General features: G+C 42.2%; 27 protein-coding genes across 54 annotated transcripts; 15 read left to right on the forward strand and 12 right to left on the reverse strand.

Annotated features, from left to right (window-relative positions):
- Positions 1 to 32946: 32946 nt before the first annotated feature.
- On the reverse strand, positions 32947 to 36210 carry LOC139364724 (phospholipase A2 group X). Its single transcript, XM_071101729.1, has 4 exons — positions 36077 to 36210; positions 34545 to 34713; positions 33694 to 33800; positions 32947 to 33182 (listed from the first exon to the last, which is right to left on the reverse strand). The coding sequence occupies exons 1-4, from the start codon at positions 36111 to 36113 to the stop codon at positions 33034 to 33036; spliced, it is 462 nt and encodes a 153-aa protein (XP_070957830.1). The 5' UTR covers positions 36114 to 36210; the 3' UTR covers positions 32947 to 33033.
- A 483-nt stretch (positions 36211 to 36693) lies between these two features.
- LOC139364723 (zinc finger CCCH-type containing 7A) lies at positions 36694 to 46795 on the forward strand. 6 transcript variants are annotated; one of them, XM_071101724.1, is made up of 23 exons: positions 36694 to 36857; positions 37826 to 37921; positions 38226 to 38265; positions 38358 to 38561; positions 38666 to 38824; positions 38931 to 39011; positions 39104 to 39157; positions 39275 to 39311; positions 40508 to 40878; positions 41049 to 41295; positions 41705 to 41730; positions 41839 to 41983; positions 42309 to 42467; positions 42604 to 42809; positions 43563 to 43663; positions 44047 to 44228; positions 44586 to 44659; positions 44788 to 44924; positions 45016 to 45121; positions 45267 to 45375; positions 45502 to 45635; positions 45750 to 45913; positions 46026 to 46795. In XM_071101724.1, the coding sequence occupies exons 1-23, from the start codon at positions 36811 to 36813 to the stop codon at positions 46213 to 46215; spliced, it is 3069 nt and encodes a 1022-aa protein (XP_070957825.1). In that variant the 5' UTR covers positions 36694 to 36810; the 3' UTR covers positions 46216 to 46795. The 6 variants fall into 6 exon arrangements, with proteins under 6 accessions (XP_070957825.1, XP_070957827.1, XP_070957829.1 ...); XM_071101726.1 differs by having other exon boundaries at positions 36712 to 36892; positions 41049 to 41328; XM_071101728.1 differs by having other exon boundaries at positions 36723 to 36892.
- Positions 46796 to 60762: 13967 nt separating this feature from the next.
- Positions 60763 to 62970, reverse strand: LOC139364726 (stannin). 2 transcript variants are annotated; one of them, XR_011626495.1, is made up of 2 exons: positions 62927 to 62970; positions 60763 to 62048 (listed from the first exon to the last, which is right to left on the reverse strand). XR_011626495.1 is itself a non-coding variant. In XM_071101733.1 (2 exons), the coding sequence occupies exon 2, from the start codon at positions 61935 to 61937 to the stop codon at positions 61674 to 61676; it is 264 nt and encodes an 87-aa protein (XP_070957834.1). In that variant the 5' UTR covers positions 61938 to 62048; positions 62515 to 62583; the 3' UTR covers positions 61504 to 61673. The 2 variants fall into 2 exon arrangements, 1 of the variants encoding a protein (XP_070957834.1); XM_071101733.1 differs by lacking the exon at positions 62927 to 62970 and adding an exon at positions 62515 to 62583 and having other exon boundaries at positions 61504 to 62048.
- A 56-nt stretch (positions 62971 to 63026) lies between these two features.
- On the forward strand, positions 63027 to 66225 carry LOC139364725 (lipopolysaccharide-induced TNF factor). Of its 2 annotated transcripts, none has more exons than XM_071101731.1 (4): positions 63027 to 63122; positions 64453 to 64657; positions 64985 to 65141; positions 65263 to 66225. In XM_071101731.1, the coding sequence occupies exons 2-4, from the start codon at positions 64459 to 64461 to the stop codon at positions 65369 to 65371; spliced, it is 465 nt and encodes a 154-aa protein (XP_070957832.1). In that variant the 5' UTR covers positions 63027 to 63122; positions 64453 to 64458; the 3' UTR covers positions 65372 to 66225. The 2 variants fall into 2 exon arrangements, with proteins under 2 accessions (XP_070957832.1, XP_070957833.1); XM_071101732.1 differs by having other exon boundaries at positions 63036 to 63122; positions 64457 to 64657.
- Positions 66226 to 66683: 458 nt separating this feature from the next.
- LOC139423947 (RecQ mediated genome instability 2) lies at positions 66684 to 67380 on the reverse strand. Its single transcript, XM_071175604.1, is given in 1 exon segment — positions 66684 to 67380. A coding segment is annotated over 1 exon segment (513 nt). The 5' UTR covers positions 67198 to 67380; the 3' UTR covers position 66684.
- Positions 67381 to 68209: 829 nt separating this feature from the next.
- On the reverse strand, positions 68210 to 89133 carry LOC139364727 (mesothelin a). Its single transcript, XM_071101734.1, has 54 exons — positions 88799 to 89133; positions 88591 to 88616; positions 88294 to 88322; positions 88122 to 88179; positions 87882 to 88013; positions 87551 to 87750; positions 87349 to 87452; positions 87115 to 87227; positions 86763 to 86978; positions 86235 to 86309; positions 85876 to 86138; positions 82314 to 82410; positions 81380 to 81514; positions 81076 to 81278; positions 80824 to 80927; positions 80588 to 80703; positions 80269 to 80436; positions 80142 to 80173; positions 79943 to 80040; positions 79813 to 79841; positions 79642 to 79666; positions 79521 to 79548; positions 79346 to 79433; positions 79049 to 79195; positions 78620 to 78831; positions 78405 to 78529; positions 78142 to 78260; positions 77888 to 78043; positions 77587 to 77795; positions 77356 to 77441; positions 76681 to 76808; positions 76458 to 76583; positions 76129 to 76319; positions 75914 to 76008; positions 75411 to 75544; positions 75192 to 75316; positions 74866 to 74983; positions 74479 to 74691; positions 74164 to 74334; positions 73848 to 74003; positions 73666 to 73715; positions 73354 to 73486; positions 72992 to 73074; positions 72700 to 72829; positions 72423 to 72613; positions 72199 to 72289; positions 71182 to 71305; positions 70881 to 71074; positions 70613 to 70768; positions 70354 to 70487; positions 69978 to 70129; positions 69722 to 69816; positions 69400 to 69613; positions 68210 to 69147 (listed from the first exon to the last, which is right to left on the reverse strand). The coding sequence occupies exons 1-54, from the start codon at positions 88866 to 88868 to the stop codon at positions 69074 to 69076; spliced, it is 6741 nt and encodes a 2246-aa protein (XP_070957835.1). The 5' UTR covers positions 88869 to 89133; the 3' UTR covers positions 68210 to 69073.
- A 3735-nt stretch (positions 89134 to 92868) lies between these two features.
- Positions 92869 to 101859, reverse strand: LOC139364729 (ubiquitin domain-containing protein UBFD1-like). 3 transcript variants are annotated; one of them, XM_071101737.1, is made up of 7 exons: positions 101667 to 101859; positions 100579 to 100866; positions 97978 to 98186; positions 97782 to 97847; positions 96947 to 97052; positions 96776 to 96858; positions 92869 to 96622 (listed from the first exon to the last, which is right to left on the reverse strand). In XM_071101737.1, exons 1-7 carry the CDS (start codon positions 101680 to 101682, stop codon positions 96512 to 96514), a joined length of 879 nt encoding a protein of 292 aa, XP_070957838.1. In that variant the 5' UTR covers positions 101683 to 101859; the 3' UTR covers positions 92869 to 96511. The 3 variants fall into 3 exon arrangements, with proteins under 3 accessions (XP_070957838.1, XP_070957839.1, XP_070957840.1); XM_071101738.1 differs by having other exon boundaries at positions 96191 to 96622; positions 96722 to 96858; XM_071101739.1 differs by having other exon boundaries at positions 96257 to 96622; positions 96727 to 96858.
- Positions 101761 to 110659, forward strand: LOC139364728 (UNC93-like protein MFSD11). 2 transcript variants are annotated; one of them, XM_071101735.1, is made up of 13 exons: positions 101761 to 102319; positions 103286 to 103341; positions 103503 to 103610; positions 103753 to 103832; positions 105791 to 105887; positions 105999 to 106057; positions 106251 to 106395; positions 106590 to 106639; positions 106803 to 106868; positions 106952 to 107077; positions 107180 to 107354; positions 107492 to 107627; positions 109633 to 110659. In XM_071101735.1, the coding sequence occupies exons 1-13, from the start codon at positions 102230 to 102232 to the stop codon at positions 109786 to 109788; spliced, it is 1344 nt and encodes a 447-aa protein (XP_070957836.1). In that variant the 5' UTR covers positions 101761 to 102229; the 3' UTR covers positions 109789 to 110659. The 2 variants fall into 2 exon arrangements, with proteins under 2 accessions (XP_070957836.1, XP_070957837.1); XM_071101736.1 differs by lacking the exons at positions 105791 to 105887; positions 105999 to 106057 and having other exon boundaries at positions 101786 to 102319.
- A 3101-nt stretch (positions 110660 to 113760) lies between these two features.
- LOC139364732 (uncharacterized) lies at positions 113761 to 121711 on the reverse strand. Of its 3 annotated transcripts, XM_071101743.1 has the most exons (11): positions 121442 to 121711; positions 121275 to 121315; positions 120926 to 121023; positions 120687 to 120813; positions 120419 to 120585; positions 120142 to 120290; positions 119892 to 120036; positions 119703 to 119796; positions 116926 to 117004; positions 116626 to 116702; positions 113761 to 116484 (listed from the first exon to the last, which is right to left on the reverse strand). In XM_071101743.1, exons 3-11 carry the CDS (start codon positions 120978 to 120980, stop codon positions 115428 to 115430), a joined length of 1950 nt encoding a protein of 649 aa, XP_070957844.1. In that variant the 5' UTR covers positions 120981 to 121023; positions 121275 to 121315; positions 121442 to 121711; the 3' UTR covers positions 113761 to 115427. The 3 variants fall into 3 exon arrangements, with proteins under 3 accessions (XP_070957844.1, XP_070957842.1, XP_070957845.1); XM_071101741.1 differs by having other exon boundaries at positions 121275 to 121451; XM_071101744.1 differs by lacking the exons at positions 120687 to 120813; positions 120926 to 121023; positions 121442 to 121711 and having other exon boundaries at positions 121275 to 121393.
- An 84-nt stretch (positions 121712 to 121795) lies between these two features.
- LOC139364736 (non-structural maintenance of chromosomes element 1 homolog) lies at positions 121796 to 127189 on the forward strand. The gene is made up of 8 exons (XM_071101754.1): positions 121796 to 121896; positions 124968 to 125100; positions 125309 to 125430; positions 125524 to 125601; positions 125701 to 125847; positions 125956 to 126072; positions 126398 to 126524; positions 126708 to 127189. Exons 2-8 carry the CDS (start codon positions 124983 to 124985, stop codon positions 126815 to 126817), a joined length of 819 nt encoding a protein of 272 aa, XP_070957855.1. The 5' UTR covers positions 121796 to 121896; positions 124968 to 124982; the 3' UTR covers positions 126818 to 127189.
- On the reverse strand, positions 126900 to 617981 carry LOC139364734 (lysine (K)-specific demethylase 8). Of its 3 annotated transcripts, none has more exons than XM_071101751.1 (8): positions 130881 to 130908; positions 129947 to 130408; positions 129575 to 129747; positions 129341 to 129473; positions 129196 to 129243; positions 128357 to 128506; positions 128143 to 128235; positions 126900 to 127982 (listed from the first exon to the last, which is right to left on the reverse strand). In XM_071101751.1, exons 1-8 carry the CDS (start codon positions 130890 to 130892, stop codon positions 127818 to 127820), a joined length of 1236 nt encoding a protein of 411 aa, XP_070957852.1. In that variant the 5' UTR covers positions 130893 to 130908; the 3' UTR covers positions 126900 to 127817. The 3 variants fall into 3 exon arrangements, with proteins under 3 accessions (XP_070957852.1, XP_070957853.1, XP_070957854.1); XM_071101752.1 differs by lacking the exon at positions 130881 to 130908 and adding an exon at positions 617977 to 617981 and having other exon boundaries at positions 127286 to 127982; XM_071101753.1 differs by lacking the exon at positions 130881 to 130908 and adding an exon at positions 130515 to 130751 and having other exon boundaries at positions 127286 to 127982.
- On the reverse strand, positions 308094 to 396430 carry LOC139423948 (heparan sulfate glucosamine 3-O-sulfotransferase 4-like). Its single transcript, XM_071175605.1, has 2 exons — positions 395811 to 396430; positions 308094 to 308958 (listed from the first exon to the last, which is right to left on the reverse strand). Exons 1-2 carry the CDS (start codon positions 396428 to 396430, stop codon positions 308304 to 308306), a joined length of 1275 nt encoding a protein of 424 aa, XP_071031706.1. The 3' UTR covers positions 308094 to 308303.
- On the forward strand, positions 463987 to 479441 carry LOC139423949 (heparan sulfate glucosamine 3-O-sulfotransferase 2-like). The gene is made up of 2 exons (XM_071175608.1): positions 463987 to 464522; positions 478539 to 479441. The coding sequence occupies exons 1-2, from the start codon at positions 463987 to 463989 to the stop codon at positions 479155 to 479157; spliced, it is 1155 nt and encodes a 384-aa protein (XP_071031709.1). The 3' UTR covers positions 479158 to 479441.
- On the reverse strand, positions 545410 to 562272 carry LOC139364731 (ubiquitin carboxyl-terminal hydrolase 31-like). Its single transcript, XM_071101740.1, has 16 exons — positions 560945 to 562272; positions 560651 to 560782; positions 559372 to 559466; positions 559175 to 559267; positions 557681 to 557816; positions 556789 to 556936; positions 556446 to 556626; positions 554804 to 554915; positions 552275 to 552369; positions 551290 to 551367; positions 549046 to 549175; positions 548262 to 548381; positions 547750 to 547975; positions 547463 to 547621; positions 547117 to 547272; positions 545410 to 546926 (listed from the first exon to the last, which is right to left on the reverse strand). Exons 1-16 carry the CDS (start codon positions 561512 to 561514, stop codon positions 545458 to 545460), a joined length of 3900 nt encoding a protein of 1299 aa, XP_070957841.1. The 5' UTR covers positions 561515 to 562272; the 3' UTR covers positions 545410 to 545457.
- LOC139423950 (interleukin-21 receptor-like) lies at positions 580805 to 596779 on the forward strand. The gene is given in 9 exon segments (XM_071175609.1): positions 580805 to 580826; positions 580829 to 580903; positions 581137 to 581245; positions 581461 to 581648; positions 582051 to 582193; positions 582301 to 582472; positions 582626 to 582716; positions 583341 to 583434; positions 595956 to 596779. Coding segments are annotated over 9 exon segments (1590 nt in total). The 3' UTR covers positions 596652 to 596779.
- LOC139423558 (interleukin-21 receptor-like) lies at positions 602437 to 604896 on the forward strand. The gene is made up of 9 exons (XM_071175150.1): positions 602437 to 602494; positions 602604 to 602693; positions 602790 to 602922; positions 603102 to 603295; positions 603423 to 603571; positions 603662 to 603833; positions 603973 to 604069; positions 604180 to 604264; positions 604366 to 604896. Exons 2-9 carry the CDS (start codon positions 602624 to 602626, stop codon positions 604894 to 604896), a joined length of 1431 nt encoding a protein of 476 aa, XP_071031251.1. The 5' UTR covers positions 602437 to 602494; positions 602604 to 602623.
- Positions 605463 to 620210, forward strand: LOC139364733 (3-phosphoinositide-dependent protein kinase 1-like). Of its 5 annotated transcripts, none has more exons than XM_071101748.1 (14): positions 605463 to 605697; positions 614079 to 614270; positions 614427 to 614469; positions 614667 to 614804; positions 614914 to 615058; positions 616271 to 616368; positions 616736 to 616811; positions 617029 to 617097; positions 617555 to 617651; positions 617764 to 617937; positions 618077 to 618312; positions 618610 to 618667; positions 618907 to 619059; positions 619158 to 620210. In XM_071101748.1, the coding sequence occupies exons 2-14, from the start codon at positions 614181 to 614183 to the stop codon at positions 619269 to 619271; spliced, it is 1491 nt and encodes a 496-aa protein (XP_070957849.1). In that variant the 5' UTR covers positions 605463 to 605697; positions 614079 to 614180; the 3' UTR covers positions 619272 to 620210. The 5 variants fall into 5 exon arrangements, with proteins under 5 accessions (XP_070957849.1, XP_070957850.1, XP_070957847.1 ...); XM_071101749.1 differs by lacking the exon at positions 605463 to 605697 and adding an exon at positions 609220 to 609375; XM_071101746.1 differs by lacking the exon at positions 605463 to 605697 and adding an exon at positions 609563 to 609802.
- A 414-nt stretch (positions 620211 to 620624) lies between these two features.
- LOC139364737 (BTB/POZ domain-containing protein KCTD5-like) lies at positions 620625 to 627200 on the forward strand. Its single transcript, XM_071101755.1, has 6 exons — positions 620625 to 620901; positions 622287 to 622395; positions 622620 to 622711; positions 623159 to 623254; positions 624162 to 624287; positions 624915 to 627200. Exons 1-6 carry the CDS (start codon positions 620683 to 620685, stop codon positions 624942 to 624944), a joined length of 672 nt encoding a protein of 223 aa, XP_070957856.1. The 5' UTR covers positions 620625 to 620682; the 3' UTR covers positions 624945 to 627200.
- Positions 627201 to 632760: 5560 nt separating this feature from the next.
- Positions 632761 to 647713, forward strand: LOC139364738 (SUMO-conjugating enzyme UBC9-B). Of its 3 annotated transcripts, XM_071101759.1 has the most exons (8): positions 632938 to 633035; positions 634849 to 634928; positions 635162 to 635216; positions 635430 to 635513; positions 637408 to 637480; positions 638865 to 638974; positions 643989 to 644068; positions 644291 to 647713. In XM_071101759.1, exons 4-8 carry the CDS (start codon positions 635469 to 635471, stop codon positions 644349 to 644351), a joined length of 369 nt encoding a protein of 122 aa, XP_070957860.1. In that variant the 5' UTR covers positions 632938 to 633035; positions 634849 to 634928; positions 635162 to 635216; positions 635430 to 635468; the 3' UTR covers positions 644352 to 647713. The 3 variants fall into 3 exon arrangements, with proteins under 3 accessions (XP_070957858.1, XP_070957859.1, XP_070957860.1); XM_071101757.1 differs by lacking the exon at positions 635162 to 635216 and having other exon boundaries at positions 632761 to 633035; XM_071101758.1 differs by lacking the exon at positions 635162 to 635216 and having other exon boundaries at positions 632761 to 633035; positions 638916 to 638974.
- A 10967-nt stretch (positions 647714 to 658680) lies between these two features.
- On the forward strand, positions 658681 to 694698 carry LOC139423951 (BAI1-associated protein 3-like). The gene is made up of 34 exons (XM_071175610.1): positions 658681 to 658723; positions 666617 to 666769; positions 673849 to 673936; positions 675145 to 675228; positions 675916 to 676023; positions 676864 to 676923; positions 678267 to 678333; positions 678771 to 678984; positions 679121 to 679165; positions 679273 to 679350; positions 679478 to 679586; positions 680516 to 680623; positions 680703 to 680795; positions 680901 to 681004; positions 681255 to 681372; positions 681630 to 681754; positions 682581 to 682671; positions 682757 to 682813; positions 682965 to 683062; positions 683192 to 683243; positions 683433 to 683584; positions 683789 to 683912; positions 684279 to 684419; positions 684630 to 684725; positions 685193 to 685408; positions 690887 to 690955; positions 691106 to 691185; positions 691357 to 691465; positions 692071 to 692145; positions 692244 to 692327; positions 692693 to 692813; positions 692935 to 693058; positions 693220 to 693425; positions 693795 to 694698. Exons 2-34 carry the CDS (start codon positions 666624 to 666626, stop codon positions 693896 to 693898), a joined length of 3546 nt encoding a protein of 1181 aa, XP_071031711.1. The 5' UTR covers positions 658681 to 658723; positions 666617 to 666623; the 3' UTR covers positions 693899 to 694698.
- Positions 694699 to 750471: 55773 nt separating this feature from the next.
- On the forward strand, positions 750472 to 768794 carry LOC139364739 (probable G-protein coupled receptor 146). The gene is made up of 2 exons (XM_071101760.1): positions 750472 to 750764; positions 765422 to 768794. Exon 2 carries the CDS (start codon positions 765465 to 765467, stop codon positions 766470 to 766472), a length of 1008 nt encoding a protein of 335 aa, XP_070957861.1. The 5' UTR covers positions 750472 to 750764; positions 765422 to 765464; the 3' UTR covers positions 766473 to 768794.
- Positions 768795 to 789506: 20712 nt separating this feature from the next.
- On the forward strand, positions 789507 to 790669 carry LOC139423952 (G protein-coupled estrogen receptor 1). Its single transcript, XM_071175611.1, has one exon. It carries the CDS (start codon positions 789563 to 789565, stop codon positions 790667 to 790669), a length of 1107 nt encoding a protein of 368 aa, XP_071031712.1. The 5' UTR covers positions 789507 to 789562.
- Positions 790670 to 807722: 17053 nt separating this feature from the next.
- Positions 807723 to 868232, forward strand: LOC139364740 (myoferlin-like). Of its 3 annotated transcripts, XM_071101761.1 has the most exons (54): positions 807740 to 807924; positions 809447 to 809502; positions 809844 to 809935; positions 820740 to 820848; positions 821476 to 821572; positions 823048 to 823214; positions 823745 to 823873; positions 824400 to 824462; positions 826012 to 826062; positions 826414 to 826444; positions 826573 to 826688; positions 828258 to 828384; positions 828793 to 828896; positions 829003 to 829071; positions 829175 to 829218; positions 829409 to 829491; positions 829588 to 829626; positions 830624 to 830748; positions 831514 to 831627; positions 832089 to 832266; positions 833212 to 833336; positions 833442 to 833551; positions 833939 to 834131; positions 834393 to 834548; positions 835718 to 835849; positions 835980 to 836143; positions 837817 to 837931; positions 838772 to 838874; positions 839172 to 839311; positions 839620 to 839784; positions 841000 to 841087; positions 841510 to 841587; positions 841907 to 842088; positions 844042 to 844200; positions 845556 to 845657; positions 845832 to 845993; positions 848313 to 848475; positions 848654 to 848724; positions 848963 to 848977; positions 849079 to 849177; positions 850703 to 850831; positions 851135 to 851290; positions 851542 to 851633; positions 851922 to 852092; positions 853205 to 853353; positions 853657 to 853796; positions 854295 to 854383; positions 862625 to 862720; positions 863392 to 863533; positions 863872 to 863971; positions 864260 to 864453; positions 865646 to 865755; positions 865970 to 866117; positions 866476 to 868232. In XM_071101761.1, exons 1-54 carry the CDS (start codon positions 807837 to 807839, stop codon positions 866512 to 866514), a joined length of 6159 nt encoding a protein of 2052 aa, XP_070957862.1. In that variant the 5' UTR covers positions 807740 to 807836; the 3' UTR covers positions 866515 to 868232. The 3 variants fall into 3 exon arrangements, with proteins under 3 accessions (XP_070957864.1, XP_070957863.1, XP_070957862.1); XM_071101762.1 differs by lacking the exon at positions 848963 to 848977 and having other exon boundaries at positions 807732 to 807924; positions 848654 to 848733; XM_071101763.1 differs by lacking the exons at positions 829588 to 829626; positions 848963 to 848977 and having other exon boundaries at positions 807723 to 807924; positions 848654 to 848733.
- Positions 868233 to 880468: 12236 nt separating this feature from the next.
- Positions 880469 to 895338, forward strand: LOC139364741 (putative E3 ubiquitin-protein ligase UNKL). 6 transcript variants are annotated; one of them, XM_071101766.1, is made up of 16 exons: positions 880505 to 880594; positions 881419 to 881628; positions 884375 to 884551; positions 885480 to 885613; positions 886292 to 886427; positions 886525 to 886642; positions 886770 to 886854; positions 886950 to 887110; positions 887541 to 887729; positions 888293 to 888346; positions 889018 to 889195; positions 889304 to 889393; positions 889494 to 889715; positions 889825 to 890018; positions 890136 to 890393; positions 890549 to 895338. In XM_071101766.1, the coding sequence occupies exons 1-16, from the start codon at positions 880530 to 880532 to the stop codon at positions 890702 to 890704; spliced, it is 2427 nt and encodes an 808-aa protein (XP_070957867.1). In that variant the 5' UTR covers positions 880505 to 880529; the 3' UTR covers positions 890705 to 895338. The 6 variants fall into 6 exon arrangements, with proteins under 6 accessions (XP_070957870.1, XP_070957867.1, XP_070957865.1 ...); XM_071101764.1 differs by having other exon boundaries at positions 880507 to 880594; positions 885447 to 885613; XM_071101765.1 differs by having other exon boundaries at positions 880517 to 880594; positions 885450 to 885613.
- Positions 895332 to 908219, reverse strand: LOC139364742 (dynein axonemal assembly factor 8). The gene is made up of 30 exons (XM_071101770.1): positions 908015 to 908219; positions 907732 to 907836; positions 907199 to 907645; positions 906970 to 907072; positions 905119 to 905278; positions 904793 to 905035; positions 904358 to 904639; positions 903951 to 904092; positions 903610 to 903804; positions 903339 to 903491; positions 902986 to 903180; positions 902773 to 902886; positions 902506 to 902650; positions 902095 to 902389; positions 901656 to 901735; positions 901356 to 901510; positions 901096 to 901222; positions 898862 to 898993; positions 898608 to 898772; positions 898127 to 898429; positions 897971 to 898027; positions 897852 to 897890; positions 897499 to 897668; positions 897197 to 897392; positions 896932 to 897026; positions 896695 to 896809; positions 896267 to 896478; positions 896082 to 896167; positions 895897 to 895966; positions 895332 to 895713 (listed from the first exon to the last, which is right to left on the reverse strand). The coding sequence occupies exons 1-30, from the start codon at positions 908129 to 908131 to the stop codon at positions 895633 to 895635; spliced, it is 4779 nt and encodes a 1592-aa protein (XP_070957871.1). The 5' UTR covers positions 908132 to 908219; the 3' UTR covers positions 895332 to 895632.
- A 515-nt stretch (positions 908220 to 908734) lies between these two features.
- On the reverse strand, positions 908735 to 911331 carry LOC139364743 (insulin-like growth factor binding protein, acid labile subunit). Its single transcript, XM_071101771.1, has 2 exons — positions 911238 to 911331; positions 908735 to 910889 (listed from the first exon to the last, which is right to left on the reverse strand). The coding sequence occupies exon 2, from the start codon at positions 910882 to 910884 to the stop codon at positions 909085 to 909087; it is 1800 nt and encodes a 599-aa protein (XP_070957872.1). The 5' UTR covers positions 910885 to 910889; positions 911238 to 911331; the 3' UTR covers positions 908735 to 909084.
- A 93375-nt stretch (positions 911332 to 1004706) lies between these two features.
- On the reverse strand, positions 1004707 to 1029039 carry LOC139423953 (shisa family member 9b). Its single transcript, XM_071175612.1, has 4 exons — positions 1028390 to 1029039; positions 1026879 to 1026994; positions 1011143 to 1011301; positions 1004707 to 1005125 (listed from the first exon to the last, which is right to left on the reverse strand). The coding sequence occupies exons 1-4, from the start codon at positions 1028908 to 1028910 to the stop codon at positions 1004707 to 1004709; spliced, it is 1215 nt and encodes a 404-aa protein (XP_071031713.1). The 5' UTR covers positions 1028911 to 1029039.
- Between the last annotated feature and the right edge of the window lie 61392 nt (positions 1029040 to 1090431).

Here is a 1090431-nt window from a genome sequence, read left to right on the forward strand (position 1 = left end):
GGTAGAACTGTGGCCATTGTAAGATGCTGCATGTGCCTCTAGCATTAAGGGTTGTGTAACCTTGTAGATGGTGGGAATCTCACCGTTGAACGTCAATTTGCCCGATGCTTTTCATATCAGTTCATCATTATCCATTATAACTCATAGCACAACAAGCTGCTTAATACTGATACAGAAACATGCATATAAAGTTGTGTAAAAGTATCATAAAGTCAAACTGTTACGGTGAGTGAATGAGGACCCAAAAGCGAACTAACTTAAACAGAGCTTCTTTAATAACCAAACATAGGTAGGCTCAGATAGACCGGCAGATTCCGACAGGACAGGACAAGGTTACAGCAAACATGACGATAGTCTGGTTCAGGCATGAAACACAACAAACAAGAATCCGACAAGGACAGGAACAAAAACAGAGAGAGATATAGGGGACTAATCAGAGGGAAAAAGGGAACAGGTGGGAAAAGGGGTGACGAGGTAGTCAGGAGGAGACAAGGAACAGCTGGGGGAAAGCGGGGGAGAAAAGGTAACCTAATACGACCAGCAGAGGGAGACAGGGTGAAAGGAAAGGACAGAAAGACACAACATGACAATACATGACAGTACCCCCCCACTCACCGAGCGCCTCCTGGCGCACTCGAGGAGGAAACCTGGCGGCAACGGAGGAAATCCTCGATCAGCGCACGGTCCAGCACGTCCCGAGAGGGAACCCAACTCCTCTCCTCAGGACCGTACCCCTCCCAATCTACGAGGTACTGGTGACCACGGCCCCGAGGACGCATGTCCAAAATCCTGCGGACCCTGTAGATGGGTGCGCCCTCGACAAGGATGGGGGGGGGGGGGGGGGGAAGACGAGCGGGGGCGCGAAGAACGGGCTTGATACAGGAGACATGGAAGACCGGGGGGACGCGACGAAGGTATCGCGGAAGAAGAAGTCGAACTGCGACAGGATTAATGACCCGAGAAATACGGAACGGACCAATGAACCGCGGGGTCAACTTGCGAGAAGCCGTCTTAAGGGGAAGGTTCTGAGTGGAGAGCCAAACTCTCTGACCGCGACAATATCTAGGACTCTTAGTTCTACGCTTATTAGCAGCCCTCACAGTCTGCGTCCTATAACGGCAAAGTGCAGACCTGACCCTCTTCCAGGTGCGCTCGCAACGTTGGACAAAAGCCTGAGCGGAGGGGACGCTGGACTCGGCGAACTGAGATGAGAACAGCGGAGGCTGGTACCCGAGGCTACTCTGAAAAGGAGATAGCCCGGTCGCAGACGAAGGAAGCGAGTTGTGGGCGTATTCTGCCCAGGGGAGCTGTTCTGACCAAGACGCAGGGTTGCGAAAAGAAAGACTGCGTAAGATGCGACCAATAGTCTGATTGGCCCGTTCTGCTTGACCGTTAGACTGGGGGTGAAAGCCGGAAGAGAGACTGACGGAAGCCCCAATCAAACGGCAAAACTCCCTCCAAAATTGAGACGTGAATTGCGGACCTCTGTCCGAAACGACGTCTGACGGAAGGCCATGAATTCTGAAAACATTCTCGATGATGATTTGTGCCGTCTCTTTAGCAGAAGGAAGCTTAGCAAGGGGAATGAAATGAGCCGCCTTAGAGAACCTATCGACAACCGTAAGAATAACAGTCTTCCCCGCTGACGAAGGCAGTCCGGTGACAAAATCTAAGGCGATGTGAGACCACGGTCGAGAGGGAATGGGAAGCGGCCTGAGACGGCCGGCAGGAGGGGAGTTACCGGACTTAGTCTGCGCGCAGACCGAACAAGCAGCCACGAAACGACGCGTGTCATGCTCCCGGGTGGGCCACCAAAAACGCTGGCGAATGGAAGCAAGCGTACCCCGAACGCCAGGGTGGCCGGCTAACTTGGCAGAGTGAGCCCACTGAAGAACGGCCAGACGAGTAGGAACGGGAACGAAAAGAAGGTCCCTAGGACAAGCGCGCGGCGACGGAGTGTGAGTGAGCGCTTGCTTTACCTGCCTCTCAATTCCCCAGACAGTCAACCCGACAACACGCCCCTCAGGGAGAATCCCCTCGGGGTCAGTGGAGGCTACTGAAGAACTGAAGAGACGAGATAAAGCATCAGGCTTGGTGTTCTTAGAGCCCGGACGATAAGAAATCACGAACTCGAAACGAGCGAAAAACAGCGCCCAACGCGCCTGACGCGCATTAAGTCGTTTGGCAGAACGGATGTACTCAAGGTTCCTATGGTCAGTCCAAACGACAAAAGGAACGGTCGCCCCCTCCAACCACTGTCGCCATTCGCCTAGGGCTAACCGGATGGCGAGCAGTTCGCGGTTTCCCACATCATAGTTACGTTCCGACGGCGACAGGCGATGAGAAAAATACGCGCATGGGTGGACCTTGTCGTCAGAGAGGGAGCGCTGAGAAAGAATGGCTCCCACGCCCACCTCTGACGCGTCAACCTCGACAACGAACTGTCTAGAGACGTCAGGTGTAACAAGGATAGGAGCGGATGTAAAACGATTCTTGAGGAGATCAAAAGCTCCCTGGGCGGAAACGGACCACTTAAAGCACGTCTTGACAGAAGTAAGGGCTGTGAGAGGAGCTGCCACCTGACCGAAATTACGGATGAAACGACGATAGAAGTTCGCGAAGCCGAGAAAGCGCTGCAGCTCGACGCGTGACTTAGGGGCGGGCCAATCAATGACAGCTTGGACCTTAGCGGGATCCATCTTAATGCCTTCAGCGGAAATAACAGAACCGAGAAATGTGACGGAGGAGGCATGAAAAGTGCACTTCTCAGCCTTCACAAAAAGACAATTCTCTAAAAGGCGCTGGAGGACACGTCGAACGTGCTGAACATGAATCTGGAGTGACGGTGAAAAAATCAGGATATCGTCAAGGTAAACGAAAACAAAGATGTTCAGCATGTCTCTCAGGACATCATTGACTAATGCCTGAAAGACAGCTGGAGCGTTAGCGAGGCCGAAAGGAAGAACCCGGTATTCAAAGTGCCCTAACGGAGTGTTAAACGCCGTCTTCCACTCGTCCCCCTCCCTGATGCGCACGAGATGGTAAGCGTTACGAAGGTCCAACTTAGTGAAAAACCTGGCTCCCTGCAGGATCTCGAAGGCTGAAGACATAAGAGGAAGCGGATAACGATTCTTAACTGTTATGTCATTCAGCCCTCGATAATCTATGCAGGGGCGCAGAGACCCGTCCTTCTTCTTGACAAAAAAAAACCCCGCTCCGGCGGGAGAGGAGGAGGGGACTATGGTACCGGCGTCAAGAGCTACAGACAAATAATCCTCGAGAGCCTTACGTTCGGGAGCCGACAGAGAGTATAGTCTACCCCGGGGGGGAGTGGTTCCCGGAAGGAGATCAATACTACAATCATACGACCGGTGTGGAGGAAGAGAGGTGGCCCTGGACCGACTGAACACCGTGCGCAGATCGTGATATTCCTCCGGCACCCCTGTCAAATCACCAGGCTCCTCCTGTGAAGAAGAGACAGAGGAAACAGGAGGGATAGCAGACATTAAACATTTCACATGACAAGAGACGTTCCAGGAGAGGATAGAATTACTAGACCAATTAATGGAAGGATTATGACAAACTAGCCAGGGATGGCCCAAAACAACAGGTGTAAAAGGTGAACGAAAAATCAAAAAAGAAATGGTTTCGCTATGATTACCAGAAACAGTGAGGGTTAAAGGTAGCGTCTCACGCTGAATCCTGGGGAGAGGACTACCATCCAGGGCGAACAAGGCCGTGGACTCCCTTAACTGTCTGAGAGGAATGTCATGTTCCCGAGCCCAGGTCTCGTCCATAAAACAGCCCTCCGCCCCAGAGTCTATTAAGGCACTGCAGGAAGCTGACGAACCGGTCCAGCGTAGATGGACCGACAAGGTAGTGCAGGATCTTGAAGGAGAGACAGGAGTAGTAGCGCTCACCAGTAGCCCTCCGCTTACTGATGAGCTCTGGCTTTTACTGGACATGAAGTGACAAAATGACCAGCAGAACCGCAATAGAGACAGAGGCGGTTGGTGATTCTCCGTTCCCTTTCCTTAGTCGAGATGCGGATACCTCCCAGCTGCATAGGCTCAGCACCCGAGCCGGCAGAGGAAGATGGTAGTAATGCGGAGAGGGGGGCAACGGAGAACGCGAGCTCCTTTCCACGAGCTCGGTGACGAAGATCAACCCGTCGCTCAATGCGAATAGCGAGTTCAATCAGGGAATCCACGCTGGAAGGGACCTCCCGGGAGAGAATCTCATCCTTTACCTCTGCGCGGAGACCCTCCAGAAAACGAGCGAGCAAAGCCAGCTCGTTCCAGCCACTGGAGGCAGCAAGAGTGCGAAACTCAATAGAGTAGTCTGTTATGGATCGATTACCTTGACATAGGGAAGACAGGACCCTGGAAGCCTCCTCCCCAAAAACAGATCGATCAAAAACCCGTATCATCTCCTCCTTAAAGTCCTGATACTGGTTAGTACACTCAGCCCTTGCCTCCCAGATTGCCGTGCCCCACTCACGAGCCCGTCCAGTAAGGAGAGATATGACGTAGGCGACACGAGCAGTGCTCCTGGCGTAAGTGTTGGGCTGGAGAGAAAACACAATATCACACTGGGTGAGGAACGAGCGGCATTCAGTGGGCTCCCCAGAGTAACACGGCGGGTTATTGATTCTGGGCTCCGGAGATTCGAAAGCCCTGGAAGTGGCCGGTGGATCGAGGCGGAGATGGTGAACCTGTTCTGTGAGGTTGGAGACTTGGGTGGCCAGGGTCTCAACGGCATGTCGAGCAGCAGACAATTCCTGCTCGTGTCTGCCTAGCATCGCTCCCTGGATCTCGACGGCTGAGTGGAGAGGATCCGAAGTCGCTGGGTCCATTCTTGGTCGGATTCTTCTGTTACGGTGAGTGAATGAGGACCCAAAAGCGAACTAACTTAAACAGAGCTTCTTTAATAACCAAACATAGGTAGGCTCAGATAGACCGGCAGATTCCGACAGGACAGGACAAGGTTACAGCAAACATGACGATAGTCTGGTTCAGGCATGAAACACAACAAACAAGAATCCGACAAGGACAGGAACAAAAACAGAGAGAGATATAGGGGACTAATCAGAGGGAAAAAGGGAACAGGTGGGAAAAGGGGTGACGAGGTAGTCAGGAGGAGACAAGGAACAGCTGGGGGAAAGCGGGGGAGAAAAGGTAACCTAATACGACCAGCAGAGGGAGACAGGGTGAAAGGAAAGGACAGAAAGACACAACATGACAATACATGACACAAACAATTTTGAATTACCCACAATCCTCTAAAAACGAGGCCACATGGCAAGTTGTTGAAAAAAATACATTATTAAGCTGAGAGTAAATATTATGAAAATATAGTAAATGATACACTGTATATTAAATTGAATTGACATTTTCAAATGTAATGCTTTTTGAAAACATACAAACGAAGTAAGGTATTACAAATATTGAAGTAAAACCCGAAACCTGAATTTGTATGTGAAAATCATATATTTTTGGGGATAGTATTTACTAAGCCCCTGAATATTTTTTTTACAGTGTTAGTGCAGCCACAGCAGCTGTGGATTCATGATCAACTAATTGATTACCAAAATGTTTTGCAAATTAGATGAGGGTGAACAGATGAAGACCAAAGGAATTTTGATTAAAAGAACACTTTCAGTAGGCCATTTGCAATTCTGCTCATCTTCATGAAATATGCTGCACAGCAAGCGGGCTAAGGCATAAAACAGGTGATTAGTGGTCATTCACACACATCAAGCTCTCTGTATGTCCACAAGCCTGTAGCTACTGCTATCAGGAGAGCACTTCCTTCTATGTGGGATATACTGTGAGTGAGCAGAATAGATATTTAGCTCTCTTCACCTTTACCTTGAAATTGATGACGGAATCAGAATGATCTTGACAGAATGGTTCATGAAACAAAAGTATTTTGGATTTCATTGTTGTATTTGCATTCATAGAAGAATATCAGTGGAGATGAACCCTCTTCAACTAAGCCCATCTAAATAATCTCTCAAAATATCAGCGCATAAACACATCTATATCATTGTAAACATATCTTAGCCATGGACATATTGAATCAAAACTGTAATAATCTGCATCGTGAGATGTGATGGTGGAGTCGTAAACACCTTCCCTTGCTGTGAAGGCGCTGTGTGTGAAGAATATGGTCAAGCTGTGTTGAATCACAGAGCATTTGCTGGCTTTCCAGACAGGTTTGTCTTTGCTTATCGTGAGGGAGGCAGTTACAGCTGGGGAAGTCATTATTGACACCCTATACCTTCAACGGAACGTTCCAGTCTAAATGACATGGCAGAAAGGATCTGTGCCTTTATTGATTTTAAATAAAACATCACAGCGAATGCCTATGGTAATAATATTGAAATATGAATATTGCAATATGAGTATTTAAAATATTAAACTGTGAATGACAAGACGAGAAAACAACAGATAAACTATTAATAGACTATTAATAGATTGATTAATAATGATAGTAGAAACTCTAATTGTTGGTATCATTTCTGCATCATGTGGTGCCTGGTGCCTCAGGAAGTAGATTATAAAGTAAATGACTGTCCTAGTTGAGATTAGAGGTCGGCCGATTATGATTTTTCAACACCGATACCGATTATTGGATGACCAAAAAAAGCAGATACCGATTAATCGGACGATTTTTAAAAATTGATTTGTAATAATAACAATTACAACAATACTGAATGAACACTTATTTTAACTTAATATAATACATCAATAAAAATCAATTTAGCCTCAAATAAATAATTAAACATGTTCAATTTGGTTTAAATAATGCAAAAACAAAGTGTTGGAGAGGTAAAAGTGCAATATGTGCCATGTAAAAAAGCAAAATTTGAGTTCCTTGCTCAGAACATGAGAACATATGAAAGTTGGTGGTTCCTTTTAACATGAGACTTCAATATTCCAAGGTAAGAGGTTTTAGGTTGTAGTTAATATAGCATTTATATGACTATTTCTCTCTATACCATTTGTATTTCATTTACCTTTGACTATTGGATGTTCTTATAGGCACTATAGTATTGCCAGTGTAACAGTATAGCTTCCGTCCCTCTCCTCGCCCCTACCTGGGCTCGAACCAGGAACACATCGACAACAGCCACACTCGAAGCAGCGTTACCCATGCAGAGCAAGGGGAACAACTACTCCAAGTCTCAGAGCGAGTGACGTTTGAAACGCTATAACTAGCTAGCCATTTCACATCGGTTACACCAGCCATTAGGCTGGTAGGCTTGAAGTCATAAACAGCGCTGTGCTTGCGAAGAGCTGCTGGCAAAACGCACGAAAGTGCTGTTTGAATGAATGCTTACGAGCCTGCTGCTACCTACCATCGCTCAGTCAGACTGCTCTATCAAATCATAGACTTAATTATAACATAATAACACACAGAAATACGAGCCTTTGGTCATTAATATGGTCGAATCCAGAAACTATAATTTCGAAAACAAAACGTTTATTATTTCAGTGAAATACGGAATCGTTCGGTATTTTATTTAACGGATGGCATCCCTAAGTCTAAATATTCTTGTTACATTGCACAACTTTCAATGTTGTATCATAATTACGTAAAATTCTGGCAAATTAGTTCGCAATGAGCCAGGTTGGCCAAACTGTTGCATATACCCTGACTCTGCGTGCAATGAACGCAAGAGAAGTGACACAATTTCACCTGGTTAATATTGCCTGCTAACCTGGATTTCTTTTAGATAAATATGCAGGTTAAAAAATATATACTTCTGTGTATTGATTTTAAGAAAGGCATGGATGTTTATGGTTAGGTACAGTCGTCCAACGATTGTGCTTTTTTCACAAATGTGCTTTTGTTAAATCATCCCCCAGCGTTGCATCGATTATATGCAACGCAGGGCTCGCTAGATAAACTAGTAATATCATCAACCATGTGTTGTTATAACTAGTGATTATGATTGATTGATTGTTTTTTATAAGATAAGTTTAATAATGCTAGCTAGCAATTTACCTTGGCTTCTACTGCATTCGCGTAACAGGCAGTCTCCTTGTGGAGTGCAACGAGAGGCAGGTGGTTATAGCGTTGGACTTATTAAGTGTAATGTTGCAAGATTGGATCCCCCGAGCTGACAATGTGAAAATCTGTCGTTCTGCCCCTGAACAAGGCAGTTAACCCACCGTTCCTAGGCCGTCATTGAAAATAAGTGTGTGTTCTTAACTGACTTGCCTAGTTAAAAGGTATAATTTTTTATTTTTACATCTGCAAAATTGGCGCCCAAAAATACAGATTTCCGATTGTTATGAAAACTTGAAATCGGCCCTAATTAATCGGCCATTCCAATTAATCGGTAGACCTCTAATAGAGATATCTTTAAAAGGGCCTGCAAGATATTCATCTGAGACATTTGATGTTCAATATTATGAGATAATAGCATAAGCGTGTTTGACTTTTTCCAATGGATGTAATCCTTTGAGTAATCTCTATTAAATGATCCCTCAAATCCGAACGACGTAGAATGTTTTCTGACGCATTGCTGTGCATAAACCAAAACTATGTTGATTAGATTCTGTGATAAACTAGTAAACTTTGCAAAAATGAATCCCCAAAAGCCTCTTGCTATGACAAGCTGACGTCAGAGGAGAGGAATGCACTGGAGAACATCATTTTTTGTTGAATTAGCAAAGTACATTCACAATGACCTACAAAATGGTTTGGATTGTCACAACCACCTTTAAGATTCCAGATGTGACCAATATTTCCTGGTCCTTGCAGTCCTTAGACTGTTGTGTTTCTAATTGTATAACCTTCCTCTATAGAGGCTTCATCTACATCAACGTATAGTACTCTACTACACTGAGTATACAAAACATTAAGAATGCCAGCTCTTTCCATGACATAGACTGACCAGGTGAATCTAAGTGAAAGCTATGATACCTTATTGATGCCACGTCAATCAGTGTAGATGAAGGGGAGGAGACAGGTTAAAGACAGATTTTTAAGCCTTGAGACAATTGAGACATGGTTGTGTATGTGTGCCATTCAGAGGGTGTTCTTAATGTTTTGTACACTCAGTGTATGTGTCTGTCGTCAAGAACCTTCCCTCTACTCATCATGGGGTGAATGGATCTGTATGTATGAGTGAATAGAAGATGGTGGCATGTATTCTTTCACTACACTGATGCACATGAGTCTTCCTAGTGTTATTTAGTGGTCTTCAGACAAGGCAGAGCAGAGTGAGAAGGACACACAACCCCAGTTTACTGTTTAATCATCTCTGCTCGCAGGTCTCCACACTGACAGCCTGCCAGATACAACAAAGCTGAGGGTGTGAGAGTCAGCAGGCCAAGAGCACACACACACACACACACACACACACACACACACACACACACACACACACACACACACACACACACACACACACACACACACACACACACACACACACACACACACACACACACAAACACACACACACACACACACAGCTTTTAAACAAAATACCAGGTGGCATAGCAAGATGAAATGTGCCTTTTCTTGTCAATGCACATAATACATTGGACAGGACCACTTTCAGCATACATCAGCTGCTGATCTTACATGTAAGTAATACAACAAGTATTGTAATTACAGTAATTACAGTAATCCTGACCCTAAATACAGCGTAAGAAGAATGTCATACCAACACTTGTTACCATGTTAAGTGTCTGATGATAAAAAGTTTGGAATTGTTCCATTTGGAAATGCTTTATAACAATGTTAGTGAGGAAAAATATATATTTCCTTGTCCCAAAAAATCAAGACATGTGTGAAGCAATAAGGCACGGTATGAAACCCTTACAGCCAAGACTCCCACCCACATCTAATCCTATTGTGGATATGGCCATATTGAGTGCTCTACAGTTGCTGATGTCAGATTCCTTTGACATTCACACTGAGCTGCACGCACTGTTGAAGTCCCATTTTGAAGCAGGACTACTTAGACAGAGAGGGACACACAGAGACCTTGCATGGGAACTCTGCAGGGTAAAGTATATTGAAAAATCTCACATGACAAGCCACCCTCACACAGCGAGGGGGATACATTTACCCTTTCTGCCTCAGCAGTTATATTTAGAGCTTCAGTAGAACCGGTGAACAGAGGACATCATGATGCATTTGAAGCTAAATGGGAAGGAATTGAGATGATTCTCTTGATTCTTATGCTCGAATCAGACACCAAACATGATTAACACAGTAAGATGAATGAATGTAGGCTGTGCTCTCTTGGTATGACAATGTAATAATGACAATAGAAATTTGTCCAGCCAAATATGACCAAGTTGTCGCTCTCACTTAAACAAAATTCATATATGGCCGTCCAATATGTCAAGATGGAGTTGGCTCTGAACTCGGTAAGTAGCTGTCTCCTGGGCACATGTGCATCCAACACTGTCATCAAACGCTGATTTCTCACATAAATGCACACATTGATTCAGGTTACAGACCATGTAACTACGCCTAGAACCCATAGATAAAGCAAGTGAATCAATATTAGTCAAATCAAATGTAATTGGTCACATACACATGGTTAGCAGATGTTAATGCGAGTGTAGTGAAATGCTTGTGCTTCTAGTTCCAACCATGCAGTAATATCTAACAAGTAGCTTCAGTAGGCTAGTTATTGGGTTTGTAACAATATACATTTGTGTAACTACTGTGCCGAGGTCCCATTTGAATCACGAGAAATTATAATATGTCCAGTGTTGGAAAAAGTACTCAATTCTCATACTTGAGTAAAAGTAAAGATACCTTAATATAAAATGACTCAAGTAAAAGTGAAAGTCACCCAGTAAAATTATACTTGAGTAAAAGTCTACAAGTATTTGGTTTTCAAATACACTTAAGAATCAAAAGTAAAAGTACGAATAATAGAAAATTACTTATATTAAGCAAACCAGACAGCACAATTTCTTTTTTTTAAATTTACGGATAGCCAGGGTCACACTCCAATACTTAGACATCATTTACAAACAAAACATTTGTGTTTAGTGAGTCCGCCAGATCAGAGTCAGTAGGGATGACCTGGGATGTTCTCTTGATAAGTCTGCGAATTGGACCATTTTCTGTCCTGCTAAACATTCAAAATGTAACGAGTACTTCTGGGTGTCAGGGAAACTGTATGGAGTAAGAAGTACATCATTTTCTTCAGGAATGTAGTGAAGGCTGTGTAAAAGTTGTCAAAAATATAAATAGTAAAGTGAAGTACAGATACCCCAAAAAACGACTTTACTTTAAGTACTTTCCACCACTGAATATGCCTTTGGGGAGTGCGGATCAAATGACTCATCTCACATGTCTCGTTTTCTAAGACTGCTTTGTGAAGGCAAAATGTGTTTAGCATTGAGCATATTTGGACAACATTCATTGTAGTAATCACATCTATAAACCATACTTGAACGTTGTCCTGTGACTGATGTGAACACATCAAAAGTGGACCAATTACTAGACATATGGGGATGTGGACTGCTTTATTTCACTGTCATGCTTTATTTCACTGCCACACAAGTGCATATGGACAAACCACACAATTGGACAAGGTTATTAAAAATCTACGTGCATGTACAATTCCCAAACAAAACTGGGGGCGGTTTAAAAGTTCCAATTCACAGCATAGCACATTTTCCTCACTGAGCAATAAGTAGGATTTACATGAACCAAATCTATGATTCTTGTTAAATCCAGAATCCTTGACAGGCACCCCTGGAGACCAGCTCTGTGCAGTAGAGCTCAGCTTCCTCATATGACTGCCAGGCCTTGGAGAGAAGCCCCCAAATTAATCAGTATCAGGCCCTGCTGACTGCATTCTGGCCCAGTGCTCTCTAGCATGCAGACCCAGGAGTACCAGCTTAATTAACAACCACAATGGAAATGTAATGTACCTAAAGATAAAACTACATTAGGCAAAGCTGCCAGAAAATAAATGCAGGTAGTGTTGTTATTGTCTTTAAATAGGCAGGTAAAAACACAGGAAAAATAAGATCCTCCTGTTGATTCAGTGGTTAAGAAATCACTCAGAGATATTTTGGCTGGTTGGGTTATGACTTTGGGTTGTGGCCATGTGGTTGTGGGTCAATGACAAGCTGCACTGCCAGCTATTATGAGTCCACCGTAGTCTGAACATTGTGGAAAAGAGGCAGGTAATAGGTCTCTATGCTTCGGGCCTCTGGCAGAATGTCAACAAACCCCTTAATAGTGTTTCAAGGATGATGTATTGACAGCGTTCTGAAAAATGACGACTATTCACATGACAGACATGCTCCATTTTCACCAGGATCTATGCTTTGTCGTCTAGCCCTAACTCGGCACAATGGTGCTTCTTTGACTTTTTTCTTACACCAAATGGTGACAAACAAACTCCCTTTGTTCAATCCATCCTTGCAAATTATCATGTTTCTTACCTTTGAGAGGCCATTTGTCTAAGGGAAATGTTACTGTAAGTTGAATATAAAACCATATGGAGTGCGTTCTCTCCTCCCAGTTGAAAAGATCAAATAGGATTTAAAGTGCTGACTGGCACAACTTACACAGAATATCGTGCAAGACCTACTCCACTGGGCGGGCACACACTGGTTGAATCAACGTTGTTTCCACATCATTTCAATGAAATTACTTTGAATCAACGTGGCACAGACGTTCAATTGAAAGCTTCAAATTCAAATCAAATCAAATGTATTTATATAGCCCTTCGTACATCAGCTGATATCTCAAAGTGCTGTACAGAAACCCAGCCTAAAACCCCAAACTGCAAGCAATGCAGGTGTAGAAGCACGGTGGCTAGGAAAAACTCCCTAGAAAGGCCAAAACCTAGGAAGAAACTTAGAGAGGAACCTGGCTATGAGGGGTGGCCAGTCCTCTTCTGGCTGTGCCGGGTGGAGATTATAACAGAACATGGCCAAGATGTTCAAATGTTCATAAATAACCAGCATGGTCAAATAATAATAATCACAGTAGTTGTCGAGGGTGCAGCAAGTCAGCACCTCGGGTGCTGAATAGTTGAAACTGGAGCAGTAGCATGGCCAGGTGGACTGGGGACAGCAAGGAGTCCTCATGCCAGGTAGTCCTGAAGCATGGTCCTAGGGCTCAGGTCCTCCGAGAGAGAGAAAGAAAGAGAGAAAGAGAGAGCATACTTAAATTCACCAAGGACACCGGATAAGACAGGAGAAGTACTCCAGATATAACAAACTGACCCTAGCCCCCCGACACAAACTACTGCAGCATAAATACTGGAGGCTGAGACAGGAGGGGTCAGGAGACACTGTGGCCCCATCCGATGATACCCCCGGGCAGGGCCAAACAGGAAGGATATAACCCCACCCACTTTGCCAAAGCACAGCCCCCACACCACTAGAGGGATATCTTCAACCACCAACTTACCATCCTGAGACAAGGCCGAGTATAGCCCACAAAGATCTCTGCCACGGCACAACCCAAGAGGAGGCGCCAACCCAGACAGGAAGATCACATCAGTGACTCAACCCACTCAAGTGACGCACCCCTCCCAGTGACGGCATGAAAGAGCACCAGTAAGCCAGTGACTCAGCCCCTGTAATAGGGTTAGAGGCAGAGAATCCCAGTGGAAAGAGGGGAACCGGCCAGGCAGAGACAGCAAGGGCGGTTCGTTGCTCCAGAACCTTTCCATTCACCTTCACACTCCTGGGCCAGACTACACTCAATCATATGATCCACTGAAGAGATGAGTCTTCAGTAAAGACTTAAAGGTTGAGACCGAGTCTGCGTCTCTCACATGAGTAGGCAGACCATTCCATAAAAATTGAGCTCTATAGGAGAAATCCCTGCCTCCAGCTGTTTGCTTAGAAATTCTAGGGACTATTAGGAGGCCTGCGTCTTGTGACCGTAGCGTACGTGTAGGTATGTACGGCAGGACCAAATCTGAGAGATAGGTAGAAGCAAGCCCATGTAATGCTTTGTAGGTTAGCAGTAAAACCTTGAAGTCAGCCCTTGCCTTAACAGGAAGCCAGTGTAGGGATGCTAGCACTGGAGTAATATGATCAAATTTTTGGGTTCTAGTCAGGATTCTAGCAGCCGTATTTAGCACTAACTGAAGTTTATTTAGTGTTTTATCCAGGTAGCCGGAAAATAGAGCATTGCAATGTTACGTAGATGGAAAAAAGCTGTCCTTGAAACAGTCTTATTATGTTCGTCAAAAAAGAGATCAGGGTCCAGAGTAAAGCCGAGGTCCTTCAAAGTTTTATTTGAGACGACTGTACAACCATTAAGATTAATTGTCAGATTCAACAGAATATCTTTGTTTCCTGGGACCTAGAACAAGCATCTCTGTTTTGTACGAGTTTAAAAGTAGAAAGTTTGCAGCCATCCACTTCCTTATGTCTGAAACACAGACTTCTAGCGAGGGCAATTTTGGGGCTTCACCATGTTTCATTGAAATGTACAGCTGTGTGTTATCCGCATAGCAGTGAAAGTTAACATTATGTCTTCGAATGACATCTCCAAGAGGTAAAATATATAGTGAAAACAATAGTGGTCCTAAAACGGAACCTTGAGGAACACCGGAATACAGTGCCTTGCGAAAGTATTCGGCCCCCTTGAACTTTGCGACCTTTTGCCACATTTCAGGCTTCAAACATAAAGATATAAAACTGTATTTTTTTGTGAAGAATCAACAACAAGTGGGACACAATCATGAAGTGGAACGACATTTATTGGATATTTCAAACTTTTTTAACAAATCAAAAACTGAAAAATTGGGCGTGCAAAATTATTCAGCCCCTTTACTTTCAGTGCAGCAAACTCTCTCCAGAAGTTCAGTGAGGATCTCTGAATGATCCAATGTTGACCTAAATGACTAATGATGATAAATACAATCCACCTGTGTGTAATCAAGTCTCCGTATAAATGCACCTGCACTGTGATAGTCTCAGAGGTCCGTTAAAAGCGCAGAGAGCATCATGAAGTGAGGTTGGAGCTCAGTGAGGTTGGATGGAGAGCATTTGTGAACAGCAGTTTTCAGTTCTTTCCACAGATTCTCGATTAGATTCAGGTCTGGACTTTGACTTGGCCATTCTAACACCTGGATATGTTTATTTTTGAACCATTCCATTGTAGATTTTGCTTTATGTTTTGGATCATTGTCTTGTTGGAAGACAAATCTTCGTCCCAGTCTCAGGTCTTTTGCAGACTCCATCAGGTTTTCTTCCAGAATGGTCCTGTATTTGGCTCCATCCATCTTCCCATCAATTTTAACCATATTCCCTGTCCCTGCTGAAGAAAAGCAGGCCCAAACCATGATGCTGCCACCACCATGTTTGACAGTGGGGATGGTGTGTTCAGCAGTGTTGCTTTTACGCCAAACATAACGTTTTGCATTGTTGCCAAAAGTTCAATTTTGGTTTCATCTGACCAGAGCACCTTCTTCCACATGTTTGGTGTGTCTCCCAGGTGGCTTGTGGCAAACTTTAAACACTTTTTATGGATATCTTTAAGAAATGGCTTTCTTCTTGCCACTCTTCCATAAAGGCCAGATTTGTGCAATATACGACTGATTGTTGTCCTATGGACAGAGTCTCCCACCTCAGCTGTAGATCTCTGCAGTTCATCCAGAGTGATCATGGGCCTCGGATGCATCTCTGATCAGTCTTCTCCTTGTATGAGCTGAAAGTTTAGAGGGACGGCCAGGTCTTGGTAGATTTGCAGTGGTCTGATACTCCTTCCATTTCAATATTATCGCTTGCACAGTGCTGCTTGGGATGTTTAAAGCTTGGGAAATCTTTTTGTATCCAAATCCGGCTTTAAACTTCTTCACAACAGTATCTCGGACCTGCCTGGTGTGTTCCTTGTTCTTCATGATGCTCTCTGCGCTTTTAACGGACCTCTGAGACTATCACAGTGCAGGTGCATTTATACGGAGACTTGATTACACACAGGTGGATTGTATTTATCATCATTAGTCATTTAGGTCAACATTGGATCATTCAGAGATCCTCACTGAACTTCTGGAGAGAGTTTGCTGCACTGAAAGTAAAGGGGCTGAATAATTTTGCACGCCCAATTTTTCAGTTTTTGATTTGTTAAAAAAGTTTGAAATATCCAATAAATGTCGTTCCACTTCATGATTGTGTCCCACTTGTTGTTGATTCTTCACAAAAAAATACAGTTTTATATCTTTATGTTTGAAGCCTGAAATGTGGCAAAAGGTCGCAAAGTTCAAGGGGGCCGAATACTTTCGCAAGGCACTGTATACAGTTGATTTGTCAGAGGACAAACCATTCACAGAGACAAACTGATATCTTTCCGACAGATAAGATCTAAACCAGGCCAGAACTTGTCCGTATAGACCAATTTGGGTTTCCAATCTCTCCAAAAGAATGTGGTGATCGATGGTATCAAAAGCAGCACTAAGGTCTAGGAGCACGAGGACAGATGCAGAGCCTCGGTCTGATGCCATTAAAAGGTAATTTACCACCTTCACAAGTGCAGTCTCAGTGCTATGATGGGGTCTAAAACCAGACTGAAGCATTTTGTATACATTGTTGGTCTTCAGGAAGGCAGTGAGTTGCTGCGCAACAGCCTTTTCTAAAATTTTTGAGAGGAATGGAAGATTCAATATAGGCCGATAGTTTGTTATATTTTCTGAGTCAAGGTTTGGCTTTTTCAAGAGAGGCTTTATTACTGCCACTTTTAGTGAGTTTGGTACACATCCGGTGGATAGAGAGACGTTTATTATGTTCAACATAGGAGGGCCAAGCACAGGAAGCAGCTCTTTCAGTAGTTTAGTTGGAATAGGGTCCAGTATGCAGCTTGAAGGTTTAGAGGCCATGATTATTTTCATCATTGTGTCAAGAGATATAGTACTAAAACACTTGAGTGTCTCTCTTGATCCTAGGTCCTGGCAGAGTTGTGCAGACTCAGGACAACTGAGCTTTGAAGGAATACGCAGATTTAAAGAGGAGTCCGTAATTTGCTTTCTAATAATCATGATATTTTCCTCAAGAAGTTCATTAATTTATTACTGCTGAAGTGAAAGCCATCCTCACTTGGGGAATGCTGCTTGTTAGTTAGCTTTGCGACAGTATCGAAAATACATTTCGGATTGTTCTTATTTTCCTCAATTAAGTTGGAAAAATAGGATGATCGAGCAGCAGTGAGGGCTCTTCGATACTGCACTTTACTGTCTTTCCAAGCTAGTCGGAAGACTTCCAGTTTGGTGTGGCGCCATTTCCGTTCCAATTTTCTGGAAGCTTGCTTCAGAGCTCAGGTATTTTCTGTATACCAGGGAGCTAGTTTCTTATGAGAAATGTTTTTAGTTTTTAGGGGTGCAACTGCATCTAGGGTATTGCGCAAGGTTAAATTGAGTTCCTCAGTTAGGTGGTTAACTGATTTTTGTCCTCTGACGTCCTTGGGTAGGCAGAGTGAGTCTGGAAGGGCATCAAGGAATCTTTGTGTTGTCTGTGAATTTATAGCACGGCTTTTGATGCTCCATGGTTGGGCTCTGAGCAGATTATTTGTTGCAATTGCAAACCTAATAAAATGGTGGTCCGATAGTCCAGGATTATGAGGAAAAACATTAAGATCCACAACATTTATTCCATGGGATAAAACTAGGTCCAGAGTATGACTGTGACAGTGAGTAGGTCCAGAGACATATTGGACAAAACCCACTGAGTCGATGATGGCTCCGAAAGCCTTTTGGAGTGAGTCTGTGGACTTTTCCATGTGAATGTTAAAGTCACCAAAAATGTGAATATTATCTGCTATGACTACAAGGTCCGATAGGAATTCAGGGAACTCAATGAGGAACGCTGTATATGGCCCAAGAGGCCTGTAAACAGTAGCTATAAAAAGTGATTGAGCAGGCTGCATAGATTTCATGACTAGAAGCTCAAAAGACGAAAACGTCATTTTTGTTTTTGTAAATTGAAATTTGCTATCGTAAATGTTAGCAACACCTCTGCCTTTGCTGGATGCATGGGGGATATGGTCACTAGTGTAACCAGGAGGTGAGGCCTCATTTAACACAGTAAATTCACCAGGCTTAAGCCATGTTTCAGTCAGGCCAATCACATCAAGATTATGATCATTCGTTCATTGACTAACTGCCTTTGAAGTAAGGGATCCAACATTAAGTAGCCCTATTTTGAGATGTGAGGTATCACAATCTCGTTCAATAATGGCAGGAATGGAGGAGGTCTTTATCCAAGTGAGATTGCTAAGGCGAACACCGCCATGTTTAGTTTTGCCCAACCTAGGTCGAGGCACAGACACGGTCTCAATGGGGATAGCTGAGCTGACTACACTGACTGTGCTAGTGGCAGACTCCACTAAGCTGGCAGGCTGGCTAACAGCCTGCTGCCTGGCCTGCACCCTATTTCATTGTGGAGCTAGAGGAGTTAGAGCCCTGTCTATGTTGGTAGATAAGATGAGAGCACCCCTCCAGCTAGGATGGAGTCCGTCACTCCTCAGCAGGCCAATTCCTCTGTGTACACATCAGCCACACAGACAGTGTGGTGAAGAAGGCGCAACAGCGTCTCTTCAACCTCAGGAGGCTGAAGAAATCCATTTTGGCTCCCAAGACCCTCACAAACTTTTACAGATGCACAATTGAGAGCATCCTGTTGGGCTGTATCACCGCTGCACTGCCCGCAACTGCAGGGCTCTCCAGAGGGGGTGTGGTCTGCCCAACGCATTACAGGGGGTACACTGCCTGCCCTCCAGGACACCTTCAGCACCCAATGTCACAGGAAGGCCAAACATATCAAATCAAATCATCAAATCAAATGTTATTTGTCACATACCCACGGTTAGCAGATGTTAATGCGAGTGTAGCGAAATGCTTGTGCTTCTAGTTCTGACAATGCAGTAATATCTAACAAGTAATCTCACAATTCCCCAACAACTACCTTACACATCTAAAGGGGAGAATGAGAATATGTACATACAAATATATGGATGAGCGGCACAGGCAAAGTGCAATAGATGTTATAAAATACAGTATATACATATATGAGTAATGTAAGATATGTAAACATTTTTAAAGAGGCATTATTTAAAGGTGCATTGTTTAAAATGACTGGCGAGCCATTTATTAAAGTGGCCAGTGATTGGTCTCAATGTAGGCAGCAGCCTCTCTGAGTTAGTGATGGCTGTTTAGTAGTCTGATGGCCTTGAGATAGAAGCTGTTTTTCAGTCTCTCGGTCCCAGTTTTGACGCACCTCTACTGACCTCTCCATCTGGATGGTAGAAGCATGAACGGGCAGTGGCTCGGGTGGTTGTTGTCCTTTTGGCCTTCCTGTGACATCGGGGGCTGTAGGTGTCATGGAGGGCAGGTAGTTTGCCCCAGGTGATGCGTTGTGCAAACCGCACCACCCTCTGGAGAGCCTTGCGGTTAAAGGCGGTGCAGTTGCCATACCAGGCGGTGATACAGCCCGACAGGATACTCTCGATTGTGCGTCTGTAAAAGTTTGTCAGGGTTATAGGTGACAAGCCAAGTTTCTTCAGCCTCCTGAGGTTGAAGAGGTGCTGTTGCGCCTTCTTCACGACACTGTCTGTGTGGGTGGACCATTTCAGTTTGTCATTGATGTGTACGCCGAGAAACTTAACTTTCCACCTTCTCCACTGCTGTCCCTTCGTTGTGGATAGGGGGGTGCTCCCTCTGCTGTTTCCTGAAGTCCACGATCATCTCCTTTGTTTTGTTGATGTTGAGTGAGAGCTTGTTTTCCTGACACCACACTCCGAGTGCCCTCACCTCCTCCCTGTAGGCTGTCTCGTCGTTGTTGGTAATCAAGCCCACTACTGTTGTGTCGTCTGCAAACTTGATGATTGAGTTGGAGGTGTGCATGGCCACGCAGTCATGGGTGAACAGGGAGTACAGGAGGAGGCTGAGCATGGACACCCGAGCCACGGCCTGTCCACCCCGCTAACATCCAGAAGGCAAGGTCAGTACAGGTGCATCAAAGCTGGGACTGAGAGACTGAAAAACAACTTCTATCTCAAGGCCATCAGACTGTTAAATATCTATCACTAGCCGGATACCACCCAATTATGCATCTTAGAGGCTGCTGCCCTAAATACATAGACATGGTCACTTTAATAATGGAATACTAGTCACTTTAATAATGTTTACATGCTGCTTTACTCATTTCATATGTATATACAGTATTCTATTCTACTGTATTTTAGTCAATGCCACTCAGACATTGCTCATCCTAATATTTATACATTTCTTAACTCCATTCTTTTACTTTAGATTTGTGTGTATTGTTGTGAATTGTTAGATATTACTGCACTGTTGGTTCTAGAAACACATGCATTTCATTACACCCGCAATAACATCTGCTAAATATGTGTGTGACAAATACAATTTGATTTGATTTGAATTGATATCTGTGCCCAGTGGGACATTTCATGAACCATAGCCAAGTGGTTTTTTCTCTCGCTCCCTCTTTTTCTGTTATGGGATAATTGCGTGGCGACCTAGTCGTCTGCATTCTTTGTTTTAGTATTGCCTGACTGAGAGAAGATCATTGCTAGTCCACACAGAACCATGCTCCTAATTTTCATGAGTCATGGGGTCAAGGAAGAGGGATGGGGAGATAGGTCGGGCTGAGCTGAACCACGCCTCCTCTGCTGATTAATGCAGTGCAGCACAGCCTCTAACCAGAGGCACAGCCTCTAACCAGAGGCACATGCAGGCCTTTTGCAGCCAAAACAAATGAATGAATGTCTATTATGAGACAAGTAGAGGACGGGGACAGAACAGAGAAAATGTTTAGACAAACAACTTTGTTGCATGGCCTCTCGTTTGGCAGAATCTGTTTGGGCCGTCTATGTTTGCATCTATTGTGTCTCTAATTAAAAGTGCAATAAAATAGAGCCAAAATACATTCTCATGGTGAACACATGATAAAAAAGGATGCTATATCCACTTAGAGGTGTCATGGCCATAGGTGCCACAAGGGGACCTCATATTTTTCCTGTTTTTGTTCAAATAATTACTAAACATTTTATTATTATGCATGAATTATTTCTAAAAAGACCTGTCAGCTGTATTTTGCAGAGCGGGCACACTGATTGGACCAGGCAAAGAGTACTCCTACATCCTCCCAAGTAAGTGATTCCTTCCAAGGTGCATCATGAGCAAAGAAATGCTAGGCAGGACGTTAGATACTCTAGTGTGTGCAGACAGTATCGCCAGTGAAGGAGGAGAGAGAGTGTTGATTGACACACAGCATTTGATTCGATTTTAGCTGCTGGTGATGAGCAGAACTTGCAGGAGGTATGTTTGTAAATTAATTTGAACAAGCTTTGTAGCCTATTGATTCCTTCTTGATGAATACATAAGACAAAAATGTTTTGTTGTTTCTCTGTAATACTAAACTCAGCAAAAAAAGAAATGTCCTCTCACTGTCCTCTCACTGTCAACTGCATTTATTTACAGCAAACGTAATATGTAAATATTTCTATGAACATAAGATTCAACAACTGAGACATAAACTGAACAAGTTCCACAGACATGTGACTAACAGAAATGGAATACTGTGTCCCTGTCAAAATCAAAAGTAACAGTCAGCATCTGGTGTGGCCACCAGCTGCATTAAGTACTGCAGTGCATCTCCTCCTCATGGACTGCACCAGATTAGCCAGTTCTTGCTGTGAGATGCTACCCCACTCTTCCACCAAGGCACCTGTAAGTTCCCGAACATTTCTGGGGGAATGGCCCTAGCCCTCACCCTCCGATCCAACAGGTCCAAGACGTGCTCAATGGGATTGAGATCTGGGCTGATGACAACAAGCCAAGTCCGATGATGCTGTGACACACCACCCCAGACCATGACGGACCCTCCACCTCCAAATCGATCCCGCTACAGAGTACAGGCCTCGGTGTAACGCTCATTCCTTCGACGATAAATGTGAATCTGACCATCACCCCTGGTGAGAGGAAACCGCGACTCGTCAGTGAAGAGCACTTTTTGCCAGCCCTGTCTGGTCCGGCGACGGTGGGTTTGTGCCAATAGGCGACGTTGTTGCCGGTGATGTCTGGTGAGGACCTGCCTTACAACAGGCCTACATACAAGCCCTCAGTCCAGCCTCTCTCAGCCTATTGCGGACAGTCTGAGCACTGATGGAGTGATTGTGCATTCCTGGTGTAACTCGGGCAGTTGTTGTTGCCATCCTGTACCTGTCCCGCAGGTGTGATGTTCGAATGTACCGATCCTGTGCAGGTGTTGTTACGCGTGGTCTGCCACTGCCAGAATGATCAGCTGTCCGTCCTGTCTCCCTGTAGCGCTGTCTTAGGCGCCCTGGCCACTTCTGCAGTCCTCATGTCTCCTTGCAGAATGCCTAAGGCACGTTTACGCAGGTGACAAGCATGCGAAACAGTGTTTAAACCCTTTACAATGAAGATCTGTGAAGTTATTTGGATTTTTACGAATTATCTTTGAAGGACAGGGTCCTGAAAAAGCGATGTTTCTGTTTTTGCTGAGTTTAGCTATAGCTCTGCTTTAGCTAGCCAGCTAGATAGGGTCCCAATGCCCTCCCCCTCCATCATCACGTACTTTGTGAACCCTCTAAAATAATGGGTGCACGACGCCCCTGTATCCACATACAGGTTATACTGAGCTGAATTGCATGGCTCCATCCCTCTGTATTTTAATGAGAAATACTCTTCTAACCCAACCTCAATTAATCAAAAGAACTTACATTTCGCTCCTATTTAGCTAAAGTCATATCCCACAAGACAGGTTAATACATGTTTCACTGCACATAGCAAAACCCTCAGTTGCTATAAGGCGTTTTCACCTTCTTCTGCTGCAAGTCAGGACATTTCCTTGTGAATCATCACACATTCCCCTTTGCCTTTTCTCAGAAAAGAAGTGAAGATAAAAGTCCTTCATATCCCTCATTCGGTTTGACACGTTGGTGATTAGGAATACAGTTTACTGACTGATTTTCATAATCATTGTATAGGTATCTACAAGAGAGCTTCTTCCTCTCCAAGTCATGACAGAGAGGAGACCCCTCTAATTTCATAATCATTGTATAGGTATCTACAAGAGAGCTTCTTCCTCTCCAAGTCATGACAGAGAGGAGACCCCTCTAATTTCATAATCATTGTATAGGTATCTACAAGAGAGCTTCTTCCTCTCCAAGTCATGACAGAGAGGAGACCCCTCTAATTTCAGAATCATTGTATAGGTATCTACAAGAGAGCTTCTTCCTCTCCAAGTCATGACAGAGAGGAGACCCCTCTAATTTCATAATCATTGTATAGGTATCTACAAGAGAGCTTCTTCCTCTCCAAGTCATGACAGAGAGGAGGCAGATGCCTCTAATTTCGCAATCAGATTACACACACTCCAGTCATCGGTTGATTACAGGTGTAAGTTGCCATGTGGAATGATGGTCAACATGGTGACTCAGCAGGCTGAGTGGACCTGAGTGGTAGGTTTGTTGGGTGATGGTAGCATTAATGATCACAGCTGCTCCTCATCATGTCTACATCAGTGGAGTCTCCTCAAAGGAGGAAGGGGAGGACCATCCTTAAAAATAAAAATAGTTAAACATTTAAAAAAGTTATTGTTTTTAGATAAACCTATAGTAAATATATTCATGCCACCAAACAATTGATTAAAACACACTGTTTTGCAATGAAGGTCTACAGTAGCCGCAACAGCACTCTGTAGGGCAGCACCATGGTGTAGCCTGAGGATATCGAGTTTCCGTCTTCCTCTGGGTACATTGACAGAGAGGGATGCTATGTTAGCTAGCTGGCTATCCAACACTGGAACTCTTCCAAGTCAAGGTAAGCTTTCGTTTGAAAAAAGATGTAAACAGCTTTTCAAGACAGTGAAACATTGTTGTGTTCACTTTTATGAGAAATAGCAGAGCCTGCCAAACAGCTACAGTAATATTCAAAACATTGAAGCACATGAGAAATGTTTTCCAGTTCAGCCTGTCTTTGGTCATGTGACAATAGGTGTTGTGATGCAACACCACATTTCCCACAAAGGGCTGCTCCGCTCCAAGAAATGAACTTCTTGGCAGTCAGAGGCTATTTTCTTGGCTTGGCCTGTGAGGTGGGAAATGGTAGAACAGGAGGCCCACAAGGCAGCAGCCCACTCTTAGAAAATCTAGTAGATTTTAACTACGGTGGTTCCTCATACTTGCTCTTGTCTTGTTAAAATGTCTTACGAACCAGTGCCACCTTGAATTACAGGTAAGATAGATTTTATAGCTAATAATGTTATTTGACGTATTGTATGTAATTGTCACGCCCTGACCTTAGAGATCCTTTTTATGTCTCTATTTGGTTTAGTCAGGGTGTGATTTGGGGTGGGTATTCTGTTCTATAATTTGTATTTCTATGTTTTGGCAGGGTTCTCAATCAGGTACAGCTGTCTATCGTTGTCTCTGATTGAGAACCATACTTAGCCCTTTTTCCCCACCTGTCTTTGTGGGAAGGTGACTTTGTTTATGGCACATAGCCTTTAGCTTCACGGTTTGTTTGGTAGTGTTTATTGTTTTGTTCGGTGTCTTTTTCCTAATAAAAATAATGTACACTAACCACGCTGCGCCTTGGTCCTCTTTCAACGGCCATGACAGTAATATGAATATACATATTGTATAATGGAATGGGGAAATTGTAGCAGTAAACTCAACATTTGGGTTGCAAAGCAAAAGGATAGAGTTAAATGATGCACCAGATTATGTCCTCTTAGTCAAATTAAAGTGAGAACTTCCTGTTAGAAGCTCAACAGGCCCCTGTACCTGGACTTTGAATTACTCCCCTCTGGGCACAGGTATAGGGCACCCCTCAGCAGGGAAAAACAGAATGAGACAATAATTTGTGCCAGGTGTGATATCCCTCCTAAATAGCTTGTGCGACTGTTCCCATTGACTCCGTAAGGCCAGCAGGCTAGTCTTTTCCTCTTTTTTATTTAATGTTTTATTTCTTATTTCTTTACTATTATTATTTTTATTGGTGCGTAACTGTAATGAAAGTTGTATTGTCAATTTTGTTTTGTATTTAAATGTCACTTTAAATGTGTACATGACACTGCAACAAATTGTCCCCATGGGGACAATAAAGTAAGTAAGTAAGTAAGGCCAACATGAAAATTAGGAATTAAAAGCACCCTCTCTCCTCCTGCCTTGCCATGTGACGACCACAGCATATGACTTCCATATCTTCATCGCTCATTACCCAGTGAAGGGCTGGACACAATTGAGTGAGTGTTGTTTGGGTCATGCCCTAGATACTTGTTTCTCCCAGTCCTCAGCTCTATCTGGCCACTGTGCAGAAGCATCCACTCCCATTTCAGGCCAATTCGCCACACTGTCTGCAGGCTGCAAGGGGCATTACATGATGACCCATACCCAGGAAACGAATACATTTTAATATATTTAATGTCATGCAAAATGTACGTATTTCAAATACATATAGATACATTTGCATCTTTGCTAAAATGCATGTAATGCCTGACAATATTCCAGAAATACATGGCTATGACATCTAGTCTTAAGGATGGCCAAAGTGGTTCCTAATTTTTTGGGCCACCAAGCCAAAACTTTGGCAGTGATATCATTTAAATTGTGATGGTGAGTAAAAAATTTGGGGATTTCACTGAATTAAAATGATTTAATACAAAGCACATGTTCAACTTCATAAAAAACATATTTGAATATCTCTCCCCAAAAAATATATAGTAAGTTCCTCTCTTCAGCGTAATTAAATAATTTAAAAAATTGAGTTGTTTAAATCATTAACTAAAACAAAACAAAAATACATTGTACAACGCGCCACAATATGTCAAAATGTGTTGTGTATGTGTTGTGCCGCCAATGAGTTATATTATACAGCTCTACAGTGGATGGTTAGCGGTGTTTTGGTGCGTTCGTAGCCAAGTGGGAATTTAACACATCTGGGAAAAATCCACTTGTACAGCCCTTCAACTGGTAATTACCAATGATGTACACAAACTCTGGATTGTTGATGCCATGTATTGGCCATTGAGAGGCTTTGAAGCCACCAGTCGTACATATTGGCTCGTCGGAGCACTCCTCCATATTAATTAATGTAATTCTACAGTATTTCGATTAAATGTTTTAAGGACAATAACATGTATTTTTGTTGTCGTGGGGACAGTAACATCTATAATTTATACTTAGGGAAAATGTTATGTATTTTTTATTTTTATGTTTAGCTCACATAGTACACTGTAAAACTATGCATCAAGTTGTCTATAATATAATACAGTCGGCAAACCCGAATGTAGACATTGATAAATGCATTTCTATAGTTTCTAAAATATTTTCTACAGTGGGGAAGTTGCAAGATTGAGACACAGCGGCTTCAACACAGCTCCCCCTATCAGTCACCTAGTGTATACAGTGCCTTCAGAAAGTATTCACACCCCTCGACTTTCTCCACATTTTGTTGTGTAACAAAGTAGGATAAATATGTTTTTAATTGGCATTTTGTGTCACTGATCTACACAAAATACTCTAACGTTACATTTTTTTAATGAAAAATAAAATACTAATATCTTGATTAGATAAGTATTCAACCCCCTAACACATGTTAGAATCACCTTTGGCAGTGAATGCAGCTGTGAGTCTTTCTGGGTAAGTCTCTAAGAGCTTTCCACACCAGAATTGTGCAACATTTGCCCGTTATTGTGAAATATTTTGACAACAATCTGTCAAATTGGTTGTTGAGCATTGCTAAACAACCATTTGCAGGTCTTGCCATAGATTTTTAAGCAGATTTAAGTCAATCCTGTAACTCAGAACATTCACTGTCTTGGTAAGCAACTCCAGTGTATATTTGGCCTTGTGTTTTAGTTTATTGTCCTGCTGGAAGGTGAAGCAGGTTTTCCTGTTTTGCCAGTGCTTAGCTCCATTCAGCTAATTTTTGTTATCCTGAAAAACTCCTCAGTCCTTAACAATTACAAGCATACCCATAACATGGGTATGGTCAGCCTACCCATGTGAGAGACACAGACTCGGTCTCAACCCATAAAATGGAATGGTCTGCCTACCTATGTGAGAGACGCAGACTCTGTCTCGACCTTAAGTCTTTACTGAAGAGTCATCTCTTCAGTGGGACATGTGATTGAGTGTAGTCTGACCCAGGAATGTGAAGGTGAACGGAAAGGCTCTGGAGCAACGAACCGCCCTTGCTGTCTCTGCCTGGCCGGTTCCCCTCTCTCCACTGGGATTCTCTGCCTCTGACCCTATTACAGTGGCTGAGTCATTGGCTTACTTGTGCTATTCCATGCTGTCCCTAGGAGGGGTGCGTCATTTGAGTGGGTTGAGTCACTGACGTGATTTTCCTGTCTGGGTTGACGCCCCCCCTTGGGTTGTGCCGTGGCGGAGATCTTTGTGGGCTATACTCTGCCTTGTCTCAGGATGGTAAGTTGGTGGTTGAAGATATACATCTAGTGGTGTGGGGGCTGTGCTTTGGCAAAGTGGGTGGGGTTATATCCTTTCTGTTTGGCCCTGTCCGGGGGTATCATCGGATGGTGCCAAAGTGTCTCCTGACCCCTCCTGTCTCAGCCTCCAGTATTTATGCTGCAGTAGTTTATGTATCGGGGGGCTAGGGTCAGTTTGTTATATCATCTGGAGTACTTCTTCTGTCTTCTCCGGTGTCCTGTGTGAATTTAAGTATGCTCTCTCTAATTCTCTCTCGGAGGACCTGAACCCTAGGACCATGCCTCAGGACTACCTGGCATGATGACTCCTTGTTGTCACCAGTGATGATTATTATTATTATTTGACCATGCTGGTCATTTAAGAACATTTGAACATCTTGGTCATGTTCTGTTATAATTTCCACCCGGCACAGTCAGAAGAGGACTGGCCACCCAGTCACCGTGCTTCTACACCTGCATTGCTTGCTGTTTGGGGTTTTAGGCTGGGTTTATGTACAGCACTTTGAGATATCAGCTGATGTAGGAAGGGCTATATAAATAAATTTGATTTGAACATGATGCAGTCTCCACTATGCTTGAGAATATGGAGAGTGGTCCTCAGTAATGTGTTGTATTGGATTTGACCAAACCATAACACCGTATTTGGGACACAAAGTTAGTTTTGCAGTATTACTTTAGTTCCTTGTTGCAAACAGGATGCATGTTTTGGGGTATTTTTTTGTTTGTTGTACAGGCTTCCTTCTTTTCACTCTATCAATTAGCTTAGTATTGTGGAGTAACTGCAATGCTGTTGATCCATCCTCAGTTTTCTCCTATCACAGCCATTAAATGTTAACTATTTTAAAGTCACCATTGGCCTCATGGTGAAATCCCTGAGTGGTTTAGTTAGGAAGGACGCCTGCACCTTTGTATAGTGATGCCTGTACCTTTGTATAGTGACTGGGTGTACTGATACACCCACCAAAGTGTAATTAATAACTTCACCATGCTCAAAGGGATATTCAATGTATTTTTGTTTTTTGTACCCATCTACCAATAGGTTCCCTTCTTTGCGAGGCATTTGAAAATGTCACTGGTCTTTGTGGTTGAATCTGTGCTGTAAATTCACTGCTCGACTGAGGGATCTTACAGATTATTGTATGTGTGGGGTACAGGGATGAGGTAGTCATTAAAAAATTCATATTAAAGACTCTTATTGTACACAGAGTGAGTCCATGCAACTTAGTACATGACTTGTTGAGCACATTTTCACTCCTGAACTTATTTAGGCTTGCCATAACAAAGGCATTTGTAAACATTTCGAAAACATAATTCCACATTATGGAGTACTATGTGTTGGCCAATGACAAAAAAAAATCTACATTTAATCGATTTTAAATTAAGGCTGTAACACAACAAAATGTGGAAAAAGTAAAGGGGTGTGAATACTTTCTGAAGGCACTGAATATAAATGATTGGTAATTACTAGTTAAATCAGCCACGAATCCCCGTCGTAACAGGGGAATGGAAGCTTGTTTTGTGCAACAGGGAGGTCCAATTAAATGCAAAAATGTGTGAAAAATATTTTTAAAAATAACTAGTTTCACCATACATAATGTAGTTCTGTCCTTGAGCTGTTCTTGTCTATTAATGTTCCGTATTATGTCATTTTGATGTATTTTCTGGGGTTAGTGGGTTAAAATGTTACTTGAAGTCACAGTATTTGCACTTTAGCAAGTCTTCATGTTGAAAATCTGATTTGAATGTGACCTATATTAAAGGGCAATTAATTTCATATAACAGCCTTTTAAAATGCAATATTGCTGCATCATTTCAACTTAACATTTCAAATGTATTAAAAAAGGCACTAATTTCGTGGAGCGACCCAGTACATGTTAAATTCTGCCAGTTGGAAGTTTGTTGCAATGCACTCGTCAATATTTGTTACAACATTGGGGGATTGCCAAGATGGAGACACTGTGGCTTCAACACAGCGCCCCCTACTAGTCATCTAGTGTATCTATAAATTATTGGTAATTACTAGTTAAATCTGCCATGACAGGGGGAATGGAAGCTTGTTTTGTGCAACAGGGAGGGCCAATTGAACACGTTAAGTTGGACGTTGGTTGCAATGCTCTCGTTAAGTTTTTGTCACACACTGTCACTACATGACCGATAATGTATCGTGTGTAGTCATTTATGTAGTCATTTAAATGCTCCTTAGTGCTTTTGGTATGTGTCAAGTAAAATAATTGGCGACAGCCTATTAGAAGACTTGGAGGCGTGGCTTGTTGGGAGTGTAGTCTCCCATGAGACGGGTTGTCATGCCAGTCAATGTGTTAAATTGTGTTCTGTGCAGGTTAAACTGCCTGGGACTCGCAAGATGAAGGGGTACACCTGAATGGTTTTCGGATTTGGGAACCCATTGAAGTGGGTAGGAAAAAAAAGGAATAAAGTGGAACATATTAAGAGTAAATAGAGTGCTGGACAATGAAATTGAACATGACGAGACTGAGGATTAATTGACTGCGGTGGCAGGTGTCGGGAAGACCGCCGAGTTTGAGCCTCGTCCGATGAGGATAATTTGTTTTTTTTCGGGTTGAGTGGAGAAGAGGTTGGAGAATGTTGGGTCGGTGAAAGTGACTCGAAGTGGAATCATGTGGATTTGTTTTTGCGTTTCTGCCATCCAGAAGGACAAGAACTGAGACTTGCTTTCCTCTCCATTGCAGGGCGCCGTTGAAAGGCGTGATAACTGGAGTTGAAGATTCCTGGTGTCTGTGACACCTGCCGTTTCGTGCGTTGCAGACCCGGTGGAGAGCGGGGTGAAACAGAGAAGACACTCTCTGTAATACTGAGTTTTGATGCAGAGTTTTTACCAGATAAAGTCAAGTTATGGTCATGTGACAGCTGTGAGTATGAGGGAGATTCCTAGACGTGAGAAGTGTGCAGGAGGAATGCTTAGTGTCGTCGGGAAAAGTTGTGTGTGTAAACTGTAGGGGTACACATTGCTTTGTCTCAGATGTGTCAGGTGAGAGAAAGGCAGGTTTAGGTTGCCAGGATCCGAGTAGAGCAGAAGGTGTCATATGCTGAAGCAGTGAAGAGAGTAGTAGATGAAGATGGGTCCAGGGTGAGGGATCCTAAGAAGATCCCTGTGAATATGGCAGAGATCAATAACGAGTGATAGGAATAACATGCTTCAGTAAGGTTGTTTTCTTGGCGTTCATGGCCATGGTTGTCACCTGTACCTTAGGAATGAAACGGAAATCACAGAAGATAGATGTTGTGGTTGCAGCTGTAGAGATACTTGGGGGTACAAGATTTTACATCAGAAAGCTGAATGATGGTGTCATGTCCTCATAGGCTGTTGGCCTGGTGTAGGATCAGATGGGGCCAAAGTAGTGGAATATATACATACATTAATGGTTGTAGGGTTAGTTGGTAGGGCAATTTCTTCACCATGTGTAATGAATTTGTACTACAGAATATTAGGCTTATTTAGAGCCAATACAGTTGGTGGTGGCATGCACCTGTAACATTTGTTTGCTGACCGCCATAATACCAAAGAAGAAGAATGACTAAGCTTGTACAGTGCTAGTTCTACAGTCTTAATGACACTGACAAAAGTGCATGTGATACTAAAGAGCCTACTAAATTTTAATTGTTAAGACACTCACCATTTCATTACTATATGATATGGCCATTTAAAAAAAATATTTGCCATACATTTTAATTTAATGTATACAAATACATTTAAATACATGTTGGAATATATTTTACAAAACATTCCCCCCCCCAAAAAAAATATATACTTACCAAGTACATCAATAAATACTCTTTAATGTGTTTCAGAATGTATTTTGAAATACATTAAACATTGATGCAGATGTTTACATACATTACAACATATATTACGGAATATATTTAAAAGTTATAAAATATTTGGGGGCCAATTTCAAATATTTCACATATACCCCAAAATGTAGCTAAAAAAATATATTTAACATTTTCCTTTTTTTTCTCCCGCGTGAGCTCGAAAATGGGACACAGGCTTAGCTACTTCACTGTGCTCTGTGAAAAGTGGATGCACTTACTGAAGTAATCAGATTACACTAATATGGTTGTTTACATTAGTTCTCATGATGAAGACCGTTGTACTTCTGAGTTTACTGGTCAGTAGTGTAATACAGTATATAGCAACAGAGATCATCGGGTCATATAAGTGGGTATGAATTTATGTGCAATATAGTTGGGGTTCAAAATAGGAGTCAGACATAATTATCTCTTGACCCTACTGCTCACACTTATTGGAAAACTATTTTAATTCATTTTGGGTCCTTGTGCATTACATGAGGTACAACAGTAGACACAATGTTCAGCCAAACTAAAGTACAACTTTATTTCTTATCAATTGAATTGAAATATGATTCAGATACAATAAACATCTGTGTTGTCTTGTTCCTTCTCCCTTCAGGTCTAGTTAACTATGTGTATGACACCACCTACTGGTGCTGAGTACTCGCTGACACTACCTACAGCAGATTATGAAACAAGGAAACCATTCAGCTGGGGGAAGATCTTCCACCACCACACCACTAACACACAAACAGATTTACTTCCTAACCTTATATGTCCTCAAACTCAGGTCTGGAAACTGAGGCCATCTCTGTAAGGAACTCACTGTTGGTCCATGTGAGAGTGAGGTGGGAAAAAGCATCATACCAATGACTGTATTGAAGGAGGAGGGCCTTCTTCTAGCAGCCTGTGTTTCCTGTGCCCATAGGGGGAGCCAGATTCCTTTCATGAGCATCTGTAGAGCTGCATCTGCACTGCCGAAGGAGAATGCCCAACATTCCCAGAATACGAACACATACCGCTGTAGATTAGACTAAAGCAGGACTTCTATACAGACTACTTACAGTCATAGCATCTGTATGATATATCCAGCTTATTACAGGAGTTTGGGTTTCTAATGAAATGTCTCTCTTTAAGGCTATTGTTGTCATTAATCATTTCAAACTGAGCTGGCTACTGAGCTCCAGCAAAGTAAACATTAAGTTGAAAACGTAAATCCGGTGAAAACTTCAGGATGCTTTTAGAATCCTTTTAAGAGGTGATATATCATGCTGGGTTAGTTAGAGAGGATTAGAGCAGTGGAAAAGAGACCTCGGCAGAGCCTCAGGGAGTATAAGGTAAGGCACAACACACCCAGGTATAAGTACACTATTGTAAGTACTTAGGCTACCTGATCTCACCTTGGCTGCAACATTTCACCCCCTAAGAATAAACCCTGGGATGTTATGTAACCACTACTGAGCTCTCTCTGTTTTGTACACTAGTTTGTTACCTGTGCATGTAATTTCTGGTCATTATGCTCAATTTGGAGAGCCTCATCACACAGTTTGTTTATCTAATGACATAGTCACACTGTAATAGTGTTTCTCCTTTTCATATAAATGGAAAAAAGGAGATATCCATACAAAATGCCCTGAAGTATTACTGCAGTTACATGTCATTATAATGTTGTGAAGGAGATACATATGATATTCTATTAACATAAATAGACACAGCAGATGTAAAAATCAACAAGTGTACATTTATTGAATCAGTAGATATTACATGTTGGCAGTGTACACCCACAGAGAAAGTCTGGCCACATAGCATATTTCCGTATGAAAGGTGCCTTTCTCAAGCATTTGGCTGCCTCCCTGTCACATTTGCAGAGAATCTTCTCACATTTGTCCTTGAGATCATCTGGAATGAAAAGAGGGTTAAGTGGGTGAGTAGTTTCCTTAAATGACAGCTGATGTGAAAGTAGTGGTCTGTGGAGGATGTGAAGGAAACACTGAGGTTTAGAAATGTTAGAAAATGTCTGATGCTAAAATAAACACCGTAAACATCCTGAACTGTGTTGCTTGTCCTATGTGCTTTTGCGATTAGCAATTATGGTGAGAGCTTAAAATACCTGAAAATGTGGGTGAGAAATGATTCCTTTCGTGCCCATTCCCTCCTAGCCCTCCTGTCCCCTATAACGTCTGCAGTGTTTGTAAACTACTCAGATGTTTGTTGATGACACATCTGTTATTTTCCATGCACTGAAAAGACCCATTCATTTTCAACAGCAAAACTATACAAAAACGACAGTCATAGCATGCAGTATTTTCTTTCTCTAAACGACCACACCTCTGCAAGGGGAGGGATAGACTTACTCAGCTTGATTTAATCATTATGTCTCATTCATGTGCATAAAACTGAGATGGCATACCACATTCTGCAGTCCTGTCTTCACATGTCCATTGATACTTTCTTGTCTTGGTGTGGCAACCAGCAATTTCTGCATCTCCGTAGCAGCAGTCATGTTTGTGACAGCACCTTAATGAAGGACAAAATACACTACTGTAACACTTAAAACAGAGCATTATAAGAACTATTTGCTGTCTCGGTGATGCACTACATAAGTAAAACAGTCCCTTTTTCTAGTTAAAAAAATACCCAATTAAAACTATTATTGTATAAATAATGTTTGAGAAACTATTAACTGAAAAGGCAGAGACTGGGTGTTTTTCCATATTATTGTAGCTTGGACCAACATCAGCTCTATTTAACACAAAAGGAAATGAAAGAGGATGGGCTCAACTAATGTTAGTAGGCAGGCATATGAGAGATCTGGAGGCTGGAGGTTCTGTAGTTTAACGGTGTTGTGGGCATTCATGTCTGTGATTAGTGGACAGAAGGAAGTTATGGTTAGGATTTTGAGTGTGGGAGTGCTGGTTGTGCATGTCTATTTCCAAATATCCAATTGACAAGAGGGCAAAACCTCAAAAGAAAACCCCAAATGATACACTTTGCAGTTTGAACTGCATCGCATAATGCAGGTTGTTATTGTGGCCTACCAGACTGAACAGTTGATTGAGGGGTTTTTCATTCAGTGGTACTCTAAATGATCTGAGTTTGTTATGAAATGGCACTCCCCCCCCCAAAAAAATATATGTTTATAACATGTTTATAACACATCATTACAACTATATAGCTCAGTAATACATCATCAGCTTCACAGAACATGCCAGACTTTTACATGCTAGAACATCTCATCGCGCCTCTGTCCTACTGCCTCACCAGTCTGCTTTATCCCTGGGCCAGCCCTGACCCCCCAGTCCACAGTAGCAGCCATACATCATATAAGCCAGGGCTGATCTGCCTGTGCTGCACTTGATGACTCCTGCCAGCTCCAGTAGCCCTCTCTTAGTTCGTGGAGGCCTCTGCAGTGCCATAGAGGCTATTACCACTGCAACAACAACAACAACAACAGAAGAAGAACATGAATCTCAGCGCAACACAGGTACACCAATCACGTGTGCACACATCTTGTTCAAAATGTGCACTTGCTTATACTTGTATGGATGTAGCAGCCTTGCTTAGTATGTGCCATTTGCTTCATACTATCTCTTTAGACATATGTCCTGTCATCAAGTGAATATTGAGAAGTGTAGCTCTGTGATTAGTCTCTCATATGAAAATGATTCTGAATGTCTAAGTGTTCAAAGTGTATGGATGGACATGCTGTATTATTGCAAGTCTATTTATGAAGTGACAACCTAATATTGCAATTGCAAGTCCCTCACATTTTCCAAGAAAGATGCTCTTTGTAATGGGGAATATTTAAGACGAATGAAGTTCATATTCAGTTAAGAGTAATTAACACAATGCTTAGCAAATGTTTATGTTTTCCCTTTCTGTCAGACACATGATTTCTAGTGTTCTATTTGTGACACTCATTTGTGTACGGGTTGATGGTCACTAGACTTGTCACTGAATGTTATGGATTGTTCTCATATCGTTTGATAGTGATTGACGCCAGAGCTACTGAAGGTACAAGGACTGAGGTCACAATGACATTTGGAGCACCGTGATTCTGTAGCAGCTGGCAAAGTCACTGTCTTTTGTTTGACTTTGTACAAGCCTCAGGCTGATGTTTAGAGAACATTTGATACTGTCTGATTATTATATAAGTATCTTCGCAGAGAAGGCCCGTTCAAAGTTTTCTATTCTTCTATGCTGGGGTGTCTCCTTTTTGCAACTTGTATTAAGCCAAATGTGTTTATGATTGACTATAATTTCTCTGACACTGATATTTTTAGACAACCATAGCTTATGAAATTAATACAATACAAAACAACTTCACACGTTTTATGGCACTGCTCTCCTTTTTGTCCAGCTGGAAATTCCCTTTACACTCTTATACTCTGGTCTAGTTCTTTAACATCTTTTCCCAGATCAAATTAACATTAATTTGTAATGTGCATATTGGTTGTCAACATACAAGACATGGCAATTGACATTGGTACTGATTTGTTAAATCGTTAAACATGTATTAAAGTACAAATTTAACCATAAAATGTGCTCTATATAAAGATCACAAGATTGTTGAAATAAAAGATTCAACCATTTCAAGATGATACAGTTGTATTGTTGTGTGAAATTAAGGAGTTGAATCATCAGACTATAACAGATCTAAGTTCCTTTCATGTTAGATCTCTGAAGGCACTCATAACATTGTCCTTTAACATGACTTCACTCCCTCTCAATCCCTCTTAATCATTCCCTGCAAAATGTGTTAAAAAGGTAAAGAAATTCAAGCAGCAATTTACCAGAGAACAGTAGAAGTATCCGATAAAGCGCAGGCATGGTGTGCAAGAGGGAGTCTGCATGCACTGCTGCTTATTTACACTGGTGGACATAGGCTTTCAGTGCAGTGGAGAGTTTTTTTTAGAGTCTGGTTTGAATAATCTCCTGAGCATCTTTCCCTCCTCCTCTCGGAATAATCTGCTGTAAACTAATCCTTGAACACTTATCTGAACGTGGTTAGAGTTCCCTCTCTGTTAGAATCACCCCAGAGTCCATAATTTAGTATTACTTCAAGCCAATTGTTAAATGACTTTTGTTCAGATTCTGGAAGACCAAGGACTTCAGTTCAGGACTAATGCCATGTAGAATACTAGAAGTAGGTCTAATTGATCAATAAATTAATGTCTGTGGTCATTGTTTTATCATGTCAACAGCCTTATTGCATGCAATTCCTCACAGAAAACATGATCATAAAGACCCAGCAAGTCAACTGTGTCAAAAGGTTGTATATAATGCTATATTTCCGTTAATAATGAATATGAATTATATTTATTTGTTGACATTTCAAGATCTCATCATGTACATAGATAGCACTGTAATTTCATAGTTTACTAAAGTAAAAAGTCAGAACACAGTTTGTGGTCAACAGGGGGCCCTGTTTCCTCGAATAAGTATGGAATCTAGCAAACATGAAAAACGTCAGGCCAGAGATCAGGCCACATCATGATTCGTGTCCCCAACACTAAAGAAATCACTGATGCTGGCCAGGGAACAAGTCATACATCTTAAGCTGTACTCATTTAGGTGTGGACTTTTTTACATTTACACATTTCTTAAGGGTGAGCATATTTTAAATGTCATTATTTGTAAGATGGCTAACTAGCTAGTTTGCTATCTAGCTGCTAGCTACACCGCTAACAGTCGTGTACTGTAGCTAGCTCTCTTGCATCTCCCGCCCGACATATTGATAACTAGCTTGCTAGGAAGCTAGCTAACGTTACTGTAGAAAAATGTACAGGTACTCTACTAGTGAACGTTATCTTTGACAAGCATGTAACTGTAAACTCTATAGCCATGGCTATCTAGCAATCACATTACATACTGTTTGTGTTTAGAATATCAATATCTTTCTCGTGCCAGATCGGTTAGTCTAATTTAGTTAAGATAGCCTACCTAGGTTGAGGTATTTGTTCGACCTAGACGCTAACTAGCTAGCTACATATGTCAGTGGGTATCGAACATTTCCTCTGACGTTATGGGGCTAACTTGTGATAATGTACACTTTATAACGTTCGTCCAGGATCAACTCTCCCAACTACTGTACTGTAGATTTGTATAGCCAGACTCGTTGTCAGTCGTAAGCAGACTCACTTTAGCTAGTTAGGTTTTTATCTTCTCGAAATATTGACCGATTACTTTGAACTAACTAGCTCGTGAAGACGACATACAGGAAGTTCAAGGCATGACGAATTTTAAAGCTATGGGGTTTTTGAGGCTTTCGCATGCTTTGTTGAGTCAGGAGCACATGAAGCCTGAAAAGTAATTTTCACCTGTTTAACGTTATACAAATTCACGATGTGAATTGTCTCGTCTTTATTTGAGTAGTTAATGAGTGAGTAACTTAATGAACGTATGTTTGGACGTATTCTTACTGTATGCAAGGCCTACGACAAAAAACGGTTTTGACAATGATACAATTATACCCTCGAGTAGGCCTATACATGTTAAGTAGCAAGCTAACTAACTTTTAAAATGACATATTGTGTTGACAGAGACCAGGACCTAAAGAAACAGGTGAACATGTCAACCCTGTGTCAGGACCGAAGCAGTCGCTGGCAGGATATTGAGAATGGGCTGCAGTTCATCCAGTGAGTATGATCAGGACTACCCAGTCCAAGTCAGTGTACCTAGGGAATGCTGATTGGTTGAGCGCATAGGGAAATCAGGCTACAGAGCTGTTGTCAGCCACCAAGGGCTGGTCTTGGGGGAAGAGAATAACAATACGTTTTTGCAGGAGACAGACTAAGTGTTTGCATAGTGGTAACTGCCTGGAACTGTACAACAAGTCAGATGTTGTTGAGCTATTTCTGGATCTTGTGCCTCAATGTGAGTAATATTGAAATTGTATTATTTTGGAAAAGGAGCTCTAAGTTTGAACTTGTTTGTTTCTAGGTCAACTCTGCCCTATCCTGGGACTCAGGAACGATATGAGGTGATTATGCAATCAACCCAAATGGCAGCACCTACATTAATGGCATATGAACCTCTTATTTTGGTATTTAGAAGTTGAATTTGTTTTTTCAGGTGTTCATTCAGGACCTTGTGAGGAATCTGTTTGGTGAAGGAAATGACGTGTTCAATGAAGGGGAATGGATGCGGTCTATAGAAATGTACACTGAGGCCTTGAGCATAGCAGAATATGCAGATTCGGAAGATATCAGTGTACCTACTGGAACGTTGGAAAAGCTGTATGCCAATCGAGCTGCTGCTTACTTGAACATAGTACCGGTAAGTCAGGTTTAAGAAAGTGGTGTGTTTTGTCTTACATTTATGAATGAAGTATTATTTATTCTCTGTTCAAAAAGTGGTATAATTTGGGAATTTTATTTTAGGGTCTGCATGATGAAGCTCTAGTAGACTGTGAGAAAGCTCTTCAATTGAATGAGGGAAACCATAGAGCTCTTTATAGGAAAGCCAGAGCCTTGAAAGAGCTGGGCAGGCATAAAGAGGCCTATGAGGCTGTAGCGAAGTGCTCCCTTGCAGTGCCTCAGGTGAGACCGCAGAGAAAATACAAAAGTACATTTTTTGTTGTAGATTGTTCCTTTTATTGTCCTAAGTTCATAATCCTTATTGTCAATATGTGATCGTTTTTTTCAGGATCCCAATGTCATACGATTGACTCAGGACCTGGCCAAAATGTTGGGATTGAAAATCCGTAAAGCCTATGTCAGGAGTAAGGTGAGGGTGTACTGTGTGGAGTATGAATAATGGCACATGGGCTACTTCAGTATGTGGCTTAGTATCTAACCTTGAGACATTTCTTTCAACAGCCTGCCTTAAATGTTTTACCTGGATCAAGCTATTCAGGTGCATCCAATGACAAGGTAAAGGGAGTTCCATGTCTTTGTGGGAATTCCCACACAAGACAGATTACTTGCACCAAGTGAACGTGGTGTACCAGCAAGTAAAGGTGTTAAGATAATTATTTTTATTTGTTTCAGTCTCATGGATCTACATCTGTGGAAGATATAGAAATTGGTAAGACATTCTGTGATTTAGTTTGAGTAATTTACTTGTGTTTTGTATACACTGAGTAGAATGGTAGAAACCATGTTTGATATGTGTTTGATCCCATTCCATTAGCGCCTTTCCAGCCGTTATGAGCCGTCCTCCCCTCAGCAGCCGCCACTGTTTTTAAGCCTTGAGATGATTGAGACATGGATTGTGAATGTGTGCATTCAGAGGGTGAATGGAAAAGACAAAATATTTAAGTCCCTTTGAACAGGGTATGGTAGTAGGTGCCAGGCTCACCGGTTTGTGTGAAGAACTGCAACGCTGCTGGATCTTTCACGCTCAATAGTTTCCCGTGTGTATCAAGAATGGTCCACCACCCAAAGGACATTCGGCCAACTTGACACAACTGTGGGACGCCTTGGAGTCAACATGGGCCAGCATCCCTGTGGAATGCTTTCGACACCTTTTAGAGTCCATGCCCTGACGATTTGAGGCTGTTCTAAAGACAAAAGGGGAGGTGCGCAACTCCATATTAGGACGGTTTTCCAAATGTTTGGTTTACTCGGTGTATATTTCTACCATGAGGTTGGAATAATACTGTAAAATTATTTGTGAAAATTATAATGCCCTTTTAGTGTAAGAGCTGTTTGAAAAGGCTGCCTGAAATTTCAGCCTGTTTTGGTGGGATGGAATTTTGGACTGCCTTGCTAAATTAGTTAATAGACCAATAGATGGGTTGGCTGACATCACGTAAATGATGCACGTGCATTGTCGTGGCTGGAAGGGGTGCGTTGTTATGATTCTGAACGGTCAGATGGCTAGTAACAATGACAAGAAGCTGCCATGTGTGGAATTGTAGTAAGCTCGCTTCAACTCGCTGTATATTGTTATTGATACCATGTCTTGTTTTGACTGTCATGTCTATGCTGATATGGTGAAAATTTCCTAGCTAGCTAACCAACAACTGTAACAATGTATACTGAACAAAAATATAAACGCATCGTACAACAATTTCAATCTATGGCCCTAATCTATGGATTTCACATGACTGGCCAGGGGTGCGGCCATGGATGGGTCTGGGAGGGCATATGCCCACTAGGCCCACCCACTGGGGAGCCAGACCCAGCCAATGAGTGAATATTTTACCCACAAAAGGGCTTTATCACAGACAGAAATACTCTAATATGTTTGCACTTTCCAAATTCCCATCTGTGTTGTAGAAGTGAATCAGCCCACTCAGGAAACTGATGGTCCAGACCCAGCCCCCCCGAACCTAGACCCATTGGCCGCCATGAAGGTGCACCCCCCTCGGAATGAGAGAATAGAAGCTGAGTCCCCCCCTGTCAGCATCATCCCTTCGGTCTCACCTGTTGAGGTTCACACCCCAGAACCCATTCATGTTCTGGTGCCCCTGCCTATTCCCATTTCCATGCCTATGCCTACGTTGGTCAATGGTGCCAGAGCCAGCCCTACCCAGTCTTACCATTTGCCAATGCAAAAGTCTCGCCCGGACTTCGATGCGGAAATTATTGGAGATGACCTGGATGATCTGCTGGACCAAGCTGGCCCCGGGCCCACAGAATCTCCCATGGTAGGTTCATGGGAGATTGCTGCTAATGTAGGAAAAATGTTGTTTTTTGGGTTGTTGTTTTTTTGCACATTCAATTATAGTTCTTTATCTGTTTTTGTTTTAAATTTGGCCTTTTCACTATCATGTTAAAGCAATATCTAATGTAGAGTGTATTGTTCTCTCTCCTCTAGATCATCCCCACCATGAAGGGCCCTATCCCTTTTCCAACCAGTGCCCCTTCAAATTCCATGCCTAGTCCTTTCCTTATGCCATCTCACATGAACCCCTTTATGCATGTGGCATCACAGTGCACAGTGACTCTGCCTCCTCCCTACCACAAGTCACAAGCCAGCGGGTACTCTTTAGGTCTGGACACCTTCGGGGTCTCCTCTCCATTGGACTCACTGGACAGTCTCTCCATGTCAGAACCTCAGACAGGTATGCAAGGAGTTGCATACAGCCAGTTTAACGGTAATACCTCTCGAATGTGTTGAACATTTGTTACTATCCTTATATCTTATATTTGGGGCGGCACGTAGCCTAGCTCTTGAGAGCCAGTAACCAGTAAGCTGGTTCGAATCCCGAGATGACTAGGTGAAAAATCTGTCCATATGCCCTTGAGCAAGGCACTTAACCATAATTGCTCCTGTAAGTCGCTCTGGATAAGAGTGTGCTAAAAGACTAAAATGTAAATAACTTCTTATTGGATAGTGGAATCTCAATGGCTAACAAATTTGGATTTTGACAAACCAATCAACTGAAATTAGATTTTTTCGTTATTTACTTTTCATAAACTTTTTGTCAATGTTGTCTCTGATTTTTATTTTTCTCTCCCCCTGAAATCTAGGATATAGTCAGCATCCATTCATGCAGGTGAGTCTAGCTTGTCTAGTCTTCATGTCCCACTGATATTTTCACAACAGTACCTTGCGTTCATATATCGTTTGTTGATATTGATATTGACATTTGTTTCCCCTCCAGTTGACTGACCATGATAAGCCAATGGGAATGGCCCTGGGGATGCCAGATGTAACCCCCCTCCCTGCAATTGTGGATCTGGCCAAAAATCCCCTGGCTGATACTCATGAATTCAAACAGGCATGCTCAAACTGCTATGTCAAAACTGGTAAGAACATGCTTTATGTAATATAAACGTAACATGCAACAATTTCAAAGATTTTACTGAGTTACAGTTCATTCAAGGAAATCAGTCAATGGAAATAAATGATTTAGGCCCTAATCTATGGATTTCACATGACTGGGCAGGGGTTTATTTCAGCTCATGAAACATGGGACCAACACTTTACATGTTGCGTTTTATATTTTTGTTCACTGTATATGAATCAATCTATTTTGCTTATTGTGCGACATCTAAGAGTATGAAACTGGGTTGATGTATGGGACATGATCATTATTGTATGTGAAAGCTCATGTTGATATCCTATCACTAGGACTTGGAGTGTTGGATTTCACACTCTATACCGAAGAGCACAAATGCAAGAAGGACATATTACTTGGAAGGATAAAAAATCAACAAGACAAGTCATGGAAGCTGATCAGACCCAGACCGACAAAATCCCAGTATGTTGGACCATACTACATCTGCAAAGGTAAGCCTTGAAAATACTACTACTATAATAATACTACTACTACTCCAATACTACTACTCCAATGTGCTTCATGGTCCGTCTGTGCCAGTGTTCAGCTGCCTATGGAGATGTATTAACTAAAACGATGACCTTGTAGATGTTGCCATTGGAGAGGGGTGCAGGTACCCTGGTCACTGCACATTTGCCTACTGCCAAGAGGAGATTGATGTTTGGTCCCTGGAGCGCAAAGGCTTCATCTGCAGAGACTTTCTCTTTGATCCATTTGGACCCACCAGTAAGATCAATCTGACTGTCCCGAAGATCCTACAGGAGCATCACGGGATATTCATGTTCCTCTGCGGGGTAAGTTGGGCGTTTTAATGGGAGGGGGGAAAAAAGTGATATGTTCCTTCTGTAATGGGGTGTCTTCATTGATACGTCTGTCTTATTGCATTGCCATTGTTGTGCTAGAGCAGCAAGGGTGCACAACTCTGGTTCTTGAGTGCTGCAGTGGATGCTTGGTTTTGCCTTTTAATCAGCCCAGAATAATAGTGTGTGGACTCTATACAATCAAAATGATATTAAGTGTCAGGGAGAAATGAAAACCAGCAGGACTGAGGACATCTGACTGGAGTGGAGCACCACTGTGTTATAGAGAGAATGCTTGACTTGATGTTCCGCTGATATAACCTGACTTTAACCACATCTTGTGTCCTCATTCTTCTCACAAGCAATAGAATTCCACGGTAACAATGATGCTGAGACTACGATTTTTTTTCTGTTTTAAAAGTATGCCAAACAAAAAAACAATTGTTGCCAAGTTAAACCATACAAATCTATGCACTAGAACAACTTTTTACCAATTTCCACTTACTTGAAGACCAGTGCAGTTACAAAGTTTGGTAACAGAATTCCGGTTTGTTGTTTTTGCGGTCATTCTGTTACTGTGGAATAACCCTAATACAACACTAACGTTGACTGTCACATTACTGCCTCTGGTATAACCTTCAGCGTCAGTTTTATGAGTGGGAGCTGTGCCCTTTATTAAAACCTGTACTGTGTGTAGTGTCCTGTAAGAGTTCTTCATCCCTCTAATGTATCTGGTCTGATCTCCAGGTGTGTTTTGATCACAAACCCAGAATAATCAGCAAAACCAATAAGGACAACCCATCTCTTTGCTCTCACCCTGTGACAAAACATGCCTTTGAAGATCAGAAGTAAGCCATTTCACTTGTTTACACATGCTGAGAGATGCAGAGGTTTTTAAGTGAATTAAGCAGCGCTCTACTTTGTAAGTGATGGTTTGTGGCTGACCGCTCTGGTTCCTTTTGTAATTAAAAACTTTTTTATACTGTAAGAATGTTCATTTTGGAAACACACATTCGACTAAACATTGTGTATAGTTTTGTGGCATAACTGCATGTGAATTCAAACAGACTTTTTCTCTGAATCTTAATTTTGTGAAGAATGTAGGTGTGTTTTTTGAGTTTTGGCAACTACAGTTTTTTTGTTGCGTTAAGCCCACTAGTGTATATTGTAACATGATTCTATGCTCTGCACAGTGGGTTGTGAACATGATATGAATTGTTGTGCTTTTCAGGTGCCTGGTCCACATTCTGAGGGAGAACACTGTGCGCTACTCCAAAATCCGTCCGTACAGTCCGCAGAACCAAATGGACATCTGTCGGCATGAGGTGCGCTACGGCTGCGTGCGGGAAGACGAGTGCTTCTATGCCCACAGCCTGATCGAGCTGAAGGTGTGGATGATGCAGCACCAGCTAGGTAAGCCCTTACCACCTATTAAAGGTGCCTTCAAATAGCATCTAATCAAAGAATGTTATTGGTAATTCATCAAGATGACTTTTCCCAGTTGTAAGATGGTGCCGTAGCTCACAGCAGTATCTCACAGCCGTAGCTCATGGACACGGCAGCTCTGCTTCTAGCTCCTAAGCAACTTTTCAGTATTTTGTTCTTGTGTGTGTTATTTCTTACATTATTAGCCCAGAACATTGTTTTTGTGTTATTACATACAGCCAGAAATAGTTTCTTCTTTTTTTAAGGACCTTCTTGTAAATGTTGTGGGTTTTCTAAGTGAACATCCCTCTTAAAACTCTTTGCAATCTGTTTATGATCATATAGGCATCACTCCTGAAAATATAGTCCACGAGGCCAGTAAGTTTTGGAACATGGAGGCAGGCTCCCAAGGATCCCTGGTAAACAGTCATTGTACACAACACTATATTCAGAACATGCTTTATTTCCTAAATGTATTTCTAATGTTCATTTGACTGCAGATTTTCCACATGACCTGACACAAACCATTTATTTTGTGTCCTTCCAGCAATTCACCACACCACTGAAGAGGTTTGGACCCCCAAATCTGAAGATGCAGTTTGTGTGTGGGCAGTGTTGGCGAAACGGCCAAGTTAGTGAGGCAGACAAGAACAAGAAGTACTGCACTGCCAAAGCCAGGCATTCGTGAGTAGTTCTCTCCCCTGAAACCATTTCAGGACAATTTGAATAATATAGCCTGGTCAGCATAGTGAATTTCATCTGACCTGTGTTGCAGGTGGTCAAAAGACAAACGAGTGGTGCTGGTGAGTTCCATCGAACGCAAGAAGTGGACAACGATCCGCCCTCTCCCAACAAAGAAGCCCATCCCGTCTCAGTTTGAGGTAGGACTAGGAGGGTTGCAAATGCTCCCAGAGCAACTGGTCTGACCACATACTCAGCTGACTCGTATGGGAGTCTCCCAGAGAGGATCATGTTTTGTCCTCGTGTAAAGTGCTTATGATTTGTGTGTGTGTGTTTCCCTTACAGATTTGTATGCACGTGTCTACTGGCAAAAAGTGCCAGTACATCGGAAACTGCACATTTGCACACAGCACAGAGGAAAGGGACCTGTGGACATACATGAAAGAGAACAACAGTGAGTTCATGTTACAGATGGACTGTAGTATTTGTACAGCAGTTCATGCCTGTGTGATGTACAATAAATGTATTATGATGAGTAATACAAACTTAATCAGATACTAAACTGTGTGTGTCCATTTAGTTCCTGACATGGAGCAGCTGTATGAGCACTGGCTGCAGTCTCAGAAGCCTGGCTGGAGCGAGGAGGCCTCCAACAGCGCCATCAAGGAGAACGGGAAGCAGATCCACATGCCCACAGACTATGCTGAGGAGGTGGTAAGCAATCTCTGTTTTAACCACGGCCAGATGGTTATATGACCGTCAACATGCTGTAAGTGACCACAAACCATCAACATGCTAATATCATCTTGATGATATCTGTTATGCTAGGCTGGCAACCACTGTTGGCTTTGTGGTAAGAACTGCAACAGTGACCGGCAGTGGCAGCAGCACATCACCTCAGAAAAACACAGAGAGAAAGTGTTTAACTCTGAGGACGATCAGAACTGCTGGCAGTATCGCTTCCCGACTGGCACCTTTAGAGTTTGCGAGAGGTAAGGTTTCTATGCTTGTTCAACGTTTATTTAGGTCACTGGTGCCTAATTTGGTTACTGGAAATGGTGTTATTGGTGACTGACATTTCTGGTACTGCACCCATTTCCACAGATACCTTAAAGGCACTTGCACAGAGGAGGAGTTGTGTAAACTGGCTCATGGAAACGAGGAACTAAAGGAATGGACGGAGCGCAGGGAGTTCCTTTTGATGAAACTGGCCAAAGCAAGAAAAGACCATCTTATAGCCCCAAATGACAATGACTTTGGCAAATATAGTTTTCTGCTTAAAGACATAAAGTAATGATTTGATGACCATGATTATGTTGGGATGCAATATATTTTGCAGTGTTAAGTAAAAGAGGTACAGGTTCAGGTTAGCCTTTGGGAGGCTCTAGTCTACCATTAAGAGGAGAGATGCAGATCACAGCTTGATTTTAATGGAAAGTACAAAGTTGGCCATGTGTTCCAAATGATCAGAGCTGTGTTCCTTTTATCACAGATAAAGAGATGCACCATTGCCTTTTACGTAAACGTAGCAATCATTGACGCGTCACAAAGATTGCTTGTCATGAAATGGATTGATGACCTGTTCAGAGAAGCCAAAGCATGGGTAGACACTATCAGACTAGCTCTTAGGTCAAAAGGTGACTTAAAAGGCTTGTTTTGTAGGAGTTTTTAAGAAAGGTTCTTATGACGTCTCCTTTTTGTTTTATACGATTCATACGTCTGAAGATTGGAATGTTTGAAATGGAATTCTGCGTCCATTCACAAATTATGTTCATGTAGGTCTTTTTCATTATTTCCATAATTTGTTGCATTTATGCCTGTTGGTTTTGGAAGATGCTGACCAACCAAAATAAAATCTTGATTTCTTGTTGCAAGAATTGATTTTGTACTTGTTCATTAATGTAGCAGCCTAAAAAATGTAGGTTGACATTCTATGCAATGTGCTTAGTTGTCATGAAGTCTAAAATGGAAGAACTTTCACAAAGTTTCATGTGGTTGCATGTGGTATGAAGAATAGCATGGTTTGTGGGATGACGAATAGTCGAGTTCCTGCCTGACTACATTGCAGATGCATGCCAGATCTTACAATTCCTGGATAGGTATTTTATGTGTCAGCTAACCACACACTATATATACACAAAAGTTTGGACACGCCTTCAAATGAGTGTATTTGACTATTTCAGCCACACCCGTTGCTGACAGGTGTGTAAAATCGAGCACACAGCCATGTAATCTACATAGGTAAACATTGGCAGTAGAATGGCCTTACTAAAGAGCTCTGTGACTGTCAACGTGGCACTGTTATAGGCTGCCACGTTTCCAGCAAGTCAGTTAGTAAAATTTCTGCCCTGCTAGAGCTGCCCCGGTCAACTGTAAGTGCTGTTATTGTGAAGTGGAAACATCTAGGAGCAACAACAGCTCAGCCCCAAAGTGGTAGGCCACACAAGCTCACAGAATGGGATCAACGAGTGCTGAAGCACATAGCGTGTAAAAAATAATCTATCCTGGCCTGCAACGCTCACTACCAAGTTCCAAAAAGCAACGTCAGCACCGGAACTGTTCGCCGGGAGCTTCATGAAATGGGTTTCCATGGCCGAGCAGCCGCACACAAGCCTAAGATCACTATGCACGATGCCAAGCGTCGGTTGGAGTGGTGTAAAGCTCGCCGCCATTGGACTCTGGAGCAGTGGAAACGCGTTCTCTGGAGTGATGAATTACTCTTCACCACCTAAGAGTCCGACTGACAAATCTGGGCTTGGTGGATCCCAGGAGAACACTAACTGCCCGACTACATAGTGCCAACTAAATCTTGGTGAAGGAGGAATAATTGTCTGTGGCTGTTTTCATGGTTAAGGTTGGGCCCCTTAGTTCTAGTGAAGGAAAATCTTAACGCTAAAGCATACAATGACATTCTAGGCGATTTTTTGCTTCTGATTTTGTGGCAACAGTTTGGGGAAGGCCCTTCCCTGTTTCAGCATGACATTGCCCCGTGCACAAAGCGAGGTCCATGGTTTGTCGAGATAGGTGTGAAAGAACTTGACTGACCTGAACAGAGCCCTGACCTCAACCCCATCAAACACCTTTGGAATGAATTGTGAACGCCGACTGCGAGCCAGGCCTAACCTGAATGGAAGCAAGTCCCCGCAGCAATGTTCCAACATCTAGTGGAAAGCCTCCACAGAAGAGAAGAGGCTGTTATAGCAGCTAATGGGGGGACCAACTCCATATTAATGCCCATGATTTTGGAATGAGATGTTTGACGAGCAGGTGTGCACATACTTTTGGTCATGTAGTGTATGTTGCAGCAATCTGTCAGACAACACCATTGGTTGATGCATGCCATATCTGAGCAGGGGAATGCGACTCTTGTGATATACAGTGCCTATAGAAAGTCTCTACACCCTCCTTGGATTTCTTCACATTAATTGTATTAAAAAGTGGGATTAAAATGGATTTGTTTTTTTGCCTATTCTCTACATAAAATAATGTGGAAGACAAATTATAACATTTACAGATGAATGAAAAACAAATATACACTACCGTTCAAAAGTTTAGGGTCACTTAGAAATGTCCTTGTTTTTGAAAGAAAAGCAAAAAAAAATGTGTCCATTTAAAATAACATTAAATTGATCAGAAATACAGCGTAGACATTGTTAATGTTGTAAGTGACTATTGTAGCTGATTTTTAATGGAATATCTACATAGATGTAGCGGCCCATTATCAGCAACCATCACTCCTGTGTTCCAATGGCACGTTGTGTTAGCTAATCCAAGTTTATCAGTTTAAAAGGCTAATTGATAATTAAATCAAATTGTATTTGTCACATCCGCCGAATACGACAGGTGAAATGCTTACTTACAAGCCCTTAACCAACAATGCAGTTTTAAGAAGATACCTAAAAAAAAGTAAGAGATAAGAAAAGAAAAACAAATTATTAAAGAGCAGCAGTAAATAACAATAGCGGGGCTGTACCGGTTCAGCGTCAATGTGCGGGGGTAACGGTGTCAAGGTAATTGAGGTAATTATGTACATGCAGGTAGGGTTATTAAAGTGGCTATGTATAGATAATAATTGATGGTAGCAGCAGTGCAGCTGTTCAGAAGTCTTATGGCTTGGAGGTATACATTTTTAGAAGCCTCTTGGACCTAGACTTGGCGCTCCGGTACCGCTTGCCATGCGGAAGCAGAGAGAACAGTCTATGACTAGGGTGGCTGGAGTCTTTGACCTTCCTCTGACACCGCCTGGTATAGAGGTCCTGGATGGCAGGAAGCTTGGCCTTGGTAATGTACTGGGCCATACGCACTACCCTTTGTAGTGCCTTGCGGTCGGAGGCTGAGCAGTTGCCATACCAGGCAGTGATGCAACCCGTCAGGATGCTCTCGATGGTGCAGCTCTACAACCTTTTGAGGTTCTGAGGACCCATGCCAAATCTTTTCAGTCTCCTGAGGGGGAATAGGTTTTGTTGTGCCCTCTTCACGACTGTCTTGATGGGCTCCACTACAGCCCTGTCGATGAGAATGGGGACGTGCTCGGTCCTCCTTTTCCTGTACTCCACAATCATCTCCTTTGTCTTGATTACATTGAGGGAGAGGTTGATGTCCTTGCACCACACAGTCAGGTCTCTGACCTCCCTAAAGACTGTCTCATCGTTTTCGGTGATCAGGCCTACCACTGTTGTGTCATCAACAAACTTAATGATGGTGTTGGAGTCGGGCCTTGCCATGCAGTCATGAGTAAACAGGGAGTATAGGAGGGGACTGAGCACGCACTCCTGATGGGCCCCTGTGTTGAGGATCAGCGTGGTGGATGTGTTGTTACCTACCCTTACCACCTGAGGGAAGCCCGTCAGGAAGTCTAGGATCCTGTTGCAGAGAGAGGTGTTTTGTCCCAGAGTCCTTAGCTTAGTGATGAGCTTTGAGGTCACTATGGTGTTGAACGCTGAGCTGTAGTCAATGAATGAATATGAATAGCATTCTCCCATTCAGTTGAAGTCGGAAGTTTACATACATTTTAGCCAAATACATTTAAACTCAGTTTTAATCCTAGTAAAAAATTTCCTGTCTAGGTCAGTTAGAATCACCACTTTATTTGAAGAATGTGAAATGTCAGAATAATAGTAGAGAGAATGATTTATTTCAGCTTTTATTTCTTTCATCACATTCCCAGTTTGTCAGAAGTTTACATACACTCAATTACTATTTGGTAGCATTACCTTTAAATTGTTTAACTTGGGTTGTTAAACATTTCAGGTAGCCTTCCACAAGCTTCCCACAATAAGTTGGGTGAATTTTGTCCCATTCCTCCTGACAGAGCTGGTGTAACTGTGTCAGGTTTGTAGGCCTCCTTGCTCACACGCTTTTTCAATAATGCCCACAAATTTTCAATAGGATTGAGGTCAGGGCCTTGTGATGGCCACTCCAATACCTTGACTTTGTTGTCCTTAAGCCATTTTGCCAGAACTTTGGAAGTATGCTTGGGGTCATTGTCCATTTGGAAGCCCCATTTGCGACCAAGCTTTAACTTCCTGACTGATGTCTTGATATGTTGCTTCAATATTTCCACGTAATTTTCCTACCTCATGATGCCATCTATTTTGTGAAGTGCACCATTCCCTCTTGCAGCAAAGCACCCCCACAACAAGATGCTCTCACCCTCGTGCTTCATGGTTGGGATGGTGTTCTTCAGCTTGCAGGCCTCCCCCTTTTTCCTCCAAACATAACGATGGTCATTATGGCCAAACAGATCTATTTTTGTTTCATCAGACCAGAGGACATTTCTCCAAAAAGTACTATCTTTGTCCCCATGTGCAGTTGCAAACCGTAGTCTGGATTTTTTTTATGGCGGCTTTGGAGCAGTGGCTACTTCCTTGCTGAGCCGCCTTTTAAGTTATGTCGATATAGGACTCGTTTTACTGTGGATATAGATACTTTTGTACCTGTTTCCTCCAGCATCTTCACAAGGTCCTTTGCTGTTGTTCTGGAATAGATTTGCAATTTTTGCAAGTACGTTAATCTCTAGGAGACATAATGTGTCTCCTTCCTGAGCGGTATGATGGCTGTGTGGTCCCATGGTGTTTATACTTGCGTACTATTGTTTGTACAGATGAACGTAGTACCTTCAGGCGTTTGAAAATTGCTCCCAAAGATGAACCAGACTTGTGGAGGTCTACAATTTTTTTTCTGAGGTCTTGGCTGATTTCTTTTGATTTTCCCATGATGTCAAGCAAAGAGGCACTGAGTTTGAAGGTAGGCTTTGAAATACATCCACAGGTACACCTCCAATTGACTCAAATGATGTGAATTAGCCTATCAGAAGCTTCTAAAGCCATGACATTTTCTGGAATTTTCCAAGCTCTTTAAAGGCACAGTCAACTTAGTGTTTGATAACTTCTGACCCACTGGAATTGTGATACAGTGAATTGTGAGTGAAATAATCTGTCTGTAAACAATTGTTACTTGTGTCATGCACAAAGTAGATGTCCTAACCGACTTGCCAAAACTATAGTTTGTTAACAAGAAATTTGTGGAGTGGTTGAAAAACAAGGTTTAATGACTCCAAACTAAGTGCATGTAAACTTCTGACTTCAGCTGTAGGTGTTCCTTTTGTCCAGGTGGGAAAGGGCAGTGCAGTGTGGAGTGTAATAGAGATTGCATCACCTGTGGATCTGTTGGTGCGGTATGCAAATTGAAGTGAGTCTAGGGTTTCTGGGATAGTGGTGTTGATGTGAGCCATGACCAGCCTTTCAAAGCATTTCATGGCTACAGAGTGCTACGGGTCGGTAGACATTTAGGCAGGTAACCTTAGTGTTCTTGGGCACAGGGACGATGGTGGTCTGCTTGAAATATGTTGGTATTACAGACTCAGAGGTTGAAAATGTCAGTGAAGACACTTGCCAGTTGGTCAGCGCATGCTCGGAGTACACATCCTGGTAATCCATCAGGCCCCTGTGAATGTTGACCTGTTTAAAGGTCTTACTCACATCAAATCAAATCAAATTTTATTTGTCACATACACATGGTTAGCAGATGTTAATGCGAGTGTAGCGAAATGCTTGTGCTTCTAGTTCCGACAATGCAGTAATAACAAGTAATCTAACTAACAATTCCAAAACTACTGTCTTGTACACAGTGTAAGGGGATAAAGAATATGTACATAAGGATATATGAATGAGTGATGGTACAGAGCAGCACAGGCAAGATACAGTAGATGGTATCGAGTACAGTATGTACAAATGAGATGAGTATGTAAACAAAGTGGCATAGTTTAAAGTGGCTAGTGATACATGTATTACATAAGGATACAGTCAATGATATAGAGTACAGTATATACGTATGCATATGAGATGAATAATGTAGGGTAAGTAACATTATATAAGGTAGCATTGTTTAAAGTGGCTAGTGATATATTTACATCATTTCCCATCAATTCCCATTATTAAAGTGGCTGGAGTTGAGTCAGTGTCAGTGTGTTGGCAGCAGCCACTCAGTGTTAGTGGTGGCTGTTTAACAGTCTGATGGCCTTGAGATAGAAGCTGTTTTTCAGTCTCTCGGTCCCAGCTTTGATGCACCTGTACTGACCTCGCCTTCTGGATGATAGCGGGGTGAACAGGCAGTGGCTCGGGTGGTTGATGTCCTTGATGATCTTTATGGCCTTCCTGTGACATCGGGTGGTGTAGGTGTCCTGGAGGGCAGGTAGTTTGCCCCCGGTGATGCGTTGTGCAGACCTCACTACCCTCTGGAGATCATCGGCTGCGGAGAGCGTGATCAAACAGTCATCCGGACCAGATGATGCTCTCATGCATGTTTCAGTGTTACTTGCCTCGAAGTGAGCATAGAAGTTATTTAGCTCATCTGGTAGGATATACACTCAGCAAAAAAAGAAACATCCTCTCACTGTCAACTGTGCTTATTTTCAGCAACTTATCATGTGAAAATATTTGTTTGAACATAACAAGATTCAACAACTGAGACATAAACTGAACAAGTTTCACAGACGTGATTAAGAGAAATGAACAGTCAGTATCTGGTGTGGCCACCAGCTGCATGAAGTACTGCAGTGTATCTCCTCCTCATGGACTGCACCAGATTCGCCAGTTCTTGCTGTGAGATGTTACTCTCCACTCTTCCACCAAGGCACCTGCAAGTTCCCGGACATTTCTGGGGGGAATGGCCCCAGCCCTCACCCTCCGATCCAACAGGTCCCAGACGTGCTCAATGGGATTGAGATCCGGGCTCTTCGCTGGCCATGGCAGGACACTGACATTCCTGTCTTGCAGGAAATCACGCACAGAACGAGCAGTATGGCTGGTGGCATTATCATGCTGGAGGGTCACGTCAGGATGAGCTTTCAGGAAGGGTACCACATGAGGGAGGAGGATGTCATCCCTGTAATGCACAGCGTTGAGATTGCCTGCAATGACAACAAGCTGCAAGTTCCCGATGACCGCCAAAGACCATGACGGACCCTCCACCTCCAAATCGATCCCGCTCCAGAGTACAGGCCTCGGTGTAGCGCTTATTCCTTTGATGATAAATGCGAATCCGACCATCACCCCTGGTGAGACAAAACCGCGACTCCTCAGTGAAGAGCACTTTTTGCCAGTCCTGTCTGGTCCAGCGACAGTGGGTTTGTGCCCATAGGCGATGTTGTTTCCGGTGATGTCTGGTGAGGACCTGCCTTACAACAGGCCTACAAGCCCTCAGTCCAGCCTCTCTCAGTCTATTGCGGACAGTCTGAGCACTGATGGAGAGATTGTGCGTTCCTGGTGTAACTCGGGCAGTTGTTGTTGCATCCTGTACCTGTCCCGCTGGTGTGATGTTAGGATGTACCGATCCTGTGCAGGTGTTGTTACACGTGGTCTGCCACTACGAGGACGATCAGCTGTCCATCCTGTCTCTTTGTAGCGCTGTCTTAGACGTATCACAGTACGGACATTGCAATTTATTGCCCTGTTCACATCTGCAGTCCTCATGCCTCCTTGCAGAATGCCTAAGGCACATTCACGCAGATGAGCTGGGCATCTTTCTTTTTGCGTTTTTCAGAGTCAGTAGAAAGGCCTCTTTAATTTCCTAAGTTTTCATAACCGTGACTTAAGAGAGCGCTTACTCAGAGAGACTAATCTAAGTTTAGAGAAATGCATACATATTGGAAGAGCTGCAGAACTGTCCAGAGAGAGAGCTAAAGTCATAAATGTGCAGGGCCCTGTAGCAGTGCATGCAGTAACACAAAAAGAAAGACCGAGAGGGAGAGGAGACCCTACAGAGGGACAGAGCATTATACAATGCAGATACTGTGGACGGACACATAAGAGAAAAAAGGAAATATGCCCTGAATATGGACAAAAATGTCAATCCTGTGGAAAAACAATCACTTCTCTACAGTTTGCAAAGGGGCAGGGACCAGCAAGAGAAACAGAGACCTGGCAATGGAAAATGTGTCAGCTGACTCAGAGAGCGGTGAAGATGTTCTCTGCATCACACTAGGGCCAAAGTCAGAGAGCATCAATGTGGTGCAAGAGAAAAAACCACAGACCCCAATGCAGCTCTCTTTGCAACCATGCTGGTCAAGAAAAAGTCAGTTAGATTTCAACTAGATTGTGGTGCTAGTTGTAATGTTATCCCTGCAAACCTCACAAAAGCCAGTCACCTAGAGTCCTGCAGTCAGGTATTGGTGATGTATAACAAGAGTACTCTGACGCCACACAATAAGAAAACCTACCGAGTTGAGTTCATCGTAGTCAACAAGAATGTGCACAGGCCCATTCTAGGCAGTAAGGCTATCCAGGCAATGGAGTTGATTACTGTGCAGCATCACAACATCCTGGCCATTGAGAAAACAGGATCCTGGACTCAATAGCAAATTAAACAGGAGTTCTCTGATGTATTCCAGGGAGATGGATGCTTACCCGGCAAAATGAAGCTGGAAGTGGATGAGCGAGTGGAGCCCGTCCAGCTGCCAAAGAGAAGAGTGCCAGTAGCACTATATAAACCAATCAAAGAGGAGCTCAGTGGTCTGGAGAAAAGAAGGATGATAAAAGCAGTTGAAAAAAAGCACAGATTGGATTAGCAGCCTGATCGTAGTGAAGAAACCGTCTGGAAAACTAAGAGTGTGTATTGATCCGAAACCTCTCAACAAGGCGCTAATGAGAAGCCATTACCCACTTCCCAGTAATTGAAGACGTGCTGCCAGATCCGAACAGAGCACGCGTGTTCTCTGTTTGCGATGTAAAAAAAATATTTTTGCATGTGGAACTGGAGGAGGAATCCAGCTATCTCACCGCGTTCTCTACTCCCATGTGACGCTACAGATGGCTGCGCCTGCCAATGGGAATCAGTCCAGCCCCAGAGATCTTTCAGAGGAAGTTGAACCAGGCAATGGAAGGTCTTCCTTGAGTCAAAATCATTGCAGATGACATCCTGATTGTGGGAGAAGGAGACAACGATGAAGCGGAGACTCTGGACCATGACAAAAACCTGAGAATGCTCCTGGACAGATGCAGGAAGCTCAATATCAAGCTGAATCCGGAGAAGCTGCAGCTCAGGCTGAAGGAAGTACCCTACATTGGCCACCTGCTAACATCAGAGGAGTTGAAAGTGGACCCAGGAAAAGTGACAGCCATCAATCAGATGCCTAGGCCTACAGATGTGCAGGGGGTGCAGTGCTTCCTAGGCATGGTAAATTACCTAGCCAAGTTCTGCAGCCACGCCACGGAGCTCTGCGAGCCACTGCGTCAGCTAGCACACAAGGACTCACTGTGGGAGTGGTCAGAGAGACATGAACAGGCTTTCAATAAAATCAGGGATACCATTGCACAGACCCCTGTGCTGAAATACTACAACCCCACAGAGCAGCTCGTACTACAGTGTGATGCTTCAAAAAGTGGATTAGGAGCAGCCCTGATGCAGGGAGGACAACCAATAGCATATGCCAGCAGAGCCCCGACAGAGACTGGAAAAGGGTATGCACAGATAGAGAAGGAGCTGCTTGCAGTGGTGTTTGGCACGGAGAGGTTCCACCAATTCACATATGGACAAACTGTGGAAGTGCAGTCAGATTACAAGCCTCTAGAGAGCATCATGACAAAGCCTCTCCTCAGCGCACCAAAAAGACTACAGCGCATGCTCATGAGACTCCAAAACTACGAGGTCACTCTTCTTGGAAAACGTGTGGTGCTGGCCGACACCCTGAGCAAGGCATACCTCACAGAACAAGACAACAGAGGCCCTGTGGATATCGAAGTGGAATCAATCAATATGAAACACTACGTCCCTGTGTCAAGCGAGAGACTAAATTACATCCAGAGAGCCACTGAGCTGGAACGGGAGCTCCAGACACTGAAAAATGTGATCCTGCAGGAGTGGCCTGAAGAGAAAGGACATGCACCCTTGGAAGTAGCCATGTATTTTCACAACAGAAATGAGCTGAGTGTGCAAAATTGAGTTATCTTCAGAGGTGAGCGAGTCGTTGTGCCTACTGCCCTCAGGTCTGAGATAATGCAGAGAATCCATTCCTCACGCATAGGAACAGAGGGATGTCTGAGAAGAGCTTGCGAGTGTGTCTACTGGCCAGGCATGAATGCACAGCTGAGAGCATACATGGCACAGTGTGGCACCTGAACTGCATGGGGTACGAAGCAGCAGAAAGAAAAGTTGCGGCCACACGAAGCACCAAAGCATCCCTGGGGAAAAAATAGGTACTGACCTGTTCCAGTTCAACGACAGAGACTACAATGTCAGAGTTGATTATCTCTCCAACTTCTGGGAAGTGGACCATTTGGAGAACACAGTCGAAAACGGTCATTCGAAAACTGAAGACACACTTTGCACACTATGGGATACCTGACATCCTTTACACATACAATAGTCCCCAGTACTCTTCAGACGAGTTCTGAAGTTTCAGCAAGGCTTGGGACTTTACACACAAAACATTGTCTCCAGGATACCCGCAAAGTAATGGGAAGGTGGAATCGGCAGTGAAAACAGCCAGAAGACGTACAAAGACACTACTTATAATGAGTGAAAATCTTCTGAGACCGGGGATGGAAAACTGTCAGCTGGAGAAGTTCAAAGAAAGACAGCAGAAACAGGCAAAGTAGTACGACACCTCTGCTAAGGATCTCACAGAGCTGCAACGAGATGACAGCGTGAGAGCTCAGCCACTCACAGGACAGAAACAGTGGTGGCAGAGGGCCACAGTAGTCAGACCTGTGGAGCAAAGGTCCTACGAGGTGAAGACAGAACAGGGACAAGTCTTCAGGAGGAACAGGCGACACCTGAGGAAGAGCAGAGAAATAGAGGAGGATGTCCCCACTGTTGAGGAGCCTGGCACAGAGCCAGTAAACAGAGCACCAGCTGACTCCCAGCAGGGTGCTGAACACAACATAGAGGTGGATGTTGGACCTCAACAAGAAGATCCAAAACATCTCAGGTCATGCACCTCCTGATGTAATCAACACTCCCCACACAAGGTCTGGTAGGGCCATCCGAAGACCTATACACCTGAAAGACTTTGTGTGAAGGTAAAAAATCATAAGAATTAATGGACAGTCAGAGACAGTAAACAAACATTCAGTTCACCTTCCAGTTTATTTCAGACATGGACTACAAGCCAAAGTTAGGTGGAGTCTGCCTTTTGTAAAAAAAAATAAAAAATCATGATAAAAAAAAGAGAACATGTAGCAATTTTGATGTTACTCATATTGATGTTACACAGGAAACGGAAATCAGTTGTTACTTACTTTATTCATGTGCGGGTTGACAATATGCCTAGTAAAGTTTGCTTAACTATATATCTTTGTCTGTCGTGACTACAACACAAAGCATATTGAAACAAGGACAATTACATTAAAGTGTCTAGTTTGAGAAACAGACGCCTCACAAGTCCTCAACTGGCAGCTTCATTAAATAGTACCTGCAAAACACCAGTCTCAACGTCAACAGTGAAGAGGCAACTCCGGGATGCTGGCCTTCTAGGCAGAGTTCCTCTGTCCAGTGTCTGTGTTCTTTTGCCCATCTAAATATTTTATTTTTATTGGCCAGTCTGAGATATGGCTTTTTCTTTGCACACTCTGCCTAGAAGGCCAGCATCCCAGAGTCGCCTCTTCACTGTCACTTTAATAGCTCTACCTATATGTACATATTACCTCAATTACCTCAACTAACCGGTGCCCCCGCACATTGACTCTGTACCGGTACCACCTATATATAGCACTGCTATTGTTATTTACTGCTGCTCTATAATCATTTGTTATTCTTATCTCTTACTTTTTGGGGGTATTTTATAAAAACTGTATTGTTGGTTAAGGGCTTGTAAGTAAGCATTTCACTGTAAGTTGTATTCGGCGCATGTGACAAATAACATTCGATTTGATTTAACTCACTACTTTGAGAAAATAAAAAAGAGCCCTACTAACTTCTAATAGACCCTCCCCTATCCCCAAAATTCCTTCCAACCCCGTTCAACCTCAATGACCCTACACTTCAATCTTTCCCTCTCTTCAACATACTTACGACAATATAACAACACATGCGCCACTGTTTCATCGACCATACACTCCAGACACAAACCATTCATATGCTTGCCAACCAGATGTAATGACGAGTTCAATGTCCTAAGTGCAATCGAGCAAACACCACCTTCCGTCCTAATCTGACCTTTGAACCTTGGTCCACCGACCTTTTTTTGGAGGGCATATAAATGCTGGCCCTTGTGCTCAGAGTCCCATCTCTTCTGACACACATCTATCAAAATGGCTCTGATCTTACATTTTACCTCACCTCTACCCAGTGGCACATTAATATCAATTATATCTAATTTCTAAGCTCTTTTAGCTAACTGGTCTACAATTCCATCCCCTTCCACACTTGAATGGGAATGTGCCGGGACCCAGCAGAATCTTACTAATACACCCATTCTCTCAATTCTCCATAATAACATTAATACCTCCAATAGTAGGTCACTCCTGTTAGATTTACCAGATGATAAACTATTCAATACAGACAGAAAATCTCTGACATGCACTTTCAACTGTGGGACCTTATATAGACAGGTGTGTGCCTTTCCAAATAATGTCCAACCAATTGAATTTAGCACAGGTAGACTCCAATAGAAACATCTCAAGGATGATCAATAGAAACAGGATGCACCTGAGCTCAATTTCAAGTTTCATAGCAAAGTATCTGAATACTTAAGTAAATAAGGTTTTATTCAATTTTAGAATAAGGGGTCTGAATACTTTTCAAATGCACTGTAAATATTCACCACCCTTAGTCAATACATTTTATAAACTCCTCTTAGCTAGATGGCTAACATTAGCTAGGATTTAGGGTTAAGGTTAGGTTAAAGGGTTAAGGTTAGATAAAATAGTTAAGGTTAGGGGAAGGGTTAGATATCATGCTAAGTAATTGCAAAGTAGCTCAAAAGTAGTAAGTAGTTGCAAATATTCTAATTAGTTAAAATTGTCCGTGACGAGATTCGGACACGCAACCTTTTCGTTGCTAGACATTTGTGGTACACAACCACACTCCTTTCGTGTTCGCCTTAAAGTAACCTATATTATGTAACTATGCCAAACATAACATATTATACTAATTGGTGTGTCCCAGATTTACATTTACTATGTTACGTCTAGTCTGAGACCAGTTTGCTGTAGTTGTTTTAAAATCACTAATGGCCTCATGGTGACATCCTTCCTGTCCTGCAGCTCAGTTCAGAAGGACAACTGCATCTTTGATGTGTCTGGGTGGTTTAGTACATCATCCACAGTATAATTATTAACTTGACCGTGCTTAAATATATATATTCAATGTATGATTTGTTATTGTTATCCATCTACCAATCACTGGCCTTCTTTATGTGTCTTTTGAAAGGCTCCCTGGTCTTTGTCGTTGAATCTGTGCTTGAAATTCAATACTTGCCTGAGGGACATTACAGATGTCTGTATCGGGGACAGAGGAAGGGTTAGTCATTCAAAAATCATGTCATGTCAAACCCTGTAATGTGGGTCAATATAAGTTATGTGATTTGTTAAGCCACATTTTACTTTGAACTCATTTAGGCTTGCCTAAACAAAGGGGGTGAATACTTATGCAATTACTATATTTCAGTTATTTAACTTTGTAAAAATGTGTAGAATTGTATTTTCACTGACATTAGTTAGGGATTATTTTATGTAGGTTAATGACCAATTACAATTAAATCAACCTTTGAAAAAAGTTCAATGGGGTGTAAACTTTTTATAGGCACTGTAGCAGGTTGCGTTCTCCTGCTCAGACGTTGCATGCATCAACCAATGGTTTCGTGCCACTTCATCGACTGTGTCATCGACTGGCAGATTGCTATAACATATGATATCGTTAGCTGAAATGTAAAATACCTATTCTGGAGTTGTAAGATCTGGCATGTCAGCAATGCCTGGCCTGAGGAATGCACCCTATGTTTTGGGTAGGTCCTAACTCTAACTGCCTTCAGGCTATGTGGGAGATGGTGAATCATCTCTCTGCACCGGTATGACACTGTAGGCATTGAGCCTTCCAATTAAGTCTATGCATAATGCATATTACTTATACAGGTGGTCATACTTTTAGTAGTACTTTTAAATGTATACTGTATTTCACAACCTGCTGAACTCACAAGACAGAAGTACAGTATGGTAACAGTCATCTCAAGTTTGAAAGCAAACTTATTGGAACCAATACTACTACCATTTGTGTAATCATATAAAAATCTCCAAATTGTCACATTAGTTTGATATTTTGCCATCTTATAAAAAGCCATAAGAATAACTATCAACTATACATACACCTGTTAGGATTTAATCTAAAAGTAATCATAAGGCCTATGGACCGATATAACATTTAAAGTTTATTTGGAAATGATACAATGGTACATCAAATGACAAAGAGAACAATAGTCTTCAAAATGTTATTTACATTTCATAATACTTTATAACATTGTTTCATCAAATATCAACCTGCTCAGGTACCATAGAATCTTTCCATCAGGATTTCCTATGTTGCAACTGAATATAGAAAATATGTAATTGGCTCTTGGCAGCTTCTTGGTAGGACTTCTCAACCCATGTCAGTTGTAGCAGCTACTGTATTGTAGCTACATATGAGGACACCGAGGTACGGACCTTGCCAACATTATAAAAATATATAATAATCTATCATTTTTTTTAGGAACAGTTGGGGTCTCAATTTACTGTTGAGAGTTGGAATAGTAGAATACACAAGGTGCAATTTCGAACTTGGTTGTGCATCAGCAGTTTCCCTCTTCTTATATGTCACTCACTGACTGTCACTCAAGTAGCCCATGTCAATTAATTTCAAATAATTTGAGCAACTTGATATTAAGTAAATTGTTTTGTCATCAATTTACCATACATTCTTCCAACAAGCTCTGAAGGTTTGGCCCACTCATTTCGTCAGAGCGCTGTCTCATGTCTATCGTCAAAATTCAGTAGTGGATTGCTGAGTTAACAAAAACTATCAATATCAATTAGATGTACATTTTTGTGTTCAAAATATGTACACTTAAGAAACATAACAATGAACTATTCACAACCTCACATCCTGACTGAGATCCACACAATGGAATGAGAAACAAAAATATCACATTTCCTAAGACATTGACATTGAGCTGCAGTCCGTTTATCATCCTTCAATGGCGTGATGAAAGATGATGAAATGTGAATGAGGAGATCCTCTTGGTTAATATTAGGTGATGACCACGGTTTCTTAATGACTCAGTTAAGTGTGATTCTCAGTGCCGTTGTGGGTGAGCTTGGTTTTGTGCTCGACGTGGGGGCCCCTGGTGGAGTACGGTACCATCAGGAAGGGCTCCTTGGTCTCGCCCTCTCCTACAATACTCTCCTCATCTTCAGACTGGCCAATCCGCTGCAGGAGCAGGTAGCACCAACATCCGCAGATGAGAACACCGAGGGCAGCAACAGCAATGAGGATCACTATGATTGTCACCACCCCAGTAGTGGGGCTGTGGTCTGTGATGTACATGTTGCAACAGGAAGGTGACTCAGAGCATTGTCATAGAACAGGGGACTTGACAAGGACTGCGTGGTATGATCCCTTGCTGATTTTGGTGTCTTACGGTTCTGCTTGGGAGACCTGGGGGTCACAAAAAGCAAATAATGTTGAATATTTAACTAACAAAAAATAACTAAATAAACCCTGTTGTCAGTGCTTGTATCTGCACATCTGAATCTGTTTACAATAAATTTTCGGCAGACATCTGCTGACTCAACCATAGGCCTATGTAATAGGACTCAACACAGAATCTAACATCCAAATCCCCCAAATAAGCAAAAGGCTTGAAATAATGTATTGATTAAAAATTAAGTTGATAGCCTACCACCCTGTGGTAGGTAATCATATATTATCTATACACTATATTCTGCATAATAGCGTATGCAATAATGAACTATGAACGGAACGCCTTTATGCCATCAATGCTAACGCATATGTTTTAACTGTGCACGCCGAATCATTGCACATTAATACGCATTTATGTATGTACATGCATGATACATCGGGTCCTAACGAGAATCAAGACGCACTAGATGAGACACCTTACCATTCCATTGAAACAGACGACGCGATCGCGTATCTTCATCAATGTGCTATGCAGCAACAGCCCTGCCTGTATCAATACATAAGATCCATGGCTCTTCCTAATTGAACCGATTTCATTCGTAAAATTTGCTCATGCAGTGCATTAAATACACTAGTAGCCACCCACGCAAAAACCGAACTTCAAGGCCCCTGTATCAGTGCAGGAAATGAGACCATGTGATGCACAATATATCGAAACAAATGTTATTTGTGCTGTCAATCTCTATTTTAAAGCAACAGTAGTAGCTAGATTATCTTCACTGACAACATGTACATTTAAAATATATATATATATATCACTTCATGTTTGTCTATGGACATAATTTTGAACGGTTAAATAGTTATAGGAGCTCATAGATTTGCTAATGTGTTACCTTCTCGGTCTCATTTCAGTCAGTTCAATGTTATGTGGTGGTGTCATGCAAATACTGGTAGACCCCTCCAGACTCCAAAATATCACGTGATACATACAGGCTGCTTGTTCCTGGAAATTGGCTCGAGCTACTGTAAAGTAGCATTTTGTTTGGACGTCAAAGAAGCAGGTTAATCAGCCAACTTTACTGTCGCTAGGTAAGGAAAAGCTAGTTAGTTGAAGTGTTTGTCTTCTAAAAAGTATGTAACTACAGTACACTGAAGCCTTGAGCTCCCGTAAATATGAGGATTAACGTTAGCTAGCAAGCCGTTAGGTTTTTAGACAGCCATCGACGACGCCTCTGTCTCCGTCTTGACTAATGGTCATTTAGTTAGATAACCGAGTTGTAGCTACTGTTATTTGCCTAGCTAGCAAGCTAGTTGATTATTTGCAGTAACATGGGCCCGTGGGCCTAACGTAATAGTGTTTCACAGGTGCCACTGACTAGCTTTCGAAGTTCGGTCTTGTCCTGACAAGTTTGTTTAGTATTGTAGCTAAATTAGCTAGCTAAATGAGTTTCCTACCGTACTAGCTAGATTAGCTAGCTATAATCTAGACTAGCCTGACTGGAGTCTTGAGTTAACGTTACATGACTAACTAACATGACATTAACCCTCCTATTATGTTGCGGTTCAATTTGACCCATTTCCACTTTTGAGTTCTCTAAAATACTAGTTAACCTCTTTTTCTCTATTAAATTACGTTTCCTCATTTAGGGTCATGAACCTAACTTCAAAATGTGGACACTGGTGTGTTGTGGAATGTCTTGAGTAGATTTTGTATACAAACATGATGTTGTGGGTCATTTTGACCCGGAGGCTTCCATGTGTATAGATATTTGCACAGGTCCAAAATAAACAAGTGTCTTCTGTGTATTTTGTTTTGACTGGTTCTGGTGGCACTTCTATAATTATTTTGGGGTGAAAATGAGCTTTCCCAAGCTTATTCTCAGCGCGAGTGCAGCAGATCTCTGACACAGACACTCAAAAATGAGCTCCAAACAGAAAATGCTTGTTTTAGAGAAAGGAAATATGTTTAACAAAATAGCTCTAAATATAGAAGTTTTGAAATCAAATGTTATTGTTTTTCTTCTTTCTGAAAGGTCTGACAAGACAAAATAGAGTTTGAGCTGTTTTTACTTGATTCTTTGACCGTCTAGAGTGTGTTTAAACTGTGCGGGTCAATCTGACCCATACCACAATGGATGCACTTTTTTTTTCAGCAGAGCACAAGGGTTAGAGATGTTATCATGTTCCATGACTCTTGTATATCTGTTGTATAACGTTGGTTTTAAAAGAGCCATGTAATACGATTAAGGTATTATTAGCTAACCTTACAGCCTGTTACAGCTGTGACTGAAGCCATGTAGACCTAGCTATCTGATTTTATTTACAAAATATGCTAAGAAATGATTAATCTATAGACCTCCAGTCATTGCAATATAAATGTAAATTATGATTTTTTTTGTTGTTGATGATGATTAATAAGAAAGACATGGCAAGTGCACCACCAATGGAGACAGGTGGATTTGTGGGGCTCCCTCAGCCACCTTCCTATGAAGAATCAGTGGGTCCTCAGTACCAGGGGACGGCGCTTCCTCCTGCCTACACCAAATCTGCACAGTATCCATACCCAACACAGCCGTATAATCAAATATATCAACCAACGGCTCACAGTACTACCAGTCCAATAGGTAATTAAAATCTTCATCACATTGTTTTCACTTTTCACTATGCTGTTCCCTCATAGGTCGAACTCTCTTGACACACTTGGCTTGAGACAGCTCAAACTGGTCCATCCAGAATGCATTATTTTGGTTTCAAACCATCTCAAGTAGCCTATTCCCTATTTTAGACTATTGGTTTGCTTTGCACTCTTAACATAATAGTTTGGGAATCTGATAGGTCTTGATGGATTAACAGTGTCCTGTGCAAGGGACCTAGCTAATCCCTAAAAGGCTACGTAATGAACGTTAGCTTTTAATTTCCTGTTTGGTGTTTTAACATTCTTTGTTCTTCAGTGTCAGTTCAGACCATTTACGTCCAGCCAGGTGTGGTGTTTGGGGATCTTCCAGTGCAGACTCATTGCCCTGCATGTGCCCAGATGGTGATCACTCGGCTGGAGCACACCTCTGGAACAATGGCCTGGTTAACATGTGCTGGCCTGTTCATTTTCGGGTAAGATTAATTTATCAAGAGTCCACCTGCAGTGCTTGCAGTGTATTGTTGTTCATAGTCCTGAAAAGTCCCATTTTGTATGGGCTGCATAATGCATTATCTGATCTTTTGTTTTTTGTAGTTGCATCTATGGCTGTTGCCTGCTCCCTTTTTGTGTGGATGGTTTGAAGGATGTGACACATCGATGTCCGAACTGCAACAACGTCCTTGGAGAACACAAACGGCTTTGATTATGTCTTTTGAAAAGAGTAGTCTCTATTGAGCATGCAACCTTGCAGCCTGTCTCTATCTTGAATTGTCTAATTCCAAATACTGTCAGAGGCTAAACAATCATGTTAAACATGCATATTTTGATGATGGTCATCATGTAGTCTATATCAGGGGTACTCAACTCTTTACTCTATGAGGTCCGAGCCTGCTGGTTCTGTTCTACCTGATAATGAATTGCAAAATCAGTCCCTGATTAGAGGGGAACCATTTCAAGAAAATGCAATGGAACTGTCTTTGAAGAGAAGAGTTGAGTGATCTATATAAATGTATTACCTTTATTAAGAGCTTTGTCCACTAGATAACTTGTCAATATTGCACTTTCAAATGGATTTTATTATATAATTGTATATATGTCAGTTTGAATAGTAATGTGCACACAATGTTGGTGAGGTTAGAGGTAAGACTGGTCGATATTGTGATTGTACATTTTCATAGGATCTATATGTAATCAAACTGCAATATGACTACCTGTTAAGACTACCTTTTAATACAGTCTTATTGTGATGATTACTGGTAAGTAAGCAAGCTCATCGTACAAACTGCCCTAAGTAGATCCACTTGTTGTCTTAGGCCTAAATGCCTTTAGTTTGAATGAAGGAGTGGTTTTGCTGTAAATTATGCTGTGGAATTCAGGCACCTTTGAGCATTCCCAAGTCCATGGATTCACAAGGTTGTCATTGATTGTATAGGCCCTATTTGTTTATTTTCATTCATCACGTACAATTGTGTGCGTCTGTAGAATTCACTTAATGGCACTTTTTCAATGTGTATGCATGACATAAGCACAAATAAATTAGATCATTTTACCACCAAATGTGATCATTGTTCATTCTTTAAAGTAAATGATTTGTATTTTGTTTGAGTTTGTGCTTTCTTGCCCGGACTAGCTTCCCCCCCCCCCCCCCATCATACTGCTTCCAGCACTTCTGACATGTTTAGTGTATTATATGCATATATTATAAACTGGGTTGTTCGAGCCCTGAATGCTGATTGGCTGACAGTATACCACCGGAATGACAGAACAGCCCTTAGCCATGGTATATTGGCCATATACCACACCCCCTTATGCCGTATTGCTTAATTATAGCCTATCATAAACCTTAGGCTATAATATATGCATATAATGCACTTTCTATCATAAACTGTGTTGGGCACGTACTTCTATGCTATGATCCATTACCTTTGGCAATGAAATATCAGGCAGGCCAGAAACTGCTCAAAACCAGTAGCTGTATTTACATTTTACATAGCAACATACTAATTATGCTTCTTTCTACGTGAGCGTTTGCTGAAGGCCTTCCACCTCGAACTTCCACATTCTTCTGTGAACCGCAGCGCGTTCAGAGAGGTCTGCCATCTTTACCGCGCGCAGGACAGGTTCTGGAGAGAGGGCCTGGATCATCACCATTACATGTGTAAAATCGGGGTAACAAATCAAGGGTTTTGTTAAATGTTGTACATATTTTAGCTGCAGCTAGAAGGAAAATTAAAGTGAATCACCCTGAAGTAGGCATAGGTTGCCCTTAGGAATGTTGTTGACGCCATTGACAACGAATGTCCCTGTCTCGTCCAAAAGAAGCACCGTGTGATCCAACCGAACTTCCATTATTGTCCCTTGCATCCAAACCACAGAGACTACAAGTGCAGTGTTTTTCCATTGTCCCAGTCTTTTTATATTAAATTCGAGCTTGCCATTCAATTGTTTATCTTTTCCCTCTCGGAGTTGGCTGGAAGGAACTTTGATAGGACTTTTTTTACTTTCAACTGAAATGTGTCCGGGGTCCATGCCATCTGCGAGTGAACACTTTCAAACGAATTCGTTATAATTTTTTTTTATTTCGTATGACCTTTGACGTAATTGTGACCAATATCCGGGATGTTGATTTCAACGTTTGTCTTTTGTTTATTGTTTATATATAGACTTGTGTTCCGACATGTACTTTTTATATCGATTTGTCGTTAGTAATAAAAATACAATAAAATATTTTATACTTATCTTATACTTTTATATATTTAACATTTCAAAATAAAAGCACACGTCGTGCTAACAGTGGGTATTATCAAAGATTATAAACTGGGTGGTTTGAGCCCTGAATTATGATTGACTGAAAGCCATGGTATATCAGACTGTATACCACTGGTATGACAAAACATGTAGTTGTACTGCTCTAATTACGTTGGTAACCAGTTTATAATAACAATAAGGCTCCTCAGGGGTTTGTGATATATGGCCAATATACCACGGCTAAGGGCTGTGTCCAGGCACTCCGCGTTGCATCGTACGAGAACAGCCCTTAGCCTTGGTATATTGGCCATATGCCACACCTCCTCGTGCATTATTGCTTAATTATACATGACAATGGGAGTCGTTTTTCACAAAGCGGCACCGAGGGCTGTCTAGCTCCCGCCTATCCTTTCTTTGGATTGGTGGATACATTTCCATGAGGATTGTTGATGTAAACCGCCTGTATTCATTGGAGAGACTGCTACTAGCCTAATACAATGAATATGCATAGCCATCTCAAGATAACTCCTATATAAAGTGTATTTTCTCAAAGTTGCCGGGATGTCACGTGTCCTACTTATATCAGTACACTTGTAACAATTTTAGAAAGTTATATTCGACCAAATAAACCTCACGTAGAAAATAAGCCATTATTTTTTGTTGATGAACCAATTCGATCATCTCATCATTTATTTATTTGTATTTATTTATTTTCTACCAAAACTCCTTGCATGGTGGGCGAAACAACGAAAAAACGCCACCAGCTGCAGGGAGAAAGATTTTCCGCCGAGTTGGGTCTCTTTTTCTCTGGTATTTTCCCTTGCTGATGATGGGCATAGGGCACACGTTTTGTCAAATGCATTTTAATTCTTTGATCCTGATTGACCCATTCAGTTTCTTAGGCCTATCACTATTGTGAACTATTGTAAAACCATGGTCCATAAATAATAATGACATTGACGAGCAAATATAAAACTAGAAAATCTAATTGGACACCTTTTCATTTTAATTGAAAAGTCACATTCTTTAAGAACATTTCTGGCAGGTTAAAGTGGCCCTTAGTAAACACACTTCGCTACTGTGGCCTATTTATTGCCTTACCTCCTTACGCCATTTGCACACACTGTATATATACTTTTTCTACTGTGTTATTGACTGTATGTTTGTTTATTCCATGTGTAACACTGTGTTGTTGTTTGTGTTGCACTGCTATGCTTTATCTTGGCCAGGTCGCAGTTGTAAATGAGAACTTGTTTTCAACTGGCCTACCTGGTTAAATAAAGGTGAAATAAAAAATAAAAAACAGAACACCCTCATATTAATGTGTATTTCTTTCCCATTCCCAACATACAAAATGAAATAAACAAAAATCATATATATATAAAAATAAAACAATTAAGGAGTTGATAAAAAAGCCTACAGTAGATATATTAATATTAATGATTAACCAATACAAAATACAATTGGAGCAATGTAGTTGATAAAACACTATATTATATGGCATATTTATTGCATACTGCACTCATTTGGCTGTCAAATATAATGTCAGCTTTAATGTCTTCTTTAAAAATAGATGACAAAAATAGATGTAATATTATAACATGATATGATTTGTAACCTGGCCTAAATTATAATGCTTCTATTGCAATGTTAGAATCTACATTTGCACTACAACGAACAAGAGACCAAACAGGAAAAGCAGAGGAGCTGGATATGTGCCTCTGCTCTGGCCTAAAAGATAAGGAGAGAGAGAACAGAAAAACAAGGTGAAGATCTGCATGTCTCCTGTCATTACTGTTACTGTCTGTTCCCAAACACATTCTTATACATTATAAATATAATTATGTTTACGGTACATTACAGATAACTAATTTCCCTCCTTGCAACCAAATTATTTGTACACATTCTAATGGAATCACATTTTTAAATGGATTTAGCACTGGCGAAGCTTGCTAACCATTAATGCAACATTTGACACCTTACCGGAAGTTGTATTGGGGATGGTGGTGGCAGTATTTGTTGTCATGGGGGTGGTGTTTGAATCCACCCTTCCTCCGGTCAGACTGATACCCAGCTTGTCAAGCTCAGACTGTAACTGCTTTGAGACCCAGTTCTGCACTACAGTGTTATTCTCAAAGGTTTTCAGGTCATTTAGGTTGGAGCCGAGGAGTCCAGACACTTCACTCACACTAAGAGCCTATTTAGAGGCAGAGAATTACAGAAAAAATAATAGATGACAATGAATATGAGTCACTGCCATCACAGGTCATTGATGAATGGTATGGTTACGGGAATGAGCACATACCTGGACGACAGCTGAATCCAAACCAATAAAAGTGTTGATGTCCATGCTAATATTCACCCTAGACAGACTCCGTATGTAGGTGATATTGGCACCTCCTAAAAAAGAACAACAAACATGGTGAAAATTAGGACTGGGGTGGCACAAGTGTTCTCTAATGTCACAGCCCGAGTGAACTAAATCTTTTAAATCACATTTATTACAGGATATCCAAGAAACCATTGTTTTTCTGTATGTATGCAGAAAATGGAACCCTTACCCAGGTATGTCTGAATGAGCTGGTAGGCTGTTAGCTGATCTGCAGTGGCAGGGGTTTGGGCGAAGTTGATAGGAAAGGCTGTCTCAGCTACTGCAAAGAAGGCCTTCTTATGCGCTGAGGAACAGCTAGTGATTTCCAGAGCATCTGCATCTCTGTTGTGTTCAGAAGGCACAAGAAAAACACTAACTATGAACACGCGAACAAAAAAAAGCATATGAAAATGTTCAAACATCAATTACGGAGCGTTTAGGCCTGGATACTCTGTTGAAGTCAACCACTGCAAGAGCACAACAAAGATGCATGTGAAGTGGAGTGACTTGCATGACTCGACCACAAGGTCACTCTCTCACACAGCAAGATCTGTAGATGATCTTACCGGAGACTGTCATTTCTGATGCCTTGCAACACACTGAGGTCCAGTGCGCACAGGTTAGGCCCTCCAATTGAATTCAGTGCAGAGGCACCAAGCGAATTGCCAGCACTTAAGAACTTGGTGAAAATAACTTTGGCCTGAAATGGAAAAAGGAAGATGAAAGATACATTTAAATGCATACCTTTTAGAAGCAAAATGTTTATCATGTTTAAAAAAAAACACAATTTAAAGACATTGTTGATTTAAAGTTAAACATCCCTACTTTGGCGGAGTCCCATTCTCCATTGCCATTGTCCATCAGTGCTGCTAGCGTGTCCACTGTAGTGATGTTCCACTTGTTAATCTGCTCCATGGAAGCCACGCGAGACACCGACCCAAGCACCTGAACCTGCTGGTCTGAGAGACCTTTGGGGTACGCCTAGTGGACAAGACCACACCATAAAGAGCTGTTACGGAATGACCACCTCTTGGCAACCTGTGAGTTTGAAATCTGTTGTGATTTCCTGTTTTGTGTCAGTAAAGTTTTATACCTGGTGTAGCTTCTCCAAAATGACCTTTTGCATGTCATCATCATCTACCTTCTCAGTCAGGCTGGCCAGATTGTCCATTACTACTTGGGCACTCAGACAGTGGTTGAACGTGGTGGTGTCATACCCAAAGGGGAATGCGTCATTACTTATGGTCACTTGAGTAATGTTGCCAAGGGAGTCTGGACATGCATTTACTAAATAGACAAGTATTGAAAAGAAATGTGATCATTCATGTCATAAAGGAGCCTCCACTATTAAAAGCATAGAACAGCTATATTAACCTGGTATTATTTAAACCTACCAGTGCTTCGTTTGGATCTCGAAGACATGGTGCATTCTTTGAACAGCTTCTTCAGTTTCCTCTTCATTGTCTTGTTTGCACGCAGTCTTTTCATGAATTTCTTCAGGAACGTGCTTTTATTCCGCTGTTTCAGTCAAAAGAGAACACATTAAGAAATAAGAGACGCATATAAGGTAAATGAGAGCTTTTCAAATTTTGATGGGTAACAATCTCAAATGATGTCACTCAAATGATGTAATTTAAAAGATAGGGGAGCTTCCTGCCATCCAGGGCCTATATACTAGGTGGTGTCAGACGAAGGCCCAAAAAAGTGTCAAAGACTCCAGTCACCCAAGTTATAGACTGTTCTCTCTGCTACTGCACGGCAAGCGGTAACGGAGAGCCAAGTCTAGGTCCAAAAGGCTCCTTACCAGCTTCTACCCCCAAGCCATAAGAAAGCTGAACAATTAATCAAATGGCCACCCTGACTACACTGCTGCTACTCACTGTTTATTATCTATTTATAGTCACTTTACCCTACATCTACATATATCTGTACATGTACAAATTACCTCGACTTATCTGTCGGTACTGACTCGGTACTGGTACCCCATGTATATTCATTATTGTTCTTTTGTGTTACTTTTCTTTTCTTTTTTTCTTTAGTTATTTAATAAAAAAATTCTTAACTCTATTTTCTTAAAACTGCATTATTGGTTAAGGGCTTGTAAGTAAGCATTTCACGGTAAGGTCTACACCTATTGTATTCTAGGGAGTTTTTCCTAGCCACCATGCTTCTACACCTATTGTATTCTAAGGAGTTTTTCCTAGCCACCGTGCTTCTACACCTGCATTGCTTGCTGTTTGGGGTTTTACGCTGGGTTTCTGTACAGCACTTTGTGACATCAACTGATGTAAGAAGGGCTTTATAAATAAATGTGATTGATTTGATTTTTTATTTGGCGCTTGTGACAAATACAATTTGATTTGAATACAACATATAGTCAAAGTGCTACGCAATTGTCATGTATAGTATACCATGCTGATGTGTTTCCAGAAGTTCTCTGTTAAGTACAGTGGAAGAATGTCAAGCTGCTCTAGAGTTTTTTCAGTCCATGTGCTTGGGTTTCTGAACAGATAAGAATACATACAGACTGATTAAGAAAAAATCAATAGACAAAAATGCATTGACTTTTCATTTTTTTTGTGTATTCTACACGAATACAAATCAGCACAGCTCCGATGTCAGCAATGTGACATACCCATAGGTGGTGTTGCCACTGCAGATAACCGTCTCCATAGCTTTAATCTGCTGATCGGAGAAGTCATTGCAGTTCTTCAGTTTCTCCAGGATGTAAGAGTCAGAGCTCTGAATGTAGTTCTCATCCAGAGTACATGCCATGTTGCCCAGGACCTCGAGATTATCTCGACTGAGCTGTGTCCCGTTGATGTTCTGGAATAAATCAAAACTCGTCATAATCACTGCTTTTAAACACTCAGACGGAAACGTGTGTCTTTCGTCTTGAATACATAACTCACCAGGCACTTTTTGGCATTGTTCAGTAGATCAACCTTTCTTCCATCCAACGTGCTGGACAGGACGGAGAAGTCTGCTCGTCCTGTTTCCATGAAGTAGGATCTGCAGTTGGTCTGTTGTATGTTGGTGTAGCTGGAGAAAGATACACACAGTTTACATTGTATTTATGGTTCATTTATATGGCATTTTCATTTGGTTATGTCAGCGTAAAAAAATAACAGTAAATAGTTCATCTAACATTAGTTACCGTCATTTACAATGTATGTTACAATGTCAGTGACATGACCAACTTACCTGTAATACAGCAACATATCTGATGGATAGTTGACAAAATCTTGAGGACTTTCACCTTTGATGTTGTTCCACATGCAAGTTAGCTGTAAAACAAAATGTTACTTCCTCATATGTCTGTAAAATAAGCTCCTTGAAAACAGAGAAACATATTCAATCAAAACATGTTACTAGGTTTCCAGTAACTATTGTCATTCTTGTGCTGAGAGAATACATGCTTGGATTCATGTAGCCATGAAAAAGAAATAAAAACAGTCATAATTCATACAGGCACATTAACAATGTAATCTGGAGGCCTGGCTACCGGTTTTGATTGAGTAGGGCCCTTAAGTTTATGTAGAAAAAGTTGTATTTTTAATATTCACCTGTGTCTCCTTGAGAACCACCTTTCTTCGACCGGCCCTACGTCTGCAAGCTCTGATGAGACGTTGAGTTTTTATTTTGTTGAAAGTCTGGACACGAGAGCAAGTGAATCCTTGAAGCACATACTCAGAAAGGCTACAAAGAAATCAATGCAGTACATTCATTAGAGTTAGTACATGAACTATAAATGTCATAATAACCCATTTTTGTTCAAGTACATAATAAAAATGTATCCCCATGTGAAAATGATACATGTATGATTTCTGCTCAGCTATTGGCCAGGACCAACATTCTCTAAACACTGTTACACTTACTCATCAGGCTCATCCAATCCATTTGCTACTGTATCAAAGAACAGCACAGCCTATAAATGAAACAGAGAGACACAGAGGTGCAGAAACATGTATAGACGTATAATACACATGTTCACCACTGTATAATTGTGTAAATATTGAAGGTCTACACAGCTTTTTAATATTACAAACCCCTCAGTTACCTGCTGAGGTTTCCATTTTTTCTTGTTGATGTTCAGAGCAGTGAGTGTTTGATTTCCAGTTGTTGGGAAATTCAGTAGATTCCTGGGAATTTCGGTTGCCATTTCATCTGGGACATTGACTATCAGCTCCGTTGGTTTCATGTCGACTGTGATGATCTGAATAAGTAATGCAAAAACATGTCAACATTTCAAAATGAATACTGTTATTATGATTGATTACCCTTGATTTTTTCACAACACATTTAAATGAGGCATGCAGAAATATAACGCCTACTTCACATCAGTTAGTCTAGCTGCTGTTAGCTGCTGTACAAACCTTATTAACATAGATCTGTTGCACAATTGTTGGAGCAGTCAGCATGTTGGTAACAAATTTGGGGTTGGCGGATGTTGTTAGAACCTGCTGCGCAGGTATTGCGATGAGTGTTTGGGTAGGAAGACCTCCCACTAAAGAGCCCAGGTTTATTAAACTGTCGCTGTTGCTTATCTGAAGAAAGAGAACATTAAATGATGAAATATCCTCTACATTGGAAGTAGAGAGGATGGAATGGTTTAAAGCATGAATCATGGTTGTGAATGATGCTCACAACCAATAGGCCACCAGCAATAAACCTATTAAGAAGTAAATCACCTGGAAGTTTTGGGTGATGAGAATCTGTATGATGAACAAGGACTGTCCCAAGTTCCATCCAGAAACACTGCTCAGAGTACTCAGCGATTGTAAAATCACACTGGGCGGGGCTTTAGTGATCTGTCCAGTGGTCAGACTTGTGACCTGCGGGCCCAAGGCCGTGATTGATCCCGGATTGACAATTTGGATATTCGATGCCAGTGCGGAAGAAATCTGGAAGGAAATGACATCAGTGAAGATTAGGTAACAGTATCATTTAACCAATCAATGGATTGTGATCACATGGAAATAATGGCTCATTTTGTAACATTTAATTTCCATGTGTTCAAAACACAGGTCTAAGGTTAAGGTGTAACAAAAATGGAGATAGATCCTGATGGCGCTCACCTCTGAGTCCACGTTAGTACAGGATTGGTTCAGGTTGCCCAGGACAACCACACTCTCTGACTCATTGAGTTTAGAGTAAGCTGAGGCTGGGACAAAACATTGTAAGTGTGGTGGAAGCCTAAAGATGTGGGAATAAAACAAAAATATGAAATAAAACACTGAGTAACACTATCTTGGATTAGAATGTCATGCCCAATTTCCCCATAGCGTCATTCAGATTCAATGTAGACTGTTGTCTGTTAACATACCCTTGACATAAATGCAAGAAATAAAGTAAGTTAGTAACACAAAACCAATGATTTTAGTGGCTACTGTTCAAAACTCACTGCAGTGGGAGGAAGTTGGAGTTCTGCAGGAAGATAAGCTCAGTAAAGCGTTTCGTCAGATTTTGAGGAGCTCCAGCGAAATTGAACAACTTAATGTTGACAGGGTTCACGGCAAATAGTTGTAGCTGTAAAAAACAAACAATAAGATAAACCATTGGTTATATATTTTGGGTAATATATGATGCCCCTTCATCAAAACAGACAGGTGCATGGGCTTACCGTCGAGTCTGAGCCAAACGTGTCGAAGTCTTCAACGGTCACAAAAGTGATGAACACACCAATGTAGTTAAGGAACCAGGCGGTGGAGTTGAGATTTGGGTCAGTGGGACTATAACACTTGGGTGCTGCTGAACCTACAAGTCAGAAATCAATAAATATGTGTTTAATGTACTTGATGTGAGAAATCATTTATGCTGCTTTAAGAAAAGTCATACATCCTTGAGGAATATCTGCCATGAAGCAGAATTTATGCATATTCTTTGGTAACAGACCTTATGTTGAAAATGTCCATTCATGCAAAGTGTTGAAAATGTCCATTCATGCAAAGTGTTGAAAATGTCCATTCATGCAAAGTGTTGAAAATGTCCATTCATGCAAAGTGTTGAAAATGTCCATTCATGCAAAGTGTTGAAAATGTCCATTCATGCAAAGTGTAAAGTACAATAATAAATATATGCACAATGTAAACTGGAGTAATCAGTAGTAAGTACTAAAACACTCACTTCCCGTGTTGAGGTAGGTCTTTATGGTGCTGTACGCATCATCATGAGTTATGGCAGAGCCATTGAAAGTGAGATTGGATCCCAGTAGAGACACACTGTGAAAACCACAGCAGACAGTCATCACACTTTTCTTCCTTTTATTCACGTTCAATGATGTCGATATTTCCGTGTAATAGCATCAGCAAATGTAAGGTATTTCCAGTGTGGTAGCTTACAGTCTCCTGAAGGGTAAGCAGGAGGCGTTGAGTGTGTCAGAGGACTGGAGCAGGGCTCTGTTGAGGAACTTCAGGTAGTTCCTCAGTCTGTTGTCAAACCAGCGGTCAACCTCAGCCTTGTCATCAGTGGCCAGAGCTAAAGGCCAGACGCAGGGCAGGACTGGACGCTTCACATCATCCGGAAGATTCTCCTACAGACAGATAATGATCAAAGTCAAAGGACTGAGAGAACGCACCATTTAAGAGTTTTTTTCTTTCAGTAAATCCTAAGAAAGGGATACTCAGTGAGTGCTTGAAAATGGTGACCACAATCAGCAGTGTGTCCTTACGGTTTCCAAGAACTCAGGAGTTTTTTTGTAGTTTCGGAAGATTGTGCAGAGCTTAGTCTTGTTGTCCACCACCTCTGGCTTCCTGAGGAAGGTGCCGAGCTCTGAGGGACGTATGGTGTTGAGCAGCTGGAAACACAGATAGCTTAGGATACACAGTGGCTCTAGGCCAGTACACACTTTCCAAAAGTTGAAGTGCAGCTGAAACAAGTTCAATGTACTGTACCTCAGATTCCCGCTGTGGTGGAATAAGGGAGAGGAAGTTGGTCAACTTTGGGAATGTAAAGTTGAGGAAGGATTGTCTCAGGAACATGAAGAAGCTGTTGTTCCTATAGCAACGTAGTGGAGTTGATTCTGCAAACAATGAGATACTGTAAATTAACTCGTTCCTCATTTGGTCCAGCACTAAGCCCCAAACTGCAGCCCTCAGACCATAGTACATAAAACCCATTATTCTATATGATCATATATTTAGAATTCTAGAGAAGGATCATGAGAAGTAAAGTGAGATACTAGTACTGTTACTGGTAACTCGCACTTTGTTGAGGAAAGATGTACTTGCTACGATTGTAATATGTTGTTGTATCACCCAGCTGTCTGGAAAGATTCACCCATTTGAAATGTTATATACATTTTTGTGCATCTCTTGAACTTTGTTTATTGATTCCTGGGGTCATTTCATGTTTCCGTGTGCATCTGAGCTATTGCCGTTCAAGCAGGCAAACATGATGAGTTTTGCATGATATGATGACATAAAAAAAGTTAAAAAAAAAAAAGTTGTTTAGAAATATAATGAAGTAAAAGTAAAGTACAGTTACCCCCAAAAACGACCTAAGTAGTACTTTCAAGTATTTTTACTTAATGTACTTTACACCACTGGAGATGATGACTAGGTGAATACCTCTGAGAGACATGATTATTTGATGCTGGACAGCAGCCTGTGTGCCGTTGGACAGCGATGGTAGGATAGAGTTCAGCAACGCCACTCTGTAGGTGACAGAAACCACCCATTGATATGCATTGTCAAGCACAACTAAGAGCAGTAATGTACTGTACACAAAGGTCAGTTGCAAACATGCATCACATTATTGGAAATTATTTGTGTTTCTATAATACACTGTGCTGATCTTACGTTTCTTGGCTGATGTTGCAGCTTCTGTGTCTGACGATGTTGAAGAGGGGGGCCACATGCTCCTCTGTCAGGTTGGGTAAAAGTGGGCGGAGTCTCTGGCCCAACCACACCAGCACCTCAGGGTCTTTGATGGAGGGATCTGAAAGGTTGGCATTGTCAAACACCTGCTGGAGGAGCACCTGACGCACATCCACCGGAAGGTGAAGACCCTGAAGACAGAAGCAAATGAGGGGATTGTACTAAGCAAAGGTAGATAGGGAATAAGACAGTGGTATAAGAATTGACCAACACTCATCCATACCTCAACAGCTGGAGAAACAATGTCAAAGAACGCGCCCAGATCTCTGGGAAGCACATGAATCAGTATCATGTGGACATCTCCAGGGTTTCTGAGCTGACCAGGGGTGGAGGCCACCTCCCCCAGCTGCCTGGGGCTCAGCATAGGCAGGACATCCATCTACACAGTGGAATAAAAACATGGATTCAAACTGGTTACAAATGACTCTTGGATGAATCCGTAAGTTCAAAAGGTCAAGATCATGAACTAGTACCAACCACTGAGAAGTTTCCATGCAGTCGTTTGAGTTCTTCTAGGGGCGCAAAACCAACAAACGGCCCAAAGTACTTTTTAAGCCAGTCAGTGCTGTTCTTTGAGTTGTTGACACAGTTGGGGTCTGAAACAATAACAAATATTTTCAAAGGTTGGAGAAAAATATCAGTCTTTCTATCCTAACTGATTACAATTCCTTTGTCTTCACCGTGCTTAGTAAAATTACATTTTCAGGGATCATTGACGTTACAGAATTATTTAAATGTACCTTCAGTGTCATTGTGCCTCAAGAAGGGCTCAATGAAATCAGTGTAGATCAAAAGCTGTCTTTGTCTGTCCATAGCTGAGTTAGCTGGGTTAGGGTTAGCTGGTTGACGACCTAGAGCTTCCACTCTGCGAAGGCAAAGACACCACATGGAAGTACTAGATCAAGAGAGGGCAAATAGTCAACCACACTGAAATAAAATGTATGTTTTCACATACAAAATCTGGTAGGTCCCACAAGTGAAGTTCTTGGTGCTAAGACAGGACAGGAACTCTCTGGAGGCTTGCGGGAGGAAGGGTCGAAGATTCGTCAGAAACCACTTGCGGGTGTGGTTTGGGCTTCTCAGGTCATCTTGACTAAACTGGTCAATAACTACCTCCCCAAATACATCTAGCACCAGAGAGATGGATGGGCCGCTGGGCTGGTAAGACTGAACATAAAGACAATCAGAAGATGTTTTCTTGGTTAAAGACATTTACCTACAATCTTCTGACATTATCTATTTTTTAAAGAGTACACATTCAAGAAACTCTTAAAAAATATGTTTCAAAAGGAGCTGTTCAAAAGTATTATCATATCTTTGAACTCCCTGACAAAGGCCATGCAGCCGAAACACATCAGAGTTTTTAAACTTTGTTTTTTTTTACCATGTTTGAAAACCTGTGAAGAGCCTCATCAAGAATTGCAGAATATTTGGTGAAGAACAATTTCCACATTTTTTGGGGATAGGTCAGGTTGCCTGACAGTTTGCATTGCAGGATCTCAGAGAGTTGCTCTGGTTTTAGCTGGGTACGCTGAGAGGGCACAAAGAAACACATACAATAGGACATTCATTTTTGGAAATCAATTCAATCACCACCTCAAAAATGTAATCAATCAAATCAAGCATGTTGCATGTAGAATGTGGGTTTCATAAATACACACAACGTAGACGAGTGTCAAACCTGAGGTAGGCAAGCATAATGTTGGATGGTAAAGTTGCAGAGCATAAGGGTCATATTCGTGCCAGCAATGCTGTTTTCCAGATTAGTTCTGTGAGAAGGGAAACAAGACTTGCATGAATAAACTGTGTCTTTAAATTTGTTATGGCTATTCTACAGGGTAAGTGGGAGCACTCACGTATTCACTCCAGCACAGATGTGGCTCTCTGCAATAGGAGATTAATATGAATTACTATCAACGTTCTGAGTTACAAGTTAATCAAACAAAATCTGATATGGTGTTCAAAACAGTGCCTCACCGTTGACTGGGGGGGTCATAGAGCACTGGTGGAAAGAACAGGAATAATGTCAATCTCATACAATTCAATTACGTATATTTCATTTGGACCATAGTACATTTATTGTTGAAGAATACAAATTATTTCATTGAAACATAATGATAATATAATGACATTGTTGACATTTCTCACCCCAAACTTAAAGGGAACGACGTTGCAACCTGATGTAAAGACAACACCAACAATAGATGTCAGGACATGGAAAAATACTCCATTGAGTCACAGCTCATAGTCACATGATCATATCTAAATTCTGACTCACCCGGAGGAGCAGCATCCATTACGGAGTCCTGTGTGTCTCTGATGACTGGTCCCAAATCAGATGGGGCCGATGTAGCAGCCCTGTCCAGCCTGTTGAATCTTTGGATGAGCAATAAAAACAGATGTAATTAACTCTGCTAACATACAAACTTGGACATTGTGGGTGTTATTTTTCCCCCACAAACATTCCTGATACTTACATGCTTGTGAAAGACTCACACTCAAGGCTAGCCTGTGAGAAGAAAACAAATCAGAAGGAGTTTAGTAAAACGTAAATATGCCCTAACAAATATATCATATAAAGTGTGCTTAAAGTAGCGACAGTACCCCTCTTATTAGCATCTGCAGCTCATGGAGGAAGTCTCGGAGTCTGGTGTCATTGTGGAGGTGGTCAAAGACTCTGTTGATGATGTCATCTCTCTGTGGAGTTGGAGTGTGGGGCATCAGCACCAGTTCTGCTAACTGCTTTGGAGAGAGAGCTGGCAGGGCCTCCAGCTGATAGAGAGAGGAGACACACACACACGTCATTGTAATACTGATGAATATTGTGCTACAAAGACCTGATCACGTAGCATGCTCCTGATCCCTTAAAGACGTCCAGTTCTAGAAATGTTCTGATTTGGCAGGATGTCATGTAAATGCTTACTGCAGAAAAGTTTCTTTGCACATCAAAGAAGTGCTGTAGCGGTGCGAAAATGGAAAATCTCCCAAAATGTCTCTTAATTGAATCCAAACTCCCATTTGAAGGGCATCCCATCATATCTGAAAGAAAAGTATGCAATGTGTCGTATTAGCTTGTTCACTCAGTTCAATGCACTATTTGAAAAAAAGACATACAAAATCAGTCCTACATTAAACAAATCGCCATATCAAAATAAATACCTGAATATCGGTGTTGTGAGAGGAATGGGTGAATGAAGCGTGTGTAGACCAGTTTCTGTCTCATCTCATCCATTGATGAGATGTGATCACTCAGCCCCATGACACTGTAAGTAATGAGAAAATCAGGATCTCAGAATTCACACTTTTGGTATTATCAATAGGATATGTAACATTGATATTGAAGAAAATTATGAAACAAATATGTCTATGAACTGAAAAATGTATTTGTGGTTGTCTTTGTGTTGTTCGTACAGGGCTTGGTAGGCTTGACAGCTGAAGTCTCTAGTGCTGAGGCAGGATAGGTACTCCTCTGACACTGAAGGTAGGAGGGGCCGCAGTCTGATCAGGAACCAGAAGCGGATGAAGTTCTCATCACCAAGGTTCTCAGCACTGAAGCCATCTGTCGGAAGCTGGCCAAACAAGTCTGTGAGGTAGGGCCTACCCGAACTGTCATTCTAAAAGGGAAGGATTTCACAATGTGTCAAATGTCACAGTAACATGACATTTGTCTTGACTTTAATTGAATCTCTGATAATTGAAAATAAAGTATTCTTACCATCATTGTGTGTGGTCCTGTCAGTATCTTGGATAGCTCTGTGACCAATAGTTTCAGATTTTCTCCAGTGAGGCTCAGGTTAGAATGGGGCACACATCTCAGGACCACAGCCAGGTTTTCTGCTGCATGGGACACCTGTGACAGAAGAAGACATGTCATCATAAAGTCAATACAATTTAAAAGTATTTTGGAATTGGAAGTCCCCAGTGCAATATTTTTTTTTAAGTTAAAGGTAGACTCAGCAAAATGATGTTGCCACGAGCAGCTCTGCAAATGATGAGAGAGATGCAAGACTTCGCTCCCACACAGTCACACACAGTGTCACGCTGTTAGAGCCCCATAGGTACGGGACCAAAACATGTGGAGAGTTTAGCTTTGCTCTTCAAATGGACCTATTACACTCTTAGAAAAAAGGGTTCCAAAATGGGTTCTTTGGCTCTCCCCAAAGGATAGATATTTTTGGTTCCAGGTAGAAGTATTTTGGGTTCTGTAGAAAGGGTTCTACATTGAACCCAAAAGGGTTCTACATTGAACTAAAAGCTTTCTACCTGGAACCAAAAATGGTTCTTCAAAGGGTTCTCCTATGGGGACCACAGCAGAACCCTATTAGGTTCTAGATAGCACCTTTTTTTGAAGAGTCTATGCTGTTTAATTTGTTCACCTACGTCATATCGCTGAGTCTACCTTTAAGATAACAAGCAACAATGAAAGAACAAACACCCATAATCGTAGCATTAGGAAAAATGATGCTTATCAACTAGGAGTGGCCTACTTGACGTCAGTGTATTTGGTTGAAATGATTTTGTCGGAACAATCTAGATTTTTGAAATACTTTGGCTATGAACCACAAAGCCTTCTCTAGATAGTGATCCCATACTGAATAAGAGATCATGAGGACTTAACCAAGGTGAACATAGTGGCAAATAAAACTCACCGAGCACATGTCATCATTGTTGCCAATGTGACAGACATCCATGGGACCAACCATTGAATACATGGAAGAGTTAGAACCCGTTGGAGGATTTAATGAGCTGAAAAATAATATAGAGGCATAACATTTAGTTCAAAATATTACAAATTATCACATTCAAATGATCGGAATCAACTAGACCAGTGGTTCCCAAACATTTCATAGTCCCGTACCCCTTCAAACATTCAACCTCTAGCTGCGTACCCCCTCTAGCACCAGGGTCAGTGCACTCTCAAATGTTGTTTTTTGCCATCATTGTAAGCCTGCCACACACAAACTATACAATACATTTATTAAACATAAGAATGAGTTTGAGTTTTGTCACAACCCGGCTCATGGGAAGTGACAAAGAGCTCTTATAGGACCAGGGCACAAATAATAATATAATTATAATCAATCATTTTGCTCTTTATTTAACCATCTTACATATAAAACCTTATTAGTTTATCGACAATTGTGAATAACTCACCACAGGTTAATGAGAAGGGTGTGCTTGAAAAGATGCACATAACTCTGAAATGTTGGGTTGTATTGGAGAGAGTCTCAGTATTAAATAATTTTCCACACACAGTCTGTGCCTGTATTTAGTTTTCATGCTAGTGAGGGCCGAGAATCCACTCTCACGTAGGTACATGGTTGCAAAGGGCATCAGTGTATTAACAGCGCGATTTGCCAAGGCAGGATACTCCAGAAATCTGGTATTGCCTTCTGATTAAAATACATTTTCACAGAACCACTTGTTGAAATTTCGATGAGGCTCTCTTGTTCAGATGTCGGTAAGTGGACTTAAGGCAGGGCATGAAAGGGATAACGAATATAGTTGTTTGTGTCATCTGTTTTGGGAAAGTGCCTGCGTAATTGCGCACCCAACTCACTCGGGTGCTTCACTATATCACATTTGACATTGTCCGTAAGCTTGAGTTCATTTGCACAATAAAAATCATACAATGATGGAAAGACCTGTGTGTTGTCCTTGTTAATGCAGACAACTTCTTAATCATAGCTTCAATTCTGTCCCACACATTCCCTGTAATCCTAGATTCAGATCATTCAGAGGAGAAAAAACATCACCCAGATAGGCCAGTCGCGTGAGAAACTCGTCATCATGCAAGCGGTCAGACAAATGAAAATGGTGGTCAGTAAAGAAAACTTTAAGCTTGTCTCTCAATTTAAAAAAAAGTGTCAAAACTTTGCCCCTTGATAACCAGCGCACTTCTGTATGTTGTAAAAGTGTTACATGGTCGCTGCCCATATCATTGCATAGTGCAGAAAATACACGAGAGTTCAGGGTCCTTGCTTTAACAAAGTTAACCATTTTCACTGTAGTGTCCAAAACGTATTTCAAGCTGCCAGGCATTCCCTTGGCAGCAAGATCCTCTCGGTGGATGCTGCAGTGTACCCAAGTAATGTAGGGAGCAACTGCTTGCACGCGCGTTACCACTCCTCTATGTCTCCCTGTCATGGCTTTTGCGCCATCAGTACAGATACCAACATGAACATCAGCTACGTTTGGCTACATATGGACCGTTAATGGAATTCCCGCAAGAGAGTAACGGTTAATGTGACTGGATGTTAATTATTTGACTAGGCTACCTGTATTAATCATTGTGTTGCTATTTTGCTGAACACTAATTTAATTAAAAAAAATATTTTATTTTCGGCAGTGAAACGAGGCTACTCAGGCGAGAGAAAAAAACTCACCCAAATGTGTAGCCCCGTTGGAAAATATATACAGTGCCTTGCGAAAGTATTCGGCCCCCTTGAACTTTGCGACCTTTTGCCACATTTCAGGCTTCAAACATAAAGATATAAAACTGTATTTTTTTGTGAAGAATCAACAACAAGTGGGACACAATCATGAAGTGGAACGACATTTATTGGATATTTAAAACTTTTTTAACAAATCAAAAACTGAAAAATTGAGCGTGCAAAATTATTCAGCCCCCTTAAGTTAATACTTTGTAGCGCCACCTTTTGCTGCAATTACAGCTGTAAGTCGCTTGGGGTATGTCTCTATCAGTTTTGCACATCGAGAGACTGAAATTTTTTCCCATTCCTCCTTGCAAAACAGCTCGAGCTCAGTGAGGTTGGATGGAGAGCATTTGTGAACAGCAGTTTTCAGTTCTTTCCACAGATTCTCGATTGGATTCAAGTCTGGACTTTGACTTGGCCATTCTAACACCTGGATATGTTTATTTTTGAACCATTCCATTGCAGATTTTGCTTTATGTTTTGGATCATTGTCTTGTTGGAAGACAAAACTCCGTCCCAGTCTCAGGTCTTTTGCAGACTCCATCAGGTTTTCTTCCAGAATGGTCCTGTATTTGGCTCCATCCATCTTCCCATCAATTTTAACCATCTTCCCTGTCCCTGCTGAAGAAAAGCAGTTCCAAACCATGATGCTGCCACCACCATGTTTGACAGTGGGGATAGTGTGTTCAGGGTGATGAGCTGTGTTGCTTTTACGCCAAACATAACATTTTGCATTGTTGCCAAAAAGTTCAATTTTGGTTTCATCTGACCAGAGCACCTTCTTCCACATGTTTGGTGTGTCTCCCAGGTGGCTTGTGGCAAACTTTAAACAACACTTTTTATGGATATCTTTAAGAAATGGCTTTCTTCTTGCCACTCTTCCATAAAGGCCAGATTTGTGCAATATACGACTGACTGATTGTTGTCCTATGGACAGAGTCTCCCACCTCAGCTGTAGATCTCTGCAGTTCATCCAGAGTGATCATGGGCCTCTTGGCTGCATCTCTGATCAGTCTTCTCCTTGTATGAGCTGAAAGTTTAGAGGGACGGCCAGGTCTTGGTAGATTTGCAGTGGTCTGATACTCCTTCCATTTCAATATTATCGCTTGCACAGTGCTCCTTGGGATGTTTAAAGCTTGGGAAATCTTTTTGTATCCAAATCCGGCTTTAAACTTCTTCACAACAGTATCTCGGACCTGCCTGGTGTGTTCCTTGTTCTTCATGATGCTCTCTGCGCTTTTGACGGACCTCTGAGACTATCACAGTGCAGGTGCATTTATACGGAGACTTGATTACACATAGGTGGATTGTATTTATCATCATTGGTCATTTAGGTCAACATTGGATCATTCAGAGATCCTCACTGAACTTCTGGAGAGAGTTTGCTGCACTGAAAGTAAAGGGGCTGAATAATTTTGCACGCCCAATTTTTCAGTTTTTGATTTGTTAAAAAAGTTAGAAATATCCAATAAATGTCGTTGCACTTCATGATTGTGTCCCACTTGTTGTTGATTCTTCACAAAAAAATACAGTTTTATATCTTTATGTTTGAAGCCTGAAATGTGGCAAAAGGTCGCAAAGTTCAAGGGGGCCGAATACTTTCGCAAGGCACTGTATATATTTTTTAAAGGTGAATCACATTTTTATTTGGCGTACCCCCGACGGCATTGTGAGTACCCCTGGGGGTATGTGTACCCCAGGTTGGGAATATGTGAACTAGACAAAGTCTACGAAGTCCACAAGGCTAATAACGTAAAATATTTATTAAACTCACAAGACTTGGTTGAAGACAGCAGTAAGGTTGTGTGGGATCTGAGTCTGGTTGTTGAGCTGGAAGCGGTTCAGGGCAGGGAGGACCACATGCTGGAACCAGTCCTTAAGGCTGGTGATGTTGAAGTTGCTGAGAGAGGGAGTCTGGCTGGGGATGGTCTCATTTGTCAGTGTGAAGTTGGGGGAGATGTGTCCAGCCAGCTCTGCCAGGATCCAGTTCACTACTGCCTGGGCCAGAACATGCTGTCTCTCAGAGCTCACATTCCTCTGTGGGGAGACAGTACATAGTACATAGTTTCAGATTGGAAAAGGAAAAGGAAATAATTTGTTCATACTTGTGAGATTGTAAAAGACAACACATACCACTTGAATGCTGCCCACCAAAGTCTTGATGAAACTACCCAAGGGCCTCAGGAATGACAGGAAGTCATTTAGAGTCTGCAACCACAGATTTGTAATCATTAGTTGGCTCATACTGTACATGGAGTTGATGACAGCAAAAGAAATAGCCTTGTTTGACATGAAGATTTAGCAGACGCTCTTATCCAGAGCAATTAGGGTTAAGTGCCTTGCTCAAAGGCGCATCGACAGATTGTTTAATTAGTCCCACTTAACCGCTAGGCTACCTGCCACCCCAGAAAAGAGACCGATAAACACACGCACGCACACAGACTCACTAACACACACATTAAATATATACATATTTTTAGTAGTATTGCTTCTATATCCTTGTATTTGAAATTTGTGTGACTGTCCTTGTCTATCAGTGTTTTGTTACTTGTCATGTTTTGTGTTTTTTTTGTGGACCCCAGGGAGGGTAGCTGATGCTTCTGCTAAAGCTAATGGGGATCCAAGTAAAAAAAATAAACAAATAAAAAACACATAACGCACTCTGTCAAGTTCATGTGGTCCTGTGGCATTGCCAGCAGTCATGTTGGACATCAGTGTTGCATTGTACATCGACTGATTCAGGTGAGCATTGTTTATTAGAGGCCCAAGCAGACTCTGGAAGACCAGGCTGATAGTGCCATTGTCCAGGTCTCCATTTCCGGGGTGAAGAATCAACTGTGCCTTCTGTTCCGGGCTCAGCAGTGACAGGACTGATAGCTGTGGGAGAGAGAACATTGGTCTTGATTGGTCATGAACTTCCCGTGGCATCCTATAACATTTTAATGGCATCTTGTATCCTCCCGACATTAGAGTCCCTGCTTTATTAAGAGCCCGCATAGAGTTAAACACTTACACCACTGAAATGAATGTTCAGTGCAAGGAAGTCTTCATAGTCAACCAAGGTAGAGAAGGATCCAAAGTTCCGCATCAGCCACTGCTCACTGCTGTTCCCATGGACGAGGCATCCTTTTTCAGAACACAAACAGAACTCTCAATCACATCCTACAGATTACCACATTCATCAAAATGTCAACAATTCCAATATATTGAGTGACAATATCCATTCATAATGAAATAAATAGCCTACCTGCTGTATCATTTCTCTCTAGAAACCTGCGCATGAAGGACGTGTAGACTATCCTTTGGCGTTGAGGGTCCATACTCAGGATATTCATATCCAATTCATTCACACTAAAAATTATCAAAACAACAACAAATCACTATCCTCCATAATGGTGGTTAGTATCGGAAACACAACAGAAAAATCACTGGGAAAATGGGAAACTCACAGAGCCTGGTAGGTCTGGCAGGTGAGGTCGCTGGTGCTGAGACAGGCGAGGAGGCTTTCGGTGACAGAGGCCAGGCGTGGCCTGAGCTTGAGCTGGAACCACACTCTGGTGAAGTTGACGTCGTGGAACCTGGGCTTTGAGGCATTGAAGCTGAGCCCCTTGATCAGCTCCAGGATGGGCTGCAGATCCCTGCTCAAACTCTGTATGGAAAATAACAGTGATGTCAGCATAAAGCACAAAGTTCACTTCATGCTTTCATAACACATTCAAGGTATTTTGTCAATTCCCCCTGAAACTGTTGATCAAATGTCTCTCTCTTGTTGTACTGTACCATGAAGGAGTCTGAGTAGAATTGAAAGGCCACGTCCATAACTTCTTTGAGCCTGTTAATGTGCTCCTGGGTGTCGATAATCCTCCTCAGCCCAGCACAGCTTAGGAAGCTGTCAAATGTAGCATTTGAAAACTACAAAATATATAGATACAGAGATGCAAATATGAATCTCTTGTTTAGCAATTTTCATTGAAATTTTGGGATTTATATTGAAGTGTAACATTTAGGGGGGAAACTCACGGGAGCACACGAACCCTCAGTCCTGTTACACATTCCACCGGTGGAGTTTCCATGGGTGCTAGGGATTACATAGATAGCAAGTTAAATCAATCTCTTAGCCCCCTGTCTAATCAGTGTTACATGACCACAGTGGCAATGAAACAAGAAACACACCCAATTTGATTTAACTTACCTATTTCCCCCATCGCACAATGTAATACACTTGAGTAAAAAAAAGGAAAGGCATTGTGATATTAGCATGGCTTGAAACACATTGACATTATCACATGGATTTAATCAAAATGTCACAATCAAACTGGTTTTCGATGACTAAGTACACCACAATAAGCATATTCTCGACAGCTGATCCCACCATTCATCAATTGAGAGGCTCTTAGCAAAACCGGTTCTATTTTTTAGGAACAAGAGCTAGTGTATTTTTAAGATCTTGAAGATCCTGTTACTGTGTCTCGAAAATAATGTATGTTACCTGGGCTGACCCAACGGCGAAGAAACCTGAAATAAACAGAGCATTCAAGTGAAAGCATGAAACAGTAGGCAACATGGCTCTGTTTTAAGTGTAATATTGAGTGCCAGCCATTTATTTGGATGTTAAGGGTGTCAGAAAAGGTCTCCTATGCATGTTTTAGATCAATTAAGAACAACGTTAACAATGGAGGAAAAGGACGTTTACCCACCTGATCCCAGGACAGCTAAGGTGAGGGCAAGACAATACCCATGATGTCTCATTTTGCCACCACAAGTCATTGGTTCATCCAAGAACTACCTTTATGTCAAACAACAGTCACAATGAAATCACAACAGATTCACACCTAATCCACCGTGTTTCTTCCCATACTATACCACAACCAATGACAGAGGGGCAGAGAGAATCAAAAAGCCGTAACAAAACGGACACCTGACAGAGATCCTATTCGTGTTAAATGGTTGTACCGATGCTGAATATTGACATAGATTTTACATGAGAATCTCTTGATTTGTGCAAGTCACTGAAAAGATGGCTTGTTAGCTATTTCTATTCTCATTGTCTTTTTGTCCTTTTCCACCCACTTTAGCGATAGTTTGGTCACCTGTTGTGATAACGGTACAATGCCACCCATGCAGCCTCTAAAACAGTCATCTGTTTTCAAGGGCATCTAGTGTGTATAGTGTGTATATATTTGTGTATATATATATATTTATATATTTGTGTTACAAATAAGTAACCAAAACTTTGTCTAAAAGTTATTTAATAATTCAAAGACAATTTCCTGAGACCAAAAATTATTGTAAGTATTCCTATATAAAGATGACAGTAATAAGAGTTCACTGTAAAGACAGGGTAACTCCATCTATCCCCAGGCATGTATTCTAATTAATCATATCGAGGGGAAAAGCCTTTGACTATCAGTTACAGCTAATATGAAACACTATCATAGGTATGTAAAATTTGTCAAAATAAATTACATACAATAATTTGGCAAAACTAATCTCTTTCAAGAATAAATCCCTATGTTCATCCATCTATTCATCATTTGCAAAGTGAAAACTGAATCCTTTAAGTTTTTAATAAACATTTGATCATATTCACAATAGTAAAAGGACAATGAAGGGCTCACCTGACCTAACTGGCTGACGATGTGAGGTACCACTGAGCGAGAATGGACAAGTGGTGACATATGAGACACCCACAGGGAACATTTCTCAAAAAGGGTGGGGAAGGGTGTGAACAAGAAGCAACCCAACATAAAATACAGATTAAGATGAGATTTCACTTGGATTTAAGGACAACCAAAGTTGACAAACAAGCTATACCAACATAAAGTTATAAAAATCTGAATAAATAAACTGACAAAAGGATTCAAAAAGTAATTCTTCCAGTACATGTTTTTGCATACATGTACACTGAGTGTACAAAACATTAGGAACACCTGCTTTTTCCATGACATAGACTGACCAGGTGAATCCAGGTGAAACCTATGATCCCTTATTGATGTCACTTGTTAAATACATTTCAATCAGTGTAGATGAAGGGGAAGAGACATGTTAAGGAAGTATTTTTAAGCCTTGAGACAATTGAGATTGTGTATGTGTGCCATTCAGAAGGCGAATGGGCAAGACACAATATTTAAGTGTCTTTGAATGGGGTATGGTAGTAGATGCCAGGCACCGGTTTGAGTGTGTCAAGAACTGCAACACTGCTGGGTTTTTCATGCTCAACAGTTTCTGGTGTGTTTCAAGAATGGTCCACCACCAAAAGGACATCCAGCAAACTTGACACAACTGTGGGAAGCATTGGAGTCAAAATGGGCCAGCATCCCTGTGGAATACTTTCAACACCTTGTAGAGTCCATGCCCCGACAAATTGAGGCTATTCTGAGGGCAAACGGGGGTGCAACTTAATATTAGGAAGGTGTTCCTAATGTTTTGTACACTCTGTGAATACAGTATACTACAATAAAATGATAATGAATTTGTAATATGTAAATACAATTATGTAAATATTGATCCAACAACACAGCATCTCTTTTCTCTCTAGGCTAGGGTATATTTATATGAAACAAACACAAGGGCAAAAATAAAGAAATGTGCACTCTATGAAGCCTAGTTTTTATTTAATTGTATGACTGAACCTTTATGACACTGCCGAAGCCACTCTGTGCCAAAACAGTGGCTCAGTTATGTAAAAGACAGAACATCTAGGAATATGTGTTACTTTTTTAACATTTTTCTAAGTTGATGATCTGTTAATATGTACCTCATTAACATTTGTTGAGTGTTCGTCTTCAGCTTCTACTCTACATAATAAATACAGAGCCAACATCACTTTGAATTGACCCTGCTTTACTGCTCATTATTGACATGTCATTTTCCCGCTAATCTTCTTTGCCTTCTTTTGCCAAAGGTGGTTTAGTAGGTTAACTTGGGCGGTTTCAAGGGGCATTCTGTGACAAATATACTGGGAACTTATAAGTAAATAGAAAACTATGTCAATCCAAAGTAATGTGTAGGTAATGTGTACAGTACACTAAGTTCCAGTAGGTACTTGAAATGAAAACAATGTGATTGTGAATTACAATTCTAGGTATAAACTTGAACAAACTGGATCAGGAAACACAATCAAACAATGCATTATCCTTGGTGAGAGAAAACAATGCATTGCAAGACGCTATTTGTATGAGGGTTGTTAAGTAAGCGATTACAGATTACCAAGTTCTTGTACTTTATAAAACTATGAACAACACCATGCAGGTTGTGAACGTCACACAAGAATGTGACACTAAAACTCAAGTTCAGTACCAGAGAACATGATTTAGGACCCATGGAGCATGAATAGGACATATGCACTAAGACCCTTATTGGGATGAAAGATTACACTATTTTACAGTAATATGTTTATCGCAAAACAATTTAGGCTAGATAGTCATTAATGTCACCACTTTGGTTACACAATGTCGTGCTTCAAACATCTTCCAATGTTTTTAACTGTTGGAATTTCAAGTTATGCGCAACACATCAGTTTAGGGACCTAGACATTAGTAAAAGTGTATTCTGTCAAGGTGGCAGTTCCAAAACAACATTCACAAACATTCACAAAATACAATAGGCTACTGTTGTATGTTTGTGGGTTCAGAAGGATTACGTCCTTAGACAAAAAGTCGGTTAGGTTAGGTATCTGATGAAGCTATCAGAAAATGTGCATCTAGGAGAGGTCATGCTACTTGGTGTAGGTCTAGGACATTGTGATAATCTCATAACAATCTTCATGAGAAATGCAAGACTGTCTTACTGATAGTTAAGGTTATGCAAAAAAAAAATTGTTGTTATGCATTACTGCCTCCTTAGAAACGATAATTAAACACACAAAAAAAACATTTACTAATTGTAATGAGACTAGTGAATGTGATGATTAAGTACAAATCTGAATGAACCACAACCATGCAAGCGTGTTTAAAAAAACAAACACATTTTCAATCATTTCTAGGTTGAGTGGTTCAGTGGGAAATGTACATCATTGAAATGCATTGAAAGCCCAGGCTGTAAGCCACTGAACATGTGACAACAGTGCAAGAAGGGTGGATACTTTCTATGATACTGTAACTATCATTGAGTATGTGCAGTCTCCATAACAACATGTGCCATGGTAAAAAAAACACCTCATGCAGAAACATAGTTATATACAAAACAGACATTGGGCTGGCTGGTTTCCATTTATCATGTGAGAAGTATGTGGTCTGATAAGAGTGATGTAGAATAAACACTTGAGCATTCCATTTGGGATACAGTAGTGCCTTTCAAACTGGTCAAGCCAGATGTAGAGCTACAGTAGTCGATCATATCATCAAACCAAATCTTCATGATTTTTGGTTAAGAAAATTAAACAAGGGTGTGTCCTGTCAGGTAACGAGATTGAAAGGTTTCATGAGGTCACTTCCTGACCCGACCTCATCCTGTTACAACATTCTTCTTTAGGGTGGAAACCAGTGACAAACAAAAACACCTGTTATAAAAGACGTTGCATCTAATGTTAAACTTTTTAATATTTTATGTCTGGACGTTACCTGTTAAAAGTCCACTGCTCTACTGTCTCAAATGAACCTGAACAAGCGTATCTTTGTGGTGAACGTCTTACAATAAACTTTTTGAACTACTGATTAGATCACCTTTCAGTGTGCACGATCTCTAGAGGACATGGCATAAGAAATGTCCCTAGCCTATGGCATCCCACTTAGACCATTTTTATACTAAGAATTACAAAACATCATCATAAATGTAAACAATTATCGTTTTTATTCCTTTACATTTCAATCAGCTCAATCAACATACTTAAGTAGTAACCATAAATGAATCACATGAACAGAAGTACATTTCCAAAATAAATATTGGTTTACCTGAGGAAAATCAACATGCTCAAAATTGTTTTAGCTTTTTCCTCATAACACATTTACAAAAACCTGGTACAGTCTCTCACTTAGGCAACATATGAGGTTTGTACGTGGCATATTGGATGGTACTCTTTGGCCTGTAAAAAGAACGATGTCCAACACTCATCTAACACAATATCTACCTTTTGTTTCAGCTCTGGAACTTTATATGAGGGAGACTGTTGATAATGGATTATGGTACACACTAGTTAGGCGACCATTGACTGTCGTATAAGTGCTGCTAACACTGCTGCCTGTAGTGGTTTGGGGCCATTTTCTTTAACTACACTGAACAAAAATATAAGCGCAACATGTAAAGTGTTGGTCCCATGTTTCATGGGCGAAATAAAAGATCTCAGAAATGTTCCATAAACACAAAAAGCTTATTTCTCACAAATTGTGTGCACTTATTTGTTTACATCCCTGTTAGTAAGCATTTCTCTGTTGACAAGATAATCAATCCACCTGACAGGTGTGGCATATCAAGAAGCAGTTTAAACAGCAGGATCATTACATAAGTGCACCTTGTGCTGGGGCCATTAAAAACCCACTGTAAAATGTGCAGTTTTGTCACACAGCACAATGCCACACGTCTTGAGGGAGGGTGCAATTGGCATGCTGACTGCAGAAATGTCCACCAGAGCTGTTGCCAGATAATTGTATGTTCATTTCTCTACCATAAGACATTGTTTTAGAGAATTTAGCAATACATCCAACCGGCCTCAGAACCGCAGAAAACGTGTATGGTGTCATGTTGGCGAGCGGTTTGCGGATGTCAACGTTGGGAACAGAGTGCCCCATGGTGATTGTGGGGTTATGGTATGGGCAGGCATAAGCTACAGACAACAAACAAAATTGCATTCTATTGATGGCAATTTGAATGCACAGAGATACTGTGACGAGATCCTGAGGCCCATAGTCATGTCTTTAAGGTATCCAACAGATGCATATCTGTATTCTCCAGTCATGTGAAATCTATGAATTTATTTCAATATATGACCTGTAACTCAGTAAAATCTTTGAAATTGTTGCATGTTGCGTTTATATATTTTTTCAGTATAATTTATTCACTACTGTATAGCTAATATAACAAAACATCATTGACCATGTTTCAGAGATTCTACATTACAATGTTTGGTAGTTTGAAAGAGCCATTAAACCTGGGCATACGATGTCACAAATATACTGACAAGAGAGGGCTGTTTGCGTAATCAGATTTAACCATTATTATGAAAATGTGTAAGACTACTGGACTGCATTTGTTGACCACTTAGGTGCATTTTTACATTAATAAGGTCTGAGGAGATACAACCAAGGATGAATAATAACCAATTGAGAGGCCAGCAAAATGTCACCTGGTTAAAGGGTCAGGTCTTTCTCTAGCCATGTCGATAAAAATTACTTTATATTCATAGACTGGAAATTGAAGTATTATTATAACAACTGTAACCATTATAATATTATCATTATAAGCATCATAATTGTAAGCATGTCAAGGTCAATGTTTAAATTGACGGTTCTCTGACAACTCCAAGAGATGGTTGCAATATATATATTTTTTAATGCCAGACAACACTGATATGTTTTTATAAGCTGGATGTTTAATTGACATTTAGTTCAATATCTGCTCAGTTGATAACCTTATTACTGGCAAACGTATAACCAGTTAATATCACTACAATGCCAGTCCCAAACAACTTATTTCAGTTATTTGCTTTTAAAGTGTTTGAAAATTTTTTGCAGATAAAAAAAACAAAACATTTTTAGGCTTTGGAAATTTGTATGGACATTGGCAAATGCAAAGCAAACTTGGACTTTGTATGCCTTTCAGTGTTTGAATACTTATTACATACTTTAAATTAAATAAAGCAATGTATATGAACGTTGCAGTTACTAGTTCATATCTGTATATAAATACATTAAGGCCTTTGCATTTCTGAGAAATTATACCCACGGCAGATGATATTGCTATGAACAAGAAATGTAAAAGTGTGACATTGTGGCCCTCTCTTGTAGGAACAGCATAGTGCATCTAAACCAGGGATGGGCCCTCAGATCAAATGTATTTTTTATTCAGTGGGTGTCTCAGTTATTGTTGCAAGCTAGAATAGTAGAATACACAAAGTGCAATTTAAAAATTTGGTTGAGCATTAGCAGTTTTTCGCTTGTTATGTCAGTCACTGATAGTCACTCCCATAGCCCATTTCAGTTAAACATTTTTAGATTGTTAAATTAGTCTAGTGGCCAGCTACAGTATCTAAACTTGGTAATCATGGTCGATTTACCGTCCGGAAGTCCCCCATTGATTTTGTTAGTCAGTCTTACTCAGATATAATTTTAAAAACATTTACCTCTGTCCACCCTATGGCAAAATATGTCGAATTACAGGAAATTAGCTGTAAAACAGCAAGTTTTCCTCTTTACCCCAGGGCAAAATGTGTAGAATTATATACAAATGTGTTATATAATTGCAAGATCTTCTCTCTGAAACATGACAAAATGTGTAGAATTGCAGCAAACTTGCTTTAAAACAGCAAAACTTTCTCTATACCCCGTTGTAAAATGTGTAGATTTGTACTAAATAAACTCTAAAGCAAAATCACATATCCGCTGTCAAGAGGGAGGCTGCTAATGTGGTGATGGGGGGGACTCACGAGCAACTGCGGCCCCTCATGAGTTCAGATTTTTTTGTGGCCCCCATCAGTTGCCCATCCCTGATCTAAACCATGTGATTACACTTGTTCCCTTTGCATGTGACAGAGGTCTCATGATAGCATGACACTGGATTGCAGTAATGCTCAATGTCTGGTCTGATGCTGAATAGAAACATGTTCTAAATCATCTGTGAGACTATTCCACACCACAGCACCCACCCTTCTTAAATAATAAACAGAAATCCCCCCTCAGCTATAAATGATGATTGTAAATAGCAAAACTTACATGAGTAAGTTGCTTACTACTTTAAGTTTTATAGTGATATATTTCTTCTGGGAGAATCTTCATAAATTCCATTAGATGTTTCAATAATTTATATTAATATGAACATTTATCATGACTACAGGTAAACCAATATATTGAGACCATTAGAAACCGTATTCAACTTTGGTAAGTTTGCTTGTGTTGATCCATAGAATAAATAAACATAGGCTACCATACTAGTGCAGCTTTTTTGTTTTTTTCTTAAATATATTTTATTACTTTAAGAATAACTGAGAAATGCATCAGCAATCTCTGTACATTTTGTTTTATTGTTTTCCCTTGGGTTTGCGCAAAAAATGAATGGTGAACTGGGCTGAGGAATATGATGCTGCCTCATAGTGCACTTGAAACCCCAAATAATATGGTTAGTCCTTAGGCATCCTTCAGTTTGCTTCTCTAATATGCTTCAATGTTAAGTTCCTTAGGACTCCTTGTTGTCTCCAGATCCCCATTTTCATATGTTCCTGTTCTAGATCACAGTTCTTCAATGTCAATAATAGAGGCACATTAGAAATACTGCCACTTTCCAAGGACTGTGTCTTTGATTGCATCAACAAACTGAATTGGCACCCAGTAGACCCAATACTGAGAGGCTTCTGTTGGACCCAACTGAAACGCCTAGGAAAGTGAATGACAGAAAATGAATTGCACAATAAATTACAGTAAGATATCTACTTTTGACAAAATAATGTATGTGTTTATGGAAAAAAAACATACATTACATCAACTGTCATTCTGGCTTGTGCAGTTTGTAGTAAGGAAACGTGTTACCATCATGTGATAATCCTCATGGCCTTCAATGGGTTCAGTCACCACATGTTTGATGGAGCCCATTGGGATTTTCTCTGTTCTCTCTGTAGGAGAGAATATACACAGATAAGGGTGAGTGCCATAACACTTTTTCCTTATACACAATCCAACCAAACCAGGGGGTCATCTCACCTTTAGTTCCAATCCACAGTTGATCTTGTTCCAGTTTGAAGGTGAGACGAACTTTTCCACCAGATTTGTTGTACATTCCGGCTAAAGGCACTGTTGGTAAGCGTTCCTGTGTAACAAATGAGAGATCACTTGCTGGTCATTAGTGGAAGAACAAGGAAGTAATTCACAACCATCTCCAAGCTCCTGAACGTGATAGTGTTCCAGTGGAAATATCTGTGAGAAAAATACATACACAGGGCAATATACACGGAGTATACAAAACATTAGGAACACCTGCTTTTTCCATGACAGAATGACCTGGTGAATCCAGGTGAAAGCTAAGATCCCTTAATGATGTCACTTGTTAAATCCACTTAAATTCGGTGTAGATGAAAGCGAGGACAGGTTAAAGAAGGATTTTTATGCCTTGAGACAATTGAGAAATGGATTGTGTATGTGTGCCATTCAGGGGGTGAACAGGCAAGACAAAAGATTGAAGTGCCTTTGAATGGGGTATGGTGGTAGGTGCCAGGAGCACCGGTTTGTGTAAAGAACTGCTACGCTGCTGGCTTTTTCACACTCAGTTTCCCGTGTGTATCAAGAATATTCCACTACCCAAAGGACATCCAGCCAACTTGACACAACTGTGGGAATCATTGGAGTCAGCATGGGCCAGCATCCCTGTGGACACCTTGAGAGTCCATTCCCCAAGGAATTGAGGCTGTTCTGGGGGCAAAGGGACAGGGGCTGCAACAATATTAGGAAGGTGTTCCTAATGCTTGGTATACTCAGTGTAAAACAACCATTAAAAGCATACTTTCCCAACCAACATTTGGGTTTTGTTGAAAATACTCACCTTTGTTCCTTTAACAGATGGCATTATGTCCTCTGGTTTGCCTTTGTCCAACACCTTTCTGTGTTGCTGAAATTCAATACATTATTATTTTAGGTTCACAGTTGAATACAAAATATCATAACCTGTGACTATACCTTGGGCAAAAAAAGTTGTTAATTTACAAATATGGAACTCAAAAGACGTTGAAAAGTCCTACTTTTTGCCGACACAAAGGTTCCTTTTTGTTTTCTTCAGCTTTAACTTCCTGCTGAATAACCTCTTTTGGAGTATTTACAGCTAGTACATCGTTTATTGTAGATCCAACCACCATTATTTTTGCACCATTTGTAACTTTAATTTCACGTAGCGTCTTATCTTCTGGTAGCAGGCCTTTGTACATCACTTTCTGCATAGCAGGTGGAAGACCTATTAAACATAGAGAGAGAGAAAAAGAAAGGGTGGTTGAGAGACATTAATCAACACTGACTGTCTAGAGGAGTAAAACAAGGTTGTCCACTATCGGCATATCTATTTATTATTGCCATCGAAATGTTAGCTGTTAAGATTAGACCAAACAATAATATTAAGGGATTAGAAATCTGTGGCTTAAAAACTAAGGTGTCATTGTACGCTGATGATTCATGTTTTCTTTTAAAACCACAATTAGAGTCTCTCCACGGCCTCTTAGAGGATCTAGATACTTTTGCTATTCTCTCTGGATTAAAACCAAATTATGATAATTCTAGTATTACGTATTGGATCACTAAAAAAATGCAAATTTTACATTACCATGTAGTTTACCAATAAAATGGTCTGATGGAGATGTGGACATACTCGGTATACAAATCCCAAAAGAAAGAACTGATCTCACTCCAATAAATCTTTATAGAAAGTTAGCAAAAATAGATGAGATCTTGCTACCATGGAGAGGAAAATACCTGTCTATTTGTGGAAAAATCCCCGATTAACTCTTTAGTCATATCACAGTTTACCTATTTGCTTATGGTTTTGCCTACACCTAGTGACCTGCTTTTTAAATTATATGAACATAAAATATTCCATTTTATTTGGAACGACAAGCCAGATAAAATTAAAAGGGCCTATTTATATAACGAATATGAATTCGGAGGGCAGAAATTATTAAATATTAAAGCATTAAGACCTCTCACAAAAGGCATCTGTCATACAAAAGTTATACTTAAATCCAAACTGGTTCTCTAGTAAATTGGTACGAATGTCTCATCCTGTGTTCAAGAAGGGCCTTTTTCCCTTTATTCAGATTACACCAAGGAAATCATCTCCAAAATATCTTTATTTTTTAAACAAGCCTTAGAAAGTTGGTTGCAATTTCAGTTTAATCCACCTGAAAAGACAGAACAAATAATACAACAAATATTGTGGTTAAATTCAAATATACTTATTGATTAAAAAAAAAAAAAAATCGAAAAAATGTTTTTTTAAAAATGTATGATTTTTGTGGATGATATCATAAATAGGACTGGTGGAGTTATTTCACACATGCAGCTAACACAGACATATGGAAATGTCTGCTCTACCCAAAATTACAACCAATTAATTGCAGCATTACCACAAAAATGGAAGAAGCAAGTAGAAGGGGAAAAAAGTAAGGAACTTGTATGTCGGCCCTGTATTAAAGAACATAAATTGTTAAAGAAAAGTGTGATAAATAAAAACAAACACCAATTTAATTTAAGGACCAAAAAACTGACAGCTGTGCCATATAAATTGCAAAATAGTTGGGAAGAGATTTTCGATGTACCCATTCCATGGCACATGGTTTATGAATTGATATGCAAAACAACGCCGGATGCAAAACTTCAAATTTTTCATATTTAAATTACTATACAAAATTCTTGCAACTAATAGAATGTTATATATATATATGGGGGGATACAATCTTCCCAGCTCTGCAGATTCTGCTGAGGAGGCAGAGTCAGTCATTAGATCATTTATTTTGGTATTGTCCATATGTAGCTCGTTTTTGGTCACAGGTCCAGGAATGGCTGAAGAATTGCAACATTTGCCTAGAACTAACGCTGCAGACAGCAATACTGAGTGATTTGAAAAGCCATAGTCAATCAATCAATAATATAATAATTATTTTAGCAAAAAATTTTATTTTTAATTTACAATCTGTAGAAGCTATGAGAATAGAAAGGTTCAAGTCGTTTGTGAAGCATCACAGCACAGTTGAAAAATATATGGCAAATAGAAATCCAAAATGGATGATGTTGAGAGATAGATGGGAGAGGTTGAATTGAGCTGAAGGGTGGGACTAATAGCAAGATAATACATGAAGAACATACAGGGTCTGTAAAATGTATATATGCTCAGAACGTTTGTGAAATAGCACAGTTACAAATAGAAATCAAACTGGATGGACATCAGAAATAGAGGAAGGAATAAAAACAAACAAAAAATAACTATTGTAAAATAGACTGTGAATGTAAAATGTGTATTAAGATGTATAAATTGAAGGTAAAAGCCGAAGTGTTTATTAGTTTACTCCAATTGGGGGATCGGCGGTAGGGTTTGCGGGGAATAATAATAAAGGTATATTCTTTAAAAAAGTATGCATGTAAGGTATGTATATATGTATGCATGTGTGTATGGATATATATAGATTTACCCCAAAAATATATGGGGGATTGGAAATTATGCAGACAATTACATTGATGGAACCAATATTCTTTCCGCAATATTTAACTGATCCACCCCTTTAAAAAAAACACAAAAAAACTCTGTGACTGCTATACACATCCAAGTAGTTAGTACGCAAGCCTAAACAACTACTTACCAGTGAGTGAATGGATTCGCTCTTTCAGTTTGGCTCCGGTGCCATCTAAAGGAATTTTGAGATCATACTTATTCTTGTTCCAAATAATCTTTAGATCCACCATCTCCTTTCCTTCATCACTGTCATCTCCATTGCTGACAGTAGGGTCCTGAGTTGAAGAGCTTTCCCCGGCATTATCTGTCCGAGACACAGTTTCCAATACTTCAGCATTCCCTTTGCCAACAATTTCACACAGTGGTTGTGGCTCTTTCAACGTGGCTTCAGTTTCCATTACGACTTCTTCACTTCCTATGAAAGGATTATGAAAGGCATAGCTTAGCTGAGAATTCTCAGCTCCACAAGAATTCTCAGCCAGACACAGCTTTGTCAAAGCCATAGAGTATGTCAAAACTCAATGTCTGGGAATAGTTTGTCACATTAAGTATCCTCAGCCAAATAATAACTACCAAGTATGGCTTCATGCAGTTCGTTTGTTATGACAAAGCAGCTGCAAGCAACTGGCTGGTTGACCTATTTGGTATTCTGTGGGTCGTTTAGCCACGTTAGCTAAGTCTGACATCTCACGTGGCTGTTAGCGAGCTACTGTAGCTTATTTGCAAATAGCGCTAACTTGCTAGCTACCTAGTCATGCTAGCTAAGTTAGCTCACACATCCAAGCTACATTTGCAGTCAGATAAGAGTTTGCTAGCTATTTAATATAACTTGCTAGCTTATAAATGCCTAATATAGCTAATGTTGATAGCTACAAAATAACATAGTGTTGGCTACAATTATTACATTTGCCCTAGGTTTCTAGAATCAAATTACAACTTCTGTAACAGTAGCTCTAGTTATTTGGCTATGTAACAAAATCGAAAGAGCTAACGTTAGCTAGCTAAATATGGTTGGCTAGCAGCTAGCCAGTGACCAGGATAACAGGGCGAACATTGGATTATGAAGAAAATATGCTTTAAAATCCTATTGACATGTTGAATTTGCACCAACGCCAGAAATACAATTAAATGCCTAAATTAATGAATTGAAAATTGCTCAATTGCACCGCATAGATATGTGGGAAAGCATAACATTATATTTTTTTCAATACCTACCATCCTGGGTCGCCATGATGATTGTGTACAATATGAAGTGAGACTGCTGGGAAACGGACGCGCTGACGTGTATTGGTCCTACGGGGCTTCCATTGACTGTAAAGCGTTTGATAAATCTCAACTGTATGCTTGGTTTCTAATGAAAGTCATTTGTCCCCCCCCTCACAACAACGACATGAAGCTTGGTCGTATTGTATGCGATCACGAGAAACTTCGCTAGCTAGCTATTAGATACATAGCCTACTAACTACAACAACCTACCAAATGTGCTAATGGTAGGGTTATGCTGAATTGGCTCGTGCTGATAACTTATTGACAGAGAGAGCGTGCGGAAGAAAAGTTACCGTATGGACTTTTGAAGAAGAGTAGCCGAAAAGTGCTTGTCCATCAAAGGCGTGGGGGTCTCTAGCTATATCCTATGCTTTTTGTATTTGCTTAGCTATCTTAGAAATGTCTGGTCGACGCAAGAAGTGTAACTGTTGGAATAATCTTATCTCATTGCACTGAGTGCTGTGTAGCGACCTGGGACATCTACCAAGAGGTGGTGCAAGAATAATATAATCATGGCAGACCTCAGGATTTACAATGTTGTCATTCTGGGACTAGGATTTCTGTTAATTTTCACTGCGTTCACCACCTGTGGAAACATTGAAGTAAGTCAAATAACACACTTTCACTTGTGTGACCTTAGCTGAAGTCGTTACCCAGGCAAACTATTTTGACTGGTAATTTGTTTTGTTTGCTAGAGTCAATATCACTGGAGAAAATTCACGCCTACTTAATATTTCAGATACTAGCAACTTCCGAGCTAGCTAATGTATCTGAAATTGGCAGCTGTTTGACCTCTCCCCTTCAAATTACATGTCATGTGGGCCACATACTTTTAATTTATCAGAAATATAATACCTGTTGTCATTTGACATGTTTGTAATGTATTGACTGATCAGTTGTTTTGTTTGCTAAATAGTCCATTTAACGTGAGACAATGTGTATTAAGATGTATAATTGATAACTGCTATCTAAAGTTGGTAGCTGTTTGATATCTTAAAACAGGTTACATTAGACATGTCATAATTGTTTATCATTCATGGTACATCAATATTGATATATTTCTTAATTCCATTCTTTTACTTTTAGATCTGTGTACATTGTTGTGAATTGTTAAATATTACTGCACTGCTGGAGCTAGGAACGCAAGCATTTCGCTACACCCGCAATAACATCTGCTAAATATGGGAATGCGACCAATAAAATTTGATTGGAATTGTTGTCATTTTGCAGTTATGCTTTGCTTTTTTCAAGTCCATTGCCTTTGACTCTCAAGTTTAAGGACTTTTACCCCATGATAAATTGCATCAGTTTATTTTCCTGTGCATCTTCCAGCTCACATGATGTCCTTAGCAGCCTTGTCAGTGGTGCATTGTTGGAGGAGTCCTGGGTCAGGAGCATCTTGTGTTTCCAATTTCTTTATCAGTCAATTGATTGTCATGCCAAAGGAATTACTCAAATGAATACATGTAAAGGTCAATGTCCACAGGGCACATTGGTAGTAGTGGCAGCAATATTTGAGAACATATTTTCTATGTTCATATGCTCACATTAATATTTCTCTTTTATAGCAAACCATAGTTAAAAGCCTGGACAATGATACCTTCACTGGAAGTGGTTATCACAGGTGAGTTGGATGGTGTTACCATAGGCTAAATATTTGAAAACCACATTATCCCAGCGAAAAGAGTGGGGGAGATAAGGTGCGTCTTTCAGAATCATTGACCCTTATACCAGACACTAAACTTTTTCCTACTGCACTGTTTTCTTTCTGTCCTTGTTCAACAGCCTTGGAATCATCTATGGAATTTTTTCGTTTTCAAATTTGTTAGCTCCAACTGTTGTTGCAATAATTGGACCACAGTTTACAATGTTTTTCAGTGGAATTCTTTACAGGTGAGTATCAAGAATTCTAAAGGAATTACCCCCCCCCATTCATTTTCTATTTGCAGATCAGTAGTTGATTGATATTTCTGTCTGAAGTAGTTATAACAAGGTCATGTGCTGTTGTTTGTTATGGTTCCATTCTTTTCCATAGTGGTTACGTAGCTGTATTCATCACCCCATCAACATGGTCCTTTTACTTCACCTCAGTACTAATCGGCATAGGAGCAGCCAGTAAGTCCGGTTTCATGGGATCTCTCCTTTGTTCCCTCTGGTATCTGGTTAACATTCCCCGACTCCAGAATCATTCACATTATTACATATTGGTACAAATATGTTTTTACATTGAACTCTCATGATTTACATGACAGTTTGGTATACAGTCATAGACACTATATATACAAAGGACTTGTATGTGGAAACCCCTTCAAATGAGTAGATCTGTCTATTTCAGCCACAACCGTTGCTGAAAAGTGTATAAAATCGAGCACACAGCCATGCAGTCTCCATAGACAAACATTGTCAATAGAATAACATTACTAAAGAGCTCAGTGACTTTCAACGTGGCACCGTCAAAGGATGCCACCTTTCCAACAAGTTAGTTCTTCAAATTTCTGCCCTGTATTTGCTGTTATTGTGAAGTGAAAACGTCTAGGAGAAACAATGGCTCAGGCGCGAAGTGGGAGGGCACACAAGTTCACAGAATGGGACTGCCAAGTGCTGAAGCATGTAGTGCGTAAAAATCATCCTTGCTTGCAACACTCACTACAGAGTTCCAAACTCTGGTAGCAACATCAGCACAATAACTGTTCTTTCAGGAGCTTCATGAAATGGGTTTCCATGGCCAAGCAGCTGCACACAAGCCTAAGATCACCATGTGCAATGCCAAGTGTCGACTGGAGTGTTGTAAAGCTCGCTGCCATTGGACTCTGGAGCAGTGGAAAATAGTTCTCTGGAGTGATTAATCACGCATCACCATATAACAGTCTTTCGGACGAATCTGGGTTTGGCGGATGCCGGGAGAACTACCTGCCCGAATGCATAGTGCAAAGTTTGGTGGAGGAGTAATAATGGTCTGGGGCTGTTTTTCATGGTTCTGGCTAGACCATTTACTTGAAGAGAAATTGTAACGCTACATCATACAATGACATTCTAGACAATTTTGTGCTTCCAACTTTGTGGCAACAGTTTGGGGAAGGTACTTTCCTAATTCAGCATGACAATGCCCCTGTGCACAAAGCGAGGTCCATACAGAAATGGTTTGTTGAGATCGGTGTGGAAGAACTTGACTGGCCTGCACAGAGCCCTGACCTCAACCGCAACAAACACCTTTGGAAGGAATTGGAATGCTGACTGTTAGCCAGGCCTAATCGTGCCCAACCTCACTAATGCTCTTGTGGCTGAATGGAAGTAAGTCCCCGCAGCAATGTCTCAACATCTAGTGGAAAGCCTTCCCAGATGAGTGGAGGCTGTTATAGTAGCAAAGGAAGGACCAACTTTGTATTAATGCCCATGATTTTGGAATGAAATGTTCAACGAGAAGGTGTCCACATACTTTTGGTCACGTAGTGTATGTTTCACCTCTGTGCATATGCCTAATCCAATCCAAAATTCTCTACATGCCTCTGGAGTCTGCTATTCTCTTACGCATGCTATTCATTCCTAACAAATTTGTAAACTGAGTTAACCCATTTTTTGCTGTTGGAATAATGATTTGTAAGTAGATCAAATGCCATAGTAATTACACAGTATTATAAACAGTTATCAATATGGGTACGGAAGATCAAATCAAGAAGGAGCATATGTCCTGTATGCATGGTAAAGAGTATCGAGTCTGTCTTGTCAGTTGTTGAGCATTGGACAAAGGTTACCATGGTTATGAAGTCTGAAATGGAGCTTGTTAATGATTTACATAAAAGGGAAATGCTTGGGTTATGTTCATTATCTCTGATTGCAAGCAAAGCAAATATTTTACAAATGGGAGAGCTAAATGAGAATTCTTAGGGCAGATGAAACAAATTGTTTGATAATGTTAGTTTGTTCTAAATAAAATGGACACATTTTCCCTGAATTGTTCCCCGATAATGCATTTTGATCTATTCAAATGTCATTAAATAGCAACCATCTCTATTCATTACATCTGCAGTTCCTAATCAGCCTCTCTCACTCACTCTTTGTATCCCTTTCATCAGTGCTTTGGACAGCCCAAGGACACTTCCTTGTGGAGAACTCTGATGCTTCCACCATCAATAGGAACACAGGGATGTTTTGGGCCCTTTTACAGTGCAGGTATATTAATGGCATATATTAATGGTAGGCTATATACTAATGGCAGTTATTTCCATTATTTGGTGGCCTAGAGCCGAATGTGTAATTGTAACACATTGTTTTCTTTTTCAGCATGTTATTTGGCAATCTTTACATTTATTTTGATTGGAATGGAAAGATAGAAATATCAGGTATGTGCATGTGAAGCTCATCCAATGGGAAAATATAGAGAAAATAGAGCTAACATTAAAGAAAACTTGCAATTGCATTTTTGTTTTCATTTAGGATATGACTCATATGTCCTTCCAATATTGTTGCCCTACTTAGTAATGGTGTGTGTTCTCTGTTTGACACTGTTTCCTTTGTTCTTGATGTCCCTCTCAGATAGGCGCAGAAAGACTATCTTTATAGGTCTTCTGGTTACCTCAGTGCTGGGAACACTCAGCTTCCTGGCTCTGAGAAAGACTCTTCCAACTGAGGAGATGCTCAATGAGGAGGAAGGCCAGCCTTTGCTCTCATCTCGCACGATGTTAGTTTCCTAATTAATTGACAGTACTCTCTCACTGTACCCTTATTCAAATGGGAATCCGTGGCACTGCGTTGGTGTCTCTGTTTTAAATGGTGGTTATTCATTCTGCTATGAATTTGAATATCACAGTATTGAAAATAAATAATGTATTTGTCTTGCTAATTTGATCATTTTCCATTTTCCATGTTTGGCAGGTATAAGCAAAGAGCCAACTCTGCAGTACAAGATGCAAAGTCAGAATTCAGTAAGTTAATGTAGCATCACAGGCACATTTGTTATTATACAATCAATCACTAAACAATTTATTTGGGTTAAAGGACACCTCTGTTACCTGGTTTATGTTGTTTCACCGTTTACTATGCTGTTAGTCATCCAACGTAATTCCTTGTGTGTCTCCTTCTCTTCAGAGACAATCCTGCAACTGCTCAAAACCAAAACCATATTGCTCCTGAGCTGTTGCATGGCATACAGTGGTAAGTAGATTGTACTGCACAACCAAAAGTCCAGACATTTCCCTCATAAGAATAGTGTTTTTACCAGTGTGTTGTCATCGTAGGTCTGGAGCTATCTTTCTACAGTGGTGTGTATGGGACATGTATCGGGGCAACAACAGAGTTTGGAGTGGCAGCTAAAGGCTTGATTGGGATCTCTGGAATCGTGGTGGGGATTGGAGAGATAGTTGGTAGGTTTGTGTTGCCCAGTGTAACGTTTACCCATCACTCTTATGTTGGTGTTACAATCTAACAAGGAACTAGTTTGACAGTAATCTGATGTGATTTGTCAGGTGGAGGCGTCTTTGGACTAGTATGTAAGAATAACCGCTTCAGACGGACATCTGTGGTCTTCCTGGGGATGGTCGTCCATTTTGTCGCTTTCTACTTGATCTACCTCAACATCCCAGATGATGCCCCTGTGGTTTTAAAAACTAGCACACTGAACAAGCCATATCTGACACCAAGGTATTGTTTTAATATTTAAAAAAAACAACAATAAAAGCAGGGCTGTATATTGTTTTAATATTAATCAGAAATCATGTCAGTTGAAAACGACCTGTTGTCACCCCCTCACAGTTGAGCGTCTCCTATCTGTTTCCTAGTATCTCCATCGCATTGCTGTGTAGTTTCCTGCTTGGACTCGGTGACAGCTGTTTCAATACTCAACTGTACAGCATCTTGGGGCGTGTTTATGCTGAGCAAAGCGCGCCTGCTTTTGCCATCTTCAAATTCATCCAGGTAACCCCCGAGAGAGTTTGATACAGCTGATCGTTTACTAAAACATATGTACCAGCAACTGATTCTGTGATGAGCTGGGTGTAGTTTGTTGCAGTATAGTTAATTAATAACTTATGGATGTTTAGGTATACGTAGGCTGATGTACACTACCGGTCAAAAGTTTTAGAACAACTACTCATTCAAGGGTTTTTCTTTATTTTTACTATTTTCCACATTGTAGAATAATAGTGAAGACATCAAAACTATGAAATAACACAAATGGAATCATGTAGTTACCAAAAAAGTGTGAAACAAATCAAAATATATATTTCATATTTGAGATTCTTCAAATAGCCACCCTTTGCAATGACAGTTTTGCACACACTTGGCATTCTCTCAACCAGCTTCACCTGGAATGCATTTCAATTAACAGGTTTGCCTTCTTAAGTTATTTGTGGAATTTCTTTCCTTAATGTGTTTGAGCCAATCAATTGTGTTGTGACAAGGTAAGGGGGTATACAGAAGATAGCCCTATTTGGTAAAAGAGAACTTGTTCTGAGAACTTGTTCTCAACCTGGTGAAATAAAAATTAAATAAATAAAATGTAAAAAAGACCAAGTCCATATTATGGCAAGAACAGCTCAAAAGAGAAATGACTGTCCATCATTATTTTAAGACATGAAGTTCAGTCAATATGGAACATTTCAAGTACTTTGAAAGTTGCTTAAACTGCAGTTGCAAAAACCATCAAGTGCTATGATGAAACTGTCTCTCATCAGGACCGCCACAGGAAAGGAAGACCCAGAGTTACCTCTTTTGCAGAGGATAATTTCATTAGAGTTACCAGCCTCAGAAATGGCAGCCCAAATAAATTCTTCACAGAGTTCAAGTAACAGACACCTCAACATCAACAGTTCAGAGGAGACTGTGTGAATCAGGCCTTCATGGTCGAATTGCTGCAAAGAAACCACTACTAATGGACACCAATAAGAAGAAGATACTTGATTGGGCCAAGAAACATGAGCAATGGACATTAGACCAGTGGGAATGTGTCCTTTGGTCTGGAGTCCAAATTGGAGATCTTTGGCTCCAACAGGCGTATTTTTGTGAGACGCGGAGTGGGTGAACGGATGATCTCCGCATGTGTATTTCCCATCGTAAAGTATGGATGAGGAAGTGTTATGGTGTGGGCGCTGCTTTGCTGGTGACACTGTCTGTGATTTATTTAGAGTTCAAGGTACACTTAACCAGCATGTCTACCACAGCATTCTGCAGCGGTACGCCATCCCATCTGGTTTGGGCTTAGTGGGACTGTCATTGGTTTTTCAACAGGACAATGACCCAACACATCTCCAGGCTGTGTAAGTGCTAGTCTACCAAAAAGGAGAGTGATGGAGTGCTACATCAGATGACCTGACCTCCACAGTCCCCTGACCTCAATCCAATTGAGATGGTTTGGGATGAGTCAACCCGCAGAGTGAAGGAAAAGCAGCCAACAAGCTCTCAGCATATGTGGGAACTCCTTCAAGACTGTTGGAAAACTATTCCATGTGAGCTGGTTGAGAGACTGCCAAGAATGTGCAAAGCTGTCATCAAGGAAAAGGGTGGCTATTTGAACAATCTCATATATAAAATATATTTAGATTTGTTTAAAAAAATGTTGGTAACTACAAGATTCCATATGTGTTCTTTCATAGTTTTGATGTCTTCACTATTATTCTACAATATATAAAACAGTAAAAATAAAGATAAACCCTTGAATGAGTAGGGTTTCTAAAACGTTTGACCCGTAGTGTATCCCTTGTGTGGTTATACTGTAAGAATAACTAGAGGGAAGGACGATTGAAGGCCTTCTTGTGTCGGTCTATTTAGCCACACAAACATGCATTCGTTTATTACATTAGAATTCTGTAAGAACTCACAATCTAAGACACAATGCATACATTACTGTGACAGAGTAGTAACACAAAGTCAAACTCTTTGTATTACTTTCAACAAGTTTTTGTTTTCTTCTTTCCTTTGCCAGTCCATTTTTGCAGCAGTTGCCTTCTTCTACAGTGGCTACTTGCTGTTGACATGGCAACTGCTCATTATGGTCACCCTGGGTTTCACTGGAACGCTCTGCTTCTTCATGGTGGAAAGAATACAGAACTTCTCTGTAGACCTACAACAAGAGTATTAGGATCTGTCATTTCAATACTGACACAGTCATGTATGTCAGACTTACATTTCTAGGTTTTTTAACAGGAAAGATACTTTACACCTTCAATGTCTTAGCTATAACTTATCTTGCACAACACACTAATTATATCATGATTAAATGTCATTTTTTTACTTTTCCAATCGGATTGTGTATGTGTAATATAAGACGTAACCACTCACCTTATGTATTGGCTGTCTTTATGCATTGCTCTCAGGGTTGTTATTTAAGATAGTGTCATTGTTTAAAATTCAATTCTGTGGTAGTGTTATAATACGTCATACATTTTGTAACTTGATGGAATTGTTTTTAGATGTTTGTTAGAATTTAAGATGCATACGAAACAGAAGAAATGTTCATATTGAGAATTATTAAATGATCTTACAGTTTGAGAAGATATGTTATTAGTGACAATGCTAGCTATGTATGGGAAAAGATATTGATGTATACCTGCAAATGTAATGCTGTGTGGAAATGTGTCTAGACAGACACAATTGTTCAAACCTAATCTATGACAATTCTCCACATCCACCATGCCAAAGCTTACAAGAGCTATCCAGTGATTTAAAAATCCCAATATTGCCTTATAATAATACAATTACTGTACAACTTATTTTCAGTGCCCATAGCATGTAGTAGAGTAGTTAAAAAATACACCCATATGCATTAACATTTATGGTATCCTTTTACTTCCATTTTATTATATTTTACATATCAATATGTTGTCAGTCATGCATACTAAGTGCCTGTTAATGTTTTGGTGATTTGTATTTGTTATAAATAAAGCAAATGTCTATTGTAAACTTTTTTTTTTAAATATACACTGCTCAAAAAAATAAAGGGAACACTAAAATAACCCATCCTAGATCTGAATGAATGAAATATTCTTATTAAATACTTTATTCTTTACATAGTTGAATGTGCTGACAACAAAATCACACAAAAATGATCAATGGAAATCAAATTTATCAACCCATGGAGGTCTGGATTTGGATTCACACTCAAAATTAAAGTGGAAAACCACACTACAGGCTGATCCAACTTTGATGTAATGTCCTTAAAACAAGTCAAAATGAGGCTCAGTAGTGTGTGTGGCCTCCACGTGCCTGTATGACCTCCCTACAACGCCTGGGCATGCTCCTGATGAGGTGGCGGATGGTCTCCTCCCAAAATCCGCCAACTCCTGGATAGTCTGTGGTGCAATGGAGCGAGACATGATGTCCCAGATGTGCTCAATTGGATTCAGGTCTGGGGAACGGGCGGGCCAGGCATCAATGCCTTCCAATGCCTTCCAATGCGCATCCAACCCGGAAGCCAGCCGCACCAATGTGTCAGAGGCAACCTTGGTTAGCGCGCACTGCGCCCGGCCCGCCACAGGAGTCGCTGGTGCGCGATGAGACAAGGACATCCCTACCGACCAAGCCCTCCCTAACCCGGACGACGCTAGGCCAATTGTGCGTCGCCCCACGGACCTCCCGGTCGCAGCTGGTTACGACAGAGCCTGGGCGCGAACCCAGGGACTCTGATGGCACAGCTGGCGCTGCAGTACAGCGCCCTTAACCACTGCGCCACCCGGGAGGCAATGCCTTCCTCTTGCAGGAACTGCTGACACACTCCAGCCACATGAGGTCTAGCATTGTCTTGCATTAGGAGGAACCCAGGGCCAACTGCACCAGCATATGGTCTCACAAGGGGTCTGAGGATCTCATCTCGGTACCTAATGGCAGTCAGGCTACCTCTGGCGAGCACATGGAGGGCTGTACGGCCCCCCAAAGAAATGCCACCCCACACCATGACTGACCCACCGCCAAACCGGTCATGCTGGAGGATGTTGCAGGCAGCAGAACGTTCTCCACGGCGTCTCCAGACTGTCACGTCTGTCACATGTGCTCAGTGTGAACCTGCTTTCATCTGTGAAGAGCACAGGGCGCCAGTGGCGAATTTGCCAATCTTGGTGTTCTCTGGCAAATGCCAAACGTCCTGCACGGTGTTGGGCTGTAAGCACAACCCCCACCTGTGGACGTCGGGCCCTCATACCACCCTCATGGAGTCTGTTTCTGACCGTTTGAGCAGACACATGCACATTTGTGGCCTGCTAGAGGTCATTTTGCTAGAGGCCTCCTGCTCCTCCTTGCACAAAGGCGGAGGTAGCGGTCCTGCTGCTGGGTTGTTGCCCTCATACGGCCTCCTCCACGTCTCCTGATGTACTGGCCTGTCTCCTGGTAGCGCCTCCATGCTCTGGACACTACGCTGACAGACACAGCAAACCTTCTTGCCACAGCTCGTATTGATGTGCCATCCTGGATGAGCTGCACTACCTGAGCCACTTGTGTGGGTGGTTAGACTCCGTCTCATGCTACCACTAGAGTGAAAGCACCACCAGCATTCAAAAGTGACCAAAACATCTGCCAGGAAGCGTAGGAACTGAGAAGTGGTCTGTGGTCCCCACCTGCAGAACCACTCCTTTATTGGGGGTGTCTTGCTAATTGCCTATAATTTCCACCTGTTGTCTATTCCATTTGCACAACAGCATGTGAAATGTATTGTCAATCAGTGTTGCTTCCTAAGTGGACAGTTTGATTTCACAGAAGTGTGATTGACTTGGAGTTACATTGTGTTGTTTAAGTGTTCCCTTTATTTTTTTGAGCAGTGTATATTAGGTATAAGTAACCTATTTGCAATGAGTTCCTGTCCTCTGTGGTAACGAGAAGGTACAAACACAATTCGATTTTTTCAATTTAAGCCAACTAGTGCGCTTACTTGTACCTCTTCTTCAGTTTGTGTCTTCCAAAGTGTTGGTAGACGTCACTGGGCAAGTGCAACACTAGATGTTTTACTGGGAATTTAAGTTCTAGATTGCACATTCAATATCAGAGGTTATTGTGTGAGACAACGACATGCAATACACATTATGCTCAGGAGATGATGCTAAAATACCACTGTAGGCCCCTATTTAGATTAGAATGAAGGAAACCGTAATGTTGATCATACAATAAAAAGTACTCTAATTCAACTCCTATTTCAACTATTCCTTTCTAAAGACTGTCAGGTAGCACCTATACTGTTGCGGTTCTCCTTTTCTTAGATGCAGGAAACGGATATGGTAACTCAGTCCAAGCAGAGACATTTGCATCCTCATGATAATGCACTTCTCGTTTTTTTCCTACCATGGCAATAGGTTGCGTGTGCTGTTTTCTATTGCAAGTCCTTTCTGGTCCTGTACGTCATAGTAAAGGTGTGGTACATACAGTGGTGGAAAAAGTACCTAATTGTTATACTTGAGTAAAAGTAAAGATTCCTTCATATAAAAAAACTCAAGTGAAAGTCACCAGAAGAAGTAAATGTATCAAAGTAAATGTAATTGCTAAAATATATTTAGGTATCAAAAGTAAAAGTATAAACCATTTCAAATTCCTTATATGAAGCAAACCAGACGGCACGATTTTCTTGCTTTTTAAATTTACAGTTAACCAGGGGCACACTCCAACACTCAGACATAATTTACAAACAAAGCATTTGTGTTTAGTGAGTCTGCCAGATCAGATGCAGCAGGGATGACCAGGGATTTTCTCTTTACGTGTGTGAATTAGACCATTTTCCTGTCCTGCTAAGCATTCAAAATGTATTGAGTACTTTTGGGTGTCAGGGAAAATGTATGGAGTAGAAAGTACATGATTTTCTTTAGGATTGTAGTGGAGTAAAAGTAAAAGTTGACAAAAATATAAATAGTAAATTAATCTACAGATACCTCAAAAAACTACTTAAGTAGTACTTTAAAGTATTTTTACTTAAGTACTTTACACCACTGGGTACATATTGCTAAAGGTGATGCAGACTTTCAGCCTAAAATATTTTCATTACAAATGCTCACCTTAAAATGCTTCTTTGTCAAACTTTTTATTACACTTGCAACAATTTAGCTAGAAAGCTAAAAAGAACCAGATAAAAGTGATTTAATTGTTAGTACTCCATAAAAGTGATGTATATTTTCTCCCTCTAAAAAGGACATTTTAATGTTGATCACTGGCAGGAAGATGTGACATCACTACAGTTAATTTGTTTTCCAAGCAAGGTTCAAGAGCAGGGCCCATAAATCAAAGAGGTGGATGAGGAGCCTTAGAGAAGCGCGGGACCAGTGAGGGCACCAGAGGTCCCACAGTACTTCACAGGTAATTGAGTATTGATTGCATTATAATCAGAATCCTAAAGTGTTCTTCCTTTGTGCTATTTTCTAGTCAATTGTGCAACTTGATCCTTTGCATACAAACATAAAGAAGAATGTGTGGTATAAGTCCTGAAATGTACATTATCTATTGGAATCTACAAGTGTTCACCTGGTATTTCTAAAACTAACTGGACCGAAGCTTAACGTACCTGCAACACAGAGAAGTACATAGGTATTTGAGCTATTGACAGAAAGTGGTGCACATGACACATTTTCAAGAAAACCTTTGAGCTGCCTTTTTATCCTCAACAAAATTCAATTTTGCAATGAAGCCTGTGAAAAGTAATTTCCATCACTTGCATTGCCTGTCCAAAGCATTTGAAGTATGACATAGCTGTGAATGCCACCATGCATTCCTGTATGCTTGCTCAATATATGGCAAGTTGGCATAGCAGCCCTGTGGCTCTGTGAAAATGGCCTTACACAATCCTCTCCGATGTCTCCACACTTCTATCTTGGCCTTTGTTCAAAAACATCCTGTCACAAAACCGCCACAATACTGTGAAATAAATTATGCTGAATGCCTCAGTCATTCCAACCGTATAATATTATTGATGGTTAAACTGGCAAACGCCTCACAATTTTCTGCATGATAAACCATCGCTATGTGTGTCACTAGTCAGGTAGTTTTTATTCAAGCTTCGCCAGTTAAGCAAAGAGCTTTGAAGGGAAAAAAGTGTTTATGTTTTCTACAATAAACACTACAAAACATGAACTTCATCCTCAGAATTTTTTTGTTTTGTTTAACCTGATTCGCAACACATCTATGACATCAGAGGCTGGCTCTACTTTGTGGGTGTGTATTTCCATGGAAGCTGCAATGTACTTGTTTCAAGAAACAACGCAATAAGGAACTAGGCCTACCACTTTTTTCTTCAGAAATTCAACCTCATGCTTGAGGGTTGTACTGTTAACACTATTTTGTCTATCAAGCATCAGATGCAATGAAACTGTCTGACTATTTGACTATTTTTGGAAGCCATTAGAAGAGAAGTAACTTTTAGAGGCTGGAGACTAGTTTGACAACCTTGATGTGTAATCTAGATGTTATTGCTCAGTATTTCAACTGAAGTACACATCCTTATTTTTTTCCATCCCAGATGATGAACAACATGTTTCAGACAGATGAGGCAAAGACAAGACATGTTGTATCGCTTCAACAATTAACTGTTGCAGTTTCCCACACACAAATGTTTATTTACAGAAGCAGTACATCCAAAAAGTGGAACATTTCTGGACTTGAGACTACAGCATTTTCATGGCAGAATGGTATTCAAACTGTTTGTATAATATAGAAAAAACATATATATATATGAGCTCAAGTCCCCAAAATAAAATAAATTGTGAAGTGCAAAAGTGTCTACCGTCTACACACCATGATAAGAGCTGTCATTGTCTATTTGCATTGCTTGGTCTGAACAGAAACAGTAAGAAAGGGACTTCCAGGTATCCGACATTGTCCTCCCTGTGAGTTGGGTATGACATTTAGAGGCATGTTCCCCATGGAGCTTTGAGGGATCTCAGTCTCCAGACACTTGTTCAGCAGTTTGTCTGAAACCCACTGATCTGGGCAATTTTGTCCCAGGCTCTGTAAAGCCTGATAATTGCCATCACTCGGGGGGAGGCTGCATCCAGCGTCAGGCAGGCTGTGGTAACATGGATCCACATCGTAAATCAGAGGCTCTCTGTCCACATCCTGGAAACCCTTAAGTGGCAGTGTCACATCTATGAAGGCATCAGTTCCTCTCTCACTGTCCTTACCAACCGCCTCACTGAAGCTCTGATATCCAGCAACGACACTGATAACATCGGACACGTTAGAACCGTAGATCAGACTGGTGTCCTCTGATGACGTGGTAGTCTCTGAATCATCACTGGCGCCATCACACGGGTGAAATGAATTGTCGGTTTGCAAGAGGGGTTCACAGTTAGTGGACAAGTTAAGGTCTTGTTGACCAGTACCAAGAAACAGCTGTGGATGGCCATTTCTCAACACTTCAGCCTCACCAGAATAGTAAGAGGAGTTACAAAAGAGCAGAGGCCGCGTAGGAAATGAGGACGTCTTGCTTGGTGTTAACTCTTGAAGGGAGTTGAGGGGCACTGAGGGGGAGTAGGTAATATTGTTGTAACAAGAGCCTCCAGACTCACTCATGAAATTAAGAGGATTGTAGTCAGATGAACACACACCAATGTCTCGATTTGACTCAGGGCAGTTCATTTCTGTACCATCATCTGTCATAGGAGGGGCTAAGAGCAATGACTGAGGATTCCCATCCAAAGGAACAAGGCTGGGAAAGACTTTGCTCAGGGCCTCTTGAAGATGGCTAATGATCTGCACATTACTAGGCTCTGGGCTCATGGAACATGTGTGGGCATGACCCAGGGAAGACGATGAGTCAAGCTCTGAGCCACGGCCTCTTCCACTGCTCCCATCTACTGTCGCAGGGTTTGTCCTGTAGGGAAAAGACCAGCGGGAAAGTTACAGTGAATTAAAGAGTATTTTCATTGCAAGGACTTGACTGTCCATGCGAATAAGACTGAAACCGAAGACACCTTTTAATTTTTCTATGTTTATATTGCATCAATATGCTCACCATGTTTTTTCTTCGGTGTCCATTTTTGAAGAATCAACATAGATGGAGGATAAAATTATTTTGGGAGGAGACAATACCTGTGGTGGAGAACAAAGATCACTCAATGCAAATACACAAATGGAAGCAATTACAGTAGGAAAGTAATGAAGGTTTACAGTTTATTTAAACATGGAATATTGCAGCAATAAGGCCTGAGGATGTGTGGTAAATGGCCAATATACCATGGCAAAGGGCTGTTCTTATGCACGATGCAATGCGGAGCTCAAACCACCCAGTTTATAATTAGAGATAGAGCCTCACCTTAGGTACTGCTGGAACCATATACAAAAGGTCTGGGTTTGAACATTGAGGAATATTATCCCACAACTTGGTTTTGAGTCTGCAGAGGGGGAAAATAGGAGGATTTGAAAGCCTATAGGGCCAATATGAAGCTGTATGATAACATATCATAATAATAATGGGTCAGCGGTCAAACGACCTCCACGCATCACTGTCAAACGCTCCCTGAAACACTTCAGTGAGCAGGCCTTTCTAATCGACCTGGCCCGGGTATCCTGGAAGGATATTGACCTCATCCCGTCAGTAGAGGATGCCTGGTTATTTTTTTTAAATGCCTTCCCACCATCTTAAATAAGCATGCCCCATTCAAGAAATTTAGAACCAGGAACAGATATAGCCCTTGGTTCTCTCCAGACCTGACTGCCCTTAACCAACACAAAAACATCCTATGGCGTTCTGCATTTGCATCGAAAAGCCCCAGTGATATGTTAGAAACCAATATACACAGGCAGTTAGAAAAGCCAAGGCTAGCTTTTTCAAGCAGAAATTTGCTTCCTGCAACACAAACTCAAAAAAGTTCTGGGACACTGTAAAGTCCATGGAGAATAAGAACACCTCCTCCCAGCTGCCCACTGCACTGAGGATAGGAAACTCTGTCACCACCGATAAATTCACTATAATTGAGAATTTCAATAAGCATTTTTCTACGGCTGGCCATGCTTTCCACCTGGCTACCCCTACCCCGGTCAACAGCACTGCACCCCCCACAGCAACTCGCCCAAGCCTTCCCCATTTCTCCTTCTCCCAAATCCAGTCAGCTGTTGTTCTGAAAGAGCTGCAAAATCTGGACCCCTACAAATTAGCCGGGCTAGACAATCTGGACCCTTTCTTACTAAAACTATCTGCCGAAATTGTTGCAACCCCTATTACTAGCCTGTTCAACCTCTCTTTCGTGTCGTCTGAGATTCCCAAAGATTGGAAAGCAGCTGCGATCATCCCCTTCTTCAAAGGGGGGGGACACTCTTGACCCAAACTGCTACAGACCTATATTTATCCTACCCTGCCTTTCTAAGGTCTTCGAAAGCCACGCCAACAAACAGATTACCGACCATTTCGAATCCCACCGCACCTTCTCCGCTATGCAATCTGGTTTCAGAGCTGGTCATGGGTGCACCTCAGCCACGCTCAAGGTCCTAAACAATATCTTAACCACCAATACTGTGCAGCCGTATTCATTGACCTGGCCAAGGCTTTCGACTCTGTCAATCACCACATCCTCATCGGCAGACTCGATAGCCTTGGTTTCTCAAATGATTGCCTCGCCTGGTTCACCAACTACTTCTCTGATAGAGTTCGGTGTGTCAAATCGGAGGGCCTGTTGTCCGGGCCTCTGGTAGTCTCTATGGGGGTGCCACAGGGTTCAATTCTTGGGCCGACTCTCTTCTCTGTATACATCAATGATGTCGCTCTTGCTGCTGGTGAGTCTCTGATCCACCTCTACGCAGACGACACCATTCTGTATACTTCTGGCCCTTCTTTGGACACTGTGTTAACAACCCTCCAGACGAGCTTCAATGCCATACAACTCTCCTTCCGTGGCTTCCAACTGCTCTTAAATACAAGTAAAACTAAATGCATGCTTTTCAACCGATCCCTGCCTGCACCTGCCCGCCAGTCCAGCATCACTACTCTGGACGGTTCTGACTTAGAATATGTGGACAACTACAAATACCTAGGTGTCTGGTTAGACTGTAAACTCTCCTTCCAGACTCACATCAAACATCTCCAATCCAAAGTTAAATCTAGAATTGGCTTCCTATTTCGCAACAAAGCATCCTTCACTCATGCTGCCAAACATACCCTCGTAAATCTGACCATCCTACCGATCCTCGACTTTAGGCAATGTCATTTACAAAATAGCCTCCAATACCCTACTCAATAAGTTGGATGCAGTCTATCACAGTGCCATCCATTTTGTCACCAAAGCCCCATATACTACCCACCACTGCGACCTGTACGCTCTCGTTGGCTGGCCCTCGCTTCATACTCGTCGCCAAACCCACTGGCTCCAGGTCATCTACAAGACCCTGCTAGGTAAAGTCCCCCCTTATCTCAGCTCGCTGGTCACCATAGCAGCACCCACCTGTAGCACACGCTCCAGGAGGTATATCTCTCTGGTCACCCCCAAAACCAATTCCTCCTTTGGCCGCCTCTCCTTCCAGTTCTCTGCTGCCAATGACTGGAACGAACTACAGAAATCTCTGAAACTGGAAACACTTATCTCCCTCACTAGCTTTAAGCACTAGCTGTCAGAGCAGCTCACAGATTTCTGCACCTGTACATAGCCCATCTATAATTTAGCCCAAACAACTACCTCTTCCCCTACTGTATTCATTTATTTTGCTCCTTTGCACCCCATTATTTATATTTCTACTTTGTACATTCTTCCACCGCAAATCTAACATTCCAGTGTTTTACTTGCTATATTGTATTTACTTTGCCACCATGGCCTTTTTTTTGTCTTTACCTCCCTTATCTCACCTCATTTGCTCACATTGTATATAGACTTATTTTTCTACTGTATTATTGACTGTATGTTTGTTTTACTTAATGTGTAACTCTGTGTTGTTGTATGTGTCGAACTGCTTTGCTTTGTCTTGGCCAGGTCGCAATTGTAAATGAGAACTTGTTCTCAACTTTCCTACCTGGTTAAATAAAGGTGAGATAAAAATAAATAAATAAAATATGTTTGTGGAAACAGACATACTGTCACCTACAGACATGTCAGGACAACTTACCTAACACTGCACCAAAACAAAGCACTTGTGATGATGATAACAGCAATGCAGCTGAAAACAATGACAATCTGGAGCACTTTCCGAGATGATGCAGCTGTGGAGCAGAGAAGAATATACAATGAGCTACAAGGTGAAAGTGGAATTAAGGTTTGAAAACCCATGGATGATAAATCTAATTTAATCACTTACGGTTAGTGAATTCCAACTCTTCACTCCAGTCACTGAAACGGCCGCTCCGGTCAGTATAGGTTCTGACCTTCAGAGCATAAATGGTGTTTGGCTCCAAGTCTCTGCCAAGTAATTCATAGGAAGTTGTTGATTCATTTTTGGACACCTGTAGGAACAAAGGAAAGGGCCAGAGGGAAAGTTGTCTTGGTGATGTGATAGCAAACAGGGGAATGATGTAATATGAGGGATTTATTATATCCCCCTCCTTTACCTCATCTGTTTCTCCTTTCTTTCTGTAGCTCAATTCGGCAATCAAGTTCTTAAACTCTTCCTTATCAGTGTAGTTTGTCTTCCATTTGACCAGGAAATTCCCATTTTCTGTTGGTTTCACATATTGGATGGTGGGGGTTTTGGGTTTTACTGTACAGGGCAACGATAGGGATGGTTTGACATATCAATCAATTAAAGCATTGTTTAATTTCATGCAATATTCATTATAACAGTAATTCATTTTCAAATAGCAATCTGCATATGTAGATGCAACTCACTGGTGTAATTGATACTGAAGACTTTGGAATTTAGGCGCTTCCCAGAATTCCAAAGTGTTGCATTAAACTCCTCCCCAGAAACAAGGGGCATTGGAACAATAGAGCATCCACATTTGGAAACATCATTGGACCTCTCCTTTTCCTTGAAAGTACAATCATTCTTGCCTCTGGGAAATAAGTTGAATAATTATGCAGTTTTGAAATGAAATGTGACTTCTTGGTGAGATTAACATCGACAATAGAAAAACTTAAACAATAATAAACTTACCTATTTTGTGCGTTCAATTGTTTCAACGTCATGCTGTATTCAGCACACTTAGACTTGTCAGTTATAAAATGACAAACCATAGTTTCGTCATAGTCGTTGAAGCATTGAAGATTTCCGTCACTCATTGCTACAAGTAATCAACAAACAAAAAGCTTGTCAAATATTAATCATGATCAGGCAAAAATACCGTGGTTAAATCTACTTACATGTTTATAGGCTATGTTAAAAAGACTGCTTACCATCATCAGCTATCAAAGTCCCAAGGGTTGTGACTATAATAAGCAATAGAAACATTGTTGCTGAATACTTGAGAGTAAACCACACAGTATAATTCAATCTGAAATCAGAAAGATTGTTTTTTTCCTGTTAGTGTTTAAATTCCTGCACATTAAAATAGGCTACATGATAGCCTAAATGTGAAGAAGTGATTATTAATACAGTAATACGTTGTTTAAAAAAAATCGTTATACGTTATTTTTTATAGTAATACGGTTTTTGTGGGTCAAAAGTTGCTTTTGTTAATAGACCTAACTTTCCCACTGGATTCCCTTGATTACACAGAGATATAGCAAATAGAAAGTCACTCACCCACACAATGATATATTATAGTTTTGAGGACGTACTCATTCCTTTAAAAGAACAAACAAAAAACAATGAATCTATAAATCAGTATATAGTCTTCATACGATATATAGTGATAACAACCATTTGTCACTTTACACAAATAGAAATAGCTGCGGTTGCGAATTGCTTACTGGAAATTACAGTTCCAACAGGACACACCTTTCATGGGAAGATCTTTTGGTCGTCCCCCCTCCTCCTATGACCATAACGCACGCACCCACGCTTTGTTTTTGTTTTATGATTGATTACAACTTTCGAATTCCAACAATGACATTTTAATAATATTGCAATATTTTTGCAACTTGATCTATTGCCGGGAAGTTCGGTTGCAGATAAAGACATGGAACACTGAGCCACTGAGTTTCCAATCTAAACCAGAGCTAATGTGCTAAGTTTGGTCTACCAGTCCGCTTGGGGGCGGTAGCACCTTGGCTTCAAGGTGGTTTTCCAGAAACACCGTTAACGTAACTGCAAGGGAAGAGGTAGGCCCTTTCAAGTCTCATGGTCAACCCGCGTAAACAAAGCTAGCTAGCTAACTTTTGACAGAAGTAGAAGAAACAAAATAGAGCAAGGACTGACTTGCCTGGTGAGTGGAGGTGCTGTTGTTTTAAAGTTTTTATCTATTTGTTTTTTGATATATGCTGGTGCTGGTCTATTTTGTCCGGAACATTTGCTGACCTGTTGTTACTGCTGGTTAGCTTTCGTTGGTTAATAATGTTAACTGACTAGCCAAATCAAAGTTTATTGGTCGCGTTGCCGTACACAGTAGCAGTTATGGTGGATGCAGCGATATGCTTGTGTTACTAACAGTGAAGCAAAAATGTCAAACAACTACACATAATAAAAAACAAGAAATACTGTCAGAACATCTCCAGACAGTTTGCTAACAACCCCTATATAACCACGTTTATCATTATTCCGGATAGTAGCTCATATCCTAGTATTATTCAGGATAAGTTGTTTACATAACGTTACACCTGATATCCCGCTCAATATATTGCTCCTTTAAATTCTTAAGGATGAAATGGAATAGTAACTGATATGGACACTGACTGTATGCCTTTAACCTCTAACATGTACTATATATTAATATATTATAACTCAGGCAGAAGTATGCACTTCTTAATGGTACAACAAATGTTCATTTAGTCTCGAACAGGAGTGGACAAATTATTTATTTAATCTCTTGAGAAAATAGCAATGCATGTGTAATGTGGTATCTTCGACACTTATGCAGGTAGACAGTATTTCAATGTATCAGCTTAAAATGAATTATTATGGCGGATCGAACTGCACAGGTAGCGTACTTTTTTAGGTGATTTATTTAACAATCAGATAAAAACACAACACATAACAGCACCCATTATATGTAAAACTGAGCCTGCTCAAAAATCTACAGTAAACGGGATAAGATGTTTACATGCCACAGTGTCCCGTCTAACATAAGCATATCACAGGCATGATATCGGTTTGCCATAACTGCAATATACGTTTTTTGGGTTTATTGTAAACAGGATATGATGTTTATATGCGTCAACTCAAAAACAGAGTACTTGAGTATCCTGTGTAATAATGGGAGATTAGGTGTGCATGTAACATGGTCATTGTAATCAATATGCAATCTGCATACAGTGCCAAGGGAAAGTATTCACACCCCTTGACTTTTTCCACATTTTGTTACGTTGCAGGCTTATTATACAATGGGTTAAATAAATACAAATCCTCAGTAATCTACACACAATACTTCACAATGACAAAGTAAAAACAGTTTTTTAGAAAGTTTTGCAAATGTATTACAATTAAACAGATACCTTATTTACACAAGTATTTAGACCCTTTGCTGTGAGACTCGAAATTAGAGTTTGTGCATCCTGTTTCCATTGATCATCAAATCAACGTTAATTTGTCAAGTGCGCCGAATACAACCAATAGTGCAAAAAAGGTGTTAGGTGAACAATAGGTAAGTAAATAAATAAAACAGTAAAAAGACAGACTATATACAGTAGCGAAGCTACATACAGACACTGGTTAGTCAGGCTGATTGAGGTAGTATGTACATGTAGATATGGTTAATATGACTATGCATATATGATGAACAGAGTAGCAGTAGCGTAAAAAAGGGGTTGGCAGGTGGTGGGTGAAGCACCCTTGACATGTTTCCACAACTTCAGGGGGGTGACCAAGAACCCGAGCTCTAGAGTTTCTCTGTGGAGATGGGAGAACCTTCCAGAAGGACAACCATCTCTGCAGCACTCCACCGATCCGGCCGTTATGGTAGATTGGCCAGACAGAAGCCACTCCTCAGTAAAAGGCACATGACAGCCTGCTTGGAGTTTGCAAAAAGGCACCAAAAGACACTCAGACCATGAGAAACAAGATTCTCTGGGCTGATTAAACCAAGAGAACTCTTTGGCCTGAATTCCAGGCTTCAAGTCTGGAGGAAACCTGGAGGAAGCGTGGTGGCAGCATCATGCTGTTGGGATGTTTTTCAGCGGCAGGGACTGGGAGACTAGTCAGGATCGAGGCAAAGATGAACGGAGCAAAGTACAGAGAGATCCTTAATGAAAACCTGCTCCAGAGCGCTCAGGACCTCAGCCTGGGGCAAAGGTTCACCTTCCAACAGGACAACAACCCTAAGCACACAGCCAAGACAATGCAGAAGTGGCTTCGGGACAAGTTTCTGAATGTCCTTAAGTGGCCCAGCCAGAGCCCGGACTTGAACCCGATCAAACATCTCTGGAGAGACCTAAAAATAGCTGTGCAGCAACACTCCCCATCCAACCTGACGGAGCTTGAAAGGATCTGCAGAGAAGAATGGGAATAACTCCAGAAATACAGGTGTGCCAAGCTTGTAGCGTCATACCCAAGAAGACTCTTAACACTTATTTTCTTAAAACTGCATTGTTGGTTAATGGCTTGTAAGTAAGCATTTAACTGTAAGGTCTACACCTGTTGTATTCGGCACATGTGACAAATAACATTTGAAAGTCAAGGGGTCTGAATACTTTGAGGGCACACCAAAAATATATTTCCAAATAATGTGTAATATACAGCATTAGACATATTACAGTGACCTATGTCGAGAATCCAGTGTCTAAATAAAGTGTTGCTAACAAAATGCAATGTACAGTGGTAGATACAGTATATTATGGGGCTCCCGAGTGGCACAGCAGTCTAAGGCACTGCATCTCAGTGCTAGTGGCGTCACTACAGACCCTGGTTCGATTTCAGGCTGTATCACAACCGGCCGTGATTGGGAGTCCTATAGGGTGGCACGCAATTGGCCAAGCGTCGTTAGGGTTTTGGAATTTAGGAATTTGTTCTTAACCGACTTGCCTAGTTAAATAAAAATAGTAGATTGAGCAATGTGAAGAATACAGTATATGAATACACAGTGTGAAAAACGGTAAAGAAACGGACCAGTATTTTGTCTTTATATACATATCTTTTCAGCCCACGTTGATACAGTGATTTTCATAGCAGATCTTTTCCTAACATCAACCTCCGTCTCCTAACCTGCTACGCTAATTCTCCTAACCTTGTCAATGTGTGTGCCCAGGCACTAGCAATTCTTGGTCAACCACATCGTGTGAGGTCCAATGGAATCTCACACACTCAAATGCTGCTTATTCAAAATAGTTGTTGAATGTTTTCTAGGGCTTTCCTTGCACCATGGCTCGACCACTGGGAGAAAGCCATAAAAGGTTCCTGCAAACCATGATGGTCAATGGGATCATTGATGGTGCCAAGGCAAGGGCTCTCCACCGACATTGCTGTGAGACATACGGTGGTAAGAACAGCATAGCTGCATACTATTTTGCCCCGAGTCCTCTACTGTTTATTTTGTGTCAGCATGGTAAACCCTTAAACTCAAAGGTCCAGTTTTCTAGACACAATAGAGATTCTCTATTGAAAGTGCCTTTAAGTCCAGGAATAGGCTTAATCTAGGTCTGTTTTTGTTGAGGGCCACTCACTCACATGTACCCCTTTTTATACAGCACACTATGCTCATGATAAACTTGATGAATTCATTGACGTTATCAATGCCCAGCTACAGCCCATGTTCATGCAGATCAGAAAAGGGATGTCTGAGGAGGATGGTCTTCAGTACCATGCTTTGGTCAGTGACACTAATACAATTAATTCAAAGTTTTACTACTACAACCATCATGAACTGCTCTTATTTTTCCTGTTGACATCTTCTCCCGTCCAGGTGAACATGGCTGAAACTGATGTGACCAGGATGTCAACTGATTATGCAGACAACGAGTTGGAATTATTCCGAAAAACAGTGAGTAGGCTGTTTTTAGTAAATGCTAATGACTGACAAGACTTAAATAACATTTGAATATCTCTGTAATAACTGGCATGTTCTTATAATTTTTTTTAGATGGACCTGATTGTGGACTCTGACAATGGAACCGCCTCTTCCACAGACATTCTTAACTGTGCCGACAGCCTCCAGACAAAGAAGCTAAAGAAAAGAGAAACGGAACATGTACTGAACAGGCTTGTTCAGGATAAGTGGCTGAATGAGGTGCCGTCTCTGAAGACCCATTCTATGCATGCAGTTATTGCTTCTTGTGGGCACTCACGTTCTTGTGCCACTGATTGACTTGCAATCTGTGTTTTATCTTTTCTTCAGAAAAATGGTGACTACTCTCTCTCCACTCGATGTATAATGGAGATGGAGCAATATATTCGGATGTTGTATCAAGACCAGGTCAAGGTCTGCCACATCTGTCACAATGTGGCCTTGCAGGTAAAGTGATACAACTTAAATTTAAATTACAGTAAATAAGTTGCATCTAATGTATTCCTCCTGCTAGCTAAATTGGACCCCGTGTCAAATCCAAATTGGTGGAACATCTGATTTTTGTCAAAGATTCCCAAACTCACTTTTCTCAATCCTCTGCTCTCTGTTCAAAGGTAGATATGAATGTTTAATGTTGCGTTGGATATGCTTCTCATGAATGGTGTAGTTGCTACTCAAAATATGTTGACACCACTGATATAGCCTGGCTTTCTAGGCAAAGCATTTGGTTTCATGCATCATTTTTGTAATAATCTGGTCTTTTTTACCTCAGTGCCAGATGTGTGAAAATCCTACATGTGGCATCAAAATCCACACCCCTTGTGTCGCCAGATACTTCAAAGGAAGGACTGATCCACGATGCCCTGCCTGTGAGGACTTCTGGCCACATGAGATCCCAGGTAATAATGTTACACTGATCAAAGAATTGCAACAAGTTGTACCACGATAGTCTATAATAGTTTGTATAAAGGTCTGTGTATACATATCACTTTCATCTGTTTCGACTCAGACAAAGAATAAACATATTTACCTACCTTATCTAGTCATTCATATGATTTAATTTCCCCTTCTCTTCCCTATAGATGTGTATAGATCTCCGTCCTCTCAGAGCGAGACACAGTCAGCAGCCAAAGAGAATACGGCCCCCACTCCTCGGTCTACAGCTCAGACCCGGAGGACCAGGAGGTTATAACCTCACGGATGCATGTATAGCTGTCAGAACTTTCAGTACAATGTTTTGCCTTCATTCAAATGTACAAATCAATTTAGTTAAGTTTGAAAGTTGAAAACGTTTTTATAATTGTATATCAAATGTTAGATACTTTCAGGAGAACATCTTTCATTGAATTGTCAATGGTCTCCCGTGAACTCCTCTTAACTTGATTATCTTAATTTTATTAAGTTACTTTCTAGGGGAGCAATTCTGGGAAGTGTGGCAACAACAATCATTCTTTCAGGCAGTTTAAATGGAAATCTGTGTTTACATCATTTGTGCCTGTGGTTCATTAGGTTGTTAAATTAGAATAGTACTGCCTTATTTGAATAAATTATGGAAATTACCTAATCTGAGTATCTGCGGGAACAATTAAATATGCTAATTTCAAAACGCATACCCTATCAAATTAAATGGGTAACAACTCCATATTTTATATGCAGTAGGAAATGAGCATACATCAACTGCTCCTTCATGTAATGTAGTAATGAGTGGAAGCAAGAGCCGATCATGCAGGTAGCTTGGCATTCAATATGTGCCATAATCACATTCAAGTGTTGACAGATTGAATACAACTGGCTTTCCTTTGTCATGGATATGAGGTGGGATACTTTTAATTATGTGATAGGCTAGTTTCCTCTACTTAAGTTAATTGAGTTGAGCAGATTTCCCATAATTCTTCAATTTGAATTGCCTTTAAGTTGCGAACTATGTAAATTGAGACTTGTTTCAAACCTTATTCCTTTTTGAATTACCATTAACCATGAATTTGTTTATAGAATCAGGTGTTTTTAAAGCCATTTGGTGGGCGAGGCTCAGTGCTGAAGCAATGAAAGGACAGACATGTTAATGATTGTTTACGAAAATAACATTCAGACTTAAGTCACAACATGCGTGAGCACAGGACTTGCATTTTACAAGACCACTGCAATAACTAAGATTCGGACTAAAAACAACCTGAATCTGGATCCCTCATGGGTCATGACCACCAGAAGCTCACAGAAAAGCTGAGCTCCAAAGAACGCACGTAATGCCAGTGCTTGACTGGGATGAACAAGACCTCCCCAGGTTGCAACACACACTCTAGGTAGGGAGCCTTCACAAACTCTGGGAATCGCACCACGTCTGGGCTCTCCACTTCCACCTGCATTAAAGAAAGCTTTGTGTTTAAATGGCAAACATGGCTTTACTAATTTCTCCCATTCAAAGTATGCAGCACTAACAGTTTAGAAAGAACACTTATATGCTAGATTGTTTTTAAGATCATAGATCTGGTGCATGAAGAGATTAAATGTAATTTTAACCTGACTAGTGTTGTGTAGGAGCTGCAATTGGTGAGGGTAGAGTTTCTCAGTGTCCTCAGGGGAATACAGACGAATGTACTTTCTCCCAACCACCTGTTACACAATAGGGAAACCATGTCACCAAATTATGATTGGCAAAAATACAGGATCACATCCCTGGCAGGGTCCAAATTGCTGTGAGTCTGATCCTACTCGCTGGATGTGTTGGACTCACCTGAGCCAGGAAGTTCTGTTGAGGATCCTGATGAAGGGGGGACACTGTACCTCCTGGCCCAAACCAAGCATTGATTGTGATGTCATCTTCATCACCCTCACCAAGACAACAGTAGTCAGGGATACGGATGTCGTCTTTCAGCTCGGGGACCTTGGAGAAGAGTACATTGAACAAAACTGTTTTTGTAACTGAAACTTGTATGCTTTAAATGTATTTTGTACAATACAAACATGGAGGCAAGGATTACAGAAGCCTGTATCCTACATTTCCAGTAAAATGTACATTTGTTGTATTTTAGTTTTATAGTGAACAAAAATATAACTGCAACATGCAACAATTTCACTAAGTTACAGATCATATAGGAAATAAGTAAATTGAAATAAATTCATTAGGCCCTAATCTATGGATTTCACATGACTGGGCAGGGGTGCAGCCATGGGTGGGCATAGGCCCACCCACCGGAGAGCAATGCCAATTGCACGTTCCCCCAGAACTTGAGACACCTGTGGCATTGTGTTGTGTGACAAAACGGCACATTTTACAGTGATCCTTTGTCCCCAGCACAAGGTACACCTGTATTGATCATGCTGTTTAATCAGTTTCTTGATTATGCCACACCTGTCAGGTCGATGGATTATCTTGGCAAAGGAGGAATGCTCACTAAGAGGGATGTAAACCAATTGCTGCACAACATTTGAGAGAAACATTTCTGGGATATTTTATTTCAGGTCATGAAACCATCCATTTACATGTGTTTATATTTTAGTTAAGTATATAATCAACACTGACATCCTCACCCAAATGTGTTATGTAAAAAACAGGACAGGGCAATAACCAACCTGATCAAATAGCTGGTGCTGAGCAAGATATCCCAAACTTGATGCGTCCTAATGTGAGTGAGAGAGAGCAGGATTAGGCATTGAGTGAAAAGAGTCTATCCTTGGCTTATTCTTGGGGCAATATTTTTCACGAGGAAGTACTTACTTTCACAACAATATAGCGATCGATGAATTCATTGACCGTAAGGAGTGTCTGTGACCATTCCTCATCGGTATATCTTGAGCCTACTTCAACAGGTACAGTCCGACAACCAGCAACAGTTTGCAGGTATTTTATGCTTTGCAAAGGGAGAAAACAAAATCAACAGAGGTGTCTAGGGGACTATGAGAAGGTAAGGGAAAGGGACTAGAGAAGGACACAAAATATAGAAAAAGGTACCTCCAAGGGTGGTTTTTGAAGGCTGGCCAGTGATCTATGATACCCTCTAATATGACTGACTTTTGGGGATCCAAGTAGTCTTTCTTGAAGCTCTCCAATGATGGACAGTGTATCCTTGGTACTGCCAGAGCCTGCTTGACCACAGGCACTGACACACAGTCAACCTTCATTTTCTGTTGAGAAGAATTTAAACATAGCATAAACTAACACACAGTTTGACTTGGCGAATAAGCAATATGCAAAGCAAACTAAAATAGCCTACTAGCCTTTAAGAAAATTATGAGAAAAAACAAAAAGGGATATGACACAGGCTCACAGACTGGTTAGAAAGCAAGAGGCCACAACATACACAGTATAAGATATGAAATCAACCTTAGCACTAACTCCTTCACTAGGATCCTCCTCATTGGAGTGCCTCTTCCCGATTTCATTTTGCAGGATCCTTACAATGGTTTGTAAAATATTGTCCATGATGGCTGCCCCCATGAGCAGGCCCAAGTCACATGTCCGTATGGCCTCCTGCACTGTAGCTGGTGAGGCATCATCACGGCATAGGGCAGCTACTTTGAACAGGCAGCCATATGAATACAAACACCTCCACTCCTTGTCCACATCACGCCATGTTCCTGTGTTGAGCTTCTCCCAGGAAAAGTCCAAGATGATCTGAGCGTTTTGCCTCCATCGACCGCTCCTGGTGTACAGCTGCTGCCTGCAACGTTTCAGCACATCCACCACAGAAGGCTCAACTTTTTCACTGAAGTCAAGTGGAAATTCTGCTTCCGTCACAGGCAAAGCAGCAGAGATAGCTGACCACAGTTCTGCCATAGACTCGTGCTGTGGAATAGAGAGAACTGTTAGACCCAATCAAAAGGTACAGTGCACAATCAATCTGGCCTGAAAACCACTAATGTTATAACTTAGCTAGCTGGGGGCTGCCTACCTGCAAAACCTTTGCTACCTGTTAACTATAATCAAGAATACACAAGACTTCTATTAAAACCACAATTTTCCATATCCTTCCTCAAGTATGACATGATGTCACTGAATTAAATTTGAAGAGACAGAGATTTTCACGGAGCGAGACCCCTGCACCGGTCCGGTAAGAGCAAGAAAAAAAGCCCTATCCCCAAATATTGTTACAATGGATCAGATATCTAATGAAATACTGTTTGGCTCTTCCCTAAGCAAACGTATCATCACTGGGCACATGTCCTCTTTAATACCCCGAGAATGAGATTGTAAAATGTGGACAAAGAAATGTAAACGGTCTAGTAATTTGGATATTGCACAAAACACTTTTAGTTACCGTTGTTGACATGTGTAGACGTTGGTGTTGCAATAAAAGAGCTCCGTGTAGAAAACGAATACATTATTTATGTTCCTTGTCGACGTGATGATAGGGTTCGATCCTGCAAACAGTAATATCACATTATTTTGCACATGTAGCACATTTTTCGTAAAAAACAACAACGTTATTAAGCAAAATCCTGCCAGCTCCGGTCTGAAGAGTGGACAATTTGTATTCTCCAGCTGTGCTGACTAGTGACATATTAGCTCTGCACCCGGCAAATGGCGCTATTAGTCTTTATGTATTTGTAATTTGCCATTTGCCAACCTAATTTAGCAGGTTTAAAAAATACCTAAAAGACGCCTGTCCCCACATTCGTTTTTACGGAGAAACGAAATTTAGGTTGAAAATACTGTACTGTAACTTACCCCAGATTCTCCCATCACGATAAAACAATGGTTAGTTATAATTATAAACTGAGTGGTTCGAGCCCTGAATGCTGATTGGCTGACAACTGTGGTATATCAGACAGTATACCATGGGTATGACAGAACATTTATTTTTACTGCTCTAATTACGTTGGAAACCAGTATATATAATAAGGCACCTCTGGGTTTTGTGGTATACGGCCAATATACCACGGCTAAGAACGTGCCTAAAAACAGCCCTTAGTCGTGGTATATTTGCCATATACAACCTTATTGCTTAAATATATTTGACTGTATCCCTGGTGGTGATGCACGTGCGGGTTGAATAAAGAGAAAACAATGCATAAAAAAAATCCATAACTGTACTGTTCTTGTGCAATTCATATCTAGGGCTTTAATTTTTTCTCTCCTTTACGGAGTTTAATTCAATAAGAGGAAAACTACAAAATGGAGAATTTAAAATAAAGAGACGGGCGTGCCAGAACAATGATATGTGTGATGATTGTGAGGCACTATACAAATTCAACAGTCAGATGCAACCTTGTCTCAGATTATTTTGTGCCATTCTGTACGTAAATCTGACACACTCCAATTAGTATGACATGTTATGTTTCGAATTGTATGTATTATTTGTGGATGTCCATCATCCATTTCGTATGATATGTTATCCTCTTAAGAATTACAAATCGTATTATATGTTACACATTTGCAAAGTAGCTAAAAAGTAGTAAGTACTTGCAAAGTTGCTAATTAGCTAACGTTCTCTGTGATGAGATTGGAATTTGAAACCATTGGGTTGCTAGACGTTTGCGTTGATGAGATTTGAACTCGAAACCTTTGGGTTGCTAGATGTTCGTGTTATATGCCCACCGATTCATTCTATCGATGTGGATTAGGCATGGTATCTAACGTAGTACCTGATGAGCAAGGGTTTATTTAGTCTTCTAGGGCGGGCAACAAGTAATGACAGAAGAGAAGCTGCATCTAATTATAGACAAGTTCATTAACAAATAGCCTACCAAAATGTTGTGGTCTGCGGTTGAGAGGACAATTGGACGTACTGCCAAATTTTCTAAAACAACGTATCTAATATGACATTGGAAGTGTTTTATGGTAGAGAAATTAACATTACATTCTCTGGCAACAGCTCTGGTGGACATTCCTGTGGTCAGCATGCCAATTGCATGCTCCCTCAAAACTTGAGACATCTGTGGCATTGTGTTGTGTGACAAAACTACACATTTTAGAGTAGCATTTTACTGTCCCCAGCACAAAGTGCACCTGTGTAATGTTTCATCAGCTTCTTGATATGTCACAGCTGTCAGGTGGATGGATTATATTGGCAAAGGAGAATTGCTCACTACAGGGAAGTAAACACATTTGTGCACAAAAGCTTTTTGTACATATGGACAATTTCTAGGATATTTTATTTCAGCTCATGAAACATGTCACCAACACAAATGAATAAATATAAGCCATTGCAAATAGTGCCTTTGGATAGAACTTTCTTTTAAAAAAACCATACTCCTATGTATACATATATGTTTGTTCAGTGTAAATTAGTTAATAAAAATACAGTAGCAGTCAAAAGTTTGGACACATTCAAGGGATTCTCCTTCAAGGGTTTTTCTTAATTTTGTACTAATTTCTACATTGAAGAATAATAGTGAAGCCATCAAAACTATGAAATAACACATATGTAGTAACCAAAAAAGTGTTAAATCAAAATATATATTTTATTTGAGATTCTTCAAAGTAGCCACCCTTTGCCTTAATGACTGCTTTGCACACTCTTGGCATTCTCTCAACCAGCCTCATGAGGTAGTCAACTGGAATGCATTTCAATTAACAGGTTAAACATTAATTAAACATTAATTTGTGGAATTTCTTTCCTTTTTAATGCATTTGAGCCAATCAGTTGTGTTGTGTTTTTTGGTTACTACATGATTCCATATGTGTTATTTCATAAGTTTGATGTCTTCACTATTATTCTACAATGTAGAAAATAGTAAAAATAAAGAAAAATCCTTGAATGTCCAACATTTTGTGGAAAAAATAGTCAAATGTCATACTTGAGTAAAAGTAAAGATACCTTAACAGAAAATTACTCAAGTAAAAGTTAAAGTCACCCAGTAAAATACTAGAGTAAAAGTCTAAAAGTGTTTGGTTTTAAATATACTTACGTATCAAAAGTAAATGGAATTGCAATAATATATTTAAGTATCAAAAGTAAAAGTAAAAGTATTAATAATTTAAAATTCCTTATATCAAATCAAATCAAATCAAATCAAATTTTATTTGTCACATACACATGGTTAGCAGATGTTAATGCGAGTGTAGCGAAATGCTTGTGCTTCTAGTTCCGACAATGCAGTAATAACCAACAAGTAATCTAACTAACAATTCCAAAACTACTGTCTTGTACACAGTGTAAGGGGATAAAGAATATGTACATAAGGATATATGAATGAGTGATGGTACAGAGCAGCATAGGCAAGATACAGTAGATGGTATCGAGTACAGTATATACAAACCAGATGGCACAATTTGTATATGTATATATATATTTTTTTTTACGAATAGCCAGGGGCACACTCCAACACTCATACATTAATTTACAAATGGAGCATTTGTGTTTCGGTTGTCCGTCAGATCAGAGGCAGTAGGGATGACCAGGGATGTTCTCTTGATAAGTGTGTGAATTGGACCATTTTCCTTTCAAAATGTAACAAGAACTTTTGGGTGTCAGGAAAAATGTATGGAGTAAAAAGTACATTATTTTCTTTAGGAATAGGGTAAAGTAAAAGTAAAGTAAAATAGTAAATAGCGAAGTAAAGTACAGATACTGCAAAAAATGAAGTAAGTAGTACTTTAAAGTACTTTACACCCCTGTTTACCCCACACACCCTCTTGTCAAAAAATCTTTCTAAAATCTCTGGCTGTAAGCTACAGAGCATTTTTTATATTTGCGGGTTTGGGTCTGGTGCGGGCTTCAGATTTGAACTTTATCACACATAGTCAGGCAGTTGCAGGGGGGTTATTAGCAATTGTGGGTGAACAAACAGCTGACCTGTACATGACTAATCGCTTAAACCCAGAAACATTATTTTTACGCCCAGTGGAGAGTGGCCATAGGCAAATGCCAAAAGACATAAGGAATAATAGCACTGTCTGGCAGCAGCAGGACTAGTGACAGGTCAGAAGGCATCTTGATTTTTATCTTGTCACCCCATCCAACAACATCAGCATCTCTGAGTATTTAATGAGTATTAAAACTCTGAATATTTAGGCAATTTCATTGATGACTATATGCAATATATGACACATGTCTCCTGACCCCTCCTGTCTCAGCCTCCAGTATTTATGCTGCAGTAGTTTATGTGTCAGGGGCTAGGGTCAGTCTGTTATATCTGGAGTATTTATCCTGTCTTATCCGGTGTCCTGTGTGAATTTAAGTATGCTCTCTCTAATTCTTTCTTTCTCTCTTTCTTTCTTTCTTTCTTTCTTTCTCTCTCTCAGAGGACCTGAGCCCTAGGACCATGCCTCAGGACTACCTGGCATGATGACTCCTTGTTGTCCCCAGTCCAACTGGCCGTGCTGCTGCTCCAGTTTCAACTGTTCTGCCTGCGGCTATGGAACCCTGACCTGTTCACTGTGATTACTATTATTTGACCATGCTGGTCATTTATGAACATTTGAACATCTTGGCCATGTTCTGTCATAATCTCCACCCGGCACAGCCAGAAAAGGACTGCCCACCCCTCATAGCCTGGTTCCTCTCTAGGTTTCTTCCTAGGTTTTGGCCTTTCTAGGGAGTTTTTCCTTGCCACCGTGCTTCTACACCTGCATTGCTTGCTGTTTGGGGTTTTAGGCTGAGTTTCTGTACAGCACTTTGATGTATCAGCTGATCTAAGAAGGGCTTTATAAATACATTTGATTTTATTTGACACAGGTTGAAATCATATTTTTATTCTGAAGCAAAGGATACCTGACAATGAACTGTGGAGAAGGAGATGAAGGACTGTGGCATGTCATGGAAAACCATCCCCAAAAAAAGGCAGACAAGGCTCTTGTGGGAAGCCTTATATTCGATATAGGAACGAAAATGATGACGTTTTTAAAAAGTAAGCAGGGTCATTTCACAGAAAGAGTGCCTTTTGTGTCCCTTTGATATTTTAGGTAGACATTGTGCACCAATATATAATTTTCAATGCATGTGTTATATTAAATTTTTTTCTATAAATAAAGGCTTGCTAAAGTGCCGAAATGAAGCATTCTGACACGTCCCTCCTTCAACCCATTACTTCTAGGAAGATTTTAACACACTTAATCCCAAACTCTCTCTCAATTTTGCCATCATTGTAAAGCCCTAGTTATTTGGTTGCTTTTTTGACCAAGTCATTCCTAAAGACGAGGAGCATCCGCGAATGGGATTTCATTTGGGATTTTAAATTGAATCCGTTTTGCATTATTTTACATGCCATTTAATTCCATGCAATAGTAATATAATTGTATATTAATAATCCTTAATTTCAAGTGTCATAGTTTGCAAATAAAAGTGAGGATGACAGTGACAAATTGAAGGTTTGCCCTTTACAAAAACTGAACTTCATGAAAGAAATGTCCTGTTGGTGACATCTTGTCACTGTACACCCACACTGTGTAAACCCAGCCAACCCATGGCTCTCTTATCCAGTCACATCTGCTCACGACCTCCCAGAGCTCTAGCCTCACAAGATCAATCTATCAATGTCGCATCGATTTTATTTGGACTGTTGCAGCCAGGTTTGATTTGGCTGGATAGCCTGCACAAACTGTAGCATGCTTAGTGGACTGAAGCAAATTGAAAATAGTTTAACACCGTAAACACTTCTGTTAGATAATTGATTATACATTGTCTGGTTTTACCAGACTGTTTAGGAAATGAAGAGCCCAAGATTGCATGGGTGATTGGTTTAGGGGAAACGCCAGTCATGGCATTGCCCAAGTCCACAGGAGGCTGCTGAAGGGAGGACGGCTTATAATAATGGCTGGAATGGAGCGAATGAAATGGCATCAAACACATGGAAACCATGTATTTGATACCATTCCATCTCTTCCGCTCCAGCCATTACCACGACCCTGTCCTCTCCAATTAAGGTGCCACCAACCTCCTGTGCCCAGGTTATATGACCTGCTACCAAAATAGAACCATTGTCAGTGTTTATTTAATACATGCTTTACTTTACTGCACCTGGAAATTGCTATACAATTTCCAAAAGTAAAATGAATATAACTTTGTGTGGTTCATGTCTTCATTGTTTGTGATGGCTAATGATCTGCAGATTAGATAAATGTTGATGTCATACTCTATTCACAAGGGAAGTGTGAGACAAATACACAATATTGTTTTGATCTAATGATGTGCATAAATGCTTCAAGTACAAAGTACATGATAAGACAACACAGAAAAATATGATGCAGATTAGATCAATTCCCCTCTAACCCACTGCTATTATTTTCCAATTAACATCAGAGACTGAGTCAACAGACCCATGCTTAAAGATGTTCGCCAGCGATTTTCTGTTGAAAAGCGATATCCCAAGTATACAGTAAAGTACACACATAGAGGGTAAAAACAATGAGAAAAACAATGCTTTTTAGACAGAACTGCAAACGCCTGGGAGTAGGGCATTCAAAGAATTGGTTTAAAAGTCTGATGTGATGTCATCGGCCTTACCCCTTCCTTAAGGAACAATAAAGGAGCAATAGAGAAAAAAAAGTGACCCCCCCCCAGCTGTGTTATGTCATACTTGGACAACCTTTTGTTAAGTAAATCAGGTATTAAATGAGGTGAAAATTAAAACGGAGGATGACTTTAATCACAGTGTATTTCCTCAGAATATGCTATTTCATCAGACTCCCTCGATCAATGCCCATAAAGTCTCATTTAAGTGGTATGGAGCAGCGCAAAATTCAACAAATATTGACAACACGATAGGGAGGATAGCCTCAGCTTGGCTCATCCATTTACAGCCTTCTATAAATTAGAACATTTGTTTAGTCCTTAATTTAGTGGTAATTCCTCCCTTGGCGATTAGTCTGACTATTAGATGGAAATGGGCCAGCTGCCTGAGACTGGCGATGGGAATGCAGTTAGATGATCTGTGAAGGATTGTGTGTGTGTGTGTGAGGAGGCCAGGAGGATAGTTTCGTAGCTCTATTGAATAAACATGCCAAATGAGAGGGGGGTCTCATTATGGTGGAAAGGGCACCAGATGACAATAAAATAAAACAATCAAATATTAATAGATAATAGATCATTAATAGAGTAAAAGCTCTAATGTTGTGACGCACAGTGCTGAAAAGATGTGTGTCAGAGAGACCCACCCCCCACCCCCCCTGTATCCTCAAGCTGAACTTCAACACACCTGCTGAGATGACCTTGATCTATATATGTGCCAAAGTCCTGTCGTTTCAAAAGCACAGCGATTGAGTCAATCATAATGATAAACATGTTAACAATATTGAAAGGACAAGACACTCCATCAAGGATTTTGGACACACTGACAAACAGAACATACAGCTCTATCCTGGCAACTCTATGGGGCCTGTAGCTGTAAGCTCTATCCTGGCAACTCTATGGGGCCTGTAGCTGTAGGCAGAATTGTAGAGATACAGAACACCTTCAACCTGTGTGTTAAAAGTCCTTCTCCATGCCGCTGTGTGTCTTTGAAAGGGAAAGCTTGTGCTTCAGGGTGTGTGTTGCACAGCGTTATTTCATCCACAGAATCGTCTCGTTGGTTTGACATGCTGGATGAAAGTCTCACCCATGGGAATTGACGGTGAAGTCATTAGTACGTGAAACGCTGAACAATTTGTTTTCGCTTCCCTCTGTCACTCTTTCATTACAATTGCTTGCTAAACATAGGCTGAAGATAAATACAACAATACCTATTTGGATGCAATGGCAATGCATATTTTTGCATCAATTTTCTTCAGACATGATTTCTTTCATGCTCTGGTTATTATAATATGTATAAAATAATTCATGGTAGAGAACAACACAAGGTATTATACCAAATGGGGGGAATCATCCCAGCAGGTGCTCCAACATAAACGTAAATATACACTATATATATAAAAGTATGTGGACACCCCTTCAAATGAGTGAATTTGGCTATTTCAGCCACACCCGTTGCTGACAGGTTTATAAAATCGAGCACACAGCCATGCAATCTCCATAGACAAACATTGGCAGTAGAATGGCCTCACTGAAGAGCTCAGTGACCTTCAATGTGGTTCCGTCATAGGATGCCACCTTTCCAACAAGTCAGTCCGTCAAATTTCTGCTCTGCTAGAGCTACCCCTGGTCAACTGTAAGTGCTGTTATTGTGAAGTGGAAACGTCTAAGAGCGACAATGGCTCGAGCGCGAGGTGGTAGACCACACAAGTTCACAGAACAGGACCACCGAGTGCTGAGGCGCGTAGCGAGTAGAAATCGTCTGTCCTCGGTTGCAACACTCACTACCGAGTTCCAAACTGCCTCTGGAAGCAACATCAACACAATAACTGTTCGTCAGGACCTTCATGAAATGGGTTTCCATGGCCGAGCAGCCGCACACAAGCCTAAGATCACCATGCGCAATGCCAAGCGTCGGCTGCAGTGGTGTAAAGCTCGACTCTGGAGCAGTGGAAATGCATTCTCTGGAGTGATGAATCAAGCCTCACCATCTGGCAGTCTGATGGACGAATCTGGGTTTGGCGGAGATGCCAGGAGAACACTACCTGCCCGAATGCATAGTGCCAACTATAAAGTTTGGTGGAGGAGGAATAATGGTCTGGGGCTGTTTTTCATGGTTCGGGCTAGGCCCCTTAGTTCCAGTGAAGATAAATCTTAACGCTATAGCATACAATGACATTCTAGGCAATTCTGTGCAGTTTGGGGAAGGAGCTTTCCTGTTTCAGCATGACAATGACCCCGTGCACAAAGTCAGATCCATACAGAGATTGGTGTGGAAGAACTTGACTGGCCTGCACAGCGCCCTGAACTCAACCCCATCAAACACCTTTGGGATGAATTGGAATGCCAAATGCGAGCCAGGCCTAATCGCCCAACATCAGTGTCCGACCTCACTAATTCTAGTGGAAATCCTTCCTTCCATGAAGAGTGGAGGCTGTTATAGCAGCAAAGGGGTAACCAACTCCCTATTAATGTCTGATTTTGGAATGAGATGTTCGACAAGCAGAGGTCCTCATACATTTGGTCATGTAGTGTACAGTAGATGAGTCAGATTGATATTTGATTGGTATCTTTGTTTGTGTTCGTTTGGCTAATGAAAAAAAGCTACAAAATAATTATAGGCATGTCTCTTTGATCTGATCCGAGGATATTTGAGTTCTCAGATCCCATTATAATATGGTTTTGGGGAAACCTGAACAAACACAAGAGGAAATCTCCTGTCACAGACCTCAAAATAATCTATAGACACAGCGCTATTGTTACCTGTCAGACACCCCATGAAATTCAAATAATCTCAGAGCAAACCGTGGAGCTGTTCCCGTATGTAAAGCAGATGGAAAACAAGGCAGCCAGTTCTTCTAAGAATCACAAGGGACTGTAAAATGTGTCACGCATTCCTATTCACTAGCTCGCTATGTAAACAGCCTGAATTCTGGGAGCTCACTCCATTGTTCACCTAATGGAGTGAAAGCAAGATTTTAGTACCCCAGAAATGCTTTTTGCTCTCTGCGTTTCCCCACTCTCCAGGATTTTGTGGGGGCATTCCAATGCACCACAGGTTTGTTTGAAAATGATTCCATAAAATAATGACTTCTTCTGAGTTATAGACTACATTCTATTCTCAACAAGTCAAGGATAGCATATTTCCCATACCCTTCCACATTTCCCACCTTTTATTTCCGAAGATGTGAAAGTCTGTTCTCAGATATCAGCTGCTATCAGCTGCTGCGTAGCCAACATGATATCATAGGAAAATGTCCTACTGGCAAGTTTTTTTTCAAAAGGTAATTTGTCACAGTAGGGGACATTTTTCTCAGTACATTGCAGTCAATGGAAAAGATGAGTGCCACAGGGTAGACGTTTTTCTCAGTACATTGCAGTCAATGGGAAAAGATGAGTGTCACAGGATTGACGCTTTTCTTGTTTATCTCATCTGTCTCTCTCTCTCTACCGCCTCTTTATCCCCATCCACCCTCTCTCACCCTCTCTGTCTCTCTGTCTCTCCCTCCCTCATTCTCCCCCTTTTCTCTCATCCTCTCCCCCTTCATTCTCTCTCCCTCCTTATTTCCCTCCCTACCGCTCTTCTCTTCTTCCTCCCCTCTCCCACCTCTGTCTGTCTGTTGACTCTCTTCCCTCCCTCCTCTCTCTCTCTCCCCTTCACTCTCTCCCTCTGTCTGTCTGTTGACTCTCTTCCCTCCCTCCTCTCTCTCTCCCCCCCTTCACCCTCCCCCTCTGTCTGTCCCCTCTCTCTCCTTACAATCCCATTTCTCTCGCATTCTCTCTCCCTCTTTCTTTCCCTCCCTCCCCTACAACCTCTCTCTCTCCTTCCCCTCCCTTCTCACTCTCCCCCTTTTATTTCTCTCCTCCCCCTCCATTTTCTGTCCCTCCTTCTTTCCCTGCCCCTCCCCCCTTCTCTTCTCTTCTCTTCTCATCTCTCTCTCTCCCTCCCTCTCCCTCCTCTCTCCCACAGACAAGGCGACAGATGGACAGGCAGACACTGACAGACAAACAGACACAGACAGACAGGCTCTTAGTTTCTATCTGCTTTTTTTTTAATGCTTTGGGGTCGATTGACTTAAAATGTTATATGCCGGAGGATGACAGTCCCCCGGTCACAAATATGTCAAATGTTGGAAGATTAAACCTTTTTTACTCTCCGAAACCACCCTTATGACCCCCAATTAAGTCACGTCCTGTAAACAGACAGACATACAGGCAGACACAGACAGGCAGACAGTTAGGCAGGCATACAGGCAGACAGACAGTTTCAAGTCATTACATTTTTGGGGGACCAATATCCTCTTCAGAATTCATTGAAGAATTCATAACAAGGCTCTTAGTTTCTGTGAAGAAGGGATGGAGGGGAGGGAGGGAGGGAGGGAGGGAGGGAGGGAGGGAGGGAGGGAGGGAGGGAGGGAGGGAGAAAAGAGAGAGGAGGGTGTCATCTCTGTGATACATTTCTCCATATTGTGATACTAATCTTGCCCCATTGAATGCAATGTATTAAATTAGTCATCAACACTGTGACAATCATCTTTTCCCATTGACTGCAATGTATTGACATAAGCATCAACCTTGTGACACTCATCTTTTCTTATTGACATAAGCGTCAACACTGTCACACTCATCTTTTCCCATTGACTGCAATTTATTGACATACGATTAAATTGGTGACACTCATCTTTTCCCATTGAACCCAATGTATTGAGATAAACGCCAACCCTCTGACTCATTTTTTTCCAATTGACTGCAATTTATTGAGAAAAACATCAGCTACGGTGACATTTGACTTTTTTGCAAAAATGTGCCATGATGTTTTCAGGCTGATAATGTGCTGGGGTAGCACTACATCATTAGAACATGATGAGGAAACATACACTTGGCCTCAGCTGGGCATGCAGTGAGAGTGTGTGTGTGTATTCTTGCATGAGGTGCTGTGGGAGAGACATGGCTCACACTGTGATGTAGATGCCATGTTTGTTTATCTCTGGGTCTGTCCGAGGTGTGGGTGTCGCTGCAGGAGAGAACAATGTATTATTCAGATGTGTATCACTCTGTGGGGGTGAGGGGTGTGTACTGTATGTGTGTGTGTGTGTGTGTGGGGGGGGGGGGGGGGGGGGGTGCAGTGAATGCCAGAGGCCCAGCAATGCTATATCTCCCTGGGCTGTCAACTCTGACATCACCCGCTGGCCGTTTTGCCAGGCCCTAATCGGCAGGGGTCTCTGACCTTCTCCTGGTTCATGCAGTAGAGAGAGGGCTGAGAGATCTCAACATGTCTGTTATGCCCAGGGACTCACTAGCTGGTGTCACACAACAACATACACTGCTTATCTATTCTGGATCAACACATTTTGATAAACAACCTCCGATCTCTAATGCAATATTAGTTTGAACCCTGACCAATAGCACTAACTCTGATGGTAAATGAAAGTGGCAATGTGTTTCAGGGTGTCCTTTTGTTGTGATGATTTTCCTTTGAATCTATTGGTGGGATTGACAATTGGCTCTCTTGGACTAACTTGGGTTGGTACAGAATATTGCTCCAACTTTTAGTGGCAGTTAGGACACTCCGTAGTAGAGTAAAACCATAATTTATAGTTAGTTACCTCTAGTGTCTCTCTACCAGCTGTGGAAAACAACTTGGGGTAGAAAAAGACCCCCCAGAAAAGCTAAACTGTAATTACATTTACATAATCTTGTCATAGATTATTATCATCATAATCCTCAAGATTACAGTCAACCAAGTGATCTTGCTACTAGCACTATAGCACTCCATTTCAAATCCCATACATTGACTTTGTAATCAACAGTCCCTTTAGCGTGTTAGCTGCCACCATAGAGCCGGAAAGTATTACGGACAATTGCTGGACTCACTGTGGGTTAATCCCTGCAACACTAGGCTTGTCTCTCTATTGCAGCAGCAGCATTAGCAGAATAAGCGCTGCTGGTGACATTATGAGGGATGCCAGGACCCCAGCCAGCCAGGGCATCAGGGCAGCGTGGAGCGTGACTGTCAACAGAACATTCCCAGGGGCCTGCAACACTAAACCACCAAGGCCCCATCGCAGGGATGAAATCACCCCCCCATTATACTCCTGGTTCTCTGAAAAAAATTAATGGAATGAAATAACCCTGCGGTGGTGTTGCCGTGGATCAGAATCCAATTAAACACTGTTTAGCTCTAAACAAGCTGCCAGTCTTAGCCTGTTGACTCATGAAATTAATGTATTGTTTTGCTAAAAATAAACGGGTACAACAGAAAGCACAGTGTTACCTCAGGCAGCAGCCAATCAAACTGACATGGGAGCATACCTGGATGATGTAAATGTCAAATTGTACGTCGCAGATTGGGTTGTCAAAGAGACAATACAATATAGCATTGATAAGTCTGATCCTGGCAAAATTGAAAACTGTGGGCTAGTTTGTAGTTTATATTTCTTTAAGGCTTGTGTAATGCACATGCAGTACAAACATGAATTGGCTCAGTGAAGCAACTCCCCAGGGGGCTGTGTTCTACTCCCTAGCTGCCATGTCAATATAACTACTGACCACTGCAGTATCTCTGAGCATCACAAAGACAATTTATGCATGCATCCAGCCGTTTGAGGTTAAGGGTTCCTCCTACGCTTCATGGATACTCTTAATGGACATTTGTAAATGCCTTGAAGATGTAACAAATGAGAGGTATAAAGTTAAATGTCCTGTGAAATCATAAGAAGGCCTACAACAAGCAGGTATTTCAGCCTCAGGCGCTTTCCGAACACAAGGCAATTATCTTGGGTACAGCCAGCCCTTATCTCAAAGTGACCACAGGTCCGCATCAAAAGCTTGTTAATTTACAGATGCTGCCACTTCTCAGCTGCGGTGGCAGAAATGACTGAACTGTCCCTGGGGTCATTGAAAAGACACACTTCCGCCAGTTTGGCATGCCTCTACACTGTAGAGCAGAGCTGTAGTGCTGTTGCTCAGCTCAATCCAGGCAGGTGCTCAGTTCCCGTGGCCTAATGTGAGACGCCACAGTGCAGGCAGTCCGTCTAAACCACTTTGGATCAAATTAATGCAACCAGGTGTGGCCCCACAGTAGGGGCTCAGGTGACACCTGCTACTTCCCTTTAATTAGAGCTAAAACAGCTGTTTCAGGGTAGACAGAGGGGGCAATAGTCCCATGTCTCTCTACAGCCTGAATCAGTGGTTTGAATTATCAAGTATAGGTGGCATCTGTATGTCGCTGATGGTGTTAGAGATGCAAAAAGCCAATGAGCCAATGACACGAAAGCCAATGGGGCGGTATTGCAGGTTAGTCCTTGTCAATAGGATTATTTAGTGTATTCAATATTTCTGCCAAAGAGAAATGTATTTCTCTTTCTAACAAGGTCGTACAGAGAGATAGAACATGATGTTTTGTGGCTACTTGTCTTACTGGATATGATGAATGTTTTTAGACAGCTGTCTGTGTGGGGGAAAAGTGGGCATGTCCCTCCTGGCAATTGGCAAGCGAGGCCTGAAGGGACGGAAATGGAAGTAGTGGCAGGATTCACCTACTCATTCTAACAGCAGGACATATCCACAAGGGACAGTTAGTGTTGAGTGGTAGGGAAAGTTTAAGCTGGCTTTGATGTTACTCATATAATAGGCATAGTATATATGAAGAGTGGGCTCCATCTAGCATTCTGATTTTCTTTGGTTTTTAGACAGAGAGAAAAAAAGAGAATGTGACATAAGTGTGCAAACGAAAACATTTTGTAATGTGGAATCCACAGATGTATTTAGTTCTGTTTTTGTAAATGCAAAGTGGGTCACCAGTGCACTCTTAAGCCATCGTTCCTCTGGAAAGAGACAACCAAAACCCTAAAACCGAAACCAAAGGACAATGAAATCGAGACCTAGATCCAGCCGACAGTAAAAATTTGAATAAAGTTGATGACATTGATGAGATGGTCTCTCTCTCATCATATATCAGAATAATGGACTGTGGGTAGCAGTTACAATTAGATATCCTTTATTACATCTTAATTAATGAGGTAATGATTCGATTATGGAATGTGCACTCAACCAGGGATACAAATTGACTCCCGTTCGTGGAGACGCTTTCATTCAAATGAGGAGCCTCTTGTTTTATAGACCTCAGAATGGTAGAGACCTCCTGTGTGATGGATTATGTTGACACGTGTTCAGATTCCCTCCCTGGTGTGTTGGGATGATAAAGCATTTATATGGTTGATCATGTGGATGTAGAATACCCCATACACGAGATGGAATAAGGCACACTGTGCATTAAATCTGGAGTGTTATTCTGTCAGTTTGTTTCAAAGGAACCTCAAGGTTTTATCTCAAAATTCTCAGTACCAGCATTTTTTAAAAACAAATACTTTCAAGTATTTTCCCACCATTTCCAAATGGTATTTCACACTGTAAAACGCTTATTTTCCAGTAGAGGGCAGTAGTGTGGCAGCAAACTGCTTGTCAACCCATGTGTTTCTACTGTATTATTACTGCTAAGCGCACTAGTAAGCAAAAACCAAAGAAAGTTTTTAAAATCATGTTTAGATCGCTCTTTGTGTTGATTAACTATGTCACATGCTATATGGAGAAAACATGCTCTTTATATAAGTTCCCAGCGCATTGTTGTGACCGTATTTGGCATCAAAAGGATACTGATGTTGGTTCCCTTAAGGACTCTGAGCGGCTGGAAACAGCTATTTTGAAAGCAACACAAAGTGAATGTTCACATTGATAAGCGGATTTATTCAATGTTGAATACGAGGTCGGGAAGATAATTGTCCTGGGGTCCATTCAGAATTTAACTGATTATTTGAGGTGATAAGATAAGATCCGCACAGACAAATAGAAGCTCCCTTTTCAATTCTGAGAGTTTCTTTTGACTGCAGTACATTCTACTCAAGATGACTACCACAACAGAAACCGAAAGTAGTCTGTAGGTGTTGCTGTTATCTATATAGAATGATCCTAGAGTGTATAGAAAAACACACTTCCTTGTGTTCACCTGAGAATAAGAATGGCTTTGGGCAGCTTGTGAACAAACAAAACCTTCAGGAAGTGTGGGAGGAAGTGTGACCTTGAGACTTAGTCTCAAACTAGGTCAGCAGTCACCTTTGCTTGTGTAGAGGAGTCTATTCTTCGCTCCAGTACCAGTACAATCTAATGCCCTGGGTGGATGCATACGCACAGTCCTCTCTGCACTCGTGGGAGGGTAAACGTTCACACTTGTTTTCTATGGGAGTAGGAGATTGATAATTTCTCTGGCACCTGTGACCTGCCTCTGTTTCTGCCACCACCAACTGCCAGGCCATTTCAGAGGGGAAAGAGGAGGATACATAGTGGCAGAAGAGAGTCTAGCTTTCAGTTGGAACCGTGTGCGATACTGTAGGTGCTGCACTTTCATCGTTCAAGGCTGTGCAGAACCCTGACAAGTGTATGCCATCGCTTGCTATTGATTTAGGAGATCTAAGGAGTAGCTTGATGATTTCTACTCTATCCTCGCTTAGCAATGAGCCTCCCCCTCATTGCCACTCTGCTCACTTAAGCCTGTTGGACAGTGACGCTTCCTGACTTTAAGAACATAATTTGCATCCATTTTATTTCCATTACAATAAATAATTTCCATACACCTGTCATGCCACTAGATCATTATTTAACTAATTTTCATAAAAAGCCCCTTTCGTTATTTTTCTTTGGCAGAGAGAGGTGCTTTAACGTGCATTGGACAAAACAGAGTAGTCATTTATTTCAAATTTCTTTAATCTCTCTCCCCCATACTTCCTTGATCGGTGAGTGCCCATGAGATGGCATTGAACATAAAATATTTTGCTCAGGCCCTCTGACTTCATGAGACCTTTGATCTTCACATTACAGTCAGATGTTTGCATAAGGATCCTTTGATTATCCCCTGTTTTCACTTGTTCTCTGAATATTGCGTTCTGGACGACTCCATCTTAACACGATACAAACAAATGACAAAGCAAATTATGTTTTTAAAGTAAAGACCAAAATGTAAAAATGCACAAATTCTCTTACATCATGTGTGGATTTTCCTCTGTAACACAAATGGTGTCCCCACAGGACTCTAAATAATAGAGCTGCCTCTGTGGTATCCTTGGAAACTGAAGGTGTTATGAAAATGGTTTTAAATCGAGTCTTCCATATTGTAGATTATGATCATTTCCTGTTATGAAAAAATGGCATTTGGACAGTAATAATGAATCAGTCAGACTAAGAACTTCCTGCTTTTGCTTTCCTTCCCCCTACCTTTTACCAAAAACGACAAAACATTGGATGTTCCCTCCTAGATCTATCTGCAAGACCATATGTTTCACCAGTCCATATAAACAACCAGTCCATTATTTAAAAAAGTGGAGACGAAAGAACATGCTTTGTCATATTAGCCTACATGGCTAATTATGCAACAAATATTGTGCACATTTTAGACCGTCTCTGGAAAAAGAGGCAGAGTCATAAATGATGGTGAAGACACATAATTGAACTGGCTGAAGAACTGCAGTTGCCCAAAAGCTTCTTACACTTCCTCTGAAATCAAAGCCCAAACCATTTAATTATTTTCTTCTGTCTACTTTAGTGGAGAGTAGCCTCGGGCAGTCACACGGCAAGGCTGTCTGTCCATTGAAACATTTAGTTGAGATTGTATTTTGACATTGGTGATGTAACTGGTTCACCAATGGAAACAGCTTCATTCTCACACAAATGGTTCTATAAAGCATTAGGAGTTATTATGTAACACTGTACTGATTACAGAACAGTATTAATGTCATTCATTAAACCTTACTTGTATCCTAAGTGTATCTATTTTTTTTTTATACCTTTGTTCGTATCCCCCAGGGCAAGTGAAGTGATTCCAGAGCCTGACCCAAAACACAACTGGAGGAGGAGAGGTACTCGGAATGGACTTCTAGTCCGACTCAGGAGGCGCCCACACCACCCACCGCTTCCGAGTACATTACTCGCCAATGTTCAGTCTCTGGATAATAAAGTTGATGAGCTCAGTGCGAGGATTTCCTTCCAGAGAGACATCATGGATTGTAACATACTCTGTTTCACGGAAACATGGCTCTCTCAGGATATACGTACATAGGATATATATATATATGAGTCATACATATATGAGTCCGTTCAGTCAGTTGGGTTCTCAGTTCATCGCTCAGACAGGAATAAATATCTCTCCGGGAAGAAGAAGGGTGGGGGTATATGTTTTATGATTAACTACTCATGGTGGGATTGTGATAACATACAGGTCCTCAAGTTATTTTGTTCACATGAACTAGAATACCTCACAATCAAATACTAGTCAAGGATCATATCACCTCTACCTACCTTACCTGACACCCTAGACCCACTTCAATTTGCTTACCACCCAAATAGATCCACAGACGATGCAATCGCCATCACACTGCACACTGCCCTATCCCATCTGGACAAGAGGAACACCTATGTAAGAATGTTGTTCATTGACTATAGCTCAGCATTCAACACCATAGTACCCTCCAATCTCATCATTAAGCAGACAATACAACAGTAGTAGGCCTGATTACCAACAATGACGAGACAACCTACAGGGAGGAGGTGAGGGCCCTGGGATTGTGGTGCCAGTAAAATAGCTCTCACCCAACAAAACAAATGAGCTGATCATGGACTTTAGGAAACAGCAAAGGAAACACCCCTATCCACATAGAAGGGACAGCAGTGGAGAAGGTGGAAAGCTTCAAGTTCCTCGGTGTACACATCACTGTCAAACTGAAATGGTCCACTCACACAGACAGTGTGGTGAAGAATGAGCTACAACGCCTCTTCAACCTCAGGAGGCTGAATAAATTTGTCTTGCCACCTAAAACCCTCACAAACTTTTACAGATGCACAATTCACCGCCTGGTACTGCAACTTCACCAGCACAGACAAATAGAAGCATCTGGAGAGCCCGCAACTGCAGGGCACTCCAGAGGGTGGTGCGGTCTGCCCAACGCATCACTGGGGCAAACAACCTGCCCTCCAGGACATCTACAGCATCCGATGTCACAGGAAGGCAAAAAAGATAATCAAGGACAACAACCACCCGAGCCACTGCCTGTTCACCCCGCTATCATCCAGAAGGAGAGGTCAGTACAGGTGCATCAAAGCTGGGACCGAGAGACTGAAAAACAGCTTCTATCTCAAGGCCATCAGACTGTTAAACAGCCATCACTAGCACATTAGAGGCTACTGCCCTATATACATAGACATTAAATCACTGGCCACTTTAGTAATGGAACGCGTGTCACTTTAATAATGTTTACATATTTTGCATTACTCATCTCATATGTATATACTGTATTCTATCATATTCTGCTGTATCAGTCTATGCTGCTCTGACACTGCTCACCCAAATATTTCTATATTATTAATTCCATTACTTTACTTGAACTTTACTTTACTAGATTTGTGTGTATTGTGTGTATTGTTGATAAATTGTTCGACATTACGTGTTAGATAATACTGCACTGTTGTAGCTAGAAACACATGCATTTAGGTACACCAGCAATTATACCTGCTAAACACGTGTATGTGACAAATAACATTTGATTTGATTTGATGTCACCCTGTCACCAGTAGAACCTGATGAACAACATGGGTGTGAAGAATATGGCCATGCTTTTTGTCCTACCAGATCCGTGACGAGAATGTTCTAGCTACTGTATCCCTCTGTCCTTAGACTCTTGTTGGAGATAGCCGTCCAGTTTATCAGGTGCCAGGCTTCCATGACTGTTATGATTGTGTATTTACAAGTTCATTACAATTAGCTATTTTCTTTAGCGCCATTTGTACCTGATAGAGCAGATCTAGTCTCACGTGGAAGTTAGCCGTCTGATGTGACCGAGAGACTCATTGGGGGAGGGAAACTAAAACAGACCCAGAAATTTGGACCAGACGCACATTTGAGTGCCCCAGGACTGTCCATTTACTTTGTGCTGTTACATTTTATGCTGCATTTACCACTCATAGAAAATAGCTGGTTAAACAATCCAAGCATTGTTCACATGGCCTATGCTTCCATGGCAGTCACTGATCAGCATGTTTGGAACAATATATTTTTGAAACAGGAAAATGTACACATGTCCTGCACTTTTATGAGCATTTAAAACATAATCCATGAATTATATAATATTTAGATTTAGATTTTTTTAAACAATCACAAGTCAGGCGCCTCCCCCAATGCCCGAATGGGCGGGTCGCCGCTGGCAGAAAGGAGCCTGTGTGAAATTACACAAATAATTCAAGTCGTACCCGTCAAGCTATTTTTCAATGCAGTCAATGTATTTTCTTCCGGACACAGGCAAGAGGGGGGAAAAAACACTTTGATTTACAGTGCATGTCTTGAACAGTTCCCTATCTGAATAATCTGCAGGGCCCATCTCAGTATGTGCCACAGACCACTGTCTTTAAACCACTGTGACAGCACACCTCAACAAGAAAGAAGTTTCCATTCTGTCTCCAACATGTCAGATCATCTTATCAAAGGCAAAGTCACTCTTCGAATGGCTGTGAAAAGGACGGAGCAGGCACTGAGACTACTAGGATTAAAATAATTAATGTTGGACAAAATTGAAAGATAAAAGACTCCATCTCCAAGCCTACCAGTAAAAACTACTACTAATCATTACCATTACTGCTGTTACTTACACAGTTTATGACACGTAATAGGACTGTTCAACTGCTCAACCTTTACGTAACACAGTCTTAACCATAACTCACAGTCTTCCTCACCTTATTCTAATACGACTAATAAAGAGATCCCTGGAGCCAAATGTTCCCGTTCAGTAGTCCCATTGCGACAGTGCTACCGGTGGAGTTGGTTGCTGTAGCTCACAGCACCAGGCAGCAGCAATAGCAGTCTCCCTCAGCCTCTCCTCCCTATCCTCCACAACCTCCTCAGGCCTCACAATGTTGTCAAACTTTTCATTCGCTACCACGTACACGAGGGCATGATTACTGCACTACCTGTGCGATAGAGACATTTCCTCTGTGGTGTAGGTTCCTTTCATTAAAGCACAGCCATACATCTTCCCTGTGTCGTGGTGGTGTACAGGGAGTGCAGCCAACCTCCATCCAGGGGAGCATACAGACATACACACTGTATCATTTGTGGCAACCTGTTAACACTGGGCTCACCTTTTTAATTCTGATTTAGAGGGAGAAGTGAGGAGTTGTGTGGAGGTGCTGATGATACAACCCTTCACACCAGGCCCGCTGAACAAAAGAGCCGACGGAGACCGGCTCTCCTCCAAGAGACACATGAATCATCGATGACAAGGCTCCTCCCTCCTGGTGTTGCCGCCATGAATTATCTACCTTTGTAAAGGCCTTGATCAATTAGTCAATTGTTCAACTGCGGCCCACAATTAATGCATGCGATTCCCAATGCTGCTAGTTCCTAACATGTTGTGCATTACTTGATGCTGCCAATTTAAGGATCAGGCAGACACTAGGACTCGGATCCGATATGGGGTTGCTTTGTCATGGGATTCATCTGAAACCTGCATCGCCTGTGAAGGTGGTGGTTGGGAAAGCATCTCTCTCAGATTGATGTGCTCAGGAATGCTGTTGGAGAATACATTGTTTTTTATAAATTCAGAGAGTGGGTGCCATTCACCTGAATTGGCGACTATAGATACCAGGTTTCTGAACAGAATTTGAAACGGAAGCGGAGGGGGCGAAATGGAGATGTCTCTCCTTCGTTCAAGCTGAATACTGATCGGTATAAGGATGCGTGTTTGGCCCCAGTGCTCCGCAGCAGCGTGCAGCTTCCCGGAGCCCACTCCAAGCACATCGATGCATGCGTCAGGGGGGACTGTAGTGAGTGAGGCTTACTGTAATTGGAGCAATCTGTTCCCTCAACCTGGAACTGCTGGGGCTTCCAGGGCTGTTTATGTGTTTGGAGTCATAACCCCATGCAAGATGTCCTCCTTTTCCCCCAGATCCATTAGCGAACAGTGTGGCGTCAGACCTGTTGTCTGAGGAGGCTCCAACCTCTGCTCCGGCACCACATGCTCCCTGCTGTACCTGGTTGGTCGCACGTTGACATCTTCACTTGCCAACACTTCCAGAAGATTGTCTGCTTCTCTTATTCAGAGATATTTGCGCTGACACCATCTCTGTGCTCTCTCACCTCCTAGTTTTACTGTGATTTACAGTGAGCACCTAGCATTTAAATGTACCTGTGTATTAGTGGTACTGATTGCCTCACATGACTTTCAGATATGCTTTTGTAATGTGGACTTATTGGTCAATGGTTTGTGATGGTGTTGATAGCCTTTTCTCGTAGACAACAAATGCAGGGGAGAAGGTGTTAATCATTCCGCAAATAGGATTTACAGTATATGGCAATACCATCTATCATCTAGACTCAGGAGGACAGTGTGTGTGAAACATCTAACTTGACACGATTTCAAGTAAACTGTAGAATTGCATTTTTGCTTTGCTACAATTACATCAGTCTTTTTATGAAAAGCCCAGTAAGGTTAAATTACGACCATATTGTGCTGACATGTTATAATATTTAATATCCTGGTTTTACTGACCATAGAACTCACTGAACTCACTTTTGAATAGCTGTCACATTATTACGCTATGTTGAAAGATTTCCCCCGAAATTCTATTGCACATTTAATCTAATAGCTAAGAGAAATGTAGTCCAAACTGTTGGTCTGGTCTTTATAATCTAGAGTAAAGTCTTAAAGCAGGAGATGTCCTAAGAGCATAATGAGTCATAACCTACATCAGCCATTTCTAAGCCTGTGTGATTTGCATTAGTCTTATATATTTGATTTTACTGTCACATGCTTGACAGGCACTCAGGCCATCAGTAGAGCGGCGACGTGTGAGAGAGAAAGAGGAGAGGGGGGGAGTCTGAAACAGGTTTCAGGTGATCTCTACAGGAGTCTTAACCCATGTAATAGAGCAGGGCCATGCTCTCAACTGGAAAGCAGCATACATAAACAGCCACATACATCCTCACATTAAAATCAAAGTGGATGGAGGCTAGGGCAGATGCATGACATTTTCTGGCTCATTTAAACCCCTTTACTTCCTTTTTCTTCTCCAAATTAGACATGCTTTGTTGGAGGAGTCACGTCCTCAGAGGGAGGGATTAGTGTCGTGGGTCTCGTTTGAAGTGCACAGCTGAAAAGAGGTGTGCTCATGTTGTGAAAAGAATCCATCTGTATTTAAGGTCTTTGATTGTTATTTGTCTCTCTGAAGGGACTTCACTGCAATTTGGGGTAAGTGCTATTCACCCAGACTTTACTACCTCAAAGACAAGGCCATCATAATATTCACCCAGAATTACCATGAGCAATGAATGAACAGAAATCTATGCCCTATATCCCGCCATCAATGACAGCGGGAGGACAGCGCCTCATCAAATCCATTTAATTGGATCAGATGACATAGCCAGTAATTATTTAGATATTTCCCATATCTCGTAATAGGACCTCCAGAGCTACTGAGGAGCTGTGATGCAATGGTACAGCGCGACAATATTGATTACAGACATGCAACTACTGAGCAAATGTAGAGACTGCTATGAATGGCTAAGTGCCACCAAGACAATGTGGCACTGTGTGCAAAAAAAACCAAGTAGGGCACCAGCTCTCTGTGCCAGGCAGCACTAAGCAGCATTACGGACAGTGGCAGGGGTGAAGGAGATGTACCAAAGAGGTGTGCTTCACTGGTCATCACTCACACTTACCCCCATGACAAGAACCTATGGCAAGGCTACTTATCTAGTGCACTCCGTAGAGAAAAACCCTCCCCCAATGTCCTGGAGAATTACCAAGCCTGAGACTAGGATAAACACCTTAGTCTCCTTAGAGGGCTGTGAGAGTTTGGGTTTTATGCCAAGCTATTGGCTAGATTGTTATGAGTGATATATTGTTGTATTCTTGTTGAAATTCATTATGCAGTAATGCCTGTTTCTTAAACCAATTCGGGAGAGTAATAGAGGAAATATAACATTTTTATTAGAGCAGTACATAGTAAGGATGTGAGATGGCCTCTAATTCTTTGTCTACTTTTTGCAAAACTATTCAAAGTAATGTGGGAATTGGAAGTTACAGTCTTCCTTGACAGGAGTCGACGATTCCTTATTTTGTGTGGTTCCATATTATAATTTATCCTCAGATCAGTCAAAGAGCAATCACATTAATGTAATGTGCTGAAATATTCATCCCTCACATGTATCATGAATGATAATGGCTGTAAAAAGAAAGGACACATAGACAGATTTGAATCTTAGCTGTAGAGGGGGAGGAGAGTGGGAGCAGACCATTGTAGTCTTAAGCCATGACTATTGGCAGAGATATCTGGAGACAACAGTGGAGAAGTGGAGTCGGCAGATTGACTCCTTTGTGATATTAATGAAATTCCCTGATCCATAGTGGGCTGAGCTGTCATCAATTATGATACACAAAGGAAGTGGCAGTCGTGAAGAGATGAGGATGAAGAGACGAGTGTTTGTGTTTTATAATCTAGCTCATCTGAGAACAGTTTTATTTTGCCCAAGTCAGTTAAGAGCAAATTCTTATTTTCAATGACGGCCTAGGAACAGTGGGTTAACGGCCTTTTTCAGGGGCAGAATGACAAATTTGAACCTTGTCAGCTCGGGGATTCAAACTTGCAACCTTTCGGTTACTAGCCCAACGCCCAACCACCAGGCCACCCTGCCAGTGCCCAGATTTATCAGTATGTATGTAGTGTACATTCACTGATATCAATCACTTTTCAAATCATAGAGCCTGTTTCACCCAGCTGTGCAAACATAATCTTGTCTCTAAAATACAACAATACCCCCATTCAACAAAAGGGTCATGAATACTGTGTCATGATGTAAATGTTTCAAAACAATTTACTAGTGCATCAGCATCATTCTTTATCTGATAGCAGTGAAAGGCTAACAGTAGCTAGCCCATCATCAAAAATGTCCCGGAGTTCATTCCGTGTTTTAGAGAACATGAATATCGCTGCCCTAAATTCTTTGTTCAACTGAAACAACCATATTTTCTGCAGCACACACAGTTTTATGTCCAGATGAATTTCACTCAGCAAAATCACCTTCTGCCAGAATAACCAACTAAATGAAATTGGATATTTAACCTTTCCCCCAGATAACTTCTGAAAAGGGAAAAGGTACTACTCATCGGCTTTGGCCAAGATATAACCATTTCCAGTTATCATAAGACAATGGCTGACGCAGCACAATAAGTTATGACATTCCCTTATAAAAGGTGACACATTGCAGCGGAGTGGAGGTGATTGGTTCACCCAACGTGACCCTCCAGATCACCGTTTCATTAGTGTTAACAAAATGTTCCCCACCGTCAAGGGTAAGCACCCAGCGAGCACATTTGGTTCCTTGGAAGTTGTGGGAACGCATGTTTTTGGTTTCACGTTGCTTGTGGGAACGACGCCATACGTTTCCTGCCCGGTAAAAACAGATGCACAAATTTAGCCAGTTCTGGAAACGTTTATTTTTAGGTTCTAAGGGAGGTCTGAGAACATTTTACTCGGGAGGTTTTATTAATGCTTTGAGAGCAAAAATGAAAGCTTATTTGGAGGTTTTTGAATAACTTCCATAACACTTTCACTGAATGTTTCATAAAGGCCTTTAATAACACTGCTAGACTATTTTTTATTTTTTATTTTTTTTAAACTCCAAACACAGATACTGTAGACCACATACACTACTGTTCAAAAGTTTGGGGTCACTTAGAAATGTCCTTGTTTTTGAAAGAAAAGCACATTTTTTGCCCATTAAAATAACATCAAATTGATCAGAAATACAGTATATACATTGTTATTGTTGTAAATGACTATTGTACCTGGAAACTGCAGATTTTAATGCAATATCTACATAGGAGTACAGAGGCCCGTTATCAGCAACCATCACTTCTGTGTTCCAATGGCACGTTGTGTTTGCTAGTCCAGGTTTATAATTTTAAAAGGCTAATTGATCATTAGAAAACCCTTTTGCAATTATGTTAGCACAGCTGAAAACTGTTGTTCTGATTAAATAAGCAATAAAACTGGCATTGTTTAGACCAGTTGAGGCTCAAAATGGCCAGAAAGAAATAACTTTGTTCTGGAACTCGTCAGTCTATTCTTGTTCTGAGAAATGAAGGCTATTCCATACGAGAAATTGCCAAGAAACTGAAGATCTTGTACGACGCTGTGTATTACTCCCTTCACAGAACAGAGCAAACTGGCCCTAACCAGAATAGAAATAGCATTGGGAGGCCCCGGAGCATAACTGAGCAAGAGGAACATTATAGTGTCTAGTTTGAGAAACAGATATCTCATAAGTCCTCAACTGGTAGCTTCGCAAAACACCAGTCTCAAAGTCAACAGTAAAGAGGCGACTCCAGGATGCTCTCCTATCAAATCAAAGCAAATCAAAATGTTTTTGTCACATGCGCCGAATACAACAAGTGTAGACTTTACTGTGAAATGCTTACTTACAAGCCCTTAACCAACAGTGCAGTTCAAGAAGAAGAAAATATTTACCAAGTAGACTAAAATAAAAAGTAATAATAAAAGTAACACAATAAGAATAAGAATAACGAGGCTATATTCAGGGGGCACCAGTACCGAGTCAGTGTGCAGGGGTACAGGCTAGTTGAGGTAATCTGTACATGAAGGTGGGGGCAAAGTGACAATGCATAGGTAACAAACAAACTGCGAGTGTATAAAAGGGATGGGGGGGTTCAATGTAAATTGTCCGGTGGGGATTTTATGAATTGCTCAGCAGTCTTATGGTTTGGGGGTAGAAGCTGTTGAGGAGCCTTTTGGTCCTAGACTTGGTGCTCCGGTACCGCTTGCTGTGCGGTAGCAGAGAAAACAGTCTATAACTTGGGTGACTGGAGTCTCTGACAATTTTATGGGCTTTTCTCTGACACCACCTATTATATACAGTTAAAGTCGGAAGTTTACATACACTTAGGTTGGAGTCATTAAAACTTGTTTTTCAACCACCTCACAAATTTCTTGTTAACAACTATAGTTTTGGCAAGTCGGTTAGGGCATCTACTTTGTGCATGACACAAGTAATTTTTCCAACAATTGTTTACAGTGTCACGTTCTGACCTCTATTTCCTTTGTTTTGTATGTAGTTAGTATGGTCAGGGCGTGAGTTGGGTGGGCAGTCTATGTTTGTTTTTCTATGATTTGGGTATTTCTATGTTTTGGCCTAGTATGGTTCTCAATCAGAGGCAGGTGTCATTAGTTGTCTCTGATTGAGAATCATACTTAGGTAGCCTGGGTTTCACTGTGTGTTTGTGGGTGATTGTTCCTGTCACTGTGTTTGTTGTCACAGGATAGGACTGTTTTGCATTTTCACATTTCTTGTTTTTGTTAGTTTGTTCATGTGAAGTTATTTATTAAAACATGAATCAAAACAACCACGCTGCGCTTTGGTCCGCCTCTCGTACAGACGAACGTCATTACAGAATCACCCACCCCAACAGGACCAAGCGGCGTGGTAACGGGCAACGGCAAGAGGAGCAGCAGGAGAAGCAACAGAGGCAGCAGCAACAGGAGCAGCAGCAGCAGCAGCAGTGGGAGAGGCGGCACTATTTGGAGAAATGGACATGGGAGGAAGATTTGGATGGTAAAGGACCTTGGGCTCAGCCAGGAGAATATCGCCGCCCCAAGGAAGAACGGGAGGCGGCGAAAGCGGAGAGGCGCTGGTATGAGGAGGCAGCGCGGCGTCGTGGATGGAAGCCTGAGAGTCAGCCCCAAAAATTTCTTGGGGGGGGGCTAACAGGGAGTATGGCTACGCCAGGTAGGAGACCTGAGCCAACTTCCTGTGGTTACCGGGGGGCTAGAGAGACCGGGCAGGCACCGTGTTATGCTGTGGAGCGCACGGTGTCTCCAGTGCGGGTGCACAGCCCGGTGCGGTACATTCCAGCTCCGCGTATCGGCCGGGCTAGAGTGGGCATCGAGCCAAGTGCCATGAAGCCGGCTCTACGCATCTGGTCTCCAGTGCGTCTCCTTGGGCCGGCTTACATGGCACCAGCCTTGCGCACGGTGTCCCCGGTTCGCCTGCATAGCCCAGTGCGGGCTATTCCACCTCGCCGCACTGGCAGGGCGACCGGGACCATTCAACCGGGAAGGTTGGGCAGGCTCGGTGCTCAAGAGCTCCAGTGCGCCTGCACGGCCCGGTCTATCCGTCACCACCTCCACGCACCAGCCCTCCGGTGGCAGCCCCCCGTACCAGGCTGTCTCTCCGGCCCATCCTTACAGGGGCTCCCTCCTCTCCAGCGCTGCCGGAGTCTCCCGCCTCTCCGGCGCTACCAGAGCCTTCCTCCTGTCCAGCGCTGCCGGAGCCTCCCGCCTGTCCGGCGCCTCTGCCGGAGCCTCCCGCCTGTCCGGCGCCTCTGCCGGAGCCTCCCGCCTGTCCGGCGCCTCTGCCGGAGCCTCCCGCCTGTCCGGCGCCTCTGCCGGAGCCTCCCGCCTGTCCGGCGCCGCTGCCGGAGCCTCCCGCCTGTCCGGCGCCGCTGCCGGAGCCTCCCGCCTGTCCGGCGCCGCTGCCGGAGCCCCTCTGCCCCGAGCAGCTGCCCCTCTGCCCCGAGCAGCTGCCCCTCTGCCCCGAGCAGCTGCCCCTCTGTCCCGAGCAGCTGCCCCTCTGTCCCGAGCAGCTGCCCCTCTGTCCCGAGCAGCTGCCCCTCTGTCCCGAGAAGCTGTCCCTCTGTCCCGAGCAGCTGCCCCACCTCTGTCCCGAGCTGCCCCTCTGTCCCAGACAGCCCCTCTGTCCAGTGGGGTCATTGAGAAGGGTGGCCATGGTGAGAAAGCCACGGAGGCGGACAATAAGGCGGACTAAGACAATGGTGAAGTGGGGTCCGCGTCCCGCGCCAGAGCCGCCACCGCGGACAGACGCCCACCCAGACCCTCCCCTATAGGTCAAGGTTTTGCGGCCGGAGTCCGCACCTTTGGGGGGGGGGTACTGTCACGTTCTGACCTCTATTTCCTTTGTTTTGTATGTAGTTAGTATGGTCAGGGCGTGAGTTGGGTGGGCAGTCTATGTTTGTTTTTCTATGATTTGGGTATTTCTATGTTTCGGCCTAGTATGGTTCTCAATCAGAGGCAGGTGTCATTAGTTGTCTCTGATTGAGAATCATACTTAGGTAGCCTGGGTTTCACTGTGTGTTTGTGGGTGATTGTTCCTGTCACTGTGTTTGTTGTCACAGGATAGGACTGTTTTGCGTTTTCACATTTCTTGTTTTTGTTAGTTTGTTCATGTGAAGTTATTTATTAAAACATGAATCAAAACAACCACGCTGCGCTTTGGTCCGCCTCTCGTACAGACGAACGTCATTACATACAGACAGATTATTTCACTTATAATTCACTGCATCACAAATCCAGTGGATCAGAAGTTTACATACACTAAGTTGACTGTGCCTTTAAGCAGCTTGGAACATTCCTGAAAATGATGTCATGGCTTTAGAAGCTTCTGATAGGCTAATTGACATAATTTGAGTCAATTGGAGGTGTACCTGTGGATGTATTTCAAGGCCTACCTTCAAACTCAGTGCCTCTTTGCTTGACATCATGGGAAAATCAAAAGAAATCAGCCAAGACCTCAAAAAAAGGAATGTAGACCTCCACAAGTCTGGTTCATCCTTGGGAACAATTTCCAAATGCCTGAAGGTACCACGTTCATCTGTACAAACAATAGTACGCAAGTATAAACACCATAAACACCGTCTCCTAGAGATGAACGTACTTTGGTCCGAAAAGTGCAAATCAATCCCAGAACAACAGCAAAGGAACTTGTGAAGATGCTGGAGGAAACTGGTACAAAAGTATCTATATCCACAGTAAAATTAGTCCTATATCGACATAACGTAAAAGGCCGCTCAGCAAGGAAGAAGCCACTGCTCCAAACCTGCTATAAAAAAAGCCAGACTACGGTTTGCAACTGCACATGGGGACAAATATCGTACTATTTGGAGAAATGTCCTCTGGTCTGATGAAACAAAAATAGAACTGTTTGGCCATAATGTCCATCGTTATGTTCGGAGGAAAAGGGGGGAGGGTTGCAAGCCGAAGAACACCATTCCAACTGTGAAGCACAGGGGTTGCAGCATCATGTTGCGGGGGTGCTTTGCTGCAGGAGGGTCTGGTGCTCTTCACAAAATAGATGGCATCACGAGAAGGAAAATTCTAAATGGACATTGACCCCAAGCATACTTCCAAAATTGTGGAAAAATGACTTAAGGACAACAAAGTCAAAGAATTGGATTTGCCATCACAAAGCCCCGACCTCAATCCCATAGAACATTTGTGGGCAGAACTGAAAAAGCGTGTGCGAGCAAGGAGGCCCACAAACCTAACTCAGTTACACCAGCTCTGTCAGGAGGAATGGGACAAAATTCACCCAACTTATTGTGGGAAGCTTGTGGAAGGCTAGAATTGTGAAAAATGAAGTTACATTTTATTTGCCTAAGGTGTATGTAAACTTCCGACTTCAACTGTACGTACAGTCACTGTGGGGATGACGTCATCAATGCACTTATTGATGAAGTCGATGACTGAGGTGGTGTATTCCTCAATGCCATTGGATGAATTTCGGAACATATTCCAGTCTGTGCTAGCAAAACAGTACTGTAGTGTAGCATCCACGTCATCTGACCACTTCCGTATTGAGCGAGTCACTGGTACTTCCTGCTTTAGTTTTTGCTTGTAAACAGGAATTAGGAGAATGGAATAATGGTCAGATTTGCCAAATGGAGGTCAGGGGAGAGCTTTGTATGCATCTCTGTGTGTGGAGTAAAGGTGGTCTTGTATTTCTTTTCCCCTGGTTGCACATGTGACATGCTGGTAAAGATTTAGTAAAACTGATTTAAATCTCGGCCAGGGGAAAATAAATACAAGACCACCTTTACTCCACACACAGAGATGCATACATCACACAGAGATGCATACATTGAAGTCCCCGGCCACTAGGAGCGCCACTTCTGGCTGAGCATTTTCTTCTTTGCTTATGGCCTTATAGAGTTGGTTGATAGTGGCCTTAGTGCCAGCTTCGTTTTGTGGTGCTAAATAGACTGCAATGAATAATACAGATGAGAACTCTCTTGGTAGATGCGGTCTAAAGCTTATTATAAGGTACTCTACCTCAGGTGAGCAATACCTTGAGACTTCTTTAATATTAGACATCGCGCACCAGCTATAATTGACAAAAAAGACACATACCCCCACCCCTCGTCTTACCTGAGGCAGCGCCTCTGTTCTGCCAGTGCATGGAAAATCCCGCTAGCTCTATATTGTCCTAATCTTCGTTCAGCCACGCCTCGGTAAAACATAAGATGTTACAGTTTTTAATGTTGGTAGGATAATCTTAATCATAGGTCCTCCATTTTATTGTCCAATGATTGCACGTTAGCAAGAAGAATGAAAGGCAGAGGGAGTTTACTTGCAAAAGGCGAAGCGTGGATCTGGGCCTGTTCCAGTGAAAGCAGGACATCCTTCTCGTTGGACTCGTTAAAGGGAAAAGTTTCTTCCAGTCCGCGGTGAGTCATCGCTGTTCTGATGTCCAGAAGTTATTTTCGGTCATATGAGGTAGCAGCAACATTGCATACACAACAAGTAAAAAAACAAGTTACACTAAATGCCCCAAAAATAACTACATTTGTATTATTTTATTTGTCTTTGCAACTCTGCCTAAAAGGCCAATATCAAGGAGTCGCCTCTTCACTGTTGAACATGACTTTAAATAGAACCGTGAGGGAACCTTTTGGAAATGTTACGCTAAAGTCCTGAAATTCCCACAGAATATTTTTTACATTTTTTTATCCTCTATTAACTATTTGAGAACATTCCCAATGTCAAACCAGTTATAAAACCTTCCTAGAACATCATCAAAATGCAAATGAAATTTAACCATGTTTGAACTTTTAGGAAATGTTTTATTAAAGTAATGAAATATGAAGAAAAAACATTTCCTTAAATGTGCTGAGAATGTTCCAAAGCCAAGCAACTATCCTGTACCATTCCCAGAAAGTTGTGGGATGGTTATATGCAAATAACCATGGGACAACCAGACTCTCAGAAAGCTCTAAGAAACATATGGTTCTCAGAACGTTATGCGCTAGCTGGGCAGAGATTAAGGGACTGGGGTTCACTGTCACCTTCACTTTACTGTGTGTGTGTGGCTATGTGTGCGTGGTTGAGTGTGTATTTGTGTGCTGTTTAGAGTTTCCACCAATGAGGGGTTGATTTTCCCTAGTCAATGTGTGTCAGTGAAAGTGGAATTTATTATGTGTCAGACCTCTATAAGCAGGGCTTGCCAGTGTCACAATTGCTAGGGGAAAGCTATTATGCCTCGGACTGGAGCTGAGAAACTATTCAAAACAATAGCAACTGCATGTGAACGGCAGATAAACCACAGTCAGAAGCAATGAAAAATGTCCCTTTTAAATTGGAAGAATTTTCCTAGGGAGGCTGCAGCTGGATTTATGTCTTCAAGTATGGTCCTTGACCCAATGGTGTCTTCTCTTTACAGCTGCAGGGCCTACCCAGAGTGCATTAGGAGGGTTGGACTCAGGAGAGTCCCCAAAGTGCATCAGAGCACTTTCTAATTACTGCAGTATAAAACCCGTAACAGAACCACCGTGACTTAAACCTCCCCGGAACAGTCTGTTGTTTATGCTGCCCTCGTTTCAGGGACAAGGACAAAGGAACAATAACATTGATGCTTCACGTTTTAATATGAATTTATTCCAGGCAGATATTATCGATGTTGTTGTAAAGCAAAACATATACCATGCTTGTACCTTTGGTGTCATGATTATATTAAAGTGAGAGGCAGATAAATGAAAGTTCATTATTTTGGGTTGGGGTTGTCAGTCAGCTTTGTGTTCTGAAACCGTGACACCCTTTGAAGTTTCAAAAGCAATGATGCCCACATGTTTATTATTATTGACATTCAGGCCAGCCCAGGTTGGCGCATTAGCTACAGGTCACGGAGCCCTAACAGTCAACATGAATAATGACACAGAACACCATCTGGGGGACTTCAAAGCTTCACATTAGTCTGTGATTAACACCGGAGTTATGACGAGGGTCACTAAGCAAATCCAAATGACAGTACACAACTGTACGTGCATTCATTAGATACACATGTATTCAAAATGTGCAATATAAAAAGCTGTCACTCACTCAGCAGTATGTAAATCATTTTAACACAACGGCATATACTCCCTGACTACACCTAGAATGTACATAAATTACCAGAAAGATATACCGTATATGAATGTTACAGGTATTACCAATAATCCCATCGCATTAATGTTCATGAGTGGAAAAGGTCATTTTTACAAACATAATGAATGCATCATAAATCTCACATACTGCTGTCAAATGATATTGGCATTCTACCTTTGTGTCTAATGGAGAGGCAGACATAGCAGAGCATTGCATTAGTATGTTCTGGGCACTGCGTCTCACTGCTCTTCAGCTGCACAGCTCTGCTCTACTCTACCTGAGGCTGTCATCTCCCAGTGATTGGTAAGCCTCTCCAGCCTGAGTCCCTGTGTGTCTTCAGAATGTAAGAGCACGAAGTACTCTTTCCAACCTCTGTAAGCAGCTGCTTGGGGGGGGAGGAGAGACCTTGGAGATGCCTGATGTAATGAAGCCCGCAGACAAGTGCTGCTTCTCAGAAACCCATTGTCCTTGAGAACATGATGCACTGCTTTTGTTTTAAGTGATTCGGGATGGGAGAGAACAGTCATAGCAACATTACCAGGAAAAGCAAAGAGAGTGGAACATGATGAAAATAGCAAATTACATTTGATAATGCCATGTGAGTTTGTGATTGCCATGTTCTGCCATGTCCTCGCCAAGTTTTCGTTGCAATTTTATATACTTATTTGGAAAACATATGAAGCAGAATACCAAACTGCTGTAGTTTCACATATTCCAATATGTTCTATGTTATTTGTAGGTTGGAACATTAACAGTGCTGTCACGGCAGATTTCCTCCTCTTCCTCTGAAGAGGTGAAACAAGGATCGGACCAATACGCAGCGTGGTAGGTGTCCATGGTTTTAATACCAAAAACTCAACATGAACACAAATACAAAAAAACTATAAACGTGAACTAACCGAAACAGTCCCGTGTGGCACAAACACTGACACAGGAAACAATCACCCACAAAATACCCAAAGAATATGGCTGCCTAAATATGGTTCCCAATCAGAGACAACGATAGACAGCTGCCTCTAATTGAGAACCAATCTAGGCAACCATAAACATACAATTTACCTAGACAGGGTACCGCCCCATAAACATACAAACCCCTAGACAAGACAAAACACATAAATCCCCCATGTCACACCCTGACCTAACCAAAATAATAAAGAAAACAAAGATAACTAAGGCCAGGGCGTGACAGGTGCACATCAAAGCTTTTATTTCCCCTATTGTACCATACTGCCAGTCACATTCTGTTAAAGGTCCACAAAGCACACGCGTCTCTGGGTCGCTTGTCTTTTCAGTTCACTGCAAGAAACACTCAAACTGGACAGTTTTATCTCAATCTCTTCATTCAAAGACTCAATCATGGACACTCTTACTGACAGTTGTGGCTGCTTTGCGTGATGTATTGTTGTCTCTACATTCTTGCCCTTTGTGCTGTTGTCTGTGCCCAATAATGTCATATGACAAAACACACACCACAAGGAATTTTGGTAGGCCGTCAATATAAATGAAAATGTGTGAATTACGTACACAACGGTTTAAACAAAACACACACACACATGCACAAAATTATATACACACATCATACGTCATTTGATTGAAGGTACGTGACAATAGGAAACTAATTTGTTCACCACACATCACTCTAACCTGCCCTGCGTTGCAACATAGTTTGGCATGTCACAAGTGGAGGATGTGAACATATTCTTCACCACTTTAAACTTGGACATTTCTTAGAATTTGAAGTAGACGTTTTTTCCTCATCATCGTCCTTCATTGCCTGCTTCTAAATCATAATTTCATTCAGACCCTCCTCTCTGACACATTGTTCCTCAACATATCCCAGGAAGAAAAGGGTCAGCTCCCGTGCATCTCTGGCAGCCAGAGTACTATACACCCTATCTGCAATGACAGAGGACAGAGGAAGCCATATTGGTGTCGGGAGAGAATAATGCAAACGTAATTACCGTTAGCTATTAACTAAAGCCCAACTCAGCTCAGTCTCCTTCTAATTGTCATGACAGCTAAAACTTTTTTGTCTTCCGTTCGTGTGGAGCTTAGAAGGACCCCCAGCTCTGTAGCTGTAACTGGCGTGAATGGGGTGATATGGGCGTCTTCGATGACTGTGGCATGGTGGCTTAAGTTTCCCCCCTGTCTGTTCAACATGAATAATTGTGGTGGAATTTGAGCATGCTGATCATGAAATGTGCAAGGCTAATCCAATCATTTCCAGTAAAGGGTGTAGAAATTGGGGATCTGAGAAATACACTAAACCCGAGAAGGAGGACTTCACATGTTGTGGAAAAATAACTAAAGGAAAGTGTTTGATGTCTTTAATTTAATAATGTGTCACCCTTGTATGAAAGAGTTAAAAGTGTGTCATAATTTGCTCAAAAACATTTGCATACATTTCTAACTTCTTCCGTTGGAAATGCATATCAAATTTGCCCTCTCAGTCGATGTGACAACGTTAATTTGATAAACGAGGATGAAATATGCTCATGTCTCATGTACAGCATAGTCTCTAAAGTCTTCTCACGAGGTTGACTAGGCAATCCAAGGGTGTTGTATGCGTTGTGTTACTCAGATAGTATGATCCCACCAGTCTAAGGACTAGTGCGGCATAGGAGTGACACCACCTGTCACAAGACAAAGAGACCATTTTCTTACTTCTAAGAAGTTATTTGAGTCAGTGTGACAATTCTTTGTCTTTATTGTGATTCAACAACAGGAAGTAGTCTATTTACCGCTGTCTAGTGAGTAGAGGTGTATCTAGTTGTCATAAAAAGGTCACCATATTCACTGGACTCTGGGGTCTCTGCCGATTAAGAAGATCACATCTTTGTTTAGTTTCTCAAAGGAAGTGAAGAAAGATGATTAAAGAGTTGTTTTTCAACCTTGGAGTCTGATCTCTTCACAACAAGGTATTTTACAGAATGAATCAGCATTCTGCCAAAATACACAGAAGATTCTTCGTAAAGGGAGAGACCATTTTCCCCTTAATAATACCAACTCTTATCACCTTGTCTTTTTCATTAAAATCTGAAATGTTTTCCATTGCCTTTGTTAAGTCTTCATTACCTTTTAACCACATGGATATGAACTCGGCATGGGTTATTATGTATTTTCATTGAGTTGAATTACAATAGAATAGCCATATAAAGTTAGATTTTCTTATTCGGTAAACCCAAAATGACATCATTGTGACGTTTCAACTTTTCATCCATCATTACGGCAACAGATGAAGCTGAAGTCCACTTGATCCAGCGAAGAGTTCAACGTATCTGACAGTTTGACAGAAAGGCAGTGAGACGCATTCAAGATCTAAGACAAATTAGGCTCTAAATATCGGTTCAGATCTTAGAATAAACAGAGCAACTGCAAATATATATTTTTTTTTTTACAAAGTATAAACATTTATCAATTGAATGAAGCTATGGTAACTGACTGTCAAACATCAGTTGCCATAGCAAACATCCTTTGAAGTATGCATATTAAAAGATGCAAGGTCAAGATGCCATCCACTGACCCTGTTTAGTGATGATCAGGAAAACTTTTTGTTACTTCAAAAATAAGTTGACACATCAGTACTTTTACCAAATTCAGTTACGATTTAATTTCCCTGGGGTGCCGCTCTCTGCTAATTTCATATTCTAATCTCGTTAATCAGATTCGATGTGATATAGAGGTAAATTAGATTTGTAGTTATTGGCATGCATATATGTAATTACATAATCATATGGATAAGAACTTGCCATTGTATTGGGAAGTGTGAGAGAGGAGATTGAGAAACTATGTCCCATATATATCATGTATCAATATAATGCAGACTGGTGTTGATTCTCATTTAGTTGGCTGAATAAACCAGGCCTGAATTAGACAAGCAGGTCAGCGACCAGGCGATGATGGGTCTGGCATTTTGTTGTGCAAGATTTCTCTCTTCATTGGAATACACAGATAGTATGAACATTCATCCAATTCAAGACCAATGACCATATTTGCATTGACTAGTTTAATTAATGACACATTACTATTGATTTAATTCATTTCCTGACCAATATCCCTCAACGTCAGCTGACGCAAATTAATTTCTCCATCCAGCTTACTATCACTCTTTTTTCAGGGCACACAACGATTCCAACACCATGATTGGAGGTAATTGCACTCCTCTACAACTGCACTCAGGAGAACTTACACAGCCGAGGAGGAAAACATATATAGTGTAGCCATTCATTTGCCATCTTCAAAAAATGGCATCAGCGATCTGTGAAATCACTTTGTTCGTTTGAGATGGTTGCACATTCTGTCCATTTATGTCTGATAATGACTTAGATTATGTGCCTCTCCCTCTCTGCCTGCCTACTTTTGGCAATTGCAGTAAGTCAGACTGGAGCATTCCCATACCCCCACTTCCTGACGAAAACCTTGGACAGCCTCAGCCTCATACTAATCAAAAGAACATATTCAAGAATGGGAAGTTCCAGTAATTCCAGGCTCTGGGTAAGCGAGCCACAGTTTGTATGCTGCGATCCATGAAATAATATGTCAATAGGATAGCAGAAAACATGTGAAGTCCCTCCCACCGATTCATTTTTTATCGTCAGTCTTCAGTTCTGCCCATGTGGTTTTATTGCTCCATGGGAAGTCTCTGGCACTGTCGCTCCATTCTCTATTTTGCCACTGATGTTTCATGAGGAATGCTGTAAATTCCTGTAATTAGCAAGCCTTTGAATGGAATCCATCATTTCTGCTGTGTAGATGCGCCTATAACAGTTCCAGTTCCATTATATGTATTACTCCACATATATTGATTGAAGGCAGATGCTGAGAGGGGGATGGAGGTTGAATAGACTTCCATGGGGGGATTTCTGATTGAACGTTAGTGTGAGCCCTATTTACCAGTCTAATAGCTTCTATCATGTGCTGCATATAGCAATTTCAAACCAATGCTGTCCCCATCAACTGAAGTCCACAGCAAGCTGATCCCCCTATTTAACAGAAGATCTCTTGTGAGAGGTTTACTGATTTCCCCTTTGTGAAGTACTTCTTTTAAATAAACATATTCCTATTCCACCATATTGGGTATTAATACCTTACATCATGCAGCTGTGGATGCTCCTCAACATGACCCTATCCTTTATGGTTGAACCAGACTCACAAAACATCCTGCTCATTTTGGTGGGTAACTTCAAGTTCAATAGTGTAGTCAGTTCAATATTTACATTTACATTTTGGCCATGGAAGTCATTACATTGCAACGCGTGAAATGATTAAAGCAACTGTATAACTAAAATAATTTCAGTACGATCCACTTAAATGATCATCCGTTTAATTACTAAGATAAATTAATACTGTCAGCACAAGAAAAGCAATTATTTGTCTTTCGGTAACATTTGTGCCTTCAGAAAGTATTCACACCCCTTAACTTTTTCAACATTTTGTTGTTTTACAGCATGAATTTAAAATGTAATCAACGTTTAGATTTTTTTTTTCTCACTGGCCTACACCCTATACCCCATAATGTCAAAGCGGAATTATGTTTTTCAATTTTTTTTACAAATGAATTAAAAATGAAAAACTGAAATGTCTTGAGTCAATAAGTATTCAACCCCTTTGTTATGGTAAGCCTAAATAAGTTCAGGAGTAAATATTTTGCTTAACAAGTCACACAATAAGTTACATGGACTCTGTGTTCAATAATAGTGTTTAACATGATTTTTTAATGACTACCTCATCCCTGTATCCCACACATACAATTATCTGTAAGGTCCCTCAGTCAAGCAGTGAATTTCAAAAACAGATTCAGCCACAAAGACCAGGGATAATAAAGCAGACATTGACTTTCCCTTTGAGCATGGTGAAGTTATTAATGACACTTTGGATGGTGTATCAATACACCGTATCACTACAAAGATACAGGCGTCCTTCCTAACTCAGTTGCTGGAGAGGAAGGAAACCTCTCAGGGATTTCACCATGAGGCCAATTGTGACATTTACAGAGTTTAATGGCTGTGATAGGAGAAAACTGAGGATGGATTAACAACATTGTAGTTACTCAACAATACTAACCTAATCAAAGCAGGGACAGAGAGACTGAAAAACAGTTTCTATCTCGAGGCCATCAGACTGTTAAACAGCAATCACTAACATTGAATGGCTGCTGCCAACATACTGACTCAACTCCAGTCACTGGAAAAATGTAATAAATGTAGCACTAGCCACTTTAAACAATGCCACTTCATATAATGCTTACATACCCTACATTACTCATCTCATATGTTTATTCTGTACTCTATACCATCTACTGCATCTTGCCATCTTGATGTAATGTATCACTAGCCACTTTAAACAATGCCACTTCATATAATGTTTACATACCCTACATTACTCATCTCATATGTACATTTGCAAATAAATTCATAAAAAATCCTACAATGTGATTTTCTGGATTTTGTTTCTCATTTTGTCTGTCATAGTTGAAGTGTACCTATGATGAAAATTACAGGCCTCTCTCATCTTTTTAAGTGGGAGAACTTGCACAATTGGTGGCTGACTAAATACTTTTTTGCCCCACTGTATATACTGTACTCTATACCATCCACTGCATCTTGCCTATGCCGTTCTATGCCATCATTAATTCATATATTTTTTTATGTACATATTCTTATTCATTCCTTTACACTCGTGTATAAGGTAACTGTTGTGAAATTGTTAGGTTAGATTACTCGTTGGATAGTACTGCATTGTTGTAACTAGAAGCACAAGCATTTCGCTACACTCGCATTAACATCTGCTAACCATGTGTATGTGACAAATAACATTTGATTTGATTTAATTGACAGAGTGAAAAGAAGGAAGCCTGTACAGAATAAAAATATTCCAAAACATGCATCCTGTTTGCAACAATGCACTAAAGTAATTCTGCAAAAAATGAGGCAAAGCAATTAACAGTTTGTCCTGAATTCAAAGTGTTATTTTTGGAGCAAATCAAGTACAACACATTGCTGAGTACCACTCTCCATATTGTCAAGCATAGTGGTAGAAGCATCATGTTATGGGTATGCTTGTAATCGTTAAGGACTGGGGAGTTTTCAAGGACAAAAAAGAGCTAAGCAAAGGCAAAATCCTAGAGGAAAACCTGGTTCAGCCTGCTTTCCACCAGACACTGGGAGATGAATTCACCTTTCAGCAGGACAATAACCTAACACACAAGGCCAAATCTACATTGGAGTTGCATACCAAGACAGTGAATGTTCTTGAGTGGCCGAGTTACAGTTTTGGCTTAAATCTGCTTGAAAATCTATGGCAATACCTGCAAATGGTTGTCTAACAATGATCAACAACCAATTTGACAGAACTTGAAGAATTTAGAAAATAATAATGGGCAAATATTGCACAATCCAGGTGTTCAAAGTTCTTGGAGTCTCACCCGGAAAGGCTCACAGCTGTAATCGCTGCCAAAGGGGATTCTAATACTGTATGTGTTGACTCAGGGGGTTGAATAGTTACCTAATCAAGATATATTAGTGTTTTATTATTCATGAATTTATTTGACAAATGTTATAATTTTTCTTCCACTTTGACATTAGAGTATTTTGTGTAGATCGTTGACAAACAATGTCAGTTAAATCCAATTTAATCTCACTTTGTAACACAACAAAATGTGGAAAAAGTCAAGGGGTGTGAATACTTTCTGAAGGCACTCTTTAAACAAAATTGAACATGAAGACATACTGTTATATAATATTGTATTAATCTGTATGAAATAGTCTGTCATTTTATATTTTTGCCAAACATTTCCTGATTGTGGGGCCCATTGTTAAAGCATTCCATCTTTTGGCACTGGAGCTATGATGATGATAAATTAAAATTGTCATATGCTTGACTGAACTTGAATGTGAGAGGTGAAATGGGAAAAGTTTTCCCCACTTTGATATTCACCTGGACTGCCTGTGCTGTGCAGTCTGAGAAACGTCACTGTAGTTGTAGATCAGTTGGGGATACACTTACAGCACACCTCTGTAGTATTGTCTTGTTGACAGTAGAGGTTCTCTGGAGTGGTATAGATGATTGGGCGGCAGGTAGCCTAGTGGTTAGAGCGTTGGACTAGTAACGGAATTGTTGCAAGATTGAATCCCTGAGCTGACAAGGTAAAAATATATCGCTCTGCCCCTGAACAAGTCATTGAAAATAAGAATGTGTTCTTAACTGACTTGCCTGGTTAAATAAAGGTAAAATAAATATTGATGTGTCCAGGCCCTCTGAGGTTATGTTATACACCAATAGTTTCCTTGAAACATAGGAAAACGGCCCTTTTCATCTCATTGTGGCAACTTTTAGAAATGCTTTCCTTTCCTTGGTTACAAAACTTCAACAAACTCCCAAGGGATCTATGCATGGCTTAGCAGTCTCTCCTGTCTACATACACAGAGAAATAATGAAGTCAGAAGAGGTCAGAGAGCTCTTCAAAAGCCCTGCTCCCTTCCCAGAGTTAAGTATGTGACACTATTTCCATCGTTTGTGGAATATTAGAGGCTTGTATCCTGAACTGACAAAATATAAATTTAAATTCCACACTTGGCTAACAATTCCAACCCACAATGAGAGGATTCTTCCTTTTCCTCTGTGCTCTTTTTGGCTAAAGCTGAAAGGACACCAATTAGTTAGAGGCAGAACAACACTTCTAGCAATACCCTTCCACAACACTCAGGAGATCAGTCTCTACTATTAAAGTGAATACACTACAATGCTTCAGATGTTTCTAATTGAAACCTTTGGGACTGACTTTTTGAGCTTTGAGAAAAAGCATGTAAATGTTAGGAAAGAGCTCAAAAGATCAGAGTCCATCTTCCTGGTTGAAAACAATGTATTAGAGGAGGCCAAGAGACAACCTCTCCCCTTCCCCTGTCAGGAATATACCAACTATCATAAATGATACTTTACAACCTCTCCCCTTCCCCTGTCAGGAATATACCAACAATCAGAAACAATACTTTACAACCTCTCCCCTTCCCCTGTCAGGAATATACCAACTACCAGAAACAATACTTTTCACTTCTTATAGGATATGGCTGGATTCTGTCTTTAATTCACCAATGAGCGGTATACGTAAGAGTATCTTTAGTGCTGTTTAATTCTTTATTATGTGTTATGTATGTTTAACATGGCATAATACAGCATGACTAATTATGCAAGGGTTCATGTGTTAAATATTCTCTTCCATGAATGTCATAATTTGGAAAACATGATATGGATGACCAATTAGCTTTAGGAAGACTGCCTCCACTTCAGTTACTCTCACGGTGACAGTTCTCTCAAAGTTCTGAAGGTAAAATGTGTTCATCCAATGCAATAAGGAACTTTGAGGCAGCAGCCAGGACTTGGCAAACGGCAGGCGTTAGCAAATGGCAGAGTGCCTCACACAGTGGCATAGTGCAGTATGCTGATGCTACCCATACTGCCCTCTCTTTTGAGGGAGTACACAATAGGAGGGATCAGCAGTTTAGGTCTTGCGCAAAAAATGATCCACGGCAACAAAAAAAGGTAGATTTAGGGAATTTGTGGCCTGTTACATTGATGGCCTAAGTCATTAAGCATGGAACACTTTTTTAAAAAAGCACACACTCAAACTCTCACAAATCCTATAAGTCACCAAGGGGTTAAGAGAAAGAACATTTGTCAAATTAAGTGAAACCTGTGGTATTGATTTCTTCTAACCAAGGTAAATGAAAGATCATTAATTACAGGGGATTAATGGATAAATGAGGGCACGGCAGAGGCATTTCCTAGGGCGCTTTTAATGGCCCACAGGGTAGATGAAAGGGTGCTTCTGCTCTCCACTTTATTTTGTTACCACTGGATAACAGCCAACATAGCACTGTCTCACTGTGTGGCCCTCTAATGTGCATTGTGTGGCTTGGCTCATGAGAGCAGTCATAGGGAAGCATAGGGATTCACAGAAGCACTGCAGAAACATTCAATTACGATCAACGATGTAAAAATTACGTGACATCATGTGTAATTGCACCTCTCCACGGTCATGGCCATTTGTCCCGGACTAGTTGATTGCTGGGCCCTGTGGCAACGTGATTAGAGACTTAGAGTCTACAGAAAACCTTTGTGTCTCTTTTCTACCCAACACACTGAGGTCTGTGGCTTGTTACTCAGGCTTCCTGAGAGGAAACAGCTGTTCGCGTCTTCTGTCTTCATGAGGAAGATGGATGAGCACCTCAACATGTTTATTCTGTCACTTTGGGTTCCAGAAATAATTTTCCCAGCCCAGATGTTTTGAGAATTTATTCTTAATGATACTTAGAGTAACATCCCACTGGGCACACAATGGTTGAATCAATGTTGTTTCAACGTCGTTTGTCAACCTATTGTGACATGGAATCGATGTTGAAAACCCATTTTGATATTCAAAAAGTAATCGACCAATACTGTTTTCATCTAATATCAACCAGCATTGTTCACATTGAAATTAGGGTAAAACTTAACTGAAATACATTGACTTAACCTGACTAAAAGATTGTTACATCAGTTTAATTTCAACATAATCACCAGAACTATGTATACATTGAAATTGTATAAAGAAATTATACTAACAAACGTTAAAAGCTTTTCATCCTAAATTCAATAGACAGTATATTGGTGGTTGAATAATGACGAATTTCGTATGTTTGAATAGACATATTTTATTTGACCTTGTTTCAATGCTGACAGTAAAATGGAATGTTTGAATCAATGTCATAGTTTCAACGTCATGTCCACAACCTAAATAAAGAGGTATATTGAAATAAAATGTGAAGCCACAGTCCAACGATTCCTGGCTGAACAGTGACTCCTACTGGTATGAGGGGTAATGCACTGTTGTTTAGGTAGTCTACGCAAATTTTCTTAATTTTAATTTATTTCACCTTTATTTAACCCGGTAGGCTAGTTGAGAACAAGTTCTCATTTGCCACTGCGACCTGTCCAAGTTAAAGCATAGCAATTCAACACATACAACAACACAGAGTTACACATGGAATAAACAAAACATAGTCAATAATACAGTAGAACAAAAGAAAACAAAAAGTCTATATACAGTGAGTGCAAATGAGGTAAGATAAGGGAGTTAAGGCAATAAATAGGCCATGGTGGTGAAGTAATTACAATATAGCAATTAAACACTGGAATGGTAGGATGTGCAGAAGATGAATGTGCAAATAGAGATACTGGGGTGCAAAGGAGCAAGATAAATAAATAAATACTGTATGGGGATGAGGTAGGTAGATAGATGGACTGTTTACAGATGGGCTATGTACAGGTGCAGTGATCTGTGAGCTGCTCTGACAGGGAGATATGAGTCTCCAGCTTCAGAGATTTTTGCAGTTTGTTCCAGTCATGGGCAGCAGAGAACTGGAAGGAAAGACGACCAAAGGAGGAATTGGCTTTGGGGGTGACCAGTGAGATATACCTGCTGGAGCGTGTGCTACGAGTGGGTGCTGCTATGGTGACCAGTGAGTTTTGATAAGGTGGGGATTTACCTAGCAGAGACTTGTAGATAACCTGTAGCCAGTGGGTTTGGCGATGTGTATGAAGCGAGGGCCAACCAACGAGAGTGTACAGGTCGCAATGGTGGGTAGTGTATGGGGCTTTGGTGACAAAATGGATGGCACTGTGATAAACTGCATCCAGTTTGTTGAGTAGAGTGTTGGAGGCTATTTTATAGATGACATCACCAAAGTAGAGTATCGGAAGGATAGTCAGTTTTACGAGGGTATGTTTGGCAGCATGAGTGATATAGGAAGCCAATTCTAGATTTAATTTTGGATTGGAGATGCTTAATGTGAGTCTGGAAGGAAAGTTTACAGTCTAACCAGACACCTAGGTATTTGTAGTTGTCCACGTATTCTAAGTCAGAACCGTCCAGAGTAGTGATGCTGGATGGGCGAGCAGGTGCGGGCAGTGATCGGTTGAATAGCATGCATTTTTTAAAACTTGCATTTAAGAGCAGTTGGAGGCCAGGGAAGGAGAGTTGTATGGCATTGAAGCTCGTCTGGAGGTAAGTTAACACAGTGTCCAAAGAGGGGCCAGAACTATACAAAGAATGGTGTCGTTTGCGTAGAGGTGTACCAGAGAATCACCAGCAGCAAAAGCAACATCCTTGATGTATACAGAGGAGAGAGTTGGCCCGAGGATTGAACCCCCATAGAGACTGCCAGAGGTCCGGACAACAGGCCCTCCGATTTGACACACTGAACTCTATCAGAGAAGTAGTTGGTAAACTAGGTGAGGCAATCATTTGAGAAACCAAGGCTGTCGAGTCTGCCAATAAGAATGTGGTGATTGACAGAGTCGAAAGCCTTAGCCAGGTCGATGAATATGGCTGCACAGTAATGTCTCTCATCGATGGCGGTTATGATGTCGTTTAGGACCTTGAGCGTGGCTGAGGTGCACCCATGACCAGCTCTGAAACCAGATTGCATAGCGGAGAAGGTACGGTGGGATTCGAAATGGTCGGTAATCTGTTTGTTAACTTGGCTTTCGAAGACCTTAGAAAGACAGAGTAAGATAGATATAGGTCTGTAGCAGTTTGGGTAGACTGTCACCACTTTTGAAGAGGGGGATGACCGCGGCAGCTTTCCAATCAAATCAAAATCAAATCAAATGTATTTATATAGCCCTTCGTACATCAGCTGATATCTCAAAGTGCTGTACAGAAACCCAGCCTAAAACCCCAAACAGCAAGCAATGCAGGTGTAGAAGCACCGTGGCTAGGAAAAACTAGGAAGGCCAAAACCTAGGAAGAAACCTAGAGAGGAACCAGGCTATGTGGGGTGGCCAGTCCTCTTCTGGCTGTGCCGGGTGGAGATTATAACAGAACATGGCCAATATGTTAAAATGTTCATAAATGACCAGCATGGTCAAATAATAATAATCACAGGCAGAACAGTTGAAACTGGAGCAGCAGCACGGCCAGGTGGACTGAGGACAGCAAGGAGTCATCATGTCAGGTAGTCCTGAGGCATGGTCCTAGGGCTCAGGTCCTCCGAGAGAGAGAAAGAAAAAGAGAAAGAGAGAATTAGAGAGGGCATACATAAATTCACACAGGACACCGGATAGGACAGGAGAAGTACTCCAGATATAACAAACTGACCCTAGCCCCCCGACACATAAACTACTGCAGCATAAATATTGGAGGCTGAGACAGGAGGCGTCAGGAGATCTTTGGGAATCTCGGACGATACGAAAGAGAGGTAAAACAGGCTAGTAATAGGGGTTGCAACAATTTCGACAGGTACATTTTAGAAAGAGAGGGTCCGGATTGTCTAGCCAGGCTGATTTGTAGGGGTCCAGATTTTGCAGCTCTTTCAGAACATCAGCTATCTGGATTTGGATAAAGGAGAAATGGTGGTGGCTTTGGCGAGTTGCTGTGGAGGGTGCCGGGCAGTTGACCGGGGTAGGGGTGGCCAGGTGGTAAGCATGGCCAGCCTTAGAGAAATGCTTATTGAAATTCTCAATTAGAGTGGATTTATCAGTGGTGACAGTGTTTCCTAGCCTCAGAGCAGTGGGCAGCTGGGAGGAGGTGCTCTTATTCTCCATGGACTTTAAAGTGTCCCAGAACTTTTTTGAGTTAGTACTACAGGATGCAAATTTATGTTTGAAAAAGCTAGCCTTAGCTTTCCTAACTGCCTGTGTATATTTGTTCCTAACTTCCCTGAAAAGTTGCATATAAAGGGGGCTATTCGATGCTAATGCAGAACGCCACAGGATGTTTTTGTGCTGGTCAAGGGCAGACAGGTTTGGAGTGAACCAAGGACTATATCTATTCCTAGTTCTAAAATGTTTGAATGGGGCATGCTTATTTAAGATGGTGAGGAAGGCACTTTTAAATAATAGCCAGGCATCATCTACTGACGGGATGAGGTCAATGTCATTCCAGGATACCCCAGCCAGGTCAATTAGAAAAGCCTGCTCCCAGAAGTGTTTTAGGGAGCGTTTGACAGTGATGAGTGGAGGTCATTTGGTCGCAGACCCATTATGGATGCAGGCAATGAGGCAGTGATCGCTGAGATCTTGATTGAAAACAGCAGAGGTGTATTTGGAGGGCGAGTTAGTTAGGATGACATCTATGAGGGTGCCCGTGTTTACGGATTTGGAGTTGTACCTGGTAGGTTCATTGATAATTTGTGTGAGATTGAGGGCATCAAGCTTGGATTGTAGGATGGCCGGGGTGTTAAGCATGTTCCCGTTTAGGTCGCCTAGTAGCACGAGCTCAGAAGATAGATGGGGGACAATCAATTCACATATGGTATCGAGAGCACAGCTGGGGGCAGAAGGAGGTCTATAGCAAGCAGCAAGAGTGAGAGACTTGTTTCTGGAAAGGTGCATTTTTAGAAGTAGAAGCTCGAATTGTTTGGGTACAGACTGATAGTACATACAACACTTGGAAGCCAGTGTTGGGGAAGCTACTCTAAAAATATAGTTTACCAAGTTAATTTAACTGAAGTTACTTTGAGAAAGTAATTCACTACATCCAAACTACTTCGTGAAAAATTATCACATGTAAAATCTACAAATGGCAAAAACGTTGGGGTCATATGTTAACAGAATTTAATAGGCAAAATTGTACAAACAAAAACAATGTTTCATGTAAGAAATAGACAGGTCTTATGACAAAAAAAGATTGCCTACTTCACCCATATTCTTTTCAATTTGCAAAGAAGTAGTGTGCAGTTCCAGTAGTTAGCTGCTACATGGCATAAACGTCATTAACTACTGAAAACACAACCTAGATTTGAATTGAGTTCAACTCCCACCAAGCTATTGCAAAATATAGTTAAATACAAGTTGGCCTACATGTAGTTCACTAATCCCCAACACTGATGGAAGCTGATCAATGACTAAATGTGTTGACATGATAGCTCACATACACACACAACCATCCACCCACCATACGCTGCTATGAGACCCCTCTTTCAATGTCCCTGCAATCTCTTCCTTAGGCCATGGTAACCAAATCAATGGGCAACTGGGCATTTTGATGCATGGCCCTAAGCATCATGGGATGTTAATTGTTTATTTAACTCAAAAACCACACCTGTGTGGAAGCATCTGCTTTCAATATACTTCGTATCCCTCATCTACTCAAGTGTTTCCTTTATTTTGGCAGTTACCTGTATATTTAAATTAGGGTGAAAAATATGAATATTTCTACGTGGAATTTTGAATGCAGTTAGTTTTCAATGCAATAGTTTTGAAGGGTATGTTGAAATGAAATGCATGTAAGAACCTGTTAGTCAGGTTGTCATTTAATTTAAGTTTTACCCTAATTTCAATGTTTACAACATTGGTTGAAATGAGATGAAAACAGTACTGGTAAATGACTATGGGTTTTCCATGTAGATTTCACTTCACAATAGGTTGATAAATGACGTTGAAGATATTAATAGAAAATGACTAATGTAAAAGCAGAGGTCCCCCAATAAAATACTACTTGAGTAGAAGTCTAAAAGTATTTCGTTTTAAATGTACTTAAGTACAGTAGTGCAAACAGTATTACATTGTCATACTTGAGTAAAAGCGAAGATACCTTAACAGAAAACTACTCAAGTAAAAGTCACAGAATAAAATACTACTTGAGTAAAAGTCTAAAAGTCTCTAGTTTTAAATGTACTTAAGTACAGTGCTGGTAAAAGTACTTGATTGTCATACTTGAGTAAAAGTAAAAAGTAAATGTTATACATCAAATTCCTTACATTAAGCAAACCAGAGGGCACTCCTTTCTTTTTCTTTTTCCTTCTTTTTTTTGGACTGACGGGCACACTCCAACACTCAGACATCATTTACAAATGCAGTATTTGTGTTTGTGAGTCTGCCAGATCAGAGGCAGTAGGGATGACAACGCGTTATATCAATAGGTGCGTGAATTGGACAATAATTCTGTCATGCCTAAGCATTTGAAATGTAAATGTGTGCTTTTTGGTGTCAGGGAAAATGTAGTGGAGTAAAAGTAAACATTGTCAAAAATATAAATTGTAAAGTCAAGTACAGATACCCACCAAAGTTAAGTAGAACTTTAAAGCATTTTACTTTACACCATTGTATGTATTTCTTGACCCTACTGGTTTAGTAGTGTTTATTAAACCATGTGGATTGCTGAGGCCAATTCAGAGCCAGCTGCAGTGTGTCATGTTTGCAACTGGCAGTCTGAAAGAAAGGCGAAACAATGTTTTATTACAGGAGCAGTACCTACCTCGGCAGAACATGTATTGCACAAACCAGCACAGGAGAGTTTAGCGTAAAATACCACAATGACACAATAAACCTGTCAGCTGCAGAAACCTGCTGCAGCAACTTGAAGAACAATATCTGACCCACTTTTAAAAGGGATGGAAGTCCTCACAAATCATTTTGCAATGTGTGAAAGGAGGGGGGGGGGGGTGGGGAATCAATGTAGTTCTGCAAATTGAGTTTGCAGCCCAGTTGACAAACTTCAAGCTCAGGATCCATTGCACCAACTAAGCTAAATCATGTTGTCAACTGGTTCTCAAGAGCAGCAAATGTGATCTTGGAGTTTTGCAGTAAATGCAGTCTAATCACCACAAATACACACCAGACTATGTAGGAGGAGGAGGAGGAAGAAGAAGAAGCGGAAATCTACTCATCAGGTTGTTATCTCTCTATTTAGACTTGTTCACAGCCAGGACTATGATATTCAGGCATCTATGTAACAGAGCATATATCCCCCCCTTTCATACCGATTCCTTTCCTTGCCTGAGGACTGTAAGCTACCAGCCTGCAAAGGAATAGCAAATAAAGTTCTGTCATAATTGCTACCATCAATGTACTCCAAATGAAACTAAAAAACAGAGGTAGGTGGGAAAAGAAAAGTGGCCGGCATTTCAGTTAGAGTTAAGCGACCCAGGACTCTGTAGATATTAACTGTCTCACTTAGCAGTGAGGCAGAAGGTTCCTGGGTATTCCCCCTTTTTCAATTTGTCACCCAAAATGCAGGACGTTCCTCCTGAGACTGTTGCATTTCCATAAATGTGCAGTTTATTTGCGCTTGCCGATTTTGATGGAAGCACTTGGATAGCGGCACTTCAACTGGTCGTTATTTATTTGATCTCCTTGGTGTGATTTAAGGCACAGACTGGCTGGTAATTAAGCCGTGTCAGCGGGCAGGCATGCAGATGGTATGGGGCCTATTGATTTACAGTAGATTACCATCTTTAGGGGAGAAACAAGAGTCAGTGCGTGATAATTTACTCTAATTCTCCCTTCCATCAAGGCCTCCTGCTACTGAATGTCAGCCGAGCACAACAAGCCGGTAGAAATTGATCCATCTATTTGTCACTGAGGCTTTATTGCTACAACTGTAGTGCCCCTGTATCAATGTGTGGTCTTCTCTCATTTGCATAACTTATTTTCAGACAAGCGGTCTTCTCTGACATCAATTGACAAAACACCAATATGAAAGTAAGGCAACCACAGTTTCAAAATGACAAAACTAAACACATATAGCAGATGATGGCTTTGATAGAGCAGCAGAAGTCAAGTGTCATGCATGAACAATTACAATTTCTCTCTTGCTCTGTTCGTCTTGGTTTGTGTTTGTGCATTAGAAATGTTTTCTTTCTGAATGCATTCCTCCACCAGGTTAGGAAGGTGACTCATTAAAAACTACTTCAGTCAGGCATATTCATTAATATACATAATATCTGGTACATTCTAATTAATATTTCCCTGTGTTTTCTGTTTTGGCAATTAAATCCACTTCCCCAGAGGCAGATGGACTTGTGCATGCATACCTTTCTTCATATTAGACACAGAGACATACAAATGGTATCTACAAGTTTATCTGACTTCTGGGGAAGTAGATACTGTAAAGGACTTCATTGACAAAATCCCAAACTATCCATTTATGGTGAAATTCAAGTGCAAAGTGGATACCTAGTCAGTTACACAACTGAATGCATTCAACCGAAATGTGTCTTTCCACATTTGCGGGGGGCTGCCTTAATCAACATCATCGGAGCCCTTGATCAAGGGCAGATCAGAAGATTTTTTTCGATTACTGGCCCATTGCTCTTAACCGCTAGGCTACCTGCCGTCCCGGCCACAGTGCCATCCCAAAACTGTTTTGAGGACTGAGGGCAGGCATGGCACCAGAAGAAAATCTATGGGAGGCATATTGTTCTAAAAACAGTGGTGTAAAGTACTTATTAAGTAAAAATACTTGAAGGTACTACTTTTTGGAGTATCTGTACTTTGCTTTACTATTTTTGACAACTTTTACTTCACTAGATTCCTAAAGAAAATTATGTACATTTTACTCCATACATTTTCCTGACACCCAAAATTACTTGTTACATTTTGAATGCCTAGCACGAGAAAATGGTCTAACTTATCAAGAGAACATCCCTGGTCATCCCTACTGCCTCTAATCTGGCGTACTCACTAAACACATGCTTCATTTATAAATTATTTCTGAGTGTTTGAGCATGCCTCTGGCTATCCGTAAATAAAAAACAAGAAAATGGTGCCGTCTGGTTTGCTTAGGATGAGGAATTTTAAATGATATCTATCAAAAGTAAAAGTATATTTGAGCAGTAACATGTACTTTTTTTTTGTTGAATTATACCCCTTTTTCTCCCCAATTTCGAGGTATCCAATTGTTTTTTTAGTAGCTACTATCTTGTCTCATCGCTACAACTCCCGTACAGGCTCGGGAGAGATGATGGTTGACAGTCATGCGTCCTCCGATACACAACCCAACCAAGCCACACTGCTTCTTAACACAGCACGCATCCAACCCGGAAGCCAGCCACACCAATGTGTCAGAGGAAACACAGTGCACCTGGCAACCTTGGCGCACTGTGCCCAGCCCGCCACAGGAGTCGCTGGTGCGCGATGAGACAAGTATATCCCTACCGGCCAAACCCTCCCTAACCCGGACGACGCTAGGCCAATTGTGCGTCGCCCCGCGGACCTCCCGGTCGCGGCCGGTTACGACAGAGCCTGGGCACGAACCCAGAATCTCTGGTGGCACAGCTGGCGCTGCAGTACAGCGCCCTTAACCACTGCGCCACCCGGGAGGCAATTACATTTACTTTTGATACTTAAGTATATGTAAAACCAAATACTTTTAGACTTTTACTCAAGTAGTATTTTACTGGGTGACTTTCACTTTTATATGTGTCATTTGCTATTAAGGTACTTCAGTACGATAATTGGATACTTTTTCCACCACTAGTTCTAAAGGGACAGTTATATGGCAAGCTAGCTGGCTTCATTCCTAATAAATAACAATTCTAATACAGCAATATAATAATTCATACATGACATAAGTGATATACCGTAATTTGCTTGTCCCACTCGGCCACTGATACCCACTGTTGGGGGAGGAGACGCTCTCATTTCGAGAGCTGTGAACAGATTGTGAATAGATGTTGTGTTCAACCTGTTGGTCTAAAAGGTGCACAGCCTGGATGGTGAAACCGATGTCATTACATTGGTATGTGGTAGATGCACCAGTAATGATGCTGATTTCAGATTCTCTTACGTCAGCATGCCTGAAAATTCCCCACCGTTTCCTTTCCACCAGATTTTCCTCCAAGGTATTTTGAGTCCAGCAATGCTCCCAGGGTAACGTTTCCTGCCAAATGCTCTGTTTTCTCCAAGTTTCATGCACATGGTCTGTTGCTCTCCGTGCAGTGCTGAAAGCTCCAGGGTGGCTCAACCTCTTTTTGTGCCCAGTATCTACCCCCTCCGTCCCCTTATTGTAGTCGCCATCCAAGATATTTTTGTTCCCTCTCACTGAGTCTTGGAGACGTGGAGGCTGTCATTGGCATATCTGGAGGGAGGGGCAGCCCATGGCCTCACTTCTCTGCGGTCTGTTCTCAATGCTGCTGTCTTGTCTCTGTTAATTTTGGTTTGTGCCTATTCTTTCCTTGTCATTTTTTTGCTAAATTTGAGTGGTTGGATTTGTCATGTTGGGGCCTAATAAATGTCTTTATTAAAACATTTTCTGCTTTGCACAAAGAACTGTTTAGATTTGTTTAATGCAACACAAAATCCTCCTTTCCTCCGCTGAAACACAATCATGACTGCATTTCTACGGCACCTTTTGAAGGCTAAAGCAGTGTCTCCTAGTTCTGTACAGTGATATTGGGATATACAGTATTTGCACCAGAGGCTCCCCCATTGGCACACAAGCAACTTGAATTTCCCTGGCTAAATTGCTCCATCCATGTGGCCAAGCATAAACACTGCGTCTCTCAACCGTGAAGTAAAATATTTGACAGAAACGCGGAAGTTTGACAGCCGTTGTTTTGGTGTTCAGATGGATTATTTCATATTACAATCTTTTTATTCTAACTCTCAACCCATTTTAGCATAGTATCCTAGAGCCTGGATAGTACGCATAGTAAATTCAGAAACAGGTCCACTACTTTTGCATTAGAAAACTCTTACACGGCTGGTTGCTTTGCACGCTTGGCAGCAGAAATGATTTATACAGCTAATAATACAAAGAGTGGACTTTCTTCATGGGCTCAGATACCTCCTATGTGGAATGGGATTATTAATGATCACAATGCACCAGGACATTTTCTTTAACATCTCATTTGATAGGGATCCTTTCTTATAAGACACCTGTCCTGTAACTACAATATTATGGTTTATTTGACCTAAGAGAGAGACTGAGACTGAATCTTTGTAGGTGCCCTGCCCCTGCACTAACTACACCCAGAGCTGCTAGACAAAGACCATAAGATTGTGTGACTGTATGCTACTTGCCAAAACAGGTTTCTTATTTGGCCGTATGACTCAGCAGTCAATCTTAGGCCTTTAACTGCAATGACTACTGCCCCCTTTTCCGAATGTAACATACAGTATTTCAGCAGGTTGCTCCTAGGGAAACCTCTCGAGATACATAGTACTGTCTGAGTGAGTTTGCCATTTACGCCTGAAGCATCATGACTTTGAGACCATCGTTTGAGTCCCTCGTTTCACCAACTTGTCATTGCTATTCTTTAGTTAAAAAAATATATATATTGGTATTTGAGTAGCCCAAAAGAATTAGACAGAGAACTCACTGACATTCAGTGGGATCTGTCATACTGTATTTTCTCATCCCTGAAATGCCTGACAAGTGTGTACTAATTACGTTTTGCAACAAATCAATAGCTAATCCCCACGATATTGTCTTGTTAGGCCTCTTAATTGTAAGTCATTTAGATACATTTTCCCTACACGTATTATGTCAAAGACCTGCTATGAGATATATATATATATATATATATACACACACATTTATATATATATGTTGAACAAAATACAATTATAGTGTAACGATCGTCTGTGGTGGAAGAAGGTGAGGACCAAAGCGCAGCGTAGTAAGTGTTCATATTTTTTATAAAATAACTGAACACTGAACAAAACAATAAACGACAAAACGAACAGTCCCGTAAGGTGAATGGAAAAAACACTAAACAAGAAATAATCACCCACAAAACACAGGTGGGAAAAGGCTACCTAAGTATGATTCTCAATCAGAGACAACGAACGACACCTGCCTCTGGTTGAGAACCATACCAGGCCAAACACAAAACCACAACATAGAAAAAAGAACATAGACTACCCACCCCAACTCACACCCTGACCAAACTAAAACAAAGACATAACAAAGGAACTAATGTCAGAACGTGACATATAGTATCAGTTACAGTATATCTGGTCTCCTGTTGGAAAGGTTAATATAGAGGTATCAACTGAAACTTGATATTGTAACCAGTATAAATATTTACATTTCTTAATTTGTGAATAATTTCGGCCTCTGAGTACAGCCACTCTTAACCATCCTGTTGTGCTCGTTTCATGGTAATTAATTCTGTGCTCCCGGTCCAAAATGACCGCCCCATTATAGCTGATTATAAATCCATAATAATACATATTTTTATCTCCTAATGTTGTGTCAGATCTTTTTATCAATCTCAAGTTCTTGTGAACATTACAAGTTTTGAACTTCTATTTGCTATTTATGGCCTGTAGGCATCATTGACGTAGGCATCATTGACCTGAGCTCATACAACTCATTTTTGAGTAAAACAAGCATAATGTATGGATTATTTTGACAATAACAAATACTCAGATGAAACACATTGTACTATTTATCACAGACTACTTTGTGTCAAAGTTTAAGAAGGACTCTCCTCCTCACCAGTGTCATGATCAAATATATGATCAAGAGCCTCACATACAGTATATAGTTTGGTCATTGTGCTGCCACAGAATGAATTGTGAGCAAGGCCTTAATATATATACCAGAGCTACGAGAAAAAGTTCTAGATATTATTGAAACAATGTTGCGATTGTTTGTGAGAATGCCAACAGGTGTGGTTCTTGTGGGGTAAAAATTCTATTGGGGAAAGGTTCCCATGGGGGTTACCATGGAAGCCAAGAAGGGAAGTGAGGTGCGTGTGTAGGTGTGTGTGTGTGTGTGTATGTATGTATGTATGTATGTATCTATGTAAGCGTGTGTGCTCAAACACACATGCATGTGGGGGTCTGGGAGAGGAAGTGTGTCCAATGGGTATGTGCCTGAACTCAATTTATTACAATAATATTATTGTAATAATAATAATAATATTACAATTACAATACAATTACTTAATTGTAGTCTCACCCATTCATTTCTAATTTTTGCCCGGGAACACCACAGCTGCACAAAAGTTAAATAAAACACCCAAAATTTCATGAAAATCATCTAAATGTATTTTGTGTGTTCAGAAGCCCTGTGTGGACAAAGTCATGGAACCTTATAACAATCAGATTAAATGAACTACATTTTAGAGAGAAAACTTGTAAATCGGTCCAATTCAACCAAAACACAGCAGGAGGGTTAATAGCCTTTTTCATAACCTGGACAATCACTGTCTGTCGTTGCTGAAGTTATAGTTTTCTATACAGTATTTAAGTTTTTTCAAAAGTTGTTCCACCTGGTAACTACTGCTACCTCTTCTGGAGGTAGCACTCTTTATCTGACCAATTGTACTATTCATATCCTTGTCACGCCCTGACCTTAGAGAGCCGTTTTATTTCTCTATTTGGTTAGGTCAGGGTGTGAGGTAGGGTGGGCATTCTATGTTTTGCTTTCTATGTTTCTTTATTTCTATGTTTTGGCCAGGTATGGTTCTCAATCAGGGACAGCTGTCTATCGTTGTCTCTGATTGGGAATCATTCTTAGGTAGCCCTTTTTCCCTCCTTTCAGTGTGGGTAGTTAACTTTGTTTGTGGCACTTAGCCCTGTAAGCTTCAAGGTTGTTTTTTTGTTTCATGTTTTGTTGGCGACATTTGAAATAAAAAGAGAAATGTACGCTTACCACGCTGCACTTTGGTCCACTTATTCCTTCCAGGAAGACGGCCGTGACAATCTTACCATTCATTCACAATCCTGTGCCCCCACCTCCTCTTGTACTGCAACGCTAATATTTCCCACATTATTTACTATACTTACAATTACAATACTTACAAAACAAGGTAAAGATTTTATTTATCAGTTGTTGAAAAAGTTTATACAAATGTGACATTCATGATACCCTTATGCAGAATGTATATTTAAGACATGTTCATGATCAGCTGTTACCAATTTTAGATTTCTCATTAAATGTGAAACTATGCCAGAGTGTGATTCATTATGCCAGAAAGCAAGACTTCTGTTTGGTGTCAAGTTGATGTATATTCTGTTTTTCTTTCCTAATGAACAGAGGAATCACAAGCTTTGCACTCCCACCAAGAACAGCTATTACCTACTCCAGTATGTTTCCTAGGTACTGATCATACTAACATGTTGAGCCAATAATACTAGTGTACTGTAACTCACACCCCTGATTAGCATATCTGCATTGAAAACCACTGCATATGATATATTTTTAAAATATGTACAATTTGTATTTTGCCGCTTTAATAAAGAGCATTTTTTAATGCTTTTTATTTTTTAAATATTAATTTTATTTATTTTAAGGGGTGGATCAGCTTAATATTGTGGAAAGATTGTTGCTTCCATCAATGTAATTGTCTGCCCTGACCTTAGAGACCCCTGTTTATTCTTATTTTGGTTAGGTCAGGGTGCGCCTTGGTCTACCCTGTTTCAGTATGATATGTTGGATAAAGGAATAAAGCCAGACACCAATGTCAAGTTCAATAGCCTTGTTATGCATAGTACAAATCCCTACACGTGGAGTCTGGGGAACAGTCCGGGTAGGCGAATACCTATCAACTAGACTCCGTAACATCATCCTTTTCAGTAGAAAGTGCAAACATAACATTAAATTCTTAACAGTCAAGTCATAACAATTGAAAAAGCATGACATTTTCTTTTTTACTTCAGTTGTCATCTTCCCTTTTTTATTTTTTATTAACAGACGACAAGTTAACAGTCTCTTGCTTATAGAGTAAGCCTGTCCGGTGGCTTGCACAGCCGACCCACCCATGAGTAATTATTGGCTCTGAAAGGGGTAGGATTAGGGCCAAGGGCTGGAGAGCTTGGTGGGGTAGAAGCCTCACCTTCAGTTGGCTCATGTCTCAATTCTGTGTCTCTTATCCTTAGGTCTGGACTGTGATCCAGCTCATCTAGGTGAGTGTATGGCATGTTCTGGTTTGTCTGCTCTGCTACGCGCTGATCTACGCGATTGCGACGATAGAGGGAGCCACCAACATCCACCAGGTAAGAACATGGTGCAACTCTCTGTAGGCATGTGCCCAGCCTCAAGTCCTGTGCGGTCTCCCGGCAGCGGTTTCATCCTTATCGTTTCACCCACCTCCAGCTCTGGTAGGTCTCGAGCAGTCTGGTTGTAGAAGCACTTAGCGAGCTGCTTTCTGTGACGCAGTTTGTCTGTGACGCCAACCATGACGCAGGGCTCAAGTAGCTTGTTAGCTACGGGGATGGTAGTTTTCAGATGTCTGGACAGAAGGTGTTGTGCTGGGCTGCTGTCCATGTTTTCGGTGGGTGTGTTCCTCCACTGTAAGATTGCTTTCCATGGGTCGTTGCTGTCGTGCAAGGCCCGGCTTAACAGGTTTTTTGCAATCTTGACAGCTGATTCTACCTTGCCATTTGCTTTTGGATGTCTTGGAGAGGAGGTCACGTGGTCAAACTCCCATTCTGATGCGAAACGCTTGAACTGTGCAGTGAATTGTGGGCCATTGTCTGTGATTACCTTGTCAGGCTGACCTTGCCTTGCAAACTGCGCCTTGCAGCGCTTTATGACTGACTCTGCAGACAAGTCAGGGAGCAGTTCAATTTCCCAAAAATCAGAGTAGTGATCAACGATGAGAAGATAGTCCTTTTGTCTGTGGCTGAATAAGTCCATGCTGACGATTTGCCAGGCCCTTGTGGGTAGTTCGTGACATCATGGTTTCCTTTTGCTGTTCATGAGCGTACTCGTTGCATGTGGTACAGATGCTGACAAAGTCTTTAATTTCTGCTTGCATGTTTGGCCAGTATAATGTTTCACGAGCCTGGCAGTAGCATGCGTCACCTCCAACGTGACTGGAGTGTATGCGGGTAAGCATCTCTGGACGTAGTGATTTGGGAATAATGACCTTCTGACCTCTGAACAAGACATAATTTTGCACGCCAATTTCATCTCGAAAGGTCCAGTATTCTCTCACTGTGAAAGATGTCTCCTCTTTCAGGTATGGCCAACCTGCGAGAGCCATGGACTTCAGTGACTGTAGGTGTTCGTCCTTGTCAGTGTGATGCCTGATCTGGGCTAGGCGGTGATCTGTGACGTTTAAGGAGTCTGCCTGATTGATTTGTTGAACATCTGGTTGTTCCTGTTGTAGTGAACAGATGGCCTGCCGCTGATAGACAGTGCCCCTGCCTGTACATTGTGCTGTTGCCCTGCTCAGTGTGTCGCTGATGTACATTTCTGGTCCTGGCTTGTAAATGACCTTCGGGCTGTAGTTTTGCAGAGTCAGGAGCATGCTTTGAAGCCTCTTGGGCACATTGAGGAGAGGTTTACTGAATATGGCAATGAGTGGTTTGTGGTCCTAGCCAACGCCCTAACAATGACCTTTCAAGGGAGTTTTTCCAATGTGTTTCAACACCTGCATTGCTTGCTGTTTGGGGTTTCAGGCTGGGTTTCTGTACAGCACTTTGAGATATCAGCTGATGTACGAAGGGCTATATAAATACATTTGATTTGGTCAGTTTCAGCGGTGACCAGCTCTCGACCATAAGTAGTGATGGAATCGCTGGCAAGAGAAGACGATGCTGAGGCACTCTTTCTCAATTTGTGCATAGTTTTGTTCGGTGGGGGTGAGCGCTCTCAAGGCAAATGCAACGGGCTGGCCTTCCTGCATAAGGCAGCATCCAAGTCTACTTTGGCTAGAGTCGCTCTGGATTGTGACAGGCTTCGTGACCACGTATGGCATGGATGAAGCCAGAGATTTCATCTCCTGCACTGCGGAAGTGGCTCCGTATGAAGCATCTCAAGGTCCTGGAGTGGCCTAGCCAGTCTCCAGACCTGAACCCAATAGAAAATCTTTGGAGGGAGCTGAATGTCCGTATTTCCCAGCGACAGCTCCGAAACCTGAAGGATCTGGAGAAGGTCTGTATGGAGGAGTGAGCCAAACTCCCTGCTGCAGTGTGTGCAAGAACTACAGGAAACGTATGATCTCTGTAATTACAAACAAAGGTTTCTGTACCAAATATTAAGTTCTGCTTTTCTGATGTATCAAATACTTATGTCATGCAATAAAATGCAAATTAATTACTTAAAAATCATACACTATGATTTTCTGGATTTTTGTTTTAGATTCCGTCTCTCACAGTTGAAGTGTACCTATGATACAAATTACAGACCTCTACATGCTTTGTAAGTATGAAAACCTGCAAAATCGGCAGTGTATCCAATACTTGTTCTCCCCACTGTATATCTCACTAGGTCAGGGTATCTAAGTCTCCATATATCCACTAATTCCAATATATGCATGACATTCATGATTTCCTTAAGTGCCCGAGGGTGATAGTTTGTAGTGTGATTTCCTTTCCGGTCCATAGAGGTATTTAAGACCATATTAAAATCTCCCACCATAATAAGAGTCTAGTGTTGCTTGTAGAGTAGATAAATTATTATATATATTTTCAAAGAAGCTTGGATCATCATTATTTGGACCATATAGGTTAATAAGCCATATCTGTTTATTGTACAATAACATATTTCAAATAGTCCATCTACCTTGATGATCTGTTTGGACAATTTGCACATTTGGATCAAAATGACTGTTAATTAAAACCATCACCCCTTTTGAATTTCTTTCCCCATGGGAGAAATAGATTTCGTCCCCCCAGTCCTTTTTCCACAAAACTTAATCTAAAATTGTTGAATGAGTTTCCTGTAAACAATAGATATTATATTCATTCTCTTTTAGCCAGGTAAATACTGATCGTCTTTTCTTATTATCTGCTAAGCCATTACAATTGTAACTGGCTATACTTATTTCACCACTTACTATAATGAGACACAACATTCAATTATATTTATCAAAATATATGTTTGTAAACGTACCATTAAAAAGTAACATGATGATCGAGTGTCTATATAGCTGTACCATGATATTTGCACTGCTATTGCTTCCACCCGCTAAAAGCCCTCCTCATCCCGAGTTGGGCTGTCATCCCAATGCCCGGCAGACCACCCCCGACCCCCTGTATCCCATAGCACTGAAAAGACTGGGATCCATCCTTCGAAAAGAGCACACAGTGCCATTTACAGAACAGAAATAGATCAACTGCCAAATGCATTTCCATTGCCCTCGCCTCGATTTGTGTTATATATAGCCATCAAAAAAAAAATATATATTTTAAAAATCCTGTTTCTTATTTTCTATAATTAGCTATTAGTAGTAATGTAGGCAATTTATGCATAGGATTTTACCTCTCACCAGTCACGCCATTACCAAAATTACATTATAACAAGCAATTATTATATTAGCAAACAGTTGTTGTGAATCATCCTCTATTGTCCCTAACATCTTTTACTCCTTCGCAACAGTTGTGGGATATGCACATACACCCACACACTCATACACACTCAACCCTTTCCCTCCACACAACCATAGGCTCACATTCTCAACAGTAGCACCATCCCAGAGTCCAACTCAAGAAAGGTCTTGATTTACGAAGGCATACATGTATACGGCAGGTAGCCTAGTGGTTAGAGCATTTTACTAGTATTCGGAAGGTTGCAAGATCGCAATCCCCGGGCTGACAAGGTAAAAATCTGTCGTTCTGCCCCTGAACAAGGCAGTTAACCCACTGTTCCTAGGCCGTCATTGAAAATAAGAATTTGTTCTTAACTGACTAAATAATATACAGGGCAACTGACCTACTGACCACCTTTGCAACCACTGTATGGAGTAAATAAAAGCAACGACTTTGAAAATGTATTCTGTGAACCCTGTGAAATGGAAGTGGCAGTCTGTGAGGTACACACAGCTCTATTATGTCCCACTACCCAGCTACCAAGCTGTCACTGGTGAAAATCTGATATTGACGAATTAACAGTGGCTGTTCGTAAGTCCATTCACTCAAGTGGGCCTACTGTTTACAGCAGGTGGTACTCAAATACAATTTGAGAATGTCCAGTCACACAAATGTCCTAGGAGGCAAAGGTCCGGATGGATATTCTCATTTATTGGCGTAGTAACAAACCCCCACCTCGTGAACCATGTGACCCCCCCCCCCCCTCACACACACACACACACACACACACACACTTCAGACTCCTCTTGTTGTCTGAGAGAACATTTGGCAGGTTTAAAGCTTATTTCCTGAAATGCTATATTTTGCCATGGGTTGGAGAGAAAATGTTGCCGTTTTAAAGCTAAAAAATCTAAACTAAAGTACAGTATGTATCAACCTAATCACTGCAGCTACCCACTGGGCACACACACTGGTTGAATCAATGTTGTTTCCAGGTAATTTCAATGAAATTAGGTTGTACCGAATAGACGTTGAATTGACGTCTGTGCCCAGTGGGTAATGTGCAAAGAGAACACAGCATTAAAATTAAAGAGAATACAACATATTATTGCAAAAATCTCAGGGCAGAAAACAAATATTTGATCAAAGCATGTATTATTGCTTAGTTTGCTCTCAGATACAGATATTTTTCTTCATGTATAATATATAACCGAAACCAGGGGAAAGCACATTTCATCTTCACTACAACTTTTTATAGTGGCAGAGAAATATTTAACTAAACTTGAAAGATTAAAATGGCACAAAAATGGTTATTTGTTCCTACATTACCGTGGAAAAAACACAACTAACAGAGAGCCACTTCAAATATGGCCCCTCCCACTGTCTTGAGATCAAGGCCGATAAAGGAAAGCTTGATAATGGTAGAAACGTTGCAATTGATGTGTTCCTACTAGACGTTACAAAACCCCCTCATCACATGCATTTGGGGACTCTTGTTAGAAAGAAACAGTATGAACCCAGAGAAAGTTCACTATTGCTCAAGGGGAATGTGTCCTTATTTTCATCCTTAATTGTTTAGATGAGCATTTCCTTCCTTAATTGAACAGCGACCTTGTCCAGTTCTGTTAGTACTAGGAGAAATAACTAGACACAGTGCTAGTAATTACAGTTAGTTAAAACATTGCCATAATTACGCCTTATAGATTAGTTTCAGCTAACAGACCCCATTTCTTCATGTTTTACAAGGGAAGAATAAGCCTGGAGAATTGCCAAGGCATATCTGAAAAACAGCCCTAGACCTTCTTTTATCCTGTTGCAGCATCTACACATCTCAACAATAATCTGCACTGCATCAGTGAATACAAAAAATGTTAGGAGACAGAAGGTCAAGCGTTTGACAATTCCATTCTATGGTTTACAGGTGTATCTACAACAAGTCACCGGGGCAACAATAACAATACAATATATTCTTATGACAGTCAGATGCTGCGCATTTCCCAAAACTATGAATACCGTTGTGGAGGGGAGACACACAAATGCATTTATACCCAAATATCCAATATATACCTAAATCTAATTTATCATTGCCATTGCCTTGTCTGTACAGAGGAACGAGAACAGACAAAGATCCGACCAAGCGTTCAGAAGGGTATTGACAAGAAGAGAAATGAGGGAGTGACTGTGGACGAGGAGCATCATTTAACAGAGCCTGGGGCGCAGAGTTTCTCTCCTCTTCCAGTGAAATGCCTCTGCTGCAAGTCTGACTGCTTGCTGTTTCATTATGATGAGGCTATGGGCTAAACGTAGCCAAGCATATCAAATATCCTGGAAGCATGTACTAAATAAATCATTTTATTCATTCCATTACTGGTGGGATGTGCTTCCCTGTAAACCATCTTGAGACCATACTAACAAATAGAAAGCTTTTGTGCCTCCCCCTGCCGTCTCGGCTATGGCAGGGACACAAACACTTAGCATGGCTCCTCAACCCAACTGTGGTCTCTCCATCAGCTAGAGGTTTCATGTCCTTCCCCTCCATGTGATACAGAGGCTCAGAAGTGGACGGAGGCATGTCTCCTGTGTGTCTTATTACTTTATGTGGCACTATTTTGGTCTGTATGGTGTCACGCACTGTTCAAGGAGTCCAAAACAGAACACTTGGTGGAAATGAATGATGGTGGAAATGAATGAACTCTGCAATGAATAGATGACAATCTCAAATATATCTTTACTGATGGGTTACTCATCTTATTGCAAATGCAGGGTTGGTATGACATTGATAAACGCATCAACAAAATAAAAGTGCATTAATTCTGGGAATGTTGCCAGAAGATTGTTAGATATGGAGAAAATCTTTGGGAGGAATTTGCACAATCCTTGTCTAATCTCAAGTCAGAAGTGAGTCATGGGAAAACCAAGTGTCTTCATATCTGAGATATGACAAGACAAATCAGCCAATGTTAAGGAAAAATATAAAAGCGATATACTTTCTTTTTAAAGATGGTTTGCTTTTGTTTAGGAGCAAAATCTGGCCCGTCTTTGTGTACTCAACAGTGAACATTTTACACGTTCTTTTTCTCCTGCGAGTGGAGAACAGAAAGAACTCCACAAGGGCTACTGAGGACACGGGAAAGCAATTCTACTCACAGTTTAAGACATGTTTCCTGTAGCTCCTCTGGAGACTATCAACAGAGCTCCTCTTAAGTCAAGATCCTCTTTATTTAGGTCTGGGTGGGGTTGGGGAAAGGGAAGTGAGGGTGGGAGTGGGGTGGAGGCCCACTTCTTTTTTGTTTTCTTTTCCTGTTAAATTGTATTTATTATTACTTAAACTCTGCATGTATCCCCCCCCCCCCGCCAACAAAAATAACAAAACCAATAAACATTTGGTCAAAAAATGTTAAATGCTATATTTTCTCACAGGAAATCATAGTAGAATGGTAAGTCATTTTTTCTGAATCAATTTACATTCAGCAAATTAGAAATCAACTGTGAGAGGAAATGAGAGGAACATTGTTAGGTCAATGCTGCCTCTATTAGAGTTCTGATAATGTTAGCCAAACACTTGGCCGTTTTTTTGTAAAACCACAGCAATTTTGAATATGATAATCTGTTTCTTGCTCAAAGCTGAAGAGTTGATGCATTGTTACGACTTCCGCCGAAGTCGGTGCCTCCTTGTTCGGGCGGCACTCGGCGGTCGGCGTCGCCGGTCTACTAGCCATCGCCGATCCACTTCTCCTTTTCCTTTGCTTTTGTCTTTGTTTCCACACACCTGTTTTCCATTTCACAATTATTTGTTCCTGTATTTAAACCCTCTGTTTCCTCCATGGTGTTGTGCGGGATTATTTCATGTTCAGTTAGGTTTATTTTGATGGCTGGTTTTTTGACGGGTGCTGTGTTCACCCGTGCGTTATCTTTACCGTTTTGGTCAAGTGTAATTGTTACCTTGTGCCTTGTTGAGGAAAGTACGTTGCTCACTCATTCTGCTTTCCTGCGTCTGACTTCATGCACTAGCTACACTCACCTTCTGACATGCATGCTGTTCATGTGTGTATGATCAAACTTAATGATCTTGCTTTTCAAAAGGATGACAAGATAAAGCATATTAATGTTATGCATTTATGTTCCTCCCTTCATTGAGTTGATAGACGGTAAGGCTCATCTGGTGTGTATTTGCGAAAAACCACAAGGGAAATGACAGGCAAATTGTGAGACTTAGCAAAGCTTGGAGTTATTGCATTGTTAAAACGGTCCCTAAATCCATCATTTTTTTTGTGGTACCATCCTCTCATTATGGACAAACTGCCCATCTATCAGTATTCTGACCTCCTACATTCTGACCTCCTTTCAGACAACATTCTGGAGATAACTGCAATAATGTAAGCCTAGCCAGGGTTCTCTCTAGTGTTGAATGTCTTGATGACTTCATACTGCACAGAATCGTTTTATGACCCAGAGGGTTCAAATGTTAATGTTCACATTAAGATGCTCTTGTGAATCCAAGAACTGGCACAGGGATAAAACTATGCATCATGAGAGTAGTAATTTCCCAGAGCTTCTCATTTGATTTGATGCTATTATTATGCACAAATCTTTGCTGACTTACAGCCAAAATATTGCATTTGAAATATATTGACTCTCTCTCTCTCTCTCTAGAGAGGAGAGAATGTTGTTATTTTTACCTCCTCACCCTGTCTTCTTAACACATCAGATAACAGGTGATGTCTTGATGGGTGTCTGTTTGCTAATTCAGAGTTCAAAAGAAAGGCCATACGAAGGAATGATCAGTGTTATGTTGTCATTGAAGACCGCATCTGTCATGATCGATGCTTAAAAATATGTTTTGCGACAGCATTTCACCTCATGATATCAACAAATATTTTCTGATATCCTCAGGTCTCTTGCTCAGGATGTGCTGATGCACAAGTCCCATAGAGCAGTGCTGGTTAGAGAGGCAGAGATGAGCTGGAAACCATGGCAACTCAGTGCTTCACTTCTCCATTCCCCAAGCCCTGCTGGAGAGGAGACGAATACCTGCGCAGGCCTAATCCCATTCAACACCTGCATACAAAGAAGGCCTCCGTTTCGGCATGATATGAAAATACACAGGGGATTGACAAGATACATTTTTGATGGACTGCTGTTTTCCTGTAATGTCTCCATATCACACGGAGTACACACCAACGCTGACAAACAGCTCTGGCTATTGGTTTGGCACCCTCCACCTAATTCCATTGGTGAAACATTTACTGTGGGGAAACAAATTAATTGCCTCCTTCTTCTACCTCTAATGACTTGAAGCTAAACCGTATTTGTATCCCAAGCCATTGATTAAAGCTACCAGCACTTGTCATTTTATTTTATTCTCTTCTATAGAGGCCATGATGCACATTGACATAAAGGAATATGGGCTCCCCAGCTAGCACATTGTGTTCTGAGAACCATATGCTTCTTAGAGCTTGGCGAGAGCATGGTTGTCCTATGGTTATTTTGCATACAACTTTCCCACAGCGTTCTGGGAACATTCACAGCACAATTAAGGAACTTGACCCCCCAATTTCTTTTTTATATTTTAGTACTTTAGCATGAAGTTTCCTACATGTCTCCTCATGGTTCTTTTTAAAGCCATGTTCTCAAATTGTTCCAAGAACGTTAAGAAACAATGTTCTTCTGTGAGAATTTCAGTACTTCAGCATAACTTTCACACAGGCTTCCTCATGGTTCTACTTAAAGTCAGGTTCTCAAATTTTTCCGATAACGTTAAGAAAACTTCAGTAGCGTTCATAGAACGTTTTAAGAATGTTATTTAAAAACATTCTTAAAATATACAGTTGAAGTCAGAAGTTTACATACACTTAGGTTGGAGTCATTAAAACTCGTTTTTCAACCACTCCACAAATGTATTGTTAACAAACGAAAGTTTTGGCAAGTTGGCACATCTACTTTGTGCATGACACAAATAATTTTTCCAACAGTTGTTTACAGACAGATTATTTCACTTATAATTCACCGTATCACAATTCCAGTGGGTCAGAAGTTTGCATACACTAAGATGACTGTGCCTTTAACAGCTTGGAAAATTCCAGAAAATTATGTCATGGCTTTAGAAGCTTCTGATAGGCTAATTGACATAATTTGAGTCAATTGGAGGTGTACCTGTGGATGTATTTCAAGGCCTACCTTCAAACTCAGTGCCTCTTTGCTTGACATCATGAGAAAATCAAAATAAATCAGCCAAGACCTCAGACAAAAATTGGAGACCTCCACAAGTCTGGTTCATCCTCGGGAGCAATTCCCAAACGCATGAAGGTACCACGTTCATCTTTACAAACAATAGTACGCAAGTATAAACACCATGGGACAACGCAGCCGTCATACCGCTCAGGAAGGAGACGCGTTCTGTCTCCTAGAGATGAACGTACTTTGGTGTGAAAGGTGCAAATCAATCCCAGAACAACAGCAAATGACCTTGTGAAGATGCTGGAGGAAACGGGTACAAAAGTATCTCAATTCACAGTAAAACGAGTCCTATATCGACATAACCTGAAAGGCCGCTCAGGAAGGAATAAGCCACTGCTCCAAACCCGCCATGAAAAAGCCAGACTACGGTTTGGGGATACTACACATGGGGACAAAGATCGTACCTTTTGGAGAAATGTCCTCTGGTCTGATGAAACAAAAATAGAACTGTTTGGCCATAATGTCCAACGTTATGTTTGGAGGAGAAAGGGGAATGCTTGCAAGCCGAAGAACACCATCCCAACCTTGAAGCACGGGGTGGCAGCATCATGTTGCGGGGGTGCTTTGCTGCAGGAGGGACTGGTGCACTTCACAAAATAGATGGCATCATGAGGTAGGAACATTTTGTGGATATATTGAAGCAACATCTCAAGAAATCATTCCGGAAGTTAAAGCTTGGTCACAGGGTCTTCCAAATGAACAATGACCCCAAGCATACTTCCAAAGTTGTGGCAAAAGGACTTAAGGACAAAAAAGTCAAGGTATTGGAGTGGCCATCACAAAGCCCTGACCTCAATCCTATAGAACATTTGTGGGCAGAACTGAAAAAGCATGTGCGAGCAAGGAGGCCTACAAACCTGACTCAGTTACACCAGCTCTGTCAGGAGGAATGGGCCAAAATTCACCCAACTTATTGTGGGAAACTTGTGGAAGGCTTCCCAAAACATTTGAGCCAAGTTAAACATTTAAAAGGCAATGCTACCAAATACTAATTGAGTGTATGTAAACTTCTGACCCATTGGTCATGTGATGAGAGAAATAAAAGCTGAAATAAATCATTATCTCTACTATTATTCTGACATTTCACATTCTTCAAATAAAGTGGTGATCCTAATTGACCTAAGACAGGGAATTTTTACTAGGATTAAATGTCAGGAATTGTGAAGAACTGAGTTTAAATGTATTTGGCTAAGGTGTATGTAAACGTCTGACATCAACTGTACATTTACAACATATACAAACTCTATCTTTGTAAGTGTGTTCAGGTGTGTTGGCCGTGCCCACTAATTGGCATCAGCTGATGTTAATGAGTGCGTATTTCCTTTGAAATTGGGTCTGTTTGAATAGACTACAATCATCTGCATTGTATGAGTAAAAAAACATGACATGTTTCTGTAGCTCCATCCAGGTGATGCAGTGGACTAATTCCATGGATAGAGAACTGAAGATTACAGGTTCAAATCTCTGTGTTACAATAAAAAAATAAATGTGTTTGCATGATTAATGCCTAAGGAAACCAATTTCCTTGTGTCCTATATGTGCTTGGAGTTCACAAAAGTATAATATACGTAAAATACGCAAGTAGTGTTAAAACTCTTATTGAGGAAGTCATTCAAAAACCTCCAAATAGCCTACTGCATAAATGAATAAATGTTCTCAGAACATCAATAAAAATATACTTTCCCAGAGCAGGCTACATTTTCACGTCCGTTTCTCAGAAAGTACAATTAAAAAAAAAAAGTTTTACCAGTCAGGCAAGGTATGGCTTCATTCCCAGAACCAAAGGGAAACCTTACGTTCCCACAACTTCCAAGGAACCAAATGTGCTGGCTGGCTGGTAATGTAAATGTATCCTTCCACAACGTACAATACAATGTTTCTTTGTTTATTTATTGTACAATACTCCCACAGTCATGTATTGCAACAATGTACATGAAATTAGATTCTAAACTCGCCAATACAGTAACACGCTTCCACTGCTGTTTTGTGTTGAGTTTGACAGGTGTGGTTTGTCGAAATAGAGGCACTCAAGATTAATACATGTCCTGTAATCTAGTGTATGTTGAAAATTGTGCACTCATTGCTTGGATGGCATTCACTTTGCTCCAAGCACTGAATTCCTGTGCTGTTTGTAAAGAATTCAGTGTTCAGATTCCACCAGTGGCAACCAAAAACAGCATCCGCTTCCAAATGGTCTCATACCTCCGTTACCCCCAGCGGTAAAGTGTCTGAGAATGACATTTGAAAATACGGTTTTAATACCGTGGGTGTGGGAAGCATAATACTTTTTTGTTCTATGATTAAACAGTGCCATTCTAAAACAGTTTCCTGTCGTTAATGTCGTATGATTGACATGGTATGTACTGAAAACAAAGGTTTCACAATGACAAACACCTACTTGACTCAGGGTTTAACATTGTCTCCACTGGTATTGTATCTACTGAAATGTCATTGTAGGCCTTTATCATACTGTCTGAAGCCTCTCTCCACCACATTGTTCCATATGTACAGTATGTATACAAGTGTGACTGTTACGGATACAGGTATTCTGTGTGTGTTTCTTTTATCTCCTTCTCCCCTCCTCACAGGTGGCAATCATCCTTCCCCAATCAGTCAACATGCAGTCATCAATCAGAAGACACACCTCCTCATTTCCCTTACCCTATCACATTTCCTTTCTTTTGGAAACCAACCTGGCAATCTTTTTATCACCTACTGTCAAGGTAACATGTATGTGTGGGAACCTCTTTATTGAATTCCATTGTACAACAGTGTAGAGAAAACAATGGGTGCTATTTGTCAAATGATTACCCAAATGTGGTATTATGGATGTGTAGTGTAAAACGAGGTCCACTGCACGTTAGGTATGATATGTCTAAAAAAAAATGTTTTTGATAACAGCACCATCAGGGGCTTTAGTTTGGCATATTGCATTAGTTATACATGTGCTTGTTTGAACTTCAGAGTTGTGGCTGAAACAGTGGCCCTCAATCTTGTAAAGAAATGACCAAGGAGCCAGTAAGAAAGAACATCAGTATGTAACCATAAACACATTAGCGATGCTAAGTGTGACATTTGTTGCTGGGCCACAAATGCAAATCATCAAGATTGTGGTATGGTGAGCACTGCTTAGTCTAGTCCGGGTGCAGATCGCTTTTAATCGTCCCTTTCCAAAGACGTCTGCTAAGGCTACGGCACATACAACCTAGGGGCAGCAGAGGGGTTGTAAGTACTCAGCTTGTTTCAGCTTTTCTCTTATGCTTATTCCACAACCCCTCATTCTTGTGCATTTCATAACATTCCCGGTATCATAATTTGATTAGAAAATGTGCATTGTAGCCTACAGTCTCTTTGTCCCCCTCTTGGTTCTGGCACGTATCAAATCAATACTGTTTATTATTTATGGATGTCTACGGAATAATGCTGAAGATTATTTCATATGAAGTTGTTTCCTGAAATATGTGGTCAATAATTCAATGCCACGTTATCCCAAGCGGTCCGCTCCACCATCAATGAGAGTAGAGAAACAAGAGGTTATGCATTGGATCTCTGTTGTGTTCGTTAGGGCTTTTCTACTTGTTTGAAACCCAAACAGATGTACCTGTAAAGAATATAGCTTAGCTGAGAAATGGAATCCTGGGCCCGGTTTCCCAAAAACATCTTAAGGCTAAGTTCATCGTTCACAATAGTATCCTATGAACTTAGCCTTAAGATGCTTTTGGGAAACTGGGTCCTGCTATCTTATATTCTCCTTGGGTTAAAATGCACTCATGGATGCATACAAAATAGTGTATGTTGGTTTGATATATATACTGGAATGTGCTATTGTACCTGTATTTCTGCTAAATTCTTCAGTTTGGCTTTTTCAAGTGACTAGTCATACTGAACAGGTTTGACTGAATGGTTTGACAAATGATAGCAGTAAAAGCATACTGATCTTATTTTCAAGTAATTAGAAATAGAAATTGAACAAGATTGTGTAAATGTAAAGTTATATTATCTATGGGGAAATTAGCACAGCTAGTTTTAATTATCTTATCTTTCTAATTGGTTCTTTTAACTAACCAATTAATACATGTAATGATTCCTGTAAAGTATCCTATTAAAAAGCTTTCACAGTATACTCCTGAAGAGTACACGGGAGAGCACTTGGCATCAGCTACAATTATAGCCTCCTCATTTCCTCACGTATGGCACCCCTCCTCAGTGATCCCATGGAAAATTGCTATGAATCCTAATTCCCTCCTAGTGAAATTCACAGGAAAAACAAGACAGACTTAAACATGCAGTAGATGACATCTGAAATCTGGCATACGTACATCTTTAACAGTATATTGTTCTACAACATTGCGGCAGGGTAGCCTAGTGGTTAGAACATTGGACTAATACCCTGGAAGGTTGCAAGTTCAAACCCCAGAGCTGACAAGGTACAAATCTGTCATTCTGCCCCTGAACAGGCAGTTAACTCCTAGGCCGTCATTGAAAATAAGAATTTATTCTTAACTGACTTGCCTAGTTAAATAAATAAAATATCTATGACTAATCAAAATATTTTCAATAACCTTGAAGAGAAAGGGCTTGACAAACTGTATGGATTTAATAGCCATTATTAGAACAGTACTAGAGCAATGTTCCCAATAACCTGTTCCTCCCTCCTCTCTTGTCTCTCTCTCCTCCAGGGCCCATCAATCAAAAGCCTGATAGATATGGGTGTGACTCAAACACAAATCAACCAGGCTCCTTATCGCTCTTGCTAAGCTAGCTATATGTAAATTAAACAGTATGCACACACAATATCCCCCCATGAGACATTTGCTGCGCTTCGTGTTTGAGTCCATAGTTTGGCCAAATCTTGGCAGCAGTAGTGGGAAAATAGCAGAGTAGATAGGCTAGAAAGAAGATGAGTTCTGACAGGTATACATTAACTCATTAACTCTGGGATAATGGCCTTCTAGGCAGAGTTGCAAACAAAAAGCCATATCTCAGACTGGCCAATAAAAGATTCAGATGGGCAAAAGAACACAGATATTCGACAGAGGAACTCTGGCCTAGAAGGCCAGCATCCCGGAGTCGCCTCTTCACTGTTGATGTTGAGACTGGTGTTTTGTGGGTACTATTTAATGAAGCTGCCAGTTGAGGACTTGTTTAAGGGTCTGTTTCTCAAACTAGACACTCTAATGTACTTGTCTTCTTGCTCAGTTGTGCCTTCATTTCTCTGAACAAGAATAGACGGACGAGTTTCAGAACAAAGTTCTTTGTTTCTGGCCATTTTGAGCCTGTAATCGAACCCACAAATGCTGATGCTCCAGATACTCAACTAATCTAAAGAAGGCCAATTTTATTGCTTCTTTAATCAGATCAACAGTTTTCAGCTGTGCTAACATAATTACAAAATTGTTTTCTAATAATCAATTACCCTTTTAAAATGATAAACTTGAATTAGCTAACACAACGTGCCATTGGAACACAGGAGTGATGGTTGCTGATAATGGGCCCCTGTTTGCCTATGTAGATATTCCATAAAAAATAAGCAGTTTGCAGGTACAATAGTCATTTACAACAATAACAATGTTTACACTGTATTTCTGATCAATTTGATGTTATTTTAATGGACAAAAAATGTGCTTTTCTTAAAACAATGACATTTCTAAGTGACCCCAAACTTTTGAATGGTAGTGTATATATATATACATATATATATATATATATACAGTATCAGTCAAAAGGTTGGACACACCTACTCATTCAAGGGTTTGGAATCATGTAGCAACCAAAAAAGTGTTAAACAAATCAAAAAACAGTAGCAGTCAAAAGTTTGGACACACTCATTCCTACTCATTCCAGGTTTTTATTTTTTTATTTATTATTTTATACTTAGTGAAGACATCAAAACTATGAAATAACACATGGAATTATGTAGTAACCAAAAAAGTGTTAAACAATCAAAATATATTTGACATTTTTGATTAGTCAAATTAGCCACCCTTTGCCTTGATGACAACTTTGCACACTCTTGGCATTCTCTCAACCAGCTTCACCTGGAATGCTTTTCCAACAGTGAAGGAGATCCCACATATGCTGAACACTTGTTGGCTGCTTTTCCTTGATTCTGCGGTCCAACTAATCCCAAACCATTTCAATTTGGTTGAGGTCGGGTGATCGTGGAGGCCAGGTCATCTGATGCAGCACTCCATTACTCTCCTTCTTGGTCAAATAGCCCTTACACAGCCTGGAGTTGTGTTGGGTCATTGTCTTGTTTAAAAACCAAATATAGTCCCACTAAGCGCAAACCAGATGGGATGGTGTATCGCTGCAGAATGTGGTAGCTGTGGTAGCCTTGCTGGTTAAGTGTGCCTTGAATTTGAAGTAAATCACTGACAGTGTCACCAGCAAAGCACCATCACACCTCCTCTTCCATGTTTCACAGTGGGAACCACTCACGCAGAGATCATATGTTCACTCACAAAGACACAGTGGTTGGAACCAAAAATCTCTAATTTGGACAGGTTTCTACCGGTCTAATGTCCATTGGTCGTGTTGCTTGGCCCAAGCAAGTCTCTTATTATTATTGGTGTCCTTTAGTAGTGGTTTCTTTGCAGCAATTCAACCGTGAAGGCCTGATTCACGCAGTCTCCTCTGAACAGTTAATGTTGAGATGTATCTGTTACTTGAACTCTGATAAGCATTTATTTGGGCTGCAATTTATTTGGGCTGCAATTTCTGAGGCTGGTAACTCTAATGAACTTATCCTCTGCAGCAGATGTAACTCTAGATCTTCCTTTCCTGTGGCGGTCAAATCAAATCAAACTTTAATAGTCACACGCGCCGAATAGAACAAATGTAGACCTTACATTGAAATGCTTACTTACAAGCCCTTAACCAACAGTGCAGTTCAAGAAGAGTTAAGGAAATATTTACCAAATAAAATAAAGTATAAAAAGTAACACAATAAAATTACAGTAACAAGGCTACATACAGGGGGTACTAGTGTTAGCGGTCATTTGAACATGTAGGTAGGGGTGAATTGACAATGCATAGATAATAAACAGCCAGTAGCAGCACTGTACGTAACAAATGGGGGGGGGGGGGTCGTCAATGTAATAGTCCGGTGGATGTTTGATTAATTGTTCAACAGTCTTATGGTTTGGGGGTAGAAGCTGTTAAGGAGCCTTTTGGTCCTAGACTTGGCACTCCGGTACCACTTGCCATGCGGTAGCAGAGAAAACATGACTTGGGTGACTGGAGTCTCTGACAATTTTATGGGCTTTCCTCTGACACCACTTATTATGTACAGTGGGGCAAACAAGTATTTAGTCAGCCACCAATTGTGCAAGTTCTCCCACTTAAAAAGATGAGAGGCCTGTAATTTTCATCATTGGTACACTTCAATTATGACAGACAAAATGAGATTTTTTTTCCCTCCAGATAATCACATTGTAGGATTTTTTATGAATTTATTTGCAAATTATGGTGGAAAATAAGCCCCTGAGGGGCCCCAGTGTTGAGGATCAGCGTGGCAGAAGTGTTGTTAGCTACCCTTACCACCTGGGGGCGGCCCGTCAGGAAGTCCAGGATCCAGTTACAGAGGGAGACGTTTAGTCCCAGGGTCCTTAGCTTATCGATGAGCTTCATGGGCACTATGGTGTTGAATGCTGAGCTGTAGTCAATGAACAGCATTCTCACATAGGTGTTCCTTTTATCCAGGTGTGTAAAGGCAGTGTGGAGTGTGATTGAGATTGCGTCATCTATGGATCTGTTGGGGCGGTATGCGAATTGGAGTGAGTCTAGGGTATCCGGGAGGATGCTGTTGATGTGAGCCATGACCAGCCTTTCAAAGCACTTCATGGCTACCAATGTGAGTGCTATGGGGCGGTAATCATTTAGGCAGGTTACCGTCGCTTCCTTGGGCACAGGGAATATGGTGTTCTGCTTGAAACATGTAGGTATTACAGACTCAGTCAGGGAGAAAATGTCAGTGAAGACACTTGCCAGTTGGTCTGTGCATGCTTTGAGTACATATCCTGGTAATTCATCAGACCCTGCGGCTTTGTGAATGTTGACCTGTTTAAAGGTATTGATCACATTGGCTACCGAGAGCATTATCACACAGTCATCCAGAACAGCTGGTGCATGCTTCAGTGTTGCTTACCTCGAAGCGAGCATAAATGGCATTTAGCTCGTCTGGTAGGCTCGCATCACTGGGCAGCTCGCGTCTGGGTTTCCCTTCGTGGTCCGTAATGGTTTTCAAGCCCTGCCACATCCGACGAGCATCAGAGCCGGTGTAGTAGGATTCAATCTTAGTCCTTAATTTATGCTTTGGTTGTTTGATGGTTCGTCTGAGGGCATAGCAGGATTTCTTGTAGGCGTCCTGATTAGTGTCCCTCTCCTTGAAAGCGGCAGCTCTTGCCTTTAGCTCGATGCGGATGTTGACTGGCTTCATGGCTTCTGGTTAGGATATGTATGTACGGTCACTGTGGGGACAACATTGTCGATGCACTTATTGATGAAGCCGATGACTGAGGTGATATACTCCTCAAGGCCATTGTATGAATCCCGGAACATATTCTAGGCTGTGCTTGCAAAACAGTTCTGTAGCGGTCCTCATGAGAGCCAGTTCCATCATAGCGCTTGGTGGTTTTTGCGACTGCACTTTAAGAAACGTTCAGGTTCTTGAAATGTTCCCGATTGACTGACCTTCATGTTTTAAGTAATGATGAACTGTCATTTCTCTTTGCTTATTATAGCTGTTCTTGCCATAATATGGACTTTTATCAAATAGAGATATCTTCTGTATACCACCCATGCCTTGTCACAACACAACTGATTGGCTCAAACGCATTAAGAAGGAAAACAATTCCACAATTAACTTTTAACAAGGCACACCTGTTAATTGAAATGCATTCCAGATGACTATCTCATGAAGCTGGTTGAGAGAATGCCTAGAGTGTGCAAAGCAGTCATCAAGGCAAAGGGTGGCTATACGGAAGAATCTCAATTATAAAATATATTTTGATTATTTTAACACTTTGATTACTACATGATTCATGTGTTATTTCAGCTTTCTTATATCTCCTAGATATAGGACAGACACTACAAAATTATTTTCTATGGGCAATAGCAGTAATGACCAAAGGTAATATTTCAAAATTCTAAATCAAATAGCTAAAGGATCCATGGCATGACCATCTTAAAACAATTCCATATGTTTGTAAGGACCGACGCTGGAGAAGAGAAGCTTGTACTGGGAGTAGAACATTCAACATGGAACAGACATCAAACAGGACAGAGACAGCGTCAGAACCGGGTATGCAAAGACAAACAAACATTAATCCTGAAGCAGGGAACACAGCTTGAAAACAAACAGATATAGGGGAGGTAATGACACAGGTGATTGAGTCCAGGTGAGTCCAATAATCACTGATGCACGTGACGGGGGAAGGCAGGTGTGCGTACTGATGGTGGCAGGATGGTGGCACCTTTGAGCGCCAGGGAGGGGGAGCGGGAGCAGGCGTGAGTGACAATGTTAACTTGTATTTTGGCTGGTATGACCATTCTGCAAAGTCCAGATCCTTTGGCTGCCGTTATAAAGTGTGTGTCATTGCCATGAGCAAAATAATCTTAATCTCTCTCCAAAATCTTCTTAACTCTAGCTCCCCAGAGTTGCTTGTTTTGAATATTTCCCTAAATAAACACTTGATTGTGTAGTTAACTCAAATTAGCCTAAAAACATTAGCCTACAAGTTCTGTCTGCTTCAAGTCCAGAAAATCTAAGCAATATCAGCTTTTGAATGTCGTCAAGATGGTTGCCTGTACACTGAATAGAATCGCCAGATGGATAATCACTTGATAGTCAAAATTCATACATAGTTATACCTACAGTATAATAAATATATGAATTTAAACGTTGTTTGCACTACCTACGATTTGAATATTGGAACTAGAAGTCTTCCTCTGGGAAAACAAATAGTGTCCGTTACAGTAGAAAGCAGCACACAATGACAAACATATTAAACTGTCAAACAGCTGTCAACATGATGCTTCCTCCACAGATACAAAATATGCAAATCTACTAAAGTTGTAGCTGTATAGTGGTACTAGTAAAAAGTATATTTCTCAGTACTTGATACAACAAAGACTGTGTATAGAATGTGTTAAGCCAATTAAACATTCCGTGCAGATAACCTGGAATCAATAGAAGAGCTGAACATGAGCTATTTTAAGGTCACTGCCTACTGCTATTCTTTAAACTGTCAGATTTCTAATTAATTTGTTTTGCCCACTTCATGAAAATACACATATCGGACCTTATTTATAAAACCTTTATAGCAATGAAAGACAAGACTAAGACTGGCCATACATACTGTACATCCATTCATTTTTTAAAACCGGTACACCTTCAGACGAGTTCCGTGACAAGGAGAACACCACCATGTTCATGAGTCTCATCTTTCCATAGAGGGGTCATATTAGTTTCCTGGTCTGACAAACAGTGCTGTAGCTCTGCCACTTTCCACCGCAGTTTGCAGATGTGGAAAGCCGACAGGCGGATGTGGTGGATTGAGTGAAGCCCATACAAAAAAAAACATATCTTCAGCTTAAAAAGACTGATTTCTGTCACTATCGTCGATAGGGAACGGACCAAGGCGCAGCGTGGGTTGAGTTCCACGTACTTTATTACAACGTGAAACTACAAAAACAATAAACATAACACGACCGAGAAAACCATAGTGCACAAATAAGTAACACAAACAATATCCCACAACGCAGGTGGGAACAAAGGACAATTTAAGTATGATCCCCAATTAGAGAAAACAATAATCAGCTGCCTCTAATTGGGAACCATACCAAATACACCAACATAGAAATAACAATACTAGAGCACCCCCTAGTCACACCCTGACCTAAAACACCATAGAGAAACCCGAGGGCTCTCTATGGTCAGGGCGTGACAGATTTCCAAGGGGATTTGTTTGTTTTTTTACTCACAAGTGCATCAATCAACTCTAGGGGGTTCAATAACCTATTTCAATATATAACAATATGTTGCAATTGTTCACATGAACTTTCTGTGTACTCATGGAATTGGCATACCATTACGAATTGTATGGCCTCAGCCATCAGCCACTCAATTGCAATTCTTACCTTTTCTACGTTAAGATAGAAAGAAACACCGATATTAGCCCCTGCTTTAATTAACAAGTCTTTTCAGTCCACTAGAATGGGAAAAGTAGTAGGAATGTATAAGTAGCAGGACTATGTCATGAACTCAACATTGGTTGCAAGATTGTTGATGATGAATAATAAGAGCAGTAAAATACTGTATGTACAATTACTGGTAAGTGGGTTTAAATTGACTAAATATGCTATATACATCGTGATTATGTTACAATTAGAATCTATAGTAATACTATTGTAATTGGAACTGTAAATGTATGTTTTCATTTTCTTTTTTCTTTTTTTTTTCTTTTTTTTACCCCTTTTTCTCCCAAATTTCGTGGTATCCAATTGTTGTAGTAGCTACTATCTTGTCTCATCGCTATAACTCCCGTACGGGCTCGGGAGAGACGAAGGTTGAAAGTCATGCGTCCTCCGATACACAACTACTGCTTCTTAACACAGCGCGCATCCAACCCGGAAGCCAGCCGCACCAATGTGTCTGAGGCTACACCGTGCACCTGGCAACCTTGGTTAGCGCGCACTGCGCCCGGCCCGCCACAGGAGTCGCTGGTGCGTGATGAGACAAGGACATCCCTACCGACCAAGCCCTCCCTAACCCGGACGACTAGGCCAAATTGTGCGTCGCCCCACGGACCTCCCGGTCGCGGCCGGTTACGACAGAGCCTGGGCGCAAACACAGGGACTCTGATGGCACAGCTGGCGCTGCAGTACAGCAACCCTTAACCACTGCGCCACCCGGGAGGCCCTATGTTTTCATTTTCATCAAAGACATTCAAAAAGTATTTTTCCCTCAGGCGTATTAAACTGAAACTGTTCACATGCTTAAGCACTGTTTAACTACATTTCCATAGGAAATGCTTTTGTTTACGTACTTTCTGCTGAAACGTGACTACATTTCTCAGAACCTGGACAAAAACTTTAGTACAGCTGTTAATCTAACTGCACTGTCCAATTTACAGCAGCAATTACAGTTCAAAAATACCATGCCATTATTTGAGGAGAGTGCACAACAACAAAACACTTTTATCACAGCAGCTGGTTTCATACATTCACCTCTGAAGGTAAATAATGTACTTACATTCAGTAATCTTGCTCTGATTTGTCATCCTGAGTGTCCCAGAGATAAAAGGCAGCACAGTTTTATTTGATCAAATCAATTTTTATATTCAAATGTAGGAACTGGGTTTTACAATTTGAACCCCTGCTGTCTCTGGCCCCACACCGACCCTGCCTGGCCATCTAGATGTGTGAAAGTTAGTGTCTTTTCTGTAGGGAAGCTAATTATCCATCATGTATGACTATCTTGGGAGTGTGTAAACATATTTTTTTTTATTTGAAATGTTCTCTATAGTTATGTACTTGAAAATGTATCAATTGACCAATTCGGCTCATTTGGAAAAACTCCTGGCAGACTAGATACAAAATATAGTGCAGTAATAGAATGCTATACTGAATAAGCCTGAAACCTTGCACACACACTGCTGCCATTTGGTGGTCAAGATCTAAATTGCGCCCAAACTCATATCTGATTATATGACCTTACTCTTACATTTCGAAGATGATAACATTTTTTTTAAACACATCTTTTACCAGATCTAACCTGTAATATTCTCCTACATTCATTTCACATTTCCACAAAGTTCAAAGTGTTTCCTTTAAAATGCAAATCCTTGCTTCAGCTCCTGAGCTACAGGCAGTTAGATGAGGGTGTCATTTTAGGCAAAAACATTGAAAAAAATTGTATTATCCTTAAGAGGTTTTAAGTACAGTACTGCCTACATATGAAAAGCATTCGTTAAACAGCGAAAGCCAGTGTAACGGCATTCTGAGGTGGAAGAAGGTGAGGACCAAGGTGCAGCGTCGTAAGTGTTCATGATTTTTAATAATAATCAAAACCGACCACTGAATAACAAAGAAACAACTGAAACAGTTCTGCCTGGTGCAGACACACAAAGACTGAAAATAACCACCCACAAAACACAAAGGAAAATAGGCTACCTAAATATGGTTCTCAATCAGGGACAACGATAGACAGCTGCCTCTGATTGAGAACCATAGCAGGCCAAACACAGAAATAGAAAATATAGAAAACTAACATAGACTGCCCAACCCAACTCACACCCTGACCATACTAAATAAAGACAAAACAAAGGAACAAAGGTCAGAATGTGACAGCCAGAGCCATAAAATACAGGGAAAAATAACAAATAAAAAAGTACTTGTGCCTCTCTCTCTGAGGATACTGGAGCCATCAGCTGTAAAGACATGGCCTGCGCTGAGGCGGACTCTGGGAATATTCAATTTGAAGGCCATAAAATAATATTGTCAACCCTGTTAACAGCCGGCCCCTAAAAGCAATGTCTGGTTACATGTTAGGAGTTAGCGGGTGGAAGTGCTTGCCCTACACACTCCATCTACCCCAAGGAGATTTAGTGTGAAGATAATGCGCCAAGAAAGATGTCATAAATAGTCACAACTTCAGCCTCTCCTCCCTGTATACCCAATGCAGTCTTCTTCTTGAGGTATCTACAAGGTGTGGAGACAAGCCAGTGTTAAGTGTAATACATAGAGACTCAGAGCTCACCAAGTCTGACATGGTCTTTGGACAAAAGGTTTTTCTAAAACATTTATCAGGCTGATGATTAAATGTAGTTGGACTCATACAACAGTTGGTTTAAACAAACAATCTTTGACAACACAAACAATCTGTTATCTCGAATACAAATGTATAGTTAGATTTATAAAATGTTTCACAATTGTACAGTTGTCATTTCATAGCACTCTAATGCCATAGCAGTTTAGACTTATAAAGTTCTCGCCAACGATCCATGTTCTTTATACGTTCATTTTCTGAGGTGTGTTTAACAAAGGAAATTATTGGCGAACGTTAGCTAGCAATTTTTTCCATTTGTTTTGTGTTAGCCACAAACATTTGCTAACGTTAGCTAACAGTCGGAGAAGGTAGTGTGTGGTAAACGTAAGTGTCTGTTTCTATCAAACGGGTCAGTAATCATTTGACGCGTCAAATAAGACTGATTGACAAGTCAAACAAGCTTATTGACCAATTAAGACTTGAATGTGACTGCACTTCACTTAAAGGGCAACTCTGCCACGTTTCAACCTCATATTCATTATCTACCGTACCAAACCAGTAGGATGGGGAGTTACTAGAGGTTAAAGGGCAACTCTGCCACGTTTCAACCTCATATCCATTATCTACCGTACCAAACCAGTAGGATGGGGAGTTACTAGAGGTTAAAGGGCAACTCTGCCACGTTTCAACCTCATATCCATTATCTACCGTACCAAACCAGTAGGATGGGGAGTTACTAGAGGTTAAAGGGCAACTCTGCCACGTTTCAACCTCATATTCATTATCTACCGTACCAAACCAGTAGGATGGATAGTTACTAGAGGTTAAAGGGCAACTCTGCCACGTTTTAACCTCATATTCATTATCTACCGTACCAAACCAGTAGGATGGGGAGTTACTAGAGGTAAAAGGGCAACTCTGCCACATTTCAACCTCATATTCATTATCTACCGTACCAAACCAGTAGGATGGAGAGTTACTAGAGGTTAAAGGGCAACTCTGCCACGTTTCAACCTCATGTTCATTATCTACCCTACCAAACCAGTAGGATGGGGAGTTACTAGAGGTTAAAGGGCAACTCTGCCACGTTTCAACCTCATATTCATTATCTACCGTACCAAACCAGTAGGATGGGGAGTTATTAGAGGTTAAAGGGCAACTCTGCCATGTTTCAACCTCATATTCATTATCTACCGTACCAAACCAGTAGGATGGGGAGTTACTAGAGGTTAAAGGGCAACTCTGCCACGTTTCAACCTCATATTCATTATCTACCGTACCAAACCAGTAGGATGGAGAGTTACTAGAGGTTAAAGGGCAACTCTGCCACGTTTCAACCTCATATTCATTATCTACCGTACCAAACCAGTGTCTACATACTGTACATGAAAACGGCGCATTTCTACATTTTGTAGAACAAATATAACATTCAAAAGTTCTACCAGATGACATCATCAAAAGTTTAAAGATTTTAGCGAGAAAATACCCTTTCTCTGGCTAGAAACTTGTTGCAGGTTTTGAAAATCACAGTTTTGAATCCTACTGTGTGGTGTCACCGCTACATTTTTTGGGGGACTTTTCTTACCTATTTAACCACAGACGATAGAAATGTGCTGTTTTCAAATAATGTAGACACTAGTTTGGGGATGGAGATGTTTCATTTTATTTAACCTTTATTTAACTAGGCAAGTCAGTTGAGAACAGATACTTATTTACAATGACTGCCTACCCCGGCCAAACCCTAACGACGCTGGGCCAATTGTGCGCTGCCCTATTGGACTCCCAATCATGGCCGGTTCTGATACAGCCTAGAACCAAACCAAGGTCTGTAGTGATGCCTCTAGTACTGAGATACAGTGCCTTAGACTACTGGGCCACTCGGGAGCCCCAGATAATGAATATGAGGTTAAAAAGTGGCGAAATTGCTCTTTAATAATTTAACACGTACAGTACCAGTTGAATGTTTGGACACACTCATTACAGGTTTTTTCTTCATTTTTACTATTTGCGACAAAATTGTCACTGGTACTGTACTGTACAAATGTGTTTTATGAATTACACTCGTAATTCATGTGTCACAGTAATTCAATGGTACGCATGCTATGATGCTGGTAAAGTTGTCTCGTGCACCTGCCACATGAAGCAGGCACACTTCCCCAAGCTCTCAGACTCTTAGTCAGAAACAAAGAAAAGCAATCTATTGATGGATGCAAACAATGGTCTCCCGCAACAACAGAAAAGGTCAAAAACATAGCAAAACTACATTATCTATTTCAGTATAGCCTAGCTATTTAGTTTCTAACTATGTAGGTGTCATCGTCTGAATACCCCGATTTTACTGGAACTGGTACTCAGGGTACCCTGGTCTCAATTCTGCTACCCTGAATAAATGAAAGTTCATAAAAACTTTTTCAAAAATAGTATGTGGTCAGAGTATGAAGCTAGCTAGCTGCTAGCTTTCTAAGCGAAGTTAACAAACAGATTACCGACCATTTCAAATCCCCCCGTACCTTCTCCGCTATGCAATCTGGTTTCAGAGCTGGTCATGGGTGCACCTCAGCCACGCTCAAGCTCTTAAACGATATCATAACCGCCATTGATGAGAGACATTACTGTGTAGCCGTATTCATCAACGTGGCTAAGGCTTTCGGCTTTCGACTTTCGTCAATCACAACATTCTTATTGGCAGACTCGACAGCCTTGGTTTCTCAAATTATTGCCTCGCCTGGTTCACCAACTACTTCTCTGATACAGTATGTATGTCAAATTGGAGGGCCTCTTGTCCGGACCTCTGGCAGTCTCTATGGGGGTGCCTCTGGCAGTCTCTATGTCGCTCTTGCTGCGGGTGATTCTTTGATCCATCTCTACGCAGAGGACACCATTCTGTATACCTCTGGCCCTTCTTTGGACACTGTGTTAACTAACCTCCAGATGAGCTTCAATGCCATGCAACTCTCCTTCCGTGGCCTCCAACTGCTCTTAAATGCAAGTAAAACTAAATGCCTGCTCTTCAACCGATTGCTGCCCGCACCTGCCCACCCGTCCAACATCACTACTCTGGACGGTTCTGACTTAGAATATGTGGACAACTACAAATACCTAGGTGTCTGGTTAGACTGTAAACTCTCCATCCAGACTCACATTAAACATCTCCAATCCAAAATTAAATCCAGAATCGGCTTCCTATTTCGCAACAAAGCATCCTTCACTAATGCTGCCAAACATACCCTTGTAAAACTGACCATCCTACCGATCCTCGACTTTGGCGATGTCATTTACAAAATAGCCTCCAACACTCCACTCAACAAATTGGATGCAGTCTGTCACAGTGCTATTCGTTTTGTCACCAACGCCCCATATACTACCCACCACTGCGACCTGTATGCTGCCGTTGGCTAGCCCTTGCTTCATACTCGTCGCGAAACCCACTGGCTCCAGGTCATCTACACGTCTCTATTAGGTAAAGCCACGCCTTATCTCAGCTCACTGGTCACCATAGCAACACCCACCCGTAGCACACCCTTTGGTCGCCTCTTCTTCCAGCTCTCTGCTGCCAATGACTGGAACGAACTGCAAACATCTCTGAAGCTGGAGACTCTTACCTCCCTCACTAGCTTTAAGCACCAGCTGTCAGAGCAGCTCACAGATCACTGCACCTGTACATAGCTCATCTGTAAATAGCCCATCCAATCTTCCTCATCCCAATACTGTATTTATTTTATTTATCTTGCTCTTTTTCACCCCAGTATCTCAACTTGCACACTCATCTTCTGCACATCCTACCATTCCAGTGTTTAATTGCTATATTGTAATTACTTTGCCACCATGGCCTATTTATTGCCTTACCTCATTTGCACATGCTGTATATAGATGTTTCCACTGTATTATTGATTGTAGGTTTGTTTATTCCTTGTGTAACTGTGTTGTTGTATGTGTCGAACTGCTTTGCTTTATCTTGGCCAGGTCGCAGTACCTGGTTAAATAAAGGTGAAATAAAATAGTACAAGGGGCAGGCAAACGGTCGGTCAAGGCAGGCAAAGAGTCATAATCCAAATCAGAGTCAGGCAGACAGGTCAGCACTGGGAAGACTAGGGAAAAACTAGAGCACAGGAAACACGGCAACACACTGCTAGGACTTGACATGACAAATTGGCAACAGACAAACAGAAAACGCAGGTATAAATACACAGGGGATAATGAGGGGAGATGGGAAACACCTGGTGGGGAGTGGAGACAAGCGCAAAGACAGGTGAAACAGATGAGGGTGTGACACTTGTAGTGTGCAAACCGTTTTGTCAACATGAGAGGATGGCATTGGTTGTTTCTCTACAAGTAGGGTGAGTCAACGTGCTTTTTCTACTTTTGTGCACACACACACACACACCACACGTCAGTAACATTGACATTTAGTTTTTGTTGATTGGACTAAATCATTTTGGGTAGCTTTACATTTTTATCGCTTTGGTACTAGTTTCACAAGTATGTGGTACATTTTCACAACTCCAAACTAGTCACACGTGTAGCGCAGTCAGTCTTTCATTCAAAACCTGTCAATGTGCATTAATTTGGATTGTAAACATCTCTCAACGCACAACCATTGATTCAAAATAAAAGTTTGTGAAATGTAATGAGAACATTGGTTTAATCACAAACACAACAATATTATATATTTTTTATTTAGTCATTTTAACTACTGTACCAGTTAATCCAATAACAATTAATTAAAGACATGTGTTTCAAATCATTAGAAGTGCTGAAAATATACAGTGCCTTGCGAAAGTATTCGGCCCCCTTGAACTTTGCGACCTTTTGCCACATTTCAGGCTTCAAACATAAAGATATTAAACTGTATTTTTTTATGAAGAATCAACAACAAGTGGGACACAATCATGAAGTAGAACGACATTTATTGGATATTTCAAACTTTTTTTAACAAATCAAAAACTGAAAAATTGGGCTTGCAAAATTATTCAGCCCCCTTAAGTTAATACTTTGTAGCGCCACCTTTTGCTGCGATTACAGCTGTAAGTCGCTTGGGGTATGTCTCTATCAGTTTTGCACATCAAGAGACTGAAATTTTTTCCCATTCCTCCTTGCAAAACAGCTCGAGCTCAGTGAGGTTGGATGGAGAGCATTTGTGAACAGCAGTTTTCAGTTCTTTCCACAGATTCTCGATTGGATTCAGGTCTGGACTTTGACTTGGCCATTCTAACATCTGGATATGTTTATTTTTGAACCATTCCATTGTAGATTTTGCTTTATGTTTTGGATCATTGTCTTGTTGGAAGACAAATCTCCGTCCCAGTCTCAGGTCTTTTGCAGACTCCATCAGGTTTTCTTCCAGAATGGTCCTGTATTTGGCTCCATCCATCTTCCCATCAATTTTAACCATCTTCCCTGTCCCTGCTGAAGAAAAGCAGGCCCAAACCATGATGCTGCCACCACCATGTTTGACAGTGGGGATGGTGTGTTCAGCTGTGTTGCTTTTACGCCAAACATAACGTTTTGCATTGTTGCCAAAAAGCCAATTTTGGTTTCATCTGACCAGAGCACCTTCTTCCACATGTTTGGTGTGTCTCCCAGGTGGCTTGTGGCAAACTTTAAACAACACTTTTTATGGATATCTTTAAGAAATGGCTTTCTTCTTGCCACTCTTCCATAAAGGCCAGATTTGTGCAATATACGACTGATTGTTGTCCTATGGACAGAGTCTCCCACCTCAGCTGTAGATCTCTGCAGTTCATCCAGAGTGATAATGGGCCTCTTGGCTGCATCTCTGATCAGTCTTCTCCTTGTATGAGCTGAACATTTAGAGGGACGGCCAGGTCTTGGTAGATTTGCAGTGGTCTGATACTCCTTCCATTTCAATATTATCGCTTGCACAGTGCTCCTTGGGATGTTTAAAGCTTGGGAAATCTGTTTGTATCCAAATCCGGCTTTAAACTTCTTCACAACAGTATCTCGGACCTGCCTGGTGTGTCCCTTGTTCTTCATGATGCTCTCTGCGCTTTTAACGGACCTCTGAGACTATCACAGTCCAGGTGCATTTATACGGAGACTTGATTACACACAGGTGGATTGTATTCATCATCATTAGTCATTTAGGTCAACATTGGATCATTCAGAGATCCTCACTGAACTTCTGGAGAGAGTTTGCTGCACTGAAAGTAAAGGGGCTGAATAATGTGTCCCACTTGTTGTTGATTCTTCACAAAAAATACAGTTTTATATCTTTATGTTTGAAGCCTGACATGTGGCAAAAGGTCGCAAAGTTCAAGGGGGCCGAATACTTTCGCAAGGCACTGTAATGCTACAGTACTGTAAATTACAGTTTTCACATTAGGCAATACACTTACATTACCCAACAACATTGACAGAAAATCTATCACTTCCATAATATCTATCCAATGTTTAATCAAAGGTGTGATCAATGAAGAAATCCTTTAGTCATTAATGCAAAAAATATTTTTTATTTTTCAGATATAATTGCAACATAGGTGTCCTGTCTGTAATCAAATTAAATGAAACAAATGAAAGTAATGAAAATAAAACATAACGTTCAGCACACATTCATTTGCTTCAAAACTGTCTTGAGCAGTTGGCAATAAATTCTCATCCACATCACAATGAATGTCTTTACTGTTCATGCACCACGGGAAAAACCTTTTGACATGGCGATTCCAAGCTTGACAGCGGTCTGCATTGATGTTGTTACGTGCCTCATCCCATGGCCAGAAGGAGGATGGCATGCTCATGGGGATGGCGATCATACACTTTCCACCTCCATGCTGAAAAAATGTGTCAATAGGGTTGAGAAAAGGAGAGTATGGGGACAGGTATAGGGTCACGAATCGGGGATGGGCCCGAAACCATGCCTGAACCACTTCTGCATGGTGGAACCTGACATTGTCTCAGACAGTGACATAGGTGACCCCTTCACCTTGACAGGCCTGGTCAATTGAATTGAGAAACAAAATGAGGTGTGCAGAGTTGTAGGATTCAAGTAACAGCCTACATCCTACCACACCATCTTCAGAGATAGCTGCGGGTAATTGTAGGTATGCCCATGAATGCCTCAATGGCGAAGGTGTCATCGTTCTCCTCAATGGCCTGCTTTATTTCAGACAGCTGTATGTCATTCCTGGCCCTCGCCATTTCCACCAAGGCCAACTCCGACTGGTCGGTCACCACACAGCCATGGCCACCACCATGGGGTCTTCTGTCAATTCTGAGGGTAGGACAGAGTATACTGTCAACAGATCATACTAAGATGTTTTGTGAATTTACATGCATTACAATATGTAATTTACTGTAAATGTAACGGTAAAGCATAGTGCATATTCTGCAGGCTCACCGGTTTTCTTGGCAACATATTTTCATGATCTAATGGACAGTTGATCTTTTCAGATTGGGATGAACTAATCTGTCAGCCTCTGCCATGATAAGGCCTTTGTGTACCACATGGTCAACGACGATGGCCTGGACTTTACGAGACACAACAGTTCTCTGCAGTCTGCCTCCCTCTCGCTGATGTCCACCTCTTTGACGGGGCCCATGCCCACATCTTTGACCTCTTTAATGAGGCCCTTGCCCACCTCTGTGATGGGCCCCTTGTCCATGAGCTCTTTGATTTCTTCTTCTCCCTTGCTGTCTATCCTGCTCCAAGTGGAAGAAATTGCAAGTGTTCACACATACCCTTTTAAATGGTGACCAATTTTGGTTACCACTATGCGAAATCAATTAGCAGTAACGAGTAACGAGTACAGGTCATTTAGATGTTTATACTTTACAAACATACTTTTTTTGCTGTAGTTCTCAAAATCCATAGATAGTAGACAAACCAGTTCAAAATCTATAGGTTTACCAAACTGTTAAGTGATTAACCATTACGCGCAGTTGCATTAAGTGATGGTCAAATGTATTTAAACAAATGAGAAGAGAATCATATGAAAAGTATTGTGAGCATTGCATTGTGAAAGCCAATTACTTTATATGAAAGGTATTTCTGGATGAAACACGGATTAGGTTTGGTAAAAAAGGGCTGTGTGATTTTATGTGTCGTACTTAGTCAATTGAAAATGTACTTAAAGTTTAGAAAAACAGCCTTTTTGATGATCTATTTTTAGAGTTGTGAGGTTTTACCACATAGTGCTGTGGAAAGGTATTTGCCACCTTTCTGATTTTCTATATTTTTGCTTATTTTTGTTCCTGAATGTTATCAGATCTTCAACCAAAACTTAACATTAGATAAAGGGAACCTGAGTTTACAAATAACAAATTATATGTATTTAATTAACAAAGTTAGGCAACACCCAAATCCCCTGCGTGAAAAAGTAATTCACCCTTACACTCAATAACTGGTTGTGCCACCTTTAGCCGCAATGACTGCAACCAAATGCTTCCTGTAGTTGTTGAGCAGTCTCTCACATCGCTGTGGAGGAATTTTGGCCCACTCTTGCATGCAGAACTGCTTTAACTCTGCAACATTTGTGGGGTTTCAAGCATGAACTGCTTGTTTCAAATCCTGCCACAACATCTCTTGGGATTAGGTCTGGACTTTGACTACACCATTCCAAAACTTCAAATTTGTTTATTTTTAGCCATTTTCATGAAGACTTGATTTGGTGTTTTGGATCATTGTCTTGCTGCGCTTCAGCTTCAGCTCACAGGCGGATGGCCTCACATTCTGCTGTATAATTCTCTGATACAGAGCAGAATTCATGGTTCCTTCCATTAAGACACCCCCAAACCATCACACTACCACCACCATGCTTGACAGTTGGTATTATGTTCTTACTGTGAAATGCATTGTTTGATTTTTGCCAGGTATAATGGGACCCATGTCTAAAAATATTTTTAAAATCTTCTTCTCATGGACCAAATGACACCTTCTTCTGACTTAAGTTGTGAACTCATATAATTAACATAGCATTATGAATTATATAACCTCAGCCATCAACCACTCAATGGCCTTTGGGTAAATTGAGCTATATAATAACACCCAGGCCTCTACTTCAACAAGTCCTTTCAGAGTACTTGAATGAGAAAATACTCAAGGTGCTATGTATATTTTAACTCTGTAATGAACTAAAAAACATGAATAGAAGCATATCACAGAACAGTAAAACAACCTGCAATATAATTCAGTCAACCACAGATTAAACTGCAAGATTGATGATCATCAAAAATAAGTGCAGTAAAATACTGTATGGTAGAATTACTGATATACTAAATATTCTGATGACGTTACACTAAGAATCTACCCTGAGTGTACAAAACATTAGGAACACCTTACTAATATTGAGTTGCACCCCCCCTTTACCCTCAGAACAGTCTCAATTGATCGTGGGATGGTCTCTACAAGGTGTTGAATGGGTTCCATGGGGATGCTGGCCCATGTTGACTACAATGCTTCCCACAGTTGTCAAGTTGGCTGGATGTCCTTTGGGTGGTGGACCATTCTTGATACACACGGGAAACTGTTGTGTGTGTGAAAAACCCAGCAGCGTTGCAGTTCTTGTCACACTCAAAACGGTGTGCACCTATTACCATGTCTTGTTCAAGGAACTTAAATGTTTTGTCTTGTCCATTCACCCTATGAATGGCACACATACACAATCCATTTCTCAATTATCTCAAGGCTTAAAGACTGTTTTTTTAACCTGTTCCCTCACCTTAATCTACACTGATTGAATTGGATTTAAAAGGTCACATCAATAAGGAATCATAACGTTCAGTTGGATTCACCTGGTCAGTCTGTCATGGAAAGAAAACATTAGTTACATAGCAAAAACATTCACAAAGCTACAAACGACAGGGAAAAAATGAACACAAAATTATAATTTTGTCTCTCTCTCCCAGAGGATACTGGAGCCATCAGCTGTAAAGACATGGCCTGCGCTGAGGCGGACTCAGGGATTATTTAATCTGAAGCCTTAAGAGTATTGTCAACCCTGTTAACAGCCGGCCCCTAAAAGCAATGTCTGTTTACATGTTAGGAGTTAGCGGGTGGAAGTGCTTGCCCTACACACTCCATCTACCCCAAGGAGATTTAGTGTGAAGATAATGCGCCAAGAAAGATTTCATAAATAATCACAACTTCAGCCTCCTCCCTGTATACCCAATGCAGTCTTCTTCTTGAGGTATCTACAAGGTGTGGAGACAAGCCCGTGTTAAATGTAATACATAGAGACTCAGAGCTGACATTGTATTAGGACAAAATGGCTGATGATTAAATAAGATAGTTAGATGCATAAAACAGTTGGTTTAAACTAACAATCTTTGATAACACAAACAATCTGTGATCTAGAATACAAAGGTATAGTTATATTTATAAAATGTATCACAATTGTACAATTGTTATTTCCTAGCATAGCAGTTTAGACTTATTTGTTCTTGCCAACGTTCCATGTTCCGTATACGTTCATGTTCAGGTCTTGATCACAAAACACACGAAAGTCTCACTTAAATAGCAAATAATGAATGGTACCTAAACTCTGTTTTGAAGTATGTGACTGGGAATGTAGACGAATGAGACGTCGCATGTAGAAGTTGACTTTGTCGTTGTGTAAGTCACCTCAATGACTTCGTTAGACTGAGGACAGTAAAACGCCATAAGTATGGATTGAAATGCATTTTTCTTGAAAGGGTTTTATGTGGTCTCTGGGGAAAGGGTGATGTCAGCACACTGTTGTCAACCCAACATGAAAACAGATATTTTACATGCTGTCAGACTGGGGCTAACGCCAGGAGACCGCACCAGACCAGTGGCAGCTGCCTCAGGATCACACAACAGCACTTCTAATATTAGCTTTAGAACAATAACAGATTTATTCACTGTTGCACCTTCACAAAAGCACTGCTACAGAAATGGTGCCTTGCTCTTCACAGAAATGGGATTGCAAATTGACAACAGGTCATTTAGATCTGGAACCTGGAGATAACTGATAATCATTATGCAATAAAACAAGATCATAGAGTGACAAGGAGTTGAAAGGGCACTGGAGTTTTAGATACACCGACTCATATACATCAACCATGACTTTCCTTTCAGACTGAAAATGCTCTGGCCTGAGTGCTTTCTCAGTCTGGAAGCTGTCGTAGAAACAGTTTGTCATCGTACTATTCATTTTGGGCTTTTATGTGAAATATCGGACGGGGGTTGTAAATGACCTTCTCCTGAGGAGGGCAAGAAAATATGATCTACTAAAGAAGGCTTTCAGTGCTAGAAACTACGACATGCAGTACAATTCAGTGAAACATATGTCCTTGCAGCCTCAACTGCACTGCGTGCTGGATACTGATCAACGGTAGTAGGCATGCCAATCTGGTCAGACTTAAAATTCAGAAGACATTACATGACAGCCTTCAGCTACATAAACCAAAATGGCGCCGGAAGAAATGGCTGCAGTTTTACGGGCGCCCAACCAATTGTGCTATTTTTTCTTGCGTTATTTGTAACTTATTTTGTACATAATGTTTCTGCAACCGTATCTTACGGCAGAAAAGAGCTGCTGGATATCAGGATAGCGATCACTCACCTCGGATAAGACAAAGATTTGTTCAACAACAAGCAAGACTCACATGATATTCTCCAAACACCCGGCAGGGACGACATCCCAGTTATTCGCAAGCGGAAGCGACGCAGGTACAGAGGACGAAGAGCCGGATGCCATCGTCAGGACCCACAGAAGGCGAGTAGGAAAGCTGCCGTTACCGTCAATATTACTCGCCAACGTACAATCATTGGACAATAAATTAGGTACGATCACGAATATCCTACCAACGGGACATCAAAACTGTAATATCCTATGTTTCACGGAATCGTGGCTGAATGAAGACATGGATATTCAGCCACGGCGGTCTGTGCATATTTGTAAACAACAGCTGAAGCACGAAATCTAAGGAAGTCTCTAGAGTATATTGTGATAAATTGCAGGCCACACTACTTGCCTAGAGAGTACTCAGCTATACAATTTGGGGCTGTTTATTTACCACCACAAACAGATGCTGGCACTAAGACTGCACTCAGTCAGCTGTATAGGGAAATAAGCAAACAGAAAACCACTCACCCAGAGTCGGCGCTCCTAGTGGCCGGAGACTTTAATGCAGGGAAACTTAAATCAGTTCTACCAAATCTCTATCAACATGTTAAATGTGCAACCAGAGGGAAAACAATTCTAGATCACCTGTACTCCACACACAGAGACGTGTACAAAGCTCTCCCTCGCCCTCCATTTGGTAAATCCGACCACAACTCTATCCTCTTGATTCCTGCTCACAAGCGAAAATTAAAGCAGGAAGCACCAGTGACTCGGTCTATAAAAAAGTGGTCAGATGAAGCAAGTGATAAACTACAGGACTGTTTTGCTATCACAGATTGGAACATGTTCTGGGATTCTTCCGATGACATTGAGGAATACACCACATCAGTCACTGGCTTTATCAATAGGTGCATCGAGGACGTCGTCCCCACAGTGACTGTACATACATACCCCAACCAGAAGCCATGGATTACAGGCAAAATTCACACTGAGCTAAAGGGTAGAGCTGCCGCTTTCAAGGTGCGGGACTCTAACCCAGAAGCTTACAAGAAATCCCGCTATGCCCTGCAACGAACCATCAAACAGGCAAACCGTCTATACAGGGCTAAGATTGAATCATACATACACCGGTTCCGACGCTCGTCAGATGTGGCAGGGCTTGCAAACTATTACAGACTACAAAGGGAAGCACAGCCGCGAGCTGCCCAGTGACACGAGCCTACCCGACGAGCTAAATCACTTCTATGCTCGCTTCGAGGCAAGCAATACTGAGGCATGCATGAGAGCATCAGCTGTTCCGGACAACTGTGTGATCACGCTCTCCGTAGCCGACGAGATTAAGACCTTTAAACAGGTCAACATGCATAAGGCTGCGGGGCCAGATAGATTACCAGGACGTATGCTCCGGGCATGTGCTGACCAACTGGCGGGTGTCTTCCCTGTAATACCAACATGTTTGTAATACCAACATGTTTCAAGCAGACCACCATAGTCCCTGTGCCCAAGAACACAAAGGCAACCTGTCTAAATGAATACAGACCCATAGCACTCACGTTCATATCCATGAAGTGCCTTGAAAGGCTGGTAATGGCTCACATCAACACCATTGTCCCAGAAACCCTAGACCCACTCCAATTTGTATACCGCCCAAACAGATCCACAGATGATGCAATCTCTATTGCACTCCACACTGCCCTTTCCCACCTGGACAAAAGGAAAACCTATGTGAGAATGCTATTCATTGACTACAGCTCAGCATTCAACACCATAGTACCCTCAAAGCTCATCACTAAGCTAAGGACCCTGGGACTAAGCACCTCCCTCTGCAACTGGATCCTGGACTTCCTGATGGGCCGCCCCCAGGTGGTGAGGGTAGGTAGCAACACATCTGCCATGCTGATCCTCAACACTGGAGCTCCCCAGGGGTGCGTGCTCAGTCCCCTCCTGTACTCCCTGTTCACCCACGACTGCATGGCCAGGCACGACTCCAACACCATCATTAAGTTAGCATACGACACAATAGTGGTAGGTCTGATCACCAGCAACGATGAGACAGCCTATAGGGAGGAGGTCAGAGACCTGGCCGGGTGGTGCCAGAATAACAACCTATCCCTCAACGTAACCAAGACTAAGGAGATGATTTTGGACTACAGGAAAAGGATCACCGAGCACGCCCCCATTCTCATCGATGGAGCTGTAGTGGAGCAGGTTGAGAGCTTCAAAGTTTCTTGGTGTCCACATCAACAACAAACTAGAATGTTCCAAACACACCAAGACAGCATCCTGACCGGTTGCATCACTGCCTGGTACGATAATTGTTCTGCCTCTGACCCCAAGGCACTTCAGAGGGTAGTGCGTACGGCCCAGTACATCACTGGGGCAAAGCTGCCTGCCATCCAGGACCTCTACACCAGGCGGTGTCAGAAGAAGGCCCTAAAAATGGTCAAAGACCCCTGCCACCCCAGTCATAGACTGTTCTCTCCCCCCCAACCCCTCTTTTTACACTGCTGCTACTCTCTGTTTATCATATATGCATAGTCACTTTAACTATACATTCATGTACATACTAACTCAATTGGCACGACCATCCAGTACTCCCGCACATTGGCTAACCGGGCTATTTGCATTGTGTCTTGCCACCCGTCAAACCCTATTTTACGCTGCTGCTACTCTCTGTTCATCATATGCATAGTGCATAGTCACTTTAACCATACCTACATGTACATACTACCTCAATAAGCCTGACTAACTGGTGTGTGTGTATATAGCCTTGCTACTGTTATTTTCAAATGTCTTTTTACTGTTGTTTTATTTCTTTACTTACCTACACACACACACACACACACACATATATATATATATAAACTTTTTTTCACACTATTGGTTAGAGCCTGTAGTTAAGCATTTCACTGTAAGGTTGTATTCTGTTGTATTCCGCTCACGTGACAAATATACTTTGATTTGATTTAAACCTCATATTTGGGTGGTTTTCTGATGTTTTATTTCCCATAACTAGGAGAACAGGACACATACAGTATATGTTGTCCTTGGTCACAGTAAGTCAACTGCTGTATGTCCCCACAAATACACTAGGCAACTGGCACGGGAAGACACTGATTATGAGAAAGAACATGCAGACAGCTCTGTCCATATCCTTGGCGTTTTGATTTCAATTCCCATGCACAACTCGGATTTTCAAGGTTTGGAGTCGTTTTTGAATGTAAGCTCGGATTCTGGCTCCGGGGGTTAACAGGGGAGTTCCACACTCTGTTCAACAATTCAGACCATGCTTTCCCCACGTGAGTGTGCATGCAATAGTGCCTGCACTTGTTTATATCTGTGGACGAAGCATCCCACTGGCCACAAATTAAGCATTCATGCTCGGCTGCACTTTTGTGCTCCAGGATGACGTGTCGAGAGTACTAAAACTGACTCTCCACCCTAGGTGCACCACAAGCTTGTTGCTGAGCGCAATACGTTTTGAAGCTGTCAGACCCTTTAAAATGACTTAAATTCATGGTTTTCTTATTTCATCAACAAATGCATTTGGTGTCCTTTTTAAAATGTTTTGATGGAGAGATATATTGGTTTGAATTGTTTACAAATGAGGGGTGCAGGCCTGTGACATGTCTGTACATTTTACATTGCTCAAAGTGGCACAATATCACATTTTATCTGTATCATACGAGCATATAGGGAGAGCAAACACACTGTAAAAAAAACAAACATGGTTACAAAATAATTGACCTGTGTAATGTCATTATTATAAAAAGCATTGCCCCATACAGTGCATTTGGAAAGTATTGAGACACCTTGACTTTTTCCACATTTTGTTACATTACAGACTTACTCTAAATTTGATTAAATAGTTCCCCCCTCATTAATCGACACACAATAACCTGTAATTAAAACAGGTTTTAATAAAATGTTGCTAATGTATTAAATATGAAACAATTAAATATCACATTTACATAAGTATTCAGACCCTTTACTCAGTACTTTGTTGAAGTACCTTTGGCAGTGATTTCAGCCTTGAGTGTTCTTCAGTATGAGGCTACAAGCTTGGCACACCTGTTTTTTGGGAGTTTCTCTCATTTTTCTCTGCAGATCCTCTCAAGCTCTGTCTGGTTCGATGGGGAGCATCGCTGCACAGCTATTTTCAGGTCTCTCCAGAGATGTTCGATCGGGTTCAAGTCTCGGTTTCAAGGACATTCAGAGACTTGTCCCAAAGCCACTCCTGCGTTGTCTTGGCTGTGTGCTTAGGGTAGTCGCCCTGTTGGAAGGTGAACCTTCACCCCAGTCTGAGGTCATGAGCGCTCTGGAGCAGGTTTTCATCAAGGATCCATCTGTTCTTTGTTCCGTTCACCTTACCCTCGATCCGGACTAGTCTCCCAGGCCCTGCAGCTGAAAAACATCCCCACAGCATGATGCTGCAACCACCATGCTTCACAGTAGGGATGGTGGCAGGTTTCCTCCAGACGTGACGCTTGGCATTCAGGCCAAAGAGTTCAATCTTGGTTTCATCAGATCAGAGAATCTTGTTTTCATGGTCTGAGAGTCTTTAGGTGACTTTTGGCAAACTCCAAGCTGGTTGTCATGTGCCTTTTACTGAGAAGTGGCTTCCACCTGGCCACTCTACCATAAAGGCCTGATTGGTGGAGAGCTACAGAGATGGTTGTCCTTTTGAAAGGTTTTCCCATCTCCACAGAGGAACTCAGAGCTCTGTCAGAGTGACCATCGGGTTTTTGGTCACCTCCCTGACCAAGGTCCTTCTCCCCCGGTTGCTCAGTTCTTGGTGGTTCCAAACTTCTTCCATTTAAGAATGATGGAGGCCACTGTGTTCTTGGGGACCTTCAATGCTGCAGAAATGTTTTGGTACCCTTCCCCAGATCTGTGCCTTGACACAATCTTGTCTCAGAGCTCTACGGACAATTCCATGGCTTGGTTTTTTTCTCTGACATGCACTGTCAACTGTGGGACCTTATATAGACTGGTCTGTGCCTTTCCAAATAATGTCCAATCAATTGCATTTACCACATGTGGACTCCTATCAAGTTGTAGAAACATCTCAAGGATGATCAATGGAAACGGGATGCACTTGAGCTCTGAATGGTATTTCAATAAAATGTGGGAAAAGTCAAGGGGTCTGAATACTTAACACTAAATTAATATTAAACCTTTTCACATTAAATTGTTATTTTGAAAGAAACATCTGCAGTTTGTACACTGACGTTTTTTTCTGTTTGCTTTCAACTTCTTTACCGAAAATGTATTGGATAAAAATATTAACGATGAGCATGTATTTCTCTTAAACTCTGAGCCACTTAAGGTTAATGGACTCTATTATAATGTTTCCAAGGTAATGCAAAAAGCATAGTGACTTTGATGAATGAAAAAGTAAGCACCATAAAATCAATCAATCTGAAATGTGCATTAGAATAAGGATCTGAAACCTTTCATTTAGAGATTGTGAGGTCGAGAAATTCACCTACTGAAACAGAAATGTCAGTTGAGAAATGAAGATCAATGCAGTGGGAAGCTCCTCTCAAATCCATGTTAACTCTAATTCTCCACACATACCCTCAAATCACCCTCTATGGGCTAATTCACCATCCATCACCTCCATCTTAAAGTATGACAACAAGACATCTCTTTCTCAAGCTTTTTAGCCTCCTCCAAGCAACTGTCTTCTAATATCAGTTTGCATTGGTATTTAGTTATACTCTCTGCCAACGAGAAACATTTTCTTGCTATTGTCAGATGAATCTAGTCTGAATGTATCTGTCGTGGAGTTTTCAAACTGGTAATGCCAGGAAGGTTTTCATAAAGTGAAAGTCATTATTTTACACTAATCGGAGAATGCACCATTAAACTATAATTTAGAAATGCAGGCATGGGGAGCAAGAGAAAATCCTCATCATCAAGTTCCAGAGAAAATCCTTATGACAACCTATTATATGTATAATTAAGCCCAAGTCCATAGTGGAGGCGGCAGGTTAATCCCAAGGGATACTATGATACTCAAAATGACACGCATTAAACTTCTTATTGAAGCTGGTCACAGTGGTTTAATAGGCCTTTGTGTTCTTTACGCTTTGACACAGCAGGCCTATGTGGGTGAGGACAGTGGCTATACCATTGTGTAACTTGATTCCCCCTCTTGTTATGACAATTCTCTGCAATTAGGGCTCTAGCATTGTACACCAATCAATGCAGAGGACTCTCCATAAAAATGTCAATACCTGAAGCACAGACTCCTCCAAACAGATACAGAGAACCTAAAGATGATACTGCATCTCCAACGTGTGGCCGGCTAACAAGTTTCTCCTTTGAACTTATCAACGCTGGTCTTCCTTTGTGAAATAACCAAAGCATTGATTAAAGCATTGATTCATTTTCTTGAAGTTGTGCCGCACCCGGTCCTTGAAGAGGAAAACAATATTCAAAGCATAGCTTTGGTATTACCCAGTATGTAGACCTCTGCTCTGTAAGAGGCAAGCCAAGTAAGAGGCTGCATACAAATGAAGTCTTAGGCAAAGCATGAGTAAAAAAACTGATGAAACCACTCTTGCATAATCATGCTTTATATAAAAAAAAAACAAGTCACTCATTACTCAGTGCATCTAGACTGCTTTGAGAGCTTAATTAACGAGGACACTGCAGCAGTAAATTAATTAAAACACATACAATGTTTCTGAAATCAAATAAGACCAGAACCTAACATCAATAAATAGATTCCCGGTTTTGTATGTATGGTGTTTGAAGGAAGGGTCACCCGGGGTTAGTTATTAGGAGCTTCGTTATAATAAGTTAAATGGAACTGAATTTCATGTCATCGAACAACTCATTACATGCACTCTGAGTCACCTACACATGTTGTACTGGTTTAAAACAATATACAATCGGATGGTCCTGATTGCACAGAAAAATGGCACATAGATGTGGTTTCTTTTAGAAAAAAAAGTGCTACCTAGAACCCATAAAAGGGTTATTCGGCTGTTTCCATACGTGAACCTATTGAAGAACTACATTTTATTTTGTATTTATTTAACCTTTATTTTATCAGGGAGTCATACTAAGACCAAGGTCTCTTTTACTCTCTTACAGATGAGCCCTGAATTACATGCATTACAGAAAATACACACATAAATATAAATACAAAATGCAAGATGAAAGACAAGCATGGTCATAAAAAACACACATTCCTCAATAATACATGTACTTGTACATCTGAATGTGTTAATGTAAAAATACATTTTATTTCAAGAAATATGCTTTTCTGCATCTCTGCTATAATCTGGGTAAAAGATTGAAAGGAATGTGAGTCTTATTCAGTACATTTACATGTAGTCACTACTTGCTTTTCTAAAGTCTACCAACCTTGCCAGCAGGCATGTGTCGTGACTTTACTTTCATTCATCTGATGACTGTTATTTATTTACTCCTCAAGATACAGTGGGGCAAAAAAGTATTCAGTCAGCCACCAATTGTGCAAGTTCTCCCACCTAAAAAATTATAGAGGCCTGTAATTTTCATCATAGGTACACTTCAACTATGACAGACAAAATGAGAAAAAAAATCCTGAAAATCACATTTGTAGGATTTTTAATGAATTTATTTGCATATTATGGTGGAAAATAAGTATTTGGTCAATATCAAAAGTTTATCTCAATACTTTGTTATATACCCTTTGTTGGCAATGACAGAGGTCAAACGTTTTCTGTAAGTCTTCACAAGGTTTTCACACACTGTTGCTGGTATTTTGGCCCATTCCTCCATGCAGATCTCATCTAGAGCACTGATGTTTTGGGGCTGTGGCTGGGCAACACGGACTTTCAACTCCCTCCAAAGAATTTCTATGGGGTTGAGATCTGGAGACTGGCTAGGCCACTCCAGGACCTTGAAATGCTTCTAACGAAGCCACTCCTTCGATGCCCGGGCGGTGTGTTTGGGATCATTGTCATGCTGAAAGACCCAGCCACATTTCATCTTCAATGCCCTTGCTGATGGAAGGAGGTTTTCATTCAAAATCTCACGATACATAACCCCATTCATTCTTTCCTTTACACGGATCATTCGTCCTGGTCCCTTTGCAGAAAAACAGCCCCAAAGCATGATGTTTCCACCCCCATGCTTCACAGTAGGTATGGTGTTCTTTGTCCTCCAAACACGACGAGTTGAGTTTTTACCAAAAAGTTATATTTTGGTTTCATCTGACCATATGACATTCTCCCAATCTTCTTCTGGATCATACAAATGCTCTATAGCAAACTTCAGACGGGTCTGGACATGTACTGGATTAAGCAGGGGGACATGTCTGGCACTGCAGGATTTGAGTCCCTGGCGGCATAGTGTGTTACTGATGGTAGGCTTTGTTACTTTGGTCCCAGCTCTCTGCAGGTCATTCACTAGGTCCCCCCGTGTGGTTCTGGGATTTTTGCTCACCGTTCTTGTGATCATTTTGACCCCACGGGGTGAGATCTTGCGTGGAGCCCCAGATCGAGGGAGATTATCAGTGGTCTTGTATGTCTTCCATTTCCTAATAATTGCTCCCACAGTTGATTTCTTCAAACCAAGCTGCTTACCTATTGCAGATTCAGTCTTCCCAGCCTGGTGCAGGTCTACAATTTTGTTTCTGGTGTCCTTTGACAGCTCTTTGGTCTTGGCCATAGTGGAGTTTGAAGTGTGACTGTTTGAGGTTGTGGATAGGTGTCTTTTATACTGATAACAAGTTCAAACAGTTGCCATTAATACAGGTGACAGTGACAGGTCTGTGAGAGCAAGAAATCTTGTTTGTTTGTAGGTGACCAAATACTTATTTTCCACCATAATTTGCAAATAAACTCATTAAAAATCCTACAATGTGATTTTCAGGATTTTTTTTCTCATTTGTCTATCATAGTTGAAGTGTACCTATGATGAAAATTACTCTCATCTTTTTAAGAGGGAGAACTTATACAATTGGTGGCTGACTAAATACTTTTTTGCCCCACTGTATATATCTCTTTAATCGATAAACGGTTATCTTACATGATGGCGCTGACAGAGATGGTCGCCTCGCTTCAGGTCCTCACGCTTCGAACAGACCGACAGTGTCATTGCATTTTGATACACCAGAAGTCCATTAATTTCCAATGGAACGCTGCATTTTCCTTGCAGCATTGCGTTGCAGAGGCAGTTGCAGTGCGTTCTGTGTGGTGCATACGTTCGATTTATCGAACGTATGCATCAAATTGAATGCGTAAACTTCACAGAAAGTAGCGAAATGTGAATGTTGAATTTCTATTGCACACATATCCAGTAAAGAAAATGTGGGATTACATAATAAAAACTGTTTAGTTGCATAATTTCTTTACATTTTTATTAATTTATTTGCCAAGTATTATATTTTTTGGTGACATCCACAAATTAATTGTGAGAGCCTATAATATAATTCCCTCCAATGCAATTTTGGAGCGAAATGCAATAATTAATAGTCAAGATAGCAGAGAGTAGACTCTTTCAACAATGAGATCAACATTGAGGAAGGTGGTCTTGGTCGCGCTGTTGGGCCGGGACCAGTCCCGCCGATAGCGCAGGTCTGTGTGTCCAGAGATGGTTAAAGTCCCGAAAGCAGGCAAGGGAGTTCTACCATCTCATTCAAGAGCTTCGACTGTTTGGAGAGGAATTCCGAAATTACTTAGTCTGGACCGAAGCCAGTTCGATCACCTCTTCCAGATGGTTGGAGCCAGGATCGTCCGGATGGATATCAACTACCGGGAGTCCATCAGCCCAGTTGAGCGCCTTGCGATTTGTCTCCGGTAAGCTACATTCTAGTATATTTTTAAAGCCTTTGATACCATAATTTATTGATATTTGATACATTGTTTTTATGCTCTACCTAGCTAGCTAAAGGGCACTCTAGTTAATATTCCAACCTTGACATCAGATGTACTTTTACAGAATGTTCATTAGGACTAAAACTTTTCCCAAAGTTGGTTTATAATCCTTTTTTAATTATGCAATGTTACCAAATGAAAAGAAAGTTGAGGTGCCTTCTGCCCTGATGAAGGTAGGCAAGTCTTCTCCAGGACCCATTGTTGTTCAAGACAGTTACAGTCATTCATTACATTCTTATTGGACTCACATACACTCTTAGAGAAAAAGGTTCCAAAAGTGTCCTTCTGCTTTCCCCATAGGATAACCATTTTTGGTTCCAGGTATAACCCTTTGGGGAAAATGTTATACATGGAACCCAATAGGCTTCTACCTGGAACCAAAATGGGTACTACCTGGAACCAAAAAGGGATCTCCTATGGGGACAGCAGGAGAACCCTTTTAAGTAGATAGTACCATTCTTTCTAAGAGTAGAGTTGGCCTGGGCTACAGTTTATTGATATAGTCATAGACTGAATTGTACTGTTAATTATGCATTGTTAGGCATTGTTAATGATGGTTGATGAGTAGATGAGAGGTAGAATATGTGGGTGGAATTCCAGTTACACACAATATTGATCATTATTTTGAATTATATTTCAGATTCTTGGTTACAGGGGACTCCTACAGGATCATAGGCACTGTTCCTACTGTGGCCCAAGCCATTTGGGACTGTCTGGTTGGTGAATACATGCCTGTCCCCAAGGAGGAAGACTGGATGTCCATCGCTGCCGAGTTCCTGGAGAGGTGGAATTTCCCCAACTGTCTTGGCTCCATTGACGGAAAACATGTAGAAATCCAGGCTCCACCGTGCTCAGGTTCGTAATTCTACAACTACAAGTGTACATATTCAGTTGTACTCTTGGCTGTAGTAGATGCCATCTACTGTTTCCGTGTTGTCGATGTTGGTGCTTACGGCAAGGGAAGTGATGGCGGGACCCTCCGGGACTCAGCCTTCGGCCAGGCACTTCAGGATGGCACCCTGGAGATTCCACCACCTGCATCACTCCCTGGGGCTGAAGATCTGGGACCTGTTCCCCACGTCTTTGTCGGCGACGAGGCCTTCCCTTTGAGACCCAACCTCATGAGGCCCTACGCTGGACGCCGGCTGCCATTGCCAAAGCCTGTAAGGATCTTTAACAAACGACTGTCCAGGGCAAGGTTAGTTGTTGAATGCGCCTTTGGGATTCTGGCAGCCCGGTGGAGAATGTATCGGAGAGTGCTTGGTCTCAGCCCCTCAAATGTCGATGCCTGCGTGAAGGCCACGTGTTCTCCACAACAATTCTCCAACCACAATGTTGTAGAGGGTCTCGCTACACCGGTGGAGGCGATGGTCGCACTTGTAGATGACGTTGAGGGTCTTGATGCACCGGTGTGGACAACACTTGTGGATGACGAAGTAGAGGGTCTGGCTGTAAAATTGACACTCGTTGCCATAGGCACAATAAATTGATATTCTGGATGTAGCAGAAGCGCCAAGGTTGCTGGCCTGAAGCTGCTGACCCAGACCTCTTCTTCTCTTTCTCTGCCCTTCTTTCTCTCTGATACCTGTTCCAGAGTCCTCTCCACTTCCTCCTAAAATCTTCTTCTACATAGACATGAACATGATAAGCCAAACCATTACCTAGCATAACTATAGTTATTAGATAGCTATCATGAACATATCACCTACTGTACACACAGACACAGACACACACGGTTATCTGACCAAATTATCAGGGATACAGTAATATCACAATTTATATGACTATTCTTTCACACACACACACCTCATTGTCTAGGTTAGCAAGCTAGGTTAGCTAGCTAGCTAACGTTAACTAGCCACATCTAGCACAAGCTCACTACTAAACTGACCTGGCAATCCTACTATCGTGGACACTTGTCTCCAAGCAGCATTTTTTGTGTTTATGTCCCTGTTGCTGTCAGCAGTTGTGTCAAAAAGACATGGTTTTGAGGATACTGCGAAAATTATTCTCTCCTCAATGTGTCCAACCACATGCAACCATCTGCAAAAGATACCTGTATCCGTATAGTTGCCTAGCTGCGCAAAATGTTATGCAGCAGTGATGCAGTGACGCAGTCGTTCGAAGCGTTAGAAAACTATGCAGATATTTGTTTTTTTTATGTATTATTTCTTACGTTGTTAGCCCAGAAAATCGGAGTGGCCTACTGGTCAGACTCAGAAGGCATGCACACCATCCACCGCTTCCGAGCATATTACTCGCCAATGTCCAATCTCTAATTAAGAAGATGGATGAGATTAGGGCACATGCATTGCACAGACAGAAACAAACCTCTCTGGTAAGAAGAAGGGCGGGGGTGTATGCCTTATGATTAACGACTCATGGTGTAATCACAACAACATACAGGAACTCAAGTCCTTTTGTTCACCTGACCTAGAATTCCTTACAATCAAATGTCAACCACATTATCTATCAAGATAATTATCTTAGATTAAAGTCACAGCCGTGTATATCCCCCAAGCAGATACCTCGTCGGCCCTGAAAGAACTTCACTGGACTCTATGTTAACTGGAAACCATACATCCTGAGGCTGCATTTATTGTGGCTGGGGTTTTTAACAAAGCTAACCTGAGAACAGGACTTCTTCTTCTTAAATTCTATCAGCATATCGAATTTGTGACACGAGCTGGTAGCATTCTGGATCATTGCTACTCTAACTTGCACGATGCATACAAAGCCCTCCCCCTCTCTGCCATCAGCAAATCTGACCACGACTCCATTTTGTTGCTCCCAGCTTATAGACAGAAACTAAAACAGGAAATGCCCGTGCTCAGGTCTATAGAATGCTGGTCTGACCAATCGGAATCAACGCTTCAAGATTGCTTCGATCACGTGGACTGGGATATGATCCGGATAGCCTCAGACAATAACATTGATGTATATGCTGACTCGGTGAGCGAGTTTATTAGGCAGTGTATCAGAGATGTCGTTCCCACTGTGAATATTAACATATTAATATTAATACTAACCAGAAACCGTGGATTGATGGCAGCATTTCTGCAAAACTGAATGTGCGAACCATCGCTTTTAATCATGGCAAGGCGACTGGAAACATGACCGAATACAAACAGTGCAGCTATTCCCTCCACAAGGCAATCAAACAAGCAAAGCGTCAGTATAGAGACAAAGTAGAGTCGCAATTCAACGGCTCAAACATGAGACGTATGTGGCCGGGTCTACAGTCAGTCACGGATTACAAAAAGAAAACCAGCACCGTCGCAGACGACAACGTTTTGCTCCCAGACAAATGAACAATTTCTTTGCTCGCTTTGATGACAATACAGTGCCACTGATACTGCCCGCTACCAAAGCCTGTGGGCTCTCCTTCTACGTGGCCAATGTGAGTAAAACATATAAACGTGTTAACCCTCGCAAGGCCCCGAAGGCATCCCTAGTCCTCAGAGCATGCGCAGACCAGCTGGCTGGTGTGTTTACAGACATATTCAATCAATCCCTATCCCAGTCTGTTGTCCCCACATGCTTCAAGATGGCCACCATTGTTCCTGTTCCCAAGAAAGCTAAGGTAACTGAACTAAATGACAAATTTCTGTCATCATGAAGTGCTTTGAGAGACTAGTCAAGGATCATATCCCCTCCACCCTACCTGATACCCTAGACCCACTCATATTTGCTCACCGCCCCAATAGGTCCACTGACGATGCGATCGCCATCACACTGCACACTGCCCTATCCAATCTGGACAAGAGGAATACCTATGTAAGAATGCTGAGGGAGCAGCCCATCCACATTGACGGGACAGTAGTGGAGAAGGTGGAAAGTTTCAAGTTCCTAGGCGTACATATCATGGACAAACTGAAATGGTCCACCCACACAGACAGCATGGTGAAGAATGCACAACAGCGCCTCTTCAACCTCAGGAGGCAGACGAAATCGGGCTTGTCACCTAAAACACTCACAAACTTTTACAGATGCACAATCGAGATCATCCTGTTGGGCTGATCACAGCCTGGTACGGCAACTGCATCGTCCTAAACCGCAAGGATCTCCAGAGGGTAGTGCTGTCTGCGCAACACATCACCGGGGGCAAACTACCTGCCCTCCAGGACACCTACTGCATCCGATGTCTTAAGAAGGCCAAAAAGATAATCAAGGACAACAACCACCTGAGCCACTGCCTGTTCACCCCGTTATCATCCAGAAGGCGAGGTCAATACAAGGTCAGTACATCCTGTGCCAGCTCCTCGCACTTGCCGTGGGAAGTGTGTTAAAGTTCCGGTACCATCGATGCCGGCTATACACACCAGGTCTCCAGTACGTCTCCACAGCCCGGTACATCCTGTGCCTGCTCCTCGCACTCTCCCTCAAATGCGCTTTCCCAGTCTGGTGCGTCCTGTTCCTGCTCCTTGCACTCTCCCTCAAGTGTGTGTCCTCAGTCAGGTCCGTCCTGTTCCTGCTCTTCGCACTCGCCCTGAGGTGCGTGTCACCAGCCCGGTGCCACCTGTACCGGCACCACGCATCAGGCCTCCAGTGCGCCTCCACAGTCCAGTACGTCCTGTGCCTCCTCCCCGCACTTTCCCTGTGTCATCAGCCCAGTACCACCAGTGCCAGCCCCACGTACCAAGCTTCCACGACAGTGGGGGGGGGGGTCCACAGTCCACAGTCCACAGTCCGGAGCAGCCAACGATGGTCTACAGTCCTGAACCTCCAGAGACAGTCTACAGTCCCAATGGTAGATGCCCACCCTGAACCTCCCCTATTGAGTCAGGTTTTGCGGTCGGGGTCCGCACCTTTGGGGGGGGGGGGGGGGTACTGTCACGCCCTGACCATAGAGGCCTCCAGTGCGCCTCCACAGTCCACAGTCCGGAGCAGCCAACGATGGTCTACAGTCCTGAACCTCCAGAGACAGTCTACAGTCCCAATGGTAGATGCCCACCCTGAACCTCCCCTATTGAGTCAGGTTTTGCGGTCGGGGTCCGCACCTTTGGGGGGGGGGGGTATTGTCACGCCCTGACCATAGAGGCCTCCAGTGCGCCTCCACAGTCCACAGCCGCCAACGATGGTCTACGTTGGCCCGCTGTGATTCCCAATCACAGGTAGGTGTTTATCGTTGTCTCTGATCCCAATCAGATCATATTTAGGTAGCCATTTCCCCATTGTGATTTGTGGGATCTTGCCTATGTCTATGCATAGTTGCCTGTGAGCATTATTATTAGCTTCACGTTTCATTTGTTCGCTTTGTTGTTGTTGTTTTTTAAAAGTTTTCTATTCCAAAATAAAGGATGGAAACATACCACGGCTGCATCTTGGTCCAGTCATTATGACGATTGTGACATTAATACATGAGAAGAAAGTCCCTAGCGGACTGACCATATGACAGCTTATTACACAGATGGAGAGGTGGGAAAAGAGAGAGATTGAGAAAATGGGACACTTATCGTGGATACATTTTAGGACTATTCTCACATTAATCAAATGCCTTGCACACAAACTGCTGTCCGTTTGGAGTAAGAAATCATGAATGTATTTACGTGTGTCGATTCTCTGTAGGAACTAGCCCTCCTTTGGAAGAATGTTGGTTTGGCCTTTCAGCGGCACGCTTGTAAGGCTCTGATTGTCCAAAAGGAGGGGGGGGGTCCCTTCTTTTCCATCTTCTTACGTCTGTTCACTCTGGACAATGCTCCTAGGGTGATGGTTAACCAGCCGGGTCGACGGTTCCCCTCGGTGATGAGATTATGAACATACAGTACGGTGATCTGAGACTCATATGGGATGGTGGGATGGTTTGAAGCATAGTATGATGGTTCCTCTTAGATTCACTTTCCTCAATATCTGAATTAAGAACGCTAATCAGCCGTACCAGTGATTGTCTGGGAGGTGAGTTTCTATCGTACACCTCATGTTGATTATTCAGGGTTCAACATTCAGAGCACATTACACGCAGCAACCTGGCAATGTTCTGGTCTGATATGTTAATTCTTAGCCAGTCCTTTTAAGCACTCTGTTTGAAAAGGACGGTTCCATCACACTGACACGCTTTTCAAATCAAATCAAATCAAATGTATTTGTCACATACACATGGTTAGCAGATGTTAATGCTGGGGCATGGCTACTTAATGTGCAAAGGATATGGATATGATTAGAAGTTCTCATATGACTCCTAAAATCACGTTCATATCTTAATAACAATACTTTCATCATTTTTTCATACCATATTCACATCGTATTGGATGGAAACTTGACAGATAAAGGGGTATCATTTCCTAGTTACAGTATTCCATCCATACAGCTTTTAATGACATCACAAAATGAAAAACCATATGACATTAGTTTTCTACATATCCCCATTGACCATTCCCTACATTCTTTATGTTAGAATTATTATTTCATAATCCACTTTTTGGACATTAGAGTTTTGGGCGGACAAAATTCCCAGGAGAGAAAGGACATTGCTTTAGCCAATACTGGAGGGTAAAGAGAGAAACTATCCCTCTCTTCTAATTTACAACAGGGTGTGAACGGTGGACCATCCAGAAGCTCCCCCTCTCCCCTCTGTGGGAGAGAGAGAGGGGCTGGTTACTGTCACCCCCCCAACCAGTCTGATCTGACCCATTGTGATCCTCAAAGGACAGTCATGACACATGCCAGCTAAGATAGTTAGACAAGCTAGCTATTCTAACTTGATTAATAGCCTAATTTTTCCGTTTTTGATTTGTTAAAAAAGTTTGAAATATCCAATAAATGTCGTTCCACTTCATGATTGTGTCCCACTTGTTGTTGATTCTTCACAAAAAAATACAGTTTTATATCTTTATGTTTGAAGCCTGAAATGTGGCAAAAGGTCGCAAAGTTCAAGGGGGCTGAATACTTTCGCAAGGCACTGTATATATATATATATATATTTACTCAGAAAAAAAATAAATGTCCCTTTTTCAGGACCCTGTCTTTCAAAGATAATTAGTACAAATCCAAATAACTTCACAGATCTTCATTGTGAAAGGTTTATACACTGTTTCCCATGCTTCTTCAATGAACCATAAACAATTAATGAACATGCGCATGTGGAACATTTGTTAAGACACCAACAGCTTACAGACGGTAGGCAAGTGAGGTCACAGTTATGAAAACTTAGGACACTAAAGAGGCCTTTCTACTGACCCTGAAACACACCAAAAGAAAGATGCCCAGGGTCCCTGCTCATCTGCGCGAACGTGCCTTAGGCATGCTGCAAGGAGGCATGAGGACTGCAGATGTGGCCAGGGCAATAAATTGCAATGTCCGTACTGTGAGACGCCTAAGACAGCGCTACAGAGAGACAGGACGGACAGCTGATAATCCTCGCAGTGACAGACCATGTGTAACAACACTTGCACAGGATCAGTACATCCGAACATCACGCCTGCGGGACAGGTACAGGATGTCAATAACAACTGCCTGAGTTACACCAGGAATGCACAATCCCTCCATCAATGCTCAAACTGTCCGCAATAGGCTGAGGGAGGCTGGACTGAGGGCCTGTAAGGCAGGTCCTCACCAGACATCACCGGCAACAACGTTGTCTATGGGTACAAACCCACCATCGCTGGACCAGACAGGACTGGCAAAAAGTTATCTTCACTGACGAGTCGTGGTTTTGTCTCACAAGGTGTGATGGTCGGATTTGCGTATATCTTCGAAGGACTGAGCGTTACACCGAGGCCTGTACTCAATTTGGAGGATGAGGGTCCGTCATAGTCTGTGGGGGTGTGTCACAGCATCATTGGACTGAGCTTGTTGTCATTGCAGGCAAGCTCAATGCTGTGTGTTACAGGGAAGACATCCTCCTCCCTCATGTGGTACCCTTCCTGCAGGCTCATCCTGACATGACCCTCCAGCATGACAATGCCACCAGGCATACTACTCGTTCTGTGCGTGATTTCCTGCAAGACTGGAATGTCAGTGTTCTGCCATGACCAGCGAAGAGCCAGGATCTCAATCCCATTGAGCACGTCTGGGACATGTTGGATCGGAGGGTGAGGGCTAAGGCCATTCCCCCCAGAAATGTCCGGGAACTTGCAGGTCCCTTGGTGGAAGAGTGGGGTAACATCCCACAGCGAGAACTGGCAAATCTTGTGCAGTCCATGAGGAGGAGATGCATTGCAGTACTACTTTAGATTTTTACCCTTTGTTCAGGGACACATTATTCAATTTCTGTTAGTCAAATGTTTGTGGAACTTGTTCAGTTTATGTCTCAGTTGTTGAACCTTGTTATGTTCATACAAATATTTACATATGTTAAGTTTGCTGAAAATAAATGCAGTTGACAGTGAGAGGACGTTTAATTTTTTGCTGAGTTTATATACATAGAACCAGTCAACGTTTGGACACAAATCAAAACATATTTTTGATTCTTCAAGTAGCCACCTTTCGCCTTGATGACAGCTTAGCACACTCTTGGCATTCTGTCAACCAGCTTCATCTGAAATGATTTTCCAACCGTCTTGAAGGAGTTCCCACATATGCTAAGCACCTGTTGGCTGCTTTTCCTTCACTCTGCGGTCCAACTCATCCCAAACCATCGCAATTGGGTTGAGGTTGGGTGATTGTGGAGGCCAGGTCATCTGATGCAGCACTCCATCACTCTTCTTGGTCAAATAGCCCTACACATCCTGAAGGTGTGTTTTGGGTCAAACAAATTACAGTCTTACTAAGTGCAAACCAGATGGGATGCTGTGTTGCAGCAGAATACTGTTGTAGCCATACTGGTTAAATGTGCCTTGAATTCAAAATAAATTACAGACAGTGTCAACAGCAAAGCACCCCCACATCATCACACTTCCTCCTCCATGCTTCACGGTGGGAACCACACATGTGGAAATCATCTTTCCCCCACTCTGCATCTCACAAAGACACGGTGGTTGGAACCAAAAATAAAAAAAATGGACTCACCAGACCAAAGGACAGATTTCCACCGGTCTAATGTCCATTGCTCGTGTTTCTTTGCCAAAGCAAATCTCTTCTTATTATTGGTGTCCTTCAGTAGTGGTTTCTTTGCAGCAATTTGACCATGAAGGCCTGATTCATGCAGTCTCCTCTGAACAGTTGAGATGTGTCTGTTTTCTTGAACTCTGTGAAGCATTTATTTGGGCTGCAATTTCTGAAGCTGGTAACTCTAATGAACTTATCCTCTGCAGCAAAGGTATCTCTGGGTCTTCCTTTCCTGTGGCGGTCCTCATGAGAGCCAGTTTCATCATGTTTTTTGCGACTGAACTTGAAGAAACTTTTAAAGTTCTAGAAATTTTCCAGATTGATAAACTGACCTTTATGTCTTAAAGTAATGATGGACTGTAGTTTCTCTTTGCATATTTGAGCTATTCTTGCCATAATATGGACTTAATATGGACATAATATGGTATTTTACCAAATAGGGCTGTCTTCTGTTTACCAACCCTACCTTGTTCACAACTGATTTCCTCAAACGCATTAAGAAGAAAAGAAATTCCACAAATGAACCTTTAACAAGGCGAACTGTTAATTTAAATGAATTCAGGTGACTACCTCATGAAGCTGGTTGAGAGAATTCCAAGAGTGTGCAAAGCTGTCATCAAGGCAAAGGGTGGCTACTTTGTTTGACATTTTTTTGGTTACTACATGATTCCATATGTGGTATTAAATAGTTGTGATGTCTTCACTATTATTCTACAATGTAGAAAATAGTACAAATAAAGAGAAACTCTTGAATGAGTAGGTGTGTCCAAACTTTTGACTGGTGCTGTATGTATGTTATATTCGGAAAGTATTCAGCCACAATGACCTTTTTTCACATTCTGTTACGTTACAGCCTTATTCTAAAATGGATTAAATCGTTTTTTTTCACTCATCAAGATTCCCAAAGTAAAAACAGGTTTTAGACATTTATATATATTTTTTAATTTATAAAACACGCTGAAATATGACATTTTCATAAGTATTCAGACCTTTTACTCAGTACTTTGTTGAAGCACCTTTGGCAGTTATTACAGCCTTGAGTCTTCTTGATATCAAATCAAATCAAATTGTATTTGTCACATACACATTGTTAGCAGATGTTAATGCGAGTGTAGCGAAATGCTTGTGCTTCTAGTTCCGACAATGCAGTAATATACAACGAGTAATCTAACCTAACAATTTCACAACAATTACCTTATACACACAAGTGTAAAGGAATTTATAAGAATATGTACATAAAAAAATATATGAATGAGTGATGGCATAGAACGGCATAGGCAAGATGCAGTGGATGGTATATGTATATGAGATGAGTAATGTAAGGGCATGTAAACATTATATGAAGTGGCATTGTTTAAAGTGGCTAGTGATACATTACATCAGGATGGCAAGATGCAGGAGATGGTATAGAGTACAGTATATACATATGAGATGAGTAATGTAGGGTGTGTAAACATTATCTGAAGTGGCATTGGTATGATGCTACAAGCTTGGTAGACTTGTATTTTGGGAGTTTCTCCCATTCTTCTCTGGGAGAAAGTCAAGCTCTGTCAATTTGGATGGGGAGCATTGCTGCACAACTATTGTCAGGTCTCTCCAGAGAAGTTTGATTGGGTTCAAGTCTGGGCTCTGGCTGGGCCTCTAAAGGATGTTCAGAGACTTGTCCCGAAGTCACTCCTGTGTTGTATTTGCTGTGTTCTTAGGATTGTTGTCCTGTTGGAAGGTAAAACTTTGCCCCAGTCTGAGGTCCTGAGTGCTCTGGAGCAGGTTTTCATCAACAATCTCTCTGTACTTTGCTCGTTCATCTTTCCCTCGATCCTGACTAGTCTCCCAGTCCCTGCCGGTGAAAAACATCCCCACAACATGATGTTGCCACCACCATGCTTCACCGTAGTGTTGGTGTCAGGTTTCGTCCTGACGTGATGCTTGGCATTCAGGCCAAAGAGTTTAATCTTAGTTTCATCAGTCGAGAGAATCTTGTTTCTCAGGTCTGAGAGTCTTTAGGTGCCTTTTGGTAAACTCCACGCTGGCTGTCATGTGCCTTTTACAGAGGAGTTGCTTCCATCTGGCCACTAACATAAAAGCCTGATTGGTGGAATGCTGCAGAGATGGTTGTCCTTCTGGAAAGTTCTCCCATCTCCACAGAGGAAGTCTGGAGCTCTGTCAGAGTGACCATCCGGTCTTGATCACCTCCCAGACCAAGGCCCTTCTCCCCTGATTGCTCAGTTTGGCCAGGCGGCCAGCTCTAGGAAGAGTCTTGGTAGTTCCTAACTTCTTCCATTGAAGAATGATGAAGTCCACTGTGTTCTTGGGGACCTTCAATGCTGCAGATATGTTTTGGTACCCTTCCCCAGATCTGTGCCTTGACACAACCCTGTCTCGGAGCTCTACGGACAATTCCTTTAACCTCATGGCTTGGTGTTTGCCCTGACATGCACTGTCAACTGTGATACCTTATATAGATGGGTGTGTTTCTTTCCAAATCATGTCCAATTAATAGAATTTACCACAAGTGCATCGCAATCAAGTTGGAGAAACATCTCAAGGATGATTCATGGAAACAGGATGCACCTGAGCTCAATATCGAGTCTCATATCAAAGGGTTTGAATAGTTTTAAAATTTTTAATAAATTAGCACCAAAATATGTACCTGTTTTCGCTTCGTCATTATTGGGTATTGTGTGTGGCTTTCCAACCATTGTTTACAGACAGATTATTTCACTTATAATTCACTGCATCACAATTCCAGTGGGTCAGAAGTTTATATACACTAAATTGACATTGCCTTTAAACAGCTTGGAAAATTCCAGAAAATGATGTCATGGCTTTAGAAGCTTTTGATGGATGCATTTCAAGGCCTACCTTCCAACTCAGTTCCTCTTTGCTTGACATCATGGGAACATCTAAAGAAATCAGCCAAGACCTCAGAAAAAAATTGTAGACCTCCACAAGTCTGGTTCATTTTTGGGAGCAATTTCCAAATTCCTGAAGGTAACACGTTCATCTGTACAAATAATAGTATGCAAGTATAAACACCATGGGACCATGCAGCCGTCATACCGCTCAGGAAGGAGATGCGTGTGCTAGAGATGAACGTACTTTGGTGCGAAAAATGCAAATCAATCCCAGAACAACAACAAAGGGCCTTGTGAATATGCTACAGGAAACAGGTACAAAATTATCCACAGTAAAATGAGTCCTACATCGACATAACATGAATGGCCGCTCAGCAAGGAAGAAGCCACTGCTCCAAAACTGCCATAAAAAAGACAGACTACAGTTTGCAACTGCACATGGGGACAAAGATCATACTTTTTGGAGAAATGTCCTCTGGTCTGATGAAACAATAATAGAACTGTTTGGCCATAATGATCATAATTATGTTTGAAGGAAAAAGGGGGAGGCTTGCAAGCTGAAGAACAACATCCCAACCGTGAAGCATGGGGGTGGCAGCATCGTGTTGTGGGGGTGCTTTACTGCAGGAGGGACTGGTGCACTTATCATGAGGAGGAAAATTACGTGGATATATTGAAGCAACATGTCAAGACATCAGTCAGGAAGTTAAAGCTTGGTTTCAAACGGGTCTTCCAAATGGACAATGACCCCAAGCATACTTCCAAAGTTGTGGCAAAATGGCTTAAAGACAACAAAGTCAAGGTATTGGAGTGGCCATCACAAACCCATACTTCAATCCTATAGAACATTTGTGGGCAGACCTAAAAAAGCATGTGCGAGCAAGGAGTTCTACAAACCTGACTCAGTTACACCAGCTCTGTCGGAAGGAATGGGCCAAAATTCACCCAGCTTATTGTGGGAAGCTTGTGGAAGGCTACCAGAAACGTTTGACCCAAGATAAACAATTTAAAGGTAATGCTACCATATACTAATTGAGTGTATGCAAACTTTTGACCCACTGGGAATGTGATGAAAGAAATAAAAGCTGAAATAAATCATTTTCTCTACTATTATTCTGACATTTCACATTCTTAAAATAAAGTGGTGATCCTATCTGACCTAAGACAGGGAATTTTTACTAGGATTAAATGTCAGGAATTGTATTTGGCTACGGTGTATGTAATCTTCCGACTTCAACTGTGTATATATATATATATATATATATATATATATATATATATATATATATATATATGTGTGTGTGTAAATGTACATGACAAATCTGAGGGGTTACGTGCCCCTGTGCCCCCATGGGCATGACGACTGTGAGCTTCCATGAGTTCAGTGATCTGAAACCATTGTTGTTTGAACTTCCTGAATAACGGTTGGAAATGTGCAAGTTAATTAATGTGTCATTATGTAACTTTGTTAATTTTATGGAGCTGCAGAAACCTGCCACAATAAAGTCCATTCATCTTGTGTAACCTATAAACATAAGTGCATTGGAGAGCGTATGCAAGTTCTCTGAAAACATTTACCCATAATGAAATATATTCAAGGAATGTCATATTTCAAACCAAACCAAAAAAATGATTTAGCCCACTCATGAGCCCAGCCTTGAGGTTTGAAGATAGTCCTTGTCGGAAAATCATGTGAGCACAAATTAAGTGGGCTTTGTTGTAGCGAAACATTAGTGGTATTTAGTATGCTTGCTTTGAGGCACAACAAGGACGAGCTGAAGAGAGAAACATAATAAGCATATAAATTAAAGCTCTGTCTCAGAAACAGTGATAGAGTGTGATGGTAAAATGTGCCTAGTCACTTCCCAACAGACAGCAGCTCTGGGTGAGCTCTATGACAACAGCCATGCATCTAATTGATATAATCAGACGCTCTCCTGTAGAGAATTTTACAAAAGCGTCAAATGTATCAATCATAATAATTTCGGTGTCTGCATACATACAACAATCAAATAACCCCATATCAGGTGACACACATCGAAGGAATTTAATAAATATGCTAATAAGCGCTGAGCTTGTCTTTCATTAATAATATTTAAGATTACAGTACATCATTCATTTTGGGGAAAAAATATGGGTCAATATTTAATGAACAAATAAATCATTCCCCAAAGTGGTCCAGTCCAGTCTTCAATGGAGTATAAGATCATATTTAAAGAAGACTATGAATGGAATCAAACAGTAACCCTCATTACCAAGATATTATGGTGGAATTATGATGAAACACTACTTACAAGACATAAAAAAATATTTTTTTTAAAGTAAAACATGTCAAATAAAGCAAAACATAACATGAAGAATTGAAGCAGTTGAAAAATAATACTGTAGGTATCTAGATGCAAAGTGTAGACAGTCTTGATATTACATGGTGGAATTGAGGTGTATAGAGGAGGCCATGACTGCTGAGCCTGATGGCCAACCCAGTGCAGAGGTGAGCACGCCAACAGCTTGTGGATAGAGCTGAGATGGGCGGGAACACATCAGTACACAACAATTCCCTGGATCTCCCAGGGTAATCAGCAACACCTGATGCAAAGCAATCAAAAACAAAATGGAACACTGTCTGTGTGTATTTTCATCCATTTGAATCAGCAGGTTCATTTCCCCCTTCCATTTGTTGAACATGTGTGATTGAAAAGCAGGGCAGCTCTCCCTCTTCAACCGTAAGACGGTAAATAGATTCCGAGTCAGAGGTGGGTATGGCACCCTTTTTGCTTTCTATTTGATTAGCAGCCAAATGCTCTGTCTTCAGTCAGACCTGCCAGTGTGGCTACTCTCATAGCTGAAGTGGTCTCGCTGTGGCCCAAGGTGGCCTCAACCTTACTCTCCAAACTTTCTCAGGAGCGCAAATGGACCCAGACCTCCCATGGAAATAGAGAGTATGATCATGCAATCATTTCCAATTTGACCTTTTTGTCTGCTGTTTTGATTGAATAATATACACAACACGGCTCACCTGAGGTAATGGAAAAGCTGTCAGTTATGTTATGTCATCATAACCACTCACCCTATGTCTACATTCCCCCTCCACCATTTCTTGACATGGAACTAATGTATCAAATAGCAGTCTAGAAAATGGAATGTTTTCAAAATGACTTCCCTCCATAGGAATTGGCCTTGTAATATCAGAAACCAATATACACTACATGACCAAAAGTATGTGGACACTTGCTTGTCAAACATCTCATTTCAAAATCATGGACATTAATATGGAGTTAGTCCCCCTTTGCTGCTATAACAGCCTCCACTCTTCTAGGAAGACTTTCCATTGTATGTTGGAACATTGGAAGCAAGTCCCTGCAACATTCAGCCACGAGAATTAGTGAGGTCAGGCACTGATGTTGGCGATTAGGCCTGGCTCGCAGTTAGCATTCTAATTTCTCCCAAAGGTGTTCAATGGGGTTGAGGTCAGGGCACTGTGCAGGCCAGTCAAGTTCTTCCACACACTTCGCAACAAACCATTTCTCTATGGACTCCATTTTGTGCACGGGAGCATTGTTATGCTGAACCAGGAAAGGGCCTTCCCTGTTGCCACAAAGCTGGAAGCACAGAATCATCTTGTATGCTGTAACGTTAAGATTTTCCTTCACTGGAACGAAAGGGCCAAGCTCGAACCATGAAAAACAGCCCCAGATCATTATTTCTCCTTCAAAAATGTTACAGTTGGCACTATGCATTGGGGCAGGTAGCATTCTATTGGCATCCACAAAACCCAGATTCGTCTGTCGGACTACCAGATGGTGAGGCGTGATTCATGACTCCAGAGAACGTGTTTCCACTGCTTCAGAGTCCAATTGTGCGAGCTTTACACCACTACAGCTGACGCTTGGCATTGCTCATGGTGATCTTAAGCTACTTGGCCATTGAAACCCATTTCATGAAGCTCCCAACTAATAGTTATTGTGCTGATGTTGCTTCCAAAGACAGTTTGGAACTCAGTAGTGAGTGTTAAAAACGAGGACAGACGATTTTTACGCGTTACATGCTTCAGCACAGGTGTTCCGTTCTATGAGCTTGTGTGGCCTACCACTTCGCAGATGAGCCGTTGTTACTCCTAGACATTTACAGTTCACAATAACAGCACTTACAGTTGACCAGGGCAGCTCTAACAGGGCAGAAATTAGACAAACTGACTTGCTGGAACGGTGGCCTCCTATGACGGTGCCACGTTGAAAGTCCCTGAGCCCTTCAGTAAGGCCATTCTACTGCCAATGTTTGTCTATGGAGATTGCATGGCTCTGTGCTCAATTTTATACACCTGTCAGCGTTTTGTTATGTTACAGGCTTATTATAAAATGGATTCATCAAATGTTTTCCCTCATCAATCTACACACAATACCCGATAATGACAATGTGAAAACAGGTTTATTGAACTTTTTGCAAAAACAGATTTACATAAGTAGTCAGACCTTTTGCTATGAGACTCGAAATTGAGCTCAAGTGCATCCTGTCTCCATTGATCGTCCTTGAGATGTTTCTACAACTTGACTGGACTCCACCTGTGGTAAATTCAATTGATTGGACATGATTTGGAAAGGCACAAACCAGTCTATACTGGGTCCCACAGTTGACAGTGCATGTCAGAAAAAAAAACAAGCCATGCGGTCGAAGGAATTGTCCGTAGAGCTCAGAGACAGGATTGTGTCGAGGCACAATCAATCAAAACCAAAACATTTCAGCAGCATTGAAGGTCCCCAAGAGCATAGTGGCCTCCATCATTCTTAAATGGAAGAAGTTTGGAACCACCAACACTCTTCATAGACCTGGCCGTCCGGCCAAACTGAGCAATCAGGAGAGAAGGGCCTTGGTCCTTGAGGTGACCAAGAACCTGATGGTCACTCTGACAGAGTTCTAGAGTTCCTCTGTGGAGATGGGAGAACCTTCCAGAAGGACAACCATCTCTACAGCCCTCCACCAGTCAGGCCTTTATGGTAGAGTGGCCAGATGGAAGGCACTCCTCAGTAAAAGGCACATGACAGCCTGCTGCACATGACAGCCCGCAGCACCTAAAGGACTCTCAGACCATGAGAAACAAGATTCTCTCGTCTGATGAAACCAAGATTGAACTCTTTGGCCTGAATGCCAAGCGTCAAGTTTGGAGGAAACCTGCCACCATCACTACGGTGAAGCATGGTGGTGGCAGCATCATGCTATGGGAATGTTTTTCAGCGGCAGGAACTGAGAGACTAGTCAGGATCGAGGGAAAGAAGAACGGAGCAAAGTACTTAGAGATCGTTGATGGAAACCTGCTCCAGAGTGCTCAGGACCTCAGACTGGGGCGAAGATTCACATTCCAGCAGGACATCAACCGTAAGCACACAACACAGGAGTGGCTTCCGGACAAGTCTATGAATGACTTGAGTGGCCCAGCCAGAGCCCAGATTTGAACCAGATTGAACATTTCTGGAGAGACCTGAAAATAGCTGTGCAGCAATGCTCCCCATCCAACCTGACAGAGATCTGCAGAGAAGAATGGGAGAACCCCCCCTAAATACATTTGTGCTAAGCTTGTAGCATCATACCCAAGAAGACGTAAGGATGTAATCACTGCCAAAGGTGCTTCAACTTTACTGTGTAAATTGTCTGAATACGAGTTTTTTTTAATACATTTGCAAAAGAATAATTTAAAACTGGTTTTGCCTTGTAATTATGGGTTATTGTGTGTAGATTGATGAAGGGAAAAACAATTTAATACATTTCAGAATAAGGCTGTAACATAACAAAATGTGGAAAATGTCAAGGGGTCTGAATACTTTCCCAAAAGCAATGTATAAATACTGTATATAATCCACATTTTGTTATGTTACAACCTTATTCTAAAATTGATTACATTTTTTTTTTCGCTCCAAATTATGTCCAATCAATTGAATTTACCACAGGTGGACTCCAATCAAGTTGTAGAAACATCTCAAGGGCAGCCCATCATTATTTTAAGACATGAAGGTCAGTCAATCCGGAACATTTCAAGAACTTTGAAAGTTTCTTCAAGCGAAGTCGTAAAAACCAATACGTGCTATGATGAAACTGGCTCTCAGGAGGACCGCCACAGGAAAGGAAGACCCAGAGTTACGTCTGCTGCAGAGGATAAGTTCATTAGAGTTACCATCCTCAGAAATTGCAGCCCCAATGAAATGCTTCAGAGTTCAAGTAACAGACACATCTCAACATCAACTGTTCAGAGGACACTGAATGAAACAGGCCTTCGTGGTCGAATTGCTGCAAAGAAACCACTACTACAGGACACCAATAATAAGAAGAGGCTTGCTTGGGCCAAGAAACCCAAGCAATGGACATTGGTTCCAACTGCCGTGTCTTTGTGAGATTCAGAGCAGGTGAACTGATGATCTCCGCATGTGTGGTTCCCACCGTGAAGCATGGAGGTGTGATTGTGTGGGCGTGCTTTGCTGGTGACACTGTCAGTGATTTATTTTGAATTGAAGGCACACTTAACCAGCATGGCAACCAAAGCATTCTGCAGCAATAAGCCATCCCATCTGGTTTGCGCTTAGTGAGACTAACATTTGTTTTTCAACAGGACAATGACCCAACACACCTCCAGGCTGTGCAAGGGCTATTTGACCAAGAAGGAGAGTGATGGAGTGCTGCATCAGATGACCTGGCCTCCACAATCACCCAACCTCAACCCATTTGAGATGGTTTGGTATGAGTTGGACCGCAGAGTGACGGAAAAGCAGCCAACAAGTGCTCAACATATGTGGGAACTCCTTCAAGACTGACAGCATTCCAGGTGAAGCTGGTTGAGAGAATGCCAAGAATGTGCAAAGCTGTCATCAAGGCAAAGGGTGGCTACTTTGAAGACTCTAAAATATGTTTTGATTTGTTTAACTGTTTTTTGGTTACAACATGATTCCATATGTGTTATTTTATAGTGTTGATGTCTTCACTATTATTCTATAATGTAGAAAAATAGTAAAAATAAAGAAATTTAAAAAAATAAAGTTTGTCCAAACTTTTGACTGCTACCATCTGTAATTAAGGTATTTCTGTTTTTTTTTATGCATTTGCGGTCCTTCCGCAATAATTTTTAAAAAAATGACTTCGCTTTGTCATTTTGGGGTAGTAGATTGCTGAGGATTAAAAAAATATATATAATCCATTTTAGAATTAGACTGTAATGTAACAAAATGTGGAAAAAGTAAAGGGGTCTGAATACTTTCCGAAGGCACAGTATACTCTTGGAAGGACCATTTACCATATTTTTTAAATTCATATGTCTTTATCAAGAAACAGCTTCACACATACAAACATGTTAACTTATTCAATGAAAAGATCACACTATATGCACTTTGACAAGAGGAATGCACGAGGAGTTGTGGTGTTGAACAATGTGTGAATGCAACAAAGACAAGGTCCCAGTTGTATGTCACTAATCTCTTTCCACTGGACTGAAATTGCAAAACACCTACTAAGCACTTTGCAAGGATCCGGAAAACAACTGTGTCTTGAACTCAGGGTTATGCACCAGTCCCCTTGAGGACAAGCAGTGAGCAGATATGTATTTGAATGGCAATAACAGAGCAGCTCATTTTATTCTGGTTAAGATCTTTCAACCACAATCAATTTGGCATGTCACCATAAATAATAGGGTTTACTGAGTCCTGTAAGGACTACTATGTACACTGTTGACAATACCAGATTGGCTCTGTTGAGGGTGTAGTCACTATGCATTATGTGAGGGTGTGCTGTGCATTCAATATTGCCTGAAAACATCTCTGTCTCAGCTTTAGATTGAAGATTTGAGTCACAGTATTAGAGAATGGTCTGCTTATTTAGAATCCTGTACTTGAAGGTCTGTTGAAACAGACTGGCTCCATCGGATCTGTGGCTAGCGTCGGATTTGTTATGCTGTAGGATGATTTCACCTCTGGTAAGAGGCCATGTAACAGAGCCTTTGCTATTTCATGGAAATATTCAGGGCTCAAGCTGGCCGGGGCTCAGGTCTCAAGCCTGCCAACGAATCTTGAAAACATTCAATATAGCCTTCTTGATGCAGCATACAACTTGACAAACATTGTTGACCCTTGCTATAAACTGCAGAATATGTACTACTGACTGAGTTAGGCATAACAGTCGGACAGAACTTCAATCACAATGGCCAGTAAATTGAGCTTGACCTTTAGTGATGAAACTTTGTGGAGCTACAATCTGCAGACAAGCTAGCTAGACCACGAAGTGGCCAGGAAAAGGTTGGCTATTCAAGCTACATCGACAAGCCAATGCATTTGGTAGCAGTCCATGTGGCTAGCTATCTTTGCAACAAGCAAAGCATGTGTTCCTGCTAGCTAACCCATCAGTTATGGATACAACTCATCCTAGGACATTACGCCTGAAGCTTTTCAATATTAGGCATTTGATTTGATCAGCATAACCAATAGCTAAAACCCCAAAATGAACTAGTTAGGTATTCTTTGGGGGTTGGTGTTCTGTTATACAGCTTTCATTCTGAAACATGACATTAGTCCAACTAAACTACCAGCTTTACAGTAAGAAAAGGCTGGCTTCATCAAGCCCCCACAAAGAGACTAAGAGAGATGATCAGGCCAGCTGATTACTGTATAGGCTAGCCTCAGGGAAACGAGTCACATTAACACTTTGACATAACCATTTGTACAAAACCTAAATTACTGGAAAGTGTTGACTTTTCAAACGAACCTAAAGCCTTCAAACCTGTAACAACAGACTGCATAACATAAGGGGGGGGGGGGGGGGGGGGACTAAAACATTTAGAAATATGAGCATTCAAGATGTTTGATTTTAGCAGTACATCTTGCTGCTGTTCAGTTATAAATGCAGTGGTATCTTGGAATTAAATGACGCGAGGAAAACAGTATTACTTTCTATGTTACGTGATATTTCGTTTGACTTTATTCTGTTAAGTGAAGGAAACTCACAGCTCATGAGGCATCTCTCTCTCTGGTGAAATGCCTTTGTTGGAATGCTTATTACTCTCATCCTTTTCCTGCAATTCTTAGGCAGGTTGTAGCAGCTATGTTATGCATGGCAACTTATTTATGTGGCAATTCTGGCGAGGCTGCAATGTAGACAAGCAATGGCCAGACAAATCTTTCAACACAGGGCGGTTAATGGCTTCTTGTCAGCCAGCATAATTATAAGGCAAGGTTAAGGTATTGCATTGGGGGCTGTAACACTGAATAACCAAATAGGGCTGTGTTTCTCTCTAAGGCACTAACTCAATTACAGACAGAGGTTAATTACAACTGGTGTTATGAATGCCACTCATAACACCAACTGTAATCCAACTCCTCTGTCTGGGGTGTGGGGTAAACCTATATACCCCTCAAACTCAACTCTGGACCTTGAAGCCAGTTCCACTGCATTTTTTAAATTGTTCCCCTCTAATCAAATCATTATTTAATTATCAGGTAGCACAGAACACCAGCGCTCTACGGACCTCGTAGGGTAAGATTTGAGTGCCCCTGCTAATTATCAAAAAACAAAAGTTGATTCACCAATTGTAATGTTGCTTACATAGCTTACAAACAACTTTATTCATAAAATAATTTCCTACTACAGTATCCATACTGTACACGATTAAACATTGTTAAGATTGAATTGCCATTTCTGTGGAACTTCATTATAATCTGTGCAACAAGCTAACAAACGGACGGCAAGCAGAATTTCAAGATTTAATCCAGATAATTTTTTTCCCCATTTCATGACTGAAATCTCAAGATGTCTGCAACAGAAGATTGCCTCTAGATTATGGTCTGTGTCTCAGATTGAAGAAGGAGTAGTATAGGAGTGCTCAGTTTGACCAAAAATTGGATGTCGCAGAGGACAAGAGGGAAGAGGAAATACTCCAAATTGAAATCATAACAGCCCATGAAACATCCGGCGTTGTCTGAAGCACGTCAACCCAAAACTGGGTTTCTGACATTGTGGAATTAATGACAGATTAAGAGACTATATGCAATCCCCATTAAATTGTGAAGCTGAAATACCACCTGAAGATTTAGGGATATGCTAAATTAACATATTGCATATATTTATGTAAAAACATAGCATCACTCTTACAATAATCAACATGACCCTGATTTTAGTAATTTGCCATCCTGATCTTGAAGACTTTTCATCTCCTCATGAAGCTCCTCCTCATATTTTCTGGCATGAGAGGGCTGTGTGGCCAACAGTGTCCAGATATCCGTAGTCATCCTTGAAGGCCAGTCACACATATAGAATGATTGTGGATAGCGCTATCGTCTCCATCCATCTAGAACTCGGGGGAAATCACAGTGTGTTCTATCAATCAGAGTGAGGAACCGTTTCAACCTGTTCTGAGCCTCAGTGGTATCTGAGGTCAGCTTTTTCACCAACTTGCCGTAAAAAAAACTGTGAGGCTTGTAGGAGGGAAAGTTCGACGAGGTTTGAACTGTATTCAACTCAGGGCTGGCCGTTCTCTGACTCTTTATTCATCAACATCATTACTCAGACATATTACCACTTAATGTTGAGCACAATAATCATAAATTATTGGTCCCCTGTGGCTCAGTTGGTAGAGCATGGCACTGTGGGTTCAATTCCTATGGGGGACCGGTAAAAACCAATTTGAAAGTATATCCACTCACTGCTGTAAGTTGCTCTTGATAAGAGCATCTGCAAAATACCTCAAATGTAAATGATTCATATTCTTGTTCAACCCTACAGTATATGTAATAGTATATCACTGATGGTTCAAGATTATAATTCAATTATGTTGTTTAGTGTACTTTAGGTGGGACAACGTTTCTAAAAAAAATATAAATTAGTTCAGCACTTTGGTAAAACACAGTAGATCCAAGAAAATGGATCATATATAATCTAACGATGACTTCTCACTTGCTGCATGCATTAAGGGGTAATTACAATCCAAGGTTCTCGGTGTTCAAATCACTCGGCTGACATTTTTTTCTTGCCATGGCTAAAATCCAGTTCAATGACAGGAACTAACTCGCTAGGCTTTTATGAACCACCTCCATGCTCTTTGATGCACAAACACAGTGTAACAATGGCAGGGTGATTACAGAGAAATGCATCACAATGGGCTCTGGGAATAGAAAGAAAAAACTGCAGGGCATGGATGACTAATGCTGTGAAACACATTCCTGGCTCCTACTGTAATATAGATGACTATCATTTCAATGTTTCAGTATTGTGCTCAGTTGTATTTTACAGCGCTCTATGGTAGGTTCATGGTTCAATTCCAGTAGGTGCAGACAGAGATAACAGTGATGAACTGTCTAGAAAACCTGTTGAGAGATTGTGCCTCTTTAAGATGGTTACATGGAGTGAAAAGTGATGCTCACAATTTCGCTTGTAGTTGGTAATTTCATGAACATTGATGTAAGGGATGATTATTTTAAAACGTATTCATTAAATATTACCATGACTGACAAACTTGAAGGCTGGGAGATTAAATATTCCTGTCACTAGTTTTTTTAGAGTGGTCTTTTGAGTCATGTTGTGCAAGAAAATGTTTGGAGTCTGCATGACTCATATCACTAAACAATAGACAACAGTGTACAGTTGTAGTCTCTTTGGTGTCTGGAAATTACTCATGTTCATTTATGTGTATCCACTCTTTTAAATGGAAAGAAACTGAGATGAGTCATTGCACTACAAAAAAAAGTCTATTGGGGTGAGTCTTCAATTATGCCACAAGCATACCTCCCCTCTCTTAGAAAACCATATTTTTTAGTTATTCCTTCCTGATGTCAGGGCACTCCTAACGGCAGGTCCCCAGACGTAGGGTTCAGGCTAAGGTGAAAGATCTGTCAAAGTATGTTCTCTCTCCTATACTAAATCCATTAGATAAATGTTATTACTCTGGGTTTTGTACTTTGTCAATTTTGCTCTCCAGAGTCTCATTTTAAATGTTCTACAAAAAGGATTCAAGTTGATTAGAGAACTTTGAGCTGTATGTTGCTTATTGTTGATACAGTTATTCCACAGTTCACAGTAGGTCCCCCGAGTGGCATAAGGCATCTCTATTTTGCTGTACTTCTTGACTATCTCACTATTTGCAACTTCACATGCTACAGTACATAGATCCTTTCATTATCACTTCTATAAATCAGGTTACAAAAAAATAGATTATGGTTTGTTGAAGGGTGTAATGCATTAATTTCCTATCACATCACTTAATAACTCGGAGCAGGCTATCTGACTGTACGCTATTGGCAGTGCAACTTGGACACAGCTGATTGGTTCCTTTGTGGACTGAATTAATCATAATGAAAAAGGATCGATGCAAATGAAAGTGCAAGCTCTAAACATGTTATTGAATAGTATTATCCCCGCAAAATTGCTTTCAAGACATTGAGTAGTGAGCTTTCCCAGATTGCACCATGGCAGCGTCTCTCCAGCCATAAGTGGGAGTTATAGTGTACTTTGCTCGTCCTGACCATACAGAGAGAGGTCGTCCTTACCTGACATGTATGGCTCACATAGAGCTCTGTGGATTTCCTGTGGTTACCGCATCACGTAATCCAATGCTCTTGCACACCACTGTGCAAAGTCAGGTCATTTGGTTACAATTTCCTCTGTAATTTGACTTTGCTTGATTTGCTAGCATGCAACATTAGTGGTCGTAGCTGACTTCTTCAACAGGTTGAAATTCAGACCACCTCAGACTTCCCATTTAAGATGATTCCTTTACCTCTCACTGAAGATTTCCTTTTATGTGCTTCCACAATCCTTTTATAGTCCATTCCTCCTTGTCTTTCTCTCTAGATGGCTTTGAATTAAATAGTTCATTAGCATTTCATACATTAACACGGCTTCCCCTTGAGAATCTTAAGGTAGCGAAGGATAATTATTAGTACATGGGCCTTTATATTATTTGTTATTTAACTGAGAGTTCATTATAGAACCTAATTACATATTTTAATTAGAGTCCTTGGATTCTGAATTCCTCTTTGTTATCAGTATAACCATCCTGTTCTCTAGTAGCCCTGACACTTTGCTTTTCACAACTTTGGTAACATGTAGATATTAGTGGCCACAGGGACTATAATGATCATCGCTTTGTGTATTAGCCAGTAGCCCTCAACATAGCTTCTAATTTGATGGTGTTTTTAAAGACACAAATATGCCACAGTGCAGGTTTATGTGATGTGCACTTAAATAGGCAAGCTTAACAATAGCTAATACACCTTTTTGTGTGTTGGCTTTATGTTTGTTGACAGACGTTTATTTTATATGCCATGCACTGTATCATACACAGTGCATTATTACATTGTCTCTTCTATTTTGTTAAAATTTTATGTGGAAATGTTTTTGTGTAGGTAGGGAACCCTATGTACCTGGATTAATATATTCTGAGTGTGAGCAGCTGAAGGTGGAACAAGAACAACATTTCTTATCCGATTATTATTTACATTGGGATCACCGCAGAGTGCCAACAACACGTCATTAGTCCTTGTGTTTAATTAACAGGTTCTGGTGAAGAACTTTAGCCTCCCAGGTTTTAATGTGATTTGTATTTTCACAGTGCTAATATGCAACGTTTTTAATTCCCTTATGATTCAGTTGTTGAGCAGCAGGTTTGTCTCTAGAATTATTATTATTTGATCAACTGAGCCACAATAAGAGGCAAGCAATTACATGTCAACCTATAGATGCTTATAGTTTCCATAGGCAGGGGTGCCAACTGTTTTCCATTGAGAATCACTAGTAGCTGAATTTGCCGCTAGCCTCTTTAACCAATACAAATCGATGGATGGGTCTGAAAACTCACTAAATATAGCGACAAAGTCACTAAATTGGCAACACTGTCCATAGGTGTTGTGAATTCTAAATTGATCTTATTTGTTTGCAGAAAATACTCAAATGACAGTTACACAAAATCAGAATGACATGATATCAGATTAGGCTAGAATCCTGACTAGAACCCCAAAATTTGATCATATTACTCCAGTGCAAGCCTCCCAACACTGGCTTCCTGTCAAGGCAAGGGCTGATTTCAAGGTCCTACAAAGCATTACATGGGCTTGCTCCTACCTATCTCTCTGATTTGGTCCTGCCGTACATACCTACACGTACGCTACGGTCACAAGACGCAGGCCTCCTAATTGTCCCTAAAATTTCTAAGCAAACAGCAGGAGGCAGGGCTTTCTCCTATAGAGCTCCATTTTTGTGGAATGGTCTGCATACGCATGTGAGAGACGCAAACTCGGTCTCAACCTATAAGTCTTTACTGAAGACTCATCTCTTCAGTGGGTCATATGATTGAGTGTAGTCTGGCCCAGGAGTGTGAAGGTGAACGAAAGGCTCTGGAGCAACTAACCGCCCTTGCTGTCTCTGCCTGGCCGGTTCCCCTCTTTCCACTGGGATTCTCTGCCTCTAACCTTATTACAGGGGCTGAGTCACTGGCTTACTGGTGCTCTTTCATGCCGTCCCTAGGACGGGTGCGTCACTTGAGTGGGTTGAGTCACTGATGTGATCTTCCTGTCTGGGTTGGCGCCCCCCGTTGGGTTATGCTGTGGTGGAGATCTTTGTGGGCTATACTCGGCCTTGTCTCAGCATGGTAAGTTGGTGGTTGAAGATATCCCTCTAGTGGTGTGGGGGCTGTGCTTTGGCAAAGTGGGTGGGGTCATATCCTTCCTGTTTGGCCCTGTCTGGGGGTATCATCTGATGGGGCCACAGTGTCTCCTGACCCCTCCTGTTTCAGCCTCCAGTATTTATGCTGCAGTAGTTTATGTGTCGGGGGGCTAGGGTCAGTTTGTTATATCTGGAGTACTTCTCCTGTCCTTTCCGGTGTCCTGTGTGAATTTAAGTATGCTCTCTCTAATTCTCTATTTCTCTCTTTCTTTCTCCCTCTCGGAGGACCTGAGCCCTAGGACCATGTCTCAGGACTACCTGGCATGATGACTCCTTGCTCTCCCCAGTCCACCTGGCCATGCTGCTGCTCCAGTTTCAACTGTTCTGCCTGTGATTATTATTATTTGACCATGCTGGTCATTTATGAACATTTGAACATCTTGGCCATGTTCTGTTATAATCTCCACCCGGCACAGCCAGAAGAGGACTGGCCACCCCACATAGCCGGGTTCCTCTCTAGGTTTCTAGGAGAGAGGAGAGGGGGAACTCGAATCTCATGAGGGGTTCATCACTCTGTTTAAATTTATTTTCAATCATTCTGCGGAGGGAAGAGAGGTGAGTGTCTGCTTCAGCAGGGGAATCAGACGGCTGCTGAATATGCGCTTACCTTCCGGACAGTAGCAGCCTCCAGTGGATGGAATGAGCCGGTCTGTGCGAGGATGTCCAGATGGAACTGGCCTGCTGAGATGACAACCTCACCGTGGACACACTCATTGCGATGGCCAGCTGTCTGGATAACCTCCTCCAGGAGCATCGGCATCTCAATCGCTTCTCTCACTCTTTCGGTGAGTGTTCGGGATCAGAGCCTGAACCCATCGAGGTAGGGGTCACACACCTTCCTGCGGCGGAACGATGCAGATGGATACAGCTGGGGCTCTGTCTGTACTGTGGCCAGAGGGCACAAGTGCCAGCGGTGTCTGTTACTTCAGAATTCAGGATCCACTAGAGCAGAGGGACGGTCACATGAGGTTATATCCCCTCGACCAGGTGTGAGTATTCCATGTACTGCTCTTCTTAGTACCATCACTCTGGCTGACTGTTCCACATGCCCTGTGTCTAAAGCTTTAGTGGATTCCGGCGCTGTGGAAAACTTTATGGATCAGACCCTTGCCTCCTCTCTCAATATTATTACCTACCCCCTCTCCTTTTCCTGTTCAAGGTCTCGACTGTCGGCCTCGGCCTCGACTATCGGAACAATCACGCACATCACCCAACCACTCACCCTCACCATGGAGCCCAATCACCAGGAAAACATCCCCTTCATCACCAGTGCACCAGTTCACAAGATCATCCTCGGCCTCCCTTGCCTTCAGCACCATAATCCTACCATCTCATGGTCGAGGATGAGAATCACCGACTGGTCACCGGAATGCCGGAAGACCTGCTTTCCTGTCCCCTGTGGTTCCATGTTAGTTGAGAGTCCTGGTTACCCTCCAGCCCAACATCCCGGAGGAATATCAGGATCTAAGGGAGGTATTCTCCAAGACCTGTGCGACCTGTCTCCCTCTTCATTGTCCCTGGGATTTTGCCATTAACCTGTTTTCCAGTGCTACACCTCCGCGCAGACTCATCTACGCTCTGTTGGTGGCTTAGACCCAAGCCATGGAGGACTACATTCAAGAGGCGCTCCAACAGGGTTTCATCCCCAAGGTCCACGTCCCCTGTGTTGGTTGGTTTCTTCTTCGTGGCCAAGGAGGGAGTATTACACCCTTGTATCGATTGCCGTAGACTCAATTACGTCACCACAAAGTATTGGTACCCTCTCCCGCTGGTGCTGTCAGCCATTGAACAGCTCTGTGGGCCCGGTTCTTCACCAAACAGCAGCCTACAATCTCATTCACATCTGGGAGGGGGATGAGCGGAAGATGATGTTCTGCACGATGTCCGGACACTATGAGTACATGGTTATTCCCTTTGGCTTAGCCAATGCTCCGTCAGTGTTCCAGGCATTCGTCAACGAGGTGTTCAGGGACATGCTTGGATGTCAGGTGATTGTGTACATCAATGATATCCTGATCTTCTCGACCAACCTGGAAGATCACATCACTCACGTTCGAGCAGTCCTGGAATGCCTCTTGGCTAACCACCTGTTTGTCGAGGTGCAGAAGTGCAAATTCCACCAGAGGGCTGTCTCTTCTTGGGCTACCAAATCAGCCCACAGGGAGTGCGGATGGAGAACAAGAAGGTAGATGCGGTAAGGTCATGTCCATTCCCAACCACCATCAAGGGGTTACAACAGTTTTTGGGGTTTGTCAACTTTTACGACCGCTTCATCAGGAACTCTAAGCGACGTCACTGCCCCTCTCACCTCCCTCCTGAAGGGTGGGCCTCGTAGGTTGGTTTGGTCTCGAGCAGCCGACGAGGCCTTTTGTCTCAAGGGGTGTTTCACCTCCGCCCCCTTGCTAAAACATCCAGATCCCACACTACCTTTTGTGGTTGAGGTAGATGCATTGGAGGTGGGTGTGGGGGCAGTTTTGTCACAAAGACAGGGGGACCCACTAGAATTGTATCCTTGTGCTTTCTTCTACAAGAAACTGTCCCCTGCAGAGAGAAATTACGACGTTGGCAATTGGGATCTCTTGGTGGTGAAGTTGGCATTAGAGGAGTGGAGACCCTGGCTGGGGGGTACCAAGGAACCATTCGTCATCCTCACCGACCATCGGAACCTTGAGTACATACGGACAGTGAGGAGACAGAATCCTGGCCAAGCCAGGTGGGCCCTCTTCACAAGGTTCAAATTCACGCTGACCTATCACCCAGGTTCTAAGAACAACAAGGCCAATGCCCTGTCCCGTATATACGATTCGGGAGAGGCTCCTGTCCAGAGGGTACCCATAATCCCATCCTCCTGAGTTGTGGGTCCAGTGGTTTGGGACGTAGATGTGGAGATCCACCAGGCTCTAGAGAGGGAGCCCGCACCCCGGAATAGTGCTCCCATGCGTATCTACGTTCCCACAGGGATAAGGGATCGGCTGCTGACCTGGGCACACAGCTGTCGTCTCTGGACATCCAGGTATTTCTCGCATCATCCATTCCATCACTGAGAAATACTGGTGGCCCACCTTGGTGCAGGATGTTACGCGGTATGCCAACTCCTGTTCCGTGTGTGCTCAAACCAAGTCTTCCCTGGAATGCTCCAGCAGGGAAGTTCCTGCTGCTTCCCATGCCTCAGCGATCTTGGTCCCATCTATCCATTGTCTTTGTTACTGATATTCCCCCTTCTGATTGTTTCACCATCATTCTGGTGGTAGTCGATAGATTCTCCAAGTCATGTCGCTTAATCCAGCTTCCCACTCCTCTCCAGGTCGCTGAGGCACTCTTCCTGCACGTCTTCCGGCATTAACTTTGGCTATCTACCTGGGAGTCTCGTGAGTGAAAGCATCCGAAGCTCATCAAAGGTAAACTATTTAATTTGATTGCTTTTCTGATTTACGTGACCAAGTTACCTGCTGCTAGCTAGACAAAATGCTATGCTAGGCTATCGATAAACTTACACAAATACTTGTCTAGCTTTGGCTGGAAAGCATATTTTGAAATCTGAGATTACAGGGTGATTAACAAAAGGCTAAGCTGTGTCTCAATATATTTAATTTGTGATTTTCAAGAATTTGAATATTTTCTAGGGATATTATGTTGTTGCGTTATGCTAATTAGTTTCAGGCGATGATTACGCTCAGGCGATGATTATGCGGGATGGGGAGTCAGTAGAGGTTAAAACGTTGCACCTGCTTCCGACTCATCGCCCCATCATTACAATTTTAAATATGTCCAGTCTCAGCCCCTCAGGTTCTATGGCAGGCTACTCCAGAGTCTGGGGACATAATAACTAAAAGCTGCCTCTCCATACCTCTTGATCCAATGCTTTGGGATAGTTAAAAGGCCAGTGACAGAGGACCTGAGGGACCTACTGGGTACATTCTGTAACTTAAAAGCATGTCTGACATGTATTGGGGTGCACACTCGTGGATTGATAAAAAACTGGAAGAACATTAAAATTAATTCTAAATCTAAGGCAGCCAATACAGAGACCTTAAAACCGGTGTAATGTGTGCTCTCTGTCTCATCTTGGTCAGTACCCATGCTGCAGCATTCTGTATGTCTTGAAGTTGACCAATGACTTTCTTGGGTAGACCAGACAGAGAATTACAGTAGTCAAACGTCCGCACCTTGGCAATGTTCCTCAGGTGGTAAAAAGCTATTTCGATCACATTCCTAATGTGTGATTCGAAATAGAGTTCAGAATCAAATAACACCTTGATTTTTTTTAACTGTTATTGACCGTGAATTAAAATGTGCAGCCAGATTCTCTCTCTGTGCTTTGGCTCCAAGTATCTTGGTTTTGATTTAGCTGGAAGAAGTTGTGAGCCATTCAAGTAATTTACATCACTAATAGTTTTATCTGTGGAACTAAAATCCTGACAGACATATAAAGTTGTGTATCGTCTGCGCAGCAGTGAAAGTTAATGTTGTGCTTTCTGATAATGCTGCCAAGGGGTAACAAACTGAACAATACCAAAATTAACCCTTGAACACCACATTTTCTCTGAATTATGTTCACCAAGGGTGACAAACTCTTGACCTGTTAAATAGGTCATAATCACACCTCTCCAGTGTCCAGAAGGACCTCATGGTTTTTATCAATCCAGACCTCATGGTTAAACATTCCAATTCAGGTTTTAGAATCTGCGTTGTTGAAAAGCTACAGGAGTATGTTGCAAAGAAATGTAACATCAACAGTTACTGTTACTTCAAATCAAACTTTGTGATGAGCCGAATACAACAGGTGAAACCTCAAGGTGAAACGCATACTTACAAGCCCTTAACCAACAGTGCAGTTCAAGAAAGAGTTAAAATATTTACCAAATAAACAAAAGTAAATAAAGTAACACAAAATTACAGTAACGAGGCTATATACAGGGGGTACCGGTACCGAGTCAATGTGCGGGGGTACAGGTTAGTCGAAGTAATTTGTACATGTAGGTAGGGGTGAAGTGGCAATGAATAGATAATAAACAGCGAGTAGCAGCAATGTAAAAACAAATGGGGGGGGGTGTCAATGTAAATAGTCCAGGTGGCCATTTGATTAATTGTTCAGCAGTCTTATGGCTTGGGGGTAGAAGCTGTTAAGGAGCCTTTTGGTCCTAGACTTGGCGCCCCCCGGTATCGCTTGCTGTGCGGTAGAAGAGAGAACAGTCTATGACTTGGGGGTCTGGAGTCTTTGACAATTTTTGGGGCTTTTTTCAGACACTGCCTAGTATATAAGTCCTAAATGGTAGGAAGCTTGGCCCAGTGATGTACTGGGCCGTACGCACTACCCTCTGTAGCACCTTACGGTCAGATGCTAAGCACTTGCCATACCAGGTGGTAATGCAAGATGCTCTCGATGGTGCAGCTATAGAACTTTTTGAGGATCTGGGGACCCATGCCAAATCATTTCAGTCTCCTGAGGGGAAAAAGGTGTTGTCTTGCCCTCTTCACGACTGTCTTGATGTGTTTGGACCATGACAGTTCGTTGGTGATGTTGACTCTCGACCCGCTCCACTACAGTCCCATTGATGTTAATGGGAGCCTGATCGGCCCACATTTTCCTGTAGTCCACGATCAGCTCCTTTGTCTTGCTCACATTGAGGGAGAGGTTGTTGTCCTGGCACCACACTGCCAGGTCTATGACCTCCTCCCTATAGGCTGTCTCATCGTTGTCGGTGATCAGACCTACCACAGTTGTGTCGTCAGCACACTTAATGATGGTGTTGGAGTTGTGTTTGGCCACGCAGTCGTGGGTGAGCAGGGAGTACTGGAGGGGACTAAGCCCGCACCCCTGGTGGGCCCCCGTATTGAGGATCAGCGTGGCCTACCCTTACCATCTTGGGGAGGCCCGTCAGGAAGTCCAGGATCCAGTTGCAGAGGGAGGTATTTAGTCCCAGGGTCCTTAGCTTAGTGAGTAGCTTTGTGGGCACTATGGTGTTGAATGCTGAGCTGTAGTCAATGAACAGCATTCTCACATGCTTAGCTCCTTTTTAGCTCCTTGTTGAGCCCAGCAAGACCCTAGTCTAATATTTTACTCAATGTGTGTGACATACTGTGAAAGCATAGCTTTATGACACTGAATATTTACAGCCATATACATATTTTCATTGACGTTGTACTTTCATTTGGTTGGGGTGTCTTTCCAATTTGTTTCTTGGTTATAATTTTTTCTCCAGAATAACCGCCTTGTTGATGTAAATTAAAATTGCAATTGGAGACTATCTATTTGTGAAATCACCAGTGCTCGTAATAACAGTGTTTGTTCCGTATAGTTCACAATGTTCGTCTCCAATGAGAAAACACTATTGTCACTCCGGAAATGTACCCTGAAAGGAATAAAAGATAAAAGGTGGAATGAATGGTTTCTTTCACAGGAGAAAAACGGAGACAGTAATATAATGCCACCATGATAAAAAGGCACCCAAAACCTTCAGACCTTCAAAACATCACATCCTCTAAGGCCATTGTGTGAATAAGTCAGACTGACATGACAATGCATGGCATGTTTATGTATTTACATGGACCTTATTTGCATGATACAAATGCTCAACCAAGAGCTGAATGCCAATGTCCTGTCCTATGTATAGTTGAGAGAGTAGGTGATACGATATCTTGTCCAATAAACTACGGGATTGCGTGGATTTGTCTTTTATCTCTTTAATTGGATGGAACTTAGTTGGAGACTTATTATCATTCCAGTCTGGTTAGGACTCATATGCCTCATGTTTTGGTACTCATATGCTCAGCTTTCTTTCACTCTATTACAGTATATAGACTTGTTTGTATATAAGGCAAAACAGCGAAATATTTATTTGATAAGAGCAAATTCGGCATGTTCTGATGAAATCAATTTAAGTGTGCCACAGGCAGACTGAATAATTAGTCCTTGTGAGTGCCTTTGTTTGCAACTGAAGAAGAAACAAATGTTTGTTATTAATGGCATAGTATCAAATTAGTAACATTGTCCATCTTCTCAGAAAAAGAGCCACCATGTTTTATTAAGATACGGATAAAGATGAAATGTACAGTTGTCATATCAAGGGTAATGGCAATGATAAGCAAAAACCATATAATTTTCCTTCTCATTAAAAATATCTCGTTTTGCAGAGGAATGTTGCTGCGAGATGGCTGACAGCCCTGGGACTACATTTCTACAGCACAAGCTGATGTGAAATATTTAATTGAACACCCCTTCCTGCTTCACTGATCACAGCTACAGCTCAAATTTAAGTTGTCCTTATCAGGCCGCTCCCACCACCCACCCCACTCTGACACTTTGCGAAGGCTTCTATTTGAAAGCTGTCCGAATCTCCTCTTTATTCTCTCATTTGTGTGTGTGGCTGGCAAGATGGAAATAAATATAGTTTCTCTCTGAATGCTGGGCATTCAAATTGGAAGTCCTGTCCTGGCACAGGCCAAACAGATTCATGTTGGAAAGTGTGCTTACATGGTTTGGTTGTGCCATCGTGTTACTTTTCTATGCTAATGGTAAATGGGAGGCCAAACAATTATTGGAGAATATTGGGCTCGTTAGAAAAATCAGACCACTATCAGGGTTAGGGAAAACTTAGTTAAGTGTGAACAATTAATTGTGGTTCCCTGTACAGTAATCAAGGGTTAATAATCAAAGCCATTTCAGTTTTATCACCATGTAGACAATACTAGAGAGGCAGCAGGTAGCCTAGTGGTTAAAAAGTGTTGGAATGGCAAATGGGCTGGTAAACGAAAGGTCGCTGATTTGAGTCCCCGAGGCAGCTAGGTGAGTAATCTGTTGATGTGTCCTTGAGCAAGGCACTTAACCCTAATTGCTCTGGATAAGAGTGTCCGCTAAACCACTAAAATGTAAAAAGGTACATTTTCATATAAAGAGTAGTATGGGTGAGTTTGCATCGAGTGCCCTATCTACAGAAGCTAGGCAGACATGGGAAGCATGACACAAACTGAGAGTGAGAAAGAGACAGAGAGATTGTTTGAAATTTGGACTGGTTATGCTTTCAAAGTAATAGATGGAGGGTACGTGTCTCCTCACAGAGATTTGTTCTATTTCAGCAACATAATGCTTTCAGACAGATTCAGCCCCATACATCTGGTGTACAGCTCCTGTACAACCATACTATAAACCTTGCCAATCTTGGGGGCTTGGGTGGCTTCTGAACACAAAACAATGTTGATTGCATTTGAGTGTGTGATGTTATATCATCTCAAATCTTCATATGCAAAACCAGATATCCAAATAAAGTGGTATGGCAAAGAGTTGTGATCTGATGAATTTTACATACTGTATTTTCTCGATTGTAAAGGTTCTCAAGTCATACCCAATTACATTGATTTGAAATGACCGGATCCAAGTTAAAGAGTTTACAGCCATGCATTATGTTATCCCTGAGAAGATTCATAGCGTCCAAGTGTGAAGTCATCCTGTAATTCTTGCTGGTGCATGTAGTTAAAGATAATAAATTTGCTATAAATGGGTGTCACTTAGCCAAATGATGCTATAAATATGTCATAGCTGTTGAAATCCTGAGCAGAGCGGCAAGAGATATTCAAATTATATTTCATCTACTCAACTTTCAGAATAAAAAAGACAAGACATCTTATAGACACTCAGTTAAAGATTGGGTAATTCACACCTCATAGCGTGTCTGCTGTATACATACAGGAAATCTTCATCCAGTCATTTCCATTCCCCTTTATTATGTTCCTTTCAAATCGTACCATGAATTTCTGATGTTGTATTGGACTATATTCCCTCTTCACTGTACGGTATGGTTAGGCGTGTTCCACTGGGGATGAACCCAACCCAAGGCAGGTGTCTCCTCAATGTGGGAGGCATACAGTGGAAAAACCATGCATGCAATCTAATAGAGTCACAATCCTTTACATGTCTCAACGCATACTATAAAAGAGGAAGTTTCTTGACAAAAGGCCTTGTAAATCTGACATTGCCTTGCATTGGAGTAGACAGCAGTCATTTGACATGTCACTGACTGTCAACCAACGACCCGGAGGAGGGAAAAAAGAGCGAGGAGAGTGACGCAAATAAGGCATCATTACCATGTGGGCAAAAGGAAGTGTGTCACTGAGTAACACAATGTTAGAGTTTCATTTAAATGTAAGTCTCTAGTAAGGACTTCTGACAGTTTTGACAGGATTATTACAACGATGGCATGCATTGGTTCCTCAAAAATTATCGCAAATTCATTTAAATTGCAGTTATTACAAACAGTCTGAATCAGTCACCATTTGTGCTTCAAAGAGCTGTCATTCTACAAAAATATGATATCCATAACATGTGCAAGGTACCTGAAGTATGCATACATGGATACACAGTCTTACTGCAGATGTACATTATTCAAGGCATATCTTTATTTTACAGTACACCTTCTTTATACAATGGAAAGTAATTAATGAATTCAAAAACCTCAGTACCTTGGCAAGACCTAACACAATGAAGGGATATTGAAAAAAAATGGAGTACCAACACTTCTATTGCCACTCAACATTTTGTAGACCAAAGCCTCAGGAATTTCAAGATTTACCCCGGACCATGACCTTGCATCTGAAAAGGCTTTTGACAGTGCAAAAGGCAGGACCTATCAAGGCTATAATGCTCACATATGGTTTCATTTTTCCCCTTCCTTCAAATCCCCAAGGCCTCTGCCAGGGAATCTGCTGCCCTGAGGCAATTAGAGTAGCTGTCAATGCAACAAACCAAGAGGCTGATGCCATTCATTGGGAAAGGGGGTAGCAGGAGAGTGGGAAGGAGCTGTAGCAGGGAGGAATACAGAACCTCCTCTACACCAACACTTTTAAAGCATCAGCAGCAGGACCTTGCTTGCAATATACAGTTTTCTTGTGTGCAGTGGGTCCACAAATTAAGCACATAAGTGAGAAGTCCCGTTCTTCATTTGTATAGATAAGGTTGAAAGAAAACATACTCTCCCTAAAGACAGCAACATTTTTGCTACTCATTACCTCCGCGTTGAATATTAACAAGCTGTTTGGATGTGATTATACTGTACGATGTGGAGATTAGAAAATCCAGAGCAATTTTATTCTCTCTCTTTCCTCCTTTTTGAGTTGCCACTGAGCTTTTAACATTTTCAGGAAATAATTTGCAGATGTCCCACGAAGAGGGTTCTGCATTGTGTTGATAGATACGGTATATAAATATATATTTTATCATTGCTAACTCAGAACCCCCAAAAACAATTATTGCCTATGCACAGGTTCAAACAGAGAACCAGGAATGTAAAACAGACAATCAGTAAACATCAAAAGGTTACCCGGTGAGTGTTTACTCTGCCAGGCTAATTATCCTCTTCTTGAGTCTTAATCAACAAACATGTTATTTGAAGCTGTTAGAGTAACACTCTAGTGACTCGGGGAGGGCATATTTGTCTGACTCCTGCTCGCAATATCAGGTTGGCTCGTACGAGGCTAGCTCAGACACAGCTTTCTTGAGCAATTCCCATTATCAGCTTCAATTATGCTATTGTGGATTAACATGAAATACGAGTTAAAATTGTCTAAAATTAGGCTTGATTCCAGATTAGTGTCAGAAACTGCATTCCAGCACGGTAGCATAGCGACACCATGGACGCTAACATGTTTTCTCTATCTGTTCAATGACACTCTTGGCTCTCTGACTTCACCTCTGCTCAGTAATTTCCAAGAACAGTGTTAGTACACTGTATGCTGTTGATTACAAATGTCAACCAACACTTCAAATCCTGGCATGCGCAACTATACATATTCACACCAGTAATCTCCACTGTATCTCACTGTTCATAGTTTCTTTCTTGCTCCTTGCTTAGTTTCCAACTTCAATGAGTTGTAAAACATGTGTGATCAAGATATATTTAATTACTGTTAAATGGGTAATAGCCTCCATCCCAACTGACTGTTCCTCAGTTCAACATTCATTCATTTTTCAGCCTCAGTAATTGCCTCCTGATTCTGAATACAGCTATGGAGTCCCACAACCATCTACTGTAACCATAACCCGCTATAATATTATGCTCTCTGATCTTTTATTTAGCACTGAACTTTTCCCCTAGGAATAGGAAAAGTAACAATGACAGCAGATAGCACCTTGCACCAAAGGGTGGAGGTGAACAGATAGAAGGAAAACAAAGGTTGTGTCGCTGAGAACCTCCTCCTCTCCTCCCATGTGAGGTGTCATAGTTAGGATGAGGCTCATTTGGTTCGACCACATATTAATAGCCACATCTGGATGTAAACCGGGTGTAAACGTGGTTGTTGCAACGTTTATTATTGTTCTTCATTTGGTAGATCAGTCTTTAGGGCTGCTTTAAATATCCCAACAGTTTGAGAAGCCCTGAAATGTACAGGAAGGGTTTTCTAAAGGCCTGGAGGGAGAAAGGAAAAGGCCTTGTCCACATTCACGGTCAGAATACAACCTTGTCCACCTTGGGAGATGGTTTCATCAGATTACAATTTGTCCCAAAGTGTTCACACCTGGCCATGGTGATTGGATCTTACTAGACGTGAACACAGATCATATCATTGGATGCGTTTTAATAACAGACAAACAGGGTCCAACAGAGCAAAGGGCCCTGATTACATACAGTATATGTTTACAGCAATTTGAAAAAGTCCCAGCATTAATCCCATAACAATGCAAACTTAGATTGTGGGTAATGATAGGTTAGGACAATTGTACAGTACTAGTAAATTGTGAGTGTAGGTACAATGAGTATAAGGAAAAATGACCTTTGAACAACAGGATATATAGATTCTGCCTGTAAAATACAGATTGTGCCTCTAATCCAATGTATTCACAGTGTTGATGGAAGAGAATACCTTGTGATAAATTCAGGAAAATATGCTGTATCAGCATTTCTTTATGTGTTCATAAAGTATTGCATGTCTCATTGCTGTTGAAGAAATTATCTTTGGCTAGTCTTATTTCTAGTCTAAAGATACATAGACCAATTTATTTTTGAACTAGGTAACAAATAAACAAGTCTAACAACCATAATCAAACTACATGCTGCACCCCCCCTGTGTGCGCGCGCACACACACACACACACACACACACACACACACACACACACACACACACACACACACACACACACACACACACACACACACACACACACACACACACACACACACACACACACACACACACACACACACACACACACACACACACACACACACACACCACTGTCCCAAAGTACCTAAAGTACCTAAAGTCCCAGGAACCTACCTGAACTCAAACCACAGTGAGAGTGAGTCCATCCTTTTCAAGGAGGTCAATATGAAGAGAATTTAGCCAATGATATATCCTCTCTCATCCACCTGAACATTTCTCAGCTGTCATCACCATCCAGACTCAATAACGTTGAGGGATTGTCCTGACCAAGGTCAGACCTCTCAGTCACTGTGTCCCAGTCCCTTCCAGCTTATCTCACGGCCATCACATGAAGCGTAAATGATTCAACACCTGGTCCAGCCTCTTTCCATATACCAACCCAACATTATCTTACTGTAACAAACAAACCAGTTCTCTGTGCGGAGCTCGCCAATAATCCTTTATACCTGTGGAAAGGGGGAACAAATAGCCCAATCGCTTGAGCATTTGTCTAGACTAATTGAAACCTTAATGTTTTAATTAACTCAACATTGAGAAATAGCTGTAATATCTAATCACTAAAAGGCTGAGGGGAAAGTGAAGTCACATTTAATAGGCTACATCATTATAAGTTATTAGGCCTGGCTCCATTATTGTCTTATGATGATAGTGGCCGCCACTTTCTATCCTTTAATAACGCTGAACAAATTGGCATGGTGTGTTATGCTTTAATTATAATGACCTCTGTATGACAGCTCTTCATTTTCACAGGTAAAGCATAGGTGACCTTTGTTAGACTTTAGTTGGCAAATTATATTGTCGAGGATTTACTGCATGTAATGTTCACAGTAGATGAGCTTTATACAAGACAAACTCATGAAGGACAAGCCCACTCCTTTATAAAGGACAGAATTTTGTTTTAAGTAGCATGAAAAGTTGCCTCTCGTATGTTCGGCAGCAGAATACGAAGAAAATGATTGCGGAGTTTAGCCTAATAGTGTCTTGGTAACCTGGAAAGTGTTACCAATATATTGACTCAATTTAAGTTGATTACTGATAACAATTATTGTTTTCTGTAATCAAAATGATAAAATGACATTAAGGTTCTGGGCAAAATAATTATATTTAAATATTTATTAGCTATCAGTCAAACAATTAAGGAATGGTATGCATGGGCCCGAAGCTAGTTTTCATGCCTTCCTCCCTTCCTGACAGCAAACATATCAGCATAGAAATGGTGCTGATGTGGCCCAAGTTTAGAACGGGTTTAACCGTTTATAACTAAAATCCCCTTTCTCAAGATATTTTAATGGTGAAGGATGGTAGAAACGTTTAGTCTTGTTATGGTATTCTTGTTTCACATATTTGTGTATCAGTTGCTAGGAAACTAAAAGGATAGGGAATGAAAGAAACGGTAAGCAAGATACATAGAGTATTTGATCCTAGAAATAATTTCTGTGGTATTATATGGTATTTTCTGTTCATATGGTAACAATGTTATTTTGAAAATGAACAGTATGCTTGGGAAAGGAAGGGAATGCAAGGGTTAAAAAGTCATGCAAATAAAGGTTCTATTGTGCTACTTTCTACATAGTTTTTCTCTTCGCTCCTTGCCTGAAGCCTCCCTCTCTGGATGACGCTGCCCATGGTGCTGAACCTACAGTTTGACTTGCAAACCATGCCTAAAGTGTTGTAGCCAGTAATGGTATCCTTTTTCCTTCTTAAAAAATGGTGTCTAAGTGACAAAAAATATGTTTTTGCCAGTGAAAGTATATCCAGTATTTGCTGTATTTTGTCACACCTGTGGAAATCCAGAAAAGACATTGGAGGTGATGGGGGATGGATGATCGTCGTTGATGGCATCATTCATCCTGCCTCAATCAATGTGTGTCTTCTCCTATCTCTCTGGTTTACATTCCTCAATGCCACATTAACTCTTCTTGTGTTAAACCCATTGGCACCAAGGCCAGTGATACATGTATTGTCAAAAATCATTAACAGGCAACATTTGCAGTCATCTGAACTAATGCGAGTATTACTAGTGCATGGAAAAGAGCATCTAAACAATATTTCAATATTCCAAAAATGTTGATTCTCTACCAATATTTGTATTAATATTGACTACCAATAAGCATGTGAAGACAATGATCAGTCCAGTACTTTACACCAAAATTCGCCAGGTTTACTATAAACATAATCATCTAACATAATGTTTCACAATTATGCCAGTGGTACTGTAACACATTGAAGTGGTGTGTTTTGACAGCTAACACTCCAGATGAATCTATAAAGACACTCCAGGCCTCTCTCTCTCCATTGCTGCTCTATACCGTACTGGCTTCTGTCAATGTTTTTTTTGCCAGAGAGTGAGTGCACTCTTGGGATAAGCAGCAGTGATTTTCAACATACTGCCAGTTTTTTTTTGCTGACATTGTGGGCAAAACGCAGGTGCATTCATTATCCTGTAATTACCCTGCTGTTAGTCCTCTGGTCTATTATTCATTACATGCATTCTCCACACAGCCCAGTGACAGGAAGTGGAGAATGGATGAGCACCACAGATAGAGCTAACTATATCAGCCCCTGTACCACCATCATTAATACTGCACAAAAGGTGAGAGCTACATCATCACAGTTCAAGACCACTCCGAAATTACCCTTGCGTACCTAAATTGACAGAAAAGAAGAATGTCTGGCTGTGCTATCATTGTTTTTTGTTGAGTTAAAATGGAGCGAAGCAAAGTTTAAACTACGGTCAGGAACCTTTTCTCTGTGACGCAAATTCTTTGCAAAACTCGTATTGGTACCAGGAGCCAAAATAAAATGGAATTCACAAATAAATAAAAAATGTTTCAAATTATTTACAGACAAATGATACATAAGACTTGCAACTTTTTCATGATCATTTAGGAAATGGAGAATTGTTGGGAAATATAATGTGCCACCATAAATGATGCTTTAATAAACCCTTTTACAGTGAACATAGCGCTCAGAGGCTGGTCATGTTTCAGGGGTTGAAAGCAGGCCAGCTCAGCAGGCCTGGGAGGATGTAAGAAAGAGTGCACTGAATCACTCCAAGGGGATCACGGCACCAGAGGAGCGCTTACTCTCATAGCAGAAACGAAAACAAGGGAAGCTAGATCTGTGCGACTAAGGGGAGAATAAATTGAGCCTGTATCGATCCTGTAGCAAGCCCGGCAGAGAACAGAGCTGGCACAGGGAAGGGGCTCATCAGCCCTGGAGATGCGACACACATGTAAGAATAAGGGCTTGCTTGAAGGTAAGGATCAAATGCTGTCCTAAACAGAGCAAGATGCAAGCGGCTCAACAGGGACACAATTGACCTTTATAACATTAAAGTGGATCAAGGTGACCTTTGGTATCAAAAATCCTTAAAAGTGGTTTTAGCTTCTGTGTTAAAGGCCAATAAGTATTTCATGATAAATTGAAGGGTATCTGTTCACTTTAGATAGAGAGTTCCAAAGTGGGCATACATGCTGCAATGTTGTTTGATATATGCTTGGCGTGCCAGACTACTGTCATTAAAAAGAAAGCTGGCCGTCCAATCTAGGGCTGCAGTCACTTTGTACAGATCCAGTAACCACTTCAAAACATGTTGATATGCAATCCATCCACGCATACTGGTGCAGCAGCTGTGTCCTATACATTAGTTACACAACCATTTGCATGATGTAGTCAGCGAGCGTTCCACTGTATTCACAGACTTTGGATTTCAGGTTTCACAGAATAGATTTCTGGGAAAGCCCTGGAGCCATTTTTACTGATGCAGAGAATAAGCTACTTATTGGGATTCAGGAATCTTACTTGTCATGTGCATCAGAGTTGAGTTAAACTGCATTTACCAGTTGATTCAAAAGGTGTAACTTGAGCCACCCTTGTTTCTAGGAAATAATACACAAAATGAATCATTTGACCAAATCTTTAGGAAGAAGTCATCATTTCATGGAGTCTGTGAAAGGAGGAAACACTGGTGGAAAAGTGGTAAGCAAGCTAAGTCCAAAGAAATGATTTTCATCAAGTCAAATGATTGTATTGTGTTAGAGGTTTCATAATGCTTGTATCTAAACCAAAGTAGATACTTTTAAGTTTTTCTATACATCAGTTGGGGTCTCTATAAGCTTCAATATGAGGTCCTAAACATAGCATGAAAGTGCATCCTTGTAGCTGTGTGAGCTAATATAGTTAAAATGTTTGCCTTGGGGTTAGTTGAACCATGGCCATGGGCTAAGTTGAGCCAACAGGTGAACCCAATTGCAAGGTCCTAAAATATATATTGTATTTGTCACATGCGCCGCATAAAACAGGTGTAGACTTTATCATGAAACGCTTGCTTACGAGCCCTTCCCAACGATGCAGAGTTAAAAAATAATAATACAAATAAAACATAACACAAGGAATAAAATTAATTACACAAGAATGGAGCTATATACAGGGAGTACCAGTACCAGATCAATGTGTAGAGGTATGAGATATTTGAGGTAGATATGCACATGACGGCAGGGTAATAGTGACTAGGCATCAGGATAGATACGAGTAAAAGAAAGTGTGTGTGTGTGTGTGTGTGCGCGTGCGTGCTTGTGTGTATGTAGTCTATGTGAATGTATAAGAGGGTGCAGTTCAGTGTTGTGAGTGTGTGTAGAGTCCGTGCAAGATAGGGTTAGTGCAGATAGTCCAGGTAACCATTTAATTAGCTATTTAGCAATCTTATGGTTATTTAGCAGTCTTATGGCTTGGCTTTGGTACCGTTTGCCAGATGGCAGTAGAGTGAACAGTCTATGTCGGGCCTTCCTCTGACACCACTTGATATAGAGGTCCAGTCAAGATGCTCTTGAGGGTGCAGCTGTATAACTTTTTGAGGATCCGAGGGCTCATGACAAATCTTTTCAGCCTCCTGTGGGGGAAGAGGCGCTGTCGAACCCTCTTCACAACTGTGCAGGTGTGTGTGGACCATGTTAAGTCCTTAGTGATGTGGACGCCAAGGAACTTGAAGCTGTCGACTCGCTCATCTACAGACCTGTGGATGGGGGCACGCTTTCCCCTTTTTCTCCTGTAGTCCACAATCAGCTCCTTGGTTCTTACTGGCGTTTAGGGAGAGGTTGTTGTCCTGTTACCATACTGCCAAGTCTCTGATCTCCTCTCTGTAGGCTGTCTCATCGCCATTAGAGATCAAGACTACAATTGGCGTCAGCAAACTTGATGATGGCGTTGGAGTCGTGCATGGCCACGCAGTTGTGGGTGAACAGGGAGTACAGAAGGGGACTAAGCACACAACCCTGAGAGGCCCCTATGTTGAGGGTCAGTTTGGCAGAAGTGTTGTGACCTACCCTCACCACCTGGAAACGGCCCATCAGGAAGTCCAGGATTCAGTTTCAGAGGGAGGTGTTCAGTCCCAGGGTCCCCAGGTTGGTGATGAGCTTGGAGGGGACTATAGTGTTCAACAATGAGCTGTAGTCTATGAACACCATTCTCAGATAGTTATTTCCCCTCTTGTCCAGGTTGGAGAGGGCAGTGTGAAGTACAATTGAGATTGTGTCATCTGTTGAGGCAGTATGCAAATTGGAGTGGGTCTAGGGTGTCTGGGATGATAGTGCTGATGTGTGTCATGATCAGCCTTAAAGAACTTCCTAATTACAGATGTTAGTGCTACATGGTGATAGTCACTTAGACAGGTTACTGTGGAGTTATTGGGAACAGGGACAATGGTGGTCAGATTGAAACATGTTGGGATTACAGACTAGGACAAGGAGAGATTGAAAATGTTTGTGAAGACACTTGCCAGCTGGTCTGCGCAAGCTTAGAGAAAACTCCCTCGTATTCCACCCGGCAGCCTTGTGAGTGTTAACCTGTTTAAATGTTTTACTCACATCATCCACAGAAAGCGAAACCACACAGTTATCCAGAACAACAGGGGCTTTCACTCAAGACTCAGTGTTGTATTCCTCAAAGCGAGCATAAAAGGCATTTAGCTCATTTGGGAGTTCTGCATCACTGAGCATCTCATGGCTGGGTTTCCCTTTGTAATCTGTTATCTGCAAGCACTGCCACATGCGGCAAGTGCCTGAGCTGGTGTAATAGGATTCCACCTTCCTCCTATATTGTCCTTTTGCATGTTTGAGGTTGGAGTTGAGCAAATTGAAGTGTTTTCTTCCCAGGCAAAACATTATCACTGGGATATGAGATAACAACAGGGACTGGTTTGTGTTAAAAGTGTACAAAGAAATTACAAAGTATTTGTTAGGTGTTAAGCATGTGCTCAAGATGATTAAAAAGACAAAAGTGATTGTGATTGTGTTGAATTGTGTTTGGGAAATAAAGATATACATGGCTTTAAAAAGGTAGCGGTAATATTTCATTCAGTACAGACGTGTAGGCGGCTCAACCTACTCTGTCTCGCGGCTCAATTAACCCCCATACCCAGGGTAAGTTTTGCCGAGGCCACTTTTTTTGTTTTAAAAACTGTAATGTTTACATGAATTCTGATTATTTCCAGGGATGCACTACGTCCTGAAACACATGTAGATATAATTGGTAGAAAGAATGCTATATTTCCATTGGTGGAGTGATGCTGAATGTAAAAAAACTGATTGCTCAACTTACCCCACTCTCCCCTTTAGTAATTACAGAGGTGCACTAAAGACTGGATGGAAATGATGAAAGATTCTACCATTTCCTCTGTCTCTAAGAAGGATAGAACCCACAGCCACTAGAATACACTTTTCCATCGATGAAGAGATGTCGAGTGATTGAAATAAATTAACATTTGTTGCAACTGCCCTCAGGAAATAGATCCGTGTGAAGAAGCCGCCCTCTAGTTAAGCCACAGCAACATTAAGCCCGTCAAAGATTAATATTACATCTGTATTTGTTCGGTCTAAGCTGTGTTATCCATATTTACCAACCCTAGGCCGCGATTCAATTTGAGTCCAGGTTCAGGTTGGTGCGGTCACCAGAGTAATTGTCATATGTGGTCAAGTAAGCAGAGAGCCCTGAATATTGCCATCTACCGTGTTTGGGATTCAAGCGAAGTCTCCAGAGGGCTGGTTATAATGTGAAGTAGGGCTACTTACTGGCTTGTCCAGTCACACCATCATTACATTATTCAGTTCTCTGCCTCCTTTACTCAAGACTTCGCTTATGTTACTTCCTGAAAAATTGCCAAGAGAAAATACAAACACAGCTTATGTGGGCTGTTTCGATTTCCTTCAAATTGTGGACAGAAAACACAAACAGTGCACTGATGTGAGATATGGTTTGTCGTGTTCTGCATGCTTTGCGTGCAGCAATTGGAAGAGGAAAATGTTGGCCATAACGAGCAATTGGATTGACCATCGAGCTACTCCAAGTTCAGTTGGTATGTCAGGATAACATTCAAAATGGATTCACCTCGAGGCGCTCTAGACCTGTCCAAAGGGCTCCTCACGCCTGCCTTTTTCCTTGAACCTCAACTCCCACTTGAGGTTCGGTTCTGCCCCTCATCTTGTGCCTCGGTCTTTCTCCACCACAGCAACATTTATATTTCAACGGGTTGAAACTGAATTATGCACAATAACCAGTGAAAATACATTTAATGATGCCTCCTTGGTACAGTCTGGCAGGGCGAATGAACGAAGACTGATCCCCTCCCATCTTAGCCTGAGGGAGGGAGGTGCTGATTTGAACAAATCTTGAGCTCATCCCTCTTGTTACTCGGTTTGAATGAAGTTTGATGCACAGGTTTGGAGCAGAAGATAGGGATGGGGGTGGTACTTCACCCTGTCAGCATATTGACTTGCTCTGACACCTCATGTAATGATTCTTATTCAGTAACGAAAGGACGGGGGTGGCTGAGCTGAATCTGGGGTGCGTCATGACTGACTTTTAATTAAGAGCCCAGAAGAGAACCATATCCCTTTGACCTCATCATCCACACATCAGCCACAACCCATGAGTAGCCCATTATATCCACACAATTTGGAGGTTATTCTTGTCTCTTTCTGGCTATGCAACCTGTTAAATATATGATAAATGTGAATTCGTAGATATTCAGACCCCAGGTTGAGAACCTCTGCCAACCAATAGCAGTGTGAGAAAACATTGTAACTTTTTGCGAAACATAACTTACTAGCAACTGCTGTCACATTCAGCAAAGTTTTTACTGAAACTCCATTTTTTATTGCGGAAAAACAGTGCAGCGGCTCATATTTCAATTGTTTTTTACCTCAAATTCCTTTCTGTTGTATGGGGTGTTTGCATATCATTTAACATCAAAGACTGTTTGTGCTCAAAACAGGAGCATTTTTTTCCTGCATAGTGGTTCTCCTCATCCTGATCAATGACTTCACTTGAAGCTATGCATCTAAATTATAATTGGGAGTAGCACACACACAGTGTCTTCCTGAAAACAATCTGCCTATCCTTTGGTCAGCCTAGTGATTAATGGAGCTCCAGTAGAACACAGTGGAAGCTCCACACTCCCCTTCACGCTCTTCCATCCTACCACCCATCACCAAACTTTCCCTCATCCCCATGAAGTATAGCAGAGTGCACTGTCTTATAGTTTTGAATGATACTTTTGCCTTCTTTCGAATGCAGTTTTTAAATGGTTTATTTGGGGTCTTTGTCTCTGCATGCCTGGTCCAGACTGTCTCTTGTGATTTTGAGTGCTGTCTGTTTTCTGTGCAATTAAATGATAAGCATTTTCTTTCCACCATTCAAATGATTGTATGAATCAATCGGAATTCATGAACAGAACATGGTTGTCTCCCACTGGCATTGCTGCCATAATTGACCTGGACTCACTTGACTCAAGAGCCACCTCTTATTCTCAGAACGCTTTGCCCAAAAGACAATCAAAGTCACTGACTTCACGTTTAGTCCAGTGTTCACATTCACTAATCAGTTAAATGGTTGTAATTTGTGACCACTTTCAGTAACACATGTTTTTGTATTCATGTAGTGTGAGGATAATTATTTCATCCATGTGAACACATTTCATCTTAGCAATCTTAGTGCCATTGCGAAATGTCTAAATGAAAAATAAGACATGCAGACATGTATGGCATATAACTTTAAGGCCACCCAGCCACACACATTGAACCTGCTTTCAGACATTACCAAAACGTTTAATTGAAAAGCACAATTCATTCAAAATATGACATTCCTGAAGATAATTGGTATTACTACAGGTAGGGAGTAATGATAGGGATTAGTGTACTGTAAAAGTAACAATATGTTGGTAGTGTCGACAGTGTTTGAAATAACTATTCAAGGACATCCAGTCATTCATGTCAAAATGTGTTAAGATTATCGAGAAACCGTCAAATATTTTACTGTAGGTTTTCTGGAAAAACAGAGATATTGTAACTGAATTTACAAGGTTATGATGTTGCCATCAAAGAGAAAAATAGTGCATCTACTTTAGAATTACTGGCAGGAATGGCTTTTCAGCTGTTATGAGTTTAAGGCTCTTACAATAAGACATAAGTTGGTTGAATGGTTTGATATTTCTTGGGGGATATATTTCACGTGTATGACATGTACACAATGGCCATTTTTAATGGAAAGGGTCAATAACACATTTGATTTCCATAATATAAATATTTGTTAAAGGTCCAATGAAGCAGTGTTCATCTGAATATCAAATAACATCAATTTACGGGTGACAATTAAGTATCTTACTGTGATTGTTTTCAATTAAAATTGTCAAAAGAGACAAAAATATCCTTATTAAAAATACATTTCACAAGCAAAATATTTACTAGGACTGTCTTGGAGGGGTCTGGCTGAGGGGCATAATTGGAGTTCAGAAAGTATTTACACCCTTTGACTTTTTCCAAATGTTGTCTTACAGCCGGAATTTAAAATGGAGTCTAATACCCCATAATGTCAGTGTTGTGTGCAAATTAATAAAAAGCTGAAATGACTTGCGTCAGTAAGTATTCTACCACTTTGTTATGGCAAGCCTAAATAAGTTCAGGGGTAAACATGTGCTTAACAAGTCACATAACAAGTCCATAAGTTGCATGGACTGACTGTGTGCAATAAAAGGTGTTTAATATGATTTTTGAATTATTATTTCAAAACATTAAAATAATATTGCAAAAAATGTGGCAAAGCAATTAATTTATGTCTGGTGCAAATCCAACATAAAACATGACTGATTACACCTCTCTGTAATTTCAAGTATAGTGGTGGCTGCATCATGTTAAGGGTATGCTTGTAATCGTTGAGGACTTGGATTTTTTCCAGGATAAAAAAATTAACTGAATGGAGCTAAGCACAGGCAAAATCTGGTTGTGTCTACTTTCCACGAGACACTGGGAGATTAATTCACCTTTCAGCGGGACAATAACGTAAAACGCAAGGCCAAATCTACACTGGAGTTGCTTACCAAGAAGACAGTGAATGTTACTGTCCGAGTTACCGTTTTTTACTTAAATCCGCTTTAAAAATCTATGACAAGGCCTGAAAGGGGTTGGCTAGCAATGATCAATTTGACAAAGCTTGAAGAATTTTTAAAATATTAAATGGGCAAATGTTGCACAATCTAGGTGTGGAAAGACTTACCTAGAAAGACTCACAGCTGTAATCGCTGCCTAAGGTGATTCTAACATGTATTGACTCAGTGGGTTGAATACATATCTAATCAAGATGCATGCGTTTTATTTTTCACAATTGTTTTACTGATGTTAGCACTGTTCTTCCACTTTGACGTAACAGACATTCTGTGGATATCGTTGACAAAAAAAATGGACAATTAAATACATTTTAATCCCACTTTGTAACACAACAAAATCTGGAAAAGGTCAAGGGGTGTGAATACTTTCTGAAGGCTGGGTATGTAACCTCAAAACTAGTTTAGAAGCAGTAGATCTGTTCTATGTGCAGTCTTAAGTTGTTTTTGCATCTTTTAGTTTTGGTTTTGTACATCAGTTTCAAACCGTTAAATACAATAGTTTAGTGAAAATATATTTCACAGCGAATTAGATGGTACAATGATTCTCTACACTATACTTGTTTTGTCACAAACTGAAATTAGGCAAACTATTCGAATTTTATCAACCACAAAATGGCGGGAACATACTGGACCTTTAACTTATACCGCCTGTCGATGTCAACAAGCAGTGCAAAACTCTCATCAATGCAAAACAAGCTGACATTTCAGGCAGTCTTTCCAACAGCTCTTACACAAAAAGAGCATTATCATGATGTTCACAATTTCACAGTATTATTCCAACCTCAATAGTGTGGAAATATATATTTTTTTAAACTGGGAAATCACGTTTTGATTGCGCTGCCGCTTTAAATTAATAAACCATTCATAGTATTCCCTATGGAGGGAGTCTCTTGAAGTATGAAACCAATGTTTCTCTCTGTTCTGACCTTTGCTTGATGAGAAAGTCAATCTTTGTGTTCAGGCTTCTGTTGCATATGCACAAATTGCGCTGTGGTAGAGCGTGGTAAGTCTTGTTTGTTGAAGGCATTAACATATTGGGGCTGTTTGACAGCATGGACGGAAGTCTGTGAATACCTGCAAACAGCACTATAATCACCGGAAAGTTCATTACCCACAATCTACACAAGCCTTATTCCCCAGGGGAAGCACCAACACTGCCTGCTTATTTCAATAATGGTGTCTCCAGATTTTATGGGTTTGTCGGGAAGAGTGGTGTGTGCCAGACTACACAAGCGGCAATGAGTAAACACTCAACAAAAGAGTTCATGTTTCAAATGCTTTTAAATGTAGCTTTTAGTTTTACAGCTTTGAATTGCTAACCTTTTCAGTGTCTCTGGAGTTTCAGTCCACAAAGTTGTTCAGGGAAGAGGGTGGTTAAAGATGGCAGCCACCTGTAGTCCCTTGTGTCATGGCTTCACTGGCAGAGTCTAACTCTCCTTTGGAGGAGTCTGTAGACGGTAAGTCTTAACTGCTCCAGTTGAGTGAGGTCCAGCCTGCACTCTTGTGCTGGTGAGCTGATTAGGGAATGCCTTGCAGGTGTGCTGATTAGTAATCCAACTGAACTAGGCATACATGTCTTTGAACAGAGGGAGGTTTGAAGGTCCTTGAACGCTTTCTCAGCTTCTGAACTCCATTTAACCTTTTCACGCGTGAGCTCCAAATATCTCTAATTGTCACCCCATCGTGAGTTTTTTTCATGCTTGTGATGTCAGTATTCATACACTGTTCCAGAATTTGACTGTTACGCAACAGGACAGTTAACCTGCGCTGCCCTCAAGCCATTGGCACGCTGCCTGCTAATTATCTCTTGGCTATGTTTCAACTTGTCAATACATGATTTTCTAACAACAGTTTGAAATTAGGTATGTTACACCTCCTCATTAATTCACATAGAATTATCCCATTTCACTGTTGCGGACAATTTACGTTTGTATCGAGGCAGATGAGCTGAACAAACTTCTCTCTTTGATGAGAGCCCATGTACTTCCGGCGCCGACAGAGATGGCCGCCTCGCTTCGCGTTCCTAGGAAACTATGCAGTTTTTGTTTTTTTTACGTGTTATTTCTTACATTGGTACCCCTGGTCATCTTAGGTGTTATTACATACAGTCGAGAAGAACTACTGAATATAAGAGCAGCGTCAACTCACCATCAGTACGACCAAGAATATGACTTTCCCGAAGCGGATCCTGTGTTCTGCCTTTCACCCAGGACAACGGAATGGATCCCAGCCGGCGACCCAAAACAACGACTTCGTAAAAGAGGGAAACGAAGCGGTCTTCTGGTCAGACTCCGGAGACGGGCACATCGCGCACCACTCCCTAGCATACTTCTCGCCAATGTCCAGTCTCTTGACAACAAGGTTGATGAAATCCGAGCAAGGGTAGCATTCCAGAGGGACATCAGTGACTGTAACGTTCTTTGCTTCACGGAAACATGGCTCACTCGAGAGACGCTATCGGAGTGGGTGCAGCCAGCTGGTTTCTCCACGCATCGCGACGACAGAAACAAACATCTTTCTGGTAAGAAGAGGGGCGGGGGCGTATGCTTTATGGTTAACGAGACGTGGTGTGGTCACAACAACATACAGGAACTCAAGTCCTTCTGTTCACCTGATTTAGAATTCCTCACAATCAAATGTCGACCGCATTATCTACCAAGGGAATTCACTTTGATTATAATCACAGCCGTATATATTCCCCCCCAAGCAGACACATCGATGGCTCTGAACAAACTTTATTTGACTCTTTGCAAACTGGAAACCACATATCCTGAGGCTGCATTCATTGTAGCTGGGGATTTTAACAAGGCTAATCTGAAAACAAGACTCCCTAAATTGTATCAGCATATCCATTGCGCAACCAGGGCTGGTAAAACCTTGGATCATTGCTATTCTAACTTCCGCGTCGCATATAAGGCCCTCACCGCCCTCCTTTCGGAAAAGCTGACCACGACTCCATTCTGTTCCCTGCCTACAGACAGAAGGTAAAACAAGAAGCTCCTGCGCTGAGGTCTGTTCAACGCTGGTCGGACCAATCTGATTCCACGCTCCAAGACTGCTTCCATCACGTGGACTGGGATATGTTTCGTATTGCGTCAAACAACAACATTGACGAATACGCTGATTCGGTGAGCGAGTTCATTAGAACGTGCGTTGAAGATGTCGTTCCCATAGCAACAATTAAAACATTCCCAAACCAGAAACTGTGGATTGATGGTAGCATTCGCGTGAAACTGAAAGCGCGAACCACTGCTTTTAATCAGGGCAAGGTGACCGGAAACATGACCGAATACAAACAGTGTAGCTATTCCCTCCGCAAGGCAATCAAACAAGCTAAGCGTCAATATAGAGACAAAGTAGAATCGCAATTCAACGGCTCAGACACAAGAGGTATGTGGCAGGGTCTACAGTCAATCACGGATTACAAAAATAAATCCAGCCCCTTCACGGACCAGGATGTCTTGCTCCCAGGCAGACTAAATAACTTTTTTGCCCGCTTTGAGGACAATACAGTGCCACTGACACGGCCCACAACCAAAACATGCGGACTCTCCTTCACTGTAGCCGAGGTGAGTAAAACATTTAAACGTGTTAACCCTCGCAAGGCTGCAGGCCCAGACGGCATCCCCAGCCACGCCCTCAGAGCATGCGCAGACCAGCTGGCTGGTGTGTTTACGGACATATTCAATCAATCCTTATTCCAGTCTGCTGTTCCCACATGCTTCAAGAGGGCCACCATTGTTCCTGTTCCCAAGAAAGCTAAGGTAACTGAGCTAAACGACTACCGCCCCGTAGCACTCACTTCCGTCATCATGAAGTGCTTTGAGAGACTAGTCAAGGACCATATCACCTCCACCCTACCTGACACCCTAGACCCACTCCAATTTGCTTACCGCCCAAATAGGTCCACAGACGATGCAATCTCAACCACACTGCACACTGCCCTAACCCATCTGGACTAGAGGAATACCTATGTGAAAATGCTGTTCATCGACTACAGCTCAGCATTTAAGACCTTGGGTCTCGACCCCGCCCTGTGCAACTGGGTACTGGACTTCCTGACGGGCTGCCCCCCAGGTGGTGAGGGTAGGTAACAACATCTCCACCCCGCTGATCCTCAACACTGGGGCCCCACAAGGGTGCGTTCTGAGCCCTCTCCTGTACTCCCTGTTCACCCACGACTGCGTGGCCACGCACGCCTCCAACTCAATCATCAAGTTTGCGGATGACACTACAGTGGTAGGCTTGATTACCAACAATGACGAGACGGCCTACAGGGAGGAGGTAAGGGCCCTCGGAGTGTGGTGTCAGGAAAATAACCTCACACTCAACGTCAACAAAACTAAGGAGATGATTGTGGACTTTAGGAAACAGCAGAGGGAACACCCCCCTATCCACATCGATGGGACAGTAGTGGAGAGGGTAGTAAGTTTTAAGTTCCTCCTTGGTCCACCCACACAGACAGCATCGTGAAGAAGACGCAGCAGCGCCTCTTCAACCTCAGGAGGCTGAAGAAATTCGGCTTGTCACCAAAAGCACTCACAAACTTCTACAGATGCACAATCGAGAGCATCCTATCGGGCTGTATCACCGCATAGTATGGCAACTGCTCCGCCCACAATCGTAAGGCTCTCCAGAGGGTAGTGAGGTCTGCACAACGCATCACCGGGGGCAAACTACCTGCCCTCCAGGACACCTACACCACCCGATGTCACAGGAAGGCCATAAAGATCATCAAGGACAACAACCACCCGAGCCACTGCCTGTTCACCCCGCTATCATCCAGAAGGCGAGGTCAGTACAGGTGCATCAAAGCTGGGACCGAGAGACAGCTTCTATCTCAAGGCCATCAGACTGTTAAACAGCCACCACTAACATTGAGTGGCTGCTGCCAACACACTGACTCAACTCCAGCCACTTTAATAATGGGAATTGATGGGAATTGATGTAAAATATATCACTAGCCACTTTAAACAATGCTACTTAATATAATGTTTACATACCCTGCATTATTCATCTCATATGTATACATATATACTGTACTCTATATCATCTACTGCATCTTTATGTAATACATGTATCACTAGCCACTTTAAACTATGCCACTTTGTTTACATACCCTACATTACTCATCTCATATGTATATACTGTACTCGATACCATCTACTGCATCTTGCCTATGCCGCTCTGTACCATCACTCATTCATATATCTTTATGTACATATTCTTTATCCCTTTACACTTGTGTGTATAAGGTAGTAGTTTTGGAATTGTTAGCTAGATTACTCGTTGGTTATTACTGCATTGTCGGAACTAGAAGCACAAGCATTTCGCTACACTCGCATTAACATCTGCTAACCATGTGTATGTGACAAATACATTTGATTTGATTTGATGTACTCCACCCATTGGCGGTTCTAGCTTGTATGGCTCCCTGAGCGAACCCCCACTAACATTCATTTTTATTCAGACATTTGGAACAACACAAATAAAATCCTAACATTTAAAACGGTATAAATATTACAAATATATACAAAAATAAGACTCATCAATATCAAAAAGAAGTCAACAAAGCCAAATAGAAACAAATTGTAGTATATAAATACAAATAAAAAAGAGAATTGAATTATTACACTATTGCAAAATTGCTAACAACAAACACACAAATAAAACTAAATTGCACAAATCCTACATTACACAAATAGAATAACACACCTGATTATTAAACTATTGCATTTCAAAAAAGAAATGCAAAACTAATTGCAATACTAATTTCATTAGTAGTGTACAAAGTTAGAGGTGTGCTATTTGATAGATTCCCCTATAGACCTTCCCAGGCAGTAGCCTGCCTAGCTCACAAACTAGAATCAGGGCGCACACACCGACAAGGTTAATTGACCCACAGTCCCACACGGTGACAGGATATCAGTGACGTGATGTGTAAATGAGCGAAAGAAACACAATTGTGCATATGTCACCATTCGTAATATACTGTATATATACAGTTGAAGTCTGAAGTTTACATACACCTTAGCCAAATACATTTAAACTCAGTATTTCACAATTCCTGACATTTAATCATTGTAAAAAAAATCCCTGTCTTAGGTCAGTTAGGATCACCACTTTATTTTAAGAATGTGGAATGTCAGAATAATAGCAGAGATAATTATTTATTTCAGCTCTTATTTCTTTCATCACATTCCCAGTGGGTCAGAATTTTACATACACTCAATTAGTATTTGGTAGCATTGCCTTTAAATTGTTTAACTTGGGTCAAATGTTTTGGGAAGCCTTCCACAAGCTTCCCATAATAAGTTGAGTGAATTTTGGCCCATTCCTCCTGATAGAGCTGGTGTAACTAAGTCAGGTTTGTAGGCCTCCATGCTCGCACACGCTTTTTCAGTTCTGCCCACAGATTTTCTATAGGATTGAGGTCAGGGCTTTGTGATGACCACTCCAATACCTTGACTTTGTTGTCCTTAAGCCATTTTGCCACAACTTTGGAAGTATGCTTGGGGTCATTGTCTATTTGGAAGACCCATTTGTGACCAAGCTTTAACTTCCTGACTGATGTCTTGAGATGTTGCTTCAATATATCGACATAATTTTCCTCCTCGTGATGCTGTCTATTTTCCCTCCTGCAGCAAAGCACCACCACAACATGATGCTGCCACCCCGTGCTTCATGGTTGGGATGGTGTTCTTCAGCTTGCAAGCCTCACCCTTTTTCCTCCAAACATAGTGATGGTCATTATGGCGAAACAGTTCTATTTCTGTTTCATCAGACCAGAGGACATTTCTCCAAAAAGTACGATATTTTTCCCCTTGGGCAGTTCCAAACCATAGTCTGGCTTTTTTTATGACGTTTTGGAGCAGTGACTTCTTCCTTGCTGACCGGCATTTCAGGTTATGTCGATATAGGATTTGTTTTACTGTGGATATAGATACATTTGTACATGTTTCCTCCAGCATCTTCACAAGGTCCATTGCTGTTGTTCTGGGATTGATTTGCACTTTTCGCACCAAAGTACGTTCATCTCTAGGAGACAGAATGCGTCTCCTTCCTGAGTGGAATGACGGCTGAGCAGTCCCATGGTGTTTATACCTGCGTACTATTGTTTGTACAGATGAACGTGGTACCTTCAGGCGTTTGGAAATTGCTCCCAAGGATGAACCAGACTTGTGGAGGTCTCCAATTTTTTTCTGAGGTCTTGGCTGATTTCTTTTGATTTCCCCATGATGTCAAGCAAAGAGGCACTGAGTTTGAAGGTATACCTTGAAATACATCCACATGTACACCTCCAGTGGACTCAAATTATGTCAATAAGCCGATCTGATGCTTCTAAAGCCATGACATCATTTTCTGGAATTTTCCAAGCTGTTTAAAGGCACAGTCAACTTAGTGTATGTAAACTTCTGACCCACTGGAATTGTGATACAGTGGAATAATCTGTCTGTAAACAAATGACTTGCCAAAACTTCAGTTTGTTAACAAGAAATTTGTGGAGTGGTTGAAAAACAAGTTTTAATGACTCCAACCTAAGTGTATGTAAACTTCTGACTTGGCAAGATGCCGCCCTGGGAGGCTGCCCATGTTGCCTATACCTAAATCCGCCACCGCATGCTGACTGCAGGAATGTCCACCTGAGCTGTTGCCAGAGAATTTAATGTTAATTTCCATAAACCAACATTGTTTTAGAGAATTTATCAGTAAGTCCAGCCGACCTCACAACTGCAGAACATGTGTAACCACGCCCGCCCAGGACCTCCACATCTGGCTTCTTCACCTGCAGGATTGTCTGACACCAGCCACCCGGATTGCTGATGAAACTGTGGGTTTGCACGTTTCCACTGGCATGCTGGAGAAGTGTGCCCATCATGGATGAATCACGGTTTCAACTGTACTGGGAAGATGGCAGACAGCGTGTATTTCGTCATGTGGACGAGCGGTTTGCTGATGTAAACGTTGTAAACAGTGCCCCATGGTGGCGGTGGGGTTATGATATGGGCAGGCAACGAACCCAATTGCATTTTATTGATAGCAATTTAAATGCACAGAGATAACGTGACGATATCCTGAGGCCCACTGTTGAGCCATTCATCCACCACCATCACCTCGTGTTTCAGCTTGACAATTCACGGCCCCATGTCGCAAGGATCTTTACACAATTCCTGGAAGCTGAAAATGTCCCAGTTTTTCCATGACTTGCATACTCACCAGACATGTCAAACATTGAGCATGTTTGTGATGCTCTGGATCAAAGTGTATGACAGTGTGTTCCAGTTCCCGCCAATTATCCAGCAACTTCGCACAGCCATTGAAGAGGAGTAGGACAACATTCCACAGCCTGATCAACTCTATGCGAAGGAGATGTGTCACACTGCAGAGGCAAATTGTGGTCACAACAAATACTGACTGGTTTTCTGATCTATACCCTCACCTTTTTTTATGGCATCTACGACCAATAGATGCAAATCTGTATTCCCAGTCATGTGAAATCCATAGATTAGTGCCTAATGAATTTATTTCAATTGACTGATTACTTAACTGTAACTTAGAAAACCAAAAATGTTGCAAGTTGCGTTTTTATTTTGTTCAGTGTATGAAGCATAATGTAGAATGTTATATTCCTTTATAACTGCGGACACGTTTATTTCACAAACTTTATGGTGTTATACTCAATTGTGCTTATGTAGTTACATTTGTGATAGTTCTGTGATTCAAAATTCAAAAGGCACTTGCACATCAGAGCTATCTTTGTTGCAGGTGCGTGGTAACAGTTGAATAACATGAGAAAAAACAACGCTAATTCTAATGGCGTCAAAGAAGTATTATCTTGTGTTGTATCCTTTGAAGCTGCTCTGGTCATGGTTAGAAGGGATGCTGCTTTAGTCAAATGAACGTCGAAAGTAGATTTATTTTTGCATTTAAGCTAACCCTAACCCTTTTCCTAACCTTAACCTAATTCTCCTAACCTGCTACATGAATTCTCCTAACCTTCTGCATAAGTTCTCCTAACCTGCTACGAAATGTCAAATCTGACATTAATTTGACAACAGCTGGATCCCTTCTAGCCAAGGGCTTATCATGGCCATTGCATTGGCCTGTGTATTCATTTGGCCTGCATAGCTCTGCCCTGACCTGCCCTGTTGTCAAGCCCTTGTGGAGCACTTCAGTTATTATGTTACTTGTAATATTGTTTTATTGCTATCCTGACGTTTTATTCTAATTACTAATAATTCCTATTTATTCTTTACTTTCAGAAATGACACATGCACAGTATTTGACATAACTTGCAAACATCAGAACTGGAAGTGGACATCTTTTGTGCCGAATATTGAGGACCGCTTTTGTATTCTAGCAACATACTATTTGGAGAGGGAGTTGGGAGGATGAGGGAGTGGGGAAGTGGGTGAGATATTGTCAATGTAATTGCATAATGGAACTGTATTTAATTTGCATGTGCACTGTATGTCCAATTACCCCAAAAAACTTTTCAGTAATCATCTCACTTGTTAGCTGGAGGTCAACTATGTGGCTTAGAGGACAGCAGTGTCGATCAGATGTAAAAATATATTCTTAAACCACTTGGTGGCTTTCCCAGCACATGCCACAAAACTGTTTATCATGTCGGACTTATCCACTGCCACCATTTTGCGATTATAGTCAAGCACACAGTCTTGTTTGATCTTTCTCTCCCGTCAGGTGGTCCACCTTCCCTGTGCCTCTCTCTTCTCCTGTAGCTCCCAGGTCGTGTCCACTATGTCTTCCAACAGCTCTTCTGTCAGAAACAGTTTGAAGCCCTCTGCCTCAGAGGGAGATGGCAAGGGGCTTTGCACTCCAGACTGGGACTCATCAAAGCCAACTGCAGGGCCAGGAGGGGTGAAATGGCTGGAGGCCTTCCAGCTACCGCAGACCTCCCACACTTCATCCACTGTCGGTCTGCCTCCATCACCACCAGCATCTTCAGAGGGACCTGGGACTTCTTCTGTGGGCAAGGAGCAGCTCCTCACTGTCAGAATCTGATTCTTTACTGTCATACTCAGAATCATTGTCAGAATTTTACAAATATCTCCAGAATTTCCACATTTGTGAGTCATCTCCTTTTGAAAGGCATTGCTAATGCTACAGCTTAGCCCACTAGCTACATACAGTACATAAACAACAACACTGAATGGCTTCAAGTGAGTGTCAGGGATGACGTGATTGCTGCAGGTGTGGTGATACTGATGATTTGTCTCCACAGATGGTTTTTTTACATAGCAGGTTAGGATAATTCATGTGGCTTGTTAGGAGAACTAATGCAGCAGGTTAAGTGAATTAACATAGGAGGTTAAGAGAATGAGGTTAAGGTTGGTAAAAGGTAAAAGGTTAGCTACAATGCTACAGTTGTCAACAACTGTTGTCCCCAACACAACCACTAGATAGGTATGTTGTATGCTATCTACTCCATCTAGCACAACGGTAGAAACGTAAACAAACCATCTGTGGCGACAAATGATATGTATCATAACACAGGCACAGGCCACATGTATCAATAAATATCAGAAAATGGTTTATGTGGTACTTATTTATTCACGTTTTCAAGTACTAGTGATAAAATCATGCATTCTGATTCTGGCATATATTGTAATGGACACATATGATGTGTGTAAAATACTTTTTTGAAGGTTGTACTGATTATAATGAGCTAATGCTAACTTATTTTCCAGCTATGTGTGGAGCCATGTTTGTTGACATCATTCAATGCATTCTGGGTGTCACGTAAACGTTTATCAGACCAAAGATGTTATAGCAAAACAAGGTTAAGGGATGATTCACTCGTCTTTCGAGTAAACTTTCGGATGTGAAAGATGGTGGATGACACACTCCCTTCACCTTCAACATGCACAGTGTAAAGAGACCCAACTCATCTTGTCACCTCTTCCTATCTTTGGTTGACACAGAAAAACAAACATGGCAGCGCATACAAACTCTACCCATCGTGGGATTTCTTTTGACTTTTAGAAAGTGTTTTACTTAATTATCTCGTTCACTGGTGAGCTCACCCGTGATGTGATGAATTGTAAGTAGTAATTACTATTAGCTCATTCATATGATGGTTTCTATCAGCTGAGAGTTGGATAAATATGACTAGCGCTAGGACTAATGTAGCCAACATTTTCCGATTTGGATGAGAATCTGCGAATTTCTGAACATTGCTTCCAAAAATAAACTGCTCACATTGAGGACAAAGTTGTAAAGACAGACTGTGGCTGTGCAAAAATGTTTCTGTGAAATAACAGTGTTGCAAACTCAAACGCTGACTGTTGCGTCAATTGTAACTAGACGTTCTAATGAAGTCTTCTAATCATACCGGTTTGAGCGTACACTGCAGGGACCACTGTAAAATGATCACACGTGTGTTCATACGCGTCAAAGGGTTAACCTTCTCTGGCTTGGCCTTTCGTGTCATGTCTTTCAGGGTAGACACCCGAGCAGAAAACTACAGAATAAACCGCTGGTAGTAACTGGCCAGCCTCATGAAGGCTCTCACCTGAGTCTTGGGGGTTGGATAAGTTGTGGATTGTCTCAACATTCTTCTCCTGTGGTTTGATGAGTCCTCGACCAATGGTGTATCCAAAATATTGCACCTCACTCTGTGAAATGTAGCACTTCTTTGGGTTGCCGGTCAGGCCTGCCTGTCTGTCAGAGAGAACCCAAGACACAGCCTAACTTCTCCAAGTAATCTTCCAAGGTCTCCAAACAGATCAAAGTCCCGATGTGGCCGTAGGACAATGTCCATCAGCGGATGGAAGTTGGCCGGGGCCACGTGAAGGCCAAAAGTAGCCCATCAGTTTTGGAGAAGGCAGTTTGGTAAGGTCTAGTGTGGTGATGTAGTAAGCTCATCCAGGCCATTCTATGAGCTCATCAGACCTTGACATGGGCTAGGAGTCGAACTCTGACACCTCATTTAGTCATCGGTAGTCATTGCAGAAGCGCAGTGTACCATCTGGCTTTGATACCAGGATGATGGGGTTGGCCCATGGACATTTTGATTCCTATATGGCATCCAACTCCCACATCCTTTTGACCTCAGCACGGATGGCTTTGTGATGAGCTTCAGGGACCCTGTACGGCTTCATGTGTACAGTCTTCCCAGGTGGAGTACGCCCATCATGCTCTACCACATCTGTCCTCTAGGGAAAGAGGAAAATACACCCGTGTACTGATCAACAAAGTGTCACCTCTTATTGGGGAGTAAAGTCTTGCGCCATGTTTACAATATATAAGGGTATTTCTTGGGAAGCTCTGTGGGGTCAAAGGACACAGTAACATCATCCTCCTCCCACTTCTTCAAAAGGTTGATGTCATACACTTTCTCCTGTTTACGGCAATCTGGTTGGTTTTACTAGTATATTGCTGGTCCATAACTTCGTAGGGACACTGCCACCGGGTGAGGAACTTACTTTCTGTGGTGGGGAGAAGGATGATCACACAGTCACCAGGATTGAACTCATGTGCTTCTGCAGGGCAGCTGTAAGTCCTCTGCTCTTTGTGACTCTTGCTCATGCTAGTGCACAATGGGCATCACCCAGGTGATCCTGGTCTACATCCCAACCACATGTTCTACCAGGGCAGACGCTGGGTCTTCCCAGGCTTCCATGGCAACATTGAGGAGTACTCTTGGGCGGTGAGCGTAGAATAGCTTGAATGGGGGAAATGTACCAACTCCTAAGCTATGGCCTTGGTGGTAATGATTCACAGGGGAATCATCTCAGGTTACCTGGTGGCATAGTCTACCACCACCAGGATATCTCAGTATCTTCACACAGAATTTGGGAGGGGTCCAACAAATGGGGTCTCAATGAATGAGAGGAGCTTGGGTACACCCTACTGGTGCAGTCCACTGACGGGTGGGACACCTCTGACAGTAGTGTGTGACAGCCGTGTAGATTCCGGGACAGTAAAACCTCTGTACAATTTGTTGCCTTGTCTTTTCCTTGCCCAGATGAGCACCCAAGACATGACAGTGGGCCAGCTGGAGAAGAACTGCAACATACACTTTGAGCACTAGGAGCTGTGATGTAAGACTTTCACCTACTTCTGTAACCCGATAGAGTAGCCCTTGACAAAGGGCAAAGTAAGGAGTCACCAAAGGCCGGTCTCCCAGGGCTTTACCATCCACCTCCTGGACCATTCTAGGGCACTTGGTGAGGTTTTGGTCTCTCAGTTGGGCAGTGCCGAAATGGCCCTGCAACCAAATGGAGAAGTCATTGATAGGTAGGGGGGCTCACCTTCAACATCGACAATATCTTTGTTGTGGTCAGGCTGGTCTGGTTGTGGGGCATCACCCTGCAGCACCTCCATAGACCTCTACTGGCAAGAATGGGTGTATGTTTCCCCTTCTCAACAGGCAGCAAAGGCTTGTGTTTATGTGAACACCAGCAATAGTGCAAGAGGGATTTTTGCTTATCGCAGCAGCCTTAAAAACGGTAAAATCCGGGGCAGTTTCGACCCAGGAGTAGAGGGGCCATCAATTCTGGCATCACCCCTGCAATGACAGTCCATGCCCCACAATCAGTGTTGAGCCGGATGCAGGCTGTCGGGTCGTGCCTGATGTCCCTATGGATGCAGGAATCTATTCTGTCCGTATTCGAATCATGGCACTACCAGAGTCCAGAGTAGATTATGGGAGCCCACCTGCACTGGATACTTGCAAGCGGGTACCTCACTTCCGTCATCGCTCAGGTCTGACAGGTGGCAATGAAGGGTTGACCAACCACCCCTGAGTCTGTAGGCATTGGCTCGTCTGTTAATCGACACTTGTGAGTAGGGTGTCCCTTGGCCCCACATTTTCCGCACCAAAATACATTACGTCATTCCTCTCTGGCTTGGAAATACGCGGCTGTTTTGGCAGGCTCATATTTTCTTGAGGAAAAAGCTTGTGCGTCGGCTTGTTTCTTCAGAAGTGGAGGTCGTTCCTGTTTGTTTGACTTAAGTGCATCTTTTGTGGCCTCCAACTTTTCCACCAGCTGAATTATGTCCTGGTGAGTCTGAGGGAATTGTTGGGTGGCTGCTTTGTGCAGATTGTAGGAAAGGGGTCTCATGAACCGGTCCAGGACAACTTTGTCAATCACCTCATCCACAGAGTTGCCTTGTGGCTTCAGCCAATTTTTCCCAAGCCACCTTAGGTGGTATGATTGCACCAGGGGTGCCTGGCCAGCTTGGTATTTCCAGGTACTGAACCATTGTGCGCTAGCCCTAGCCCTGCTGGCTAGGTGCATAGCTAGCAAGCTACTTAGCTAAACAATGGAAGGTGCACAAGCCATGGCTACAAAGATAGCTGGCTAGCTAGCTACCTACTCTGTAAGTTATCTTGACATGCTAGAAAGTAAGAAAGTAATAGAAACAAGTTGAGAAAAAGGTAACTAAAAGAAATGTGTTTAATTATCTTTGAAATCAATTTGTTTCTCTTGTCTTAAATGTAGAAGTTTTCTTTTGCATCATACTGGATGTATTTCTGTATTTTAAACGTTTTATATTGAAAACAAATGTTGTCTCTATACTCCAAAAGGATTTGGATTTGAAATCAAACATATTTTCAACCATATCGGGTGAATGTTTAGAAATTACAGCACTTTTTGTACATAACCCCCCCCCATTTTAGGGGGACAAAAGTACTGGGACAAATTCACTTATATGTGTATTAAAGTTGTCAAATGTATACTGTAGTATTTTGTCCCGTATTCTTAGCTTGCAATGACTACATCAATCTTGTGACTCTACACACTTGTTGAATGTTTGTTTTACTTGTGTTTCAGATAATTTTGTGCCCAAGAGAAATGAATGGTAAATAATGTATTGTGTCATTTTGGAGTCACTTTTATTGTAAATAAGAATAGAATAATGAATAAGAATAGAATAGAATAATGAATCATGAATAATGATGAGTGAGAAAGTTACAGATGCACAAATATCGTACCCCCAAGAGATGGTTATCATTATAATAACAGGGGCGCTTAGCATTTGTTGGGCTGGTATGATATGTATACCAGTGTAACTTTCTCACCTCCTTCCACCGTGGTGTTGGAGGTCCGCTGGATGACAACATGAAGGATTATGAGTTGTCCCAGCCTCTCCCAAGTTTCCTCCTCCAGGGTTAGACATTGTTTCACCATTGCACAAAAAGAAAGAGGGACAAAAAGTTATTGTTTACTCAATTGCCCAGCATTAACTGCCCCCATTAAATGTCGAGAAGAGTGGTGCGTGTGGCACTATACGCAAGCGACAATGAGTAAACACACAAGAAAAGAGTTCAAGTTCCAGATGCTTTAACTTGAGCTTTTACTCTTACAGCTTTCAATTGCTAAGCTCTTCAGTGTCTCTGGAGACTTAGTGCACAAAGTAAGAGTGTGGTTAAAGATGGCAGCCATCTGTAGTCTCTTGCATCGGCCATCTGTAGTCTCTTGCAACTCTACTTTTGAGAAATCTATAGAAGGAGAGACAGTGTAAGTGTAAAGGCGCCCGCATACTAGTAGGTTCGGTTTGCTCCTAGCAGAATTCGGCTAGGCGAAGCAAACACCTGTGCCTCGCATACTCCTTTAAAACACCTTATAGTTTTTGATGTGAAAAAAGCAATATTACTGTTTGTCCCTCTTGAGACGCCATAGCAACAACATGTAGCCAGTGTACACTTCCTCAAAATAGCGTAAATGAATTAAAGATAAATCAAGAAGAGCTCCTCGTTTACGCAGAGGAGGTTTGGTACAGTATTTCTGAGCTTAAAAAATTTGCATTAAAACTTAGCCATCTCTTGTTGAATGACAAACACTTAATTAATGAATACCATCCATACAGTAGTTCCCCATCCTACTAGGAGTAGTTTTGTTGTCCGGAAAAACCCTGCCGAACACAAAAAATGTCACAACATTTCCTCATAATATGCACAAACTGTTTCAACTGGGAAGCATGCAACAGGCTTTAGCGCCCACACCAGTAGAAATCCACTTTTTCGAGCTGAAAGATAATGGCCAGAGCTTACCCATGATCATTGCACAACGAATTTTAGTCAATAAGTAATTATTTTTGCCAAAGTATGATACATTTGTGTATCAAGTGAGAAACCCAAACTGCCCACTTCATGCAAATCCATGTGAATGCAGTCTTTTCCTGACATACAATTTATTTTCAGCCTACGTTTCGTTTCAGGGCTGGGTTTTAAATTAATGTTACCATCCAACAGCATGGAATAGTTTATCAATCAGAAACAGCTGCAAAGTTCTTCCTCTTCGCAATTGAGATAAGAAAAACAGCCTGGGCCATGGAGCAAATTAAAATAGAGGGTTCAAACTTATGTTTTTGCACCTCCACTTTTTACCAGAAAAATGTCATAATCCATTGAATAATTTGTCAATTTTCACTTATTGTTTTAGCTGGTAAAAATAATAAAAAGATACACTTTATTAATATATAATTGAGTGATATGATAGCATTTTGCAAACCTGCTTCCCCCGTCACCCCCAGATGAATGGTTTTGACCACTAAACTTTTGCTTCACTACATGCTCCAATACTTTGATAGTTGTAACGTTAACTAGATTTTGCAGCATGCTCTATCATGAGCAATGTCATTGTAGCCTATCATTTCACTTCCCCTGTGAGAACCATGAGCAAGGTTTTACTGGCTTAACTGATCTGCAGCCGAATCCTGCCAGCAGCCTACATACAAAAGGTTGCACCGTGTCCATTACAATGTAGAAAAATGTATATCAGTTATCTTTCAAGCAATCTTACCCGAGCTTCATCTTATTCTTTCAAACTGTTTCTATGGCTGATTTGCAACTGAAATTTATGGAAGGTGCCCCAAAAAAATTGGCAATAACAATAGATGGCAAAGTCAAAGATAGGCCAGTGACTTCCATCTGAGGCAAAGTTTACCCTAAATCAATGCTTATGACAAATCCAGTTCCAAAACCGGCCAATATTTTTAATACGGTGTAGTAAAGAAAAAAGAAGAAAAGAGCAACATCAGATAGCATTAGATTACAAGCTAGCTAGCTAAGCTACACTGACAGCTGTCAGTGCCCTATTTGTTGATGTTTATCAACTCCAAGTGGAAATTGCCACACCTAATTCGTGAATATGTATACGTAGCCTTTGTCATTCTTCTGAGGTGAAACCTAAACATACATTTCCTCCCTAGGACGGGAAATTGCATCAAAACAGTGGCAGCAATTTCCTCTGAGAGGCCCTTCAAGTGGGAGCATAGGCATGCTGTGGCTGTCTTCCTAACTGCTCCAATTGAGTGAGATCCAGCCTGCACTCTTGTGCCAGTCAGTTGATTAGGGAATTCCTTTGCAGGTGTGCTGATTAGTAATCCTGTGTTGGGTGAGCAGAGCTGTGGTGCTGTCTTCGGTTGGCCTGGTGCTGAAGGGAGTGCAGCTTTCCACAGTGCTAAACTGAATGCTGCAGTGCTGAAGTGAGCGCATCTGTCTCCTGTGCTGAGGTTGGTGGCTTTGTCCATGGTGCTGAAATAGGTATATCTCTTGGCCCATACTGTTCTATATACTGTTCTATATTGTTCTATATGTTTACTAATGATTGACCGCTAGCATTAAACAAAGCCTGTGTGTCTATGTACGTTGATGATTCAACATTATACACGTCAGCAACCACAGCTAGGAAAATCAAATGCTGTTATTTTGAAGTGAAAAATGTTGAGGAGCAACAACGGACCAACTGCAAAGTGGTAGGCCACACAAGCTCTCAGAATGGAACCGCCGAGTGCTGAAGTGCGTGGTGTGTAAAATCGTCTTTCCTGGGTTGCAACACTCACTACCGAGTTCCAAACTGCCTCTGTAAGCAACGTCAGTGCAAAAACTGTTCATCGGGAGCTTCATGAAATGGGTTTCCATGGCCGAGCAGTCGCACACAAGCCCAAGATCACCATGCACAATGCCAAGCGTCAGCTTGAGCTTTTAAAGTTCGCCGCCATTGGACTCTGGAACAGTGGAAATGCGTTCTCTGGAGTGATGAATTGCGCTTCACCTTCTGACAGTCCGACGGACAGATCTGGGTTTGGCAGATGCCAGGAGAATGCAACCTGCCCGAATGCATAGTGCCCACTGTAAAGTTTGGTGGAGGAGGAATAATGGTCTGTGGCTGTCTTACATGGTTCGTGCTAGGCCCCTTAGTTCCAGTGAAGGTAAATCTTAACGCTACAGCATACAACGGCATTCTAGATGATTATGTGCTTCCAACTTTGTGACAATGACAATGCCCCCATGAACAAAGCAAGGTCCATACAGAAATGGTTTGTCGAGATTGGTGTGGAAGAACTTGAATGGCCTGCACAGAGCCCTGACCTCAACCCCATCAAACACCTTTGGGATGATTTGGAATGCCGACTGCGAGCCAGGCCGAATCGCACAACATCAGTCCCCGACCTCACTAATGTTCTTGTGGCTGAATAGAAGCAAGTCCATGCAGCAATGTTACAACCTTTATTGGAAAGCCTTCCTAGAATAGCAGCCAATAGCAGCCAATAGCAGACCAACGCCATATTAATGCCAATGATTTTGGAATGAGATGTTTGATGAGATGTTTGATGAGCATGACCTTTGGTCATGTAGTGTATGTGTAACTGATGGATGCACACACACACACCCACACACACACCCACACATTATTATTGTTTATTTTGTGTGTGTGTTTGTGTCTTTAGTTTTTTATATATATAAGTCTGTAATGTCTTTCCTAATGTAATACATGTATGTAAATTGTAAAGTATTTTTGTCTGTAATGTATTGTTCGTTATGTGTCGGACCCCAGGAAGAAAAGCTTGTGGCCCTGTCCATGGTGAAGGGTCCTTCAGCCACACATTTGCCCATGCCACTCACGGTCTCAAGGTTTTCCTGTTATGCCATTCATACAAATGTATGACAGTTTGCATGTAAATCTTCAAAGCTGTTGAGCTAACAAGGAAAATATAATAATGACTGGTAAAATGTGGATCAACAAACATAGATGACAGCCACCAATGTTGAGATGGTAAGACGCGGTCACCGATTCTGTTGTTCACTGACAACACGTCTTACCTTGTTTGTTTGTGCCAGGTGTGTGGGGTTTGTCAAGTATGCATGCATTATGCACTCTTCCCTCAGAGAACTGACATTACTTTATTTTTGCATCATTTATGTAGTGTCAGAGTTAAGATGGAACAGAACAACAGTCCAATGTCCAAACATGAGAAAACCTGGTGCACCTTTTGGCATCCTGCCTTCTGTCAGGTTATCTCTCCATTCAATCCGCATCGTGGAAGTTCAGCTCTACAGCGTGATTGAAATTTAAAGTCAATGTTCCCGCTTTAGTGGAGACTGCATTCACAGTAAACTCTGCATATGTTGGCTCAATCTGAAATTACTTTTGAAATTTCTATCGCGGAATCTGTAATGCTTCAGCTTTACAGATTGACTAGAGCCTTAATACGTTTAAACTTTGCCTGTGTACCTCAGTTTTTGTGTCAGCTTAACAGATTGTATAGAGCCCTAATACGTTTGAACTTTGCCTGTGTACCTCAGCTTTTGTGTCAGTTTAACAGATTGACTAGAGCTCTAATACGTTTAAACTTTGCCTGTGCACCTCAGCTCGTGTCAGCTCTTGTATTGCCTGTAGGCTTTCGAAATGAGGTTCTGGAAGACTTCTCACTCTGTCACTTGCAAAACACGTGGAATACATATGCATTGGAAACGTCCAGAGTGACATGCCTTTCTGCAAATGCGCTGAAATACCAACCAGAGATTTCTAACCCTATGATCGTGGTAAATCCTGTGCATTGAATTGTCTTACAATGTAAGTAACTAGCTAAATCAACACATGTTGTATCACTGGTAATGGAGAACCATAACAATGTTGAGCAAATATGTACGTGTTATGATTAACAACTGCATAAAACCTCCCAGAAAAGTTTGATCAATTATTCAAATAATACCTGGGGCAATTCTAAATAAATGTTAACCATGAGGGTAAGCGTTTCCATTACCATTGTTCATTTCAAGTAACACTTTCAGAAATAGGACAGGAGGCTGTTTAATAATGGAGGCTTTCCAAATAATTTAATGCATGATCTGCACTAAGAGGGGGAGCTTGGATGACTAACTACATAAAGCAGACCATAGTTACATTCTGGCAGATAACTCCTCCCAATACACAAAATCCATTCTACTGTGCATACTTGACTGTGGGCTATACGTTTACATTACAAACCACAGACCAGCAATCCCGAACCCAATAAGCATTCAAATTAAAAACAGAAACATTTATTGACTACAAAGTGTAAAGGATAATATCGTTCATAAAGTTAGTCTCATCCAAAACAGTTTTGTAAGTGAGTTCTTCATGACTTACTTGAGGGTTGGGTTTTGATTCCGACAATGCTCACTTGCCCTTAAAGGCACGGCATACTAGATTCGGTTTGCTCCCAGCAGAATTAAGCTAGGCGAAGCGAACATCTGTGCCTTGCATACTCCTTTAAAAAACATTCGCTTGAAAAACGAGAAAAAAGCAACAAAATGACCGTTGAGATGGCGTAGCAACAACATAGACAAACAACTTCCTCAAAATAGTCATAATTAATAAATCAAGAAATCTGTAATTCATTTGGACTTTTTTTGCAGAGGTCTTAGACGCGCAATTTTACATCGAACTAAAATGTTTGGTGCAGTATTTCTCAGGTGAATTTTTTTGCATGAAAACTAGTCATCTCTCACTGAATGACAACAAACACATCATTGAAGAATCCCATCCATAGTTCCCACTCCTACTAGGAGTAGTACTGCTGACCAATCATCGATGAAGGGGCGTAGACTTCGGCTACCGAACTTCGAGTTGCCTTAAGAAAAAAAAAAATGTGCTCGAACAGACAGAAAAAAACCTGCCACACACCAAAACCAACAAAAATGTCACAAAATGTTGGCATAATATATGTGCGAACTGTTTTGACTGGGAAGCATGCGACAGGCTTAGCACTATACACAGCGGAAATGATTGCACTCTCTCCATTCCTTCCTCAGAACACACAGACAGTGAGACAGACCTGCCCATCAGAATATTGGATCTGACTTTGTTTACATAAAACGATTAATTGCAAAAAAAAATACATAACAAATATTGCGATAAACATCTTAGCTAGACATAAAATTGTACGACTAAACCCTTGGCAAAACACATCAAAATTCATTACAGATTTCTTGAGTTATATTAGATTTATGCTGACTATTTTGAGGAAGTAATACTGTCTCATTGGGGACAAAAATCAGTAACAGCCACATCGAACCACATCCCCAAAAATGAAATCCCTTTTTTTCTTAATGAGCAACAGAGAAACACATGCAGAATCAATGTGTTCAGTCGCTCTTTAAGAGGTTTGTTTATGTGGCCTCCAAGAATCTAATTCACAATACATACTGACCACACCTCTGACAAACATAATTAATGATTGCTGGCAAAAGGTTAATATCCACTCAGAATCAACAGTGTATTAATGAGCCCATTACCAATGATGGATCAAGAAATTAGTCTCCTTTAGGACGAGGAGCATATTGGATGCAGAGAGATATTGATTGGAAAAAATAATGCTTTTTATATAGACAACACTTTGTCCTGCTGTCCTGCTGGCATCAGAAGGGTGATCCCAGACAATACAGGCCTTCATGCACTATAAATGGTGTTGTAATTGATACTCGGAAACGAGGATGAAAAACAAGCTCACCCCTTCCCCTCCTCTACAACAACAGTTTACCTATTTAGAACCCCCCCCCCCCCCCCCCCCCCACACACACACACACACTCCTACAGGGATAGATGGATCATACACGTTCAATGGCTCTCGACAAGATCAGTTTAGGTCATGTAAATGATATGCTGGATATTGTTGAGATGCTTTCTAATGTACTTTACAGGAATTGTTTGTTTCCATTTGAGATTACATTTCGCTTTTAGCCAGTCAGAGTAAGATTGGACTGCAACGTAGCTAACAACTATGATTCTTTCTAGACATGATAAACTACTGTACTGTGTTAAAAAGGACCCTTCTCCTAACATATTTGATGACAAATTCATATTTTTAAAAGGCCCAATCTTAAATAACAAAACAAAATGATGTAACAATTTCACTAGAGAGAGAGAGAGAGAGAGAGAGAGAGAGAGAGAGAGAGAGAGTGTAAGGGCTAGATTCAATCCGGAGTGTGGGAGATGCGCGCTATAGCACGATTGAAATTTAAAGGCACTGTTCCCACGCTGCCAGAGGGTGTTTCTCAATATGCATAATACCACGCTCCACACTCTCATGCTCCGAGTGCATGCTCTGGCGACATTCTCTTGAATACGTTCTTGTGAGGACGAGAGTGTGGAGAACGCATAAAACATTACATTTGAGAAGCACTCATACTCCCCCTACTGTATTACCTCAGGCTACACCTCCCCATTCACTGAACCTTCTTCCAGCCAGGACAATGGATAACAGTAGACTAAACAACATATACACAAAGCAACCGTTTTACTTCATAACTGTCAGTTAGCTATATGTGAATCGTAATAATGTAGCTAACCAGATAGTTTAAAAGGCTAAATGGCCTAAAACTAATATTATGCAAGATAGATGTAAATTCTTTGTGGGTAGCTAGCTAACAATTATTCGTGGCTAGCTATTGTAACAGTAGTAGCTCGCCAGTTAGCCCTATTGACTTATTATGGGCTTGCGATCTACGTTACGAAGGCAGGTAAACATGCTAAACTGAACACAGCATGTATTCATTAACGTATCAAGATAAAATATTGTAGTCAGGCAACATATGAGATGTGAATAGGCAACATTTCAAAGTTAGAGTGTATTTTCTCTCTTCAACTCAAATAATGGCCGCCATTGATTTCAATAACATTTTGGTAATTTTTTTAAGTGGTTGTGGCATATGTCTTCGCATACTTTCCGTTAAAGCTTGCATCGATGCATGATTCAAAATATATACAAACAGAGTACGTCTTCGAAAAAACTGCATACAGAATGTTGTCAGAAATTACCTTTACATTTCAATTTCACTATAACTCGGATCTTCCACTCTCCGGATTGTATCTACGTGCTTCTACAACTGCATTGCTTGCTGTTTGGGGTTTTAGGCTGGGTTTCTGTACAGCACTTTGAGATATCAGCTGATGTAAGAAGGGCTATATAAATACATTTGATTTGATATCCAGCCCTTAGTTTATTTTTTTTCCAAGGGTAGATTTGCATCATTGTTGTTTACGTTCATGCCTTAATGTTCTTCTCCGTCATTCTGCGAGCTAGGCTATATATATAAAGAGCTTTTTTGATTGGACAGTAGGCTACTGTGAAGTACTGCGGATGCCACTTGCGAGGAAATTATACATGGTCTCTTTTATCTCCTTACAGGTATTGAGTGACAGACATTCATTTTCATTTGTACATTCGGGGAGCATGATGACAGCGTAACAATAGTGGTTGTGATGAGTGGGCGAGGCTCCTCCCGTTGTCTAAGTAGAGCTCCTCTCTCCTCTATCTCCTCACACCACCGCCGTGCCGAGCCAAAAACACCCCACGACCCCCATAGGGAGAATCATGTGGAGGACAGCTTTGCATGCCTTTCATACAATGGAACTCTCGCAAGGCGTCTCAAAGCACTACACTACTCCACCAACTGTGGACTGTACTTTGGTGCACAAAGAGAAGATACTTACATGCTTTGTTAACATTTGTATCTGTTTTCATGACACTTTAGGTATCTTTGTCCTTCCATGTGGCATCTCTGAACAATGTTTGAGGGGAATTTGAGGCACACAAATGTTGGATCGATCTTTGATCACCCTGTTGCATGCATAACTTCCTTGAAAATCAGGACATTTAAAACTTCCCTACAAAAAATGTCACTGTTGCGGCAGGATTGTTATCCTTCTGTAGAAACTGGCTCAAATTAGGATCCTACATCTGTATGTACTTCTACATATACCAAAGTTGTTGTTGCCACTTTGTCAAATCCAGTGTTTACATCTTTTTATTAGATTTGGTTTTACTGAGAAACCAAGTAGCTGTTCCCTAAAAGTAGGATTGATATTATGTTTTTCCTCTCAAACCTCTTGTTTAATCTCTTAGTTGTGCAGCCCTAGTTTCTCAAGCACACTGACTCAGCAGAATTTAAAAAAAAACTTAATAGCATGGACCCTAATTAAAAGGGAAGAACTCCTGCAAGCAATATCTGAAGGTTTGCTACATATTTAGAATGGAAAATGTTTAAATGAGTTGCCAGAAAAATAATTTGCTTTTGTGTGCAATATAGTGATTCGCTAGCTAGAATATTTTGTTTGTGTTTATTTGGCAAATGGAAAGTATTCTTTTTGCAAGAAATCCCATTTCTCCACCTCTAAGCATATGCATTCAATGCAGTTTCTTCATCGGAGTAAAACAAACACACTATTAAAACAGGCAGCAGAATCCCATTCAAATTTGATGATTTGATGCGACCTACCATTTTCCCCAAAGTAGTCAAACTATAAACAATCTTATTTATGACCCCGCATCTCTGTTCTAAACTGAACAAAGAGAGTAGTGCTAGACAGAGAGAATCATGTGAGGAATGAGAGTGTGCTCCGGGGACGGAGAGAGAGACAGAGGTTCAGAGGAAGACACCAGGGGATATCGGCACAGGGAAGCCTCAGTGGAAGGTGTGACTGGGAAACTGAGGCTCTGAGGTAAGTGTTCATGCTCAGTGCTCGAACGGGTAGTAGAGTTCTTACCTTGATTGAATCAATTGCTCTGTGTAACGAGCTGCTGCACCCAGCCTCCCCTGGGTGACAGGGGGGCCGGCAGAGATTGAACCAATCCAGCCTGTCATGGCCGACCAGGAAACAGGGAAGATGAACAGTGTAATGCATCATAGCTGTGGGCGACCATTGATGTGTAGAAGACTGCATTTATTGACTCATTGACTGTATTGATTGTCTCAATTGATGAAAAGTCCAGAGACAGTAGTAAGACAGCAGACAGAAGCACAGCAAGCTATGCAAAAAGGATGACGGTTCTTATTTCATGGAGTGAAACATAAAGTAACATTTATAGAAAAGCAGAAAAGGACTGTAAAACTCTTGTTATTATAATCCGTGCCATGTATACAAACCTGGATGAAGATGAGCACAAGTGGGTTGCAATGCAATGATGTACATTATGTTTCCTCAACAAGTAGACATATTCCAGTCAGATACATGATACTCTCAAAATAATGTGGGAGATTTACTGGGTAAACCTGTGCATATTAACATTTTGTCTGAAGCAAATCCTCAATTTGACATTGACAATGATGTTCCAGGCTTACTTAATTAACCCATTTGTCTCTTAATGACAGAAGACTGCGTGGCACCAGATGTTTGTTAACTCCCTTCTGTTGGGTTCTCCTCTGTTGTTCTTCACCTCATCGACTTAACAATAACAGGAGAACCTCATTGGCTCACAAATCTTACTGCAAATTTTGTTTTTGCAGTAGTTCTGTCACATTTATCATATAATATCTCTATATAAAATAGTTTTTAGAACAGTTTTCCTCCATTTATAATATACTTTGTGCACACCTCAAAATACTGTTACTTCAGATTAGTGGGCATAGGATACTTTGCATGGGTGTGACATTTACAGTAATCCCCTTGATGTGTGTGAGAAATACATTCTAGTTGATACACCATATGCCAATTCCAGCCTCACAAAGGATGATATACAAAAACAATTTGAAATATATGTACTGTACATTTGTTTAAAACATGTTACCTACGAGTGCAGGTCAACAAAAATATTGACTCTGACAAAATGAAAGCTCTGCTTTGGTAAACTTGGATTGACAAAGAAGGGATTGTCTCCATTTATAATACATATACGGACAACCTCAAATACGACATGAGGGTCACGTCAAGGGATAATTGTACTGTAAGATTCTTTTTTTTTTCTCTCTCTCTCTACAGAGTGTTGAAATAAATCATCCAGAATACTTCATGGCCTCAGTCATCTGAGTAGTATGACTGTTTTGTACTGTACGCTGGTGGGTGTGGGTGAAAGGGCAACAAACTGCACGGAAAGTAAAAGGAGAAGAAGCAGGCAGAATACACCCTTAGGGCTCAGGAGGTAAGGACACTTAACTTATCGCATGCATCGTCATAGTCGACATGATTCATGTATCAGCTCTATGTTTTTAAAACAAAAGGAATAAAATCATCTCCTCTTCACAAATATAAATATAATTGTATGTGTAGTATGTACAATAATGTTTTGCCACCATCAATGACATTAGTTTTGAGGGTGAGAATAGAAGCATATCGGTAAACTCTTTTTTCCTTATGGATACAGACACCTTCTCAAAGACAGCCATGATTGATTGACGTACTCAAGCGCTCTCTCAGAGGATGAAGCGGTAGGGACAGACAGTGGATGTGTTATTGAGAAAGGCTGGTGGTGTAGCTGTGGCTGTGACGTGGGGCAACAGTCTGTTAGTTCTGAGAGCCCCGAGAGTCACTGCCCTCCTCCAGCTCCCACTCAAAGTTCTGGCCAGTCATTTGGTAGAACATCATGTTAAAGGGTTTGAAGAACTTGTGCAGTCGGCGGATAACGTCCGGGTCAATTTTAGGGTGAGTTCTCCCCTTAGATTTGCCGAGACATCTCGGGGTGCTGCTGTCCTCTGGCTTCTTGAGACAAGGAAATCCCTTCGTTTTGTTGAAGTAAAAGTGTTTATCCGTGACGATCCGCTTGAGCCCAAGAAAGTCCTGTACCTTGCCCATCTCGCCAGCGGGATCAACAATAAGCCTCTCTCCACTGACAAAGTGCATCTGGGCGAGAGGGAAGTACTGCATCCACGTCTCCAAGTGGAGCGCGTAGATCCCTATACGTAGAGCACTCCACGACGCATCTATTAGGCCCAGCGTCCGGTTCTTAAAAGCCAAAACCTCAAAGGTTGGGATCTCAGGTTTCTTGGACAGAGTCTGTGTGTAGTCTGAAATAGCCCTGGTGACAGGGTTGCGAACCACAATGATTAACTTGATGTCCCTGGCCATCGTGTGGATGCGTTTGGGGGCGTGGCTAGTCACAAAGTAGCTGGGTGTCTTCTCCATGGTGATTTGTCCCTCCAGCGTCGAAGGCATCAGGTCTCTGTGAACACAAAGCAGCAGTTAGCTCAGCTCTGTTAATACTGAACTCTCTGCACCTACTGCAACACAAATGAGGTACTCAAGGAAAGGGTAAAATAACATTTGGTATTTATGGAGCAATAAATTATTTGAAATTACAAGTGAAAATAACTGTTATTATCACTGGATATTAGGTAGCGAGGAGAAACATACAGCTTATTTCATCCGTGGAGTAATATGGGCAAGATAAAAGAAGCGGAAGATGTAACGGCAAGTGAGCAAGCATGCTCATTGCCTAATTGGCTCCATCTGTGTTACTCCAGGAGCTGTTTTGGAACTTTAATAATGAGTTCACTGCATATCATTAATACTGCTGGTGCCTGGGGTATTGTTTTGTCATACATTTATTCTGTGTGCTCCACACTGTGTGCCTGCCTTGAGTTCCATTCCTTAGCATTCACTCCCACTTCTGCGTTGTGTGCAACACACTCATTCCTTTTCTTTCTTAAGGTTAGAGGCTGTTCATTGAAGGGAATAGTGATTAATTATACGATTCCCTGTGATCATTTGTAGTAGACCAGAAATGCCCCTGCCTTGAGAGATTTATCTCAGGGATAACAGGAAACCATTTGCCAGTGCCGCAAATATTATGTTCAACTTTGTCTCTGGGACTAAGTTGGGGGATAAATCAATGTGGAAGCAAATGTAATTCATACATACGAAAGAGAGTTTAGTTCCTACAGTTTCTCTGTTTTCCTCTATGGATAATGAAGCATTATGTTTACCTCCAGCAAATCGATATTAAATGCTTACATTGTTTTTCATTGCAATCCATGTTCTATTTGTTTAGACATGATTACAGTCTAAATTGGCCACATTAAAAGCTGTGAATGGTGTAGCCTTTATGTACTTACACCAAATAGAAACATGAAATACAATACAAATGTATGAACACTGTAATACATAAATAAATGCTACTGCTTTGATCATGTTTTACAATCTCCTTGATGTATAAAAGTCATTCTATTTTTAGTCATGCTATATTTTCTTTGAATATTTGTGAAATCCACATCTCGTAACTATTCCATTCCTTCAAAACAAATGATTCCACTTTCACAGATACAGAGAGTACAATGTTTTCTCAATTTAGATTGTCATCAGCATAGACTTAAAGATGGTACAATGTAGCCACATCAATCGTTTGCATCCTGGACACATTCTATAGGGACTGTTCTCTTTGCAAAGAATCCAATTTACTGGGAGAAACAAATCAAGTGTTATGTGCATACATATTGACCCCCCCCCCCCCCCCCCCCCCCCCTCACACCACATAAACACACACATGGACACTGGCCCTCAAGACACACAAGTGGCCTGGTGATGTCATTTCTGTAACAATATTGCACTCCTGATGGGTAATTTCCCCCTGGATTCTGTTTGGCTCAAGTTACTATAGAGGCTGTGGCTATTTCTTAGGCTGTAATTGGATTTAAAACATACCTACAGATTGCATAGTGACTGGAAGGAGTATTAGTTTTCATTACATTCCATCAATGTTCCACACTTCCTCAGTGGGGTAATGAATGGCTAAAGATTTTTTTCTCCCTTCAAGGTCTTCAGCTGATGGCTATTTAAAGTCAAGTCTAAAGCATGTTAGATGGTAGCGAGGGTGTGCCATCACTGTGTATGAGAACTAAAGCACAGAGAGAGGAAACTCAATAAAACACACCACAATGAATCGCTTTGAAACAACCTATGTACTGCACATCCTATATAGAACCATAAGCACAAAATAGCATGTCTCAACAGTAATGAGTCATGCCTCTTTGACACAAACATCCCATTGACAGGACAGATAAATGATTCTCAAGGTGACCTCTTCTATATACGTCAGCCACATCATAAGCCATTGTCCTCATCAGGCTTCATTAAAAAAAATATAGAGGTTGAACAAGCGCGCGATACCTTCATCTCTGATAGAGGTCGAACTCATTTTGATTGAGAAGGAATCCGTCATGGATCGTGTACATCGAAAATGTCAGTGGAACAGGGAGGCGGAACAGAAATCACAATGCTGATAAACAAGCTAATTGTCCTGCATGCGCCAGGCAGATTGCTCCTCTGGCCTTGCACTCTGGCGAAACTGAAGTAAACAACAGCAAAGAGTTAACTCTCATATCTCTACCCATCAGCTGTTGAGCTCAATGTGGGTCATTCAGGTGGGTAAGTAAATAAAACACAGAACGCTAAAGAGGCCCGGCGAACCATCTGCTGTTTACTCAGTCAGACCACATAACACATCTCTTAACATTTAGCTCTTGTACCATAACAGCAGACCCTCTAATGTATACACTAAGGGCTGGATTCAATCCTAATCGCTGTCGTTCAGCGATAAGCTCGCTTGAAATGTAAATGTAACATCTGATTGAGCCAACATATGCAGCGTTTACCGTTTAATGCAGTCTCCGCTCCATGACAATAGGGCTACAACGCGGAACTTCGGCAATTCGGATTGAATCCAGTCCTATCTAACATAAGTTTAAGGACTTCCCGTTTCCTGGAAGACAAGTGAGTCACTCACGTCCTGCTCCTGAAGCATATGGGGATGCAGTGGTTGTACGACAGAGTACATGGTGGTCGTGCTTGTACCAACTTAGAGACAGGAGAAAAAACTGCGTGACTACTACATATTATGACGACAAAGCTGCAGTTCTCAACATGAGAGGGTAGAAAAGGTCATTTCAATAAGTACATGCTTTTCTGCAAGCATGCTTTTCTGAAGTAGTACAATGTAAACAGGAAAAAGTGATCTTTAAAATGCATTTTCATTTGCTGCTTTGAAGTTAAAAGCAATTGCAATTCCTTCTCTTCATGATTTCTAATATACAGAGGAAAAAAGAGGAGGATGACAGCACTGATCATTTCTGCCAGGTGTTTCAAACTCATGCAAATGGAATGTCCTTTGAATCCTCCAACCAATGGATAGCTACAGATGTTGGCCCAGACTCAGACAAACACCTATTATAATATAGTTGCTCCGCCAGATTGGGTGCCACTATCTGTGCACTGTGAACTGGGTATAGGTTCACTCCACCGACCATCACAGCTTTGAACCATTTCACATAGAGACAAAAATGAATGCTAAATTCACACGTCTGGAGTGGTTACAAAAGATTCAGGAAATGCATATTTTCTTTCAACACGCAGACTACCAACAGTGCCATTTCATGACCATCTCTTAAACGCCTACTGAGGAAGTCTTCTGCTACACTCACTATGAGTGGGCTCTGGAACATGCCCATGCATTTCCCTCAATGAATATGTTTCATTACGCCCTGTCAAAACCATTAAAGAAGAAAATGTTGAGGCATGACGAGTTGGGGATAATATTCATTTGCATCCCAGACACTAATAAGGCCAAGCTGTTTCTTGGAGCATAGAAAACATTGCTGCTGAGAGACTTGGTCATTTCTAATAAAACACTGGCACAGTAATAAAAGCTGCTCCAATCTCTCATTTGGCTTCATCGTGGCACTGGTACTGAATCGAACTCACAAAGCCATATCATGTCAATGGCATTTGTACAATCCTTGAGCAGTCCACACACAGTGGGTCCTATCCAGCGAGAAAACAACATTTGTTTTTTTGTCATGAGGAATACTGTAAATGGACTTATTCGGTCTTTGTTAGTGGATGAAGGCATTATTTTGAGAAGAAAAGCGGGTTATGTTGCAAAACACTTGTAGCAGCTGTGTGCTGGCACACTTCCATCTCCCAGCTTTGCCATGTTACTTGGTATGTGTAATGAGCACAACATTGGTGTACAATTTGCTAGTGCGAAAAGAGGTTGTTGAATTAAAACATGACACAGCCTCCCCGCTGTAAATAAGCCCATTATACTGCAGATGAACTGTGTGCTTCAATGGAACAGTTAAGGAGAGAACTGACAGCTGGTCCTGATCAAAACCTTTTTCCCGCTCTCTTCTTGAGATCCCCTGAAGACCATTCCACTTCCAACAGTGGGGGAGCCAGGCACTTTCTCTACCCACAACAGCAGACTGGCGCGCTGAGATCTGAAGCAATGTTCACATTCTCTTTGGACATAGAACATCGTGAAATAAAACAAAGGCAAGGGAAAAAAAACTTTATGGACCCTTGGAATATCATAAACTGCATGATTAGGTCATTGTTATTATACATTGGCCAGTAAATTAGCCTATTTTTCACATTAAAGCCAGAGGAGGAGAATAGGAGCAATCGCATTTCAAGGATTCTAAAGATATTATCGGCAGCTTTCAAGTTCATTTTCTGTGTCACTCTTTTAAGTTCAGTGGCTTAGATCAGAACCGAAACTGTACTCTGCAGATCCATCCCTAAGAAAAAAATATTTTCAAACATTACTGTTTTTATCAGCACTCAAATGCACAGGTCTACAATACTAGGAACATGCCACTCATTTGAATATATATGCTGTTACTTCTAAATGTTCCTCGCTTGTGTTTGTTTATGTGCATTTGGATGAACTGATGAGAGTGCTTCAGGCTACACATATACAATTTGCTCACAATAGCCCTCTATATTATACGATTGGTGTTGCAATTACAACAACAAGCAGATGTGATGGCCTGTAATTCTGCTTCAGAGCACCGCAGTGAATAGACAAGTACAAATTATCAGTCACCCTCATTGTCTCTCAATGTCATTTATTTACCTTACCCAAACACAGTCAAGAATATATTGGAATAAAATAAAAGCCCAGACAGTAATTGCTGGTCACACCTGAGTATACCAGAAGCAAAGAGTAAAATGTGTATTCAGGGCATTTTTGCAGATCTGGTTCAGTTATGCAGAACCAATTAACAATATGACAGATTGAACTTGATAGATTTCCTATCCTGCATTGGAATAACAGCTAGGAACACTCATCTGGCCACTTAGGAGATTCGGCTGCAGCTGATCATGGATGTAAGAAACTCCACACATCTCTCTCATACTAAGACCTTTGCATGAGTGATGAGTGAAGGACATCTATTAGTGCGTGGATAAGCATGTGAGCGTAAAATATAGAAAACCACTTCACATCAGAGAAAGCCCCATACGGCTCACACCACCGTCCGAATAAAGTGACATAAAACCATCCATGGATGACGTTCAATATGGTTTACCATATTGCTGTTAGACAGTACAGTGCATACGGTCATTGTACTATACATGTTTAACTACAGGAAGTTTTAAGTTGAATTCTTGATCCAGGAATCATGGAATCCAAAAAGCAAAAGAACTAAAATATATGTTTGACTTAATAACTCAAATGGCTTTAGATTCTGAATTTGACATTTTTGTGATTTTACAGTTTGTGCATTAATCTTAAAATAGTGTAGCCAGGTGGGACTAGGGCTGTAGCGGTCATGAAATTTTGTCAGCCGGGTGATCGTCAAGGTAATAACTGCCAGTCTCACGGTAATTAACTGTAATTAACATAAACACATTTAGCATCTCCTGGCTTCCACGCATAGCCTACACGACACTGATGCAGACGTTTGGAACATCTACATTTGAACAAGTCTAATAAATCCATGTAATATAGCCTACACCATCTTAATACATCCATTATTTATTTTAGACAGGTCTAAAGAATCATGATATGAAGAGAATGTAGTATATTTCAGAAGAACAGAATAGCATACTCTGAGCTGTCCTTATGTTAGGCCCTGATCTGGCTGTGCCATATGGCTGTGGGCTACACTAGTTCATTTAGCAGACAAGATTTGCTTAGAATTCCGTGGCATCATTTTCTGTTATTTTATAGTATGAAGAATACAATTGAACATAGCTGAATAAAATAGAAAGGACATTTTCTCCAAACGATTTGAGGGAGTGCGCACATGTGGCTATTCTGTGTTGAGCAGTTAACAAAGAAACAGGTACTCCTATATGCTTCATTTAGAGATATTTAGTTGTGATACAAATGTTGGGCTATATGTTTTGTTTTTTAATACATTCTAAGGCTGCATGATGCGACTCTAATGATGATTATTTTTAAAGTTGCATGAAAGGCATGAGCTTCGCTTTGTTTTTTTGAACAGGCTGTACACACTTCATCAGTCACTTGTTCACAATTTAACAAGCACTTGATGCCTCAAATTTCCCGGCTGAATCCCCTTTGTGTGGCCATACTCCCCCAAAAACCATGCCTTATGCGGCCAGTGGCCGTTGTGCCCTTGGGCTGGATATAATCATTAAAATTCCCTTCTCCCCTCTGTGTTCTGAACCACCTCTCACTCACATGGCACTCAGTCACGTGATCAGGTCTTTCTCACAGGCAACCAGTGAAGACAGACACATTCGGGGACGCAACTGCGCGCGTCCTTATCTAATTCCGAGACACATATTGAAAGAATGTTCACATTTACTTTTCGTCAGCCAACAAGATAAGTAGGCCTAACGAGCAGCAAAAGCACTAGCCTATGTCAATCTACTATCCCCTTTAGCACAAAAGTTGACCTATTCTATTCTGTGCGAGAAATAAATATTCCAAACATAGTCCGGAACAGTTAATACAACCACTAGCATCAAAAAACCTGTTTTAAGCAATGAACCTGACACAACAGATGAGAACGTTTAGCTTAAAATGTTGATAAACTATTAGGCTATTGCGCACATGGTAGTAGTCTATAAGCGCAAATGTTCCATTAGCAGGAAGTCACGATTCTTAAAAGTGACCACAAATGCGATTATTCATGTCATGCTTTTATTATAAATGTGCATTTTTATGGTGAAAATTGTCTTCCCCAAATTTGAAACTCACGCCAGATAGGCTCTAAATGTGTTTCCTTTTAAGAAGTTATTTGGCCAATTTAGTTGTGATTACAAACCTTATCAAAACATATAGGCCTATGGGCTAGGCTACATGAGGTGTGCGACTATGATTTGAAAATGTCAAAAAAAAAGAATGCATTGTTTGCCTTTAGCTGGGCATCATTCACAAGTGGCAATACATAATTTACAAGTGATAGGCTAATATTGTCACCCATCACACTATTCTTGATTTCATCTTGTCTTTACATATACTAAATAATATGTGTGAGAAATTTGTTTTGATTTCGAATGGAACATTATCATGCAGCTTTCTCGAAACAGGGATAGTGGGAAAAAAATACATGTAATCTATGCACTTAAATAGCGAATGAGGACGCTTTTCCCTTGGTTAATTTTCATGCCAGCCAGGTAGGTTATACTCCTGTTTTAAAGAGAAGTGATGTGCTTAATATTAGGACAGTTGAGAAATAAATATAGTAGGCAACATGAGCTCTTGTGCTCTCATGAAGTGTTTGATTAAATTTTCGACTACATTTGCATTGATCTCAGAGTGATTACAGGGACAATAGAGTGCGGAGTACCAGGCAGTTAGCACGTTTGGTAGGCTACTAATGACCATCAGCTGCACCAGAGCTTGGAGAAGCCTAATTACCTTGACTAAATGGTCACATGGAATTTGACTGCCATCATGACTCGTGACCGCCGGTGTGGCGGTACTGAGGTCACCGTAACAGCCCTAGGTGGGACAACCACATCTCAGTCATAGTAAATATTTTTTTTCATCAATAAAGTATCCATCAGCAAAGTCAGTGCCAGTAGCAAAAAGTCAGCCTAGAATTGAACCAGGGTCTGTAGTGGCTCCCGAAAAGCAAAGGCTGAATGTCTTTTAGATTGTAGAATATAAGAATATTTTATGTATAGATTTTTATTTAACTAGGCAAGGTTAAGAACAAATTCTTACACTGAGCCAATTGTGCACTGCCCTGTGGGACTTCCAATTACAGCTGGTTGTGATACAGCCTAGAATTGAACCAGGGTCTGTAGTGGTGCCTCTAGCACTTAAATACAATGCCTTAAACCACTGCGCCACTCGGGAGCCCCTAATAGCTTGTGCAATTCTCTCAGGAAGGTTGAGATGCCAAACCCACGATATCCCCCACTACTCCATGGAAACCGCTATTGGTTTGAGTCAGCAATCCTCGCCAGAACTATAATTGTCCACAGCACTGCTTTGTCCAAACTAGAATTTGGAGTTGGCCAAGATTCAACTCACGTTCTGTGACTGTCAATTTGTTGGTGTAATATGACTGATGTGATATATCCTCTCGCCCACAAACTTAATATTAAACACTTGTTTACTGTTCATAGTGTATGGATTTAATACAAATAATGCTGATGATATCCCTGACAGCATCTGCTCCAAGTTGCAGATAATTCTATAGTTCTACGTTTTGGAATTGCCTTAATCTTCGGCCTTAATCATCGGCCTCCAATATACTGTACTGTTTTTCTTCCCTCCTTTTGTATTGTGTTGTAGTGGGTGTTGATGAGTGCTTACAATATAGAGGTTGCATTGCTTTGAATAAACCCACCAAGGAATCTCCATTAAATGTATTTCTGACTTGTCAATTGTTCCCCCAGTCTTCAAATGAGCTCATGATTCAATGTACTTTCTTCATCTGTGAGAAAAGAACTGGCCTGCAGGAACCCTCAGACATTTACCGTGTTGCTGAGGCATGATTTTGACGTTGAAGTTGTGAAATCAGGACACGTCAAGTTAGAGAAGCTACTGTAGATTCCTTTCATTCGTGATCAATTTAATTGGGGGTCAGAATTTCACCTAATTTTTGTCAGTTTAACCTGGTTTACCCCTAATCTGACTCAAATTGTACAATCACACTCCAATCATGATATTGAACCTCCAGTTCGCCTCTGGTCTCTTTCTGTTGTCGGTTTATTAATTACCCCCAGGATATGGAGTCATTAATGGAATCACGCACATGGGATAGTTCACAATACTCTTCCCTTTTTGGTGTCTGGGTGAAATCACACGGAGGTTTGTAGACACAAAAAGATCACGTAGAGTAAATAACTGTGCAAAGAATGTGGAGATAATTCACTCACCTATCAATCTGCTCCATTAAACCAGCATGATCAGTTCAATAGAGCTCAGAATGACACTAGCTGTCTCTTTACTCTATTATAGCATGTCATAAAAAAAATTGAAATCCCTGAGTTTTGTATACATCATTTCTAAGTGTGGTAGGCTATAGCCTTCCCTTCAAAATCTTGAGCTCTTTTCTGCAACTATTTATAAAGTTACTCAGCAAAGGGCTGCCAGAAAGCCTTTAAACATGCAGTAGTAGGTGGTCACTTAGAATGAAAGCTATTTGCTGCAATCTGAAGATGTCAGCTGTGTGTCCACATTCATTAAGGAATCTGAATAATATTTCAAAATTCTATGCCACTCACAGAAGCTCTTCATATGCAGGAGGCACTTCAAAAATATACGTTTGATTAAATGAAATATATGAATGGAAGGTATTTGTTTCTTAAGCAGTCCTGAGAGGAAGAGGGGTGAACCTTGGTCAGAAGATAATGAGTTTTTATAATGCACTTCTGTTGCAGTGTCAAAACATGTCAGCACTGTTCAGTAGCTAAATCGCAATGTCTGCGCTTAACCTGCCCACCTATTTCAGTAGATTCTTCCTATATTATTTGTATTAAGAAAGTTACTTAGACATCTGTATGCACGGCTTAGTTTCCCTGTCACAAAAAAAGAGCACACCAGGTCTGGGTTTAAGGGGAAAAGCAACATGATTACACCCTGGTGTTTATTCCGGAACATCTGGCTACAAGAAAATAGGCTCTAAGAACGTTATAATCATGTACAGAAGGCCTAAGCCGCTCCATTAAGGACTAAGCTGACCTATCAGTGGAACCTTTGCTAATCCAAATTGTGCTCTAGCTGGCACAGATTGCTCAATTCAACCAGTGAGCTGAAAATACTCTGAAATGGTGGACCAGGTTCGTGAACGGCTATAGCCATTTATGCAAATACTTATCCTTTCGATTATCTCTGTACACAAAGGGCAGTCTTTTTTCTTTTGATATACAAATGTTCATTTGATGACATATACAGTCATTTTCAGAATTATTGGCACCCTTTTAAAGATGAGCAAAAAGAGCAATAAACAATACAAATACTGAGCTATGTTGTATGCTAAACAAATTGAAAATGATTTTATACTAATACTAATTATACTAATTAGAAGCAATATTTTTTTCTATATAAATTATTGCCACCCCTGTTTTCAATACCTAACCTTGCGAGGATAACGGCACTGAGCCTTTTCCTAAAATGTTTTATGAGGCCTCCCGGGTGGCGCAGTGGTTAAGGGCGCTGTACTGCAGTGCCAGCTGTGCCACCAGAGACTCTGGGTTTGCGCTCAGGCTCTGTCGTAACCGGCTGTGACAGGGAGGTCTGTGGGGCAATGCACAATTGGCCTAGTGTCGTCCGGGTTAGGGAGGGCTTGGCCGGTAGGGATATCCTTGTCTGATTGCGCACCAGCGATTACTGTGGCGGGCTGGGTGCAGTGCACGCTAACCAAGGTTGCCAGGTGCACGGTGTTTCCTCTGACACATTGGTGTGGCTGGGTTCCGGGTTGGATGCGTGCTGTGTTAAGAAGCAGTGTGGCTTGGTTGGGTTGTGTATCGGAGGACGCATGACTTTCAACCTTCGTCTCTCCCGAGCCCATACGGGAGTTGTAGCGATGAGACAAGATAGTAGCTACTAACAATTGGATACCATGAAATTGGGGAGAAAAAGGGGGTAAAATAAAAAATAAAATAAAAAAGTTTTATGAGATTGAAGAACACATTGGGAGGGATCATTCCTCCGTGATATACTTTGTATGCGCTTATGGACTGCTCTCTTCAATTCAAATTACAGGTTTTCAAATCGGTTTCAAGTCCGAAGTCTGAGATGGCCATTGCAAAATAGGCTTGGACGGTATACTGTACCATATACCGGGGTACTTGTCAAAAGTATTTGACATTTGAATATTTGTAGCTCCTTTTTAAGTTAACACCTGCAGTCAACTTGTGCAATACATTACGAGATAAAACAGATTGCGTTCTTCATTTTACATTATGAAGCTTACAGTACCTTAGTTCCCCAGAACAGTTGAGCTAGTCGCGTGTTTGTTTGTTAATAGAACAGCTGGAGAAAGCAGGAGCTAGTGAGTCCATAGCGTTCTATACAGTATCTATCGGCGAGTCTCTGTTGTGCTGCACATATGAGTTCATGAAGCTACACTTGTATGCAATTCACTGCTACATGTTTGCCATAAGCTATCTAATAACGGCTTTCTGCCGTGAGAAGTTTAGGTGCATTATCTGTACAGCTGCCATTTTTCCCCCTGTGCTTTTTTTCTCCTCTGTTCTTCCCCCCTCTGCTCCGTGTACACATGAGGCTCTTCCTTCAGAAACAGCATGTTTTGTTCATTTGCACAATTTCTCTCGTACACCTTCGCTTGTAAATGTCGACACTCATCGAACATGACATCCGGTAGCGCCTAGCTATGCTTGTATAACCTTATGAACTGGATTCACCTGTCTTTGCAATTAGTTTATGTTCACTTTCGCACGTTAGCATTTAGCTAACAGCGTCTATGTGATTTCGCTATTACTTGTGCTGATTTTGTTAGCATTGTGGTTAATAGTAGACCCTCAATGGGCTTTTTTTTGTGTTTTCTTTGCGCCACCTTGTGTGGTGTCCAGCGGTAATACCGTAAATCCTGGGATGGCAGAAGAACGGTGTGATGTTATGAAAATCTGAATACTGGCCAAGCCTATTGCAAAATGTTGATTTTGTGGTCAATTAACCATTTCTTAGTGGATTTTGATGTGTGTTTGGGGTCATTGTCTTGCTGGAAGATCCACTTGTGCACAAGTGTCAACCTCCTGGTAGAGGCAACCAGATTTTTGGCTAAAATGTTCTTGTACTGGATAAAGTTAATGAAGCCGGTGACAAGGGCCCCAGGACCAGTGGAAGCAAAATAGCCCCACAACATCAAAGATACACCACCTTATTTTACAGTAAGTATGGGGTTCCTTTCTGCTTAAGCATCCTTATTTTGATGCCAAACCCAACACTGGTGTGCGTGTTGAGAGCTCTATTTTCATGTCATCTGAACATAACACCGGTTCCAATCCAAGTACCAATGGCATTTAGCAAACTCCAGGTGTTTACATTTGTTGGATGACATGAAAATAAAGCTCTGAGGCTCACTGCACATCAGTGGTGAGGATTGGCGTCAAAATAAGGATGCAATGCTGCGTTCAAATGTTTTCAATACAGTGGCAGCTGCATTCATATAGACAATATTGCCATAGTCAATAATGGGAATGAATGTCGACTGAATGATTTGTTTTCAGCTATTTCACGAAAGACATAACCTGTTCCTATAGAATAATTCTATAGGAATTCCTATATTTTAATTCTTAATTTCTTAACTAAGTCATCAATCTGCTTCATTGAAAGATAGTGTCATGTCTACTCCCACTCCCCCTCTTTGGCACTCATTGTCGCTAGTTTACTAATTACTACCCGCACCTGCGACCCATGAGACTCACCTGGACTCCATCGCTTCTGTGATTACCTCTCCTATAACTGTCACACCCCTTGGTTCTTTCCCCAGGCAGTATTAGTTATGTTTCTCATGTCCAGACACTACTCTTGGTTTGCGCCATGTTTTTTGTATTATTAAATTCACCCCCTGTACTTGCTTCCTGACTCCCAGCACCTGCATTACAGATAGCTTTTCTTGAATCCAGATTCCCAGGTATTTACAGTATATGCGGGGACACAATCAATGAGGGCACCATACTTCTTTTCCAAATCACTTTGTATCAACTATTGAAATGAAAACAAAGATTCACTAGAAGTTAACAAAACTTACATCGAGCCAGCTAGAGGCTGAGAGAAGGGCAGTCAGTCGATTGTCTGACCAGGGTAAATTAAACCACCATTTCTTTCAAATAAAAAGCCTGCCGATTTCAAATGTTGATTACAAGCATCACTTATCAAGTTTTTCTCTGTAATGATGCCCAAGTCTGACACAACTCGCTTAGGCAGGGAAAGAGAGGAATGTCCATGCTTTAGTGCCTTAACTGTTTTACAAAATGTTGACGGATCACCAGGAGAGTCTGAGATAGAACTTAGAAAGTAGCCTGATTTAGCTTTCTTGATTGAGGAAGTGCATCTATTTCTCAATTGCCCATAAATCGGCCAATCAGCTACAGAGTTCATTTTTCTACCGTGCGCACAGACCTGATTTCTCATCATAACAAGATCTGAAAGTTCTATAGAGAAACAAGGAGACAAAAACAGCGAGAAAAAAGTATTACTTGTTAAACAAAATGTGTGTTTCTGAACTGTATTAGTATAAAATAATAGAATTTAGTATTTGTATTATTTATTGCTCATCTTTATCAAGGGTGTCAATAATTTGGGATTTGACTGTATCTATGAAATTTAGCATGCTATCATTTGGACATTTCATAGTTCTTCCACAGCTGTGGTATAGTTACATCACACATGGATGTATTGAGCGACAGACCTTTTCACAGGCACGATAGTAGAGTAGGTGAAGGACATGCTTGCATGCTTATATAAGAATGACAACTATGTTTACTTACATCTGGTTAGTGCAGGGATTGTTTTCCCTGGTAATGTCTGACAAAATGGTTTGAAATGGGTTCAATATGTATGGGCAGATGTGTTGTTGTACTGAGTTCTGGCCTGTCTTTAGGGAATAGTCTTATTACCATTACTCTATGTGGGTTGGTTTATGCAAGCCTGGCTCTTTATGGATGGGTTGATGCAGTGTTCAGTTTGAGTACATTTGAGTGAACATGCCACTGGCTACTTGAATTTTCTGTTGATATAATATAATTAATTGCAATCTGATCTCACAAAAACACCAGAGAACAACTTAATCTAAAAAGATTGCTTCTAAAGGAATCCCCATAGTGTGCCCTGTTTCTGATCCAGAATCTCTAAGGGAGGGACCCTTGTTCGACAACATAAGGGCAAGAGGGTTAACAACACTGTCAAAATAAACAACTCAAGAGAAAAAAATGCTATGGCCAGACCACTCGATTTAATGTCGCTCTCTGCGCTGGACAGGGTTCACGTAACACAGAGCCTTTTTTTCATTCTAGGTTATATTTTCATGTACAGTGCCTAGTGAAGGTCTTCACATTTTGACATAATGTTATGGCTATGCTTGTCACTGGCAGAGACTGGGGAGTTGATCAGGATCAAAATAAATATGAAAGGAGCAAAGCCTAGGTAAAAAGAGAGGAAAATCCATACCAGTCTTCGGAAAACATTACCCTGGGATAGAGTTTTATTTTTCAGCGGGACAAATACACACATTTTAATGCCAAAGACACCAGAATAGCTTTCCAAGAGGTGTTGAGGGTTCCTGAGTGGTCTTGTCTCAGTCCTGACTTAAATTTTCTTGAAAATCAGAGACGATATTGCTGTCTATCAATGACTCCAAACAGAATTTACTGAGCTTGAGCAATTTTGACAAAAACGATTGATATATGTTTCCCTAACAGCTGTGCAAAGTTGGTAGAACCTTATTCAAAATGATTCATAGCTGTAATGGCATCCAAAGGTGCTTCGACCAAGTAAGTATAGTGCATTCGGGAAGTATTCAGACCCCTTGACGTTTTCAACATTTTGCTACGTTACAGCCTTATTCTAAAATTGATTAAATAATGTTTTTCCTCATCAATCTACACACAATACCCCATAATGACAAAGCAAAAACAGGTTTTTAGAAATTGTTGGATTTAAAAAAAAAAAAAAAATTTAAACTAATACCTTACTTACATAAGTATTCAGACCCTTTGCTATGAGACTCGATATTTAGCTCAAGTGCATCCTGTTTCCATTGATCATCCTTGAGATGTTTCTCCAACTTGATTGGAGAAAATCTGTGCTAAATTCAACTGATTAGATATGATTTAGAAAGGCACACACCTGTCTATATAAGGTCCCACAGTTGACAGTGCATGTCAAAACAAAAACCAAGCCATGAGTTTGAAGGAATTGTCCATAGAGCTCTGAGACAGGATTGTGTCGAGGCACAGATCTGGGGAAGGGTACCAAGAAATGTCTGCAGCATTGAAGGTCCCCAAGAACACAGTGACCTCCATCATTCTTAAATGGAAGAAGTTTGGAACCACCAAGACCCTTCCTAGAGCTGGCCGCCTGGCCAAACTGAGCAATCGGGGAGAAGGGCCTTGGTCTGCGCGGTTACCAAGAACCCAATGGTTACTCTGACAGAGCTCCAGAGTTCCCCTGTGGAGATGGGAGAACCTTCCAGAAGGACAACCATCTCTGCAGCACTCCACCAATTAGTAATTTATGGTACAGTGGCCAGGCGGTAGCAACTCCTCAGTAAAATACACATGACAGCCCGCTTGGAGTTTGCCAAAAGGCGCCTAAAGGACTCTCAGACCATGAGAAACAATATTCTCTGGTCTGATGAAACCAAGAATGAACTCTTTGGCCTGAATCCCAAGCGTCACGTCTGGAGGAAACCTGGCACAATCCCTATAGTGAAGAATGGTAGTGGCAGCATCATGTTGTGGAGATGTTTTTCAGCGGCAGGGACTGGGATACTAGTCAGGATCGAGTGAAAGATGAACAGAGCAAAGTACAGCAAGATCCTTGATGGAAACCTGCTCCAGAGCGCTCAGGAACTCAGACTGGGGTGAAGGTTCACCTTCCAACAGAACAACGACCCTAAGCACACAGCCAAGACAACGTAGGAGTGGCTTTGGGACAAGTCTATGAATGTCCTTGAGTGGCCCAGCCAGAGCACGGACTTGAAGCCGATCAAACATCTCTGGAGAGAACTGAAATAGCTGTGCAGCCCCATCCAACCTGACAGAGCTTGAGAGGATATGCAGAGAAGAATTTGAGAAACTCCCCAAATACAGGTGTGCTAAGCTTGCAGCGTCATACCCAAGAAGACTCGAGGCTGTAATCGCTGCCATGGCTTCAACAAAGTAGTGAGTAAACGGTCTGTTTTCAGTTGTTATTTATTTATACATTTGCAGAAATTTCTAAAAACCTTTTCATTATGGGGTATTGTGTGTAGATTGATGAGGGGGAAAAAAATGCTATAATCCATTTTAGAATAAGGCTGTAACGTAACAAAATGTGGAAAAAGTCAAGGGGTCTGAATACTTTCCCAATGCACTGTATTATTAGGTGTGAAGACATACACAATCAAGACATCATAATTGAAATACATAATCATAATTTATACTTTGAAAATGTGGAGTAGGTTTTGTAGCTCTATATTAAAACCCTCAATGTAATCCTTTTTTAGATTTCATTTTAAGTCAGTAAAATGTGACGAATCTACAAGGGGTGTGTAGACTTTCACTAGGCACTGTACATTTTATGATTCTCAGGATCAAAGCCTAGCACCTGCAGTCCAATTGAACTGTGCCCAAGTACCCCACTTGCAACCATGTTATAAAGAGAATCTTAGACAATATTCCACATTGGTAGACCACTCAGTACAGATTGATTGTTGAAGTTTAGCATTATGTCTCCTCAACAGTATGCTGAGCCAACTCAATATAAAGTCCTTCTTTATCTTTGGGAAAAGGGACAGGGAACATGTCAGTTGTGAAATGGCCATCCCAAGTCATTGAGCAGACTCACTGGCTTGCAATGCTAAAGATGGGGGGCGATAGGTTTGTTATCCTGGAATAGATCTCAGTGCATCCCTCTGAGGCCAGCTTTGAGCCAATGAGCAGCACTTCCAATAAACCACTGTACACATCCTTAATCTCCTCAGCAGAGGTAGTCTGACACTGTGAGTGAATCTGCCATAAACACACATCGCAAATGCAGGATAGTGTTTTACAGATATACAGATTAACTCGCGTAATCCTCGCTGCCAAAGGGGGAGCTTAAAAAGGAACGTATCAAACGTTTATGGACAAAATAAAACCCAAATATTAAACCCTCATCTCAGCTCCGGGGGCTTTTTTTTCTCTTGTTGCTTTAATCTGAAATGTTTTTCTCTTCTAGGAGTATCTGCAAGATCACTGACAAATCTTCTCCCTCTCAAGAGAACTGAGAATCTCCCTTTGCTGAACAGGAGGGTTAAAAATGAATAGTTGAAGAACTTTACCGACTTTACCAACAGTGTCCATGGTGACAAATGACTGTGATCCCGGGGTTATAACAGCGCTAAGTATAAGCGGTGTTTCTCTGACCACAGCTGAAATAAACTATTTAACAGAACTATTCACCAAGGTTATATGGAGAAAAATGAGTGCTAGGGTAAATCTTTTCCAGAATGTCAGTGGGCTGGCTCACACTGCCGAGGTTAAACTGACTTATTCACCATCATCAGCAGCAGTTTTACAGTCTTAGATGTCGGACTATTATTCTAAAGGCCTTTTTATGGATTTGAGTTGTGCCTAAATGTGCCTTTTTGACCAAATATTGACGTTTCAAGCAAGTGAAGTGAGTGAAGATAACCCAGCCAAGAGGATTTTGCAGGATGAAAGAGTGTTCCAGTATCAGTGAGCATTTCCTAACTGGAAATAAGATACATCTTCAGACACTGATGGAGGATCCTGTCCTTCGATCCCCAGCTGCACAGCCAACCTTGAAAAAAATGTAATTTAGCAGGCAGGGCGATATAAAACATTTTACTGCTAAACAACAGCTTACATCCCCTCAAAAATGTCAACAAAATGCATTTTACTGGGTGGAGCACTGCAGTGAAACAGAAACTTCAGGTGGCCTTCTGTACTTACTCAGTTTGTTATCTTTCATCCCAAAGTAGTTGCAGAAATACACATAAATACAAAAATACAAATGTCCAATACTAAATGCGAACTGTTATGATTGCATGACTTTGTGGGCGGTGATGGTCCTGATCAGTTAAAGCAGGGGCATATCTCTGGCTCTGTGCCTGTGTGATGGAGTGATTGACCTGGGACGGTATGCAGCACAGTCAGAGCCTTTGAAGCTTGCCACAAAGAAGGCCTGCTCCACTTCCGAAATGGCAAGGATGTGGACTAAAAGGTGTCTGTAAAACCTCTTGGAGAGTTTACTGGCTTCAGTTAGACTATATTTTCTACAGTAGCTCAGGAGAATACAAAAATAAAAATACTTTGAAGAGAAGTGAAATGGTACAATTTACAATTTTCCATGACAGTTAGCTCCTTGAAAGGCTGGATTCATCTAGGGATGGTATAAAAGAGAGGCACCAGTTTTTTTCTACAAACGAGTATGAATTTGGTGTTTTGTTTATTTTCCTCAGCTAGCTACAGTACATTACACAATTTCTATTTTATTGGCCTATATTCCGCTTCTGCAGATTTTATTTTTTTTACCTTATAAACTGTTCGAGTAAATGTGTTTCACCGATTTCATGATGCAACTGAATGTCTGTATCATCTGTAGAGTGTCAGTCCATGTCTTCTCCTGATATATACGGAACAAGATGACAGTTTAGCAACCAAACCCTGCCAATATTTGAGAAAATAAGACATCCTTTTAAATGAATGAAGACATATTAGGAGGGGAAAGTCATCTTACTTGTGTGGTAATGAAAAGATGGCCTTTGGCATCATTTCCACTGAGGCTGATTTCCCTTCCTATAATACATGCAGATATATTCCATGTAATAGTACAGCCTCCCTCTTATGCACCATTGTAGTTCCATCAGCCTCATTTTAACACTCGACCCTCAAACAACTCCCTCATGACCCACTTTAGTTTTCCTCAACTGCTGTGAGAGTCTCTTTTGTTTAAGGACGATCCACTGCCTGTCAATTAACCCGAGTGTCAGAATCACTGAATATAATAACAGATCTCATATCTGACCAAAGATTGTTTAATGTGATCAAACATTACAGAGAATTTCACGACTTTACAAGTTTTTAAAAAACCTATCCAGGAATTGCGGACTTTTTTTCTTGTTCATTACATTGTCTACTTGTGGTACTGAATATGTATAATCACATAATACCGCCTTGGCAGGAATCATTCTGCTGATCAGATAAACCCCTTCCAAAGCACTTCTGAATCATGGGGAGCAAGGAAGGTTCACTAGCAGCTTTATACCTTACACTTGATACCTGAGAACTTCCTATAACCTCAGTCACCCCAGTGCCAGAGACTGTCCCTGGGCCCCATTAAGTTGAGTGAGACAGGGTACAAAAGGATAAAACATCCCAGTAAAGCCCTGGAAAGCTCATGGGGACTGCTACCGGTGCTCCAGCTTGGTTACCGGAGAGCACTTAAGTGGAGGGTACTCCACTCATCAGGAACATGTTCCCCATCTACACTATTGTTATAATAAGCCCCTGTTTCTGAGACCACAGCACATTGTCAAGACCTGTCATGCCGCGGAACTGTAGGTTATAACAATAGATTTGCATTCCATGAAAGTTCAATGACAGTTCATCACCATACAGCTCTGACCGTGGAAGGGCTGTATCCCTACACAATAACGATATCAGGCCTATTCCTCTGCAACCAAAGTATATCTATCTATCTATCTATCTATCTATCTATCTATCTATCTATCTATCTATCTATCTATCTATCTATCTATCTATCTATATATCTATCTATCTATCTATCTATCTATCTATCTATCTATCTATCTATCTATCTATCAATCGCATTTATTTCATAAAGCCCTGTTTTACATCAGCAGCTGTCACAAAGTGCTTATACGGAGCGGTACAGAGGTTTAAAGGGTAAATTGATCAAAATAATTTGCTATGAACTGAACTGTATATTTGAATTACTTTGAATTTAGCCGGCTGGCTATTCCTTGCTGCCTGGTTCTTGAACAACATTCAATTAAGTACTGTGATCTGATGATTTGACACAGCAAACTGCATTGCGGCTTTCTGGCGTCTCCCCTGCTGCGGGGAATCCGAAACAGATGTTATTTCAAAGAGAAGACTCTTTATAATGAGGGAGGAAGGAGGGAGTGGAGTCAACCTATATTGAGGACACATGTTTTTTTATTTTCACCTGTCTGAGAACTTGCAGACTTTAGTTCAGAATACATTTGGATTCTGGTCTAGACTGTCAGCATGACTGGGTATACATTTGTCTGGTTGCTTTTAAATCTATAAGACACATGGATAGAGCTACTCTACCTGAAACAGAGCTACTAATCCCGAAACTCCCCGTGAAAATGGCTTCAATGTCTATGTGGCTGAAAATGAAACACTCACTACAACAATGCCCCATGTCTTCATCAACACTACAGTAAGTGGTCCATCTGTATACGTCATTAACTGCTGGGCTTTTTACTGATTTATCATCTAGTAGAAACTATCATCTAAAAGCAACAGCCATCAGCGGTAAGATGACCGGCCCTTGAACTCCTACTGAAGGCTGCATCTGACACAGGTGGTGTGTTGGATGAATTCCTGCTAGGAGAGGAATGAATAGTTGCTTTGAATAATTTGGTTAGGGCCATCGATCCATAATGCCTCACAGAAGCAACTGAAAAGGTGGACCAACAAGAAAGTTAAAGGACATCTGCATAGCACACAACTTTGTATATTGATTGACTAGACTGCTTTTGTTTGCTAGCAAAGAGTGGTGTGCAGCTAACAGCAAAGAAGTGCACACACACACACACAAGTGAATTATTTAACCCCACAGTTAGCTAAGATGGTTAGCTAGCTAGCTATGGTTGTGTACAGTTAGTTTCACAACCATTTAGCAATTGTGACACACCTGCATGCATATTCACTTTCCATGTAATCAAAGTGAAAGTGTGTACATTTTTCTTCAACGTTGGCTTCATTAATTCTGTCTTGACTCATCTTGCATTGAAAACATATCTCTAGCATTCACATCTACTGATGAATAACATTGTAGTTACTATTGTTTTTAATAGTGAGCATGTGAGCACAGCAGTTAAAAGCTTGTCGAAGGAATTTTCCAGGCAATTAATTCCCTGCTTGCTTATTTCACATGATCACGTCTCAAATGAGCAGATTCAAAACTACAGGCAGAAATATCATGTGCTGTATACGAGTGGTAGTTGTTTGCACCGTTCAAGATGGAATCAACATACACAGAGCACTATAAGCTTGAATAATGTGTATATTGACTATCCAAGACTATGGTGAACAATTCAGTTCAGAGGGTAGGGGCATGACACGTCCATGCAAGGTTTGTGAGTAAATGGCTTTGCTGTCCACCAAATGAGCAGAAGGGTATTATGATGAGGTCCAAGCTCCTGATGGACTCATTATAAATGGTTTCTACATTAATTCTTGCCTCACACAGGCAGTGAGTTATTACGAGCTTATTTTATCCCTTTAACTGTTCATTATTTCCTTGAGCAAAGGACGCCGGCATCTCACAGTCCTCCCAAGTGTCCTGCCTCCTCACATGTCCACAGCATGGTTAGGGTTGAAATTAGCATCACGCAGCTTGGAATTCTTTCACAGCATTATACCCAATGACCATGTGTAACAGAGTTAAGCTCACTCCACGGATAGCTTGAAATGTCACCGAAGGAGCTATCGAATTAGATATTTGATATGATTCGATAGCTCAAAAAGTTGGTACGTTGTCGAGGAGGGCAGGCACGTGTGTCTGCGAGCACAGCAACACTGGTTTGAGTGCAGTATGTGGACAGGGACAGTGGAGGAAGCTAAACTGTTATCAGCACACTGACGTCAGTTTCACACTCAGCAATACATTGCTTTCCTTGGAAGGATTATCTCTCAGTGCATCAGTGCTGCAATCTACACCAATATAGTGTCTGAATCTGTGGTTGTATTGAGGAGGAGTTCGGATTCACAGCAATGTTTATTCAGGTGTCTTATTCAGGGCCGGCTCTAGCCTTTTGGGGGCCCTAACCGAGATTTGGTTGGTCCCCCCTATAATTCTACCTATTCTACACAGGCCAGAGAAACTTTTATTAGAATTCTATAAAAAATGTAGCCATGATTTATGCCATGCTAATGATATGAGTGCGAATGACTAACCAAAAAATTTAAAAAAATTGCTGATGCACAGCCAAATATCGAACTTGCACCTTGGTCCCCCCTGTAATTCGATTATTCTCTCTCAACGGTAGGTTTTTGGCTTATGCCTGGAGCCGGCCCTGGTCTTCTTAGTACGTTTGTACCAGAGGAGGTCTAGTGAGAGGAGCTATATCAGGACAGGCTCATTGTAATGAATGGAAAGGTATTAATGGTACATTATCAAACACATCAAACATATGGAAACCATGTTTAACTCAGTTCTATTTATTCCATTCCAGCCATTACAATGAGCCTGTCCTCCTATAGCGCCTCCCACTAGCCTCCTCTTGTTTGTACGATACCCAAAGCCATTCTGTGATTCTCTTTGACCATTACAACAAGAATACTGCAATGCGGGTTCGATGGCCTTAAAGACATTACTAGAGCAGCACGGTACAAGCTCAATGGGAGGTCTGAATCTGCCTTTCATTATTGATGTAACAACATCCCCAGTTGGACAGTGCTGAAATCACATTGCCCTAATGTGCAGCTGGTGACAGTCACACACAGTCAGACCTCACACACTCACTAGTGATGCTGTTTTCACACACACTGTGGTTTAATGTACTTAAGTTAAAAATACTTTAAAGTACTACTTAAGTAGTTTTTGTGGGTATCAGGGCCCCGTTGCATAAAACACTTTAAGGTGAATTCCCCCCTTAAATGAAGGGAAAAGTTAAGGTTGCCTATAGGTTAGCTATACTGTAGCTACTCTGTAAGCTAGCTTGACGTACTAGAAAATAATATAAACAAGTTGGTTTAAAAAAAAAGTGGCATGAAACATGGTTTACTATCTTCTGAAGCAATTTGGTTGTCCTGTCTTGATTGTAGACGTTATTTTTTTTCCAATCTCACAAAACGAAAGGGATCTCTTTGAGGAGACGTTTAGTCAGTGAATCAGTCCATCTTCATGGTAGCCAGATACTCTTTCTGCCATACATGCCTTCAAACTACCGTAAAACCCCTTAAGTATGCCCTTACCTAAGGAAATATTTGAGGGGCTCTATGCAACGCCCTTAAACAATTCCCTTAGGTAAGGGAACATTATTTATTAAGGTAAACCCTTAAGGGAAACACTTTAGATGTTTTATGCAACCGGGCACTGTACTTTACTTTACTATTTATATTTTTGACAACTTTTACTTTTACTTCACTACATTCCTAAAGAAAATGTTGTACTTTTTACTCCATACATTTTCTCTGACAACCAAAAGTACTCCTTATTGTGAATGCCTAGCAGGACAAGAAAATGGTCCAATACAGACTTACCAAGAAAACATCCCTGGTCATCCCTACTGGTCATCCCTACTCATCCCTACTGGTCATCCCTGGTCATCCCTACAGCATGCACACATACAAGCTGTTGTCGCCCCATCCTACCACAGAGTGTAATTATTCATGCTGCTTAAGTGCTCTGAACCAGACATTGGAATCATTTGTTAGGTGGAACTTGCTTCAGAGAGAAAGTCAGTGACTTGGGTATTTCGTTTCTCCTTTATAGTGAATACAATGGACTTGAAATTGCTGCTTGAGATGAGATCCAAAAAGAGAGAAACTGATTGAAAGAAACAATTTTGGGACACCTTCTATTTTCTTCAAGCACCTGTTTAGCCTAAACATTCCATTTACCAGTCAGTCCAGACTCAAGAGCAGGACTGACAAAAATATCCTGTACAGATGTTGGATCTTCATTGTATCACCCTGTTGCAGAATAATTTTAAACTTGTAGTGTATTCTACATTGCCGTGGGAAACAGGGGTGCTGAGGGTGATGCAGCACCCACTGAAAATCTGAACAATACAACAATATGTTACAAAAAATTACATATATATATACATATATCTACATCACAAAAGTATTGCCCTGGGCCTTTACTAGTATTAGTGGACCGATATAGCCATCTGTAGCGCGGACAAACCTATTTTTGCAGCACCCCCACCCCCAAATGTATCTACCCCTACAAAAATATCAATTAATTATAATCCACATAATAATTCACATTTCCTGTTGCTACAGGATTATCTTCCTGCTGTAGCAAACTGGCTAAAATTAAGATCTGTAGCCTACATAGAACTGATTTCGTACTCATTCTAAATTACAAAACACATGTTCTGATAAAAAAATATATAATAAAAAGGGAAAAAAACAGCCCCACTTTCAATTTCCCCAACATTTTATCACTTAAATAATATTCTCATTCAACAGCTTCACTCACAGTGACATTTCTGATCTGACAGCTTGCATGCATATTGCATAAACTAGCCATGGGCAGTTTGCTCATCATTGACCAAAGCTCCCCATCTCACCCTCCCTCTCCTCCCTCCTTCCTGTCTTCCCACTCCCATATGAGATAACACAGCACAGGGCCCTTTGTGTTCCTGATCCTGACACTGAAAGCTGAGTCTCAGAAACCCCCAGCTCCTGTCTGCCTGCCTGGCTGTCACTGGCCCTGACGATGACAGAGAGGCATAAGGCTGCAGGCAGCTCACACATTTCCCCTGCACTGATTCTGCTGCCTCAGACTGTGACAGTCCATCTCATGTGGGATGAGCTATGTTGGAAGGCCCTGGAAGCAACTCCTGGCTGTCTAAAAAAGAGGTATGGGGAGTTTCTGAATACCTGTCAAGCTATGCCAAGCTGTGTGTTGTACACTCTAGCAATTTTAACGACCCTAGACTTAACTAGCTGTATGTAAAGCAGGGATCATCAACTAGATTCAGCAGCGGGCCGATTTTTTGTTGCATTGCCTTTAAATCCTCAGTTTTCACCTATCAAAGCCATTAAATCTCTGTATGTCACGTTCTGACCTTTATTTTCCTTTGTTTTGTCTTTATTTAGTATGGTCAGGGCGTGAGTTGGGGTGGGCAGTCTAGGTTCTGTGTTTCTATGTTTAGGTTTCTGTTTCGGCCTAGTATGGTTCTCAATCAGAGGCAGGTGTCGTTAGTTGTCTCTGATTGAGAATCATACTTAGGTAGCCTGGGTTTCACTGTTGGTTTGGGGTGTTTGTTTCCGTATCTGTCACCACACGGGACTGTTTCGGTTTGGTTTTCGTTCATGTTCACATTTATTGTTTTGTAGTTCTTAGTGTTCAGTTTATGTTTTATAATAAATTATATGGACACTTACCATGCTGCGTTTTGGTCCGATCCCTGCTACACCTCCTCTTCAGACGAAGAGGAGGAAATCTGCCGTTACAGAAACACCCACCAACAGAGGACCAAGCGGCGTGGTAACGGGCAGCAGAAGCAGCGGCAGCGATGTCAGGATTTCTGGACATGGGAGCATGATCTGGACTGTGTCACTACTTGGGAGGAGATAGACAGGTGGGCAGTCGACCCAGGGAGAGTGCCGGAGCCCGATTGGGATTCTCTGGGGCAGTGTGAGGAGGGATCCCGGCGAATGGAGGCAGCGCGGTAGGAAGCCCGAGAGGCAGCCCCAAAAAATTATTGGGGGGGGTACACAGGGAGTGTGGCGAAGCCAGGTAGCAGACCTGCGCCAACTTCCTGTGCTTACCGGACCGTGTTATGCTGTGGAGCGCACGGTGTCCCCGGTGCGGGTGCATAGCCCAGTGCGGTACATTCCAGCTCCTCGTATCGGCCGGGCTAGAGTGGGCATTGAGCCAGGTGCCATGAAGCCGGCACTACGCATCTGGTCTCCAGTGCGTCTCCTTGGGCCGGCGTACATGGCACCAGCCTTACGCATGGTGTCCCCGGTTCACCAGCACAGCCCAGTGCGGGCTATTCCACCTCGCCACACTGGCCTGGCTACCGGGAGCATTGGCCTGGCTACCGGGAGCATTCTCCCGTCTGGTTGTGCTCAAGAGCTCCAGTGCGCCTGCACGGTCCGGTCTATCCAGTGCCACCTCCACGCACCAGCCCTCTGGTGGCAGCCCCCCGCACCAGGCTGTCTCTCCGTCTTCTGCCTACAGGGTCTCCCGCCTGTCCAGCGCTGCCAGAGCCTTCCTCCTCACCAGCGCTGCCAGAGCTTTCCTCCTCACCAGCGCTGCCAGAGCTTTCCTCCTCACCAGCGCTGCCAGAGCCTTCCTCCTCACCAGCGCTGCCAGAGCCTTCCTCCTCACCAGCGCTGCCAGAGCCTTCCTCCTCACCAGCGCTGCCAGAGCCTCCCGTCTGTCCAGAGCTGCCAGAGCCTCCCGTCTGTCCAGAGCTGCCAGAGCCTCCCGTCTGTCCAGAGCTGCCAGCCTGCCAGGAGCTGCCAGAGCCGTCAGCCAGTCCGGAGCTGCCCCTCAGTCCAGTGGGGCCCTTTAGTAGGGTGGCCAGTCCTAGGTTGGCGGCGAGGGTCGCCGTTCCAAAGAGGTCACGGAGGCGGGCGAAGAGGCGCATTAGAACTATGGTGAAGTGGGGTCCACGTCCCGCGCCAGAACCGCCACCGCGGACAGACGCCCACCCAGACCCTCCCCTATAGGTTCAGGTTTTGCAGCCGGAGTCCGCACCTTTGGGGGCGGTACTACTGTCACGTTCTGACCTTTATTTTCCTTTGTTTTGTCTTTATTTAGTATGGTCAGGGCGTGAGTTGGGGTGGGCAGTCTAGGTTTTGTGTTTCTATATTTAGGTTTCTGTGTCGGCCTAGTATGGTTCTCAGAGGCAGGTGTCGTTAGTTGTCTCTGCTTGAGAATCATATTTAGGTAGCCTGGGTTTCACTGTTGGTTTGTGGGTGTTTGTTTCTGTGTTTGTCACCACACGGGACTGTTTCGGTTTGGTTTTCGTTCATGTTCACATTTATTGTTTTGTTCTTAGTGTTCAGTTTATGTTTTATAATAAACTATATGGACACTTACTACGCTGCATTTTTGTCCAATCCCTGCTACACCTCTTCAGACGAATAGGAGGAACTGTAACTGATTTAAAGTCATAAATGGCATCATGTTGAAATCCCTGAGCTGTTTCCTTCCTCTCCGGCAACTGAGTTAGGAAGGACGCCTCTCTTTGTTGTGACTGCATGTATTAATACTCCATCCAAAGTGTAATTAATAACTTCACCAAGCCCAAATGGATATTCAATGTCTGCTTTTTAAAAAAAAAATCTATCAATAGGTGCACTTTTTTGCTAGCCATTGGAAAACCTCCCTGATCTTTGAATTTGTGTTTGACCTTACAGATAATTGTATGTGTGGGGTACAGAGAAAAATCATGTTAAACACTATTATTGCACACAGAGCCCATGCAACTTATTACGTGACTTGTTAAGCAAAATATTGTAACTTAAGTCACGTAATAAGTTGCATGGGCTCTGTGTGCAATAATAGTGTTTAACATGATTTTTCTCTGTACCCCACACATACAATTATCTGTAAGGTCAAACACAAATTCAAAGATCAGGGAGGTTTTCCAATGGCTAGCAAAAAAGTGCACCTATTGATAGATTTTTTTTTTAAAAAGCAGACATTGAATATCCATTTGGGCTTGGTGAAGTTATTAATTACACTTTGGATGGAGTATTAATACATGCAGTCACAACAAAGAGAGGCGTCCTTCCTAACTCAGTTGCCGGAGAGGAAGGAAACAGCTCAGGGATTTCAACATGATGCCATTTGTGACTAAAACAGTTAAGAGTTTAATGGCTTTGATAGGTGACAACTGAGGATTTAAATGCAATACTAATTGAGTGTATGTACATATCTGACCCACTGGGAATGTAATGAAAGAAATAAAAGCTGAAATAAGTCTCTCTACTATTAAAGCTCATTTTGCGATGTTCATGAAGAAAGGATGAGAAAAGGTGCAGATCTTCCAACAAATGATACTTTGGTGTAGCACATTAAAATCGATGAATACAAAAGTTATTTGTATAGTCCTTTTCACAACGACTGTCACAGTGTTTTACAACAACCTGGTCTAGACGAACAAAGAGCACGCAGCAGCAAAGGTTGGAGTGCATATGACCATCTAGGCCAGACAAATTGTCAATTTAGACAGAGTACATGTAAAGTATGTGACCATTAATGAACCAGTTGTTCATTTACGCAATATTCACGCCATGAAGGACCATAGTAGATCAGAGTGTACAAGACACTTTAGCCAGAGTGTTGTCCACATAGGCCGACAAACATCTCATATCCCAAATAGGCCTCAATCCGGTCAATCCACTTCATCCCCATTGGGACATAAGTCCATAATGAGTATATCTGGGCATTCTGAGAATGTGGTCAAGCCATCAGAGTCATGCTGTGACATTTTGGCAACTGGTCTTGTATAGCTTACTGTAGTGCATTTTATTCGTCCAGAAGACGCAGCAGATTCTCGAGACAACCACTGCTAAAAGACTCCACCCTTCTCATGTTCTTGACAACACGGCAACACTCCAAACCATACAACAGAACAGATTTGACAGAGCTGTTCTATTCTAGATGGATATTTGTTTTGAGGCTGTTCTGCTAAGAAATTCAAATGGGACGAGTTTGGCAAATGCACAATGAGAGATTGTTGTCTAGAGATCTTCCAGCTGGGAGAACACTCAATACCACTGGGTTTATAAGATTGGTTTTGGTCATGATCGAGTCAATGTTAATAAGAAAGAGGATAGGAGAGATGAGTGACCCCGGGCCTGTCTTACTCCAGACTGTACAGGGAATCACTTAGAGGATACTGCCAAAGAGAATATACATAAAGAGGTCCAGAAACTGCTTCTCTAATAGAAATCCTTCATCACATTTGTGGGCAATGTCATTGTGACGTTGGCTAACTAAGCTCATGCACAGAAACACATAATCAGGTCAGTGTCCCGCCGGTCTACGCATGTGCAGGCCATCAAATCAAAGGCACTCCTTTGAAAAAAAGTTGTTTTTGACTCAAATTCAAACGTGTCAGTTTGTCACATTTATGAGGTTGTAGTAATTACATGTTCAGCTATTTGAGACATTGGCTTGAATCTAGGTTGTGCCTTCAGAGAAAAGTAACTAGTATGGAAGACATTTCCACTTCTCCCATAGACTCCCCAAACCCATCTGGTCTGTTGAGTCTGCTTCTTGAGATGTTCCCAGTAGTATTGGCCACTTGTAACTCTGGGTTTGAAGCCTCTGTTGTATTACCCTTGAGCTTCACTTTCAAGCATTATGTAAAAAAAAATAATGTAATACAACTTTCTAATCAACATCAGAAATAATATTATATTTGGTAGGTTGTCAGAAACGCCGATTTCATTGGATTTCTTGCCATATAATAATCAGAACTGTTTATGGTGTTGTACATGGTACCATTTTAATATCTTACCATCAAAACATGGGGGTAGACATCATATTTTTGTTATCATGATTAGTTCAGCAGATATGATGGAAAATACATTGTCTGGTTATGGCGTGTGCGTAAAAGGACAATTGTGAAGTGCTCAAAAATGGAAATGTTCTCTTCAGAAATATTACCTGAGGAGTGGTGGGCCGCACTTGGGACCGACAAGCACTTGAGGTACATATGTGCCCATGAAATCACCAAATACCTGGGTCCAGACCATTTCTAAAACCTCCCTTGTGTTCCATGAATTTACACAGTGTCACACAGTATCCACATTCACAACCAGGGACAAGACGACAGCAGTAGACAACTGTGTGGCTCTGTGTGCCACATAAATAATATTCAATAGGGCACGCTGTCAGAAATAACTATTTTATTGAATTTCATCCCATGGCTTAACTTGGCAGGCCACCATTATATAATCATCTAACCTGCTTGTGATGTTGCACATGTCACTGTTGTAATCATTGACCATCAAAGCAGAGGTGTAAACATCAGCTTTTCTGTGTTATCATGGTTGGTTCTACAGATATGACGAAAAATAGATTGTACGTTTATGGCTGAATAGCAAAATGTCCGCCACGGCTGTCTGTTTGATGTTGTGCATGGCATCATTGTAATCCTTGACCATCGAAACATATAGACAAATCAAATCAAATTTTATTTGTCACATACACATGGTTAGCAGATGTTAGTGCGAGTGTAGCTAAATGCTTGTGCTTCTAGTTCCGACCATGCAGTAATATCTAACAAGTAATCTAACCTAACAATTTCACAACAACTGCCTTATACACACAAGTGTAAAGGAATGAATAAGAATATGTACATAAAAATATATGAATGAGCGATGGCCGAACGGCATGGTCAAGATGCAGTAGATGGTATAGAGTATAGTATATACATATGAGATGAGTAATGTAGGGTATGTAAACATTTTATAAAGTGGCATTGTTTAAAGTAGCTAGTGATTCATTTATTACATACATTTTTCATTATTAAAGTAGGTAGAGATGAGTCAGTGTGTTGGCAGCAGCCACTCAATGTTAGTGATGGCTGTTTAACAGTCTGATGGCCTTGAGATAGAAGCTGTTTTTCAGTCTCTCGATCCCTGCTTTGGTGCACCTGTACTGACCTCGCCTTCTGGATGATAGTGGGGTGAACAGGCAGTGGCTCGGGTGGTTGTTGTCCTTGATGATCTTTATGGCCTTCCTGTGACATCGGGTGGTGTAGGTGTCCTGGAGGGCAGGTAGTTTGCCCCCGGTGATGCGTTGTGCAAACCTCAATACCCTCTGGAGAGCCTTACGGTAGTGGGCGGAGCAGCAGTGATACAGCCCGACAGGGTGCTCTCAATTGTGCATCAGTAAAATTTTGTGAGTGCTTTTGGTGACAAGCCAAATTTCTTCAGCCTCCTGAGGTTGAAGAGAAGCTGCTACGCTTTTTTCACCACACTGTCTGTGTGAGTGGACCATTTCAGTTTGTCCGTGAAGTGTACACCTTCTCCACTGCTGTCCCGTCGATGTGGATAGGGGGCTGCTCCCTCTGCTGTTTCCTGAAGTCCACGATCATCTCCTTTGTTTCATTGACATTGAGTGTGAGGTTATTTTCCTGACACCACACTCCGAGGTCCCTCACCTCCTCCCTGTAGGCCGTCTCGTCGTTGTTGGTAATCAAGCCTACCACTGTAGTGTCGTCTGCAAACTTGATGATTGAGTTGGAGGCGTGCATGGCCATGCAGTCATAGGTGAACAGGGAGTACAGGAGAGGGCTGAGAACGCACCCTTGTGGGGCCGCAGTGTTGAGGATCAGCGGGATGGAGAAGTTGTTACCTACCCTCACCAGCTGGGGGCGGCCCGTCAGGAAGTCCAGGACCCAGTTGCACAGGGTGGGGTCGAGACCCAGGGTCTCGAAGGAGAGCCCGCAGGTTTTGGTAGCGGGCCGTGTCAGTGGCACTGTGTCGTCCTCAAAGTGAGCAAAGAAGTTGTTTAGTTTGTCTGGGAACAAGACATCGTAGTCCGCGACGGTGCTGGTTTTTCTTTTGTAGTCCGTGACTGACTGTAGACCCTGCCACATACCTCTCGTGTCTGAGCCATTGAATTACGACTCTACTTTGTCTCTATACTGACGCTTAACTTGTTTGATATCCTTGCGGAGGGAATAGCTACACTGTTTGTATTTGGTCATGTTTTTGGTCACCTTGCCCTGACTAAAAGTAGTGGTTCGCGCTTTTAGTTTTGCGCGAATGCTGCCATCAATCCACAGTTTCTGGTTGGGGAATGTTTTAATAGACGCTGTGGGTACAACATCACCGATGCACTTGCTAATAAACTCGCTCACCGAATCAGCGTATTCATCAATGTTATTGTCCGACTCTATGCGGAACATATCCCAGTCCACGTGATCGAAGCAATCTTGAAGCGTGGAATCTGAATGGTCGGACCAGCGTTGAACAGACCTGAGCACGGGCGCTTCCTGTTTTAGTTTCTGTTTATAGGCTGGGAGCAACAAAATGGAGTCGTGGTCAGATTTTCCAAAAGGAGGGCGGGGGAGGTCTTTATATGTGTTGCGGAAGTTAGAATAACGATGATCCAGAGTTTTGCAAGCCCGGGTCGCACATTCGATATGCTGATAGAATTTAGGGAGCCTTGTTTTCAGATTAGCCTTGTTAAAATCCCCAACTACAATCAATGCAGCCTCAGGATACATTTGATTGTAAGGAATTCTAGGTCAGGTGAACAAAAGGACTTGAGTTCCTGGATGTTGTTATGATCACACCACGTCTCGTTATTCATAAGGCATACACACCCCTGCCCTTCTTCTTACCAGAGAGATGTTTGTTTCTGTCGGCGTGATGCGTGAAGAAGCCAGGTGGCTGTACCGACAATGACGACGTAACCCGAGTGAGCCATGTTTCCGTGAAACAAAGAACGTTACAATCTCTGATGTCTTTCTGGAATGCTACCCTTGCTCGGATTTCGTCTACCTTGTTGTCAAGAGACTGGACATTGGCGAGTAGTATGCTCGGGATCGGTGCGCGATGTGCCCGTCTACGGACCCTGACCAGAAGACCGCTCCGTCTGCCCCTTCTGCGGCGCCGTTGTTTTGGGTTGCCGGCTGGAATCCGATCCATTGTCCTGGGTGGTGGACCAAACAGAGGATCCGCTTCGGGAAAGTCGTATTCCTGGTCGTAATGTTGGTGAGTTGATGTTGCTCTTATATCCAATAGTTCCTCCCGACTGTATGTAATAAAACCTAATATTTCCTGGGCTAATAATGTAAGAAATAACACATAAAAAAACAAAATACTGCATAGTTTCCTAGAAATGCTAAGCGAGGCGGCCATCTCTGTCGGCGCCGGAAGTAACACCTCTAGACATCACCTTTTCAGGGTTATTATGTTTGGTTCAGTAGCTACGGTATAACACAAAATACATAATTTGGTTATGGTGGAATGGAAAATGGCCACCTGGAGGCATTTTTGAGATGGCTCCATATGTGAAAATATTCAGGGCCCCAAACTGTGCAAGTTTCATGCTTTTATGAAAAAGTTCAATTTGGCACATATCGCCTGGACTATTTGGACTACTGTTCACCCACGACTGCATGGCCCGGCACGACTCCAACACCATCATCAGAGACCTGGCCGGGTAGTGCCAGAATAACAACCTATCCCTCAACGTAACCAAGACTAAGGAGATGGTTGTGGTCTACAGGAAAAGGAGGACCGAGCATGCCCCCATTCTCATCGATGGGGCTGTAGTGGAGCAGATTGAGAGCTTCAAGTTCCTTGGTGTCCACATCAACAACAAACTAAAATGGTCCAAACACACCAAGACAATTGTGAAGAAGGCACGACAAAACCTATTCCCCCTCAGGAAACTAAAATGATTTGGCATGGGTCCTCAGATCCTCAAAAGGTTCTACAGCTGCAACATTGAGAGCATTCTGACTGGTTGCATCACTTCCTGGTAGAGCAATTGCTCGGCCTCTGACTGCAAGGCACTACAGAGGATAACGTGTACGGCCCAGTACATCACTGGGCTTAAGCTGCCTGCCATCCAGGACCTCTACACCAGGCAGTGTCAGAGGAAGGCTCTAAAAATTGTCAAAGACCCCAGCCACCCCAGTCATAGACTGTTCTCTCTACTACCGCATGGCAAGCGGTACCGGAGTGCCAAGTCTAGGACAAAAAGGCTTCTCAACAGTTTTTACCCCCAAGCCATAAGACTCCTGAAGAGGTAATCAAATGGCTACCCGGACTATTTGCATTGTGTGCCTCCCCATCAACCCCTCTTTTTACGTTGCTGCTACTCTCTGTTTATCATATATGCATAGTCACTTTAACTATACATTCATGTACATACTACCTCAATTGGGCCGACCAACCAGTGCTCCAGCACATTGGCTAACCGGGCTATCTGCATTGTGTCCCACCCACCACCCGCCAATCCCTCTTTTACGCTACTGCTACTCTCTGTTCATAATATATGCATAGTCACTTTAACCATATCTACATGCGCATACTACCTCAATCAGCCTGACTAACCGGTGTCTGTATGGAGCCTCGCTACTTTTATAGCCTTGCTACTGTATATAGCCTGTCTTTTTACTGTTGTTTTATTTCTTTACCTACCTATTGTTCACCTAATACCTTTTTTGCCCTATTGGTTAGAGCCTGTAAGTAAGCATTTCACTGTAAGGTCTACACTTGTTCGGCGCACGTGACAAATAAACTTTGATTTGATCATTCTACTCTCAATACCATGTTATCTTTGCCTACTGTCTGTTGCAAATGATTGTACAGCCATTTCTAAAGCTTGCACAAAGAAGACTACTGCCAGGGGAAAAAAGCTATTACCCACATACTGTAGGCAGAAGTGTTTTGATGGGTGTCTTGGTGAAATTGTGAACAAAAATTGTGAATAAAATGGCAGTCAAAAGCAGTTAAATGTCATCTGAAAAAATGGCACAGATCAGGGCCCTAAAACTTTCTTGCGCCCAATTAAAGATAAATATGCCATGGATTGATATGAGAGCCATCCGGTTCAGGGCACTTCCATTTTACAGCAATTAGTTTGCAGAAGACTGGGAGCTTCTCCGACTGCTGAGCAGTTCAGCTTCATGTGAAAAGTTCCACAGACCTGTAACATGAAATCAGTTAGTTGGAATCAATGTCCATGACCTTTGCTACCTCCAATATTGCTGGGTTGTTCTGACAGAGTCCTTTATATAATTGTAGCGAGCACATGTCATGGGTAGGGGTTGAACCAATGTGCCAATCTGCCAGTCACGATCCCCCTTGCTCATTGCTTCCCTTCATGCCCTACAACACATGCCCTTTATAAACTGGCAAAATAAAGAAATGCCACAGATGACCTTTCTGAGGCCTTGTCATGGACATCTAAATTGACCTGCAGACACTGTTATTCCTCTCACCTCTTTTCTCCTGCACACAAAACAATTCCTTTCTGATGAGTCCCTTTCATATGCCACATTGCTTAGGCACAGAGAAGTAGGCTGGTGGGGAGAGGGGGGGGGGGGCAGGAATTGCTCACATGAAAAGAATCACACAGATTGCCCCATGAAAAATGCACTTGATGTTGGATGAACTGACGCCAGAACTACCCTGGCTCAGGGTGGATGGCACTCGGGAGAAAAAGGAGAGACAGAAACAAACAATATCATTAAAAATGCATGATTGTCTTTTCTTCTAACATACAGTATTTGACCAAGTAAATGGTTCCTTTACATGGTAATCCAGAGAGACATGGAGACAGGGCTATTAAAGAGAAACAATGCACAGGGAAGGAATACACAAGCCCTGGGAGAGTTGCGACTGAAGGAGAGCTACAAATGCATTTTAAGCCTTTACTACAACACAGGCATACTTTTACAGTGTATCAGAAAGTAAAAAACAAAAAAAATGGAAACGGTTGATGAAAACATGAAATGAGAAGACCTTTTAGTCAGTGGGCTTCATTTCGTCTGGGGAAATGTAATGTCAAAAGAATTCACCTGGAATATTAGCTATGCAGTTTGATCAAGTCTACATTTCTGAGAACTAATCTGAGATTCTGTGCACAAACCACAGGCACAAAACTGGGCCTCTCCGACGCAATTCGCACAGCACACATTCAAAGTCACTTCTATAAGCCAGGTCATTTGAAATGCTACATCATTGAGGTCAGAATTCAATTTTCCTGCTTTGAAGGCAGTCAACTCTTGAATGGTTAATCAATTACAGTTGCTTTGCAATTTAATCCTCTCTACATAATGCCGTAGCTAACTGTCATGGCCTTCCTCCTCACTGGCACAAGAGTTGCTGAGCACTAGGCACATCCTTTAATGTCAGCGGGCAGCACAGGCTTTTGTTTGAAGAGGTTTGTTTATGTATTGCCACTTTATAGCCAACAATATCTCATATCCATTAATGCTAGATTTGTCAGTCGTTACGAATCATAATTGTCATCATCATCATCATCATCATCATCATCATCACCTTCATCATTATTAATGATAGTACATAGAACTAAACCTCACTATCATCCCATAGGAGTTAGTAGCTACCATCCAGTAGTAGCTACTTCGGCCGTCTTCTGTGTTCTCCAATTTGATGTATAATAATGAGACATGCTTGTTGTATTTTCCCATCAACTGCAGTTAAAAATACTCTTCCTCTTCATGTCATCTTTAACAAGCTTGACAGAAAACAACCTTGTCTCAATTAGTTTTGTCTCCTTATTTCTTGATCAACATTTTGCAGTTGCACGCTATATGGCTTTTATATAACGTGTTTCCCAGACAAAATCAAGCCTGCTTTCTTTCATCTCCGGAGGAGACATAACCCTTGTGCAATCCTGCTTCCAGACACTGTCTGAAGTGTACAGAGCAGAGCTCCACAGAGCTGTGGGACTTATTTACTTCTCTCCTCCATCATCTACATGTCAAAACCACTTTTCAACTCTTATCACTTCATCTGGGGGAAGAGAAATGAAATGGCGCTTCATTATGACAGCAGCGGCGAGCATGATAAAAGGCTGAGGAGCACACTGACATTTCCCTTGACAAGTGTGGCCTTGGAGTCAGCTAATGTTTAAAAATGAACAATATACAGTATACTCGTTTTTTTCCCCGTATTTAAAGCCTCATCTCTAATGGGAGACACAGAGCTATTGTGGGGGGCATGTTTACGGCAAACTTTCATCTGCTCAGAGTGGTTACCATGGTAACGACAAGGAGAGGCTCACGTCACACAAAAAAAATTGACCGGGATATTGGAAGAACTTAATAAAGTGGACTCAAAAGTAATCACCAAACCATGGGGAAAGCAAATGTGAAATGTGAGGAATCAATTAAATACGAAATGGTAGGACAATGACCATGCAATAATCGTGGTTTTGAATGTGTTTTTCTGAATACTGTGGATAAAGTCGGGTGGTGTGTGGGTGAATTAGATTCAATAGAAGTATCAAATCTGTATTGAAAAGGGAAGCATAGGCCAGTTGTGCAAACATGCTGTCAGTATGTACATACTGTCCCATGTATGAACTGTAGAATGTACATACTGTACCATGTATGAACTGTAGAATGTACATACTGTACCATGTATGAACTGTAGAATGTACATACTGTACCATGTATGAACTGTAGAATGTACATACTGTACCATATATGAACTGTAGCATGTACATACTGTACCATGTATGAACTGTAGCATGTACATACTGTACCATGTATGAACTGTAGAATGTACATACTGTACCATGTATGAACTGTAGCATGTACATACTGTACCATGTATGAACTGTAGAATGTACATACTGTACCATGTATGAACTGTAGAATGTACATACTGTACCATGTATGAACTGTAGAATGTACATACTGTACCATGTATGAACTGTAGAATGTACATACTGTACCATGTATGAACTGTAGAATGTATGAACTGTAGAAGGTTTCTAACTATTGTAATCTGTAGAAAATGAAATGTATTGGAAAAAGGTGGGCGACTACAATGTCATCCTATGAATATTACCAACTAACAGACATATCTGCAATGACGCATAGTCCTGAACATTCTAAATGGAGGGATCTGAGAGCTGTGCAAATTATATACCATTTCTGGCATTGCACCAACGCTACTCAAGCTCATAATAATTAGAATAACATTTTTTTTAGCAGTGTTTGAAGTACAGTATTTCAATCAATTTCACTAACATATAATCAGACTGTACTGGTCACATCTTGAGCTTTTATCAACAGGTCACATGGACTGGCTCTTAAATTCTAGTACTCTATCTGTAATCAATAGGGTTGATGGCAAAGAAAGCACACTTACATAACCCACAAACCCGTCTATGGTCATTGTAAGCCACGTTGCTTCAAACTGAAACTAAAATAAGTTTACGTCATCCAGAAACAATGCTTCCTATAAGCATTGTTTCTGGATGACGTAAAATTATTTTGTGCTTTCTTTGCCATCAACCCTATTGATTACTAGAATGAACAGGTTATTCCTAAAATTCCTAAAATTTGAATAGAATCACCTTACCTTACTTTTTTTTCTCCCCAATTTCATGGTATCCAATTGTTAGTAGCTACTATCTTGTCTCATCGCTACAACTCCCGTCCGCTCGGGAGAGACGAAGGTTGAAAGTCATGCGTCCTCCGATACACAACCCAACCAAGCCGCACTGCTTCTTAACACAGCGCGCATCCAACCCGGAAGCCAGCCGCACCAATGTGTCAGAGGAAACACCGTGCACCTGGCAACCTTGGTTAGCGTGTACTGCACCCGGCACGACACAGGAGTCACTGGTGCACAAGGATATCCCTACCGGCCAAACTCTTCCTAACCCGGACAACGCTAGGCCAATTGTGCATCGCCCCACGGACCTCCCGGTCACGGCCGGTTACGACAGAGCCTGGGCGCGAACCCAGAGTCTCTGGTGGCACAGCTGGCGTTGCAGTACAGCGCCCTTAACCACTGCTTCACCCGGGAGGCTCCTCACCTTACATTTGATTGAATATCCAATGTCCTACTATGAATTTGAATCAGGTTTAATGTGAAAATGTTTATTTGCTAATTGTGACAGTCTCATAAATAGAGCATCTGGCTGTTTATGCTTAAAGCAGAACAACAAATGTAAATTAGATTACTTATCTCTCCTGCCTCATTTGGATGATAGTGTGCTGACTTAATCTGGACCCCACAAACCAAATGACTAATGTGTCAAAAGGCAAAACGCTTAGAGGAATGGAAAAAGCTCTTTCAGGCATGAGTTCTGCTGTTTCCACGCATGGCTGATATGAGGATGAGAATGCCGACCCCCAGGCCCCCCCAGCAGGCAAAGCACTGAGTGAGTGAGTTCCCGTTGGTCACAATGAGTCGTCAGCAGGGGAGTTGAGTGTCTATGCGAGGCTTTGTAAATAAATAAAAACAAGTCAGCGTCTAATTAAGCTCAGTATAGCAGGGGTTTGTTCGGCTCAACTTGTACAGCTGACGCTAATTAAAAGTTAGCTCGCTGAACACATCAGATCCCTTTTAATTCATGCACTCGAGTTATTTAAATAAAACTGTCTCCACAGCAGACATGTCATATGCTTTGAGTTACCGAGGACCACAACTCAAAATGAAGGGACTCTTAACTCTCAAGAAGATTTCAACTGGTCAAAACAAGTGATTCATATCTCCTGGAATACAGTAGCTATTCTTCAGCATGCATTCTGAGTATGTACAAAGAAAACTGTTTCAGCCGTTAATAAAAAAAAACATATACAGTCTGATTTGATTTGAAACATTCCAAGTGTATTTGTCATGTGCGCCGAATACAAAATGTGTAGACCTTACAGTGAAATGCTTACTTACAACCCATAACCACCAGTGCAATTTTTAAGTAAAAAAAATAGGTATTAGGTGAACAATAGATAAGAAATAAAAACAACAGTAAAAAGACAGTGAAAAATAAACAGTAGCAAGGCTATATACAGTAGCGAGGCTATAACAGTTCATGGCTATAACAGTAGCAAGGTTATATACAGTAGCGAAGATATAACAGTAATGAGGCTATAATCGTAGAAAGGCTATAACAGTGACGAGGCTATATGCTATGTACAGGCACCAGTTAGTCGGGCCAATTGAGGTAGTATGTACATGTAGGTATGGTTAACGTGACTATGCATATTTGATAAACAGAGAGTAGCAGCAGCGTAAAAGAGGGCTTGTGGGGGGGTACACAATGCGAATAGTCCGGGTAGCCATTTGATTACCTGTTCAGGAATCTTATGGCTTGGGGGTAAAAGCTGTTGAGAAGCCTTTTTGTCCTAGACTTGGCACTACAACGTATCCCGTTCACCACCAGATACACTCTTCAAAGGACTAAGTTCCATCTACCACCAACCTATTGAAGCACAGCTCAGAGTAAATAGTTATTGCATTTTCCTTTTCCAAATGGGCGGTAATTTAGAATGCATAGGATATTGTATTTACGATAGCACAGCTTCTCCCTTTATTCCTCAGTCTTCCCGCTCTTTCACTCAAACCCAACCCACTTTCTTTGTGTAACCAGTTGTCATAGCTGTTCCGTCCACTAGGGACGTTTTCCTTTATGACATCATTTGTAATCAAGGTATGATTAATTCTGTGTACATGTCATTCTGTGTGACTAGTTAAGTATTTAGTAAATAAATGATTCAACCCAATTTTGTATTGCTGATTCAACTCGTTAGCCAGGGTTCGTGAAGAATTTACAACTTTCAGATGAGACTGAAATAAGGTGATGATTAATATTAAATGCTATTGATGTAAAATATTACCCGGTCTTTAAGAGTTTACACGGAAGATAACAGCTCTATAAATATTATTTTGTGGTGCCCCGACTTTCTAGTTAATTACATTTACATCATTAGCTCAATCAGGTAATTTTAATTACAGAGCAAGGATTATATAGAATAGCATGTCATATCACTTATGACATGGCATAGAAATAAAGTCCACCTGTGTGCAATCTAAATGTCACATGATCTGTCACATGATCTCAGTATATATACACCTGTTCTGAAAGGCCCCAGAGTATGAAACACCACTAAGCAAGGGGCACCACCAAGCAAGCGGCACCATGAAGACCAAGGAGCTCTCCAAACTGCTCAAGGACAAAGTAGTGGAGAAGTACAGATCAGGGTTGGGTTAGGTTATAAAATATCAGAAACTTTGAACATCCCATGAAGCACAACTAAATCAATTGTTAATTTTTTTTTTAAAGAATATGACACCACAACAAACCTGCCAAGAGGGGGCCGCCCACCAAAACTCACGGACCAGGCAAGGAGGGTATTAATCAGAGAGGCAACAAAGAGACCAAAGATAACCCTGAAGGAGCTGCAAAGCTCCACAGCAGAGATTGGAGTATCTGTCCATAGGCCCAGTTTAAGCCATACACTCCACAGAGCTGGGCTTTACGGAAGAGTGGCTAGAAAAAAATAAGCAAACATGTTTGGTGTCGCCAAAAGGCATGTGGAAGACTCCCCAAAAATATGGAAGAAGGTACTCTGGTCAGATGAGACTAAAAAAAACGCTATGTCTGGCGCAAACCCAACATCTCTCATCACTCCGAGAACACCGTACCCACAGTGAAGCATGGTGGTGGCAGCATCATGCTGTGGAGATGTTTTCCATCAGCAGGGACTGGGAAACTGGTCAGAATTGAAGGAATGACGGATGGCGCTAAATACAGGGACATTCTTGAGGGAAACCTGTTTCAGTCTTCCAGAGACTTGAGACTGGGGCGGAGGTTCACTTTCCAGCAGGACAATGGCCCTAAGCATACTGCTAAAGCAACACTCGAGTGGTTTAAGGGGAAACATTTAAATGTCTTGGAATGGCCTAGTCAAAGCCCAAACTTCAATCCAATTGAGAATCTGTGGTATGACTTAAAGATTGCTGAACACCAGCGAAACCCATCCAACTTGAAGGAGCTGGAGCAGTTTTGTCTTGAAGAATGGGCAAAAATCCCAGTGGCTAGCTTATAGAGACATACCCCAAAGTATTGACTTTGGAGGGGGGTGAAAAGTTATGCACGTTCAAGTTTTTTGTTGTTGTCTTATTTCTTGTGTGTTTCACACTAAAAATATTCTGCATCTTCAAAGTGGTAGGCATGTTATGTAAATCAAATGATACATACCCCCCCAAAATCCATTTTAATTCCAGGTTGTAAGGCAACAAAATAGGAAAAATGTCAAGAGGGGTGAAAACCTTTGCAACCTTTGTACGTACAGTCACTGTGGGGACGACATCCTCAATGCACTTATTGATAAAGCCAGCGACTGATGTGTACTCCTCAATTCCATCAGAAGAATCCCACAACGTGTTCCAGTCTGTGGTAGCAAAACAGTCCTGTAGTTTAGCATCTGCTTCATCTGACCACTTTTTTTTATAGACCGAGTCACTGGTGCTTCCTGCTTTAATTTTTGCTTGTAAGCAGGAATCAGGAGGATAGCGTTGTGGTCAGATTTACCCAAATGGAGGGAGAGGGAGAGCTTGTATGCGTCTCTGTGTGTGGAGTACAGGTGATCTAGAATTTTTTTCCCTCTGGTTGCACATTTAACATGCTGATAGAAATGAGGTAAAACTGATTTAAGTTTCCCTGCATTAAAGTCCCCGGCCACTAGGAGCGTCGCCTCTGGGTGAGTGGTTTTCTGTTTGCTTATTTCCTTATACAGCTGACTGAAAGCGGTCTTAGTGCCAGCATCTCTCTGTGGTGGTAAATAAACAGCCACGAAAAGTATAGATGCTAATAATAAGACACTCTACTTCAGGCGAGCAAAATCTAGAGACTTCCTTAGCTTTCGTGCACCAGTTGTTGTTTACAAATATGCACAGACCGCCCCCCCCCTCGTCTTACCAGTGTGCTGTTCTATCTAGCTGGTGCAGCGTATATCCCACTAGCTGAATATCCAGTTTCTGATGTCCGGTTGGTAGGATATTCGTGATAGTACCTCGTCTAATTTATTGCCCAATGATTGTCAGTTGGCAAGTAATACTGACGGTAACGGCAGCTTTCCCATTCGCCGTCTGCAGACCCTTACGAGGCACACCGCTGTGTGTCGTCTGTCCCTGCATCTCTTTCTCTTGCCAATGACGAAGATGTTGGCTTTGTCGGGTGTTCGAAGTACATCCTGTCTAATACAAGGTGAGTGATCGCTGTCCTGATATCCAGAAGCTCTTTTTTTGCCATAAGATACAGTGACAGAAACATTATGTACAAAATAAGTTACAAATAACGTGAGAAAAAACACATAATAGCACAATTGGTTAGGCGCCCGTAAAACTGCTGCCATTTCTTCCGGCACCAATGGGGATTAGATTAGTGTTAATCAATTTCACCTCCAGTAGTTAATGATTTTACTGTACAGCCAATAGAATATAAAGGATTGCATGTGGTACATCTTATCAGATTCTATGTCAAGGACTAGGCAGGGCATAGAGCAAGATTTGTTATAGCTCATATTTTCTCCTAAATCCAACTGAAATGGCTGTAATCCTTTTCCACTTGCATGTTTGGGAGGTTTAAAGCAACGAACACATGTCATTCAGCTGGCATTCAGCTGACGAGTTACCCTCATACCGTACACATCATAAGTATACATAATAAACTAGTATGTTTACATGCACACTAATCATTCACTATTAAACTGATTAGGGCAGTAGGCCCAACACAGCATTAGTCATGTAAACACCTTGCTCTGCTTAGCTTAACAGCATAAGGTCATCATCGAAACACAGATTAAAACGCCTGGTTTTCTGAGCAATCTTTCATATTATTAAGACATGTAAAACAGTTCAGAGTTCCAGCAGTGTGTTTGTCCTGCGCATGTGCCACCAGCAACCTCCCTCTTAAGTTTGGAAAAAAAAGTATGCATCTTAGAAATAGTTTTCACATACAAACGTTATATGTCCGAACTAGATAACATAGTCGCTGTGATAGAATGTTTATTTCGATTGTTTTTCTGCATTTCTCAAAGCCCATTAGGGAAGCCTGATTTCAGATGTGCCCATGTCAACAGGATTATTAGGGAAATTGTCCTTCTTGCAAAGCATGTAAACATTTAAATCAAACTATAAAATGTATCTGACTATTCACAATAATCGTGTTATTGTGTGCATGTAACCATACTCACTGACTGTCTAAGATATGAGTACTGATGTTCATACTAAACTCAGCAAAAAAAGAAACGTCCTCTCACTGTCAACTGCGTCTATGTTCAACAAACTTAAAGTGTAATATTTGTATGAATATAACAAGATTCAACAACTGAGACATAAACTGAACAAGTATCACAGACGTGTGACTAACAGAAATTAAATAATGTGTCCCTGAACAAAGGGGGGGGGATCAAAATGAAAAGTAACAGTCAGTATCTGGTGTGGCCACCAGCTGCATTAAGTACTGCAGTGCACCTCCTCCTCATGGACTGCACCAGGTTTGCCAGTTCTTGCTGTGAGATGTTACCCCACTCTTCCACCAAGACCATGGCCAAGTTCTCTGACATTTCTGGTGGGAATGGCCCTAGCCCTCACCCTCCGATCCAACAGGTCCCAGATGTGCTCAATGGGATTGAGATTCGGGATTCCTGTCTTGCAAGAAATCACGCACAGAACGAGCAGTATGGCTGGTGGCATTATCATGCTGGAGGGTCATGTCAGGATGAGCCTGCAGGAAGGGTACCACGTGAAGGAGGAGGATGTCTTCCCTGTAACGCACAGCATTGAGATTGCCTGCAATGACAAGCTCAGTCCGATGATGCTGTGACACACCGCCCCAGACCATGACGGACCCTGAACCTCCAAATCGATCCTGCTCCAGAATACAGGCCTCGATGTAACGCTCATTCCTTCGACGATAAACGCGAATCTGACCATCACCCCTTGTAAGGCAAAACCGCGACTCGTCAGTGAAGAGCACATTTTTCCAGTCCTGTCTGGTCCAGCGACAGTGGGGTTGTGACCATAGGCGACGTTGTTGCCGGTGATGTCTGGTGAGGACCTGCCTTACAACAGGCCTACAAGCCCTCAGTCCAGCCTCTCTCAGCTTATTGTGGACAGTCTGAGCACCGATGGAAGGATTGTGCATTCCTGGTGTAACTCGGGCAGTTGTTGTTGCCATCCTTTACCTGTCCCGCAGGTGTGATTTTCGGATGTACCGATCCTGTGCAGGTGTTGTTACAAGTGGTCTGCCACTGCGAGGACGATCAGCTGTCTGTCCCGTCTCCATGTAGAGCTGTCTTAGGCATCTCACAGTACGGACATTGCAATTTATTGCCCTGGCCACATTTGCAGTCCTCATGCTTCCTTGCAGCATGCCTAAGGCACATTCACGAAGATGAGCAGGGACGCTGGGCATCTTTCTTTTTGTGTTTTTCAGAGTCAGTAAAAAGGCCTCTTTAGTGTCCTAAGTTTTCATAACTGTGACCTTAATTGCCTTCCGTCTGTAAGCTGTTAGTGTCTTAACGACCGTTCCACAGGTGCATGTTCATTAATTGTTTATGGTTCATTGAACAAGCATGGGAAACAGTGTTTAAACCCTTTACAATGAAGATCTGTGAAGTAATTTGGATTTTTAAGAATTTTCTTTGAAAGAATGGGTCCTGAAAAAGGGGCATTTATTTTATTTATATATGTTTATATATGTTTATATATGTGTGTATATCGTGTATTTGAAGCATCTCAGTATGTGTATATATTTATATGTTTTGTGTATGTACAGGATATGCAATTTTTATATTCAATGTGATTTTCATGTGGACATTATTTTATTTGACTCTTAAAGTCACTGTAGGTTCTTCCATTAAGCGGGGTGTAAAGATAAAAGGATAAAGACAAAAACATTTACATGGCACTAACAATTAGAATAGGACGTTTCTCAGTCATTGCCAGATTGTCAGCTTGGGAAATTGTTTTATCTCAAGACATGTCGTCAGAAGTCCCAGGTAAGACAGACATCCCTTTTTAGTGCATTATCAAAGCAGTTTGGCGGTGATATACCGTCATGGACATTGACGAGCTTCCAAGTCAACTCCCTAGGAAAGAACATTTCCATAGATAAAGTGAAATAAAAAGTTAAAACCACCTACTGACTAGGAGGCAGTAAGCATCAATCATTACAGCTGCAACATCTGGAAATGGCTGCGCACAACAGCTCTATTCTATTAATCCTCTAAAATCCACACATTTCAGGGAATTTAGGACAATAATCGCCAAGCACGACCACTTTCATCCACTATTTGTCTGTATATTTCTGCTTTTACAAAGCATTATGGTCCAACAGTGCTCTTAGCATCTACAGTAAATCCCAGTTCCATAGATCAATGCAGACCAGCAGGTGATGTGTGGTTAAATCTGTACTCGTTGACATTGTGCAACTACACCAGTTAATTCACTAGAGACCTCTCTCTATACAGGCGTAATATTTTGTCTAAACATTAGTGTAGAGGCTAGCTCCACAGAGGGGCTAGCTCCACAGAGGGGCTAGCTCCACAGAGGGGCTAGCTCCACAGAGAGGCTAGCTCCACAGAGGGGCTAGTTCCACAGAGGGGCTAGCTCCACAGAGGGGCTAGCTCCACAGAGAGGCTAGCTCCACAGAGGGGCTAGCTCCACAGAGAGGCTAGCTCCACAGAGGGGCTAGCTCCACAGAGGGGCTAGCTCCAAAGAGAGGCTAGCTCCACAGAGAGGCTAGCTCCACAGAGAGGCTAGCTCCACAGAGGGGCTAGCTCCACAGAGAGGCTAGCTCCACAGAGAGGCTAGTTCTACAGCGAGGCTAGCTCTCTACAGCGAGCAGTCATGATTTGATTTGACCATAAAAACAGACAATAATTATTATTAAAAGGGGTGACAGCAAAAGCATACACTTAACTAATTGAGCGTGATGAGTATCCTCAAACCAAATGAGCTATGACTAAACGTCTCCTTGGAAATAGAAAGCTCCATTTACTAGGGCAAGCAAAGAGAGGCATGACATTGTACACCACATCCGATAATATACAGGGACATGCTGCTCCGTGTCAGTTCCATAAACACAGAAATCAGTGCAAAACTGGGTGCCAGGGGAAAAAAATCTATGATGCTTAAACATGTGGTGCTAAAATAGGAATTGTAAATTAGGTGCGAGTTGTGTATGCCCATCCTCTTCATCACTATGGATGCTGTGCCTGGTGTTCAACTTCAAACAGCTAGAGCCACAACCAATCACAAGGAAGATCCAGTAATGAAAACACATGTGTCGCTAATTTAGCGCCTGCTGTCAAACATCTGAGATGTGTCTTCGGGTACGAAAAATGAGACATACATATTTTGAATGCTGCACAATGCTGTATTTGTTCTAACGATGTATTTGTTCTATAAATTTCACTCCTTGGCGACAATGAAAGGCTCTAAAAATAGACACAGCGATCAAAGGCACATCTGGGACTGGCAACCAGGAAAAAGAACTCTATCATCAGTCAGAAAAAGAGGGTCTGTACGAGTCCTTTCGGAGTGCAAAGGAGAGAAGCATAGCTGTTCCTCACACATCTCCTCAGAGGCAGGTGTTCCGCAACACCTGAGGTCACCAACACTCTCCCTACATGGGCCTCCATGTTCTCTGCAGGTATTATCAATGTTTAAAAGCTGAACAAGAGGGGGAGTGAAAAAGCAAGGTGTACATACAAAGCTAGAAGAAGAAAAAGAGAGAACGCAAGAAGGTAATATAGTGGGAGAGAGAGAGGAAGAGGGAAAAATTAAGCACTCGAAAAGGAAGAGATGAGGGTGGTCAAATTGTTTCAATTAATTTTCCCCACCCATCTTATTCCAGAAATATAAAGTAGGTCATACATTTTACACATTTTGCGTTGTATAAATCTAGCAAATCGGTAGGCAACTTCCTCTCTCTCCAGTTAAAAGCTAAAAGTATGAAAGTATGAAAAATGGATGAAAAATGGATGGCTAAAAGAACATAGACATTCCCAGAATGCTTGCCCTTAGTGCCCCGAACAAAAAGCACCATACAAAGTGTCTCTTCATAGCCTGGACATTGCGCTAAAACTGACAAGCAGCACTGCGAATAACTAACTGCCTTGCAGTGTACAACTGCTGTAATTAAATACTCGGTCACTAAATACGCTGCCCAAAGCTGTGGATGAAGAATGTATTGCTAGCGTTCTAGTGAGTTAGAATTAGCAACATTTTGGAGACTACCCTGTTATTTGATGTGCAGTCAGACACAGTGTATGACAGAAGGCTGTGGATATGTGTGCTTCACGGGGGAGAGACACTGTGGATGCGTTTTCTTCACATAGGGTGTGAGTGTGTGTGTGTCGGGGGTTTGTGTGTGTGCTTCAGAGAGGAGAGTCTGTGGGTGTGTGTGCTTCACAGAGGGATGGGGCGTGAGTCATAATTGAGATCCAGAGCCCTGTGGCAGCTGTCATGTCAATCACAGCCATCAGTTAAGAGCTGCCTGTGAGGCACACACATTACTGTACACACATATAGTGATCACAATAGGCTCTGTATTAATGTCCAGCAGCCAACAACACACCAATGGTACTATAGAGCTTGGAAAACCAATTTAAGACAATTGGAAAAATCGTTTAAGCTTAGATTTACAATGAGCAAAAGCTTATTAAAAAGGTCAACTATATTAGTTTACCGATAATGTAAAGGAATTACATGTATGATCCTGTTATAACTTGTGCAAGACAGTAAGTCGAGGTGTTAGCGTTAGTGTGAAACATAATAACCTTGAATCATTGGAATCAGTTGGGGGTCAGTGACATGACATAGCCAACATAGCATGCAGCACAAAGCTCAACCCCATTTTAATGAAACGTTCCATTGCAGCACAACAGCACAGGTAGCGACATAGCATATCTCTATCATGACAACTTTCCGAGCCCTCAAAGCAAGCTAAGTGGTATAGAAGCACAGCATTGATTACATTACTCAAGGTAGATGTAACCCCGTTTACATCCAGTGGACATCAACATCGGCGCAATAGCTTCTCATCAAAAGCTGCCTCATTACCGGTGGTATCATTAAACTGAATGTTCAGACAGCAGCAGTCGGCCATGTGACAACGGTACAAGGAGCGCAAGGTGACAAGCTCACCCTTAATGACACATTTGCATCTCAAAACATAGGCAGGCCACTCTGTCGTTCGTCTGGAGGTGTTTTATTTATTTATTTATGTATTTAGTTTCCAGTAGTTTGTCAGTATTAGCCACGTCACATTCCTTAGCTAGCATAGCGCCCTGTGAGTGGAGCGGAGAACCCACTGTGCTGTAAACGAGATTAGATGAGTCCTGTTGAGAGGTGGCTGTGCAAGCTGTCCTCTTTTGTGTGCCGCTGACCTTCTAATGATCGCGTCCCCGACACAGGATAGCACCCCCTGTCTAAAAATGCAATGCAGGACAGTGTCTGAAGAAGGAGATAGACTAGACTTAACCGCCGGTAGCCTACTAATTTCATTTTAGCTCTTTGCAAAGCTGATAGTGAAATCCGTTAGACATTGAGGAGGCGGTTGGCTTCCCCTCTTAATTACCTGAAAGAACTGCAAGCCAAACAGTACGGATATACCCTCCAGATTCATTGATGGCAATTGCCGTCAAGTAGGCTAACCCCTCTAAACTGGCGCATGGATCTCTAACTAATCCGAGTGGGAGGGAAAAGCCTGATGGATAAACAGTGGATGGAATTGAGAAAAACATTTTAGCTGGGGCTTCAGTATGTCCTAAAGCAAACACCCCCACCCCAGAAGCAAGAGGGATGTTCATACACTTGTCTTTTCCTTAGAAGTGAAACTACCAGTGATTTCACTGCAGGCCGGGGATATACCAGACATTCAGTTTTGACTTATTCCTTGTGCTGTTTTAGTTGTTAGAGGACAGGAAACATCTTCACACAGGGCACTTCTCATAATGGCCTGAAACACTCCGATGAATAAGCCTGGGTATTTCTTATGGAAATACTGTGTTCCGCCATGTAAGCAAAATGCCCTGGGTGAAAAGGCAATAAGCTAAGGTTTGCTCAAAGCTAATGCCTGCACCAGTATATACCTAATGGCATGGAAACAAGTAAGGCTATGGCAGTTGTTTCTTTAGGGTGTTTGTGTTGGTAATGGTGGAGGGTCTCCAGTGGTTTGGGAAGGAATTATTAACAAGGTCACAAACTCTCTTTATCCCTTTCCAGACGACCAGTATTCCATCCATCCTGACCTGATCGATGCAGCTTTAAAGTCCACAGTTTCATCGCTAGCTTCTTATCTCATGAAAGAGGGTTGTTGTATTCCACTATTTTGAGCTGCAATCTGTAGTGTGCACTTCTTAGTTCATGCGTTCTATTTCTATCTGACTAGCATGTTTTTGAAACGTACAGGGGGGGTTCTAGTATTAGCGAAAGCTAATGATGAATGGCTCTGTGGAGGCATCCTATTTGTCTCCTTGATCAATGTCATCTTTAGTTTTTTCTGAGACGTTCCCTGCACTCCAGTCCACTCGCTCCCCAGTAGTGTCGCACTTGAGATAATGTCACTGGAAGGGCATAGGCAGCACTTTCACCTCCCCTCTGTTTGAGACACTCTTCTCTTTTCATCAAGCACCCAACCAGACATGGACAAGCATGTTAAAAGGTTATCAGTGGTCTTCACAGATCTCTATCAAAGATAACTCCCCTAGCAAACACTTTGTACACAGAGAGGCACAGCAGGGTGACATGGCAGTAAATGTACAAGAGACAAGAGGCAACAAAACAAACCACCTTCTGTTTCAAATCATAAGATGTCAGAATTCTTTCCAAGGAGTGTTGCTAATGCAGTAAACAATGCCCTCAAACCCTGACTAAACTGTTTTATTTTCTGAACCCTGAAACAAAATATCTCTCAGGAGATGGGGGAGGAGAAAAGAGGTCTGTGCTCATTTGATTTAGAGCACCGACTGCAGAGAATAAACTTGAAAGATGTACATTTACAAGAGTGAAGTAAGGTTTCCCCCGGCACACAGTAAATAATCCTTCTTACTGAAAAAGATACGTAGAACTAGAACCACCAAAATCCCCTTTGGGGGGCAAGTTGGACATCTGTGACACATAGCACAGTTAAAAGAAACCTGTGGTGAGAGAAGCTGAGAAGGGATACAAACATTGAGTGTTTATATGTCAATAACAGCCCATATGATGGCCTTCAAACCTGCACTTCAGACATATTTCCATTAACATACATACATTTTAGTACTACGAATGTAAAAAAATATATAAAAGAGATTCTCAATTTGTAAATACAGAATGTGAAATATCAGAATAATAGTAGAGAATCATTTATTTCATCTTTTATTTCTTTCATCACATTCCCAGTGGATCAGAAGTTTACATACACTCAATTAGTATTTGGTAGCATTGCCTTTAAATTGTTTAATTTGGGTCAAACGTGTCGGTTAACCTTCCACAAGCTTATAAGTTGGGTGAATTTTGGCCCATTCCTCCAGACAGAGCTGGTGTAACGGAGACAGGTTTGTAGGCCTCCTTGCTCACACACGCTTTTTCAGTTCTGCTCACAAATTGTCTATAGGCTTGAGGTATGGTTTTGTGATGGCCACTCCAATACCTTGACTTTGTTGTCCTTAAGCCATTTTGCCATAGTATGCTTGGGGTCATTGTCCATTTGGAAGACCGATTTGTGACCAAGCTTTAACTTCCTGACTTATGTCTTGAGATGTTGCTTCAATTTATCCACATAATTTTCCTACTTCATGATGACATCTATTTTGTGAAGTGCACCAGTCCCTCCTGCAGCAAAGCACCCCCACAACATGATCCTGCCATCCCTGTGCTTCATGGTTGGGATGGTGTTCTTCGGCTTGCAAGCCTCCCCCTTTCTCCTCCTAACATAACAATGGTCATTATGGCCGAACAGTTCTATTTTTGTTTCATCAGACCAGAGGATATTTCTCCAAAAAGTACAATCTGTCTCCATGTGCAGTTGCAAACTGTATTCTGGATTTTTTATGACGTTTTTTGAGCAGTGGCTTCTTCCTTGCTGAGCAGCCTTTCAGGTTATGTCGATATAGGACTCGTTTTACTGTGGATATAGATACTTTTGTACCTGTTTCCTCCAGCTTCTTCACAAGGTCCTTTGCTGTTGTTCTGGGATTGATTTGCACTTTTCGCACCAAAGTACGTTCATCTCTAGGAGACCTTCCTGAGCGGTATGACGGCTGCGTGGTCACATGGTGTTTATACTTGCATACTACTGTTTGTACAGATGAACGTGGTACCTTCAGGCATTTGAAATTGCTCCCAAGGATGAACCAGACTTGTGGAGGTCTACAATTTTTTCTCTGAGGTCTTGGCAGGTTTCTTTTGATTTTCCCATGATGTCAAGCAAAGAGGCACTGCGTTTGAAGGTAGGCCTTGAAATACATTCACAGGTGCACCTCCAATTGACTCAAATGATGTCAATTAGCCCATCAGAAGCTTCTAAAGCCATGACATAATTTTCTGGAATTTTCCAAGCTATTTAAAGGCACAGTCAACTTAGTGTAAGTAAACTTCTGACCCACTGGAATTGTGATACAGTGAATTATAAATGAAATAATCTGTCTGTAAACAATTTTTGGGAAAATTACTTGTGTCATGCACAAAGTAGATGTCCTAATCGACTATAGTTTGCTAACAAGAAATGTATGGAGTGGTTGAAAAATTAGTTTTAATGACTCCAACCTAAGTGTATGTCAACTTCTGACTCCAACTGTTACCATTATTAGGTGAGTTGCTTACATTTCTCCACAATCTTCATGTGTGAATTGGAAATGTGTTTTTTTTTCTCCACATATCCCACTCCCACGAAGAGTGCGGTCACAGCCAGGGTCAGCCATTATCAACGGCAACCCTAGAGCAATTAGGGTTAAGTGCCTTGCTTAAGGGCACGTTGACAGATTTTTCTTGTCGGCTCAGGGATTCAAACCAGTGACCTTTCAGTTACTGGCCCAACACGCTCTAACCACTACCTGCAATATTGATGATGAATTGAGTATTGGTTTTAAAAAGTTGTATATAAAAAAGGAGATACTGCACGAGACCTTCGATGACTGCTAAAATCAATACACACAATGGTTTCAACGTGAGTATTCAGAGGGGAGAAGGCCTTTCCTGTGATAAATAAAGTTTGCCCTATCTTCTCCCTGACATGCTCCACACTCCTTGCATTTAACAGTTTATACGGACTGTGGTTTCCAATACGTTCACCAAAGTAAAAGGGGAGAGAAAGAGAAAACCAGCCAAGCATTTTATAGGCAGAGCAAATGGCTTGGCCACATCGCGTAATGCTCCCTTTCTGGAGTAGTGAGCACGTGTACGTGGAAAGTAGCAGTGCTTAGGTACACATGCGTCTCTGTTTTTATTTCAGCTGAGTCAGAGGCTGAATCGATGCCGTTTGACAGGTGATGCACTTGGACTAAACCTGCTAAGAATGGCCTCCGGACACCTCTTGAATATTTGAGGTGTAGGGAGCCTGGGTTAGAGCATACAGATACCCACAATGCTCCTTTCCATCTTGGTAAAGGTGGACTTCAGTACAATAGGCCTTCCATGTGAAAATACAAATGAGTCAACATCTAACCAAATTAATGTTCCAGGACAATCGTTCCTATCTGGCTCGAAAGACCAGTGAGAGCTGTAGAGGGCTTTTATACAATAAACATCCACAGCGTATCCCTAGCTGATATTGCCCAATCTATTGTTCCCGCTTCACTCTTGTTGGCTCGATGCTCATGGTCTGTAGCATGCTTAATTAGATAGGCCACGTGAGTTAATACATTTTGTGATGAAGGCAAAAGCCATAGGTTAGGGGCCACTCTATCCAATACAACTCATCTAATCTGAGGGTCCAATGGAGAAATTAATTGTCTTAAAATCATGGAAGCCAGAGTATTGTGTGGATTACACTAATCTACCTCGTACAGCTACTTGTTTCAAATGCAATAGTGAGATGAAGGAGAGGCAGAATGAAGTAGTGTATAATGCTAAAAAAAAAAATAAAAAAAAAATAAAATCACAGGATTTTAATACATTACCATTCATTATAAATATTCAGCACATGCAAATAGCCCTCCACACTAAATATAAGGTAATTATTTGGATATGCCAGGGATGTACAGTATTATACAGTGCAGTGTACTATACAGCAGAACTGTGAACTATAAGCAGCACATACATCTGATGATAAAAAGCATCAGTGCAACCAACCAACCGCACAATCTCTGCTTTGGTAAAGGTTGGAAAAGATTATCTGTAAACCTTGCAGTGACCTCACTGTGTGCAGGTTGCAGAAGTACTTTTAGAGGAATTCAAGACTTCACAGTAGAGCAAACTTTGTTTCTCCCAGCTTAAACGTACTAAAACACTTTTACACTTGCTAGACACTATCTGAGTGCAAACTCTACTGATGCTTAATTGATGATACAAGTCTGACATTTTGGCCAGATGGCATCTTTCATAATCCCAAAGCTATTGTGATCGTCTGAGAGTAACACATCATGTTATTTTTCCTCTGATAACAGAGTCGCCAAAGAATGGATCGAACCTAGCAATTACCAGATTACGCAACACACTTCACAAAAAAATGTATAAATAATAATTAGACCAAAACACATCATGGTGCCACATTGTTGAAAAAAAAAATCTGCTCTCTTTAAACATCTCTGGCAGCGATTTCAACCCAACGTGCTGCTTGTGCCATGGTGGGCGAGGGACTTAAGACTGCGCCTTGGCAACAGAGAGGAGGCTGTTCTAGACCAACCCATGAAGACGCTGCTGAACAACACACACAGCGATGGGACGGCAACATCAGTGCAGTCATGCCAGATGACAAACACTGGAGACAGCGTGTGCAAATAACCAAACAGCAGGAAAAACATTGAGAATCAAATTCAGCTAATCTTCCTGCAGATTGCTGTGAGGCAAGCAGTGCATGAGGTTGCCTATCGTCTGCGAGTTTAATTAATTGTCTTAGAAGTCCCGACTTGTATGCTTTCCACACAGGGCGAGAACAAAAGACCAAAGGATAGGAGGGGAGGGTTGTCTCTCCAATATTGCAGACCAGAGTATGCCCTAAGAATCACTAATGAACTTCCAACATCCAATTTCATTCTAATGGTTATCAGCGATGATTTGATTCCTCCGGCCTTTGTGTGTAGTCATCGATTGTCCCGAGAAAGGTGGACTGTATAGAGCCCAATAAACAGCAGGTAATTAGTATTGCTGGACCTTTTGGCAGGATTATACTCAACACAGCTTTTATTAGCCTGCATGAATGGAGGGAGGGCGGTATTTATTTACACACGTAGAGAGATAACGCTTGCTTCCGTCATAAGTTCTATCATGACTTTCTTTCCAGGATGTATTGCATGACATAATTGAAATGACTGATCTAAATAAAGCATATCAGAAGTGACGCTGACACATTTGGCCACGGGGAAAGAACATGAAAGCACTTGCAGTTGCATCCCTATTATGCAGCAGAGGGAGAAAAAAAATACACATTATTTTAAGGGCATTAAACATGTTTCTTGCTATGACTCGAGAAAATCATACTTCATAGATGCTAATAGCATCAGTTCCATGCTTTGAAGAACAGTGGGGGAGACAGTGGTACAGGTATTTCTCTTTTGTTGTTGTTCAAAGAATGTACTGCATCCATTCAAATGACTTTATCCAGTCTAATTTTAACCAGTAATTACATGTCCCTGTATTAATAAACCTCATCAGCTGTCAGGGATGAGCACAGTGGGTCCTGAGTAAATATTGCATCAATGTTTAAGCCTCGCACACAAAAATGCAAACACTGATTACTGAACTCACAGCGGCTGGCGTTCACAATGTACAGTTTGTGCAACCAGAGCCTTAATTCACCATTATGGCTCTCACACAGTAGGAGCGCATTAGTCACAGGGTTAGAGTGTCACTGAAAGCTCTGTTCTTAATGAGTGTTGTTTGGTGGGGGCGATGATGATAATGGTTATTTGGCAGGGTCTGTTGTTGTTTAATGTTTATGGCGGATGGAATCGTTGCTTCGATCTTCATCATGAAAATGTGTCCTTTTTTAATGATAAACAATTTTCCACATGACTTCCCACGCAGTACAAAAGGGTGGGTTGATCTGACCTATGCACTTGGGAGCACTGGGGTCATGTCCTATGATTCACTGATGTCAGTGTACCTGCCTGTATCATGGCCATAGCAGGGGGCAGGATGCAAGGGTTAGAGGGAAGGCTGACGCTGACTGATACTCTGCTAATGTCCCTCTACTGTGGTGCCGGATCACTTACTACAAATGTCACCTCAGTAAGCTGCCTGAGCCTGGCACTCTGCCCCCTCCGGCCATACAACAGTCAGAGTCAGGCCAGGCAGGGGCACACTCTGTGGGGCAGCAGACACTGTGCCCGAGCCCCTATGGCTCTACTAGTGGAGAGTGACTCACACCGTGGGAAGGTGGACAAACAAATACCATGCCTACTGCAGGCAAGTACTTAACAAATAGATAGAATACAAAAGTGGAAGCAGAAGTCAATCTCACCAAACTTTGCCCGCTATATATCGGTGTCTTACTCAGACCAAGTAAGACATAGAGAGAACCTCCAACTGAACTCTTTCACCCTCACACTGTAAAGTTCAGTTTGAATATCCACAGATTTGTGTAGAACTGAAGGTCAGTGGTCAGTTCTACACCATTCTTGAGTCCTTCGTCTCCAGCAGCTAAGAGAACTGCTGTACCTGTCCTCGGAGCATCAACTCCCACGCGCACAACTCAAGCCTCTAGTGGGGGCGGCTAAGAGGCCAAATCACTCCCCTGACGTCTCAGAGAGTAACAATGTTTTTCAAGTCCACGGAGAGGAGAAGGTGAAAAATCTACCTTTCACGGTTCTACCTGATGCATTATTTAACCACATCTTAATGGCACTTAGGAGGCACAGAGGATTGAATAAACTTCAACAGTGCACTACCTAATTAAAACAACCTTTTTATTTATGCACACGGCTGTTGAACTTTTACAAGTCCGGTGGAGATACAGGTACTCGTGGAGACCGGCTCTGCCTGCTCTCCCTGATGGATAGCCAGCCTCTAGGCTCAGCTGTCTCCCCCTGACACAGGATGGCCCGATTGATTACACCTGCTGCCAGTCTTCCTCAGAACTGCCAATACTCCCTATCAAGAGTCAGACGTGGAAGGCCATGCCAAAATAAAGGCATCAAGTGTGTATCTAGAATTACCAAGCCTACCTCCCCCAGACAGAGAGGCATGGCCAGCAGATGGATCCAACCGCTGACTGACAGAGGATAAGCCCTGGTAGCCTGAAATGTCATATGCTCTGAGCTCCACTGTTAAATATAGGCCTCATTTCCAATAGATTCAAGTAATCAGCAGCTCAATGGCGCTTTCAGTGAAGTTAAAAGGGAGATAAACTGGCAAAGTGACCGGCTGATAAGGAGCTATCCATGCAACACAAGGAGGAGAAGGTATGGGGATAATTGTTCATCACTTTTTGTCCTCTGCTATGTTAGATGTGGGTTTAGACACAGTGTAGGAGCCTGATACTTGCGTATACTTCAAGAAATGAAACAGAGTTCATACAGCCTGTGTCTCTACCACACAAAGGAACTTTTCCACAGAGAAAATAGGGCCAGGTGATCGTTATTAAAAACTGAATATGAGGGACAATGAAAAGTGAACAAAAAGGAAAGTGTAAATTGAGACAACATGCACCTATTTTCTGCAATTAATTCTGCCACACGGCATTTACCATAGCATCTAAGACTACAGTGGGCAAATTGCTGTATAATTACATGCTAAAAGTTAGACAATTACAGCCATCCGGTCTTTTTTTTCTTCCACAGAAACAGCTGCATAATCACATGTAAATTAGCTCGGAGGATATAATCGCGGACATATTTGAATGGCATTCTTAAAATCACAGAGGAGAAGTTTCAGTCTCACATCACTTATTGCAGCATTAAGAATAACAACAGATCAGGTAGAAATAAAAGTGTTAAGTCATTAATGTATCATGCAGCCTGGAAGACAAAATGTGGCTCTTTTGAGGTTGAGAAGGAAATATCTGACATTTATTACAAACTCTGCAATGGATGTTATAGGGGGTATTCTTTGAGTTAATCCCCCTTTGTGCTCATCCTCGTTTATATATATTGTGTTCTTAGCACTAGCATTGGATTCTCACAGTCTGTTCCAGGTGTCCCTGAGATTTTCTGCAGTAGGTCATGCGTATATTGTGAGGGGGAGTTGGATGATCAGTGTAGACATCCACCGCCAGCCCAGGTAATGGGAAACCACATGACCCATTGTAACGCAAGAAACCAAGCCTAGACACAGCAGAGAAGTCTCCTTTTCCTGCTCCTTACTGCTGTGTCTCCTGGTGACGGCGTATCAGTAGGCAAATCAGCTTAGTCATTGACCCTGTGCCCCCTGGCACTCATTAGGCCTGGCTCTGACAGTGATGGAGGGGTGGGCTTATCCTGAAGTCTGCTACTGACACTGGAAACACGGGTCAGAGCTGGTGGGTGGCTGGTGAGATTAGCGTGCAGCCAGACAGCTCTCTGGTGTATCATGCCCCGGGCGAGCTTTTTGCCTTCTGCATGAGAGGCTGCTCTGGGACTCTGTCAGGAACCCAACCCCCCCCCCCCACCCCCCACCCTATCTCTGCTCTTGTTACCCTGGATAATGGAGGACAAACTAGAATCGGAGAGAGTGGCTACACAGAGTGATGTCATGTGGCTCAGGCAAGCACTCAAGGCATTATGGGCCCAACGTGCTGAGTGCACTGAAATGAAAGAGAATCAACCGGAGCTTTCTGGCAGTTTCCACAGCACGGGCACACGTTGGAATGGTACATCAGTACCAGAGTACTGGGACACACATCAAACAGTGATCTCTGAAATGCTATTTTTTTTACTGACTAGTCCAAGGCTAATCCCTGTTTTTATACAGTGCATATGACACAATATTCACCAGGATTGCATTCCATAAAATGAAGCTCAACTGACTGTAGGGTAGATGTATGCGGTTGTATATGAAAGTGAGGGAACGTTTGACATTGTGTGTTTGAACTCCTCTCACTTTGAGGCTGCCATTTTATGCTCCGCAGTGCTACAGATTATGGCCCACTTTGATCTTATCATTTGAATATCATCCATTGGCAATAATTGGAAGTTGGCTAAACAGCTCTCCCAGTGTGAAATCTAGCTGAGATCTTACCAAAAGTAATTGCATCATCTGCTACATGTGTGTGCTGTAAGCATTGTTCTCTTTAAATCATCCTGAATTACTGCTGCCTTCTCATTGACAGTGTAAAAAGGGAGGTTGCCCAATAGATCCAATGGCAAGTAGTGGCCAATGAATCAATCAATCATGGTAACCATGCCATTATAACATCAGTTTACTTTGCCTTTCTTCATGGCTAAATGGATATATGCTTAATCGTTAGTCACTGAGATGTCTTAGGTTGGCACACATCAAATGAATAAAGACACATTACTGTCATCACGATTCCTGCAACTTGAGTGAGACCTCAGTCGGGACTAGTGGGAGTTGAAAATCTGTTTAGTTTCACAGCAAGCAAAATTATTTTCAGATGCGCAAATTTCCCCCGTCTTTCCATGGATCCCACAAGGGGACTGGATTCACAGAGCTGATACGAGCTGCAGAAGCTGACGCATTCAGAGGTTTTTTTTTCACCCCCCAACTCTGTGCTACTGTTAACTGCACTTCTATAAATACTCCAACATGCAGCGTTAAGACAAAAGACAAAATACATTCGATGACTTGATTGCTTGCGATAGAAAAAAAGGAAGAAAAAAACAGAAGGATAGAAAGAAAAGAGACTGCGGGATCTAAAGATAAAGCGTGCAGGAGGAGTTTTTCCTGGAATATGTGGGATGTGTGGCTAATTTCATTCTTTTCTAGGGGCGGGTGTGAACACTACGGAATGGTGATGCTTCACCCACATATAGCAGTTCATGGGATGGAGCGGAGCGAGCTGGTTGGCTAGAGGTTCTTGTGGTATTTAATCAGGCTCCCCAGGCCATTACCTCGGGGGGGAAGGGGGGGGGGGTGCAAACACGGGGTATTGTCTTCATCTAATTCCAGGCTAACTTTTATTAAACCAGCGTGACAGACCAAGAAAAGGAATCGTTCTATTGCGACATAGAAAGGAATGGAAAGGGAAAAGGAGAGGCATATTCAGAGCAGGTGCATAAAGGAAGGCTAATTTCCTTTATCTCACCCTACAACAGGGATTTTAATTGGCCATTCAACTATTCAATTACAGAGGATTTGAATAACACTAATTTCTAATAGTTGACCTTCTGTTTTAATGACAGGTGTGAAACGCATTAACAGAAAACAATCGTGTTATATCAAACTACAGTTGAAGACTGAAGTATACATACACCTTAGCCAAATATATTTAAACTCAGTATTTCACAATTCCTGGCATTTAATCCTGGTAAAAATTCCCTTTCTTAGGTCAGTTAGGATCACCACTTTATTTGAAGAATGAAATATCAGAATAATAGTAGAGAATTATTTATTCCAGCTTTTATTTCTTTCATCACATTCCCAGTGGGTCAGACGTTTACATACACTGAATTAGTATTTGGTAGCATTGCCTTTAAATTGTTTAACTTGGGTCAAACATTTCTGGTAACCTTCAACAAGCTTCCCACATAAGCTGGGTGAATTTTGGCCCATTCCTCCTGACACAGCTGGTGTAACTGAGTCAGGTTTGTAGGCCTCCTTGCTCGCACACGCTTTTTCAGTTCTGCCCACAAATTGTCTATAGGATTGAGGTTTTGTGATGGCCACTCCAATATCTTGACTTTGTTGTCCTTAAGCCATTTTGCCACAACTTTGGAAGTATGCTTGGGGTCATTGTCCATTTGGAAGACCCATTTGCGACCAAGCTTTAACTTCCTGACTGATGTCTTGAGATGTTGCTTCAATTTATCCACATCATTTTCCTACCTCATGATGCCATCTATTTTGTGAAGTGCACCAGTCCCTCCTGCAGTAAAGCACCCCCACAACATGATCCTGCCACCCCTGTGCTTCACGGTTGGGATGGTGTTCTTCGGCTTGCAAGCCTCCCCCTTTCTCCTCCAAACATAACAATGGTCATTATGGCCGAACAGTTCTATTTTTGTTTCATCAGACCAGAGGATATTTCTCCAAAAAGTACAATCTTTGTCCCTATGTGCAGTTGCAAACCATTGTCTGGCTTTTTTTATGGCGGTTTTGGAGCAGTGGCTTCTTCCTTGCTGAGCGGCATTTCAGGTTATATAGATATTAGGCTCGTTTTATAGATATAGATACTTTTGTACCTGTTTCCTCCAGCTTCTTCACAAGGTCCTTTGCTGTTGTTCTGGGATTGATTTGCACTTTTCGCACCAAAGTATGTTCATCTCTAGGAGACCTTCCTGAGCGGTATGATGGCTGCGTGGTCACATGGTGTTTATACTTGCGTACTATTGTTTTGACTTCAACTGTATATAGAGCATAGTAAGATACGGCTACAGCTGAGATCAACAATGAAGAATAAGGACTTTTTCAATTTAGAAAAGTTCAGTTCGGAATTGCCAGCAAACCTGTTCATTTGGAGCTAAAAATCATGTCTTGGCAAGGCGTCTAAGGTTAAATAGAACAGGCTATGAGTGCTTGACCGGGTGTCACTGACTGCATCGGCATGTCTCTGTGGGAATGCGCTCTTACAGTGTACTTTAATCACCATGTGTATTTAGTGTACTCTAGTCTAAAGCAAACAATCAGTACATTGCCAATTGTAGTAATATTGGTATGGTGCATTAAAGGGCAGAGAATTTGCATATTTTAAATCACTAGTAACATTCTAGACCCACCATTACTTTCGGTGCATAGATGTCTAAATTGATTCTGATTTGACTCCCGAATAACAGTCTTTGGCCAGAACCAAGGCTGCCGTGCCAATTAATATTGAAAACATGGGCCAACATCCAAGACAAACACGAAATATTTGTCTTTAACCTTGACTAATGATTCTAAAGGAACAATTTGGTTTTCATCCAAACATTAATGACTCCAATGAAACCATTCAGGGAGGAAAAATCATAGCTCCCATGCAATGAACAAATTCAACAACCTAGAAACATGCCAACCAGAAAACATTTCCTTAGTCAGTTGGACCAGTTGAAAACAACATGTACGTTCCTAACTTAACCTACCGTGTGGCGGAAAAAAACTATTCCATTGTCACGCATTTGCAGACAAGACTTATGATGGAACTCACTTCTGACAGATTAATGTGTGGCGTTTCGGCAGGTGTGAGCTCAACTCGGATAAATGGCATCGGGTGAGATCAGGAGGGACTGGCATGGTAGACTCTCAGTTCTTTCCCTTAGTGTTGGGTTAATGCAGCTGTGCCACTAAAGCTGTCAGGACGTGTAATAGCACTGCAGATGTACAGCTGCCAGCACTAAAAGGCTATTACTGGTGCTACTGTGAAACTCAAATATGTACAGCAACAAATATGATGGAGTGAGAGGCAGGGATACACCCAGAGTGACAGCCAAGATGTGATGGGAAAATATACAGCGACTGAAACGATGCATAATAATATACTGCAATCCATGTCAAACAAAACTAGAATTAGATTCAATAATTTACTGTACTTACGCTCATCTTGTCTGGAAGTAGAAAACAAAAACACCCCCTTACTTATCAAGCCAAACAATAGGTTGAATCTATATCTATTGTTTATCAATTAGTCTAAAGACTAAAGACTCTTGTCACAACAAATGCTTTGATACGTATTAAACTTGACTTTCCTTAGAATTATTTCATGTTTTAAATCCTGCAATCTTCACCCTCCATCCAAATAATTTTCACATACAGCACAATGCCACCAGCACCAATTATACAAACAGAGTTGCTTGTTAGCGTATATTAGCATTTAATTATCTTGTTAAGCACAACATGATGGAATATTAATTTGCAGGCTTAGCATTCTGAACCAGCGCACCACACTCCATGACATCTAATTAGTCAAAGTCATTGTGCAGGTTAGTCAGGTCACACAAGTTTTAGAAAGGCTTTCATCATCGTTCTGTTGCTGATGCTAACCATGATCTGCTCTCCAGTCCAGACCTTCATAGTGGATAGAGGATACAGGAAGAATGTAATGACTTCAGGTCTGTTGTCATTTGAAGGGCGAAATGACTTCTGAAAGCTAAGTATCGTACTTTCACGCTATCTCCAATATCTTATCTGAAAGTGGAACACTGCTTTTCCCAAGATATGCACAGAGCTGAATGTTAATAGCATAAAGCGTAATACTTTGTAGCTAGCTATTTACATTTCCACAGCATAAAGACATGGTCAAATTGAATCATAATGGACAGGCAAAACCAGCCCAAGAATAGCAAAATACCCTAGAGTGTATTTTCTTTCTCTAAACCATGTGTTTCTTTATTCCTTTATGTTCTTGAATCAGAGGCCCTCTGAGGAGAAGACAAAGAGGACTTACTATATTCAGTACAATGTAGGCCATGCGCCTTCAAGCAAGGGTCAGGCCCCACAGTGGATAGATACTATGGTCATGCTCTGGAAGAGAATCAGAGAGTACCCACCAAACCCACAGAGAACAGCTTGGCCTTGTTATATATTGTTAAAGACACGCAGTAATAAAACAAACAAAACCATTTAAAAAGTCACAATTACATTAGGCTGTTATGTAACAACTATTTTTCAGAGTATTTCTATTTTTTGACGCTATGCGTCTGTGCAGAGATGGAAAATGACGCTTCAGTTATTGTTTAATTTTTATTTACTGTGTAGTAGAAGTGTTTTGAACAATTCCAAGAGAAATGCAATTTATTGTTAAACAATAAGGCACAGCAATCTTTTTATTGTTTCAAGTTGAATTATATCACCAATACAGCAGTGAACCATAAAATCAAAAGAGCTTGATTAATTTAAACGTAACATTGTCCTGTAAAGTCCACAGTAATACATTTAAGTATAATCATCTATTTCTAGCCAGCCCGGTTTTAAAGAGCAACGCAACTATCTCCTAGTTGACAGGGAACGGTCAGAGCAGACTGACTGGGTGCTATCAGAAATGATGCAGCCGACTGACAGATTTCAACATACCAATGGTGAACCAGGAAGTCAGGCAGGGAATATTAACATCGCTCATTACCATACTAAGAGTGTGTGTTAAGACCTAGACTAAGCAACTGCCACAGACCAGAGCAAGGTGGGTGCCCAAGGTCAGAGTCAAAGCCTGATCTTCCACACTGAATCTAAATCAATCTAATGAGATAATATTAGACAATGACATTTTTTAATGAGCAGAGTCATGATCACCATTAAAACGGTAGCAATCAAACAAGGATGACATGCTACTTGGCCTGTGCTCTGCAGATCCATCCCTGAGCGGAGAAGTTTCCAGTAGAGTAGGCTTTACAACTGGGACTGATAAATTAATAAGTCACACTCATATAAAGTTTATATCCATGTTTTCCACCGGTAGTCAGAGATTTTAGTGCTGGTGAGTTGTGTGTGACGCGGCATCAGCTTCTCCGTCCAATAGGAGTGTGAGTGAGCATTCACAGTATAGAACTAAACTACAGTAAAGGACCTAGTAAACCATAAATCTGTATACATGTTGTGCAGTTATCATGACTCCCCAATCCGTTGGCAGTGTTCTACACACAGATACCAACACAGTCTTATACTGTGACACTTGAGATGTGTAACGTCTCTAAGAAAAACATTTTTTTTTGCAGGTGTGTTTTGGACGTTCAGTGCAATTCCCCTTTAGTGGACATGTTGTCATGACGGCCTGTCACTTTGAGGAATGGCTCGCCATTGTCATGCCGATGGGCAGTGGGAATTGGTTGCACAGCTGGAGTTATGTTAAGCATAAAGCGAAGTGACAGAAATGCTAATCAAGTATCAAAACTGACACTGCATCCCCATCGGTGCACATCAGACCTTCAATGATTTATTAGCAAAAGTGAAAGCATGTGTCAGTGTTGTGAGTGTCTCACGGGTACACCCAGCCCTCGCCAAGGTGCACCACTTAGCCACTCCCCCAATTCCCCCTCAAGCGTGGTCAGCACTCTTCTTCGGGGCCGCTGATAGCACCGCTGAGGAGTAACTCTCAATATAGATGAGATGCACGCAATCTATCTACCTAACTCACTCCCTGTGTACTAAAGGGGCCACTATGAGAGTACAAGGAAGTAGAGGGTGTGTGCATGCCCACCTCAAATGTGTTCCACTGCTGAGTAAGTCTTTTTGACCTCTTCTCCCCCCTGTCTCCCCTTCCATTGGCTGTCCCTGGATCTGAGAGGGGGATAGAGAGCTGCAACAGACCCCAATTATCTCAGCGTCATTCACAATCCCTCATTCACCTCTCCAATCGCCGTCTACCCCTGAATTCATTTTGGTCAGGATATTCCTTTCGGAGACTTGGGGATCCGGAGGTGGAGAGGTTAAACACTGCACAACTCAACTGAATTTGGCATTAGAACTGAGGGGATGAAACTTAAAAGACAGCTGGCTCTGCTTTTCCCATACTGAATATGATTTGCATCGTGGACCGAGTGAGAAAGGTGTCTGTTTGCTGTGTCTCCATTCTGTTGTTGCCAATTAATACTGAGCTTCTTTGTGAGGATTCTGGAACGAGGCCTGGTTTGACGCATAAACAATGCTATGGTGCATAATTTAGATAGGGTGTTAAAAAAAAAGAAAGGAAACATGAGATCCTTTCACTCTCCTGGTTGCCTCAAAATTCCTTGCTGTTGACTATAAAGCCCAATTCTAAATAATGAGATCACTTACCATTGAGCAGCTGAGGACATTTTATTTGGGATATTGTTATGCTAGCACAATACCGAACACTGCAAACCGTATTTAAGGATTTGCATGAAGTGCAATTCTTAATACCCTCATATTTCATCCTTTAGCATCCATCAACCAAATGTATGCCTAAATATGTAACAGATATAATGACTTTGGCTTCCCCCATATGCATTAAAGAATATTCACACATAGTGATAAATATTGGAACAGCTGGTTTCTGCATAATTCATATGTCTTAACATCTGAGAATGGCCGCCCCCGCCAAGCCGTTTTATTGGTTCCCCCGCAAATCAAGACCAAGTCCCTGCTGCCAAGTTTTGCAGCCATAGCGGGCCTGTTCATTTTTAATAGCGAGGGGAGAGAAATAGAATTCATAATGATGTTGGTTATTTAGTGGGGCAGACCAACATGTTGCCTTTTTCCTTTTTCCTTGAGTAAAGTATGAATCATCATAGACTTTCCAAATTGAAAATATTCTCATTCAGCACAAACAAAAACACACAGACAGACTGACAGGCTGACACAAAACATAATGCATGCACACACACACACACACGCACGCGCGCATGCACACGCACGTGCGCGCGTGCACACACACGCACACACACACACACGCGCGCGCGCGCACACACACACGCACACACACACACACACACAATTCTCCAAGGACTATTTTTTGTTGAGTCCGCCACTACCTTTGATGTTGATCACCATTAAAAAGGCTGCTTTGTTTATGTGTGTAATTAATACCAAGTCTTTGATTACTGCCATTTTTAGAACAGGAGAGAAAATTGATATTCCACTCCTTGTGAAGTTTTATTTCTCCACAACATAATCAAGTGATACAGGGACGGGCAAAATCTCTACTTTTCAATCGCATACAATACCGTCCTCCCTCGCTCCTGCTCTTCTGCGACAAGAGGTCCACACTGTTGAAATAGTCATGGTCTCCTGTGAGTAAGGTGAATGCTTTTCTGTGTTATGGACAGTGTGAACCATTGTTGCATGAGAGTAGCCCCAAGGCAGTTTATGCTTCATAAGGAAAGCGAAGGTGAGAATGCAGTGGGAGATTGGTGTAGGAACAATATGGAGAAGAGTATAAGAAGAGGACTGTGCGTTTCCAAGGCAAGTTTTGTAATTGTCAGAAACACTGTAAATCACAAGCTCAAACAGAGAGCTTGCTGAAAGGTTTTTTACTCCCTAGAGTATCTGTTGCTTAAATATGCTACCTGTCCTGTCTAAATACAGACATCTGCCTCAGTGATTCAGCATTACTGGAGCTCTTTCTGCCTAAAAATCACTACCGTCCCAGGTTTATACACCACAACATGATTCATTTACGATCACCGGCCAGTTGGTTTCATACATTTTATAAAACCCTAAGTATATGGCTCTAACCCATAATGAAGGCCTTTAAAGATAAGCTACAGAAGGGTTGACAGTTATGTAGCTTTTCCATGTCTCTCTAAGCGATTGTTGACAAGTGTAGTGGCCAATTCCCAATAATTTTATAAAAAAAAGGGTTTCTGGGTAATTTTTTCAAAGCAGCTGTGCTCGTGTCACATCTACAGGGAAGGTTGGTTATGAAAGGCTTCTGAGAAACGCTTCAAATACAGTCATGCCTTTACAGTAAATGCACCCTGGGATCAGAGCAAGCTGGATGGAGGAGCTATAGGGGGACGGGCTCATTGTATGCCAGCAGCATACCACCCTGCATACCACTGCTGGCTTGCTTCTGAAGCTAAACAGGGTTGGTACTGGTCAGTTCCTGGATGGGAGACCAGATGGTGTTTGTAGGGCCAGTAGGAGGCACTCTTTCCTCTGGTCTAAAAAAATATCCCAATACCCAAGGGCAGTGATTGGGGACACTGCCCTGTGTAGGGTGCCGTCTTTCGGATGGGACGTTAAACGGGTGTCCTGACTCTCTGAGGTCATTAGAGATCCCATGGCACTTATCGTAGGGGTGTTAACCCTGGTGTCCTGGCTAAATTTGCAATCTGGCCCTCAAACCATCACGGTCACCTAATAATCCCCAGTTTACAATTGGCTCATTCATCCCCCTCCTCTCCCCTGTAACTATTCCCCAGGTTGTTGCTGCAAATGAGAACGTGTTCTCAGTCAACTTACCTGGTAAAATAATGAATAAATAAAAAAAATGACTGAAATGGAATAAATGGAACGGTATTAAATACATCAAATATATGGAAACCACATGTTTGACTTTGTTCCATTTATCCTAGGAAACATAGTTGATGATTCTCAAATGTAGTCATGACAATAAAAATATTGAACAATGAAAGCTCTGATATACAGTGGGGCAAAAAAGTATTTAGTCAGCCACCAATTGTGCAAGTTCTCCCACTTAAAAAGATGAGAGAGGCCTGTAATTTTCAAGCAAGATTTCTGGCTCTCACAGACCTGTAACTTCTTCTTTAAGAGGCTCCTCTGTCCTCCACTCGTTACCTGTATTAATGGCACCTGTTTGAACTTGTTATCAGTATAAAAGACAACTGTCCACAACCTCAAACAGTCACACTCCAAACTCCACTATGGCCAAGACCAAAGGACACCAGAAACAAAATTGTAGACCTGCACCAGGCTGGGAAGACTGAATCTGCAATAGGTAAGCAGCTTGGTTTGAAGAAATCAACTGTGGGAGCAATTATTAGGCAATGGAAGACATACAAGACCACTGATAATCTCCCTCGATCTGGGGCCCCACGCAAGATCTCACCCCGTGGGGTCAATATGATCACAAGAACGGTGAGCAAAAATCCCAGAACCACACGGGGGGAACTAGTGAATAACCTGCAGAGAGCTGGGACCAAAGTAACAAAGCCTACCATCAGTAACACACTACGCCGCCAGGGACTCAAATCCCGCAGTGCCAGGCGTGTCCCCATGCTTAAGCCAGTACATGTCCAGGCCCATCTGAAGTTTGCTAGACAGCATTTGGATGATCCAGAAGAAGATTGGGAGAATGTCATATGGTCAGATGAAACCAAAATATAACTTTTTGGTAAAAACTCAACTCGTCGTGTTTGGAGGACAAAGAATGCTGAGTTGCATCTAAAGAACACCATACCTACTGTGAAGCATGGGGGTAGAAACATCATGCTTTGGGGCTGTTTTTCTGCAAAGGGACCAGGACGACTGCTCCGTGTAAAGGAAAGAATGAATTGGGCCATGTATCGTGAGATTTTGGATGAAAACCTTCTTCCATCAGCAAGGGCATTGAAGATGAAACGTGGCTGGGTCTTTCAGCATGACAATGATCCCAAACACACCGCCCGGGCAACGAAGGAGTGGCTTCGTAAGAAGCATTTCAAGGTCCTGGAGTGGCCTAGCCAGTCTCCAGATCTCAACCCCATAGAAAATCTTTGGAGGGAGTTGAAAGTCCGTGTTGCCCAGCAACAGCCCCAAAACATCACTGCCCTAGAGGAGATCTGCATGGAGGAATGGGCCAAAATACCAGCAACAGTGTGTGAAAACCTTGTGAAGACTTACAGAAAACGTTTGACTTCTGTCATTGCCAACAAAGGGTATATAACAAAGTATTGAGATAAACTTTTGTTATTGACCAAATACTTATTTTCCACCATAATTTGCAAATACATTCATTAAAAATCCTACAATGTGATTTTCTGGAGAATTTTTTTATCCTTTTGTCTGTCATAGTTGAAGTGTACCTATGATGAAAATTACAGGCCTCTGTCATCTTTTTAAGTGGGAGAACTTGCACAATTGGTGGCTGACTAAATACTTTTTTGCCCCACTGTATACACCTGTGTGCTATATTTCCGCTTGAAATATAAGTAAAATGTTTAACATTGTGTAAGGAACTCATTTTACCACTATTGTTGAAAATTATGTTGTGCAGTGCTCCTTAGAAGTGCAAGGGCTTTGACTCCAGTGGCACCTGAATGAAATGTGCTTGTTGGATCTAGTTGATTATTGAGGGCTACATCAAGATAAACACATGCTGACAAGAATAATAATTATCCTGTCTGACCAAATATGCATCATTTGATGAAAGGAAATATTTCATCATACCGCTACAAAGCCGAGATTTGATTGGAAGGAAAGGGCTGTCTGAGAATAGGTTATTTCCAATTTATGTCTTCATATCGGGTATACACTACCGGTATAAAGTTTCAGAACACCTACGCATTCGAGGGTTTTTCTTTATTTTTACTATTTTATACATTGTAGATTAATAGCGATGACATCAAAACAATGAAATAACACATATGGAATCATGTAGTAACAAAAAAAGTGTTAAACAAATCAAAATATATTTTAGATTCTTCAAAGTAGCCACCCTTTGCCTTGATGACAGCTTTGCACACTCATTCTCTCAACCAGCTTCACCTGGAATGCTTTTACAACAGTTTTGAAGGAGTTCCCACATATGCTGAGCACTTGTCGGCTGCTTTTCATTCCCTCTGCGGTCCGACTCATTCCAAACCATCTCAATTTGGTTGAGGTCGGAGTATTGTGGAGGCCAGGTCATCTGATGCAGCACTCCATCACTCTCCTTCTACGGAAAATAGCTTTTACACAGCCTGGAGGTGTGTTGGGTCCTGTTGAAAAACAAATGATAGTCCCACTAAGGGCAAACCAGATGGGATAGCGTATTGCTGCAGAATGTTGTGGTAGCCATGCTGGTTAAGTGTGCCTTAAATTCTAAATAAATCACTGAATGTCACTAGCAAAACACCCCCACACCATTACACCTCCTCCTCCATGCTTTACGGTGCGAAATACACATGCGGAGATCATCCATTCATCCACACCACATCTCACAAAGACACAGCGGTTGGAACCAAAAATGTCTAATTTGGGCTTTCCACTGGTATATTGTCCATTGCTCATGTTTAATGGCCCAAGCAAGTCTCTTCTTCTTATTGGTGTCCTTTAGTAGTGGTGTCTTTGCAGCAATTTGACCATGAAGGCCTGATTCACACAGACTCCTCTGAACAGTTGATGTTGAGATGTGTCTGATAATTGAACTCTGTGAAGCATTTATTTGGGCTGGCAACTCTAATGAACTTATCCTCTGCTACAGAGGTAACTGTTGGTCTTCCATTCCTGTGGCGGTTCTCATGAGAGCCAGTTTCACCATAGCGGTTGATGGTTTTTGTGACTGCACTTAAAGAAACTTTCAAAGTTCTTGACTGACCTTCATGTCTTAAAGTAAAGATGGACTGTCGTTTCTCTTTGCTTATTTGAGCTAATCTTGCCTAATATGGACTTGGTCTTTTACCAAATAGGGCTATCGTCTGTATACCACCCCTACCTTGTCACAACAACTGACTGGTTCAAACGCACAACTTAACTTAAGAAGGCACACCTGTTAATTTAAATGCATTCCAGGTGACTACCTCATAATGCTGGTTAAGAGAATGCCAATAGTGTGCAAAGGTGTCATCAAGGCAAAGGGGGGTTATTTGAATTATCTCAAATCTCAAATATATTTTGATTTGTTTAATAATTTTTTGGCTACTAAACTCAGCAAAAAAAGAAACGTTCTCACACTGTCAACTGCGTTTATTTTCAGCAAACTTGACGTGTAAATATTTGTATGAACATAACCAGATTCAACAACAACTGAGACATAAACTGAACGATTTCCACAGACACGTGACTAGTAGAAATGGAATAATGTGTCCCTGAACAAAGGGTGGATCAAAATAAAAAACAACAGTCAGTATCTGGTGTGGCCACCAGCTGCATTAAGTACTGCAGTGCATCTCCTCCTCATGGACTGCACCAGATTTGTCAGTTCAGGCTGTTAGATGTTACCCCACTCTTCCACCAAGGCACCTGCAAGTTCCCAGCCATTTCTGGGGAGAATGGCCCTAGCCCTCACCCTCCAATCCAACAGGTCCCAGACGTGCTCAATGGGATTGAGATCCGGGCTCTTCGCTGGCCATGGCAGAACATTGACATTCCTGTCCTGCAGGAAATCCCGCCCAGAACAAGCAGTATGGCTGGTGGCATTGTCATGCTGGAGAGTCATGTCAGGATGAGCCTGCAGGAAGGGTACCACATGAGGGAGGAGGGTGTCTCCCCAGTAATGCACAGCATTGAGATTGCCTGCAATGACAACAAGCTCAGTCCAATGATGCTGTGACACACCGCCCCAGACCATGACGGACCCTCCACCTCCAAATCGATCCCGCTCCAGAATACAGGCCTCGGTGTAATACTCATTCCTTCGACGATAAACGCAAATCCGACAATCACCCCCGGTGAGACAAAACTGCGACTCGTCAGTGAGGAGCACTTTTTTCCAGTCCTGTCTGGTCCAGCGACGGTGGGTTTGTGCCCATAGGCGACGTTGTACCGGTGATGTCTGGTGAGGACCTGCCTTACAACAGGCCTATAAGCCCTCAGTCCAGCCTCTCTCAGCCTATTGCGGACAGTCTGAGCACTTATGGAGGGATTGTGCGTTCCTGGTGTAACTCAGGCAGTTGTTGTTGCCATCCTGTACCTATCCCACAGGTGTGATGTTCGGATGTACCGATCCTGTGCAGGTGTTGTTATACATGGTCTGTCACTGTGAGGACGATCAGCTGTCTGTCCTGTCTCCCTGTAGCGCTGTCTTAGGCGTCTCACAGTACGGACATTGCAATTTATTGTCCTGGCCACATCTGCTTCCTTGCAGCATGCCTGAGGCAGGTTCACGCAGATGGGCAGGGACCCCGGGCATCTTTCTTTTTGTGTTTTTCAGAGTCAGTAGAAAGGCCTCTTTAGTGTCCTAAGTTTTCATAACTGTGACAATTGCCTACTTAAAGACCGTTCCACAGGTGCATGTTCATTCATTTTTTATGGTTAATTGAACAAGCATGGGAAAAAGGGTTTAAACCCTTTACAATGAAGATCTGTGAAGTTATTTGGATTTTTACGAATTACTTTTGAAAGACATGGTCCTGAAAAAGGGGCAGTTTACATGATTCCATATGTGTTAATTCATAGTGTTGATGTCTTCACTGTTATTCCACAATTTAGAAAATAGTATAAATAAAGAAAAACCCTTGAATGAGTAGGTGTTCTAAATATTATAAATATATATAAATATTTAGGTGATAGTCCATGAAAACACAACACATGACTTTACAAAGCCAAGATGCACAATGTCAAAGATTCTGGACTGATATGCTTCTGACTGTCACATCTGGTCTTTTTACAAGGCACAATTATCGAACCTCCCTGACGAACGAAACCACTTGAGAGCGAGCTTCTTCTTTGGGGGAAGTAGTCCTGTGAAAAGCAGGTCAGGTTAAACAGGCTTTACTACAAGTCTTTATGAGGTCACTGAAGAAGTTGATGTGTGACCCTGCACATGACTCTACATACAGTACGCATCTTGCACAGGCATACCATAAGGATCAGAGGATATGTGACAGAACACTAGCTAAGCTATCCTACTGGGAATAATACATTTAATTAGTGTTCACACAGCCCATGTTTTGGAGAGAGGGGAAAAAAAACCTGGATAGTCTTTTCTAGAGATATCCTTCTTCCCCATAATAAATCTGTCCACGTCTCCCATCCAAACAGCTCCAATATGCCAGGGAGAGAATTTACAGTGCATCTCTGATTTGTTTGCTGCTATTAATGGGGCAGTGAGGAAGGAAGTGGTCTGTGGCTGCCAGCGCAATATCTGACCTCTGAGAGTGCATTAAATCAAGCTATTAGGGGCCGCTGCAATAAAGAGGACAGCCAAGGAAGGCAGAGTGCTCTCTCCAAAACAAACATGCCCTAGCCAGACACAACACGAGGCTGGGATCACAACCTCAGGTTGGGCTGATGCGGTTTTATAGGGGGTGCCTTGGTGACAGTCAGTCAATCCAGTGGGTTGTCAGTTCTGTTCGGGTGCAAGCCAAATAGATGAACCAGCACAGCGGGCAGCATTGTAGAATGTTAAGAAATGCATGGTTGATGCTGGGGCCAGGAGTTTTCCTAGCCACGTGACATTATTAGTAAATATTCCTGTCCCTATTGAAGCCCTATTGGAACGTGTTTCTGTATTAAAACATTAACTTTCCTTATAATAAAGAAATACATTATCATTGACAATTATTTTCATCTAGGAGTGGGTGAAGACGACTATTTGGTGTATCTTACACTTCCCCACATGCACAGGTCCACAGGCCTGACTGCATTTTAAATAATTGGGTCTGTGCCATAGGAGAAAATAAATTACATTCATTATCACACCAGGACTGCTCTGGTGAGGTTCACAAATTGACAGACCATGTGGTGGACTTTGCTGTGTCTTTCAGACTCAGATAATGGACAAGTCTGATAGAAAAAGGCCCTTGACTCGTGAAACAAAAGGAACTAAAATCGGGGAATGCCAGGGCCATGTCTGGCTCTGTGGGGCACCATTTATTTGAGTTGGGGGGGGGGCATGCCCTTTCAATGTCAAGGTTTGTCTAAACACTATACTGTTTTTCACTGATATTCATTACCATACTCCTGTATTACTAGGGCTAGTCTTTGAATTTTGCCTTTCTAAAGACGTTGTCGCAATATGAAAACGTTACATTACCTACCTTCTCTTTTCCTGTTCAAACTCGTGAGGATACGGCGGACAGATAATTTTGACTTACACTACAATAACCTAAACTCAACCTACACTTCAGCTGCAGTCCGACGGTGGCCTGAGTGAACTGGTTTGGGAGCAAGAAGCAGCATCCAGTATTTCAACCATACCTAAGGCGATTATACCAAAAAGTTGAGACATTTACAAATAAACTGGTGCACTCAGTCAAGGAGAGACATCTATGATTCAATTGTGAATCGCATTTACGGTGGAATTTTTATGCACAGAAACTTTGCTATATCAGAATGTGAACAACTCATCAAAAGACTATGGGCAAATCACCTGTCAGAACAATTTAGAAACACGTTAAAACTACAAACAAAAAAAATCCCATCATGCACTGACGATGAAACACTTGAATACGGATAACTAGAACGTAGTAGAATGAAGACAATTGGGGAACAAATGCAGTTATCATTCAAGTTTAACCAAATGCCATACTGTATGGAAAAATTCATGGAACATTTAATGAGATCTACAAAGACATTTTCCGCTTCACAATATTTATAGGAAAGCGCACAAAAAAAGCTACAAAACAAGAGATGATGCAAACCACTGTCTATATCGCATGAAAGGGAAAATAATTAGTTATAATTTTAAGACAATTTTTTTTTTTAATATACACTGCTCAAAAAAATAAAGGGAACACTAAAATAACACATCCTAGATCTGAATAAAATATTCTTATTAAATACTTTTTTCTTTACATAGTTGAATGTGCTGACAACAAAATCACACACAAATTATCAATGGAAATCAAATTTATCAACCCATGGAGGTTTGGATTTGGAGTGACACTCAAAATTAAAGTGGAAAACCAAACTACAGGCTGATCCAACTTTGATGTATTGTCCTTAAAACAAGTCAAAATGAGGCTCAGTAGTGTGTGTGGCCTCCACGTGCCTGTATGACCTCCCTACAACGCCTGGGCATGCTCCTGATGAGGTGGCGGATGGTCTCCTGGGGGATCTCCTCCCAGACCTGGACTAAAGCATCCGCCAACTCCTGGATAGTCTGTGGTGGATGGAGCGAGACATGATGTCCCAGATGTGCTCAATTGGATTCAGGTCTGGGGAACGGGCGGGCCAGTCCATAGCATCAATGCCTTCCTCGTGCAGGAACTGCTGAGACACTCCAGCCACATGAGGTCTAGCATTGTCTTGCATTAGGAGGAACCCAGGGCCAACCGCACCAGCATATGGTCTCACAAGGGGTCTGAGGATCTCATCTCGGCACCTAATGGCAGTCAAGCTACCTCTGGCGAGCACATGGAGGGCTGTGCGGCCCCCCAAAGAAATGCCACCCCACACCATGACTGACCCACCGCCAAACCAGTCATGCTGGAGGATGTTGCAGGCAGCAGAACGTTCTCCACGGCGTCTCCAGACTCTGTCACGTCTGTCACATGTGCTCAGTGTGAACTTGCTTTCATCTGTGAAGAGCACAGGGCGCCAGTGGCAAATTTGCCAATCTTGGTGTTCTCTGGCAAATGCCAAACGTCCTGCACGGTGTTGGGCTGTAAGCACAACCCCCACCTGTGGATGTCGGGCCCTCGTACCACCCTCGGAGTCTGTTTCTGACCGTTTGAGCAGACACATGCACATTTGTGGCCTGCTGGAGGTCATTTTGCAGGGCTCTGGCAGTGCTCCTCCTGCTCCTCCTTGCACAAAGGCGGCGGTAGCGGTCCTGCCGCTGGGTTGTTGCCCTCCTACGGCCTCCTCCACGTCTCCTGATGTACTGGCCTGTCTCCTGGTAGCGCCTCCATGCTCTGGACACTATGCTGACAGACACAGCAAACCTTCTTGCCACAGCTCGCACTCCGTCTCATGCTACCACTAGAGTGAAAGCACCGCCAGCATTCAAAAGTGACCAAAACATCAGCCAGGAAGCATAGGAACTGAGAAGTGGCCTGTGGTTACCACCTGCAGAACCACTCCTTTATTGGGGGTGTCTTGCTAATTTCCACCTGTTGTCTATTCCATTTGCATGTGAAATGTATTGTCAATCAGTGTTGCTTCCTAAGTGGACAGTTTGATTTCACAGAAGTATGATTGACTTGGAGTTACATTGTGTTGTTTAAGTGTTCCCTTTATTTTTTTGAGCAGTGTATAAAAAACACTGTAAAATCACACTTTTGACTGCACTAGGCTTTTAAGAGTGTTAGTCTCTTCATCTATGGGTGGTACCGTGGGATGTCTATCGCCTTTTTGGTTTGACTTTGGACATTCACTCGTCTCGAACGCACAACAACACACACCCCTCTCGCAGCTTTAGAATTGGGTTAGCCCAACAGACAGGCGAGAAGGAGAGTGATCATATTACACCTGGAGTAGCCTATAAGAGAAAATGCCTCAGTTCTAAAAAATGTACTTCAATAACATCCGCTAGAATGCAGATCGACCCATCAAGCAGCCAATGGCTGGCTGAGTGAACTAACCAAACACAGCGTCTTTGTTTTGATCGGATTCTGCCATGAGCAACCATCAGTGGTTTGTAGGCAGTTTTCAGTGTTTTACACTGTCTTGCCACCACAAACCAAAAATCTACTGAGAGGAAAAACATCAAATGGGTGTGTTTGTGCAGATCCATCTGTGTGGAGGGAAGGAGCCAGCTAAGTGAGTCCCAACTATTAAATAGCATGAAGAAACACATGCAACATTAGTAGCAAGACAAATTTAACTATCTGTTATTAAACACAAGGTGTAAATTCCTTCCTCTTGCATCGCACTGTTGGTTAACTAATTATTATGCAACATTAATTTTGAAACCCTGAAGCGTTTGTTGAGTTTACCCAAGGTGCAGTGAGTACGTGTTTAGCCCTGTAAAAAGTGGGTTTATTACAGCACAGATCTAACAGTGAGTGATTCAGCGTGAGGCTGAGACGACGCAGAGCCAGAGGCTGCTGGGATTGCTTCATTTATATTCCACTGATTGCATCAGAAAATTGTGAGACTGTTAATTGGAGACAATGTGGCCAGAAATAGATACGGAGAGACATGTGACTACAACAATGGCTTCAAAGATAATATTTAGCTAAAAGCCGGTGTTAGTGATGACAGCAACAACCCTACCATGCTGTTCTACAGAATTATATACCTTTAATCATTAGGAAAATACTAGCCCTCACAACTATCCCCCCAAATAAACTTCAGTCGGGTTAGATATGCCCAATTAACCTTCCGTTGGTACGTCAACGTTTCGAATCCAGAAGCAATTGTTATTGCAAATGCACCCTTGCATCCATCTGAGGACATGTTGACAAAGCTTTCATTTATGACCGATTCCCCAGCCCAGCGAGCATGGCCCCAGCGTGACGTTGATTAGGTGGCTTGTACAAAATAAGCTTGAGAGGCCCATTTCACCGCAAACCTGTATTCATTTAGTTCTGCAGATTTATACTGGCCTGCTATCTCGGCAAGAAAATCCAGCATGACATGAGTGAAATTTGCCCTTTTGAAAAGAGGGTTAATCTTTCTTTCTTTCCCACTGGAACCTCAAATCTCACTGTGGCCAGCATGCCTCCAATGACCTGGGGGCCACAGCCAGTAAATTAAATTAAATAAACCCATTAGTTACAGCACTGTTACCTTCTCACCTCTGCCCAGATGCGCTTTCATGGTAAGTTGTCCCATCATGAAAAAAAACAAGGGACTCGGTATAGGATTGTGATGCCAAAGTCACCTTGACTGCAAAGACAGGGTGGTCTGTCCTCAATGTTCATCACAAAGATCAATTAAAATAGCCTGTTTTGCAATACAGGACGAGCCCAATATGTTCGCAGGTGTCTGAAGGTAAATGTATGCTTATTTAAAAATCAATTCATACTTAACATTCTCCCTCCTCGAGTCATGCAGATGTGAAACAAACTGGAGGTCGATGGGAGTGGAAGGAGACCGTGAGTAGAGTCATCCCAGGCATACTGAAAATGATCGGGATGAATAACCAAGTGTAGCTCACATATCCAAAGATAAACCTCAGACAAAAAGAGAGTCTAATCCTGCTATAGCCCTGGGTATGGGTTGGCATGTTTTCACTCCTATCTTTTCTTCCTGCTCTGAAACATATCTTGTGAATAGCTAACCGATCGCTGCAGCTGTGCATAGTCTATCGGTAAATAGCCCACCCAATTTTACCTACCTCATCCCCATACTGTTTTTATTTATTTACTTTTCTGCTCTTTTGCACACCAATATCTCTACCTGTACATGACCATCTGATCATTTATCACTCCAGTGTTAATCTGCAAAATTGTAATTATTTGCCTACCTCCTCATGCCTTTTGCACACAATGTATATATACTCTCTTTTTTTTCTACTGTGTTATTGACTTGTTAATTGTTTACTCTGTGTGTAACTCTGTGTTGTCTGTTCACACTGCTATGCTTTATCTTGGCCAGGTCGCAGTTGTAAATGAGAACTTGTTCTCAACGAGCCTACCTGGTTAAATAAAAGTGAAATAAAAATGTTTAAAAAAATATATACTGTAACTACAGTTTGGCATCTATCTTTTTTTGGAACGATACAAAGCTAAATACAAAGCTAAATCCTGACATTCAACAGACAAACAAGGCCATGGGGAAACGTGATTGTACCTGTGATATCTGACTGTGTACCCCTTTGTACCCCCCATACATAAAGGATTGTGGGATACGTTTTCTTTTAAACACACAAGCATCTTCAAACGTGATTTCACTGAAACACATTTCCTCGTGTGTTGCCCTGCACACGTGTGTGGCTGTGCATGTTACAGGCATAAAGAAAAACTCTCAGCCACATTAGCTAAGAGTTGGCTTCACATGGTTGGGAGGAGCTAATTGCCCCATTAAAACAGGAAGAGCACGTTAACTTGCAACTAAATCTCTAATCCCAATAATCCAAATTATCCAGGAAAAACAATCACCTTCTGATACACCAATTAGTAATTAGCATAATCCCTAAAAGCAGCCTTTTGCATTTCATCGGCTTAGACCAAGTCTCAAAGGAGCTTGGCACAATGCCTATGTCTATATTAAAATCACTTCCACCAGCCTATACAGAGAATAGAGGACAGTATTCTCATGGTGGAGGTCTGATTGATAAAGTGTTCTTGATGCAGATGGTTGAAACTCGAAAACCTAAATACTTATAAAAAGGTTTCTATAAACACAACTCCCAATGAAGATGTCCTACTTGAAAGTCCCAATCAACATGGAAAGGGAAAGGGGGATATCTAATCAGTTGTACAACTGAATGCATTCAACTGAAATGTGTCTTCCCCATTTAACCCAACCCCTCTGAATCAGAATACCATCTCAATGTAAGGACTGTGTTGTGCGTAGTTTACACGTCTAATACTCAGCTCCTTCATTGTTTCACACTGTGCTAAAATATTCTAGCGGAATACCCCATGGTGATTTCAGGCAAAGAAAGAGCATGAATAAATAAACAACATAAAGCGATGAGAAACTTCAAAGGCAATGGGGCAATCGCAGCAAACAAGCTCCTGGAAGCCAATGAATGTGTTTGTCTTTGTTTGTGACAGTGACTCAGGGGTGTAAACAGAGGAATTAGCTCACACCTCCGGAGTCTCAGCACATCGCACTGCCATAATTGAATTAAGCCTGTCAAGATTGTTGTGAGCTGTGGATGGCGTCAGTGGCGCGAGGTGCACGTGGGCTCACAGGACACCTGTATATTTCTATAGCTAGAACTGCCTTTTCATTCTGCTCTGTTCTTTGGCAAGTCCTTGAAAAAAAATGACAATTGCTTTCCATGTCATCCCAGACTATATCGCAAAGGTAATTCCTACATCTTGATACGGCCAAGCTGCTGTATTTCCGATGAATAAGCTCTGTGTGTAACATGTCATGGGCATGCAGGCGGAATAATGCTACTGGTGGAGCGTGGAGGGAGAAGTTATGATTTCCACTCTCGCCACATCCCTCAGCTTAACACACTCCTGGAGTACATGTCAGGTCACGGCCACATATTTGAAACATGCTCCCAACAGCCCTTGCGTGACGTCTTGGCTCCATGGCCAGCCCTGTCAGAGAGAACCCTGCTCTGACTGAACCAATGCATCAGCTTGCTTTTGGGTTTGTGTCATGAGACTGCATCACTCACAAACGATAAGGGGCATGTATGCACAGCACCAAGTGCTCCAGGAGAGGCGAAAGGAAAATTGGAATCTTGACCAGTATGATTGACATGCTTATTTGTCCCAAAAGGAAGTCTTATTCAGAGAGATTTAAAGACGGCTGTAAAGCAGCATTCTTGCCGAATGGAATCATTGTTCCTTCTGACTAGAAGCACATCACTGCAATTCTGCGGCAAGTAAATAATCCCTGGGAGATAGGAATCCTTTCAAGCTTAAAATGACTTGTGCTTATACTTTATTTTTGGTCCAAAATAAATCATTTAACAGGCGAGACTGGGGCTGTCATTTTCAGGCAATCCATCTATGACATGGAACTGAAATAGGCGTCTAAGAATTCCCTGTTTTCCCATTGGCGATGGAATGGAAAAGAACGCAAGGAAGAATTCCATCCAGTTCTGTTTTGACAGACACAAACCTAAAGGGAGGCTGAGCCTTGATGGCAACCATGCCCCAATGCCAATTCATTGTGTTGGCAAATTGAATCAGCAAATTAAATTCTAAGCTCAAGTAAAGTCAACTTTACTGGAATTGGAGAATGATCACTTTAGGTGTTTGGTTGTAGCTTTGTCCATGACACGGAATAGGAAATGAATGTCAAAGAGAGAGGGTAAGGTATTGCATGTGAATAGCAAGAAGAAGCTGGGGTAGAATGAAAATGTCTGCACTAACCCACTGCCAGAGTGATTTGTCCTCTCTCTAAGCCACAAAGGATGCAGCAGTATTACTTCTTTCATAATTCTAGTGTCACAATAGAAATAGACCCAGATAACCCCCCAAGGCTGACCCTAAACAAATTGAATCCACATTCTCCCAACAGAAAACACTGATTCCATTGCAGAAAAAAAAATCCCAGGCAGTGCAATACTGTGTGGATGGTGTTCATGACTAAACTTATTTTGATAATACCTGCTGATATTGTTTAACTGGAAAGATAAAGTGTTGTGAATTGTTCCCACAGTTCCGCTGTAAAGACATACACATAAGATACACACCTAAATATCTAGCTAGTAGACATTTAGCTAGCTAGCTACCTAGCTCACACCTCAGGTACAGTTGAAGTCGGAAGTTTACATACACCTTAGCCAAATACATTTAAACTCAGTTTTTCACAATTCCTGACATTTAATCCTAGTAAAAATGCCCTGTCTTAGGTCAGTTAGGATCACCATTTTATTTTAAGAATGTGAAATGTCAGAATAATAGTTGAGAGAATTATTTATTTCAGCTTTTATTTCTTTCATCACATTCCCAGTGGGTCAGAAGTTTGCATACATTCAAATAGTACTTGGTAGCATTGCCTTTAAATTGTTTAAATTTGGTCAAACGTTTTGTGTAGCCTTCCACAAGCTTCCCACAATAAGTTGGGTGAATTTTGTCCCATTCCTCCTGACAGAGCTGGTGTAACTGAGTCAGGTTTGTAGGCCTCCTTGCTCACACAGGCTTTTTCAGTTCTGCCCACACATTTTCAATAGGATTGAGGTCTTTGCTGTCCTTAAGCCATTTTGCCACAACTTTGGAAGTATGCTTTGGGTCATTGTCTATTTGGAAGACCCCTTTGTGACCAGGCTTTAACTTCCTGACTGATGTCTTGAGATGTTGCTTCAATTTATCCACATAATTTTCCTACCTCATGATGCCATCTATTTTGTGAAGTGCACCAGTCCCTCCTGCGGCAAAGCACCCCCACAACATGATGCTGCCACCCCCGTGCTTCACGGTTGGGATGGTGTTCTTCGGCTTGCAAGCATCCCCCATTCTCCTCCAAACATAACGATGGTCATTATGGCCGAACAGTTCTATTTTTGTTTCATCAGACCAGAGGATATTTCTACAAAAAGTACAATCTTTGTCCCCATGTGCAGTTACTAACCCTAGTCTGGCTTTTTCATGGTGGTTTTGGAGCAGTGGCTTCTTCCTTGCTGAGCAGCCTTTCAGGTTATGTCGATATGGGACTCATTTTACTGTGGATATAGATACTTTTGTACTTGTTTCCTCCAGCATCTTCACAAGGTCCTTTGCTATTGTTCTGAGATTGATTTGGCACTTTTCTCACCAAAGTACGTTCATCTCTAGGAGACAGAATGCGTCTCCTTCCTGAGCGGTATGACGGCTGCGTGGTCCCATGGTGTTTATACTTGCGTACTACAGATGTGGTACCTTCAGTCGTTTGGAAATTGTTCCCAAGGATGAACCAGACTTGTGGAAGTCTACAATTTTTTTCTGAGATCTTGGCTGATTTCTTTTGATTTTCCCATGATGTCAAGCAAAGATCACTGAGTTTGAAGGTAGGCCTTGAAATACATCCACAGGTACACCTCCAATTGACTCAAATGATGTCAATGAGCCTATTAGAAGCTTCTAAAGCCATGACATCATTTTCTGGAATTTTCCAAACTGTTTAAAGGCACAATGAAAATAGTGTATGTAAACTTCTGGCCCATTGGAATTGTGATACAGTGAATTAATTATAAGTGAAATAATCTGTCTGTAAATTTTTTTTGAAAAATGATGTAGATGTCCTAACCGACTTTCCACAAATTTCTTGTTAACAAACTATAGTTTTGGCGTGGTTGAAAAATGACTTTTAATGAGTGTGTAAACTTCCGACTTCAACTGTATCGTGCATGTGATTATACACGAGTAAATGGCTACACAAACCTGCCATTCACAGTTGTAGGAACTTGCTACAGAGTGAGTTACATTTGGCTTTTTAAGTGTCATCCAGTATCCATATTTATACAGACTGACAGTAATTGGTGGTGCAGCAATCTGAAGGTTCTGATTATTCTCCTTCATAAACTCATGTTTAACAGCCAGACAGAGATGACACAAAGGCTTTCTGGCGGGAAGGTACCGTCTGTGTCATAGCGCTGTGCCATGTCTGCATCCAGTCAAAGTTATTGGAATGGGAAATAAATATGTTTCTGTTGAGGACACTGGTGGAATCTCTGCGCTCTGTGGTGCTTGGGAGTTTAATCAAGTGAAAAAGGGGAGGGGGGATGTTGAGACCAACCTGACTGCAGCGGTCCACTCTCTTGACAGGCACTGGGGCATGCTACTAATTAAAAAGTTTAATTCCATGACTGCCGCGTTGGCATCCATGTACCCAGAGGTGCGTCCTTGCGAGCCTTGGCGCCATCTTATCAGGCATAGACAGATTCCGGCTTGCCGGGGAGGAGCGGAGGACGTGGAGGCGCTGCAGGAGCAGCAACACAGGCTCAGCTGGAAGATGGAGGGATGGCATCCAGCCTGCTGCTCAGGGATCAGGCCCACCTCCCTCCATCCCATCTCCCCGCTGACTGGAGTCACGGGCCCCTAGTCTGGTGGCAAGACTCAGGGAGCTGAGCCGTGGAGCGGCATGCTGAGGTGGGAGCGGAGGGGTAAACAAGGGATAAACACAGGATTTAGACTCTCTGATGCTACTCTTAGCAGTAGATCGCTGTCTCCGACACACACTTCCTGTCAGAGGGTCCTGTCTTACTACACTGAAGGGTGCGGATAAAGCTGGGGCTGGAATTCATGCTATTCTCCTCAGAGTCCCCCCGGGCCTGCAGCAGTGCAAAGACATGGTGCTCTGACATGGTCTCTACACTACTAGCATTTCGTATTTACTGAAAAAGAAGAAGCAGCAAACTGGAAATTCTTTCGTTAAGCTTTGTCCACCATTCAGTGGGAAACAGAGCCTCGATGAAAAAGTAGATAAAAGAATGAGAGCACTTCATTGCAAGGCCTTGGCAGAGCGTAGAGCCTGCACTGTGTGGGCTTCTGAGCTGTGTAGGTCCCTATTGATCAGAATGCATTACAACTCACACAAAGAGAGAAAGTCCTTGGTGATGGCAAGGCTGATTCTTTGGCATCTTTTTTAAAGGCCACCTCATATAAAAGCCAGCAGGCAGCAACCAAGACCTCCGCCTGAGGTGAAATAGCTTGGGGAAGGAGAGCACATTCAAAACACCATTCTGCACGTTATAAGCACCCCTGTAATTTCACATTATTGTTTGTCATCTTGTGCAACACAGGGCCACATCCTTGCAAAGGTACAAAACAGCTGAAAAGATTTACAGTCCCATTGCCTCAGCTTTTATCGCTTACAAGGTCCAAGTATCATTCTCCCGACACAATGATAAAGTGCTCGGAGACCTCAGAGCCGCTTCAGAGCTATGCATCTCATTGACAACTCACACAATATGATCAGCATAGTAGTACAACCCAGATAATCTTCCTGGGGAAATCAATTGCATCACAAGCAATAGAGTTGTTCCTAAATACCAGCTCAATGAATCGTCTGCTGTTTTGCAGCACCCATTTAAACCCGAGATAGGCTTCCAGGCAACGGCGTGATTCTTCTAATGATGGTATAGCTATTATGACCCGACACACAGAAAGAATGACCTGCTGGTTAAAGACTATAGCTTCCCTTCACAAGCGGTAAGGAGTTTAACAAGGCATAAGGTCCTCCCCGGCAAGCCTTTTAAACATTGTGTAACCAGATGTGTAACCCAGGTAAAAACAGATGTCACCGAGGTGCTGCATCATATTTCATGAACAAGAAGATGAACTTACTCCCTGTGAAATATATGCCCAGCGGATGGGGTATAAAAATGTGTTTTCACTTGATATTTTCTACCAGATGAATTCTGTATGCGTACCGGGATTCTGGAGCACCGTATAACTGTGGGCAGCACAGAATAGCTCTCTCAGTGCACACCTCTTCAGGCTGTGCATTTGTACTGGATTCTTTTAAGTCTTTTACAACGGTACCACATTCATCCTCTGCCAGTGTCTAACTCTCCAAGCCATCACAAAGTATGAAACTGGCCACCGCTGCACAACCAAATTGATTCAGCGCATGTGATGACATTATCAGACTCAACCTCGGAAGCCAACGTTAAATGGTTGTGATCATGATTTCAGTCATAGGATTAGGCACACAGCCTACACAGTAGGCCTGCACACAGACGTAATGTAGTGTATATTTTTTAAACAGAAAAAAATCCACAAAAATGACATGCTTTGTCTGTAGCATCAGGACGTGGGCAGATCACATAGCTCTGAGTGTAACTTTTTTTCTCCCTTGTCACACTACAACACTGTTCAAATTTGGCAGACAGAATAGACACATTTCTATATCGTCCCCATGGGTGTAAAAAACACCGCTACCCGATACTTACATTTCTGCATACGTCATCCTGAGGTTAACATTACTCAGAGGATGAAACGCGGAAATAAATGTTAAGAGCGCTTAAGGGATTTGGTTGGCTCAGGGGCACTAAAACACACAAGCACACTTTGGTGTTATTTATGTAAGCCTGTCATCTTGTCGTCTAATGAGCCTGACACCAAAAGCGTAATGAAACGTCTCACATTAACACGGGCTAAATGAACAGCCAACAGCCGAGGACAGAGGAGAGCATAGCTCCCATCCACACTGCAATGAGTTGAGGCAGATGGTTCCCTGTATACCCAAAGCCCCAAGCCACTGTACTAGACGGGGTAACAGGCACAGCACCTCATCCTTCTGGGCACAAGCATGGAGTCAGGGACTCTGTGTACTATTGGCTGGCTTCATTTTCATTATCTGCTCACCAAGTCCATTTGAAATCCAGCATTCCCCTGGTTGGTCAGACCATCATCTTGCTAGATGCTGGAACTTTATTGAGCGAGTGCCACTGTCAAACGGAGGGACGGACGAACCCTCAAACAGACTGTGGTTTAATGCCATGATTGTTTATCTTTTAATAAACAGGAAGAAAAAAATCACAAAGGAGGCCGTGAGATGTGCAGTGTTGGAAAACAAATAGAAAAAAACCTGACTGGGTGATGAACCTGACTGGGTGATGAACCTGACTGGGTGATGAACCTGACTGGGTGATGAACCTGACTGGGTGATGAACCTGACTGGGGGAATCTTTACCTTGAATGTATTGCATGTGAGAAGACATGGATGGCACAACACTCAGGATCAGTAGAAAAACATCTGGATTAGTTGATCAAAATGATGATCTCTCTACCCCCATGCAGTCATACAGCAAAAGCCTGGCAATATGGCTTTTAGATAGATGGACTTAAATAGGCCTTTAGCTACATGCATTTGGTTTCAGCTCTGTGTCAGATTAAATAGCTTTAAAATGACTACTTTTTCACAATTCCTCCAATATATTCTGAATCAGATATGGATCTTGGTGAGCGCAGAATGTTTTCATTTTGTTATCAAGCTATGGGACTTTTTTTCTGCAATGGTGGGGGAAAAAATGGTGGATATTACAAAGCATTTGCTAAATAAACTCAATATTACATAGTTGGGAACTAGCGATTATCAGATGGAACTACACTTGGAAATACATTTAGTCTAAATGAGACAAGATTGTCTATATTTGTGACACTATCAGAACATGTGGTACAGTATGAATACTAACTCGACATCACATCCCAAACCCAGAGTACACTGCTAAAGTACCAGGCCTGTTGCACAGGGGCAGTTCTGAACACTATAGAAAGGTAATACCACAACTGTAGGTGGGATCTGAGTATTGTTCCAATGAATGCACTCGCATGAACACCTGGTCGACTGAATAGTTTGCCTATTGCTGCATGCTATGTTCATATACATGCATATTGTGATAAAACATTGTATATTATTGTAGAACTAGGTTCACCGTACTTCAGAAGCACTGATAAACTGTTTTGTATTGTTGGATGTAAAACAAGTGGGGGATATTTTACTAGACCAGAAACATTTTTAAACCGAATTACTTGGCAGATATCCAATCTAATAGGTAGGCAATTTTTTAAGCAGTTGTTATTTTTATTATGATTAGGATTATTAGGATTATAATGAATAATGACACTGATAGTGGTATAGGCCGACGTATTATTAGTGGTAATCTAATGGATTTGAAATATGAACAAATCTAGACTATCTACCAACACATGGTTTATGTTATGTGGGGTAATGAGACATCTGAACCAGATAGGGTTATTAAGTGAGAGTGGATGCGCGCACCTGTACCAATCCAGCCCTTTCTCGTAGTTCCTGTCGAAGAAATGCGGCTCATTCCCAACGGCTCTGATATCGGGATGGACCCTCAAAGCTTCGAGCAGAGCCCTGGTGCCTCCTTTCTTCACCCCAATTATAATGGCTTGGGGTAATTTTTTCACCCCATAATCCGAGGTGCAGTTCACCCTGAGTTCGTTGTCCGTGGTGCTGAATTCCTGGTGCTCCCTCTCCAGAGCCGGAGATTGATACACCGCGGCAGTTTTAGTCGGAGCCGCCTGATTCCTAACCCAATCCAATGTTCTTTGCTCGGTCTCCACATTATCTTTGACAGTGGAAATTGCAACCGTTTGCTCGGCGGCGGCGGCAGTAACCTCTATCAGCTCCTCGCCCAAATAGCCCTGGGGTGAGGTGGAATAAAGTTTCTCCCTTAATGTTACAAAAGTTGTCTCCTCCGTGACCAGCCTCCCTTGATACACGTAGTTCTCTTGCAAGGGGAACTGTAACGAGTTGTAACAGCTCATCAAGCTATAGAACAAATAGGTGACAGAAAGGGAGAGGGTGAACATGAATAAAATTTTCCTGGGCACTTTAGAGGTAAAAACCGAAGTGCTGGACCAAAATGCCATCTCTGATAGCAGTGATCCTCTCAAAGAAGTGGCCAGACATGTTTCCACCCCAATACTTGCATGGACACTCAACAACAATAATCTGTCACTATCAGCATTGCTCCATTTGAAAATGTGAGTAGTTGAACCACTCCAGCATACCCCCAATTCGCATGGTTATAAGGATACAGGAAATAGATCGTTAAAATTCCGAAAGAATATCGCGTCCCTTTTTTGAGTAGCCTATCGATTTCTTATTCCAACGCTGACAGCCAATGTCACCGTTTATTGGACTGAATTTGCAGATTAGAAAGCCTGCGGTCTGGCGTCCTTCCAAATGAGCAGCCTGGTTTGAAACCAGCAGCCTGGTTTGAAATGGGCAGAGTGTGATGGACGAAGTCTTGGTAAGAAAAAAGGGAACGCCAAAGTGTTTGAAGTAGTGTGCAAAGCACGTCTTCATCCCGACACACTGACGGCCAATTACAAATCCGGTGGATCTTCCCAACAAGGGTGAAAAAACTGCCACACATTGGACCTTTCACTGCTAACTTTGTGAAGTAGAAAGTGAACAACCTTTGCATAAATATTAATTGACTCCGCTCTCTCAGTGGCCAGGAATGTTGCTTGCTGTCCTAATGCCTTCTGTTGATTGGTAGATACGATGTGCGCATCAACTGTGTGAGCTCTCCCGCACCGAAGCACTATTATATTAGTAGGAGCACCACCATCTCAGTAAATGAACACCCACTTTTCGCAATCGGTGCCAGAGTGTAGGAAACCCAATGAGACGTCAGATACGACAGCCAGATAGCACTGAGATGGCATTGGGAAGGCGGGATGACTATTCCTCCTCCTCCTTTTTCTATGCTTTATGATTAGCAAAGATATTGCTGGATGAATGTAAGGGTGAGTAGGGAAAAGAAGTGCCCTGTATGCACTTAAGAAGAAATCTTAAAGATAATTTGCCCAACTAATGTAGGCTACATCTGACTTGCCTCAAATTATTTACTGAATAAAATGCGTCATAATAATAATAATAATTATTATTCTACGACTACTACTACTACTACAACTACTACTAAATAATTATTCTTCAAGCAGCTCGTGGCTGCTCCCTACTGGTGTTCTCTGGAACATTGCAATAATTGTAACCGTGATCTTGGGAGATTTTACACAAGAAGGTAGGAGGGGTGGTTGAAGAATAGATCGATATTTTTTTCGATGGAAATTATGTGTGATAAAAATCGTCCTTTCACTCCACCAATTCACATCAAAGAGGTTGTTGCTTCTCATGCATGCTGGCCTGATACAAAGGAGGGTTAGGTGACAGTGCTAGAGAGTGCAATGTAAGTGAGCTGGAATGGACACTAGGCTGTGTAGCCTTACTGAGGTATTTTGCATTGAAGATACTTATGTAGGGAGAACATATCTGTACCACATTTATTACACAAGGTGACAGTCAGTATTGTTCTCTGAATTGAAAAATGTTGACAAATTTGACTTATGCCCTTTTGGGAGGTAAAGTAAGAGATTCTAGATTGTGAGCCACTGAGATATGTCTCCTTTTATTAGAGAGTCTCATTCATCATACTCCTCAAACACACCAGAAATATCTGCACCACAGCAATGCCTGGACAACAATAAATGGAGGGCTCATCGCTCTCAAAGCAGAATGGCAGGGGTCATTTTACAGCATCTGGAAGTATGAGAGAATATGCTTATTTGGCCAAATTTCTCTTCCCATCACATCTCTAAGATCGTGTAACCAGCAGTTTGGCAAATCAAACAGTGGCTGAAATGACTGAGTAAGGAGGAAAAAAGATTAGACTAAAGATATTTTATTGCCAAAACGCAATAATCCTGGAGTAGTGAACAAAAAAAATCAAAGTATGGCTCTTTTGTGTTAGACCCATGGCCTCCCACAGGACAGGAAATGCTGAACAATCCAATAGGACATCTCTTACACAGAGAAAGGCAGATAAATCACACCCTTCCTTTTTTTTCTTAGCAGCTGTGGTACATACTGTACAGCCACTTCAGCATACAAGTATGTTTTGTTATAGTATCGTTATGTAAAGGTAACTGCCAAAAAGAATGGAAACACTTGAGTAAACGAGGGATACAAAGTCTATTGAAAGCAGGTGCTTCCACACAGGTGTGGTTCCTGAGTTAATTAAGCAATTAACATCCCATCATGCTTAGGGTCATGTATAAAAACGCTGGACTGGCCATTATTTTGGCTACCATTGCTATGCCCCCATAGGATGACAATGCCCCCATCCACAGGGTACGAGTGGCCACTGAATGGTTTGATGAGTATGAGCAGCACCTTGGACAGCGTTTTCGAACTGTTTTCAACAAAACACCAAATTATGGAGTTTATTGTGAGAGAATGGTGTCCCTCCAATAAAGTTCCAGAAACGTGTCAAATCTATGCCAAGGTGCAGCATTAAAACTGTTCTCATTCTATCAATCAAATTAATTTATAAAGCCCTTCTTACATCAGCTGATGCCACAAAGTGCTGTACAGAAACCCAGCATAAACCCCAAACAGCAAGCAATGCAGGTGTAGAAGCACGGTGGCTGGGGGAAAACTCCCTAGAAAGGTCCAAACCTAGGAGGAAACCTAGAGAGGAACCAGGCTATGAGGGGTGGCCAGTCCTCTTCTGGCTGTGCCGGGTGGAGATTATAACAGAACATGGCCAAGATGTTCAAATGTTCATAGATGACCAGCAGGGTCAGATAATACAGTTTTTCTCAATTGCTAAAACACCATTTCTGAAAATTGCTCCATTTCCTGAAAACATTCAACACAAAACCTCATCTTCAAGCACTATTTACATAACCTCTGACTCCTCTCGCAAAATGAAACATTCGCCTCAAAACAGTTTTACCTGTGTTGAAAGTCAAACACTGCTCTCAAATCATAAACAAAGTGATATAAATGATATACACTCTCAAGCAGTCAGTAAATAATACACCCGAAAAATAGAAAAGACATTGTTCAAAACATACAATTCTCAGGGACAAGTACATCTTTTATCTAAAAAAATATTCATAATTTTCCGTAATTGTCTTTGATGAATGAAAACATGTTCTATCATAGTAGCTCAAAATTTATCAGAAATTACTACTCTGTTTTGCTCTTTGCAATTTTGTGTTTTGTTTTTCCTCCTCCTTGTACCCCTATTTTTACAGTACTGTACCCTGCATCTCACAAACTTGTCCTTGTCTCTGTGATACTGTAATTCTTGTTCTTTGTTGATATGAACCTGCAACCAGTCAAAATCTATTGATCAGTCAGTACTGTTACAGTTTTTCTCAGTCGCTTTGGTGCATTTTTCACATCATCCCTAACATGTGCAAAATAATAAGTGCATTTCTCAGAACAATTTGTACAAACTGCAATATACAATAGATATGTTTCTAAAGCTAGTCAGTCACTAAAAATCCTTAGTACATCTCTCAAAAGTGAATATTCATGCCAATGATCATGTCAGTGTCATCAGAATGATAAGTCATTGAGTCATTGTTCACAAACAAGGTCTTCAAAATGTTTAGGCATGTTGTCAATGTAACTGTGTACTTTGACAGTATTACCTGATGTAAACTTAGGCTGCAGTTTGGATGACAGTTACTGTATTGAAAATGCACAAGGCTGCACTTCTATGGCATATATCAATTTCAACAGTACTATTTACATATTACTGTATGTGGGTTATTGATTGAAAGAGACTGGACAACCCAAGGGGCACAAAGGAACAAAAAACAAAATTAGAAAGAAACACAGGAAACCACCCCTAAGGCACAACTTTGCCCGCAGCACTGTTGTGCTGTCTCTACACATTCAGACGTTCCTGTCTGTCGGCCCACATATTCTCATCCACATCACACCAGATATTTTCCCTTCTAATGCAACGTGGAAAGAATCTTTTGGAATACCTTATCCATCCTCTGCAGGCGTCTACTGTGATGTCCTCACATGCTGCATCCATTGCAGCCAGCAGGGTCATCTGTGTGTGTGGCTGATGATTGCACACCTTCCACCTCCATGCTGAAAAGAACTCCTCAATTGGGTTAAGGAATGGTGAATAAGGTGGGAGGAATTCTATGAGCATCCTCGGGTGGGTCACAAACCATTGCCTTATGATGTTTGATCGATGGAAACTCACATTATCACAAATGACCACATACTTTGGCAAATGATCTCTAAACAGACCCCTCTCATCATCAGGGATGAGAGCCCTGTAGAGAGTCTCTAAAAGGTTGAGTAGATGCTGGGTGTTGTATGGCCCTATAAGGGGGATATGGGTTAGGACACCATGCTCCGAAATAGCAGCACACATGGTGATATTTCCTCCCAGTTGGCCTGGCAAATCCACAGTAGCTCTGTGACCGATGATATTCCAACCCCACCTTCTGCATTTGGTCAGGTTGAAGCCAGCCTCATCCACGTATACAAAGTTGTGAGAGGGTTCACTTGATTCCAACTCCATTATACGCTATATCTCAGAACACACAGTTGAATTTGTTTTGGTAAGGAAGAGTGACATAGAATGTACATATATTGCATGTTCCTTCCACAGCAATGGAAATGTATGCAGTTTATGCTTACTGTACTATGTATCACTATAAAATGTTGCTGTAAAGTAGTTACATAGATATATGTTTTACCTGTACATACGGGTACCGTAGCACCTTAACTCTGTCCTCATTCCTTTGGAATGGTACACGGTACAGCGGTTTCATACTCATCTGGTTTCTATGCAGCGTCCTGTCGATGGTTGAGATGCTAACCGTATGGATGTTTTCAAAGACATCGTTGTCTTCTATAATGGTCCTTTGTATTTCCCTGAGTCTCATGGCATTGTTTGCTCGGACCATGGTGCAAATAGCCTCCTCCTGTTGAGGTGTGAAAAGGCGTCCTCTGCCACCGGTTTGAGGTAATCTTGCAGTCCTATGTGGGGAAAAATGCAGTGATGCATCGCACACTTTCACATAGACAAAAACTATGCGAACACACATTTTACTGTAAAACATACAGGTGGGTGCATGTAAGGTGCAGTATGTATGTGTATAGAGTATATTTCTGTATGCTGTGAAATACAAGTGGACTACTGTAATATGAAGCATTGTAGGAAGTATACAGTATACTGCTTATATACAGTAACAGTGCACTGTACATTGGTGGACATACCTGTTCTCTCTTCGAAACGTTTGAACTATTGAGGACACAGTTGATCTCCCAATATTCAGCTGCACCCTTCGACCCGCCTCAGCCATTGTAAGGCCATGATTGACAACATGGTCTACAATAGTGGCCCTTATGTCATCAGATATGCGCCTATGTCCTCTTCTGCCTCTGTTTTGCCTTCCACCACGCATCCTTGCTCCTCTTCTTCCTCCTCTTGGCTGTTGACCCTGTTCGTTTCCTGGTCCATCCATTATTGGAAAATTGCAACTCTGTGTTGTGGTCTGTCTATATATGCTTGCCAATTGATTCTTCATGAGATGCACCTTTGAGCAATTTAGACAACTGGTTGATTAACACTTTACATTCCTTCATGAGTGAGGGTCAATTTCACCTGCACGATTCATCAATTCACGTTTTTGTACAAAAGGTCTAATAGAAATGTGTAAAACTATGCTTGACAGTTTATGACAAATAGTTCAACATTTTTGCATGTAATGGCTTATGCAAGGAACTAATGCCTAGATGTTTTGAGGGGTAAGACTATTCAACAAAGAACCATCTACTATATTTTGATCAACATGACATGAGCAATGGATAATGTGGAAAAAAGCTGACACTTGTACATTATCAATTGCAATTTGGTCAAAGGAATAAGAAATTGCTTTATTGATGTGCACAAGTGACTAGATGATTTGGAATTTGTACAAGTAGTATCAAGAATTGCACTTTTGATCTAAGAAATGCACCAAAGCGAATGAGAAAAACTGTAATAAATGGAAAGCACAATGTTCAGGGCCATACAATTTGTCCATTGTACAGTATACAGCCTACAATGCACTGTACTACAGTATCCATTCTCAGACTTTCTCCTTCCCACCTTCAACACCCTGTTTGCTCTCTGAACTTATATTGGTTGTGTCGCATCATTTGAAACAGGTTAAATCAATTTTGAGTAGTTGTGTTCAATCAATGACATATGTTCTCTATTTGTATTTGATTGTTGCCACTTGTGTTTACCAGTATGGATGACATGTGCATTAGAGTGCAGAATGTGTTTTGAGAATGAGAATGTGTTTAGAGTTTTGCTGAAAAGTCTAAGTGAGATCTGCAAATTGTGTTTTACCATGTGAAATGGTTTAAGGTATTGACAACAGACTGCATAATTAGCTAAATGAGTCCAGGCAACTGAGAAATTTGGGTTTTAGTGTTTTAGCAATAGAGAAAAACTGTAATAATCACAGTGGTTGTAGAGGGTACAACAGGTCAGCACCTCAGGAGTAAATGTTAGTTGGCTTTTCATAGCCGATCATTCAGAGTATCTCTACCGCACCTACTGTCTCTAGAGAGTTGAAAACCGCAGGTCTGCGACTAGGTAGCACGTCCGGTGAACAGGTCAGGGTTCCATAGCCACAAGCAGAACAGTTGAAACTGGTGCAGCAGCACAAACAGGTGGACTGGGAGACAGCAGGGAGTCATCAGGCCAGGTAGTTCTGAAGCATGGTCCTATGGCTCAGGTCCTGAGAGAGAGAGAGAGAGAGAGAGAGAGAGAGAGAGAGAGAGAGAGAGAGAGAGAGAGAGAGAGAGAGAGAGAGAGAGAGAGAGAGAGAGAGAGAGAGAGAGAGAGAGAGAGAGAGAGAGAGAGAGAGAGAGAGAGAGAGAGAGAGAGAGAGAGAGAGAGAGAGAGAGAGAGAGAGAGAGAGAGAGAGAGAGAGAGAGAGAGAGAGAGAGAGATGACTTAAATTCACACAGGACACCGGATAAGACAGGAGGAATACTCCAGATATAACAGACTGACCCTAGTCCCCTGACACAAACTATTGCAGCATAAATACTGGAGGCTGAGATAGGAGGGGTGCTGGCTTGTGGTGTCCCAACACCCTATTGAGACACTATTGATGGTGTTTCTTTTATTTTGTCAGTCATCTGTATATCCACTGCCATTAAAGTACTGTATCAGGGATCCTGCAGTCCACACATACGAGACATTTGGTTGTCTAGAAGTTCTAATAACTGTTGACATAATAATTATTGATTGGTAATGTAAGTCAACATTATATATAACAACTGGTTGATAACACCTAACTTGAAAGAATCCATTTTGCATAATGCATGTATTGGCATCAACAGGAGATGTGTATGAAACGTTCCAAAGTTCTTTGGTTACAGTGTGGGTTGTGGAATGTGGAGGTAGTTGGAGCCGGCCTAAGGGGATCACTATATCCAGGACTCATTGTCTCTTGGGTGCTTTTTATTTTTCTGGAGGAGTACAGTCTGTCTCAGAATGTCTGTGTTTTAAGATTAGGGAGAGATTTTTTACAGTAAATCCATTTGGATTGCATTCTTCAAAATTGGCATAAAATGGAATCCATATTTCAAAATGAACAGTTCATTTTTAGTTCCTGTCTTATCAAATTGTATCTATGCATTCATTAGAGAAAAATACTTGCTGTACAGGGCCGTAACCTCAACTCATCGATGTGGCAAATCCTTATTTGAAGTCATTATGAGCTTACTGGAAATGATATAATTTCCCATCGATACAGGTGGTTTACATTAATTAACTCCCTGCATGTTTTAGCCTCACACTGACATAATGAGCTGATGTGTTGCACCACAAAAGCACCACATAGTCACACAGTCACAGATGCAGTATGCAAAAGAAATGCAATGACAGCAGCCATGTCCAAGACCAAAGGTCATTCTTTGATTGAAATCAATCGATGATATAAATAATTAGCTAATGTCAGTAAACACAGTATTTATTGTAAACTATCACAAGAGGATGTCCGCACCGGGCTGTAGAGACATGCTGTCTGGCTAAGCGTCACTTCAGTGAGATGCTCAGAACACTTTGCTGAAGCCACACAAGACTCCCATGGTTAGGAAATGGCTGGAGTCTGTCAATGCGAAGGTGAAGTGATAGATATCAGGCCTTTATGTGATCGATAATGTTGACCAGCCTGCCATTCTGTGAACTAATTAGATGATAAAAAGTGATGGATGTGAATTAAATTCAGCTGGCCCATTAAAACAACCTCCTTTGGGCTTTGGATCATCATTTCTTGCTGACCTTTTAAATCCCCACTTTATTGTATGTGAATGCAATTAAATCAATTTGTTGGATGTTTGCAATGCAGCAGTTGGCTCCAAGGTTGTGGCCGGATAAGAGTGGCCTCTCTGTGCTTGAAAAGCCCACGGAAGACGGCAGAACAATTAAAGGTGTAAATATAAGGCAACGTCCTACATGGAAAGCAGTTGGAAAATGGACACTGGGTATTTTCCTCTATTCCACTGTAATAAATAAAACAAAGGATAAATCTCTATTGATCCTCATTCCAAACGCACAAGATAATGAGGTTTCACAAATTTGCCCTGATAAAAAAGTCACCGTCTAGGACCGCAAGAAAAGGGACAAATTATCCACAGTGGGGTTTGTTGGGCAAAATAATCCAATAACCTCAGAATGGGTCATACTGTATGTTCGATATAGCAACCAGTGAAGACCAAGAGACCAAACCTAGAGGGAGGACGGAGGCGGTCTGATACTCACGAAGCACCAGAGTTGAGATGTACATGTAACTGCCAAAATAAAGGAAACACCAACATAAAGTGTCTTAATAGAGCCAGAACTAGCTTCAATGCACCTTGGTATAGATTCTACAAGTGTCCAGAATCTCTCATAAGTGTTAAATTGAGTTGAGATCTGGTGACTGAGACACACGCACGCACACACACACACACACACACACACACACACACACACACACACACACACACACACACACACACACACTTTGAGAACCCTCTTTCAAAGTCATTGAGATCTCTTCTTGTCACATCTGCTCCTGCTACGCCCTCTGGTGTTCATCCTGTGTCTTCCTGACCTGCTGTTACTCCCTCTGTACACTCTCTCTCTCTCCCTCTCTGTGTGATTGTGTGGTTGGAGACAGGTGTGCTGGAGTCAGAGCAGATCCCTACCAGCTGCAACTCGTTCCATAATCAAGACCTCTACAAATACTCAGTCCTGCCACTTCCACTATGCCAGATCGTAATCTCTGCTCAGTCAGTTCATGATTCTAGGCATTTATTATTATTCAAGATCCTGTTATTCTGCCTGACACCGTTTATCCTCTCATTGCATACCACTCTGTCTCTGGCTCCTGTTCCACATCTCACCACCCAACTACCTTGCTCTAGATTTTACCACCACTACCTTGGATTCCCCTCAGGACCTGTTTACCCTGTTCTACTCAGCTAACTCCAACCTCAGTCTCCACATTTGTTTTTTCTGCAACTCATCCGAGTTTCCCCAGATCTGCTCTCCATATCTCCCTGTGTAACAATAAATATTTTGGTTAATTCATTCCTGTTTCATCCAAGTCTGCTCTTGGGTTCCCCTGTTTCATTCCGCCTAATACTTCTTCTAGCCGTGGTAGCCAAACTAATGGGCAACTGGGTCATTTTATACATGTCATCCTATGGGGGCATAGCAATGGTAGCCAAAATAATGTCCAGCCTTTTTATACATGACCCTAAGCATGATGGGATTTTAATTGCTTAATTAACTCAGGAACCACGCCTGTGTGAAGCATTTGCTTTCAATATACTTTGTATCCCTCAAGTGTTTCCTTTATTTTGTCAGTTACCTGTATTAGGCCTCTCCCACTGGATCACCATAGGGCCAACATCAGCAGGTCCTTGGGGGTCAGAACTTTTATCCCAGCTCTTGCTTCATTAAGGACTATGCTATGGGTTGTACTTTATCATATTGTTTCTGCCTGACAGACTTCATGGCAATTTGCAATACATTGTGTATGGTCAATCTGTCTTTGAGAGACAGAAGCATAATACCATCCCTAAACACAAGCATACCTTTACAGTATTAAGGGTCTGGCACATTGGTAAAACAGCAGGAGAGGATCAAGAAGAATGTTGAAAGAGACAATGGTCCAGAGATCTTTAGACTCATTTGGTCTGTTGATCCACTTCATGTGTCACTTAACATGGACTTTTTTTGGAATGGTTATAGTTATTTTCAGAGAAATAAGGTTCGTCTGGAAATGTTCAGATGGAAAAAAAAAGCTCCTTCAAAGAGTCTCACATTCAGAGAGAAGACCCCGTGAAATCACTTTGCTCCTAATGACCTATCATTGTGACGTCTGGGATTGATGACTTTCTATTTTCCCTTTCCGCTAAGTTCCACCTGGGGATCATGTCCCACACATCATCTCCTCCCTGGAGTGGTGGCATCAGGAAACACTCATCTCTTCCAGGGCGCTTTGGAGCTTCTACTTCCTCGTCCAGCATTATGCTGTGATGAGACGAGAACAACCTGTAAGGTGCTGCGATGGCTCCACTCCTCCTGAGTCCCAGCCAGTCAGCCATCCCTGAATCTGCATGACGTCCCCACGGTGCTGTGCGACCCGGTGCCTCCCAGATGTGGCTCCCTCAGCATAATTAAGGTGGGATCTGCCAGGGCTTCTGGGCCGGGGTCATTCATCAACCAGATCACCTGCAAGATTAATGTGTCCTCGCTGCAGCGCTGCAATGGATTGCTGCCACTTGCTGAGGTCATTAGCGCTGGCCTGCCGTACCACTGCAGAGGCACTCCCCGATCAGTGGAGAGGCAGATCTTCAGCTTTGCATACTAAATGAACAGTCCATCATCGCCTAATTAAGGGATTATTGGAGACATTTGTGTCCAGTCCCCCGGACAGTAAACCATAACTGAAGGGCAAACGAGATAGATGAACTCCACCTGCTTAGTAGCGCATTGCAAAGTAATAAAACTGCTGACAAAGATAAGTTACAAAGGAGAACTGGGAGGAGGGAGGGTGTCAACAACACACGACATTTAAAACCCGAAAGGATTCAGAGACACTATTTAATAATCCACCGACTCTCCGTTCAGCAGTAGGAATCTGGACTGCAACATTTTCCCAGGAATATCACATAAACAGGCTTAACATTATTCTTGCAGGCGCAGAAGGTGATCATAGCGCCCTGTCTATTCTTAATGAACATGCTTGGTTTGGGAGCACCGGAGGTAAGACAGGCTAATTATTATTCTCAGACATTAAGTGAACAGTGTATCTCACATACAGATCTCCAAGGTGCTCTGCAGCCTGTATGGGTACCCCTCATTAAAGAAGAATGGAGCATGGCAGTGCTCAAAAGACCAATTGCACAGTGTTGCTCAGAGCTACATGCGAATTGAATACTAATCACGAGGGATAAGTAAGGGTCGATTCCGACAACTCACATTCAAATCCCCCAGATAATTGCTTGCATTCAATTCTCACTCAAGATCAATTCAATCGGCTAAATTAATTAATTTAGTCACATTTTTGTGTGAGTGCCACCAAATCTATTTCTTCAACGTCATCAATTCCATCCTTTCAAACACCCCTCATTATTTTCATATTGAGAGTTGATTCATATACCAACAACATAGGGTGAGGGTTGGACCTGCTATTGCAACAAATCCTGATTTGTACAAATGATTCTTATTTCATATGAAATGGAAAATGGCTCATATTTTCCACTGAATTGACCTCTTGCTCTGAAGCTTTGACGAATTTCAGTGAAATCTGAAGATGACCCCAGTTTTGACGTGAAACAAAACAGCAGAGAAAAAGAGCATCCACTCGTTGTGTGAATCATCCCAGCTCCAACACACACAGCACAGAGAAGGCAAGGAGGGAGGGTTGGGCACGGCTTTGCCGGCTGTAAGCCTCCCAGTGAACGAGGCTTGTTTTTCATTGACTGTGTCAGGAATCAAGAGGGCTAATCCCTCTGAGAATTCAGATGAAAGTTTCAAAAGAAATAATGAAAGGCACACTGCCTGAGGGTGCATATCAGGGTGAACATACAGCAAGCTGGAGTGAAAAGCAGCAGCCACACACAACAAGCATACAGCAGAAAAACTGAATAAAACCAGCTTCCCCTGCCTGCCTGCCTGCCTCCCACCACCCCCACTACCAATTAAAAATATACATACTCACAATATTTCCCCAAGACATAAACAAATACGCACATCAAAAACTTGGCATGCTACTGCACAACAACAAAAAATCACAGCTTGTTTGCTCTCTCCATACGCAGCAGGAAAATCGGAATATGACCCTCAAATTGTCAAGCCAGTATAATGACAACATGGGATAATTGGCTGTTACAATTAGCTATACACCAAAAAGATGATCTTCCATCACATGCGTGTAGTATACATCTCATGCATGTGATGTTATTACAAAGACTCTTTGTAGCAGGAGGAAAATAGTAACTGAGCAGCATGTGTCTAGAATTTCATATTTACATATGGTACAGAACTTGTACTGCTTGTATGTGTGAAGTTGAAAGATTCACCAGTGTCTGGAGGCTATGCTTTATATCTATGCATCACTGTATGTGTGGTATAAGGGCACTGAGATATATCTTTTTTTGCGGGCGATATTCCCAACAGACCCTTTGCAGAACTCCATGAAGCGCTTCACTTTGAACTTCCAGAGCATGGCCTCTGACAACTACCATCCTCTCTGAATGTGTCTTATTTATCAGAAACACGATGCCAGTCTCGTTTCTCCCCTCAGATAGGGAGCACTGAGCCATGTCCAATGTGGTTCTCCAGTCTATGTCATTTACACAGCCTCAGTAGGCCACAGCATTCTTTTAGAGGGGGAGTAGTGGGCTGCAGAATGTATGGAGGTGTATGATTCATTGGGCATCTGTGGCCCTTTCAGGACCCCAGGCTAGGAGTCCTATAAAATGGTGAGTTCCACCTGGCCTTTTTATCATTTCTCATGTTATCTTAGAACTACAAGGTGAAAAAGTTGTTCTTGGTGAGGAAGATTTATCATCCTGAACCACCCTCAGAATCGACACCAGAGATCATCAGCTTTATCATTCTCTAGCAGTGATCATTTGCAGTCGGTGTTAAGCCATTTTTTTTTACAGGCGAATGATCTCTGAGACCTTAAAGGGATCAGCAGGGTCCCGATGACAACGAGACATGGAGCGCTTGATTTCTTCAGTAGAGCAGATGCGTTCAGGCGCAGATTTAGTGCATTACGTATCATATGCTACAGAATTCCATGAGCATAATTCTCTTTGACTTCCAGGGAAACAGAACATTGTGGTCCCTGTTTAAGTATTTAGTATGGATAAGACATGTGATGTACAGGGGGCTTTTCATCAAACACTAAGCATACAGAGATAGAGTACTGTTGTGTCTTTGGTTGCCCGGATTAAGTGATATGACATGCTATTCTATAAAATCCTTTCTCTGTAATTAATATTACCTGATTGAGCTAATCATGCAAATGTAATTAACTAGAAAGTCGGGGCACCACGAAAGAGTGTTTATAGAGCTGTTATCTTCCGAATAAACTCTGAGAGACCTAGTAGTATTTTACATCAATAGCAGTCAATATTAATCGTCACCTTATTTCAGTCTCATCTGAACATCGTAGAATTCTTGGTTATCTTCACGAACCCTGGCTAACAAGTTGAATCAGCAATACAAAATTGGGTTTAATTATTTATTTACTAAATACCTAACTAATCACACATAATTACATATACACAGAATGAATCATACCTTGATTACAAATTATGTCATAAAGGAAAACGGCGCTAGGGGACAGGACAGATATGACAGCTGGTTACACAAAGAAAAGGGGGTTGGGTTTGAGTGAAAGAGCGGGAAGACTGAGGAACAAAGGGAGAAGCTCTGCTATCGTAAATACAGTATCTTATGCATTCTAAATTACCGCCCATTTGAAAATGGAAAATTCAATAAATATTTACTCTGAGCGTCGCTTTGGTAGGTTGGTCGTAGATGCTGGCCATGTTGGCCAACAGAGATCTTCCTATCCTCGGATGAATGTCACTGGTGGTAAATTGGATACGTTGTAGTATTGTCGTTGTGTGTTAGACTGAATACGTTGTCCGTCCTTTCCTAGCCCACGTTTACAGCTGCTGTTGCTAACTCAACGGCTAGGATGTCTCACTTATTTAGTGAATAAGAGGTCAAAGTTTATACCATTCACAACAAAAGCTCACGCTGAGGTTGGCTTAGTTCTGTAGTTGACATGTTAGTCCTTTTCAATGTATGGACCGTCGTCCTATCGTCCTCGGAACAGAAGGTTACATTTTCGTCAAGGGCTTATATACAGTGCCTTGCGAAAGTATTCGGCCCCCTTGAACTTTGCGACCTTTTGCCACATTTCAGGCTTCAAACATAAAGATATAAAACTGTATTTTTTTGTGACGAATCAACAACAAGTGGGACACAATCATGAAGTGGAACGACATTTATTGGATATTTCTAACTTTTTTAACAAATCAAAAACTGAAAAATTGGGCGTGCAAAATTATTCAGCCCCCTTAAGTTAATACTTTGTAGCGCCACCTTTTGCTGTGATTACATCTGTAAGTCGCTTGGGGTATGTCTCTATCAGTTTTGCACATCGAGAGACTGAATTTTTTTCCCATTCCTCCTTGCAAAACAGCTCGAGCTCAGTGAGGTTGGATGGAGAGCATTTGTGAACAGCAGTTTTCAGTTCTTTCCACAGATTCTCGATTGGATTCAGGTCTGGAATTTGACTTGGCCATTCTAACACCTGGATATGTTTATTTTTGAACCCTTCCATTGTAGATTTTGCTTTATGTTTTGGATCATTGTCTTGTTGGAAGACAAATCTCCGTCCCAGTCTCAGGTCTTTTGCAGACTCCATCAGGTTTTCTTCCAGAATGGTCCTGTATTTGGCTCCATCCATCTTCCCATCAATTTTAACCATCTTCCCTGTCCCTGCTGAAGAAAAGCAGGCCCAAACCATGATGCTGCCACCACCATGTTTGACAGTGGGGATGGTGTGTTCAGGGTGATGAGCTGTGTTGCTTTTACGCCGAACATAACGTTTTGCATTGTTGCCAAAGAGTTCAATTTTAGTTTCATCTGATCAGAGCACCTTCTTCCACATGTTTGGTGTGTCTCCCAGGTGGCTTGTGGCAAACTTTAAACGACACTTTTTATGGATATCTTTAAGAAATGGCTTTCTTCTTGCCACTCTTCCATAAAGGCCAGATTTGTGCAATATACGACTGATTGTTGTCCTATGGACAGAGTCTCCCACCTCAGCTGTAGATCTCTGCAGTTCATCCAGAGTGATCATGGGCCTCTTGGCTGCATCTCTGATCAGTCTTCTCCTTGTATGAGCTGAAAGTTTAGAGGGACGGCCAGGTCTTGGTAGATTTGCAGTGGTCTGATACTCCTTCCATTTCAATATTATCGCTTGCACAGTGCTCCTTGGGATGTTTAAAGCTTGGGAAATCTTTTTGTATCCAAATCCGGCTTTAAACTTCTTCACAACAGTATCTCGGACCTGCCTGGTGTGTTCCTTGTTCTTCATGATGCTCTCTGCGCTTTTAACGGACCTCTGAGACTATCACAGTGCAAGTGCATTTATACGGAGACTTGATTACACACAGGTGGATTGTATTTATCATCATTAGTCATTTAGGTCAACATTGGATCATTCAGAGATCCTCACTGAACTTCTGGAGAGAGTTTGCTGCACTGAAAGTAAAGGGGTTGAATAATTTTGCACGCCCAATTTTTCAGTTTTTGATTTGTTAAAAAAGTTTGAAATATCCAATAAATGTCGTTCCACTTCATGATTGTGAAAAAAATACAGTTTTATATCTTTATGTTTGAAGCCTGAAATGTGGCAAAGGTCGCAAAGTTCAAGGGGGCCGAATACTTTCGCAAGGCACTGTAGTGGAGGGATATAACCCATGTCTCTTCCACAGGGGCGCACCACTGATTGAGCAGAGCTCTAACTTTATGAAAACTCAAATGTCTCATTTGGAAGCTAAAATTACATTTAATCTTTTCACAAATAGTGTCATATTTAAACATTTAAATTGCACAACAATTCCATGTGAATCTGTTAACTAGAATGTGTAGACTTTCCCAGATGCAGTTTATGTCGTCCTGCCATTAGTCATAATGTCTCAAATGACAACCGAACTGACATCATATTCATTAAGTACCAACGCATATTTTCAACTGGTTCTATTACCGAAATATGGTTCCTTGCCCCCACTTGTTTGATGTTCCCAGACTTTCTATGTTCAAGAGTCCTTCAGTAGAGTCAGAGAGAGAGAGGGAAGGGAGAAAGGTATTTATGGGGGGGTCATAAACCTTACCCACGGCCAACGTCATGACAGTACCTTTTCATATAGAGCCGTTGTATACCAGGCGAGTGGGAAGATACACATTTTCAGATGGCGAACTAAGAAATAGGATCTTGCCCACAGGAGTTGGATAACATATGGACGGAGGTGGTGAGTTTATCCACTGTGTTGCGAGAAAATATATAAAGATTAAGCTTTAGTTTTTCCAGTTCTACCCAGAATACTTTGCATTCTTATCGTTGAAGTGTGACATTTTGTGATGAAGAAAAAACGGTTTTAGCAACCAATTTACCAAAGACCAGACAGTTATTTCTAAACACAAAGATAAAAGACTATTTAAGCAATAATGCCTGAGGGCTTTTATAAAACGGTTGCCAACATATTTATACAAATATTAATGACAAATATGATTTTAATGAGTAAATGTGTTTTTGCCTTCTGATGTTGCTACCCAGACAGGCTGGTCGTTAGCTACTTTCTCATTTTTTGTCCTAGTCGTTAATTCTTATAATTCTTAATTCTATTCATTCGACATTGCTAAACAAATCATTATGTCGCTGGCTAGCAGAGATTCAATGACGACGAGAGACAAGAACCTCAATAAATAATCATTTTATAAATATCTAAATCGGCCTAAATAGGCAACAACTATAATGGTTGGCGAGTCAGAGCTAACCAAGCTAGTTAGTGATGTTAAAAGTGACGTTTCCGTTGATGGCACATGAGGGTAAGAACTGTCCATGGTCCTGGAGCTGGTTGGTGACAGCCAGTGCTTGCCTCTTCTTTGCTGGTATGGGAGAGATCGCATTAGTCAATTTATACATTATTGCACAGGTTGTAGAGGCAGACAGATAGGTTTATACAACCCCCAACTGTTGCAAACCAAATACTAACATTGAAAAATCATGTGTAGATGTTTTTTTCCAGAGGGAGATGAATTTCCTGCCTGGGCTGCGGGACATGATGATATTGTGTGGGAGTTGTTGTCAACCAATCAGCATCCAGGAACCAAACAACCCTTTTATATTTATGATTATTCAAATAATGTTTTTTGGTGATCCTATTGTGAGTACTCAAAAAGCTACATCTCTGTTTTGAAAAATAAGCAATTATTAGAGTTTCCTATTGAGCAGTTCAGGTAACACCCACTCCTCCCTCTAGCCAACAACATCAGGCATAATCCCTTTACTGAGAAGAAACACAATAACAAGTGGCATAATGCTTCCACTGCCTGTCGATTCCCTTTGATTGCTCTGCTTTAGGAGTTACAGCCTATTGCTGATGGTCATTGGATATGGCATGGAAGAATGGAGACTGTGTTGGGGCTGTGATACTATACTGGACCATGGCGTTTTGGGCCAGGTCACCCATGATACAAGTCAGTATTCGACGTCCATCCATGTCTGAGGACGTTGGGAGATGACCATCCATGTCTAAGGACGTTGGGAGATGACCATCCATGTCTGAAGACGTTGGGAGATGACCATCCATGTCTGAGGACGTTGGGAGATGACCATCCATGTCTGAGGACGTTGGGAGATGACCATCCATGTCTGAGGACGTTGGGAGATGACCATCCATGTCTGAGGACGTTGGGAGATGACCATCCATGTCTGAGGACGTTGGGAGATGACCATCCATGTCTGAAGACGTTGGGAGATGACCATCCATGTCTGAGGACGTTGGGAGATGACCATCCATGTCTGAGGACGTTGGGAGATGACCATCCATGTCTGAGGACGTTGGGAGATGACCATCCATGTCTGAGGACGTTGGGAGATGACCATCCATGTCTGAGGACGTTGGGAGATGACCATCCATGTCTGAAGACGTTGGGAGATGACCATCCATGTCTGAGGACGTTGGGAGATGACCATCCATGTCTGAGGACGTTGGGAGATGACCATCCATGTCTGAGGACGTTGGGAGATGACCATCCATGTCTGAGGACGTTGGGAGATGACCATCCATGTCTGAGGACGTTGGGAGATGACCATCCATGTCTGAGGACGTTGGGAGATGACCATCCATGTCTGAGGACGTTGGGAGATGACCATCCGTGTCTGAAGACGTTGGGAGATGACCATCCATGTCTGAGGACGTTGGGAGATGACCATCCATGTCTGAGGACGTTGGGAGATGACCATCCATGTCTGAGGACGTTGGGAGATGACCATCCATGTCTGAGGACGTTGGGAGATGACCATCCATGTCTGAAGACGTTGGGAGATGACCATCCATGTCTGAAGACGTTGGGAGATGACCATCCATGTCTGAGGACGTTGGGAGATGACCATCCATGTCTGAAGACGTTGGGAGATGACCATCCATGTCTGAGGACGTTGGGAGATGACCATCCATGTCTGAGGACGTTGGGAGATGACCATCCATGTCTGAAGACATTGGGAGATGACCATCCATGTCTGAGGACGTTGGGAGATGACCATCCATGTCTGAGGATGTTGGGAGATGACCATCCATGTCTGAGGACGTTGGGAGATGACCATCCATGTCTGAGGACGTTGGGAGATGACCATCCATGTCTGAGGACGTTGGGAGATGACCATCCATGTCTGAAGACGTTGGGAGATGACCATCCATGTCTGAGGACGTTGGGAGATGACCATCCATGTCTGAGGACGTTGGGAGATGACCATCCATGTCTGAGGACGTTGGGAGATGACCATCCATGTCTGAGGACGTTGGGAGATGACCATCCATGTCTGAAGACGTTGGGAGATGACCATCCATGTCTGAAGACGTTGGGAGATGACCATCCATGTCTGAGGACGTTGGGAGATGACCATCCATGTCTGAAGACGTTGGGAGATGACCATCCATGTCTGAGGACGTTGGGAGATGACCATCCATGTCTGAAGACGTTGGGAGATGACCATCCATGTCTGAAGACGTTGGGAGATGACCATCCATGTCTGAAGACGTTGGGAGATGACCATCCATGTCTGAGGACGTTGGGAGATGACCATCCATGACTGAAGACGTTGGGAGATGACCATCCATGTCTGAGGACGTTGGGAGATGACCATCCATGTCTGAAGATGTTGGGAAATGACCATCCATGTCTGAGGACGTTGGGAGATGACCATCCATGTCTGAGGACGTTGGGAGATGACTATCCATGTCTGAGAACGTTGGGAGATGACGTGGAAACTGGCACGAGGGGCAACAGTGAGCGCTTTCACCTTCAAGTAGGTTTCGGTTTTGCAATGGCATTGTGTACTGGGATAGTGGATGGGCATAAGCATATGCCTCTAATTCCAAAGGTTGCAAGTTTGAATCTAGTTATATAAAAGTTGTTTTTGAGATTTTTGTTTTAAGCCTAAACTTAACCTTAACCAACAACTTAGAAATGTGACATTTGATAAACATGGATAACCATCTCATTCAGACGTGAGACTGTGAGAGCAAGTTGGGCGTTTTGGCAATGTGAGCCGCTGATTGATTCATGGAAACATTGGTTCACAACAACATAAATAGAACCAGCATTGCCAAGCTGTTCTACACACAGTTTATTAACAGCCAACTTTAATGACAGAATAAACCCTCCATAATGCTTATCCGCTATGTATTAAAACTTGCATTCCATGTCTGGACAAGGCTTTCAAGGATGACAAAAGATTGATACTTTTAGAAAGCATCATTATGGCAGAGACAGGATGGGACTTATTAAAGACCAATGTACTGCTTCCTCTTACTGCAGTCTTTATATTGGCATTGATTTGACCACTAATGACTACTTTAGCGATGACTCAAATCGTTCAGAGAATTCACATTCAGAGAGTCACCATATTCCATCCACGCGTCAGATTGGTATGCATATAAAGCCCCTTTTGTCATTGTCAAAAGGAGAAAAGGAAAAGAGAAGAAAAAAACTAAGAAATATTCCACAAACATCCCCAAGGTCACACAGAACTCAAGGAACCTGAGAAAGACCTTTCATTCATTCATTCCATCCACGTCCTGGATGGAAAGCAACACAAGCCATATCATCAATTCATGAGCCTCTCAACTGTCCAATTAGCCTTATCTGTGCTTTGCAAGAACAAAAATGTGTCATTCAAAAGAGAAATGTGATAGAAATGTGAGAATGTAACTGTCCCCAGAGTCAAGATCAGAGTGTATTACCTATTTAATTACTAATGATATAATAATTCCAATGCACTGCTTATGTCAGAGACTGTTTTATACTATGGAAGATACTCCAAATGACAAACGAAGATTTCAATTAAAGATGGCTTTCATGAATGAAAATGATCCTGCTCTGTTCCTCCATCCTTTTATGATTAACAGCAATATCGGGAAAGAAAAGTGGTGTACATTCTAAAGTAACATACATTAGAAAGCAGCATACATCGGAGGCCATAGTGGCCAATGGCACTGATTGGAACACTGCCCTGCAAAAGGGTGCTGTCCTTCAAACTTTCAAACAAAGATCTACCCCAATACGCTTGGTAATACGTGCGTTTGCAAAGTTAATGAATAGACGAAGAGACCCATCTCAGAGCACGGTGTTAATTTTTGGACATCATCATGGTAAGTAAGTAGGTAGGTACTGTGCATTCGGAAAGTATTCAGACCCCTTCACTTTTTCCACATTTTGTTACGTTACAGTCTTATTCTAACATCGATTCAATCAAATAAATCCTCATCAATCTACGCACAATACCTCATAAAACTTTCCGAATGCATTGTAAGTAAGTAAGCCTTATCTAAGCCAGAGTGGTCTGTATCCTCATACGTCCATGGAATTCCCACTGTCAATGTTTAGTTGGCAAACCATTAAATTCCATGTGAGTTACGATCTAGGGGATTGCATGAGATTGGACATTTGATCCACAGTTCTGGCTCTGTGGTGACAAAATACCATGGCACTTATTGTAAAAATAAAGGTGTTGACTCTGGTGTGCTGGCTAAATGCCCAACCTGGCTCCTCCAATTTTCATGGTCATCTAATCATCTCCAGATTCAATTGGTGCAATCATTCCTCACCTCTCCACTGTGATATGTGGTAAGCCACATTTTGGTGGGAGATTTACCTTGGTGGTGGATGGAAAGTTAACTCAATGGAGATTTAGTGAAAAGCACAGTAAATACAATCCAGCAACAGTAGATACTGGTAACATGGTCCAAAATATATGTACAAAGTTGTTTCATGTGTTTCACATTCAGAAAGAAACATACTTCTCTACACATTCATAATACATGCCAAGCTTCCTTAGGCATGAAGGAAACATGGGAAACAATTCGCCATTCCTCCACAGGCGATCCGCATCCCCCTGGGCAGGTGCCGCTTGCTGTGAGAGTGTATAAATGATCCACCGGGAAGTTTGTTGGGCGTGTTGACACTAGTCATAAACCCTGCTGACAGGTGGCCATGGCTCTCTACTTCTTCATCAGCTAGCTTCCCCTGGACAACCACAGAGGAAGGCTGAGAGCTGAAGTCATCCACATCACATCCGTACTGCAGATGAGCACACCCTGGTCAACACAGACACAACCCAAAGTACTATACGTGATTGATTGGATTCCACTGACCCAAATAAACATTGATTTGTTTCAGCGATCTTTGCCTCAAGAAATACTGTGTTCTCGTGCAGTATGATGAATATACACTGAGTGTACAAAACATTAGGAACACCTTCCTAATATTGAGTTGCACCCCCTTTTCCCCTCAGAACAGCCTCAATTCGTTGGGGCATGGACTCTACAAGGTGTTGAAAGTGTTCCGCAGGGATGCTGGCCCATGTTGACTCCAATGCTTCTCACAGTTGTCAAGTTGGCTGGTAGTGAATCTCTACTTCAAATAGCTCATTCCATCTCATCCCACAGATGCTCAATTGGATTGAGATCTGGTGACTAGGCAGGCCACTGCAGTAAGCTGAATTCACAGTCATGTTTGTGGAACCATTCCTGGACAATCCTAGCCTTGTGGCATGGGGCTTTATCCTGCTGAAAAAATCTATTCACAGATAGATACACTGCTGCCATGAAGGGATGCACCTGATTGGCAATGATGTTCAGATATCCTGTGGCATTCAAACGTTGCTCCACTTTTATCAAGGGGCCCAATGTGAGTCGTGACAACAAACCCCACACCATCACACCATCACCACCAGCCTGCAATGTTGACACGTGACATGATGGATGCATGTACTCATGTGGTTTTCTCCATACCCTAGTCCTCCTGTCAGCTTGAAACAGCAGGAACCAGGATTCACCAGACCAGGCAATGTTTTTCCAATTCTTCAGTGTCCAGTGTTCTTCGTTCCTTAGCCCACTGCAACTGCAGTTTCTTCCTGAAAGAAGTGGAACTCTGTAAGGTCGTCGGCTGCCATACCCCATTCGTGTCAAGGTACGACGAGTTCATTATTTTATAGGTCTTTGGGCACTAATGCTGTACTGGACCTGTCAGTTGACTAACTGTAGCCCGTCTGTTGCTCTGCACAATTTGTGTCAGACTCCTTCGTCCTTTGGGTGGTGGACCATTCTTGATACACACGGGAATCAGGTGCAGTTCTTGACACACTTCATACAATAGACTGTGATGCCCTTTGGCATGTGTTAGGCAGATGTGCCAAATTGTACTGCTTACCTTGACGATGTGGTTATACATTCGTCTACTTGGTCTGATCATCTCTCCACTTTGAGAAGTGTGTTTCAGCGGTTGGAGAATGCTTCTTTAACCCTCAATTTGGCCAAATGTGAGTTTGGGAAGGCTACTGTGACTTACTTAGGGAAACCAGTGGGACAAGGTCAAGTGCGCCCAGTATCTGGCAAAGTGGAAGCAATTGTTGCTTTTCCTGCTCCCACGACTCGCCGCCAGTTGCGCAGAGTCCTAGGGATGGTCGGGTACTATCGTACATTCTGTAAGAATTTCTTGACGGTAGTAGCTCCCCTTTCATCTCTGTTTAGTCCCAAGGTACCATTTAAGTGGTCCAAGGACTGTAACTATGCTTTTGAGTCCGCTAAAGCGCTACTTTGTTGGAGGTAGATGCTAGTATAGTGGGGGTGAGTGCGGTTCTCTTACAGGAAGATGAAGACAGAGTGGATCGGCCTGTCAGTTTCTTCTCCCGTAAGTTCAACTCGTGTCAGTCAAGGTACTCTACAATTGAACAAGAGACGCTGGCTTTATTGCTAGCCTTACAGTTCTTTGAGGTATATGTGGGCTCCAGTGCCTTGCCTGTAATGGTCTACACGGACCATAATCCATTGATGTTCTTGAAGCAAATGTACAATCAGAACCGCCGCCTTATGCGGTGGGCTCTGATTGTACAAGGATATAATGTAAAGATAGCCTATGTGAAGGGCTCTGCAAATGTGGTTGCCGACGCTCTATCACGAGTTTAGTAACTGGGGATGCGATATGGTTTTTGTTATTACAAACTGTATGTTTGCAATTTTGTGGTGGGCGTGTTACGTTCCCCAGTTTCTGTGTTGTAGTTTGTGTATTTGAGTGTGTTTCAGGAGATGGCTTCTTGAAATCCCCCAGCTGCTGATTGGTCGACTCCACGATTAATTGGAGAGCTGAACCCGCCCCCTTGTCAGGGCACAGCTGTCTCCAATTTCCAATGCCTTCTGAAGCTATAAAAGCCAGTGTTCTGTTGTTCAGGGGAGAGATTGATTGTGATATAGATCATTGCTGAGAGAGGAGGTTGATGGCTGAGGGTTATAGCATGTTGGTCGTTGGTATGTATTGTGTTAGTTGTTGCTGGGAGCAGTTGGTATGTTCTGTGTGAGTTTGTTGCTCAGTTAGCTTATTTGATGTCCTTTGTTTCTTAGTTTGTTTGAGAAATTGTTTGTTCTCCTGTACTATTTGTTCACAGGGGGGAAGGGGAAGGCACCTAGGGAGTGCTTAGGCAAGAGGCCCGCGGGCATACATATAACCGTAGTATATTCACTGTCTAGGCCCACTAGGTAAGACCTGGGTGGACAACCCCCTGTATTTTGGTTAGGGCACCAGGTGGTGCTAAATTAGGTAAGTAGTGGTTAGGCAGGTAAGATAGGAGAGGGGGCTTTGATATTTACTTTCTTTGCTTTGGCTCCGTCCAGCCCCTTTTCCATATTACCGTGTAAAGGAATGAAGTCCTTGTAAACGGTACCACATTCTGCCTTTTGTCATCCTTACTCACACCTACAGTCCATACCTCTTTCCCTTCACGGAGAGTTGAGTTGCAGCAGGGTGTTGCGTTCCCTCTTCACAGAGGCGTGCGTAACAGTGGGCCTTGCACCTACTGCCATACCTCGTTCAAAGGCACTTAAATATTTTGCCCATTCACCCTCTGGATGACAGATATACTCAATCCATGTCTCAATTGCCTCAAGGCTTAAAAATGATTATTTAACCTTTCTCCTCTCCTTCAACCTACACTGATTGAAGTGGGTTTAACAGGGGTGGCAGCGTAGCCTAGTGGTTAGAGCGTTGGACTGGTAACTGAAAGGTTGCAAGATCGAATCCCCGAGCTGACAAGGTAAACATCTGTTATTCTGCCCCTGAACAAGGCACTGTTCCTAGGCCGTCATTGAAAATAAGAATATGTTCTTAACTGACTTGCGTAGTTAAACAAAGTTTTTAAAAAAAACATAAAACTGGTGACATCAATAAGGGATCAAAGCTTTCACCTGGTCAGTCTATGTTGTGGAAAGAGCAGGTGTTCCTAATGTTTCATACACTCAGTGTATGCTATGAAATTAGGGGGAAAAATTACAAGAGACACATTAACTAAAAGTTACTTACTTTGTCTGGTAGCTTGACGGAGCTGTTCTGGAGGGGGCCAGAACTTCAAGTTCCTTGGTGCCCACTAAGGACTTAACATGGTCCACACACAACCGTGCAGTCTTGAAGAGGGCACGGCAGCGCCTCTTCCCCCTCAGGAGGCTGAAAAGATTTGACATGGGCCCTAAGATCCTCAAAAAGTTATACAGCTGCACCATCGAGAGCAACTTGACTGGCTGCATCATATGGCAATTGCACCGCCCTTGACCGCAAAGTGTTACAAAGAGTGGTGTGGACAGCCCAGTATATCACTGGGGCCGAGCTCCCTTCCATTCAGGACCTCTATATCAGGCGGTGTCAGAGGAAGGCCCGAAAAATGTCCCCCCTCAAATATGCTCACTCTGCTACCGTCCGGCAAATGGTACCAGAGCATCAGCTCTTGGACCAACAGGCTCCGAGACAGCTTTGTCCCCAAAGCCATAAGACTGCTAAATAGCCAGACTGCTAAATAGTCAATTAATGGTACACAAACTATTTGCACTGACCCTACGCACACTAGAATTTATATACACACCATATACACACGCACTAGACTTTATATACACACCATATACACACTCACTCACTCACACACACTACACTGTTACACTGACACAAAACCCTCGTAAATTCACAAGCCCTATATACGCACATACATATATCGACACAAGACAAACACACATACATACACACATGCACACTCACACACTTTTACAATCATCATTTGCTGGTGCTACTGTATTCTTTATTTGACTCTTATTATCTACCTGAATGCCTAGTCACTTTGCCCTGCATTCATGTACAAATCTACTTCAAATACCTCATACCTCCTCCGCACATTGATCTGGTACTGGTACTCCCTATATGGAGTATAGCTCCATTCTCGTGTATTTTGTCTTAGTTCCTATTTTATTTGTATTATTATGTTTAAACTCTGCATCGTTGGGAAAGGTTCATAAGCAATTTCACTGTAAAGTCTACACCAGTTGTAATTGGCGCATGTGATTAAGGAAATTGTATTTGATTTGAGATGTATTCTGAACCATGCAATGTGACACATGCTTTTTTTGTTGCTATATAGGCAACACTGATTGAATTTCTCTACTGCTGCTTAATATTTCACATAAGATTACTGTGATTACCATTGTAAGCACAACCCTGAGTCGACAAAGTTGCACTCAAGCAGGTTAATTATCATTTGGCACTGCAGAGCGATCATTTTTCTGTAATGGAATTCTATGCTAGGGAGTTTTAAATAATGCATTATGGTGTGTATGCTTTGCAGCAGAATATTGTAATACTGTACATTTGGTTACATTGAGACGAATGGGGTGTGGCCAGGTTTATCTGGAAAATATGGCTGAGCTGAGGCAGGTTGGTTTAATGAGGGCCAAATAGACTGGATCATTTTGTATGTACTCTCCTAATCCCTCAGAGAGGTCCCGGTCACTTGGCAGCCAACCGTTGTCTTCTGAAAAGGAACTCTTAGCTAAATACTTAGGTAGGTTTTAAGTTTTCTCTAGGTCATAATTTATTGCTGGACGGCAGCAAATGTCTGATCGCTTGTTAAAAAGCCTCCAAATGTTCGGACCCGGGCGATGACATTCATTATTTTCATCGTTTCCTCTTGTGCTAACCATTTGATCTCAAGTACATACTTTAATAACTTTTCCATAAAAATAAATGGCATGGGGGATTGTGTTAGCAGCAGTCTCTTTCCTCGGGGGCATTAGGGACAAAACGCTTGTGATTAATAATTCATATTTCCTATTTGATCCCCATCATCATAGAAATTGTTTCCTCCAGCTTTATCCCCTTCGGTCCCAAAAACTGCAGTCTCCTGAGCCCTGCACACCTCGCCTGTCCTGTAAATGAACACATTAATAATGTTTCTATTGCCCTTGCTATTGATATGTACTGCAGTTCGTAGACCCGTGTGTTGTTGGGAGATGGGAAATAGGAGAAAAAAACACACCAATTGCGAGTGCAGATAGACTTCAAGTACCTGGATTAGATATCATCTAGCAGTGTTATTACCGAGAGCACCCTCCTTGTGTGAAGTCATTGAGCTCAGGAGGGATCTGCCTTAGCAGAATGAGCCCAGGCCCTGACCATGGTTCACATCATAACACCTAGGTGCTCTGAGGGAACATTTCCCTTAACACACCCTCAAGGTCAGATGATCCAGGACAAAGAATTGAAGCGAAATGGATTGTAGAACGAAAATCAAAGGTTGTGAGTTCAAATCTCATCATGGACATCTTGAGCATGTTAGCTATTTAGAAACTTTTCAACTACTTACTACTTTTCAGCTACTTTTCAGCTACTTAGCATGTTAGCTAACCCTTCCTCTAACCCTAACCTTAACCCATTTAACTAACCCTTCCCCTAACACTAACCTTAACCCTTTAACCCAACTCCTGAATTTAAACTTAACCCTAACCTTAACCCTAACCCCTGGCCTAGCTAACGTTAGCCACTTAGCTAGAATTCGTACACGTCATAAGTTTATCAAATTCGTAACATATTGTGCATTTGTAAATTTGTAACACATACGCATTGTAATTTTTCACATATCATACAAAACGGGTGATGGACATCCACAAATGAATACATATCATACGAACATTAGATATCATACTAAATGGAGTATCTCAAATTTACCTATAGAATAATAAGAAATGCTCTGAGACCAGGTTGCATTATGAGACAAAGCCAATCCATATCCCAGCCTTCCACTTATCCTCAGCTAAAATCCATGGAAACAATCAGTGATGTTCTTATACATCTGTCCCTATGCTAGTGGGGCATCCATCACTTAATCCAATTCAAGGGAAAGTTTCATTCTTTATGTTACCTAATTCAATTCCATGTATTTACGGCCTTGCTGTATTTAAGGCATGGCTGAGTGGCACACAGATGTCTGTTTAGGACTCTTGCTCCTGTGATGTGCCAGGTTCCTGCCTGTCTTTCAGGGCTTAATGGGAAACCCTAATGGTAGGGCAGAGATTGGAGATTAAAACAAATAGGTGCATTTAAAAAGCTATCTGAAAAAGGTTTGCAGCACATTGGTCATCTCGTATTAAATTGAGGCCCGGGTTGTTATAAACCTCGGAGGAAATGATGCTTCAGAATTGAGAGTAGTACATTTTTAGACAGAAAATCATGACTGTATTGGTTAGTGTTCTAAGTATTTAATCAAAACAGAATAGAATTCAAATTGTCAGGGGAAATGGATAATTGCAGTATATCTCATATTCTTGAATTATTGTGGCTTTTAAGTCAGTCAGGAAGGTAAATATACATGGGAAGGTACATGATCGTGGATGGATGGATGTTAATATCCTCGTGGCAATGCTGTAGTCTTCAGATGTATCATTTGGGGATTATTGAGAGAGACAAAACCATAACGTTGAGGCCACATAAAATCCATATTCACCAAAAAGTATACAGATGTATGGTCATAAACAACATGGCATCTGTTGCCTATAACCACACATTTCCTAACGCAATAAAGCTGTAAAACACATATAAATTCAGACCGACTGATACTGAGATGTATACACGTCCAGGACGACATTCCCTCTGAAAATAAATAACTCCGCTGGACACACGTCCACAGTAATGTCAATCAAAACAACCTCTTCTATTTCACCATCATAAAAAATATATAATTCCATCATAAAACATGGATCGATATCAATAATATAACCTCCTGTACAAATACCACCATTTTGAATGTGCAACACAGTTTATTCCGATTTATGAGATTTCCATCAGCCTTCCCAGTAAAGTCGGTGCAGTTCATTCAACAAAAGCTCAAATCTATGACTGCTCTTATGTTTGTAGCTGACATTCAGCCCTGGCAGTTGTCATCTTTGTTCTGTCCACATTGAACATCTGAGTAGTTGGCTTACTGAATACTAAAGGCTTCTCTCTGACCCAGTTGGAACTTTATTCTTTAAAGATACGCCGTGCTTGATGGTAACTGGCAGATGTGCTATCTCCTTCATTTCTGATGATCAAAGGTATGCCTTGTGATACATGTTCACATCACATTATCAATAGATATTGGCGGCGACAAGGTCTAATTGAACTGGTGAAGTTTGCTGTCCGTTCCCAGCACACAGCTTTGGTAGAGCTCCAGCTGTCCCTCCCATTTCATGTAAAAAGGAAATATATATTTTTTTGTTAATTGTGGAAGGAACACAAACTTTTGAAGGCCAGATTTTTTATATGATTGATCTTAACTCGTGCGTGCAATCTACGCCCCTACACACTGAACTAAACAATTTGCTTTGAGAATTCCAGAAAATAACATGTGCTCCTCTCTCAGAAAAACCCATGCCAGGCAAGCGAAAATAAATGTAGTATTCCCGGAGGTTAAGGAAGACTAGTGATACCTGACAAGCAGAGTTTGAGAGAAATAAGTCATCTGTTTTTGAGTGCTTTCAATGCATCGGTAAGTAACGGCATAGAGAAACCACCTGTAATGCACTGTGAATGTATTTGTAATCATGTATTCAACTGTAAAAGCTGCTACAATATTAGGAGTTGTGAGCTGTACAAAATGCTTATTGCATTGGTGCATTTACAATGAATATGCCACATCAGTGTGTTACAGAGGCATCTGAGTTCAGTGCAGATGAGTCTATAAGCCTGCCCACTGTACCAATCTACATAACACAGAGTATCATCATTAGCCTCTACAGTAGGTATGAAATATTACCAGTGGAATTCCCGAGCATTATTGATATTTGTGCTATAAACATACATCTGAGCTGGTAATGACTGTCATTAGGGTCCAGACAGTGTAGTGTCATAAGGAATATTAGCAAAAATGTATTGTTGGTGTTTTTCAACTCCATACTATCCTCCTCAATAAAAATGAAACGATATGATTGAGAAATGAATCAACTTCTCAGCGGCCTACACAAGCATGTCTAAAAGAAACATAAGCTTGTGCCGCTAATGGACTAAAGAATGTCTGATGTTGTAATCTTGAGCAGAGAGAGACAACCTGAACAAAGTATTCTTAACACATTGCTAGCATGACACTAATGACATGAAAACACGGTGTGCCTTCTCTCTCTCTCACTCTCTCTCTCTCTCTCTTTACTCTCTCTACTATTGCTATTCTCTCTCTTCTCTCTCTACTCTCCCTCTCTCCCTCAGACAGGATTAATTCTAGAGTCCCCTGTGCAGACAAGCCGAATGGGGATTTGCCACACAATAAGCTCAACCCTTTATAATTGCCTTTGGTAACAGTGAGAACCGTGTAATATGCAGGAATGAATCTGGACAGAGGGTCTGAGTCTGAGGTATCCTAAGGATCAAAGAAAGAAGAAGGAAATAGCACTGGTGAGAGCTCAAGCCTATATGTTTCTGTCCTGTTGTGCACATAGCAGGCTGCAGGTACAGTACAGTACCAGCCTATCCAGTGTTGAGCCTCTGTGTGGATTCTGCAGGGATTGGATGCAGTTGAGCAGCAGAGGGGAGCTGACATGCACCTTTATCACACGGCTTAGGGAGACTGAGGATGCACATAGACAGGGACCAGTGATGGATGTGCCGCAGGCCTTGCCTCCCCTCTTCCTCTGACAGAGCTGCTGTAATCTGTTACAGTGGCGCCTCCATTAACTTCATGACACATGTGCAGCTGCACTTGCTGTCACTGACCCCGCACTGGCTCCTCTGCATTCTATAACTCAATTCAGGCTCTGATGGAGAGGAGATAAAGACATCTGGATATCTGCATGCAACATGCAGGCTTTGTGTAATTAGTGCAGAGATCCTGCATCCATGTCTATCCTCCCTGCTGGTTAAGATGGTATACAAGTGCACTTCTAGTGGAGATACCTGAGATCCAACCAATGGTGACTTCGAACATGAGGTACCAGTGAGAACGTCCAAATAATTCCAAATTACTCATGAAGGGCAGATAACATATCTTTGTGTTGAATCTGCAAATCGTAGATTACGTTCACGTCTATGTCTTGGATCAAAGCTTTACACAGAGATCTATATCCGATGAAGCCTGCTAATCCTTTCCTCTTTCAGGTATACATCAAAAGTGAAATATCAAATGAACGGAGACCTGTTTCAGAAGTCCATAATAGCAGCAGTGCAAGAGGTTTCCTGCAGTCAGAGGTTGCACATGTCCTGGGTAAAACCCAATCCTTGGTCACTGCAAACATCCATGACTTCTCAGTAGGCAGCAAGTGAGTCTTGGAATCTGTCCAAGCTGTGTGATCACTGAGGCAATGTGGTTCATACCTATACTTAGCGCTATGCACAGGCAATCCTAATGACTTCTGAACACGATTCTAATAATATAACATCGGATGTCTTGCTATGAAAGGGCATTAAAGGAGGACACTTGTAGGGGTGACGGATGGAAAACGATGACGGCATAGTAACGGTGGCGTATGAAACCCAGTCTGACGGTTCGGCTCTAAGGCAGGAAAATACGTCCTAACATTTAATAGCTCTATAAAAGGGACAGCATTTCTATTGACGCACTCAGCGAATTGCGTTGGGATGCTACCCACAGATCAAGAATTGATAATCACTCATTTATATATGCAGAGCCAGACGATTTACTTCCACCCTGGGTCAACCTAATCCCCAAAGCCTATAATTGAAGTCAATCATGGGCAGTAGTGGCAATAGGCTTGGGCTACAAAGACCACTACCTGCATTTATTTGAATACACAAACTCAATTAGCCCGAATCTGAGCTTGAATTCTTGATCTCATTCTGTCTTACTAAACAATGAGGCATGCATGGTTGGAGGGATGCGCCACAGAAGCCAGTCAATCGCTGAAAAAAATCCACTAATTTTGATTATGGGATGAAAGACAAAGCTCATTTCCATTGAAATCCCATAAAATCAGGGATTACCGTGTTTTACCCTCAATCCCACGCTGACCTTTCTGTACCTTCATGTGAAGCACAACCCAATGAACGTCTCAGCATATGTGAAAAGGTCATTTGGGGTACGGCTATGGCATTGGATTTCACTGTGATTAAACTAAGCCAACATGATGACAATGTCACAACGATCCATAATCTACTTGATCATTCTTCTGTTATGACGGTAAAACACAAGATTAATTTGAGATATTCATTAATTTCATAAATCTATTTCATGATTACAGTGCATTACAATCGCTGTCTTTATTTTTCTCATCGCAGTATGGCAAAGAGAAAATGTTGTTATTAGGCTCAGTCTACTGAAAGTCAACTACTGTACTATTTTTACTTGGTCTAAAATATATTGATATACGAGGTTTAGATGGTCACACTTTCTCATAGGCACTATAAAGGTAAACATAAAGATGACGGACATTTCTATCCCCCACTGTTCCAGCCACGGGCCACACAGGAACTCTGAAAATCGATTTAACACCCCATGGTTTATGATCTTCCCTCACCAGGAGTGCTTATACAGCACATGACCTCTGACCCTGGACTGAATTTTCTACACTTGCTCTCTGCTCTTGTCTTTGATGTAGTCCTGGCAACCCTTTTGGACAAAACATCACCGGACAACTGAGGTCACTAAATATCCTTCACTTTTATTTCTCCCCCATCCAATTTCCACCACAGTCATATCTCAGTTGCAGCCGAACAGTAGGGCATCTGGACCCGGAGGGGGTGGCGTTCAACAATCCCATAATAACCCCGAGCATCAGGTAATGAATTGTTGTCACTAACAACGTTGTGTACTTCCTTGCCGTAGCAACACAGGTGAGAGTTCATCTGTTTTCATGAGGTGTATCCAGGGGAGCTGCAAGACAAATTGTAGACCTGTGTGGGAGCAGCAGTGCTATTTGGCTGAATGCCTTGTCCTGCTGAAACCTTCCCCAGAGTGCCCTGTGCTGGCATCAGGTTCCATACAGGGGAAAGGAGAGGGGCTATCGGCTCCTGCCCACACAATCACAATATAACATGCAGCATACTTTACTGAAGCAGGCTGCTCAAGTAACTCAGTAACCTAAAACCCAGCATTGCTGGCACATGATAATTAAGGTCAGCCAACAAAACAATTATTTTAGGGAGATAATGATATGGCCCTGTGTCTATGGTGAGGAGGCGTTTGACAGAAATGGAGACCTTTGGCTGGGAAGAAATACATTTTTAGATTGATCTATCACATTAATCTCTCGCACTCTGGCTTGTCAATTTTTTTTCACAATCTGTCTATTTGTTGGTTGACTCCTCATTTGTCGCTGGAGTTGGAGTATCGGGTCTTCAGTTCATACATCCTTTGCAATACAATGAATCCGTTCTTTGTTGTTAATTGTTGACAATTGCAGAGTTACTCTGTATCTCAAAATTATACTCCCAATTGCAACATTGCATTGTATTTCCACATATTCCCGTGTTGGATTTCATATTGAACTGCTACCATGGGTATCGTTCGGAAATGAATGAGTGAATTAATAAATTCATGAATAAATCAATGAAGTACAAGCGTACCTAGACGCACAGTACATTTACCGCCATGTAATGGAGAATTCTTAATGGTACGCCCAGTGTTCTTGTAAAGCAGCAGCTAGTGTTTTCTCTCTTGTCAGACGGAGGAAGTAGACTTTTATGGAAATGAGGAACTCTGCCACAGGGATGCACATGGTGAATGAGGCACTAGATACAGTCAATCTATATTTGTTATTCATCATCTTTTTTTTCTGGCCCTGTTTTGAGTTCCAATTTCAACATTCTTCGCTTCTGCCTTTCATCTCTCTTGGAGTTGCTGCAATTTACACTTCGTCTTTCAATTCATTCCTGTCTGATGTAGTCCTTGGTTATCAGTTCACCTCATGCTTTTCCTCCTCACTCGCACATCTAAAAGGTTGAGAGATGACTCACAACTCCACTCACTTCAGTGAGAGCCAAGGCAAAGGCCTTTTTCTATCACCTTTCAAAACACCCTAATCTTATTAAAAGCCCACACATACATTCTATTTCATCCCGAACAAGAAGCAGGGGGCATTTTCACGCTGTTGACATCATAAATCTGAACTAGATTAAAAAGTGCTACTCTAGTGTTCGGGTGGGTTTTACACTGTCATTATTCACCTTGGGTGGAGTGGATGGACCAGCCAGCCTCAAAGAGAGGAAAGCATAGATAGACCAAGCTCAGATCTCACACTCATTCCTGCTCCGCCAGTGCCATCTGCTGTTCACAGCAGGCTTCGCCACATCTTTCCCTCCCTCACTGCACTCCTTGCTATTCAATTCCTGGCTTTGTGAATCTGCTCTAGCTCAGTGATCAACACCTATTTTCTGCAAATGTCAACAAGCATTGTGTTTACCGCTCAACAATTACAGAATAAAATAACCACCATTATGTTGATGAGACTGGAAAAGGAGAGTAAAAACAACAAATAACCCCGGTTTTTCTCATTTACTGTGTCAGGCCCTGTGTAAATTATCAGTGTACACTGAAATGAAAAGAGACATGCTCTCTAATGGTGTGGTGAAAGAGGACTTATTATAGGCCTTTCCTTGTGCAGAGCAACACGGTGATGCATTATAGATACGGCCTGCACACTTGATCACATCCCACATTAAATGGTCGGAGATTTGGTGCGGACAAATCACATTTCATCTGGGGAAAACTAACAGGCTCAGATAGCAGATGACAGTGGCGCATCCTCTCTTCTTCAAGAGTCATGAGAAATGTAAGACAATATAAATGTTCAATTTATATTCTGTCTATCAGAAAAATTGAAATGGAGAGGTGCAGCACCACTAAAGGGAGACATGAGTCGGAATAACTGAACTTTACAAAAAATTATAACAAAAATGTTTTTGAAAATAAAAGACAATGCTGTGTAAAAATAACATAAAATGTGCTTTGTTAAAAAGTGTGTGTCTGTGTGTGTGTGTGTGGGGGGGGGGGGGGGGGGGGGGTGGAATGTTATGGGGGAGGTTAACGAAACAATGATACTATGAAGGCCTTGTCAAACGAAATAAAACAAAACATGTCAACCATTGTTAGCAGATTGTCCCATGGTAATGTTTCCATTGAGGTGCAACAAAAGGTCTGTTTCTGATGTCTGTGATGTTGATGCTTTTATCCAAAATGATTGTGGGCACACAACCACTTGTATGAGCTACATGAATATATGAGTCATATTCATTTGGAAGTGTGTACAAAGTCCATTTATGCACAATTAACTTCACAATGAAATATGACTCAAATGCTCGGCCCGAATTTCCACCATGACCACAGCTCCCCTTTGCTTTAAGTACAGTGCCTTGCGAAAGTATTCGGCCCCCTTGAACTTTGCGACCTTTTGCCACATTTCAGGCTTCAAACATAAAGATATAAAACTGTATTTTTTTGTGAAGAATCAACAACAAGTGGGACACAATCATGAAGTGGAACGACATTTATTGGATATTTCAAACGTTTTTAACAAATCAAAAACTGAAAAATTGGGCGTGCAAAATTATTCAGCCCCTTTACTTTCAGTGCAGCAAACTCTCTCCAGAAGTTCAGTGAGGATCTCTGAATGATCCAATGTTGACCTAAATGACTAATGATGATAAATACAATCCACCTGTCTGTAATCAAGTCTCCGTATAAATGCACTTGCACTGTGATAGTCTCAGAGGTCCGTTAAAAGGGCAGAGAGCATCATGAAGAACAAGGAACACACCAGGCAGGTCCGAGATACTGTTGTGAAGAAGTTTAAAGCCAGATTCGGATACAAAAAGATTTCCCAAGCTTTAAACATCCCAAGGAGCACTGTGCAAGCGATAATATTGAAATGGAAGGAGTATCAGACCACTGCAAATCTACCAAGACCTGGCCGTCCCTCTAAACTTTCAGCTCATACAAGGAGAAGACTGATCAGAGATGCAGCCAAGAGGCCCATGATCACTCTGGATGAACTGCAGAGATCTACAGCTGAGGTGGGAGACTCTGTCCATAGGACAACAATCAGTCGTATATTGCACAAATCTGGCCTTTATGGAAGAGTGGCAAGACGAAAGCCATTTCTTAAAGATATCCATAAAAAGTGTCGTTTAAAGTTTGCCACAAGCCACCTGGGATCAGATCAGATGAAACCAAAATTGAACTTTTTGGCAACAATGCAAAATGTTATGTTTGGCGTAAAAGCAACACAGCACATCACCCTGAACACACCATCCCCACTGTCAAACATGGTGGTGGCAGCATCATGGTTTGGGCCTGCTTTTCTTCAGCAGGGACAGGGAAGATGGTTAAAATTGATGGGAAGATGGATGGAGCCAAATACAGGACCATTCTGGAAGAAAACCTGATGGAGTCTGCAAAAGACCTGAGACTGGGACGGAGATTTGTCTTCCAACAAGACAATGATCCAAAACATAAAGCAAAATCTACAATGGAATGGTTCAAAAATAAACATATCCAGGTGTTAGAATGGCCAAGTCAAATTCCAGACCTGAATCCAATCGAGAATCTGTGGAAAGAACTGAAAACTGCTGTTCACAAATGCTCTCCATCCAACCTCACTGAGCTCGAGCTGTTTTGCAAGGAGGAATGGGAAAAAAATTCAGTCTCTCGATGTGCAAAACTGATAGAGACATACCCCAAGCGACTTACAGCTGTAATCGCAGCAAAAGGTGGCGCTACAAAGTATTAACTTAAGGGGGCTGAATAATTTTGCACGCCCAATTTTTCAGTTTTTGATTTGTTAAAAAAGTTTGAAATATCCAATAAATGTCGTTCCACTTCATGATTGTGTCCCACTTGTTGTTGATTCTTCACAAAAAAATACAGTTTTATATCTTTATGTTTGAAGCCTGAAATGTGGCAAAAGGTCGCAAAGTTCAAGGGGGCCGAATACTTTCGCAAGGCACTGTATCTAATGTCGTAGTTCCCTGAGTGTACATAGCTACCATACATGTATGTCATGGTCATGGTCTAAACCTGACATCGGGACACCAACATGGCATCTCTGACAAGTCCTGTAGCTGTGCCTTTAACCCCTCTGGCCTGGTAGATCCTGGGGAGAAGCTATTTTTCCACATGTAGTCCCAAACTCCAGACTGAAGACAGAGGATCCCACCGACCTTTGCTCCCAGACATACTGTGGCTCTGACAGCTTAACATTACATTCAGCACCTGGCCCTACTCTCCCTAATTTAAAAAATGATCCCTGTATGAGATGAGGTAGTTGTCCACTCTGAATGACAGTCTTCTTGGGCAATGCTTCCCTGATCCTGAATCTAGATGATATGAAAAAGAGATGGGGAATACCAATTCAATATGGCAGGTATTTTACCATCTCAATATCTACACATATCTATTATAACTTGGTCAATCCTTCTTTGCTTAGATGTGGAAAAAAATACATTAAAAAGGTTTAAATACGTAATCAGGTATATCAAATGCTGCATTTGGCCAAAATTCCACCAGAGCAATGCATTCATTTTGATCTCTTAATTGACTCCATTGCAGTCCTCTGTCTGGTGTATACTGGAAGATTGAAAGTGTATGGTCGGTACCAATAATTATACATTTACCTGGAGGTCAGCTTTGAACTTTGTTCCTTGCCTGATTTTCCAGCCCGCCCCCAGATTGAATAAAATGACCTGGCTCGTGCCAACCCCTGCAGATTGGAGGAACAAGCACCTGCTGTGCCAGTCTGCGAAGGTGACAGACCTGGCAGCTTGTAGATTAAATAAAGCTGTCTACTATGTGCCACGGTAATGGCTTCTCAAACATCAGTTACATGTAACACTGATGCCATGTCAGAGTTGCTTTGTTGGGTAGCTCTCTACAGGGTATTGGGGGAGGCAAAGACTGTTCCTGCTGGACAGGCCAAGGCTCACGACTACACTGTTAAATGCATGAAAATGCAAATGTTATGTCTAAAAAAATACAGCCACATTCTTTTGATGTTTACGGTCACAACTGGGTGGCATCTTGATAAGGATTTTCAATCTGTCAGAGAGAGATGACATTTTTGTGGGAATCCATTTTGTTGAGATAACATAATTTCGTATTTCACATCCACATACTGGTATTGATGGTTCCCATGACAAAGAATCAATCCTAAAATATAACAAATGGGCTCAATTCATAGAAGGAAATTGTTCCCATTTGCCCCCAGCTGTTCAATACACATTTGAGGCCCAGTCAAGAGCTGTGTAATGAATGTGTGCTGGCTTGTTTACCCAGAGAGACAGAGACATAATTTCAGACTCCATGTTTCTGGCTTGTACTTTGCCAAGGCCTCATGCCATGATGCAACAAAGCCTGTTTCCCGGGAAATATTCTGGGCTGATTTTCACAGCTGTCAGGCCTTTCTCTCTGGCACTCTCCACGTTACATCCCTTACCAGGTTATCAGATGCAGATAACCACTGCAGTCATGATTCATCAGCAATACTGGCTCGCTCTGTTCTGAAGGGCAATGTTAAGGAATCTCACGCCACACATACAGTAATGTTAACAACCTGCATCTCAGTATACATGATGGGCAAGGGATAGATACTGTTTGTTAAAAAAAGTTGGCAAATAAAGAGATTGAAGCACTCCCTTCACATAAAAGCATTTAGGCCCAGTGAATGAGTTCAAGGACAGGGACAAATTCATAATCGATAACAGTTAGGAATCCAAATTTAGAGCATTGTTCATCTTGACTACTTTGGCCCACAGTTATTGATTGATAGACAATGTTGTCGAAAGGACAAAGATGAATGGGAGTCAAGTAATATGACAAAGAACTTACAATAAATCTATTTTTTTGCACAGATATTAGTTTGGGTTATATTATTAATTCACCTAGACTGGTTGCATAGGCATGCTAATAGACATTATTGATTTGACTTGAGGTTTGGACGTTTGGGGCTCTCCGGTACAGATGTCAATAAGCATCCATTTCCAAGGGCATTCAGCAAATTGAGAAGAAATTCAATTTGCCATCCTTCATCCAAAAGTGTGCTGTTGTGTGGGATTTCATGACATCTTCCATCAAGAGAAACCAATGCCGTGGAACTCAGAGGGAGACTAAGGGACTTGCAGTGCATGCTAGATATGTTGATGGCTATAACCATTCATCCAAAGGGGTTTCTCCTCTAGCAGTGTTTAGGGCTCTAAACATACCTTCAGCAGAATAGCATCATTTTAAACTCAAATAATGTACATTTACATATAAAACTACAATTTTACTTTCCTAAAGTAATCCTGTCGACTATACCAACATGTGAAGTGTTTGATACCTTTAGTCAGCATTTCACTGATTCAAGATGTGATATCTCTGCTGGTCTGTAGGGGGAACTCTATCAACATGAGCCCATATATTTAAATGTGCAAGCTGAGACAGGTAGCTGGTTAATTAACATGAAATGTCATCCTGCAGCTAGTCCGGTTGCAGCCCCAACTAGACCTTGTTTCAAATGTATTAAAAAAATGATCATATTTGTATGCCTAGCAATCAACAAATGTCCATTGTTTAAATCACACTTTTACAAGTCTCTGTCACAAATTCCAGCTTCAATAAACCCCCTATGGTGAACAACATGTGAGCTAGAGGCTTGTAGAATGGCTATTTAGATGTTTAAGTTCATCGTTCACCGTTAGGGGGTCTTGCCTGCCGCCTATGGTGAATGAGATGTGAACGAGAGGCTTGTAGAATCATGACACTTTTGAGTTTTCAGTTCATTGTTCGCCGGCAGGGCATGCTGTGGGCATTACTGATCAATTCCAATCAATTCTGCCATAAACAAGAGTGAGAGAAGCTGTCTGTGCAACAGAAGTCAAAGCAAAAGTGCACAACTTCATCTAGCCACTTCTAGCGATAAATCAAGGAGCCAATAGTGATTTTCACTGAACATTTGTTGGCAACACTGGTAAAGGTTGAGTAAGTTATTTTAGAAGATTTCAGGATGCATTACTTACCAACAACAGCTGCAAATCCCAATAAAACTGCATAATGTGTTGAAGTTTACTTTCCTTGCTTTGTCTAACAACACTACAATGAAACTAGCAAACGCGTATTGTGGTTCAGAGTGCAGTATTTATTTAGTTTCATAGGCCAAACGTTTGCTAGCAAGTTTCTGGTTTTAGCCAGGGGAGGCGCAGGCCTGTCTGGGCATGTACAGGGGGATGCCTAGCAACACATGCCTCAGAAAGCAGAAAGGAGGCAACCTCTGCATAGCACGACACATTTCCATGATTGTATGCAAGATTCAGACCTAACAATTGACCCTTTGCTAAGCCCCGCCCCAGAGTTTTGAGCAACTAATTGTAGCACTTCGGTGGAAAGCAACTGTCGACGAGTCTGACACCTCAAACCAATGGAACCCAATGAGGCAATGGCAAAAACAATGTTTTTATCAAAAAAATGTATTGTTTAAATGGCTAAATAATTTCAATAGTGCACCAGGGGTACGATACCTGACATACAGAGACTGTTGGAGAGTGTTTTGAATCAAAATTACACTGTTGCATTGTTTGCTAGCTAGCTGGTTTGCTAGCATTCATTGAAAACGTTGCTAACGCTAGATAGCTAGCTTACCAGTTAGTTAATATAACTTGTTTTCTCCAAATGTATCTACGTTGGCTATATTAGGAATATAACTCTCATCTGCTGTCGACATCAGCAAACTATTTGAGAGCAGTTGTTAGCTTCAAAAGTGTTTTGTAGCTTTGACTGCATGCACAGTGCATTCAGATCCATCCAGTGGTTAGCCACACTACAAACTTAATTTGACCAGTTCCCACAAAGCAATTGTAATGACAGTTCACCATAGTCTACATAGGGCCTTCTAATCAGCAGGTTTAGCATGGGTGGAGTTTCATCTTACCTGGTGACATCACCAGGCGGTACATTTGCTAATAGACCAATCAGAAAGAGAGTTCATTAACTTCTCTACCAATAACAGATAGTTTTCAGTTTTCCTCGCCACTCAGACCACTCCCAGAAAGTCCTAGCGAAAATCTGTATTGAGAAATAGTTTTGCTAAAATGGAAAACTGTTACAGTTAATGGGAAACTGTTACAGCAAGGGACTTAATTGTTACCCATAAATGATTTGATAATGATATAAAATTGTCTGCTTAGGGCCTTTAATGGTTGTTTTCTCTTCTTCTTCCTCTGATCCAGCAAGATTATGTTCAGTCTTTATCCACTGAGTGTCTCCCTTCTCAACCTTTCTGAGTGCTGTCTGAAAAAGAGCTGTGATATCCAAGAAACACTAGACCTGAATGCTACTACCTGCCATACTGTAATGACAGTGACAGGACACTGATTTGAGAAACAAAGTTGTCTTAAGTGCTTTTTAATAGGCTAATCGAATACCCTGACGGTCTTCTAACCAAAATGTTGGTTAAAAGAGGCTTACAGTGGAGCATCAGCAGAGAAAACATTACTACTAATAAATGAGTGGTGAACTAAAACTTGCACTTTACTTTTTCCCCCTCTTGCTAGATCTGACTTTGCTGATGGCTACTTTATTGAGGAAAAATTTACTTAGTATGACTGTGATATGTGGATGTCCCACCTATCTACGGTACATTCGGAAAGTATTCAGACCCCTTGACCTTTTCCACATTTTGTTACCTTACAGCCTTATTCTAAAATGGATTAAATTATATTTTTCCTTCATAAATCTACTTACAATACCTCATAATGACAAAGCAAAAACAGTGTTTTTGATTTTTTTGCAAATGTATAAAAAAAACATTTACATAATTATTCAGGCCCTTTGCTTTGAGACTCGAAATTGAGCTCAGGTGCATCCTGTTTCTAAATCAAATCAAATCAAATTGTATTGGTCACATACACGTGATTAGCAGATGTTATTGCAGGTGTAGCTTGTGCTTATAGCTCCGACAGTAATATCTAACAAGTAATATCTAACAAATTACACAACATATACCCAATAAACACAAATCTAAGTAGGAATGAATTAAGACTACATACACATATGGATGAGCAATGTCAGAGCGGAACAGACTAAGATACCGTAGAGTAGTATAGAATACAGTATATACAGATGAGATGAGTAATGCCAGATATGTAAACATTATTAAAGTGACTAGTGTACCATTCCTTAAAGTGGCCTGTGATTCCTAGTCTATGCATATAGGCAGCAGCCTCTAATCTGCCAGTGATGGCTATGTAACAGTCTGATGGCCTTGAGATAGAAGCTGTTTTTCAGTCTCTCGGTTCCAGCTTTGATGCACCTGTACTGACCTCCCCTTCTGGATGATAGCGGGGTGAACAGGCAGCGGCTCGGGTGTTTGATGTCCTTGATGATATTTTTGGCCTTCCTGTGACAACAGGAAGGTGTCCTGGAGGGCGGGCAGTTTGCCCCCGGAAATACGTTGGGCAGACCACACCACCCTCTGGAGAGCTTTGCGTTTGCGGGGGGTGCAGTTGCCGTACCAGGCAGTGGTACAGCCCGACAGGATGCTTTCAATTGTGGATCTGTAAAACATTTGTGAGGGTTTTAGGTGACAAGCCAAATTTCATTAGCCTCCTGAGGTTGAAGAGGCTCTGTTTCACCTTCTTCACCACACTGTCTGTGTGGGTGGTCCATTTCAGTTTGTCAGTGTCACGCCCTGATCTGTTTCACCTGTTCCTGTGATTGTCTCCACCCCCTCCAGTGGTCGCTTATTTTCCCCAGTGTATGTTATCCCCAGTTATCCCTGTGTTTCCTGTCTCTCTGTGCCAGTTCGTTTTGTATGTTTAGTCAAGTCAACCAGCATGTTTTTCCCGTACTCCTTTTCTAGTCTCTTTTTCTAGTCCTCCCGGTTCTGACCCCTGCCTGACTCTGGACTACTTTCCTGTCTGCCTGATCATCCTGCCTGCTCTGACCTTGATTCTGCTTGATTCTGCTTGCCCTTCGGTACCTATTGGACTCTGATCTGGTTTTGAACTTTTTCCCTGTCCACAACCATTCTCTTGCCTACCCCGTTGGATTAATAAACATTGTAAGACTCCAACCATCTGCCTCCTGTGTCTGCATCTGGATCTTGCCTTGTGCCTTGATAGTCAGAGATATGTAGGCCGAGGAACTTGAAGCTTTCCACCTTCTCCACTGCGGTCCTGTCGATGTAGATGGGGGGTGCACGCTCTGCTGTTTCCTGAGGTCCACGATCATCTCCGTTGTTTTGTTTTGTCATCCTTGAGATGTTTCTCCAACTTGATTGGATTACACCTGTGGTAAATTCATTTGATTGGACATGATTTAGAAAGGCACACATCTGTCTATATAAGGTCCCACAATTGACCGTGTATGTCAGAGCAAAAACCAAGCCATGAGGTCGATGGAATTGTCCATAGAGCTCCGAGACAGAATTGTGTCGAACCACAGATCTGTGGAAGGGTACCAAAACATTTCTGCAGCATTGAAGGTCCCCAAGAACACAGTGGCCTCCATCATTCTTAAATGGAAAAAGTTTGGAACCACCAAGACTCTTCCTAGAGCTGGCCGGCCAGCCAAACTGAGCAATCAGGGGAGAAGGGCCTTGGTCAGGGAGGTGAACAAGAACCTGATGGTCACTCTGACAGAGCTCTAGAGTTCAACGCAGGAGTGGCATTGGGACAAGTCTCTGAACGTCCTTGAGTGGCCCAGTCAGAGCCCGGACTTGAACCTGATCGAACATCTCTGGAGAGACCTGAAAATAGCTGTGGAGCAACGCTCCCCATCCAACCTGACAGAGATTGCGAGGATGTGCAGAGAAGAAAGGGAGAAACTCCCCAAATACAGGTGTGCCAAGCTTGTACCCAAGAAGACCCGAGGCTGTAATCACTGCCAAAGGTGCTTCGACAAAGTACTGAGTGAAGGGTCTGAATACTTACAGTATGTAAATGGAATATTTAAGTTTATATTTGTAATAAATTTGCTAAATTTCTAGAAACCAGTTTTTGCTTTGTCATTAGGGGGTATTGTGTGTAGATTGATGAGGGGAGAAAAAAACAATTTAATCAATTTTTGAATAAGGCTTTAATGCAACAAAATGTGTAAAAAGTCAAGGGGTCTGAATGCTTTCCGAATGCACTGTAGACAGGTGTGTGCCTTTCCAAATCATATCCAATCAATTCAATGTACCACAGCTGGACTCCAAGTTTTGGAGAAACATCTCAAGGAGGATCAATGAAAACAGGATGCACCTGAGCTCAATTTTCAAGTCTCGTAACAAAGGGTTGTGGTCGCGAAACTCATGCAAACCTCATGACTCCAATATTAGCAGGCAGTGTTTAGACTGTCCACTTTGAAGTGCTAAGACAGAGTGGCTGTATAAGGAATGGAACATATATGAACAGGGCCGCTACCAGTACAATCTATACATCTGTCAGATGTGGGCGTTAACAAGCAATAACTGATATGGAAAGATAATAGTGGAGAAAGGTCAAGAGGAGTTTTTTTGTATAGAGGGAGGGGATTCTATATGTAATGAAAAGATGGGAGAACTATAAGGCCAATAGGAGTTGTTCATGTACGTACAAGGAGTGACTGACTATATGTGCAATGTAAAGACAGGAAAAACTATAAAGTCAGAACTGTGTGATTAGAGAATTTAGTATTTTCAATGGAAGGGCTCAGCTCTGTTACATTTGTAATAAAGTCTAAATGGAATTCACAAGTTCTGGTATCTGTGCAAATATTTGACACAAGATATTCCACAACAGGGTCTGAATACTTATGTGAATAAGCTATTTTAGAATGTTATTTTTAATATATTTGCAAACATTTCTAAAAACCTACTTTTTTTCCTTTGTCATTAGGGGGTATTGTGTGTAGATTGATGAGGGAAACAATGTACTTAATACATTTTAAAGTAAGGCTGTAAAGTATCAAAATGTGTAACAAGTCAAGGGGTCTGAATACTTTCCGAATGCACTGTAGACAGGTGTGTGCCTTTCCAAATCATATCCAATCAATTCAATGTACCACAGCTGGACTCCAAGTTTTGGAGAAACATCTCAAGGAGGATCAATGGAAACAGGATGCACCTGAGCTCAATTTTCAAGTCTCGTAACAAAGGGTCTGAATACTTATGTAAATAAGTTTTTTTTTTTTTTTTTAATACATTTGCAAACATTTCTAAAAACCTGTTTTTTTTCGCATTGTCATTATGGGGTATTATGTGTAGATTGATGCGGAAAACAATTTACTTAATACTTTTAGAATAAGGCTGTAAAGTAACAAAATGTGGAAAAAGTCAAGGCGTCTGAATACGTTCCAATTGCACTGTATCTTAAGATGAATCCACTAACTGTAACTTGCTCTGGATAAGATTGTCTGCTAAATAACTCAAATGAAAAAATGGAATGAAACAAGAATACCAGTGTGTTCAAGTTCTGTTTCATAATTATTCTGTATATTTCTCCTAGAACCTGGAACTGCAAATGGCATGCAACTGTATCCTTTCTGAACTAAAGGTATACAGTTCAGGAATTAACTGACCAATACATCCTCTCACAGCTGCCCTCGTCAGTAATTGCTCCAACTAATAAACCTGCTATCGAAAAACCAACAGCATAGGATTTATATCAGACAAAACAAATATAAAATCAAATGTAAGTTCACTTTGGTCATGAGCAAATATCCAAGTGCATAATTCAGTGTGCTCAGGTCAGAATGAACAAACAGCAGACACAATAGAGAAAACAGATGGTTTGCATGGGACCCACGTCCGCTGCTGACCTTTCTTGATTGAGTTTAATAGCATACAGAGCAAATGCAAAAAGGTCACTGGTACAGACAGCTTTAATAGTATAATTGGCACTTTTTTTCGTGGAGATGGTTCTGTTGCAGGGAGCTAACCACTTGCTTTCCATAACTTATTCAGAGCATAATCACAGCGGGCCTTTGTCATATCCACGCGAGCTGTGCTACCTGGTAAATCATGGGGAGTCATTGTTCCAAAAAGGCATAGGATGTGGAGGAGAACGTGGAGGAGCTGCAACCTGGACTCATAGCATAGTAAATGTAAATCTGTCTTCCTCCATTTACCAATTGCAATTAGTACAATATGTTACAAATTTGCCATACGTATGATAATTACGAATTCCAATTTGTTGTGTCTAACGTCAACTTGGTGGCTAGGTTTAAGGTTAAGGTTAGGGTTAGGAGTTAGGTTAAATGGTTACGATTATGGTTAGGGGGGAAGTGTTCTACTTGCAAAGTAACTAGAAAGTAGCAAGTAGCGGCAGGTAGCCTAGTTGTTAGAGCGTTGGGCCAGTAACCGAAAGGTTGCTGGATTGAATCCCCAAGCTGACAAGGTAAAAATATGTCATTCTGCTCCTGAGCAAGGCAGTTAACCCACTGTTCCCCGGGCGCTCTGATTCAGACGGGTTGGGTTAAATGCAGAAGACACATTTCAGTTGAAGGCATTCAGTTGTACAACTGACTAGGTGTCCCCTTTTCCCTAGTTGCAAAGTTGCTAATTATTTAAAGTTGTCCTTGATGAGATTCGAAACATGCAACCTTTGGGTTGCTAGACATTTGCATGATACAACTACCTATCCACCCCCTTTCAATTTTGCCTTAAATAACCTTCTGTCTTATGTAACCATACCAAACGTAAAATATACAAATTTCAGTGTCTCGGATTTACATTTACTATGTTACGTCTAATCTATGAGACTAGGCTACATAACTACCTCACAGCTGTAGAGCTTTCTCTCACCTCCTACATCTGTGTGAACATCTCAGTACCATCTCCCAATTCTCAATGGATTAAAGAAAGATGTGAATTTTAAAAGTCAGACAACTAACCCAATAGTACACTGTATACTGGAAACTATAGAATCGCATTAGGACCAGGTAAAAAAAGGACTCTAGCAGGGGGGCCATGCAGATTTTTGTTTGCATTAAAGTAACATAATATTTTTAGAGTTAAGTATAACTGCAAAAATGTACTCAAAATTCCATTATAAGCATTTAAGCGTACTCTGGTCAATGGGCATCCCTACACTATTGGACAAGACTTAACAGGGAAGTGGTAAATATCACAGCAGAGACTCTGGAGATTACACTACAATAACAGCAATGGCTGCTGTTTACTGATGCATACTCCCAGAATGTTTGTACAGCCCTCAGGCCACGTTGATCGTTCACAGCTAGGTCACAGTCCGCATTACAAGTGGTCAACATCTGTGAGATTTACCTCCTTCATCTCATATTAAAATGAAGAAAATGTGGCCTTCATTTGTTTATATTTTTGTCAAATCTAATAATTAGATATTTACATTGTCACCCAAACAAAGACAGACAATGAAGCAAATCTCTCATATTTCAAGGTGGCTTGCTTTTCACACCAGCCAGCACAGCTTCACAGCAACACTTCCCCAACATAAATAATATTATATCATATTAATGGAAACAGTAGGTGGTAATTACCTTCACAGAATATGAATGATTGGTTTAGTTCATTGGATTATTTATTGTGGGGTATGAATATACATTCTAATTGATGTAAATGGGTGAATGGGAAGACATGATTGAAAACATCATCATATGATGTGGCAGGGTGTGCTGTGACTGTTAAAAAAGGTTAAGCTAATGTAATCTTGGCATGGTTATGTGCTTGTGTTAAACTGTGCGTCTTAGTATGCTAAGTATACTTTTCAGAACACACTGTATGGACATTGTATGGAGGGTTGTACTGTATGGACACACATGGAGGGCTGTACTGTTTAGACAACAAATGGAGGGTTGTACTGTATGGACACACATGGAGGGTTGTACTGTATAGACAACACATGGAGGGTTGTATTGTTTAGACAACACATGGAGGGTTGTACTGTATGGACACACATGGAGGGTTGTACTGTTTAGACAACAAATGGAGGGTTGTACTGTATGGACACACATGGAGGGTCGTACTGTTTAGACCACACATGTAGGGTTGTACTGTATAGACTACACATGGAGGGTTGTACTGTTTAGACAACACATGGAGGGTTGTACTGTATGGACAACACATGGAGGGTTGTACTGTATAGACTACACATGGAGGGTTGTACTGTTTAGACAACACATGGAGGGTTGTACTGTATGGACACACATGGAGGGTTGTACTGTTTAGACCACACATGGAGGGTTGTACTGTATAGACTACACATGGAGGGTTGTACTGTATAGACTACACATGGAGGGTTGTACTGTATAGACAACACATGGCGGGTTGTACTTAAGGACAACACAGGGATAAATACATGTAAATCACTGGTTACAGGAACTGTTTAAACAATAATAATAAATAGAAATGTGAGTTTTTCCTAGGCACTCTACTCCTGCATCTGCATTGCTTTTTCTGTGGGGTTTTAGGCTGTGTATCTGTGAAGCACTTTGTGCCAACTGCTGATGTAAAAATAGCTTTATAAAATAACTGTGACTGACAAAAATATTTAAAGCTCAATAATGTCCCTCATGTCAATCATGGTTTAGGAATTATTGTTGGCAATTACAAAATAATACAACAGGTTGTCAAGGTGGCCCAAGGAGAACTATTTGAACAGAACACAGAGACACAGTGCTCAAAGTAACATGAAAATAACTAATAACCGAGGGATTTACTGTGAACACGAGGTACACTTACTAATTACTGGCTTCGTAATAAAGTATGTCATTATTTTTCTTCAAATAAACCAGCTATTGCAAATGCAGCTTTTGAGAAGAGGTCAGTTACAATGATACGCAATGTAAGCAATTAAAGTCTTTATGAGATTAGTTTCGCAAATAGAAACTTTATCAGGACAGTTATAGTCACCGATGTCATAACAAGTCCTTCTAGGGTAGAAAGTCCTTCATTTAGCTTTAGTCACTATGATCCAGAGACGTCCTAGTATTTTCAATCATCCGTGGTCAAAGGGTTTCCTTACTCTCTTCCTGAGGCAATCTTCACAGTTGACCAACAAATCAACCCTCTGCCTAATCTGACTCGAACACAGTAGCACTCCCATCCAATATAAATGCCCATTTGTCATTGATTATAGATGGCTGTGGATGCTGCAAGCAATGTTTGTGCCTAGCTTTTCCTGTCCACACTTTCTCATGCGAGGGCTCGTTTTATATCCGTTGCTGTCACAAAGCACTGTTCTGATGTTGCCTGTGATCCTTCAGGTCTTCAGACAGCTCTAACACCCCCCCCCCCCCCCTGCATTATTTCGGTACTTTGGGTAGCCGACAGAAATGTGTTGTCTCTCATGTGCAGGCTTCTGTGCTCTAGGTCTAGACTTTAACGACAATGAGTGAATGTAAAAGGTATATCGTTTATCAATGCAGTTAATCGCTCTTAATAGAGGTACAGAACATGCTGACATCTAACAGTTATGGAATGGACTAATGGCATCATAATAGTGTCTGATACACCCCAGCCCCAAGGCGATTCGCTAATGATTGATGAGTGCATCAAAACCCTTACTATAGCAATGTGCTGCCGTGTCTATGGAAGCTACCAGTTCTCACAATATGTACCCTGAATCTCTTTTGTACCTGTATTATCTACCGCTTTACAGTCAGATAAATCAATCACATCTACAGTGTACCTGCATACAAATTGCTTTGTGGCACTGTACGTCACACATTGTGGCGGGCATCTTTGTTATATTTACTGAATATTGTACGATTACAGAGGAATAGAATATGTAGAATTCCATTCACGCCCATAGAGCGCGATTACACGTCCACCATCAAACAGCACCAGCATGCTCACTCACATTCTGCAGATAAGCACTGCAGAGGGAGGGTTGGGAGGTGGGAAGCTACTCTGGTCAGTCTTGGGAGTGATTACCTAACTGTCTCCAAATGGTGATGTTATTCCACTGACAGTGGCAAGATGAATATGTGTCTGTCTGTGGCGATCAGACCCCTGTGCTTCCGTGATTATAGTGTTTAATAACTCATCCTCAGCAATACATAGACATTGTCCAGCCAGGATCCTTGCCAGGAATGCTTGATTTACCAAACCCCTTGAAAGGGGAAAAAATCTCATTGAGGAGACGGATTGCTGAAAAGGCTCTCCAGCAGACCCATGAATCATAGTTTAATCAGAGCACACAGAGAGCCAGGGTAGACAGAGACCACACAGTAGGACCACTGTCTGTGGTACTGCTCCTCCTGCACTCATCTCTCTCTATATATATATGTGTGTCTCTTAACACTCTCTCTATTCTCCTCTATCTATTCTCCATCTCTCGGCACAATCAGCATTTACCTTTTGAGTTCTAATGAAATAGTTTTTTACACAGTGGAGAAAGCTCGATAGTCTGGAGACAGGCCATCTCCAGGACATCAGACTGTTGAACAGCCATCACTAGCCAGCTACCTGCCCGGTACTCTGCCCTGCACCTAGAGACTAATGCCCCATGTACAGTACTCTTAGAAAAAAAGGTGCTATCTAGAACCTAATAGGTTTCTTCGACTGTTCCCATTGGAGAACCCTTTGTTTCCAGGTAGAACCATTTTGGGTTCCATATAGAACCGTTTCCACAGAGGGTTTTATGTGCAACCCACAAGGGTTCTACCTGGAACCAAAAAGGGTTCTCCATGGAACCAAAAAGTATTTTCCTATGGAGACAACCAAAGAACCCTTTTGGAACCCTTTTGTCTATGTTTTTTTTTTTGCTTAACAAGTCACATAATAAGTTGCATGGACTCACTCCGTGTGCAATAATAGTGTTTAACATTATTTTTTCATGATTGAGCTACCTGGGGCGGGAGATAGCCTAGGTTAAGTGCGTTGGGCCAGTAACTGAAAGGTTACTGCTTCGAGTCCCTGAGCTGACTAGGTGAAAAATCTGTTGATGTACCCTTGAGCAAGGCACTTCAACCTAATTGCTCCTGTAAGCCATTCTGGATAAGAACGTCTGCTATAATTACATAAAATAAATGAGGATGGATCAACAACATTGTAGTTACTCCACTAAACTAAAGTGGAAAGTAGGAAGCTTTTACAGAATAAACATATTCCGAAACATGCATCCTGTTTGCAATAAGGCACTACAGTAAATGTAAATAAATGTGGCAAAAAAATTAACTTTATGTCCTGAATGCAAAGGGTTATGTTTGGGGCAAATCCAACACATCACTGAGTACCACTCAGTACTCATATTTTCAAGCATGGTGGTGACTGCATCATGTTATGGGTATGCTGGTCTTTGGCAAAGACTAAGGAGATTTTTAGGATAAAAATAAATGGAATAGAGCTAAGCACAGGCAAAGTTCTTGAGGAAAACATGGTTAAATCTGCTTTCCAACAGACGTTGGGAAACAAATTCACCTTTCAGCAGGACAATAACCTAAAACAAAAGGCCAAATATACTCTGGAGTTTACCAAGACAACATTGAACTGTGTGGCAAGTTACAGTTTTGTTTTTAGTCAAAATTATGGACACACCTACTCATTCAAGGGTTTTTCTTTATTTTTTTACTATTTTCTACATTATAGAATAATTTTAAAAACTATGAAATAACACATATTGAATCATGTAGGAAGCAGAAAAGTGTTAAACAAATCAAAATTCATTTTACATTTTAGATTCCTCAAAGTAGCCATCCTTTGCCTTGATGACAGTTTTCCACACTCTTGGCATTCTCTCAACCAGCTTCACCTGGAATGCTGTTCCAACATCCCACACCATCTCAATTGGGTTGAGATTGGGTGATTGTGGAGGTCAGTTCAACTGATGCAGCACTTCATCACTCTCTCTTGGTCAAATAGCCCTTACACAGCCTGGAGGTGTGTTGAGTCATTGAAAAACAAATGATAGTCCCATTAAGCGCAAACAAGATGGGATGGCGTATCGCTGCAGAATGATGTGGTAGCCATGCTGGTTAAGTGTGCCTTGAATTCTAAATAAATCACTGACAGTGTCACCAGCAAAGCATCCCCACACCATCACACACCCTCTTCCATGCTTCACGGTGGGAACCACATATGCAGAGATCTCTGTGATGCAATCTGAGGTGCAGTTAACTCTAATGAATGTATCCTTTGCAGCAGAGGTAACTCTGAGTCTTCCTTTCCTGTGGCGGTCCTCATGAGAGCTAGTTTAATCTTAACGGATGATGGTTTTTGCGACTGCACTTCAAGAAACTTTCAAAGTTCTTTACATTTTCCGAATTGACTGACCTTCATGTCTTAAACTAATGCTGGACTGTCGTTTCTCTTTGCTTATTTGAGCTGTTCTTGCCATAATATGGACTTGGTCTTTTACCAAATAGGGCTATCTTCTATATACCTCCCCTTCCTTGTCACAACACAACTGATTGGCTCAAACGCATTAAGAAGGAAAGAAATTCCACAAATTAACCTTTAACAAGGCACACCTGTTCATTGAAACGCATTCCAGGAGACTACCTAATGAAGCTGGTTGAGAGAATGCCAAGAGTTTGTAAAGCTGTCAAGGCAAAGGGTGGCTACTTTGAAGAATCTCAAATGTAAAATATATATTTTGATTTGTTTAACACTTTTTTGGTTACTACATTATTCAGTTTGTCTTATTTCATAGTGTTGATGTCTTCACTATTATTCTACAATGTAGAAAATAGTAGACATAAAGAAAAACCCTGGAATGAGTAGGTGTGTCCAAACTTTTGAAATATACTGTATGTAAATTAGATATTTCTGTATTTTATTTTCAATACATTTCAATACAAACAATTCTAAAAACATGTTTTTAATTTGTCATTATGGGGTATTTTGTGTAGATGGGTGAGGAAAAAGGTACATTTAATCCATTGTTAATTCAGGCTGTAACACAACCAAATGTGGAATAAATCAAGGGGTATGAGTACTTTCTGAAGGCACTGTATATACTGTATTCTCCTAATAAACCTACAGCACTACTGTACATACCATTTTCCTTCCAAATGTAATTCTCTATTGTCTATAGACACCACATATTAATATACTGTATTCTGACACATGGTCACTGTAATATATCTAATCTGGATTCAGACACATGCTCACTGTAATATATCTAATCTGGATTCTGACACATGGTCACTGTAATATATCTAATCTGGATTCAGACACATGCTCACTGTAATATATCTAATCTGGATTCTGACACATGCTCACTTTAATATATCTAATCTGGATTCCGACACATGCTCACTGTAATATATCTAATCTGAATTCTGACACATGGTCACTGTAATATATCTAATCTGCATTCCGACACATGCTCACTGTAATATATCTAATCTGGATTCCGACACATGCTCACTGTAATATATCTAATCTGGATTCTGACACATGGTCACTGTAATATATCTAATCTGGGTTCTGACACATGCTCACTGTAATATATCTAATCTGGATTCCGACACATGCTCACTGTAATATATCTAATCTGGATTCTGACACATGCTCACTGTAATATATCTCATCTGGATTCTGACACATGCTCACTGTAATATAATCTAATCTGGATTCTGACACATGCTCACTGTAATATATCTAATCTGGGTTCTGACACATGCTCACTGTAATATATCTAATCTGGATTCTGACACATGCTCACTGTAATATATCTAATCTGGATTCCGACACATGCTCACTGTAATATATCTAATCTGGATTCTGACACATGCTCACTGTAATATATCTAATCTGGATTCTGACACATGCTCACTATAATATAATCTAATCTGGATTCTGACACATGCTCACTGTAATATATCTAATCTGGATTCTGACACATGCTCACTGTAATATATCTAATCTGGATTCTGACACTTGCTCACTGTAATATATCTAATCTGGATTCTTAATTGTACTCGTTCGGTCATTTCTTGATTTCTTGATTACTTGTTTATATTTTTTGTATTTGTATTGTATCTGTATTGTATTTGTATTGTATTTGTATTGTATTTGTATTGTATCTGTATTGTATTTGTATTGTATCTGTATTGTATTTGTATTGTATCTGTATTGTATTTGTATTGTATTTGTATTGTATTTGTATTGTATTTGTATTGTATTTGTATTGTATCTGTATTGTATTTGTATTGTATCTGTATTGTATTTGTATTGTATTTGCTAGACATTCTACTGCACTGTTGGAGCTAGTAACATAAGCATTTTGCTGCACCTGCTATAACACCTGCAAATCTGTGTACGCAACCAATAAACGTTCAATTGATTATGATTTGAGAGCAGCTCCGATAGAGTATTTCCATATTTAGTTGTAAGAGTTGTATCTGTACTGTACTGATATTTAATACAGTATTGTCCTTCGAAACACTGGATAATGCATCTAAAATAGTCCAACTGGACTCTGGACTGTAACAGTATAGCTTTTGTGGTGTCTATACCTGCGCTGGGATATACTGTAAAATCCTTCCTATCATCCCAAACTAAAGGGTTCATCTTTCAGAGTGAGACAGTATTCAGCCTTCATTTATTGGGGGATATCAACATATTCTTCAGGTTGGTCTGTATACATGCTCTCAGCCTGGTGGCCACAGCTGAGCAACGTTTTGCACCAAATCTTCATTGGGTGGTCTGTGTTCCTCCAGCCTCCCTTAATAGCAGAGTGGTACAATTGATAGCGTGGCAGCTTGTCAAGCCTCAGTGGTAGGACATTATAACACGCTTTCAACGGACGTATCAAGTCAAGCAAAGCTTTCAAGGCTGTAATTTTCTTAAAATGGGAGTGCTCTCAGCTTCACTTGGCCAGGAGTGTTATTCTGTCTTTCCATTTTAAACCATTGACGCTGCATTGAGTTGCTACACTCCCTTCTGGAGTATTTTAGGAGATTGTTTCATCTGAAGCTGTATTTGTAGCCCTTGATGAAGATTCGTTGAAAGTAATTGCTGCTGGCAGATACTTTTCCTGGAATAAGAACCTCGACTTTCATCTTTGTTTTCCTGAATAGTTCTTATCTGTAATATTCTCTTATCTCTGGGTAGTTAAGGCGAGATCTGTAGGGTATAATGCAACTCCGCAAGCAATCAATAAGAATCAATAGTTTTCATTACATGTTAGACGTTTAGACCATTACAGAGAAATTACAGAGAAAAGTTGTTTATGTTGAATCAAAATACATAACCTTTCACCTTTAGGAGAAGGACTAAAAGTAAATAGAAATAGTCAGCTTCTCACTCAGATCTGCACTGAGTGTACAAAACATGAAGACGTTTTGTACCCCCTTTTGCCCTTAGAACAGCCTCAGTTCGTCGGGCCATGGACTCTACAAGATGTTGAAAGTGCTCAACAGGGATGCTGGTCCATGTTAACTCCAATGCACAGGGATGCTGGCCCATGTTAACTCCAGTTGTATCAAGTTGGCTGGCAGTGGATCTCTACTACGAATAGCTCGTTCCATCTCGTTCCATCTCATCCCACAGATGCTCAATTGGATTGAGATCTGGTGACTGGGCAGGCCACTGCAGTAAGCTGAATTCACAGTCATGTTCGTGGAACCATTCCTGGACAATCCTAACCTTGTGGCATGGGGCTTTATCCTGCTGAAAAAATCTATTCACAGATAGATACGCTGCTGCCATGAAGAGATGCACCTGATTGGCAATGATGTTCAGATATCCTGTGGGATTTAAATGTTGCTTCACTTTTATCAAGGGGCCCAATGGGAGTCATGACAACAAACCCCACACAATCACACCATCACCACCAGCCTGCAATGTTGACACATGTGACATGATGGATGCATGTACTCATGTGGTTTTCTCCATACCCTAGTCCTCCTGTCAGCTTGAAACAGCAGGAACCTGGATTCACCAGGCCAGGCAATGTTTTTCTAATTCTCCAGTGTCCAGTGTTTTCGTTCCTTAGCCCACTGCAACTGCAGTTTCTTGTTTCTTCCTGAAAGAAGTGGAACTCTGTAAGGTCGTCGGCTGCCACACCCCATTCGTGTCAAGGTACAATGAGTTGTTCATTATTTTATAGGTTTTTGGGCACCAATGTTGTACTGGACTCTCAGTCGACTAACTGTAGCTCGTCTGTTGCTCTGCACAATTCGTGTCAGACTCCTTTGTCCTCTTTCATCAATGACCCGTTTTCGACAACTGTCCTGCCGGTGGCTGGATGTCCTTTGGGTGGTGAACCATTCTTGATACACCCGGGAAACTCTTGAGTGGGAAAAACCCAGCAGATTTGCAGTTCTTGACATACTCAAACCGGTGCTCCTGGCAGCTACTACCATACCCCATTCAAAGGCACTTAAATATTTTGTCTTGCTCCTTCACCCTCTGATTGGCACACACACAATCCATGTCTCAAGGCTTAAACATCTGTTTCCTCCCCTTCATCTACACTGACTGGAAAGAGTCGTGTATATCTACAATGCTGTATACTAAATTGGAAATTGTTCCTTATGCAGGTGTCATGGACAGCAAACAAAAACACATAAATATGCGGCTGTTGCTCAGAGAAGAGAGGAACAGAGACAGACAGACAGACAGACAGACAGACAGACAGACAGACAGAATGTATCTTAGTTATTATATGATTCCCATTCAGACATAGATTCCTAGTGCTTTGAGTGCTGATACCTGCATCTGATCAAATATATTGTGCTATGTGTTGCAATATGGCAATATGTGTGTCTTCAGTATATTTCTGTATTTGTGTCATGCACTAGCAATGGATGAGACTTCATCCACAACAAAAAAGTCTCTCGAGATGACTGGATAAGTATTAGTATGGGAGGTAATCCAATGCACTGATACACAGAAGGACACTACGCCCTTCAAAACATCTGTAACAGGACCCAGTGGACCAGTTTAGACAAATACAAAAGAGCAGTATACCTGACTGGGGATCAGGTCAGAGTTTTACTGTTTAGACTCTTGCGTTTAGTATGGCTGGACTGTATAGGGGGAGACTCGTAGGAGAATGTGGTCTGAATGAGGATGGAATTCCTGGCTGGCTACCGTCCCTATTATCTACAGAAAAGTTATTTTTGTCATCTTAATTAAATCAAGTATGATCAGGCTACATTTGATGTTAAACATATTATCCAAACGGTAACACTTCACTTGACACCCAGTGTCATAACATGTTATGCGGCTAGATGTCCTTTAATTGGTGGTGGACCATTCTTGATACACCCGGGAAACTCTTGAGTGTGAAAAACCCAGCAGCTTTGCAGTTCTTGACATACACAAACAGGTGCTCATGGCACCTACTACCAGACCCCGTTCAAAGGCACTTAAATGTTTTGTCTTGCTCATTCACCCTCTGAAAGGCACACATACACAATCCATGTCTCAAGGCTTAAACACCGTCATAACCATGTCTTAATATGGGTCATAACACTGTTATGACCCATATGTCTACACCTGCTGTGACATATTGCGTTATTTAATGGCTGGTTATGACACCTACATTTATTCAAATTAGTTTTTTTGCCTGCCAAGAAGTTTCCTTTCCTTTGAAAGTTTGTTTCTTTAATCCTTTGTTGTTGTTGTTGCTGTTGTTGTAATGAATTCTTTACAGTCGTGTTTTTTACATCATATTTTAAATAACTTTTAGGAAATGCACTTTGACACTGTCATGAAGCATTATGACCACCATAATCATACGCCATATAACATAAACATACTGTTGACACGTAGGTTATGGCACAATGGGATGTTTTGCCTTGTGTGGTAGGTTTTTGTACTCTATATATGTCAAAACAGGTAACAATTATGTGTGTCATGACAGTGTTATGACCATATTGTAACAGGTTATGACACGTTAGGTCAGCTGTTATAGCGTATTATGACACGGTCAAGTGTTACCAAACACACAAACAAAACACACAACAGCATTCTCCAGATGACACTTTGGACATTGTGTTCCAGGAAATCCTGCCAACGACCAAATGGTAATGTGATACAGTCTCTGACGCTACAGTCAGCATATGACAAATGACCAAAAAAAGATTCTCTCCTGTTTTTTTGGACCTTGTTCTGTTCATGCTTATTCTCCTCCTCAACTTGACATTGGCACAGGGAGAGATGATCAATGATTGCATTTTCTTTTTTACTCCTCCTGTCCTCCTGTTTTTTTTTCTACTACAAGGTACCTAGCTACAGCCCCCCCCTACATTACCTCTCCTCCAGCAGATACTGACTGCCTATCTGACTGGGTTCCATCCAGACAGGACCAAATGGGCAGAAAATGTAACAGCAGCATCAGTATTTGCCACAATCAACTTGTTATTATTAAATATGTATGTATCCGTCCTACAGCTGCCTCGTGATAAAGACCTCGCTAGATGGTCTCGGCGGTGCCTGATCTCCTCAGATTGAAATTAACATACTGTAGTGTGCAGCACGTCTTCTCTCTGGCTGTTTCAGAACTTTGTGACACAAAACGTGATGCGAACATAGCAACAAAGAATCTGGCAGCATTGTCGCCACAAGTTATTCTAAAGAAGAACAAGCGGATGTGCAAGAACCCCCAGACAGTTTCAGCTCAGTGTTTCTCCACAGTCGGCGCCCCGTGCCTTTCCATTTTAAATCCCTTCCCAAATCCCAGTAAGAACATTAATTGAGACTAGATTTCAGGAGGATAAAGGTGCCACGTCTGCATGGATGAGACTAAATGAGTTCTGAATATGAAGAGGGGACTGAGTAATATTCACACATAAATAATGAACACAGTTGAATCTCAGAGTGCTCTAAAATGTAGCCCTCACACATGAATTATGCATATGGTTTGGTGCTTGGCTGATCCATTTGAGATTTTATGTACTGGTGTTTGTGACAGCGAAAATCTAAACATCTGTATTCTGTTTGTCTAATAAGAATTCAATATTACATTACCCTATTGATGGTGAAGAATGAAATTTGCTCTGCTCCATCTAAGCAACTTAACATCAAAGTATAGTCATGAGTTGCTTGTATGTACTTGGTTAAAAATGGTTTAACTTGCTTTTCACGTTGTTTGAACGTTGCATTGGTGACATTCTAAGAAAAAAAAGGTGCTACCTGGAACCAAAAAGGTTTTGGGTTCCATGTAGAACCCTTTCCACACAGGGTTCTACATAGAACCTAAAAGAGTTCTACCTGAAACCAAAAAGGGTTCTCCTATGGGACAGCCTCAGAATCATTTGGGAACCCTTTTTTCTATGAGTGTAGCTCTGCAAACATTTCCCTGAAATAAGCACCATATGAAGACCATGAGGCCCTCCTCGCCTCCTCGTTGCAGACGTGTTTTGATCTTTGCCTCTAGCAAATCACCTGTTAGTACTGGAATCAATGGTCTGTGTCAACCCATTTCACAGACAAGTGCCTCTGTCAGTGACACAAACAGCTGTGATTTACATAGACAATAGGGTGAGATTTAAGAAGCACTATGGGTCACTCACCTAGTATCCTATCCATTTAAAAGCTTTTACCAGAGACAAGTCTGCCATAGGCTAGGCACTTGTTGGATTTTGTTCAATAATGCTTCCTTCATCTCCTATTGATAAATGATCAATACAAGACTTAATCAGTGTGTACCGAACAGTGTGTTACACGTATGTGTCACACCTTTCTATGGTTGAGCTGAAACTCCTATTAGACTAATCTAAAGCCACTGTCTGAGTCAACTGAAAAGAACCAGATACTGTCATCACTAAAGGATGCAGAAAAGAAACAGAGACTGCCCTTTAAATTGCGTTCAGCTAATTACTAAGGAATCCGTTGACAGTAACTAATAGTCGTCACTGGCCTTACTAATGAGAAGGCAAAGTTTGGTTTATTGGGACAGGGAGAGATTCAGCACATTCAGTGTCATTATCAGAATCATTTCCGGTCTGGAAGCCTGAGGAGAACCTGTGATAGATGGCCTCATTGAGGGCCAGCTCTCATTCCTCAGCCATTTTGTTTGGATTCAATTTGGTTGGGGGCTCAAAATAGATAACGCTCTGGTTAGGTGCTCGCTGTTTGTATGCATTTCATAGGGTGTCAGCAAACCAGATGCTGTAAAGAACATGTGGAAATGCAATCTAAAAGAGATGGGGCAGGAAATGAAAAGGCGTTGAAAACCTCATCACACCCATCCATCTACTCTCATTGCATTTGAGGTTTGCAGAAAAATGGCTGGATTATGTTCGACAGTATAGTTTTCAAAGACAAAGGTCTGGTTCCTGCTGTTGAAATCCTGAGCTATACAGTCAACTTCCAAAATGTTGTCTGGCAAGAAATACCAAAATATATATATACTTGCCACCTGTTCTATGCTGATACTTAAACAAAATGTGATATGTTGCATTCAGTAACTGGGGGAACTAAACTCTGTTATTGTGAAAGGGTTTGTTAGCATCTTTGTTTTTCATTTAATTACATCAAAATTAAATATGCAATATCTCTCACCCTGAAATGCCCCCATTTTTAGCTATGCTGTTTCCCATGCCCTGTACCATTTGACAGACAGTCACCTATGTCTCAAAATTATGTTTTCCCCCACTAATGAACAGCTCTGTCCCTAAAATGCTGGTGCATCTAAAACTGTAACCATGACACGGGGTGTGAATGGAATGTAAATTAGCAAAACAGTCGACTCAGAGAAGATGGTTCAGTATTTATGCAGCGTCTACAGTATGTTATTGGTTCTGTGTCTTCCACTGTAAAACACAGTCCATCCACCAGGGCAAGGCCTGTGCTGATAGTTAAACATACCTGATCGCTATTGAAAAAATGAATGCAAATGTGTTACCTATAAGTATCATAAACTTCCAAAAGTCCATGATAGTCTCCTACCTTTTAAGAACTCAATGATGCTGGCGCCTCAGCAGAAAACCACTTATGATAGGTGTTCCAATTAAAACTAGAGTTTAATATCAAATGTGTGGGTGGGACAGAGAAGATGTATGGAGGGGCTCTTTATGACATCTAATAACATTTTTATAGTCAAATCCTCCTAAGCTGTCTGGCAGAGACACAATCAGCACTAGAAAAACGACCCACAATTTGAAAGATGACACTTTCCGATGAATTATGCCATGTGCCGTTCTTAGTATCATTCTGCATTCTTCAAAGATAGTGTTTGACAATACCTCCGTCATTGTCCACAAACCATCAAGAACTGAGCAAGAAATGCCACTAGGAAAGCTTATTAATTACCATTACTAATAATACAGGTAAGAATATTGAAAATGTACATTATACACTGTCAGACCACATAACAGTCAGAGTCATAACATTTTTATTTCCTCATAAAGTTACAGCCTTTGGACTTCCAACACTGATAAATAATTCAACATATTCAAATCAACTAAATACCTAATATCAGACCGACAAACCCCTTCAGAGTAAAATCCATGTTAGGAAGTCTTTTTGAGGAGTTCAAAACAGACCAGCTTGAGATTGCATTAATGAACACATACTACATCTTGCCACAGTAGCATGTCTAGCCTTCTGTAGAAGGCTGTTATATAGTCTCTGCTACCTCTCAGAGAGTTCACTGCTCCTTTCTAAGCTCCGAGTCTTGGCTGGTTGGCATCTTTTTCCCCTGTGCTTGCAAAAACGCTGGACTTTGGACCCTGATCCTCAGTGTGAACAAATTGGAGAGGATCAGACCTGGTCCCTGTACTGAGGATCCTGCTGAACACTTCCAGCATAAACTGTCTATGAGACAATTACTCATTTCCAGGAAGCACTCCCACTGAGACGCTCGGCGGATCACCAAAAGGGTGACATTTCTAAGCCCATGTTCCTCCTTTTGTGAGAGACTTAGGAAATCGATAGATGAAAATGGTTTTGATTTGAACAACACGGGCAAAATGTCAGCAACAATTAGCTGAGTCAGTGGCTGGCAGGCAGGGAAATGGCCTGCTGTTCAATGGCCTTTAGCTGGGTTCTGGCTTGTCTATTATTCTGTTTCTATAGATAAGAAAGCAGAAACCAAGATATTTATAAAAAACAAATAAATAAAACCCCCATACAGGTGCAGTGAAATGTGATTTTTATATATATTGTCAGCCCCAGTAGTACAGCACCCCTGGAGTAAATTAGGGTTAAGTGCCTTGCTCAAGTGCACAGACCGATTTTTCACCTTGTCGGCTCTGGAATCAAACCAGCAACTTTTCGGTTACTGGCCCAATGCTCTAACCGCTAGGCTACCTGCCACCAAATGATGTGTATACAGTACACGGAGGTCTGCACAAAGTCATAGTTTAATGTTTTACTGTTGTTGGCTGAATTTGACAAGTGGATTGTTCATAATTCCATGAAAGAAGTCCATATAAATGTATACGTAGCACTGCCTAGCGGTGAAGAAATCAAATTCAGGTTCATATGAAAACACATTCTTCAGCGTCAGCTTCACATAGGGCTCTTACTCAAATGTATCTACAATTGTGCGGCATATGTCATACATTCTCCAGTACATAATGTCACGTTTTACACTCTAGGTAGCACCCTTAGTGTGGGTGGAGTCATTTTCTCTTTCAGACTCCAAGTGATGCATGTAGTCAAGTCTGTGACCTCATTATGGCTAAATGATAGCATGAAACCACATTAAAAGAAATGAACAGATGTGCTATGGACAGTAAAGTAAAGAGTGAGGACAGCTCAGCTCGATGCAAAAGGTAGCAGAAAGGGCAGCCAGCAGTTTGGTGGAGTGGTTTGCTTAAATATGTAAAATCCTCCTGCTGTGCTGCATACTGTACAATATCATGGCGGTGGAATGCAGTAGTTTATCCCTGTTCAACAACAACAAACTACATCAGACTTCAATAAAGCACAAGCTGGCTAATCATTCTTTCTTCAACTTGGGAAGCACATTTATTTATTTACTATACAGTGCCTTGTGAAAGTATTCGGCCCCCTTGAACTTTGCGACCTTTCGCCACATTTCAGGCTTCAAACATAAAGATATAAAACTGTATTTTTTTGTGAAGAATCAACAACAAGTGGGACACAATCATGAAGTGGAACGACATTTATTGGATATTTCAAACTTCTTTAACAAATCAAAAACTGAAAAATTGGGCGTGCAAAATTATTCAGCCCCCTTAAGTTAATACTTTGTAGCGCCACCTTTTGCTGCGATTACAGCTGTAAGTCGCTTGGGGTATGTCTCTATCAGTTTTGCACATCGAGAGACTGAAATTTTTTCCCATTCCTCCTTGCAAAACAGCTCGAGCTCAGTGAGGTTGGATGGAGAGCATTTGTGAACAGCAGTTTTCAGTTCTTTCCACAGATTCTCGATTGGATTCAGGTCTGGACTTTGACTTGGCCATTCTAACACCTGGATATGTTTATTTTTGAACCATTCCATTGTAGATTTTGCTTTATGTTTTGGATCATTGTCTTGTTGGAAGACAAATCTCCGTCCCAGTCTCAGGTCTTTTGCAGACTCCATCAGGTTTTCTTCCAGAATGGTCCTGTATTTGGCTCCATCCATCTTCCCATCAATTTTAACCATCTTCCCTGTCCCTGCTGAAGAAAAGCAGGCCCAAACCATGATGCTGCCACCACCATGTTTGACAGTGGGGATGGTGTGTTCAGCTGTGTTGCTTTTACGCCAAACATAACGTTTTGCATTGTTGCCAAAAAGTTCAATTTTGGTTTCATCTGACCAGAACACCTTCTTCCACATGTTTGGTGTGTCTCCCAGGTGGCTTGTGGCAAACTTTAAACAACACTTTTTATGGATATCTTTAAAAAATGGCTTTCTTCTTGCCACTCTTCCATAAAGGCCAGATTTGTGCAATATACGACTGATTGTTGTCCTATGGACAGAGTCTCCCACCTCAGCTGTAGATCTCTGCAGTTCATCCAGAGTGATCATGGGCCTCTTGGCTGCATCTCTGATCAGTCTTCTCCTTGTATGAGCTGAAAGTTTAGAGGGACGGCCAGGTCTTGGTAGATTTGCAGTGGTCTGATACTCCTTCCATTTCAATATTATCGCTTGCACAGTGCTCCTTGGGATGTTTAAAGCTTGGGAAATCTTTTTGTATCCAAATCCGGCTTTAAACTTCTTCACAACAGTATCTCGGACCTGCCTCGTGTGTTCCTTGTTCTTCATGATGCTCTCTGCGCTTTTAACGGACCTCTGAGACTATCACAGTGCAGGTGCATTTATACGGAGACTTGATTACACACAGGTGGATTGTATTTATCATCATTAGTCATTTAGGTCAACATTGGATCATTCAGAGATCCTCACTGAACTTCTGGAGAGAGTTTGCTGCACTGAAAGTAAAGGGGCTGAATAATTTTGCACGCCCAATTTTTCAGTTTTTGATTTGTTAAAAAAGTTTGAAATATCCAATAAATGTCGTTCCACTTCATGATTGTGTCCCACTTGTTGTTGATTCTTCACAAAAAAATACAGTTTTATATCTTTATGTTTGAAGCCTGAAATGTGGCAAAAGGTCGCAAAGTTCAAGGGGGCCGAATACTTTCGCAAGGCACTGTATATACGGGTGAGGGATATTGTGTCATTGCATTACAGTTGTCAGTGCAACTGCAGTTTCTCCCATAAGGGATAAACAAACACATTCAAAGTTATCTCCCAATGTGGAAAAGCACCAGAACATGTGTGTATCTCAATGTTCATTGTAACTGTGTGACAATCTCTCATTAACCGTATTCAACAAGTAAAAAATTACTACAATAACGTGTAAAATGTCATACATAATCTGTACTGGATAACAGTCTTAAGTTCCCTACATGCACTGCATTGAGACATCCGTCCTTTTTACAGCATTGGGGTACAGGAGTTAGAGCTCAGAGCAGCATACAGTAGAGAACAGTTGCCACTTTCAGCACCATGGACAGCACAATGCACATTATTAGAACTGTGAACCATTTTCAGCCCCATGGACAGCACAATGGGAAGTATTAAAACTGTGAACCATTTTCAGCACCATGGACAGCATCATGCACATTATTATAACTGTGAACCATTTTTAGCACCATGGACAGCACCATGTACATTTGTATAACTGTGAACCATTTTCAACACCATAGACAGCACCATGTACATTATTGTAACTGTGAACCATATTCAGCACCATGGACAGCACCATGTACATTATTGTAACTGTGAACCGTATTCAGCACCATGGACAGCACAACGGGCAGTATTAGAACTGTGAACCATTTTCAGCACCAAGGACAGTACAATGGGCAGTATTAGAACTGTGAACCATTTTCAGCACCATGGACAACACTATGCAGATTATTATAACCGTGAACCATTTTCAGCGCCATGGACAGCATCCAAAGTAATACTGTGGGGAAAATGTCTTCCTTCAAATGATTGATTATCAAAGACTGATAGGACATTAACCATCAGCCACCAAGCCTTACTACTCCCTCAGAATCTGATGATTAGACCTAATTTTCCAATGCAAGGACAGGAGTTTGAGCGTTTTATCCGTGTGTATACAGAGACCTACAGTGCCTACTTTTCCAAATTAGACATTGAGACTCATTATGAAATATTAAAGCTAACTGTGAGGCAAGGAATACAGCCAGAGAGGCGATGCTTTTAAAATTCCCTTTGCACTGTCCCGTGGATTCTTTCAATATGAACAATTCTGCTAGATGGAGGTTGCGCTATGAGGACATGAGTCCAGAACATAGCCTCAATACAACAGCCCTCCACCATTCTAAGAGTGATGAATCTACATTACCGGTACAAACTGAGCAGAACACAGTTGGGTAATACTGCAGAGCTCCCTTAGACATGACTGTAAAGCATTTGCACTTTGAAGCCCCAGGGTTCTCTCTAGCTGGACTGGAAAGGTTAATGAACCCCCCTACGCCTCGCTGTATCAATGTCATATTACTGGGGACTGTGGCCCCAATTGATCGGTGGTCCCAAATCACATTTCACTAATAGCAGGTTCAGCCCCATGGCAGAGCCACAGAGTGAAACAGAGAAACAGACTCCCTGGTGCCTCGCTAATTTGGAAAATCTAGTGTTTCACTACTCCAACGTTTCCTCTCTGCTCTGTGAGACTGGGAGAGCATCCACATTAGCTGAGTAAACTGATTCAAATATGCTCAAATCATGTAATGATGCATTGTGAGCCCTTACGTTTGCTGTTTGCTTCTCAAGAAATTATGCTAAAATGACTGAAATAAAATTGTGGAATAACAAAATTGTGTGTGTGGATATTTTTTTAAATTCTATTACTTACTTACAAGCCCTTAACCAACCATGCAGTTCTAAGAACACTTCTTTTTCGTAAAACTGCGTTGTTGGTTAAGGGCTTGTAAGTAAGCATTTGACTGTAAGGTCTACCTACACCTGTTGTATTCGGCGCGTGTGACAAATAAAATGTGATTTGATTTGATGTTGTCTGGTGGGTAGACTATATGGCTTTACTGGATAACATCTGCTCAATGGTTGTGCTTAGGTATGACACAAAACAACATGTTTATCTCCTTGGCTACAGTGCAGGGCCCCAGAACACCCATCTGTGAGAGAGAGTACAGAATCATGGAGATTTCACCTGTTCAAATCTAAGCCTTTTATGACTCAGACTAGCAATATTCAGTCACGTCTCTCAGTTTAGAATGTCCGTGAAGCAGAGATCTGTGCAACAGCTTGGAGATTCAAGATTAGAGATCATCTTTGTTGTGTACTTTCATGATTTAACGGGAGCAATTAATGGCTTGCATTTGTGCAATTCAAAGTTAATTTCTAAATAAAAATGCTTGTTGTCCTATGAATTCCAATTGGCTAGAGAACACACATTCATGTGAGTTATGTGGAAATGTTCACACACGGGTATCCACATTGACTATGCTTCTCACCTGCCAACTATATATGCTGTATGTCTCTATAAAATAGGCTACCAGGAGTATTCCTTTAAAAAGTTACATGCATGGAAAATATGATCATATGAAGAGTGACGTCAGACGGCATCTTTATATATTCATCATCTGTCCCTGACTGCCGCAACGGCATTCTTGAGAACTTTGAGAAAGCAGCCAAACATGAGCTGAACATCGCACATCCCGTGAAGGCGAGGCTGAGGCTTCGCACGGATTAGAGTCAATGGCAGATTACACCGTACCTTTTGGAAGAGATGCAGATTTTTGGATTTCGGCAGGTTTCCAAAGTCACTCCTCATTATCCAACAAACGGCATATTTTACCCAGAACAACGGATTGAGGAAAACGAAGAATGGGATTGAGGATAACGACTCCGTGGGGGTTTAAGTGTTTCGACAAAATATTATGCAATTAGTTAATATTCCTGATGCAATCATCCTACCACTCAAACTATATGAACACATTTAGGCGGAATCATTCTACTTTTTCCAAGAAAATGGCTGATATCAATTTACTCCAAAGTTATCCAACAATTGTTTAATTGGAAACGATGCAAATTGTGCACATGTAATTTCTTGGAGGAACATTTACCTGGTATTCTGTCGTATTGTGATGTTGGCAGAGGCAGAGTCCGGTACCACAAGGAGACACCGCAGTCCAGGCGCAGCACAGAAGATAAACATGCAGTCCCTTGGCCCATGGAGATATGGCATATAGGTTCATGTCAAACCGAATCGTGCCATCTTCAAATAGGTTGAGCAAACGATTTATTTTTATATTCACAATTTCATTGTCCTTCACATATTTATGCTACAGCATACTGTTTTGTTGTGGTACAATCATGCCAACCCAGAGTTATGAGGAAAAAGGGTGCCTCAATCACAAGAACGTAGGAAGCGAAAAACTTCTGCAAAAAGATTGCATCGCGGACAGGAGGACTGCTCTGGATGAGACTTTAAACGTGGCACTCACTCACCAAGGATCAAGTAATGCTCGCAACCAAAGTAGAAATTCTGCCTTGCCCATCACTCACAAACGGAGTATTGCCCCATCCGAATATAATATTACTGTTGCACAGAAATATGGAAACAAAAAGTTACCTAACGCACTAATCATCGGGGTGAAGAAGGGCGGCACCAGAGCGGTGCTGGAGTTCATTCGAATTCATCCAGATGTGCGCGCGCTTGGAACAGAGCCCCACTTTTTCGATAGAAACTATGACAGAGGATTGGACTGGTACAGGTACGAAATGTCACGTTGATTTACATATATATTAAACTAATTTGTCTGTTTATGATATATTTTCATTTTCAATGTTTTATTTGTTGAACAAGTGCACTTTACCCTACAAAGGAATTTGTCACAACAGTAGGCACAACAGTAGGCTTAGGCTAAGTAGGTTTATAACTTCTTACAACCTAATGTGTGTAGGCCTGCCTTTGAGATAATATAGATATGCTTGGGTGTATTGCATCTATATCCATTCTATTCTAATGTGTATCTCTGACATTATTAGTCAACTTAAAAAGTGTGTACCAGGGTGTGTACTTGACAGTCCCAGGATTGTGTTCATGAAAGTCTAGAACGTTTTTCATGTTGTTCTTGACATAAACCAGTGTGCCTGGCACCTACTATCATACCTCACTCAAAGGCGCTTCAATATTTTGTCTTGCCCATTCACCCTCTGAATGATATACAGTACACACAATCCATGTCTCAATTGTCGCAAGGCTTAAATGTCCTTCTTTAACTGTTTCCTCCCCTTCGTCTACAGTAATTGAAGTGGATTTAACAAGTGACGTCAATAAGGGATTATTGCTTTCACCTGGATTCACCTGGTCAGTCTATTTCATGGAAAGTGCAGGTGTTATTCATGTTTTGTATTCTCAGTGTAGATACACTACATGACCAAAAATGATGTGGACACCTGCTCGTCGAACATCTCATTCCAAAATTATGGGTATTGATATGGATGTTGGTTCCCCCATTGCTGCTATAACAACCTCCACTCTTCTGGTAAGACTTGCTTCCATTCAGCCACAAGAGCATTAGTGAGGTTGGGTCGCAGTCGTCGTTCCAATTCATTCCTAAAGTGTTCAATGGGGTTGAGGTCAGGGCTCTGTGCAGGCCAGTCAAGTTCTTTCAACACTGATCTCGACAAACCTTTTCTGTATGGACCTCGCTTTGTGCATGGGGGCATTGTCATGCTGAAACAGGAAAAGTTGGAAGCACAGAATCATCTAGAATGTCATTATATGCTGTAGCGTTACGTTTTCCCTTCACTGGAACTAAGCGGCCTACCCCGAACCATGAAAAACAGCCCCAGACTATTATTCCTCATCCTCCAAACTTTACAGTTGGCACTATGCATTGGGGCAGGTAGAGTTCTCCTGCCATCCGCCAAACCCAGATTCGTCCGTCGGACTGCCAGTTGGTGAAGCGTGATTCATCACTCCAGAGAACCCGTTTCCACTGCTCCACGGTGGCGAGCTTTACACCACTCCAGCCGAAGCTTGGCATTGCACATGGTGATCTTAGGCTTGTGTGCGGCTGCTCGTCCATAGAAACCCATTTCATGAAGCTCCTGACAAACAGTTATTGTGCTGACATTGCTTCCAGAGGCAGTTTGGAACACAGTAGTGAGTGCTGCAACCGAACACAGATGATTTCTACTCGCTATGCGCTTCAGCACTCGGTGGTCCCGTTCTGTGAGCTTGTGTGGCCTACCACTTTGCGGCTGAGCCGTTGTTGCTCCTAGACGTTGCCACTTCACAATAACAACAGTTGACCGGGGCAGCTGTAGCAGGGCAGAAATTTGACAAACGGACTTGTTGAAAGTCAGTGAGCGCTTCAGTAAGGCCATTCTGCTGCCAATGTTTGTCTATGGAGATTTCACAGCTGTGTGCTCAATTTTATACACCTGTCAGCAATGGTGTGACTGAAATAGTCAAATCTGCTAATTTGAAGGGGGAGCCACATACCATATAGTGTAGTTTGTGAGATAATTGATCTAAAGATTTGATTTCCCAAGGCATACAAATATTTTGGAATACCAGAGTAAAAGAAACACTCAGACCGAAAGCAATTGGAATCGTAAGCATTACAAGTAAATCATGCCCCAAATCCAGGATGAAGTTACTTTGGCTTGATACCCAGGTTGAAATGCCACAGTATAGCTGCAGTGTCGAATTTCAGTAAGTAAACATGCAGATCAACGGTAATAGATATTTTCAGGGGCAGACTTTTAAGAAACGCTCTCCAGCAGAAACATGGCTAATATTGATTAGTGACCTCGGACAAGGTAGGACTCCTCCTGCCTTCCATCTAACGGGATGCCCCTCCAGTGTACTGTACATCGATGAGACGGGACACTGGCGCTGTCTCGTACCCACGAGTCAGACCTTGGAAAACGAAGTCCATAGAAGAGTAATAGCCTTTTCTCATTATTGTGCCTACCCAACAGTACCGCGCTGGCTTTTATATTTTCCTTTCACATGATCCTTTCCAGCATGGCCAGATCCAGTAAATCTCAGCTCAGCTTGGCTCAGTTGTGTGACTCTACCTGCTCTCATCCCTTGGCAGCCGTAAGACCTTTGCTGAAGATGGTACCTGCATGCCTAAAAGCAGGCATTACACAGGTGTCACATTCTCCTCTCTGACAGAACATGGTGCCTGTTGAGTGAACCCGAGCAGGGAACTCTCATGGGTCGCATCTACACTTAGCAGAGAGAGAAAACCCAATGAAACAAAGAATGTGCCATTAGAAAGTGTTCTGTTCTGTAGGAGGTTCTGTCAGACAGGCCACTCTAGTGAAATCACCCAGCAGCTCTCCCTAAGCCCAGTAAGTTGTGGTGTGTGCTCACTGTCCCATCGCAGTGTGATGCCATTTATACCTGCTGTGTTTAAGTCAGTTGAGTCAGACTCACCCATGGGGAACTGCTTAAATCAATAAAAGGGACCTGGAGGCATTCAGTTCAGGGCTGAGGACTTGACGTAGCAGTGCTTTTTCACACACTTAGCTCTGGAGGTTAAGAATAGGCCTATAATATAACTTCAATAATGCTAATATTAGACTAATAGAACAGCGGGAAGTTAGTGTGCAGTAGGCTTGTGCCAATATAGTGCCAACATAGTAGATACTGTATTCATATAATTAGTTTCACGTTAATTATTAATTACACTCACACTTACATACCCTCCCCCATGCATGCACACACACACACACACACACACACACACACACACACACACACACACACACACACACACACACACACACACACACACACACACACACACACACACACACAAACAGGCTCTAAATTCATCAGTACTATTTGGGGACTGATTAATTAAAATGCCACAGAGGCCAGGACCTAGCAACAGTGTCTCTAATCCCCTCTGAAAGCAATTTTAGTTTAGCCACTGACATCTTGCAATAAGAGCCACATAAATGCCGCCAGTAATGAGAAAGATAAATTGGCTGATTAACGTCAGAAGTTCCATACAAATCACCTTTAATAATGTGCTTTAGAGAGTCTTATTTTTCATTTTATTTCAGTCCAAGACATGAGACACCATCCATTTAAATGTAATGAGTGTTTGCTGTATTAGTTCACCTCAGTCATGGTGGCTGAAACTTTATGCAGACTAGAACTAATACGACCTGGTCTCAGCATTAAATAATACGATTGTCACCATCGTCTAATGAGGCACCGTGATAGACTGTCCTCTATTTTTAATCTTTTTAATTGTGCATTACTTGCATAATCCAACTATTTTCACCCCATTGTAAGTGACAGACCTGTGCGACGACAGTGAAATAGTGCAGTGTTCATTACTTGATCTCCAGAATAGAATAAGACCCATTTGGCCTCATTTAGATTGGATGTGAGTGTCTCTCCATCCCTGTGACTATATAAGGGGCAGCTGAATCATACATTATACTGCAACCAATTCCGCAACTCTTCGTGGACGCGTTTTTCAATTTTCGCACACGATCAAAAACATCTAACAAATCCGCATCACTACACACCATCAGCATCAGAACTTAAAAGGGCATCTCAGCTCTACTGATTTTACAGGAGTCAGACGCACATCAAATAGATTCCCTGATTCCCTGTTCAAATTGTGCAAGAGGCCTCGTAGAATCTGCTTCAGCCATGAGTATTCTCTAGGTCCACCATTAATTGGCTCAGGGAGGATACTGAGCCCCGGAACTCTAGCGTCAGAAAGGTTGACGAGGACAGAAAGTTGTCTGCTGCTCATTTAACGGAGGGAACTGCACATTCCACTGACCCAGGCATCTCTCTCCACTAGTAATGAGGAGTCTTAATCCCGATATAGCTCAGAAACATGTAGCAGTTAACATTAATTACAAAAACAACTCCTCTCGGGAATATCCCCCAAAGACACCATGGCACAGTGAGGTTTTTGTATTAGGATTTTGTATTGAATAAGTCATTAACTGGAGTTGCCAGCAGCAAGAGACAGAGGTAGTGGTGTTGTGAGCTTCCTACTCAGGATCAGGGATAGAGCCTTTACCAACTGTAGGTAACCCAGCTGTACAGAACATTAAGGGCTGTTGAGAGTGGTAGGCCACCCTGGAGGCAAGGCCACACAATGACACTATTCTGAGAGACAGAATCTAACATGGCTGACACCAAACCTATAAATGTATAATGTGATTAAATAAATGTGTAGTTTTGACTGTAGTAAATTGAGTTGAATTAAATGGGGATATGCACAACTCTGTTCAAACTGTTTTTCATGGAGTCTAGACTAGTTACTACAATTACATAGTATACACACCTCAAACATTTTCCGGAATGATAATGGCACCCAAGGAGATGGCCGCCGTTTTACGATCCCATAACCAATTGTGCTATTGTGTATGTTTTTTTGCGCTATTTGTAACTCGTTTTCTACATAATGTTTCTGCCACCGTGTCTATTGACCGAAAATAACTTATTGATATCAGGGCATCGATTACTCAACCCGTACTGGAGGAATTCATCTTCTTCAACGAGTTGGACGGGAAGAATTTGCTCCAGACACCCGACAAGGCCCTCATCCCTGTCATTCGCAGGAGGAAAAGACAAAGATATCGTGGACGACTGTCCGGGTGCCTTGTAAGGATCCGTCATGGAGAGGATAATCTACCTACCTTTACCATCGGTCCTATTAGCCAACGTACAATCAATCTATAATAAAATAGACGAACTACGAGCACGTATATCCTACCAGGGACATTAAAAAAGTAATATCTCATGTTTCACTGAGTCGTGGCTGAACGACGACATGATTAACATACAGCTGGCGGGTTTCAATCTTTTTCGGCAGGATAGAACAGTGGCCTCTGGTAAGACAAGGGGCGGCGGCCTATGTATATTTGTAAACAGCAGCTGGTGCACGAATTCCAAGGAAGTCTTGATGTTTTGCTCGCCTGAGATAGAGTATTTCATGATAAGCTGTAGACCACATTATTTACATCTATATTTTTAGTAGCTGTCTATATACCGCCGCAGACTGATGCTGGCACTGATGCTGGCACTCAATGAGCTGTATACGGACATAAGCAAACAGGAAAACGCTCATCCAGAGGTGGCGCTTCTATCAGCATGTTAAATGTGCAGCAGAAGGAAAACAACTCTAGACCACCTTTATTCCATGCACAGAGACACGTACAAAGCTCTCCCCCACGTTCTATTTGGCAAATCTGACCATAATTCTATCCTCCTGATTCCTGCTTACAAGCAAAAACTAAAGCAGGAAGCACTAGTGACTCGGTCAATAAGAAAGTGGTCAGATGAAGCAGATGCTAAGCTACAGGACTGTTTTTGCAAGCACAGACTGGAATATGTTCCGGGATTCTTCCGATGGCATTGAGGAGTACACCACATCAGTCACTGGCTTCATCAATAAGTGCGTTGATGCCGTCTTCCCCACAGTGACCGTACGTACATACCGCAAACAGAAGCCACGGATTATAGGCAACATTCGCACTGAGCTAAAGGGTAGAGCTGCCGCTTTCAAAGAGTGGGACTATAACCCGGAAGCTTATAAGAAAATCCGCTATGCCCTCCAACAAACCATCAAACAGGCAAAGCGTCAATACAAAGATGGAATCATACTACACCGGCTCCAACGCTCCTCTGATGTGGAAGGGCTTGCAAACTATTACAGACTACAAAGGGAAGCACAGCCACGAGCTGCCCAGTGACACAGACCTACCAGACGAGCTAAATTACTTCTATGCTTGCTTCGAGGCAAGTAACACTGAAACATGCATGAGAGCACCAACTGTTCCGGAAGACTGTGTGATAACACTCTCAGTAGCCGATGTGATTAAGACCTTTAAAAAGGTCAGCATTCACAAGACTGCAGGGCCAGACGGATTACCAGGACGTGTACTCCAAGCATGCGCTGACCAACTGGCAAGTGCAGACCACCATAGTTCCTGTGCCCAAGAACACTAAATCACTACTACCTAAATGACTACTGACCCGTAGCACTCACATCTGTAGCCATGAAGTGCTTTGAAAGGCTGGTCATGGCTCACATCAACAACATTATCCCACAAACCCTAGACCCACTCCAATTTGCATACTGCCCCAAAAAATCCACAGATGATGCAATCTCTATTGCACTCAACACTGCCCTTTCTCACCTGGACAAAAGGAACTCCTGTGAGAGAATGCTATTTATTGACTACAGCTCAGCGTTCAACACCATAGTGCCCTCAAAGCTAATCACTAAGCTAAGGACCCTGGGACTAAACACCTCCCTCTGCAACTGGATCCTGGACTTCCTGACGGGCCGCCTCCAGGTGGTAAGAGTAGGTAACAACACATCTGCCACTCTGATCCTCAACACGGGGACCCCTCAGGGGTTTGTGCTTAGTCTCCTTCTGTTCTCCCTGTTCACTCATGACTGCATGGCCAGGCACGACTCCAACACCATCATCAATTGTCCCGATGACACAACAGTGGTAGGCCTGATCACCTACAATGATGAGTCAGCCTATAGAGAGGAGGTCAGAGACCTGGTCGTGTGGTGCCAGGACAACAACCTCTCCCTCAACGTGTTCAAGACAAAGGAGATAACTGTGGCCTACAGGAAAAGGAGGACCGAGCACGCCCCCATTCTCATCGATGGGGCTGTAGTGGAACAGGTTGAGAGCTTCAAGTTCCTTGGTGTCCACATCACCAACAAACTATCATGGTCCAAACACACCAAGACAGTCGCGAAGAGGGCACGACAAAGTCTATTCCCCCTCAGGAGACTGAAAAGATTTAGCATGAGTCCTCAGATCCTCAAAAGGTTCTGCAGCTGCACCATCGAGAGCATCCTGACAGGTTGCATCATTGCCTGGTATGGCAACTGCTCAGCCTCCGACCGCAAGGCACTTACAGAGGGTAGTGTGTATGGTCCAGTACATCACTGGAGCCAATCCTCCTGCCACCCAGAACCTCTGTGTCAGAGGAAAGCCCTAAAAATTGTCAGACTCCAGCCACACTGCTCTCTCTGCTACCTCACAACAAGCGGTATCGGAGCGTCAAGTCTAGGTCCAAAAAGCTTCTTAATTGCTTCTTCCCTCAAACCATAAGAATCCCGAACAGCTAATCAAAGGGCTACCCAGACCCCTCTTTTACGCTGCTGCTACTCTCTGTTTATAATCTATGCAAAGTCACTTTAACTCTGCCTACGTGTACATACTACCTCAATTACCTCCACTAACCAGTGCCCCCGCACATTGACTCTGTACCGGTACCCCCTGTATATAGTCTCTCTTGTTATTTCACTGCTGCTGTTTAATTATTTGTTACTTTAAAAATGTATATTTTTTACTTATCTATTTTTTCACACTTATTTTTTTTATTTTTATTAACTTCTTAAAGCATTGTTGGTTAAGGGCTTGTAAGTAAGCATTTCACTATAAGGTCTACACACCTGTTGTGTTTGGCGCATGTGGCAAATACAATTTGATTTGGATTTGAATTGATTCCTTGCCAGGAATATTCCAATATTTCCTATCTCTACTATATTCCAGGTGTCTTTGGAACCATTTGTATTTCAACTGCAGACTGAATGAATATTTGCTGTGTCTCATTATGCGTTGGTAATGTTTTCCATTACTCCCTGCAGTTCAGCAGAAAGCCTTTTGCAAAGACAGGCAGGGGGAAATGTGACAGGAGGAAACAAGTTTAAACTGAACAGGATGTGAGGACAGGCTGACATGCACTGAAATAGTTTTGTTTACACTGTGTTTCATTGAAATTGGCAGCTGAGCCGCAGTTAATTCATCTGAAACATTTACACAATTAACTGAAATGCTCATCTGAGGATGTGCAGCTTGCCAGCCATGGATTTCGGGGTCTTCCGATGAGTGTCTTCATTTTTGGATAGTTGGACACTTTCCCACATCAAAGTCAGACACAGTAACAGCATTTGGTTCGCCTTAATTCAATGCTTTATCGCTTCAGGAGAGCAATTGTCTCAAAACATCCTCAGTGGTTTAGAATATTCCAATGTATTGTCATTTCTGTGAAACGTAGCGCAGAGCCAACATGACTAAATCAGACATCATTGAGGTCAGACTGATTCGGATTCTGAATTATTTGTTTCCCATACAGACAAACAGGAGAGTCCTGATGTAAAAACATAGTTTACTCTGGAAAAGATTGACAAGGTGTGTACAGAACAGATCAGAGCTTTGTTTTAAATTGAATAAAACCTGCTGCTGGTTGTCTTGGCAGTTGACTATAACTGATTTCTTTGTCTAGTTAACCAACCAGCTGACCTGGCTTCAGTATTGCTGCCTGGGACGTTGCTCGGTAACCCTTAATTGACTTCCATTGAGACCAGCTTCTGTCACTGCTGACTGGTGATTAATGCTTGGACGTCATTCCAGCAGAAATGGGAGTGAGTGAAATATTAATAAGATAATCTTTTCCAGTGGAGACAGAATGAAGCTATTTCCTTCGTACCAGGCGAGGGGAGTAGACTGCAGTTGGTAATGCGGTTGTATAGCGACTCTGGTTTTATAACAGCTTTGTGCATTAGAACACATGAAGCTGTGTAATTGCAATCTGGGTTGTTTGCAACCGTAACATAAAATGGTCTGTACAAATTAACCCTCTGTGTGTCATTGAAGATATGACGGAGCCAAACCTTAAACATAGACACATACCGTGGTTTGTAGCAATACACTATAATGATTTAAAAGCTTTCTCACATACTGGTATTACCTTTCCCTGGATCCTATAACCTTAGATAGTATTCACTGTATTGTTGTGAGATGTCATACAAATTGGAAGATGAAAGGCTTCAGAATGAAACCAATGGATAAGAGTATGACTGTCTATGTGAATGTGAATATAATTCAGGGCCCGGTAATAGAGGTATGTGAGAAAGCTTTGAAATCCACATGCAATACTGTATAACATGACACTTCAACAACATGCTCTTAGCATCCACCAAGAAAGCAGTATAGACATGCTCTAAATCCCAGGCTTTTCCCTGCACTGATCTCACTTCGTCTTACGTTCTACAGATCGTTTGGAAGTGACCATGATGAGCCATGAGACCTTTGTAATAATTTAATCAGGGGCTTTTCCAAATAACCCCCGCTTGAGCCGAGGCCATCCCAACACCACAGATAATGGATACGTTGAAGTCACCATGTTCCCTGTCCCTGGTTAGTAGACAGTAACTCACAAGATGTGTGTTGTATAATAGGCAGGGTTCATTATTAGTCTGTGTGATGACAGACCCGTTCTGCTCTGCCAGAGATAGGGGCCACTCTCTAAATCTCTCCGTCTGTCTGTCTGTTGCAGGGACGCTGCCTGCTTGTCATGATTGATGGTTTCCAATTTAAATCCCAATCAGATCAGGCCTGGCCCTCGCATTACTGTCCAATCCTCCGACTCATCATAAAGCTGGGTAATTAGTACCATGAGGCCTGGATTAATTCTGTTGAAAACAGTGTGTCACCTCCACAGCCTTTCTACTGACAGTGGATGATAGCTTGAACGTGGAGGACGTGAATACAACACTGAAGAAGGCAAACAAAATCATCAATGCAGTGGAGGCTGCTGAGGGGAGGACGGCTCATAATAATGTCTGGAACAGAGCAAATGGAACAGCATCAAACAATATTTGATGTGTTTGATACCATTCCACTGATACCGCTCCAGCCATTACCACGAGCCCGTCCTCCCCAATTAAGGTGCCACCAACCTCCTGTGCCACATAGGTTTAAGATTAAGCAGAATACTTCATGATTGAGTTATTGACTTAGCCACATCAATACCTGACTCTGTACATCTATTGAAACATGCTATGCTATGTTTTAACTCAACCTTAGAGAGGCTGCACATGTTCTCTACATCTACTGAAAGATGCTGTGCTACATTTTAGCTCAACCTTAGAGATGCTACAGGTGTTCCATGTGCATCTGCCGTCACACACATTCCATTTCGTCCACATCAAAAGATCTGCAAATGACCATACCAAAGTAATGTATACGCTCTACTGTGGTTCACGAGCAAATATTTACTGAGGACTCTTACAATGCACTCAATTCCCTCTTGATTTGAAACATCAATGAAGTTACACTGGCGAGGTCTGGGTTAATTGATTGTGCTGAAGGAGATGATCCAAAGCCGACCTTTACCTGCTGCTACGGTCTTACATGCCTGATATAGCTGGTGCCTGTGTGTCTGTACAATGTTGACTTGTTCAGTGGAGCCACGTTAGCAGCCAAGGGAACTCAGCACATCCTTTGGCACTTTTAATGTAACAGTATGCCAGACATGATTTTTAGGTGTTGGTCTCAACACATCTGTCAGGGGAGGATATTAAATACACACGTGTGTTTTTACCGGTGAGGGGGGAATTGCTATCTCTTTGCAATCTTGTGAGCACTGGGCACATTTACAATGTTGGGATAGATCCTCCACACCTCGATTCATTAGAGGGATTAAAATGTCACAGCCAAGCCTGTAACGCATCCTGACTCCTCTCAGAGTTTCACCAATAACCTGAACAGGAGACGGCTGTAAATTATTCCAGTCAATTTAGTTCCAGCTCACAGGATCCGGATGATGATCAGAGCGGGGAGCCCATCCATCTCTCTACAACTTTGATTCATGACACAAAATGCCAGTTACTGCCAGCTTTATAGATATATGTGTGTGTGTGTGGGTGTACTCAATGTGTCAAAATGTGTGCAATGGCAGTACAGTTCCACATTGTGGATATACCTTCCAACTATATTCTACATCATTATTAATATTTCACTAATGGTTAATTCTACGGAGTTATCTGATATGATTTACAATATATCATCTGTAACCTTGTCCCAGAGCTCCAAAAAGCTTGTCAGTAATTGAGAGCTGGAGTGATCATGGTGACCCTATCCTTTTGAGAGTAGGCCTATCGAGCGACAATGAAGGCTTTTAGAAGGCTACACTACTGAAGGTGCTCGCTGTTCTCTTCAAGCACCATAGGGTGTCAGCACAGAATACACTGCTGCTGAATGGCTTACAACATGTCACAGTAACCTTGGCGTATTACAATTACAGCCTGCTCCCGTCCTCTCTTATGCTACAAGCACCTCCATTGAAAAAGGCATCTAAATACAGGGAGACCAACGCAAATAGCAACTGGCAATTCATGTTAGTGGAAGTTTCTGGTGTGATATCAGACCGTTGCATGGAGCCATTCCTAACGTCCCACTGTGGTTGTGCTTGTTCTCAGTAACGCAGTCAGTATGCTCACATGAATAACTGTTCTTCTCCTCGGTTTGGGTATTAGTTAAATGTTAATGAAATGTTTCTTGATGAGAAGCGGGTTTATATTCTGGTCAATTGAATGTTTTGTAATCATGTGGATGGGCTTTCATTTATAAGAATCAATATCTGTAAAACAAATGTTAGTTCAATAAAAATAAAAACTACAGAGAACAGCAGGTGGACCATTTATTTTAACAATGTAATTTGTTCGATCCGAGAGGGTAAATTCATTTCTCAAATACATGACATGGATTAAACCCCTGCTGAAATGAGAATGTATGCACAACGTGTAGCCCAACACTATGGAAGTGCAGATTATGCTAATGAAAATTCCACCAATGTAATTCAAATCAGGTTAATGAAACAGTGGTAGAGCTGTCCATGACAAGTTGCTGATAAAAAGAACGGGGGAATAATCTAAAGAGCAAATGTACATGCGCATCTCATCACTCCAATCATTAACAAATAAAGTTCAATTCAAGCTAGGTTTCTGTTCAACCAATCCCGGCACTCAGCAAACCCAGGAGATAATGTGAACATGTCATGTTGTTTCTTGTGCTCCCCAACATTCACATGTTCATCTTTAGGCAGTGGATCATTGTTGTCTTGTACTTGGAAAATGGAAAATGTGATTGGTTGTGTGAAGTAAGAGAATCCCACTGAATTATATGTTCCATTATGGCTTTCTCTATGGAAAGCTGCACATAACCTTTTTGTGTCCTGGTCTCGTCTGAAACCTTGGTGGATTAAATAAAATTAAAGGAGGTGATGGATTTTCTTTCATTCCTAATCGACAAGAAATGCACCTCTTTGTGGCAGTCGAGAAATGTTACGAAGCACGGCTGCAAAAGCTAGTACAGCACCAACACTCCTTCTCATCAGCAAAAGAGTGAGGATTTCAGATCTTGTTCACGCTGCGTTCAGCTCCTGCACCAGGCACCAGGGGAAGTGTTAGACTGTCAGTAACACCATCCTGGGTGTTGGTTGTGTGGATTTAAAAAAAAAGGTTTATGTAATATGCTTAATTGCAGCTATTTCTTTTAACAGTGTTGGTGAGAACTGTGAAACCGAAAAGGGCAGCGTTTGAAATGATATAACCCAACAGTGTTGGAATGTCTGTAGCTTTCTCCATGAGATTATATAGGTCCCTAAAATCCCATCAACGCAATAATACATGTATGGAAGTGTGAAGAAAGAGGAAGAATATGCTATACTATAGGTTAAGGTTGATGATATAACTAAGTTGGGATTCTATCACATAGCACCTGAGATATACAGTAGTAGCATGTATTTAGCGTACTGTAAAGCTGTTTTCTGGGGATGGTGCTACTGCTGTTCTGTTCCTTCCATCCCATGGAAGATTAATGATTGCCTGTGGCCCTAAACTGGTAAGGCTAACTGAGACACCCAGCAGAACAGCACATGATTCATAAATCAAGCTAAACGGATCAATATTTATCAGACTGTTAAGGTACACTACATGACCAAATGTATGTGGACACCTTCAAGTCAAACATTTCATTCTAAAATCATAGGCATTAATATGGAGTTGGTCGCCCCCTTTGCTGCTATAACAGCCTCCACTCTTTTGGGGAGGCTTTCCAATAGATGTTGGGAAAGTCAGAAGACACATTTCTGTTCTAACCAATGGACAATGATGTTGTGTTCAAATGTAGGTTGTAGTTGTATCTTAGAACTATTCAGGCCTCCCGAGTGGTACAGCGGCCTAAGGCACTGAATTGCAGTGCTAGAGGTGCTACTACAGACCCGGGTTCATTCCCGGGCTGTGCCACAACCGACCGTGGCCGGGAGTCCCATAGGACGGTGCACAATTGGCCCAGCGTTGTTCGGGTTAGGGGAGGGTTTGGCCGGTGGGACTTTACTCGGCTCATCGCGCTCTAGTGGCTCCATGTTTAAATACAACTTTTGCATAACCCAGGTTTTAAACAGGAATGATGCATTTCTTAACTCCCATTGCTCGAATCATGAAAGGACATTTCCAGAGCAATGCCAGTCTCTACATTTTCTTGGAAAATATCAGAACACTAGTCCTTACTTTGCTATGCATATAGTTTCCGTAGATATGAGAAAAACTTTACAAACATTTTAAGATGCATTTCCCCAGAAACTTTATGAAGATGATGACCTATTTAGTGTGACCCAGATTCTCCCAAGTATCTTTTTCTGTTGGATGTCCTTAATGCAGGTGATGGTGATTTATGAACACCAGTCTAAAATGTGATTGGATGATTTCCCTCCAGCCCTCAGCATCACTGTCACCCTGGAGATAGGGAACAGGAGTTGTTTTCATGAAACCTTTTCAGCTGTCGAAGTGGATAACAATTTCTGCAAGACAATTAAATTGCTTTACTATTCTATCCCCTTCTAGATTACTAATGCAATGGATTCCAGGCATAAAAGTTAAATCAGCGTTTTTCTCTTTCTGTCTTTCCCTATTTAGAGGACTAATGCCACGGACTCTAGACAGCCAAATCACCTTGGAGAAAACCCCCAGCTACTTTGTGACAAGAGAGGCTCCCAGACGCATCGCCAGTATGTCCCCCAACACCAAGCTGATTGTGGTGGTGCGTAACCCAGTCACCAGGGCCATCTCAGACTACACACAGACTCTGTCCAAGAAGCCGGACATCCCAACCTTCGAGGAGCTGGCCTTCCAGAACCGTAGCCAGGGTCTGGTAGACACCTCATGGAACGCTATCCGCATAGGGATGTACATCCTCCACCTAGAGAACTGGCTACAGTACTTTCGCCTCTCCCAGATCCACTTTGTGAGCGGCGAGCGGCTGATCACGGACCCGGCGGGGGAGCTGGGTCGCGTCCAGGACTTCTTGGGTCTCAAACGCATCATCACAGACAAGCACTTCTACTTTAACCGAACCAAAGGCTTCCCTTGCCTGAAGAAGCCAGAGAGCAGCAGCCAGCCCCGCTGCCTGGGCAAGTCAAAGGGTAGAACTCACGTGCAGATCGACCGGGAGGTCATTGAGCAGCTCCGGGACTTTTATAGGCCTTATAATATCAAATTCTATGAGATGGTGGGGCAAGACTTTAGGTGGGATTGAGAATCTGATAAAAAAAATACCAGGTGATATGTGCTTATTGAAATGGATACCTCAGTGGAGTCATTCGAATGAGGACACCTTAAAGTAAATCCAATTTCTCTTCATGTTTGAAAATTCAGTGCGAGTTTAACAAGGTGTGTGTAATCTGCCACTAACTTTAAGACCTTTGATATCATTTCCTAGTTCCTACTTTCACGTCATGCCGGTTTTGTTAACCAAATAAAAGAGAAAGATATGCTGCCATGCCATTTAATCTCACAATTAGTATTCGTCATCAACTAAATTGTGCTTCTTCACAAAGGCCTGTTACTTTTACAACACTGTACCATGTCAATCGTTCCAACTCAATGGACAACAATAAAGAGTATAGAGACAGCTGGGATTTGTTGTAACATGTCTGTCCTATGCTACAGTATGATCACAGACATGACAAAGCTATAGTATGTGAACTTGGCATAACATGTGTATCATAATGGCATTCTGTCAAATTAAGACAATAATGAATGTAAAAAACAGTTCATGGATGCCCTCATGCATATTATCGTATCAAATCATGGGCATTATGATGATAATTGGAAGCATTTGTCTTTTCAGCTTCGCACAAGAGAAGAGGTAGAGTGTAATGGAAAGGCATAGAGGAAGACGTGGAGAACTACAGAGCAAAGTGAGCTCTTCATCCAAGGCAGCATGTAGAAAAACAGCGGATGTTTTCACTCTGCCTTTTGAGAAATTAGGAATGGCTTGATTAAAGAAGCTCAACTAAGAAGCTCCCAAACAAGCAGATTCAGATTGAATAATGTAAGTTGAGTACTGCAGTGTTGGTTAAATGTTTTAAGGCAGAACTTGTGTATTAATCATGGCCCAAACAGTCCATAGAAGTACACAAATTACAGAGCGTTACATCTAATTTAACCCCTACAAAGCATTTGCAAATTTGGGGATGTAATAAATGCCCAGTATTCCTAGTTTAATTGCAATCATTAGGGTTGTAAAATAACCACCTCCATGTAACATAGACGCATAGAACTAATGCATATTTTACATATTTATTACATATTCATAGCAGCAGCATAAAAACGGTGTTGTTCCTTCCACGGCATGTCCTTGGTGTAATGAACACGAGGGGAGACAGAGAGCTGGTTTCAAGTGCAGGGCGCAGCAGGTGATGATTGAAAAGGACCACAGGAGGAGGCAGGTAGCTGGGTCCAGGGGCAGGCAGAAGGTCATACACAGGGGGTCCAACAAGGCAACAGTACAGGCAGGGAATAGGCAAATGGTGTCGTTAATGAGGCAGGCAAAAATGATCATACACGGGAGGTGTAAATCACGGGAAAAACAGAGTTCCGAAGACACGTGTCACAAAACAAACAATACCTCACAGTGACGGGGTGCAAATAACTTAACTAAATAGTGTGTAATAATGACCTACAGGTGTGTGAACAGGTGATTAGAATTCAGGTGACTGGGATCTGGAGAGTGAGCTGCGTTCAGGGGATCTAGGTGTTTGAGAGTGTGAGCTGGAAAGTGAGCTGCGTTCAGGGGACCTACTATTTAAAATGTCGCTTAGGGCCCCCCAAACGGCTAGGGCCAGTTCTGACTGTATGTGTGGGTATGGATGTGGGTATGCAGACCTGCGAGCCACTGCAGCCCCCACCCCCATCAAAGTTTCCCATCCCTAATTTAAATTGTCATTTGTGATACTCTCCATTAATTCTTGATTAACCTGCCAATGCTTGTCTACCCCTGCCTGCTACTTTGTGAGCCACCACCATACACACTGATACGCTGAGCAGTTTAGCAATGAGCTCAACTTTATCTATCCACAGTTGATTACAACTTTTTTTCCTCCCAGAATGCATTTGGCTTGACTACAGAACATCTGAGAGAAAGTTATTTCCCGGTTTGGTGCGATTGCACTGCAGACAGAAATAATGATCCATCCTGTACAAAGAAAACAGACTTATGGGATTTCTAGCTGACTTGTAGCAGCCATGCAAGAAACACACCTCACGTGAAATGTTTATGGGTAACTATTCCCAGATGGTTGTCAATAAAGAGGAGTGTGTGAGAATGCATCACCATGGTAATGTATAGAAATCTGTCTACAGCCTGAAATCTGAGGCTCATATATTATCCCTTGTGTGTGTGTGTGTGTGTGTGTACTATTTATTCCCTGCCATTCAAATAGACTGTATTGACAGTGAACCTCAGAACTGTCCTTTAGCCACTACAGTCAGCACAGTGAACTGGTATGGTCATAGGCAAAATGTCATCTTTCCCAGGCCTACTCTACTGTGCTCTCCACATCAGGTATTGATTGGACATGATCATGGGAGAAGTAACAGTCCAATTACCTCCAATGGCCAGCCTAACCTTCAAAAGAAATACCAAGCAGCAAACAGGCTGCTGTTGTAAATGTCATGAACTTTGAAAAGACTGAGGCAAGTTTTGCCACAGCATTTACCAGGCAATGTCAAGCAGTACATGATGCGATCAATTCCAATGGATTCATTGTTTCATTTCGTCAAAACCATCACTGTCAGGACAGCTTTTGAATAAAAAAACCAATATACATGCAGGACAGCATTTAAGGAGTCATTATTTTCAGAGTTGATACCGGTTTACGGAAACTTCTTTTACCTTACCAGACAGGAAATCCCATTGTGATTTCAAGGGGGACCCGAAACTTCATGAACTTTACAGAATTGGTGTCTGCTCTCGGGCAGTGTTAAATAAACTACTGTTAAAAGAGAGAAGTGAAGAGGGTTGTACAGTCCCAGGGTCTGATGTATGCTCATCTCTGAAAATTATATTGGTCATGAGACATCAATAATGGAAAAATGGTTGCGGGCACTAAAACTTCTAAGAGGAGAAAAAGCCTGTTCAAATAATCTTAAAAGCCAGGCTTATACATAAAACTTTTACATATGTATTTGTCCATTAGCTGACGTCTGGGAGGAAATGTATGGGGAAATTTACAAGGGCACAAAGCGAGACCGAGATGCAGACACGGGAGGCAGATGGTTTGAGTCTTTGATATTTATTACATCCAAAAGGGGTAGGCAAGAGAATAGTCGTGAACAGGCAAAGGTCAAAACCAGTTCAGAGTCCAGGAGGTACAGTGTGGCAGACAGGCTCGAGGTCAGGGCAGGCAGAATGGTCAGGCAGGAGGATACAGAGTCCATAAAACAGGCACGGGTAAAAACCGGGAGGACTAGTAAAAGAGAATAGAAAAGGCAGGAGCATGGGGAAAAACACGCTGATTGACTTGGAACATACAAGACGAACTGGCACAGAGAGACAGGAAACACAGGGATATATACACCAGGGATAACAAGCGACACCTGGGCGGGTGGAGACAATAACAAGGACAGGTGATACTGATCAGGGTGTGACAAAATGACCTGCACTCTTACCTATTCTCTATCCGAAGTTCAAGCTTCAACTGAGCTTGGAATTCTTTTTTAGACAGACTTGCAGTTTATTTTGCTGATTGTCTGCTGTTCTATAGGCAACTTTATCATGCCCTGTAATATTTGACTTATGTGGTGTTGGCCTTTCATACAACCTACTGTACAGTAGATTATGTCATGTCAGAATTCACCACACAGCAGGTCACTCCAGAGGCGTACCATCCCTAATGATTTTAGCATTTGGGAGGTTCCCACTTATAAACCAGATGTTTCAGCTTGAAAAGGTGAGTGTTACTCAGTTCCAATTTACATCTACTGTAGCTGATCAGAGGAGCATCTGTTGAGGACTGAATTAACCATTTCTGCAGTCCTTACACCAAATTAGTTGCAACTCATCTTTCTCTCTGCACATTCACAAGAACTTAGTTTAGATGATAGGCCAGGTATATTTAGATATTAGCCAGCTTGATCAGTGTTGGTTTGGTTCTAACAGCAATTATACAGAAACTGGAGACAGAACTTTTTCTCAAAACAGGAAATTCAAAGTATGTGGATTGATATTCAATGTTCACTGTCTTTTACTTTAGAAGAAAACAGATCCATCTCAACCCCTTTAACCTGGGTTGTATCCAGATGGAGTGATTCAGCATATACATGGTCGCATAATTGTATGTAGTTCTCTAAATGAATCACCGTAACACTGTCAGGTGCACAATAAAACCGGTGACCAATGCACTACAGGGAAATTTAACCATTTTACCCCCCCCCCACTTTTCTCAGCAACTTGGATTCTTCCGTATAAAAGTTAATAGTCTTGTGGTATTTATAGATTATTTTATCGGAGACATCACCTTCTCTCTCCTCCTAAGGCAAAGCTATAGAGGATAATGAGGATGTTTCTTTTCTCCGTAGTACAATAAGGAAGCAATATGGATGATTTATATGGTGGCAGCAATAACCCCCTCTCTAAGGAACTCTCATTAAATGCAGGGGATGGCATGTGGGCAAACCTCTACGTGCATCAATAGTGCATGAATCCCTATAATTCCCCAAGGCCTTCCCTGAGTACACATATTTGCTATTCTTTACCTCAAGGGGATATTTGAAATCAAAAGGTGTACAAAATGAATGCAGATATTTCCCAGACGGGAGTGATAGTGGATAACACATTTGTTATTGAGAGGTCTGGAAGGGAAGCTGTGTGGATGTTGCAGCTTCATAGTTGATGTGCTCTCCACCTGACAGGCTGAACGCCACACTAACGAAGACCAATGCCATTAAAACTGCTGCAGAAAATCTCATCGCCTTTGATCCTGTCAAGCCCTGTACGTGCAGAGAGAAGAAAATACAAAAACGTATATGGATACACACACACCATGGTACAGTGAAACCTATTTTGATCCTCTGCATTCTTTAGAGACCCCCACACCTAACAGTGTAAATAAGAATCTATTTTCAGGTTGATTCCAGAGTTAAAATGTTTGTTGGTGAATGTTTCTGCGATATGTCTCTCAATAGACTTTCCCTGGACTGTGGCCCCTCTTAAACGAACAGGAAACGCTCTACCTTGACTCGTCTCATTTCTAAGTAAGCTGCCTCACCTTGGAGAAAGGTCAGTCTCAGGACAGGATTTCAGTAGCCCAGTGTGGCTAATTAGCAACAAGCTGCAACATTGGAGGATACCAGCTCCCTGGATAGCTACTGTACCACCAGCCATGGGTAGACCGCTGGAGGTCACGGCCAGCTTGTCCCAGATTCATGCATGTGTAGCCATTTGCATTCTCTTGTACTCAAACCCCTCTGCATCCCCTCAGGATCTTATACAACTCAACTGACAGTGTGCTGTATAGTATGTACTGGCTATTAGGATGTGCTCAGAGCCAGATACATTTAATGATTGGGTAGATATTGATCCCATTCACATATCTTGTTTGCATGCGGACAGATCCTTCCATCATTACTGATAGTCAAAGCAGTTTTAATTGCAGTATATTTGAATGCTCTGACGGTATTCCAGCTTTTTGTATTAGTCTTTCTCGAACGCGCTTCACAGATATTGGTTACAATTGATTTGATGCATGTTTTATCTACTCCGATTTCCTCTTGCGGAGACCTATAAATAACTACTTTTCATTTATGCAAATCATTATAATTCCAATCACGTATTGCTTTCCAAGCACACGTATAATCCTGAAATTCTCAGTTGTATTTAAAAATGACTACCTAGGGCCTATTTGTTTGATGCTGGGATTCCCTGGGATTTACTGTAGTAACAATGCCAAGGACATGTGCTCATTTGAATGTCCATTTATCTGATCGATGCTCTCACCCCCCAAAAAATGATTCTCACTTTTAAATACCAGCTTGCAAACCAGTCTTCAATGTCTTGTACAGAAAGATTTTCTCACATTTCATAGCTTCACACCACCTGTGTTCTGCCTCCTGCCCACCCTATCTGTCTCTCTCACACCCCAGACGATAAGGAGACGACTGCCAAATGATGATGTAAATGTCTCTGACAACTGTGAAACCGTTCATTGGCAAAGTGAAAGCTCCGTCTACTTTTAGGTTTCAGATTTAGATTCCGAATCTAAGGTGTGGGCTCTGCACCACAGCCTGAAGAAAAGAACATCATGAGCGAAGTGTAAATACCCTGTTATTTAAGGTGCTATGCACTGGGTTGCAGTGGTAATTTGGGGGGTCTGTCTATGCCTTGGCAAGGCCTAAGTATCTAATTGCTTTGGTCCAACAAAGCCAGTTGTAACGTTCTTAAATAACATTGTTGAAAGCGGAAAGAATAAAGGCTAATGCTATTGACAACTGTTTGGTTATTCGCAATAGATAAATACTGTACTGCTGTTTTGCTGCTAGCACAGTTGCAATTAGTAGTGTGAAGCTCAGATTTATAAAGGCATTTCTCATAATAGTGAGTCATAAACCTGTCATGGCTGTTTGGAGGGTGTGAATAAAGCCTAATCTATGCCATAAACAGGGTGGGGAGACGTGGTCTGCTGATGTAATGTCTCATTGACCCGTAATGTGGATGCAGTTAGGGAAAATGCATGGATCATTCTGGGGCATAACTGTCAGTAATTGTGGGTCTAATGGTTTTACTCCAGAAAGCAGGAGACCATTTGTTGCAATCAGACCAAATACAAAGGCATTCTGATAGATTATACTTGGCAGGAAGTGGAATTATTGTAGACTTTAGCAAACTATTTTGTTCTCACACTGCCGGTGGTTTAGTATTCCGTATCCAAGCACTTCCCATTGTGACATTTAATTCCCTGCATGGCATCAAAAAATATATTATTCTCATTCTGTTGAGAAGCTCAGTTAATAGCGTCAGTCATACATTCATAAAAGCCTATGGATTAGCATGGGTGGGAAACAGATGTATTCCTATCAACTAGGGATTAATAGACCTCCCAGGATATATTATTAACAATCTCTCGGTGGTTCTGTCTGCTATTAATATCCATTAAGGCAAAGAGGCCATTTCACTTTGTTGACAGGACTCAAAGTTGAATAACTTTTCTGTTAGTTTTTCCCCACTGATATTGACAACCATTTAATTATGAAGTAATTATCAACTTCAGTAAAAAGACAGAAGGAAACTGCTCACCTCGTGATGAATACTAGTCCATTCCACTCTGATTGAGCTCTGAGAGAATCCGTTTGTTTCCTCATGCTCTGAAAGGAAAGCAACACAACCAGAGAACTGGTCCATTTAATTACCAGTGATTGCGTTGTATTCTAAAATCCATTATAATACAGGTTTTTCAAAATTGGTGATGGAATGAATTAGAAAAAAAATGCATTTTATAACAGAAAAAGTAGTATAGTAAAGTAATCACTATTCAGATGTTACCATTGGAAGTAATTTATTGAATAACAGGTCCATAGTTTTTGAAAACAAACCTCCTGTAGAGAGAAGGCGGCCTGCCTGTGTTGTTTTTCAGGCGCTGAAGAGCCTAGCATCCGGTCGATAACTGGAGAGACATGGCGACCGGCCTTAAAAATGGCCTGAGTAGCACAGGCAGCACCGCTGAGCACAACAGAAGGTCAGGACCACTCCTTTATTTATAGACCCACATCACAAGTTCCTGTAAGTAATACCTCATCAGTCACAGGTCTGGAACACATATACAGTGGAGGACAATGCTGTATCATTTCCTCGTCAAGGGGGCTTTAGCTCAGCTGTGAGCAAAGCACTATAGTTTGTAATTACAAAGAGGCTCAATCCAGAATATGTGACAGGTAGTAGCAAACAAGTTCCAAAGAGAAGCAGATATTGCCAAGAAATTAAACATGAATCTTAGTTGACATAATTGGGACTTCGGGCTCCAGTGGAACAGCCGGCGTTTTGTGTTTGTCCTTTCAACATCACGCTGTGTGCAGTGAGTAATTAAAAAGGGCTGTCAACAATTTGAATACAACACAAGTTGAATAGAGATCAGAATGTGTCACAGCATGATTACTATAGAGTACACCCGTTCATTTGTTGCATTTTATGTCAAGGGAAACCCAGACTCCGTTGTTAATGTCGTCAGCTTTACCGTATCGGGTCTCAAAGTAGAGTCAGCAGCGGCAGAGTCTGTCCCATACCAGACACTTACTGAGATATGTAAAACATGCCGTGCGTTTCTTAAAAAAGGAAAGGGTGATGAGGAAGATACAAGAACTTGCACTCCACTAAATATTATAGGATGTTAATGATTGATATTCTCACGGCCTGTCTCAATGTCTCCTCTGATCTCTGTGACAGTTCTAGGATCTTCACAAAGTTTGGAGAGGGACTTTAAAAGTGAATTCTAGCGTTCGAACCGTGGCAATCTGAGTCCTATCACTTTCACTACGACATTCAGAGTGTCAAGGGCAGTTGTGAGTTTGTTCTATTCCCTGTAGGTATTTTTATTCTCAGAAAGTGTGTGTTGTTTAGCAGAGCTTTGACATAGTCGAAGCTCTCCTGTAGGGCTTTGAAGTGAAAGTCTTACTTTGTTTTTCCGAGTCAGCATGAGTCTCCCTTACTGCTCGGTAGATCTGAAGTGGTTTCAGGCTGTGTTTCTCTCTCTCTCTCACCAACAGTACGTCCAGTATGTTGTGTATAACAAAGTGCACCATCAGACACTGTGACTATATGAGACCAGGAGTGAACACCACTGATCCTGATGCCAGAGGCTGTGGGTTAGACGGTACAAAACAGTTCTGAAGAAAGTTCTTCCCTTTGTTCTCTATTTGAGATGTACCTTTAACACTATAAAAGTCTGGCCTTGAAGGACCCCCCTTCAGGCCAAAATGAGTCATTTTGACTCCAACAGTCTAACAATCGAATAAATACATTTCATATACCAAACACTATCGGAAAAATTATATTTTAGTTGTGTTTATGAAGGTCTTGAGTAGCAGTCCATTAGTACACAATAGCATTTTCGTTCGTTTATGTTACTGTCGGCTATCTGTTGCCATGTGCTGAAATGTGTAGTCACGGAACAGTGGTTATTCTTGGGGAAAGTTCTATTTTGACAGTCATTTGCCAATGGAAAGTGTTTTGGAAACCTCAGAATCTGCTCTTTCTGATACTAAATATGAATAAAAATGTCTTACCTGCATGTGACTCTATAGTAGGATTTGAAATAGTCACTTTTTGGTGTCCTCTTAATAAAACTGCTTATAACCCAAATTATGTTTGTGTTATTGAAATTCTAACATATGTGTGTGAATTACATTTATTTAGGAAATATCAAAGACTGAGGGGGACATGACTTAAAAATATATTTCACATTTAAATTCATATTGGGTCAAAATCACTCACTTGGCGCTTTAGTGTTGAAGACATTATTATGTTTTAAATCAACTGCATCATCTGGTGTGCATCATATGATTTGTGATTTCATGTGGATTTAAATCACGATGCCAGATGATGCCATTGGAAAAACGTTTCTTCCTCAATCTTATTTACTACAAAACATAGAAACATGCCATTTTCGCTACACTGATGCTCGGGTAGTGCTTGAGATTATGAATACATTTAATTTTAAATGCTATGCCTGGCAAATTTACTAAAGACAGATAGTGGCCTTTGGGATACCCCAGGTTTCTGTTATGCATCCTTGCACCAAGGAGGGCTGAACCTTCTCTGCTGCCAGAGATTCCCAAGACAAAGCGACATGTCAGAACTCGTGTCCCCAACATTTCATCACAGAAAGGTCACACATACTGTAAGGAAGCATTGACAAGAATCTGTAGACAGTGGTGAGGAGAGAGAAGCTATATCTTAATACAGGTTCGAAATTGGGTTAGAATTTGAATTACAACAACTTTATTGTCCACGCAATGTGGAAATGGAAATTTGTCTTTGGCTTCGCAACATAGAAACAGACATTAAACACCATCAGACAGATATCATCCTTGAGATCATGAAATACGCCATACAAAGTACAAAAGTGCTACAGTGCAGATTCACGTTAGTATGTATCACATCATCATTGGTCTAAAAGCCATAATCAATATCAAGATTTCCTAATTAAAATACATCATCCTCTTCATCCCATCATTAAGACTGAAGGGCACCTGGTCATCTAGATGATCGTTCCTAGAATACTGTTGAGAAATATATCTTCCTTTTCCAGCTATGCAGAGGTCTGATTTATTCAGTGAAGCGTCTTGCCTTTTTCCTATAAGATGTTGTATTAGTAATTTATCTCTGTTTGGTAAGCTTAATCCGGCCTACCAACACGGCCTCAAATAAGACCTGAAAGCAAAGCGCTGTTATTTAGCATGGTGTCACATACTGGAATGCTGACATTGTCCTTCCTCAGTTTGCAAGCAGACAGAATATAAAAAAGGTTATCCTCAAACAGCATCAGTTGGGACGAACAGTGTAATTTAAAACCCTCCAGCTCCAAGTATTTCATATCTACACAGAGACAGACATAATGTCTCAAGGGGTTATGGAGATTCTCTCTCTGGTATGTACATTTGTCTACTCGCATTTGTGAGAATTTGAGAAGAATACCAAACAGTATTTTCCATGGGCAGTTTAGCCACTCAATATCAACTGAAGTCCCGATGTACTTGAAGTTCTGCAGTAGAAGAAAAGAGGGTCTCAAGCCACACCACAAAAAGTTTTCTACGTGTCATCTACTAAGTATAAAATGGATTGGACACTCCAATGCAGTTTAAAGGGTCAAACGTGTCACTGAATCAGCAATGCTCGAATTCAGGAGACTTCTGCAGAAGGGCCTTCGGCTTCAAAGTGAATCAGCAATGCTCGAATTCAGGAGACTTCAGCAGAAGGGCCTTCGGCTTCAACGTGAATCAGTCCAGCGGTGTCATTTTTGATCACTGGAGAAAATTGATCGTTGGTCTTCAAATAATATTTATGCTTAACCAGTCTTTTTTTCTCCATCCCTTGCTCCAGGCTTTCCTGTGGAACATTCCACGCAGTGTGCCTGCCATGGAGTGTGTGATTGTGTTATCAATGTCATGGTGGATAGGAACGATTAACTTTACAATCTCTAATGAGATTTATGTTAGGGTTTATCACCAGCTACAAAATCCTCCTAGGATATTTGCTGAGCAATGCAGCTCAGGCTACAGCTCTACTGATAACAAATAAAGTTTACTACAGACCAGAGTAGCAGAGGATAATGGACTCTAATGTTATTACTAAAGGCACTGCAAGCCAGTAGCTAAATTAATTATTGAAAGTCTATGCAACAACAACTGATTTTGTATTTAAAACATCAGAGCTCCGTGACACTAAAATATGTGTTAAGCTTCTATGGCATCCTTATCGAATACACAGATTATCCAAAGGCAGATCTATTTGTAGTTCTCTTTTTGTATTCAAGCATTGGACTGCCTCCAGCAATGTCCCCATGAAAGTGATAAGCGGTTCTGAGAATCTGAAATATACACTGCTCAAAAAAATAAAGGGAACACTTAAACAACACAATGTAACTCCAAGTCAATCACACTTCTGTGAAATCAAACTGTCCACTTAGGAAGCAACACTGATTGACAATACATTTCACATGCTGTTGTGCTAAATGGAATGGACAACAGGTGGAAATTATAGAAAATTAGCAATAAAGGAGTGGTTCTGCAGGTGGTGACCACAGGCCACTTCTCAGTTCCTATGCTTCCTGGCTGATGTTTTGGTCACTTTGAATGCTGGCGGTGCTTTCACTCTAGTGGTAGCATGAGACGGAGTCTACAACCCACACAAGTGGCTCAGGTAGGGCAGCTCATCCAGGATGGCACATCAATGCGAGCTGTGGCAAGAAGGTTTGCTGTGTCTGTCAGCGTAGTGTCCAGAGCATGGAGGTGCTACCAAGAGACAGACCAGTACATCAGGAGACGTGGAGGAGGCCGTAGGAGGGCAACAACCCAGCAGCAGGACCGCTACCTCCGCCTTTGTGCAAGGAGGAGCAGGAGGAGCACTGCCAGAGCCCTGCAAAATGACCTCCAGCAGGCCACAAATGTGCATGTGTCTGCTCAAACGGTCAGAAACAGACTCCATGAGGGTGGTATGAGGGCCCGACGTCCACAGGTGGGTGTTGTGCTTATAGCCCAACACCGTTCGCCACTGGCGCCCTGTGCTCTTCACAGATGTAAGCAGGTTCACACTGAGCACATGTGACAGACGTGACAGTCTGGAGACGCCGTGGAGAACGTTCTGCTGCCTGCAACATCCTCAAACATGACCGGTTTGGCGGTGGGTCAGTCATGGTGTGGGGTGGCATTTCATTGGGGGGCCGCACAGTCCTTCATGTGCTCGCCAGCGGTAGCCTGACTGCCATTAGGTACCGAGATGAGATCCTCAGACCCCTTGTGAGACCATATGCTGGTGCGGTTGGCCCTGGGTTCCTCCTAATGCAAGAGACCTGAATCCAATTGAGCACATCTGGGACATCATGTCTCGCTCCATCCACCAACGCCACGTTGCACCACAGACTGTCCAGGAGTTGGCGGATGCTTTAGTCCAGGTCTGGGAGGACATCCCTCAGGAGACCTTCCGCCACCTCATCAGGAGCATGCCCAGGCGTTGTAGGGAGGTCATACAGGCACGTGGAGTCCACACACACTACTGAGCCTCATTTTGACTTGTTTTAAGGACATTACATCAAAGTTGGATCAGCCTGTAGTGTGGTTTTCCACTTTAATTTTGAGTGTGACTCCAAATCCAGACCTCCATGGGTTGATAAATTTGATTTCCATTGATAATTTTCGTGTGATTTTGTTGTCAGCACATTCAACTATGTAAAGAAAAAAGTATTTAATAAGAATATTTAATTCATTCAGATCTAGGATGTGTTATTTTAGTGTTCCCTTTATTTTTTTGAGCAGTGTATATTGTTAATTTAATTATGTAGAGGAAAGATGTGTTAACTTTTTGTATTGAAGTGATTATTATGGTGCTCACTGCTGTCAAAGACCGAGTCATTTGTAATTCATTTTGTCCGCATGATCTGATAAACAACACCCTCATGCAATCTTTATTATGTTTCGACTGAACTTGACTTCAAATCCAATGAACAGGATAAATAGAATTGTTGAAATGCGTTTGGGAATTCATATGAATCAAATTTGAACGCTTGACCTAATTTGCCCTTGGGCCTCAGTGCATTCAAATATAAATTTGCCATAAACTGTGGTATACACCACCAATACATTTAATACTATTACCTCTTTAATAATAGCACCTTTAAATCAATAATATCCTAATTAAACACTGTGAATGGAGGCAAAGCATGAGTTCAACTCATCCTTGGAAAGCAGAATACTTTTAAGAAGCCTTAGGCCTTTCAACTTCATTTTCTGCCACTTGTTTGACATGATCTTTTATCTCCCCTTGTGTTATCCCCAGTCCTTACCTATCCCTCTGACTGATAAACTGTACCACAGGCAACTTTCAAAAGCTTTGATTGAAAAAGTGTCCACATGTCGGAGTGAAATCCAATTCTGTAATAACCTTCCCAGCTTACAATACCTGCATCCTCACAAGAAATGACTGCTGCTTATGATCAGAGGAATTAGTACTTTACCATCTCCCACCACATACACAAACACACACACTTGCAGGCGCTCACAAACACACACACACAGTTGAACACGCAGGCGCACCCAAACACTCGCACACACAAACAAATACGTACTTACACCTGAGAAAAGATTGATACTTGAAACCCGGTCTGTTTCTAAATTCCAGACTGAATCAAGTAATCAAGAATACTGCTAATCTGGGGTAATTGAATATGCATGTCTGACACAGAACAATAGAAAGACCTCTAAAAACAATCAGAGGGAATTGCATTTGGGATTAGAAATTAGCATTGTTACCCTCTGAAAGCAGAACCCGGCTGTACACCATTCCTTCCATTAAGCACTCACTTCACTCATCTGAGTGGACAAGTGATGTGAATTGCAACAGGTCTGATAGATATTCACATTTGATTTGTACCAGGGTTTGCTCCGTTTTATCCCTGTTTGGTAACACTTTCCCCTTGTACAAGTAACTGTAACACTAATTACTGTAGAGACAAGATCATCCTTACATGCTGTTATATAATAGTGTAGTAATTACTTTGTAACTTCACACAATTGAGTTCAGTGTTGTGAATACGGCTCCTTATCTTTCCAACTGTTTCGTATTCCACTTTCCCTTTCAGTGAGTGTGGGTTGTGAGTAACCACCTACATACAGTAGGTGTGCAGTCTGGGAAGATGGAGATTCCAAAGATGAGGTGTCTTCGGTGGACCATCCCAAGGATGAGGTGTCTTCGGTGGACCATCCCAAGGATGAGGTGTCTTCGGTGGACCATCCCAAGGATGCTTTGAAGACACCTCAGTGACCTTTCCTCATGCAGCAGTGTCCCTTTTGGTCACAGTACCCACAGACCACCAGTGACAATGACCTACAACCCCTGGCACCAGCCCCTCCCAGAACCCTACATGGGCATACATTTTAAGCCCTACCCATGACTGTGACATTCAGGCCCTACCCTACCCAGGCCCGATTGCTTCTGCCAAATTTAAAGCCCGGCCCTTCTGGAAATCAGAAAAAACTTCCTCCGTTAGTAAAGTCATTAGCAGCTCGTCTGTCTGTCCCTGGCTCCCTGCGCTGCTCACTCTGCATGCACTCTGTGCATGGTTCTGCTTGTGTGAGTATAGATAGAAATGCCTCTGCTCTGCTGTTCTGCTCCATGATGAGACAGAGAACAGCTAGCTTTTAAACTACTTTTCATCACTCTAAACTTCACCACGGCAAAACTCCATTTAGTGATACCTAATCCCTACCCGTACCCTAGTTATTGATCAAAAACAGGCCCTACCCAGCCCTAACCCAATGTATAATGTTAGGGCCCATCGGGCTCGGGTCGAGTAACAGAGCTCTTGCCTCTCCACCCTCAGCCCTCCATCCTATTTTGCATAGCATCTCCAGCGGGGAGACACCTACAAAGCATGTGAGCCCTGGGGCCCGCAGAGTCAGGACTGGGTGGAATTATTTTCACGCTTGGGTTCAACATCTGGTCTGTTGTGTGACAGATAATGAAAGCAGCCAGCCAGCGCTCGCATCACAATGTAGATTCTCCCTATCTGTCTGCCACCACACTTCACTGATAGACCAGTGCATCATGTACTTTGTGGTTTTATGGATGTATTGCATGATTATAATGCCATGTAGTCAGGCATTTAAAGGAAAATTCATTGTTGCTTTTTTAGGGAATAGAGAGGGGTCAATTGTGCTGTCTTAAAGTTAGCATCCAGAATGTCATATTGGTAATTGGGTTACCGTATGCTATTTTCTATTAAGAGAGAAAATATGGTTAAATACTATTATATTAAGAGAACATTCAGCATCACTGAGTGAATTTGATAGGATATTAAATACTGTTTACTAATCAATAGGGGCTATTCAAAAGATCTCAAACATACTGTCCACCGCCAATGCCTCTGAAGCTCTCCATCGCCCTCCTGTGGTAAGCATTCACTGCCACAATCAACAGATAAGGATCCAATGTTCGTAATGAAGTCTGTATCTATAAGACATCTAATGAGGGTTGATCATTCCAGAGATAGATAACTGTTCCAGAGATAGAATGTTAGATAACTGGCTAAGGTAATTGTCTGGGGGGCAAAATACCTGTCTTAACAGCTTATTCTAAACCTCGAGAGACGAGTGGAGGATAGAAATATAATGCACTCACTACATTTCTCATTATCTACCTTTCAAACCTGAATCATCTGTCCTTGGCCCTTCATAGGATGTGATGTGAGTGAGAGACTATGCAGTTGAAGGCTACAGCAAGGCTTTCATGGTGGAGATTCAGCACCATGGAGAGCTCCCGGGCTGCCGCACCATGCACAGCACAGACAGAGGAGAATAGGCACCATACAGAGGTTAGGTACAGAGGTGTCAAACCACTATTGTATGCAGTAGACTGTACATGCCCTCCAGTATCATGGATCTCAGGCAGGTTATTGATCAATCGTGCCTTTTGTTAAGATGTGGGATGTGCTGATGCTTAATACTGTAAGCATCTGTTTCTTGCAATGGTTGCTGTAGATTGTGAGGATGATGATGAAAATTGAGTTCAATCCTCATCATCGACATTAGAGTGGAAGTACTGGGCAAAGAAATGTTGCAACAATTTACAGACTTTTTCATTGTACAAGGATCATCGGTTACATTCAGGGTCCCTTTTTCATATTATCAAAAGAAAGTGCTTTGGGGGAAATATTACCTAACTTAGATTTAACCTACTTAAAATGTATTGGAACAATTCCATACCACTAAACGTTTGGAGCTGGAAGGGAGTGCTTTACTTCCCTGTGAAATCTATGTCACGAGTGACTGACTGAGCTCAATCAAGCAGGCACATGACTCCCAGTGACGCATTTATAACCTTTACCAACTGTATTCCAAGCACAACGGGACTAATAAATATCATGTTAACTTTCCCCTTATTCACTCCTATTGAGACATCCATCAAACAGCCTTTTACACACCACTGTACCATGACCAGCAAACGCACTCTACACTCAACATGTCAAGAGAAATATGATAACCTTCAAGAATAGATTGCAGGACGGATTTATGTTAGGATGGATGTAAAATACATGTTAGTAGAACACTTTTCAATCAAGACTAAAAACACTTATTCATGCTTTTGTACAAACTATTTGATTCTCTGTGAGAATCTAAACTATTTCACACAGAAATGCAAGTGCATCGATTGTTTTTCTATTAGATTCATTTGAGAATATGCACAACACAGCAATCTGTAAATACTGCAGATCTAAATCATATTGACTGATACAAATGTCTTCTAAAACGACTATGAATAATGCAGTACAGCTAACCACAACATATTGCTCATTCTGTCTTCATCTGAATCTTTTAGCCCAAAGCATCCACTGTCACTCATACGCATGGATGTGACATTCTTATTCATATGTTAATGTTCACAGTTACTCTTAGATATCATAGTGCTTCCTGTCTCAAAGCATAAGCACTCTGTATGTGCACATTACATGTTCTTATCGAAAATATGATTTAGACAAATTTGTTCATGCTCTTGTAAGAGCATGATATTCTTAGGCCGAAGTGTGATGACATTGTGATAGTTGATCATAGAAAAGAGGGAGCACGTGGAAGTGAACCCAGATGGAGCAGTCCCATTTATCCCTGTTGTATTTGTGATACAGGCACCTAAATGAATGTTTATTATTCTCCCACCCAGGGCACTGAGACACTGTTACAGCTGTGGCATTGTAAATCTCCCAGCCCCCACCTACAAAACGTCATTATTGAAACTCCGTTTGAATTTCATTTGTAGTTTTGGTATTCCAGAGAAAAGGTCGAACCCAATTACTGATATTGTGCTGCAGGCAGTGTGTGACTCGTTGAACAATGATGCTTCAGCGCCCCAAATTAAAGGTTGAGACAGAAACAAGGCCAGGGAATGAAACCTTGACACATGGGCCAATTTCAGTAATGCAAAAAAATCTCAGCTGTTCCTGTGCATGTCACAGAGCCCTTATTTAGATGGGATCGTTAGGCCATGAGATGTGTCATTCTGAGCAAAGAATTATTACCACCTTCCCTCCCACTAAGTCTCATGGCAGAGGGGACATACACCACAGTTGGGCCAGTCACTTCTACACTGCCTATACCTGCAGCTTAAGAATGGACAAAATACTGTATGGCTGAATGTGTTTTGAACTGGGTGAAGATAACAGCCTGTGAGAAGTACAGGACTTGTAGAAGCAGTTCTGGTGGGAGAACTGTAGTGTTCCTGCCACGTCACTGACCCAATGGGAGTCCTGCACTACATGGTGCGTTTAAGAGACCAGTAATAGTCCAGTACATAACGTGTTTCTCATGGCACTGCCTCGGGTGAAAGGGCACAGCCAGTGACGTCTTACTAACTCAAACATGTACCATACTCCTCCCCCCGCTCCGCTCTGTCACATAGGGTACAGTGAGGAACCAGGTGGGGCTTTGAATAGGTGCTCCATGCAAAAAGCAGAGGTAAAAAGACGTGAAATAAGACTACTCCATGTTGGTGATTTCACAAACACTGAAAAACAGTAAGGTTTCCCACTTGAAAATCCAGGATTTCACATTCTCTGGGGAAGGGCGCCGCTGCCCCCCTTCCTGTCCATATATTTTTCTGTGTGATCCAGCAGTACATTTGTTTATCTAGTCATGGTGTGGGGTGAATAGGAAATGAAGTGAAGATGTAGTATATGCCGCAATTTTGTTGTTGAAGACTGGATGAAAGAAATAACTCAAAAAGGAAACCGTCATGTAACTTGTCGCCAGTTTTTACACTGAATAGACATGCTAGTTTGATGCTCAGAAGGTCATATACTGTGTATTAAGAGATGTAAACATGTCTGCACGTCTCTATGAGACATGTTCAATTACTGGATGTAAGTGGCAAGGTTTTAGAAGGACTTGATACAAACCATTGATTTACAACGTGTCTTAGTGACTGTAAATTGGTAGATTGACGATGCTGGTAATGGTCGTGTTCTATAACTTTTACGAGGCCAGAGATAGGAGTTGCTCTCAGCACGACAAATGGAACGGATACATTGTTTGCGCTAGACTAGCTAGAGGCTGCCAAAAACAGTGTCTCACACACACACACACACAGAGACGCACACGTGAAAAAAAACACACACTAGCTCTGTCCAGTGAGCCAAGAGCCCTTTTGGCTGGGATCATGTCATGCAAAGTGTGCAGGCTGTTTAGGTGTCAGCATAAATCCAGAGAGAAGAGCTAAAGTAAATGTCTTAAAGAGGATTACCTCAATAATTACAGCACGGCTCATGTGGACTGCACACACACACAGTATATATATATATTCCATTTCCCTGCTGAAAAACTGAATTTGTGCTTGTTTCCACCCCCTTCCAGGTGTCGCCCATCTTCCTCATTATCCCCATTGTATTTATACCTGTGTTCTCTGTTTGTCTGTTGCCAGTTCGTTTTGTTTGTTTTTCCCCTTGCTCCTGTCTGTTTCTAGTTCATGTTTTATAGTTTTCCCGGGTTTTGACCATTCTGCCTGCCCTGACCCTGAACCTACCTGCCTGCCATTCTGTGCATTTTGGACTCCAATCTGGACTACTGACCTCTGCCTGCCTTGACCTGTCGTTTTGCCTGCCCCCTGTTCTAGTAATAAACTTTTGTTACTTCGACACTGTCTGCATCTGGGTCTTCCCTGAAATGTGATACATATGCTGGTCCAGCATAGGTGTTGTTTTTTCTGGTGACCATCATTTGCTGTGTTTTTGTTGGTGCCTTCGCTACGTTTTGGACACTGGTGACCAGCATCAAGTCACATAATGCTGGCTTGCAAAGCGACATTTCATTCCTATTGGAATCCAGCCAAAGTGGGGATATCCAACAATTACAACTTTTCTTTTTCCACAATATGAATTCAGAATGACTGCCAAGGTTAGAAAAATGAATAAAGCAACGGGTGCAATAAGTCCAACTGACAAATTGGATTAGTTTAGAGAAATACATGTTATTTATCATAATATTAATTAATCAATCAATGTACATGCAACAACACAGCAAACAAGAAAGATATTGAAACAAACATTATTCTTTTAAAATCAACTGCAGTAGAGCATGCGAAGAAAAATGATAATGATGGGTGTGGTCAGACCAGCTTGACAAGCTAGACTACATTGGACCAGCATAGACCAGCATGGCCCTGCTTGATCACCAGAATACCAGCATAAGCTCCAGTGTCCAAAACTCAGATCCATGCTGGTCAGACCAGGAATGGGCAACTTGTAGCCCGCCCTTTTGTAGGGCCGTCGAGACCCCACTCACTTACTGTTGAGAGTTAGAATAGTAGACTAAACAAGGTGCAATTTCAAAATGTGGTTGTGCATCTGCAGTTTTTCTCTTGTTATCTCAGTCACTGACAGTCACTCAATTAGCCCATGCTAGCTAAAATGTTTTAGATTGGTAAGTCTAGCGTCCAGCTATCTAAACTTGTAGTAATAATGGTCAAATTACCAACCGGGGAGCCCCCATTGATTTTATTAGTCACTCTCACTCAGATATATTAAAAACTGCAAACATTTCTCTCTGCCCCATGGCAAAATGAGTAGAATTGCATGAAATGAGTTACACAATTGCAAAATGTGTAGGATTGCAGCAAACTTGCTTTAAAACTGCTACATTTTCTGTACAACCCATGGCAAGAGCCAATGCGGCCTGTCATGGTGAGTTCATATTTTTTGTGGCCCCCACCCCCATCAAAGTTGCCCATCCCTAAGCTAGACCATGCTTGTCAGACCAGCTTGACCAGCATCAGACCTGCACTGACCAACATAGACCAGTATAAACCAGCATAAACCAGCTTGAAATGTATGCTGGTCTATGCTGTTCTTTTCACCAGGGTTAGTTTCAGTAAGGGTAGCTTTTATTAAATCAGGCAGATGAGATCAATGAATATGATATTATTAATCATGACATCAAACACAAGTCAAAGAGTATTTCGCTTGAAACTAACTTGTACATCACAATGCATGGTGTCCATCTAAATAACCCTTTAGGCTCCTTGCCCTAAATGGCCTCATGAAAATTAGAGCTCTTTTCCATTATTTTAGACAATAGGCCAGTGTATAAAACAGAGTTATAAAACTTTGATGATACTGCAGAGCGAGGCTCATTCACCAGGGCAGATGAAAAGACTAGAGGCACCTTCTAATTCATCTCACAGCCTCATGGGTCCGAGCCCCACTCCTTATTCATTATTGAGCGTGATGATCTTCATCATTTCAATAAATAACAAAGGCAACCCATGTTTAATGTCTCATCTGGCTCTCATAAAACACATCAAAGCTAATATGATTCTCTCTCCAGCAACACAAACCAGTGAGGAGGCCAATTACACTTTATAAGCCACTTTATAGCTACAGACTGTTGCTACTTTGAACAGAGTGTAATCGAAAATACTTAGAGTTGAAAGCGGAAGTTTACATACACTTAGGTTGGAGTCATTAAAACTTGTTTTTCAACCACTCCACACATTTTTTGTTAACAAACTATAGTTTTGGCATGTCGGTTAGGACATCTACTTTTTGCATGACACAAGTCATTTTTCCAACAATTGTTTACAGACAGATTATTTCACTTATAATTTACTGTATCACAATTCCAGTGGGTCAGAAGTTTACATACACTAAGTTGACTGTGCCTTTAAACAGCTTGGAAAATTCCAGAAAACGATGCCATGGCTTTAGAAGCTTTTGATAGGCTAATAATTTGAGTCAATTGGAGGTGTACCTGTGAATCTATTTCAAGGCCTACCTCCAAACTCAGTGCCTCTTTGTTTGACATCATGGGAAAATCTAAAGAAATCAGCCAAGACCTCAGAAAAATAATTGGACATAACCTCGACAAGTCTGGTTCATCCTTGGGAGCAATTCCCAAACACCTGAAGGTACCACGTTCATCTGTACAAACAATAGTACGCAAGTATAAACACCATGGGACCACGCAGCCATCATACCGGTCAGGAAGGAGACGCGTTCTGTCTCCTAGAGATGAACGTACTTTGGTGCGAAGTGCAAATCAACCTCAGAACAACAGCAAAGGACCTTGTGAAGATGCAGGAGGAAACAGGTACACATGTATTAAGCACAGTAAAACAAGTCCTATATCGACATAACAAGGAAGTCATGTTTTCTCGTCATCTATATGATGGCCTTGTGGTATGTCCGTGACAAGTTAAATATCCCTCCTCCCTTCCAACCTTCCCTCATTAATTAACAGTGAGAGGAAGCCCTATCACTACCCCAGACTCTGTTCTGCTCCTTTAGCTAACACGAATGAGAATAATATTCAGGCCAGCCAGCAGAATGAATAACAGATCATCTCATATATATACTCAGAGGAATAATGTGAGAGCTTTATTACGAGGTCCGTTTCTATGGGCATTTACCTCTGATCTAATAGGGTGTAATGAAGGGACACACTACTGTAAGACAAGGAGTTACCCAACAATTCCTCCCTAATTATTCCCGCCCCAATGCCCTAATCATGGTGCGGTAGTGTAGTATGTCCTGTATGTATCAAGTTTTCTCCTTCATTCTCCTCACAATTCCCCAGCTGGCCTACCCAGCTGGCTTTTCTCGGTTGACATGCACCGCCCTTTGCTTTTTAATGTTACCAATTAAAGAGCAAATATAGCGCCAACTTCCTCTATGCGATAATTAGAAATGCTTGAGACATTCCAGAAGATGCCATGGATACATGGCTCATAAAGGCTCTCAGCAATCAAATGGCGTGTGATATTATGGGTTGTTAGGCCAGGGATGGGAAACTCCAGTCCTTGGGGGCCGGAGTAGTGTCACACTAGCTGGTTAAACTACACTGAACAAAAATATAAATGCAACATGTAAAGTGTTGGTCCCATGTTTCATGAGCTGAAATAAAAGATCCCAGAGATTTTCCATATGCACAAAAAGCTTATTTCTCTCAAATGTTGTTAATATCCTTGTTAGTGAGCATTTCTCCTTTGCCAAGGAAATCCATCCACCTGACTGGTGTGGTATATCAAGAAGCTGATTAAACAGCTTTACACAGGTGCACCTTGTTCTGGGGACAATAAATGGCCTCTCTAAATGTGCAGTATTGTTACAGAACACAATGCCACAGATGACTGCAGGAATATCCACCAGAGCTGTTGGCAGAGAATTAATTGTTAATTTCTCTACCATAAGCCGCCTCCAATGTCATTTTAGAGAATTTGGCAGACCAGCCTCACAACCGCAGATCACGTGTATGGTGTCATGTGGACAAGCGGTTTGCTGATGTCAATGTTGTGAACAGAGTGCCCCATGGTGGCAGTGGGGTTATGGTATGGGCAGGCATAAGCTACGCACAACGAACATAATTGAATTTTATCGATTGTCAATTTGAATGCACACAAATATCGCAACGAGATCCTGAGGCCTATTGTGAGGCCCATTTTTAAAGGTATCTGTGACCAACAGATGCATATCTGTATTCCCAGTCTCATGAAATCGATAGATTAGGGCCTAATGAATTTATTTCAATTGACTGATTTCCACATGAACTGTAACAATCAGCTCTTTGAAACTGTTACATGCTGAGTTTATATTTTTGTTCAGTATAGTTGCATTCTAAACTGAAGATCATGATTAGTTGATAATTGGAGTCTGGTTTGTTAGCTCAGCTTGGATCAAAAGTGTGACACCAATCAGCTCCCTGGAAACTGGAGTTGCTCATCCCTGATTTAGGGTATGGTTTATGCGTGTATTTCACACTATGTAGAGGTATAAAATGGAGTATAATGATTGTATGGATGTCAACCCCAACACATCTTCATGTCATCGTTACCAATCAACTGCGTTACAGTTAAAAACTAATTTGACTACTACCACCGATTTCTGGACGCTAGCTGTGCTACCCAGCTAATACGAATGGTTGTGAGCATTTAGCATTCACTTCTTCTGAACTTCTACATGTTATGCAGTGAAAAAAGAGACAATACATAAATCATTAAGGATATGACGAATATCCACTTTGTTAGATCAGATTTGTTGAATGTGCCCAATCTGGACGTTCCATTGACTCCTTTATCAAATCTTTGCACGTGTAGTCTTCCAGACGAAGAGAACATAAAATTAGATTTACCTACCGTGACTTTGAGATAAGCCATTGATATCTACCTTCCTAATTATGTTTGTGAAGAAAATAAACTAACTAATTAATCAAATCAGCCTATATCGCCGATATGTTACCTTGGAAACCGTATAGTTACCCAGGACGATTTTAAAGTTCTTCATTTTATATCTTTTTAATTGGTAGTATAAAAAAAAGACAGACAGAAAGTGAACTCCACACAAAGTCTTGATGTGTAATGCAGGGGCAATTTACAGCAATTCAGCAGGGCTGGAATCCAGCAGACTCCTCCTCAGGCTCCTCTTTTATTTTCCTAGAGGATCCCAGAGACAGTAATGAATCATAGTTTAGACCATACTGCAGTGTAAGCTCTCAGTTTATTAAGCAGTCAGCAGCTCATTGCTTTTCATCCTACCGAGTGTCATTGAAATAGATTACGGGCTGACATGCTGATGTTCTCCAACCTATCCTTCCTTCTCCTTTCTTTTCCCACCACCACCTGTCAAACTTCATATTGCGGTTACAGAAGACCATGAGCTAAAAACACACACACACACACACGCACACACATGCACACACACACGCACAAACGTACCCTAGAGCAGAGCAGAGCTGGCTTTGGAGTGTGTGTGTGGTGACCTTGACTTGTGATCTCCCCTGTGTGTTGAGGCTGTTTGGCTGAAGGGAGGAATTTAATCACCTCATACTCTTGTCTCTTGGACAGGTTCACTCTGACATTCAGGGAAAGGACAAGGGATATGCTATAGGAGGGTGTTTTTCTAAGTAATAAGCAGGGGTTGGTACCAAAATTATTTTCCAATTTCGTTCTGAACAGAACCACATTCTTTTTTTCATTCCATTACACTGTTTCCAACCAGCAACATCAAGTTCTGAACCAGTTATATCATTCCTTTCTGTTAATTTTTTAACCTGTGAAATCAACAGTTTTTTACATATAGCTTATCATTAAATTATGATGGACAGACAAGTGTAGCCTATGGCGCAAGATGTGACTGACATATAGTAGGCCTATAGTATCCTTAACTAGAATTGAACAAGCTAATCCATTCTTCTCTAGCTAATTAAAAATCTCTCTCCCTATCTCCTGAATCACGTTTGTAAAGCCAGTACAGTAGCATGTGGTAACGTCAGTACAGTAGCATGTGGTAACGTCAGTACAGTAGCATGTGGTAAAGCCAGTACAGTAGCATGTGGTAACGTCAGTACAGTAGCATGTGGTAACGTCAGTACAGTAGCATGTGGTAACGTCAGTACAGTAGCCCGTGATAACGTCAGTACAGTAGCATGTGGTAACGTCAGTACAGTAGCATGTGGTAACGTCAGTACAGTAGCATGTGGTAACGTCAGTACAGTAGCCCGTGGTAACGTCAGTACAGTAGCATGTGATAACGTCAGTACAGTAGCATGTGGTAACGTCAGTACAGTAGCATGTAGTAACGTCAGTACAGTAGCCCGTGATAACGTCAGTACAGTAGCATGTGCTAACGTCAGTACAGTAGCATGTGGTAACGTCAGTACAGTAGTATGTGGTAACGTCAGTACAGTAGCATGTGGTAACTTCAGTACAGTAGCCCGTGATAACGTCAGTGCAGTAGCATGTGGTAACATCAGTACAGTAGCATGTGGTAACGTCAGTACAGTAGCATGTGGTAACGTCAGTACAGTAGCCCGTGGTAACGTCAGTACAGTAGCATGTGGTAACGTCAGTACAGTAGCCCGTGATAACGTCAGTACAGTAGCATGTGGTAACGTCAGTACAGTAGCATGTGGTAACGTCAGTACAGTAGGACGTGGTAACGTCAGTACAGTAGCATGTGGTAACATCAGTACAGTAGCCCGTGGTAACGTCAGTACAGTAGCATGTGGTAACGTCAGTACAGTAGCCCGTGATAACGTCAGTACAGTAGCATGTGGTAACGTCAGTACAGTAGCATGTGGTAACGTCAGTACAGTAGCCCGTGATAACGCCAGTACAGTAGCATGTGGTAACGTCAGTACAGTAGCCCGTGATAACGTCAGTACAGTAGCATGTGGTAACGTCAGTACAGTAGCATGTGGTAACGTCAGTACAGTAGCCCGTGATAACGTCAGTACAGTAGCATGTGGTAACGTCAGTACAGTAGCCTGTGATAACGTCAGTACAGTAGCATGTGGTAACATCAGTACAGTAGCATGTGGTAACATCAGTACAGTAGCCCGTGATAACGTCAGTACAGTAGCATGTGGTAACGTCAGTACAGTAGCATGTGGTAACGTCAGTACAGTAGCATGTGGTAACGTCAGTACAGTAGCCCGTGATAACGTCAGTACAGTAGCATGTGGTAACGTCAGTACAGTAGCATGTGGTAACGTCAGTACAGTAGCATGTGGTAACGTCAGTACAGTAGCCCGTGGTAACGTCAGTACAGTAGCATGTGGTAACGTCAGTACAGTAGCATGTGGTAACGTCAGTACAGTAGCATGTAGTAACGTCAGTACAGTAGCCTGTGATAACGTCAGTACAGTAGCATGTGGTAACGTCAGTACAGTAGCCCGTGATAACGTCAGTACAGTAGCATGTGGTAACGTCAGTACAGTAGCATGTGGTAACGTCAGTACAGTAGCCCGTGGTAACGTCAGTACAGTAGCATGTGGTAACGTCAGTACAGTAGGACGTGGTAACGTCAGTACAGTAGCATGTGGTAACATCAGTACAGTAGCCCGTGGTAACGTCAGTACAGTAGCATGTGGTAACGTCAGTACAGTAGCCCGTGGTAACGTCAGTACAGTAGCATGTGGTAACGTCAGTACAGTAGCATGTGGTAACGTCAGTACAGTAGCCCGTGATAACGCCAGTACAGTAGCATGTGGTAACGTCAGTACAGTAGCCCGTGATAACGTCAGTACAGTAGCATGTGGTAACGTCAGTACAGTAGCATGTGGTAACGTCAGTACAGTAGCCCGTGATAACGTCAGTACAGTAGCATGTGGTAACGTCAGTACAGTAGCCTGTGATAACGTCAGTACAGTAGCATGTGGTAACATCAGTACAGTAGCATGTGGTAACGTCAGTACAGTAGCCCGTGATAACGTCAGTACAGTAGCATGTGGTAACGTCAGTACAGTAGCATGTGGTAACGTCAGTACAGTAGCATGTGGTAACGTCAGTACAGTAGCCCGTGATAACGTCAGTACAGTAGCATGTGGTAACGTCAGTACAGTAGCATGTGGTAACGTCAGTACAGTAGCCCGTGGTAACGTCAGTACAGTAGCCCGTGGTAACGTCAGTACAGTAGCATGTGGTAACGTCAGTACAGTAGCATGTGGTAACGTCAGTACAGTAGCATGTAGTAACGTCAGTACAGTAGCCTGTGATAACGTCAGTACAGTAGCATGTGGTAACGTCAGTACAGTAGCCCGTGATAACGTCAGTACAGTAGCATGTGGTAACGTCAGTACAGTAGCATGTGGTAACGTCAGTACAGTAGCCCGTGGTAACGTCAGTACAGTAGCATGTGGTAACGTCAGTACAGTAGCATGTGGTAACGTCAGTACAGTAGCATGTAGTAACGTCAGTACAGTAGCCCGTGATAACGTCAGTACAGTAGCATGTGGTAACGTCAGTACAGTAGCATGTGGTAACGTCAGTACAGTAGTATGTGGTAACGTCAGTACAGTAGCATGTGGTAACGTCAGTACAGTAGCCCGTGATAACGTCAGTGCAGTAGCATGTGGTAACATCAGTACAGTAGCATGTGGTAACGTCAGTACAGTAGCATGTGGTAACGTCAGTACAGTAGCCCGTGGTAACGTCAGTACAGTAGCATGTGGTAACGTCAGTACAGTAGCCCGTGATAACGTCAGTACAGTAGCATGTGGTAACGTCAGTACAGTAGCATGTGGTAACGTCAGTACAGTAGGACGTGGTAACGTCAGTACAGTAGCATGTGGTAACATCAGTACAGTAGCCCGTGGTAACGTCAGTACAGTAGCATGTGGTAACGTCAGTACAGTAGCCCGTGATAACGTCAGTACAGTAGCATGTGGTAACGTCAGTACAGTAGCATGTGGTAACGTCAGTACAGTAGGACGTGGTAACGTCAGTACAGTAGCATGTGGTAACGTCAGTACAGTAGCCCGTGGTAACGTCAGTACAGTAGCATGTGGTAACGTCAGTACAGTAGCCCGTGATAACGTCAGTACAGTAGCATGTGGTAACGTCAGTACAGTAGCATGTGGTAACGTCAGTACAGTAGCCCGTGATAACGCCAGTACAGTAGCATGTGGTAACGTCAGTACAGTAGCCCGTGATAACGTCAGTACAGTAGCATGTGGTAACGTCAGTACAGTAGCATGTGGTAACGTCAGTACAGTAGCATGTGATAACGCCAGTACAGTAGCATGTGGTAACGTCAGTACAGTAGCCCGTGATAACGTCAGTACAGTAGCATGTGGTAACGTCAGTACAGTAGCATGTGGTAACGTCAGTACAGTAGCCCGTGATAACGTCAGTACAGTAGCATGTGGTAACGTCAGTACAGTAGCCCGTGATAACGTCAGTACAGTAGCATGTGGTAACGTCAGTACAGTAGCATGTGGTAACGTGAGTACAGTAGCCCGTGATAACGTCAGTACAGTAGCATGTGGTAACGTCAGTACAGTAGCATGTGGTAACGTCAGTACAGTAGCATGTGGTAACGTCAGTACAGTAGCCCGTGATAACGTCAGTACAGTAGCATGTGGTAACGTCAGTACAGGAGCATGTGGTAACGTCAGTACAGTAGCATGTGGTAACGTCAGTACAGTAGCCCGTGGTAACGTCAGTACAGTAGCATGTGGTAACGTCAGTACAGTAGCATGTGGTAACGTCAGTACAGTAGCATGTGGTAACGTCAATACAGTAGCCCGTGGTAACGTCAGTACAGTAGCATGTGGTAACGTCAGTACAGTAGCATGTGGTAACGTCAGTACAGTAGCATGTAGTAACGTCAGTACAGTAGCCCGTGATAACGTCAGTACAGTAGCATGTGGTAACGTCGGTACAGTAGCATGTGGTAACGTCAGTACAGTAGTATGTGGTAACGTCAGTACAGTAGCATGTGGTAACGTCAGTACAGTAGCCCGTGATAACGTCAGTGCAGTAGCATGTGGTAACATCAGTACAGTAGCATGTGGTAACGTCAGTACAGTAGCATGTGGTAACGTCAGTACAGTAGCCCGTGGTAACGTCAGTACAGTAGCATGTGGTAACGTCAGTACAGTAGCCCGTGATAACGTCAGTACAGTAGCATGTGGTAACGTCAGTACAGTAGCATGTGGTAACGTCAGTACTGTAGGACGTGGTAACGTCAGTACAGTAGCATGTGGTAACATCAGTACAGTAGCCCGTGGTAACGTCAGTACAGTAGCATGTGGTAACGTCAGTACAGTAGCCCGTGATAACGTCAGTACAGTAGCATGTGGTAACGTCAGTACAGTAGCATGTGGTAACGTCAGTACAGTAGCCCGTGATAACGCCAGTACAGTAGCATGTGGTAACGTCAGTACAGTAGCCCGTGATAACGTCAGTACAGTAGCATGTGGTAACGTCAGTACAGTAGCATGTGGTAACGTCAGTACAGTAGCCTGTGATAACGTCAGTACATTAGCATGTGGTAACGTCAGTACAGTAGCCCGTGATAACGTCAGTACAGTAGCATGTGGTAACGTCAGTACAGTAGCATGTGGTAACATCAGTACAGTAGCCCGTGATAACGTCAGTACAGTAGCATGTGGTAACGTCAGTACAGTAGCATGTGGTAACGTCAGTACAGTAGCATGTGGTAACGTCAGTACAGTAGCCCGTGATAACGTCAGTACAGTAGCATGTGGTAACGTCAGTACAGTAGCATGTGGTAACGTCAGTACAGTAGCATGTGGTAACGTCAGTACAGTAGCCCGTGGTAACGTCAGTACAGTAGCATGTGGTAACGTCAGTACAGTAGCATGTGGTAACGTCAGTACAGTAGCATGTAGTAACGTCAGTACAGTAGCCCGTGATAACGTCAGTACAGTAGCATGTGGTAACGTCAGTACAGTAGCCCGTGATAACGTCAGTACAGTAGCATGTGGTAACGTCAGTACAGTAGCATGTGGTAACGTCAGTACAGTAGCACGTGGTAACGTCAGTACAGTAGCATGTGGTAACGTCAGTACAGTAGCATGTGGTAACGTCAGTACAGTAGCATGTAGTAACGTCAGTACAGTAGCCCGTGATAACGTCAGTACAGTAGCATGTGGTAACGTCAGTACAGTAGCATGTGGTAACGTCAGTACAGTAGTATGTAGTAGTACAGTAGTATGTGGTAAGCATGTGATAAGCATGCTCCGTTCAAAAAATGCAGAACTAAGAACAGATATAGCCCCTGGTTCACTCCAGACCTGACTGCCCTCGACCAGCACAAAAACATCCTGTGGCGGACTGCACTAACATCGAACAGTCCCCGCGATATGCAACTGTTCAGGGAAGTCAGGAACCAATACACACAGTCAGTCAGGAAAGCTAAAGCCAACTTCTTCAGGCAGAAGTTTGCATCCTGTAGCTCCAACTCCAAAAAGTTCTGGGACACTGTGAAGTCCATGGAGAACAAGAGCACCTCCTCCCAGCTGCCCACTGCACTGAGGCTAGGTAACACGGTCACCACCGATAAATCCATGATTATCGAAAACTTCAACAAGCATTTCTCAACGGCTGGCCATGCCTTCCGCCTGGCTACTCCAACCTCGTCCAACAGCCCCCCCCCCCCCCCCCCCCCGCAGCTACTCGCCCAAGCCTCTCCAGGTTCTCCTTTACCCAAATCCAGATAGCAGATGTTCTGAAAGAGCTGCAAAACCTGGACCCGTACAAATCAGCTGGGCTTGACAATCTGGACCCTCTATTCCTGACACTATCCGCCGCCATTGTCGCAACCCCTATTACCAGCCTGTTCAACCTCTCTTTCATATCGTCTGAGATCCCCAAGGATTGGAAAGCTGCCGCAGTCATCCCCCTCTTCAAAGGGGGCGACACCCTGGACCCAAACTGTTACAGACCAATATCCATCCTGCCCTGCCTATCTAAGGTCTTCGAAAGCCAAGTCAACAAACAGATCACTGACCATCTTGAATCCCACCGTACCTTCTCCGCTGTGCAATCTGGTTTCCGAGCCGGTCACGGGTGTACCTCAGCCACGCTCAAGGTACTAAACGATATCATAACCGCCATCGATAAAAGACAGTACTGTGCAGCCGTCTTCATAGACCTTGCCAAGGCTTTCGACTCTGTCAATCACCGTATTCTTATTGGCAGACTCAGTAGCCTCGGTTTTTCGGATGACTGCCTTGCCTGGTTCACCAATTACTTTGCAGACAGAGTTCAGTGTGTCAAATCGGAGGGCATGCTGTCCGGTCCTCTGGCAGTCTCTATGGGGGTGCCACAGGGTTCAATTCTCGGGCCGACTCTTTTCTCTGTATATATCAATGATGTTTCTCATGCTGCGGGCGATTCCCTGATCCACCTCTACGCAGACGACACCATTCTATATACTTCCGGCCCGTCCTTGGACACTGTGCTATCTAACCTCCAAACGAGCTTCAATGCCATACAGCACTCCTTCCGTGGCCTCCAACTGCTCTTAAACGCTAGTAAAACCAAATGCATGCTTTTCAACCGTTCGCTGCCTGCACCCGCACGCCTGACCAGCATCACCACCCTGGATGGTTCCGACCTTGAATATGTGGACATCTATAAGTACCTAAGTGTTTGGCTAGACTCTAAACTCTCCTTCCAGACCCATATCAAACATCTCCAATCGAAAATCAAATCAAGAGTCGGCTTTCTATTCCGCAACAAAGCCTCCTTCACTCACGCCGCCAAACTTACCCTAGTAAAACTGACTATCCTACCGATCCTCGACTTCGGCGATGTCATCTACAAAATTGCTTCCAACACTCTACTCAACAAACTGGATGCAGTTTATCACAGTGCCATCCGTTTTGTCACTAAAGCACCTTATACCACCCACCACTGCGACTTGTATGCTCTAGTCGGCTGGCCCTCGTTACATATTCGTCGCCAGACCCACTGGCTCCAGGTCATCTACAAGTCCATGCTAGGTAAAGCTCCGCCTTATCTCAGTTCACTGGTTACGATGGCAACACCTATCCGTAGCACGCGCTCCAGCAGGTGTATCTCACTGATCATCCCTAAAGCCAACACCTCATTTGGCCGCCTTTCGTTCCAGTTCTCTGCTGCCTGGGATTGGAACGAATTGCAAAAATCGCTGAAGTTGGAGACTTTTATCTCCCTCACCAACTTCAAACATCTGCTATCTGAGCAGCTAACCGATCGCTGCAGCTGTACATAGTCTATTGGTAATTAGCCCACCCATTTTTCACCTACCTCATCCCCATACTGTTTTTATTTATTTATTTTTCTGCTCTTTTGCACACCAATATCTCTACCTTTACATAACCATCTGATCATTTATCACTCCAGTGTTAATCTGCATAATTGTAATTATTTGCCTACCTTCTCATGCCTTTTGCAAACAATGTATATATAGACTCCCCTTTTTTCTACTGTGTTATTGACTTGTTAATTGTTTACTCCATGTGTAACTCTGTGTTGTCTGTTCACACTGCTATGCCTTATCTTGGCCAGGTCGCAGTTGCAAATGAGAACTTGTTCTCAACTAGCCTACCTGGTTAAATAAAGGTGAAATAAAAAAATAAATAAAAAACGTAAGTACAGTAGCATGTGGTAACGTCAGTACAGTAGCCAGTGATAACGTCAGTGCAGTAGCATGTGGTAACATCAGTACAGTAGCATGTGGTAACGTCAGTACAGTAGCATGTGGTAACGTCAGTACAGTAGCCCGTGGTAACGTCAGTACAGTAGCATGTGGTAACGTCAGTACAGTAGCCCGTGATAACGTCAGTACAGTAGCATGTGGTAACGTCAGTACAGTAGCATGTGGTAACGTCAGTACAGTAGGACGTGGTAACGTCAGTACAGTAGCATGTGGTAACATCAGTACAGTAGCCCGTGGTAACGTCAGTACAGTAGCATGTGGTAACGTCAGTACAGTAGCCCGTGATAACGTCAGTACAGTAGCATGTGGTAACGTCAGTACAGTAGCATGTGGTAACGTCAGTACAGTAGCCCGTGATAACGCCAGTACAGTAGCATGTGGTAACGTCAGTACAGTAGCCCGTGGTAACGTCAGTACAGTAGCATGTGGTAACGTCAGTACAGTAGCATGTGGTAACGTCAGTACAGTAGCATGTGGTAACGTCAGTACAGTAGCCCGTGGTAACGTCAGTACAGTAGCATGTGGTAACGTCAGTACAGTAGCATGTGGTAACGTCAGTACAGTAGCATGTAGTAACGTCAGTACAGTAGCCCGTGATAACGTCAGTACAGTAGCATGTGGTAACGTCAGTACAGTAGCATGTGGTAACGTCAGTACAGTAGTATGTGGTAACGTCAGTACAGTAGCATGTGGTAGCGTCAGTACAGTAGCCCGTGATAACGTCAGTGCAGTAGCATGTGGTAACATCAGTACAGTAGCATGTGGTAACGTCAGTACAGTAGCATGTGGTAACGTCAGTACAGTTGCCCGTGGTAACGTCAGTACAGTAGCATGTGGTAACGTCAGTACAGTAGCCCGTGATAACGTCAGTACAGTAGCATGTGGTAACGTCAGTACAGTAGCATGTGGTAACGTCAGTACAGTAGGACGTGGTAACGTCAGTACAGTAGCATGTGGTAACATCAGTACAGTAGCCCGTGGTAACGTCAGTACAGTAGCATGTGGTAACGTCAGTACAGTAGCCCGTGATAACGTCAGTACAGTAGCATGTGGTAACGTCAGTACAGTAGCATGTGGTAACGTCAGTACAGTAGCCCGTGATAACGCCAGTACAGTAGCATGTGGTAACGTCAGTACAGTAGCCCGTGATAACGTCAGTACAGTAGCATGTGGTAACGTCAGTACAGTAGCATGTGGTAACGTCAGTACAGTAGCCCGTGATAACGTCAGTACAGTAGCATGTGGTAACGTCAGTACAGTAGCATGTGGTAACGTCAGTACAGTAGCATGTGGTAACGTCAGTACAGTAGCCCGTGGTAACGTCAGTACAGTAGCATGTGGTAACGTCAGTACAGTAGCATGTGGTAACGTCAGTACAGTAGCATGTGGTAACGTCAGTACAGTAGCATGTGGTAACGTCAGTACTGTAGCATGTGGTAACGTCAGTACAGTAGCCCGTGGTAACTTCAGTACAGTAGCATGTGGTAACGTCAGTACAGTAGCATGTGGTAACGTCAGTACAGTAGCATGTGGTAACGTCAGTACAGTAGCATGTGGTAACGTCAGTACAGTAGCATGTGGTAACGTCAGTACAGTAGCCCGTGGTAACGTCAGTACAGTAGCATGTGGTAACGTCAGTACAGTAGCATGTGGTAACGTCAGTACAGTAGCATGTAGTAACGTCAGTACAGTAGCCCGTGATAACGTCAGTACAGTAGCATGTGGTAACGTCAGTACAGTAGCCCGTGATAACGTCAGTACAGTAGCATGTGGTAACGTCAGTACAGTAGCATGTGGTAACGTCAGTACAGTAGCCCGTGGTAACGTCAGTACAGTAGCATGTGGTAACGTCAGTACAGTAGCATGTGGTAACGTCAGTACAGTAGCATGTAGTAACGTCAGTACAGTAGCCAGTGATAACGTCAGTGCAGTAGCATGTGGTAACATCAGTACAGTAGCATGTGGTAACGTCAGTACAGTAGCATGTGGTAACGTCAGTACAGTAGCCCGTGGTAACGTCAGTACAGTAGCATGTGGTAACGTCAGTACAGTAGCCCGTGATAACGTCAGTACAGTAGCATGTGGTAACGTCAGTACAGTAGCATGTGGTAACGTCAGTACAGTAGGACGTGGTAACGTCAGTACAGTAGCATGTGGTAACATCAGTACAGTAGCCCGTGGTAACGTCAGTACAGTAGCATGTGGTAACGTCAGTACAGTAGCCCGTGATAACGTCAGTACAGTAGCATGTGGTAACGTCAGTACAGTAGCATGTGGTAACGTCAGTACAGTAGCCCGTGATAACGCCAGTACAGTAGCATGTGGTAACGTCAGTACAGTAGCCCGTGATAACGTCAGTACAGTAGCATGTGGTAACGTCAGTACAGTAGCCCGTGATAACGTCAGTACAGTAGCATGTGGTAACGTCAGTACAGTAGCATGTGGTAACGTCAGTACAGTAGCCCGTGATAACGTCAGTACAGTAGCATGTGGTAACGTCAGTACAGTAGCATGTGGTAACGTCAGTACAGTAGCATGTGGTAACGTCAGTACAGTAGCCCGTGATAACGTCAGTACAGTAGCATGTGGTAACGTCAGTACAGTAGCATGTGATAACGTCAGTACAGTAGCATGTGGTAACGTCAGTACAGTAGCATGTGGTAACGTCAGTACAGTAGCCCGTGGTAACGTCAGTACAGTAGCATGTGGTAACGTCAGTACAGTAGCATGTGGTAACGTCAGTACAGTAGCATGTAGTAACGTCAGTTCAGTAGCCCGTGAAAACGTCAGTACAGTAGCATGTGGTAACGTCAGTACAGTAACATGTGGTAACGTCAGTACAGTAGCATGTGGTAACGTCAGTACAGTAGCATGTGGTAACGTCAGTACAGTAGCCCGTGATAACGTCAGTACATTAGCATGTGTTAACGTCAGTACAGTAGCATGTGGTAACGTCAGTACAGTAGCATGTGGTAATGTCAGTACAGTAGCATGTGGTAACGTCAGTACAGTAGCCCGTGGTAACGTCAGTACAGTAGCATGTGGTAACGTCAGTACAGTAGTATGTGGTAACGTCAGTAGAGTAGCATGTGGTAACGTCAGTACAGTAGCATGTGGTAACATCAGTACAGTAGCCCGTGATAACGTCAGTACAGTAGCATGTGATAACGTCAGTACAGTAGTCCGTGATAACGTCAGTACAGTAGTCCGTGATAACGTCAGTACAGTAGCATGTGGTAACGTCAGTACAGTAGCCCGTGATAACGTCAGTACAGTAGCATGTGGTAACGTCAGTACAGTAGCCCGTGATAACGTCAGTACAGTAGCATGTGGTAACGTCAGTACAGTAGCATGTGGTAACGTCAGTACAGTAGCATGTGGTAACGTCAGTACAGTAGCCCGTGGTAACGTCAGTACAGTAGCATGTGGTAACGTCAGTACAGTAGCATGTGGTAACGTCAGTACAGTAGCATGTAGTAACGTCAGTACAGTAGCCCGTGATAACGTCAGTACAGTAGCATGTGGTAACGTCAGTACAGTAGCATGTGGTAACGTCAGTACAGTAGCATGTGGTAACGTCAGTACAGTAGCCCGTGATAACGTCAGTACAGTAGCATGTGTTAACGTCAGTACAGTAGCATGTGGTAACGTCAGTACAGTAGAATGTGGTAATGTCAGTACAGTAGCATGTGGTAACGTCAGTACAGTAGCCCGTGGTAACGTCAGTACAGTAGCATGTGGTAACGTCAGTACAGTAGTATGTGGTAACGTCAGTAGAGTAGCATGTGGTAACGTCAGTACAGTAGCATGTGGTAACGTCAGTACAGTAGCCCGTGATAACGTCAGTACAGTAGCATGTGATAACGTCAGTACAGTAGCCCGTGATAACGTCAGTACAGTAGCATGTGGTAACGTCAGCACAGTAGCATGTGGTAACGTCAGTACAGTAGCCCGTGATAACGTCAGTACAGTAGCATGTGGTAACGTCAGTACAGTAGCCCGTGATAACGTCAGTACAGTAGCATGTGGTAACATCAGTACAGTAGCATGTGGTAATGTCAGTACAGTAGCATGTGGTAACGTCAGTACTGTAGCATGTGGTAACGTCAGTACAGTAGCCCGTGGTAACGTCAGTACAGTAGCATGTGGTAACGTCAGTACAGTAGCCCGTGATAACGTCAGTACAGTAGCATGTGGTAACGTCAGTACAGTAGCATGTGGTAACGTCAGTACAGTAGCATGTGGTAACGTCAGTACAGTAGCCCGTGGTAACGTCAGTACAGTAGCATGTGGTAACGTCAGTACAGTAGCATGTGGTAACGTCAGTACAGTAGCATGTGGTAACGTCAGTACTGTAGCATGTGGTAACGTCAGTACAGTAGCCCGTGGTAACGTCAGTACAGTGGCATGTGGTAACGTCAGTACAGTAGCATGTGGTAACGTCAGTACAGTTGCCCGTGGTAACGTCAGTACAGTAGCATGTGGTAACGTCAGTACAGTAGCATGTGGTAACGTCAGTACAGTAGCCCGTGGTAACGTCAGAACAGTAGCATGTGGTAACGTCAGTACAGTAGCATGCGGTAACGTCAGTACAGTAGCCCGTGGTAACATCAGTACGGAGGCCCGTGGTAACGTCAGTACTGTAGCCAGTGGTAGCTAGTGGTAACGTCAGCACAGTAGCCTGTGCTTCTGAGAGGAGAGGGGCAAATAGCCTAAACACACACTGGCAAAGATTCTCAGCTGGCAGGCAGACACTGGATATAGGTTTTCTGAGTGACCGAGTTAGGGCTTTGCATAGGCACGTTGTTGAGTTTTTTTGTGGGACAGAAAGAAATGCCCAAAACATTATTAACCGGTTCCCATTCTTTTAAAATAACGGTTCTGTTCCGGAACAGTATGGATTACTTTCGTTCCATGTTCTGTTTCTGTTCCTTGGCAGGTAGCCTAGCAATTAAGAGTGTTGGGCCAGTAACCAAAAGGTTGTTCGTTCAAATCTGCTGTTTTGCCCTTGAGTAAGGCAGTTAACCCCCAACAACAACTGCTCCCCGGGCACTGATGACATGGACATCTATTAAGGCAGCTCCCCGCACCTCTCTGATTCTGATGATTTGGTTTAAATGCGGAAGACACATTTTGGTTGAATGCGTTCAGTTGTGCAACTGTCTAGGTATCTCATTTCCTCTAATACATCACATATGCAACGTACAAGTAATACGTCACATAAGTGACTAACTATGTATTGTTTTGTTGGAACTTATTACAGCTTTTTTTACCATCACTTTAGCACTAATTTCGGAACCTTTCGGAACCTTGATGTCATTATTCATGATAAAAATGCAAATGATTCAAAACTAACACTTTTTCCAATTTCTTGGATACAATACACATAAAGCTAAGATAATTTGTTCACTGAACTAAAATCACCTGTTCAAAATGACACAACTTAACATCAAAGTATTACCATTTCAAAATGCAATTCACACATTACATCTGAGATGACTGTCTGTCTACATCTGAGATGACTGTCTATTCATTTCATTACAATGATCTAACTATCAATTGATACGACTGCTCAAAGTGATAAGTAACTGTTGCATTACTCTTACTCCATAGTTTTATGGAAACTGACAAACAATGTTCCATGTTTAGATCATGAAAGTTTCAGGATAACGAGATCCATTGACACCAATTACCGTGGAACATGAACCAATTGGACCACATTATCTATGGATGTAATGTTTCATCATCATTCTTTATCAGACTATGGTCCCATGTACCACTTTTTCAGACCATGTTTTCAGATTTGACATTACTGTACACTCACCGACCACTTCATTAGGTACACCTACAGTGCCTTGCGAAAGTATTCGGCCCCCTTAAACTTTGCGACCTTTTGCCACATTTCAGGCTTCAAACATAAAGATATAAAACTGTATTTTTTTGTGAAGAATCAACAACAAGTGGGACACAATCATGAAGTGGAACGACATTTATTGGATATTTCAAACTTTTTTAACAAATCAAAAACTGAAAAATTGGGCGTGCAAAATTATTCAGCCCCCTTAAGTTAATACTTTGTAGCGCCACCTTTTGCTGCGATTACAGCTGTAAGTCGCTTGGGGTATGTCTCTATCAGTTTTGCACATCGAGAGACTGACATTTTTTCCCATTCCTCCTTGCAAAACAGCTCGAGCTCAGTGAGGTTGGATGGAGAGCATTTGTGAACAGCAGTTTTCAGTTCTTTCCACAGATTCTCGATTGGATTCAGGTCTGGACTTTGACTTGGCCATTCTAACACCTGGATATGTTTATTTTTGAACCATTCCATTGTAGATTTTGCTTTATGTTTTGGATCATTGTCTTGTTGGAAGACAAATCTCCGTCCCAGTCTCAGGTCTTTTGCAGACTCCATCAGGTTTTCTTCCAGAATGGTCCTGTATTTGGCTCCATCCATCTTCCCATCAATTTTAACCATCTTCCCTGTCCCTGCTGAAGAAAAGCAGGCCCAAACCATGATGCTGCCACCACCATGTTTGACAGTGGGGATGGTGTGTTCAGCTGTGTTGCTTTTACGCCAAACATAACGTTTTGCATTGTTGCCAAAAAGTTCAATTTTGGTTTCATCTGACCAGAACACCTTCTTCCACATGTTTGGTGTGTCTCCCAGGTGGCTTGTGGCAAACTTTAAACAACACTTTTTATGGATATCTTTAAGAAATGGCTTTCTTCTTGCCACTCTTCCATAAAGGCCAGATTTGTGCAATATACGACTGATTGTTGTCCTATGGACAGAGTCTCCCACCTCAGCTGTAGATCTCTGCAGTTCATCCAGAGTGATCATGGGCCTCTTGGCTGCATCTCTGATCAGTCTTCTCCTTGTATGAGCTGAAAGTTTAGAGGGACGGCCAGGTCTTGGTAGATTTGCAGTGGTCTGATACTCCTTCCATTTCAATATTATCGCTTGCACAGTGCTCCTTGGGATGTTTAAAGCTTGGGAAATATTTTTGCATCCAAATCCGGCTTTAAAATTCTTCACAACAGTATATCGGACCTGCCTGGTGTGTTCCTTGTTCTTCATGATGCTCTCTGCGCTTTTAACGGACCTCTGAGACTATCACAGTGCAGGTGCATTTATACGGAGACTTGATTACACACAGGTGGATTGTATTTATCATCATTAGTCATTTAGGTCAACATTGGATCATTCAGAGATCCTCACTGAACTTCTGGAGAGAGTTTGCTGCACTGAAAGTAAAGGGGCTGAATAATTTTGCACGTCCAATTTTTCAGTTTTTGATTTGTTAAAAAAGTTTGAAATATCCAATAAATGTCGTTCCACTTCATGATTGTGTCCCACTTGTTGTTGATTCTTCACAAAAAAATACAGTTTTATATCTTTATGTTTGAAGCCTGAAATGTGGCAAAAGGTCGCAAAGTTCAAGGGGGCTGAATACTTTCGCAAGGCACTGTATCTAGTACTGGGTAGGACCCCCTTTTGCCTCCACAACAGCCTGAATTATTCATGGTGTTTTACGTTAAGAGATGCCATTCTGCACACCACTGTTTAAACAGCTGTTATTTGTGTAACGTCTGTTGTCGGGAGAAGGAGAAGACCAAGGTGCAGCGTGGAAAGTATTCATACCTTTTAATCAATATGAATACTTGAACAACAACAACAACAACAAAAACGACAAACGAACAGTTCTGCAAGGTGCAATACACAAAACAGAAAACAATTACCCAACTACCCATAGTGGGAAAACAGGCTGCCTAAGTGTTGTCTCTGATTGAGAACCATGACAGACAGCTGTCCCTGATTGAGAACCATACCCGGCCAAAAACAAAGAAATACAAAAACATAGAAAAAAATAACATAGAACGCCCACCCTAGTCACACCCTGGCCTAACCAAAATAGAGAATAAGAAGCCTCTCTATGGCCATGGTGTGACTATTTGAGCATTTGTGACCTTTCTGTTAGCTTGAATGAGTCTGGACATTCTCTTCTGACCTCTCTAATTGACAAGGTGCTTTTACCCACAGAAATGCCGCTCACTGAATGTGTTTTGTTTATCGCACCATTCTCTGTAAACTCTAGAGACTGTAGTGCGTAAAAATCCCAGGAAGGAAGCTGTTTCTGAGATGCTGGAATCACCATGTGTGGCATCAATAAAGTTCCTTAGATTACGCATCTTGCCCGTTCTAATGTTTGGTCGATCAACATCTAAAGCTCTTGACTCTATGTACTCTATATATTGAGTTGCAGGCAGCCACATGATTCGCTGTTCGAATGTAACCTTCCTTGATGACCTAAATCAGGTCTGTAGAGCTGATGACATGACCTATGTCATTGTGTGGGATAATGTCAGGTTCCACCATGCTCAAATGGTGCAAGCATGGTTTCAGGCCCAACCACAATTTACCACCCTTTACTTACCCCCCTAATCTCCTTTCCTTAACCCACATATGTCAGAGTCAAGGCCCGCGGGCCACATCCGGCCCGCAAGAAGGTTTTTTACGGCCCCTGGGATGATCTTGATTTATTATTAGAACCGGCCCGCAGCAAGCCGGCAGCCCGCAGATCTTTTACACGCACCAATACTACATTTCCCACAATGCAAAGGTGACGCACCGAGCAGTAGGCTGCTTCATTTCAATATTTATTGGCACAGCAGTCGTCAGCATCACAGTAAAATTAACTTTCAGATACCCATCAAAAATGGCAAAACGGAAGGTGGATACTGAGAACCGGGGGTTTCAAACAAGGTGGGAGTCGGAGTATATGTTCACGAAGGTAGCTGGAAAACCTGTGTGTCTTCTGTGTGGAGAAAGTGTGGCGGTACTGAAAGAGTATAATCTGAGACGACATTATGAAACGAAACACGCGGACAAAAACAAGAATATGGACATGGAACAAAGGCTACAAAAGGCAGAGGAATTAAAACGAGGCCTCAAATCTCGACAGGCTCTGTTCAAAAAAGCCAAATCACAAGGCCAGGCTGCTGTCAAGGCCAGTTTTATTTTGGCAGAAGAGATCGCTAAATCAGCCCGGCCATTTACGGAGGGGGATTTCATCAAAAACTGCATGATTAAAGTTTGTGACGAAGTTTGCCCAGAAAAAAGGCAACTCTTTTTAAATGTGAGTCTGAGCAGAAACACCATTGCCGAGAGAGTAGACCAGTTGTCCATCAATCTAAAAGAGCAGCTTGTGAAAAAGGGAAAATATTTTATTGCATATTCCTTGGCTGTGGATGAGAGCACCGACATTTCTGACATTGCCCAGTTGTCAATTTTCATCCGCGGAGTGGACTCCAACCTAAGCGTGACAGAGGAGTTTTTGGCTTTACGTCCTATGCATGGCACAACTACGGGGCATGATTTGTATGAAGAGGTGTCAAGATGTGTAAATGAGATGGAGCTGCCTTGGGAAAAACTCGTGGGTTTGACAACCGACGGAGCACCTGCGATGTGTGGACACAGGAGCGGACTGGTGGCGAAGATACGGGAAAAGATGCAAGAGGAAAACGCGACAGGTGAGCTGACAGCTTATCATTGTATCATACACCAGGAAGCGTTGTGCGGTAAAGCCTTGAAAATGGAGCATGTAATGAGCATCATCACGCGCACAGTTAACTTTATCAGAGCCAAAGGTTTGAATCACCGCCAGTTCAAGGCATTTCTGACGGAGTTAGAAACGGAGCATGGTGATTTGCCTTATCACACAGAGGTGCGATGGCTAAGCCAGGGAAAGGTGCTTCAAAGATGTTTCGAGCTTCGTGAGGAGATTTGTCTGTTCTTGGACAGCAAAGGGAAAGACACAACACAACTCCGAGACGAAATGTTTCTGTGTGAAATGGCTTTTCTGTGTGACATTACGAGTCATCTGAATGCAATAAACTTGCAGCTGCAGGGTCGGGATCGTGTCATCTCTGATATGTACAGTACAGTGAAGGCATTTAAAACCAAACTGACTCTGTGGGAGACGCAGATGCGGAAAGAAAATTTGAGCCACTTTCCCAGCTGCCAGACCATGAAAGAGAAGCTCTCTACCAGTGCGTTCCCGAGCACACAGTTGGCTGATAAAATAGGTATGCTTGCCGCTGACTTTCGACGCCGATTTGCTGACTTTGAAGCACAAAAAAGCAGGTTGGAACTGCTCGGTAACCCATTTGCTGTTGACGTGGAAAGCTCACCACCAAACCTCCAAATGGAGTTGATTGACCTCCAATGCAATGATGCACTGAGGGCAAAATATGCGGCAGTGGGTGCTGCGGAGTTCGCCCGTTTCCTCCCCGGCACAATGCCCCAGCTGCGCATCCAGGCTGCTCAAACGTTGTCTATGTTTGGCAGCACATACCTGTGTGAACAACTGTTTTCTTTGATGAACCTGAACAAAACATCACACAGAAGTCGACTTACTGCTGAACACCTCCACTCAATTCTGAGGATTTCTTCAGCTCAGAGCCTTACCCCGAACATTGATGAACTTGTGGAAAAGATGGGACACCACCAAGTATCACCCTCAACCTCAAACAAGTGAACATTACTGTGCAATCACATATTTAGAGTTTTTACTCAGTTCAAGTTTAAAAGTTAAAATTTAATATTTGTTTTCACTGCATGTTACTTCTCCTTAAACAAAGTGTTGTTTTTGATTAATAGATTTTTGCACTTTATTTTTTTGTATTTCAATCCAATTATATTTTAAAAATATTTCAGTTGAGTGGATGATAGAAAATTGCTATTATTGTTTTTTCTTTGAAGTAAATTTAGCCCACTTTTGCTAAAATAGAAAATATAGTCTACTGATGGTGCCTTGAATACCGGTTTCTTTCATTTAATGTTCATGTTATGGGGATATTTATATAAAGGAAATTTGTCTTTTGTGTCTGTTGAAAATTAAAGATTACTGACAGAGCCATAAGAAAATATTGCTTTATTTATCTGATCATATTGTAATATATTTGTTAGGTTTTCAGTAGGTTCAATTAGGTTCACTAGACTATATGCGTCATTTAAAAAATTTTCAATGAACATTCGAACAGTCCGGCCCTCGTCTTGTAGCTGATTTTTTTATTTGGCCCTCCGTCCATTTGACTTTGACACCCCTGCCTTAACCCGATTGAGGATTTTTTCTCCACATGGAGGTGAAAGGTATATGATAGGCGCCCTCACGAACAAGCCGCCCTTCTCCATGCCATGGATGACACATGCAATGACATCACGGCAGACCAGTGTCAGGCCTGGATTCACCCGAAGATTCTTCCCAAGATGTTTGACTAATGAAAACATCAATTGTGATGTGGATGAGAACCTGTGGCCAAATCCACAAGACAGGGTTGAGTACAGTAATCAAGCCTTTGTTTTGCTTTTTACAGTAAGCCAGGTGAGGAACACTGCAGTTGACGTTTTACTGTAGTTTTTTGTTTTGTTTTTTTGTAGCTATTTTTTTATTTTTTGTAGCTATTTAGCTTTGATTCAAAGAAACCTATGTTGTGATTTTATTGTATTTCATCAATAAATTTCATATTTTGTTCAATGATTCCACTGTGTCTGTAGTATTCTCTCTACTAGTCCTTTTACAGTGATGATTTACATGTAGTAGGATAATGAAACGTGTCACATATTTTGTACTACAATATTTAATGATTGTACGAACAACTACACAGTGAAACTATCGGTATCTTGTGTGTGGGTGATCTAAGTGCATGTTCCTATGGTATTTTGTGATAAATTAGTTATTTGAAACAATGATTCTGCAAGTGCAAAGTTTCTTTAAAGATATGAATGCACAATGTAATCTTTTGAACATTGGACAGCCTGTGTTACAAGTGATGACCGTTTTGAGTTTAGAGTTTTGAAAAATGACCACACGGTTCTGAAATTAGTGCCAAAGTGATTGTAAAAAACTGTAATTATGCTGCAACTCAACCTCCAGATAGTACACTGGCAAAACAAGTTGGCTCATGCAGGAATGTAATTTGCCACCCATATTTTGCCCAGCCACTTGTTGATGTGGATCTATTGAGATAAGCGTAGAAAAGGTCCACTACGCCCCTGGCTAGCCTGGCAACCCATGAGTACTCTCTCTCTCAGTGGGAGAGAAGGGAGCTGTAGTGGCTGAGAGGAGACGCACAGCAACAGGAATCAAAGGGCCCATCTGCTGCCTTTTCACCATTAACTACAGTGCACTACAGTCAGATTTTTACTTGATCACACTATTGCCAGAAAACATTCCTGCAATGCAGGAAATGTAAAACTTGTATTTGAATTTTAAAATGATTTTGAAGTGTGTAATTTCCATTTTAAAATGTAAGACTTGATTTTCCCTTACAACATTTTTTATCAACCCGTAAGAAAATGTCCATTAATTATAATCCACAAAATAATTCACATTTCTTATTGCTGTAGGATTATTTTCCTGCTGTAGAAAACCAGCTCAAATTAAGATCCTACATCTGTATGCCTGGAATCAGCTTTCATTATGTCAAGTTATCCCTCTCTCTAATGTGTTGTGAAGTGGCTTGGTTTTTTCCACCTTCCAAGTTGAATATGCTTATTTGTTGGCTGAGTAAAGTCAGCATTGATATTGCAAATTGGTATATCGGTACTTAGTATGAAGCATGAAATATGGCTGGTGGACTGTCAATCCGGTGGCTGCTGGCAATCTAAAAAGCTGCTGGGCTAACTGTGACAGAGTACCTCCGGGCTCCAGTTTCTGTAATTAATGGCAAGGGGACAGCGGATAGAGATGAAATGTTGTTGTATTGTTGAAATGGAGTCTATATGGGTCTATCAGGGTCAGCCTGAGATGTGTTGGGACTAGCAGGGCTTCAGACACACGTTGGACCTGTGCTGTATAGTCTCTCTCCTCTCTGAGGAAAAAGGGACTGAGGAAGGACAGCAGTGCTCCCGGGCAGGCAAGCTGGGAATTTGTGTCATCAACCTGATATTTTTGCACACAGGACGAGGAATGAGGGCAGGGGAAATGACATATCACAAAGCCGCAATTGCGTGATATTTGTGATTTTAAGGTGTACGGTGACAATGCATTGCTTAAATACTCATGACACCTGAGGACTGTCATGGTTATTCACGAGACTTATGTTATGTTTGCTATTGTCAAAGGCTGTGTCTTCCCATTGTGGCAGATCTGTTGAAGAGACGAGTTAGTCACTGTGATAAGTTTAGCCTCATGAAACATACCAACCACCTTGTTAGAGAAGGACTATCACTCTATTGCGTATGATGTGTGACACATCTCCGTCATGAGATGATGCTGGTTATTGGTAATAAATGCATGGTTCAGCATCTTTATTGCCAATAAAAAGACCACAACCACAATATGGTCATGATGTATTCCCCATGAAGGATGTTGTCGTGTTGAAATAAATATGAGTTTCAGAACCCACAGAGAATCTTATCTGCCAGGCTTTCATAGTCCTGACTGAAGGGGTTCCAAGTTGGATTTCCATAAGATAACAGATGCTTGTGTCACTTAGTATGTGTAAGCTTTTCAGTTTTTATGGCATATCATAGCTCATGCAAATTGTAATCAGATTTTTGTGAATACCCATAAATATTGGAAAATGAATTACAAGCTCACAATGTTTCAGACATGAAATATGTATTGATGTAAAGTGGTAAGGCCTGCTGTTAGTCAATGTGTTGCAGACAGCATTACAACCAAGACTGGAAGCGGAAGGTATTTTCTGTTGTTGCCAACATTAAACCCAAATGGGATGAATGTGGCATGAAATATGGCCCTAAGCGGGAAGAGCAAAATCGACTGGAGCTAGTGCTTAAGTTTAATTGCAGACATTTATTGATTTAAATCCGCTCTACAGAATCCATACACAAAAGATTAAAAGTCAAGCATTTAAATGTCCCACAGCATGAGCAGGAGAAAGGAATGCTAAAACATGCAGTGTGGTAAACACAGTGAAATCCCACTGTTTCATAAAGCTTTACGTTCACTGTGTTCAGTAAGAGAGAAGCGAGCCCCACTTTATCAGAGTCTATAAGCCAATCAACATGTATGCCCATCTCACATCATGCCACCAATCAATAGGGATTTGCAATGAAATATTCCAGAAGTGCTGATTGAGAATGATGTGCTGATTGAGGAAAGGTGCTATCTAGAACCTTTAAGGGTTCTTCGACTGTCCCCATGTCATTAGCCTTTGAATATCCCTTTTTGTCTCCAGGTAGAACCCTTTCCACAGAGGGTTCTACATGGAACACAAAATGGTTCTCCCTGGAACCAAAAAGGGTTCTCCTATGGGAAGAGGCGAATATACCGTTTTAGAACCCTTTTTTTCTAAGAGTGTAGCTAGGTAACAAACAATTGTCATCTCTTCTCCTTTTCTACCAATGAATAGCCAGGTGCCTCAGGTTGAAATGTAACTGTAACTCAGCCGTTAAGAGAGAGAGTGTGATATATAAAGGAACAAAAAGGATAAAATGTTAAAAAGGATAAAAGTCCAATATTTTACAGGTAATGTCCCTGATGTATATTAATGTAGTACATAGGATTAAGATGCAAGAGACATGGCAAATGAATATTTATTTGACCCTCGTCTCTCCCAGCGAGGTTCTATGCATTCTTACTCACCCTCAATCTCATTTTCCCTGTTCTTGGCTGACTATCTATCTCACCTTTTAAGTGGCTGTACATTTGAGAGTATCCCACCAACACGAGAAGCTAAGTTCCCCTCGCTGTGTCTGCTGTGTAGAGACTAGAGTGGGCTAGGCCCGGGCTGAGCATCAGTATGAATGATACATGAAAAGTTGTACAGCTGCACCATTGAGAGCATCCTGCCTGACTGGTTGCATCACTGCCTGGTATGGCAACTGCTCGGCCTTCAACCGCAAGGCACTACAGAGGGTAGTGCGTACGGCCCAGTACATCACTGGGGTCAAGCTTCCTGCCATCCAGGACCTCTATACCAGGCGGTATCAGAGGAAGGCCCTAAAAATTGCCAAAGACTCTAGCCATCCTATTCATATGCTGATCTCTCTGCTACTGCACTGCAAGTGGTACCGGAGTGCAAAGTCTAGGTCCAAAAGGCTTCTAAACATGTGACCAATAAAATGTGATTTGATTTGATGTTGTCTGGTGGGTAGACTGTATGGCTTTACTGGATAACATCTGCTCAATGGTTGTGCTTAGGTATGACACAAAGCAACGTGTTTATCTCCTTGGCTACAGTGCAGGGCCCCAGAACACCCATCTGTGAGAGAGAGCACAGAATTGTCATCAAATAATGAACACAGCATATTTTACACTTACCAGACATTGTTATCCAGACCGACCGAAAGGAGCAATTAGGGTTAAGTGTCTTGCTCAATGGTACATCGACAGATGTGGCTCAGGGAATCGAACAGGCAACCTTTCAGTTACTTGTCCAAAGCTCTTAACCGCTAGGCTACCTGCTTACCCCTCTGTCCCACTGTTAACCCAAGGAAAGGCAATGGAGGTTGGTTTATCCTCTGGGTTCTTATATTGGGGCTAACTGACAAGTTTTAAGGTTCTGCTATAATTGGGTGAGAGCTAACACGTCTCTCCGATTTACTCAAACTGTGGCAATGTAAAGGCCAATATGCCTACATTATGTGTAGGTGTTTGAAGTGGATACACCGAAGCCGAAGCACCATAGTGCCCTCAAAGCTCATCACTAAGCTAAGGACCCTGGGACTAAACACCTCTCTGCAACTGGATCCTGAACTTCCTGACGGGCCGCCCCCAGGTGGTACGGGTAGGTAACACCATCCTGAACACGGGTGCCCATCATGGGTGCATGCTCAGTCTCATCTTGTACTCCTTGTTCACTCCAGCCTGCACAGCCAGGCATGACTCCAATACCATCATTAAGTTTGCCAATGACAAAACAGTTGTAGGCCTGATAGCCGACAACGACGAGACAGCCTATAGGGAGGAGGTCAGAGACCTGACCGTGTGGTGCAAGGACAACAATCTCTCTCAACGTAATCAAGACAAAGGAGATGATTGTGGACTACAGGAAAAGGAGGACCGAGCATGCCCTCATTCTCATTGACGGGGCTGTAGTGGAACAGGTTGAGAGCTTCAAGTTCCTTGGCGTCCACATCAACAACAAACAAACATGGTCCAAGCCCACCAAGACCGTTGTGAAGAGGGCATGACAAAACCTATTCCCCCTGGCATGGGTCCTCAGATCCTCAAAAAGTTCTACAGCTGCACCATCAAGAGCATCCTGACGGGTTGCATCACTGCCTGGTATGGCAACTGCTCGGCTTCTGACCGCGAGACACTACAGAGGGTAGTGTAGTGCGTACGGCCCAGTACATCCTGCCATCCAGGACCTTCATACCAGGCGGTGTCAGAGGAAGGCCCTAAAAACGGTTGGCTGAATTGACTCCAGCCACCCTAGTCATAGACTGTTCTCTCTGCTACTGCACAGCAAGTGGTACTGGAGTGCCAAGTCTAGGTCCAAGAGGCTTCTAAACATCTTCTACCCCCAAGCCATAAGACTCCTGACCATCTAATCAAATGGCTACCCATTTTTCTTAACTGCATTGTTGGTTAAGGGCTTGTAAGTAAGCATTTCACTGTAAGGTCTACAGCTGCGTATTTGGCGCATGTGACAAACAAAATTTGATTTGATATTCTCTCCAAAAAGACTTGAGAGGTTCATGAGGCGAAACCGTATATTTCATTAATAATGTCAACTACCAGAGACAGAGGTAGTTATGGTTGATGACAGTCTTTTATACCAAGATAAACACATACTTACATGATGTGAATCATGTATGAAGGATAATATATTCTACACGGATGACCTCTCAGTAACAAGTTACTGTTAATATGTCGTTGTTTACTTCTTACTTGGTAGGCTACTTGTGTAGAACTTGGGGCAACTTACATTTACATGCTGGTAGTTGTTTTTGTATTCAAAAGCATTTAGAGCATAAATACATAAACTACAGCAGAACAAAAACATTCCCATGAAGATTTCCTTGTATTCTTTATGGTTTCCTTTTTGGCTTGAGTGACAACACAGTGCTTTCTATAACAGTTTGTATGAAGTGACATACATACAGTTGAAGTCGGAAATTTACATACACCTTAGCCAAATACATTTAAACTCAGTTTTTCACAATTCATGACATTTAACCCTAGTGAAAAATCCCTGTTTTAGGTCAGTTAGGATCACCACTTTATTTTAAGAATGTGAAATGTCAGAATAATAGTAGAGAGAACGATTTATTTCAGCTTTTATTTCTTTCATCACATTCCCAGTGGGTCAGACATTTACATCCACTCAATTAGTATTTGCTACCATTGCCTTAAAATTGTTTAACTTGGGTCAAACGTTTCAGGTAGCCTTCCACAAGCTTCCCACAATAAGTTGGGTGAATTTTGGCCCATTCCTCCTGACAGAGCTGGTGTAACTGAGTCAGGTCTGCAGGCCTCCTTGCTCACACAAGCTTTTTCAGGTCTGCCCACAAATGTTCTATAGGATTGTGGTCAGGGCTTTGTGATGGCCACTCCAATACCTTGACTTTGTTGTCCTTATACCATTTTGCCACAACCTTGGAAGTATGCTTGGGGTCATTGTCCAATTGGAAGATCCATTTGTGACCAAGCTTTAACTTTCTGACTTATGTCTTGAGATGTTGCTTCAATATACAGTGCCTTGCGAAAGTATTCGGCCCCCTTGAACTTTGCGACCTTTTGCCACATTTCAGGCTTCAAACATAAAGATATAAAACTGTCTTTTTTTGTGAAGAATCAACAACAAGTGGGACACAATCATGAAGTGGAACGACATTTATTGGACATTTCAAACTTTTTTAACAAATCAAAAACTGAAAAATTGGGCGTGCAAAATTATTCAGCCCCTTTACTTTCAGTGCAGCAAACTCTCTCCAGAAGTTCAGTGATGATCTCTGAATGATCCAATGTTGACCTAAATGACTAATGATGATAAATACAATCCACCTGTGTGTAATCAAGTCTCCGTATAAATGCACTTGCACTGTGATAGTCTCAGAGGTCCGTTAAAAGCACAGAGAGCATCATGAAGAACAAGGAACACACCAGGCATGTCCGAGATACTGTTGTGAAGAAGTTTAAAGCCGGATTTGGATACAAAAAGATTTCCCAAGCTTTAAACATCCCAAGGAGCACTGTGCAAGCGATAATATTGAAATGGAAGGAGTATCAGACCACTGCAAATCTACCAAGACCTGGCCGTCCCTCTAAACTTTCAGCTCATACAAGGAGAAGACTGATCAGAGATGCAGCCAAGAGGCCCATGATCACTCTGGATGAACTGCAGAGATCTACAGCTGAGGTGGGAGACTCTGTCCATAGGACAACAATCAGTCGTATATTGCACAAATCTGGCCTTTATGGAAGAGTGGCAAGAAGAAAGCCATTTCTTAAAGATATCCATAAAAAGTGTCGTTTAAAGTTTGCCACAAGCCACCTGGGAGACACACCAAACATGTGGAAGAAGGTGCTCTGGTCAGATGAAACCAAAATTGAACTTTTTGGCAACAATGCAAAACGTTATGTTTGGCGTAAAAGCAACACAGCTGAACACACCATCCCCACTGTCAAACATGGTGGTGGCAGCATCATGGTTTGGGCCTGCTTTTCTTCAGCAGGGACAGGGAAGATGGTTAAAATTGATGGGAAGATGGATGGAGCCAAATACAGGACCATTCTGGAAGAAAACCTGATGGAGTCTGCAAAAGACCTGAGACTGGGACGGAGATTTGTCTTCCAACAAGACAATGATCCAAAACATAAAGCAAAATCTACAATGGAATGGTTCAAAAATAAACATATCCAGGTGTTAGAATGGCCAAGTCAAAGTCCAGACCTGAATCCAATCGAGAATCTGTGGAAAGAACTGAAAACTGCTGTTCACAGATGCTCTCCATCCAACCTCACTGAGCTCGAGCTGTTTTGCAAGGAGGAATGGGAAAAAATGTCAGTCTCTCGATGTGCAAAACTGATAGAGACATACCCCAAGCGACTTACAGCTGTAATCACAGCAAAAGGTGGCGCTACAAAGTATTAACTTAAGGGGGCTGAATAATTTTGCACGCCCAATTTTTCAGTTTTTGATTTGTTAAAAAAGTTTGAAATATCCAATAAATGTCGTTCCACTTCATGATTGTGTCCCACTTGTTCTTGATTCTTCACAAAAAAATACAGTTTTATATCTTTATGTTTGAAGCAAGGGGGCCGAATACTTTCGCAAGGCACTGTATCCACATAAATTGCCTACCTCATGATGCCGTCTATTTTGTGAAGTGCACCAGTCCCTCCTACAGCAAAGCACCCCCACAACATGATGCTGCCACCCCTGTGCTTAACAGTTGGGATGGTGTTCTTTGGCTTGCAAGCCCCCTCCTTTTTCCTCCAAACATAACGATGGTCATTATGGCCAAACAGTTCTATTTTTGTTTCATCAGACCAGAGGACATTTCTCCAAAAAGTACAATCTTTGTCCCCATGTGCAGTTGCAAACCGGTCTGGCTTTTTTTATGGCAGTTTTGGAGCAGTGGCTTCTTCCTTGCTGAGCAGCCTTTCAGATTATGTCGATATAGGACTCATTTTACTGTGCATATAGATACATTTGTACCTGTTTCCTCCAGTATCTTCACAATGTCCTTTGCTGTTGTTCTGAGGTTGATTTGCACTTTTCACCAAAGTACGTTTATCTCTAGGAGAGAGAACGCGTTTCCTTCCTGAACGGTATGATGGCTGTGTGGTCCCATGGTGTTTCTACTTGCGTACTATTGTTTGTACAGATGAACGTGGTACCTTCAGGCGTTTGTAAATTGCTCCCAAGGATGAACCAGAATGGTGGAGGTCCACACATTTTTTTCTGGGGTCTTGGCTGATTTCTTTAGATTTTAAAGGTAGGCCTTGAAATACATCCACAGGTACACCTCCAATTGACTCAAATTATGTCCATTAGCCTATCAGAAGTTTCTAAAGACATGACATCATTTTGGGGAATTTTCCAAGCTGTTTAGAGGCACAGTCAACTTAGTGTATGTAAACATCTGACCCACTGGAATTGTGATACAGTGAAATATAAGTGAAATAATCTGAAATTTGTGGAGTGGTTGAAAAACGAGTTATAATGACTCCAATCTAAGTGTATGTAAACTTTCAACAACAATTGTATTTATAATCTGGATGCCGACGTTGCTTTTTCTGATATTGCTCGTTCTGATATTTCTGATATGTTTAAACCTTTTGGATCATGCATGTATTGTTATTGTATTGTTAGGTATCACTGCACTGTTGGAGCTAGAAACATAAGCATTTCACTGCATCTATGAAAACATCTGCAAATCTATGTATGCAACCAATAAACGTTGATTTGTTTTCAGTGAGAGGTTACTTTGACAGTATTAATATGTTCTGATTTATCCCAACTTCCTGCGGGTCACTTCCTATTGTTCCTCCTTGTTGTGCTGCAGCGAGCCAGCAGCTGCATCTTCATAAAAGTAATGAGAAAATGTCTCTTACTGACAAATGTATTGAAGTACCAATTTACTGGCCAAGCCTGCTGTAGGTTATGTTTAAGATGCAAATGTGCGAGGGGGAGTTAGTGTTTACGACTAGGTCATTAACAAGGAGCACATTGAGCATTTGAATTTTGAGTGTCTCTGTTTATGGAGGCTGGATGACAAACTGAACATCTTCTTACAGTCAACGTCCTCGATCTTCCCATGACAACATCAACATAATCTGGCTCAGACTGGTTTCAGGTGAAAGCATTTAGTGACCTAGTATAGTCCTGTGGGCAGATAGAAACAGGTGGCAGTTACACTATATATACACAAGCCTAAAATCAATGCCAAGCGTCAGCTGGAGTGGTGTTAAGATTGCCGCCATTGAAACCTGGAGCAGTGGAAACTCGTTCTCTGGAGTGATGAATCACACTTCACCATCTGGGTTTGGCGGATGCCAAAAGAACGCTACCTGCCCAAATGCATAGTACCAACTGTCAAGTTTGGTGGAGGAGGAAATATGGTCTGGGGCTGTTTTCATGGTTCGGCCTAGGCCCCTTAGTTCCAGTGAAGGGGAATCCACATAATTTTGATCATGAAGTGTATATAATCCACATAATCAAAAAACATAAAAGCAGTTGGTTTCAGTTGCCCTGTGACCTAACATAGGTTAACAACAAAACAGTTTGGTAGCAGATAGAATATACTAAATGCTAACAGCATAGACTAACAATAGAGCAGTAAAACATCAAAAGTAAGGTTCTAACAGATCATCTGATAAATGTGTTGACTATGAAATAAATAAAATATACAGTGAACAAAATGTGTATATATATATATATATGTGTGTGTGTGTGTGTGTGTGTGTGTGTATAAAATAAGCAAATAAAAGACCAAGAAATGTCTTCAGGCAAATTGTTTGGTGTGCGCATGGTGTGTGTTGTCCATCTCGGTTACCTTATGCCCGCCGCCTGACCTGCCAGCTGATTTGGCGGCCATCTTGCATAGGCCCCTGGCCACTTGGATAGTTGAATTGATTTTATATTGGATAATTAACAACATTGAGTCCCAGATCTGTTTCTGCTGCCTTACCAGTTCCTATTCTCGTTGTCACGATTTTAGCAAACGGTGATCTTATGATGGTGTGTTCTCTATCTCCTTTGGTGTATTCATAGTACTGAATCTTAACAAGGACACTTTGAGAATCCAACTTTGAACCACATTTAGAAACGCACAAGGTGTGCAGAATTCAATGACTGAACAGCTCCAGGTACTGGGAAATGGAATCACTTTATTTGGGGTTCCTGTGCCTCTAAAGATTTAACAATCTAGCCCAGGGGTTTCAAACATCCGGGGTCCAATCCGGCCCGTGGGTGGTTTGAGTAAAAATATAAATATTTTGGGATTTTTTGTTGTTGTTGAGTGGTGAGACAAACCACTAATATACCAAATGGAAACAGTGTAGTAATGATAATGGACCTACATTCATACAGTTTCTTGACTGTTTCCAGCTCGCTAATAATAACCAAAATGAAAGCTAGACAGTCAGGGAGCATCAACAATTCCCAAACAATGGATAGAGGAATTTTTGGGCAGATTTTGACGGCGAGGAAATATAACAATTTTTCAGTGCAGACATTCAAACCTCGTTGAAGACTGAATAAGGCCCCTGGGGCATGAGTTTGACACCTGTACTCTAACCAGTGTGGAATTCTGCTGATCATATTTAGGGGGAATTCTCCAATTACAGTAGTCATGGGGGAATGGGAAAGACAGAAATAAAAATATGATTTAGTAACACCTTTATTCGTTTGACACGTAAAGCCCTGAGAAATATTAGCACAGTCGGAGAATATTAATTTCTAAATAAATAATGGTGGAACAGTTTATGAGGAGGGCATCTGGCTTCATATTTGTATTAGCTGCTGCACTCCTACAGCAATGTATCATGATAAAAAGGATTCATGGATGCAATACGGCACAGCAGTTATTCTAAAATATGGTTTCCCATTCCTCTGGAACAACACTGGAGAAGGAGGGTAGAGGTATGAGCCTTGAGACCACGACCAGAGAACTTAAAAACGACATCATTCATTAGGCAATGGTTGATCAAATCAATGGCTGCTTTGTTCTATTAATTTTTCATTAGCCTCAATCTATATTTGCAGTGCAGTGACAGTGGTTGTCAGATTACATACTGTACAGTGCTATCCTTTCATACTGTAGATAAGGATTGTTCGCTTGCTCTACCCTTGTCTTGCATACTAACCTTTCAGTGAAACACTACTATTTTTGTATGTGCTAAATGTTGATTTGTTTACACTGCAATATTAATGCATCAAGACAGTGCATTTGTTATGAATCTCAAAGACAGACTTGTCTGCAAATTCACAAAGAAAAAACATCCTCATACAGGTAATATAATGGGGGGGGGGGGGGCTCAAACGATGTGACAGAGTGGGAAAGTTGCCAAGCCAACAGCCACATTGGGTGTGCTGTCACTTTATTGTCAGAACATAAACTATGTTGTCATAAACAAATCTCACACGGAGGAGCTGACCTCGCCTCGTCTGATTGGCAGGTCCAGGTAATTCTTATCGCCGTGAGTGAGAGCATCTCACACGGCTGTCAAAGCCGTTGAAACCTGATGTTTGAGCAATTGAAAACCTACTGAGCATCCCATCTGTGGAGATCTGCATCCGCTGAGCTGTGTTATTGAGGGTTATCATACCTGGTTGATCGCTCAGCAGCACAGACAGCATGCTCACTACCAACACAGCAGGAAGAGAAACATGGAACATTAATCCCACGTTGTGTGTACCCAGCAGCAGAATCAATACAATATACTCACTGTGTATGACTGTCTAAGTTGGTGGTGGTCATGAACACCAGAAAGAACCTCTGAAGCGCTATCTACCGCACCACTTGGTTGCTCCACTAGACTGGGGAGGCCTGGTAGGTATCCGGACAGATCTCCCTGATTGATCACCATACAGCAGACCTGTGTACAGGAGAGTAGGTGAGGTGAGCCTTAGTAATACACTGACAAAATACAAACCTGGTCTCAGAACATTTTGTGTTATTCTGTACGGAAATCCAAGACCCTCCATTTCGTATGATATGTTATATTTCCTGTAGTATCTATTCATTTGTGGATGTCCATCATCCATTTCGTATGATATAATACAAATTTGCTAAATGTACAATATGTTATGAATTTGCAAAACGTATGATATGTTACGAATTCCAATTTGTTGTGGCTAACATTAGCTAGATGGCTAGGTTGCTAATGTTAACATTAGCTAGGCTAGGGGTTAGAGTTAAGGTTAGGTGTTAGGTTAAAGGGTAAACTTTAATACAGGAATATCTATCCTGATTGTCTAGTCACTTAGTCCCCGAACCAAATGTACATATTACCGAAACTATCTCGTACCCCTGCACATTGACTCGGTACCGGTATTCCTTATTATTTATTGAGTTACTATTTTTTTTATTTGTTAATTTTCATACTTTTTAACTTGGCATTCTTGGGAAAGGGCTCATAAGTAAGCATTTCCGGTAGACTATTCAGGGGCATGTGACAAATAACATTTGATTAGATTTTTTACACATACTTAATGCATACACACGGTTCATTACATTTAAATATATAAGATATGTACTGGCTGAAATGTAACCGTACTCTTTGAGAAATGTCAATTGAAGTGACATTTGGGATTATTGCAAATTACTCAAAAGATCATTCTATAATTATGGGGAACCGATTGTGTGTGAACAGATTATTTTCTTTGGCGAGCGTGTTATCTCAAAGAAAACAAACCTCTTGAAAGTAGAACATCATGGCGTTGCTATTTGGCCTGTTCATGTGCCAGCAAATCTATATTAAAATCAGTCCATGGTTTGGATGGTAAAGATAGCAATCAGCAACAAACAGTCTGTCTATGTCTCTACGCTGGGTTAATCTTTGTGTATTTGTTTCTTCAGATAACACCAGAAAGACTTGTGAAGGAAATTGTACCAAGGCATTATCAAAATGATAATGTTACATGTTGTTTTTGCTAGTGTGGTAGCTCTTTTTCAGGTGGTATACAGCTTCTGAGACTAGACGTAGACGTAACATGGTAAACGAGAATCACACTAGACACTCAAATTAGTATGATATGTTACGTTTGTTATGGTTACATGAGACAGAAGGTTACTTATGGCAAAAACAAAAGGAGGGTGGTTAGGTGGGCGTATAACGCGAAGGTCTAGCAACCCAAAGGTTGCATGTTCAAATTGCAACATGGACAACTTTAGCTAATTTGAAACTTTGCAATTAGTTACTACTTTTGTAGATACTTTGCAAGTACTTAGCATGTTAGCTAACCCTTCTCCTAACCAAAACCGCAACACTTTAACCTAACCATAACCATAACCTTAACCATTTAACCTAACTCCTAACCTTAACCCTAAATGTAATCTCTAGCCTAGCTAATGTTAGCCACCTAGCTAAAGTTGGCATTAGCCACCTACCTAATGTTAGCCACAACAAATTGGAAATCGTAACGTATAAGAATTGCATTTCGTAACATATAGTAATTGTAATTCGCAACATATCATATTAATTGTAATTTGTGACATATCATATCATACGAAATAGATGATGGACATCTACAAATGAATTCATACCATAAATAACATATCATCCTAATTTGAGAATCCCCTGAGTCCAGGTTGGAGGTTTAGATGAGGGCCTCACCATGCTTCAGTGGTCATGATTAGGGATATCATATGGCCTTCAGCCAGGGGTTCCACACCACCACTGGGAATAGTTTTTCACCACACACACACACACACAAGGAGTATGTCAGCCATCAATCTGGGAGCTGTCAGCTGTAACCCGCTGGACCTGTCACAGAGAAACAGTCCCTCTCTCCATGGTAACATTTTTCAATGGCCAGTGTCTGTAGCTATCTTGCTCTGAAAGTCAGCCTGTGAAGGGCTGATTGACTAGTGTTGGGGAAGAGAGGCTAACAAACAAGTAGTGTGAGAAAGTACGAGAAGAGACAGAGAGAATATCCTGACATTGATGTGACAGTTTGATGTGGACTAACTAGCAATGACAAACACTGTTGTGGATAGTGGAGATGAGGGAGGAAACAAAAAAAACTCCTTAGAGAGAAATGACCCGTGTTCAAGACCGAAGAAAGAATTGATTGTACCCAGGGTGGCACATGCTTCCTAAAATCATACATTTTTATTCAAAACTACATTCCCTACAGTAGATCATCTCTATAGATAATCGGCTTTACAATGTTTTACTGTACTTCAGACCAGCTATGAGCAAGACACTTGGAAATCCAATAAAATTGTGACATGATTGCTACTATTTCTCAGAGTTGTGTGCTACCCCCCACCTCGACCACCCTACATCACAGAAGATGAGACAGTAGTGTTTTTATTTCTAACTTGGCTTACCTCTGGGTCCTTAGTAACTGTGCGCCCGGTGCGGTGACCGTCTTTAATAATCTGTAGCTACAGACAGGTTCATGTTGCTGACCTTTAGCTGAGCTGCCACATGCATATTAAGCCCAGGTTCCTGCACTCCTTCACTACTGCCTCTCTGTCTACGTCTTCCCAGAGCTCTTACCGTGAATTCCAACCTGCTACTCCAGCCCTCAAGAATCAATTACCATCGATTTTCTTACAAAGTTCCCCACACTCTCTAGGGCAGAGTCAAAATACGGGACAAAGGAGATAAAACCGCATGTGAATTACTAAAGTAACTCGCCCTTTACTGTGGGAGACTGATATTATTGAGTGCGAAGAGGAGGACGTCGGTTCCACTCTGCTTCAAAGCACGGAGAATGTGAGTAAATGGCATCCTCTGTTAAGTGTGGGGACATTTTAAAATGGCTTGCCTTCTGGAGCTCTGCCAAGCCACAAATCCCTTTTTATGGCATGGTATGACATGGCGTACAGAAATTCAGGGAGATATGCCTGTGCAAAGACAACCAGGAAGAGTTCTTCTTATACTCATCTGGCTTCACTCTGGCATGGTTTTGGCAACCCACATGTTGTTTATTGCAAAATGCTAATGAAACTAGCGTGCCATTTCTCTTCCAGCAATATCAGCTAGAGGGCAACAAGCACCCTGGGGAGGGCCTCCATTGATCAATATTCAACTCATTTTTCGGAGTTTCAACGTTCGTCCGCCCTTGGAGAAAAAAACCAGCACGACAGATTTATTTTTTGTCAACACAGTGATTAGATTAGATTTACTGGGCGTTTATTTCGATGGAGTCTGGCACTGGTGGGAGTGGGACTCATTCACAGCACATATTGTTCAAACAACATTTCCATTCACACTTCTATTTTTCTCCCCTGGCGTCACCGTTAAAGAACATCCATCCTGATTCTCTCTCATGCCTACAGCTGGAATCTCAGACACTGAAATCAGTTTAAATGCATCCTCACAACTTGGACTGGCTGACAATGGAAGTGGTGGTGGATGTGTTGTGGGGGTAAATTGTGTAATATCTCTACAGGTACTCCCAGTACATGAAAGGGATGTGGTTTTGTGTTCCAGGGGCATGTAGAGCTGCCAGACAGAGGAGAGGAACACAGCAGGGTGGTGGGAGGAGGTTGACAGATCATCTGGCCTGCTAGGCTCAGCCCTAATGGTCTGCAGATTACTTCAACAGAAGCTCTGGCTATGGACTGACATCATTACCTACAGGTTTATACTGGCTGAAAGGCAGAGATGGCTGGCATCTGACTGCCCTGTTAAGAGAAGTCTCAGTGAGCAGAGCTGGTGAGAAAAGAAGAAGGGGGCCAGCCTACATAACACCAAAGTTTGAGTTAGCGAGGTAACTTTGGTCAACTCTGATAACGTGTCATACGAAAGTGGCTAGCCATTTCTATGGCAACGCATGCTTCAGAACTAACCTTCTCCAGGGCAGGCTAACTCACCCTGAATGAGATGACTCAGCTGCATGTTGTGCACCAATGAAACCAGATTCCCTCATTCACCATCTCCTTCATTTGAGAAAGATGACGGTTAAATATATGAATCAAAAGTGTTTCGTAAAAAAAATAAAAAATGTCATTCAAATACCTATCACATTACACACTGAGTAATGACAGGATACATTTTAAAGATCATGCACAGTAAAACTGTTCTATGACAAAAATGATTGGTCACACTTTATTGGGATAGTTCAGATTTTCCATCTGTACGTGCTCTCTACATACGTGCTCTCTACATAATATCAACAAACTATCTGTTGATAAGCAACTGCTTGCTAAGGTCACAGTTAGGGTTATTATGAGGATTTTTGTAAGGGTTAAGGTTAGGGTAATAGTTAAGATTAGGGTTAGTAGATACTTCGTTGAAATGTTACTGTACTATCCTAATAGGAGCGGGGGAAAAGGTTATCGTGCGCATTGATTAGCACGCCAAAGCACATCAAAAACAGCATTAACAATACGTAAATAAAATAAACTTCTAGCCTATTTCACATCATAGCCTGCTGCATTTGCAAGATACTGTAACTTATCTTTCATTATGATTTCGACAAAAATGGTTTGATGGTTTCAGCATTGTCTCAATCAAGTTTGGTCTTTGCGCGTGCATGTCGCGCAGTTACAAGCCCGCTAGAGTTAGCGGCAGGCAGACGAGCAATATCCACCGTCATAGTACGAATGAAGCCTGAGCTGGAATGTGAAGCTAACTGAAGCTGGCTAGCTTTATAAAAGCCTGAGTAGCTCTAGTTTCATTCGTAGTATACCCCTAGGGCGTTTACATTTGTTGGATGACGTGAAAATAGGTCTTTAGCCACGCCAACGATATGGGTTTTGCATCTAAAGAAATATGCATATGCAGAAAAGAACCCAATAACTACTGTAAAATATGGTGGTAGATCTTTGATGTTATGAGGCTATTTTGCTTCCACTGGTCCTGGGGGTCTTGGTTAAGGTCAACCGCATCATGAACTTCACCCAGTACCAAGACATGTTAGCCAAAAACCTGGTTGCCTCTGCCAGGAGGCTGAAACTTGGCCAAAAGTGGATCTTCCAGCAAGACATTAACCCCAAGCACATATCAAAATCCACAAATTAATGGTTAATTATTAACCACAAAATAAACATTTTTCAATGGCCATCTCTCCGGACTTGAACCCCATTGAAAACCTGTGGTTTGAATTGAAGAGCGCAGATGAAGGATATGGAAAGATTCTGTATGGAGGAACGGTCTACGATCACTCCCAATGTGTTTCCAATCTCAAAACATTTTTCAAAAAGGCTCAGTGCCATTATCCTTGGAAGGTGAGGCATTAGAAGGTATGGAAAACAGGGGTGCTAATCATTTTGACCACCACCTTTTTGAGAAAAGAAAATATATAACTTGTTAATCATCCCTTTCTCTGAGCAATTGTATTAATATAAAAGTAATTTTCAAAACATTGAGCATACAATATAGCTCAGTATGTATTATTTATTTTATAGTATTCTTTGCGCATCTTAATCAAGGGTGCCAATATTTTAGGACCTGACTGGAGATTAACACACACACACACACACACACACACACACACACACACACACATACTGTGTAACAATGAACAGAAGAGATGAGGTCATCAAATGATGAACATTGAAATCTATTCAGTAAAAAAGTGTTTAACTAAGATGCCAAACATGAGTAGAGAATATCTGTGAGAAAACATCCTACCAAGACTCAATAAAACATGTAATCGTTCTGTTAAAACACGTGTTAATGTGTGATGAGATGAAAGCGGTACCATTTTCTGCAATGTGCAAATCGAGAAGACATGCAAAACACTGACAAAAACACATTTATAAGCCCCGACACTTCCCTATTCGCTGCTTGCGATAATAAGCTTCAGAAATAGCTGCTCCAGACTTGGAACATAGCACCATCTTGTATCTGTAAGAGCATGAGGCATTGACTTGTGATCTCTCACACTCACCACATCCATACACCACCCAACACCAACATAATCTTTAATGGAAGGGGGGAGGATGGGAGAGATGTATAAAAAAATAAAAATAAATTAAATGCTGTTGACTGTTGGGTTCCATGTAACAAAATGCATAGGCTCTGGATTGCTGCAGGAGTACTCCTTGCAAACATCAGGCAGTACTGTAAATAGCAGTCAGCACCCTGCTAAAGGCTCAGGGTTTTCTAACTTCATGGAATCACACTTTCAAATTAATTGCAGTACATGCATTTGATTCGTCCTCATGCAATGTAAGGTGGGGTCAGGGGTGGAGGAATGAACCAGTTATACCCTCACAATGAGGAAAAAAAACAATTTTGTTAATAATCCCACAATAAGTAGTAGGCTAATTGCATGAAGAATTATACCAAATCAATTCTACTTGTTTTAGGATATTCAGTTGGACAACTGATGTCAAATCAACTGGCTTTACTGTGCAAAGCAAAAAACTTAACAGGAGACAAGCTCCCTCTAGTGGGTCACAGTGGACAACATTATTTCATAATACTGGAGATATGTCAAAGATTTGTATTACAAAAGGGACCATGTACAATACAACATATTGCTTTACATATGTTTTTTATTACATTTTACATGTTGTTCTTGCATTGGTAAAGCAACATAATGTCTCTTTCAAAGAAATGCGTTCTTTATAAAATAACAAATGCATCATAAACAAAACATACAAATAAATTAACATAAAAAAGGTTTGACGCAGTCTCATGCACTTCCAAAACTGATTTCATCATCAAATATTTCCCTGGACTCGTTTTGAACTACTTCCAGAAGACTACTATACAGACAACCACTAAGATAGTGTTATTGTAGCATTGTAGAAACGTGGGCTGCTGCCTGGTACTATTCGCTAATCACTATCTAAAGTCCAGTGTGTCATTCAAGGAGAGAAGAATGAATCAAATTCCATATGACTGATTAATGACATAGTGGTAGCTAATTAGATGGTATTTATACTATGTCAGATGTCCTAGACCAGGGTTCTCCAACCCTGTTCCGGAAGAGCTACCATCCTGTAGGTTTTCCCTCCAACCCTCATCTAGCACACCTGATTCTAATAATTAGCTGATTGATAAGCAGAATCGGGTTACAACTGGGGTTGAAGCAGAAACCTACACGGAGGTTAGCTCTCCAGGAACAGGGTTTGAGAGCCCTGCCCTAGACACATATATACTCTAGTAGTCTATGCCACAACAGGTGTCTTTATGGCAACTACGAGACCAAAAGTATTCTTAATTTTTTTTTTTAAACACTCCCGTTGTTTAATAATGACATTCATCCATTAACTGGCATGCCTTTCATACCTAAATCTAACAGCTCATAGAACAGTGAAATGAGAGCAGAGTGCACAGGCAACACATGAGATGACTGAGCTACAGATAGAGTCAGTCTGTAGTGTTAATAATGAAATCCTTGCTGGTGAACAAGAGGGCAAGGAGAAGACTGATAACCTGCTCTTTAAAAAGAGAGCACCCTTTGAACACATACTCCAGCATAGTGGAAAACAACATAGACACAATGAAAATGAATGTAAAGGTAGAGACAATCCCTTAAAACAATCACAAGACTAAATCAATTTTAGTGTAAACTTAAGTTAGAAAACAAGACAAATACAAAATGTTCAGCATCTTAAAGATTTTGGGTTACATCCGTTTCACAATGTGGTAACATTCTCGCATGTAAAAATGAAGTGTAATGAAAACCCTAAAACATAAGTGTGCAATTAAAGCAATGGAAGTCACTAACCATGCTCTCCATTGCTGGCATTTGGAAGATAGGATATATTGTACATTTACTCTCTGGTTCACATAGCAACAATCTATTGCATAGTTAAGGACATGCATGCGTTAGAGTTATCATGCAATACTGCTTTCCACAGTGTTGAAATGGTTGTTTCCATCGATTGACAACACAGTGGCACAACCATATACTTAAAAGCCAAAAATAATAATAGTGTTGCAGGCAGCTGATTTCACTAAGAAAATATATATTCAAAGATGGGCCATAAAATAACAAAGCTTTTCATCACCTAAACATTGAGAATATTTTTAATGGACATTTTGTGAAAGATGTGAGAGGTGTGGTTCTATGTATTCGTAACATGGCAACAGGGTAACCGAACTGGTTTGGAACCCGGGTCATCAGTGAGACTCAAGCTCATGATAAACTAGAGCTTAGGCCAAGACATTAAATCTGGAAGTCAACACAAGCCTTCAGAAGGGTAAACTATAAAGCAGGATCATGGAGTTAGCCAGCTAACTTGCATAAATATTCTGATATCTTACTACAAAATAAAAAGTTACGTTTGAAATGGGTATGATCTAATTGATTTCATTAACCATAATATCAATAGTTATTTCTGGTTGCTTATCAAAGTTAGCTGGCTAACTCATTGATTCTGCTTTGTGGTATACCCCCTCAGGTCAAGGCAAAGTAATTCAGTGAACTAGAGCTGCTATTCTTTCAAAAGCCCACCATTTCAACAGTGTTTGTAGCAGCAGCTCACTTAATGACAGCGTAGCCATGGGCAACAATAACAAGTGACAGGTTGTCAGACTGTTGCTGATTCCCTACACAATCATTAATGTTAATAGTTCATATGTAACAGTGGGGGTTTTCACTTTGAGGCAAACTGTCGCTATAGGCAGCAAAATGTCTGCAATGGGGTTTAATATTAAACTTGGTGGAGTAGGTTAGAGATAGCAAATCTCAAGACCCTGGAGAAACTGGGTCTCTTACATTGTCAGCAAGCGAAATATGAAATATGACAAAATATGCCATTTCAGTAGAAGGGTATCTGAAGATTTCAATATGTTACAACCAGACCAGCAAAAAGGTTTACCCTGGTATTTTGAATCATAATTAAAGTTATCACATAAAGGTAAGACTGATGAACAGTCTTGAGAGCGATTGCATGAACAGTTGAGAACTATTGCACCGAAAGGCTTGGGCTTGATAGATTACCAAATGGGTTACAGCAAGACACAGGGAGAGTTCAGTAACAGGTCAAAGCTACAGCTAGAAAAGCTTTGCAGATATGGGGGTGGCATCAAACTATCATTCAACTAAGGAGAACATCCCATGCAGGGCCTGACAGGGGTACAGTTACGTAGGTATGCTTCAAGTAAACAGCAAAGAATAGCAAAACGTTCAGTGCAGTGTGCATTATTTAGATTGAATTGACTTAAATCTGAAGACAGGACAAAGGCAAATAAGCACAAATGTTCAACTTAAATGAGCGGTTATGGATTTTATCAGTACAATACAGCAGCCTCTGTTTGCTATTCCATACATGGCAGAAACGTTAATCTCTCATGAGGTACCACAGGTTGAGGTGCTACTGGGACTGGTAACACCTAGATCAGGGGTAGGCAACTAGATTTAGCCGCGGATGGTTGGGGGGGGGGGGGGGGGGGGGGAGGGACATAATTAGAATAATTTGTACACTGCAAATTGACCACAACTAAGGCCAACAAAAAAAAAGATTGTTCTCAAATACAATCATTTCATATCCTGATTACATTGAGACACGATCACGTCTCTTTTTTTTTTATTCAAGAAAATACTTGGGAACAGAGTTCCTAAACTAAACACCTTTTTTTTTTTTTTTTTACCAAAAACTTAATTCCCAAAATACATACATATATTTGTTTATACTAAAAACTTTGGGTAGTCCCACAACACCCCCCAAAAAAATCACTTCCTGGGCGGTTTCGCACCACAGGACGCCTGTTGCCGACCCCTGACATAGATTGTTTTTTTTATATTTCAGAACCTCAGCATTTTAAATATTTCAAACAGTGCCAGTATTGCCCTTTGAACAGCACCAGGTGTAGAAAAGGAGTAACATTTTAGACTACTCCACAAACTATCTTAAGACTAGTGTACCCTTAACAGCCTTAAATGTCAAGTCCCTGACCCGTTACTCTAGTTTCACGTGACCTTTTTAAACCATGTAAAAGTATTACATAAAAATTGACAGTAATAGATTTTTTGTTTACTAAGTTACTGTATAGCATTGTTCTGGAGAAAAATATTCCATACTGTATTTACAAAGTGCTATCTTAAAACATTCCTATTCAGTTTTGTGTACAGTAGTATACTAATACCATACTTTGCCAAAGGCAATGATTTGGTTCCATGACAGGATAGAAAGGCGCTTTTGATAATTTACATCTTGCTTATGAAAAGAAAAATACAAGTACACATATATATATATATATTATATACTCTCTCAATCTATATATATTTATATCTTAGGCACATGGAAGAAAAAAAAAATTGCTGCGTACATAAAACAATGAGACTGCTATCGATATATGATGTCATTGAGGCTTCTGTGTTGGGCGTGCAGAAGATTGCATGGCAGAAAGCTTTCTGGAGGACGCCTGCTTCTCAAGAGGCTTTTTCCCATTGGGGGGAGAATTAAGACTGGATTCAGAAGTGGAAGACTTAGATTTGCCTATAATAGGTAACAAAGAGCGTCTGACTGGGGTGGAGGGCTTGGAGGACTCCTTTACCTCAGTGACAATCTCGTTCACATGATGCTCTGAGGCATTGGCCGACCCATCCTCCTCCTGAACGCTCAGCCTGGCTGTCCTCTCAGAGGCCTTCTTGGCCAGGATGCTGGTCTTACCCAGATCGGCCGACCGGCGGGACTCTCTCTGGCGCAGGGCGTTCTTGAAGAACGACAAGCCCTTGTCCTCTGACTTGCTGCTGTGCCTAGGGTCCCTGCAGGAGACGCTGGGGGAGCGCAGGCTGGTGACAGAAGAGCTGCTGATGGAACTCCGCAAAAACCTCTCTGGACGGACCCCCTCTGCAGCGGTCTTGGTGGGGGTCCTGGCTGCAGCGTTGCTGCCCCAACGTGGTCTATCAACCAGAGGGCTTACCAACCCTGAGTCCCGACTGCAGCTCCTCTCCAGCAGCTTCTTCCGACCAGAGGTGGACTTCTCAAGGCCAGAGGCACTCTTCTTTATGGTGGGGGAGGGTGAAGCAGAGGACAGAGGTGTGGAGATGCGCTGCTTGCGCTGGGGGGTTCCAGCTGCCGAGTCAGAACCCTTGGAAGACAAAGACGCTTTCTTTTTGGACGGGGTCCTGGTGGGCGTAGCGGTGCTGCTGCTGGTGGTCTTGTCTTTAGAGTTGGTCACCTTGGGGCCCTTCACCACAGGGCTGGAAGACATTTGGGATGTAGAGGATTTGGGGGTGGAGAACGAACACTGGCGCTTCTTGGAGTTTTTCTCTGGCTCAGACTTGGTGGAACTCTTTTTGGACCCGGCGCTCTCTAACTTCGGGGCAGATCCGGCGGTGCTGCTCTTGCGTTTCTGCTCTTTCGACAGGGAGGCTTGTGCGTTTTGGTCCAGGGCTGTTATTTGGTTGTTGTTGTCCGTCGGGTCACTCTTGGAGCTCTTCTTATCGGCCGGCGTGGGGGCCCTGCAGTAGACTTCGTCTAGGATCCTCCTGCCATGGTCCTGGTCGGTGCTGTTCCCCTCCATCATGGCCAAGGGGGCCCTGCCACCAGGGTAGCGCTCGTGCCGGCTGTAGCTACCGAAGCAAGATGTGGATACCTTGTCATCACAGGCCTCTCCCCTCTCTCCTATCCTCTCCAAGGGGGGAGAGGAGCGTGAGTCCAGGGAGAAGCGTGAGGGGGAGTTAGACCTCATATGGAGCTTGGCAGAGAGGGACCAGGAGGGCTTCATGCTGTTCTCACTGAAGGCCAGAGGACTGGCAATGGATGATCTGGAAGATAAGCTCTGACGCTGGATGCTCCGAACAAAGGGACGGGTCGAAAATCCACCTAAATAGATACAAATAAATGAGTTTACACTAATGCACTAGACTCAATGAAAGGATAATTGAATGCCCTTTTTTCTCAACTGGGCATAGCAACAGCTCCTGTAAGGTTAGAAATAATTAGCTAAAGGAGGGGGAGAGGAGGGCAAAAGAGCTGAAGATTTAGAAAGACAGAGAAACCTAGTGTATCTCACCGTCATCTTCGCTGCGGTCCCCTGTGGTGAACTCCACCGACTCGCCCAGGGAGACCAGAGAGGTGCGTCTGGAGGAGGCCCCGGAAGCCAGGCTGGCCGGCCTGCTGCCTTGGAGACGGTTCACCCAGTGGTCACACAGAGATGAGCTGGTGGAGCCTGGCACAGATAGACACAACAATCAACCCCTCAGGTCTCTCAAAGATAACCAAGATGTTGATGCTACTGTCCAACTAAGAGTGTTAAGTGACAGTTTTAATGTCACTTAATGGCATTTCTCCTGTAGCACCACGTAATACACCATCATTAGTGTCAGGAAAATCCCACACTCCAAGAAGTCACCACTGACCTGCTACGGAGCTGTTGGCGGACCAGGAGGGGATCGTGTTCCTCCTCTGGTAGAACAAGATGTAGGCCGTCTGCTGACACACATCATCATCAGCGACGGGCTGGACCTCACTGTCGTCAAAGCAGTACCACTGGCCGTCAACAGAGTTCTTACAGTAAGCTGGGGGTTAGAAGAACAAGAGATTTAGGGTGATGGTGAAGAAACTGTCAGAATGTAGTGTTATTTTCCTATCCATCTACCTCCAGTTAGTGACTACTACCACCTTACTGCTAAACCACCGGTCTTACCTGTGTAGTGTCCTCCGTGCATGTTTCCGTGGTGATTGCAGACGGCGTACAGGTCGTACAGGTAGTCGTCAGGGTTACGCCCAAGGCCGTAGGGTCGTCTCCATGGTGACCAGTGAGAGGGCAGGCTCCAGCTGCTCTGGGACCTCTTCACCATGTGAGGAGCCATGTCCATGCCAAGCAGAGGGAACCGCACCATGTTCTGCATCTTCACCCTCCTGTCAGCCTCCTACAGGACACAGCAGTAAACACAGTACCCAGTCAACTGAACTGGCGCTACAACTGCCTTTGCGACAGGCAGGAGATTGGTCACCGGGTAAGACTGAGTGGCAGTGACTGAACATGGACAAGACAGAACAAGCAACACTGACTGAAGGCAAACCAAGAATAGGAACCAGTCGGGCCGCCCAAAGCATGAGAAACTAACGTTACTTAAACAAAACAGGAATTATTGGACACAATTTTCAGTGGGGGAATTGGAGGGGGTGCTGAATGCTGTGTTGCTGCTGCAGTACCTGTCTGAACCTCTTGAGGTGCAGTATGAGCACATCAGGCAGGGTCCACAGGCTGAGCTTGATGTGGCCTTGCTGCAGCTGCTTGCAGTGGGGGCAGCGCCAGGCATCATCCGGGGCCAGCTGGAACAAAGACAGCCCACCCATGCGCACACGCGCACACACACACACACACACACACACACACACGCAGCCATCAAGGAAAAGCTCCCCACCGCAGTGCTTTTAAATCAGTCTCACTCACAGAGGGAGTTCCAGACTACTCTACTCCATGTTTTCACAGCACCCTCATTTCTGTGACCAGTGCCAGTTCTTAAACTGACCACCTCCAGCCTCTGCTAACCACAGTGTATATTCAGTCTATCTGGTGTCCTTCCAGACAGAGAGAAGCCATTATAAAAATGCTGTATTTCAAACCTAGAATTAGGGGCAGAATATCCAGCACCCTCAGCATTTCAACCAACTAAAAGGCTATGGGATGTTCAGCTGTGGAATAATAAACAAACCCTCTGGTAAGAAGAGAATGTTCCTTTTTCCTGGTCTCTTTTCTTGTTTAAATACATACAACAGCATCGACAGATATTGTGTATGTGTGGCCTTGTAATACCAACACAATGTGTGTGCATGTGGCCTTGTGGTTTCAGCACAATGTGTGTGTGTGTGTGTGTGTGTGTGGCCTTGTGGTACCAACACAATGTGTGTATGTGTGTGGCCTTGTGGTACCAACACAATGCATGTGTGTGTGTGGCCTTGTGGTGCCAACACAATGTGTGCACTCCAGTGTTACCTGCTCCTCTTTGGTGTAGAGCTGGAGGCACTGAGCGAGGGTGCAGGCCTGGGGCTGATGGTGTTGCTCTCTGTGCAGATACACACTCTCAGCATCAGGGATGTACTCTTCCTCATTGAGCCCAAACAGACTTCATGGAAGGGGAGGGGAATCACAGTCAGCCAATCAATCACTCAACACACTGCCTCCTATCCTAACAAACAATACTAAATCTGACACTTCCCAATAAGTGGGTATTGCTTAGGTAGTCTAATACTTAAGGATTTCATTCCTTTATGTTATAATGTCTAAAGGCACCAGCATGCTTCCCAGCCGAAACAGTTCCTATGAGTCTGTGCATACATTATGAAGGCATTATGTTTCTGTTCATTTTGGAGTTCGGTAAGGGTTTTTTCGGCTGTTCGGGCACATTAGCCGAACTGAGCCGAAGTCGGTAGGCAAACTGAGCCAAAGTCGGTAGGCGAATTCTACACCCCTTCGTCGGTGATTGGTCAACAGTAGGGATTCTTCAATAAAGCCTTTGTCATTCAACGAGAGACGGCTTGCTTTCGTGCACATTTTTTTATCATCTTAGTTAAATGTAAAATTGCACGACTATGAACTCCTCTGCAAAAACGTGAAAATTAATGACAGATTTCTTGAGTTATCTTCGATTCATTCTGACTATTTTGTGTAAGTTTATACTAGCTACGGCATCTCAAAATGGACAAACAGTACTATTGCCGTTTTTTTTCATATTTATCAAGAGAAGGTATTTTAAGAAAGTATGCAAGCACACTCGTTCGGTTTGCCAAGCCGGTTTCGGCAAGGCGCCCGCCGAACTGAGCATGCAGACTTTTGCCTTAAAGCAAAAACAAACATCGTCAAACAATCTATTTTATTGAATGTTTGGTGGCTTTAAGGGATGTGCATTTGAAATTATTCCCCTATTCGAATATCCAGATAGTCAAAATACATACGTTTTAAAGAAAAATGTGGACCTTCGAGGGCATAGACCCACCCACTTCGAAGCCAGGCCAAGTTTCCAATCAGAATGAGTTTGTCCCTGACAAAAGGGCTTTATTAGAGACAAATACTCCTTAGTTTCATCAGCTGTCTAGGTGGCTGGTCTCAGACGATCCAGCAGATCCGTATGTGGAGGTCCCGGGCTGGCATGGTTACACGTGGTCTGTGGTTGTGAGGCCAGTTGGACGTACTGCCAAATTCTCTAAAACAACGATGGATGCGGCTTATAGCGGAGAAATTAACATTCAACTCTCTGGCAACAGCTCTGGGGGACATTCTTGCAGTCAGTTTGCCAGTTGCACGCTACCTCAAAACTTGAGATATCTGTGGCGTTGTCTTGTGACAAAACTGCAAAGTTTAGAGTGGTCTTTTATTTTCCCCAGCACAAGGTGCACCTGTGTAATGATCACACTGTGCACAACATTTGAGAGAAATAAGCTTTTTGTTTATATAAAACATTTCTGGGATCTTTCATTTGAGCTCATTAAACATGGGACCAACAATTTACATGTTGCGTTTATATTTTTGTCCAGTATAGATTTTTTCCAAAAGTTATGAGGTCCAAAATGTACCGCTTAGTAGGAATGACCCAGCTAATTTAGTTAGCCAGCTAGCGAGGCTAATTAAGGCAGCAGTGCCCCCCAAGTCATTGTCTACAACAACTCCATTCAAATTAAACAACAGCCTACCTTTTGGTTGATCATTGTAGCCTACTTATTTACTTACATTTAGCCAACTTCATTTCCTTAAATTGTAATTCCATTTTGCATTGATTAGAAATCTTCAACTTCACTTGGTACACATGGAGCCTTTCATGGTAGTGCGGCTTTGATTGACCGACAATAACAAGCTATACTCGTGAAAAGTGTGTAGGCTACCGGTACGCCTTTTTTTTTTTTTAAAAAGGAGCGCACTCATAAAAACTGTTGTTTTATTAAAATGTCTAATGTCATGGTCTGTCCTTGTATGTCGCAATGCCACAAAGCCTTTTCATTAAAATAGGCCTAGCCTATCTATGTCTAAAATGTTATTATTTTAAATGAATACCCTCGCAAGTAATCGAATACTAACGTCCATTTGGATATTCTAATAATCGTCCCCATCCCTAGTGGCTTTATAGGGATCATTTATGGTCCTGTATTTCCCTGCAGGATAAATCTCACCACAAACACCCAGAAACATGGCGTTTATCAAAGAGATGCAGAGCACCAGCAATATTGTTGTGCAGCGTTCACTCACTAATCCTTGGTCTCTTTGTCCCACTCCACCACTATCTTGACGTGCGGCGGTCCCCCCTGGCCACAGGACTTGTATGCTCTGCCAAGGAAAGATTATGTTGAGGAAAAACGAGAATAAGCCAGCTTCACAACTTAAACACATATCAACCAACAAGCTGTATTCCTCTTATCTTCAAAACACTACAAATCTAAGTGAATTGGATTTACATTACCCGTGGCTGTCTTTTTGCCTGCTGTACACACATCTATCCAGCTTTTTAGTGTGTGTACTGTGTGACAAACTCCCATTCTATTCAATTGAATGAGCAACTGGGATAAACTATAAACCAAACCTGCTGAGCAAGCAATGTATGAAGAAACAGATACCAAAACATGTAAAGGCACGCCATTTAACTGTTCTGGTGACATCAGAGCATCTGATCTGGCATTCAAGTGTGGTTTGAGGATTACAAGGAGGCAGTAAACTATAAACAAAATTGTGAATTGGTGAGAGGAGGTTGTGTTCAGTAGGAAGAAAACATTTTGAAAAAGGGGAGATACTACCTGAACACAAATTATATTTTTCTGGTGAGAAACATTTTGCTATGTGCCCTACTGAACATGACCCTGGTTGAGAGCTACAGTTGAATGATAATAAAATATGCCATTTAGCAGACACTTTTATCGAAATCGACTTACCGTCATGCGTGCATACATTTTTTTTTTTACATACAGATGTGCTTTCTCAATTTGATCACTCTGTTGTCGCAGAGAATTTTCATGCACAATGCAAAATGCAAACTTATTGCATTCGAGGTTTAATGAAAAATGTATCAACCCCTACAAAAATGTCCATTAATTAAGATCCACATAATATAGAAACTGGTCAAATGAAGATATCACATCTGTATTGCTGGTCCTGGGAATCGAACACACTATCCTGGAGTTGCAAGTGTCATGATCTACCAACTGAGCTAGAGAGGACCAGGAATAACAAGGAGACTGACCTTTCCACTGTTGGGTGACAGAGAGGCTGCTCCTCTTGGGGCAGGAGGTACGTGATTCCAACCACACCAACCACTCGTAGGCTGAAGGGCCCCACCTGCAGATAATACCAGGACTTTAGTTACTCACAATCCCTATTCCCACCACCTGACTGGTACGTATAGACATGTTGCCATGGCCGTGCTTTTCAAACCAGACCAACAGCATTCTATCCAATGAGGCAACTTAAACGTCTAACAAGCCCTTACATGAGAATCAACTGTTTATTTCTTTAGAGTCTAAGACATTGGAGGATAGGGGATGCTAAACTGATATGGAATTGTTTTAAGATGGTCATACTTGATTTTGAATTTTAGGACACTTTTTAGGTACAAAAAAATATAAAAAATGTATTTACTACTAAAGCCCATAGAAATGCATTGAATAACACATTCAAGAATGGCAAAAAGGACAATCAAAAAATAAATCAGAAGAAACAAGGTTTTGAAGTGTCTGTTCTAAATCTAGAACATAAAAAAAACAAGGAAATGTCCTTATTTTGGAAAGAAAAGCTCATTATTGGTCCATTAAAATAACATAAAATTGATCAGAAATACAGTGTAGACATTGTTAATGTTGTAAATGACTATTGTAGCTGGGAAAGGCAGATTTTTAATGGAATATTTACATAGGCGTAGAGGCCCATTATCAGCAAAAATCACTCCTGTGATCCAATTGTGTTAGCTAATCAAAGTTTATCATTTTAAAAGGCTAATTAATCATAAGAAAACCCTTTTGCTATGTTAGCACAGCTGAAAACTGTTGTTCTGATTATAGAAGCAATAAAACTGGCCTTCTTTAGATTAGTTGAGTATCTGGAGCATCAGCATTTGTGGCCAGAAACAAATAACTTTCTTCTGAAACTCATCAGTCTATTCTTGTTCTGACAAATGAAGACTCTTCCATGCGAGAAATTGCCAAGAAACTGAAGATCTCATTCAACGCTGTGTACTACTCCCTTCACAGAACAGCGCAAACTGGCTCTAACCAGAATAGAAAGAGGAGTGGGAGGCCCCGGTGCACAACTGACAAAGAGGACAAGTACATTAGAGTGTCTAGTTTGAGAAAAAGACGCCTCACAAGCCCTCAACTGGGAGCTTCATTAAATAGTATCCGCAAAACACCAGTCTCAACGTCAACAGTGAAGAGGCGACTCCGGGATGCTAGCCTTCTAGGCAGAGTTGCAAAGAAAAAGCCATATTTCAGACTGGCCAATTAAAAGAAAAGATTAAGATGGGCAAAACACAGACACTGGGCAGAGGAAGATTGGAAAAAAGTGTTACGGAAAGACAAATCTAAGTTTGAGGTGTTCGGGTCACAAAGAACATTAGTGAGACACAGAAAAAAATGAAAAGATGCTGGAAGAGTGCTTGATGTCATCTGTCAAGCATGGTGGAGGCAATGTGATGGTCTGGGTGTGATTTGGTGGTGGTAAAGTGGTATATTTGTACAGGGTAAAAGGGATCTTGACGAAGGCTATCACTCCATTTTGCAACGCCATGCTGTACCCTGAGGACGGCGCTTAATTGGAGCCAATTTCCTCCTACAACAGGACAATGACCCAAAGCCCAGCTCCAAACTATGCAAGAACTATTTAGGGAAGAAGCAGTCAGCTGGTATTCGGTCTATAATTGAGTGCCCAGCACAGTCACCGGATCTCAACCCTATTGAGCTGTTGTGGGAGCAGCTTGACCGTATGGTACGTAAGAAGTGCCCATCAAGCCAATCCAACTTGTGGGAGGTGCTTAAGGAAGCATGGGGTGAAATCTCTTCAGATTACCTCAACAAATTGACAACTTGAATGCCAAAGGTCTGCAAGGCTGTAATTGCTGCAAATTGAGGACTATGACGAAAACAAAGGACAGAATTATTATTTCAAATAAAAATCAATATTTATAACCTTGTCAACGTCTTGACTATATTTCCTATTCATTTTGCAACTCATTTAATGTATGCTTTCATGGAAAACAAGGAAAAGTGACCCAAACTTTTGAACTGTTAGTGTATATATTTTTTTACACATATTTAACCCCTTTTTTGGGTAGCACAAAACGACCTTCATACTTCCATTAGTTTTTTAAAACCGGTACCGGTTATCTTCAGATGAGTCCTGAGACACTTGTGGGGGTCATAGAGCTAAATTGAGTTTGTGGGAGTCTTACCTTTGCATAGATTGGTCATAATAGTTTCTAGGACAAACTGTTCAGATGCTACAGACATTTTCGTGAGAAGAACGATTTTTGCGACGTCTCATGGTCTGAGAGGCATCCAATGCAAAAAAAAAACATCTCTAGCTTATACTGAGATTTTGATTGGGATTTTTTGTTATGTAATTTATCGAATCTAGCGGGTTAAATGCAGTAAACCAGAGTGCCTACTAGTGAAAGTCTGCACAGTTTTTAATTCAGACTTTAGCCATTTCATTTAAAAAACATTTTTTTTACCTGCATTCTGTGGGGTTGTTTCCATTCCATTCACTATCCTCCACCCACCTGAATGTAAACTCCTGGCCTGAGCAGGTGATGCATCTTCTCCAGGATCTCCTTCTGCAGGATATCCCAGGTCACAGTGCGATCCATGTACAGTACAAATGGAAGACCAAACCTGGAACAGAGGGCATGATATTCTCCTGTTAAGGTATACTTGGAGTCTGTTAACTTCTTATGGCTGGGGGCAGTATTGAGTAGCTTGGATGAGTAAGAAGCCCAGAGTAAACTGCCTGCAACTCAGTCCCAGAAGCTAAGATATGCATATTATGTTTGAATGATGTTTGTGAGTATAACAGAGCTCATATAGCAGGCAAAAACCTGAGAAAAAAATCTAACCAGGAAGTGGGAATTCTGAGGTTTGTAGTTTTTCAACTCATTGCCTATCGAATATACAGTGTCTATGGGGTCATATTGCACTTCCTAAGGCTTCCACTAGATGTCAACAGTCTTTAGAACCTTGTTTGATGTTTCTACTGTGGAGGAGGGAGGAATGGGAGCTGAATGAGTCAGAGGTCTGCCAGAGTGGCATGAGCTGGTCACGCGTGTTCACGTGAGAGTTAGCTTGCGTTCCAATACATTTCTGAAGACAAAGGAATTCTCCGGTTGGAACATTATTGAAGATTTATGTTAAAAACATCCTAAAGATTGATTCTATACATCGTTTGACATGTTTCTACGGACTGTAACGGAACTTTTGGACTTTATCTGCTCTCACCTCATGAATTTGGATTACTGGGCTAAACGCGCGAACAAAAAGAAGGTATTTGGACATAAATGGACTTTATCGAACAAATCAAACATTTATTGTGGAACTGGGATTCCTGGGAGTGCATTCTGATGAAGATAATTATAATGCTATTTCTGACTTATGTTGACTTCACAACATGGCGGATATCTGTATTGCTTGTTTTGTTGTCTGAGCGCTGTACTCATCTTATTGCATGGTGTGCTTTTTCGGTAAAGCTTTTTTGAAATCTGACACAGCGGTTGCATTAAGGAGAAGTTTATCTAAAGTTCATTGCATAACACTTGTATTTTCATCAACATTTATGATGAGGATTTCTGTAAATTGATGTGGCTCTCTGCAAAATCACAGGATGTTTTGGAACTACTGAACATAACGCACCAATGTAAACTAAGATTTTTTGATAGAAATATGAACTTTATCGAACAAAACATACATGTATTGTGTTACATGTATTGTGATTAATTTTATCTCCATTTCTGCTTTTTGTGACTCCTCTCTTTGGCTGGAAAAATGGCTATGCTTTTCTGTGACTAGGTGCAGACCTAACATAATAGTTTGGTGTGCTTTCATCGTAAAGCCTTTTTAAAATCGGACACTGTGGTGGGATTAACAAGTTTATCTTTAAAATGGTGTAAAATACTTCTATGTTTGAGGAATTTTAATTCTGAGATTTCTGTTGTTTTGAATTTGGCGCCCTTTCACTGGCTGTTGGGCTAAGATCCCGCTAACGGGATCAATATGATGTCTCATGCATAAGAGGTTTAATATAACAAATATCATTTGATCTGCATGGTGTAACGGTTTCAGAGGACAGTGGAAAACACTGGGCTGTAGTACCCATAGAAATACAATTCCAACATTGCAGTCAATATTATTAATATTACATCTCTATAGTACCTCCTCCCTTGGTGACCGGTGCAGGCTCGGTTACAGATAAGCAGGATCATCTTGTCGACCCCCGTGTTCTTATTGGCCGACGCAGTGGCAGGATTCACAGCTCCTTGCATGAAAGATGGAGTCCTGCTCATCTCACTCCCAAACTTTAAGTTGTTCTGGTTCAGGTTGGCAAGGAGACTCCCTGAATTTCAAATCCCAATCGGTCAGTGATACTCAGTCAATAGTTCAATATACATTATACAAAATGCATGACAAGTACACTACCAAAAAAAACTTTAATTGAGAAATGCCCAAATGTATTAAATCATTTGATATCAACAGTAGATGAATAGTGAAGAGGTACCTCTCTTGGTTCTAATGTTCTCTAGTCTGAAGGTCTCAGGCGTCTCAAAGGCAAAGATGGAGTCGCTTTCCTGAATGATATCGAGATCGTCGTCGTCATCACAGAAAGAGCGGTGGAAACCGTCATAGTACATCTCCGTCAAAACAAACTGAATCAGAGGGATGCGGAGATGGCCAAAACAAGTCAATACGCTGCTGCCATTTAGTCAACACGGAAACCTTTTATTCAGATAAGATGGTGAAACAGATTAGAGTTAGGCCATGCTCATTTCAGTGAATGAATTACAGAATATAAATAAACATCAATATTCTCTTCAGTGTATAGGCCTACTACCTCTTCTGCAAATACAGAACAATGGTAAATATGGAAGGCTACACACTATGACTGAAAACCCCCTCCCTTTCTCCTGGAGTCCTTGCCCTATCCCTCAAATCATGACAACTTTTCTTATTCTGACCAAGATGTCACACACACTAGTGTTCTGCTTAATGTAATCCAATGAGAGCACTGTATGAACGTTTCAACCACATCAAACCCAAGGCATCAGTTCTGTTGTTCTGGGATACAATGGGCTCTGTTCGAGTGATCCCTTCACCCTGATTAGAGGCTATGATGCACTAGCCTAATAGTACTTACAACAACACTGTAATGCAGCTATTAGTACTGAAATGAGCACACCTGCTGGTACAATCAGTCTAGTACCCAGGGATGAATCATTAAAGGAAAAAGTAAGCCTAAGTAGGGTACTCCTTTACTGTTCTTTTCAGATAACAATCCTTAGAAGCTAGGTACCACCAGAAAATAAAGCATTCAAGTTCACTTCTGTATGTATGTAACCTAGTAAGACAGAGCTGAGGCTGCTAGGGATAAGAGAGCAGGAAGGAAGCAGCACCTGGTCTTGGGGGATCTTGGTCTCACGTGACACAGCATCTCGGAGTCTGGACACGGTGCTGTTCAGGGGCACGGCCACGCCGATCCTCATACAGTGAGAGTACTTCCCCTGGTAGACCACTGTCACATACAGAGGCCTGGGAAGAGAGAGGAAACATGGGAATGACAGGGATCAAATATTGGCACCATATAAGGAATTACAAAACACCAGATAAAAACCACTGACAAAGGCCAGGAAATAACAGAATGGACAAACTCAACTTTTGCCAAATTAAACACAATTAAGTCCAATAATCAACCTCCTAGGAGAGGACACGTTTCCACCTCCTCTAGTAATGCTGCTACAACACTGTCTGGAGACTGCTAATTTATAATTACTCTGTGAGAGCACTGAGCAGGATTTTTCTGGTGACTGTGTGGATCAGTGCTACTCTAAGCTGACACTAAGAACTCAACCAACAGGCACAGCAACGCAGCTCTTTCGGGAGTTCAGTTTGAGATACCCCACAGTCTGAAGAACCCTCATTTTTAAGATGGTTGCCATTTCCGAGTTTCTCTGTCATTTGAACTTCAGTTATGTGGGATCGGTCTTAACATCAGCTATGGCCAGAAACAGTGGCATAACAGGCTTAGCAGAACATTTTTATTCAGATAAATAAACTAGATGCTTCAGACTAGTGATAACTGATAACCCAAAGTTGAGTAACAGAATTGTGTTTCTGGGAGAAGGACGAAGTAGTAGTGAAGCCAGAGCGGTGAGCCACTGAGCCTTGGTCTGGAGGACCATTATTCTGTCATCAATCAGATGACAGCCAGAGGACTAATGGGACATCATTTGCCACTGCATATCTCCTAATTTCACCTCATTCTTCCCATCTTTAATAATGCATGGACAGCAATGAATTTAGTGGCTTAAAAAAAGAATCTGCATCAAACAGGCGCTCTCTCCTTGATGTGACAGTATAACACCATTGTAAAAATAGCATCACTGTATCATGAGGACAAAAAAAGGCCATGCATGTCCCAGGTACCTCCGTTTAGGAGCATTATGAATCGTCAGCTGAGTGAGCATAAAGGTGGTTTTGACTGCTAGGCACAAATAATGAAACTCAAAATACTTAAACTATGACAGAGAAGAACTCAACATATTTCTAAAAAGTCATAGGCCTACATCTTTATTTTTAGATTTAAAGTAAGTCCATTTCCCTTTTTTACTTTAGCCATTTAGTGTTTTCTGGGCATGTAGCCCTTAAATTGACTTTAGAAATAGAATAGTCACGTAATTACTGGCTTGGTTTGGTCTGCAGATATATGCCATTTCGGAGACTTTGGCCCCAAACGACATTCCTTCTTATTTACTTTGCTTCCGCATCCCTGGGAAATTGAAATGAACCGCAGTCTCAAATAGTCTCAAGATGTACATTTCAACACTTGTCAACAGTCTTGTTCCTCCCATCAGACCCAATGATGGAACACAGCAGAGGTGTGTACTCACCTTGTGTGAGGTAAGAGGATGGGCAGGGAGATGCAAAGGAAAGGATCAAAGGTGTTGCTCTGTTTTTGGCAATGCGGGCAGGTGAGCGACGACCTGTTGGTAAGAAAGGGAACTAATTTGTCTCAGAAGAAGTCATGAGGAATAAACAGAATGGAGAATATAAAACTCCTCAGGGGTAAGCATCAAATAAGACCTACCTGTACTGGGCCTGAAATAGCTCTTGCACAAATGAACCGGTTGAGAGCGGAAGAGAAGGCCCCTCTAGGCCCCCATCATCCTCTTCCACTGGTGGCTAATAGGACAAAACAGAGTGGATGAGCTCCTACTGCATATTAGACCATTTAGGATATTGAGGCTGTATTCTATTCACTGGGTCAATGAGCATCCAAAGCCGTCTGAAAGACATCGAAAGGATAAGAGACCAAAATACAAACAAAACTACCTGTGACGCTGCGGCTCCTCTGACTTATCCTCAAGGAATTATGAGCATTTAACAAGGCAGGCTAATCAACAAAGTTCTGTGGGGTCTATTCAGGTCACGTCTCTCACTGCATGTCTAAAGTCTTCTTCATGCTTCGGTTCAGGCTGGCGCCTAAGGTGATCCAAACGAATGTGCTCGCATACTCCCTTAAAAGACCTTTGCTTGAAAAATGAGAAAGTGACAATAGTACCGTTTGTCCATTTAAGACACCGTAGCCAGTATAAACTTCCTCAACATTGTCAGAATTCATCTAAGATAACTCAAGAAATCTGTCATAAATGTTTAAGTTTTTGCCGAGGAGATCTAAGTCGCACAATTTTACTTTTCAAGTGAACAAAATTTGAATGAAGACGATTTGTGATGACAAACTGTACATTGAATAATCCCTACTGTTGACCAATCACCAACAAAGGAGCGTAGACTTCGACTACACATTTTGGCTTGCCTTTAGATCGCACGAACAGCTGAAAAATCCTTGCCTAAGACCAAAACAAACAAAATGTCACCATAATATATGCACAGACTGTTCCAAACGGTTTCAGATTGGAAGCAATCCAGGAAGGGGATACAGAACACCATCACTTCCTGTTCATTCTCCCACAGGAGATGAATCCGTCAGCACACCGTAAAGTAGGGAAGTGAGCTCTCTCTCCTAATTTGTTTGTCCCAGTGCTCTGGAAGATTGATGCCTGATAAGGGGCTCTGTGTTCAGAAATGGGTTAGGTCGGTAAATCTGCCCTGCAGGATGCCAGGCCCTTACCGCTCAAATGTTATTCCGTTTGGAATGTCTGAATGAGTCTTCAAAGGACATCAGAATTAGCCAGCCACCTCCTGTCACCTCATCCACTCAGACTGCTGACTCACCTCAGGTACAGCTCCATTCACTGCTAGCTCGAGGTCACATCACTGTCTCGTTGTGCTAACCTGGCCACTACCACCGTTCCTGAAGTTGCATTAGTAGGCCCTAACTCTATGATGCGCAAACAAAAGTTTACCTTAATGGAAGGCCTGTTGTTGGGATGGTTGTTGAGGTCTTCGTGTACCCTGTCCAGAAGCCAGAGCAGAAACTCCTGAGCGTCATGCTGAGCATTGCCTTTATACTGCAAAGCGCTCTTTGAGACGGCATTCTGCAACAAACAGCAACACTGCTTAAATTCTGGTGATAGCCTAGTCTCAGAAGTATGATGTAGCCTAAATGTATTTGACCATTTCAAAGACGTGTAGTATAGGGCCAAATGCAGTTCTGTGAGAGAAGTAGTCTTGCTTTATGATACATTGTACCAACTTACTTTGAACTCCCTGCTGTGCTGTGGGGTGTATTCAAATGTCCACAGGGCCCGGACCAATCCAGACAGCTGCTCTGTCACCTCGCCTCTGTCATGAGGGCCCTTGAGGGCCCTCCCCAAATGCACACCGTTTGTCTTCGGTTTCTCCTTCTCCTCATCCGTTTCCTCAACTCCCCTGTATTGTTCCAGTGCCAAATACTCAGCAAAGAGTTCAGTGTTACTCAGGCACTGGAGGATGGCATTCATGAAACAAGTGTTACCATGGTTTTTGAGACCAGACACTCCAGGGACCTTCTCTCCGAGGAAACGGTCACTATCATCCAAAACTGGTGAATCTTTGCCTCCCGTTTTGAATAATGTGAAACCCCCATCGTCTTTGTCACCTTCAATAGCATGCCCGTCTGATCCAAAATGGGACAAGGTTGACAGGGTCCTGAGGACTCTGCCCATAAAACTACCCACGGAGCGCACAGAGCTTCGTCTGAAGAGTTTCTTGCTGAAGCTACCAGATTTCTTCTCTTTAGTCATGGCTTTACTAGACATGATTGCCTGACTTGTTGGGCACCCCCTCATGCAATAAGTTTCAAAATACAATATTTCCTGTGAGGAATGAGCTGAGCAAACTAACTTTCAGCTGTCTCGTGCTACATCTTAATTGGGAAGTCAAGTTACATCTTAACCCATCAACTAGCTAGATAGCTAACAGTAGCTTGCTGGGATATATTTCCCATGCTAGGGGTAACGTTATAGTAATGACTACCATTAAATACGAGTTAACACATTTTCAAAGACAAGCGTTATGTTGACCTAATTGGATAGCTAACCTTAGCGTGTCAGCTAACACAAGAACAGCAACTATCCATAGCTAGCTAGTTAGCTAGCTAAATTGGCTAGCTAGCTTGCAAACTATCCATTAATCCATCTTAAGTGATTCGATTTAGTAAAATACACAAATTACAATAAACTGTCGGAATGCATTTGTATATGCTAAACAAGTCAGTTTATTCGCTGACGTTCATGCAAATCGTTTCTTGTAGCTAGCTGATTGTTTTTATAGTTAGCATTTGAACATTAGCTGCTAGCCACTGCATAAGAGTCCCTTGCGCAGAAGTGTCCTTCCATCCCATCCGAAAATAAAAATGTAGTTACCAAGCAGAGACGTTTAATTCCGTGTCCTTGGTTAATTTGAGTGGGATTGTACAATTTCCTATGCTTTCCAAGCTGAAATGTTCTCCGAAATCCGATTTTCCATTGCAACAGAGTCAGTTCTTCACACTTTCAACTACAAAAATATGGACACTGCAGGACAGCAGAGAAACAGCTGACGTAACAGAGTCAACGCCAAAATACATATGGGGGAGAGAGGGGTTCCACTGTGCCTTTTTCTTCTTACATAAATCAAACGTTTTGTATCTCAAAACGTGTACTATTGAATAATAAAGTAAGTGTTTTTTTTATTCAAATGTAGGCCTATCCATAATCATGCAGTTGACAATAATGAAATACTTCCTGATCTATGGACAGTTCAAAAAATATTGGTTGTAAGACTGACATAAATAATTGCTTTTGGGGGGGTTGTAAGTATGAGGGAGTTGGGTCTCCTATAGTACAGGGTGGGGCCCTATGATAATGGGGTTAATGAAATCTGAGAGGTGGTATTTTTCAGTTCCCACTGAGATCCAGTCTGACATCAAGTTGGTCTACTGGTATTTTAATGCACCACAACATACAAAATGTACAACAAATAGGATGGTGGAATCAATCTGTGACTGCCACGTCTTGGCTAAATGGCCTCACCATATAGCCTACATCATACAGTGATGGATTTAGCTTTATTAAATTTTATGTAACCTATCGCATACACATATTAGCCTATCAAAATACAACATTTAGCTCCATGATCTACTAAAATGCAAAACACAGAGACATAGGAAAACAATATATATTTTAGATTGATGTTAGAGGAAAGAGAATCAGTCTGATGAGGGAATCAGCAGTCAAGGTCACCAGCATAAAAACCAATTTTAATTTGAGTCTTCATTGTGCCCGCCTCCTACTCCTTACCCACCAATCAGCATGTCTTCTGTCATATAGCACAGAACGAAATTATCCTAATGCAATTTGTATATAACCTACTTTCAGACATCCGACACAATGTAAAATATTCAATTATGTAGGCTTAATGGTTCATGCATTTTCCTTATTGTTTTACACTGAACGTAGTACGGGTTTGACACCTACAAATGATGCCGACCTAAAGACGCAAGGATGTGGTGAGTAAATGTGTGTTTTTAATTATAGTCCCATGAGTCACTTTCCTCATCAATATCTTTCTTGGACCTTTAGTTATTATTTTACTGTAGCTATAGCTATTGGGTTGGTGGAACTTAGAAGTGAGGTAAAAGTAGGTAACCTAGATAAAGATCCTAGAGGTACAGATTAATCCATATGCTGCCTCCACATGCCCAGATCATTTAGTTCCCATATGCTCGGGTATGGCTTAATTTCCTGTTATTTTAAGCTGACCTCAGCACACACAGTGACTAGATACTGTGCATCCCAGCAACACCTCTCATCATTAGGATATCTATCCAATTACATCTCTCCCAAGTAGCTCAGACTAGAGTGCAAACCATAGACCCTACATAAAAGAAGGGTGTGTAGACCATGCATTTTACTGGGAAACATTGCATGATGATATCATTACATTGAGTTCCTTCATTCTATCTTATCCTGGTGTTCAGTGCCTCTATGGTGTAGTACACAGTACATGTTAGAGCAAACTATTTAATGCAACATTTAATGCCAAGAAATAATATGCTATTTTCTACAAAAATTATATAAGATTCAGCCACGTGACTATTGCCCTCTGCTGTTTGGAGAAAGGAAGTCAGTCACCAAGTAAGATTTTGAAAATAAAGAATTATTTCCATTGCAGTGTAGACTACATTTCTTGGAAATTAGCACCCCCACAGCACATAATGAGAAAAATGTCCATAGATTTGAGCTGGCAAAGATTATTTTAGCTACAGACAGATGATTATTTAAAAATCCCCACGTTGGCCTAATATGACCTGCAGTGTGGTTTTATAGAATGGTTTGATTAATTTGATCATTTTGTGATGGCAAAATGCATGCCTGTGCACACACTCACGCCAATAGGCTTACTTTTAGGCCTAGATCCATTTTTAAACATGTAGGCCCACACTGCTAAATACTCACATTATTGCTAGCAAGTGCCCCAGTTATCTGTGATTGACATTAAGTAAAATGCTCAAAATGTAAGACAAAACATTCACAGGAAAATAATCCACTGGGCAAGGATGTCAATTCAAAGTCTATTCCACGTTGGTTCCATGTATTTCATTGAAATGATGTGGAAACAATATTGATTCAGTCAGTGTGTGCCCAGTGGGTATTGTTTACCAAACTTTTTAGAGCGCCAGTACTGAAGTTGACATTTATATCACCTGGCACATGCGCAAAACCATGTCAAATTTGAGTATAAATGCATCACATGCATGTAATTCTGTGTTGTGCAAGTGCCTTAGGTCATGAGCAAACACATCTTGATTTGGAAGATTGATTTCCATTTTATTTGGGATGGCAAGCCAGACAAAATTAAAAGGGCCTATTTATATAACGAATATGAATTCGGAGGGCGGAAATGATTAAATATTAAAGCATTAGACCTATCACTAAAGGAGTCAGTCATACAAATGGTATACTTAAATCCAAACTGGTTCACTAGTAAATTAGTAAGAATGTCTCACCCCATGTTCAAGAATGGCCTTTTTCCCTTTATTCAGACTACAACCTCTCACTTTTGTTTTTTTATTTTTATGAAATAATTTCCAAAATATCGCTATTTTTAAAACAAGCCATAGAAAGTTAGTTGCAATTTCAGTTTAATCCACCAGAAAAGACAGAACAAATAATACAACAAATTCAACTCAACTATACTAATTGATTTTTTTTTAAAACACGATTTTAAAAAAAGGGTAAAATCTTTGTAAATTATATCATAAATAGGACTGGTGGAGTTAAAGTATGTTAAACATGCAGCTAGCAAAAATATATGGACATTTTGAGCTCCGTTAGTAAAAATAAAGAAAAAACCGGTAGTGCAGATTGCAAAATAGTTGGGAAGAGATTTTCTATGTACCGATTCCATGGTACATGGTTTATAAACTGATAAGCGAAACAACGCCAGATTCAAAACTTTGAATTTTAAATTTAAATAATTATACAAAATTATTGGAACCAATAGAATGTTATACATATATAAGGGGGATACAACCTTCCCAGCTCTGCAGATTTTGCTGTGAAGAGACAGAGTCATTCGATCATATATTTTGGTACTGTAGCTTGTTTTTTGTCACAGTTCCAGGAATGGCTGAAGAACTGCAATATTTACCTGGAGCTAACTCTGCAGATAGCACTACTGGGTGATTTGAAAAGTCACAGTCAATCAATCAATAATATCATAATACTTTTAGCAAAAATGTTTCTTTAATTTACAATCTGTAGAAACTATGAGAATAGAAATGTTCAGAACTTTTGTGAAACATCACAGCACAGTTGAAAAATATATGGCAAATAGAAATCCAATATGGATGGTGTTAAGAGACAGATGGGAGGTGTTGAACGGAGCTGAACGGTGGGACTAATAACAAGATAACTAATATATACTGTGTACGTAAAGTGTATATAGGTTCAGAACTTTTGTGAAACAGCACAGTTAAAAATATATGGCAAATAGAAACTCAAACTGGAAGGACATCTGAAATAGATGGGATATTTTGAGGGTAGAGGAAGGATAGGACATAAAACAAACAGTACCCGCAAAACACCAGTCTCAACGTCAACAGTGAAGAGGCCACTCCAGGATGCTGAGTTCCTCTGTCCAGTGTCTGTGTTCTTTTGCCCATCTTAATCTTTTATTTTAATTGGCCAGTCTGAGATATGGCTTTTTCTTTGCAACTCTGCCTAGAAGACCAGCATCCCAGAGTCGCCCCTTCACTAGTGACGTTGAGACTGGTGTTTTGCGGATACTATTTAATGAAGCTGCCAGTTGAGGACTTGTGAGGTGTCTGTTTCTCAAACTAGACAGTCTAATGTACTCTAATGGACACCTCTTGCGCAGTTGTGCACCAGGGCCTCACCTCCCACTCCTCTTTCTATTCTGGTTCTAGCCAAATTGTTCTGTGAAGGGAGTAATACACAGTGTTGTATGAGATCTTCAGTTTCTTGGCAATTTCTCGCATGGAAGAGCCTTCATTTCTCAGAACAAGAATAGACTGACGAGTTTCAAAATAAAGTTATTTGTTTCTTGCCATTTTGAGCCTGTAATTGAACCCACAAATGCTGATGCTCCAGATACTCAACTAATCTAAAGATGGACAGTTTTATTGCTTCTTTAATCAGAACAACAGTTTTCAGCTGTGCTAACATAATTGCAAAAGGGTTTCCTAATGATCAATTAGCCTTTTTAAAATGATAAACTTGGATTAGCTAACACAACGTGCCATTGGATCACAGGAGTGATGGTTGCTGATAATGGACCTCTGTATGCCTATGTAGATATTCCAGGAAAAGCAGCCGTTTCCAGCTACAATAGTCATTTACAATATTAATAATGTCTACACTGTATTTCTGATCAATTTGATGTTATTTTAATGGACCAAAAATGTGCTGTTCTTTCCAAAACAAGGACATTTCTAAGTGACCCCAAACTTTTGAACGGTAGTGTGTGTATATATATATATATATATATATATATATATATATATATATTTAGTACCAGTCAGAAATGTGGACACACCTTCTCATTCAAGGGTTTTTCTTTATTTTGACTATTTTCTACATTGCAGAATAATAGTGAAAACTATGAAATAAAAACTATGAAATAACTATGAAATAACACATATGGAATCATGTAGTAAACAACAAATCAAAATATATTTTAGATTCCTCAAAGTAGCCACCTTTTGCCTTGATGACTGCTTTGCACAAGCTTGGCATTCTCTCAACCAGCTTCACCTGGAATGCTTTTCCAACACTCTTGAAGGAGTTCCCACATATGCTGAGCACTTGTTGGCTGCTTTTCCTTCACTCTGCGGTACAACTCATCCCAAACCATCTCAATTGGGTTGAGGTTGGGTGATTGTGGTAGCCAAATCATCTGATGCGGCACTCCATCACTATCCTGCTTAGCCAAATAACCCTTACACAGCCTGGAGGTGTGTTGTGTAATTGTCTTCTTGAAAAACAAATTATAGTCCCACTAAGCGCAAACCAGATGGGATGGTGTATCACTGCACAATGCTGTCTGAAGAGTCCAACATTTGTTACAGACAAGAGATGTTTAGGGTTTTATCTATGTAAATGTGCATGGCGTTGCCTACACAATTGAAAGCATCGCCACGTTTTGTGACTAGTCTTGTTCCTGTTGCAGCTTCTTGGATCTCTGCTCGAGCACATCTGCACTACGAAGCGTGCCCACAGACTTGTCTGATAGTGGTGTGCAGGTCAGCTGTTTGTTTACCCGCCCCCGCCCACAATTGCTAATAACCCAACCCCAACCACCCGACTATATGTGATAAAGGGAAAATCTGAAGCATGCACCTGACCCTAACCCGCAAATATAGAAAATGCGCTGTAGACTACACTTGGTCTCTTTCAAGCAATTTTTGTGAACTAAGTGCAGTTCTCTTAATTTATTGTGCAGTGTGAACACTCCAATGGAACTCAGACAACTCAAAAGATCCCCAGAAGTGAACCGAACTGAGACCATCTCGGGAGGTGGTCTGTTCGGTTCGCTTATATTCCACAGTCTGGTTCCCTTTTTAAGGGCAATGTGAACACAAAGCTCCCAGGTTCACTTGTCATTATTCCCGCACCACACAATCCCCTCAAACTCAACTCGGGACTTCAAAGCCAATTCCACTGCATTTTTTAAATTGCTCCCCTATAATCAGGGACTGATTTAGACACCAGATGCACCAGATGGGTGCAATTAATTATCATGTAGAACAGAAAACCAGCAGGCTCTGGACCTCGTAGGGTAAGAGTTACCCCTGCACTAGACTACTGCAGCACTGTTTCCCCTGCCATAACCCCTCACGTTGGTGCCATAAAAGAAAGAAGATGATGATGTGCTGTTTTTGAATATTGATTAGCGACTGTGAAGGATACACAGACATGACAAAATATATGTGTAGTTTTGTACTGATGCAATGTTTAGATTGATTGTTTACAATGTGTGATCTTTTGGCTAAGTGAGCTTCAAAAACGTTTTATTCCATTGTGGGTTTGAATAGTGTGAAAAGACAACAACATATTTGGTCACAACATAGGGTACAAATTCAACGCTAGCTCTATATAGCGCAGTAGCCTATATTGGGTGTGCAATTTTCAATTACAGCATTATTTACAGCATAATCTGAAGTTATTATACTAATTATTCTGTTGTCAATAAATGCACATGTTAATATTATCTTCTGATTATAATTATTATGGTTCATCTTTTAAATAAATGCAATCTATTAGCTTCCTAAATGTGAGTAGGTATATCTAGCTGTCCGATAACAGCTTCTGGCGGAGAAGGAGGTAGCTGCATCCCAATATGGAGACCGGAGTATAGGCGAGTGGGTGTGTCAAAAGGAAAGTAGTGGGCGTGTGAAAAGGAGTGGGTGTGTCAAAAGCGCTCTGTTTTAATTGAGCTGTGTTTTTTTTTCTTCCGTTTCTTACCACGCAACTACCATACATTGAGATACAGTACCGCGAGAGTTTGGACTTCTGTTTTGAAGCCAGAGGATGAGTCTGAGTTGTATTTCACTGATTTCTACAACAAATAATAGTTTTACAACAAATAATGGCACATTGTCAGTATTGATGATGGGTGTACAGTTGCTTCTTGTGTTGTATGTGTGTGCTTACTGTGACTGTGACCATGATATTGGCTATTTCCCATGTATCAAGATGACATCTACATGGTTATCAATATTAGTTATTTATTGTGTAGGCTGCTATCCTACTTGAAATTAAATCATGTGTGAGAAGAAAAAAAATCCACGTTGCTCCCGCCAGGGACACGACCATGATAACCAGTAGGAAGCTCTTCAAGTCAGCAGGTAACAAAAGCCAGAGCACTGGTCGCCGGCTTACTATCAATTCGTAGTGCAGCCCAATCAGCCATGCAAAACAGTCTTAAGTGGCAAAAAATCTGTCCAATTAACTGATCGGACCATATCGAGCTGCAGATTGAGCTGATAATTGTTCTGATGGAATGGCTGGTCCTGCACTTTGCAAAAACCCAGAGTGCATTGAGTGAAGGTTGTAAAAAGATCTTGGTTCTTTTCTAAACATAGCAATGAATACAAAGAGGACTCATTCCTCTTTCAAAGGCAAGGGTAGTGTGAATACAAAGAGAACTGAGTTATTTTGCTTTAAAGAGGACTGAGATTGGTTATTTTAAAGCGGATCATATGTGAAAACACCCTCACAGATGGCGGAACGATTTTTGGGTCGTGTGCTCACAGGCGACTTCTGCTATCAGAATACAAAGATCGCATTGAAAAGACGGGTCTAGACGCACAAACGTCACTTTGGTCTGATTGTGTTCAGATCTGGCTGACCACTTCTGGAGGTGGTCAGGGATGCATTGTGTGTTGATTCCTCCTCAGTATGGACACAATCAGACTACCGAAAGCGCATACAGTGGACGGTGTCCGAACTCTATGATGAACCAAACTCTATGATCAGAATACTAAAGCTGCATGAATTGTAAGTCCAGACACCACATTTGTCAGGGGGTGATTATTTTTGTGGCCTAATTTAGATATGTTCTGCTTATAATTTCTGACATTTTGGTATGCTATTTGTTAGCCACATTGTCTATAATGAGATTATATATTGCCCTAGAAGGCTAAATAAACCCTTGCTTCACCAGAAATGTAATAAATTATAGAATACATTTTTATTTTAACCTTTTAACTATGCAAGTCAGTTAACACAATCTTATTTCCAATGACGGTCTAGGAACAGTGGGTTAACGGCCTTGTTCAGGGGCAGAATGACAGTTTTACCTTGTCAGCTCGGGGATTCCATCTAGCAACCTTTCGGTTACTGGCCCAAAGCTCTAACCACTAGGCGACCTGCTGATGAACGCTTCGATCTCACTGACATCGGTAAAGTTCTGTCATCTCTGATTATTTTGCGGAGCAAAGACATTTGAGGTCAGGGGAGAAAATGCAATAATTTAAAGATTTTCTGTGCAAAATGTCCAAATGACATAATTTGGACCAGTTGTATGGAAACCGAAAACTGTGAAAAGGAACCAACATGTTTCGATAAATATTTCAGTTCGGCTTGGATGCATATTTTCTGTAGCCTCGTTGAAATACTATAAGCTTTTATAATGCTGATAAAGATACCACCTCTACAGATGGTCCCTAATTGTGCATTGCATTCTCTAAAGATGCTTAAAGAAATATCTAATATTCTCAACTCCTGTTCCAAAGTCAATGTACATTTGGTGTATAATGTACTGTGGGAAATGCTTAACTCTGCAGGAGTTAATACTATGTGAGAGGTTACAGACCTACAGTCAGTGTCCAGATTCCAGTTCCCATTTAACCCATCTGAACAGTAGGCTACAGTTCCCTTGGGGTGCCATAGGCCTATTTGAAACATTTTCTGTCCCTCTATTCTATTTATTGTAAACTCTCCATTTTCATCCACACAATATTTCATGACTCTAAATCTGCCCGCCCTACGGGTTATGAGTCAACCACGCATCACTCGTGTACAAGAACACTAGCCGATGCTCGAGAACTGTGCACCCCTTTTCACTGCAGGCTCTGTCATTTTATTATTTTGTTTTATGAGATTGAAAATGTATACCGGTTTGATTGAGAAAGGCCTGTGCATATTATGTGATGGTATGATAGTCTGCTTCAATGTTTATTTGAGCTTTCAGCTATTAAAATGATTTGTTTTAACCAGTTAATTGTTCATGTTCAGCCCTGCTTGTTGAATTTAGGGTGTTGCCTGGTACAGAGTACCAGCAAAATAAATAGCAGTACGCCATACCGGTAAAGCTTGAGCGCATCACAATCATTTAATCAAAGATGGCATGAAAACTGTAGGCTATTGCACCACAATGTATCATTACCGCCTGTCAGTCGCAATAGAAATGAGCGAATGGATTTAAACGTGTGCTATAGGTATTATGCGGTGTGGTTCGAAGTTAACACTGACATTTTGCCAAGGCAGAGATGACTGTCCCAAGGCACGCGTGGGCAACAAGACTCATCAATCAATTTGGGCCACAAAAGTAGACCTATTATGACAATCACTGAGTTGTCATACACTTTTTGCTGTTTGTAACATACGTTTCTTTCCATTCTTCAAATGACGGGTGCACAATGAACTGTTTGGTTGCTGGGATTATTTTAGTGGACGAATGTGCGCAGGTTGCCTACTTCTTTAAGTCATTTGTTTGACAAATCAGATAACATCATGACTGGTTGTGTTCATGCCACATTAAACGTCAGTACATGTTTGCTAAGCATAGTGGATATGACCCCATCATAAATTTCAATTTTGTAAATAATCAATGAAAAAGACAAATCTAAAAAGATAAGTGGTTACCCAAACCTTTCTGACTTTCTGGAATAGTTCCAAAACACTCCTCTAAACGGAACATATTTAAATATAACCCTAGCAAACATCTGAATTGAGATGTTAACCCGTGGTATTTTCCATTAGGGGGAGAACTGCTCTGATGTAGTAGGCCTACATAATCTCAATTTCTATTGAGCATCTGCCCCAGCCTGGTCTCATAGACTAGACGTAACATAGTACATTTAAATCTGCAATACCCAAATTAGTATGTTATTTTACATTTGGTATGGTTACATAAGACATATGGTTACTTAACAAAAAAACGAATGAGCATGGATGGATGGGCATGTAGCGCGAGTTCAAATGTCATCATGGACAGCTTTAGCATTTTAGCTAATGGACAACTTTTCAACTACTTAGCATGTTAGCTAACCCTAAGCTTAACCCTTTTAGCTAACCCTTCCCCTAACTTCCCCTTAAGTTTTCCATGTGCACAAAAAGTTTATTTCTTAAAAATGTTGTGAACAAATTAGTTTACATCCCTGTTAGTGAGCATTTCTCCTTTGCCAAGATAATCCATCCACCTGACAGGTGTGGCATATCAAGAAGCTGATTAAACAGTATGATCAATACACAGGTGCACCTGTGACAATAAAAGGCCACTCTAAAATGTGCAGTTTTGTCACACAGCACAAACCGGCTCCAATGTTGTTTTAGAGAATTTGGCAGTAGGTCCAACCACCCTCACAACCGCAGACCACATATAACTACACCAGCCCAGGACCTCCACATGCAGCTTCATCTGAGACCAGCCACCCGGACAGCTGGTGAAACTGAGGAGTATTTCTGTTTGCAATAAAGCCCATGGTGGTTCCCCTGCCAAATCATGTGAAATCCATAGGTTAGGGCCTAATGAATTCGTTTCAATTGACGGCTTTCCTTATATGAATTGTAATGCAGGAAAATAGTTGAAATTGTTGCATTTATATATTTTGTTCAGTATAAATGGAGAGTGCAGAATATAATTAATTGCTCTGAGACAAGGTTGGTTGCCCAGGGGGTGCCACAAGGTACATCAGTGGTGGTTGGTGCTGTTTAAGATTAGGGAGGACGATTTATTTATTAGTATGGCTTTACTTCTATTACAGCATATTGGATGACTGTCATTCATATTAGCATGGCCTTACTTCTATTACAGCATATTGTAAAGCTAAAACTCATAACATATCATACGTTTTGCAAATTTGAGACATATAGTTCATTGAGCAAATTCGTAACATATTGTATGTTTATCAAATTCGTAACATATAATACCAATTGTCATTCGTAACATATATGAAATTGGTGATGGACATTCACAAATGAATACATACCATACAGTAACATATCATACTAAATGGAGTGTGTCACCAGGTTGGTTGCCTCAAGGTACATCAGTGGCGGTCGGTGCCGTTTACGATAATGAAGGACAATTTATGTATTTATGAGCATGGCCTTATTTCTATTACAGCTTTTTGGATGACTGTCATTCATATCAGACGGGCTCATACATAAAACATTCTCCAGCCTATAGTCTACATCTTTTTTTTAAAGTAGTGGGACTGCCACTCATTTTGCATTTATTGAGCTTTATTAAAGGGATACAGTAGTAGCCTACTGTTTTGAAAAGACGGGAAAGATGGGAGGAGGTAAATGTTCTGAAATTACATTTTAGCTTGTGATAGCCATATCTCGCATTTCCGAGCATCTTTGCAGGAACACGTCATTTCTCAGTACTGCAGCCACAGTGCGAGCCAAACACAACGATTTACACACACACAGACACACACACACACACACACGATGCCATTTCTAACTCGGTACAAAAAGTGGATTTAATGTCTTTCTGAATATGTCCTTGTTATCTGAGTTCCACCTGCAACTGGACAAGTACGTTTATAAGATATACTTATCCCTTCCGAAATGAGAATGAAGAAAGTATCGCCAAGCAAAAGGTCAAGTAAAGTTTCACCATCATTGTAAAGCTGTAATTATTTTGTTGCTTTGACAAAGTAATTTCTGAAGATTATTTATTTAGTGATTCATTTACGTGTGTCCCTCATTTTAAGGTCAACCCTATTATGTGAACTGAACTCTCGTTTTAATATTGTGAAACTATTCCTTTTAAAATATTTTTTTTTTTCAAAAGAAACATTGAACATCTAATAGTCAAATCATACAGTTAAACCAGGTGAGCTGGCAATTTTCTGGTGTTTTGTGGTGTAAAAGTGAGTGGGTGGGGCATAACACGTCAACGCTGTAACCCGTACTTTGTTTGACCAAGTTACACTTCTCAAAAGGCACCGAATTAGTGGAATGACCCCTTAATTCATAATCTGACTTTCCAAACGTTGGTCTGCAGACTTTCTTCCTCTGTCAAAATAAAAGTCGCCCACAAGTTAGCGCTTGCTTGCGCACATATGGCACGTGTGCAGGACTTTTTGACATAAGGTGAAGCAGAGAGGAAGTGATATGTCAGGCACCTGCAGCAGACCCATGGTTGGAAAGGCCCAGTGCAGTCAAAAGGTTTTATAAATATTTCCACACTATGAGGTTGGAATTATACCACATAAAATTATTTCACAAATAATTGTGCAGGATCCCAATGGTCACATAATCATGGCTTGGACAGGAAAAGGAGAGGAGTGTGGGTATGAAGTTAAGTTCAGGGAGCCTGGTCGATAAGGTTCCCCGCAGTTCAGGGAGCCTGGTCGATAAAGTTCCCCGCGGCATCGTAATCTACTAGAGCTGTAGAGTCGACACTCGAGGGACAGCCACCCAGTGAAGTGGAAATCAAAGGGTTTGGCGGGAAAATATGATAATGGAATAGTTACGCTTACTCTAGGAGACAGGTCACGGGGCTGCCCCTCTTCTCTTGTGGACCCCGGGTTGTGACGTACCGGACACCACTGAAGCTGGTGCCCCTCCTGGCCGCAATAGGGACAGAGCTCCAGCTGTCTCCGGCAACGCCACTCTGCCACAGAGAGGTGTGTGGCCCCTACCTCCATGGGTTCAGGCTCTGCCTCAAGACAGCCAAAGGAGGGAGGTGAGTGGCGAGGTTGACACCGGCGCTCCCGAAGAAGATTATCCAGACCGATGGCCATCCCGATGAGAGCGTCCAAGGGTATGTTGTCATCCTGACATACCAACTCCATCTGGACCTCTTGTGGAATAGAGTGTGGAGCCCTAGCTCATTCCATCCGCTGGAAGCTGCCACAGTCTGTAAGGTGATGGTGTACTACGAAGTGGTCTGAACACCCTGCTGGAGTTGTAAAAGTCACTCACCTCCCCTTCTGCCCTCTGGAGAATGACCGCCCTGAAGAGAGCCATGAACCTCTCATAGGAAACCAGCTCCTCCTCTCCTCTCTCCCAGACGGCCGTAGCCCACTCCAACGCCCATCCGGTCAGCAGGGAAATGACCGTGGCAACCATATGTATTCTTTTATTGCAGTTTATTGCAACGTACCCACCGCCTATTCGTCTTCTTTCTTTGGATTACCTGCCATTTTGGGGCCTACCTATCCACTGCCTTCTTCTCACCTGGAATAACACTGTGAAATTACAAAATTACAAACTTTGTTATACAAACGCGCTGTATACGCCTTCCACTATCTGTTTCTCTCGTGTAAGAAGAAGCCATTATTTTTCCTCTCTTGTTTCTGAGTAACTTGGTCACGCGGCCATAGACAAAGAGCCTCAGAGTGACCACAGTTTCCAGTCCATGCTCTTTTCGTATCTTTATCAGGCACAACTGTGTGAAGATATGAAGAGAACAGAGGCTAGCTTGAGCAGCAGCGACAAGTCTATCAGCAGAAAGGTGTAACAAAACTGACGTTATCACTTGTTTGTTCACTATGTTCCCATCATGATCTCACACACACTGTCAAACGCTCCCTAAAACACTTCTGCGAGCAGGCCTTTCTAATCGACCTGGCCCGGGTATCCTGGAAGGATATTGACCTCATCCCGTCAGTTGAGGTTGCCTGGTCATTCTTTAAAAGTAACTTCCTCACCATTTTAGATAAGCATGCTCCGTTCAAAAAATGCAGAACTAAGAACAGATATAGCCCTTGGTTCACTCCAGACCTGACTGCCCTCGACCTGCACAAAAACATCCTGTGGCGGACTGCAATAGCATCGAATAGTCCCCGCGATATGCAACTGTTCAGGGAAGTCAGGAACCAATACACGCAGTCAGTCAGGAAAGCCAAGGCCAGCATCTTCAGGCAGAAATTTGCATCCTGTAGCTCTAACTCCAAAAAGTTCTGGGACACTGTAAAGTCCATGGAAAATAAGAGCACCTCCTCCCAGCTGCCCACTGCACTGAGGCTAGGTAACACGGTCACCACCGATAAATCCATGATTATCGAAAACTTCAACAAGCATTTCTCAACGGCTGGCCATGCCTTCCTCCTGGCTACTCCAATCTCGGCCAACAGCTCCCCCCCCCCCCCCCCCCGGCAGCTACTCGCCCAAGCCTCTCCAGGTTCTCCTTTACCCAAATCCAGATAGCAGATGTTCTGAAAGAGCTGCAAAACATGGACCCGTACAAATCAGCTGGGCTTGACAATCTGGACCCTCTATTTCTGAAACTATCCACCGCCATTGTCGCAACCCCTATTACCAGGCTGTTCAACCTCTCTTTCATTTCGTCTGAGATCCCCAAGGACTGGAAAGCTGCCGCAGTCATCCCCCTCTTCAAAGGGGGAGACACCCTGGAACCAAACTGTTACAGACCTATATCCATCCTGCCCTGCCTATCTAAGGTCTTCGAAAGTCAAGTCAACAAACAGGTCACTGACCATCTCGAATCCCACCGTACCTTCTCCGCTGTGCAATCTGGTTTCCGAGCCGGTCACGGGTGCACCTCAGCCACGCTCAAGGTACTAAACGATATCATAACTGCCATCGATAAAAGACAGTAATGTGCAGCCGTCTTCATCGACCTGGCCAAGGCTTTCAACTCTGTCAATCACCATATTCTTATCGGCAGACTCAGTAGCCTCGGTTTTTCTAATGACTGCCTTGCCTGGTTCACCAACTACTTTGCAGACAGAGTTCAGTGTGTCTTATCGGAGGGCATGTTGTCCGGTCCTCTGGCAGTCTCTATGGGGGTGACACAGGGTTCAATTCTCGGGACGACTCTTTTCTCTGTATATATCAATGATGTTGCTCTTGCTGCGGGCAATTCCCTGATCCACCTCTACGCAGACGACACCATTCTGTATACTTCCGGCCCTTCCTTGGACACTGTGCTATCTAACCTCCAAACGAGCTTCAACGCCATACAACACTCCTTCCGTGGCCTCCAACTGCTCTTAAACGCTAGTAAAACCAAATGCATGCTTTTCAACTGTTCGCTGCCTGCACCCGCACGCCCGCCTAGCATCACCACCCTGGATGGTTCCGACCTAGAATATGTGGACATCTATAAGTACCTAGGGGTCTGGCTAGACTGTAAACTCTCCTTCCAGACTCATATCAAACATCTCCAATCTAAAATCAAATCTAGAGTTGGCTTTCTATTCCGCAACAAAGCCTCCTTCACTCACGCCGTCAAACTTACCCTAGTAAAACTGACTATCCTACCGATCCTTGACTTTGGCGACGTCATCTATAAAATAGCTTCCAATACTCTACTCGGTAAACTGGATGCAGTTTATCACAGTGCCATCCGTTTTGTTACTAAAGCACCTTATACCACCCACCCCTGCGACCTGTATGCTCTAGTCGGCTGGCCCTCGCTACATATTCGTCGCCAGTCCCACTGGCTCCAGGTCATCTACAAGTCCATGCTAGGTAAAGCTCCGCCTTATCTCAGTTCACTGGTCACGATGGCAACACCCACCCGTAGCACGCGCTCCAGCAGGTGTATCTCACTGATCATCCCTAAAGCCACCTAACACCTCATTTGGCCGCCTTTCGTTCCAGTTCTCTGCTGCCTGTGACTGAAACAAATTGCAAAAATCTGGAGTTGGAGACTTTTATCTCCCTCACCAACTTCAAACATCTGCTATCTGAGCATCTAACCGATCGCTGCAGTTGTACATAGTCTATCGGTAAATAGCCCACCCAATTTACCTACCTCATCCCCATACTGTTTATTTACTTTTCTGCTCTTTTGCACACCAATATCTCTACCTGTACATGACCATCTGATCATTTATCACTCCAGTGTTAATCTACAAAATTGTAATTATTCGCCTACCTCCTCATGCCTTTTGCACACAATGTATATAGACTCTCTTTTTTTTCTACTGTGTTATTGACTTGTTAATTGTTTACTCCATGTGTAACTCTGTGTTGTCTGTTCACACTGCTATGCTTTATCTTGGCCAGGTAGCAGTTGTAAATGAGAACTTCTCAAGTAGCCTACCTGGTTAAATAAAGGTGAAATAAAAAATAAAATAAAAAATAAACCTGCTAAACTGCCACGTACACAGAGGTTGTATTTTCCTATAAAGGCTGAGATCCAACTCTTGTTTGTTGGGCTCTTAACGCTGCACTGTTGAGTGGATTGTTAACCAGCTCCAGATTTACAAATCTTATAAAAAAAGTTGTTGTTTTGAAGAATCTGCAGTCTCTCTTCCTTTTGATTAAAATGTCCATGACACCTTCCATGGTGACATCACCATGTGGTAAATGATATACCAATACAAAAGAGAGCTTCAAACCTACTACTACTTTCTCAGACCACCCCCAGACAGTCCTAGCAAAATTCTTGCTTGAGAAATTGCCCTTTGCTAAGAAGCTATTTTTGTTACTATTTGACCATTTTAATAGAAAACAATCACTGTTAGGTACTTAATTGTTACCCAGAAAGGATTTGATATTGAGATAAAAACAGCATTGGACCTATAATATGTTCCTTTGGATATTCGGTCTCAAATTCTGCCCAATATAATAACCAAAAATCTCACATTTGGACTCATCAGACCAAAGGATAGATTTCCACCGGTCTAATGTTCATTGTTTGTGTTTCTTGGCCCAAGCAAGTCTCTTCTTCTAATTGGTGTCCTTTAGTAGTGGCTTCTTTGCAACAATTTGACCATGAAGACCTGATTCACGCAGTCTCCTCTGAACAGTTGCTGTTGAGATGTGTCTGTTACTTGAACTCTGTGACGCATTTTTTGGGGGTTGCAATTTCTGAGGCTGGTAACTCTAATGAACTTATCCTCTGCAGCAGAGGTAACTCTGGGTCTTCCTTTCCTGTGGCGGTCCTCACGAGAGCCAGTTTCATCATAGAGCTTGATGGTTTTTACAGCGGCACTTAAAGACACTTTAAAAGTTCTTGAAATGTTCCATATTGAATGACCTCCATGTCTTTGAAGTAATGATGGACTGTTGTTTCTTTTTGCTTATTTGAACTGTTCTTCCCATAATATGGACTTGGTCATTTACCAAATAGGGCTATCTTCCGTATACCACCCCTACCTTGTCACAACACAACTGATTGGCTCAAAAGCATTAAGAAGGAAAGAAATTCTACACACAAATGAACTTTTAACAAGGCACACCTGTTAATTGAAATGCATTCTAGTTGGTTGAGAGAATGCCAAGAGTGTGCAAATCTGTCATCAAGTCAAAGGGTGGCAACTTTGAAGAATCTCAAATATATTTGGATTTGTTTAACACTTTTATTGGTTACTACATGATTCCATATGTGTTATTTCATAGTTTTGATGTCTTCACTATTATTCTACAATTTAGAAAATATACAAAATAAAGAAAAACCCTTGAATGAGTAGGTCTGTCCAAACCTTTGACTGGTACTGTAAATATGGACTGTTTAGTGCCAAAAAATAAGCAGTTAAATACATGTACAATTTAATTACAAATGTTTCTTGATCCGTCTTATATCAGATATACTGTTGGACAGACACTTCAGAACAAACATCCTTTAGATTTTTTTGGGGGGGGGGCAGTATCTGTCGTTCCATGTAGTGAATCTGTTATGGGGCGGGGTAGCCTAGTGGTTAGAGCGTTGGACTAGTAACCGGAAGGTTGCAAGTTCAAACCCCCGAGCTGACAAGGTACAAATCTGTTGTTCTGCCCCTCACTACAGGCAGTTAACCCACTGTTCCTAGGCTGTCTTTGTAAATAAGAATTTGTTCTTAACTGACTTGCCTAGTTAAATAAAGGTATAATAATAATTTTTTGTTTTTATTGAATCTTTATTGAATCTTGAATCTGTTTTTCCATGTATCGGACTTACAATAGTAGTAAGGCCAAAAATAACGTTTCATCACATATTTTTGTTATATTTTATTTTATACTTCATGGGTTGTTAAAATTCTAAATCACATAGCAAAAGTATCCTTGTTATGTCCTTCTTTAAACAATTCCATATAGCTTAGTAGACATTTGACGAACTGACTTGTTGGAAAGGTGGCATCCTATGACTGTGCCACGTTCAAAGTCACTGAGCTCTTCAGTACGGGCCATTCTACTGCCAATATTTGTACATGGAGATTGCATGGCTGTGTGCTCGATTTTATACACCTGTCAGCAATGGGTGTGGCTGAAACAACCAAATCCACTCATTTGAAGGGGTGTCCACATACTTTTGCATATATAGTGTATGTCTCAAACGTTGTTCTCACAGATGGATTATGTTGCGAAACAGAAGCAGGGTTTGGAAGGGACCTCCTGCAATGCTCACAGGGTAGCCACAAAACAACCACATCCTCAGTGACACTGCAGCAGATGACGACTTCCAATATGTCAGATATGTCATTGTGCACTGAACTTGATCACACAGTCTGTGACACAAATTAATGAATTCATTTGGCTTTAGAACTACTCGAACAATGATGCCATGTGGCATGGTTAGCCGAATCTATCAGAACCAATAAGGTAAGAATACTATCTGAATAGTATTTTTCTGAATAACATGAATAACATTGAAGTACAATATCTTTATTCTATTGTTAGCGTTGTCTACCATTGTTAAGATTTCTTTGTGTGAGGTTTGGTGTTATTGTAAACAGATTTGTAGCTTACATTTCCAGACTTAACCTTTGCTTGACATGAAAGTGATAGTTTAATTCAAGACTTTCTCCTTCTTCTCGACTTCAATACAATACTATATATTTGTTTCCTACACTTCCAGTAATGGTTATTTCACTTCAAATAATGAACTCCAACACAAGGACATATGTGATTTATTGTTTTTCAGGCTTTCAGGTGCCATTGATGATCTCAGTTATTGAGCAGAACAGTCCATTGTTGCCCTCATGGCTGTGAAACAACCGCTAATCAGCTCACTGGTGTTGTGTTACCTGATTCAATATGGTAAGTTGAACTTTTTCTCATCTATTATTTGTGCTATATATTGTATTGATTTTCAAGTGATGTGTTTTCTCAAACACATATCTAGATAGTTATCTCCTATGAGTAGTAATTGGTTGGATTAGCAGGAAATGTTTTTATCACAGGGTACCAGCTGAGCCTTATATAGACTATGAGTCTGGGTACCATGGCACTGGCATCACACTGACCACATCATCCTTTTTTCCTGCATTCAGTTGCATGTTTCTGCAATGTCACCTGCACCACAGACTACAATACATCCCTGAACTGTTCCTGCTCAGGCACAGTGCCCTCGTCTCCCATTCTCGTTGAGGCAGAGTGCAGGTACACACTGTTCTCTTTCACTGCTGTGTGTCTGGCCTTGCACCGATAGATTTAAGAGATCACATTTATACATATTTATGTACTGTAACATTTAAACATATCATTTTAAGAAAAACATCTGAATGTTACATAAACCTTTTCATATTTGGTTTTAGTTTTAGTTTTCTTCACAAAAGCTGTATTTGAATAGTATAATCACTCTTCTCTCTTTTCAGAGATTATGTAGACCAAGTGAATGATAGCTGTGAAATAACACCCTCACAAAGCTGGTGTATAATACAACCAGAAGATTTTTTCATGTTAACATTCGCTGACACTAATTGCACTGCAAGAGTAAAGCATACAGGAAAAGAAGACAAAAGGAAAACAGATGACTCAACTGACTGGAAATTGCATAAATTAGGTAAGTGGAGTAGACCTATGTCATAGGATGGTTTGTACTTTCCCCTGAACATTGTCTCTGATTCAGTGACAAGATATGGCATGAATAAGAAGTGTTTATTATTAGCAGTAAGGTCATCTTATTAGCCACTTATCAGCCAATTACTGGATTGAGTATGGTGTCCTATTCTGCTGTGACACATTTTTATCAGCAGTTTTGAACTTTGCACAGCTTTGAAATGACAGTGTTGAACAGTCTTTACAATGAGGATTATTATGTGATGTGGACTGTGCGTCCTGGGTTCTTATGTATCACCCGCTTTGAAAGCTAATATGGTACAAATGATTGAGCTTTGTGCACTTGAATCCATACCTTTTTCATATAATGGTTCCAACCCAAGCTTCTCGGCCTTTTCTTCCATAGTGAAGCCGCAGCATCCAGTCAATGTACAAGTGACAGAGAACATTGACAGCTACAACGTCACTTGGCAGATGGATCAAAACATTTACCTTGATGAATCCCTCATGTACAGGGTGCGGATTACAACAAATAATAACTATATAAAGGTAAAAACATATATTTGCTATGTTACATGTTTCCAATAAAATATTACAGTATGTGAAAGACCAGGTCCCCCAAACTGTTAAATATACGTTTTTCTTTTGACCTACAGGATCCAGTCTATTACCCTGTAAGAGAGGACCAGAGGTACCTAGTGCTAAACAGCCTTCAACTGCAACCAGGAACTGAGTATGTGGCGAATGTCCAGGCCTCAGTGAACCCTGCGAGTTACTACCAAGGTCCCTGGAGTGAATGGAGCTCCACCGTAGAATGGAGGACTACAGGTACATGAATGCAGCAAGTTTAGTTTTGACTGATCTGCGTTGCATGCTTTTCCTGAATATATTTGATTGGGACTTCATTTTTCAGGTTATAGTAATGTATGAAGTGGAGTAAAATGCCTCTCTCTCTCTCTACACTATGTGTATTTTTTACAGAAGGGGATGATAAGTTATGGTGGCAGTGGCCCGTTTTACTGACCATTCTCCCCTGTTTGATCCTGTGCTGCCTGTGCTACCTCTTTAAAATGTGAGTATGCCTTATTTTTGATCCTTCAGGTAACAGTAAGTGTTTGTGTTTGCTAAACATTTTTTATCAGACACCAACTTGTATCCTCAATTTCTTCAGGTCTGCCAATAAATGAAATGTTTTAGCCTGGTCACTATCATATGTGCTACATCCAACTTCTCTGACTTTCGTCAGATGCCTTGAACAAACAACAGTTGGCTAAAGCACAAATTGATCTGCGACCAGGCTAGAAATGTTCAGCCTCTTGGTGTTTTTACAGAAAGCGTGAATACACTATACACTTTCCTGGCATAACCTCCCACATACACAGAAACCACAGCTGATGCTCTTTACTTGCAGATACAGGAAGTCAGAGCTGCTTCTACATTATCATTATACCAAACCTAACCCATGATAGCACGGTGGTTAGGTTTGCTTCTACATTATTATTAGTAATCCACTTACCCTATAAAACATATTATAACATCTGCATAGAGAGAAATTCCATCTTCCCAGAAATGAAAAGTGAAAGAGTATTTGTGAAAAGCAGAACTATTCAGGTCATGTCACTTTCACATATTCACATATAATTTCCTTTGTGAAAACAACCTGTTTGTCACTTGCCTCTACATCTCTTCCCTGTAGATTGTGGCCGAAGAGGCTACACTTGATGAACTATTCCCCAAGCCCAGAGGACTTTTTCAAGCCTCTCTACCACACATATGGAGGGGATTTTAAGGTAAAAATACAGGCAAAACAAAAATAACTCATTGCGTCTGTGGGACTTGTTCTAAACCCCTTCAGCAGGTGTTGCCGATAGGGGGAACTTCAGCATGGCCAAAAATGGGACTTTCCCATAATCAAATCCCACAATGACTACACATATGAGGGGGGCATTATAATGACTCAGTCTGCAGGGGCTTCAAGGGCTTGTTTTTCAACTTACATGTGGGTAGATGCTCAGTAGACATTGAGCTTACGTTCTACATCAGAGCAGTTCACCCCCCAATGGAAAATACCACAGGTAGAAATCTAAACTCAGATGTTTGCTAGGGTTATATTTAAATATTTTCCACTTAGAGTATTTTATAAATATTCCAGAAAGGTAACCACTTGTCTTTTTTAGATTTGCCTTTTTTATATTATTTACAAAACAATTGACACTCTTATGAAGGGGTAATATCCACTATGCTTAGTGAATACTAAAAACATGTCATTTTTAAATGTAAAATGTATTGCCTTTTAATTTGGCATGAATACAACCAGTCATGATGTTTTCATCTGATTAACCAGGTTTGTATCCAACGTTTTGACGCGGGTAAAGTACGTCAGATACAAAAGTAATGACAGGCCTGATGGAAACGGTAAACTTTCCACATGTCGACCAAACAAAATATGTGTCGGTAAATTGAATTATGCGAGAAATTTCGGTGGAAACGCTTTTATGCGCAAATATTGATATAATAACCATAATTTCGAAGTAAACTTGGAGTCACGCGATGACACGTTGTGCGTTCCTCAAACTATGACTTTTCGGGAAAACCTGCACTTTTAGTTGATTAAACTACAGATTAAATACATTATGATTAACTTCACATGGTGGTGAAAGTGCTTTTTTTTAAAATAATCTCGCTCTTTTGTCCATATAATCTCATCATGTAGGCTATACGTGCGCTCTAGCCAACAGCGCGCAGATAGCGCGGTGAGTTGTTCCCAAACTGTGGGGGAACTCAGTCCAGCTTTCAATTTACTCTTGAAAGCTGTAATAGTAGAATGCACAAGGAATAATTTCGAAAATGGGTAGTGCATCATCAGTTTTCCTCTTGTCATGTCAGTCATTGCATACCTTAGAGAGCTATTTATAACGTGTTATAAATGTCCATATAACTAGCCCATGTCAGCTGTTTTTTTAGCCCATATATTTTGTAGCAATGTTCGAGTCACTCAAATATCACGTGCATACATATTAGACATGGCAAAATGTATAGAATTGCAAGAAAATTTGCTTTAAAACTGCTAAATGCTCTCTGCAACCCATGACAAAATGTGTAGAATTTCAGGAAATAAAGACGGGTATGAACAGTTTGTGTCATGAACAGTGCTTGTGCCCAAAGAAATAGACGTGGGGTGCGCGGGATGTTCCCCAGTGCGGGATGGGGTGGGGTACTGAGTGAAAACGTTTGGGATCCCCTGGGCTAGAGCGCACGTGTCAATACCAGAGAGGGCACACAATATTTACATTTTTTGTCATTTAGCAGACACTCTTATCCAGAGTTATTTACAGGAGCAATTATGGTTAAGTGCGTTACTCAAGGGTACATCGACCGATTTTTCAAGTAGAAGATTTGGGGATTCGAACCGGTAACTTTTCGGTTACTGGCCCAACGCTCTTAGCCGCTAGGCTACCTGACACAAATTATCACACAAATTATTTTGTGAGAAAACCATGAGTTGAAAATACGATGGAAACCCATTTTAACTTATTTGTATGTGCACTACACCATCACGCACATCCTTTTATAGGTAACAAGTAATTTTGATGGAAACACATCTCTAGCGGGAAAATGCGCATATTTGTTTTATGTGGATTCTTTGATATTCGCATGAAGATCTGTTGCCAATTCCTTCAAAAAGTAGGCTACTTGTGCACGTTTGTCCACAAAAATAATAACAGCATCCAAGCAATGCACTGTGCACCCGCCATTTGAAAATGGAAAGAGACATCTGTTAGGCTACAAAACACCAAAAAGTGCAATGACATTCAGGGGTTGTCATATTAGGTATACTCTTGTAGCCTGATGCGTCTTGCTGCCCACGCGCGTTTCAGTCTCAGCCTCGGCCAGTCATCTCTGCCTTGGCAAAATGTCATTGTTCACGTCGAACCACACAGCATTTTGGAGCGTATACCACACGTTTTTAATTAAATTCGCTCAGACAAGCGGCAACGATAAATTCTGGTGTAATAGCCTACAGTTTTCTTGCCATCTTCATTTCAATTATTGTGATGGGCTCATGTTTTACCGGTATGGCGTAATGCCACTATTTATTTTGCTGGTACTCTACCCGACCATGGCGGCTTACTTTCACCCATGACTATAATTATATCCTGATGAAGGAAACAAATGTGTTGGTAAAAAATATTAAAATATCAACAGCCTCTGTCACCTAGCTCTAAAGTGTACACCCAGTACCGTTTATCATCAGGGGCCTCATTTATCAACTGTGTACATTTCTTATTAAATTATTGCAGAGGTGGAGGTTCTAGGATTTGTGCATGCAACAAAATATATGCATGTTTTCATTGATAAATCAGAGCCATATTATATTTGTGAACTCGGGAACGAGCGCTACAATCCCACCTGGAAAAAGCCCTTCATTAACTTTTTATGGTGACAGAAATACGAAAATGTGCTGTATGATTTGGAAATGTTGTAACTGGGCCATGTCCGTTTCTACAAGAAAGCACAATAGCACATGTGATAACATTTCTGTGGAGGTGTAGGCAGAATGTTTTAACTTCCCAGACATGCCACTATGCAAATCTTATGCCATTAGTAACCCTTAGTGCAATCCATATAGCTTTTTAAAATTATTATTGTATTGTGAAAAGTAGTACAGTGCCTTCAGAAAATATTCACAGGCCTTGACTTTTTCCACATTTTGTTGTGTTATAGTCGGAATTTAAAATTGATTTTATTGAGAGATTTTTCTTCACTGGCCTACACACAATAACCCATAATATCTAAGTGGAATTATGTTTTTCGATTTTCTTTTTACAAATTAATTCAAAATGAAAATCTGAAATGTCTTGAGTCAAAAAGTATTCAACCTACTTGTTGTGACAATAATAAATAAGTTCAGGAGTAAGGATGCGCTGAACAAGTCACATAATAAGTTGCATGGATTCAGTAGTGTTTAACATGATTTTCGATTGTCTCTGTACCCCAAACATATAATGAATTATCTGTAAGGTCCCTCAGTGAGAAGTGAATTTCAAACGCAGATATAATCACAAAGACCAGGGAGGTTTTCCAATGCCTCGCAAAAGGCACCTATTGTTAGATGTGTAAAACAAAAGGCAGACATTAAATATCCTCTGAGCATGGTGAAGTTATTAATTACACTTTGGATGGTGTATCAATACACCCAGTCATTACAAAGACACAGGCATCCTTTCTAACTCAGTTGCAGGAGAGGTACAGCTCAGGGATTTCACCATGAGGCCAATGGCGACTTTAAAACAATTACAGAGTTTAATGGCTGTGATGGGACAAAACTGAGGATGGATCAACAACATTGTATACTCCACAATACTAGCCTAATTGACAGAGTGAAACGAAGGAAGCCTGTACAAAATAAAAATATTCCAAAACATGCATCCTGTTTGCAACAAGGCACTAAAGTAATACTGCAAAGAAATTGGCAAAGCAATTCACTTTTTGTCCTTATTACAAAAGTGTTATGTTTGGGGCAAATCCAATACAACACATTACTGAGAACCACTCTCCATATTTTCAAGCATAGTGGTGGCTGCATCATGTTATGGGTATGCTTGTAATCAAAGGGCGGGGGAGTTTTTCAGGATAAAAAAAGAAACGGAATGGAGCTGAGCACAGGCAAAATCTTAGAGGAAAACCTGGTTCAGTCTGCTTTCCACCAGACAATGGGAGAGGAATTCACTGTTCAGCAGGACAATAACCTAAAACACAAGGCTAAATCAACACTGGAGTTGTTTACCAAGAAGGCAGTGAATGTTCCTGAGTGGCCAAGTTAAAATTGAGACTTAAATCTCCTTGAAAATATATGGCAAGACCTGAAAATGGTTGCCTAGCAATGACCAATAAACAATTTGACAGAGCTTAAAGAATTTTGAAAATAATCATGGGGAAATGTTGCACAATCAAGGTGTGGAAAGACTCACAGCTGTAATCACACAGTTGATAAATGAGTCCCCTGATGATAGAAGCACCTTTGGCGGCGATTACAGTATTTACTCAGGAGTGTAAATGATATATTTATGTGTTTAATTTATACATTTGTTTAATTTTTTTAATTCTGAAAACGTGTTTTACCTTTTTCATTATGAGGCATTATGTGTAGATGGTTGAGTAAAACATATTTGATCAATTTAGAATTCAGGCTGTAACAACAAAATGTGGAATAAATCAAGGGATATGAATACTTTCTATTTGTGAAAAAGTATGTTTTATTGTTAACATACAGTGCTGTGCCTATAATAAAATGAAGACTTTAACCCCTATTTCTCAGCCCCGATATCTATGTACCTCAACCCACTAACCCCACACACACCTACACCCAGTTACCCACACACCTCGGCCCTGTTACCCCAATGCCTTTACCCTAAGACCCACATGCCAATACCCTAATATTGATACAATTAAGCCCCGATGCACATGTATCCTTGCCCTATAAGCCCTATTTCTTACCCCTAGACCGCAGTTCTTTTGCCAAAATACCTCATCCCAGTTACCTGCTTATCACAGCCCTGTTCCCCACTTTGACTAGGCCTGTATTCCCCAAGTATTCCGCTAATGATTTCATAGATAAACTCATAATACAGTGGTATAACACGTGCCAAAACCCAACTGACTTTTATTCCTACCACAAACTTGCTGCCAGAAAATATTTGAATAGGCAAATAGACATCCATCCAGACCCATTGCCTGTATGAGCCTTGTGTATCCCTACACCCCATTACTCATAAAAACTAAGTAAATCCATGGGCACACTCAAATAAAACAGGTCTACCCCAGTGCCCAAGCCTCAACGTTCATACAAACCAGGTCTACTCTTTTGTTGTTGTCTTTTTTTAAATAGTTGGGGTGGCGCTACAGGTACAATATTCAAATTCATATAATTTTATATTCTGTTCATATCATGTTTCCCATTCATTATTTCACACATATATTTTCGTGTTGTACCTGTGGGCTGCCACTCCGGAAAAAAAAAAACATAATTTGTATCATATTACAGTTTAAGTATAATAAATTAATAATAATAATAATAATAGTAATAATAAATTCAGAATGTGCATGGAAAAGAAAACAAAAAAAGAAGTGGGTCTCCAAAAACTACCCCCACCCTCCCATTCCCCTGACCCCACCCAGATAACATGTCTCCATCCCACCTCCAAATACGATTATGATTCAAGCCCATATAATAAAGGTCAAAGAAACATAGTCGACATGTTGCTATTCTATCTCCTTGCTGACGGCAAATGTATCTGTTTTATCATTAGGCTATGCTTTTATGGTTTTATTAGCCAACCATTATTTTTTGGTGCATATGTACCTTTGATAAATGAGGCCCCTGCTTGTTTCTCAACTCCAGTTACATCAACATCCAGTAGGGGGAAGTGATGTCCATGGGAAAATTAAAGCCATGCATAAAAAAAAAATACCTTTGAGATAGGCCAACATTGAAGGAATATGTGTAGAGAGAGACATAGATTCTATGTCTGAAGTCAGTAAACAACCAATGGTGTCAAAACAAGTGCCTATTCAGAATGCCATTATCAATTTGTACTGGGCAGGGCTTTGGTGGGGCACAATGTGGACTTGTTCTGACATCAGTCCAAAAGATCCCTTTTCATATCATCCAGAGTATAACAATTACACACACACACACACACACACACACACACACACACACACACACACACACACACACACACACACACACACACACACACACACACACACACACACACACACACACACACACAACAAATAGATGATGATAAATGGGTAGATGTAAATCATCTTTTCACATAAATTCACATAAAATTGTGAAAATGCAAGTATTTGAAAAGAGCGCTGAAATCTTTTACTTCCTCTGTGGCTGCAGAGAGTCTGGAAGAACACCAGTAGCATTCTTGATACACACGGGAAACTGTTGTCCGTGAAAAAGCAGCAGCGTTGCAGTCCTTGACATACTCAAACCAGTGCGCCTGGCACCTACTACCATACCCCGTTCAAAGGCACTTAAATCTTTTGTCTTTCCCATTCACCCTCTGAATGGCACACATACACAATCCAAGTCTCAATTGTCACGAAGGCTTAAAAATCTTTCTTTAACTTGTCTCCTCTCTTTCATCTACACTGATTTGAAGTGGATTTAACAGGTGACATTAATAAGGGATCATAGCTTTCACCTGGTCAGTCTGTCATGGAAAGAGCAGGTGTTCCAAATGTTTTGGACGCTCAGTGGATAGTGTTCACGTTTGTATTCCTAGGCATTACGAATCAAGCTCCGCAGAAACAGACATCTAACTGGAGCACACAGACAGTGGTGTAAAGTACTGGATTACAAATACTTTAAAGTACTAAAGTTGTTTTTGGGGGTATCTTTACTTTACTATTTATATTTTTGACAACTTTTATTTTTACTCCACTACATTCCGAAAGAAAATAATGTACTTTTTACTCCAGATATTTTCCCTGACACCCCAAAGTACTCGTTACATTTTGTAAGTTTAGCAGGACAGGAAAATGGTCCAATTCACGCACTTATCAAGAGAATATCCCTGATCATCCCTACTGCCTCTGATCTGGTGGACTCACTAAATACACATGCTTCGTTTGTAAATTAAGTTTGGAGTGTGCCCCTGGTTATCCAAAAATAAATTAAAACAACTAGAAAATTGTGCCGTCTGGTTTGTGTAAAATAAGGAATTTTAAATTATTTATACTTTTACTTTTGATACTTATTTGAGAAATGACATGTATTTTTGATACTTAAGTATATTTAAAACCAAATACTTTTAGACTTTTATTCAAGTAGTATTTTACTGGGTGACTTTCACTTTTACTTGAGTCATTTGCTATTAAGGTATCTTTACTTTTACAAAAAAGTATTACATTTGGGTAGTTTTTCCACCACTGCACACAGATAATCATATTATCACATTCACATGAATTATTAGAATATTACTTATGATTCTGTATTAATATCAGTGATGTAGTGGTAAAAAAAAGTAGAAAATGGATAAGATGAACATTCACCAATAAACGAAAAAGTATGACATTTGTATAACTGTATTGTTTGCATTTTAATGTAGGCCATGTCGAGATGTTCAAATTGAAACATATCTTATTTTGAAGTTCCTACCTTGTGTGATAAGACTAGTACAAATATGGGGCCGAGACCCCAACTTTGGGAACCACTGTACTAACCTCTCTCTCTGCTAGCTTCCCTTCTCTTCTCTGCATTCAGCCTCGATCACCACACCAATGTCTCAGTAGCATACTCTCTGTAAAGCAAAGTTATTATGATAATTTAGTAGCCTATATGTTGCTCCTGCTGAGGTAGGCTCCGTTTGACGTTAGCTTCTTACTTCATTCTTCAATCTGGCTAAATAATACTAGCCAGAGCACTTCAACGTTGGTTAGTGTTATCCTACCCTAACCTTAATCCTTACCGTAACTATTTTACATTTAAACTATAATGCGTTAGGGACGTCACAAAGATTCCGAATAGCATGGACTCTTCAAAGTTACTGCAATAGAAGTCTCTACCGGCACTTAGCCACCTGACTGACTATTTACCAGTTGTGCCCTCATTCTCCGAAAGTCGGTTTTGGTTTGTTTGGGGGATGTCTGTAGACACTATTTACCAGTTGTGCCCTCATTCTCCGAAAATCGCCTTTTGTACGGCATCTCGCAAACACTGTCAGAAGCCGAGCAGCATCTCTAGTTTTGCCTACCTACTCAACTGAGCCGACTCCGAGTTTAGGTAGCTCGTTTCACGTCTCAGGCCATGGCTTGTTCCGCGAGAGGGTGGAGTTAACCGTTTGAGAGAGTGGTGAATGTGCTACTAAAAAGGCTAATCCGGGGGACGAAGGTGAACATAACGAACAATTCTATGGCAAAGAGGCGGGCGCGATTAGAACTCGGTTAGATCAAGAATATAACGTAAACTCGTACATCGCCTTGGTCCGTACAATTGCCCTTATTTTAGCGCCCCCAAAACGTAATACTTCCAGATCAACTGTAATGTCAATACCATTGTAAAGCACAATGTCTCCCCTTTCCAACAGAATCAATTACATGACCTAAACACTGCCCTTTCGGCATAATTCAAGCAGGCAATGAGCCTGTGGGGCCTTCTAAAAATGGCAGGTGGGGAAGCGAAACTAATGCGTGATAGTGAGAAGGAGAGATGTCATGTGGGAAAATAGTTTTTTTTCACTCGATCTGTCCAACTTATCACCTTATCGCCTCTAAAATGTAAATACAACACTATAAAGAGTTTATATAATGTGTCATTACATACCTATTTGAAGGTTTGTGTCGAATTTGAATCAGGTTTTTATGGCGGTGCTAAAGTGATCTTAGAAGTAAACAGTGGCTTTGAAAATGTTATCGCATGCAATGATGAAGCAAAAAATGACTAGGTATCCCCCCCTTACCCTCCCCCTTACCCCGTCACTGTCCATTTCTTGTTTTTAAAGGATGAGAGAAGTGCTACACTTGGTGGAGAGAGATTGTAAGGCAGAAATAGTTGCTTTATGCGTGCTGTACGTTACAACATGACACATCTAAATGTTAGGAAGGGTCCGTTTTTTCAACTTTTCTCCAATACTATAGAGCCGTTACCATGTCGATCAATGCTTGAATAGAAACCTAGTTCACACCCCCGATTTTGAAGTCAACACAGTCACTACAGTCCCATTAGTTTTCTTTGTAGCCTCGTTTGAATGTTGCGGTTGCGCACATTTGTACGGAATGGGGTGAGTTTACATTAATCATCTTAATTTTTGTCATTTAGCAGACAATTCCAGAGCGACTTACATTTCAGAGTGCATACATTTCAAACTTTTTTTCTTCTCCTGCGTACTGGTCCCCTGTGGGAATCGAACCCATAGCCCTGATGTTGCAATCGCCATGCTCTATCAACTGAGCTTTGATCAATGCTGGGAGCAATATTTACAGTGGGGAGAACAAGTAGTATTTGATACACTGCTGATTTTGCAGGTTTTCCTACTTACAAAGCATGTTGAGGTCTGTAATTTTTATCATAGGTACACTTCAACTGTGAGAGACGGAATCTAAAACAAAAATCCAGACAATCACATTGTATGATTTTTAAGTAATTAATTAGCATTTTATTGCATGACATAAGTATTTGATCACCTACCAACCAGTAAGAATTCCGGCTCTCAAAGACCTGTTCGTTTTTCTTTAAGAAGCCCTCCGGTTCTCCACTCATTACCTGTATTAACTGCACCTGATTGAACTCGTTACCTGTATAAAAGACACCTGTCCACACACTCAATCAAACAGACTCCAACCTCTCCACAATGGCAAAGACCAGGGAGCTGTGTAAGGACATCAAAGATAAAATTGTAGACCTGCACAAGGCTGGGATGGGCTACAGGACAATAGGCAAGCAGCTTGGTGAGAAGGCAACAACTGTTGGCGCAATTATTAGAAAATGGAAGAAGTTCAAGATGACGGTCAATCACCCTCGGTCTGGGGCTCCATGCAAGATCTCACCTCGTGGGGCATCAATGATCATGAGGAAGGTGAGGGATCAGCCCAGAACTACACGGCTGGACCTAGTCAACAACCTGAAGAGAGCTGGGACCACAGTCTCAAAGAAAACCATTAGTGACACACTACGCCGTCATGGACTAAAATCCTGCAGTGCACGCAAGGTCCCCCTGCTCAAGCCAGCGCATGTCCAGGCCCGTCTGAAGTTTGCCAATGACCATCTGGATGATCCAGAGGAGGAATTGAGAAGGTCATGTGGTCTGATGAGACAAAAATAGAGCTTTTTGGTCCAAACTCCACTCGCCGTGTTTGAAGGAAGAAGAAGGATGAGGTCAACCCCAAGAACACCATCCCAACCGTGAATCATGGTGGTTGAAACATCATTCTTTCGGGATGCTTTTCTGCAAAGGGGACAGGACGACTGCACCGTATTGAGGGGAGGATGGATGGGGCCATGTATCGCGGGATCTTGGCCAACAACCTCCTTCCCTCAGTAAGAGCATTGAAGATGGGTCGTGGCTGGGTCTTCCAGCATGACAACGACCCGAAACACACAGCCAGTGCAACTAAGGAGTGGCTCCGTAAGAAGCATCTCAAGGTCCTGGAGTGGCCTAGCCAGTCTCCAGACCTGAACCCAATAGAAAATCTTTGGAGGGAGCTGAAAGTACGTATTGCCCAGCGACAGCCCCGAAACCTGAAGGATCTGGAGAAGGTCTGTATGGAGGAGTGGGCCAAAATCCCTGCTGCAGTGTGTGCAAACCTGGTCAAGAACTACAGGAAACGTATGATCTCTGTAATTGCAAACAAAGGTTTCTGTCCCAAATATTAAGTTCCGCTTTTCTGATGTATCAAATACCTATGTCATGCAATAAAATGCTAATTAATTACTTAAAAATCACACCATGTGATTTTCTGGATTTTTGTTTTAGATTCCGTCTCTCACAGTTGAAGTGTACCTATGATAGAAATTACAGACCTCTACATGCTTTGTAAGTAGGAAAACCTGCAAAATCGACAGTGTATCAAATACTTGTTCTCCCCACTGTAGATGTTGACTCATAATTGAGTTTCTTTATTGTGTACAAACTATATTGTAGCGACCTTAACCCAAAACCTAGCCAAAAGGTTTGGACCTATTGGCATATTTTTATTTTTATTTGACTTGGCAAGTCAGTTAAAAACAAATTCTTATTTACAATGACAGCCTACCCCAGGCAAACCCTAACAACACTGGGCCAATTGTGCACTGCCCTATGGGACTCCCAATCACAGACAGTTGTGATACAGCCTGAATCAAACCGGAGTCTGTAGTGACACCTCTAACACTGAGCTACAGTGCCTTAAACCACTGAGCCACTCGGGAGCCCAAATGGTAATGGTTAAGGTGTTGGCTTGCAGTCGCGGGACCTATGTTCGAGTCCCCGTTGGGGCTACCCCCCAAATTTGCTACACTGGTGTCAGAAGTGGGATGGAGCAAGGGTGGCCATCAGAAAGCAGTGTAAACGTGAGGAATTTTGTATTGAGATTCGTGGAGACACACTCTCCTGAAGCTAATTGATAATATAGTGATCTTAACCCAACACCTAGCGACCTCATCAAGAGGTTTGGACCTCTTGTTGTATTAGTTAAGGTGTTGGCTTGACAGTCACTGGACCTGGGTTTGAGTCCCAGTTGGGGCTACACCCTGAATTCGCTTCAGTGTACTCATATGTAATTATGGCCGTGTCCATGACAGTCACATCATTTCAAAAGATTTAGCAGGCAGGAAAAAGCTAATGAAAGATAAACCAGAGTTACTGGAACCTGTGAAAACATCCTCTTTGCAGCAGCCCACAGATATAAGACACTGATCTTGCCCGCACTACAAGAACTGTAGATTGGTATCTTCACTTCTCTGCCACACACGAGACACATTAGATCGTATTCCTGCTCAACCTAATGTAAACCTAAACTAATCTGTGTTTCTATGGTGCCCTTTCACTAAGCAGTATACACTTCTCTGAACTGCACAGATGTTCTGTGAGAAGTTCAAAGTCATGAGGATGTCCACAGGGGTTTGGTTATAGTTGAGGAGCATGACAGAGCTGTATTAACTATGCTAACTACAGTCAGGTAGTCAGGTATACTAACTACAGTCAGGTAGATGTCTTAAAGCATAAGCTCAATGTCAGTGATGAACGCACATAAAGCAAGTCCCTGATTTATATAGTATAAAAATTACTTCACAGCAAATTACATTATATAAAGAACGCATTTGGTCAATATATGACAAGCACAGTCAGGTAGATGTTTTTTAAATGCCCTCTCTCTTTAGCTGTCTGACAGCTGTTAGTGGTGCAGTATGGCCACTTACTGCTGTCTTTTCAGATGAAAAACAGTGATTAGATTCTGCTGAATTGCTCTTCACCCAGATAAGGTATTTTTCGTGAAAAAACTTGTCCATTCATATCTGTGGGCAACATCTTGCTCTAGGATTCAGAGTTGTATAAAATAACTGCCATCAGTTTCATAAACATTTCTAAATGTTAAAAAATAAAAAAGGTAATTCTTTCTGTGATTGATCTTCATATTGACGACGGAGGTGATAAGCTCTCATTCAACCTTTTGCAACCAAGTGTAGCTCAGTTGGTGGAGCATGGCGCTTGCAAATCCAGATGACCAATACGTGAAAAATGTAAGCATGCATGACTAAGTCGCCTTGTACCTATTGCTCCTTAATCATCCATTTTATCATTATTTTTTGCAGAAATGGGTTGGACCTGTCTTCGTCTTCAGTGAGCTGGATCCCTTGGAGAAAAACCCATCTACACAGATGATGACTGAGAAGCAGCTAGACATCCCCGGGCTGTCCAGGCTGACTGTGGTGGAAGACGGCAGCGGTGGGGACCAGGGCACCTGTCACTCTGCTGGACACATCTCCATTGATACTGTGATGGTGTCTGGGGAGGAAGGAGCTTTGTCAGGGAGTTCTTGGGTGACATACAAGTGCAGCCAAGGTGGGGAAAGCTTCTCCCAATATACTGGAGGCAGCAGAGGAGGTATGGACAGTGAGACGGAGGGCCCTCTTGGTGCTGGGGCAGAAGAGGAAGGAGGGTTAACTGGGCAGAGTGGAAGATGGGCATCAACGGGCCTGCCTGCTATGAAGTGGCAGCTCCAGCTACAGGCCCACAACTATCAACCAGAGCAGATTTCATTGGACTCAGAGGACGGCTACCCTCCCTTGGTGCTGGATCTGGACAGTGTGGACACCATTGACAGTGGAGTCTTTGTTGAGTCTGACTGTAGCAGCCCTGTGAACTCTAACTTTGAGTCTGAGGAGCAGATAGACTCTGGTTTACTGAGTGGGGTAGGCAGTTCCCCTTCTGAATATGTCAAACAGTGGGTGAGGGGTAACACTATGCAAGAGGACTTAACCAATTCAGGACAGAACAGGACGATGTGAGTTCTCCGTCACCACCTCTGTCACTGACAGTGCTCCAGCATATTTGTAAAATTCCGTACTTTCCCTGGCATAGGTATATTGTTCATATTGTCATCATGTTTTTTTTTTTTAAAGTGGAGTACGAATGATTTCTTCCCAACATAAAAATGGTTTATCGTCGTAATACAATAACATTGTTTGACAGTAGTTGTCATGTTGCGTTATGTAAATAGATGTAGATTACTCATTTTGGCCTTCCCAGGCCTAGATTTTGGCCTTCATGTAATTAATCACTTTTTACGGCTTAATTTCTCATGCAAATTCCCTGTAGAAAGGGTATTGTTTTTATATAATGTTTGTCATCTAATGTTTCTTATGTTTGTGACAATGGATCCAATTGAGGAGTTTGCATTCATGTTCAATCGCTTGTTAATTCTTTAAAGGGACAATCTGCAGTTGCTAACAAGTTACTTAACTACCGTGCCTTGCGAAAGTATTCGGCCCCCTTGAACTTTGCGACCGTTTGCCACATTTCAGGCTTCAAACATAAAGATATAAAACTGTATTTTTTTGTGAAGAATCAACAACAAGTGGGACACAATCATGAAGTGGAACGACATTTATTGGACATTTCAAACTTTTTTAACAAATCAAAAACTGAAAAATTGGCCGTGCAAAATTATTCAGCCCCTTTACTTTCAGTGCAGCAAACTCTCTCCAGAAGTTCAGTGAGGATCTCTGAATGATCCAATGTTGACCTAAATGACTAATGATGATAAATACAATCCACCTGTGTGTAATCAAGTCTCCGTATAAATGCACCTGCACTGTGATAGTCTCAGAGGTCCGTTAAAAGCGCAGAGAGCATCATGAAGAACAAGGAACACACCAGGCAGGTCCGAGATACTGTTGTGAAGAAGTTTAAAGCCGGATTTGGATACAAAAATATTTCCCAAGCTTTAAACATCCCAAGGAGCACTGTGCAAGCGATAATATTGAAATGGAAGGAGTATCAGACCACTGCAAATCTACCAAGACCTGGTCGTCCCGCTAAACTTTCAGCTCATACAAGGAGAAGACTGATCAGAGATGCAGCCAAGAGGCCCATGATCACTCTGGATGAACTGCAGAGATCTACAGCTGAGGTGGGAGACTCTGTCCATAGGACAACAATCAGTCGTATATTGCACAAATCTGGCCTTTATGGAAGAGTGGCAAGAAGAAAGCCATTTCTTAAAGATATCCATAAAAAGTGTCGTTTAAAGTTTGCCACAAGCCACCTGGGAGACACACCAAACATGTGGAAGAAGGTGCTCTGGTCAGATGAAACCAAAATTGAACTTTTGGCAACAATGCAAAACGTTATGTTTGGCGTAAAAGCAACACAGCTCATCACCCTGAACACACCATCCCCACTGTCAAACATGGTGGTGGCAGCATCATGGTTTGGGCCTGCTTTTCTTCAGCAGGGACAGGGAAGATGGTTAAAATTGATGGGAAGATGGATGGAGCCAAATACAGGACCATTCTGGAAGAAAACCTGATGGAGTCTGCAAAAGACCTGAGACTGGGACGGAGATTTGTCTTCCAACAAGACAATGATCCAAAACATAAAGCAAAATCTACAATGAAATGGTTCAAAAATAAACATATCCAGGTGTTAGAATGGCCAAGTCAAAGTCCAGTCCTGAATCCAATCGAGAATCTGTGGAAAGAACTGAAAACTGCTGTTCACAAATGCTCTCCATCCAACCTCACTGAGCTCGAGCTGTTTTGCAAGGAGGAATGGGAAAAAATGTCAGTCTCTCGATGTGCAAAACTGATAGAGACATACCCCAAGCGACTTACAGCTGTAATCGCAGCAAAAGGTGGCGCTACAAAGTATTAACTTAAGGGGGCTGAATAATTTTGCACGCCCAATTTTTCAGTTTTTGATTTGTTAAAAAAGTTTGAAATATCCAATAAATGTCGTTCCACTTCATGATTGTGTCCCACTTGTTGTTGATTCTTCACAAAAAAATACAGTTTTATATCTTTATGTTTGAAGCCTGAAATGTGGCAAAAGGTCGCAAAGTTCAAGGGGGCCGAATACTTTCGCAAGGCACTGTATATAAACTAATTTATTCTTGAAGAATATAACTTTTAAATGCCCCATGAGCTTAGTTCAACTGTCGTACCCAATCAGAAACCAAAATATAAGCTTGTTTTACTGGAAACAAAAGCTGCATTGCCTCAAAATATGCTTAAAGTTTTGATATATTGGTAATTCCTTGCATCAATAGTGCCGCCTATGAATTTATGAGTGGTTACATTTCTCCAGGCCCATCCCTCAGCTATTACCAAAACAGAGACGGGTGGCTTTGTTATTGTTTCAACTAACGATTGCCCATTTAAAGTTTAAAAGAAATCCTCATATGCATGATGAAGTCCCACAGTGGTCAAAACAATCTTAATAAGTAATGGGAGCTTTCCAACATATTATATTAGTCTCCTTTTTCTGTACGATACAAAAGTGCATCAGAACACAGATTTAGGTCTGCTTTAAATGCAGTTCTGTCATTGTATGAAAATTAAATAGACCATTTCTCTTTACAATTTTCATTTGCTGATAAGAAATTATAGCTATGTGGGGTAGTAAACGAAAGCTTGGCAGCGGTAGGCTACATCTGATAAATTGACTCGCCACTAGGTATCGAATTCTATAATCTAGATATTGCCATTGCACTGTTATCACAATGAGTTAAACCACTGTCTAGTTTCCATAAACAATCTTTGAGAAGGGTGAAACAGATTGATTTGACTGCACTAAAGAGTATGATAAAATATATTTTTATATGAATTTCAGGAATAATATAATAAACTATAACTTAGTTCATCCTATTCATGATGCTTGAGTATGTGTCACACCTTGACCTTAGTATTCTTTGTTTTCTTTATTATTTTGGTTAGGTCAGGGTGTGACATGGGTGATGTATGTGTTTTTTTTCATATATAGCGTCACGTTCGTTTGTTTAAGTGTTCTTCGTCTTATTAAAGAAGATGTATTCATCTCACGCTGCGCCTTGGTCTCATCCATTCAACGAACGTGACAGAATAACCCACCATAAAAGGACCAAGCAGCGTGAATGGGAGGAACAGCGCTTAATGGAGAAATGGACCCGGGAGAAGGACAAGTGGGTAACAACCTGGGAGGAGATAGAGAGGTGGTTGATCGATCCAGGGAGAGTGCAAGAGCCTGCATGGGATTCTTTGGAACAGTGCCAGGAGGGATACAGGAGAATGGAGGAACGGCGAAGATATAAAGGTACACGGCTTGCACGGAAGCCCGAGAGGCGGCCCCAATAAAAAAACAATTTGGGGGGGGGGGCACGAGGAGATTGGTTGAGTCAGGAGGGAGACCCAAGCCAACTCCCTGTGCTTACAGTGGGGAGCGTGTAACTGGTCAGGCATCGTGTTATGCACTGATGTGCTATTCTAGCCCGGTGCGCTCTATTCCAGCTCCTCGCATTGGCCGGGCTAGAATGAGCATCCAGCCAGGAAGGACGGTGCCGGCTCAGCCCTCCTGGTCACCAGTATACCTCCTTGGACCAGGATATCCTGCGCCGGCTTTGCGTACTGTGAGTCTGCACAGCCCAGTGCGTCCTGTGCCAGCTCCCTGCATTTGCAGGGCGAGTATAAACATCCAGCCAGGACGGGTTGTGTCAGCTCTACACTCCATACCTCCAGTACGCCTCCATAGCCCAGTACGTCCTGTGCCTGCTCCCCGCACTCGCCCTGAGGTGCGTGTCCTCAGCCCAGTACCACCAGTGCCCCCCCCCCCCCCCCCCCCGTAACGCCCTGACCTTAGTATTCTCTGTTTTCTTTATTATTTTGGTTAGGTCAGGGTGTGACATGGGTGATGTATGTGTTTTGTCCCTGTCTAGGGGTTTTGTTTGTCTGTTTATCGTTGTCTCTGGGAACCATATTTAGGCAGACAATTTCCTTGGGTATTTCGTGGGTTATTGTCTGTGTTAGTTGCCTGTGTCTGGACTTATCATATGAATCCTACAGACGAAGAACCATATATGTGACATTTACAAAAAAAAAGAGATTTACATGAACAATCATTATTGGACACCCTTTTTCTATAGTGAACCGGTTTCACAAGCTTTCCACGCGCTAATTAACAATAATTTTAAATTTAAAGATAGGCTCTCGTGGAATAACCGTTTATGTGCACCACTCAGAATGGACGGACAAGCGCACAACCTTTCTGTTGCTGATGAAAATCGCAGAAATGTGGGAAAGAAACGTAAAACAAAACTAAAAGAATGGAAAGACAGGCAAAGGAAGATCTTACGGGATGCGGGAAAACCCTATACAAATCGTAAGGGTCAAGAAAAAACTGGGAAAAGCTGTCCAAAAGAGGTATGTGGAAGAACCGTATATCAAACAATCAAGATAGCTAGCTATAGAGCACAGTAACTAACATGTATGTTGTGGGTTGTCTAATTTGTAACTATAGAGAAAACATATTAGTTAAAGTTCGTTGGCTAATAACTCATACATTATCGTTACAAATGTTATTGCTAGATTATAGAAGAAACATAGGTAGCTACTTTTTCTCGATCCACCGGATGATTCGACATGGCTACAGTAGCTAGCTAGTTATACTGTATCCTGCAGGGAAGAGCGTGTTCCACGACGTGCAGAAAGGAGTGTGGAAAGTGACTGATGAGCGCAAGCTGCATCTGTTCAACAGTTTCTACACTGTCCCATACGAGAAACAACAAGCGTTGATTCTCTCCGGCTTAGAACAGGTTAGAAATAAGACAAAACGCCTATTATTATAATAGCTATATTGAACACTTGCATAGTTTAACTTTGACAGTAATGATACGTACATTGACGTTAACTCTAAAAGTGCTGTGTTACACAATGGTGCAATACAAACTCATTCTGTGTATAGATTGGGAGTGTTTTGTAGTTCTATGGTATGTTCACATTGAGGGCTTCATTTTAAATGAGACTAAGATTTCATGACTCAACTTTTAAGAAAAGTAATCAGTGCTGAAGTTGATAGACCACCTTTAAATGAACCTCCATACAAATGAATTAACTACATATTGCATTTAAGTTATTTACATGAAGGGCATCTGTACTTGAAAGTACTTAAAACATCATATCAGGTGTTAAAAAAGGACATCTTACAAGAGTCATGCAAAATGTCACATATACTGTTCTTCCACAAACTGAAATCATCACTGGAGATATACTGTTCTTCCACATTCTTAAAATGAAAACGGCAATAAAAAAAGTATTTTTTGAAATAACAAAAAAATATAAATTGTTGTTGGAAGATATGGGTATGGTGAATTATTTGTCAACCATAAAACACCTAATGTGGTACACACAATTAATAATATAAAAATAACTGATTATCTTAAAATGGAAAAATTGTCACATATATGGTTCTTCGTCTGTAGGATTCATATATAGCGTCATGTTTGTTTAAGTGTTCTTCATCTTATTAAAGAAGATGTATTCATCTCACGCTGCGCCTTGGTCTCATCCATTCAACGAACGTGACAGTATGACTTATACACCAACACAAAACACTTTTTTTTGTTTTTTGCAAGAGTGCAATGTGAAATAGAAAATATTAGACATATGTTCATAAATGTTATGATGGGTTAATTTGAGCAATTAGATAGTAATCAACTTCGTCACAGAGGCACGAAGAAGGCGTGGAGACGCGAACAGCTTTCATATGATAACAGGATGTGACTTCCTCTCATCACGTTATTGTAGTGTTATGATGCTTGACTTCACTCACTCATTCATTCTCTCTGAGAGATGCCCTATCCACAAGACCCACGTACAAGGTAGTATGGACCTTTCTCAGAACTGTTTTCCATTGTGTACTTTCCACATTACGGTAAAATACATAATTTGCACGTTATACATGACTTATGCATGTTTTTCCTGGTTTAGCCCTACAGACTCATGCTAAGATGAAGCTTCTACTGGCACTTTGTGCAGTTTGGAACATCATCCAACTATCAGAGGGCTGTTCTTCTGGAAGTACTGTACAAGATTCCATTGTACTGTCCATTTTGTTCATGTTCAGATTTATGTCCAGGAGTAAAAGATCATAACATAGGGTGTGTTTCTTCCCAGAAATGACAGATCGACTCGCCTGTGTATCTGATTATTGGTTTACAATTACCTGTACTTTGAACATCACTGACGAGCCTGCAGATATCAACAACACCCACTACTGGTTGAATTTCATCTGGCCTGATGAAGCTGGGTGAGCCTTATTGTGTGATGATGACGGATTCTTATGTTATGAATCTCTTGGTTCTGTCCATTGCATGAAGTGGAGAGACAAATACGCAACAATTAAATGAGAAAAAAATGATTATGCTGAGGATAAATAATTACTAATATCATTTGAATCACAAAAATCATGAAAATGTTTTTCCACAGGAACACATTCAAATGTCCACTGGTGGAGATGGGGGACAGTTATGGTTGCACATTTGTGGCTGATTTTGATGAGAATGTAAGGTATAACAACGCTTCATTTAATAGCGTGGACTGTTTCAATGTACGTCTTTGTTATAACATTGACTGCCAATCAAACTATGATAACTTGACAGACTTCGAACCATCCAAAAATAGTAAGTTCCCTGTGAAGATTATATTGATTTGCAATTCATGGAAAATTGCATGAAATAATTATGATTGTGCAAAATATATTTTTCTATAGCTGACAAATAAGTGTAATGACTAACTCTTTGTCATCAGTTCAACCAACAGCTCCAAGTCATCTCGCTGTCCAGCGGACTTCAGAGGGTTACAAATGCACTTGGCAAAGTGGATATGAACACCATCCTTATTTAACAGAGTTCCATTACCAACTCTGCTTCTACAAATACCATGGCGATAAGGGCGAGGTAAAGTGCATTGTAATAGAAGTCATGCTTCAAGGTCTTGTTAAAGTCAATGGTTGTTTGATTAATTGTTTCCTGGATTTTTTTCCTCAGGGGTTTTGTGTGTCCCCTCAAAACAAATCTATTTTAATTGATAGATCTGGACTTAAGCCAGATACCACATATGTTCTGAAAGTCAGATCTGAGCTATATAAGTCCTCTGGATATAAAGGACAGTGGAGTCCATGGAGTGCATTGGTGCAATTGAGGACTGATGCAAAGGAAGGTGGGAGAGATCTGCTTTGGAGACAAACTAGTTCAAGCATATCACTCTTACCTATCAGACCAATTAGTGGGAAAAATATTTTAATTTGGCTGCTTCTCTAAACACAGCCATTGATGCATATACTATGTTTCTCCTTCAGCAGAACCAACTATAGTCCTTGTCCTCAGCAAGTTTGTATTTCCAGGTTGTGTGATTGCTGGAGTTCTGTTGTTTGGATTTTACAACCCCACTCTAAGGTAACGGTCTTCTTCAGAAACCCATACAAATACTTAAAAATTGTGTCATGAGAAAGCGAGGCTGATTTGGAAGCACACACACAAATAATTTATAATCATTTTTGCCATAGAATGAAGATAAAATCTTTCTATGATGTGCCAAGCCCAGCCCCTTTATTCCAACCTCTCTACAAAGATTATAACAAACATTTCCAGGTAAAGTCGACTAATTAATTATTTCCCCAAAGTGGTCCTCATAACATCTTCAAAATGGTCCCTGGGATAGAGTTCACACTTTAATAGTTTTTTCTCTATAGGACTGGCTTGAGTCAGAGTGCAATCTGATACCAACATACAAACCAGAAGAGTTCCTGACCATCGATACTTTGATTATTGAGGCCAAACCTATAGCAGAGGACCAGGACTGCTCAGCTTCAACACCATATCCCCTAGCACAAGTTCACACTCCCTATGTTGGTCCCTCAGTGATGGACTGGGTCTGCAGTCACAGTCCAAATGGAAATGGTCCAGGGGACATCCCTTACACCCAGCTGCCCTGCTCTCCCCTAGAACTCCAGTTTGGAGCGATGGTCACCTCTTTCTCTCAGGACCCTTCGGTCACCTGCGAGGGGGACTCTGGATGCGAGGACTTAACACTCAGCCCAGACAGCAGCTTGCCTAATAGTCCTGTATCTAGTGAGCCAGAATGCACCTGTACTGATTACTGTGTCCTACACGAAACCTCTAAAGGTTTTATCCCCACTGTTGTGCCCAAAGAGGTCTCTCATCCCTTGAAGAGTTATTGCATAGAGGGACCAGGTAAGGAGGAAACCTGTGCCACTGAGTGAAGTTACCAAATGTTACATCATATGCCAATAGGACAGACAGCCTACCTCTTGGGTTGTGAAAATGTACTGAGCAAGGGGTGTTATAGTCTTTATAATTGCCTAAATGACATAATGTTGTCTTACGATCATTTGCAGTTTCTTATTTGTAATTCTGATGTAGAATTGTGTATACTATACTGTAATGAAGTGTGTTTTGTCTGTTTGAAATAAAGTACATTTTTGAATTACTATATCAATTGTGTGATAGCTTAAATAGCTATTTTGGACCAGTTCATTTCATAATTTGTATGCACTGATGGCACTAGAGCCATTGATCCTTCAGTATGTGAGAACCACCAGAGGACGCTGCGACTCAACACTTGCTACTATCTATAAGAGAAATTGGCGAGGTGCAGTTTCTTGGATGAACACTTTCAGCTATATGTAATATTTCGAAAGTAGTTTAATAATCCTGTAATTACTATGTCCTTTAATTTGTCTTGTATTACATACTTGTTCGCGATTGTAAATAAATTAATACATTGACGTATGGTTTGTGTCGTTTTCTATTTCGCAAAACAGTGGATGAGTAGCTATAGTTATCAGAGGCAATTGCAACAATATATATGTATAGCCCACCAATGGTCTTCAACTTGCTTCATCTTTCATTCTTAGTGCAATTTCAAAACATATGCGCGTGCTACAAATGAACGAGAGTAAAATGTTTTGTTGTGATATGACGTCACGTTTCGGGACATGAACCCAGTATGTAGCTAGCTTGCTTTAGGACTTCCATGTCAGCAAGTAATCACTGGCCAGATAGTGAGTATCTGCCTGTGTTGCATTAACTGTCAGTTGGTTGTGGTAATGGTGAAAGTCAGGCAATGGTGACCTTATACTACTAACGTTAGCTAGGCAGTTTAGCGTGTGCGGGTAAGATTCACTTTCATGTTCGGTGTTAGGTCTAACAGTCAGCAGCTAGCACTGGTACTAGCTAACGTTAGCTACATTTCTACCTTAGCACATCCGTGTGTGCAGATGTCTTCTCAAATTTGTCTTGCAAAGATGTCTAATTGACAAACCAACACTTTTCAAACTGTGGCAGCCCTAGCCGACTAAACTCAACGATGATGGAGTTGAGCAGCGTCTAGTTGTGGGCGGACTGGAGTTCCGAGTTCAGTTTTTTTTTTTTAAATACTACGGATTTCCGCACCCAAAGAATAGTCAGCATTTACAAATGACATTGTCCTGTGTAAATGCGGGCTATTCTTTGGGTGCTGAAATCCGTCGTTTTTGTATAAAAACGTTATTTTATGTGACGTCGGCTCTGCAGTCTGCCCACGCTAACGTTATTTGGGGCTCAAATAGATCATACATCGTTGAGTTTATTCGGCTAAATCTGTATAGGCCTATGCTTCTGCAGCCATCTCTTTACATTACTGTAATGTTACATCTAGAAGGATTGTTAATTTAACATAGCAATGTTGTTGGTTTTGGTTATCTGCTAGGGTATTACCACCGACCTGTGCCATAAAGGTCAGACCTCTTGGCAGAGGATGTAGGCCAGGGTGCCCCACCTGGCCGAATTTGACTCACATTTGATTTTATTTGCCCCACCCTCCCAGTGTTCTGAGCAAGATGATTATTATTATTTTTTTAATTGTTGGACATAAAAGACTGTTAACAAAAGCAAATTAGCTCCAAGTTATTTTAATTTAAGAAATCTGTTCCAAAGTATTCCCACACACAATAGCAAGATACACTGTATTTGATCGTATACAAATGTCAGCAAGGTTTGAAATGATTATGTTTTAGTCAAATATATCTGTTTGGGCTTCTTGCGGTCAATTTTTAGTCTACAAATTGTTTGTAATTATGTCTCGGCCCCCTGACCACCCGCACAAGAAAGGAAACTGAATCTAGTTCCCTGATGGAGACTAATTACCCACACACATACAGAAGGCTACAGTCCTCCTGAGAGCTGTAATATTATAGGGTCATATAGTACCACAGTCATTATACCCATAAAACCTAGCGGTCAAACAGAGAAACGGTTCCAATTGTTCTTCCATCATTCATCATTCTTCCCATAGAGGATTTTAGAGACACAGGCTTACCCTGGCGTGACGTTTTGATAACCGTGTCGATCTCTCTAGGTCTAGGACAAGGTGACTTTTATCAATATATTCGCCTGGATTAACCCCCCAAAATTGAAATGCTAATTAGCTGCTAATGTGGCTATCTTAAATAACTACAAATGCCATGATGATCTGGGCGAGACTGCCGAATCGAGGCAAAGGTAAGAATCTCTGGATTACCTATCTAATGTTAGTTAAATGTAGTAATTAATAATTCGGCTACGTTTCTTTAAATTGACAATTCTGTGAACTGTCTTGTGCAAGTTTTAAATTGACCTGTTAGCAAAGGTGTCAGCTAGAGATGACGTGTAGGACCTTTCGGGGATTTGTAGTTTTGCATGTCTACTTTGCTGCTAATTAGCATTTTTTAATATGAGAGTAAATAGAGCTAGAAATACACTACCGTTCAATAGTTTGGGGTCACTTAGAAATGTCCTTGTTTTCCATGAAAACATGCATGAAATGAGTTGCACAATGAATAGGAAATATAGTCAAGACATTGACCATGGTTATAAATAATTATTTTTAATTGAAATAATAATTGCATCCTTCAAACTTTGCTTTCATCAAAGAATCCTACATTTGCATCAATTACAGCCTTGCAAAATTTGCCATTCTAGTTGTCAAGTTGTTGAGGTAATCTGAAGAGATTTCACCCCATGCTTCCTGAAGCACCTCCCACAAATTGGATTGGCTTGATGGGCACTTCTTACATATCACACGGTCAAGCTGCTCCCACAACAGCTCAATAGGGTTGGGATCTGGTGACTGTGCTGGCCGCTCCATTATAGACAGAATACCAGCTGACTGCTTCCTCCCTAAATAGTTCTAGCATAGTTTGGAGCTGTGCTTTGGGTCATTGTCCTGTTGTAGGAGGAAATTGACTACAATTAAGCGCCGTCCACAGGGTATGGCATGGCGTTGCTAAATGGAGTGATAACCCTCCTTCAAGATCCCTTTTACCTTGTACAAATCTCCCACTTTACCATCACCAAAGCACCCCCAGACCATCACATTGCCTCAACCATGCTTGACAGATGGCGTCAAGCATTCCTCCAGCATCTTTTCATTTTTTCTGCATCTCACGAATGTTCTTTGATCCGAACACCTCAAACTTAGATTTGTCTGTCCATAACACTTTTTTCCAATCTTCCTCTGCCCAGTGTCTGTGTTCTTTTGCCCATCTTAATCTTTTCTTTTTATTGGCCAGTCTGAGATATGGCTTTTCCTTTGCAACTCTGCCTAGAAGACCAGCATCCCTGAGTCGCCTCTTCACTGTTGACGTTGAGACTGGTGTTTTGCGGATACTATTTAATGAAGCTGCCAGTTGAGGACTTGTGAGGTGTCTGTTATTTTAAACTAGACAGTCTAATGTACTCTAATGGACACCTCTTGCGCAGTTGTGCACCAGGGCCTCGCCTCCCACTCCTCTTTCTATTCTGGTTCTAGCCAAATTGTTCTGTGAAGGGAGTAATACACAGCGTTGTATGAGATCTTCAGTTTCTTGGCAATTTCTTGCATGGAATAGCCTTCATTTCTCAGAACAAGAATAGACTGACGAGTTTCAGAAGAAAGTTCTTTGTTTCTGGCCATTTTGAGCCTGTAATCGAACCCACAAATGCTGATGCTCCAGATACTCAACTAGTCTAAAGAAGGCCAGTTTTATTGCTTCTTTAATCAGAACAACAGTTTTCAGCTGTGCTAACATAATTGCAAAAGGGTTTTCTAATGATCAATTAGCCTTTTTAAAATAACTAACTTGGATTAGCTAACACAACGTGCCATTGGAACACAGGAGTGATGGTTGCTGATAATGGGCCTCTGTACGCCTATGTAGATATTCCATAAAAAAATCTGCCGTTTCAAGCTACAATAGTCATTTACAACATTAACAATGTCTACATTGTATTTCTGATCAATTTGATGTTATTTTAATGGACAATTTTCAAAAACAAGGACATTTCTAAGTGACCCCAAACTTTTGAACGATAGTGTATATATTGATAAAAGTCACCTTGTCCAAGAGAGATTTACATGGTTATCAAAACATCACGCCGGGGTAAGCCTCCACGAAACACAGCCCTTATTTTAAGTGTTTCTAAAATCCCTTATGGGAAAAATGAATGGTAGAAAACGATTCGAACCATTTCCATGCTTGACCGCTAGGTTTTATGGGTATTATTACACCTCCACTGTGGGGCTCTATGGATAAGCTTGAACACAAACATTTAAAGAAGCTCTCTTTCTCACCTAGGCAAGACGTGTCACAACAGGAAACTACAATGATCTTAATCTGTTCATAAAATAATGTTGTTTAAAAATACAGATTCATGACCTTGTGTTTAAGTTTCCTAGAACACAGGTAATTTACGTTTATTGGCTTGTTTACTGCTTTGGAGGTTAGACTAGGCTATGATTTCCTGTCTCTAGGACAGATGGCTTTGATTGTCCCAGTTAATTATTAACTTTTTTGTTTTTACAGTAAGAGCTGTTTTCTTCTAAATTGTACATTTCTATGTGCAAAGGGACATACCCTTCTGGTTTCTGTGGTTTATAGTTTTGTCATGGTGTTGTTGGAGCACTGTCTTCTGTGGCAGGTGTCTGGAGTGGAAAGTACCCTACACCAGGGATTATCAACTAGATTCAGTCACAGGCTGTTTTTTTTCTTTTTTCTTGAGTGGATGGTCAGGGGGGCAGAAAATAATAACAAATTATTTGTGCACCAGATTCTACTCTGCTGAAATAGTATGTGCATTACACTATTTGCATTCTAAAGGTATAATTCACAGGTAAGACCAATTTCACTATGTATTATTAAGTTTGACATAAACATGATTTTTTAAAATATTTTTGCATCTTTGAATAACTTTTAATGGAAGTTTTATGTTTCTTGTTTAGAAATTGTGGGCTCTATTTTCGGCTTGCGCTAAGGAGTTGCAAGTGTCGAAAGCATGTTAGACAGTGTTCGTTTGCAATTTCGTCATGTAAAAACTGGCGCACAATTGATTTATTTATCCAGTCAGTCAATAAGTAATATAATAATACTCGTAGGAAAGGTTTTTATCTTTGGCTCACAATCTGTAGATACTATACGATTAGAAAGGTTCAAAATGTATGTAAAACATCACAGCACAATTGAAAAATATATAGCACTTGGAAACCAAACGAGAGTGGTTTATGGTGATAGGTGGGATGGGCAGAGCGTGGCAGGGGGGTGGGATTAAAGAGTTTATTTTTAGTCATTATTATTATGTGATCATTTGTAGACTAAAAATGTACCGCAAGAAGCCCAAACATTGAAATTATTATGTTTTATTCAAATATACAGTACCAGTCAAAAGTTTGGTCACACCTACTCATTCAAGGTTTTGTCTTTATTTGTACTATTTTCTACATTGTAGAATAATAGTGAAGACATCAAAACTATGAAATAACACATAAGGGATCATGTAGTAACAAAAAAGTGTTAAACAAATATAATATTTGAGATTCTTCAAAGTAGCCAGCCTTTGCCTTGATGACAGCTTTGGACACGCTTTACGTTCTCTCAACCAGCTTCACCTGGAATACTTTTCCAACAATCTTGAAGGAGTCCCCACATATCCTGAGCACTTGTTGGCTGCTTTTCATTCACTCTGTGGTCGAACTTGTCCCAAACCATCTCATTTTGGTTGAGGTCGGGTGATTGTGGAGGCCAAGTCATCTGATGCAACACTCCATCACTCTCCTTCTTGGTCAAATAGCCCTTACAAATCCTGGAGGTGTGTTGGGTCATTTTCCTGTTTAAAAACAAATGATAGTCCCACTAAGCGCAAACCAGATGGGATGGAATATCGCTGCAGAATGCTGTAGTAGCCATGCTGGTTAAGTGTGCCTTGAATTCTAGATAAATCAGTGACAGTGTCACCAGCAAAGCACCATCACACCACCTCCTCCATGCTCCACAGTGGAAACCACACATGCGAAGAACCTCCATTAACCTACTCTGCGTCTCACAAAGACACGGCAGTTGGAACCAAAAATCTCAAATTTGGACTCTTCTACCGGTCTAAATTCTACCGGTCTAATGTTCATTGCTTGTGTTTCTTGGCCCAAGAAAGTCTTCTTCTTATTGGTGTCCTCCAGTAGGGGTTTCTTTGCAGCAATTCGACCATGAAGGCCTAATTCACGCAGTCTCCTCTGAACAGTCGATGTTGAGATGTGTCTGTTACTTAAACTCTGAGAAGCATTTATTTGGCCTGCAATCTGAGGTGCAGTTAACTAATGAACTTAATGAACGTATCCTCTGCATCAGAGGTAACTCTGGGTCTTTCTTTCCTGTGGCGGTCCTCATGAGAGCCATTTTCATCATAGAGCTTGATGGTTTTTACACTTGAAAAAACTTTCAAAGTTCTTGAAATGTTCCGCATTGACTGACCTTCATGTCTTAAAGTAATGATGGACTGTAATTTCTCTTTGCTTATTTGAGCTGTTCTTGGTCTTTTACCAAATAGGGCTATCTTCTGTATACCACCCCTACCTTGTCACAACACAACGGATTGGCTCAAATGCATTAAGAAGGAAATAAATTCCAGCAATTAACTTTAAAAAAGTTAATTGAAATGCATTCCAGGTGACTACCTTGTGAAGCTGGTTGAAAGAATGTCAAGAGTGTGCAAAGCTGTCATCAAGGTGGCTACTTTGAAAAATATAAATTATATGTATATTTTTTGTTGTTGAATTTTCCCCCTTTTTCTCCCAAATTTTGTGGTATCCAATTGTTAGTAGTTATTATCTTGTCTCATCGCTACAACTTCAGTACGGGCTCGGGAGAGACGAAGGTCGAGAGCCATGCGTCCTCCGAAACACAACACAACCCAACCAAGCCGCACTGCTTCTTAACACAGCACGCATCCAACCCGGATGCCAACCACAGGGGTCGCTAGTGCGCGATGAGACAAGGATATCCCTACCGGCCAAACCCTCCCTAACCCGGACGACGGTAGGCCAATTGTGCGTCGCCCCATGGACTTCCCGGTCGTGACAGAGCCTGGGCTCGAACCCAGAGTCTTATGGTGGCACAGTTAGCACTGCGATGCAGTGCCTTTAGACCACTGTGCCACCCGAGAGGCCTTATAAATTATATTTTGATTTGTTTAACACTTTTTTGGTTACTACATGATTCCATATGTGTTATTTCCACAAATAACACAAATAACCGGGCTCCCGAGTGGCACAGCGGTCTAAGGTACTGCATCTCAGTGCTTGAGGCGTCACTACAGACACCCTGGTTCTATTCCAGGCTGTATCACGGTGTAGGCCGTCATTGTAAACAAACATTTGTTCTTAACTGACTTGACTAGTTAAATAAAGATTACATTGTAAAACATTTAAATAAACATTTCATACTTGATGTCTTGACTATTCTACAATGTAGAAAATAGTATAAATAAAGAAACTCTTGAATTAGTAGGTGTGTCCAAACTTTTGGCTGGTAATGTATATTTCAATAAAACGTTATAATTTAAAACATTGCTTACATTTTGTATACGATCAAATATACAGTATCTCTATTATGGGTGGTAATACTTTGGAACAGATTTCCAAAATTAAAAATCACTTGGAGCTGATTTGCTGTAGTTATTAGTCTTTATGTCCAACAATTAAATACTTTTTTTTGGGGGGGGGGGGGGGGGGGGGGGGTGTTGCTCAGAACTTGGGGGGCAAATAAAATTAAATGCAGGCCAAATTTGGCCCGTGGGCCGCCAGTTGGGGAACCCTGCCCTACACAAAAAAACTGGATAGGTGCTGCTAGGGCTGGGCGCCATACTGCTTGTGTTTCTGTTGTTTTGATGGTTGCTTCTCTCAATGAACTCATTCACCAGTGTCTCTAAACCTTGTGTTTTCTGTTTCTGTAGCTTAAGTCAACGATCACTTAGCCTAATAAAAGTAATTAATGAAAGTAACTTGCTACCATATTTTCATGATTGTCCCAGGACAATATTCTATAAGATAAACAACAGCTATTAATGTTTTTAAAAATATATATATTTAACCTTTATTTAACTAGGCAAGACAGTTAAGAACAAATTCTTATTTAAAATGACGGCCTAGGAACAGATTTAAGCCTTGTTAAGGGGCAGAACGACAGATTTTTACCTTGTCAACTCGGGGATTCAATCTAGTAACCTTTCGGTTATTGGCCCAATGCTCTAACCACTAGGCTGTCTGCTGCCCCATGCTATGTTGTTGTCTTAGGTCTTTCTTTATGTAGTGTTGTGTTGTCTCTTGTCGTGATGTGTATTTTGTCCTATATTTTTATTTAATATATTTTTAATCCCAGCCCCCGTCCCCGCAGGAGGCCTTTTGGTAGGCCGTCATTGTGAATAAGAATTTGTTCTTAACTGATTTGCCTAGTTAAATAAAAAAGCATGGCAGCAACACATGACAACACAGCATGGTAGTAACACAACATGACAACAATGTGGTAGCAAAACAACATGGCAGCAGCACAAAACCGGGTACAAACATTCTTGGGCACAGACAACAGCACAAAGGGGAAGACGGTAGAGACAACAATAGATCACGCAAAGCAGCCACAACTGTCAGTAAGAGTGTCCATATTGAGTCTTTGAATTAAGAGATTGAGATAAATCTGTCCAGTTTGAGTGTTTGTTGCAGCTCGTTCCAGTTGCTAGCTGCAGCGAACTGAAAAGAGGAGCGACCCAGGGATGTGTGTGCTTTGGGGATCTTTGACAGAATGTGTTGTATGTGGAGGATGAGGGCTGCAGTAGATATCTCAGATATTAAAGACCCTTTCTCTCTTGGAGTCTTACTTGAATAATGAAATGGTAATTATAAGGCATTGGAACAGCACCTGTAGTCATGCGTGAAAAAAACCCATAAACAAGAACTCTCCCTGTGCGGAAGCAGCACGCTAGTTTATCAGCTGTGGGTTACTCGCTGTATGGTGGTTTTCTTTGTGTGTGTGTGTGTCTGTGTGTGAGAGAGGGGAGGGCAAGTGTGGTGTAGCTTTGTTGTTTTGTTATGTGACTGTTGTTTTTCTGTCTCTGTACATCCTTTAAGGTATGATGCCGTTCCTATTCTGTCCAGCATCATCCTGTATTCCTCCCCTCCACCTTCTATGGTAAGAATCACCTGGACTCCAGTTTGTTCCTCCACCTAGGAATGGAGGGCCCTCAAGCCTCCCCAACGCTTGGAAAGCAGCCAGAGGACTTCAAATTTGGTCGAATTCTAGGAGAAGGCTCCTATTCAACAGTAAGTCCTCATACATTTTCTATGGTGTTGTATTTTGTGTGTGGGGCTTACAGATAACAGTTGCAGTCATATATTAATTACTTTTATTTTCTATTGTTGGTAAAGGGTTGATGGATTGTTAGAAAAATATATTTGTTGATTGCAAACTTGTTTCAGGTTGTGCTGGCAAGAGAACAGGCCACAGGGAAGGAATATGCTAGTAAGACCCTACAAATTTGTTTTCTCTTGTTGCATGATGCTGATGATCATCAAGTGGCATTCAAATGACTGTCCTGGGTTCTGCTTATAACTTAAATGCATTTTTGCTGAACAATAATGCTCTTTGAAGTGAGGAAACTGGAATTTGATTCAGTCATAAACACAGAGTGAAGCATATCGGTTTGAATTGTGTTTCAGTGAAGATTCTGGAGAAGGTGCACATCCGGAAGGAGAACAAGGCACATTGCGTGACGCGAGAGAGGGATATCATGTCAAGCTTAGACCATCCATTTATCGTCAAGCTCTACTTCACATTTCAAGATGCGAAAAGGTTGTGTATCCTTTGAAATGATCAGAACATGGGCTACTTCAAGACTTTGACATAATATCTGGCCTCATCTATTTTGTGATCTTAGTACCATTATCCTTAACGGCCTCCTGTTAGATTTTGGCATAAGCTATGCAAGAAATGGGGAATTACTGAAATACATTCGCAAAATAGGCTCCTTCGATGAGACGTGCACTAGATTCTACTCTGCTGAAATAGTATGTGCATTACAGTATTTGCATTCTAAAGGCATAATTCACAGGTAAGACCAATTTCACTATGTATTATTAAGTTTGACAAACGTTCATTTATTTGATATTGTTGTATAATTTTTTTTAATGGAAGTTTTATAATGTTCCTTGATTAGAAATTGTGGGTTCTATTTTCGGCTGCCGCTAAGGAGGCGCAAGTGTCAAACGCCCGTTAGTTTGCAATGTCGTCATGTAAAAACTGGCACACTGGCATTTTCTAGACCTAATGCCAGGTTCGGCAATTTACCTGACTAACATCAGCTCGCTTGCGCTGAGTAAACATTCAAGTGTTTTGCCCTCTGCTTTTTCATTATTCACAATACACATACTTGCATACTATATAAGCATTTACGAGAATCTGCCGAGCACATAGGTAACGATACAATCGACAGGAGCCTAGTATTTTGTATAGACGTGCAAATGCTATGGTAAAGACACTTGAGTTGAAAATATACTGCGCATCCTAAAACACACACACATATGCCTACCGGCGTACTTAATTTCACTTGTTCCAAGTATTGATCCCCAGCTCCAAAGAGTGCCTCTCATCTGGTTAACAAAGACGCACTCCTCCAAACATATTGAAATGATTCAGTCCTATAATGCAGTATCAATGGTAGGCCTAAGCTATATTTCGCTTATTGAGGACGTGCCTCACACATACAATACAATTTACAGGAGCCTAGTCATTTTTTTTTATTCAGGAAAAGTTTGACGCATAAAGACATAAGCTAGGCTCATTGAAACCAATTAAAACAATGTTGACTTCCAACACTCCAAACATAGGCTATTGAGCAGACTCGTTACTGTAGCCTATGCTATTTAATAAACTTTAGTATCAATCCAAAATGGACCAGGACGAAATAATATTCTGTGCCTCCAGCCGAATTGGAAGTGATGACAACACAGACTGTCAATAACCAACAGAACTTGAGACAAACGCATGCCGTATTAAGCCATGGAACGCATTGATTGGCCAGTGAGTGGCCAAGCCCTCGTCACACCTACAACTTGTTCATTCTTCAAAACCCAGCCCTTTTACGCCACTGCCAGCTATTGTAGTTATAATTCCGGCTGTGAAAATGGCAAAAATATTTCTAACACACCCCTGAACCTATTGCGCTATCGCCAGCGCTTGGATTTACCACTGCATTAGGTTTGTTAAAATGTCATGATATGAATTCTATTTGAAGGTTTTAAGTGCTGTGGCTTTTTCTTTACAGGGACCTCAAACCAGAGAATATTTTACTGAATGAGGACATGCACATTCAAATAACAGACTTTGGAACTGCAAAACAACTCTCATCAGATAGTACACAAAGTAATTTAACACATATTGCTTTGTCTTTGTGTAATTTTCCTCCAGTTTGTTGATAGACTAAGTACAGTACATGTTTGTTTACCCCTTATCGTATTGCGGTTAACTTATCTATCTATACCTCTCTAAAGGCTAACAAAATAGTTTTTGTTATTTATAGGAACATGCACAATGGTCTCTATGGGCTTCATAGATATGGAGGCAAATTATAGCAAATTGCTAGTTATACAGTGCTCAGAATATAATTTTAATAGGTCAATAGTGCCATTTTAAGCACAATTGAGTAAAGACATCTTCAGTGAAGGTACCAAATGTGTCATGTGAATAATTTGTCCATACTTATAGTTCATATGATTGTTTTCTTTTGCAGACAGAGCAAACTCCTTTGTTGGAACAGCTGAGTATGTTTCTCCAGAACTACTGACTCAGAAATCTGCCTGCAAAAGGTAGTTTCACTCGAATTCATTCAGTACCCTGATTTGAATCCAATATTCAAGTGATCTGTGTAGTTCTCTGTTACTGTATCACTTCTAGCCTCGCTTGCCATGCTTTATGCAGCCGGGAACAAGACTGGTGTATTTCTGGCCATGTTCACATCACTATTATAAAACCCAACACTGAAAGAAGTTACCCGAATCTGTCATGTTTTCTGGTGTCTTTTAGCTCTGACCTTTGGGGTTTAGGCTGTATCATCTACCAGTTGGTAGCAGGATTGCCGCCATTTAGAGCTGGGTAAGTTGCGTATCATACATTATTGTTTTCCTTTTATTCAGGTAAAATATTTGAGAAGTGTCATTGTCAGGGGCTTTGCAGAAGCGCACTTTGTGATTTGGTAAACAATGTAGTCTATTTGTTATCGCTGTCTAAAAACAGTGTGTGAAATAACAGGAAGTTATGGCTGTGGTGTTTATGACTTGTTTGTGTATTGAGTGCCTGGAGGCTTGAAGAAACCCCAGTCACTCTGTCACATGGCATCAGCTTCATGGTTCAACTACAAACCAACACATTTACCTCAAAGCCCTTTCAAAGGCAAGTACAGTGACAGTTGTGTATACTGTATGCGTCTTCCACTTCCAGGCAATCAAGCCCCAAAGAAGACATCAATATGACACAAGTTCTAACATGTGCCTTGCACTCTCATATGATCTTCTGTCTGTCCATGTGGTTGATGGTGTTATTTGCTCACCAGGAATGACTACCTGAAATTCCAGAAGATTATTAAACTGGAGTATGAATTTCCTGATAAATTCTTTCCTAATGCGAAGGATCTAGTGGAACAGCTGCTGGTGAGTCTAATCATATGAATTATTAAAATACATTCGAATGTTGTTCCTCAGTTCCATACTATGACCCAATGAGTGTCATTATTAACTAAGCATTGCTTTATTTTTGTGGTAGTGCTTGGATCCCTCCAACCGATTAGGTTGTGAGGAGATGGGTGGGTACAACCCTCTCAGAGCCCATTTTTTCTTTGAGTCCATCACATGGGAGAACCTTCACCTGCAGACACCCCCCAAACTCACCCCCTACCTGCCAGCCATGGCTGAGGATGATGAGGACTATTATGGAAATGTAGGTTTTCCCCTCTTCTGATTAATGGTTGACACAAACCCTTGTTGACATATTGTTTCCCCAATATGTCAAATTGGCGTGTCCTTGTTTTGTAATCTGTACTGAAAACACCCTGATCATGATGTGGTTCCATCTACAGTATGATGACCTCCTCAGCCAGTTCAGCAACATGCAGGTTGTCCAGTCCAGCACCTTTCAACCACTGTTTGTGGCCAACCCCAGTCCCATCCCCAACTCCAACCCCGCACAAAGGCCCAACAGCAACATCGAGCAGTACATTCATGACCTGGACAACAACTCCTTTGAGCTGGACCTGCAGTTTTCCACTGAGGTGAAGCAGCTACTGCTTGAGAAGCAGACAAGCAGAAACCCCTGGTAGGCCTGCAGCGATGTACTCGTGAGCAAAACATGTTTTTGTGGACAGAGTGTCAGAAGACTGATTAACTGTCAATATTATCTCACCATAATATTGACACATATTGTAGTTGATGATCTCATGCTCATCTGTTGGGATTCCTATGTTTACTTACAATATTTACACAATTCTATGTTTGATATCTTGTAAACATTAAGCACTTTACCTAAAGACAATACAACGCCAACAATAATATGATATACTGTGAACTGTATCAAGAAAGATTTGGGGAATTAACTTTTTTTTATGTATTTAAGGAATCAGTTTGTTGAGAATAATTTGATCCTCAAGATGGGACCAGTGGACAAAAGGAAGGTAAGGATTTATGTAATCCTAAATTACTGTGCAGTAATGTTCTATTTTTCAGTTTAAAGGGGAGGAGTGAATGTCTTGATACTGTACTCTTCCAACACCAAAGCAACATACTGCCCTCCTCTGGCAGTTGTTTGCAATTTCTGCCAGGAATCAATTTGGGACATCTTGAACCATTATTTCTTTACCTACAGGCAATGGATTTATTTTGTATATCTGAGAATCGCTCTCTGCTTTTACAGGGGCTGTTTGCACGTCGGCGCCAGCTATTGTTGACCGAGGGACCACACCTTTACTATGTGGACCCAGTTAACAAGGTTTTGAAAGGAGAGATCCCCTGGTCCCCCGCACTGCGCCCAGAGGCCAAGAACTTCAAGACCTTCTTTGTCCATACAGTAATGAATTAGTCTATTGCAATTAATAGCTCAACTTTAGCTGACAAAACTCACTTTATAAAACTATCAGTAACAGTGACCTATCCTCCTCTTTGCAGCCTAACAGAACATACTATCTGATGGACCCGTGCGGGAATGCTGACAAATGGTGCAACAAAATTCAAGAAGTGTGGCAAAAGATCTATAACACGCATTTTAACTCATGCATGTAGGTTGGGTACACTATCTTTTGAAGACAGGTCTTACCCTGTAATGACAGGAGACAGAGAACGAAGGTGTTAATTCATAAATGACGGAAAACACCTAGCTGTAATGTAGCTTACAAGTCGGTTTCCCTATTACTCCACACATTTGATTTGTTGTAGGGCAGCAGGTTCAGGGCATGTTCCATTGTAATGCAGAATTTGATACATTCAGCTGGATCTAAAGCCATTCTGGTATAGAAAGGACCTATTATTCAAGGAAGTAGAATGGCTATTGCAACTATTCTAACTGATGATTTGTTAGGCTTGGATGGCCTCATGTCTGACATGGTGGCCTTGGTACTCTTAAACTATTTGTCTTCTATAGCAGAGAATAAACTTTGGTCAAACCACATGGGCTGGTGTTGCTTTAAAAAATAGGAGTTGACTTGGATGTTGGTTGAACAGTTCATCAAAATTGCAAAGGAGAATGTTGTAGCCTGTTTTTGACTGTTCTCATTTCTGGGAGAAGTTGATTGTAAATGTTAGACAGATATTTTGTTTGTTTTTTTCTACTGACCATTGCTGTGATTTACAAAATGGGATGCAAGTAAAGTGTAAGATGTATATTTTGTATTTGTTTTAGGCTTCTATCCTTTGCTGATTAATCCTCGTGTTATCCAAACAGTTCAAATGTGGTAATCATTTGGATAATGTCCCGGGTCCATGTTTACATCATTTAAATGTAAATCAATTGAATGTAAATAGTTGATAATGGTAAATTATGATATTTTGCTACTTTTCGTTGTAATCTATATTTTATTTATGGATGGTGACATGGTTATGTTTTACATAAATATATGTGGGCCTGGCCTATTTTGTTGTGTGCAAGTTTCAAATGGTTAATTGGAAGAATGCAGCATATATATAAGGTGGCTTGGTAATAAAAGCATGTGGGATTTTGGCAAACGTCCTGTATTTATTTATACTTAGTTTGGGTGAAGGCTCAGTATGATTATTTGGGGACCAAACCTTTTTTGAAGTCTTGAAGCTCCAACTGCAAAAATGATTCTTATGAGAAGGATGCAGGGAGTGGGGGGAGGGGTCATCACTAGCTTCAGTAGCTACAAAGTTATAAACCCCGCCCATTTCTACAATTTATTATCTTAAAATTTTATTTTAAAGTTAAGCTTAGCTTTAAAAACACTGCTATACTTATGTCTGACCCTAACCTTAAATTAAGACCAAAAAATAAAATATTTGTAGCCAATTTTGACTGTGGAATTTGACGGATGTATAATACAAACTGGAAACCGGTGGGTGGGGGTTGTCAAACTTGGGTTACCGTACTTCATGACTATGCCTTGCCCAGTTTCCCGGCCCGCTTCAACTCAGTTCCTGTAACTTTAGCTAGCGACGCATCCAGGTTCAAGGAGCTGGGATGGCGGAGAAGAGCCCCGACTCCAGCGGCTCAGTTGACCAGTGTCCCGCCCTGTCTCCGGAACAGAGAATGCAGTCACCTGGGATCGGGGCATCCAAATGGGTCCGTCTGAATGTCGGTGGGACATACTTTCTCACAACGAGACAAACGTTATGCCGAGACTCAAAATCCTTCCTGTACCGTCTGTGCCAGGCCGACCCCGACCTCGACTCTGACAAGGTACGGATATCTGTCTAGCTAGCTAACGTTACTAGCTAGTTGGCTAATGTTAACTAGCTAACCGTTGTCTGTTTTACACATCATGTGAATGTTCTAACGTTAACTTACGTTACCTAGCGAGCATATCCAGACCGATTTACTAACTAGTTAGCTAAATATTTTCGTTGTTTAGCCAGGAAGTAAGCCAAGCGGATAGCTAACTTAGATGGTCAACGTTAGCTACTAATGTCGTTAGTACAGGCTAGCTAGTTCAGCTGGCCAACGTTAACTCCCAAAGAACTTGACTAACTAGCTAAAATACGTTAGTTTATTTTCCTGTTTTTAATCTGGATAACCCTCCTGACTACAGATCTACAGTAGCTAACTAACAAATAGTAATTTGGAATACAGCACGTTTCTACTTGTACTAAGATAACATTCGTGTATATAGTACATATACACGAATGTTATCTTAGTACGAGTAGAAACGTGCTGTATTCCAAATTACTATTTGTTAGTTAGCTACTGTAGATCTGTAGTCAGGAGGGTTATCCAGCTCGCTAACAGGCAAGTTAGTTATCCAGCCAACCACAAACTGTTACTGTAGCCATCTAGCTGGTGAATATCAGAATAACGCCTACACGCAAATGGACCATAGAATACATTGTTGACAAAACCAATGAATTGTGTGTATAAATGTTTTGTGTGTCAATAATTGGGCTTATAATTTACAATTGTGCAAATGAGCCCCCCCCTGGAAAAGGAGCGTTGTCCCTGTAAAAGAAAGTATGATAATCCACATGTTGAAAGTGTTTACCATCCTGATTTCCAACCCTCAAAGGTCACCATGCATCATTTAACAGGAGGATGACATTTAAAAGCTGGCAAAAGACCTTACAAGACAAGTTGGCTCGGTCATACAGGTGCATTTGCAATGAGTCTTGGGCTCTGAAAGATTCACAGTATCCCAGCAGAATAGTTTCATCCCATAGTTATCTAGGATATTTACGAAACTATGCTGATTAGCATTCCTCATTTGAATTTGAGGTGAAAGTCTCCAATGTCTGTAATCTTCATGTGTCCAGTGTAATGTGGTAAGGAGATGTATCTCTGCCCTCTGTATTGATTCTTGCTAATGATGGCGTGTGTGTGAAGGCTGGAGCAAGGCCGCTGTGGTGATTCTTCAGGGATAATGAGACCTGCTAAATGTCAGTTACCCCATGTTGGCGCTGCTCCAAGCTCTGAACACAGAGCTGTTGTATCCATGGATTGGCTATGGGCTTATTATGCGATTGCACAGTTCTGTTTCGATGTTTGTCACTGTACAAAAATCGTCAATGGTATCTCCCCTGATTTTGTTATTGATAATCTGCTTTTCTCATTGTTATCGACTTCTCTTTCTTCAGGATGAAACGGGTGCCTATTTGATAGACCGGGACCCAACGTACTTTGGTCCAGTGCTCAACTACCTGAGGCATGGAAAACTGGTGCTCAATAGAGGCCTTGCCGAGGAAGGTATGATGATAATGTCTTGGGGATATTCTAGGATGTGCTGAGACATGTCTGAAGAGTTGTGCCATTCTGTCATCTTTGTTGCCGTTTCTTTTTCGCTCCAACACGTCACACGCTAACAATCACACATGTTACATTTAAAACCACAGCAGTTTCATTAGCATACACAGTTGTTTACAATGATTGGGGTTTTAATAACTGGTTAAATACATTCTGTTCCCCTCAAGGTGTTCTGGAAGAGGCTGAATTCTACAATATCCCTTCTTTGATCAGGCTAATTAAAGACAAAATCAGGGAGAGGGACTGCAAAACAGTTCAGGTGTGTGGGCTTGACTAAAATTGCCATTGCTATCTGGGTGATTTCTTTCTTCCCTGAGACTGTCCTGTTGTAATCGCTAATACAGAGCTCTGGATATTAAAGGGGGCAGTGGGGTGGCCTTGGGGCCTCTAAGGCCCTTTAACTACTGGCCAGAGGCACATCCTTGGCAAGCTCCCTCCCTCCCAAGGATCACCTCTGTTTACATGGTCTATCACTGCAATGACTCTGGGCACAAGCTCCACTTAAGCTACTGGTATTTCCAGGTCTTGTTGATGTATTGGCATTAGTCCATAGTCTCCTGACCCTTGTCAGGTAGATGAGGTCAGGAATTGGCACATACTGGCTATGCTTTGCTCTGGGGGGGATGGGAGATTCATATGTAGCCTATTGAGAGCACTTGCTGCTCTGTTGCATGCAAATTAACATTGCCTCGTTTTCTCTCTACAGCTCCCTATAAAACATGTCTACAGAGTCTTGCAGTGCCAAGAAGAGGAGCTAACACAAATGGTTTCCACCATGTCAGATGGTTGGAAGTTTGAGCAGGTAATTATCTTGAAAGGAAGAGCTTGGGGAGTGTTCTGCTTCCTATTTTCAGAAATGTTCCTCTCAACTGCACTTTGACTTGTGTTGGTTGATTTACTGTCCACGGATGATGCTGAGTTCAGTGTTTAACATAAATACTATAATCGTCTTCATTTGTAGTCCCTGTGAAATACAACCTTGCAGCATAATTTGGTTACATAGCTGTTATTGTGGTACTGTATTTATTTTTGTGAAGGTCTGAATCGTCTGACCATCCGCGAAAGGCGCTGTGGTTGTCTGGTTCAAATAGGCACTGGTTTCTGTCAGAGGCCAGGTTGCAAGAGTTACATTTTGTCTGATGTTTATGGAACAGCAGATAAAGGGGTTGTTGCTGTTTCTGCTCATTCAAGAGGACACCCTGTACTAGGTGCATTTCTCTAGACTTGCAGGGTGTTATGAGTTCTCTCTGAGGGGAAGACCCTGAGTGGGCTCAGGCTGCTACTCACGTTTCCTTTTTTGGGAGCCAGCAATGTGACAGAATGTTAGGCATTCTGCTCGTGGCAGCTTTGTGAAAATGGGAACCTACTGTATAGTGTAGTCTGTTTATTTGAATTAGCTACCACTTTAATGACAGATTTCACCCTGTGGTCTAATCCAAGGGATACTAAACATTATTGAGCAATGTAACAGCTCAAAGTGCTCAGGTGTACGAGATAAGTCAGTGTTTGTTACTTTTGCATAAAAAAATTAAAAAAATAAGATCCTTAAGTAGAATAGAAATTGTCTACTGTAATCTGTTACATTGTTTTGACTGTGCCTGGCAAGCTGTTGGACATATTAGATTTCCCATGTGAGCATGCTTTCTGTAGTCCCCTAGAAACATTTCCCTTCTCATTGGTCCCCCCCCCCCCCTTTTTTTCTCCCTCAGTTGGTCAGTATTGGCTCCTCATATAACTATGGAAACGAAGACCAGGCAGAGTTCCTGTGTGTTGTCTCTAAGGAGCTACATAACCAATCATACGGCACAAGCAGTGAACCAAGTGAAAAGGCCAAGGTGAGTATCCCAGCACTGCAACAAAAATGTATTTCATCATCGTCCTGACCATTGTTACAACCATGTATTGTGAGTTACACCAAGTTTGGTATACATGTTGTCTCACATGGCTTTGTCTAATATAAATGCACGCATAATTTTTTTATTGGTCATGGATGCTGCAATTCCTTTCTCTGCATGCTGCATTTTCTGCAGAGGACAAGTACAAGGATTGTTAGAAACATTTAGCCAATGAATGTATCTACTTTTGAATGTAAGGGGACAATGGGTGAGATTTTGCTTAGACCCCTGCCATTGTGGCCTTAAACCTTTCTCCAAGAGCCCCTTCATCCCTATGAGCCCATTACCTAGAGAGCATCCCGCTGATCATTATCTAGACGAGAGTAATGCCTCGATAATGATTTAAACTACGTTAATATTTAATGACCTCCTGTCACTAGCTTCTGCAGTTCATGGAATTCTCCATAGCCTTAGTCTCCCCACTTTCCAGGCTCCTGGTAAAAAAAAAACGAACATTTTAGGCTTCTTCCTGCCTGTTAAATGCTAACTCATAGTACTTTTTGTCAAAGGTTTTCTGGAACATCTGTTGAAATAGGCCTTAACGTCTTATTTTGACTTCTTTTGCAGATTCTTCAAGAACAAGGCTCTCGAATGTGAAGAGACTGTTCAGTCCTTAGGATTGCGTCCTACTATGATGTCCAGATATAAAGACACAAACTACATCACATTCTGAGGAGCGTTATGGCACGCTGAAGAAGCTGGCTAACTGCAGTCTACACATTTTTCTTTTCAGACATCAAATCAAAATGTGCAAAACGATAGCATTACTCAGTTTTTGGGCATACATAGTAAAACAGGACTGTAGATTTTCACACAGAGAGAAGGGCCTTATCACTTATCATATTGTCCACAGCATTTATACTTGGTCCATCATTTACTCAGGGTCTCTAATAGTGTTTTGGAAGATGCATTAGGTGTGCACTGTCTGGTGGGACATTATTTCAAACATCTGTGCGTACTACATTATGCCAGTCCTTCATATACAAAAATCAAACCTCTGAGAAATTAATTGGAAAGCATGTTTTCAAAGTTAAATATTTAAAACTATTTATATGGAGTTGTATAGATTCATACTGTCTTGTTAGAGGCGAAGGCTGTATTGAAAGTTTATTTATTTTTTTACATATCTTTAAACCGATTATTTATGTCCCTTTCCAAATATCCCTTCAACCTGCACATTATCAGTTTTTTTGGAAGGAGGACATTCTTAGAACTATTTCTACCAGGGTTCTTGTATGATAATGAGGTTGAAGTGATGTTAGATGTTAAAGGACTAAAACTTGTCTTCCATCCCCAGACTCTGGTGTGTTTTAGTTGGGTTACCTGTTAGGCAGCCACTGTGGAACTGGAACACATTGTTATATTTTAGAGGACATTATACCTAGAGCCACTTGATAGGCACATTTTTTCACATTGACATGTGACTTATCGGCTGGTGTTGCGAAGGGCCTGTTTTCCATTTTACGTGAGAAAGAAAAGCATTTTTGTCTCTTGCATGAATTAGTGCATATCTGCTTGTTTGTGTGTGTGTGTGTGTGTATACACAATCCTTACGCTTCTGCGGTTTGACTATATTGAGCTTTCACAGGGCTGTATACCAAGCAAAATTACACCAAACTGGCAGTTTTCAATCATACAAATCTTAAGCTAAGATGCTTTGGTCATGTGTTGATGAAAAGATTGGATAATATAATCTGTAGTCATTACCATGGTTCAATTTGTAGATGGTTGAGCTACTTATTGAATACATTAACATTGTCAGTATATGAAAACCATTTATTTTGGGAAAATGTTGCCTTTGTTCAATGACCAAATCAACGTCTGAATTTCAACTTTAATCTGAATTTCTTTTGTCAGGGATAAAAAATGTCGGTAGTCTACATGCATATCTATGAGGAGTTGTACGTAGAGAAAGTATAATAATATTCAGATGTGTTATCAGTGTATGCTTTTTCTTCCTAACACACACACACACAGGGCTTTAACTAGTGGAATATAAGCTATAATCTCTGTAAAGGTTAATTGGACCCCTCCTGTTGCCTGATCAAGGTAAAGTTTACATGTCTAGTGTTTTATAATCCGGATCTTACTTACCTTGCCATTTTGACACAATGCTCTAATTTGGCTGGTTTAAACATCTGTATATTACTGTGTTTACATATCCCAGATACCCAGGTAGTTGCTGTCAGCCATTTATCTAGTACGCAGACGGACATTTTTTCTTGGTCACTGAGTTGTCTTGTGGTGATAAGTGCCTCTGATGCTTCACAGTGCATGTGAAATCTTGCAGTGATGCCCATAACCACAAGGGCTCACTGTTTGTGTCCACCCTGCAGTGACCGTGAAGACATTCTGAACAGTGTGGGCCATGTGTGTCTAGTGTGGTGTCCTTTGACTGCAGATTCTTAAACACAGAAGGGGGTGTCAGCCATTGCATGCATGGCCTGATGCACCTTCCACCATGCCCTCAGCTCTGTAGGACACCACTTCACTCCACTGTGACACTTCAGCTCCTGTTTGACTGTTATTTTCTAGAATGCTTATCAAGACACACATGTGATCCCTCTGAGGCCGCTATGTGTTTCTAAAGGGACATTGTTCCAGTTTCCCGTTAAATGTATTTTAAAAATGAACAGAGGCAGACAATTGTTATTTACTCCATTTGATCACTGTTGTTCAAATATATTAGTATCAAATGTTTTATATTTTTTATTCTTACTGTGTGTGTGTATATATATATATATATATATATATATATATATATATATATATAGCATGTTTTGACTGGGGATAATGGAAATGATGGTGATGCTAGATCTGGTGGATTTAATCAATAAATGGTAATGAAGTCAACTCTTGTATTGTATTTGAACAAACTTGCAGAGCCATAGAGAAATAACCACATGGCTCTGTCATCAATATGTTAGATGTACTGTATAGAGCAAGGGTGCACTTGAAAGGAAATATGGTAATAACTAAACATCTTTAGACACTGGTAGGCCATCATTGTAAATAAGAATGTGTTCTTAACTGACTTACCTAGTTAGATAAATATCAAATGACAGACTCAAGTTTGGTCCATCACAGAGTTAAAATCATATTGAGCTACTGTACAGTATGAAGATGGGCAGAAACAGCTACTCAGAGCCCCAAAGTGGAGGTGTCATAATACCTATAAAACCTAGCGGTTAAACCGATAAAAGGTTCCAATCGTTTTTTCCAGTATTCATTTTCCTATAGGAAAATTTAGAATCAAATCAAATGTTATTTGTCACATACACATGGTTAGCAGATGTTAATGCGAGTGTAGCGAAATGCTTGTGCTTCTAGTTCCGACAATGCAGTAATAACCAACAAGTAATCTAACTAACAATTCCAAAACTACTGTCTTATACACAGTGTAAGGGGATAAATAATATGTACATAAGGATATATGAATGAGTGATGGTACAGAGCAGCATAGGCAGGATACAGTAGATGGTATCGAGTACAGTATATACATGAGGTGAGTATGTAAACAAAGTGGCATCGTTAAAGTGGCTAGTGATACATGTATTACATAAGGATGCAGTCGATGATATAGAGTACAGTATATACGTATGCATATGAGATGAATAATGTAGGGTAAGTAACATTATATAAGGTAGCATTAAAGTGTTAGTTTAAAGTGGCTAGTGATATATTTACATCATTTCCCATCAATTCCCATTATTAAAGTGGCTGGAGTTGAGTCAGTGTCAGTGTCAGTGTGTTGGCAGCAGCCACTCAATGTTAGTGGTGGCTGTTTAACAGTCTGATGGCCTTGAGATAGAAGCTGTTTTTCAGTCTCTCGGTCCCAGCTTTGATGCACCTGTACTGACCTCGCCTTCTGGATGATAGCGGGGTGAACAGGCAGTGGCTCGGGTGGTTGTTGTCCTTGATGATCTTTATGGCCTTCCTGTAACATCGGTTGGTGTAGGTGTCCTGGAGGGCAGGTAGTTTGCCCCCGGTGATGCGTTGTGCAGACCTCACTACCCTCTGGAGAGCCTTACGGTTGTGGGCGGAGCAGTTGCCGTACCAGGCGGTGATACAGCCCGCCAGGATGCTCTCGATTGTGCATCTGTAGAAGTTTGTGAGTGCTTTTGGCGACAAACCAAATTTCTTCAGCCTCCTGAGGTTGAAGAGGCGCTGCTGCGCCTTCTTCACGATGCTGTCTGTGTGAGTGGACCAATTCAGTTTGTCTGTGATGTGTATGCCGAGGAACTTAACTTGCTACCCTCTCCACTACTGTTCCATCGATGTGGATAGGGGGGTGTTCCCTCTGCTGTTTCCTGAAGTCCACAATCATCTCCTTAGTTTTGTTGACGTTGAGTGTGAGGTTATTTTCCTGACACCACACTCCGAGGGCCCTCACCTCCTCCCTGTAGGCCGTCTCGTCGTTGTTGGTAATCAAGCCTACCACTGTTGTGTCGTCCGCAAACTTGATGATTGAGTTGGAGGCGTGCGTGGCCACGCAGTCGTGGGTGAACAGGGAGTACAGGAGAGGGCTCAGAACGCACCCTTGTGGGGCCCCAGTGTTGAGGATCAGCGGGGTGGAGATGTTGTTGCCTACCCTCACCACCTGGGAGCGGCCCGTCAGGAAGTCCAGTACCCAGTTGCACAGGGCGGGGTCGAGACCCAGGGTCTCGAGCTTGATGACGAGCTTGGAGGGTACTATGGTGTTGAATGCCGAGCTGTAGTCGATGAACAGCATTCTCACATAGGTATTCCTCTTGTCCAGATGGGTTAGGGCAGTGTGCAGTGTGGTTGAGATTGCATCATCTGTGGACCTATTTGGGCGGTAAGCAAATTGGAGTGGGTCTAGGGTGTCAGGTAGGGTGGAGGTGATATGGTCCTTGACTAGTCTCTCAAAGCACTTCATGATGACGGAAGTGAGTGCTACGGGGCGGTAGTCGTTTAGCTCAGTTACCTTAGCTTTCTTGGGAACAGGAACAATGGTGGCCCTCTTGAAGCATGTGGGAACAGCAGACTGGTATAGGGATTGATTGAATATGTCCGTAAACACACCGGCCAGCTGGTCTGCGCATGCTCTGAGTGCGCGGCTGGGAATGCCGTCTGGGCCTGCAGCCTTGCGAGGGTTAACACGTTTAAATGTCTTACTCACCTCGGCTGCAGTGAAGGAGAATCTGCATGTTTTCGTTGCAGGCCGTGTCAGTGGCACTGTATTGTCCTCAAAGCGGGCAAAAAAGTTATTTAGTCTGCCTGAGAGCAGGACATCCTGGTCCGTGACTGGGCTGGATTTCTTCTTGTAGTCCGTGATTGACTGTAGACCCTGCCACATGCCTCTTGTGTCTGAGCCGTTGAATTGAGATTCTACTTTGTCTCTGTACTGACGCTTAGCTTGTTTGATAGCCTTGCGGAGGGAATAGCTGCACTGTTTGTATTCGGTCATGTTACCAGTCACCTTGCCCTGATTAAAAGCAGTGGTTCGCACTTTCAGTTTCACGCGAATGCTGCCATCAATCCACGGTTTCTGGTTAGGGAATGTTTCCCCAAAACAAGGGCTGTGTTTTGAAAAGGCTTACCCTGGTGTGACGTTCTGATAACAATGTAAATCTCTCAGATAAGGTGACTTTCATCAATATATTCAGCATTATTTTCTCTCAGATCTGGAAGAAAAATGCTAATTAGCATTAAAGTAGACATCATGCAAGACTACAAATCCCAGCAAGCTCCTGCACGTCATCACTGGCTAACAGGTATTGTGTCTATTTGCACAAGACCGTTCACATAATTGTCCATTTAAAGAAATGTTGCCAATTTAATCATTACTAGATTTAGCTAACATTAGATAGTTAATCCAGAGATTCTTAACTTTGCTTCGATTCGGCAGTCTCGTCATGGCATTTGCAGTTCTTTATGACAGCCACATTAGTTACCGTTTCATTTTGGGGGGGTTGATAAAAGTAACCTTGTCCTAGAGAGATTTACACTGTTATCAAAATGGCATGCCAGGGTAAGCCTACATGAAACACAGCCCTTAGTTTAAGTGAGGTTGGAGTAAAAACATGTTCCACTACTTAAGTCATTGGCTCGAATTTAGGTTGTACATTTTCTCGAAATCTGAAGGCACACCTAAGGAAGAATGTTTCATTTTTCTCATTGACTTCTCAAACCCCAAACTCCGGCCTGGTCTGCTTGGTCAGTTTTGTAATCCTTCCCGGAAGTCTCGCGACGTTGCGCCTCTGGGTTTAGAAACTTTATGGCACAACATTGTTGAACGTTCAGATAGAAACACATCGAGGAACTTTGGTCAATCAATCTAACACTAAAGTTTCAGTAGCCTACGATGCACCAAAGATGTTCTAGTTCCGTTCTGGTTTCACCATCCTAAACACGACCCAGGTTTTGTGAACAAACCTCGTTTGTGAAGGGATCATCTGTATGTGTTAGAAACGAAGTAGTGTGATTATTGTCATTATAATGTTTAGCAGCTACTACAACGCGTATTAATGCATCACTATCTATTTCCACACAGAATGCTATATTTAAGTAGGAAAATACTCTCGAGTGATTCCCCAAAAAATTGTCATAAACTAAGATTTTGCACAGTCCTAGCCAGAAGATTCCAACCCTACTATTACACTTTTTGTTTTACAGTGAGCTGCACTGGGGATAGAAAGCTATCATGGTTAAAATAAGACAACTGAGCCAGAGTAAGATATGGGTCAGAAAACGTACTTCAATGCAGGCATGGGGTATAGAGAGAAATAGTAATGGTGTCTTTTTGTAGGCATGAACTCCGCCGTGGTCCGTTGGACAAAGCCAATAAGGAATATAAATGGCGTTTTTTGTGGGGGTTTTGGATGAACGGCAAAAATAAGGTCTGTGGTAAACACAGGCTTAGGAGAACTTATATATTTTGTTCTATGAGATAATCTTCATAAGCTAATGTCACATTTTGTAAATGTTTAAGAATTTATGTTTTAAGAAAGCACAAAGGCTTCATAATTCATAAAAGTCATGTTAACGGACTGCTATTATCGTATAGAACCAAATGTATCAGATCTCCTAAGCCAGTGTTCACCTCAGACCTTCTTTTCTGCATTTATTCAAAGACCCTAAACTTTCTCTACTCATTTTTGAGTGGCGTAGTTGCATCTCAGTGCAAGAGGCGTACCTGGTTCAAATCCAGGCTGCATCACATCCGGCCGTGATTGGGAGTCCAATAAGGCAGTGCACAATTGGCCCAGCGTCATCCGGGTTTGGTCAGGGTAGACCGTCATTGTATCTAATTTCTGGGTTTTAGGACTACAAGCTGGTGAGCTCTACTAGCACAAAACTCCAAATGTTACTTTTATCCAAACTGATACATCGAGAAGATGGAAATACTGTTTTTTTTGCTGTTGAAAAACTGCCTTTTTTTTGTCCCCCATTTTGGGATGACTGTGTAATCAATTATTTTGTTGTTCAACACGACGTGCCATTCCATAATGGCTGCTGTAACTACTTCTAGTTATGAGGTCGAAAAAGGGCAGTTTTTTTAAAAAAAGTATATATTTTTTGAATTTAACCCAGTTTCGTGGTATCCAATTGTTTCGTAGCTACTATCTTGTCTCATAGCTATAACTCCCGGGAGAGACAAAGGTTGAAAGTCATGCGTCCTCCGATACACAACCCAACCAAGCCGCACTGCTTCTTAACACAGCACGCATCCAACCCGAATGTGTCAGAGGAAACACCATGCACCTGGCAACCTTGGTTGGCGCGCACTGCGCCTGGCCCGCCACAGGAGTCGCTGGTGCGCGATGAGAGGATATCCCTACCAGCCAACCCCACCCTAACCCAGACGACGCTAGGCCAATTGTGCTTCGACCCATGGACCTCCCGGTCGTGGCCGGTTACGACAGAGCCTGGGCGCGAACCCAGAGTCTCTGGTGGCACAGCTGGCGCTGCAGTACAGCGCCCTTAACCACCCGGGAGGCCAAAAACCAACAGTATTTTAATCTTCTGGTTGAATCAGTTTGGATGAAGGTCAGATCTTGGAATACAGTAACATATCCCATCCCTGTATTAAGGTATGTTTTCTGACCCATATCTTGAGCCAACTCTGCACTGTCTTAAATTAACTATGACGGCGTTCCGACCCCAGTGCAGCTCAGTGTAACAAGCATAATGGTAGGGTCGAAATCTTTTGGATACACTCAGTCCCTAACTTTGGGTGTACTGTCTCTTTAAATGCATAGCTGTCCAATGCTTTGCCTAAAAGTCATGATTAAAATCTCTAAATTATCATATAATTTGTACCAACATACACCGTACCTTAATTTTCTGCTAAATATAATATATCCATCGTATTAGTTGTGTCACCACATAGTTCACTCAATATTCAATGTTTCATGTTTTTGTCTTGTTTGTTCTTGTTAAATAGCTGACTCGAAATAATTTGGGATGGTAGCAAATTTGATTACAACCACTCTTAATAAGCAACACCTTGTAGAGAACTAATTGTCATATTAAGTAATTGGCGCTAATTGTTTTCAGGCACTAGCAAGTAATCAGGTCCTATTTAGCCTAGGCTAAATTTCACTTTTTTTTTTTCAGGAGGGAAACTTCACTAGCCTAGCTAGATTTGTCTCGAGTTAGATTTTAAAAATTGGGCTACCCGAGTGTTCTTTTAAAAATATAGTGATTTTTATCACACTGAAGGTAAGTCTTTGTCGCCTACTGAGAATGTTTTGTTTTTTATCCGTAGTCGGTGTAAGTTAGTTTTTTTTGGTTTGGGGTTTATGAAGCTAACGCCAGAAGGCTTGCTACCATTAGCTAGGCTAAAGTAGTTGGCTAGCTAACTACGCTATTCAGACGGAAGACTGAAACACCTGTATTTACGTCAATCTTAAACGTCCCATGTTTTATCTCGGCTGGATATGTGTATTTAAATTGGTAAGGCATCCTAAACTGGACTTCCATGTAGCTAACCTAGCCTCGAAATGTGACTACTGCGCACTCTGTTGCACACTTGTTTAGCGGCTTTTTGTGCCAGCATTGCGCAGAGTTGCATATTCGCGTTGGACAACAGAAAGACTGCAATTGTAACTACTGCTGTACAAGTTATCCAATCAATACATACTTTATGGGGCATGTGTGTGTCAACAAAAGCTGCTGTAGCGAACATGCTAGTTTGCTACAGTTGCAACCAGCGTTACCTGTTCCTTTGTACCATTCCGCTGAGTGATAACCTAAACATCCAACAGATATCTCGTTTGTGGGAATTGAATTCCTAAACCTCAAGGCCAACGTTTCTCCTGTCATTATATTTTAGGTCTCGCAATCTTGTAAGCATATTGATAGTGGCACATTTAAAAAATGTGTCGCGTTAGTCTGGTATGAAGCTTCAATACTATAGCCACAGATGGAACAACGAGACAGATATTACACTGAATTTGTAAATATGAAGCGTCGCTTGGCGTTTAACCTCTCTACCAAATATGGTAGTGAGAGGAAGCCCACTGGCGCGTAGTGGGAGAAGATGGAACGAAATCGATTGGACTATATTCTGCACATTTTCTCATCGATGAAACATTTGTTCTAAAGTCTTTCCCCAAAACTAGTCTGGTTTGAACAGTGGACTAAGATCAGTAGACTTTAGCCTTTGCCAAAGTTTATAAAATCGCAGTGTTTAGGAGTGCAATGTCGAATTGAGTTAGTGCGCACACGCATTTGAGTAGGCGTTCCCTAACGGAAGTATTCAGATGTATGCTAGAACTGGCCAATAGGATCTCGCTAGCTTGGCTCTGCCCACCTTGCTTGTTCTGCCCACTATGACTCATCTGTTCCCATTGGAATTGACAGTGTGGTCCATCTTGGTTTAGTTAAAATATTTGCAATAGCTTTTCTACACCAGGGCCCCCAGCTACCTACAATAACTAGGCTCCCCAGATAATGTAAAGTAAAATATTTTCACCAGATTATTCAGTTTATTTTGGTCTTTAATTTGTTTTATGCAGTCAATGCTTACATTACACTAAGAGAAAAAAGGGCTACAAGGTTTCTTCGGCTCTCCCCATAGGGGAACCCTTTGGGGTTCCAGGCTATTCCTGGATCCAAAATGGTTTCTGCATACGGTTTTCCTATGGGGACGTTTGAAGAACCTTGAGCCTACCTGAATGGAAGTTAGTTGTACCTTTTACTACACACACAAAAAAAGCAAACAAGCTGCATTACAATAATGTTGAAAACAATATGAAAGACTGAGTTCATATTGAACACATTTGGGCTAGGTGTTTGGTTGTGCCCCTTGGAACCTGTGGATGTGACCTAGTTGAAGTGGTTGCAGCATTGTGAACTTTCTGAGCACCACATTTGGCTGTGCTGTTATCCAGAGACTAGTAACATGAATTGATCAAATGCCAGAGAAATGAAAACCACCTGAACTGATCTGATGCCGAACTTGTGCATCACATATGCATTGTTTATTTCAATAGAGCTGTACACCACTGTTGATCTCTTGATTTTGATTTAGGGAGTCCTCACGTCATGTCTGGTATAGCCTTAAGTCGTCTTGCACAAGAAAGGAAGGCCTGGAGGAAAGACCATCCTTTTGTGAGTATCAAGGGACTTGGGTGGAAGCCATTTTCATGTCAACAGTGCCTTTTTCGTATAAGCCTAGCTGGTTCTTTAAGGGCATGTCATTTTGGAAGACCTGCTTGTGGAAATATGTTTCTGGATAGTCTATTCCACATAACATTTTACACTATGCCAAGCACAGCTGTACTGCCCTGGCCTGGTTGAATAAACTTTATTGATCCCAAGTGGGAAATTGGATTTGTCACCAGCATTACTCTTACAGGGGGACAATATAAACACAGGCATAGGCCTACATCTGAACAGGTACTGCATAACTGATGGCTGTTGGAACTAATAAAATAGCCTACATTACAGGTGACTGAGCCGTTAACAGGGCAGCGCTGCCAACTAAACACATTGAGTTATGCAGCCATAGAGGGTCGGGGGCTCAGGATTGATTCTGGGCAGGGCTGTAGTTGGCAATTTCATGGAGTTAGACATTTAACATGTTGAACAATATCTCTTCCCTCTCCCTAGGGGTTTGTTGCTGTGCCAACAAAAAACCCAGATGGAACAATGAACTTGATGAATTGGGAGTGTGCCATCCCTGGAAAGAAGGGGGTAAGAGTCTCATGAGTGAGAGCAGAACATTCTCTGTATATGTTTTGTAGGTACTAGAGGTCGACCAATTATGATTTTTCAACGCCGATACCGATTATTGGAGGACCAAAAAAAGCCGATGCCGAATTGTTTTTATTTGTAATGACAATTACAACAATACTGAATGAACACTTATTTTAACTTAATATAATACATCAATAAAATCAATTTAGCCTCAAATAATGGTTTAAATAATGCAAAAACAAAGTGTTGGAGAAAAAAGTAAAAGTGCAATGTGCCATGTAAACCTAACGTTTAAGTTCCTTGCTCAGAACATGAGAACATATGAAAGCTGGTGGTTCCTTTTAACATGAGTCTTCAATACTTCCAGGTAAGAAGTTTTAGGTTGTAGTTATTATAGGAATTCTAGTACTATTTCTCTCAATACCATTTGTATTTCATTAACCTTTGACTATTTGATGTTCTTATATGCACTTTAGTATTGCCAGTGTAACAGTATAGCTTCCGTCCCTCTCCTCGCTCCTACCTGGGCTCGAACCAGGAACACATTAACAGCCACCCTCGACGCAGCGTTACCCATGCAGAGCAAGGGGAACAACCACTCCAAGTCTCAGAGCGAGTGACGTTTGAAAAGCTATTAGCGCGCACCCCGCTAACTAGCTAGCATTTCACATCGGCTACACCAGCCTAATCTCAGGAGTTGATAGGCTTGAAGTCATAAACAGCGCAATGCTTGAAGCTAATGCTAAGAGCTGCTGGCAAAACGCACAAGTGCTGTTTGAATGAATGCTTACAAGCCTGCTGCTGCCTACCATCGCTCAGTCAGACTGCTCTATCAAATCATAGACCTAGTTACATCATAATAACACACAGAAATACAAGCCTTAGGTCATTAATTTGGTCGAATCCGGAAACTGTCTCGAAAGCAAATTAGGCGGCCCAAACTGTTGCATATACACTGACTCTGCGTGCAATGAACGCAAGAGAAGTGACACAATTTCACCTGGTTAATACTGCCTGCTAACCTGGATTTCTTTAAGCTAAATATGCAGGTTTCAAAATATATACTTCTGTGTATTGATTTTTAGAAAGGCATTGATGTTTATGGTTAGGTACACATTGGAGCAACGACAGTCTTTCTCACGAATACACACCGCATCGATTATATGCAACGCAGGACACTCTAGATAAACTAGTAATATCATCAACCATGTGTAGTTAACTAGTGATTATGATTGTTTTTATAGAAGTTTAATGCTAGCTAGCAACTTACCTTGGCTTACTGCATTCGCGTAACATGCAGGCTCCTTGTGGAGTGCAATGTAATCAGGTGGTTAGAGCGTTGGACTGGTTAACTGAGGTTGCAAGATTGAATCCCCGAGCTGACAAGGTAAAAATCTGTCGTTCTGCCAATGAACAAGGCAGTTAACCCACCGTTCCTAGGCTGTCACTGAAAATAAGAATGTGTTCTTCACTGACTTGCCTAGTTAAATTAAGGTGTAAAAGGGGAAAAACGGCCAAATCGGTGTCCAAAAATACCGTTTTCCGATTGTTATGAAAACTTAATCGGCCCTAATTTATCAGCCATTCCGATTAATCGGTCGACCTCTAGTAGGTATCACTATGTTCAGACTGGAGGAAGCAATCACTCCTTTGCAGCCTAATAAGTTGGCACTGTATGGACAGCAGATTTTGTTTTAATAGAACTAAGCAGGGTATTAATTGGTTGTAGGAAATATTAAATACACTGAGGTGCTGGTACTAACATCTGTATAGCTGCTGGATGACCAATGTTAATTGATTACCACAGTTGTGCGACATTCTCATTGCTTCACTATGAATAACTCCAGTTACTGAAGGAGTGTTGACCAAATTGCTATATTTCTCTCCACAGACCCCATGGGAGGGGGGCTTGTTTAAACTCCGAATGCTCTTCAAGGATGACTATCCTTCTTCACCTCCCAAGTGTATGTTTTCTCTTTTTAAAAGTCCAATGAAGCTGTTATCTGTATAATTTCTGGGTAACAGTTAAGTACCTTACTGTGGGTGAATGATGCGTCTTGCTGTAGAGATCCAGCATTTACAATATTACACTGATTAGCCAGATGGTGGCCCTGTAACAAGAAAATGCTAATTTTCAAAGGTCATGCTCCTCACCCCGTTTGACAAAGTCATGAAATTCGCCACATGGGTCCCTCATAAGGAACTAATTTGCCTCTGGGACCCATAAGTTCTGCCATTGAGAAATTTGTGATACACCTAAGGTGCTACTCTTATGGCACCGAATGACTGATCTACATGAAACTTGATATGGCATCTATGGCCAAAGGTCTCAACGCAATATTTTTCATACTAGTACCTAAAACATGGCCACTATTGATGGCTCCTGAGTGGTGCATCTAAGGCACTGCATCTCAGTGCAAGAGTCGTCACAAACAGTCCCTGGTTTGAATCCAGGCTGTATCACATCTGGCCGGGATTGGAGTCCCATAGGGCGCCGCACAATTGGCACAGCGTTGGCTGGGGTAGGCGGTCATCGTAAATAAATTCTCTTAACCTACTTGACTAGTTAAATAAAACAAAAATGACCAATGTTTACATGGATGTGGTCTGGCACATATGTCGGTCAAGTCAAGCATGTTCATAGTGTAACAAAATTTGGTAAGCACGTTGCAAACACTCAATACTTAACATATGCAAGCGCATTCATATTGACCACACGGTGGCTATATAACGCGCACATGTTTTTATTGCTGTCTGACTCAGTGATGAAATTTGGCACACATGCTCAGGGAAATGAGTCTAGCTAACCCACGCAATATCTGACACCACGGGCCCACGCCATATCTGACACCACGGGACCCATTTGACACAACTTGGAGTGATGCGTCTTAATAAATGGACCTGTCATTTACAAAATTAGTGATTGCCCCAAGGGGGTGCTGCATTAGTGGGTGATGACATGTTTACTCTTGCCTTGTTGGCCATTTTTAATTGAAAACAAACAAAAATAACTTCTATGAAGAGCAATTTCTCAAGAGAATTTTGCTAGGACTGGTGGTGTGAGTGGGTAGGGGGAAAACAGAACCAGCTGTTTGAACTCCTTATTGGTCTATTAACACATTTTACCAGGCAGGCTGAAACTACATCCCACTAAAACAGGCTGAAATTTCAGTCTCTTTTCAAACCGCTCTTATACTAAAAGGGCATTATCATAATGTTCAGTATTATTCCAACCTCTGTGTGGATAGAGGGAGATATCTATTGATGATCACAGTGTTTAATGAACTGCAAATAAGTGCCATCTGGAATTTTCTCCATATTGTGCGAATAATTATATTTTCTCCGCAGGCAAATTTGAGCCCCCTTTGTTCCATCCAAATGTATATCCCTCTGGTACAGTCTGTCTATCGATTTTAGAGGAGGACAAAGACTGGAGGCCAGCCATCACTATCAAACAAGTAAGAGCTTTCATCCAAGACCCCTTCTCTGGTTTTAGCTTTTTCTTTGCCTATAACCCTAGAATGGTAATATACACTCCCCTCTGTATGTATTTGGACAGTGAAGCTAATATTAAAAATGTGCCTGTATACTCCAGTATTTTGGATTTGGATCAAATGTTTCATATGATGCGACAGTACAGAATGTCACATTTTATTTGAGTATTTTCATACAGATCTGTTTTAAACGTTTAGAAATGAAAGCACTCTATCTAGTCCCCCCCCCTTTTCCAAAAATAGAGACAGAAATTTTAGAAGTATTAATAAATGCACAGTGAGTAACGTTAACTTGGCTATATACATTGGGTACCAGTAGAGCCGATGTGCAAGGGTACGAGGTAATTGCCGTAGATAGTGCATTCACCTGGACTTTGTCAATTTTGTTACGTTACAGCCTTATTCTAAAATGGATTTTTTAAAATCAGTAATTTAAACACAATACCAGGTTTTTAGAAATGTTTGCAAATTTGTACAAAAACGACCTTATTTACTTAAATATTCAGACCCTTTGCTATGAGACTTGAAGTTGGTCTCCGATGCATCCTGTTTCCTTGAGCTGTTTCCACAACATGGAGTCCACCTGTAATAAATGCAATTGATTGAACATGATTTGGAAATGCACAACTGTTTAAGGTCCCATGCTTGACAGTGCATGTCAGAGCAAAAACCAATCCATGAGGTCGTAGGAATTTACCTTAGCGCCGAGACAAGATTCTGGCACAGTTCTAGGGAAGGGTACCCAAAAATGTGTCGCATTGAAGGTTCCCAAGAACAGTGGCCTCCATCATTCTTAAATGGAAGAGGTGTTTGGAACCACGAAGACTTTTCTTAGACTTGGCCAAACTGCGCAATCGGGGGAGAAGGGTCTTTGTCAGGGTAGTGCCCAAAAACCTGATGGCCACTCTGACAGAGTTCCTCTGTGGAGATTGCTGTCCTTCTGGAAGGTTCTCCCATCTCTGCAGCACTCTACCAATCAGGCCTTTATGGTATAGTGGCCAGACGGAAGCCACTCGGTAAAAGGCACATGGCAGCCCGCTTGGAGTTTGCCAAAAGGCATCTAAAAAGACTCAGACCATGAGAAATAAGATTATCTGATGAAACCTGCCACCATCCCTACAGTGAAGCATTGTGGTGGTGGCAGCATCATGCTGTGGGGATGTTTTTCAGCGACAGGGTCTGGGAGACTAGTTAGGATCGAGGCAAAGATGAACAGCAAAAGTACAGAGCTCCTTGATGAAAACCTGCGCCAGAGTGCTCAGGACTTCAGACTGGAGCGAAGGTTCATTTTCCAACAGGACAATGATCCTAAGCACACAGCCAAGACGAGGCATGGGACAAGTCTCTGTCTTTGGGTGGCCCAGCCAGAGCCTGGACTTGAACCCGATCGAACATCTCTGGAGAGATGTGAAAATGGCTGTGCAGCGACACTCCCCATCCATCCTGACAGAGCATGAGGATCTGCAGAGAAGACTGAGAGAAACTCCCCAAATACAGGTGTGCCAAGCGTCATACCCAAGACTCGAGGCTGTAATCACTGCCAAAGGTGCTTCAACAGTTTCATAGCTTAAAATACATTTGCAAAATTTCTAAACCTGTTTTTGCTTTGTCATTAAACGGTATTGTGGGGGGGACTATTTGATGCATTTTAGATTTAAGGCTGTAAGATGTCCAGGAACTTGACGCTCTCAACCCGCTCCACTACAGACCCGTCGACGTGAATGGGGGAGTGCTAGGCCCTCATTTTCTGTAGTCCACGATAAGCTCCTTTGTCTTGTTAAGGGGGAGGTTGTTGTCCTGGCACCACACTGCCAGGTCTCTGAACTCCTTTTGGCCTGATCACAGACAACAATTTGCCATTTGTCAGCAAACCTAATGATGGATTAGAGTTGTGCGCTGAGGGGCCACTGTTTTGAAGGTCAGCGTGACTGTTTCCTACCCTCACCACTTAGGGGCGGCCTGTAAGGGAGTCCAGGATCCAGTTGCAGAGGGAGGTATTCAGTCCCAGGGAGATCGGTTAAGTGATGAGCTTGGAGGGCACTGGTGTTGTGACACCGCCCCAGACCATGACGGACCCTCCACCTCCAAGTCGATCTCGCGCCAGAGTACAGGCCTCAGTCCTTTGACGATAAACGCGAATCCGACCATCACCCCTGGTGAGACAAAACCGTGACTCGTCAGTGAAGAGCAATTTTTGCCAGTCCTCTCTGCTCCAGCGACGGTGGGTATGTGCCCATAGGTGACGTTGTTGCAGGTGATGTCTGGTGAGGACCTGCCTTACAACAGGCCTACAAGCCCTTAATCCATCCTCTCCCAGCCTATTGCAGACAGTCTGAACACTGATGGAAGGATTGTGCATTCCTGGTGTAACTCTGGCAGTTGTTGTTGCCATCCTGTAAATGTCCCGCAGGTGTGATGTACCAAGTGGTCTGCCACTGCGAGGACAATCAGCTGGCCGTCCTGACTTGCGTAGTGCTAATGTGTTAGCAGGCTGTTAGTGATAACAATAGCGGGCTAGTTGGCTTGCAAACTTGCAAGCTAATTTGTAGCAATACAGTCAGTGTTTGCTTGTTAGTTGGCAGAAAATGTAATTGAAACCAGTAGTCATGAGTGTAATCAATTGTGGCTTTGTAATGCATTTAGAATTCCGATCAGTTTTATGTAGTAACAATACAGAAGTGAGGGAATTTTGATGCATATTCTAATACAAATCCATAGGTTACATGTGGTTACGTTTATGCTACCTACCCATTTTAACCTGGTCTGGGTTTCAACTCTATGAAAATGCCCTTTGTTACAAATTTAACTAGAACAATGCACATCCACTGATGACAAACTTCTGGTAGCAGGCAGTTAGAAAATGAACACTGGTCTCAAGCTGACGTGCTAGTGAGTAGCCAGCTGATCTTTATTTCAAGTCTAGCCAACTTGTAACTATTTGGTTGCTAACAAGGCAGAACAGTTACATTTTTATGTATACACCTGTCTCCAACTGTTTGAACAGCCTGTTTAGATGTTGAAATCAAGTGGCCTACCTGGATAAGATGCTTATTTCTCATATAGATGTATTTTTAATGTTCATTGCACATTTATAAAAGACAAGACATCTAGCACAAGTCTGGCTAAAGTGCTGCTAGCGGGATGTGATGCTGCATGTGACAAACTGATTATTTAATTTTCCACAATCCTATTTGTTGATACTCCTGCTCTGTTCTACATTTTGGGAGTTGAGATACAAGGGTATGGTTACAAAGGATAAGTTCTCTATTACAGTAAAATGGTTTCGATGTATTTCGGGTTTCGATGTATTTCGGGGACCACATTATTTTATTGTGTTTTTTGGGACAAAATGCAAATAGGGAGTTCAAACTGCTTTTCAGAGATGAGGACCTTTTCTGTCTTGTGATTGGCGGGGGAGTGGTTTGTTGTCTGCAAGTGGGAAGGGGCACAGAAGGAGCGAATGAGACTAGATAGACCCTAAAGACAAACGCTCATAATGTATTCTTGAGATACATTTGGAACATTGTGCTGAAACATACATTTTATGTTGCCCAGCCCTAATGTACATCCCGGTCACTGTGGGGACGATGTCATTGCTGTACTTATTAATGAAGCCGGTGACCGATGTGGTAAACTACTCGATGCCATCGGATGAATCCCAGCACTTTATCAGTCTGAGCTGCAAAACAGCCTGGTAGCCTAGCATCTGCTTTATTGAACCACTTCTATATTGGGCATGTAACTGGTACTTCCTGAATATTTGCTTGTAAGCAGGAATCAGGAGGATAAAGTTATGGTCAGATTTGCCAAATGGAGGCCGAGGGAGAGCTTTGTATATGCTTATCCATGTAGAGAGTAAAGTTGAGTTTTTGCCTCAAGTTGCTCAGGTGACATGCTGGTAGAAATTGTCATGGATTTCAGTTTCCCTGCATTAAAATCCCATGCCACTAGGAGCAATACTTCTGGATGAGCATTTTCTTGATTGCTTATGACCCTATACAGCTCGTTGTGCATCGGTTTGTGCAGGTAAATAGACAGGGAATAAAAATATGGATGACCACCCTCTTGGTAAATAGTATATGTAATGTATCAAAGTAGTCAGGTTTAGTATTTGGGCCTATATTCCTTGCACACACTGACTACATCAAGCTTGTGACTAACTCGTTGAATGCATTTGCAGTTTGTTTTGGGGTTTTGTTTTGACAAATAGGAACTGAATGGTGATTTGATGACTGGAGTAATTTTATCTAGGTTTTTGAACATTTGTAAATTAATCTCGAGAATGCCATGATTTAAGTCATGAATGATTCTAGTCAGAGGCTTCAACAAAACATGCTACCTTCTCACCATTCCCAATAACAGGAGATTAGCATTTTTCAGAGGTATGATCTTTGTGCCTCTAACCTCACTTACCATAATTCACCAATACATTTTGAAACAGTAAAACGGGTGTAGGAAAATATCCTTGAATGAAAGTTGACATTCTGTACTGTCACCTCATTGGGCTCCTGAGTGGTGCAGCGGTCTAAGGCACTGCATCTCAGTGCTAGAGATGTCACTACAGACACCCACAACCGGCTGTGATTGGGAGTCCCATAGGGTGGTGCACAATTGTCCCAGCATCGTCTGGGTTTCGCCAGTGTGGGCAGTCATTCTAAATAAGAATTGTTCTTAACGGTCTTGCCTACTTAAATAAATGTCTCTAAGTGATCTCAAATCCAAAATGCTGGGCTATAGAGACTAACATTTTAGCTTTACTGTCCAAATGCGTATGGAGTGGCTACATTTAGATGAGATCTTTGCGTCAGTGTGGATGAGAAATGTACCCGTGTACACGGGTGACTTCTGACTGCACTGTAAACTGCTTTGCTGCAGAGGGCAGCATGGCTTCATGGTGGTAACCTAATTAGGTGAAATTGATTTGAAGCCATGGAAGGTTGCGAAACAAATTGCCTTTATACTTTGTTTTCATCCACAGATATTGTTAGGAATCCAAGAGCTCCTAAATGAACCAAATATCCAGGATCCTGCACAAGCTGAGGCGTATACAATTTACTGGTGGGTCTGAGCCAGTAGATATTTTATTAAGTGAAAGGTTTGTCAAATGTCAGTCGGAATAGGATATACACAGCTGCTGGCAATCTTCTCATTAGCTTGTGCCCATCCTGGCCAATAGTTTGTCTAGCTGTTTGCCAACATTGTTGAAAGGCTGTTAGTTGGTACTTGATATTTTCAGGAAATATCCCATTCCTCATAACATGCCTCCATCTTTCATTTCAGCCAAAACAGAGTGGAATATGAAAAAAGGGTTCGAGCACAAGCCAAAAAGTTTTCTCCATAAAGCTTCAAGACTACGCAAGATTGAAATTGGTTTGCTGAGGATTTTGTCTCTGCCCCCTTTTTGTCTGCCTCCAACTATGTCCATTGTTCACCTATTTCCTGCTGGACTGTTTTAAAACTGAATGTGTGCCATTTCTCTCCATCACCCACATACTGATGCACCCCTTTGCTTTTTTTTGACTCGGAAGTCCTGGATTTGAAGGTGGACTATGCCTCCACCACGAAGGATTTTCTGTATTCCAACTGTGGTATTTCTTTTTCAAGAGCTCACGCTTGTCAGAAAAGACTATGAAGTGGGAGTCACTTCTGTTGATTTTTTTTTTATTAATGTATTCAATGTTAGAATTATTTTGCCTACGTTCTGATAAAGATATAGAAAAACAGGCCTCAATGAACCCATTCAAAGGTAGTTTAGTGTATCTGCATCAGACTCTTAAGTTGTTTTGGTCCAAATATTTAGGTTTAAATAAAATGTTTGTACCAAGTAAGTGTTAATACATGTAGATGGACTCAGTTCCATCTTTCCCAATGCATTGTGTTGCCAGTTGAATGCTTGTTACTCTTGAAGGCTGACTTTGGGTAAAAATAACCGTTTTAGAAGGTGTACCTGATCAAATCACAATCTTTCACGGTCATTTAATGCTTAAACAAATGGTTGAATAAGAGCTATGGCTACAGAAGTGCCATTTATCAATTGCTTCTGTCCAAAAAACAAATTCTGTCAAATGACAATACATACTCGAGTTATTGGCTCGTTGAAGTCGGCAGTTTACATAAACATAACACGGAGCCCAAACCGGCTGCGCGTGCACCATCGTGCATTCATTTATTTTGTCCCCCTACATCAAACACGATCACGACACGCAGGTTAAAATATCAAAACGACCTTTGAACCAATTACATTAATTTGGGAACAGGTCAAAAAGCATAAAAAAATTATAGAAATTCAGCTAGTAAGCCTGCACTTGCTAGCTAATTTGTCCTATTTAGCTAGCTTGCTGTTGCTAGCTAATTTGTCCTTGGATGTAAACATTTTACCAGAAATGCACAAGGTCCTCTACTGTGACAATTAATCCACACACAAAATGGTCAACTGACTTGTTTTTAGTCATCTCTCCTACTTCCTGGCTTTTTCATCTTTGAACTTATATGGTGATTGGCATCTAAACTTTCATAGTATTACTACACTGACCGACAACACAGTTTGTCTTTCAATCACCCATGTGGGTATAACCAATGAGGAGATGGCATGTGGGTACCTGCTTCATTAAACCAATGAGATGGGACAGGCAGGACTTGCAGCGTGATATGCGTCGGAAATAGAAAGGAGTTCTATTTAAGCCCTTGGCAACGCAGACGCTCGTTGATGCGTGCGAGCAGTGTGGGTGCAATAATTGAATAACAGATTTCTACATTTATTTTGCGAGCGGTGTGGTCAACCTATTAGGTAGGACATTTAAACTAGTTTTTCAACCACTCCACAAATTTCTTAACTATAGTTTTGGCAAGTTGGTTAGGACATCTACTTTGTTTATGACACAAGTCATTTTTCCAACAATTGTTTACAGAGACTATTTCACTTATAATTCACTATCACAATTCCAGAGGGTCAGAAGTTTACATGCACTAAGTTGACTGCCTTTAAACAGCTTGGAAAATTCCTGAAAATGATGTCATGGCTTTAGAAGCTTCTGATAGGCAAATTGACATCATTTGAGTCAATTGGAGGTGTACCTGTGGATGTATTTCAAGGCCTACCTTTGAACTCAGTGCCTCTTTGCTTGACATCATGGGGAAATCAGCGAAGACCGCAGGAAAAAATATTGTAGACCTCCACAAGTCTGATTCAATCTTGGGAGCAATTTCCAAACGCCTGAAGGTACCACGTTCATCTGTACAAACAATAATATGCAAGTATAAACACCATGGGACCATGCAGCCATCATACCGCTCAGGAAGAAGATGCGTTCTGTCTCCTAGAGATGAATGTACTTTGGTGTGAAAAGTGCAAATCAATCCCAGAACAACAGCAAAGGACCCTGTGAAGATGCTGGAGGAAACGGTACAAAAGTATCTATATCCACAGTAAAACAAGTCCTATATTGACATAACCTGAAAACCCGCTCAGCAAGGAAGAAGTCACTGCTCCAAAACCGCCATAAAAATGCCAGACTACGGTTTGCAACTCCACGTGGGGACAAAGATCATATTCTTTTGGAGAGATGTCCTCTGGTCCGATGAAACAAAAATAGAACTGTTTGGCCATAATGACTATCATTATGTTTGGAGGAAAAAGGGGGAGGCTTGCAAGCCGAAGAACACCATCCCACCGTGAAGCACGGGGGTACAGCATCATGTTGTGGGGGTGCTTTGCTGCAGGAGGGACTGGTGCACTTCACAAAATAGATGGCATCATGAGGTAGGAAAATTATGTGGATATATTGGAGCAACATCTCAAGACATCAGTCAGGAAGTTAATGCTTGGTCACAAATGGGTCTTCCAAATGGACATGACCCCAAGCATACTTCCAAAGTTGTGGCAAAATGGCTTAAGGACAACAAAGTCCAGGTATTGGAGTGGCCATCACAAAGCCCTCAATCCTATAGAAATGTTGTGGACAGAACTGAAAAAGCCTGTGCGAGCAAGGAGGCCTACAGACCTGACTCTGTTATACCAGCTCTGTCAGGAGGTATGGGACAAAATTCACCCTACTTATTGTGGGAAACTTGTAGAAGGCTACCAGAAACGTTTGACCCAAGTTAAACAATTTAAATGCAATGCTACCAAATACTAATAGAGTGTATGTAAACTTCTGACCCACTGGAATGTGATGAAAGAAATAAAAGCTGAACTAAATCATTCTCTACTGTTATTCTGACATTTCACCTTCTTAAAATAAACTGACCTAAAATGGAATTATTACTAGGATCAAATGTCAGGAATTGTGAAAAACTGAGTTTAAATGTATTTGGCTAAGGTGTATGTAAACTTCCGACTTCAACTGTACATCGGTCTCTGCATGCATGAACAGAATGAACCACTAAAAGCACACCCCATTTCTGTTTGAAAATGGAGAATGCGGAGGAGTTGGACAGTTTGTCGTGCCCAAAGTCTACCTTTAATGCTGATTGTGCACAGTAAGGATACTGGATTATATTAGTAATAGGTTTTGGGTGACTGTCAGGACCGTTCAAACGAGACTGTACCTATGAGACAATCTAGTAACCCTACATAAGGGACCCTTTTAAGGGAGGATGTAATGGGTTTATAGATCCTGGCGGCCCGTGATTTGTTGTTTTTGTTTTAGATCCTTCTTCTTTTTTTTTGCACATAAGAATTAAACACCAACAAATCAGTTCCAAGTGATTTTATTTTGAGATCTGTTCCAAAGTATTCCCACTCATAATAGAGATGTGATCATTAGCAAGTTTTGAAATGGTTTGTCTAATATCTTTTGGGGATTCTTGCGGTCTGCAAATATTTGTTATGTTCCGGCCCCCTGACCATCTGCTCAAGGAAAACTCGTCCCGTGTTGAATCTAGTTGCACTATCCCTTTAGCACAGGGATCGAGATTTTGGTAGCTAAGACATGTTATCCATGAGTTCATCTGACTGGGCAGGTAGAAAAAGGCAAAATAGCCAAAATCTCGTTCTTATTCCTTTAATCAATATAACTAGGGAATAGTAATTGACTTCTGTGTGTGTGCATGTCACACCTTTTCAAAGAGGGAATCCTCTTCATTCTACGCTAACCCCATGGGCCCTTATGATTGCGTTTCACATTCTGGTTACAGCTAGCAATTAACACATCATGCAAATTTCAGGTTTTGTGATGCAAATTATATCATTAGTGCAGTCACTGTCATGCACACCAGCTATACATCCTGTTTTGTGCCAGATTTGCTCAGGAACACAAATCAGTGTTGATATTACATGACCAGCGTGTTTATCAGGCTGTGTGTTTGGAAGTGACTCATTTCTGTCTGATTGTCATTGACAGACTGCCAAGTTTTTTGTTGTTCATTATTCCTTAGTTTCCTCTGATCCGCCTCAAATTGCTACTCTTACTGTGTACATGAATAATAACCAAAATGAGTGTCGCTGTGTTGATGAACCAATCCGATGCCATAAGGTGTTCCTTGGGTTGAAGTGGCATAATTCATAAGTCAGATTTCTAATCAGCTCAGTTCATCCACTAAGGCAATCAATTTCAGAAAATCTCCTTGGTGTCATACTCGTTAAAAAGCATGATACAAACCGTGGTTGCACCTCAGTGACAAGGTGGTGTGTTGTGGATGGCTATTGATTTAGTCAGAGTTAAGTCAATGTTCGCTGCTTGTGCTGTTTTGACAACCCCACATTAATGGATCAGCTCAAATAGCACTACTGAAAATCATTTCAGGGTGCGAACAAAAAACTGGGTGAAATGGAAGAGCGTTAATGACTATCTGCAGGGTGGCTTTATGGGACGTCATTAAACATGGATTTAAGCTAATCATTTTTTCCCCAACGTTATTTTCCCCTCCTTATTCCCTAAACTAAGAGGCTTGTTATTTTAAAGATACTGTGCCACTGCCACTTCAAACAGTTCCAGCCAGCTGGGGCGGTGCACTAATGATGTGGCCATGGAAACGGAGCGGCCAGAGGGTCACCCTGTGTCTTATCACTAAGCACAAAACAAGGACAATCCTTTGTTCCCTTCTGCAGTTTTAGAGTTAGGATAGCTGACATGATGGAAGACAAACCAGATAAAACATGGAATAAATGAATTGCATATTCATTCAAACATGCTTATTCGCTGTGGAACAATCGTACTTTTCGAAACCTGGTAACTGGGACGTGGGACTAGGCAGGAGAGGGAATCCTATACTAGGTTCATCAGCAAATGGAAGAGAGTCACAACCTGTCCTTGACGAGTAGGTGGAGGAGGGAGTACTGGTGCTCCCTAGCTGCAACTTCAAAGGCCTAAGAGGACCCGTTGACTGGACTTGTTGCATCCTCTTTCAATGCTGTGCTTTCATTTCTAATTTCTGACTCTGGGAACCCTGGAGGCCAAGTGCTGCGACACGCCATTAAAATGTATTCCGATACAGGCACACTGAGAAAAACAGTGTTCTTAAAGAGTTATTCTGCTGTCCCCATTGGAGAACCCTTTTTGGTTCCAGGTAGAACCCTTTTTGGGTTCCATGTAGAACCCTCTGGAAAGGGTTTTATATGGAACCCAAAAAGGTTCTTCAAAGAGTTATGCTATGGGGAGAGCTGAAGAACCCGTTTAGGTTGTAGATAGTACACTCTTAGAAAAAAAGGTGCTATTGAGAGGTCCTTAGGAAGAAAGGCACCTAGCAGCAGACAAACAATTACGTTTAGAGGGGCTCTTTACATGGGCAACAGTCCAATCACAGTCTAACCCTTGCTGAGCCATTCATTTTCATTATTAAAGAGGAAATATTAAAATAACCAACTCATCTGTTAATGCCATTGTCTGCCCACAGTCTTCTTAACTCCTTTTTTTTCTCTCCTTTCACTATAGGCATGGAAAACTCTTTACATGGCTCCTGAGCAATAACAACTATACTGAGCAATATATAATCGCAACATGCAACAATTTTAATGATTTTACTGGGTTACAGTTCATATAAGGAAATCAGTCAATTGAAATAATTGAAATGACTGGGCAGGAGTACAGCCATGGGTGGGCCTGGGAGGGCATAGGCCCACCCACTTGGGAGCCAGCCCACCCACTGGGGAGCCAGGCCCAGCCAATCAGAATGTGTTTTTCACCACGAAAGGCCTTTATTACAGACAGAAATATCCCTCAGTTTCATCAGCTGAGTGGCTGGTCTCAGACAATCCCACAGGTGAAGAAGCCAGATGTGGAGATTCTGGGCTAGCGTGGTTACACGGGGTCTGCGGTTGTGAGGCCGGGTTGGACGCACTGCCAAATTCTCTAAAACAATGTTGGAGGCAGCTTATGGTAGAGAAATGAACATTTAATTATCTGGCGACAGCTCTGGTGGACATTCCTGCAGTTAGCATGCAAGTTGCACGCTCCCTCAAAACTTGAGATATCTGTGGCATTGTGTTGTGTGGCAAAACTGCACATTTTAGAGTGGCCTTTTATTGTCCCCAGCACAAGTTGCACCTGTGTAATGATCATGCTGTTTAATCAGCTTCTTGAAATGCTACACCGGTCAGGTGGATGGATTATCTTGGCAAGGGAGAAATGCTCACTAACAGGGATGTAAACAAAATTGTGAAAAAGATTTGAGAGAGATAAGGTTTTTGTGGGTATGGAACATTTCTGGAATGTTTTATTTCAGCTCATGAAACAAGGGACCAACACTTTGCATGCTGCGTTTATATTGTCGTTCAGTATAATTCCGTCCACATAACTGAAGTCAATTAAAAGTGCCCTTGAATCGCCTTTCCTTCAGCAGATCAATGGATGTGAACAGCCTAATCACAAGATCCTGTTGCGCCTTGGCTTTTCCGCTGGCGCTAAGTGGTTCGATTTGGGAAGTGTCCTTCCCTGTGCCATGAAATGGTGCCTGACTGGAGCTTTTTCTTCACTGGCTGTGTGTAGAATAATTGCTGCATGTGGAGAGGCACCTAACCCCAGCAGCCGCTTAATTAATATGTGTGCCCGAAAGAGAGGGAGAGAGCGATGTGTAGGATCTGACAGGGAAGCTAAGGGTTGTTGGTGATGGTGCCTTTCACTTCCTCCATGCTGGTTCATGGGAATTGGGAAGTTGCCATCGTGTTGTTGTGTGTGAAAGAAAAACAAATTTTCCTTGCTGACAATATTCTCATGTAGTTTATCACTTCTCTAAAAGAGTCATTGTGGGCCTATTGTAAAAAGTCTTATTACAATATGAAATCTTGGTTTCCTGGCTGAGAGGAGTAACATGTAATACATTTAACTCAGGCTGAAGGCGATCTACAATCACACTGAGTAATGCGGCATCTCAAGGCACAGGAGAGACCTTACAGAGGCTTGGGGCCCCGTACGTACACTAGTTAAAAGTCTGTAATAATCCAATTACAAAACCCCACAATGTGTGCATGGATGCCCAGACGGTTGCAGCACAGATGTCCTCAACAGATCACCTCTGAGCAGTGCCCAGGAGGTGGTAACAGCCATGCTGTGACTCAGAACCCCTGCGGGGACTCTTGGACAGCATTTGAATAAGCAGGCAAAATAGCCTCCACAATCCAGAGGGAAAAAGCTTCTGATCTGAAAACCTGTCAAAAGTTAGGATAGAGATAGCCTGTTCTTAAATGGGTGTAGCATGTATCACCCTATTATGGGATTTTATATCCTGCAACCTATTCACAACAGTACACCATACGGCCCACCATCAAATAACATGGAACCCTAAAATTCATGCTGTCAGTATTGGTGGCCAACCTTCAAGTGCATTATAGGTTCACAAGGAGGAAGCCAGCTATGGTCTTTTCTGAGACAAAGTCTGGTTTAGTAGCAGCCCTTCCCATATTAGGCTAGAGCCAAAATACCACTCAAAAAATATATTTTGGTATTTGTTTCATTTATTGTAAGTTTTCTTCCATATTAAGAGATAAAACAGAAATATAAAATTTGAATAAAAAACTAACAAAAAACAGAAATTGAACACTAAAGCTTGGTTTAAATAAAGGATATAGCCCCAATACATGGAATGCACATTATCATGTGACAAGTAAACAACCATTCTAAGATAATCCTTGCAGCATTATAGCTGATAAATCAGGTTATTAGTCATTCTTGTAAGGTTCCCACACTTTGTACAACTGATCTGTTTTAGAATGTAATGTACATGTCAAATATTCCAATGGAACCCATTGAAATAGTATCTTATGCCAACCTTTAAAAGATGGGACCTTGTCAGCAATCCACTGTAAGAGGATGTTTTTCCTCTGCGAAGGTAAGGATGTTTTACAACGTTCTCTTACCCACAGAAGTAACATGCCTACTAGGGAGACCTAACAGCAAAGAAACCAGGACCAATTCTAGGTCGACCCCTAGAATTTGTTCAATTTCTTGAAAGACATTAGAACAGTACCTTTTGTAATTTGGAAAAAAAACATGCATATCTCCAAATGTACTCCCACATCTCCTCGTCGAATAGTAACAGACAGTTCATTCTCCCACACTGGCTTGACACCTTGTGTGTCTACAGTAGAAAAGGGCCTTAAAGCATCATAAAATGAACATAAAACAGACTTTTCCTGCTTTTCCTGCTTCTACACCTGCATTGCTTGCTGTTTGGGGTTTTAGGCTGGGTTTCTGTACAGCACTTTGAGATATTAGCTGATGTACGAAGGGCTATATAAATACATTTGATTTGATTTTGATTTGATTTAGGAGCTGATATTTCTCAACCATCTGCTCCAATGACATTAGAATCTTGTCAGCTAATAAATCATTTAGTCTGCCTATGCCCTTATTAAGCCAAAGGTTAAAGCCAACATCCAGCAATCCTGTTACAAAATCAGGGTTGTTAAGAGTCACTGTAAGAGGAGAGGTTAGTTTGGACCTTCCCTCAAAATGTTGAACTGATCACCATGCTTTGAGTGTATTATGTGTAATGGGATTATTGCAGCTATCTTTTATAGATTTGAAGCTTCTGAAAAATAAAAGATCCTGCAAGGGGTGTTTTTAAAAAGAAGTCTCAATATCTAACCAAATAGAGGAGTCATCACTTGTTATCCAGTCAGTAACATGCCTTAATTGGGCACACCACTTATAAAACCTCATATTGGGCAGATATAAGAGCCCTATAGAACCTGGCAGCTGCAATATTGCCATCTTAACTCTTGGCTTGCGTTTACTACATATAAAGGAACTTAACCAGCCATTTAAACATTTTCTTACTTTATTGGAAAATAAGACCGGGATGATTTGGATTGGGTTAAGTAGTCTAGGTAAAACATTAATTTTCAAGAGGGATATTCTACCTAACCATGAAATCGGAAGAGAATTCCAGCGCTCCAGGTTAGTCCACTATTGATACAGTCCCAAAATGTTTTGCTTGTCAGCAATCGAGTTTTCAAGATATAGAACTTTCATCAGTGGTGTAAAGTACATAAGTAAAAATACTTTAATGTACTTCTTAAGTATTTTTTGAGGGTATCTACTTTACTATTTATATTTTTGACAACATTCCTAAACAAAATTTGTACTTACATTGTCCCTTGTGTACTTGTCACATTTCAAATGCTTAGGCAGGACAGCATTATGGTCCAATTCATGCACCTATCAATATAACGCGTCGTCATCCGTACTGCCTCTGATCTGGCGGATTCACTAAACACAAATACTGCGTTTGTAAATGATCTATGACTGTTGGAGTGTGCCCCTGTCTATCTGTAAAAAATAATCATGTGTGCAGTCTGGTTTGCTTAATATAAGGAATTTGATGTATAGCATTTACTTTTACTCAAGTATGACAATTGTGTACTTTTCCCATCACTGTACTTAAGTACATTTAAAACCAGATACTTTTAGTATTTTATTCAAGTACTATTTTACTGGGTGACTTTCACTTTTATGTGAGTAATTTTCTATTAAGGTATCTTTACTTTTACTCAAGTATGACAATTGAATACTTCTTCCACCACTGACTTTCAAAATACAGAAAGTGTCATCCTATGATGTGTTTTACATGGAATTTTCCTTTTATTAATTAGCCAAGTAGCTAACAGCGTGTGGCTATCGACTATACTAAACTGAATTGGGGGGAAAAGACATCACCCAAGCAGGAAGCCTTTTCTACTGTGTGGGTCAATTAAGCTTTAAGCATTGGGTATAGGAGATTCAAAGTTCACGCCAATTCAGAGTTCACACATTCTGAGTTAACAGCTCATACAGATCAATGCCTGGCATTGGGTCCCGTTGGCTCAGTCGTCTTCCTGCGGCGATGGTTGTGGGTTCGATTCCCACGGTATGAAAAATGAAAATGTATGCTCTGGATAAATGTAAAATGTAATTGTGTGAGGAAGGATTGAAGTTTGCATCCTGTAGCACTAATTCCAAAAAGTTTTGGGACACTGTAAAGTCCATGGAGAATAAGGCACCTCCTCCCAGCTGCCCACTGCTCTGAGGCTAGGAAACATTGTCATCTACGATAATCGATAATTTCAATAAGCATTTTTCTACGGCTGGCCATGCCCCGGCCAACATCTCAGCACCCACTGCAGCAACTTGCCCAAGCCCCCCGCCCCCCCCCCCCCCCTTCCCCCCGCTTCTCCTTCACCCAAATCCAGACAGCTGATGTTCTGAAAGAGAAAAAATCTGGATCCCTACAAATCAGCTGGGATTGATAATCTGGACCCTCTCTTTCAAAAATTATCAGTGGAAATTGTTGCAACTATTACTAGCCTAGTCAACCTATCTTTCGTATCATCTGAGATCCTCAAAGATTGGAAAGCTGCCGCGGCCATCCCCCTATTCAAAGGGGGAGACACTCTAGACCCAAACTGTTATAGACCTATATCCATCCTGCCCTGCCTTTCTAAAATCTTCGAAAGCCAAATGAACAAACAGATCACCGACCATTTTGAATCCCACCGTACCTTCTCCACTATGCAATCTGGTTTCCGAGCTAGTCATGGGTGCCCCTCAGCCACGCTCAAGGTCCTAAACGATATCATAACTGCCATCGATAAGTACTGTGCAGCCGTCTTCATCGACCTGGCTTTCAACTCTGTCAATCACCACATTCTTATCGCCAGACTCATTAGCCTTGGCTTCTCAAATGACTGCCTCGCCTGGTTCACCAACTACTTCTCAGATAGAGTTCAGTGTGTCAAATTGGAGAGCCTGTTGTCCGGACCTCTGGCAGTCTCTATGGGGATGCCACAGGGTTCAATTCTCGGGCCGACTCTTTTCTCTGTATTTATCAATGATGTCGCTCTTGCTGCTGGTGATTCTCTGATACACCTCTACTCAGACAACACCATTCTGTATACATCTGGCCCTTCTTTGGACACTGTGCTAACCAACCTCCAAAACAAGCTTCAATGCCATACAACACTACTTCCGAGGCCTCCAAATGCTTTTAAATGCAAATAAAACTATGTGCATGCTCTTCAACCGATTGCTGCTTGCACCCTCCCGCCCGTCTAGCTTCACTACTCTGGACGGTTCTGACTTAGAATATGTGGACAACTACAAATAGCTAGGTGTCTGGTTAGACTGTAAACTCTCCTTCCAGACTCACATTAAGCATCTCCAATCCAAAATTAAATCTAGAATCGGCTTCCTATTTCGTAAACAAAGCCTCCTTCACTCATGCTGCCAAACATACCCTCATAAAACTGACTACTGATCCTTGACTTCGGAGATGTCATTTACAAAATAGCCTCAAACACTCTACTCAGCAAACTGGATGTAGTCTATCACAGTGCCATCTGTATTGTCACCAAAGCCCCATATACTACCCACCACTGCGACCTGTATGCTCTCTTTGGCTGGCCCTCACTACATATTTGTCGCCAAACCCACTGGCTCCAGGTCATCTATAAGTCTATGCTATGTAAAGCCCTGCCTTTATCTCAGCTCACTGGTCACCATAGCAACACCCACCCGTAACCCGTAGCACGTGCTCCAGCAAGTATATTTCACTGGTCACCCCCAAAGCCAACACTCCCTTTGGCTGCCTTTCCTTCCAGTTCTCTGCTGCCAATGACTGGAACGAATTACAAAAATCACTGAAGCTGGAGTCTTATATCTCCCTCTCTAACTTTAAGCATCAGCTGTCAGAGCAGCTTACCAATCACTGTACCTGTACACAGCCCATCTGTAAATAGCACACCCAACTACCACATCCCCATATTGTTACTTATCCTCTTGCTCTTTTGCACCCCAGTGTCTTTACGTGCACATCATCATCTGCACATCTGTCACTCCAGTGTTAATGCTAAATTGTAATTATTTAGCCTCCATGGCCTGTTTATTGCCTTACCTCCCTGCTCATCTACATTTGCACACCATGTACATAGATTTTTCTATTGTGTTATTGAATGTACGTTTGTTTGTGTAACTGTGTTGTTGTTTTTGTCGCACTGCTTTGCTTTATCTTGGCTGTAAATTAGATATATACAGTGGGGCAAAAAAGTATTTAGTCAGCCACCAATTGTGCAATGTGATTTTCTGGATTTTTTTTGTCATTTTGTCTGTCATAGTTGAAGTGTAGCTATGATGAAAATTACAGGCCTCTGTCATCTTTTTAAGTGGAAGAACTTGCACATTGTTGGCTGACTAAATACTTTTTTGCCCCACTGTATATATATATATATATATATATATATATATATATATATTATATCTATATATTATATCTATATATACTGTATATATATATAATATATATTTGTAAGCAAGTACATTTCCATGTCACTCAACATTACATCCCATTGGGGGTTGGAACCTCTGATCCCCTGAGTGACAGCCATTCAGAGTGATTGTAGGTCGTCTTCAGTCTGACCCTCATGACCAGCTTCATTCCCAGGGGTCTATGCCAGGATGTGTAAAATGAACTATTGAACCAATCGATAGACAATTTGAAACATGTTTTTTGCGAGACCTAGGAGTTATTTCAAACATGCTTCTGATTCTTGTCTCTCTTTCGCACCACACAATTGTTGTCAATCAATCACATGTATTGAAGCTATAGCAGATGGGGCTAGCCTAGTGGTTCGATCGTTGGGCTGGTAACTGGAAGGTTGCAAGTTCAAATCCCTGAGCTGACAAGGTACAAGTCTGTCATTCTGCCCCTGAACAGGCAGTTAGTTAACCCACTGTTCCTAGGCCGTCAATGAAAATAAGAATTTGTTCTGAACTGACTTGCCTAGTTAAATAAAAAAGCCCTTTACATTAGCAGATGTCACAAAGTGCTTATACAGAAACCCAGCCTAAAACAGCAAGCAATGCAGATATAGAAGCACGGTGGCTAGGAAAATTTCCCTAGAAAGGCAGGAATCTAGGAAGAAACCTAGAGAGGAACCAGGCTCTGAGGGGTGGCCGGTTGGAGATTATAACAGTACATTGCCATTAAGGTCAGATTGTCTGGTGTACCTGAAAGATAGATTTTTATTCCATAGATAGTGTGGACATCGCTGAGCCTACCTTGTGTCATGCTATTTCCGTGATACATTTCAAAACCCTTTTTTTTCTGCCTGACTCATTGTTCGGTTATGAGGGAACAAACTCACCGTCAATTATATTTCTCCCAATGCTTTTAATGAATGTCTTCGGTATAACTCTGTAGGATCTCACCTCTTCTCAGTAGTCTCAGTACAAGGAGCAAGCTTGAGAAATGTCAAGCCTGTAAGTTAATCACTGTGTTAGACCTTAATACAAATACCATAAATGTCTATTTGGCATCTTCACTCAGTCGAGGTACACATTTATTTCAATATCATGAGTCTTGTAAGCCTTTACTACAATTTGTATATTTTGGATCTGGTTGGGAGGCAGACAGCTCCACCTAAATACCTGTTGTCATGTTATAGCCTATTATTTATAATTTCCATCATTCACAGAAAGGATCATCCACTATATTAAGTCGGGGGTCAGTTATTTTTCATGAGCTGATGGTCGGGGGGCAGGAAGATAATTATAAATCATTTTTAGACCGCAAATTGACACCAAGAAGCCCAACAGATACAATATTTGACTTAAACAATCATTTCAAACCTTGCTTACATCTGTGTATAGTTACATGTTTCTCTGTATTACGCGTGGGAATACTTGGGAACAGATTTCCAACATTTAAATCACTTGCCGTTGGTTTCATGGTGTTTTACAGTCTTTTATGTCTAATAATAAAACTTGCAGGCCAAATCTGGCCCGTTTACAGGTTGACTTGATAATGTTTGACTTCAGGTACATATTCCATCAACTGTTCCCTGTACCAAATCAACAATAACCCTTTGTGTTAATGCTGGTGTAGTTGGCTGAACACAAGTATCCTTTATTACTGTATAATTTTGAAGCTATAGCAGATGATTATGACAGAAGACACAGGTATAGCTAGCTAAATGTGACAGGTAGATCTACCCTCTTCTTCACAGTGTATTTCTTACATCCCTCCGCAACAGCCCGAGGCGGGGAAAGTGTGCCTTCACTTCCTGTGACTATATATGGAGACCACCGGTATAGCATGAGTGAAGAAGAAAACATCTCCGGGAAAAATGAGAGCGTTTGTCTGTGATCAAATAAAATAAATTAACGTTTATTGCGGCCGATGATTATCTACTATCTTAAAGAGACAAACACCTATTTTCCGTCGATTTTGTTGTGCCAAAACAGAAACTCAAGAGACGCAAGCAAAAACATACGCACATCGCAACTGTGAATGAGAAAGCTACAGGTGAGCATTCTTTTTCTTTATCTACAGCATTTCAACTTTATTTAGATGCGCCTATACCATCTCTATTCCATGTCTGTTTTAAAGATGAAAAGAGCACTTTGCATTATTGATTGTATTCTGTTTCAATATGTGAACATTTTGGAGGGGACATTTCATTGCTTCCATACCTGTTGAATTTAATTGTAACCAATTTGCGTGCATAATCAACGAATATTTTAAAAGGTTGACAGATACATATTTTATGCCATGGTAAATCTTATGTGTATGAATGTCGTTTTGTTGTCACTTAGCTGCTAGTCCCCCTTTTAAGTTTATTATTCTAAGAAAAAGTTGTTTATCCATCCCCTCAGAATCCAGTAATATTAATTTCGGTTTTAAAATTAAATCCTAGTTATTCATGATGCTTTTGGTTGATCTGTTGGTTGATTATTGACCAGAGAAAAAGTACGAACAGGTGATTTCATTTCCTCAACAAGATGTTGGGTAATGGTACGCACTATCTTTCAGAGGATCTTGTGTTCTCTAACATGCACTCTGCATGTGATCTTTCAAAGGATTTCATCCTATTGTTCCATCTTAGTTGTTCATGTCAAAGATACGTTTAGAAAAGCTGCAACCTGTTCCCTACATTGGTCAAGGCAACCCAACCTTGCTGAACTGAAACTCTTATTTGGTATGTAGAAATAATTTAAGAAACAGACAGGCAGAGAAGCACACACAATTTTTTTTAAATACAGAAGTATGTATGTCAATTATTATTTTCACTTAAAGGCTAGATGTGTGAATTGATAATAACTGCATAGTTACACTTATAGTGCTTTCAACAAATCTCCATTACTGTACAATCAGAATCCTTTGTAGAGCATACTTTCCCCCAATCATCTAGTCCTGCAAAATTGTCATGAAGCATAGTTTTCTGCATTAGGGATGTATTCGCCAAGAGAACCTGTCTTATGTATATATCATGCAGTTGTCTTGGAAACTGACTAACCTGACGTAGGGATGGTTGGTGTGTTCGTTATAGCAATCACTCCTGGTAACCTCCCTTTTAACTTTTAACAATACTTCTGAAAGTACCGATGGTCTCTCTCCAATAATTGTGCGATATTGGCCCTCATTTGTGCATTTCAATGATGAGGTTTGATGCATAATCAGTCTGGTCTTTGTGGCAATACACTCTGCACTCAGACGATTTGCATGTACCAGAGAGGTGAATGACTGTTATGCAGATTGCAGGAATATGATTTCCTTTTTTAATGAAGCTCTTTAGAGGTAAACAAAAACAAGCGGGGTCCTAAGTGTTCACTTAGAAGGAGCTCGTTAAGTATCTTAAGAAGACAAATAACTCAGACAGGTGTTCCACTGCACCTAGAAAGTAATCACTTAGAGTTTTAATAAGGAATTACATTTCATCATCATGTACCAAGTGGATGCATTCAGTGAAGAAAATATTATTTCCTCCACTGAATTTTGCCTCTCCTACATGAGTAGCCTCATAGCCTGTAATTAATCCTGCATCATATTACGCTAATCAAAATAATTTAACAAAATGTGCCTCTGGACACACATCGTAATGTCCCAGAAGACAGAAAACTCTGAATCCGATTTTCTTTTACCATTTTGTTTCACATAATTCTTAGAAGTCCCCCTTGAGTTCTCTTGAGAAAATAGGTCTCTCAATCTTATACAAAGAGAACAATTACAGAATAGTCATGTTATGTCTGCACAGTGCATTTACAGTGCTGTATTGAGAGTAACATTAGCACACAGTTTGATAGTGCTGTTATTTTTGGGATATGCCTAATGTATTGTGACATGTGATTGTCTGATTGCTTGGTTCTGTAACGGTCACTTCAGTTTGAGATATGAAAAAACACGGTTGATTAGAAATCGCTGTCGCAGAGATATCATTCTAAACACAATCAGTCACTTGAATGGTTGTTCCCACATCTATGGTTACATCTATGGCTATAAAAAAAATCCATTCTCTTATTGATTGACGGTTTAAATCTGTCTGTGTGGTACAGTTTCTTCCCTCAGAGCTTTAGAGACTACTTTAGAGCCTCTAAAGGCTCTACTTTAGAGGCTGCAGATTAGAGGCTATTTTAGATCCTCTAAAACCTCTACTTTAGATCCTCTAAAACCTCTACTTTAGAGGCTGCAGGTTAGTGGCTACTTTAGAGCCTCTAAAACATCTACTTTAGATGCTGCAGGTTAGAGGCTACTTGATTCTAGAGCTTAGCCCTATGAGTCACACTCTCAGCACTACTGGTGCTATAAAACACACTGGCTAACACTGTCTATTCCCCGCACCCCTCTCTCTCTCTCCTTAAATACCCAAAAGAGCAACTTATGAAAAGGTGGAGTGAGAGGGTAACTTCATTTCGATGTGTCCGTATGTCAATTTGGCCCTTATAGTAGGACTACGTATGACTATGAGTCTACGGATCCAGGTCGTATTATGTTGGTTGAAGGGTTCCCCGGTCCTTTTTTCTAAAGAGAGACGAACACGCTGTGAATCATTCATTTGTCCCTTCACACAGGATCATGGTTTTGTAAAGGATCGAGCTCATAAGCATTTACCCTAACCATCATGCAACCTTTCATATAATATAATATATCCTGTCATAGTCACCATGGTTGATATTGTGTTGTGTTTGAGGTTGTGTTTGTATTGAGAGTTGAGTAGAATAGAGAGGAGACCTTGCTTATCTACATAATATAACCAGTCTGTATTGTTTTACATATCATGTAATGCATTGCATGTACCCAGTGTATTCAGAGAATAGTCATAAAAGTGAATTCTCATTGAATAGAGAATTGTTGCTCCCTGCAGTATGCCCTTGTTCATGTGGATCTCTAAGTAGTTTCTGCTGTGTTGCCAGATTGTGGCTTTGTTTAGCCTACCTAGCACAGAAAGACTTTACCCATGCTGTTAAACAGCTCCCAGACTCAATCCCACCAACACTGACAAATATTCACTGCCTATCGATCTCAGATGCAAAGTGTCAGTCTTATGTCAATCCTGAATTGAGTGCCCGCTGATCAACCTATCAGATTGGCTCATTGGCTGTGCAGGGGCTGCTGAGAATAAGCTGCTACCGTGGAACCTCTGATTGTCATCGGGTGGTTCTGCCAAAGCCTAGAGGGGATCAGAGCCCTTATCTATCTAGACATGCACACAGATCCCAATGATACTGTAGCTATGTCTCCCCATTCCATGTGAGGAATTTTCTCTCCATGTTCAACAAGAGCCTTAAAGGTTTGATGTGGAGCTCCCAGCCCAACATGTTCTGTCTGCCATGTCACAATGCCCAGGACTCTAGTATGGCTGTTATGTTTGTGTTGGACATACAGTGGGGCAAAAAAGTTTTTAGTCAGCCACCAATTGTGCAAGTCCTCCCTCTTAAAAAGATGAGAGAGGCCTGTAATTTTCAACATAGGTAGAATTCAACTATGACAGACAAAATTAGGGAAAAAAATCCAGAAAATCACATTGTAGGATTTTTAATGAATTTATTTGCAAATTATGGTGGAAAATAAGTATTTGGTCACCTACAAACAAGCAAGATTTCTGGCTCTCACAGACCTGTAACTTCTTCTTTAAGAGGCTCCTCTGTCCTCCACTCGTTACCTGTATTAATGGCCAAGACCAAAGAGCTGTCAAAGGACACCAGAAACAAAATTGTAGACCTGCACCAGGCTGGGATGACTGAATCTGCAATAGGTAAGCAGCTTGGTTTGAAGAAATCAACTGTGGGAGCAATTAACTCCCACAATGGAAGATATACAAGACCACTGATAATCTTGCTCGATCTGGGGCCCCACGCAAGATCTCACCCCGTGGGGTCAAAATGATCACAAGAACGGTGAGCAAAAATCCCAGAACCACACGGGGGGACCTAGTGAATGACCTGCAGAGAGCTGGGACCAAAGTAACAAAGCCTACCATCAGTAACACACTATGCCGCCAGGGACTCAAATCCTGCAGTGCCAGACGTGTCCCCCTGCTTAAGCCAGTACATGTCCAGGCCCGTCTGAAGTTTGCTAGAGAGCATTTGGATGATCCAGAAGAAGATTGGGAGAATGTCATATGGTCAGATGAAACCAAAATATAACTTTTTGGTAAAAACTCAACTCGTCATGTTTGAGGACAAAGAATGCTGAGTTGCATCCAAAGAACACCATACCTACTGTGAAGCATGGGGGTGGAAACATCATGCTTTGGGGCTGTTTTTCTGCAAAGGGACCAGGACGACTGATCCGTGTAAAGGAAAGAATGAATGGGGCCATGTATCGTGAGATTTTGAGTGAATACCTCCTTCCATCAGCAAGGGCATTGAAGATGAAACGCGGCTGGGTCTTTCAGCATGACAATGATCCCAAAAACACCGCCCGGGCAATGAAGGAGGGGCTTCGTAAGAAGCATTTCAAGGTCCTGGAGTGGCCTAGCCAGTCTCCAGATCTCAACCCCATAGAAAATCTTTGGTGGGAGTTGAAAGTCCGTGTTGCTCAGCAACAGCCCCAAAACATCACTGCTCTAGAGGGAATCTGCATGGAGGAATGGGCCAAAATACCAGCAACGGTGTGTAAAAACCTTGTGAAGACTTACAGAAAACGTTTGACCTCTGTCATTGCCAACAAAGGATATATAACAAAGTATTGAGATAAACTTTTGTTATTGACCAAATACTTATTTTCCACCATAATTTGCAAATAAATTCATTAAAAATCCTACAATGTGATTTTCTGGATTTTTTTTTCTCATTTTGTCTGTCATAGTTGAAGTGTACCTATGATGAAAATTACAGACCTCTCTCATCTTTTTAAGTGGGAGAACTTGCACAATTGGTGGCTGACTAAATACTTTTTTGCCCCACTGTAAGTGAGCCCTTGTCAAATCAATAAGGTCCTTTCCCACTGATTATCTGTAGATGAGCCATTCACACAGGTTTCAGTCTGTGGGCCTGAGTGACCACTTGTTTGGCCCACACACAAAGGATTCATCAATCAAAAAGATAGCGGTTAATTGGGTTGGTTCCATAATGATGTTGTTTTTGTGTGCCTTTGAATGTAATTACATTTTGACAAAGCGGAAGGTCAACATGTGGATATCTTTATTATGTGGATATCTTATTATTTAATTATAATTTTGCAGAATGTCCATTTGATTGCCAGTCGTTAATGAAAAGCATTCTTGGCATTTCAGTGGTTTGTAGAGCATCCTGAACATACATAACGTAATAAATAATAGAATGAATTACTTCCAGTGTATGTCCCAAAACCACAATAATATTGAGAAATGACAACTGTGGAAAATACAATTGGATTTGAGAAAAACACACACACACACACACACACACACACACACACACACACACACACACACACACACACACACACACACACACACACACACACACACACACACACACACACACACACACACACACACACACAGTAGGCCATATACACTACAGTCCATGCATATAATCAAGTCGATCTCCCATAGGACCAACGAGATCATTTAAACAATCTGTATTCTGATGGACTGGCAGGATCGTCACCAAACATGGCTAAATAGATAACACTTGTGGACTAATTGATAACAACGGCATTCAAATTACATTTAATAAAAATGCCTGCCCTCTATTTTGAAAAAGATATCATGGCAGAATCTGTTCACTCAATCCTGAAGAAATGAGATCAAGAAAGCTTGCTGTGAGACTCCAGGGTCCCACGGATGGATACACTTTACAGCAGCAGTCTAGGCTGGCTGATGTCATTTGATAGATACCAGTAGGTTAACCAATCTATAAGGATGATAATGACATCAGCGGCAGGATGAGTCCCCAGCGACGGAATGGGATATATTTTTTTTATAGATATGAGTCATAAATCCATTTTTTATCTCCATCACAATTGGCTTTGGAAAGAACTGTGTCATTCTGGCTCCCTGGGAGTCTGATGATGGGGTATTTGCAGTCCTTTAGCCTCCCTGAATATGGAGATGAGGAGATGAGAATCTAGGTGGGATCGGGATCATTGGTGCTGTGGTGTGTTAAGCTAGCCTGGCCAGGGGAAGACTGATATAATAACATTAAGTGATTATTTATGCAGCCTGCCTCGGTAGAATTCTGTCTACCTGGATTTACCAACCCCTTTCTCTCCCTCCACCGTTACCATAGAGACCCCTCCATCCCCTAACAGCAAGGAGCCTTTCGCTGCTGGGGCTCGCTGGCTTCTCAAAGGAGAAACACAGTGTTGAGCAACGCCGTCAGTCCCTGTTAAGGTTCGGGCACCTGTGATGTGTGTGTGTGTGTGTGTTTGTGTGAGAGTGAAAGTGAGAGTGAGAGTAAGAGAGACAGATATTCACTTGGCTGTGAGTGTTTCCTTGGCACGTTGACTCGTTTTTTTGTCATTGGGACTTGATGACTGAGACAGAGGGACATCCAGTTGGGAGGCCAGCCACGTCTAATTGAAACGAGCTGCTCACCTGGGAGAAGGCTTCTCCCTGACTGTGATGCTTTGCTAACTATCACCAGTCAGAGCTGCAAGTGTATACCTAACAGACAAGTATTGCATCTGAGACACAAGCAGGTATCTGGTGTTAGTAGTTTGCTCTGTTAAAACAGCATCAGGTGTCTATGACCTTGGGGAAACATGAAACGGTGCACACAGTTGACCAATATATAACAAATCTCTCTCACAAAAGCCTCCCCTGAGAAATGAAAATGTGAAATGAAAACAGTACTTCTTATCATGTGGGTTTAACTATGGTGTCACTGTATAGGAAATAGTGGCATGAGATTCAAACCCACTTCATTCATAGGCAGTAACTCTTTTGACCCATTTCCAAGGGGCACTGCAATCCAGAACCTTCCTCAATGGAGGCGTTATAGACATATGAATACCTACAACGATGATACTATTGACATTCTAACTAAAAGTGCGAGGCAAGCGCACTATCTGTCTCGACCAGTTACATTGAGTTAATTCCTATTACAAATATATTGTCTAGCTAGCTGTTATTTAATGTGTCACTTTCACTGTTTTAAGAGAAGGCAGAACACAGAGCTGCCAGTCTGTCTCTCTTCCTCTTCCCTCAGAGATGTGACAAAAAAAAAGACATTTGCTGTCAGCTGATGAAAATAATGTATATCTGTCCCCTGAAAAAACGTTGCCATCAATCAAACCCTCTCTCTTGTATCCATGTCATTTCTTGTCTTTTAGTGCCTTTTAGTTTTTTCTCTACCTCTACATTGTACTGTTGCTGCGTCTACTGGTGTCAGCCACCATACAAGCTGGTCAGAGGCTGGAGAGTGACTCATACTCACTGAGGTGGAACCTAACGATGGCCTTGTTCTTTAGAAATCTCACATCGTGTCACAGTTTAACTAGGACCCTTAAGAACAAAGTCAGGGATGAATTAGATGTCTGTGGTGATGATACTTCTATCTTAGCAGCACTTCTCTCTGCCACAGTAGATGGGGGTCGGCGGAGGAGGATTTGAGAGAGCATTGCTTTAATGAGAGTTATTGCAGGTAGGCTTGTCACAACAGTGGCCAACCAGCAAGTCTATGATGAAATCAAACAGCATACGATATCAGTCAGCCTTGGACAGAAATAGCACGTACCTTCTGCCATGGGTTGAGCATAATTGAGTTAAGAGGGTGTGATTACTGTGATTAGCCCTGTGTTTATGTAGCCAAAGGGAAGCTCCTCAAGTGGATATATCACATCTGTGGTAGATACTGTATATCCAACTATAGTTCAAATAAACACTGGGATAAACAATTACAAGGATTTTCAGACATTTACTGAACATTGTTGTACAACCTGACACATGTTTTAGGCTCATGTTCATGTGAATTATTCTCCTTGTGACCCCAGGTAGTGAATGAGCATGACGACGTTGCTGGACCTGAAGAGCAGTGTTCTGAGGCAGGTGCAGAGGAGCCAGTCTCTGAGGGGGAGGAGGGAGCCATCAGCCTCAGCAGCCAGCAGCATCCCCGTCACACACTGCCCTGACCAGTTACCTCACGGGTGAGTCTCACACACTGCCCTGACTAACTATCTCACGGGTGAGTCTCACACACTGCCCTGACTAACTACCTCACAGGTGAGTCTCACACACTGCCCTGACTAACTACCTCACAGGTGAGTCTCACACACTGCCCTGACCAGCTACCTCACAGGTGAGTCTCACACACTGCCCTGACCAGCTACCTCACGGGTGAGTCTCACACACTGCCCTGACCAGCTACCTCACGGGTGAGTCTCACACACTGCCCTGACTAACTATCTCACGGGTGAGTCTCACACACTGCCCTGACTAACTACCTCACAGCTGAGTCTCACACACTGCCCAGACCAGCTACCTCACGGGTGAGGCTCAATGGCACACAGAATCAACAGCAGTTATAATCGCTCACATGCATGTAAACACGGATATTCACTCACACACTCATTCACTCAGGTAGTAATAATAATAATATAGCACTTTTCATTACAACATAGAATCTCAAAGCGCTTGCAAAGAAACTATTTATTAAAAATGGAAAGCGAAAGCTGTCTCTAGTCAGGCAGTTTGAAAAGGCAGTCAATCTCTGGTGTGGCTTGAGTTGAGAGAGGGATATTGATGGTTAGCCAGGGAGAAATTCAGTCTGATAGATACAGCTGCACACACACAAGCATTCAGACTGGATGAAGAAAAGGTTATTCTGTCTCTGAGAAGAAGGCCTAGTCTGGTGCTGGGGACTATAAATATTCTGGACAAACCCAATATGTTTAATGTGTCCCTCTCCTCTACTCCGGAGATGGGACCTGTTTCTAAAATGCCTCGATCAGTCTGGTCTTCCCCAAGGAGACATCAAACATCCCAAAATACCAACAGCTACATGCACAGTCAGACGCTCAGTGAACGGGGAAAAATGTTTGGGGGGGGGGGGGAACAACACTTAGAAACACTTAAATGGTCTATCATGTATCTTTATTATATAACTCTAGAACTTTTCAGAACTTTTATTGAAAATTAACGAACCAAAATAATCCAATACGTGTCAACAGAATTTTCTTATGTTATTGATTAACACATTTATTTGATTGATTAACCCCAAACTGAGATGGTTGTGATGAGCTGTCATCCTAAGAATATTGGCAGATGAATTGTCCACAGCAGAATTGACAGGCGCAGGTGAATAAATCAATTGTTTTTCCATTCGTCCTTTGGAGCGAGTCTTCTGTTTTGATTCCTCTTCAGCTGAATGTCAAAGCCATAAGTAATGGGCATGTGAACCTTGAGGTTTCTATAGCAACCCAACAACGTCTGTTTGTTACAGCCTGCTCCTAAAATATGAACAGCTAGATTGTTAATGACGGCGCCTATTTTATTTGTGAGGGAGAAAAACACCTGTGATGCTCTGAGCAGAACCTTTTGTAATTATTACTTTGATCTGTTGAATTATTAAACACTGGCTCTTTAAAAGACTTGAGGAGCTACAGCGACCCAACACTATTGATACACAGGGGAGATTGGGGTGGGTTCTCTCAGGGGTGGTTTGTCTCAGGGGTGGTTTGTCTCAGGGGTGGTTTGTCTCAGGGGTGGGTTGTCTCAGGGGTGGGTTGTCTCAGGGGTGGGTTGTCTCAGGGGTGGTTTGTCTCAGGGGTGGTTTGTCTCAGGGGTGGTTTGTCTCAGGGGTGGTTTGTCTCAGGGGTGGGTTGTCTCAGGGGTGGGTTGTCTCAGGGGTGGGTTGTCTCAGGGGTGGGTTGTCTCAGGGGTGGGTTGTCTCAGGGGTGGGTTGTCTCATAGGTTGGTTGTCTCATTAGTTGATTGTATCATGAGTTGGTTGTCACAGTGCTAATTACTCCCAATTTAAATGGCTAATTACTCCCAATCTAATATTTTTAAGGGTAACGTGGGAATTTGATAAAATAACTCATCCACCCAGCTGGTCAATTTATGTCAGCATAACGAAACATTGAGGTGAGGAGAATTTGTGTATTTTTGCTAGGTAAATCTATCGACCTACAGTGCATTCGTAAAGTATTCAGACCCCTTGATTTTTTTCACATTTTGTTACGTTACAGCCTAATTCTAAAACTGATTAAACTGAGCAATCGGGGGAGAAAGGCCTTGGTCAGGGAGGTGACCAAGAACCCGATGGTCATTCTGACAGAGCTTTAGAGTTACTCTGTGGAGATGTCAGAAGGATAACCATCTCTGCAGAACTCCACCAATCAGGCCTTTATGGAAGAGTGGTCAGACTGAAGCCACTCCTCAGTAAAAGGCACATGACAGCCCGATTGGAGTTTGCCAAAAGGCACCTAAAGACTCTCAGACCATGAGAAACAATATTCTCGGATCTGATGAAACAAAGATTGAACTCTTTGACCTGAATGCCAAGCATCATGTCTGGAAGAAACCTAGCACCATCCCTACGGTGAAGCATGGTGGTGGCAGCATCATGCTGTGGGGATGTTTTTCAGCGGAAGGGTCTGGGAGGCTAGTCAGGATCGAGGGGAAAGATAAACAGAGCAAAGTACAGAGATCCTTGATGAGAACCTGCTCCAGAGCGCTCAGGACCTCAGACTGGGGCGAGGGTTCACCTTCCAACAGGACAACAACCCTGAGCACACAGCCAAGACAACGCAGGAGTGGCCCAGCCAGAGTCCATGTAAATATGATATTTCCGACGACTCGTTTTCATGCAAATTGTTTCACTTGAGAAATATTGCACCAAACATCTTAGATCTAAAATCTCAACAAAAATAAAATATGTACGACACATTTCATGAGTGAGTTTGAGGAAGAGTATACTGGCTATGGCATCTCAAGATGAACAAACAGTACTATTGCTACTTTTTTCAAGCAAATGTCTTTTAAGGGAGTATGCAAGCACACTCGTTTGGTTCGACCGAGGCATGCTGACACCTTAACAGTACCGGTGCTGTGAAACACAAGACTAAAAAAATAAGTGTGACAATCAACCCCGGTCTCCCCTTTATCAACCCAGCTATGGGAGATGAATTGGATCAGTATCACGTCAATCTGACCCATTGATTTGCACTGAAAATGGGACATTCTCCCTCCATCCATTTTGTACCTTCCTGGACTGCAACGAGAGAGATTATAATTAGACCTGGCCCCTGTGTCACCATGATGGCTCTAAACGATCACTCACTCTATCACCACTTGGAGAGAAGAAGGAGGGAGATGGAGGAAGGAGATAGAGAGAGACTTGTCTTCCTCTGCCAGGCAGGCAGCAACCATGGTCGTTGTCTCCCACTGAAGACTGCTAGAGTGAACCCTGAGTGAAGTCTGACTGAGCCGCTGGACGCTCATCATTAGGTTGCATGAAAGCCTGTTTGTGTCCATCATTAGCCATAGAGAGGGATCGAGAGAGAGCCGACACCTATGATCCACACTGGCGCTCATTCCTAAGGATGCAAATGAGGCATGGCTAAAGCACCGGTGTCCGGCCCAGTGTAGACGACCCAGGGTGTAAATTACCCAGATGGGCGTCTGACGTAACGTCAGTTCCAGGTCAGAGACAAACACACATGGGGGAAAAGATTGTTGTTGCAGATTGCAGTTGTTTCTTCAGTCAGAACTAAATAATCACAATGTAGGTTCTCATCCATGGTTGGAAGGAAGCCATTATATGTTAGTCGTGCTTAAAGAGACATCACATGTAGGAAGTACTGTAGATCCCCAGTGAGGAAATGTACCCTGAAGAGGAGATTATTAACCAATAGACAGACATTTCCTGAGGGTGATTGTATTTTCTAATGACTATGACTTGCTCTTTTCAAAGTCCTGTCCTCACCTTAAACACGCGCCATCATTATTCAGGCATTACCGGATTATTCCCAGCTCATTGATTTGTAACACCATTAGAGGGATTTGAATGTCTTAATTCATTATCATTAATATTAAAGAATGCAGGAAAGACCGGAACACTCACACCTAGCAAACATTCTCGATGTGGTGTTTTGGGAAATACTTTCTGAGGCTTTGAAGCTGCATCCTCATAACCCTCAGGATGACTATTCATATGGGGACACAGGCTATGTAAGATACATGTAAGAGAAAACATTTATTTTGTAAAATAGTTTTAATTTTTTTCTGTCATGTTTCTGCATATACCCAAACACATGAAGTATTCCTCTGTATTCATCTGTATATGTTCGTTTGAGTCTGCATGTCTAGTTGCCTGTTTCAGCTCATAATTCACCTTTTAGACAGCAAAACATGAGCAAAGATTTTAAATAAATATTCTAAATAAAATGGAATATTAATAATAAACTGTATTGGAAGAAGCTGTTTCCTAGCAACATAAAATTGCGTGTGTGTGCGTGCGTGCTTGTGTGTGTGTTTGTGTGTGTGTGTGAGAGAGATAAATACAGAGAGAGAGCTAGAGAGAGCGAGTGAGACAGAGGGAGAGGGAGAGAGAGAGGAGGGAGACAGAGAGGGAGAGAGAAAGAGATTGACTGACTCACACAGACCCCTATAATTTGTGATTGTGGGTTTTTCTTAATCACAAATCTGCAAAGAGAACCCAGATGTCAGAAAACACAATTACAAAGGTTAAAAGCGAAAGGTGCCAGTGGTACACTGAACATTGAGCCAAAGTCTTGTTTTGGATACATGGTGTTAAATGTTGATAGACTCAAATAACCTATTTAATCACCACATGACTCATGATGCAACCAACCTGGTAACAAAGCAGACAAGCTTGGCATGCCTTCACAAAAATGTCAGGTTAGCTGTCAGATATGAAAGTACCTATTTAATGGGGCTGACACGTTACAGGACTACCATTTTCCAAAATAAATAAAATATCTGTACCTTGAATTCTGTCACTGTATTGAAGGAATGTTTTTCATGCTCATTAATTAGATGTCTACAGAAATTAGGTATTTTAGCTCTTTGGGGATTCTGTCAAGCTTCCATTGTAAAGACAGACGGGCATTCTCATTCCTCTGTCATCCTCGTCCTGTACTAAACGTACCCTGGCCACAAATAATCAGGGGTGTTACCAACCACCACCTCCTGCTCCCTGGAGACAGTGTCTCAGACAGGGGCGTGGAATGCAATGCATGGGGAGATCAGTGGGCGCTGTGTCGGCTGCCAGCAGACTGCCACGCACCCGCTGTGATGTGACAGGCAGCGCTAATAAAGGTGCGTGACTGAGAGGGGGCCATGTGGACAGCTCCTCTGTCCTCTCTCTGCATAATGAGACAGGGGGTCTGGGCTAGGAGGGGGGGGGGGGGGGGTGGAGTGGAGGTGTCAGGACTGTATTGTTGCTCCTGGTGCTCTGCCATACAACTCATTCTAGAACACTCCTCTAGTCTGGGGAGGGAGGAAAAGAGGGGAGGGGGAGGGGGTATTCCCAAGGTGTTCAGTTGTGCCAGTGAATCCCTCCAACCACGAATGTGCCTCATCACCATGGCGACTGGGGATATGAAATTAGCAAGTGGCAGGAGTCCAGGAATTCACCAGCTCAGAGAGAGAAAAAAATCTAATGTATTTTGTATCTTCCCTGGATTAGAATAAGGTAACATTAGATGGCAGACATGGTAGGATGGCTTTGAATCTTTGTTGAACTTCATATTAAGTGTAGTGCAGTGAGATGATTCTTATTGAATCACCACAGATGGGCTGCTGTCTCACCTTCTATCCACTGTCCGTTTATACTGGTCTTAGGCTACCATCAATTCCCAGACACACACGTTATTTAAGTGATAATGCCAGAGAAGCCGTTATTTGGAGGATGTATTGGCACGGGTGTTGTTAGGCCCGAGACGAAGTTGGGGGCTGGCAAACTGTAGCAATATATCCTCCAACCACCGGCTTCGAGAGCAATATCACGTTTATACAACGGGTTCTCAACATATTCAAATAATGCTTAACATATTTTAATTAAAATGAATTTATTCATACTATTTCATCCTTCCACAAGATATAGTCCCGAAACAAATCTAGGGTTGCTGCCCAAGCCGGCTGGTCGTTCGTTCTATCGGTTCGGTTGCCAGAGACGCGACCCAGTCATTCAGTCTTTTTGTTCTGTATCTATGGACGTGACCCAGTCGTTCGTTCTAAATGTTCCATTGGCATACTGGCTGGCAACGTTCTTATCCCTTGCTTGCTAACTAGCCAACTATGACTAATTTACAGTCACGTCAAACAGTGCAGACAGAATAACAATAGCAATTTGTTTATACTGTTTTCTAGTGACATTTAACAATAAGCTAATGAGGCATGATTTCGCTGGCATAGAAAATGTGCTCTCTCGTTAGGACACTGTTGTTTAGAGGAGCTAGCCAACAACACAGCTAACACAATAACTTGAAACTGAAGCTGGAAAGACTGCAAACTAGCTGCACTTAATTTAGTTGGACCTTTTTTCAATTGACATTTCTTTGTAAATATCTATAAAAAACGCTGCATGCCTCTCTCTTGTCCCGACCCCTACACGTTCATTACTACGGGACAGTTGGATGAACATTGAAACAATGTTGCAAATGTTGGTTTATACATATCTCCCCGTTGAAAACTAAATGTTAGTCTAAAAGAAATGTGAGATAATGTCTAGATGCTTTTTATAGTGGATATCAAGTGTATAACTTTCCTGCTTGGGTTTATGAGACAGTGGATTGCACAGTCAGATGGAACAGAATAAATAGGAATTTTAATGTCATAGATTTAGCCGGTGGTAATTTGTGGAATAGACACGTCTGGAATGCGCTTTTTAACCAATCGGCATTCAGGATTAGACCCACCTGTTGTATAATGACAGACAATTCCCCTCAGACTTGTTGCTGCAGGAAGGAATGTCTGTTTAGTCTAGTGAAAGGACAGGGCTACTGAATCATGTATAATGTAACAGTTTGTTCATGATACTCTACTGTATGTGCTGCTGGTTGTGATTGACAGCTCAGCATTAGGTCTCTTTTAGTCTTTTGCTAAATGGAAACCAGGCATTAAGAAAGCATTTCTCCTTATAGACCCTTTAGGACAGTTTTGTTTCTATAATCTTAACAGAAAAGTCATAAATCATATTTAACAGAACGTGTCAAATGAGAATTTAATTGACAGTGTTATCTCTCTGTATGTTTTACAGGCTGTCTGAGGGGAATGGAGAGTTCTTTGTGCGTATGAATGGCATCCTCCAGAAACAAGAGAATCTGCTGCGTGCTGCCCAGGCTGAGGTAAACCCTAAACCTCCTTATGTTTATTTAAAGGGGCAGTGCAGTCAAAAATGCGATTTTCTTGTAATTTTATTATTATTTTTGAGTAGGATTATGCCCTTTTAGTTTTGGAGCTTTAAAAAACGAACAACAAAAAATGACTGGAATTTCAGCCTGTTCAGGTGGGATGGAGTTTTTGGCCCACTGCATGACATCACAATCTGATCTGATTATTCTGACCAATGACCAGTCATCTTTTATTTGCATATGTATCCTCTTACTTTGAAGGGGTAGGCTCTAGAGTCTAGACGATCCTATCTGCCAGTCAGGGCTGTGCATATAAATATATTTACATTTGTGTCAACACGCCCACAAAATCAGATTGAGCAATGATAAAAAGTATATTTTGAGTTATTTTCATGTATTAACCACACACAGGGATTTTTTTAGACAGTGATGAAAAAAAAAAGACTGCATGGGGGATTTAAGCAGGAAGTTCCTTGAAATGAAAATCCTTTTTTTTTAAGGAGACTATAGAGGAAAGGTCTTGGGTAGTATACACATACTTTGCTCTCGCCGGTCCCCTCTGCTATGCCTATGTAACGGGGGTCAATGTGCTGCCAACAGCTTAACTTCCTCCACTGTCCCACGCTGGGCTCGAACCAGCGATCCTCTGCTTCGCAACACACGTGACCGCCCTCCTTAACAACGTTCCACCCGAAACGTACTGTCTGGATCCCTCGGTCTGGTACATTTCAAGCTATTTGTGGAGCTAGCTTACGGTACGTTCGTAACTCTGTGTTACACAGTGGGCTGTGGGGACAGACGGACAAGGTTGAGAAGGACGCTCAAAAGGATGGAGGCTCAGCTGTCACAAGAAGCTGCTCTCCATGGCTCTCTACCCCCTCACTTCCCACACAAGAGGAAATAGACTGGGACAGAATGGGGCGCTATTAAGATGTTTATCCGAGACCACTTGTTTTCCACCCTCTTCAGCTATTAAAGTGGTGAAAGGGGAACAAAAAGAAAATCAATGATGCATTCATTGCCTCTGTCTGATTGTGTGCCGCGTTTGAAGGCGAAAGTGTTTGGTTGGCGATAACAGCTCATTGTGACTTAACCTCACAACCCTTTCCAAGCCTTATTGAAGCAGTCATGGTGATGGAGCCTGCTTAAGGGAGATTGTGTGGCTCTGAGGTTTAAAGTTATCTCTCTGTGTGTCTCCGCAGTGCGAAGGGGAAGGTAACACAGCCGCACCACCAGCAGAGCACGTAGACCAGGCCTTCGTTCCAGAGAGGTCCAGCAGGAGAGAGGTGAGTAGCCTGGGCTCCCTAGGGTAGAACATTAAGCTCTAGCGATGGAGGGGTATTTTACTTATTGGCCTTTTCTCATATTGTAACGCGATTCGTCTTCCTCTGACGAGGAGTATGACGGATCGGACCAATATGCAGCGTGGTACGTGTCCATGTTGATGTTTATTAACACTGAACACAAAAAAATAAAAAATAACAAGGAGAACGAACGAAAACAAAACAGTTCTGTCTGGTGATGACACAGAGACAGAAAACAATCACCCACAACTAAAATGGGGAAAACAGGCTACCTAAGTATGATTCTCAATCAGAGACAATGAACGACACCTGCTTAGAACCATACCAGGCCAAACACATAAATACTACATAGAAAAAAGAACATAGACTACCCACCCCAACTCACACCCTGACCAAACTAACACAAAGACATAATAAAGGAACTAAGGTCAGAACGTGACACATATCTAGCTCCCCAACTAGAATCTAGTGTTCTGACCCAGTTTGCCTCTATCCTCACACGGCTGTAGCTAGCTACACTGTTGCGTAAACCTCACACATGGTTAGCTACAGTAAGGTCACATCATTCTATTGACAGAGACATGTTTCCCAGCTCTTATTTAGCAGTGACCCTGCTTTAAGAAAGAAAAATGGTGGTTTAAGGCATTCACTGAGGTTGTTTTCTTCCAGCTGGACCTCCTGTATGAAGAGGCTGTTTACACGGTAGTCAACAGGGTGGGCGTGCCCTCCCCAGAGTACGTCACCAATGAAGGCGACATCTTCAGTTATCTACTGAAGGTACACACACTCCTTTGATCGGCTAAACAACCCACCTGGCCAAACTCTCTCACACACACACACACACACACACACACACACACACACACACACACACACACACACACACACACACACACACACACACACACACACACACACACACACACACACACACACACACACGGCAGAGACCAACAAACACTTACTCTCATACAGATAAACACACACACACACTTATGAATGCACCCTAGTGTGCTGTAATTTACACTTCAAATACTGACCAATAAAATAGACAAGACCAGAAAGAGCCAAGTAAGCTGAAATAATTACTGCTGGAAAACCAACAGCAGAAATCAGATTGTCTCGTCATGTGACTCCTGTTGTAAACCCCTCCTCTAATCTCTGTCCTCACCAACTGATCCTAGAGGTTCAGTCCGGCGGTAGAGAGACATGTTTGCTTTGAGACATCTGTAGGAGACTGAGCAGATGTGCTTTGGCTTAGAGCTGATTAAACATCAAAGCCCAGGCCCACTGAGTATTGATGTTCAGCTGTAATATTACATCCATTCAGACTCTGTCACTCCAAAGCTGCATCCTTGCTTCCTCTGTCGCTCTCTGCTTGAGGTGGTGGACCAGGGCACATGTCCCCATGCTTGAAGTGACCCATGGTTCTCTTTGGCCTTTTGAAGATAGTGAGATTGAACCTGTACAGCCATCTTGGGTCGTGCTTATGAGAACGCAAATCATTGGCAAGGGATGTAATGCTTATCACCATTGTATTATTGTTTCAAATATGCTCACAGACCTATGAGGCTCTCTTGCAAAGAGCACCCTTTTCCACTGTCGTCCCTCTCCTAGGTATTTGATATGGGTCAGGAGGAACATGACATCATTCTGCAGAGAGTCCAACAATCCAAGGTGAGATGCTTTGTTCCACTTCCCATCTCGTCAATTTCCATCTCCTGTCTCCTCTCCTGCCACTTCCTGTATCTCCCATCTGCAGACACACGCCATGTAAGCTGTATGAACAAGATAGCACCGCTGAGCTGTCACTGTGAGGATCTTCCTGTCTGCACCATATAATGTGCCTTTCTTTTGTGTTGAGCTATACACTGAGTTTACAAAACTGCTCTTTTCATGACATCTTTTCCACTGACCAGGTGAATCCAGGTGAAAGCTATGATCCATATTGATGTTACTTGTTCAATTCAATTCAATCAGTGTAGGTGAAGGAGAGGAGACAGGTTAAAGAAGGATTTTGAAGCCTTGAGACAATTGAGAACTGAATTGTGTGTGTGCCATTCAGAGGGTGAGTGGGCAAGACAACATATTTAAGTGCCTTTGAACGTGGCATGGTAGTCGGTGCCAGGTGCACCGGTTTGTGTCAAGAACTGAAGCGCTGCTGGGTTTTTCACACTCAACAGTTTGTCATGTGTATCAAGACATCCAGCCAACTTGACACAGTTGTGTCAAATCATTGGAGTCAACATGGGCCAGCATCCCTGTGAAACGCTTTCGACACCTTGTAGAGTCCATGCCCCGATAAATTGAGGCTGGGGGGGTGGAACTCAATATTAGGAAGTTGTTCCTAATGTTTGCTATACTCAGTGTATAGCATGTTGCATTCACAAGGTTAAAGTAAAATGCATGGAAAACACTAACTAGCACTATGTACCCGGAGAGACTGAGCTGATGGAGTGTATTGATAGCCATAGTGAGGCTCACTGTGCACCAGGAGACATAATGATCTCTGAACGCCCACTTTGTATGATGCCCTTGACTACCAGCAACCTTTCAAATGTCAGTTTGAAAGAGATGCTGGGCTCTTCTGCAAGACTCCTTGAAAGGTTGTGTGCAGAGAAGAACATATTGTGCCTTTTAACTGTTCCATCCTACAATGATCTCTGTTTCTCGCCGGCACAGCAGTGTCTTTCCACTATAGCGACACACAAAGCCCTGGCATTATACACCAGACAAAGAAAACACACATGGATTATTCTCTCTTGACAGACTCACGTCTCACACTGCAGTGATTGCTGGTATCTTGTTTACCACTGATGAAAGTGTATTTGTCGAGTTAAAGAATCAGAATCAAAATAAAGTTCACCGACTAGCTGTTGTTTTCAACGTGCACTCTATGCCATGTTCAAGGACCCGGTTTTGGAATGCAGCGTGCTTATGGATCGCTTCAGCGAGATGTCTCACTAATGCATGACTCTTAGCTTGATTACTACTGTTACTTTGTGTACTTTGTTTTGCAGAGAGCCAGTTTCACCATGAGAGTGTCTGTCATGAAAGGGAAAAATCTAATGGCGAAGGATGCAAATGGTGAGGGGTGTTTGTGTTCGTTTACTGCTGTTGATGGGAAGCAGCATTTGTTTTCTGTGCGTGGATATGAAATGTCATCGTGTCCATTTGCCAACTCCAACTCCCCATTGACAATGAATGCAATTGTTTATTATTGAAATAAGATTAGAACATTTTCAGATCAACTATATTGCGTGAGACACATTGTTCTTTCTGCCTGGAAGAAAAATAAAAACCTCTCATGATACAGTGGTTCAACCAAGACACTAGAACCATCATCACGTCACTGTCCTCTTTAGACAACACTGGACCACTTTGTCTAAAAGTACACAGGCTGCTATTACAAGCAGACCAATTGCTTTTGATTCCTGAACCTCAATAAGGTACATCGCTGTCATTCTAACGGTATAATCTCAGTGTGTCTCTGTATTAGTTTAACCCTTACTGTGCCTGGGTAGGGTACAGCGACCCCTATTGCATGCTGGGAATCCTCCTGGGCCAGAGCCCCCGGGAGACAGAGGAGAAGAAGGAGAGGAAGTTCAGCTTCAGGAAGAGGAAGGAGAAGCTGGAGAAGAGGTCCAGTACCAAGGAGGTTCTAGCAGCCACGTGCATCCAGGTGACTGAGGTCAAGCCAGAGACTCTCAACCCAGTCTGGAATGAGCACTTTGTTTTGTAAGTACAGTGCTGACGGTACGCCGATTCTGGAAGTTGTTTGCAGAATGCTTGACATTTCTATGCGTCTCAGAGCCTAACGGTAACAATGTTTGTTTACACCATGTTCAATGATTATATTTCCTTCTTCCAATAGTGACATTGATGATGTCCACAGTGATCTACTGCATATGGACATATGGTAAGATTAAACACAGTGTGGGGCCTTTCCACTTTCAGTCCAAATTCCAGGTTCCTGAAAACGTCCTACTAACCAACGGTCCTAATAACCTTTGCTCTTCTTCTCAGGGACCACGACGATGACGTCTCTGTCGCAGAGGCCTGCAAAAAACTGAATGAAGTCAGCGGACTTAGAGGAATGGGCAGGTAGAACAGGCTTCTATTTGCTAATGATAAAGTCGGTGAAATAGGCCCTTTAATATAGTGAATGGAGGTCTTGACTTGATTGCTCTGTGTTATATTTCATGTGTTCATCAGTGCCTTATCCCACCAGGTATTTTAAGCAGATTGCCAAATCGGTGCGGTCCAATGGAACGTCGTCATCAGGATCATCTGAGGACAATGCTGATGACTTCCTGGGCTGCATCAACATTCCACTGAATGTAATTCTTTAAAGTTACAGTGCTTTCACTTCCCAACTGCTGTCTACTGGTAATGTTTCTTCTCTTATACAGTAGTAATACGTCTTACTTGATGCAGTTTATTCTAATATTTGTATCTATTAGCTATTATAAGTGTTAACTAACGTTTTATTGATTATACTCCTCCAAATTTGGTTCCTGGCTCACTGTCTATCAGAGAGGCGCAAACACCCGTTATTCATTTATTGTAAATCCATCATAAAGAGTGTGAAGTTTCGGCCTTCACCTTCATCAGACCGGAACGACACTCGGTTTTAATGGATTTTGAGTAAATTATAGTTTTATAATGTATGAGAGTGTCGCGCCTCCACCTCTAAAGACATCCACTATTATTTAAGGCAGCACCTCTGTTCCAGTTGTTTGAGCACAACACCTTTTTTTCTGGCTTAGTGTCTAGCCCACGGGCAGGCCCTCGGATCAATATAAAAAATATATATATATATATATATATATATATATATATATATATATATATATATATATATATATATATATATATATATATATATATACTGTTGAGAGTTAGAATAGTAGAATAGAAAAAGTGGAATTTCAAACTTTGGCAGTTTTTCCTCTTGTTATGTCAGTCACTGATAGTCAGTCAATTATCCCATTTCAGCTAAAAAATGTAGATTGCTAAGTTAGCTTAGCGGCCAGCTATCTAAACTTTGTATCAGTCTCACTCAGATATCATATTAAAAACTGCTAACGTATCTCTCCACCCCATGGAAGAATGTGTAGAACTGCAGGAAATTAGCTGTGAAACAGGATGTGGGTTCTCAGACCAGCGAGCAACTGCGGCCCCTCATGATGAGTTCAGACTTTTTGTTGTCCCCACCCTCATCAAAGTTGCCCATCCCTGGTCTAGCCTGTTCGTTGTTCGCCTGTAGGAGGTTCCTGTGATGGGATATGACAAGTGGTTTAAGCTGGAGCCCCGATCCAGTGCCTCCAAGGTCCAGGGAGAATGTCACCTGATTCTGAGGCTCTTCACTACCCAGGTAGCTACTACACTCTCTCTGCTCCACAGTACCTGTGTAGTCTACCCAAGTCACTTGATCATTCCACTTTGTTCCCCAGAGAGACACTACACTGAGTAAGAGGGAATCGAAAGAAGCCATTCATAAGAAGATGCTGAGTCAGATTCTGGAGTATGAGCATGCTCATATTCAGGTGGAACTACTATACAGTGCATTCTATTATCAAGTGAAATGACAGCAATGGCTATGGGTGGTTTCCTTATGCTATCCATGTAAATCATCTGTTTTTTCTCTCCAGAAAGAGCCTTATAACTGGAATGGGCAGGTGAGTCCTCCAGCATGGACTGTGCTGTCCCATCATGCTGTGCAAACTGACCTCTCGCCCCTGCAACAGGCCATCATGTAAGTAGCTACAATAGTAACACTACAATGTAGATCATATGCCAAAGGTATTGCGGTGGTCCAAATGAGAAAATCTAAGTTATACCAAGCTGGTGGAGCCTGTGCCAATAAAGTACCACATTTCTAATTATGAGTTGTACCTTTTCCTTCCTAGTCATTTTAGGTCTGAAACCATTCACCTCAGGTGAGAGGTGAAAGTCATGTTATGTACAGTAGATGTATGTAGTGTATGTATTGCTCTGGTCTTCAGTCGCTGGCAGTGCTATAGCAGCCACCACCGGTCCCAGAGGATGTGCTACACTCTGCTGCTGAGGCTCCTGAGGACCATCGATGCAGAGTGGGATCCCCAAGCTGTGCAGGGAGACCTGGTAGGCCTACTGTCTCCTCACAGCTCCCCTCTGGCTCGCAATCACCTTTCGTCTGGCATTAGGACACCTCATTAACTCACCACTCAACATCCATCATCCTATGACCTAGGGGTCTGTTATTCAATAAAAACCTGGTTGTTTCGGTGCAGTACTTTTTCTGGAAGCTAGACTGAAGCCCTGTCTGAATGTGCTGTTATTGGCTAGATCGATCATTGTAAGGTTGAGTGATGTGATGATGATGTACTTCCTGTGTTCAGGAGCGGCAGCTGTCGGACAGCTTCAGGCTGTACATGGACCACTGTCTGTGTCTGATGAAGAGCATGCGCCAGGTGTTCCCCTGCACCAGTCCAGCCGCCGTCACACGCTGCGAGCTCATGCTGAGGTAAACTCATACCACAGGAGGCTGGTGAGGGGAGGAAGTCTCATAGTAATGGCTGGAATGGAATCACATTAAACCATATGGAAAACGTGTTTCATGTGTTTGATACCATTCCGTTCCAGCCATTACTATGAGCACGTGCTCCCCAATTAAGGTGCCACCAGCCACCTGTGACTCCACCACCCTTTCTCTCTTTCAACACATCACGGCATCAAACACTCGCCAGCGCTGTCATACCAGACCAAACACTCAACCAAGTCACTAGAATAAAACCACAGACAGAGTACCTAGAACAGTCAAGCCAATAGGAGGGCAGGGTGACTAAGTCATAAGCCTATTGGGAGGGTTTTCTACTTGAATGGTGATGACTGTGCCAATAAAAGCAGGCTCATGTTGAGGCTCATGTTGCTATGCTCTTTCTCTGTGAGCAGCCCAACGGGGCACTGTACTTCTGTGTCGCACAGACCAGATGAATGGAGATCCTGCAGGGCCTTTTCCAATGAGATTTCAAAGTCTGCCCAGTGATTGACACTCCTACAGAGATCTCTGTGTATTGTGGACACAGACGACACACAAAAAAAGATGTACTCAAACACATACTAATCCTTCTTGCTGTCAGTCACCTTGATGTAAGAAGGCTGACAGAAATGACAGGCTAGGCCAGTCAGGATTGTCTGTTCCAGCAATCATTTGGAACGTTTCTGTCCATCAATCGTTTTGATTACCTACAAATCACCTTGCATTGTGCCTTTTTGTATTTTACTCAGTAATGAGTTGTTGAGCTACAATAACAGGCCCATATTTCTCTCCCTTTGTGTTTGTGACTCAGGGGTGTAGGACACATGCAGACCATGCCGGCCTTCAAGACTGCATGCCCCCTTCGAAATGAACTGCATTTGGAAATTGCCACTGTTGTCAAGGTACAACATAAATATAAGGAAGACCTGTTAGTGTTACCACTGTTGCCTGACTAATTCGAATGACTGCAATCTTTGATTTCAACAGAAAGGTACAGTGGAGTGGTACGAGAGCACAATTTCACAATTCAAACCAGAGGACGGGGTAAGTTGACACCATAACAATTGATAACACACAAAGTCATACAAATAAAGAGAGTCGCACATTCCATATATAAACTCCCAGTCATTTATTGGGTAACACATGGATGGGCCTGTCGGGGTTGTGTGTGAGCTATAGTGTGTCGATTCTATAGGCTCTAGAGGAGCAGCTGGGGAGACTGGTCCAGGTGGTGGATGCAGTGTGTGCAGATGTACAGAGGGGACAGAACGTCTACAACAAGCTCTTTTACAGGTACACAAACAGTCCCTGCAGTTTATTGTGTTAATCAAGGACGGTGCCAGGGCGAACTTGACTTTTAAGTAGATTATGTCAAATAGCAAGTGAATCCTGTTCTTTGTTTTGTCTTTTTAACCCCCCCAGTGCTGTGAAAGTGGATTTCTTCAGCATCGCGTATAGACAGCTGGAGAAACTGGTGAGAATTCTTTTAACACCAAAAGGGATAGAACCTGCCAACATCTTTATCCACACATGATATTTATCCATACACGATGATATACAGTATACTGATGCATATAGTGTTCCTGTATGTTCAGCATGCATGTATCCTCACCGTTGACCGTTGACCTCTGAGATGGGGTGACTGACCCCTGTGCTCCCCCAGGTCGCGGACGACGTGAGCGTTGCCATGGAGAAGGTGTGTGGCACTCTGGAGCAGGAGAGCTCCAGGTTAACTCAGACCATGGGAGAGACTCTGTTAGAGCTCTACATGTCTCTGAAAATACTCAAACGCTTCAGAGAGTTCCTCCCTCTCAGGTGAGTTTGTGAACACCCTGCCTCCCAGTCAGACTGGTGGATGGTGGATGTTCAGCTTGGTTGCATTGAACTTTTAGAAAACAGAAAGATTGATCAGATGTTGTTATTGCTTGGTGATTTGATCTTGCATTGAACTTCTCCATGTGCTTGAACATACAGTAGATTCGCTAAATGTCAGGTGGTTAATGAGTATTTCTCTCTCAGGGACGCTAAGATGATGGCCTTGACTGGCTATCACAACTGGTTTAAGACGTCTATCCACAAGTGGCTGCAGATAGTCCATGACAAGGCTTGTGACAGGATCCGCAGAGCAGTAGACATGGACCAGGTGAGAAAGGTGTTTTATGGAAGTCTCTTTTCCACGAAAAGAGAAACCATGGAACATACGGCAATCAGGATATCCATTACACTTCTACAGCAGAACCCATTGATGATCTGTAACCCACCATGATGTTTCTATCTAATGTACTCGGAATATGAGTTAGTTTCTGTGTACTGTACCTGTGTGTCAGTGTATTTCTAGTACAGTACATGTGCACTTTCTATAAGTTGTTGTTCATAGAGTGTGTGTGTGTGTGTGTGTGTGTGTGTGTGTGTGTGTGTGTGTGTGTGTGTGTGTGTGTGTGTGTGTGTGTGTGTGTGTGTGTGTGTGTGTGTGTGTGTGTGTGTGTGTGTGTGTGTGTGTACTGAGCAGCTGGAGCCAGTACAGCAGGCCAGACACAGCTCCTCGGCGGTGGATGTGACAGCGTGTTTCAGCCAGGTGCGGGAGTTCTGGAAACAGATGTCCTGGCCAGACTCTGCAGGGGCCTTCATCTTTGTCACCCGCCTGACAGACGTGAGTGCCATCGCCACACACACACACACACACGCACACACGCACACACACACACACGCACAAGTGCATGCTTTCACACACGCTACACATTCAGAGACAGTGTAAGAAGCTCTACAATCACAAACAACCAGAGCAGAAAGAAAATAATGAAAATTGAGGGTTTCACTCTCGATGATGATGATGGTGAGTGAGATGTTGTCTGTGTTGCAGAATTTCTGCAGCGAGGCCGTGTGTTACTCAGAGATGATAAAGCGCAAGATTGAGAGGAGCCAGCAGGGTCGAGACATCAAGAGCCTGACAGTGCAGGTAACGCCTGTGGGAAGGCAGGAAGGAAGGGGGGCTTCAGGATGACGTGGGAAGTAAATGTCAGCGAGCGTTCTTTCCCTGGCAACACAAAGACCTCAGCGGGTTGTCCGCAGCGTAATATGTTTGGTCTACTTCAGTGGAAGCTGCTTAGAGGAGAACGGATCTTAATAATGGCTGGAATAGAGTAAATGGAATGGTATCATAAACATGGTTTTCGTTGGTTTGATACCATTCCATTCACTCCATTCCGTCCATTAGAATCCATTCCAGACATTATTATGAGCCCTCAGCAGCCTCCACTGGTCTACTTACCGTCCTGCCTCTTTTCATTGTCAATTATTCACTCCGTCCCCCAATCCCCTACCTGCCTTTTTCGTCCTTTGTTTCCTTCAACCATTCTCAACCTTTCCTCTGGCTTTCTCTTCTTCCCTCTACTAATGTACTTCCTGGATCTTGGTGTGGGCTAGCTGTGCATCGCCCTGAACAACACAGAGCATGTGCGTGTGTTCCTGGGCCACCTGCCTCGGGATCTGGACTGGCAGGGCGTGGAGCAGGCCATGGAGGAGTCCTGTGGGGCAGAGGGGAAGGAGCAGGTCAACAAGGCCCTGAACGGACAGCTCTACAACGTGGATGCTGACCTACAGAGGGAGGCCAAGCGCCTCATCACCCACCTCACAGACAAGGTTCCTCCATCTCACTAAACTGTCCTCTCTGTCAGTCATACTTAGTAACCAGTCATCAAATCAAATTAGTCACATGCGCCGAATACAACCTTACAGTGAAATGCTTACTTACGAGCCCCAAACCAACAATGCTGTTTAAAAAATAAATAAAAATAAACATTATTGAATAAGAATAAGAAATAAAAGGAACAAGTAATTAAAGAGCAGCAGTAAAATAACAATAGCGAGACTATATACAGGGGAGTACCGGTACAGAGTCAATGTGCAGGGGCACCGTTTAGTCGTGGTAATTGAGGTAATATGTACCTGTAGGTAAAGTTAAATAGTTAAATAGTCTGGGTAGCGACTGTCTTGGTGTGCTTGGACCATGTTAGTTTGTTGGTGATGTGGACACCAAGGAACTTGAAGCTCTCAACCTGCTCCACTACAGCCCCGTCGATGAGAATGGGGACATGCTCAGTCCTCTTTTTCCTATAGTCCACAATCATCTCCTTTGTTTTGATCACATTGAGGTAGAGTTTGTTGTCCTGGCACCACACAGTCAGGTCTCTGACCTCCTCCCTATAGGCTGTCTCGTCGTTGTCGGTGATCAGGCCTACCACTGTTGTGTGATCGGCAAACTTAATGATGGTGTTGGAGTCGTGTCTGGCCAAGCAGTCATGAGTGAACAGGCAGTACAGGAGGGGACTGAGCACGCACGCCTGAGGGGCCCCTGTGTTGAGGATCAGCGTGGTGGATGTGTTGTTACCTAATCTTACCACCCGGGGGCGGCCCGTCAGGAAGTCCAGGATCCAGTTGCAGAGGGAGGTGTTTAGTCCCAGGGTCCTGAGCTTATTGATGAGCTTTGATGGTACTATGGTGTTGAACGTGGAGCTGTAGTCAATGAATAGCATTCTCACATAGGTGTTCCTTTTTTCCAGGTGGGAAAGGGCAGTGTAGAGTGCAATAGAGATTGCATCATCTGTGGATCTGTTAGGGCAAATTGGAGTGGGTCTAGGGTTTCTGGGATAATGGTGTTGATGTGAGCCATGGCCAGCCTTTCAAAGCACTTCATGGCTACAGACGTGTCATTTAGGCAGGTTACCTTAGTGTTCTTGGGCACAGGGACTATGGTTGTCTGCTTAAAACATGTTGGTATTACGGACTCAGACAGGGAGAGGCTGAAAATGTCAGTATTTTTGTATTTGTATTTATTATGCATCCCCATTAGCTGCTGCCAAAGCAGCAGCTACTCTTCCTGGGGTGCAGCAAAATTAAGGCAGTTTATACAATTTTAAAACATTACAATACATTCAGAGATTTCACAACACACTGTGTGTCCTCAGGCCCCTACTCCACCACTACCACATATCTACATTACTAAATGTGTGTATGTGTGTGTGTGTGTGTGTGTGTGTGTGTGTGTGTGTGTGTGTGTGCATGTGTATGCATGTGTATGCATGTGTCTGTGCCAATGTTTGTGTTGCTTCACAGCCCCCGCTGTTTCATAAGGTGTTTTTTTAATCTGTTTTTTTAAATCTAATTTTACTGCTTGCGTCAGTTACTTGATGTGGAATAGAGTTCCATGTAGTCATGGTCTTTGTAGTACTTTGTGCCTCCCAAAGTCTGTTCTGGACTTGGGGACTGTGAAGAGACCTCTTGCTGCATATCTTGTGGGGTATGGATGAGTGTCCGAACTGTGTGCCAGTAGTTTCGACAGACAGCTCAGTGCATTCAACATGTCAATACCTCTCATAAATAAAAGTAGTGATGAAGTCAATCTCTCCACTTTCAGCCAGGAGAGATTGACATGCATATTATTAATATTAGCTCTCTGTGTACATCCAAGGGCCAGCCGTGCTGCCCAGTTCTGAGCTAATTGCAATTTTCCTAAGTCCTTTTTGTGGCACCTGACCACACGACTGAACAGTAGTCAAGGTGCGACAAAACTAGGGCCTGTAGGACCTGCCTTGTTGATAGTGTTGTTAAGAAGGCAGAGCATCGCTTTATTTTAGACAGACTTTTCCCCATCTTAGCTACTTCTGCATCAATATGTTTTGACCATGACAGTTTACAATTTAGTGTTACTCTAAGCAGTTTAGTCATTTTAACTTGCTTAATTTCCACATTAGTTATTACAAGATTTAGTTGAGGTTTAGGGTATTAGTGTTAATACAATTATTTTAGTTTTATAAATATTTAGGGCTAACTTTGTAATGATTTTCTTCATCTGAGGAACAGGAATAGGAAGGATCAGCCCAATATGCAGCGTGGTATGTGTCCATGTTAAATTGATTACAACTGAACACAAAATAACAATTGTGAAACAACGAAAATCGAAACAGTTCTGTATGGTGAAACACAGAAAACAACTACCCACAAATCATAGTGGGAAAACAGGCTGCCTAAGTATGGTTCTCAATCAGAGACAACGATTGACAGCTGCCTCTGATTGGGAACCATGCCAGGCCAAACACAGAAATACAAAACCTAGAATACAAAACATAGAATGCCCACCCCAAATCACGCCCTGACCAAACTAAAACAGAGACATAAAAAAGGAACTAAGGTCAGGATGTGACAAACGTATTCCTTGCCACCCACTCTGAAACTAACTGCAGCTCTTTGTTGAGTGTTGCAGTCATTTCAGTCGCTGTAGTAGCTGACATGTATAGTGTTGAGTCATCCGCAGATATAGAAACTCTGGCTTTACTCAAAGTCAGTGGCATGTCATGAATAAAAATTGAAAAAAGGTGACTAAACAGCTACCCTGGGGAATACCTGATTCTAACTGGATTATATTTGATAGACTTCCATTAAAGAACACCCTCTGTGTTCTGTTAGACAAGTAACTCTTTATCCACATTATAGCAGGGGGTGTAAAGCCATAACACATGTGTTTTTCCAGCAGTAGACTATGATCGGTCATGTAAAAAGCTGCACTGAAGTCTAACAAGACAGCCCCCACAATCATTTTATCATCGATTTCTCTCAGACAATCATCAGTCATTTGTGTAAGTGCTGTGCTTGTTGAGTGTCCTTCCCTATTAGCATTCTGAAATTCTGTTGTCAATTTGTTTACTGTAAAATAGCATTGTATCTGGTCAAACTCTATTTTTTCAGGAAGTTTACTAAGGGATGCTAACAGGCTGATTAGTTGACTATTTGAGCCAGTAAAGGGGGCTTTGCTATTCTTGGGTAGTGGAATGACTTTAGCTTCCCTCCATGCCTGAGGGCACACACTTTCTAGTAGGCTTAAATTGAAGATGTGGCAATATCGTCTGCTATTATCCTCAGTAATTTTCCATCTAGATTGTCAGACCCTGGTGGCTTGTCATTGTTGAATGACAACAATAATATTTTCACCTCTTCCACACTGACTTTACGGAATTCAAAAGTACAATTCTTGTCTTTCATAATTTGGTCTGATATATTTGAAGTACATTTGCCAGTCAGTTGGGCTACCAGACTTAATTGCCATACCTTTTGCCTCAACCCCCTCAACCATACACCTTTTCAATTCCTCATCAATCCAAGGGGATTTAACAGTTTTTACAGTCATTTTCTTAATGGGAGCATGCTTATTAGTAACTGGAATAAGTAGTTTCATAAATGTGTCAAGTGCAGCGTCTGGTTGCTCCTCATTACACACCGCAGACTAGCAAATATTCTTTACATCATCAACATATGAATGACGACAAAACTTATTGTATGACCTCTTATACTCTATTAGGCCCAACCTTTGGAACTTTGATTTTCCTAGATATGGCTACCATATTGTGATCACTATATCCTATGGATTTGGATATTGCTTTAAAGCAATACATTTTGATGATTTAATTCCTGTGCTGTTTGTAACTACCCTGGTAGGTTGACTGACAACCTGATACAGGTTGCAGGCACTGGTTACAGTTGGAAGTTTTTTCCTGAGTGAGCAGCTTGATGAAAGCCAGTCAATAAATGTAATACATTAAATTAAATAACCCAGAAAATATTATTCTCTGATGATATCACATACATTATCAAGCATTTCATACATATTATCCAGATACTGACTGTTAGCACTTGGTGGTCTATAGCAGCTTCCCACAAGAATGGGCTTTAGGTGAGGCAGATTAACCTGTAGCCATATTAGTAACATTAGATCCTCTCTAAGCTTTACAGGAATGTGGTTCTGAATATAAACAGCAACACCTCCTCCGTTGGCGTTTCTGTCTTTTCGGTAGATGTTATAACCATGTATTGCTACCACTGTATCATCAAACGTATTATCTAAGTGAGTTTCAGAGATAGTCAGAATATGAATGTCATCCGTTACAAGCAAGTTATTGACTTCATGGACCTTGTTTCTTAGGATACATATGTTAATATGGGCTATTTTTAGCACTTTTCTGGCTTACTTGATTGTTTTTAATGCTTTACTGGGAAGCTTATCAGAGATAGACTTACTCATGTTATTTACATTGGAGCTGATAGTGCAGGGTGAGCTGCATAAAGTGGTCTTGCTACTATTGCACACCGCCTCAGTGCTAACAGTGTAACTCTGGTTTATAGGCTCATGATTACTGCATACAATAGCTGTAGGTGCAATTAGGCTGTTCGGTGCAATTAGGGGTACATAAATTGAATTACTTACATTGTGTTTTCCAATGCCCCTAAGATCATGTACATTTGATGCAGCATTATGATGCAGCATTATACCTACCATGCTAGGGATTAACTGAGCTGGTCCTGGATCATTTACCAGTCATTGTTTCATCGCAGCCTTGAAATGTGTAGACAGAGTACAGGAGCCAAGATTATTTGGATGGACTCCGTCATTCCTGTAGAGTATCTTCTGTTTCCAGAAGGTGTCAAAGTTATCAATAAAAGTGACTTGAGCAGAGCTGCAGTAGTCTTTTAGCCAGATGTGTAATGCCAGCAGTCTGCTGAATCTTTCACACCCACTGACCAACGATGGTACTGGACCTGAAATTATTGGCCGTTTTTTGGAGTCTTTTAATGCTAAAATCAGTTCTTTAAAATCAATTTTCAAATGTTCCGAGTTAGCCCTCCTTATGTCGTTTGACCCCACATGGACTATGACAGTGTTAGCTGACCAACTGGAAAGGGTCAGTGAAGACACTCGCCAGTTGGTCAGCTCATGCTCGCAGTACACGTCCTGGTAATCAATCTGGCCCGGTGGCATGTCAATATCAGTTTCCATGAGAACGGGTTACATAAATGATGTTTTTTGGGGCGTTTGATGGAGCTTGTTTGGAGTGCAAGACGGTCGGGGGTTTCACATTTGGGACTATTCCATTGGTTCCATTGCGTCAGGCAACCTTAATCCAGCACAGCTAAAGTATTTCAAAGAAAACAAATACTATGTGAACCCAGGTTTGGTTACATAATACTGTATGATATGGTATACTAAAATGGGGTCTTGCCTGGTAACCGTTGTCACAATGCCTTGAACAGAGAGGTAAACCAGTGCATTGTGATATTGTGTGTTTCTAGATGCTTTCAGAGCTGAAGAGGTACCTCCAACACATCAGCCTGTCCCCTGACTCCATCAACAACGATGATGTAAGACTGAACAGTAAATTGTGCTCCGCTTCTGTCATGGAGCAGCAACCTCTCTGCTTTCTTTCTTTGTCCTTTCTGGGTTGGAAGATATTTCCTCAATAAGCTTCCCCCTAAGATGGGACACTGTTCTGTGACATTGTTCTGTTTCAGGCCGTGTCCCCCCTCATGAAGTACTTACGTGACACTTTAGTCATCCTCAGCGAGTCTCTGGTGAAGGAGAATCTGGCTAGGTAAGTACCTGCTGTGTCACGTCTTTATCTAGATGAGCATCTTAGACATGCACGCAATAATGATACCCCTCTGACACATTATGCTGTAGTACTGGTCATTATCTAGCCATTATGATCACTTGACATACAGCGGGGTTGCTGTCTAACTGTGTTCTCCTGTCTTCTGCATAGAGTTCTCCTCGGCATGTGGGAGCTGCTCCTCAGAATGATCCTAGACACGGTGGCGGAGAACATGGGAGTCCAGGTGGAGTTCTACAACCGCTTCCAGTACACTGTGGAGGTCAGTGGTCTCCTTTCTCTCTCTCTCTCTCTCTCTCTCTCTCTCTCTCTCTCTCTCTCTCTCTCTCTCTCTCTCTATCTCTCTCTCTCTCAGTTAACCACAGAGACAGGGAGAATCACAGTAGGGGCCTATTTCCCCTTCTTCCTCATCTTTCTCCTCCTTTTCACCATCATCTGCTACTGTATCCTTGCTAATTACTTGTGTGGTATAATTTCCATACCACTGATATTCATCAGGTCTCCCGGCTGCTCAGTCCCTGCTGAGGAGAGTCCCCACCAGAATGGCAATGTGACAGTTCCTGTATTCTAATGGAGCATAGAGCTGGCAAGGGACACACGACAGATTTGGATGAAAAGTCGTGAAAATGCAAAGCTGCGTGGGTAGAACATGTGGTGTGTTCCATGGTGATCTCCTTCTACTGGGGGATTCACGCTGTCAGCGAGGATACATACCGGTCTGCTAATATCCTCTGACATATGCTCCAACCAAAGGCGTTACTTATAGTTACCGCAGCAAATTAGCTAGTCATGCCAGTCGAACAGAGCGGAGTATCAGAACATGTAACCTGAAAACTGAAACCTTCCCCGCCACAATGCTCCTTTCAGGCCCTGGTGCAGTTCTTCTGTGCTGATGGAAAGGGACTTGCCATAGAAGATCTGAAGAACCATGTCGACTACAAGGTGAGAGCACCAAGGGTTTATGTACCATCTAGCCTTTTTTTAGTAGGGGTTGTTCAGCTGGTTCCTGACGAGCCCCCTCCCCACTGCTGTTCCTATAGGCTCTTGACGAGGAGCTGAGGCTGAACAAGTGTTCGTCCTTTGAGCTGATCGAGCAGTACTTCCTGGAGAAGATCTCTCAGCAGGTAGTCTGCAGCCTGCTGGGCTGCCACATGTGACTCTAACCCCCAGGCTAGTGTAGTGGGGGAGTGTTGATTAGGAGCTGAAAGATCACAACACATTTTCTTTTTCTTTATCTCTTTAATGCTAATGTGGTCGCTAGCTGTTTTCTGTAACAGCGGTTTATTTTAGAACGCCAGAACAACTTTACTGGCATGTCCACTTACTACAAGCATTTTGCTACACTCGCATTAACATCTGGTAACCATGTGTATGTGACAAATAACATTTGATTTGATGTCCAGGATTCATCATACTGAATGGATGTATAACAATCCAATCAATCAATCATCTGTTTATGTATGAGTTATAATATGGATCTGCCTTTCAGAGAACACTGAAGCACACCCGCTTTGGCCGCGTCAGTGTGAAGTGTTACTATGATGCTTCTGAGCAGAGGCTCACGGTGGAGATCCTGCATGCCGCCGATCTCATTGCCTTGGACGCCAATGGTAAATATCAGAGTTCCATTGGCATGCAGCTCCTTATGCAGAAAGAATGCCAATCCAATCTTCTGTATGAGCCCCTCATTCATTCCTGTTCCTCTCTCTCTCTCTCTCTGGTGCCACACAGGGCTGAGTGACCCCTTTATCATCATAGAGCTCTGTCCCCACCACCTCTTCCCCATGGCCAAGAGCCAGCGCACCCAAGTGAAGCTCAAGACCCTGCACCCAGTATTTGATGAGCTCTTCTATTTGTGAGTGTCTAATCTGCCTTCTGTATGCACTAACAGAGAAGGAAATGTTGGGATTGGTGGATGATATGATAATTCCCTCTTGACAGCAGCTAGATTGAAAAGCAAAACATGGAGATGTAGACTTCAGTTTGACTCATTTTCCTCTATCTGCTGTCCCACAGCCATGTCAGCCCAGAGCAGTACAGGCACAGGTTTGCCTGTCTGACTTTTACTGTGATGGACTATGATTGGCTGTCCACCAACGATTTTGCCGGGGAGGCCTTGGCCCCGCTCAGTGACTTCTGTTGGCCAGGGAGACCCAACGCCTCAGCGGCCGGAAAGACCATCCAGCCGACCATTCTGCACCTGGCCCGAAACAAACCCAGCGGTAGGGAGCAGGGTTAGGGTCAATTTGAATTTCAATTCAGTCAATTAATTAAGTAAACCCGTATTCTAATTCCACGTTTTCCTCATTGAAAATAATTTAGGAACATTTGAATTGTAATTTCAGTTTACTTCCTGAATTTACTGAATTGAAAGGAATTGACCCCAACCCTGGAAGGACAGTCCACCGGATAGACTTCAGTACATAACACCACCCCTCTACTCCTCACTGAGAGGGAACGGGTCCCCAGGGAGTCTGGGAAAGGTTTCCTATTACTTCTGTAATCCAACCTAGCGACCCGTTCAATCTAAAGGTAATTGTGGCGGGCGTTGGATGGATGCACTTATGTCTCTGTTTGATCTCTCCATCCAGAGAAGCCAATCATGAGGATTTTGGACGCACGGACGGGAGACGGAGAGGCTCAGGAGTTTGTGAGGAAGCTAAAGGAGATTGAGAAATCCATGGAAGAGGAGTGAAGCTGTCAGCACTGGTCTGGTGTATTGGTGTATTCTGACTACGTCTTTGCCACATGTGCTCTTGTACTTGTCGTACTACCCGTATGTTTACAATGTTTACAGTTTTAAAATCCTCTTGTACGTGCACTGAAAATGTCATGCCGAACAAAACACAGTGAGGCATGACTTTTTAAATTGAAATACGAATGTCCTGTCTCTCTGCTGTATTTTTATGCCTCAAATCAAATGCTATTTGTCACATGCGCCGAATACAACAGGTGTAGACTTTACCGTGAAGTGCTTACTTACGAGCCCTTTCCCAACATTGTGGAGTTAAAGAGTCAGAAATATCCAAGGGTCCTATCTGAGAAATCTGAGGAACAGCTTATCCTACAGTGAATATTTTGGTTTCTAAAGAGCTCATTGAATGTTATCTTTGTCATATTATCTCTGTTATATTATCTTTGTTGTATTACATCGCTAACGTTTAACTGAATCAAAAACTAATTTGCAACTGATATGTATTCAGTCGAATCATGTGGGTGGATCAATCGTTAAAAACAAATATACTCAACTACCGTTTCTGAGTATGTGGCGAAGTAGCACAAGGATGTAACACTGCAAGGAAAAGCCATCTGTAGCCAGGTTTTGTAAGTCATCAGAAGGAGTAGTGTCACGTATGGCTGCGTTTACACAGGCAGCCCAATTCTGAAATGTTTCAGATCTTTTCACGCCAACTCTTTTTCAGAGCTGATCTGATTAGTCGAAAGAACAATAAGTTAGGGAAAAGAGATCATAATTTGGCTGCCTGTGTAAACACAGCCTATGTGACGCCATCTGTGCTCATTGATGATTGGATGTTTATATCTCTTCAGATTATGAACCATATCCCCGAAGAAAAGAGTGTTAAGTCCTCTATTTGTTATATTGTAAATGTGAACTACTTGTCCTTGGATTGTAATGGATTGTGCTGCTGTTCATTGTACCATTCAAATGAAAATGTCTATTGATAAAGATTGTATTTGAATATGATTCACTAGCTCTTATTACATGTTGTCCTCCTTAGAAAAATACGTTTCCTTCTTTGTAGTGGACTTGCCCATATGACATCAACATGTTCCTCTTCATGTTGCATGAGTCTTTTTCTAAATGGAAACTAAATGGACTCACAAACATATAGTAGCACTAGACATCTAGAAAAAATGGTCCTTTGTGTTTAGTTCTAAATGCCAGGATTCATTTTGATTTCTTCCAGACCGAAAGATTCCGTCTCTGCCGGTCTTGTGTCTGCATGTTCTCTCCCTTCTCTGTCTCTTTGTTTTGCTTTTCTCACTCTGTCTATCTCTGCCCTCCCCCTCTCTAGCTCTCGCTCTCTCGCTCTCTCGCTTGGCTCTTGTCACTTAGTTTCAAGGCTTACAAAAGGAAACAGATGATGTCTGTTTACAGGCACTCATTCTCTCTCTCTCTCTCTCTCTCCTCTCTCTCTCTCTCTCTCTCTCTCTCTCTCTCTCTCACTTCCCTCTGAATGTCATTCTCAGATGCAGGCCTGTCTGCTCCCACCACCTCCACCTCCATTATCCTTCCACTCTCCCTCTTCCTCCACAGTGTTCCCTCTATCATAGTCCTCTTCCGGTTCCCCTCTTGACCTTTCAGACCTTCACTCACCTCAAGAGAGCCACCTTGGATGGAAAACAAGCTGCTGCACGACCACAGTGACCCTAAAGAGAAACACTCAGAGTCCAGTAATAAGGGAAGCAAGGTTATGTTGATTATGTCCAATCTATCAAATCATAGAAGTCTGAACCACAATGACCCGGTTACATCCCCATCCGCCTACACACAGACCGACGTGTTTGTGACTGATGGACTTCTCTAATAATATGGGCTAAGATAGATAGATAGATTGCTAGATATGGTCGGTAGTGTTTTGATGGATATGTTGGGATGTTTTACAGAGAGAGGGAGTGTTTATTTCAAACAATCAAACAACACCCCAATCCGCAGAAAAAAAATCACCAAGCCCAATACGGGTATTGGATTGAGTGTGGCCAGTGCTGTGGTGTCTCAGGTGTGATGGGGAGCAGACATTTCATGGTTCTGTAACCCAGACGTCATGCCCTGTGGTCAGAACCTGTTTAATGTAGCTATCATGCCATCTGACAGCTTCAGCTTCCTTACCATTCCATTCCACAGCCTCACTCTCCCACCCTCTGATTGGTTCACTGTACTGCAACAGGAATCTACACTACAGCTCAAAACCAACAGGCATGCTTGTATTTTGTTGTTTGTTGATGCAGCAACACAGAGAAGCAAAAGGAGGGAATTAGATATATAGTATGACCAAATATATTTCTGTAGATTATACACGGCAGGTAGCCTAGTGGTTAGAGCGTTGGGCCAGTAACCGAAAGGTTGCTATATGAAATCTCCGAGCTGACAAGGTAAAATCTGCCATTTTGCCCCTGAACAAGGCAGTTAACCCACTGTTCCTAGGCCGTCATTGTAAATAAGAATTTGTTCCTAACTGACTTGCCTAGTTAAATAAATAAGAACATCAATGTAACTTTCACACAATTGTTTATTTAACCAGGGAAGTCAGTTAAGAACAAATCCTTATTTTCAATGACAGCCTAGACAGCAGAACAACAGATTTGTACTTTGTCAGCTCGGGGATATGAACTTGCAACCTTTTGGTTACTAGTCCAAAGCTCTAACCACTAGGCTACCCTGCCGCCATAATGAGCTTAAGGCTATTGACATTCAAGGAATGCTGCACATGTGGTAGCCATATCGCTAAAAAGTAAATTAGTGTAATCTATTTTTCAGTGGAGATAATGATTATTGGGTTGGGTGAGAGGATGCTCAAAACAGCGTTTGCATTAATACCCAGACAGTAAGAGCTTTAACCACTAGGTGTCCCCATAGTTTCACAAACCACTTTTTAATCAGTTCAATATTTTGACGTTAGGTGGCACATGGCACCATACTTGGTGATCCACGCTGGATCTCTATTGGTTGAACTCATTACTAAGTCACAATAACAGCATGTCTCTGGTCATCCTTGTGTCACTCTACATCTGTGCTGAGCGACAGGATCGCTGAACCATCCTGCTGGGAGCTCCGAGGTCATCAGGCACCATGGTAACACAGCCTCATCGTCCCACGGCCTCTGACTCAAGGCCTTGCAGAGAGACGAACTACAGCTGGAGGTGGAACTAGAGTGGGGGAGGAACAAGTCTAAAACATTTAGCAGTCAAATGTTGATACAGTAAATCATGTTGATTTACCAAGTATGTTTTGGTGCTATCAAATCAAATTGTATTCATCACATGCTTCCTAAACAACAGGTGTGGACTAACAGTGAAATGCTTCCTAAACCACAGATGTGGACTAACAGTGAAATGCTTCCTAAACAACAGGTGTGGACTAACAGTGAAATGCTTCCTAAACAACAGGTGTGGACTAACAGTGAAATGCTTCCTAAACAACAGGTGTGGACTAACAGTGAAATGCTTCCTAAACAACAGGTGTGGACTAACAGTGAAATGCTTCCTAAACAACAGGTGTGGACTAACAGTGAAATGCTTCCTAAACAACAGGTGTGGACTAACAGTGAAATGCTTCCTAAACAACAGGTGTGGACTAACAGTGAAATGCTTCCTTATGGGCCCTTCCTAACAATGCAGAGAGAAATCAAATAAAGTAAAACACATAATAATAAATTAATAATAGATACACAATGAGTTGACTATATACAAGGGGTACCAGTGCGGAGTCGATGTGCAGGGGTATGAGGTCATTTAGGTAGATATGTACACTAGTAACAAAGTGTCAGATAGTAAACAGTAGCAGCAGTGTATGTTATGAGTCAAAAAATGTTAGTAAATGCAGATAGTCCGAGTAGCTACAGTATTTGGTTAACTATTTAACTAACTATTTGACAGTCTTATGGTTTGGGGGTAGAAGCTGTTCAGAGTCCTGTTGGTTCCAGACTTGGTGCATCGGTTCAGCTTTCCTTGCGGTAGCAGAGAGAACAGTCTATGACTTGGGTGACGGAAGTCTTTGACGATTTTCAGGGCCATCCTCTGACACCGCCTTATATAGAGGTCCTGGATGGCAGGGGGCTCGGCCCCAGTGATGTACTTGGCCATGTGCACTACCCTCTATAGCACTTTGTGGTCAGATGCCAAGCAATTGCCATGCCAAGGGGTGAAGTCAAGATGCTCTCAATGGTGCCGCTGTATAACATTTTGAGGATCTGAGGTCCCATGCCAAATATTTTCAGCCTCCTGAGGGGGATGAGCTGTCTCTCTCCTCAGGCAGTGTCTCATGCTGGTGACAAACCCACTTCCCATCTGGGTAGGGATTGTATTTACCCTACTTGTTGGATTCTATCCACTTCTATTGTGCCCTTCCTGGCATGGTCTATATGGGCCTCTTCAGGGGCTCAAACTCAGTGGAGGTTGAGGTCTTTGAGGGCAAACCAGGAGGACTGTGTCGTAACCTTGTTTCTGCTGGCCCAGCCCTTCACAGGGCTCTGACCCTCCACAGAGCACACGTATGATGGGAGAGAGAAGGACCACAGTGGGCCTGCTGTGGGTCATGGCTCCCTCTCTACGTGTGTCAGGGACAGACAGCTCCATGGAGAGGACTCCTCCTGAGGCCACAGTAATACAGAACAGATGGAACCAGAGAAGAAGGAGAGATGTGGATACAGTAGCACACATTTTACTGTACATTGTGCTATCCTATCATTGCTATCATTGTGTAACATGTCATACAAATACAGTGCCTTGGGAAAGTATTCAGACCCCTTGACTTGTTCAACATTTTGTTACGTTACAGCCGTGTTCTAAAATTGATAAAATTATTTTTTCCCATCATCAATCTACACATAATTCCCCATAATGACAAAGGGAAAACAGGTTTTTAGAAATGTCCTGTTTCCATTGATCATCCTTGAGATGTTTCCACAACTTGATTGGAGTCCACCTGTGGTGAATGCAATTGATTGGACATGATTTGGAAAGGCACACACCTCTCTATATAAGGTCCCACAGTTGACAGTGCATGTCAGAGCATAAAAATAAGACATGAAGTTGAAATAATTATCCATAGAGCTCATGACAGGATCTGGAGAAGGGTACCAAAACATTTCTGCAGCATTGAAGGTCCCCAAAGAACACAGTGGCCTCCATCATTCTTAAATGGAAGAAGTTTAGAACCACCAAACTGAGCAATGGCGGGAGAAAGGCCTTGGTCAGGGAGGTGACCAAGAACCCGATGGTCACTCTGACAGAGCTCCAGAGTTCCTATGTGGAGATGTGAGAGGCTTCTAAAAGGACAACCATCTCTGCAGTACTCCACCAATCAGGTCTTTACAGTGCCTTGCGAAAGTATTCGGCCCCCTTGAACTTTGCAACCTTTTGCCACATTTCAGGCTTCAAACATAAAGATATAAAACTGTATTTTTTTGTGAAGAATCAACAACAAGTGGGACACAATCATGAAGTGGAACGACATTGGATATTTCAAACTTTTTTAACAAATCAAAAACTGAAAAATTGGGCGTGCAAAATTATTCAGCCCCCTTAAGTTAATACTTTGTAGCGCCACCTTTTGCTGCGATTACAGCTGTAAGTCGCTTGGGGTATGTCTCCATCAGTTTTGCACATCGAGAGACTGAATTTTTTTCCCATTCCCCCTTTCAAAACAGCTCGAGCTCAGTGAGGTTGGATGGAGAGCATTTGTGAACAGCAGTTTTCAGTTCTTTCCACAGATTCTCGATTGGATTCAGGTCTGGACTTTGACTTGGCCATTCTAACACCTGAATATGTTTATTTTTGAACCATTCCATTGTAGATTTTGCTTTATGTTTTGAATCATTGTCTTGTTGGAAGACAAATCTCCGTCCCAGTCTCAGGTCTTTTGCAGACTCCATCAGGTTTTCTTCCAGAATGGTCCTGTATTTGGCTCCATCCATCTTCCCATCAATTTTAACCATCTTCCCTGTCCCTGCTGAAGAAAAGCAGGCCCAAACCATGATGCTGCCACCACCATGTTTGACAGTGGGGATGGTGTGTTCAGGGTGATGAGCTGTGTTGCTTTTACGCCAAACATAACGTTTTGCATTGTTGCCAAAAAGTTCAATTTTGGTTTCATCTGACCAGAGCACCTTCTTCCACGTGTTTGGTGTGTCTCCCAGGTGGCTTGTGGCAAACTTTAAACAACACTTTTATGGATATCTTTAAGAAATGGCTTTCTTCTTGCCACTCTTCCATAAAGGCCAGATTTGTGCAATATACGACGATTGTTGTCCTATGGACAGAGTCTCCCACCTCAGCTTTAGATCTCTGCAGTTCATCCAGAGTGATCATGGGCCTCTTGGCTGCATCTCTGATCAGTCTTCTCCTTGTATGAGCTGAAAGTTTAGAGGGACGGCCAAGTCTTGGTAGATTTGCAGTGGTCTGATACTCCTTCCATTTAAATATTATCGCTTGCACAGTGCTCCTTGGGATGTTTAAAGCTTGGGAAATCTTTTTGTATCCAAATGCGGCTTTAAACTTCTTCACAACAGTATCTCGGACCTGCCTGGTGTGTTCCTTGTTCTTCATGATGCTCTCTGCGCTTTTAACGGACCTCTGAGACTATCACAGTGCAGGTGCATTTATACGGAGACTTGATTACACATAGATGGATTGTATTTATCATCATTAGTCATTTAGGTCAACATTGGATCATTCAGAGATCCTCACTGAACTTCTGGAGAGAGTTTGCTGCACTGAAAGTAAAGGGGCTGAATAATTTTGCACGCCCAACTTTTCAGTTTTTGATTTGTTAAAAAAGTTTGAAATATCCAATAAATGTCGTTCCACTTCATGATTGTGTCCCACTTGTTGTTGATTCTTCACAAAAAAATACAGTTATGTTTGAAGCCTGAAATGTGGCAAAAGGTCGCAAAGTTCAAGGGGGCCGAATACTTTCGCAAGGCACTGTATGGCCAGACAGAAGTCACTCCTCAGTAAAAGGCACATGACAGCCTGCTTGGAGTTTGGTCTGGTCTGATGAAACCAAGATTGAACTCTTTGGCCTGAATGCCAAGCGTCATGTCTGGAGGAAACCTCGCACCATCCCTATGGTGAAGCATGGTGGTGCAGCATCATGCTGAGGGGATGTTTTTCAGTGGCAGGGACTGGGAGACTAGTCCGGATTGAGGGAAAGATGAACAGAGCAAAGTACAGACAGATCCTGCTCCAGAGCGCTCAGGACCTCAGACTATGAATGAAAGTTTACAACATAGAAACATTTAAGTAATCGAGGTGACAGACAGTGACACATTCAATACCACCTTTCACACTCTTGCCTGCATCAAACTGATCTAGGGTGTAATCATTACATGCATGATAACATTAGAAGCCTCCTCCCTAAGTTTGTTTAAGTCACTGCTTTAGCACTCTGCCAACCCGGATGTCTTAGCCGTGTCTGAATCCTGGCTTAGGAAGACCACCAATAACTCTGAAAGACAAAACGGCCAAAGGGGGCGGTGTTGCAATCTACTGAAGAGATAGCCTGTAGAGTTCTGTCCTACTATCCAAGTCTGTACCCAAACAATTTCAACCTCTTCTTTTAAAAATCCACCTCTCTAAAAACAAGTTTCTCACCGTTGCTGCCTGCTATAGACCACCCTCTGCCCCCAGCTGTGCTCTGGATACCAAATGTGAACTGATTGCCACCCATCTATCTTCAGAGCTCATGCTGCAAGGTGACCTAAACTGTGACATGCTTAACACCTCGACCATCCTACAATCTAAGCTTGATGCCCTCAATCTCACACAAATTTTCAATGAACCTACCAGGTACTACCCCAAAGCCGTAAACATGGGAACCCTCATAGATATCATCCTAACCAACTTGCCCTCTAAATACACCTCTGCTGTTTTCAACCAAGATCTCAGCGATCACTGCCTCATTGCCTGCATCCGTAATGGGTCAGTGGTCAAACGACCTTCACTCATCACTATCAAACACTCCCTGAAACACTTCAGCGAGCATGCCTTTCTAATCGACCTGGCCCGGGTATCCTGGAAGGATATCGACCTCATCCTGTCAGTAGAGGATGCCTGGATATTTTTTTTTAAATGCCTTCCTCGCCATCTTAAACAAGCATGCCCCATTCAAGAAATGTAGAACCAGGAACAGATACAGCCCTTGGTTCTCTCCAGACCTGACTGCCCTTGACCAACACAAAAACATCCTGTGGCATTCTGCATTAGCATCGAACAGCCCCTGTGAAATGCAACTTTTTAGGGAAGTTAGAAACCAATATACAGAAACAGTTAGAAAATCAAAGGCTAGCTTGTTCAAGCAGAAATTTGCTTCCTGCAACACAAACTCAAAAAAGTTCTGGGACATTGTAAAGTCCATGGAGAATAAGAACACCTCCTCCCAGCTGCCCACTGCACTAATGATAGGAAACTCTGTCACCACAGATAAATCCACTATAATTGAGAATTTCAAAAAGCATTTTTCTACGGCTGGCCATGCTTTCCACCTGGCCACCCCTACCCCAGTCAACAGCACTGCACCCCCCACAGCAACCCGCCCCAGCCTTCCCCACTTCTCCAAAATCCAGTCAGCTGATGTTCTGAAAGAGCTGCAAAATCTGGACCCCCACAAATCAGCCGGGCTAGACAATCTGGACTCTCTCTTTCTAAAATGATCTGCTGAAATTGTTGCAACTCCTATTACTAGCCTGTTCAACCTCTCTTTCGTGTCGTCTGAGATTCCCAATGATTGGAAAGCAGCTGCGGTCATCCCCCTCTTCAAAGGGGGGGACACTCTTGACTCAAACTGCTACAGACCTATATCTATCCTACCCTGCCTTTCTAAGGTCTTCGAAAGCCAAGTTAGCAAACAGATCACCGACCATTTCGAATCCCACCATACCTTCTCCGCTATGCAATCTGGTTTCAGAGCTGGTCGTGGGTGCACCTCAGCCACGCTCAAGGTTCTAAACGATATCTTAACTTCCATCGATAAGAAACAATACTGTGCAGCCGTATTCATTGACCTGGCCAAGGCTTTCAACTCTGTCAATCACCACATCCTCATCGGCAGACTCAACAGCCTTGGTTTCTCAAATGATTGCCTCGCCTGGTTCAACAACTACTTCTCCGACAGAGTTCAGGGTGTCAAATCTGAGGGTCTGTTGTCCGGGCCTCTGGCAGTCTCTATCGGGGTGCCACAGGGTTCAATTCTTGGGTCGACTCTCTTCTCTGTATATATCAATGATGTCGCTCTTGCTGCTGGTGAGTCTCTGATCCACCTCTACGCAGACGACACCATTCTGTATACTTCAGGCCCTTCTTTGGACACTGTGTTAACAAACCTCCAGGCGAGCTTCAATGCCATACAACTCTCCTTCCGTGGCCTCCAATTGCTCTTAAATACAAGTAAAACTAAATGCATGCTCTTCAACCGATCGCTGCCTGCATCTGCCCGCCCGTCCAGCATCACTACTCTGGACGGTTCTGACTTAGAATATGTGGACAACTACAAATACCTAGGTGTCTGGTTAGACTGTAAACTCTCCTCCCAAACCCACATAAAACATATCCAACATTAAATCTAGAATTGGCTTCCTATTTCGCAACAAAGCATCCTTCACTCATGCTGCCAAACATACCCTTGTAAAACTGACCATCTTACCGATCCTCGACTTTGGCGATGTCATTTACAAAAATCCAACATTAAATCTAGAATTGGCTTCCTATTTCGCAACAAAGCATCCTTCACTCATGCTGCCAAACATACCCTTGTAAAACTGACCATCTTACCGATCCTCGACTTTGGCGATGTCATTTACAAAATGGCCTCCAACACCCTACTCCACAAATTGGATGCAGTCTATCACAGTGCCATCCGTTTTGTCACCAAAACCCCATATACTACCCACCACTGCGACCTGTACGCTCTCGTTGGCTGGCCCTCGCTTCATATTCGTCGCCAAACCCACTGGCTCCAGGTCATCTACAAGACCCTGCTAGGTGAAGTCCAGCCTTATCTCTGCTCGCTGTTCAACATAGCTGCACCCTCCCATAGCACACGTTCCAGCAGGTATATCTCACTTGTCACCCCCAAAGCTAATTCCTCCTTTGGCCGCCTCTCTTTCCAGTTCTCTGCTGCCTGTGACTGGAACGAACTACAAAAATCTCTGAAACTGGAACCACTTATCTCCCTCACTATCTTTAAGCACCAGCTGTCAGAGCAGCTCACAGATCACTGCACCTGCATATAGCCCATCTATAAATAGCCCAAACAACTACCTCTTCCCCTATTGTATTTATTTATTTATTTTGCTCCTTTGCACCCCAGTATCTCTACTTTGCACACTCATCTACTGTCATATCTACCATTCCAGTGTTTAATTGCTATATTGTATTTACTTCGCACACCATGGCCTATATATTGCCTTTTCCTCCCTTATCTCACCTCATTTGCTCACATTGTATATAGACTTATTTTTCTACTGTATTATTGACTGTATGTTTGTTTTACTCCATGTGTAACTCTGTGTTGTTATATGTGTCGAACTGCTTTGCTTTATCTTGGCCAGGTCGTAGTTGTAAATTAGAACTTCTTCTCAACTTGCCTACCTGGTTAAATAAAGGTGAAATAAAAACAATAAAAAAATGAAAATGAGTCCAACAGTTACAAACGAGAGTTTCTGTTGGACAAATTCAGGTATGTTTATCCCAGTTTCGTTCCATTTGCTTCAGTTTAAGAAACAAATCCGCAGAATGAATACACCCCAGACCCAAACACAGTTCACTTTCATAGCAGCCACATCCAAACAGCATGATCGTTTTGCTCATTGTAGAATTCCTTCTTGCATCTACGCACTCTCCACCTTTCCCCTTTGCTTGTGGACTTCAGTGCACAACACATCAGCTGTCTGTGACCAGGCGGAAAAACTTTTCCTAGCAAAACCTTCCCATCATAATGACTAATCACTACACACAGCCTACCTACATCGCTCTAGCTACTAGAACTAACACATTAGTAAACCCGCTACAATCATGAAGCACAGCATACAGTCAGAAAGCAGTTTAGCAGTTACACCAGCAGGCCCCGGTGGCAATAAAATAATAAAAACAAAATATTACATAGCCAGCTAGCTAACATAGCATCCCTCTCTATTTGAGCTGGGTGTTTGAGTAGGCTAAACTAGCTAGCTGCATTCACAAGCTAAGTGAAAGTGAACAAAAAATACAAATAAATATAGTTAGCTCTCTTTCCCTCTCTCTTGCTTCTCCTTCATTTTTGAAGAAATTAATTTATTGAAAACTGTCCAACTATTGTCTTTCCCTCTCTTTTAGTCAACTACTCACCACATGTTATGCACTGCAGTGCTAGCTAGCTGTAGCTTATGCTTTCAGTACTAGATTAATTCTCTGATCCTTTGATTGGGTGAACAACATCTCAGTTCATGCTGCAGGATTTCTAATAGGTTGGAGGACGTCCTCTGGAAGTTGTCATAGTTTTTGTGTAAGTCTATTGAAGGAGGTGAGAACAGTGAGCCTCCTAGGTTTTGTATAGAAGTCAATGTACCCAGAGGAGGATGGAAACTAGCTGTCCTCCGGCTGTGGTACTGCCCTACAGAGTGCTATTGAGACTACTGTTGACCTTCATTGCAAAACATTGTGTTTTAATCAATTATTTAGTGACGTGACTATATTTTGTATAGTTTTATCTGAAAATGACAACTTTTATAATGTTTCACTATTTTTATTTTTATGAAATTCACAGAGGTTCTCCCCTTTTTCCTATGAGGAGCTTCCTCTGATAGCTGCACAAATTAAGCAGTTGAAACACAGGAAAAAACAAATCACAGTGGAGGGATTGATTTGAATGTTCTATATGTAGGCTATGATTCCCCCACTTGGAAAACTTGTTGCCAAGTTTTAAAACCAGCTTTGCCCACTGGGTAGCTAGGCTACTAGAGTACATATCGTTATGTAAATAAGGAAACATATTGGAAGCCAAGTGAGTCAAAGATCTATATACAGTAAGTTAAACATTCTCTCGTTTTTGAATATATTGAGTTGACTTCATCAGGGACTGTATCACAGGACGCTGGTGAGGGGAGGATGGCTCATAATAACTGAAGGAATGAAGTGAATGGAATTATATCAAACACACTGAAACGATTTGTTTGATGTGTTTAATAACATTCCATTTTTTCCATTCAAGCCATTTCTATGGACCCATCCTCCCAAATGAAGGTGCCGCCAACCGCCTGTGTAATGTATTGTGTAAGTTTAGGCAGTGGGGGGTGAGAGAGAGAGAGAGAGAGAGAGAGAGAGAGAGAGAGAGAGAGAGAGTGGGTTTAGAGTGAGTGGGAAGAATAGGACTGATGTTGATCCCTAAGAATGTTGGCAGAGTTGTTAGCTTCGGGATGACTGCTGCTGCTCCTCCACTGGGTCCTGGCCCTGGCTGGGTCTCTGTCTCTGGCAGGTACGTTTAACAACACTGTGATCTCAAATTCCTATCTCATATCAGACAACCCTAATTCCCCCACAGAAATGTAACACTATAGATCCCTGCTCTGGAGTCTCTCTCTCTCTCTCTCTCTCTCTCTCTCTCTCGCGCACACACACACACACACACACACACCCACACACACACACACACACACACACACACACACACACACACACACACACACACACACACACACACACACACACACACACACACAGATTAAAGCACACACACACCTGCAGCGTCCCAAGCTGTCTGGGCTTCCTGGGAAGCCTGTTCCTCTGCAGGCTTAGTCATGATATCATAGAAGATATATTTACATCTGGGATTTATAGGCAGAGGGCTGTCATTAATGCCAGGGCGCACTTTACTCTGTTCGTGTTCAGACCTGTATCGTGATAGCAAAGCCCGACTCACTGGGAACTTCCAGTCTGCTGTGTGTGTGTGTGTCTTTGATACAGTGCAGCTGTATCAAAAAACTGAAACTTACAGTAGAAAGAACCCCCTCCTCACTTAACATGTATCTTCTAAACAAGAAGTTACTGGAGCAATGAATAATGTAATGCCACTGAGGGAAAAATCCACCCAGCCAAGAAATATTCTTATTAGTGATTGAAAATGTGACCAATGTGTCAGAAACACTGTGCTTTGAACTGACAGGGCCTAATGAGTTTCCCACAAATAGCGTCCTCTTTGGCCCGTCACACACAACGTGGGCCCAGACACCTGTTGAAAGACTCTTTGGTTGTGGTCTGCAGAAGGGAGACGGTTTGGCCCGTGGCGTCGGGATAGTTACATACTTCAGAGCTCCAGCCTCTCCTCTCCAGTGGAGATGGTGGCCTGGAGGGGCCAGGGTGAGGAGAGGCAAACACAGCGGGTCCTTTGTGGTTTCAGGGGTCCCTGGCAGAGAGAGCAGATGTGATATTGGACAGCTCGCCCGGAGGAATGCAACTGGGACAGGGCTGGACAGGGGCAGAGCCCAACGCCTCGCCTCCACTGAGCCGCTTAAAATGGGCCCGTTGCTCCCAACCACTTGGCATGGGGCCACAAAACTGCAGAGTCACCCCTATGGCTCCACACAGGACGCCCGGGCACAACCACAACAGCTCAGAGAAAAAGAGGGAGGGAGGGAGGGATGGAGGGAGGGAGGGAGGGCATGAGGGAATCAAAGAGGAAGAGGGAAACTGTGGAGGGATGAGGTGTCTCATTATCTAGGTGTGTATCATAAAGATGGTGTTCATGTACAGACCTATGATTACACTAGCTATACACGTGGTAAACAATAATCAGAATACACTATTGTCCTAACAGCACACTGTAAGCAGTGAATGAGTTCTAGGTAATAAAACACAACATTTTATAGAACGTAGAAAGCACCCCAAGGTTAAAACTGACTGAAGATATATGCGCTAAGTTGTTTACAATGAGCACTTAACCATTTTTCATTGCGGCCTTTCTGAATAGAGCTCTATATGAGTGCTCCCTCCAGTTCAGCCACAGGATCTATTTCTGCATAATCCCAGCCAGAAAAATACAAGGAAGGCATCACATGAGCTGCATCTGATTCTCCCCTGGTCCTTGTGTTTCTGTGGCTGGCACTTTCTCAGAAATCGAATGGACGGAAGCCAGCAGTGGGAAACATGTTTTGCCTCACAATTCCAATTGACTCTAGGGTCTTCAGCTGGCCTGATCAATGTTGGCTCCCATCAGAAAACCAATAGGCAATCAAATCACAACATATTGACAACCTTGTTTGTTCGTTTTTTTCCCTCTGCCTGCAGCCAATTGCTGGTCCGTTCACTGTGACGAGAGTGGCAAAACTGCAAAAACAAAGTCTCCAAAATAAAGATGTGGACATTTTGAAATTGAAGCTGCTCAACTAATCCCAGAAAACCTTTTGAAGTGCTGGGAGACATTCATTTTTAGTACCGGAATGAAAGCAATCAAATGTAGACCACTTTATCTACCAAGAGAATTCTCTTCGATTATAATCACAGCCGTATATACCCCCCCCCAAGCAGACACATCGATGGCTCTGAATTAACTTTATTTGACTCTTTGCAAACTGGAAACCATTTATCCGGAGGCTGCATTCATTGTAGCTGGGGATTTTAACAAGGCTAATCTGAAAACAAGACTCCCTAAATTTTATCAGCATATCGATTGCGCAACCAGGGGTGGAAAGACCTTGGATCATTGTTACTCTAACTTCCGCGACGCATATAAGGCCCTGCCCCGCCCCCCTTTCGGAAAAGCTGACCACAACTCCATTTTGTTGATCCCTGCCTACAGACAGAAACTAAAACAAGAGGCTCCCACGCTGAGGTCTGTCCAACGCTGGTCCGACCAAGCTGACTCCACACTCCAAGACTGCTTCCACCACGTGGACTGGGACATGTTTCGTATTGCGTCAGACAACAACATTGACGAATACGCTGATTCGGTGTGCGAGTTCATTAGAACGTGCGTTGAAGATGTCGTTCCCATAGCAACGATTAAAACATTCCCTAACCAGAAACCGTGGATTGATGGCAGCATTCGCGTGAAACTGAAAGCGCGAACCACTGCTTTTAATCAGGGCAAGGTGTCTGGTAACATGACCGAATACAAACAGTGCAGCTATTCCCTCCGCAAGGCTATCAAACTGTCACGTTCTGACCATCGTTCGTGTGTGTTTTCCTTGTTTTAGTGTTGGTCAGGACGTGAACTGGGTGGGCATTCTATGTTGGATGTCTTGTTTGTCTATTTCTATGTCTGGCCTGATATGGTTCTCAATCAGAGGCAGTTGTTAGTCATTGTCTCTGATTGGGAACCATATTTAGGTAGCCTGGGTTTCACTGTGTGTTTGTGGGTGATTGTCCTTAGTGTTAGTTTGCACCAGTTTAGGCTGTTTCGGTTTTCATTACGTTTATTATTTTGCACTGTTTGTATTTAGATTCGTGTTGCTATAGTCACAATAAACATGGATGTAATCTACACGCCGCATTTTGGTCCGACTCTCCTTCTCATAAAGAAAACCGTTACAGAATCACCCACCACCAACGGACCAAGCAGCGTGTCAACAGGCAGCAACAGCAGCCCAAAGAGGAGGTATGGACATGGGAGGACGAATTAGAAGGAAGAGGACCCTGGGCTCAGCCAGGAGAATATCGCCGCCCCAAAGAAGAACTGGAGGCGGCGAAAGCTGAGAGGCGCAGATATGAGGAGGCAGCACGACGTAGCGGATGGAAGCCTGAGAGGCAGCCCCAAAAATTTATTGGGGGGGGGGCTAACAGGGAGTATGGCTACGCCAGGTAGGAGACCTGGGCAGACTCCCTGTGCTTACCGGGGGGCTAGAGAGACCGGACAGGCACCGTGTTATGCAGTGGTGCGCACGGTGTCTCCAGTGCGGGTGCATAGCCCGGTGCGGTATATTCCAGCTCCGCGTGTCGGCCGGGCTAGATTGAGCGTCGAGCCTAATGCCATGAAGCCGGCTCTACGCATCTGGTCCCCAGTGCGTCTCCTTGGGCCGGCTTACATGGCACCAGCCTTGCGCTTGGTGTCTCCGGTTCGCCTGCATAGCCCAGTGCGGGCTATTCCACCTCGCCGCACTGGCAGGGCGACCGTGAGCATTCAACCAGGTAAGGTTGGGCAGGCTCGGTGCTCAAGAGCTCCAGTACGCCTGCACGGTCCGGTCTTTCCAGTACCACCTCCACACCCCAGCCCTCCGGTAGCAGCTCCCCGCACCAGGCTTCCTGTGCGTGTCCTCGGCCCAGTACCACCAGTGCCAGCACCACGCATCAGGCCTACAGTGCGCCTCGCCTGTCCAGCGCTGTCGGAGCCCTCCTCCTCTCCAGCGCTGTCGGAGTCTCCCGCCTGTTTAGCGCTGTTAGAGCCTTCCTTCTCTACAGCGCTGCCGGAGTCTCCCGCCTGTTCAGAACTGCCAGTCTGCATAGAGCTGCCAGTTTACAAGGAGCTGCCAGTCTGCATAGAGCTGCCAGTCTGCAAGGAGCTGCCAGTCTGCAAGGAGCTGCCAGTCTGCAAGGAGCTGCCAGTCTGCATAGAGCTGCCAGTCTGCAAGGAGCTGCCAGTCTGCAAGGAGCTGCCAGTCTGCATAGAGCTGCCAGTCTGCAAGGAGCTGCCAGTCTGCAAGGAGCCACCAGAGCTGCCTTTCTGCAGGATGCCGACAAAGCTGCCAGTCTGCAAGGAGCCGCCAGAGCTGCCAGTCTGCAAGGAGCCGCCAGAGCTGCCAGTTAGCATGGAGCAGCCAGGGCCGCCAGTCAGTATGGAGCAGCCAGGGCCGCCAGTCAGCATGGAGCAGCCAGGGCCGCCAGTCAGCATGGAGCAGCCAGGGCCGCCAGTCAGCATGGAGCAGCCAGTCAGCATGGAGCAGCCAGAGCTGCCAGTCAGCATGGAGCAGCCAGTCAGCATGGAGCAGCCAGAGCTGCCAGTCATCATGGAGCAGCCAGTCAGCATGGAGCAGCCAGAGCAGCCAGTCGACCAGACTCTTCCAGATCTGCCAGTCGACCAGACTCTTCCAGATCTGCCAGTCGACCAGACTCTTCCAGATCTGCCAGTCGACCAGACTCTTCCAGATCTGCCAGTCGACCAGACTCTTCCAGATCTGCCAGTCGACCAGACTCTTCCAGATCTGCCAGTCGACCAGACTCTTCCAGATCTGCCAGTCGACCAGAATCTTCCAGATCTGCCAGTCGACCAGAATCTTCCAGATCTGCCAGTCGACCAGAATCTTCCAGATCTGCCAGTCGACCAGACTCTTCCAGATCTGCCAGTCGACCAGACTCTTCCAGATCTGCCAGTCGACCAGACTCTTCCAGATCTGCCAGTCGACCAGACTCTTCCAGATCTGCCAGTCGACCAGACTCTTCCAGATCTGCCAGTCGACCAGAATCTTCCAGATCTGCCAGTCGACCAGACTCTTCCAGATCTGCCAGTCGACCAGACTCTTCCAGATCTGCCAGTCGACCAGACTCTTCCAGATCTGCCAGTCGACCAGACTCTTCCAGATCTGCCAGTCGACCAGACTCTTCCAGATCTGCCAGTCGACCAGACTCTTCCAGATCTGCCAGTCGACCAGAATCTTCCAGATCTGCCAGTCGACCAGAATCTTCCAGATCTGCCAGTCGACCAGAATCTTCCAGATCTGCCAGTCGACCAGACTCTTCCAGATCTGCCAGTCGACCAGACTCTTCCAGATCTGCCAGTCGACCAGACTCTTCCAGATCTGCCAGTCGACCAGACTCTTCCAGATCTGCCAGTCGACCAGACTCTTCCAGATCTGCCAGTCGACCAGAATCTTCCAGATCTGCCAGTCGACCAGACTCTTCCAGATCTGCCAGTCGACCAGACTCTTCCAGATCTGCCAGTCGACCAGACTCTTCCAGATCTGCCAGTCGACCAGACTCTTCCAGATCTGCCAGTCGACCAGACTCTTCCAGATCTGCCAGTCGACCAGACTCTTCCAGATCTGCCAGTCGACCAGACTCTTCCAGATCTGCCAGTCGACCAGAATCTTCCAGATCTGCCAGTCGACCAGACTCTTCCAGATCTGCCAGTCGACCAGACTCTTCCAGATCTGCCAGTCGACCAGACTCTTCCAGATCCGCCAGTCGACCAGACTCTTCCAGATCCGCCAGTCGACCAGACTCTTCCAGATCCGCCAGTCGACCAGACTCTTCCGGATCCGCCAGTCAGCCAGGATCTTCCAGAACCGCCAGCCAGCCAGGATCTGCCGGATCCAACCACCTGCCTGAGCTTCCTCTCAGTGCTGAGCTTCCTCTCAGTGCTGAGCTTCCTCTCAGTGCTGAGCTACCCATCAGTCCCGAGCTACCTCTGTCCCGAGCTGCCCCTCTGTCCCGAGCGGTCTTTAAGGAGGGTAACCTATCTAGGGACGCTAAGGAGGTGGACTAAAACTGTTATGGAGTGGGGTCCACGTCCAGCGCCAGAGCCGCCACCGCGGACAGATGCCCACCCACACCCTCCCCCATAGGTTTAAGTTGTGCGTCCGGAGTCCGCACCTTGGAGGGGGGGTACTGTCACGTTCTGACCATCGTTCGTGTGTGTTTTCCTTGTTTTAGTGTTGGTCAGGACGTGAACTGGGTGGGCATTCTATGTTGGATGTCTTGTTTGTCTATTTCTATGTCTGGCCTGATATGGTTCTCAATCAGAGGCAGGTGTTAGTCATTGTCTCTGATTGGGAACCATATTTAGGTAGCCTGGGTTTCATTGTGTGTTTGTGGGTGATTGTCCTTAGTGTTAGTTTGCACCAGTTTAGGCTGTTTCGGTTTTCATTACGTTTATTATTTTGCACTGTTTGTATTTAGATTCGTGTTGCTATAGTCACAATAAACATGGATCGTAATCTACACGCCGCATTTTGGTCCGACTCTCCTTCTCATAAAGAAAACCGTTACACAAACAAGCTAAGCGTCAGTACAGAGACAAAGTAGAATCTCAATTCAACGGCTCAGACACAAGAGGCATGTGGCAGGGTCTACAGTCAATCACGGACTACAGGAAGAAATCCAGCCCAGTCACGGACCAGGATGTCCTGCTCCCAGGCAGACTAAATAACTTTTTTGCCCGCTTTGAGGACAATACAGTGCCACTGACTCGGCCTGCAACAAAAACATGCGGTCTCTCCTTCACTGCAGCCGAGGTGAGTAAGACATTTAAACGTGTTAACCCTCGCAAGGCTGCAGGCCCAGACGGCATCCCCAGCCGCGCCCTCAGAGCATGCGCAGACCAGCTGGCCGGTGTGTTTACGGACATATTCAATCAATCCCTATACCAGTCTACTGTTCCCACATGCTTCAAGAGGGCCACCATTGTTCCTGTTCCCAAGAAAGCTAAGGTAACTGAGCTAAACGACTACCGCCCCGTAGCACTCACTTCCGTCATCATGAAGTGCTTTGAGAGACTAGTCAAGGACCATATCACCTCCACCCTACCTGACACCCTAGACCCACTCCAATTTGCTTACCGCCCAAATAGGTCCACAGACGATGCAATCTCAACCACACTGCACACCGCCCTAACCCATCTGGACAAGAGGAATACTTATGTGAGAATGCTGTTCATTGACTACAGCTCGGCATTCAACACCATAGTACCCTCCAAGCTCGTCATCAAGCTCGAGACCCTGGGTGTCGACCCCGCCCTGTGCAACTGGGTACTGGACTTCCTGACGGGCCGCCCCCAGGTGGTGAGGGTAGGCAACAACATCTCCTCCCCGCTGATCCTCAACACTGGGGCCCCACAAGGGTGCGTTCTGAGCCCTCTCCTGTACTCCCTGTTCACCCACGACTGCATGGCCACACACGCCTCCAACTCAATCATCAAGTTTGCGGACGACACAACAGTGGTAGGCTTGATTACCAACAACGACGAGACGGCCTACAGGGAGGAGGTGAGGGCCCTCGGAGTGTGGTGTCAGGAAAATAACCTCACACTCAACGTCAACAAAACTAAGGAGATGATTGTGGACTTCAGGAAACAGCAGAGGGAACACCCCCCTATCCACATCGATGGAACAGTAATGGAGAGGGTAGCAAGTTTTAAGTTCCTCGGCATACACATCACAGACAAGCTGAATTGGTCCACTCACACAGACAGCATTGTGAAGAAGGCGCAGCAGCGCCTCTTCAACCTCAGGAGGCTGAAGAAATTTGGCTTGTCACCAAAAGCACTCACAAACTTCTACAGATGCACAATCGAGAGCATCCTGGCGGGCTGTATCACAGCCTGGTACGGCAACTGCTCCGCCCTCAACCGTAAGGCTCTCCAGAGGGTAGTGAGGTCTGCACAACGCATCACCGGGGGCAAACTACCTGCCCTCCAGGACACCTACACCACCCGATGTCACAGGAAGGCCATAAAGATCATCAAGGACATCAACCACCCGAGCCACTGCCTGTTCACCCCGCTATCATCCAGAAGGCGAGGTCAGTACAGGTGCATCAAAGCTGGGACCGAGACTGAAAAACAGCTTCTATCTCAAGGCCATCAGACTGTTAAACAGCCACCACTAACATTGATTGGCTGCTGCCAACACACTGACACTGACTCAACTCCAGCCACTTTAATAATGGGAATTGATGGGAAATGATGTAAATATATCACTAGCCACTTTAAACAATGCTACCTTATATAATGTTACTTACCCTACATTATTCATCTCATATGCATACGTATATACTGTACTCTATATCATCGACTGTATCTTTATGTAATACATGTATCACTAGCCACTTTAACTATGCCACTTTGTTTACATACTCATCTCATATGTATATACTGTACTCGATACCATCTACTGTATCTTGCCTATGCTGCTCTGTACCATCACTCATTCATATATCCTTATGTACATATTCTTTATCCCCTTACACTGTGTACAAGACAGTAGTTTTGGAATTGTTAGTTAGATTACTTGTTGGTTATTACTGCATTGTCGGAACTAGAAGCACAAGCATTTCGCTACACTCGCATTAACATCTGCTAACCATGTGTATGTGACAAATAAAATTTGATTTGATTTGATTTGAAAGCAGCCTGAGTTTTCCTCTTTTTGGACTGGTCTGGGGGCTATCTGTAGGCCTCTGTAGAGCAGTACACAATGTTGTGGCATGGCCTGTCCACATGAATCCTCTGCTTACCTATTCAGCTCTGCTTTTCACAGACACTGTGGTTCCCTCCACTGGCCCCTTGCACACACATCAGCGCCCAGGCTTTCTGCTACAGCACATACATCCCAAACAGTTAGACTCAGCCTCCGCGCTGAGCAATCTGTAACTTTACATCTAGCTCAAACCTCACAAACGTAATCAGAGGTTAGAAATCAAAGGGACTTCCAGAGTCCTTGTCTATATACTGTATTTTCCAGCTTGTTGTAACTTCAGATTTGTTTTGAGCTTTTAATGCATCCGTCTAATTTACATCGCATGAGTTTGTAATTTAATCATTTATTGGCCGGGAGCAGAATTTCACAGAGTGAGGATTCGTCTGGGGTGGTTGCATGGTGATCAACTCACATGGAACTGGACTGAATGAGTCGAAACTAACGCAAATCTAAACCACACCATCGCATCAGGGACCGAGGTGACTTCAGAGATGACACTTTGACCAGAGCACCTTATTGGTCTCCCTTCTTTCTATCTCACAGTCTGTCTCGGGTTTCCATGTCTGTCTAATGAACGAGTATAGAAAGAGCAGCATTTTTTGTATTGTAAAAAATAAATCATATATCTTACTAAAAAACTAAACAAAGAGAAGAATGAATGAGCAGTCCAGTCACCACCAAAGTCAGTATTAATTGAATTTGAAGGACCACCACCCTCGTATTTGTCTCTGGATGCCCCCCACCCTCGTATTTGTCTCTTCTCTTTTCTCCTCTCTGAATCGGCATTAGCCCTATGATGTAAAGCCCACAATCATCCGTTGACACTGTGGTGGTAGTAATCTTCAGTTCATTTCCTACTACAGTTCTCCACGAAGAGGGCATCCGAGGGTCAAGTGGTCAGTCCCCAAGCCAAAGCTTTCACAAGTCCCTCTTTGATGTCTTTGATGACCATCGAGTAACAAAGACAACCGTATCCATGACCACCAGCAGTGAATGAGAAAGAATGCAACCAGTTGCCATAGATGTAATCTCCTGGTTCATGTCAAGGTCAGCAGACTGCCTTGACTTCCCTAACATGGAAAAACAGTCTTGCTAGTTTTGCTAATATACACAAACTGGAACATAGAATTAAAACAATGAAGATGTGGAAACACTAAACAGACTGTAATAGTTTCCAAACCTTCTTGATAAAATGACACTGCATACTGTTGATCAGATTACGTCATTCCTTGTTGAACAGTGTAGCCTAATCAGTATTGGATGAATGTAAAGATTGAAGTGCAGGGGGGGAAACAAGTGGAGTACATTATGTTAGTATAAAGCCAGTCATTCAGTCCTGTTGGACAAGTACCAGTCAGTGCATGTGAAGGGCCTCACATGCCTCCATCGCACCGCTAACACTGACGCACAACACTGAGAAGGCGAGATACACATTTCAGGACAAGCGGAGACAAAAGTAATGCAAAAGCAACAGTCTCCAAATGTCTCAGAGTTTTGAGTTGAATTTTGTGATAGTTACCGGAATTGTGCGACCCTTAAGTCAGTCTGTCTGTCTGAGGCCTGACTGTCAGTCTGTCTGTCTGTCTGAGACCTGGCTGTGGGGTTCAAAAAGGTCAAGTCTGAACCTGAAGGAAATGCTCCTCCAGTTCATTAAAAGTACCATAAAATGTCCCCCAGTAAAACGTCCTGTGGCGTGAGGGAGACGTGGGCCTAGAAAGAGCCCTTTCTTCTCCTCCTGTGACCCCGCTGACTCCTGGTGGGGCCAGGACATGGAGGCTGTGGGAATGTACTCCGGGAGCCTTCCCACTAGGGACCTCAGTGTGAGTGAGAAACACAGATTCCAACACACACAGCCTCTCTCTCTAGCGCCATGGTCACGAGGAGGCTGTAGTGGGTACAGTATGTGTGTCCGAGGAACAGTTAATTATGTCAACTTCACTCTCTCTCATGCCCCGGCCCAGACCTCCATCAGACCACAGAGAAACAAGACCCCGGGACTCAAGACCCAGACCTCTCCAGGCCTGGATGACACCAATTGTAACGGCAGATTTCCTCTTCGTCTGAAGAGGAGTAAGGATCGGACCAAGATGCAGCGTGGTAAGTGTTCATGATGATTTATTAACAACGAACTGAACACTGAAATACAAAACAATAAACGATGTGATGAAAACGAAAACCGAAACAGTACCGTGTGGCGACAAACACTCACACGGAAACAAACACCCACAAACCAACAGTGAAACCCAGGCTACCTAAGTATGATTCTCAATCAGAGACAACTAACGACACCTGCCTCTGATTGAGAACCATACTAGGCTGAACACAAAAACCAACATAGAAAAACAAACATAGACTGCCCCAACTCACGCCCTGACCATACTAAATAAAGACAAAACAAAGGAAATAAAGGTCAGAACGTGACAGACTGGCGGCTCTAGCAGATCAGGACAGACGGGAGACTCTAGCAGCTCCGGACAGACAGGAGACTCTAGCAGCTCAGGACAGACGGGAGACTCTAGCAGCTCAGGACAGACGGGAGACTCTAGCAGCTCAGGACAGACGGGAGACTCTAGCAGCTCAGGACAGGAGGAAGGCTCTGGCAGCGCTGGACAGGCGGGAGCACCTGCAGGCAGAAGACGGAGAGACAGCCTGGTGCTGGGGGCTGCCACAGGAGGGCTGGTGCGTGGAGGTGGCACTGGATAGACCGGACCGTGCAGGCGCACTGGAGCTCTTGAGCACCGAGCCTGCCCAACCTTACCTGGGTGAATGCTCCCGGTAGCCAGGCCAGTGCAGCGAGGTGGAATAGCCCGCACTGGGCTGTGCTGGCGAACCGGGGACACCATGCGTAAGGCTGGTGCCATGTACGCCGGCCCGAGGAGACGCACTGGAGACCAGATGCGTAAAGCCGGCTTCATGGCACCTGGCTCGATGCCCACTCTAGCCCGGCCGATACGAGGCGGCGAGGCTCCTCATACCAGTGCCTCTCTGCCTTCGCTGCCTCCAGCTCTGCCTTGGGACGGCGATATTCCCCTGGCTGTGCCCAGGGTCCTTTACCGTCCATAATCTCCTCCCAAGTTCAGGAGTCTTGTGTTCGCTGCTGCTGCTGCCTGTTACCACGCCGCCGTGAAAAAGACCCTCCCCTTCTGATTAGGTTTTGCGGCCGGAGTCCGCACCTTTGTGGGGGGGTACTGTCACGCCCTGACTTGAGTATTCTTTGTTTTCTTTATATATTCTGGTTAGGTCAGGGTGTGACATGGGTGATGTATGTGTTTTGTACTGTCTAGGGGTTATGTAGGTTTATGGGGTTGTTTGCCATCTAGGTGTTTATGTATGTCTATGGTTGCCTAGATTGGTTCTCAATTAGAGGCAGCTGTTTATCGTTGTCTCTGATTGGGGACCATATTTAGGCAGCCATCTTCTTTGGGTATTTCGTGGGTTATTCTGTCACGATCGTCGTAGTGAGGAGACCTGGTCTATATTTAATGAAGAAAGAAGAAAGAACATTGAAACAAACTTACAAAACAACAAACGGACGCTGTCTATGTTTAGGTGCCTGTGTCTGCACATTTAGATTATATAGCGTCACGTTTGTTGTTTTGTAAGTTTGTTTCAGTGTTCTTTCTTCATTAAATGTAGACCATGTATTCATATCACGCTGCGCCTTGGTCTCCTCACTACGACGATCGTGACACCCATCCACCATCCAGCCCAACCTCCAACTCATCCAGGGTAGGGGGATTGAATGGGCGGTTCAACAGCAGAGGGATGAGGGTGTGGCAAAGGGGAGGTGGGGTGGAAGGTTTTGATTAAGGCAGGAACAGCTGTTAAAATGTTATCCTAACATTCTCTCAAAGCACATAGAGAAACCATGTGTCTCAACTCGCTCAGCTGTCCACTTTAGTTCCAAAGTCCTGTGAACCTGATGTTTTTCTTCTTCTTGGAAATGAACATCCCACATGAGCGCTACAGGTGAGAACTAACTGTAGGCCCTCAACACGTAGTTCATGACTGAATGACAGTCCATATCGACATTAGGGATGATATGTGCAGTGAGAGAAGAGCATTCTGACATGACATGCTGTATACAGAGTCTTTGGGGTTGGTTTCCTGTCAGGGGAAAGGGCCCTGGCTTCAATCCCTCCTACTGCTGCCTGCTGCAGAACGTTTGGAAGGATTTGACAGGATTCCAAATCCATGGCCGTATGTATGTGAGTTGAGCTCATTCCATCACAATGAAGTCACATGTTCTTGGGGACTCAGCTTATCACGCTCTGCACAACATGCTGTCACATTGGTACAGTATACAAACTCCACACCAAGTTATCCTCATTAGCAATAATTGAACAGAATTTCCATGTGTTCCAACTTTGTGCATTTGCAGTGTGTCAAAGGCAGACCGTAGAGACACTGGCAGAGTGGAACAACATGGCTGGGAGAGAAAACACATCTGGACCAACATTGTACTCTAAAGCACACGGCAACATGTCCCCAACATGCCAAGCGTTTGTGTGTATCTGTCCGTCCAGCCATGGATTTAGCCTAAATCCCACAACGTAGGCTCTCCTCAGCCTGATGGATGTCATCGTTGACTCATAAGGGACCACCGAGGCTGCTGCCAACACTCACGATCTGCTCTCATCAGCCCCCACAACCACAGCGGCAGGCTGTGTGGAATTGTGGCTTCGCCGTTCAGCGCTGCACTCTGTTCCTCTGTCATGTGAATGGCATGTGGCGAGCTCGGCTTTCCTGAAGGACCTGCCATCTAATGCTAAACCTCCATCGCCAGTGTGGCACGGTGCTGTACGCTTCCCTCCTCCCGCTCCCTGGCACGGGCTCCCCAATGCTAATGCTGGTCAAATCTAGCGTGCACTAAGTTGGGATGAAAAGGAGGGGGAAATGTTGTGTGTCATTGAGCCAAGGCTTTGAGACCTACATCATTTACTCTCATATGTTGCTTAATAGGGTCCTGTTATATTCCCATAATTTGTTCCTGTTGACAACAGACTTTATAGGAGAGAGAGGATCGGTTTTAATGGATCTGTTTACTACAGCCATCTGGCCTCAATCCCTGAATAACAGCTCAGAGTCCATATTGGATGGTTGATATATTTTTCCAAGTGTAAATACAACATTTTATGATAATTTCAATTAGCAGGAACTACTGTGTTATGACTTCCTTCGCAGAGTGAATCTAAAAGCCCACAGAATAATTATTCAGCCTTGAATCAGAAGGCCCAAACCCAGGCCCAAACGTGCACTTTTTTGATTCCTCATTCACAAAAATGTTCAAACCAACTCAAGGTTGGATTACCACATCCTTCTCTCTTCTACGGAGCCCTCCCTCTCTACTCTGACCACAGAGAGCTGCCTGGGCAGAAAAGGAACTCTCCCCTCTGCAGGGAGTGTTATTAAAACTGCTCCTTTGACAAGCACAGGAGTGTATCTAAGAGAGAGGGGCTGGACCTCTGGTTCTAATCGTGGCAGGTCTGGCTGTTTGTTTAGTGAGCAGAGCCCTGCCTGGCCTTGCTGGGGATCCAGCCCCGCTGGCCTGGGTGGAGCAACTACATCCAGATGCCTGTTAATTGGCAACACAAGCCAGTGCTGTCCGGTCCCATCCCATTCTCTCTGGTGCTTTTAGTAGCCGATCTGTGTCGCTCCACAGAAGTCTGAAGTACTTTCCTGTGCCCTGTTCATCTTCATGTAGGCTGTGTTCTGTGGTTGTTCAGTGAGCCCATGTGTGTGTTTTTAGGGGGAGGCGACTCCTCACGGTTCTAAATAATTAGGACGATACTTGAAATTATCTGGTCAAAAACATGGGAAAAAGTCTGCTTTAATACCATGCACTTCAGGACTTTTCATGAGACAGAACATGAACCATGGGGTGACAGGGTAGCTTAGTGGTTAGAGCATTGGACTTGAAACCGGAAGGTTGCAAGATCGAATCCCCGAGCTGACAAGGTACAAATCTGTTGTACTCCCCCTGAACAAGGCACTGTTCCTAGGCTGTCATTGAAAATAAGAATTTGTTCTTAACTGACTTGCCTAGTTAAATGAATGCAAAAATATATTTAAAATGTGGAATTTGTCATTATTACGGGGAAGGTTATTCTACTTTCTGGAATCGATCCATAAAAAGGCAGGCCTCTGGTTAGCAGTCTTAGAAAACCATGATGTATTATTGCCCAAGGTCTGCAGTGTGCCTCACTTCATGGTGTGTTTTCTCTGTTTGAAGAAGCGGGGAAGCATGGAGGGGGAAGGAGCCACCGGAAGCATGGAGGGGAAGGTGCCACGGCATTTCTCTGAGAGTCCCTGCTGTACATAATAATACACACGCACTCTCCCCCCCCCCCCCCCCCCCCCCCTCACACACACACACAAGCCCTCTCAGCATTTTATTTATCTGTGTTTTCTCGGCAGGGGAGATTCAGCTGGATGCAGCAGCCAAAACTACATAGAAATAAAAGGACTGTCAAATTGCTTTGTCTCTGATGGGACTTCACAATCTGTCGGCTCCCTGTTCATTGTGGCAGAATTACATCAAAATGAAAGGCCAAGAATGCCCATTCGTTCAAATAATAAACATGCAGTCATTATACCCTTTGGCGCTTACATTATCTGAAAGCCTGGGGAGGATACCATAAGGATTATGAGAGATGTGATATAGACAGACATGGTGACGCCATTTTTTTTATAATCATTGTCACGTTCAGAGGCATTAGGTTAAATCAATTCTAATGAAACAGTCCTCAGTCTGTCTGCCTCTATAGTACTATGGGAGGTTGGCACAAAAGGCTCATATGATATGAACCCCCACAAGACTTGGAAACCGTAACAGTAAGACAATCATTACACATAATGATGCCATATTATTTACGCTAAATCTGGAAATACAATGATGCCATGACATCTTGCATCGATGGACAAGAACTCGTTTCCACAATGATTTATTGTTTTGGCCGGACTTCAATAGTCAAACTACATAATCATGAACGTTAGGATGATGTGAACTGCAACAAAGAAGGGGGGTGGAGTGCTTATATGTTTTCTCTTGAACAATGGAGCAAGAAAAGTTCAACTGGCATTTCGTGGTTTGAATCCAACAGATGGATTTTAGGGCCTTTAGGAATCAGATGAAGAAACTAAAGGCATTTATTTTCTGTAAGTAATTACAGTAAAGCATCCCCTGACAGGAAGCAGAGCGTTATGTAAGGCTGGTTCTGTTCCAGTCACATATGCATACAGATTTGATAGTGAATTTGAGCATTGCATTCTATTCTGGAGACTGAAAGCTAATAAGAATATGTTTACTCAGAAAGGGGGTGAAAGAAGGAGGGAGAGAGAGAGAGGAGTTGGTTTGGATATTGTTTTTAATGCACACGCGCAGCAGGGAACGACATTTTATCAATGTTTAGAGTTCAATGTAACGCACTTGTCCTCAGTCAAGGGCTTAAATCCCACAGAATAAAACTTAATCTAAGCAAAATCCCGCTTTAGTCTGTACCTATAATTTAAAATTATTCCATCACACTCTCAAAAAACATCTTTAATAACGGAATCATGACAAAGAGAATTTACGGCCTGTAACAGCCCTTTCCAAACCACTCTAGTATAAATGCACTTAAATGTCATCAGAGGTTTGTGGATATGGTGAGTGGTGGTGGAACAGTGTATGCCTCCAGTCCCCACTATCTCCCTGCCAAACCTCTCTCTGCTCCTGGATGCCACAACTGGGTGGTCCCCACACACCACATACATCCTCCAACACACCACATACATCCTCCAACACACCACATACATGCTCCAGCACAACACATACAACCTCCAACACACCACATACATCCTCCAACACACCACATACATCCTCCAGCACACCACATACATCCTCCAACACACCACATACATCCTCCAACACACCACATACATCCTCCAACACACCACATACATCCTCCAGCACACCACATGCATCCTCTAGCACACCACATACATCCTCCAGCACACCACCTACATCCTCCAGCACACCACATACATCCTCCAGCACACCACAGCCCAAAGGAAGAGAACCCACCATGTGGAGATAGAGTGGGCAGACAAAGGCAGCCTTGTGTGTAGCAGGCAGCAGCGGTGGAATGCTCAGCCTCACACCAGGCCTGTTTTCTAGGTTTATCCTTATCTGATAGTGTGGAAAGGCCTAGGTCTCTAATTTGGCTCTTTAAAAGAAGCCTACACGTCTAGTAGGGTGCTTTTTGAGGTCTGTTCGGTTTCGGGTAAAAAAAAAATTAAATCACAGTTTTTTTAGACTTTAAATGCACCATGCATTATGTGGGTTGAATGCTGTAACAACATAAAATACAAATAAATAATACAAGTCCCATGATGGTAGTGACTGTCCATTACAGCTTATCACTTATTAACCATCATTTATTCACATTACTTTACTTTAATAAATATTTATTGTGAATGTTGCATTTTTTTTATTTGATGACTTTATTATTTCATTCCAAATAATAATCTAATCTCTATAGAGCTTCTGCCTATGTTGCCTGACAAAATCACTATTTTAGAAGTAAAGAAGACGTTTATGACCGTTGAATACCAACTGTCAATCACTTAGATCAGGTATTTTCAGGTAGAGATACCTCGGGAATCAACTGCTCTCTATCCCTCTCGATCGAGCATTCTTCTCTCTGTCTGCCAACACAGACCAGACAAGTACGCGTGCAATGGATTATGGGCGTTGTAGTTAATTACCGTGTTTTCTGTGCTAAACAAAAATATTGGCCTGTTGGAAACAACAACCCGCCTACATCGCACAATTCGGGCTTGATCTGATTTATCTCTCAAGAAAGAAAACACAATGGAATTCATTTTTTTTAACGGAAAATAGCAGACATTTGGGTTAATCGCTTAGCACTAGTTAGGGCCACTACAGAATCCGAGCTACTATGTCAAAGGGAATTTATAGCCGTATATGGATAGACATGGTTTGTGTACATTTCCAGTTACATTGACAGTCTGTATATTTTTCTCTAATGATTTTAACTGAAGCACGTCCAGTGTATTTAGTTTAGTCACATGTTTTGGCTGTCAAGGGAATGTTGTGGCTGATGTGTAAAAACAACCTCTCTGTCTCAGTATATGATACTTCAGGAGGCCATAGATCCAGATACCATCCAATCCCTTCCATGTGTTCACTATAAACATGTGTCTGCTGTGCCTCACCCACCTCAACATGACATCACCAGACTCACTCACACAGCTCATCCCTCTCCCATTGGAACCAGTGGAGCTGAACAGTACACACACACATGCAACACACACTGGCACATACACACACACACACACACACACACAGACACACACACACAGACACACACACACACACACACACACACACACACACACACACACACACACACACACACACACACACACACACACACACACACACACGTTTGTAGCAAAGAGGAAACCAAACAGAATCTAGAGGTGCCGGTAATACATTGGCTGACAAGCGTCTGCATCTCCCAGAAAAACCTCTGCGGTCATTCAAGAGCTCCCATAAAACATGGCTTCCAGGCGAGCGCAGCCACCTCAGCACTACCTCCACACAAACCTCCCAGAACGCACTCAAAGGTAGCCAATAAACAGACATAGCGGAGAGTAGAGTAGAGAGAGAGGGTGCCTAGGGAGGGCTGGGATCAGCGTGAGATCTGATGTAGCCAGACAGACAGAACCAGGTTGGGTTGCACTGGGAGGGCTACGGGAGGTTTGAACGGAGGCCGACCCTGTTCAGCCCTGTTTGGTGTCATAGTTGATATCTGTTTGCTTTAGGTCGGGGGATCTAGGAAAAAGCAGTGAGGAGAGAAGTAAGGGGGACTATAGGGAGGGAGCAGGCTATGCTGTTGATAGGGACTTGCCTCACAGGGAGGCAGCCACCACAAGAACAATGGAGTTTAGGATGGCTTCAGTGGGGAACGGGGGCCCATAGAGGGGCGGCAGTACGGTCCAAAACCCAGCGGGATGGGGAGAGGGAGGAGAGGGGGAGGAGGTGGTGTACTGCTAAAAGTACACCACCACTCCCACACAGACGAACCAATGGGATTTCTGACCTTTACCCACCGCATAGACAATATAGACATGCCCTGTTCTGTGTTTATTTACTGAGATGCAACAGATGACAAACAAACAGCCAACTGTCTTATAATCTGCTATGCCATAGGGAGGTAATGGGGCTAAAATCTGTCAAGTCATAAGTTGGTTTCTTAATATTATTTGGTTTTCAGCCACATGCAGCGTATAACACTTTGGTTGAACTGGAGTTGAACACCATGTGGCTGAGACAAAATGGCCATTGTTTAAGAACGTCAGCCAGTCTTTTGCTTTAATAGTGTGCCCGGTGATAAATGCATCCCCTTGAGGTTGAACAGAAACCAGTGGTGCTGTTTTTTTTTTTTTTTACTTCTCCTTCGGCCCCATCTGTTTTGCTTGGCCGTGTGAGAGAGGAGAGGCAGGAGGCCGAGAGCTCAGGGCTGTTCTGGTGCATGGTGTGTGTGTGTGTGTGGTAGTCTAATGATTAAGCTGTGCAGGAACCATTAGAGGAGAGCTGCCCACACCACCCACTGGTGACAGGATGTGTACTCAGTGGTCATCTCCCTCCTACCTCTCCCTCCTCTACTCCCTCCTACCTCTCCCTCCTCTACTCCCTCTCACATCCACTTTATCTTATCTGCAAGCCTGATTTGAAGGGGGATATGATCTTCCATGACTTAAGCACATTTGAGTGAGTCAGCAGCAGGCACGTGCTCAGATAGGGCTCTACCTGAGCAGAGCACATGCCCCTTTGCCCTTCCAGTCCCCAAAGTGGCCTTTTGGGTGGTAGTAATATTTCCCCCCAAAGTCTTCGTTGTTGGTGTTTTTGTTGTTCTGAACTCACTGCCTGCAGTTCGTGGTTAAAGTTGTTGAAAATGGCAGATTTGGTCATTGACAAGCACCATAAATCTGTTGCTGTGCCCTTGAGCAAGGCACTTAATCCTAATTGCTCCAGGGATGCGGTACAATGGTAGCCCCACTCCCTGTCGGTGTCTCAGGGGGGGTTGGCCTATGCAAAAAAATGTATTTGCATTACACACTTGTGTGAACAGGACAAATATAAGAACCCCCCCCCCCCCCAAGTTATTTGAGTTATGAAATTACTTTGAGACTAAGGGTTATTTATTTATGTCATTTAATTTTCCATTAAGATGTGACCATTTAATGTAACTAAATAATCAAAGTAGCCTAATATTTGCTCAACAAGTCTGTGACCGCAATTGGGATTTTTGTTTTTGGGGTGCTCTTTTTTTAGTTTGAGCACAATGCCCCCCAAAACGGCTGTTCACAGCCATGGTCAGTAGGCTTTAACAAACGTCTCGTCAAGCATCCTTTCTTGTTGTCTATAGCTAACTTGGAGGTCATACCTGCTCTAAAAACAAGTCACTTACAATTCAGCTTCTCTCCTCTCTTACTGCATCTGTACTTAGAGCCAGAAGAGATTCCACAGGGCTGGTGAACTGCATAATGTACTAAAGCTGAGCTGAAGCGCTTTCAACTTTTTAGAAAAATATTGGCCCAGGAATGCAGATTAGCCTCTGGTTGAAGCTGGTTATATAAAATAATAGTCCTTTGCCTGTTCAGGAAGCAGAAGCATAGCTTTGTGATGAAAAGCCTTGATGGGATGACAGGGGTCAACACACACCAGTGAATTCATAATGGCGGGGGAATAAACGCAAGGTACTTCATCTCAGGACAGGTCGTTCATGACTGCTCTGTTGTAGTATAGCATCTATGGTAAACACTGACACTGTCATGAGGCAGCAGGGATTTGTAGCAAATACTGTTTTGTCTTTTTGTCTGTCTTTTGTCCGTCCGTCCGTCTTTTATTGTGAGGGCATTATATGGCCAGGTTTTATGTTTAATGATGCTATTGAGGGGCACATAAAGAGCCAACGTCTGGCAGTATGGTGATTGGTTTACAATAGGCTGTATTTCACTTTCTTTTTTTTTAGAGCAGCTCTTTTCCTGTAATACATACTCTATTGTATATGTGACCCACTTCAGAGTCCATGAATGTGGGTACTGCTGTGTGAACATAACCAGCTCACAATGATATCTGATAGGACTATGAAACACATGATGGTTTTCTCCATTTGCAGTAATAGTTCTGCACACGAATGGTTGCTACTTGGGAGGTATTTCACTAGTTAGACCTACTATTTGGTGCACCACAATCTCTGCATGCAGAGAGTAAGTACTTGGACATACACTACCGTTCAAAAGTTTGGGGTCACTTAGAAATCACTGTGTTTTTGAAAGTAAAGCACATTTTTCGTCCATTAAAATAACATTAAATTGATCAGAAATACAGTGTAGACATTGTTAATGTTGTAAATGACTATTGTAGCTGGAAACAGCAGATTTTTTTATGGAATACCTACATAGGCGTACAGAGGCCCATTATCAGAAACCATCCCTCCTGTGTTTCAATGGCACGTTTTATTGCTTCTTTAATCAGTACAACAGTTTTCAGCTGTGCTAACATAATTGCAAAAGGGTTTTCTAATGATCAATTAGCCTTTTAAAATTATAAACTTAGATTAGCTAACACAACGTGCCATTGGAACACAGGAGTGATGGTTGCTGATAATGGGCCTCTGTAGATATTCCATAAAAAATCTGCCGTTTCCAGCTACAACAGTCCTTTACAACATTGACAATGTCTACGCTGTATTTCTGATCAATTTGATGTTATATTAATAGATAAAAAATGTGCACTTCTTTAAAATACAAGGACATTTCTAAGTGACCCCAAACTTTTGAACAGTAGTGTATATCCCTCATCAATTGTGGTCTTTTTCTTTTTGGGTCCATAGTGTGGGCAATAACGATGATTATGACCAAGACATGGAAGTATTACATACTCTGATCATAATAAAAGCTACATGCATATCAACCCCATTATTTCCGGGAAAAGGAGGACGTTACAGTCTCTTTTGCACTTCGTTTTTTTTTTGCACAGCAACAGGTGTCAGAGAGGATGGTGTCAGAACATTATATTTTTTCCAGGAAGAGATACCTTTGAATTTAAAGCCACCTACATTTTTTGGGAAACAGTCATTCTTGTACTTTGTTCTTAGTCATAAATTGAAAACATATGCTCAGGGAATAACATTTGTGCCAGAACAAGATTGTATCTGAAGGATGTAGAGGGTTTATAAAAATAAAAAAACTAAGATAATCTCCATTCAGATTTGATTAGTTGAACTTGAAGCATAAAGACTGCAATTGTTGATTTACAGATAAAAACCTTGTGCTGCAAGATTTTGAAGGTGGACGAGCTCAACTGTGTACAATACATAATTTGTTGTGTTAGTCCCTAAACCTGTCCAGTAGAATTGTGTGTGTGTGCTCATGCATGTGTGTGTGTGTGTGTGCATTCATGCATGTTTGTGTGTTTGCTGTGCAAAGCTGAGGAGGAGGAATGGCCCCCCTCAGTGTGTGACAGGCAGTAGACAGAGCAGGGCTTGTCACTGCTGGCGTTATCTGATGAAGGGGCCCCATGGCGTCTCAGGGTTGGTAGTGGCAGGGTAGGAGGTTAGGGGAGAGAGGGAGGGAAGGGGGCCTTTCTGCTCCATTAAGGTTGCTGCAGGATACCCCTCAATATTACTCCACTGTGAAGGGCGCCTTCCACCCCTCTCTAAAAGCCTTTCATCTCTGATCATGGAGTGCAACACAAACAGAAAAGAGAGATTAAAACATTGGTAGTACACACGAGCAGGCCCGGTCAGCCGCAGACTGTCACTTCAATGGCAAAGTGAAACCACAGAGATCAATAATATCATCAAAAGTCGAGCAGATCTTTTATTTAGCTACACAAGTCAGTTAAGAACAAATTCTTATTTACAATTGTCACGTTCTGACCTTAGTTCCTTTGTTTTGTCTTTTGTTTTAGTATGGTCAGGGCGTGAGTTGGGTGGGTTGTCTATGTTAGTTTGTCTATGATATTCTATTTCTGTGTTTGGCCTGGTGTTGTTCTCAATCAGAGGCAGCTGTCAATCGTTGTCCCTGATTGAGAACCATATTTAGGTAGCCTGTTTTCCATTGTGTTTTGTGGGTGGTTATTTTCAGTCTTTGTGCATCTGCACCAGACAGAAATGTGTCGGTTGTTGCGTTGTTATTCAGTTTCTACATTAAATAAGAGAAACACTTACCACGCTGTGCTTTGGTCCTCTCCTTCATCCAACATCCGTTACAACAATGACAACCACTGAACAACTGCTTTGTCCAGGAGCAGAAGGACAGATTTTTTCCTTGGGGATTTGATCTAGCAACCTTTCCATTACTAGCCCAACACTCTGACCACAAGGCTACCTGCCGCCCCCGGTTATAGGTTGGCATCACTTGTAACTTTGTGACGAAAGAATGACACAGGCATGTTCTACTCTGTAGGCAACACTGTAAAAAAAACTACTTTTTACAGTAACTTACTGTCAGCCAGTAAGTTAGGAAGGAATAGTATGTTACCGTAGTGTATTTGACAGTATCCAATAATGTTACTGTAATTGATTTACAGTACGGTGGTGAAGTTGGCCGTTACTGGGCACATAAAAACGTCAGGAACAGTTTTACTCCAAAAATGTATTGTCAATAAATATATAAATACAACGGCTTATTAAAATCAGGCTAAGAGCTAAAAGACTAAAACAAAGATGAAAAGGGAAGAGCATCAGATCTAGCACACATGGCTTCCTCTATCCTTGCTTCCAACTAACGGAAGCCTCCCTAGTGGTGTAGGTTTTATGACTAAGACACACCAATAGCGTTTACTGGCCGAGTGTACTTAGCACCTCTGAACGTAGTTTGCAAACTTACTGCGCACCGAATTTCCATGTAGAATCGGGGGAAAATTTCGGCAGTCAGGCGTCTAGTGCCATGTGTGTGAGCCTTTGGTGAGGAGGCAATAAGAAGTGGAAGTGCAAAGTCCAGGTTGGATGTTTATTTACAGCATAGGAGTAGCTAACTGGGGTGGCAGGTAGCCTAGTGGTTGGAGCACTGGGCCAGTAACTACAGTGGGGCAAAAAAGTATTTAGTCAGCCACCAATTGTGCAAGTTCACCCACTTAAAAAGATGAGAGAGGCCTGTAATTTTCATCATCGGTACACTTCAACTATGACAGACAAAATGAGGAAAAAAAAAACAGAAAATCACATTGTAGGATTTTTAAGGGATTTATTTGCTAATTATGGTGGAAAATAAGTATTTGGTCAATAACAAAAGTTTATCTCAATACTTTGTTATATGCCCTTTGTTGGCAATGACGGAGGTCAAACGAGGTTTTCACAAGGTTTTCACACACTGTTGCAGGTATTTTGGCCAATTACTCCATGCAGATCTCCTCTAGAGCAGTGATGTTTTGGGGCTTTTGCTGGGCAACACGGACTTTCAACTCCCTCCAAAGATTTTCTATGGGGTTGAGATCTGGAGACTGGCTAGGCCACTCCAGGACCTTGAAATGCTTCTTACGAAGCCACTCCTTCGTTGCCCGGGCGGTGTGTTTGGGATCATTGTCATGCTGAAAGACCCAGCCACGTTTCATTTTCAATGCCCTTGCTGATGGTAGGCTTTGTTACTTTGGTCCCAGCTCTCTGCAGGTCATTCACTAGGTCCCCCCCGTGTGGTTCTGGGATTTTTGCTCACCGTTCTTGTGATCATTTTGACCCTACGGGGTAAGATCTTGCGTGGAGCCCCAGATCGAGGGAGATTATCAGTGGTCTTGTATGTCTTCCATTTCCTAATAATTGCTCCCACAGTTGATTCATTCTTCCCAGCCTGGTGCAGGTCTACAATTTTGTTTCTGGTGTCCTTTGACAGCTCTTTGGTCTTGGCCATAGTGGAGTTTGAAGTGTGACTGTTTGAGGTTGTGGACAGGTGTATTTTACACTGATAACAAGTTCAAACAGGTGCCATTGATACAGGTAACGAGTGGAGGACAGAGGATCCTCTTAAAGAAGTTACAGGTCTGTGAGAGCCAGAAATCTTGCTTGTTTGTAGGGGACCAAATACTTATTTCCCACCATAATTTGCAAATAAATTCATAAAAAATCCTACAATGTGATTTTCAGGATTTTTTTTCCTCATTTTGTCTGTCATAGTTGAAGTGTACCTATGATGAAAATTACAGGCTTCTCTCATCTTTTTTAAGTGGAAGAACTTGTACAATTGGTGGCTGACTAAATACTTTTTTGCCCCACTGTAAATGGTTGCTGGATCAAATCCCCGAGCTGACAAGGTAAAAATCTGTCGTTCTGCCCCTGAACAAGACAGTTAACCCACTGTTCCCCGGTAGGCCGTCATTGTAAATAAGATTTTGTTCTTTACTGACACGCCTAGTTAAATAAAGGTTAAAGTAATAAAAACTGTACATTTATACAAACAAAATGACAAAAATAATGTAGACAGATACCTAAACTGGTAATAACTGAAAATAAATCAAAGGTTGAGCTCAATAAATCAAACAAACCGCCAAATAACAGCACCATGAAATGACAGGGTTTAAGTATAATCCCATCAGGCCTCACCTTGGACCCTTTTCAACCAATCACAAATCAGTGTTACAATTATATGCAATAAAGACATGAAATGCGCTTGGGGGTATCATCTTTAACCCTCTGTAACTTTCTCACTCATCATTATTCACAATTTATTCAGAATTATCCGAAATCATGGTAGCATCCACATTAATATAGAAATGTTCAAATATATTCTATTCTTATTTGCATTAAAGGTGACTCCAAAATGACACAATACATTATTTACCATTTATATCTATTGGTCACAAAAATCTTATCTGAAATACAACCAAAACGAACTGCAAATGAATCCAACAAGTTTGTATAGTCACAAGCTTGACATAGTCAATGAGTGTTAGGAATATGGGACCAAATATAAAACGTTTTACTATTTTATTTATAAGAATCTTTACAGGCGTCAATAATTTTCACCGCTACCTTTTTGAGAAAAAAAAATATTACTTCTTAAACAAAATATATTTCCCTGAGCAATTGCATTAGTATAAAATAGTATAATTTCCCATTTTTTTGGAGCGTACATATTTGTATTATTTATTTATAAAGTCATTATTTCTCATCTTTATCAAGGGTTTCAATAATTTAGGACCGCACTCTGTACATGTAAAAACACAGATATGACAAATGATAATGATTACTGTTGTTTTACAGTAACTTACAGGTAACTGGCTACCAGTAAGTTGCCGTAAACAATGTATTTACTGTAATCCATTTACGGTACCAGTTTTGGTATTGTAATCTATTGTATTGGTTGGGGGAGGGGAGAGTTGTTTGAGTTCAGGCTGCAATTCGCCTAATTTCTACAAGGGGCCTGCGTTTTACATGTAGCTGCTCTTATATTTGTGCTTGGTTTACTTTTAACAATGTAAAATGATTGAACATGTGCCTTTCTGATTGTACATTTTTACAATAATATAAAACAGCATGGCCACAAACACAGCAATGCATCTAAAATAACAAAACAGGTACCAATTGACTAAGAATAAATATGACATTGCTTCAGAGGATTTGCTTTGATTTTGTTGCCTGTGTGCTTTTCGTTTGGCATTCTATTTTGAATATTCACAAATACAGTAAGTTAACTGTGTTTTACGTAGCAATTTTTACAGTAATGTTCAAAATATTAAATATTTCCTGGCTGTTTATTTTTTCCCCCACAATGCAATGTTATTTAAGGTAATCTACGGAATTCAACTCATACAGTGCTGATTATATCGTTTTATAAACTGGGTGTTAAAACCATGAATGCTGATATATCAGACCGTATACCACGGGTATGACAAAACATTTATTTTTACTGCTCTAATGACGTTGGTAACGACTTAATAATAGCAATAAGACATCTCAGGGATTGTGGTATATGGCCAATATACGATGGTGAAGTGCTGTATCCAGGCACTCTGTGTTGCGTCGTGCATAAGAACAGCCCTTAGCCGTGGTATGTTGACCATATCCACACCTCCTTGTGCCTTATTGCTTAACTTTGCCATGACAATTACAGGATTAAAAAAAAAATTGTAGGGACCTACTCTTTATATGAGTCTCTGTGGGTCCAGAGAAATAGACAGATCTCTGGAAAAGCATTACTCTGAAATCCTACGTCCTACTCTGAGTCATCGATAGCTAAGCACATCCAGGAAGGGATAGGCAGGCATTTGAGGTAAGTGGAGCATTTAGAGAAAGAAAACAACAAAAGAGAATAGCCTCAGAATGCCTCGCTTTACAACGGCGGTATTTTTCTAACTGCTCTGCTTCTCTAGAGCTCCAAAAGCCTTCTGACGTCACTCTTCCTCCTCAGCTCAGACTGACTGCGGAGTGGAACAAAATCACTGCAGAGGTCATGTGCATCTATCAGCCTGAGGATGTATTGCCCAGTTTATTGCTGACAAACGTCATTAGCATTTCCTCCCCCTGCTGTCATTCGTTCCCTTCCACAAACATCCTGCACCAATCAAATTCCCCACACTTCAGATGCAGGGTTACAGGCACAACTCTGCTGCGCTGCTAGTTACTGAGACGGACCGTGCATAAGAACACAATTTCACGCAGAGATAAGAAAATGTTGTAAATGGTCAGATGGCGAAGAGTCACTGGCATTCACACACTTCCTGTGTTGCCTCTCTGCTCCTCTCCCTTTCTGTCCTGGTTCTGGACATACTGTATAGACACAACAGTAGAGTAGGTTACCACCTTTGAGGCCTTTGTCCATTATGTAACAGACTGATAATAATCTTCCCAAACAATACAGCTTCTATCAAAAGCACAACTATTATGTTCGGCACAACATGACAAACCAGTGCCTCTTGCATTCTCAATAAACACACCATCACTGCTGAACTAAAAGCTTTTCTGTTTGTCTACAGGGGCTTTAACATGGTTCAGCTATACATCAGCTGCCTATTGGCAAAATGTTAGTAATGTTGATGAAGTCTAAAATATTCAGAAGCCACGCTCTCTGTTGGGCTAATGAGAAGCTTGTGGGGAAGCATTGCAGAACCGAACACTACAGTAAGCGAAAAAATCTCTCTGTTCCATATGGATGAGATGAGGAGGAGAGCCAAATTATGCAATTGTCAGGTTTCAGAATGAATTTGCCGCATTATAGCGGTAGCTAGCTAATCTCCATTAACACTATAGGTTGATTTCCATTAAATAGCTTTGTTTTCTACAACAACATCAGAGGGGTGTTAAAAGCTTCGGCGGGAGACTGTTTATGACTCCTGTGTAAATTAATGCTAAAAGCTCTGGCAGGAGACTGTTTATGACTCCTGTGTAAATTAATGCTAAAAGCTCTGGCAGGAGACTGTTTATGACTCCTGTGTAAATGAATGCTAAAAGCTCTCATGGCTGAGGAGTAGAATGGGCATATTTGCTGGGATCTTACTTTTGGTTTTTCAGTACTGAACGAATTACACTTATCCCCAGAACAGCAAAAAAGGTCAAATATCTTTCTTTTTTTCAATTATCTGTATGTAACCAGGATAGTCCAATCAGCAACAATTATTAGTGTTCTGTTGTCCAGGGGTTTGACAAACATGAAAGTTTGAGTATCTTAGTGACAAAAACCAAAGGTTAGTATCTAATCACTCATGGAGAGATTTGCATAAACATAACTGGTACCGTAGAATCTGTCGGGACTGAACAGGATGTGTAGGATAACGAGCAGCAGTAGTTCTGGTGTTTAGCTTTTCATCACTGGTTATTTTGGACAAATCAAATTTCAGAAGGGGAGGGGAAATTACAGCCCGTAACTTGCAAAGAGAGTAGGTGGAGCTCCTCATTCTACCATTTCTCGGTCCCTTCCCATAACATGTATGGATAATCGAGCAGCTAGCCTATTATGCAATACTTAGGTTCTGGGCTAACCAAGATGACTCAGTATCAAACATTCACTTTCCATTTCTCAAAGTTGATCTATTACTAATGAGGGGTTGTTGAGCTGCAGAGCTGCAGTACAGAAGAGAAGAGAGGTGCTGCACTTCTCCAAGTGCCCCAGGTGAATGAAGGACAGGTCATGTCTCAGAAGACAAGCTCAGCGGTTCCCTTCCCAGACCACTCACTCTCCTCTGTCTAGGCTGCATTGCCACTGCCTCTCTTCTCTCCTGGCCTGGCTACCATCACTGACTGGATAACTGTGATTAAAGACGAAGGCCACAAGGTTTCATTAAAGTCTAATGAAAATGTTCTATAACTGGGCTTCTTGAGGTAATCCTACCTCCTCTCCTCCATCACAGGACAGGTTTTCAAATCTCCTGAGCTAGCAGCTACAGTACTTTACTATGCTGAACAAAAATATAAACACAACATGTAAAGTGTTGATCCCATGTTTTATGAGCTGAAATAAAAGATCCCAGAAATGTTGTCTCAAATTTTGTGTACAAATTTGTTTACATCTCTGTTAGTGAGCATTTCTACTTTTCCAAGATAATCCATCCACCTGACAGGTGTGGCATATCAAGAAGCTAATTAAACCACATGATCATTACACAGGTGCACTTTGTACTGGAGACAATAAAAGGCCACTCAAAAATGTGCAGTTTTGTCACACAGCACAATGCCACATCCAGCTTCTTCAATCTGGAACCAGCCGCCTGGACAACTGATTAAACTGTGGGTTTGCACAACTGAAGAATTTCTGCACAAACTGTCAGAAAAGCTCATCTGTCTCAGGGAAGCTCATCTGCGTGCTCATCATCCTCACCAGGGTCTTGACCTGACTACAGTTCGGCATCGTAACCGACTTCAGTGGACAAATGCTCACCTTCAATGGCCACTGGCACGCTGGAGAAGTGTGCTCTTCAGAATGAATGCCAGTTTCAACTGTCTAGGGAGATGGCAGACAGCGTGTATAGTGTCGTGTGGGCGAGCGGTTTGCTGATGCCAACGTTGTAAACAGAGTGACCCATGGTGGGGTTATGGTATGGACAGGCAGAAACTACAGACAATGAACACAACTATAAAATGTATTGATGGAAATTTGAATGCACAGAGATACCGTGATGATATGCTGAGGCCCATTGTCGTGTCATTCATCCGCCGCCATCACCTCACATTTCAGCATGATCATGCACAGCCCCATGTCGCAAGTATCTTTACTCAATTCCTGGAAACTGAAAATGTCCCAATTCTTCCATGGCCTGCATATTCACCAGGCATGTCACCCATTGAGCATGTTCGGGATGCTCTGGATCGACATGTACAACAGCGTGTTCCAGTTCCCACCAATATCCAGAGGAGTGGGAGAACATTCCGCAGGCCACAATCAACAGCTTTATCAACACTATGTGAAGGAGATGTGTCGCACGGCATGAGGCAAATGATGGTCATACTAGACACTGACTGTTTTTTAAATCCACGCCCCTACCTTTTTAAAAATATATTTGTGACCAACAGATGCATATCTGTATTCCCAGTCATGTGAAATTCATAGACGAGGGCCTAAGGAATTTATTTCAATTTACTGATTTCCTTATATGAACTGTAACTTAGTAAAATCGTTGAAATTGTTGCATGCTGTGTTTATATTTTTGTTCAGTATATATGATCATGATCCTGGGAAACATCAGCTGATTCGAAGGAGGTTATACACTGAGTGTACAAAACATTAAGAACACCTTCTGAGTTGCACCCCCCACCCTCCCCTCTGGGTGTTTGACCTGTTTTGATTCACACGGGAAACTGTTGAGCATGAAAAACCCAGCAGCATTGCTGTTCTTGACACAAACTGGTGCCCCTAGCACCTACTACCATTACCCCGTTCAAAAGCACTTAAGTATTTTGTCTTGCCCACTCACCCTCTGAATGGCACACATACACAATCCATGTCTCAATTGTCTCAAGGCTTCAAAATCCTTCTTTAACCTGTCTCCTCCCCTTCATCTACACTGATTGAAGTGGATTTAACAGGTGACATCAATAAGGGATCATAACCTTCACCTGGATTCCCCTGGTCAGTCAATGTCATGGAAAGAGCAGGTGTTCCTAATGTTTTGTACACTCAGCGTATAAAGAACATGTATCCCATTTGATGCTGATAGGTACTGTAGAGGCATTTGAGCTTGTGACATTAATGTTCAGTCTATTGACACTGTCATGGAAAGAGCAGTTTTGTTTTCTACACTTAGTGTATTTGTACTGTGACCCGGAGAACATTCTCTTCTAGTTTTCAGACAAAAACAAAGCCATTTTCAAAGATAGAACAACATTCAAAACAGAATAATGTTCATTGTGGAAAACACACGCACACACGCACGCACGGACACACACACACACACACACACACACACACACACACACACACACACACACACACACACATGCACACATACACACTAGCAGCTCTTACAGTGGATGGTAGACCGCAGGGAGTAGGCAGTAAGCCAGTGAGTCAGAATGAAGCCCAAAGTAACCACTCTGTACTGAACACTTTATAGGAGAGCCAGGCCACAATACAATACACACACACATTAACACACACACACACACACACACACACACACACACACACACACACACACACACTAGACTGCGAGCCAGGGCTCAAAACAAATAGAGTCCTACTCGACAGACAGACGGACGGACGGACGGACGGACAGACAGACAGAAAGACAGACAGACAGACAGACAGACAGACAGACAGACAGAGACAGAGACAGAGACAGAGACAGAGACAGATCCATTGAAGAAAAAGTGCAGGAGAGTAGTAATTTTTCTTAACCTCTTCACTTTCCCTTTTCTTGGAAAAAGTATTTGATAGTGAACGTGTGTAAAGGGAAAGAAAAAACCCAGCCGAGCCAGAGCCAGGGAGAAGGGAGTAAAACACCATATGCCAGAGAACTGGGGAGCTCTCTGAGATGTGCTTGACTCCCCAGCCGTTACACACACCCTGCGCATATACATAATCAAGCACTTACAGACTTGATTTCCTTGACTTCCAGTTCGATTATTTAAGGTAGCTCCTCTACTAATTTCCTGTTTAAAATGGTTTGCTATTGCATAACGAGAATGTCCTGTATGTTGCAACTGTTTCCACCTATAATGGTGTTCATCAGAACCCCCGATTCTCACCATGAGAGATTTACCATCTGATATTTTCCATCAGGGAAAGGCTTTGTTCGCCAGATTGGATTACAGTAAATAGGAGCTGTCACCAGCCACCAGTGGCAGGCATGGGGACATGAAATATGAGCGCACGTGCTGACAGTATCTAAACAGGACTTGGCAACCTAACCTGCCCTGTGATGGCAACAGTTCCCTCTGTCACATACAGGTTGCCAATATTTAGTAAACCTTCATAGACATGGCATCTGATTGGTACCTTGTTGGTTATTGCGAAGTTTTTACGATGACTTTTTGTCCTTGAAAGGAAATGGATATGTTTGGGTTTGGATCAAGAACTCTCACGAGAAGCAATAATACTGTTGAAAATACTGTAGATGCAAAACCCAATATAGATCAATAGATAAAAAGTGAATAACGTTAAAAATACTCTCTTATGGTTAATATGATACAGTGCATTCGGAAAGTATTCAGACTCCTTGACTTTTTCCACACTTTGTTACGTTACAGCCTTATTCTAAAATGGATTAAATTATTTTTTCCCCCTCATCAATCAACACATAATAGCCCATAACGACAAAGAAAAACAGGTTTTTAGATGTTTTTTCAAATGTATTAAAAATAAAAAACAGAAATACATTATTTACATAAGTATTCTGACCCTTCGCTATGAGACTCGACATTGAGCTCAGGTGCATCTTATTAACATTGATCATCCTTGAGATTAATTGGAGTCCACCTGTGGTAAATTAAATTGATTGGACATGATTTGGAAAGGCACACACCTGTCTATGTAAGGTCCCACAGTTGACAGTGCATGTCACAGCAAAAACCAAGCCATGAGGTCGAAGGAATTGTCCGTAGAGCTCCAAGACAGGATTGTGTCGAGGCACAGATCTGGGGAAGGGTATCAAAAAAATCCATCATTCTTAAATGGAAGAAGTTCGGAACCTCCAAGACTCTTCCTAGAACTGGCCGCCTGACCAAACTGAGCAAAGAAGGACAAAGAAGGGCTCTCCAGTAGGTACCAAAACATTCAAAGGCCATTTTCTCAAAAGTGAGGTTACAAGTTTATCAACTTTCAAAGCAGAATCACTTTCCCATTGTTCCTCAAATGCTGTGTTTGATATACAATTTTGTAGCTCTGTGTCTCTGCTTTTATCCACTGTAAAAAACACCACTTCAAATGTTGATACATAAGACGGAATCAAGGCGGTCAGTCACAAAAGTAATATTTCAGAGGGGGCGGTGGGGGTGAGGCTGGGGCATTATGAAACACAGAGACACACAGCTGTGTGTGGACGGCCTCCTGCCGGCACCCGCTGCTCGGCCCCAGCAACCCTCTAATCCCCCTTATATATGTGCCCATCCAGGCCAGACGGAACTCGTCCAGTGGCGCTGCAACATCTGGTGAACTAAACAGCGCAATAATCTTGGCTTATGCCCAGAGAAGAATGGGTCAGGGGGCCCAGGCCCAGAGACGTGGGCTGGAGGCCTGGCTGGCGGCCCCGGGTCTCAGCTCTGTTCTACTCTATGTCTCTTTACACCCAGAGGGAGTCTGATCCTGTACACACGGGGGAGGAAATCAAACAACATCCTGGGGTAGCATCCGCTTCACACACCCCGATGCACGCACGCACACACACATACACATCTCATCTGTAACATCCCAGACACCTGTAGTGAGTGTAAAGAGTTTGCAGCAGGTAGTCTAGCGGTTAGAGCGTTGGGACAGTAACCGAAAGGTTGCTGGTTTGAATCCCCGCGCTGACAAGGTGAATAAAATTTGTCGATGTGCCCTTGAGCAAGGTACTTACACTAATTGGTCCTGTAAGATGCTTTGGATAACAGTTGTTGCAGTGACATTCTATTAAAATGTACACGTACATAGTGGAGTATTTTGTTAAGACATGTAGCTAGTTAGCTAGCTAAACAATGAACCGTTATCCCAACTCATGACGTTGCTATCCTGCATGAATCTTTCAAGTAAAAGTCGTTTTCATTTCAAGTTTCAACATTAGCTGGCTGGCTCGCTAGCTAAAGTGACGTGTATGATCTCATTATTCGTATCTCAGAGCCATTTTCTTGGTTAGTTATAGCTAATGTTAGCTAGCTAACATTGAACATGGTTGGTTAGCTATGGAAAGCCACAGAGTTAGTGGCTATCACAGACAGGACGTTCTAAGGAGATCTCCTATATAAGAGGTAACAACTGTACTGTAACTTACTACTACAGGGGCTAAAAATCGCATTTCCTGATTATACTTCACTTTGCTGATGTTCCAATAGACTGAAACTGTGGAAATACTTTATTACATCTTTTGAACCCCAGGGTCAAGAGCTCATACAGTATACAGTAACAAGGCTTTGTCACGTTCCATCTGTTCTCCATCACAGAGCATTTCTGGGAAATAACAATAATGTTCCAATATATTTCTATAGCAGACCCCAGATTACCATTACCAGGAAAATGCATTGTGTGTCATTCAAATATCACACAAACACAAGCAGGCAGACAACACACACACTACACACACACACACACACTCACAAATCTCTTGATATGATTAATTAGTTAATTTGTACTATTTGTTCTTCTAGTTCTTGTCCTCTCTATTTACCCTGGATAATCTCCACAGACTTTAGTGCTAATGTTTCAGTCCATGTAGTAATTATACAATTACACAGTCATTCTATGTGCATGTGCAACTGCAAGTGAATGCAATGACTGACTCCTCAGTATGTGCCTATTGTAGCATGGACATCAACGATCAGCATTAAAACCAACAAGGCTCTCTCTGACAATAAAAAGGTCTAAAACCCTATAAATTCTTAACTGGATTAGGTGCAAGAGGATTAGCATGGACTTTCCTGACCAGGCGGCATTAATAAAAGCTGTGGATGCTGACGTGCTGTCAGGTCCTGGGGTGTTTTTATATGACTTAGATGTGACCACCGCCAGGCTGAAGGTGTGGTGTCTGTCTGGCCTGGCTGACCACATAGGCTGGTGTGGTTGGCAAGGGTTAGGATTGGAATTAGGATTAGGGGTTAATCTCAGTTTAAGGTCAATATGTTCTGATAACAGGAGCCGCCTGGAGTGTCTCAGGAGCCGCTCTCTTGTCTTACACTCAGGATATGAGTCTTATCCCAAGGTGGACTCCTATTATGTGACAGAAGAGAACATGTGTAAATCTCCCCTCCAGGGGATGAAAAGGGGAAATGGGGGAAGGTGCCATAGAAAACACTGTTTAAGAGCATGGCGAAGGTGGATGGTGAAGGTGGCAACAATACAGGGTTTACTTCAGGTCAGTCATCTATGCCTCACTCACTAACGCCTCGATCACACCGACAACGTCATTGCATTTTGGTACAACAGAAGTACAGTAATTTCCAATAGGCCGCTGCGTTTGCCTTTGCAGCATTGCGTTGTAGAGGCAGTTAAGGTGTGTTCTGTGTGGCGCATACGTTGGATTTATTGAACCTATGTGTCAAACTGTATGTGTAGACGGCTTGACAGAAATGGTAGCAGAAGGTGAATGTTTAACTTTTGTTGCACACATATCCAGATAACGCTGCGTGCCATTTTGCTCAATGACGCTGTAGGTATGATTGAGGCGTAAGACACCATGGGTCTGCTTGGAGGTTTTATGTGATGCTGCTGCCTGACTAACTGACTACTCTGAGCCAAAGACACTTCAACCTCGTGCCATCGCTGTGGACAGGCGTGCCAAAACACTATCTGCCCAGTTCACTTACTCCAGGAATGTCTCTCCGCAATGCAGGCCTCTCTCCAGCCAAGATGTATGACGTGTGTACGGAAACCTCCCATCTGTGTGTGAGTGGGTGTTTTCTTGACCGTGTGTATTTGTACGCACATCTGCGTGCAGTCCTGCACATTTGGGATAGGTTCTCTGGGAATTACAGCCTCAGTGTTTTGGCTGGGTTGCTAGTGTTTTTCCGCCAGAGTAACTCTGCAATTACTCTTTAAACCTCCTTGCTTGATTTTCATCTGACTCTAAAGTAACTCTGCCCTACAGCAGCCCCCTTGAAGCTTGTTGTCTGCGGGTAGGAAACAAAGTGGAGCCCAATATTGGAGCAGGCTCCCCTTGGCTTCATCCAGGGAGATTAACCCCTAAGTAGAGGGAGGCTCTAGCTAGATGCTGCCTCTCAGCAGAGATGTTATCAGCCCCCTGCCGCTAAGGTCCACCACTCATTTGAGTATAAACAAAGGAGAGAGTCCTGCCTGCATGGCAGGGCCAGGTAAAACCACTGCCCATGATATCATTTGCCTTGCAAAGCACAAAAGGTTAATGAGATATGGGGAAAATAATATGAGTACTATAGCAGATGGGGAGGGGATATCAAAATGAAATTGTATTATCAAAAAATCTTTCCAAAGCATAATTTGTTCCGGCAGACAAACACACAAACACAGGCACCACACACACACGGCTTATGAAACTGGCTTACACAGCCTTATCTTAATCCAGGACCAATGCCATTCTATTCCCTCTCTGCAGCGCCTGGAAATGCATACATACATCTGCCCCTATACACACAGATGCACATCCATGCACATATGCAAAAACACACAGAATCAAGTGTCAACACATGCACACATGCACACACACAAAACACACACAGCCTGTGCTTCTGGTCCTAGTCCTACAAACATCAGCAGCTCCATGGGGTCCCGGTCCCAGAGGCCTTTTTCCATGAACCTATCTGCCAGGATGACAACCTCAGCGTGGTGCAGTCACAGTCGTCACATCTCTATCACCAGGATAAAACACAAGCAAGAGGACGGGTCACAGTGATGTTTGTATCATAAAACCAATGTCCTCCCTGCAGGAGGCCGGATCTGATAAACAACTTGATTGTTCTGTCTCCATCTGCGATTCCTCCCAGGAAAAATAACATTAGGTAACCTTACAGGTTACCAGGCATCAGGCCTGTTGCCATGCAACCTGTTGACGTGCCTTGTTTTACAGTAATAAAACATTATAAAAAAGACAGTTGACAAATGGAAGTCTTAACCTTTTACTAAACAGACAGTAAATGTGTACAGTGTATTTTTTTGTATGTGTATTTCCAATGAATCACTATCTCTGAGCTTTACATAGCACTTACACAAGATCCACAGAACAAGATGAGAAAATATCCAAGCTATTGTAAATGGCTGTGCTCAGTGTTGTGTTATATGGCATTAATAAGACATGACTGTCTGCCAGTTGTCTGAATAGGATCTGTGGTCACATCTTGAAGTGATACTAAAGGGGGGGGGGGGGGGGTGTACTCTCTCTCTCTCTGCCTCTTCCCTGGGGGTCACAGACGCTGTCCATCCGCCTGCCCATTCCTGGGCTGGGCTGGCTGCTATAGGACATAATCTCCACCAGACTTAATGGGTTTAATGTGCACTACCATCAGGCCTCTATCTGGGTTTACAGGCCTCTGTGCATGTGCATGTGTGTGCGTGTGTGTGTGTGTGTGTGTGTGTGTGTATGTGTGTGTGTGTGGGTGTGTGTGTGTGTGTGTGTGTGTGCGCATGCGTGTGTGTGTGTGTGTGTGTGCGCATGCGTGTGTGTGTTTGTTCTACAATCTTTGAAAATGACTTTATTTATGTCCTCCAGTAAAAAGAAGTGCAACTTTCTAAACATCAGATGTTCCTATAGCTAGCTCAGGACATGCCTGACAACACAGTTAGAGTTAGATGTGATGAGTCCTCAACATACAAGTCCACATAGAAGGGAAGGTTCTTGCTGGGAAGGCCTTTGCCCCAACGACAGGAAAGCAGCAGAGAGCATCAAAGGGAAAAGCTAGGCTTCCTGTTCAGGAAATACATGGCTTTTCAACAACCCTCCCATTTACCAGGAAGGACTTTACTCAATTTCTTTAGAATCCAAGCAATGAGCATTTCAATATTTCCAGCATCACCTTGCTTCTATTCATTGTCACCCACACATTCAGTATTACGTGTCTCTGGCCATCTGGCGTGAGAGTGACTGAGCAAACAGTTGACACAGAGCCGTGATCTGTGAGTGGGGCTGATGCTGAGAGTACTGGCGGACTTTCATTTGTAAACAGTCATCTGGACTGCTCATGAATTTAAAACAATTATTACTCTGCCATTTTTAAAGTCGTGCCACCCTCTGTCCTTGACTTATCCTAAATAAGTCTATATAACACATTGCCGATGTTAGAATCTTAATATCACAGACAGAACTGGAGTTACAACCAGTTTTATGAGGGCATGTCATTGCCTTTATGGATTTACCCGGTGCCCCGGCTTCTCCCTACAGTAGGGCCAGAAAATGCTATTGTGTTATTTGAAATGAAATATAAATCAAAATTCTAATGTTACCTTAGCACTTTGTAAACACAACCAAATTATTATTTTTTTGCGATAACATATATAACATGTATTAATTAGTTAGAATGTTGCAGTCAATATGACTGCTCATTAACTTGAAAGGGGGTCCCTCGAGGCCCAGCAGTTTTAATGTTAAAAGGAAGGTGAATGCAGGCCATGGCCTTACAGTGCTGTAGGAGCTTCCAGGAATAGGACAGATTTTAGAGCTTGATTGGGGATAAACAGTGATTCACTCTTCAGGCGGTTCAATCCTTTTCCCTCTCTCTCCCCCACTCACTCACTCTCCCTCCTCAATGCAAAGGACATGCATAGCTATGCTACAAATCCTTCGAACAGACACAGACAGAAACGTACAACACGGAACAAGTCTGCGCCCACTTAAGTTGGATTTCTCCTTCTTATCATAACTGTATTATACGAACACTACAAAAAGGCTTTCAGCCTCTATAAAAAAAAAGAAGGTTAGTCCTCCAATTCATCACAGCAACTCCTCCAGAGGTCATGCTGCACCAGTGTAGTACACCGTGTGAAGTTAAGGAGAGCTAGACCGTCTTTGCTTCATCCCTGTCGGTGTTTGGTCATGGTCGATATCAGGACGGCTTTCAGAGCAGAACGTTCAGCGCTGAATGCATCCTCATTCACAGCAGCCTGCATGCTCACTGTACAGCCCTCATTCCGCCAGTGATGATAAGATGTCCCATTAATTCTCAATATGACTCACATCTTGGATAAAATCATAATGGCCATATAAGGGGGCAGAATAACGCTGCTTATCTGAAATACATTCTGTTTCCTGTCAATGGAATACCTCTGACATGGCCAAGTTTGTCTCATGGAACAGGTTCTTTGGGAGGGAACTGAACTGACAGAAAGGAGATTTAACAGGCAGATTGTTGAGTGAACGTTCAAGACTAAAGCATCTGAAGTATCAAACACTGTAACTCAATAACAGTTTAAAAAATGCCCTAAACAACCAAATTGACAGTATGTTTGTAAAACCAGACCAGTACAACTTCCCAAAATGCATGTTTGGGCAGATCCCTATATACAGTATCACCATATCATACAGCATGCAGAGTTCTTGATTAGACTTGACAGTTGAGTATTGTACAGATGTAGGATCTTGAGCCAGTTTACTACAGCAGGAAAATAATCCTGCAGCAAGAGGAACATGTAATTAGTATATAGATTATAATTAATGGACATCTGTGTAGGGGTTGATGCATTTTTCCTAAGATAAAATCAAGTCTGAAATGTCAAAGTGGAAATGACAAACTTCAGAAGCCTTTCTAAACCTCAAATACACTACAAGTTTTAAATGTCCTGTATTGCTGGAGTTCTCCTGCCACAGGATGATCAAATTAGGATCTTACATCTGTCCAATGAATAATGCTAAGTACCTAAGGGATATGGGATCTATCAAATCTCTAACTTCTATTCTGAGACTTTGAAGATCATATGGGGCTGTTAATTTCCAGCCCGTCTCTGCCCTTTTACAGGGTCTGCCTGTCATGTAGTGTTTGTTCCCCCTGCCTTTAATTCACGGATACACCCATGAATTATTTCTCACCTCTGAGTCACAGCTGCTCCTGCTGGAGCTGCCAGCGAAACATGTATTTATGTCAGATTAAACAAACAATAGTACCTCTTTAATCCCCATCTCAATGATAGGTTGTGATAAGACTCTTGTAATGCCATTATCATGGTGTTAATGATACTGTAAAATATCTGCATGAGATTGGGAGAGGAAAGTCTATGCTTGTGCAAGGTCAAGATCAGAAGGTGTTTGGGGGGGAAATGCAACATGGGCTCTATAATCTTGTCAGATGGCACCCTTTTGACTTCCTTCTTCGTTTACCTGGGAGATAATAAACATGTAAAGAACTAAAATGGGACAGCACTCCGGTGAATCAACTTAAATGTACATATTTGTATTGCCGCATGAACGCTTCGTGTGTGATCCCTTCTTCAGCGTACAAAGGCATTTGCAATCAATGTCACAACAACAAGATCACAGTTTCAGTTAGTATTGGCCCAGTCAAGAGATCCCGGTGAATTCAAATGTGCACCCGTGCTGTGATCCTAACCCTGACAGCAGTGGTGCAAAGTACTTAAGTAAAAAATACTTTAAAGTACCACTTAAGTAGTTTTTGGGGGGGTATCTGTACTTTACTTTACTATTTATATTTTTGCCAACTTTCACTTTTACTTCACTACAATCCTAAAGAAAATAACGTACTTTCTACTCCATACATTTTCACTGACACCCAAAAGTACTTGTTACATTTTGACACGAAAATGATCCCATTCACACTCTTATCAAGAGAACATCTCTGGTCATCCCTACTGCCTCTGATCTGGCGGACTCACTAAACACAAATGCTTCGTTTGTAAATGATGTGTGTTGGAGTGTGCCCCTGGTTATCCGTCAATCAAAATGATGCCGTCTAGTTTGCTTAATATAAGGAATTTTAGCAAATCCATGTACTTTTGATACTTTTAGACTTTTACTCAAGTAGTATTTTACTCTGTGACTTTCACTTTTACTCGAGTCCTTTTCTATCACGGTATCTTTACTTAACAATGACAATTGAGTACTTTTCCCACCACTGCCTGACAGTGAAAGCTAACAGACACACGTGAGGTTTAAATTCCAGCATTACCTATCCAGCACCTCACTCCCCTAGATAAACTGGACAGCTTACAAATCCACTCTAAATTGGAGACAAAAGCCAATCGTCTCAAGCTCTGGATACAGACGTCCTCCCTTTCCTTACTCCTTCCCCGACTTACGGTTATTACTACAAATGCATAAACAAATCAGCAGAAGAAATAGTAATACCAAAACACCGTAATCCTTAGGAGTTGTGAACTTCTCAGAAGACACCTGGGAGAGACTGTGTTCCAGAGTCAGGGACTGGGTCTGACAGCACGAGACATGAGTCTCTGGCAAGGAGCACGCTAGGCCTGGCTGTCCCAGGGACTTTAAGCACAAGTCAACTCAAAACGAGAGGCCATTTAAGCAGCTTTATGATGGACCTGGAGAACTGGAGGAACTGAAAATAACCTATTTTTGGTTCGAGTCTTGAACCTGTCCAGCCACAACCATACATTGTACCCTGTAATTAATTACCTGTTAGAACATCCTGGATATCAGGAAGCTCGACTTTAAAATGTGTTCATGTGTTTTTGTTACATAAATCCCACAGTGCCAAACACAAAGGTACACTTGAATCTCTATGAATGGCAAACACAGACGAATCCCAATCATTTCCCCCACAGCACAAGCAAGAAGAGACCATTATTTGTTTTCTTCCTGGAAAGCACACTGTGTTGCATTCCATGTCTGAAATGTGCTTTATTAATAAAGATTGAATTGATTTGATTTAAAACGTTTATATGTTCATCCATATTCATTGGGGATATGTATTGTAAATGTGAGCCCATGTGACCGAGGCCACATCCCTCAAGCACATCAATCAATAGGATGACGTAAACTCTGCTCTATTTCCCTTTTTAAAAGGTGGAGATCAATACCATAACCTTTCCCTGAGGAGAACATTGTGGTCTGGCACACATATCCTTACTACTATGGTATTCATAAACTCCCCTAGTGCCTCTGTATGGTTTTACAGTATCACATTGAATGGTTCAAGCAAAACACTTACACCAGGGAATCGGCTGCATGGATCCTCTTGGGGCGAACCATTTTGCTATTTACAAAAGCTGCAATAGACCTGCTCGAGTGTTGTTCACTGGTTTGAGTAGAGGGAGTGAGTGATAGATAGGGCGTATACCAGGAAGTATCAAATGAAACAACAGCAGCAGCAAGGCCATCACATGCCTCACACCACTGATGACCCAGAGGGTTTTATTTGCCATATCTCTTCTGCCCCTCAGGTGCAGAGCAGGAAATGAAAGTATGGCTCTGTGTTCATAGGAGCCCAGCACTAATAAAGACCTTATGTCATCATGTCATCAGAAGCCGCTGGTGAAATCTCTTCAGAGAAATCTCAAGGAGCCGTTGGAGAAAGGGGAGTTTTAGCAGGACACACAGACTAATGAAATGTAACATGATGGTGATAATGGATGTCTTCTCAGTGTGATATGTTCTAACAAAGACCAACCAAAAAACAACATCGATTTCACTATCAAACTGCCTATCCAAAATACCAAAATAAAACTGATGTATTATCCACTTAAAAACTACTCCACAATGGTGAGAAGGGAAATCAGTGATTTCTCTCTTAACAAGATGAACTATGCCCATCTAAAACACAAGCTTGTAGTATATAATAAGTAGGTTTCCAAACAAATGATCATGCTGGCATATCTGGGTCAGAAATCCATCTCTAGACAATACAACACTGTTATAATCATGATTATAAACTGGGTGGTTCGAGCCCTGAATGCTGATTGGCTGAAAGCCTTACCACGGGTATGACAAAACATTTCTTTGTACTGCTCTAATTACATTGGTAACCAGTTCATAATAGCAATAAGGCACCTCAGGGTTTGTGGTATATTGCCGCGTTGCATCGCGCATAAGAACAGCCCTTAGCCGTGGTATATTGGCCATATACCACACCTCTCGGATCTTATTGCTTAATTAATGAACAGATGAGTGTTTATAGACAATCTGATTTAAGATGGAACAGCATGATCAATGGTATGTTTCACCCTGTCATTTGTATATGAGCTTCAACCTTGCTGTTGTCCAATTAGAACACACACAGAGTTCATTACAAACCCTCTCGCTGTGTGGGTAGGCTCATAGATAGAGTATGTGGGTCGTAAACAGTGGTGAAGTATTTACAGTTGGCCACTACTTCTGTAATCCTTAATCTTCTGAGCAAACTCCAGTAGTCTCATTCCAACCACAAACAGTGTGCCTCATCGTGTAATACATGTTGCTATAACTAACAGAACATCCTTCTTGTTCATTTGAGTGTATGCTTATTAAGAAAATGCTGTTCATCAGTACCTGTTTGTATTGTGTACGATTTCCCCCTCTCAGTTAAAGTAAGCAGAGACGGCTGTTAGACCTCTGCCTGCCCAGTCCACCAGTCCAGACCAGTGGTAGATCAGGATAGATTTGTCTGATTCCGGGATTTCTCCAGTCAGGGTTAAGTTAGACCTGCCTCTCTGGGACATGACAGGGACAATGCACAAACTTACCCCAAACCCACAATCCTCTCCTGTCAAACACCAATCACTTCATACCAGACAGTTGACAAACAGACCACAGGGCAGTTCATCCCACCAATATTATTAGCATTTCATGCAGATTTGGTAAATCTATTTATGTAAACACTGCCAAATGAAAACACAGAGATGAGGTGTGAAAGATTAGAGGATAAAAATAGCCTTCGCTCCAGTTATCTGATACAGGCATTCCATGTCCAGATATAATCCTGTTACATCATGCATAATCACAATTTCTGCTTATTACTAGCTACATTTCTACTTCCAGAATTAGAGCTGTATCCGTTTGGAGTTGTCAGATTTAAATTAGAAGCAGGTGATTGTGATATACATTGCATACATGCACTTTGAAGACAGCCAATTTTCACAAGTACAGTGAATAGTGGGCTATTATTGACTGAGAAAAACAAAAAAACAGAACATTGATAACCGCAAACTCAAAGGAAAACTGATTTTCCAACCAACTCTTTCTGCATTTAACGGCATACATTACTGGCCTAAAACTGCTGTCAGGCTCCCTCGCTATGACCGGGTGCTTTGCGCACGTAAAAGCGGGGTATGTTGTTGAGAGTCCCTCCAACTCCTGCTCTGATCTGCTTCGTCCAATGAGTGCGTCGAGGGCGAGTCGGGCCTCATCGACGAAACGAAGGAGACTGTGGGGGAGGGTCACGTGTGTATACACACTGTAGGGTTCAGTACCACTCAATTCGTAGTAAGTTGTCAACGTCCTCCCCTTTCGAGAACAAACCTCGTCAGACTAGAAACGGTGGCAGTAGCCTAAGTAACTACGCAAAAAGTAATAGATCTAACTATACCGTTTTTGTATTTTTTTCTTCTTCCGAATAGAAGAGGATACGACGTTTGTTTTCAAGTCAACACCAAATGTAATTACAGAGAAATGTCAGTGGAAGTACAGCAAAACCCGATGCCTCCGTAGACTTGTCGCCGTGCCAAATCTGTACTTTTCTGGTGAGTTTTCCTAAAATGTTTGTATCATTTTTTTCAGCAGACTGCATATTGACTTCCACGCAAACACATTTCCTATCTATGTTCGGACGAAAGCATTGACTTTACTGTTTAATTTGGCTGTAGAATAAATAGGTAGGCTATGATAAAATATAGCGTGTGTTTGAATGTAGTGGTCAACAATAGCCTCGCAGGTGTTATGTCATCTATAGTTTTATCAACTATAGATGACAGTTCTCCTCGCTTAGCTCCCAATGGTCGGTAGCACCCATAGCAAACCGGCGCCGAATAGGTTACAAGCAAATGGATGCAATTTATCCGCGAGTCTAGATTCTGTAACCGATATAATGATACATTGCTTTTAGTTTAGCAGGATGTATGGCATTAGACAGTCAACAAGTTACGAAAAAGTAATCGTTTAACAGCTTTAAGAAACAGAAACACACAGCTGACTTTAATACTTTGTCTAAATTAACACTAACCCATACATGTGTTCATATACCATTTGATAGCCAACATTTAATTGACTGATTTGCAGTGATCACAGAACTCAGAAGCATTTGTGCTTTAATGTTTCTGGAAACACTTGCACAAATAGGTTTCGTAATCACTAAATACCCTATTACCAGCAATCTAATTCATACATAGGTAGATCATACTGTGTCTATCATCAACAACATTGATTTGAAGGACGATGTAACTTACAAACATATGAACATTTTACATGAACCTACCGTTAAAGTCAGTCTGGTCTCATAGACTAGACATAGTAAATGTAAATCCGGGACACTCAAATTAGTACGATAAGCTGCATGACCAAAAGTATGTGTCACCTGCTCGTTAAACATCTCATTCCAAAATCATGGACATTAGTAGGGAGTTGCTCCCCCCCTTTGCTGCTAAAACAGTCTCCACTCTTCTGGGAAGACTTTCCACTAGATGTTGGAACATTGCTACAGGGACTTGCTTCTTCTATTCAGCCACAAGAGCATTAGTGAGGTCGGGCACTGATGTTGGGTGATTAGGCCTGGCTCGCAGTTGGTGTTCCAATTCATCCCAAAGGTGTTCGATGGGGTTGAGGTCAGGGCTCTGTGCAGACCAGTCAAGTTCTTTCACACCGATCTTGACAAACCTTTTCTGTATGGACCTCACTTTGTGCATGCGGGCATTATCATGTTGACACAGGAAAGGGCCTTCCCCAATCTGTTGCCACAAAGTGGGAAGTACAGAATTTGCTTAGAATGTCATTGTATGCTGTAGCGTTAAGATTTCCCTTTACTGGAACGAAGGGGCCTAGCCCGAACCATGAAAAACAGCCCCAGACTATTATTCCTCCACCATCAAACTTTACAGGTGGCGCTATACTTTGGGGTAGGTAGCGTTCTCCTTCGCCAAACCCATATTCGTCTGTCGGACTGCCAGATGGTGAAGCATGATTCATCACTCCAGAGAACACGTTCACACTGCTTGAGAGTCCAATGCCCGCCCGTGCTTTGCACCACTCCAGCTGACGCTTGGCATTGGTCATGGTGATATTAGGCTTGTGTGTGGCTGCTCGGCCATGGAAACCCATTTCATGAAGCTCGAACAGTTATTGTGCTGATGTTGCTTTCAGAGGCAGTTTGGAACTCGGTAGTGAGTATTGCAACCGAGGACAGATTAATTTTGCGTGCTGCACTCTACAGCACTCCACGATCCCGTTCTGTGAGCTTGTGTGGTTTACCACTTCGTGGCTGAGCCATTGTTGCTCCTAGATGTTTCCACTTCTCAATAACATCACTTACAGTTGACTGGGGCAGCTCTAGCAGGGCAGAAATGTAACTTCTTGGAAAGGTGACACCCTATGACTGTGCCACGTTAAAAGTCACTAAGCTCTTCAGTAAGGCCGTTCCTCTGTCAATGGAGACTGCATGGCTGTGTGCTCAATTTTATACACCTATCGGTAATGGGTGTGGCTGAAATAGCCGAATCCAGTCATTTGAAGGGGTGTCCACATAATTTTGTATATATGGTTAGAGTATGGTTACATAGAAGATTACTTAAGGCAAAAAATGAAGAGGGTGGTTGGTCGGGGTGGATGGGTAGGTGTATAACGTGAATGTCTAGCAACCCAAAGGTTCCGTGTCCGAATCTCATGACGGAATACTTTAGCATTTGAGCCAACTTTGTAACTACTTACTACTTTTTAGCTATTTTGCAACTACTTAGCATGTTAGCTAACCCTTCCCCTAACCCTTTAACCTAACTCCTAACCCCTAGTGCTAGCTAATGTTAGCATTAGCCACCTAGCCATCGTTAGCCACAACAAATTGGAATTCGTCACATATCATACGTTTTGTTAGTTTGTAACATGTTGTACATTTTGCAAAATTCCTTACATATTGTATGAATTGCAATTCGTAACATATCATACGAATTGTGATTTGTAATATAGCATACGAAATGGATGATGACATCCACAAATTTATACATACCATATGAAACGTAACGTATCATACCAAATGGAGTGTCTTAGATTTCTGTACAGAATAATACGAGATGCACTGAGACCATGTTGTTAAAGTCCACCTGTGACTTAGCATGGTAATAAAGTGTAATTGTGGATCTATTGCTTCAAGGGAAATTCCACGTAACAGAATGATGTTCAGACTCAGATTTTTTCACTTTAAAATGTATGCCAAACAAAAGCCACTGATTTCAAAGTTTAACCATACAACTACAGTGGGGAAAAAAAGTATTTAGTCAGCCACCAATTGTGCAAGTTCTCCCACTTAAAAAGATGAGAGGCCTGTAATTTTCATCATAGGTACACTTCAACTATGACAGACAAAATGAGAGAAAAAAAATCCAGAAAATCACATTGTAGGATTTTTAATGAATTTATTTGCAAATTATGGTGGAAAATTAGTATTTGGTCAATAACAAAAGTTTATCTCAATACTTTGTTATATACCCTTTGTTGGCAATGACGGAGGTCAAACGTTTTCTGTAAGTCTTTACAAGGTTTTCACACAACTGTTGCTGGTATTTTGGCCCATTCTTCCATGCAGATCTCCTCTAGAGCATTGATGTTTTGGGGCTGTTGCTGGGCAACACGGACTTTCAACTCCCTCCAAAGAGTTTCTATGGGGTTGAGATCTGGAGACTGGCTAGGCCACTCCAGGACCTTGAAATGCTTCTTACGAAGCCACTCCTTCGTTGCCCGGGCAGTGTGTTTGGGATCATTGTCATGCTGAAAGACCCAGCCGCGTTTCATCTTCAATGACCTTGCTGATGGAAGGAGGTTTTCACTCAAAATCTCACGATACATGGCCCCATTCATTCTTTCCTTTACACGGATCAGTCGTCCTGGTCCCTTTGCAGAAAAACAGCCCCAAAGCATGATGTTTCCACCCCCATGCTTCACAGTAGGTATGGTGTTCTTTGGATGCAACTCAGCATTCTTTGTCCTCCAAACACGACGAGTTGAGTTTTTACCAAAAAGTTCTAATTTGGTTTCATCTGACCATATGACATTCTCCCAATCTTCTTCTGGATCATCCAAATGCTCTCTAGCAAACTTCAGACGGGCCTGGACATGTACTGGCTTAAGCAGGGGGACACATCAGGATTTGCAGGATTTGAGTCCCTGGCGGCGTAGTGTGTTACTGATGGTAGGCTTTGTTACTTTGGTCCCAGCTCTCTGCTGGTCATTCACTAGGTCTCCCCGTGTGGTTCTGGGATTTTTGCTCACCGTTCTTGTGATCATTTTGACCCCACGGGGTGAGATCTTGCGTGGAGCCCCAGATCGAGGGAGATTATTAGTGGTCTTGTATGTCTTCCATTTCCTAATAATTGCTCCCACAGTTGATTTCTTCAAACCAAGCTGCTTACCTATTGCAGATTCAGTCTTCCCAGCCTGGTGCAGGTCTACAATTTTGTTTCTGGTGTCCTTTGACAGCTCTTTGGTCTTGGCCATAGTGGAGTTTGGAGTGTGACTGTTTGAGGTTGTGGACAGGTGTCTTTTATACTGATAACAAGTTCAAACAGGTGCCATTAATATAGGTAACTAGTGGAGGACAGAGGAGCCTCTTAAAGAAGAAGTTACAGGTCTGTGAGAGCCAGAAATCTTGCTTGTTTGTAGGTGACCAAATACTTATTTTCCACCATAATTTGCAAATAAATTCATTAAAAATCCTACAATGTGATTTTCTGGATTTTTGTTCTTCTAATTTTGTCTGTCATAGTTAAAGTGTACCTATGATGAAAATTACAGGCCTCTCTCATCTTTTTAAGTGGGAGAACTTGCACAATTGGTGGCTGACTAAATACTTTTTTGCCCCACTGTATATGAGTTTTTGGTAAAAGTGAAAAGACACAAGGCAATGTTTCTTAAACTTACAGAAGTCAAATAATTTCTACAAAATGAAATATTGATATTATTTACTTAAACATTATCGTGTTTTGATGGTGTTCCTTTTAAGACTTTTTCTGGTAGATGTTTTCTGACCTATTTTCATTCTGTTTGACCAGAAATCAAAGTAATTTCTTATGCCTATTTTTTAAGATGGAAAATGGTTGAAAAATGTATCCATAGACTGTTAGCTTTTGTTTGTCACCTAATTTGATATGCTCCTATGAACTTCACATGAGCCATTTTACAAGTACAGTGCCTTGCGAAAGTATTCGGCCCCCTTGAACTTTGCGACCTTTTGCCACATTTCAGGCTTCAAACATAAAGATAGAAAACTGTATTTTTGTGTGAAGAATCAACAACAAGTGGGACACAATCATGAAGTGGAACGACATTTATTGGATATTTCAAACTTTTTTAACTGGGCGTGCAAAATTATTCAGCCCCCTTAAGTTAATACTTTGTAGCGCCACCTTTTGCTGCGATTACAGCTGTAAGTCGCTTGGGGTATGTCTCTATCAGTTTTGCACATCGAGAGACTGACATTTTTTCCCATTCCTCCTTGCAAAACAGCTCGAGCTCAGTGAGGTTGGATGGAGAGCATTTGTGAACAGCAGTTTTCAGTTCTTTCCACAGATTCTCGATTGGATTCAGGTCTGGACTTTGACTTGGCCATTCTAACACCTGGATATGTTTATTTTTGAACCATTCCATTGTAGATTTTGCTTTATGTTTTGGATCATTGTCTTGTTGGAAGACAAATCTCCGTCCCAGTCTCAGGTCTGTTGCAGACTCCATCAGGTTTTCTTCCAGAATGGTCCTGTATTTGGCTCCATCCATCTTCCCATCAATTTTAACCATCTTCCCTGTCCCTGCTGAAGAAAAGCAGGCCCAAACCATGATGCTGCCACCACCATGTTTGACAGTGGGGATGGTGTGTTCAGGGTGATGAGCTGTGTTGCTTTTACACCAAACATAACGTTTTGCATTGTTGCCAAAAAGTTCAATTTTGGTTTCATCTGACCAGAGCACCTTCTTCCACATGTTTGGTGTGTCTCCCAGGTGGCTTGTGGCAAACTTTAAACGACACTTTTTATGGATATCTTTAAGAAATGGCTTTCTTCTTGCCACTCTTCCATAAAGGCCAGATTTGTGCAATATACGACTGATTGTTGTCCTATGGACAGAGTCTCCCACCTCAGCTGTAGATCTCTGCAGTTCATCCAGAGTGATCATGGGCCTCTTGGCTGCATCTCTGATCAGTCTTCTCCTTGTATGAGCTGAAAGTTTAGAGGGACGGCCAGGTCTTGGTAGATTTGCAGTGGTCTGATACTCCTTCCATTTCAATATTATCGCTTGCACAGTGCTCCTTGGGATGTTTAAAGCTTGGGAAATCTTTTTGTATCCAAATCCGTCTTTAAACTTCTTCACAACAGTATCTCGGACCTGCCTGGTGTGTTCCTTGTTCTTCATGATGCTCTCTGCGCTTTTGACGGACCTCTGAGACTATCACAGTGCAGTTGCATTTATACAGAGACTTGATTACACACAGGTGGATTGTATTTATCATCATTAGTCATTTAGGTCAACATTGGATCATTCATAGATCCTCACTGAACTTCTGGAGAGAGTTTGCTGCACTGAAAATATACAGGCTGAATAATTTTGCACGCCCAATTTTTAAGTTTTTGATTTGTTAAAAAAGTTTGAAATATCCAATAAATGTCGTTCCACTTCTTGATTGTGTCCCACTTGTTGTTGATTCTTCACAAAAAAATACAGTTTTACATCTTTATGTTTGAAGCCTGAAATGTGGCAAAAGGTCGCAAAGTTCAAGGGGGCGGAATACTTTCGCAAGGCACTGTAAGTCGTGGGAAACTATAGGCAATGTTCCAGAAGACTGACAGGCCATGCTCTCACAGATGACTTTGGTTTTAGAAAAGTACTTGCACTGCAACCAACTACACACTTTCCATGTTTTTTCAGGGTGTATTTACAAGTCATTTGGGAAGGGAATTTTGGCTGTGCTTTGGCATCCCTTGATATAGTAGCCATCTGATATGTAACTTCCATATTACTCAATATACTGATACCATCATCTTGTTGTTACTTAATTGCTAACTAATGCATTCAATTGTGTTTATGATATAGATACACATGCTACCCGTTAAAAGTCTCAGTGGTTATTAATTACAGTGCTAAAACATATATTTTGGAAAATATTCACAGATTTCTATGATTATTTTCTCCCTATTCTGCATTAAAACTGCCCCCATGCAGTCTTTTTAATTGTATTCTTAAATCATTACTGTATGTCTAATAGATCACTGTGCGTGTTTTTTTTGTTTTTCTTTAAAAATGTATTTCCCTAAGCCTCCTTTTTCCATTGAAATGCTCTGTCTGCTCGTGTGGTCGTGTTGATACAAATGTAAATATATTTACATACACAGCTCTGATTGGCGGATAGGATCATCTAGACCAGGGGTGTCAAACTCATTCCACCGAGAGTCGAGTGTCTGCGGGTAAAAAAAAATGTATCCTTTCAATCAAGCCCTAGACAACCAGCTGAGAGGAGTTCCTGACTAATCAGCAACCTTAATTCATCAATCAAGTACAAGGGAGGAGCGGAAACACCGATACACTCGGCCCTCCGTGGAATGAGCTTGGCACGTGTGATCTTGACTCTAGAGCCCTCGAACTCAACTCTGGACCTCGAAGCCAGTTCCACTGCTTTTTTTCTTAATTGTTCCCCTTTAATCAGGCACCGATTTAGATCTGGGACACCAGGTGGGTGTAATTCATTTTCAGGTAGAACAGAAAATCATCAGGCTCTGGACCTCGTAGGGTAAGAGTTAAATACCCCTGCACTAGAGCCTTCCCGCTTACCCCTTCAAAGTAGGAGGATACATATGCAAATAAAATATTAGTCAGAATAATCAGATCCAATTGTGATGTCATATGCAGTGGGCCAAAAACTCCATCCCACCTGAATAGGCTGACATTCTAATAATACTGTATTATTTTGTCAAGCCATTTATGAAGAAGAAGAATTCTGGAATGCCAATATAGAACAGAAGTTCATTAGTTTACATGAATTCATGCTTTTTTAGTAGCGGCATTCCCCTATATGAGAGCAAGGGGAAAAACTCTGGTGGGTTTTTCCAAGTGTGTAGCTGACAACATGTTTCTACTGGATTACATAAGAGACATATCACATTTTCCCATATCGTCATCAACGTTGTCTTCCTTCAATCGCATCACCGAGTGCCGTCCAAACAACTGAAATAGTGTTTACAGGAATTCAAGACGTCAGAGGTCACCCTTTTAGACTGAGGTTGATCACTGTTCTTTATCTCCTCTAGTCTCTTGTCTAGCATGTATAGTACACAGTCCAGCCGGTCCTTAATCTCAGCCAGCCTATCAATAGAAAGCACAGAGGTGATGATGTGGAAGAATAAATAAAGATAAATAAAAATAAAGTCAGTAGAATAGAGTGCGTCAGACAAAATGAACAGAAATATTTACCCCAATATTGTAAATCAGTCTTTTTTTTTTTTTTTTGCACTGAAGTAGTAAGAGAAGCCACATGACATACAGCATCAGAATGCATAGTCTTACTCATCATTTTGCTGTGATTGTGTAACAAAGTCGCTCTAGGCCATTAATTATAATGAGTGAAAATGCAACAGGTTTTACACTGGAGCGTTATGGTATATAACAAACCCTATGCCTGCGGCTCACCAGAGCGGGCACCCTTAACACATCACACGCCTCTCCCCTGGCTTTTTATGCTACTCTGAGGGAAGCGAAAGCAGGTGAGAATATCAAAGGGAGCTATTCATGAGAGCTGAAGGACTTTCACAGGTGGAATTATTCATGAAACAGTAACGTGTTCTCTCATCGTTCTGAAATGTTAATGTGTGTTCCCTCCTAGCCTCTCCTCAAACGAAGTGCAACGAGGACAATTGGTGTGAAACCAGACGCGATGCCAGTGTTATCCTGTTTGGGAGAATAGCTCGATTTTTGAGCAGAGGAAATTGCTTGTATGGTATGGTATGATCTTGTATGAAATGTTGGCCTAATCTAATTGTGGTTAGATTCAGAGTTGATTGAATGCTCTGTTGTTAGTTTGAACAACATCTGAAAGTAAGTCTCCAAATGTGCAGTATGATCCTTCCAGAAGGCTGCTCTTGCTCCAGCTATCAAACACGATTACAGACATACATGTGCTCTCATGTGACGTCATTCAGGCGATTCTGAGAAATAGCTGTACGTTCCAGAGGGGAAGTGAGGGGTGTGAGCCTATCACAGCGTGTCACGCTATTCACATCAAAAAACCCTGAGATATCAAACCCATCTGTATCCCTCAACACCCGGTCTGGAGGGAGGGGACTTGCCAAAGCAGAGTTTCTCCTTTTCTACTTCTGGTCATATTAAACTAACCACGTTGAACCTTGAAGATGAGTGAAATGAGCAGATTGTCTTGGAGCAGGTCGGGTGTAATATCTTGGCGTTCCCATACGAAATGTGTTGTGGTTAACTTCTATGGTTACAGCATACAATATTGGACCAGGCTAGTGTAATACCACAGTCATGGTAGGGTTTCGTGACATACTGTTGACCGAAGGCTTCTTACAATTCAACCAGGTGTCCTGTAAATGACATTTTCCCATCTCAACCAGGTGTCCTATGAATTACATTTTCCCATCTCAACCAGGTGCCCTTTATAGTGGAGAAAGCGCCTATGGGATGCCCTGTTGTGTTGATGTGCCTGTTACTGTCAGTGAAGCGTCAGTGGCGTAGCTCACTTTTTTCACACCCTTAGGAATGTGTCTACCATCCCAGTCCAAGTTTTGTCATGGTCTCTTGAGCGAGAAAAGGTTCTGGAAAACCGGTGAATGAAAAGAGCTTTACAGAGAAGCACTGCAGTCTATTGCAACACGACGAGTGTACTGGAATACAAAAGAAATGAGTTGTGTTTTGATACTATCCACCACTGCGACCTGTATGCTCTCGTTGGCTGGCCCTCGCTTCATATTCGTCGCCAAACCCACTGGCTCCAGGTCATCTATAAGTCTTTGCTAGGTAAAGCCCCGCCTTATCTCAGCTAACTGGTCACCATAGCTGCACCCACCCGTAGCACGTGCTCCAGCAGGTATATTTCACTGGTCACCCCCAAAGCCAATTTCTCCTTCGGCCGCCTTTCCTTCCAGTTCTCTGCTGCCAATGACTGGAAATAAGTGCAAAAATCACTGAAGCTGGAGACTCATATTTACCTCACTGGCTTTAAGCACCAGCTGTCAGAGCAGCTCACGGTTCACTGCACCTGTACATAGCTCATCTGTAAATAGCCCATCCAACTACCTCATCACCATATTGTTATATATTTTATTTATTTTGCTCCTTTGCACCCCAGTATCTCTACTTGCACACATCTTCTGCACATCTATCACTCCATCTATCACTTAATTGCTATATTGTAATTATTTGCCATTATTGCCTTACCTCCCTTGTCCTTCCTCATTTGCACATGTTGTATATAGACTTTTTCTACTGTATTATTGACTGTATGTTTGTTTATTCCATGTGTAACTCTGTGTTGTTGTTTGTGTCGCACTGCTTTGCTTTATCTTGGCCAGGTCGCAGTTGTAAATGAGAACTTGTTCTCAACTAGCCTACCTGTTTAAATAAAGGTGAAATAAATCAAATGAAAGGGGTGTCAGGTAGCCTAGTGGTTAGAGCGTTGGGCCAGTAACCGGAAGGTTGCTAGATCAAATCCCCGAGCTGACAAAGTTACAATCTGTCGTTCTGCCCCTGAACAAGGCAGTTAACCCACTGTTCCTAGGCCGTCATTGAAAATAAGAATTTGTTCTTAACTGACTTGCCAAGTGAAAAAGGTGAAAAAAAATCATATTTATATGCTGGATTATAAACTGGGTGGTTCGAGCCCTGAATGCTGAATGCTGATTATCAGACCGTATACCACAGGTTTGACTAAACGTTGGTAACCAGTTTATAATAGCAATAAGGCACCTTGGGTTTGTTGTATATGGCCAATAAACCACGGCTAAGGGCTGTATCTATAAAGGCACAGGATGGTTGAGATCCGATATATATTGTAGCAAAAGGGCAGGTCGGGTACAGGCGAGAGTTCATAAACCAGGTCAGAGTCCAAACGGTACAAGACGATAGGCAGGCTCGAGGTCAGGGGCAGGCAGAGTGGTCAGGCAGGCGGGCTCAGAGTCAGGACAGGCAAGGCAAGGGTCAAAACCAGGAGGGCGAGAAAAGAGAGACTGGAAAAAGCAGGAGCTGAGACACAAAAACGCTGGTTGACTTGACAAACAAGACGAACTGGCACAGAGAGACAGGAAACACAGGGATAAATACACCAGGAATAATAAGCTACACCTGGAGGGGGTGGAGACAAGCACAAGGACAGGTGGAACAGATCAGGGCATGGCAGTATCCAGGCACTCTGCGTTGCGTCGTGCGAAAGAACAGCCCTTGTATATTGGCCTACTCCCTTAGGCCTTATTGCTTGATTATACACAGAGTGTACAAAACATTAGGACGTGATCTTTCCTTAACATAGACTGACCAGGTGAATCCAGGTGAAAGCTATAATTCCTTATTGATGTCACTTGTTAAATCCACTTCAATCAGAGTAGAAGGAGGAGACAGGTTAAAAGAAGGATGTTTAATCCTGGAGACAATTGAGACATGGATTGTGTGTGTGTGTCATTCAGAGGGTGAATGTGCAAGACAAAATATTTAAGTGCCTTTGAACAGAGTATAGTAGCAGGTGCCAGGCACCTGTTTGAGTGTGTCTAGAACGGCAACGCTGCTGGGTTTTTCATGATCAACAGTTTCCTGTGTGTATTAAGAATGGTCCATTACCCAAAGGACATCCAGCCAACAAGAAACAGCTGTGGGAATCATTGGAGTGCAACTCAGTATTAGGAAGGTGTGCTTAATGTTTTGTACACTCAGTGTATACTGGATTCTTATTCATATACTGTATGTTATGTTAGGAGCTAGTAACACAAGCATTTTCCTGCACCCACTATAGGGACCCACTATAACATCTGCTAAGCTGTGTACACGTCCAATAAACTTTGATTTGAGGAGAGACCGACTCTAACTAGGGGTTTAAGAGCTCAAGATACACACCTGTTCTTCCTGTTCAGTACGGCAGGGTGTTATTCCCAAAGACGGGTTACTCACATGCCTTTGTCTTTAGTCTTGGTGAGCCCTCCCCAACCCCTTTAAACTGGAGCAGAAAACGAGTCACCTGGTGGTTTTAGAGTGGTTTTTACAAGGGGCAGTGTCAGCCCCATTTCACCTGTCTCTGGGAAAGGAAAGCATCTGGGAGCTTTTGAAAGGGTAACCGTACACCGCCCCCCCCCCCCCCCCCTGCTGCATGCCCCTCAATGCAGTGTACTCTCCTTACAGCCAGCTGGAAAGGTGTGGAGGAGCACACAGGAACACTGTGTGTGTGTGTGTGTGTGTGTGTGTGTGTGTCAAATCTAATTGTATTTTTATGTATGCGCCGACTACAACAGGTGTAGATTTTACAATGACATTCTTATTTACAAGCCCTTTCCCAACAACACAGTTAAAAAGTTAGAAAAGATTAGCAAAAAAAATATGAATCATGGAAATACACTGCTCACAAAAATAAAGGGAACACTAAAATAACACATCCTAGATCTGAATGAATAAAATATTCTTATTAAAAATCAGTGGCGAATTTGCCAATCTTGGTTTTCTCTGGCAAATGAAAAACGTCCTGCACAGTGTTGGGCTGTAAGCACAACCCCCACCTGTGGACGTCGGGCCCTCATACCAACCTCATGGAGTCTGTGTCTGACCGTTTGAGCAGACACATGCACATTTGTGGCCTGCTGGAGGTCATTTTGCAGGGCTCTGGCAGTGCTCCTCCTGCTCCTCCTTGCACAAAGGCGGAGGTAGCGGTCCTGCTGCTGGGTTGTTGCCCTCCTACGGCCGCCTCCACGTCTCCTGATGTACTGGCCTGTCTCATGCTCTGGACACTACGCTGACAGACACAGCAAACCTTCTTGCCACAGCTCGCATTGATGTGCCATCCTGGATGAGCTGCACTACCTGAGCCACTTGTGTGGGTTGTAGACTCCGTCTCATGCTACCACTAGGGTGAATGCACCGCCAGCATTCAAAAGTGACCAAAACATCAGCCAGGAAGCATAGGAACTGAGAAGTGGTCTGTGGTCCCCACCTGCAGAACCACTCCTTTATTGGGGGTGTCTTGCTAAATGCCTATAATTTCCACCTGTTGTCTATTCCATTTGCACAACAGCATGTGAAATTTATTGTCAATCAGTGTTGCTTCCTAAGTGGACAGTTTGATTTCACAGAAGTGTGATTGACTTGGAGTTACACTGTTTTGTTTAAGTGTTCCCTTTATTTTTTTGAGCAGTGTAGTAACACAATAAAATGACAGTAACGAGGCTTTATACAAGGAGTACCGGTACCCAGTCAATGTCTGGGGATACGAGGTAATTGAGGTAATATATGTACATGTAGGTAGGGGTAAAAGTGTCTAGGTAATCAGGATAGATAATAAACAGAGTAGCAGCCGTATATGTGAAAGTGTTTCTGTGTGAGTGTGGGGCGTCAATAACCGTGTGTGTGTGTGTCCTCAGGCCAAAACTGAGGTTATGTAATTGAAAGAAGGAATGTTCTCTTTACTGGCTGTGGTATCTTCTCAGCCTCTTGCAAACAAAATCATCCGTCTGCTCTGTTTCCAAAACATTGTCTGGAAATGTTATTTTGTAGAAGTCTGGCCGGTCACCAGGTAAACACTCCGTAATGTGAGCTTGTAAATATGCTTCCTTACTTTGCACGAGAGCTGCTTGTGCACCAGTTGATTCATCCAACCTTTTTAAAATCAAACGTCTTTTGTCTCAAACTTTTACGAAGCATCAAACCCCACGTCTCTCTGAGGGGAATCTGGTCATTGATTCTATGTTTTTCATTATGAACTGTCCAAGCAAGCTTGAATACAATGTTGAGAATTCTCCCCGTGTCCCATTCCCTCCTGACATAAGCTCTTTTGTTAGCGTATGCTTTCACTTCTTCCTGAGCAGAACTAATATGATCAGAGTTGGCATGTTCCAGTTCAGACTCCGGCAGGCAGAGTTCTGTAACTGCTGTTTTAATGAGCAGCCTCTCACTGCGCCGAGCAGCAGGATGATCCCCAGTCAGGCCGTTCCCCCCCTCCATGTGCCCAGGCGTTCTCTCTGACCTTACCCTGAACTCCAACATCACGCCCAGTCCATTCCACACTGACCCCTCCCTGGGACCGCCCGGCCAGGCGCAGGGGGGCTGCATCACATTTCACAGTCTATAAATCTACCCATCACCCCGCAACATCACGCAAACTCCTTCGCTCTCTCTCTCTCGTCTCTGTTCCTCTCTTTCGCTCACACACACACACACACACACAAGCCAGTGTAGTAACCTGAACAGAAGGCGATCATGCTTTGGAAGAGACATGGATGGGAAGAAGTAGAAGCCAAGCGGCCTGCAGAGTCAGGCGATGGTAAAGAGGGAGGTCTTCATCTGGAGGGCAACAAGGGCAACTCTCCGAAGGCAGCCTGGCCCCTGCATGTTATTCTTCCATTAGAACAAGGGATTCACTTGCTCTGGCTGGAGAGGCCCTGAACACTGCAGAAAGAAATAATGCTTTTTTAAGGCTGGAGCTGACCAGTGAAACATAATGTGAGGAGTTTTTATTCAGCCAGTGAAATGCAATGAAGTGGAATTAATGGTGTTACCCCAGGCATAATAGCATGCCGTGTGTGTGTGTGTGTGTGTATGGTCTTGCTTGCTTCTCTCCACAGCGTAGCACTTTTAAAGAACCACAAGACTGACTCCAATAACATAGATATAGTCCTAGAACATCTCAAGGAAACCCTTGACATGAGATGCCCATTGTTTAGTTTAGTTTGTGATTTCCCACATAGGAAAATATATTTAAAACAATCTACTGATCTTCATCATGATGGATTATGAGATTGTTTAAAAGAGAATGGAATCGCATTATCTCTTCATATTTTAGTTATTTTAATTTAAACAGTAGGAAGGAGAGGGGGAGACAAATGAGGGTGGAGGACGTTTTCTCTTCAGTCAATAGTGTTAATACTTGACCACACATCAGCACTTGTTTATGTAATGAAAAACAAGATATCTTAACTAATGTTGTTCTCCTCTCTCTGTCTGTCTCCAGCCAAGCCAGTGCACCAGTCCAGCCCTCTCTCAGAGCCCTAGCTATGTGGAGCTGTATGGCTTACAATGAGACGGACTCCAGCCCCGAACACCGGCTCTGCCAGGACTTTGGCCTCATCCTTTCCGTCTTCTCCTTGTTCTACCTCATGGTGTGCTTCCCCATAGGGCTCTGCTACAACGCCCTGCTGGTGGTGGTCCACCTCTCCAATAAGATGTCTATGACCATGCCGGACGTCTACTTCGTCAACATGGCAATCGCTGGCCTGGTCCTCAACCTGGTGGCCCCTGTGGCGCTGCTAGGCCCTAGCTTCACACGATGGCCTGTGTGGGAGTACAACAATGAGATCTACATCACCCTGCTCATCCTCTTCAACGTCTCCTCCCTGGTCATCATGTACTCCACCACGCTGCTCAGCCTGGACTACTACATCGAGCGAGCGCTGCCGCGCACCTACATGTCCAGCGTGTACAACACCAAGCACGTGTGCGGCTTCATCTGGGGCGGCGCCGTGCTCACCAGCTTCTCCTCGCTGCTCTTCTACGTGTGCAACCACGTCTCCACCAAGATCATCGAGTGCTCCAAGATGCAGAACAAGGAGGCTGCGGACGCCATCATGATGTTCATCGGCTACGTGGTTCCGGCCGTGGCCGTGCTGTATGCTTTCGTGCTCATCCTGCGCATTAGGAAGGAGTCCACCCCGCTGGACCAGGACTCATCCCGGCTGGACCCTTCTATCCACCGGCTGCTGCTGGCCTCTGTCTGCATGCAGTTTGTCCTATGGACCCCGTACTACATGACTCTACTGGTACACACTATAGCCGGGGCGCCGGGGAGCTACAGCAGCAACAACAAACAGCGGTTCACAATTTACTTCTTCCTGAGGTGTCTGTCGGAGCTGCTGGCCTTCTCCAGTAGCTTCGTCATGCCTCTCATGTACAGGCAGATGAACAAGAACTTCTCCCACAAGCTGCAGCGGCTGCTAAAGAGGCTAAACTGCAGGGGCACACCCTGCCCTCACGAACACTCCTCAGTGCAGCAGGTGGCGACGTGAGACATGGCCAGGCCTTACTAACCCCTAACCTCTTACCCAGGCTGCACTTATTATCACAGACCCCACAGAGCCCACAACACGTGGCCTTAGAAGTCAGCCACCGGTCCACTGCTGCCAATCTGGCTGGAGTCTTGACTTTCAATGAAACTAAGGAATTTTCAGTGATTTTCTAGAACTTGACTTTCTTTGTCCAGTTCTGTAGCGAGAGGACGAACCAATTAGAAACCACTAAGTGCATTAGCAAGCTTGTCACTTGGACACTTGGTTGTTAGATTTGGGGCGCAAAGCCGTTGTAATGCGGTGTCTCTTCTCCTAATACACACAGGGTGATTCACCAACACAGGCTGAAGAGATACTGCGCTGCACACCAAAACTGACAATGAGTGATACTATTGGAGTAACAATTGTTTTTATATCTCATGTGTCAATCAGCATGTTACCACTATGCATGTAGGTAGGAAGTGGAATGCAACCTGTTTATGACCCTGTCAGACCACCCAGTGCCCCGGGGCCTGAGGCCATGTCTCATTTGAAGAGTTCCTGTCCAGCCTCGGCCACAACACTCTGGAGGGGTCTCAAATGGCACCCTATTCCCTACATGGTGCATTACATTTGACCAGAGCCCTGTGTGTCCTGTTAAACAGTAGTGCACTATATAGGAAATAGGGTCCCATTACAGACACATCCTCTGTCCTCCACTGTCTTGCACCTAGAGAGAACCTATGCTTGCTCGTCACACTCAGCAGTTTACACATTGTACCTCGTTTTAATTTCACAAACCTACGACATTACATAGGATCAAGTGAACTACCGAGAGAATTCTCCACACAGCTTCTATTCAGGGTTCAGGCATGGCCAACTTACCTCTTGTCTCCTAGAATGCTCTCACTTAACCGGCTGCACACAACACCCAGTCATTGTGTGGGGAACATTTGCCTTGGCTCAGTTTATGTGTTGTCTAAACGCTGCTTAGAGGCACAGAAGTGACCTGCTCAGCTGTTTTTGCTACCTTGCTTCCCACTAAAGAGGAAGACTGTTTATATATAAAACATGTCCTATTTATAATTGAGCTAAATAATGAACACGCCAATCACATTTCGCTCTTGTCATGGTGATGTCCGTTATTGCATGTGATTATGTGATGCTATGAAGTGTTGAAGTCTTTTTGTTGCTCAATTGAAAAGGTCAGTTTAGTCATCTCCAATTTAAGAGACAATACATTGATAAGCTATAACCCATTGTTTAAACATGTTGCTACTGCTGGGGTATCCAGGCCACCTGATGATAAGTATTGACTTAATTTTAAAGATCAGCAAAACCCTTTGAGTTTCATGCTGAGGAATCCTAAAAAAATGAGTCCACACCCTGTTAATCATTATTTAAGCTCTAGTCAAAGTCCTAATTTCTTACAGTTGAAATGCTCTTTCTGAGCAGTAGAGCAACAGAGGGACAGATATGTCACATGTTCTGCCCTGCTACTACCAGAAACAAACAAATGACTTCTATCTAGACTTAAATTGGCTCATTTTCATTCCAGGGTTGTTGAATGATGGTAGAGTTCACTGAAAATGTCATACAATGAAAAGGATTCTGCCTCTTTGCATGGTAAAGTTAGTTATAAGCAATGTTATGCTACCTTTAGGTATGACCAACAACACCAGGAAATAAACAACATTTAGGAATAGGAACAGAAATAGGGAACAGTGAATTCTCAGTTAAAGATTCAGAGATCTTAAGCACTTACAAATTCCTAACATATCATGCGAAATGGACGACATGGTACACAATTCTTTTCTACTTTCAGGGACCAGTTTTGGCTCGAGCACTACTTTCAAAACTACTGGCTGAAATGATACAAAACCTTTGGCACGTCACTTTAATGTGATTCTTAGTTTTAGTATGACAGATTGCATCGCCCTTTGCCTCCCCTTTATGTTGTGCCGTTGTAACCCACCACAATTAGTATATATTTTTTAAAGAACCAGTACTGTATGTTTATGGGAAACGCTACTCTTTTAAATCCACCTATATAAGCAGAGATAAGAATGTATTTTATTTCATGAGGTTTAGCTACACAGGTCAAGATGAATCCAGTTTCAGATGTGATGCTTTTGTGACTGTGTATATACCAGAATATATGTATAATATTGAAATATCTGTATATATTGTATGTTAGAGATTTAATGGAAAAACACCATGTCCTCTCACAAATACAGTATTATTTTCTCAAATATATATTTAGATACTGTAGCTTCAGTAATCTTCTCTATTGTCGGTTGAGTCAAAGACTGATTTACACAATAAACTAACATGGGAATTAAACACAATGTCTGTTGTTTTAGTTTCTCTTTGTCTTGATGTTCACAGTGTTCTTTGATATGCTAATGTCAACTGTATCCAGTATCCACAGTGCATTGTCATGACAAATCAATGTCAAAATAGATTGCATTGTAGTCCATTTCTGAGGGTATTCTTGTCAGTAAACAATGCCAAACTTATTTTTCATTTCTGTTTGAATTCATGGGGATAGTGCCAGCTATAGAGAGCAGAAACCACACTTATGGGTTATCTTGCAACATACCGTAATTAGGTTTGGTTGCCCATCTGCAGAGCTTGGTAAACCATAGCCATTTATACTGTAAAAAGAGCTTGTTTGCCTGTTCTCCCATTGGCAGCTGGGTCTCTTTTTTCCCCCCAAATCAACACACTAATCACATGGGACAGGCTCAGACAATCCCACCTGGGACCCTGTGACCTGGGGGTGTTTCCCTTCTTTGGTCCAAATACAGACCTGTCATGTTTTACATCCTTGTGGTTGAAACCCAGCCTTCGCAACAGCAGGATCTACTTAAAACACCCACACATTTTGAAATGAATCAACGCTATTTATATGTTCTGATAAATTTAAGCCCCCTTTTTGAGAGATGGTGTAATTATGGGTTGATATCCCCTCCCCCATGTCCATTTCCAGGGTTAATGTTGAGCTACCATTGTGCGCTATAGACATCTGTATGACAGCGGGACACATCCATTTCCAACGTTAATCTCTTCATATACCGAGACCTAGAATAGACTCTCTGTCTGCACTGTAAACCCACTAGACTAACCGTGGCTGTGGCACGTCCCTTTAACCACACTGTGTAAAACAGGAACAATCCAGGCATTCTATAAATTGTTTTGACATCCGTGGGCCTGGCTACACAGCCCAGTGTTGTTGGCAATTCTCAACAAGAGCAACATTGTTCTGCCACACGATAACCGTGTGGAGCAGCTGATGTGGGAGTCGTGCTGGAGATAAAGGAGTCAGAGAAAGCAGAAGCAGAAAAGTGAAGAGATTAAATAGCGAATTGTTTTGTTAGAACGTCCAACTGAGAGGAGTAGAAGGAGGGTAAACATGGTTCTAACGTATTCCAGCATGGGGAACAGGTGACAGACATGAGATCTAGCCCTGGAGACTTTGGCAGGGTTTATACTCAACAGACCCCTCGCACTTAACTCAAACCATCTCAGTCCACATTTGTAATTACTTATGAGGGGATGAAATTTGAGCTTAAGCGCCATTGCATAAAGGACAACCCTTTAATCTACTTTAAAGGGATTCCCTGCTGGGGGGGGGGGGGGAACTAACTTCATGATCAGTTGCTGCTGCTTCAGCTACTGTTCATAGATACTGTAAATGTTCAGGCTTTAGGAAGTCCAGAGTCTGCACAGTCGTGCAACATATACAGTACATTATACACTACTGCTGTGCTTTGAGTCCTCGTAGCTATAGGTCCTGCCATAGTTTAAAAGGTAAGGCTTAAAATACTACAGACTGTACATCTGGAAATGATATGATAATGGAGAGAATTGAAAACGGTTGCCATGGAAGCAGTTCCCTTCTGAGAATAGGAGTTTCTTAAGGTAGACTCACTAGAAAGCAGTATTACGAAAACAACACACTAACCATCATCAGTTTACATTTCCCTCACTATGATAACATGTTAACCATTTTAGTTGCTGAAATAAATAGACTAGTTTGTGGCTGCATGTCGTCATTTGTAGTTATTTCCATCAATGAACTATGGTCTGTACGATAATATCCATCTGTCAATGTACTATATTCTGTGTGTCAGCTGCAAGTACCAAATGGGAGAGAGAAGCTGTTTCCAAGAACACAGGAAGTCCTATGTAGGTGAAGGGCATTGAAACATGCTGCCAACTAGCCTGAGGACAGACAGCAGGACATGACCCTGTGCCTGGACACAATCAACTCATTGTCTCCCCTCAGCTCCATTGTCAGAGATACACCTGTGGAGCAGCCATCAAACAACAACAACCTGCTATAGCCTGACCAGGAGAGAATGTTGATGTTCTTGATGAAAAGACAGTTGGTGAGGTCACCATGTTTGCCACTGACCCCTTCACCCTCGTATCCTATGGTCTATTTGCTGAGTTACTAAATATACATAGCATTTGGCCAGAGGCTCTCCAATGAACAACAAGAGAAAAGCATATATTTAAGCTACATGTTTCAGGCTGTGGAAATGGTACGAATAGCAATGATACCAGCTAACAGAGGGTTAATTCAGTTAACATGCTAACATAGGATAATGAGCTGCTATGCCATTAACTGTGACCTGCTGTTAATTAGGTTAAACAGGAGCTTATATGTGCCTTAGAGCATGCTAGACCACCTATGTAGCTTGCACATTTGGTTTATCACTTACACCTAGCTGTTTCGGTTGGCTGACACCCAGATCCCTCACAAGATCTTTCAAAACACAGCCAGTCAGGTCAACTCAGGCAATGCCATTGGTTCATGTGATTCCTTCAATAACATGTGCCAAAATCAAGTCCAAGACAAGCCTGCATTCTGTAACCTCAGGGAAAAGAAAAACAATCGGTGATTTAAAAAAATATTATTAGATCATTTCTGGGTGTCGAGCACACTGAAGGCTTGCAGCCTGATGTATTTCCAGTCTTGTCAGTTGGCTAGGAATTTGCTTATCCCCTATGACAACAGCACTGTAGGACGGATGAGAGCAATGACCTCATGATCGGAGTGGAGTTGGACTCTGGCTACACTGCTGTCCTGGCCCTGTAACTTCCTCTGACGGCTGATGATAAGCTGTACTACACAACATGGATTTGGGGTGGGGAGGTTTACTTTAGAGACGCTCAGTGAAATCATCCTCCCTGTGCCACCCTATCCTCTCCCCTCCGCTGGGAAGACAACCAGACCAAAGCAGATTTTTTGAAACACTATCCACCCTCCCTCGCCTGCCAGCCATACTCTATGATCTCTACTCCCTCTCCCTCAGATGGGGACCAGAGAATCAAAAACACAATCACAATGAGAACAGCGTCAGCAGAATATCAAGCAGGGTCCTGGAACCGCTGGAGGAGCCGGTCCGTGCACGATGCCCCATCATGAGGCTGTGGTTGTGGGTCTGAAAGACTGTCGGAGAGCCAGCAGCATGCCAGGCAGAAAGGGCTGTTAAGTGAAGGCAGATGAATGTGTTCTTCTTCACACCCTCCTTCTTCTTCTCCCCAGTTTATTGAAGCCCAATAGACCTCCCACCTCCTTTCCCCCAGAACCCACAGACAGAAAACTGCCACGGCACTCCACGAATAACATTTGGATGCTGTTCACATTGTCTTGTCTGTAACTTGTTGCGGTATGTGTTGTTGTTCTTTCTTTGATGGTCAGCCTTTCCTTTGTGCTGCTGTACCGAGGGGGCATGAGTTGTGGAAGGAGAACTCCTTTGACATGTTTTTTTTTGCATTAATCACAACAAAACCCTCACCCCACCCCTCTTTCTTCATCCTATTATCAAACACCCACTCAAACTGAGAATCTAAGCAGTTCGTCATAATCCGCCAGGGAGTACTATCAACGTACATCAGATCATCTGTCTAATTAGCCTGTTAGACAGCCATCAACAATGACTAATTTAATAAATAAACAAGGAACATGCTTACATTATGGCTCAAAGGATGTCCAATGTGGCACACAGGTAGTCATTCTTTCAGATAATGTTGGTCTTTCCAATACCAGCAACAATGTGGGTGGCACCCATGCACACACACACACCTCCTCCTACTCCCCCCAACCCACCTTCGCCAGTGTCGGTGGGAGCCAGTGCGGTGTCACCCAAGAAGACTAGTGCACTGTTCAAGGAGGCAGCTGGACCTGCTTTTCAGAGCGCACGTGCACAGTTCACTGTGGGTGTGTCACAACAACAGCCACATCAACTGATCCCAGGTCAGTACCCTCTGACCTCTGCCAGGTGAGGATATGAAGTACACAATGATCTCTTCTTAGCCACAGTACACTAGCTTTGCCAGGGAGGCACAGACAAGTCTGTTATACTAGCGACTGTAGCCTTAGAAATAAAGGTGCTATCTAGAACCTAAAAGGGTTCTTTAGCTGTCCCCATTGCAGGCCCACGGACCAATGAAAAAAGAAAAGAAGCTCAGTCGGAGTCTCAACTTACTGTTGAGTTAGAATAATAGAATACACTAAGCACAAATTACACATTTGGTTGTTCATCACTCAATTAGCCCATGTCAGCTACATTTTCTTTCTGGATTAGTAAATTAGTCTAGCAGCCAGCTATCTAAACTTGTAGTAAGATGGTCGAATAATCAACCGGGGGGTGGGGCCCATTGATCATCAGTAATCATATTAAAATCTGCAAACATCCACCCTATTGGCAAAATGAGTAGAATTGCCTGAAACTAGTTATAACATTTCAAAAATCTTCACACAAATTGCTTTTAAACAGAAACATTTTCTTTACGCCCCATGGAAAAATGTGCAGAATAGCAGGAAATGAACTTTAAAACAATTTTTGTCACTTTGCTGTCAAGATGGGGCCACTAAAATGGTGGGGGTGGTGAGTTCCATTTTGTTTGTGGCCCCTCCCCCATCACAGTTGCCCATCCCTTAGGAGAAACCTTTGAAGAACCCTATTTGTGTCCAGGTGGAACCTGGAACCAAAAAGGATGTTCCTATGGGGACAGTCAATGATCCTTTTTGGAACCCTTTTTTCTAAGAGTGTATGACCACTGTGAATCACATCTGCAGTGAACAAACATTTTGTTGCTATTTTTCATAATATACAAGCTCTCTAGACTCTTGACACAACTATATCCACAAAAAAGGATTTCTCGAAACATTCCAAGCCACTACTGTAGCATTGTTTTTGTTAAGTTCATAAATCATCAATAATTAATGCTAGTGTGCCTCCCAGTGGTCATCCATTGATGATGCACCAGTATTTGACTACAGTTTTTCTCAGTTGCTACAAACAATTTTGGGATCTGTGTTGAAACCTACAGAGTGTGAATTAGACTGTGACATTCAGGGGGTCTCTATTTTTTTTTAAATTCTACAACAAGTCATGAGGTTTCCATCTGATTATCAAACAAATAACTTAAAAAAGTAGGATACCTGCAAACATTCGTCCACTCCAAAATAATTCCAGCTTCCAAACAGTGCACTTTTTGCACATCTTAGACCACTTTCTGCAAAACTTTAAATACATATGTTATCAGTGAATACAAAATTCACTGCTAAAGACCTACTCCAGCCTCATTGTGACCTGTTCATCATGTGTTTTTACTTGGCCTTTCACACATGGCAGGAATATATGTGCTGGTTTATAGTATTTGTTTTGTTCACAGAATACTTACACATTATTTTCCATATTTCCCTCCCTTGGTTACATCATTTTTATCATAAGAGAAAAGTGTGCAGTTGACCTTTCACTAAGCTCCTCCCCCTTTGGTTACTGTTGCAACCTCGGACAACACTTTCCCTGGATGCTCAATCCCCTCACAATGATCTCAAACTATGGTTCTAATACACAAATATATTAAACACAGACTACCCTTTGCTAATTAGGAAACTCTTGGGTATGATGTGGTGGACTGTCATTACAATTACTTCACAGGAACCTGGTAAAAGTATGTTTTTAGTGTAGCTAGCCACTGAATGGCTCTGAATTCACTGTCAGCATTCAGTCAAAGCTATAACCCCTTGTAGAGTTAAGTAGTGCTCTCAAATCTTATCCTGATGTGGAGAGCAGATGGGAGTTGAATTCATAACATTGCTAACTTAGCTAGCTAACATACACTGCCTTTCAAAGTTTGGGGTCACTTAGAAATGTCCTTGTTTTTGAAAGAAAAGCACATTTTTGGTCCAAAATAGCTGAATAAATGTCCTTTGGCACTACCTTATGGTAAGTGTGTTTTTGGCGTTCTCTCGTGAGCCTCCGTTTCAATGATAGAAGAAGCTACAATGACAGATATAACCTTCAATGATATATATAACCCGACTTACTGTGTTTGAATGAAACTGGACATGAAGGAACATAAAGTATCAGATAGTCCTGCCATGTACAAGCCCATACCATCCCTTGAAATTGTACAATAACTTCTTTGCGGATACTGAGTATATTAATGCGCAGACATTCTCTAGACAAAATGTTTAAACGTACAGTATATTAGTCTAGCCAATATGTGAAAATTATGTTCACTTTTTCATAAAAGCATGAAACTTGGTACAGTTTGGGACCCGGAACATTTTTATATATGGAGGCATCGCAAAAATACCTCCTGGCAGCCATGACGACAATTTTCCATTCCGCCATAACCAAGTAATATATTTTGCGTCATATCTCCTGAACAAAACATAATAACACAGAAAAGTTGATGTTTCCCCCATGTTTTGATGGTCAAGGATTACAATGGTGCCATGAAAAACATCCTAAACAATTCAGATTATTATATAATGGTGGACTGCCATGGTAAGCCATGGTAAGAAATTCAATAAATCACAGTTTCTGACAACATACACAATAGAATATCATTTCTGTGGCATACAGAGCCGACGTAGTCACCTGGAATGCATTTCAATTAACAGATGTGCCTTTGTGGAATTTCTTTCCTTCTTAATGCATTTGAGCCAATCAGTTGTGTTGTGACATGGTAGGGGTTGCATATCTGGGAAAAGACCCTATTATGGCAAGAACATTTCCAATAAGCAAAGAGTGGAATAACTACAATGTTGTTGATTTATCCTCAGTTTTCTCCTATCACAGACAATAAACTCTGTAACTGTTTTAAAGTCACCGTTGGCCTCATGGTGAAATCCCTTAGCGGTTTCCTTCCTCTCCGGCAACTGAGTTAGGAAGGACACCATTGATACACCATCCAAAGTGTAATTAATAATTTCACCATGCTCAAAGGTATTTCCAATGTCTGCTTTTTTATTTTTGCACCTCTACCAATAGGTGCCCTTCTTTGCGAGGCATTGGAAAACCTCCCTGGTCTTTGTGGTTGAATCTGTGTTTGAAATTCACTGTTCGACATAGAGGGACCTTACAGATTATTGTATGTGTGGACAGTGGTGTAAAGTACGTAAGTAAAAATACTTTAAAGTTCAACTTAAGTCGTTTTTTGGGGTTTCTGTACTTTACTATTTACATTTTTGACAACTTTTACTTTTATACTTTTTTGAATGTACTTTTTACTCCATAAATTTTCCCTGAGACCCAAAAGTACTTGTTACCTTTCGAATGATTAGCAGGACAGGAAAATGGTTCAATTCACGCACTTGTCAAGATAACATCCCTGGTCATACCTACTGCCTCTGATCTGGCAGACTCACTAAACACAAATGTTTTGTTTGTTTGTAAATTATGTCTGAGTGCTGGAGTGTGCCCCTGGCTATCCATACATTTTTAAGCAAACCAGACAGCACAATTTTCTTGTTAAATATAAGGAATGTGAAATTAAGTACATCTACTTTTGAAACTTAAGTATATTTAAAACCAAATATTTTTTGACTTTTACTCAAGTAGTATTTTAATTGGTGACTTTCACTTTTACTTGAGTCATTTTCTGTTAAGGTATCTTTACTTTTACTCAAGTATGGTAATTGGGTACTTTTTGCACCACTGTGTGGGGTACAGAGATGAGGTAGTCATTCAAAAATCATGTTAAACACTGTTATTGCATTCAGAGTGAGTCCATGCAACTTAATATGTGACTTGTTAAGCAAATGTTTACTCCTGAACGTATTTAGGCTTGTCATAACAAAGGGGTTGAATACTCCTCAAATTATATTTCAGAAAATAACATTTCCATTTTGGAGCACTTCACAATTCTCCTTTATGACTGCACTAACAGTCAAGACAACATAAATCAAGCCTCTTACAAATGATGCTTTGGTGCAGCACATCAAAAGCAAATAATACACATGTTATTTATATAGCTTTTTTCCACAACAATGTGTGCTTCACAACAACCTGGCCTAAAACCCCCCCAAAAAGCAAGCGGTAGCAATATGGAAAGGAAACATTTTAAAAAGATGAAAGGAACCTTCTTTAGCTGTACAGGGTTGAAGGTTGGAGTGCACATGACCATCCGGTCCAGATAAGTTGTACATTTAGACAAGAGAGTATTGTAGAGTGTGACAGTAAATGAATCAGTTATTCATTTAGGCAATATTCATGGCATGGATGACCAAATGAGTCATAGTAGATGAGAGTGTGCAAGACCCTCTTGCCAGAGAGTTGTCCACATAGGTCGACAAATATCTCATATTCTACACTTCAATCCACTTCATCCCTATTTGGGACATAAGTCCATAATGAGTCTTTATCTGGGCATTCTGAGAATGTGGTCAAGCCATCAGAGTCATGCTGTGACATTTTGGCAACTGGTCTTGTACAGCTTACTGAAGTACATTCTATTCATCCAGAAGACGCAGCAGATTCTCTTGAGACAACCACTGCTAAAAGACTCCAACCTTCTCATGTTATTCTTGACAACAGGTTATCACTCCAAACAATACAAAAGAACAGATTTGACATAGCTGTTCTGTTCTAAGTGGATATTTGTTTGGAGGCTGCTCTGCTAAGACATACAAATGGGACGAGTTGTGTAAATGCACAATGAGAGGATGTTGTTTAGAGATCCTACAGCTGAGGAAGAGGGTCAATACCTCTGAATTTGTATGATCTGGTTTTGGTCATGATCCATTCAATGGTAATAAAGTAAAGGATAGGAGAGATGAGTGACCCCGGACCTGTCTCACTCCAGACTGCACAGTGAACCACTTAGAGAGGGTAGTGCCAAAGAGAATATACATGAAGAGGTCCAGAAACTGATTCTCCAATAGAAATCCCGATCATGTCTGTAGTCGATGTCATAGCGAAGTTAGCTAGCTAAGCTCATGCACAGAAACACGTCATCGGGTCTAACGGTCATGCAGGCCGTCAAATCAAAGGTACTGATTGTAACGATAACAATAGAATCTCAGAATCTGTGGAGACACCATACATCTATCCCATCCTTGTCGTGTGCAGAATCCTGCTTGCTCCTGCCTTAGCTTGGTGTCAATGGTGGACTGTAAAGCAGAGTGGCTTGCATAGGGAGGTTGAGGTGTAAAGAATTGACTTGGCCGTAATTAAGGATCCTCAACTGAAATTAGAACAGAAACATTTTAAGTTCTTGACATCAATAACAACTTTCACAGTCAAGCATTAGGATATTTTATTGTTAGAACAACATGTTGCATGTTGATGGGATGTTAGTAAACTATTCTCTGTGCAATACCTGTGACTTTTAACCACCTCACTGAGGTGATCTGTAGTCCAGCTGGTCGCTTGAGGACAGAATCTGGGAGGTGCCTGAAGTCTTCACATTGCATCCTCATCACCTTGAATGGTTTTGCTGGTTGTGCTTCAAGTATCATCTTTGAAACATCATCAGGTGTATGAAGGACTGACACCTTGCGCCTCTTCTCGATGGTGGCAAAAGATCGATCACAAGGAAGAAAAGAATGACCAGAGACCATGAACTTCTGCTCAACTTGGGTAAAGTAACCCATAGAGACGAGCATCGACATCAGATTGAGCATCCGCCAGTTGTTATTCTGCCCACAGCATCTGTCACTGAATATGATCAACTTGCGCACCTCTGGTTTGGTGAGTGGCGTGAATTTTGTCTTCACCCACTTCATTATGCAGCTTGCCACCTCAATGGACCCTCGGTGTGCAATCCCCTCATGCCAAACACACATGTATGCAGGATCTTCTTTTCCAAGTTCCTGGATGCAAAAGTTAAAATTTGACAGCTGCCGCTGGTAGTAGACATTGGAGTGGGTCAGATTAGGGGTGTACATCACCCCCTGTAGATCCACAGAAATAACATGGCAGTCAGCATTGGCTTTAGCCCACTCAGTGTCACTTTGAAGCTGTGTGTAGGCCTTTTCGGCTTTTCGATGGTGTAACTCACTTTCAACTGCAATCTTCCTCTTCTCCTCTTCAGATGTTGCTGCTGACATCTTAGTGAAGAATGCGTCACATTTGCCACAGGTGTCACTCCTGGGTTGGCCGAAATTGAGACTCTGCTGTTTGAAAATGTCCCTATAAACCCAGAATTTTGCAGATGATGTGGTATTATTCTCTTTGTAGAGTCGGTACATTCGCAACAAATTCAGATCAGGGCTGAGGTATTCTCTGTGTACATCCCCCTTCATCCGTGAGTAGTGGTTCTGGGTTCTTGGGAAAGATAGAATGTGCTCCTTGATGCCCTCTTTCACTGTAGCATGTATCCGATGTGGCCTGTAAGGAGACAACAAGGTGTTGTTAAACTTGTATTCTCTCAATGGTCTAGGGACCTGCCTTAGAGTGCAACTGTGTCGCTATAACCGGGGTACAAATCCCGGTCACGCCATTGCCGTTTGTGGCCGGGGGTCCTGTAGGGCGGCGAGAATTAGGCCAGTGCTGTCCGGTGGGAGGGGGAAGGTAATCGGCACTCAGTTCTCAATGCTCAGGTGGTAGTTGGACAGCTTAGTTACCATCATTTTGTTTAAAAGTAATAAACATTTTTATATTTTTGTTTCAGAATTCGCTATTCATCCATTCGATACTCTATGTTAATGTTTAGAAGATTGTTTAGAGCACTGCTATAGTGAAATAATCCAGGCTGGAATCCATAGTGCATTACCTATTGCTATGCTTCCCTCTTCCATCTTCTAAAGGAGACCTAGCCTCAGTAGCCTGATCTGGAGACCCTGCAACCTCACCTGCCTCAGCTAACTTTTCCTGAATAACCTGACCAAAACAATTACATTTCAATTAGCAGGTTATTAAAAACTAGTACAGCGAATACAATATGTTTGTAATTGATATTCATATAGACATTAATTCATATTTTCACTTGCCTGAAGACGGCTAGCTGGAACACAGACATGAAAGTAACCTTGCATTCAATCTCTGGCCTGCTTGCTGTACATGGTATTTGAAGGTTTGTTTCCGTCGTTTGTTCTCCTTTGTATCCTCAGGTTTACGTCTCCGTTTCACCTCATGCTGCAATAAAAATTGACAATCAGAATTTAATATACTGTAGCACATTCAGGATATTGCTTGATCAGGACCTCCATCTTTCACACACTCCCAATCTATACACAGAATGAGTTTGTATTGCACCATTGTGCAACGCAGCACTTTTAGAGTTAACGTTAATGTACGTATCATTACTGTCAAAGTTAAACTATGCAAGTAATATAGCTAATAATAATAGGCGTTTTGTCTTATTTCTAACCTGTTCCAAGCCGGAGAGAATCAACGAATATAGAACCTGTTGAACAGATGCAGCTTGCGTTCATCAGTCAACTTTCCACAATCCTTTCTGCACGTCGCGGAACACGCTCTTCCCTGCAGGATACAGTGTAACTAGCTAGCTACTGTAGCCATGTCGAATCATCCGGTGGACGGAGAAAAAGTAGCTAGCTATGTTTCTTCTATAATCTAGCAATAACATTTGTAACGATAATGTATGAGTTAGTAGCTTTAGCTAATATGTTTTCTCTATAGTTACAAATTAGACAACCCAGAACATACATGTTAGTTACTGTACTCTATAGCTAGCTAGCTAGCTTGATTGTTTGATATACGGTTCTTCCACATACCTCTTTTGGACAGCTTTTCCCAACCCTTACGATTTGTATAGGGTTTTCAGTAAGATCTTCCTTTGCCTGTCTTTCCATTCTTTTAGTTTTGTTTTACGTTTCTTTCCCACATTTCTGCGATTTTCATCAGCAACAGAAAGGTTGTGCGCTTGTCCGTCCATTCTGAGTGCTGCACATAAACGGTTATTCTATCTTTAAATTTAAAATTATTGTTAATTAGCGCATGGAAAGCAAACCGGTTCACTATAGAAAAATGGTGTCCAATAATGATTTTTCATGTATATCTCTTTTTTTTTTTAAATGTCGCACTCCAGTCTCCTTTTCATTGCATTTATCACCTGATTTACTTAATAAAAGGCACATCTCAAAATATCATCTCAAAATATCCCACATCTCAACATGGGATATTGTTATTCAACAGGAAAGTAATACAAATAGCTGGAGTTCATCTTTCAAGTAAGAGGTTATATATTTTTATAAATCAACAACATAAATAATATGATACAGTGTACGTAGTCAGAAACTGGGATTTCATTGGATTAGTTCCCATGGCTTACCATGGCAGTTCACAATTATATAATGAACTGTTTTTTATGTTGAGCATGGCATCACATTGTGCATGGCTCCAATCAGGCCTTTATGGTAGAGTGGCCAGACGGAAGCCACTCCTCAGTAAAAGGCACATGACAGCCTGCTTGGAGTTTGGCACCTAAAGACTCTCAGACCATGAGAAACAAGATTCTCTGGTCTGATGAAACCAAGATTGAACTCTTTGTCCTGAATGCCAAGCGTCACGTATGGAGGAAACCTGGCACTATCCCTACGGTGAAACATGGTGGTGGCAGCATCATGCTGTGGGGATGGATGTTTTTCAGAGGCAGGGTCTGGGAAACTAGTCAGGATCGAGTCAAAGATGAACTGAGCAAAGTACAGAGAGATCCTTGATGAAACCTGCTCCAGAGCGCTCAAGACCTCAGACTGGGGCGAAGGTTCACCTTCCAACAGGACAACATCCCTAAGCACACAGCCAAGACAACGCAGGAGTGCCTTCAGGACAAGTCTCTGAATGTCCTTGAGTTGCCCAGCCAGAGCCCGGACTTGAACCCGATCGCACATCTCTGCAGAGACCTGAAAATAGCTGTGCAGCAACACTCCCTATCCAACCTGACAGAGCTTGCGAGGATCTGCAGGGAAGAAAAAAAAGTAATGGGGTCTGAATACTTTCTGAATACACTGTATCCTGGAGACAGGCCTGATCTGGAATAAGTCAATGTCATAATGACTCACTCACTCTACGGAGCATGTTAGCAGCACAGCCATTCAGAGAGGGTTATGAGAGGACATGAAAGCTACAGTATGTTGACTAGAGAGTCTCTATGGTGCATGGGTGAGCCGTGCTTCCAGGAAGCTGGCCCTCTTTAGAGTGTGTTACCCTCACCACTGGGCCCCGCGATACACTGGGCTCTGACAGGCAGTCATGTAGTCTGGCTTCTACAGCACCCTGTATGGAGCACCACTGTAATTCACCAATAGGCATACAGAACACAGAACTAGGTCCTCTCACCCACTGGGTTCATATTCATACTGTCTGGAACCCATTGAAAGTCATTACATGACTGTGTGATATGAATGCATTATGAATGGGTGTTGGGATGAGTGTTCTCATTATTTGTGAATGATCTTCTGGCTGTTTCGATGTTGTAGTATGATTGAAATTTGCTATTCTCCCTCTTAAGGATCCGCCCAAATCTAACTTCCTGTAGCTCAGGACCTGAAGCAAGGATATGCATATTCTTGATACCATTTGAAAGGAAGCACTTTGAAGTTTGTGGAAATTTGAAATGAATGTAGGAGAATATAACACATTAGATCTGGTAAAAGATAATACAAAGAAAAAAACTTGCATATCTGTTTAAAATATTGTACCAAGACTGCCCAAATGTGCCTAATTGGTTTATTAATACATTTTCAAGTTCATAATTGGGCACTCTCCTCAAACAATAACATGCCTGTCTCAGATACACGGTGTGAATGGCGACGTAGAGCAGTTAGTATGGTAGTTACATGAGCAGTTCCGTTCCATCCACCAGATGGCCATGTCTAAACACAGACTGGCTCTGTACACTGTCAGATAGCTCAGCTGTCACAGAGGCACGACACTATCAACCGCAATAGGAAGAGGGACACAGTCATAAAATATTTAATAAAGTCTTCAATTGGGTCTACAGTCTGTGACTGGCTGGCTTCAAAGTGATGTTGATGTTATTCTAAGCCCTAGAGCCATATCACCTGCTTACCTTCCCACTTGCTGACACTGAGGACCAACCTCACCGGAAGTGTTCAACTATAAGCCTCATCTAAGCATCATGTGGTGTCCATCCCTCTCTTTCTCTCACTCTCCCCTTTTCTCTTGTCAAAATGTATTCTGCTCGGAGGTTAGTTATCTTCCCAGTTTTTTTGCTTTCTCTCTTTTCACTCCTCCTTTTTTTCTCATCTTGATAACAAAGCTGTGTTGACGAAACCAGAAGCCTCTAAAGGGAATCAAATGTCATTATGAGGAGAATGGGGCAAACTCACAACTCACTTTGCTTGTAATACATAGCAGGGTCAACTATTACCTGTAAAATATAAGGAAGCCATGCTTGGCTGTCCTTATTCGGCCTGTATATCTGTTTATAGTCATGGGTGTTCATGAATAATTATCTTCTAATCTACTAGTATTCAATACAAAAACAGTTAGTGACTAAAACGTTTTGTGATTGAGAGCTCTACATACCCTTTTGGGACTAACAAATCTATTACAGTGTACTGCCTGGTAAGCTTTCTTATCATCTGTTTTTCCCTTGGAAGCAGGCTGGTTAAAGTGGCATCAATGGTATTTACTGGAGTTCCACAGTAAAGCCACTCATGCCAGATTACCTCCAGTTGGACCCAGTTAGGCTGTCCTATGCCAAATGGTTTTCAGTGCTTTTCGAAACTAGTGAAATATGTTCACTATGCAATGGAAACAGAGCTGCTGCAAACAGGATGTCAATGCAAACTCCTTTGAGAGGCATAACTAAGAAGAATGAGGTATATGTCTATAAAGTACTGTATATACAGTATAGTGATGACCTTACACAAACTATATACTGTATTCTCTGACGGGATGTGTACAGCGCTTTTTTCCTTGCTTAGACTAGATGGACTCTACAGATGAGGCTGTTTTCTCAGGCTACAGTCTATGGGCTATGTACATAGAGACCTGGGCCAAGATACATCCGGAGCCTTTAGAAGATCCCATAGCATCCACACACCTCTCTGGGTTAATAATTAGGTGACGGAACCTGAATGCTTTGAGCAATTCAGGGTGGGTTCAGGGAGAGAGGTCTGAGGGAGGAGGGGAGAGGAGGAGGAGGGGGTAGATGAGTGAGGGAACAAGCATGGTCACAAACAAAGCAAGTTTCATGAGGGAGGAGGTCTAGTGATCAGCTCCCGCGTTTGCTTGAGCGCTCTGTCCTCCTCTTCTCCTGGCTCCTCTTTCTCTCTCCCTCTCTCCCTGGGTTGGGGTGAACAGCAGGTGGCGCAGGCAGTGAGTGCAGCCTCAGCTGGACACGGGGATTAGAAATCGGTGACACTCCGCTGACATCTGCACTGGAGCTTCACACTGGATGGACAACAAGCCCACCACGGAAAAGTAAGTGGTTTTTTTCTGCTCTCCATCCCTGTGTGATATTGTAGCTGTTTTATGACTATTACAGAGTTGAAGACAATAGATAGTCTTAGATATTAGGAGAAGGTGCAAACTTGAATTGGATGGGAAGTTTCAATAGATCAGGACCAGAGATTAATGGGGTTTTTCCTCTGCTCATTGTCAGGTTTAATTTCACTTCAATGGTGTTACAAATTAGACAGTTCAAGTTGTTATTTTCAGATTTAAGATTGTGTAAAAAATGGGGACATTAAAGACTCCATTCTACTGAAGAAAAGGAACATGTGTAGCCTGGTGTGGATAAGATGTCTGTTGCTTTTGGGGTTGATGGACCATTTGTACCTTCATGCCCAGTGAACAGAAAGTGATTTGTGATGTATAATTCAGTTTATCCGCTCTTCATTTTTCCATACTAACCTACATGTCTGAACTGGTAGATTGACATCCTGTTTCCCTCGAGAGACAGGGAGCTGTCAAGTCTCATGCCTCACGAGCACCATGCATATCTTCTTCTGTCCACAACAAAATAACCCCTCCTTAGTTTCTAGAGATCGATGCCCAGCTTGATGTCAATAGTGCCATTGAGGGAGCTTTTTGCCTGGTGCTTAAGCTTTTTAGCTGGCTTATAAATGGCGTGTTATGTCAAAAGCTGTATAATAACGCAAAATGGGGTCACCAGCCTTGCTTATAGACAGTGCAGATGGAGGATAAACGAATTACATATCAAACCAATTAATACAGATAGAATGCCTCACATCATTCTGCCTCATGCTATAAAAGTATTCCTGGTAACAGGAGTTTTCATATATGACTGTACTAAATGACATAAAGGGTCAAATAAAATGTACCAGTATGTTTATCTTTGAATTATACAACTGCCTTTATAAGGGAATTATATTAATTTTAGCTTTCCTAATGTGGGTCCTGTTGATTCCTGATCTTGGTCCATATCAAAATAATGTACCCATGTGTAATCTAAGTGGGCTGGTGTGTCTTTCTACACTTATCTGCCTTCTAGGACTGCCAGTGTCATTTCTTTGGCAATATGTCTTAAAACCATCACAGCAGTTTGAGGCTGCATTGTGGAAACGTTAGAGGATGTATTGCTCCAAGTGTCAAATCCTTCATTCTGTTTGAAGTCAAAGCAGACAGTCAAAGTTTGTTTGCCAAAGGATAATATTAATATACGGCATGGTTGTGTTAGTAAGGCTTCCTGGATGTTTCTCAGATGGCTCAGAGGCCATTCTCCTTGTGAGATGAGATCCCTATGTCTCATTTATACCGTTACATTTTTTTTTCCTGTGCATACATGCTCCACGGCTGAGATATGGCTGTGAAAGCTGGCACTCAGGGGAGAGGAGGCAGCATTAATATTGCAGAGGTTTTCCTCTGGGTGTAAATGAAAAGACTGAGGGACTGAGTGTGAACGCATGCTAAAGGTCAAGGTTCCCTCTGCACTGACGGAAAACAGGCAACGGGAAGTGTCATGATATTATTTACACTGTAAAGGGGTTGCTATGAATTTAACAGTAAATTACAGGCAGCAAAGAAGCATGTAAGTTACTGTATTTCATATTGCACACACCACATACCGGTTAAATTGGTACAGCACTCTTATTAATGGGTGGAACAAATATAGCCTCTTAGAAGGCACGCCTCAAAATATTTTAATGAGCCAGAAACAACAATACCATGCACCTAGTAGTGGTTCAAGGGATGGATGACAGTGCCATTCGAAATACAGCAATTCTTTCCCCTCCTACATCATTTTCTCACAATGCACCATAATTTACAATATGCTGCAGTAAAAGGTTTCATGGTATTTTCCTGTTGATAATATCCCCAAATTACCATATAACTTAGTTTTCCTTTACAGTGTAGCTTAGACTACTATTTAGCTAAGACCAATGTGGATAAATTAAAAATGGGATAATGTGCAAAACAGCTACGGTTAGATTAACATTGTATTTTTGTAAATAACAGCTGGTGCACGATATCTAAGGAAGTCTCAAGGTTTTGCTTGCCGGAGGTAGAGTATCTCATGATGAGTTGTAGACCACACTATCTACCTAGAGAGTTTTCATCTGTATTTTTCGTAGCTGTCTACATACCACCACAGACTGAGGCTGGCATTAAGACCGCACTCAATGAGCTGTATTCTACCATAAGCAAACAGGAAAACATTCACCCAGAGGCGGCTCTCCTAGTGGCCGGGGACTTTAATGCAGGGAAACTTAAATCGGTCTTACCAAATTTTTATCAGCATGTTAAAAGTGCAACCAGAGGGAAAAAATACTCTGGACCATCTTTACTCCACACACAGAGACGCATACAAAGCTCTCCCTCGCCCTCCATTTGGCAAATCTGACCATAACTCTATCCTCCTGATTCCTGCTTACATACAAAAATTAAAGCAGGAAGCACCAGTGACTCGATCAATAAAAAAGTGATGAAGCAGATGCCAAGCTACAGGACTGTTTTGCTAGCACAGACTGGAGCATGTTCCGGGATTCCTCCGATAGCATTGAGGAGTACACCACATCAGTCATTGGCTTCATCAATAAGTGCATTGATGATGTTGAACCCCACAGTGACTGTACGTACATACCCCAACCAGAAGCCATGGATTGCAGGCAACATTCTGCAATCCACTGAGCTAAAGGCTAGATCCGCAACGCTGATCCTCAACACAGGGGCCCCTCAGGGGTGCGTGCTCAGTCCCCTCCTGTACTCCCTGTTCACTCATGACTGCACGGCCAGGCACGACTCCAACACCCTCATTAAGTTTGCCGATGACACAACAGCGGTAGGCCTGATCACCGACAACGAGGAGACAACCTATAGGGAGGAGGTCAGAGACCTGGCCATGTGGTGCCAGGACAACAACCTCTACCTCAATGGAGATGATTGTGGACTACAGGAAAAAGAGGATCGAGCACGCCCCATTTCTAATCGACAGGGCTGTAGTGGAGCAGGTTGAGAGCTTCAAGTTCCTTGGTGTCCACATCACCAACAAACTAACATGGTCTAAGCACACCAAGACAGTTGTGAAGAGGGCACGACAAAACCTATTCCCCCTCAGGAGACAGATTTGGCAGATCCTCAAAAGGTTCTACAGCTGCACCACCATCGAGAGCATCCTGACTGGTTGCATCACTGCCTGGTATGGCAACTGCTCGTCCTCCGACTGCGAGGCACTACAGAGGGTAGTGCGTATGGCCCAGCACATCACTGGGGCAAAGCTTCCTGCCATCCAGGACCTCTATAACAGGTGGTGTCAGAGGAATGCCCTAAATATTGTCAAAAACTCCAGCTACCCTAGTCATAAACTGTTCTCTCTGCTATCGCACGGCAAGTGGTACCGGAGTCTAGGTTCAAGACGCTTCTAAACAGCTTCTACCCCCAAGCAATAAGACTCTTGACCATTTAATTAAATGGCTACCCAGACTATTGCATTGCCCCCCCCCCCTCTTTTACACCGCTGCTACTCTCTGTTGTTAATATCTATGCATAGTCACTTTACTAACTCTACCTACATGTACATATTACCTCAATTACCTCGACTAACCGGTGCCCCCGCACATTGACTCTGTACCTGTACCCCTCTGTATATAGTCTCGCTGTTGTTATTTTACTGCTGCTCTTTAATTACTTGTTCCTTTTATTTATTATTCTTATTTGATAATGTAATTAATATTCTTTTTTTAACTGCATTGTTGGTTAGGGGCTTGTAAGTAAGCATTTCATTTCACTGTAAGGTTGTATTTGGCGCATGTGACTAATACATTTGATTTGGTTTTGATTTTGATTTGAGATTGATCTAATAGCTTTGTGACTCTAAATAAATTACTGTACATGATCTGTTATCAATAATACAATTAAGCAAATGTAAAGTGAAGAAATAGCAGCCACTGGAACGAGCTGCACCAAACACTCAAACTCAACAGTTTTACAGTTTTACAGTTTTACAGTCTCTTATTCAAAGACTCAATCATGGACGCTCTTACTGAGAGTTGTGGCTGCTTTGCGTGATGTATTGTTGTCTCTACCTTCTTGCCTTTTGTGCTGTTGTCTGTGCCCCATAATGTTTGCACCCTGTTTTGTGCTGCTACTGTACCATGTTGTGCTGCTGCCCTGTTTTGTTGCTACCATGTTGTTGTCATGTTGTGTTGCTACCATGCATGTGTTGCTGCCATGCTATGTTGTTGTCTTAGGTCTCTCTTCATGTAGTGTTGTCTCTCTTGTCGTGATGTGTGTTTTGTCCTATATTTTTATTTAATTTATTTTCATGTTTAATCCCAGCCCCCGTCCCCGCAGGAGGCCTTTTGGTAGGCCGTCATTGTAAATAAGAATTTGTTCTTAACTGACTTAAATAAAAGGTTAAGTGAATAAAACATTGATTGAACTTTGATTTATGAAATGTCTTTACTGCGTCACTGTTTAGGAATATAAACATATTATCTCACTGATTAATGATATTTGCTTATCATGAATATAACAAGGGCTGTCTCTTACGTGATAGAAAGCATGTGCCCCGCTCTAGCCAAAACATCAGATTTAGAATGGGTATGTTCAATGTTAATTAGCTCGAAATCCATTTTCCCACCATCCCACCAATTAATAAAAATTAAGTCTGGAGCAGGCTGATGGACTGAGCTAGGATTGGCTGAAGATTTCAAAGCAGCAGGTTTTCAATGAATCTGTTTAAGCCTGAAAATGTGCATTTTAATGTCCTTTGGTAACCACCAACGAACTTCGTCTCATCTCGGAATTTGTAGAGACAAACTGTTGAGTTCAACCATCTTGTATGATTGATTGCTATGTATACAGTTCGATACCAGTAAATAATTTTACCTGAGATGAAACCTCTGGTCCTTTGGAGTTTGATATGTGCTCAGTCACTAGACAGACAATCAGACATATGTCATTTGACCAAAGGCTGCTGAGCACCTAATCCTTCTTTCATGTAATGACTTTCTTCTTCTGTCTTCTCCACAGCTCAGGTGTCACAGCAATAGCGTCACAGGCTGAGGTTGGGTGAATAAACATGCACATGGACTGGATGAGACAAGCCAGCACTGGAATCAGAACGTGTGAAAAACAAACGGCTCAGAAAAAGAGAAAGAAGCAAAGTCCCTAAGTACATGTTGGTCCTCAGGTGGGACCACACAAATCATGTAAGCCCTAGCAGCCTCTGCCGATAAGAAGGGGTGATACCAAAACATGGAGGTGCTGCTCTGTGTCTGTGCCCTCTGTCATCTATTGCTAGGCAAACCTTGATATCAACATGGGGTCAGACAACCCTTAAAACTATGTATATATTTATAAGAACTGACTTCTGTCAGCATGCAAATGGAGCATAAATGAGAGAACCTTTTGAGACAGAGAATCGGGCACTGACACGATTGAAGTATGTAGGCTATATGACCTATGATTCGGGACCTTCGAAGCAAAGACACAGGCAGTATGGAAGTGCAGACCACCTCTCTGGTTCAGGTATATGTCAACGGTACGGAGCAACTAAACACCTCATACGACTACAACGTCACGGACGCGTCTGAGAACCCAGACACCTATCAGTTCTACACCATCGGCCTCTTCCTCTCCTGCCTCTACACCATCCTCCTCTTTCCCATCGGCTTCATTGGGAATATACTCATCCTGGTGGTCAACCTCAACCACAGGGAGAAGATGACCATCCCGGACCTCTACTTTGTCAACCTGGCGGTCGCAGACCTCATCCTGGTGGCAGACTCCCTCATCGAGGTCTTCAACCTCAATGAGAAGTACTATGAGTACGCTGTTCTGTGTACCTTCATGTCCTTATTCCTGCAGGTCAACATGTACAGCAGCATCTTTTTCCTGACATGGATGAGCTTTGACCGCTACGTGGCTCTGGCCAGCTCCATGAGCAGCAGTCCTTTGAGGACCATGCAGCATGCCAAGCTCAGCTGCAGCCTCATCTGGATGGCCTCCATCCTGGCTACGCTGCTCCCCTTCACCATTGTCCAGACCCAGCACCGCGGCGAGGTGCACTTCTGCTTCGCCAATGTCTTTGAGATCCAGTGGTTAGAGGTGACCATCGGCTTCCTGGTGCCCTTCTCCGTCATCGGCCTGTGCTACTCGCTGATCGTGCGTATCTTGATGCGGGCGCAGAAGCACCGGGGCCTGTGGCCTCGCAGACAGAAAGCCCTGAGGATGATCGGGGTGGTGGTGCTGGTGTTCTTCATCTGCTGGCTGCCTGAGAACATCTTCATCAGCATCCAGCTGCTGCATGGCACAGACGACCCGGCCCAGCGCAGCACCTTCAGCGGCCACCTGTGGCACGACTACCCGCTGACGGGCCACATCGTCAACCTGGCCGCCTTCTCCAACAGCTGCCTCAACCCCATCATCTACAGCTTCCTGGGGGAGACCTTCAGGGACAAGCTAAGACTCTTCATCAAGCAGAAGGCCAGCTGGTCCGTGCTCTACCGCTTCTGCCACCACACCCTAGATTTACACATACCTGTGAGGAGTGAGGTGTCGGAGGTGTAACGCTGCAGGATCAGCAACATGTTTGAATGAAAGGATGTAACAGAAGTCCAGGGGGGAGGGAGAGCTATGTGCTGCTGTGTCTACCCAGCAGGATCCTGGGAATTGTCTTCATGACACCCTCAAAGGCTTCCAGAACTCAGCTTCTTATAGGTGGTAGAGATACCATGGAGGAAAAGCTAGAAACTGACCATGAGGCTGCAATTTTGTCCCCTGTAAGTGCGGGTGGAGAATGCACTGTGTATCTACATGTATCTACACTGTGTATCTAATAATGAGATCTGGGTATTAAATACACATTTGGAAAATGGAGAAGGCAAATTGATGAAAATACCAGGTTTGGTGTTCTTTCAATGTCTTCTCTTCGCTCATAAAACCGCAACAATCTACTCAGAGAAATGGAGGTGAGGGAACCAATTAAAACAGACACATCAAAGGGACCAGTGACTTGCTTCTCCTTGACCCCAGTGTGGTTATTGTAACACTGTATACTGCTCAGAACTGTTTGGGTAACCCATAAGACCGCTAGACAAACCTGTTGTCGGCTCGTTTTTTTATGTACTGACAATGCCACTGTATTGTAAGTAGATGTCCTTTTCTTTGTTTGCCTGTGCAAGCAATTGTCCACTAACACCACTTTTATTTAAATAAATACAAATAAATGTGTGTTTTTTTAGGAAGCTGTTGAGAAGCTCTTTGCTGACTTAGTACCGACAACCTTAACTGTATTACAAAAAGTGGAAGTAAAAGACAGGATATGTGTAACGGTTTTCTGTATGAGAAGGAGTCGGACCAAAATGCAGCGTGTCGATTGCGATCCATGTTTTAATAAACAAACGTAAAACACGAATCAATACAAACACTACAAAATAAAGAACGTAACGAAAACAGCCCTATCTGGTGAAAACACATAGACAGGAACAATCACCCACAAAACACACAGTGAAACCCAGGCTACCTAAATATGGTTCCCAATCAGAGACAATGACGAACACCTGCCTCTGATTGAGAACCATATCAGGCCGAACATAGAACTGGACAAACTAGACATGTAACATAGAATGCCCACTCAGATCACACCCTGACCAACCAAAACATAGAAATATACAAAGTAAACTATGGTCAGGGTGTGACAGTACCCCCCCCCCCCCCCAAGGTGCGGACTCCGGCCGCAAAACCTGAACCTATAGGGGAGGGTCTGGGTGGGCATCTGTCCGCGGTGGCGGCTCTGGTGCTGGACGTGGACCCCACTCCATAATAGTCTTAGTCCACCTCCTTAGCGTCCCTAGATAGGTTACCCTCCTTAATGACAGCTCAGCACTGAGAGGAAGCTCAGCACTGAGAGGAAGCTCAGCACTGAGAGGAAGCTCAGCACTGAGAGGAAGCTCAGCACTGAGAGGAAGCTCAGCACTGAGAGGAAGCTCAGCACTGAGAGGAAGCTCAGCACTGAGAGGAAGCTCAGCACTGAGAGGAAACTCAGCACTGAGAGGAAGCCAAGGCAGGTAGTTGGATCTAGCAGATCCTGGCCGACTGGCCGATCCTGGCCGACTGGCGGATCCTGGCCGACTGGCGGATCCTGGCCGACTGGCGGATCCTGGCCGACTGGCGGATCTGGAAGAGTCTGGTTGACTGGCAGATCTGGAAGAGTCTGGCAGATCTGGAAGAGTCTGGCAGATCTGGAAGAGTCTGGCAGATCTGGAAGAGTCTGGCAGACTGGCAGATCTGGAAGAGTCTGGCAGACTGGCAGATCTGGAAGAGTCTGGCAGACTGGCAGATCTGGAAGAGTCTGGCAGACTGGCAGATCTGGTAGAGTCTGGCAGACTGGCAGATCTGGAAGAGTCTGGTAGACTGGCAGATCTGGAAGAGTCTGGTAGACTGGCAGATCTGGAAGAGTCTGGTAGACTGGCAGATCTGGAAGAGTCTGGTAGACTGGCAGATCTGGAAGAGTCTGGCTGACTGGCAGATCTGGAAGAGTCTGGCTGACTGACCTGGAAGAGTCTGGCAGATCTGGAAGAGTCTGGTTGACTGGCAGCTCTGGCTGCTCCATGCTGACTGGCTGCTCCATGCTGACTGGCAGCTCTGGCTGCTCCATGCTGACTGGCAGCTCTGGCTGCTCCATGCTGACTGGCAGCTCTGGCTGCTCCATGCTGACTGGCAGCTCTGGCTGCTCCATGCTGACTGGCTGCTCTGGCTGCTCCATGCTGACTGGCTGCTCCATGCTGACTGGCTGCTCCATGCTGACTGGCTGCTCTGGCTGCTCCATGCTGACTGGCTGCTCTGGCTGCTCCATGCTGACTGGCTGCTCCATGCTGACTGGCTGCTCTGGCTGCTCCATGCTGCCTGGCTGCTCCATGCTGACTGGCGGCCCTGGCTGCTCCATGCTGACTGGCGGCCCTGGCTGCTCCATGCTGACTGGCGGCCCTGGCTGCTCCATGCTGACTGGCGGCCCTGGCTGCTCCATGCTGACTGGCGGCCCTGGCTGCTCCATGCTGACTGGCGGCCCTGGCTGCTCCTTGCAGACTGGCAGCTCTGGCGGCTCCTTGCAGACTGGCAGCTCTGGCGGCTCCTTGCAGACTGGCAGCTCTGGCGGCTCCTTGCAGACTGGCAGCTCTGGCGGCTCCTTGCAGACTGGCAGCTCTGGCGGCTCCTTGCAGACTGGCAGCTCTGGCGGCTCCTTGCAGACTGGCAGCTCTATGCAGACTGGCAGCTCCTTGCAGACTGGCAGCTCCTTGCAGACTGGCAGCTCCTTGCAGACTGGAAGCTCCTTGCAGACTGGAAGCTCCTTGCAGACTGGAAGCTCCTTGCAGACTGGAAGCTCCTTGCAGACTGGAAGCTCCTTGCAGACTGGCAGTTCCTTGCAGACTGGCAGTTCCTTGCAGACTGGCAGTTCCGAACAGGCGGGAGACTCCGGCAACGCTGGAGAGGAGGAAGGCTCCGGCAGCGCTGGACAGGCGAGGCGCACTGTAGGCCTGATGCGTGGTGCTGGCACTGGTGGTACTGGGCCGAGGACACGCACAGGAAGCCTGGTGCGTGGAGGTGGTACTGGGTAGACCTGACCGTGCAGGCGCACTGGAGACACCGAGCGCAAGGCTGGTGCCATGTAAGCCGGCCCAAGGAGACGCACTGGGGACCAGCTGCGTAGAGCCGGCTTCATGGCATTAGGCTCGACGCTCAATCTAGCCTGGCCGACACGCGGAGCTGGAATATACCGCACCGGGCTATGCACCCGCACTGGAGACACCGTGCGCACCACTGCATAACACGGTGCCTGTCCGGTCTCTCTAGCCCCCCGGTAAGCACAGGGAGTTTGCGCCGGTCTCCTACCTGACGTAGCCATACTCCCTGTTAGCCCCCCCCCCCCCCCCCCAATAAATTTTTGGGGCTGCCTCTCGGGCTTCGTTGCCAGCCGTGTTCCCTCATATCGCCGGCTCCTCTCTCCGGCTGCCTCTGCTCTCCTAAGTGCCTCCACCTGTTCCCATGGGAGGCGATCTCTTCCAGCCAGTATCTCCTCCCAAGTGTAACAGCCCTTGCCATCCAAAACGTCCTCCCATGTCCATTCCTCTTTACGCTGCTGTTGCTGCCTGTTGACACGCTGCTTGGTCCGTTGGTGGAGAGTCGGACCAAAATGCAGCGTGTCGATTGCGATCCATGTTTTAATAAACAAACGTAAAACACGAATCAATACAAACACTACAAAATAAAGAACGTAACGAAAACCTAAACAGCCCTATCTGGTGAAAACACATAGACAGGAACAATCACCCACAAAACACACAGTGAAACCCAGGCTACCTAAATATGGTTCCCAATCAGAGACAATGACGAACAACTGCCTCTGATTGAGAACCATATCAGGCCGAACATAGAACTGGACAAACTAGACATGTAACATAGAATGCCCACTCAGATCACACCCTGACCAACCAAAACATAGAAATATACAAAGTAAACTATGGTCAGGGTGTGACAATATGCCTTCCACAAATCTAAACAAATCATTTTTTCTACATATGAAAACAAATTGTAGGTGGTGACTTGCTGCATGCGCCCAGACGTCAGAAAAAAGCTTCTTTACCTTTGATTTTCTCCTATTTTTAAAGAATTCATTTGAAATGTTTTAAACAAAAATATTATTCAAATCGAGGTAGATCGCAAAGGAAACATGAATGAAGGTTTTCCTCAAGCATGCACAAACAGTTGTGTGCCAGTGCACTCAGTATTTGGAGAACGCTAAATATATCTAGTCAAGACCGATACACATTCTAAAGACAGATGTTATCCACAGTATTATGACCCTAGTTGTCAACTCCTGTTTGCCTGAGGCAGAAACAAGGAGGCAGGTGTTGTTCGGGGGGCAGGAGATGGGATTATATGTAAACACATTACTCAGCGAAGACGATGCAGGCGCTGCTATCATCTCTTGTGTTTACTCTCAGTCTCCGACAGATTCAGTCATTCTAAAACTACAGTGAGCAGGGACAGATTGATTTACCAAATGCTTGTTTATTTACCAAATACTATTTTGGGTAAGGGCTGAGGGTAAGGGTAAACATCCTTTTAAACATAATTTTCTGTCTTGCTAATCTGTCTGTGAAACAAGGCTGAATAAAGACCAGATCTTTTAGTTCTTGTTACAGTTGAGAGTATGTACAGTAGGCTACTGTAAGGAGTCACACCTGCTCCTGTTTTGCTAGAAAAATCTCCTCAATTACAGGAAGCCGGCAAAAGGACTGCTCCCCTCAACTATTGTTCTCATTCATTATAAACACAACAATTCTGCGGAAATACACCAATCGCTGTAAATTTATGCCATGACCCTGTTAACCCTTATTGAACACTAAGACCATTGCCTCAGTCATTACTGTGTATGATATCATTACTGTGTATTACGGTGCATTCTGAGAAAAGTATCCCTTTCCCATGAATGTAAAAGGAACCGATAGAAACACAAACAAATACAATGGAATCCAGTAATTGCGGTTCCCAGCAGTTAAGTTTTTTGTGCTATTTGTTTGTGTTTGTGAATTGATCCTAGGTTACTCAAACTGTAATTCATTCTATCTCTAATTTGAATCTGGGGAAATGATGGATTAGTGCATGTGTCAGATATCGTTTGACTAATAGGGCCTACTTACTGAAACCACAACAGAAGAGGCATGGTATTTTTTTTTTATTGGCATCATAAAATATCTTGTCAAATCTGCCAACAAGCCCTTTTATGTTTGCCTGAATTCCCACGCGTGAACCACCCAAAACAAGCAAACTCATTTCAATCAAGATATCAACACTAGCATAGTCTGGGTGTTACTTCCGTGGCATTTCCTTTCCACCAACATGTACACATCAATAACCTCGAGATTTGAGACACCGACGTTTGGAACCGGTTCAGCTCATCATTGGAATATGTGTTCACTAGTGGAGGAGTGTGAAGGTTTTGTAGAGAAATAACTTTGATTCGTAGTTTAGCACGAACAAAACACACGCACAGTGTGTAACTGCCATTGCTAGTCATAGGCAATTTGAGGCTATGCACTTCAGGATTATGCAACAGGCGGGGGCCACTCAAACAGGATGGCAGTGGCACATTTGGGTGCCACCACTTTGTAACATTTATGGCCTAACCCATGTGCGTTGGTGAAGAATACAATAGCACATTGATTTTATTTTAGAGTGCCTGGCTAAAAAAAGAATCAGGGCATCAAAAGCTGGGTTCCTAGTTGGAAGGAGACAGACTATCATGATCAACTTGTTTCTTACCTTGTAATAAATACCAACAATACACACTATCAAATGAGCAATAAGGAGTAGTAATTAACAAACGATTCCTAATAATTACAAGGCAACTAAATACTGGCTACTAAGCAACACAAGAGGAGTGGAAAAGACCATTGGACAGTGCTATAAACTTGTTAATTGAGGCTCCAAATCATCTGACATAAATCCAGTTTACAGCCTCTGTGTATATCCTTGTCAGCCAGAGCAAGTGCAATAAACAGTTAATGCATCAGGTTGAATCTGACATGGCTAAAAGTGATCTGTCTTTTTATTACTATCTCACATTACTGTGAATTGCACCCTCTATTCTAAACAACATTTTGGGATTAATATTCTCAAAGCCATAAACAAAAAACTACTTTGGTGTCATTCCAGAGAGCAAATAGGTTCCCATTGAGAAATGGTTTCAAGGATGATACAGGGCACGCCTGCATCTAGCATGTACTGTAGTCGGATCCTGTGGTTTAATTATTGTTTCTGTGGGTGTTGCTGAGACAACCTCCCTGTGGGTCAACCTCCCTGTTGTTAGGGCTCCATGGCCAGCCTGTAGCTGTGGTAAGGCTGGGCTGGGTGGTTGTTAGGCCTCCATGGCCAGCCTGTGGCTGTGGTAAGGCTGGGCTGGGTGGTTGTTAGGGCTCCATGGCCAGCCTGTGGCTGTGGTAAGGCTGGGCTGGTTGGTTGTTAGGCCTCCATGGCCAGCCTGTGGCTGTGGTAAGGCTGGGCTGGGTGGTTGTTAGGGCTCCATGGCCAGCCTGTGGCTGTGGTAAGGCTGGGCTGGGTGGTTGTTAGGGCTCCATGGCCAGCCTGTGGCTGTGGTAAGGCTGGGCTGGGTGGTTGTTAGGGCTCCATGGCCAGCCTGTGGCTGTGGTAGGGCTGGGTGGTTGTTAGGCCTCCATGGCCAGCCTGTGTCTGTGGTAAGGCTGGGCTGGGTGGTTGTTAGGGCTCCATGGCCAGTCTGTGGCTGTGGTAAGGCTGGGCTGGGTGGTTGTTAGGGCTCCATGGCCAGTCTGTGGCTGTGGTAAGGCTGGGCTGTATTTGTGGACGGAGCTGTGCAGCGGGAGATGGCGGCTTGGCGTAGTCTGGGAAAAGCATGAGCCCAAACCACAAACTGTTTTTCCAGCTGTGATAATCCAGGCAGCCTGGGAAATCAGCTCAGAGCATTGTTTGAATAATTGTTTGTAGGGGGTCTTTCGTGAAAATGTCAAACTTGTTGTGGTACATGATACAAAGATCTGTCCTTTTCACACAAAACACGTCGTATCCTTTCAGAGTGTACCTCAGCTCCTTTAGGTGAAATAGCATGTTAAATTGCTTGAGCATGAGAACATACAGCAGATACTCTCTGTGTACACTTGTGAACCACATATAGCAGAATGTTCAGAAAATACTAGAACGGGGCTGGGTATGGGTTGGGTATACAATGTTTGGATGAGATTTAGAAATCAAATAAAGATCCCTGTGAGAACGACCTGAGGATGCGACTATCAAGGAAGGGGACTGAAGGGGCGAAGACAGGAAGATGGGTGAGTGATAACGCAAGGATGACTGACAAGTTCATTAATATACAGAAGCGGCGGCCAGACGAACGGAACCAAAAGCACCCCAGGTCACCCATCCCCTGGGGTGAGGCAGAGCAGGACCCGTCCGGCACACGTGTGGTGTACACAGACACACACACACACACACACACACACACACACACACACACACACACTCACACACACACTCACACACACACACACACACACAGGGAGATATAGACTGTGAGAAGAGTTTGACAGGGGACTGTGTGCGCAGCTGTCTGTTGAGTCGGGATCAGAGTTGGATGTGACTGACGTCATAGAAAGCAGAAATGGTGTGACTTTTTCCTTTGATTTTATCCACAGCATTTTTTTCTCCTTGGATGAGGTTTGCTTAGACCCTTAAGCATGCTTGAGCAGTATAACTTGACTTTTAAAGATGACCAGAGTAATACACCCTGACATTCTACTGCAAAATTGAAGAAAGGGGAAACACATGCTCCACAGCCAGTGTTAGGAAACTACTCCGAAAATACAGTTTACCAAGCTACCAATTACTTCACACTGCAAGACGTTAAGCTACACTAAAGCAACCTTAAGACAAATATATTTGACTTAACTGAAGTTACTTTGAAAACTTAAATTACAAATTGAACTACATAGAGCTCACGCCTCCCCAACACTGACCAGTCAGTCCAAGGAGTGAGAGACGGCTGCTGCCATGTCAAAGTAATTAAGACTGGATAGGGCTCATGCATAATTGTATGGCAATGCACGCTGTGGCGCTAGGTAGATGAATAACGGATCTGACTCATAATTGCATTTGTAAATTTAAATTATTCACAGAAAACCGAGAGGTGAAAAAGAAAGATTGCGTTCTGGGTAATAGGAGGGGCGAAGTATGATTTTTGCACGTATGCTGAGATACACAAGCGTGCATTCAAGCAAATGATTGGCTGATTTGGAGACAAGTTAAATTTAGACAGCAAGCATACATAAAATGAAGAGGGCACGTGGTGACGAAGTTGTTGTGCCCGATCTGAAGCTGAGCGAAAGCTTAATGTGTTTTCATCCCTCCTCCCCCTTGCCTAGCAGCACCCCTGCTCTAGTTATTGATTTGACCTGCTACAACAACTGCACACACACCAATACGTGCACACACACACGCACACACACGCACACACACACACAGGGGATATAGTAAACATGGTTATGGCTATGTCCAAGGTAGATCAGAAGAGTATGTACTGTATGCAGCCACAGATAAGTGAGAAGTGTTGAGTAGGGTTTCATCTCCATCTTCAGTTCTATTTGTCTTTATCGTGCAACTTGATGAACCCCTGGATATAGCACAGTCATATAAGACAACTCTGCCCTCTAGTGGCATACTAACCAAGCACTATAGTCTCTCTCTCTCTCTGTCTCTGTCTCTGTCTCTGTCTCTGTCTCTGTCTCTCTCTCTCTCTCTCTCTTTCTCTCACTCAAACATGCATGGCATGCACACACACACACACACACACACACACACACACACACACACACACACACACACACGCGTACACACACACACGCACACACACACACACACAGGGGATATAGTAAATATGGTTATGGCTATGTCCGAGGTAGATCAGAAGAGTATGTACTGTATGCAGCCACAGATAAGTGAGAAGTGTTGAGCAGGGTGGATATGGGCTTCATCTCCATCTTCAGTTCTATTTGTCTTTATCATGCAACTTGATGAACCCCTGGATATAGCACAGTCATATAAGACAACTCTGCCCTCTAGTGGCATACTAACCAAGCACTATACTCTCTCTCTGTCTCTGTCTGTCTCTCTCTCTTTCTCTCACTCAAACATGCATGGCATGCACACACACACACACACACACACACACACACACATGCACACTACAATTGATAGAACATCCTGTGTCACTTTACTTGGACTAAGAAAATACACTTTATGATACTGTCAATAAGCATTATGACATCATAATTATATAATCCAGCAGTGGTGAAAAAAGTACTCAATTGTGATACTTGAGTAAAATTAAAGATACCTTAATAAAAAATTACTCAAGTGAAAGTCCCCCAGTAAAATACTACTTGAGTAAAAGTACTAAGTAAAAGTAAATGCTATACTTCACAATCCTCATATTAAGCAAAGCAGATGGCACGATTTTCTATATTTTTTTCCCCAGACAGACATGGCACATTCCAACACTCAGACAAAATGTACAATCGCCGTATTTGTGTTTAATGAGTCCGCCAGATCAAATCAAATCAAATTTGATTTGTCACATACACATGGTTAGCAGATGTTAATGCGAGTGTAGCGAAATGCTTGTGCTTCTAGTTCCGACAATGCAGTAATATCCAACGAGTAATCTAACTAACAATTTCACAACAACTACCTTATACACACAAGTGTAAAGGAATTAATAAGAATATGTACATAAAAAAATATATGAATGAGTGATGGTATAGAACAGCATAGGCAAGATGCAGTAGATGGTGTAGAGTACAGTATATACATATGAGATGAGTAATGTAAAGTATGTAAACATTATATGAAGTGGCATTGTTTAAAGTGGCTAGTGATACATTATTAAAGTGGCTGGAGGTATGAGGCAGAAGGTATGACAAAGCGTTCTATTGATATACGTGAATTGGACCATAACTCTGAGGCAGAAGGTATGACAAAGCGTTATATTGATATGCGTGAATTGGATCATAACTCTGAGGCAGAAGGTATGACAAAGCGTTCTATTAATATGCGTGAATTGGACCATAACTCTGAGGCAGAAGGTATGACAAAGCGTTATATTGATATGCGTGAATTGAACCATAACTCTGTCCTGCTAAGCATTCAAAACTTAATGAGTAGTTTTGGGTGTCAGGGGAAAATGTATGGAGTAAAAAGTGCATATTGTCTTTAGGAATGTAGTGGAGTAAAAGTAAAAGTTCTCAAAAATATAAACAGTACAGATACCACAAAAAAACTACTTATGTAGTACTTTTTGCCTAAGTACTTTACACCACTGTAAGCCAGATAAGCCTATCACGGACATGCCCTTATAACAATCATCAGTCAAAAAGAGGGTGTCTTGTCCTGCTCTTTAAATCTGCTTCTGCATTCATCCATGTCATCCCACCGAATCCCACCATACCTTCTCCGCTGTGCAATCCGTTTTCCGAGCTGGTCACAGGTGGACCTCAGCCACACTCAAGGTATTAAATGATATCATAACCGCCATCGATAAAAGACAGTACTGTGCAGCTGTCTTTATCAACCTCGCCAAGGCTTTCGACTCTGTCAATCACTGCATTCTTATCGGCAGACTCAACAGCCTTCGTTTCTCAAATGACTGCCTCGCCTGGTTCACCAACTACTTTTCAGATAGAGTTCAGTGTGTCAAATCGGAGGGCCGGTTGTCAGGACCTCTGGCAGTCTCCATGGGGGTACCACAGGGTTCAATTCTCGGGCCGACTCTTTTCTCTGTATATATCAACAATGTTGCTCTTGCTGCGGGTGATTCCCTGATCCACCTCTATGCAGACGACACCATTCTGTATACATCTGGCCCTTCTTTGGACACTGTGTTAACTAACCTGCAAACGAGCTTCAATGCCATACAACTCTCCTTCCGTGGCCTCCAACTGCTCTTAAACGCTAGTAAAACTAAATGCATGCTTTTAACCGATCGCTGCCTGCACCCGCCCACCCGCCCTACTAGCATCATTACTCTGGACGGTTCTGACTTAGAATATGTGGACAACTACCAATACCTAGGTCCCTGGCTAGATTGTAAACTCTCCTTCCAGACTCATATTAAACATCTACAATCCAAAATTAAATCTAGAATCGTCTTCCTATTTCGCAACAAAGCCTCCTTCACTCACGCCACCAAAAATACCCTCGTAAAACTGACTATCCTACCGATCCTCGACTTCGGTGATGTCATTTACAAAATAGCCTGCAACACTCTACTCAGCAAACTGGATGCAGTCTATCACAGTGCCATCCGTTTAGTCACCAAAGCCCCACACCCCACTGCGACCTGTATGCTCTCGTTGGCTGGCCCTTGCTAAATATTCGTTGCCAGACCCACTGGCTCCAGGTCATCTATAAGTCTTTGCTAGGTAAAGCTCTGCCTTATCTCAGCTCACTGGTCACGATAACAACACCCACCCATAGCATGCACTCCAGCAGGTATATCTCACTGGTCATCCCCAAAGCCAACACCTCCTTTGGCCGCCTTTCCTTCCAGTTCTCTGCTGCCAATGACTGGAACAAATTGCAAAAATTGCTGAAGTTGGATACTTATATCTCCCTCACTAAATTTCTGTCTGAGCAGCTAACCGATTGCTGCAGCTGTACACAGCCCATCTGTAAATAGCCATTCCCCAGAGTAGCCTGTTCTCTAGGAGTAGAGGAGGGACTGCGTAAAGTAGAAGCTTCGGGGCCTTTAGCTGTCAGGAAGAATGGTCGAGTAAAAGTCGAATCCACAGTAGGGTGAGAATATGTTCCGGATTGTGCAGGACAGTCCTGCATTTTGGCCCTTTGTCCCGCATCCCGCAACCAAACAATCGTGTCCTGCATTAAATCAAAAAAATTCTAACACCACTTATTTACAAAAAAAGTTGATTTAATAAGTATTCCAGTTAGGCATTCAAATCTGTCTCTTTTGCAGCAGAGCGGAAGAGGCGAAGCAAGATATGTCCAAAAATAAGCCCAACGCGTTTCTTTGTGCCTATGTTGAACCTAGGTTTTTCGCCTGCCTTCCCGCATTTGAGACAACGACTCCCATTGTTAGGACGCATACATGGGCATCTCGTCATTATATACTGATCTCTGTTTGCAGTCCCATTGCTCTTTAGACAAGATATGCATAATATAAATGTGGTACTGATGATGTTAAACACTTCTCCAATCTTTGTTGAGATCTGATATTCTGCGCAGCGCAAGGTGATACGGCCAATGTCATATCTTCAAACCAATCACTTTTATAAAATCCTTTCGGGTCTAAATTCCAGCTAAACTTGGAGGGGACAGTTAAAAAAGCATGCGTCTGGCAAAAAGCTACAAAAGTAAATAAATAGCCGTATTTAAAATATATATAAGGTTATTAAGCTGAAAATATATCATGTGATTTTGTCAAACTTGTGAGGCTCTCCATGCTCATTAGTTGCTCATCTAACATATTTGCTGCTACATCACTCAATCCGGTTGTCAACGTCTCCCTTCCTAACTGCCTTACATTCCCTGAGACCAACCAGAAATGTTTCCTTGGCCAAGTATTCCCAGATTTTCCCAAAACAGATAAACATTTGCTCTCTCATTTCTGCATGACCAAATTTTGCGTAAATCAAAGGAGTAGGCTATAGGCGTGCTTCAGTTAGCTTGTGTGGTGTAGTGGGAGGGTGTTTTTTGTGTGTGCTTGTGTGTGTGGGGTGTGTGTGTGTGTGTGAAGTGAGACTTCCTATCATGAATGCCATTGGCTCCAGCCAGGGTTTCTGGTGGTCCCACCTTTGGAAAAAAATCAGTTTTAAAGCTCAGGTCAGGTCACTTGACCTCTGTTTAATTTACAGGTCAGGTGTATTCAGGATTCTCTTAAAGTTGAATAGAAACTAAAAACTTGATGACTTGGTTTGAAGTTACTGTGAGATTATCTTGGCATGGAATTTAGAGTATGGAATTTTGAGTATGGAATTTAGAGTATGGAATTTAGAGTATGTTTTTGCATAGATTTTTGGTTAGAAAATGTTACTAATAATGGTCTAATCTAGAAGAAAATGAAACGCACACCTATTTAGGCAAGGTGCTGGCTAGCGGAGTAGAAAACTTGAAAATAAAAGAGAGCCGCACACTCTAGGAGCTCAAATGCAAAAATGTAATTACCACCGTTTCGACAGCCAAGCTGTCTTCATCAATGTATCAATGTATCACAAACACTGCGGGATGACTCGTTTATACAGTGTCAAAAGACACAGGTATTTGTAAACATGGACAAGAGTGGCCTAATATCATTGGTTAATTCTCAAATATTAAAATGGCATACAAAGAACAGCATGCAAACAACAAATGGATAGCATACGATCATAATAATAAGCTTGCAAACAATTACAATGGCCAAGTCACAATAATCACAAGAATGGCTTCAGATCAAAGTCTACGTTGAGACCGAAGGGAGCAAAGGTCTTTAAGTTAAAGATCCAGGCAGCCTCTCGTTTTAACAATAAATTATCAAGGTCACCCCCTCTCCTAGGGAGGGTGACATGTTCGATGCCAATATAACGCAGAGATGAAATCGAGTGGCCTGCCTCCAAGAAGTGGGCCGCAACTGGGTAAGTAAAGTTTTTACACCTAGTGGTGCTACGATGCTCTGAGATACGTACTTTTAATTCGCGCTTTATTTTACCCACATAATTTTTACCACAAGGACAATTTATATGATAAATAACTGCCTTAGCGGAGCACGAAAATAACATTTTTGACCTTTAATTTCCATCCAGTAGGGGCGCAAATAGTTGTTCAGGAATATCTTGGGGTGGTAAATCAGAGTGTACCAATTGGTCTCTGAGATTTCTGCCCCACGAGAATACGACCAAGGGAAGGTCCGAAAACACATTGCCGAGACTATCATCGGATTTTAGAATGTGCCAATGTTTGTGAGCGATTCCCTTAATTTGTTCAGAACGCTTTGAATAGCGGGTAGTTAGAACACAAGAATGCTTCTTTTTGCGAGACTGAGCTTGAAAAAGGTCATGTCTCGTTTTGTTTTGAATTTTCTCAATGGCAATATTAATCTGATCATTTTTGTAGCCCCTCTCCTTGAACTTTCTTTGCGTCTCAGCCATATATCTGTTGAAATCTGATTGTTTTTTGCAAATTCTTTTGATTCGACAGAATTGGCTGTATGGAAAACTATTTTTCAAGGGAAGTGGGTGACAACTATCAGCCCTCAACAAACTGATCAGTAGGCTTCCTGTAAAGATCAGTGTATAGAACATTATCTTCACACAAGATCAGAAGATCAAGGAAACTGATTTGACGTGTATCAGATGACATAGTACATCTCAGATGCTCAGAACAGGAGTTAAGAAAATCATGTAATGCCTGGAGCTGTTTCACATCACCCCTCCACAGAACAAAAATATCATCAATATACCGTTTCCAAATAATGATGTTAGGCAAGAAAGCATTTTGGAGAGGATTGAAAATAGACTGTTTCTCCATGTAACCCACATACAAATGACCATAGTTAGGAGCCATGGGGGATCCCATAGCAGTACCCTTCGTCTGAATAAAGAAATCATTTAGAAACATGAAATAGTTGTGTGAGTACTATTTCAGCCAATGTTATAATGCATGCACTGGAAGGTAGTTCATTAGGGTCACGTTGCAGAAGAAAATGTTCCATAGCTTCAATACTGCTCTCGTGTGGAATATGTGTGTATAACGACTCAACATCAAAAGTAGCTAACAAGGTATTCTCAGGCAGAGGATCAAGAGATTCAATGATAGAGATCATACTGCTGGTGTCCTTTACAACAGGGCGGGTAAGGACTGACGTATCGGATTGTAAATCAGGCAAAGCTTGTTTTTCATCCTTAGGTAAATTATGGAAAGATTTGGACCCCTGTTTATTCTTAAAGAGATGTCCAACATCTTTTTCCACAAGTCTGCAATATGTCTCGATAGAGTGATTGCGATTGGCTAGAGGTATAAAATAAGCTTTGCTTCTAAAAGGAGTCGCAGTATGTGCAGGAGAGCAACCTACTGGTTCAATAGAAGTGTCAGAATTAGGGGAGCTAAAGTATTCCCTTAAACGGATGTTTAAAAAACTTAAACATGTCTACATTAACATCAAAATCGTTGCACTGGATTTTAGGCACAAAGATGACCCTTTATTAAGCAAAGAGACATGGGCAGGGCTCTATCTTACTTGATAAATTAAAGACACTCAGCCCCGTGGGTTCTGGGACCGTGTGAACGGGCTCCTCTGCCTCTGATAGTCGTTTCTTCTTACCCCGTCGGGTGCGGCATCTCGTCGATGCGCGTGCCTGCGGCCACCACCGCCCTTCCATCCGTCTAGTCTCTCGTTGAATAAAAAACGACCACTGGAAGCCGATGAGGCGCTGGTTGTAGAGCGTTGATCAGACGGGGGTGGATAGAAGTAAGCGGCATCCCTCCTGCGTCTGCCATGGTGAGGAGGAGCAGAACCTCCCTTATCAGGGTTTCTCCAGAAGTAGACTTTATCCTCGGCCTTGTCTTAGTAATGGTCTAACCCTAGGATGGATTGCAGTTTCTCCTTATCCATAAGGAACCAACATAAGGAGTGTAAAAAGTCCTGCCTAGAGGTAGCTCTCCAAGGGGTTTGGCCAACCCTGGTCCATGTTTCCTAAATACTGGGGGTTTGAATATGTTCATGTGACATTTGACATTCTACAAATTATCCCACATTTAAGAAAAATCGAATGAAAATCAATCAGGTGGTTGAGGCTGATTTACAAAACCTTGCCATCGTCTTACTCTACATAGGAAAGATATTTTGCAATTATGCCTACCGTTTCTGCCTAGTAGCTTGTGCACAATACTAAAATGACAAATCAGGATATTTGAGGCCGGGGCATTTCAATATTGCCTATTCTAATTTTATGATTTATAGACTACAGTGAGCTCCAAAAGTATTGGGACTGTGACACTTCCGTCTTGTTGTTTCGTCTCTGTACTCCAGTACGCAATGACTATGAAGTTAAAGTCCAGACTGTCAGCTTTAATTTGAGGGTATTTTCATCAATGCCGGGTGAACGGTTTAGAAAGGACAGCACTTTTTGTACATAGTCCCACATTGATTAAATCAAGCTTGTGACGCTACGAACTTGTTGGATGTATTTGCTGTTTGTTTTGGTAGTTACAGATTATTTTATTCCCAATAGAAATGTATGGTGAATAATTGATTGTGTCATTTTGGAGCCAAATAAAGCTTAAGTAAAACATATTTTTTTTTATATATATATATAAATATATATATATATCATACACTCAGGACATGCTAACCTCTCACCGTTATGATATGTGTACGTCTGTAACTTTCTCACTCACCATTATTCACGATTCATTCAGGACTATCCGACTATCTGTAAAACGTGTCACTGTCCCAATTCTTTTGGAGCTCACTCTCCATAAATGCTTACAAAAGTGCAAAGCCCTCATTTAAAAAAAAAAAGTGTAGTTTTTTTTCAAATACACAAGTTGGCATATCAGATTTCAAATAGCCGAATTAAACCAGCAAAATTACTTAGATATGAAATAATAAAAGTATAGGAATAGCAGTAATATTCTTGCTGTGATAAGGTTGGTCATGGGACATCTTTTTTTTAAAGGAAAATCGCCGCGGTCACCTTAGGGTACCACACTCAACGTTGTTCAACCCCATCACCTCTGAGTGGCGCTGCGGTGTAGGCTACATTTGAACCACGATAGACTGTAAATCACTCAACGTAGGCTATGACGAATTGTAGCCTTTTTGAGTAGCCAAGAGTCAAACAATATTTTAACAGCGTCAAGTTTGTTTATTCATAACAATATCACAAGTAGTAGAAGTAGATGTAACAAGTAGGATGGCTAGTAACCTAACAGATTCTGACTATAGCCTACACGACGTGCTGGCAGACTTTTTAACATACATCCATAATATTTTTTTCCATTCTGACTCATACAGTGGATAGCCAAATAATTCGGGACTTCACTCCTCCTCTAAGGGAGCATTTCCTCTGTTACAATGACCGCTGGTGAAGAGACGCCTTGGTAGAGGAACATGCTGTGATTCATAAGGGTGTTATAATACAGACTAAACTCTGTAATCATGTTGCGCGTCGTAGTGGAATCAGCCAAAGGCATCCCCAAAAAGAAACTCGGACACCCAGATCCCATAGCAGCGGTAGTGTTCAAAGGTGAGATATTGTTTTGTTGCTGTGGCATTTAGCCTACATTTTCTCTTTGGTTTCAATGCCTTGATTGTTGGCTATTCTTGAGAAGTTCAAAACATCTGGATCAAAGACGTTCTCCAAATGTAGGCTAATATAAATCAAAGATGAAGACATGCAGAGTTGCTTTCAGGTTGTAGCCTAGTTTTTAGTTAGGCTACTTTATAGTTCTCTTTATTTTAAAGTCACTTTATCCTTTCTGCCCTTTGCTGTCAATGTTGGGTTAACTGACCCATTTTCTGTCTATCATTTTTTCTTTGAACCAACAACTGCAAGATTCCACAATAAGATGATATTCTGATGGATTTTGTGGTCCCCAAACATTTAACATGTTCAATAAACACAAACATGATGATCTTTGTATTCAAAGTGGAGATACTGCGTCATTTAACTGTGAGCATGTAAGGGCACAAAACTACTATGAATTGCATTGAAGGTACAACAATGGTACTGTGCATTGGTTCTGAGATACCGGAACCTAATTTTGCCTGCTTTAAGGCAATGAGTCACATTAAATAATGTTGCCTCTATTGTGTTACACAGAGGGAAAACATATTCCCTTATAAGGGGTTGGAATCACCCATTCTCCCCTGTCATCAACAGCTCTGCAGCTGGGTCAATGTGCTTCATTTTTGCATGGATATTTTAGGATAAGAGTCCGTCCAAGATGCACATTCGACTTTTATGGTTGAATATGTTGCCACTCTAAGTTGGCTCACTATGTTACCAGCCCCAGGGATGTTGTAGGTATTACCCATTTTAAAACTGCCTGTATATGTTAAAGGCCCAGTGCAGTTAAAAACGTGATATACCTGTGTTTTATATATATTTCCATTATGAGATTGAAAATTGAAATTGTGAAAATGATGATAATGTCCTTTTAGTGTAAGAGCTGTTTGAAAAGACTGCCTGAAATTTCAGCCTGTTTTGGTGGGATGGAATTTTGGCCTACCTGGTGACATCACCAGGCAGTAAATTAGTTAAGAGACCAATAAGAAACAAACCTCTCTGCCAATAACAGCTAGTTTCCCCCTCCCCACTTAAACCACTCCTAAAAAGTCCTAGCAAAATGATTGCTTGAGAACTTTGCATTTTTGCCAAGAAGCTATTTGTATTTATTTTGGCCATTACATTAAAAACAATCACAGTAACGTAATTGTTACCCAGAAAGGATTTGATATTGAGATAAAAACGTCTGCATTGGACCCAGAGAAATATATTCTACCCATACATACACTCCCGAGTGGCGCAGCCGTCTAAGGCACTGCATGTCAATGCTTGAGGTGTCACTACAGACACCATGGTTTGATTCCAGGCTATGATTGGGAGTCCCGTAGAGCGGTGCACAATTGGCCCGGCGTCGTCCGGTGTCGGCTGTCATTGTAAATAAGAATTTGTTCTTAACTGACTTGCCTAGTTATATAAAGGGTACATAGAAACACATATATTCCATGTTTTAATCTTGCCACTTTGTGTAAACGCTATACAGGTGAAAAGAAGAAAACTAAGGCCATTGATAGTGAACTCAATCCCGTGTGGAATGAAGTAAGTATAAACATTTACATTTACAATCCTTCCTCTCTCTGGCAGTCTCTGGGAATGTTGAAAAGGGCCTCGAGAGGAATGTATTATGTGGACGAGGGTATGAGAATGAATTAGGGAAAGAGGCTAACATTTTGTCCGTTGTGCTTGGTGTTTGTTGATGACTCAACATGGAGTAGTTATTATTAGATAGAGGAATGATAACTGTTAACACTTCCCCTTTGATTTTAAACATTTGCACCCCCCCCCCCCCCCCCGCCCCCCCCCATGCTTCAACATTTTATAATTGAAATTAACATGGGCAAAGTTGCGTGTTTATGAACTAACTCAATTTGTGGTTGCAGGTGCTTGAGTTCGACCTAAAGGGCTCCCCATTGGATGCCTCCTCCTTTTTGGACGTGATTGTGAAAGACTATGAGACTATTGGCAAAGACAAGTACGTACCTGGCATGTAGCTACTGTATATGTCTCAAATGTTTTGTGAGAGAACACAAACCACACACACGCACACACCTCCTGCTAATCGGACGCTGCTAGTGTTGCTAGGGAGGAGGTGGGACATAGTGTTTTACTGAGTTTGACCTCTTGTCATTTCTCAGTCAAAGTGCCCCTCCATTAGAATGTGAACCTGGTCATTACAATACAGTGTCTGGTAATTACAGGTAATACAGAGAGTGAGTTAAAAGGAAAGTTCAAACCCTGAGGCCAGTGCTGAGTTTAAACCGAGCTGTAAAAAACTAGAGTAAGCACTTCTGCGGAGGGAGATCCATAATGTTCATTCAGGTCAAATCTTCAGGTTACTTGCATAACTCCGGGTTCTCTGATAATATGAGCTATCTTACATATGGGGCATGCCCTTTGGTGCGAGATCATAAGGAAGCTCCAATCATACAACATCTGCCGTAAACAGACAGGAGGCGTGGCGAATAGTGGGCAACCCCACTTATTATAACGCTCCAAGTCCCGTACTCTAGCTCATTATCAGACATGTGTTTTCCTCCCTATGCATATTGAGATAACCCAATCATATTATCAGAGAACAGGGGTTACGCAAGTAACCTTAAGATTTGACCTTAAGGAACATTATGGATCTCTGACTGCAGAAGTGCTTACCCTAGTGCTTTTTCAAATACTTTTTTCGTTATCTCAAATATGGGTGTTTCACATATAGTCAACTCCCATTGCGCTTATGTACCCCCCGAAGCTAGATTGTCTTGACATAATCATCCCTCAGAGGCCCCAACACAGCACTGTATATGTCAGCGAGGGCGCAGTGACGTCTAGTTCGTAAATCCTCATAAACGTATGAGGGGTAGCCCAACATGCCACATTGCAGCGTCACCTCTTGCTAGTTCAAAAAACAGCAGGCAGTGTGCGTCTTTGCGCATGCGTAGAGACCTATGGACGTTTGTCCGTATTTTTCCACCACACTTGAGCCACCACTTCGGGATGGAGTCTCCAGTCACCATACAGGGGGTTACCTCTGGACTTACAAGTCTGTTCCGGACATGAGCCACGTGTAAAGAGTGATGTGCGCTGCTCCACAGAATCATTTTCTGGGCTGGTCTGCACAAATACAGAGATCAGGTGCCACCTTGGTTGTTGATGTATGCCACTACAGTCGTATTGTCCATTCTGACCAGGATGTGACAATTCTGAAGAAAAGGCAGAAAATGCTTTAGTGCAAGCAGCACTGTAAGCAACTCAAGGTCATTTATGTGAGCATGACGTAGTTGTGGGGACTACAATCCATTCAATGCTCTCCCCTCACAGACTACGCCACACCCTTTGAGAGATGCGTCTGTTATCACTACAGACACTACCTCTAGGGGAGTGCCGTTGGCGAAGATGGAGGGGTCCCGTCAGTGGCGGAGAGACGCTATGCTTGGGGAGGACACCGTTATCCTCCGCTGGAGGTGACTAAGGGAACACAGGCGTAGGGCAGACACCCAGCACTGAAAATATTTCATCCTCAACAGTCCAAACAGAAGATGGTGGAGGCCATCAACCCCAACGTACAGAGACACATCTTGAGTGTGACTGTATGACCCCATTGGAACATGGAGAGACATGATTCGCACGAAGCAACATGATTCACCCGTCTGATAGTGCGGCCTGGAAAGAGATGGAATTCAGAACTACGCCTAGATATTCTACTCTATATGTGGGCACTAAACAGCTGTTTATCTGATTCATCCTGAAGTCTACAAGGGCAGCTCTGTCTCTCACTGCCTGCTTCTGTTAATGGGAGCAGAGCAGGTAGTGGTCTATGTACGCAGAGATCCTGTGTCCTCTCCATCTCAGGGGAGTTAGGGCCACCTCTACAACTTGCTGAACATCCGAGGGGATAGTGATATCCTGAAGGGAACTGTGAGATTCTCGAAACCCTGATAGGAAAACTTGAGAAATCTCCTATGTGCTGGCAGAATGCTTATGTGAGAATCCTGCAAATTGACTTTAGTGAACCAATCACCTCGACAAACAAAGCAAGACAGCACTTTGTGTGTAAGCATAAGGAATGTGAACTTTTTCAGATAGCTGTTGAGGATCTGTAGGTCCAAGATGGGGCGCTGGAGAATGGATGAAAATAAATGTTCCATCTTGCCAGGGAGAGACGTATAGGTAAGGGAGGCACAGCGTTCAGGGTGAAGGTGGTTTGCGAGAGATTGTTCCACTGCTCCTCCATACCTTGCATGTCCATGGCAGTGAAGTCCCTCGGTGGGACCTTACCGGAAAGGGGTTTGTCCCAGGTGTGTTTAGCCTCCACCAAGCATGCTGGGATCATGGGGACACGCTGTCTCCCAGGGACGGTATGGGATGAGTCTCTTCCCATTGAACCAGTCTCTTTCGCCGTTTTTGCACAAATGGATTAGCCTGTACTCCAGGCTGGGAGAGGAGGGCCCTCCACTCAGGGTGCTGGAAGGCCTTGAGGCCTGAGCCTTGGGGTCTTCATCCCCTTCCTCATCCTCATTGCAGAAGAGTCGCACAATACTGATGTCCTCCTCATCGTAAACCCCTATACCTCCTTTCCCTGCTGCTAGCTCGTCGAACCGAGAGTGGATATCTGGGGGGAGACCGCCCATAACCTTGGCCCAGCTCGTGGTTGTTGGGTTGCCTCCTCGCCCGAATGCTGGGAGGAAGAGGAGCCTCGAGGGGGGCTGCGGCAACTCGAGGGGGACTCCGGCAACTCCTTGCAATGCTCGCAGGACTCTGGGTTAGCAAGAGCCGCCTGAACATGCTCCAGTCCCAAGCAGGCAACACAGATAGGATATGTGTTCTTCACTGACATCATGGACCCACACAGGCATGGGTGAGCCAGTTGGGGAACAGGAGGCCAGCTGGGTACACACTGTGAAGGGGTAGTAGTATCCATAGCTCCGGATAGTGGAGGGTTCAAGGCTACGCGTGTACTGGCCGATGCCTAGCTGTGTAGCTAGTCCTGACATTAGCTAACTAGCGTTCACCCCGTGGGCTATTAGCCTAACTTTTGCTAACATATTGCTATCTGAAGACAAAGTGGATAGCATTCATTTTTGATGAGCTAGTTGGTTAGCTTTACCTTGCAGCGTGGGCTAACCGAGTAGAAAGGGCTAGTTGAATGAGCTATCTCGACATTTAGCTGTGAAGCTAGTCCTGGTGTTAGCTAGCTTGCACTCACCTTGTGGCCTAATAGCCTAGCTATTGCTAGCACACTGCTAGCTGAAGAAAAAGCGTGTGGTGTAAGTCTTTGGTGAGCTAGCTAGCAGTTTTAAAACTACAGTAAAAGTGCAGTAACTGCAGTCGACTGTGGTATTTCAGACACAGTAATTGCAGAATAACTGCAGTGTACTGCAGTTGAACTGCAGTTATACTGCACTGTAACTGCATTTACACTGCAAATTGACTGTAGTAAAAAAAACAGTGTTATTTTGGACGCATTATTTGCAACATACTGCAGTTATACTGCACTCTAACTGTAGTTATACTGCAGTGTATTGAATTTATACTGTACTCTGACTGCAATCTTTTTTTGTACGGGAACGAATCTCAAAATGATCTTTTCTCCCTTCCACTGTGGTGGGAATTAGCAGCACAAAGCAGGTACTGCTAAGTGGGCGAGTGGGGCAAAAGTTAGCCATGTGGCGCTAGTTTTGACTGGAGACTGAGAAGAACCCAACTTTTCCTTTTGGTAAAAGTACTTAACACTCTATACGAGAAGCAGTATCCTATCCTCAGTGGCGAGTTCACAATTGAGTAGGAAAACAATGAGACAAGTCGTGCTGAGGAGAGTGTAGAGAGAGCTTGTGATCTCCGTAAGGAAGAAAAAGATAATGAGCTAGAGGGCGTGGCGTGGCGCCTTATAATAGGTTGTGTGATTGGAGTGTCCTTGTGATCCCGTCCCGAAGGGCTTACCCCATACGTGAGATACAGAAACAAGTATTTGAAAGAGAACTTAGTTGATCTACAATTACATAAAAAAGCTCAAGTTTTTCCATTGCAATGGGCCACATAATGTTTTCAGGAACTCCTCTTGCCATGACAACATGTGTTGAGGAAAAATTGTGTTACCGCAGAGCTTCAATGATTACCACATTGGCAAGTGAAAAGTGAGGTGTGATTTGAAGTAGCACAACCCCTTACGGCTTCTCTACCACACCCTGTACCTGCCTCCGTGTTCAGACTCGCTGTGCTATGTGATGAGGATTTGTCTCTCTCTATGATGAAACAGTTTTCTCTCTCCAAAAGGCTATTGTTTCACCATGAGCACAAATCACTTCAAACTCAATAGATTCAAAATGGCCTCTCATGTGTCTTCTCTATATCAAGAGAAACAGGTATCAAAATGCTTTTTACTTAACATATTAGTGCTTTTAGATTGATGAAACATATCTAAGCTGTATTGATGCTTCATTGTTGTTCCATTTCCATTGTGACATTTTTCACGTAAGTCACGTAATGAGCAGCCTCTATTTAGCAACATGCTTTTCAGCACTTCTCAGCAGGAACTCTAATCTAGATGCCTAGAGAGAGAGAGAGAGCAGGCTATGGTAATGAGAGTGACTCACGTCTTTGATCTTCTATAATGTCTGGGGGGGGGGGGGGGGGGCACTGGCAGAGTCCAGACTCAAACACAAGCAAAGTTACAGAGCTTGCACAGGCTTGTCACTGGCAGATGGGGGGTTGATCTTGAGTATGTTTGAGAATCCTTGGCAGATGTGTGTATATGGATGAGGTTGACTCATTCAATATAAACACACACTCAATAAGGGGGGGGGGGGGGCACTGGCAGAGTCCAGACTCAAACACAAGCAAAGTTACAGAGCTTGCACAGGCTTGTCACTGGCAGATGGGGGGTTGATCTTGAGTATGTTTGAGAATCCTTGGCAGATGTGTGTATATGGATGAGGTTGACTCATTCAATATAAACACACACTCAATAAGGGGGGGGGGGGGTGTTTTGGATATAAGGACATCTCCTAGTGACCACCATATACAATAATTTGTCCTGTTGAGTCATTTTTAATCCTCCATATCTAACGTCAGAATTCTAAAACGTCCAAAATGATATACAAATCAAATCAAATCAAATGTATTTATATAGCCCTTCGTACATCAGCTGATATCTCAAAGTTCTGTACAGAAACCCAGCCTAAAACCCCAAACAGCAAGCAATGCAGGTGTAGAAGCACGGTGGCTAGGAAAAACTCCCTAGAAAGGCCAAACCTAGGAAGAAACCTAGAGAGGAACCAGGCTATGTGGGGTGGCCAGTCCTCTTCTGGCTGTGCCGGGTGGAGATTATAACAGAACATGGCCAAGATGTTCAAATGTTCATAAATGACCAGCATGGTCCAATAATAATAAGGCAGAACAGTTGAAACTGGAGCAGCAGCACAGCCAGGTGGACTGTGGACAGCAAGGAGTCATCATGTCAGGTAGTCCTGAGGCATGGTCCTAGGGCTCAGGTCCTCCGAGAGAGAGAAAGAAAGAGAGAAAGAGAGAATTAGAGAGAGCACACTTAAATTCACACAGGACACCGAATAGGACAGGAGAAGTACTCCAGATATAACAAACTGACCCTAGCCCCCCGACACATAAACTACTGCAGCATAAATACTGGAGGCTGAGACAGGAGGGGTCAGGAGACACTGTGGCCCCATCCAAGGACACCCCCGGACAGGGCCAAACAGGAAGGATATAACCCCACCCACTTTGCCAAAGCACAGCCCCCACACCACTAGAGGGATATCTTCAACCACCAACTTACCATCCTGAGACAAGGCTGAGTATAGACCACAAAGATCTCAGCCACGGCACAACCCAAGGAGGGGCGCCAACCCAGACAGGAAGATCACGTCAGTGACTCAACCCACTCAAGTGACGCACTCCTACTAGGGACTGTATGGAAGAGCCCCAGTAAGCCAGTGACTCAGCCCCTGTAATGGGGTTAGAGGCAGAGAATCCCAGTGGAAAGAGGGGAACCGGCCAGGCAGAGACAGCAAGGGCGGTTCATTGCTCCAGAGCCTTTCCGTTCACCTTCCCACTCCTGGGCCAGACTACACTCAATCATATGACCCACTGAAGAGATGAGTCTTCAGTAAAGACTTAAAGGTTGAGAACGAGTTTGCGTCTCTGACATGGGTTGGCAGACCGTTCCATAAAAATGGAGCTCTATAGGAGAAAGCCTTGCCTCCAGCTGTTTGCTTAGAAATTCTAGGGCCAATTAGGAGGCCTGCGTCTTGTGACCGTAGCGTACGTGTAGGTATGTACGGCAGGACCAAATCAGAGAGATAGGTAGGAGCAAGCCCATGTAATGCTTTGTAGGTTAGCAGTAAAAACCTTGAAATCAGCCCTTGCTTTGACAGGAAGCCAGTGTAGGGAGGCTAGCACTGGAGTAATATGATCAAATTTGTTGGTTCTAGTCAGGATTCTAGCAGCCGTATTTAGCACTAACTGAAGTTTATTTAGTGCTTTATCCGGGTAGCCGGAAAGGAGAGCATTGCAGTAGTCTAACCTAGAAGTGACAAAAGCATGGATTAATTTTTCTGCATAATTTTTGGACAGAAAGTTTCTGATTTTTGCAATGTTACGTAGATTGAAAAAAGCTGTCCTTGAAATGGTCTTGATATGTTCTTCAAAAGAGAGATCAAGGTCCAGAGTAACGCCAAGGTCCTTCACAGTTTTATTTGAGACGACTGTACAACCATTAAGATTAATTGTCAGATTCAACAGAAGATCTCTTTGTTTCTTGGGACCTAGAACAAGCATCTCTGTTTTGTCCGAGTTTAAAAGTAGAGTTTGCAGCCATCCACTTCCTTATGTCTGAAACACATGCTTCTAGCGAGGGCAATTATGGGGCTTCACCATGTTTCATTGAAATGTACAGCTGTGTGTCATCCGCATAGCAGTGAAAGTTAACATTATGTTTTCGAATGACACCCCCAAGAGGTCAAATATATAGTGAAAACAATAGTGGTCCTAAAACGGAACCTTGAGGAACAACGAAATGTACAGTTGATTTGTCAGAGGACAAACCATTCACAGAGACAAACTGATATCTTTCCGACAGATAAGATCTAAACCAGGCCAGAACTTGTCCGTGTAGACCAATTTGGGTTTCCAATCGCTCCAAAAGAATGTGGTGATCGATGGTATCAAAAGCAGCACTAAGGTCTAGGAGCACGAGGACAGATGCAGAGCCTCGGTCTGATGCCATTAAAAGGTCATTTACCACCTTTACCACCACATTTACCACCTTCACTGTGCAGACTCAGGACAACTGAGCTTTAAAGGAATACGCAGATTTAAAGAGGAGTCCGTAATTTGCTTTCTAATAATCATGATCTTTTCCTCAAAGAAGTTCATGAATTTATCACTGCTAAAATGAAAGCCATCCTCTCTTGGGGAATGCTGCTTTTTAGTTAGCTTTGCGACAGTATCAAAAAGGAATTTCGGATTGTTCTTATTTTCCTCAATTAAGTTAGAAAAATAGGATGATCGAGCAGCAGTAAGGGCTCTTCGGTATTGCACGGTGCTGTCTTTCCAAGCTAGTCGGAAGACTTCCAGTTTGGTGTGGCGCCATTTCCGTTCCAATTTTCTGGAAGCTTGCTTCAGAGCTCGGGTATTTTCTGTGTACCAGGGAGCTAGTTTCTTATGAGAAATGTTTTTAGTTTTTAGGGGTGCAACTGCATCTAGGGTATTGCGCAAGGTTAAATTGAGTTCCTCAGTTAGGTGGTTAACTTATTTTTGTCCTCTGGCGTCCTTGGGTAGACAGAGGGAATCTGGAAGGACATCAAGGAATCTTTGTGTTGTCTGTGAATTTATAGCACGACTTTTGATGTTCCTTGGTTGGGGTCTGAGCAGATTATTTGTTGCAATTGCAAACATAATAAAATGGTGGTCCGATAGTCCAGGATTATGAGGAAAAACATTAAGATCCACAATTCCATGGGACAAAACTAGGTCCAGAGTATGACTGTGACAGTGAGTGGGTCCAGAGACATGTTGGACAAAACCCACTGAGTCGATGATTGCGCCGAAAGCCTTTTGGAGTGGGTCTTTGGACTTCCATGTGAATATTAAAGTCACCAAAGATTAGAATATTATCTGCTATGACTACAAGGTCCGATAGGAATTCAGGGAACTCAATGAGGAACGCTGTATATGGCCCAGGAGGCCTGTAAACAGTAGCTATAAATATTGATTGAGTAGGCTGCATAGATTTCATGACTAGAAGCTCAAAATTGTAAATTGAAATTTGCTATCGTAAATGTTAGCAACACCTTCGCCTTTGCGGGATGCACGGGGGATATGGTCACTAGTGTAGCCAGGAGGTGAGGCCTCATTTAACACAGTAAATTCATCAGGCTTAAGCCATGTTTCAGTCAGGCCAATCACATCAAGATTATGATCAGTGATTAGTTCATTGACTATAATTGCCTTTGAAGTAAGGGATCTAACATTAAGTAGCCCTATTTTGAGATGTGAGGTATCATGATCTCTTTCAATAATGACAGGAATGGAGGAGGTCTTTATCCTAGTGAGATTGCTAAGGCGAACACCGCCATGTTTAGTTTTGCCCAACCTAGGTCGAGGCACAGACACGGTCTCAATGGTGATAGCTGAGCTGATTACACTGACTGTGCTAGTGGCAGACTCCACTATGCTGGCAGGCTGGCTAACATCCTGCTGCCTGGCCTGCACCCTATTTCAATGTGGCGCTAGAGGAGTTAGAGCCCTGTCTATGTTGGTAGATAAGATGAGAGCACCCCTCCAGCTAGGATGGAGTCCGTCACTCCTCAGCAGGTCAGGCTTGGGTATATATATATATATATATATATATATATATATACAAACATGGATACATACAGTATGTTTTTTCTGCTAGACACTAGACAGTTAACTATAGCCTGCTCTTCCCAACTCCATTACTCATTCTCAATCCAAACATTGCATGACATTGAGTGACAAGGAGTTGACATGATAGCACAAAAAGACTGGCACAGTTAGCAGCAGGGCCTTTGATATCAGCAAAAGAAAGAACTCCATATTATGCTGTATTATCTGACTTCATGGTGTGGAACTGCTTTTGACTCATAAAAGAGGAACTAGCCACTACACAGTGCATAAATATAGCCAACTAGTGTGCTGGCAGCTAGTGTGTGTTCCATATCATTAGTAACAGTCAACTCATTTCCTCAGAGGGAAAATATTCAACAATGGGTATTTTGCATGTGTCTGCTCGCCTTTGAAAAGTCAAGTGCCAACTAACTGAGTGAAGAAACAATTTGAAATGTGTAGAATTCCAAGAGAGGAATAAAAACAAAATACTCAAAGAGCGTTCCTCGCTCAGCTTCAGAGTAACCTGCTTTCAATGCCGCTGACCCCGTAGTTCAACTTCATTTCCAGGACGTGTTTTAATGCATGATTGTTTATCTCTCTGTGTGTGATGACAAATTATTTCAACAGGTGACATAGCCAGGAGGGCAGAGGCATGACAACATCCCATCTTCCCCCCTTTCTCTCCTCCCCACCCTCTTCTCTCCTCTCTCCCTCTCTCTCCCCTTCTCCCATCTCTCTTCTTCTCTTCTCTCCTCTCTTCTTCTCTCTCTTCCCTCCTTCTGTCTCTCTCAATTCAATTCCTCTCTCGCTCTCTCTCTCTCGCTCTCTCTCTCTCTCTCTCGCTCTCTCTCGCTCTCTCTCGCTCTCTCTCTCCCTCTCTCTCTCTCTCGCTCTCTCTCGCCCTCTCTCTCTCTCGCTCTCTCTCGCCCTCTCTCTCTCCCTCTCTCTCTCACTCTCTCTCTCCCTCTCTCTCTCACTCTCTCTCTCGCTCTCGCTCTCGCTCTCGCTCTCTCTCTCTCTCTCTCCCTCTCTCTCTCACTCTCTCTCTTTCTCCTGTCTCTCTCCTCCCCTCAGCCTGACACACAAGGCCAGACTACAGGCATGCCTGTGGTAGATGCTAATTGCTCCCAGCGGTTAGTCTTTCCTCGTCCTCCCTTTCATGATTCTTTCCCCCTCGTCTGTGGGATCGAGTGTTGTTCCTCACTACAGAGCACAGATTACATTTTTCCCAGTGTTCTCCGGGGAAGGCTCTAATGGTTGCCAAAATAAGCTAAGCTAGGCTGATGTTTGTCATTGTGACAGCTTATGAAGATCACTCAGCTACAGGAAAGTCGTCTTCTCGCTACCACCCTATCACTTTTCTTGCTTGAGTCCCTCCAGTCCAGCACAAGCAAAGTGCCTCAATGGTATCAGCAATATGTTGACATATACACACTTCTTTAAATTGTGGCTACATGGCACAGTGGTGGATATGTATACATAATAGGAATAACTGATATTAAGCAATGCAACGGGATTCTTAATCACAGTTGATTGCGTAATAAAGAACCCTTGGTACCTTCCTAGTTAGTCCTCAGTTCCCCCATAAGGGACTTTCATCAGATCCGTGTGGCAAATATAACTGCTCTATAGGACTTGTTGTTAGGTTTGTCAATTCTGAAAGAAGTACAAATGAGAACTGGATACTGCCTGTGATTAGTCAAAAAACGAATATATTCACACATATAAAATTACATACATCATTGTACACAAACAACAGAGGAAATCTACACCTCTTTATGCAGTAGACCAGCAAGCATAATACATGCATTTGTTTAAGTGATCTGGAAATTATATTACTATTTTACTGTATGCGTTTCCTCAAGAAATATTCATATCACGTAAATACAGTAGGTGCTCATGCCTTTTTACCTGTATTCCAGATTTATTGGCTCAGCTAAGATCTCTCTCCTAGACCTGGCTCATGGTCACACCAAGTCCCTCCCAGCAAAGAACCTGTCCCTGGTCAATGAGAAGAAACAGGACACTGGGGTGAGAGTTATTATTGAAAGTAAATGAAGTGTAAGCAATAATACACTTTATTGTAGAGACATTGTCAAGAGGTTCGGTGTTTTTGGCTTAACGGCTAATGTGTTGGGTTGACAATCGCTGGACCCGGATTCGAGTCCTGGTCAGAACAAACACACAAATTCCCTACGTTTGTGTAAGAAGTGGGATGGCGCCCATAAGGTCATCGGAAAAGGCGTGTACACATGAAGGACTTGGAATAAAGAAGCTTGGGGAGATGTTCTCCTGAAGGGAGGGGCTAGTGTAGCGAGCATTTCGCTACACAACAAGCATTTCGCTACACTCGCATGAACATCTGCCAACCATGTGTAAGTGACCAATAACATGTGATTTGATTGGAGTAGCGACCTCAACCCAACACCTAGGGGTCTCGTCAAGAGGTTCGGGTCTCTTGGCGGTGTTGGGTTGACAGTTGCTGGACCCAGGCCTGAGTCCCAGTCAGAACTACCCCATGCATATAATAACTAGGTTAAAACATCTTGATTGTTGGCCATATCATGTCAATGTAAAATAATGTAAGTTAAAGTTGTCAATACATTGAGACATTGTCTTGAAGCAGCATGTTGACATTTAATCCCATCTGTTTTTTAGGCGACCATTAACTTGATGATAGGGTACGAGCCGCCAGCTAGCACAACTCCGAACCCTAACAATCAAACTGATGAAGACCAGTCGCATGGGGACACAGGTCAGTTTAACATAACAAATATGTGGCACGCCATATTTTGTTTTGGTTAAGCACAATGGTGTCCTTCTCTCATGAGATCAGTTCCAATGCCTTTGTTATGCCGGTAATATAAATCAACTCTTATACATGTAGTTTGGGAAAAGTATGCAGCTATCACAGTGGTATGTTTGGGTTTGGTATTGCAGTGGTAGCCTGGTTCCCAGATTTGTTTGTGTGTTAGCCAACTCCTCTGTTTTTCAATGTCATGTAACAGGCAGTTGACTAAAGTACAAACAGATCTGGTAGCCAGGATTGTGTTCATTAGGGCACACAACAGGAAACGTTTGAAAACGGAAAACAAACGCTTGCATTTCAGGTAGTCCCTACTTGTTTCAGAGTTTTCTTTTCACCATTTGGTCTCTAATGAATGCAACCCAGGTAACCAGGCTAGTGAGGTGATGTTGTGATTTTAGGCTTTGGTTGGTAGGAAGTATTGGAGTGGTACTGGCTTGTCTGTGTTCGTTACACAAGTGAAAGGCTGCTTGCTGTTTATTGAAATGGAGGATGCAAATTGAAAAAACAATTTGCCTTTGCAGACTCTGCCACAAGGAAACAGAATCAATAGAACATGTTTTGTAGTACGTTCCCTCTGTGGCTCACTTTTGGAGTCAGGTCCAGGAATGGTTGTTATGTCATAATACCAGGTTACAGATTGATCTGCAAACTGTTTTGTTAGGTGATCTGAAAAACCACGATCAGTCAATGGGAAATATAATTTTACTCCTGGGTAAAGTATTTATTTTTGGGGAAATATTGGTAGAAATGTTACAAATAGGGAGGTTCAGGGCTCATAAGACATCATAGTCAAATGGATGGATGTATTGCAAAAGGAAAAATGGCATTCTACTGGGAAAGATGAGTTAATCTGTGGACATCGGAGGGTCGGAGTTCAGATTGAATGATGGATTGGCACTGTGGATAAAAATCCAGCACTTGAAGAAAGAGGAAATTAGGAATATGTCTGTGTGTCTAATTCTTTAACTACAGGTACTGTAGATATGAGTTCAAATAGCTGTAAGTAGCAGTAAAAGCTATGTTTACTCGAATCAGGGTAGGGATGGTAGGGTATATATATTTTTTAATATACACACGACACAAGTACTCTCAGCAGACAATATGCTGAACACAGGTCACCTGGACCAGAAGTCCCCACAAGAATAGTAAACTAAAGTGTTTTTACCAACTGGGGACATTTTGTTGGTCCCCACAAGGTCAGATTCTACTTCTATGGGGTTTAGGGTTTAGGTTAGAATTAGTGTTAAGGTTAGAATTAGGTTTAGGGTTAGGAGCTAGGGTTAGTTTTAGGGTTATGGTTAGGAGTTAGGGTTAGGGTACAGGTCAGAGTTAGGTTTAAGTTTAGGGTTAGGGAAAATAGGATTTTGAATGGGACTGAATTGTGTGTCCCTAGTTGTACAAGACTGTGTGTGTGTTCCCAGGTGAGGGTGAGGAAGGGGAGGATAGGGAGGAGGTATCCCTTGGGGGTCAGGCGGGGACCCCTGGAGTTCCACCCACACCTGGCCAGCCTGGTAACCCCAACCAGAGGCCTGTCCGGACTAGCCGCAAGAGACACCGGGCCCTGGCCAACAAGCCCCAGGACTTCCAGGTAGAGTACATAGCTAGCACATGAAGTGCATGTCAAAAGTTTAAAGTATACTCCCCTCCTCATCTCTCTTCAGATTTGCACTGATCTGAAACCACAGGAGAGATGAAAGCAGTATGGTGGATGGTGGCTTTCACCCTCCAGTTCTTTCAGATCAGTGGTAGAGAAGACGAGCAAAGGACTATTGAGATGCAGCCCTGGATGGTAGTATGGGGCCCTGTTTAAATACTTATGACATGCGTCCTTCATCCCATTTTACCTTACTTGAGGTAATCACTAATCTGTATAGGTATGTGAGATGACAGCAATATGATAATTATGCATTCCTCAATCCAATCACTAACAGATCAGTGATTGCCTCAAGGAAGGAAGGAAAAAAGGAAGGAGATGTGCATTTTGTGGTAGAACAGCGCCTCTTTGACCTCTCCTCTTATTGACAAATTATATCAATAAAGGCATAATTAAGGAATTTTGTGTTTGTTGAAATTACTGTGTTAGTTAAACTCTCTTACACTGTTGTCTTCAATGACCAGATTCGCGTTCGAGTTATCGAGGGCCGACAGTTGCCGGGAAACAACATCAAACCGGTTGTCAAAGTGAATGTGTGCGGACAGACCCACAGAACCAGGATCAGGCGAGGAAACAACCCCTTCTTTGATGAGGTAATCTCTTCATAACTCTATGGTTTTAAACTGCCCTTACACTCCAAAATCAAAACCACTAGGGCAAAGTTACACTTCTCTGATTGCGCTGACGGGAATCTTTGTTTCAGTATTCCATCTTTTGATTGACTGTCTTTTTCACCCCTTTAAATGCTTGTCTATTTGACTCCTGCTCCTCTTTTATCTTGTCCTGCTGATCCCTCTCTCAATGCGCTCCTCCTTCTCCTGCTTCAATGAGTTTCATTCGGATCTTCTCTCTCTGCAACAGTGATATGTTTGAGTAAATCTAAAGCGGAATCCTCCGTTAGATACATTATCTATCACCCTTGACCTCTCACATGCATTTTCTCAACCTTTCCTAGTCAATTACTATACAATTGCTACAGTATGTGTATGAATTTGCTTCAAAATCAGAGTATAGAAAGCTATGGAAAATTACCATGGTTATGCGTAACTCTCTACTATGTACATAAAAAAACAATGAAAATACTGTAAATATCAACATTTTTATAAACCCTCTCCACAGATGTTCTTCTTCAATGTCAACATGCTGCCTTCTGAGCTTTTAGATGACTATATCAGTATTCGGGTAAGTACAACACTCCTCTCAGACTGGGTATAGTCTATATACAGTGTGTTAACGAGTTCGGCTTCTCTCCATCTGACGAACATGGTGGACGGGGGGATTTTGACGTGGATGGTGGACGGGGAGGCTAGACCCCGGTCGGGGATCGGAGTTGGTAGCTGTCCTCCCAGCAGGATCAGCCCCCAGTCATGGACTGCTGGCAGTGCTAACCCACGTAAGACAAGGTTGTGTGAGCATGGATCTGATGAACATGCAGGAAGGGGTTGAGCTGGCCCACCATTATGCAGGAAGCCTGGAGGCAATGGGGATTGGTAGCTGGCCCCCCAGCAGGATCAGCCCCAAGCCATAAGCCAAGGTTGTGCTGGTCCCCCTTCCTTTATACAAGAGCGAGAAAGACTTTCTGACAACGAGGTCGCTACTGGTACAAGTCTGAGTCGCCACTGGTCAGAGTGGAAAAAGATGGGCACCCTATTACGTGGGCTGAGTCACTGGATTACTAATGCTCTTCCATGCTGTCCCTAGGACGAGTGCATCATGTTGTGCCAGGCCTTTTCTGCTATACTTGACTTGAGTGGGTTGAGTCACTGAAGGGGTCTTCCTCTTGCTGGTCTTGCGCCAGTGCGGTGGAGGAGATCTTCGTGGGCTATAATCAGCCTTGTCTCAGGGTAGTAAGTTGGTGGTGTGTTGATATCCCTCTAGTGGTGTGGGGGCTGTGCTTTGTGGGGGTTATATCATGCCTGGTTGGCCCTGTCTGGGGGTATTGTCGGACAGGCCCCCCGCCCGTCTCAGCCTCCAGTATCTATGCTGCAACAGGGTGTGCCGGGTGGCTAGGGTCAGTCTGTCCTGTCTGGTGAAATTCTCCTGTCTTATCTGGTGTCCTGTGTGAACTTAAGTATGCCACCCCCACTACCTGTTGTTTTCGACCCGCTTTCCCTCCCTCCCTCCCTCCCTCTTTCGCTCTCTCTACCGCTTTTGCTGTCTTGACCTTTGAATACTCGGCTATGAAATGCCAACTGACATCTACTCCTGAGGTGCTGACCTGTTGCACCCTCTACAGCCACTGTGATTATTATTTGACCCTGCTGGTCATCTATGAACGTTTGAACATCTTGAAGAACAATCTGACCTTAATGGCCATGTACTATTATAATCTCCACCCGGCACAGCCAGAAGAGGGCTGGCCACCACTCAGAGCCTGGTTCCTCTCTAGGTTTCTTCCTAGGTTCCTGCCTTTTCTAGGGAGTTTTTCCTAGCCACCCTGCTTCTACATCTGTATTGCTTGCTGTTTGGGCTTTAGGCTGGGTTTCTGTATAAGCACTTTGTGACATCTGCTGATGTAAATAGGACTTTATAAATCCATTTGATTTGATGTTGATGTCATGGAAAGAGCAGGTGTTCTTAATGTTTTGAACACTCAGTGTAAATAAATCATTTTAAAACTCCTTGATTGTGGTAAACTATGAAGCAGTTTAGAACTAAGGGCTGGGTTTGTTTCAACATCACTAATTCTCTCTGTCTCTCGCTCTCTTGCTCTCTCTCTCTCTCTCTGCAGGTCTATGATTCCTACTCCCTCAGAGCAGACAGTCTAATGGGGGAGTTCAAGGTGACATTTACATTTACAAAAAGTGCATTTTATTTAGTTATTTACAGAGCATTACATTCAGCCTATTATGTTTGCCTTTCATAACAATGACAGAAAACGTTGGATAAATCACAGAAATCCTTTGTTCAAACATGGATTGGCTACAATGCACACTACCACACTGTGTTTATACAGTATTGAATATATTACTGTAATCATCCTTCCAGGCAATAACCTCAATATCTGTATTTGGTTGATTATTTAATTGAGTTGTCAACAAATATGCATTTTTATTGAAATAAAAGTTAAATGGTTGAAATCTGGTTAAAATCAGTTGTGTAGTGTAACCAGACTTTATTTTCATTTTAACAGTTGGATGTTGGGTACATATATGACGAACCTGGTAAGTTCATCTTTACAGAAGAGTGACACAGGAGAGGAGTATTATCTTGATCTTCAATTATCTTCAAAGACATCCTTTGTCTGTGTCTGTGTCTGTGTCTGGAATGTGTATATTCTTATGGTCAACAGCCCACGCCATAATGAGGAAGTGGCTTCTCCTGAGTGACCCTGATGACTCTAGCTCGGGGGCCAAAGGTTACCTGAAGGTCAGCCTGGTCATCGTGGGGACAGGAGACGAGCCACCGGTACGACTGCTGTATCACTATGCTATGTCACCACACGCCTCACCTGTCTTTCTCTACATTCTCTACCATTGTACTTAATGTAATATTGATTACATAGTTTATAAACTCAGCAAAAAAAGAAACGTCCTCTTACTGTTAACTGTGTTTATTTTCAGCAAACTTAACATGTCTAAATATTTGTATGAACATAACAAGATTCAACAACTGAGATATAGACTGAACAAGTTCCACAGACATGTGACTAACAGTCAGTATCTGGTGTGGCCACCAGCTGCATTAAGTACTGCAGTGCATCTCCTCCTCATGGACTGAACCAGATTTGCCAGTTCTTGCTGTGAGATGTTACCCCACTCTTCAACCAAGGCACCTGCAAGTTCCCGGACATTTCTGGGGGAATGGCCCTAGCCCTCACCCTCCGATCCAACAGGTCCCAGACGTGCTCAATGGGATTGAGATCCGGGCTCATCGCTGGCCATGGCAGAACACTGACATTCCTGTCTTGTAGGAAATCACGCACAGAACGAGCAGTGTGGCTGGTGGCATTGTCATGCTGGAGGGTCATGTCAGGATGAGCCTGCAGGAAGGGTACCACATGAGGGAGGAGGATGTCTTCCCTGTAACGCACAGTATTGAGATTGCCTGCAATGACAACACGCTCAGTCCGATGATGCTGTGACACACCGCCCCAGACCATGACGGACCCTCCACCTTCAAATCGATCCCGCTCCAGAGTACAGGCCTCGGTGTAACGCTCATGCCTTGGATGATAAACCTGAATCCGACCATCACCCCTGGTGAGACAAAACCGTGACTCAACAGTGAAGAGCACTTTTTGCCAGTCCTGTCTGGTCCAGCTATGGTGGGTTTGTGCCCATAGGCAACGTTGTTGCTGGTGATGTCTGGTGAGGACCTGCTTTACAACAGGCCCTCAGTCCAGCCTCTATCAGCCTATTGCGGACAGTCTGAGCACTGATGGAGGGATTGTGTGTTCCTGGTGTAACTCAGGAAGTTGTTGTTGCCATCAGCTGGCCGCCCTGTCTCCCTGTAGCACTGTCTTAGACGTCTCACAGTACGGACATTGCAATTTATTGCCCTGGCCACATCTGCAGTCCTCATGCCTCCTTGCAGCATGCCTAAGGCACGTTCACGCAGATGAGCAGGGACCCTGGGCATCTTTCTTTTGGTGTTCTTCAGAGTCAGTAGAATGGCCTCTTTAGTGTCCTATGTTTTCATAACTGTGACCTTAATTTCCTACCGTCTGTAAACTGTTAGTGTCTTAACGACCGTTCCACAGGTGCATGTTCATGAATTGTTTATGGTTTATTGAACAAGAATGGGAAACAGTGTTTAAACCCTTTACAATGAAGATCTGTGAAGTTATTTGGATTTTTACGAATTATCTTTGAAAGACAGGGTCTTGAAAAAGGGAGGTTTATTTTTTTGCTAAGTTTGGTAGAATGTGTATACAATATCAATATGTTATACAACTACATGCAACATACTATATTTCATCAAGGCTCTCCCCTCCCCTCCCCTCCCCTCCCCTCCCCTCCCCTCCTGTGTGTTCAGACTGAGAAGAGAGAGCGGAACGAGGAGCAAGATGACATAGAGAGTAATCTGTTGGTGCCTGCTGGGGTAACACTCAGATTGGTCACTCTCAACCTGAAGGTGTACCGTGCTGAGGACATGCCTCAGAGTACGTGCATATTCCTTCTTTCTCCATCCTCCACCCTTCTTCCTCCATCAGCAGCAAAGTGTCATTTAGTTCAGTCCAAAAACAACCTTGTGCCCCTTTCCTTATCCCTAAACCTCTTGTTTCTTCCACCTCTCACTTCCCCCTTACCCCCTACCCCATTGGGTATGCATATTTCTAGGTAAAGGAAACGTGTAAGCAATGTGGCAGACGTTAGTATGAACAGCCAACACCATATTGATTGCACGTATCTGCAAACACCAAGTGATGAAGTGTTCTTTTTGAATCAGGAAATGTATTTTAAGTAATCCAACATTGTTATCAGTGGGCCTATTCTTTCAAAACGTTGACTGAACATCTGTTATTTTTTTATGTGAGTGTGTGTTAATATCCTTTCACTCCATCTTACAGTGGATGATGCGTTTGTACAGACTGTGAAACAAGTATTTGGAGGGGAAGGCGATAAGAAAAACTTAGTTGATCCATTTCTGGAGGTCAGCTTCGCTGGCAAGAAGGTAAAGCTAAGACTGCAAGAGAAGGACAAAACGCAAGTCATTTGGCAAATATTTTCAGATCTTTGGTTAGATGTTTGCATTAATGATGACATTGTTTTGGTTTCAGTTGTGCACCAAAATTATCGAGAAAAATGCCAATCCTGAGTGGAACCAGCTGATCAACCTTCAGGTCAAGGTGTGACCTAGCTCTCACGTATTACTTGTAGTACACCACAAAACAAATGGATGATATGAATGGAAGCCAGACAAACACAACATGCTCTCATTTCCCTCTTTAGTTCCCGTCCATGTGTGAAAGCATCAAGTTGACTGTATTTGACTGGTAAGACTTTGGTTATCCTCCCTGGAAGACAGATATAGTGCATGTTTGGATGTCGTTGTTATGACGGTTTACTGTGTATTACACTATCCACATTCATGTATACCTTCACTTTTAAATGCTGCTACTTTGAGTTTGAAGACATGGATCTCGTAGGAAAGTTTATTAACAACGTATTGAACTTTTCACACAGGGATCGTCTGACCAGGAATGATGTGATAGGAACCACATTTCTAAACCTGACCAAAATAGCCTCATCTGGTGGTGAGATTGAAGGTATGGTATCGCTCTCTCTCACTGTGTGTGTGTGTTTGTGTTTGTGGGTGTGTGTGTTCCCTGTCTCAACCACATTGCATCTGTCCCTTCAAACAGATACGCCTGCAGAAAATTGCACCAATCTGTCATCTGAAGGTAAAGAAACATCTTTTTGTATGAGGCCTCCCTATAGGGTGGAGTCTTGGGCCAGTAACCGAAAGGTCCCTTGTTGAAAACCCGAGCTGACAAGGTGAAACCATCTGTCTATGTGCCTTTGAGCAAGGCACGTAATCCTAACTTGCTCCAGGGGTGCCTTACTACTATGGCTGACCCTATAAAACAACACCTTTCACTGCACCGATCTGGTGTGTGAAAATACAACTTTTTTTATTTTATTGCTTTTGTCAAACAGGGACAGCATTTGTAAATACTAAAGTTTGACTAGAGATGTAGCATAGGCACCAGACCACGTTGTATTACCATGTCAAAAAAGAAATATTAAAACGGGGGGAAATAACAGAAAAACAGCTTCTATCTCCAGACCATCAGATTGTTAAATAGTCACCCCTAGCCGGCCTCTGCCCAGTAGCCTGCCCTGAACTTAGTCACTGTTTCTGGCCGGCTACCACCCTGTACTCTAGCCTGCACCTTAGAGCTTGCTGGCCTACTGTATGTACGTACATAGTCATTGAACACAGGTCACTTGAACACTGTTTTACCCACTTTATATGTATATACTGTATTCTAGTCAAGGCTCATCCTGTATAACTACTTCTGTACACACCTTTTTCTATTCATATACTGTCCATACTGTCAATACATACATACATACATACATACATACATAGATACAGTATATACAGTGTGTTTATATTCCAGACTCATTCTGATATTTCTAAATGTCTTTCTTTAAATTGTTTTGGATTTGTCTGTATTGTTTTGTATTGTTAGATATTACTGCACTGTTGGAGCTAGAAACATAAGCATTTCACTGCTTCTTCGATAACTTCTGCAACATATGTGCACTATCGCTCAGAGTCTGGTCGCCAGGCTAATTACACTGTACTTGGCAATGGACTGGAGTAAATACGACATTCATTCAAAATATCTGTAGCAAACCATTTCACAAAGAGAACCTGCCTTTTTATTTCAGTGAGCAGTGGGGAGGCGGAGGTGGGTTTCCTCCCAGCGTTTGGGCCTTGCTACCTAAACCTGTACGGCAGTCCCAGGGAGTTCACTGGCCTCCCAGACCCGTACGAGGAACTCAACTTTGGCAAGGTAAGACCATCCCTGGGGTTGAGGACAAGTGCTTCAGCTCTGGTAAGATGTTTTGCTATTCCTTTTTCTCATTGTAAATATTTGCATATCTAACATGTACTTCTCTCTCACAGAAACATGCAATTATTAAGATTCAGAATTAAAAATTGTTGTAGAAAATCAGCTCTTGTAGATGAGAAAACGATTAAGCATTCACCCAGGGTTTATTCAATGGTGACCTGAGCAAGGGAAACCTGTTCTGGACGCAGCCAGCATTGGACTCTCTTAGTCAAAAATAAATTTTAGCTTATATAGGCAAGGAACATCTGGTTTAGATCAGTATTCTCTTTTCTGCTGAGTTTCTTGGCAAGCGTATCTAATCTATAAAACATACAGGTATCTAATTTATATACAGTATACCCCCCCTTCAATGTATAACACGTGGGAATGCCACATTTCATACTTCGATTCCTCAAATCCAGATAGTTCAACTTGGGTAATAGCTTTAAAGCACACCGTACAGTTGTCTAACACAATTGTCATTAAGCTTAATTTTTCCTTCACAAAACTATACATTTTTTTCTCAAGTAATTTCCTGTGTTGATAGGAACATCTTGTGTAGCAACACGATTACAGTATCACTGTGTTGTTTCATCTCTCTCTGTCTGTCTGTCTGTCTGTCTGTCTGTCTGTCTGTCTGTCTGTCTGTCTGTCTGTCTCTGCCTGCCTGCGTGCCTGCGTGCCTGCCTGCCTGCCTGCCTGCCTGCCTGCCTGCCTGCCTGCCAGGGTGAAGGGGTGGCCTACAGGGGCAGAGTCCTCATCGAGCTCTCCACTCAGCTGGAGGGCAAAGCTGACAGGAAGCTGGACAACATCTCCAGTGATGACATCCTGGTGGCCCAGGTACACAGAGAGGGTGGGATCCTGTCATAGCTGGGATATTGTTGTATGTATTAATAAAGGTCTGAAACAGGGGTGGTGTCAATTTCAATTGAAGGCAGTCAATTTAAAAAGTAATTTGAAATTCCAGTTCAATCATTTAAAAAAGGGCATCTATTTTACGTGACTTCTCTATAAAATGTAAGGTAGAAGCTATTTACTTCAAAAGTAATTCAAATTACCGGAATTGACTTCCTTCACTTCGAATTGACCCCAACCCTGGTACGAAACTTGCAAAACGTAGAGAAGAACTGATGAGAAATGGATACAGAGAAAGCTAGAAGGGAAAAGGTTACCCTCCATCCAGATTTCTTGTGTGTAGACCAGTGTTTCCAAATCCAATTTTGATTTAGTCAGGCAATAACGCACCTTTAATGAATGTACACTGGAATGAAGCACCCCTGACCCCTTGTTTGTGCTTTCAGAAGTACCAGCGGAGAAGGAAGTTCTCGCTGTGTGCTGTGTTCCACAGCTCCTGCATGCTCCAGGAGCCCGGTGAGCCAATCCAGTTCGAGGTCAGCATCGGTAACTACGGCAACAAGCTGGACTCCACCTGCATGCCGCTGGCATCCACAACCCAATACAGCTGTGCTGTGTTTGACGGTGAGAGAACCTAGACTATACACCAGTGTTCTTCAGTCCTGATGGGTACCCTTCTGGTGTGCTAGCTATTGTTCCATCCCAGTGCCAACACATTAGACCTTGATTAGACCTGATATTTGAATGTTTACAAAATATAGATTTTTTTAGCACCCATGCTTTGAGAGCATGTGTTTGTTTATCTATCAATTCTAAAGGCACAAGGCAGACCAACTATACACAGTCATGAATATGAAAACAGGAAAACATACAGTGCCTTTGGAAGGTATTGAAACCCTTTGACTTTTTCCACATTAAGCAAATTCCTACACACAGTAGCCCATAATGACAAAGCGAAAACAAGGTTTTTAGAAATGTTTGCTAATTTATAAAAAATAAACAGAAATATCACATTTACATAAGTATTCAGACCCTTTACTCAGTACTTTGTTGAAGCACCTTTGTCAGCGATTACAGCCTTGCATCTTCTTGGGTAGGACACTACAAGGTTGGCTTGGCTGTATTTGGGGAGTTTCTCCCGTTCTTCTCTGCAGATCCTCTCAAGCTCTGTCAGGTTGGATGGGGAGTGTTGCTACACAGCTATTTTCAGATATCTTCAGAGATGTTCGATCGGGTTCCAGTCCGGGCTCTGACTGGGGCACTCAAGGACATTCAGAAACCTGTTTTTGCTTTGTCATTATGGGGTATTGTGTTTAGATTGATGAGGGAGGGAAAAAACAATTTAATCAATGTTAAAATAAGGCTGTAACATAACAAAATGTGGGAAAAGTAAAGGGGCCTGAATCTGAATACTTTTCTGAGGGCACCATTCATTCCTATCAAAAGTGCATTGCTGTTTCCAATGCAGTAGAGACATTCCCATACAGCAGGACTAAATTGTCAAGTTGTACAGGTATATACCACTCTGCAGCTTGAACTGAATATGACTTAGTTCTGTTTCTCCTGTAGGTAACCACTACTATTACCTGCCCTGGGCTGACACCAAACCTGTTGTCATCCTCACATCCTTCTGGGAAGACATTAGCCACCGATTGGATTCAGTCAACATCATCCTCTACATCGCAGACAGACTGGTGAGAAAAACTTCCAACAAATCGACCAATCAAATAATCAATCAACCAATCATGGGATAATTCTCAGTTGTTGCAACTTTGTTATTTTGTTGTCATTTCTTCCAGGAATCCAACCTCACTTCTTTGAGAACAGCCATCCTTGCCAAAGCCTCAGAGGTGCGCTTGGCTGAGATCTGGCTCAAACTCATCAACCACATGATTGAGGATCTGAGCAAGTAAGACATTCATCGATCGTATCTCAGCTTATAATTGTTTCTTGCTAGGTTCTATTAGCTTCCTTCTAACTTATCCTAGCTTCACGCTAGATTCAGATAAATTCATGATATGTTCTGAATGCTTGGTTGTGATAATTTCATGCTAGGATCTGGTAGCTTTGTGCTTGGTTATGATAGCTTCACCCTAGCTACACATTCGTTAGTTTCATGCTAGGTTCTGATAGCTTCATGATACATTTTGACAGATGAACACTAGCTTCTGATAGCTTTATGCTAGGTTTTGATAGCGTAATGCTAGGTTCTTAAAGCGTCATATAGGTTCTTAAAGCTTGAAAGCTTCTGATAGCTTCAGTATAGTTTCTGTAGCCTCATTATAGCTTCTGATAGCTTTCAGGTACCAGAGCTTGAGGGCAGGCCCAACCTGACGGCGCTGGACGTCCAGATTAAGAAGCTGCGTGATTCGGCTGTGGCCATCATCAGAGAGATGGCCAAACGCTTGAAGGAGGAGGCCACCGACGTTATAGCCACTCTGACAGACATCGAGGACTGGCTGGAGAGACTGAAACAGCTTGCAGAGGAGGTCAGGAGCAACAAGACATTGACATTCTCACAACATTCAGGGTTCAATAGCACATTGAATATTGGAATGTCCTTAAAGTAAGGGCGTGCCCTTATTTTGAGGGTGCCATGACTTGTTATAGGAGTGCCAAGCCCACTCAATTTGAACCAGCTTGTGAATTGAATGGTCTCTCTCTCTCTCTACTACTGTCAACGGAAAACTCTCTTTCTCCCCATCTCTTAATAATCTATCTTTCCTACCTGTCTTTCACTCTTCCCTCAGCCCCAGAACAGTATGCCTGACGTGGTGATCTGGATGCTGCGTGGAGAGAGGAGGGTGGCGTACGCCCGTCTCCCAGCCAATCAGATCCTCTACTCCACCTACAGTGAGCAGGCCTGTGGGAAATACTGTGGCAGGACCCAGACCATCTTCATGCAGGTACTAGGATGGAGAACAGACTGATACTAGTGATAGTAGTAGTAGTAGTAGTAAGTGTAGCAGTATGATAATGGTAGGGAAATTCTATGGCAGGACCCATACTATCTTAAAGCAGGTGTTATGATGGAGAACAGAGACTACTGATCATGCTACTACTATTGTCAATAGTATTAGTAATATTAGTGCTAATAGTAGTAGTAGTTGTTTAAGTAGTAGTAGTAGTAATAGTGGTATAATTAAGCAATAAGGCCCAAGCGGGTGTGGTATATGGCCAATATACTATGGCTTAGGGCTATATACAGGCACTCCGTGTTGTGTCATAGGAATTTTGTATTCTTATTATTATTTTTACAGTAAAAAAAATATTAATTTAGGTATTCTGTCCCCAAGTATTCACACAAATAAAAAAAAGTGATGTGATCATGTCTCAATGTAATCAAGGTATGAAAGTATTATTTTCAAATACAATCTCTTTTTGGAATTAGTTGTGGTCAATTTGCAGTGTACAAATTATTCTAATTATGTTCCGGCTCCCAACCATCCGATTCGACAAAAATCAGCCCGCTGCTGAATCTAATTGCCTACCCCTGGTATAGTGGTATGATAATCGTACAGGAATACTGCAGCAGGACCAAGACAGACTTCATGCTGTTACTAAGGTGTACAGAGTTAAAACTGATGCCACAGACATTGTTAGTGGATATTGAAGCGAAACTGGTTGAAATGACATCATTATAATCAGAAACGGATGTCTTTTCAAATAGTTTTTCTCAGTTTTGCCTGCTGGGAAGAGGCTCATAATCAATCAGTTTTGTGTCAATGTCCAATGACAATGTCAGAGTGCGAAGAGAGGAAGAGTCCAGGGGGCGGATCTGTTTAAACGCAGGTGCTTTGGTTTGAACCTCAGATATGGAATAAACATTCGGAGATAACATGCAGTTAGCTACTTGCCGTTTTCATAGGTGATGTACAGTAGGGTTGGATGATATACCGAATACCATCATATTTCGAAATAACCCAGGTAGGATTTTCAATACCGTCAATATAATTTAAACATTAGCCGGCTTGCTAAAGGTAGCTAACGCCAATTAGTGCTAGATATGAGAATCTGTATACTGCTAAACCCCGATGTAGAGTATTTAGTTTTGTTGTTTGTTTGTTTCGGCCAGTACCCCATGGACAAAAACAAAGGTGTGAAGATCCCTGTCCAGCTCCGTGTCAACATGTGGCTGGGGCTCTCTGCCCACGAGAAGAAGTTCAACAGCTTCTCAGAGGGAACCTTCAGTGTGTTCGCAGAAATGGTATTATTGTTATTCACATGGGTTTTGTGGCAATGCTTTGTTTTGGTTGGTATTTTACCTGGTCTTTACTGTGCTGACAAAATCTCTTTTCCATCGCCCCCTCTTTCTCGCTCTCCCTTTTCACCCTCAGTATGAGAACCAGGCCCAGGTGTTTGGGAAGTGGGGCACCACAGGGTTGGTGTGCCGTCATAAGTTCTCTGACGTGACGGGGAAGGTGAAGCTGAAACAGGAGCGCTTCATGCCCCCCAGGGCGTGGGAGTGGGAAGGCGAGTGGTTCGTCGACCCCGAGAGAGGGTGAGAGTGACCTGTTGGCATGCTTAAACACACCCACGAACACATACACACTCATACTCACTCACACACTCATACTTATACTCATATCCACACACACACACACAAACTAACTCAGACACACACACACACACACACACAGACGTTTGTGGACCCTGATAGATGGTGAGCGGTAGATCTCTAGCGCTATAAATAACTGAATTTAAGTAGAAACTTCCTGTTTTCATTGTTTGTTTTCAGTAGTTTACATTTCAGTTGGACTACCCCACCCAGACAAATCTAGCCTTGTCTGGCATTGCCTGTGCTTGTGGTTAGGGAATCATCCTCTTTCCGTCTCTATAGATGTGCAGAGAGTCATAGTACTTTGAGTACACAATAGTCCCACTTCCACCTCATCCACCCCACCTAATTCCTCATTGTTTGCCTCTGAGTCAGGAGTGCGCAACACCAGCCCCCTTCATAGTACTCCTATAGAAACACTTCCCCAGACAGTTATCTCATTGATTTGGTTGATTTGACCTTTCCCCAGACACAGTTACCTCATTGATTTGGTTGATTTGACCTTTCCCCAGACACAGTTACCTCATTGATTTGGCTGATTTGACCTTTCCCCAGACAGTTATCTCATTGATTTGGCTGATTTGACCTTTTTCCAGACATTTCTTCAGTGGTTCTGTAATCGCACCTTCTTTCCACTAGAGCTGAGCATTCCTGGACTAAACTCCAGCTGCCAGTACTCAATAGTTTAGTGGGATCAAGCCCGCTATTTGTGATGTGTATGTCTGTGTTTGGTTTTACTATCCTTGTGGGGACCAGAAGTTGTGGTGGTTCATTTCTTTACTATCAAATGAGGAGAGACAAACTTATCAGACAAGTCAGAGATATACCTAAACTAAATCTTCAATAGTGAGAGCTTTGCAATAGCGATGACTTGTCGACGAATCACCTTTTCTAATGATCCTCTGAGAGCGGCGAGACAAAAGTAAAAAGGTCTTTTAGAGCCAAGATACACCCCCTTTCAAACTACATGACGAACAACAGATATATAGAATGGGTCACAAGGTTAAGATTTGTATGAACGATACCTATAATACATAGCAGACAGTATCTGCTGTGTCAACAGTTTTCATTGTATAGAGACCAGTGTCTGGCCCTCCGACTCCGAACTGGAACCATCTCTCCCTGGTATGGTATAGAACAGAAACATTAACTCATACTCTGGAATGTTCTTTAGGTTTTATCACCCAAAGACATCGTAAATCTCCTGTCAGTGTTATCTCCCAGAGGCCCATCCTCAGTAGAACACACACACAATAGCTATAAGAATACTCTATTCTGTCGAATAAAACAACCATTTGATGCAATAAAAGTATAATAACATAGTCTTGCAATTTTTCTCTAGACAAAGTCCTCACAGGGATAGTAAAACCAGGAACATTTTGACAAGTGGGGACATTTCGCCGGTCCCCACAAGGAAAAAGGCTATTTTAGGTTTATAGGTTAGGTTTAAGGGTTAGGGTTACAATTAGGTTTAGGGTTAGGTTTAGGAGTTAGGGTTAGGGTTTGGGTTAGGGGTTACGGGTAGGGGTTAAGGAAAATAGGATTTTGAATGGGAATCAATTGTTTGGTCCCCACAAGGATAGTCAAACAAACGTGTGTGTGTCTGTGTGATTCAGCCTGCTAACGGAAGCAGACGCGGGGCACACAGAGTTCACAGACGAGGTCTTCCAGAACGAGACGCGTTTCATTGGCGGGGAGTGGAAGCCTGCTGCCGACCCCTTCACAGACGTGGTGAGACAGAGCAAGACACACACACTATTGCTAGAGACAACCCTGTCGCCTGCAACTCAGACCCCTCTATCTACAAGAGGGAAGAGATATGTAACACTGAGAAGTTAAGCTGACCCCTCAGTGTTACATTAATTCTCCTTCTGGGATGAAATTGCATGTTCTCTTTTTCTTACGAAAAGAGGCCAACGAAACTGAAGCCATTTCGTCTGTTTCCCTTGCAATTTGATCTCCTAGACTACGTAGCGACAGGTGCTCATCCCTGGATTCATTTTATGCACATATCACTCACTGTCATGTTTTAAGTCATGTTTCCCTTGTCAAGAGAGCTGCATATAGCCTGCGTACCATTCCACTTTTTGTCTCTCCTTGTCATACCAAGAATTGTATCTAAAAAAATCAAAAACAAGTTTCTTAATAACAGTATAATGGTAACCTGGCCGAATGTCCAGTTTGGCATATGACACTGAGTACAAGGAATGAAGACAGGTCTGGATTTCAGGCTAAGCTGCGTAGCCTTGATGTTTTCAAACTGTGACGCCCATTGTTTCGATGTCGGGGAGTTTACACAGCCAGCTACCTTTTTCCACGATGGTGCTTGTTTCAGTGAATCCCATAAATATAGAGGCTTAGTTAAATACTTGATAGGAGACTGGAAACCAACGTGAATCAATCCCTCCGCACACAGAATACCCAGAGGGGAAAATAGAGTGCTACGTCCCTACTTTTATAAACAGTGTGTCTCTGTATTGTTTTGATGTTGTAATGTGGTGTCATTGTCACATGTTGATATACAGCCACTGTGTAATGTCGGAAGTGACTGACTGTGACTGTTCTGTGTAGAATGGGCAGAAGAGCCAGAGTCCAGGGGAGATAGAGTGTCCTGCTGGCTGGAAGTGGGAGGATGACTGGAGCTTCGACAGCAACAGGGCTGTGGATGAGAAAGGTAAAGAAGCACTGGAATTATTCTCCTTCATATCCATAACCCAAATGCTAACACTGGGATTGATTGTATGGTGTACTGCTGTATACTTGTTTCAATCAATCAAATAATCAATATTGTTTAAGGATTCCATTATCATATGTGAAACAATATGGCACTGTATAGTATACAATTTAATTGATAAACCTCTTCTGTACTGTATTTTGACTTTACTTATTATAACCAATATGATACTACAGTATAAAGCTGAATGTCCTCTGACTCTGTATACCGTTTGTCACTGTGTGTGTTGTATACCAGGATGGGAGTATGGCGTCACCATTCCCCCCGATGACAAGCCCAAGTCCTGGGGAGCAGCAGAGAAGATGTACCACATCCACCGCAGGAAGAGACTCTTACGGCCACGCAGGAAAATAGCAGACACTAAAGCAGCACCCGAGGTGAGCGGAGGAGGAAGAAGAGAAGTGGAGGGAGGAGGGGGATGGAGGGAGAAGGAAGAGGAGGAGGAAGTGAAGGGGGAGAAGGAAGAGGAGGAGGATGTGAAGGAGGAGAAGGAAGATGAGGAGGTAAGGTAGGAAGAGCAGGAAGAGGAGGAGGGTAGGAGGAAGAGGAGGAGAAGGAAGCGGTTATAGAAGAAGAGAGGAGGAAAATGTTTAATGTGCAGGGTAGAGTGGAAGCATATGTCAATTTCGAGGGCTAAAGTTCTAGTTCTTACACACTGTCCACTGCCTCTCCGTTGACTCTACAGAGGCGGGATCCCGGCGAAGGCTGGGAATACTCGTCCTTGATTGGCTGGAAGTTCCACAGGAAGGAGCGTTCGTCTGACACATTCCGCCGTCGCCGCTGGAGACGCAAGATGGCTCCGTCAGATGGGATAGGAGCGTCAGCCATCTTCAGGCTGGAGGGGGCGCTGGTTAGTAACTTCTTCTGTGTTCAAAAACAATTGACTACACAGGAAGGCTACACAGGAAGGCTAGACTTAAACTAGACTCATACCACACATCAAAGTACATCAAAAGTGCTTCATTTGACAAATGTTGTTTTTTTCACCCGCAGAAGATTGACTATCAATCATCAATGTTGTTGCTATCCCAGCTGTGACTGGGTGGTGGAACTGGGTTGTGGAAATAAATACAATACTACTTTAGCTACAAAGTGTTAGGTTCTAGTTAAACAGAGTAAAAAACTCACACACGCTTATTAAAGTTCAAACTGAGTTTATTCACCCACTGGGTCATACAGCTGCATAAGACAAGGAACATATTCACACAAGCACGGGTATTTAACCATTTCTCCTATGCTGAGTCCCTTGTTACACATCCGAACAGCCAATACACCTCTGTTGCTATCAAGAAGATTAGTGATACATGTTCTTCCTCACTTCATCTAACTTGACCTCTGTCCCAAAGGACTCACTCCTCCCCAACTCACGGCTGTCATGTTGACTTGTAACCAGACTATGTCTCTTCTCCCATAGGATCCCTGATGGCTAACAATAACATATCCTGACAGAATGTAAACGTTATACATTCCCCTCTCTCCCTCAGTGACATGAATACGTGTATTTCATATCTAAAAGTCAGAACCCATCAAAAGGCTTTGGGAAACCCAGTCCATGAAAATACAATGGAATTTGGCCAAGTGCCTTTCAGTGTGTTATCTTGATTATAATATCCTCTCATTATTCTCCTCCATCTGCCCCTTCCTGCCCAGTGATCCTGGTTGGCAAAGCACTCAAAAGGCACGGATTAGACCAGCGTTGACTCATGCCCTATTTATTTCAAATCAAATCAAATTTGATTCACAGTGTTGTGCTATTTGTGCTGCCGTACCATCCAGAAACAAACCCAAACTCCTAGTCCCTGGACACTTATGGAGATTCAAGAGGATTGGATAGATTTAAGCAATATCGTTATAGCTCCAGCAGGCTCTAACAGTCTCTAATGAAGGCATTGCTAGTCCTGTTCTGAACTGGTCTCTCTGGCTGTGTTTACACAGGGAGCCCAATTCTAATCGCATTCCCATTTATTGGCAAAAGAGCTGATCTGATTGGTCAAAAGACCAATTAGTGGGAAGAGATCAGACTGGAGGTGTCTTTGTAAACTCAGCGTCTGTGTTTTGTCTACAGGGGGTAGATGTTGATGAGAAGGCCAGTAAGAAGGACGCAGCCAGACTGTTTGGTGCCAACACACCCACCGTTTCCTGTAACTTTGACCGTGAGTAACATTGACCCATGCCAGCTGATTGCAGACACTGATTAAGGGATTAAGGCTGTGGCCACACAGAGATAGATGAAAGAGTATGAAAAACACATATGCATTGGTCACAGTCCTGTTTGTCCATCAAAAAAGTAAACTAATTTACACATGTTGCATACGAGTTGCATACTTAACAAGATGGACAACATCAGCATTTTTGTTGACAGATAGACATTCATCATCTCCTTTGTTCGTGAAGGTATGACTCCGCTAGAAAAAACACTGGGCCAAATGTTGTTGTTTTTTACGGACAATCTCTGTCTGGCCACAGCCTAAATGTTGATTTCTCCTCAGATTCCTCCACTCCACTGCTCTTCCTCTCAGGAAGTCTGGGCCCACACTTTTCAGATTACATTAAATCACTATCACTCTCTCTTCAGGGTCGTATATGTACCATCTGAGGGTGTATGTCTATCAGGCCAGGAATCTCATCGCCATGGACAGGGACAGCTTCTCAGGTGAGGAACATCATAAAATGTAGATAAATAGAGAGCTCACTTTTTCTTTTTTTTTACTTACCAAGCGGGTTGTTACATCCATACCATTTGTTTGTTAGCTAGTTCTTGAGCACCGTCCACATTCTCCTGGCCAGTACTTTTGAAACATCTAAGCAATGCTAGTGGGAACAAACTGGGTTGTTTCCACTAACATTGCAAGGGGAAAGAGAGAGATGGAGGTGGAAGTGTAACCCGATCCTCACGGCAGTTGTAATTGAACCACTAGCTGATTAAATCCGTTTTATCAATACAATGACTGTGCTCTGGTCTTCTGCTTCAGATCCCTATGCCCATGTGTCCTTCCTCCATGTGAGTAAGACCACGGAGGTCATCAGGGCCACTCTAAACCCCACCTGGGACCAGACCCTCATCTTTAATGACATCGAGATCTATGGAGACCCCCAGACCATTGCACTCAACCCCCCCAACGTGGTGCTGGAGCTCTACGACAGTGACCAGGTGGTATGTACCCTATCCTACCCTCACTTACCCTACCAGTTGTAGTGTGTTAGCGACACTTACCAGCCGAGCACTGTACATCCATGTGATACACTTATGTACATGTATGTGGTCAATGTGTGCGACCACCACTAAGTACATGTCAATGAATCCTGTGAGTCTGAGTCAAGTCAATACATTACGCCCGTCAATTTCAATCCACTGCCTGTTCACCTGGACTTATTCACCTGTGCCCTGTTAATCTTCTTAAGGATCGGAATTCAGTCAACAGGACAGTTGTAAATCATGCAGCATGTTATGTCAAGATCGCAGGTTTTAGAGAAACAACAAATGTCGGTACATAAGTGTCTTATATTGGCTGAAAGCTTCAATTATTGTTCATGTAACTGCACTGTCCAATTTACGGTAGCTATTACTGTGACAAAATGCCATGCTATTGTTTGAGGAGAGCTCCTAACAGCAAAACACTTTTTTCACCGCGATAGGTTTGATAAATTCACCTCTGAAGGTGACAAGTGTACTTAAATCAGAGCAAGATTTCAGAATGTATCATCCAACGGGTCCCAGAGATACTGTAACATGAAGTGTCGTTAAGTTAGATAAAATCCTTTTTCCTATCCTAAAAAGGTCCATATAGCATGCACGATCGATTTTGTATTTCCACTCGTTCAATTTGCAAAGAAAGGAATCTGTGAAAATCTCATCCTAAACGTTGTTTCAACCAGCCAAATCACGTTTGTATGTATTCCTCAGAGATCCTAGAAGGTAACAAGACTTCACTATATCATTAGGGGTGTAGTGTATCCTATAGGACACCATATTTGGTCAGAGAGCGAAGCCTTCATGGCACGCCGATGACGCGGGCGGTCATCACTTGAACGACTGTATCTTTGTCAAATAAGCACCAATCGGGGTCAAACAAAGCTAGCTAGATAGCCAATGAACTGGGATTTACGGGAATATCCGGAAACCATGTATGTGTCGTAAAATGTAGCTTCTAACCTTGTACGACAGCATGCCTTTTCATTTTAGAAAAAAATGATAAGGATATTCAGAGTTATTTTGTTGTTTTGCAAATGTTGAACTTATAATATGGCTACTAATACTTAGAAAGCTAAAGTCCAAATATACAGATTTGACGATATTCTTGCAGTAAAATGTAATATAAATGCGAATGTTTCCTTCACGATTTGCCCAAATGTACCTGGGGACTTCACACTAAAAGTATTGTAGTTCACTGATACTTCAAGTTTTATATCTGAAACTTTGCACATACACTGATGCCATCCTGTGGACACTATCGGAATTACAACCAGAGTGATGGCTAGAGCTGTGATCTTTCTCTTTCATTTCAAAGATGGTAGTAAAAAAAAAAAAAGTTGTTTTTTTCTTTGTATTTTCTTCTACCAAAACTAGCGTGTTAAATTCTCCTACATTCAATTCACATTTCCTCAAATGTCAGTGTTTTCTTTCAAATGGTACCAAGAAAATGCATATCCTTGCTTCAGGGACTGAGCTTCAGGCAGTTAGATTTGGTATGTCATTTAGGCGAAAATTGAAAAAAAGGGGGCTATCCCTCTCCAGCCCTGTCTATTTCAACAGTGTCATATTGTAAGTTCAATAATATTTTGATACCATTGTTTTTGACTAGTGCAAGCAGTTGATACCGATCTAGTTATCTGTTATTATTTTTCTTTTTAGCATGTATGTTGGAAGCATCTGTCCTTGTAGACAAAAAAGAAAAACTGTTGTGTTTGTGTTTTTCTTTACTGTTACTCTTGTACTATTAGCTAGTTATTTTTTAAGGTTTTACTTGAAATTATCTGGATATGTAGATGTTTTGCCTACTTTAGTTGAATGCACTGATTGCAAGTTGCTCTGAAAAAGAGTGTCTGCTAAATGTACTAAAATGTAAATGTAGATGCTACATATCCCTGTGCTGTGTCCGACTCTCAGGGTAAAGACGAGGCCATGGGTCGCTGTACGTGCCCCCCTGTGGTGAAGCTGAACCTCGGCACGGTGGTCTCCCCCAAACTGCTGTGGTTCCCCGTCACCAAGAAAGGCCGCAGCGCAGGAGAGATGCTGGTGGCTGCTGAGCTATTGCTGAAAGACAAGGTAAAGTACTACCCAGCTAGCACACAATGTTCTGAGAACCATATGTGTCTTAGAGCTTCGTGGTCCTATGTTTATTTAGCATACAACCTTCGCGCAACTTTCTGGGAATGGTGCTGGATAGTTGCTTGGCCTTGGAACATTCTCAGCACATTTAAGGAAACTGACAAAACACTTTATTTTCTTGGAATTTCATTACTTTAACAGAACGTTTCCAAAAGTTCAAAGATGGTTACATTCAATTAAAATGCTGGTAATGTTCTAGGAACGTTCTCCAATTTGTTTGACATTGGAATGTTCTGCAATATTTCTGAGAACGTTAAGAATCAACAATTCTTCTGTGGGAATTTCAGTACTTCAGAATAACTTTTCTTACAGGTTTCCTCGTGGTTCTATTTAAAGTCATGTTGTCACATTGTTTGGGGAACATTAAGAAAACGTTTGTTTGTAACGCTCAGAGAAAGTTTTTAGAATGTATGTTAAAAACATACATTCCATTCTTCTCAGCATCAACAAAACTCTCTCTGTCCTCTGTCTTGTTAAGTGTGTTCAGGTGTGTTGGCCGTGCCCACTAATTGGCCACACCTGATCTTAATGTGTACTTGTTTCCTTTGAAGTGGGGTCTGTTTGTAGACTAAAATTAACACCTTTGTATGAGTTTAAAAAAAATATGGCATGCTAGCTCCAACCTGGTGGTACAGTGGGCTAATTCCATGGATAGAGAACAGAAGCTCATAGGTTTGCTGTGCCACAATAAATGCATGATTATGATTAATGCCTATGCAAATTCATTTTCATGTGTCCTATCTGTGCTTGGAGTTCAAAACATTTAACCCAAACTAAGCTAGCAGTTTTATTAAAAGTCTCAGAAGGTTTTTTAATTGTCTTCAAATAACCTAGAATTTCCATTCTCTGAAAGTTTTGAAAATTACCAGGGAAACTTTCAGAGAACCATAATAATACATTCTCAGAACCTCCCTGCAACTTAAAAATGTGCGTTCCCAGAACAGGTGAAATGTTCACTTACGTTCTAAGAACGTGGCTTCTCTACCAGAACAAAAGTGAAACCAAAAAAGTATGTTCCCACAACTTCCAATGAAGCAAATATGCTAGCTGGGTAGGGCCCAGTGTTGCAGTGTTGTTAAGGTGAAAGTTGCGCCTAACCACAGATCTAGGATCAGGTTTCTTGACCCCTAACCTCACGCGCCAGGCGGGTGGAAAATATCTGACTGTGTGTCAGTGGTTGATGCAACTTCCACCAACTCCAGTCCAGGTAGAGTTACTGTAGAGTACTTTTTTTTGTGAAAATCACGATTTAAAATACAATTAATTGATTGATTGATGTTTATTACTTTTAGGCCAATGAGAGTGACTTGCCCCTGGTGCCCCCCAGACGAGGAGCAACACTCTACATGGTTCCCCAAGGAATCAGGCCTGTCGTACAGCTTACCGCCATCGAGGTTAGGCCTCAGGCAGCCCGTAACACCATCACACACAACAAAGACATGAACACACACACACACACAAGTACACATTCACACACATAAAGACACACACACATTCTCCTGCGTGCGTGTGTGTGTACATGCACATTCTTGCTCATGTGTGTGCGGTGTGTGTGTGTTGTGTCCTAGATCTTAGCCTGGGGTCTGAGGAACATGAAGACCTACCAGTTGGCCACAGTCACCTCTCCCAGTCTCATGGTGGAGTGTGGGGGGGAGGTCGTCCAGACGGCCGTCATCAAGAACATCAAGAAGAACCCCAACTTCCCCGGATCTGTCCTCTTCTTTAAAGTGGTACTGCAACTTCCCTTCAAACTCAGTGTACTGTACAGTTCTGTACAGTTCTCTCTATGAGTTATACTATTAATATCAGGGACTGGAAGGAGAAGACAAATCCTCTCGATGTCAACAAAGTGACTGAATGAACGTGACATGAATGTACTATATTTTAGTGGTATTTAGTGGTATTTTAACTGTACACCATACGTACTATAGTTTTGTATCCAAGTTGATACTTAACTAGTTTGGTCTCAGATATGTTTGTGTTTGACATTGACAATGACCATAGGAGCTGGCAAGACAACACAAACAGGTCTAGGACTAGGCTAATCTTTAACTTCTTGGCGCTACCCATCCCGTTAGCGGGATCATTTTCGTCAGCAACCTCTGAATAGCATCGCACAACAGTCAAATAATATTACTGAAAAATATTCATATTCATGAAATCACAAGTGCAATATTGCAAAACACAGCTTAGCCTTTTGTTAATCCACCTGTCGTCTCAGATTTTGAAATTATGCTTTACAGCAAAAGCAATCCAAGCGTTTGTGTAAGTTTATCGATAGCCTAGCATAGCATTATGTACACTTAGCATCAGGAAGCTTGGTCACGAAAATCAAAAAAGCAATCAAATTAATCATTTACCTTTGATGATCTTCGGATGTTTTCACTCACGAGACTCCCAGTTACACAACAAATGTTCCTTTTGTTCCATAAAGATTATTTTTATACCCAAAATACCAACGTTTGTTTGTCGCGTTATGTTCAGAAATCCACAGGAAAGAGCGGTCACGACAACGCAGTATATTCCAAATAATATCCATAATGTCCACAGAAACATGTCAAACGTTTTTATAATCAATCCTCATGTTGTTTTAAAAATATATATTCGATAATATATCAACCGAGTGTGTAGGTTTTTCAATAACAGTGGGAGAAACAATGGCGGCTTTACTCAGTTGCGCAAAAACTCACTCTGAGAGCCCCCACCCCCGATCCTTCACGATCATTTTTCAAAATAAAAGCCTGAAACTGTCTAAAGACTGACACCTTAGGGAAGCCATAGAAAAAGGAATCTGGTTAATATCCCATTGAATGGAGGATAGGCTTGCATAGGAACAGAGAGCTTTCAAAATAAGAGGCACTTCCTGATTGGATTTTCCTCAGGCTTTCGCCTGCAATATCAGTTCTGTTATATTCACAGACAATATTTTTACAGTTTTGGAAACTTTAGTGTGTTTTCTATCCTAATCTGACAATTATATGCATATTCTAGTTTCTGGGGCTGAGAAATAGGAAGTTTCAAATGGGTACGTTTTTTTGCCTAAAACAAAAATACTGCCCCCTACACGCAAAAGGTTAAAGCTGAAATCCACGAAAGGCTTCACTGGTCGCCTCGCAGGTTGACGTTTATTGTCCTGGAGGCAGAACTGTGTAATTTCCCCTTAGATAGGAAAGGGAATTCAACTGAAATGTGTCTTCCGCATTTAATCCCACCCCTCTGAATCAGAGAGGTGCATAGGGCTGCCTTAATTGATATCCACGTCTTCGGTGCCTGGGGAACAGTGGATTAACTGCCTTGCTCAGGGGCAGAACGACAGATTTTTACCTTGTCAGCTTGGGGATTCGATCCAGCAACCTTTCGGCAAGCTGCAAAGTCAAAATTGGCTCTATTGTAAAAATAGGTTAGGGTTAGGCATTAGGGTTAGCAGTGTGGTTAATGTTAAGGTTAGGTTTAAAATTAGATTTTATGACTTTGTGACTTTGCCAGCTAGTGACCACGCTGCAGAGCTGCCTCCAGAAAATGATTCATGACAAAAAATGCTAACCTGCGTTCGCCCCAGGCACATTTGTTAATGTTTTTGTAACAGAGGAGATGAGCATCCATCATGGTAAAAATAAATTATCCTAGTGCGTACTCTGATGTTCTATCATTCCTGCAATGATGTCAGAACCAAGTAAACAGCATTCGTTGCTTGAAATAATGTCTTTGTTGTTGTAATATCTCAAACGGACGTGGAATTATCACCACTACAGATTCCAGCTTTAAGGACCCCGATTATTGATGCATTTTCCATCCCAATGAAAAATGACTTAGGTTGAAATGTTTGACAACCATTAAGATAAACCAGTTGAAATGTCTCTGCATTTAAGCTGATTGATATTATGCTTTCTGTTTAATTGATTGATTGTCTTCGATTCACTAACTGTAAGTCGCTAAGACCGTCTGCTCAATGTCTAATATGGATATGTAAAATGTAGTTTCTGTATCACTGGTAACACTGAGTTGTCTGAGCCAGGTTAACCCTACCCCCCCCCTCCCCCTACCCCCAGCTCCTACCCAAAGAGGAGATATACACCCCTCCCATCGTTCTGAAGGTGATCGACCACCGGCCCTTCGGTAGGAAGCCCATTGTGGGCCAGTGTACCCTCTCCCTGGAGGAGTTCCGCTGTGACCCTTACGTCACCAATGCTGAGGTGGCCATGTCTTCCAAAGGTACACACATACAAACAGAACCACGTATGCACGCACACAAATACGCATGAATGTACCCACGAATGTGCACACAGATACACACACACACATCCACACACAACATTGCTAAAGTACTGTACTGTATGTGTCAACTCTATTTACTACCCCCTTTCTTTTCTGTTGTGTATTATTGTAATAGTGGCCATGATGGCAGCAACACAAGGAGACATCATCATTAACATGGAGGATAGGCCCATCCTTAATACTGAGGTAGCTACTGTAAAACTCAAAAAGGACTTTACAGTATTAGCTTGTGTTGTGTTGTTTTATCAGAAATGTACCAGCACTGTAGCCTGGGTGCCATGCTGTTTCTGCTGTCTTGTAAAAATAGCTTGGCATGTCAATGAGTGACAAAGAGTTGACAAGATGGTACAAACAGATCTGGGATCAGGCTAACGTGTTGTGTGGTTACACATTCTGATGGTTTTTATTCTGTTTTTCTTCTTAGCTCCACAAAGAGAAGGTGAGATTTTTCCTTTTTATGAATACATATGTTAAAGGACGGAAAGAATCAGCACAAAATGTGCTGTTATTGAGGCTTATTTGAGTCTGCCTGTTTTGCAGGAGGAGGAGGCAGTTGACTGGTGGAGTAAGTTCTATGCCTCTGTGGGAGAGCACGAGAAGTGTGGGCCGTACCTCAAAAAAGGATACGACACCCTAAAGGTACAGTGAGAACGATCTACCACTTCTGTCTCCGAGACTGAAAGGTTTGAGTTTACCTGTTTTTTTTTTTGGAAGTCTCTTTTGTCTAACAATGGTCACAAGGATTGTTCATAGGACTTTTCCCATCAATATTTAACACCCACCTGGGTTTTACACGACAACCTGTATAATGGTGATGCTGTGAGAAATGTGTGTTTTCTTATATGATTGATGGTGTGAATTGTGTGTATCGTCTCAGGTGTATCAGGGTAGTACAATACAGCCAGGTCCCAAATGATTGACACTCTTGATTAGCTGTAAAGACTGTATACAATTAATAATACAAATACTGAGCTGTATTGTATGCTTAAAGATATTGGTCAATTATATTTCCAGATCCTTGATATCCTTCTCTTATGGATGGCCCTCTTCAATTCAAACCACCGGTTTTCAATGGGGTTCAAGTCTGGAGACTGAAATGGTCATTGTAAAATGTTGATTTTGTGGTCAATTAAACATTTCTTTGTGGATGTTGATGTGTGCTTGGGCTATTGTCTCGCTAGAAGATTTACTTGCAGCCAAATTTCAGCCTCCTGGCAGAGGAAACCAGGTTTTGGGCTAAAATTTCCTGGTACTTGGTAAAGTTCATGATGCCGTTGACCTTAACAAGGGCCCCAGGACCAGTGGAAACAAAATAGCCACATAACATCAAAGATCCACCACCATATTTTACGGTAGCTATAAGGTTATTTTCTGCATACGCATCCTTCTTTCGATTCCAAATCCACCACTGGTGTACATGGCCAAAGAGCTTTATATTCATGTCATCTGACCATCGCACCGCCTGGAGTTTGCTAAATGGTATTGGCACTTGGTCAGATGACATGAAAAAAGAGCTCTTTGGCCACGAAATCATCTTGCTATGGCCATCTCAGTCTCCGGTCTTGAACCCCATTGAAAACCTGTGGTTTGACTTGAAGAGGGCCGTCCATAAGAGAAGGATATCAAGGATCTGGAAAGATTCTGTATGGAGGAATAGTCTAAGATCCCTCCCAATGTGTTCTCCAATGTTATAAAACATTTTTGGAAAAGGCTTAGGGTCCTTATCATCGTAAGGGGAGGGTGCTGGAGTATTGAAAACGGGTCCTTATCCTCATAAGGGGAGGGTGCTGGAGTATTGAAAACGGGTCCTTATCATCGTAAGGGGAGGGTGCTGGAGTATTGAAAACGGGTGCCAATAATTTTGACACCTATCTTTTAAAAAAAAAAAATGTTATTACTTGTTTAACAAAGTCTCTTTCACGGAGCAATTGTATTAGAATAAATTACAATATATCTCAGTGTTTGTATTATTTATTTTATACTGTCTTTTTTTGTTATATTTATCGAGGGAGCCAATCATTTTGATTTGTGTGGGTCTGTGTCTGTCTGTGTCTGTGTATCTGTGCGTGTGTCTTAAGGTGTTTCAGGTTGTGTGATGTGTGTTTGTCCTCAACATAAGGTATGTGTCCTCGTGTATAACAGTGTGATGTGTGTGTTTTGCCAGGTGTATGAAGGGGAGCTGGAGGAGGTCCCAGATTTCCGAGGGCTGACAGATTTCTGTAAAACGTTCCGACTGCAGCGGGGGAAGACTGAGGATGAGGACGACGACCCCTCAGTGGTCGGAGAGTTCAAGGTGATCACAGACCTCTTTTTCCTTTAGGAATGTATGATCCTTCGTGTGTACATGTCATCCTGTTAAGATATATTTTCAAGGGAGTTCTGTCCAGAGCCTGTTTTCAATAACAAGGAGACATGGACTGGGGGCCTTTTAAAGCCCTGCACATACAGCTGGTGGGGGGGGGGGGGAAACAACATTACATAGAACCAATGATAAAACATCCTTATTTTCTCCACTTTATATGTGGACACCAGCCTAAGTATTGACACCTAGCCTGACTTTTGACCCCTGACCCTGCTGGTGTCTCCTGTGCTGTAGGGCTCGTTCCGGGTGTACCCCCTATCTGATGACCCAGGGGTGCCAGCCCCACCACGCCAGTTCAGAGAGCTGCCTGAGAGTGGGTTGCAGGAGTGCCTGGTCAGGATCTACGTGGTGCGATGCATGGACCTGCAGCCTAAAGACAACAACGGCATGGTGAGTGGACGCCAAACACAGTCTTAGAGACTACACACTGAGAACACTTCCAACGCGATCCTGGATCAGGCTTATGTCAAAAGCTGAATTAATTTCAATTTTCAGCTGAGCGTTTTTGCAGCGCATATACATACGTTTGCCCCTCCCCCTCACCAACCAACAGTTCTCATTAAAATAGATGACTTATATAGCCTTTTCCCACACAAACACCATACCATATTTCAACATTTGTGTTTGTTTTTGGTTTTTAGTGTGACCCTTACATCAAGATCTCTTTGGGGAAGAAAACAAAAGATGACAGGGATGACTACACACCAAACACCCTCAATCCAGAGTTTGGCAGGTAAACATTTTTATTTAACCATATTTAAGTAGGCAAGTCAGTTAAGAACAAATTCTTATTTTACAATGATGGCCTACGGTAGTAGTTTTAACGAAAAACTTCACTTCACTCACTTCACAGAAAACGGTCAAAATGCCACTGAAACTGTTGAATGAATGAAGGACTTAATGAATGGATGGATGAATGAGTTATTATGAAATGTATCAAGTTGTTTCAGCCAAGTGAAATCAATAATGCACACAGAAGTGTACCTGACCAAGTTAACCTCTTCTCTTCCTCTTGTGTCAGGATGTTTGAGCTGTCCTGTTTCCTCCCTCAAGACAAAGACCTGAAGATAGCCGTGTACGACTATGACTTGCTCAGCCGAGATGAGAAAGTCGGAGAGACGGTCATTGACCTGGAGAACAGACTCCTCTCCCGCTTCGGCGCCTACTGCGGCCTGCCGCAGTCCTACTGCATGTGAGTGTGTATGTGCATGTCTGTCCGTCTGTACGACTGTCAGTTATTAAGGTCTCTCATTCCAACTTTCCCACTCTGTCTCAGATCTGTTGAATTTATGTTTCATGACTTTTAATTGCATGTAGTTTCCCAACTTTTATTCTGGCCTAATCCAGCCCCCACTAGAGAATTCTATTGTATTACACTACCGTTCAAAAGTTTGGCGTCACTTCGAAATGTCCTTGTTTCTGAAAGAAAAGCACATTTTTTTGTCCATTAAAATAACATAAAATTGATCAGAAATACAGTGTAGACATTGTTAATGTTGTAAATGACTATTGTAGCTGGAAACGGCAGATTTTTTATGGAATATCTACATAGGCGTACAGAGGCCCATAATCACCAACCATCACTCCTCTGTTCCAATGACACGTTTTAAAAGGCTAATTGATCATTAGAAAACCCTTTTGCAATTATGTTAGCACAGCTGAAAACTGTATTTTTAATGTACTTGTCCTCTTGCTCAGTTGTGCACTGGGGCCTCCCACTCCTCTTTCTATTCTGGTTAGGGCCAGTTTGCGCTGTTCTGTGAAGGGAGTAGTACACAGCGTTGTATGAGATCTTCAGTTACTTGGCCTTTTCTCGCATGGAATAGCCTTCATTTCTCAGAACAAGAACAGACTGACGAGTTTCAGAAGAAAGTTCTTTGTTTCAGGCCATTTTGAGCCTGTATTCGAACCCACAAATGCTGATGCTACAGATACTCAACTAGTCTAAAGAAGACCAGTTTTATTGCTTCTTTAATCAGAACAACAGATTTCAGCTGTGCTAACATAATTTCAAAAGGGTTTTCTAATGATCAATTAACCTTTTAAAATTATAAACTTGGATTAGCAAACACAACGTGCCATCAGAACACACGAGTGATGGTTGCTGATAATGAGCCCCTGTACACCTATGTAGATATTCCATAAAAAATCAGCCATTTCCAGCTACAATAGTCATTTACAAAATTAACAATGTCTACACTGTATTTCTGATCAATGTTATGTTATTTTAATGGACAGAAAATGTGTTTTCTTTGAAAAACAAGGACATTTCTAAGTGACCCCAAATATAACATTACAAAACAGCTCAGGGACCAACCAGTGGAGGGATCAGCTGAAACCTTCCCAGATCCTGGAGAACCTGGCCAGACTGAGAGGGATCCCTTCACCCCGCACCTCTGCTGACGGCAGCACGCTCTCCTTCGGGGGGAAAGACTACAGCCTGCTGGACTTTGGTACAGAAAACCCCTAAGTAGCAAATCACACGTTAACTTGAGGGATCACTCTAGACCTCCAAGTAAACCATCCATTTCAATGTGAGATTTGCCCAATAAGTTAGTATTCAACCATCTGAGTTACATTCAGTTCTATTAGAGGAGTTCCACAGATAAAGCAGAAAGAATAAATATATATATATTTTTTTTAAATACATGTGGCATTTGTCATTTTACTTCAACCACAACATAGTGAATGTGTTAGTCATCTGAACGTCAACCCAAACTTCTGTCTCCTGACTGAGTTGTGTGTCCTGTCGCTAGAGGCCAACAGAGTCATCCACCAGCACCTGGGTCCAGCCAGGGAGAGGATGGCCCTGCATGTCCTCAGTAAACAGGGTCTGGTGCCAGAGCATGTGGAAACCAGGACTCTCTACAGTACTTACCAACCTACACTGTCCCAGGTTAGTACCTTATTTCCTTTTTTCCGATGACACTTTCTAAGAGCCGTCATTGTAAGCCGTTGTAAATGTTTATAAGTGCTTCATAAAGCTTATGAGCATGTCAAAAAAATGCATTTAGAAGTAATGAAATGCTTATAGTTTATTATAGTTATTATAAAGTGTTTCCTTATTGCCCTCATGAAACGTCCAAACATTGTACTGCATTATCAGGCCACGTTATCGAAGAAAAAAGATATGTCTACTTGAGGTGTTTGTTTGTTGTGTGACAGCATGACATTGTCTAGAGCAGTGCTTCTCAAACCTCTCTTCGGGGACCCCCAGACGTTTCACCATTTTGTTGTAGCTCTGAACAAGCACATCTGATTCAAGTAGTAAGGGCTTGATGTTGAGTTGACAAGTTGAATCAGCTTTGCTAGCTCTGGGGGGTCCCCAAGGAGAGATTTGAGAAAGGCTGGTCTAGAGAATACTTACCAATTGTATTGTCTTTCCCATCGTTAGGGAAAGATTCAGATGTGGGTGGACATCTTCCCCAAGAGCCTGGGTTTACTGGGACCTCCCTGCCACATTACTCCACGCCAAGCCAAGAAGTGAGGGCCTTTATTACATTCATTCAAAAATAAAGACCCTGCACAGTCAAAATCATATTTATCATCATATTTGGATGAAACCAGATCAAATTAGGATGACCAAAGTATGAGAAATGACTGGTGCTGGTACATTGATGAAGTTTGATCATACACTTACTGGCTTCCTCCTCTGTGTTAAAAACTTGAACTCAGGAGGCAGGGTTAATTGAGGCTTTATGTGACATCACATACATTTTTATTCACCTCCTTTTAAACACACCAATGGTAACGTCTTATTCTCTTACCTAATTTAAATAAGTACCACCTTGCAACCATCATCGCGGAGGGGAGCAGTTTACATAGCTAGCTAGCTAGCTAGATAGTCTATTGGTGCCAAAATTTGACTGCAGGGTGTCAGCAAATATAATTACTGTTTTCCCCTATTCATCTATAGCAAAGCTATTTATAGGTTTCCTCTTTCATTTGTGTCTGGTGTTAGCTAGTTAATGGCTAGCTAGGTCATCAGCCAGCATAGGAAAAAAGGGGGGAAGGGTCGTTCAAAACTCCTACGCAGTTGGCATGTCAACACATCTGTCAGTGCTGCTGCGAACTGCAATAGAAGAGGCATGCCAAATAGGAGATAGGACCAATAGGACCAAGTCATTGAGTGCTAAGTCTCAAGTCTTAGCACTCAAGTCAAGTCCCAAGTCAAGACGGGCAAGTCTGAGTCAAGTCTCAAGTCAAGACCGAAAAGTCCTAAACTTTGAGTTGAGTCCAAGTCATAATGTGCTCTTCACCAAATGTAATACCATTTCATATTTTTAACAAGTGTAATAGTTAGTATATTACATTTACGCAAATCATGAATGCTTTTAAAAATATATACATTTTATTGCTTTCCAAATGAACTTTATATTTCCATGGCGATCGACTATTGAGGATTGCTATGGGGCGCAATCGGGCAATACAGGCTTGTACACAATCGCCCAACCTTAACACATACACACACACACCACACACACACCCTCTCTGTGTATGGTTACAGTAGACTTACATATGTCAATGGTTTTAGGAACAGCAGTTACATCAGGCAGGATTTAGACTACCAACTGCCTAGCCAGTTGTAGCTCAATCTTGCAATGATCCCGTTCCCGCACTGACTGACTGTGTGGAGGCTCATTGATTTAACGTTACGTTAGCCTACATGCTACACTAGCAAAGTTATAAATTGTATAGCTGTTGGCTATATTAGCCACGCTTTACCGTTCTTTGTGCAGCTTCAAATGTCGAACAAAGTTGTAAGTTGTTGCGCCTCTGTCTGCAATTTAATTCCCGCATGTTTTGGAAGTTGCAATCCGTTTTTTTTTGATAAAGCGTAGTCTTTATATCTGAAAATAATCATTTTGGGTATCATCTTTCCAAGGGCTTCATCTGAATTTACCCACCGGTGTTCCTCTGCACTGCCATGCACAACTTTTTCTCAGCTGGCACAATTTGATTGGCTGCTGTCCGATTCAAACTGTAATCCGTTAAATGAAGAGTTGATGCTTTATTTTATGCATATTTTTTTATATTTGGGCTTGGGGAAGGTATCATCAAGTAAGTTTGAGTCAAAAGGCTCAAGTCCAAGTTAAGTCACGAGTCATTGGTGTTAAAGTCAAAGTTGCAAGTCATCATATTTGTGTCTCGAGTCCACACCTCTGGGAGATAATAATTGATAGTCATGGTTTATGAACATGGTCTAGCAGTCAAGGTGCCTTCGGAAAGTATTCAGACCCCTTTACTTTTTCCACATTTTGTTACGTTACAGCCTTGTTCTAAAATGTATTTAATAAAACAATTTCATTAGCAATCTACACACAATACCCCATAATGACAGAGCGAAAACAGGTATACAATTTTTGGGCAAATGTATTAAAAATAAAAAAACAAAAATACCTTATTTCCATAATTATTCTGACCATTTGCTATGAGACTTGATATTGAACTCAGGTGCATCCTGTTACCATTGATCATCCGTGAGATGTTTCTACAACTTGATTGGAGTCCACCTGTGGTAAATTCAATTGATTGGACATGATTTGGAAAGGCACACACCCATCTCTATATACAGGTCCTACACTTGACAGTGCATGTCAGAGCAAAAACCAAGCCATGATGTCCAAGGAATTGTCCATAGAGCTCTGAGACAGGACTGTGTCGAGGCACAGATCTGGGGAAGGGTGCCAAAACATTTCTGCAACATTGAAGGTCCCTAAGAACACAGTGGTCTCCATCATTCTTAAATGAAAGAAGTTTGGAACCACAAAGACTCTTCCTAGAGCTGGCCTCGGTCAGGGAGGTGGCCACTCTGACAGAGCTCTAGAGTTCCTCTGTGGAGATTGGAGAACCTTCCAGAAGGACAACCATCTCTGCAGCACTCCACCAATCAGGCTTTTATGGTAAAGTGACCAGACAGAAGCCACTCCTCAGTAAAAGGCACATGACAGCCCGTTTGGGAGTTTGCCAAAAGGCACCTAAAGACTCTCAGACCATGAGAAACAACATTCTCTGTTCTGATTAAACCAAGTTTGAACTCTTTGGCCTGAATGCCAAGCGTCACGTCTGGAGGAAACCTGGCACCATCCCTACGGTGAAGCATGGTGGTTGCAGCATCAACCCAGACAGGATGACCACATCAGTGACTCAACCCACTCAGATGACACACCCCCTCCAGGGACGGCATGAGAGAGCCCCAGTAAGCCAGTGACTCAGCCCCTGTAATAGGGTTAGAGGCAGAGAATCCCAGTGGAAAGAGGGGAACCGGCCAGGCAGAGACAGCAAGGGCGGTTCGTTGCTCCAGAGCCTTTCCGTTCACCCTCCCACTCCTGGGCCAGACTACAATCAATCATATGACCCACTGAAGAGATGAGTCTTCAGTAGAGACTTAAAGGTTGAGACCGAGTTTGCGTCTCTGACATGGGTAGGCAGACCGTTCCATAAAAATTGAGCTCTATAGGAGAAAGCCCTGCCTCCAGCTGTTTGCTTAGAAATTCTAGGGACAATTAGGAGGCCTGCGTCTTGTGACCGTAGCGTACGTGTAGGTATGTACGGCAGGACCAAATCAGAGAGATAGGTAGGAGCAAGCCCATGTAATGCTTTGTAGGTTAGCAGTAAAACCTTGAAATCAGCCCTTGCTTTGACAGGAAGCCAGTGTAGAGAGGCTAGCACTGGAGTAATATGATCAAATTTGTTGGTTCTAGTCAGGATTCTAGCAGCCGTATTTAGCACTAACTGAAGTTTATTTAGTGCTTTATCCGGGTAGCCGGAAAGTAGAGCATTGCAGTAGTCTAACCTAGAAGTGACAAAAGCATGGATTAATTTTTCTGCATCATTTTTGGACAGAAAGTTTCTGATTTTTGCAATGTTACGTAGATGGAAAAAAAAATGTCCTTGAAATGGTCTTGATATGTTCTTCAAAAGAGAGATCAGGGTCCAGAGTAACGCCAAGGTCCTTCACAGTTTTATTTGAGACGACTGTACAACCATTAAGATTAATTGTCAGATTCAACAGAAGATCTCTTTGTTTCTTGGGACCTAGAACAAGCATCTCTGTTTTGTCCGAGTTTAAAAGTAGAAAGTTTGCAGCCATCCACTTCCTTATGTCTGAAACACATTCTTCTAGCAAGGGCAATTTTGGGGCTTCACCGTGTTTCATTGAAATGTACAGCTGTGTGTCATCCGCATAGCAGTGAAAGTTAACATTATGTTTTCGAATAACATCCCCAAGAGGTAAAATATATAGTGAAAACAATAGTGGTCCTAAAACGGAACCTTGAGGAACACCGAAATTTACAGTTGATTTGTCAGAGGACAAACCATTCACAGAGACAAACTGATATCTTTCCGACAGATAAGATCTAAACCAGGCCAGAACTTGTCCGTGTAGACCAATTTGGGTTTCCAATCTCTCCAAAATAATGTGGTGATCGATGGTATCAAAAGCAGCACTAAGGTCTAGGAGCACGAGGACAGATGCAGAGCCTCGGTCCGATGCCATTAAAATGTAATTTACCACCTTCACAAGTGCCGTCTCAGTGCTATGATGGGGTCTAAAACCAGACTGAAGCATTTCGTATACATTGTTTGTCTTCAGGAAGGCAGTGAGTTGTTGCGCAACAGCCTTTTCTAAAAAATGTTGAGAGGAATGGAAGATTCGATATAGGCCGATAGTTTTTTATATTTTCTGGGTCAAGGTTTGGCTTTTTCAAGAGAGGCTTTATTACTGCCACTTTTAGTGAGTTTGGTACACATCCGGTGGATAGAGAGCCGTTTATTATGTTCAACATAGGAGGGCCAAGCACAGGAAGCAGCTCTTTCAGTAGTTTAGTTGGAATAGGGTCCAGTATGCAGCTTGAAGGTTTAGAGGACATGATTATTTTCATCATTGTGTCAAGAGATATAGTACTAAAACACTTGAGCGTCTCTCTTGATCCTAGGTCCTGGCAGAGTTGTGCAGACTCAGGACAACTGAGCTTTGAAGGAATACGCAGATTTAAGGAGGAGTCCGTAATTTGCTTTCTAATAATCATAATCTTTTCCTCAAAGAAGTTCATGAATTTATCACTGCTAAAGTGAAAGTCATCCTCTCTTGGGGAATGCTGCTTTTTAGTTAGCTTTGCGACAGTATCAAAAAGGAATTTCGGATTGTTCTTATTTTCCCCAATTAAGTTAGAAAAATAGGATGATCGAGCAGCAGTAAGGGCTCTTCGGTACTGCACAGTACTGTCTTTCCAAGCTAGTCGGAAGACTTCCAGTTTGGTGTGGCGCCATTTCCGTTCCAATTTTCTGGAAGCTTGCTTCAGAGCTCGGGTATTTTCTGTGTACCAGGGAGCTAGTTTCTTATGAGAAATGTTTGTAGTTTTTAGGGGTGCAACTGCATCTAGGGTATTGCGCAAGGTTAAATTGAGTTCCTCAGTTAGGTGGTTAACTGATTTTTGTCCTCTGGCGTCCTTGGGTAGACAGAGGGAATCTGGAAGGACATCAAGGAATCTTTGTGTTGTCTGTGAATTTATAGCACGACTTTTGATGATCCTTGGTTGGGGTCTGAGCAGATTATTTGTTGCAATTGCAAACGTAATAAAATGGTGGTCCGATAGTCCAGGATTATGAGGAAAAACATTAAGATCCACAACATTTATTCCATGGGACAAAACTAGGTCCAGCGTATGACTGTGACAGTGAGTGGGTCCAGAGACATGTTGGACAAAACCCACTGAGTCGATGATGGCTCCGAAAGCCTTTTGGAGTGGGTCTGTGGACTTTTCCATGTGAATATTAAAGTCACCAAAGATTAGAATATTATCCGCTATGACTACAAGGTCCGATAGGAATTCAGGGAACTCAGTGAGGAACGCTGTATATGGCCCAGGAGGCCTGTAAACAGTAGCTATAAAAAGTGATTGAGTAGGCTGCATAGATTTCATGACTAGAAGCTCAAAAGACAAAAACGTCATTTTTTTTTGCTATCGTAAATGTTAGCAACACCTCCGCCTTTGCGGGATGCACGGGGGATATGGTCACTAGTGTAGCCAGGAGGTGAGGCCTCATTTAACACAGTAAATTCATCAGGCTTAAGCCATGTTTCAGTCAGGCCAATCACATCAAGATTATGATCAGTTATTAGTTCATTGACTATAATTGCCTTTGAAGTAAGGGATCTAACATTAAGTAGCCCTATTTTGAGATGTGAGGTATTCATGATCTCTTTCAATAATGACAGGAATGGAGGTGGTCTTTATCCTAGTGAGATTGCTAAGGCGAACACCGCCATGTTTAGTTTTGCCCAACCTAGGTCGAGGCACAGACACGGTCTCAATGGTGATAGCTGAGCTGACTACACTGACTGTGCTAGTGGCAGACTCCACTATGCTGGCAGGCTGGCTAACAGCCTGCTGCCTGGCCTGCACCCTATTTCATTGTGGAGCTAGAGGAGTTAGAGCCCTGTCTATGTTGGTAGATAAAATGAGAGCACCCCTCCAGCTATGATGGAGTCCGTCACTCCTCAGCAGGTCAGGCTTGGTCCTGTTTGTGGGTGAGTCCCAGAAAGAGGGCCAATTATCTACAAATTCTATCTTTTGGGAGGGGCAGAAAACAGTTTTCAACCAGCGATTGAGTTGTGAGACTCTGCTGTAGAGCTCATCACTCCCCCTAACTGGGAGAGGGCCAGAGACAATTACTCGATGCCGACACATCTTTCTAGCTGATTTACACGCAGAAGCTATGTTGCGCTTGGTGATCTCTGACTGTTTCATCCTAACATCGTTGGTGCCGACGTGGATAACAATATCTCTATACTCTCTACACTCGCCAGTTTTAGCTTTAGCCAGCACCATCTTCAGATTAGCCTTAACGTCGGTAGCCCTGCCCCCCGGTAAACAGTGTATGATCGCTGGATGATTCGTTTTAAGTCTAATACTGCGGGTAATGGAGTCGCGAATGACTAGAGTTTTCAATTTGTCAGAGCTAATGGTGGGAAGCTTCGGCGTCTCAGACCCCGTAACGGGAGGAGTAGAGACCAGAGAAGACTCGGCCTCTGACTCCGACCCGCTGCTTAATGGGGAAAACCGGTTGAAAGTTTCTGTCGGCTGAATGAGCGACACCGGTTGAGCGTTCCTACAGCATTTCCTTCCAGAAACCATGAGAAAGTTGTCCGGCTGCGGGGACTGTGCCAGGGGATTTATACTACTATCTGTACTTACTGGTGGCACAGACGCTGTTTCATCCTTTCCTACACTGAAATTACCCTTGCCTAGCGATTGCGTCTGAAGCTTGGCTTGTAGCACAGCTATCCTCGCCGTAAGGCGAGTACAGCGACTGCAATTAGAGGGCATCATGTTAATGTTACTACTTAGCTTCGGCTGTTGGAGGTCCTGACGAACCGTGTCCAGATAAAGCGTCCGGAGTGAAAAAGTTGAGGAGGAAAAAAACAAAAATATAAACATAATTAAAAAGTAAAAACCGTAAATTTGTCAGGTAGCAAAACAGGTTGGCAACAAAACGCACAGCAAATCGAAAACAAGTCTGCAAGTCGTGACCAGTCTTTGAATGTCTTTGAGGGGCCCAGCCAGAGCCCAGAGTTGAACCAGAGTTGAACCCGATATAACATCTCTGGAGAGACCTGAAAATAGCTGTGCACCAACGCTCCCCATCCAACCTGACAGAGCTTGAGAGGATCTGCAGAGAAGAATGTGAGAAACTCCCCAAATACAGATGTGCCAAGCTTGTAGTTTCATACCCAAGAAGACCCGAGGCTGTAATCGCTGCCAAAGGTGCTTCAACAAAGTACTGAGTAAAGCGTCTGAATACTTATGTAAATGTGATATTTCTTTTTTTTATTTGTAATAAATTAGCAAAAACTTCAACAACAACGAAAAAATGATTGGGGTATTGGAGGGATTATCAATTTTAGAACAAGGCTGTAACATAACAAAAAGTGAAGGGGTCTGAATACTTTCCAAAGGTACTATATATATATATATATATATAGGGGTGAGGTCTGGGTACACCTCATAGAATATATATATATATATATCTATGGGTACACCTCATAGAATATATATATATATATATATATATATATATTCTATGAGGTGTACCCAGACCTCACCCCGTCCAGTTTCAAATGAAATATGAACTAGATAGCTAGCTTGATAAATCAGTGCTGACAATTCCATCTTGGCTAGCTAACTCAATTATACAGGCATCATTATGTATATATATTTATGCTGTTACAATAACCAAACAGTTGGAAAAACAAATAATTTGTGAAAACATCATGTGATGTATGACAAGATTGGGATGTTGCATACAACTTAAATGCTGTTTGAGTTGCTTGGATGATCTCACTGGAACACTGCTCACTGTGTCATAGTTTCATAACATAGGTGTTTCAAAGAACTGTCAGTCAAGGTGAGCTCCCTCCCACTCCGGCTATTAGCTCTCCACCCACTCCGCCTGTCTTTCCACTATTACTGATAGTTCCACACGAGAGAACATATATTTTGGTCACTCATAAGGCTATTTTAAATGGGAATCAGGATGACTGTGCGTGAATGGTGTCAATCTCATAGACTGTCAGTTCTTCCATTCTCAGCTCTGCTCATGAATTTGCGCAGTTACATCCCCACCTCACACCTTTACATTTACCAAACAAAGTGGCAGTGTTAGGCTGTTTATTGAAATGGCAGATTGAGCCTTTATGTGTATGATATTTTTCAACAGGTACTTCATGCGGGCTATCGTCTGGAACACCACTGATGTCATACTAGATGAGACCAGCATCACCGGAGAGAATATGAGTGACATTTACGTCAAAGGGTACGGCAGAGCACGATTGGCTACTCAATGGTACAGTATTGAGTGATTGGCTACTCATACGGATCATACTGTATTGCTGTTCAAGCAAGGGTTGTAAAACCCTATATTTTAAGTGTGCAAAAAAATAAGTGAAAACCATGTGAACAGCTGTCCATCTACTTTAGATCTAGGTGCTGGTTCTATCAGGAAAACCTAGGTGTCCAAAACAAATGTAAAGAAATACACACAAGTAAAGACACAACCAACTTTGACTTCATAATTATGTTGAAATGTTTTCATTGCAGAGTGCATGAGAGTGTACCCCACTGCCGACTCGATTGGTGGCATACAGTAAACAGGGAATTGATAGAGAAATAATGATGTGTGGTTGATCGAGTTAATAGGCGCTAGAGCAGTGGTGTCAAACTCATTTTGCCCTGGAGGCCACATATGAGGTCTGAAGGGACGCACTGAATATTTGTTGTAATTCCTTGCCTTCAAAATTAGCAAAAAATAGTGCTCTATCCATTGTTTGGGAATTGTTGATGCTCCCTGACTGTCTAGCTTTCATTTGGGTGATTATTAGCAGGCTGGAAACAGTCAAGAGACTGTATGAATGTAGGCCCATTATCATTACTACACTGTTTCAATTTGGTTTTAGTCATTTTAAAGTATATTTATTTTATTTACAGATGGATGCCTGGTATGGAACAGGACAAGCAGAAGACAGACGTCCATTACAGATCCCTGGATGGTGACGGCAACTTCAATTGGCGATTCGTCTTTGGCTTTGACTACCTGCCTGCAGAGCAACTGTGTCTCGTTTCCAGGAAAGTGCGTTTGAAGAAGATTTATTGTATCATTTATTGCCTTTATTTGACTATAATAATGATATACCCCATTTAGCAGACGCTTTTATCCAAAGCGATTTAGTCATGTGTGTTGTGCATGCATTTTTTGTATGGGTGGTACCAGGAATCAAACCCACTATTCTGGTGTTGCAAGCGCCATGCCCTACCAACTGAGCTAACACATTCTCTTTTATAGTTACGACCTAAAGTGAAGCATTTTGACAAATTAAGGAGAAGTCTGACCGTAAATAATAGTTTCAGAAACGTATGTTGGGCAGGTGGTGAGCTCCAGACTTACATCCAAATGTGTTTGTTTGTAAGGAGCATTTCTGGAATCTGGACCAAACCGAGTTTCGGACCCCCCCAAAGTTGATCGTCCAGATTTGGGACAATGACAAATTCTCACTGGATGACTACCTGGGTAAGATACATTTATTTCCTCTGATCTAAACTAACTGATACAAAGTGTTTCTCTTTTTCTCATCACTGGATGTCTCCAAAAATCTGACTGACTGGTTAACTCATTGAATTCATGTATGTTTATTGTCCATCAAAACAATAACAAGAAACATCCATCAGCAGCTGAAAACCAATCTTATTTCAACCCAGGTCTGCAGTACATAACATATAATGGTGAATAGGAAATGTGGGAAGGAAACAGTGAAATAAATTGAATGCTAATGCAGTTTGTGTTGTGTTTGGGACACAGGCACAGTTGAGCTGGATCTGCTTCATCTGATCCCCCCTGCCAAGACCCCTGAGAAATGCAGTCTGAAAATGTTACCAGGGGTTACAGGCTCCACACCTTCCAAACAACCACCGCCCAACTCTCTGTTCTCCCAGAAGTCTGTGCGGGGCTGGTGGCCCTGTATGATCGAGCAGGACGGGAAACACATCCTGGGTGTAAGTCCTGTTGTAGCGAAACAGATAGAAAAAATGGCAAATTCTAAGTTAATTTTCCCATTTTGCCATGAATACAGAAAATATTTCAATTCTACACATTCTGCCATGGGGCAGAGAGAATATTTAGCAGTTTTCAAGCTAATTTATTGCAATTGTACAGATTTTCCATTACTTATGCCATGTTCATACGATACCTGGATGAGAGCGACTAACAAAATTGTTAGACGTTTTTTAACCAGAGCGACTTACAGGAGCTCAGCACAAGGGCATGTCAGATTTTTCGCCTAGTCAGCTCTGGTATTTGAAACAGCGACCTTTCGGATACTGGCCCCTCTCTTAACCGCTAGATTACCTTTGTGCCCCCAAAATCAATGGAGGAACACTACCAAATAAAAAAATTGCACCTTCTGTTTTCTACTATTTTAATTCTCAACGTAAGTTGAGAACCTGACAACGACCTAGCGTCCGCTTATGTTGATTATCGGTAGGGCCGGCCCTGTGGGCAACACACACACATGGACAGAACGCACACACACACACACCAACCTTTCCCTTTGGGAATTTACTGTAACTGTGGTATGTGGTTGTCATATCTAGCTACCTTAAGATGAATGAAAGCCTCTCTGGATAAATCAAATCAATTTATATAGCCCTTCTTACATCAGCTTATATCTCAAAGTGCTGTACAGAAACCCAGCCTAAAACCCCAAACAGCAAGCAATGCAGGTGTAGAAGCACGGTGACTAGGAAAAACTCCCTAGAAAGGCCAAAACCTAGGAAGAAACCTAGAGAGGAACCAGGCTATGAGGGGTGGCCAGTCCTCTTCTGGCTGTGCCGGGTGGAGATTATAACAGAACATGGCCAAGATGTTCAAATGTTCATAAATGACCAGCATGGTCAAATAATAATAAACACGACTAAGATGTGAAATAAAATAAGTTAATACAGATTTCCTCTAAATAAATTCTTATAGTGGATCATGTGTCATTGTGGATGAATTTATAACCAGAAATGCCTGCTCATAGGTGACAGTATTTAGTCACTTTGATCCTTTGCACAGTATTGATAAACATAATTACGTGAAATGGATATCTGAAGTCACAAGCTTTAGGGCTAAATATGTTTATAGATCACAGAGAATATGGATGAGAAAGTCTGTGGAGTGTTTATGACTGTCTCTGTGTTCCCATAGGGGAAAGTGGAGATGACCCTGGAAATAGTGGAAGAGAGGGAGGTAGAAGAGAGGCCTGCTGGGAAGGGCCGGGACGAACCCAACATGAACCCCAAACTGGACTTTCCCAAGTAAGACATCATCCACAAGTCACTTTTCAACCACCTATGACAATAACATTGTAGCTTCTACATTGTAAGTAGAATGTTTTAACATACAAACTACATAGCGCTATAACATTCAGTAACAACACGGCACTCAATAAGAGTCTACATTTCAAACTGGGCTTGCCTAGGCCTACCCCCTAAAAAAAAAATGTGTTTTGTTGTTTCTCTCTCCATACAGTCGCCCCGACACTTCCTTCTTCTGGTTCACCAGTCCATGCAAGACCATGAGGTTCATCATATGGCGCAGATTCAAATGGATCTTCATTGGTTTGATAGTCCTCCTGCTTGTGCTCTTGTTCCTTGGGATCCTGTTGTACTCCCTACCAGTAAGATATATGTCCTTGTAATCGACAATATGAATATGTCTATGCCACTTAGAAGACACTTTCATCCATAGCAACTATAGTGAGTAGATAGTGCATACATTTGTTGTGTTTGTATGTGATTCACTCATATAGTGTAAACAGGCAACATGCATCATTCCTTTGATATGCTGAATTGCAACATAATATGGTCAAATGAAGCATAACTGCATTTATTTGATCTGATAATAGAGTGCAATATTGCAATAATTCCACTCCACAAATGCATCCTGCATATGAATATAACAGAGGATTTAACCTTACTTGAAATAAAAGTCAAAGATGTGTTTTATTAATTAAATCTTTTCTCTTGCCTCTCCAGAACTACATCTCAATGAAAATTGTGAAGCCTTTCTCTTAGGAGTTACTCTACGGGGCAGCTGAGTACTATGCCCGTCTTCGTCCAAGGGATAAGGCGACAGAAGTCTTGACACGCAGGCCCTCACAAACTCTATGCAATGTATTCCTATCATCGTTGTCTTCAGAGTTGCATGCATTATTTACATTTTTTACACTTTATCAATCAAGGCTACACTTCACTTGCATTAAATACTGTAGCTACACAGCCCTTTTAATTGTACTGTACTTGTACTGTTCTTACCTGTCTGTATATTCCTGAAATACCGAAAGCAAAAGGAAAGGGAAAGGGGGTACCTAGTTAGTCGCAAAACTGAATGCATTCAACCGATTATGTGTCTTCTGCATTTAATCAAATGCTATTTTGTATGCATGCTTTACTTAACCTAATATAGAGATGTTGTCATCACTGACAGAACAAACTACTAACAACAAACACTGTTGTTGTGGCTTCAAACAATGTCCCAACATTCTAATAAGCCACGTCCTTAGACACCGTACAAAGAAGGTCCCAAGAAGGTGTCCAAGAAAGGGCATGAGATAATGTCTTGGTTGCAACAAAAATCCCATTTAATTTACTCACAGATTGTCTAGGTATGTCATACAGTCCGGGTAAGTTCAGGTATGTCACACATAATAAATGAAGCATGGTTTACATGTAAGCATAGACAGTCTTACTATAAATATGAATTGGGATCTAACTCAAAAAGGTACACAAAATTAACAAGGTAAAATAGATGATTGTTTTGAAATCAAAGGGTAAATCCAAAGGTATTAATGAAACAGATGAAACAGTATTAACCACTCTAGTTTTTGGAAGGCATTTTTCTAGCGGGCTTCTATCCCGTTCTAAATTCGGTTCCACCATAGAGGTATAAAGAAGGCTCATCATTGTATCTGTGCTATAATGGCTTCTGAGACAGGATGGGCAGTGCAATTGAGGGGTATCTCCATTTTAAAGTAACTGTCCAGTGATAATCTCACTTTTAAAATTGTAATGTTCTGATAACTCATACCCAAATAATGTTGTTGGCTCATCCTATACTCTTTTTGTGGCCAAAGCAGAAATGGGAGAAAAAACACTTAAAAATCCCAACCTCAAACAGAAAAAAATGCTTGCTATTTTCTCATAGAGGATGATGACATCCTCCTGAGGAGGATGAGCTGGCCAATCAGCGGTCTACTCGCATTAATATTGGACAGTTACTTTTAAAGTAGTCCATTTCTTCTTATTCTACTTTTATGAGTCAGTAAACAAACTAAAAAGGTGCATACTGCCACCTGGAGTGTGTTGTCTGAACAGGTATAAAGCCACGGTTGGTGATTTACTGCCACCTGCAGTTCTGGAATGTTTCCTCAGGAGTAAGAATTCCTTGGCTGATCCCTCCTGATTACCTGGATGGAATTATGTGATCCTTCCTTAATTTAACCCATAGGAAGTCCCAAACAGTTGACTACTTTAAAATGGCGAAAGCCCTCAATGGTAATGTTCATGCTGAAACAGGTTCTATCCATCCAGAGTCCTCTTTCTACCTCTATGGGTTACACTGACACATCTTCGTTTTAACCATTATATGTCCATATAAACGGTTTCCATACTATGAATAATAACTTTAACATATTTTCTTTTCACATACAAAATGGCTCTAACAACTGTTGTGTTCATATTTCATTCATATCAATAGGCTTTTCTATGTTTTAATAAAGAACAATGATTATGTACAACAGTGGCGGTTGCAGATTTACTGTAAATGTTTCTCTCCACACTGATCCTGAAGGCAGCGTTTTAGATCGCTTACTGACACATGGCTGGTGTAGCGGTAGTTCCACAGCCCTGCGGCACACATGGCTAAAAGTGTCCATATAGGTTTGAATCTGGCCTACTGCCCTTTGTCACTACCATAGATTGTGTTTTGTATACTGTGTCAGTACTCAATCAATCAGTAGACAATTCCACCAATTTATCGATTGGCTGAATGATCTATTGGCTGACTTTCAGCAAACGCAAGTCAGGCAAAGCACATTAAGTTGTATAATTTGTATTGGTGATTCTACAGAAGAGGTTTAAATTGCTGTCCCCTATCAAAGTACTATTTAAAAAAAACAAGTCTTCAAACATGTATTTATTTACTTTGAAATGTATTTATATCAAATATTCTAATTAATTCCAAGGCAATTACAAACATTGTTAAATTAATACAAAGTAATTGTTTAAATACCCATTCCTATTGAGAGGTGGCTGCCCCACACCCTGACTCCTAAAATTCATGTTTGAAAATAAAGCAATTAAAGATTTTTGTAACACTTTTATCAAATCTTGAGTTAGTTAGTATTATTACATTGAAAGATACTGATCTAATTAGTACACTCTTAGAAAAAAAGGGTTCCAAAGGGGTTATTTGCAGAGGGACAGGGTTGTACCAAGAACCATTTACATCTGAAGAACCCTTTTTGGAAGAACATTTTTCATCCTAAGAACCGCTTTTCGAAAGAAAGGGTTCTTTAATGATTTTTTTGGTAGGAAAGAAGGATTCTTTGGAAGGCAAGAGGGTTCTACTGTACATAGAACCCTTCTGAACTGAATAAGCTTTTAAATAGTGCCTAAGCATTAGTGTTTACTTAAACTTTAACATCAGGAGTTTGAGTTATCTGATAGAGGTGGGAATGTTTTAAACTGTACCTACAGTATACTCCCAGTCGGTATTAGATAGAATGTCGCGGCCCCACCCGCTATGGGGGAAAATGACCCGTGGTTACCCCATTGTCTCACCTCAAAAACACAACCTTTTTTTGCTACAGACCAGAACATTCTTGGACACCGAGTTCTCACATTTTCCCACTCTCCCACACTGAATAACCTGAAGCCACAGCGCTCTTCTCGCAGGATCTATTTCCCTACATGGGAGCATTGCGAACTGTTTGTCGTGATTTTTGACAAAGTTACATGTACAACAACACAGCATCTTTTCGGCATGTTTTGTTATTTCTGTATAACAGAAAATTGATGATGAAGTTGGCTCTTTTACAATGGGGGTCAATGGGAAATAATTTTTGTTTCCCCCAATTTGTGGGTGTGGTCGAGGGGAATTACTTCTTATGGCGTGAATATCGACCATCGAGTATATGGGAATATTTGTACATGTATCTGGTATTCCTGATGTGTCTGTTATTCCTTTCTGTTAGGTAGTTTTTAAACCAATTACATGCAGGCCTATGATCTGATCTGGTCTAAAGCCAGGTTGATGAACATGTACACTACATTTCTTAGATAAGAAAGTTCTTAGTTGAGAGTTAGGCAGGTAACTCCAAGAGTTACCGGTCTAACAGAACACAGAGGGTGTTCTTTAATAGTAGCCTCTCCAACAAAATCCAGGTAGAATCAGGCATTCCCCAGGGCAGCTGTGTAGGCCCCTTAATCTTTACTAATGACCTGCCACTGGCTGAGTAAAGCCTGTGTCTTTATGTATGCGGATGACTCAACACTATGCATGTCAGCAAGTTAAATCACTGCAACACTTAAAGAGCTGCAGTTAGTTTCAGAGTGGGTGGCAAGTAATAAGCTGGTCCTAAATATTTCAAAAACTAAAAGCATTGTATTTGGGACAAATCATTCACTATACCCTAAACCTCAACTAAGTCTTGCAATGAATAATGTGGAAATTGAGCAAGTTGAGGAGACTAAACTGCTTGGAGTAACCCTTGATTGTAAACTTATGGTCAAAACATATTGATGCAACAGTAGCTAAGATGGGGAGAGGTCTGTCCATAATAAAGCGCTGCTCTGCCTTCTTAACAACAATACCAACAAGGCAGGTCCTACAGGCCCTAGTTTTGTCACACCTGGACTACTGCCCAGTCGTGTGATCAGGTGCCACAAAGAGGGACTTGGGATAATTACGAATGGCCCAGAACAGGGCAGAATGGCTGGTCCTTAAATGTACACGTAGAGCTAACATTAATAATATGCATGTCAATCTGTCATGGCTCAAAGTAGAGGAGAGATTGGCTTCATCACTACTTGTTTTAAAAAACAGTGAGGACTGAAGAGTCACACACAGGTACAAACACACATAACATATACACACGTACACCTGGATTGTGTGTTGTAGTAGAGTAGTAGCCAGAAGGCACACACTTAATGTATTGTGAAATATTTTGTAAAATGTATTTAAAATGATTAGAAATTGTATTATAATGTATATTACTGCCATAATAAATACAAATAATTCTAATACTTTTGCTAGGTAAGAAAGTATAGAAATAGGGCAATCATTATTTAGGGCACAAGGGTCACCACCTTTGTGGAAAGGGAGCACATGAGCCGCCTTCTAAACCCTTGTGATAGTACCAGATATGATCGTCAAATAAAAAATCTGGGTTAATGATTCAGAAATCAATGGGGCGGAGAGCCGCAATAAAACCAGGTCAAGCATATCAACCCCCCCATGGATGTTTTAACTTCAGTCTTAAGCAAGGCCTTCAGCACATCACAGGTACAGTAGTAACTTGTTGAAATTAAAACACAGATTCACTAGTAGTTGACAGGTTACCATTCAGGTCAGCTAGAGGATGGGAGCAGGAAGAGCAGAGAACTGACTGACAATGGTTATTTAGACCACCATTTCTCTCAAATAAAAATGTGCTAATGTAATGCTCATAATGTCCAGGAGGGGCGATTCCGTTAACTGTGCAACCCAAAATGCATTCCATACACAGTGTATTGCATTTGGGGGGCATTAAAAGCCAGCAGCAGGGCGTGCGACACAGTCCCCCTCAAAAAGTAACCATATTTGGTTAGTAGAGACCCTACTAAGTCATTTTCACCCCACTTTATTTGAGTAAAGTTGTTTCTCTACAACCAAATACTGTATGAATACCATATAGTATTGCATTTGGAGATATGTTGCCAGAATAAAAAGCCAGCAGTAAACATTTGGTTAGTAGAGACCCTACTGAGTATTTTCCACCCCAGTATTCCATATACGATGTATTGCATTTGGGGCTATGGAGGGGAGAGGGAAAGGCCAGCAGCAACTCAGTCGCCCTCAAAAACTAAGGGAATGCAGGCGACAAGTTTAGATCTGCAAATTATGCCAATTCAAACGCATTGGGCTTATTCAGGACAGATTTTGGCGACAGTGAGCCCTCTCGCCTTGCCTCTTCCTCTCTGCTGAAACTAGTGAACGGAACAGCGCTGCTCTGTCTTACTATATGTAGCCCATGTATCTGATGCTGTCTGCCCAGAAACAGTATGTCATGCCATTCTCCTTCTGTCCAGACAGCATCAGATACATGGTCTACACATACGGAGATAGAGGGGGGCTGTTTCGCTCACTCGGATGCTTTATCTGAGATCATAAATCCGGCCCTAGCTATTCGGTGGCACAAGTGGGGACACTTCAGGCTGAGGAGTAAGTTTCACACATCCCCATGTGCAACGTTCATCCCTGAAATTTTCCCAACAGGGACGCCCAGGCAATAGCAGATCGAAGTCACTAAGCACCACTGTAAAGGACATCACGCTGCTTGCTTAGCAAGTACCACTTCCTCTTGATTCCAGTTATGGGTAGCGGTAGCCCAATATGGCGACCGGAGTATTGGCGAGGGGGTGTGTCAGAAGGAGTGGGTTTGTGCAGATTTGTTGCCACTCAAGAACGTTTTGCTTCGAGTCGATAAGCTGGCGAGCGACCAGTGCACCGGTGTTGATACACGCTTGTGTCGCCGGCAGTAGCTAATGTGCCCATTTTTTTTTCTCACATGATTTTACTTCAAGTAGGATAGCAGCCTACACAAGAAATAATTAATATTGATAACCATCTAGTTGTCACCTTGATACCTAACCTACATGCAGTCTACTACTCAATGGGGAGGGTATAAACGGCAACACCAGGACACACTGCTCTTCACTCTCTCTTGACAAGCACTACTGTCTGACAACGGCGTGGGCAACGGCGTGGGATATCATGGTGACAGTCACAGAAGCACAAGCATGCAGTAACAATACAGTCATCATACCAGTCATACACCCTCCTCAGAGCATTATGTATTATTCTGTACGTAAATCCTAGACACTCCATTTAGTATGTTATGTTACGTTTGCAATGGTTACATTAGACAGATGGCTACTTAAGGCAAAAACAAAAGTAGGGTGGGTGGTCGGATTTACATACAGAATAAAACAAAATGCTCTGAGACCAGGTTGAGGAGAGCTACCCTCATGTAGGTTTTCACTGCAACCCAGGGATCTAGTGTTGCAGCAGTGCTGCCATAGCGTGATGCTGCTCCCTCACTTTTTTATTTGAGAATACGCAGAGCTGCATGGTAAAATAATTTCTGGAAAATATATTCTGATAAATTCGAAATAAATTATATTTAGGCCTAACTACCACGAAAATTCCATGAAAACGATAGAATGACAAACCAAATAAATATGTAGGCAATAACAGCCTATGAGTATGTAGCCTAAATGGTGGTTTCTTCCCTGAATGCTTTCTCTATGGTGGTGACACGAATGATGAACTGTAGGCGTGTGTGCAGAGACCAGTCGGTCAGAGGCTTGACCACTTTCAGTGGCCCAAATCCGACATAACAAGAACAGCCACAGACAGAAAACTGCTAAAACAGACTTGTACAACACACGTTGTACAACTCGCCCTACTGTCCAAGTGCTTAGTTTACAGAAACGTACCACCTCTATTGCATATGCTGACAAACAGCCTGGTCTCAGTGCATTTCGATTATTCTGTGTGGAAATCCGTGACACTCCATTTAGTATGACATATTACGTTTGGTATGGTTACATAAGACAGATGATTTTATTTATTTATTTTTTTATTTATTTTTCACCTTTATTTAACCAGGTAGGCTAGTTGAGAACAAGTTCTCATTTGCAACTGCGACCTGGCCAAGATAAAGCATAGCAGTGTGAACAGACAACACAAAGTTACACATGGAGTAAGTAAACAATTAACAAGTCAATAACACAGTAGAAAAAAAAGGGGAGTCTATATACATTGTGTGCAAAAGGCATGAGGAGGTAGGCGAATAATTACAATTTTGCAGGTTAATAACACTGGAGTGATAAATGATCAGATGGTCATGTACAGGTAGAGATATTGGTGTGCAAAAGAGCAGAAAAGTAAATAAATAAAAACAGTATGGGGATGAGGTAGGTAAAAATGGGTGGGCTATTTACCGATAGACTATGTACAGCTGCAGCGATCGGTTAACTGCTCAGATAGCAGATGTTTGAAGTTGGTGAGGGAGATAAAAGTCTCCAACTTCAGCGATTTTTGCAATTCGTTCCAGTCACAGGCAGCAGAGAACTGGAACGAAAGGCGGCCGGCCGAATGAGGTGTTGGCTTTAGGGATGATCAGTGAGAAACACCTGCTGGAGCGCGTGCTACGGATGGGTGTTGCCATCGTGACCAGTGAACTGAGATAAGGCGGAGCTTTACCTAGCATGCTCGAGCTGTACAAGCAAACAAGAAAAGGCTCATCCAGAGGCAGCGCTCCTAGTGGCCGGGGACTTCAATGCAGGGAAACTTAAATCAGGTTTTACATCATTTCTACCAGCATGTTACATGTGCAACCAGAGTAAAGAATCTCTAGACCACCTTTAGAGACTAGTACAAAGCTCTCCCTCGCCCTCAATTTGGTAAATCTGACCATAAATCTATCCTCTTGATTCATGCTTACAAGCACAAACTAAAGGAGGAAGTACCAGTTACTCGCTCAATAAGGAAGTGGTCAGATGAAGCAGACGCTAAGCTACAGGACTGTTTTGCTAGGACAGACTGGAATATGTTCCGGGATTCTTCCGATGGCATTGAGGAATACAGCACATCAGTCGCTGGCTACATCAATAAGTTTATTGATGAAGTCATCCCAACAGTGACCGTACGTACATACCCCAACCAGAAGCCATGGATTACAGGCAACATCTGCACTGAGCTAAAGGGTAGAGCGGGACTCTAACCCAGACGCTTAATAGAAATCCCGCTATACCCTTTGACGAACCATCAAACAGGCAAAGCATCAATACAGAACTAAGACTGAACTCTACTACACCGGCTCCGACGCTCGTCGGATGTTTCAGGGCTTGCAAACTATTACGGACTACAAAGGGAAGCACAGCCGTGAGCTGCCCTGTGACATGAGCCTACCAGATGAGCTACATAACTTCTATGCTTGCTTCGAGGCAAGCAACACTGAAGCACGCATGAGAGCATCAGATGTTCTGGACGACTGCGTGATCACGCTCTCCGTAGGCGATATGAGTAAGACCTTTAAACAGGTCAACAGACCTTTGTACTCCGAGCATGCGCTGACCAACTGACAAGTGTCTTCACTGACATTTTCATCCTGACCGAGTCTGTAACACCAACATGTTTCAAGCAGACCACCATAGTCCCTGTGCCCATAGTCCCTGTGCCCTAGGCTGGTAAGGGCTCACATCAACACCATTGTCCCAGAAAACCTAGACCCACTCCAATTTGCATACTGCCCAAAAAGATCCACAGATGATGCAATTTCTATTGCACTCCACATTGCCCTTTTCCACCTGGACAATAGGAACAGCTATGTGAGAATGCTATTCATTAACTACAGCTCAGCGTTCAACACCGTAGTACCCTCAAACCTCGTCACTAATCTAAGGGTCCTGGGACTAAAAACCTCCCTCTGCAACTGGATCCTGGACTACAGGCTGCCCCCAGGTGGTAAGGGTAGGTAACAACACATCTGCCACGCTGATCCTCAACACGGGGGCCCATCAGGGGTGCATGCTCAGTCCCCTCCTGTACTCCCTGTTCACCTATTACTGCAGGGCCAAGCAAGACTCCAACACCATCATTAAGTTTGCAGACGACACAACAGTGGTAGGCCTGATCACCGACAACGATGAGACAGCCTATAGGGAGGAGGTCAGAGACCTGGCAGTGTGGTGCCAGGATAACAACCTCTCCCTCAACGTGATCAAGACAAAGGAGATGATTGTGGACTACAGGAAAAGGAGGACAGAGCATGTCCCCATTCTCATCAATGGGACTGTAGTGGAGCAGGTTGAGAGCTTTAAGTTCCTTGGTGTCCAAATCACCAACAAACTATCATGGTCTAAACACAGTAAGACAGTCGTGAAGAGGGAAAGACAACATCTATTCCCCCTCAGGACACTGAAAAGAGCATCCTGACTGGCTGCATCACTGCCTGGTATGGCAACTGCTCAGCATCCGACCGCAAGGCACCACAGAGGGTAATGCATACGGCCCAGTACATCACTGGGGCCAAGCTTCCTGCCATCCAGGACCTCTATACCAGACGGTGTCAGTGGAAGGCCCTAAAAATTGGTAACGACTCCAGCCACCCTGTCATAGACTGTTCTCTCTGCTACCGCACGTCAAGCAGTACCGGAGCGCCATGTCTAGATCCAAAATGCTTCTTAACAGCTTCTATGCCCAAGCCATAAGACTCCTGAACAGCTAATCAAATGGCTACCCAGACTATTTGCATTGCCCCCCCTCTTTTACGCTGCTGCTACTCCCTGTTTATTATCTATGCATAGTCACTTTAACTCTACCTACATGTACATATAACATCAAATACCTTGACTAACCGCTGCCTACGCACATTGACTCTGTACCGGTACCCCCTGTATATCGCCTCGCTATTGTTATTTTACTGCTGCTTTTGAATTATTTGTTACTTTTTTTTCTTCAATTTTTTACCTATCTATTTTTTACTTAACACTTGTTTTTCTTAAAAGTACATTGTTGGTTAAAGGATTGGACGTAAGCATTTCACTGTAATGTCTACACCTGTTGTAATTCAGCGCATTTGACAAATACAATTTGATTTGATTACTCGGCTCTCAGCTGCGCAACATGCAGTAAGTCATTGTTTTGCAGGTAGGAGTGTCCGTATAGCCTCTTCCTGCTAACTATTTGTTTTATTTAAACAACATTGCTCCATAATGTTACAGTATTAGCTAAACCAGTTCAGTTTACTAGTAGTATGCAAATGTTTCTTGGCACCGAAAGAAAGGAAAATGTTGTGAGTCTGGTAAAATAATCTGTAGTATTGTGTAGGCTGTAGCAATGTGTTTTAAGTTAGCTATGATTTTAAGTAAGTTTATCTAGCTGTCTTATTTTGTATTTGTTCAATGCCTCAATTGATTTCAGAAGTTATATTGGATATACCGTATGGCTGTACAGATTCCTGGTTCAAATCAACCCAAGATCATGAACCCTAAAGATGGGACAGAGTGCATGACAAGGTGGCCCAGAGGAATCTAGCTGTTCTGAATGAAGACCTCTCATGAGGTAAGTACACACACACATACACACACGCGATACCAGCTTGATATGTCCCTTGTCACCTATGTTTTTACCCAGAGAGTAACAGCTCTGGTGCTCTCTGTCTTATTCTATTATTTCTTGCTCTATGCTTGACCTAGGGTTTGAGAAGAGCTGACAAATCAGAACTGAGTAGGATTGTTAGTGAGCCCCATGAGGAGCACCTGATACTGCGCTGACTTCTCTGTTCTGGATGCTCTCCTGCCCAAACTGTCCCATTGTGTTTCCCCACCTCTGAACCCCCTTACCCCAAATAGAGTTGCCCCTGGTCCTAGATCTATGATCAATCTCAATTTTAACTCCCTCTCTTTGTCGCTCTCTCCCCATTACATTTGTGTTGCAATGAGGTTCTTATTTGGTTAACTGTTGTTACTTATATTGTCAATTTTGTTGTTTAATTAGTTTTTAATGTTGTTACCACTTTGAATAAATGTATTTTATCTACAAATGTATTGTTTTTCTTACATTTAGATTTCAGAGAGAATTTCAGTGTACATTTACAACAGTATCCTGGCACCAGAATTGCAAGCTTAATACTGTAATTATGCTTTGCAGCAGAGATGATGCAAAATATTTCACAGTACTATTTTCCTTACTGTAAAACATTACAGCATCCCTCTAAATTTACAGCAGGGATGCTGTAATATGTTTCACAATAAGGAAAATAGTACTGTAAAATATATTACAGCATCTCTGCTGTAAACAAAATTACAGTATTAAGCTTGCAACTCTGGTGGCAGTATAATGCTGTCGATTTACAGGGGAAAGTTTTATGGTGTAACTCTCAAATAAACCATGACCTGTAAATATGTTTTAAAAATATTTCACAAATATTGACCAATATACCATGGCTAAGGGCTGTTCTTATGCAAGATACATTGCGGATATTGACCATATACCACAAACCCCTGAGGTGCCTTATTGCTATTAAAAACTGGTTACCAACGTAAAGAGCAATAAAAATAAATGTTTTGTCATACCCGTGGTATACAGTCTGATATACCACGTCTGTCAACCAATCAGCATTCAGGGCTCAAATCACCCAGTTATAAAAATAAATATATGATCTGTAAATATATTCAACATAGCTCACACATAAAACTACAATTTGAACAAATATAGAAGGATTTGTGAGCAAATGTTCAGAAATCCCTGACATTTAAAACTGGAATGTGCATGTGCACATTCAAAAAGTGCCTGTGGATCTGTATTCTGTGTTTACAGAATTCTTTGATTTTTACCCCCATCTGTCCATGTATTGTAATCCACAAATGTAGTTTCAGATGAGAGTCGGCTATCTCCATTCATTGGGATAATCTTTATGTCACGTGACGAAATTACATCACGGCTGTGTACTTCTTGTCCTTAGCTAGAAGAAAGAACAGCTTGATAAAATGTGAGTACAACGTTTATTTATTCAACAAATGATGTTAAAATGTTCAACAAATGACTTTCGTATGAATATTACATTTGACCATTGGTGCATGCAATACCGAGTGTGTGTACCGGTAGCTAGCAGGCGATCTCGTCACCTGTTTAGACAAACCACCTAAATTAAACTTACTAGCAGTGGTTGAAAAAGTCCCCAATTGTCATACTTAATTTAAAGTAAAGATACCTTAATAGAAATGAGTCAAGTAAAAGTCATCCAGTAAAATACTACTTGAGTAAAAGTATTCGGTTTTAAATAAAAAAATACAAAATAATTTGACCTTTATTTAACTAGGCAAGTCAGTTAAGAACAAATTCTTATTTTCAATGACGTCCTAGGAACAGTGCGTTAACTGCCTGCTCAGGGGCAGAACGACAGATTTGTACCTTGTCAGCTCGGGGATTTGAACTTGCAACCTTCCGGTTACTAGTCCATATACTTAAGTATCAAAAGTAAATGTAATTGCTAAAATATACTTATGTATCAAAAGTAAAAGTATAAATCATTTCAAATTCCTTCTATCAATAAACGGCACCATTTTATTGTATACGCCAGAGGTATACTCCAACACTAATTTACAAATTAAGCATTTGTGTTTTTAGTGAGCCCATCAGATCAGAGGCAGTAGATATGACCAGGGATGTTCTCTTGATAAGTGTGTGAATTGGACCATTGTTCTGTGCTGCTAAGCATTCAAAATATATCGAGCACTTTTGGGTGTCAGGTAAAAATGTATGGAGTAAAAAGTACATTATTTTCTTTAGGAATGTAGTGAAGTAAAACTTATCGAGTACAGATACCCCAAAACACTACTTAAGTAGTACTTCAAATTATTTGTACTTAATTAGTTTACAACACAGCTTAATAGTTAATTGTTAATTCGGGAATGGGTCATTTTTGAAGAACAATTCAATAAAAAAAAATCTGAGTTGTGATCTGGCTAACAAGCTAAATTGAAATGTTGCAAATCCTATTTTCCAATCTGTTGTCTTTCAGGGATTTATTTTGCTCAGCATTGATGCTTTGGCAGGACAAATCACTCTTTCCCGACTGGTGTGGAGGTATTAAGAAATTGTAACATTATCTGATTAGAAATGTTAGCAATTCAGCTACTGTTTTCGGCTCAGTGTAGGCTTGCTAGCTAGCCAAGTCATTTGTTGTGCATGCTTAGATAAATGTATTAATGTATTGTTTCCTAGTCAATACATGCATTCTGTGTCTGAGTACTGTCAGTTCAATACATCTCTGTGTTGTGTTGCATCATTGAGTTAAGGGGCTGGGCAATGTTGCCTGTTCAATAAAAGGCAAAGTTGTCAAAATGATTAACCTGACAATAACGCTTGAGCCGGCTGCTTTTGGACCCTACTGCAACTCCCCACTAGTCAATCTCCCATTTATTTCAGGCCCTTTCTTAGTTGCTTGATCTGACAGCTGACTCACCCAAGGACCCACTGCAGAGTTTCCCAAAAAACGGTCCTGGGGACCCAAAGGGGTGGACTTTTGTTTTTCTTTGTCCTAGCACGAATACACAGCTTATTCAGGGCAATTGATCAAATTGATTATTTTAATCAGCTGTCAAGACCAACCTGTACAAACACTCCTTTACCCCTAATGCCATTGCCGTTTGAATACAGGGAGAGGGAGGCAGGCAAGTCTGTCTCTGTCTAAACAGGAACTCATTGTCACTATCATTGTCCTTGGTCATCATAACCATGGTGATGCTGACGTTGCTGATGATTTTGCTCAGCATATTTTTGATGTGATTCGAGGATGTGTACAGTGCGCTTTGCTTGTTATGTAACTTTGTACTATTGCTCTTATTACAGATCCACTTTTTGAATGCGCAAATACACTTTCCAAAGTTGTAAATGTTAGGGATTTCTGAATATTTGTATGCAAATATTTCTACATTTGTTCAAATTGTAGTTTTATTTGTAAACTGTATTGAATATATTTACAAATCATATTTATTTTTGATTTATGGTGAATATCTGTGAAATATTTATACTTATTCACGGATTATGGTTTAATTTGTGAAATATATGATTTACATATTTCCGGACTATAGTTTTATTTTAATATATGCACAGATCAAAGTTTTATTTGTGAGTTATGTTGAATATACGCACGGATCGTGGTAGACACATTTACAGAATAAAGAAAAATCTCTCTTCGTACGCAAATGGAACGAAACGGGACAGTTCGCGCAGGCGCGTTTCATTGTTTTGACTGAAAATGCCGTCGGTTTCGAAAACGGCGGCGAACGCTTCTCCTCAAACCGAGAAACCAACCCACTATACGTAAGTAAAGCAAACGTTAAATGGACAAAGACGTATTCGTTAAAATACCGTGCTGCTTTTATGTACAGAATATTGTTTTATAGTTGGACTGCTTGATATTCCTTCACTCGTAGTGCAGTAAAACATGGTGCTTTTCCTTTTGTAAATTCTTCCCAATGCACGCAGTTAGCGCCAGGCTAACTTGCTAGCTACATATTCAAATTGATACAGTAACTGAATTTTAACAAATACATGTGTATAATTGTATTGTGTGACCATGAAAATGTTCCACATAAAAAATAGGCGTAACATTAAAAAGCGGAATTCGCAGGAACTTGGTTGGTGGTTAACGTTAGCTAGCCAGTCAGCGTGCTAGCGTGGACTGGGTAACGTTAGCGAAGTTGAATGGTTTGCCAGCCAGCAGTGGTATCCTTTTCCTCTTTCCACCTCGGCCTTATTTGCTGCCTGTCTACGCATGTGTTTTGACGTACGTTCTGGTTGTTTGATAGAGTACAACGCCGAACATCTTGCGTGGATTGTATGTGAATGGTCAAAGTAGATAGCTACTAGCTATCACTACCTAGTAGTTCTAGCAGTTCGATTGATTGTAAAATTCAGCTACATAGCTAGCTAGTGTCAATCAAATATTAGTTGTAGATGGTGTAAACGTGTATCTCCTTACCTTTAGCATAGATAGTGTTTACTTTAAATTTCAAATAGCGAAGCTGTAACATTTCTATCAAAGTTAATGCGATATTTCCCCTGAGCTTTGGACTCAATACTTTTTTTACACGATGTCTGGTGGTGTCTGTCATTAACACTGCCTTTGTCTTTCCATTTTGCAGATATTTGAAGGAGTTTAGGACCGAACAGTGCCCTCTCTTCCTGCAGCACAAGTGCACACAACATAGACCCTTTACATGTTTTCATTGGCATTTCCTCAACCAGAGGCGAAGACGACCGATTAGAAGAAGAGATGGAACTTTTAACTACAGCCCTGACGTTTATTGCACAAAATATGACGAGACTACGGGCATTTGCCCAGATGGAGAAGAGTAAGTGTGAAGCTTAATTTTTCCCGTGAATTATTATGTTCTGGTTAGAGTGTTGATACTGTATCATGCTTATCAATATTGTTTTGTGGCTGTTGTTCATTCCGGTTGAGAATTCACTCAATGTGTGCAGGTTGACAATTTAGTGGGCACACTTATAACGGTGTTGCTAATATTTTATGGATGCTGCATTGTTTCAGTAGGAAGTCAGATTCATGCGAATTCCTGAAGTGAACTATCCTTATTGCACAGAATTCAGCTCGCACCACGAGCTTGGTGATGACCTAGCTTGCACATGGTGTTGTTGACTTGTCTATTGTTCGAGCTAATGTCGATCCGCATGGCCTCGTATGGCCCCGGAGTGGGACGACAGCCGTTCTCAATAATGCGGAACCAACTGGATGATTTAACCACATTCATTGTCATTTCATGGATGTTTTTTTGAAATTCTCGCTGGGCACGTCTGTTTTGAGCTGCAGAGTGGGGTTGAGCTTCTTTCAGCTTACAAGGAAACGATGAACACACCCCCTGTTTTCTTGCTCGTGATTGAACCGCCTTTGCACATAGCCTTCTCCCATTGGTCGAGCAACCAATGTTTATTGTTCCTGGGTCCGTTGAAAATGAGGTCGCTTTGAACGAGTTCCTGCTTTGTATTTGTATCCTTAATGTTGTCACAAGTAGTTATACATGGACGTGTCTGCTTTTTACCACTTGTTCTGTATCATCATCATCATGTTCATTGAAACCTAAGTAGAAGAGGGATTTCCTAATTCAATTATCTGCTCAGCTTGCGCATAACTACTCTTTTGTGATAATTATTAGAGATGTACTGAGGGGTAGAAATGGAGTATGTAAGTTTTATATATTCTTGCTCTATTGTTTAATGGCTACTGCAGCATTTTTAGGCCCAACCCTCAAAGCATCAGCTATTTTCACTTTTGTAACAAAATCAGAGGAACATATTTTGAATGTTTGGGGTATGCCACTTCAGCTCATTCTTAGAACTGTAGTTTTCACTACTGGTGTGACATCAATCTACTGAAAATGAAAATAACAAAGAATAGGCCTAAATGAGCCTACACATTTGTAAAGACACAACCATGATTATGGAAATAGATGTAGCCTAAAATATAATATAGCAAGTCACGTTGTGCGGATACAGTTGTCACTTGAGGTTACATATGAGAAGGCTTGTGGTGGTGCGGATAGACACCAAAGGAAGGATGAATAAATTCATACATTAGCAGTTCATCTGCATCTACCTAAAATAAAAGCTACACTATTCAGTTCCCAGGTGTAACAAAGTCACAGGGTTATTGTAAAAAAACAGAATGCTACCCTGTAGTGAAGGGGGAACTTATTTAACGATATATCGTATTCACAATATCATAATATTATTTCTGCTCTAGTTGAGGATACCTGGGATACCTGATAGAAAACAAGCTATTGTGTCTTTCAATAGGGAGCCAATCGCAATACATATCGTATTGGCACCTAAGTATTGTGAAGTCCCAGGCATTTCCCAGGACTACTAACCGGTCCTGAGTAATATTACAAAATGCCCATACTTGGCCTACTGGAACAGACGTACTTGTTAGTATACTTACTGGCAGCGCTATCAGTTAAAGTAAAAATATGGGAATGTTAATATTGTATGTGTTGGTTGGGGATTTTTACAAGTCTCCCTACAAAATTAACAGAATTAAAGGTTCACTGAAAGGAAGCAGGCTATACAGTTAATAACCTAGCCTATTTAATAAGACAGGATAGATGTTCTAGATTATATCTTGAGAAAGATGCTGTTCAACACTAAGAAGAACAGCTCTGAAACATGATATTCAAACCACTCCTATAATTTGGGCTTATTTGTGTCAGAGCACCATAAAGAAATTGAGTAACTTGAAACGTCTCACTCACTAGTTCAATGACAATCCTCAATGGCACATGTCTGGTTAAAGTGCTTTGGTCAGATCCACAGTTTAGTGATATGTAGAGGTAGTGACTAGATGCGATAATAGTATTTGTGGCAAATATGTAGCATACTGAATACTTTTTTATAGAGGGGTTGGTTAATCATTGAGGTTGAGTTCCAGTTTACTATATCAGTGTGTTTGGAATTTCACTATAGTAAGTAAACAATGTTCCTCAATTCAACCAGCTGTCATATTGAAAGTTCTATACAATTTTTGAACTCTGCCTGAGAGCGAGCACTTGCACTCTCTATTCCTCATTCTACCAGTGGCTGCTCTCTTCTCGTGACATCACATCCGTTGCCATGGTTACTGTTGCTGAGTCAGAAGCTTTTGCTGTATTTGAGAAATTGATTGGTTATCTAGCATTTTCAATGTGAATTTGAGCACATTAATAGCGATGTTGCTATTATTTCTGTTAAATTCCTCACCATACATCAAAGCCTGTGAGAGCTCTGTATCTATAAAAGGCGTTGCATTCCTCTGACTCCCACTGTGGGCATTGGCTACATTTTTGTTGGTCTGATGTGCATATTAAGCATCAAGATGAACGGTTGCCACTAATACAGGGAGGAAGACAGATGTAACTCATTCCTTTAGCCTCGGTCTGTTTCCTTTCAATTAAAATCTGTGGACTGACTTAGGATAAGCACAGCATAGAATTCTAGAAACATAGGATAGACCGATTTTATGCAGATTGTATCTCTGTCACATCAAATCCTGATCATTTTAATGAGGAAGTCTGCATTTGTCTAATCATCGTTTTCTTTCCTGTCTAGCTGTCCTTACTTGCACCGGACCACTGGTGACACAGAGCGGAAGTACCATCTTCGCTATTACAAGACTGGTACCTGTATCCATGAAACTGATGCCCGCGGGCACTGCGTGAAGAACGGCCTACACTGCGCTTTTGCCCATGGCCCACATGATCTCCGCCCCCCGGTCTACGATATCAGGTGATCTATCATGCCTTTAGTAATCACTCTGTTCTTTAGGTGTCATACCTTCACTAACATGTGAATAGGCTTGTTAAGCCAGTTAGCTGAGTACACAACGATAAATATTGCAAGGCCTGACCATGCACTAACAAAATGTACCAACTGATTCCATTCGTAAATCATAGTTTTAATGAAATTCTAAAATTTACCCGTAGACCATATTTTTGAAGCTGGCTGTCAACCCCTTCTCTACCATTGTTAGTGTTACTTTGATTCGACATGTTAGGCCTAGCTGTCTCTGCAGAAGTGAGTCTGTATCCACTCCAGTACATGCCCATACATGGAAGTGTTAATCTATTTTCTTAGCTCAATTAGTCTCCCTGATGCCTCTCGAACTGGCTGGGGCTAAGAGCAGATGAAAGCACAATTTTTCTCTTCATAGACATCAGTCATAGTGTACTTATTGCCAGGGTTGATGTTGGTTTTGTTGAGTACCAATACTGTGCAAACAATGAAAGTGTTAAATTATGGTGATTTCTTTAATGGGATGAAAGATTCAGTGGTATATTTGAAGTAATAACCCCACATAGCTCAGAGATGGATACAAAAACTAGGCCCATATCTGTAATGAAAGCAATGGACTTAAGTTTAACAATAACATACATTTGCCCCTTTACTATGAACCATGTGTTCACATTTTAAATTCCTGTCACTAGAAAATAGCAATACCTTGTCGAACGTTCCATGAATGACGTCACATTAAGGAATGGGAGCTTGAAATAATTAAACAAAAACAACAATTAAATGTGGTATCAGCGTTGCCTAGCAACTGAGCAGAACAAGTCTGTAAGAGCAAGGCATTGCCTGAATATTCTACATTTTGTCTCTTCCTCTTTTTCTTTGTTTTGTGTAGTAGCTCTCTCACTGATCTTCTTCATGTGCACAGAGAGATCCAGGCACAGGAAGCCCTCCAGAATGGCCAGTTGGGATCTGGAGAAGGTATCCCTGATCTACAGCCTGGTGTACTGGCCAGCCAAGCCATGATAGAGAAGACTCTTACAGAGGACCCCCGGTGGCAGGGTGAGCAGCAGACACATTGATTCTGGTGTCGGTGTTACCCAGTGCCACATCATTTTTCTATTGATTGGATTTCCTTGATCTGTTGTGTTATATTTTGGCATTAGGTCAATACCAGAATGTCTTACAATGAGTGTGTTTATATGCACATTAATAAATCAATATAAAACTGATTATGGCAGAAGGCAGAGTATGGCATTAGTCATATTAACACCTTACTCTGCTTATCTTAATTGGTGTAAGATCATAATGGTTGTAAGCATACGCTGATTAAAACATCTGGTTTTCAGGACAATCTTTCTCATTATTAGGGCATCAGAGTTCAGAGGTGTGCATGAGCTTCCTCTTGTGCGAGTGAAGTGAGTTTGGAAAAACTGAAGTATGCATATTAGAAATAGTTTTCACATACGAACTTTGTCTAAGATTCCAAATGTTTTTGCAAAAATAACATGGTCGCTGTGGTTTATTTTCATTAGCGTATTATTCTAATATATTTTTTTATGCATTCATCAAAGTCCCGTCAGGTAGCCTGATTTCAGATGGCCATGTAAACAGGATTATTAGGGGACTTGTTCTTGAAAAGCATGTAAAAGTTTGAAGTAAAACGATTATATTAATCTGACTATCCACAATAATCATTTTGTGTGCACTCAACAAACTCATTGTGTGCTTTCCTTCCAGACACCAATTTTGTTTTAGCGAACTACAAAACAGAGCAGTGCACCAAGCCTCCACGACTATGCAGACAGGGCTATGCCTGCCCTCACTACCACAATAGTAGAGACAGAAGACGAAATCCACGCAAGTTCAAATACAGGTAGGCGATTAGGACTGTCAAACGACAGAGTATGCCTTTTGGCAGCTGTGTAATATTTCTGTAATATATAGTTAACCCTTTTTAAATGATGTGTCAGGTCAACTCCGTGTCCCAATGTGAAACATGGGGATGAGTGGGGAGAGCCATCGAAGTGTGACAGCGGAGACAGCTGTCAATACTGTCACTCACGCACTGAACAGCAGTTTCACCCAGAAGTAAGTAGGACATTGGAGACTTTATAAACGCTTAGCACATTGTCTCTTGCAATGGGGAATCTGTCAAACCTTAATTTGGGAAAATGCCACACAGTTATGAGCAGAGAACCTGTCTTTCTCACTTCAGATCTACAAATCCACCAAATGCAATGACATGAGGCAAACTGGTTATTGTCCTAGAGGGCCGTTCTGTGCGTTTGCGCATGTAGAAAGTAAGTGAAGCGCCTCAAAATAAGTCACCGCTGTCTTGCTTGTTGGCAACCTTTCAAAGATAAAACCTCCTGTCTGTGATTGTGTACTTTTTCAGGAATTCCCTCCACGGAAGAGACCATGAACTCGTTGCTAACAGCGATGCAGTCGGGCTCCCAGGCCAAGCTGGGCTCTCAGCAGTATTCAGAGTGTCCGGTCAGCGAGTGGGGCAGCAGTGCACACTCCATCAGCAGCATCAACAACGGCCAAGTGGGGAATGTATGTGATCTGATTACTACTCCCTCTATGCTTCTCTCCACTGTCTTTTACAAAGGCATCTCAGTTTGTATGAAAAACATGCTGTCTATAGATTAGACCCTGAATAGATATTTCAACTGTTAACTTTCCTTATGTCACACCTTTGTGTTGTATATTCTTGTAATTTTCTGTTCTTGCCTTCTATTTAACTAGTTTGTAACATCATTTTGTTTCTGGTAGTACTAGTGCACCAAAAAACACACAGTGTAATTCAAATTAATATAAGATTCAAAAGAAACCAAACCTTAACAATTCAGTGTCATTTTCTCTCTCTCTGAAGCCAATATTCCATCTAAACATCTTCAGTTATCATCTGGCCTCGTTAGGAAAGCTGGGCTTGTTTGGCTGGCTCTAAAACCCTATTAAGTCCATGTGTACTTCTCTCCCTCAGGTTTCATATTCTAATAGTCCGACTGTAACGCCAAGCTCAGGAAGCAACAGTTCATTGTCCCCAATCGGACCCATCGGCAGGTCCAAATGCTTAACTAATGGTAGCTTATGTTCAGAGTCCACCACGTCAAGTGTGTCATCTCTGACGTCTAACTATCCCAAAGCGCCGGGCTTTGAACGCGAGGATCAGGTACTACAATAAGACTGCTCTCTCTCTTTCCCCGTCCTTACGGGAAGACCCCTGTACTCAGCTTAGTGTAGGGCCTGACCCACTGCTATAAACACGTCGGTCATAGTTTCCATTCTTTTGATTCAGAATTTTGATTTATTTCCATATTAAATTATTTGCCAGTCACTTTTTTTATGTTATGTCATTTTCTTTAAATTTGTGATGACTTGGTGAATACTGAAATTAACAACCAAGGCAAAATAAATAATAGTTTACCCGTTCCAGGTCAAATTCAGTGTTGTGCTTAACATTTTTATGAACGTAGATTAGACATTTTGTTTGGATATGGAACTTGTGTTCATGTTATCTATTAGTTATAAAATAAATGTCTGCTTATTTAGTCTTAGACTGTCTTAATGGATTGTGGTGATAACATTAGGCAATTTCTCTCTTTTGATAGGGCTGCAGATGACTGATTTATTAACTGAATTTTCTTCACTTTTAAGAAACATGTTGGCTTTCGAAGACCCAGCCAATTGCTGGGTTTAAGTGTTGGGTCATGTGAATGTGCTGTCTGTTTTCAGATAAAGAACTATAAGGGACATGGTGATCAAAAGATGATGGACCAAGACAAGCAGGTGAATAACTAAAGCGTTTGCCACTGCCTTTGTATTCCTATAAGCTAGTTCCCCCTAATATTAATTTACCACCGGTCCAAAAAACATGATTTTATAGAGAATAATTTTAAGTGCAAACTGAAATGACTAAAACCAGATATAAAGTATGTAGAAAAGATAATGGAGCTATATATATATATTTTTTTTTAAACAAGTTCATCTTTGAGAACTACCAATCACCAAAATAAAAACTATACAGTCAGGGAGAATCTAAAATTCCAAAAATGGCATGGGACCCCCATTGATATGTTAATGTTTGAGTCCCTGATAGCATAAGCCATGGCAAAATGTGTAGAATTGCAGAAACTTAGATTTAAAACTGCAATTTTGCCGCCTCTGCTGAAAAATATCATAGGGGAAACACTGCTAGTGATATGTAGAACAATTTATATTTAAAGGTATTCATGTAGAGGCAAAAGGGTTTTGCTGTTATAATTTCAGTCATTGGGACCCGTCCAATCGACTTGATTTAAAAACAGCCTATTCATGGTCTCCCATCTAAAGCATATGACCAGGCACGGTATCTGTGGCTTGTCTACTTCTTAACCAAGCACCAATGTAGTAAAGCTAAGTATAGCTCAAATTGACACTATTAATGAAACAATGCCTTACTATGTACGCCTCTTTTACAGACACACAATAGTGTATTCTCTGGGATGAACCCTCTGGCATCCAGCATAACCTCCAGTATAGAATCTAGCCTGGCCTCCAGTATTGGATCAGATAGTTCCTCACCCACCACCTTATCAACAATGAATGCAAAAGCAACCCCATTCTATCCTGGGAGCAATACTGTGGAGTCAGTTATAGGTAAGTGTACTTATTGTACAAACTTGTTTGAGGGGTGAATGTGCCTCTTCATACAAGGAATACTTATTGTTCTAGAAAAATAAAAAAAAGACTTGCCTTTTTTTTCAGGTTCTGCTCTTGACCTGAATTTTTGTGACATCAATGTTGCTTCTCTTGATAAAGAGTTTGAGGAGCAAGAAAACAACAGTCTTGGTTTAAGTAAGCAAACCTGGTTTGAAACATTGAACACAATTAACTTAACAGTCTGTTCTGCATTTTTAAATTGCGAAATTGATTTTCACTCTCTGTTGCCCTCTAGGTCAAAGGATGCTGGGAGGATCCGCTCCGGTCAACATTCCTGGCTCCCTTGCACGGTCTTCTTCATTGAATTCCAACTCCTCGCTCTCTGCATCCCCTCTGAGCTCCCTCTCCCAGTGCCTGTTGTCAGGAATGGCTCCACAGCAGACTCAGCCTCAGGGCCTGCTAACCAAACCTGAGCATGGCCTTCTGGGAACACCTACCTCCTCTCAGAACTCTCTGGGTAAGTTAACAATAGAATATGTATCATCAACCATTCATAAATACATCACTATCGTTTTTTTTGTTGTTGTGCTTTGACATGAAACAATTGTCCTGATCCCACCTTGTAGGTTTGAATGGGGGAGCTAGCAGCATATGGGACTTTGTGAGTGGCAACTTCTCTCCCAGCCCATCACCAGTGTTCAGCAGCCTGGGCTCCACCACTGTGAGCAGCAGCGCTGACCTGAACCGGCTCTTCAGGGAGCTGGATGAGGCAAATAGGAAGATCAAGCAATGGGAAGACGCCTGGCACCAGGTCAAGCAGGTCAGACACTAGTCCCATGCAAGAACTATGACATGAACTAAAGGCACTGCCTCAGTAAGCAATACATCCTGACCCTTGTTAAACCAATTATATATTTGACATGTCTGTCTGTTCCAGGCATGCGAGGCCTGGCAGAAAGATTCCCATGATGCAAAAGAACAAGCAAAGTCGGCCGAGGCGGAGCGGCAGCTGGCAGAGCAGACGCGAGAGGACACGGAGCGCAAGCTGAAGGAGCTCCAGGGGGACTTTGACGTGCTGTGTCGCTCCCCTGGCACACCCCTGCTTAGAAGCTATGGAGACCTGGACCAGCTCCCTCTACCAAAGCTCCACTCCATCCAGAGCCAGCTGCGCACTGACCTAGACCTTATAGACGGGGTAAGAAAGGCCAGATACTAAACACATTCTTATTTATAGTGATCAGGATATACATTATGGTGAAGCATATTTCTTTTAAGATCTTGCTTGGAATCATTGTACTGTTATTTTGTTGCGAGTAGTTTCTGATACAACCTCTTCTCTTCCCAACACAGGTAATATATCAGCTTCAGTCAAAGAAATGTATAGTTTGCCAAACGCATGATCGTTGCATAGTCCTGCAGCCTTGCCAACATTATGTACTTTGTAAGAACTGTGCACCTAGTAAATCAGAATGTCCATACTGTAAGACAAAAATATTGAAGTGGTGATGTACAATTATTCAAGGTACTACTTAAGGAATTTGCCCTTTGAAGAACTACTAATACATATAGTATGCTTACATTTTCTAAATAGCATTTTGTGTTTCAGTATTCATATAGTAATTCAATGAATAGTTTAATTTGAACTACATAAATGGTGTATGTTATTTTGTATTGTAATGGATCACTTACATTTTCCAAAAAGTTTGGGCATCCATAGTTCAAGTAGGCCTAATTTGACTTTATCACTGAAACACATCAGTCAAACATTATTATTAGTATTGCAACCATCTTTGTGAAGATTGATTTCTCTTAAAGCACTTTGTTGACCTGGGAATTTGTTAAAGGGTATTTTAGAAATTAGCTTTGAGCTGTTTTTGTTTCTTAGATTTACATATTATTTTTCTTAATATGCTAATGTATCGAGCTTTTGTGTGTACTGTGAAACATACTAGAATATTTCATGTTTCCTATTGTTAAATCATGGTATAGTTCTATATATCTTGTTAGTTTTCATAGAAAAGTGCTAAACTATAGTTTCTACTTTTCATTCTTTAATTTACACATTTCCATCAAATAAGTACACACATTTGAATGCATTTTAGGCATAACCAGCAGCTGTAATGTCAGTAAGGCACATTTATGCTAAAGCAGTTAGGAAATCAATTGTCTTTTAATGATTTACTAAATTGTTCATTATGTAGTTGTTAGAGGAGCATGTCTTGATGTACATAAGTTTGACACAGTGAATTTGATCGGATTCCTACTAGCTCTCAAACATGTCTAGAACATATCTGATACTTGGCCTCTATTCTAGTCTCAAGTGCCTTGCCTTAAATGATAACCATGAGCATCGATGCTTAGAGGATTGTTGTAAAAGCAGACACAGGTAGTCAAAGCTTCTGCACACATTTCTGCATCATATGTATATGCCATAGTGTATTGTCCAATCCTATGTCAAATTATTTCCTCAGATTATAGTTGTATGAAGATATAAATCTTGTCAGTGCCTGTGTCCTGACTTCACGCTTACAAACAATATATTTTCCTTGTCTAAACAGGCAATGGTGCTTTTTTTGGTGCGGCTTTGATTTAAATATTTGATTTAGTGGTTGGGAGTATGCAAGCAAGGAAACAACTCTGGTCTTGTTTGTAAACAAGATAAAAACAGGCTCTGCTATACATTTTAGACTGGTGTTTGTAAGATGCATCAATGGTGTTGAACCTGTAAGTTGTGTTTTCAAATACGACAGTGTAATGTGCTTAGCTAGGTTAATCTAATTGACATGACCTTCTACTGTGTTCAAAATATGTATTTTTCCTCGCTCTATATCTTGGTCCTTTTAATATTTACAGCAATTAGTGTGTTCAGTAGAAAACCATATATATTCCCAGGTACACGATTTGTAACTTAGTTATAAAAATTGAGAAATAAAATTGTTTACATTTACATGGATGGTAATTCAGAAACTCAGAAAAACAAAACTTGTGTTTATCCTAAAATAAAAGGTATTGTGTTCCATCATGTTAAAATGGCAGGCGAAACAATTTTATTGCATGTCTTATACGCGTCATATGTTAACCAGCTCCAAATCTAGATCACTGCCAGATATATTTGTATTGTGAGTCTAGCATACTGTAGAGTCGATCACTCCACTTTTGCAAGCTTTGCCGCTGCTGAGAGAAAGGTGTATACATGTAGTTGAAATGCATTTACATTCTTGAATGTTATTGTGCATACACAGTTCAGATTTCAGACATCAGAAGCCTAAATTGTCACACGTTAAGCAGTAACACGTTTTACTTAATTTATATAAAAAATGATATCATAACAATTGTTACCTAACATTCAGAGACCTATGTCATGGAGTCTAACATTTGGTATACCAAGTTTAACTTCTATAATGTTATAGTTCAAGTAAAGTACCACTTAAACAAAGACTCGTTTGATTAAATTGTGTGAATTATTTTTTTAGTCAGTCACACGTTCGGGTACTTTTGTGAATCTTCGAAAACATTGTTACAGGCCAATCAATGTACTGCTGTAGAATGTCTCAATTCTTAAATTGGTTGTTGGAGAATCCTAATAAAGCTACAGTAAATGCTCACCCCAATTTGTAATATACCACAGGTTATTTTTCCTGTGATGCCAACTAAGTTAATGTGGACTGGACTCAAATGAACCAAAGTGGTGTTGTAGTTTGTTCTTGTAGTTACATTTAAAATATGTATTAAAATGTACAATTAGAATAACATTCTCTTCAATGGTTCAATGACAGAAAGAACTATGCCAACTGCTTTTGCTGACAATAGCAATGGACTTGAAGCCCATTTGTAGTTTTACCAAAGATCTTTATTGCTATTGTTTCCTTTTTTATTTTTATAACTTAATTTCAGTAATCTAAGCAAATCGTTAAACCTGATTTGAAACAAACCAAACCTAACACCTTATGTAGATTGGTGTGTATTTACAGAAACTAATGGCATCCTCTTTTTGTAAAACAAATGACTGTGGTTAGCAGCATACACATTTCTAGTTGTCTACAAGTTAGTGACGTGTTAATATTCTTAAGTGGCCATATAGACGAGTACCAGTGGAGGCTGCTGAGGGGAGGACGGCTCATAATAATGTCTAGAAAGGTGCAAATGGTATTTGATACCATTCCGCTCCAGCCAATACCACGAGCCCGTCCTCCCCAATTAAGGTGCCACCAACTTCCTGTGATGAGTACTATTTTGAAGTATTTTGTTCACTTTACAGCTAAAATCTCTTAATCAGTTTTAAATATTGATGGTTGTGAACTACTTGTATGCTGTCAGGAGTATAGAGTACACTTTGACTGTAATGTGCTTTCTTTCATTTTCACTTGACTGGTGTTTTCTTCACATTTTAATTCACAATTTACTGCAGTCATTGGAAAGATGGCGATAGTGTATCATTTGTTTATTGGTTAGATATGAGTGTCATTGACGGGTGAAATGACAACTTGATTTATTTAAACCAGCATCAATGGCAGATACAGACGTGAGTAAGTTTAAGGAGCAACACTTATCACTCATTTGTTCTTGGTCCTTAACCCCTCTTCAATGTGGCATACTAAGTATACATCTCCCTTTTACACTGAATAAAACTTAAGCTCATATTTTATAAATATGGCTCTAAATCATTCAATGTTATGGCCATATTAAACTAATGTTCTTTTTACTATGGACCAATTTAGTTTTTTTTATTTTTATAAATCGGTGCCTTATGTTAAAATGTCACATTTTAACTGGCATTTAAAGAGTATTGCTCTTAATGAGGGGTGACTTCATTGAGGGTAAATTGTTATATTACAGTAAAACGGAAAAATAATCCAAATTCTAGTGCCTTTAGATAATTGTATGTACCATGATCTCCCCAATTAAAATCTGTGGTGGATACCACTCAGATTTAGCTTTTTCGATATTATCACTTAATGATTTGAGTGGTAAAATTTGCTTTGTCGCTCAGAAAAGTTATTAATTCTATGTGAAGAGCTAGCATTCGTAAGTGATCAGAGAAGGGCCGTTTTGAACCAGACTGCATGTTTCGTAAGGGAGGCTTAGGGCAACCTTAGAATGATGAATACTGCTTCTTCATCTCAGTCTGTATTTGCCATATCACTCTTCATAACATGCCACAATACCTACCACCAATAAATACTGGACTCAACTTTATTGGCACAAGAAAAAACAGACAATTACTGTTAAAGAAAAGCACCAAGTACGACTCTGTTTTGTAAATTAAATGTAATTGAGATGTAACAATGCTCTGCAGTGGATTAGCATAATCTATTTTGCATTCTTGTAAAGTGTTTGTTTCTTTGTTTTATTAAATATTGTGATCATGGAACCTGAAGATTTTATGCAATCTTGCACATACATAAATGTATGAAGCTGTTCCAATTTAGTATGGAGAGAAAAAATGCATATTGCAGCATAGAATTTTTGTAAAAACATTTAATTGTTCCCAATAGTTAATTTCAAAATGTTAATTTAACATAGAAACCCTGAAATATTGAATGTACCGTTCTAAATTAGATATTTAATAGGTCACTGGAATAATATGGAGAGCAGTTCATCCGTTAGCTATGATGTAGCATCTAGTTTTGTGAATTGCTATACAATGAAATAAATGTAAGACTTAAACACATGCCGTTTTCCGGTCTCTGTATTTATCAGTGTAATGATTAAGGGGAGGGGGGGAATACATTTTATTTTCTCAGGGTTTTGGTGGACTGTAGGATAAAAGGTTCTTAAATTGTGAACTGTAGTTCGTAGATGTATTTGCGCTGATGTCGATGGAAGTAGACATTTGTATTACGAATGAGAAACATGTCCCTTATTTTGTTACAATAAAGTATGGACAAATAGGACATTGTATATTGAATTAGTATTCAACTACCCCATAGAAATTATCAATGGGAGTTCCCCTGTGTTAAAGTTGATCCTCTTTATGGCATCAAAGAAAGGCTGGATTTGGCATTTTACTCAAGTAGGAGGTATTGAATCTTTTGCTTGTAGAGTATCATTAACTTGTTCAATTGTACTGCAACATTATGCAATGGTTTACAGAATTCACAATTTGTATCTTGGGAATTAAAACCATTTTTGATCTTAAACGTGTTGAGTATTTGTTTCATGGATTTAAAACAAGGTAGTAATGAAGGTATGTACTTCTAGATCACTAAACTCCCAACGATTAATTCCCCTTGACAAATAGTCTTGCAATAACTGAAACATGAACCAGCATTTATTTTCTTAACATGAAAATACCATCGTTTTTACTTTTTAGGAGGGGGTTACATAAGGTTTCTTACCACAACCAATGAAATACATATTTTCTTTATACAGTATTGGTACAGAATTCCAGAAAATAGGTAGGCCCTCTTGGTAATGCTCTATAGCATTAAGGTTCACTCAGATTGCTGTGGTACAATGGCATGATGACTATCGGGAGACAGGACATCAAATAGATAGCACAGAAGCTGCAATGCCTAGAGCCAAAACAGACAAGAGATGTTCTCAGACATGCTTGTTATCAATGGTGATTTCTTCATAGACATTCACTCACAATCTGTTTTATCGAGGTCAGTTGATCCTGTTAACTAAACATAAGGGTCCATTTTGCCATTATTTGGTACTACAACACAATGTTTCCGCAGTTAGAACAAGCTTACTTTTTTTTCAGTGCTGGGATATATCAGCATTTTCCCCACTTTGGCAAGGTTAGACCTCTCTCTGTAAATACTATAGTAAAAAAGAAATAAACCATAGCATATTAATCTATGCATTCCATTATGATGCAAAGAAGAAAATGCAAAACACTAACCGGTACATGTTTTTGAGTAGCCCATTTCCTTACCTTTCAAGCATGGAGTCAAAGCAGGTCACAGCGTTATCCTTCTGTAGAACAACGATAAGACAAGGGCCCTCGGGTAGAGAACAAATCTAGAGAGGAGAGTCAATGCCACAGGCAGAGTGTTACAGTGAGTGACCACTGCATGCTACTATTGCGCAACTCCTACATGGCAGATACCCACTCCTCACCTTCCCATCCCTCTCAGAGGGTAGCATCAGTGTCTCAGCTATGTGACATCTCTGGGTCTCGTCCAGGACAGTCATCCTCCCGGCCACCAGGTGGCAGCCTGTCCTCAGCAGCTGCTCAAGCAGGTCCAGGTGGATAGGGGCTGGGCCCAGTACACTGGTGGGCAGCAGCAGGCAGGTCGTTTGGCAGAGAGCACTGCGGACCAAGAGCCCTGCTGCCACCCACACACAAACAGCCACGTTTACAAAAGTTCAACTGCTGTTGATACCGCATCAACTAAACACAACAATTGCCCCAGACCAATCATAGGCAACGTCCCAATAAAAAGTCAATGATTAAGGGACCTGTTTTGTATCCACATACAAGTAGTAAATAAGCGATTCAACAACAAAGACACAGCTAGGCTAAAACATTCAAAACTAGACCTCACCTCCATTCAGTCCAGACGCCATAAGGTGTGATAAAGATGGCTTGTTCGCAGCAGCAAGAGTGTGGCTCTGTTCACGAGCCAGACAAGCCAAATGGTCTGAGTGTACACTGGGTATCTGTGATACAGAACAGTGAGTGACAGACACAAAATGTGTTCCTTATTTAAACACAGGGCATATGAGACGGCTATACGTCTTGGAATAGTAAATCATGTCTATTGTAGCACTGTGTGATGTACCTGCTCCTGTCTCATGGTGTTGGTCTCTGTGCAGCATAGGCCCTGAGGGAACAGCCTCTTCACATCCTGAACAGCTCTCTGATAGCTCCTCGATCCTACAACATAGTATTATATCATTCATCATGAGCTACTAACATTACATCTGAAACATTAAAGCCTTGTTCCAAAGCCAGTCTCAGCCACTCTGTAACTGATTGATCTATGTTGTCTGGCAGGGCCTGGAAGGTGGCCCAGTATGGTGCGGGGGCGAAGGCCACTGACTGACCATAGATGCCGCTGTGTAGCTGGTCCGAACTGTAATCGGCCCTCCAGAGGAATTGGTCCTGAGCGCGGGCCTGGGCAGGGTCCTCAGGTCCCAGCACGTCCAGTAGCCTCTTCACAGCATTCTCCCTCTGTAGGCACAGAGCTAGGGAAGGCCCAGAGCTCAAGTACTGGACATGGGCTTCTACAGCAGAGGGGTCCTAAGGGGAAAACACAAGAGGAAAACTGAGCTGAGCCAATACATTTAAAACCATGTAACAATCTGTCCACTGGCCTGGTTTAGGTAGGTAGGAATATGTGAGTTGCCTGATGCTCTGCAGCAGACGCCAGTGACACAGCTGTGCTATTGTCCAGAACCAGCACATGCAGGCCCACCACAGTGAAGCCACTCCGCTGGACTTTGCTGAGGATTTTCCCCAGAGCATGGCTCCACACTCCAGGCTTGAACAGACACAGTGTGACCAGCGGCTGGGGACCTGATGGAAACAGACAAGAGTGGCAAACAGGGTGTTTACACATTTTCAACTTTTGTACATATTTGTAACCATTGTTGAAGTAATCGACTTTGCAAGTAACCAATGTTTAATAAAACATCCTACATTACATCATGCTATTTAAAAGGTCAAAGTTCATCCAAATAAACCCGTTTCCAAACTCACCCTGCACCATGCAGTTAAACAATGACTCACACTGGGAACCTGTAAGAAACATTAAACAAGTCAGAAGGGAGGCGGATGAGAGAGTCGATTGAATGTGCTGATGACCCGGTGACACATACCAGCTACATTAATGCGAGTTGGGGGTAGGAACTTCAGTAATGGGCGCACACTGTGATCTGAAGATGAGAGAAAATCCACATAGCTATCCTTGACATGATTGCCCCAGATATAGGGTACAGTGAAATAGTACCTAGCTTGCACGGACTAGTTTTTACCAGGGATCATGTCTCCCAGGGAGAAGAAGAGGGACGCTTGTCTGAAGGCCAGTTCAGGAGTGGGAGACAACAGTATGCTCAGGTTCCCGGGGTAGTCCCGTGGCAGGAGCCGCCGTAGGGTGGCGAAGGCGTCCACCCTCCTCAAAGCACACACCAGGGCAGGGGAGGAGGCCAGGCCCACCAGGCTGCTCTGCCACAGCCGGTCTCCTACCTCATAGGGGCTCACCTCCCGCGCCTGCTGCCGGGACAATGTTGGCAGCCACTTCAGGGCCAGCAGCTCGAATCCATCCTCCACGACATCGCCTGACGGAGAAACAGGGTAGATAGGAGAGAAACAAAGGGCAAGGTTAGGTAGGTGAGGAGTTCAGTGCTACAGCTGAATTGCAAGTACAATATTGGTATTATGAATAACATTATGCATTTTAAATATATTTCATTACATGGGCTGTGTTGTGGGAATGGTTAATGTGGGGTAAAGTACCTGTTGTGTCCCCTGTCCAGAGCCTGTGTAGCAGGCTCAGGCCCTGACTGATGTCCCTTCCAGACAGCGTAAGCACCACAACCTGCTCCAGCTCTGGGTTGGATGGACACCTGTGATTGGACAGCACCACATTGCAGGGGTTGGGTACGGCCCACATTCGCCCACCTGAGAACCAAGCATGAACATAAACTAAATTAAACCAGGAAGCCAGGGAGGGGGTCATCATTGACAGACTGTGTTAACTCTTCCCTTACCAAAGCTATGGAGCAGGCTCTCTCTGTAGGGCAACATGTGAAAGCAGCTGCTCGGGTCCAGCTTTCCTTCATCTGACAGTCTGATGTGGATACATCCCAACAACCTCTGCTTCTCCAACTCTTTCATAAGGGCTGAGAAAAAGAGGAATCAGTGTCAATAAACTGAACATTGATGTCACGAGCTCAAATGCCTCTACAGTACCTATCAGCATCAAATGGGATACATGTTCTTTATACACTGACTGTACAAAACATTACGAACACCTGCTCTTTCCATGACATAGACTGTGACCAGGTGAATCCAGGTGAAAGCTATGATCTCTTATTGATGTCACCTGTTGAATCTACTTCAATCAGTGTAGATGAAGGTGTCTTTTTTTTTCACCTTTATTTAACCAGGTAGGCTAGTTGAGAACAAGTTCTCATTTACAACTGCGACCTGGCCAAGGTAAAGCATAGCAGTGTGAACAGACAACACAATGTTACACATTAACAAGTCAATAACACAGTAGGAAAAAAAAGAGAGTCTATATACATTGTGTGCAAAAGGCATGAGGAGGTAGGCGAACAATTACAATTTTGCAGATTAACACTGGAGTGATAAATGATCAGATGGTCATGTACAGGTAGAGATACTGGTGTGCAAAAGAGCAGAAAAGTAAATAAATATAAACAGTATGGGGATGAGGTAGGTAAATTTGGTGGGCTATTTACCGATAGACTATGTACAGCTGCAGCGATCGGTTAGCTGCTCAGATAGCAGATGTTTGAAGTTGGTGAGGGAGATAAAAGTCTCCAACTTCAGCGATTTTTGCAATTCGTTCCAGTCACAGGCAGCAGAGAACTGGAACGAAAGGCGGCCAAATGAGGTGTTGGCTTTAGGGATGAGCAGTGAGATACACCTGCTGGAGCGCGTGCTACGGGTGGGTTTTGCCATCGTGACCAGTGAACTGAGAAAAGGCGGAGCTTTACCTAGCATGGACTTGTAGATGACCTGGAGCCAGTGGGTCTGGCTACGAATATGTAGCGAGGGCCAGCCGACTAGAGCATACAGGTCACAGTGGTGGGTGGTATAAGGTGCTGTAGTAACAAAACGGATGGCACTGTGATAAACTGCATCCAGTTTCCTGAGTAGAGTATTGGAAGCTATTTTGTAGATGACATCGCCAAAGTCAAGGATCGGTAGGATAGTCAGTTTTACTAGGGTAAGTTTGGCGGCGTGAGTGAAGGAGGCTTTGTTGCGGAATAGAAAGCCGACTCTAGATTTGATTTTAGATTGGAGATGTTTGATATGAGTCTGGAAGGAGAGTTTACAGTCTAGCCAGACACCTAGGTACTTATAGATGTCCACATATTCTAGGTCGGAACCATCCAGGGTGGTGATGCTAGTCGGGCGTGCGGGTGCAGGCAGCGAACGGTTGAAAAGCATGCATTTGGTTTTACTAGCGTTTAAGAGCAGTTGGAGGCCACGGAAGGAGTGTTGTATGGCGTTGAAGCTCGTTTGGAGGTTAGATAGCACAGTGTCCAAGGAAGGGCCGGAAGTATACAGAATGGTGTCGTCTGCGTAGAGGTGGATCAGGGAATCGCCCGCAGCAAGAGCAACATCATTGATATATACAGAGAAAAGAGTCGGTCCGAGAATTGAACCCTGTGGCACCCCCATAGAGACTGCCAGAGGACCGGACAACATGCCCTCCGATTTGACACACTGAACTCTGTCTGCAAAGTAGTTGGTGAACCAGGCAAGGCAGTCATTAGAAAAACCGAGGCTACTGAGTCTGCCGATAAGAATATGGTGATTGACAGAGTCGAAAGCCTTGACCAGGTCGAAGGTGTATGTGTACCATTCAGAGGGTGAATGGGCAAGACAAAAGATTTAAGTTCCTTTGAACGGGGGATGGTAGTAGGTGCTAGGCTTGAGTGTGTCAAGAACTGCAATGCTGCTGCGTTTTTCAAGCTCAACAGTTTCCCGTGTGTATCAATGGTCCACCACCCAAAGGACGTCCAGCCAACTTGACACAACTGTGGGAAGCATTGGGGTAAACATCGGCCAGCATCCCTGTGGAACACTTTCAATACCTTGTAGTCCATGCGCCAACGAATTAAGGCTGTTCTGAGGGCAAAAGGGCGTGCAACTCAATACTAGGAAGGTGTTCCTAATGTTTTGTACACTCAGTGTACTTTTGAGGTGATAGAAGGAGAGATATTAGGTATTACAGGGTTAAGTGCTATACCTGCAGGCAGGCTGGCACAGTGACGCAGGCCACTCTCTCTCCTCAGAAGTAAGACCAGGCAGTGGGAAGACAGCTCAACCTTCTTCTCATCCACAGTAACAGTGGGCGGACTGCAGAACACTGCCACCTTGTCAAAGAGAAAGACACGTTTTTAAGGGCATAGTCAACATTGATCTCACCAGCTTCTCTCAGGCACTTTGCTGTCATTTCAGTGTGGTGTGACTGATCTGGAGACAGTGTGGTGGAGGTGGGGTCGTTACCTGCTGTCTGGTGAGTCCCAGTGCCTGGGTTCGTTTGGTGGGGAGCTGCAGCCTCTGGACCCCCCTCAGACTGAACCCTCTGCCCTCACACACAGACAGAACCCGGCTGTAGCAGCACGGCGCCACCGCTGGAGACACTATCAAGAACACGTCCACTATGAGGTGGGAAGGGAAGAGTCAGATCCACAGTAAGACATTTTGAAACTTCCAACTACTGTACTTGGGATCGAGACTAGAGTAAAGCATTAAGCCATAACTCTAACATTGTTGACCTCAAGTGTGTACTTGTTTCTGAGTTACCTTTAACAGTAGCACACAGGGTGGTAGAGGACCTGGTTAAATACAAGGGGCTGCTTCCCTCTCCATCACCAGGGGCAGAGCTGAGAGTGTTAGAAGAAAATCACGTTTTTTGTGAAATACTTTGACTACTGTTTGTGTTGTGTATGTTATATATTACCCAAGAAGATGAAAACAAATGTATCAATCAATGTTTACTGAGTAAACCTTCAGCCTCTTGACCTTCCATCTACTCATGATGATTAATGATGTTGTTGTTTTTTAAATTGCTTGTTTTTTTGTTGTTTTTGCTTCGCAACGCTTTGAGATTCTTTATGTGAGGTTATAGCGCTATAAAAGTAAAATAAATTATCATTATTAGTAGTAATATGTTTGTTTTTCTATTTGTAATGTTTGAGTGATGGTTGTGAGACATCAGGATGGCTCTGGACTACAAACACACCTGTCAGTTGGAGCCTGGTCAGGGTTCTGGGAATTATTCCCTGGAACTCTCCCTGCGAACCACGTGACCAGTTCCCTGTGCACACTGCTGGCCAGACGAGGGGAGTAGAGGAGGGGCAAGTTCTTGCTGCTGTAGTGCAGGGCGTTGATGGATGCCGGGTCTGTCTTCCTAGCCAACAGGGGGTCTGAAGGGCCTGTTACATCCTGCCACACGGTGCGGGCGTGAGGCCCTCGGACAGCCAGGGCAAGGACGGGCTCATTGGCCCCATCATCTCCCTGCCCGTAGGATACCCTGCCTGAATCGGAGACATACTTACTATAACTTACTGAATCATTCCAGTCTAGGCCACTGAAGATCTGCAGACTAGATAAGAATATAACAGAATTGAATATTAGTTGATAGACGTTTTACCGGCGCTGTTGGTCAGAAGGCCAGGAGGAGGGTAAAGGAGGCGGAGGCCACACACATCCAGGCCTGAGCTGTGGAGAAGCTGGAGGGTGTGGTGAACCACCAGGGGATGCAGGAACAAAGACGTGTATCCCAGAGCAACAGCTATCTGTGAGGAGAAGAAGAAAAAAACTGTATGGTTGATTTCCTCATCCCATGACCATGGGGTATTAACCCTGAGGTTAGACGATACCAAGGAGTTTTGGAACAGCTGAGACGAGATGTTCTTACCTCTGTGTGTAGCTGCTGAGTGCACATGGTCTCAGGCCTCTGACAGCTGAGCTCCTGAGTCTCCACAGTCTGCCAGTAGAAGCCTGGGTTCAGACCGAAGGTCCTCTTCACAGCCTGAGACACAGGGCAAATTATACAGCACAATACAGGGAACACATCCACATCATCAAGTCAATCTCAGATTCTAAGCATTCACCTGTACCTACTACCTACCATTTTGTCTGAGTTGACAGAGATAAAACTGTCCAGGCAGGAGGCAGGTATGTGGACGGTTGGGGGATAGGCCTCTTGGTCTAATAGGCTCCTGAGCTGCGGCAGCCAATGGGTGATGGCTCTGAGGGAGGTCTGAGAGAGGAACCTGCAGACACACTGCTGGAACACACTATGACCCTTATCCACACCCCGTTTCTATAAAGAAGAAAAAGGAAAATCACTTAACTGCAGAAAAGGTGGTGTAGGAACAGAGGAAATGTTTGGGTGCATTTACATAGAATTGGGAATTAGAATACTACTACTAATAATAATAATAAGTCATTTAAAAGGATCTCTATGTTCATTCCTCTCACCCGGGGTTTTCGGACAAGTTGTAGGCTCTCTCCGTGGGACACAGCACAGATGTGTAGAGCCAGTCCATCCTCTGTCCACAGCTGCTGTAGGCCAGCCACCCAGAAAGGTACAGCAGCCCTGTCATCACCCCCTTGAGGGTCTGGTGCTCCAACCTACAACACACAAGTTAGAGGCCTCAGTAAGACATGGACTCCATCTCAAACAGAGTAAAAATAATCAGATGATCTCAGTTGAATGACGTTGTCAAGGACTAGTCAAATAAATATTCACCAAAGACAGAAACCAAGCAACCAGAGCATTGTATATAGTGGATTTGGTTGTGGCTGACTCCACTGTTGGTGCTTTCCAATGAGGACTGCTGCTGGCTACCAGGCCGGGACTGGAGAGGCATACAGTCAGCAGCAAGCACTCCTTATCCTCCATATCAGCAGGCAGAGTATTAACTGATTGTAGGTGAGAGGCCTCCTGGGAAAAAAAGAACGAAAAAGATGATATATGTAGGGGTAACGCTCAATTTATCAAATGGCACTGAGGGAATGACAATGACAAAGAAGACTGAGTGGAGAGCTATTGAATTGTGAGCACTGAGTCTCTGTTCCAGATGAACTTACAGTGTCATAAAGAACATCAGTCTTCTCAGCGGCAGGCTCCCTGTCTCCAGCAGACCTTGTTGGTCTAAAGCTTTCCAGCTGTTTCTGGAGCTGTTGCTGGCGCTGTGCTCTCTGTTTCTGTTGCTCTCTCTGCTCTCGGTCACTGACAGGTCACAAAACAGGTGTTCAGCCACCAGTGGAGGCTGCTGAGGGGAGGGCGGCTCATAATAATGGCTGGAACGGAGCGAATGGAATGGCATCAAACCATGTGTTTGATGTACCTTATTTGATACTATTCCACTCCAGCCTTTAGCATGAGCCTGTCCTCCCAAATGAAGGTGCCACCAACCTCCTGTGTAAGCCACTGTGACTAAGATTCAAGATACAGTATATGAGACAAAGTCTCCTAAAATGAATATCGTATCTACCTTTGTTTCTTTGGCTGCCCGGTAGTAGCACTCTGCTGAAAAGCATCTGTTCTCTCAACTGGCGGCCTGTTTTGGTCACGCTTCATTGTGGTTTGGTTGTCCACCTCTGGAAGCAGAGATGTTATCTCATTGTTAGCCTCAGGCAGCTTGTCCTTCAAGGACACTCTTCTGGGGGTTCTGCATGTAGAATCTGCTGGAACTGGATCTTTCCTGTCCGGCTCTCTCCTGTTTCTGTTCGCCTCGCGTAACATTCTGAGTAACAGGCTCTTTCCAGTTACTTCCCTGGGAGAAGAAAAAAAAAACATTGACTCAGGAAGGAGTAAAACTGAATTCATAATTCACAGATACAGAGCCATTATAGTACTGTATATTTACAAACCTATGTAATAATGTTTAGAGCTTTACAATGGGTCAGTTATTCAAGGCAATATTTACTCTTTTCCATTCAGTAAACCAGACCGTATATTTTTGTCTGTTTTCTTATCAGATTGGTTTTCGTCATGTAGGTTGGGGTTGGTCAGCTTCATGGATTGTGATGAAGTGCTGTTACATGGTCTGGTTGTGTTCGTGGGAGGCTCAGGGTTACGTAAATCAATATAAACGGTGGGCGCTTCCTGGCGGCTTGGCTGCAACTCAAATGCCATCCTTTTGAAAGACTTTCTCCATCCACCATTTTGTCTGCAGTAAACAAAATGTTCATGTTAATTAATTACATTATTCATAATCATGTGAAACCCACACAACATGATCATATATTTTACCTGAAATTGGTAGGATGTTGGACAGGTGCTTTCTGAGGCACACCAGAGGTTTTATCTGGCGCAGTTTCTCTTTTCTCTTCAGCATCTCCACATGACTGTGTCCTACAGAAAGCAGACAGCCTCTCCAATATAGTATCCTGTGACCTTACATTGTCTCCATCTGTGACCAAATTGAGAATGAATTGATTACATCATTATGATAATAGCATTGAATGTGAATGACATGCTAGGTGCACACTGGTTACTCTACATCTACTAGTTGTTCAGCAGTAGCTATACAGTTGAAGTCGGACGTTTACATACACCTTAGCCAAATACATTTAAATTCAGTTTTTCCCAATTCCTGACATTTAATCCTAGTAAAAGTTCCCTGTCTTAGATCAGTTAGGATCACTTTATTTAAAAATGTGAAATGTCTGAATAATAGTAGAGAGTGATTTATTTCAGCTTTTATTTCTTTCATCACATACCCAGTGGGTCAGAAGTTAACATACACTCAATTAGTACTTGGTAGCATTCACTTTAAATTGTTTAACTTGGATCAAACGTTTTGGGTAGCCTTCCATAAGCTTCCCACAATAAGTTGGGTGAATTTTGGCCCCTTCCTCCTGACAGAGCTGGTGTAACTGAGTCAGGTTTGTAGGCCTCCTTGCTCACACACACTTTTTCAGTTCTGCCCACAAATGTTCTATAGGAGTGAGGTTAGGGCTTTGTGATGGCCACTCCAATACCTTGACTTTGTTGTCCTTAAGCCATTTTGCCACAACTTTGTAAGTATGCTTGGCGTCATTGTCCATTTGGAAGACCCATTTGCGAGCAAGCTTTAACTTCCTGACTGATGTCTTGAGATGTTGCTTCAATATATCCACATAATTTTCCATCCTCATGATGCCATCTATTTTGTGAAGTGCAACAGGCCCTCCTGTAGCAAAGCACCCCCACAACATGGTGCTTCACGGTTGGGATGGTGTTCTTTGGCTTGCAAGCCTCCCACTTTTTCCTCCAAACATAACGATGGTCATTATGGCCAAACAGTTCTATTTTTGTTTCATCAGACCAGCGGACATTCCTCAAAAAGTACGATCTTTGTCCCCATGTTCAGTTGCAAACCTTTTTTTATGGCGATTTGGGAGCAGTGTCTTCTTCTTTGCTGAGCGGCCGTTCAGGTTATGTCGATATAGGACTCGTTTTACTGTGGATATAGATACTTTTGTACCTGTTTCCTCCAGCATCTTCACAATGTCCTTTGCTGTTGTCCTGGGATTGATTTTCACTTTTCGCACCAAAGTATGTTCATCTCTAGGAGACAGAACGCGTCTCCTTCCTGAGCGGTATGACGGCTGCGTGGTCCCATGGTGTTTATACTTGTGTACTATTGTTGGTACAGATGAACGTGGTACCTTTGCGTTTGGAAATTGCTCCAAAGGATGAACCAGACTTGTGGAGGTCTGCAATTTTTTTTCTGAGGTTATGGCTGATTTCTTTTGATTTTCCCATGATCTCAAGCAAAGAGGTACTGAGTTTCAAGGTTGGCCTTGAAATACATCCACAGGTACACCTCCAATTGACTCAAATGATGTCAATTAGCCAATCAGAAGCTTCTAAAGCCATGACATCATTTTCTGGAATTTTCCAAGCTGTTTAAATGCACAGTCAACTTAGTGTATTTTAACTTCTGACCCACTGGAATTGTGATACAATGAATTATAAGTGAAATAATCTGTCTGTAAACAATTTTTAAGAAATTTGTGGAGTGGTTGACAAATGAGTTTTAATGACTCCTACCTATGTGTATGTAAACTTCCAACTTCAACTGTGTCAGTGATACCTTAGAGTTACCCTATTGTCTACCTGGTTGTATTTCCATAGGTTCGTCAGACACACTGCCTCCTAAAAAGAGTCTGTCTGTTTGAAGAGTCAGAAGAATCTGGTCCAGATCCCAGTGCTCCAGTGGCTGGTAAAAACACAAAGGTACTGATTTGTAGGACATAACACTTCATCAGTATCTATCTAATGGTCAACAAATACATTAGTTATTATGTAGTACCTTCTCAATTTATAACAGGAAACTTAAACTCACCTCAAAAGACAAAACAGTTTGACTATTTTGTAGTGGCTTTTTCATAGAGCCATTTGGTTCAGTTCTCGGTGTCTTTCTCAAAGCATTGAGTGACTCCAATGTGTTTTCTTCACAAGCTGTGTTGTGTGAAGTGTGTGGCGATGTGGACTCAGTTGTTTTTTGTCTGTTTAGTGTGCCATGGCTGTGGTGCGCTGAGGTGTCCCCTTTCATCTCCACAGGAACGTTTCTGCGTGGATGGCCTCCTGCCCAAGCTGCATTTCTAATAGAGTCATGGCTGCATATCTCATTTACCTTATTACCTATGGGACTGAGCTCCTGGTGTGTGCCCTGCTGGGCTAAATCAGTAGCTTGATAAACTCCATGGGGTTCCGTTGTAGGCTCTCTATGAGGGCAAATGGTCTCCTCTGTCAAACACAGTTGTGGCTGTGCCATAGATATTAGAAGCTCCTGTTTGGGATACACACAGTAACCTTGTCAAGGACTCGTCACCAATTGGCGTAAACTTGCTCGGCTAGCTAGCTATTTCACGTTACCTCTATTTCAGAGTCCTCCAATGACAGACACTCTAGGCACTCTGTGTGTTTAGGAACAAGGGCTACTGGTCGCCGAAAGATGGAAATGTCTTCTTCATTTTCAGACTGGAGAGTAAGATTAGACAAATTTCAGCTAACGTTTGATACATTTATCTAGATTTACTGTGGCAAACACAATTCAAACTCTTGTGGAACAGCAAGTAAGTAGCAAAACTCATACAAATTAAGGGTTTTTCATAGGGCTAGCTAGCTAACGTTAGCTAAGTGCAGTAATCAAACTCACCGATGAAGAATCCGAATCAATGGACGGAATATGGGGTTTGAAGCTGTCAAAAAGAGCATTCCAACGCGTTGAAGGATCTGTGTCCATATTGACATAAACTAATGTATATATAATCATCAAGATAGACCACTCTTATGTGAAAGCAGTAGCAGTCAGCTCCACTAAGTTAGCTCAAGTTAAATAGCTGCTAACAACAACTAGCAAACTGTTGGTTACCATAACAACTGAACTACGAGAGTGAGGAGCGCATATAAATTATGGAGGAGCACGTGTTGCAGTGCAGAAGAGATGTGGCCTGGGGAAAGATGGTCAACATGAACATGTCAACATCTGTGATGCGACTGCGAGTTAAGTAATGTATGAACCGTTCAAGTTCTATGAATCCTGCTGTCAAAGCTGTATTGGAAATGTGCTGCTGTAAAATTGCACCTGCCCACTTCTTCAAAATGAAAACGTTATAGTGTCGTTATATGTAGGCCCTGAAGGTTTACTTCTCCCTCTGCTTAGAGTTCTGGACCATTATGGTACAGAAGGAAGTGTTTGCCTTGTGTACACACATGGTCCATCTGGCCCCTCAATAGCTGGGCCTCTGCACCTTTAATTGGTAAAGGCTGCTATTGTTTACCTAGGGCCTATATCTATATTTGGTTGTGTGACCAATTCCTTGTTGAGCAAATCTGTCTCTTAAATATTTATTCAGAGGACAAAAACAAACATGACTTGTGTTTATTCAAAGGAGGAGTTTAATAGTCACCCATTCAAAAGTGGACTGCTTTGAAACATGTCCTAAAAGCTAAAAGTACTGTACACTGTGTATTCTATTAGGCTTACTTGCAATGTTAATGAACATTTCATGAAATATGAAACTAACTAAAAGTGTATGATGCAAAAGCTACATACTTGCAACATGTAGGGCCTAATTACCACAGTAGCAAAAATATTTTGTTACATTACATATTTTGAGAAATAATTAATATAGGCTAAATCATTGAATGTACAGGGAAAATTGTAGGCTAATAACAATTATTTTGAAATTATTGTCTTCCAAATGTCTGGCGTCTTTGACCCCTTCAGCAGTTGTTGAAATGTTCGTTGCTGATATCCCTCAGGTCATGGCCAACCAAGCCTGGAGGGCTGTTGCATGTTATATTGTTGTAGATGGTGACAACAGTGTGGGGTTCCTCTCCCTCAGCCAGGGTTTCCACTTGCCGGGGCACCGTCTGTGGTCTCCTCAAGCTGTAGTCTCTAAGGGGAAGGACACTGCAGTCACACTTCCAACGGTTCCCTGTCAGCCACAGTTGGTGTAGGGTGTCTGGGATATCTGGTGGAATGCTGCTAAGAGCGTTATCTTTCAGGTTTAGATAGCGTAGCCTGGGCAGCAGCTGCATGGTACCATTGTGCAGGATCTCCAGCCTGTTAGCTGAGAGGTCCAGCCACGAGAGATGCTTCAAGGGCATGAGGGCCTCAGAGGGAAGTTGACGGAACAGGTTGCTGGACAGCAGCAGATAGTCCAGGTTCTTCAGGCCGTAGAAGGTGTGGGAGGTTAGGACCTCAAGCTTGTTGAATCTCAGGTCTAGTTGTTGTAGGCCCAAGAGTTCCACGAAGCTCTGGCGCTCCACCACAGAGATGTTGTTGTTTTGAAGAAAGAGTCGTCGCAGACCCGATAGTCCAATGAAAGCTTGGGTCGTGACCCTGGTCAGACAGCCCTTATCCAGGTGAAGACTGTGGAGCTTAGCGAGACCTTTGAACACTTGGTCTGGAAGACTGCGGAAACAGCTGCCAGACAGGTTAATGACAGCCAGGTGAGAGAGGCCCATAAAGCTGCCCATCCGGGCCTCCTGCACCTGGTTGTGCTCCAGCTCTAGAACCTCCAGGTGCCCAAGCCCCTCAAAGATCCTGTCCCCCAAGGCATGGATCCGGTTGTAGCTCAGACGCAGTTCTTCAAGGTACTGCAAGTCACGGAAAGTCCTGGGCCTTAGTCCACTGATGGAGTTGTTGGAGAGCCGCAGCACATGGAGGCTGTGAAGACCAAGGAAAGTCTCATCGTGGAGCGCTGACAGTTTATTGTTTGTGAGATCCAGCCATCTGAGGGACTTCATACCCACAAAGGCTCTGGGTACCACCGTCACTATCTGATTCTGAGCCAGGTAAAGCTTTTGCAGTTTGGGGAGCTTCATGAACACATTAGCCTTAATGACCTTCAGATAATTTCCGGTGAGGTCCAACTCCTTTAGCTCGGTAAGACCTTGGAAGAGTTGTGGCTGTAAGTAAGCCAGCCTGTTCCCAGCAAGAACCAGCTCCCTCAGGCCATGCAGGTCATGGAACCCAGTCTCAGGCAACACTGCTAATGAGTTCCACCCCAAGTTGAGAAGCCACATATGTGGGAGGCCAGCAAACAACTTCTCCTCAATGCGGGACAGTTGGTTGTTATGGAGACTAAGCGAGGCGAGGTTAGGTGTGTTCTGGAAGATAGTGCCCGGCAATGAACGGATTCGGTTGCGCTCCAGGTGGATGTGAGCTAGCGACTTAAGCCCTCTGAACACCTGGGAGTCAAGGGACACCAGCTGACCGCTCTGTAGATTCAGAAAATCCAAGTTGCTGAGATCCTTGAAGGCGGTGGCAGGCAGAGTGGTGAACAGGTTTCCATCCAGCCAGAGGGAGCGAGTGGAGACAGGCACGTCAGAGGGGGCCTGGGTGTAGTTGCGTGCGCTGCAGTAGACATTGAGCTCTAGACTGTAGTCGTCATGCAGACAGGTGCAGCCCTTGGAACAAGGAATGGGCTCAGTAGGTTTCTCTCCCCCTGTGTCAGGGTCTGGCAACACCAGTGATGTCCCCAGTACCCACAACACCAGTAGCACAATGGTGTGCATAACAGCTGGGGGTAGAGAACAAAGGAAGTAAGCTCAACGTTGGTGCTCCTTATCTAAAACGACTTAATATGCTTATTCTATTTGTAATTAACATGTATTTTCTCACATTTGAAGTCCTCCCTGAAAGCCAATAAATTAACATATGTACTCAGATTACTCAGATTTTACGTGAACCAATTTAAGATCAATAGTATAGGCAATGCCTAGGCCTATTTCCAAAAATGTTTTACTTTTTTTTTTTACTGCAAACATTCATTACTAAAATATGCAAAGCTACTATAAGTGTACATTCATTTCTATTATGTGTCATTTTAAAAGATGAAAGTTCAATGAATCAGAATAGTTTACCTTACCTTATATTTCAGCGATTTTGACTGAGGTAGACCGATAGACAGCCACCCACTAAACGAAGGACGTGTGTATTTGTGTTTGGAATGGAAAACCTGCCTAGTCTTTCTAGAAAAAGTCAGACCCACTGAACTCTCAGAATTAACCTGTTCATACCCTATGACCAGCATCAGCATCAGTCTTTCAATGAGACTATGGTCTTATCTCTTTCAAATATATTTTTTATACATATACAAACATATCAGTATCTTTATAAGTACATTTTTCAGTGAACATTCTTAACTATTTGATGTTCAAGAATGTAATATACAAAATGTTTTCCCCATGACCTCAGTTACCGCTTATCTCTCTATTGGTTCTTAGTTTTAAACTCAGATTTGTCATACTACATAACATCATTAATACTGCAAAAATTCATCTTATATGAATGTCTACTGTACATATGGTCTGGTGGTCTGACTTCCAAGTAGCCTTTTGCTGTTTACTAAAGCCAGGATCCTGTCTCTGAGTACATTTACTGTAGATTCTGACTGATACAGACAACATGGCTGAGAGATAAGACAAACCTGGTGCAATAAACCTGTGCTGGCATTTTGAAATGTACAGTTGAAGTCGGAAGTTTACATACACCTTAGCCAAATACATTTAAACTCAGTTTTTCACAATTCCTGACATTTAATCATAGTAAAAGTTCCCTGTCTTAGGTCTGTTAGGATCACCACTTTATTTTAAGAATGTGAAATGTCAGAATAATATTAGAGAGAATGATTTATTTCAGCTTTTATTTCTTTCATCACATTCCCAGTGGGTCAGAAGTTTACATACACTCAATTAGTATTTGGTAGCATTGCCTTTAAATTGTTTAACTTGGGTCAAACATTTTTTCACATGCTTTTTCAGTTCTGCCCACACATTTTCTATAGGATTGAGGTCAGGGCTTTGTGATGGCCACTCCAATACCTTGACTTTGTTGTCCTTAAACCATTTTGTCACAACTTTGTAAGTATGCTTGGGGTCATTGTTCATTTGGAAGAGCAATTTGCGACCAAGCTTTAACTGATGTCTTGAGATGTTGCTTCAGTATATCCATCCAATTTTCCATCCTCATGATGCCATCCATTTTGTGAAGTGCACCAGGCCCCCCTGCAACAAAGCACAACATGATACTGCCACCCCCGTGCTTCACGGTTGGGATGGAGTTCTTTGGCTTGCAAGCCTTCCTCTTTTTCTTCCAAACATAATGATGGTCATTATGGCCAAACAGTTTTATTTTTGTTTCATCAGACCAGAGGACATTTCTACAAAAAGTACGATCTTTGTCCCTATGTGCAGTTTCAAACCGTAGTCTGTTTTTTTTATGGCAGTTTTGGAGCAGTGGCTTCTTCCTTGCTGAGCTGCATTTCAGGTTATGTCAATATAGAACTAGTTTTACTGTGAATATAGATACTTCTGTACCTGTTTCCTCCAGCATCTTCACAAGGTCATTTGCTGTTGTTCTGGGATGATTTTCACTTTTCGCACCAAAGTACACTCATCTCTAGGAGACAGAATATGTCTCCTTCCTGAACAGTATGATGGCTGCGTTGTCCCATGATGTTTATACTTGCATACTATTGTTGGTACAGATGAGCGTGGTACTTTCAGGCGTTTGGAAATTGCTCCAAAGGATGAACCAGACTTGTGGAAGTCTGCAATTCTTTTTCTGAGTTTTTGGCTAACTTCTCTTGATTTTCCCATGATGTCAAGCAAAGAGTTTGAAGGTAGGCCTTGAAATACATCCACAGGTACACCTCCAATTGACTCAAATGATGTCAATTAGCCTATCAGAAGCTTCTAAAGCCATGACATCATTTTCTGGAATTTTCCAAGCTGTTTAAAGGCACAGTCAACTTAGTGTATTTTAACTTCTGACCCACTGGAATTGCGATACAGTGAACTATAAGTGAAATAATCTGTCTGGAAACAATTGTTGGAAAAATTACTTGTGTCATGCACAAAGTAGATGTCCTAACCGACTTGCCAAAACTACAGTTTGTTAACAAGAAATTTGTGGAGTGGTTGACAAACGAGTTTTAATGACTCCAACCTAAGTGTATGTAAACTTCTGACTTCAACTGTATTACAAAAAGAGATTCAGGTTTGTACTTGCAATGTGCGTAAAAGCTCAGTATTAAGAGTTGTTAGATGTTTTTTTTGTCCGAATTTCGTCTTGATATCAGTGCACTGTAGCTAATCATTATCCCAGGTAAAGGGAAATGTAGCTGTTTCTTATCTCACAGCACACACATTGACCGGCAAACAGACTCTGATGTTAAACGTGGGTTGACTTTCACTTTATTCTCTTTCTCTGTAGCTTGGTTTCGTGAACTTACTGGACTACCCAGAACCGGACGTGTGCCTAAGGACGTCCAAATTCAATCAAATCTAACAGAAAACGTGACCATTGGCTGGACAGTCCTGGACTTTGACAGACTGGCAGTTAAGAAAATACATGGGTATGTTGTGTAATGCCTACTCTAATACTGGCAGGCGTTAAATTACATTGTTTTGTCACACTGAACATTTTTGTCGCTAAATTATATCCTAAACCTTAAGTAGGTATATCAGGGTTTTAAGACGCAAAGTCATCATTTTGACACAGAACTGTCACCTTAGGCTTAGTTCTCTGTTTAGCTCAACAAGTTTCTCCTTTCACAATGTGATTGTTCCATGATAGTGAACAACATGAGACTTGCCTGAAGGTTGTTAGAAAGAAAAAGCATCCCTAATATTTAAGCAGTGTGTTTCATGTTTATAATTGGTGGTGCTATTCACTTCTTTCACCACTAGAGAACACTGCTGCTCTGTTACCTAGGCATATGAGACACTTCGAAGGAATCCGAAAGCTCACTTTCTCTGAAAGAAAAGACCATTCAGCATACAATCCAGTTATCCCAATCTGTTTGCAGGTGTTTACATGTTTTGAGATATTGTTTTACTTTGAATCAGTCCAACAAGATAGCCACCTTACCACGTACACTCTGTCATGGCAATGTTTCATTCAAGTTTGATTCAGAACTTCCATTTCTGCTCTAGCAGAGGAGGCCCTTGTTTGCTACAGCATGGTGTCAAATGAAAATAATATGGAAGAACATTGTTGAGTTTTATGCTGTTAGAATGATTAATGAGCCGTCGCAAAAAGATATACCAGCTTATTTACTTTTTCTATTTTTAAGAAATGAAGGAATGGGTCTCATGAAGGTGTGTAAATCCCTGTACCGGAGGGAAATCTCCCATAGTGCGTCTTTAACAATTCCTGCTCCCCAGACAAACACCTCTAATTGGCTCACTCCCCTGCACTCAACCAGCAGAAAGGTTCCCTTCCCAGGTCTGTCAGCACCGGGAGAACAGGAGGCTTCATGGTGAGTGACAGAGCCCCAGCTGCAGTGGCAGTGAATGTAGAGCAATGTCTCGCGCTCTGCTGGGAGTCAGTGTTTATATACAGGAGGAATAGATAAACTCCTCAGTCACATAACTAGCAGTGGAAAAGTTGAGAACTTCCTCAGCAGTGGTGAACAGACCTGAAGGGCACCATGTCAGTGTGTGTTGGAGGATCCGTGCTGATAGCTACAATACCGCATCTTCCTTATATTTTTGTTATTCCTTCTGCTGCTCATGACTGTCTGTCAGAGAATGAATGCCTAGAGGGGCAAGTGCACTCTACTGCCTTCCAAATTCTATCCCAACAGTAGAGAATACTGCCTACCTCCGTTAGGCTAACTGTTGTGTAATCGTGCAGGCTGACACTGTTTTGAATGCTGGTTATGGAGCAAAGCTATGTTATATTTTAAGATAATAGAGAAAATAATATTTTTGCCAGTTGCACAGGTGTATTTTTTACAGCTGGCTTATTATACAGATTGTAGGCTAACTAAATGCATTATATGTGAGGTTTGTGTATAGCGCAGGGCTGTCGAGGGGAACCTAATGGCACAAGTCCCTTAAGATCACATGCGACAGACATATTGAATGAAATCTAGCATGTCGACTTCCCTGGGATAACATATGCTGCTGGCATATTGGATTCTCCAGATGTAGGGAGCAGATAATAGGTATAATTTCATAAAAGAACATTACCATTCCGCCAGGTACTTTTGCATGATTATTGCAAGAGATGACATCAAACCCAATCCACTGACAAGTGAGAGGGGGCATAGAAGTTTAAAGTAATTTCCTTTCTCTTTATACAGGCTATGTATGTAGAGGGGCTAGAGTCAAAGAATGTGTCGTAAAAAGTTGGTTTGCAGTAGATTGTAGCCTACAACTACACAGGTGAAGTGGAACAATCTTATTTCTATTTCACAGTGATAGAACAGTACTGAATAGAAATTAAACTAGCGGCTTTGTGTGGAGCCGTGGGAGACATAGGCTAAGATGAGTTTACCTCAAGGTAATATGAAATAACCATGGAACTTTTTCATTATTTCAGGGATTAATTGTATTATCGTGTTACAAAAAAAGCATTTTAATCGACTCAGAACATGAAATAATCCCCTCGAGAGATTATTTATTACTCTCCAAGGACAAGATTCTTCTGCCCTCAAGATAAATCTAATCTTCCCTGAAGATGTAGGATTATTCACTTGAAAAGGATGTTCCTGTAAAATTGAAAATGATGCCCCAACCCATCTCAAAAGGGAGAGAAACTGTCAGAAAGGGCCATGATCCCCATCTGAATCAAAGGTAAAGCATAATGAAGCTGTAGCACAGAAAATACTTTGTAGGAATGAACTAACCTGTATGATTTTAAACGCTTGAATCAGTAAACATTACTTTGACCCACTGGTCTGCTGTTGAGATGAGTCCATATCACACGCCGTCTGTTGGGTACATCCCACTAGGCCTATAGGCATTAGATGAAGCCTGCAGGCCTCAATCTCAAACAAATGGACTTATTGGCACCAATGTTCCCTCTAATGTTTTAGGGCACTGAGTCTTGTGAGCCGGAAACTTGAACCTTGTGAGAATTTTATGCAAATTCCGGCACTGATGTTCAGTGAACACTGAGGCTGTACCCTTACAGTTTTAGACAGTAGCCAATAGGCTATTGTGGCTATTTGAGCGTAATGTAGGCCTACCAACAAAACCAATGGAGCAAATCACATAACATTTTTACATGAAAATAGCTTTTAATTTCTATGATATAGCCTACATTAGCCTATATTTGGTGTTCAATGCAGGCCTACATTTTATGACACTTTTAATAACGTGTTTACATTATGAAGGGCTTGACATTGATTTTTTACTAGGGTCTGTTCTGTAACACTGTGGGACAAATAGGTGACTGTAAATTGCATTGTATGATGCAAGAAACCACTTTACAAAATAACAGTGATTATTATTACCATACAGAGAATTAGACAATGTAGGCTACCTTTGCCTATTGGCTTATTTGCAAATTCAAGCCTGCGTCAAAATACATCACTGCCCCTTTAATTAAGACGTAAGCCTTTTGCCTGACTGACTTTTCAAAGACTACTTGAAATGTAGCCAACATGTTTTGTGCTCTTGTAGGAACCAGTAACTCCCCAAGGCTTACCTATACTTATCTATAACTAGGCTAATAACTCGCTAACTAGCAAAGAATATCAACACATGTGCACATGCGCGGCTCTTCGCTCTGATCTGAAAAGGGCATTCAATTGCGGGTGATTGAAAGGCCGCTCGTGGGCTACCCCCGCCAATAGCATTCTACTCCTTTGCGCTCTGGCTCTGCCTACAACAAAATCAAAGACTAAATATTGCAAAGTTAGATTTGTTTTGTTTTGCTGATATAATGTTGATTCGATCACAGAAAAAAACGTTGATCTATATAGTCTAATCTAATGGGGCGAACTCAGTGAAGTTCAATCTCTTGCGTCTCTGGGTGCGGCCTGGCATTTCTTCTGCACAACAGTCTTGGAGGAGGTGCGCGTTCTCGCACACGCGCAGTTTAAAGGGAACATTGAGTTGCACTAATTCATTCCATCTAACTGGATGGAGGCAATTTTTCACAATTAATAAGAACAGAGGCCTTCCTTCGCGATACACATTCAAATTGACTCCCGGTTTGCGGTATGAAAACGTCTGACAGACTTATCAATTCAAGAGCTCTGAAATGTCCAGCTGTGTGAGCCAAAGCCATTTGAAACATTCGTGACTGCAATCATGCCATTCAGCCTTATGCTCGGCTTGGGAGGTTGATCATAGCGCGATGAGAAGGATTGTGACTATGTATGCTCTCGTTCATGATTTATTTTTGTTGTTACCACGCCAAGCTGATTGCTGGTCAGATTAAAAAGGGGATCCACACAACCCTATTCAATTAGGAACCCAATTCATTTGGGAATTTAATTGGTCAAATGTAGCCCACTTTGAATCCATGTAAGCCTTAGCTAATACATTTCTCACATATCCTTTCATATCCCTGGATGATTTTTAGCCCTTGTCACATGCTGTAACCTATGCCTCTGACCATTAGGCAATCAGTCAAGCGTTGATAGAGGCATGATTCAGAGCAACAAAGAACCCAAATCTGAGGTGTGATCTTTTTACATTGATGCTGATTGGTGTGTGGTCTGTCTGATTTTTAGAGAAAAAAAGAAATCTGCCTTTCATATAACGTTTCAAACCCTCTATCGGTTTCCTAGGCATTCATTCACCCTAAACCTGTCCACACAATGCATACTCAACCAATGCATGATGGGAGATAGACGTATCTGTACAAAGCATTGAGGGTTGGTATTAAAATGTGTTTTTATAAGTAGGCTATACTGATTGAAATGTTCATTAGCACATTAGCAGCTGAGTTGATCTTTAAGCCTCATATCGGAAACCCCCAGACCCACTAGTCAGGATATGCCCATGATTACTCACACTGTACCTCCACTCTTTAATACCCAGAATGTCTGTTGAGTACAGGAGGCTTCGTTGCTCTCTGCTTGTTGGGTGCATAAAACACAAAATGTTATGCTTAGATACGCAGACCAATTAGATGTATTTATTTACCAATTTATGTAATTTTATTCAATAGTGTCCTATGCTCATAGGCCATAACGTAATTGTGGACAAGCTGTGTTCTATGTTAAATGGACATATGTTATTGCGCTGCTGGGTATGGTACATGGGTTGGTAAGCAAGGTATTTGTCTCAGGGGTAGTTGGGATATGCAAAAAAAAACACATTTCACACTCGTACAGGTAACCCCTATTTGGCCTTTGATAATAGTCCATTAGAGAGTGATTCGTTTTGTGAGAATCTAGCCTCTAATAACAGTGTTCTTATCTTACCTCTGTCATGGTGCTGCAGAGTTAATGGAAAAACCTTTTACATTAAAGCACATTTTTGTTGCATTGTCCACAAGAGCCATCTCCCATTTAATATAATAATACCATATAGTATACTAATATACAGTATATCACAAAAGTGAGTACACCCCTCACATTTTTGTAAATATTTGAGTATATCTTTTCATGTGACAACACTGAAGAAATGACACTTTGCTACAATGTAAAGTAGTGAGTGTACAGCTTGTATAACAGTGTAAATTTGCTGTCCCCTCAAAATAACTCAACACACAGCCATTAATGTCTAAACCACTGGCAACAAAAGTGAGTACACCCCTAAGTGAAAATGTCCAAATTGGGCCCAATTAGCCATTTTTCCTCCCCGGTTTCATGTGACTCGTTAGTGTTACAAGGTCTCAGGTGTGAATGGGGAGCAGGTGTGTTAAATTTGGTGTCATCGCTCTCACACGCCCTCATACTGACTGGTCACTGGAAGTTCAACATGGCACCTCATGGCAAAGAACTCTCTGAGGATCTGAAAAAATAATTGTTGCTCTACATAAAGATGGCCTGGGCTATAAGAAGATTGCCAAGACCCTGAAACTGAGCTGCAGCACGGTGGCCAAGACCATACAGCGGTTTAACTGGACAGGTTCCACTCAGAACAGGCCTCACCATGGTCGACCAAAGAAGTTGAGTGCACGTGCTCAGCATCATATCCAGAGGTTGTCTTTGCGAAATAGACGTATGAGTGCTGCCAGCATTGCTGCAGAGGTTGAAAGGGTGGGGGGTCAGCCTGTCAGTGCTCAGACCATACACTGTACACTGCATCAAATTGGTCTGCATGGCTGTCGTCCCAGAAGGAAGCCTCTTCTAAAGATAATGCACAAGAAAGCCAACAGTGTGCTGAAGACAAGCAGACTAAGGACATGGATCACTGGAACCATGTCCTGTGGTCTGATGAGACCAAGATAAACTTATTTGGTTCAGATGGTGTCAAGCGTGTGTGGGGGCAACCAGGTGAGGAGTACAAAGACAAGTGTGTCTTGCCTACAGTCAAGCATGGTGGTGGGAGTATCATGGTCTGGGGCTGCATGAGTGCTGCCGGCACTGGGGAGCTACAGTTCATTGAGGGAACCATGAATGTCAACATGTACTGTGACATACTGAAGCAGAGCATGATCCCCTCCCTTCGGAGACTGGGCCGCAGGGCAGTATTCCAACATAACGAGCCCAAACACACCTCCAAGACGACCACTGCCTTGCTAAAGAAGCTGAGGGTAAAGGTGATGGACTGGCCAAGCATGTCTCCAGACCTAAACCCTATTGAACATCTGTGGGGCAACCTCAAACGGAAGGTAGAGGAGTTCAAGGTCTCTAACATCCACCAGCTCCGTGATGTCGTCATGGAGGAGTGGAAGAGGACTCCAGTGGCAACCTGTGAAGCTCTGGTGAACTCCATGCACAAGAGGGTGAAGGCAGTGCTGGAAAATGATGGTGGCCATACAAAATATTGACACTTTGGGCCCAATTTGGACATTTTCACTTAGGGGTGTACTCACTTTTGTTGCCAGCAGTTTAGACATTAATGGCTGTGTGTTGAGTTATTTTGAGGGGACAGCAAATTTACACTGTTATACAAGCTGTACACTCACTACTTTACATTGTAGCAAAGTGTCATTTCTTCAGTGTTGTCACATGAAAAGAAATACTCAAATATTTACAAAAATGTGAGGGGTGTACTCACTTTTGTGATATACTGTATAATATACATAATATATGTCATTTAGCAGGCACTTTTATCCAAAGTGACTTACAGTCCTGTGTGCATACATTTGACATATGGGTGGTCCCGGGAATCGAACCCAAAATTCTGACGTTGCAATTTTTATTATTTTGATTTAATCTTTTATTTAACCAGGTAGGCCAATTGAGAACAAGTTCTCATTTACAACTGCGACCTGGCCAAGATAAGGCAAAACAGTGCGACAAAAACAATAACACAGAGTTACACATAAACAAACATAGTCAATAACACAAAAGAAAAGAAAAATAGAAAAATCTATGTACAGTGTGTGCAGATGTAGAGGTAAGGCCCTAGAGGCGAATATAATTACAATTTAGCATTAATACTTGAGTGATAGATGTGCAGATGATAATGTGCAAGTAGAGATACTGGGGTGCAAAAGAGCAAGAGGGTAAGTAATAATATGGGGCATTAGGTAGTTGGGTGTACTATTTACAGGTACAGTGATCGGTAAGCTGCTCAGACAGCTGATGCTTAAAGTTAGAGAGGGAGATATAAGACTCCAGCTTCAGAGATTTTTGCAATTCGTTCCAGTCATTGGCAGCAGGGAACTGGAAGGAAAGGTGGCCAAAGGAAGTGTTGGCCTTGGGGATGACCAGTGCAATATACCTGCTGGAGAGTGTGCTACGGGTGGGTGTTGCTATGGTGACCAGTGAGCTAAGGCGGGGCTTTACCTAGCAAAAACTTATAGATGACCTGGAGCCACTGGGTTTGGTGACAAATATGTAGTGAGGGCCAGCCAACGAGAGCATACAGGTCGCAGTGGTGGGTAGTATACGGGGCTTTCGTGATAAAACGGATGGCATTGTGATAGACTACATCCAGTTTGCTGAGTACAGTGTTGGAGGCTATTTTGTAAATGACATCGCCGAAGTCAAGGATCGGTAGAATAGTCAGTTTTACGAGGGTATGTTAGGCGGAATAAGTGAAGGAGGCTTTGTTGCGAATAGGAAGCTGATTCTAGATTTAATTTGGGATTGGAGATGCTTAATGTGAATCTGGAAGGAGAGTTTACAGTCTTACCAGACACCTAGGTATTTGTAGTTGTCCACATATTCTAGGTCAGAACCATCCAGAGTAGTGATGCTAGTTGGGCGGGAGGGTGCGGGCAGCAATCGGTTGAAGAGCATGCACTTAGTTTTACTTGCATTTAAAAGCAGTTAGAGGTCACGGAAGGAGTGTTGTATGGCGTTGAAGCTTGTTTGGAAGTTTGTTACCACAGTGTCCAAAGAAGGGCCAGATGTATGCAGAATGGTGTCGTCTGCGTAGAGGTGGATCAGAGAATCACCAGCAGCAAGAGCGACATCATTGATGTATACAGAGAAAAGAGTCGGCACGAGAATTGAACCATGTGGCATTCCCATAGAGACTGCCAGATGTCCGGACAACAGGCCCTCCGATTTGACACACTGAACTCTATCTGAGAACTAGTTGGTGAACCAGGGGAGGCAGTCATTTGAGAAGCCAAGGCCATTGAGTCTGCCGATAAGAATGTGGTGATTGACAGAGTCGAAAGCCTTGGCCAGGTTGATGAAGACTGCTGCACAGTACTGTCTCTTGTCGATGCCGGTTATGATATCGTTTAGGTCCTTGAACGTGGCTGAGGTGCACCCATGACCAGCTCGGAAACCAGATTACATAGCGGAGAAGGTACGGTGGGATTCGAAATGGTCGGTGAGGTGTTTATTAATTTTGTTTTCGAAGATTTTAGAAGGGCAGGATGGATATATGTCTGTAACAGTTTGGATCTAGAGTGTCTCCCCCTTTGAAGAGGGGGATAACCGCGGCAGCTTTCCAATCTTTGGGGATCTCAGACGGTACAAAGGGTGGTTGAATCGGCTAGTAATTGGGGTTGCATCAATTCTGGCGGATAATTTTAGAAAGAAATGGTCCAGATTGTCTAGCCCAGCTGGTTTGTAGGGATCCAGATTTTGCAGTTCTTTCAGAACATCAGCTGTCTGGATTTGGGTGAAGGAGAAGCGGGGGTTTGGGCAAGTTGCTGCAGGGGGTGCTGAGATGTTGGCCAGGGTAGGGGTAGCCAGGTGGAAAGCACGGCCAGCTGTGGGAAAATTTATTTTGAAATGATCAATTATTGTAGAGTTATCAGTGGTGACAGTGTTTCCTATCCTCAGTGCAGTGGGCAGCTGGGAGGAGGTGCTCTTATTCTCCATGGACTTGACAGCGTCCCAAAACCTTTTGGAATTAGTACAAATTTCTCTTTGTAAAAGCTAGCCTTAGCTTTCCTAACTGACTGACTATATTGGTTCTTGACTTCCCTATGCTTCGCCATGCTCTACCAACTGAGCTACAGTGGACCTGATACAGCCCACTTATTTACCTGATTAGTGTGCTGTACGGGACAATGGGAGATAATTATTAGGAAAATGTAATATGCTGAAGAGTGAATTTGCCAAACTTCATATAGACAGACATTTTCCCATTTTAGACTCATTCACATACGTTCACACTTTATTAAGTAGACATGCTTGAGGTGCACCCTCATTGATACAACCAGCCACCATTTGGTTGATTGGCATCCACCCTCTGCTTACAACATATGACTTCAGTGTTCTAAACACAAGCCCCTGGTGTTACAGATTGAACTGCAACATGGAGTGTTACATTTCCCTTTCAGTCTCTGTTTTCAGATCCTTTTTTATTACAGTATTTTGCTTCTTGATGAGATTAATTTGTCACAGCAATATTGAGTCCCCAGTAGGTTTTTTATGAGGCCATATGAGTACACATAAGTATGAATTTGCATACTGCCTATATTGAAAATGAGGGGGCATTCACATTTCCAAACTACCAGCGGCCCCTTAAAGCTCAGAGTTTCTAAGAGACCGATGGAGCAGACAGAGCCCCATGGACACTGTTGCTGTTGGCAGGTCTAATAAAACCCTGGATTGTGTGTATTACCATTCGTAATGAGCTACGATTCTTCTGTGGGAGCCATGACAGCCACTTCCCTTATTGTCAGCCATTAAATCACCATGTGATAAGCAGCCAGTGCTTGGGGGATCCATAAGAGCATGTTGTCTACAGCTTTTACTCAGTTTGATAACCCTAGTCAACCCTTCCCCATTACCAGATTCCAGAGCTGTACCACTGTCCCTTGTGAACACTAAGCATCCACATAAAACCTAACAGCTGCATGTGTTTAACAGAACCTTGGAATTAAGTGTTTTATAGGCTGATAACAGCCTGACAGAGCAATAACACTACAGACTATATAGCTTCCCATCTCCTCTATTTGGTGCAGTGGCCCTTTGGGGCATAAATGCTGTCAGACCATCCTGTTGGACTCATTTGTTGCATGATGTGCTATGAGCATGGGGGACACAGCACAGCAGTTGTGCCCAGCCCTGGGGACAGTCACAGCTAGGAGAGAGCCCTAGGGATACGTTCTCTCTGTTCCACATCAGCGACTTAAAGGATGCCCACCAGATAGAAATCAAATCAAATCATGGTTTATTTGTCACGTGCGGCGAATACAACACCTTACAGTGAAATGCTTACTTAAAGGCTCTAAACAACAGTACAAAAAAGGTATTAGGTGAACGATAGGTAAGTAAAGAAATAAAACAACAGTAAAAAGACAGTGAAAAATAACAGTAGCGAGGCTACATACAGGCACCGGTTAGTCGGGCTGATTGAGGTGGTATGTACATGTAGATATGGTTAAAGTGACTATGCATATATGATAAACAGAGAGTAGTAGTAGCGTAAAATAGTATGGTGGGGGGCGGGACACAATGCAAATAGCCCAGTTAGCCAATGTGCGGGGGCACTGGTTGGTCTGGCCAATTGAGGTAGTATGTACATGAATGTATAGTTGAAGTGACTATGCATGTATAATAAACAGAGAGTAGCAGCAGCGTAAAGGAGGTGTTGGGGGGGCACACAATGTAAATAGTCCGGGTAGCCATTTGATTTCCTGTTCAGGAATCTTATGGCTTGGGGGTAAAAACTGTTGAGAAGCCTTTTTGTCCTAGACTTGGCACTCTGGTACCACGTGCCATGTGATAGTAGAGAGAACAGTCTATGGCTGGGGTCTTTAGGGCCTTCCTCTGACACCTCCTAGTGTAGAGGTCCTGGATGGCAGGCAGCTTAGCTCCAGTGATGTACTGGGCCGTACGCACTACCCTCTGTAGTGCCTTACGGTCGGAGGCCGAGCAATTGCCGTACCAGGCAGTGATGCAACCATGCTCTCGATGTTGCAGCTGTAGAACCTTTTCAGGATCTGAGGACCCATGCCAAATGTTTTTAGTTTCCTGAGGGGGAATAGGCTTTGTCGTGCCTTCTTCACGACTGTCTTGGTGTGTTTGGACCATTCTAGTTTGTTGGTGATGTGGACTTGAACTTGAAGCTCTCAACCTGCTCCACTACAGCCCCGTCGATGAGAATGGGGGCGTGCTCGGCCCTCCTTTTCCTGTAGTCCACAATCATCTCCTTAGTCTTGGTTACGTTGAGGGATAGGTTGTTATTCTGGCACCACCCGGCCAGGTCTCTGACCTCCTCCCTGTATGCTGTCTCGTCATTGTCGGTGATCAGGCCTACCACTGTTGTGTCGTCTGCAAACTTAATGATGGTGTTGGAGTCGTGTCTGACCATGCAGTCGTGAGTGAATAGGGAGTACAGGAGGGAACTGAGCACGCACCCCTAGGGGGCTCCAGTGTTGAGGATCAGCGTGGCAGAGGTGTTTAGTCCCAGGATCCTTAGCTTAGTGACGAGCTTTGAGGGTCCTATGGTGTTAAATGCTGAGCTGTAGTTAATGAATATCATTCTCACATAGCTGTTCCTTTTGTCCAGGTGGGAAAGGGCAATGTGGAGTGCAATAGAGATGGCATCATCTGTGGATTTGTTTGTGCATTATGCAAATTGGAGTGGGCCAGGGTTTCTGAGATAATGGTGTTGATGTGAGCCCTTACCAGCCTTTCAAAACACTTCATGGCTACGAACATGAGTGCTACGGGTCTGTAGTTATTTAGGCAGGTTGCCTTCGTGTTCTTGGGCACAGGGACTATGGTCGTCTGCTTGAAACATGTTAGTATTACAAACTCAATCAGGGACATGTTGAAAATGTCAGTGAAGACACCTGCCAGTTGGTCAGCACATGCCCGGAGCACACGCCCTGTTTAAAGGTCTTACTCAACGTTGGCTATGGAGAGTGTGATCACACAGTTGCCCTGAACAGCTGATTCTCTCATGCATGCCTCAGTGTTGCTTGCCTCGAAGCGAGCATAGAAGTGATTTAGCTCGTCTGGTAGGCTCGTGTTACTGGGCAGCTCGCGGCTGTGCTTCCCTTTATAGTCTGTAATAGTTTGCAAGCCCTTCCACATAGGACGAGCGTCGGAGCTGGTATAGTACGATTCAATCTTAGCCCTGTATTGACGCTTTGCCTGTTTGATGGTTCGTCGGAGGGCATAGCAGGATTTCTTATAAGCTTCCGGATTAGAGTCCCGCACCTTGAAAGTGGAAAGCTCTACCCTTTAGCTCAGTGCAAATGTTGCCTGTAATCCATGGCTTCTGTTTGGGGTATGTATGTACAGTCACTGTGGGGACCACGTCCTCGATGCACTTTTTGATAAAGCTAGTGACTGATGTGGTGTACTCCTCAATGCCATCGGAAGAATCCCGTAACATATTCCAGTCTGTGATAGCAAAACAGTTCTGTAGTTTAGCATCTGCTTCATCTGACCACTTTTTTATAGACTGAGTCACTGGTGCTTCCTGCTTTAATTTTTGCCACTAGGAGCGCAGCCCCTGGGTGAGCGGTTTCCTGTTTGCTTATTTCCTTATACAGCTGACTGAGTGCCGTCTTTAGTGGTAAATAAACAGCCACGAAAAGTATAGCTGAAAACTCTCTAGGCAAGTAGTGTGGTCTGCAATTTATCACACTATACTCTACTTCACGCGAGCAAAATCTAGAGACTTCCTTAGATTTCGTGCACCAGCTGTTGTTTACAAATATGCACAGACAGCCCCCCCTCGTCTTAACGGAGTGTGCTGTTTTATCTTGCTGGTGCAGCGTATATCCCGCTAGCTGAATCTCCATGTCATCATTCAGCCACGATTCCGTGAAACATAAGATATTACAGTTTTTGATGTCCCGTTGGTAGGATATTCGTGATCGTATTTCGTCAAATTTATTGTCCAATGATTGCACGTTGACGAGTAATATTGATGCTAACTGCAACTTTCCCATTCGCCTTCTGCGGATCCTAACGAGGCACCCCGCTCTGTTCTGTGTCCTCTGTACCTGCGTCTCTTCCTCTTGCAAATAACTGGGATGTTGGCCTTGTCGGGTGTTCGGAGAATGTCCTGCTTGTTGAAGAAAAAGTCTTTGTCTAATCTGAGGTGAGTGGTCGCTGTCCTGATATCCAGAAGCTCTTTGTCTTATCTGAGGTGAGTGATCACTGTCCTGATATCCAGAAGCTCTTTGTCTAATCCGAGGTGAATGGTCGCTGTCCTGATATCCAGAAGCTCTTTGTCTTATCTGAGGTGAGTGATCACTGTCCTGATATCCAGAAGCTCTTTGTCTAATCCGAGGTGAATGGTCGCTGTCCTGATATCCAGAAGCTCTTTTTTGCCGTAAGATACGGTTAACAAAATAAGTTACAAATAACGCAAAAACCCCCACATAATAGCGCCCGTAAAACTGCTGCCATTTCTTCCAGCGCCATTTTATTCCCTCCCCCAAAGATACAAAGCTTACCTGTTTTTTTTCCTTGCCACTGTTATTGCCGTGGTTGGATTTAGTTTAATTGTTTTCTTCTGTCGTTGCTCTGTCATAAAAGTGTGAAGAAAACATTGCAGTTTCACCAGTAGAATGAAGCCTTTGTGGAAGACACAGAAGAATCGGAAGAGTCATGTCATGGCATTCAACAAGGAAGAGGCCTATATATGATAAATGTTTTATTTGTTATTTCTTTTGCACTCTTGAGTTTAGTGCTTGTCTGTTGCGGCTGCTTTGTTGAGCAGCCACCATTGTGTCTAAGAAACCATACACAAAATGAATAATTTAACCAAATATTTGGGATGAGGTCATCATTTCATAGAGTCTGTGAAGGAAGAAACCATATGCAAAAAGTGGTAAGCTAGATTTCCCCCGAGCCAAATTAATTTATTGTGTTAGAGGTTTCATGATGCTTGTATCAAACCAAAGTAGATCATTTTAAGATGTTGAGCCAATGGGAAGTTGAGTAAATTGAAACGTTTTCTTCCCAGACATAATGCAAGGTGGGGTAAGTTTTGCCAAGAGACCACTATTTGGACAAGCTATGTTTTTAAACTGTAATGTTTACATGAATTCTGATCATTTCCTGGGATACACAATATCCTGAAACATGTGTAGATACAGTGGGGCAAAAAAGTATTTAGTCAGCCACCAATTCTGCAAGTTCTCCCACTTAAAAATATGAGAGGCCTGTAATTTTCATCGTAGGTACACTTCAACTATGACAGACAAAATGAGAAAAAAAAATCCAGAAAATCACATTGTAGGATTTTTAATGAATTTATTTGCAAATTATGGTGGAAAATAAGTATTTGGTCAATAACAAAAGTTTATCTCAATACTTTGTTATATACCCTTTGTTGGCAATGACAGAGGTCGAACGTTTTCTGTAAGTCTTCACAAGGTTTTCACACACTGTTGCTGGTATTTTGGCCCATTCCTCCATGCAGATCTCCTCTAGAGCAGTGATGTTTTGGGGCTGTTGCTGGGCAACACGGACTTTCAACTCCCTCCAAAGATTTTCTATGGGGTTGAGATCTGGAGACTGGCTAGGCCACTCCAGGACCTTGAAATGCTTCTTACGAAGCCACTCCTTCGTTGCCCGGGCGGTGTGTTTGGGATCATTGTCATGCTGAAAGACCCAGCCGCGTTTCATCTTCAATGCCCTTGCTGATGGAAGGAGGTTTTCACTCAAAAGCTCACGATACATGGCCCCATTCATTCTTTCCTTTACACGGATCAGTCGTCCTGGTCCCTTTGCAGAAAAACAGTAGGTATGGTGTTCTTTGGATGCAACTCATCATTCTTCATCCTCCAAACACGACTAGTTGAGTTTTTACCAAAAAGTTCAATTTTGGTTTCATCTGACCATATGACATTCTCCCAATCTTCTTCTGGATAATCCAAATGCTCTCTAGCAAACTTCAGACGGGCCTGGACATGTACTGGCTTAAGCAGGGGGACACGTCTGGCACTGCAGGATTTGAGTCCCTGGCGGCGTAGTGTGTTACTGGTAGGCTTTGTTACTTTGGTCCCAGCTCTCTGCAGGTCATTCACTAGGTCCCCCCGTGTGGTTCTGGGATTTTTGCTCACCGTTCTTGTGATCATTTTGACCCCACGGGGTGAGATCTTGCGTGGAGCCCCAGATCGAGGGAGATTACCAGTGGTCTTGTATGTCTTCCATTTCCTAATAATTGCTCCCACAGTTGATTTCTTCAAACCAAGCTGCTTACCTATTGCAGATTCAGTCTTCCCAACCTGGTGCAGGTCTACAATTTTGTTTCTGGTGTCCTTTGACAGCTCTTTGGTCTTGACCATAGTGGAATTTGGAGTATGACTGTTTGAGGTTGTGGACAGGTGTCTTTTATACTGATAACAAGTTCAAACAGGTGCCATTAATACAGGTAATGAGTGGAGGACAGAGGAGCCTCTTAAAGAAGAAGTTACAGGTCTGTGAGAGCCAGAAATCTTGCTTGTTTGTAGGTGACCAAATACTTATTTTCCACAATAATTGACAAATAAATTCATTAAAAATCCTACAATGTGATTTTCTGGATTTTTTTTCTCATTTTGTCTGTCATAGTTGAAGTGTACCTATGATGAAAATTACAGGCCTCATCTTTTTAAGTGGGAGAACTTGCACAATTGGTGGTTGACTAAATACTTTTTTTGTCCCACTGTATCTTTGTTAAAAATAATACTATATTTCCCTTGACTGAAAATGCTAAATGTAAAAAAAAAATGGCTAAATTTACCCCAATCTCCCCTATGTTAATTTTGCTGTAATTAACTTCAAAGAAGGAGTAATATAAAATGGAAAACAGTTACAGCCTACACAGTACTCTGAGACACAAGGAGTCTTATACCGACAGCAAAACCAATGTAAAACCATGGGGGGAAACTTCTCCTGCTCTGAGAGCCCTCTCCGTTCTGTCAGTGTTGACTTTGAATGCTCCCATAACCCATTTACCCATTTCTTTCTCTTTTGTTATGCAACACCACCACCAGGTTAACAGTGCCATCCACTGTTGGGAGGTATTTTAGATTAGAATACCAACTAAGTGACTCTCACTCCAATATCGTGTTAAGGAGAGCTGGTCTAAACCCTGGCATACAGTACCACCTCAGTCCTGTTGACAGTTAAAGACCACCCTCGCTTCCCTCCCTTCACCCTCGCAGCACTGTTACCCAGCTATAAATACCCCTTCTCAGCCCCCTTCCAGCCCTGGTGAGGAGAGCTCCAGGAAGTGAGAGATGTGCGTTGGCTTTGTCTTGACATCTGGAAGGCACCGGAACTCAGCCGTTCGGATCGTTGTAACCACAGCAAATCAACGCAGCTGATGACCCAATTAGGGCCCTTGAATCGGCCAATTAGCTGTGTGGGAGAGGATGCATCCCTGACATCTCTTCCTGCTCTCAGACCCCAGGAGATGGGCAGTACATGGATTTAATTTGCCGCATTGGAAAGTAGAAACGCCTGATTAAATCATTCTTACTTCTGTGTTATGTTTCAATATATATATATATATATATATATATATATATATATATATATATATATATATATATATATATATATATATATATATATATATATATATATATATGCAATTGACCAGGAGAAAAAGTAAAATATGTGTTAATATCAATAATAAGCAGTTTGGGCACCACCTATCTTATTTGCAGCCCCCTTACTGATCTGGAAGTACCTTGGAATTATGTCAATACCTGTACATCCTTAAAGAAATCTGTCAAAGAAGGCACAGACTCTGATCAGACTATTTCAGCGCTTGCTTACGCAGCAGGAAGATAAAAAGTTATGCCTGCCCAGAGGCTCCAAGCCTCATCATGGTCCTTTCAGTGGTGGAACTTTTGTTACGCTCTCCACATCTGACTTGACAGACACTGGTTCACTGTTTCCTGTGGTGCTACTTTCTGGTGTAACACTCTTGAGATGAGACTAATACATAGAGAGAGTAGCTCTCTTCCCCCTGTTCCACCCTCAGGCTGGTCTGGGTAGGGCTGTGATGTACTGTGCTGTGCTCTATCCCCAGTGGAGTATCTGCTTTGCAGGATGGGGCTTCGGTACCTAACAGGGCCAGTAGTTTCATTCAACTTTACAGCAAAGGACTATTTCAGTGCAGTGGGCAGCTGTTAGCAGATAATAATCCATTATGCAGATGTTGTTATGGCCACAAGTGATATAAGGTTTACGTCAGTAATGATTAGCCTATACCCTACATTTGTAAGTCAACTCGATACTGATTTATGATTACAGCTGACTAAGGCTTTGCATAGATTTTTGATGCTTTACCATTTGCTATCTGTTTATGAACACTCAAGCATGGACCTTTATGGCGATGTTTAGCTGAGATTACTGGGGTGTTATGTGTGGAAACATTTCCACAAAATGTGTGATATAGGCCTTTATTACTCATGAGCAGAGAATAATACTGGTCAGCAGAGAAGACAAAATACTCCTTATTTTACTTCTATTTTAATTTTTTTTGCTGTAGCAAACTGGATCAAATTAAGATCCGATGTCTATATAGTGTTTATTTTAGTGTCTGAAATTTGTTCTCCTGTCATCAAATATATGGAACATGTTTTAGCCCCCAAAATTGAAAGGCTATTCTGATAATAGTTACGGTACTAGGCTATAGTTTGAAAGTTCAATGTGTGTCTATGTTCTTTGTGCACTTTAGATGCTTGTCTCAGTTTGTAAATCTCTTAACACATTTTTGTTATAGAAGTGAGTCACTGAAAATGTGATTTATTTTTTTTCACTTCAAAGAGGGAAATTAATTACCGGTAAAGATAAGAAGGTTTGGAAATTACTTTAGACTTTGAAATTACACTGGGTTCAGGGAACAATTTCCCTTCAAATATATTTTAAATGTCGGGTGGGCAGGGCAATTTAGAAAAAGTGTTTCATGAAATTGAATTTGGTCACAGGCAGTTTTCAGATACCTATGGTTGAAGTTGCCCTCTCATATTTACCAGTCTTGCTCAATAATTCCAGGTTTCAGCTCTCTCCGAGTCTGTTATCACTACGAGTGACCTGCACGTCTTGGATTTCCAATCAACCCACACAGGCAAGACTATTCTTATTCAAATCAGACCTGAGAGAGGACCTGATTCATAAAACATGGCAGTACCCTATTTTTAGATTGAAATAGAACAGAATAAAATAGGACAGGAATCAATTCCAGTTCAGTCATACATTTATTCAGATGAGTTGTCTCCCAAGAGTTCTGGAAGGACATTTGCATTATGGGTAGGCCTATTTGAAGCATCCCAAGGTGTGTAGGGCAATTTCAGAAATCGCTCATCCTTCTTTATCTACCAAGTGAAGCGTGTCTGATGGGTGTACCCAGACGTATGGCCATTATTAAGCCAGCTGTTTATTAAATTAATGAGTAAATGAGTGTGCGTGCTTAAATGGTTGACATTTGGAATATTCTCTGTGGGGGAAGATTGCTTACCATTCAGGATGCATTCAAAAAGATAGGGTGAATGTGAATTTCCCTCTATCTGGTGTGACACTCGTCGCACAGTAATTTCATACCAGTCCTTGCATTTGCTTGTCTCCTGTCCTTCAGCTTAAGCCAGTGTCATGCCTTACGTCAGAATCGATCTTGTTCTTACATGCCGATAATAGGTTTTGACAGTTGGAGATATATTCCTGGAGTGAGTATCCCTTTGGCTTGCAACCCTGGCTGACTTGAGTTGTAAAATGACGAGGTTGTCTGTGAGACAGGGTTATCTGATTCATGTCACAAACACTTAGTTTACATGTGGCGTCCTGTCCTCTAGGATTGGCACCCAGCCAAGAGAGGCAGCCAACCAAGTAAACGTGTCATGTTCCTGTGGCCAGTAAGGGTCGGACTGCTCTAAACCATTTCCAGTTCATGAGGAAATACAACAAACAAATAACACTAACAATTATTCACTCACGATGAAAGATTAGCTGATTTACACAGAGAAATGGAAACTCGTTCAGCTCACCTGTAAGACCATTTTATCCCCTTTTAGCCCCGCGTACTGAAGTTCATCTGATATGCATATGCACCGAGCTGTCAAATCACTTAACACGCTTGTCCTGTCAGTGAGAAGGGAACCTCTGAGGAGTCACAGAGAGACACACTCACTAATGTGTTAGTGATCTAGGGACACTAGGGAGTCATGTCTGTATAGGTCAAATCACAGACAAGGAATAAATCAGATATTGGCCTAATGCAAATGCCTATTCTGTGGAACCAGGCAGCACAGAATCCGTGCTGTACAGCAGTTGAATGAGGATGTTAGGGGAAAGCCAGGGTCATCCCTTGTCCCGGACCCTCATTATGATGACAGACCTGCTAGAGAGAAAGAAAATATACAATTGGCGTATGACATTTTGAGTCTCAATTCTTCAGTAATGAAACGTTGCTTCGACCGACGTTACTTATGTCTACTAGACTATACACAATCGGCCCTGCCCTCCAAAGGGGTGTGCTGTTTCCAGCCAAGTTTTTGGGCTGTATCAGTTAAATCTTGCTACTGATTTTTCTGCATTCCTCGCTCCCTCACTAGTTAGCCTAATATTTGTTTTCATCATGTTCAGTGCTGACGTCAGTTCTCTTTAGAGCCGGTCTTTTGTCTCGCTAACAGTCTGTTTTGAAAATGCAAAATCATTTCCAAAGAGACAGATGGATGACCATGGGAAAGGGAAAGTTGCCATTGATGTTGCTGATAACAAAGTTCAAGTGAAATGCAACCAGCTGAACCACCTTTCTATCTTTTAAGACCCATCAATATGCACACACACACACTTACACGCACACACACACACACACACACACAGGCTTTTATTTTACACCTTTCATGTCCAAGTCAGCAGAGCATTGATTTGTTTAACAGCGCATTGATCTGACAAAGACTTATCCAAGGCCCACATCCCAGAAAATTGGTTCTGTCTCGCTTAAGTGCAGTAACTCAGTGGTTTTGATCCAGATTAAACTTTGAACAAATTTCATCTTACAATGTATTATTAAAGTTTATTTCCAGTTGAATTCTGGCACTTTCCAGGCGTCTGTGTTCACTTTCTCCTCTATTTATATAAATGTTGTTTTGTTGTCAGAAAAAGTCTAATCCCCTCACCAGAGGGTGCAAGTGCTTGATGAAAGCTTTGGTGGATAAGACTATCTGGGAATGTGTAGACCTCTTCCTGTCATTAGGCAAGTACTGCAGCTCTTCAGAACACAAGTGTAAAAAAAACTGAAGTGGTTCTAACTTCACAAATGGACTCAATGAGATTATAAAGGTACGGTACACAAGGCACATTACAGGGTATTAAACAGAGTACTTTATGGGTCAATATTCATCCCTCAAATGAGAGCTGAAACCACCTCAAATGCGCTATTATTCATTTGGAAATGGGTTGTGTTCCCAGCTCTGGTTACCCTGTTAGCGCAGGGAATTAGGGATTGGTTGTTGATGGGTGCCCCTGGCATGGCTGTCTCTATCCTGGCTGGTAGCCTGTGTGTGTGTGTGCTGGGCTGGGGGGACCAGGTGGAGGGAGAGGGGGAGAGCAGCAGGTGGGAGCCCAGAACAGAGCAGCTATATGGGCCACAGAGTTCTGCGGGAGCCGCTCTCACTGAGCATCCTCTCTTTGATCTCTTGGCTTATTAGCATCCCAGCAAGCGACTTCGAAACCTCCAACCATGATAATGAATATCCCTGCATCCCTTGTGGCTACGGCAGGGCCGTGTGGTACCGTGGCTCGGCTTGTCTGAACATATGCTCTCCCTACATACTCACTGTATTGCTCCTCTTGTCCTGGCAGCCCTATTGGGTTGCTTCAGGCAGACAGGCATATTAATGTGTAGTGGAAGAAGGTACAGTGATCATGGAAACCTTCATCATTATATCTATCTGATGCTACACAGGCTACACATGGAGATGTGCAATGGAATAAGGAAGGATATTGTTTGTAATGTCATATTGGCAGACCCTCAGATGAAACATAGTCAAGTTGGGGTGTAAGTTAAGAGATGGCAGTAGTGGGAGTCGTAAAGGCCTGTGGGCCCCCAGAAAGTGGCAGGGACCAGTGCCTGCCCTGGCTGGACTATATCCTAATATCCTACCATCAGACCTGATGTGGTGTGTTGTTTTTGGCAGCCCAACACAACGATCAGGCAGGCTGTTCTATGAACAGTATGAATATTCAGGGCCACCGCTGTGTATGGAGAGGGATGCACTTGAATGAGTTGGAAGGGTGATAATTAATGCCATAGCGAGCTGGAAAATGATTTACTTTCTTAGCCTGTTTATCTCCCCCCCCCCCCCCCTTCAGCTCGTTGCCCAGGGTGATGAATAACATTACATTATGTTTTTACTGAGCCGACCCCCTCCTGGATGACATAAAACACAGACCGTTGTTATGATTCCGTAAACCATTTATATTGAGTCCAAAGCTTTTAAACATAGAAAGACGCAATCTTCTACCTGCCCCATTTCCTGGTTGCAAAAATTCTAATAGTTTGACTAATTTCAGTTTATGTGACAAAACAAGAAAGTATAGTGTAGAAAATTATTGTACCATCTAAACCGTTGTGAAATATGTTTTCCATAACCAAACATTTTGTATTTTCAGCTGTTTGAAGCTGGTGTACAAAACCGAAAGTAAAAGACACAAAAATGGAACTTAAGCATGGAAGCATAGAAATAGCACACATAGAACAGATCTACAGTTTCTTAGACTTGTTTTCAATGAGAATGACAGCTCTATATCTCACATTTCTATGTGATTTTGGTCGGGTTGCCCAAAAAGTTGCATATTGCAGCTTTAACCTATAAAGAAGACCTAATCATGCTAGAAGTCACAGGGCTTGTGTAATGGATAATATTTATTTAGAAGTAAATAGTGTGTCACTTTGTCACTCATTCACACTATCCACTCAGATATGTTTATCCAAAAATCAACCATATCCTCCTTGTCCCTTTCCTCCTACCTCACCATTATACAGTAGCTCCTTTAGTCGTCATTATGTTAATGTGATTACAGTGTCAGTCATTTGGCTGGCGTGCCCAAAACTAAAGCATGAGGTAATAATGAGCTTATCACGGTGATGATGGTCACATGTCAGCCCCATCACACGGCCAATTAATAGAGAAACAACCCTCCCTCTGTGGTACTATTGTTGTTTTCTCCCTTCAAGGCACTCACAACAATAGTGTGACACTCTAGAATGCAGCTTTCCCGTTTAAAACCATCCTACAGGATCACCCACCCCGTCCGTCCTCACTAATTTCACTACAGCCCTCTCCCCGTGCTCCTAATGATGTCGATCATAACGCCAGTCACCCTGCATGCAGCCGTTTCTGCATAGAAGACTGTTTTCATTCCCAGGAAGCCCACCTCAGCAGAAGTCAGGAAGGAAAGAGAGTTTCAATGAGATGGATCAAAGAGGGAGTCTGACAGTACAAGTAGCAGGGGACAAGAAACTAAAACTCCAGCAAATGAGCTGTTGATGCAATCCAACTTTTGTTAGTCAATGTGTTGGATATGGGTATATGGTGTCAATTATGCAAAATGGTTACCCTATATTCTATGTTCATTTGCCTCCAGAACAACCTGAATTATTTGGGGCATGGAAACATTGCTCAATTGGTATTAAGGGACCTTACGTGTGCCAGGAAAACATTCCCCAAACCATTACACCACCGCCACCAGCCTGGACCGTTGACACCAGGCAGGATGGGGCCATGGACTCATGCTGCTTACGCCAAATCCTGACTCTGCCATCAGCATGTCACAATGGGAACCAGGATTCGAAGGACCATGCAAGGCTTTTCTACTCCTCAATTGTCCAGTGTTTGTGACTGCATGCCCACTAGAGCTGCTTCTTCTTGTTTTTAGCTGATCGGAGTGGAACCTGGTGTGGTCGTCTGCTGCCAATAGCCCATCTGTGACAAGGACTGACAAGTTGTGCCTTCCCGAGATGCCTGTTGTACTGCAACGTTATTTGCCTGTTTGTGGCCAGCCTGTCTGTTAGTTTGCACAGTTCTTGATATTCTCCTTCGACCTCTCTCATCAACGAGCTGTTTTCGCCCACAGGACTGCTGCTAACTGGATGTTTTTTGTGTGTTGCACCAGTCTCGGTAAACCCTAGACACAGTCGTGCGTGAAAAGTCCAGGAGGCCGGCTTTTTCTGAAATACTGGAACCGGCGCGCCTGGCACTGATGACCATACCACGCTCAAAGTCGCTTAGGTCACTAGTTTTGTCTGCCTGCTTTATATAGCAAGCCACATTGTTCCTAATAAACTGGCCACTAAGTGTATCCATGTATGTGTACAGATTCCTGACAATAACGAAAGTAACACCGAGAGCAAAATGGCTCCTCTTTCTAGTCTAGTTGAGTAGTTAACTTGGATTCGTTTTAAACTGAAAAAGTACATCGTCCAGGATGAGACTTTTTCTCAAAGGGTAAATCGGATCTACAGTACGTGCCATTAAGTTGCATTTGTAGGCAGTTTTGGTGTTGTGCATTGTGGTATATAATTATGAAATATTCAAGTGAATTTATCTGTTAATGTAGGCCAGGGTGTGAAGTGTAAGGTATAATGCAAGAAACATAGCCAGTGGAAAGCTACTGTTATTTTAAAAAATATATTTTCTTTTACGAGTGTTCCCTACTGCTGTGTGGGTCGGGAGGTTTAGCTAAGGGGGAGCTACATTAGAGACTGACAATAATTACAGCTTTCTTTATTTCCAAATTTAGCTCAGCTGTGTCTGCACAAGAGGAACATTACCACCCCCTGTTACTAAATGTAAGTGCCTTTTCTCTGCGTGAGGAACAGTAACTACTGACGATATAGACGGTTAAGTAACCTATATTTCTCTTTCAACCCTTTTAACATTACTGACTGTCAGTAGTTAGACAGTATACTTTTTGAAATTACTGTACAGTTTGGGTTGTGTGTAAAAGAAGGTCACAAAAGTAACATTTATGACAGAATAGTTCATTTTTAATTAATAGTATTGTAAGCATGATTCCTTACTCCCGTGCTACACAATACCTAACATCACATCCTTTCATAAGGAAACAATAGACTGCATTTCAAGGGAAATCACCAATGTTGTTGTGCTTTGTGGTTGTACACGTTGCAGCAAGGCTAATTTGTTTAAAATAAATCGAGTAGATAAGGCACTATGACGGAATAGAATGGAGAGCGAATGAACACTGCCTTTTCCATTCAGAGACAGAGAGTAGCAGTGTCTTGTGACCTAAACATTTCCTGTAGATACAAAGCGTGCCAATAAATCAGATGGGAGCAGGAGTAACAAATTGATTAGCTCTCTCGTCCCCCATTTAATTAGCTCCCTTCATGCGTATAATTAATTCTCCATTTTTCTATAGTCTAGTTTCAAAGTCACATCATAAATAGACTCAATGGGTGACTGTGTTGAAAACTGTATTTTCATGTACTCTCAATGTGTCAGATACTGTATGAGATGTGCTGGGGATGGTCCACGTAGTAGACTCTGGTACAAGAGCCATACTATAGTACAGTCCAGTCTGAATATTGAATGGTGGCGTGCACCTGTCTTGTGTATTCTTCAGTGCTGCGCTGCTGTTGCATGGTATCTGACCTCGGTGGTTGCAGCTTGTCAGAGGTGAATCACATATTCATGAATTCTTGAGTGAGGAGACGAGGCTGATAGAAAAAGTGTATTTTGGGGGTTTTAAGAGTTTGTTGAAGACGAATTGCTGGGAAATATGTTTGGGGGAAATGTGCCAAGTTGGAATTGCACATATTTGTAGATGTTTAAATTGGTGCGCTTTCAGAACTTCACTAAAGAGTAAAAGATTCACATCAAAGCTTAACTCTCACTTCCATGTCTGCTGCATCTTTTTCCACTGGTTCTGCATCAAGTCACTCTTAGACAATTCTCGCCTTTTGTACTTTTGTCTGTGTTTTACGTCTATAGACAATATGAAGTCTGATTGATCTTACTTTCTTTGCAATTATTTCCTGTCTCTTAGTACAAAGGAGCTCCGCTGAATACTTCATCCTTTATTGTGTCTATTCTATAAATATTCATGGTCGGCATACATCAATGGCCAATCAGATCACAATCGGAACTAGCAGGTAGTGGCTTCAGAATATTCATCAGGGACTCTTAAGTTAGAACAGAGCACCAGTGTATGTATGATGGGTATATTTCCAATGTAGACAATGATGTGCTTTTCTCCCCTTCCTCGGTCTGTACAAATCACAAATCAAGTGATTTTCTCAATTTTCTTGGTTATTACAATGTGCATGTGTTTGATGAAAGGGTAAATACAGAGAGTTTGTTCTCATTTCCTGTTTCCTCCCACATGTGTTTAGGGAAAGAGCCAAACACCTCAAAACCTTCATACAGATTGGAAATCCCTGTATCTTGTACCATATTGATAATTCCCCCAAGCCGATCTATTCCAGATGATTTGTGAAGGAAGCTGAGCCAAGTGCCTCCCGCCCAGGTAAATCCCTGTAAACACTTCTTCCCACCTTTTCATTTCCAGGGCTAATGATGTTTCTTTCTAATGTTTGTTTCCTCCCCTTCTCCTTTCTCTCTCAGGGTTTTCTTCATCGTCTAGTCCCGTGAAGAATCATCAAGGTGATTGTTGCGTACACTTATCTTCAGACGGCATCCTTCGCCTGTCAAGTCAGAAAGCGTGCATGTGTGTAGAGGTCACCGTCTGAATATGTAATAGAAGCAGACGTTCCTGGAGATACAGTTAGCAGGACTCAGCGGGGGTTGAGAGTGTTGCAGTAATCAGGGTTGAGATGGTGCTCGTTATATTTGGCAACTTGCTGGTGGTGGCACAAATGGAGTGAGTGTGCCTGCAATTTAATGTCTGCTGAATTAGAGTGGTGGTGAGGTGAGATTGCAGTGGGCCGTAAGTAATTCCTTGCAGGTTGATTTTAGTTACATTTGTATCCTGTTAGAATTTCAAATGAACCATTTATATATTCACCTTGCCCTCCACCAACATCTTATCTAGCCATCCCTGGTGACATGTTGCCTGAGGTGTTGACACCTGTGATTTGACCTCTAAGAGATCCCTTTCCCCCAAGATGTTATTCACCCTGCAGGGCGTTAATGTTATGTTCCATATTACAACTGTAATGGCCTAGTATAATGGGATAACAGTACATGTACAGTACCAGTCAAAAGTTTGGAAACCTACTCATTCAAGGGTTTTTCTTGATTTTTTACTATTTTCTATATTGTAGAATAATAGTGAAGACATCAAAACTATGAAATAACACATATGGAATCATGTAGTAACCAAAAAAGTGTTAAACAGATCAAAATATATTTTAGATTCTTCAAAGGCTGCTTTTCCTTCACTCTGCGGTCCAACTCATCCCAAACCATTTCAATTGGATTGAGGTCAGGTGATTGTGGAGGCCAGGTCAAATAAAGGTAAAGGTCAAATACATTTTAAAAATCTGATGCAGCACTCCATCACTCTCCTTCTTAATCAAATATTCCTTACACAGCCTGTAGGTGTGATGGGTCATTGTCCTGTTGAAAAACAAATGTTAGTCCCACTAAGCACAAACCAGATGAGATGGCGTATTGCTGCAGAATGCTGTGGTAGCCATGCTGGTTAAGTGTGCCTTGAATTCTAAATAAATCACAGACAGTTTCACCAGCAAAGCAGCCCCACACCATCACACCTCCTTAATGCTTCACGGTGGGAACCACACATGCGGATATCATCCGTTCACCTACTCTGCGTCTCACAAAGACATGGCGGTTGGAACCAAAAATCTCACATCTGGACTCATCAGACCAAAGGACAGATTTCCACCAGTCTAATTGCTCGTGTTTCTTGGCCCAAGCAAGTCTCTTCTTCTTATTGGTGTCTTTAGTAGGGATTTCTTTGCAGTAATTCTACCATTTAAGGCCTGATTCACACAGTCTCCTCTGAACAGTTGATGTGTCTGTTACTTTAACTCTGTCAAGCATTGATTTGGGCTGCAATTTCTGAGGTCTAATGAACTTATCCTCTGCAGCAGAGGTAACTCTAGGTCTTCCTTTCATGTGGAGGTCCTCATGAGAGCCAGTTTTATCATAGCGCTTGATGGTTTTTGCAACCGCACTTGAAGAAACTTTTGAAGTTCTTGAAATGTTCCACATTGACTGACTTTCATGTCTTAAAGTAATGATGGACAGTCATTTGAGCTGTTCTTGCCATAATATGGACTTGATCTTTTAGAAAATAGGGCTGTCTTTTGTAAGATCTCAAATGCATTAAGAAGGAAATAAATTCCACAAATGAACTACCTAATGAAGCTAGTTGAGAGAATGCCAAAAGTGTGCAAAGCTGTTATCAAGGCAAAGGGTGGCTACTTTGAAGAATCTGTTAACACTTTTTTTGGTTACTACATGATTCCATATGTGTTATTTCATAGTTTTGATGTCTTCACTATTATTCTACAATGTAGGAAACAGTAAAAATAAAGAAAAAAAGGTTTGTCCAAACTTTTGACTGGTACTGTACATGTATGGTTTTAGTTATTATTTTGTGAATGTTAAATCTACTAACAGGTTATTACAGTATTACTCGACTGCATTGGCACTTAACCTAGAGTTTAACTCTTGATTTTCAGATGTTGTAACCTGATCTATTTCTATCCAGACAGTCAGTAGGTACTTTGGAGCATCTCAGGGAATCTGGTTATTGTCTGGAACATTAGAGGAGAGAACAATATGAGCCCTAAACATGAAAGCAGTCTTTGACTTTAACACGATCAAATAAATTATTCTAATTATTCATTAGAGGAAACAGCTGCCTGCATTTTATTTTGTAAGTTTGTCTAAAATGCTCATTTAAACCGTAGATATATTTGACAATGCTGTTTCCACTGCTGATGTTGTAAATCAGGAAAGCACACAGAAAAATATAAAAACATATCTAGGCTCAAATGTTCTCGTTTCATCCATCCAACTCTTCTCATCCCTAACCACCAGCGTCACTGTATCAGAGTAGTGACTCCATACAGTCCAGCTGCAGCTATGGATCTGATCCTGACTCCTGACCCCCCCCCCCTCCCCAGATGCAGCCATTGGACTCTCTAATAGCAGATTTCCACCATTCCTTAATGCTTTTCATTTGAATCATTAGTACAACTCTCCAAATGGATTCCATCTCTTTGCCTAAGTTAGCAAATCTGGTGCCCTGACAATTGGGTCCAGCGCTGTGGTTATAAACAACCCATTTTGTTGAACTAGTAGGCTAGCTAGAAGTTGGATCTCTCCTCCCCAACATGGTCCCTCTTATGGGGATATAGTGCCTGTGGTTTACCTGGGGGCAGGATGGCAGTGTTGTCTCAATGTTGTCTCAGTGTATGCGTCAGTGTGTGAGTGTGAGGTAAGCAGATGTTGTCGTAGTGCCATTAAGGAGGGCGTGTGCAGGAGGAGCATGAGACGTGATATGTCACCCACTGAGCAGCCGGCAACAGCAGATGTCCACTCACTGTGAGTTTGCTACTGATAATCAGAAAGCCCCATCAGTCGAGCTAGATGATAACACATGTTGGTTACCATGATGGCATTGTCAGGAAGCTGTGTTCTCCTACTTTGGGGGAGATTATAGGTCATGAATACATCCCTTGACTCAAAAGGTTGCTCGTGACATTTGTCTTATTGTAGTCAACCACAGCGCCAGTGTATGAAAACACTTGTGAATTGAAGTACGTAATCACTGTGACTCACGATTGAACTTAATCCAACAATCATCAAAGAAGTGATTTAGAGGAACAGGTGGGGAAATGATTCAACAGCGATACTGTATAATTGTAGAGTGAAGAAATATTTTCTCTCTGTGTTGTGTATCTCTCTCTGCTGAGACACACACACAAAAACACATACACAATTTGCAGTCAGTGTCAAATGCAGGTTGGGGGCCTTGTTTAGACTACTTGCCAGGCTGAAGGCAAGGATTGTTCATCAGGCTCATTCTGTGGCACTAGGAGGCAAGAAATAGAGAGAAATTGAGAATGGCAGGCGATAGCTGCTACTCTGTCACTGTCTAGCTGTGAGTCTCATTATTTGTTCCATTTAATGAGCAGAGAGAGAGTTTACCTGAGGATCGGCAGCCAGGCGGCAGCACTTTAGCCACTTGCACCCACTGAGCCCCCAGTGGCTACAAGTGCTTATCAGGGGATATTAGCCAATCACACACCTAAGGAGACCACTTGTCAGGGTCGCCATCTTTCCATTACCTACTGGTGGATATCCCTGATGGGTAGATATTGTGATGTTACACAAGAGTCAGTGGTAATGACTGGCTCGGCTCATATGCTGTTGGAACAGATTCAGTCAGACAGTTTCATACAGTCCCCAACTCTCACTACCTTGATCAACATTGCAGGCTCGGGGCTTTCAAATGATGTAGAGAGCATTTCTAGGAACATATTTGCCGGCTGGCTTTGAACTTTATACAGATGTAGGATTTCAATTTGATCAGCCTGTTGCAGGAGAACTTTCCTGCAATGCAGTAGTGTATTTGAAGTTTAAAAAAGCGTCTGAAGTTGTAATTTCCCCTTTGACATTTCAGACTTAGTTTCCCTTACAAAAGTGTATCAAACCCTAAACAAATGTCCACATTTCCTGATGCTGCAGGATTATTTTCCTGCTGTAGCAAACTGGCTCAAATTATGATCCTACAACTGTAAGATCAAAGGGTTATATATGACATGGACAACAACTGTGAGAGAGACCTGAGAAGAGTGGTCTTTGATGATATCTAGTATTTTAGACAACATTAAATATGTCAGTTTGGATCCCAGAATCTCACAATTATCTTAAGGCTTGCACACATCGCACCGAATGTGGATCTAGTGTTCTTCTGCCGATCGTTCAGCCCCCCATGCTTTAACCTCTCTTGGGTAGGGGGCAGTATTTTGACGTCTGGATGAAAAGCATGCCCAAAGTAAACTGCCTGTTACTCAGGCCCAGAAGCTAGGATATGCATATAATTGGTCGATTTGGATAGAAAACACTCTAAAGTTTCTAAAACAGTTACAGTTATGTCTGTGAGTATAACAGAACTGATATGGCAGGCAAAACCCCGAGGACAAACCATCCCCCCCCCAAATAAATTCAGCCTACCACTATTTTCAATGGCTATCACTTTTATTATAAGGCCAAGTCCTGCCAGATTGCAGTTCCTAGGGCTTCCACTAGATGTCAACAGTCTTTAGAGTTTCAGGCTGGTTTTTGGAAAAATGAGCCAGAAATTGTCGTTTTTCTAGGTGGCTCCCATTTTGGCTGTAGTGTTTCCAAGCGCATGGAAGAGAGCGCGTTCTGAGCACGTTCTTTGGTATTTTTCTCCGGTAAAGACAATAACGATTCTCCGTTTTAATTTGATTGTTTATTTACATATTAGGGTACCTAAGGTTTGATTATAAACGTTGTTTGACTTGTTTGGAAAAGTTTATTAGTAACGTTTGGGATTCATTTTGTATGTATTTTGATAGAGGGGAAACTGGGTGGATTATTGATTGAAGCGCATCAGCTAAACTGAGTTTTTATGGATATAAAGAAGGACATTATCGAACAAAAGGACCATTTGATGTAACTGGGACCTTTTTGGAGTGCCAACAGAAGAAGATCATCAAAGGTAAGGCATTTTTATATCGCTATTTCTGACTTTCGTGTTGCACCTGCCTGGTTGAAATATGTTTTTCATGTGTTTGTATGCGGGGCGCTGTCCTCAGATAATCGCATGGTGTGCTTTCGCCATAAAGCCTTTTTGAAATCTGACACAGCGGCTGGATTAACAAGAAGTTAAGCTTTATTTTGATGTATTATGAAAGTTAAATATTTATAATAATGTAGTTTGAATTTTGCGCTCTGCAATTTCACCGGATGTTGGCTACCTGCCCATAATAAGTTTTAAGGACCACCCACTGTAGATGTCTGACTGCCGACATTTCTGATGCGATTCTACATATAAAATCCGTGCACACTTGGTTCGCAAATTACGTTCAGATGTGTTAACTACTCTCGGCCAGCAAACAATAGTGGTGTGTGAGACCTTGATCCTGGGTTGTGTCTTTTGAGGTCGGAGTTCCAGAAAGTTCTGGGACAAGAGGGAGGTGTGGTCACATAGATACTATTCATGGGTTGCATGCTTCGTCACTATTTTGTTTTGAACGTTCATTTTGGACTGATGCCCAACTGAGCATTCTGCTCAATGCATCGTCAATGAGCGCTGATGAAGATTTCATCAAAAGTGCATTACAGTGGCTTGGAAATACAATGCCATTCAAAAGGAGGCAAATAATTAGAAGGAAAACCTTTTGTCATCATTCTTATGTCGCCAGATTGACTTAGATGCAGTATAATGTTAGCTAATTAGCTAAGTTTCAGGGGAGGACACTGGATTTTAGCTAGCTACCGTTAGCTTTGCTAGCTAATGACAACATTACCATCTGTCTAAAGTAAATTTGACGACATGATAATGTTGACAAAGTTGTTTCCAACTAAACATTTATAGGGTTAGGGTTAGCTACTTTATCAATGTCATCATATTTCCAAGAACTATAGTGTAATTTAGACTAAACAGTATTTAGCTTCCGTCCAGAATGACTGGTCTTATCATGACTTTAGGGCATCTTGAGAACGTTAATAACAATGGCATGACGCCTCCGAGTGATGGCGGTGCAACCTATGAATAGGCCTAGTTCTGTATGTTATTATGGGCGTGGAGCCAGGAGAGTCCTTCTCCCAGCTCTGGTGGGAGACGCCCATGGTACAACGTATGGTGTCATCTGTGTGTATCAGGCAGGCGCCTCGCCGGGCGACAGGTGTGATGAGTCAGTGTGGGCGCAAATCTCCTCCTCAGCCTAGCGCCCATCTGCTGAGGGATAAACTGCGAGGAACGGGGTTAAAATAAACACAGAACGCAACGTGGGCCATGAGATCCATGATAGAGCTAGAAGCTTGCCATGTAGAGTCTGCACAGTACATTCAGATGGCATGGATTGATTGTATGATTTCAATTAGGAAAACAAAGATGGTTAGTGTACATTGCCAGTGGATGACCTGGAAGACCGTGTGTGCTCTGCTTCTGTGTTTGTTGTTACCAAAAAGAGACGATTGTTTCTACTTTAATCATACAGTTCTATATTAGTGTTTTCTTTGATTTTGTCCCTAGATGTAAACAAATACCAATCTCAGAACTTTCCCTGCCCAGTTGAGTGTGGGAAAATGCATGTAAGGATTTTTGCTCAAGGTAGGTAGGTGTGTGAAAGTGGTCGAGGTAAGAACTTCAGAGCTGTGAACGCATTGAGCTGTGAACGCATTGACTAAGTGAATGTAGCTCTTAAGAGGGTCGAATTTGTTATAAACAGCATGAGTTTAGACTCTGCCCAACTTGACAAGCAAAATGGAAAATAAGAAAGACTGTCAACAGAGCGTCCTAAGAGGCACCTGGCTGTCTCGCTCTGTTATAGGATGTACAAAATATTAAGCCTAAATTAGGCTGCCTAATGCCAATTGACTCAACACACCTACCTACCTGTCCTTTGAGATTTTACAGCTCTCCGTTCATCTTTGTTGGAGAGACTAAAGAAATGTTACTTTTTCCTAGCAGGGTAGGTCTACGTTTTAAGAGATCATTAAACTCAAAATGGTAAGAGTGCCTAAAAACCTAAATGATGACGAATGCACTGGCATTGTAACTAAATAAGTTGTACTGCAGTGATTCTGAGCGGAAACAGAACAGATGCTGTGGGATTCAGTCTTGGAATCAGCCGTCTGTCCCCCAGAAATAACCTAATCTTCTTATGGACACGTGGTAAACTTCTCTCTGTTTAGGCACAAAGCCTTTACCCCATCATCCAAGACATGCAACTGGCAAAACTACTTTTTACAGGGTACTTTTAATTGTGCGTGTGTCTGCTTGTGTGGGTGGGTGGGTTCAACTGTGTGCTGTAACCTTTAGTTGTGCATCTCAACAGAATAGGTGCATTATCTGCGAGAGCGAGAAAGATCACAGGTCAGGCTGGTATCACGTTTCCACAGAGGGATTCTCTGGGTTCTGTCTGCTCATTATCAATGAATAGGACTTTAATGTGCTTTCAGATGGTTACAGAACTCTGGGGAACCCGCGTTCACCCCCTCTACCCTTTTCATCTGGCTCTTTGATCAAGACCCAGCCAGGCTAACTAGTCCAAGGCTTCACTGCTGCTGTTCTGCTGACGGAAACCTATTTGTTTCTCACTTTGAAAACTGGAATAATTACGAGACATTGTGATACAGTATTTTGTTCACCTTAGGCTGTTCAAAACACGCATGCAGTTTGAGTCCCCCCCCCCCTTCACTTAAAAGTGCATTCTTAAATGTACCAGTAGGCATTTCAGCCATAGGGCTTTTTGCAAAGGAGTTAGTGAGTACTTTCTATGTTTTTGAGCGTGCCTAGAGCAACGTGTAAGAGCATTAAATTAAGATTTCCTGGACTTTCAGAAGCACTAATGTGACTCCTCAAAGAGTGGCTTTTGGTTGTTTTGGACTTGTGTTTGGGCTCAGGGACAGGAAATAAGAAAGATGATTGCGTTGTCTGATGTGGAGTAGTTGCCTGACGACTCAAACTGAATTCTTCCGCAGCTCTATGTTCGCTACATACTTCAGTCTGACACTACCATTGCTGAAGTCGTTTGTGTTGATGTCTGACCTAACCCTTTGGTTTCTGGGACCAATCAGAATGGTTAGAATGTGTTTGCGTTCTAGAAATCGTCAGGGAGGGACTCGGATCCAGACTCAGACCCATTGCGGAGCAGAAACTAAAGTCCTTGGGAATGGCATAGTATTTGGCCGGAGCAAGGAGTTTGAGTTGCCAGGCAAGAGGAGGAGCGCTCTGAAGGTGTAACCTGGAGATCAAATGGAAACTGATTCACTAACACATCAAATCAAATCAAATTTATTTATATATCCCTTCGTACATCAGCTGATATCTCAAAGTGCTGTATAGAAACCCAGCCTAAAACCCCAAACAGCAAGCAATGCAGGTGTAGAAGCACTGAGTGCTAGTTCAGGGGTTTCTTACAGTCTGTCTCTCCACACTGCCTCACAACATGTAGGATGTGTGAAAGACACCTTACATTACAGGCTATTGTCATGTTGTGTCTTGTCTCTGTCCTTTCCCTTCACCCTGTCTCCCTCTGCTGGTCGTTGTTAGGTTACCTTTTCTCCCCCGCTTTCTCCCAGCTGTTCCTTGTCTCCTCTAACTACCCATTCACCCCGTTTCCCACCTGTTCCCTTTTTCCCTCTGATTAGGTCCCTATATCTCTCTCTGTTTCTGTTCCTGTCCTTGTCGGATTCTTGTTTGTGTTTCATGCCTGAGCCAGACTATCGTCATGTTTGCTGTAACCTTGTCCTGTCCTGTCGGAATCTGCCGGTCTATCTGAGCCTACCTATGTTTGGTCATTAAAGAAGCTCTGTTTAAGTTAGTTCGCTTTTGGGTCCTCATTCACTCACCATAACAGAAGAATCCGACCAAGAATGGACCCAGCGACTTCGGATCCTCTCCACTCAGCCGTCGGGATCCAGGGAGCGATGCTAGGCAGACACGAGCAGGAAGTGTCTGCTGCTCGACATGCCGTTGAGACCCTGGCCACCCAAGTCTCCAACCTCACAGAACAGGTTCACCATCTCCGCCTCGATCCACCGGCCACTTCCAGGGCTTTCGAATCTCCGGAGCCCAGAATCAATAACCCGCCGTGTTACTCTGGGGAGCCCACTGAATGCCGCTCGTTCCTCACCCAGTGTGATATTGTGTTTTCTCTCCAGCCCAACACTTACTCCAGGAGCACTGCTCGTGTCGCCTACGTCATATCTCTCCTTATTGGACGGGCTCGTGAGTGGGGCACGGCAATCTGGGAGGCAAGGGCTGAGTGTACTAACCAGTATCAGGACTTTAAGGAGGAGATGATACGGGTTTTTGATCGATCTGTTTTTGGGGAGGAGGCTTCCAGGGCCCTGTCTTCCCTATGTCAAGGTAATCGATCCATAACAGACTACTCTATTGAGTTTCGCACTCTTGCTGCCTCCAGTGGCTGGAACGAGCCGGCTTTGCTCGCTCGTTTTCTGGAGGGTCTCCGCGCAGAGGTAAAGGATGAGATTCTCTCCCGGGAGGTCCCTTCCAGCGTGGATTCACTGATTGAACTCGCTATTCGCATTGAGCGACGGGTTGATCTGCGTCACCGAGCTCGTGGAAAGGAGCTCGCGTTCTCCGTTGCCCCCCTCTCCGCATCACTACCATCTTCCTCTGCCGGCTCGGGAGCTGAGCCTATGCAGCTGGGAGGTATCCGCATCTCGACTAAGGAGAGGGAACGGAGAATCACCAACCGCCTCTGTCTCTATTGCAGTTCTGCTGGTCATTTTGTCACTTCATGTCCAGTAAAAGCCAGAGCTCATCAGTAAGCGGAGGGCTACTGGTGAGCGCTACTACTCCTGTCTCTCCTTCAAGATCCTGCACTACCTTGTCGGTCCATCTACGCTGGACCGGTTCGTCAGCTTCCTGCAGTGCCTTAATAGACTCTGGGGCGGAGGGCTGTTTTATGGACGAGACCTGGGCTCGGGAACATGACATTCCTCTCAGACAGTTAAGGGAGTCCACGGCCTTGTTCGCCCTGGATGGTAGTCCTCTCCCCAGGATTCAGCGTGAGACGCTACCTTTAACCCTCACTGTTTCTGGTAATCATAGCGAAACCATTTCTTTTTTGATTTTTCGTTCACCTTTTACACCTGTTGTTTTGGGCCATCCCTGGCTAGTTTGTCATAATCCTTCCATTAATTGGTCTAGTAATTCTATCCTCTCCTGGAACGTCTCTTGTCATGTGAAATGTTTAATGTCTGCTATCCCTCCTGTTTCCTCTGTCTCTTCTTCACAGGAGGAGCCTGGTGATTTGACAGGGGTGCCGGAGGAATATCACGATCTGCGCACGGTGTTCAGTCGGTCCAGGGCCACCTCTCTTCCTCCACACCGGTCGTATGATTGTAGTATTGATCTCCTTCCGGGAACCACTCCCCCCCGGGGTAGACTATACTCTCTGTCGGCTCCCGAACGTAAGGCTCTCGAGGATTATTTGTCTGTAGCTCTTGACGCCGGTACCATAGTCCCCTCCTCCTCTCCCGCCGGAGCGGGGTTTTTTTTTGTCAAGAAGAAGGACGGGTCTCTGCGCCCCTGCATAGATTATCGAGGGCTGAATGACATAACAGTTAAGAATCGTTATCCGCTTCCTCTTATGTCTTCAGCCTTCGAGATCCTGCAGGGAGCCAGGTTTTTCACTAAGTTGGACCTTCGTAACGCTTACCATCTCGTGCGCATCAGGGAGGGGGACGAGTGGAAGACGGCGTTTAACACTCCGTTAGGGCACTTTGAATACCGGGTTCTTCCTTTCGGCCTCGCTAACGCTCCAGCTGTCTTTCAGGCATTAGTCAATGATGTCCTGAGAGACATGCTGAACATCTTTGTTTTCGTTTACCTTGACGATATCCTGATTTTTTCACCGTCACTCCAGATTCATGTTCAGCACGTTCGACGTGTCCTCCAGCGCCTTTTAGAGAATTGTCTTTTTGTGAAGGCTGAGAAGTGCACTTTTCATGCCTCCTCCGTCACATTTCTCGGTTCTGTTATTTCCGCTGAAGGCATTAAGATGGATCCCGCTAAAGTCCAAGCTGTCATTGATTGGCCCGTCCCTAAGTCACGCGTCGAGCTGCAGCGCTTTCTCGGCTTCGCGAACTTCTATCGTCGTTTCATCCGTAATTTCGGTCAGGTGGCCGCTCCTCTCACAGCCCTTACTTCTGTCAAGACGTGCTTTAAGTGGTCCGTTTCCGCCCAGGGAGCTTTTGATCTCCTCAAGAATCGTTTTACATCCGCTCCTATCCTTGTTACACCTGACGTCTCTAGACAGTTCGTTGTCGAGGTTGACGCGTCAGAGGTGGGCGTGGGAGCCATTCTTTCTCAGCGCTCCCTCTCTGACGACAAGGTCCACCCATGCGCGTATTTTTCTCATCGCCTGTCGCCGTCGGAACGTAACTATGATGTGGGTAACCGCGAACTGCTCGCCATCCGGTTAGCCCTAGGCGAATGGCGACAGTGGTTGGAGGGGGCGACCGTTCCTTTTGTCGTTTGGACTGACCATAGGAACCTTGAGTACATCCGTTCTGCCAAACGACTTAATGCGCGTCAGGCGCGTTGGGCGCTGTTTTTCGCTCGTTTCGAGTTCGTGATTTCTTATCGTCCGGGCTCTAAGAACACCAAGCCTGATGCTTTGTCTCGTCTCTTCAGTTCTTCAGTAGCCTCCACTGACCCCGAGGGGATTCTCCCTGAGGGGCGTGTTGTCGGGTTGACTGTCTGGGGAATTGAGAGGCAGGTAAAACAAGCGCTCACTCACACTCCGTCGCCGCGCGCTTGTCCTAGGAACCTTCTTTTCGTTCCCGTTCCTACTCGTCTGGCCGTTCTTCAGTGGGCTCACTCTGCCAAGTTAGCCGGCCACCCTGGCGTTCGGGGTACGCTTGCTTCCATTCGCCAGCGTTTTTGGTGGCCCACCCGGGAGCATGACACGCGTCGTTTCGTGGCTGCTTGTTCGGTCTGCGCGCAGACTAAGTCCGGTAACTCTCCTCCTGCCGGCCGTCTCAGGCCGCTTCCTATTCCCTCTCGACCGTGGTCTCACATCGCCTTAGATTTTGTCACCGGACTGCCTTCGTCAGCGGGGAAGACTGTTATTCTTACGGTTGTCGATAGGTTCTCTAAGGCGGCTCATTTCATTCCCCTTGCTAAGCTTCCTTCTGCTAAAGAGACGGCACAAATCATCATCGAGAATGTTTTCAGAATTCATGGCCTTCCGTCAGACGTAGTTTCGGACAGAGGTCCGCAATTCACGTCTCAATTTTGGAGGGAGTTTTGCCGTTTGATTGGGGCTTCCGTCAGTCTCTCTTCCGGCTTTCACCCCCAGTCTAACGGTCAAGCAGAACGGGCCAATCAGACTATTGGTCGCATCTTACGCAGTCTTTCTTTTCGCAACCCTGCGTCTTGGTCAGAACAGCTCCCCTGGGCAGAATACGCCCACAACTCGCTTCCTTCGTCTGCGACCGGGCTATCTCCTTTTCAGAGTAGCCTCGGGTACCAGCCTCCGCTGTTCTCATCTCAGTTCGCCGAGTCCAGCGTCCCCTCCGCTCAGGCTTTTGTCCAACGTTGCGAGCGCACCTGGAAGAGGGTCAGGTCTGCACTTTGCCGTTATAGGGCGCAGACTGTGAGGGCTGCTAATAAGCGTAGAACTAAGAGTCCTAGATATTGTCGCGGTCAGAGAGTTTGGCTCTCCACTCAGAACCTTCCCCTTAAGACGGCTTCTCGCAAGTTGACCCCGCGGTTCATTGGTCCGTTCCGTATTTCTCGGGTCATCAATCCTGTCGCAGTTCGACTTCTTCTTCCGCGATACCTTCGTCGCGTCCACCCGGTCTTCCATGTCTCCTGTATTAAGCCCGTTCTTCGCGCCCCCGCTCGTCTTCCCCCCCCCCCCCCCATCCTTGTCGAGGGCGCACCCATCTACAGGGTCCGCAGGATTTTGGACATGCGTCCTCGGGGCCGTGGTCACCAGTACCTTGTCGATTGGGAGGGGTACGGTCCTGAGGAGAGGAGTTGGGTTCCCTCTCGGGACGTGCTGGACCGTGCGCTGATCGAGGATTTCCTCCGTTGCCGCCAGGTTTCCTCCTCGAGTGCGCCAGGAGGCGCTCGGTGAGTGGGGGGGTACTGTCATGTTGTGTCTTGTCTCTGTCCTTTCCCTTCACCCTGTCTCCCTCTGCTGGTCGTTGTTAGGTTACCTTTTCTCCCCCGCTTTCTCCCAGCTGTTCCTTGTCTCCTCTAACTACCCATTCACCCCGTTTCCCACCTGTTCCCTTTTTCCCTCTGATTAGGTCCCTATATCTCTCTCTGTTTCTGTTCCTGTCCTTGTCGGATTCTTGTTTGTGTTTCATGCCTGAGCCAGACTATCGTCATGTTTGCTGTAACCTTGTCCTGTCCTGTCGGAATCTGCCGGTCTATCTGAGCCTACCTATGTTTGGTCATTAAAGAAGCTCTGTTTAAGTTAGTTCGCTTTTGGGTCCTCATTCACTCACCATAACAGCTATAGCATTTGCCGAAGCAACCTGAGACACGAGACTGAGACTGACACTGTCACCAGTGTCATACTGGGTGTACATTTTTGTTGTTTTTGAGAGAATAGAACATTGCACATGATCATATAATCTAATCTCTCTTGCATACCCTCTTTATTGCAACGATTCTTAATAAATGCATTTTCTGGATTATGCATTTGTAGCAGCTACATTCTTTTATTCTGATCATGTCTGTTAGTCCATACACCTTAGAGATCCCTGAGCAACAAATGTGTCTCAGCAATGGGATTACAAGGGCACTGTACTTCTGTGCTCCTTCCATGATTGAATTGCTACCTGCTCCCAGCTCTTCGTATTATAATTTGTTCAATGTTTCCCAGGGTTTTATTTAAGTCCAAGCCTGTATGATGTGTGAATGTCTATGCTGCCATTGGCGGAGGGTATTAAAGCAGTGTATAGCTGTGCAGCAAAGAAGCTTGGCTCCACGCTTTTGGGTTTTTGATCTGACCTCCCTTCAGGTGCACAGCAGGAGCTCAAATAAAAAGATAAAGGGGCCCAGCTCTGCATGACTGCCGATGGGCTGCACAACGGCCGGCCCAGCCAGCCGGAGCCCCTCAAAGGCTCCATGCCCTCTGATTCCTGCCCAAAAGCACCCCGGGAGGCCTGGTGTCAGGCCTAGTGTCAGGCCTGGTGTCACAGAGACTCACACAGTGCTATTTGACACACAGTGGGAGATGGGACAGCACAGGGATCTAAGAGTGTAGCAGGGGGCCTTCTCTTGCACATTTGCTTCACATGACATCTGAAAAACAACTGTGGTGTGTGTTTTATCTGCTGCTTGAGCTTCACAAGTCAACTATTGGCAGGTCCTTATAATTCCTGGATAATATTGCATTTTTGTATTTTTACATCAACGTATCTGATTAAGTTGTTCAGTTTTGTCATGTTTACATGACACTCCTTTGGTATTTTTTTTGCAAATCATCAAAACACATTAAATTCATCAGAGTAACTCTTATGTTTATGATGACTACTCATGTGCACATCTTTGGTTGCAAAGATGGATTTTCATGGATGTCAAAATTAGCATTAGGCCTATGAGCTTTGAGAGCTCAAAGTAAGGTGTTGAAATAGCATAAGCATACAGTACATGACCCAACCAATATTCCAATAGCAGTAGGATGTTTCTTATTGATACAGTACATGGCCCGACCAGTATTCCAATAGCAGTATGACGCAATATGATGTTTTCTTATTGATACAGTTCATGGCCCGACCAGTATTCCAACAGCAGTATGATGTTTCTTATTGTGTAGATAGCTATACATTCACACAGTTCACAACAATTAAGGATGACACTGGGGTCTAGAAAAATACCTGTTATAGCTGGGCACATATGGCTCCTCTGTTTTTATGTTACAATGGCTGTCAGCAGCATTTCTGCACCACGTTTATGTTGCTCCAGAAATAGCTGTGCTATGAACTATGTCATTTTCTTTTGTGCCTTTGACACACTTGCGTCTCGTTTTATTAACAAGCAACAGTTCTTCACTGTGGCTTTTTCCCAGTGCGCCTGTCTTTTTTTTTACTTGTCAGGAGAAGACGGGCAGTAAAAAACTGAGTTTAAAATAAAATGACTCCCCGAAGGAAGTGGCTGTATTTTTGGAGCAGCGTTTCAGGTAGCTGGGAGGAGGCTTCTTTTCGCACCTGAGCACCTGCGTCCTTTTTGTCTGAGCTAGAGAGTAGTGAAAAAAACAGTTTTTTTAAAAAAAGCTTCAACTTCACAATGTGGACCTGAACAATATGAATGCCCTGGTGTCTCCTTTTGAATAGCTAGATTGATTCTCTCCTTTCATGCTCTTCTCCGTGCTCAGTTCAACTGGTTTCACATCAGGGGTCTCATGTGGTTAAGAAACAACAGGGTCATATTTTCACGGTCGTACCAATAACAAGAAAAGACTGGGTACAGAGAGGTGTGCAGCAGGTTCTGATCTTCTCCTGCCTATTGGCCTGGCCTGAATATTTAATGACTTCCCCACACTTCATCCTTTCTCCTTTCAAGACTAATGTAATTTGCCCCGGGCTCTTTCGACTATCAGTGATATTGAAATGCAGGAGGAGAAAGCTGTATAACGCCTCAACCTTCAAAGTCTGTGTGTACGAGTTACCATGTTTATGCATGTCCTAAATAGCCCATGAGTGGTAGCTACCACCTGACTTCAGTCCTGACTGCCACAATTCTGAGTTCGAATTCTCAAAAACAGGACAGTAGTTCCAATGTGTTCTCTCTTTGTATGCTGACCAGTTGTTATGGTATCCCATGATTCCAAGCTGCTGTCAGTTGGGCCTGTCAAGAGCTATTCAGCCGCTGGCAGGCATCCTTTTGATTGACCTTTGATTTGATGTTGTAACCCGTCCACTTTTTCATTCTCTTTCATGTGAAAATTACCCCCTGCACTCTTTGATGTGGAAGTTACCCGCTGCACAGCTTCGACAGAGGGTTATCCTGAGCAGGTTGATTATGGAATGTCAGCCTATTCTAAAAGGCCTGCTCTGTTCCTCTGACGGTAAACCTGAATGACGCTTCACCTTGACCCTACAAAATAGGGTACACTTATTAACCTAGTTGCTATTTCCATAGAAACCCGGAGAGCCAAAATTAAGCAAACCTATTTACCATAAAATGTCCATGCATACTATAGGACTGCATTAGGCTAAACTGTTGTATAGATGGGTTTTTTTTTCAGGTTCCATGTATTGTAAGACAAATTAGCTGGTAAATTTGATTCAGTAGGAAATCCCTCTATGTTAACAGAAAAACTAAGATGTCACATGGCGGGCTGAGCTCAGGAGAAACCATGGAGCATGTAGGATTGCGGTGGGCGTTGTGTGCGAGCTGTGTCCTATATAAAGCACTGGGCTTCACAGATTCGGGCAGGGTGTTATGTTGCAAACTAGCTCATGACTCAGCTCTCTGATTCCCACATGATGTAGCTGTGCAACACAGTCCAACACTTTCGTCTTTCATTCCAAATGTGTCTTTGTTTGTGAACAGTAGATCCCCACTACTTATAAAAACATTATATTGAATGACTAGAGGGCCTTCCTGTTGAACAAGCTGTGGATTACATAGCATAAGTGTACTTTCATTGTTTTGGCATAAAGGTAGGCCTTTACCAGTCTCTTCCATTCCTTCAAAGAAACAAGGTTACATTTGTAAAAGGACTTGTTTTACCCATCAATTGGGATTAGTTTGATTTGGGGTTATTTTAGAACCACCTAGATGAGCCTGGAGCCTAGTCATAAAGTACAGGGCGCAGAAGTTGCAGAAGGTAATGACTTTGACAATGCAAAATGGCTTCAAACACAAAAGCCCTGAGGGCGATGGAGACACGAGCACTGAGCAGAGAGGAAAGTGTCTGTGAGCTTAAACGAGGAGGACTCGCTCTGTCTGTGTGAGTCTGGCTGTCAACAACGGGGCTTTTGTTGCTAATCGCTCAGTCCTTTGAGACTAACTGTCATGTCGCCTTTAATTCTGGTCGTATCCATTTTTTGATTTTTTTTCTGAGGGTTGTGATTGCCATGTTATGGAGATGTATCTGACTTTCTCTCTGTCTCTCTCAGGTGAAGTGTAATGCTGTTTCCTGTGTTTGTTCTGTCTTCTCTACTCCTCTCCAGGGTTACATAATACTAGAGTCTCTTCATATACAGCGCCTTCAGAAAGTATTCATAACCCTTGACTAATTCCACATTTTGTTGTGTTACCGCCTGAATTCAACATGGGTTAAATAGGTGTTTTTTCTCATCTATCTACACACAATACCCCATAATGACAAAGAGGAAACATGTTTTGATTTCTTTGAAAATGTATTGAAAGTATTGACAGGTGTGAATACTATGTAGAAGCACCTTTGGCGGCGATTACAGATTTGAGTCGCCTTCGGTATGTCTGTATCAGCTTTGCTCATCTGGATTTTCGCCATTCTTATTTGCAGATTCTCTCAAGCTCTTAAGTTAGATCGGAAGCGGCGGTCAACAGCAATCTTCAAGTCTTTCCACAGATTTTCAATGGGATTCAAGTCTGGGCTTTAGCTGGGGCCACTCAAGGACTTTCACATTCTTTTTCTGAAGCAATTCCAGCGTTGCTTTGGCTGTATGCTTGGGGTCATTGTCCTGTTGGAACGTAAATCTTCGCCCCAGTCTAAGGTTGAAACAGATTCTCATCAAGGATTTGCCTGCATTTGGTTTCATTCATGGTTTTCTCAAGACATACTGTAGCACTTTGCATTCAGACCAACGAGTACATTTGTTGTCTTTCATGTGTCTTCTGGCAGGTTCTTCCATATCAGCCAAGGAACTCTGTAGTTCTGTCAGAGTAGTCATTGGGTTTTTGGTCACCTCTCTGAACAAGGTCCTTCTTGCCAGGTTGCTCAGTTTGGTCAGATGGTCAGCTCTAGGCAGAGAGCCTAGGGAGTTCCATATTTTTTCAATTTCCCAATGATGAGAACACTGTGCTTTTAGAAACTTTCAATACTCTACGGACAGTTCCTTGTACTTCATGGTATAGTTTCTGCTCTGACGTGTACTTCAACTGTGGACCCTTATATAGACAGGTGTGTTTTTTTCTAAATCATGTCCAAATTTTATTGGCCACAGACAGACTCCAATCAAGTTGTAGTGACATCTCAAGGATGATCAAAGAAAATTGAATGCACCTGAGCTCAATTTGGAGTGTCATAGCAAAGGGATGTAAATACTTACACTACCGTTTAAAAGTTTGGGGTCACTTAGAAATGTCGTGGTTTTTGAAAGAAAAGTATTTTTTGACCATTTAAAATAACATCAAATTTATCAGAAATACAGTGTAGACATTGTTAATGTTGTAAATGACTGTTGTAGTTGGAAACGGCTGATTAAAAAAAAAAATGGAATATCTACATAGGCGTACAGGCCTATTATCAGCAACCATCACTCCTGTGTTCCAATGGCACGTTGTGTTAGCTAATCCAAGTTTATCATTTTAAAAAGGCTAATTGATCATTAGAAAACCCTTTTGCAATTATGTTAGCACAGCTGAAAACTGTTGTTCTAATTAAAGGATTAATAAAACTGGCCTTCTTTAGACTAGTTGCATCAGCATTTGTGGGTTCGATTACAGGTTCAAAATGGCCAGAAACTTTCTTCTGAAACTCGTCAGTCTATTCTTGTTCTGAGAAATGAAGGCTATTCCATGCGAGAAATTGCCAAGAAACTGAAGATCTCGTACAACGCTATGTACTACTCCCTTCACAGAGCAGCACAAACTGGACCTAACCAGAATAGAAAGAGGAGTGGGAGGCCCCGGTGCACTACTGAGCAAGAGGACAAGTACATTAGTGTCTAGTTTGAGAAACAGACGCCTCACAAATCCTCAATTGGCAGCTTCATTAAATAGTACCCGCAAAAAAATTGTCTCAACGTCAACAGTGAAGAGTCGATTCCAGGATACTGACCTTCTAGGCAGAGTTGCAAAGAAAAAGCCATATCTCAGACTGGCCAATAAAAATAAAAGATTAAGATGGGTAAAAGAACACAGACACTTAATAGAGGAACTCTGCCTAGAAGGCCAGCATTCTGGAGTTGCCTCTTCACAGATGCCATATAGAAATGGAATAAATTGGCACGATTAATAAGTCATTAGGAAAAAAAATGTTTTAGAACTGATAATGCCCTCAAGGCCATGCTATATTATAAAAATTGTCATGGCTAATCCATGGGTTTCTGTAAAAATACTAAACTCCCTCAAGCCGAATATCCATAATATGCCACTGCCTTGAGTGTGTTACCATTTTTGTTGTTATTGTAAATAAATGTTATTGTTGTAAATACCAAACTTGATGGCCAGTAGTTGGTATTTTAGTAAGATACGAATAGGGGAATAACCTATGTGTAAATGGAATCTGTTGCTGTATATTTTTGTGTTATCTGTGATCATTTTGTTTGTCTTGTGTAGTTTTTTTTAATCATTGTACCTAAACTGTATGTGTAAACATGTATACGTAGGGCCCAGCTGTAAAAGAGACCTTTGTCTCAGTCTGTGTTCCTTGTTGAAATATTGGTTTACATTTTTTTTTGGATTAGATAAAGTACAACAGATTGGCAACCTTAAAACATTAATTAGGCTAGATGTTTATCTTGTTACATCCTTCATTTTAGATCCATTATTTGTCTCTGTCCTGTGCGTAGCCCGGTGATCTCACTGTCATTGGGTTTTTATTTTGTGGTTAAAACCTTTTCATGCCATTTGCTTTTCAACAAGGGGGTGTGGTTTATCATATCACAACTCATATCAATCACATAGTGTCCCAGCGGTTCCATGGCTAGCTGAGATGTCTGTCTGTCTGTCTGTCTGCTTGTCTGTCTCTGTTTGTCTGTGTCCTAGGCAGGAACACATTGATTCCTGCCCTCCTTCACCTCATTGATATTCCACAGCTGCCGCAATTGCACACCAAGGACCCGATTCATGATTGTTTAAAAAGTTGGGCTTGACAGATCCTGATTGTGAATCAAATATTTATCGTAGCACTGAGCTTTACATCTCTCTACTGTAGTACAGGTCTTTGCAGGCAGGAGGTTGAATATGTGGCACTTTGGGCTTTTAACTTTTCTCCACCACAGGTCTGAGGGCCTCTGTGCACAAAATGTGCTGAAATGTCATCCTCCAGACAGCAGATTAGTTATGGAGCCCTATAAAGTTCTCTCTACACTTCCCTCCCTGGTCAGTCCACCTGTGATGTGAGTTCTGGGCCAGTTTCTCTGGTTTGGACAGAAGCAGGCGTTGGGAACATGACATGAAAGAAAAAAAAACAAGTCTACTGAGAGGATCCAAACTGTCCTCATCACTCACACCTTATGTTAGACCTTGTCTTTTAAAAAATGCATGGGATACTCTATTTACGGCTTGAAACAGGTGTTCAGGGACCTCTCTAAACAGATTTGCAAAATGAGATAAAACCAAACGTACCAAGACCAACAAACTCCACTGCTGGATAAGTAGATTGCATAGTCATGTTTGGCCGTTTTAAATATTATTTGTGTGAAATTACAGTAATGGGGGTTAAACCATTGTGAACACAGATCCTTGATTAAATGCCAGGGTTTCTGTAAAAATAATCTAGGATAAGACTGTCTGTATTGAGGATAATTGGGGGGGGGGGGGGGTTCTGGTGTGTGAAACTGCAGTACAGTGGTGTAAAGTACTAGTTAAGTAGTTATTTGGGGTATCTGTACTTTACTATTAATATGTTTGACAAGTTTTACTTTTTACTTCACTACATTCCTAAAGAAAATGATGTACTTTTTACTCCATACATTTTCCCTGACACCCAAAAGTGCTCGTCACATTTTGAATGATTAGCAGGACAGGAAAATTGCCTAATTCACACACTTATCAAGAGATCATCCCTAGTCATTCCTACTGGCAGACTCACTAAACATATGGAGCATGCCCCTGGCTATCCTTAAGTTAAAAAAATGTAAAACAAGAAAATGAAGCCGTCTGGTTTGCTTTATACACGGAATTTGAAATGATTTATACTTTTACTTTTGATACTTAAGTATATTTAAAACCATTATACTTTCAGACTTTTACTCAAGTAGTATTTTACTGGGTGTCTTTAACTTGAGTAATATTCTATTAAGGTATCTTTACTATGGCAGCAGTTGATCACTCTGCCCTGCCCTGATACCAGTCATTGTGGGCCTGGGAGAGCACCAACAGGATGACATTACTGGTCGGTGACAGCATGGTGTCTGTCTTCACAGTATGATGACAGGAATTTGTCTTTTAAAATCTGACGAAAGAACTGTGTTAATGCAGTGACAGTCAAATCATAACAATTAGGTTATTATTTGGTTAATCTCGGCAACCTGAACCAAATGTTTTCGTCAGTCACTAGAGACTAGTATTGAGTTAGAGGGCTTGGTTCAAAATGTTATTTTGAACCAAGTAATTTAAAGTACCAGTCAGTAATTGAAAGTAGCACTCATGTATGGAAATTAGTCCTCCTTCTCCCACCAAAGTGAATAATACTGTTGCTTATAGAATTCATTATGTGATTGATACTGATCACTACATTACTGTAGTACTTTTCACATTGCAGTCTAATTAGCACAGTCACCCACGGCTGGATTCTCCTGGAATCCAGGACAAATTTGAAGTCTGTCAGTTTCCTGCTCAACTTTATCCAGGTCAGTCCTATCCCCTATCCATTTCATCCAGAGGGCACAGTGAGCTCTCTATATGTCTGATGAAAAAAGACAGTCCTATCCCCTATCCATTTCATCCAGAGGCCCCCGTGAGCTCTCTATATGTCTGATGAAAAAAGACAGTCCTATCCCCTGTCCATTTCATCCAGAGGCCCCCGTGAGCTCTCTATCTGTCTGATGAAAAATGACAGGCCTATCTAGTTCAGTAGCTGCAGGGGGGTTTAGTTTTGCAATGCAGCATTGATCCAGCATTTCATTTACAGTAGATATTATTTTCGGTCCTCAGCAGAGCTATCATCTTCAGCGGGCTGAGATTATTTGTTTCTCTTATTCCTCCTTGTAGATATCTCAACTGTTGTCATTATAATGCATGTATTCATAATTCAGTCTACAAGGATTTCCAGCAGAGTGAAGAACAACCAACGTACACAATAGTTACATTTTTCCTCTTCAATTTTGAGGGCTAAATTCTCCAACAGAAATGGAATTTCAGATAGAGCAAAGTATATTACCGAGCCTACGAGTGAATTGAAAATGATTCACATTTCCTTTGTTCCACACAAATAATTTGTAAGAACTTTGCATGATTCATATTGCTGACCTACAAAAGTTGAAAAGCGAGAAATGCTTCTCTTTCTCTCACCCCTCCCTCCCCCAACCATACATTCATGAGAAAATAACTAATTTGATTTTAAGTGCATTTTAGCAGTGAAAAAAAGGGATAATTTACTCCAGGGGTTTAGGATGTAATGTACTCCAGGGATAATGTACGCCAGGGATAATTTACTCCAGGGGTTTAGGATGTAATCTACTCCAGGGGTAATGTACTCCAGGGGTTTAGGCTGTAATGTACTCCAGGGGTAATGTACTCCAGGGGTTTAGGCTGTAATGTACTCCAGGGGTAATGTACTCCAGAGGTAATGTACTCCAGGGGTTTAGGCTGTAATGTACTCCAGGGGTTTAGGCTGTAATGTACTCCAGGGGTAATGTACTCCATGGGTTTAGGCTGTAATGTACTCCAGGGGTAATGTACTCCAGGGGTTTAGGCTGTAATGTACTCCAGGGGTAATGTACTCCAGGGGTTTAGGCTGTAATGTACTCCAGGGGTAATGTACTCCAGAGGTAATGTACTCCAGGGGTTTAGGCTGTAATGTACTCCAAGGGTTTAGGCTGTAATGTACTCCAGGGGTAATGTACTCCATGGGTTTAGGCTGTAATGTACTCCAGGGGTAATGTACTCCAGGGGTTTAGGCTGTAATGTACTCCAGGGGTTTAGGCTGTAATGTACTCCAGGGGTAATGTACTCCATGGGTTTAGGCTGTAATGTACTCCAGGGGTAATGTACTCCAGGGGTTTAGGCTGTAATGTACTCCAGGGGTAATGTACTCCATGGGTTTAGGCTGTAATGTACTCCAGGGGTAATGTACTCCAGGGGTTTAGGCTGTAATGTACTCCAGGGGAGTATGAGACATAGAATAAATGTGAGTAGAAGCCTAAAAAAATTATGTTCTGCCTCAGGGATGAACAGACAACTTTGTTCATAGTTTTATTTTCCTGTACAAAGTTATTGGCACATGCACAAACTGGGCTTTGACAAAGTTAGAGGATCAATCAGAAAAGGGCTTTACATGGAACCAAAAAGGGTTCTTCAAATGGAACTCCTATGGACACAGCCGAAGACAGTTTTTAGTTTCTGGATAGAAAAAAAGGTGCTAACAGTGTACCCTTACCCAGTGCTCTTGTTTGGTGTCCCAGGCTTATTTCTCTCCTCTCAGGGCTATCTGTATGGACAGATAGGACTCTACTCTTAAGTTTTACCTCTATTCATCCTATAACTTCACTATGCATTAATCGCAACTCTTTTACATGCTAATCCAAAGTTATCCTGTTAAAGGCGTTTAATCGATTTACCCTCTCATCTTGTACTTGGAACTGGGAGCTGAAAACGGACCGCTCTGCCGGGCTCCCGCCTGGGCCTGTGCCATTCCAAAACATGCTTTCTTTTTCAGAGTACAAAGCAGTGGCCCTGTGAAAAAGATAAATCCTGACATTTACCAGTCATCTTCTAATGTTTGCCTCCAACAGAAGAGCAGAAACGAGAGGTTTAAGGCTGTAATGTACAAGCAGATATATTCCACTGTGAGTGAGCAGTCTTCTGTGCTTTAGCCACAGACATTAAACATGGCGGGTTCCCCTGGGTCTTTCATCCCAGCTCTGCCGTCCCAATCCACACCTTTGGAACATTATGCACACAAAGAATAATGCAGCTTTTCCTGCATGTTGTGCCGCACAGTACATTGCATACACAATGTGTTCTATATCCAACATATTGGCACCAAACAGAATACATAACTGTTGATAAGTAAATGCTTTTCCCAATCCTCTTGTGTTGTGAGCCACAAAGAGACACATGGGCCATCACATAATGCTATTGGCTTGTAATATTTTATTCTACTTAACAGTACAGTATACGGTATCACTTGTTGTGTGTGTGTGTGTGTGTGTGTGTGTGGTCTCTGGCTATATGCTCCTGCATGTGTGCAGTCTGGTTATAGTGGGGATTAGATTGCTCCGCTATACCAGAGAGGTTAATAAGCTTGGCAGTAGCAGAGCCTGGGCTGCAGCCTGTGAAATAGACTTGTTACTAGCAATGAGGAAGGTAAAGGAAGGTAATTCAATCTCACACAGAGTTTAAAGGCAACCCTATTACACCAGACCTAGCTGCTGGCACTGTGGAAATGACTACTACCTATGCTAGCTCCATACCAGATGAGATATCGCTGGAGGGAGACCACATTCTAGCACTGCTTCAACTCATCTTTTTGGGGGTATTTTTGACTGTGTGCCATGAAGCATATGCAGAGGAACAAATGCATGGACTTACTACATTACCAAAGACAGGACTTAAAGTAATAATCTTGTAATACAATAATGGCTCTATATCAGAACACCAGGCTCTATGCAAAGTTGAAAGAAGAGGAGAGAATTTTTATGGGACGTCTCGCAGTCACATCAGACTCATTTTGATTCATACAAGAGTATATTTTTGGGGGGTTTCTATGTCTTTGACCTAGTTCTACCTCTGGTGTATATTTAACCGCGGTACCCTCTGAATTATACATGGTTTTCTAGGTGTTCCATTTCTAGAATGCCAGGCACAGTTGGATATTTGTTTCTGACTACTATTGAGCCATGCTCATAATTGTAGGTTTCAGAGGAAATGCCTGGATAGCCTGCCACTCACTCTAGTTTCTCTCTCTCTCTCTCACTTATTTTTTTTTGTCCTTTTGGTTTTTACCAATGTGCTTTATTTTAATCAAATGTTTTTCTCTACATGTAAGAACACTCTAAATGGATTAAATAACGAGAACACACACCATTATAATACTATAATAAGATATCCAGTATTGGACAACTTCATTTTTCTTGTTATTTCACTTAGCAGTAGGGTGGAGTGCAGTGTTCAGTGGGCAGGCATAGGGGACACAGCTGGTGATTGAGACAGCTTGGCGGGTCTGGCTGTAGGCCTGGAGATTATGGAGGTGTCATGGGGAGAGGGCTGTGAATACTTGTGCCTCTCTGGTGGATTGGAGATCAAAGCCCTCAGAGTCACGTCTGATCGACTCGAGTGGAGTAACTGAGTGTCACCCTCTGTCACTCTCCATGTCAGCTGCATCGGCCACCTTGGTGAAGAATGTAGTCAGGTGCCATTTCCAATGGACAATGGCTATTGTCATTTCTACACAATATGTATAACTGTATGTTTGAGGAATAGCATTGGAATTAGATTAGGTCTATCATTAGTTCTCAAAATGTATCTCAATAACCAGTGTAATATACTGCGTAGAAACGTCTCAAGTGGCTTGTCAGACCAGTTTTACATGGGAGATCTGCATGTGCCATGACAAATCTAATGGCTGTGGCAACTGTGTAAATCTGCTTTGAGGTCATGACAAAAGGATTTCTTAACAGTCAATATACTGTATATGGAGAGCTGGAGTTATAATGAGGGATGAATGCACAACTACAACACTGCTTCTAAACAGTGTCTATGGTACGTGAAGTGATACTGCATGTATACCTTGTGTTCCATCCGGAGTTCTGATCCAATTATTTCAGTTTCCTCTGCTACGATATTTCTCCAGCAGTAGTGGAGCGGTGATGATAGGAGCGAGAGAGAGAGGGAAGAGGGAGAGAGATGAAGAAGGAGGAGACACTTATCTCTTCAAATGAAACAATCATTTTGTTCCGCTCTCTTCTCTGCCTAGCCTATGGATTAAAAAAGTAAGGGCAAATATTGGTGAGAAAGACCAAAGCACAATTGGGAGGAGGATCTCTCTCTCTCTCTCTGAGATGAATATATTAAGCCATGTGTAATGATTCTTTCTTTGAGGACAATCGGATGTTAGAACAGTAGGCTACATGCTGGTGCAGTATGTGTGCTCTAACAGACAGATAATAGGGATTAGAATAGAAAACATGAAGATTATCCTTAATCCAGAGACTGCATTCCTTTTCATTTTGTGCTGAGCCCAAAAAAATGCATGTCTTTCACAAATATATTGTGGTAATCCTTAGCAAATCCCTGGATACTTTTGCTCTTCCCTTTACAATACCCCTTTTTTCTCTCAACTCTTCAGAAAACTTTCTTACCTTTTCTGTATTTCTAATCTGTTCATCACATGGTAAGACTGGGAGGGAGAATAAGTGCAATGCTTGGAACAGATCAACAATTCGGAGGTACTCCCAAGAACACCCACTCTAGCTCTTGGAGGAAAGAGAGAATTTTGACCAGCATATACAGGTACAGTGCATTGCGAAAGTATTCGGCCCCCTTGAACTTTGCAACCTTTTGCCACATTTCAGGCTTCAAACATAAAGATATAAAACTGTATTTTTTTTGTGAAGAATCAACAACAAGTGGGACACAATCATGAAGTGGAATGACATTTATTGGATATTTCAAACTTTTTTAACAAATCAAAAACTGAAAAATTGGGCGTGCAAAATTATTCAGCCCCCTTAAGTTAATACTTTGTAGCGCCACCTTTTGCTGCGATTACAGCTGTAAGTCGCTTGGGGTATGTCTCTATCAGTTTTGCACATCGAGAGACTGACATTTTTTCCCATTCCTCCTTGCAAAACAGCTCGAGCTCAGTGAGGTTGGATGGAGAGCATTTGTGAACAGCAGTTTTCAGTTCTTTCCACAGATTCTCGATTGGATTCAGGTCTGGACTTTGACTTGGCCATTCTAACACCTGGAAATGTTTATTTTTGAACCATTCCATTGTAGATTTTGCTTTATGTTTTGGATCATTGTCTTGTTGGAAGACAAATCTCCGTCCCAGTCTCAGGTCTTTTGCAGACTCCATCAGGTTTTCTTCCAGAATGGTCCTGTATTTGGCTTCATCCATCTTCCCATCAATTTGAACTGGAGAGAGTTTGCTGCACTGAAATTAAAGGGGCTGAATAATTTTGCACGCCCAATTTTTCAGTTTTTGATTTGTTAAAAAAGTTTGAAATATCCAATAAATGTCATTCCACTTCATGATTGTGTCCCACTTGTAGGACACAAATACAGTTTTATATCTTTATGTTTGAAGCCTGAAATGTGGCAAAAGGTCGCAAAGTTCAAGGGGGCCGAATACTTTCGCAATGCACTGTAAAGACAGATTGGAGAAACTGCGCATGGTAACTGTCAACCTTTCTTTTTTTTCTTTCCAGTTTGAGTCATGGAATAGCATGAAATACAATGTTTTAAGCAATCTTCTTTGTTTATTAGTAATTCAACATATAGTTTGCCAATACCACCACCAACGTGTAGGTTAACTGTGACACTGATTGGGATATCTAGGTCCAAGAACCTTCACAACAGCTTCTACCCCCAAGCCATAAGACTTCTGAGCATCTAATCAAAGGGATACCCAGATTATTTGCATTGCCCCCCCGCCCCCTCTATTACACTGCTGCTACTCTCTGTTTTAATCTATGCATAAGTCACATTAATAACTCTACCCACATGTACATATTACCTCAATTACCTCACCTAACCGGTGCCCCCGCACATTGACTCTGTACCGGTACCCCCTGTATATAGTCTCGCTATCGTTATTTTACTGCTGCTGTTTCATTATTTGTTACTTTTTCTTATTTTGGGGGGATATTTTTCTTAAACTGCATTGTTGGTTATGGGCTTGTAAGTAAGCATTTCACTGTAAGGTGTAGAATGGAGACCCTGGCTGTGACCCCACTCCCTGCAGGTGTCTCAGGGGGAGTTGGGATATGCAAGAAACCCATTTCCATTACATAAGTGTGTAACAGGGAAAATAGATTCAGGCCCATATGGAGGTAAGTGAGCTCAGGCAGGTGCCTCTTCCTTCATCTGAAGTACCAGGATGCAGCAGGAAGGAGGAAGTGAAGCCTCACAAAGTGGACCCTTGCTGGGATGAAATGGAACATTGGATCCAGCCTGTCCTTACAAACTCTAATTTTAGATCTGTGACACTTCAAGGGGATATGATTAAATGTGTTCTCCAGCTCTCCAACCAAAGGAGACGTTTGAGGAGGTCCCTTAGTGAACAGTTGCACGCATCAGTTCCTTCAACCCACATGGCAAACACACGCTGTTTCTGTTCCCTCTGGCTGGGCCCGTTCGTTGCAGCACACGACAGAGGAAAGGCTTTGTTAAAGCCAAAACAAACAATGTTTGCATTGTGAGATGGACAAATGCAGTGCACAGTAGTCATTTATAGAGAACCTCGCCTCATTACTAGATCCCAGATTTAGAGAAAATCCAGGAGAAATCATTACTAGTGTAGATGCAGGCAGTAGAAGTTTGGAGGACTTGCTTAGTAATTTTTTTCGCTGGCTCACTCACACACCACTCACACACACTCAGTAGAAATGGAGGTATGAATTATGAAATGGGCCCACAGTACTTCTGCTGCCACAATACTCATTGTCCTCCTCATCATCACGTTAGATCAGGCTGCATGGGCCCTACAGTAGTTGTCTCTCTCTGTCTCCCTCCCGCTCTCTCTCTCTGCATTTCAAACAGTGGGCAACAGCTCTGCGTGTCCCCTGGAGAGTTGCAGGCCCCTTTCATTACATCTGATTTCTCTGGGCAGAATTCGCCCGCAGCTTTGGGTCGACCCTGTGCTCTGTCTCTCATTGGAACTCTAATTATTGTGGTTTACTGTAGCTCACTGTGGTGAGACTTGGGTTGCTGCTGACAGGGACTCATTGTGCAGCAGGCCTGCCTGGTAACCTCCTCTCACAGCCCATTTACGGAACCACTGATAAACAGCAGCTGGAAACTACTGGCTTTCTCTTTGGCTTCTCTGAGATTTTACATGATACATTTGAAGATGTATTTTGATGCTCTTAGAATGTCTATGATCATTAGGTACATTAACCTATTCACATTATACAGTTGGAAACAACTAGTGTCATGAGAGAGATCACTTTACTGGCACTGAAGGATTGGATGGTAAGAGCACTCGTTATGCCCTCCCTCCTTCTCTCTCTCTCTCCCTCCAGCCTCTGGCCATGTTAAATATAATGACACCTCTTGAGTCTTCACCACACATAATGTATGGGCAACTTCACAGTGCAAACACACTGTACTGACAGTAATTAGGCTTACAAATCATCCAATTAGTCCTACTTCCTACTCACAGTCCTCGAGTCATTTCACTTTCTATAGGAGGGAATACATTGGTTGTGATGGCAGTGGGAAAGCACCATGTCTCAGTGGAGTTCCCCTTTAATGAATCACACGGTTACCCAGCTGATATTATGTTTCTGTAGATGTCAGACTAATGTCTTCCCATGTTGATGTCCTTCTGAATGCTATAGTTTGGTAGTGTTTTACTGGGCCAGAGGTGAGCCTGTAGAGCTCTGTTCTAAAAAAAACTATATTTACTTGTCTAATATAGGTCAGCGTCTAGTGATGAGACTTTGGTGTGGAGTGTGTGTGTGTGTGTGCGTGTGTGTGTGTGTGTGTCCCTGATCCAGGAAGAGGGCTGATTGTTGAGAAGCCCCATTCACATGCTGGTCCTCTCTAAGAGTCTGGCAAAGGTGAGGGGCCACTGGTGGAGAGGGAGTGAAATAAACTGTGAAAGAAGGATTTCCACACCATGTGTGAAGGCTTGGGCACAGAGAGAAAGACCGGTCTGTCTCCCTCTTGAATCATTATGTCCAGTCATTCTGCAGGCACCCCCCTAGACATGAACATGGAAATGACCGTAATAAAGCAGGATAAATAGATGTTGTACAGCTCTTAAGCCAGCGATATATTTGCTGAGAAGTCTCATTATATTTATATTGGTTTAATTTGGAAGGAGAGATGTTTTGCCCTCTGGGACGGGCTGTGATTTACACAACCAGGATTAGAAATTCATATTTCCCAAATTTTTAAGACAAGATAAATAAATCTGTTGGCAATGCTGATCATGCTTTTCTAACGGACTCAATAGAACAGAAACAAAAGCCAATTACTGTATACAAAAAAATGAATTGAGAGGCGTTGGAACATAGACAGGGTGATGATGTCTGATGGCGGTTCTAATCTACAGACGGCTGTAGTGCTTAGAAGTAGGAATCAGTCATAATTAAAAAGATGTATCATGTTATTCCACGCCTCACAATCTAATATTCACTGGTTATTTACATGTAGCTGTTGACTTGGGGGAGGGGGGATTACTTTTGCACTGATTACTTTGGCACTGGACAAAGGAGGCCTGTTCTTGTCAATGTCAGATGCAATCGCTTTACCATCTTATAGAAATCCTGCAATTCTATTAGGCATATTGTAAATCCACTTTATTTGTCCTCTTCATCCCTTTGAAATGGCCTAAAACACGATGAAAAAGTCTCACAATTTACTCGTATTTATCATGTCAACTGCCTTTGAAAGGGCATTAACACAGCATTGCTTCCTTATCTGTAAAATAGGCCTAGCTCCTGTTTTCCATTGTTGATATTAGCATTCTGGATCTCTTTGTCGCATTCTGAGAAAATCTTCATGTCAGTGAAGGGTCTCAGCTGCTCTCTAAGCCACATTCATTAGAATGATGATGTTTTATGTCAGCCTGGTTGTCATTCCAGCAGGTTCCTGTTGTTGCCATGGAAGGTGACTTTCCAGTCTACTTTGATTTAAGTTAGAGACTCATTAACCCCCAGTTGATGTCGTATTTCACCAGCTGGCCACCTCCCCTTGTACTGTCACGTTCCTTGATTAGCGTGTGGACACCATATGCCTAACACAGTTCACAGAGTCTGCTTCAAACACCTGTTCCACATTTCTCAATCTTACCCTGATCATAGCACAAAGTATTCCGTGCCATCATGAAAGAGGCTTGGTGGAGAAAATAGCTTTTTCTATCTCACAGCCATCTTTGATTGAAATTACCTCTGTAACTTTGACAATTACAGTATTTCAATATCCGCACATTACTGTAATAGCTTGAGCCTTTGTACTGTATTGTGTATTATTAATAGTCACTTTTGTGAATATATTCTAGTCTATGTTATGTAATAGGGCTGGGAATTGCCAGTGATCTCACGATACGATTTCGTCACGATACTTAGCCTAGGTGCCGATACGATGTGTATTGTGATTCTCTATATTCTATATGTATTGTGATTCGATACTGCGATTTTATTGATGTGTATTGGGATTCAATGCTGCGATTTCTATTGCGATTCGATGTTCCATACATATTGCCATGTCTGCTGCAGAGGGACAAGATTATTATTCATATTTTCATATAAAAATGTAATAAAAAATCTGTATTATTTTCCCACCATCACCATTATGTAATGAAACCAGAAATATTCTATCATATCTCCATCAGCATATGCACACTTGAATGTACACAAACACACATATCACAGTTTAGCACAGCCTAACTGCAGCTGGTCAGAATGGATGTCTTACCAGTTGAACAGCCCTAGAGAGCGACTCCTCTGTGGAAATGGTCCAATCAGGTAACTTAACAGTCATACTGATCCCTCCTCTTTGTCAAGATTCCTCACTGTTCAGGTTCCCAGCATGGCGTCTGTATGTCCCCAGCCTGCAGCCTCTGATGGACTGAGGGACCTGTTCCATTGTAGATGTGCTGAAGTCAGACAGTCAGGCATACAACCTAATTGGAAACTTAATCACGTCTGCTGATGGCTGCTGGTGGTGGGAACTAAAGTCCCATAGGAGGAGAAAGTCAGGAAATATCATTGGTACAGTAGGCTAGGCTGCTGGCCTAGATACGTACATACCAGATGCATTCAAACTAGTGCTTTGTGACGTTTACCATAAGGCTTCATTCGATGCCAGATTTTTGATTCACAATTATAGGTCACTCATCAGATACCACATAAATAATATTCAAACTAACAACAGGAAAATTAAATAATCAGCCTTCGTATCCCAACGACAGTACATTTTATTTAAATTAAGTCACAGAAGGAAAGAAAGCTCATAAATCAAGAGAGGTATTTCAAATGAGTCTCATTCTTTCAAAGGCATATGAAGATTGGCGGGACTGGTCCAGGTTGGCTTTCTTTGCCACTGTTCTGTGAGTGCTACGTGCACTACAAACCAGGCTGCCTGTGCCAGCAGCCGCTGAGAGGGAGCCATCCGCCGTCACGCTGTGAGGAGATATGACCTAAAGAGTAAGACCACCTCATACAGCATGCTGAACAGCAGGAAACTTTTAGACAGTGACATTGAATCCATTACACCCCCCCCCCCCTCCTCCTCACTCTATCTCTCCCTCCCTCCTTCTCTCTTTCTCAATCTCTCCCTCCCTGTCATTCTTTTTTTCACTTATACACTCGGATTGAGAAAGAGGCATACAAAAAAATATTCCTTGATGTAACTTTTCTGGCAACCAGAGAACCTTCAAGCTAGGGGAGGGGAGTCCCTGTGGAACTCTTAACATTTATTTCCCTCTCTTCCAGAAATGTCATTTGGTTTCTCCATACTCAGAAAACGTGGGCTAGAATGAAACATGAAGTCAAAACATATTACAAATGGAGAAATCTGGACAGAATAAAAATCTGCATGGGGAGATGGGAACATAATGTGTGGCTGGTAGATTGGTCGGGAAATGAAATGTCTTGACGTATTTTGAAGCCACGGTTCCCATAATGGGAGAGCTACAGAGGGGGAGAAATGAACTGTACTGGACAGTGAAGGGCATTTTCAAGAAGCCACATGGGTGAAGAGAAAATGGCACAGACAGAGCTACCGTCTTCAGTCACTCTGCAGAACAATGACCTTTCTGTGTTCCATGACTGTGAAGGTCTTTCATGACACAAAGAAACAAATCCCGCTGAAATAGTCCAAGTATCATTGATACCAGACCAAATAGATATGGTGGAGCTCACAGAGGAGCTAACAAGCTTACACAGCAGCTGTCTGTGCACCCCACACTATATAGTTTAATGGTATTGATACCAAAACCAAGGCATGTTTGTAAATATAATAATCAGGGTTTATCAGTACTGTTTATTCCATAACAAGGACACTCTCACAGAGCAGAAGCAGAACTAGTCTGGTGATTGTCTGACTACACCTGTGGGGATTTGACCCCTTTGAGAAAGCGACTTTACATTGATTATACCGCTGTGAAGATCATCGCAGTCGCACAGATCGTAAACCACTCAAACCATCTACATATCCAAAAGCCAGAGCGAGACCCTCTTTTCTCTGCCTCAAGCCTCTTTGATTTCCCCAGCCTTTGTCTGTGTGAGACGATAGGAGGGTTCTCTCTCTCTCTCTCTCTCTAAAGAGCTCTGCATCAGCAGTAATCCCTATGTGCCTGTATGTGTTCAGACCTCCACAGATTTTGGTCCAGGCTGCTGTGTCTTGCTATGGCTTGCTGTTGTGCTGGGCTGGACACACTGTGCTGGGCTGTGTCTTTTGTCCACTGGCATGGGTATTTGGTGCATTCAGAGCCTGCTTTGCAGCCACCGATTTGGCCCTGTCTGTGTCTTGCTAACCGCATGTCAATTGCTCCCTCTTCCATTGCATACGTTTGACAGCCATCCACTTGACTGGCTACAGCGTAACTGTGTGATTTTTTTCCTGCAGGCTCGGCTTCCCGACTGAAACGCCAAGCCCTTTGTTTATGTAGGGGTGACAGCCAACCACATTTAACATGTTTGTGAAGAATACTGAGGAGTCAAGGACTTGTCTTGCATTTGCTATTTTGAATGCATGAATTTTGTATTAGTTTGTTGTATAAGCATAGACATTGTTGGGGATATACAATGGGTAGGCTATGGTATATTGTGATAACCTAGAATGAATATTCTACCAAAAACGACATATTTGCCCCAAGTACTTAAATCAATCGTTTTTTTATGATCAAATAAACATAGTGAATTAAATCTAACCTCTTGTGCGCTTCCTCTTTTAATATGCACTTCTTTAAAAATCTATCTTTAAGAACATCTTAACTGCATTCAGTGCTGATGCTGGTGTTACCACGGCAACCCTAAATCCATAAACTCCCCTGCACCGTTTTCTCCTGGCAGAGTGGTGCCATTTTCCCTTCTCCCCTCCTCTCCAAGGCATTCACGATGCAACATTTCTGCTGTTTCTTTAATAGGCAGCAGCACGTGACGGGGTGTTTGCCTCTTTCGTAACCACTGCTTTCACAAATGCATATTCTTCCTGTCAGAAGGACTTAAATCTAATCAAAGACAACCTGTCGTTGGAAAGTTTCTACTGTGAAAAATACGTTTTATTTATTTCTCTGAATCTTACCAACAATGCTTTTATTAAGTTATATGAATACAGCATGTGAATGTAGAATAGAAATAACAAACAGTTGATCAGTTTGAATAAATTGTTATATCAGACTGAGATGCAAGAGAAAATTGACCATGCATTCCTCTTACATTAATGTTTAATGCAGTACGGACATAAAACTGAAAATTCCTAAGCCTCAAAATTACCACTACTGAACAAACACCCCATGGAAATCCCCTGGTCAACCGCTCTGCACGATTTCAGGACCCTGGACAGCAGCCACCTTGAAACTATACCTGGCATCGCACTTCACTGCTAGTCTTGCAGGGCCCTACAGAGTGTGAAGCTGTCTGTAGTTCGATTCTTAAGATGTTCAGACTTAAAAAGTGTGGAAAAACTTGACAGTTTCATCCCCCTCCCGGATCTGTATTGGGGAATACTACAAACAAATAACCTGTGCACTTCACTGTGCTACGTGATCTGACTGCATTGGCCAGAGTGATTGATGATTAGACACACAGTGCAGAACTCAATCAAGAACGTGGGACTCAGCTCAACACCATACCACCACTTTAAAGTGTTCTGATACGTATAGATAGGAAGAAACACTTAATCTGTAGACTGTAGACCAGAGGCAGAGGTACCAGGGACTTGGCAGGCTGTGGAGATTGATATCAGTGTAATCTAACCTCTCTAGTTCCATTAAAGGAACATTCTGGGAGCCTTAACAGACTAATCCTTCCAAGGAGCTGGGTTTTGGCGATGGGATGGGACCTGTATCTAGAATCAGTCTGCCATGTCCACCTCCTCTGTGGGATTATAACCCCCTCTAACTCTTCAGTCTCCATCTGATTTCTACTTTATTTTGGCCTCCCCCACAGATAATGGGCCAGCCAAACATAAGAGTAGCTACACTAGTCTGTACCTGTGAAATCCTCTAAGAGAAGACATTGTGGATGGATGATGGGTTGTGGACTGGGAGTGGGGATAAAGAAAGGGTTTCACCTGACAGAAGGTCACGACTCACTCAATATTTCAAGCTGGACATAAAGTGGTCCTCGTCTACGCTCGCGTGGTAGAGATGGGATGTGAGATGTGGACCTCAGAAGTGTAAAAGGAGCGCAAATGTCCTTTGATAATTTATAAGCGGGTTCAGTTGGTATTTTTGTGACAAATGCAACACATTGGACAGTTTTCTTATGTAGATTTCCTGGCAGAGACGTGTGCAATGTATACAGATTCATTTCTGATCTAGGAGGAATCATAACCCAGATGCTGTATCACTCCCTATACGCCATCTTGTCAAAGTGTGCCTCTATAACAGTTCTCAGACCTAGGTCATGTATGCAGTAAGAGTTTTGCATTACAGTGCAAGTGATTTCCTCATGAGCCCCCTCTTGGGAAATTAACGTCATTAAAAGGTTCTCCCTTCTTCACAGCTGTAATTAGTGCGACAAGTTCTGGAGAGTGATATGCGCATCCGGTGACAGAGAACCAGACCACTTCCTGACACAGTATCATTGACTGACGCTCCTAATCATTTCAAACACAAAAAGCTTTTAGCACTTTTTAAAATTTGAATAAGCAGTTCTCTCATTTAGCAGGTGTTGTTTTGCCTATTAATTAGCACTTTATCTATTCATCAACTGATTGACACGTTGAAGATCTCGGCCTATAAGCAAGTAAATTCCAAATGTATGTGTGCAGTTCAATTAATACATATTAATGTGTATGTACACCGTGGCCCATCTACTGTTGCTAGCCCCAATTCTGATTTGTGCTCTGATATGTGCTTCAATGATTTCTGCTCTCGTAAAAGCCTGGGTTTTCTGCAAGTTAACACTAAAAACATATTACCTACAATTGATCAATTTAAAGTGTGGGTTCACTGCTCCAATCCAGATGTTGGTCATTAATTGTTAAGAGACGTTGTTAAGAAAGAGTGTTTTGAACACTGATGTTAACCTTTCTGGTTATAACCTTTTTCAGTAAGACGTATAGTATCTTCCAAAGGGGGTGGAGTGGAAATCTTTACCAAGGAACACCTTCAGTGCTCGGTTGTCTCCACCAAGTCTGACCCCAAACAATTTGTTTTGCTGGTTTTACGCATTACATTTCAAATAACTCTTTGTTGACTGTTGCTGGGTGTTATCGCCCACCATCAACACCAGCCTGTACCCTACCTGCCGTAAGCTCTCTCCTGGCCCCTGACACTAAGTCTGAATTTGTCCTGCTAGGTGACCTAAACTGGGACATGCTTAAACCACCTGACCAAGTCCTAAAGCAATGGGACTCCGTAAATCTTTCTCAGATTATTACCAATCGCACAAGGCATGACTCCAAACACCCAGAAAAGGCTACTCTCCTTGATGTTATCCTCACAAATAATCCTGATATGTATCAGTCTGGTATTTTCTGTAATGACCTTATTTTCAGTGGTATTGTTAACGCCCCATAAAGAAAATGAGAATTAAAAACAGGTTCAGCCCCTGGTTCGACCGTGATCTGGCAGAGTTACTCCACCTCAAGAATTCCATTTGGCAATTCGCTCTGCACACGCATACTCAGTCTGACTGGCTCTCGTTCAGGCAAATTAGAAATAAGTGCACTCATGCTATCCATAAGGCCAAAGTTAGTTACTTTAAGGAGCAGTTCTCTCTCTGTGAGTCTATCCCCAAGAAGTTCTGGAAAATGGTTAAAGACCTGGAGAATAAACCCTCCTCTTCACAGCTGCCCATTTCCTAAACGATATCATAACCGCCATTGATAAAAGACAGTACTGTGCAGCCGTATTCATCGACCTGGCCAAGGCTTTCGACTCTGTCAATCACCACATTCTTTTCGGCAGACTCAATAGCCTTGGTTTCTCAAATGACTGCCTCGCCTGGTTCACCAACTACTTCTCAGACAGAGTTCAGTGTGTCAAATCGGAGGGCCTGTTGTCCGGACCTCTGGCAGTCTCTATGGTGGTGCCACAGGGTTCAATTCTCGTGCCGACTATTTTCTCTGTATACATCAATGATGTCGCTCTTGCTGCTGGTGATTTTCTGATCCACCTCTACGCAGACGACAGCATTCTGTATACTTCTGACCTTTCTTTGGACACTGTGTTAACTAACCTCCAGACGAGCTTCAATGCCATACAACTCTCCTTCCATGGCCTCCAACTGCTCTTAAATGCAAGTAAAACTAAATGCATGCTCTTCAACCGATCGCTGCCCGCATGTCCAGCATCACGGTTCTGACTTAGAATATGTGGACATCAACAAATACCTAGGTGTCTGATAAGACTGTAAACTCTCCTTCCAGATTCACACGAAGCATCTCCAATCCAAAATTAAATCTAGAATTGGCTTCCTATTTCGCAACAAAGCCTCCTTCACTCATGCTGCCAAACATACCCTCGTAAAACTGACTATCCTACCGATCTACGACTTTGGCGATGTCATTTACAAAATAGTCTCCAACACTCTACCCAGCAAATTGGATGCAGTCTATCACAGTGCCATCTGTTCTGTCACCAAAGCCCCATATACTACCCACCACGGCGACCTGTATGCTCTCATTGGCTGGCCCTCACTACATATTCATCGCCAAACCCACTGGCTCCAGGTCATCTATAAGTCTTTGCTAGGTAAAGCTCCGCCTTATCTCAGCTCACTGGTCACCATAGCAGCACCCACCCGTAGTATGCGCTCCAGCAGGTATATCTCACTGGTCACCCCCAAAGCCAATTCCTCCTTTGGCTGCCATTCCTTCCAGTTTTCTGGTGCCGATGACTGGAACAAATTGCAAAAATCACTGAAGCTAGAGACTCATATCTCCCTCACTAACTTTAAGCATCTGCTGTCAGAGCAGCTCACAGATCATTGCACCTGTACATAACCCATCTGTAAATAGCCCATCCAACTACCTCATCCCCATATTGTTATATATTGTTTTTGCTCCTTTGCACCCAGTATCTCTACTTGCACATTCATCTTCTGCACATCTTTCACTCCAGTGTTAATTGCTAAATTGTAATTACTTCGCCACTACAGACTATTTATTGCCTTCACCTCCCTAATCGTATCTCATTTGCACACACTATATGTAGATTTTTTCTATTGTGTTATAGACTGTACATTTGTATATTCCATGTGAAACTCTGTGTTGTTGTTTGTCGCACTGCTTTGCTTTATCTTGGCCAGGTCGCAGTTGTAAATGAGAACTTGTTCTCAACTGGCCTACTTGGTTAAATAAAGAGGAAATTAAATGAAAAATAAAAAAAAACAACTGCCCATGTCCTTTAATGTTGATGATGTGGTTGTTACTGACAAGGAGCACATGGCTGAGCTCTTCAATCACCACTTCATTAAGTCAGGATTCCTATTTGACTCTGCCATGCCTCTTTGCTGTCCAACATTTCCTTATATCCCACCCCTTCTAATGTGACTATCCCTGATGCTCCTCCCTTTTTTCCCCCTTCCACACTACAAAGTTGAGTCCGAGGTGCTAATGGAGCTCCTTGAACTTGACCACCAGATGGTTTAAACCCTTTCTTCTTAAAGGTTTCTGCCCCTATCATCGCCAAGCCTATATCTGACCTTTTTAACCTGTCTCTCCTCTCTGGGGAGGTTCCCATTGCTTGGAAGGCAGCCACGGTGCGTCCTTTATTTAAAGGGGAGATCAAGCTGATCCTAACTGTTGTAGGCCAATTTCTATTTTGCCCTGTTCATCAAAAGTGTTGGAAAAACTTGTCAATAATCAACTGACTGGATTTCTTGATGTCTATAGTATTCTCTCGGGTATGCAATCTGGTTTCCTCAGGTTATGGATGTGTCACTGCAACCTTAAAGATTCTAAATTATGTTACCATTACCCTTGATTCTAAGCAATGTTGTGCTGCTATTGTTATTGACTTGGTCAAAGCTTTTGATACGGTAGACCATTACATTATTGTGGGCCAGCAAAGGAGTATTGGTGTCTCTGAGGGGTCTTTGGCCTGTTTTGCTAACTACCTCTCTCAAAGAGTGCAGTGTATAAAGACACAGGGAAAAGCTGTCCCTGGAAGGCATTAATTCTAGGTTTGGGCGATATACCGTATACCGGGGTATTCCGACATAGCGGTGGTATGATTTTCAATACCATTTAAAAAAACGGGGTTGGGGCACCCCTTCCTCACGGGGGTTGCATGCTACGCCAAAGCTTAAGTTAAGTATAATTATAATAAATGTATAATGTGTTTAATACATTATATCCAGCTATGGGCTCCAGCTATTGATTTGGTTTACTAACTTGCTAGCTAAGTGGCTAGATGTCAAGATCAAGCAGATACTGCAGAGACATTCAAACCTCTCTAGGGGATTTTTGTGCGTCCCCTAAAAATAACGTGTGCACTTCGGGTAATACCATATACCCGGGTATGGTACAAATCAAATCAAACTTTATTTGTCACATGCGCCAAATACAGCAAGTGTACTGTAGACATTACTGTGAAATGCTTACTTTACAAGCCCTTCACCAACAGTGCAGTTCAAGAAGAGTTAAGGAAATATTTACCAAACAAACTAAGGTAAAATTTTTTGAATAAAAAGTAACACAATAAAATAACAATAATGAGGCTATATACAGGGGGGTACCGAGTCAGTGTGCGGAGGTACAGGCTAGTTGAGGTAATTTGTACATGTAGGTAGAGGGGGAAGTGACTATGCATAGATAATAAACAGCGAGTAGCAGCAGTGTACAAAATAAAGGGGGGGGGGTCAATGTAAATAGTCCGGTACCCATTTCATTAATTGTTCAGCAGTCTTATGGTTTGAGGTAGAAGCTGTTAAGGAGCCTTTTGGTCCTAGACTTACCGCTCTGGTACCGCTTGCCGTGGAGTAGCAGAGAAAACAGTCTATGACTAGGGTGACTGTTCGGCCCTCCTTTTAGTCCACGATCAGCTCCTTTGTCTTGCTCACAGAAATGGTATGAAAATCTGCATACCCCCCAACTCTAATTAATTTTAAAAGAACAAGTCTTATTTTTTACAACTGAAAGGCAATGCATTGATTTATGATAATATTACCTGGCCGTTAAAACTCAATGCCGTGATTCACATTTTTATATATATATATATATATATGTGTGTATGTATGTATGTATGTATGTATGTATGTATGTATGTATGTATGTAATTACATTTAAATTAAAATCTTCACATTTTCAAACAGTACATTTATATTTTCAAACGGGGCTATACATTTGGGTGAGGTTTTTTTCTCACCTGAGTAGCCTCGTTTCACTGCCAAAAATGAAATTAAACCATCTAGTGTTCAGCGAAATAACAACACAATGTTAAATACAGGTAGCCTAGTCAAATAACTAACATCCAATCACATTAACCGTTACTCTCTCGTGGGAAACCTTCACTCTTGCACAGACATTTAAAAACGAAACATGACCACTTGAAAAATAAGTCACAGGAGTTTTATGAGCGAGAATAAAGACGACTTTCGAGTAGTAAGAAGTGTATAAAAGCAACAGATACCATTAATAAGAAGGGGCTAGAAGCGTCTTATATGGTGAGCTACCGAGTGGCTAGGACAGGCAAGCCCCATACTATTGTGGAGGACTTAATTCTTCCTGCTGACGCGGATATGGCTGGGACAATGCTGGGGGAAAAGGCCAAAAAAACTATACATACAATGTCATCATCAAACAACACTGTTTCACAACGCATCAGTGACATGGCAGGAGATGTTTTGAATCAATTACTGCCTCGCATACAAGCCAGTGAATTATATGCGTTACAGCTGGATGAGTCAACAGACGTGGCGGGCCTGGCACAGCTCCTGGTATATGTCCGTTACGTTTATAGGGGAGTCAATTAAGGAAGACATCCTCTTCAGCAAACCTTCTGGAAACCAGGACAACATGAGAGGATATTTTTAAAGTATTGGACAGCTTTGTGACATCAAATGGACTTTGGTGGTCAAGATGTGTTGGTATCTGTCCTGATGGCTCAAAAGCCATGACAGGGTGACATAGTGGAGCGGTTACGCGCGTGCAAGCAGTTGCTCCCGACACCACTTGGGTACACTGCAGCATCCACCGAGAGGATCTCGCTGCCAAGGGAACGCCTGACAGCTTGAAAGACATTTTGGACACTACATTGAACATGGTTAACTTTGTTAAAACAAGGCCCCTGAACTCTTGTGTATATTCTGCATTATGCAATGATATGGGCAGCGACCATGTAACGCTTTTGCAGCATACAGAAGTGCGCTGGTTATCAAGGGGCAAAGTTTTGACACTTTTTTCAAATTGAGAGATGTTTTCTTTACTGACCATCATTTTCACTTGTCTGACCGCTTGCCTGATGATGAGTTTCTCTCACGACTGGCCTGTCTGGGTGATGTTTTTTCTCGCCTGAATGATCTGAATCTAAAATTACAGGGACTCTCAAATCAAATGTATTTATATAGCCCTTCTTACATCAGCTGATATCTCAAAGTGCTGTACAGAAACACAGCCTAAAACCCCAAACAGCAAGCAATGCAGGTGTAGAAGCACGGTGGCTAGGAAAAACTCCCTAGAAAGGCCAAAACCTAGGAAGAAACCTAGAGAGGAACCAAGCTATGAGGGGTGGCCAGTCCTCTTCTGGCTGTGCCGGGTGGAGATTATAACAGAACATGGCCAAGATGTTCAAATGTACATAAATGACCAGCATGGTCAAATAATAATAATCACAGTGGTTGTCGAGGGTGCAGCAAGTCAGCACCTCAGGAGTAAATGTCAGTTGGTTTTTCATAGCCGATCATTAAGAGTATCTCTACCGCTCCTGCTGTCTCTAGAGAGTTGAAAACAGCAGGTCTGGGACAGGTGGCACGTCCGGTGAACAGGTCAGGGTTCCATAGCCGCAGGCAGAACAGTTGAAACTGGAGCAGCAACTGGACAGCAAGGAGTCATCATGCCAGGTAGTCCTGAGGCATGGTCTTAGGGCTCAGGTCCTCCGAGAGAGAGAAAGAAAGAGAGAATTAGAGAGGGCATACTTAAATTCACACAGGACACCGGATAAGACAGGAGAAGTACTCCAGATATAACAGACTGACCCTAGCTCCCCGACACATAAACTACTGCAGCATAAATACTGGAGGCTGAGACAGGAGGGGTCAGGAGACACTGTGGCACCATCCGATGATACCCTCGGACAGGGCCAAACAGGCAGGATATAACTCCACCCACTTTGCCAAAGCACAGCCCCCACACCACTACAGGGATATCTTCAACCACCAACTTACCATCCTGAGACGAGGCCGAGTATAGCCCACAAAGATCTCCGCCACGGCACAACCCAAGGGGGGGCGCCAACCCAGACAGGAAGATCACATCAGTGACTCAACCCACTCAAGTGACGCACCCCTACTAGGGACTGTATGGAAGAGCACCAGTAAGCCAGTGACTCAGCCCCTGTAATAGGGTTAGAGGCAGAGAATCCCAGTGGAGAGAGGGGAGTTTCTTGCTGTTAAGACACTGATGCCCTTTGCAACCACGTACCTATGTGAGAGTGGATTCTCGGCCCTCACTAGCATGAAAACTAAATACAGGCACAGACTGTGTGTGGAAAATTATTTAAGACTGAGACTCTCCAATACAACCCAACATTGTTGGTGCATCCTTTCAAGCACACCCTTCTCATTAACCTGTGGTGAGTTATTCACCATCTTTGATGAACAAATAAGGTTTTATATGTAAGATGGCTAAATAAAGAGCTAAATTATTGATTATTATTATATTATTATTTGTGCCCTGGTCCTATAAGAGCGCTTTGTCACTTCCCACGAGCCGGTTTGTGACAAAAACTCATACTCATTCTTATGTTCTTATGCAGGCTTACAATGATGGCAAAAAAAAAAATAAATTTGAGAGTGTGCTGACCCTGGTGCTAGGGGGGATACACAGCGGGAGGTTGAATGTTTGAAGGGGTACAGGACTAAAAAAAGTTTGGGAACCACTGGCCTAAACCATTTCACCTGTCATCGCCACTTTACACCACATTTTAACATACAGAAAACACATTGGTAATTCATCCATATGCCCATGTGACTCAGTCTATAGTTGTGTATTTACAAATCTTTGCATTGGTTCCACAAACCAAATCTTACATAGTGAGATTTTAAGTTGCCAATGCAACTTAACAGTTGCATTGGCAACCGTTGTTCCTGTTTGAGTACATCTTTGGGCTTAAGGTCCTTGAGGGCTGTAGGCAGCAGAAAGTGTGGGAGCTTTAGATGGGATGATAGATGTCAGTCAGGGATGCCAATTACAGGAGAGTGGATCCTCAGCATATGTGCTAAATGGAGCAGAACGTCCATCCCCTGAGTGCACCATGGCAGAGCCGATGAGTGGCCACTTGGGACCCAGCCAAAGACCCACCCATCCCATAGCTCATCTCTGTCTCTCAGTGTCCCTCTGTGTCACTCATATAAGTATGTAGGCCTACCATACCCATCTCTGAGGGACATGGATAAAGCAATGGGTTTAGGGTGTGAAACTCATTGCGAGGTTCCAGCACTACTGCATCAGCCAAACACTGGCATCACTGAACAACTTGTATCCCACATTAAACTAAGATATGAGGATGTATTAATCTTCAACTGTCTGTGCCAGATAAGGTCAGGAATGCAATGCGTAGTTTCATAGTAAAATATTATATAAAAAGAAACCAGCAGAGTAGCCCAGACTCCCCCAGCAGAGTAGCCCAGACTCCTCCAGCAGAGTAACCCAGACTCCTCCAGCGAGTAACCCAGACTCCTCCAGCAAAGTAACCCAGACTCCTCCGGCAAAGTAACCCAGACTCCTCCAGCAAAGTAACCCAGACTCCTCCAGCAGAGTAGCCCAGACTCCTCCAGCAGAGTAGCCCAGACTCCTCCAGCAGAGTAGCCCAGACTCCTCCACTAGAGAAACCCAGACTCCTCCAGCAGAGAAACCCAGACTCCTCCAGCAGAGAAACCTAGACTCCTCCAGCAGAGAAACCCAGAATCCTCCACTAGAGAAACCCAGAGTCCTCCACTAGAGAAAAACACAGACTCCTCTCAATCCGTTGCCTCATTTACATTTTAGTCTCACTAGAGCTTGATCAATTCCACCTCTTCATGTGACACAGGGATAATGGGTCTCTGGTGCAGGCTGTGGCCAGGTACTCCTCTATAACTACCCAGGCTAGAGAGATAGGAGCTAGCGATGCTATCTGTGGACCACAGTAAAAACAAAAGGGTGTCATGAAGACGCCCAGTGGGAAGTGACATTAACTTGACACAAAGTGGTCTCATCTGATGCAGCCTACAGTCTCCTGTGGATTCTCAAGACAGGCCTGTGAGACAGTGGAAAAATGTTCATCGCTACTCTCCAGCCTGGAGTCTACACATGTAATTCTACGACAGCAGCGATATCAGCCCAGATGCACTCGTTTTTTTGGTCGTTCATCAATCAAATGCCAAGCAGAAAAATCATCCAGAGACAGTACACTTGAGAAATCTGGTGCTTAGCAACCTACAGGACTTGACTGCAAATACCATAATATGTGTGATTTATTCAAAAATGCATTAATGATGCTTATTCTGAATATGCCATTCTGTCAGCAATATGATTTATCATACACAGTGAGGGCATGGTCATTTACTAAAGTATGACAGAATTAGGTTATTGAGCTGATTTAATTTCCAGAGGGAACCACCCCAGTGGGGGAAAAAAACACGATTTGCCAATTAACAATAATCTCTCCTGTCCTTTTCAGGAACATTACAATAACTGCAATAGCTTTTTAAAGCTAGAGGTTTAAATGAAGGCACAAAGTATGTCCATAATCATGAGTAAACTCTGTGGAAATTACAGAAAGTTAGTTGTTATGTGCTCATTAGTTTCTCCAGTGCTGTGTTTATGTACAGCTGCTGTCTATTTGGTAAAGACCACCCTAGGTTAACCTGTACATACAGTACTTTATGATAAATCACACTAATATGATCAGTTCATAATTGCAATGAAACAGACAAACGAGGATATTACAATAATCAGAATAAGCACCATTTTGCTTTGACATCAACCGAATACAGAATATAAGGGAAATGATGATAATGAATTATTGAACTATCAAGTGCATAAAGTAGGCCGTCATTGGAAATAAGAATTTGTTCTTTAACCGACTTGGCTAGTTAAATAAAGGTTAAATGAAAATATTTAACCCAGTTTAAAAAATTAAAAAATAAACGTCTGTAGTTAATGCAGAACAGGATGGTAAAACAAAGTACATTATTTCCCGGCTGTCAGCAGCGCTACTGATGTGCCATTCAAACCCCTGCAACACAGTGAGGATGCTCTGACAAGGGGAAAATCAGAAAGATGACAAGTAATCCTTAAAAATACCTTCTGCTGAAGATAATTAGTCATCTCTGCATACAACCATGAGTGGAATACCAAGTAGCTAGGCCGATAGCAAAAATATATGTGAACATCAATTTTATGTGTATATTTTTGTAGTTTTTGGGTCATCTTGAAATGGGGGGCCATTTTAATCAGGCAAGGGGAAACTGCTTAAAAAAATATGGTTTGGATTTTGAGTTGAGAGCTAATGTATTTTGCTGACACATCTGCCTGGCTCCATCACAGAGCTTATGGTCTGGAGGTCCCAGCTGTATGCCAGCACAGAGTTCATGCTTTAGTGTGTTAGTGTGAAATTTTAGTGTGTTTGTGTGTGCGTGCGTGCGTGCTCGCATATGTAAATGTGTGTGTATGTGTTTCTTTAAGAGAGAGTAAAACCAAATTGTGTATGTTTTACATGGTTGGGACGTGGGAAATGTGAGGGGGACTTGTGCTTTCCTAGCTCCTGTCTTGTCTTGTACACCTCCATTTTTCAATTGCCTTCTGTTGCTGTAGTAGGGCACAGGGGGCAGGAAGGTGGATTTGACCAAATCAATGTTTTGAAGACCAACATACAGTACCAGTCAAAGGTTTGGACACACCTACTCATTCAAGGGTTTTTCTTTATTTTTAAGGCCACCCTTTGCCTTGATGACAGCTTTGCACACTCTTTGCATTCTCTCAACCAGCTTCACCTGGAATGCTTTTCTAACAGTCTTCAAGGAGTCCCCACATGTGCTGAGCACTTGTTTACTGCTTTTCTTTCACTTTGCGGTCCAACTAATCCCAAACCATCTCAATTGGATTGAAGTGGGGTGATTGCGGAGGCCAGGTCATCTGATGCAGCACTCCATCACTCTCCTTTGACATTTTCTTAAAGTGCAGTCACAAAAACCATGAAGTGCTATGATGAAACGGGCTCTCATGAGGACAGCCACAGGAAAGGAAGACTCAGAGTTACCTCTGCTATAGAGGATAAGTTCATTAGACTAAACTGCACCTCAGATTGCAGCCCAAATAAATGCTTCACAGAGTTCAAGTAACAGACACATCTCAACATCAACTGCTCAGAGGAGACTGCTTGAATCAGGCCTTCTTAGTCAAATTTATGCAAAGAAACCACTACTAAAGGACACCAATAAAAAGAAGAGACTTGCATGGCCAAGAAATACAAGCAATGGACATTAGACTGGTGGACATCTGTCCTTTGGTCTGATGAGTCCAAATTTGAGATTTTTGGTTCCAAACCGCCATGCCTTTGTGAGACGTAAAGTAGGTGAATGGATAATCTCCTCATGTGTGGTGGTTCCCACCGTGAAGCATGGAGGAGGAGGTGTGATGGTGTGGGGCTGCTTTACTGGTGACAGTCTGTGATTTATTTAGAATTGAAGGCACACTTAACCAGCATGGCTACCACAGCGTGAAGGAAAAGTAGCCAACAATTCCTCAGCATATGTTGGGACTCCTTCAAGAAAAGCATTCCAGGTGAAGCTGGTTAAGAGAATTCCAAGAGTGTGCAAAGCTGTCATCATGGCAAAGGGTGGCTACTTTGAAGAATCTCAAATGTAGAACATACTCTGATTTGTTTAACACTTTTTTGGTTACTATGTGATTCCAGATGTGTTGTTTCCTAGTTTTGATGTCTTCACTATTATTCTACAATGTAGAAAATAGTCCAAATAAAGAAAAATCCTGGAATGAGTAGGTGTGTCCAAACTTTTGACTGGTACTGTACAAAGCGAAAAACTTAGCTATAATGGTACAAGCTGTATACAGTAGCTGAATTTCCAATTCACTTGAAGGGAAAGATGTGTAATACATCCATATACAGTGCCTTGCGAAAGTATTCGGCCCCCTTGAACTTTGCAACCTTTTGCCACATTTCAGGCTTCAAACATAAAGATATAAAACTGTATTTTTTTGTGAAGAATCAACAACAAGTGGGACACAATCATGAAGTGGAACGACATTTATTGGATATTTCAAACTTTTTTAACAAATCAAAAACTGAAAAATTGGGCGTGCAAAATTATTCAGCCCTTTTACTTTCAGTGCAGCAAACTCTCTCCAGAAGTTCAGTGAGGATCTCTGAATGATCCAATGTTGACCTAAATGACTAATGATGATAAATACAATCCACTTGTGTGTAATCAAGTCTCCGTATAAATGCACCTGCACTGTGATAGTCTCAGAGGTCCGTTAAAAGCGCAGAGAGCATCATGAAGAACAAGGAACACACCAGGCAGGTCCGAGATACTGTTGTGAAGAAGTTTAAAGCCGGATTTGGATACAAAAAGATTTCCCAAGCTTTAAACATCCCAAGGAGCACTGTGCAGGCGATAATATTGAAATGGAAAGAGTATCAGACCACTACAAATCTACCAAGACCTGGCCGTCCCTCTAAACTTTCAGCTCATACAAGGAGAAGACTGATCAGAGATGCAGCCAAGAGGCCCATGATCACTCTAGATGAACTGCAGAGATCTACAGCTGAGGTGGGAGACTCTGTCCATAGGACAACAATCAGTTGTATATTGCACAAATCTGGCCTTTATGGAAGAGTGGCAAGAAGAAAGCCATTTCTTAAAGATATCCATAAAAAGTGTTCTTTAAAGTTTGCCACAAGCCACCTGGGAGACACACCAAACATGTGGAAGAAGGTGCTCTGGTCAGATGAAACCAAAATTGAACTTTTTGGCAACAATGCAAAATGTTATGTTTGGCGTAAAAGCAACACAGCTCATCACCCTGAACACACCATCCCCACTGTCAAACATGGTGGTGGCAGCATCATGGTTTGGGCCTGCTTTTCTTCAGCAGGGACAGGGAAGATGGTTAAAATTGATGGGAAGATGGATGGAGCCAAATACAGGACCATTCTGGAAGAAAACCTGATGGAGTCTGCAAAAGACCTGAGACTAGGACGGAGATTTGTCTTCCAACAAGACAATGATCCAAAACATAAAGCAAAATCTACAATGGAATGGTTCAAAAATAAACATATCCAGGTGTTAGAATGGCCAAGTCAAGTCCAGACCTGAATCCAATCGAGAATCTGTGGAAAGAACTGAAAACTGCTGTTCACAAATGCTCTCCATCCAACCTCACTGAGCTCGAGCTGTTTTGCAAGGAGGAATGGGTAAAAATTTCAGTCTCTCGATGTGCAAAACTGATAGAGACATACCCCGAGCGGTAATCGCAGCAAAAGGTGGCGCTACAAAGTATTAACTTAAGGGGGCTGAATAATTTTGCACGCCCAATTTTTCAGTTTTTGATTTGTTAAAAAAGTTTGAAATATCCAATAAATGTCATTCCACTTCATGATTGTGTCCCACTTGTTGTTGATTCTTCACAAAAAAATACAGTTCAAGGGGGCTGAATACTTTCGCAAGGCACTGTATATTGAAAATGCTGTGCTAATTGTTGGATGGTATTCCTCAAGAACATCTGACTACTGCAGAGACTACTGATAAAATAGCCAAGGACATGTTGGTTACTTGTACAGCATGTTAGGCTACAGCAAAGAGCATTACAGATTGAAAGGCTTTTGTGAAAGTTAATTTAGGAGCCTTGACCAGTGAAATAGCTGTTTCTCTTCCTTTTTCTGCAACAGTAATTTCTGAGCCTCACTTTGTTCTGTACCTGGACAGAAAGTGCTTATTTCAGGCAGAAAGCCTATTATGTTCTTCGTATTCAACATCCTGATACGGTCTCCTACTGTCAGTGATGGCTTTATCCCGTTCCCCCAAAAGCACATTACCATCTGTATATGTTCAATGGAAGATAGAGCGAGTCATTATATTTGCACAGCCTACCTTGCCGGCATCATTGCTATTGTCCAATCTTTAACTGAGCAAAAAAATGGAATGGATCTTGAATTATGTCGTTTTACCACTTTTGGGGGGAACTTTAACTATTTCTTCTTTCTGGATGTTAGTAAAACCTGTGATTTTCCTAAATAATGTTGCAGCACTCGTTGCCTGTCTTTGATAGAGTGGAAGATTTATATTACATCTGACGAATGAGATGCTGAAGTGACCAGCCCTTGTCAATACTGTTTACATGTCTGGACATGCATTCCTCTAATAAAACTGAACATATTCTCTCTGTTTTGTAATTTTTGAAGTTGTATTGTGCTATCTATTGTTCTGTGACAATATGACCACGGAACAAATCGCCATGGTGACTACCCTTAAATGCACCTGCAGTTGATTCAGTAAAGCAAGGGCTTCGTGTTGTACTATTCCTGATGTGCAGTTTAGCTCCCTTTCACTGACCTGCTGTCCCATGTCTGAGAGGACTGCTGAAATGCTGAGTGGTCTGATTGAAGGTCCAGAGAGACCCCCCTGCCCAGATGGAATGAGCTAGCCTGTAATGAATGGGGTGTGGGGAGAATGGTTACTGCCTCCCTTGGAGGGGGGTCAATTAATAATAAGGTCTTTGAAAACCCTCTCAAACATTTCTTCACATGTTGTCACCCCATTAGGTAGCAGTAATTTTGGATTTCACAGGGTCTTGCACTGTTATGCATTGGAGAACCCCCACCCCCCCATGTTTATGCTTGCTTTGGCACATAACTAATTCTAATTTGACTGTATTACACTGTCTTTTAGTGGGCAAAGACAAAGTATATTTATATTGCAGTGTTAGCAGGTCCACTACATATCCGGGTTCGATTCCGGGCTGTGTTGCGACCGGGAGACCCATGAGGCGGCGAACAATTGGCCCAGCGCCGTCCGGGTTCGGTGGGGGTTTGTCCGGCCGGGATTTCTGTGTTCCATCGCGCTCTAGTGACTACTGTGGCGGGTCGGGCACATGCAGGTGGACACGGTTGCCAGGTGTATGGTGTTTCCTCCGACACATTGGTGCTTCTAGCTTCTGGATTAAGCGAGCAGGGTGTCAAGAAGCGTGTGGTTGGCGGGTCGTGTTTCAGAGAACGCATGGCTCTCAGCCTTCACCTCTCCCGAGTCCGTACGGGATTTGCAGCTATGGTACAAGACTGTAACTACCAATTGGAGAGAAAAAGGGGTAACAAAATATAGACAGTATGAAGTTTACATACACCTTAGCCAAATACATTTAAACTCAGTTTTTCACAATTCCTGACATTAAATCCTAGTAAAAATTCCCTGTCTTAGGTCAGTTAGGATCACCACTTTATTTTAAGAATGTGAAATGTCAGGATGATAGTAGAGAGAATGATTTATTTCAGCTTTTATTTCTTTCATCACATTCCCAGTTGGGTCAGAAGTACATATACTCAATTAGTTATTATTATTAGTTATTATTTGGTAGCATAGCCTTTAAATAGCCTTTAAATTGTGTAACTTGGGTCAAACATTTTGGGTAGCCTTCCACAAGCTTCCCACAATAAGTTTGGTGAATGTTTGCCCATTCCTCCTGACAGAGCTGGTGTAACTGAGTCAGGTTTGTTGACCTCCTTGCTTGCACACACTTTTTCAGTTCTGCCCACAAATTTTCTATTGAGGTCAGGGTTTTGTGATGGCCACTCCAAGACTTTGTTGTCCTTAAGCCATTTTGCCACAACTTTGGACATATGCTTGGGGTCATTGTCCATTTGGAAGACCCATTTGCGAGCAAGCTTTAACTGCCTGACTGATGTCTTGAGATGTTGCTTCAATATATCCAAATAATATTCCTGCCTCATGATGCCATCTATTTTGTGAAGTGCACCAGGCCCTCCTGCAGCAAAGCACCCCCACAACATGATGCTGCCACCCCCGTGCTTCACGGTTGGGATGGTATTCTTCGGCTTGCAAGCATCCCCCTTTTTCCTCCAAACATAACGATGGTCATTATGTCCAAACAGTTCTATTTTTGTTTCATCAGACCAGAGGACATTTATCCAAAAAGTATGATCTTTGTCCCCATGTGCAGTTGCAAACCGTGTTTTTTTTATGGCGGTCTTGGAGCAGTGGCTTCTTCCTTACTGAGTAGCCTTTCAGGTTATGTCGATATTGGACTCGTTTTACTGTGGATGAAGATACTTTGTACCTGTTTCCTCAGCATCTTCACAAGGTCCTTTGCTTTTGTTCTGGGATTGATTTGCACTTTTCGCACCAAAGTACGTTCATGTCTAGGAGACAGAATGCGTCTCCTTCCTGAGCGGTATAACAGCTGCGTGGTCACATGGTGTTTATGCTTGCGTACTATTTGTACAGATGAACGTGGTACCTTCAGGCGTTTGGAAATTGCTCCAAAGGATGAACCAGACTTCTGGAGGTCTACAATTTTTGTTCTGAGGTTATGGCTGATTTATTTTGATTTTCCCATCATGTCAAGCAAAGAGGCACTGAATTTGAAGGTAGGCCTTGGAATACATCCACAGGTACACCTCCAATTGACTCAAATGATGTCAATTAGCCTATCAGAGGCGTCTAAAGCCATGACATCATTTTCTGGACATTTCCAAGCTGTTTATAGGCACAGTCATCTTAGTGTATGTAAACTTCTGACCCACTGGAATTGTGATACAATGAATTATAAGTGAAATAATCTGTCTGTAAACAATTGTTGGAAACATTACTTGTGTCATGCACAAAGTAGATGCCCTAACCGACTTGCCAAAACTACAGTTTGTTAACAAGAAATGTGTGGAGTGGTTGAAAACGAGTTTTAATGACTCCAACCTAAATGTATGTAAACTTCCGACTTCAACTGTATATAAAGTAACATATGATGGAAAAGTGACTTACAGAAATGTTTCACATTTTAGCAGACGCTCTTATCGAGAGCGACATACAGTAGCAATTCGGGTTAAGTGCCTTGCTCAAGAGCACATGGACAGATTGTTCACCTAATCGGCTTGGGGATTCGAACCAGCAACCTTTCGGTTACTGGCCCAACTCTCTTAACCACTAGGCTACCTGCTGTGTGCGTCCACCTTAAGCAATTCTAGCCAATAAAAGAAAATATACATAATGACACGTCACACTCAAACGCACACACACACACAGATACATTGATATTTAAAGGGCTTTGGGTCACGCAAAGAACCTACTATAGCTGACCCTATATAGCAACACATTTCACTGCACCAGTGTATGTGACACTAAAACATATTTTTTTAGTTTTTTTGTATAAAGTGCTGGTCATTTGTGAAATGTGTTTCTGCATGGCTGGGTAGTCAGTGGGCCTGAAAAATGAACAGTGTTCACACTGATGATAGCGCCATTATGGGAACTCCTTGGAGAGGGACAACAGAAACTCAGGTCTTCCTTGCTGGCTGCAGCTATTACACTCCATCTAAATGGCTTTCTGGGGGAAGAGGATGATGAAGAGTACTAGAGGGGGAAGCAACTATTAAAATACAATACATAAGACTTGTGAGTAGACCTAAAAGTTCAGGCAACGGATCTTGGGTGCCTCAATGAAACCATTAACGGGATGGTCTCATCTCAAGTCCATACAGGAATACGTGAAATGACTGTGATCAAACAATGATCCTAGTAATATCTGTTATTATAATGTCCTATTCAATCACACCGCTCTCTCCACCACCAATCTTTAATGAGAACATGGAGCTTATATTCCCCAAAAGTTCTTCAGTCGATGATGAAACTATTTTTCCTAGTAATGGGGGTGAATCCTGAATCCAGAATGTCCAGTCAACAAGTTTCCAAAATAAATGGGAGCCTAGCAAAACATGGCTAAAGGGCTGAGAGCACATTTTTAATTCATTTAACCCAGAAGTAGCAGCTTGTCCTCCCACCCTGCCATCTGTGTGCTGGCCACCGGCCCGCTCCTCCAGGCAGACAGCAGGACCAGGTCGACCAGGCAGGTCCGCAACACTACACTGTGTTCCTTTTCACAGAAACACAAGCTTTACATTGACATGAGAGTGTCATACTGTTCTCTTGATTTCACTGTACAAACAGGCACTCTATGGTGGTGGTGAATTCCCTATGGGTCCTAACTGAGGATGAGGAAACTGTTGCTCTAAGCATTTTATTAAAATAGATATATATTTTTAATTTAATATTAAAACATACAGTCTACCTGCTCAACATTTACATTGCATTCAGTCATCTAGCAGACACTCCCATCCAGAGCGACCCACAGGAGCAACCTGGGTCTAGCGCCCCACCCAAGAGCACATCGACAGATCTCCGACCAAGTCAAATCGGGAACCCGAACCACACACCATATATCTTTCAGCTATGCTGTGATTAACATAGATTCAAATTGTATCTAATCAAATACAATCCACAGATTGTGAGTTGAAGATATACGAATACTCTTAGTAAAAGTATTTATCTATTAGTAATTGACTGAGCAGGTCTCTCCAGATCTGCCAACAATGCTATTTCTAGGGTCAATTTTAGATTCAGCCATTCCTGAACCTGAGACCAGAAACAGGCTACCTGAGGGCAGCAATCTCCCACAGAATACCTGTTTGTTCCTCTCAGATACAGTACATCTTCCATTTTACTTCATTAGTCTGGATTTAGCTCTAATTGTGTAACTGCAGAAAATATTGGTTTAAAAATAGATGGATGAAAAGCTGGCTTTCGGAAGGCAGGAAACTGCCAATTTTAATCAATTCCAGGAAATCCACTTCCATGCAGCTTTTTTCTGTAAATCATCCTGATCCACAGATGAAATTGCTTGTCATTTCAGGGATTATGATGTTCCAATCAAATGACATCTCCAAAGGCCCTGTGTGTGAGTGAGACAATAGAAATTCTATCATTTCAAAATTGCTCCCCAGTAGAGTTCTTCACGGGTTCGGGTCTGAAATTCATATTTTCTATTGGGATCGGATCTGGATCTGATTATCCTCTGGTCTGTTTGGTCCAACTTTTTGGACCTGAGAAGTCCTCTACTTCACAGCCCCTCAATGTAAACTGCACAGTACATCCCCAAGGAGGTGTCACGCATTAGTCACACATCTTTACTCTGCTGCTATTCAACAATATCATATCTCAGTCATCTACATTATAGCACACGTCAAATCAAATCAAATTATATTTTTCACATGCGCCGAATACAGTGAAATGCTTAACCAACAATGCAGTTTTAAGAAAATACCTAAAAAAAAGTAAGAGATAAGAATAACAATTAATTACAGAACAGCAGTAAATAACAATAGCGGGGCTATATAAAGGGGGTGCCGGAGTCAATGTGCGGGGGGGGGCACCAGTGTCGAGGTAATTGAGGTAATATGTACATCTAGGTAGAGTTATTAAAGTGACTATGCATAGATAATAACAGAGAGTAGCAGCATCTTAGAAGAGGGGGGGGGGGGCAATGCATATAGTCTGGGTAGCCATTTGATTAGATGTTCAGGAGTCTTATGGCTTGGGGGTAGAAGCTGTTTAGAAGCCTCTTCGACCTAGGCTTGGCACTCTGGTACCGCTTGCCGTGCGGTAGCAGAGAGAACACTCTATGACTAGGGTGGCTGGAATCTTTGACAATTTTTTGGGCCTTCCTCTGACAACGCCTGGTATGGAGGTCCTGGATGACAGGAAGCTTGGCCCCTGTGATGTACTGGGCCGTATGCACTACCCTCTGTAGTGCCTTGCGGTAAGAGGCCAAGCAGTTGCCATGCCAAATCTTTTCAGTCTCCTGAGGGGGAAAAGGCTTTCTCGTGCCCTCTTCACGACTGTCTTGCTGTGCTTGGACCATGTTAGGTTGTTGGTGATGTGGACGCCAAGGAACTTGAAACTCTCAACCTGCTCCACTACAGCCCCGTCGATGAAAATGGGGGCTTGCTCGGTCCTCCTTTTCCTGTAGTCCACAGTTATCTCCTTTGTCTTGATCACGTTGAGGGAGAGGTTGTTGTCCTTGCACCACACGGTCAGGTCTCTGACCTCCTCCCTATAGACTGTCTCATCGTTGTCGGTGATCAGGCCTACCACTGTTGTGTCATCAGCAAACTTAATGATGGTCTTGGAGTTGTGCCTGGCCCTGCAGTCATGAGTGAACAGGAAGTACAGGAGGGGACTGAGCACGCACCCCTGAGGGGCCACCCGTATTGAGGATCAACGTGGCGGATGTGTTGTTACCTACCCTCACCACCTGGGGGCGGCCCGTCAGGAAGTCCAGGATTAAGTTGCAGAGGGAGGTGTTTAGTCCCAGGGTCCTTATTTTAGTGATGAGCATTGAGGGCACTATGGTGTTGAACGCTGAGCTGTAGTCAATGAATAGCATTCTCACATATGTGTTCCTTTTGTCCAGGTGTGAAAGTGCAGTGTGGAGTGCAATAGAGATTGCATCATCTGTGGATCTGTTGGGGCGGTATGCAAATTGGAGTGGGTCTAGGGTTTCTGGGACAATGGTGTTGATGTGAGCCATGACCAGCCTTTCAAAGCATTTTTATGGCTATAGACGTGAGTGCTACGGGTTGGTTTTCATTTAGGCAGGTTACCTTAGTGTTCTTGGGCACAGGGACTATGGTGGTCTGCTTGAAACATGTTGGTATTATAGACTCAGACAGGGAGAGTTTGAAAATGTCAGTGAAGACAGTTGCCAGTTGGTCAGCGCATGCTCGCAGTGCACGTCCTGGTAATCCGTCTGGCGTGAATGGCCTTGTGAATGTTGACCTATTTAAAGGTCTTACTCACATTGGTTGTGGAGAGCATGATCACACAGTTGTCCAGATCAGCTGATGCTCTCATGTATGTTTCAGTGTTGCTTGCCTCGAAGTGAGCATAGAAGTTATTTAGCTCGTCTGGTAGGCTTGTGTCACTGGGCAGCTCTCAGCTGTTCTTCCCTTTGTAGTCTGTAATAGTTTGCAAGTCCTGCCACATCCAACAAGTGTCGGAACCGGTGTAGTACAATTCAATCTTAGTCCTGCATTGACACTTTGCCTGTTTGATGGTACTTTGGAGGGCATAGTGGAATTTCTTATAAGCTTCCGGGCTAGAGTCCCACTCCTTGAAAGCAGCAGCTCTACCCTTTAGCTCAGTGCAAATGTTGCCTGTAACCCATGGTTTCTGGTTGGGGTGTGTACATACAGTCACTGTGGGGACGACGTCATCAATGCACTTATTGATGAAGCCAGTGACTGATGTGGTGTACTCCACAATGCCATCAGAATAATCCCGGAACATATTCCTGTCTGTGCAAGCAAAACAGTCCTGTAGTTTAGCATCTGCTTCATCTGAAATACTTTTTTTATAGACTGAGTAACTGGTGCTTCCTGCTTTAAATTTAGCTTGTAAGCAGGAATCAGTACGATAGAATCATGGTCAGATTTGCCAAACGGAGAACGAGGGAGAGCTTTGTTCACGTCTCTCTGTGTGGAGTAAAGGTAGTCTAGAGTGTTTTTCCCTCTGGTTGGGTTCGGGTTAGGGTTAGGGTTAAAACTGACTTTAGTTTCCCTGCATTAATGTCCCTGGCCACTAGGAGAGCCGCCTCCGGATGAGTGTTTTCCTGTTTGCTTATGGCGGTATACAGCTCCTTTAGTGCGGTTTTCGTGCCAGCATCGGTCTGTGGTGGTATATAGACAGCTACGAAAAATACAGATGAAAACTCTCTAGGTAGATAGTGTGGTCTACAGCTTATCATGAGAAATTCTAACCTCAGGCGAGCAAAACCTCGAGACTTCCTTCGATATCATGCACCAGCTGTTGTTTACAAATATACATAGGCCCCCGCCCCGTGTCTTACCAGAGGCTGTTGTTTTAACCTGCCGATATAGTGTAAAACCCGCCAGCTGTATGTTTTTAATATCGTCATTCAGCCACGACTTGGTGAAACATAAGATATTACAGTTTTTAATGTTCAGTTTGTCCCATTTATTTTCCAGCTATTGAACATTAGCTAACAGTACGGATGGCACAGGGAGATTAGGCACTCGTCGCCTGATCCTCACAAGGCACCCCGATCTCTTTCTGCCAAATCTCTGTTTCTTTCTCCAGTGAATGACGGGGATGAGGGCCTGTTTGTGTGTTTGCAGTATATCCTTCCCGTCCATCTCATTAAAGAAAAAATATTTGTCCAATTCGAGGTGAGTAATCGCTGTTCTGATGTCCAGAAGCTCTTTTCGGTCAAAAGAGACAGTAGCAGTAACATTATGTACAAAATAAGTTACAAACAATGCGAAAAAACGAAACAAAATAGCACGGTTGGTTAAGAACCAATAAAATGGCAGACATCCTCTCCGGCTCCGTCTTTCTAAGAGCAAACAGGGACTTGACTTTGAAGTCTGTAATCTTAAAACGACTCATGATGGAGAATGAGTTGCAGTGTAGCATCCACTTGGACTTTCCCTCTGCGGGCTGGCCAAGTTCTATTTGTACTTTTTGCCATACAAAGGAAATTATGCTAAATGTTGGAAAGTGGAGTAAATTGCTTTTCTTTGACAGCCTCCTGGGAGTGCAAACCTTAGACCGTTAGCTGTTATGAATTACATTGGCCTATTTAAATGAATCCATCAGAACGTAGGTGCTTTTGTTTGAACAGTTTTCTGTCCAAAATAGTGAGTGGCCCACTTCCTCTCACTGAAAGGTTGTCCTTTTATTAGACTGGACGTTCGGATCTGGAATGCTGCTTAGGCCTACATACAGTACATTCAAGCATACACAGACACACACACACGTTTGTGCTGGGTCACTATATGATTTCAAGAATAGTTTTTTTTCTCTCTCTCAGCGCTAATGGTGCTCTCTCTCTCTCTCTCTTTCTCTCTCTCTCTCTCTCTCTCTCTCTCTCTCTCTCTCTCTTTCTCTCTCTCTTTCTCTTTCTCTTTCTCTTGCCCTCTCTGCAGTCAAATGAAACACATCAGTCTTTCTTCCACTTCTGACGTGAGATGTCATGAAGGTTATCCTGCACCTGCAGAGCCTGAGATCAATGAAGAAACAACCACAGAGATGCACTTCCTTTCTTTTTCCAGAACGACATATTTTTATTCTTTGGAGCAGATAGTTCTAGCAGAAAAAGTTGAATATTTTAACAAGATCAATAATAATAGGTCTGTGCTGTGGTTGTTTTTGGAATCTTATATAGCAGGAGATATTTTAAACTCTATGAAGTTTAATCCAAAGTTGGAACCTCAGTTTTGGTCAGTGAACCTATAACCTTCCCCCTGGGCATAGACGTCAGTTCAACATCTAGTTTTGATTTACATTTGGTTGTGAATTCAACGTGAAATCAACAATCATAAAATCACCAGGTCATTGGATTTAGGGTAAACATTGGGTGAAAAAAAAAAAAATCCCTTACGTTCATGACTTTTTTCAAATCCAATTAGTTTTCCATGTTAATTCAATGTTATCACATTGACTTGTTTGTTTGAAATGACATGGACATAACGTTGATTCAACCAGTTTTTTCCCCAGTATTTTCACTCCGAGGCTGTGAAATACAATGCTCCTTATGGGAAGCCTGGGTGTCAGCATCACAACAGAAGCAGTACATTATAATACAGTAACTCCTGCTTCAGTGTGGCCTTAATTACTAGAACATTAACTGTAGTAATTAGGCCAAGCCCACAGCAGGTTGGCAGTTGGAAGGTTGTCTGGTGTCGCGCCATTGTCATTAAAGAGGGTTTGTGTAAAAATGATAACAGGCTGTCACACTGTTGATATACAATGTCTTACTGGGTTTCTAGGTTAATACTCAAGTGTTCTGCAAAATGAAACGATAATAGCATGGCTTTAGGACAAAAATAACCTTTACATATTGAAACCCTATTTGAGGATAAAGATACATCCAGTTCTGTTTCATTTGCTTAGCTTTTGAGCAAGGTCGGTTCGTTGAATGTAGTTCATTCACCTAATAAGGATCAATGACACAGCCTCAATACCCTTTAGGACCCTTAACACCTCTCAGCAAATTACACCTGACCTTAGAGTGACGTTTGTCAGCAGCAGACATTTAAACTAAAAGGGATGACAAACAAAGGTGCCAAACTCTAAAATTGAGCATAGATGTCTGGACATGAGTCATGGATGCCAAAGTAGTTCTGTGAACAGTGAAGTTTCATTGCGACATGATTAATCAGATGAGCAGTCTGGATTAGTCTGAGTCGGGTCTCTGTTGGCAGCATCTGTGGTCTTGCTGAGACCAGATAATGCTTCTTGAGCAGATGTCCTTGTTTCATAAGCACAGATAGCAAAACAAGGTATTCCAGATGGTCTCAGAACACAACCACTCATAGCATTAGAATGACTGTGCAACCACTTGCTAGTCTCAGCGAGCCTCTTCCAACATATGGGTGTTATAAAGGGATATTTCAGCCAAATTATGACATTTCATGTTTGTTTTCTTACTTTGAAAGCAGTCTACGGACAAAGAGGGACTGCAAAAGAATCCAAGCTATGGGTTTGTTTACCTAGCCACTGCCACCAACTGCTAATAGTTACTGGGAGTCCTGTCCTGCACAATGGCATCCCATTAAAGATAAGACATGGAAAGATTTTCTTTGACTAATTGCTGTCCAGGTGCAGACTAGGTACGCTAGTCAGTCACACTCAGATCCAGCCATTTAAACAACTACATCAACTACACCAACTTTAACTACACCAACTTTAAACATCTGCTATCTGAGCAGCTAACCGATCGCTGCAGCTGTACATAGTCATTCGGTACATACTGTAGCCCACCCAATTTACCTACCTCATCCCCATACAGTTTTTAGTTTATTTACTTTTCTGCTCTTTTGCACACCAGTATCTCTACCTGCACATGTTCATCTGTAACTCTGTGTTGTTGTCTGTTCACACTGCTATGCTTTATCTTGGCCAGGTCGCAGTTGCAAATGAGAACTTGTTCTCAACTAGCCTACCTGGTTAAATAAAGGTGAAATAAACCATAAAATACATCGTGACATCCACAGGCTCATTGTCTGCTGGGAGCCACAGGAACGATTCCAGTTCTATATTTATCCAAGCTGAAGCAGGAGATTAGCTCGTACTGACCACTTCACATGAGAGTGACATAGGCACTTCAACAGCTGCCATCTCCATCTGTAATAAGACCGCAGTCAGCACGTCAATATTGGCTAATCTCCTATACGACTGGCTGGATGGTGGAGAATTTATTAAGAGGCTCCTACAGCCAATGGTAATGACTCAATCAGCGACGTTAAGTCTGGCAACTGTTTTGAAAATCATCTCTTAAACGTCTCAAAATGTTGCTCACTGTCTTAGAAAATGTTTTTAAAAAATCTAAACTTTACTCAAATAACTTTATTGTAAGAAGTCATATTTAATCTGATTAGCTAGATAAAGTGGGTTAAACTTGGTGGAAGAAAAAAAATCCTCTGTATCTTAACTTGCCCCACTCAATGGCCAATTTGAAGATGGAAAAGAATGAAGCTGAGGGTCCCGATAGTACCTCTAAAGTACCTGTAAAGACCTTCTGTTTGAGCAAACATTTAATTTGGCGCTGACACCATCGCCTCGCTGCTGATGGATGGTGTCGAAGGAGAACAATCTCCATAGAAAGGTCAGCAGAGTTTGTGTGTCAATAAAAACGTCCAGGGACAGATTGGGCTTTAATGAAGAGCCATCTCAACATGAAGAGAAAGGCAGGGCTCTTCTCCTGCTGATAGATGAGCTAACAGGGCTGCTAAATGATCGCGCTAGACAGCCAGGTTAACTCTCACTACAGGGAACAAGGCGTGGCGTAGGACGACTGAGGTTTTATTAGCTAAGTTGAATGAACGGGAACACAATCAGTCTAGACTGAATGGCTGCAAGTGGATGCTGTTCAAAGGAATTTCTGCAAGTTTACGATGATCTATGCAGCCTCCTGTATGTTCACTAGAAATGCTGACTGGATGAATGACCGATTGGGTTCTAACCTGGGTCTCCTCTGCGTTGGGTGACACAAGTGTTAGCCCTCTAAGCTAAAACCTAATCATAGTAAGATCAAGAGAAATGCGACATTCAAATAATGCAACCATGGATATACTGTACCTCACCACAAAAATCTTGAGAAGAAACAGATTTATTGTAAATATGATTTTAGATGTGTACAATACAATGGAGTTTCCGCTTCCCAGCTTGCACATACATTTATGACAAGTAATATTTCATTTTGTTAGGATACAAAATCAGTTGTGCTTCACGAATAACATGATCCACTGACAAAGAGCACCATCGTCTTCCCACTCCTAAAGGTTGGAACCAAGACCACTAGCTGCATCATGAATGCAATTCAGCCTCAGCCAGGGGCACAATTTAGTTCAATGAGGATTAGGTAGAGAATGTTTTTTTATTTAGATTGAGAAATGAGCAAAGTTTGGATGTAAATAGTTAAATCATTTCATAGGACATGATTTAGAGTCAACGGCCATTGTGCTATTACTTTACAGTATGCCATTATGTAGCATGATGACCAGTCAGCTGGAATGTTAATCTACACGTCATGTACATGTTTTATGCAATTATATCAGTGGAAGCTATTTGAGTGAGGGAGTTATACTTCACTACTACACATAGAAGTGTTACTCTAGGTTCCCTCCATGACTGGAACAGTATAATAGGTGCACTCTATCTACAATCAATGGAGCTGTGGACTTTTGCACATGTTTTAACACTGAGAAACCAGATACATTTTCTGGTGATTATAGTTTTTTTTTAATGAACTCTTGTTGGATATGATATTGTTATTGAGAGGGTCCTTTGAAGTGGAACAGTGATTTCATATCATGCTATACGGTATAATATTATGCATCAATCTGTTCCTAGACCAGTCAGTATTTTGACAATTAAATTGAAATGCACATTTCATTTGGACACAAGGCACAGACTTATTCTATGGCCCTACCAAAACATCACCTTAACTATGTACTGTACAGCCATACTAAATATGTCTCTATATTTATGACCTAAAGAATCAGCCCTTTTGCAGTCAATGCAAATTTGCAGTATTTTTCCTTGCCATTTTCATTGTTGGACATTGTTTTGTATAGACAAATGTAATACACAAATATGCATCCATTTTTTTTGCATCACATCATTGGTATTCTGAAGTCTTCTGTCTTATTGGTGCAAATGTTGAACTGATATGCGTTGTATATATTCCAAAAACTGCATATATGACAGGTCTAGTCTAGACAATTCTACATACAAGTGTCTTGTGTCTTGAAACAACAATACAACGTGTTGCAGTTTGTGTGACTGTGAGTTTCGTCATGCAATAGCAAAATAAAGATTTGAACATATTTATTATGAGAAATGAGATGGTGGTTGGTTGTTAGCATATTGCAGCAATCTACAGTATTGGTGCATTACGTTTCACTGACAATGTGATAACACACTCAAAACATATAGTTGTGTGCCTGGACTATACAATACATACAGTATCTGGTTCAAATGTGGTTAAAAATACAAGCACGTATTGTATAGTAGGCCTTAGCAAATCAGTATTGAGGATTGTTCCCTTAGTCTAGTTTTTCGTACTGTACCAACCACAAAATAAAAATACTTTTTGTCCACCTCTAATGCTTTCCAAAGTTCTAAAAGTAGGGAATGTGACTCACGGCTATTCTTACCAGATCTCATGTGGTGAGTAAGAGAATGAACGACAAGCTGCTGGCTGTCACTCCTCCAGCCATTAGAGCCACTTTGTCACTGGCAGACAGACTAATGGACAGTTGAAAGCCATGGAAAGTTGAGAGGCATGATTAAGACATGCGGACAAAGTGTGGGCTGCTCTTGAATCAGTGGGCAGTGACAAACGCAACACATGGCAAATTGCATCAGAAGCCCTTTATTTAAAACACTTTTTTTGGTAAGTATGGCATGCTAATGCACTGTGCCGCTCGTGTGGGCTCCCAAGAATGGAGTGTTGGGAGAAAAATGTACTATTTTTCATCTGATGACGCACAACTAGCCCAATGGAAAAGACAGGCACATCTTGACCTGTGTGTTTGTACATGTGTACTCTCAGGTGTTTTAGTAGGCTACTCCAGATATTCAAAATGAACACATTTTATTTTTATGTGTATATCTTATAAAGTTGATGAAACTGTAGATTTTCTTTTTAAAAATAATAATAAGAAAAATAGGGAAACCATTTTTTAAAAACAATTATTAGTACATAACGTATTGCAATTTCTCTTTTACAGAAAGCTAGTTTGTTTTGTGCATGCAATGACATCAACTCATGGTGATTTCAGAGGACCTTCTCTGTCTTAATTCAGGGCTTGATCTCATACTAAATGAAATCCATCCACTCTATTTACCCAGGCTGTACCTTTTTATGGCTGTTTCAGGAATATCTACTACCCTTTAACATCTCTCTGGGTAGCCGTAAAGGAGCCCTCAGTAGTTGTCTACTGCCACAACAGTCTGAGATGGGGGGCCTGGCTCTAGGCCATGTAAAGATTTGGTAGTATTGATGGAGGTGGGTGAGAAACAGGCACCACTGCACAACATTAATCCCATGATAATCAATTTGGGAGTTATCATAAATATATGGGCAATATATTCACAAATGTATTGGCAGTGACGTTACATGTATGGAAAGGACACAATTCCTTCTGTGTTTTCTCTATCATTGTTCTAAGGTACCAAGGTAAAGACACACACACACACACACACACAATGCATTGTCGAATGGAAACAAAAATAAAGAATGTGAAATGATAGATGTAACAGTTGTGGACCTGTTTGCAAGATGAAGACATTTATGTAAATTCCACACCTTAGACAATGGTTTATAAGACGAGCTCTTTGATTTGAACAGTATTTCATAGTTTTCTCAGAGAAAGGCACAGCCCTAACACCAGAGAGAGCAGAGTAGGGTGTGTATAACGTTGTGGCTACAGAACTGGTTTGGTGCAGTCTCATCCACCTCATGCCCTGTAGTTTCTGAAGGAGAATATACAGTCCATATCTGAAATTGTCACTGTTTCCCGATAGATGTAATCATGAGCCCGAGGTTCCCGAGCATGAGCATTACCAACAAGTCCCCCCCACAGTATATACACTACACAACATCTGAGGAAATGTCAATCAATGTTGAGGAGAACAATGTATCCCTTTACTATCGGCTGCTCCACTCCTCTGCTCCACTGCGTCTAGATCTAAACCTACTGGCTTATCCGCGGCGGATTCAATGGAAACTACATGAGATGATACACATTTTCAGGCCCTTTGAGATCTCAGTTAATACTGACAATAGGAAAAGTCTATTGCCACTGGGCTTTTGTCCAGTTCCAGTCTCTTCCACCACTGCATGGCTCCAGGCTCATCCTGGCTAACCTGTCCATCGGAGGTCAATCATTACTATGCTCTGCTCACTGATGTTATTAGTCTGACTTGCAGTATATGATTTGTTTGTATTAGTTGCAATATAATCACCAATACAGTGATGACCGAAACCTTGGAGGTTTGGAGTATGTTGTTGTGGTCACTCTCCCCCCACTGGCAGGAGTCCCACACATGCCTGTCACATGCACAGTCAGCCACACGCATTAGTTGACACACAGCACCCCTAGAGAGGGGCTCTCAATCCAGGACCGCTGTTCTACTTCAGCCTCTACAGCAACCTTCTGACCAACTCTCTTGCGCTCTCTCTCGCTCTTGCGCTCTCTCTCTTTCTTGCAGCTGGGGTTATAGTGGTTATGGTGGTGGGGTGGGCTCTCAGATCAGACAGTCACTTCTGTTTTGCTGTTGCTGACAAAGTAGGGCTGCGGGGGCATGTAATGCTGGCTGCGCGAGGTGCTGTGCATCTCGTTCACCTGCTCTATGGTGCAGTGTTTCTTAGTGCCGTGGCTCTGCCGGCGGCCCACCGTCTCTGAGCCGTCCCAGTTCTTCTGCATCCCCGGGTTGGCGATGGTGTTGGAGCCATAGGCCAGGGTATGGGAGCTGCTGCTGTGGCTGCTGTGGCCCTTGGTGCTTTTGGACTTGTGTCCGTTCTGCTTTAGGGAAGGCTGTAAGGGAGGGCTGTAGGGGTTGCTGGGCTCCTGCTCTATGCGATGCATCGGGTGCATAGGGAGACTGCCCTTGGCTGCCATCTCTTCCATGTGCCGCCGGTTGGTGTAGAAGTTGTCATTAACCTTCTCCGCTGGAAACAGACATACACACATACACAAGAGCAAAAAAAAAACATAAATGAAAAAAATATTGGAATGACAGCCATTTTGTTAATGTCATGCACAGACAATAGCAAATATTCAGGTCTTTGCTTTGGTGAGATTTATTTAGATTAGTTGAGATATTGAAGTATTTGAGGATTTTGGACTGTTTCCAAATCTATATTTATGCACATGCCATAATAATCCTAAACTGGGATAGATTACATATTGTCATGTGGGGTGAGGAACAGTTGAGAAAATGGTAGCTAAAGGTTTTTTAAAGGATACTGAGGTGAATAGTACATTTTGCCTGAGCCGTGTTGAATGTTGTTGATATGGACTGTATATCATCATACCATTTGAATATAAATGTAAATGATTTTCCCAACAATGCCATTATCATCTGGAAACATGCAGGCTTTAGCTAATAGTAAACAACCCCCTCCAGACTGGCTGGGGAGTTTGCTCTTTTCAAAGCTGGCTGTGTGCACAGTTGTATTGTAATATGCAAATGAATATGTCCCTGAGCATTCTGGAATGTTTACTTGATTTCTATAGTATATTTAATATATCCTTTAACTATCGGACATTATTTGCCCATAACAGCCACTGACATTGTTACATGGTGTCATTTGACATGTCCAATCTGGTGCAGACCTGTTCTGAAAACATTATCCCCTCACTAATTGTGGAGCAACGCCATACTCTACAGCGTTAGTTATTTCCCTGTGTGACATTTCAGACTTTCTAATTAAATGTCCTGCCGGTGACCTTTAATCTGTTATGATACCCTGGTGGGCGGAGGGAGAGGCAGACGGCCTCAGCCTCAATGTTCTGGATCGGACAACGCCATATTAGAGTGAGACTCGTCTCAAACAAGAGAGGAGCAGTACAGAGCTCCCTCTGCACAATGTGCTTTCATAGCGTACACATCAATGGCCCACAGCTTAATACACATCAGAGAATCAGAGAGCAGGGAGGGGACCACATTGGTTCATATAGACTCAACCCAAACAGTTTAATAAGTTTCCCCACCGGCACTCATTCCTCTGTTCTCCCTCCCATCCCCTAGTCACCGGGCAGCTCTCATTAGATACACTACCATTCAAAAGTTTGGGGTCACTTAGAAATTTCCTTGTTTTTGAAAGAAAAGCACACTTTCTGTCCATTAAAATAACATCAAATTGATCAGAAATACAGTGTAGACATTGCTAATGTTGTAAATGACTATTGTAGCTGGAAACGGCAGATTTTTAATGGAATATCTACATAGGAGTACAGAGGCCCATTGTCAGCAACCATCACTCCTGTGATCCAATGGCACGTTGTGTTTGCTAATCCAAGTTTATTACTTTAAAAAGGCTAATTGATCATTAGGAAACCCTTTTGCAATTATGTTAGCACAGCTGAAAACTGTTGTTCTGATTAAAGAAGCAATAAAACTGGCCTTCTTTAGACTAGTTGACTAGGCTCAAAATGGCCAGAAACAGAGAGCTTTCTTCTGAAATTCGTCAGTTTATTCTTGTTCTGAGAAATGAAGACTATTCCATGCGAGAAATTGCCAAGAAACTGAAGATCTCGTACAATGCTGTGTACTACTCCCTTCACAGGACAGCGCAAACTGTCTCTAACCAGAATAGAAAGAGGAGTGGGAGGCCCCGGTGCACAACTGAGCAAGAGGAGTACATTAGAGTGTCTAGTTTGAGAAACAGACGCCTCACAAGTCCTCAACTGGTAGCTTCATTAAATAGTACTAATAGCAGTAATAGTAGTAGTAATAGTAGTAATAGCTTTTTCTTTGCAACTCTGCCTAGAAGGCCAGCATCTCAGATCTCAGCATCTCACTGTTGATGTTGAGACTGGTGTTTTGCGGGTACTATTTAATGATGCTGCCATTTTGAGCCTGTAATCGAACTCACAAATGCTGATGCTCCAGATATACTCAACTAGTCTAAAGAAGGCCAGTTTTATTGCTTCTTTAATCAGGACAACAGTTTTCAGCTGTGCTAACATAATTGCAAAAGGGTTTCCTAATGACAAATTATGTGCTTTTCTTTCAAAAACAGGGACATTTCTAAGTGACCCCAAACTTTTGAACGGTAGTGTATGTTTCCCCACAGTCTTTGTATCCCCTAATGATCCGTCTGCAGCTTGACGCCTCTACACTAGATTAGCAGCAGTCAGAGAAGTTTCATCTGATTGTCTATGATGTCACAGAGAGAATCTGGTGAATGTTCCACATGCCCGCCGCCACACCATCCTCTGTGGGATTGAGCCTCTGCAACTCTGACAGCTGCCATCTCATCCAGCCCCATTTATGGCGAGGGGCTTTGAAGTTCCTTTAGTTGAATCGGGCCGAATCCATAAAGAAACCCCTGTTTAATTAGGGTGATAACACTATCAAATATGTCTTCATCACTTCTTTTAATTCCCCATCAGAAGCAGATCTGGTTTCTGATGCCTGTCTCTCTGGTTTATTAATCAGAGCGTTTATCAGCTCTGCTAGCTCACGCGCCTGTTTCTCCTATTGGTCTACGGAGAAAACGACTGACTGTTTGAGCATCAATCAGTGTAAAAAGAAAACCTTAGAGATAAAGTCAACATGCTTAGACATTGCTTTCCTGTGAGCCTAATTAATCATTCCCTTTTTCTAAATTTCAGAGGCATTAGTTCAGCACCGTGGCATTTTGCTTCAAATGGAGAGGCAAAGATAACAGGGAATGTCTCTGACATAACTACATGACGAGGAAATCCACAATATCCCCTGGCACACGACAGCCATACATAAATTAGAATCCCAATCTAATTCGCTGTCAATGGCATACACACAATACTGAACTTGCAGAGATCTTCATGTAGACTTGTATCCTAAATGAATGCATCAAAGAGAAGGCTGCTTGCAGAATTGTCATGTTCATCTCAATTATAATTACAGCTTTTTTGGAGAATGGCATGAGAAATAATTAGCCTAGTGTTTACAGCCAGAAGAGCGGCAGGCAGATCCAAAATGTCTTCAGACACCTCCCTGGTGGGGCTCCCGCTCCTTTATAAGTTAGCCAGTTCAGATTGTAAATGTCTGTGAGAAATCCAATTCTGTGACCTTACAAAAATCACTGGGGGGACAGCGGGAGAGAATAATTGATTGCTAGATTTTGGTTGATCATTTCCCAAACCTTGGATTTAGCACTCAGGGAATTGAGAGGTGAGGCATAAGACACATTGCAGTAAATAATGCTTTTCTCCGGTGCAAGGGGTGGGTCAAGCTGTGATGTTTAATTTATTATAGTTTCCCTCTCAAAATGTTATAGAAAATCTATTTTCCAATATAATGTTGAAGGATAACTGAAGAGACATGGTTTCATGATCCTAATATCAGTTCTGTGGTCAATACGATCTGACTCTCAATGTAGACCTTCACTAGTTGATTTTGGTACTGTAACAGTGACTGTCCAACATTTCACAAGGTTCCTCATTCATGATTTGCAGCAGCAAAACTATAGGTGATATAGAACTTCTTTTTTTTTTTACGGTTTTCATTGCCGCCTAAGAGCAACAAAGGCAAAACAATGGACAAGCCTTGAGACGTGAAATTTGAGAGACAAATCACTTACATTAATTTTCCTAAAAGGTAGGCTATTGTCCTCCCTTTCTGAAAGGCAAAATTCCACATCTGTTATCCTGTCTAATTTGAAATAAACCGTTTACACAGTGTAAATATTTTTGTTGAGAGCCTCTCTTTCTTTGAGGTTTTTCTTTAAACGGAAAGTGTTACATAAACAGTGTCTCTCAGTAAGTAACCATACAGCATGCTAGGATGGAGACAGAGACCAGGCTAACTGATAATTCCAGCAGGCAGCAGAACATATCTACACTAGCTGCTTGTTTTTTTTTTTGCTCATCATTTGAGATCTCCATTGTGTTAATTAGCCCACATTTAATCATGTCATTTGAGTGTGATTACATGGAAGTTCGACACTTCAGAGGCGTATGCTCATTTGAGATCTCGGCTGATATTTATAATCCTCACGTCCTCTTTTATGAGAGAGATGCCTTCAATTTAACAGATGGCCAAATAAATACTGTACCATTCCCATCCATTTCAGTGGAATGGTTTCCCTTTCTCACATACTATAGGTATGCATGGCATGTGCAGTACCAGTTAAAAGTTTCTTAATTTTTTTACTATTTTCTACATTGTAGAATAATAGTGAAGACATCAAAACTATGAAATAACACATGAATCATGTAGTAACCAAAAAAATAAGAATGGCGCCTGAGAGGATGGCTGCCTTTTTATTGGCTCTTAACCAACCATGCTATTTTGTTTGTTTTTAAGCATTTCACTCTAAGGTGTAGACCTGTTGTATTCGGTGCATGTGACAAATAAAATTAATTAGATTTGATTTGAAAAGTGTTAAACAAATCAAAATGTATTTTAGATTTTAGATTCTTCAAAGCAGCCACCCTTTGTCTTGATGACAGCTTTGCACACGCTTGGCATTCTCTCAACCAGCTTAATGAGGAATTATTTTCCAACAGTCTTGAAGAAGTTCCCACATATGCTGAGCACTTGTTGTCTGCTTTTCCTTCACTCTGCGGTCCAAGTCATCCCAAACCGTCTAAATTGGGTTGAGGTCGGGTGATTGTGGAGGCCAGGTCATCTGATGCCCTTACACAGCCTGGAGGTCTGTTTTGGGTCATTGTCCTGTTGAAAAACTAATGATAGTCCCACTAAGCGCAAACCAGATGGGATGGCGTATCGCTGCATTCTGTGGTCACCATGCTGGTTAAGTGTGCATTGAATTTTAAATAAATCACAGACAGTGTCACCAGCAAAGCACCCCACACCATCACTCCTCCTTCTCCTCCTCCATGCTTCACCGTGGGAACCACACAGGCGGAGATCATCACCTACTCTGCGTATCACAAATACATGGCGGTTGGAATCAAAAATCTCACATTTGGACTCATCAGACCAAAGGACAGATTTCCACTGGTCTAATGTTCATTGCTTGTGTTTCTTGGCCCAAGCAAGTCTCTTCTTATTATTGGTGTCCTTTAGTAGTGGTTTCTTTGCAGCAATTTGACCATGAAGGCCTGATTCACGCAGTCTCCTCTGAACAGTTGATGTTGAGACATGTCTGTTACTTGAACTCTGTGAAGCATTTATTTGGGCTGCAATCTGAGGTGCAGTTAAGTCTAATAAACTAATGCTCTGCAGCAGAGGTAACCCTGGGTCTTCCTTTCCTGTGGCGGTCCACATGAGAGCCAGTTTCATCATAGCACTTGATGGTTTTTGCGACTGCACTTGAAGAAACTTTCAAAGTACTTGAAATTTTCCGGATTGACTTACCTTCATGTTTTAAATTGTAATGATGGACTGTCGTTTCACTTTGCTTACTTGAGCTGTTCTTGCCATATGGTATTTTACCAAATAGGGCTATCATCTGTATACCACCCCTACCTTGTCACAACACAACTAATTGGCTCAAACGCATTAAGGAAAGAAATTCCACAAATTAACTTTTAACAAGGCACACCTGTTAATTGAAATGCATTCCAGGTGACTACCTCATGAAGCTGGTTGAGAGAATGCCAAGAGTGTGAAAAAATGTCATCAAGGCAAAGGGTTTGAAGAATCTCAAATATAAAATATATTTTGATTTGTTTAAAACTTTTTTGATTACTACATGATTCCATGTGTTACTTCCTAGTTTTGATGTCTTCACTATTATTCTACAATATAGAAAATAGTTTAAAAAAAAAGGAAATCCCTTAAATCAGTAGGTGTCTCCAAAGGTTTCACAGGTTCTTATATTGTACTGTGAAATATATGCATTTAATTAGATTTGAAATGATGATTAAATTCTATATTACCCCTTTTGATTAGCTGATGAAATCTGATTAGCTATTTTGATTGTGAAGTTAATCAGAGAAGCAGCTCAGCGCTTATTCCTGTATTCCCATATCCGCAGATCTTAGAATGAGCAATAACTGTGTCTCTTACCGACAGCCTTGAGGGAGGCGTACTTATTGAGCTCTTTCCCAGGTTGCTGTTGCTCATAGGGGCTAGGGATCTGTCCCAGGGAAGGGTAGGGGTGGGGAGGAGACCCTAAGCCTGGCATTAGTGATGATCCTGGACCCACACTGTTCATCTGGTTAGCCTCTGTAGGGAGAGAAAGAGAAAGATGGCAGAGAGAGAGATGTCAGTCTGGCAGAAAAAGTAAAAAATGTCATTAAATATTGATGTTCCATCTGAGTGATTGAGATTATGGGCCCATATAAATGCTACAATGTAGTTAGCAAATTTGATTGTGCACTGTTGTATTGTTTTCCCACTTAAGTGAGGCAATATTCTTTACCTTTTACTGCAGTGGGCTAAAAACAGGGTCACACAGTGTTTCTTGGTAGTCTTAAACATATCTACTTTGAAACCTCACTCATATGGCTATGGGCTTAAAAAAATAAAACACCATGTCAGATATAGTTGAAATGTATTACATTTTGAGTTGGCATCCCAATATTACACTTTATATACATCACATAAGATCATTGACATAGAAACACCAGATTTTCGGTTACTTAAAAAAAAAAAAAATGTTTATAGATTTAGAAATTATGAAAAATATTAATAACATTCCACCCATGAGGCCACTAGCTAATTTGGCTGTATGAAAGGGCTATCAGCAGAATTTTTGAAATCAGTGATTCTTCCTTCCTGTCAGTGGTGAGATGTAAGAGCTGGTGTCTCCCAAGAAAGCTGTGGAAGTCGAGACCTGATAGTGTAAGCTGCCTACGTGGGGTCTATCTCATTGACCTGCCAACACAATTGTTATATTCTCTTCATGTTAGCCCCGGGATACAAATAATTAACTGTCCATCGCTCCGAGCTAGATGGCCCTCTAGCCAGCTCACTGTGCTAATCCTCTCCCAATCGAATTGCTTTGGTTTCCTCCAACCAAGTCTCAGCCAAAACCAACAGCAGCGTAGCTCAGCCCCCAGCTGTCTCTCAATAGGCCTGATAGAAATCAATTTGACGGATGGATAAGAATGGACAGAGGTAATTGCTTCAGATCCTTGGTAACATTGCACCCCCGTGCTGGTTGGCCTTCCCTGGGGACTCAGCTGGAGAGAGAGAGTGTGATGACTGCTCTTTATAAAATGGTACTAATACAGCATCCAGCATGCAGACATCTGCTTAATTGAGGAGTGCATGGAACCATGGCAAATTGACTGGCCCCCTGCCTGCTGGCATGGCAGAGCAACCAGATGTTGTGGGCATCATTTTCAACTGGCCCCGCAGGACCCAAAGGAGATCAGGAGACAGCAGACTACACCCACGCCCAGGTGTCAGTTTGGGGGACGGTGAACCTTAATAACTCCAGGAATACTACAGTAGCTATCTACAGTGGAATATCAATAACGTAAAGTTAACTAATAGCTCAATATTGATATTGTGTGTAATAGCAGAGTTCCATCAAATGCATTCCCCCAGTTTGGCTGTAGCAGTTACTGATTAGTCAAGGTAATACTGTACATCCATTCAGTTGTATCCGTATTCATGTTGCACATGTAAACATAACTCTCTTCCATGACTGATGTCCACAGCCCACTGTGAGGAACAATACCAGGACCTTGAGAGAGTAGAGTCATTGTAGTAGACATTGTAAGTGCCCATAAACTGCTGCTTGGGCATGTTGAGAACACTAATGAGTTTTCAAAGTACAAGCAATCTGTTGAGCAGCGAGCGGATTTAACATATGGCATGCTGTTAGTAACAACAGCTTCCTATGTATGACCACACATTCAACAAGTAAAATAGAATGGTCCAGCACTGCTTGAAGTTCTGGATTCATTTGAAGGCTACAACAAATTGTAAATAACACCTAGAAAAATGGAAAATAATGATCTGACTTCTTATGGGCCCTGTGTGTGTTATTCTTAGGTATCCTGTGTGTGTGTGTGTGTATCCTATGTTCTTTTCTCTCCTCTCCTCACAGGTGGCAATCATCACTCCCCAATCAGTCACCAATCAATCATCAATCAGAAGACACACCTCCTATTGCCATTACCCTATCACATTCCCTTTCCCTTGGTTTAAAAACCCTGTCCCATGTTTCCTCTAGAGCTCAATCTCTCTGTCAATCTCTCTATGTCATACAATCTCTCGGTAGCGTTCTTGTTTGTTTTTAGCACCTCCATATCACCTTGTCCCCCACCTGTGATGATTGTTTTTGTTATGGTGTTTGATGGTGGGAAAAGGGGGAACCAAGACATACATGGGCATACATTACCTGTAGGAATACTTTGTATAAAAACACTAGTTAGAACTGGGCGGACCACCCACTGTATTTTTGGTTAGTTAGCTGTTGGTGAAGTAGGCTAGTCTAGCTTAGGGGTGTTTTTGAATACTTATTATTTATTTCCTTGGGTCCAGCTCAGCTCCTTTTCCTGCTCCCCCCATTACCGTGTGTTTTCAAATAAACCATGAGTGTTTGACGGTAATTTAGTTGTCTGTGGTTATTTCGTTCTCACTTTTACTTTTTCACTATTATAATTTGCATGAGATATGTTACGGGTCTCGTTACCATCTCCCCTAGACTGTCGGGCCAAAAGGGATTCGTAACAGTAATATACAAACAATATTAAGTAACTGTTTATTATTATTATGATGAAATAAAAAGACAGGTCATTCAGATATTATTTATAGTGAACAAGTATTCATTAAAAAGAGTACATGAAAAGGAGTTACCTTGGCTGTACCTTTTGAGACTGAGATAAATGACGAACTATAAACGTCTGCTTTAGAAAATAGAGATGACAACCTCCAGTTCATTACTCATCTCACAGATATGAACGTTCAGTAGTAGAGGAACTGGCAACATTTACTCCAGTGTGAATGCTTTTTTGATATATAGTTGTTGTGTTCTTACTACGACACAAACCGTAATAAATTATACTCGAAACAGAGATAACGTTGACATGACTTTCTCGTTCAAACTCAAGTTCGAGCACAGTGTGTTCATGCGCAGGCGCAGTACTCAATTAGTATCAATGCTCTAGGTTCCACAATAACAACATACATACATACCTATGATAAATGCTGTATAGTAGTATCACATATCATACTTAACAATAATTATGGCCAGAATTCAATCATTTCTGCAGTGTGACCACCCTCCTTTGCTTCCCCAATCATGATGATCAAAACAGGCTGTCAACTTGTATGTTATACATAATAACTGGCCGTGATGAATGGCATATTTGCGGAGGCACACTGAGGCCAATTAACAACTTAACGACTCGTTTGCAAGTCAACAGGTCAACATGTTCTGAGAGCAGATTTCTCTGGCAAGTTTACACTTCGGTAGATTGCCAAAGGGAGGATAATAAGGTGAAAAGGACATACAATCCCCATTACTTATGCCCCAAATCTTACCAAGCAGTTCGCATTATAGGATTTACATCTTGATTGAACTGTATGCTACTGTACACATGCATCTCTCTGCTGCACTGATGGTATGAGGGGAGAATACACACATGACGATCGCTGAGTAGTCAACATCAATGTTTGTAATGATTGTGATGATAAAATACAGGTTAAATCAAATAAAAATGTCTTACCTGGAAGATCTGTTGCATTATAATACCTCATTTTATTGTTGCCATGCAACATCTAATCAGGCACACACACCACAGTGTGAAAAGCAAAGAGCCTCTTTTGCTCGGTTTCATGTTAGTTAGTCGATAAGGAGGTCAGTGGACGGGGAACCCTGTTTGCCAGTGCTGCAACTAGTGCACAATATTCCATTCTAATTAGCTCCACAACTAATATACTAAATACATTTGCATTTACACATTTAGCTCAACACTATCATCAGCTTTGGACAGCGGACAATGAGCCGTGAAAGAAATGGATCAAATCAAATCTAGGCAAAAATGGTTCTGTCTGGGAAAAGACTGATGCCAAGTGGACTGAAATAGATGTTCTGATTTGAAACCGGGTCTTGGTAGCAATGACCATTCGTCAGGGAAGAGATGTCAGCTATCGCTGAAATGTCAGCAGAGCTTTTGTTCTCCTCGTCTTCCCGGCTGGCAGGCGATTTGATTGGATTCTAGTCTATTTTTCCCAGACAGTTACTTAATGAATATGCCAGCTTTAGTTACGCATGCTTCCTGGCTCATGACTCAGCAGCAGCCATTGGAAGGTTTCTCTTCTACAGATGATGAACACAATCATCGCTGGATCTACAGGTCCGAAAGGCTGAAGGCTGCAGCGATGTAAGCAAAGATGTCTAGTCTGACTAGTCTGACAGCCGGGCCAAGAGTGCTGTAGCCAACAGCAGGTGCATTAATCCATTTTGGTTGGAAAGGAAAGAAAAATATGTTTCACGATAAGAAAAGTTGCATGATCTTTCAGAAGTTCAGAACCAAAATGTAGGAATGGACGGCATGAAATCAACGTATCCCCAGAAAAAACAGCATCAACTGCAAAATAAAATTGCAGTTCAAAATAAACTTTTGTTTTCATAAAAATAAATGATGAAATCGATCCTCTATGTTTATTTCATGCTTATCCACAGGGGAATAAATGTGAAGAACGGGAAAAGAAACTACCCTAGCAACTTGCCCAACCAGATTTGTAACTAAAGGTTCCATGAGGGCTACTGACTATGATAATCAGCAACGTTGGAAATTCTTATGAAATACTGCACTGCCTCCTGGAAACATATTTCCCCGGCTGCACAGTGGTCCCAATAGATACGCTCCAATAGGAGATGGTTCGGAACAACAGGGGAGTAGAGCTTTCAACAGAGGTCTGGAGGGACCCCAGCATGAATGAATGATGATTGTTGAAACATTCCAGTGTTTTCTGTGGGAAAAGACAAGGGTTTAAAGAGGAAGAGACCATTGCACAGAACTACAATGTACTTTAAAGAGAGGAGAAAAGGCTTTTGAATGAAGAATAGGGAAGGTGTTTATTTTCCTTAGCGAGTCCAATTAATATGAAAGAGGATAGTGTAGCAAGAGTTAAAAAGTGGGAGGATAAGGTCAGGGACAGGAGGCGTGAACCAAACATGAAACAACTGTCAGCACCACTTCAAAGGGACTAATGTACTCTCCTCTGCCACTGAAAAATAAGAGATGGTACAAGTTTAACATTATTACTTTTTTAACAAGTATCAACTTTTAGAGTCCACTATGCCATGGTGCAGCCTCTCCATGATAATAAAAAATATAATAATAGTGAAATAGGCTAATTAGAAGCTCATTTCCCACCGGTCAAATAGATGTTTCCGTGCTGTGCTAATTACTTTGTAAAGGAGCATGAAATTATCTGTGTTGTCTCATTAAAATACATACAGGGAAACTTTACAGCTCTTTCACTACACCTGCTAATAGCGGGTCAGGTATGGCTCTGTGACTAGGTGAAAACAATGAGTGGTTTTCAAGAATCATTGTTCTCTGAAATTACCCCACCTCTGGAAATGTGGAAATCTGAAGTACAAGCTGTTACTTTGGCATTGAGCTGCTAGTTTAAGGAGGAATACATCCGTCCCTCCATTGTCTGTGTACAATGGATAAAATCCCATTTAATCTGCCAGACATTTGTCCTCTTTTACACACCATTTCTTCTAAATTACTGGAGTCCCACTTCAATTCACTTTCCATCTGTCTGCCACTGGTAAAAAAGTGGTCCATTTGTGAAAACTTTTGTAAGGTTAAAGACTCAAAGGTTGTTGCAGGAGTAAGTGAATCAACACTACAGACACAGATACCTTCCAAGAACTCATAAAAAATGCAAGAGTTTATTTTGGGATGCTACAATGGGAAGGGCACTCTCATTCACAGGTTATTTCCAATTGGGGAGTGAAAGTCTGCAGAAGGATTAGTCCTAAGACCTCCAATAACATGTACTGTATAATTTATTAGCAATACTTCATCATATTTGATGCACACTTGTAGTTTCATCAGATGATTTGGCATTGCTTTGTTGCAATTGAACAGAAAATAAATATAGAAAATAGAAAATAATATGAATACTTCCAATATACCTACTGCAAGGAATGTGATTTCAATGCCTTTGCACAGTTTGTCAGTATTTGATGTTGATTTTCACAAATGAATTTGTCTAGAATAGTCAGTGTGACATTTAACATTGAGCCTCTCGCTGAAACCTACCTCTGCTAGACGGATTTACAGGGTATTAGACAGTGCGCAAGAAGAAAGTCAGTCAGTCACTCTTATTTGCCCTGATGGAAGAAGTCTATATTCCATGTAAATGTGTGTCTAGCCCCTGGCTTTTCTTCTTTATACTCATAAAGGTTGGACAAGCTGAGCGATTAATAGCCAGGCCTTGAAGATTGATGAGAAAAACCTTTGACTCACCAGGGTAAAATATGACTTGACAGGTCATTTTATAGGTTGAATTTCCTCAGTTGTAATTTACATAAAATAGGCATATGCAGGGATGGAACATAACCGATCTGGGTGCAGATGATGGCATAAAAACAGTATCTGAATTCCTACAGACTGAGGAAAGCCATTGTCTGTGTAATCCAATCTGACAGGTGGAGCTCACTGTGAGGTAAAGCAGCAGAAGAATCAATACCGCCTCCTCTCTTCTCCTCTCTCGGAGCATTGTTCACTCCTTCTCTGTGCTCTACCTGCTTCCATTACCTTAAATTCATACGCATTCATCAGCTCACCTCTGAAATGTAGCCGACGCTTCCAGACTGGGGAGTGTTATTGAGGGCAACACTTCACTTTGTAAATGTTGATGTTTATGGCTTGATTGGCAAACTAGGTGAACAGGCTTCTCTCCAGAGGCAAGTTTGACTACGCCAACTAAGTAATGGAATCTACAACTTACAATGGCCTGTCTCCATAGTTCATACATTAACCAGTTGGCAACACCCACATGAGCAACAGTTCATACTCCCATTATTTATCTGCTGAGGGAGAACAGGCTCTGCTGCGCTCACAAAAAGCCTGCATGAAATGAACATTTAATGAACTTATATTCAGGCACTAAGTAAATCTAATGTATGCGCTTTGTCTTGTTGTATTACTGAATGAAATTGACGTTCCCCTATGCTAAGAGTATATTGGATGGACAACACAGTTATTTTGTCAAACTTGTTCATTACAGTGACACCATTGTATGTGCTTTATGAATGGATAATTCAGTAAACAGTTAGGTAAAAAATACAAGCACAGAATAACGATTTGCAAAAGGTACATTAAATATAGATACAACATATTCACTATTTTGTGCATTAAGATGTGTGTGCTGTGGTCTGGGTGAACTACTTAAAACCCTACATGATGGTGGGTTTGTGTGCACTATTTGTGATAATGGTACTCTCCATGCCACCAGCTGGGTCAAAGTTGTCTGTGCATGGAAGTGTGTGTTTCATTCGTCTATAGTACAGACACAAATGTGACTTCTACACAATAAATAATATGCAATGCAAAAGCTAATCACTATCTGCTCATCCAAGTGCTTGCATATTGCCATGTGCGACTTATGGTACATTAAATCATTAATTTAGACGAGAGAGAACTTAATTTGTATTCCATTAGTGGGAGTAAACCCTCATCTCACTTTTCAACCTTGTTGTATCAAGCTTCTCTTCTCAGCCTGCGAGCTTGACAAGGTGTTATCATTCATGTCAGGTACCAACAAAGATATAGAAGTACAGTATTAGTATGCAGCACCAGTATTTTTAAAGGAGGTTTGGCCCTTAGGCGGAAGCTTAACTGAAGTGTCTCAAAATGATCACAGCATTCTTTTGTCTAAAACCATTCAACAATGCAGATATAAAAAGAAAGAGATACAAAATGCCCTGTTAAAAAACAGGCATGTAACTGGAAAGAAAGGTGTTGATTTGTAACCGTTTTCCATTCATTGTAGGTAGTAGTAATCCATTTAAATACAGTTTCCTGTGACACTGTCTTGTGGGGAAAGGGCCTGCCAGACCGTCCGGCCGTGTGTGTTGGCAGCAAGGGAGAACTTTCTTCTCTTCGGCTGGCTGCCTAGAGAGAAAAGAGGCCAAGTGGCCACAGGTGCCCCTTGCTCACACAAGCAGGCCTAGAGGAGAGGGACAGGACAGTGCGTGTGGCCAAGATGGCCCCAGCAGCACACAGGACAGAAGTGGAGTGTAGCCTAGCCGCCAGCCAGCCAGCCACCCACCCAGAGGAGAGGCAACTAGAGGAGAGGGAACTAGAACAAAGCCCTGTCTGTCTGAGAGGATCTGTGACGCTGACACATGTGAGAACTCCCTCTGGACCATTTCACTCATTGCCAACCAGGCACCCACAACCCCTGCCATAGAGGCAGTATCCATCCTAGGGAGGCAGCCCAGGCATGGGTACACTTGACAGTGCCAGACATGGCTAGGGGACGAGGAGGGGAACAGGCGCAGGACTGTGCCCCATAGACACACCACTCTATCCCCTGCCCAGAAGTTAGTCAAAGAGACAGAAGCAAAACGCCAGGGAGAAAATAACCATTTTAGTGGAGCTGTTGTGCAGTCAAAACAACAGCAGTCCTCAACACATATGGGAAGGAAGCACAAAGCGTTGTCTCCCGACAATGTATTCTCAAGGCTATAATCTCAGGGATATAGCAGACTATATTCTGTATACAGGGTACAGGATTTTGTCATGTGTTTCTGAAGGCTTTTTCTGTTGATTGGGAGAAAGGACACTTTGTATGCTAACAGGCTTAGTTGTTCTATTGTAATATCTGTCCGTTGTAGCTAGTTGATCTAATGTTACAAATCCATCTGTGCTGCCCTGTCTTCCTGAATCTCACATACTACTGCAGCCGAACAAGGGGATTCATCTCCTGAACGCTTACCAACCAACTGAAGAGGGCTCAGTCACATAGCTAGTGCTGCTGTTCCTGCCGGTGCAATTATTTACCTCTCTTCTCCAGTTCACAAAATTACTTGTGTCTTTGTTTATCTCGTAACAATATAGTCTCTGTGTGTGTGTGTGTGTGTGTGTGTGTGTGTGTGTGTGTGTGTGTGTGTGTGTGTGTGTGTGTGTGTGTGTGTGTGTGTGTGTGTGTGTGTGTGCGCGCGCGCGCGTATATGAAAGCCACACCTTGATGTCCTCAAATACATCAAAACGACAGTGACGGTGATAGATTTTCCTGTGGGCGAAAACAGAGCACAACCCATTTAGTTGCAACCAGATGCCAACCTGCCATGAAAATGGAAATAACATGGGAGGTATGTTGTTGTACAACTGAGGCATTATCTACAAAGAGAGAACTACCAGACCCAGTAGAGATGTAATGCTACTGTACTACTATGACTGAAGGTTGACTGGGTATTACTATGCTGCTCCTGAACTCAGGGTCTCCTGGACTAATAACGTCTGGTGGTTTTGAGGTTGTAAGATGCATGATTGTGATTGTTTGGGTTTCTCTTCTGACAATGACCATTTCTTTCCCCCAAAGCATCCATTTGTTCCAAGAAACGTCTGGTCGTCTGTTGACATGAACTACCTCTGTCTTTGCTGACCTAGTAATAATTACAAAAGAGTAATGGTAGAACAGTAATTTTCACAACCACTATGACAAGCATTGTATGGTCAAAAACAGCAATATATTTTTCAGAGGGATGTGTTTCCTATGGTATTGTAGATTGTGGATACTATGATATTCATCATTTAGCTGGGAGTAAACTTAAACACTTACCACTTAAGAGGGGCTTGCCAACACTAGCCAACAAAGAAAAGATGACCAAAAAACCCTCTTTAAAGAGTAAGTGAAGAAAGCCCCCTTTGAAGCTGTGACCATTCTCAGTGGACATTAATATTACATTACATTGGATGTGATAGAACACCCAACAGGCCCTCTGTGTCATTTCCCAATCACCAGCCAGCAGGGAGGCAGAGTATCCTGAGCAGTGTGAGGATATTCAGAACAAGTGATCTAAGGTATCTGCAGTAACCCCCATGTTATTGAACTACTCAAAAATGCCATTAGGCAGTCCTAAAATAAATCCTTGTCATTGGTCATACATGAGGGTATTGGTTTTTGGGGGTCTGATCGGCAGTCCGGTATATGATAAACCTACAGCTTACTTTTAAAATACATTGTTGAACATGGTGTGTTGTTTTAATGTACTGCATAGGGAGGGATTCATGTTAATCTTTTTCAGATCACATTTTGCTGCAGGTTTAAATGTAGCTTACTAATAGCTGTACTATGACCCATCAGTGAGGCAGCCATAGGACACAGCGCTGAAGCTCCCATCCCATCGCTAGCTGCTCCTGAGCCCCTGATTTCCACCACCTACCTGTCAACATGTCAGCTGGCTGGTAATGAATGGATCATTATTCCAGGAGGGGGCACGGAAGAAAAAAAGGGGTCTCTGTTTAAAGAATGATTAATTATTCGCCTGTCATGGCAGCACCAAGAACGCCTGAATTCATTAAAGTGAATAATAATCATTTCAGCTGAAGGAGAAAACTCATCTCGTAGGCATACCTTGAGGTACAGTAGGCTTGATGTTCAGGGTACTATATGCCTGTGACAACCAGGCAGACGTTTTCTGAAAGATACTACCTTGTCCACACATTTCCGTACTCTACTTTGGTGGGTTTCGATGTAAGAGGAGAAAGTGGCAGCATTAACCAAAGAAAATGCTTATTCTACAGTTGATGTGATGAAAACAAAGAACTAAGCTGCCTATTAGGAATGTTCATTCATTATTAGTATTTCCCTCAAAGCATGATTATTATGATATTTAAGGGTGCCTCAAATGTCTATATGTATAGTTTTCCTCAGGGGAATTTCCCTAGATTAAAGTATTTTTTATCAGTTCAGTCTGAAGTTGAAAGGGGCAGAAAAAAATCTGTGTCGGCACAATTGTGTGAGATGGCCAAGGATACAGGCATGCACAATCCTATAGGAGTTGACAGTGTAACAGCAGACTGCAAGTGTATAATCAGGTCCTTTTGCCACTGTGGGGAAATTAATTCAGTCAGATATAATGTATTCTGCCTCTTAAATTAGTGTAATTCAACAACAATCACTTTTTTCTGCTCCTGTCTATTTTATCTACAACAGCAAAAATCCATGGACAGGCCACTTGGTCGTCATACCTTCGTTTCCATGGAGATGTCATGCATATTGGCACCATATGTATTAGTTCCATCATGTGACATAAGGGAATCAGAATGGAAACCACCTGAGCCATATACAGTGTCTTCAGGAAGCGTTCACACCCCTTGACTTTTTCCACATTTTGTTGTGTTACAGCCGGAATTTAAAATGGATTAAATTAATATTTTATTTGATATATTAATTACACTTTGTATGGTGTATCAATGTACCCAGTCACTACACAAATACAGGTGTCCTTCCTAACTCAGTTGACGAAGAGGAAAGAAACCATTCAGGGATTTCACTATGAAATGTACTTTATGTCCTGAATACAAAGCGTTATGCTTGGGGCAAATCCAACACATCACTGAATTACCACTCTTCATATTTTCAAGCATGGTGGAGGCTGCATTATGTTATGAGTATGCTTGTAATTGGTAAAGACAAGGGAGTTTTTGGGGATAAAAATAAATACATGGAATAGAACTAAGCACAGGCAAAGTCCTAGAGGAAAACCTGGTTCAGTCTACTTTCCAAAAGACACAGCAGGACAATAACCTAAAACACAAGGCCAAATATACACTGGAGTTACTTACCAATATGACATTGAATGTTCCTGAGGCGCCTAGTTACAGTTTTGACTTTAATCGGCTTGAAAATCTATGGCAAGACTTGAACATTTCAGTCTAGCCATGTTCAACAACCAACTCGACAGAGCTTGAAGAATTTTAAAAAGAATAATGCAAATATTGTACAATATTGTACAATCCTGGTGTGCAAAGTTCTTAGAGACTTACCCAGAAAGACTGACAGCTGTAATCGCTGCCAAAGGTCATTCTAAAATGTATTGTCTCAGGGGTGTGAATACCTATGTAAATGAGATATTTCTGTATTTCATTTTACAAACATTTGCAAAAATGTCTAAAAACATGTTTTCAGTTTGTCATTATGGGGTTTCTGAAGGCTCTGTATAGCATGTATGATCTGAAGCACTGGAAACCACTGACTCTTCTTGTATAAAAGAGGGGACTTTGTATTGTGAATGTCAAAGCGCTTAAAAAAAAATCATAGCCATGGTCTAATCATAACACAGTTCTTTCATAATCAATTAAAAGGTCTGACGAGGGTTAATGAACGTTTCAAAATTGGTCTTTGAAACAAAGGCCTCATTACTTGAATGTACTGAGTACTGAATGTATTGGGTCTACGGCCATTGCAATGGGAGAAAGCTTTCCCACTGGGCACAGACATCAGTGCAACGTCTGATTTTGATTTACATTTGGTTGAGTTATCGACTAACTTGAATTACATGTGAAATAAACCAAACATGTCATCCTGTCATTGGATTTAGGTTCAAAGTTCATTGAAAAAAAAGACTAAATTCCCTTACGTTGATGACTTACGTTGATGACTTTTTGCAAATCCAATCAGTTTTCCACGCTGATTCAATGTCATCACATTTGAGTTTTGGGGTTGAAATGACTTGGAAACAACGTTGAATCAACCTGTTTTTGCTATGTTGGTTGCAATTACAAAAAAAGCACAATATGCAGATAAAAACATCCAGAAAAAACACATTATTTTTAATAGATACCTTGATGTTGACACAAGTAAGCTCTTTCAATTGAATCCTCAATGCAGCAAGTGTTCAGTGTAATATAACATCAGATTGAAAACCCAGGAGGAGATGTTACTCAAACACATGCAGCCTCACATTAACCTAATTACTTGTGCTGCCACCTCTTCAGAGTGCTACTCTCTCACAAGACACAGTTCACACACAGACAGTCTTCTTTGGCAGTCAATGTATGCCATGGGGTGTCACATACATGGACATCAGCCTCACTAGATTAGAGACCCTGCATAATTCCCATCTAGTGGAATAGCCTGTCTAAGTGACAGCTTCTGCTAGCTGTGCTGTGCTTGCTTTACATGTGTGATAATGAGATTCATTCACCAGAATAACACTCTTCAGGCGCCTCAGCCTAAAGGGTTTCATTCCATTCCGATTCTATTGATGCCGTATTAGGCAAATTTGAAAATCAATTTGAATTAAACTATTTTCCTTGTTCTGATTATTTTTTTTAATTTGTTTACACCACTATAGCAACCCTGATTATGCTCTCTAGTCTAGTGTTTGAGGTTTCTTACTATTCTGGCTGAGGTACCATGCTACCATAAAAAGCCCTGTCAATTTCCTGTCTTGATGTCTGTCTACTAAGCTGTACCCAGTGGGTTACCTAATTCAAAACAATCACACACTGTGTTGCTGATTGAGCATATGTGCCTGCCAGTCAGTCTCAGCACTCGCGGCTTTAAGCACTTTAATGGCATTTCAGACTGGAGAACCTCAGTAATGTAAAGTTTTTTTTAGTCCCAGTGCTCTATGAAATGGCCCTGCTCCCTGCACAGTCACACACCCCACTCTCTGGGTTATTACCGCTCAGCCTGCATGGAGATGGAGTCAGCTCTTTAACAGCACAACACCTGGGTGTCTCCTCTCGCACACCTCCCTGCGCCTCTCCACATCTTCAACAGGGAGCTCACTGGGTGAGGCTATTCACACTGATACAATAACCCATCACGTCTTCTCATGAAACAGCAAGACACTGCTCTGCCTGTGTGACTTTTTACAAGAGAACAGTCAGTGTGGGAACGAGTGTGAATACCTGCTCAAAGAAACCTGTGCTGTCATCCCACTTTATTGAATAAGGGTTTCAGTTAGCATAACTAAACAACACTACCTCTATTCCAATACAGCACACACCTTAATAGTGACAAACTGCTCCTTCTGATTCTATAACGCCCACATTATACCAAACCAATAAAAAACAGCGTGTTGAATTCTAGTGGAATCACACACTGCTTTCACCCAATCCCTGGCCTTCTAAGGACACCTGAAAAGCTCTGTCACACTAAATGACACATCCCTTTTGTGTGCCGACACAGTGGAGATTGAAGAGGTCCTTGTTGCGTCAACTTGATGTGACGGACTAAGAGAGATAGTGTTGTGCTTGGAGGAGGTGGGAGGGCCACTGACAAAGGAAGAGATTACCCAGAACCCACCTCTCCACTCATCTACCCTCTCCAATCCACAGTGCTATTGTGTGAAAACGTATGGATCCTTCCCTTTACAGTGAGGAGAGACAATGCCAATGTGTGTCCATGCAGCCCACCTGATGGCAGAACTGGGTCTCCAATCCCTTTGGTAATTCCTACCCAAGGGATGGGAGAGAAATATGCCAGATCTTCACGCGAATACAAGCTACAAGCTTCAATTATCGGTGGAAGCTACACTCAAGAATCAAAGTGAAGGCTCTTGACCCAGAGCTGCCACATCCACTTCAGTTTTTGACAAAAAGCAGAAAAAAACACACTGTTGCCATTTGCTTATGCCGTCAACATAAAACTAGTATTCCCATTATTATTCTCTCCAAGTTGGATTTGTCCGTCTCACACAAACAAACAGCTTGTTTTTCATGTCAAACATTGACACTCCTTTTCAGCAGGAAAAATGCACTGCCATAAGTAAACATGTCATTTTACCTCTCTCCAATAACAGACGGCATGCGTTACAATCACTTCCAAACAAGCAAATGGGGAAAAGTCTGTCCATTGCCATTAGTGGCTAAAGCCTAGCTTGTGTGATTGCAACCGGCAGTCTGAGACATGCAATCCATAATAAAATAATACATCCTGCATCATCCACGTGAGTGAGCGAGTGAGTGAGTGAGTGAGTGAGTGAGTGAGTGAGTGAGTGAGTGAGTGAGTGAGTGAGCGAGCGAGTGAGTGAGTGAGCGAGTGAGTGAGTGAGTGAGTGAGTGAGTGAGTGAGTGAGTGAGCGAGCGAGCGAATTCTTGCGGGTCTGTGTATAGATGTGTGCCGGCCTGTTTGGGAGAGACTAAAAAGAGAGGGATGAGAAAGAAAGAGCCAGTTGTAAGAGATGGAGAGCAGCGCAAGACTTATACTACTGTTAGTCAGCGGCGGTTGATGATGATAATTATCCCAGTGTGTTAAATGATTACTGAGGCTGTGAGTAATTGCTTCAGCAGCTCACAGGACTCTCCAAAATGGACTTCTTTCACAACTCTCGTATCTGGAGCAGCTAAATCAGGCGAGCCAGGAAGGCAAAGGGTGGTGGTGAAGAAAGCCTTTTGAATTTCACAGCTGCCTCACTACAACCACAAAGACCAATCGGAGACTGTTGGGCACTTCAATAGGACTCCAGCATAGAATTGATGAAAATGAAAATGTCAACGTTCTCTTGCGTGATAAGGTTTACTGCTAGTGGCTGTTTAGAAACATTGTGTGTGTGTGTGTGTGTGTGTGTGTGTGTGTGTGTGTGTGTGTGTGTGTGTGTGTGTGTGTGTGTGTGTACAGAGGTAAAGATTGTGCATGATTGGTCCGATCACAGCAGTCAGACCCTCAGGCATCTGCAGATGGCATCCTGTTTATACCATCTCTGTATCTCAATCATGACCATACCCAATGCATTGCAGAGCTTCACATAATACACTATGCATCTTACCACTGGTTGTACTTTCCAATGTGTGTCAAACTATTGTTGTAGTGGCTACTCTCTATGAAATGAGACATTGGATGGGAGAGGCCTACTTACGGAGACTGTTCGCAGGTACCCTGTTGGCTTGCATGTTGTCATAGTGCTGTCCATGCACTCCAATGTCTTCTGAGTGTTCTCCTGGACCAGGCTGGCGCATCACCTGGGCTAGAGCCCTGACAAAAAACACAAACACCTCAATCAGCTGGTTCACTCAATAATAAAACGTGGCAAAGAAATCAAAATGGCTATGAAATCGAGCAAAATTACAGTAGCTCAAACGCTGTAAACCTCAATATTTATCGGAAATCCTTACAGGTCTTAATGTTTGAATAATGTAGATTAAATCAAATCAATTATTCTCATGCTTGTAGATGAACTACGAATAACAAATTATCATATGCTCTAAGGGTTTTCATTTGATATGCACAATACCATTTATGCTATATTGGGTTAGTGGGATCACCTTCCTTTGTGCATTGATAATATAGTTGAGAATTATGACAAATCACAATAGGGATCACAAGGCATGTTGAGACAAAGGAAACCCACTGAGCACAGACGTCAGTTCATCGTCTAGTTTTGATTTACTTTTGGTTGAGTTGTCAACTAACGTGAGTTCAACGTGAAATTAAAGTCATCACATTGAATCTTTCTGTTGAAATGACATGGAAACAACATTGAATCAACCAGTTTTTTGGGGAAGTGAACCTTAAGTATGCTTTCCCTTTAAAAAGAACAACAAATCTAATTAAAATGATGAAATCTAGGGCAGTGAGATATTTAAAAACAATCGCAGGTGTAATGGAGTAAAAAAGTGTATTTTAATGGCACCGTGTTGGTAGATGACATCAAGGGAGATGAGAGCATGGCTCATCACACACTATTACCTACAACACATCTGGTTTTACCAGGACATAGTGAGCATGGCTCATCACACACTACTCACACTACTACCTACAACACATCTGGTTTTACCAGGACGTAGTGAGCATGGCTCAAGACATCAGCGCAATTGGACAGGTATTCACAGTCACTCACAAATAAAATATAGTAGGCTGCATAGGTATTGCCTATGATTGCCAATCAAATTGTGGTCAGTAGAACTGACTGAGCATGTATATTTATTCTATATTTTAACACTTCCCACTGGTCAAAAATTGGTTGGATCATGAATCAATGTTGTTTCCATGTGTATGTGACCAATAAAATCTAATTTGATTTGATTTCAACCAACAAATATATGTGATATGGGAAAACTAACTGAATTTGAAAAAGGTCATCAAGGTAAGGACATTTCGTATTTATTTCACCCAACTTTTAACTGAAATGTTTTGTTGATTTTTGTTGTTGATTTCAACCAAATGTAAATAGAAACTAGAAATTGAACGGACTTCTGTGTCCAGTGGGTTATCACCTAGTTTAACAAAACAGAATATTTAATGCATCGAAATATTTAAGGAAACTTCTGACACCCAAATAAAAGTTAAATTCCTGCATTAATTTAGGCTATCCAAAGTTGTTACTGCATTGCGCACAGGGACTGCTGATGTTGTTTACTGTACACACACCTTGACATGTTTTCTCTGTGTGGACGGTGCGCCTTTTCAAGTCCAAGTTTTGTGAAAATCCCAACAAGGGCCATTATGGCAACAACTCCACATATTATATACACAATTAAGTTTGTCTTATCCTTTGTGGGGTCGTGAGTGGGGTCTTTTTTCTTAGGCGGGGGTCTGCCTGTCATCATCCACGGCGGCGTGTCATAGTTTTTGCAGGTGGTCTGGTCCAGCCGCGAGCTTGTAAACTCACAGCAGAATCTGAAGCCACAGGTCCCGCAGCAGTACAGGTAACTGCCCGTCTGGCACACAAACGGCGGATCCCACTGGCCCATCACATCGTAATAACCCCGGCACCTGTCCTCTGTATGCGGACTCTCCGAAACGCTATTCTCTCTGTTCAATTTTGACTCGTTGGTACCCGTTGGTACCATAATAAAGCCGTCCAGCTTCTGCCCTGGCTCCCCCTCCGCGTCGCATACAAGAACTTTCACCAAAAAGTAGCCAAGCAACAACCCCGCGCTTCTCATCATGTGCGTCCCTTTGTTACTTTTCTTCTCCACTGTAGACGAAGGAAAGGCGATGACCAGGTATCATAACAAGCTTGTACGCATAATCCAAGAACATGAAACACAGCCATCCGCGATGATTATCATGATTACGCAACGCAACTTCTGCGCGTAATTGTCCATCAGCGCACGGTGATGTTGTATGGCAATTTGTGTAAATGTTATATCTGTTCCAATTGCTTATAACAAAAAAACTGATGCGACAACAACACTTTTACAGTTGCTACAGGTATCTTGGATATGAGTATCTTGAATAGGTTTAAATCATTTCTCTGCGCTGCGCCACAGACATCCTCCGGTGACTGTCGGAGTCCTTATTGGTAGTTCACTCCAGGCAGGGGCAATATTACCGAACCAATTACCGACAGAGTGAGGAAGAAAAAGGAGGTGGAGACACTTGTGGTAGGTGGGAGAGAGACATGTATGCAATCTGTTGTTTTTATACAGCACAACATACTCATGCTCAGATTTAATTTTTTTCATAGTAGCCTACTGCAGGCTACAGAAAAAATATATACTGTATTCAGGCACTACAATACTGTCCGAATAGTTTTTTCTTTATATGCCTATAAAGTCGCAGGGTGCATTGAAATGATAGATTTGCAATGTTGCTGTTGTCTGTCAAGTCAAATGGGATTTCATGCATGTTGTATTTGACTGCTATTTGTGGCCAATATATCGCACCCTATTTGTTTCATTGTGTATTGTTCAATAGGCCACGGCTATGAAAAGAGCCTATAGGCCAAGCAAACAAGGTGTGATTAGTATTGGTGTGACCTTTGTCATTGTATTGCTGTAACTGTTTTGTCATTTCAGGTGATAAAATATACATAATCAATACAATTCGTCTGACTAATGACATTTGATTTGTATACCTGTACATTTTGGAATTCTGAATGTATGTCCCTTGATTGTACCACACACAAAAGGGCATGATCATATCATTATTTCTGTAAGACTTTTACTGTGGGTGTTGAAACCTCTAAAGCGCTTGATTATTGAGAACAACTCCCTAGTCAAAAAATCCTATAGGATTCCAATAGAAAAATGTAGAACCTATCCAATAGGATTTTATTCCTATATAATCCTATAGGGGTCCATTTGGAGTGGTTCCAATAGTTTTTATTTGATTGGAATCCAATAGGAGTTTTTGACTAGGTAGATGTTAAAGTGCTTCAGAGGTTTCAACACTCACAGTAAAAGTCCTAAATAAATAATTGCATGATCACGCTATTTTGTGTGTGGTACAATCAGGGGAGATACAGTACATTCAGCATTTCAAAATGCAGTGGTGTAAAGTACTTACGTAAAAATACTTTAAATACTTTCGTTGTTTTTTCTGGTATCTGTACTTTGCTTTACTATTTATGTTTTTGACTACTTTTACTTCTCTCCATTCCTAAAGAAAATAATGCACTTTTTTACTTCATACATTTTCCCTGACACGCAAAAGTATTTGTTACATTTTGCACGCTTAGCAGGACAGGAAAATGGTCAAATTCACAGACTTATTAAGTGAACTGCCTCTAATCTGGCGGACTCACTAAACACATGCTTCATTTGTAAATGATGTCTGAGTGTTGGAGTGTGCCCCTGAATATCCGTAAATTGAAAAATAAAAACTAGAAAATGGTGCTGTCTGGTTTGCTTAACCCTTGTGTTGTCTTAAGGGTTAAAAATGACTCGCCACGATGTTTAACAGCAGAGAAAACCCCCTAAATTATATTTTTTTCAACTGGAAATTTGATGACTTTTCCTAGTGTCCCCAACATGAGAAAAAGTGAAACATTGCCTTTGTTCATATTTCCATGAACACTGTACACCACCAGGGTACAAAGATTGTCTTAGGGTCATTTTTGACCCAGCAGTTATAAAATAATTTACTCGCCACAAAAACCACAAACACACACCTACACACACACCCCCACACACACACACACACACACACAATGAGAAATTGAGATGTGTGCTACTGATTGAACTCAGACAAAACTAAAACGTTCTTGTGCATGTGCAGCATCTCCCCTCCACGACTCCACACATGACTGAAGTTCACAAACAAAATAAAAACAATTTCAGACAAAATAAAAATAGACAAAAATGTCTTGAAAGTGTTGTTTACTAATGGGGAATGCAGTCAGACGCTATAAAGGTGCTGCAGATGACAGTCCCCCCAGTTCTCTCTTTGCTGAAGCCATGAGTGCACATTTCAGGTCGTAGATCAGATTTTTTCAGTTGTCCAGGAGGAACAAGAGAACAATGATTTAGAAGAGGAGGTATCTGAAGAAGAAGATGGGGAAGAATACAACCCAGAGCATGATGCATTATCTTCAGATGAAGAGGAAATCCCCCCAAGCTGAAAGAGACACATTTTTGTCAAAGAACAGCAAAATAACATGGTCCTTGTCACCATGTGACAAACAGGGCAGGATGGCAGCACAAAATGTCATAAAGATGACCCCAAGGCCCACTAGACATGCAGTTGCCCATGCCCAGGACATCGCCTCAACATTCTACATGTTCATCACACCAGCCATCGAAAACAATCATCCTGGAGATGACAAATTTGGAGGGTTTCCGTAAATATGGTAACAACTGGAAAAGGATGGATGAGATTGACCTGCGTGCCTACATAGGGCTGCTAATCTTAGCGGGTGTGTATAGGTCCCGAGGCGAAGCCAAATGTAGTCTCTGGGATGCAGAGTGTGGAAGGGCAATTGTCTGTACCACGATGCCACTGAAAGTCTTTCACACTTTCTCAAGAATGCTACAATTTGATAACCGTGAGTCAAGACCTGCAAAACATGTGAGAGACAAACTGGCGGCCATAAGAGAGGTCTGGGAGAAGTGGGTGGGACTTCTGCCATACCTCTACAACCCTGGGCCTGAAGTAACAGTGTAACATTCAGAGGTACATTTTTATGTTCATATCTGTAAGGTAAGTGATTTTCACTGTTAATTTTATTATGTATTGCTGTAATATCATTGATTTATGTGATTGTTTTCTGTGACACTGATAGTAATCTCTTTTGTCAAAAGGTCGCTGTCCTTGTCCTTTCCGGCAGTATATGCCCAGCAAGCCAGCAAAGTATGGCTCGCACAATCCTGCTACGCTTGTAAGGGAATACCCCCCTGAATTGTACAAAAATGAATGGCAAGATATTGGCATTGGACAAACCATATACACGATGTCCAATACCACCCAAAGCGGCGTTGATTCGTGCAAAGTATATGGCAAATGCCATATGGCAATTGCCAATTGTAACACCTCAAAAATCCAACAGGGGGCGAGTGCGCTCCACCGGGGTTTTTCATATTGGAAATGCAACCCAAGTCAACATCCAAAAGAAAAATTTTGAAAAAAGGATATTTTTTTCAAAAACTTTTCACCCCTTAAAAAAGTGCTTTCTGGGCCTTTTTTCGAAATTCTTTAGGTTTTTTTTGTCAATTACACATGTGTAAGAACTGTATGAATATACTTTTGTCCAATTTTGATATCAATTTTTTTTTTTTTTAATTACATGCGCATAAGGCATATGTTTTGTACATTTGCAATATGATTTCATAGGAAGTCAAAGGTCAAAAGTCAAAAATGTCAAAATTTGGTAAAAAACTTCACACATCCTTAAAAAAGTGCTTTCTGGACCGTTTTTCAAAATTCTTTCAATTTTTATGTCAATTACACATGTATAAGAACTTTATCAACATACTTTAGTCATACTTTATTATCATTTTTTTTTTTTTTTACTTGTGCATAAGGCATATGTTTTCTCCATTTGGAATATGATTTCATAGGAAGTCAAAAGTCAAAAATGTCAAAATTTGGTAAAAAACTTCACACATCCTTAAAAAAGTGCTTTCTGGACCGTTTTTCAAAATTCTTTCAATTTTTGTGTCAATTACACATGTATAAGAACTTTATCAACATACTTTAGTCATACTTTATTATCATTTTTTTTTCTTTTTACTTGTGCATAAGGCATATGTTTTCTCCATTTGGAATATGATTTCATAGGAAGTCAAAAGTCAAAAGTCAAAAATGTCAAAATTTTATAAAAAACTTCACACACCCTTAAAAAAGTGCTTTCTGGACCGTTTTTCAAAATTCTTTCGAATTTTGTGTCAATTACACACGTATAAGAACTGTATCAACATACTTTATTCGTATTTTATTATCATTATTTTTATTTTATTTTACTTGTGCATAAGGCATATGTTTTGTCCATTTGCAATATGATTTAATAGGATGTCAAAAGTCGAAAATTTGATTTTTTTAAAAAACTTTAAAAACTAAAAAAAGTGCTTTCTGGACCGTTTTTCGAAATTGTTTCGATTTTAAGACAATTAATCATGTGTAAGAAGTGTATGAATATACTTTTGTAAAATGTTATTATCATAATTTTTTTTTTTTACTTGTGCATAAGGAATATGATTTGTCCATTTGCAATATGATTTCATACGAAGTCAAAAGTCAAAGTCCAAAGTCAATTTTTTGGGGGGCCAAAATTGACTGAACTGATGAACTCGGGACGGCCGGGCAGTGATAGTTGTTCATTTACATCACTCGTTGTGTTGATTTCATCATGTCCATTTGGTGATGTTTTTTCACTATAGAATCATATTGCAAATGCGCGTGCAACTGGTAACCGAAAAAAAAAATGATGATTTCATTATGTCCATTTGTTTATGTTTCCTTACTTTTTCAAAGTCACTGTGCATTTGCAATATGTTTTACCATCACGAATTTGTCATGCTCAAAATTCAAACTATACTTTGCTCAAACTATACCTTTGTCAACTTGTATTATCATAATTTGTTTTTGTTTTACTTGTGCATAAGGCATATGTTTTGTCCATTTGCAATATGATGTCATAGGAAGTCAAAAGTCAAAGTCAAAAGTAACGATTTACCTCCGTGCAACTGGTGATCTGAAATGTGCAACTGGTGATCTGAAATGTGCAACTGGTGATCTGAAATGTGCAACTGGTAACCCCCCCCCCAAAAAAAGTTTTGTTTATGTTTCCTTACTTTTTCAAAGTCATTGTGCATTTGCAATATGTTTCAATGGGCAGGTACCATCACGAATTGGTCATGCTATAAAAATCCTGCAGGAATGTGAAATTGACTGGCCCGATGAACTCGGGATGGCTTTGCAGTGATTCTGGGTCATCTCAATCGCTCATTTGGGTTGATTTCAGAATGTCGCTTTTGGTGATGTTTTTTCACTATAGAATCATATTGCAAATGCACGTGCAACTGGTCACCCTAAAAAAAAAAAATTTTGTTTTTTTTTGTTTATGTTTCCTTACTTTTTCAAAGTCACTGTGCATTTTCAATATGTTTTTTCACTATAGAATCATATTGCAAATGCACGTGCAACTGGTCACCCCCCAAAACATTTTTTAGATTTTTTTTGTTTATGTTTCCTTACTTTTTCAAAGTCACTGTGCATTTGCAATATGTTTTTTCACTATAGAATCATATTGCAAATGCACGTGCAACTGGTCACCCCCCCAAAAAAATTTTAGATTTTTTTTGTTTATGTTTCCTTACTTTTTCAAAGTCACTGTGCATTTGCTACATGTTTTTTCACTATAGAATCATATTGCAAATGCACGTGCAACTGGTCACCCAAAAATAAAAAAATGTTGTTTATGTTTCCTTACTTTTTCAAAGTCACTGTACATTTGCAATATGTTTTAATGGGCAGGTACCATCACGAATTGGTCATGCTATAAAAATCCTGCAGGAATGTGAAATTGACTAGCCCGATGAACTCGGGATGGCTTTGCAGTGATTCTGGGTCATCTCAATGGCTCGTTTGGGTTGATTTCAGAATGTCGCTTTTGGTGATGTTTTTTCACTATAGAATCATATTGCAAATGCACGTGCAACTGGTCACCCAAAAATAAAAAATTTGGATTTTTTTTGTTTATGTTTCCTTACTTTTTCAAAGTCACTGTGCATTTGCAATATGTTTCAATGGGCAGGTACCATCACGAATTGGTCATGCTATAAAAATCCTGCAGGAATGTGAAATTGACTGGCCCGATGAACTCGGGATGGCTTTGCAGTGATTCTGGTTCATCTCAATCGCTCGTTAGGGTTGATTTCAGAATGTCGCTTTTGGTGATGGTACCTCACTGTTTAAACATATTGCAAATTTACAAGAGTCAAGTGGACAAGAGTCCATCAGTCAATTAGATATCATTCTGACACCAAACTGATACAAACTGACACCAAACCCACTTTTTCCAACTCGTTTAGTAGCCAACTATTACATACTTCAGAGCTGGCCCAAAATCACAACGCCTTGGGTTCAAACCATAAAAAAACCATAAAACACGTAGTTACGTTCTAGCTGCGGGTCCATTTCTTAAGTTATGTGTTGGCCTAGCTGAGGCGACCCCGAATCCCAAGTTTCGGCTCGATAGGTCATTTGGTGTCCGAGAAAAACCCTAATTGGTGCTGAAAATCCACTATTTTCCATGACTTGCTACGGGGTCCTTGAACGAGCTATCGGACAGAAACGTCGGGGTCCGTCTCTATGGGCCGAGCCGGTTTCAATGCACCTAGCCTTGCGTCTCTGAGACTTTTCTAAACGTCGTCATTTTCGTGATGGTCAAAATGAATTGAAGGTATTGCAAATGTACGAGGCTGTTTCTCGGTCCGAGAACCATCTAGAGCCACGTAACTCACCACGTAGCATCGACCGGAGGTCTAGAACAGGTTTCTAAAGTTTCGGAACTGTTGTAATAAAAATGAGTGGTGTCCACTGATTAAATGCAGTCCTTCTGCATTGTGAAGAGGGAAAACCCAGATATTCACAAAGTTTGTGATGAATGACAGGTTGTTTCTTTATGCAAAATAGATTTGGGGTTTAAAATTCAATCAAGCTGCATTATTTTAGGGGTTTGGTGAAGCTGGGTCATTTTTGAACCTCAGGACAAGGGGAGTATACAGAATGTTAAGACTACACAAGGGTTAATAATAAGGCATTTGAAATTATTTATACTTTTAATTTGACTTTTGATACTTAAGTATATCTGAGCAATTACATTTAGTTTTGATACTTAAGTATATTTAAGACCAAATACTTTTAGACTTTTTACTCAATACTATTTTAGTCATTTTCATTTAGTCATTTTCTATTAATGTATCTTTACTTTTACTCAAGTATGACAATTTGGTACTTTTTCCACCCCTGTACAGTCATACAAATCAAATGCATTCACAAAATTGTGCCCCTAACCGATAGGATTTTATTTTAGAATCCTATAGGAGTCCAATAGGACTAGTTCCAGGGGGGAATCCTATACTGTAGGTCAAATGTTTTTTTTGGAGATCAGAGTTATTTATTTTTTTACAGGACAGATGTAAGTAGAGGTATGGAGACAGATATAGAGAAGGGTACAGAAAGTGCTTAAGGGCACAGACAGTCAGCCGAGCCTTGGCTCAAACCCCTGTCGCCGAGGGGGCATGTGGTCGGAGTTGGGAGCTTAGACCGCTACACCAGACTCCAGCACACTGATAGGACATTTCTGTAAGATTAGGATCCTATAAGATTTCAATGTTTTTTTCTCCTATAGGATTTCTATTAATTTTGTCGATCGCAATTGTATAGATATTTACATTACATTCCAAAGGATTTATTCTCAAACCTTGGCTATACACTATAGTTAACTTCACTGCTCAATATAAGGAGCACCCACCCTCCAAACCTTTTATAAAAGTACCTACAGTATGAATGTGGACAGTAACACATGTGAACTACTGTATAATAACATCATAATCAACGAATATTGAACTACTACTATTGCAACTTTAAATGGTGACCTTATAGTGGGGAACCGCCGGTGATGTCCCCTCTACCCAGTAGCTGTCTCGTGCAGTCCCATCCCCCCATGGTCCAAGGGACATAACTTGAGTAAAAATTTGCATCTGGTGCATCTGCATCACACATTCAAGTTATTGTGCCAACCAGTAACAACAATTGCTGTGAAACCTACTGAGATTGTTTGCAAGGTTCTTTACATTTGTGTCAAAATGGTGTACTATGTGGGATTACAGCCAAACAGCATAGAACTTGATTAACAATTTGATGTAATCTTAATGTGGCACAGGTCATCATATTTACATTGTTCACAATATCTGGATCAGGTGTGACAAGAGGTCACTAGATTGGAACTGGTAGTTACATCCAGGGGGGAGATAGGGAAGCTAGGGAGGGAGCACCTTCTAGGGATGGAGGGAGGGTGGGGGGGGGGGCAGTTCTGGGGGGGAGGGAAGGATGCGGGGAGGGGTACAACCCTGGGAGGAAGGGAGAGAGGGAGGAACGGAGGGGAGGGAGGCAGGTAGGGAGGGAGAGGGGATGGTACAACCCTGGGAGGAAGGGAGAGAGGGAGGAACGGAGGGGAGGGAGGCAGGTAGGGAGGGAGAGGGGATGGTACAACCCTGGGAGGAAGGGAGAGAGGGAGGAACGGAGGGGAGGGAGGCAGGTAGGGAGGGACAGGGGGTGGTACAACCCTGGGAGGAAGGGAGAGAGGGAGGAACAGAGGGGAGGGAGGGAGGCAGGTAGGTAGGAAGGGACAGGGGGTGGTACAACCCTGGGAGGAAGGGAGAGAGGGAGGAACGGAGGGGAGGGAGGGAGGCAGGTAGGGAGGGACAGGGGGTGGTACAACCCTGGGAGGAAGGGAGAGAGGGAGGAACGGAGGGGAGGGAGGGAGGCAGGTAGGGAGGGAGAGGGGATGGTACAACCCTGGGAGGAAGGGAGAGAGGGAGGAACGGAGGGGAGGGAGGCAGGTAGGGAGGGACAGGGGGTGGTACAACCCTGGGAGGAAGGGAGAGAGGGAAGAACGGAGGGGAGGGAGGGAGGCAGGTAGGGAGGGACAGGGGGTGGTACAACCCTGGGAGGAAGGGAGAGAGGGAGGAACGGAGGGGAGGGAGGCAGGTAGGGAGGGAGAGGGGATGGTACAACCCTGGGAGGAAGGGAGAGAGGGAGGAACGGAGGGGAGGGAGGCAGGTAGGAAGGGACAGGGGGTGGTACAACCCAGGGAGGAAGGAGTTGGGGGGTCTCATTATCTTCAGGTGTTTCTTTTCCTCTACTTATCCCAACATAAAGAAGGGAAAGGGAACATTCTGGTTTTTGTATGCAAAGCTGACTATTATACATTAAATGACAGAAATGCTATTATCTTTGTGTTAATGTACCTAAACATGTCATTTCCTTCTAGTTTTTATTTGCATATAAGCACTGTATAGATGCTGTGCATTCAAAATGTTGTGTTATTATAACATTGTATGTAGTATTGTATGTTATATTGTAATGTCTAATTCAAAGACAAGAAGTTGCCTGAATAAGAATCAAATCAAATAACTTAAGTCTCCCTATAGGACTGCGAGAATCCTATAGGATCCAATAGGATCTCTTTTGATTTCCAATAAGAGAAAAGTAGTCCAATAGGATTCCGATGGGATTCTGATAGTTACACTATCATTGTGTAACTATCAGAATCGAGGACTTTTGGGTGTAACTATCATTACTAGGGCTTTGGGTGTATCATCCTCATAGCAGTTGGACACTAAAGGATATTTTAGGACGGTTTCATTACTTTGTAATGGATTTGTAAACAACTGCTGTGGAGCTGTGACATGACTTCCCAAGATAACAGTAGGCTACTATAGCACCTTATTATTCAGGTTGGATTGGGGGTTGTCATGGGCAACGGCCGGGTCAATGAGACACTTCAAGTGGTACTTGAGAGTCACTATGGGAGATCATTGAGTACATATATTGCCATAGAAACCCAGGTGCATAATAAGATAACAGTTATCATCTTCCTCTCCCATTACCTTGCCAAGAGTTTTTCTCCAGGCTCTGTCCATTACTACATTTTTCCAGCGGGGAACCGCGAGGGACTTTTAGTCTAAGGATTTATGATTTTTTTGGAAATATTTTTTGTATTTCTATTTCATCTTTACAGTAATTGCTATGATCTTCTGATTTCGTTTCCCCAGTTTGTGTTGGAAAGAGAAGGGTTAATACTGAAATAAATATCCAATCAGGATTTTCTTTGGGGGTCTTTCGGTAGAAAAATCTAGCTAGTTCAGCCAGCCATTGACTAGGCCTTCAGAAGCTGGAAAGAAGGCCTCTGCCATTCAACACTGACAGCGCAAGATAAAATAATCAGTGGCGCGAGCGGTAGATTTCCTGAGCTAGTAACTTTAGCTAGCTTGTGTTGTAGTAGTGTGACAATGTTAGTTAGCTTGTGTTGTACTAGTGTAACCGTGGTGATGGCGGCTGCAGCAGCTATTATCAACTTCAAGGTGGATGCTGTTGCTAATTTGTTAGCATCACCCTTTCCACGATTAACTCTCACACTTCTTTCAAATGTAGTTTACAAATGATCATCATCTGGTGAGTGGCACTGTTTGTTTTTGCAGCTCGCTTGCCGTTAGCTATCCCTTTGAAAGCAATGTAACATTGTTGCATTTAAACGTTAGATCACAGTTGAGTGGAATGAACATTGTAAAATATATTTGCAATGGGAAGTCACAGCTGATTTGTTCATTTCATTTTGACCTACTAGAGTGAATGGGCTGCTTATCTTTAACATTATTTGATGCTGTGTGTGACTGCTGTCGCCTGTTTATCTGTCTCTCCTTCAGCGCCATGGAGTGTACAGGTTTTACGGTCGTTGTCCTTTCAGCACCACGAGCCTGTCACCTTTGAGGTGACACTGTTGTTGTTGCTATTGGTGTTAATGTGATTCACAGGTTGTTTAAACAGTGTCTTCTTTGTTTTGCTGGTCACACTATTTTATGCTTTGTGTCCATGCTGGTTCTGTCTCTGTGTGCGCGGCAGCCCGAGGCATAGCCAGGCCTGTTTGATTCATTCATAATGTCGTCAAAAAGCATTGCTCTTTTTTCGCTAGAACTAGAATGGTCCGACTACAGAAGACATAATGTGAGACGCATTCAGTGATGCTATGTTTTCTGTTATATTCTTGATTTTTGAGTTTGATACAAGGTATTGGAAGATTTCTGGTTCCTCTGAAGGCCTAGTTCCTGTCCTATAGTCACGGTTCACCACTGTATTTTGCTTAAACTTGAAGAAATGGTTGTTGTAACACCAAACCTACTACTTATTGTGAGTTCAATCGTCAATGTACTCTAATTCCCCATTTGTAAAAAGGACATTGATAAAAGACCAGTTGCAAATGTGACAATCTGGGTTCATATCCTGGTCTTACCACAATACGCTTTGATGTTGGGCTTGGGGAGCTAGCACAATGCTTCAGCTCTCAGGCTCATCTCATGTGTTCACTGAACCATCTGTTTTACAGTCTTGAGCTAATATAGTAACACTAGTCAATGTAATTAATGACATGCAAATTTAAACATAAAATAATAATTGAATAAGCATTTCATAAAATGTTTCATAATGGCTGATAAAAATAACAGGCTTTTAAGATTAGACCATTTCCTGTTGCTCGTTGTTATTTCGATTAATATTTCAAAGTACTATGTTCCAAATTTCAGGCTAAATTAATCTTTCTTATGCAGCATGTTACAAATCCGTTATGTTTTGCAACTCATTGAACAACAAGGGCACAACCTGAACTATGAGTGATCAGGGGCCTCATTTATAAACATTGTGTGCGTAGAAAATATCCCCCAAACCATGCATGCGCCACTTTCCCGCAAAAGTTGGCAATTATAATAACTGAACTTAGAGTGAGAATGTCCTTAGCTCCACGCAAACTTTAGACCATGTGTGCATACATTTTCTACATATTGTATTGCAAGCATTGGCGACTCGTCCATTAGGGTATTAAGGGCAGTGCCCCACTTGAGATTGGTCAAAAAAAGTTTAGCATATATTTTTCAACAAAATATATATTATATCATTCAAGGATTATGTTTAAAATATCCATAAAAGTGTGGTTAATTTCTGTACATTTTAATGTTTCAAAAATATATAGTTCAAAACAAGCTGCTTAGTTACCTACTGCTCCGCTATCAGACAGCAGCTTCGGGCGTTTGGCCTTCCGCCAGCGCTTGGACTGCATTGCCAACTACAGTATACATTCCTTGTTATTGGGCGGGAGGGGGGAGGGGGGGGGGGGGGACTGCAGCAATGAGATTGCAGGATTTCATGACATGGTTTTCACAGCACTAAGTAAATGGACCGTCTTGGGTCGTTGAAATGAATGCCCAGGTTCTGGGTCTGTTCTATCAGATACTGAACAGATGGGGCTAAAGAGCAAATTGCAATGAACTTGTAAATAAATAATCATGACAGGAGCCTGGGACTTGAACCGGATATCCACATCCATGAACAGTTGAAGGACAGAGGGATACACTATCTAGAACCTTCTTGTGGATCTGGTAGGACAAAAAAACATGTCTCTTTGGCTGTGCCCAATCCACAACTCTGTTTTTTGTTCCCCCTGCCATTAGATGCTAGTTAGTGGACACTACAGTTGTGGACAGAAATATTGGCACCCTTGCACGTTTTTCAAGTAACTCACAATTTTCCCTAAAAATAAGTTGAAATTGACCTAAGTATTTGGTCTCCATAATTCTTTATTTCACTGTTAATATTACAAAACCTTTGTTTTTGATTTTGAACTTCATATATCCATTGAAAACTGAAATGGCACTGAGAAAATTATTGACACCCAAGACTTATTGTTTGGTAGCACAGCCTTTGGCTCCGCCCAGCCCGGCGGAGATACAATCTTCGGCAAAATCATTCACATGGAGATTCCTGCAAAAATATTATTTGAAGATGTAGCCATCGATGAGCTTTGTTAACCTCGGTACTGGCAGTTTGGCACTCTCCTTTTGTGCAAACTGCTCCAGTCCTCCCATATGTGAAGGGTGCCTTCACCTAACTGCTGTTTTAGATCTCCCCACAAGTTTTCAATGGGAGTTAGATCTGGACTCATTGCAGGCCACTTCAGAACAGTCCAGTGTTTTGTCTCGAACCATTCCTGAGTGCTTTTTTAAGTGTGTTTTGGGTCATTGTCCTGCTGAAACGACACTTGGTCCGAAATTGCACTCCTGATTTCATGATGCAATGCACACGTTCAAGGCACCCAGTGCCAGAGGCAGCAAGGCAACCCCAAAACATCAATGAACATCCTCCATGACTGACTGTAGGGAAGGTGTTATTTTCTTTGGAGTCTTCGTTTTGTTTTCTATAAACATAGAGATGGTGTGCTTTACCGAAAAGCTCAAATTTGGTCTTAAATGTCCAGAGGACATTCTCCCAGAAGGATTTTGGCATGTTCAGGTGTGTTTTGGCAAATTGCCGTCAGGCTTTTTTATGTCACTCTCTCAGCAGTGGCGTCCTCCTGGGTCTCTCACCATTTTACCCCCTTTCATTGAGTTGGCTACGGATGCTGCGAGTTGAAACCGTCATACCCTGTGTCCGAAGGTCAGCTTGAATCTGTGTGGCAGTTGATCGAGGTTCTTTCTCCACCAACTGAACAATCCTTCTCTGCAATCTTCCATCAAGTTTTCTCTTGTGTCCACGTCCAGTGAGTTTGGCTACAGTGGCGTGGGCCACGTCTTGATAACATTACGTACGGTGGAAACAAGAACATTAAGGTCTATGGAGATGGACTTGTAGCCCTGAGATAATTCTCTTGTTTTGTTTATTTTCTCCATGCTCATTGTCGTGACACAAAACAGGAGAATGAGTCCTTTTTGCGATTCAAACTGGTTGAATTAGTCATTTTTATATTGCAGGCACCTTCAACTCGCCGCGGGCGAGTTCAATTCCAAAGTAAAGGAGAATCACCTGCTCAATCATTTCTAACTGTAATGATGTGCGTTGATAGTCGGGAAGCAAGTTCAGGGAGTGAGTGTTTTAATAAATAAACACAACATAATACAAAACAAAAAACACGGACAAGGCACAGACATGACACAGGAACAGAAGCAATGACGACTCGGGAAGAAACTAAAGGGAGTGACATATAAAGGGCGGGTAATCAAGGAGGTGATGGAGCTCAGGTGAGTGTCATTATGCGCAAATGCGCGTAATGCTGGTGACAGGTGTGTGCCATAAACGAGCAGCCTGGTGAACTAGAGGCCTGAGAGGGAGCACACATGACACTAACTACTTCTAGAAGGTGGCAATAAAATTGTCCGTGCCACTTTAGTATTTCTTTGTGGAATAAGCTAACATTTAGTAAATTATTCCGATTTTTTTGTGGGGTTCAACTGCAAACCAAAAACATACATATACATACATGGACACCAAAATATATTTTTATTTCAACAGTTTTCTGGAAGAAATGTGCATTATTAGAAAAAAGTTAAAGGGTGCCAATACTTTTGGCCACGACTGCATCGGCATGCCAATTTCAAGTCTAACAAACGTTACTGGTGAGCTCATCATGTGTAACATTATGCCAGCTAGCTATCCCCCGTTAGCTTGTTAATTGGTTTTCACTTGTCGCATCTGTGCTTGTCACATGACGGGTCTGTAGTGGAGTCAGTTGAGAGCTTCCTCGGTGTTCAAATCACTAAGAACACTGTCGCAAAGAGGGCACGACAATGCCCCTTCCCCCTTAGGAGGCCGAAAAGATTTGGCATTGGCCTTCAAATCCTCCAAAAGTTCAACAGCTGCAGCATTGAGAGCTGGCTGCATCACCGCTTGGTATGGCAACTGCTTTGCATCCGACCATAAGCCGTTACATCACTGGGGTCGAGCTCCCTTAAATCCAGGACCTTTATACCAGGGGGTGTCAGAGGAAGGCCCTGAAAATTGCCAACGATTCCAGCCACCCAAGTCATAAACTGTTCTCTCTGCTACCACATGGCAAGCTGTACAGGAGCGCCTAGTCTGGGACCAAAAGGCTTCTGAACAGCTTCTACCCCCACGCCATAAGACTGCTGAACAGTTAGTTTATCAAACGGCTTCCTGGACTATTTGTATTGACCCCCTTTTTTTGTACGGACTCTTTTGCACGGGCTCTATGCACACTCACTGGACTCTACCCAGACACTGGCACTCCAACACACACATACACACACTACATACGCTCACACACACAAAACACCTACACATGCATGCATATTGTCACCATACACACACTCACACATACACACACTTTCACACTGTTTCACACTCTTCACATATGCTGCTGGTACTCTGTTTATTATCTATTCTGATTGCCTAGACACTTTTACCCCTACCTACATGTACATGTTACCTCAACTAACTTGTATCCCCGCACATTGACTCGGTATTGGTACTCCTTGTACATAGCCTTGTTATTGTTATTTTATTTTATATACACTATACAGTATATACAAAGTATGTGGACAACCCTTCAAATGAGTGGATTTGGCCATTTCAGCCACACCCGTTTCTGACAGGTGTATAAAATTGATCACACTGGCATGCAATCTCCATAGACAAACATTGGCAGTAAATTGGCCAGTACTGAAGAGCTCAGTGACTTTCAACGTGGCACCGTCATAGGGTGCCACCTTTCCAACAAGTCAGTTGGTCAAACTTATGCTCTGCTAAAGCTGCTCCAGTCAACAGTAATTGCTGTTATTATGAAGTAGAAACGTCTAGGAGCAACAACAGCTCAGCCGCGAAGTGGTTGGCCACACAAGCTCACAGAATGGGGCCGCCAAGTGCTGAAGCACGTAGCGCATAAATATCTTCTACCAAGCTTCAAACTGCCTCTGGAAGCAACATCAGCACAAGTACTGTTCGTTGGAGCTTCATGAAATGGGTTTCCATGGCCGAGCAGCCACACACAAGCCTAAGATCACCATGTGCAATGCCAAGCATCGGCTGGAGTGGTGTAAAGCTTGCTGGCATTGGACTCTGGAGCAGTGGAAATGCGTTCTCTGGAGTGATGAATCACTCTTCACCATCTGGCAGTCCGACGGACAAATTTGGGTTTTGTGGATACCAGGAGAACGCTACCTGCCCCAATGCGTAGTGCCAACTGTGAAGTTTGGTGGAGGAGGAATAATGTCTGGGACTGTTTTTCATGGTTCGGGCTAGGCCCCTTAGTTCAAGTGAAGAGAGTCTTAATGCTACAGCATACAATGATATTCTAGATGATTCTATGCTTCCAACTTTGTGGCAACAGTTTGTTTCATCAAGAAAATGCCCCCAGGCACAAGTGAGGTCCATAAAGAAATGGTTTGTCGAGATCGGTGTGGAAGAACTTGACTGGCCTGCACAGAGCCTTGACCTCAACCCCATCGAACACCTTTGGGATAAATTGGAATGCCGACTGCGAGCCAGGCCTAATCGCCCAACATCAGTGCCCAACCTCACTAATGCTCTTGTGTCTGAATGGAAGCAAGTCCACACAGCAATGTTCCAACATCTAGTCTAAAGCCTTCCCAGGAGAGTAGAGGCTGTTATAGCAGCAAAGGCGGGACCAACTCCATATTAATGCCCATGATTTTGGAATGAGATGTTCGACAAGCAGGTGTCCACATACTTTTGGTCATGTAGTGAATGGGTGTATTTTTTTCTGTTGTTCAATTGCACAGATCACTTTATATATCTTCCCAAAAAACAACCGGTAATTTGAGAACTTGGCATAATTTTTATGTTGTGCTTGGTTGACAATATGACAACCCCCCTGCCCCGGGTATTCAGTCAATTACGAGCTGCCACTGATTGCAAGCTTAGCAGGCAAGTAAGTATTTTGTGCAAATGGGGGATTTGATGACACACTTATTAATAAAAAAAAACACAACAAAAACAGAACACATATAAAGATGCAGCTATTTGCCATTATTGAGAAGAGTGAAAATCTAGGCCTATGTGTATTATTATTGGAATATAAAAATAATTAGACATGGGAATCTTTTTCCTATTTATTTTCATAACCATTGCAGACTAAATTCCTCACCTTTTCTGTCCGGGATCAGTTAATATTCCTGAAGTAGCCACATTACACATTTCTATGCGAATCTCTCAATCCCATAGAGAAACGCTTATAATACACAGTCGAATTTAACAGGTGAACAGACAGTTGATATTTTACATTGAAGTATGTTGGCTGCAGCTAGCTCCTACTATACATTGAAGTATGTAGGCTGCAGCTAGCTCCTACTATACATTGAAGTATGCAGGCTGCAGCTAGCTCCTACTATACATTGAAGTATGTAGGCTGCAGCTAGCTCCTACTATACATTGAAGTATGTTGGCTGCAGCTAGCTCCTACTATACATTGAAGTATGTAGGCTGCAGCTAGCTCCTACTATACATTGAAGTATGTTGGCTGCAGCTAGCTCCTACTATACATTGAAGTATGTAGGCTGCAGCTAGCTCCTACTATACATTGAAGTATGTTGGCTGCAGCTAGCTCCTACTATACATTGAAGTATGTAGGCTGCAGCTAGCTCCTACTATACATTGAAGTATGTAGGCTGCAGCTAGCTCCTACTATACATTGAAGTATGTAGGCTGCAGCTAGCTCCTACTATACATTGAAGTATGTAGGCTGCAGCTAGCTCCTACTATACATTGAAGTATGTTGGCTGCAGCTAGCTCCTACTATACATTGAAGTATGTTGGCTGCAGCTAGCTCCTACTATACATTGAAGTATGTAGGCTGCAGCTAGCTCCTACTATACGTTGAAGTATGTAGGCTGCAGCTAGCTCCTACTATAAGTACTGTCATTTAAAAAAAAATTGAGGAGCCGAGACAATGTTTCAGAATTTGCGAGCAGTCGATATAAAACATTGAATTGAAACGTTCTGCTGACAGGTCCACATGAATTTGCCATTGTTTTTTCTTACAGAAACTGTCACAGCCCTTTGCCAGGTACAGCATAAGTTAGTGCAAAATATTAAAAGATTCTGCCAACATCTCCAAAAACATTTGATAAAATTTGCCATTGCTCTTTCTTTTAGAAACTGCTGTGGCCTAATTCCAATAGTTCCAAATTATACAGCGTTGTTGTCACCATAAAAGGTGAATGGAGGACGTTTTCCAGGCGGAGTGATGATGCTTGTTCACATGCGCACAGTTTTACGCCAGGTCTGATTTATAACGGGAAACATACGTACGTACGTATGTGTAGCTTGCGCCAAGTTTATCATTCACAATATGTGTATTCTAACGCAGGCTATTCATTTTCAAAAATGGCACGTGCAGATATTTAGTGGGAAATTTAAGCAACGGTTATAAATTAGGTCCCTGGCGTGTAGTGTCGATAACTTAATTGCTTCAAACTCAGAAAATGCTTTGAATAGAATTAAAAGTTTCCCCTTAAGTTTTTGGTAATCATATTCAGAGCAGCTTGAACTGCTGTTTTTCCTCTCTATGTGTGGTAAATATAATATATGCATCCTTAACAACTAATTACTCCTCTCTTTAGTCTTTTATTACCAAGAAATTATAATGAAGGGGCCTTGTCAAGCATGAATTTGCGAAAAAGTTATGCATTTAATAATTTATTTTTAGTGAGGCTGCTTTTATCTAAGATTATGATCAGCCTTGTTTGAAAGTACCATCTGCCACCTGAGAAATCTCACTCATTCGGTGTTTGAAGTCAGTTCGTCCAAGGCACCGAAAACGTACTTTTATTTACAATTGGCTGTCATGGGAATATGGGCTGCTGCTCTTGTCTATTCATATCTTTAAAGTTCCCTGTAAACAGTTCAGCCGCTCCCCAGGGATGTTACTTTTAAAGTTGGTTTAGAGTAACAAACTGCAGCTTTATTAGAGCCTCATAGACACAGCTGGCGTCTCCTCATCACCACGACAGATTGTTAAGTAACAGGACATGTGACTGCAATGTTCGGAATAACACTGTACTCTAGTGATTCAATCTGGATACAAGTTCATTACACATCTTTCACAGGCCCACACCTGTTGATAGGTGGTTCATTAATCAACCTTCTACTGAACAGTAAAAAGCATTTACAAATTAATTATGTAGTAAACAGAATGTGGTACTTTTTAACCACCACCAGTGTCTGTCTTCCCTCTGTGCCACCTCTCATTTCTTTATCTCCATGTGACGGAGAGATCTACCATACACTCTTTCATTCAGAAAAGGCGTTGGTTCGTGTTTAACATTCGAGAGGCGGATGATGAAGGGGTTCCCTGGGGAGAACGTAAAGGCAGTGTCATCATCGAGCCTGAGGAAGGAATGAGTAATTCAGTATGCTGCTTTCTCCATCCACTCTCTGTTTCTCCAAACTCAAATGAGAGGAGCACTAGGGGCCCAGTAGTAAACAGCCAGGGAAATGTAGTCAGATCACATTCTAATGGAAAATTCCCGACAAGACACTGTGACAGATGCAGGATTACAGAAACACTGTCTGTATACTGGAATGTTTGGTTCAGAATTAGAATGAAGTTGTGACAAATTCATTCCTTGGATGGACTGAACAGGGCAAATACCTGTCGCTACATCAACTTCAACTTTACAAGTACAATGTTTGAAAATACAGGATATTAGAAAACACAACACAAATCTCCACTCTATAGAATCCATTTACAAACCTCCACCCTCACATGAACATACAAAGCCAAGACACATCTTTACCCTCGTTAAAAAGCACCATAATAGAACGTAGAAATGTTTCCCCGTTAGCTTCTTCCTCCATCAGTCTTAGTGGCCACCCGCTGGGCACACCACGACATTTCAAGGTGGAAAATTGGGTCGTATTTGGTTGAGACTTTGATCAATGGGATTTCAACCTTTATTCATCCACTCAAAAAGACAGACAGACGTTTGTTGAATTCCCAATGTGTTATCACTATACTTTCAACCATCTAAAAGCACAACCAAATTACGATGGAAAAACAATGTCACATTTTTGGTTAAGTTGTCATCTAAATGTGTTATCACCGCACGTTCAACCATTTAAAAGCACAACAAAGTTCAAATGTGTACACAATGTCAGATATTTTGAATTTATACAGCAACTTATTGTGTTATCACTAATAGCACAACCCAAATGACCTGGATTGCAGTTGAGATTACATTAAAAGTATACAGTACAAGTGATCAATGCTGTTCGAGATGCTGCTCAGATTATTATAGCAATTGTGAAGGTCTCCACAGTCCTGCGGCCTTTGCATACTATTTTGAACATACATGCTTTCTATGATTACATAAGAAGACATTTATAGTTACAGTAGGCTAACCTCAACATGTGGCCAAGGATGTGTTACTAATTTTAAGGTTGAATAAATACTGTTACGTTAGTTTGTAAGAGCCTTCACTTTAGGATATTTACTGTATTACAAAAGTATTGCAATGTGTTTGGTTCACAATGCAACCAAATATTAACACTTAAAGGATATATCTAATGCTTGGATAGTTTCATCTGAGCCACGTTTTAATTTTTGGTTGAGTTAGAGACCTGAATCCAACATACTTTTGGTCATGTAGTGTATGTGGACACCTGCTCAGTGAACATCTCATTCCAAAATCATGGACATTAATATGGAGGGTCCCCCCTTTGCTGCTATAACAGCCTCTACTCTTCTGGGAAGGCCTTCCAATAGATGTTGGGACATTGCTGCGGGGACTTGCTTCCATTCAGCCACCAGAACATTAGTGGGGTTGGGCACTGACTTTGGACGATTAGGCCTGGCTCGCAGTCAGAGTTTCAATTCATTCCAAAAGTATTTGATGGGGTTGAGGTCAGGTCTCTGTGCAGGCCAGTCAAGTTCTTCCACACCGATCTCAACAAACCATTTCTGTATGGACCTCGCTTTTTGCACTGGGGCATTGTCATGCTGAAACAGGAAACTGTTGCCCCAGACAATTATTCCTCCTCCACCAAATATTCAGTTGGCACTATGCATTCGGGCAGGTAGCATTCTCCTGGCATCCGCCAGACTGCCAGATGGTGAAGAGTGATTCATCACTCCAGAGAACATGTTTCCACTGCTCCAGAGTCCAATGGCGGCGAGCTTTACACCACTTCAGCCAACGTTTGGCATTGCGCATGGTGATCTTAGGCTTGTGTGCGGCTGCTCGGCCATGGAAACCCATTTCATGAAGCTCCCGACGAACAGTTCTTGTGCTGACGTTGCCTCCAGAGGCAGTTTGGAACTCGGTAGTGAGGACAGTGGATTTTTATGTGATACGCGCTTCAGATCTCGGCGGTACCGTTCTGTGAGCTTGTGTGTCATACTTCTTTGCTGCTGAGCCGTTGTTGCTCCTAGACGTTTCCCCTTCACAATAACAGCACTTACAGTTCACTGGGGCAGCTATAGCAGGGCAGAAATTTCACGAACTGACTTGTTGGAAAAGCGCCATCCTATGATGGTGCCACGTTGAAAGTCACTGAGCTCTTCAGTAAGGCCATTCTACTGCCAATGTTTGTCTATGGAGATACTGTATTACAAAAGTGGCTTTAATTCCAGTTTTTCTACAAATTAATAATTGATATGTTGGATTCACGTCTCCATCTCAACCAAAAATGTAAGTTAAAGAATAGGACTAAATCAAATCAAACTCTAAAGTGCATTTAAAGTCTGATTCAGTCTTATTCTTTAACTTAAATTTTTGGGTGAGATGGAGACATGAATCAAACATACACTGAGTGTACAGAACATTAGGACCACCTTCCTAATATTGAGTTGCACCCCCTTTGCCCTCAATTCATCGGGGCATAGACTTTTTACAAGGTGTTGAAAGCGTTCCAGACGGATGCTGGCCCATTTTGACTCCAATGCTTCCCACAGTCGTGTCAAGTGCTTCCCAAGTTCGGGACAAGGTTCAACATGTTGTACTCTGCATGCAACTGTTATTTGTCTGTTTGCGGCCTGCCTGTTAGCTTGCACAACTCTTGCCATTCTCCTTCGACCTTTCTCATCAACGAGCTGTCTTCGCTCACAGGACTGCCGCTGACTGGATGTTTTTTGTTCGACACACCATTCTGGGGAAACTCTAGACACTGCCAGCAGGGCGGTGCTTTCCGAGATACTAGCTCCAGTGCGCCTGGTGTGAGTATCATACCACGCTCAAAGTCACTTAAGTCTCTAAATTTGTCCATTCTATCGTTCAATCGAACAGTAACTGAATGCTTTAATGCCATGGTCACGTGACTCGCTTTCTGTAGGAGCGATCCGTTTTCGTGATTACCTAATAAATCAGACCCGTGAGTGTAGTTACAATCTATTATGGTTGTAACTGGTTTGGTTTCCGTGGTTGTAAATTGAACTGTATGTATTGGACTAGTGTTTATGGTAGGCTGACACTGCTTAATTGATTATGTGGGTCGAATTTGATCCACAGAAGTGTATTGTGCCGTATCACAACTTGTTGCTGTACTCATGAGCAGCATGGTTTTCAATGTTTTGAAGTGGGCCTGTAGGCCTATTTGTTTGGCAAGACAGCTTTGCGTGGCTGTTTTGGTTATTTGGATATCCATTCACTTTTTGTTTACTGAGTTTGTTTACTGTTAATGAAACTAGCCTAAATATAGATTGTGGCATGCCTTTATCGATCTGATATTCAAGCCTACTTTGTATTGCTGTTTTGTTCTGTTCACATTCATTCTTCCTCATGTGCAGTTGTGTCGCTATTATAAGCCAAAATGCTATTCATGCATGAATAACCAAGCTAATACTTTCAGCATTTAGTTTGCATTATTTTGGTAAGACAACTGTGTGTACGGGTACATTCACAGAGGTTGTTTGTAATAGGTGAATTACCCTATCTATCTTGTAGCCTATATTCATTACCAAAACGGCCTGGCTTTAGTGTGTAGGGTACTGTCCATTGCGCTGATACAGGGCCAACCTGTCACTTCAACATGGTCTCAGAGTCTCTGCATTTGAAATGTATGTTTATTTTGGTATAGCATGATAAGCGAAATTCAATACAATTCCAATTCAAGAACCCCCCAAAATGTAGCCCCCTGGAAGCAAAAAGTGTTCTCCTATGGGGACAGCCAAAGATCCCTTGTGGAACCCTTTTTTCTAAGAGTGTAGGCCTAAATAGTATCATTGGTTATATTTGACTATAAAGTATGGTTACATTTAATTTGCTCTATTAAACCTAACCTTTGGAATGACTTCGATAGCAACAGTGAATATAAGAGATCGCTCAATAATCATTCTCACGATAGCACATTGGTAGTAGTCAGTGACAAATATCAAAGCTAAGCTGGGCTTGGTTAAAACCCTGGATGGGAGACCAAATTAATGGCTGTAGAGAAATCAACTCTCCAGTAGGAAGTGTTGCCCAGAATGTTATTTTTTTCTGATAATGGATGAAACTTTGAAGATCTGACGTTGTTTCAAAGGTACAAATTCAACATATTTTATACAAGGTTTGTCTATGCTGAAAATGGATCAAATTACCTTGTGGTTGAAATGTCCACATCACACTACAGTTTGCACGTACAGTTCAGCCATTTATCAGACGTTCATATCCAGACCGACTTGCAGGAGCAATTAGGGTTAAGTGCCTTGCTCAAGGGCACAGCGACCAATTTCTCACCTAGTTGGCTCCAGGATTTGAACCAGCGACCTATCGGTTACTGGCCCAACGCAATAGGTTACCTAACGCTCCTGAATACGTTGACAAATTACGATAAAACAACATTGATTTTTATAGATTCAACCAGTTTATGCCCACTGAGCTCTGCTATTGCTCATGCCTAAATCAGAGCCTCCTTCTAGAATGTCCTCTACTATGCATGCAGAGTATGAGGCGGAAGCCGCCCACTGTACTTGTTGCCATCAAGCGTAACAAAGCAATTTGAGTATTTTTTCCCAGAAACACTCAAAGGGGAGGTATTTAAGATAGCATAGAGGAAGTGAAGCACAAGTTGTTAGGTTGGACACATGTCAGGTAAGAGCCTTCTGGTGTAGAGAAGAGAGTAAAGCAACAGCATAGAACTAATGAGAAATAATGCAAAATGTGACAGCAGATAAACTCCACAAAAATGTATTGTAAAATTTGATATATGAAACTAGTTTTACCAATGTCGAATAAAAAATACATACCTACACTGTCTTCCCATGGCTATGTTTTCCCATTTACAGTGAGAGATCTTGTCGGTTCCACCTAATTTCAAGGCTTCTCTGCTCATGCTTCCACACTGGGCAAAAACTGGTCGACCTAACGTTGTTTCCACGTCATTTCAATCAAAGAAATCAATGTGAAAAACTGATTGGATTTGCAAAAAGTAATCAAAGTAAGGCCATTTCATTATTATTTTTTTTAACCTAAATCCAATGACATGGTGACATTATTAGTTGATTTCTCGTTGAATTTACATTAGTTGACAACTGAACCAAATGTAAATGTAAATCGAAATCAAAACTAGACTGAACTGTGCCCAGTGGGTTCCTTCCATCCATGTTTGATGCCATCTCCCTGATTTTGATTGCGTTTTTACATTGCAGTACACACAATCTGGAATGTTTTTTATGGTTAACCTGGCAAAGCTGTGGAACTAGTGACATGCAATCAAATGTTGTTTTTAAATTAATAATTTCTATGGTGAGTGCACCATGCATGTGCCCGTCTCATTCAAAAGTGGGGGATTTTGTGAAGGGAAATAAATCTGCAAATTGCATTTGTTCCTCAATTCCCTTTTGCACCGTTGCTATACCATCTGGCGTTTCAAGATAAAACAATAAATATTATGTGATTTCAAAGAGCTTTGGATGCACTTCCAGGACTTCACTAACATCACCTAGCCATTCCTCCTCACAGGCTACCAGCACTTTGTACAACATAGGAATTCCAACAATGCCTGTGTTGTGTGTTAATATCTATTTGTATTACCTTGAGGATGGAGAATGGCACACAGAGCAAACACAGATGCAGGGAGCATACACACGTTTTTGGATTTAAGCGTCTGCCTCGATAAATATTCCATGAGTGGAATGATGCTGTAAGCGAACTGACCCCAGCATGGTATAGTTCCCACCCGGGCTTTGACTTTGACCTTTACCTTAATCTCTCAGTAAGAATTATCATTCTGCTCATTGTTTGATTATGCCGTGTTCTTTTCGATCGCCCCTTGTGAGGGTGGAACCTGACAAAAACATTTTACAGAGAGCAGAAGGACAATGGCTTTGACTGCTACATGTCTGAAGGATGGAGAGACTAACCATGGCTGATGGTAGGGTACTATACAAAGCAACTAACACCCTGAGACAATGCACCAATTAACAATAACAATGCATTATATAAATGCTGTACTATAGTAATACCTAACCTCGCTTGGTGTGAATGCTTTCCCAGTACTTGTAGTACAGCCATGGGTGATTGGCAGCACAATGCAGTTGAAGCGATGACAATTCAGATGTTTTCAGGTGCTCCCCATATGAATCAGGAAGAGGGAGTTCCATGAGTCACATTATCTCACCTGTCTCTCCCTCTCTCTCTCCCTCTCTCTCTCTCTCTCTCTCTCTCTCTAAGGATAGTTATTGTTTTGCTTTCCGTTCCCCCAGCATAACCACAGATAACTTTAGGGCAGCCATTTCGATGTGTTTAATCTGGCATGCAGGCAGCCTGAGCTCCCTCCCCTCCTACAAACAGTCTGTGATTGAGCTGGAAACCACATCATCAAAACTGGCCCTCCACTCACCAGGGCTGACCTGCCTGCCTGACTGCTGCCTGCTGGGTAATTGAAAAAGGGAATGAAATGTGATTTGTGGTCTGCAAGGAATCCACCTGATGGGGCTCACTATTGACTAGTCCAGGACTAATAAAGATATCAGGATATTCCCTGTGTGGATGTTACTTGAGGTAGAAACCTGTAGAGGCACACCATCACACACTCGGCGAGTGAACCCGTTATGCATACAGGTTCAAAGACAGTGTGAAATAGGTCACGCTGGGAGATTGTTGTGAGTGGACAATTCCATGGTAACGCTGAGACTCAGATTTCTCACTTAAAATGTTTGCCGAACACAAAACCATTGATTTCAAAGTTTAACAAACCATTCAACTCTATGCGCAATAACTACTTTTAAAGATGCACTCTGCAGAAATAGTCTAATAATTTCTGTGCCAAAACATGAAAGTATAGTGTATAGAATCATTGTACCGTCTAAAACGCTGTGAAAAATATTTTCCATAACCAAAAGTATTGTATTTTCAGCTGTTTGAAGCTGGTGTATAAAACTGAAAGTAAAATACGCAAAAACTAAACTTAAGAACGGGAACCATAGAAATAACACAGAGAGATCAGATCTACCGCTTCATAGACTTGCTTTCAATGAGAATGACAGATCTATAACTCCAATTTCTATGTGAATTTGGTCGGGTTGCCCCCAAAAATAGCAGCTTTAAGAATTTACTCCGAACATTTTACAAAAACATATTTACTGGGAAAACTGTGCAGATGCTACGTTTTTACACCCGGTAACAGAATTGCGATAAAGGAATTTCATCATGGGTCTATGATCAGTACTGCACAGAAATGCATAATTATGGATATGAATATCATTCTCTTCATGGTGAGGTATCCTAAATAGGTACACATAGGTAGAAATATGCTATATCCTCCTTTGCATATTTGGGTATTATTTACACACTGGCTATTATTTTTTATGAGCTCCACCTCCAAACAAAAGTTATATTTGGTTGGTCCAAACGGGACCAAATATAAACCAATCATAGACGTCTATGTTTCACAAGTATGGACATTGAAGAACAGCACAGTAGAGGTCAGTAGCGTACAGTGGAGTACAGTACAGTACAGTAGAGTTCAGTACTATACTATACTCTACTTTTCTTTCTGTACTGCAGTGGTTCCCAAACTCAGTCAGGCTTTCAACTTACTCTTGAAAGTTGTAATAGCAGAAAGCACAGGTGCAATTTCGAAGTTAGTTAGTGCATCAGCAGTTTTCCTCTTGTCAAATCAGTCGTTGCAGATCTTAGAGAGCTATTGATAGCTTGTCAGAATTATCCAGATCAACTAGCCCATGACAGTTACCGTTTTTTTTTATCCGGGTTTTTGGTCACACTTTATTTGCATAGTCCGGATTTATCATCTGTAGATGATAGTCGGTGCTGCTCAATGGGCGAGGATGCTGGTTACAGCAAACAGAAAGAGAGGGGGCTCATGGGTAGGTGTCAGTAAGAGCCAGAAGAGGTGACATTAATTGGAGAGAGAAGAGACGAGAGAGAGGGGGGGGGGGGGGGGTTGTCCAGACTTTTCCCATTCTTGCTTTGACCACCAGATAACAGAAAGAGAAGGAAAACAGTAATGATCTGAACATAACAGTATGTCAGTGAAGGTAGGACAGTAGCAGGTGAGCCAACTCTGGTTTGTGACTACTAGGATTTCCCATTGTAGCCAATTCAATTGCATAAATGATCTTACCAATTTGATAACACTTAATAATGAATAAACAAACTGTATATCAATTAAAACACTAACTAATTGATAGGTCTACCTTGTTACTTCTGTGACCTTTCATTATCCTCCCTCCTCACGAGGGAGAGAAATTAGAAAATATCTTAAAGATATGTGGCGTTTTGGTAACGGAATTACAAGGCACAAGGTAATGTTTCTTAAACTTACAGAAGGCAGAAAAATTATTCTAAACTAGTTGGCAGGAGTCTGTACTTTTGTTTTGATGTACTGTATTACTAATGTATTTTAAGACTTTTTTTGGAAATGTGTACAAATTAATGAAAAATGAAGTAATTAATTATTTAACCCCTTTGTTATGGCAAGTCTGAATAAGTTCGATTCTTATCAAGTCACAAGTTGCATGGACTCACTCTGTGTGCAATAATCGTGTTTAACATGATTTTTGAATGACTACCTCATCTCTGTAACCCCACACATACAATTATCTGTAACGTCCCTGTAACGATTCTCGTCCTCTTCTTCTGACGAGGAGTAGCAAGGATCGGACCAAAATGCAGCGTGGTATGTATCCACAATGATTTAATAATTTAATGAATACAAAATACAAAAGAACAAGAGAATCAAAATGAAAACCGAAACAGTCCCGAATGGTGCAAACACTGAAATGGAAAAATAAACACCCACAACTCAAAGTGAAACCAGGCTACCTAAGTATGATTCTCAATCAGGGACAACGATTGACAGCTGCCTCTGATTGAGAACCATACCAGGCCGAACACAGAAAATCCCAAATTCTAGAAAAAAGAACATAGACAACCTACCCAACTCACGCCCTGACCATACTAAAACAAAGACATAACAAAGGAATTAAGGTCAGAACGTGACAGTACTCCACCCAAAGGTGCCAAAATACCTGAACCTATAGTGGAGGGTCTGGGTGGGTGTTTGTCCGCAGTGGCGGCTCTGGCGCGGGACGTGGACCCAACTCCACCATAGTCTTTGTCCGCCTCTTCAACTGCCTCCGTGGCCTCTTTTGAGGGAGATTCCGGCAGCGCCGGAGTGAAGGACGACTCCGGCAGCGCCGGGGACAGGCGGGAGACTCCGGCAGCGCCGGACATGCGGGAGACTCCGGCAGCGCCAGACAGGCGGGAGACTCCGGCAGCGCCAGACAGGCGGGAGACTCCGGCAGCGCCAGACAGGCGGGAGCACCTGTAGGAAGGAGACGGAGAGACAGCCTGGTGCGGGGGGCTGCCACCGGAGGGCTGGTGCATGGAGGTGGCACCGGATAGACCGGACCATGAAGGTGCACTGGAGCTCTCAAGCACCAAGCCTGCCCAACCTTACCTGGTAGCCAGGCCAGTGCGGCGAGGTGGAATAGCCCGCACTGGTTTGTGCTGGCGAACCAGGGACACCATGCGTAGGGCTGGTGCCATGTACAACGGCCCGAGGAGACGCACTGGAGACCAGATGCGCTGAGCCTGCTTCATGGCACCTGGCTCGCTGCCCACTCTAGCCCGGCCGATACAAGGCGCTGCAATGTACCGCACCGGGCTATGCACGCGCACCGGGGACACCTCACGGCATAACACGGTGCCTGCCCGGTCCCTCTCTCTCCACGGTAAGCACAGGGAGTTGGCTCAGGTCTCCTACCTGACTTAGCCACACTCCCCGTGTGCCACCCCCCAATACATTTTTGCCTCTCAGGCTTCCAACCGCGCTGCCATGCTGCCTCCTCATACAACCGCCTCTCGGCTTTTGCTGCCTCCAGCTCAGCTTTGGGGTGGCGATTTTCTCCAGCCTGTGCCCAGGGTCCCTTGCAGTCCAGAATCTCCTCCCATGTCCAGGAGTCCTGCGATTGCTGCTGCTGCTGCCCGTTACCACGCTGCTTGGTCCTTTGGTGGTGGGTGTTTCTGTAACGATTCCTGTCCTCTTTTTCTGACGAGGAGTAGCAAGGATTGGACCAAAATGCAGCGTGTTTCAGGAAACAATCAGAAATTAAATGGAACTAAGCACAGGCAAAATCCTAGTGATAAACCTGGTTCGGTCTGCTTTCCACCAGACACTGGGATATGAATTCACCTTTCAGCAAGACAATAACATTAAACACAAGGCCAAATCTACACAGGGGTTGCTTACTAAGAAGACATTGAATGTTCCTGAGTGGCCGAGTTACAATTTTGACTTAAATATACTTGAAAATCTATGGCAACACATGAAATGGTTGTCTAGCGAATGACCAACAACCAATTTGACAGAGCTTGAATAATTTTGAAAATAATAATCGGCAAATTTTGCACAATCCAGGTGTGGAAAGCTCCTACAGACTTACCCAGAAAGACTCACATCTGTAAGTGCTAACTTATTTCTGTACTTAATTTTCAATACATTTGCAAAAAATTCTAAAAACATGTTTTCACGTTTTCATTATGAGGTGTTGTGTGAAGATGGGTGAGAAAAATCTCAAAAAAAAAAGGAATTCAGGATGTAACACAACAAAATGTGTAATAAGTCAAGGCACTGTACATGTCACGTCTGCTCCTACTCTTCCCTCCCAGGCGACAGGCTGCCCTGCATCAGGAACTCCTGTCATCAATTATGCACACCTGCTTTACATCGTCACGTGCTTCAGCGATATTGGACTCACCTGGACTCACTCATCAACTGTTTATTTCCTCCCCTATATTTGTCAGTTTCCCTGCTCTGTTCCCTGCTGCTGCATTGATTGTTTTTTGTCTTTGTGTTCTTGTATGCTGACGCTGTTCCTGTCTCGTCCAATGTCCGTTCTACATGAAATGTTTGACTCCCCATACCTGCTTCGTCTCTCCAGCGTCATCACATGTGACAGTACAGTTGTGGCCAAAGGTTTTGAGAATGACACAAATATTAATTTCCACAAAGTTTGCTGCTTCAGTGTCTTTAGATATTTTTGTCAGATGTTACTATGGAATACTGAAGTAAAATTACAAGCATTTCATAAGTGTCAAAGGCTTTTATTGACAATTACATGAAGTTGATGCAAAGAGTCAATATTTGCAGTGTTGACCCTTCTTTTTCAAGACCTCTGCAATCCGCCCTGGCATGCTGTCAATTAACTTCTGGACCACATACTGACTGATGGCAGCCCGTTCTTGCATAATCAGTGCTTGGAGTTTGTCAGAATTTTTTATTGTCCACCCGCCTCTTGAGGATTGATCACAAGTTCTCAATGGGATTAAGGTCTGGGGAGTTTCTTGACCACAGACGTAAAATATCGATGTTTTGTTCCCCGAGCCACTTAGTTATCACTTTTGCCTTATGGCAAGGTGCTCCATCATGCTGGAAAAGGCATTGTTTGTCACCAAACTGTTCCTGGATGGTTGGGAGAAGTTGCTCTCGAAGGATGTGTTGGTACCATTCTTTATTCTGTTCTTAGGCAAAATTGTGAGTGAGCCCACTCCCTTGGCTGAGAAGCAACCCCACACATGAATGGTCTCAGGATGCTTTACTGTTGGCATGACACAGGACTAATGGTAGCGCTCACCTTGTCTTCTCCGGACAAGCTTTTTTTCCGGATGCCCCAAACAATTGAAACGGGGATTCATCAGAGAAAATGACTTCACCCCAGTCCTCGGCAGTCCAATCCCTGCACCTTTTGCAGAATATCAGTCTGTCCCTGATGTTTTTCCTGGAGAGAAGTAGCTTCTTTGCTGCCCTTCTTGACACCAGACCATCCTCCAAAAGTCTTCGCCTCACTGTGCGTGCAGATGCACTCACACCTGCCTGTTGCCATTCCTGAGCAAGCTCTGTACTGGTAGTGCCCCGATTCTGCAGCTGAATCAACTTTAGGAGATGGTCCTGGCGCTTGCTAGACTTTCTTGGGCGTCCTGAAGCCTTCTTCACAACAATTGAACCGCTCTCCTTGAAGTTCTTGATGATCCCATAAATGGTTGATTTAGGTGCAATCTTACAGGCAGCAATATCCTTGCCTGTGAAGTCCTTTTTGTGCAAAGCAATGATGACTGCACGTTTTTCCTTGCAGGGAACCATGGTTGACAGAGGAAGAACAATGATTCCAAGCACCACTCTCCTTTTGAAGCTTCCAGTCTGTTATTCAAACTCAATCAGCATGGCAGAGAGATCTCCAGCCTTGTCCTCGTCAACACTCACACCTGTGTTAACGAGAGAATCACTGACATGATGTCAGCTGGTCCTTTTGTGGCAGGGCTGAAATGCAGTGGAAATGCTTTTTTGGGATTCAATTAATTTGCATGGCAATGAGGGACTTTGCAATTAATTGCAATTCATCTGATCACTCTTCATAACATTCTGGAGTATATGCAAATTGCCATCATACAAACTGAGGCAGCAGACTTTGTTCAAATTAATATTTGCGTCATTCTCAAAACTTTTGGCCACAACTGTACATCTCCCTACTAATCACAGATGAAATCTGCTCACTTTAAAGACTATGAATTTGAATGACAGAAATATCAATACAGTTGAAGTTGGAAGTTTACATATACCTTAGCCAAATACATTTAAACTCAGTTTTTCACAATTCCTGACATTTAATCCTAGTAAAGATTTCCTGTCTTAGGCCATTTAGGATCACCACTTAATTTTAAGAATGTGAAATGTCAGAATAATAGTAGAGAGAATTATTTATTTCAGCTTTTATTTCTTTCATCACATTCCCAGTGGGTCAGAAGTTTACATACACTCATTTAGTATTTGGTAGCATTGCCTTCACATTTTTTAACTTGGATCAAAAGTTTTGGGTAGCCTTCCACAAGCTTCCCACAATAAGTTTGGGGAATTTTGGCCCATTCCTCCTGACAGAGCTGGTGTAACTGAGTCAGGTTTGTAGGCCTCCTTGCTCGCACACACTTTTTCAGTTCTGCACACAACTTTTCTATAGAATTGAGGTCAGGGCTTTGTGATGGCCACTCCAATACTTTGACTTTGTTGTCCTTAAGCCATTTTGCCACAACATTGGAAGTATGCTTGAGGTCATTGTCCATTTGGAAGACCCATTTGTTACCAAGCTTTAACTTCCTGACTGATGTCTGAGTTTGAGTTTATTTTATTTTTACAGGGACAGTGCACATTAATCAACGCTTCAGTAAAAGTGCCGGTTTTAGCCAACCGGCTAATTTTCAACCTCAGTCCCTGGGCAGGTTATTAAAAACAATTACAATACAGACAATCATTAAGCAGTGAGCACACGCAGAGCAACATAGGACAAACAAGACATAGCATACAGACAGGGCAACATAGGACAAGCAAGAAGTAGCATACAGGCAGAGCAACATAGAACAAAAAGCAGCAAGACAAAATTCATAAAAGCAGCAAAGTGTTTCCACACCTCACAAGCTACAGACAACAGACAACATGGAAAGCGGCAATACACAGCTAGGGATTATGTTCACAAATCTGATTGACCTTTAGCCATGTATTCATACATTTTGTGAAAGTGTGATCGGTGGTGCAGTTGTATGTGTCTGATGGCAGTGAATTCCAGACATGGGAAGCTCTTATAGAGAAAGCGGATTTACTAAAGGTGCTTTTCCTTAAGGGAACTATACAGTCACCTCTCATGGCAGACCTTGTTGATCTGCTGCCATATGTTTGGGTTTTCTGTTGAACAAAAATATTGAGTGGAGGGGGAGCCAGGCCATTTAGCACCTTGAATACAAGACATGCGTCAGTGTATTGCACAAGATTTTCCCAACTCAGGAGCTCATGCTTTCTGAGGATGTAACAGTGATGATGGCTATTGGGCTTCCTATCAAGCACTTTGAGAGCCTGTTTGTAGACAGACTGAATAGGTTTTAATGTTGTACAGCAAGCTTGGGCCCAACTAGTCAAGCAGTATTTTAAGTGGGGGAGTATCATAGAGTTGAAGTTCAGTTTTGATACCTCTGTAGTCAAACAATTTCGTATAAATCGGAAATTAGCTAGGTTGAATTTGGTTATCTGAATGACCTTTTTCACATGCTTTTTAAAAGATAGGTTGGAATCAAGTATGATGCCAAGGTACTTAAAATCAGGTACCACCTGGAGCCGTGTTTCGCTCTGAAGCCAAACTGCATGGAGTGTAATGTGAAGGGGCTGTTGTTGAGGTGGGCAATCAGTTGTTCTGCTACACACTTTTCAACAACCTTTGACACCACAGGTAGTATACTAATAGGCCTGTAGTTACTCACGTCAGCAGGGTCGCCCGATTTAAAGATGGCCGTTATTATGGCCGACTTCCATACCCTTGGAAACACCCCGAGACCAATAGATGTGTTGGCGACCTTAGTAATGGGGCCAATGAGTGACTCTTTGTAGTTTTGAGTAGTCTTGAGATGTTGCTTCAATATATACACATAATGGATATATTGTTAGCTAATAGGTCCATCGGCCAATTTCTCGGGCCACTATTCCTATTTTGCCAATCGGCCTGGGCCCCTTTTCCTACACGAAGCCCTACTTATCCTTCACAACTGGACTACCGACGTAATCTGCCCGAGGTTTGTTTTTGCAACAGGCCCCTCCGTCGCGACGTCCCCTGAATGCCCATCTGCTAGCCTGCTATCCGCGGCCCGCTAGCTGTCTAGAGCATATTGAACTGTTAGCTGAATAGATCCATTTTCCAATCGGACAGGACCCCTCTGCTACACGGAACCCTACTAATCCCTCACGACTGGTCTATCGACGGAACCACACGAGGAGGCTAAAACGGAATTTCCTCCGTCGCGACGTCCCTCCAAGGCCCTTTTTGCTAGCTTGCTAGCCCTGGCCTGCTAGTTGTCTGAATCATCGTGTCTCCAGCCAGCCCAACCACTCACTGGACCCCTATGATCACTCGGCTCTGCATGCCTCTCCCTAATGTCAATATGCCTTGTCCATTACTGTTCTGGTTGATTATTGTTTTATTTCACTGTATATCCTCTAGCCCTGTTCAATATGCCTTAACCTACCATTTAGTTCCACCTCCCACATATGTGACTACATCACCTGGTTTAAATGTTTCTAGAGACAATACATCTCTCATCATCACTCAATGCCTAGGTTTACCTCCAATGTATTCTTATCCTACCATACCTTTGCCTGTACATTATGCCTTGAATCTATTCTATCGTGCCCAGAAACCTACTCCTTTTGCTCTCTTTTCCGAACGTACTAGACAACCAGTTCTTATAGCCTTTAGCCATACCCTTATCCTACTCCTACTCTGTTCCTCTGGTGATGTAAAGGTTAATCCAGGACCTGCAGTGCCTAGCTCCACTCCTATTCCCCAGGTGCTCTCATTTGTTGACTTCTGTAACCGTAAAAGCCTTGGTTTCATGCATGTTAACTTTAGAAGCCCCCTCCCTAAGTTTGTTTTATTCACTGCTTTAGCACTCTCTGCCAACCCGGATGTCTTAGCCGTGTCTGAATCCTGTTTTAGGAAGACCACCGAAATCCCTGAAATTTCCATCCCTAACTATAACATTTTCCGCCAAGATAGAACTGCCAAGATATAACTGCCAAAGGGGGCGGAGTTGCAATCTACTGCAGAGATAGCCTGCAGTGTTCTGTCTTACTATCCAGGCCTGTGCCCAAACAATTCGAGCTTCTACTTTTAAAAATCCACCTTTCCAGAAACAAGTCTCTCACCATTGCCGCTTGCTGTAGAACACCCTCTGCCACTAGCTGTGCACTGGACACCATATGTGAATTGATTGCCCCTCATCTATCTTCAGAGCTCGTGCTGCTAGGTGACCTAAACTGGGACATGCTTAACACCCCGTCCATTCTACAATCTAAACTTGATGCCCTCAATCTCACACAAAGGATCAATGAACCTACCAGGTACAACCCCAAATCCTTAAACACGGACACACTCATAGATATCATCCTAAACAATTTGCCCTCCAAATACACCTCAGCTGTTTTCAACCAAGATCTCAGCGATCACTGCCTCATTGCCTGCATCTGTAATGGGTCTGTGGTCAAACGACCACCCCTCATCACTGTCAAATGCTCCCTAAAACCCTTCAGCGAGTAGGCCTTTCTAATCGACCTGGGCGGGGTATCCTGGAATGATATTGACCTCATCCCGTCAGTAGAGGATGCCTGGTCATTCTTTAAAAGTGCCTTCCTCACCATCTTAAATAAGCATGCTCCATTAAATTTTTTTTTAACCAGGAACCTGACTATCCTTGACCAGCACAAAAACATCCTGTGGCGTACTGCATTAGCATCGAATAGCCCCCGTGATATGCAACTTTTCAGGGAAGTTAGGAACCAATATACACAGGCAGTTTGGAAAGCTAAGGCTAGCTTTTTCAAACAGAAATTTGCATCCTGTAGCACAAACTCAAAAAAGTTCTGGGACACTGTAAAGCCCATGGAGAATAAGAGCACTTCCTCCCAGCTGCCCACTGCACTGAGGCTAGGAAACACCATCACCACCGATAAATCCACAATAATTGAGAATTTCATGCTTTCCACCTGGCTACCCCTACCAAGGTCAACTGCCCGGCACCCACCACAGCAACTCGCCCAAGCCTCCCACATTTCTCCTTCACCCAAATCCAGACAGCTGATGTTCTGAAAGAGCTGAAAAATCTGGACTCCTACAAATCAGCCAGGCTAGACAATCTGGACCTTCTCTTTCTAAAATTATATGCCGAAATTGTTGCAACCCCTATTACTAGCCTGTTCAACCTCTCTTTCCTATCGTCTGAGACTCCCAAAGATTGGAAAGCTGCCGCGATCATCCCCCTCTTCAAAGGGGGTGACACTCTAGACCCAAACTGCTACAGACCTATATCTATCCTACCCTGCCTTTCTAAGGTCTTCGAAAGCCAAGTTAATAAACAGATTACCGACCATTTCGAATCCCACCGTACCTTCTCCGCTATGCAATCATGTTTCAGAGCTGGTCATGGGTGCACCTCAGCCACGCTCAAGGTCCTAAACGATATCATAACTGCCATCGATAAGAGACATTACTGTGCAGCCGTATTCATCGACCTGGCCAAGGCTTTCGACTCTGTCAATCAATCCAAATTCTTATCGGCAGACTCAACAGCCTTGGTCTCTCAAATGACTGCCTCGCCAGGTTCACCAACTACTTCTCTGATAGAGTTCAGTGTGTTAAATTGGAGGACCTGATGTCTGGACCTCTGACAGTCTCTATGGGGGTGCCACAGGGTTCAATTCTCAGGCCGACTCTCTTCTCTGTGTACATCAATGATGTCGCTCTTGCTGCTGGTGATTATCTGATCCACCTCTACGCACATGACACCATTCTGTATACTTCTGGCCCTTCTTTGGACACTGTGTTAACTAACCTCCAGACGAGCTTCAATGCCGTACAACTCTCCTTCCGTTACCTCCAACTGCTCTTAAATACAAGTAAAACTAAATGCATGCTCTTCAACCGATTGCTGCCCGCACCTGCCCGCCTGTCCAGCATCACTACTCTGGACGGTTGTGACTTAGAATATGTGGACAACGACAAATACCTAGGTGTCTGGTTAGACTGTAAACTCTCCTTCCATACTCACATTAAGCATCTGTCACGTTCTGACCCTAATTCCTTTGTTATGTCTTTGTTTTAGTTTGGTCAGGTAGTCTATGTTATTTTTTCTATGTTGTGGTTTTGTGTTTGGCCTGGTATGGTTCTCAATCAGAGGCAGGTGTCGTTCGTTGTCTCTGATTGAGAATCATACTTAGGTAGCCTTTTCCCACCTGTATTTTGTGGTTGATTATTTCCTGTTTAGTGTTTTTTTCATTCACCTTACGGGACTGTTCGTTTGTCGTTTGTTGTTTTGTTCAATGTTCAGTTATTTTATTATATATTACACTTACCACGCTGCGCTTTGGTCCTCACCTTCTTCCACCACAGACGATCGTTACAGCATCTCCAATCCAAAATTAAATCTAGAATCGGCTTCCTATTTTGCAACAAAGCATTCTTCACTCATGCTGCCAAACATACCCTTGTAAAACTGACCATCATACCGATCCTCGACTTCGGCGATGTCATTTACAAAATAGCTTCCAACACTCTACTCAACTAATTGGATGCAGTCTATCACAGTGCCATCTGTTTTGTCACCAAAGCCCCATATACTACCCACCATTGCGACCTGTACGTGCTCGTTGGCTGGCCCTTGCTTCATACTTGTCGCCAAACCCACTGGCTCCAGGTCATCTACAAGCCTCTGCTAGGTAAAGCCCCACCTTATCTCAGCTCACTGGTCACCATAGCAGCACCCACCCATAGCACACACTCCAGCCGATATATCTCACTAGTCACCCCCAAAGCCAATTCCTCCTTTGGCCGCCTTTCCTTCCAGTTCTCTGCTGCCAATGACTGAAACTAATTGCAAAAATCACTGAAGCTGGAGACTCATATCTCCCTCACTAGCTTTAAGCACCAGCTGTCAGAGCAGATCACTGCACCTGTACATAACCCATCTGTAAATAGCCCATCCATCTAACTCATCCCCATACTGTATTTATTTATCTTGCTCCTTTGCACCCCAATATCTCTACTTAAACGTTCATCTTCTGCACATCAATCACTCTGCTGTTTAATTGGGATATTGTAAATAATTCGCCACCATGGCCTATTTATTGCCTTACATCCCTTATCTTACCTCATTTGCACACACTGTATATATACTTTTTCTACAGTATTATTGACTGTATGTTTGTTTATTCCATGTGTAACTCTGTGTTGTTGTATGTGTCGAACTGCTTTGCTTTATTCTTGGCCAGGTTGCAGTTGTAAATGAGAACTTGTTCTCAACTAGCCTACCTGGTTAAATAAAGGTGAAATAAAAAAATATATAATAATTATAATTTTCCCTCCTCATGGTGCCATCTATTTTGTGAAGTACACCAGTCCCTCCTGCAGCAAAGCACCCCCACAACATGATGCTGCCACCCTCGTGCTTCACGGTTGGGATGTTGTTCTTCGGCTTGCAAACATCCCCCTTTTTCCTCCAAACATAACGATGGTCATTATGGTCAAACAGTTCTATTTTTGTTTCATCACACCAGAGGACATTTCTCCAAAAAGTACGATCTTTGTCCCCATGGGCAGTTGCAAACCGTCGTCTGGCTTTTTTATGGCGGTTTTGGAGCAGTGGCTTCTTCCTTGCTGACCGGCCTTTCAGGTTATGTTGATATAGGACTCGTTTTAAGGTGGATATAGATACCCGTTGTACCTGTTTCCTCCAGCATCTTCACAAGGTCCTTTGCTGTTGCTCTGGGATTGATTTGCACTTTTCGCTCCAAAGTACGTTCATCTCTAGGAGACAGAACACGTCTCCTTCCTGAGCGGTATGACGGCTGCGTGGTCCCATAGTGTTTATACTTGCGTACTATTGTTTGTACAGATGAACATGGTACCTTCAGGCATTTGTAAATTGCTCCCAAGGATGAACCAGACTTGTGGAGGTCTACCATTTTTTTCTGAGGTCTTGGCTGATTTCTTTTGATTTTCCCATGATGTCAAGCAAAGAGGCACTGAGTTTGAAGGTAGGCCTTGTAATACATCCACAGGTACACCTCCAATTGACTCAAATTATATCAATTAGCCTATCAGAAGCTTCTAAGGCATTGACATCATTTTCTGTAATTTTTCCAAGCTTTTTAAAGGCACAGTCAACTTAGTGTATGTAAACTTTTGACCCACTGGAATTGTGATACAGCGATGTATAAGTGAAATCATCTGTCTGTAAACAATTGTTGGATAAATATACTTGTGTCGTAAACAAAGTAGATGTCCTAACCGACTTGCCATAACAGTAGTTTGTTCACGAGAAATTTGTGGAGTGGTTGAGAAACGGGTTTTAATTACAGCCTACGTGTATGTAAACTTCCGACTTCGACTGTATGTAGTGGATGTGTTACCTATGTGAGGAGCTGCTGTATCACTCTGGGCACCGTTTGGAGTGTGTGTATGTTTGGTTGTGCTTGCCTGCATGTGTGGCTTGCTTGGCGAGATGGGTTTATGCTAACTAATGATGCACATTTCTGTACGGGCTCCAGGTGTGAGCCTAATTGTATCTTATTTTCCACATGAAGACATTAACACTCTAACCACTTTGCCTTTTAGCAATTCAGGTCTCTGCTAGAGAACATTTTCAGCTGTCACTATTAGCATACGCATCAGATGCATCTACTGTGTTGTCAACCTAAGTAAATACCATTAAAAAAAAACATATGGAATGAATGTAGTCGTGTCTTAAGAATATTTAGTTTATTTTGAAAAAGTTCTGTGTCATATATTTCAAAGTACATGTAGGGATATGTTTTATACTACAAATGAATATGCTACTGCAAGACCTAGGCCTTGCCTATTTTTGCTTCTCTTCAAATAAAAACATTACAATGTAATACATTTATTTATATAGCCCTACAGAAACCCAGCCTAAAACGCCAAACAGCAAGCAATGCAAGTGTAGAAGCACGGTGGCTAGGAAAAACTCCCTAGAAAGGCCAAAACCTAGGAAGAAACCTAGAGAGGAACCAGGCTATGTGGGATGGCCAGTCCTCTTCTGGCTGTGCCGGGTGGAGATTATAACAGAACATGGCCAAGATGTTCAAATGTTCATAAATGACCAGCATGGCCCAATAATAATAAGGCAGAACAGTTGAAACTGGAGCAGCAGCACGGCCAGGTGGACTAGGGACAGCAAGGAGTCATCATGTGAGGTAGTCCTGAGGCATGGTCCTAGGGCTCAGGTCCTCCGAGAGAGAGAAAGAAAGAGAGAAAGAGAGAATTCGAGAGAGCACACTTAAATTCACACAGGACACCGAATAGGACAGGAGAAGTACTCCAGATATAACAAACTGACCCTAACCCCCCGACACATAAACTACTGCAGCATAAATACTGGAGGCTGAGACAGGAGGGGTCAGGAGACACTGTGGCCCCATCCGAGGACACCCCCGGACAGGGCCAAACAGGAAGGATATAACCCCACCCACTTTGCCAAAGCACAGCCCCCATACCACTAGAGGGATATCTTCAACCACCAACTTACCATCCTGAGACAAGGCCGAGTATAGCCCACAAAGATCTCCGCCACGGCACAACCCAAGGGGGGGCACCAACCCAGACAGGAAGATCACATCAGTGACTCAACCCACTCAAGTGACGCACATTTGATTGATTTCATTTGTAGATTTGATTAGTACTAGAGTTATAGTAAGTAATACAGTCCAGTTACAGTAGAAACAGTAGAAACGAAAAAGAGACTATCAACCAGCAAGGCGCACAGGTCAAAGGATTTACTTTAAAGGTAGGACTAAGCACCAACATTTTATAAATAGCCCAGAGGAAAAACAATGGTATGCATAAACCACAAGTAGAGTAGCGTTATAGTAAGTAATAAAGTCCAGTTACAGCTTTTTTTGACACAGTAGAAATGAAAAGGAGGCACAGGTCAAATGCGCTCTTGACACTCTTTCCTACCCAAACCGTGCCATTCTTCCAAGACTCCTTGCTCACCGTGCTGGTTGGGATCACCTTCTCACTTGGCCCTGTTCTGCTTTTTCTCCTGCCAGGCTCCGATATCGGAGGCAGAGGATCGCAGTCGGTTTGGTGCGGTTTGCCTTTGTGAACTTGACTTAAACTCACTGTCTGACTTGACTCTCACCTTCTGACTTGACTCTCACCTTCTGACTTGACTCTCACCTTCTGACTTGACTCTCACCTTCTGACTTGACTCTCACCTTCTGACTTGACTCTCACCGAGGGGAGATTATATTATTTCCAGGCTTTCGTAGTAAAAAAATTAGACGGACCACAAATAAATATTTCTGAAAATATAAAAACAGATAGTAAAGGATATTCTTTGTATTTAATTTCTTGTACAATAAAAACATGACAGTGTAATACCTTTGATACATTTCATTTGTAGATTTGATTAGTACTAGAGTTAGAGTAATTAATACATTCCCGTTACAGCTTCTCCTGACAAAGTAGAAACAAAAAATAATTGTATTTTTCCCAGGGTAAAGGAGGATCAGGATTTAGAGCAGTACGCACTGTGGCCACAATTCTTACGCTGTTGTTCTAAATTCATTCACCCTCTTCATCCTCCTCTTCATCCTCATCATTCAGTTCATTCAAATTCAGTCATGAGGTCATGTGCGCAATGATCTGTTTCTATCACCCATTCATCCGTTGACATCATTCATTCAGTTAGATAAGAGAGAGACACGTCAGCACCTTAGTATCAACTCCTTCCGACACATTTGTCTTGGCCCGTTAGGGTAAAAAAAAAGTAAATAGCCTCTTAATATTTTTCTGCTTGTGAATTGAAAATTCTGACAACCAAACAGGACATTGCTTATTTTTTGCAAATATTTTTTCTATTTAAAAAATGTAACGTCAGTGGCCGTCGGCCTATGGCGGTTCTAGTGTTAAACATTAGTTATTGGGAAATGGAAAATAAAATTGTCACGCCCTGGTCGAAGTATTTTGTGTTTATCTTTATTTATTTGGTCAGGCCAGGGTGTGGCATGGGTTTTTGTATGTGGTGTGTATGTATGGGGATTGTAGCTAGTGGGGTGTTCTAGTTAAGTCTATGGCTGTCTGAAGTGGTTCTCAATCAGAGGCAGGTGTTTATCGTTGTCTCTGATTGGGAACCATATTTAGGCAGCCATATTCTTTGAGTTTGTCGTGGGTGATTGTCCTTAGTGTCCTTGTTCATGGCACTGTGTTCGTTTGCACAAGATAGGCTGTTTCGGTTTTCACGGTCTGTTTATTGTTTTTGTATAGTTCGTGTTTTTGTCTTCATTAAAGATGTATCGAACAAACCACGCTGCATTTTGGTCCGATCCTTGCTACACCTCCTCGTCCGAGGAGGAGATAGAAGAAAGCCGTTACAAAAATAAACTCTTCATAGAAAATTACGTCTTAGCAAACCTTATCACGCGAATACCAATGAGTGCTGACCTTTCTAACCCTCCGTGAAATGTAATGGTCCAGCAGCAGTACAGACGTCATAGCATTATTATGGCATTATCCTCCTTCTGATAGAGGTCACAACCTCTCAGACTGGGGGTGGAATAGCAGCCTTTCATAGACCACTGTTCTCGTGGCAGGTAGTCAGAGTAGCAGTGTGTATGAGAAAATAAGGCTGTTGAGTGGTACTGTAGAGAGGCCAAAAATGCCTTTTAGTCAGAAAGTTTCAGACGCACAGATATCATACCCTCTGAAAAATGCTAACCTCCCGTTATTTTAATGGTGAGAGGTTAGCAAGTCTTGAGAGTACGATATAGCGTCTGTAACTTTCTCACTCATCATTATTCCCGATTCATTCAGGACTAGCCATAATCATGGTAGCATCCACATTAACGTAGAAGTGTTTAGAAACATATTCTTATTTACAATAAAAGTTATTTACAAACATAAGTACACAATACATGATTTACAATTTGTTTCTATTGGGCACAAAATAATCTGAAACACAACCAAAACAAACAGATATGAATGAAAATACCCTCTAATTAGTGCTGACAGTTTGCACTTTAACCTCAGCCATTGTATCTTTTCAAATCCAAAGTGCTGGGAGTACAGAGCCAAAACAACAACAAATGTGTCAACTGTCCCAATACTTTTGGAGCTCACTGTATCTACAGAGGGGGTTAGGCGAGGCAATGATTCTGGTCAGTTTGCTGCTCTTTTGGCTTCTCTATGCTGTCTGTGGAATAATGCCAAGTGATGTGTCAATTAGCTGACTTTCGAGGGCTGCAAACAGACATGGCGATGGATACCTTTTTCAAGGAGCATGTTGTAAAACTGGACCGGGGTTCAATCCGGCGTAAATTGCTTCCGCTCCCGTTCTGCTTGATATCCACTCCGACTGCTCGTCTTCTTCTTTTCCCATCATCTGTGCTCTGTCGTGGTCTCCGTGTTGGGATAGGTGAAGCGAGGGATGATGAAGGGGTGTAGGAGTAGCAGCCGGACCTCCACAGAGGTCTATGGTGTCACGGCTTGCCATCATCTGTACACTCAAATGATCACAGTACAACAGCTGAGCACACAGGGTTTTCAACAGCTCTTTCAACGCTCAACGCTTGATCTTTGATAAGATGACTCGTTCTCTATTCCCTCTCTTCTTTTGTCTTTTTCCCCATACAGGGAGAAGAGGAGTGGAGCGGAGCCTGGAGTAGGAATGGTGGCTGCTCTCCAATTCTATGTGGTGTTTCATTAACACCCATACAAGAGGCTTGAGATGCATCAAACAAGTTATTAAAGTGAGGATCGCAGGAAAATATCATGGAAGAAAGGGTTGGCAAACTTGACACTGAGTGTGCCAGTGAAAAGACTTCATTGAATTGAGTACATGACCATGATCAGTAAAGACAAATGGCCCTCCTCCCAGCTGTGGTAAAGAGGAGTCAGGCTGCCTCTGGAAAACATCTGTGCCCCAAGCGCCAACCAATCCATAGCTATCCCAGGTAAACACAAACACTCTAGATGGATGGATGGATGTGACATACTGTATGAATATTTGGTCATGGAAGTAAACCGCTGCACATGAGTAAATGTGCATACATGTGGACCAGGGGAGATAAGCATGCCTGGGCAGATACAGGCCAATGAGACCGTGCTGGACAAGAAGGATTACCACTAGAGGTACGTATGGAAACTGGAGGTTACAGCTAGAGCTACAGTATACAGATGTAGGATCTTCATTTGAGTCAGTTTGCTATAGCAGGAAAAACGGGAACAGGAAATGTGAATTATTATGTGGATTACAATGAATGGACAATTTTGAAGGGGTTCAAAGAAAGTTCTCCTGCAACAGGGTGATCAAAATAAGATCCATCAGCCTCCTGCTGTTGAACTATGCATGCCGTCTGGGAAGAATGGATCTGTTGGGGATACATATTACATAATGTAATCATGAGGAATGTTCAACCATGAATGCTAAGTGAAGGCATCCTTGTAATCTCCAAGGTTCAGCAACCCCTTTAATAAATGGTGTTTGTATGTATACACCAATAAATCATGCAATCCTTGAGGTTTTACACTTTTCATTAATATGTAACATTCAGAGTTAAACCCCAATATATTTTGAAGAATGTAGCATACTACAATGGGCTTTATCGTAAACCAAAAACCCCTGTTGAAAGGAGTGGTTTTTAAACCGTCATAGTAAAGTTTAGTCCTAGAACTGTGATGTTTGGCCTATCATCTATCCTTTCTGTGTTCCATTGAAAATTCAGCTCCTCATGTTATAAGCTGACATTTGGTCAGCAGAACTAAGGCTCTCCTTTCCCGATGCTTCAAACCATACAAGATGAGTGATGGACCAGAATCTTAGGGGACCAGCTTTGGACTATGCAGATGTGTGGAGCTTACTAATGTTCATTACCTTTTACAAAATTGGTTGATGAGAGTCATGATCCCGATGCTGAAGATTCTGTTGAACATTAGATCTCTGATGTTTTTTAATTTAGAATTTTAGTTAGGATGCATGACCTACACCCTGTAATGTATGGTTTGCATGTTAAAAAGGAATCGGTTTGCATAATGCACACCCACATGAGATCCCCACAAACCTGACCCTATAGTATATTATCATTCATTTCATGCTATCAAATTAGTTCATTAAATTTTGATTGATGACGCACAGTCACATAACTGAGTTTCACCTTCACAGACATAAATTATGTTTGAAGAGACACCTTGAGGGAACAGACTGGATTGATCAACAGTTTTGGACACCATTCATTTAACAGAGTTGAACAGAGGCAATTTAAACTTTGGAAAAATGTCTGTCTGATTTGGAGTGAAGAAGGTTGTTTTTCCAATGTGAAGCATATTCACAGGGCTCCTGAGTGGCGCAGCGGTCTAAGGCACTGTCTCTCAGTGCTAGAGGCGTTACTACAGACCCTGGTTTGATTCCAGGCTGTATCACAACTGGCTATGATTGGGAGTCCCATATGGCGCCACACAATTGGCCCAGCTTCGTCCGGTTCAGAGTTTGGCCAGGGTAGGCTGTCATTGTACATAAGAATTTGTTCTTAACTGACTTGCCTGGTTAAATAAACGGGAAGTAGGGATGCTGAGGGTATTACAGCACCCCCTGTAAAATCATAATAAAAAAATATATATTAATCAATAAGAAAATACATTTTTTTTTCACAAAAGTAGTGCAATCGGCCATTACTAGTCCTGTATTAGAGGAATGATATAGCCATCTGTAACGCGGGCAAATATATATATATTTTTACATTGAACTGACAGCTTGTAAAACACCACTTTTTCTGTATTGTAATCTGTGTTTTCACTGATATCACCACTTGTCAGAGTCAAGTCCACACTCCATCCATATTTCATCTATCTTGCCTGTGAGCCAGTAATGTTGATGGATGACTTGTTTTCACAAGCAGGATAGACCGTGTCGCACTGTTGAATTATTGACGTGTCACAAGGTGAAATATAAACTTGACTGAGAGGAGCGTAGTAACAACGCTCCCAGACTCAACATCTCTGTCACACCCTGACTGATGTCACGATTTTATCCTCCTCTATTTTGCTTCTCTCTCACTTACCATTACCTCAATGTATCAGCCACACACAACCTCATTTCCAACATACGGAACTGCAGTCCCGTTATTCTGCAGAATTATAGAACTTGCTTGTGAAATTACAAGCCCATTTATATGTCATTCAAATTGGCTCATGCGCAAGAGATGTCTCTTCTTCTGATGACTGTAATTTAGGCCATCTGGGTGGAGATCAGATCAGGTTGACTTCACAGCTCAATCACAGCTCCCTTTCAAATGTAATTGTGATTTTCAAATGGTTCTGTCAACTTAGTCATAGAATGTCAATATCAACCGCAATTTACAGTGTGGAGGTAATTTTCTAATCTCAGTTGGAATGATAACAATTATGCATAAGGTGCTGTGTCGAAGTACTAAAGCTCTATCAAAGCAGTCAATTGTATTTGACTCTAACATGACTTTTGCACTAAACAACTACACAGGAGTATCAAATATCTTAAAGCTCATGTGAATGAATTAATTACATGTTGTCAGCAAAACAACTTCCACACTGTGAAAACCCTCGGTGTTGACATGCATCCAATCAACAGTAATTCCTGTCTCAGTAGTAATTTCTCTGGCAAAGTTTGTAATGGGTGAATGTTTTCTTGCTGTGCTGACTTGAGCAGAATCAGTATTCCCAAAGGGATGTGGACGTGGTTCCATCTGTATGTATGCATCCGCAGCGCAGCCTGAACCACAGTCAGCTTCCTCAGCCAGACCTCCAGGCGAAGCAGCGAAGGCACTGATGGGCTTGGGTGCTAATCCTACCTTATCCCCAGGACAACGCTTCCAGGTGCCAGAACCCAATACTGACAGGCACTTCAATCAAGGATTTTGTCTTTCGTTCTCTCTCTCTCTCTATCGCTCTCCTTCAATTCTTTTGTCGGTGTCAGTTTTTCCTCTACAATTTTCCTTATGGTGTATTAAGTTTTTGCATGGCCCCATGCTGAGTTTCTATTCTTCCTCCTCCCATCTCAATGCGCTTCACCAAGTTTTAGACCAACAAAAGCGTAAAGGCATGAAATGCTGTCTCTATTCATCCTGGCTTATGTCCCTGGTATTTTCACTTTGAAGAATTACTGCCTCATCTTGGACACACTATGAAGCTCCATTTTTTATTCTCAGCCAGCTGTCTGCATTAGCTGACCTTTCAGGGTTCTAACACTGGGACAATGGACCTGTCTTGTCTGGCAGTCTGCAGTATTCAGAGATCAGGACTGGATGGCGGCACTTCCAATTCAGCCTCCGAAAACCAGGCCCGGAATCCATGCCTCGTAACAGATTTTATTAATGCAGGAAGACGTTGATGGATTAGCCTTCCTTTGAGGTGCAGACACATCCTTTTCAATGACAGACTATAAATAGCTGCCTGTGAATTTGGAATATAAAATATGTGCTTGTGACATTTTAATGTTTTTCTTCCTCGCTTCACATCTCTATTGCTGAGATACTGTATTTAAACAGGAAACAAGTCATTTGGAAACTTAAGAGCCATCTAACTAATTTCCTAACTCTAACCTTCAAATGTAATAACAAGGCAATACAATCATCTATTCTTATGACTTCAACAAAAATTGTATATGAAGCCGTTGTGGGAGGCTTATTCTCCCTGATCTATTTGCCCTGGAGGGTGCTAACGATCATGCTGTCGGGGGTCTGGATCCTCTTTCACCTACTGTACGTTCATCACGATCAGAACAATCCATTTCCCATTCACTGTTTCTTTCATTTCTTCACGATGCCACAATAACGAATTTAACAAGGCTTCTCTTTTTCAGAATTGTTCATGTCCAAAGGTTGAATATTTTTTGTTTGACCTTTTGTCAGATGGTCATATAATCCAAGTTGTCCGAACGACAACATCAGCATCATAACAACACATGAGTCAGACATCTTTCTGCTCGTAACCATTGGTTTGCTTTATATTGCGCTTGTCACACGCAGAGAATGAACAACTTTTCAGATGTGTTTTTTTTTCTGCTCAGTTTCAGTGAGCCAAATGCCCGAAAGAGTCTTGTACAGATGCTTGCTGAGAAACCCAATCTGTTTACAAGCAGACAGAGACATTGGCTCGCTTGATGCCCAAGTTTTCCAAAGACCTCAAAAATATCTTAAAGAGGATTGACCATAACATGCAACACCAAACCTGGCTCTTTTTATATAAACCTGTTTTATTCAATAAGATGGATAATAAGATGAATACAATGAGAATAGTGTATCTTGAGAGATGATCGTCATCATGCATTATCTGTCAACGACTTGACCGTACAGTTGTGATGTATTATGAAGGCGTAGGCGCATGATAGTATTGCGACATCAACTGGGGAAACAAGCAGAGCATCTGAAATGTGTCCTACTTCACATTATTTTGACATTTACTTTTCACAGTAAATCTATCTCATCAAACCCAGAAGATTGCTCAAAGAGGTACTTTTCCCTGTTTTTTCCCCTCTCCAATATCTGCCATACTGCTGTAATTACACACTATTAATTAAGCAATGAGGCAATCTGGATTGCAAAGCAAATGAACAGGTTTTCAAACCAATATCCATGTGCTGATACACCGACAAGCTGTTCTTTGAGCTCTGTGTGTGAATCCACTTTGGAAAATGTCAAATGTGTGTGTGAAGATTTTTCTGTGAGCTTTTTTTCTTCTGTAGATGCAAGCAGTGTTACTGCATATGGTGACACTTGTGCTTCAAGGTTACAACTTGCGATCCACTGTAATAAGTCAAAAACGTCCCCAAATGTCATGGCAAATAGTCCTAATACATAGAGAGCTCATTATATGGCATAGCCTGTCTTGGAGATGGTCTCAGCCCACTGTGCTACTTACTGTATACGGAAGCAGACTAACAAGCAGAAACCTCATGTGTGCACACTAATATGTAGCCGCAGGGCTAATTCAGGGGCTATGTATTCCAGCAGTACAGTTGGCTCCTCTGTGCCAGGAAGCATCTCTTCATCTGTAAACCTTTAACTAAAAGAGGGAGCTGGGAGACTTTACAGATTGTGGATGAAGAGCAACATCTCTAGTAGCTCAGTGATTTGGGATGATCATTTTATTTGATGTCAATGAGCAGTGACTCTTATTAAGAGTGACAATCACTGGTGGATTGGGAGTGCCTTTGGACACGGTGTGACATGTCTTATACACGTTCCTTATTCAGTTGGGTGTGGTACGTCCAAACATATTTGTGTGTCAAAATCACCCGTGTTTTATGTTTCCTCCTTTTCCCTGTGGTGTTCTCTATCCATGGAGACCAGACCAGAGTAATGAGCTCCAGAGAGAATTCAGCGTGAGTTAAACGCCGTTCATCTTGAACATTAATACACAACCTGAACAAACATTTGAGGTCTATTGTGAGTGGAGTGCCTGTCATCATCCTGTTCTTCACTCAATGACTTCCCTTACAGTTGATCTAACGCTTACATGCTGACCACACCGCTTGTGTTGCTCGCGTGCACGAGCATTGCAAAATAAATGTACACATACACGTTATTCAATCATTGCACCCACACTGCTCGCGCACGCCAGTGAGCGTCTGCGTTGCCAGGCGCTAAAATAGAAGTTGCTTCTATTTGTCGTGCAAAACGGGCTGCAAGTCCTGCCTCTCTCATCTCCTCATTGGCTTTTAGAAGCATTTGCCCACGTGCCATCTCCTCATTGGTTATTTTTGGAGGAATAGCAAAGTTGCTATTCCTCCAAAAAGTTATTGGAAATGTTCTTGCACTATTTCTGATGTCTCTCCTTAAGCAAAAAGTTAAGAAGAAATTAGATTAATGAAAATAAAGTTATTGGAAATGTTCTTAATTCCAAGATAGCTAAACCCTTGTCTTCAACGCAGGGCAGTGAGAGAAAACGCTCATAAAAGCAATTGAACATGTTTAATTCACTCACAAACATAATCTGAAAGTTTTAGTATTGATTCATTTAAACCCCGGAACATGTTTTAGAACAGTATTCTTAGTAAGAAATATGCTAACCGGATTTCCATTGCTAGCTAGATAGCTAGCTAAAACGGTTGCCTAGTTTAAGAAGATTTGTAAGAAGATATTTGAGAAGTTCGTCAGAAAATCATTAAATCATTAAATGTTGGTGAGGAATTGCACTTACAATTGCACTCACTTTTTAATGAAGCTTTTATGAAGCTTCTTAATTTAAGTTTTTACGTAAGAAGTCTTTTGTGAATCTGGGCCCTGCACGCTCCATTGTGAGTCCTTCTGTACCGTTACCCCTGAAATGTTCACACTATCACACAATTTGAGATCCTGGCCCTTGATCCGGAGAGGGCACGGGACAGGTGGATTGATAGGACTTTGCACTTGGCAGGGTTCAGTGACATTCTGCTTGCATGAACCCACATGTTGAAGTTGTTCAGGGCCCGGCTGCAGTGGGCTGATGTTTCCTGTTATACACATGCGGACCAGATTTAGATTGTCAGCATATTTCAACCTACTGTTGACATCCTGGGCTGCGCTGTCAATGACCGCAAGGAAGATGAAAGAGCCCAGAAGAATTCCTTGAGCCATACCTCCTTCGGCTCCTGTCAGCCTGAGAGGCTGTCTTGGTAGTGTGCCTGTTGTTTGCGGCCGGTCACACACTGCAGAGCCATGCTATGAGGACAGGTCTAACACTCAGTTGGATTAGGCATTCAACGGCAATGGTGTGGTCGATTTTGTCAAAGGCTTTGAAGAAGTCAGTGTGGATTAATGTGGTTATGGTGAATGGGATGTCTGATTGCTTGTATAAACAGTCCAGGAGGCATAGGTAGATGAACTTTCTGGGGTCTATGTTGGGTGTTATGTCTTCCTTCATCCAAATCAAATCAAATGTATTTATTAAGCCCTTCTTACATCAGCTGATATCTCAAAGTGCTGTACAGAAACCCAGCCTAAAACCCCAAACAGCAAGCAATGCAGGTGTAGAAGCACGGTGGCTAGGAAAAACTCCCTAGAAAGGCCAGAACCTAGGAAGAAATCTAGAGAGGAACCAGGCTATGAGGGGGGGCAGTCCTCTTCTGGCTGTGCCGGGTGGAGATTATAACAGAACATGGCCAAGATGTTCAAATGTTCATAGATGACCAGCAGGGTCAAATAATAATAATCACAGTGGTTGTCGAGGGTGCAACAGGTCAGCACCTCAGGAGTAAATGTCAGTTGGCTCTTCATAGCCGATCATTCAGAGTATCTCTACTGCTCCTGCTGTCTCTAGAGAGTTGAAAACAACAGGTCCAGGTTCAAGGTAGCACGTCCGGTGAACAGGTCAGGGTTCCATAGCCGCAGGCAGAACAGTTGAAACTGGAGCAGCAGCATGGCCAGGTGAACTGGGGACAGCAAGGAGTCATCATGCCAGGTAGTCCTGAGGCATGGTCCTAGGGCTCAGGTCCTCCTCCGAGAGAAAGAAGTTGGCAGTGTTACGCCCCTGAAAACAGGGGAGAAATAATCACGAGAGTGATATGGTATTGTTTTCTCAATGCAACTTTTAGTTCAATCATTTTACAAAAGTAACACATTACAAAACAACAGAAAAACCATTATACAAATAACACAGCAAAATATCTTATTAACAACGCACATGTTCATTCACAATCGACATAAAATGGCAGCTACTCTCAGTACGATGCTATTCTTTGCTACAACCGAGCAGGGCTACTATTACTCTCTTCAAACTTAACTCTAACTTCCTCAAGATGTTACTAAGACACATCTCAAACACTCTTGACATGTTAGCGAGTTATAACATTTAAATTACTCTTTTTTATCATCAATAACGTACCTGAAAACAGGGGAGAAATAATCATGAGAGTGATATGGTCTTGTTTTCTCAATGCAACTTTTAGTTCAATGAGAAAAGACCGCGATTTCCCCGGGAATCGATCTCCGGCTCATAGATTAAGAGCATTTCGTAGATCACAGATTAACACTTTTAGGCACCACAAAATAAAGTAATCAATATAACGTTTACACATTACTCACAATTCGTACCGTTTGACAGATTTTAACGTTAACACAATTATATGAATGTTATCAATCTCTATCAACTAATACTGAATGCATCTTTTTAACCTTAGATGTTTTACGATCCTCACATACTATAAACTTACTAATACTTTTTAATGTATAACAGGCTATGAATATTTCCTTTAACCTGTCACACTCTTCCCGACAAAATAAATGTTGTCCCAACATTACCAACATTGTCTTCTTCAACAGTCCGTATGCACTGGACCTAGAAAATCCTCTTCTGTAAGGTAGTACTTGAGCAGAGGTCAAGGGTCACAGTTCAAATATAACTAACAAGTTATATTCACAGTCCATATCTGTTGACCAGCTATATAACATAAGCAGTATTTTCTCATACTATTGATCAACAGTCCATCAATTTTAATGATCTATATGCATAGTCTGCAAATTGTATCTTTTGACAGTCTGTGAAATCAGACAGTAGTCCATGGTCAAACATGTCAACTCTGTAGCCTCATGTTTGCTGAAACCCATACATGTAAGGTGGCTGAAAGTAACACTGCTGTAGTGGTGGCAGCCATGGAACCAGTCCTGGTGCAGGGTAGACAGGGAACAACTGTGGCTGTGGCTGTATACTGTAGCAGGAAGGGATACCAAGCTGATCATAGGTGATACGTCTTGGAGGGTGTCTCTCTCTTTGTGGCAGCTGGTAGGCTGGTTCCTCAGGTTCAGCAGCATCAGTTAATGAAGGAAAGGCACTTGGTGGACGATCATCAGGCAAATTTTCAGCAGGCAAGTTCATCTCCTCAGCAGGCAGGTCTTTAACTGTTGTTGTCTCCTCCAGCCGCTTTTCAACAAGAGGCTGTGCTGGTAGCGTATCATGGACTGGCACTGCAACTGTCTGTCTCACTGTTGGGGGCCTGTGTTCCCACTCTCTCGCTGGTTCAGCATTCCTCTCCTCAGGTACTGTAGGAGATGTGGGAACCTGTAGCGGCTCATGATGAAGGTCATATTCATCCCCGCTGTCTTCATCAGAATCTAGAGGCTGTGATGCAGGCTGGTGTCTCCTCGTTTTCTGACTTTTGTCCACTTTGGTCATTTCTGGTTGTGTCTCAAAAGGTAAGTGGTCACAGGACATGAGCAGGTTTCTGTGCAGGACCCTGGAGCGTCCCCTACCCTTTTCTGGTCTCAATTCATAAATCGGCAGGTCTGAACCCATTTGTCTCACCACTGTGTGAATTGTATCTTCCCAATAGTTACGGAGTTTTCCTGGTCCTCCTCTTGGTGTCAGGTTTTTAATCAGAACTCGCTCGCCAGGCTGTAGCACTGAACTCCTAACTTTAGTGTCATAGTACTTCTTACTTCTTTCAGCGGCTTTCTGAGCATTTTCATTTGCAATGGCGTATGCTTCTTCCATCCCTCGTTTCCAGTTCTCCACGTAGTCTCGCTGGTTACTGGAACCTGCCTCTGTGCACAATCCAAAGAGCATATCAATTGGAAGCTTGGGTGATCTCCCAAACAGAAGATAAAATGGTGAATAGCCAGTCACTTCGCAACGGGTGCAGTTATAGACATAAACCAGTTTGTTCAGAGACTCCTTCCAATTTGACTTTTGTGTCTCAGTTAGTGTCTTTAACATTTGCAACTGTTCATGCGTTCCATTAGTTTTGTCTTGTTCCCTGCACACCCGGTTTTCATTCCCCAATCACACTACACATATTTATTCCTCTGTTGCCACTCATGTCTTTGTGTGTGATTGTTTCGTGTTACATGTCATTTTTGACGCGCTATTTCTGGTGTGTGTTTATTTCCATGTATATTTCACAAGGTATGTTTATTTGTTTGTACTTTCTTATTGTGACTGTTTGCGCGTTTTTGCACTTTGGCATATTGGATGGAGGTTTCGACCCAGTGGCGTCCATCTGTTGGTTTCTTCTGCCTAAATAAAGTGTGCGCCTGTTCACAACTCTCTGCTCTCCTGCACTTGACTCCGCTCCCAGTACGCACACCATTGACAGAATCACACACCTACCATGGAGTCAGCAGGAGCAGGTTCCCCGGTCAGAGGAGTCGAGGAGCGCATCCAGGAACACTCAGCTATGCTGCATCATCTCGGTGCCATGACAGATTGCGTGGTCCAGACCATGGACCTCTGGGAGAGACAGGAAGTCTCTCCAGCGCCTCAACCAGCGCAACCGGGGTTACCTCTACCCGTTCCGTCCGGATCCAGTTCCAGTGGGATGCATCTCTCCCTTCCCAGAGAGTATGATGGGACGGCTGCACAGTGCCAGGGGTTCCTCCTACAACTGGACTTATACCTGGCCACCGTTCACTCAGCTCCCTCGGGAAGGGAGAGAATGTCCGCCCTCGTCTCATGCCTCTCAGGGAGATCTCTGGAGTGGGCAAATTCCGTGTGGGGAGAAGGAGACGCGGCGTTGGACCACTTCCGGGCCGTTTTCGACCATCCACCCGAAGGTAGATCGGCGGGGGAACGGCTCTTCAATTTGAGGCAGGGGACGAGGAGCGCACAGGTGTTCGCACTGGAATTCCGGACATTGGCCACCGGAGCAGGATGGAACGACAGGGCCCTCATCAACCACTACCGAGGACGTCCGACAGGAGTTGGCCTGCAGGGATGCCACCCATCACCTTTGACCAACTGGTGGATTTGTCCATCCGGTTGGATAACCTGCTGGCCATCCGCAGACGTGTAGAGAGGTCTCTGTCGGTTCCATCTTCCAGCACTCCCGCTCCAGTGTCCATGGAGCTGGGAGGGGCTGTGCGTAGGGAGGCTGGAGGAGGGGCCTTCACGTGCACCATCTGTGGCCACAGAGGGCACACTGCCGGTCGGTGCCGGGTTGGTCCCTCTGGGAGTCGAGGCAGCAGGCAGGGCACTCTGGCGTCACCCCAGGTGAGTCTGCACCACTCTCATCCAGAGTCCTCTGTTGTCCACCTGTTTGTACCTGTTTGTTTTCCTGAGTTTTCCCCGCATTTCCAGCATAAGGCGCTCATCGATTCAGGCGCAGCTGAGAACTTTATTGACATAGCGCCAGCCTTTAGTTTAGGGATCCCCATTATTCCTGTGGTTAGACCTTTCCCGGTACACACTCTGGACAGTCGACCATTAGGGTCCGGGTTAATCATGGAAGCCACCATCTCCCTGGCCATGGAGATGCAGGGTGGTCACGAGGAGAGAATCAGTCTCTTCCTCATTGATACTCCTGCGTTTCCCGTGGTACTAGGCCTTCCCTGGTTGGCTCGTCACAACCCCACCATTTCTTGGCAACAGAGGGCTCAGGGAGGTGTGTAGGGGTTTCTGTTGGTGCTACCACGGTGGAAAGTCCAGACCAGGTCTCCACCGTGCACATTCCCCCAGAATCAGCCGATTTGGGTCTCACCTTCCGTAAAAAGAAGGCGACTCAATAACCACCCCATCGACGTGGGGATTGTGCGATAAATCTCCTGGTAGACTCTGCACTTCCCAGGAGTCACATGTAACCCCTGTCGCAAGCGGAGACTGTGGCTATAGAGACATATGTCTCCGAATCCCTGCGTCAGGGGTACATTCGGTCCTCCACATCACCCGCCTCCTCGAGTTTCCTTTTGTGAAGAAGAAGTATGGAGGTCTGCGCCCGTGCATTGACTATTTTTATGAGTACCTCATCATGCCGTACGGGTTGATGAATTCTCCATCAGTCTTCCAATCCTTTGTAGACAAGATTTTCAGGGACCTGCACGGGCAGGGTGTAGTGGTGTATATCGATGACATTCTGATATACTCCGCTACACGCGCCGAGCATGTGTCCTTGGTGCGCAAGGTATTTGGACGATTGTTGGAGCAATGACCTGTACGTCAAGGCTGAGAAATGCCTGTTCGTTCAGCAGGCCGTCTCCTTCCTAGGGTATCGCATTTACACATCAGGGGTGGAGATGGAGAGTGACCGCATTGCAGCCGTGTGTAATTGGCCGACTCCCACCACGGTAAAGAAGGTGCAGCGATTTTTAGGGTTTGCCAATTACAACCGGAGATTTATCCGGGGTTTTGGCCAGGTGGCTGCTCCCATTACCTCACTGCTGAAGGGGGGTCCTGTACGTCTGCAGTGGTCGGTTGTGGTGGACAGGGCTTTTGGGCACCTAAGAGCTCTGTTTACCTCGGCTCCCTTGCTGGCCCATCCGGATCCCCTTTTTGGCATTCATAGTGGAGGTGGATGCATCCGAGGCTGGGATAGGAGCCTGGCTCGCTCGTTCAGTGCTTCTCGAAGAAGCTCAGCGCGGCGGAGCGGAACTATGATGTGGGGGACTGGGAGCTGTTAGCTGTGGTTAAGGCTTTGAAGGCGTGGAGACATTGGCTAAACACCCTTTTCTCATCTGGACTGACCACCGCAACCTGGAGTACTGAATCCTCGTCAGGCCATGTTCCTCGTCAGGCCATGTTCATGTTCGTTTTGTGTTGACCCTTTCCTACAGACCAGGTTCCCAGAATGTGAAGGCAGACGCACTGTCCCGGCTCTATGACACAGAGGAGCGGCCCATGGATCAGACTCCCATTCTCCCGGCCTCCTGCCTGGTAGCGGCGGTAGTGTGGGAGCTGGACGCGGACATTGAGCAGGCGTTACGTACAGAGCCCGCTCCACTCCAGTGTCCCGTCGGGCGTCAGTACGTTCCGTCTGCTGTCCGTGTCCAGTTGATCTATTGGGCCCACACATCATCCTCCTCTGGTCATCCGGGGATCGGTTGGACGGTGCGCTGTCTGACTGGGAAGTACTGGTGGCCCACCTTGGCTCGGGTTTATGTTTCCTCCTGCTCGGTGTACACCCAGTGTAAGGCTCCTAGACACCTGCCCAGAGGTAAGCTACATCCCTTACCCGTTCCACAACGGCCTTGGTCACGGATCTTCCTCCCTCACAGGGAAACACCATGATCCTGGTCGCTGTGGATCGTTTCTCTAAGTCCTGTCATCTCCTCCCTCTGCGCGGTCTCCCTACAGCCCTACAAACTGCGGAGGCCCTGTTTACACACGTCTTCCGGCACTACGGGGTGCCTGAAGATATAGTGTCTGATCGAGGTCCCCAGTTCACTTCGAGAGTCTGGAGGGCATTCATGGAACATCTGGGGGTCTCGGTCAGCCTTACCTCAGGTTTCCACCCCGAGAGTAACGGGCAGGTGGAGAGAGTTAACCAGGATGTGGGTAGGTTTCTGCAGTCCTATTGCCAGGACCGGCCGGGGGAGTGGGCGGCGTTCATGAGATGCAGAACTCGCTCTGCCAATCCTCCAATAACCTCTCCCCCTTTCAGTGTGTATTGGGGTACCAGCCGGTTCTGGCACCGTGGCATCAGAGTCAGACCGAGGCTCCTGCAGTGGACGATTGGTTCAGGCGCGCGGAGGAGACACGGGAGGCCACCCATGGTCACCTCCAGCAGGCCGCGCTGCGCCAAAATACCTGCGCAGACCGTCACCGCAGTGAGGCCCCGGTGTTCGCACTGGGGGACAGGGTCTGGCTCTAGACCCGAAACCAGCCCCTCCGTCTGCCCTGCCGGAAGATGGGCCTGCGGTTTGTGGGGACATTTAAAGTCCTGAGGAGAGTGAACGAGGTATGTTACAGGTTACAGCTTCCCTCCGATTACCATATTAACCCATCGTTCCATGTGATTCTCCTCAGGCCGGTGGGCACTGGTCCGCTCCCGGAGTCTGAGGTCCACTCACAGTACGCACAACATTGACAGTTCCTGTAGAATCTGAAAAGTGTTGAATTCTTTCCACGGCCACATTCCTTTTGACGACGAGTGATTTGATCTGTTTTTTTGCAGTACGTGTTTTATCTTTCATTAGTCAGTACAATTTTCACTCATTTGTGTTGGCAGATATTGATTTCATAGTAACATGACATAATACAGACATACGACATACAACATTGTGAGCATTAACCTTGTATAAGCTAGACCATGACACTGTCATTTTCATTATTGCTCTATATAGTAGTGGAGCACTGAAAGAGATGTGGGTTCAGTATATGACGTATAGTGGGAAGAGTTAGGTCTACAGCCCACATTGAAACCTCAGTAGAGAGCCTCAATGGGAGATTTAGTGTAGCTAATAGCATGGTACTGTGCTGGTAATGTGACACTGTGCTGGTAATGTTAACTGTGTTTCTCATCAGGACACCAATGTTTTTTCCTTTGTTGCTACAGAGGTGATTCCATGACTATGTTCAAATAATTTTGCAACATTTAGTCATAGGCTACGAATACCACACTTTTCTTATGTCTGTTGGTCCTAAAATTTCTACACTCCAATTTCCAACATAAAAATGTATAATCTAGTTTAGGCTACATTATGGACCAAAACTGACCAGTCGACAGGTGACAAAGTTCATATTCCATATTGATGAGTCACAATCTCAAGCTTCCAACTACTGCACTTCTTTCCATGATATTGTAAAATCACTGGGGTTTGTGATCAGCAGCATTGAAGGCAGCTGCTGATGGTCTGAAGAAGTCTGCCTCGGTCTCCTTGTTCTGCACATTCAGAAAGCAGGGAGGGCTAATGCAGAGGGACGTTGTCATGGTAACAGATGAAAAACAGCCATGGATGACCATGAGTGACGAAGGCCTGCCAGTAGGATGGTTTGTATTGTGGAAGTTGTTTCATGACCTGATTTCATACCCCACTGCATCACGTTGAGAATTTCCACAAACACAATAAAAAGTAGCAACAGTGCTAAATCAAGATTATAGTATAGCACTGAAGTACACAACTCAGTGTTTTAATACTGCTTCTCACTCCCATTCAAATGTATGTAATCAAGGCTGACGTTTGACGTTGCTGTGTTGCATTTGTCAAATAAATTCAGACAGCGTTTGGGTGGAGGAAGACTAACGATGAGCAGAACTTTGAAATAAAATAATGCCGTTGTTTTTCTCTGCATAACCTCTTATTTCACCCTGTCTTGGGCTTGTATTTGATGAAGCCCAGAATAGCTCCTCAAGTAGCCTTTTCACTAAAAAGACACAAACACAGGGCCGTAGTTGAGATGAAACATCATAGCTTTGTCCTTATCACAGTCACAGTTTGTCAAACTGACCTAGATTTCCTTTGAAACGGCTCATTTAATTATTCCCTGTGCTGTTGTCTCTTTTTGGGTATTCCAGTTCCAACAAGCCAAGAGAAGATACAGCACGGTTTATTCCATACACACAAATGATCTGATGGTTATTCACAATGGACCGATTTCAGACTCCATAAACAGTAGCTACTGTTTCTATTGTTGTTGTGGACAACCTTGGGATTCACTGTCATTTGCATGTGGTCTCATCACTATGAGGAAAGAAAGTGAAAAACATAAAGCAGACCGAGCCACAACATTTTCAACGCGGGAGGATTGGGAGGATTCCATTTAGATTCTGTTTCCAAACAGGAGGCATGCATGGGAATGTGTGTTGCTGAGTTTGTGTGCACAGGGAGCTTGTGAATAATACCTCGTAAACGTGTGACACCGTGGGATATGCTACAGTAGTAGAACTAGATTCAGAGGGAGTATCAAAACACAATGTCTTCAGTAATTAACCTTTATTTAACTAGGCAAGTCAGTTAAGAACAAATTCTTATTTTCAATTTAAGAACCAATTCTTATTTTCAATGACGGCCTAGGAACAGTGGGTTAACTGCCTTGTTCAAGGCCAGAACGGCAGATGTTTACGACATTTTTACGACAGATTTTTACAGATTTTTATTCGATCTTGCAACCTTTCAAGTTACTAGTCCAACACTCTAACCACTAGGCTACCTGCTGGATTAATACATTTACCTAGGCTATTTGGATGCTTTCATTCAAGAAGCTCATTGTTGTCATTACATTGTGATGATGCAGCTACTGTGGAGCTGTTGTCCTCAGCATGCACAGGACTATAGTTGAGTGTCTGCTGTTCCGTGAGAGAGAAGTGCGACTCACAGAGAGCTCTCATTACCATGACTCCAGAGAGCTAGACTGAAGCAAACCCCTGATTGGGGCATAATAACATGGTCAGCAGGCAACACTCTTTGACAAGGGGTCAAATGAGGCTCAGGCTGATAAACAAATGGGACCTCTTTTCCATCGTCCGTATTATTAAAAAGACATTGATTTATTCAAGTACAAAAGGCCTTTGTTGTAATTTGCGGGCTTTTCATTGCCAGTCATGATGAATGCATGTGTTATCAGAGGGGTTGGGTTAAATGCGGGGGACACATTTCCGTTGAATGCATTCAGTTATACAACTGACTGGGTATCCCCCATTCCCTTACTTTCCTTCTTGCTCTAATACATAGTCACAACTCTGTAACGGCTCTCGTCGAAAGGAGTGGACCAGAGCACAGCGTGGAAAGTGTTCATGATTTTATTATCAAAAAACACTCAAACAAAATAACAAAGCAAAAACGAAAGCAAACAGTTCTGTCAGGTAACAGACACTTAACAGAAAACAAGACCCCACAAAACCCCAAAAGAAAATGACCACTTATATATGATTCCCAATCAGAGACAACAATAAACAGCTGGCTCTGATTGGGAACCACACTTGGCAAAAAACAAAGAAATAGAAAACATAGACTCTCTCACCAAGTCACACCCTGACCTAACCAAACATAGAAAATAATAAGGATCTCTAAGGTCAGGGCGTGACAAACTCAGAATAAAGGCTTGAAACAAACAGACTGAATATATTGACAGTATTGAATAATTTTGTTTTTTCTTTGTAAAGTAGTCAAGGGATACAGTGCACAGACACAGTAGTAGTGTGTGGGTAAAATCACTGGGGAAGCCAAGCCAGGGGAAAAAGCCATATTACAACCGATGTGTTGTGATAATTGTGTTGTTTGTTCTATAACCTGTTCGTTCACATGCCTTGCCACCGTGACAAATACTGTAGGCCTAAAGGCCGATACAATAACAAGACACAGTGGCAGAAGAAATTCAACCATGTCTTTGTTTCATTACAAAACCGGAGAGCAACATCTGTCCGGTGGAGTCCACAAAGCATATTGGATATAACAAACAGTTACATGACCTACAGCATGGTCAATCAAGTTAATATTTCAGACATATTCGGACTAATAAACCACTATCGATTTAGAATGTTATTTTATTTTATTTAACCTTTTTTAAACTAGGCAAGTCAATTAAGAACAAATTCTTATTTACAATGACGGCCTACCAAGAGGCAAAAGGCCGGAGAGTTACCACAAGTCGAAAAGAAATTGGCGCTATCTCTACAGTCGTGGCCAAAAGTTTTGAGAATGACACAAATGTTAATTTCCACAACGTTTGCTGCTTCAGTGTCTTTAGATATTTTTGTCAGATGTTACTATGGAATACTGAAGTATAGTTACAAGCATTTCATAAGTGTCAAAGGCTTTTATTGACAATTACATGAAGTTGATGCGAAGAGTCAATATTTGCAATGTTGACTCTTCTTTTTCAAGACCTCTGCAATTCGCCCTGGAATGCTGTCAATTAACTTCTGGGCCACATCCTGACTGATGGCAGCCCATTCTTTCATAATCAATGCTTGGAGTTTGTCAGAATTTTGCGTTTTTTGTTTGTCCACCCGCCTCTTGAGGATTGACCACAAGTTCTCAATGGGATTAAGGTCTGGGGAGTTTCCTGGCCATGGTCACAAAATATT

This window comes from Oncorhynchus clarkii, chromosome 13, assembly GCF_045791955.1.
Source record: "Oncorhynchus clarkii lewisi isolate Uvic-CL-2024 chromosome 13, UVic_Ocla_1.0, whole genome shotgun sequence".
NCBI classification, from domain to species: domain Eukaryota; kingdom Metazoa; phylum Chordata; class Actinopteri; order Salmoniformes; family Salmonidae; genus Oncorhynchus; species Oncorhynchus clarkii.

What these genes read in the sequence shown, in the direction of transcription:
- LOC139364739 (XM_071101760.1), top strand. Translation starts at nt 765,465, where the DNA reads ATGTGGAGCTGTATGGCTTACAATGAGACGGACTCCAGCCCCGAACAC.
- LOC139364725 (XM_071101731.1), top strand. Translation starts at nt 64,459, where the DNA reads ATGGCAAGTGCACCACCAATGGAGACAGGTGGATTTGTGGGGCTCCCT. An exon ending in CAGTACTACCAGTCCAATAG is followed by an intron (nt 64,658 to 64,984) that starts GTAATTAAAATC and finishes TTTGTTCTTCAG; the next exon opens with TGTCAGTTCAGACCATTTAC. An exon ending in GCTGGCCTGTTCATTTTCGG is followed by an intron (nt 65,142 to 65,262) that starts GTAAGATTAATT and finishes TGTTTTTTGTAG; the next exon opens with TTGCATCTATGGCTGTTGCC.
- LOC139364729 (XM_071101737.1), bottom strand. An exon ending in ACTGTGGATTGGAACTAAAG is followed by an intron (nt 96,859 to 96,946) that starts GTGAGATGACCC and finishes TCTCTCCTACAG; the next exon opens with AGAGAACAGAGAAAATCCCA. An exon ending in ATGAGGATTATCACATGATG is followed by an intron (nt 96,623 to 96,775) that starts GTAACACGTTTC and finishes TCACTTTCCTAG; the next exon opens with GCGTTTCAGTTGGGTCCAAC.
- LOC139364733 (XM_071101748.1), top strand. Translation starts at nt 614,181, where the DNA reads ATGGAGGGCCCTCAAGCCTCCCCAACGCTTGGAAAGCAGCCAGAGGAC. An exon ending in GAGAAGGCTCCTATTCAACA is followed by an intron (nt 614,271 to 614,426) that starts GTAAGTCCTCAT and finishes AACTTGTTTCAG; the next exon opens with GTTGTGCTGGCAAGAGAACA. An exon ending in TTGCCGCCATTTAGAGCTGG is followed by an intron (nt 617,098 to 617,554) that starts GTAAGTTGCGTA and finishes TTTGCTCACCAG; the next exon opens with GAATGACTACCTGAAATTCC.
- LOC139364734 (XM_071101751.1), bottom strand. An exon ending in GTGAAGGAGTTAGTGCTAAG is followed by an intron (nt 129,748 to 129,946) that starts GTTGATTTCATA and finishes TCTTCTCAACAG; the next exon opens with AAAATGAAGGTTGACTGTGT. An exon ending in AGCACCAGCTATTTGATCAG is followed by an intron (nt 128,507 to 129,195) that starts GTTGGTTATTGC and finishes CTCTTCTCCAAG; the next exon opens with GTCCCCGAGCTGAAAGACGA.
- LOC139364737 (XM_071101755.1), top strand. Translation starts at nt 620,683, where the DNA reads ATGGCGGAGAAGAGCCCCGACTCCAGCGGCTCAGTTGACCAGTGTCCC. An exon ending in CCGACCTCGACTCTGACAAG is followed by an intron (nt 620,902 to 622,286) that starts GTACGGATATCT and finishes CTCTTTCTTCAG; the next exon opens with GATGAAACGGGTGCCTATTT. An exon ending in TAGAGGCCTTGCCGAGGAAG is followed by an intron (nt 622,396 to 622,619) that starts GTATGATGATAA and finishes GTTCCCCTCAAG; the next exon opens with GTGTTCTGGAAGAGGCTGAA.
- LOC139364728 (XM_071101735.1), top strand. Translation starts at nt 102,230, where the DNA reads ATGGCAGACCTCAGGATTTACAATGTTGTCATTCTGGGACTAGGATTT. An exon ending in AATCGGCATAGGAGCAGCCA is followed by an intron (nt 103,833 to 105,790) that starts GTAAGTCCGGTT and finishes CCCTTTCATCAG; the next exon opens with TGCTTTGGACAGCCCAAGGA. An exon ending in CTGTTGCATGGCATACAGTG is followed by an intron (nt 106,869 to 106,951) that starts GTAAGTAGATTG and finishes TTGTCATCGTAG; the next exon opens with GTCTGGAGCTATCTTTCTAC.
- LOC139364724 (XM_071101729.1), bottom strand. Translation starts at nt 36,113, where the DNA reads ATGCCTGCGCTTTATCGGATACTTCTACTGTTCTCTG. An exon ending in CCCAGGGATAAAGCAGACTG is followed by an intron (nt 33,801 to 34,544) that starts GTGAGGCAGTAG and finishes TCCTTCATTAAG; the next exon opens with GTGCTGTCACAAACATGACT. An exon ending in AGACAGGACTGCAGAATGTG is followed by an intron (nt 33,183 to 33,693) that starts GTATGCCATCTC and finishes TTTTCATTCCAG; the next exon opens with ATGATCTCAAGGACAAATGT.
- LOC139423948 (XM_071175605.1), bottom strand. Translation starts at nt 396,430, where the DNA reads ATGGCATTTTGGTCCAGCACTTCGGTTTTTACCTCTAAAGTGCCCAGG. An exon ending in AAAGGGCTGGATTGGTACAG is followed by an intron (nt 308,959 to 395,810) that starts GTGCGCGCATCC and finishes TTGTGTTCACAG; the next exon opens with AGACCTGATGCCTTCGACGC.
- LOC139423949 (XM_071175608.1), top strand. Translation starts at nt 463,987, where the DNA reads ATGGCATATAGGTTCATGTCAAACCGAATCGTGCCATCTTCAAATAGG. An exon ending in AGAGGATTGGACTGGTACAG is followed by an intron (nt 464,523 to 478,538) that starts GTACGAAATGTC and finishes TTCCCTATTTAG; the next exon opens with AGGACTAATGCCACGGACTC.
- LOC139364738 (XM_071101757.1), top strand. Translation starts at nt 634,863, where the DNA reads ATGTCTGGTATAGCCTTAAGTCGTCTTGCACAAGAAAGGAAGGCCTGG. An exon ending in GGAGGAAAGACCATCCTTTT is followed by an intron (nt 634,929 to 635,429) that starts GTGAGTATCAAG and finishes CCCTCTCCCTAG; the next exon opens with GGGTTTGTTGCTGTGCCAAC. An exon ending in CAGCCATCACTATCAAACAA is followed by an intron (nt 638,975 to 643,988) that starts GTAAGAGCTTTC and finishes TTTCATCCACAG; the next exon opens with ATATTGTTAGGAATCCAAGA.
- LOC139364743 (XM_071101771.1), bottom strand. Translation starts at nt 910,884, where the DNA reads ATGCACACCATTGTGCTACTGGTGTTGTGGGTACTGGGGACATCACTG.
- LOC139364727 (XM_071101734.1), bottom strand. Translation starts at nt 88,868, where the DNA reads ATGACTTGTGGTGGCAAAATGAGACATCATGGGTATTGTCTTGCCCTC. An exon ending in TGGTGGGCAGCATTCAAGTG is followed by an intron (nt 86,139 to 86,234) that starts GTATGTGTTGTC and finishes GTCTCCCCACAG; the next exon opens with AGGAATGTGAGCTCTGAGAG. An exon ending in TCGTTCCCTTTAAGTTTGGG is followed by an intron (nt 79,667 to 79,812) that starts GTGAGAAATGTC and finishes TCTTTCCACCAG; the next exon opens with TGCTCTATGACCCCCCCAGT.
- LOC139364732 (XM_071101743.1), bottom strand. Translation starts at nt 120,980, where the DNA reads ATGTTTCTATTGCTTATTATAGTCACAACCCTTGGGACTTTGATAGCT. An exon ending in GACTTTGATAGCTGATGATG is followed by an intron (nt 120,814 to 120,925) that starts GTAAGCAGTCTT and finishes GATTACTTGTAG; the next exon opens with CAATGAGTGACGGAAATCTT. An exon ending in CAATTGAACGCACAAAATAG is followed by an intron (nt 120,586 to 120,686) that starts GTAAGTTTATTA and finishes CTTATTTCCCAG; the next exon opens with AGGCAAGAATGATTGTACTT.
- LOC139423558 (XM_071175150.1), top strand. Translation starts at nt 602,624, where the DNA reads ATGAAGCTTCTACTGGCACTTTGTGCAGTTTGGAACATCATCCAACTA. An exon ending in AGAGGGCTGTTCTTCTGGAA is followed by an intron (nt 602,694 to 602,789) that starts GTACTGTACAAG and finishes GTTTCTTCCCAG; the next exon opens with AAATGACAGATCGACTCGCC. An exon ending in GAGGACTGATGCAAAGGAAG is followed by an intron (nt 603,834 to 603,972) that starts GTGGGAGAGATC and finishes TTTCTCCTTCAG; the next exon opens with CAGAACCAACTATAGTCCTT.
- LOC139364723 (XM_071101725.1), top strand. Translation starts at nt 37,534, where the DNA reads ATGGGGTTTTTGAGGCTTTCGCATGCTTTGTTGAGTCAGGAGCACATG. An exon ending in CAGGTGCATCCAATGACAAG is followed by an intron (nt 39,158 to 39,274) that starts GTAAAGGGAGTT and finishes TATTTGTTTCAG; the next exon opens with TCTCATGGATCTACATCTGT. An exon ending in TATTCATGTTCCTCTGCGGG is followed by an intron (nt 42,810 to 43,562) that starts GTAAGTTGGGCG and finishes TCTGATCTCCAG; the next exon opens with GTGTGTTTTGATCACAAACC.
- LOC139364740 (XM_071101761.1), top strand. Translation starts at nt 807,837, where the DNA reads ATGTTGCGCGTCGTAGTGGAATCAGCCAAAGGCATCCCCAAAAAGAAA. An exon ending in ACAAGCCCCAGGACTTCCAG is followed by an intron (nt 823,215 to 823,744) that starts GTAGAGTACATA and finishes TTCAATGACCAG; the next exon opens with ATTCGCGTTCGAGTTATCGA. An exon ending in ACTCCACGCCAAGCCAAGAA is followed by an intron (nt 854,384 to 862,624) that starts GTGAGGGCCTTT and finishes ATTTTTCAACAG; the next exon opens with GTACTTCATGCGGGCTATCG.
- LOC139364731 (XM_071101740.1), bottom strand. Translation starts at nt 561,514, where the DNA reads ATGAGGGGGTGCCCAACAAGTCAGGCAATCATGTCTAGTAAAGCCATG. An exon ending in GGCCAGGAGTTTACATTCAG is followed by an intron (nt 552,370 to 554,803) that starts GTGGGTGGAGGA and finishes TATTATCTGCAG; the next exon opens with GTGGGGCCCTTCAGCCTACG. An exon ending in CGCCAACAGCTCCGTAGCAG is followed by an intron (nt 547,273 to 547,462) that starts GTCAGTGGTGAC and finishes TATCTGTGCCAG; the next exon opens with GCTCCACCAGCTCATCTCTG.
- LOC139423953 (XM_071175612.1), bottom strand. Translation starts at nt 1,028,910, where the DNA reads ATGATGAGAAGCGCGGGGTTGTTGCTTGGCTACTTTTTGGTGAAAGTT. An exon ending in GGTACCTGCGAACAGTCTCC is followed by an intron (nt 1,011,302 to 1,026,878) that starts GTAAGTAGGCCT and finishes CTCTCCCTACAG; the next exon opens with AGGCTAACCAGATGAACAGT. An exon ending in CGCCTCCCTCAAGGCTGTCG is followed by an intron (nt 1,005,126 to 1,011,142) that starts GTAAGAGACACA and finishes GTCTGTTTCCAG; the next exon opens with CGGAGAAGGTTAATGACAAC.
- LOC139364742 (XM_071101770.1), bottom strand. Translation starts at nt 908,131, where the DNA reads ATGATTATATATACATTAGTTTATGTCAATATGGACACAGATCCTTCA. An exon ending in CTGGACAGGGGACACAACAG is followed by an intron (nt 898,430 to 898,607) that starts GTACTTTACCCC and finishes TTTCTCCGTCAG; the next exon opens with GCGATGTCGTGGAGGATGGA. An exon ending in CCTCTGAGAGGGATGGGAAG is followed by an intron (nt 896,168 to 896,266) that starts GTGAGGAGTGGG and finishes TCTCCTCTCTAG; the next exon opens with ATTTGTTCTCTACCCGAGGG.
- LOC139364741 (XM_071101764.1), top strand. Translation starts at nt 880,530, where the DNA reads ATGCCGTCGGTTTCGAAAACGGCGGCGAACGCTTCTCCTCAAACCGAG. An exon ending in CCCCCGGTCTACGATATCAG is followed by an intron (nt 884,552 to 885,446) that starts GTGATCTATCAT and finishes TGTTTTGTGTAG; the next exon opens with TAGCTCTCTCACTGATCTTC. An exon ending in CTCCTCTCAGAACTCTCTGG is followed by an intron (nt 889,716 to 889,824) that starts GTAAGTTAACAA and finishes CCCACCTTGTAG; the next exon opens with GTTTGAATGGGGGAGCTAGC.
- LOC139423951 (XM_071175610.1), top strand. Translation starts at nt 666,624, where the DNA reads ATGAGCATGACGACGTTGCTGGACCTGAAGAGCAGTGTTCTGAGGCAG. An exon ending in TGCGTGCTGCCCAGGCTGAG is followed by an intron (nt 673,937 to 675,144) that starts GTAAACCCTAAA and finishes GTGTCTCCGCAG; the next exon opens with TGCGAAGGGGAAGGTAACAC. An exon ending in TCTTCAGTTATCTACTGAAG is followed by an intron (nt 676,024 to 676,863) that starts GTACACACACTC and finishes TCCCTCTCCTAG; the next exon opens with GTATTTGATATGGGTCAGGA.
- LOC139423952 (XM_071175611.1), top strand. Translation starts at nt 789,563, where the DNA reads ATGATTCGGGACCTTCGAAGCAAAGACACAGGCAGTATGGAAGTGCAG.
- LOC139364726 (XM_071101733.1), bottom strand. Translation starts at nt 61,937, where the DNA reads ATGTACATCACAGACCACAGCCCCACTACTGGGGTGGTGACAATCATA.
- LOC139364736 (XM_071101754.1), top strand. Translation starts at nt 124,983, where the DNA reads ATGGCTCGACCACTGGGAGAAAGCCATAAAAGGTTCCTGCAAACCATG. An exon ending in TTGCTGTGAGACATACGGTG is followed by an intron (nt 125,101 to 125,308) that starts GTAAGAACAGCA and finishes CTTTTTATACAG; the next exon opens with CACACTATGCTCATGATAAA. An exon ending in AGGATAAGTGGCTGAATGAG is followed by an intron (nt 125,848 to 125,955) that starts GTGCCGTCTCTG and finishes TCTTTTCTTCAG; the next exon opens with AAAAATGGTGACTACTCTCT.